This window comes from Pleurodeles waltl, chromosome 4_1 (genome assembly GCF_031143425.1).
Source record: "Pleurodeles waltl isolate 20211129_DDA chromosome 4_1, aPleWal1.hap1.20221129, whole genome shotgun sequence".
Classification (NCBI taxonomy): domain Eukaryota; kingdom Metazoa; phylum Chordata; class Amphibia; order Caudata; family Salamandridae; genus Pleurodeles; species Pleurodeles waltl.
Genome location: NC_090442.1, coordinates 472,936,590 through 474,065,698, shown reverse-complemented (window position 1 = coordinate 474,065,698; position 1,129,109 = coordinate 472,936,590). Strand labels below are relative to the sequence as shown.

At 45.2% G+C, this 1,129,109-nt stretch overlaps 2 protein-coding genes and 1 long non-coding RNA gene across 4 annotated transcripts; 1 reads left to right on the top strand and 2 right to left on the bottom strand.

The window, feature by feature from the left end:
* Positions 1-61,805: 61,805 nt before the first annotated feature.
* Positions 61,806-165,205, bottom strand: LOC138288527 (uncharacterized). Its single transcript, XR_011202438.1, has 3 exons — positions 164,960-165,205; positions 76,481-76,648; positions 61,806-62,127 (listed from the first exon to the last, which is right to left on the bottom strand). It is a non-coding gene; the product is annotated as an uncharacterized lncRNA (long non-coding RNA).
* Positions 165,206-300,333: 135,128 nt separating this feature from the next.
* CCDC59 (coiled-coil domain containing 59) lies at positions 300,334-385,790 on the bottom strand. The gene is made up of 5 exons (XM_069228759.1): positions 385,730-385,790; positions 384,607-384,780; positions 366,792-367,032; positions 330,438-330,540; positions 300,334-301,540 (listed from the first exon to the last, which is right to left on the bottom strand). Exons 2-5 carry the CDS (start codon positions 384,752-384,754, stop codon positions 301,379-301,381), a joined length of 654 nt encoding a protein of 217 aa, XP_069084860.1. The 5' UTR covers positions 384,755-384,780; positions 385,730-385,790; the 3' UTR covers positions 300,334-301,378.
* Positions 385,791-408,047: 22,257 nt separating this feature from the next.
* On the top strand, positions 408,048-1,032,938 carry METTL25 (methyltransferase like 25). 2 transcript variants are annotated; one of them, XM_069228757.1, is made up of 12 exons: positions 408,049-408,465; positions 613,736-613,900; positions 616,470-616,576; positions 630,276-630,911; positions 670,753-670,900; positions 747,566-747,660; positions 781,394-781,423; positions 827,655-827,728; positions 912,834-912,927; positions 945,234-945,308; positions 1,005,525-1,005,596; positions 1,032,633-1,032,938. In XM_069228757.1, exons 1-12 carry the CDS (start codon positions 408,216-408,218, stop codon positions 1,032,720-1,032,722), a joined length of 1,836 nt encoding a protein of 611 aa, XP_069084858.1. In that variant the 5' UTR covers positions 408,049-408,215; the 3' UTR covers positions 1,032,723-1,032,938. The 2 variants fall into 2 exon arrangements, with proteins under 2 accessions (XP_069084859.1, XP_069084858.1); XM_069228758.1 differs by lacking the exon at positions 630,276-630,911 and having other exon boundaries at positions 408,048-408,465.
* The last annotated feature ends 96,171 nt before the right edge of the window (positions 1,032,939-1,129,109 follow it).

The following is a 1,129,109-nucleotide window of genomic DNA, read 5'->3' as shown; positions in this document are numbered from 1 at the left end:
CCACTTTGAGTGACAATCAGAACTGTATGGATATTTCTAGTGAGGGAGAGACTTTTAAAAACTTTAGAGAGTCTTGCTTATGACCCACTGCTGTGATGCTACTTTCCGTTTTCTTTAATTCATGGGTCCCTTAGATGTCTTACAAATAATTAAAGTAATTCCTTCTATTTGCCCCATTTATTTATGCTTTTCAGTACTAATATGCCCAATAAACTCTGAACTGCTGACCTGCCCTATGTGCAGCTTGGGTTCTGCACTGTCCTTGATGCTGCTATCTACTGAAGCTGAGAGGCTGTGAGAGCTCTGGATCGACAAATCTTTTCTGTTTGCTGTTCCATAAGGAGAGGTATGTAATCGGTAGTGTGGTTCTTCATGTTTCCTTTTCAGCTTGGCTGATTACACAAGTGTATTTTTATACTAAGTTACCCTAGTTAGATAATTTTCCAAATTCTTTTTGTATCCTCTTTTGTTTTGCCCGTATGTGTTAGCCCACCCCACACATTCAAGTCCAAATTCACATTAAGGATTGGAATGGCCCAGACCAAAAACTGATTGTTATTAACTGAGTTTGATGATTTATGGATGTCACCAACATTGGCTTGGAAATCTGATTTTGTGCATATTATAGTTCTATTAATTTGTGTTATTCTCTTGGAGTGTTTAATAGTATTGATGATAAGTAGGATACCTCTCTTCATGTGTTTTGGGCAGCCTATGGTTTTCATGTATGTTTATAACCTAATTTTGTGCACCATTTACACTACATTGGCTGGTGAATGTAATAAAACTTTAAAACTTTATTCAGTTTGAAGTTTTGTTCCTGTGGCCAAACTGGTCATGGTGTCTCACCATTTTTGTGTCTCTCATGGTATTGATTTATGTTGAATGAAACTGATTACCACACTCCTCACCGAGTCCAAAGATCTAATCGACTTCTAACGTAGGTGGCACAAGTTGTGACGTCTCCACGGGGCACGTGTGGTTTCTGAACCCAAGATGGGAACCTCTGTGTGTGTCCTTCAATTTTAGTAGCAGAGTTATGGCTTTGCCTCATGAGGAGGGGAGTCAAATTTTACCAACATTGTGCGTTGTTCTTGGTGAAGTGTAGGAGTAGATGAAATTCCAGCATTGTGTTAAAAGTGTATGGTATGTGTTTTGAGTAGGGTTTGCACCTGCAATGCTTTTGGCTAAATTGAGGTGAAGTGTAATGTGTAAGATGTTTGGGAAGTTTGGTAACCCAAAGTGAATGTTGTGCTTAGTGCTAAACAAATTGCCCATGTGGTTGTTGTTGACAGGTCCTGCGTTGCCTAAGACTCCGGAGTACATCACAAATATATGGAGACACTTGATTAATTTATTGTCTGCAGTGACGTGTTGGTTGATTGAGCTCTGTCAACAATACCAGTAGGTTCCTTGAGTGTGTGAGTTGTTGGTTGGTATTTAGTGAATCCTGAGTGCACAGGGAAAATCCGTATTAACCAGAGTGAGATTTGAGGGTCAAATCTTACTTGCATATGTGCGAAAGCCATACAGCGTAGCCATACAGCTTTCAAAGTGTTTGAGTCCTACCCGTAGTGAGCAAACAGGTTTGTTCACAATATTTGCATTTAGGGTGTATGAATGAGAGGTATATGAGACAGCTCTGAATTGAGTTGCAGAGTGAAGTGAGTGTGACAGCATTTGGTCCACGCTGGGATTGGTTGATTAGTGAGAGGACCCACGCACGGATTGGTGGACAAGACTGCACTGCTATAGTTTGAGGTCAGCTTGTGAAAAGGATTGTAGGATTAAAAAGTACTTCCTAGATTCGTAGAATTTGCGTTTGTGAATTAATTTGTGTAAAATGACATTTTTCAAACCTTTAAGGAGTGCATTGAGAGGAGATGTTTTTATTCCAGTTAGAGAGGTGAACCTACTCTACCTGATGGTACATCCGCATTCGAGGTAATGAAGGAAACAGGAGTTTCAGCATGCCTCTGGGTAAAACAGTGGAGCAAATTCACTGTGAAGGAAGGTAACATAGCTTTTCCCTGTTACAGAACTTTCAATTTAAGAGTATTAGAGAATCTGAGAAGGGTGTTGTATGAATCAAACCCCTTTCCTACACCTGCACAATTTGCCATTTGGGAATAAGTTGCAAGGCAGAAAGAGGCTCAGAAATTCGAGAGGAGAATGGGGAAAGCAGAAAAGACGGCAGAAGCAAGATGGGATGAGGAACACAACATTTGGAGAGTAGATACGTTACATGGAGTAAAAATACTCCCAGCAATAACACAGGAGAGTGATGGAAGTGTCAGATTTGAAACTAAGACGACGCCCATAGAAGATCTAGAGCAGAAGTTAGATGAACATAAAAAGGTAGCAGCCACGGAAAGTGATTCAGACGATGATTTTATAACATAGTCTCTGCAGAATCGCCCCCACGGTATAATACAGTTAAATCAGCAAATCAGAATGTAGCCCTGTGTATAGCTACAGCTCCAGTTACACAAAGCCAGGTTCAAGAAGCCTTAAATGTGCCTACTACTACTGCAGCACAGCTGCCAGTGGTTTATCCCACAGTTCCAGTTGTTAAATCAGCCCAAAATATCATGGTTCCAGTAATACCATAGCCAATTTAGGATTCAGGAGCGATTCAAATAGAGTCTACGCCTAATGTAATGACACCTGGACAAATTGTAAATCAGAGACAGACAATGCCCATGTATTCCACAATAATGACACCACAGAATGTGGCCTCAAATCAATCAAATCAGACCTTTGGTACAGTATTAACTGATCAAGGTACAGGACTAATGTTCCCACCAAGTCAAACAAATTTGTCAGGTCCAAATGCATTGACAGTTCCTGTGCAATCTGTTCAGTCATCCCATTGTATGCCCAGGGTAATAATGTGACAGGTCAACAGACTACAAATCTTGTATCAGCAGAACATTCTTCTTTTGGAGCTAATGCAGAAATAGAAAGACTGAGCACTATTGTGCCAGGAATGACCCCTTTGAATTCTTCTGGTTCTAACCAAATATGTGATAAAGTAGGTCTGCTGATCAATATGACATGTCCCCCATGCTCTACAGGTTCATCTGTGCTGGCTCAGGAGCAAGCTGAGAGAGCACCATGTAATACCCAACAGCATATACCTTGAGATAATGGAAATAATATTAGCTTACAAGTATTATCAGCACAACTATTAACTGAATGGTTAGACAGTCTAAATGGAGTATCAGTTTTGAAAAACACACCAGAGGGAGAGAAGACGCTGAAAATAGCTAGACTAAAATTGTAATTGAATGAAATGATTGAGGGAACACTTAAATTGGACATATTACATTCTTACAATGAGAAAAAAATATACTTTATGTGCAAGGATGTCACATATCATGCAGAACAGATCTATAGGAAATTAGCTGATTTAGCAGAGAATTATGAAATTGATATGAATAAATCCAAACAATCAAAAAGAAGTTACAGATTAGATTAGAATTTGATTCTAGAGACATTGTAAACTTGAGATCACTTGGTATGAACATTCAAATTAAAGAATTGAGTCAGAGCATTCAAACATGGAGAGCATTGGATAAATGGGAAGGCAGATGGGCAAAGAAAAGAGATCAGAAGAAAAAGCTGACTGCACACTCAAATGGTGTACAACAGGCTGAAGGAGCTGTAAAAATGATTCCAATGAAAGAAATTCTGGGAGGGAATTGTGTTCATGTCCCATGGAGCAGAAGTGACATATTGTCATTTAATAATGATTGAAGTTGAGGGAGAAGCCAGTGGAATGGTACCAACAAACGGAGAGGTTTGTTAAGCTTGCAAAGTGTTTGTCAGAAGATTTGAACACTTTATTTGAAATTGTGGTTCCAGTAGGTATTTGGGTTGAGTGTAAGAGGAGTGTTGATTTGTGCAACTCGTGAGACGCCAAGGGATGCAATGGCAGGTGCGCCATCTGAAAAGGTGCTGAAAAGTTATTATAAGGTGATTGAATTTCTTAAAACTAGAATTTCCCCCAAAGATGTTGATTGGCAGAGAATTGACAGGACAGCTCAGGAGTCAAAGGAATCCGTTCATGCTTATTATGATAGATTATTGCAAGCATTCAAGCAGTACAGTGGTACAGAGATTATTGAACTAAGAGATATGATTCACTTTGTGCTCAGATTTGCACAAGGATTGAAACCTGAAATTAGCAATATGATTCTGAATCATTTGATTTGCTGGCAGGGTAAATTGATTGATGAGGTACTACAGTATGCAAAATACTGTAGTGATGAAATTGAATTGAAGCAGAAGAGATTAAAGAAGATGGAGATGGTGATGCAAATTAAATCTGCCAACGCAGCAGGTATGCAGGGATTGCAAGGGAGAAAGAACACAGGAGGAATGCAGGGAGTGCAACAGCAGAGCAGTATGATGCCTCAGTTTAGAGGCAGAAGCCGTGATGCTCGAGTAGATCCAAATGTTAATGTGGCTGATGTTCAAAACATGAAGAGAAAGCTTCCTTGTCATGCCTGCGGGAACATCAGACATCGGAAACAAGAGTGTCCATATAATAGTGTAAATAATTTGGCACACGGTGGTGGAGTTGTGCAGCTAGTTGACAACAGTCAATTTTAAAATCAGAGAGTTTAAAGGCTGTGAAATCAAGCCTACAGTGCAAATGTAAGTCCTCCAACAACAAGTACAATTTCCCCAACAGAAAATTGGGCCCCACAAGCCCCACAGAAAATGCAGATTCCACAAGCTCCGATGGCACAGCAACAGGTAATGGTTCCTCAGCAGAAGGCAAACCAAAGAACAAATACAAATGTAAATCAGCTAATCAGAACATCTGGGTGAAAGTTCAGAAGTGGAAAAATGCATGTTGGCTGCCTCACTGGAGGTAGATCAGTGTAGTTCAATGCAAATGGTATGGGTTATAGTGTTTCTTTCCTGGTTGACACTGGAGCAACTGGTTCCACTGTCAGATCTAAAAAATTCCCCATATGCCCCTTTCTGGAAGGACAGTTCAGGTAGTAAGAGTAGCAAGCCAGCATCTGGTAAATACTATTAAGGAGAACATTCCGGTTATGATAGGAACATTTGAGGATTTACACCAATTTGTAGTTTGTGATTCAAGTCCTGTGAGTCTTTTGGTTAGGGGTTTGCTATGCAAATTAAAATGCTCCATCACTTGTACTTTTGAAGGGATAGCAATTCAAACAAATAGTGATGATGCAACTTCCAGCCAAACTGATGAAATGTATCCATTTATTTCACTGTTTCCTCTCCTGACAGTGTGAGACTTACCTGATGAATTACAAGACACTGTAATGTAATGTTGTGAGTTTGGGGTGTCTCCGGAAAAGATATTGGACTCATACAAGGTGTTGAGCCAGTTAACAGTAATTATAAAGCCAAATGTGGTCTTTCCCAGAACACCACAGTATCACATGAGGGAATTACTTCAATAATTACAGGCTTTGTCAAGCAGGGAGTTCTAAAAGAAGTGATGGGTAGCCCTTGTAACTCTCATATTATGGGATTGCAAAAGCCAAGTGGAAAAATATTTCAGTAATTTTCAAACCCCTGCAGAAATTAACGCACAAAGACCTTATAGATCCAGTCCCGTTTGATGAAGAATGCATGAGAGAGTTTGTACAGAGCTCTGGCTTTAGAAATGCCTAATTATACAAAACATTTTGCACTGTTTTGTCATGAATGTGATGGTTGTGCTCTTTCTGTCTTGACACAGTTGAATGGAGGAACAAACAGATCTGTGACATATTTTTCCGCCACTTTGGATCTGGTTGCTGCAGCCTTGCCTGGCTGCTTAAAGAATGTGGCTGCCACTGGTGTAAGTCTTGGTCGTTGGGAAGGCATTGTGATGGGACACCCTTTAAGTGTCTATGTCCCACATTCAGTTGAAGTCCTTTTGACCCGAACCAAAACCAATAGCTGACTAATACCCTTCTTACCCACTATAAGTTATTAATTCTTGGTTCTCCCAATGTCTCTATTAAAGGTGCTCAGTTTTAAATACTGCTACATTTCTACCTGTTAATGTTGATGATCCAAATGACGTTAACAGGGTGAAACATGACTGCCTCAATGTCACCGAACTATGCACCAAACCCAGACCTGATATTCAGGATACTCCTTTGGATGATAATGATCAAGTTGTATTTGTCAATGACTCCTGTTAAAGAAACAATGAGGGAACTCTGAGAGGTGGCTAGGTCGTTCGCACCATCTCAGGAGTAGTCGAAACTTCATGGCTTCAAGGAGTCATTTCTGCCCAAGTCTCCAAAGTGGTTGCCTTACAAGAACATGCTGTGCTTCTAAACAGCTTAATGTGACAATATTCATAGATACCCAATATGGATTTGGATGTTGTACACGATTTCGGACAGTTATGGCACCAGTGAGGTTTTATGAGCTCTTCAGGATCACCCGCTGAAATGGCAAAAGAATACACAGGCCCAGATTTATGTTAAAGTGGCTCAGCACCGTGCTGTGCCAAAAATAGCAGCGTCCCACTGCATCACTTCAGAAACGCAGAGGTGAGCCATATTTAGAGGAATACGGTGCACCCCTGCATTTCCCTCTGTGCTGATACTGAATTAAGCTGCCTAGCACCAACACAGGCATCCTTGCACCATAGTACAAGGCTGTCTGCGTTGAGGGAATAGATTGTTCATGTGCAAGAAGGTGTCTCTTCCTGCACATAAACAATCTATAATGACAATTTGGCACTTTTGTGTGTCATGAAAAATGCAGCACACATAGAAGTACCAAAGAGTAATTTTGAATGAATGATTATGTGCAGGAAGATGTCCATACCTGCACATAAACAATCGTCCATGGAATTTTGCTTCTTCTATGTGTGCTGCAGCATAAAAGCATTTCTCTTTGTTTTGCCATGCTAACGCCACCCTTTGGGTGGCGTTAGTTTTTGCCACTGCCTCAGGTTTACAACAACTCGTGAATCTGAAGCAGCATCCAAAGCAACGGGTGTTGTGGTGGAACTCCCAGCAAAACACCCATTGCACACCCCTCTGACGCAGAAAACTGCGTCCGAGGAGCCCATATTTACAAGGAGGCGTAATGCCACAAAACAGTGGTGTTGCACCTCCTTGTAAATATGGAGCAGTGCTTAGTGCCACCGGAGCATCACGAAAAGTGACACTCCGGTGGAGCTACGGGCTCTTAAATATGCCGTACAGTTTATTGAATGATATAATAGTATCTCATTGGGCAATGCCTATGCTGATCAAATTGCCAGATATTGTGCACTCCATTGTTTCACCTTCAATGAAGAGAGGGGTGTTGGAAGTGAAACCAGTGAGACAAATCAAAGTTTCCTAAGGTCAATAGTAGATACCTGGATGAAATTAGGAGATTGCAAAAAGAGGCGACAGAGGAAGAACGCAGAAGTTGTAGTAGAGCAGGTTGTGTACAAAGAGAGGAAGATGATGTCTGGATTTCAAATGAAGGGAAAGTTGCATTGCTAAATTGTTTGTTGACCTCTATGGCTAGATATTACCACACTCAGGTTCATCTTGGTAAACAGACATGGTACAATCCCAGATTTAGGTTAATTGCAGAAGCAGTATGTCACAGATGTGTTACGCGTCAACAAATGAAAAACACACTCTGGTCAATTTGAGTCATGTGGGCAGATCAGGTGGTCCATTTAACAGAATTCAGCTTGATTTTGTTGAAATGCTTGCCTGCAATGGATTGAAATATGTGCTGGTAATTGTGTGTGTGGTTTCACATTGGATAGAGGCCTATCCAGCACGCAGAAATGGCAGTGGTACTGGAGCCAAGCTGCTGCTCAGGGAACTGATATCTAGATTCGGGTTCACAACTGCTTTGGAATCAGATCAAGGATCTAATTTTAATAACAAGATCATAAATTTGTTGTGTGCAGCATTGAACACTGAGCAAAAATTGCACTGCAGTTACAGACCAGAGGCATCTGGATTGGCTGAACAAATGAATGGAACACTGAAAACTCGATTGGCAAAGGTATGCTTCTACAACTTTAAAATGGCCTGATGCATTACCACTTGTCCCGAGGAACCTGCGTAGCACCCCTGACAGGAAGACAGGATTGTCGCTGCATGAAATCTTTATGGGGATTGCAATGAGATTACCAGCAGTACCTGCCAATGCACTTGTGAACATAACAGATGACTTAGTGCTGGATTATTGCAAAGGTCTGGCTGAAGTGGTTCGCTCTTTATCTCATCAGGTTGAAGCAGCAACGGTCCAAATGGCACAAGAACAGTGTCACAGCTTAAAGGCTGGTGAATTGGTGCTTATCAAAAAGCATGTGAGGAAGAGTTGCCTAGAGCCAAGGTAAAAAGAACCTTATCAAGTCATCTTAGTGATGATTACAGCTGTGAAGTGTGCTGGTCTTCCAAACTGGTTTCATGCAAGCCACTCATGCAAAGTTCCATGTTCTCTTGAAGACACAGAGTCTTATCCCTTAGGAGTGAATACAGAAGGAGAAGGGGAACAGATTACCAAGCTGTGAGGACTGAACAAGTGGCTGTGGCAGAACTCGTGCAAAGTGAAAAGGCAAGCATTCCAAATGCAGACAAAGATCCACGAGAGCAAAGCCAACTGCCTTCTGCCAACAGAGCAAACGTTGAGATTCCAGTTGCACCCAAAAAGAGAACTGTAAAAGGATATTAATTGCCCACATCCACACCTGGCTTGGTTGCTGATGAGCTCTCCATAACAAAAGCAGTTGAAGAATCAAATCAAAGTGGAGATGAAATTTGTACTGTGAGGAGAGCAATGAAGTAAAGAGTGCAAAGCCGGAAATACTCTGTACCTGAATGGATCTATCTTGTCACAAACAAATGGGAGAATGAGTTTATGGCCTTTTGTTTTGACCATGAGAATTCAGTTAAACATTCTGAAACCTGAAATCGTATTTGAACTTAGTTTTAAAATAACCTTGCCAGTCGTTCAGCAGAGACACTATACATTGGAAGTGACAATAAGTAATCATCAGACTGTGATTTATTAAGACAAACCTTTATGAACTATTTTTGAGAATATATTTAGTTGAAACTTGGTGAACGTTCTAAAAGATCAAGAACTGTTGTATATAAGTGTAAAAAGACTTTTTGAATAGCCGCTTTGAATTTGATTTTTGAGTTTGAATTTTTTCTTTTCCCTCTCTGATTCTAGAGAAAGCATAAATCTGAAGCAGGGTAAACGCAGTAAATGTAAATATGTGTGCACAGGTTTAGTCATGGTATGTATGATTGTGTTCATTTTGTTGAATGCAGGATTGAGTGTTTCACTGAATGCAAAATGTGCAAGGCACAACAACTGCAGTGCAGGGAATAACACCATCTAAGCAGAATGAGTTTCACAAGGATTAGAGATTGCTTTATTTAGATGATACAAAGGGAGATTTGTCTTCCAATCTTTATTATAGTCTCCTGTATGAGTATGTGGATACAATGAAAGTGCGTGACTGTTATGTGCACACAGATTCCTCCGTCAGTACAAGAAGGTATCACATATCACACCTTACCACTGACTGATAGCATTAGTTGCAGCCTACTGTTAACACATTTGTATAATCAAGAGTACATTCAATATTTCTATGAAAGTTTTTACCTAGTTTTCTCTTTTCTTCCCATTAATCAGCATTGTAAAGGCTAAGAACATAGATATAGTAGGAGGATTCTTTGAACCTACATTAACTTTTGGCACAGCATACGTGCATGTAAATATTTTAACCTGTATTCTTACACAAGTAGAGAAATAGTTTATTAATCAAGTTGATGACAGAAGAAAAACAATTAAAGTAAAGTAAAGGGCATAGTCTCACATGATTACAGAAATAAATCAGCTCACAACACACCTGATGCACAAGGACGTTTAACTTTAGATTGGCAACATATAGAGAAGCCTTGTATTTATAGGCCATTTTAGAAATGGGGTTGTTGGTTGGCAGTCAGGTTACCCCCTCTCCAAGCAAGGACCCTCACTCTAGTCAGGGTAAAGGAGAATCATCCTCAGTTAACCCCGCTCACACACTCCGTAGCTTGGCACGAGAGTGCAGGCCTAACTTTAAAAGCAATGTGTAAAGTATTTGTACCAACATACACAGTAACTCAGTGAAAACACTACAAAATGACACAACACAAGTTTATAAAAATAGAGAATATTTATCTAAACAATTCAAGGCCAAAATGAAGAAAATCAAACAAACACAAATTCAGTTATGAATTTTCAATGAATAAGAGTCTTAGGGCCAGATGTACAAACTGTTTTGCATGGTGCAAACTGTGAAATTCGCAGTTTGCGCCATGCAAAACGGGCATCGCGATGCACATTCCCATTTTGAGAGTCGGTACCGACTCGCAAAATGGGAATGCGACTCACAAATAGGAAGGGGTGTTCCCTTCCTATTTGCGATTCGCACCGCGATGCAGAATTGCTTTGTGACCTCGTTCGCGGTCGCAAAGCAATTCGCAGTTAGCACCCATGTCAAGTGGGTGGTAACTCATTCGCAAAAGGGAAGGGGTCCCAATGGGACCCCTTCCCCTTTGTGAATGTCGCCATAAATATTTTTTCAGAGCAGGCAGTGGTCCAATGGACCACTGCCTACTCTGAAAAAATGAAACCAAATGGCTTCATTTTTTCTTTTGTATTGCAACTAATTTTCCTTTAAGAAAAACAGGCTGCACTACAAAAACAAAACTGTTTTATTAAAAAAGCAGTCACAGACATGGCGGTCTGCTGTCTCCAGCAGGCTACCATCCCTGTGAGTGAAGGGAATCGCAAGGGGGTCGCAAATTGCGACCCACCTCATTAATATTAATGAGGTGGGTCTTTGCGACCCCCTTGCGATTCGCATGATGTGTCTGAGACACCATTCTGCATCTGATTTTGCAACTCGGAAATTGCGAGTCGCACCGGCTCGCAATTTCCGAGTCACAAAATCAATTCTTCCTACATCTGGCCCTTAATCCTTAGAAAACAGTGAGAATGCTGTTATTTCACAAAAGTATCTGAGTAGCGTCAAAATAATGCAAGACGGGCGAATGTTCATCGAAAAAGGCCAGTGATGGGTCGATTTCTCACTCGCAAGCGAGACCGTGTGTCATTCCTCCTCCGGTCGGGTCGCCGTGCCTCGTTTCTTCTCTCCCACAAGACAGCAATGCATCGATCCGGACAGGCACCTCAGTTCCGGGCAGGATTTGCGTTGTATTCCACACCCAGTGATGTTGTGTTGAAAATCAGGTTGCACAGTATCACAAAACCACGTTGCGTGGGATTTGCGTCATTATCAGCCTCCATTAGCGGGTGTTGCGCGTCATTTCTCTAGCCACGTTGCATCGATCTTCCAGCCGCGATGCAAGTGGAGCATTGATTTCAGCTGCATCATGGAAGGTGTGTCAAAAAGTTCCCCGCACAGCGGTCTGTAAGTAGGTTTTCAGTCTTTGTCAGCCAGCTTCACCTTTTAAGGGACCAGGAACTGGATAGGGCACCACTTGGCAGGGCAGGAGTCTCAGCAGAGAGTCCAGGTCCTGGAAGGGGAAGACTTTGATGGCCCTGAGACTTCAACAACAGGAGGCAAGTTCAGTTCAAGCCCTTGAAAATTTTTCACAAGCAGGAATGCACAACAAAGTCCAGTCTTTGTCCCCTTTCACAGGCAGAAGCAGCAACTGCAGAATAGCTCCACAAAGCACAGTCACAGGCAGGGCAGCACTTCTCCTCAGCTCTTCAGCTCTTCTCCTTGGCAGAGGTTCCTCTTGATTCCAGAAGTGATCTAATTTTCAGGGGGTTTGGGGGTTCTTCTTGTACTCCTTTCTGCCTTTGAAGTAGGCCTACTTCAAAGGGAATTCTCTCTTGTTTGTGAGATCCTGCCTTGCCCAGGCAAGGCCCCAGACACACACCAGGGGGTTGGAGACCGCATTGTGTGAGGGCAGGCACAGCCCTTTCAGGTGTGAGTGACCACTACTCCCCTCCCTCCTAGCACAGATGGCTCATCAGGATATGCAGGCCACACCCCAGATCCCTTTGTGTCACTGTCTAGAGGGAGGTGCAAACAGCCCAACTGTCAAATTGACCCAGACAGGGAATCCATAAACAGGCAGAGTCACAGAATGGTATAAGCAAGAAAATGCCTACTTTCTAAAAGTGGAATTTTCAAACATGCAATCTCAAAACTAACTTCTCTAAAAGATGTATTCTTAAATTGTCAGTTCAGAGACCCCAAACTCCAGATGTCCATCTACTTCCAAAGGGAATCTGTGCTTTAATAATATTTAAAGGCAGCCCACATGTTAACCTATGAGAGAGATAGGCCTTGCAACAGTTAAAACCGAATTTGGTAGTATTTCACTGTCAGGGCATATAAAACACATTAGTATATGCCCACCTTAAACATACACTGCACCCTGCCCATGGGGCTACCTAGGGCCTCCCTAAGGGGTGTCTTACACGCTAGAAAAGGGAAGGTTTATGCCTGGCAAGCGGGTACACATACCAAGTTAAATTGGCAGTTTAAAACTGCACACATAGACACTGTAATGACAGGTCTGAGCTATCTTTACAGGGCTTCTAATGTGGGTGGCACACCCAGTGCTGAAGGCCCACTAGTAGCATTTGAATTACAGGCCCTGGGCACCTCTAGTGCACTTTACTAAGGACTTAATAGTAAGTCAAATATGCCAATCATGGAAATCCAATCAACAATACAATTTACACACAGAGCATATAAACGTTTGCACTGTTTAGCGGTGGTAAAGCGCCCAGACTCCTAAAGCCAACAAAAACAAGTCAGACCAATTAGGAGGAAGGAGGTAAAAAGATTGGAGATTTCCCTGCAAAAAGGATAAAGTCCAACAGGCTGTAAGCACAGACTGACAATAAGTTTGTAGGGACTAGTGAGTGCACAGGTGTTTTTGTTTAAGAATGTATGGATTTTATGGTAAATGGGCAAGACCCCGCTGTGGTATATATTACATTGTGGGAAGAACTCATATTACAGGTTACCAAATGGTTGGTATGGCACATGCTATTTAAGGGTGTTTTTTCCAAAAATGTATAAAGATTTACTTTATACATTTTTGGAAAAAACACCCCTAAATAGCATTTTGACAACCCAGCAAGGAATGAGAAACCTAATATGAGGATTGAGAAAGGAGCAGAGATTTTTTGGGGAGCTTTTATTCCATCAGTAGGTGTGATTCTAAATGATATTAAGATAAGGACATTATCAACCTTAGTAGAAAAGATGTCAACTGATTTTGCAGGAGCAAAGCTCCTAATGGACACGGAAATGGATCAATGGTTTTGCAGAACTACCTTGCATTGGATATTCTTTTAGCAAAAGAAGGCAGAGTCTTTCAAATCTTAAAGAATCGACACTGCTGTACATACATACCTGACACCAGTAAAGAGATAAGGGGATACATTTGTAACCTGACAAGTCTGAAAGTCCTAAAAGGTCCTAAACAGACAAATATTTGGGAGACAATTGGTGAAGGATTCTCAAGAGTAGGATCTTGTATTGGAGATTTAGAGAACGGATTTATGAGAGGAATCCTGAAACCTTTATTGAATGTGACAGTGTGCATAATTTGTATACTTTGATTTTACAAGGCTTACAATTTCTGCAAGAACAAAGAATAAACAGAGGAGGAAAGAGATTGAGATGGAGAATATTAGAAACAGATACTAACTTGAAGAAAATTGAAAATTACCACAGACCTATGCTTTATCATAGTACAAAGCTTTGTGTTGTCTCATTGTAAATGAGAGTGTCCTTTTGTGATGGCATAAATTGCCGTCAGAGGAGGGACTGATATAGATCACATTTTACTAATACATTAGTGTCTAGACGTTTGCATATGACAACTTACAAGTCTTCACTTAAAGCCTAACAGAGAACTTTAACATGAAATGTAAAAGCATGCACATTTGAAATACAAAGGACATTGTGACCTCCATTCCTTTTTAACATTGTGTTTTGTTATGAAATATGTTATGCATTTATATTTTAGATAATTACTGACATGAATTAAAATTAAAGGTACTATTTTTTGGAGAAACAATAGAGATGAAAAGTATATATTATGAGCATTAAACAAACATGAACTAATCATACTTATAGTGATTTAAATGAATTTATTAATGTGAGTTCCATGTATGCAGAAAAATGCATGTTTAAACTGTTTATAATAATGTGCATAGAAAATGATTACAATTAAATAATTTACTTTGCATCTTTGATTTTAAATTGTGATGTTTGCAATAGAATATCTATGTACTATTTTCATTGAGACATGCATTGAGGCTTTCTTGGCTGAACTAGGCCTGAAGATTCATTTTTGCAGCAGTAGTGGAAAAGTGCTAAATCATCCTGTTTTGATTTGACCTGAATTATTTCCTAGTCTGCTGGTGTGTTAGAGAATGTCCATTTGTATTAATGTCAGAATAAAGTGGCCCAGCCTGAAAACTGATTGTTATTAATTGAGTTTGATGATTTACCAATGTCACCAGCATTGGCATCTTATTTTGATGTGCATATTATACTCCTCTCATTTTGTGTAATTATCTTGGCGTGTTTAATAGTATTGTTGTTAAGTAGGATAAATTTCTTTGGATGTTGTGGTCAGCCTATGGTTTTCATGTATGTTTATAACTTAGTTTTGCAAACCATTTACGCTACATTGGCTTTGTAGATGTAATAAAGCTTTGAAACTGTATTCAGTTTGGAGTTTTGTTTCTGTGGCCAAATTGGTCTTGGTATTTAAAATAGTTTGTCATGTTATTGATTTATGTTGAATGAATCAGGTTACCATACTCCTCACTGAGTCCATAGATCTAGTCGACCTCTAGTGTAGGTGGGACAAGTTGTGGTGTCTCACCAGGGCAGGTACGGTTTCTGAACCTGAGGTGGGAAGAAGACCTCAGCGTGCACTCCATCACTTCAAAGGAGCCTCCTTCTCAAACAGTGACTCACAATACATTCACACATATCACAAGCCAGGTATAGCGATAAGCTACTGACAGTACAAACCTTCAAATTAGGACAACATTATTATGAAAGGACTAAGCTACGCAATGCAGGCACTCCATGCACAATATTTCTAATTCTTACATCAAGGTAAAGATCTCTTGGTAGCTCATGGATATTTTACTCACCCTTGATATACTATTTAACCAACTCTGCAGTTGGACACCACGGCCCTTAATTAATAGATTGACCTACTAAAAATTAGTAAACACCAGTTGAATTATATGCATAACAAACAGGATTAATTATGACCTCACTTGACCTGTTCATGAATTGAGGCATTTTGCTTCTTTACTACTGGAATTTATTAGGTAAAACAGTCAGTCTCTGGATCACCGCTAATGTAGAGTTATGGCTGGACAGGCCATTCTGAATAATGGACATACCCTCCATCGATTGTAGGAGGAGGTTGGAGGAATGGAAGCTGGTTACTAAAGTCCCCTGTCAGTCTCCCTTCTGATATCCTCACAGAGCAGCACAAACCCCAGTACTCCGAAAATTTAGTACTCCTGGTCATGAGGTTGTAGCAAAGGACAGGCCTCATCAGCACTATCAATATTTGTGGATGAAGGTGGAGTTTCAGCAATGACAGATGACTCTATAATTCACTGCGTTGGTTGCTGCAGAGCGATATGAAACAGAATCCTTGTGTTCATGCTTTGCACATTGTCTTAAAGTGGTTGTGATGTGATACAGCTGCTGTGGTGGTGGTCAGCTGCTAACTTAGGCAGGTCTAGTGGTGCACATCCGCGCACTCTGGAGTCCAATGCTTAAATGGGAAAAGAATACGTGCTGGGGCCAGACGTTTTGCTTAGAAGCCCTCAGCCAGCACTATTAAATCACGGTGTGCCAAACACCAAGGGTACGTAGTCTTGGTTCCACCACATGCCTCTTTAATCCTACAAGTTTCTGCTTTCTCCTTTTGTCACAGTGTTACATTTTTGTCTTGCACCTTCTCTTGCTCCTTCTTCTCACGTGTGTTTCTCTCTCTTACCCTGGGTCAAAGCCTATGCCTAAATATGTGCTGGTGCCCAAAAATGAGTGGCAGTGTACCCCACCTGCAACCACTGGCTCACACTAGGCACTCTTGCAGTGAGGTCTCAGCAGTTTCATCAATCATGATGGGGTCTTGTGCAATAGCAGACAACTCACTAACCTGCATTTTCTTCGCTCCATCCTTGATGGTTGTGTACTGTAAGTGCACACTTATCTGACTTAGGGCCTGATTTCTTGGCAGTAAAAACTCCACCGCCATTTTTTCAACAGAAAGCCCGTCTGCCGGCTTGGTATTCCGCCCGCCCGATTTAGATGTTGGCAACCAACCTCATAGTCTTTAACCCGACCAAATCCCTCCAACTCCGCCAAGGATTCCTATCACCTGCCACGGCGCCATTGAAAAGAGTGGCTGTCGCTGGGACTTCAGCCACACTTCTGGCAATGCAGACAGAGGTGCCTTACCTCCAAGTAAACAGTGGTGGTCTGACTTCCACTTCTGACTTGGCAGATTGGGGTGGGGAAAGGGGTGAAAAATCAGATTTTTTCCCCGATTCTACTTCCCTTTCTGGCTGGATACGACAGGACATCACCCTCCGTCACTGTTGCCACTGGACTATGGAGAAAACACAACCCCCTGTCTTTGGACACAAAGGTAGGGAACTCGCATTGGCTGTGTACATTGGGGGGTCACTGCACATGAGCTCGGGACCATTGCAGACATATGCATGTCACAGTAATTCTCTAAAATTACTGTGACATGCATATGTCAGAGACACGAGTGGGTCAGACATGAATGGGACACACTGGTACACAACACATATTGCACACATACAAATGCTGTCATTGTGGAGTCAGTATTCATTGGCAAATGAATGCTGGCACCACAATGATGGTACATTCACACCTGTCAACTGTGTCCATGTAAGCATATTGCAAGGGAACCTGTAGCTGTCATGTTGTGCTTTGATTTGTGTGTGTGAGTCAGTATCTATATATGTGTGTGTGTGTGTGTGTGTGTGTGTGTGCAATGCGATTGGCTGGGCGAGTTGGAGGGAAGTGTAATGGTTGATGTGGTTGTGTGAGTATCTGTGCCACTTGTATATGGCATTGATGTTGTTGTGTATATTGTGTTGTGTTGCTGCATGCCACATTCAGGTCAGTGTTGTTGTGTGGTGATCATTGTTGTGATGTGGGTATTTGTGTTGATTGCTGTGCACGTGTTGTGCGTGGGTGCAGCATCAATAGTGTGTGTATGTTGTGTCATGGATGTATGGCCATATGTGTTTGCAGCATGTACGTGTTGTCTCCGCCTATCAGCAAACCGCCACAAGTACACCGCCTGCAGGACTGTAACATCAAAATACAGGAGGTGGGAAGCTGCCAGCCTGAAGGCTAGGATGAGCACTCCATTGTGGAGGCTGGCAGGTCAGCTGAAATACATCTACATACGGCAGACAGGACACCGTTGACTTGACGGTCTTCTCACGTCCACCACTGTGGTGATTTGGCGGTAAAACCACCAAGATCTAAATCAGGCCCTCAGCGTGCATGCAAAACAGGTGAGATGTGTCAACTCTACCATTGTCTTCAACATGTTGTGAAACTCCTTTGGATCCATTCTCACCAATAATCCCAAGATCCATCAACACACTGAAAATACTTAAATCTATCACACAGTCTCCGCAGTCAACAACAGGTGGTGAATTAAAATCTTCCTGGAGGTAATTCAAAACGGGTTGCCTAGTATTTAGCACCAAGATTGAATTCTTCCTGTCTGCAAACAGCTCCAAATAACCACAAGTTGCAGCATGATTAATCAACAATTCACCATCCCTTAATAAACAGTGCAAAATCACTTGGATTCACCATAGACACAGACCACATTCAAAGAAAGAACGGAAAATCAAGATAGCATGGTAGCATCTCTCCATTCTGAATTAAATTTTAGACCTGACAGCCATAGGGTGGTCACCCTCAACTTTTTGCCTGCCTCCCTCCACTTTTTGACACTGTTTGTGCTGGTTTTAGGACTCTGCACACTTTACCACTGCTAACCAGTGCTAAAGGGCATATGCTCTCTCCCTTAAAACATGGTGATATTGGCTCCTACCCAATAGGCCTAGTTAATTTACTTACAAGTCCCTAGTAAAGTGCACTACATGTGCCCAGGGCCTCTACATTAAATGGTACTAGTGGGCCTGCAGAATTGATTGTGCCACCCACATACGTAACCTTCTAACCATGTCTCAGGCCTGCCATTGTAAGGCCTGTGTGTGCAGTTTCACTGCCAATGCAACTTGGCATTTAAAAGTACTTGCCAAGCCTTAAACTCCCCTTTTTCTACGTATAAGCCACCCCTTAGGTAGGCCCTAAGTAACCCATAGGGCAGGGTGCTTTGTAGGGAAAAGGCAGGGCATGTACCTGTGTAGTTTATATGTCCTGGTAGTGTAAAACTCCTAAATTCATTTTACGCTGCTGTGAGGCCTGCTCCTTTCATAGGCTAACATTAGGGCTACCCTCATATACTGTTTGGGTGGTAGATTCTGATTTTAAAGGAGTAACAAGGTCATATTTAGTATGACCAGAATGGTAATACAAACTCCTATGACTGGTGGAGGTGGATTTAATATTACTATTTTAGAAATGCCACTTTTAGAAAGTGAGCATTTCTCTGCACTTAAATCATTCCGTGCCTTACAATCCACGTCTGGCTGGGTTGGTCGACAGCTCCCTTGTCCATTTCACTCAGACAACCCCAAACACAGGATGCTCAGTCACACCTGCACACATCTGAATACTGAATGGGTCTTCCTGGGTTGGGAGGGTGGTGGGCCTGACACCTACATGTCAAAGGACAGTGACCTGCCCTCACACAATGGACTGCCAAACCCCCTACTGGGACTCTGGCAGACGGGATGAAACTGAAAGGGGACCTTGTGCACTTCTAAACCACTCTTTGAAGTCTCCCCCACTTCAAAGGCACATTTGGGTATTCAAACAGGGCCTCTGACCCTACCAACTCATACACTTCTTAACAAGATACTTACTGGAAAGGAACTCTAAACCAGAACCTGCAACCTGCGAAGAGAAGCTGCTTGGCTGCCCAAATGACTCACCTGACTGCTTTACTGTAAAGGACTGCTGCCTTGCTGTTTCCCTGCTGCCTTGCTGCCATCTGGCTCTGCGGAGAAGTGCTCTCCAAGGGCTTGGATTGAGCTTGCCTCCTGTTTCCTGAAGTCTCAGGGTCAAAAAGACTACATCTCTGTAGAGAACTCCTTGGGCAGTGAAAATCGACACACAGCCTGCCGGAATCGACACACAGCATGCCCCACGATGAGAAAATCACCGCACGCGAACCGGAACGACGCAGCCCGGCTCCCCGTGTGGAGATCGACGCAGCCCCAGCGTTATGACCGGAACTTCGATGCACGGCCCACTGGATCAACACATTGCCGAGCCGGAACGACACAGCCCCATTTCCTTCGAAGAGGAATCGACGCAGCGCGTGCCGTGCGACAGACATTTCCCTGTATCGTTCACCGGATCGACGCAGCTTCTGTGACTTCATCCTGCATGCCCAGGATTTCTCGGCATTGTCCCCGGAGCACCTACATACCCCACAACCCGAAGAGGATCCAAGTCTGCGGGATGGAAATCGACACAAAGCCCAGGTTGCTTGAAAAAGCATTGACACATCATCTGTGTGCACCCAGAGAAACTGACGCACACCTCCCCGTTTTCCACGCATCTCCTCCTCTGCAGTCCCGTGCGGATAATTTAGACGCAAACCAGGTACTTTGCGCTTGCAGGAGACCATTGTTGTTTTTAAGAACTAAAGGCTCTTTTTATCATTACCAAAGTGATATTTCAACTTGTATTTATCAAATCTTGATCGTTTTAAGACCTTATTTTAACCAGATAAATAGTCTATATTTTTCTAAACCTGTGAGGTGTATTTTTGTGGTGTTATTCTGTGTTATTGCATGATTTATTGCACAAATACTTTACACATTGCCTTCTAAATTAAGGCAGATTGATCAGTGCCAAGTTACCAGATGGTGGGCACAGGATAATTTGGATTGGTTGTGACTTACCCTGACTAGAGAGTCCTTGCTTGGACAGGGGGTAACCAGACTGCCAACCAAAGACCCTATTTCTAACAATAAAGTTCAGAATAAACGTCCATGCCTCGGCCCTCTTCTATCAGGATGAAGTCAACATTAAACTGAATGGTCACCCAGGTACCATTTTGGCGCCCCAGGAATGGATCTTTCATAGTGTAGGCTATCTCATCAAGGTTTGAATAAGCTCCAAGGCATCACTTCAGCACTGAAGGAACTACACTGGCTCCATCCTTAGAACTATATCATCTTCAATACCAGCTCAATCACTTTCACAACATCAATCAGTAAATTTGTACAGCGCTTCTTGTTACCCATGAGGATACCCAGGCACTGGCAGGGTCTATTTGATTACCTGAATGGAGAGGTCTTCAGGGAATTTAAAAATCTGGAAGAGATGGGGAGATGAAAGGGTAGCTCGTTCCATGTCTTTGCTGCTAGGTAGGAGAAGAAGCGGCTTCCGCATCTGCTACGTCGGCTATGATGAGTGAGGGTTAGAGAAAGGGAAGCTGAGAGGAGGTATCTGGTGGCTGTTCAGGCGGTGGTTCAAGTAGATAGGTCTGCAGTTGTGTAGAGCCCTGTATGGGTACGGACCTCGAACTGGCCTCTTTTCTGAACAGGAAGCCAGAGAAGTTCCCTGAGGCAGGAGGTGATGTAGGTTCATCTAGGGAGATCTGTATGGTCTGTAGTCATCAGGGGAGGGAAGCTGCGATCCTTGCATAGGAAACGTTGATGTAGTCCACTCAGCTGGACATGAGGGCATAGTGATGGTGCGTCTTGAGCTTTGGGGTAGCCATTTGAATATCTTACAAAGCATGTGGAAGATTAAGAAGTAAGAGGAGGAGACAGAGTTGACCTGTGTGGTTAGCTTGTTGTCAAGAATGATGCCTGGGTTCCTAGCATGGTCAGTAGGGGTAGGAGTAGGTCTGAGTTTTGAGGGCCATCAGGATGTGTCCTATGAGAAGCTTTTGTTTACAAAGATCAATGCCCCTGTGTTAGACGTGGGACCCTTCAGGTGGTCTTAGCCCAGACTTTTTGCCTTTACCTCCTGTTTTGTTGCTGTAACTTTTTGTTGGCCTCAGGACTCTGCGCACTTTAACACTGCTAACCAGTGCTAAAATGCATGTGCTTCTCCCCTAAACATAGTAACATTGGTAAGTAGCCCTATAAACATATCTTAGGCCTGCGCCAGCTGAGCCTGTGTGTGCAGTTTCACTGCCACCTAAACTTGGCACTTGAAATCTCTTGACAAGCCTTAAGCTTCCCATTTCTTACATATAAACCACCCTTAAGGTAGTCCTGAGGTAGTCCATAGGACAGGGTGCCATGTAAGTAAAAGGTAGGACATGTACTCTTACGTTTTACATGTCCTGGTAATGAAAAACTCCCAAAGTTGTTTTTCATTCTGTGAGGCCTGCTCCTCTCAAAGGCAAGCACTGGGAATTCCTTAAAATACTTTTAAGATGTAATTCCTGATCAGAGAGGAGTATTTTTGTCATGTTTAGTATAATTGGAATGATAATGATAAATCCTCTTTACTGGTAAAGTCAAATTTATTATTACTGTTTTAGAAATGCCACTTTTAGAAAGAGGGCTTTTCTCTGCTTTCACTGCCCTGGATGCCTACAATCTGTTTCTAATATATCTCTGGCCTGGGCTAGGTGACAGCACACTTGTGCATTCCCTTCACACACCCACAACACAGGATACTCAACTACATCTGCATTCATCTGAAATGATGGGTCTTTCTGGGGAGGAGGTTGGGAAGGGCTTCCGCTTACATTTCAAAGAGTAGTGTCCAGAGCCCACACAAAGGGGCTGATTACCTCCTACTGATAGTCTGGAGTTGGGGCTGAGCTGAAAGGGGAATCTATGCACTTCACAGAAAACTTTTGAAGTCGCCCCCCACATCAAATGCACTTTTTGGTATAAGTACCGGGTCTTTGATACAGAATACATCAGTACACTTCTGGACTCAAGGAAACCCTGCTGGAGAAAAGACTGCTGTGTGCCAGCATTGTCACTCTGCCAGGATTGATTGTTCCTAGGAACTGCTGCTCTGCCTTGTTGTTGCCGCCCTGCTGCCTACTGATCTCTGCCCTGCAAACCAAGAACCAAGGTCTACTACAGAGTGACTCCAAGGGTTAGCTGGCTTGTCCTCTGTTCTTCCCTGAGGTCTCATGGACATCAAAGACCTCATAAGCATCTAATTTGACTCTGCTGTGCAGTTCATCACAAGCTCCATGGGAGGCATAATTGGAATTTGCTGCACGGTTCATCCAAGACCCACTCTGTACTTGGGAGCACCTTTCAGTGCGAACGGCCATAGAGAGAGTGCAGCACATACCTGCCCTGTTCATCCCCCTTCAGGAGAAGTGGAACGTCCCTGTTGCCAGGCTCGGCTGGGGAGGCCAACGCTTCACTGAACCCTATCCCCAACATAGGCCTAGTCCCGAGTACCACACCGAAGTTTGGAGTGTACATTTCCAGCCCTCTCTGAGTGCTGCAGTCAGAGACACCCCTCCCGGTACCCGAGCAATGATAGGGCACTGTGCGCGCCTGCTCTTCGCCAGATCTGTGGGTGGTGCTCCAGCCCGACTCCACTGCAACCTCATCACTCACCATGTATTTCCCTCTGTGTCAGGCCACAGCAGTGTGATCCCGAACTCAACTTGGACCCTAACGGTCCTGACATGTCCTTGCTGTGCTCCTCGCAGTGAACTGAACATGTTCTGCACAGTATTGTAAAGGCTCTAAAATAATCCCTGTGTAAAGAAGTGCTTTCCTATCGTCTAAAAGTGAATATCCCCCGGTGTATTGATTGGATTTGTATCATTTTAGTCTTGATCTATTCGGAAAAAAGACCAAGCACCAAAGCTGCCTCTCAATGGTAAGAAATAGGGAAAGTCCTTATCTTTTTTTTCTGATATAAGCATTGGAGCTATAACAACGATATAGAAGGTAGATAAATATACAAAAACTATTTTATTAATTGCACATGGAGCCACCGTCAATGTCCCGGCCGAGCCTTTCTGTGAGCCGGCGGGCGGAAACAAGGTTTCCGCCCGCCGGCTCACAGAAAAGTTCACAATGTGGCCAGCGGGGTTCCGGGGTCGCTGGCGGTCAGTGTTTTGACCGCCAGCATGAACACGGCGGTTGTTTCCGCCGTGTTCATAATGACCCCCACAGTCTCTCCTCGGTCAACTAGGGCTCGGATGTCATCTGTAGCCAATATGAGGGCCGTCTCTGTACTGTGTTTGCTGCAGACTCAAGATTGCGAGAAGTCCAGTAGGAAGTTCTGTTAGAGATGTGAGGAGAGTTCTTGGTTGTTGTTTTTTTCTAATACTTTGGCCGGGAACTGGAGCAAGGAGATTGGTCAGTAGTGATTGAGTTTGCTGAGGTCTGCCAATGGTTTCATAAATGGGGCTTTGACTTCTGCGTGTTTCCAGTCCTTGGAAAAAGTGGTCATGGCAATTGAGGTGTTGAATAAGCTGGTAAGTAGGTGGCTGAGTCTGGCTTCACCTAGGTTGAAGATGTGGTGAGGGCATGGGTCAATTGTGGCCCCCAGTGGATTAAGTTCATGATGGATGCGGTGTCCTGTTGGACGAGCTGGCTTCATTCAGTTAGTTGGATGTCTGTGGTGGTCAAGGGATCATTGTGTTGCTTGAAGAAGTCATTGGCTTTAGAGGCTTGAAGTTTCTGTAGATTTTGACAATATTTTTGTGAAAGAAGTTTGCAAGGCTGTTGCAGAGTTCCTGTGAGGGGAAAATGTTGTTTGTTGCAGCTGGGGTGTTGGAGAATTCTTTGATGATGTTGAACAATTCTTTGCTGTTATTGCGTGAGGTTAAGGCCTTTTTCTTCAATTCTCTCAACTGTCTGTGGTAGAGGCTAAGGGCTGTTTTTAAGGCAGTCTTGTTGGTTGTGTCCTTGCTGGTGTGCCATCTCCTTTCCAATTGTTTACAGTGTTGTTTAGTGCTTTTGAGGTCTTCAGTGTACCAGTTAGACTACTTGGTTGACCTTCTTTGGGTGTTGTTGCTGATTAGGGCGATGCTGTCGGTGCAGTTGGTGATCCAGTGGTTTCTGAAATTCTGGTCTAGGATGTTGTTGGAGGAGATGGGGTTGGTGGTGTTCACGGGTGTTGATCCGTGTGTCCTTTGAGACTTTGCTCTAGGTGTTGTGGGGGGTGTTGGGCAGACTAGGGACAGAGATCTGTAAGCTAGTGATGTTGAAGTGGATGATGGAGTTGTCGGTCCAGGTGAGTTCTGTGGTGTGGCTGTACCTGATGTGGTCACTGAAGGTGAAGATCAGGTTTAGTGTATATCATCAGAAATGATATTCTGACAAACCTGGCAAACTAACTAAAAACCTCAGGTGTACAGCACCACATGAGGAGCAAAACATTGCAGAAAGTACAAAACAGTATATAAATATATATAGGCAGATCATCAAAAATGCAGAAATGGCCATGCCGGTAAGATAAGCGATGGTGTAAATTTGAATCTACACTCAAGTTATCAACACCAATCTCAACATTTTCTGGAAGATTACTGAGTGGTATTGCAAATCTAATTATGATTAGTGATGTGGCAAATGTTAACATGCTTTAAGGACTACTAAATGATGGTGCAACTCTGAACATGCATCACGGTGGTGCTTCTCAACAACTTGGAGACTGGTCACAAAGGTATTTTAAGCCTTAAACATAAGTTTGCATCTGAAAAAAACTTACTTGTGCATGTAAAGGTTTCACAAAGGAATTCCAAGTGGATGTAAATGCATTAACTACAATGGATTTCTGTGCCACAGATGTGTAGACATCCAGAGTAGTTAGTCCTGCTCATGAAAAGGGAAGTTGAAAGGAAAGCATGTTTTGCCTTGAATGTTTAGAACAAACGTCAACATCTCTTTACTTTGTCTGCACTTCAGTTATGCTCACTGCAGTAAACACATTTTTAAGAAGTTGAAACTGGGGTGCTGGTCAGGGGTGCAATAATGGGAAACCACAACGTACACGTTTTTCAAACACCAACTTCTTCATTGGCTGAAACCCACTCACCACACATGCCTAGAGAGACAATTAATCCAGACAAACTTGAGTAAAAAGTTCCAAAAGGTTCCTTTAAAATCTTCCAAAGCACTTCATTTGTGAAACCTCGTATATCCCAAACGTCAAGAGCCACAACATATACATTTCTAGGCTGTCCCAAACTTCGATTCAGCTCCTTTCCACCCTGGAAATATTTTGAGACTTACTTCAACCAAGGCCTTTAGTAACTTCTCTTCGACCTCCATGTTCTACTTTGACCATATTTTTGGGTGAATAGGCCACCTTTTAGGTGTTCTCGGCCTGATGGGGTGCCCTCCTCTCTAACCCTTGTACTGTTATAATCGTAGAAATTCATGACAAATTGCAGGACCGCTTTATACCTTTGTTCCCAGTACTGTTAAAATGCTTGCACTTACATAATATTGGTTGTTCTATGCATTCCTGTAACATAATCACTGTTACTGTCTTGATTGAGGCTTAGCTCTGTAAAACCAGTGTTACTTGTCTGCATTTAGTCATGCACTCATTCACCAACACATACACCCCCCCTCCAGCCATCCATTTTAGCATGCATTCACTTATTCATCCTTAACAATACCAATTCACCCATGCACTGATTCACATTTACCTGCTCAACCATCCTCACAATAACTCTCCGATCCATAAAAATTATTAGTTTTGATCACAAATATCCAGATCTATTCACTTTGCTAGAGATTGTTTCAATTTAATATTCAAATCTGATGCAAAGGGTGGAGAATGGGGGGAAAGTATTTTGCAAGAAGCCTCAAATGCCTCTTCTGCTCCTGGATATATGACTGTACACAAGACTAAAACTGGCAAAGATGATCACTTTAAGGGGCTTATTTACAAGGAAATGGTTCAGCGCTGTGCTGCAAGAAATCTTGCTCCGCTGAGCTGCGTCATTTCCAGAATGCAGGGAAGAGCCGTATTTGAAAGAATACAGCACATCCCTGTGTTCTCCCTTGGGCTGGCGCTAAATTCACTATCTATCACCAGCGCATGCCCGCTTGCACCATGGTGCAAGGGTGTCTGTGTTGTGGAGGTGATTGTTTTTGTGTAGGAAGAGGCAGCTTCCTGCACAAAAACAATCACTAATGGTGAAATGAGGAGAACTAAAAGTATTACTCCTCATTGCATTACATTAGTTTTTAGTGCTGCCTCAGATTTACGATTTCTCATAAATCTGGGGCAGTGTCAAAAAGCAATAGGTATTGTGTAGGTATGCCCACAGCAAAACTCATTGCATGGCTCTTTGCAGCAGAAAATTGCTTTGGGCGGCCCATATTTTCAAGGCAGCATTAACCCACAAAAAGTTGCTTATCGCCACCTTGTACATATAGTGCAGGGCGCAGTGCCACCGGAGCATCGCAAAAAGTGACGCTCTGGTGGCGCAAGGAGCTTGAAAATAATCCCCTTATAGTTTCTAGTCTACAGAACTTACATCACTAATAGTAAAATTGTTAAAAGCAGCAGATAATGAGATATTTTGCTTATAGACTAATTACAGTCAACTGTGTCGTACAGAGGAAGCAGCTGCTATGTGTATAAAAAAAGAATGTATCACAGTGGATTGTTCTTGAAGAGCACTCGAAATGTTCTGCCCATAATAAAGAAATTCAATTACCATCCCTTATTCCCATTCAAGTTAAAATAAATAATAGTATAGCAGTAAAACGGTGAATATAGCCCAAAAGATTATTATTTTTTTACTTGGGTCAAGTAATGTCTCAATTAAAGGAAACTTAAGCTTTATACTCGTCCAATATGTTAGCACAATCAAAATCTAAGGGTAATTTCCCAGAGAAGCTTACCTTACCAATTTCACAAACTGCTCCCTTTGTGATTCTTTGAGTAATGTCCAGTTAAAAGACATTATTAGCTTTGCAGTAGAGATGCCATTTTTAGGTATGGCAATTTTGACCACTTTAACTATCTCACCAGACTATTGTTGTAATAAATAACATATATTTTGTACATACATAGGCTTTTTGTAAGCCTTCTTCTGCCATTGGTTGGTTCAATTGCCATTTGCTTTTAGCTTCCGCCCACCACAGCATACAACATGAGGGAAAAGCTCAGCCAACTTCAACCACTGACAGCTCAACTCTGTGAGTGAAGCAGTGTGCTTGTGCACATTGCTCATTCACCTGAAAAGTAGTGCATTGTGGTGCCACGGCTGGTGGGACAATATCTGCTTTCATTTATGGGGTAACTTTTTCTGTCTCTACTAATATGTGCCCCTTTTTCCCAGGGGACTAATTTGTTGCAGTCCACATGTCAAGCTTCTGTCCTGTGCCCGCTCCACTGACTTGTTTGTCGGGCTACTCATTAGCAATGCAAAACCACCAGTCGTTGTGATCCATCTACACTGTATGGAAAACGTGCAGTGTTGTTTTTTCTGTTTTTTGTTTGCAGTTTCAAGTAGTGTGACCATGCCCCGAGAGCACTGTAGGGCTTTTCAGAACAACCGCATTTGTTACGATTATTTTTGGGCACAGGTAGAATTTAAGGCCTATTCACAAAGGTACATCTACACATTGATTTACTTCTACTAAATTTACACTTACACTTTTGAGTAACTGTACTACTCTTGGCTATTCACATAATCACAGTGTAATGCTACTGTAAAATTTAGTTTTACACGTCTCCTCCCTGTGAACAATGGGGGAGTGCCAAATTTCCAGGTGTAAATAATTTTGACGTTTTAAATGTATGTGTGTGTGTGTGTGTGTGTATATATATATATATATATATATATATATATATATATATATATACATACATATAAAGTGTGTGTGTGTGTGTTTGTATATATGAATATATATATATATATATATGTATATATATATACATACACACACATATAATTAATAAAATAAATAATTAGACAATAAATAATATTTTATGATAAATATAATTTACTAATTTAAAAATAAATGCAACTTTAATTTATAAAAACTATCATTATTTCGTCAATTCTAGACATAACGTTTTTTTAATTTGTATTACATAATAAATTAATATTTACATTTTTCTTTAAAAAATATTACCTTAATGTAATATATTTAAATCAATTAAATATTTAATTCAAAATTAACGTAATAGTGTTGAAGCAATTGTTTTATTTTGTTCTACTTTCAAAATAAACATATGAAATTAATTTACACTAATATTTAACAAACAGTTATTTTGTAAGTTTAGCTAACTTTTTAGATATCCCGTACACTTTACCAAAGGAAGAGCTCTACTCCAGTGGTGGAGCTCTCTCCATATTACAGTTTTAGAAAAAGTAAAAAGGCTTATTAAATATTAAAAGACTATTAAACAATGCAAAAAGGTTAAACATGAATGTAAAATTAATGTGTTCGTTTATTCTAATCCTAGAACATATTACATAAAATGTTATAGAATTTGTAACATAATTATAGATTAAATAATGTATTTTAATATATTTCATTAATTAAAAATATGTACTTATCTGTTATCCTTAAAATAATTCCACTGCAGTAAATGCAAATAAAAGTTGTGTATAAAATTAATTATTTAACAGATATTTAAAAATTAAATACGTTTTTAAATTTAAACAGTTACTAGGTACATATAATGTAATTGAAATATTACTTTTAAAATTACTTAGAATAAGGTTTAGGTTAAACTAAATGTATATATAAATACATTTAGGAGTAATCATTGACTTAATTTATTTGACACCAATAAAACCACCTAGACCAATGCCACCACCAATGCTAATACGAATATATGTAAATAATCCAACAGGTCGACCCAGAAATATGCCTAAGACCTCACAAGGGGCTTAAAAGTTGCTGTATAAATAACTTTAAAATACAATACAGGACCAAATCACAATGGATAATGCCACCACCAATACACAATACACCAATATTGGTACAACCACTATCAATACAAACCTATAACTAATATCCTCACTTATACCATCACTACCACCAATCCCACCTACACCTTTATCAATACCACCACCATACCACACCGCCAATGTCAACCACATCAACAATAACAATATCATGTCCTCACTACCAGCAATAATACCACCACCAATAGCACCACTGCCAATACCAGGAGCACTAATCTGGTGGCTAGTATCAATATACCCAATATTACTACTACCATTACTACCACCACCAATACCACCACTATCAATACCACCACAATATCACTATCAGAACAACAATACCAACCATCACTACTAATAACACAACCAGCACTACCACCAATACTCCATCACCAATACCACCACTATTAATACCACCTATCTCACGACCACCAATACCAGCAATTTCACCTGACGGGTGCTGTCAGTACCACCAATAGCACAATTTCAGTACCACCACAAGTTGAATATCACCGCCAATCCCACCAAAATACCATTACCATGCCACTAGAATCACCAATAATGCCACCACCAATATCACCACCATCAACAAACCAGCAATACCAGCATCACATCACAAGTAGCTTTCCCTATAGCTTGTACTTTGTGATTCAGTAAACTAGTGGCATGGAAGTTCAAAGTAACATATGTACTGAAGAAGTTGTTTTCATTAAGCACATAAATGCCTCCCAAAAACATTTGTGTTGCCTACAGACAACATCTGTGTGTCTTGACAGGGCAGCAGTTTCAACCACTGCAGTGACTCTTGGCAAGAAAACGTGTTTTGCCGTGTGAAAAACCTACTTTTGTACATGTAACAAGTCACCCCTATGTATGTCCTTGAAGCATCCAGTGTTAATGTATAAAGGTGAAACATGTTAATAATTACTTGAAATTATGTCTTCACTGTGAAGTGTTGCCTAAGGTTGTTTATCATTGTAGGAAAATGGCTCATTTTGCATGATCACCCCCATTTTTTTAGACTTATGCTGCTGTTTTTGTGTCTGGCGTTTTGCACTGGGGTTCTGCTAAAGAGACGCAAGTGTGTGTGCTCTGACCCCTATTATTGTAGCCAGGCTGGAAAGTTTTATAACTGTAAATTTGACCTATCAAAATAATCGCTTTTGATAGGTCTAATTTTTCTTTTTGAATATTAAGGGCCTAGTTACAATGTTGGCGGTCCGAACGTCGGACTGCCAATACAACGGTGGGGAGTGGCTGCCTCCCTGCTGCTCTATTATGATGTTTCTGCTGGGCTGGCTGGTAGAAACAGTCCAGCAACATGGTTCTCGGCTCTCAGGGAGATCTGAGGCCAATGCTGTCATCAGATGGTGCCCTCAGCATCATGGGAATGCTCACTGTATGCCATGGAAGACAGTGTGCATTCTGAGTGTGCTGATGGGGGCGTCCTGCACTGCCCATGACGTTGTAGCCCCTCCCTGCCTTTCTGCCAGTGGAAAGGCAAGTCATAATTAGCATAATTAGCATGGTGGTGCTGAACTCGGCACCACCTTGGCTGACAATGACTTGCACCGTCGCCAACCCATCGAGATTTCTGATCCTGGTGGTGGCAGCAGTGTGCTCACCTTCCAACCACTAGCATCGTAATGCAGCAGTGGGACCCCCAAGGTTGCGACCGACACAGCGGGTATGGCAGTCCATGGACCGCCAAACTCGTAATTAGGCCCTGATTCACCCAGAAGTATGCCTTACTGCCCATAATGCACAGTGCATGGTTTTGAAACGCCTTGGAAAAGGAGCTTCGCTCGGAACTGGTTTAAAGTGACCACAGATGAGGGGTTGTTCATTTCCTTTGCAACACTTTTGGGGGGCACATGCTCTGCACAAGGGGAGAAGTGTTTCACCGTCTTCTGTTTATGCCGAGGGGGTACAGTGTTTGAAGCAGGCCACACAGGATCTGCTGCAAAAGTGAGTAGGGTAATCCTTGAAAACGTTTTCCCTATTGGTTAGGGAGGGGCCAGGAGTCACGCTCTCAAGTAAAAATATGGCACCCCTGAGTATCCTCTTCAGAGCACTAATAGACCAGCAGAAGACAGAAGAAGGACTGCACCCAAAGCTGAGACCTATTAGGAGGCTTGAAATTCTGGACCCTCTCCCACTTATACCCAGGACAAAGAAGTGAACTCTAAGAGTCAGTGGGCTGTCCATGTGTCAAGCTACAGGTATCCCACAAGGTGCCAGAAGCCTTTATCCTGAATATTCCGGCTGACCAGTTCCAACTGGACCTGCTCTGGATCCTACTTGTAGCATCTGACAGGGGTAATCTTGATCTCCATTACAAACCCATCAAGTCAATTTGACAAAGGTGAGTTGCTTCTGGGCCTAGATTTTGGTTGTTCCCACTTGCAGCTTTTACACAGCACCAAATCACTTTGAGTGAGACAGGGCAAAAAATGTATCTGGCCTCATGAAACTCTGTCCCTTTACCCTTCTGGAGGAATCTAAGATCCAAAAAAGTGACTACATCGAAAAGTAGAAATCGCCACTGGGTGAAGGTGCTAAAAGTATCCAGCCATCGAGGACCCTTTCTAAGGGCCTCACTACGAGGATGGCGGGCCAACCGCTGGGCTTCCAGCCCTGTAAGGAGGAGACTGCTGCGGGGCTGGCGGTCTCCTCCCTCCCCCAGCTCTATTACAATGTTTCCACTGGGCTGACTGGCAGAAACCTCCATATTATCCACCCTGCCATTCCACCAGTCTTTTCATGGTGGGGACCCTGCCATGAAAAGACTAGTGGAAAGTGGTGATGTGATCAGCACAAATGCGCTGAACTCAAAAGTACCACCGTGGCTGACCAACACTCCAGCTGCTGCCACTCCATCATGAACTATCTTCTTGGCTGTGGCGACGGTCCCTTGGCGGTCTGACCACCATGGTTTATAATCTGGAAGTTGGACCACCGGGAGATCCGACCTCCACCGAAAGTCTGGCAGTCTTGAAAGTGCCAGGCTCATAATAAGGCCTTAATTCCGAAGGTAAAACTTCCAAATCTAGGGAACCTGGTTACTGTATCTGACCCACATTCCATTGTGGTTAGCACTTAACACTTTTGGAGCTATTTTTATTTAAAACTTTAAAAAATCATATCTCTTGTTCCCCTAATGGAGTTTGTATTGTTTTAGTGTCATTTTGTATATTAAATTATTCTCTATTTTATAAACTGACACAGGATTTTTATTGTGTTGGGTTTTCGACTTTGTAGCTGTTTTGGTACTTCTAAATGCTTTACACATTTTCCTAAGTTAAACCTGTCTGCTCAGGTTTAAATTACTGAAACCTTTATACTGGACCTAACAATAATGGTGACATTAATACTTGTGGTGGAATACCATCCAACCCAACTAAAAATCCCACAACACCCTTTCAATTAAGCACTTCTTCTCGGGTCAGAGAAGCATGCTATCTATCTACAAAGTGTATTTGAGCATCATCAGGGGTATGATACACTATGCAAAAGAAACTGAAATACATTACAATACAATACAATACAATACAATACAGAATATCCTTTCACACAGGAAGCACTCAAATTCATCTAACAATAAGAAAGCCATTATCTCGAATCTGCTTATCATTGTCAATTAAAGACTGAATTGAAAATGCGCAGCCTGACAATACGTGAATCACAAGACTGTGGACTTTTAAACACAGCCTTTGTTTAATCCATTACATAAAGCACGCAGGGACGTTCAGGGGCAACATTAAGTGAGATCCCAGAAAGACTACAGCAATTTGGTCTATTCTCAGCATGTTATACATGGCATATTCATTGTCACAGTACATTTATATGCCTCTTGCATTGCAGCCATATAGAGCGTCAGAGAAAACAGCATACCTGGGAATGGATGCAAGTCATTCAGGTTAGAGGGCTGTGTCTCTGTGGGCAGGGTCACTGAGCTCAATGGAGAGGACAGATTCTCCAGCTCCTCCAGGCTGGCCATCATTGACAATGCTGATCTTGGAGCTGGTGCATTTTCTTTCAATGTAGGTTTTACCTCCGGTGTCCACTGTCAAAAGAGATCAAGCAGAGCCAAGTGATGTATGTGTAAGGTTGTTTATTTATTTACAGATTCTGTTGAGTAGAACGCATGCTTTCATGACAGTACCTCAAAATCAAGATTCTAGATGTAACTTTAAAGGGCATATTAGGGAGCATATGCTTCCACGTGTTGATCAAAAACACTGCTCATCGGTAGTTGCATTGAAAAGTATTGAAAAAATAGTAAGATTGCGCACCAGAATATGGCCAATTCACAAAAGGGTTTATGAATACGTGGAGTAATAATATAGTACTGTTTTACATACTCACAAATGCCTTTGTGAATTGGCTCCTTAGATTAGAATGTAGGCGACTATGAAAAATGGTTTTCATGTGTGCGTAAAGAGTGATCATTAAACAAGGAAGCCCCAAAGCCAATAAACTTAGGGTTAGTTTAAACAGTTATGAACAGGGTCAGTTACTTTTTTGGGGCTCTGGGCATAGCCCTGCCACCTGCACGCTCATGGAGTCACTGCTAAAATAAATTGTTACACTTGTAATATTTTCACTTAGCAGTGTTCATGCAAACATGACGTTCGTGTGTACATGAACTTTGCAGTGCGAAGGCCAGCCCTCTCAGCCTCTCTCTACCAGGCGCATGATGACAGAGGGGGCGGAGGGGGCGGAGGGACGATCCAGCTGTAGAGTGTTGTTTAGAAACCCAGCACTCTGTAGATGGATGTCTAGATTGTGCATGTGAGGGACGAGTTTCAACTACAATCCCCTGACAGAGGCACAATCCGTTTTATTTAGCAAGCATACCGTACACTATATCTGCTAAAGTAGGGATGTCAGGACTGCCATCGGTGTCTGATTGAGGCCAATAAGGAGCCACACAGGGCAGGAGGGGAAGTACCCCGAGCAGCGTCCCACCTTCCAGTAGAACTATGCTTCTAGTCCTCTCAAGAAGCTGGAAGAGGGCTTAATGTAGGTCTTCCTCTGAAACCTGGCCCTGCTGCTCTGTCTGGCAACTTGTTATGAACCACGGCTTGCTGTTTCCTCTGTCCAGCACCCAATTCCTGCTCTGGTGCTGCAATCGAGCCTCTGAGTTGCCATAAAAGGAAGAAGGGTAAAAAACAGTGCTCTTTTTCTGTGTATGTCTGAGTAAAGGTGTGCTTGTGAGTGACTGAGAGAGAATAAAATTGAGTGAAAATGTGTGTTAGTTTAATGTGTTTGAGAGTGTCAATGAAAATGAAAGAGTGAGAACAAATGAGTGAGTGAAAGTAAGCATGAATAAGGGAATGGGAGTGAGTAATGATGTATGAGTGAGTTAGAAAGAGTGAGTGGGGGGCATTGTGAGAGGAAGTGACTGTGAATCAAGGGTTTCTCTATCAATGGGCAGCAGGTGCAGTTGCACCAGGGCACAGAGGCCCTGGTGCAACTGCACCTCCTGCACTATTGAAGCAGAAAACCTGCACCCCAGGAGGTCAAATGAGAGCCCCTGTATACCAGTAGTTGTGAGTTAGGGTCAGTGATTGTGAAAGTGTGATTGTGTGCAAGTTCATTTGTAAGTGAGAAATAGTAAGTGTGAACATGTAAGTACGTTTGTGTGTGAGGGCACTCATGGCAAATATTAAAACCCATTACATAAACCCATGGTAAGTATCATGCCACACCATTTTCAATGATCTCCAACTGCGCCTGGCTCTGAGGCCCATTGACAAAGGCATTTAAAAGTATGTAAAATAATGTTTTTGTAGTACTACTAGCCAAGGAATCGTGTTCTGGAATTACCTGGTTTGATCACACATCGTGTTCCTCGTTGATAATTTGCATAGCCGTGGTGTGCACATACCTTGATGATTTTTAAGGTAACCCCAACTATACTATGAGGGGTTGCACGAGTTTGTGCTGTGTCTAGAATGTTACACAGAATGTTTCTTGTCTACACCACGTTAAAGAATATTTTATCCACTTTATTCAATTGCCCTATCATTTAAAACGATTACCCAAATAAATACAAAGCAATCCTACTGCTAGGATACATACTGTTCTGCCTTTTTAATTATATTTTTTCTTAAAAAAGGGAAGTACATTGTTTACAAACGTGTAGAAAACTGAATGTGACCTGCGCCAGTTATAATTTTTTACGCTTTCTTTAGACCTTCATCTTTTCATCTGTTCTGCAGTTTGCGCTTGCTCGCAGGCTCAGCCACAACCCAGCAATGTCAAAGGTGACAATGTGGGTGGATAGCACTAGCCATGTCATTTGGAACGTGCGCTCCTATGACACTATGAGTATCTTGTCGTGTGAAGTTAGAGTCCAAGATCAGTAGCATGTATCCCAGTTGCAATACTGATGAGAAAGCTCAGCAAGGATTCCTATTTTAAGTACAACACTTTATTAATATGTCACAATTTATAGATGAGTACTCAGTAAAATATAGTATTCAAATAATGAAAAGAATACACATTGATTACTTAACAACAATAACACAAGTGAGTAAATCCCTGATTGTGAGGATTTTGCTGTTTGTAAACAAAAAGTACAGACACGTTTGAGAGCCTCCCTCTAAATTCACCCATCCTGTGAAATTCATGGTTATTGTCTAGACATTGGTAGTGGTCGCACATTATGTTAACAAGCATTCATAAAAAGTAATTCGACATGGCCCCTCGGCGACACCACTCCTGGTCTTTCTATCCTGCACCTCCCCGCTGAGATTTCAGCTGCCATTTTGGAGGTTCTGCAGTAACAGCCCTCATAATTCCGGAAGTGGGGCCCCTTTGAGAATTGTGGTCCTCTGGTAATGAAGGCCTATGCCACTTGTGCTCATAATTACGGGCCAGATGTAGGAAACTTTTGCGAGTCGCAAATGACCCGAATCGCAATTTGCGACCCCGCAGAAATCCCATTTCCGACTCGCAAAATGCGACGCAAGCCATTACCGACTCGCAAAAATAGCGACCCCATTTTGCGACTCGCAAATACGAAGTCGCAATTTGCGAGTCGCAAACCAAATGCAATAACCACTCGCAAATTGCCACTAGTCGCAAAAAGCCCATTTTGCACTTCCAATTTACCACTAACTCAGAGCAGGTGGTAACCATTACCAAAGTATAAAAGGAGACCCAGAAGGCATCTGGGTTACTCAAGATGGCGGAGATATATGTGATAGGAATGAGGAGGAGAGCCCACGCCGCACAGCAGAGGAGGAGGAGGAGCCAAAGACAGGAGAAGATATACAGAACCAGGCAGACACTTTTCCAACAAACTGAGGAGGAAATTTATGATAAATATAGACTCAGCAGTGCAGCAATACTAGATTTAATAGAATTACTCAAACCACAGCTACAATGCCAGACTGTGCGCGGCTGCGCCATCCCTATGCATGTGCAAGTGCTTTGCTCACTGCACCTCTTGGCCTCGGGTAGCTATCAGGGGGTCATTGCCGTGGCAGGTGGGGTATCCCAAAGTTCACTCTCACGGTTCTTCAGGGCATTCCTAGATGCCTTACTCACACACATGTCCAGATACATATACCTACCCAGGAATGAGGCAGAAATCAACAGCACCAAGTTGGAATTCTACAGGATTGCCAACTTCCCCCATGTCATAGGGTGTGTAGACAGGACACATATACAAATATGCCCTCCTGCAAACCTGGAATATCTGTTCCGCAATAGGAAGTGTACCCACTCACTCAACATCCAGGTGGTATGTGACGCCCATTATGTTATCACTGACATGGTTGCCAAATTTCCTGGGAGTACACATGACTCCTACATTTTCAGGCACAGTGGGATACACCAACGCCTAGAACGTGGGGAGTTTGGAGACAGATACCTCCTAGGTATAGCTGAATACACCTTGCAGACATACACACAGGTCAATGTGGAACCCATCTATGCCCTGCTAACATTGTGCATTTTGTGCCAAACAGGTGACAGTGCATATGCACTTCGACCATGGATACTTACCCCGTACTTAACACCCAGCAATGAGACAGAGAGGCGATACAACAGTGCACATAAGAGGACCAGAAATATCATAGAACTGACCTTTGGACTGCTGAAAGCAAGATTCAGATGCCTCCACAGAAGTGGAGGTGCCCTCCAGTATACCCCAATACCAGCTTTCAAGATTGTTGTCGCATGCGCTATACTGCACAACATAGCCACCAAATGTGGGCTACCTCTCACCACTGAAGACCCAGATTCGGAGGATGAAGAGCAAGAGCTACCACATCGCCATCATGGGGATAGAAGCATCGCAAATCAAGGCAGACTGAGACGGGAACACATTGCAAACCAATACTTTGGAAGGTACGTGCTAACTGTCACCACACTCACTAATGTCACACACAAAGAGTCCAGGTGTTAAGTGGAACTAACAAGTGATTTAATTTGTGCAACCAAAAAAACTATATACATTGTCAACAGTTCAGGGGCTGTAACAGTCCTCCTGGCATGAGGACACATTGACCTCATGTGCCCCAACCCCAGGACAGTGTGGAGCTCAGATCCTACGCCGGCCTCGGGCAGCATGGCTGGTACCAGGGGTGTCAGCATTGCCCTGCCTTGCCCTTCCACTGCGCAACACCCTGGTGTCACTGGCAGAGACACTGCTGATGGTGGAGCCCTCCTCGCTGTCTTGCGGCGTGTCAGCCGCGACCCTGGCCACCTGCCTTGCCTCCATTATGTCAACAGCGTGGCTGAGACGGCCCAGTCCACGTGCCACATCACTGGCAAAGTGGCCCATGTCAACTTGGAGGCTGACCGTGCGCCTAGAAAGGCCAGTAGTGTTCACAGCCAGCCTGATTATGGAGGCAGACATGCGGTCCAGCCGGTTAAGTAGCTGCCTGTCACGACGCCTTGCACCCTCTGTCTGAGTTAGGAGTCCAGCCACAAGTTCTCGCATGGAGAGTGCAAGGTCACCCATATGTGTGTTCATTTGTTTCAACTCCGTGTGCACAAGCTGCATGCTACTGCCTTGGTTTAGCTCCATGCGCCGCAATGCCCCTGTAATTCTCCTAATCTCCTGTGTTTGCAGGCGCTGACCCCGTAGGAGTGCGGCCTAAGCACGCGACATGGAGGCGTCCCCTGACTCTGCCTGCCGCTGTGATGGTACATTTACACGTCGCCTGCGACGCAGTGGAGGCTCCGTGTCTTCTACAGTGGCACTGTGGCTGGGACCAGGTGCTGGATCAGACACCAGTATGGCAACTGGTGTATCATGAGGGGACTGAGTGTTGGTGGTGCAGGTCTCAGTGGTGGCTGGTCCTGAGTCATCGGTTGGCTGCTGGCTGACCATTGGCCCCTGGATGCTTTGGCTGGTGGGGGTGTCTTGTGGGAGACCTGTGGGACATAGGGAACACACTGTCAGTATCTACTATCTGTTATCAAATTCCTAATAAACTGTTGCCTATCAACTGCCTACTTGACTACATTGCCCATAATGCACCATTCTGGTGGTTACAACTCTGAAATGGAGCTATTTTGGTTGTGCATGCTACTGTGTACAAGGTGGGTGGGGGTATGGCATTATTGAGGGTACATGCATGTCTCATGGTACACACCGGTTGATGGTCCTGCCTCTGATGTATCCAGCTCTCCCATCCCGCACACTGCCTCAGGCTCAAGGGTCTCCTCTACTCTTTCCTCCAGGGGTGTGGGTGGTGGTATTGTGGACGGTCCCCCTCCAGTGCCCCTCATCTCCCGGAGCCGCTCTGCCACCCTCTCCTTGGTCCGGGAGCGCAGGTCATACCACCTTTTTTTGAGTTCTTCGATGCTCCGGTGGCTGACACCCAGGGAGTTCACTTTGTCTTGGATGTCCATCCATATTTTTCTCTTTTCCACCTCTGGCACGGTGAGGGCTGCCCTCCCAAATAGTTGGTCATGGTGCTGGCAGCACTCCTCTGTCAGCACCTCCAGCTCTTTCTCTGCAAATTTCAGTTTGCGCTTCCTTGGTGTCTCAGCCATGGTAGCTGCTGTTCCGTTTGCAGTTCTGCTGTTAAAATGGGTGTGATCCTCCTTCCTCCCAGGTGTATTTGTAAACTTCCTGGCTGTGATGTCATCATCATGAGCCGGGAAGTGTTTTCCAGAGTCTTCTGCAGCACCTGCATTCAATTTGCAGCACAGTCGCAATTTGCGACACCCACTCGCAAATTGCGTGTCCATTTTTAGCGCGGTTGCAAAAAGCAACCCCGCAAACAGCGGACTCGCAATCTGCGGTGCGACTTCATTTGCGAGTCGCAAATTGAAGTCGCGTTTTCTTCTTGCATTACATTTAGCGAGTCGGAAATTGCGAGTCGCAACGACTCGCAATTTCCGACTCGCTAAATTTTTCCTACCTACATCTGGCCCTATATCTCTGGAATGGACGGCAGAGGAACCAAGAGTGACCCTGAGGCTGACTGAAATTGCCTTGGGGCTAAGTGGGGCGGGGGTTCTGGGGACACAGCTCTGCTTCCACTTTTTTCAGAATTTCTACGTGCTGAATTTGCTTATTGCAAACGACTTTTAGCATGAGGGTGGCCATAAAGTTCAATCCTATGATGGAGTTAGCATCACACGTGGCGGAAATCGTGATAGTGAGCATAGAAACCGGTACAGGAGAGAGTTTGAGATTCAGTTTAATAATCTTGTTTGTTCTACCTTTAAAATCTTTTGCGCAATACCGTTTTATTCAGATAATGCTTTAGAAATTAAACAGACAGCGAGACACCCCTGCTTGTTACGGCGGAAGAATATTCTAATCTGTATTATGAGGAACAGTGGAGGAATTGCCTCTGTCTCTTGCTTTTATTCCTGCTTATTTGGGTAATTTAAACTAGGGAACCAGCTTCTTTCAACCTTCAGGGGCGGTCAGGTTTCAGACTGCTTGAGCACTGTGCAGTGTCTGCATCGAGAGACCTTAGGTCCCGGCAGCTATGTGCTGTTTACATCCATACCCTTTTTGTTCTTTTTGTTCTTATTAAATGTATATGGATTTTTTTTATATATCAAACACAATCACTTTGTTGTGGATTTAATATTATTATTTCATTTGCATATGTTTTTGGCCAAATGGATAGTCACTCCAACAAGAAGTATATTTCGCACTAGCCACTATCCTTTTTTCTTCAATTTTGTTTCATTGTTCATAATAATTTATTTCATACTGCAATGTTGTAGTCACTGAAACTGATTTACTTGTGAAGACAGCTTTGTTGAAGCGTGAGAGCTCCGTTACGGGTCACACCAAAGATCTAGCCCTTCTCTCATAAAGTTAATAAACCAAGGAGATCGAAAACATTTACATTCGTTAATAAAGTATTTTAGACATTGTGTCCAAAATAATCACAGACAGATGACAAATGGACCTACACATATAGAGCATAAAAAGTTGACAGATGCCAAAGTATACCCTGAATGCAAGTGAAGCCTGCATGCACAACAAAGCCCCAAAGATAATAGTAGAAGGGTACACCAATATACTCCACCTGCATATACATTACTGCACAGTATGACTTTTCTCACACCAAACAAAAAATCAGTGCAGCAATATGACACTATCTGGTGCTGACTAAACGTAAACAATGAATAAACTGGAACCGAAAAAACACCAAATCACTATGCATTCAAAAATGTGAATTAAAAGTGATACCCACAAAGCACTCCATTATGTTACAAACAGCGTGGTTATGCAGTACTTACACCCCATATTCATAGACATGGACTTGCGCACATCCAAACCAATGAATGTGTACAACTTATACCAAAGTTGAAACAGCAGTGAAAGTCAATGATGCAATCAATTAGAAATAAAAAAAAATGTTCCATACCCACGCAACACCACGAAAAAGTGTTTGGTAACACAGAAAGAGTATATTTCCCAACGGGACAGGCCGAACACGTCAGATGACACACACATCATAAACAGGAGCAGTACATCTAAATAGGCTGAACTGGAAGGAAGCAGCTATCCAGACTAAACAATGAACTTAGTGGTCTGCAAACTTTCTAAGGAGGAGTTGTAGTAATACTGATGTAACTAATCGTATGCCACTCGGGACCTGATTTACTATTCTTTCATGCAAGGCAACACAGCAAGGAAACTTGCTGCACTGCATGAAAGGGAGAGAGAGTTATGGCATTAGCGCACATGTAGCTACCTAGTGTCAGTGTAGACACCCTGGCGTAAGTGTGCATGCGTTGTGGTCAGGATTGTTTTTATGCCGGAAGGGACACCTTAGATGCATATTTTCTTTTAATGCATGCTGCAGAATGCAACACACAAATAAAAAGGAATGCAAAGAGAATAAATAAACCTATTTCTGCTTTGTTATGCCTCGCTCAGGTAGTTTCACCATTTTGACAAACTCATGTTTACTGACTTTAGTAAATCTGGGTTTGCTTCAAAATACATGGGTGAGGATGCATGAGAACACCCATGTTCCACCCATGTAACACATTCCCAAAGCAGGGTAATACAAGACTGCAAAGCACACAATTTTCATAGAGGAATCATTCGCATTCAAATATTTCAGCAATATTAAATACTATTAATGTTGTAATTAACCATAAATCAAATTGCCTGAAATGAATGAATCTTCAAATAGCATCTCATTTGTTTCTGGAACAATGAAGAATTTTCATATATTCACTAATAATACATTCATCAATGTAGCTACTGGGACTCTGGCAGACAGGACTGCACTGAAAGGGGAACTTGTGTACTTCAAAACCCCTCTTTGAAGTCTCCCCCACTTCAAAGGCATTTTGGGTATATAAACTGGGTCTCTGACCCCACCAACTCAGACACTTCTGGACTTGCACCTGCACCCTGTCAAGAGGAACTGCCTGGCTGCCCAAATGACTCATCTGGACTGCTTTGCTGAGAAGGACTGCTGCCCTGATGTTGCCCTGCTGGCCTCTGACTTTGCTGAGAAGGACTCTGCCTTCCCCAAAAAGTGCTCTCTAAAGGCTAGGATTGAGCTTGCCTCCTGTTTTCTGAAGTCTCAGGGTCAAAAGGACTTCATCTCTTCAGGAAACTCATTGTGCGCAAAAAAGCAACGCACCGCTTGCCGGAATCGACCCGAAGCCTGGAATGCGACCGAGAAATCGCTGCGCAGCCGACCGGAATGACACAGCCCGACTTCCAGAGTGGAAATTCGATGCAGCACCTGCCTTGCGATGGCAAATTCGACACCGCCTACTGGATCGACGCAACACCTGTGCCTTCTTCTAGCACATCAAGGATCTTTCCCGCATCATCTTTGGGTGTCAAAATACCCCACATCGCAGTGAGGAACCAAGACTGCACGCCGAAAAAGGATGCAAGCCTCTTGCAGCATGGAAAAAAGCAATACATCTTATTTTTCCACGCATCTCCTCCTCTGCGGTCTCTGCGCATCATTATTTTTGACACATACCAGGTATTGTGCGTAACAAAGAGACAATTGTTTATTTCGAAGGATTAAGACTCTTAGACCTTCTTAAAGTGATATTTCAACTTATGCTTATTGGATCTTTGACGTTTTGACATTATTTTATTCAGATAAATATTATCTATTTTTCTAAACCTGTGTGGTGTATTTTTGTGATGTTTTCACTGTGTTACTGTGTGATTTATTGCACAGATACTTTACACATTGTTAAGCCTGACTGCTCAGTGCCAAGCAACCAGAGGGTGGGCACAGGATCTTCTGGATTGTGTGTGACTTACCCTGACTAGGATTCTGGGTCTACTTGGACAAGGGTGTATACCTCTGCCAAGTAGAGACCCGATTTCCAGTAGTGCTTTCTGATTGTTTAAAAGACTGCATATATGACTCAAACTTTTTGTGATTGGAGAGTCAGGAGGGTTGGTGCTCTCCTTCTGTCCCTTGGATGTAAAGGGACTGGAGACTAGAAGTGTCACCAGTACGGTTGCATAAAAACACTAAAAATTATCTTTGTTGTTTTGCTATATTGATGAATATATTATTAGTGATTATACAAAAAAGCCTTCATTTTTCCAGAAACAAATTACAGGTTGTTTGAAGATTCATTCATTTATGCAATTTAATTTATGGTTAATTACAGCATTAATAGTATTTAATATTGCTGAAATATTTGTATGCACACGATTCCTCCATGAACATTGTGTGCTTTACAATTTAGATTACCCAGTTCTGTGGCAGATATTGGGTCACCCTATTTATTTGTAACAATATGGGGTATTACAAGACAGCACAAGGTGCTAGGTTGAGTTTCTCCGCGGCTGAAAAGTGATGCAAAACCACTCAAATTTTGATTATTGTAGCTTTCTAAATGTCACTTCAGCACTTGTGTTGCCTTGCGTTGATGTGCATGACGTAAGGATAACACAAGTGCATAGTAAAGCTGGCCCGCAATGCGTAAGTCAAATCTGTCATATACCAACCAATCATTATTATGATTGGCAGGAGGTGGCTCTTTCCATACTGGCTTCCCTATATATGGGTCCGGGATGACATTGGCAGGAGGAATCGCCAAGCCAATGGAACACAAAAGTGTCGAGCTGCATGCAAAAGAAAACATCTAGTAGACAAGGTACACACCACAGTCGAGGAGATCACAACTTCTCAGAAGGAGACTAGTCTAGGGTCCATCCACTGCGGAGGATGCCACATAGGCTTCCAATCTGCTCATCAATTATAACTCAAGACCACAGTATTTAATGTATGTGTGCATCGGCGCGCACACACACACACACAGTACAAACAAGTGATCCCTCTCCTTTGCATGTTTTTTCTCCAACAGTGCTTAATTTGTAAATAAAAATGTGCTGGTGCCCAAAGCTCTCCCCTGAAACACGCGGATGCTGCAATTAAATGTGCGCATACAGAATACTGATGCAGCCTAATCCTGAAGCCATCTCGGGCCTCTTTAATCCATTTACAGCCACTCGCTGCCCCTTCAGCTCATTCTTGCAGCTTTCTGTTTTCTCCCTTTTTGACACTTTTTCGTTTTTCCCTTACTCCGTCTTTTCCACATGTGTCTTTTGCTCTCAATAATAGTTTAATGCAGAAAAATAAGTGCCGTCCCTCAAAAATAGTTGCTGGTACCCTGAACTGGCAACCACCGCCACAAATTAAGCACTGGACTCTCCAACTCATAGGTCTTCTAATTTTAAGGCAGGAATATATGTTAAACAGGCATTACTTCAATGAAAACTTCATTCCCTTTATTCCATAATGAGGATTTGATGTCCTAGGCATGTGCAAGGCAATTTTTAATCAATGTTCTGAACAAGAAATCTCCCAGTTGTAATTAAAAATCAATTAACTTGGAATAATGTTGTCTGGTTAACATCAGCAGGAAGAAATTAAATTAAATGTTTAGTTTTATGTATTTCTATTTCATTAACAAACAGTGAAACTGTATCCTAAGAGGAAAACAAAGAAGGCGCTCTTAAATGCAGAGATAATGAAAATAGTATAGCTTAATTTAATGAAATTTGTTCCAGACAATATATTATGTTGCAGCATTTGCATAGCACATTGCTACCATGTGTATCTCTGTTGTCGCGCAATGTCCCTGCGTCTACAGTGCCAGAATGAGTTCATTTTGTACCTGGAAAGGAACAGAGCACACAACGTCAGCATCCGTGTCTTGCAGCTGGCAGGAACTTTCCCAGGTGAACCAAATGTCATGTTCGATCAGCTTCCATAAGAATTTAAGAACCTAGGATTAAGACACGAACATTAGGTTTTAAGGCACAAACTCCCCCTTCAGTCTCATCAAAGTGCACAGCAGTCGCCCAATACACAAGCAAGCTTTGTGGAAAATGAATAACTGAACAAGTGTGCCCAGGAGTAGACAAGCTTTAACCTGAGTCTTTTCCTACGCCGGTGCTGGGCTCTTTTTCACGTTTTACTTGTGCTTAACTCTTCAGAACTGTTTTCTATAAAAAAAAGGTGTCTGGTGAAAACTGTGCCCTTTTTTCCCCAAATTTTGGTTTTTTTTAAGTAACCAGGGTTTAATGTTTGAGGACCGAGAAAAAGACAAAACACAGCAAAATGGTGGGTAGGAAGAAAGTGTTGTGCATTAAAGCATTTTTTTTTAAATGGTATCTCTAAAAGGTTCGCCGTGTTAGCATCACCATCTTACCAGGTCTCAGGAGCAACTAGATGTAAAACAACAGTACTTTAGCCCCTGTTTTTCATTGTTTTATGTGGTAGTCCATTTTCCCATTTTTTTGTAGTTTGAGGTGGAAACAGGTGTGAAACCCATGGATAAACCCTGAAAAGTAGTTCATTTCTAAAAGCTAGACAACATTTCAAGTGGTCAGTTGTGTAAATCACTCATAGTTTACTCAAATAAACTAATCATTTACATAATAAATATTGTGGAAAAATGTGGAAGAAATAAAAATAGCTGACAATGTCTATAAATGTTTCCAACATTGGCCGATTACAAACATTAAATACCATTATATCGGCTAGACTGTTCTGGTTACAGGGATATGCAGTGTTTCTTCATTGTCCAAAAATCTATGATACTCAAATCTAATAACTGAGCTGTAGCTTAAAATGATGTTTCATTGTGTACGGACTATGCTTCAATTCATAAGGTAAATCTGAAAGAATTAAGAATGATTGTGAAGGAAACCTATGAATTTTTAATCACTCACAGCCACACAAATGCGGTACAATTTTTATCTGGAAAAGTGTGGGAACACTGAGTGGTAAGAATTTTGTGTTTCTCCACAGATTCTGGAACTTTCCTTCACATACATCTGAGGGAGGAAAATGCACGATTTTAGTCCAAGTGTGAGGTTTTTTAGAAATGCTTGGGTTTAGTATGATTTCTCAGTTTCTAGCTGACCCACCGCTCGAGTAGTGCAGCCATTCATCAAGCAAGTGAGAAGAAATTGGGATTTAGCCAATCGTTGCCAGCCCGTATGTCAACAGTACATTCAAAAAAATCAAAGTTTTCTCTCGCTTTCCATGTGAATTGGAATGCTTTAGTTTCCATAGTACAGAAAGACTGCTGGGGCTTTAGGGGTGCGGGTGTGGCCTAATGTCAGGATGGACCGGCTCCCATCCCATTATTATCCCTGATATCCAGTGGGCTTTCTGTTCCCTGACGGGGCAGATTGGAGGTAAATCCTCCAATCTCCCCCCTGGGAACAGAAAAACTGTTGGGCTCATTTTGAGGTGACAGCATAGCCTGATGCCTAGGTGGGCCTCTCCCACCCAGCTCTTTTTTGGCCATTTTTCCATGGTGGCTAGTGGGCTTACTTCTACCCTTGAACCATATTGAAGTACACTCTATATATAAAAAATACAGCTGTATTCCGGGCCAAGGAACAGGGGACCATTTCCTCTCCAAACTAATTTACTAAGTGTCTAGTGGGTAAATCCTTGCTTTGGGATCATGGTCCCAGTGTGATTATCAAGCAGGGATCCACTAAGGAGAGGCAGTACAGGAAAGGGGACAGTGTCCCTTTTCCTTCACTATCTTATCCATCTTGATTGGAGCATAGGGGGCAGATTATCTCCCTGGGACATTGCTCAAAGTAAATACCGACCACGCATTTATCATGATTTTGATTTTTACCAGATACACTAGAAGAAGTTTCTTTATCAATGCCTTGAATGACCTCTTGATATTCTCTGTTCTACAGAGGTAACGCAGTGGATGTTAACAGGACACCTACCATATTTAAGAGGTTAAGCATTGTGAACAACACCTGTAAATTATCTAGAACTAGATCAAAGTAACATTTTACTGCAAGTCTCAGAACTGGCCCCTATTTATGTTTCACCAATATACCAACATATGTTTTTTCCATTATACTCTCAATCTGCAAGTTTTCTTTTATGAAAGATATATACTGAAGGTTTGCCCTTTGCCATTCATTGCTATATAATTCTTTCTTTTACCTTCTTTTTACAAAGGGTTGCCAAATTACTATTTATTGCACAGTTACTATGGTTTGTGAATGATTTGCAGATTGATAACTCTGTCATTCTGCCAGCCATTATTATTTCCATGGTACTTAATTACTCTGTAAAGTGGGCCACTCATACACTGTTCTACAGTAGTGCGGATATCCGCATTTGGTAAAAAGAAATAGCTTTGGGGAAACAATAGCATCAGTGTTTTACCACTAGAGAAGACACAGGGCCTAGCAAGTTGCTGAAACACAGTAGCCTGGACTAGTATTGCCACAGAGGAGAAATTAATTTGTTTTTAGAAGCAGGGTGAATGTGTTTAGTATTACCAATAAAAAGGTGGTAAGGCTTTACCAATTGGATAATTGATACATAGTACACATTTCAGCAAACATTAAAACCATTAACATTATCCATACAACAGTGTCTCTACTGAGCACGCCATTAGCTGTTCTTCATTTATGAGCAACTGGCTCTATCCCAGGGACTGTTGTTTTTGCTCCTTGAATTTCCCAACCATACTTCTGCATGATCTTCAAGCAAGTTCTCAAAGCTGTGTCACAAGACATGCCCTACTATGCCTGCACTCCTAAAGATACTGTAGAGTTGATTGCTGTCAACACTGGTATTAATGTTTTCATTTAATATCCTTACGTGGTGGGTGCTATTGACTGCGCACACATAAAGGTCATCCCTCTTAAATCAATAGGAAAATGACATGTTTGTTTAACGTCCACATTATTTGATGGTGCAGACTTAAAGATCACACACTGTCTCATCACTTTTTATGATAAATTAAATTACATATACATCCTATAGAGCAGGAACATTCCATGCATCATGGTCGACATACAGTAGGAAAGCAATTGTTTATTGGGTGATCGCTGTTTGCATTTTACCTATATCTGAATACGCTACACAGAAAAGAGTGTGGCAAGGAAACGTTAACTTGAGTTAGAGCTACATCTAAACCACGGTATGCCCTCTCCATTCCATTGCTGTTTCTTGTTGTGATTCTTTAATTCCATCATTGTGGCTTCAAAACTTGTAAGACCTTGTTCATTACTACTTGTCTCTTCATTTCAGGTTATGTGCTTACCATCTGATGCCACAGCAGTTGACACAATCCACACAATGCAGAGGAAAATTAAAACACAATTGTGAGAACTTTGGATACTGGTTGATAGGGTGAAACCCTACTCAAGCAACGACCACAGTTCTTGTCAGACTGAATCACATGCAAACTGCAAATTAACCTGTGATTAACTCTCCAGTAGCTTGGCACAAAGCAGTCAGGCTTAACCTAGAGGCAATGTGTAAAGGATTTATGTGGAACACAAACAGAAATAAAGTAAATACAACAAAAGAAAAAACCCACACCAATTTAGAAAAATAGAGTAAAACTTAGTAAATTATTTGATACTCAAACAACAAAAATCCAATCAGAAGAACTGGAGATGGTCAATTTTAAAGGTTAAGCTAAAATAGTCCATAAAAGCACAAAGCGCCAACTGTGGTCATCTGGTCGTGCCACACTGGGACAAGTCACAAGTTCAGGCTGACCGCGATGAAGCATGGGCCCGGATGGAGAGGCCAAATTAGGTCCGCTGAACAAAATACCCTGGTTGCGGTGCGTTACAAGATCGTGTGTCAAAGATGTGTTGCACAGTGGCGGGTTTGAGGTCCTGCATCAAGGATGCATTGCCCAGCAGCAGTTCATAGGAGCTTGTGGTGCTGCGATATGAGGTCCTGTGTTGAGGATGCATCGTGCAGCGGCTATGGAGCTGTGAAGTGATGTCCTGCATCGAGGAGGCGCTGTGCTGTGGCAGTTTGAAAGAGCTGCGGGGTCCTGCATCAGGGATGCATCATGCAGCAGCAGTTCCAATGTGGAGCTGTGAGGAGATGCATCAGTTTTTCTGAAAGAACTTCCAAAGGTCCAGGACTTGGTCAGCACAACTTGAGGGGCAAGATTCACAGCAGGCAGAGTCCAGGTGCAATGTTCAAGGTGGTTAGAGCATTTTCTGGCCCTGAGGCTCTGATCAAGAGGCTAGCCAACTAGCCCTTGGAGTCACTCTAGTGGCCCTTGGTTCAAGATGCAGGTCCAGTCCTTTTCACTCAGTCAGCAGAAGTAACAGTCCATCAAGCAGCAGAGCAGCACAGCAGTCCTTCTTCTGAGTCTTCCACAGGTCCAGGTGTGTCCTTAAGAGTTGGGTCTGATGGTCCACTATTTATCCTCCGTGCCCACTTTGAAATGGAAGAAGTTTCAAGAGTCTTCCCCCCACAGAAGTGTCTGGAATTTTCTGCCTCTCTACCCTGGCCCCAGATGACAGGGGACACAAAAGACTAGTGCGAAACCCTTTGTGAGTGTGCTGATGCAGATTTGTGATGTGCAAGTGTAGAAGATGACTGCTCTGCCCTATCAAGTCAGATATGGCCCATCCTGCCAACACATATTCCCCCTTTTCTCACCATATGGGAGAAATACACAAAGACCAACTGCCAGCTACACCTAGTCATGTGGTCAGGATACAGGCTGTAGGCAAACGGTTAGGGCAATATAATGGCAGCTTTCTAACAGTGACAATTTCAAAATTGTGACTCAAAAACCAACTTTACCTTGAAATAGACTTTTAAATGGCAATCCTTTAGACACCAAACTTGGCATTTCTAATTGCTCCTGATTGAAAGTTAACACTTACTAAATGTAATAGTGAAGAAAACAAATGTAAGAATATTTCACTACCAGAACATGTAAAAGTTAGAAGTGTATGTCCAACTTTTTAAATACACTGCACCCAGCGCTGTGGGCTGTTTAGGGCCTAACCTAGGGGTGCCTTACATGTATAAAAAAAATTAAGGGTTAGGCCTGGCAAAAGGTTTATCTTACCAGGTCATAATGGCAGTTTCAAACTGCAAACATAGGCTGCAATTGCAGGCCTGATGTTTTAAAAGGCTACTTTAGAGGGTGGCACAATTAGTGGATTGTTGGTCCAATAGAAGCATTTAATTTACAAGTCTTAGGTCCATGCATTACCACTTTACTAGGAACGTACAAGTAAATTATGTGCCCCAGTTGGGTGTAAGCCAATTCCACAATGTTTAATGGAGAGAACACAACCACTTTAGCACTGGTTAGAAGAAGTAAAGTTCACAGAGCCTTAAAGGCCAACAAAAACGGGTTATAAAAACAAGAGGGTGAAGGGAAAACATTTGGGGATGACACTGCAGAAAGGGCCAAGTCCAAAACAAGCTCACCTAAAAACAAAAAATGACATTGAAAGGCCTTTTGGACTTATATGCAATGTATGTTGATTTGGTGTTTGCATGCCTTAGGTGGTGACTGTCAGTACTCACTAGAAAATATCTGTTCTCATTTTATGTGCCTCTCATATTGGATAAACTACAGATCAAAAGCAACAAAGATGGAGATGACAGAGTGGAAGGTACAGAAGTGCACAGCTAACACACTGAAAAATGCTCTTAATATTTTTTATTTTATAAATATGTGTATGTAGTTTGGGGTGGTCCAACATCCCTGTCTAAGGGTAGCATTCCCTTTATTTGAACCTGACGTACGAATACTGCGTTTGGCTTGTATCGTCATCTTTGTATATAAGTATTCTCTCCAATGTACATAGTTATAATACGTTTTCTATAAATAATTGTTTATTTTAACAAAATGTTTATTTTATTCACATATTAGAAAACAAAAATCAAAGTGCAATGCTGACACAAAGCAAGTGCAACAATTGCATCAAGGTGCATTCAAATCTAGATGATGAGCATTATACATTAGTAGAAAACCACCCCCCCACCCCCCAAAATAAACATGCAAACAAGATGTGATAATTTAACAAATTTACTACTTCCAATGTTTTTACTGACTGTGGACGTATGGAGCATGGCACTGAGTTGGAGGAGCTGTCTAGGCATTTGAGATACCAATGACAAATTAGCAGCGACTTAGTCCTTGTCAACAGACATTGTACTGACCATACCATATAGTCATGGACATCATTTAGGGGTTGGCATCTGCGACCCCTGGCTTGCTCCCTGCGATCCCTGGTGCTGACTTTGAGCCCTTGGCCTCAAAGTTGGCAAAATCAATGCAGGAATACATAGGCAGCTTGTCCTTAGTCCTTACTGCTTTCAGCTGGGGCTCCACTCTGTTTTCTCTTATGTTTTTTATTACACTAATAGGGACTAATGTTCCAATAGGGAAATTACACTGCACTACACTATTACACCAATAGGGAATAATGTCCCATTATTCTCTTATTAGTGTAATAAAAATGATGTATAATTAGCTGTGATATGACCTTCTCTGGCAGCTGAGGTAAGTAAAAAAAAATGTTTTAAATGTATATTGTCTGCATGTTTGTAGGTTAGTGAGAGGGAGAGAGTGTGTAAGTGTGAATGTGTGTTTAAGTGTAAATGTGGGTGTATGTGTAGGCGTGTGAGTGAAATTGAAGTTCAAAGAGTGTGTGATGTCACTTCCACTACCCCTGGCATTTTGGTGAATTGGCATTCATGCATATATTGTGAGCATAGCTTCACTGTTGCTTTAGTAGCATTTCACAATGAATACCTGCATAAATTCATGCTGACTCTTGTTGAGTGTATATTGTCCCTAGAGTTTTGCCTTTTCAATCAATATCGGTGCACGTTTTTTAAAAACTATTCTTCTCAGTGCAGTTTGCAACTAAAAAAAGAGTATTCAGTATTGAGTACATCTTTGGTTGCACGTTTGTGCTGCTGAGGATCTGTATCTCATTGTCTGGCACTGCTTGTGCATGGCCTTCATCCACAGGACATACTTCTATCTTGAAATGTCTTCTAATACCTGATATACAACCTATAACCTCTTCTTGATTGATGTCCTGGGGAGGTAGTGGCTGATACGCTGAAATTGGGTTGCTAACACATCTGCTGGTGCACTTACAATAGTGGCAGCCACAAGTTGGGTTTCAACTTTATCTATTTCCTCAATGGGTACTGTCAGCACTGTTCTTCCTCTCAAATTGTCTTCTGCATCAGCTGTGGTTTCAGTATTGTCGCTCGTTGTGGAGCAGATGTGAAATAAGGTAAAGACTCCTATGGTTGTCTCAACTAAATATTTCACTGGTGATTGTTTTGACATTGATAGAAAATTTTACTAATACATCAGTGGCATAGAAGTTAGCATATGGCAACTTATAGACCTTCATTTAAAAGCCTAACAGAGAAATTACCCTGAAATGTAGAAATGCGCACATTTGAATTATGGCAGACATTGTGATCTTCATTTCTTTTTGACATTTGCCATGAAAGACGTTGTGCATTTTTATTTATATTCGAGTGAACTACTGACATTAATTAATATTAAAAGTACTATTCTTAGAAAATAGTAGTAATGAAAGTATAGTATGAGTACTAAATGAATATGAATTAATCATACTTATATTGATTTATATGAATATATTAATGTGAGTTACATGCGTGAGGAGAAATAAAAGCATGTTTAAACTGTTTTGAATGTCATATATATTGATTATAATTAAATAATTTGATTTGCATAGTTGATTCAAATTGTAAAGTGTACAATAGGATTAATATGTATTAATCATTCATATGTATTTAGGTTTCCTTAGCTAGATTAGGCCTGAGGATTCATTTTTGCAGAAGTAAGAGGAAAAGTACTAATTAATTCTGTTTCCTCTGACCTGAATTATTTCCTAGGTTGCTGATGTGTTGGTGAATGTCCTATTGTATTAAAGAAAGAGAACATGTTGTGGTTAACAACAAAGGTAACAGTATTTGTTCTAGCTGTCGAACAAGACAGGAAGCCTTATTAATTTCACATGAGAACTGTTAGTCTCATCTTGCAAAAGCTTTCGAAAGAGGTCCTAGTTTCAAAATCGTCATAAAAGTTATATGTTGGCAGAACTATATGAATTCATCGAGATGACTTCGCATCTTCCCTGAGAAAATCTGGAATAGCTGCAAAGTTGGTGGTGTCAACTGTTTTAATAGGATATTGATTAATTTGCGCAAGATGAGCCTGCACAGTCAACCAATCAGAAACTGGTGGACATTTCTAGCTAGGGAGAGACTTTTGAAACGTTTAGTCAGTCTAAGCTTGCTGATGACCCTTGATGTGGTGCTGCTCTCTCTCTTCCCGTATATGTTTTCTGAAGAATTAAAAGTCATCCTTCGTATTACTTCATTTACTTATTATGTTCTGTACTAATATGCTAAATAAGCTCTGAACTGTTGACCTCCCCTATGTGCAGTCCGTGTTCGGCGTGACCCTTGATACTGCCGTCTACTGATGCAGAAAGGTTGTGAACGCTCTGACCCGATGAATCTTTCCTGTCTGCTGTCCCATGAGGAAAGGAATAATCTACGATGTGGTTTCTTGTTTCCTTTTCAGCTTAGATTACACCAGTGTATTTTTATAGTGAGCTACCCTAGTTAGTTGATTGTTTTCAAATTATTTTTGCCTCTTCTTTCAGTTTACCCACATGTGTTAGTCCGTTCCCACACATGCAAGTCTAAATTTGCAGTGGGGATTAGGATGGCCCACCTCTGAAAACTAATTTTTATTAATTGATTTGATGATTTAGAGATTTCACCATTATCTGCTTTGAAATTATAGTCTTGCAAATTTGTGTTACTCTTTTATAGTGTTTAATAGTATTGATGTTAAGTAGGCTTAATCTCTTTAGATGTTTTGGCCAGCCTATTCATTTCATGTATATAACTTAGTCTTGTGCACCATTTTACATTACGTTGGCTTTGTGAAGGTGTAATAAAGCTTTGAAACTTTATTCGCACGTTTTGAAGGAGGCGGCGGCTGGGGACTGCACACGCGCAGGAGCCCTTTAAATTTGTATTGGCGCTCCCGCATCGCGGGACGCGTGCGGGCGGCGCCCAGGTGAAGCCCGGGCCAAGGGCGGGCCCGTCCCGCGCCCGTCAGTGGCCGGCAGAGGCTGGGCTGGGCCACCCCCCTGAGATCTTCTCCACGAACTCCGGACTTGGTTTGCAACTCATCAAAACCAGGTATTGTGCTCTTTGTCCCCCCACTCATACTTTTGTAGCCTGCTCCTCTCCTTTCCAAAAACCCCCAAAACGCCGGGACATTTGATCTACTATTCCTTGCCCCCTCTTTCCCATAAATAATTGTTAGTTACTGTTGGATATCTTACCCCCTAAGTGAACTTCCACCTAGCGGTCAACTATTATAAAACTCCTGTGTTCAAAGCAGCTAGTAGCAATGGGAAAAAGGAAACAACCCACTGTAAAGGACACTTCGCTCCAAAAAAAACATACGTCAATTTTGAAATTTATCTCAGGAGCTATGGGTGAAATCGACAAACAGATCACTAACGTCAAGGGAAAAATACTTACCCAGAACAGGCCATCAGTTCCCCTTAACCCCCCCTCTTTAACAACAACTCCTGAGCACTTGGCAAAGCCCCTTGAAAGCGAAACCCAGATTAAAACTATTAATGGCTGTATTCAAAATACAATTGACTTTATCTCAGATGGTGATGACCATCCTCCCTCACCAAAACGCAAGAGGAAACCCCAATTAGTGAGGAAGGATATACTATCCAATCAAGAGCCGCTTGTGAATGTGAGACACGGCTCCTTGATAGCACAACCCAATGCATGTACCCAAAGTGCTCAAACTCGCCCTCAAAACGGAAAAGCTGATCACAAGAGTAAACCCCATTCTGTGAAAGGGAAAATTAGTCCCGCAGAACCATTGACTGCTTTAGAAAAATTAATTAGCACACGTCTTGACCAAGTAGTGGAACGCCTAACCAACTGGAGGGAAAAATGGACTGTCTGCTCAAAACATTGAATTCACAATCAACAAACCCTTTAACCTCAACTATACGACAGCTCCGTCATACGGATTCCAATCCCAGGCCCCCTCTAACACACCAGACCCAACCACCCACTTCTCAGATCACCCAAAGACAAGCTGACCCTTGTGTCTCACCCGAAAGATCTGACAACGTCCAATTCCATAAAATGTCGCCAAAAAGAGGGGAACACGTAACTATCCCTAAAGTCTATCAGGGTGTCCCGTTAACTGGGAGAGACATACTTGATCTCCCTCCTGCGGCAACCCCATATGTGGCAGTCCTTGCTAATGTTCCCACTCTATCTGGAGCACGGGGGAATCATGGGCTGCTCTGAGGAACAAGGCCCTGAATTGGATTGCTACTCGCCTGAAACCTGGCTTGACAAATAAACTTTTTGAAGATATCAAGATGGTGAGAAGGGTGAAATGGGTGAGTAGAAACCAAAATATTTCAAGGGCGACTGCGTAGTTCTCTCTTTTAAAACTCCTACGCTGGTCAAAGATATCTTAAGAAATTTAAGCCCACATCAGATTACCGACCATGGCGTTGCCTTGCTTCCTTTGGGTTTTTTCTATACGACCATTAAAGGCCACGATGGACCTGGCCCCCGAGTTGAGGACCACAGTACCAGGCCTGAGTCGCAATATATCATTCCCACTGTGAATAGATTCTGGGAGCTTAGCATGGAAGATACTGATTGACTATCATCTGGCAAGGCATCCTGCAGGCTTAAGCACCCTAAAGAAGCATCGGACCTCGTTCATCTGGGCACAGTTAACTCTGCAGGAGCTATTGGAGAAGAACGATTGGATTTGGAATCTTCCTTTAGACAACTTCTCAATGATGAACTGATTCCAACAGCCCTGCCAACAAAAACCTCTATCTGTGCCCCGACCCCGCTTGTATGCACAGAAAGCAATATTATCCTAGGTAAAACCCAGATAACTGATAAGTCCCTTGTGGGTCAGCCAAAAATAACGCGCAAAGACAATCGTTCATTTTTATTTTGGAATGTGGCTGGCCTTCGATCTAAGATGGAAAATGAGGACTGGCTAGAATACATCCAGTGCTTCCCCTGGGTCTGCCTCCAAGAGACCTGGTCCGTGAACCCGATTCATATAAATGGATATAGGACATTACATACTCCTGCCATTCCTTCTGCACATGGCAGGGCTAAGGGTGGTTTGTGTACCTTTATATCCAATAAGTGCGATATAATTAAGGACTTTTTTCTAATATCTAATACATTTTACCAAATGATTACTTGTCATCTAAAAAATATTGCACAACTGGTGGTCATTAATTTTTACAATAATGTACCTTCTCAAGATCTTCGATTTGTACTTAACCTCCTCCAGGATGACATAGACTGAGCACGTGACTCCTCAGACAAACAGTCTTATATTGTGTGGGGAGGGGATTTTAACATATACTTGTGGCCCAGTTCAACTAAGGGCTACTGCCCTTATGCCCCTGATGGTGATGATAATGCACTACATTTCATACATAACAACTCAGGTAACATGTTGAATGAAGCTTTATTTAGTCTTGACCTCACTCTGTGTAACTGTCTGATTCAGGGCAGACCACAACTGAAACCCACTTTTAATGGTAGGCAAGCTAATACGATAATTGATTTTATATTACTCTCCAATAACCTCCTCCCCTATGTACTTGAATATGACATCCAAGACACCATATACAGTGACCATAACCCTCAAACTGTAGGCCTCACATTTCCCCAACATCTCCTTATACACAGGAAAATAGAGGAGATAGTAGAAAATATTGATCTGGGAGCAAGAAATGGCTATACCATCCGATGGTCAGATATTGAACCTACAGGGTTTATGAAACAACTATTGACCAACTATGCTAATGAATTTAATATCTGCCTTGCAGATAACACGAGCCCACGAGACTGCATCAAGGCCTTTATGGTCATTACGGCTGGTGTGAAACAGCTTCTCAAGGCAAGCGTTAGCAAATCGAAACCGAAGAACAAAGGCTGGTTCAATGCTGAATGTACACAAGCCCGTAAGAACCTAAAAAGCTACTTACACTTACAAAACTCAGAAAAACGCCAATTAAGTCTAAAGAGGAAGGAGTATAAAAATGCCATAAAGAGAAGAAAACAGAATTAAAAAAATGAGGCATGGCAATCCCTCCTCGATGCGAGTCTCTGGAACGATAATATTAAATTCTGGAATATTGTGAACTCTCAGCTCCTATGCGATGAAGAAATACCAAACATCGAAATCGCCATCACTGAAGACGAGTGGGTTGCTTTCTTTTCTGCCATATACTCCTTAGAAAATTTGGCACCGAAAATTAATCTCCCCAAATTAGATTCTCATGAACCCATCTCACCATTTACTCTAAACGAGGTTACTGACGCTATCAATGCAAGTAAAAGCGGAAAAGCCCCAGGTCCAAATGGAGTTCCAGCTGACATCTACAAATCTAACGTCCCTCTTTGGGGGCCATTATTGACGCAGGTGCTACGCGCATGCTGTTCAACTACCTTCATTTCGACCTGGTCTGAATCCATAATTATTCCAATATATAAAAAGGGAGATCGCCATAATCCCGCATGTTATCGTCCCATCTCATTGCTCGACACATTTGCAAAGATTGAGGGACGTATTATTTTAAATAGACTGCAAGATTGGATAGAGGAAAATCACATCCTCTCTGAGCTACAATACGGGTTTAGGGCCGGAATAGGTACAACGGAACAGGCCCTCAACCTAGAGATTATCCTTGCCAAATATACAAGGGCCAAGCCTGGAGCACTATACCTTGCATTCGTTGATTTAACCTCTGCATTCGATTGTGTGGTGCATTCAAAATTGTGTCCCATTCTGTTGGACATGGGGGTTGATACTACCATAGTCCACTTCATTAGGGATTTGTTCGCTGGTGCAAACGCCAAGGTTCGCTATGGGCGTCAAGGCGAATGCACTTCATCTTTTCCCATTGAACGAGGGGTGCGCCAAGGTTGTGTGCTAGCTCCCCTATTGTTCGCCTTGTATATCAATAGTCTAGAGGGGACTCTTTCCAATGCCTGTGGTGATCTTCCACAAGTAGGCTCCCGCAAGATTCCAGCCCTCTTGTATGCGGATGACGCCGTTTTGATGGCCCGCACTCCAGTTGCTCTGCAAAGACTAGTAACAACCTTTGATAATTGCATGGACGCCTTGGGCCTTAAAATTAACCACACTAAAACTTTTTCCATGACATATTCCAGATGCCACACAAAGAACTGCCACATAGACATAAAAGGTGTGAAGCTAGTCGACACAAGCATATTTTCGTATTTAGGCATTGTGTTTGATGACAGAGGCACATGGGTACAAGCAATAAAAGCGAGGAATTTGTTATTTACAAAAACCGTCATGGCAATAAAAACTAATTCTAAAAGGGTGGGGAGAGCAACTCCTAAAGATATGATGACTCTTTACAATGGGAAATGCGTTTCAGTAGCACTGTATGGGGCTGGACTCTGGGGACACCGAGCCTGCACTACCCTACAGTTGACTGAAAACGCTCTCCTGAAAACAGTCCTAAGTATCCCGCAATCAACGTCAATAGTAGTATGCCATTCAGAAATGGGAGTAACACAACTCACAGATCTCATTCGTGTCCAACCAATTCTACTCTGGCATAAGGTATGGACTTCGGATTCTGCAAAGCTGAACAGGGCTATCATAGCAGAGGCGCTAGCACTTACCTACTCGTCCAAAATCCCATAGCTAAACTATATAAAGCACTTTCTTATTAAATTAGGCCACCCCGAGCTGTTTTTCATTCCAGATGAATTGAAAACAATTTCCAGGAAAGACCTGAAAAATATCTGTCTTAGCCATCTGGTCGAGCTGAGATGGGATGTGGAGGCAAAGAAACACAGTGTCAGGAGAAACCACATGATACAGCAAACGAATGGTATGGAACCATACTTATGTAAAGTCACGAACCGAAGACATCGGTTTGTCCTTACGCGCTTGAGACTAGAGTCGTTCCATCGCCTCGTTAGTTTTCCCCTGATTAATGATTGGTCCTTACAGCTGCAAAAATGCCCCTGCGACAATGTCTCTGATCAAAATACAATGCATACACTTTTTTTCTGTAAATTTTATTTATTTCCTAGGAAAATGTTTGTGATACCACTTTTAAAACTAATGCATTTTAAACAATGTCGCGCAGCTTTTCTGTATCTTTTATCCCTTCCCTCTATTATGGTTTGTAATGGACTAGCCTTGTTCCTTTGCTCAGTGATTAAGGTCAGACAACGCCTTGAGGCAAATGGGCGAGATCTGTAAGTCCCACACTTTGAGAATACTTTATTTGTTTTAATTAAATTATTTATTAACTTTTAGCATTTCTCCTAAATTTTTAGCTGTTGCATTTATATTCATATTTATGTGTATTTTATTCTCTGTATCTTTTCTTTTTCCTTGATCGAAAACTGTTTTCTTTTTTCTTTTATGTATAATGACTTTTATGATTGAAAAACAATCGAATAAAGTTTTTTTGATGATGATGAAACTTTATTCAGTTTGGAGTTTTGATTCTGTGGCCAAAGTGGTCATGGTGTTTGAAATTGCCTTGTTTTCTCATGTTATTCATGTGTGTTAAATGAATCCGATTACCACACTCCTCACTGAGTCCAAAGATGCGGTCCACCTCGAATGTAGGTGGGATGAGTTGTGGTGTTTCTGAACCCAAGGCGGAAAGAAGACCTCCACATGTACTCCAGCAACATCAAAATGTAGCACTTAAGTTACTGAGGGGAAGAATACTGTTCATGTATATCATGGACGAAAGCGCTGATGCATACTGGCAGCAGAGTCCTCGCTCCGATGTCCCTGATAGTGATGACAGGTGTGAGGTTGAAGACCACTACAGAGTGCACCACCTGTTCCCCAGCATGTTCTTTAGATTACAATAAATCTTCTGCTTTATCTGACGTTGCAGATCATACAATATTTTCCCACAATCCTCTGCCTCTAGGTTCACCGCTCCCACTGCAGTTTATTCCCCACTTTATAACACATTCCATTTATTTCTGAAAGTGGTGTGCGATGGAAAGCGCATCCAAAACATTTGGTTCAAACAGCAGCGTGCCTTCTACTAGCACCTCCACCTCTTTGATGGAAAACTTAACCTTCTGCTTTCTGTAATTAGGGTTCTTTTCCTATTAAAAAATAAAAAAGTAATTGTGATCTTGCCAGTATGATTCATATGTCTTTGGCATGTTTGTCACTGGAAAATATGAGTGGAGTGAGTGGAACGAGAAGAAATGAGCAATGCATTCAATTTGTAGCAAATCATCATCAGGACTCAGAGCTCAGTCCTCTGCTTTTCAACATCTATGTTCGCCTGCTGGCAAAAGTGGTGGAGAGCTGTGGTCTGGCTCTCTTTTCATATGCAGATGATACCTGAATTGTTTTCTCATTATCGTCTGCTCAGGAGCAGGTTCTGTCTGATCTTAACCGTGGCTTGAGTTTAATCGTCACCTGGATGAGTAACAACTCACTCACGTTCAACGGTGACAAGATGGAGGTGATCATTTTGGGCAAGAATCCCTATCTCTGGTGTCCCGCACACTGGCCTGCCATGTTGGGGCCCTCTACCCCGTCTTCCAAAGTTAAGAATCTGGGCTTCTTACTGGATGCAAATCTGTCGATAAAACCTCAGATTGTGAAGGTGACTTCCACATGTTTTGCCATACTCAAGTGGCTTAAGAAAATCATCTGGTTTCTTCCCTTGTCTGCTCAAAAGACTCTAATCCAAGCCTTAATCCTGTCCAAATTGGACTATGGTAATATGCTGTACCTTGGCACAGACCAGGTTTATTTCTGCCGCCTGTAGATGGGTCAGGACGCTGTGCCACACCTTTAGTTCCACGTCCCAAAAAAAAGCTTTTGTTGCCCCTCTTCTGCAAGAGCTTTATTTGCTGGCAATCCCTAAGCACATCCAATTTAAGGCTCTGTGCTATGTATTTAAAGCAGGGGCTGGCCCTCGTTATATTCAGGAACTGCTATTGCCCTATTTTCCAACCCGCCCTCTTAGATCTCAGCATCTGGATTTGTGCACGGTTCTGAGGTTTTGCTTGGCCCAGATGGGTAGTCATTAATTTTCAATGTTGAGTACCAAGCTTTGGAATTCTCTTCAATTTTTCGTAAGGAATTACAATTAGAATTACAATAACAAATTCCACATGAACACCAAGGACTATGAAGCGCAGTGGTCAGAACGACCCCCTCTGGCGCTGGAGACCCGCGTTCGAGCGCTGGTACAACGCCCTGTGAATCGGGGCAAATCTCTTTATCTCCCTATGCCCACGGACATCGCCTTGAGACCCTCAAGGGTGATAAACTGCGCTATATAAATCAACATTTCATTTAATCGCCGCATTCACTGATGCAGTGAAGTCGGACATATTTGTGTTAATTCAATCTGAACATGGCTACAGTACAACACACCTTAAGTCAGAGTCCTCCTGGACAACATATTGATGTGAAATAATCAGTATGGCTGATAGCATGACTGCGTTGTAGGAGCTAGCAGAGAGCACCACCACTAGTGAGTGAGTTATATTATATGTCAAACATTCGGAGATTCTGGATAAAATGTAATCTCATTCAGAATTCATAACACATAGTCATAAAACATCATTGTCAAAAAATGTATTTCTACAGTATTCACAGAGTCCCCAGGGCATGTTGTATCTATACCTATAACGTCTAAGAACCCGGTGCTCTAGATTTATTTTTTCTGACATCCTAAATTCTTAAGTTTCAACCAAAGCTGGTTCACGTACGAGCTAAACAGTGCATTTTTTCTCCCATGTACCAATGTCAAAAAATACCCCTCCAGATTTACATCTCCAATGTCTGATTTGTAAACAATATCTTTACTCATTACTCTTTATCCTTATTTTATTCAAGTTGATCTTTTCAATGAGTGGCTAGCTAATCACTCTGTGGCTATTAATTTAACACTTAGCGCTATAAACATTTTAAACGCACATCTATTTAGTATTAGTTCATACATGATCCACATTTCTTAGAGCAATGCTTTGACAGTCCATGTTGGCTTTTTCGTCAATGACATCATGCTTTTTCATTTCGGCTACAAACCATTCCACTCGGGTAAGTATCTGCTGCTGAGTAAGCCCATCAAAGCTCTGCAATCGTTTTACAGGCTTCCCTGTAAAACCTAAACAATGGAGAGAAATAATGGTGAAAAATATAATTAAGGACAGAAATTTAAGTGGCGTCACCTATCTTAAGATAATGCAAATAATCAGACAAACAGGTGTTTAGACTTGGTTTTCGAGCACAAGTAATAAACATTATTGCTGTGCTAAACATTTTAAAAGATATTTTCGCATATGGACAAACAGAGGCGTTCATGTGCACTGCGATATTGACTAAAGTGGCCTGCTTCATTAATAAACAAGAACTGCAACTCAGCTGTGAGCCCCATCAGAATCTGTAGTGGGCAATGGAAGAAACCCTGTTGTGGAACAAGACATGGACCATGTATGCGGTCGGCTACAGACACGCGTGTGTGTGTTTGTGTGTGTGTGTGTCGTTTTTGTGAGTGTATGGGTGTGTGTGCGTGCATAAACACAAAGGCCCAGTTTACTGACAGGCGTTCCGTTGGTTGAGCATGGATGTTCCAATGCATCCACCTATGGATTTTCACATTTCCGGACTTACTCAGGTGAGTAAATGTGGCATTGTGCCGAAATTCTACACTTCCATGAACTAGGGGTAGCGAAGATAAATATCTTTTTTTTCTCCTGGTAACTTCCTCTTCCTTTGTGTACTGCATTCTGCAGCGGACATAGAAAGACAAAAATGCCTTTAAGCATTGTTTTTGTGCAGGGAGTATCCCTTCCTGCACAAAACCAATCCTGCCTGTAACGCAGGGGAAACAGCCATTACAACGCGATCATTACCACGCATGACCATCACCACAAAGCCATTACTATGCACAGGACTTCACCACGCATGTCTTTATCATGAATACACCTTTACCATGTATGCCTTTGCAAAAAATTTCGTTCTAAAGGCATGAATGGTAAAGGCATATGTATGGTAAAGTTTATAAAGGTAAGTATTATTTTTAAAATTTTGTAAAGGTATGAATGGTAAAGGTATATGCGTGGAATACTAACTGTCAAAAAACATCAGTAGGAAAGAGGAACTTATGATTGATGTCAATAAATAGTGGAATGTCAACTTGTGGGAGTGTGGCATTATCCTTTGGTTTAGTTATGTGTGTTTGGGGTGTGTGGTCAATCCCACCACTCGCACCAGCAGTTAGGACCGCCACCTTATGACCGCCTTTGCTCATGGATATATATATATATATACATATATATATATAAATGACCCAACCCCATGCTGCACACAACCTCTGACGATGTGCAGTGGGAGTGGCAGCAGGGCCTGTCTCTCTGGGTGTGAGAATAGGTACAAGAGGGTGTCTCTGGGTATGAGAACGGGTGTGAGAGGGTCTATGTAGGTGTGAGATTGGATGTGAAAGTGTCCGATTGCACTCCAATAGATGAAAGATGCATTCACTCCAGGAAGCATTTTAGATCGTTTTTCAATCTGTAATTGCAGAGTAAATACTCGTGCTTTGCCTTAGCCAAGCTCAGGAGTTAGTATAATTTGCCCTCTCCAGAAGTGGGCTAAATTCAGCCCAGGTGACCCCATCCCTCAAGGCCCAATACAATTCCATGAGGGGCCATGTGGCCCCCTCCCGATGCTGATCTTGGCCCCGGGTGTAGGAAGGTGGCTTTCTTCTAGCATGGTTACCCCCATTTTTGGCCTGTTTGTCAGTGTTTGTCAGTGTGTTTTTACAGTCTCACTGGGATCCTGCTAGTCAGGACCCCAGTACTCATAGTTTGTGGCCTATATGTGTTGTCAGTATGCTTCACTGTGTCACTGGAGTTCTGCTAACCAGAACTCCAGTGCTTCTGCTCTCTCTGTTTACCAAATTTGTCACTATAGTTTAGTGACTACATATTTAAATTCAGATTGGCACACTGGATCCCCTTATAAGTCCCTAGTATATGGTACCTAGGTACCCAGGGCATTGGGGTTCCAGGAGATCCTTATGGGCTGCAGCATTTCTTTTGCCACCCATAAGCAGCTCATACAAACACTCCTTCAGGACTGCCACTGCAGCCTGAGTAAAATAGTGCACACACTATTTCACAGCCATTTTCGCTGCACCAGGTAACTTATAAGTCATCTATATGTCTAACCTTCAGTTACTGAAGGTTAGGTGCAAAGTTACTGTGTGTGAGGGCACCCTTGCACTATCAAAGGTGCCCCCCATTTTCCAGGACCAATCTACCGGTCTTCGTGAGTAATGGGACACCATTATAAGCATGCACTACATATAGGTCAATACATTGTAGCTTCACAATGGTAACTCCGAATATGGCCATGTGAGGTGTCTAAGATTGTGAAATTGAACCCCCAATCCAAATGTGGTATTGGGAGCCAATTCAATGGACCCCCAGTACTGCCAAACCAGCTCTCCGAGGTTTCCACTGCAGCCTCAGCTGCTGCCACCTCACAGACAGGTTTCTGCCCTCCTGGGGATTGAGCAGCTCAATCCCAGGAAGGCAGAACAATGCATTTCCTTTAGGACAGGGGTGTTACACCCTCTCCCATTGGAAAGGGGTGTTACAGGCATGGGAGGGATATACTCCCAGAGCCTCTGGAAATGCTTTGAAGGGTACAAACAGTGCACTCCTTGCATAATCCAGTCTACACCAGTTCAGGGACTCCCAGTCCCTGCTCTGATGAGAAACTGGACAAAGGAAAGTGGAGTGCCCAGAGCTCCTCCAGAGTGTCCCTGGTGTTTGCCATCTTGGATTCCAAGGTGTGGGGACCCTCTAGGAGCATCTGAGTGGCCAGGGCCAGCAGGTGACATCATAGACCCCTCCTGATAGGTGCATACCTGGGTAGGTAGCCAATCCCCCTCTCAGGGATATTTAGGGTCGCTCCTCTGGGTGTTTCCTTAGATTTGGTTTGCAAGACTCCACCAGGACTCCTCTGCTTCAGCTTCTGACCGTTGGATCAACCGCAGACTGCTCCAGGAACCGCTGTAACTGCAACAAAGTAAACTGGAAGGCTACTGTGACCTGCAACTTCAGCTCCAGCCAGCAACTGCAACAGTTTCCAGGTTGTGCACACACTGGGGACTGCCTGTCTTCACCCTGCACCAGAAGAACCAAAGGAATCTCCTGTGGAGTGACGGAGTCACTTCCCTGCTTCTGCAGGCACCTTTCTGCAACGACGACCAACACTCTGGGACTCCTCTCCTTCCTGTCGACGAGCATGATCCCTGGAACACAGGTGGTGTACCAAAGTGATCCTTCCTGTCCAAAGATCAAGCTGTCCAAATTTGGTGGAGGTAGGGGCTTGCCTCACTATGCCAGACAGTACACCGGTGCATCACGTCTTCTGCAGCTCCTTGGGCTTCTGCGCACTTCTTCCAAAAGTTCTTTGTGCACAGCGTAGCTCAGGTTCAAAGTACTCCATCTTCTGACGCTCAACTCCCTAAGTTGCTCTCCAGCAGCATGGGATCCCTATGTGTAGTGCTGAAATGACCGCACTTTGCAACTCCTTTGTCCCTGTGTCCTGGGACTCCTGGGGGTGCTGTCTGGTCTTCTGAGGGCTGTCTGAAGTGCTGAGAGTCCCCTCTGTCTCCTCAGTCCTAGTTGAGAGCCCCAGGCTCTCCTGGGTCCGGGCAGCGCCTCTTTGATGCAAAACGCATCCTTTGCAGAATCCAGCGACACAAACAGCCTGCATTAAACGACTCGATGTGGGACATCTCCTGCACCAAGCAGCAACCCGCAGCTATCTTCTTTGGTGCCTTTCTGTACTTTTCTTCCAACAAGAGAATCCACTTTTGCACCTTCTTCCAGGTTGGCAGAGGCTCCTGCTCTTCCTGGACTCTTCATCGACTTCTGGACTTGGTCTCCTCTCTCCACAGGTCTTCAGGTCCAGGAATCCATTATTCGTTTCTTGCAGTCTTGCCTGGTTCTTGCATCATCCTTCACCACGACTTCTAGTGAGTTCTGAGGAAACTTGATGTACTTTACTCCTGTTTTCCTGGGCTCTGGAGTGGGGTACCTGGGCTCTGGGGTGGGGTACTTTACTTACCTTTGGTGTTTTCTTACACTCTTAGTGCCCCTCTATACACTACACTTGCCTAGGGTGGAATCTGACTTTCGCATTCCACTATTTTAGTATATGGTTTGTGTTGCCCCTAGGCCCATTGCAATCTATTGTGTTTTTTCACTGTTTGTACTATTCTATGACTGTTTACTTACCTGATTGTGGTTACCATTGTATATATTGTGTATAATACTTACCTCCAGTAGGAGTATTGCCTCTAAGATATTTTTGGCCTTGTGTCACTAAAATAAAGTACCTTTATTTTTGGTACCACTGAATATTGTCTTTTATTGTGTATAGGTACTGTGTGACTATAGTGGTATTGCAAGAGCTTTGCATGTTGGCTATAGTTCAGCCTTGGCTGCTCTGCTACAGCTACCCCTAGACAGCCTACGTTGCTAGGCACTGCCTACATTTCACTAAGGTGGATCACTGGACCTGGTATAAGGTGTAAGTACCTCTGGTACCCACTACAAACCAGGACAGCTTCTCATACCGGGGACCCCATCCACTAGGGTCCAACCTTATAAATGTTTTTTTAAGGGGGGGGGGGCTATGTTGCCCCTCCCCTGGCCAATTTCGCCCCCAGGGTCTCAAACCCCCAGGTCCAGGACTTAATATATTTTTATTGTTTTGGGGATGGGGCTGTGTGGCCCTCCTCCTCTGAACGATCTTGGCCCCGGGAACCCTGTTCCCTGGGACCCAGCCATCTGTCCTCAGTGCCCCGCAGGGCAGCCAGTGTGCAAGGGGACCATGAGGGACCCTGAAGGCCCATGCGGTCCCAGCCAGCTCCCTGCCTCCGGTGGGAACTGGCATTGCTTTTGTAGATAGGGAGCTGCTAAACATGCTGCTCCCTGTCTGAAAAAGCAATGAATTCCTCTGTTTCTGCTTCCAGAAAGCGTGAGTTGTTTGACAGCTCTCGCTTGCTGGAACTGGAGTGTTTGCTCTGACTTAGCTGGAGCTGTCAAAGCTCCCACCAAGTCAGAGCAAACAGATATGTCCTGGGGGTGGGCACCACTGGGCATAGCAGGAGCCGGTCCTGGGGTGGTGGTCCCCATGGCTATTAATGTTTCCATGAGGGGGGCAGCATGGTCCCCTCCAAAATTTGAAATTTGCCCCAGGAAGTTGGTGGTCCCTGGGGCTCAGGTCCTCAGCAGACTCCTTTCCTTACCTTTTTTAGCCCCAGGGAGGTGACAGTCCCTCGGCTGCAGGTGGGGCCATGTGGTCCCCCTTACTGTGAAATGAATTGGCCCTGGAAAGATGGTGGTCCCAGGAGCTGCAGGGGGCCACTCGCGTCCCCCACATTAATTTAATCTTTTACCCGGGGGAGGTGTCAGTCCCCAGAGCTTCAGCACCCCTACATTAATTATCCCCAGAGCTGTGGGGGGGCCACGAAACCCCCACCTATAATTGAATATAAGCTCTTGGGTTGTGGGGGTCCCCTAAGCTTTAATTGATAGTTTAGCCTCAGGGAGGTGGTGGTCCAGGCCCACCTGGGGGCTTTTCTAAAACAAACATGGGAGTCTGCGCTTTTTTTTTTTTTAAATGTTGCCACAAATTTGTGACGTTGTGTGTTTTTTTACGTGCTTTTTTGCCCTGGCAAGGTCCCTGCCATGGACCCTTTTCTTTTTTTTCACTTTTTGTTTAGGGACTAGGCTGAAGCAGAGTCCCTAGATGGCTGCCAACACTTCCTGGTTGAAGTGTTAGTATCCAAACAGAACTCTGCAGATCCCTGTAGGAACTTTGAATATTCATAAATTCATTGGCGAAGATCAGCAGCCCTAGATATACAAATTTTGACTTCTTTATTTCTCTTAAACTTGTAACTGTAACGGATTTATACCAAATAACAAAAAGCAAAATCTGCGTACGAAAAGCTACCTTTCTGCCAATTTTGGTGTCATTCTGTCCAGCAGTTCGGGATGTAGTCGTGTTCAAAACTCCTATGGGAATTAACATTGGAAAAGCATGTTTTTTTACCTTCCTTTTTCTCAGCCCCTGCTTTATGGATCACCCAAAACTTTCCGTGCACAACAAGATTCACCGGCAGACTTTGTTTGCAAAATTTTGTGATGATTCGTCACACAGTGTCAGAGATATTGGCAGGTCAAAAAACGCTTTTTCTGTGGAAACATGATCATAAATATACCTACCTACTGGCGACCGTCAGTAGGTTTTATATGGGAGCCTTAGGGGTTAGGGTGAGTATAATGAATTTTTTGGGGGGTAAGGGTGTTTTTAGGTTTTATGGGTGCATATGGGTTTTTGGGTGGTAAGGGCATTTTTAGGTTTTAGGTGGCTAGGGTTTTTGGGGGGTAAGGGGATTTTAGGTTTTAGGATGGGTATGAGTTTTTGGGTGGTAAGGGCATTTTTAGGTTTTAGGGAGGGTATGGGGTTTTGAGTGGTAAGGGGTTTTTAGGGTATAGGGTGGATATGGGATTTAAGGTGGCAAGGGTATTTCAGGGTTTAGGGTGGGTATGGTTTTTTGGGTAGTAAGGGCATATTTAGGTTTTAGGGTGGGTATGGGCTTTTGGGTGGGAAGTGGTTTTCATGGTTTAGGGTGGGTATGGGATTTAGGGTGGTAAGGGTATTTTAGGGTTTAGGGTGGGTATGGGTTTTTGAGTGGTAAGTGCATTTTTAGGTTTTAGGTGGGTATGGATTTGTTGGGCAGTCTTGACGTTTTTATGTTTTAGAGTGGGTATGAGTTTTAAGGTGGTAAGGGTATTTTTTAGGGTGGGTATGGGTTTTCGGGTGATAAGGACGTTTTTAGGGTTTAGGGTGGGTAGGGCTTTTAGGTTGCAAGATGATTACACACATATAGTTAAATATTGGTATTTGATATGTATTAAATTTCATTTCAACCTGATTGAACTTAACTGCAGCAAAAGATCATGTTGATCAGGAGCCCCTTGCTTACAATTATGAAGGTTATTTTAAATATTTTAGGGGACATTTACTAATTTTTCACGCAACACAGGGCAGCAAGCATAGTTGCTGTCAGGTTGCGTAAAAGGGAGAAAGCAGAAATGCATCACATCTGGTACACAGGATCCATTTTAGGACATCCTCGTTCCTCACTCATCATCCCTACTTCTCATCCCTGCTTCTCACCCGTCATCCCTACTTCTCATCCATCATACCTGCTTCTCTTCCATCATCCCTACTTTTCTTCCCTCCTCCCTACTTCTCATCCATGTGTGTCATCCCTGCCTCTCCTCCATCATCCCTACTTCTCATCCATCATACATCATCCCTACTTCTCCTCCATCATCCCTGCTTCTCTTCTCACCTTGCTGGTGGCTTCTGTTGTAGCATGTGCTTTTGCTGCAGTCCCTGGATCCTTGGCTGTGTCAAAGAACAACCCTCTGAATGTCCTGAAAAACCTGAGACTCAGAAACATTTTGGCTCCAAAGAATTCCAGAGGCCTGGGGCAAACCTGCCAAGTTAATCAGACGAAGGCATGTTGTCACTGGGCCAAAGATACATGTTGTTCTATCACAGAGATTTTCATCTTTTGCAAATCCATTTTGGCGGGACATGGCAGAGGCTGTATCCAGCCTTGTGATGTCTTTTTTTAGCTACAGCTTGCAGCCTCAATCTGCTAAAGGAATCTGAGCTCTAAAATAGTCTGACCTTTACCGGACAATGAGGCCAAAAGTATCAGGTTGGCGAGGGACCTTCCCTTTGGTGTGAATTTTGAATTTCTCCTGCTCAGAGCCTTCCTGACAGAAGTCAATGGCTTCACGGGTCCTCATCTGATGGTTATCTAGCCTTGTGAAGCCCCTCTCAGACACAGCCTGCTGCCTTGCCCCCCTAAGGATTTTTCAATTCCAATCCAGAGACTACATCAAAAGGTAAACATTTTTACTGGGATGAACCTGGTTTCTGTATCTGATCTGTACTCCATCTTGGTGAGCCTCCAATCATGCCTAGGTCCCCAACAAACACAAGTAGAAACTGGTTAAACACAACCTGATAGCTGCAGGAGGTGCTCAATGCTTTTGATGCTATTTTTATTTAAAACTCCTAAGATTCCTATCTCCGGTTCGCTTAACTGAGTTTTTGTTGTTTTGTTGTTGTCAGTTTGTTATTTTGTGTTGTTCTCTATTTTTATAAACTGAAGTGGGATCTTCATTGTATTGGATTGTCAACATTTTAACTGTTTTGGTACTTCTAAATGCTTTACACATTTTCTTAAGTTAAGTCTGTCTTCTCTGAGTCTCAGCTACAAGGCTTTGAGCCCAGGTTTAAATTACTGAAACCTTTATTTGAACTAACAAGACTACCATCCACCCAATCTAACAATCCACTTTCTCACAGTTAGGATTTCTTCCAGTGATATCCATGGTTTCGTAATATAGGTCTCTGTAATATAGAGGACAGCACACCTGAATTAGGTGTGCTCTCACTTTCTCTGAAGGGTTGGCCTCTGTGCAGGTCTAGGTCATGCAACTGGATGTGTAACCCATCAATGGTTTCTGTTTTTAAGTGATTTGGCCACTTTTAACTGGAACACCACTCATAATCATGGTATAATCGTGGTATAGATGTGGACTGAAGTGAGCCTTCAGTGTTGTCACAGCTAAGGCATGGTCATCTCCATGTCCTGTGTTTGATACATTTTAGAATAGCTTGAAGATTTCTTCATCTGCATAGTGCAGCATTAGGGATCTTATGACTTGTGTCTTTTTTGTGACCTTAAAACAGTTGTTCAGTCTGGCCATTCATATGCACCACTTCAGCACCGCTGTTGCTGGGTCAGTGAGTTTGCCAAATGTGGGTATTACTTCCATCTGTACCACCCACCTGGTGAACAGGTTTTCCCAGCTGCACATTTCCTCCTGTTACCTGAGGCCATTGAGCCTGCACCAAACCCTTTCTGCAATTGTGACTCCCATCATCTTCTCCTGTGTATTGCTGTCACTTAGCGAGGTAGGTGGGTATTTAGGAGACCAGTCAGCTGGAGTGATGGCCTGTGTGAATGCCTTGCGCTGTGCTTGGGTCTAGCGTGGTTGTGCACTTTTGGGTGGGATCTGCTGCTTGGTATACCTGTTTAGTGTACTGTCCTTTGTGGTTCCATGCTTGCTGGGTACCTCCAGCAGTTCAGTCTCCCATGAGGTATCACTTGTACCTGACCGTCCCCTGCTTCAAGCCTGATGTCACTCTATTGTGCACTCTGTGGTGGTACTACATTGTCAGGTTTTGTTTCGGATAAGCCAGATTGTCCCTAAATCCCTATGTGAATGAAAGCAGTACTTTGCATTCTCTTAGCACCTCACATTTAAAAACATCAGGACCCACCTCCACATCAAGCCTTACCTGGAAAGGAAAAAAGAGACATGATGGTGTCTCAAGGCAGCTCCAACTCATGGTAATCAAACTCTGAAATCTTTGACTTGAGGTAAATGTATGTGCTATACAAAGGTGGGGACTGAACCTCTTCAAGGCTCACAAAATCCAAGATTTATTTCTAGAGCCAGGTTCTAAATTTGCAAAACAGAACTTGTGAGCTCAAGCCCCCAGTCCTACTTTTGTTGCTAGTTCCCTACCAACCAGTATGTTTTTCTGGAGTGCATTGGAATGGGAGCTGACTACTGCTGCCCTTCCCTCTCATGTGGTCTCACTCTTTCATTATTGTTTTTGTTTGGTGCCCGCAGAGGTACCAGTGACCTACTGGACTTCCTACTGTGGGTGCCTCTGCCCTTGTTTTATCCCTCTAAGTGCAGGTTGGAACATCCACTCCTTGATCCAGATGTTCCTTGATTTGAGGTAAAGGCTATCCCTTTCAGTAACCAATGTCTCAGTTAGTGATCATAAAATACTAAACTGAAGAGTATCAGCAAAAAGAAAGCCCCCGTATAGAAGTAAAAAAGCCAATAGCATATCATTTCTCAACCGGATGTTACGTCAGAACATAGAAAAGAGGCTGGTAATCAGATTACAGAAGGAATGTTAAGAACGCAGTTGAAATGCCAGAATAGTACAGACAGAGTAACAGTAAAAGGTCAAAAGGAGAAGAAAAAACCCAAACCTACAGAAGAGGAGAGAAAAAAAATAATGGGAACAAAAAGTAGTGGTCATGAAGGCAGTGATCATGCCAGCAAAGAGGAATGGAAGCCTTGAGGTACAACGAGTAAAATTTGCAAAGCCTTATATACTCAAGAAAAAGAGAAAACAAACAAACCGTGCCCAGAAGAGCATCAGCCATCTTGGATTGGTAAAGCTTTTGTTTAAATATAGGCACCAACATCTTGAATTGAGACTGTTTAAGAGAGAGAAGCAATCCACGATGTGGTGCACAAACTAATGTCTTAGAAGCCAATGCCCATAGCGCCCATGGTGTCCTCTCACTCATGCCAACAACACAGTGTCCAGCAGAAACACCTCTGAGTCACAAGATGGTTGTGGCTGAATTAAAAGCAACACCCCTGCTTACCTCTACTTTTTGGATCTAGGTCATGCCCTCATGCTCAAGTAGCTGAAAACCTCTGTACAGGCACAAAGGAAAACATAGGCCATGGGAGAACATGGGGGCATCAGACGCACACCTTTTTCACCCGGCTTCACAGAGCTCCTGTACTTGTGCCTTAAGGTATATCCAGATTTCCTACGTTTGTACCTGCCCTAATTTCTTTTTTTATTTGGGTGTTGAATGAGGAGTGACAATGGTGTAACACTCCCAGTGCCCAGGATAGACCCCCTGCTGACCTGGTTCAAAGTTGTGAGGCTCTATGATGGCTCAATGTTGATAATAATAAAACTGTGGTAAGGTTTTGAGAGATCGCTGGGTACCAACATTATCATTGCATCCAAACACTCTTGAGGTGCTCCCCCACACCCCACACTCTAAGGGCCTGATGAGGGGTTTGGCCGTCTGACTGTCTGACGGATAGTCTGGAGGCCCCCGCCAGCCGGCGGCCTCCAACCACTATATCATCATGTGCCAGTGGGACTGGCGGGACTGTCAGTGCGGCCACATTGACTTCAGTCCTAAAATGGCAGCCAATGCAGTCTGCACTGACTGTGCTGCCAGCACACTCAGTATGCGCACTGTCTGCCATGGCAGGCACTGCGCATTCCAAGAGTGCTGACAAGGGGGCCCATGCACTGCCCACAACATGGGCATGGACTGTGCAGGGCCAATTTGTGGCCCCGTCTCTGTCCTTCCATCATGGAAAGGCCAGCAGAAAGGCAAGTTGTGATCAGTACGGCAGTGCGGACATCAGCACTGCCATGCCTGACCACAACTTGCACTGTCGCCAATATATCGGGATCCATGATCCTGGCAGTGGTGGAAGTCCTGTGGCGGTCCGACCACTAGCATCCTAATATGGTGGTCCGACCACTGGGGTACGGCAGTCCACGGACCACCGTACTTGTAATCAGACCATAAGTCTGCACTTTGCAGCCACCTAGGTATTTTTTCTGTTGCAGGGCAAACAACTTTAGGTTTCATAGGAAGACTAGTGAGTCCACACTAGACCTACTTGTTCAATACACTTAAGCAAATCCACTCTGTACTAGACCTGGAAGGAAGCCAGGGAGTTGATGCGAATAGCCCTATGGAGAATCCAAAAAGTCCAGGAGTACAAGCCACAAGTGCATTCAATTCCAAAGCTCCTGACAGAGGGTCAAAGAAATGCTGTGTGTCCACCTTCCTTTATAGGATTCTCCTTAATTCTCCATGGTGTGGAGGGGTATTTGAAGGCGGTGATGAGTTCTGTTACTGTAAAGGGATCCAACCAATCTACTGATGCCTCATTATTTTTAAATTGCCATTCAGGGAATCAGTCTACTGTGCTTTGTCTCTCCCACAAACAAGGGGTCTTTTGCTTCCAAAACTTCCAAATGTGACTACTGCTGGAGCACACAAGCAGAAGTCTGACGTCTCCCCATTCTTAAGACGGGTAGATTTCTCTACCTTAATCAACATGGAATTGCTGGTGAACAGCTACAGACATTTCAACCTGTCCTCCCACCAGCAGGTGAATCTTATTGACCTTGTAATGGGCTAATTGTTGACAGGGTCTTTGAACTGCCAGATGGTCGGGGCACAATAATTACTCCACTCAGCCAGGTTGCTCAAGCAGCAAATTTCATTAAGGGCTGGCTCAGAGATATGTTTTACACAACTATATCAGGTTTTCATCTAGGTTAAAACTGTCCTTAGCTAAGAACTCCTAGTCCAATGAAATGTAAATAAAGCATGGACACTGATCCTGACCTTCATCCTAAGAAGGAAGATAACAGCGCAGAGAGGAGTCTGCATTTCTTAATGCGCTGCGGTCCACTTCCTGACTCAAAATAGCAAGGTATGGAGGTAAGATCATACAACAGGTCTGGCAGATGGGTACTTCTACGATGATCTTTTAAGTGTATAGGTATTAATGACAGATAGGAGGCACATTAGAAACAATTAACAAAGTTGAAATGTGTGTATATTTTACCATTGTAATAATGCTTATTACACTGATGTGTCTCATTTGCTTAATAATCATAGTTCATATTTTATTTGCAAGAATAAGACCTTTTCAATTAATATTTGAGGATTTATTTTTGTATTTTTTCTTGTGACACCTTGGGCATAAAAAAGTAATGAATAAAAGGGTTAGATCTGTTTCCGCAAATTCGGAGTGGTAATGTTCCAGGTTACCAACAACATCTCTTACCCTGAACGGTTAGGTACTTAGATGTGGTACTGTGAGCTAGCCTAATAAACCAACATTTACTGATGATATGAGTAGACTAATGGCCTGATTTAGATCTCGTTGGAGAGGTTACTCCGTCGCAGCGGTGATGGATAGCCTGTCTGCCTAAATACCATTGTTTTCTATGGTGTTTAGGTTTCGGCGGATGGGATAACCGTCACCCCTGTGACAGAGTAACCCCTCCACTGAGATCTAAATCAAGCACTAAGGGGGTTATTCTAACTTTGGAGGAGTGTTAATCCATCCCAAAAGTGACGGTAAAGTGACGGATATACCACCAGCCATATTACGAGTTCCATAGGATATAATGGAGTCGTAATACGGCTGGTGGTAAATCCGTCACTTTTCCGTCACTTTTGGGACGGATTAACACCTCCTCCAAAGTTAGAATAACCCCCTAAGTCTCTATATTGTGACATAATACCCAGTCCTACTAAATTGATAGGAACCATATAACATTGGTGCACTCTATTTTTGTAGTTGATAATATTGTACATCAAATTAAAAGAATGTAAAGTCGAAACATTTTTTGATATATTGACATTTTTATACCATTATATTTTTGTTGTTATTATTTTGACACACAACATTTTTATTGACATATTTGCCTGCATTACTGCAAAACCAAACCAACAGTTCACAGATGTTCCACAAAAGCAATAACTGATTTTTTTTAAAACATGTCGCCCTACACTCTTCCTAATATATAGTGGTGATATTTAATATCTGAGAGTCAAGTGAATGTCAAATAATGCCCATTCTGCCACTGACATACACATCTACAGTGTACCTCAAACCTTCAGGTTTGAGGTAACAAAGAATTCAAATTAGCTAGGGTTTGTACAAATCAGATCATGACGAAGGGAAGAACAGAGTGGGAGAGAACTAAGGAATTTAGAATGGGGCATATTATATGGTGCAGAAAAATCCTGAACACCAAAGTTCTATAGTGGGTGGCTGAAATGTTATGTTATGTGTATTTATAAAGCACACTATCACCCACAAGGGTACCCTTGTTTTGAGTAGGTGTGTGTTTCGAGTCCTTCCTTTGGTAGGTTGGTTATTTGAAAAGCCAGGTCTCTGGCTTCTTGCACAATTCAAGGAGGCTCTGAGGTGGAGTGAGAGGCAGTTCCACACTTTAGGACCAATGTAAGAGAAGGCCCATCCCCCTGATCTGGTTCTGTGAATGTATGAGATGTGTGCAAGTAGGATTCCTTCGGAGCGGAGGTGTCTGGGTGGGTGGTGGAAGGAGATGCAATTGTTAAAGTTTACTTTAAAATCATGAGAGTGATTCCTGCACCTCACAGATACCTCAGGTGACACTAAGAAGGGTGTCATCTACAAACTGAGATTTCTAATTATGCCATCTACTTGGCTGGTAAAAAAATATAATTAAGGCACTCTTCCTTGTTAAGTCAGTGGAAAGTCATTTTAACCGTGACGGCATGATTCAGGGCTGTACAGTACATGCTCAACTGTGCGGGTGAGGTCTCGTATATAACTTTCAAAACTACAAAAACTATATTGCACATCATCTGTATGGACACTTTAAGACTTTTTCTGTATACATCATGAAATATCTATAATCACTGAAATCAGTTTTCATTAAATTCGGAACACGTTAGTGGAGTCGAGAGACAGATATTAACTTACTTTCAAGAAGATGCTTCATATTAGTGCCTTGGAATATTTCAGTTAATACATTATTGACCTGGCAATCGAAGACAAAGAGGCGAACGCTTATCCAGGCACTGAATCCATTTATTTTGCTTTGAAGCGACATTTTCCTCCCACGGGAAGGCAGAATATTGTCTGAGGAAACTGCAAATGAAATTTGAGAAAATAGGATTTCATAAAAGATAGGCTTTATGGTTTTTCTTCCTGACAAAAAAGAACACTTGGTCTGTGCAGTTTAGCCACTGTCGTGGTGTGTCACCGGCACTTCCTCAATGTGTCTTATTCTTTCAGGCGCATAATGGAATTGCATTGTATTATAATTATAATTATAATTGTTAATTGTAATTCCCTTTATATTTTCTGCCAATACCCATGGCTCGGAGGCAGAGGGAGGGTTGTATTTCACGGTTAGATTCAGCAGTTGGAGGCAGTTTAATAGCTTTTCAGGGGTTTGGAGTCACATCAGCTGCATGTCAGACTAAGGTGAGCAAAAATGCTATGGTTCATTACTTAAGAACACCCCGAAGTACAAAGGTATTAACTTCTCAGTGATTCTGTCAACAATAGAAAAATAAAATTGCACGATCACTTTATTAACTCTGTCTTCAATGGCCTGTGTTTCAAGTCATTTTACATACCACCATATTTTCAGAAGACTCCACACCGCGTGCAATAGGAGATAAGGCTATATTGCCTGTTAATCCCATCTGCTATTAAATTTCCTAAAATTGTCATTGTGTTGTCCTTTAAAGAATATCGTCCAAGCACCTCTCAGCGCTAGTGCTTGTTTTCACCTGACATCTATATAATTAGGCTGGGATCTTCAAATCCCGCATCCAAGGAGGTGATCTATGTCTGACCTACCAAAAGGCCCAAATGTCATCCAGGAAGGCAAAATGTTTTTGAGGAATTCCTGGATTGGGTTGTATGATGGGCCATGCATGCAATTACCACGCATGCCTTAACAACGCCATCATTACAACACATGCGTCATTGCATTTACAGTAAAAAAAAATTACAACGCATATGCCTTTATCACCCATGCCTTTATCATGAAAATCTCATTGTAAAGATATGGTTGGTAAAGGCATACGTGTGGTAAAAAGTAAATAGGTAAGCATAATGCCTGTAGGTAGTTATAATTAGGACCATCATTCCGTAGAAAATGTAGTTTTTGACTTGCCTATGTCTTTGGCACCGTTTGACATATCTTCACGAAAGTTTTCAAAGAAAGTATTCCTCAGAATCTTGTTGTACATGGAAGTTTTGGGGTGACCAGTCAAGCAGGGGCCGAGAAAAAGGGGAGGTAAAAAACAGTGAATTTCCTATGTTAATTCCCATGGGACTTTGAACCCGTCTACTGCCCAAACTACTTGTAGGAATTACACCAAATTTAACAGAAAGGTCATATCCCAGGAGCATGTACAAAATAGATGACGGGTGCATGGGCCCCCCACCTGAGCTTATTTATACCCCAGGACCACCATCTCCCTGCGGTTTTTATTCCATAGAATGAGGGGGCCACATGCTCCCCTGCACCCTGGGGACCTCCACCTCCCCATGGCAATTCATTGCAAGTAAAGGGATCAGCGGGGCCTTCCCACAGCCCCGGGGACTGCCACCTCCCTGGGGCTGAATATTAAATTTATGTGGGGGGTGCCTGTGTGGCCCTCAGCAGCCCCAGGAATCCCCACCGTCACAGTGCAGAAAGAAAATGATGAAGGGGTTCCATTGCAGACCCCCAGCCCTGGGGACCACCACCTCCCTGGGGCAATTCATTGCAAGTGAGGGGGAGCTGCGTGCCCCCCCCCCCCCACAGCCCCGGGGACCACCACCTCCCCAGGGCTGATATAGAAGGATGAAGGGGGTCCACTGTGGACACCTGGCCTGGGGGCCCTTGGGACCCTGGGGACCACCCCCCGGTGCTATTCTTTTATATTTAGGAGGGCTGCGCAGGCTTCTCGTAGCCCCTCACAGCCCCAGTGACTGCCACCTAATCGGGGCTAAACAATCAATTAATTCAGGGGGCAAACACCCCGAGAGTGAATTGAAATAAGAAGAGGGTCCATTACAGACCCCGGGGACCACCACCTCTCTGGGGCTGTCTAAACATTGGAGGGGGGGTCACGCACTCCCCTTGGTGGAGCCAATAATGGCCATGAGAACAGCCACCCCCCATGGCCGGCTACTGCTAAGTCCCGGTGTGCCCACAAGGGCTGTTTGACAGTGCCTGTCAAGTCAGAGTAAACATAGCTCGTCTCCCTGCAATCGAGAGCTGCCAAACAGCCCTCGTTGGCTGGGAATGGAACTTTCCCCTGTGTCCCTGCCCGCATAAACATAGGAACTAATTGCTCTCACAGACAGGGAGCAAGCTGGGACAGTGGGGGCCTTCAGGCCCCCCTTCGTGGTCCCCAATGCTGGTGACTGGGTGCCCTGGGGGGTACCCTGGTGACATGGCTGGACCCTAGGGAATTGGGTCCCCAGGGTTGAGATTAGCCTGGGGAGGGTGGCCATGCAGTCCCCCCTCACCAAAAAAATATCTATGTTAAGGCAGGACCCCAAGGGATGGGCCTCCTTGGCTGAAATCGGCAAAGGGACGGGGGCCACGCAGCCTCCCTTCCCAATTAATTTGTGTCCAGGCCCCAGGGAATGTGTTCCCTGGGACCGTTCTGGCACTGATGCTGAAATTAAACTTCACCAGGAAGCACTTACAAATATAAACATAGCAGGCTGCTGAAGCTCCACTTCTGTGAAGAAAAGTTATTCAAACTCCTGGACTTGGCGAAGGCAAAGCAAGTGTGTTTACTCAGTGATTCCATATGAACAAAAGCTCTGAAACACTTTGTGGAGGTGAATGCACCATTGATCCTTTGAAGCAATCTGTATGTGACTGTAATGAGTGGATTCTTTCTTGTCCTGTCCCGGTTACAGCAGAGTACATGGTTCTCCCTTTAAAATGCAACGAATATGTAAATGTGCAAATCATCTGGAAGCTGCACCTGCTTGGCCCCGCACTGTCCACTTTGGTAGTATGCAAAGTTCTTTGCGCCTTTTGCCAGGATGATGGACAAAGGGCCCCCCATGTGCATTTTCTGACGGTTTTGATGGTGCATTCTTGATGTTGAGGAATATTAGGGCATCTCCACAAAAACAAAGAAGCAATTACGTGATATAGATAACAAGAAGGACCCTGGTTTTGTGGAGATTTACATCTTTGTAGTCTTGTTGGCCTCTCTATAGGAAGATTCAGATTATCACAGAATTACAGAGAAAGACGCACAAGGAACAATCACATTGTCAAATGCACACAAGGTCACTGGTGACATTTCCTCATGGTCCATTACATAGCTGTAGTGTAGAAAACATACTGAGCTTTTACCCAAGGGGGCAGAAATAATTGCACTTAGCTAGATATTTTGTGCATAACTGTGGACTCTTGTCAGATAAATGAGCAGGTGCGATCCCTTTGTGGCCCAGTCACTCACACAGCTACTGACATACCCACACGGACACCCACACACTGACTAACAGACACACTCAGACACTCACTCAGACACTCATGCACCGACTCACAGACTCATTAAGAGACTCATGTACTCACTCACAGACCCGCTCAGACATTCACACATCCACTCACAGACCCACTTAGACACTCATGCACCAACTCACAGACCCTCTCCGACATTCATGTACCCATTCACAGACCCACTCAAGTTCACACACACACTCACAGACCCACTCAGAGACTCATGCACTCAATCACTGATCCACTCAGAAACTCATACAGTCCCTCACAGACACACTCAGAGATTCATGTACCCGATCACATATCTACTCAAACACTCGTGCACCCAGTCATGCACCCACTTGGACACTCATTCACCCACTCACAGACCCACTTAGAGACTCATGCACCCATTCACAGACCCACTTAGAGACTCATGCACCCACTCAAAGCCCCACTCAGTGACTCACGGGTGCACTCACAGGCCCACTCAGAGACTCCCACACCCACTCACTGACACACTCAGGCACTCACATACAAACTAAGAGACAAACTCAGAGACTCACGTACTCTCTCACAGACCCACTTAGACACTCATGCACCCACTCACAGACCTATTCAGACAATCACGCACCCACTCACAGATCTACTCAGACTCTCACACACCCACTCCCATCACATACCCACTCACAGAGACAATCTCACACGCATTCTCACACCCAAAGACTCCCTCTCACACCTTCTCTCACACCCAGACAGACACTCTCACAACCACTCTCACACCCACATAGACCCTCTCACACCCACTCTCACTAACAGAGACATCCTCTCACACCTACCATCCACCCAGAGAGACAGGCCCTGCGTCTAACCCCTGCCACGCACTGCCGAATTTACTCACACAAAAACAGAGAAATTCAGCAGTTATAGTTAGAGTTATTTCAAATAACTATAACTTGCAGCCTAAGGTAATAATAACTCGTGCCTTCAGAATGCACCACTAATTACACTAGTTATTACAACACTCATGACAAATTTTATAACATCAATTAAAATTTCAATGAAACACTAGAAGTCAAATTATAGAAGAAAAAACTGTGCATGGTGGGGGTACTCTAACTATAAATGCTGAAATTCTCTCATTCTGTGCGAGTAAATTCACAACCTAACTATAACATTCCTGAACCCTGTAACCTTTGTTTTTTTAAGTGAATATATATATTCACCTTTAGTAAATGTTCTAAGGCCTGAAAGTAAATATTTTGAGTTGGGCTAACTACCAGCTTTAACCAGGCACAGTCACTTGAGGATTGGTCATGAAGGCTCCCCAATGGTAGTTTCCCACCATGTTCGTATGAATATATATGTTTACACAGATGCATATGTATCTTTGTACATATATACCAGACGTATGCCTTTACCATGCATGCCTTTAGAACAAAATTTGTTGTAAAGGCACGCATGGTAAAGGCATATTTGTGGTAAAGGAATGCATGATAAAGGCATGTGTATGGTAATGATGACAGCCATGCTTTGTTATGACCGCATTGTAATGGCTGTTTCTCCGGGATCGACATTGATAGCTTGATACAAGCAACAATGTTTTCTCTGGGAAAACGTATGTGGTATTAGTGCAACAACTAGCCAAAGCAGCACAATAGTTATGAAATACATGTGAGAGCAAAGGTTATATAGAAAAGCACAACTGCATCATATGAAAGTACTGGAATATTAGCCTGTGAGAAAGCTAAACACAATGCAATAAACAAGCCACACCAATTTCTGCAAAGAGAAATAAATAACGAGAAAAACAATACTTAACATAAAAAACCCAATATCAATTTCTGTAAGGGAGTCAAGACTGAAGACTATATTGTGCACAGTTCTCTTGAAGTTGGACAGCCATTGAACGAGGTCCTGCTGAAGCTATTGCTTTTAGCAGGAACACCTCTAAGTAGGAGAAATTCACATTTTGAAGCCAACAAAGTCCTCTCATCAGGTAGATACTTTTGGCACATTCACTCAGACAAAGTTTCCAACTTCAGACTACCAGCAGGTCCAACATTGTGGCTTGCTTCGCTTCAGCCCTCTGTCTTTGCCAAGCCTCTGCAGCTCACCCTGGTGAGGGTGTTGAAGTTGAGCAGCTAAAGCTCCATCGTACAACAAAGGGTGGCATTTAATTAAATGTGAAAAAAGGAGAAAACCGCCAATGGAAAGCTGAGAAGACTTAAAAAAGAGATCAACTTTGATGTCAAATAAATTTTAGACAATTTTTGTGCTACACCAATTACTGTGTGGCGCTGCACACACATAAGTACTGGATCCCACTGTGATCATCAATATGAGAAATTGGGTTGTTGGTCGAATGGGTTGTTAACCCTGGTCAAGCAATAGCCACAATCCCTGATAGGGTAAACCAGAAAAGTCACTAAATGAACCTGTGCTTAACCCTATTGTAGCTTGACACAGAAGCAGTCAGGCCTACCATGGAGGCAGTGTGTAAAGTATTTATGCAGCACACAAACAGCAATAAAGTAAAAATGCAACACAAGAAAAATCCCACACCAATTTAGAAAGATAGAGTAAAATTATCTGATACCAACATGACCAAGGTAAAAACTAGTCCCTAAAAGAATGAAGCGCCAACCGCCGACATCTAGTCTTATGAGACTGGGTCAAAGTACAAAAAATATGTCCGACCATGTTGAAGCTGGATACAAAGAGTGGATTGGGCCCGGTCAGCGCCTACCTTTGCACTTAGAAGAAATTTGAAAAACACGCCTCAGAGAAGGCAGAAGTTTAGGCAGAGCAAGGCTGAAGGCAGTATCCGAGGAGAAGGCAGCATTGTTGGGGAGCACTGGATGAAGTCACAGTGATGATTTCTACATTCTGACCCAGGGCCTCATTGCGAGTTTAGTGGTATGTGGTCTGCCATGGCGATGCTAGCGGTCAGACCGCCGTCAGGATGGCAGTCAGACCACCATATTATGAGTCATTCGGGCCTATAAAGCAAAGACCACTGCGGCCCACCGGCATTGCCAGGCAGCACAGACTGCTGCGGTCACGAGGCTGCAGAAATAGGCCAGCGGAGATACTGTTTCTGCCGGACACATTATGAGGTTGCACACAGCCAATGTGACCGTGGTTGTTCAACCACTACATCTCAGCAGGCAGAAATGGGGACTATAAAGGGAGACATTCACATGCAGGCAGCCTCATACGTTCAGTGCCGCCATGGACCCCATCATACACGTCCTGCCGCTGCTGCTGATCATCCATGGAGCACAAAATCCACGCCACCATGGGTGCAACTGGCCATAAGTACACACACTTACCTGTGCCATTAGGCACAACAACTGTTCGTCCCACCGTCATCATATGGGGGTCACGCTACGGGCACTAAGTACGCTTGTCATTGTGTCCTGCGACAAAATCAGACACAAAGAAGGACAAAAATACAGTCACAAAATGCCCCCTGTGAGCAGGTCACTCACACTGCACCGCAATGCTATACATAAACACACGTCTGCTCTTCTCAGGCACAGGGACAGTGAAGTGTACACAACATTGTCTCACACAACACCAACAAATCACACTCACATTCCTCACATGTCATGGACTGTCATCACATTCAACACACATATGTATGAATGTTGCATGAAATACGAACACCACTACTATCAAACAGCCCTGAAATGGACACACACATCACCCACTTTGCAACACAATGGAAGGTCAATGGGATGCACAATACAAAGAGAGACAAATATACAAAGATCACTCTTCAAACAATACCTGTTCAATAGGGTTGGGGCCATCTGGAACACTCAGGGAAGGAGGCTGCACTGGGACACATATCACTTTGCACATGCCCCTTAAACAACATTTGCACAGGAACTGGCCCGACTTGTCTCAGGGACAAACAATACTAGACCCAAATGACATGCCTATCTGCATAATGTCGAAGTGCAAGTCAACAAACCACATACAACTCCAACTGCATGAAACATACCTCTACACGAAGTAGCTGCAATTTGCACACAGCTAAATGGGCACATGGACAGTCAAATGCACACAAAGAAAGCACACCTGAACACACTACATGTCTGCAGAAACAAAACACAAGCTGCCACACGTTAGATGAATTCATAATCCATATCAGGGGGACAAGTCTAACACCATACATACTCACATTGGACAACACAAGATGAGATACTTATCATACCAAACAGTACACAATGCCATGACACCAAAATTGCATTTACACACACACACACACAAATTTCCATACAGTCAAATTATACCCTTGTCTTGGAGACACCAATGCTGCCCACGAGGTCACATACTGCAAACAACAGAAAATGGATGGTAAGCAGGCTGCAAGACACACAACTGTAGGCAGACAACACAAGTCACTCAGGAACAACATAAAGGTAGAAAAGGAATTGCAGGACAAATGCCTACCCAAAACAAACCAAGTGTTTGGGTTTATTCACTGTAATTTTTTGAAAGTCCAATGCCATTGGCCAGTCCATATGTCCCTGCACAGAAACATCATGGTGCCGTCACTTGACTCCTGACTGTCAGGAAAGGGGCATCAAGTGAGCAGGCAGGCACCTCAGGCATCATCTTTGCGAGGGGGTCGGATTTGAGAGGGGTGGGTTTGGTTGTGGTTTTGGGAGGGGTGGACTGCTTCTTGGGAGGGGTGGGTGTTTTGTTGGGGGGAGGTGGAGAGGTGTTTGCAGGTGTGATAGGGGAGGTCTTGGAGGTGGAAGGGAGGGGTTGGAAGGTGGGTTGGGGCCTCTTGGGTTTGCGATGGGGGAGGAGGGAAAAGGGGAAAGGTCCAGGTCCAACACATAAACTTTTTTAGGTACATAAGGACAGTCAGCAGAAGGGGATGGGGATTTGGAGGTCGAGGGAGTGGTTGTCTGCTGTGTCATTGAGGATGTCGTGGGTGTGCGCATGTGGGAAGTATGCTTGTGTTTGGGTGGTATCTGTTACGTGGGTGAGTGAGTGAGTTTGTGTGTCTTGGGAGGTGGAGGTGTTGGGGGATTGAGTGGTAGATGTGGGTGAATCTGTTGGGGTGGTGCCTGTGGATATGCTGGTAGTGGTGGATGTCCGTGTGTGTGTGTTGATGTGGTGTCTGCAGGTGTGCTGGATGTGGTGGATGTGTCACTCACTGTTGTGGTGGTGTCTGTGGGTATGCTTGATGTTGTGTGTTTTATGCTGCGGGTGGTGGAGGAGTTTGGGGAAGTGGTGACTGATGTTTTGTCTGTGGGTGTCTATTGTTTGCTTGCGTGCCAGTCTGTTTTGTGGGGTTGTGTCTGTTTGTGCTGCTCTTGTGTGTTGAGGTGGGTGCATGCAGATTGGTCTGTGTGCTTTGAGTAGGTAGGGGAAGGGGGGATTTGGATTAGGAAGAGGGAGATGGAGGGGAGACGGAAGGTGGGGGCTGACTGGCTGCCATCAGTGTGGAGGCCAGAGTCTGAAATGGTCTCTGTAAGTCAGACATTGCATCATGAATGCCTTCCAGGAAGGCTGTGTCTGCTTGAGTTGGATTGACAATCCCTGAATGACATTCACAATGACTGTCTGACCCACAGACATAGTTCTCAGGAGGTCAATAACCAGCCTCCCCACTGAGGGCAGCATGGGTAACAGGGGATAGGGAGGAGGTGCCTGTGGCAAAGGAGATGCCCACCCTCTTGGGTGAGTGGGCCTGGACCAATTTGGTGGGGAGCAACACAGAGGAAAAGAGAATTTCCTGGTCTCCCCCGTGGCACTCCCCTCACCCTCCGGGACACTGGGTTCCTCTGTGTTAATGGTGTCTTGACCCAAAGTCCCGTGGCCAGATGCGTCCCAACTCGGCTGTACCCTTTCTCCTTTACATGTTGGTGCGGTGCTGCAAATACAAAGAGAAATGGGGTCATCACATGTTCATGATCACACTTGAACAGCTCTGATTAGCAAACATTACCATGATGGCAAGTAGGCCCCAGCAGTAAACTCCACCTAAGTGGCCCATACATGCCCCATACCATAAGCATGCATGCCAGCTGAACTGTCAACAGTTGCCCACAGGAAATTCAGGATCTCAAACAACTACAATTGCATGGCTGAAGTTGTGCAATCACAGTAACAATTCAACAAGTAAGAGACCTCATCATCTTCAAAGCTTTGCCTCATGGAGCAGACCTCTGTTACCTGTTGTCATACATTAGTAGGCCAATGCCAAATGCATTCCCATAGATCCCACACAAGGTCATCCGCACATCTATTTGTCACATACATAATGATCCAACAATAGGAAATGATGCTCCAAAATCCTGCCATATTGATGACAAAAGTAAAATAGTCTGGAGAAGGCGACATGTAAATACTCATGTCACTCTGGAAGCAGTTCCACTATGCACACTTCACCAAGTGATATTTCTCCCAATAAACTCACAGAGGTAGTACTAATGTTCCTCAGATAGGCCATACATGTGGCATAGAAATGGACACTGTAGACAACATGTGCAATATGTCAAGGAGAGATGTCCCCAAAATCCACAGCACAATGAATTAGCAAGTCCCAGGGTAATCACCACTAATGTCTGGCACCCCTTACAATGACATACTCTGAGTGCATTAGTTGATGCTATTAGTCCCTTGGATGTTGGAGACGCCCAGACATTTGCAAGTACTTGTTGAAGGCCCTCAACATGTTGCCCAATTGGAAGCTATATGATTGTCTCCATTATGGTCATGCAGACCCAGATGTCTGTCTATGGATGAATGCATGTACACATACACATGTGATTTAAACATAACTGCAAGTCACTCCATGATGCATGCCAGGAGTCAGGTCACACACCTTACCCATTAGACATGTGCAGTGCACTTTGCTACATGCTGCCACATAAATGGCATAGAAATGAACGTTGTGGCTCAAAACTCTAGGCCTACCTGTCTTGTCTCTCATTACACTGCAGCTTTACATGCCTAATTGCATGCTATGATGCATGAGGGAATGAGTCAGCCAATAAACAATGGTGGCAAACTCCTGTATATGGCACAACATGAAATGTACCCCCAATGTAAAAGGCTTATTCCACGCACAGATTGCCATGCACATATATGTGAGAGAATACAGACATTATCTTATCAACTCCGGAAGACCATGCATGAATCAGCAGCTTACAAATGTTTTGCTAATGAGAAAGGGACACATGCTGACATATAGGCATAAGGAATGTTGGCAATAGTGATGGCACATAAATCATGTCAATGGACATTCCCCACTTACCGAGGGATATTATTGATCTGTAGCTGCGCCCAAAGCATAATGTTGGCTCTGTCACATGTATGATGGCCATCTTCACATTACAGACTGCAGTGAGACACTAGCACCCATCAAACGCTGAAGACAACTAGCCTATGAGTGTCAGATGCCAATATGCTCATTTACCCAGACACTTGGCTGAGGACAGTGATTCATCACTTACTTACCTTTGGCCTGTAACATTGAGGAGTAGTGGTCTGCTACATAGAATTTACACACACTACAGCAACAAACAATACTTGATTGATCACTGTACACAGCCATATGTTGTCCCTGGAGGGCAAGTGGTTTGTGGATTGTATGCAGTTGTGTCCTAGGTCCCTGGGCCAATAGGCAAGGCACATCAGTATACAACACATGACATGTCTACACACCACTCATCTGCTGTGTGACACATGTCTCATCCCTAATTGTCAAGGGGAGCTGTCAGAACCTAACACATTCACTTGGCAATATGACACACAGGAATATGCCCTGCACTCACCCCCTTGTGGCTGCTGTGCTATCCTGAAATGCCCATTAAGCTATGGGTAGGCCACTGTCAGAATGCAAGCCATTAGAGGGGTCATAGCCCAACAGGCACCCTGCCTATGTTGGGAGGACAGCCCCAGCTGGATCTCTGAGATTTTCCAGGCCCAGCGTCTCAGGTCCTCCCACCTTTGCCTGGAATGTGTGCTCTGCCGGTTGTGGATTGCCATAGTCCACACCATCCGGGCTCTCCATAGTGTCTTCTTTTGATGGGTGTTGAAGTGCATGAATGCAAAAGACAAATCAAAAGATTTAAATCACAAGTTTAATCACATATGAGTGAGTCACATACATGTCAGTAAAATCAAGCTAGGACTTTTCTATTTGTCAGTACTCCCCAAGTCTGACACACACAAGCCAATAAGTACAGGGATATAACTATAGACCTACATAACCCACTACCCTGCTCAGAGTCTACATGACTAGCAAGCTTACTGATATCAGGTAGCCCATGTTCTAGCAATCTGTACTGTGATGTGAGTCACAATGAAACACTACACACCTATGTGGCTTCTGAAGGGTAAACTCCTTAGGCATAAATGGACCAACACATTCACACTCTGTGAGAATGACTCACTGCATGCAGTCCCTACAGCCAACTTCCAGAGTACAAACTCCAACATTACACATGAGTTACAATGAAGGGACTGGCATGGTGGGTACAGAAAGTGCCTTCCATGTCCATGTGTGGACATGTCAACTAACGAATGCAGAGTCATGCCACTTCAGGGGGTGGGGTTATGTGCTATGTACCCATACCATAGAACTCTCCTTTGGACACCTGTGTTGATCCTACAGAGATGGCATCCAACTAACAAAGGTATGCATTGTACAGTTTCTCCTAAGTGACAAAGCTACTAAGTCACATATCATGGCCTCCCAGGAATCAACACACTGTCTGCACTGTGGGACTCTCAGTTATGCAATCAGCCTGTACAGGACAAATATGACCTATGAAAAGGTGACAACAGAGCTGTGGGAGTAAGGGACCTGTCATGAGTGTAAGACACACATTGACAATGATGCTAAGTGCAGATATGGACCTGATTAATAAATTACGTCTGTACTCATTCCTAGTCTAGCCAAAGGACTGAGGCATTCAGGGCAGGTTTTGCCATCAAAGCCTCATATTGGCTACATGACAGGATCTGCTTGTATACAGGGAATGGGAACAGTGCCATAGTTGCATAGCCACGGTGACTCTCCCATGACATGGACTAGGACCCATACTGGAAGATAAATGTGACAGGCCCTGGTCTCTGCAGACTGACCTGACAGAACCTATATGACACTCCATTACATCACTTCCATGCATGACAGTGCATCATATAGTCAACAACAATTTGGCATGTGGTGTGTGTGGCAACCTGAGGGGCAGAGTGTCTCATGATATCCCCTCCACAAAAGCAAGGGTAAATATGGTTTGAAAGATCGGTGGCACTATACACTTTGCTCACCTGATTCTAAACTGACTCATACAACATGCATACACAGTTCATGCCTTCACACACATACATGTTTGACATTTACAACCACCATGAGGAAAAAGATGTCAATGCATGGCAATAATGTCTCCTTACCTAAGCATGTGCATCCAACACAAGAGTGATCTAGGACCACAAAAACCTCACGCAACACAATGTGACTTAACTTAACAAGTGGCACCTGCTACCAATACCTGCATATTGGCCATCCCATTGATGCCACACAGACTGCAACAACAGACACACGAGTAGTCAAACTGGCACACATGGGCACAATCTAGCATGTGAGAAGGAAAGGATGGTGAAGTAAAGAGAAAATTGTGCACTTGAGGGACTTACGTGCTCCTCTGGTGAGCCATAGAGCTGTCCATACAGGGGTAGGACCTCAGTAACTAGCCACTCCAGCTCCTCTGGAGAAAAGGCAGGGGCCATATCATCTGCTGGATGCAGCATGATTGCTGCCAGAGGTGGCACACTTCAGCTCAGGTCATGGAGGTCTTGCTGGCAGCAGTGTCAGGAGTCAAGCGAGTTAATCTGCAGAACGTGGTGGTCACGTCCACCACGTACGCGGTCATCACCGCCGGTGGAAACAGCTATAGGCTCACAACTGCCACTGGCAACAACGTTAGCCTATGGCTGTGTCTGCCACAGTAGCAATCATCTGCCACCATGGCGACTTCGGCAGGTGGTCGCTGGCGGTTTCTAATGTCCAATGGAGGAGGTCAGGCAGCAGCTATTTTGGAGGCCTGTAATGCCATATTGGGCTACATATACTGCATCACACTGGCAAAAATATATTTTTGACCTCACAAACATGCTTATCCTGTCTTGTCATGTAGGTTCTACTAATCAAACACCATTGTAGTATGTTGCAGGGCACAGATGACATTTAACAGTGGGGCACAGTCCACCACTGCCAGTGGTCACTGTGGTGGTAGGGATATGCAGTCACATTTTGAAGGGCAATTGTGTTGCACTTCTTTGAGTTTGGTCCATATACATGTTGTGACCACGTGTGGAAAACAATGGTGGGCACATGTGACCGTTGTGTTATGTACAGCTGTGATGTGTACTGGTTGCCATGTCTCTCCATTCAGAAATGCCTTGTCACATGATATCATTGATCTGCATCATGTATGTTGCTGTGGACACACTGACTAATGTTGGAAATCATGTCTTGTCATACATAGGTGCCCAGTGAGAGGGAGGATGTGACAACGCCCTGCCTACTGTCCACTGCCAGACTTTTAGACCATGGAAGAGTGACACATCATCCTTCTGTACCCTCTGAATAGGCAAACTATAGCGGACGTATATCCTCAGTTGGAGAAAGATCAGATGCCAGCTATTAGTTATCCAACCAGTATACCACCCATTGTACAGGACATGTCAGTATTGCACTTCCTAGCCACAGGGTCCTTCCAGCATACAGTGGCCCTATCTGCTGGCATGTCCCAAACTATGTTCAGTCTGGTGTTGAAGGATGTCCTCTCAGCAATGTTGAAACACTTGCACAGCTAAATCTATTTTCCCCGCTGTGAGGATTTAGCCCATGTGAAGGCTGACTTTTATAGTTTTGCAGTCATCGCACATGTGGTGGGGGCCATTGATGGCACACATGCTGGCTTGCTCCCACCGCAGGCCAATGAACAAGTGTACTGCAACAGAAAGAACTTCCATTCCATCAAATTGCAAGTTGTCTGTTTGGCGGATCTCTACGTTTCACAGGTCTGTGCCCGTTATTCAGGTTCAGCCCATGATAACTTCATAATGCAGAACAGCACCGTATCCTAGCTGGTGTCACAACTGTACTCACAGAGGGTCAAATTGATTGGTAAGTCACGTCTGTCCTGTTTGTATGTGTGCAATGTCTGCTGCTACAATCATTAACTGAGCAACTTTTTGCACTTATGTCCCATCACTTAACAGGACACTCCCAATATCCAAATCGTACTTGGTTGTTGACGCCAATAAGGAATACAACTACGTCAGGTGAAATCCGGTTCAATGAGACTCATGGAAGAACAAGGTGGATAGTGAAGCTGGCTTTTGGGCTTCTGAAATCCAGATTTATGTGGCTGGACCGGAATGGTGAAGCCCTCCTTTATTCACATGGAAAAGTGTGTAAGATTACAGTGGCATGTTGCATGCATGCTCCACAACATTGCCCCTTGGAGGAATATCCCCTACATCCCAGAGGATGGGGGAACCTGTAGTTCCACAGGTTGAGCCCCCTGAAATGCATAGTTATGACAGTGGTGAAGAGGAAGGTGCTGACCTGCAGGAAGATCTCCCAGCAGTTACTTTTCATGAGTACAAGTATGTCATGTGATGTAATGACTGTTACTGTAGAATGAACTGTAGCTGTGAGAATAGGTGGAGTTGAGTGTTTTAGCAACAACTAGGGAGCTGATATTTTGCAATATTCAGCCAAAGGCTGCTTGAAGAGTTAGCCTTCGACATATCCCCACCTTGATGATGCTGATTTGTTTGTCTCATTGCAATGTAATTTCATTTCCAGATGCTTGCTATGTGATTTGTGTAATAGTTATGTTTTCAAACCTATATTACTTTTTGTCTTTGTACAGGTACCTTCACCATGACATCCTCATGGGTATCTGATGCTATTCTGACATAAAAAGTGGATTGTTCCAGGTAATTTAGGTCATAGATTTGGGGTGTGTGAGACCAGTGCCAAGGCAGCTTGAATAGTGTTTGGGTGGAATGTCAGAAGTGCACATTGGACTTGTTTTGTGTGCTGTGTTTGGCCGACTGCATCATGTGTGTCGTCATGTGGGCACGAAATATGTATTCATCAATTGCGAGCAAAGGCATTCATCCTTCACATTGGCTAAACACTCTTTTTGTATGACCTGTATGTAGCTGTAAATGTGTTTCATCATTGCATGCCATAGTTCCTGAGCCACAACAGTGACATATGTTTGTTGCCTACCACCAGATGCATGGTCATTGGATAGTGATGGGTGTGTGATCAGGGACTCTTGTACTGCCATCTGTCTGTATCTTGGATTATGTGTTGTTGGATTATTTTGGTGTGGTATGTGATAAGGCTCAAGCTGCTGACATCACCCACTTTAATGATTGCCTATTCTAAAGGACAATGGCCCTCATTACAACTTTGACGGGCGGCGGAGGCCGCCCGCCAAAGTTGCGCCGCAGGAATACCGCACCGCGGTCTGAAGACCGCGGCCGGCATTCTGAGTTTCCCGCTGGGCGGGCGGCCGCCCGCCAGCCCAGCGGGAAACAACCTTCCCACGAGGACGCCGGCTCGGAATCGAGCCGGCGGAGTGGGAAGGTGCGACGGGTGCTACTGCACCCGTCGCGTATTTCACTGTCTGCTATGCAGACAGTGAAATACAAGCGGGCACTCTTACGGGGGCCCCTGCAGTGCCCATCCCATTGGCATGGGCACTGCAGGGGGCCCCAGGGGCCCCGCGACACCCCCTACCGCCATCCTGTTCCTGGCGGGCGAACCGCCAGGAACAGGATGGCGGTAGGGGGTGTCAGAATCCCCAAGGCGGCGCAGCAAGCTGCGCCGCCTTGGAGGATTCCAATGGGCAGCGGAAAACCGGCGGGAGACCGCCGGTTTTCCTGCACTGACCGCGGCCAAAGCGCCGCGGTCAGAATGCCCTGCGGGGCACCGCCGGGCTGTCGGCGGTGCTCCCGCCAACCGCGAGCCTGGCGGTCACAGACCGCCAGGCTCGTAATGAGGGCCAATGTCTGATAAAACCCTCCCTTCCGTAGTATGAGGGGCTGTAACTTGGAATGTGTACTTTGACTCAGTATGAGTCACACATTGTTATGTCACAAAGGTCGAGGCATATGGAGAGCCTATGTGCTGTACACTGGAATTGAAGGTTTGTTGTAACCAGACACTTGCACTGATGAGTTTATGTTTAATGGTTGCAATCCTGAGCAGGACATTGTTCACCTGTGACATATGCCTCATTGCACAAGTAAGTCATGTCTTTATCATATGGTTTGCATGGTCTCACATCTCTACATAGTAAAATGTTGATATTAAGCAAACAGACAATTAGTTTGTGATGGGTGAATTTATTACAGTGCTGATGCAGTAAATACAATTTTGAAAGTAAAAAAAGAAAAATAATAAAGTGAAGGGTTCAGTCATGGTGAATGAAATCATTGGGCTAGATGCCACACCACTGGGAGTCCAAAGACCAGAGTGCTCCTCCCATTGGAACTGGTGGGTAGTTCAGGATCAGTCAACGGAGTTAATCTGTGGCACACAAATGAGTTCCTTTAGGAAGAGGCCACTTGCTGCAGTGGTGCGTGTCTTGCCATCCGCACATCCTGGATTCTTCTCCGGACCTCCTCGCTTGTGTGGTGGGGGTGATCTGCTGCTACAGAGGCAAGGATGTCTGGGGCTTGTTCCTCTGGCAGGGCCTCCCTTTTAGTGGTTGGCACCGAAGATGAAGGCCCTGGTGTTGATGTGCCAAATGATGAGGTAGATTGGTGTTGTAGAGCCCTGCTCAGGGTGGTGTTAATGTCCTTCCTCACCCTGTTAGGGAGGCCAAGCTAGCATTGTGAGCCTCCCACTGTTCACGCATATCCCTATGGAAGTCCCTTTGTAGCTGTTTTATTTCCTGGTGTTCGGTCAAGACCTGGCCCATCATACCTTGGGACTTCTGATAGACCCCCAAGACGTGGCTGATGGTGTCCTAGCCAGCAGCAGACACGGTGGCCTCATCCTGCTGGCCCACAACATCCCTCCCATGCACCTTAGCCCCATGGCCCTGTGCCCTTGCCACAGATTGCCCTCTCCAACTGGGTCCTGGACCCTCATTGTTGGAAGTGTTGCTTTGCAACTCAGGATTCAGGACTCGGGGGGCACGAGATGGTAGGCAGTGTGCTCGCTACATAAGTTGGTTGCTGTGATGTAGAGGCAACCGGGATGGGAGGTGTTGCTGTGGCCACAGTGAGACTCACTGGTGTTGTCTGACAAGATTGCCTAGATTTGCCAGAACCATCCTCCACATCCAGATGTCCAGGAGTATCTTCTCCACTGAAGACTTCATCCATGGGAGTAGTGCCAGTCTCTTCTGAGGCTCTGTGTGCCCAGTGAGAGCTGGACCTGTTGATGTGAACGACACTATGTTACTGGTTGAATTGTGAAACATACCTCCAACAATTTAGTGTTACATTAAGCATGGACCTTGTACAAAGTTATTTTGCAGTTAATCTTATTGTGGCAAGTATCTATGACATTGGTTGTATTGACATGACATTTGTGAAGCATGCAGGTTTTTAAGACTGAAGCAGCTCACCAGATGTGCAGATCATTAGCCCTTGGAAGGATGGCCTAAGAATGTAATTTTGCCACCAGCGCAGGGAAAACAGTGGCTAAGCAAGTGTGACCGGGCCGCCCCGGGCAACAGTGGGGAACCGGCAGAAACGGAACCGCTACGGCCGCGTTCCCAGGTTCCCCTGGGAACGCATCCACAACGAGGCCAGCGTCCTGAGGTTGCCTCGGCAACCTCCGATGACGAGGAGGCTCCGGATTGGCCACCAGGCGGCCAAAAGACGGAAGCTCCGGTCGAGAAAGAAAGAGCCGGGGAGGAAGAGAGGAAGGAGAACGACGGCGGCGACGGCGAACCTAAGAAAGAAGAGAGAGACGGCGACGAGGACATCGGAGGAGGACCCCAGTGGCCTGGAAGCGGCGGAACCCGAACCCAGAGGAACAGCGCCCGACCGGAAGCAGGGGAGACCAGCCCAGACCGACGAGAGGACCTCCACAGAGCCAGCCACGACCCTGGAGGATCGTGGCTCTACAAGGTACGGTCCTTCTGGACAAACCGAGGGGCACAATAAAAGGGGAGAAACGCTGGGGAAGGGAGGGAGGCAGGGTGAGGGGAGGGAGGAGAGAAGGGCACTTTAGAGAGCACCGGGAGAGCACAAAAGGGTAAAGTACGGAATATACACAAGCCCTGAAGTCCTCACTGGCTCCTATATCACACATAAAACCCCCCCCTCCTAAAACCTTTTCCCCAGTAAAACATATAAGTAGAAGACGTGTTATAAGGCGTTCGTTCCACTCACCAGCGGTATGTGTTCCCTTTTTCTTATATGTCACATCCGGGACCTTATGAGGACGATCCGGTACGCCACCTAGAGAAAAAGGAAGAAAAGGGACACAGATTAAAAGGAAGATATTCACCACTCCAGAGAAGAAACCGGCGCTAAACGTCGTACTGACTTTTCATCAGTTCTTATTTCAAATTACTAATAAATACTTACCTCAAAAACCCAAATTTACCTCTCCTGAGTGTCTATACTGTGGGGGCTGTCTACAGTGGTGTCAGAAGGGGGATCTTGTTTCTAAATCCCTCTCCATAAAACAGTCCAGACAGTATACACAATGAGTGAAAGTCCATCGTTAGAGACCGTGATTAAGCAACTAGCGGAAGGGCAAAGACACTTACAACTCGTATGGGAGGCCCAACAGAGAGAGGCCAAGGAAGACCGAGAAACCTTACAATCTGCTCTGAAGAGCCAGGCGACCATACTGGCGAACAACCAGTTAGTCCATGAAAGTGCGATGAAAAAACTAACGGAGACTATCGCCGCTAGTAAGGTACATCCGAATGTACCTAGTTCCGTATTACAGAAGTATCAGGAGGGAGAGGATCCGGAATCATTTTTCACCAACTTTGAACGGGTAGCCTCCTCCGCCTTATGGCCAGAAGATAAATGGGGACAATATGTGGCCCCCCTGCTCACCGGTCTCTTACAATCAGCATATCAAGCCGCTAACCCAGGTGGTGTCACCCCCTATCAAGACATAAAAACAAGTATACTAGAAAGGGTGGGTCACGACACAGAATATTACAGGATGAGATTTCGTAAAGTCAAATGGGGCACCAACGAAGATCCTAGAACCTTTTATTTTCGTGTGAAGGATCTAGCATTAAAATGGTTAGGCCATATTGGAGATAGTCGGGAGGAAGTCATCAAAACCATTATACTGGAACAATATCTAGATGGTCTACCCCTATCCACAAAACACTGGATAAGACAACACCCAAAAGTGGATACTGAGACGGCCATTGATCTGGCCTGTGCTTTTCATCGATCCACCGATGTCAGAAACTGTCCCACGCGAAGTATCATTAAACCAGTTCTACCGACCCCAAAGACATTTGTAAAAAGTCCACCCGACTATCTAGTACCACGTAGGGTTCCTGAAGGCCCGCCTACCATGGGACCCCAATGTTATAGTTGTGGCGAATGGGGACACATCGCACGTATGTGTCCCCAGAAACAAGAAATGGGAGAACCAATGGAGATAGGGATGACAAGGCGAAGGGTCTTATGTACCGGGAAGGGCGCCCTAAAATTTAAAATGATGATACAAGTGGACTGGAAAAGTGTATATGCCCTGGTTGACTCCGGCTGCAGCCAATCAGTAATTAGGAAAGACTTGATAACTAATGATATAGAAGAGAAACAATGGGTATCTATATGTTGCATACACGGGGACAAGGCCCAGTATCCTATACAGATACTCCAGATCAGGTGGGGACCCTATCAGGACTTCCTCCCAGTGGGGATAATGCCCCGGTTAATCGAGGAATGTATCATTGGGACAGACTACATCCACTTCCAAGAACTATTAGACTACGTCAGAGATACCAAACAAACTAAGGATTGGTGGAGAGAGGCACCTTTTTCAGAGAGTGATATTGAGTGTCCGCTATATCGTAGAAAGTTGTCACGAAGAGAGAAACGACAGGGAAAAGGGGACTATCGGAAGACGAAAGGTGACAACACCTATGGAGAGATAGTGGCAGAAATTCATGAAGTTCCTAGTACTTTTGTCCAACAACAGAGAGAGGACCCCTCCCTTAACAATGCCTGGAGGTCGGCAGTAACAGAGGAGACAGAAGAGGTGGGTCCCTACTTTATAGTGAAAAAAAACTTATTATATCGGGTTACTACCACACGACGGGGAGAACGTAAACGCCAACTTCTGGTACCTACCCCCTATCGGGAACATGTTCTTACACTAGCTCATAATCACCCAGGGGGAGGACACTTTGGGAGAGAAAACACCGAGGAATATTTGCTCAGAAGGTTTTATTGGCCTGGAGTGTACGCCCACATACGTAGGTATTGCGCCCAATGTCCCCGTTGTCAGTTAACCGAACCTAGTCGGCCTAGGAAGGCACCTCTCCTACCCCTTCCCATCATCGATATCCCGTTCAAAAGAATAGGGATGGATCTAGTGGGACCTTTGATTCCTTCGTCAAAAGGACACACCTACATCTTAGTCATTGTAGATTATGCTACACGATACCCAGAGGCCATTCCCCTGACTAGTATGACAACCAAGACAGTGGCCCAAGCTATGATTAACGTATTTTCTCGTCTTGGGTTTCCACATGAAATCCTCACGGACCAGGGGACCCCTTTTATGTCCACCTTAATGAAACAAGTGTGTAAAACATTGGGGATAGCTCAGATCAGAACCTCCGTTTACCATCCTCAAACTGACGGACTAGTCGAAAGATATAATCGAACCATTAAAACCCTGCTGAGAAAGACTATCAATGAGACAGGGAAGGATTGGGATCAAAAGTTACCCCTAGTGTTGTACGCCATACGGACACATGAGCAAGCATCCACGGGGCATAGCCCCTTTGAGTTGGTCTTCGGACGCCAACCTCGTTCCCTTTTAGACATGGCGGTAGAATCCTGGGAGGCCGAGGCTGAGGAAGCAGGGACTCCTTTGTTAGAATATGCGGAAAAATTGAGGAACCACCTACACAGCTTATGGACCGACGTACACGCAAACCTGGAACAGGCCCAACAAACACAAAAGTCCTATTATGACAAAGGAAGTAAACTACGGGTTTTCCAACCCGAGGACCAGGTCCTAATAATGAGACCCACCTCCGACCATAAACTCCTGGCCAAATGGCAGGGCCCATATCGAGTAATCAAAGCAGTTTCCCCTGTCACCTACCTTATCGAAATATCCTCCCGTCCAATAAAAACACAAATATATCATGTAAACCTGCTAAAAAAATGGGAGACCCCCGCACAACCTGAACGTTCCATAGAAATGGGTCAGTTTGTGTGTCCCGACAAGACCCTAGATATCGAGTTCTACCCTACCAACCCCGATACTGAAAGTACACTACCCATAGTAGACGATACTTTACCTGAAGGGCAAAAGCAACAAGCCCTTAAGATTTTAAAACAATGGCAACCACTCTTTTCAGAGAAACCAGGAAAGACGTTTTTAATTCACCATAATATACGCACGAGCTCCGGGAAGATCACAAGAGAACGCCCGTATCGTATTCCAGAAGCTAGAAAACACATAATCGAAGAAGAAATCAAAACAATGTTATCCCTAGGGGTCATCGAACCGTCCACTAGTCCCTGGTGTTCACCGGTTGTCCTAGTACCGAAGCCTGATGGTAGCGTCAGGTTTTGCATAGATTTCCGCAAACTTAACTCAAACTCCCTATTCGACACCTATCCCATCCCTAGGGTGGACGATGTTCTCGAAAAACTAGGGAAAGCAAAATACATGTCTACTATCGACCTAACTAAAGGGTATTGGCAGATTCCCTTAGCTCCTCAAGATAGAGAAAAAACAGCTTTTTCTACCCAGTCCGGGTTATATCAATTCACAGTACTACCTTTTGGGCTTCATGGAGCCCCTGCAACCTTTCAAAGGTTAATGGATAGGATTCTAAAACCCTATCCTGCATTCTCCGCTGCATATCTAGATGATGTAGTCGTATTTAGTGAAACATGGGAGGACCATTTAATACACCTACAGAGAATATTCCAAGCCCTTCAAACTGCTGGTTTGACGGCCAATCCCAAGAAATGTGTGATAGGTAAAACCGACATCTCCTATTTGGGATATCGGATTAATCAGGGTACACTACAACCTCAAAATGGGAAGGTGGATGCCATTTTACATGCCCCTCTTCCACACACGAAAAAGGAATTACGCTCCTTTTTAGGATTAGTGGGCTATTATCGGCGCTTCATTCCACATTACTCCACCTTAGCAGCACCTCTTACGGACCTACTCACTAAACAATATCCCAATCGACTTTTGCCTTTTTCGGAGACGCAAAACGCGAGTTTTGAACAGTTGAGAGTTTCCTTAACCTCCGATCCCATCCTACACTGCCCAGATTTTACGAAGCCGTTTCACCTCTACACTGACGCATCGGATGTTGGGCTTGGAGGGGTTCTGACTCAGCCAGATAGCGAGGGGCTCGACCATCCGGTGGTCTACATCAGTAGAAAACTGTTTTCCCGGGAACGTAACTATCCAATTATAGAGAGAGAGTGCTTGGCTATCAAGTGGGCCATTGACTGTTTGCAGTACTATCTCCTAGGGCGGCCGTTTATACTATTCACGGATCACGCTCCTCTTACGTGGCTGGCTGCGCATAAAGATTCTAACTCCAGGATACTGCGATGGTTCCTTGAACTGCAACCGTTCTCCTTTCAGGTTCGGCACGTCCCTGGATCTCACCAGGCCCCCGCTGATTATCTGTCCCGGTTTCCTCTGTCTTCACCTGTCCTGGAGCAGGACAGTTCTTGGGGAAGGGTGTGTGACCGGGCCGCCCCGGGCAACAGTGGGGAACCGGCAGAAACGGAACCGCTACGGCCGCGTTCCCAGGTTCCCCTGGGAACGCATCCACAACGAGGCCAGCGTCCTGAGGTTGCCTCGGCAACCTCCGATGACGAGGAGGCTCCGGATTGGCCACCAGGCGGCCAAAAGACGGAAGCTCCGGTCGAGAAAGAAAGAGCCGGGGAGGAAGAGAGGAAGGAGAACGACGGCGGCGACGGCGAACCTAAGAAAGAAGAGAGAGACGGCGACGAGGACATCGGAGGAGGACCCCAGTGGCCTGGAAGCGGCGGAACCCGAACCCAGAGGAACAGCGCCCGACCGGAAGCAGGGGAGACCAGCCCAGACCGACGAGAGGACCTCCACAGAGCCAGCCACGACCCTGGAGGATCGTGGCTCTACAAGGTACGGTCCTTCTGGACAAACCGAGGGGCACAATAAAAGGGGAGAAACGCTGGGGAAGGGAGGGAGGCAGGGTGAGGGGAGGGAGGAGAGAAGGGCACTTTAGAGAGCACCGGGAGAGCACAAAAGGGTAAAGTACGGAATATACACAAGCCCTGAAGTCCTCACTGGCTCCTATATCACACATAAACCCCCCCCCCCTCCTAAAACCTTTTCCCCAGTAAAACATATAAGTAGAAGACGTGTTATAAGGCGTTCGTTCCACTCACCAGCGGTATGTGTTCCCTTTTTCTTATATGTCACATCCGGGACCTTATGAGGACGATCCGGTACGCCACCTAGAGAAAAAGGAAGAAAAGGGACACAGATTAAAAGGAAGATATTCACCACTCCAGAGAAGAAACCGGCGCTAAACGTCGTACTGACTTTTCATCAGTTCTTATTTCAAATTACTAATAAATACTTACCTCAAAAACCCAAATTTACCTCTCCTGAGTGTCTATACTGTGGGGGCTGTCTACAGCAAGATATGTCTTTTGCCTTTTTGAGGCATAGTTGATTGTTATGCAGGTAGACCCAGGATTTTGTTGTATATGTGACTGGAGTCGTTGTGTGGTCAGTGCATTGTGAATGTGTCTGCTGCCAATATCATTCAGGTGAGGCATCTTGAAACCTATTGGATCAATGTTTTGCACAATGGGTAAGCTGTTGCTCCTGTCCTCAATAGTTTCATCATGGTTTAACAGGTTGCGATGGAGCTAGGTCGCCAGACACATCTCAGAGTTGAGCATGATCTGCATCTTGGTCACTCACAGGTGAGGAAACGTCAATTGAGAGTTAGAATACAGGGTAACAACACTTCATGTGTGTGATTTCACAAACATGAGTTTTTGGAGAAGAGGACACTGGACTGGTGGTTGGAGTGACAGTAAGAGAGCTTCCTGGGAGTTGCAGTAATGTAACTCCATTTACTACACCCACTATACAAATGAATTCCTCCCAGGTGACAACACTTTAATTGAAAGTTAAGACAAAGGGGTCCTTGGACAAGAGAACACTGTGCTGGTGTTTGGAGTTACAGATACAGGGCCTAATTGGAGTTTCAGTCATGTAATTCCATGTCCTACTCACAATATACAAATATCATCCTCCCATGTAAATACACTTCAATTGAGAGTTAAGACACAAGGGTCTTTGGACAAGGGAACACTGGTCTGGTGGTTGAAGTTAGAGAAACAGTTCCTCCTGGGAGTTGCAGTCAGATCACTCCCTGCACTACACACATTATACAAATGGTATCCTCCTAGGTGAGTACAGAGTACACTTCAATTGAGAGTTACCAAACAACGGTATTTGGATAAGTGCACACTGGTTTAGTGTTTGGAGTTAGAGAAACAGTGGCTTCTGGGAGCTGCTGTCAAGTAACTACCTCTACTACATACACTATATAAATGGTATCCTCCTAGGTAGTTATACTTCAATTGAGAGATAAGGAACAGGTGTATGTAAAAATGTGAACACTGGTCTGGTCTGGTCATTAGAGTTAGAGTTGCAGTGCCTCCTGGGAGTTGCAGACAGATCACTCCCTGTACTACACACAATATGCAAAACGTATCCTCTCAGGTGAGTACACTTCAGTTGAGAGTTACCAGACAAGGGTATTTGGACAAGTGAACACTGGTCTGGTGGTTAGCATTACAAAAACAGGGCATGCTTGGAGTTGCAGGCAGGTGACTACTTCCCAATACTTGACAAATGTTATACCCATAGGTGAGTAAACTTAATTGGGGAAATGACAATCAGTAGTCCTTGGAAAAGAGAACACTGGTCTGGTGTTTGGAATTAGAGAAACAGTGCTTCCTGGGAGGTGCAGTCATGTCACTCTCACTACTCCCCAATACTTGACAAATGTTATCCCCCCCCAGGTGGGTAAACTTCACTTATTTGGGAACTGACAAATAGTAGTCTTTGGACAAGAGAACACGGGGCGGGTGGTTGGAGAAACTGAAATAGGGTCTCCTGGGACTTGCAGTCATGTAACTCCTTGTACTACACACACTATAAAAATATTATCCTCCCAGTGAGTTCACTTCAATTGAGAGTTAAGATACAGGGGTCCATGGACAAGAGAACACTGTGCTGGTGTTTGGAGTTTCAGATACAGGGCCTGCTGAAACAGTGCCTCCTATGAGTTGCAGTCATGTCACTCTCTCTAGTACACAAACTTGACCAAAGTTCTCCCCCCTCAGGTAAGTACACTTCAATTGAGAGTTCACTAACAGATGTATTGCAGCATGTGACCGCTGTGCTAGTGTTTGTAGTTACAGGAATAGTGCCTCCTGGAAGTTGCAGTCAGGTCACTCTCTTCTTCCCACACTTGACAAATGGTATCCTCCCAGGTCAGTGAAGTTCATTTATGATTTGCCAAACAGGGATATATGGACAAGTGACCATTGGTCTGGTGTTTGGAGATGTAGAACAGTGCCTTCTGGGAGTTGTAGACATGTAAGTCCCTGTACACATACTATACAAATGTCATCTCCCCAAGTGAGTACACTTCAAATGTGAGTTGCCAAATAGAGGTCTATGGACTGGTGGATACTGGGCTGGTGAGTGGAGTAAAAGTAACAGTGGCAAAAGGTGAGCTGTGGGCATGCATGACATGGCATTTGTGTGACATTTGTAGTGTTGTGACTTACCAGACTCCACACAGGTATTCCAGTCAAGCCGTCAGGATGCAGGATGGCCAAGACCTTCTCCTACCGGGGAAAGAGATGTAATGGGGCACTGGGAGGGCTACCAACAGTCATATTGGCCTGCAGCTGGTGCCTGGAGACCAGAGAACAGACCTTGCCCCTGAGGTCATTCCATCTCTTCCTAATGTCCTCCTTTGTGTGCAGGGTGTTGTTTACAGCATTGACTCTGTTGATGACCCTGTCCCACATTTCCATTTTCCTACTGAGAGGAGTATGCTGGACTTGTGCCCCAAACAATTGTGGCTCCACTCTTATGATTTCATCCACCATGACTCTGAACTCATCCTCAGAAAAACAGGGATTTTTTTAATGTGACATGGTGGAAAAAATGTATGACAGTGAGTTACTAAAGCGTGGAAGTGCAAAAGTGTGTGACCGGACAGAAGTGTGTGCAGGGTGTTATATGGGATGGTAGAAAGGTGTGCCTAATCTATGCAGTGTTTTGGAAAGAATGTGCTTTGGCTTCAGTGTTTAGCTTTGATAATGCAAGTATTGTGGTGTGTGAAGGGATGTTTTTTATAGTGTCCTTTAAAGTTGTGTCAGTGTGGCAATGTGTGTCTAATGTGCAGTTGTGTATTACTTTGGTGACCACAGACCTCTGTGGTTCAGACTGCCATTAGCTGACCGCCATGGGTGTCCGCCATGATGACTGTGTGCTTACAGTATGGTCAGTGGTTGGTCTCAGTGTTGTCGGTGCTGGAGGTCGGACTGCCTTGGTCTCTGTGATGCTGGTAATCTCCCTTTTTTGCTTGGCAGTCAGTGGTCCTGCCTGTATAACTCATAATAGGGCTGCCAATATGGCGGTCTGACAGTCCGTCTGCCAAACTCGTAATGAGGCACCAAATCTCTCAGCAGGGCAAAGCTGGAAGCAGGAACCAACAAGAGTTGCATGAGGCCTGATGCCACTTTTTTCGTAGCACCGCTGTACAGGGGTCGGTGCTGTGGAGAAGAATGTAGCAGGAGCTGCCGCAAAGTCAGGCCAACCTGTGATCTACCTTGGGCAGATAGACAAGCAGGCTGATCCTGGTCTCCTCTGAGTTTTCAGACCAGCTTTCAGCCAAAAACCCACTTTTTGACTATCTGGGTACCTTTTACACTACCACCAACTGACCAGAACTGGAGTGCCACCACTTGGCGTGGTTAGTACTCACTTAGGCTTGGTCCAGGTGCAGGTTCAAGATGATGGAGCCTCTTCTGTCTCTGAGGCTCTGTTCAGGAGGCCATCTAACTAGCCCTTGGGGAGTCTCTCTGGTTATCATGGGTTCAAGACGTGGAACAGGGCTCAAGCAGCAGAACAGCCCTCTGAGGGTTGAAGACAGTTTTGAGGCAGCAAAGCTGTCCTTCCAGTACAGCAAAGCAGTCCTTTGAAATACACAGCAGGCCACAGCAGCAGACAGCCCACTGACAGCCCTCAGCAGGTCTAGAAAGTGAACTGAAGAGTGGGTCTGAGGGTCCTATTTTTGTACATGGTTCCTTCTTTGAAGTAGAAGTTTCTGGATAACTCCTGTTGATGTGTTTGAAGTTACCTGCTTCCACTACCCTTGTGCCAAAATGGCTGCATGAATAATGTAAGAATGACAAGCCCTTTGTGTGAAGGCAGGGCCCAGCATATAGTGGACTGTGCCCAGCTCTGCCCCCTCACCTGCCAGTGATGTCCCATCCAGGCATACTTAATCCCTCTAATATGTGGCTGTCTAGGAGGAATTAACAAAGTCCATCTCTCAACCACACCCAGTCATGTGACCCAGGAATAGGCCACAGGCACCGAATAGCTAGGGAAGGTAAATGCCAACTTTCTAAAAGTGGAATCTTCAAAACTGTAACTTAAAATCTGACTTTACCATTACAGAGGATTTTTAATTACAATTTCTTAGACATCAAACATGAAATGTTTACCTGCTCCCAATCAAAAGGTCTTACTGTCTGGGACCAATGCAAAAAGACCAACTACCATCTACACCTAATCTGTGTCCCAGGATACAGGCTGCACGAATCAAATGGTGGGGGAAAGAATATGCCAACTTTCTAAAAGTGATTTTTTTCAGAATTTTGACTTCATCATTAACAAAGGTTTTAAATTAGAATTCTTTAGACTCCAAACTGCACGTTCCTAATTGTTCTTAATTGAAAGTTATCACTTATTGTTAGAAATGTGGTCTCTAGTTGGCAGAAGTCTACACCCTTGTCCAAGTAGGAACCACAATCCTAGTCAGGGTAAATCACGACACAGCCTAAATTATCCTGTGCTCAACCTCTGGTAGCTTGGCACAGAGCAGGCAGGCTTAACTTGGAAGGCAATGAGTAAAGTTTTTGTGCAATACTTCATACAGTAACACAGTAAAAACACCAAAAAAGTACTCCACACCAGTTTAGGAAAATAGATAATATTGATCTGGAACAAATAATACCAAAACAACAACAATCCAATATGCACAAGTCAAGATATCACTCTTTAAATGTTTAAATGAGTCTCAATCCTTAAGAATCAGTGGTTGTATTATTTTAACACACAGTACCTGGGATGCGTCAAAAATAACAATGCAAAGGGGCCACAGAGGAGGAGATGCGCTAAAAAATAAGGTGCTGCATGCGGTTTTCTGGTACAGCACAGACAATTTGCAAGGTGATGTGTTGATTTCGAGGAGCACAGCCTTGGTTCCTCACTGTGATGCAGGGATATTTTAACACCCAGGGACGATGTACGAAAATCCTTGACACGCTGTTAAGAAGGAGCAGGCGCTGCATCAATCTGGTAGGCAATGCAGTGTTTTTGCTGCCCTGAGGCAGGCACTGCATTGATTTCTGCAGGCGTTGCGCCAATTTTCTGATGCACAGGATTTTCTTCTCTGTGGTGAAGTCTTTGTGGCCCTGAGACTTCAGAACAGGGGGCAAGCTCAATCCAAGCCTTTGGAGAGCTTGTGGGGAAGGCAGAGTCCTTCCAGCAGAGTCAGGGGCCAGCAGGCAGCAGGGCAACAATCAGGGCAGCAGTCCTTCCAGCAATGCACTGCAGATGAGTCCTTTGGGCAGCCAGGCAGTCCCTTTGACAAAGTCCAGTTCTAAATCCAGAAGTGTCTGATTTTGAAGGGTCACAGACCCACTATATATAATGAAAAATGCCTTTGAAGAGGGTGAAATTTCAAAGAGTGGTTTTGAAATGCACAAGGTCCCCTTTCAACCTAGCCCTGTCTGCCAGAATCCCTGTAGGGGGTTATCAGTCCTTTGTGTGGGTTTAGGCCACTGGCATTGGAGTTGAAGTGAGAGCCCCTCCACCCTTCCTGCCCAGGGAGACCCATTCAGTATGCAGATGAAGGCAGGAGTGGCTGAGTGTCCTGTGTTTATGGCTCTCTGGGTGGAATGCACAAGGGAAGGTGTCACCCAGCACAGCCCAGATGTGGATTGGAGACAGGCTGTAAGACACAGACAGCAGTAAGTGCAGAAAAATGCCTACTTTCTAGAAGTGGCATGTCGAAGATTCTAAAATTAAATCCAAGTTCACCAGTAAGAAGGATTTTCTATTACTTTTCTGGTCATACTAAACATGACATGGCTACTCCTTTCAGATCAGAATCTACCACTTAAAACCATGCAAGGGCAGTTCTAATGCTACCCTATATGAGGACTAAGCCTCACAGTAGTGAAAAATGAATGTGTGAGTCTTTCACTACCAGGATATGTAAAGCGCATAAATATATGTCCTGCCTCTTAATTAAATAGCACAAATGGGTTACCTAGGGCCGCCATTAAGGGTGACGTATATAGAAGAAAAGGAGAATTTAAGGCTTGACAATTATTTGTACATGCCAAGTCGAAGTGGCAGTGAAACTGCAAACACAGGCCTAGCAAAGGCAGACCTGAGACATGGTTAGGGGACTACTTATGTTGATGCCACAATCAGTGCAGTAGGCCTACTAGTTGCGTTTAATTTACAGGCCCTGGGGCCATCTAGTGCACTTTAATAGGGACTTATCGTTAAATTAAATATGCCAATTGGGTATGAGCCAACGTTATTATGTTTTAGAGAAAGAACACATGCACTTTAGCACTGGTTAGCAGTGGCAAAGTGCCCAGAGTCTTAAAGCCAACAAAAAACAAGGTCAGAAAAATAGGAAGGCAAATGTTTGGGGTGACCCATCAGAGAGGGCCATTTTCCAACACTTATTAAATGTAAAAATGCAACCCAGTGTTACCCTATTGGAGAGGTAGGCCCAAAGTAGTGAAGAATGAAATTAGGAGTTTTCGTTACTAGAAGTATATGTAAAACTTGAAAGTACATGTCCAACCTTTTACTTACAATGCACCCTCCCCTACTGGCTGTCTAGGGCTTACCTTACGGGTGACTTATTTGTAATAAAAGGGGAGTTTAAGGCCTCGCATGGGGACTATTTCGTCAAGTCGAACTGCCAGTTTAAAGCTGTAGCAAGCTGCAATGGCAGGCCTGAGGCTTTTTTTACAGGGCTACTTAAGTGGGTGGCACAATAAGTGCTAGAGGCCCACCAGTAGCATTTAAAGTCCAGGCCCTGGGTATATGTTATACCACTTTACTAGGGAGTTATAAGTAAGTTAGGTATGCCAATCAGGTGCAAGCCATTTTTTTCATGTTTTAGGGAGTGAGCATAAGCTCTTTAGCACTGGTTAGCAGTGGTAAAGTGCACAGTTCTAAAGCCAGCAAAAAAATTAATTTGGCAAAATCGTGGGGTGAAGGAAAAATGTTTGGGGGAACACCACCCTAAGGCTGACAGTTCTAACAGATTTGATGAACCATGTTTGAGAGAAAACATTTTCTCTCATGATTTTCTAACAACTTTTTGTTGAAAAAACATTTTAGTCTCATGATTTTGTAACAAATGCCTAAAACTCATCATCAGAAGTGCTGATCTTCGGGAACAACACCTCCCCATGGAAAACCTCCTGGTGGCCTACCAAACTAGGCCTACCACCCACTCGGACATACCAAGCTCACAACATTGGCATCATCCTGTAGAGCAAGGTCACCATTAAAAGCCATATCAATTCAATCTCTCCCACCTGCTTCCTCCTTCTTCGCATGCTCCGTAACATCTTCAAATGGCTCCCCATCATACCAGATGAACAGTCACTCAAGAGCTAGTCACCAGCCAGCTGGGATACAGCAACGCACTATGGCGGTCATTCTGACCGCGCCGCCGCCCGCCATGCGGTCACCGCCATTTGGCCGCTCCGTGGTCAAAAGACCGCGGAGGCCATTCTGGCTTTCCCGCTGGGCCGGCGGGCGCCCGCCAAAGGAGCGCCCGCCGGCCCAGCGGGAAAGACCCTGCAACACAGAGGCCGGCTCCGAATGGACGTTGCAGTTGCACCCGTCGCGATTTTCACTGTCTGCTATGCAGACAGTGAAAATTATGCTGGGGCCCTGTGAGGGGACCCCTGCACTGCCCATGCCAGTGGCATGGGCAGTGCAGGGGCCCCCAGGGGCCCCACGACACCCGTTCCCGCCAGAAACAGGGTGGCGGGAAGGGGGTCGGAATCTCCATGGCGGCGCTGCTTGCAGCGCCGCCATGGAGATTCAGCCCAGCCAGGGGAAATCCGGCGGGAAACCGCCGGATCCCCTTTTCTGACCGCGGCTTTACCGCCGCGGTCAGAATGGGCACTGAAGCACCGCCAGCCTGTTGGCGGTGCTTCCGTTGCCGGTGGCCCTGGCGGTTTAGGACCGCCAGGGTCAGAATGAGGGCCTATATGTAGGAATCAACATGCATCTCCTGAAGGGGCTATAGACCATAAAAAATTCAGCAGCCAGACTCATCCTTGACCTCTCCAAATAGACCCACACCACCCCCACCTCAAGAAGCTACACTGGTTCCATAATGAGAAGGGATGTCATTTTAAGATGCTGATTCACACCTACAAAGCCCTTAACAATCAGGGACCAGCATATATCAACTACCGCCTGAACTTCCACCAACCCTCTAGACACCTGCGCTCCATTTCCCTCCTCACCACACACACACACACCACATCCACCAATGTAACAGTGGAGGACACTCCTTCTCCTAACTTGCAGCGAAATCCTGGCACGACCTTACCCTTCACCTATGGATCTCATCCTCTCTTCTGTAATTCAGGAAAGAACTTTAGACCTGGCTGTTCAACTGAATACCTTTGCAGCTATGTCTTCAGTGCCTGGATAACCTTGCGGGTGATTAACTGTGCTCTATAAATCCTGTTTGATTAATTTTAATAGTTTGACAGAGTTTATGGAAGGTGATCAAGCAGCTAAAGTGATATTTTTACTCTATTTCAGTCTATCTTCTTTATACCTGTGAGAATAAAAGTCTGATATTCTATGTATTTTCAATAGCGGCAGCGGCAGGTGATTTCCCTAATGTTTTACTGCAGCTTCACCGCAGCGTTTTAATAAATAACTAGGGCGCCAACATTCTGTATTCATGACAAAAGTGTGGTACAAGTGAATGCCATCATGATGGAATCAAAGTTGTAAAAATCAAACCCTTTCCTACAGAGGATATTGCAGCGAATGAACACAATTAAGGACTTATTTTCATCATAAAATTAAAGTTAGTGCTCTAAAAAGCCAAACTTTCCTTAAATATCTTCATCAATGCCAGCAAAAAAAGTCTTATATATTAAGTGAAACATGTATTTCCAACACCAGCAGCAGCCTGTCAGTTGAAACCCTAGTGTTCTATTGAAGCTTCCCCACAGATTTCTAATGAACAAACAGTGCTAATATTTTGTATTCAAGACAAAAGTGAGGCACTCGTGAACAGAACAGGAGCTTAAAACCTTTCCTCTATTTATAGGGCTGTAGCCTGGCCTGGATCTGCGGGGGTGTGGTGCACCGCAACGGTCATCTCACTTTATGATTAAAAAAAAATAAACATTGAGTAACATGGAGGATCGGACTAAGCCCTAAGATACCCCCAATGACATCCTGTCATGTCTGGACATATGATATCTTGGTTTTACCAGTTGGAAACAGTTAAAGAAAAAGGATTTAAACCATGTGCTTAAAAACTGTCTGCCCCCCTGTATTTTTGCCTTTAAAAAAGCCCGGTTTTAGAGTGCGCGCCCAGCTCTATTGCAATGTTTGTTTCTTAAACAATCTCTCCCTTACCTGGAAAGTAGACTCTGCTAGCTTGGAAGTGTGGATTCAGCCTGTCTGTATCCAAGGAGATTCTGAATAGAGAAGCAGTTGCCTTTCCCCCTGACCACAGGGACTGGACTTCAGTTAACTTGCTCCTTATATAAGTTCCTATTGGTAGTTGCATATGTTGTTGTGATAGGTTGTTGGGAGATGGTCGTTCATTGGTTGCTGGCTCCAGGGCTGCAGTTTTGATTGGTGGATAGGGCTGGGAATCTGATTGGCTGTTGGTTCTAGGGCTGATATTCTGATTGGCTGTTGGTTCTAGGGCTGTGATTGGTGGATAGGGCTGTGAATTGTGATTGGCTGTTGGGTCTAGGGCTGTGATTGGTGGATAGGGTGGGATCTCTGATTGGCTGTTGGTTCTAAGGCTGATATTCTGATTGGCTGTTGGTTCTAGGGCTGTGATTGGTGGATAGGGCTGAGATTCTGATTGGCTGTTGGTTCTAGGGCTGATTTTCTGATTGGCTGTTGGTTCTAGGGCTGTGATTTGTGGATAGGGCTGAGATTCTGATTGGCTGTTGGTTCTAGGGCTGTGATTGGTGGATAGGACTGAGATTCTGATTGGCTGTTGGTTCTAGGGCTGTGATTGGTGGATAGGGCTGTGGTTCTAGGGCTGTGATTGGTGGATAGGGCTGGGAATCTGATTGGCTGTTGGTTCTAGGGCTGATATTCTGATTGGCTGTTGGTTCTAGGGCTGTGATTGGTGGATAGGGCTGAGATTCTGATTGGCTGTTGGTTCTAGGGCTGTGATTGGTGTATGGGGCTGAGAATTCTGATTGGCTGTTGGTTCTAGGGCTGTGATTGGTGGATAGGGCTGAGAATTCTGATTGGCTGTTGGTTCTAGGGCTGTGATTGGTGGATAGTTCTGGGATTCTGATTGATTGCTGGTTTTAGGGCTGGGGCTGTGATTGGTGGTCAGGAATAGGGCTATGATTGGTGATTAGGGCTGGGTCTCCCGTTAGTTGGTTGCGTCAGGGCTTGAAATTGGATTGGCTAGGGTTAGGACCAGCTTCTTATTGGCCAGTAGGGCTATAAAAGGCTAGGACTCAGGGGGTCTCAGCCCGGGCGTCGAGGCAAAGGGCAGAGAGGACAAGGGCAGTTGCCTGTTTGGGCCTGTTCGGGACAGGTAGGGACTAGGGACTAGGGCCAGAAATGCTGCCCAACTCACAATTGACCAGGAATGGTTCCAGCCCCTACACAACCCTCAACATGCAAACACATATTCCACAAAGGCATCCAACTCATGCAGCACAAACTGACCACAGACAGATTGCATTGCCCCCTCACCCAACACAATACCCTATATACAACACATATACACATATCCCCCACAACTACTACAGTCAAACACCTGCATTCTCACAGCCAACACTACTCTGTCCACTCCCACTAACACAACCTGCCATCACCCATACAATACAAAACTACAGCATACATTTCTCTCAGTCTCAGCCTTCCAGATACACACTCTTTGCTCATACTAACCAACAACACTATCCGCTGTTTGCTCCACACAGACCACCTGTCATCATAACAATGCCCAAACCATGCCTTCAAACACACCATCCACAAACACTCTTCCCCTCTCTTCACCAATTACACACAACCATACAATCCCCATTTTTCACTCCACCACACATATTACCTCCTCCAGTCATCACAACTAATACTAACTCCCCTGACACATACCCATCACCTCTTACACACCTCGTACATTCATCTCCAAAACACATCAACACCCCATCTAAAACTCAAATTCCACTTACCAGCACTAACTCACATACAAATCCCTCACTGAAGACAACTACACCAATATCCCCCCTCACTATTCCACAAAAACAATACCGACCACAAACATCTGCACATCAAAGCAACACAAACTTACATTACACCTATCGTCATACCCACTCCCACCCTCAGGACTACACAAAGAATACAAATTCCATCCTATCTCCACCTCTACTTTCTCACTATTCACAAACACCTACCACAAGCACCCCAACCCAGCAACTTTCATTCACCCGCCTCTCCTCCATTGCACAATTTAGAGCCTTACATCATGATCCACATACTCCTCCACCACCCCTAACCCATACTCCATCCACACTAAACAAACGCAAACAAAATAAAAAACATGCCACTCATAGCAACCTTGCATCCCCTTGTCTGTTACATAATAACACTACCCTACAAAAAAACACTACACTCCTCATGGCTCTCTCAGCCACCAAGTCCACCACCCACACACACAGACCCAACAAAATGCCTCCTTAACCTGCTGGAAGAGGAACACCATATTGAAAAGCAAGACTATTGTGAGCTTCAAACAGTTATCACAACTAGCAACACTCCTCCTTCAAGCTCACATTATACTACTTACCCTTCTCCTAAACAAAACAACACTACCACTAACACACCTTTTCTAAACTGCCAGCTCATAAATGCTCGATCACTCTCAAAAAACAAGCACCACATCTACGACCTGCTCACAGACACACAACCTGACTCACTATTCATAACTGAATCCTGGTTGGGAGATGACATGGCACCAGTGTTGCACGAAGCCGTTCCTCCGGGCTATCAAACCATCACTCAAAACCGTATAGGCAAGAGAGGAGGTGGACTAGCTATTATATTCAAACAGGCAATGAACCTCAGTAAAACAGACAACATCTCCATACAAGGTTGCGAAGCCCTCTTTACCAGATGCCACCCTATTCCAACTTCCTCCTGTAACTTTCTCCTCCCTTACAGACCTCCACCTAACAACTCCACATTCTCAGATGCTTTTCTAGACACAGTCTCAAACCTTGTTACACTATACTCCAATCTATGTATTCTTGGGGATCTAAACATTTGGTTTGACAAACCCAATATGCCCCATCCAAAAGCTATCACCACTGGCCTATCAGGTTGTACACAATCCCACACACATCGCTGGTCACATCCTAGATGTCATTTTTGCTAAGCCTGAACTGGTTACTATTCATAGCATCACACCAATCACTTGGTCGGACCACCATATGATAACTTTCCGACATACAACTCCACAAATCAACACACCCCACAACTACTCACATACATACACCTATCGACCATGGAGCAAACTCAATTTGGATCACTTAGAAACACAACTAACAGCAAACACAGATCTTGATACAATTAATTCTGTGCCAAAACTTTATGAGTGGCTACAGGAAGCTTTTGATATCCTAATACCACTCAGAAAAACTAAACATAACACTAGAAAACCAACACCTTGGAGAAACACAGAACTTAAAAAGATAAAGCAACAAATCAGAAAGTTGCAGCAGACCTGGCTCAAAACAAACAACAGTCAAGACAAACTGCAGCTACACAAACTTAACAGGATATACAAATCAGCAATCACAAAAGCTAACAAGAGATACTACTCAGACAGAATTCAAAATGCTCAATCTACAACCAAGGAATTTTATAAAATTCTCAATGAATTTCGAAAACCTACATGCATGGAAGGAAGTCATCCCACTACTCAAGATTTCACAAACAAATTGGCAACTCACTATACAACCAAGGCAGACACATTGGACTCCTATTTAAAACAGAAGAAAACCATCAGCACCAACCCCTTTCCTAAAATACCCTTTAAGAACAAACCAACCCAACCTCTACAGTCCTTCAAACAAATATCCCAGGATGAATTTACGGATTTGGTCAAAGCAAGCAGACCTTCTGGTTGCCCTTCTGACCCTTGCCCACCAGAAATCTTCAAGAACATTCTTCTATCTACTTCTGCTGCCACACCTGTAAGAAGAATCATCAACAACTCTTTAATTTCAGGAACTTTTTTCTGCAGACCTGAAAAAGGCACACATACGACCTTTATTAAAGAAAACAAACCTAGACCCGCCAGACCCAAACATCTACAGACCAATCAGAAATGGACCTTTCCTAGGCAAATTGATAGAAAGAGCAGCATTCGCCCAGATGTCACAATTCATTGAAGACAATTCTATACTTTCAGACTTCCAAACTGGATTCCGCCCAGGAAGAAGAACTGAATCGGCACTCATAGCAATCTGGGATGATCTTAAAAACACAGTCGACCGAAATGGAGTTGCTGCACTACTTCTCTTGTACCTCTCAGCTGCCTTTGATACGGTTGACCATGGCACCTTAACTCAAAGATTCCACGAAGCTGGCATACAAGGGATTGCTCTCGACTGGATTACTTACTATCTTCAAAAAAGATCTAATATCATCCACTCGCCCCCCTTCTCGTCTGAACCCTACCTCACAAAAACAGGGGTCCCCCAAGGGTCAATCATCTCACCTTTGCTTTTCAACATCTACATGATATCTTTACCAAAACTGATCAATGATTTCCATCTCACATGCTACAACTATGCAGATGACACACAAATACTACTTAAATTAGAATGCCCCAAAAACATTGAAAACTCACAAATCTTCAGTTGCCTCAGAGCCATTGATCAGTGGATGACCTGAAGCCATCTCAAACTAAATACCTCCAAAACAGAAATACTCATATGTGGTGACTGGAAAAATTGTGACCCTCTGTGCGTCTGGCCTGAAGATCTCGGACCACCTCCTCAATTATCCAAGGAAGTTAAAAACCTAGGAATCACCATGGATTCCAAGTTAACTATGAATGCCCAAGTGGACAAATTAGCACGAACAAGCTTCATCACCTTGAAGACTTTACGATGCATCTTCCCCACACCTCGGATTTCCACACAAGGTGCAAGCTACTATCTTGCTTGTACTATCCAAACTGGATTATGCCAATGGCCTCTACCATGGATCATCTCTATCTGTTATGAAAAAACTACAACGTATCCAGAATTCCGCAGCCAGGCTACTATTACATGTAAAGCCGCAAGCCCACATCTCCCCTGCCTTGAGAGCACTACACTGGTTACCCATTGCCAGAAGATGCACTTTCAAGCTGCTTTGCATCACCCACAAAGCTATACATGGAACAGGACCACTTTTTATCAGAAAGAAAATTACCAAATACATCCAACAAAGAAACCTCCGCTCAAGATTGGCACCCCGCCTTAGAACACCACCATACAAGAAAAAGACTATAGGTGGTACATCTTTCTCCGTCCAAGCAGCCAAACTATGGAATTCATTACCCCCAACTATAAGAGCCACAGATAACTTTCTTGTCTTCAGAAAACTACTCAAGAGTTGGCTCTTTCCTTCATAACCACCATATTCAAACAACTATAAACTGTATATGCCTATGTTGCTAAATATTTTTTCAGATTATGTGTATATTTCTATTTATTTATAGTTTCTTTAGAAAATATGTATCGCTACTATGTCATAACAATAAAATACACACACACTCTTTAAACCTGTTTGACTAAGTATTTTTTTTTTTACCAATGGTTCTAATTATGTATTGTATGTACATATGTGTGTGTATTCATGTGTGTGTGTATATATATATATGTATGTATGTGTTTATGTTGTTTCTGTGCTTGGCATGTTAGTGGATCATTGCATGGCTCCTGTGTGGGTTGTTATACTAGATATCTATGAATTCCTGCTCTCATCTTATCACACTGATCTACTCATCATCATATGTCATGTCTCTATCAAACTATCCTCCATTCTCACTCTGACTCATCCCAAATCCCTTCTAATACTTTAATCTCCTAAATAACTCTGCCTAAGCTCTTCCCTCCGCTTCCACATCTAACTCACCAAACCTCACTCTACTACCGTGACCTCCCACACAACCCTACTAAATTCTCCTGCATTTATCTCACCCTGCTACTATGCTCGCCCTAACCCTTCCACATACTCTTCCCTCCCCCACTCCCCTTTACTCATCCCAAGCCTTTGGGTTGAGTAAATGAAGGATATACTCCCAATTAACACTTCTGGATGTCTTTCCTCCTCCACCCCTCCATTACTCCAGTCAATCTAACTAACAAACTCTCATATCCGCGGCTCAAATTAACCCATAATAATACTAAAACTGTACTCATTATTTCCCGATACTAATCCATCACTAATTCTTGTTGGGTTCCAGAGTAGCGTGCTACTCATCGAAAATCGCTTTGACGCCTCGTCAGGGGTAGTAAGCACTATATAAATACGATTACAATACAATACAATCCCAATGTGTCCCTTTTAGGCTCAATCTGTTTTTGAGTATTTTTAGGAAGATTTCATGATGGTTGGAACTCCGAGGCAGAGCAAGGACTAAAATTCATTAGGTAAACCAACTGGTCTAAGTAGACCAGGAAACATCAACAATTTGCACGGAATAGTATCCTACATATCAAAGTTCTCATGTCTGCATTCACGGCGACTCAATTGGAAGAGAAAACACTACCTGGCTGAACGCCAAAAGCTCTGGTTTCCCCAAATAACCAGTTAACAAGGCAGTAAGTACCCGATAGGCTATAGTGGGTTATATAGGAACTGTTCGAGGCGTGTCATTATTTAGTCCGTTGTTTTAATTTTCTCAGTTTTAATTAAAGCAAAATGAATACTCCAAATTCTGTTTCTATGCTTATCTAGCAATTGTAGACAACCGGTGATGATATTCCAAGGTCTTCTAAAAGTATGAGAAAATAAATGATGTAAAATGCTGCAAATGCTTTTCTCCTGGGTTGAAAAAACATTAAGGTGTTAATTGCTATGTTTTTTTTTAACAATACTATCTTCGACTAGCAGCACAGTTTGCTGAAACTGGCACGTGCTTCGCGTTAAAGTCAAGGTACCCTTTAATTGTAATCCAAATTTTTAAAAAGTTTTTGAAGTATCTGAATGTTTTCGTGTTAGAATTGTATTTTCTTCTGGTGAAACATAATTTAAATATGGTCTACACTTTGTTCAACACAGTTGAAACTGCAGTTCCACTGTTAAATGTTACGTGCTATCTCCATAGTTTGTTTTTGCAATACAGTGACAGCTTCATCAAACTTGAAACGAAAAGACTTATTTAAAATTAGGGGGGAGGAGAGTCTCTCACTGTCTTAATGGGGCAAGCTCTTTGGAAGCCCTGTTGCGACACCGCACACACAAGCCTTATAGAACAGAAGAATTCCATGCATTAGGCCTGGAAGTGCACTTACATATGTGGGGCTACGTGAAAAGTCACCCCTAGGAGCTAGAGCAAGCCAAAGGATGCCTCTCTTAGAGCTACATCTTGGTAAAGAACTGGAGAAAGCATACCAGTAGCAACTCCAGAGTCGTTACCACCAGGATAGTTAATATTTTAACCTTTATCAACTCATCTCTGAGGAATACGTGTCATGGACATAAGTACTACCTCAAGTATGTCTGCACTACAAGACTAAGAATCGCCATGCCTAAAAAGGTTGAAGAAGGGGAGAGGCCTGAGGCAATATGGAGTAATACACACTCTCCTTGTGCTCCTGACCCACAGGGCCTTTCTACCGCCACCAACCGCTATCGGGGAGCCCATCCGCCTACCTGGTGGACCGATGGGTCCAGGAGGCCTTCTGGACTCACGGGGGAAGACTGCTGACAGCTGAAGGGGCTGCTGCGGACAGAGAGGCCACCAGGGTGCAGCCAGGGATCCCGTTGCTGCATTTTGCCAGGGCCTTGGGGACGTGTTGGCCCAAGCCATGCTGGCCGCATTGGCACTGAATCAGAACTCATCAGCATCAGGCCCACTGTACCGGTGCGGGGCTCTTCCCCAGGGAGCGACCCCTTTGTAGGCCCCAGGGCCTGAAAATAGTTGTGCCCTGCCCACGAGCCTTCCAGACTTGGAGTCCTCTGATGGGACCTTGTGCTCTGTAGCAGGAGCTTCCGTGCTATGACTGGGCAGCGCCTCCCACAGGAGCACCAAGTGGGCCTGAAGTCACCCTCTGGGGTTTATGTGCTGAGTGGATCGGCAGGAGCAGACCTCGGCCTAGTGCACACTGGTACCTCTAACCCCCAGCTCCTCAAGAAATCTGTGCTTCAGGGGGTGCCTGAAGCTGGGCTCACCTGCTACTGAGGACTCATGGGTGCTATCTAGGGAGGGAGACTAGGCCATCCTAACAATGGCTTGTCTACTCCATACTCCACCCCTTCCAGTCTCCTATGCTGCCCCCCAGTGGGACTGAACCAACTGGTGGATCATTATGACTGTAACTGTGCCCTGCCTGCATTGAGGGGCCACAGCCCACCAGGCATCATATCACCACCCAACAGCCCCCATCGACATGTGAAGCAGGTTGGGGTGGGCCCTTGCTGGTGTGGAGGAGACCCCCAGGAGACCTGTGCCTCGAGCCCCGCACAGGTACCCTGATGAGGGTCGGAGCTGCACTGATTTAATTTGCGGTACCAGGTGTTGGTGTCGGTGGGTCCCCCGTGTAGTGAAGAGTAGGGGTGACCCACCGGCAACGGCACAGGTTGGCATACCGGGCAGGGATTGGATTGTCTTGATGCGGCAGTGCCGGGTTTGAGAGACTGGACACCACCTGTGCCCCATGCCCCACTTATCATCCTGGGACATCTGCCTGCTACTTTGAACCCTGCTGCCACTGCCCCAGGCCTTCACCGCCATGAATGACACAACCTATGTGTCTGTGGTCCGCCTGGGGGACACTCCTACCATTGGTGAACATCTTGTTATGCTTCATGGGAAATCCTCCAGGCTGCCCATTCCACTGCAACCAAGGATATCTCCCTCACCTCCCTGTGGCAGAAGCTGCAGCAACCAACCATGGACTCCGCAATCGAGACACCGGAAGTGTCACAGGATCCCACCTCCTCAGCCCCCCTCACACAGGCCTACATGGACAAATTCCTCAGTGAACTAAGAGCTGAGATTGGTTCCCTCAAAGCAGACTTTAAATCTTGCATGCACAATCTTAAATGCAACATGGAGGACAGCCTGGGTGAGAGAGTCAACGATATGGAGCAGGCCCTGGAATCACGAACGGAAGACCTGGAAGCCCTGTATCGCAGGATATCCATCCTAGAAGGCCAACAAATCAACCTCCAACTGAAACATAAGATACGGAACATCGAAGCCGAAGGAACAATATCCGCACCCGGGCCATTCCTAAGGGCTTGGAAGGCCCTGACATTATATCCATTGTAGCAGACCTGCTGCACGTCATTTGGGGTGACCCCGATACCTCGCCAACTATGCTGAACATGGCGCTCTGAGTTGCGAGTGCAATGGGGTGCCCAGACCTTTCCCCAGACATCCTCCCACGAGTGCACTTTTATGTGGAAAAAGAGGCTATCCTGCAGGCTTCACAGAAGAAAGCCGACCTGGCAGACAAGGGACATACAGTTCAACTTTATCAAGACCAGGCACCCTCCACCCTATGGCGCCGTAGGGACTTTTGTCCCGTCACACACAAACTCGGTGAACTCAACATCAGATACCAATGGGGACATCCATATGCCCTTATCTTCATGGAGGAGGGCAAGCAGAAAATCCTCCGATCATGGGAAGAAGTTCAACGTCTTCTGAACATACAGCCGGCCTCTGGGGAGGTGAGCCCATCCCCACCTGCTATTCTGTACATCTCCCACTTGGCACACCCTAAGTACCCCATCCACTGCTGGGCCTCTGCAACATCCAAAACAGATGGAGTCGCAATCTTCTGCAAAGCCTCCTTCTGTGCTTAGCCCACGCACATAGTCCGCGATGAAAAGGGTCACTTTCTCAAATTCACAATACAATTGGGTCTATACATGAGTGAGGATGCTGCCCGCGGCCCTTGCCTCCTACTTGAGGGGGCTCGATTGGGACCCACTTGATGCTTCCCATATTGAAGCATTGGAAACCCCCATTTCCCTAGATAAGCTCCAGAATGCATTGCAGAGTCTTCCCTTGGGTAAGACTCCCGGGCCAGATGACCTATTGGTAGCCTTTTACTGCCAGTTTCTCTCACAGTTACAAGCCCTACTATTGGCCCTTTTTAATGCTTTCACAGCTGCCTCAGGGCTCACTCCCACCACAGCTGAGGTGGAGGTCTCACTAATCCCGAAACCGGGCAAAGACCCATCCATTTCTCATCATACCACCCTATAGTGCTCTTGAACACGGTCAAGATATCCCTCCTGCCAAAGCTACTATAGCTTTTCCAATGCCTACATATGCTGATTCCCCAAGACAAAATCCTGTGTCTCTGACTAGACATCCGCTTGTTTTTATAGGGGGGAAGAGTCCTCGCTTCTCCAATGAGATGTTGATGCCCCTTCGGGATCGTGGAGGGTTGGGTTGCCCCAACCGTCTCAACTATTACTGGGCATCACATCTTCTGTTTATGTCAGAGTGGGTGGTGCATGAAAGTAACAAGCACTGGCTGAACATGAACTGCGCCGTGGCTTGTCGTCCCCTTTGGGACTTGGCGTGCCTTCCCAGACATGCAAGACCCGAAGCACTTACCTCGCCATCCCCACAAAAATGGTCCTGGAAATCTGGGACAAAGTAGGGGTAAAAAGAGGCCCTACCTCCTTCCCATCACCTACCACTACGCTAGTGCGCAACCCAGGTTTCCCGCCAGCACTGCAACCCCACTCCTTTAGACCCTGGAGAGAGGGTGAATGCCATATCCTCAGTGATCTCTTTGAGGGAGAAACCTTTAAGACATTTGCATAATGTCACCGGGCGTTCTGCCTCCCCGAATCGACCAAACTACAATACTATCAACTTCGCCATTGGGCTCTCTCTTCCTCAACTGTGCAGGGAGCTACTCATATGCAGAGTTCTTTTGAAACCCTCATATGATCATTCAGCGGGTCACGTGGACTCATACCACGCACATACCAGGTTTTTCAACACTCCTGTAGTGTAGCCATTTTTAATGTAGCTTTTTGCGCGTTTGGTTAAAGTATTAGGCCTCTGTGCACTTTGCCCTAGATGCATTTTATCTAGCCTCGCACTGTTATTTTACAATAACCAGTTTCACGGTCTTGTTTTATTTTCTTCTATCACGCTGTTTAGCTTACTTCAGCACTGAAGTTCTCAAACAATACATTCTTGCTCGCTCTGTGCTTCAGTCAAGGATACAGTATGGTACATTGCCAATAGATGTGGTAGAAGTTTAGTCTTAGGGGTTCGTAGAAAGTACACATTCTTACGGGGGACGTTTCTTAGAACACCGGTGTGTTAGTTATAAAAACAATTCCTAGTCCTGGTACACGTAAGAGGGAGATTCTGACCAGGAACCCACAACTAGACGCTGACTGCCCTGTTGCAGATGCTGATCCCGATCACAGGCCTTTGCTCAGGTACGAGGGTTGATGTCCTCCCGGGGGAACCTGAAAGGCAGGCTTAGAGCTTAACATGCTGTGTTCAAAATAGAACTTAGAAGAGAGAACGTAATCTAATTGCACTATGATAGCATTATTCTTATGTTTCACTCTCCTCGTTACTATTTCAATCCTACTGTGTTGTATGGTTCTGGTTATTGCGGCTCACGCCTTGTTGTCTAAAATGCAGTCGTTTTATAAAACCAATCTTTAAAACTCAAACTGCCTTTGTCATTTATATATGAGACCACACTGTGTATGAGAGAACTGGTTGGGATCTGAGTGACCATCACTTCCCTGGGAAGCACTAAGATGTCATGCGCTCAGCTGCCCAATTGTTTCTTCCCTTTGGGAGAGATGAGGCACTGCTAGTTAGCCGGAGCTCAACCCGGATTTGGGGTGACAAGGGTTCTTCGCCGTGGGTTAGACTTAGTCCCCCACACTGTGAACGATCTTGCCGCCCAAAAATCCAGTAGTCTCATTAGGATAATGAGAGCCTACGCGACACTCCCTCCCTCCCCACATTCACCCTTAGCAATCCAAGTGGCACACTGATATTGGAACCAAACTGCCCCTGAAACAATTGGAGTGCTTATGGTGTGACATACCATGGATCATAAAAAAGCATACCCCAACGAGAAATGGCATACACGGTATTGACATGCTGCTACCTAATGCCTACCCGACTACACACAATCTTTCCATCAACTTCCCCTTTATGTTGGCGCTGCTCTTTGACTCCGGGAGATTTCTTGTACATTTGGTGGTCATGCACTGGCATCACCACCTCTTGGAAAGAAATCCTTAGCCATATCAAGGGGACGATAGGTTATCTGATCCCAGAATCCCCCAAGACTGTCCTACTCGGTGTTCGACCCCAAGCCTTGCAGGCTTTGACCCATCCGGAATGGCACTTGACCATGCACGTTGGGAGCGGCTAAACAGCTGTTTGCATTACACTGAAAACAATCCACAGCCCCTCCCATACCCACATGGTTGTGGCAAACCCTAGATATGGAATTGTTGACTTGCAAAATAACCCATACAGAAGGGAAATGTATCCACATTTGGCAACCTCTTATACAATATTAAAGCCCTCCAACTTTTTCATTGATCCTTGCCTCTTGGTTGGACCTTGTTGGCATCTATCCCATCCCTTACCGCTGAACCCAAAGGATGACTATCTCTGGATTCTTAGGCTTTCCACACGCACTGTACATGATTTCTTAATTAATTGGTTCTGTACATTTTCTCCTAAGGCACTGTTGCTGGGAGGGTTAATTTGTATTGATATGCTGATAATTACCCACAAAGCCTAGGCCACCAGGTCTCCATGTTGTAGAATGTGTAATATGCGTCACTGTCTCAATTGCTGTGGAGATTCTGATTCACGTCTGTATTACACAACTGTAGCCTTGACGTTTACTTGACACTGAGGTGGTTTTTGCTGTTTTTCTTTTCTTTTTTTCTTTAAATTGCAATAAGAGATGTTTTGCAAAAAAAAAGGTAGAAGAAGGAATAGCCTCCATCTCTACTAATGAATATTTTGGTCCTCTGCTCTTAAATGGTGGGTTAGACCCAGCATTCTTGGCGTGGCCTCACCTGTCTTTTTTGCCTCTGCTTCCCATGTTTTGACTGTGTGCTGGACTCTGCTTATGCTGTTTTTGGTACTCTGGGCACTTTACCACTGCTGACCAGTGCTAAAGTGCAAGTGTTCCTGTGTAAATTATATGTGTAATTGGCTTTCCATGACTGGCATATTTGGTTTACTAGTAAGTCCCTAGTAAAGTGTACTAGTGGTGCCCAGGGCTTGTAGATCAAATGCTACTAGTGGGCCTGCAGCACTGGTTGTCCCACCCTCATTAGTAGCCCTGTAAACATGGCTCAGACCTGCCACTGAAGTGTCACTGTGCGCGGTTTTAAACTGCCAACTCGACTTGGCAAGTGTACCCACTTGCCAGGCCTAAACTTTCCCTTTTTAAATGTAAGACACCCCTGAAGTAGGCCCAAGGAAGCCCCCATGGGCAGGGTGCAGTGTATGATAAAGGTGGGACATGTACTGATATGTGTTACATATCCTAACAGTGAAATACTGCTAAATTCAGTTTTCACTGTTGCAAGGCCTATCTCTCTCGTAGGTTAACAGCGGGGCTGCCTTTAAGTATCCTTAAGATGCAGTTTCCCTTTGAGAGCAGATAGAAATGTGGAGTTTTAGGTCTCTGAACTCACAAATCAAAAATGCATCTTTTAGTGAAGTTGGTTTTTAGATTCTTAGTTCGAAAATGCCACTTTTAGAAAGTGGGCATTTTCTTGCTTTAACCATTCTGTGACTCTGCCTTTTTGTGGATTCCCTGTCTAGGTCAGACAGTTGGGCTGTTTGTGAATCTCCTCTGGACAGTGACACATAGGGAGCTGGGGTGTAGCCTGCATATCTTAATGAGCCATCTGAGCTGGAGTGGAGGTAGGAGCGGTCACTTACACCTGAATGGACTGTGCCTGCCCTCACACAATGCAGTTTTTCCAACCCCCTGGAGTGTGTCTGTGTAGGAGATTGGCCTGGCTTATAGTGGGTACCTGAGGGTACTTACACCTTGTGCCAGGTCGAGTTATCCCTTATTAGTAGATTAGTATTGTTCTAGCAGCTTAGGCTGATAGAGGTAGCTATAGCAGAGAAGCTAAGGCTGAACTAGGAGACATGCAAAGCTCCTACTATACCACTTATATCATATAGGTACTATATCATAAGAAACACAATACTCAGTGTTACTCAAAATAAAGGTACTTTTATTTTAGTGACAATGTGCCAAAAATATCTCAGAGGATTTACTCTCTTAGGAGGTAAGTAAAATACACAAAATATACACACAAACCAACCAAAATCAGGTAAGTAAAACATTCAGAAAGTAGTGCAAACACTGTAAAATACAATAGGATGCAATAGGCCTAGGGGCAACACAAACCATATACTAATAAAGTGGAATGTGAACCACAAATGGGCCCCTAGGCTAGTGTAGTGTGTAGAGTGTCACTGGGAGTGTAAGAAAACATTAAGGGTGTCCAAGATACCCCACACCAAGACTCTGGAAAGTAGGAGTAAAGTAAACTATGTCCCCAGAAGCACACTAAACTTGTGATAGTGGATTTTGCAAAGACCACAACAGACTGCAAAGCAATGAAGATGGATTCCTTAACCTGAGGACCTGCAAAGGAAAGGGACCAAGTCCAAGAGTCGTGAAAGTGTCCAGGGGTGGCAGGAGCCCACTAAACCCCGCATGAAGGTGTAAAATAGCTGCCTCCGGATGGAAGAAGCTGAAGATTCTGCAACAACTAATGCTTTTCTGCAGAAGATGTCCCATAGAGTGCTGGAGGATGCAGAGTTATTTCTTTGGCAAAAGACCGCAAACAAGCCTTGCTAGCTGCAAGAGTTGCGGTTGAAGAAAAAGGGTGCTGCCCGGGCCCAGGAAGGACCAGGATGTCGCCACTTGGGAGAGTAGACAGAGGGGGCCCTCAGCAACGTAGAGAGCCCATGCACAAGAAGGTAGCATCCGCAGAAGTCCTTGAACACGGGTTCAAGAAGACTGAGCATAGCAGTTGTCTCAACACTACAAAAGAGGGTCCCACGAAGCCGGAGGTCAACTCAGGGAGTTGAGCAATGCAGGACGGAATGCTGGGGACCTGGGCTTGGCAGTGCACAAATGATTCCTTGGAAAGGTACACAGGAGCCTTAGCAGCTCCAGTTCATGCAGTGCACAGGATTACTGTCTGGAGACGGAAGGCAAGGACTTATCTCCTCCAAATTTTGACAGTCTGGGTCACTTGGGTCAACCATCTGTGTTCCAGGGGCCACACTTGTCAGGATGAGAGGGGTCCCAGAGTACCAGTGACGCTGAAGGTTGGTGCCTGCTGGAGTAGGGGGAAGATTCCGTCAACCCACAGGAGATTTCTTCATGGCTTCCAGTGCATGATGAAGGCAGGCAGCCCCAAAGCATGCACCACCAGGAAACAGTCAAGAAAGCCGGCAGGATTAGGCGTTACAATGTCGCTGGCAGTCTTCTTGCTCCTTTGGTGCAGTTTTGCAGGCGTCCTGGAGCAGTCAGCGGTCGATCCTTGGCAGAAGTTGAAGAGAGAGGTGCAGAGGAACTCTGTTGAAGTCTTGCAAGTCATTATCTGAGGAAAAGCCCACAGGAGAGACCCTTAATAGCCCTCAAAAGAGGATTGGCCACCTAGTGAGGTATGCACCTATCAGGGGGTGTCTCTGATGTCACCTGCTGGCACTGGCCAGAGGCCTCCGGAGTGCCCTCACACCTCTGGATTCAAGATGATAGAGGTCTGGGACACACTGGAGGAGCTCTGGGCACCACCCCTGGGGTGGTGATGGACAGGGGAGTGGTCACTCCCCTTTCCTTTGTCCAGTTTCACGCACGAGCAGGGACTGGGGGTTCCCTAAACCGGTGTAGACTGGCTTATGCAAGGAAGACACCATGTGTGCTCCTCAAAGCATTTCCAGAGGCTGGGAGAGGCTACCCCTCCCCAGCCTTTAACACCTATTTCCAAAGGGAGAGGGTGTAACACCCTCTCTCAGAGGAAACCCTTTGTTCTGCCTTCCTGGGACTGGGCTGCCCAGACCCCAGGAGGACAGAACCCTGTCTGTGGGGTGGCAGCAGCGGTAGCTGCAGAGAAAACCCCAGAGAGCTGGTTTGGCAGTACCCGGGGTCCATGGTGGAGCCCCGGGGGTGCATGGGATTGGCACCCCAATACCAGATTTGGCATGGGGGGACAATTCCATGATCTTAGGCATGTTACCTGGCCATATTCAGAGTTACCATTGTGAAGCTACATATAGGTATTGCCCTATATGTAGTGCACACATGTAATGGTGTCCCCGCACTCACAAAGTCCAGGGAAATTGCCCTGAACTATGTGGGGGCACCTCTGCTAGTGTAAGACTGCCCTCACACTTTGTAACCTTGCACCTAACCTTCACCAAGTTAAGGTTAGACATATAGGTGACTTAAAAGTTACTTAAGTGCAGTGAAAATGGCTGTGAAATAATGTGTGCGTTATTTCACCCAGGCTGCAGTGGCAGTCCTGTGTAAGATTTGTCTGAGCTCCCTATGGGTGGCAAAAGAAATGCTGCAGCCCATAGGGATCTTCTGGAACCCCAATACCCTGGGTAGTTAGGTACCATATACTAGGGAATTATAAGGATGTTCCAGTGTGCCAATTAGAATTGGTATAAATGGTCACTAGCCTATAGTGACAATTTTAAAGGCAGAGAGAGCATAAGCACTGAGGTTCTGGTTAGCAGAGCCTCAGTGACACAGTTAGTCACTACACATGCACACACATTTAGGCTACAAACTATGAGCACTGGGGTCCTGGCTAGCAGGATCTCAGTGAGACAGGAAAAAACAAACGTACATACATGTAAAAATGCCGGTAACATGTCAGGCAAGATGGTACTTTCTTACACAACCCCCCCAAACAAGGAACAATAAGACTAACCTTGCCCAGATGAGTCTTCATTGTCTAAGTGGAAATATATGGAGAGTCCATCTGCATTAGAGTGGGTACTCCCAGGTCTATGTTCCACTGTATAGTCCATTCCCTTTAGGGAGATGGACCACCTCAACAATTTACGTTTTTCACCTTTCATTTGTTAAAGCCATAATAGAGGTTTGTGGTGTGTCTGGACAATAAAGTGAGTAACAAACAGGTATGGTCTCAACTTTTTCAGGGCCCAGACCACAGTAAAGGCCTCCCTCTCTATGGCAGACCAACGCTTTTCTCTAGGGGTCAACCTCCTGCTGATAAAAGCAACAGGATGGTCCTGGCCCTCAGTGTTAAGCTGTGATAGGAACTACCCCTAACCCTAATTCAGAAGCATCCATCTGGACTATGAATTTCTTGGAGTAACAAGGGCTTTTTAGAACAGGTGCATAGCACATGGCCTGTTGACAGCTAGCTGTCCATAATACCTTTTTAGGCATCTTTTTGGATGTGAGGTCATTAAGAGGGGCAGCTATACTACCATAATTCTTTATGAACCTCCTATAGTACCCTGTGAGGCCTGAGAAGGCACTCACCTGGGTTTGAGTTGTAGAGGGGGCTCATTCCACAATGGTTTGGATTTTCCCCTGCAGTGGTGAGACCTCTATAGTCAACACAAAAACTCATTTCCTTCTTACCATCTTTACTATGAGGTTTGGGGACAAGCACCACTGGGCTAGCCCAAGGGCTTTCTGAAGGCTCAATCACTCCCACATCTAACATTTTCTGTACCTCCTGTTTAATGCAATCTCTGACATGGTCAGGTTGCCTATAAATCTTACTTTTGACAGGCAAACTGTCTCCAGTGTTGATTGTGTGCTCACACCAGGTAGTTGTACCTGGGATTAGTGAGAAGAGGTCAGAGAACTGATCTAAGAGAATGATGCAGTTGTCCTTCTACTCAGCAGTAAGGCAATCTGCCAGCACAACTCCCTCCACTAAGCCATCAGCTTCAGTGGTGGAGAAGAGGTCAGGGAGAGGGTCACGCTCTTCTTCCTGCCCCTCACCAGTGGCCAAGAGCAGGGTTAAGTCAGCCCTGTCATAATAAGGTTTCAGGCAATTGACATGAAGCACCCCAAGGGGACTTCTGGCAGTGCCCAGGTCTACCAAATAGGTGACCTCACCATTTTGTTTCCACAATGAGATGGGGTCCACTCCATTTGTCCTGGAGTGCTTCTGGGGCCACAGGCTCCAATACCCACACCTTCTGTCCTGGGTGGTACTGAGTCAGGACAGCCTTCTGGTCATGCCATTGCTTTTGGAGCTCTTGGCTGGCCTGAAGGTTTTTACTGGCCTTTTTCATATACTCTGCTATTCTAGATCTTAGGCCAAGTATATAATCCACAATGTCTTGCTTGGGAGTTTTTAATGGTTGTTCCCAACCCTCCTTTACTAGAGCAAGGGGACCTCTTGCAGGGTGTCCAAAGAGGAGTTCAAAGGAACTAAATCTCACTCCTTTTTTGGGTACCTCCCTATAAGCAAAAAGGAGGCATTGCAACAGGACATCCTATCTCCTTCTGAGTTTTTCAGGGAGTCCCATGATCATGCATTTGAGAGTGTTACTAAACCTCTCAACTAGACCATTTGTCTGTGGATGATAAGGAGTAGTGAACCTGTAAGTTACACCACACTCCTTCCACATAGCTTTGAGGTATGCAGACATGAAGTTACTACCTCTGTCTGACACCCCTTCCTTAGGGGAACCCACTCTGGAAAATATTCCCAGGAGGGCTTTTGCCACTGCAGGAGCTGTAGTGGTCCTTAAGGGTATGGCTTCAGGATACCTATTGGCATGGTCCACTACCACAAGGATAAACCTATTGCCTGAAGCTGTTGGAGGGTCAAGGGGGCCAACTATGTCAACCTCTACCCTTTCAAAGGGCACCCCAACCACTGGAAGTGGAATTAAGGGGGCCTTAGGTGTGCCACAAGTCTTGCCACTGGCTTGGCAGGTCACACAGGAGTGACAAAACTCCTTGGTGTCCTCTGACATATAAGGCCAGTGAAACAATGGAACAAGTCTGTCCCAAGTTTTAGTCGGGCCCAAATGGCCAGCCAAAGGAATATCATGAGCCAAAGTCAGAAGAAACTCCCTGTACTGCAAAGGGATGACCAATCCCCTAGCAGCTCCAGGTTTAGGGTCCTTTGACTCAGTGTAGAGGAGGTTATTTTCCCAATAGACTTTATGGCTATTAGTGATATCCCCATTCTGCTGTTTGACAGCTTGCTGTCTTAAACCCTCTAGTGTGGGACAGGTCTGCTGTGCCACACTCAGCTCTTCCCTAGCCGGCCCCCCTGCACCCAAAAGCTCAGCAGTGTCTGCTGCCAGCTCATCTGGTGTAGGTTCTGCACAGGGAGAGGATTCCTCTTCCTCAAAAGGGGAATCTTCTGGAGAAGGAGGGATAGTGGGCAAGGATTTACCCTTTCTAACCCTAGCTTTTGGGAGCACTTAGTCCATTGTTCCAGGTTTCAAGATTCCCTGTCCTCCTTGCTTCTCGGCCTGAGCCCTTGTGAGAGCAAAGATATGCTCTGGAATGCCCAGCATTGCTGCATGAGCCTCCAACTCCACTTCAGCCCAAGCTGATGTCTCCAAATAATTGCCTAGTAAGCAGTCTACAGGTAAATCAGTGGCAACCACAACTTTCTTTGGACCAGTAACCCCCCCCAGTTGAGATTCACAACAGCCGTGGGGTGGCTAAGAGTGTTGTTATGAGCATTAGTCACTTGGTACTGCTGACCAAGTAGGTGTTGTTCAGGGTGAACCAGCTTATCAATCACCATAGTGACACTGGCTCCTGTGTCCTGTAGGCCTCAACCTCAACACCATTTATTAGGGGAAGTTGCTTGTACTTATCCATATTAAGAGCACAAGCAACCAAGGTGGCAAAGTCAATACCACCATCAGAGACTAAAACAGCCTCTGTGGTCTCCCTAACAAGACCAACCCCAACTACATTACCAATGGTGAGCCCAGCTACACCCTTTGATTGGCTATTTGTAGTATTCTTCCCACCACCACGGCTATTACTAGGGGCACTAGAGGATGCAGGTAGTGGGAGCGGGAACCTTGGTGTTTTTCTTTGGGCAAGTGGAATCACTTGCCCGATGGCCTTTACTTTTACAAAAATAACACCATGGCTTTTTTTGATTGTCAGAAGAGGATTTGGACCCACCTCCCCCTGTTGTGTAGCCATTTTAGTTATAGCTCCATGCACGTTAGTTTAACACACTAGGCCGCTGTGCACTTTGACCTAGATGTATTATATTCGGCTTTGCATTGTTATTTTTACAATAACCAGTTTTACGGTCTTATTTTTTTTTCATCTATCTAACTGTTTTTGTTTAGCCTAGCACTGTGTTCTCAAACAAGACATCCTTGATCACTTTGTGCTTCAGTCAAGGCTACAGTTTGGTACATTGCCGGTGAACGTGGTAGAAGTTTAGTCTCCAACATTCGTAGAAAATACATATCCTTACGTAGGGACATTTTCTTAGAACATCAGCTGTATTATTATAAAAACACTTCCTAGTCCCATTACACGTTAAGAGGGAGATTCCAGCAAGGGAACCATGACTGTATGCTGATTGCTGAATGCTTCGCTGCAGATGCTAACACAGACTACAGACCTTTGCTCAGGTATGAGGGTTGATGTCCTCCTGGGGGAACCTGAAAGGCAGAATTAGAGTTTAACATGCTGTGCTCAGATTATGAATTAGAAAGGAAATAGTCCATAAATTCTAGTGACAATATGATAGCGTTATTATTGTGTTTCACTCTGCTAGTCACCATTTTGATATTGTCATGTTGTGTCGTCCTGGTTATTGCAGCCCACGCTTTGCTATCTAAGATGCAGTCATTTTATTTAACCAATCATTAGAACATATACTGCTTCTTTTTGTCATTTATGTATGAGACCGAATTGTGAATGAGAGAACCGGATGCGACCTGAGTGACCACGACTTCCTTGAGAAGCCTAATATGTCATGCGCTCAGCTGCCCATTCATCCCTATCTTTTGGTAGAGATGAGGCACTGCTAGTTAGCTGGAGCAAAACCCGGATTTAGAGCGACAGGTGTCACCCACAGTGGGTCAGCCTCAGTCTCCCACCCCATGGACGATCTTGCTGCTCAAAATCCAGTAGTCTCATTAAAATAATGAGAGCGTACGCAACACCCCAGAGGACTTTTGTGACCCTGATGAAGACTCAGAGTTCTTTTTATCATTGTCCCCACCCTTGTCAGAAGACTTACCATCCTTCTTCTTGCCATCCTTGTCACCACCTGTATGAGCTTTTCTGCTCGTACTTGTTCTGACCCATTTGTCTGCCTTCTTTCCCAATTCTTGGGGAGAGGTCAGATCTGAGTCTACCAAGTACTTATGCAACAGGCCAGACACACAATTATTCAAAATATGCTCTCTTAAAATAAGATTGTATAGGCTTTCATAGTCAGTCACCTTACTGCCATGTATCCATCCCTCCAACCCCTTCACTGAACAGCCTTCACTGAACAGTCTACAAAGTCTGTCCAGTCTTGAGAGGACTCTTTTCTGGTATCTCTGAACTTTATCCTGTATTGTTCAGTGGTTAAGCCAAATCCATCCAAGAGTGCATCTTTCAAAACTTTGTAGTTGTTGGCATCACTCTCTCTGACAGTAAGGAGTCTACCCCTACCCTTGCCAGTGAAAGATAGCCACAAGATAGCAGCCCACTGCCTTTGAGGGACCAACTGTACCATACAGGCCCTCTCAAGTGCAGAAAACCACTTGTTTATATCATCCCCCTCATTGTAAGGTGGGACAATTTTATGTAGGTTCCTTGAATCTGTTTCTCTAACAGGATGACTATCAAGAATACTGCTGCTGCCACCATGGGGAACTAACCCCAACTTCTTTCGTTCCCCCTCTACATCTAGAGACTCACTGTCTAAGGCCAACTGCTGCTGTCCCAGCTTCAGTCTGGTCTCTTCCAACTTCAGCTGAGTTCCCTGTCTAGGGTGTTATCCTCAGGGTGGGAGGTTCGGGAATTCTCTGACACAGAGGTGATGTGGGAATGGACAGAAGTGGACCTATCTCTAACTTCCTGAACTCTAGTTACCTGCCTTTTGGAGTAAAAGATGCTCTACTGATGTGTGACCCCCTCCCATCACCAGCTTTACTAGATGGCCTGTTAGTAGAAAGGTCTTTGGAAGTACCCTCCCCAGAGTCCTCAGGGCCTGTCCCCTGATTCTACCTGGGTACCCTCCTCCTCTAACGCCTGATCCTGGGTTTGCCATACTGGTTCTGGTCACTTTCAAGCTAGAGACTAAGAAGGAGGTCGTTGGGAGGGTTCTTACAAATCCCTGAACTTCTTTCTATCCAGAGACCCCTCAAACTTTTAAAGTTTAAACTATCATAAGTTGTCTGTACAACTTTGGAAGTGGTCTCTACTACAGACATAGTTACAAGAAAGAGTTCAAGGATAGAGAGAAAAAAGTTTAGAAACTTTTAAAGAAAAAAGAAAAACTTTTTCAAACTTTTCAAAACTTTTTAGAAACATTTTAGAAAGTTTTTAGAAAGAGAGTTAGACTGTTTAGCTTAACTATGTATATTTCTAAGTATTTCATATATGGTTTTCTTTTTATGAAAAGCACAAATGACAAAGTGGTAAAGCAGTTACAAGTACTTATCCCACCGCTGCACCATCAATGTAGGAGGCTGGCCTGGCTTATAGTGGGTACCTGATGGTTCTCACACCTTGTGCCAGGTCCAGTTATCCCTTATTAGTAGTGTTCTAGCAGCTTAGGCTGATAGAGGTAGCTACAGCAGAGCAGCTTAGGCTGAACTAGGAGACATGCAAAGCTCCTACTATACCACTTATATCATATAGGTACTATATCATAAGAAATACAATACTCAGGGTTACTAAAAATAAAGGTACTTTATTTTAATGACAATGTGCCAAAAATATCTCAGAGGATATAATCCCTTCCGAGGTAAGTAAAATACACAAAATATACACACAAACCACAATCAGGTAAGTAAAACAGTCAGAAAGTAGTGCAAACACTGTAGAATACAATAGGATGCAATAGGCCTAGGGGCAACACAAACCATATACTAAGAAAGTGGAATGCGAACCACAAATGGGCCCCTAGGCTAGTGTAGTGTGTAGAGAGTCACTAGGAGTGTAAGAAAACACTAAGGGTGTCCAAGATACCCCACCCCAAGACCTTGGAAAGTAGGAGTAAAGTAATACTATTCCCCCAAAACACACTAAACGCGTGATAGTGGATTTTGCAAAGACCACAACAGACTGCAAAGCACTGAAGATGGATTCCTGGACCTGAGGACCTGCAAAGGAAGGGGACCAAGTCCAAGAGTCGTGAAAGTGTCCGGGGGGGGGGCAGGAGCCCAATAAACCCCAGATGAAGGTGCAAAATGGCTGCCTCTAGATGGAAGAAGCTGAAGATTCTGCAACAACAAAAGGTGCTAGTAACTTCTTCTTCATGCAGAAGATGTCCCACGGAGTGCTGGAGGAAGCAGAGTTATTCTTTGGCAAAAGACCATAAACAAGCCTTGCTAGCTGCATGAGTAGCAGGTGAAGAAAAGGGTGCTGCCTGGGCCCAGGAAGGACCAGGATGTTGCCACGTGGGAGAGGAGAGAGAGGGGGCCCTTAGCAACGTAGAGAGCCCATGCACAAGAAGGTAGCACCCGCAGAAGTCCTTGAACACGGGCTCAAGAAGACTAAGCACGGGGTCATCTCAACACCACAAAAGAGGGTCCCACGAAGCCGGAGGTCAACTCAGGGAGTTGAGCAATGCAGGACTGAGTGCTGGGGACCTGGGATTGGCTGTGCATGAAGGATTCCTTAGAAAGGTGTACAGGATTACTGTCTGGAGCTGCAGTTGATGCGGTGCACAGGATTACTGTCTGTAGAGGGGAGGCAAGGACTTACCTCCTCCAAATTTGGACAGTTGGACCACTGGACAGCCGAGGTCACTTGGGTCCACCACCTGTGTTCCAGGGGCCACGATCATCAGGATGAGGGGGTCCCAGAGTACTAGTGACGCTGAAGTTTGGTGCCTGCTGGAGCAGGGGGAAGATTCCGTCAACCCACAGGAGATTTCTTCGTGGCTTCCATACAGGATGAAGGCAGGCAGCCCCCAAAGCATGCACCACCAGGAAACAGTCAAGAAAGCCAGCAGGTATAGACGCTACAATGTCTCTGGCAGTCTTCTTGCTACTTTGTTACAGTTTTGCAGGCATCCTGGAGCAGTCAGCGGTCGATCCTTGGCAGAAGTCGAAGAGAGAGGCGCAGAGGAACTCTAGGAATTCTTGTAAGTCGTTATCTGAGGAAAAGCCCACAGGAGAGACCCTAAATAGCCCTCAGAGGAGGATTGGCCACCTAGTGAGGTAAGCACCTGTCAGGAGGGGTCTCTGACGTCACCTGCTGGCAATGGCCACTCAGAGGCCTCCAGAGTGCCCTCACACCTCTGGATTCAAGATGGTAGAGGTCTAGGACACACTGGAGGAGTCCTGGGCACCACCCCTGGGGTGGTGATGGACAGGGGAGTGGTCACTCCCTTTTCCTTTGTCCAGTTTCACGCCGGAGCAGGGACTGAGGGTTCCCTAAACTGGTGTAGACTGGCTTATGCAAGGAGGGCACCATCTGTGCCCTTCAACGCATCTCCAGAGGCTGGGAGAGGCTACTCCCACCCAGACTTTAACACCTATTTCCAAAGGGAGAGGGTGTAACACCCTCTCTCAGAGGAAATCCTTTGTTCTGCCTTCCTGTGACTGGGCTGCCCAGATCCCAGGAGAGCAGAACCCTGTCTGTGAGGTGGCAGCAGCGGTAGCTGCAGAGGAAACCCCAGAGAGCTGGTTTGGCAGTACCTGGGGTCCATGGTGGAGCCCCGGGGGGGCATGGGATTGGCACCCCAATACCAGATTTGCCATGGGGGGACAATTCCATGATCTTAGCCATGTTACCTGGCCATATTCGGAGTTACCATTGTGAAGCTACATATAGGTATTGCCCTATATGTAGTGCACACGTGTAATGGTGTCCCGGCACTCACAAAGTCCGGGGAAATTGCCCTGAACTATGTGGGGGCACCTCTGCTAGTGCAAGGGTGCCCTCATACTGAATAACTTTGCACCTAACCTTCACCAAGTGAATGTTAGACATATAGGTGACTTATAAGTTACTTAAGTGCAGTGAAAATGGTTGTGAAATAACGTGTGCATTACTTCACTCAGGCGACAGTGGCAGTCCTGTGTAAGATTTGTCTGAGCTCCCTATGGGTGGCTAAAGAAATGCTACAGTCCGTAGGGATCTCCTGGAACCCCAATACCCTGGTTACCTAGGTACCACTTAATAGGGAATTATAAGGCTGTTCCAGTGTGCCAATTAGAATTGTAAAAATGGCCACTAGCCTATAGTGACAATTTCAAAGGCAGAGAGAGCATAAGCACTGAGGTTCTGGTTAGCAGAGCCTAAGTGACACAGTTAGTCATTACACAGGCACACACATTCAGGCCACAATCTATGAGCACTGGGCTTCTGGCTAGCAGGATCCCAGTGAGACAGGCAAAAACAAACTTACATACATGTACAAATGGAGGTAACATGCCAGGCAAGATGGTATTTTCCTACAGTCTGGGGCCTGGGCAAGACAGGATACTGTAAACAACAGAGACTCCCCTTTCAAGTTTGCCTACTTCAAAGGCATAAAGTGGTATATGTATTGGACTTAAACCCCCAGACTTTAGATCACTTCTGCAACCAAGAGGAAGCTCTGCCAAGGAGAAGAGCGGTAGAGATGAGGAGAAGTGCTGCCCCTGCCTGTGACTGTGCTTTGTTGGGCTAATCTGCTGTTGCTGCTTCTGCCTGTGAAAGGGGACAAAGACTGGACTTTGTTGTGCATTCCTGCTTGAAGAAGAATCTCCAAGGGCTTGAACTGAGCTTGACTCCTGTTGTGAAGTCTCAGGGCCATCAAAGACTTCCTCTGCCAGCACCTGGACTCTCTGCTGAGACTCCTACCCTGCCATATGGTGCCCTATCCAGTCAGTGCACCCTTGGAAGGTGAAGCTGGCAGAATAAGAGCTGAAATTCATGCACAGAATGCCGTGCGGGGAAATTGTCTGCTCACCATCTGGAACACGGCTGATAAATGACGCGCCACCCTCTTCACGGCTAAAATCGACGCTCCATCTGCATCACAGTTGGGAGATCGACACATCGTGGCTGAAGAAACAGCGCAACACCACCTTGCAGCTGCTGATAACGATGCAAACCCCATGCAGGGTGGTTTTCTAACACTGTGGGATCAGATTTTTCACACATCACCTCTGGGTGTCAGTCATTGTGAATCGATGTGGATCTGAGGTGCTCTGTCCGAAAATTGACGCATCACTCTCTTGCAAGGGAGAAAAACTATGCATCGCCGACCCGACCAGAGAACAAAGGGCGCACGTCCTCACTTGCGAGTAAGGAATTGACGCATCATCGACTTTTCTGATGCACGCTCGCCTTTGTGGCATTATTTCTGACGCAAACCAGGTACTTTGTGTAAAATCAACATTTCCATTGTTTTCTATTGAGTAAGATTTGTTTTAAAAAATTCATATCTTGACTTGTGTGTGTTGTATTTTTGTCGTTTTGGTCTTTTTTGATTTAGATAATTATTGCCTATTTTTCTAAACTGACGTGGTGTCCATTTTGTAGTGTTTTCTCTGTATTACTGTGTGCGTTGGTACAAATACTTTACACATTGCTTCTGGGTTAAGCCTTTCTGCTCGTGCCAAGCTACCAAGGGGGTGAGTGGGAGTGAACCACGTGTGTTTCTCCTTGGCCCTGACAAGTGAGGGTCCTTGCTTGGACAGTGGGTAAGCTGACTTCCAGCCAAAGACCCCATTTCTAACATGGTGCCAGTGCATTAAAAGACCAGAACAATTGTGATTCTATGATCCATTTATTTATTGTATGTCAGGACTTTGGTGTGAAAAAACCTGCTCCAGGTTGGAGCAAAGAATTTAAGACAGAACACTGTAGCATGTCAAGACCATTTGAAATAAAAGTTGTTATACATAGAACAATGTGGAGTTTGTTAGGAGTTTGGTTGAAAATGGGTTAGAAAATCTGGAATATGATCGGGGAGAGGTGGTAGGAATATTTAATTGAGACTGTACTAGAAAGAAGAGTGTAAATTACACATAGTTACCTTATGGTTTTACACATAGATATTATGTACAGTTATTTACTGTGTCAAGCACAGGGACATAAAGTTATTTGCCTAGGATCACACACTATGCACAAGTCCTTATCTGTAAGGTGTTCTCAATTCAAATGCCTGCTTCTGGAAATACAAAAGCACCTCCCAGGTTATCTTTAGGCCAGGAGAAATCTATGAGGCTGACATTCAGCTGCACATGTGTCCATCGCAAAACACTCTCTTGTGTTAAGATTTGTTCCTTTCAACACCAGCAGGTTCTTGTCTGCCAGATGATTCACCACTGCAAGGCAAATATCAAACAGAACACTTTGAGGTCACCTTCTGATGCAGACTTTTTAGATCAGCAGATAAGCCCTCGGTAAATCTGTAACATACTTTGATGTGTTATGGAGAAAATTTGCCCTATCTTAGCACCTTACAACCTAGTCTGGTGTTAGGTATTTTTACCCACCCCAAACAGAGCTTGGTGTTATTCTGTGTGAATATCTTGTCACCAAGCCTGGTATGATGTCTTATAGTCACAATGTGAATGCCCCTGTTAAGTGTTGGTGCAATGTGAGACTAGGCCATTGTAAAAAACAAAATTGAATATTAGTTGAAAGGGGTGAGAACTCACTTCAATTAATAATCACAATCCTCCTTGGAGTGAACCACAAAAGTCACTAAATAAACCTGTTGTTAACCCCCTGACAGCTGAGGCACAGAGCAGTCAGGCTCTACTTAGCAGCAATGTGTAAAGTATTTATGCAGTAGTCAAACAGTAGTAAAGCCAAAACACAACACTAGAAAATTTCCAGATAAATTTAGAACATCAGAGTAAAATATAATAAGTAAAATTACATCAAAACCACAAACATCAAAAAAGAACAACCAGAGCCATGTAATACTGAAATTTGATTAAAAATAGCACCAAAAAGCACAAAGCGCCAACTATGGGTATCTGTTTGCGCTTAGACTAGGTTAAAGTAAAATAATTAAGGTTGACAGCAATGGTTCGCCAATTCGTTTCAATGACCAGGTTCATTCAAATGGAATGTCTACCTTCTGAAGTACAAACTCTTATGGAGAAAAAGTAGTTGTTGATGAGTCATCAGAAGGGCAAGCTGCAAGATGGATCAGAAGAAGTGCTCAGCAATCTCGAGCTGCTGATGAGGGGTCCCGGTGTGGCCATCACTGAGGGTAGGAAAGTGCTGAGCGGGTGAAGTCTGTGCTGAGGAAGGCCTCCATATCAATCAAATTCAGCTCAGCTTCAGTTTCGGTGAATCCATTTACATTCAGGGTTAGACATTTTTCTGGATGTCAGATCTCCTTCAGTGGGACAAAGTGGCATGTTTGATCCAACTAGCGAATCAGTGTCAATAGCAATCCTCGTCTCCTGCCAGTTCAATAGAGTAAAAGTCAGCAAAAAGTCCTAGCTTTTGTAGTTTGGGCAGGTATAGTACACTCTAATACCAGCCAGGAGTCCTGGACCTTGGGGGCACCACTTGGAAGTGAGAACACACTCCAACAGAGGTCAGCAGTAGGGTTTAGCGTAGGTCCAGACTTAGGTCAGATGGACAGTTGCATAGATAGATGCCTCTCTAAGCTTTTTGTGTCCTGTAGCTCAAACAGGAATCAGCCAGCTGAATCACTACTGGGGTCCTGGGTTCAAGGCAAGCAGGTCGAATCTTCTTTCAGATTCTTCAGACAGCAGGGCAGTCCTTCTGATTCTTCAGATATCCAAGAGTGTTCTGAAGAGAGGTAAGTGGGGAACACATGTGTACCCAGTGCTAACCTGTGGATGGAGAGCAATACTATGTCCACTCCCTAAACCAGTTCTGGTCAGTTCTACCCCTCTTACTGGGTTTACAGCCAGTCTGAGTAGAGAGATAAGCAGGAGGCAGCCTACATATGAGCTTCATCGACCAGGGTAGGCTTTCTTTGAAGCTCATGAAGGCCATTCAGTCAAGAGAGGAAACCCTTTGCCCATACTCAGAACCTATTTCTACTGTCTTGGAGCAATGCACATCACACAACATGAGAGCCATCAGGGTCAATTGACGGTTGGTCACTAGCAGGAAAGCCTTCTGGTTTTAGACAGGAAAATGACAACTTTCTAAAAAGTGTAATTTCCAAAATCGTAATATAAAATCATAAAATTACAAGCCCTACTCTTTAATATCATGCAGCCTACCTTATGGACTTTGAAGGCCTCTTTGGGGAGGACTTATAAGTATTAAAATGGATAGTTTTAAAAGTATTATTTTACAAGGTTGAAATGGCAGTTTAAAACTACACACCCAGGTTTGCAGTGGCAGATTGGGAGACATTCTTTGAAGGGCTACTGTAGTGGGTAGCACAATACGTGCTACAGCCCACTAGTAGCACTTAATATAGCGGTCCTGGGTATAGGGAGTACCATATACTAGGATCCTATAAGTAAATTAAATGTGGCAATTCGGTGTATGCCAATTTTTCCATATTTAATGGCCAAAGTGGACTGAGGTCTCTGGCCAACAAAAATGAGTTCAGCAACAGAAGGCAAAAATCTGGGGGAATATCACAAAGAAGATGGCAATTTCCAACAGTTGTGTGTTTGTGTTTTTAGAGATCTCAAAGGGATAGGTATTTGAGTCACAGCTCCTGCTCCTTTCAAGCCCCCAAAAAAGGACTGAGAAGAAAAATACTGGTACCATGTCAAATACTCATTGAATAAATGCAGCAATGTCCCTAACCTCCAAAGCTCTGTGGCTACCAAAGGTGTCTTGAGATGAGAAAACAGTTTTTATATTAAAAAGCAAATTCATATGCTCCAGTTGTATTGCAACATTTATATAGCATCTATATATCTATGTGGGACACAGCAGCACTTGCCTACTAGGGTAGCATGGCACACAGTATAGGGTGTTTGGTTGGAAGTGTGTTGTCTTTGTTTTGATCCTATATGGGGAGTGTTTCAATGTTGTGTGCGAGAACAACTGAGGTGTGGTTGTCATGTTACGGAACGCAGTGCTTAGCAGTATGATGGATCAAGAAGAGTGGGAGACAGGTGTGCAATTTATGGTTTTCAGTAAGCTGGCAGCTTTTAGCAGCTCTGCAGGTCCATTTGTATTATTTCATATGTTCTCAGTCCAATTACCTGGTTAGTGTACTGAGTTGTCAGTTCTGAGATATTTTGTTTAAGGTTTATGGTCCCGAGTAGACATAGGTTAAAGAGAGAAGCAGTAGGGAAATATGCTAGGATCGACTTTGCTAATATCATCCCAAACCAAATTGTCATTGTAAGATGCCAAGAAGTGGTCGTACTATGTTGCTAATAGGGGGCCACATTGTTGGACTAAATTAGAGACCTAGGTTGGCCAGCTGTATGTGGCAGATCTCTTCAGTTAATCTATGCCTGTTCAGTTGGTGAGGAGTGATTTATTGCAGTGGACTCGTATAGTACTGGACGAAGGATATGACCTTTAGCAGTTTTGTCTTATGTGATTCTACGAAAGTCAAGCAATAAAAGGAAATTATTAAGCAGCCTCTATGAATTACAATTGATTGTTTGACTGCTGAGTTTTATGGTACTAGTTTTTGTGTGATTTACATTTTGTATTGTAATTGCATTATATAGAACTGACAAGGCATTGTTGCGCATTTACACTGGGCAGCATACTCTCCTAGTCCTATGGTTAGTTGTTTTTTATTTGATAATTTTTGTTGGTTATTGGGATTACTTTAACGCTCTACATGAACCATTTCATGCCTTTACTTGCGTTTCTTTGTTGTAGATTAATACATTAATAGGAATTCAGAATGATATTTAATAAGAGTGGGGCATAAAGGAATTATGAGAAATTGGGTTGTTGGTTGCGTGGGGTATGAGCCCAGGTCAAGCAACAGCCACAATCCCTTGCCTTGCACAGTGAACCACAAAAAGTCACTAAACCTGTGCTTAACCCTGGGTAGCTTGGCACATTAAGCAGTCAGACTGAACTTAGAGGCAATGTATACAGCACACAAATAGTAATAAAGTGAAAACACAACCAATTTAGAAAAATATTATGCATTTTAATACATTACCCAACACTCAAACAACAAACATCCAATCAGCAGAATTGAAGTTATAGATCTTTAAGTTTAAGGTTCAAAATAGCCACTAAAACATAAAATGGCCATTCGTGGATATCTGTTTACACTAGAGAGGCTCAAAATTGAATGTTGAGGCTGACCACCAAGGAGCACGGTTCAGATACAAGGAGTGGATTGAGCCCGCTCAATGCTTACCTTGAAGACTTAGAAAAGTTTAAAGAGAAAAATGTTTGAGAAGGTAGAAGTTTAGCGGGGCAAGGCTGCAGGAGTGTCTGAGAAGAGAGAGTCGTTGTCGGATGGTTATGGAGTAAAAGCCACAGTGAAGATTTTTACCGTCGGACTTTGTCATTGAAATGAAAGTCGAAAATCTCCAGCGGGACAAAGCAGAATGCAGTAGCCGAAGACAGTTCCACGGGGTCAGATAACCCTATGGTGAAGTGTAGGAGGCTGGCCTGGCTTGTAGTGGGTACCAGAGGTAATTACACCTTGTGCCACGTCCAGTTATCCCTTATTAGTGTAGAAGAGGTGTTTCTAGCAGCTTAGACTGATAGAAGGTAGCTATGGCAAAGCAGCTTAGGCTGAACTAGGAGACATGTAAAGCTCCTACTATACCACTGTTGTCATATGCACAATATCATAAGAAAACACAATACACAGAGTTACTAAAAATAAAGGTACTTTATTTTCATGACAATATGCCAAAAGTTTCTCAGTGAGTACCCTCAGTCTGAGGATAACATATATACACCAGTTATATGTACACAAACCAAAATTAGGTAAGTAATAGCAGGAAAAGTAATGCAAACAGTGTAGAATTACAAGAGATTGCAATAGGAGCACATAGGTATAGGGGCAACACAAACCATATACTCCAAAAGTGGAATGCGAACCACAAATGGACCCCAGACCTATGTGAGCTTGTAGAGGGTCGCTGGGACTGTAAGGAAACAGTGAGGGTTAGAAAAATACCCCACCCCAAGACCCTGAAAAGTAGGTGTAAAGTGCACCTACTACCCCCAGAGAGCCCAGAAGTCGTGATAGGGGGATTCAGCAGGAAGAACAAAACACCATGCAACAACAGTGGATTTCTGGACCTGAGTACCTGTAAGACAAGGGAACCAAGTCCAATAGTCGTGACAGTGTCCAGAGTGAGCAGGAACCCAGGAAATGCCAGCTGAGGGTGCAAGGAAGCTGCCACCGGGTGGAAGAAGCTTGGAGTTCTGCAAGAAAGAAGAGGACTAGGGACTTCTCCTTTGGAAGACAGATGTCCCACGTTGCGATGAAGCTTGCAGAGGTGCTCCACGCAGAAAGACCGCAAAAAAGCCTTGCTAGCTGCAAGGGTCACGGTAAAGGTTTTTGGGTGCTGCTGTGGCCCAGGAGGGACCAGGATGTCGCCACTTGGAAGAGAGAGAGAAGGGGCACCCAGCAACTCAGGGAGCCCTTACAGAAGCAGGCAGCACCCGCAGAAGTACCCTAACAGGCACTTGGAAGAAGCGTGAACCGGAGTCCATGCAAAGTCACAAAAGGAAGTCCCACGATGCCGGAGGACAACTCAGAAGGTTGTGCACTGCAGGAAGGAGTGTCGGGGACCCAGGCTTGACAGTGCATGAAGGAAATCCTGGAAGAGTGCACAGGAGCCGGAGCAGCTGCAAACCACGTGATACACAGCAATGCATTCTAGCGTGGGGAGGCAAGGACTTACCTCCACCAAACTTGGACTGAAGAGTCACTGGACTGTGGGAGTCACTTGGACAGAGTTGCTGTGTTCCAGGGACCACGTTCGTCAGGATGAGAGGGGACCCAGAGGACCAGTGTTGCAGTCTTTTGGTGCCTGCGTTAGCAGGGGGAAGATTCCGTCGACCCACGGGAGATTTCTTCTGAGCTTCTGGTACAGGGTGAAGGCAGGCTACCCCCAGAGCATGCACCACCTGGAAACAGTTGAGAAAGCTGGCAGGATGAGGCGCTACAATGTTGCTGGTAGTCATCTGGCTACTTTGTTGCGGTTTAGCAGGCGTCCTGAGCAGTCAGCAGTCGATCCTTTGGTAGAAGGTGAAAAGGGAGATGCAGAGGAACTCTGATGAGCTCTTGCATTTGTTATCTAAAGAATTCCCCAAAGCAGAGAACCTAAATAGCCAGTAAAGGAGGTTTGGCTACCAAGGAAGGAGGATTGGCTACCAAGAGAGGTAAGATCCTATCAGAAGGAGCCTCTGACGTCACCTGCTGGCACTGGCCACTCAGAGCATTCCAGTGTGCCCCCAACACCTCTGTTTCCAAGATGGCAGAGGTCTGGGACACACTGGAGGAGCTCTGAGAACCTCCCCTGGGAGGTACTGGTCAGGGGAGTGATCACTCCCCTTTCCTTTGTCCAGTTTTGCAGCAGAGCAGGGCTGGGGGATCCTTGAACCAGTGTAGACTGGCTTATGCAGAGATGGGCACCATCTGTGCCCATGAAAGCATTTCCAGAGGCTGGGGGAGGCTACTCCTCCCCAGCCTTCACACCTATTTCCAAAGGGAGAGGGTGTAACACCCTCTCTCAGAGGAAGTCCTTTGTTCTGCCTTCCTGGGCCAGGGCTGCCTGGACCCCAGGAGGGCAGAAACCTGTCTGAGGGGTTGGCAGCAGCAGCAGCTGCAGTGGAGACCCCGGAAAGGCAGTTTGCAGTACCCGGGTACTGTGCTAGAGACCCGGGGGATCATGGAATTGGCACCCCAATACCAGAATGGTATTGGGGTGACAATTCCATGATCTTAGCCATATTACATGGCCATGTTCGGAGTTACCATTGTGACGCTATACATAGGTAGTGACCTATGTATAGTACACGGGTGTAATGGTGTCCCCGCACTCACAAAGTCCAGGGAATTTGCCCTGAACGATGTGGGGGCACCTTGGCTAGTGCCAGGGTGCCCACACACTAAGTAACTTTGCACCCAACCTTCACCAGGTGAAGGTTAAACATATAGGTGACTTATAAGTTACTTAAATGCAGTGGTAAATGGCTGTGAAATAACGTGGATGATATTTCACGCAGGCTGCACTGGCAGGCCTGTGTAAGAATTGTCAGAGCTCCCTATGGGTGGAAAAAGAAATGCTGTAGCCCATAGGAATCTCCTGGAACCCCAACACCCTGGGTACCTCAGTGCCATATACTAGGGAATTATATGGGTGTACCAGTATGCCAATGTGAATTGGTAAATTTAGTCACTAGCCTGTTAGTGACAAATTTGGAAAGCAGAGAGAGCATAACCACTGAGGTTCTGGTTAGCAGAGGCTCAGTGAGACAGTTAGGCATCACACAGGGAACACATGCAGGGCACATACTTATGAGCATGGGGGGCCCTGCCTGGCAGGGTCCCAGTGACACATAGACTAAAACAACATATATACAGTGAAATATGGGGGTAACATGCCAGGCAAGATGGTACTTTCCTACACAACCACCCCCCCCCAAACGAAGGACAATAAGACTAGCCATGACCTGATGAGTCTTCATTGTCTAAGTGGAAATATCTGGAGAGTCCATCCACATTGGAGTGGGTACTCCCAGGTCTATGTTCTACTGTATAGTCCATTCCCTGTAGAGATATGGACCACCTCAACAATTTAGGGTTTTCACCTTTCATTTGTTTTAGCCAAAGTAGAGGTTTGAGGACTGTCTGAACAATAAAGTGAGTGCCAAACAGGTATGGCCTCAACTTTTTCAGTGCCCAGACCACAGCAAAGGCCTCCCTCTCTATGGCAGACCAACGCTTTTCTCTAGGGGTCAACCTTCTGCTGATAAAAGCAACTGGTTGATGCTGGCCCTCAGAATTCAGTTGTGATAAGACTGCCCCTACCCCTAATTCAGATGCATCAGTTTGAACAATTAATTTCTTGAAGTAACATGTGCTTTTTAGGACAGGTGCAGAGCTCCTCAAAAGCTTTCTGACAGCTAGCTGTCCATAATACCTTTTTAGGCACCTTCTTACTAGTGAGATCATTAAGAGGGGCTGCTATGGAGCCATAGTTTTTAATGAATCTTCTGTAGTACCCTGTGAGGTCTAAGAAGGCTCTCACCTGGGTCTGAGTTGTAGGGGGAACCCACGATTGTCTGGATTTTCCCCTGAAGTGGTGCAATCTGTTCTCCACCTACCAGGTGTCCCAGATAAACCACCTTACCCTGCCCTATCTGGCACTTTGAGGCCTTGATAGTGAGGCCTGCCTTTTGCAGGGCCTCCAAAACTTTCCAAAGGTGGACCAGGTGCTCATCCCAGGTGGAGCTAGAGACAGCAATATCATCTAGATATGCTGCACTAAAAGCCTCCAACCCTTGCAGGACTGTGTTCACCAACCTCTGAAAAGTGGCAGGTGCATTTTTCAAACCAAAGGGCATCACTGTAAATTGGTAGTGCCCTCCTATAGTTGAAAATGCAGTTTTGGGTTTAGCATCCTCAGCCAATTTGATCTGCCAATACCCTGCAGTCAAATCAAAAGTGCTAAGATACTTGGCAAATGCCAGTGTATCAATGAGCTCATCTGCCCTGGGTATAGGGTGAGCATCAGTTTTTGTTACCTGATTGAGACCTCTGTAGTCTACACAAAACCTCATCTCCCTTTTTCCATCTTTTGAGTGAGGCTTTGGTACAAGCACCACAGGACTCGCCCATGGGCTTTGAGAAGGTTCAACCACTCCCAGATCAAGCATTTTCTGCACCTCTTGTTTTATGCAGTCCCTGACATGGTCAGGCTGCCTATAGATCTTAATTTTGACAGGCAAGCTGTATCCAGTATCAATTGTGTGTTCACACCAGGATGTGGTACCAGGCACAATTGAGAAGAGTTCAGAATATTTTCCAAGAGATTTATGCGGTTGTCTTTCTGTTCTGCAGTCAGACAGTCTGCCAAAACTACTCCCTCCACTAAAGCATCAGTTTCAGTGGTGGAAAAGAGATCAGGGAGAGGGTCACTCTCTTCTTCCTGTCCCTCATCTGTTGCCATGAGCAGGGTGAGATCAGCCCTGTCATAGTAGGGTTTTAGGCGGTTGACATGAATCACCCTAAGGGGACTCCTGGCAGTGCCCAGGTCTACCAGATAGGAAACCTCATCCTTCTTTTCAACAATGAGAAGGGGTCCACTCCATTTGTCTTGGAGTGCTCTTAGGGCCACAGGCTCCAATACCCACACCTTCTGTCCTGGTTGGTACTGGATCAGAACAGCCTTCTATTCATGCCATTGCTTTTGCAGCTCCTGGCTGGCCTGAAGGTTTTTACTGGCCTTTTTCATGTACTCTGCCATTCTGGATCTTAGGCCAAGTACATAGTCCACTATGTCCTGTTTGGGAGCTTTTAAAGGTGGTTCCCAACCCTCCTTCACAAGAGTGAGTGGACCTCTTACAGGGTGTCCAAAGAGGAGTTGAAAGGGGCTGAAGCCCACTCCTTTCTGGGATAACTCCCTGTAAGCAAAAAGGAGGCAAGGTAACAGGACATCCCATCTCCTCCGGAGTTTTTCAGGGAGTCCCATTATCATACCTTTGAGAGTTTTATTAAACCTCTCTACCAGTCCATTAGTCTGTGGATGATAAGGAGTGGTGAACTTTTAGGTAACACCACAGTCCTTCCACATTGCTTTCAAGTATGCAGACATGAAGTTGTTACCCCTGTCTGATACAACCTCTTTAGGGAAACCTACTCTGGAAAAGATTCCCAGGAGGGCCTTTGGCACTGCAGGAGCTGTAGTGGTCCTTAGAGGAATTGCTTAGGATATCTTGTGGCATGGTCCACAACCACCAAGATAAACCTATTGCCTGAAGCAGTAGGAGGGTCAAGGGGGCCAACTATGTCAACCCCTACCCTTTCGAAGGGCACCCCAACCACAGGTAGTAGAATAAGAGGGGCCTTTGGAGTGCCACCAGTCTTGCCACTGGCTTGGAAGGTCACACAAGACTTGCAAAAATCTTTAGTGTCCTCTGACATCCTAGGCCAGTGAAACAGGGGGACAAGCCTTTCCCATGTTTTGATCTGGCCCAAATGCCCAGCCAAAGGAATGTCATGTGCAAGAGTTAGTAGGAACTCTCTGTACTGCAGGGGAATGACCAATCTCCTGGCTGCTCCAGGTTTTGGGTCCCTTGCCTCGGTGTACAAGAGGTTGTCCTCCCAGTAAACTCTATGTGAGTCACTGACATCCCCATTTTGCTGCTTGACATCTTGCTGTCTGAGACCCTCTAATGTGGGACAGGTTTGCTGTGCCACAATCAGCTCTTCCCTGGCAGGCCCCACTCCACCCAAAAGCTCAGCAGTGTCTGCTGCCAGCTCATCTGGTGAAGGTTCTGCACAGGGAGGAAATTCTTCTTCCTCAGAAGGAGAATCATCTGTAGAGGGAGGGATAGTGAGTAGGGATTTACCCTTGCTACCCCTTGCTTTAGGGAGCACTTGGTCCATTGTTCCAGGATCCAAGTTACCCTGTCCCTTTTGCTTTTTGGCCTGAGCCCTTGTCAAAGCAACAATATGCCCAGGAATGCCCAGCATTGCTGCATGAGCCTCCAACTCCACTTCTGCCCAAGCTGATGTCTCTAAATCATTTCCTAGTAGACAGTTTACAGGTAAATCTGAGGCAACCACAACTTTCTTTGGACCAGTAACCCCCCCCCCCAGTTGAGATTCACAACAGCCATGGGGTGGCCAAGAGTGTTGTTATGAGCGTCTGTCACGTGGTACTGCTGACCAAGTAGGTGTTGTTCAGGGTGGACCAATTTCTCTATCACCATGGTAACACTGGCACCTGTGTCCCTGTAGGCCTGAACCTCAACACCATTTATTAGGGGAAGTTGCTTGTACTTATCCATATTAAGGGGACAAGCAACCAAGGTGGCCAAATCAATGCCACCTTCAGAGACTAACACAGCCTCTGTGGTCTCCCTAACAAGACCAACCCCAACTACATTGCCAATAGTGAGCCCAGCTACACCCTTGGGTTGGCTATTTGTAGGTTTGCTCCCACTACCACTGCTATTACTAGGGGCACTAGAATTTGCAGCAGGGTTTGTGGTAGTGGGAGGTTTGGTGTTTTTTTTTTGGACAACTAGCATCAGTTGTCCAATGGCCTTTGACTTTACACAAATAACACCAAGGCTTTTTAGGTTGATTATTGGAAGAGGATTTGGACCCACCACCCCCACCAGAGTATTTTTGTGGGCCTGATGAAGACTCAGTTTTACTTTTGTCCCCACCCTTGTCAGAAGACTTACCATCCTTCTTCTTGCCATCCTTGTCACCCCCTGTATGAACTTTTCTGTTCACTCTTGTTCTGACCCATTTGTCTGCCTTCTTTCCCAATTATTGGGGAGAGGTCAGATCTGAGTCCACTAGATATTGGTGTAACAAGTCAGACACACAGTTATTCAGAATATGCTCTCTCAGAATAAGATTATACAGGCTTTCATAGTCACATACTTTACTGCCATGTAACCACCCCTCCAATGCCTGCACTGAACAGTCTACAAAGTCTGTCCAGTCTTGTGAGGACTCTTTTCTGGTGTCTCTGAACTTAATCCTGTATTGTTCAGTGGTTAAGCCAAATCCATCCAAGAGTGCATCCTTCAAACCTGTAAAATTGTTAGCTTCACTTTCTCTAACAGTAAGGAGCCTACCCCTACCCTTTCCAGTGAAAGATAGCCACAAAATAGCAGCCCACTGCCTTTGAGGGACCCCCTGTACCATACTGGCCCTATCAAGTGCAGCAGTCCACTTGTTGATGTCATTCCCCTCCTTGTAAGGGGGGACTATCTTGTGCAGATTCCTGGAATCATGCTCTCTAACAGGATTACTATCAGGAATACTGCTGCTGCTACCATGGGGTCCTAACCCCAACCTCTGTCTCTCCTTCTCAATGTCTAGGGATTCCCTATCTAAGGCCAGCTGTTGCTGTTTAAGCTTCAGTCTGGTCTCTTCAACCCTCAACTTTTTGAGTTCCCTTTCTAACAAGTTATCCTCAGGGTGGGTGGGTTGGGAATGTTTAGACACAGAAGACAAGTTTGAAACCACAGAGGGGGATCTGTCCCTATTAGTCTGGACCCTGGTAACTTGGCCTCTATGAATAAAGACTTTCCTACTGTGATGGGAACCTCCATTACTACCAACATTACTGGGTGTCCTGCTAGGGGGCAGACCCTGTTCAGAACCCTCCCCACCTCCCTCAAGGTATTCGCCTGAGTCAGAATGGGAACCTTCTATTAACCTCTCATCTGATGTGCCTGCTTGGGACTCATCATTTACAATAAGCATGTTAAATAGAAACTCTTGTGTAGGGTCCTTTCCTATCACTAAACCTCTATCTAAGCAAAGACTCCTTAGGCTCTTGTAATTCAAATTGTTATAAGTAGTATTGACCATTTTAACAGCTGAATCTACCACAGACATGATAGCAGAAAAGGCTTAGAGATAGTGAGAAGGAAGAAAAAGTTTCAGAACTTTTTAAAGAGCAGAGAAAAATACTTTTTCTAACTTTTAGAAACTTTTAGAAGTTTAGAGAAACATTTCAGAACTTTGTAAAAAATTTTAGAGAAGAAAAGCAAAGCTTTTTGGTTAGGTGCACATACACTGAACTGTTTTGTATATTATTCTCTTATGAAAAGTACACAATGACAAAGTGGTAAGTAGTTATAAGTACTTATCCCACCGCTGCACAACCAAGGTAGGAGGCTGGCCTGGCTTGTAATGGGTACCAGAGGTACTTACACCTTGTGCCAGGTCCAGTTATCCGTTATTAGTGTAGAAGAGGTGTTTCTAGCAGCTTAGACTGATAGAAAGCTCCTACTATACCACTGGTGTCATATGCACAATATCATAATAAAACACAATACACAGATTTACTAAAAATAAAGGTACTTTATTTTTATGACAATATGCCAAAAGTATCTCAGTGAGTACCCTCAGTATGAGGATAACATATATACACAAGATATAAGTACACAAACCAAAATTAGGTAGGTAATAGCAGGAAAAGTAATGCAAACAGTGTAGAATTACAATAGAATGCAATAGGAGCACATAGGTATAGGGGCAACACAAGCCATATACTCCAAAAGTGGAATGCGAACCACGAATGGACCCCAGACCTATGTGAGCTTGTAGAGGGTTGCTGGGACTGTAAGGAAACAGTGAGGGTTAGAAAAATACCCCACCCCAAGTCCCTGAAAAGTAGATGTAAAGTGCACCTACTACCCCCAGAGACCCAGAAGTCGTGATAGGGGGATTCTGCAGGAAGAACAAACACCAGCAATGCAACAACAGTGGATTTCCGGACCTGAGTACCTGTAAGACAAGGGGACCAAGTCCAATAGGCACGACAGTGTCGAGAGTGGGCAGGAAATGCCACTGAGGGTGCAAGGAAGCTGCCACCGGGTGGAAGAAGCTTGGAGTTCTGCAAGAAAGAAGAGGACTAGGGACTTCTCCTTTGGAAGACGGATGTCCCACGTCGCAATGAAGCTTGCAGAGGTGTTCGCATGCAGAAAGACCGCAAACAAGCCTTGCTAGCTGCAATGGTCGTGGTAGAGGTTTTTGGGTGCTGCTGTGGCCCATGAGGGACCAGGATGTCGCCACTTAGAGGGGGAGATAGAGGGAGTGCCCAGCAACTCAGGGAGCCCTCACAGAAGCAGGCAGCACCCGCAGAAGTATCCTAACAGGCACTTGGAAGAAGAGTGAACCAGAGTCCATGCGAAGTCACAAAAGGGAGTCCCACGACTCCGGAGGACAACTCAGAAAGTTTGTGCACTGCAGGAAGGAGTGTCAGACCCAGGCTTGGCTGTGCACGAAGGAAATCCTGGAAGAGTGCACAGGAGCCGGAGCAGCTGCAAACCACGCGGTACACAGCAATGCATTCTAGCGTGGAGAGGCAAGGACTTACCTCCACCAAACTTGGACTGAAGAGTCACTGGACTGTGGGATTCACTTGGACAGAGTTGCTGTGTTCCAGGGACCATGCTCGTCAGGATGAGAGGGGACCCAGAGGACCAGTGTTGCAGTCTTTTGGTGCCTGCGTTAGCAGGGGGAAGATTCCGTCGACCCACGGGAGATTTCTACGGAGCTTCTGGTGCAGGGTGAAGGCAGGCTACTCCCAGTGCATGCACCACCTGGAAACAGTCGAGAAAGCTGGCAGGATGAGGCGCTACAATGTTGCTGGTAGTCGTCTGGCTACTTTGTTGTGGTTTTGCAGGCGTCCTGAGTAGTCAGCAGTCGATCCTTTGGTAGAAGGTGAAGAGGGAGATGCAGAGGAACTCTGATGAGCTCTTGCATTCGTTATCTAAAGAATTCCCCAAACAGAGACCCTAAATAGCCAGAAAAGGAGGTTTGGCTACCAAGGATGGAGGATTGGCTAACAAGAGAGGTAAGAGCTTATCCGAAGGAGCCTCTGACGTCACCTGCTGACACTGGCCACTCAGAGCAGTCCAATGTGCCCCCAACACCTCTGTTTCCAAGATGGCAGAGGTCTGGGACACACTGGAGGAGCTCTGGGCACCTCCCCTGGGAGGTACTGGTCAGGGGAGTGGTCACTCCCCTTTCCTTTGTCCAGTTTCGCGCCAGAGCAGGGCTGGGGGATCCATGAACCGGTGTAGACTGGCTTATGCAGAGATGGGCACCATCTGTGCCCACCAAAGCATTTCCAGAGGCTGGGGGAGGCTACTCCTCCCCAGCCTTCACACCTATTTCCAAATGGAGAGGGTGTAACACCCTCTCTCAGAGGAAATCCTTTGTTCTGCCTTCCTGGGCCAGGGCTGCCTGGACCCCAGGAGGGCAGACACCTGTCTGAGGGGTTGGCAGCAGCTGCAGTGGAGACCCCGAAAAGGCAGTTTGGCAGTACCGGGGTACTGTGCTAGCGACCCAGGTGATCATTGAATTGTCCCCCCAATACCAGAATGGTATTGGGGGGGACAATTCCATGATCTTAGACATGTTACATGGCCATGATCAGAGTTACCATTGTGACGCTATACATAGGTAGTGACCTAGGTATAGTGCACTCGTGTAATGGTGTCCCCGCACTCACAAAGTCCGGGGAATTTGCCCTGAACGATGTGGGGGCACCTTAGCTAGTGCCAGGGTGCCCACACACTAAGCAACTTGGCACCCAACCTTCACTAAGTGAGGGTTAGACATATAGGTGACGTATAAGTTACTTATGTGCAGTGCAAAATGGCTGTGAAATAATGTGGACGTTATTTCACTCAGGCTGCAGTGGCAGGCCTGTTTAAGAATTGTCAGAGCTCCCTATGGGTGGCAAAAGAAATGCTGCAGCCCATAGGGATCTCCTCGAACCCCAATACCCTGGGTACCTCAGTACCATATACTAGGGAATTATATGGGTGTACCAGTATGCCAATGTGAATTGGTAAATTTAGTCACTAGCCTGTTAGTGACAAACTTGGAAAGCAGAGAGAGCATAACCACTGAGGTTCTGGTTAGCAGTGCCTCAGTGAGACAGTTAGGCATCACACAGGGAACACATATAGGGCACATACTTATGAGAACTAGGGCCCTGCCTGGCAGGGTCCCAGTGACACATGGGGGGTCATTCCGACCCCGGCGGTCAAGGACCGCCGGGGCCGGGGATGCGGGAGCACCGCCAACAGGCTGGCGGTGCCCCGCCGGGCATTCTGACCGCGGCGGTTTGGCCGCGGTCAGACAAGGAAAACCGGCGGTCTCCCGCCGGTTTTCCGCTGCCCTTGGAATCCCCCATGGCGGCGCAGCTTGCTGCGCCGCCATGGGGGATTCTGACACCCCCTACCGCCATCCTGTTCCTGGCGGTTCGCCCGCCAGGAACAGGATGGCGGTAGGGGGTGCTGCGGGGCCCCTGGGGGCCCCTGCAGTGCCCATGCCAATGGCATGGGCACTGCAGGGGCCCCCGTAAGAGGGCCCCACTGTGTATTTCGGTGTCTGCAATGCAGACACTGAAATACGCGACGGGTGCTAACTGCACTCGTCGCACATACCCACTCCGCCGGCTCCATTCGGAGCCGGCTTCCTCGTGGGGAGGGGTTTCCCGCTGGGCTGGCGGGCGGCCTTCTGGCGGTCGCCCGCCAGCCCAGCGGGAAAGCCTGAATGGCCTCGCCATATGGCGGTTCCCGCGAAGCGGGCGGCTACTGCCGCCCGCCTCACTCGGAATCAGGCCCATAGACTAAAACAACATATATACAGTGAAATATGGGGGTAACATGCCAGGCAAGATGGTACTTTCCTACATGAAGGACGACTGAAACTGATTTGTTGCTTCGGAGAAGAACGTAGAGGGAGAACTGGAGAAGTCAACTCAATGGGTGATGCACCTCAGCTGTATAGATGAGCAGGTTGGTCCCTGTCTCCTCCTGGCTGTCAGTGCACTTTCTGGCCTCAGTTTTGAAAAATGGCCATCTGGGCACCATTAGAACCACAACCAAGGGTAAAGAAGCAGATGGAGTCTTCCTGGGGTTTCAGGACTCACTCAAGCTGGGTCCAGGTGCAGAATTAAGATGGTAGGATCTTGTTATGTCGGTGTCACTCTGAACAGGAGGCCAGCAAACTAGCCTTTGGACTCACTACTGATACTCCTGTGTGCAGATGTAGATGCAGGGCTCAACAGCAGGGGTAGCCTTTGAGGGTTAAAGGCAGGCTCCAGGCAGCAATGCAGTGCTTTCAGGTACAGCAGCAGCACAGCAGAGGGAACAGCAGGTCACAGCAGCAGGCAGTCCTGGAAGAGTCCTTGTGAAGGTCTAGTAGTTAACTGAAGAGGAGGGTCTAAAGGTCCTATTTTTATACCCTGGTGCCCTTCTCCTGGAAGGTGTGAAAAGTTCTGGAAAGGTTATTTGAAGTTCTTTGAACTTTCTGATTCCCTGGCTCCAAGCTGGCTGCAGTGAAAATACAGGATTTAGACCTATTCTGAGGAGACAGAATGCAACCTATTCAGTTGCAAGTGGGGCTGTACTTAGCTCTGCCCCCCATCCTACCAGTTGATGGCGCATTAAGGCTTAGCTAATTCCACTATTTTCTGACTTTTTGGGAGGAATTCACAAAGTCTGTCAGCTGCACCTAGTCATGTGAACAAAGACAGGCTGCAGGCACAAAGGGCTAAGTGCATGAAAATGCCAACTTTCTAAAAGTGGCATTTTCACAATTGTAATGGAAAAATCTGGCTTTACTGTTAAAGAGGTTTTATAATTACGATTCCACAGGTACAAAACATGATATATCTAACTCTTCTCAATTACCAATGATAGCATATTAAGTGCAATAATGAATCCCTGATGTTATCTTACAGGAGGGGTAGACTTCACCGGAGTGAAAAACTAATTTAAGAACTAAAATGTATATGTCCTGCCTTATACTTACACCGCATCCTGCCCTATGGGCTACCTAGGGCCTATCTTAGGAATGACTTATATGTACTAAAAGGGGAGTTTAAGGTTTGTCAAGGGGTTTCATATACCAAGTCGACATGGAAGTGTGACACTGCATTCAGGCTGCATAGGCAGGCCTGAGACAAGCTTTGAAGTGCTACTTGGGTGGATGGCTCAATAAGTGCTGCAGGTCCACTGATAGCATTTAATTAACAGGCCTTGGGTATATGGTATACCACTCTACAAGCTACTTAAGAGTAAATTAAATTAGCCAGTTGGGTATAACCCAATTTTACCATGTTTTAGGGAGAGAACACATGCACTTTGGCACTGGTTAGCAGTGGTAAAGTGCGCAGAGTCCTAAAGCCAACACAAATGGAGTCAACAAACAAAAGGTGGAGGGTAAAAGGCAAAAGGTTTGGGGGTGACCCTGCCAAGAGGGCCAGGTCCAGGAGGAATCTTATGCGTTGGTTGGTAGCATTAATAGATGAGCTCCAGGAGATTAGTAATTGTTTTCATGCTGTGTATGACTTTTAAAGGAGAGGTTGAGATCTTTGAAATAAGAAGTGGGCGATTTATAGTTACACAATATTAAGGATTATGGCAAACATGCATGTGCTAACAGAGCAATGGATAAAGATAAATATAATGTACATATACGTTTTGAAAAAAATCAAAAAGTCTTGGCTGACAACAGACCTAACAAAGCATTGGCAAAGCCAATAGGTCTCGCCTATACAATAGTTAGTGGCTTGGCAATGTGTTTTTGCATCTTGTACACCAGTGTGGCTGCTGTTCAACATGGATAAAAGTCAGTGGCATGCAGTGTCATAGAGTGGAGTGGGGAAGTAGTGTTGTAGAGTGGATTTGTTGGAGTACAGTGTTGTAGAGTGGAGTGGGGGACTAGAGTGTCATAGAGCCGAGTAGAGTAGAGGGGAGTAGAGAACAGTGGTTCAGTGGCAGAGAGTATAATAGGGTGCAATGTCATAGAGTGTAGTAGTGTACAGTGAAGTGCAGTGGAGTGGAATAGGGTGGGCTGGAGTGGACTGAGGTAGTGAGCTGGATTGGATTGGGGTAGAGAGAGGTAGATTGGATTGGGGTACAGTGGGGTGGATTGTGTGGGCTGGGGTGGATTGGAATGGGGAGAATTATAATGGGTGAGGTGGATTGGATTGAGGTGGATTGGAAGGAGGTGGATTAGTTTAGATTGGTAGAGTGGGGTGGGTGGATTAAATTACAGCCTAGTACTGGGGTGTGATGGACTTGATTGGGGTGGGGTGGTTTGCTTTGGAGTAGGGTGGTTTGGAGTGGGCTGAATTGGAGCGGGGTAGATTAGAGTGAACTGCAGTGGTGTGAATTGGGGTGGGGTGGATTAAAGTGAACTGGAGTGGGGTGAATTGTATTTAATGGACTGGAGCGGGGTGGGTTGGGTTTATTGGATTGGAGTGGGGTGGACTGGACTGCAGTGGAGTGGGGTGGATTGGATTGGATCGGATTGGAGTGGGTGGATTGGACTGGATTGGATTGGATTAGATTGGATTGGAGTGGGATGGGTTGGATTGTTGGAGTCGGGTGGATTGGACTGGAGTGGGGTGGATTGAAATGGGGTGAGATGGATTGGATTGTGGTGGATTGGAGTGGAGTGGATTAATTTAGATTGGGGTGGGTGGAATGAATTGGAGCAATAGGACTAGGGTGGGGTGGATTGGATTGGGGTGGCGGTTTGCGTTGGAGTGGGGTGGTTTGGAGTGAGGTGCGTCAGAGTGGGGTGGATTAGAGGGAACTATTTTTTGGACTGGAGTGGGGTGGTTGGATTCATTGGATTGGAGTGGGGTAGACTGGACTGGTGTGGAGTGGGGTGAACTGAACCAGAGTGGTGTTGACTGGATTGGGGTGGATTGGATTGGACTGGAGTAGGATGGATTGAGTTGCAGTAGAGTGGGGTGGATTGGAGTAGACTGGATTGGAGTGGGTTGGGATAAATTGGAGTGGAGTGGGGTGGATTGGGTTGGGGTAGAGTGGGGTGGATTAGAGAAGGCTGGATTGGAGTGGAGTGTGGTAGATAGGAGTGGGGTGGATTGGAGTGGAGTGGGTTGGATTGGAGCAGGATGGACTGGATGGGGTAGAAAGAATTGGGGTGGGGTGGATTGAAGTGGGTAGGATGAACTGGAGTCGGGTGGACTGGATTGGATTGGAGTGGGGTGGGTTGGTTGGATTGGATTGGGGTGGGTTGGTTTGGGGTAGATTGGACTGAGGTCGACTGGATTGGGGTGGATTGGAGTAGGGTAGATTGGAGTTGGGTGGACTGGAGTGGGTGCAATGGAGTGGGTGGATTGGTTCGAAGTGGGGTTAGGGACTGGAGTGGAATGGAGTGTAGTGGGGTTGACTGGATTGGAGTGGGGTGGACTGGTTGGGTTGAATTGGATTGGGAGTGGGACCTTTTTTTGGACTGAAGTGGGGCATTTTAGAGTGGGGCAGGTTGTTTTGGATTGGTGTGGGGCCGATTTTTTCCGATTGGAGTGAAGCAGACTGGAGTGAGGCATATTCTTTTGGATTGGAGTGGGGTAGCTTGTTTTGGCCTGGAGTGGGCAGATTAGAGTAGGGAGCATTGATTTGGATTGTGTGGGGCAGATTGGAGTGAGCAGATTGTCTTGTACTGCAGTAGGGAAGATTGGAGTGGGCCAGATTGTTTTGTAGTGAAGCAGATTATTTTGGATTGGGGAGAGGTGGATTGAATTAGAGTGGGGTGGATTAGAGTGGACTGGTTTGGAATGGGGCGGATTGGAGTCAGGCAGGTTGGAGTGGGGCATAGTGTTTTCGATTTGAGTGGGTCAAATTAGAGTGAAGCAGATTGCAGTTGGGCAGATTCTTTTGGATCAGAGTGGGGCAGATCGGACTGGGGCAGATTGTTTCTGATTGGAGTGGAGTATGTTGTTTTGGATTGGAGGGGGGCTGATTTCAGTAGGGAAGATATTGGAGTGGGCAGACTGTTTTAGATTAGAGTTGGGCAGATTGGAGTGGGGACAATTGTTTTTCATTGGAATGGGGCAGATTGTTTTGGTTTGGAATGGGGCAGATTGGAGAGGAGTCAACTGGAGTGGGCAGACTGTCCTGGAATGGAGTGGGGCAGGCTGGCATGGGGCATATTGTTTTGGATTGGAGTGGCACAGATTGGAGTGGGGCAGATTGGATTGGAGTGGGGATTGGATTGGATTGGGGAAGACTGGAGTGGGATTGGATGGAATTGATTGCTGTGAGGTGGATTGAATTAGAATGGGGTGGGGTGGGGTGGGATGGATTGGAGTGGGGCAGAATGGAGGGGGCAAATTGGAATGGTGTGGGTTGGACTAGGGCAGATTGGATTTGGGCAGATTGGAGAGTGGCAGACTGGAGTGTGGCAGATTGTTTTTGGATTGGAGTGGGGCATATTTTTTTGGACTGGAGTGAAGCAGACTGGAGTAGTGCATATTCTTCTGGATTGGAGTGGGGCAGATTGTTTTGGACTGGAGTGGGCAGGTTAGATTAGGGAACATTGTTTAGGATTGGGTGGGGCAGATTGGAGTGAGCAGATTGTTTTATATTGCAGTATGGAAGATTGGAATGGGGCAGATTGTTCTGTAGTGAGGCAGATTGTTTTGGAGTGGGGCAGATTGTTTTGGATAGGAGTGGGGTAGATTGTGGTGGACTGAATTGGACTTGATTGGGGTGAGGTGGATTGAATTAGAATGGGGTGGATTGGAGTTGTTTGGAATGGGGCAGATTGGAGTCAGGCATGTTGGAGTGGGCCATAGTGTTTTTTATTTCAATTAGTCAAATTAGAGTGAAGCATGTGGTAGTTGGGCAGATTGTTTTGAATCATAGTGGGGCAGATTGGAGTAAGGCAGATTGAATTGAGGAGGAGTGTTTCTGATTGGAGTGGAGTAGATCATTTTGGATTGGAGTGGGGCTGATTGCAGTAGGGAAAATATTGGAGTGGACAGACTGTTTTGGATTAGAGTTGGGCAGATTGGAGTGGGGCAAATTATTTTTCATTTGAGTGGGCAGATTGTTTGGGGTTGGAATGGGGCAGATTGGAGAGGAGTCAACTGGAGTGGGCAGACTGTCTTGGAATGGAGTGGGGCAGGGTGGAGTGGGACAGATTGTTTTGGACTGGAGTGGCGCAGATTGGTGTGTGGCAGATTGCTTGGATTGAAGTGTGGATTGGATTGGATTGGATTGGGGAAGACTGGAGTGGAGTTGGATGGAACTGATTGCTGTGAGGTGGATCGAATTGGAATGGGGTGGGGTGGGGTGTGATGGATTGGAGTGGGGCAGATTGGAGGGGCAAATTAGAATGGTGTGGATTGGAGTAAGGAAGATTGGATTTGGGCAGATTTAAGTGTAGCAGACTGGAGTGTGGCAGTTTGTTTTGGATTGGAGTGGAGCAGATTGAATGGGACATATTTTTTGGACTGAAGTGGGGCATCTTAGAGTGGGGCAGATTGTTTTGGATTGGTGAGGGCAGGTTAGAGTAGGGAACATTGTTTTGGATTGGGTGGGGCAGATTGGAGTGAGCAGATTGTCTTATATTGCAGTAGGGAAGATTTGAGTGGGGCAGATTGTTCCGTAGTGAGGCAGATTGTTTTGGAGTGGGGCAGATTGTTTTGGATAGGAGTGGGGTGGATTGTGGTGGACTGAATTGGACTGGATTGGGGTAAAGTGGATTGAATTAGAGTGGGTGGATTGGAGTGGAGTGGTTTGGAATGGGGTGGACTGGAGTCAGGCAGGTTGGAGTGGGGCACAGTGTTTTTGATTTGAGTGGGTCAAATTAGAATGAAGCAGATGGTAGTTGGGCAGATTGTTTTGATCGGAGTGGGGCAGATTGGAGGGGGCAAATTGGAATGGGGTGGGTTGGTGTAGGGCATATTGTTTTGGATTCAAGTGGGTCAGATTGGAGTGGAGCGGATTTGATTTGGGCAGATTGTTTTGGGTTGGAGTGGGGCATTTTGAAGTGTGGCAGATCGGAATGAGACACTGTTTTGGATTGGAGTCTGGCAGAGTGTGTTGGATTGGAGTAGGCACATTTTTTGGTTTTGGAGTGGGGCAAATTATTTTGGATTGGAGTGTTGCAGATTGTTTTGGACTGGAATGGGGGAGACTGGAGTGGAGTAGATTGCTTTGTATTGGAATGAAGCATATTGGAGTGGGGCAAATTGTTTTGGATTGAAAGGGGACAGATTGGAGTGGGGCAGATTGATTTGGAATTGAGTGGGGCAGATTGTTTTGGATTGGAGTGGGACAGAATTGGGGGGCAGATGGGGCAGATTTGAGTGTGGTGGGTTGCGAGGATTGGAGTGTGGTTTGGAGTGGATTGGGGTAAGTGATTTGGATTGGTGTGGAGTGGATGGATTGGTCTGGGTTGAATTGGATTGGTCTGGGGTGGGTTGGATTTAATTAATTTAATCCTGAGCCTAAATACAGTGTATTTATGGCTCAGAACAGGCAGGTTTACCTTTAAAAAAACAGTGTAAATTATTTGGAAATACGAAAACAGTTAAAAAGTAGAAATTACAATACAGTGAAATCTCACACTAATTTAGAAACACATAGTCAAAAATAATTGACACCAAAACAACAAAAATCAAATAAGGGGAACAGGAGATGTGATTTTTTTTTAAGATTTAAGAAGAAAAAGTGCCAAGAAAAAGTAAAGAGCCAATGACAGTCAGTGGTTGTGGCAGATCCGACCAAAGTGCAATTTCAGGCCAATCCTGATGAAGCCTTGGTTGGATACACCAATTTGATTGGTCCCGGTGAAAGTCTGGAAGTCAAATATTTCAGAAAAGTTTGTAATTCCCAATGGTCAGGAGACGTTTTCATTAGTTTCTAAACTGTCTTCTGGTCCCCAAGCACCCACAGGAGTACACTTATAAGGCCCTCAGGACCTCATGGGAGACACCTAAAGACTCAGATGGAGTCAGACAGTTGCCAACTGGATGGTCCAATGCAGGTCCAAATGCTGTCAGTCAGCTGGACACTTAAGGAAGAAAGGCCTCTTGCAGCTTGTTGTGTCCCTGTAGCCACCTAGGAGGTCAGCCAACTGACCTTCGGAGTCCAATTATTTGCCCTCTGTACAAGTGAAGTAGGTCCATCCCTTCATGTATCCTCGTACATCTCAAACAGAAGGTTCTTCTGTTCTTCCACAGTTCCAGAAAATGTTCGGAGGATGGAACCTTGGGGTGCCAGATTTAGGGTTGGCACCAGCTAGTGGGTAGAGGCGACACCCAGACACTTCTTAACCAGTGTTTCAATGCCTTATAAGAGGTAGTAAGTGTTGTACAATCACAATTTATAATTACAATTACAATGGAGTAAAACTACATGGGGCCACTTTAACAATTTTTACAGTACTTCCTGTATGCTTTAGTACAAAGATACCTAAAATGCTATGTGGCAGGGCACTTTCAAGATCGTGAAAGTATTTAGCCACACTAAACTTGGGGTGTGAGGGCTAGGGGTGTGTGGGGGCTGTCATGAGGAAATCAATAATGTCCTCCCACATATCACAATAAAATCCAGTTTGAACTAGGCCCCGCACCCAAAACAAACCAGGAGACAGACGTTTTGTAGGAAAAGAACAGGGTCCCTTAGCACTGGAAAGGTGATACACCGGAATTGTCTTGCATTCTGTTTCCTCCCTTGCAACTACACCTTAGTGTTACATGTGACTCAAATGGACGTATCAGGCATGATTTGGCCTTGTGGAGCCAAGAGGATGACAGTCTCCCAACCTTCTGCTGAGCTCAAAGGAGTTATTTTTGTCCATTTAGTTCGACCAGTCAATCATAGTGACCCATTGAGTAACTTCTGGAAGGAATTTCACACCTCATTCACACCTCACTCAGATCAAGGAGTTGCTGAAGAATTAATGCAAAATGGTCCCCACAAATTTCAGGCAGGAAAAAGGCAATCTTTTATTAGTTACTTTTCCTTAATATTTATTAAACATCTGACTTCACTATTGAATTGGATTTTTAATACCTGTTAGAATATTTGTTTCATTATCTTTCTAGCTGGTCCCATTCACGAAATACTGTATCAGTATTTTAATCTGTACTCTGATATTCTACATATTCTACATAGGACAGCTGGGCCTGCAACAGTAAAACTAGCTTTTAGTGCCTTTTCATTGTATGGACATGGTAACTTTGATTTTCTACATGCACCACTTTTAAATATGATGCACCCTACCTTAGATATAAGGCCTACAAAGGGATGACTTACTAATATTTACAAGGGAGGTTTTTTTCCTGTCAACAAAACTAATTTTAACAGGTCGCACTGCACGATTACACTGCAGCAGTCAGGCTACAACTGTTGGCCTGACATCAGCTACAGTTATTGCCCTGAAATCATATCATCCATGTTACACTAGTCCATAGCACAGTAAGTGCTGCAGCCCACAGGTGGCATCTAAATTTCCATGCAACGGGTGCAGTTTCTACACCATGTACTATGTCCTTATTGGAGAGTGAAATAAGCCAGTCAGGGATTCTCTCATTTACATGATTTAGGGGTCAGAGCACATACACTACAGCAGTGCCCCTGTGTGCAAATTCATAAAAGCAGCAATTAAATGCAGAAAAAAATCGGGGGTGACTACACAAAAGGGGACATTTTTTCACAGGTATGAATACAAAAGCTGAAATGACAGCTAACCTTTGAAACACATTTTGCATGGTAGAAAACTTTTCTCTTGTTTAAACTAAACTTTAAAAAAAAGCATTGGCACAGCCAATAGATCTTGCTGTTGCTACGAGTTTACGACCTATGTTTTTTTACCCGGGGGAGTTGCCAAGCATGCACACGCATATAGTAAAGGAGTTTCTAATAATTCTATAACCTAATTACAAGATGACCAATTTAAATCTGCACCCATGCACAGTGGTCATCTTGTAATGGAGTTTCTTATTTTCCAAAGATCCATTACAAGATGGCTGCTGTGCATGTACATAAATATTTGGTTGCCATCATATGATGTTTTTTTTTTTTAAAGTAAGAAAAAACATTACAAGATTGCGGCCTTGTACATTGTCTTATGCACAGCAGCCATCACCAGACTAGACAATAGCAAAGCCCTCTATGTAGGCACTGCCACAAAGCTCACCAACAGACTTCAAGTGGCTCATAACTGAACTGTCAAACTGCTCTGTCTTACCTGCAAGTCACTCCAAAGCTTAGGCCCTGCATAGATCAACAACCAGATCCCAAACCCTAAAATGCACATCAGTACATTAACGTAATGTAACATAACATGAAACATATTTGAAGAATTTGGCTTTGACAAAGCTTGTAAAGCACTGGAAAAGCCAAATGTAGGAGTGTGCTAGATGCAAGAATGTGTGTGGCTGTAGGGTGGGAGGGAACATCTATTGGCAGGGCCACATGGGAGTGTGGTAACGCGAAGAGATAGCAGAGTGGGGAGATGACTGCTGTGAATGAATAAAAACCATGTGTAACCTTCCACAAAATGCCATGGTTTTAAGGTTGGCCCACCCAGCCAAAATCAACTTCTAAACAAGCATTTGCAATGCAACGGGTCTCGCATATTTTGAACAAGTAAATTGACATTTTTTAACAACAGCGCTCTGAAGCAAAATCAAAAGAAAACATGAGAAGAAACTAAGAAAGGAGGACTTGACTAAATAAAATAAAGTTAGCTTTAAAAAATAAAACTTTACAATTTTTTGCCTGCTGGGCACGTTTTCACCAGTGACAAGCTTTCTGTTTGCGGGGCACTCCAAGTAAAAAACAACAAATAGTACCTCAATCAGGTCAGGAGCAACGGGTACTAATTAAGTTGCATCAATGAATGCTTGATCATTGCTCCACATGGAGAAACAGAAGTGATGCCAGGCGTGCCTTGACGAATTACGAGGTTGTAAAGAAGAGCGCCACGCAAACCAACAAATGGTAAGCGACAGGAGGGCTCCAAGCCTTCTACTGAACACAACAAAGGTCATTACGACCCTGGTGGCGGCGGTAACACCAGTGAATTATGACCGTTGCGCTTTAGCCACGGCCATACCGCCGGCCCCTCCACTTGACTGCCAGGCTTCCGCCAGGCGGTCATGATCCCCAGGGCAGAGCTGCAAGCAGCTCTGCCCTGTGGATTATGAGTCCCCAACCGCCAGCCTCTCCATGGTGGTAAACACCGCCATGGAAAGGTTGGTGGTAAGGGGGACTCGGGGGCCCCCAGGCACAGCCCCATCGCGCATTTCACTGCCTGAATTTCGGGCAGTGAAATGCACGACAGGTGCTGCTGCACCCGCTGCACATCAACATTGCCGCCAGCTCTATTATGAGCCGGCTGCAATGTTGATGAGACTTTTCCACTGGGCCAGCGGAAGGAAACGCTGTTTCGGTCCGCTGGCCCAGCGGAAATGTCAAAATAGGGAGCCAACAATACCGCCAGCACTGGCGGTATTGTGGTGCCCATGGCTTCGGCGGTCTTCTTGCAAGTCCGCCGAAGTCGTAATGAGGGCCAAAGTCTCGTAAGCGAGAGGTCTGTGCTAGCGCATGCACTCGCAGGCTCGACCCAAAAAATGATAACACCATTGGCTAGCGAGGAGGTTGACCCAAAAACCCACTATGCTGTATTGCATGTATCTTTGTACGTATGTGTATTGATGACATGAGATTTCCAAGACAGCTACGGTTGTCTGTATTTGAGACCTAAAACTTAATTGAAATTAATAGACGTTGTGAAATAGAACCTTTGGCCATGTAATAGTGGGCCGGAAGCAGAACGCTGGCAATGTGCTAAACGCGTGTCAGGGATGACGAGTTCAATTCACAGTAACATCTGCTTACATCAAGAATATTGGGGGGGAAATGGAACGCGAAGAATACAGAGGTTTAGTTCATTTCCGTCGTAAATTATTGTTAGGTTCATTTTTGTGGGTTGAGGAGAAGAGTAATGAATACAAGGAGTTCCAATATTTGACATTGCCACGGGAGACGAGGATAAAAGCCACCGCCTCGACTTCTGAATTAATTCAGGATGTTTTAGGAATAAATGATGTCGTTCCTTCTTTCATTAAAATAATATTGCTGGGATGAAAACGGGAGGGACAGTTGACACCATAATTTTTTACAGCAAAACGCTGGAGGAAATACTTGTCCAGGGATACATAAACGATTATTATATTTCTTCAAACTATTTCACGCTCAAAATCAAAATGCAGCCCCTTGTGGGATACATACACAACAAGCACACGTACCTATTAGCGGCACAGAGCGACGTCTTCGTTAGCCTTTGCTTCGGAGGTTTATCTGGATTTTTACAGTTGCCGTCTTAATTCGGGCTAGTGCCTCCACCCAGCGGCCTTCAGATACAGAGCCAGAGACTATTTATGAGTACCAGCAGTACACTATCGCTGCTCAACTATTCGGAAAGCAGAGAACTGGATCAGAAATTCAGTTTATATCATATTTTACTGCTTAATAAATCCTGGGAGCGATCTCCGCCGGTGTGTCCTGTGTTTTTGCACGAGACAAGGTGTTGCTAAGAGCGTGGCACGAGGAAAAACAAATATTTAATAATGACATCAGTAATTTGTTAGTATAACATATGAGTTGCTGTTTGGAGTTGCTATAGATACAGCAGTGAAAGAAAACGGGCGTTAAGCTGCAAATTGTTTACGCAGTAGAGTCAATTGGATTTTTAGAGGAAGTACAATCTGGCGTGCTCTTGGCATCTTTGGAAGGGAGGACTGCTTTGATGGATCATTTTGTTTGCTCTAATTGGAGGTTGATGAACATCTGGATCCGTGCAAAGGGGTTTACTAGGGAATGAACAACAATTCATCAATATTAATTTCACAGTATAACCAATTTAGCTACACAATGAAAATCCAAATGGAAATATAGTTTTTTTTAAATATCTTTATTGCATTTAATAGAAACTGGTACAATTCACACAGGGTTCAAATTGTACTGCTAGTGGGATCTCGACAATTCATAGGAAGGAAGTCATGCATCACACCTTTGTCTGTGGGCCATAGGCAACTGGATACTTTGCACGCCAGGGTCCACCTCCCTCCCCATACCCTTCTTTACTTAACAAATTCAAGTCCCTCAGCCTGGTGATTATTTGTGAGCTATTGGCACCAATATTTGCTTCCCAGCTCTTCCGTCTGTTCACATTACAATAGCCCAGACAATGTATTCATTGCTGAGAGGGGGGGATAAAGAGAAAGAAACTAAACAAATATATACCAAAACGGTAAAAAACTAACAACCCATCCCTATCCCCCGCACCCTCCTGTGTACGGTTGTGGTAATATTTTACAAAGGGGGTGTAACAACTTACAGTACTAATGCCCCCATAAAGCGCACAGTATGTCAATACTGGTGTAGTACCCTGGTGAGAACTCCACCTCAGTGTATCTAATCTGCCCTCTAGAGTGGCTATTGGTACTAATAGTCTGAAAGTGGTAGCTCATTGTTCATAAGAAAACGATGATATGTATTCAAAGGTATTGGTTAAGTGTGCGTGCTTTGAGCCTATCCAAATAGGTGTGCCAGTTCCCCAGTGGGTCAGGGCTGTCCCCCATTATACACAGTAATTTATGGACCACAAGCTCTGCTGATGCACAGCAGCGTACATCCACCTTCCATCGAGAGAGTAGAGGTGCAGTAGCCGACTTCCGGGTCATAGTGATACACCATTTACTCAAAATCAGTGCTAGATTTTGAAATCGCAAAAGGCCCTTATTCTTTTTAGTAATGTGCCCAGTATTGAGTAGTCACCTGAGCCGCTCATTCAAAAGTAAGCTGCCTGTCACGTCCAATACCGTGGTCAGCACTTGTTCCTAAAAATCACTGAGCAAGTCCACACCATATGAAAGAAGTTGGCATCATCAGACAAATGTTACAGGCTCTTGGAAACATCTTGTGAGGCCTATGTGGGGTAAGATACGAATAACATAATAATAGAACTGTATAAGGTGGAATCGCGTGTTTTGCGTCAATGCTAGACCTATTTCAAACATCGGGTCTACTGTTCGTCTGTAAAAGTCCCTCCCACGTACCAGTGTCCGCCAACCTTGGAGTGTCGTTCGGTCCCCAACTGTGGAGCTCCCCAGTGCGGATTACAAGCGTTATAGCATGCATGATATTTCCACCTGTCAGCACAGTTTCCAATGGAGTCCTTAAAGGAGGTTGCCCCTGATTAGAACCCCAGGTCTGGCGCATCAGGCCCCGTAGTGCTGAGTACAACAAAAACTGTTCAAGTCCCAATCCGTGACCCTGTGTCAAAGTGTCGAAGGCACAGAACCCTTCCTCAGACACCAAGTCCACCCAGTCCTTGATGCCTGCCTCCTCCCAGTCTCAGACCCAGTGCACATTCCTCAGGCCTGAACATTCTGGCATGGCCAGAATTGGAAGACTGGGAGTAAAGGGGGTACCGCGTCACCCCATGTTTATGTACTTTTTCCATACGTACAGTGCCGTCTTTAACAGGACACTATCCATGGCACTTGGAAGGGCACCATCCAGCAGTATATGTAGCAATGGTCATCCCTCTAATTCTTCTTGTATACCAGCACATTCAAGGGTTGGTTCTCCTGCAAGCAGCCAACACATCGGCCGTTGTAACTGTGCTACTGCATAATATCGTTCATAGTCAGGGTCTCCCAAGCCCCCTCATCTAATGGAGCAAACAATATCTGTATGGGAACTCGCCACCTACCTACACCACATATCAAAGCTGTCAGTACGCCTCATAGTTCATTAAAAAAGGGTCATTGAATAATCAGTGGAAGGGCCATAAAAAAGTATAAAAGACGTGGTAGTACCAACATCTTGGCGATGGCTATTTTCCCTAAGGGAGACAAAGGAAGCTTGTTAAAAAAAGGGAGTGAGGGGCATACTGCAAATACTGCCTTGCCCAAATTCTCCTCAAGAGGTCATGTGGTTCATATTAGATCTGTACACCCAAGTATATAATGGAGTCAAATCACCAAGTTATCTCCGTGCCTGGACGTACATCTCAACCATCTTCAGGAACATATGCCAATGGGAAAAAGCATGATTTATCCCACTTGACACGGAGGCCAGGCATAGACCCAAATGTTGTCAACATTGTAATGACCTCCGGTAGCACCGTGTGGGCCACCCTCAAATAGACCAGTGCGTCATCAGCGTTTAATGATACTATCTGGGGCCGGTCGAGGACTAAGAGGTCCACCGCAGGGCTCGGTCATGCAGCATACATGCGAGGGGCTCCATTGCCAAAGCAAATAACAGTGGAGAGAGCGGGCAGTCCTGGCACATGCCCCATCCCTCGCGACTGGATCAGTATATAATATCGCCACCCATCTTAGAAAGTAAGGTGCGAAGCCCATGTGGCAAAGTACTGCCATCAGGTATGGCCAGCCCAATGTATTGAATGCGTTCTTGATATTGAGAGAGGCGGCCGAGTCCTTTGTTCCAGTCCGTTTCACCCAATCCATAACATGGAAGAGGTGCTGTAGGTTGATAAAAGTGTTTCGGCCAAGAAAAAAACATTTTGATCCAGGTGAACTAGGGAGGTAATAACCGCTGTCAAGGGATTAGCCAGTACTTCCCCCAGCACCTTGTAATCGAGGTTGAGGAGGTAAAGGGGTCTATATGACCACACATCCAATGGATCGTGTACCAGTTCAGGAAGAACCAGTGTGACAGCTTCCTTCAAGGAGGTCAGTAACATCCCAGCAGCTACTGCTCCCTCATAGACTTTAAGGAGACGAGGCACTTAGCGGATGCGATAGTGGGCATAAAATTCTATCGGAATCTTTGGTGCCCAGAACCTTCCCTCAAGCTATTTGAGTTATCGCCTCCTGCACTTATTCTAATGTTAGCAGGCCATCTACTTCCTGCCATTGTAGAGAGTTAACACTGGCTGTATGTACATGTGCTAAATAGGTTGTGAGTGAGGCAGAGTCAGTCACCTAGGCTCCCTATACAACTCTCTATAATATTTCTTGAATTCACTGGTAATGTTTTCTTGGATGTTCACAAACTGTCCGGTCAATAATAGGAGTGCAGTAATTGGAGTGCAGCAGCCACGCGAGTAGGCAACCTTCTTTGTCTCCATGGTCATGTTGCAGTTGGGTGTAAGCTTTATAGTCAAAGATGGTTAGTCTAGTCGGCAGTTGCATATACTCCTTCCTCAAAGTTAAAAGGGATGGATATATCCTACAGTTTGTGAGAAACCCATGTTCCATTTCACCCACATGAGATTCCACTGCTGCTACTTCCGCGCTCAATCCTTTTCGCTCCCCATAAACTTTTGTCATACACAAGTCACGCAATACAACTTTAAACGCATCCCATTCAACCAATTCATTCAACAATGTCCCTTTGTTTTTCTGAAAATAATTCTCTAGGGCCTTACCAATCTGTGTACTGAACTCCCTGTCCACTAAAGCTTCAATGTGTAACCGTCAGGTACGAATCATTTGTCGAGGTCTGCTAAAACTCATCGATACCAATAGGGGAGTGTGTTCAGACAAAGCCTTGCCTAATTATTCTGCCCTCATTACACTTTAGGATCAGTAACAGAAGAAGCAAAGACCATATTGAGTCTTGAATGTGATGTGTGGACTTCTGAATCATGGAGTGTAGTGAGCAACAAATCTCTCCCACCTGCAAATCATGTGCCCGTGTGTTCAGGTGTTGTGAGACCGAGCAGGGGTGTGCTCTCTGAAAGGGTGGTGTGGATGAATTTATAGCCAAATCAAGTACCCCATTATAATCTCCACACCACAGTGAGTGTGCTGCCAGGTCTGCCAACAGACTAGGTGTCAGTGTCTGATAAAAAGGCTGCTGCCCGTAGCCGGAGCGTAAACTGCAACCAATTTGAAGGGTGTACCATCCAGTATTCCATTCACCACCACATAATGACCCTCAGAGTCAACTTTCGTATGTGTGACTGTAAAGGGTACTCCTGGAGTTACACAGATCATCATGCCCCTCGCCTAACTAGAATATATAGTGTCATATACCCATCCCGCCACCTCTTACTCAATCCTGTGAGTTCCAGCGATGTAAGGTGTGTTTCTTGTAGGCAGGCGAAGTGAGCCCCCCTTCTCTTCAGGTACACGTAAATTTCATGTTGCTTACCATAGGAGCCCATGCCTCTTACATTTCATGAGATAAAATTGTATGTTGGTATTGACATTTGTAAAGTATTGGGAAAATGCAAAATAGCGTTGAATGAATAAATCAGCCACGCAGACCCCCATAACGAAAGTCACACACACACCTCTTCAATCCGCAGCATAAACACAAACTCCCTACCCCAGGCCGTCGTGCAACGGTGCGGCAACCGGCCAGTAGCCCAACAAAACATAATAAAAAAACATGTAATTAGTCCAAAGGACCATGGGGGGGTAGTACATTTGTTAAAAATTGGGTCTTTTGTTGACAGTCAGGTTACCCCCTGTCCAAGCAAGGACCCTCACTCTAGTCAGGGTAAGTCACAAGCAATCCAAATTATCCTGTGCCCACCCTCTGGTAGCTTGGCACTGAGCAGTCAGGCTTAACTTAGAAGGCAATGTGTAAAGTATTTGTGCAATAAATCATGCAATAACACAGTAGAACACCACTAAAATACACCACACAGTGTTTAGAAAAAAATATAATATTTATATAGTAAGATGCAAGTCAAAACGATCAAGATTCAATAAGTATACGTTGAGATATCACTGTAAAAATTATATAAAGTGTCTTTAGTCTTTTAAAAAGCAACAAGTGTCTCTTGCAAACACAAAGTACCTGATTCGCGTTCAAATTCTCGCACGGAACCCCAGAGGAGGAGATGCATGGAAAACAGGGAGGTGTGCGTCTATTTTTCCGGCGCAAACAGATGATGCGTCGTTGAGTTTTCACGCAGGGCAGGCTTTGTATCGATTTCCAGGGCGTAGACTGGGATCCTCATTGGGTTTTGGGGTTTTCGAACGCCCAGGGGACGATGCGTCAAAATCCTAGGCATGCAGGCTGAAGTCACAGGGGCTGCGTCGATCCGGTGGGCGATCCGTGGAAATTTCTGCAGCACGGCAGGCGCTGTGTCGATTCCTGTCAGGAAGTCGGGCTGCGTCGTTCTGGCTCGGCTTTGCGTCGATCCAGTGGGCCGTGCGTCGAATTTCTGGTCGCAACACTGGCGCTCCATCGCTCTTCTCCTTGTGAAGTCGGGCTGTGTCATTTCAGTTCGACGTGCAGTGATTTTCTCACCGCAATGCAGGCTGTGCGTCGATTTTTGCTGCACAAGGAGTTCTTTTACAGGAATGAAGTCTTTTTGGTCCTGAGACTTCAGGGAACAGGAGGCAAGCTGTATCCAAGCCCTTAGAGAGCACTTCTCATCACAGCCAGAGAGCAGCAAGGCAACAGCAAGGCAGCAGTCCTTCTCAGAAAAGCAGTCCAGGTGAGTCATTTTGGCAGCCAGGCAGTTCTTCTTGGCAGGTTGCAAGTTCTGGTTGAGGGTTTCTTCTCCAGGAAGTGTCTTGATGAAGTAGGGTGTCTACCTAAGAAGTGTCTAAGTTGGTAGGGTCAGAGACCCTGCTTAAATACCCAAATGTGCCTTTGAAGTGGGGGAGACTTCAAGGAGTGGCTTAGAAGTGCACAAGGTCCCCTTTCAGTTCCATCCTGTCTGCCAGGGTCCCAGTAGAGGGGTTGGCAGTCCTTTGTGTCAGGGCAGGCTACTGTTCTTTGACATGTAAGTGTCAGGCCCTCCACCCTCCCAGCCCAGGAAGATCAATTCAATATGCAGATGTGTGCAAGTGTGACTGAGCATCCTGTATTTGGGGTTGTCTGAGTGAATGCACAAGGGAGCTGTCAACTAAACCTAGCCAGATGTGGATTGGAAGGCACAGAAGAATTTGAGTGTAGAGAAATGCTCACTTTCTACAAGTAGCATTTCTAAAATAGTAATATAAAATCCAACTTCATCATTAAGCAGGATTTTGTATGACCATTCTGTCCATACTAAATATGACCTGGCTACTCCTTTCAGATCAGGACCTACCACTCAAACAGTGTATGAGGGTAGCCCTATGACTATCCTATGAAAGGAGCAGGCCTCACAGCAGTGTAAAACGAATTTAGGAGTTTTACACTACCAAGACATATAGAACACACATGTTCATTTCCTGCCTTTTACCTACGTAGCACCCTGTCCTATGGGCTACCTAGGGCCTACCTTAGGGGTGACATGTGTAGAAGAAGGGGAGTTTAAGGCTTGGCAATTACTTTTTAATGGCAAGTCGAAGTGATAGGAAAACTGCACACATAGTCCCTGCAATGGCAGGCCTGAGACATGGTTAGGGGGGTACTTATGCAGGTGGCACAACCAGTGCTGCAGCCCACTAATAGTATTTAATTTACAGGCCCTGGGCACATGCACTTGACTAGGGACTTACAAGTAAATTAAATATGCCAATTGGGTATGAGCCAATGTCACCATGTTTTAAGGAGAGAGCATATGCAAATTAGCACTGATTAGCAGTGGTAAAGTGCGCAGCGTTCTAAAGCCAGCAAAAATGAGGTCAGACAAAGAGAAGGAGGAAGGCAAAAAGTTTGGGGGTGACCCTGCAGAAAGGCCATTTCCAACATACGTGGTCACCACAGTGTGTTGCTTCATATATGTCACTTGATCCATCCCTTGATACCGTGTACTCAATATAGTGTCCCCGGTCTACATCCCCTAAAGCATCAGAACAGTTGTGGTACACACATAGCCTCTTAAGGGCTGGAGTATTGGAAAACCATAAAAAGGATATAGGTGTGGACATCAACCAAAAAGACCAGCAGTCATTGGGGTAACCACAGAGCCACCTTGCAATGCATCTGGTAGTTCAACTGCTATAATCCGCCTAAGGATTGAGCATCTGTGATGTCTAGTAGTTCAGTGCTGATATCCGTTGAAGCAGATCCCCCTCGAACTAGTGCAGCCACTACTTGTGCTCATTTTTGTGCTGCCTGATCACTAGAAGAACAAGAGCAAGTCTTGCGGTTCTGTCCTCATCTGTTCTTCACCAGAGTCCAACCTTCTTCGGGTTCATGGGGATCCCCCAGGGCATGTTCTCCCTTAGACTCCAACCAATCCCAGGCTTCGTTAGCAGTTTGGAATAAGAGCACCATGTTGCCAGCCAGAACCGGGAGATTTGGCTGGAATATCAAACATACTTGATGCCCATTTATTAGAGTCTAAGTTTCACAGTATAGTAGGAGGCCCATCTCTTCTAGACATCCGGTGTATAGTCTGGGAAAATAGTCAATGACTGGTTTTCAGCTTGCCACGGGCCTTTCATCCAATCAATCTTTTTTTTATTCATGTCACCCACTGTTCTAGATATAGATCCATGATCGGGCCCTCAATTTTCTTGGGTAACCCCACTACCAGTATGTTGTTTTATCAAGATCTCCCTTCTGCCTCATCAGCTCTTTGTTTCAAGACATCTACTTCCCACCTTAAGTCCTTCAGTATTGTCTGTATGTCAGAGACTAAAGGGTGTATCTCTTTATGGTTGCATCATGTTGCCTCATGTGCAGTAACTTGTGTCTTTAGCTTCTTCTTCTCTTACTGAATGTGGCCCTTATCTCTGATCAGAGTATCAAGTTTCAGCTCTAGTACTGTATGTAGACCCTGTACAGCTGCAAAGAGTTTGGCAAATTTAGCATTAGTATCTTACAATACACCATCCGTGCTGAAGGACAATCCCACCGTGGGTGTCTCTGTCTCAGTCCTGGCAGGAGTCTGTAGGGTGTCTCCCATCTTAGAGTTCTTGGGGCTCACCATTATGATGTGCACAATGTCAGGGGACCGCGTTCCTTCCCACTGCACACTTGCACACCTCCCGTGTGCTATGCCACAAGGCTAAAGGAAGGGGGGCTCTTTCCAGTACTCAGTTGGCGATCAGTCTTTCTCTCAACTTTTAAGCTATAGGAGCACACAGTTCCAGTTGGTGCTTCAAAGTTGTTGTGCCTGGCTGACATGAGACACATGTCATTTAGGGCCAGCAGTGCTGGGGGGGCACCCCTCCATTCAACAAACCAGGAATGGGAGGGAAGATAGCCACAGCAAGTTCATTAGCTTGTCTGTAGAGCACAGAGAAACGTTTTTGCTGGCAAGGGGTGTCCCAGGTAGTGGAGTAGAGTAGAGCCAAACAAAAGCACCAAATCCATGCCACGGTTCGCACAATTCAAGATGGGCTAAGACTAGACATTACCCCAGTGGTGGGCATACCCAAACAAATGATTTTGCAGTGCCACTGTTATGCTATTGGTAGTCTCATCAAAGCAGAAGTATTGCTCACCAGTTCTCAATTCTTCTGTTAAGGAGCAGCCCTTCAAATATAGCAGCCAGTGAGGGTCTCTAATGCCACATCCAGGGTCCCTCAAGCAGCATGTGAGTTCACCAGAAGAGCGATCCCGGCAGAGCTCAGAGGAAAACGTCTGAGTGTGCTTTCCTGCTGGTGCAGGTAATGCAGCTGTGCTGCATGTGCCGATCATTTGAAGGTGTGGCTCGGTATCTGCTTACAGGTGTGAAGGTCCTCAGTGGCCGTGTTGGGTCTCCGCAGGTCTGCACATCCTCAGCAGGCCGCCAGGTCTCCCCAGCTGAGGCACATTGATGCCACAGCTATTGGAGTCCGAGCCGGGCACAGAGTCCGTCGCCTCTGATGTTGTAGAAAACAACACTGGGGCCAGGAGTGTCTCATCTCTGGTAGCTCCTACAATCAGCCGGTGTGGGCGACTCCAGAGGTGGGGTAGTGTGATGTAGGGTCAAGTTTTCACCCAAGATAGATTTGGTGTCGGACAGAGCTCACAATTATGCCACCGCTTCTGCCTCCACCTTAGCCACATCCCCAAAATGGAAATAAAGTTAAAGAGTTTTATTACAAATGAACACTCACGTTAATGTAAATGAATTTCAAAAACATGCTGTAAAGATACAGAATGACAACAGGGTAGCCAAATCTTTTGAAGAGGTTTAAACAAATTAGCACAAGACAAACAAGGAATTCAGACATTTAGAAAACAAATGGTGGTCAAATCTTTTGCAACTTAGTGCGAACTAAATCAACTAACGAAAAAAAACATGGCAATTGGGAAATCTCCTCGGAGTCTGATCATAAAAGAATAGGAATCTAATTAAGGGACATAAGAGCAAAAGGTGAGAAGCAAAAATTAAATAAAAATGCTTTTAAAAATAGGGAGGAAGAGTGGAAAGGAAGGGGAAGGTGTCAGCATTACAGATGCTCAGTCAAGAATCTTCTTCAGAGAGTTAAGTATAAGCCTAAGCCACACTCAGCAGACATGGGGAATAAATGGAAAGACAGAGGTCTGTACCTCTCAAAATCAAAAGAATCTGCCCTGCAATCGATCAGTGTGAGTCTGAGTTAATGCTGCAAAAGATCCAGTGGGTACCATCCATCTATCAGCCCATCGTATGGCTCATTCTTCTCCCATCTCACGGTGAAACTTGCAAATTCAGCATTAGGTCGCACTGTAGTTCTGGGAACGATGTTCTCCTTGGTCTCCTGTAGAACATTTGCAACATGTTTAAATAAGGCTTCTCTCTGTGTCTATGTGTACCTCCAAAGTTGCTTCTTTCTCTGACTCTCAATGAATAAGGCAATAGCACATCTATTTACAAACTAACATTCTATGTGAGAATAACTGTAATGAAACAATGTTAACAGAAAATGTAAACAGTTCCTCAGTTCAAAGAAGATTCAGGCCTAAATAACATTCAGAAGTAGACAATGAACCTCCTGTCTGGTCTGAGAATGCAGCCGGGTATCCTTTTGTAGAAGTACTGTGCATTCGTTAAACCCTAAATTCAGCAGTTAATTGTATGTTTTCAGATTATATGAGTCAAAGTATCCTTTCTACTTAGTACATTTAAGTAGTCAAATTATCAGTTCATTATACCTGCTGCAAAACAGCTTATCTCCAGTCACGTTTGTGCCACCTACGTGCAACAAGAAGAGATATTAAAAGTACACCACCTTTTGTCACCCTCGCCACACACTTTTTCTTTTCTACTGCAACTGGGATAAGTCCGTGCTTACACAATGACACATATGTAGCTGCTCTGTACAATCTGCACATTTGTCATCAATTTGGCCAGTCTCTAATTTTGTTAAATTGTATTTTTAGACATCTGAAGAATTACCATTAAAGGAAATATTACCTTGGGATGCGAATTTAGAACCAGGTAAATGAGGGTCCCAGTGTTACTGCTCATCTATCGATTTTCCTGCTTTTCTCTGGACCACTAGGAGGCAGAAAATAATGTGAGTCTGAGTTAGCTTGAGTTCACACAAAAAGTCAGGAATTCAACCAGACACTCCTTGGGAAGGGTGAAATGGAGAATATATCAGAACATATGTGGATGTTGTTGGGATCTGCTAACAATGAAATTCATCTGAGTATCAATAATAATTTTTGAGCCTAGGTTGATTCTTAGGCTTTTGACTTTGCTGCTAAAGACTACAGAGTGGCCAAAAATAATTATCAGTAACAAGATGACTAGGAGTTTAGTTGCACATTTATTATTGAGGAAATTCAATTAGTTATGCCTCTTTTGAGTTTTTTAAGTGACACTGCAATCCACACTTTATCGGCAGATATGGGGTTATTGTTCGTTTTGTCACTTGTTGGTGCATAGGTTTAATTGAGTAACACCAGTGTAGGAGTAGTAAAATAGATGGTGGTCTCCTCTGATCTTCATCAAGAATACTGGCAGCATATATCCTTGTAAGAATTGACACAGTACCTGACAGAAGTTGGAGAGTGAAGGGCACAGCCTGAGTATTTAAAAACTGCTGGAGAGGAAGAACATGAACTAGGGAAAGGGATTTCAGAAACTTGCAACATGCTATAGGCAACTTGAGCAGCATCTGTTATATTTATTGATGATAGTGCCAAGTTATAGTTGTAAAAACAGGCATGCCCTCTAATTTATATCCCACTTCAACAATGATCCCAAATTTAGAAAAGGATTTTTTCTGCAATATGGCATGGCCAGACACCAGAATGAAGTTGGTCAAGAAGGCTGTTAGTGTTCAGGTGGGATTGGAGATTGGCAACATCACTTTTTTTTAAATAGCCTTTGATGGGGCTTCAGTTTCTAGGGTCGGCTGTTTGCAAAGTGGATTTTTTAAATTGGGGAATGATAATGACTTGACTAGTGGTCCCTGGAGCCATTCTTGTTTTGAAGAACAGTTTTTTTAATCTAGTTTAAGACTTGAGTTTGGTGGACAGAAGCTTGTTCTAACTATGTCATCAAGAGCTGCCATTTTCACTTACACATACTTCTTGAGCTCACACTTGGCAATTAACATTGGTTAATACTTAGTTCTTATCTACTCACATCCCATGGGTCCCCAAAAGGCAATCATGTCAGCTTTCATTAATTTTAGTATCACAGCAAAAAAGCATGTAATATCTGCTACTTTCAAACGTCAGTCGAAGTTTAAAAATACTATTATTACGGGACAATATTCTGTATTTTTATATCTCTGATCCTCATTTTAACTGGTATGTATATCATATTAAAATAACATTGGTGCCCAAGCAGAATAGTTTGGAAACAGCAAAATACTATTAATCGCTTAGCTTTTGAGGCATTTCAATTCCCAGTAATCAGCCTTTTCTTTTCTATATTTTATGTACTTCGCACTTATGCCTTCTTCACTTTTTTCCCACATTAGTATCCACAAAAAGTTTGCATCCTCTTTTTCAAAATCCTGGGGATTTTATAGGTACCCAGGTATTAAGAATTTACCTGGAGGGCACCAAGAAAATAGTTTCTCCTAAAGCATGTGATACTCACCACCAACAATTGAGCTTCATTTTGTACCAAACATACAGCAATTCAGGTGGTAAAATACAATGAATAAAAAATGGGTATAAGTTAAACCGATGAAAGGTGCACAAGTTCCAGAGTTTAAGAACAGTGCTTTTTTGTACACCTCTGAATTTGGAGTTAACCATCTGATTCAAATGGCATTCTTCAAAATGATTTATTTTTTGCAGATTGGCTTGCATTTGGAAGAGAGAAATGTAGAGAAATTCAATTGGTAGTAACAAATTGTCACATTCTCTATAGAATTCTAGAGATCCAAATTTTGTGTTTTGTATGTAGACAATGAGCCAGCCAGAATCAGACACACAGTTGAACTGCAACCTATATACAAACCACTGAGCAATGTTTGTGTAAGATGCGTTTCAGGCAATGTGCAGTTCCTTTAGACTACGACAGTTAGTGGGACACCAAATTCTCTTTCATAAATTAACAATGCATTCAAGGATCACTAGAATATGGAACACACATTTTAAAACCTTTATTTAAAACTAAAATCCTAATTCAGTGCACCTAAGATGAATTGTTACAACAATTAATATGAACAATAAGACAGCAAGGATGTTTATAAATTGCTTAGACGATAAAAAATACTTCTATATGGGCTATAGCATTAATACCCCTATGTACTGTTTCTAAGTGCTATACTAGTTCTAATGTTAGCACATTGATACTATAGCCCTCATTACAACCCTGGCGGTAAAGGCCGCTGATCTCCGTGCTGACGGCCGCCAACATACCGTGGCCACGGCGGAAATCCGCTACAGGTATTATGACCCACATCTAGAAATCTTCCACAATACAGACACCCACATAAGTCCGCCATACCAAAGGTCAGTGATAAACTGGCGATAGCAAAACCCACACCGTTACGCCAACAGGAATACGCTCACACTATCACCACCCACGAATCAACGCGGCGGTCTTTCAATCACGGTAATCCATTGGCAGTACACAACGCCGCGCTCAAAATACACACACACTTACAAAACACAACCACATTGGACAATTCAAAATACACACACCTGACACACATACACACACCACACCCACACACTCACACCACTATAAAACACACCCCCACATTACCCACAACCCCTTACAATGAAATTTTTGGAAGAAGCAGAGAGAGAGAATAGCAAAGACAACACCAGCATCCAGATGCACACAACACCATCAATCATACACCATCCACGCACCTCAAAGAACACACCCCAACACATCACCCCACACATCACATCAACCATCATCTCACACAGCACCCACACCACATCATGGCACCTCAAAGACACCGCAGATTTTCTGAGGAGGAGCTCAGGGTCATGGTGGAGGAAATCATCTGGGTAGAGCCACAGCTATTCAGATCACAGGTGCAGCAGACATCCATTGCAAGGAAGATGGAGCTATGGCAGAGAATTGTCGACAAGGTCAACGCAGTGGGACAGCACCCAAGAACACAGGGAATACAGGGGAAGGTGCGTTCTGTGGTATCCAGATAACAGGTAGCAGTACAGAGGACTGGCGGCGGACCCCCACCTCCTCCCCCACAACTAACAACATGGGAGGAGCAAGTCTTGGCGATCATGCATCCTGAGGGCCTCACAGGAGTAGCAGGAGGACTGGACTCTGGTAAGTCGTATCTTTACTATTATATCCCCCACCCTACCTGCATGCTATCACAAACACCTACCCCTACCCTCACACCCATCACGCCAACACCTCACAGGTACCCCACTATCACAACCCACACATTCCAATACCAAGCCCTGCATGTCACAACAATGCATGGACACCCATCACAGAACTGCCTGGACACCCATCACCAAAGCATGTCCAGTAGAGTGACTCAGCCAGGGCACACAATCACCACTCACACAAGGGCCAAGGCGATAATGCGAGCACAGGAGTAGAGGGAAACTCACCCATTGCACAAGATGGCACACACAGATACAATAACTATGCATTTACACCCCAACAGGACCCCTACCCAACGTCACCGGACAGGAGGTGACAGCCATATCCAGTCCCCCCACAGAAGAGGTCCACAGTGATGACAGCAGCTCTGCACGCCTGGATCAAGATGACCAGCCTGGCCCATCAGGGACCTCTGGACAGTCGGTTCCCCTGCCACGTCCCAAACCACCACTGAACCTCCCCCTCAGGAAACACCACCACAGCACCCACCCAGCGGGCCCATGCCACTGTCCCCAGGACACGTCAATCACCAGTGTGTCCAACACTACAGGGACCCCAGGCAAACCCACTAACCCAGGACGATCAGGGACCTGGGGTTAGTGGCAGTGGACACACAGTTCAGGGGACAGAGGCACAGGACAACAGGGAAGCTGGGAGGACTGCTGTGAGACGGGGGAGGACAGGGCCAGGGAACCCACTCTCCACAAGGCACTCTCCAACATCATGGGTGCGTACCACCATTCCCAGGAGACCATGTCCACGGTACTGGCCAAGTTTCAGGAGACCCAGCGGCTGCAGGAGGAACAGTACCTGGGGATCAGGGAGGACTTGAAGTCCATGAACACCACCCTGGTCACCATAGCAGGGGTGCTGGCAGACATGGCCAACTCCATGAGGGAGACAGTGGCATACCACTGGGCCACTGACACCAGCCCGAATGATGAACAGCCCTCCAAGTCCGCTGGCGCTAGTGGACAGGAGGTCCCGCCACAGGACCAACAGGCCACCAGCACCCCACCCCCTGAAGAAGGAGAACCACCCCGCAAACGGTCCCCGCGATCCAGGCACAAGACAGAGAACATTGCCAAGACCCCCGCCAGGAAATAAGACTCTCCTGATTGTCACCCTTCTGTCCCACTATGTCACCCTGACCACCTTGAACTGCCATTCCACTTCCTATGCCCCCTTGGACAATGCACCTGTGATACAAAGAGACTGGACTCTACCATGGATATTCCTCCACCATCAACCCAGCCCATAGCAAATCCCCCTCCACTTATTAGCACTTAAATAAACACCCTAGAATCACTAAACAATCCGGAGTCAGTCTGTACTTTCACAAATGTGTTATTACAATTTCTTTGACAAATATCAATATTAATGTTCATTTGTACATACCAAAGTATGACAGTTGTTGGGCAACAGTGAACAAAGCATAAGGCAGAATGTGGTACCCAGATCTGTAAAAAGGAAAGCCAAAGTGAACTGTTAGGGTCCATACACAGAGGTAAAAAGGCAGACTTATACAATGTCCTACAGTAGTCTGAGATGAGTGGAGCAGTGCCAGTCTCTTACCTGTGTCTCACTGGAAGTACTGCATTATGATGTTGTTTCGGTTGTCAATATCTTCTTCTTCTGCCTCCTCTTCTTCACTGTCCACAGGCTCCACAGCTGCCACAAGACCAACATCAGGCCCATCCTCCTGCAGAAAAGGCACCTGGCGCCGCAAAGCCAGGTTGTGCAACATACAGCATGCCACGATTATCTGGCACACCTTCTCCGGGGAGTAGTATAGGGAGCCACCTGTTAAATGGAGGCACCGGAATCTGGCCTTCAGGAGGCCGAAAGTCCACTCTATAATCCTCCTAGTTCGCCCATGTGCCTCATTGTAGCGTTCCTCTGCCCTTGTCCTGGGATTCCTCACTGGGGTCAGTAGCCATGACAGGTTGGGGTAACCAGAGTCACCTGCAAATGTAGAGGGATATCTGTTAGACATACACCAACCCTTGGGGACTATCCCATACCCAGACACCTATTCATACTGTGTGCGGACCTTGGGCTCACCTATTAGCCACACACAGTGCCTCTGGAGTTGGCCCATCACATAAGGGATGCTGCTATTCCTCAAAATGTAAGCGTCTTGCACAGAGCCAGGATACTTGGCATTCACATGAGAGATGTAGTGGTCTGCCAAACACACCATCTGCACATTCATGGGGTTACAAATGCCACATGTGTCCCATTAATGGCACCAATGATGTTGGGGATATGTCCCAGGGCATAAAAGTCACCTTTCACTGTGGGCAAATCCTCCTCCTGGGGGAAAACGATGTAGCTGCGCATGTGTTTCCGCATGGCAGGCAACACTCGGGTAAACACGTTAGAGAACATTGGCTGTGACATCCCTGATGCCATGGCCACTGTTGTTTGAAAGGAACCACTGGCCAGGAAATGGAGCACTGACAGGACCTACACTAGAGGGGGGATACCTGTGGGATGGCGGATAGCTGACATCAGGTCAGGCTCCAATTGGGCACACAGTTCTTGGATTGTGACACGATCAAGTCTGTAGGTGATAATGATGTGTCTGTCTTCCATTGTCGACAGGTCCACCAGGGGTCTGTACACCGGAGGATGACGCCATCTCATCATCTGCCCCAGCGGATGTGCCCTATGGAGGAGAATGGTGAGCAGAGGGTCATGTACCACATAGGTTGCACAAGGGTGTCTTGCACTAATGTGATTTAATCAGTGTCTGTCCGTATTCCTGCCCAAATGTGCTGTGACGCAGTTAGGTGCCCTGCCATGTGCCCCCCTGAAATGGCAGCTGCCTGACCTGTAAGGAGGGACATGAGGTAACTGCGCTGGTGTTGTGCAGCTTCACGGTAGGCGGTCAAAGACCGCCGCGTAATTCAGCAGTGGTTATCATTGGGCCCTATGGGTTCCAGGAGCCAATGACGATGTACGCCGGCGGTGAAGATACGCACCGCCGCGGACGTGACCACCATTTTCTATCTGTTGACTCACTTGATACCTGACCTTCAACAGGAGCGGACCTACACTGCAAGTGCTGGTGTGACCTCAGTCTGGAAGCGACACTGGCTCATGTGTCTGGGGAAAGGCAGGGACAACGGAGGAGTTGGAAAAACTGGTGGATGGGGTCCTCCCCCAGTACACGCTACTCTACGGTCCTCCAGACAAACAGGTGAGTACACTGTGAGCATGATGGATGGGACATGAATGTATGGAGTGGTCTGGATGAATGATACATGTTGTGGGCGGGGGTGCTGTGGCCTGCATGTGAGGATGGTCAGAGTATGTGTTTCAAGGCATGGGTGGGAACTGGTGGCCAATGAGTAAGAAGAACCGGACAGGGGAGTAAGTTCCATTCTTACTTTACCTTTCCTCTAGGTCAGCGCCCACCAAAAGAAAGGGATTTGGTGTGCCATCGGCAAGGAAGTGCGGACCCTGGGGGTCTATCATAGACGGAGCACCCAGTGCCGCAAGAGATGGGAGGACCTGCGCCGCTGGAGCAAGAAGACAGCGGAGGCCCAGCTGGGGATGGCCTCCCAACGTGGAAGGGGTGCCCGTCGCACCATGACCCCCCTGATGTTCAGGAGGCATATCTGGAGTTGGATGGACACTTGAGGGCATCACAGCAGCCACAAGGGGGTGAGTACAGTCTCATTCAGCTGATTCTGCGTGCTTTACGAGGCGTCTGGGTGGGGGGGTGGGGTGTAGGTTCCCCTAGGCCAGGGCGAATATGGTAGGGTAGGTCCCTTGTTAGGCAGGCTCCATGCCACTCCAACCCCAATAGTGGTAGTGGCCATCTACAATTAGTCAGGCTCCTGTGGGTTCAAGATGTGCTGCAAATGGGGTTAAGCATAGTCCCCCATGGGCAGGTGATTTTCCTAAGAACTGTTAGTGCATGGGCTAGTGCATAGGGCTGCTTCCTGTGTGTTCTGTCCGCCAACGGTAGTGGTGTTGCTGGCATTGACCATGTGCCTTCTCTGTCTTTCCCCCCCTTTTTGTTTTGTCACCCTGTCCTTGTGTGCATTAGCATCATCTAGCAGAGGAGCAGTGGCACCGGAGAATGCGGGAGCTGCAACCCACATGGCCCAGGAGGAGGGTGAATGTACGGAGTCTGAAGGCACCAGTGGGACGGAGGGCAAGGGGAACTCCACAACGGGAACAGGAGGGTACACTAGCGACAGAGACTCCTTCTCTGATGGGAGCTCCCTTGCGGTGGCGGGCACATCTGTGCCCACTGCAACAACAGGTACAGCCGCCACTCCCCTACCAGCACCGCCCTCCCAGCAGACTCTCAGCGTGTTTCCCGTGCCCCCTCACCCAGGAGGGTGGGCATCTCCTTCGCCCCAGGCACCTCAGGCCCTGCCCCAGTCAGCCCTGCTGCCCTTGGTGAGGAGGCTATTGACCTCCTGAGATCCCTCACTGGTGGGCAGTCAACCATTTTGAATGCCATCCAGGGTGTCGAGAGGCATTTGCAGCAAACAAATGCATACCTGGAAGGCATTCATTCTGCAGTGGCGGCCCAACAGAGAGCATTTCAGGTTCTGGCCTCAGCACTGATGGCAGCCATTGTCCCTGTGTCCAGCCTCCCCCCTCCAACCTCCACTACCCAGACCCAATCACCTCTACCTCAGCCTGTCCCAAGCACACCATCAGACCAGCATGCACACACATCAACACACAAAAGTGGCTCAGGCAAACATAGGCACCACACATCCCACAGGCACTCACACAAGCACCATCCCCATGCAGACACACCAACATCCACTGCCTCCACTGTGTCCCCCTCCTCCACGTCCTCCACCTCCCTCCCAGTCTCGTCTCCACTCACACCTGCATGCACTACATCCTCAGCCACTACCTCCATCACTAGCACGCCCATCACCACACACCGCTCACGTGCAATCACCACTACCATTCACACATCCCCTGTGTCCTCTCCCAGTGTGTCTGTGAGCCCTCCTCCCAAAGTACACAAACGCCAGCACACACCCACTCAACAGCCTCCAACCCATGCACCTTCACCCAAACTCAGCAGACGTACACCTCCTACAACCACTACCTCTTCCTCCACTCCCAAACCCCTCCATCTTCCTGTCACAGTGTGTCTAAGAAACTTTTCCTGGCTAGCATTGACCTCTTCCCTACCCCCGTCCTTCCCTTAGGGCCAGGTTGTCTAGAGCCTTGACCAGCACCTCAGCCATCAAATCCTCGTCCAGTGTGGTCCCTGCAAGTCCGGGAACATCGAAGGGGGCACCCATCAGGGCTGCCAGTATGCCACCTAGTGAAGCCAAGGACCACCCTATTCCGCCACCTGCCAAGGTAAAGAAGGGGCCAGCATGCAGAAGAGAAAAGCCGCACCAACCACTCAGCAAGGCCTCTTCCAGAACCAAAGAGGACAGTGCCAAGGTCCCAGCAGCGACTTGCAAGGTGGGGAAGGGACACAAGAGCAAAGGGAAGTCAGCTCAGGTCACAGAGCCTCCGGGTGAGGGACTGGTGTCACCCCTTTCACAAGACAGCCCAGCAACCTGTACCACGGTGGGCACCGTCACAACGACCGCCACCTGCACCACCATCTGCACCGCCACCTGCACGGCATCTGCCTCAACTACAGTCACCAATATCATCCCTATTGGGCAGCCTTCTGAGGCTGCAGGAGACAGCCTGGTGTCTCCCTCCACAAGTGCAGACACCTGCACCACCGGCAGCATCTCCGCCGCAGACACCGCCACAGCCACGTCACCTGCCCGGCGACGTGCCCAGCCAGTGCCACTACAGCGGACATCAGCAGCATCCCCAGTGGGCAGGCGTCCGAGGCTGCAGGAGACGTCCTGTACCCTGCACACACTACATGAGGCACCACCACCAGCACTGGCACTTCCAGCAGTTTGCGGTCTTAGGGCCAGATGTAGCAAACTTTTGCGAGTCACAAATGGCCTGAATCGCAATTTGTGACCCCGCAAAATCGGAAATGGGATGCAAAAATCCCATTTCCGAATCGCAAAATGCGACGCGAGCCATTACCGACTCGCAAAAATAGCGACCCCATTTTGCAACCCGCTAATAGGAAGTCGCAATTTGCGATTCGCAAACAAAATGCAATAGCCACTTGCAAATTGCGACTAGTCGCAAAAAGCCCATTTTGCACTTCCAAATTACCACTAACTCAGAGCAGGTGGTAACCAGAACCAAAGTATAAAAGGAGACCCAGAAGGCATCTGGGTTACTCAAGATGGCGGAGATATATGTGATAGGAATGAGGAGGAGAGCCCACGCCGCACAGCAGAGGAGGAGGAGGAGGAGCCAGAGACAGGAGAAGATATACAGAACCAGGTAAACACTTTTCCAACAAACTGAGGAGGAGATTTATGATAAATATAGACTCAGCAGTGCAGCAATACTAGATTTAATAGAGTTACTCAATCCGCAGCTACAACGCCAGACTGTGCGCGGCTGCACGGGTGTGCAAGTGCTATGCTCACTACACCTCTTGGCCTCGGGTAGCTATCAGGGGGTCATTGCTGTGGCAGGTGGGGTATCCCAAAGTTCACTCTCACGGTTCTTTAGGGCATTCCTAGATGTCTTACTCACACACATGTCCAGATACATATACCTACCCAGGAATGAGGCAGAAATCAACAGCACCAAGTTGGAATTCTACAGGATTGCCAACTTCCCCCATGTCATAGGGTGTGTGGATGGGACACATATACAAATATGCCCTCCTGCAAACCTGGAATATCTGTTCCGCATTAGGAAGTGTACCCACTCACTGAACATCCAGGTGGTAAGTGACGCCCATTATGTTATCACTGACATGGTTGCCAAATTTCCAGGGAGTACACATGACTCCTACATTTTCAGGCACAGTGGGATACACCAACGCCTAGAACGTGGGGAGTTTGGAGACGGATACCTCCTAGGTATAGCTGAATACACCTTGCAGACATACACACAGGTCAATGTGGAAACCATCTATGCCCAGCTAACATTGTACATTTTGTGCCAAACAGGTGACAGTGCATATACACTACGACCATGGATACTTACCCCGTACTTAACACCCAGCAATGAGACAGAGAGGCGATACAACAGTGCACATAGGAGGACCAGAAATATCATAGAAAGGACCTTTGGACTGCTGAAGGCAAGATTCCGATGCCTCCACAGAAGTGGAGGTGCCCTCCAGTATACCCCAATAACAGCTTTCAAGATCGTTGGCGCATGCGCTATCCTGCACAACATTGCCACCAGACGTGGGCTACCTCTCACCCCAGAAGACCCAGATTCGGAGGATGAAGAGCAAGAGCTACCACATCGTCATCATGGGGATAGAAGCATTGCAAATCAAGGCAGACTGAGACGGGACCACATTGCAAACCAATACTTTGGAAGGTACGTGCTAACTGTCACCACACTCAGTAATGTCACACACAAAGAGTCCAGGTGTGAAGTGGAACTAACAAGTGATTCAATTTGTGCACCAAAAAAACTATATACATTGACAACAGTTCAGGGGCTGTAAAAGTCCACCTGGCATGAGGACACATTGACCTCATGTACCTCTACCCCAGGACAGTGTGGAGCTCATATTCTACGCCGGCCTCGGCCAGCATGGCTGGTACCTGGTGTGTCAGCAGTGCCCTGCCTTGCGTTTCCACTGCGCAACACCCTGGTGTCACTGGCTGAGACACTGCTGATGGTGGGGCCCTCCTCGCTATCCTGCGGCGTGTCAGCCGCACCCCTAGCCACCTGCCGTGCCTCCATGATATCTACGGCGTGGCTGAGACGTCCCAGTCCACGTGCCACATCACTGGCAAAGTGGCCCATGTCTACTTGGAGGCTGACCGTGCGCCTTGAAAGGCCAGTAGTGTTCACAGCCAGCCTGACAATGGAGGCAGACATTCGGTCCAGCCAGTGCATTAGCTGCCTGTCACGACGCCTTGCACCCTCTCTCTCAGTTATGAGTTCTGCCACCAGTTGTCTCATGGAGAGTGCAAGGTCGCCGACATGTGTGTTAAGTTGTTGCAGCTCTGTGTGTACCAGCTGCATACCACTGCTTTGGTTTTGCTCCATGCGCCGCATTGCCCCTGATATTCTCCGTATCTCCTGTGTTTGCAGGCGCTGATCCCGTAGGAGTGCGGCCTCGGAGTGCGACATGGAGGCGTCCCTGACTCAGCCTGTGGCTCTGGTGGTACATTTACACGTCGCCGGCGACGCAGTGGAGGCTCCGTGTCATCTACAGTGGCACTGTGGCTGGGACCAGATGCTGGCTCACTCACCAGTATGGCAACTGGTGCATCATGAGGGGACTGTGTGTTGGTGGTGCAGGTCTCTGTGGTGACTGGTCCTGACTCCTCTGCAGGCTGGTGGCTGACCTGTGGCCCCTGGATGCTTTGGTTGGCGATGGTGTCGTGTGGGAGACCTGTGGGACATAGGGAACTCACTGTCAGTATCTACCATCTGTTATCAACTTCCTAATAAACTGTTGCCTATCAACTGCCTACTTGACTACATTGCCCATAATGCACCATTCTGGTTGTTGCTACTCTGAAATGGAGCTATTTTGGTTGTGCATGCTACTGTGTACAAGGTGGGTGGGGGTATGGCATATTTGGGTGTACATGCATGTCTCATGGTACTCACCAGTTGATGGTCTTGGCTCTGAAGTATCCAGCTGTCCCATCCCGCTCACTGCCTCTGGCTCCAGTGTCTCCTCAACTCTTTTCTCCAGGGGTGTGGGTGGTGGTATTGTGGACAGTCCCCCTCCAGAGCCCCTCATCTCCAGGAGCCGCTCTGCCACCCTCTCCTTGATCCGGGAGCGCAGGTAATACCACTGTTTCTTTAACTCTTCTATGCTCCGGTGGCTGACACCCAGGGAGTTCACCTTGTCTTGGATGTCCGTCCAGATTCTTCTCTTCTCCACCTCTGGCACACTGAGGGCTGCCCTCCCAAAAAGTTGTTCATGGTGCTGGCAGCACTCCTCTGTCAGCACCTCCAGCTCTTTCTCTGCAAATTTCAGTTTGCGCTTCCTTGGTGTCTCAGCCATGGTAGCTGCTGTTCTCTCTGTTTGCAGTTCAGCAGTTTAAAATGGGTGTGGTCCTCCCTCCTCCCAGGTGTATTTGTAAACTTCCTGGCTGTGATGTCATCATCAAGAGCCAGGAAGTGTTTTCCAGAGTGTTCTGCTGCACCTGCATTCAATTTCCAGCACAGTCGCAATTTGCGACACCCACTCGCAAATTGCGTGTTTGTTTTTAGCGCGGTCGCAAAAAGCGACCTCGCAAACAGCGGACTCGCAATCTGCGGTGCGACTTCATTTGCAAGTCGCAAATTGAAGTCGCTTTTTCTTCTTGGATACCATTTAGCGAGTCGGAAATTGCGAGTCGCAACGACTTGCAATTTCCGACTCGCTAAAGTTTTCCTACCTACATCTGGCCCTTAGTCGTCGCAAGGAGGAGTTTGGCTCTGCCTCCATGGAGTATCATGCTACCTGTTACCGGTAAATCTCGTGGCTCAGACACCCATGTGAGGGAATGGGAACTGCCACACCGCTGGTGCAGCATCACTGGGCACCATGCCCCCTCCAGAGCCAGTGGAGAACAGCATCCACTACCCCAGTCCTTGGCAGGATGAAGCACTCTGAGCACCAGGCCCCCTCCAGAACCAGTGGAGAACAGCATCCGCTAGAGAGACTGTGGCTTTGCACTCCCCAGGACTAAGCAGTGGGCAACCCACCCACTTGAGAGACTGTGGCTTTGCACTCCGCAGGACCAATCAGTGGGCAAACCACCCACTTGAGAGACTTGAGAGACTGTGGCTTTGCACTCCCCAGGACCAAGCAGTAGGCAAACCACCCACTTGAGAGACTTGAGAGACTGTGGCTTTGCACTCCCCAGGACCAAGCAGTGGGCAACCCACCCACTTCAGAGACTGTGGCTTTGCACTCCCCAGGACCCAGCAGTGGGCATGGAGACCCCTCGAAGAGCAGTGGTGTCGTCCCATCATATGGCTGAGGTGCCCCCCCTCCCCTTCCCCCTAAGGTGCCTGTGTTTTTTTCAACCTGATGCCCCTGCAGTGTTCTCTCTGTTTTGAGACAGGTGTCATGTGTGGGCTTCACCCATGCTTTTTGGGACCACTGGTCCACGGACTTTTAATGGGACAGTGTACAGACTTGTGTACTTGCTGTAAATATTTGTATATACTGATGATTTCAAGTTATCTTGGGCTACCTGATTGTTCAAATATTACACTCGTTAAACTGATTTCATTTGGTCCTTGCGTTCTTCCAGGGGGCGACCGGAGGTATCTGTGATGTTATTGGATGTGTGTGTGTATATGTTGTTGTGGGTGGGGGGTAGGGGTGTTGCGTGTGTGTGTCACTCTCTTTTTCCTCCTCCCCTGTGTAGTAGGTGCAGTACTTACCGTCGTCATCGCCGCCGTCTTTGATGTTCCTGGTAGATGAGGAGGTAAAGCAACATGGGCAGGACCTGTAACTCGGGCTCCACAGCATCCTGGTTCCTCGTTGAATGTTGAAAGGTGAGTGGTTTCCCTTTTGTGTACTGTTTCCGCTGTGCTTTTGATGGCGTTGGTACCGCCCCGGAAAAGCTGGCGGATTGGTGCCTTGTAATAGTGTCGGCGGTACATTGACTTCCACCTGTCTGTTGGCGGTTACCGCCGCAGTGTTTGTTTCTACCGCTGTGGTGGTCAGAGTGTTAAAGTGGCTGTCTGTGTTGGCGGTTTCCGCCATGGTCATGATTCCATTATTTTTACCGCTGGCCTGTTGGCGGTATTACCGCCACTTTAACACCGACCGCCAGGGTTTTAATGAGGGCCTATGTTACAATAAAAGCCTATTTTGAGTTTCAAAGATAGTTTGCACCCACATTACTTATTCCAGAACAATAAGTTCTATTTTCGCCTCACATAAACAGCTATGTTCCCGTAATGTGGCACAGTATTCAGCGCTACTGGCTGAGCACCCACTGAAGGCCAAAAGCCTTGAAGATTCAGCTAAGGTGGGTGCACAATCAAGTGCCTGTTTCTTTTGGTAAGTCCCTGTGTCTTTCGGTAGTCTGGTGTGAAATCCTCTCTGATTTTTAGTCTGTCTTTTACAATAAATATTCAACAGCGAGTGTAGTAATGCTCTTTCAGCTATTTTGAATCTTTCAGGCAGTGTTCTCCTGGAAAGACCACAGATGTAACATGTAGTTATCAGCCTTCTAGAAACACCATCCTTTTGCAATAAAGATGAAACATATAAATGATCAAAAGCAATGAAGAACTACTACAAATATATTCCTGTAAGCATGATTATCATGAGTACAAGAACAAGACATTATGAAAAAAATGTGCATTTGATCACACATTTTCACTTTTGATTAATTAGCACACACATGGTATTCTAAGAAAGGGGATTCAAAGAAGGGGAGTTCTGGCTGTAAACGGGGAGACAAAATATGATATTTATGGCATCACTGAAATGATAATAAAGATGTACATTGAATATATTTATGTATATGAGATTATATGCTCAACAATTTAGATAGTCACATTTTTTAAATTATAATATTTGCTAATTCCAACCAGGTACAAAATATATATTGAAAAAAGCAAAAAACAAAAAGGTACAGCCTGTCCCAGTTAAAGAACATTTACTTCATGTAGATTCCCAAAAATTGGGAACAGTTCTTTGCATCCTGCAGAGTTTGTTGCTTTACTATTCAACTGGTGGTGTTGACATAAATCTGTCATGAAATGTAGATGTTGAAGGCACAGAAGACACCTGGTGATTGATGATAATGCTGGAATTGTGATGGTTTGCATAGCAGCTATGTGTGAATTTGACAGCATCGGTCTTGTTGTTGACACAGAAGGTGAGAAGCGTACATGATGAAACGCAGCATCAATGGAATCCAGGAAACAAGAGGGACTCGCTGGTCTGCCACTGTACAGGTGTCGAGGCAGATGTTAAATTAGGTGTTTCAGTATTGCTGGCTCGTCATATTGTGCACACTTCAAGATGGGCAGCTGCATTGCATTGCAATATGCCTCATTTATTTTTGATTGGTTTCAATTTTTTCCTAGTGTTAAAATATGCTATGGATGGCAATTCCAAGGAAACATCTAAACAGACTGATGTAAAATAGTACCTAAACAAGAAAAGAGTCTCACTTGAGGAGCTCACAGCTTGCAAAATGACAAAGTCCAATGTTCATTGATTACGGACAACAAGTCACCTGCAAAATAGAATGCCACATCCTCTTAGCACTGCTGCTCTGTGGGATAGTCATGATTTAATTTTGCGTTTGAATAGAAGAAAAATAAGAATTGCACAATCAACTATCAGACGTTTTGTTGAAAATTCCGCCAAACACACTTGAGGAGAGAGAAGTGATGAATGGCGTGGAGCCAAAAATAGTACTGAAGCAAGTCAATAAACCAGAGCCAACACTTTTGAAAACATGAGTTATGCCTGTTGCATTTGAAGAATGAAAATAGTGTACAAGTCAGCAAAATGCACTGGAAACTGTGTCTTAAGCAGCCTTTGTATTTCAGGAGCAAGAGAGGGCTATTTGGAAGTGAAATGGCTCTGCCACTGATGTTAAAGTACCTCTTTTTTTAATTAGTATTGCAAGCAGCTTATTCAGTTTATCAGAGCACATATTCACCATGTCTATATTTAGCCTAGGAGCATTTCCAAATGACCTCCGTGGAAGAGGATACAAAGTGACACCACATAATTTTACAGTTTTTTCCATAGCTAGCAAGTAGGTGAACCCTGTTTCCACAATAGCTACCATTTGTTCTTATACGATAGGATATGTTCCTTGGAAGTGTGATAAGAGGGACTTAATAGGGCAGGTTTCACAAGTGACCTACAATTCAATCCAGGCTTCTAAGGGCTACAGGCTCCATGCTGAATGATGGACTTGCAGAGGCATGAGTGTCTTAGATGATTGGCACACCCAGATGCCCTTATGAATCCTGGATTGCCTTTGGTGAAGCAGTGGCTTTCAAGTGGGAATTCAAAAGCATTATATAAAAATGCATTGTACATTTTCTCATACTATACCAGAACCTGTGTTTTTGATAACCATATAGATGAAAAGCCTTATTTGGTATGGAGACTACTCTGTTTAGGAGAAACGTGATATGTGGATCTTCTGACACAGAAAACGGGGTACTTTGTATCTCCTTATTATTTAGAAGAGTTATGTTGCTTCTGTTTTAGCCATCATTTTCTAGGTTGTGATAACATTATGTGGGTCAAACACAAAACCCTTATTTATGACCTGCTATCAGTGACATCGAAAGGATTTATGGGGACTTTGGCAAAATCTAATATAGGGCCTCCTGTCTAAAACAACTTTAAATACATTGTTTCCTTTTGGCTCATTTAAGCCATTGTGATTTCTTACACTGCTGAATTATGTTAAATCTTCAGAAACAGCATTAAACCTGACAGCTGTTGCTGTGGTTTAACCCCACCCCAACGCTTTGCCTTCTCCCCTCCTGTTTGCTGAAATTAGTTTTTATTGACCATACGACTCTGTGCACTTTACCATTGCTAACCAGTGTTAAAGTGCTTGTGCTCACTCCTTTAATCATGGTAAAATAGGCTCACACACAATTGGCACATTTAATTTACTTGTAAATCCCTAGTGAAGTGGTAATACATGTCACAAACTCCTTACTGCAAGCATTAGCACCAATAATTATCCCCAATTACCAAATTACCCATACTTAGCCAACTAGATATCTTGTATTCCTGCAATGTCTTTATTGTTTGGTTTTGTTAGCTTTGGCGTGCATACCATAAACGGGCTTCACCCTGCAATTCATGTGTGCTGACTGATGAATCATTTGCTGTTTCCCTTTGGCAGCATGTGTCAGTTTTTGAACATCCTCAATTGACCTGTGCTTTCCCTGACGACTTATTTGTTTGTGCTGATTCTGATGGCTCATTTGTTGTTTCCCTTTTCCAGCCTGTGTAAGTTCTGGAACATGCGTAAGAGCACCACTGTCTGGGATAATACCTCTATTTAAAGAGGGTGTGTCCTTTCAGACATGTTTGCTATTCATGTTTGGTTTTGAAAGGAGGTGCCACATCAAGGAACCAAACACCCAAGAGGTGTTCTCGCCTCTAAAGAGTTGTTCTGGTCTTCACGCAGATCAAGGCTACATATGTTTCCTGACACCCCGCCTTCTTGCTCCGGTTGCTTTCAGTCCCTGCTCACCTTCTTCAGACACTTGGAAAAGGTACCACATTCTGGCGCTTGAGCAGGAATTCTTCTAGGCAATAGGGGAAAAACAGCACTTCAGTAAAGTGGCAAGCTTGCAGGGCATGTTCAGGCCTGAACTAGGGGTTGCTAAAGGGAGATCAACCAACCATAGCTTGACAAATGCATTGGGCAGTAACTCCTAGTTCTCCTGAGGAGAGATTTTTTCTTGGATATACAGACTTGTTTTGGGAACTCGCAATGAACCATGAAAATAACTCTTACATATTTTGATTCAAGAACATCAAGAACTTTGTGCTATTTAACATAAGGAACTGTGATTCTCTTACTGGAAACAACCAGCATTTTCTTGCGTGAATCGTAAAAGCAGATTTTTATGAAAGTAGAACTAAGAATTGTTGACTAACCTTTTGCCTTTCCAGATCTCACTCCCTGCAGAACCCATCCTAATCTCCCTTTCCCCGTTTGGCCACATTGATACTATGGTGAAATACAAAACTCCGAGTCGGTGGTGCCAAAAGGAGTACATCTTGAGAGCATTGCTTCCGAAGAATAAGTAAGCTCAACGTATTTGGTGTTTGTTCCACACTAGCGGACTTTTCAAGCGGTCATCCATTAGGGACTTTTGTAAAATGCTTGCAAACAGGTAGAATGATTTGGCAGCAGCCCACACAGATACCTCAGCTTTTGCAACTCAAGTGGCTCAAATCTAGGGTTGTTTGAGTACAGCTAGAGCCACTTCGGTAACTCCTGTGTCAGGACCCGTGGCATCAACTTCCCAGACAGTCTCAGTTACCGTTCCCACTGAAGTACCTTTTGCTTCACCAGACAGGTTTTCAGAGGACCCGATTTGAACCCAGACCTTCCTTACTCAGGTACAACTCCATTTTATCGTTGACCACTAGCAGTTCCAGATGGACAACCACACATAGCCTTCATTATCTTGTACCTGAGTAGGGATGCAGCCGCTTCAGCTTAGTAAATTTTGAAGCCCCTCAACTGGAGAGATTTTAAAAAATAACTTGAGAAAATGTTTAATCAATGCATTGCCAGAGGATCAGCGGGTAGAGAGTTGTTAGATTTAAGACAAGGAGCTAAGGAACTGATAGCATATATTGCCCAGTTTTACCACCTGACTGCTGAAACCAAATGTCCAGAAGCTAAAAGTTCCACAGTTATCCATTGCAGACTTAGAGACGAGCTAAAATATATAACTCAAATTGATCATCAGTCTCAGAACTGTAGCAATTTGGTTGACGTTGCCCTATGGTTAGACCATAAGCTATCTAATCAAAAAAGGTAAGAGGAGGCTGCCTGAAACTTGAGTCTTTCTTCGCTCTGGGGACAAGGTTCCTGATTCTTCCAATAATGAACCTGTGGAGTCTATGGAAATAGGAGGTGTCAGTGATTCTATTACTCTGGAAGAAAAAGAGCTATGACACAAGAATGGCCAATGTTTGTATTGTAGAAAAAAGGTCACTTTATTCTGGAGTATTCAGCCAAACTGAAGGCTCGAGAAATCTCAAAGCAGAATATTAGAATCACTGTGTCTAAAGAGGCAGAAAACTAACCAGCTCAAAGGGTAAGCAAGAGGACCATTCACACTCGAAAGAAACACCACTGGATCAATCAGCAGCTAACACTCCACAGAGCTCAGCGCCACATGCCATTTTGAATACCATTCTAAAGCTCGAACAAGAGGAAATCACTATAGGTGTCATGATAGAGTAGTTATATAGATACTATCTAGTGCTCAAAGTTTGGGATCCCTACTATAAAAAAGAGAACCGAAACAGTCAGGGCCATAGATGATTCTTTGTTGACTTCCATTCAAATCACCCACCAGACCCAACATGTTCATGTTAACTGTCCCAGGAATCTCAAAATTATGAGGAAGAACAAAGTTTTGAATTAATTTACATACCACAATTTGGAATCATTTTAATAATGTTGTGGTTAAAGGTTCATAATCTCATCATAGATTGGACTAAAAGGAATGTGACATTTACCTCAAACCGGTGTCACCAATCTTGTCTAAAACCAGAACCCTTGACAACAAGGCTTAAAATATTGCATAGTTGGATCTATGCCCTCACAAAGCAAGAGGACCTATACCTACGCCATTACTTAAATAAATGTTAGAAATTGCGTTTCTGGTTGGCTAGGGTATGCACCTAAGCTAGGCAGATCTGACCACTCTAGAGTGAGCAAGTAAGTTATACACCAAAGATAACCTGTGCTCACCCCCTAGTAGCTCGGCACAGATCAGTCAGGCTTGTCCCCAGAGGCAATGTGTAAAGCATTTGCACAACATACTGATACCAGTAGCACACTAAATACTCCACAAAAGAGACTCCAAACAGGATTATAATAAAATATATCAAATATTGTACATAAAACATAGACCAAAATGATACGAATCATAAATACTGTGCATACTACGCAATTTCTGATATGGTACTCGTTATCCTAATAGTGCAAGGCATAAAATGACATACATTAGAAAACATCAGGGGAGGTAACATAACAGATTACAACATGCGAACCCATGACACATAACCACTGTACATACTATGCAAATCCTGTCACAGTATTTTCTGACAATGCAAGAAGAAAGACAACATACATAGCGAATACCTGGCAAGGAATATAACAGTGTCTAGGATAACTCATATACCAATGCAGAGAACAGCTAGGTACAGTGCCTCTGCACTCCTAGTACATGTTATGCAGTTCTGCAGGGAGCCCCATGAACAAAATTACATGCAAGCATGAAACTATGCAGAATATGATATGTAAACGTTAAGGTAGATTAACCATATAAATCATGAAAGGTCCTCATAAGCACTGCAATCACAAAATATCAGCATAAACAACAAAACATCTGCAACAGTAAGCCCTCTATTACTGAGGTTATGGTAATCCATATGAACTCTGGTGAGAATGGTGGAGTGCTGGTAAAAACGTAGGCTCCAAAAAGATGTGGGTGCTCCCTCTAAGTGGAGATACGGTCCTGAACTACTGGGGACTCCGTTGTGGTCTTCTCCCAACCGGTATGGAGAAAAGCCAAGCAATTATCGAGCACGCAGTATATGGGCGACCATGGCCCATCGGGACCTGTAAGAAATGGCCCAAAATACTCAGTACCTGAAAGTACATGCACTTGGGAATGTGTGATGTGTGCAGCTTGAAATGTGATTCCAGCGAGTGCACACAGCTGGGCGTGCGAGGTGAATAGTGCCCAATCCGGCCATAAGTGAACACGCACAGCGAGGTGCCCAATGCTGCAATTCAAACTCCCTTCTCCACAGAGAAACACCTTGACAACAGCTGGGCTCATGAGGGGTCAAGTAGGTGGCTTAGCAAGCCTCCAAGGAATTTCGGATGGTGCTCTCAGTTGGGAGACAGGCAGCTCCACGCTGCAGGGCAGTATCTCGGGCATGCTCAGCTCAGAGCAACCTCTCAATCAAAATGAGAGCACGCCGGGGTGGAGTTCCCTTCTCCCGGAGGGTTAAGCTTTACTGCCCAACAGCACTCAACATGCACTGTTTACTGCCCCACAAAGAAATGAGGAGAGAGAAGCACTCACCACGCGCTTCTCTTTAGGGCAACATCAAATTCCCAATGAAGCACTCTCTATGTGTTAATTGTGTCTCAGAGTCTTATGGTCACTTCTGGGCAGTCACCACTCCCAGGAGAACAACTGGGAGCACCAGAGCAGAGAACATGTAGCAGGCCAGCATATCTGGGTCCTTGTAGCAAAGTGGCAGTCCTTCTTCCAGCCCAGCAGGCCACAGGGCAACAAGCAAGGAAGTCCAATGGTGGTTCTTCCTGGCAGCCCAGCAGTGTTGAGTGAAACCAAAGTCAGATAGCATCTGGCAGCCTGGCAACAAGCAGAAAAGCAATTCAAGAAGTCTTTTGTGCAACCCAGCAGCAGCGGGTAGGATGGCAACAACAGAAGAGCAGTCCAGGTGAGTCCTTTGGTGCAGCTCAGTAGTCCTTTGGACAGAGGTTCAGTCCCTGTTCCAAACATGCTCTAAAATCATGGGGTCAGAACCCTTGTACTTATACTCAAATATGTCTTTGTTCAGGGGGTGACTTCAAATGAACCCTTTCAAGTGAAACACAACCCCCTTCCAATGCAGTCCTGTCTCCAGACATCATCAGGGAGTAATCAGCCCATTGTGTGAGGACAGGACACAGCCTATTGACAAGTAAGGTGGCAAAGACACTCCCTCTCAGCAGCTAAAGATGACTATCAGTGTTTGTTTGCTTTTGTTGCCATAAGTGCGCCGGGTATGCCCAGACGTGGGTCCCGGGCTCACTGTGCCACTGGATTCAAGCTAACCTGGCTGATGAAGGGTGATACCCTGAAACCGGTCCCAGGATGCTTGTTTCCTGTCCAGGGAGGACCTGGCCTGGCAGTTCGGGCTGGACTGTTCCCCTAGGGAACAGGGCCAAGACTGATTTGCATATGGCTGGGTCCAAACTGAGGTGGCATGTTGAGCAAAATAATTGATGGATTAAACCCAGATCTGTGACTGGGGTGAATGTTTGATTGGTTCCGCATTCCGTCCATCATTTGTGTTTGTTTGCTTTTGTTGCCATAAGTGCGCCGGGTATGCCCAGACGTGGGTCCCGGGCTCACTGTGCCACTGGATTCAAGCTAGCCTGGCTGATGAAAGGTGATACCCTGAAACCGGTCCCAGGATGCTTGTTTCCTGTCCAAGGAGGACCTGGCCTGGCAGTTCGGGCTGGACAATTCCCCTAGGGAACAGGGTCAAGACTGATTTGCATATGGCTGGGTCCAAACTGGGGTGGCATGGTGAGCAAAAGAATTGATGGATTAAACCCAGATCTGTGACTGGGGTGAATGTTTGATAGGTTCCGCATTCCATCCATCATTTGTGTTTGTTTTCTTTTGTTGCCATAAGTGCGCCAGGTATGCCCAGACGTGGGTCCTGGGCTCACTGTGCCACTGGATTCAAGCTAGCCTGGCTGATGAAGGGTGATACCCTAAAACCGGTCCCAGGATGCTTGTTTCCTGTCTGGGGAGGACCTGGCCTGGCAGTTCGGGCTGGACTGTTCCCCTAGGGAACAGGGTCAAGACTGATTTGCATATGGCTGGGTCCAAACTGGGGTGGCATGGTGAGCAAAAGAATTGATGGATTCAACCCAGATCTGTGACTGGGGTGAATGTTTGATTGGTTCCGCATTCCGTCCATCATTTGTGTTTGTTTGCTTTTGTTGCCTTAAGTGCGCCGGGTATGCCCAGATGTGGGTCCTGGGCTCACTGTGCCATGGATTCAAGATAGCCTAGCTGATGAAGGGTGATACCCTGAAACCAGTCTCAGGATGCTTGTTTCCTGTCCAGGGAGGACCTGGCCTGGCAGTTCGGGCTGGACTGTTCCCCTAGGGAACAGGGTCAAGACTGATTTGCATATGGCTGGGTCCAAACCGGGGTGGCATGGTGAGCAAAAGAATTGATGGATTAAACCCAGATCTGTGACTGGGGTGAATGTTTGATTAGTTCCGCATTCCGTCCATCATTTGTGTTTGTTTGCTTTTGTTGCCATTAGTACGCCGGGTATGCCCAGACGTGGGTCCCGGGCTCACTGTGCCACTGGATTCAAGCTAACCTGGCTGATGAAAGGTGATACCCTGAAACCGTTCCAAGGATGCTTGTTTCCTGTCCAAGGAGGACCTGGCCTGGCAGTTCGGGCTGTACTATTCCCCTAGGGAACAGGGTCAAGACTGATTTGCATATGGCTGGGTCCAAACTGGGGTGGCATGGTGAGCAAAAGAATTGATGGATTAAACCCAGATCTGTGACTGGGGTGAATGTTTGATTGGTTCCGCATTCCATCCATCATTTGTGTTTGTTTGCTTTTGTTGCCATAAGTGCGCCAGGTATGCCCAGACATGGGTCCTGGGCTCACTGTGCCACTGGATTCAAGCTAGCCTGGCTGATGAAGGGTGATACCCTGAAATCGGTCCCAGGTTGCTTGTTTCCTGTCCAGGGAGTACCTGGCCTGGCAGTTCGGGCTGGACTGTTCCCCTAGGGAACAGGGTCAAGACTGATTTGCATATGGCTGGGTCCAAACTGGGGTGGCATGGTGAGCAAAAGAATTGATGGATTAAACCCAGATCTGTGACTGGGGTGAATGTTTGATAGGTTCCGCATTCCATCCATCATTTGTGTTTGTTTGCTTTTATTGCCATAAGTGCGCCAGGTATGCCCAGACGTGGGTCCTGGGCTCACTGTGCCACTGGATTCAAGCTAGCCTGGCTGATGAAGGGTGATACCCTGAAACCGGTCCCAGGATGCTTGTTTCCTGTCTGGGGAGGACCTGGTCTGGCAGTTCGGGCTGGACTGTTCCCCTAGGGAACAGGGTCAAGACTGATTTGCATATGGCTGGTTCCAAACTGGGGTGGCATGGTGAGAAAAAGAATTGATGGATTCAACCCAGATCTGTGACTGGGGTGAATGTTTGATTGGTTCCGCATTCCGTCCATCATTTGTGTTTGTTTGCTTTTGTTGCCTTAAGTGCGCCGGGTATGCCCAGATGTGGGTCCTGGGCTCACGGTGCCATGGATTCAAGCTAGCCTGGCTGATGAAGGGTGATTGAAGTAAATCCATAAGAAAAATACCAATTCAAAAAGTAGAACACTTGTTTATTTGTTCAAGTCCTGAATAATGAAAGACCCCAGCCGCTCCTGCTCAGCTCCTTCTTTAACTGCCTCCAATCCCCACATTCCAGGCAGTACCATTCTAAGAGCAGGGAGAGCAGGAAGATACCATTTCACATAACATAAATAAACGAAGCGTAAAGGGGCAAGATATAATTACCTGAACCTTGAATTACAATTTGCATACATAAATGTTTCCCCAACAAACAGAATACCACACCATCTTTCCCCTTCAAACAAATAACTATAAACATATATACATAATATTATTTTGACATTCCTATTGAGATTCCTAAATAACTATTAATATATACACATTATTTTATTTTGACAATTCTATTGAGATTCCATACACGTCCATCATCCAATTTAACCGCTCCTTTATAGACTTTAATAATTTTAAAGACTCTACTAAAGTGAGACTGCCCTCCACCAGTTCTCCCTGGTAATTTGACTTTAACAAACTCCCCTACCCCAAAATGCATCTCCTTTACAGATTTTCTCGCATCATACACAAGTTTTCTTTTCTCCTGACAGGACAAATGCTTACTCCTTGCTGAAACTCTCCTGCCCTCATAATTGAGATGTTCCTTGGTATACTTTTTAACCCACGGTGGATTTATCACAGTGTGAGGTATACGTTTCCTGAACATGATGAACGGAGATTGACCAGTGCTAGTGTGAGGGGTGAACCTATATTCCTCAACCTTCTTCTTCACCATATACTCCCAATCACAATTTAAATGATTAGCTAACTGGATAGTCTCTTTTAATGTTCTGTTGAAGCGTTCTACCATGCCATTGGTTTCTGGATGATATAATGCACTCTTTTTGTGTAAAATCCCTCTTTTCCTCAAGAACTCACACATAAGTTTGGATGTGAATTGAACTCCATTATCAGTCAAAATAGACTTAGGATTACCCTCTCTACTAAATACTTCAGTGAGGAATTCTAAAACAGTCAAAGAAGACACCTCAGAGACAATCTTGACTTCCGGCCATCTAGATAACTCATCCATGAGGACCACCACATACTTCGAATGAGATTTATAATTCAAAGGCCCCAAAATGTCAATAGATACAGAATCCCACACCTCACTGGGAATTTTTTTGAGTATCATGGGTTGGGTTCTGACTTTCAACGATTTATCTGCAACATTACACTCCACACAATCACGCACCCTTCTCTCGATAGATAAATCCATCCCTGGCCACCAATACACTCCCCTAAGTCTTTCTTTAGTTTTGCAGATCCCATGATGACCACTGTGAGCAAGATCCATAATACGTTCACGCAAATTGCACGGCGGGATCAACCTTTCCCCTCTTAACACAATTCCATTTTGAATGGACAATTCATGCCAAATCTTACCAAAACCATCACCTATACTCTCACTTTTATCTAAAACCTTACCAACAGAAAGTAAATCTCTCACACGGGAAAGTTCAAAATCATCATCCACTCCTTGTTTCCACTCTTCCTCAGTAACACATCCATCCGTTACAGCACATACTTTCACCTCCTCATCTACCCACCAGGAACTTTCAGGGTCATCTTCTCCCACTCCTTTATTTCTGAGTCTGGATAAACAGTCTGCAGCTTTATTCTCACAACCTGGCACATACTTTACATCGAAAAAATAATCCTGTAGGCCCACAATCCATTTACAAATACGACCTGAAACATTATCCAAACCCTTCTTCTCAAAAATCTCACGTAGTGGTTTGTGATCAGTGCACACCACAAATTTAGTTCCCCACAGAAATTGTTTGAATTTCTTTATAGCCCAAAAAATTGCCAAAGCCTCTTTTTCAATGGTAGAATATTTATACTCCGCTCCACGTAAACTTCTTGACGCAAAAGCAATGGTTTTGTTCTCATCACCACTAAGTTGTTTCAAAACACAACCTAACCCTTTCTCAGATGCATCCGTAGTGATAGAGCACGGAAGGCCAGGTTGGAAACTATTTAAGGATTGCGCCGATGACAAGCTCTCTTTCAAGTCATCAAATTCCCTTTGACATTCTGAGTCCCACATGAATACAGATCGACTTTTAAGTAAATTTCTGATAGCACAAGTTCTTTTAGCTAGATCAGGAATGAACCTAGAATAATATTCCACCATTCCCAAGAACGTCTGCACATCAGACTTACTTTCAGGTACAGTAAGCTTGATAATAGATTTCACTAGATCATCTTTCGGCTTTACACCTTCTGCAGTAATCATGTGTCCAAGGTAAGAGATTTCATTTTTAAAAAACTTACACTTATCCCCTTTAAGAGTTATACCTTTGTTCCGGAAAATGTTGAGCACACTCCTCACAGATGTTCTGTGTTGTTCAAGAGTACTGGAGAATATGAGAACATCATCTTGAAAAAATTTCACGAAAGGCAACTCACCAAGAAGCTCATTCATGAGTCTTTGGAAGACCGAAGCCGCAGAACATAGACCAAACGGCATCCGGTTGAATTTATAAACACCAAAAGGAGTGATAAAGGAAGTCAACACTTTAGATTCTTCACAAAGCTGAACCTGGTGATAAGCCGAGCTGAGATCCAAAGTAGTGAAAAATCTAGCATTACCTAACGAACTTATCATTTCAGTTATGTTGGGTAAGGGAAACCTGTCTTCAACTACTGCCTTATTTAAATTGCGCAAGTCCACACACAATCTTATGTCTCCATTGGCCTTAGAGGCAACCACAATGGGTGCAATCCATTCCGCAGCCTCAACTTTTTCAATGATACTTTCTGATTCTAATCTCTGAAGTTCCTTTCTCACATTGTCCCTTACACTAAAGGGTATACTTCTAACTTTGCACATTACAGGTATTGCTCCTTTCTTAAGTACAATGCGATGCTTGTAGCCCTTAACACACCCAATTTTGTTGGAAAATACCTCAGGAAATTCATTCTTGAGATCTTCACCCTCCATACATACCTTCTGCACTTGAACTTGAGGGTTAGCATTAGGATTCAATATAATATTAAGTAATTTTTGATGAGGCCATCCCAAAATCGTGTCACCCACAACAGGAATATATATTTTTCCTTCAATTACGTTTCCCTTGAACGTGATCTTAGCCTCAAAGTACCCTCTTAACTCAATAGGTTTCCCACCATAACTAAACGGCATAACATCCGGAGGGAGAAGAGTCACATTGTTGATAAAGTATTTCAAATAATCTGACTCCGAAATCAGGGTTAACTTTGCGCCTGAATCCATCATCATGGAAACCTTGATCCCATTTACATCAACCTCATCAATGGGATAATCACAATTTACCCTGGCAATACAATTTACATCATTAACAACCTGTAACACAAACAACTTCTCTTCCTCTTCATCACTGCAAGCATACTCAATTTCATTCACTTTCACCATTTTCTTCTCACTTGACTTGCAACATCTAGCAAAATGCCCTCTTGTACCACATTTTTTACATAACATGTTAATTGCTGGACAATCCTTGCTATTGGCTAAGTGTGATGAAGAATTACACCTATAGCATAACAGTTTAGATTTGAGTGATCCAGTCGGTTTCTTTGTTGCCACCTTGGTTTCAACTAACTGGATATCCCTCAAGGCATTTTTAGATTTTCTTAAGTTTTCCATGCAAAGTTCAGAATGTTCAATTTGTTTTGCCACCATTATAACTTCATCCAAATTTGGATCACCTTTGGACCACAAGGCTTCTCTAATCTTGTCGCTCTTACATTCCAGCATAAATTGGTCCCTAATGCGCTCCTCCAAAGTGTCACCAAATTTACATTGGGCAGCCAATTTACGCAAAGCAGTCACAAAATCCTCCACTGTCTCAGTTTCACTTTGCTTACATTTACCAAAGTAGTACCTTTGTAAAATAATGGACACTTTAGGGAGATAATGTCTATCCAACCTGAGCAAAGTTAATTCAAACTCATTCAAATTTGTGTCGCCTTCCGCTCCATCTGGTGAATCAATTACCGGTAAATTCTCCAAAATCTCCTGACCTTCTGGACCCAGACAATGTTGGAGAATTGAAGTTTTCCGTTCTGCAGATAAATTGCTGCCACAAACTCGAATGTATGTAAGAAAAACCTTTTTCCATTTACTCCATGGTATAGGTGGATCACCAGGTAAAGACAAGAAAAAGGGGGGCGGTGTTATATTCTGCATTCTCTCAGATATACTCTTACTTAAATGCAACCCTTTGAAATGTAAAACTGCCTTAAATGTTAATAATCATGTGTAACAAAGCAGAGCATATCAAAAGAATACATAGTTGAAAACAAAGAGGAAAAAAAACAATAGTCTTACAGCACTTGCTAGTGAGGTTGCTAAAGCTTGTGCGTTGCCTAGCAACAGAACCTTAATGCTGAGATAGAAGCATTGGCCCAAAGCCAAGATAAATACCCAACATTTCTTAAACACAATGAAACAAGGTAATTATCAAGTTCAGCTGAACACTTCAAGACTCATGTTGGCAGGCATCCAAAGTAAATACCAAGCTCCGACAATCTTCTTAGAAGCACAGCAGCTCTAATAATTGTGAAATGTAAACATTGGCTGGGAGCCAAAACAACATCACACAGGTTAAATCCTTCCTTCCATAGTTTCAGCTGAACACTCTTTTGTTGGTAGGCAGCCAAAATCAATACTGAGCTCCGATGTTTTGGCTGGGAGCCAAAACAACATCACAGTTAAATCCTTTCTTCCATAGTTTCAGCTGAACACTCTTTTGTTGGCAGGGAGCCAAAATCAATACCAGCTCCGATGAGCTAATTCTGTTTGAAGCAGGGATAGCACAATGTGTTAAGCTTCAAAGTAAATATTGGCAGGTGGCCAACATGAAATGAAACTCATCGGAATTCCTTCTCCTCCTCTGTCAATTAATAGGCGAAGGGCAGAGGGCCTAAAGTAAACACAGATCCTTCAGTTCTAACGGCCTTAGGAGAGGAAATCCCTTCAGCTTCAGCCGTTGCCTAGGAAACCAGCAATGTCGAACAGCATGAATAGCTCTGGTTTAAAAGCTCAGATGAGAGCAGGTCCTGGGGTCCTGGGGTCAAAAAGTCACTCGTTGCCAAAATGAAGTAAATCCATAATAAAAATACCAATTCAAAAAGTAGAACACTTGTTTATTTGTTCAAGTCCTGAATAATGAAAGACCCCAGCCGCTCCTGCTCAGCTCCTTCTTTAACTGCCTCCAATCCCCAAATTCCAGGCAGTACCATTCTAAGAGCAGGGAGAGCAGGAAGATACCATTTCACATAACATAAATAAACGAAGCGTAAAGGGGCAAGATATAATTACCTGAACCTTGAATTACAATTTGCATACATAAATGTTTCCCCAACAAACAGAATACCACACCAATACCCTGAAACCAGTCTCAGGATGCTTGTTTCCTGTCCAGGGAGGACCTGGCCTGGCAGTTCGGGCTGGACTGTTCCCCTAGGGAACAGGGTCAAGACTGATTTGCATATGGCTGGGTCCAAACCAGGGTGGCATGGTGAGCAAAAGAATTGATGGATAAAACCCAGATCTGTGACTGGGGTGAATGTTTGATTGGTTCCGCATTCCGTCCATCATTTGTGTTTGTTTGCTTTTGTTGCCATTAGTACGCCGGGTATGCCCAGACGTGGGTCCCGTGCTCACTGTGTCACTGGATTCAAGCTAGCCTGGCTGATGAAGGGTGATATGCTGAAACCGGTCCCAGGATGCTTGTTTCCTGTCCAGAAGGACCTGGCCAGGCAGTTCGGGCTGGACCGTTCCCTTAGTGGACAGGGTCAAGACGGATTTGCATATGGCTGGGTCCAAACTGGGGTGGCATGGTGAGCAAAAGAATTGATGGATTAAACCCAGATCTGTGACTGGGGTGAATGTTTGATTGGTTCCGCATTCCATCCATCATTTGTGTTTGTTTGCTTTTGTTTCCATAAGTGCGCCGGGTATGCCCAGACGTGGGTCCCGGGCTCCCTGTGCCACTGGATTCAAGCTAGCCTGGCTGATGAAAGGTGATACCCTGAAACCGGTCCCAGGATGCTTGTTTCCTGTCCAAGGAGGACCTGGCCTGGCAGTTCGGGCTGGACTATTCCCCTAGGGAAGAGGGTCAAGACTGATTTGCATATGGCTGGGTCCAAACTGGGGTGGCATGGTGAGCAAAAGAATTGATGGATTAAACCCAGATCTGTGACTGGGGTGAATGTTTGATTGGTTCCACATTCCATCCATTATTTGTGTTTGTTTGTTTTTGTTGCCATAAGTGCGCCAGGTATGCCCAGACGTGGGTCCTGGGCTCACTGTGCCACTGGATTCAAGCTAGCCTGGCTGATGAAGGGTGATACCCTGAAATCGGTCCCAGGTTGCTTGTTTCCTGTCCAGGGAGGACCTGGCCTGGCAGTTCAGGCTGGACTGTTCCCCTAGGGAACAGGGTCAAGACTGATTTGCATATGGCTGGATCCAAACTGGGGTGGCATGGTGAGCAAAAGAATTGATGGATTAAACCCAGATCTGTGACTGGGGTGAATGTTTGATTGGTTCCGCGTTCCATCCATCATTTGTGTTTGTTTGCTTTTGTTGCCATAAGTGCGCCAGGTTTGCCCAGACGTGGGTCCTGGGCTCACTGTGCCACTGGATTCAAGCTAGCCTGGCTGATGAAGGGTGATACCCTGAAATCGGTCCCAGGTTGCTTGTTTCCTGTCCGGGGAGGACCTGGCCTGGCAGTTCGGGCTGGACTGTTCCCCTAGGGAACAGGGTCAAGACTGATTTGCATATGGCTGGGTCCAAACTGGGGTGGCATGGTGAGCAAAAGAATTGATGGATTGAACCCAGATCTGTGACTGGGGTGAATGTTTGATTGATTCCGCATTCCGTCCATCGTTTGTGTTTGTTTGCTTTTGTTGCCTTAAGTGCGCCGGGTATGCCCAGACGTGGGTCCAGGGCTCACTGTGCCATGGATTCAAGCTAGCCTGGCTGATGAAGGGTAATACCCTGAAACCAGACTCAGGATGCTTGTTTCCTGTCCAGGGAGGACCTGGCCTGGCAGTTTGGGCTGGACTGTTCCCCCAGGGAACAGGGTCAAAACTGATTTGCATATGTCTGGGTCCAAACCGGGGTGGCATGGTGAGCAAAAGAATTGATGGATTAAACGCAGATCTGTGACTGGGGTGAATGTTTGATTGGTTCCGCATTCCGTCCATCATTTGTGTTTGTTTGCTTTTGTTGCCATTAGTACGCCGGGTATGCCAAGATGTGGGTCCCGTGCTCACTGTGCCACTGGATTCAAGCTAGCCTGGCTGATGAAGGGTGATACGCTGAAACCGGTCCCAGGATGCTTGTTTCCTGTCCAGAAGGACCTGGCCAGGCAGTTCGGGCTGGACTGTTCCCTTAGGGAACAAGGTCAAGACTGATTTGCATATGGCTGGGTCCAATCTGTGGTGGCATCGTGAGCAAACAAATTGATGGATTAAACCCAGATCTGTGACTGGGGTGAATGTTTGATTGGTTTCGCATTCCATCTGTCGTTTGTGTTTGCTTGCTATCAGTATGCACATGCCTCTTCTGTCACACCTAGTCCCTCCTGTGTTATGGCTGGCTGGAAAGTATGCACCAAGTGTAGCTGTCACTCTACCCCAGCAAAGGATTGGAGTCAGGCTGCAAAACACTAGAGTTATAAGCACAGAGAAATGCCAACTTTCTAAAAGTGGCATTTCTAAGATAGTAATGTAAAATCCACCTACATCAATAAGCAGGAGTTTACACTACCATTCCAAACATACCAAACATTCCAACGCTACTCATCCCAGATCACAAATTACCACATAGACATGTATAAGGAAATTCTCTATAGTAACCTACGAGAGGAGCAGCCCTCACAGTAGTCAATAACTAAATAGGCTGCTTGTCACTACTAGGACATGTAAAACATATAAGTACATGCCCTACCTTTTACGTACGTAACACCCTGCCCTAGGGCTATCTAGGGCCTACCCTAGGGGTGGCGTAGGTAGAGTAAAAAAGGGAGTTTAGGCCTTGGCAAGTAGTTTCAACTGCCAAGTCAATGTGGCAGTAAACTGTGCACACAGGCTCTGCAGTGGCAGGTCTGAGACAAGTTGGAAAGGCTACTTCTGTGTGTGGCGCAATCAGCGCTGCAGCCCACTAGTAGCATTTAATTTATAGGCCCTGGGAATATGGTATACCACTTTACAAGGGACCTACATGGAAATTAACTATGTCAAACAGAAGTAAGCTGTAAAGAAATGGCTCCCTGTTGCAGTTACCCCCCCACTTTTTGCCTGATACTGATGCTGACTTGACTGAGAAGTGTGCTGGGGCCCTGCTAACCAGGCCCCAGCACCAGTGTTCTTTCACCTAAAATGTACCATTGTCTCCACAATTGGCACAACCCTGGCACCCAGGTAAGTCCCTTGTAACTGGTACCCCTGGTACTGAGGGCCCTGATGCCAGGGAAGGTCTCTAAGGGCTGCAGCATGTCTTATGCCACCCCAGAGACCCCTCATTCAGCACAGACACACTGCTTGCCAGCTTGTGTGTGCTGGTGGGGAGAAAATGACTAAGTCGACATGGCACTCCCCTCAGGGTTCCATGCCAACCTCACACTGCCTATGGCATAGGTAAGTCACCCCTCTAGCAAGCCTTACAGCCCTAAGGCAGGGTGCACTATACCACAGGTGAGGGCATAGGTGCATGAGCACTATGCCCCTACAGTGTCTAAGCAAAACCTTAGACATTGTCAGTGCAGGGTAGCCATAAGAGTATATGGTCTGGGAGTCTGCCAAAAATGAACTCCACAGCTCCATAATGGCTACACTGAATACTGGGAAGTTTAGTATCAAACTTCTCAGAATAATAAACCCACACTGATGCCAGTGTTGGATTTGTTAAAAAATGCACACAGAGAGCATCTTAGAGATGCCCCTTGTATTTTACCCAATTGTTCAGTGCAGGACTGACTGGTCTCTGCCAGCCTGCTGCTCAGAGACGAGTTTCTGACCCCATGCGGTGAGAGCCTTTGTGCTCTCTGAGGACAGAAACAAAGCCTGCTCTGGGTGGAGGTGCTTCACACCTCCCCCCTGCAGGAACTGTAACACCTAGCAGTGAGCTTCAAAGGCTCAAGCTTCGTGTTACAATGCCCCAGGGCACTCCAGCTAGTGGAGATGCCCGCCCCCTGGACCCAGCCCCCACTTTTGGCAGCAAGTCCAGGAGAGATAATGAGAATAACAAGGAGGAGTTACTGGCCAGTCAGGACAGCCCCTAAGGTGTCCTGAGCTGAAGTGACTCTAACTTTTAGAAATCCTCCATCTTGCAGATGGAGGATTCCCCCAATAGGGATAGGATTGTGACCCCTCCCCTTGGGAGGAGGCACAAAGAGGGTGTACCCACCCTCAGGGCTAGTAGCCATTGGCTACTAACCCCCCAGACCTAAACACGCCCTTAAATTTAGTATTTAAGGGCTTCCCTGAACCTAAGAATTTAGATTCCTGAAACTACAAGAAGAAGAGGACTGCTGAGCTGAAAAACCCCTGCAGAGGAAGAACAGAAGACACCAACTGCTTTGGCCCCAGACTTACCGGCCTGTCTCCTGCCTTCCAAAGAAACCTGCTCCAGCGACGCTTTCCAAGGGACCAGCGACCTCTGAATCCTCTGAGGACTGCCCTGCTTCAAGAAAGACAAGAAACTCCCGAGGACAGCGGCACTGCTCCAACAGAACTGCAACTTTGTTTCAAAGGAGCAGATTTAAAGAACCCTGCAACTCCCCGCAAGAAGTGTGAGACTTGCAACACTGCACCCGGCGACCCCGACTCGACTGGTGGAGAACCAACACCTCAGGGAGGACCCTCCGGTGACTCCGAGACCGTGAGTAACCATAGTTGTCCCCCCTGAGCCCCCACAGCGACGCCTGCAGAGGGAATCCCGAGGCTCCCCCTGACCGCGACTGCCTGAACCTAAAGTCCCGACGGCTGGAAAAGACCCTGCACCCGCAGCCCCCAGCACCTGAAGGAACGGAACTTCTGTGCAGGAGTGACCCCCAGGAGGCCCTCTCCCTTGCCCAGGTGGTGGCTACCCCGAGGAGCCCCCCCCTTGCCTGCCTGCACCGCTGAAGAGACCCCTTGGTCTCCCATTGACTCCCATTGGAAACCAGACGCCTGTTTGCACAATGCACCCGGCCGCCCCCGCGCTGCTGAGGGTGTACTTTTTGTGTGGACTTGTGTCCCCCCCGGTGCCCTACAAAACCCCCCTGGTCTGCCCTCCGAAGACGCGGGTACTTACCTGCTGGCAGACTGGAACCGGGGCACCCCCTTCTCTCCATTGAAGCCTATGTGTTTTGGGCACCTCTTTGACCTCTGCACCTGACCGGCCCTGAGCTGCTGGTGTGGTAACTTTGGGGTTGCTCTGAACCCCCAACGGTGGGCTACCTTGGACCCAAAACTGAAACCTGTAAGTGACTTACTTACCTGTGAAAACTAACAATACTTTACCTCCCCCAGGAACTGTGAAAATTGCAGTGTGTCCACTTTTAAAACAGCTATTTGTGTTTTATGTAAAAAGTATATATGCTACTGTAATTATTCCAAGTTCCTAAAGTACTTACCTGCAATACCTTTCAAATGAGATATTACATGTAGAATTTGAACCTGTGGTTCTTAAAATAAACTAAGAAAATATATTTTTCTATAACAAAACCTATTGGCTGGATTTGTCTCTGAGTGTGTGTTCCTCATTTATTGCCTGTATGTATGTACAACAAATGCTTAACACTACTCCTTTGATAAGCCTACTGCTCGACCACACTACCACAAAAAACAGCATTGTATTATCTCTTTTTGCCACTATCTTACCTCTAAGGGGAACCGTTGGACTCTATGCATACTATTCCTTACTTTGAAATAGTGCATACAGAGCCAACTTCCTACATAAGCCAACTATACCAAGTTTTAGTGGAGAGAGCACATGCACTTAAGGATTGATTAGCAGTGGTAAAGTGCCCAGAGCCCAAAAGCCAACAGAAAGAGGGTCAGAAAAATAGGGAGAGAAAGGAAAGGCAAAAAGTCTGGGAATAACCCTGCAGAAAGGCCATTTCTAACAATAAGTATCTCCAGAATGGACGTATTCGACCACTGAACTCTCTGGCAGCCTCACCCTTATTCTTCGTCCTTCAGAGCAATGAGGAGCTGTAAACTGCATTGATTACAGGGCTCTCAATAATATCACTATAAAGAACAAATACCCCCATCCACTAATTCTGTTACAGTTGGATTAAGTGAAAGACGCTAACATTTATACTGAACTTGATCTAAGGGTTGCATACTGTCTGGTCTGCATTAGGTCTTTGTTGACCCGTTATGAGCTGTTTGAGTACTATGTAATGCTGTTTGGACTCTGTGATGCTTATGTAGCATTTCAGTTTTTTGCAAACAATGTACTACATTAATTACTAAATACATTTGTTATTGTATACATCAATGACATTGTTATATATTCACACTTCCAAAATCAGCACATCATCCATGTGAAAAACTATCCTAACAACCTTAAGACAACATGGCCTTTATTGTAAACTGACTAAGGTGGAATTCTTAGGATTCATCCTAACTCTTTAAGGCATATCCAGGGCTGAACATAAGATTATGGCCATTACTGATTGGCTACAACCTCAAAATATTAAAGCTATCCAACAGTTTTTAGGGTTTGTAAATTTGTATATGAGGTTCATTGATCATTTTTCTTCTAAGATCACTCCATCCCTACACTGCCTAAAAAGAGGGTACCATTTACTTGGATGCAACAGCAACACCAGACTTTTCAAGTTCTTGAAAAAGGCCTTCACTAGTGCCCCAATTCTGTATCATCCAGACTCGTCTACACCATTTTTTGTTGAGAAAACTGCCTCTGAGGGAGCCAATGGAGAAATTATTTCCCAACGAGATTCTGAGAAAGGTGAATTACAGTCTATTGCTTATTTGTCCAAACAATTGTTACCAGCTGAAACAAACTACTCCATAACTGCAAAAGAATTGCTAGTTATTCAACAGGCTTTCAAGGAATGAAGATGTTATTTACTTGGCATCAGATTTCCCGTTATCGTTTTTACCAACCTCTAGTTTCTCACACAATTAAGGTGGACCTTGTTCTTTTCAGAATTTGATTTCATTATCACATTTTGCCCTGTAAGTGATAATGGAAATGCGGATGCCTTATCCCGTTACTACTTAGAGGAGACATAAACTATCAATCAACCATCACCATTGATTGCCCAACATCAGACTATTGGAGTAACTAACAGATAATTTCCCTGATCAGATCACAAAATACATGTCTATAAAACGAATCTGGAAATCTCAGCATTTAACTTATGAGATTTGTAACAAACTACCTTTTCAAAAGAATAAACTTTATGTACCGTCCAAGACCTTACAATCAAAGGGACTTCAGTGGTGTCATGACCATCCAATAGCTGGGTACAAAGGTCATACTAGAACCTTGTAGCTAGCAAACCACGATGTTTGGTAGCCAGGCTCGAGACAAGAAGTTTTCACCCAAGTTCAGCAAAGAGAACATCTGTAGTCAAGCCAAATCTGATGACTCTGAAAGGAAAGAACTTTTACAACTCTTACCAACTCCTAACCAGATCTGCAAGGAAATTTCTTTGGATTTTATCACTTGTCTCTCTGAGGATCATGGTAAAAATACGGTTTTCTGGTAGTGGTTGAGATACTCTCCAAAATGGCTTGCATTATAGCATGCAAAGGCTTTCCTTCTGCTACTGACAGTGTGTCCCTGGTACTAAACCATGTGGTCTGTCTGCATGGGCCACCCAAAACTATAACATCAGACTCAATTTAATTCCATTACAGTTTCTAGACCAATTGGTGTATTGCCTTGAGACTCCAAGCTAATCTTCCATGAGTTTCCTTCCAGAAACAGATGGTCAAACTAAGCACGTTAACTGAGAGTTGAAGAAATAGCTTTGTTGCTTCATCCTCAGGTCTAATTCCTTGAGGGTAGATTTATTGTGGGAGGCCGAGTTTGCTTACAACAACTTGTATCAAGCAGCCCTCCACATGTCACCATTCTTCGCACTCTATCAATATCACTCTAGGTATTTACCTTTATTACAGTCTTTATGTTACAGTTGAACTGCAAGTTTCATCTTGCGCCTCAAACACATGGAGCATTTAGCACAGACAATGCACCACAATATCATGAAGGCCAAGATTCTACAAACAGGTCGCTGACGGTCATTGACAGCCTAGTCTTACTTACTCCCTTAGAGACAAAGTGTGGGTCTCTACAAAAACTTAACCTTCAAACATCATCATCGTTTTCACCCATGATTCACTGGGCTGTTTGAAGTACACTCCCAGATTAATCCAGGTTTTTTTACGCTTAAACTGTCACAGTCTATGAAGATTACCAGAGGACTGTCCTTGCTTTCTGATCCCAGGACCACCAGAGTGACTGCAAGGGTTAGGCAGCTGGGCTCCTGTTCCCAGCTACAAAGACACAAAAAGTTCTAACAATCTTGAACTCACACCTGGACCCTGCCTGAAGTGCATCCTGCCCTTCAAGAGGCACCCCAAAAGTCCTGGACACTTGAAAGTGGTGCTACAGATGCCCAAACAGACAAACACTAGAACTTGGTGCCTAGAAAATTTAACACCAAAAGGTGGTCCTCAGGAGACTGGGACCTACCTGCTCATCGGTATGCCCAAAGCAAGTCGCCGATCAGCATAACTTCGTGGTGGCTCCTGCTATTTTCACCTTTTCAGCAGCAAATCCTGTTCAGAGGCTCAGGAAGGGTATTCGTGCTCATAGAGCCTCCTTCAACTACAGCCTGCAGGTTTATCCTGCTAATGGTTTTTGACTTCCAAAAAAGTGACAAAGTCCAAATTTGGAACTCTTCACCACAACTTCGTGCATCAACGCTTCCTCCTTGGACACTGCTGGCGGTCATGTCCCCTTGAATTTTAGCTACTCAGACATTTTTCTTCAAAAATTCTTCAATGTCTGAAGGTCAGTCGAGACCAAGCCCTGTATACCTCATGTATCCCAACCTCCCTCCATCGCAGTTGGCCATACCTGTTAACTTTGCCCCGATGTTTGCAGTTGGCGTGTTGATCTTTTAGGAACTATTTTTCACTAAAAACTTTAAAAAATCCTAACTTCGGTTCTACTGATTGGATTTTTGTCATTCTGGTTTCAAACTATTGATTACATTTCTCTTAGGTTTTCTAAATTTGTGTCTGATTTTTCTTGTGTTGTGTTTTCACTTTAATACTGTTTGTGGTTAACTAATTCTTAACACATTGTCTCCAAGTTAAGCCCTGCTGCTTTCTGACAAACTACTAGAGGGTTAAGCACAGGTTAATTTATCGATTTTGTGGTTTAGCCAGACAGGGATTGTGGCTTTTGCTGAAAAAGGGTATCACCCCCCTCAATCCAAAACCCATTTACCTACTAACGGATGTATGCAAAAACAGCCAAGATGTCAAGCTGCCTGGTGTCTGCCAGCCAATTAGTACCCCAAGAAAGCTTGAACAAGCCTCGATGAAGCCATTTCTTTTTAATATTGGATCTATATTTTCTTAATTTCAGCATCAACATTTTATGTGGAATCCTGTCCTGTTACTCCTAATATAGGGAAAACATGCAAGGGTATGGTGGCAATTTAGAGGAAGATAGAGATTGGGAGAGGGGAATACAGAGAGAGAGAGGAGTACAGTATACCAAGGGGTGAGGTAGAGATTAAGGTAATATAGAGCACAAGGTGAATTAGAGAGTAGTATAGGTAGAGTTAGACAGAAAGGGTTGAGAAAAACAAAGAGATGCAAGGCAGAAAGAGGGAAAAAATAGAAGAGGTAGAGAAAATGGAGGCCGATAAAGAGAGTAATGGGGAGAAAGGTCAGCAGAAATAGGTGTAAAGGGTAGAAAGACAATTCTAGTACACAGGGAAAAGAGGAAGTTGAGAGATATACATAAAATAGAGAAGGCGAGATAAGGTTTCTACAAAGGCAAAGAATTGTGAGAGGAAAAAATGGCAAGGTAAAGAAGTCTATAAAGAAGGATGTAGAGAGAGAGCAAGAGTTAAGGGAGAAGGTGAGTTGAAATGAGAAGGGGGTCCAGAGAGAAATATGTGTTTGTGTGAGAGAAAAGGAGAGAGGACAGAGACGATGAGAGTGAAATAAGGGTAAAGGTAGACATGTGGAGGTGAAGAAAAGGGAATTTTTTTTTATCAAGCTGTTCAATTCAGTATCAGTCAGTTACCGTTCCATTGACAACCTGGAAACCTTGTCAAATTATCTTTAGGAAAGCATAGTGTCTTTATGTGTTTGTGGAAGCACAAATTATGCAGGTTGTCTGCTGAATGGTTTTATTCAGAAACATAATTTTCCAAACTCTAATAAAGCTTTAGTACCTTTAATTTGCCAACTTTTGGTTCCCCAAATGCTTTTCCCACTAATGCATTCTTTCCAATGCTCATGTCCTTGAACAGCAAGTGCTTCACTGAATTATGCAGAGAATATAAAAATGTAAATGTTAATCATATTTTTCTAAAGTTTTTCTGATTTTTGAAAGTAGTACATGCAGATGGGTCTGACCTGTCACCATTATTAAGATATGGGAACCTTTTCTAAAAAACGCTTGGGAGTAGGGGCTAGGCACTCAAATGCTCCCATTGCGTACACAAATATATTTCTAGGTGACTGCTAGTTCTATGTATGTAGTGATGTTTACAATTATGGAAGCAAAACAATTCTTGATGATTTTCAGTAGTTAAGTAAGGAGGTTTGTTATCTAACATGGCATACGAAGGTAGGTCAGTCATCAGTTGTTGACAGTGTCTATGTCCCAAAAGTCTGAAAAGAAGCAGGTGTTATTACATCTTCCGAAGGTACTTTTAACACATAGGGTATCTGTATTGCCTCAGTAGGTCCCAAAACATTATAGAAAACCTTTTTCCTAGTCATTCAATCTAGCATAGGATATGTAGCCATGTTCAGAGATTGATGATCCCGACGTGCTGTAAGAGAAGAAGAATGCGGCTGTAAGTACAGAACCACAGTAGATGGTATCTACTTATAAGGAATATAGGGGCAGATGTATCAAAAAAAAATTGCACTCGCAAACGGCAAAATCGGCAGTTTGCGAGTGCAAAATAGTGATCTGCAATGCATCAAAGGCATTCGCAGACCACAAAATAGAAATCGCAAAAATTGCGAATATTTGCTTTGCAAATCGCAATTTGCGATTCTCAAATTCTAGGTCGCAAGGCAATTCTGCAAAAAATCGCAAATTGCGATTTTCTGCAGAATGGTATTTTGCACATGCAAAATACCATGGTCTGCAACCAGGTGGTAACCTGGTGCAAAAATTAAAAATGCAGTAAAACTGCATTTTTAAATGTAACATGTAAAGCACACATGCCCTTTTGGCATGTGTGTACTTTACATGTAAAACAAAAAAAAAATGGGGTGCAGGAGAGGGGGCCTTAGGCCCCCAGCACCCTGCCCTTTTTCATTTCCAAAATTGCGATTTCTGGTTCAGAAATCGCAATTTTGGAAATGCAAAAAATTCGCAGCTATGGGCCTGAATGGGGCCAGTATCGCAATTTGCGATTCAGTAATTGCATTTGAGATTTTTAAGAAATCGCTATTACTGATTCGCAAATGTGATACATGGCCCTTCGCGAGTCGGTAATAGCGATTTCTTAAAAATCGCAATTACCGAATCGCAATGGGCCTGAATCATACATCTGGCCCATAGTTCCCATTTATAAAAAGCACAATTGTAACCACCATCACAATCCACATTAGAATTAAAACACTGCAGTAGCAATCCAAACATAGAATCAAGGCGGAGAAAGGTATCAGTCACAAAGCCGAAAGAAAATTGTAATCCACCTTCAAAGTTGATGAACTGTAGAATAGCTTGTTATATCTCTCATTTCAAAATCTGCATTGGAATCATTCTTATACAGTGCAGTTTCTTGTAAGGGCACCATTTTAGTTGATGTTGGCATAGTCAGTCCACTTAGTTCAGGGGGGTGGCTCTTAATAAACCACAGCCGTTCTCTCAATAGCCCCTGGCTCCTCTATGGAAGCTGGTACTTGGTGTAAAGCCGAAGACACAGCAGGCTCCTAAGTCACTGAAATGTGATCAGGATTTTAGTGTGGCTGTATTCATCTTGTGATAGTCCTTACAGTGCCGGTAAAAGATGTGCTCATCTACTCCTGAAGCACTTTGGAGTTTTTTTAACATGATGGATGGAGAACTTCTGTTTTTCTTTGACCCATGTGAAAGCAGAAGGAATTTAAAACCCCAGAACCAGAACGAGGTGTCTGTAGGAAGTCCTGAGTATTTCTTTCTAAGAATTGTTTTCTTAAAATTTTATAAACTAAATCTCCTGCTTTGGGAAGTCACCTGTCTCCACTGACAATGCTTCACAGTAGAAAGGTTTTTCTTATTTCTAGAGCATTCTGCAACAAATCCAACCACACAGATATATTAGGAGGTTTTAATTCTGCCACCTTTCCAGAGACATCAAAACCAGTGACATACATTGATAGTCTAAACAGTAACTCATTTGTGGTAAAAAACATACTCCTACAGACAAAATCTTTAATACTCACTGGATTCCATACAGTTTATATGGCCAACTCAATTCATGTGTCCAGTACCCTAGCTGTCAAGGGTTGATTGAGTGTACCATTGGTTTGTTCTACTATTCTGTTACTTTCCTATTGGATGGGATGCAAATATAGCAGTCATGCTCCCAGACTAGATACAGCATATGCAAGAAAGTGGGTTATTGGCAGAGATGGATAGAAGCCACATCCAAGCAATAACCACAATCCTTGTCAGGGTAAACCACAAAAGTCACTAAATTCCCTGTGCTTAGCCCTCTAAGCACTCTAACTGCACAGAGCAGTTAGGCTTAATTTAAAGGCAGTGTGTAAAGTATTTATGCAGCACACAAACAATATTGAATTGAAAAAACAACACTATTAGAAAAATCAAAAAATGATTTAGATACAGAATATCTTAATAAATGAAACAATACCAGAATTACAAAAATCTAATCAGAAGCGCTGGAGATATGCAGTTTCAAAGTTGTATTTAGATATAACACCTAAAAACATAAAGTACCACCCATGGTGATCTGGTCGTGCTATACCAGGTGAAAAGTCACAAGTTCAAGCAAAACACAATGGAGCACGTGGGGGGACACAGGGACCAGGTGATTGCCACTGACAAAGTTACCTTCTCAAAGTCCAGCAGGAAAAGTTCCATTTGTGGTGAAGAAGACTGTGAGGAGTAGGGAGACTGTCATGGACGGTCATCGCTGTAGCTGGAATAACAGTCCTGGTGTCGTGGATGGTCATAACTGTAGAGCGAGGATCCAGTCGAACATTGGTGGTCACCTCAGGCTGTCATTGCTGTAGCATGAAATGCAGATCTTACGTTTCCGCTTTCTGTAGTGGGAAGAGTAAGGTTCACCGAAGCTTCATGTTGGCAGCCGTTGCAGCCAGCGGTATCTTAGTACAAACGGACCTGTTCACTGTTGCCAAGAGCCCAAAACTTCAGTATTTCACCTTTCTTTACAGAAGAGTGCACTATGATGCCAGTCCAGAGTCCAGGACCTGGGGAGGCACCTCTTGGGGACCAGGCATTCTAGCAGAGGCCAGCAGTTCTCAAACAGGTCCAGTTGCAGGTCGAGGTAGGTTCAGTGGCAGCAGATCAACTTGGCAGTTGCAAGGAGGCCTTCGGAGCTTGTTGTGATCCTGTAGCTCAGAACAGGAGGTGAACCAACTGACCTTTGAAGTCACTTATGTAGCTTGGGATGAAGGGTTCAGGTCCAGTCTTCTTTTGTCAGAAATCAGGGCAGGCCTCAATCAGTAGGACAGTCCTCTAGAGGACAAGGTAGGCCTCAAGATGAATGGCAGTCCTCTTGTAGAAGCAGGGCAGTCCTCCAGGGAATATGGCAGGTCTCAAGCAGCAGGGCATGTCCTGTGTAGAACTAAGCAGCCCTTCCTCTTGCAATATCCAAAGGTCCAGGAGTGTACTGATGAGTGGCACAAGAAGACCAATATTTATGCCTGGTGCCAACCTTTGAAGAGGGGGATTTCATATACTACCCCTACATCTGCTCTGGTTTTGGACAGTTTTTCCCTTTCCTTGTCAAGGCTCTAAGAACTCTGTAGTGAGACACAGCTAGTGTCAAGTACCTTTGTGCGTGCTGGAGGCAAGCCATTGAAAGTGTACATGGAAAAGGGAACGGCTCTACCTCCAACCACCCTGCTCATCCACTTTGTCTCACTGCCTAGCAGGAATACACAAACACCAAAAGCAGAACCATTCACAGTCATGTGACCTAGGGCAATGGTAGAAGGCGCAAATAGTAAAGACAAGAAAATGCCAACTTTCTGACAGTGGCATTTTCCGAATTGTGATTTAAAAATCTGACTTTACCATTAAGGAGGCTTTTAAATTACAATTCATTTGAGACTAAACAAGACATTCCTACCTGCTCGAATCAAACCTTAGTATGATTAAATGTAATAAGGTAGCCCAATGTTTTCCAGTGGAAGAGATAGGCATTATAGTAGTGGCAAACAAATTTAGGGGTTTTTCTCTACCTAGACATGAAAAACGTAATAACACTGCTTTTTAAATACAATATACAATGCCCTAAGGCCTACCTTAGGGGTGGCTGATATATATTAAAAAGGGAGGCTTTGGCCTCGTAAACGGGTTATTTTGCGAGGTTGAACAGCAGTTTACAATTGAGCTACAGGTTGAGGTGGCAGACTATTTCATTGGATGGCACAATGAGTGTTGCAGACCCTCTAGCAGCATTTAAATTACAGATCCTGGGTACATGTAGGACCACTTATGAGGGACTTGCAAGTAAATCCAATGTGCAAGTTAGGTATATGCCAGCTGCACCAGGTTTTAGGGAGGGAGCACAAGCACTTTATCACTGGTGCACAGAGTCCTAATGACAGCAAAAATGGGTTCAGAAACTGAAGGCAGAAATCTGTGAGAGACCATGCAAAAAGGTCGGGTCCAACAGCATCCATGAATGCCTTAGCGGCAAATGTGGAAACACTGTCTGAATGAACGGTATAAACTTCTCCCATTGCTCAGGCACTTTTATGACCATTAAAGCAGTGGCAGCATTTTGTATCCACAGACTCTAGAGCATGAATCTACAGCTATCAATGTATATAATTTTACACTCTGGATTGTCCACGTACGGTCTGGGAAAATAACCCTAAAAGGTTGGTTGTACATAGATAATGGGGTCTGTGCTTGTCTTGCAACTATAGAGTGATTGATCAGTTGCCAAATAACTCATTGCTGCACATATTTCTCTGTTTTAGTAAATATGGCCACCAATATTGTTGTTATAGCATTGATACAGCAGTAGCACTTATGTGAACATGTTAAGATGGTATGCCTTCATGAGCTGCCTCAATCAGACCTAAACCCAGTAGCTCAGTAGGGATATGTATAACTCATACTCTCAGCTCAACATTACCTTGAGTTTGGGTCTAGAAGGATTTGGAAGGAAAGCCATCTGGAGGCTTCTCTCCTTTTAAAATGGATTGCGTTGGAATCAAAATGTCTGTGTCAATCTTTTGTTTGAAATTGGGTTACAGCAGCTAACTTAAAGGTCTGCACCAGTATGTTTGCAGCCAGATCTGCTGTGCAGTTCCCTTTATTGTGAATTCTAACATTTTTTATGGGTATGGTGTGCTGTACATGGACCAAAATAAGCTTAATTTTGAGGATAGCCACCTTTTCCCAAAGTTGCTCATTTTTTTTACTTCCCCTTTGAATCGCTGAATCCATTCAAGCACCAATGCAGCAAATCGACATTATACCCTTATACACAAAATGCTGAATCCAACACTCTTAGCGTGAGAATGGATGGAGCAGCTTGTGCAAGGAAAACAGCAGGGTATGAATTTCCGCTACTGTGCAGTGAAATCAATTAAATCTTTACTGTGTGCGGAGTGGCTTGAAGTCATCATCTTCAAAAATCCTCCAAGAATAATTCTGTTTAGTGCCAACCCAGGGTTATGCAGAGCCATCTGTGTAGAACACGCTCTTGTATTCATGTATGGGTTAAGCATTCAGAATTTGGGGCACATTTTGGGCATACTGTAAAAGCTCTTGCCTGTGGAGTGTAGGGTCATATTTAAGCTTTATGTCTAATGCATTTAAAGAAGAGGCCTACTGTACCCATTGCAAGGGTAGAGCATGAGCATTTGGAATAGATGATTTTATTGCTGCCTCCCATGTAGACACAGGAGAAACTATGATTATTTGTTTCCCCTGTACCAAAGGGTGTTCTTTAATATGACCATCTGTCCCGCACTAAAGCATTGTTTTGTATGAGTCAATCTTCCCTCAGCAGAGGAGTACAGATGAGAACTGTAAGCTGTGGGACTTATTTCATCTTCTATGAACAAGTACATACATGTATCTAGAAGCACTGGGACCTATAATTACTAGATTTGTTTTATTATCCCTAGTCTGTAAATGTTTAGTCTCAAAGATGTCTGCTAGCCGTCAGGACACAATAACAGTGTGTTCTCTCCTCTAATGTTTTTCAGAAAACGTGTGAGAAATTAGTCATTAGTCATAAAAGGGCATCCCTCACTCAGCATAATGTGGCAAGTAAGCTCTCCCAAAGACAAAAATCACATCAGGGCTGGTAATTTTCTTAATATATTTGGAGGCTATAAAGTAGTGCACTTCTGTAGACAGTCTGGTGCCCAACCTTTACACTCACTTTATAACTTGTATCAAAGGAAAATCACATACAAACATACAATTGTAGATTTCTTTAATTTAATTTTATAGCTGTTCCAGGCAAAACATTACTAACCTGTCTATCCTAGCCAGGTGTTCATGATAGCACCCCAGGGTCTTCCTGTAAAATCTCTTTAATTCTTGCTGCTAACAAACCAAGAGTGTTCTTATAGCCAATAGGCAATCTTGTATAGATTTACTGAAATCAAAAAGCAGGTAGACACTGACTGTTAGGTGCTATATTTTGGCAAAAAAGCATTGATGTATGCAAGGTAGTTTAGTATTTTTTTGCACTGGATTCATCATCAGTCCCATACTGTGATTTGTACAGCAGGAGGGTGTGCATGCAGATTTAGGCCCGCATTACGACCTTGGCGGTCGGTGGTAAAGCGGCGGTAAGACCGCAAAAAGGCCGGCCACTTCACCATTCCGACCGCCATCGCGGTGAAGACCACTGGGCTGGAGATTGCGGTCTCCAGCCCGGCGGTCATCAGTAGACCGCTGACGGTATCAGGACCCTGCATACCGCTATGGATCTCAGGTGGTTGGGAACCGCCATGAGATCAATGGCGGTAGGCACTATCAGTGCCAGGGAATTCCTTCCCTGGCACTGATAGGTGTATCCCCCACCCCCGCTACCCCCCACAAATCCTCCCCAACACCCCCCACCCCCCAAAGGTGGCACAACCCCCCTCCCCACCCCGACACCGAACATGCACATATACACACCTCTACACGCACACACCCCCAACATGCACATATACACACCCCTACACGCACACATACACCCCGACAACACATACCCGAACACATACAAACAGACATGCACACCGTCCGACCCGCATACATTTCCCATACACACAGCACCCACCCCACGCATGCACTCACTCACTCCCTCTACACTCTCACACGCACACCCCCATGCACGCCCACAACACACAACAGCCCCCCACCCCCTTCCCTAACGGACAATCAACTTACCTGGTCCGTTGATCCTCTGGGAGGGGACGGGATCCATGGGGACAGCTCCGCCACCAGAACACCGTCACCAGAACACCGCCACACCGTATCATGGGGCGTGATTCAGTGGGCGGTGTTCTGTTGACATGGCGGTGGAGGTTGAGCAACCTCCACTTTCCTGCCGTCCGCCAGTATGGCTACGAAAAAGGACGGCGGCCTGCCTGCAGTCATAATACGCGGCGCGGAAGACCGCCACCAATGGCAGTCTTCAGCAAGGCGGTACCTCGGCGGTCTTGCGAAAAGACCGCCGAGGTCGTAATGACCCCCTTAATTTTTTATGATAAAAGATTATTATACATGATCCGTCATGTTTTAACCACCAGGACAAGAGGGGTGTTTGTGGTTGAACTACATGGCACTATCATAAATTGATATTATAACTGATCTTAAATAGCTTTTATGTCACTGTAAGGAAATGCCTCCTTGGCATGGTTACCCCCTGACTTTTTGCCTTTGCTGATGCCAAGTTATGATTTGAAAGTGTGCTGAGGCCTGCTAACCAGGCCCCAGCACCAGTGTTCTTTCCCTAACCTGAACCTTTGTTTCCACAATTGGCACACCCTGGCATCCAGGTAAGTCCCTTGTAACTGGTACCCCTGGTACCAAGGGCCCTGATGCCAGGGAAGGTCTCTAAGGGCTGCAGCATGTCTTTTGCCACCCTTGGGACTCCTCACTCAGCACAGACACACTGCTTGCCAGCTTGTGTGTGCTGGTGGGGATAAAATGACTAAGTCGACATGGCACTCCCCTCAGGGTGCCATGCCAACCTCACACTGCCTATAGGTATAGATATGTCACCCCTCTAGCAGGCCTTACACCCCTAAGGCAGGGTGCCCTATACCATAGGTGAGGGCATACGTGCATGAGCACTATGCCCCTACAGTGTCTAAGCAAAACCTTAGACATTGTAAGTGCAGGGTAGCCATAAGAGTATATGGTCTGGGAGTCTGTCATACAAGAACTCCACAGCACCATAATGGCTACACTGAAAACTGTGAAGTTTGGTATCAAACTTCTCAGCACAATAAATGCACACTGATGCCAGTGTACATTTTATTGTAAAATACACCCCAGAGGGCATCTTAGTGATGCCCCCTGAAACCATACCGACTACCAGTGTGGGCTGACTAGTTTTAGCAGGCTGCCACACACCAGACATGTTGCTGGCCACATGGGGAGAGTGCCTTTGTCACTCTGTGGCTAGTAACAAAGCCTGTACTGGGTGGAGGTGCTTCTCACCTCCCCCTGCAGGAACTGTAACACCTGGTGGTGAGCCTCAAAGGCTCACCCCCTTTGTTACAGCACCACAGGGCACTCCAGCTAGTGGAGTTGACCGCCCCCTCCGGCCACAGCCCCACTTTTGGCGGCAAGGCCGGAGGAGATAATGAGAAAAACAAGGAGGAGTCACTGGCCAGTCAGGACAGCCCCTAAGTTGTCCTGAGCTGAGGTGACTCTGACTTTTAGAAATCCTCCATCTTGCAGATAGAGGATTCCCCCAATAGGATTAGGGATGTGCCCCCCTCCCCTCAGGGAGGAGGCACAAAGAGGATGTAGCCACCCTCAGGGCTAGTAGCTATTGGCTACTAACCCCCCAGACCTAACAGACCCCTAAATTGAGTATTTAGGGGCTCCCAGAACCTAGGTAACTAGATTCCTGCAACCTAAGACGAAGAAGGACTGCTGAGCTGAAAACCTGCAGAGAAGACGGAGACACCAACTGCTTTGGCCCCAGCTCTACCGGCCTGTCTCCCCACTTCACAAGAACTGCTCCAGCAACGCGTTCCACAGGGTCCAGCGACCTCTAAAGCCTCAGAGGACTACCCTGCATCTAAAAGGACCAAGAACTCCCGAGGACATGGCTCTGCTCCAATAAAGAAGCATCTTTGCAACAAAGAAGCAACTTTGAAAGAACACATGTTTCCCGCCGGAAGCGTGAGACTTTGCACTCTGCACCCGACGCCCCGGCTCGACTTGTGGAGAACAAACACTACAGGGAGGACTCCCCGGCGACTGCGAGCCCATGAGTAGCCAGAGTTGACCCCCCTGAGCCCCCACAGCGACGCCTGCAGAGGGAATCCAGAGGCTCCCCCTGACCGCGACTGCCTGCTTCAAAGACCCGACACCTGGTGAAGGACACTGCACCCGCAGCCCCCAGGTCCTAAAGGATCCGACCTCCAGTGCAGGAGCGACCCCCAGGTGGCCCTCTCCCTTGCCCAGGAGGTGGCTACCCTGAGGAGCCCCCCCCTTGCCTGCCTGCTTCACTGAAGAGACCCCTTGGTCTCCCTTTGAACTCCATTATAAACCCGACGCCTGTTTGCACACTGCACCCGGCCGCCCCCGTGCCGCTAAGGGTGTACTTTTTGTGCTTACTTGTGTCCCCCCAGTGCCCTACAAAACCCCCCTGGTCTGCCCTCCGAGGACGCGGATACTTACCTGCGGTCAGACTGGAACCGGGGCACCCCCTTCTCCATTGAAGCCTATGCGTTTTGGGCACCACTTTGACCTCTGCACCTGACCGGCCCTGAGCTGCTGGTGTGGTAACTTTGGGGTTGCCCTGAACCCCCAATGGTGGGCTACCTTGGACCCAACTTTGAACCCTGTAGGTGGTTTACTTACCAGCAAAACTAACAAACACTTACCTCCCCCAGGAACTGTTGAAAATTGCACTGTGTCCAGTTTTAAAATAGCTTATTGCCATTTGTGTGAAAACTGTATATGCTATTTTGCTAATTCAAAGTTCCTAAAGTTCCTAAGTGAAATACGTTTCATTTAAAGTATTGTTTGTAAATCTTGAACCTGTGGTTCTTAAAATAAACTAAGAAAATATATTTTTCTATATAAAAACCTATTGGCTTGGAATTGTCTTTGAGTGTGTGTTCCTCATTTATTGCCTGTGTGTGTACAACAAATGCTTAACACTACCCTCTGATAAGCCTACTGCTCGACCACACTACCACAAAATAGAGCATTAGAATTATCTCTTTTTGCCACTATCTTACCTCTAAGGGGAACCCTTGGACTCTGTGCATGCTATTTCTTACTTTGAAATAGCACATACAGAGCCAACTTCCTACATTGGTGGATCAGCGGTGGGGTACAAGACTTTGCATTTGCTGGACTACTCAGCCAATATCTGATCACACGACTAAATTCAAAAAATTGTCATTAGAAACTGATTTTTGAAATTTGAGCTATTTTTCTACATTTTTAAAAGTCCTGCTAGGGCTTTGTGTTAGTCCCTGTTAGCATTTCTTTTAGAGTTTAAAAGTTTTGTAAAAGTTTGAATTAAGTTCTAGAGATAGTTTTAGATTCTTAAAAAGTATTCCAACTTTTAGAAACATAGGCCCTGATTCTAAGCTTGGCAGGCGGCGGTAGCCGCCCGCCAAGCGGGAACCACCAGAAGACCGTACCGCGGTCAAAAGACCGCGGCGGTCATTCTGGGTTTCCCACTGGGCTGGCGGGCGACCGCCGAAAGTCCGCCCGCCAGCCCAGCGGGAAACACCCTTCCCACGAGGAAGCCGGCTCAGAATGGAGCCGGCGGAGTGGGAAGGTGCGACGGGTGCAGTTGCACCCGTCGCAAATTTCAGTGTCTGCAAAGCAGACACTGAAATTCTTTGTGGGGCCCTCTTACGGGGGCCCCTGCAGTGCCCATGCCATTGGCATGGGCACTGCAGGGGCCCCCAGGGGCCCCACGACACCCCATACCGCCATCCTGTTCCTGGCGGGCGAACCGCCAGGAACAGGATGGCGGTATGGGGTGTCAGAATCCCCATGGCGGATTCCCATGGGCAGCGGAAAGACGGCGGTACACCGCCGGCTTTCCGCTTCTGGCCGCGGCTATACCGCCGCGGTCAGAATGCCCGGCGGAGCACCGCCAGCCTGTTGGCGGTGCTACCGCCAACCTCCGCCCTGTCGGTATTTACCGCCAGGGTCAGAATGACCCCCATAATGTCTAATGCAGAAGAGATAGTGATGGAACTCAACGTCACCCCTTACCTGCATCTTAGGATGTCAGAGTTAAGGTCTCTCTTCAAAATCAAAAAGATTAAAACTGGTTCAAACCCAACCAAAGTACAGCTCCAGGAGCTTTTGTCAGAGTTTGCTAAAAACAACCCCTCTGATGATGGCCTCACAGAGGGGCATCCTAGTGACCTGGAGGATTTCCCACCTCCAGTCCTAGATAGGGAGCCCAGGGTCTCTCAAACCCTGACTCCAAATGTGATAGTCAGAGATGCTGCTTCTCTCCCAGGAGAGTCCAGCAACTCTGGAAGCATTGAGGGCAGCCTCAATGAAGATGACCTCCTGTTAGCCAGGATGGTCAAAAGATTGGCTTTAGAGAGACAGCTCCTAGCCATAGAAAGGGAAAGACAAGAGATGGGTTTTGGTCCCATCCATGGTGGCAGCAACATATATAGGGTCAGAGATTCTACTGACATGTTGAAAATCCCAAAAGGGATTGTAACTAAATATGAAGATGGTGATGACATCACCAAATGGTTCACAGCTTTTGAGAGGGCTTGTGCAACCAGAAAAGTAAACAGATCTCACTGGGGTGCTCTCCTTTGGGAAATGTTCACTGGAAAGTGTAGGGATAGACTCCTCACACTCTCTGGAAAAGATGCAGAATCCTATGACCTCATGAAGGCTAGCCTGATTGAGGGCTTTGGATTCTCTACTGAGGAGTATAGAATTAGGTTCAGGGGGGCTCAAAAATCCTGGAGCCAGACCTGGGTTGATTTTGTTGACTACTCAGTAAAAACACTAGATGGCTGGATTCAAGGCAGTGATGTAAATGATTATGATGGGCTGTACAATTTATTTGTGAAAGAACACCTGTTAAGTAATTGTTTCAATGATAAACTGCATCAGCATCTGGTAGACCTAGGACCAATTTCTCCCCAAGAATTGGGAAAGAAGGCGGACCATTGGGTCAAGACTAGGGTGACCAAGACTTCCACAGGGGGTGACCAAAAGAAAGGGGTCACAAAGACTCCCCAGGGGAAGAGTGTTGAGGCATCCAAGGGAAAAAGTAAAGAGTCTCCTATAGGGCCCCAAAAACCTGCTCAGGAGGGAGGGTCCAGAGCCTCTTCACAATCCAATTTTGGGTACAAGGGTAAAAACTTTGATCCCAAAAAGGCCTGGTGTCGGAGCTGTAATCAGCAGGGACACCAAACTGGAGACAAGGCCTGTCCCAAGAAAGGTTCCACTTCTAACTCTACTCCAGCTAACACTGGAATGGCCAGTATCCAAGTGGGATCAACAGTGTGCCCAGAGCAAATCAGGGTTCACACTGAAACTACACTAGTCTCTGAGGGTGGGGTGGATTTAGCCACACTGGCTGCCTGGCCCCCTAATATCCAAAAATACAGGCAGCAACTCTTAATTAATGGGCAAAGTGTAGAAGGCCTGAGGGATACAGGTGCCAGTGTCACCATGGTGACAGAGAAACTAGTTTCCCCTGGTCAATACCTGGCTGGACAAACTTATCCAGTCACCAACGCTGACAATCAGACTAAAGTACATGCCATGTCTATGGTAACTTTAGAGTGGGGAGGGGTCAATGGCCTGAAACAGGTGGTGGTCTCCTCAAATATCCCTGTAGACTGTTTGCTTGGAAATGACCTGGAGTCCTCAGCATGGGCTGAGGTAGAACTCAAAACCCATGCAGCCATGCTGGGTATCCCTGAACTGGTGTGTGTCAAGACAAGGGCACAGTGCAAGGCTCAGGGTGAAAAAGTGGTGTTGGAGCCTGGAAAAAGGGCCCAACCCTCCAAGAGAAAAGGAAAGAAAACTGGGGAACCAGTTTCAACACAACAAGAAAAAGAGAACCTCTCTTCCCAGGAAGAAGTTCTGCCCTCTAAGGGAACTGAGCCCATGGAGTTAGAACCTTATCAGGTTGAGCTCCAAGGCCCAGGGAGACCCTCAAGGGAACAGTTGTGTAAGGGGCAAGAAACCTGTCCCTCTCTTGAAGGCCTTAGGCAGCAAGCTGCTGAAGAGTCCAAAGGAAAAATAACAGGAACACATAGAGTCTATTGGGAAGATGGACTCCTTTACACTGAGGCAAGAGATCCCAAACCTGGTGCCACTAGGAGAGTGGTAGTGCCTCAGGAGTTTAGGGAGTTCATTCTGACCTTAGCTCGTGATATTCCTCTTGCTGGGCATTTGGGACAGACCAAGACGTGGGAGAGATTAGTCAACCACTTCTATTGGCCCAACATGTCCCAGAAGGTCAAGGAGTTTTGTGTCTCGTGTGCCACCTGTCAAGCCAGTGGTAAGACAGGTGGACACCCAAAGGCCCCCCTCATTCCACTTCCAGTGGTGGGGGTCCCCTTTGAAAGAGTGGGTGTGGACATAGTGGGTCCACTTGAACCTCCCACAGCCTCAGGGAACCAATACATACTAGTAGTAGTGGATCATGCTACTAGATACCCTGAAGCAATTCCCCTTAGGTCGACTACTGCCCCTGCAATAGCCAAAGCACTCATTGGTATTTTTACCACAGTGGGATTTCCTAAGGAGGTGGTGTCTGACAGAGGTAGCAACTTCATGTCAGCATACCTGAAACACATGTGGAATGAGTGTGGGGTGACTTATAAATTAACCACACCATACCATCCACAAACCAATGGTCTTGTAGAAAGATTTAACAAGACATTGAAAGGCATGATCATGGGGCTCCCTGAAAAACTCCAAAGGAGATGGAATGTCCTCTTGCCATGTCTGCTTTTCGCCTACAGAGAGGTGCCTCAGAAGGGAGTAGGGTTTTCCCCCTTTGAACTTCTGTTTGGCCATCCTGTAAGGGGACCACTAGCTCTTGTAAAAGAAGGCTGGGAGAGACCTCTTCATGAGCCTAAACAAGATATAGTGGACTATGTACTAGGCCTACGTTCAAGGATGGCAGAGTATATGGAAAAGGCAAGTAAAAACCTTGAGGCCAGCCAACAACTCCAGAAGATGTGGTATGACCAAAAAGCTGCTATGGTTGAGTTTCAGCCAGGGCAGAAAGTCTGGGTTCTGGAACCTTTGGCTCCCAGGGCACTTCAGGACAGATGGAGTGGCCCTTACCCAGTGCTAGAGACGAAGAGTCAGGTCACCTACCTGGTAGACCTAGGCACTAGCAGGACCCACAAAAGGGTGATCCATGTGAACCGCCTCAAACTCTTCCATGACAGGGCAGATGTGAATCTGTTGATGGTAACAGATGAGGACCAGGAAGTTGAGAGTGAACCTCTCCGTGATCTCCTCTCCACAGACCCTAAAGATGGCTCAGTTGATGGAGTGATCTATTCAGACACCCTCTCTGGCCAACAGCAATCTGACTATAGGAAGGTCCTGCAACAGTTTGCTGAGCTCTTTTCCCTAACCCCTGGTCAGACACACCTGTGTACCCATGATGTGGACACAGGAGACAGCATGCCTGTCAAAAACAAACTTTTCAGACAGTCTGACCAAGTTAAGGAAAGCATCAAGGTGGAAGTCCACAAGATGCTGGAATTGGGAGTCATTGAGCACTCTGACAGCCCCTGGGCTAGCCCAGTGGTCTTAGTCCCCAAACCTCACACCAAAGATGGAAAGAGAGAGATGAGGTTTTGTGTGGACTACAGAGGACTTAATTCTGTCACCAAGACAGATGCCCATCCCATTCCAAGGGCAGATGAATTGATAGACAAACTAGGTGCTGCCAGATACTTAAGTACCTTTGACTTGACAGCAGGATACTGGCAAATAAAAATGGCACCAGGAGCAAAAGAAAAGACAGAATTCTCCACACCTGATGGGCATAATCAGTTTACTGTTATGCCCTTTGGTTTAAAGAATGCCCCTGGCACCTTCCAAAGGATTGTGAATCAAGTCCCTGCTGGCTTGGAGTCCTTTAGTGCAGCTGATCTTGACGATATTGCTGTCTTTAGCTCCAGCTGGCAGGATCACCTGGTCCACCTGAAGAAGGTTTTAAAGGCCCTGCAAGCAGCAGGCCTCTCTATCAAGGCATCCAAATGTCAGATAGGGCAGGGAACTGTGGTTTACTTGGGACACCTTGTAGGTGGAGGCCAAGTTCAGCCACTCCAGCCCAAGATCCAGACTATTCTGGACTGGGAAGCTCCAAAAACCCAGACTCGAGTCAGGGCATTCCTTGGCTTGACTGGGTACTACCAGAGGTTTGTGAAGGGATATGGATCCATAGCGACACCCCTCACAGAACTTACCTCCAAGAAAATGCCCAAGAAGGTAAACTGGACTGTAGAATGCCAACAGGCCTTTGACACCCTGAAACAAGCAATGTGCACAGCACCAGTTCTCAAAGCTCCAGATTACTCCAAGCAGTTCATTGTGCCGCCTGATGTCTCTGAACATGGGATAGGGGTAGTTTTGTCCCAAACAAATGATGATGGCCTTGACCAGCCTGTTGCTTTCATTAGCAGGAGGTTACTCCCCAGGGAGCAGCGTTGGAGTGCCATTGAGAGGAAGGCCTTTGCTGTGGTTTGGTCCCTGAAGAAGCTGAGACCATACCTCTTTGGTACTTACTTTGTAGTTCAGACTGACCACAGACCTCTCAGATGGCTAATGCAAATGAAAGGTGAAAATCCAAAACTGTTGAGGTGGTCCATCTCCCTACAGGGAATGGGCTTTATAGTGGAACACAGACCTGGGACTGCCCATGCCAATGCAGATGGCCTTTCCAGGTTCTTCCACTTAGAAAATGAAGACTCTCTTGTGAAAGGTTAGTCTCATCCTCTTTCGTTTGGGGGGGGGGGGGGGTTGTGTAAGGAAATGCCTCCTTGGCATGGTTACCCCCTGACATTTTGCCTTTGCTGATGCCAAGTTATGATTTGAAAGTGTGCTGAGGCCTGCTAACCAGGCCCCAGCACCAGTGTTCTTTCCCTAACCTGTACCTTTGTTTCCACAATTGGCACACCCTGGCATCCAGGTAAGTCCCTTGTAACTGGTACCCCTGGTACCAAGGGCCCTGATGCCAGGGAAGGTCTCTAAGGGCTGCAGCATGTCTTATGCCACCCTGGGGACCCCTCACTCAGCACAGACACACTACTTGCCAGCTTGTGTGTGCTGGTGGGGATAAAATGACTAAGTCCACATGGCACTCCCCTCAGGGTGCCATGCCAACCTCACACTGCCTATAGGTATAGATAAGTCACCTCTCTAGCAGGCCTAATAGCCCTAAGGCAGGGTGCACTATACCATAGGTGAGGGCATAAGTGCATGAGCACTATGCCCCTATAGTGTCTAAGCAAAACCTTAGACATTGTAAGTGCAGGGTAGCCATAAGAGTATATGGTCTGGGAGTCTGTCATACACGAACTCCACAGCACCATAATGGCTACACTGAAAACTGTGAAGTTTGGTATCAAACTTCTCAGCACAATAAATGCACACTGATGCCAGTGTACATTTTATTGTAAAATACACCCCAGAGGGCATCTTAGAGATGCCCCCTGAAACCATACCGACTACCAGTGTGGGCTGACTAGTTTTAGCCTGCCACACACCAGACATGTTGCTGGCCACATGGGGAGAGTGCCTTTGTCACTCTGTGGCTAGTAACAAAGCCTGTACTGGGTGGAGGTGCTTCTCACCTCCCCCTGCAGGAACTGTAACACCTGGCGGTGAGCCAAAGGCTCACCCTCTTTGTTACAGCACCCCAGGGCACTCCAGCTAGTGGATTTGCCCGCCCCCTCCGGCCACGGCCCCACTTTTGGCGGCAAGGCCGGAGGAGATAATGAGAAAAACAAGGAGGAGTCACTGGCCAGTCAGGACAGCCCCTAAGGTGTCCTGAGCTGAGGTGACTCTGACTTTTAGAAATCCTCCATCTTGCAGATGGAGGATTCCCCCAATAGGATTAGGGATGTGCCCCCCTCCCCTCAGGGAGGAAGCACAAAGAGGGTGTAGCCACCCTCAGGGCTAGTAGCCATTGGCTACTAACCCCCCAGACCTAAACACACCCCTAAATCGAGTATTTAGGGGCTCCCAGAACCTAGCAAGATAGATTCCTGCAACCTAAGACGAAGAACGACTGCTGAGCTGAAAAACCTGCAGAGAAGACGGAGACACCACCTGCTTTGGCCCCAGCTCTACCGGCCTGTCTCCCCACTTCAAAAGAACTGCTACAGCGACGCGTTCCACAGGGTCCAGCAACCTCTGAAGCCTCAGAGGACTACCCTGCATCTAAAAGGACCAAGAACTCCAGAGGACAGCGGCTCTGCTCCAAGGAAGAAGCATGTTTGCAACAAAGAAGCAACTTTGAAAGAACACACGTTTCCCGCCGGAAGCATGAGACTTTGCACTCTGCACCCGACGCCCCCGGCTTGACTTGTGGAGAACCAACGCTACAGGGAAGACTCCCCGGCGATTGCGAGCCCGTGAGTAGCCAGAGTTGACCCCCTTAATCCCCCACAGCGACGCCTGCAGAGGGAATCCAGAGGCTCCCCCTGACCGCGACTGCCTGCTTCTAAGACCCGACGCCTGGTAAAGACACTGCACCCGCAGCCCCCAGGACCTGAAGGATCCGACCTCCAGTGCAGAAGTGACCCCCAGGTGTCCCTCTCCCTTGCCCAGGTGGTGGCTACCCCGAGGAGCCCCCCCCCCTTGCCTGCCTGCTTCGCTGAAGAGACCCCTGGGTCTCCCATTGAATCACATTGCAAACCCGACGCCTGTTTGCACACTGCACCCGGCCGCCCCCGTGCCGCTGAGCGTGTACTTTTTGTGCTGACTTGTGTCCCCTCGGTGCCCTACAAAACCCCCCTGGTCTGCCCTCCGAAAGACGCGGGTACTTACCTGCTGGCGGACTGGAACCGGGGCACCCCCTTCTCCATTGAAGCCTATGCGTTTTGGGCACCAATTTGACCTCTGCACCTGACCGGCCCTGAGCTGCTGGTGTGGTAACTTTGGGGTTGCCTTGAACCCCCAACGGTGGGTTACCTTGGACCCAACTTTGAACCCTGTAGGTGGTTTACTTACCAGCAAAACTAACAAACACTTACCTCCCCCAGGAACTGTTGAAAATTGCAGTGTCTCCAGTTTTAAAATAGCTTATTGCCATTTGTGTGAAAACTGTATATGCTATTTTGCTAATTCAAAGTTCCTCAAGTTCCAAAGTGAAATACCTTTCATTTAGAGTATTGTTTATAAATCTTGAACCTGTGGTTCTTAAAATAAACTAAGAAAATATATTTTTCTATATAAAAACCTATTGGCCTGGAATTGTCTTTGAGTGTGTGTTCCTCATTTATTGCCTGTGTGTGTACAACAAATGCTTAACACTACCCTCTGATAAGCCTACTGCTCGACCACACTACCACAAAATAGAGCATTAGAATTATCTCTTTTTGCCACTATCTTACCTCTAAGGGGAACCCTTGGACTCTGTGCATGCTATTTCTTACTTTGAAATAGTACATACAGAGCCAACTTCCTACAGTCACTTTTAGCTTCTAGCCTATCAAGCCTCCACCCGCAGCTCACTGCTTAAAGGTAAAACAGGTGGAACTGTTCTTTGTCCCACCCCAGTAGGTTTCTATACTACATAGGAGCTTACTTTAAAGCCCACTCACATGCATATGTTTCCCCTGAGTTCTTTGGGTACTAAGGAGGCAAAGGCTTACATTATTACCTCCTCCCTCAAGATACATGCCTTATGAAAATTGGAAGCCAATCACCTTCTGTGAGATGTTACCATGAGCATCCAATAAAAGAGGCCACAATATTGCTTGCGTGTTTTGTATCATATCCCCTTCAGGTTATATTTCTACATTATAAACCTTAGCAGGAGGGCTTAAGTGTCTGTCTGGAGTTTCAACCAGTTTATATTCTTTGGGTGGAATCATCACCAGATGTTCTTTGAGATTCTGTTGAACTATTGTCACTTCTGCTGCACTGTCCAGAAGCACTTTCACCCAAGTCGCATTCAACAGAAGTATTTATTGTTTACAGGGCATGTTTATTTGCTAATCCAGCAATTTTATTTTTCTCGAAGTAAATGTTGGAGTTCAAACATTTCTCTTCCTTCTTTACACTAAGCAGTCCCATGCCCAATTCATTTTTTTGCTTGATATACTCATCTTTTCTGTAAAGGTCAGAGTGTACACTTCTTTCTGTCATTTAACTTTCAGAGTTCTGAGAAGAATGGGAAGAACAGCTATTGGGATTGTGATACCGATCCACTTTTTAAATTTGTTACCATGGTGCCTCAAATTGTACCTACCCGACTGGACCCAGTATTGAGGGAGATCTAGTCCTTGTTTTTGTTTTCCCTTTTGTTTCTTTTAAATATCTGGCGTAGTTTTTTTCCTCATTGCAAGCCTCATTCTCACCTTTTGCTTCGAGATGAGGTTTAAGGGCTCATAAACCAAATGTGTCACGGCCCAGAGAGGTGTGAACTGCTGAAATAATTGTTGGTTATTCCCATCCATATTCCGGTAAGGGATAGTTTCTTACCTCTGGATGTCAGCTTCTCCTTGGACGTTGCTAAGAATGATTGAGGGGACTGTTTCAAAATTACCCATCAATTTATTTCCTAAATCTAGAGCTGCTGCAGCTTTAATACCACCAGTAGTACTGTTAATTGGGGTGGGACATTGGTAGTAGTGTAAATACTTGCAATGATTCTCCTCAGCGTGTTGCAATCATCTACTAGTAGCACCATATCCAGGTGGAGACATACTTTATGCTTAGCTTGGTGTGCAGTATGAGGACGGACTGCTTCCACCTGGTTGGTCTTTCGAGCAATCCAAAATGGAATTTCATCAAGTTTTTTGGGCACTGTGACCATGATAGCACTTATAGTCTGTGGACTGCTTGCCTGTAAGGCAGCCTGAACTTTTGGTGCAGGTTACAGCTGTCTGTAAAACACACTGCTTACTTCTTCAATAGACATTCACTAACTGATTAAGTAATCGGTTCATTTCTGCATGAGGCATATTTGCTGTCAGGATAGGGGCTCTATCCAGCCAATACAGGCAACATGTGGCACTCATTACCTAGCGGTCCAATAATATTACTCTGAACTATGAGAGGGACTCACAGTACGGTACATAAATTGCAGGTGTCAATGCTGGTCAGTGTGTGTATTAGATTTCCTGTGTTGGGATCTGCAGGATCAAAAGCCACCCACGAGCAAAATATTTAAAAAGGATTAACTGCATGTGCATTTATGACAAATGTTAATGTACCCCCGTGATAGGGACAGTCCTAGGTAGGTGATGCTATGTAATTGGTGCACTGTAATCTATTTCTATCACTATAGGAGCTGCCTGCACCATTTCTTAACAAGCAGATTCGACAAGCCTCAGATTCAAAATCTGGAAATCAAAATGGAGAAAAACTTAACAACTCAACAGCAAATAGGAAGTACCGATGTAAGCTGAAGGAGGCAACCAATATTATAACAGACACATTTGCCAACTGTAATACATGGTTTCCCGAGTGTGTCATTCAGCGTTACTCAAAGCTCCAGATAATCTGGGTGCTGCTAAAGGGTGCCAATTGTTAAGTTCTCCAGTGTTTGTTTTCTAGAGCTGTAGGTTTGGATTTCTTATCCTCTGGAAGTATGAACTCAGTGAATCTGCCTATCGGATTCAGCAGAATGCTTGAACTGCATTCAATACAAAACACAATGAGCAATGATTGCTTAAGATGTGTTTCAAGCAACGTGCAGTGCCATGAAACATGTTCTAGTGCTGGTACATTAATAGTATGTTAGAATAAAAGCCTATTTTAGTCCTTTCTGTGGGGTCTGCAGATGACAAGGGCTCCCCATGAACCAAGTTAGTGGCTGGGTCAGAGCTTGACAGGGTGGAAGTACTGGTAGGCCCACAAGTGTTGAGATGGAACATTTCCTTTCAGGGAATGAACTTCACAGTGGAACAGAGACCTAAGATTGACCGCACCAGTGTAGACAGCATTTTCAGATAATGGCATCTGCCAGGGGGTTGCCTAGTTGCTCCTGACCTTTAAGCACCTATATTACATAGGTGATTCTGAAGATTACACTTCCTAGGAAAATCCACATGTATTTTTTATGTCACACTCAGACATTCACGGGGAACATTTCCTTGGCTAGAATTCCAGGAATATGGTTTGTCCATCCAGAAATCTAACAAAATATTGAGAAAATGTGTTTAAAAAAGAAGCTACAACTACTTTTTTTAATATATTTGCTGTACTGAGATATTATTGTGGGGCTATCATCAATATACAGTCCTGAATGTGCTGGAAAATAAAACATATAGTTGTAAAAATTTTCAAAGAGATAGAAGAGGTACAAGTGTTTGAACAGTCTAGCATTGGTTTTCTAAAACCAAAAAAAGCTTTGGCACAAAAGTGAGCAAACACCCAATCAGTGAAAGCGTTAATGGACTTGGAAACATTATGAAGTCCCACAATTACAATAAGCAACTTAGCATCATGATGTCATCACCATCCTTCCAGATGGTTCACTACTACAAAACGACCTGGATGGCTAGGTCCCAGATGGTCTATTCATTCACTGTGGCTTATATAAACGAGCATGATGTATATGGTGCTGTGACTATGGTTGATACTAAATTAGAGGTGTCATTACACTCCACTATGCCCCAGACCTCCCATCACTGACCATATAAAAAATTTGCTTTAAAATTTGGGGAGAGGGGCTAAAGTCCTCAGGTGATCTGTGACTGAGCCTACACCAAGACAAATAAGTTACGCCTTAAAGTTAAAAGTGGATTCTGTAAGGAATCACTTCCTTGCCTCACACAAAATGTTTCTTGTGGAAATGCATGCACTACTGCATCCACTAACAAAAGCAACAGTATTGATTCATAAAGTACTAAAACAGCACAAACCAAGCTAGCTAGAAAGTTAAGTATCTAATGAACATTTGAACACAGGAAGGTTGACAGATCCAACAAAATCATTGGAGTACCTCAGGGCCAATAATGGGAGGTAGAGGCCTTCTCCTCCAGTATTCCAATGTTTATATTTGTGTTTCTCCCTTTTTAATTTAGAATATTATACGCCAGTTGTTTGAAAGGTCTAATAGCTCATAGCCTTCTGCCTCAGGCTAAACTGCTCGTCAAAGGCCCTCTCCTCATTGTAGACCCCGCCTGCGGCTTCGGCATATAACTCTTGTTCAGACCCTTAACCAACCAGTATAACTCTTAGACACAAGCTATAAGGCTACAGAATACCACACACAACACAGATGTGACACAGCACTCACAGGTTTTAGCACAAATAAGTTTATAAGGCTTTTGCTATAAAATCAGCTTTACAAATGCACTGGACCCAAACAAAACCATGTTTTAATTTCTGTCACTCAAAAGAAGCAACACTACCCAAAGTAATTCTGATTAGCTTCTGAGTCTTCAGGTCTTTTTCCTTCAGATAACAGTTTGTAAGTTCAAGTTGTAAGAGAGCTCTTCACAAATCCAGTTTAGGACCTTAGCAAAACATGCAGTGTCAAGGAGTCCTCGGCATCTGCACTAGCCACAGAGGCCTTTCTCCATAGGAAATTTGAGCTCTCCATGCACAGTGGGTGGAGATGTTTTGTAGGAGCATAACTATCCAGTTGTAATATGTCTACCACTTTCAGATACAATGCAGTTTCCTCTATCCCAGGGCATTCATCAATCTCAAAACATATGGGATGTTCTACAGGGGGATGAAATCAGCGATGGCAGGACACGGGTATCTGAATCCTTTGTGATTAGCAAACTAAGACCACTAAGTCTGAAGCAGCTTTTTGGCCATAGAGACATACATGGAGATAAATACTTTACAAAGGCCTCTGTTGAGAGGTTCAGAATTATTCAATGCAGGAGCAAGAAAGTCCTATCTTTCCAGGGAGTGAATCAAATAGTGCATTTTAGAAGGCAAAACCAGCTAGTGATTGTTGATGAACCGTAAGTGAACAGAAGTAGAACTCTTTGTTGGCCAGGCTCCTATTTTGTGCTGCAATAGGACCCAGTTGTTCTTCTAGGAAATGGGTTCTGTTCAAGAGACATGCATGCTATATGTTTAACCTCAGAAACCCAAGCAGATCACTCTCTTCTTTGCGACAGGTTGTCCAAATCTCCAAATTCCACCATGGCCAGTCACAGCCTGCAGACCACCTAATCTGACACTAGGAAGAATGTCCTGAAGAGTAGCGGGCCAGATTCACTAAAAAGTGGCGCAGCACCGCACCACTTTAGAAATGCAGAGATGCACTGTATTTACTGAAATTCGGCACACCCCTGTGTTTTCCCCTGTGCTGGTGCTAAATTTAGCTGCCAAAGCAGGCATCCTTGCACCGTAGCGCAAGGGTGTCTGCATTGAGTAGATTGATTATTTATGTGCAGGAAGGTATCCCTTTTGCTGTGTCCCTTACCTTAACGACTGGAATATTTTAGGAATGAAAATACCTCCTTAGTGTACTACATGTGCAGCAGCACAGCCTGGCCAATGTGTGAGCAAGCCAAGCCTTTTCTTTGAAAGCTGTTAGCAAACAAGTTTCAGGAAGCATGTGTTGTTCGATCGCCCGATTCTACTGGTGTCCTCTTTCACTCTTATTCAACAACAGTTTTGGAGAGGCTCTCTTGCTTCTTGAAACACTGCCTAGAAAACCTCTTAATAACCTTACAGTTCTACCACAGAAACTACCTGCCAGTGATTCCTACAGTCGAGGACTGGTATTACATTTTTTACAAGTTACCCCAAGAATCATTAATATCACATAGGAGTCTAACAAGAAACACGCCCACAGGCAATATCCCAGAGGAGAAGCATACAACAATTGAACAGTAGGCAATGGAGTATAAACGAGGAAATATAAAAAAATATATAGTTCTTGAACAATGCACCTTTGCTGTATGCTGACACAAGACAAAGCATTTGGATCTGGTGTAGTCGGCAGGAGATATAGTCTATCGGCTACGATGTGGGCCTTGGAACCAGAAGTCCAAGTTTCAATCCTTGGCTTCCGTAATGACCAAACAGTGCGTAATACTGACAAATCAAGTAAGCTCACTATGCATAAGTATGTCATAAAAAAAGTAATTTTAATGACAAGCAGTCTCTTTGTATTTTACCAATCGCCACCCGCTCTTCTGCTTAAGCAGCTCTACAAGGCAGGTTGCTGCGTTGCGTGGACCGGAGAGGGCTGAGCAGTGCCATATTTACCCAATGCAAAATCTTTAGAAATCTGAGCCTTAGAATCTAATGCTAATTCTTTCCACCAAGTCAATCATGGTTTGGATATGTGTTTTTTTACAATTAATAACAAAAAATGACCAGTATATTCAGTGCTTGTAATTCATTTTTAAAGCAGGATGTTTCCAAACATTTATTTTTCTAAACAGAGCAGCTATGTTTTTAGTTAAGCTAAATCCTAAGAATACCAAAAATAAAAGGGGTGCAAGGGAGATCCTTGGTCAGAGGATTGCTGGTTAGTAGTGCAATTAAAAGATTCCTGACAAGTAGGTGCCCAATTAGGTGCCCATGGAAGGCCAAAAGGTTTGAAGAAGAGCCCAGGCACCTGCAGGAATGACTCTTCCATTGCCCTAGAGGCCTTTAAGTGTCAGCAACCTCTTAGTACATTTCATAGTTTCCTATGGAATCAGACCATGGTACTTCCTGCAACATCCCTTCACTTAACCGATCATGGTGCATACTAAATTAACATGTTTCCATTACTATAAGTAGGGGTACCGGGTGACTCCATGTCATCTGCACCACCTGCCTGGGTTTTACTTTCACAAATGATTATTTTTCAGGTGTGTTAGACCAGCTGGTTCAATTGACCAGAACCAAGACTACAACTCCCAGAATGCACCACGGTTTCAAATTACCATCTGGTACTGGGAGAAAGGTGTGAGCAGCTGCCTATAACATTGCACTCAGATTGTTAGTGCTCTCATTCACCAACAGTTTGACATTTACCAACCTACACACAATATAGTAACACTATGTGGCTCAATTTTCTTTTTTCAAATTACTCAACACATGCATGTTTTCTGCCCAGGCAGCAAATTCACTATCTAGTGATTCAGACGCTGAGGAATGAGTCAGTCAAATCGACACATTTGATTAATTTATGGCCTAGGAGAGAAATTTGTAGGGTCTTTAATGGGAGTTTACCTCGGGCAGGGAGTTATGTTGCGGTTTGGAAGCACAGCCAGACTCGGTAAGTACTTAGATATGTTTATTCATAAAGGAAATACAGGAGCCACCTTGAACGCGTCTTGTTGGCACACCGCCAACCGCCTATAGTCAACCCCCACACACGAACCCAACACGAGCCCCGCATTCCACATTCCAATTCTACTACACATAACACACCATCTCTTCCCCTTTTTTGTTTTTTTAAAACTATAAAAACCACAAAAAACAAATAAATAAATATTAGAAGAATAAGAAAGGACAAATTTCTGATCTACACACTACCTAACCATAGCTGTAATGAAATAAGACAAAAGGAAGCAACAGAAAGGGAATGAGAAGTTGTTTTTTTTTCCTTCCTTGTAGAGTTATAAAAAAAAAACTTTGTGAGAGACTCCACCGAAAGGATAGAGAGTCTTAAACCAAGACATTTCACACATCTGATCTTAGTTTCCATGGTAAAAACTTTTCCTGGGTAGACCTACGTAGACACCCTTCCCCGGAGCCCATGGCTGTCCTTTGGGTACTGGAATTAAACGAATCTTGGACCCGTAACGTAGGACCTCTACTACTATCACTTTTACATTCCTCACACTATCACACTCACATTTAGCACCTGGAGAAGAGTCTTCAGATAACTTTACAACCTTCGATAAATTCCACCACCGACCTCCATCAACCATTACTGCACTGCCACAAACCTTTCTCACCCTAACCGGTTTACTGAAACAAGCATCACCTTTTTTAACAAACATACTTTTTTTTATTCGCACTAAATCTCCGGGGCAAATCACCTGCAGTTTGGTGGCTTTAATAACATCGTATCTCTTCTTCATACGTTCCTGTTCTAAATCCACATTTTCCCACTTGTCAACACCCTTCCTTACACTCATTCCCTTGTTTTTCAATGAACTTGCTAACCAGGACGGGAACAAAATGGAAGTCGGTTTGCGACCTCTTAACGCTTCAAAAGGAGACACCTTAGTCAATGAATGAGGTGTGGAACGATAAACCCACAACATAGTGCTAACTGCCTCTTGGATGTCATAATTATTGTGTCTAGCCCATTTTATGCAATCCCCAACTACTCTATTAATTCTTTCAACCAAACCATTCAAGTGCATAATGTCAGACTGTTGTAAAAAAAACTTCCATTTCAGAATTAACAAATTGTACCCCATTGTCAGAAATAATGGCTTCCGGGAAACCCTCGTGCAGAAAAACCTCTTTAAGGAAATTAACTGCATTGGTCTCAGATGGAGTGGCGTATAAACAAACCTTGGGCCATCTACTGTGATAATCCATGAGAACAAAGGCATAGCGCAAATTGTGAGGGAGAAAATTAAATGGCCCAACCATGTCAACGCCAAGCTTCGACCAAGGTCTTTCTGGAACATCAATAGGGTGCAACTGCGGCGTACATACTTTCAGCCCCTTCTCAGCGGTATTACAAATCACACATCCTTTGACCACAACATCTACATCTTTATCCATAGATGGCCACCAATAATTCTCTCTTAATCTCCTTTTGGTCATGGTCGCCTCAAAATGACCCTCATGTGCCGAAGTTATCAAACCAGAACGAATACCGTACGGAGGAATACACCTCTCACCTCTCAAGAGTATCTGATCTTCTATAGAAATCTCGTCCGCAACTTTACAAAATGGTTGTAAAGGCAAGGAAACGTTCTTTTCTTTCGGCCACCCATTGATTGCAAATTCTTTAACTTGGGCTAAAACCGGATCATCACGGTCCGCTACTTTCCAATCAGTTTTACCGAAAGCCTTGAACACCGGAAGATTCACACTGGTAACAAAACAATCTTCCCTATCATCTTCAGCATCAAACTCATCCAACTCCTCAATGGGTAATGTAGAAAGGAAATCAGCTCTTACATTAAGTTTACCAGGTTAAAATCTTAACTTCTATGTCGAATTGCAACAGTTTTGTGGTAAGGCGAGCAATTCGCTGGGTGGTATAATTAGTTTTGTCACCACTCAGAATATAAAGTAGTGGTTTGTGATCAGTCCCAATCACAAACCTTCTGCCCCAAACATAACTTCTGAACTTTTCACTTGCCCAGACACATGCCAATAGCTCCTTTTCTATTACGGAGTAATTCAACTCTGCTTCTCTCAACACTCTAGATGCATAGCTAATAGTGGCTTCTCCTTGTTTAGTTTCTTGGACTAATACGGCACCTAACCCATACTTGCTGGCAGTCACCATTATCTTACACGTTAAAAGGGGATCATATGAACGTAGTGCTTTAGCATTGGTCATTTCAGATTTCACAAAATCAAACGTGTCTTGACAATCCTTGTCCCAAATGAATGCAACACTATTTTTCAACCTATTGGACAAACACTTCATTTTGGAGGCGTAGTCAGGAAGAAACCTGGAGTAAAACTTGCATAATCCCACAAAAGAGCGCAGCTCGTCCTTATTTTTTTTGGAGGGGGGGCAATTCTGAACAGCATCGACTAGTCCAGGTCTTGGTTTGACACCCTCGGATGAAATAACATGTCCCAAAAACTCAATCTCCCTCTTCCAAAATTCACACTTTTCACCTTTCACAACCACACCATTATCCTCAAGAATCTGTGAAACTATCTTAAGTACTGTGTCATGTTCTGCTAACTGTTTAGCAAAAATGAGTACATCATCCTGGAACACCAGGACCCCCTCAATATCCCTCGTTAGTTGTGAAATGATGCGCTGGAAAACTGAAGCTGCTGAGGCAAGACCGAAAGTCATCCTGCAAAATTGAAAGATACCAAAAGGCGTGTTAAAAGCAGTATAATGTCTAGAGTCTTCTTCAAGGACCACCTGGTGGTACGCTGAAGCTAAGTCAATCTTGGAAACCACTCAGCACCATTGACTTTCTCCAACAAATCATTAATTCTGGGCAGCAGAAAAGAGTCAATCCAGATCTCCTTGTTCAAACTACTTAAGTCGACACATAAGCGCATTTCGCCACTGCGTTTGCGAGCGACCACAATGGGAGAAAACCACAGGCTAGACTCCACCGGTTCAATAACCCCAAACGATTGTAATTTTTCTAACTCTAGTTTAAGGTCCTCCCTCAAGCTGAAGGGAATTGTTCTCAATTTGTGTTTAATGGGAATGGCGCCCTGTTTGATTTTGATTCTATGTTTGAAGCCCTTGATACATCCCAATTTTTTTATCAAACACACTGGGGAAAATCCTATGCAGGGTCTGCAGATCTAAGCCACCACAATCTTTAACTACCATTACCTGCTCCCTCGTACCCGGCCTAAGCACCATACCGAAGAGGCCCTGGTGGAACCTACCCAAAATGTTAAGCCCCTTGTCTGCTACATACACTTTTCCCCGGTTCTTGCGCCCCTTGAATTCCAAAATATCTTCAATGAAACCTTCAAGTTCTATCCTCCTGCCTTCATAGGAAACCAGAGCTCTGTCAGGTGGAAATAATGTCCTAGAACCCCATGTCTTCTTAAACAATTCTGACGTCACCATGGTGATACGTGCACCAGAATCCACAAGCAGATGTAGAGTTTTGCCCCTACAGCAATAGCTACATAGGGGTCTACGCATTCCTCAGGATTCCCTGAGATAGCTTGTTCATCCGTGACCACTACAATCATATCACAAAACTCACTCTCCAAATATTGGTCTGATACCTCACTGCCTTCACACACACTGTTAACTTTGACATTCTTGCTCACAGCACTTTGACACACCTTAGCAAAGTGGCCTGTACGACCACATTTGTGACACGCAACACTCTTTGCCGGACAACCCTTAGAGTCCTTCGCATGTGGGATATTTCCACATCTAAAACAAATATTGTTTTGTTTGAAAAATTGATTGTTCATAGTCTTATGTTCTTTACGTGTAGAAACGACGCTGACACTGACTTTCTCTTCTTCCTTGCGTTGAACAGATAATTCCTTAAGAGATGCTTGAGCAAGTTCAATGCTCTTAGCCTGTTTGATCACCTCTTCTAGTGAAGGGTCCCCCATCGTAAGTAGTCTTTGCTGAATGTGTCTGTCAACACAATGCCCTATAAGTTGGTCCCTGATGAGTTGATCCCGGAATGCACCAAACTGGCATTGTGCACACAATTTCCGAAGTGCACTGACAAACTCATCAATAGACTCACTCTGCAACTGGGCCCTCTTGAAAAATTTGTGGCGTAATACGACGAGGCTCGGCTGTTTGTCAAATCTCAGAACAAGTTTTTTTACTGTTTCCTGGCATTCGTCCAACTCTTCGCCTTCCGCAACTTCGACATCCGGGAGATGTTTTAAAGGTTCTCGACCTTCAAAGCCTAGGGAGTGTAATAGTAGAAACTTTTTCCTCTCAGGTCTGTAACGTAAGGCCCCAATAGCCCCTAAATAAGTCTCAAATGCGTCAAACCATTGAGACCATAACACAGGTGGTTCTCCACGTGACTCTAAAAATGGTGGAGGAGCAGTGACAGATTGCATAGTGCAAGGCACGTTAATTCTTTATTATTGATGCACTATGGATTATATATTGTGAAGGAGAATCAGTCAACCACTGTCAAACTGCACCCCAACTTTATAAATTCAAATTAGCTGTGTGGATGCGGTAAACGGCAATACGTTTTGGGAGTGCCGTCTTAATTATAGTCACCAAAATCAAACGTGTGAATAAATACGGATGCAAAATTGATAAAATAACAGGTTCGGCAAGGTTTCCTTACGTTGCCTAGCAACAGCTCCACAGAAGGAGGCTCCTCCGTATGAGCTCTCCTGTTGCTAGGTTATTCCATAAACAGAAGCAACGTGAGAGACGTGCAGGGAGGACGCGCGTGCACACTCTGCTCGCGGCCGCTCTGCTCACGCAAGGAGAATGTTGCTGCACACACAAGATGAAAATCTGGGCAAAAGTCAAGAAATACGACTTCCGATGAGGTCGTAGGAAGAATCTCACCACTTCCCAAAGCGAAGTGCTGTTTCCACAGTCGTCCGTTCCGCGATGGAACGAGGCCTCCTTTCAGGGCAGCAGGCCAGCAAAATAATAATACGAATAAAATTTGCTAATAAAAGTCAGAAATGTGACCTGCGGCAGGAAACTACTGATAAAATATCAGAAAGCATTGCATCTCATGCGCTGCTGAGTGACACACACACTACAAGGGATGACGATTGGATTCCACCTCTGAGTGGGGTGCAGGGTGCACTCTTTAATCATCCCTGAGGATTGCAGGGAGCAGCCTGTCTGTCATAAAACATGCATGATTGTTTCATTCAATCTCGGCTGCTGTTTCCCCCGGAGTTTTACTGTGTCATCAACCTATGGGGAGCCCTGTAGAGAGCCATCTGGGCTCTCTGATAAAAGTTTGCCATTGGGGTCACGAGGGATGGGCCTCGGGCCCAGAGGTTATTTAATAAAGCGGCTGCCTACCCTCGTGGTTTTACAACAAGTATAGTGCCGACCAACCTGTGTCCTTGCCTCATTCAGCACGTCTAGCATATCATGACAAAACAGCTCACACCGCAGAGGCTCCACAGTGCCCCTTTACATTGGCGACGAGGGCGGAGTGCTACTTATGCCTCCCCGTGCCCACTGAAGCATCTCTTCCTACCTGGGGGTGCACGTGTGCACCACAGCTCACACGCCCCCGTGTGCGAAGCTCACCTCACCGGTGTGTGGGAACAGCATTTGGTCTCCCCTTATCAGCATCGGCCACTTTGCACACCTGGCCCCACCTCCAATGCTGGCAGCGAGTGGTGATCTGCCCCGGGCATGCACTGAGCTCGGAGCCACGTCTTCCCCTGGAGGACCACAAGGCTGCCCGGCTTTATGCCAGTTTTGCCTGCTATTTTCCCTGCTGCCTCCCTGACTCTGCGGGACCACGAGGACCTCTAGCATTGCGCCAGTAGTGATCCCCACAGCGGAAGGGCCTGACATGTGACCTGCGGCCCCAACGTACACACACAAACAAAAAGGAAAAAAATCAAAAGACAGAAGAAAAGGAAGGAAAAGACATACAAACGAGAAGGTTGAATAGTGTGCCATAAACTGGGGTTGCTGCGCCAAGTCAAGGCAAAGGAAAGACAACTTACAGAGCGCAAGAGACTTACACCTGAGGGCACCAAAAGGCAGCTAACAGAAAAGAAAAAGAAAAGTGAAGAAGGGGTCAGACCCAGGCATCCCACAATGAGCTCACCATCCCACGCTGACTGCGAACACCCCGCGCCCAACCCAGGGGCCCATTCATCTGTCACTGCATTACCCCCTTTCAGCCAGTTAGCTGACCCAGCAACGACCGCACCACGTTGGTGGCACTGGCTCAGCAGGTTGAGACACTATTTTCGAGCAACGCGGGAAACGGATGGCACAGTCCAAAGGTCTTTGGGTGCGACGAGCTCTAAGAGCTGTTCAAGACGCTGCCAAACACTGGCAGCGATGATGACTTCGACATGGCAGTAGACACCCTCAATCGGTATTTTGACCCCCAACTCAACCCGGATTATGAGAGGTTCAAGCTACGGCAGGCCCAGCAGACTAACACACAGTCGGTGGACATGTTCTACGTGTGGCTGTGCAAACTTGCAAGCACCTGCACAGGCCTCAACCAACACAAGGCAATAAGGGCTCAAATAATCTAGGGATGCCACTCCAATTTGTTACACAAGCTCATCTTCCGGCAACCAGGCATCTCACTCAACGAAATACTAATCCTGGCTCGGTCCCATGCGCCATCCAACAGCTGTGCAGAGGGCATGGCGGCTACCCTGGCGCAGTCCACCACAGTGCGGGGATTGACGAAGCTGGTCCCAGTGAAGGAAGAGCAAGTTGACACCATACACGGACGCCAAAATACCCTGTGACCACCTCACTCCCAAAGGCTGGATGAGAAGGGCTGCGGGAACTGCTGGCTTGACCACAGAACACCAAGGGGTGCCCGGCAAAGGGAAAGAACTGCTCTAAATGTGGTAAGCCAAACCACTTTGCCAAAGTCTGCCAAGGAAGGTGACACAGACCTGGGGCTATGTTGGCCAGAAGAGCCACGGTATGGCAGGTGGCACCCGCTGAAGACACCGGAGCAACAGCTGTGGACACCTGCCCAGGAGGCGCCCAGTACGAAGATGAAGAGGATGAGGACATTTGCGTCATCTCGTTTGCGGGAAGACCTGAACAGAAGCTGTGACTTCCACCACTGTGCACCATGACAATCAACGGTACACCGGTAACCGCACTCATCAACACGGGTGCTTCCGTGAACGTCATGGACCTGGAGCAGTACAACAAACTATCAAAGGAAAGGCAACAATGGTCCAAAGTAGTTCCAAAAAGGTAAAAAACCCACTATGAAAAATTCTGAAATATTTGTTGTGTTCAAATAATAAGACATCAAATCCACGTTTTCGAGTTATGTTCATTTATTGGTCCCATCCATAGTGGTTATTTCTGAGAGTACAAGAAGAAACAGCCGACACGTGTTTCGCCCTCTTGTGGTGTGTTCACCTGGGGCTTTTTCAAGGCTGTGAAGTAATGAAAGGTAATCAGACCAAAGTAATATTATTGACAGAAAAGGTGGGTGAAAAATTAGTAAGAACCCGAGAGCCATACCATCCAATGGTGCTTGAATAAAATTGTATCACAAAAGCAGAAAACAAAATATTGAGCGGTGATCATGTCCAGATGGTAGTCCCAGATATCAAAGTCCAATGGTGAGAGGAACCGTGAAAGATAGTGTCAAAGAAACATGCTCATAGGCTTGTAACAAGCGTGAACGGGCGGGAAGGAAAATATGAAAAATTCAGTAGTGAGTTACCATTTGATATATTGAAATTCAAAAGTAAAATAGGTGCTGGCTCTGTGGAATTAAAATGAAGCTAAACCGATTTGTATATTGTGTATTAGTAATCAAATGCAATTAGAAACATTAGTAAATTAAGTATAATAGTCAAAGAGAGTTACAAATATTATATCTAAGGTATCAGTCAAAAAAACATCATACCATTTTCGTTGACCCTCAAAGCAAGTTCATTTCTAAGTGCAGAAAGTCTGGGCAGAAGCAAGGAGTGAAATAAAAACGCTATGTATATTTGCCCTTATATTGATAGATTATACTTGTGTATTAAGAAATGCCTGATAGTGGAAATTATTATAAATGCATATTCTGAGACACTCTTAATACTAATAGAAGAAGTATGTAATCAAACTAGTCAAGTAGAAACATAAGTGAATGAACAGAAAAAACAGGCTTCCCACTAATAATTGACACGGTTATGGTAAATCCAATCAGGAACCTAAAACCCATCATAATTGAAGAAAAGGAAAACATTGTACAGATTTTATCGTCATCTGAATAAAATTAAAGGCTAAATAACTCTTATAAAGCTAACCATGTGGTATGTAAAGAATTATAATCGTTGGGGAAACGAACAAATTGAGTCGAGCAGGGAACCCTGTATTCAACAAATAACAGCTGTAATAATAGTGATGGTTGCATTGAAGATGCAGAACAAAACTTAGAAAGTGAAAAAGAAAAAGAAAAAGGTGGTCAAAGCAATCATGCATAGCGTAGGACTTTGATCCTTACCAAGATTCCTAGATGGGAACTCCTCAGAGTAATCCCGCTTTCGTGATCACAGCATTCATGGCAAGCGCCATGTTGGAAGAAGAAAAGATGTCTGCTAAAGTCCTTCAGGTTTTTAAGCTATATGTGAAGACGTACGCATAGTTCTACGTTTATTTCTTGTACCCGATTCAAGAGAGGGAGCGGCCTCCAGTGTCCCTTTGCTCTTTTAATAATAGTGCTGGTGTAGAGAAAGTCCTTGTTGGAAAATTGGTTATTGGTAAGGGCAGGTAGGTACCTACACTTAGCAATAGGCCACTAACCTCCACTAAGGTCCAGTTAGGTCTCAGTAAATTAACCCCAGCTCAACCCTTGGTAGCTTGGCAACGAGCGTCAAGGCTTAACTTAGGAGACAGAGTGTAAAGCATTCAAATATCACAAATCAGTAATTAAATAAAACACAGGAAACAGTTTAAAAATCCAAAACCAATTTATAAAAATAGATTATTTTTTTATCTTTAAAATGACACCAGAACGAATAAAATCGGATAAGGGGAACCGGAGATATGAATTTTTAAAGAATTATTGTTTTTTTAGCGCCTAGAAACAAAAAGCGCCAATCGTGTCATCTGGTTGCACCTCGACCGGGGCAAAGTCAAAGTTTCAGGCCGCGGGAGGCCTCGGTTAAAAGTTTACCTTCACACTTAGTCTTTTTTTCGAAGATTTTCTTCAGCGGGACGAACCTGCCAGTCCAATCCGACCTCCTGGAGCCCTTCCCCGCAAACGCGATGCTGGAATCCTCGGTGGAGATTGTTACCTTCGGACTTAGTCGTTTTTTCGAGGTGAAAATCCTTCGACCGGGGTAAACCTGGATCTTGATCCTACGTCCATGGAGCCCTCCTCGGATACGCTGGCTGGAATGTCCCGGTCAACTTTTTACCTTCGGACTTAGACTCTTTTTCGGATATTTTCTTTACCGGGACGAACCAGCAAATCAGGTGGGTCGCAGTTGAGGCAAGCCGGCTAGAGTTGCCGCGGCGGGTCGGTCCCTCTATGGAGCTTTTTTTCAAAAGTTGTCCAAACTTCTGGGGCTTCTACCAGATGTCCTTTTAAGGTTCTTTTGAGGTCCACAGCTAACCCCAAGGGTCCAGAAGTTCTGAGATGGTCCTTGGGGGGTGCGGACTACAACTCCCAGAATGCACCCGGCGCAAACTGCTTTTTGGCCACTGGACAGTGGTCAGCTGGTCGCTTTCTTCAGGAGTTGGTGCAGGGGACTCTGGTTAGCAATTTTTCACCTGTAGCAAACAGGGAGTCACTCCTTGAACCAGTTGAAGCCAGGCAAAGTCCTTCTTGTGGTGAAGCCCAAGTGTGCAGCTGGTGCAGTCCTTCTGAGTGCAGGTTCCAGGTGCAGGCCAGGGGTCCAGCAGGGCAGTCCTTATTCTTCTGTTGTTCTTCCTTGTTGGATGTGGTAGGGAACTGAGGTGTGGGTGCGGGTCTGCCAGTTTTATCCTTGCTCCTGGGTGAAAAGCAGGGGGGTCCTGGTTCTCCAATCAGGTGCAGGGTCCTTCCCCCTGTGATGACCACTTCCTGGGAAGTGTGGCAAAAATCAATCCCAGGAGGCAACATTCTCCAAAAATCCATCATGGCTGAATCTGATTTTTGGAGGTTACATCTGGCTGAGCCCACCCACTGGTGTGGCTAAAAATCATAAACACATCCCTCTCCTGCCCTCTCCTAATCTAATCAAGGGGGCACCTAATTGTCTGGGGTTGCAGGATGTGGGGGTGTTGCTGGTTGCTCCAAATGTCCTTCTCTGCCTTTGAAGACCAGTTTGGCAGCCCTCCCCCTTCCTGCCTCACCATCTGCTGAAGGGAGATTCCTTCCCACAGGCACATTCCTTTGTGTGAAGCCAGGCCACTTCACACCTCATCAAGGCAGCTTGGCCAAGCTGCTAGAGGCTGGCCAATCAGAGCACAGCAGCAAAAACAATGCAGGGCTGAAATTGGCAACTTTTCAGGTAAAGTTTAAAACTCTTTACCTGAACAAGTTATATTAAATCCAACAACTGGAAGTTGTGGGATTTATTACAACAATTAATTTGATACCAAATTCTTGGTATGCATCATTTAAGGAAACTTTAAAAATTAAAATAAAGTCTCCCCATTCTAGCCTATGAAGGCCATTTACTACAATGAGGGAAAAACAAATTTGGCTGTTTTTACCTCACCAGGGCTTATAAAACTATTTTTATAAAGTCCCTGCTTATAGTTACATGGCACCCAGCCCTAGGGGCACACAGGGCACACCTTAGGGGTGACTTATATGTAAAAATAAGGTAGTTTAAGACTTTGGAACTACTTTTAATTCCAAAGTCGAATTTGCATATAACTTTAATTTAAAAGCAACCAGCAAGGCAGGCCTGCCTTTAAAATGACACTGGGCACCTCAGTAGTGCACCTATGGGTGCACCACCTATGCTGTGGTCCCTAAACCTACATGCCCTACCATATACTAGGGACTTATAGGTAGGTTAACTTAGCCAATTATAATTAGCCTAATTTGCATATCCATTTTACACAGAGCACAGGCCCTGGGACTGGTTAGTAGTACCCAGGGCACCATCAGAGTCAGGAAAACACCAGCAAAAAGTGGAAAATGAGGGCAAAAAGTTAGGGAGCCTCTGCAATCAGCCCTATTTTCTCACAGTCCTACTTCTCAATTGATGGAAAGAGAGCAGGAAAGGTGGGGTCGGCCATCTTGGACAGGTCTTTAGCGCTCAGATTCTACAGCTAAATAAGCTATAGGTAGCAACATTCGTAATGTCCTACATGTTGTTTCTTATACCAGATTCAAAAAAGGGGGGGGCGCGTCCTCCCGAGTCCCTCTGTTCTTTTAATGATAGTGCTGATATGAGGGAAGTCCTACTTCTCTATCGGTGGGAAGGGAGCAGGGAGAGTGGCGTCGGCCATCTTGTTCAGGTCTTATAACATAAACAAATGCTACACAGCACGAAATGGGGAAATCGGACAATACAGGTAATCATGTGTATGATTGAATCATGAATAAATAAGCATGATAAGGTCCAATACTGGATATTTAACGCCTGAACATAGTGGCAAATTGAATATAGACAATGTCCTATTTTAATATCAGTGCTTGCAACAATAGCCATGTCATTAAATATCTAATTATAGTTCTATAATTCGGAAAATGAAGCATTGTCCAAGTGAAATGCATATCAAAGGCACAACCTTAACAATTTAGTGCCGGAACCAAAAGAAATTATGATTCGGAGCAAGAAAGCAAGTTGGAGTCAAGGCCGCTATATGTCTAGGTATTTAAGGCATGTATAAGTGAAAATATAAAGGCCTCAAAGTAATCAATATACTTCTTACCAGGTGTCCAAGCAAAACAAACAGTCTGGAAGGTGCTGAGTCAAAAACAACAGAGTAAGACAATGAACATTGTGTAAAGTTATCGACGCAGAAGAATACAAATGAAATGCATTAATGGAGCCAGTAGTGCCATTCTGGATCCTTGTTTAGGCCAAGTTGTACAGTGTCAAAACAAATGACTAGTCTACTTTCATTCTGTCGCAGTTGGAGTTCAAGGTTGCCACCCCGAGTATGTAGTTTGAGATGCATTAGGCCACAGAATGTGAAGGAAAGTGTATGTGGATGACATTTGACAAAATGTTCAAATAATGGAAATTTTATGTCGTCCTTCTGAATGTTATGAAAATGTTCCTTTATTCGTACTTTGAGTGTTCTGGTGGTACTTCCTATATAGGCCTTATTCGAGGGCAGGTGATGAGATACATTACGTTAGTACTTTCGCAGTTGATAAAGTCACGTATTTCAAATGATAGTCCATTGATCAAAATCAGTTTGGATTTGGTAAAACCAAATTTGCAGATAGAACACTTTGCACAGGTATAGAATCCAGATGGAGGTTGCAGGTAGGATTGTGTAGGTATTTTGTCTAGATAGAAGGATGAGCATAATTTATCATGGAGATTAGGGGCTCTTTTGAAGGCAATCTGAGGGAAAGGAGAGATATGTTGAGTAATCGAAGAAATTTTATGGATTAAATACCAATGTTTGTGGAGTAATTTACAGATATTTTGGTGTCCATTATGAAAATGTGTGATGAAATGGATAAGAGTCTCTTGAGTAATTGGTTTTATCTCGTTAAGCATTGTGCTGCGAACTATTTTAGCAAAATGTTCCTTAATGTGTTTTAAGTTGGAGGTATTATATCCTCTGATGGAGAGACAGTCAACAATTTCAGAAGATATCGTCTCATATTCAACTTGATTACTGCAAATAAGTCTAGCCCGTCTGAGTTCTCCAGCTGGTATATTGCGAATTGTGCTGTGGGGATGGCAACTAGATGCATGTAGGATAGAGTTGGCTGCTGTACTTTTTCTGTGAAGTTGGGTATGTAGTCTATTATTCTCAATATACAAGGTAAGGGCCAAGTATTCAAGTGTTGTCTTAGAGATTTGATACGTTATATCAATGTTCCACCTGTTTGGTGTAAGGGAATTGAGAAAAAGTTGAAGGAGAAACTCTTGACCCTGCCAGATAAGGAGAATATCGTCAATGTAACGGCCCCAGAAGATGATGTGTTGTGAGAGATGTTCCAGGTCATCATTCCAGAGCCAGTGCATAGCACAGCTGCTTCACCAGTAAGGGTCTCGAGGCGCTATGGGATCACGCTGCCTGTTCGTGTTGGTTGAACATCCAGGTCTTGAGGTGCTTCCTCAATTGTTGGAGCGATTGTGAGGCTCTGAGGTGCAGAAGCAGGGTGCTCAAGGTCTTAGCCGCCAAGTGGGAGAATAAGCAGCCTCTGCTGTTGCACCGGCGGATGTGCTGGGTAGCTGCCAGGGACAGGGATATGGAATGGAGTCCTCTGGTCAGTTGGTGAAAAGTCACTCTGCTTTTGAGGTACGCCGGTCTTTCTTTGTGTAGTGCCTTGTAAGCGTGGTTGAGCAGTCTGAACTGGCATCTCTCTCTGCGACTGGTAACCAATGGAGTTTCCTGAGGTAAGGGGTGATGTGCACCCATCTGTGGAGGTCGAGGATGAGTCTGGCTGCTGTGCTCTGTATGGTCTGGAGTTTCCTCATGATTTGGGCGGTGATTCCTACATAGAGGGAGTTGTCATAGTCGAGTCTGCTGGTGACAGGGGCTTGCGTGACAGTTTGCCTGGTGTTTGGTGGGAACCATCAGAAGACCTACTTGAGCATTCGGAGGGTGAGGAAGCAGGTGGAGGAGACAGAGCTTTTTAAATTACTTTGGCTGGGAAAGGAAGCAGGGAGATAGGTTGGTAATTTTTGTGTTCTATGGTCCGTGGATGTTTTTTTTAAGGAGCAGCTTCTCTTTGCCATGTTTCCATTTCTGGGGAAAGTGGGCCGTGGTGATGGAAGATTTGAGGGCTTTGGTATGTTCTTTGCTGATGGGTTGATTGCCGAGGTTGTACATGTGGTGGGGACAGGGGTCTGCAGAGGCTCCGGAGCGGATGGATCTCATGATGGATGCCATTTCTTTCTTGGTGAGGGTATTCCACGAGGTGAGCTGGTGTGGGTGAGTGTTAGTCGGAGTGAGGCAGTTGACGTTGCCCTTGGCGGTGGGCTGAAGTCTTGGTAGATGGTGTTGATTTTGCTTGAGAGGGTGTCACAAAGAGCTTGTGATGGAGAAATGGTGTTTTGGGTTACTGAGGGGCTGGTGAACTACTTGACTATGTTGAACAGTTCCTTGCTGGTGTTGTGGCTGTCACTGATGCGGAAGGCCAGGGCAGCCTTCTTGGTGTCTTTCAGGAGATGGGAGTAATAGTCGAAGGCATCTTTGAGTCCTTTTCAGTCCTTGAGGGTCTTATTGTGTGCCATCTTCTTTCCTTCTGTCTGCACAAGCGTTTCTGGGTTTAAGTTCGGTCCTAAACCTGTTTTGGAGTCTTTGGTTCTTGGGGTTGGAGAATTTCCTTGATGAGACTTCATCGGCGCTTGCTAGGATCCTGTTCATGAAACTTTCTGCTACTTGTTGTGTGTCATCTGTGATAGTGGATAGGCAGGAGTTGAGGGCATTGGTACATTGTTGCTCTGAGACCTAGGACCAGATGCATCATGATTCATTGGCTATGGGGGGTGAGAATGTTGGGGGGTTTGGAGATGGAGAAATGGATCAGTCCAGGTGAGCTCCTCGGTGTGGGTGTATGTAACTCTGTTGCCTGCTGTGAAGATGGGGATGAGCGTGTGTACTGTAGCGTGAGTGGGATCGGTGACAAGCTGCTTGAGTCAGGGTTGGCCATGCTTTCTAGGAGGTCAGCCGTGATGGTGTTGTTGGTGTTTTTAAGGTGAAAGTCAAGGTCTCCTAGGAATGTGTAAAGAGTTGAGGGCAAAGGGGGAGAAAGTCAAGAATTGCACTGCAGAAAATAGGGCCGGGTCCCAGAAGTTTGTAGACGAGGGTGCCTCTGATGGTGGCTATGCTGCTGGTACAGAGTAGGAAGTGGAGGTGCTCCATAAAAGGGTGGATTCGTCTGTGCTGGTTGAGTATTCAAGATTCTCTTTGTGGATTATGGCAATGCCTCTGCTGCTTTAGTTGGATCAGTCCAGATGCGGTATCTTGTATCCTGGGCTGGTGCGATGTCTAGAGCAGATGCGGGTTCAGCCAGGTTTCTGTGAAGAAGACTGCATCGGGAGCATTCGTCATGATAATGTCCCAGATTTCTGAGGTGTGTTTTCTGAGTGAGTGTGCATTGATCAGCACGCAGTTCATCTTTCGGGAGGAGTTGGCCTTATTGGTGGGTGTGTGCGACACAGTGTGGCTGATTGGAGGAGTGTGGGTGGAATCCTCAGTTACGCAGGTTAAGTGGCAGTTCTGGCAGTAGAAGGGGCCTTTGGTGGTCATGGGGGAGGCAAGGGTGCAGCTGTCGTTATTCTGATGTCTGGAGTTCAGGGCACACAGTTCGTCCGACGAGAAGCAGTTGCGGTCTGTGGGGGGTTAAGGTTCTGTCACTGGGTGAGGTCCGGGTGCATGCACAGCATGCCCTCTGCACGCGCCCACTGCATGCCATGGGCAGACGAGGAGCAGCAGCAGCAAGGGACTGGGGTAGGGGAGGAGGTGCCCATTTAGCAAAAAGGGTGGGAGGGGTGGTAGCTAGGCAGCAGGGGAAGCCTCTGGCCCACAAGGTGGCTGTGGAGGGGGAAGCAGACATCAGTGCTGTGGAGAGGAGGCAGGAACAGGGGCAGAGGCTGGAATGCCTACCTGGGGGAGAGGGCAGGAAGGCAGATCAGGAGAGGGCATGATTAGAGAGATAGGAGCCTGGGAATCGGGGAGAGCGCTACGAGGAGGAAAAGAGAAGGAGACACGTGGAGTGCTCAGCATTGGGGAAGCAGGGCAGGGCTATACATCTGGGGCTGGATCTGAGGCGAAAGAGGGGTTGCCCGGTCAGGTCTCTTCTGGGTGCAGATGGCCCCACCCTTGGCCCAGGTGCCACCATTCGATAATGTCGGAGGAGGCACCTGCCCATATGGGGGCTGAGGTGGGAAACAACGGGAAAAGCAACAGCAGCAGGTCACCTCCCAGTGGCTGAGGCTGCTGGGAGATGTGGTCTTGAGGGTCACTAGAGTCCATAGCTAAAACGTCCCTATAACCTTTGGGTTTATAGCGAATATCTAAGGTTTTTTAAAAATTCTATTTCCTAACTATAACGTCCACATAACTTTTAATTTTGTTTCAGTGATTGTCTAGTGTTTTGGTTAGTGTGAACTAAAATACCCATATAAATGCAAGATTGGGGTAGGTGAGCTGGTCGCAGGGCCTGGCCCGGCATTGTGCTGTCCCTACCCAAGCTTGCTGCTCCTGCCCCCCAACCTCATTGCCATCCATTGTCCAAGTCCATGCCCCTGTTTCCTCATTACAGCCCTGTGTAACTGCTGTTCTCCCACTGTCCTTCCTGCCTGTCCTGAACAGTTAGCTTGCTGCCCCATCCACCTCCTCCCTACCCTCTGTTGCCCGAGTCCACGCACCAGCCCCCTCCACTGCATGGGCCGATTGTGCTGCCACTGCCCTCCTTTTATATTGATGTCCTTGCCCACTCCTCCTGCCCAATACTATGCCCCATCATTGCCTCCTGCTTAGCTAGCTGCCCCTAACCTCCATCCCCCTGCTACCTCCTCGTTGCCCATCATGTTCTACGGACCTGCCACTGCCCCTCTTATCTAATCTGAGTGCTCTGTTGAGCTGCACCTCCCCGTGACTAGCATGGTAAAATGACTGCTGCCTGTCCAAGTTGCATGCCCTGCCCCCATCTCCTCCTGTCCTCTATTTTGCTGCCACTCCCTTCTACTCTCCATGCTCTGTTGTGCTGCAACTGTTCCTCCTGCCTCCCCCGTTTTGAAGCCCCTTCCTCTGCTCTCTCATCTGTGTCCAGCCATACCCATTCCTTCTGCCCTCCATGGTCCTTTGTGCATGCCCTTGCCCCCTTTATTTTGCTTACCATGACTGTTGTGCTGCCATTAACCCTCCTGCTTGCCATTCATGGCCTTCTGTGCTCCGACAGCCCCTCCCACCTGTCCTGTGTGGTCAGCTTGCTGCACCTGACCCACTCTCACCTTCCCTCTGCTGCCTATGTGTATGCCATTATAGTCTCACTGTTGTCGTACGTGGTGTGTTGTGCTGGAAGCCCTCCATGATCAGCTTGCTGCTCTAGTCCTGCCCCCTTAGCTCCTGTCCTGTTTTCCATATCTAGGCCACTATCCCCTCCCTCCTGCTTTGTCTAGTCCATTGTTCTGCCCCTGCCCTGCCCTTCATGGTCCATTATGCTGCAACTGTCCCTCCTGTCTGTCCGATATGGTCAGCATGATACCCTTGCCTCTTTCCCCTCTGCTCTCCATCGTCCGTGATCATGGCCCTGTCCCCTCCCTATTGCTTTCCATGGTCCGTTGTGCTGCACTGCTTTCCCCTTTACTCTGTGTGGTGTATTGTGCTGCTGCATCCCCTGACGCTTGCCCTGTATGGTCGGTTTGGTGCCCCTGCCCATCTCCCTCCTGCTCTGTTACCCGAGTCCATGACACTATCCCATTCCTCCTGCCCTCAGTGATCCAATGTACCATACTTGTCAACATTTTGAACTTGGTAAGAGGAAGATTTTGTAATAGAAACCTGGGGAATTGTTTTCCCCATTGACTTGCATTGAGAAAGAGGAGATTTTAGTCAAGAGCCAACAGAATAAAGCCCTTTTGGACTTTAAAAAAAAAACATTGGGCGTCTTCTGCCTGAATTAGGTCTGTTGGCATGTATAGTTGTATTGCCATTGCGTCTTCCTTCTGCCCTCAATGGTCTGTTATAGTGCCATACCCTCTCTTGCCTGTCCTGCATGGTTGGTTTGATGCTCCTGACGCCCTTTATCCTGCCCTCCATGGTCCGTTGTGCAGCCACTGCCCCTCTTTACTGCCAGTGTGGTCAACTAGTTGCCTCTGCACCCTCCTCCCTTTCCTCAATAATCCAAGTCCGTGCCCCTGACATCTGCCTCCCCACACTGTTCTAATGAACAACTAGATTACAAACATTCTATATTTATTACAAAAGTGTGGCACACCTGGACATTTTGATGTAATCAAAACTGTAATACCTAAAGTATTTCCTTTAGAAATTATAAAAAATGAGAGGGTCTTATTACCATAGAAATTATGGTTAGTGCACTAAAAAAAAAAAAAAAGTGTATGTATTTTCAGAATTCTCAAATGGTGACAAAGCACTTTTAAATCATTTGTTATCTTTGTTTTATACTGTATCCAGTTGTTCACTTGATTATATGTTATACTTAGTGGAAAGAATGAGGCGTTACGGCCAGAGCTGCAGACTTTACAACTGGGAAATCAGGTTTGAATTTGGGCATCAACTAAACATCTTTTGATTCTAGGTAAATCACTTAATCTCCCCATACCTACAGCCCACAAGGAATGTGTCCTTATATAATGTAACGGATGCTCATGTAAAACACTCCAATACCTTAGATCAAGGCTGCGCTATATAAAACTACCAAAATAAATATGTTTTGTATGCGTCTGTAATTGGGATATACTTGGGATATATTTGTGCTACATTTGGGCTCATTTTTCTCTGGTGGCCATCTTGGTAGTCTTATTTCTTACGAAGCTCCCTAATCTCCTTATTTACTGCAGTATCCTCAATAGAAAATGCTTTCAGTTTTCCACTTCAATTGGCAGTCAGATGTGCCACACTTTTGGCATACATTCAGAATGTTATCATTCTAGTGGCTCATTAGAACACTGTAGTAAACTGCTGATCACATACTGGCAGTATGCTGCTGGTGTTTAAAGTGCATGTTTAAGTTTACACCTCACAATGTTTTAATTAAGTAGAAGAGAAAGATATTTGAGAACTCAATTAACCCCTTCGCTGCCAGGCCTTTTCCCCCTCCTATGCCGAGCCTTTTTTGGCTATTTGGGGCAGTTTGTGCTTAGGCCCTCATAACTTTTTGTCCACATAAGCTTGCCAAGCCAAATTTGCGTCCATTTTTCCCAACATCCTAGGGATTCTAGAGGTACCCAGACTTTGTGGGTTCCCCAGAAGGAGGCCAAGAAATTAGCCAAAATACAGTGAAAATGTCGTTTTTTTCAAAAAAATGGGAAAAAGGGGCTGCAGAAGAAGGCTTGTGTTTTTTTCCCTGAAAATGGCATCAACAAAGGGTTTGCGGTGCTAAAATCACCAGCTTCCCAGCTTTCAGGAACAGGCAGACTTGAATCAGAAAACCCAATTTTTCAAAACAATTTTGGCATTTTACTGGGACATACCCCATTTTTACGATTTTGTGTGCTTTCAGCCTCCTTCCAGTCAGTGACAGAAATGGGCATGAAACCAATGCTGGATTCCAGAAACCGCAACATTTCTGAAAAGTAGACAAAATTCTGAATTCAGCAAGGGGTAATTTGGGTAGATCCTACAAGGGTTTCCTACAGAAAATAACAACTGAAAAAGAAAGATATTGAAATTGAGGTGACAAAAACATCAATATTTCTCTACGTTTTACCGTTATGTCTGCTGGACTCCTCTGGTTGCGGGGATATATAGAGCTTGTAGGTTCATCAAGAACCCTAGGTACCCAGAGCCAATAAATGAGCTGCACCCTGCAGTGCGTTTTCATTCTATACCGGGTATACAGCAATTCATTTGCTGACATATAAAGAGTTAAAAATATCTATCAAGAAAACCTTTGTATTTCCAAAAAGGGCACAAGATAAGGTGTTGAGGAGCAGTGGTTATTTGCACATCTCTGAATTCCGGGGTGACCATACTAGCATGTGAATTACAGGGCATATCTCAAATAGATGTCTTTTTTACACACTCTCTTATATTTGGAAGGAAAAAATGTAGAGAAAGACAAGGGGCAATAACACTTGTTTTGCTAATCTATGTTTAGGGAAACCTACCAAACCTGTGCATTTTTGAAAACTAAAGACCTAGGGGAATCCAAGATGAGGTGACTTGTGGGGCTCTGACCAGGTTCTGTTACCCAGAATCCTTTGCAAACCTCAAAATTTGGCTAAAAAACAAATTTTCCTCACATTTCGGTGACAGAAAGTTCGGGAATCTGAGAGGAGCCACAAATTTCCTTCCACCCAGCGTTCCCCCAAGTCTCCCGATAAAAATGATACCTCACTTATGTGGGTAGGCCTAGCGCCCGCGACAGGAAATGGCCCAAAACACAACGTGGACACATCACATTTTTTCATGGAAAACAGTACCTACCTGTGGATTTTGGCCTCTAGCTCAGCCGGCCCGAGGGGGGGCAGAAATGGCCTAAAATAAATTTGTCCCCCAAGCCCCCCCCCCCCCGGGAGCGACCCTTGCCTACTGGGTCGCTCCCCCTGCGTGACATTGGCGCCAAAAAAAAAAAAATCCCCGGTGCCTAGTGGTTTCTGCCCCCTTGGGGGCAGATTGACCAACAATCGCCCAATCTGACCCAAGGGGGGCAGAAATGGTCTAAATAGAATTTGCCCCCCAGGGGAGCAACCCTTGCCTAATGGGTCGCTCCCCATCTCTAAAAAAACAAACAAACAAAAAAAAACAATTTGCCCTGGCACCTAGAGGTTTCTGCCCCCCCTGGGGGCAGATCGGCCTAATAACAATAGGCCGATCTGCAGAAATGGCCTAAAATAAATGTATCCCCCCACCCCCCCAAACCCCTCCAGGGAGCGACCCTTGCCTACGGGGTCGCTCCCCCTGCGTGACATTGGCGCCAAAAAAAAAATCCCCGGTGCCTAGTGGTTTCTGCCCCCTTGGGGGCAGATTGACCTAAAATCGGCCAATCTGCCCCCAAGGGGGGCAGAAATGGTCTAAATACAATTTTGCCCCCAGGGGAACGACCCTTGCCTATAAGGTCGCTCCCCATGCGTGACAACGCAAAAAAAAAGATCACTGGTGCCTAGTGGTTTCTGCTCCCCTTTGGGGCACATTGACCTAAAATCAGCCGATCTGCCCCCAAAGCGGGCAGAAATGGCCTAAATATAATTTGCACCCCCAGGGGAGTGACCCTTGTCCAAGGGGTCGCTCCCCATCTGTAAAACAAAAAAACAAAAAATCCCTGGTGCCTAGTGGTTTCTGCCCCCCTTGGGGGCAGATCAGCCTCATCAAAATAGGCTGATCTACCCCCCAGAGGGGCAGAAATGGCCTAAAATAATTCTGCCCCCTCCCCCAGGAAGCGACCCTTGCCCAAGGGGTCGCTCCCCTTGCGTGAAATACACGTAAAAAAAAAAAACTCCCTGGTGTCTAGTGGTTTCTGCCCCCCTTGGGGGCAGATTGGCCTCATCAAAATAGGCCAATCTGAAATGGCCTAAATATAATTTGCCCCCTAGGGGAGCGACCCTTGCCTAAGGATTCGCTCCCCACCTAAAACAGAACCAAAAAAAAAAAAAAAAATTATCCCTGGTGCCTAGAGGTTTCTGCCCCCCCCCCCCCCGGAGCAGAAAAGGCCTAATAATAGGCCGATCTGCCCCCAGGGGGAGCAGAAAAGGCATTCCCCAAAAAATGCCCCCCTGGGAGCGACCCTTGCCCAAGGGGTCACTCCCTTATGTCAATTTCACAAAAAAAAACTGGTGTATAGTAGGGATTCAAAAGCCGGATTGCAAGCAATCCGGCTTTCGAAACCCTGGGAGAGACTTCAAAGGGAAGGAAATACATTTCCTTCCCTTTGAAGCCTCTCCGGGCCTCCCCCAGTGATTGAAAGAGAAATGCTGAGCATTTCTCTTTCAATCGCGCTGGAAGCAGAGCTTCCAGCGCGATGGAGGAGACCCCTGTGACTAATCAGCGCGCTGACGTCACGGGGGGTGGGGGTGGAAGGGAAAGGGCTTCCCCTTCCATCCCTGACTTTGGGGGGGTGCGGGAAGCACACAGAGGGAGCGAAAGCACTTCCTCTGGGCTGTGTGCCGAGGACGTAGTGGTTACGTCCTCGGCACAACAGCACTGTGTCGTAGGACATAACCACTACGTCCTCGGCACAGAAGGGGTTAAAACATGTCCTAAATTTTCTTTTTACAATACTAACTATAATTTCTATGACAAAACAAACCCCCTGATTTTGTTCCTTTTTAAATGTTTGCCAGTTTGATTCAATCAAGATGGCTTCAGGAGTGCCATACTTTTGTCATAAGGAAGACTGTCACCACTCTAGTTGTTCTTTAGAACACATTGGGAGGCTGCAGTAGAACACAAGGGAATCAACTGACAGGCTGTTCCTTCTAAAAGTATGTTTTAATGAGAATGTCAGATTTCATTCTCATATGGCTGAGAAAGATTGTATGAAATAATGTGCTCACATGGAGCACCTTCCATAAACTCTATGAGAAAATGAGAAACGTTTTCGCTTAAACATGATCAATGAAATCCCAGCAGAAGGCCTTTTTACAGCGTAAAATCACCTTAGCATCAAATGATTTATATTGTAACTAAAATGTTTTATCTCCTTTTTGTGACCATCAAAACCTGCCATCCACTAAAATGCATTTCTATAGGTGCTATGATGTTTCATGTGTACTGGTCCCAAAATAGCTGCCATTACTTTCTGATTGAAGTGCTGACAGCCAATCAGAGCTCCAAAACAAGAGGGGTAGGGGCACTGATCTGGTCCAGTCTACAGTTCCCTAACATATAAGCACCACATAAAGGTATACAGTTCCGAACATGCAGAGTTCCAACTAGGACCCCTAGGTAGGACTCAGGCCAATCTAGGCACTTCTATAAATAGAAGCAAGGGCCCTCATTCACCCAATTGGATGATATGCTTCATCCTTGGGCCAGCTCTCCGTAAGACAGGTGCTGCAATGTCAGACAGGTCCCACAAGGGGGCTCTTTGCTGGAGATCTTTTGAACAATGCTGTTCAGTTGAGTGCAGAGATACACTAGTCTACAAGATGAGGAAAAGTGAGGGACTGGAAAGTGAGTTAAAACTGACTATAGACCCCACGGCCGTCTAGGTGTATTAATCTCCAGGGTCCACGTAGGACGCAGCGTCACCAGAGATAATGCTCTTGCACTCACTATGAGAAGATGAAGGGAAGGAAGAATTGCTTCTATCCCTCTGTGTCCTACCTAAGGGTCCTAGTTGGAACTCTGCATCTTCAGAACTGTGTACCTTTATGTGATACGAAGCAAATCAGATCTCACTATAAGATCTGCTCTTAGGCCCTGTCCAGATACCTATATTTCCTTATTATCTCTAAAACTATTGAACACATTTACACCAAATCACAAAAAGCACGCTTTCTGGACCAAGAGCTAGTTTTCTGCCAAATTAATTCCACCCAGCGGCTCCAGCTGTAGCCGTGCTCAAAATCCCTATGGGAATTAACATGGAGGAAACACTTTTTTTGACACCCCTCCTTTTTCTCAGTCCCCGCTTGACAAACCTCCCTGAAATTTACCATGCACAATAAGACACAGTAGGGCACTTTTATTTTAGAAAATTTCATAAAATTCACCTGTTATAGTTCTCAAGTAACTAGAACTCAGGCCCTAAGGTAACTAGAACTCGTTCCCTCGCCATGCATGTTTTTTTTTGTTGTCAAAAATGTTACTGCAAGTATTACATTGATATTATCAGTCATGTTATCAAAAATGTCATGAGTGCGGTAATTTATGGGGTAATTAGTATTGCATGGCGAGGGTGTGAGTTATATTTACCTAGGGCACAAGTTATAGTTACTTTAGATAATTATAACAGGGGAATTTCTATGGTTTTGTACATTTAAAAAGTGAGCCTAACTATAACGTCACTAGAACCTATTTCCTAACTATAATGTTCCTATAACCTTTGGATTTTTTCAGTGAAATAGTTTTTTTTTTTTTTTAACATAGTGATTTTCATTTCTATACGTTAATACAACCACCACCAAAGGCCATGCACGGCGGTGGTTGGGCACAGAGCCTGGTCTGCAGCCAGGCAGTGAAGACAACCCCTTTTAAGCACTCAACATTGCAGTGTGTTTGGCCTTCCCCTGTGTGCAGCAGGGCTTGCCTGCAAGGACTGGTCTGCAGCCAGTCCCTGTGGCCAACCCCACCTCCCCCGAACAACATAACCCTACTCTGCACACAGCCCTTTGGCCGTGCACGCCAGGTGCTGGCCATAGACTATCTTTCTGGGTGTGACAATAGGTGTTGGAGCGTACATCTGGGTGTGAGAGTGGCTGTGAGAGTCTCTAGGTGTGAGTTTGTGTACGTCAGTGTCTTAGTAGGTGCGTCAGTGTCTGTGAGTGGGTGCATGAGGCTCTGAGTGGGTCTGTGCGTGTATGCATGAGGCTCTGAGTGGGTGCGTGAGTGTCTGGGTGAAAGACTGATAGTTGTTTTAGGCTTTCATGGATGACATACTTAGAATTAGATATTTCAGCACAAATTGAAAAGGAAAAATGTATTTGTCAATTAAAAAGAATAAGATCACCTTTCAGTTTGAGTCTTAAACACTTGCAGTGAAAAAGAAATTAAAGGAGGGAAATGACTACAGATACACCAGGAGTTGAGCCCTCAACTCTCAGTGTAAAGATATGTCTCTTTCACACAAGTTTTCCTTTTTATAACTATTTTTTTGCCCTTTACAGGCTACCTGGGACCGCAGGGGGAGCCTCAAGGCTCCCGCTACCCCCTGCTGTCTCACCCGCTATTTTTTTTAATTTTCATTTTTTGTTGAACTTCATAGGCTACCTGGGATCCCGGGCCCTTTTTTCTTTTCATTTTTTGTTGAGCTTTACAGGCTACCTGGGATCGCGGGGGAGGCTCAAGGCTCACCCTGCGGTTCCAGCCGGCTCCCACCTCCTGTGGGAGGTGAAATTGCTCCAGCAACCAAGAAGCTGCTTTAAGTAGCAGCTCCCTGGATGCTGTAGCAATGTTTTCATCTGTCTTCCCTGCACGCATATCTGCGTGGCGGGAAGACAGATGAAAACTCCCCTTTCTGACAGCGGGACCCATTGTCAGAAAGCGGACTTTGTTTGCTGTGACTTGGCTGGAGCTGTCAAAGCTACAGCCAAGCCACAACAAACAGCTATCTCCCAGGGGTGGGAAGAGTGGCTGCGTGGCCCCCCACACCATGTTACATAAATGCCTCGGGAGGTGGTGGTCCCCAGTACGGAGAGGGTGCACCCCGCACAAAAGTTTGCAAATGCCCTGGGCAGGTGGTGGTCCAGTAGCCGTCCCCCTTTCCCCCCCATTTTTTTTGTTTTTTTAAACAATGCCCCCCTTGACGTGGCCCACTTGCAAGTTATCAAAAAACAAGCGTGGGAGACCCCGTATGTGTTTTTTAAAAATGTTTATTGTGAATTTGCAGTGTCGTGATTTCCTGGTAAAAAGTTTAAAAAAGAAAAAAAATGCTTTTTTGCCCCTGGGGGAGGGTCCCTCTGGCACCCCAGAGAGCTACAGGGACAGGGTGTCCCTACCCTTGCCTTTATATTTTTTTAACTTTTTTCTGGGACTTGGCTCAAGCAGAGTCCCAAAATGGCAGCCAACATTTCCTGGTTTGAAGTGTTGGCAGCCAATCAGAGCTGTGCATTTCCCTGCACAAGCTAGTCATTTTTCGTATAGACTTGGCAAGCATAGATATGCAAATTTCCTTTTAATATCTCCTAAACTACTGGACAGGTTTACACCAAATAAGCGGAAGCGTAATCTGCGTACCAAAAGCTAGCTTTCTGCCAAACTTTGTCAATTCTGTCCAGTGGTTCAGGCTGTAGTCCTGTCTAAAGGTCCAATGGGAATTAACATAGGAAAAGCAATTTTTTTCGACCAGTCCCCGCCCCACCCCCCCTTCTCCGCCCCAGCTTGTCGGATCACCTCAAAACTTTCCATGCACAACAAAAATCACTGGGGCACTTTTTTGGGAAAAGTTTGTGATGGTTTGTCAAATGGTGCCAAAGATATTAGCAAGTCAAAAAATGCTTTTTCTATGGAAAGATGGTCCTAACTATAACTACCTAATGGTGATCACCAATAGGTAATATATATATATTTATATATATATGGAAAATGTCACTTACCCAGTGTACATCTGTTTGTGGCATGTTCCACTGCAGATTCAAATGCTATGCACAGGTCCTGCCATCTAGTGTTGGACTCAGAGTGTTACAAGTTGTTTTTCTTCGAAGAAGTCTTTTCGAGTCATGGGACCGAGTGACTCCTCCTTTTCGGCTCCATTACGCATGGGCATCGACTACATCTTAGATTGTTTTCCCGCAGAGGGTAAGGTAGGAGTGATATAGTGTAAAGAAAGTGTATTGCTACATGCACTACGTGCAAGTGCACTACGTGCAAGGTGAACAGTGGTGCAGGGTAAGAACAATGAAATATACTATGGACCATTGGCCTCTGCTTCCATTTTACATTGGTTCACGACTCCATTTTGTTGAGTCTAGTTCTGTGCGTAAAGCACTGTTCTGTGTTTTCCCACAAGCTTCGGCAAGCTGCAGGGTGGGGTGGTTTTCTGCTCAACTTTGCTCCATCTGCCTGATACGAAGGGCGCTATTTACATTCCACGAGCTATCAGTTAGGACAACAGGGGGATGCGCCTGTACTCAAGGAGGAATGCAAGCTTCACCTTGGAGCCCTCTTCTGGGAACCTGGCCCGTTCCGAGGAGACATCTCGAAGGGTGAACAAGGTACCGCCGATTGCACAATTTGTAAAGGAGGGGGTCTTTTTCTAGAAAAGACTCCTGGGCGTTAGTAAATACCATAAAGGTCAGGAGCCTGGATGGACTGGTTTAGGAACTCTCTTCTGGGTTGGACGCAACGCCAGGAGGACTGATTGTCCCGAAGGAGACTCCCTGTGCCAGTCGATTTGGGTTCCCCGGCTTTGTGTGCGGCGGAGGGATGCAGAATCTCTTTTCGGTGAAGCCTTTCAATTTATAAGCATTGAAGCATATTGTGTGTGCGTGTGTTATATGCACTTATTCTTGCAGTTATTTTCGTGTTATTCTTCATGATATCACAGAGTGTTTATATTCTCACAGTTATTCTCATGTTATTTTTCATGATATATTAGTGTGGTCAGTTTTGCTATATGAGAACTTGCCCCTTAAATAAACTTGATTATTCTACTTACTAAGGTGTTTGAGAGTGATTGTTTCACATTGTGCCCTAAACTATCCTGAAGTGCATAGTTCTGTTATTCTGAAGAGTGAAGCAACACAATTTGGCATAGTCGTTTGCAGGATTCGGAAAAAAAGGAAAATGTTTAATAAGATCAAAGCGAGTTCAAAAGCAAGTTCTCATGTATCAAATCCGGACATATAAATACTGGGGTGGGAAACTGCCCCGTACAAATTTTTAGCTCAGGAATGGTCACGTTGTGCTGGTTTGTGTGAAAATTGGAATGCGTGTATGTTAAATGCAGAACCTGAAGATGTTTTTACACGTTTACAAAAAGTGTCAATTGACAAGGGAAAAGAGATTTGTACATTAGGGAGGCGAGGCTGGATCTTGCTCTTTGCGTACAGAAAGTTGCATGAAAAATGTTTACAGTTACAGAAAGACCACGAGCAGCTGGAGAAGGAGTTAGTAGAAGCCCAAAATTCCTCTACCCTTTTAGCTTGTCAAAATAAATTGTTAAGTGATAAGCTTGAAATGTACCAGCTGGTTGCAGAAAGGACGGCAGTTAGCGTCGCTCAATATAAACACAAGAAACGAAGAGGGAAAGTTAATAAAAAGAAGGTATATTTAGCTATCTCCCAGGCAGGGTTAGCCTTTGACCCTGAATTTTGGGATGGAAACATCTGGGATACGTCTGATTTTTCAGATGAGTCCGGGGGTGATAACTGTCAAGATGTTAGTCAGGAAAAGACAGAGCGCAGGAATGTGGTCCGTGCGCAGCGAATATATCGGCGAAAGTTACAGCATAGCCCAGCTAACCCTGGAGGGGGGATGCTGGATGCTCTGGAGGATTACACACAGCAAGAGCTAAGTGATGTGATGTGATAGACAGATTTTGACAGAGGTCTGGGGAAACATTGCTTACGTGGATGGTGCGAGTGTATGATAGGGGGGTCAGGGGGTCCAATTAGATCACGGCGACGCCCCGAGGCTTTGTATCTTAAGTACGGACCCAGTTATCCAAAATGAGTTTAGAACTTATCCAGGGAATGGTCCCATGACCAATCTGTTGGAGTTAGCGGCGCAAGGGTGTGCTCAGAAGTATCCGACAGAGTCAGACTGGCCACCTAATGATAAACCTTGGTATAGTTTGAGAGATGCAGTACAGAGATTGAAGGAGGAAGGGATGAAAACAGCTATCTTTCTGGGCAATGCTCATAATTTGATGAATGGAATTGTAAATGTGTCTGTGCGAAATCGGCTGATTAGGGCCGCTCCTCCTGCATACAAGCATGTCATTATGACTTTGTTAATTAATCAGACTGGTAACCCACTGTCTCAGGTGGTAGAAGCGGTGCATGATTTAAGTGATTTAGGGGAGTGGACTAAGCCAGAGAGGAATTCACGGTCTGAGAATCATACTGATAACAACAGGGTGTCAAGGCGGGACATGTTTCTGGCCTTGCTGAAAGATGGGGTGGCCAGGGATGACATTGATGGGATAACCACCAAGGACATGTGGGAGATGTACCGCAAACGTGGTTTGGATAAGAAGGAGGGGAGCAGGAAAGGGAACAAGAAAGATAACAAACTGGTGAACCAGAGAAAGGCAGGATGGGAGGAGCGCGAGGATAAAAAGGGAGAGAGAGGGAGAGAGCCCCGCAGTAGAGAGAGATCCCCAGATGATGGAGATTGGGAGCAAGAGCACCGAGGCTCAGAGGGAACCCGGAGCAGAGAGAGAGACCGGGAACAGACAGGTCCTGAGAGAACTCGAGGCAGGGAGTGGGAGAGAGAGCTGGAAAGCTCAGAGAGGTTGCGAGGCAGAGACAGGGAGGAGGAGTTTCCTGAGAATTACCGCAGACTGTATCCAGATCTGACTTGGGCAGACTCCGATGTGCGCAGAGTGAAAATAGACTAGGAAATAGGTCAAACTCCAGTGCAGGGATGGGCTCGCAAAGATAACAGACCACATGTTAAAGTATAAATTTTTGGGAAACGTGGAAATGTTCAGAAAGTTTGAGCCCTTGTTGACACCGGAGCGGAGGCCTCTTTAATTCATGGAAACCCAAGAAAATTTAAGGGACAGTACTTCACCATTACGGAATTGGGCAGAAAAAAACCCCCAGCAGTGCAGACAGTGGTTCCCATGAAAATAGGGGCACTCCCAAAGAGGGAATACACTGTCTTGATTGTGCCCATTCCCGAGTACATTATTGGGATTGACATTTTGAAAGGGATGACCCTACATTTGGAAGATGGATGTTATCAATTTGGTTCCAAAAGATTTATATCAATAGCCGCCGCGAGGGTGGGGCTGTTGAAGATTCCTCCAGTAACACTTCCCCAAGCCACTAAGGTGATTCAAATGAAAGAGTACAGAATACCGGGAGGACATGAAGAGATTAGCCAGACTATACATGATTTACTGGAGGCCGGGGTAATAATTCTCATCACCACTGCGTGGAATAATGCCCTTTGGCCTGTTCGCAAAAGTGATAACAGTTGGAGGATTTGCATTGATTATCGCCAGTTGAATAAATATACCCCTCCTCTGACTGCGGCGGTCACAGACACCATTACCTTGATTGAAAACATACAAAAACACAGTGGGACCTGGTATGCCACAATTGACATTGCTAATGCGTTCTTCACCATACCAATAGCCACGAGAGCCAGCCCCAGCTGGCATTCCAGTGGGCGGAGCGCCAGTACAATTTCTCTAGATTGCCCATGGGGTATTTACATAGCCCCACTATCTGTCACCGGCTGGTGGCAGAGCATTTGGCTGAAGTACCAGTGGTTCCCGGAGTGCAAATTTCCCACTACATAGATGACGTGATGATGCAGGGAGAGACACAAGAACAGGTGCAGATTCAGCTAGACAGGGTGGTAGAACATTTGCAAAATAAAGGGTGGGAGATTAACCCCGAGAGAGTGCAGGGACCGTCTCAGAGCGTGAAATATTTGGGCATTCAGTGGAATCAGGGACACAGAGAAGTGTTGCCAAAAGTGAAACAAAAGATTAAGGAATTTGCAGTGCCGCGAAATCGGAAGGAAGCCTAGAGTTTTATTGGACTATTCGGGTATTGGAGACAGCATATACCCCATTTGTCTCAGATTTTGGCCCCATTGTACAAAGTTACACGAAAGAAGAATGCGTTTGAATGGGGAGAGCAGGAGCAGCGCGCGTTTGAATTGGCGAAAGACGCCAGTCAGCATGCTTTGGATTTGTGGCCGATTCGGTAGAGAGACATCAAGCTGAATGTGACAGTCCAGGGGCAGCATGCTAATTGGAGTTTATGGCAAAAACAAGGAAGAAAGAGGGTGCCCCTGGGATTTTGGACAAAGAAGTTACCCGAGGCATGAGAGCAGTACACTCCCTTTGAGAAGCAGCTGCTGGCTTGCTATTGGGCTCTGGTTGATACCGAGCAAATTACATTGGGACATAATGTGATTTTAAGACCTGAAATCCCCATCATGCAGTGGGTGATGAGTTCTCCTAAGACTCACAGTATTGGGCATGCGCAGGAAGCCAGCATTATAAAATGGAAATGGTATGTCCAGGACAGGGCACGAGCGGGTCCAAAAGGAACCGCCGTTTTGCATGAGCAGGTAGCGCAGGCTCCCGTGGAGAATTCAGAAATGTTGCATGATGTGCCTTCGGTGTGTGAATCTCCGGTAGGATGGGGCCAGCCGTTCGCAGACTTCTCTGCAGATGATAAAAAACATGTGTGGTTCACAGATGGCTCAGCAAAATATGTTGGAGCTAAAAGGAACTGGAAACCAGTGTCCTATAATACTGTTACAAAGAAGCTTTTAACAACTACAGAACAGGGAAGAAGTAGCCAGTTTGCAGAGCTTCACGCTATGTATCAAACTTTGAAACAAGAGCTACCCGGAAAATGTCACATTTATACAGATTCATGGTCTACCGCCAATGGATTAGCTACTTGGCTTCCCACGTGGCATGCACATCAATACAAAATCCATAACAAGGAGGTATGGGGGAAGGAGTTATGGCAAGAGTTATGGGAAATGTTACCTCAAAGCACCATGACTGTCTATCATGTGGACGCTCACTGTCCAACTGATTCATTAGACCGATGGTTCAATGGTCTTGCAGACGATCAAGCCAAGATTCAAGAGGCTGAAGTGGAGGCGCAGAATTCTGATTTGGTGGGAATGGCTAAATGGGCACACCAGAAATGCGGACATCTTGGAGAAAAAGCTACTCACAGGTGGGCAGAGATTAGAAGGATGCATCTTCCCCTAGATTTAATTAAAACAGCAATCATTGAATGTCAGCATACACAGCACAGATTGGTCCCACAGGTGGTGAGAGGCCAGCTAGGCAGAGGTAAATTGCCAGGACAGATATGGCAGATTGACTACATTGGACCAATGCCAGTGAGCAGAGGGTGTCAGTATGACTGCACAGTGGTGGATACTTACTCTGGTTATCTCATAGCCTTTCCCTGCAAGCGCACAACTCAGCAGAGCACCCTGAAAACATTAGATCTGTTGATTCTGTACTATGGAGTGCTGCTCCAAATTCAAAGTGATAACGCCAGCCACTTCAAGGGCAGACTAGTGCAGGACTATTGTGCACAACACAATATTGAGTGGATTTTTCACATACCTTACTACCCACAAGCAGCAGGATTGATTGAGAGAATGAATGGTTTGTTGAAAGAACAATTGCGCAAACTGTCTGATGGGACACTGAAGGGGTGGAGGGATAATTTGTACGATGCTTTGCAAATTTTGAACAAGCTACCCCTTACGAATGCCGAGACACCTCTCATGAGAATGCTCAAACCTGCTTTACAGATTAATCCATTTACAGCAAGCAATACCATTGTGTATTGGGAAACGGCTCCAGGAGCTTTGGCCCCATAGCGAGCTACACCAGAATCTGCAGGACTTGACCTGCATGCTTTACACATGCATCGATTGAAGCCTAGAGATATCACCTGATTGAAACAGGGGTTGGAATTCAGATTCCCCCTGAGCATTATGGTCTAATCGCCCCTCGATCTGGGCTTGCCCTGAGAGGCATCAAAGTTTTAGGAGGCGTGATAGATGCAGACTACCAGGGCGAGTTGAAAGTCATTCTCTTGAACAGTGGTGACACAGACCTAGTGGTGCAACCCGGTGATCGAGTTGCCCAAATTGTCATCATGCCGGTTTATGGAGGTGTTGTCAAAAAGGGGAGTGCCCCAGCCCTTCTCACTCTAAGAAGCAAAGGAGGGTTCGGTTCTACGGACAAGAACCCAGGGGCCAAAGTGTGGATTGAATCCCCAAATAACCGTCCTCAACCCACTGATGTCATTGCCACTGGACCAGACATTGTCCTGGTAGTTATGCGACCTGGTCAAGACAAATGGGAACATGTTCCCGCTGACAAATGCTATTTGCGAGAATGATAATACGTGTTTTGTCTTTTGTTCTTTTCAGATCATCCTGTGGGGTGCCTGTGCGATGAGTGTGGTGTATAGAGCCCTTTCGGGAGGCTCCACCGGGGAGTGGGAGGGGCTCATAGCCCAAAGATTCAATTGTCAGCCACAGATGCCAACGCTATTACATCAACCGAACAATGTTTAGATTCATCTGGCGCAGGAAGTGCCGAATGTATCTCACTTCTGTATGAGTAACATGCGAAGCGTTCAAGATCTGATTACCACTTGTCTAGTGGCGGTGCCCACTCCTGCTGCGGTTTTATTGCACATCTTTAACAATACAAACCAGGATGGAATGGTGGATGTGAGTGACATTCGCTCCCATCTGTCTCTATATGAGTACTGCCGTCATTGCCCGGAGGTGGGCAGGCGGTTGTGGAGGAACATGACATCCATACTCACATTTAACATCTCAAATGGGGATGTGTGCTATTCATTGACCTGTGATCCTATAAAAATAGGCAAATGTGCTCAGCTTAAATTGGAGAAAAGAGACAAAAACTTAACTGCTGCACAACAGACTTTGTGCCACTCACAAAATTATCTGACCTGTTTGAATGTAAACAATTCAATGTTCTGCCAAAATGTGGTGCCTGCTGCCAGTCACATTCAAAATGTTAAGTTGCCTAAAGGTTGGCTCTTTTCATGTGGTAACATCTCTTTTACCTATATCCCAGCCAATCTAACTGGAGGGCCTTGTGCCTGGACACGCTTAGGATTTCTCATGTTTCCTATGGATACTGCTCTACACCCTCGCTATACCAGAGACACTATTCAATTGCCTACAGACTGTGATTCTGAAATTTCATTGCTTTCCAAAATGGAATATGTCAGTTTAGCTGGGGTGCCAGGGCTCGCAGTGTATAATACCAGAGTTATTAACCCCTTCGCTGCCAGGCCTTTTACCCCTCCTGTGCCGAGCCTTTTTTTTGGCTATTTGGGGCAGTTCGCGCTTAGGCCCTCTTAACTTTTTGTTCACATAAGCTACCCACGCCAAATTTGCGTCCTTTTTTTCCAACATCCTAGGGATTCTAGAGGTACCCAGACTTTGTGGGTTCCACAGAAGGAGGCCAAGAAATTAGCCAAAACACAGTGAAAATGTCGTTTTTTTTAAAAAAAAAAAAAAGGGAAAAAGGGGCTGCAGAAGGCGGCTTGTGGCTTTTTCCCTGAAAATGGCATCAACAAAGGGTTTGCAGTGCTAAAATCACCAGCTTCCCAGCTTTCAGGAACAGGCAGACTTGAATCAGAAAACGCAATTTTTCAACACAATTTTGCCATTTTACTGGGACATACCCCATTTTTACGATTTTGTGTGCTTTCAGCCTCCTTCCAGTCAGTGACAGAAATGGGCATGAAACCAATGCTGGATCCCAGAAACCGTAACATTTCTGAAAAGTAGACAAAATTCTGAATTCAGAAAGGGATAATTTGTGTAGATACTACAAGGGTTTCCTACAGAAAATAACAACTGGAAAAAATAAATACTGAAATTGAGGTGAAAAAATCTGCAATTTTTCTCTACGTTTTACTCTGTAACTTTTTCCTGCAATGTCAGATTTTTTTAAAGCAATATACTGTTACGTCTGCTGGACTCTTCTGGTTGCGGGGATATACAGGGCTTGTAGGTTCATCAAGAACTCTAGGTACCCAGACCCAATAAATGACCTGCACCCTGCAGTGGGTTTTCATTCTATACCGGGTATACAGCAATTCATTTGCTGAAATATAAAGAGTAAAAAATAGCTATCAAGAAAACCTTTGTATTTCCAAAATGGGCACAAGATAAGGTGTTGAGGAATTCTGGGGTGCCCATACTTGCATGTGAATTACAGGGAATTTCTCAAATAGACGTCTTTTTTGCACACTCTCTTATATTGGGAAGGAACAAATGTAGAGAAGGACAAGGGGAAATAACACTTGTTTTGCTATTCTATGTTCCCCCAAGTCTCCCGATAAAAATGATACCTCACTTGTGTGGGTAGGCCTAGCGCCCGCGACAGGAAATGCCCCAAAACACAACGTGGACACATCCCATTTTTTGACAGAAAACAGAGGTGTTTTTTGCAAAGTGCCTACCTGTAGATTATGGCCTCTAGCTCAGCCGGCACCTAGGGAAACCTCCCAAATCTGTGCATTTTTTAAAACTAGAGACCGAGGGGAATCCAAGATGTGGTGACTTGTGGGGCTCTGACCAGGTTCTGTTACCCAGAATCCTTTGCAAACCTCAAAATTTGGCAAAAAAAAAAACACATTTTCCTCACATTTCGGTGACAGAAAGTTCTGGAATCTGAGAGGAGCCACAAATTTCCTTCCACCCAGCGTTCCCCCAAGTCTCCCGATAAAAATGGAACCTCACTTGTGTGGGTAGGCCTAGCGCCCACGAAAGGAAATGGGCCAAAACACAACATGGACACATCACATTTTTTCACAGAAAACAGTGCCTACCTGTGGATTTTGGCCTCTAGCTCAGCCGGCACCTGGGGAAACCTAGCAAACCAGCACATTTCTGAAAACTAGACACCTAGGGGAATCCAAGATGGGATGACTTGTGGGGCTCTGACCAGGTTCTGTTACCCAGAATCCTTTGCAAACCTCAAAATTTGGCAAAAAAACACACTTTTTCCTCTCATTTCGGTGACAGAAAGTTCTGGACTCTGAGAGAAGCCACAAATGTCCTTCCACCCAGCGTTCCCCCAAGTCTCCCGATAAAAACGGTACCTCACTTGTGTGGGTGGGCCTAGTGCCCACGAAAGGAAATGCCCAAAACACAACGTGGACACATTACATTTTTTCACAGAAAACAGAGGTGTTTTTTGCACAGTGCCTACCTGTGGATTTTGGCCTCTAGCTCAGCCGGCCCCGGGGGGGCAGAAATGGCCTAAAATAAATGTTCCACCCCAGCCCCCCGGGGAGCGACCCTTGCCTACGGGGTCGCTCCCTTTGCGTGACGACGCAAAAAAAAAGATCCCCAGTGCCTAGTGGTTTGATTCACCTAAAATCGGCCGATTTGCACCCAAGGGGGGCAGAAATGGTCTAAATACAATTTGCCCCTCCAAGGGAACGACCCTTGCCTAAGGGGTCGCTCCCCATCTCTAAAAAAACAAACAAACAAAAAAAACACACACAAAAAATTAGCCCTGGCGCCTAGAGGTTTCTGCCCCCCCGGGGGCAGATCGCCTAATAACAATAGGCCCTGGGGGCAGAAATGGCCTAAAATAAATTTGCATCCCCACGCCCCCCCGGGGAGCGACCCTTGCCTACAAGGTCGCTCCCCTTGCGTGACGGGCGCTTCCCATCTGTAAAACAACAACAACAACAACAACAAAAAGTCCCTGGTGCCCGTGGGGGGGGCAGAAATGGCCTAAATATAATTTGCCCCCTATGGGAGTGACCCTTGCCTAAGGGGTCGCTCCCCACACCTAAAACAAAAAACTAAACAAAAACAAAACAAACAATTTTTTTTTTATCCCTGGTGCCTAGAGGTTTCTGCCCCCCCCCCCCCCCCGGGGGCAGAAAAGGCCTTAAAAAAAAATGCCCCCCCTGGGAGCGACCCTTGCCCAAGGGGTCGCTCCCTTATGCCAATTTCCTTTTTAAAAAACACATCCCTGGTGTCTAGTGGGCGTTTTGACAGCCGGATTGCTTTCAATCCGGCTGCCAAAATGCAGAGAGAGACTTCAAAGGGAAGGAAATAACTTTCCTTCCCTTTGAAGCCTCTCTCGGCCTCCCCCCCGTGATCGGAAGAGAAGAGAAATGCAAAGCATTTCTCTTCCGATCGCGCTGGAAGCTGGGCTTCCAGCGCGATGGGAGGAGGCTCTGTGACAATCAGCACGCGCTGACATCACAGGGGGGGTGGGGGGGTCGGGGGTGGAAGGGGAAGGGCTTCCCCTTCCATCCCTGAATTGGGGGGGGTGGGGGGAAACCCCACAGAGGGAGCGCTTCGCTCCCTTCTTGGCTGTGTGCCCAGGACGTAATGGTTACGTCCTGGGCACAGCAGCACTGTGCCGCAGGACGTAACCATTACGTCTGCGGCACAGAAGGGGTTAATAAACTTGCATCTTTATTAGTTAAGAATATTAATTATACATCAGCTGCTTTAGCTGAGCTGCTATTAGATGTACAGGGAACTAGAAAAGCTGCTTTGCAGAATCGCGCCGCTATTGATTATTTACTGCTCAAACACAACCATGGCTGCAGCGATTTTGAAGGGTTGTGTTGTTTTAATTTATCCGACCACTCCATATCAATCAACTCCCATATAGAGGCCCTGCATAAGTTAGTAAAGGGGGTGCAGCAGGATGTTGACAAGGGGTGGTGGGACTGGGTGTTTGGATGGCTGCCTAATTTAGGCCAACTGCGTTATATCCTTAGTGTAATCATTATCATAATAGTTATTTTAATTTCGTTATGTTGTTGTATTCAGTGTGTGCCTAACCTTCTATCTCAGTGTCGCCCAAGAGCATTGCCATTTCAGCTTATAGGATATACTTAGTTGTAAGATGGCCAAATGGTCCAAGGGTGGAATGTATTGCTACATGCACTACGTGCAAGGTGAACAGTGGTGCAGGGTTAAGAACAATGAAATATACTATGGACCATTGGCCTCTGCTTCCATTTTACATTGGTTCACAACTCCATTTTGTCGAGTATGGTTCGGTGCGTAAAGCACTGTTCTGTGTTTTTCCACAAGCTTCGGCAAGCTGCAGGGTGGGGTGTTTTTCTGCTCAACTTCGCTCCATCTGCCTGATACGAAGGGCGCTATTTACATTCCACAAGCTATCAGTTATGTTATTTTTCATGATATATTAGTGTGGTCAGTTTTGCTATATGAGAACTTGCCCCTTAAATAAACTTGATTATTCTACTTACTAAGGTGTTTGAGAGTGATTGTTTCACATTGTGCCCTAAACTATCCTGAAGTGCATAGTTCTGTTATTCTGAAGAGTGAAGCAACACAGAAAGTGATGTCCATGCAATGGAATAGAGAGATATATATATACATATGTACAAATCGAAATGTAACTTAAACGGCTACAGGCTCCCGGGGAGGAGGGACGGCGCATGTGAATCTGCAGCGGAACATGCCACGAACAGATGTACACTGGGTAAGTGACATTTTCCGTTCCATGGCATGTGTAGCTGCAGATACACATGCTATGCATAGACTACAAAGCAGTTTTCCTCCCATAAGCGGTGGTCAGCCTGTTGAAGTTGTTTGAAATAGTGTTCTTAGTACAGCCTGTCCTACTGTGGCTTGTTGTGTTGCGAACACATCTACACAGTAATGCTTGGTAAATTTATGGGGGAGGGGGGGGTTGACCAAGTGGCTGCTTTACAGATTTCTGTCATTGGTATATTTCCTAGGAATGCCATTGTTGCTCCTTTCTTTCTGGTAGAGTGTGCTTTTGGTGTTACTAATAGCTGTCTTTTAGCTCTTAGGTAACAGGTTTGGATGCACTTTACTATCCATCTGGCTATGCCTTGTTTTGAGATAGGATTACCAGTATGGGGTTTTTGGAATGCGACAAATAACTGTTTAGCTTTTCTAAATGATTTTGTTCTGTCAATGTAATACATTAAAGCTCTTTTAATGTCTAATGTATGGTGCGCTTTTTCTGCAACTGAGTCTGGCTGTGGGAAGAAGACTGGAAGTTCCACTGTTTGATTTAAATGAAACGGTGAGATGACTTTAGGTAAGAACTTTGGGCTTGTGCGAAGTACAACTTTATGTTTGTGTACTTGTATAAAGGGTTGTTCAACAGTGAATGCTTGTATTTCACTAACTCTTCGTAATGAAGTGATTGCAATGAGGACTGCTACTTTCCACGTTAGATATTGACTTTGACACGAATGCATGAGTTCAAACGGTGGACCCATGAGCCGTGTGAGTACAATATTGAGATTCCATGAAGGTACTGGTGGTGTCCTTTGAGGTATGATACGTTTCAGCCCCTCCATGAAGGCTTTGATGACAGGCACTCTAAATAGAGACTTGTTTTGTATATTTTGTAAATAGGCTGAAATAGCTGTGAGATGTATTTTAATGGATGAAAAAGCTAAATTTGCTTTTTGTAGATGAAGTAAGTAACTTACAATGTCTTGTATGGATGCGGAAAGAGGTGTTATGTGTTTGGATTGGCAGTAAAAGACAAACCTTTTCCATTTGTTTGCATAGCACTGCCTGGTAGTGTTTTTTTTGCTTGTTTGATTACTTCCATACATTCTGGTGGAAGATGTAGATATCCAAACTCTAAGACTTCAGGAGACAGATTGAGTGTTGCTGGACTGGGGTGCCTGATCATTTGTTTGTTTTGTGTCAACAGATACAGCCTGTTTGGTAGTTTGATGTGTGGTACTAGTGACAGGTCTAACAATGTTGTGTACCATGGTTGACGTGCCCACGTTGGCGCTATAAGTATGAGTTTGTTTTGACGCAGTTTGTTGACCAGAAATGGAATGAGCGGGAGAGGGGGAAAAGCGTAAGCAAATATCCCTGACCAGTTGATCCATAGAGCATTGCCCTTGGAAAGAGGGTGTGGGTACCTGGATGCGAAGTTTTGGCATTTTGCGTTCTGGCTGGTGGCGAATAGATCTATGTCTGGTAATCCCCATTGGCGAAAGTACTTATGGGTGAATTTCCCACTCGTGTGTTTGCTGATGATCCCTGCTGAGACCGTCTGCTAATTGATTGTGAATCCCTGGAATGTACTGTGCTACAGGGTGAATGTTGTTGTGAATTGCCCAATGCCAAATTTTTTGTGCTAGAAGACAAAGTTGTGATGAGTGGGTTCCTCCCTGTTTGTTCAGGTAGTACATTGTCGTCATGTTGTCTGTTTTGATGAGAATGTGTTTGTGAACCAGAAGAGGTTGAAAAGCTTTTAGTGCTAGCAATACCGCTAGCAGTTCTAAGTGATTTATGTGAAGTTGTTTGTGTTTGGTGTCCCATTGTCCCTGAATGTTGCGATTGTTGAGGTGTGCTCCCCATCCAATCATTGATGCATCTGTTGTAAGAATGGCGTGAGGCACAGGGTCCTGAAATGGCCGCCCTTTGTTTAAATTTGTGGAATTCCACCACTGAAACGAGATGTGTGTTTGGCGGTCTATCAACACTAGATCTTGAAGATGACCATGTGCCTATGACCATTGTTTTGCAAGACACTGTTGTAAGGGTTGCATGTTTAGTCTTGCATTTTGAACAATGGCGATGCATGATGCCATCATGCCCAACAGTTTCATGACAAATTTGACTGTGTACTGTTGGTTTGGCTGGATTAGTGGTAATAGGTTGTGGAATGATTGTACCCTTTGTGGACTTGGGCTTGAAAGTGCTCTTTGGGTGTCTAATGTGGCTCATAAATACTGTTGCTGGTTGTAGGTGTGATTTTTGGTAGTTTATTGAGAACCCTAGTGTGTGTAGGGTGTTTATTACATAACGTGTATGGTATTGGCACTGTGTTTGAGTGTTGGCTTTTATTAGCCAGTCGTCGAGATATGGAGAGACATGGATATGTTGTCTTCTTATGTAGGCTGCGACTACGGCAAGGCATTTTGTAAATACCCTGGGAGCTGTTGTTATCCCGAAAGGTAACACTTTGAACTGGTAATGTTTTCTTTGTATTACAAATCTGAGATATTTTCTGTGCGCTGGATGGATGGGTATGTGAAAATACCCATCTTTTAGATCCAGTGTTGCCATAAAATCTAGTTCTTGTAACAATGGGACTACATCATGTAGTGTTACAATGTGAAAGTGTTCTGATAGGATGTAAAGATTGAGAGTTCTGAGATCTAGTATTGGTCTCAATGTTCCGTCTTTTTGGGGAATGAGGAAATACAGGGAGTAAACCCCTGTTCCTTTTTGATGATGTGGTACAAGCTCTATGGCTTGTTTGAGTAATAGTGACTGTACCTCTGTTTGCAACATTGAAATGTGTTGAGAGGAGAGTTTGTGTGGTTTTGGAGGTATATCTGGAGGGGTTTGTGTGAACTGTATGCAGTAACCATGTTGGATAATGGATAAGACCCAATTGTCTGTTGTGATGGGTAACCAGTGTGTGTGGAACTTTTGCAGTCTTCCTCCCACAGGGGAAGTGTGGTGAGGGAAGATGTGGGCGAAGTCACTGGTATGTGTGGGTTGCTTTGAGGGCTATTTTCCTCTAGTTCTGGGAAATTGTCCTCTGTAGGTTCCCCGAAACCTCCCTCTTTGGTATTGTGCTTGGTAAGAGGGTTTGGATTGTGAGGTAGATGGCTCAGATGTTTGTGGTCTAAAGCCTCCCCTATATTGAGGCTTTCCAAATGATCCTCTGTATTGAGTTGAGTAAAGCGCCCCCATAGCTTTGGCAGTGTCGGCGTCTTTTTTCATTTTCTCAATGGCTGTATCAACCTGTGTGCCAAATAGTTGGAATTCATTAAAAGGCATGTTAAGAACAGCCTGCTGGATTTCAGGTTTAAAGCCTGACGACCTAAACCATGCGTGTCGCCTAATGGTGACTGCCGTATTAATAGTTCTTGCACAATGGAGCCGAAAAGGAGGAGTCACTCAGTCCCTTGACTCGAAAAGACTTCTTTGAAGAAAAACAACTTGTAACACTCCGGCAGGACCTGTGCATAGCATGTGTATCTGCAGCTACACATGCCATCGAACATATATATATATATATGGAAAATGTCACTTACCCAGTGTACATCTGTTCGTGGCATGGGACGCTGCAGATTCACATGCTGTGCACATGCCGCCATCTAGTGTTGGGCTCGGAGTGTTACAAGTTGTTTTTCTTCGAAGAAGTCTTTTCGAGTCAAGAGATCGAGGGACTCCTCCCCTTTCGGCTCCATTGCGCATGGGCGTGGACTCCATCTTAGATTGTTTTCCCCGCAGAGGCTGAGGTAGGAGTTGTGTATATAGTAATAGTGCCCATGCAATGGAGTAAGTATGTATGTACATAATGTGACTAAATGTGATATATTTACAGATTTACAAATGTACAAGTTTAATTTTTTTGTCAACGTCTAACGGCTACAGGCACCCGGGGAGGTGGGAGGGCGCATGTGAATCTGCAGAGTCCCATGCCACGAACAGATGTACACTGGGTAAGTGACATTTTCCGTTCGATGGCATGTGTAGCTGCAGATACACATGCTGTGCATAGACTAGTAAGCAGTTATCTCCCCAAAAGCAGTGGATTAGCCTGTAGGGGTTGAAGTTGGTTGAAATAATGTTCTTAATACTGCTTGTCCTACTGTGGCTTGTTGTGTTATTAACATATCCACGCAGTAATGCTTGGTAAATGTATGAGGCGTAGACCATGTGGCTGTCTTATAGATTTCAGTCATTGGTATGTTTCCTAGAAAAGCCATGGTGGCACCTTTCTTTCTAGTGGAGTGTGCCTTTGGTGTAATAGGCAGTTCTCGTTTTGCTTTTATATAACAGGTTTGAATACATTTAACTATCCATCTGGCAATGCCTTGTTTGGATATTGGATTCCCTGAAAGAGGTTTTTGGAAAGCAACAAACAATTGTTTTGTTTTGCGAATTTGTTTGGTTCTATCAATGTAGTACATTAGTGCCCTTTTGATGTCTAATGTATGTAATGCTCTTTCAGCTACAGAATCTGGTTCTGGAAAGAACACTGGGAGTTCCACTGTTTGATTTAAGTGGAACGGCGAAATGACTTTAGGTAAGAATTTTGGATTTGTGCATAGAACAACTTTATGTTTGTGTATTTGTATAAAGGGTTCTTGTATGGTAAATGCCTGTATTTCACTTACTCTTCTGAGAGATGTGATAGCTATTAGAAAGGCTACTTTCCATGTTAAGTACTGTATTTCACATGAGTGCATGGGTTCAAATGGTGGACCCATGAGTCGTGTTAATACGATGTTGAGGTTCCACGAAGGAACTGGTGGTGTTCTTGGTGGGATAATCCTTTTCAGACCCTCCATAAATGCTTTTATGACTGGGATTCTGAATAATGAAGTTGAGTGCGTAATTTGCAGATAAGCCGAAATTGCTGTCAGATGTATTTTAATGGATGAAAAAGCTAACTTGGACTTTTGTGTAGTAGGTGGCTTACGATGTTTTTAGCAGATGCGTGTAATGGTTGAATTTGATTATTATGGCAGTAATAAACAAATCTTTTCCACTTATTTACGTAGCAATGTCTTGTGGTTGGTTTCCTAGCTTGTTTTATGACCTCCATGCATTCTTGTGTAAGGTCTAGGTGTCCGAATTCTAAGATTTCAGGGGCCAAATTGCTAGATTGAGCAATGCTGGATTCGGGTGTCTGATCTGCTGTTTGTGTTGAGTTAACAGATCTGGTCTGTTTGGCAGTTTGATATGAGGCACTACTGACTGGTCTAGTAGTGTTGTGTACCAAGGTTGTCGTGCCCAAGTTGGTGCTATCAGTATGAGTTTGAGTTTGTTTTGACTCAATTTGTTTACTAGATATGGAAGGAGTGGGAGAGGGGGGAATAGCGTATGCAAATGTCCCTGACCAACTCATCCATAACACATTGCCTTGAGAGTGAGCCTGTGGGCACCTGGATGTGAAGTTTTGGCATTTTGCGTTTTCTTTTGTTGCAAATAGGTCTATTTGCGGTGTTCCCCATGTTTGGAAGTAAGTTTTTAGTATTTGGGGATGAATTTCCCATTCGTGGATCTGTTGGTGATCCCGAGAGAGATTGTCGGCTAACTGATTTTGAATTCCTAGTATGAACTGCGCTATTAGGCGAATGTGGTTGTGAATCGCCCAATGCCATATCTTTTGAGCTAAGAGACAATTGTGTAGAGTGTGTCCCTCCCGGTTTGTTCAGATAATGCATTGTTGTCATGTTGTCTGTTTTGACAAGAATGTGTTTGTGGGTTATTAGAGGTTGAAATGCTTTCAACGCTAGAAATACTGCTAGTAGTTCTAAGTGATTTATATGAAGCTGTTTCTGCCGAGTGTTCCATTGTCCTTGTATGCTGTGTTGGTTGAGGTGTGTTCGCCACCCTACCATGGAAGCATCCGTTGTGATTACGTATTGAGGCACTGGGTCTTGGAAAGGCCGCCCTTTGTTTAAATTTATAGTATTCCACCATTGAAGCGAGGTGTATGTTAGGCGGTCTATCAACACTAGATCTTAAAGTTGACCCTGTGCTTGTGACCATTGTGAGGCTAGGCTCTGTTGTAAGGGCTGCATGTGTAATCTTGCGTTTGGGACAATGGCTATGCATGAGGACATCATGCCTAGTAGTTTCATTACAACTTTTACCTGTAACCTTTGGTTTGGGTGCATGGTCTGTATTACGTTTTGGAATGCTTGTACCCTTTGTGGACTTGGAGTGGCAATCCCTTTTTTTGTGTTGATTGTTGCTCCTAAGTACTGTTGTATTTGACATGGCTGTAGGTGTGATTTGTTGTAGTTGAGCGAAAACCCTAGCTTGTGAAGGGTTTCTATAACGTACTTTGTGTGTTGTGAACACCGTTCTTGCGTATTGGTTTTGATTAACCAATCGTCTAGATACGGGAACACATGTATTTGCTGTCTTCTGATATGGGCTGCCACTACGGCAAGGCATTTTGTAAAAACTCTTGGCGCTGTTGTTATTCCGAACGGCAACACTTTGAACTGGTAATGTACTCCTTGGATTACAAACCTTAAGTACTTTCTGTGGGAAGGATGTATGGGTATATGGAAATACGCATCCTTGAGGTCTAGTGTTGTCATGTAGTCTTGTTGTTTGAGCAATGGGATCATGTCTTGCAGTGTCACCATATGAAAGTGATCTGATTTGATTTGATGTAAATGTTTAATGATCTGAGATTCAGGATGGGTCTTAAGAGTTTTGTCTTTTTTGGGCATGAGAAAGTACAGGGAGTAAACACCTGTTCCTTTCTGATGAATTGGTACTAGTTCTATTTCGTCTTTTTGCAACAACGCTTGGACCTCCAGTTGTAATAGATCCATGTGTTGTTTGGACATTTTGTGTGTTTTCGGTGGGACATTTGGAGGGAATTGTAGGAATTCTATGCAATAACCATGTTGGATAATGGCTAGGACCCACGTGTCTGTTATTTCCTCCCAGTTTTGGTAAAAATGTGTTAGTCTCCCCCCCACTGGTGTAATGTGTTGGGGATTTGTGACACTGGAGTCACTGTTTATTTTGCGGTGTCTTGGGACTTTGGAACTTCCCTTTAGTTTTAGGGAACTGTCCCCCTTTGTATTGTCCCCGAAAACTTCCCCTCTGACACTGGCTCTGGTATGTGGGCCTTGTTTGTGAGGTTGAGGGTTCTGTGCTCTGTCCTCGAAACCCCCCTCTAAACTGTGTTTTGCGAAATGTGCCTCTGCTCTGTGGGGAATAGAGTGCGCCCATGGCCTTGGCCGTATTTGTGTCCTTTTTAAGTTTCTCAATAGCAGTGTCCACTTCCGGCCCAAACAACTGCTGTCTGTTAAAAGGCATATTCAGCACCGCCTGTTGAATTTCTGGCTTGAATCCTGAGGTGCGTAGCCATGCGTGTCTCCGTATGGTGACCGCTGTATTTACAGTTCTTGCCGCTGTGTCTGCTGCGTCCATTGCCGACCGTATCTGGTTATTAGAGATACTCTGGCCTTCTTCCACCACTTGTTGCGCACACTTTTGGAACTCTTTGGGTAAATGCTTGATGAAGTGTTGCATTTCGTCCCAATGAGCTCTATCGTATCTTGATAGCAAGGCCTGTGAATTGGCAATGCGCCATTGGTTGGCTGCCTGTGCCGCAACTTTTTTTCCCGCTGCATCGAACTTGCGACTTTCCTTGTCGGGTGGTGGTGCATCCCCCGATGTGTGCGAGTTCGCCCTTTTGCGAGCTGCACCTACTACCACTGAGTCCGGTGTTAATTGCTGCGTGATGTACACAGGGTCTGTCGGTGGTGGTTTGTACTTTTTTTCCCACCCTCGAAGTGATGGCCCTGCCTTTCACAGGCTCTTGAAAGACTTGTTTGGAGTGTTTCAACATTCCCGGTAACATAGGGAGACTCTGGTACTGACTATGTGTGGATGACAGAGTATTAAACAAAAAGTCATCTTCAATTGGTTCTGCGTGCAGGGTGACATTATGAAATGCGGTTGCTCTGGACACCACCTGTGTGTAAGCAGTACTGTCCTCAGGTGGTGATGGCCTCGCTGGGTAGCAGTCGGGACTGTTATCTGATACGGGCGCATCATAAAGATCCCATGCGTCAGGGTCATCTTGGCTCATCCCTGTATGCGTTGGGGACTGCATCATTAGCGGAGTGGCCATTGGTGATGGTTGTGGTGAGCGATGTGGTGATGGTGGCGGAGTTACTTGTCTTGCCACCTTTGCTTGTGGCCGTCTGTCTTTCTCTTGGAAAGCAAGTTTCCTTTTCATTCGGATTGGAGGGAGAGTTCTTATTCTCCCGGTTTCTTTTTGAATGTGGAGCCTTCTTTGTGTGTAATCTGGATCCCCAGCCTCCAACTCTTGGCCAAATTTGTGTCCTTGCAATTGTGAGGACAGTCCCTGCTCCTCAGTGTAGGAGCTTGGTTTCGGCTCCGAAGCCGGATGTTTCGGTATCGAAACTTTTTCAACCGTTTTTTTCGGTTCCGAAGACACTTTTTTGGCTTTCGGTGTTCCGATTTCTCGGTGCCGATTTCTCGATGTCGAGATTGCTCTGACCCGGTGTCTTGGAGTCGAGCCTGTTCTGTGCCGGTATCTCGACCAGAGTCGGAAGACTTCGACACGTGCGTGCCCTTTTTCGGTGCCGATGGCCGGTCACCTAATTTTCGGGTTAAGCCATGGCCTGCTGGCGGTGGCGTCCCCTGGGCCTTTATGTATTTTCCGTGAGTTTTGGCCAGGGGTGTTCTACTCACGGTTTTTGGCGTCTGTTCGGTTTCGGCCTCGTCCGAATCCACGATGGAGAAGGTTTCCTCTTCTTCCAAATGTTGGTGTCCTGCCGGCGCCGACGCCATTTGAAGTCTTCTTGCTCACCGGTCTCTTTAGCGTTTTCCTCAACAGAAACGCTCGACAGGCCTCGTAGGTATCCTATTTGTGTTCGGGAGACAAACACAAATTACAGACCAGATGCTGATCTGTGTAAGGATACTTGTTGTGGCATTCGGGGCAGAAGCGGAATGGGGTCCGTTCCATTAGCCTTGAAGACGCACAAGGTCGGGCCGACCAGGCCCCGCCGGGGAATCGAAACCCCGAAGGGCCACCGGAGCTCTTCAAAATTTGGTGGCGATCTGTTTTAACTAACCCGATCCCGAACGCAAACAATACCGTCGAGTTTTCCGAGATTTAACTAACTTTCCGAACCGAAACACGGAGCGCAGAGGAACACGTCCGAACCCGATGGCGGAAAGAAAACAATCTAAGATGGAGTCGACGCCCATGCGCAATGGAGCCGAAAGGGGAGGAGTCCCTCGATCTCGTGACTCGAAAAGACTTCTTCGAAGAAAAACAACTTGTAACACTCCGAGCCCAACACTAGATGGCGGGATGTGCACAGCATGTGTATCTGCAACTACACATGCCATCGAACATATATATATATATATGTGTACACACACACACACACACACACACACACACACACACACAATATTGAATAAACAGGACAAGCACAGCAATGAAGTGTTATGAGACAACAGACATTGGAATTTCAGCTATACAATGTGCTTTAATCAAAGAAGAAGCTTCTTTCCTTCACCTTCTAAAGGTTTAAGATAAGAGTATTAGTGATATAAACATAGCAAAGTTTCCCCAAGGAGGATACATTATTCATTCTAGTCAGTGTTAGCAAACATTAACTGAATCGTAACTACATGTTGTCAGAATCCAAATCAATAGGCGTCCATTTTCTGAACCTTTTATTTATCATATCAGAGACAGTTGTTTAAGAAAGAGAAAACTCCTCTCTTATAATCAGCAAAGAAAAAGGAGAAGGTTCACTCAGTGCTACCCTTAAAGCAAACCAATAGGTATAAAGGACCTCAGTGATCCAATCATAGGCACCCTAGTAAAAGGGCACCCTATAAGCCATGTACTCATAACAATGAAATGAACCTCCACCACACCCAAGCATGCCATTATTACCGTTTGCAAAGGCAATGTGCGAGAAATGTACAATTCATTTCAGATAGCCAGCCATTAAAAATGGGTGCAACTGTCTTTGCCAATTACAAGCAGTACTTAGTAGAGCCAGATTACAGGCAATGACAAAGAAAACTCAAGAATCTAACTTGAACAATGCATCTCACTTAGGGCAGGCAAAACTGAGCTCAGCATCAAGATAATTAATTTTAGAGACTGATTTAGGAAGCTCAACCCAGAAATTAGTCAGACACAAGGCAAACATATGAAAATGGTCTGCAACTCTATTTCTGCAGTACTCACTGTAGCGCTACATGCGTGTCAAAATTTGTTGAGGTTCTGTGGTGTAAAATAACCCCAATTCATCATAAGGAAATTTGGTCTTCTGACTTGAGGCTCTGAAGCCCAAAACTGAACGTTTAAGGAATCTACTAAGAGTTGTTGTCCTCTGTGTCATATCTGCTTTATGCCAGTTTACAATAACAGTTTTTGACAATGTATTCTCAAGCCAGAAGAAGTAACACTGTATGTACTGAATATTCACTTAAAAAATAAGGAATGGTTTCTTACCTGTAACTCCAGTTCTCTCGTAGGGGTATTTCCATGATAGTCATAAGCATTGAATAGTTCCGCGCGCCTGCGGGGACCCCGGAGCACTGTTGTGAAGTATATTCTTAAGTGCAAATACCAACCCTTTGAAAAAAGGTTTGTCAAAAAACACTTAAGAATAACACTGTGCAGCCTATGTGAACAGCTACACAGGCCAAATTGTTAAAAGAAAAAACAGTTATAGTGTAAATTAACATTTAAACATCTATTTATTTTATAAATATATTAACAAATACATTCTCATATTTTATTTACACCTCTCATGAGAATAAAACAATGCAGGGCAGTGTAGCCCATAGGCTGCCATTATACAGAATGAAAATAGAGCTGTGCCTTTAAGAAAGTAAAGTCTTCCTGTTTCCCATCATGCACAGCGAAAGGCAGTTGCCTCAGTTCTTTTTTGGAGGCTTGCAACCTGACCTGAAGAAACAAAACATTTGTTGGAGTACCAACCTCAATAATATTCATGTTCTATGTCAACTCCACCGGGGAGGAGGGAGGGTTGCTTATGACTATCATGGAAATACCCCTACGAGAGAACTGGAGTTACAGGTAAGAAACCATTCCTTCTCTCGTAGGGGATTTCCATGTATAGTCATAAGCATTGAATAGAGTAGCAAGCCCATCCCCATAACCGCGGTGGAGTAGACAGAAGAATACTGAGAAAACATGAATCATGCAAATAAATTCTTGAGCAAGGCCTGTCCAATCTGCGCATCTGCCCTAGCGTCTGTGTCAAGGCAGTAATGCTTAGTAAAGGTATGGACCGACTTCCAAGTGGCAGCCTTGCATATTTCTGCCAAAGGGACATTTCTCATCAATGCTGTAGTAGCTGCCTTCCCTCTAGTAGAGTGGGCTTTTGGCCTACCACAAAGGTATTTGTTTGCTAACTGATAACATAACATTATACATGAAACAATCCACCTGGATAAAGATTGTTTAGACGTGCCCAACCCTGTTCTAACTGGGCCATAGTTAATAAAAAGCTGTTGTGATTTCCGTAAGCTTTTTGTCCTGTCCAAGTAAAATTTCAAGACTCTCTTTACATCCAGAGAGTGCAGAGTTCTCTCAGCAGGAGTAGTTGGATTTTGAAAGAAAGTCGGTAATGAAATTGTTTGGTTCACATGGAAGTCGGAGACTACCTTAGGTAAAATTTTTGGATGAGTTCTCATTACCACTTTCGCAGAATGAAAAACCGTGTAGGGTTCTTGAGCGCAAAGGGCCTGGATTTCGCTGACCCTACGCGCTGAAGTGATTGCCACTAGAAAAGCAGTTTTCCATGTGAGATGCTGAAGTGATGCCTTATGTATTGGCTCGAATGGAGGTAGCATCAGACGCAATAGGACAACATTCAGTTCCCATGGAGGAGATGGTCTTCTAATGGGAGGAAAAACCTTTTTTAAACCCTCCAGGAAGTCCTTAATAACTGGGATTCGAAAAAAGGAAGTTTGTGAGGGGCTCTTTCTGTATGCTGTTAGAGCCGCCAAATGTACCTTTATTGATGACAATTGTAAGCCCGATTTTGCCAAACTTAACAAGGATGGCAGAATAGACTCCTCTCCGCAGGATATCGGGTCAACGTTGTTGCCTAAGCACCACATGCAGAATCTCTTCCACTTGCTTGCATAGGTGGATCGTGTGGAAGGGCGCTTTGATTCTTTCAGGATTTCCATACAATCCTGAGGTAAGTTCAAGTGTCCATATTGCACTAGCTCAGGAGCCATGCTGCCAAACTCAACGATGAGAGGTTGGGATGGGACATCTGCCCTCTGAACTTCGTGAGCAGGTCCGGACGATAAGGGAGCCTGATGTGTGGTTTGAGTGACCGGTGAAGAAGGTCTGGGAACCACCATTGGCGTGGCCATTCCGGAGCAATCAGGATCATTTTGGACTGAGCATTGGATAACTTCTGGAGGACCGCCGGAATCAGGGGAAGCGGCGGAAAGGCGTAAAGAAATGCTCCTGACCAGCTTATCCACAGGGCATTCCCCAGTGTCCCTGGATGGTAATATCTGGAGGCGAAGTTTTGGCATTTTTTGTTTTCTGGGGTTGCGAATAGATCTATAGAGGGGGTACCCCATAGTGCGAAAATGGAATGAACGACGTCGTCGTGTAGAACCCACTTGTGGTTCTCGTCCATTACGCGGCTGAGAGCATCCGCTTGAACATTCTGGATGCCCGGCAGGTGAGTTGCTACTAGCGACATGTTCCTGGCTAGAAGCCAATGCCAGATTGTCTGAGCCTCTCTGGATAGAATCCTGGACCTGGTGCCTCCTTGTTTGTTTACGTAGTACATAGTGGCCACGTTGTCCGTCTGGAGAAGGAGAGTTTCCGCTCTCAGAGAGGGAAGGAAAGCTTTGAGCGCAAGGTGGACTGCGCGAAGCTCCAGCAGGTTGATATGATAGAGACTCTCTTTCTGTGACCACTTGCCTTGGACTCGAAGATGTTCCATGTGCGCTCCCCATCCGAGCAGTGACGCATCTGTTACGATGGTTTGAGCTGGAGGCAGATGTTGGAACGGAATCCCCACCAAGAGATTGTCGGGTAGACACCACCATTTGAGGGACTGTAGGGCGTGGGGAGAAAGGAGGATTTTGCTCTCCCATTCGTTCATTAGTTGACTCCATTGATCCTCCAGGTTTTCATGTAATGGTCTCATATGGAGGCGAGCATTGGGAACGAGATGGATACAAGACGCCATCGAGCCCAGTAGAGAAGCTATTAGTCTTGCAGTCGTCTGCAGAGTCTCTTGCAGTTGTTTGCACTTTTGGAGAATCGATAATCGTTGTTCCTCCGAAGGAAACACCTTTCCTAGATTGGTATCTATAATGGCCCCTAAGTAATGCAACCTCTGAACAGGTGTTGCTGTGGATTTCAGGAGATTTACTTGAAGACCTAACCTCTGCAACACCTGTAGAGTCCATTTGAAATGTTGTTGTGCCTCTAGATAACTGGAGGCCTTTATGAGCCAATCGTCTAGATAGGGGTAGACAAATATTCGATGTTTCCTCAAGTGGGCGGCTACCACCGCCATGCATTTGGAAAAAGTCCTCGGCGCTGATTTGAGGCCGAAGGGCAGAACCGCAAATTGGTAATGACGTTTTCCGACGGTGAACCTTAGGAATTTTCGATGTTTCTTGGTCACCGGAATATGAAAGTAAGCGTCGCAAAGGTCTATTGCACAGAGCCAGTCGCCCTGACGAAGATGTGGGTAAATTTGGTGCAAGGATAGCATCCTGAATTTCTCTTTGCGAATCCACTTGTTTGCTGTCCTTAGATCTAAAATGGGACGAAACTCTTGCTTGTCTTTTTTGGGCACAAGGAAATACCTCGAATAAATCCCCTTCCCTTGTTGGCTGATCGGGACGGTGTCGGCTGGTTGTTTTGGGTGGAACAGATGGTGGAGGGCTGGTGAATCTAAGAACGTAAACATGTCTCACAATATTCAATACCCAGGCGTCTGTTGTGATGCGTAGCCACTCGTCCAGATGATTTGAGATACTTCCCCCTACCGGAGTGGATAACGGAGGAGGGGGAAGCGAAGATTCAGGGCTTCGACACAGGAGCCTGTCGAGTTGCCTGAGTTTGAGGTGTTGAACGACCCCTTGTCGACCTTCGTTGTGTGGAGAAACCCCTATGATGCTGCTGCTGTTGCTGGGGACGTGAAGACATCCAATGTGGAGTCTGATACCTGTGGGTGAACAGTCTTCGTTGATATGGGCGGAATACCTTTCGCTGTTCTTTCGGTCGTTCCATGCCTACTGCTTTCAGGGTATCCAGCTCAGACTTCATCCTGGCCATCTCGTCATCGGCATGAGAGCCGAACAAAGTGGAGCCTGAGAAAGGTAGATTTTGTATTCTCTGCTGTGCTTCAGGTTTAAGCGATGTAAGTCGCAGCCATGCATGTCTCCTGAGCGCTATTCCGTGAGCATAGTTATGTGCGGATAGTATCGAAGAATCCGCCGCAGCACTTATAACTTGGTTAGAAACCATAGCTCCCTCGCCCACGACCTCCAGGAAATCTTCCCTTTTGTCCTTAGGAAGATGCTCCGCAAACTGCAGTACAGAGTCCCAGAGGGCTCGATCATATCTCCCTAATAGAGCAGTGGCACTGGCTGCTTTCATGGTGATGGATGCAGTAGAGCATACTTTTTGTCCTGCAGCATTGATCTTTCTGCTCTCTTTATCTGGAGGTGAAGAGGAAGACGGTGACGTAGAATGCAATTTCTTTGCTGCCACTATAACCACCGAGTCCGGTACTGGGTCCGACCTCAAGAATAGAGGATCTTGTTCTGGTGGACGGTATTTTTTAATAAGTCTGGAAGGAGCAGACTTTGTTGCAGCCGGTGTAAGAAAAATGTCCATTGCCGGTTCAATAAGACCCGGAACCAGTGGAAGCAAAGGTCTTGAAGATGTCCTGTGATGCAAGGTCTCGAAGATTACTGACGTCGATGGAGCTGGCACCGCCAGCAAGATATTCAGTTTGGTTGCCCCTCGCACCAAGACCTCCTGGAATGTATTCACATCATCTATGGGGGACACTCTCTGGGACGGTGAGTCCGATAGAGTTGGAGAGTAGTCCCGTGTAGACGAAGAAGAATGTCTATGATGTGAATGCTGAGATCTCTGTGATTCATGACGATGGTGCCGAGAGGAAGAAGAACGTCTAGAAGAATGTCCAGAACGCCTGACAGATCGCGTTGGAGTCCTCGGAACAGGCTCTGAAGGAGGAGCCGGAAGAGGAGCCGTAGGTGTTACCGGTGTCTGCGGCAACGGCGACTGCCGAGGCGAGAGCTGTGGAGACGCTGGGAGCAGGATAAGTGAGGCCGAGGATTCCGATGTTGTATAAACCCTTCTAGGCCTCTTTGATTGTCGTCTCGACGTCGACACACTCCTCGACGTCTAAGAGCGGTGACGGCGACCTCTGGACGTCGATTCCTCTCGCCGTGGAGAACCCCTCGACGACGACCCTCGACGTCGTTGTGGTGACGGCGAACGTCTCCGACGGCGAGTACTCTCGACGTCGATCGTCCTCGCCGTGTCGACGGCGAGCCTGACTCGGATCTTCTCGACGTGGATCGTCCTCGCTGTGTCGACGCCGATCCAGATCCTTTCGACGCCGTGTGTCCACGTCGTCTCGACGGCGAAATGGTTGTCGACGGCGAGCGATGTCTTTTCCTCGCCGGCGACCCACTCCTTGATGGCGAACATGTTGGCGCCGTTCCCTGTTTCGATGTCGACGCCCTCGACGTCGTCGGAGACCTGTGCCGTTTTTCAGCAGGTCTGGTAGGAGTTATAGAGGAAACAGATTGAGCCCTGGTAGAAGCCTGACCTTCTCCTCGCTCTGTGGTGGAATGGCCACTTTTTCTTCTGTCCTCTCTCGCCTGAAGTCGGATTTTCTCTTTATCACGAAGAGTTCTTCTGGAGAAGGTTTTACTGATGTCACACGACTCTGGTTTGTGGCTGGATGGAAGACAAATTATGCAGACCCTATGTGGATCTGTTTTAGCCTTTTTTCTGCCACAAGAAGGACATTTGTCAAAAAGTGAAGGCATTTCTAAACTAGAAAAACCTCAAAATTCTGTCAGAATTTAACAGAAACTAGTAGGAAATGATCACTCAATGTTAAAAACGTCGAGTGAAATTGAAATTCAAAAGATTTTAAATGAATTTCTGTCACAAAAAACTTTGTGAGGTAGAGCTCAATGCTTCAGGGTCCTGTCAGAAGGAGCCGGAAAAAAGAACTGAGGCAACTGCCTTTCGCTGTGCATGATGGGAAACAGGAAGACTTTACTTTCTTAAAGGCACAGCTCTATTTTCATTCTGTATAATGGCAGCCTATGGGCTACACTGCCCTGCATTGTTTTATTCTCATGAGAGGTGTAAATAAAATATGAGAATGTATTTGTTAATATATTTATAAAATAAATAGATGTTTAAACGTGAATTTACACTATAACTGTTTTTTCTTTTAACAATTTGGCCTGTGTAGCTGTTCACATAGGCTGCACAGTGTTATTCTTAAGTGTTTTTTGACAAACCTTTTTTCAAAGGGTTGGTATTTGCACTTAAGAATATACTTCACAACAGTGCTCCGGGGTCCCCGCAGGCGCGCAGAACTATTCAATGCTTATGACTATACATGGAAATCCCCTACGAGAGAAAAAGTGATAGGACAACGCAGTCAGCACTGGCCATGTCATAACTTTTTTTGGGGGTATTTCAGCCATGCTGCTATACAACATGGCTAAAAAAAAAAAAACTGACAAAGCCAAAAGCTCTTGAATAGGGCAGACCTATCGGCTTTGCCAAGGCTTGTTAAATGCCTTGAATTATCAAGGGCACTGACTATGTTATCTTTAACCACCGCCCTTCTTACCAGCAGAAAGATGTAACTGCATAATCACCTGTAACAAAGAGCCAATCTTAGAAAAAGCAATTCCTCTTGATTGCAAAGGAAAATCCAATAACTCAAAAATGTTTTCATTATAGGGAGATTGTGAGCCACTGAAGTGATCCATAAGCATAAAGAGGAAAGAGGCCGAAGGTGGAGTTCTTTTGTAAGGTTACCGACCTCCTTACAAACTTGCACTTGCAATATCCCCATCATGTATGCTAAGGAGTACTTTATCCTATAAAATACATGTTAACACCATCACCTTTCCAACAAACCACTTAAAACCTTGGTGTGAAGCTCTTTCATATGAAAGAGCAAGCAAGTGAAGAAAAAAATTAAAACCGCTAGTGCAAAATTCAATATATTAAAAACCCGTTAGATATTTGCTGCAAACAGATATCAGAAACAGTTCAATATAAGTGAGTTAATAAAAAATAAAAAAAGCTGCGGCATCTTAGAACGTTTAGAAACATACAGAAAGATTCTACATTTTCTCTAGCTAAGGAGTGCAAAAAATAAAAAAAAATCTCTGCTTCTCATTGTAAGCTATTAAAATACAGAAGAAAAGCTACCTTGTTTGTTTCTTTAAACATCTGCTTTAATTACGCTCCATGACCTAACTGGCCTTTCACTTCAGCTGCTGGCTCTGGCAGTAGGCTCTGTGATGCCAGAACTCAACTGTAAGAACTTATAGTTGAGCTCTGGCGTCTTTTCTTTATAAAATTGGCAACTTTGTGCATCACAAGTTACTGAGTGTAAAGAAATTAGAGACTGCCGCTTATACAGGATCCAATGTATTATGAATATATTAACATATTTACTTTTTGTACCTAATGGACAGCGCATTAAGGTCGAAGCATCTGCTTTACAAATGAGACATTACTCCTGCAGTCTCTAAGCTATCATTTTCTTATATTTAATCTCAGCATGGGCTGGAGAAAGAAATAAACTGATGCTTGATTTGAGAATGATGGAGCAGTAGCGGCAGGTTGTTAATTTTTTTTTTTTTTTTAACCCCGAAAATTTGAAAAACCAGCAGTATGATGTGGCTAGTGCTGTCTGCATCATATCGCTTTTTTTGTGGTTAAGGTGGGTTGGGACTGGGCTAAGTCAGGCAGTGGGAGGAGGGTGGGAAGGGGCAAGCCACATGATGGGCACGGGGAGGAGGGGACAAGCAACATGACAGTAGGAGGAGGGCAGGAGAGGGCAAGCAACACAACAGACCGTGCCAATACATGCAAGCTTAGAGAAAATGGCTCCAAAAGCACAACCACTGGAACAATAGTGTGCAAGGTAGTACTTGTGTCATGCTCTAGAGGAGGGTCTAACACAAGAGTCAGTGAAGCCAGCACGCACTGATCAAAAAGAAGCAACCAAATAAGAGTGATGAGGTCAACCGATGGTAAGCAATGGGCAGCTCTACAACCCCTGTAAGCAAAAAAAATGTCTCACAAGTGACAGAGGATGTGCTATCTTAGGCAAGACCTAAAAAGGAAACCAAAAACCAATTTCTCATCATCATAAAGTCTCCAGCCTTCAGCAGATCCTCAAACACCTGGACATTCTCCAGCAATTAGCATTTTCCTAATATGTGAGATTTGACTATCCAAATTAAACCACCACTATGAATTTTATGATAACGAGGACACTGAACAAATGCCTAACATCATGCCAGATCACACCTGTAAGAAATTGGGTTACTGGTTGAGGGGGGTGAAAGCCCCACTCTTGCAACAACCAAAATCCTTAAAAGGGTACACCACAAAAGTTACAAAATTAACCTGTCCTTAACCCTCTGATAGCATATAGTATTTATGCAGCACAAAGAGTAATCAAGTGAAAACACAAGAAAAATCCCAATTTAGAAAAATAGAGTACATTTTAATAACTAAAATATGATATTGGAACAACAGAAATCCAATCTATAGAACTAGAGATATTCAATTTCAAGGTTTTAGGGAAAATAGTGCCTAAAAGCACAACGGGCCTGCTGAAGTCATCTGGCCGTGGTAAACTGGGACAAAGTCACAAGTTCAGGCGGACAGAAATCACTCTCAGACTGGGAACAGGACCAAATTTGGTCCGTTGGGAATTACACCTTGTGCCTTTGGAAAGAGGTCTGTGCGGTGTTGCTGTGCGAGGCTTCATGTCACTAGTCGCCTTTTCAAATAAGGCTTTCAGCTGTGCTGCAAGTCTTTTTGGGGTTTGGTGTCAATTGGCGTCGACTCCGATGAATCTTGCAGTGTGCGGCAAAGCTTTGCATCACTATCGTTCTGATAATGTTCTCAGCTGTGTGGCGGGGCTTTGCAGGGCTTCACATCACTTTGCAGCAGATTTGAAGGAATCTTCAGTTAAGCAAAGAGGATCAAGGGTCCAGGACAGGTCCTGGGGAGGCACCTCTTGGGGGTGAGGAATCAGGGAGTCACTCCACCAGAGGCCAGCAGGCTAAGGCAGAGCGAGGTGTAACAGGTCAGCTGCCAGTTGCAGTGAGACATCTGAAGCTAGTTGTGTTCCTGTAGCTCACACAGGGGGTCAGCGAACTGATCCTACGAGTCACTCTGGGTAACCTGGGATGAAGCAAGCAAGTCCAATCCTGCTCCTACCTCTACATCTGGTTCTAGAAAGATCGCCCCCCTTCCCCTGTCAAGGCTCCAAACTGTCCGGGATGACAAACATTGGGCAGGCTTGGTGTCTAATTCCTTTGTGGTGCAGGAGGCACACACTTTGAAATGTAGGTGGAGGTGACTATAGCCCTTCCCAGTCATCCTGCTAGTATGGTCCATCATGCCCACACCTATGCTCCCTCTAGATTTACCGTCTGGAAGCCATAAAAAAAATCCTAACAGCAGAGCCATTCACAGGCAGAGAAAGCACAAGTATTCTAAGTTATCAGGATTTTGCAAGCACAAGAAAAAGACAAACTGGAGATAATGCACATTGATTTACATTTCCACTTCGCAAGGATTACCACGTGGTAATTTTAAATTGATACTGATGTGATAATTCATGAATTTCAATATTGTGCTGTGGCAAATCTCCAGAATTTGGCATACTGTTCACTGGGTGAAGCACACTTACTGACTACTAATTTTGCTTCTTTTTTTTAACTTGCTTTGACAATCCCTTCTTAATTGTTTATGATCGGGAGGAGTTCATATTGTTTTTCACTGATTCAACATGCCACATCTTTCTATTGCCAAGCACATAGTTGTTCAGTTACTGACCAGTAGACACTAGAAGTAGTTTTTTTTATTATCACATTCACTTTGAAAATGAAACTCAATTTGTGATGTACTGTCCCCAAATATATTAGTGAGTTTATGATAATTGACGTAGTCCCTGTATGTCCTGATGAATGACTCTCGCAGTTTTTATTTCACCAAAAAACGTGTGTCAACATGTTGCCAAGTCTACAGCCTCCAACTGGTATAATATTAATGTGTAAGATATCCATTATAAACCAGCTGGATAGATTCCGACACATGAATATATCGTTTGGTACTGAATGATAAAGAAGTTTCATTAAAAGTTCTTTTATGTATTTTTTACTGATACTCTTGATAACATGTTGTTTCAACCTTGAATATATGGTAGATAATTTAAATAGGCTGTCTAGTTTTGAAATATTTCGAAAATAGAGGTGTGATATTGATATACACTTATAAACCTGTCTGCTGACATTGTAATCTGTATTAGGAAACCAAACAATTACTATTTCTTCAATTAAAAAACAAAACTACATCTGGAGAATTTTGCTGGTTCTATACTCCCATTTACTTTTTTGTAGTTCTCCCTTGTCTTTGTCTCTCAAATGCAAAGACCTATTACAGAATCTGTACAAGGTGTATGAAATTGACTGGTGCATTTAAAAACTCTACAATACTTCTTTGTTTGTTGGATTTATATGACAAAGCAGGCGAAGGGTAAATAATGACAGACAAATCCTCTGCATACTTCTTGCTAATTTGCTGTCCTGCCAGGATCACCAATTTCAGGGTGCCTGTTCTTTGACTCCCCACACCATTGCCTGAGCACCACTAAACATCTTTTCTCTCCTTGAAATATTATTCTATTTAAAATATGCAAGCAGAAAGACATTTGTGAGATGATTCCTTATTTATACAAGGCACAAATGGAGATTCTAAAATAACAAGAGGATAAGATTTGAAGGAAGCATAGGGAGGTGGGCAAGAGATGAAGGCTAGTTAGACAATGGCCCCCTTGAAAAATGCAAAGTGAGGGGAGAAGGAAAAGGAAAATTTGTCAAGAGGGGAAGAATATGAGATTGATTTGAGAGGCACTACAAAATCCTTATTTGCACCTACTTTCCAAGATAATACTACATATAAAACTCATGGACCCTTGCTTCAAATAGGTATCACCATACACAGCAGCTGTAAGTGAACTATGAACCTTTTCAATGGCTGCATAAGTGAAGCTCATTACCAACAGCATATTTTACCAATATTTATTCCTTTCACATGTGCACAGCTGCAATGATCTTGTGAGTGGTTTGGAGCTGTATAAGTACATTTCCTGAAATGGCTGCTGTGTGGAACATGAATGGAAAATAAACGTAAGTGACAAATGCAACTTGAGTGTTTCCCATTTTGACTGATGCACTTCCTAAGCACATTTAAAGAATAGCAACATTGAACACATTTCCCGTGGAACATCTTCCCAAAGAGCACGTTCCTTCAAGAGATATTCACACCCAGTAATTCATTAAGTGTAGCTAACTAAAACGTTTGTTGACCAGTGGTCTAGAGAAATGGGTGGCTAAATATTTTTGTAACAAACAATTTAGAAAGAATTATTTAAAACAATCTCTAATCATCCTACCCAGGTAAGAGCAAGAAGGACACAAGTGGGAACAAAGTGCGCTAGTTTCTAAATTAGAAAGGTTTGTCTGAACAGCAACTTCCGAGCTTATTTCACTTCGAACAAGGGAGTCTATTTGACTCTGAAAATGTGACGAGTGTGGCAGGAACCTTAATTACTGAACCTAGGGTTAAATTAGAGTGGAGAAACATTTGTTGTGATGCTGTATTCTATAAATATATTTAAACTTGCATGGCTCTAAAACATGAAGAAAACCAAAAAAAAATACAAAGGAAAAAAAAAAATCCAGACTCCAGGGACAAGCTAAGAATCAGTCAGCAGTCACTAGTCCAGGACTTGTGAAAAAGTCCTTAACGCTGGGCTCTTAAATACTTGCTTTTACGATGGGACGCATGATCATAGTTCTATTACAATGAAAAACAAAATTTGCTAGAATCCACATTATCATGCATGTACTAAGACAAGTAATAAATTCAAATTTGAGCTCTACACCTCACTTCATCTGAAATTTGAAAGTGTGGTTTATAAAATGTGCTTCAATGTCTCTTTACACTGAGTTCTCCCATAAATAAAGCACTCAAAGGCACTGGGCTAATGTTTCATCTTCTCTACCATAGCACATAACAGATGAAACACAAATAATCCAATGCATCTCCATTAGTTGTTTTGCTGTATTTTCTGAAGCAGATACTCCATTTGTAGATTTAAATTTGGCTGTCCCTTTTTGGTCTTCTTACTTAATATCTTATAAGCTTCCATTTTTCTTTGCTTGTAGAGTCTTTGTGCTTCTTCCCTTTCTTGCTTTCTTTTCAGAGCCTCCTGAAACGAAAAAATACAAATCAAAATTAATATCATTCTAACAAAGTTATGCAAGTTGCAGCTTTTTGTGTTGTAGGAAAGTATGTGTGTTAAACTCTTCAAAGTGCTTACAACTGCACGAGCAGGCTCATGCAGCACAAATGTTACTGTGCTTGCTACTCAAAGTTGTGTGCTTCAATAAAATTAAAGGATTTCAGCTTTATAGTTTCTCAGTCTTTCGGATCACTTGAATTAAAACAACAGTGTTTTAGTTTAAATGTGCCAATTGTGGCAGTAACTCCATTCTTTTTCCTCATTATTCAACAGTAGTTGTCCTTTTGTAAAACCATTCGGATGGTTTAGATAAACACCCAGTTTTTGATCCGGTATCTTTTTAATTTCCTCCTACACTTGTATTAAAAGGTTCTTCCATGCAGTATATTGCAGATAAAATGAGCACCAAGTGAGCGGCCCTTAGGGACTGTCTGAGGAAGGAGAAGGTAAGACCGATAAGAGGTAAAAATGGAAACTAAAAAACTGACCACTAATTCGTATACTGAAGATTTTCAGGCAAATATGCATATGATCAGGGAAAATGAAACTACTCACAGGGCAACAGAGCTGGTGGCAGAAATGGGTTAAGTCTATACCACATGCAGAATGTGGTGAAGGAAAGAAGCTGAATCTGAACGACACTAAGACAGCTGGACCATAGAAAGACCCTCTACGTATGTTGAGCATTTATATTCTTTTTTTTCATTACAAGAGCCTGGCAGACAACATGAACTGCTAGGTCTTCCTACGAGAGTGTAGCAAGAAGTACTAAAGTGAAAATATTGCACTCCCACGGTTTATCAGAGTATGTAAATAACACCAAAAATCATCATTTACTACAGTAACTGTGAGATTCCATGTAACAAAATGCCTTTCAACAGGCATTAACTGTGTGTAATAACAGTGTACCTTTAAAGCTCTATTAGCTTTAACATACGAGATTCGAAATAAACAGGTCAAACCTACTGCATTTGTTGTCATTTTTCATAAGGAACGGAAACATTGTCAGATGCCGTAGAGCCAATCTAAGTGACTCAATCAGACTTATGCCCCTTAGCATTGGCTCTTCACTATGAACAACACTGCCTACTTTATTTCCACAACTTTTCCCATCTTTCCCTCAATACAAAGTCCAGTACAAGCACTCTTTTTTTGAAGCATGCAACTTCTACCTACTCAAACCTCGTACTCAAGGTAATCACCACTTAGGTAGAGCCGAAGCCCTTCTCTAATTAGTGCTTCTTGAAGCTTTTTTCTGTTGATCAAATATGGTCGAGCAACAGCTGTGCTGTCATGCCACACCTAAAAAGTGAGTACACAGCAAAAACCTCTTATCAATTAATTTCATTCCTTGACACAGCTTCTAAAATCTTCACTTGCTCCTTGTTTCACCATATTTTTGCATCAAATGACATCACGCATAAAGTTAGTGAGGCTCCCATGTCATGCATTTATTTATTTATTATGGTCAGCTTGGATGTGGTGGATCGTGGCCTCCTATTGACGCAGCTACCAAGGGGATACCAAAGGGTTTTATCATCACTGTAGGTTGCTGTTAGAATGGATTCTCACATTGAGCCCATCTACACTTGTTTCTTTTTGACCCCACAGTTTTTTGATCTCTGCCAGGAGTCTTACTAAGCATTAACCACCAGTGCAAATCTTTCAAAATAAGTTATGCTGCTGTGCAGCTAGGGTGAGAGGCTCAAGGCTGGTGTGCATGATCACATGTGAGGGGCTGAGAGAGTGGGTGTGAAAAATGGATTTCTTAACTTGGTGTGAGGGCTTCATTTTGTCTAACATTTCAGTTCAGTGCTACAAACAAAATTGTATGCCTTCATCACCTGTTTAATTTAATTTCTTGCAGATGTACTGGTTTATTAGAGTTGCTTTAAAAAAACTTTGCAAATGGGTTAAACCGCCCTATGTTCTAGAAATGTTATCTCTGTGTTTGAACATCCTGTTCTTGTGGTTCAAAGGTGTTACAGGAACTGTTTGCTTGAACACGTTTGGAAATTATGATTCATGTATAGTGTTGTGGGGGTGGGGGGGTGGAGGGAGTTTGCAATAAAAGTCAAAGGCTGAGGGAAAGGTCAGTTGCTTTGGCCAAAGAGCTTCATTTTGACACTTTTTGGGATTGACCCACTGCAGTGAATAAAATACTATCTTGAAGCATAATCTGAATCCTTGTATTCTATCTTGTAGAAAATCAGCCTCTTACAAGAAGAGACTTGTAAATTTATTTCACATGGGTATACTATCTAACTCAGCTCAGTACTAGCACACAAGTAGCTTCTCACAGATTGGATTTTAAGAAATTGTAGTAATATTTGTTTTTGGCATGTGCAGGTCTGCACAAGACAAGAAACTGGGCCACTGGCTCAGGCGAATGGAGGCCCCACTCAGGCAACAATCACAATCCTTGCTAGGGTGAACCACAAATTCACTAAATTAAACTGTGATTAACCCTCTGGTAGGTTGGCACACAAGCAGTCAGGTCTAACTTAGAGGCAATGTGTCAAGTATTTTTTCAGCATACAGACAGTAATCGAGTTAAAGGATAACACAAGAAAAATCTCAAACCAGCTTACAAAAATAGAGTGAAGTTTAATGAATAGAATGACACCAAAATGAATTAAATCCAATCAGTAATACCAGAGTTATGAATTTTTCATGTTTTGGTGCAAAATAGCACCTAAAAGATCAAAGCACCAAGTTTATCTGGTCATACAACACGGGGAAAGGTCAAGGCAGACTCCAGATGGAGCAGAGTTCGGAGGCTTGGTGTAGGCTTCTAACTTAAAAGCAATTTTGAAGAAAAGTTGCTGAGAAGGTGAAGTTCAGGTGGGACAGGCAGCAGACGTTGTCCGAAGAGGAGGCATTGTGGGAGCGCTGTTGAACAGAGTAGCGGTGAAGATTTTTACCTAAGCACCTTGATACTTTTTTGGAAGTCGTAAATCTCCAACAGGACGAGCCAGTGAGGGGCTCCACGAGGCCGGACACCTTTGCTGATGCTCCACTAAACAGGTTTTGCTGCTGCACACAAGAACGTAGAGGGAGTTACTGAAAAGTCAGGCCGACCAGCTGTGCGTCTTAGGCAGATCGGCTGTCTGGTAAGTAGGTCCCAGTCTATCGGTTGTCAGGGCACTTTGTGGTGACACATTTTTTAAGTCCCAAGTTTTAGCATTAGGCAGGTGCAGCACTTTCTAGGGTCCAGTACCTGGACGCCATTACTTGGAGGTTTAAGACTTACTCCAGGAGGCCTGGTACAGAGTACAAGGTCTGTGGAGCTTGTTTTGTCCATTTAGATCACTCAGAAGGCCAGCCAACTAGCCCTTGGAGTCACCTCTGGCTGTCATGGGTTCAACAAGACAGTCCAGTTTCCCATCAAGCAGCAAGGCAGGCCTTCAAGCAGCATGGCAGGCCTTCAAGCAGCATGGCAGTCCTCTGTGGGTTCATGGCAGTCTTCCACAGTTTTACGCATGTACTGAAGAAGTGTTTTGAGGATCCAGTATTTATACCTAGTGAATGGGGCATCCAGGCTACCCAAACACCCGTTCTGTAAATTAAGTTACTTCCCCTGCCAAGGTTCCAAGAAGTCTGTGAGACAAAAGGTGTGTGTCAGGTTCATTTGTGTGCTGGAGACAAGCCCTTTCAAATGTAAGTGGGTTAGGGAACAGTTCCGCCCCCAGAAGTCTAGGCACAATGGTCCATCCTGCCTACACGCAGGCCCCCCCTTTGTCTCACTGTCTGACATAAATACACAAACCTCAACAGCAGAGCCATTCAGAGGCATGTGACCCTTGACACTGGCAGCAGGCACCAATGGTGAAGCTAAGAAAATGCCAACTTTCTGAAAGTGGCATTTTTCAGAACTGGCTTAAAATCTGACTGTAACCATTAAAGAGGACTTTAAATTAAAGTCTGAGTTTAAACATGACATTTCTATCTGCTCCCAACCAAATGTTGGTGCTTATTAAATGTAATTAGGTAGGAAACCCAGTATGATCTAATAGAAGAGATAGGCCTTACAGTAGTGAAAAACAAATTAAGGAGTTTTTCACTACCACAATATCTAAAACTTAAATTCACAGGTCCTAGATTTTTTAAATACAATGCACTCTGGCCTATGGGCATTTAGGTTCTCCCTAAGGGGCGACATGTATTAAAAAGGAAGGCTTAGTTCTGGCAAAAGGTTTATTTTGCTAGGTTGAATTGGTAGTTTACAGCTGTGTTACAGGCTGCAATGGCAGCCCTGAGGCATATATTAAAGGGCTACCATAGTGGGTGGCGCAATAAGTGTTGTAGGTCATTGGTAGCATTTAATTTTCAAGTCCTGGGTACCTGTAGTACCACTTTACTAGGGGCTTACAAGTAGGCTATATGTGCCAATCAAGGGTAGGTCAACTTTACCATGTTCAAAAGAGTGAGCAAAAGCACTTTAACACTCGTTAGCAGTGGTAAAGTGAACAGTCTTAATGCAAAAAAAAAAAAAAAAAAAAAAAAAAAAAAAAACACAAATTCAGAAAACAGAAGGGGTGGAGGGAGACCTCACCAAGAATATCAGGACTAACAGTAATCCTTTACTGTACTCATTCTCTAGGCGAAAGCGGCACAAAATGACAATTTAACATTGAGAGAACCCAGAGAGGGGCTCAGCATGCACGTCCCTAGGTAAACAAAGGTAGTGAGTGCAATTAGATTATTAATTTGTCCATATTTGTACTCCTTCATGTACGTTGAGTTTGGTCATGTTTCTCAGAGTCAGCTCTTATTAGAGACTGGCTTGAAACTTTCTTTCAGCACTAACTTATTAGTCTGCTGGCCAGCAGGTAGATCAAAGGCTTCCCAAACAACAGACCTATCTGCAGGGGATAATGAAAATGTCACTTACCCAGTGTACATCTGTTCGTGGCATTGGTCGCTGCAGATTCACATGTTGTGCACAGTCCGCCATCTGGTGTTGGGTCGGAGTGTTACAAGTTGTTTTTCTTCGAAGAAGTCTTTCGAGTCACGAGACCGAGGGACTCCTCCTCTTTGCTTCCATTGCGCATGGGCTCCATCTTAGATTGTTTTCCCCGCAGAGGGTGAGGTAGGAGTTGTGTGTGTTAGTAATAGTGCCCATGCAATGGAATGAATAAGTATGTACAAGTTAAGGTTAAGTAATATATATATACAAATGTACAAATGTTGAAGATAACTTCCAACGGCTACAGGCTCCCGGGGAGGCGGGTGGGCACATGTGAATCTGCAGCGACCAATGCCACGAACAGATGTACACTGGGTAAGGGACATTTTCAGTTCAATGGCATCTGTTGCTGCAGATACACATGTTGTGCATAGACTAGTAAGCAGTTATCTCCCCAAAAGCGGTGGCTCAGCCTGTAGGAGTGGAAGTAGTCTGAAACAAAGTTCTTAGTACGGCTTGACCTACTGTGGCTTGTTGTGCGGATAGCACGTCTACACAGTAGTGTTTAGTAAATGTGTGAGGCGTGGACCATGTGGCTGCCTTACATATTTTGTGCATTGGAATATTTCCTAGGAATGCCATGGTAGCGCCTTTTTTTCTGGTTGAGTGTGCCCTTGGTGTAATGGGCAGTTGTCTCTTTGCTTTAAGATAGCAGGTTTGGATGCACTTAACTATCCATCTGGCTATACCTTGTTTTGATATTGGGTTTCCTGTATGAGGTTTTTGAAATGCAATAAACAGTTTTGTTTTCCTAACCTCCTTTGTTCTGTCGATGTAGTACATTAGTGCTCTTTTGACATCTAATGTATGTAGTGCCCTTTCAGCTACTGAGTCTGGCTGTGGGAAGAACACTGGTAACTCTACCGTTTGATTTAAGTGGAACGGTGAAATAACCTTTGGTAGGAATTTAGGATTGGTTCTTAGTACAACCTTATTTTTGTGTATTTGGATAAAAGGTTCTTGTATTGTAAACGCCTGAATTTCACTTACTCTTCTTAGAGATGTGATGGCAATGAGAAATGCAACTTTCCAGGTTAAGAATTGTATTTCGCAAGAATGCATGGGTTCAAAAGGTGGTCCCATGAGTCTTGTCAAGACGATGTTAAGGTTCCATGAAGGAACAGGTGGTGTTCTTGGTGGTATTATTCTTCTTAGGCCCTCCATAAATGCTTCAATGACGGGTATCCTAAACAATGAAGTTGAATGGGTAATCTGCAGGTATGCAGATATTGCTGCAAGGTGTATTTTAATGGAAGAGAAGGCTAGATTTGACTTTTGTAAGTGTAGTAAGTATCCCACTACATCTTTTGGGGATGCGTGTAATGGATGAACTTGATTATTATGGCAGTAGCAAACAAACCTTTTCCATTTGCTTGCATAGCAGTGTCTAGTGGATGGTCTTCTAGCTTGTTTTATGACTTCCATACATTCTTGAGTGAGGTTTAAATGTCCGAATTCTAGGATTTCAGGAGCCAGATTGCTACATTGAGCGATGCTGGGTTTGGATGCCTGATCTGCTGTTTGTGTTGTGTTAACAGATCTGGCCTGTTGGGTAACTTGACGTGTGGTACTACTGACAGGTCTAGTAGTGTTGTGTACCAAGGTTGTCTTGCCCATGTTGGTGCTATTAATATGAGTTTGAGTTTGTTTTGATTCAATTTGTTTACTAGATATGGAAGGAGAGGGAGAGGGGGAAAAGCGTATGCAAATTTCCCTGACCAGTTCATCCATAGGGCATTGCCTTGAGACTCTCTGTGTGGGTACCTGGATGCGAAGTTTTGGCATTTTGCGTTCTCTTTTGTTGCAAATAGGTCTATTTGTGGTGTACCCCAAAGTTTGAAGTAAGTGTTTAGGATTTGGGGGTGAATCTCCCATTCGTGGACCTGTTGGTGATCTCAAGAGAGATTGTCTGCTAGTTGATTTTGTATCCCTGGAATAAACTGTGCTATTAGGCGAATGTGGTTGTGAATTGCCCATTGCCATATCTTTTGTGCTAGGAGACATAGCTGTGTCGAGTGTGTTCCCCCTTGCTTGTTTAGGTAATACATTGTTGTCATGTTGTCTGTTTTGACAAGAACGTATTTGTGGGTTATGATAGGTTGAAATGCTTTTAGCGCCAGGAATACTGCTAGTAATTCGAGGTGATTTATATGCAGTTTTGTTTGATGTATGTCCCATTGTCCTTGGATGCTGTGGTGATCGAGGTGTGCTCCCCACCCTGTCATGGAAGCATCTGTTGTTATTACGTATTGTGGCACTGGGTCTTGGAACGGCCGCCCTTTGTTTAAATTTGTACTGTTCCACCATAGAAGCGAGATGTATGTTTGGCGGTCTATCAACACCAGATCTAGAAGGTGACCCTGTGCATGTGACCATTGTGATGCTAGGCACTGTTGTAAGGGCCTCATGTGCAGTCTTGCGTTTGGGACAATGGCTATGCATGAGGACATCCTGCCTAGGAGTTTTAAAACCACTTTTGCCTGTATTTTTAGTGTTGGATACATGGCCTGTATGACCTTGTGAAAATTTTGAACCCTTTGTGGACTCGGAGTGGCTAATCCTTTTGTTGTGTTGATTACCGCTCCTAAGTAGTGCTGTATTTTGCACGGCACAATGTGTGATTTTTTGTAGTTGAGGGAGAACCCGAGTTTGTAGAGGGTTTGTATGACATACTCTGTGTGTTGTGAACACTTTGCTAGCGAGTTGGTCTTGATTAGCCAATCGTCTAGATACGGGAATACGTGTATTTGCTGCCTTCTGATGTGTGCGGCTACTACTGCTAGGCATTTGGTAAATACTCTTGGTGCGGTCGTTATACCGAACGGTAAGACTTTGAATTGATAGTGTATTCCCTTGAATACAAACCTTAGGTATTTCCTGTGCGAAGGGTGTATTGGTATGTGGAAATACGCGTCTTTGAGATCTAAGGTTGTCATGTAATCTTGTTGCTTTAGCAGTGGTAACATCTCCTGTAGCGTGACCATGTGAAAGTGGTCTGATTTGATGTAGGTGTTTAGTATTCTGAGATCTAAGATTGGCCTCAGTGTTTTGTCCTTTTTGGGTATTAGAAAGTACAGTGAATAGACTCCTGTGTTTATTTCTGTACATGGTACCAGTTCTATTGCTTCTTTTTGCAGTAGTGCTTGAATTTCTATTTCTAGGAGGTCTAAATGCTGTTTTGAAATTTTTTGTGTTTTTGGTGGGATATTTGGAGGTATCTGTAGAAATTCTATGCAATAACCATGTTGGATAATTGCTAAGACCCAAGTGTCTGTTGTTATATCCACCCACGATTGATAAAACTGACTTAGTCTTCCCCCCACTGGTGTTATGTGGAGGGGTTGAGTGACTTGTAAGTCACTGTTTGGTTGTTGGGGTTTTGGGGCTTTGAAATTTTCCCTGGTTTCTCGGGAATTGTCCCCCTCTGTACTGGCCCCGAATACCTCCCCTTTGGTACTGTCCCTGGTAGGTAGACTGTGTTGATTGTGAGGTGCTGGCTTGTGTGGCCTGACCCCGAAACCCCCCTCTGAAGGTTGTTTTACGGAAGGTGACGAAAGTGCCTCTGCTTTGCGGGGAGTAGAGCGCGCCCATGGCCTTGGCTGTGTCAGTGTCCTTTTTCAGCTTCTCAATCGCCGTGTCAACCTCTGGTCCGAACAATTGTTGTTCGTTGAACGGCATATTGAGTACTGCTTGCTGTATTTCTGGTTTAAAGCCAGACGTGCGTAACCATGCGTGCCTTCTGATGGTTACTGCAGTGTTTATTGTCCTTGCAGCTGTGTCCGCTGCATCCATAGAGGAGCATATTTGGTTATTGGAGATGTTTTGTCCCTCCTCAACCACCTGTTTTGCCCGCTTTTGAAATTCTTTGGGTAGATGCTCGATGAGATGCTGCATCTCGTCCCAATGGGCTCTGTCATAACGCGCTAGGAGCGCCAGAGAGTTTGCGATGCGCCACTGGCTTGCAACTTGTACAGCGACTCTTTTCCTAGCTGCGTCGAATTTTCGGCTTTCCTTATCCGGGGGTGGTGCATCGCCCGATATGTGGGAATTGACTCTTTTGCGAGCTGCTCCTACCACGACTGAGTCTGGTGGCAGTTGAGAGGTGATAAAAGCAGGGTCTGTGGGAGGTGCTTTATATTTTTTCTCTACCCTCGGAGTGATCGCTCTACTCTTGACAGGGTCTTTGAAGATTTGCTTCGCGTGCCTTAGCATTCCTGGAAGCATAGGCAGGCTTTGGTAGTTGCTATGGGTGGAGGAGAGGGTGTTAAAAAGGAAGTCATCCTCGACAGGTTCTGTGTGCAACGACACGTTGTGGAATTCTGCTGCCCTAGCTACCACCTGCGCATACGCTGTGCTGTCCTCAGGTGGTGAGGGCTTGGTAGGGTATGACTCTGGACTATTGTCTGACACTGGGGCGTCGTATAGGTCCCAAGCATCTTGGTCATCTTGGCTCATGGTGGTGTGAGCCGGTGAATGCGACGGAGTTTGTGCTGGTGATATCTGAGTTACAGGTAGAGGAGAGGGTGGCGGAGTTGCTTTCTTTGCCACCTTTGCTTGTGGTGTTAGTTGTTCAGTTTGGAACTCTAGTCTCCTTTTTCTCCTGATTGGTGGAAGAGTGCTAATCTTCCCTGTTCCACTCTGGATGAAGATCCTCTTTTGTGTATGGTCTACATCAGTAGTCTGTAACTCCTCTTCAAACCTGTGTTTACGCATTTGAGAGGACAATGATTGTCCCTCAGAATATGAGCCGGTAGTGGGTTCGGTTGCTGGTTGTTTTGGCACCGAAACTGTGTCTTTTTTTGTTTTCGGCTCCGAGGCGAATCTCTTCTTTTTCGGAGTCGAGCCTTCTCGGCGTCGATCATCCTCGGTGCCGCTGTCTCTGCGTCGAGCAGCGTTGGGCTCCGCCTTCTCGGCGTCGATCCTTTTCGGCAACACTTTCTCGTTCCCGAGAATGTTGCGTGCCTGTGTCTCGACCCGAGTCGGACGTTCTGGGCACCAGTTCGGCCTTTTTCGGTGCCGATGGACGGTCACCTTTATGGGTTGAGCCATGGCCAGTTAGCAGTGGCGTCCCCTGGGCCTTGTCTGTTTTCTTGTGCTGTGTGCTTTTCGACGTCTTACTCACAGTTTCGTCGATGTCGAATTCATCCGAGTCCGATTCATGGATGGAGAAGGCTTCCTCCTCTTCTCCTTGTTCCTCGAACTCTCGGCGTTCTGTCGGCATGGACGCCATCTGTAATCTTCTGGCTCGACGGTCACGGAGCGTTTTTCGGGACCGGAACGCACGACAGGCCTCACAAGTTTCTTCTTTGTGCTCTGGTGAGAGGCACAAGTTACAGACCAAATGTTGGTCCATATATGGAAATTTATTGTGGCATTTAGGACAGAATCGGAACGGGGTCCGTTCCATCTGTGTCGATGTTACACGCGGTCGGGCCGACCAGGCCCCGACGGGGGATCGAAATTACCCCGAAGGGCTACCGGAGCTCTTCACGATTCGGTGTCGATTCTAACTATCCCGATCCCGAGCGAAACAATACCGATGTTGTTTTTCGAAGTTTTGACTATCTTTCCGTCCCGAAACCCGGAGCGAAAAGGAACACGTCCGAACCCGAGGGCGGAAAAAAAACAATCTAAGATGGAGCCGACGCCCATGCGCAATGGAAGCAAAGAGGAGGAGTCCCTCGGTCTCGTGACTCGAAAGACTTCTTCGAAGAAAAACAACTTGTAACACTCCGACCCAACACCAGATGGCGGACTGTGCACAACATGTGTATCTGCAGCAACAGATGCCATCGAACATTCTGTTCCTGGGAGAGGAAGATGGTATGGGCAGGATCTGCACGGGTTACTTACATCCACACTTACTGACAAACCTAGGCATGCCCATCCTTAGCGAAACAAAGAGGGGCAGCCAGACCTTTGGTACCACTCACATGAGAGGTTTCTCTCTGCAAGTTTTAATGGCGTATACCAGGCTGCTGTGTCAGAGGCGGAATTTAAGGCTCTCAGAGAGCTTTGACCACATGAAGTCGACATTTTGAAAAGTACTAAGCAGCTGTGTCTGAGGGTTCGAGATAGGTCTGGGGCAGAGTTATACAATACCTCATCTTTAGCTTGGTTAAATGTGCCCGCGTTCTGGAAATTTGTACCCCCACTTAAAAAAGTGCACAAGGGAGAAGAATTGAAAAGCACAGAAATCTGAATGACCCAAAAACAGACTGACCCCTCATTAATGAACCCTGAGTTGACAGTGACTTTTTGAATTAGTGCAGTGGCCTCCCCATTAACTCTACGGGACAATCTGCTGGGGACACTGGAAGAAAGGCTTCTCCTGGAACTATGTGGACTGCTTATATGGTGGAGGGTGAGCTCCTCAACCCTCACAATAACAGGGAGACTTCCTTTACCCCTGTTGGGCACACAGAAAGTGGCCAGGAAGGGCATGCAGGCAGAGAGGGTAATCTGTCTTGAAGGCCACGGGATGCTGCTGAGGAAGAACCCAGGCTAAGTAACAGGAGCCCAGACAGAGGAGCAGCTCTTGTTTTTTTTTTTTTACAGAGGCAACTGGGTGCTAGAGCAGGAGAACAGGTTTTGAGGAGCTAAAATGCATGCTCCACTGAACTGATCTAGCCCCCAAGAAAAGCCAGTGCCCTGGGAACCGACAAAAGCCATGTTCTTTAATTATTTGCCCTTGGTAGAGCCCCAGTACCCTGGTGCCCACAATCATCCAAGCACCATTCTGGTCTCTAAATCTTTGCCTCTAGGAAGGTTAAAGGGCAAAAGGGGAGTTTTGCCAGTGGCCCCCCACTCAATGCTGTCTGTCCATGGGTGTTTTGGGAGAGTAAGGCTGAAACCTCCCATATGTCTGCACTGGAACTGGCTGGCAGGCAGAATTGAAGAAAGCATACTGGCTCTTTTGCCAGTATTTCCCCAGGTGCATCAGCCAGGGGAAAGTGGGGAGCTTGGTTGCACAGGCTTTGGCACAAGCTCAGCCTTTAGCAGAGGCAAGGGGTGCCCCTTTGCATATTGGCTAAAGTGGTACCCCAGGAAAGGCAGGGCACCACCAATGACTGACAATGGCTCTGAAGGCTGTCAGGAGGGCTGCAGACTCCAACAGTGGAGCCTTATTTGAAAGTGAAATGTGCCACTCAAAGTCTCCCAAGTAGCAGGAAGAGTGACATAAGGAGACTTTCCAGTTGATTTGCAAAACGTTTAGTCTTATGGGTCTAAGGTGCATAAAGCTTTGTTGGTAGGTCCTATTGTTTAGCCACAAGCATTCAGGTAAACTTTACTGCGCAGCACTGAACATTTAAATCCATATGAACAATAATAGTAGTAATCAATGCAAACAAGGTTGAACGTGATTGAAAGGTGGTGCTACTCTAGAACATTCCAATATTGATTGCTTAGTGTTTTGAGCTTACAAGTCTGCTTTTAGCCAGTGTGGTGACACCCTAACAAAGTCAGTATGAATGAGTTATATTAACGGAATCTCCTATTTTCTGTTAAGCACATTGTGAGTATTGTGGTTTATGGGTTGAGGGCTCGCTGGTGCCCTGAACATTAAAAATGCCTCTAGTGAGGGATAAAAAAAAATATATAAAATGGTAATACCTGATCAATTGGATGTGTTTGGTAAACACCCCTCTTGATGCGAGGCATTTAAGAGGGTGTCACAAAAGGCATTTCCACCTGCCATTCTGTATATATTTCAAATGTATTCTTAGTGCTTCAGTAGTATATGTATAAAAAGCACTTGCTGAATAGTGATGTATTAAATGTAATTGATGTGTTCCGACTGCTGAGTCTGAAGCCAACAACACTTTTCCTGAGTAAGCCTCTGCCTCACTACTGTGACTCGAGTACTAAAAAACAAAAGGGTACTTATTTAACCGCAAAGGGCTCTGCAGTATGAGGGCCCAAGGTCAAATGTGATTAAAGACCCAAGTTGTTACTAATAGGAGCCCCACCACTCAGTGAATCCTCTGGGACCCTCTGACCCAGATTCGGACAGCTGTGTTTCATACGAAGGCCTTGATGCAACAAGGTTGATATAGGTAATCACTTTTCTTGTTAAGAGATTTGCATTAACTACAGTTGGAAACCGCAACTAAATTTAAGTTAGCCTGCATTATCTATAAGGCTTTGGGTTGTTAGAGATGCAAAGATTTATAAAATCTCTAAGAACCCAATTATCTTAAAGCTACCCTCACGCTATTGGACGAAAGAAGAAATCTGAAAATTCTTCAAAATTTTGTAAGTACAGAAGTAAAAAACTGGCAAACCAATTATTTTCAGATGCAGCAATAACTCTGAAACTCTCTCCTGGTTGAATTGAAATGATCAAAAACACTACTCCAATTCGTTTAAAACGCAAATCTTTCTTGATCAAACTTCATCTGGAGTAGTGGATAGATTCTCTAGCTATTAGAATTCTTGTCTTGCTTTCCCCTGCACTAGCCTTTGAGCTTAAATGCCGCCTTCTCTAATGCCCACTACCCAGTTTCTTTCCTTCCTCCCAGGCGTGTGTCCTCTTCCTGCCACACCTCCCTCCTGTTGTGTCATGTTGTAATTTTGGTGCTTAGATGTACATAGTCCTTTCGTTCCTTCGGTTACATGGAAGCTTACTTTAGTTTTAAGTAAAGATGATGTGCATTGTGTTGTTCTACTGTACAACACACTGATAACTGTTGGGCAGAGAGTGCTCTATAACAACGCATAAAGTAAATAGAAGCACCAGGGAGAAGAGGACGACTAGGATCATGCGCTTAACAGACTGAAACAAGCCAATGTACTTGCTTCATTGCTGTTCTTTCCTTACTCTATGACCTGCAGATGACTTGCCAATACTCTATCAAACTGCAATTGACTTTCAGAGACAATTACTTCCCCTTGAGTCTTAGTGCTCTTTAAAGTTTTTCTGAAAATATATATACACCACAACCGTGCTTGTGGCAAGGTAGGCATGATGGGTTTACTTAATTATGCCAGTTTGGTAGCGGCACCTTTTTTTAAAGTTACTTGGGTAAAACTGAACTGCTTCTGTCATATGGGATAGCACATTTAACTCTTGGGGTGTTTTTGATTTTCATAAATTTGAAGTTTGGGCACTTCACCAGGCTTTTAGATTACCAACACAGATTTGTGTTGAAGCTATTTACCTTGAATTAGGAGGGAGTTCATTACACTATAAACGTGTGGCAGCACTTTTTAATTTTTGTTAACATCCCTGGTAAAAGAAGGCAATGCTAGCCTAGTGGCAGAGTTTTTAAAGGCTCCAATGCATAACATGAGACATCCAATTATATTTCTATTAAAAGGTGCTATGCACAACATAATTGCTGGTAATTCAGTAACCACAAATGAGTAAGTCCTTAGGCAGCTGGTTAGGGATAACAAATGAGTCCAGTAGGGATGTTGTTGCTGACATTAAAATCTCCTTTCCTTTTTTATTTGTGGGAAGCCTATATTGGAATGGGAGCATGCCAGAGTACTTTCTAATAAATAATAAAAAAAACACTACTTCTAAATATGATGAGCAGGGACATGTAAGGTATTTTTGAAGATTTGGCTGTGAGAACAATGCAAGGAGCTCCGATTCTTTTATTTGGAACAGAACCTGTTCACAGCTACAATCTTGCCAGTGGGGAAAATATGTACCTTTGCTAAGGTATGTGACAGCGCGTTAGACGCCTTTTTGGTGGTAAGAATGTGGTCAGAGAGTCCGTATGCCTGAGCATGCTCTTCATTCACGTGCAAAGGGACTGTGGCTTGGATTGTTATTTGAAGTTGATTTCAGGAAGAAAACAATCTCTCTTATTCCAGGGGGGAAGAGATGTTACTATGCCATCTTGGTAATGTGTTTGCTTAAGGAGAGGTCCGATTCCAGGGTGAATTCAACCGAAGCAGCCTAGTTTGGTTGCAGAGATCCAAGTTTGGATTAGTGTTTTTTTCTGGGGGTTGGCACGCACAAGGAATTCTCATTGATAAAGTTTTAGGTAGGCCAATGGTTATCCAGTTCCGAACAAGGATGAGGCAGGTTTGAAGTTACCTGCTATGAGCAGTGGAATTTTCCAAGGACAGTTGCATGTCATCAGCGTATTTATAGATCTTGATGCTGTTGTCACAGAGCTGGGGTTCAAGCGGTTCCTGGTACAGTTTTAAGATGAACGGCTGAAGGATAGAGTCCAGTGGTATTCTGGGATCTTAGAACTCCCATCTTGATAAACTGGTGGTCGGAGGAGAAACAAGAGATGACTGCAGTACCGTTTCAGAGAACCACTTCTATGTTTCCACTGTGAGAATCAGTGCTTGGTGGTTGACTGTGTTAAAAGGTTGTATTGAGATAAAATATGGAATTGAGAAGTGGGGATCATTTTTGTCATTCATCATAAGGGCATCACTGACAGTACCATAGAAGGTTGTTCTTGCTGATTTGGCTTTAGAGTCAAGTTAGGAATACTTACTTGGAGCCAAAAGGAGATACTACATCTCTAACATGTATTCACCTACTTCCTCAGTGAAATCTTTCTTCCCAAGTAGTCATTATTTAGCTTATCAATGTGGCAAGTCTATAGCAGTCCTTCCCATTCAGTTCTTAGCTAACTCAGAGGGCCATTTCTTATTAAATTGGGATAGACTTATTAGAGTGGAAATTCAATCAAATATTAGCCTAGAGACTCAAAGAACTCCATCCTCCATGGAATATCTCAAGGTGAAAAGTTCTGTTGCCTTGTTCAACCCAATCAGTATAGAAGATGTAATCTCTTTGATAAAAAGAAGTAAGCCCTCAGGGTGACCTTCCAACATTGGTCTAGCATCAGGTGTGTTATCCACACCTCCCTCGCAAATGGAAATTATCCCACTGATTTTAAAACAGCAATAGTTAAAACCTTATTGAAGAACACTACACTCCATCCCAAGGTTCATGTCAGGTTCAGGCCTATTTCAATGATTCCACATATTTATTTCAAAATTAATTGAAGACACTGCTTCTAGGCAGCTTCAAAACTTTGTTGAGAGCCATTATTTATTGGATTCATTACAATTCAGCTTTTACCCAGATCCCAGCGTAGGCCTCACAATTTTATAAATTCTTGACAAGATATGATTTTTGATGGATAATAGCAGTTTCAGGTCTTTATTTTCTTGGATCTCTCAGAGCTCAATAAAAGCTTGATCAACCACAATACCTTGCTCTCGTTTATCTGACTTCTTTCTGAGTACACAATGACAGCACACATCAATCATTTATCTGTGATGAAACTGGTGCCTTGTGAAGTTTGCCAGGGCTTGGCTGCATCATATCTTATGTTTACTGAGTACATGCACCCTGTGGCCCTCCTTCTAGGTAAACTAGGGGTAACCTTTGTTATGTATAAAGATATAATCAACTAATATTAGATGTTCAACAAAGTAATTCTCATGGCATCAAACTTCCTCAGTTTTTTAACGCAACGGCTGGACGTGCCATAATTACCTTAAGCTACATTCCTCCAAACCATGATTTTATGAATTTGTAACCCGCCCAACATGTCAGATGTCATCCTTTAGCCAGCCAGCTTGGGTCCTTGTTTCCTACCAGTTTCCACTGTAGAAAGGGTTGGAGTTGTTACTGATCACGTTTTAGCCTTGGTTTACCAGGTGACAAAAATCTCCAATTTCTGCTTATTCCAGTTAAAACTCTTGTGAAAAATACCACCATTCCTTACTTTACTGCACAAGGCTATGGTGACAAATAACCTAATTTAGACCAAGATTGACCATTCTCATTTTCAGGAAACTTTCTTGGGGTGGAAATTCCTTTCAAATGATTGTGGCAAAAAGGTAAATTACCAATGTCTTTCAAAATGGAACAGGACCTTCTTATCTTTAAATCACTTAGCTTAACTGGATTGTTTGACCTTATGACATGATGGCCATTTCTCCCGTTTTCTTTAATATGTGTGTGCCTTACTCTTTAAGTAACTAGCTTCAACACCAGAAAGAGATCTTTTTAAGGGGTATATGCTAGTGCTTGAAAATAGACTATTTAGATTAGATTAGATTTTTGACCTGACCGGCAGGAGACTGAGCAATAGTTCATGAGCAGGCAAAGGATTAGTCTTGTACAACGGTCATCCAGTAAGGATACTTGATTAAGCGAGGCGTTAGTCATGTTCTAAAGGGGTGAGAGGGATTTCTTGATGAAGATGGCAGAATATTGTCTTCAAAGATAGCTGGGTTGGGAGAGTTGAGGATGTCCATGAGGTGAAGTTAACAGAGTTGAAGACTGCCTACCTTGGGGTGGAGCTAGAAAGACAGGTGGCTGGGTATTTAATACTGATTATGTTGATTACATCTTATTTCCTCTGTAAGACATTTTTGATGATCGTGCATGTGAACTAGAGAGTCAACACACAATCAGAAGAAAATGTGCATACTCCCCATGCGCATGTCCTCTCTACCAGGTGAGTAAACTGCAGCAAAAGCCATCCAGAGGTGCGGACGATTGGGACTTGTACAGTGTCTTAGGTATATGTTATAATGAAAATGTCACTTACCCAGTGTACATCTGTTCGTGGCATCAGTCGCAGTAGATTCGCATGTTCTGCAATAGCTCGCCATCTGGTGTTGGGCCGGAGTGTTACAAGTTGTTTTTCTTCGAAGAAGTCTTTCGAGTCACGGGACCGAGTGACTCCTCCTTTTGTCTCCATTGCGCATGGGCGTCGACTCCATCTTCGATTGTTTTTCCCCGCAGAGGGTGAGGTAGGAGTTGAATTGTAGTAATAGTGCCCATGCAATGGAGTGACTAAGTATGCACCTATTTAAGGTTGAGATGATACATATATAAATAATTGAAGGTAACTTCCAAACTGCTACAGGCTCCCGGGGAGGCGGGTGGGCACATGCGAATCTACTGCGACTGATGCCACGAACAGATGTACACTGGGTAAGTGACATTTTCAGTTCGATGGCATCTGTCGCTGTAGATACGCATGTTCTGCATAGACTAGTAAGCAGTTATTTCCCCAAAAAGCGGTGGATCAGCCTGTAGGAGTGGAAGTAGTCTGAAATAATGTTCTTAATACGGCTTGACCTACTGTGGCTTGTTGTGCGGATAACACGTCTACACAGTAGTGCTTGGTGAATGTGTGAGGCGTAGACCATGTGGCTGCCTTACATATTTCTTGCATTGGGATGTTTCCTAGAAAGGCCATGGTAGCACCTTTCTTTCTGGTTGAATGTGCCCTTGGTGTAATGGGCAGCTGTCGTTTAGCTTGAAGGTAGCAGATTTGGATGCATTTAACTATCCATCTGGCTATACCTTGTTTTGAAATTGGGTTTCCTGCATGAGGTTTTTGAAATGCAATAAAGAGTTGTTTAGTCTTTCTGATGTTTTTTGTTCTGTCAATGTAATACATTAATGCTCTTTTGACATCTAATGTATGTAGTGCCCTTTCAGCTACGGTATCTGGCTGTGGAAAGAACACTGGAAGTTCCACTGTTTGATTTAGATGGAACGGTGAAATAACCTTTGGCAAAAATTTAGGATTGGTCCTTAGGACGACTTTATTTTTGTGCAGTTGTATAAAAGGTTCCTGTATTGTAAACGCCTGAATCTCGCTTACTCTTCTTAGGGAAGTAATGGCGATGAGAAATGCCACCTTCCAGGTTAGGAACTGTATGTCGCAGGAGTGCATGGGTTCAAAAGGTGGACCCATAAGTCTAGTTAGGACAACATTTAGGTTCCATGAAGGAACAGGTGGTGTTCTTGGTGGTATAATTCTCCTAAGGCCCTCCATGAATGCTTTAATGACTTGTATCTTATATAGGGAAGTTGAATAGGTAGTCTGCAGGTATGCAGATATTGCTGCAAGGTGTATTTTAATGGAAGAGAAAGCTAGGTTAGATTTTTGTAAGTGAAGCAAGTAACCCACTACATGTTCTGGAGTTGTGTGTAATGTTTGTATTTGATTAATATGGCAGTAGCAAACAAACCTCTTCCATTTACTTGCATAGCAGTGCCTGGTGGATGGCCTTCTGGCTTGTTTTATGACTTCCATACATTCTTGGGTAAGTTGTAAGTGCCCGAATTCTAGGATTTCAGGAGCCAGATTGCTAGATTCAGCGATGCTGGATCTGGGTGTCTGATCTTTTGGTTGTGCTGTGTCAACAGATCTGGCCTGTTGGGCAATTTGATGCAGGGTACCACTGATAGGTCTAGCAGCGTTGTGTACCAGGGTTGCCTTGCCCAAGTTGGTGCTATCAATATGAGTTTGAGTTTGCTTTGACTGAGTTTGTTTACCAGGTAAGGAAGGAGAGGGAGAGGAGGAAAAGCGTAAGCAAATATCCCTGACCAGTTCATCCATAGGGCATTGCCTTGGGATTGTTCGTGTGGGTATCTGGATGCGAAGTTTTGGCATTTTGCGTTTTCCCTTGTCGCAAACAAGTCTATCTGAGGTGTTCCCCAGAGTTTGAAATAAGTGTTCAGAATTTGGGGGTGAATTTCCCATTCGTGGACCTGTTGGTGATCTCGAGAGAGATTGTCTGCGAGTTGGTTTTGGATCCCTGGTATAAACTGTGCTATTAGGCGAATTTGGTTGTGAATTGCCCAATGCCAAATCTTTTGTGCTAGCAGGCTTAACTGCGTGGAGTGCGTCCCCCCCTGCTTGTTTAGATAATACATTGTTGTCATGTTGTCTGTTTTGACGAGAATGTATTTGTGAACTATTATTGGTTGGAAAGCTTTTAGTGCTTGAAAAACTGCTAGAAGTTCTAGGTGATTGATATGCAGTTTTGTTTGATGTACGTTCCATTGTCCTTGTATGCTGTGTTGATCGAGGTGTGCTCCCCACCCTGTCATGGAAGCATCTGTTGTTATTACGTATTGTGGCACTGGGTCTTGGAAAGGCCGCCCCTTGTTTAAATTTATGTTGTTCCACCACAGGAGCGAGAGGTAAGTTTGGCGGTCTATTAACACCAGATCTAGAAGGTGACCCTGTGCTTGAGACCACTGTGATGCTAGGCATTGTTGTAAGGGCCTCATGTGCAGTCTTGCGTTTGGGACAATGGCTATGCATGAAGACATCATGCCTAGGAGTTGTAATACCATCTTTGCCTGTATCTTTTGTGTTGGATACATGCGTTGTATGATGGTGTTGAAATTTAGAATTCTTTGTGGACTTGGAGTGGCTACTCCCTTTGATGTGTCTATTATGGCTCCTAGGTATTGTTGTACCTTGCGCTGCAGAATGTTGGATTTTGTAAAGTTGACGGTGAACCCGAGTTTGAAGAGGGTTTGTATGATCTGATTTGTGTGATTTGAGCACTGTATGAACGAATGGGCCTTGATTAGCCAGTCGTCCAAATATGGGAACACATGTATTTGCTGCCTTCTTATGTGTGCAGCGACTACCGCTAGACATTTGGTAAAGACTCTTGGTGCGGTTGTTAATCCGAAAGGCAGTACCTTGAATTGGTAATGTATTCCTTTGAATACAAACCTTAGGTATTTCCTGTGCGATGGGTGTATTGGTATATGGAAATAAGCATCCTTGAGGTCTAAAGTTGCCATGTAGTCGTGTAGTTTTAGCAATGGCAATACTTCTTGTAGTGTGACCATGTGGAAGTGGTCTGATTTGATGAAAGTGTTCACTACTCTGAGGTCTAGGATTGGTCTCAGCGTTTTGTCCTTCTTTGGTATCAGAAAGTACAGTGAGTAAACTCCTGTGTTTATTTGTGTGTTTGGCACTAATTCGATTGCATTCTTTTGCAATAGTGCCTGCACTTCTATCTCCAGGAGATTGGAATGGTGTGTTGTTAAATTTTGTGCTTTTGGTGGTATGTTCGGAGGGAATTGTAGAAATTCTATGCAATAACCATGTTGGATAATTGCTAGAACCCAAGTGTCTGTAGTGATTTCCTCCCATGCTTTGTAATAATGACCTATTCTTCCCCCCACTGGTGTTGTGTGGAGGGGGTGAGTGACATGTGAGTCACTGTTTAGTAGCAGGGGTTTTGGGGCTTTGAAATCTTCCTCTATTTCTAGGGAATTGCCCTCTTCTATATTGTCCCCGAAAACCTCCTCTATACTGTCCCTGGTAACTGGACGGTGTGGCTTGTGAGGTGCTGGCTTGTGTGCTTTGACCCCGAAACCCCCCTCGAAAGGGCGTTTTACGGAATGTGCTGTAATTCCCTCTGCTCTGCGGGGAATAGAGTGCGCCCATGGCTTTGGCAGTGTCCGTATCTTTTTTGAGTTTCTCAATCGCTGTGTCCACTTCTGGACCGAACAGTTCTTTTTCATTAAAGGGCATATTGAGAACTGCTTGTTGAATCTCTGGTTTAAATCCAGACGTTCGGAGCCATGCATGCCTTCAGATAGTTACAGATGTATTAATTGTCCGTGCAGCTGTATCTGCAGCGTCCATGGAGGAGCGGATCTGGTTGTTGGAAATGGCCTGTCCCTCCTCAACCACTTGTTTTGCCCTATTTTGTAAGTCCTTGGGCAGATGGTCAATGAGATGTTGCATCTCGTCCCAGTGGGCTCTGTCATAGCGCGCAAGTAGTGCCTGGGAGTTCGCGATGCGCCACTGGTTTGCAGCTTGTGCTGCGACTCTTTTACCAGCTGCATCGAACTTGCGGCTCTCTTTATCTGGGGGTGGTGCATCTCCAGATGTGTGAGAGTTGGCCCTTTTCCTAGCTGCTCCTACAACGACAGAGTCTGGTGGCAGCTGTGTAGTGATGAACACCGGGTCTGTAGGAGGCGCCTTATACTTTTTTTCCACCCTTGGTGTGATGGCCCTACTTTTGACCGGCTCCTTAAAGATGTCTTTTGCGTGCCGGAGCATACCAGGGAGCATAGGCAGGCTTTGGTATGAGCTGTGGGTGGTGGAGAGTGTGTTGAATAAAAAATCATCCTCGACTTGTTCTGAGTGGAGGCTTACGTTGTGAAATTGTGCTGCTCTAGCCACCACCTGAGAATACGCGGTGCTGTCTTCTGGTGGAGATGGCTTCGTAGGGTATGCCTCCGGACTGTTATCTGACACTGGGGCGTCGTATAGGTCCCATGCGTCCTGATCTTGGTCACCCTGGCTCATGGTGGTGTGAGCTGGGGAGTGTGATGGAGTTTGTGCTGGTGAGACGTTAATCACGGGCGGAGGAGAGGGTGGTGGGGTAACTCTTTTCACCACTTTTGGTTGTGGTGTCTGTTCAGTCTGGAACTCCAACCTTCTCTTTCTCCTAATGGGGGGAAGGGTGCTTATTTTTCCTGTCCCCTGCTGTATGAAGATACGCTTTTGCGTATGGTCCACATCAGTTGCTTGTAGCTCTTCCTCAAACCTATGCTTCTGCATTTGGGAGGTTAGCGAGTGCTCTTCTGTATAAGAGCCTGAAGCTGGGTCGCTTGCAGTTTGTTTCGGCTTCGAAACCCTGTCTGCGTGTATTTTCGGCTCCGAGGTGACTTTTTTCTTTTTCGGGGCCGAAACTTCTCGGCGTGGATCTGTTTCGGTGCCGCTGTCTCGGCGTCGAGCCGTGTCCACACCGGCATCTCGGTGTCGAGGCTTGTCTCCAGCACTTTCTCGGTCCCGAGAAGGCTGCGTGCCGGTGTCTCGACCGGAGTCGGACGATCTCGGCACTGTTTGGGCCTTTTTCGGTGCCGACGGTCGGTCACCGAATTTATGGGTGGAGCCATGGCCGGATGGCAGTGGCGTCCCCTGGGCCTTGTAAATGTTTCTCTGTGTGGTTTTCGACGTCTTACTCACGGTTTGTGTATCGTCGAATCCTTCGGAGTCTGAGTCTTGGATCGAGAAGGTACCTTCCTCTTCCTCGAACTCCCGTTGGGCTGTCGGTGCGGACGCCATCTGAAGTCTTCTGGCTCGACGGTCTCGGAGTGTTTTTCGGGACCGGAACGCACGACAGGCCTCGCAGGTGTCTTCGCTGTGCTCAGGTGACAGGCACAGGTTGCAGACCAAGTGTTGGTCTGTGTAGGGGTATTTATTGTGGCATTTGGGGCAGAAACGGAACGGGGTCCGTTCCATCGGCGTTCTTCAGCACGCGGTCGGGCCGACGGGGGATCGAAAAACTACCCCGAAGGGCACCGGAGCTCTTCGATCTTCGATGCGGTGTGGAACCTAAGTACGCCGATCCCGAACGCAACAATACCGACGAAAATCTTCGAAATTAGCTATCTTTCCGTTCTGAAACATGGAGCGACAGGAACACGTCCGAACCCGATGGCGGAAAAAAAACAATCGAAGATGGAGTCGACGCCCATGCGCAATGGAGACAAAAGGAGGAGTCACTCGGTCCCGTGACTCGAAAGACTTCTTCGAAGAAAAACAACTTGTAACACTCCGGCCCAACACCAGATGGCGAGCTATTGCAGAACATGCGTATCTACAGCGACAGATGCCATCGAACATATATTTACAGTCTAAGCACTGTGTCATCTGCACTACTGGTCACTTTCATCATGAAATACTTCTGTTTGCATATGGAATGGTACAATGTAAATTTGTGGATAGAAACTGAGTTTGTCCAGTGCGTCTTATTCAGATTCATACTAGCACCGAAGCAATCAGAACAGAATTAATTTGAGATTCCTCTGAGGAAACCACAAGGTTTCCATACCTGAAAGAGTCCCGGGGGAGTGTGTAGTGTTACAAGTTTTTCTTTGAAGTAGTGTTTTCGAGTCATGGGATCGAGAGACTCCTCCTCTTCGGTTCCATTGCGCATGGGCATCGACTCCATGTTATATTGTTTTCCCGCAGAGGGTAAGGTAAGAGTGATAGAGTATATAGGTGAAAAGAAAAGAGATGTCCATGCAAATCTATATATATCTATATCTATATATATCTATAGATATCTATAGATATACACACACATATGTACAAGTGTTTTTTAAAACAAACAAATACAGGCTCCCGGGGAGGGTGCATGTGAATCTGCAGCGGAACATGCCACAAACAGATGTACACTGGGTAAGTGACATTTTCCGTTCGGTGGCATGTGTAGCTGCAGATACACATGCTGTGCCTATACTACAAATCAGTTTGTCCTCCCATAATGGTGAAGGTCAGCCTGTAGGAGTTGAAGTTTTTTTAAATAATGTTCTGAGTACAGCTTGACCTACTGTGGATTGTTGTCTTGCTAAAATGTCTACACAGTAGTGTTTAGTGAATGTACGTGGTGTTGACCATGTAGCTGCTTTGCATATTTCAGCCTTTGGTATATTTCCTAAAAAAGCCATTGTAGCACCTTTTTTCCTTGTAGAATGTGCTTTAGGAGTGATTAAGAGTTGTCTTTTGGCTTTAATGTAGCATGTTTGGATGCATCTTACAATCCATCTTGCCAACCCTTGTTTTGATATGGGGTTACCTGTATGAGGTTTTTGGAAAGCTACAAACAGTTGTTTAGTCTTTCTGAATGGTTTTGTTGTGTCTATATAGTACATTAGAGCTTTTTTAATGTCTAATGTATGGAGAGCTCGTTCTGCCACAGAATCTGGCTGTGGGAAGAAGACTGGCAGTTCCACTGTTTGATTTATATGAAAAGAGGAAAATTTGGGGTTTGTTCTTAGTACAACTTTATGCTTGTGTGCCTGGAAGAACGTGTCTTCAATAGTGAAGGCTTGTATTTCGCATACTCTTCGTAAAGACGTAATTGCGACTAGGAAGGCAACCTTCCATGTTAAGAATTGCATTTGACATGAGTGAATAGGTTCAAATGGTGGGCACATAAGTCATGTAAGCATTATGTTTAAATTCCAAGAGGGAACTGGAGGTGTCCTGGGTGGAATGAGGAGTTTCAAACCTTCCATGAAAGCTTTAATAACAGGAACTCTAAATAAGGAGTTGTGCTGTGTATTTTGTAAATATGCTGACATTGCAGTAAGATGTATTTTTATGGAAGAGAATGCTATATTTGATTTTTGTAAATGAAGTAAATAGCATACAATATCTTGTATTGATGCTGTAAGAGGAGCAATCTGTTTAGATTGACAGTAATATACAAATCTTTTCCATTTGTTAGCATAGCCCTGTTTAGTAGTGGGTTTTCTTGCTTGCTTAATAATCTCCATACATTCTGATGGGAGTTGTAAATATCCAAATTCTATTACCTCAGGAGCCAAATCGCTAGATTGAGTGTTTTGGGATTTGGGTGCCTGATTTGTCCTTTGTTTTTTGTCAACAGATCTGGTCGGTCTGAGAGTTTGGAGTGTGGAACTAATGACAGTTCTAACAATGTTGTGTACCACGGTTGGCGAGCCCACGTTGGTGCTATGAGTATCATATTGAGTGAGTTTTGACGCAACTTGCTGACTAGAAACGGAATGAGTGGGAGAGGGGGAAAAGCGTAATGACCAATTTATCCACAGAGCATTGCCCTTGGATAGAGGATGTGGGAATCTGGATGCTAAGTTTTGGCATTTTGCATTTTCGCTTGTGGCAAACAGATCTATGTTTGGTGTTCCCCATTGTTGAAGTACTTGAGGGTGAATCTCCCATTCGTGTGTTTGTTGGTAATTTCTGCTGAGAATATCAGCCAATTGGTTGTGTATTCCTGGAATGTATTGTGCTAACAGGTGAATTTGGTTGTGGATTGCCCATTTCCAAATTTTCTGGGCTAGAAGGGAGAGTTGGGACGAATGTGTCCCTCCTTGTTTGTTTAGGTAATACTTGGTTGTCATGTTGTCTGTTTTGATAAGGACATTCTTCTGTGTGAGAAGAGGCTGAAAAGCTTTGAGTGCTAGGAAGACAGCTAACAACTCTAAGTGATTTATGTGTAGCTGTTTGTGTTTGGCATCCCATTGTCCTTGAATGTTGTGATTGTTGCAGGGAGCTACCCAACCAATCATTGATGCATCTGATGTAATTATGTCTGAGCCACAGGGTCTTGAAATGGCCTCCCTTTGTTTAGATTTGTGAAATTCCACCACTGAAGGGACATGCATGTTTGGCGGTATATCAACACTAGATCTTGAAGTTGACCGTGTGCCTGTGACCATTGTTGTGCAAGGCACTGTGTAAGGGCCGCATGTTTAGTCTTGTGTCTGGAACAATCACAATACATGATGCCATCATCCCTAAAACCTTCATGACAAATCTGACAGTGTACTGTTGATTTGTCTGTATCTGTGGGATTATGTTTTGGAATGCTTGTATTCTTTGCGTATTTGGACATGCTCACACTTTTTGAGTATTTAGTATTGCACCCAGATACTGTTGTATTTATGCAGGTTGTAGATGCGACTTTTGGTAATTTATTGAGAACCCTAGCATGTGCAGGGTTTGTATTACGTAATGCGTATGGTTTTGACACTGCGTATGACTGTTTGATTTTATTAGTCAATCGTCTAGATATGGAAAGACATGTATATGCGGTCTTCTTAGGTAGGCTGCGACTACCGCTAGACACTTTGTGGATACCCTTGGAGCTGTTGTTATTCCAAAGGGGAAAACTTTGAACTGATAGTGCTTTCCTTGAATGACAAACCAGAGATATTTTCGGTGTGCAGGACCGATGGGTATTTGAAAATACGCATCTTTGAGGTCTACTGTTACCATTAAATTATGTTTTTGGAGTAGTGGGTTAACATCTTGAAGAGTTACCATGTGAAAATGTTCTGACAGGATGTAAAGATTGAGGGTCCTGAGATCTAATATTGGTCTCAGGGTGCCATCTCTTTTGGGAATTAGGAAATCTAATTAGTAAACTCCCGTCCCCATTTGAGCTTGTGGCATAGGTTCTATTGCTTGTATGAGTAATAGAGATTTTACTTCTTCCTGTAACAGATTGATGTGTTCTGTAGATAGTTTGTGTGACTTTGGTGGAATGATTGGGGGAGTTTGTATCAATTCTAGGAAATAACCATTGCGGATAATTGATAGTACCCAGCTGTCTGTGGTAATGTTTTGCCAATTTGTGTGGAACTGTTGTAGTCTCCCCCCCCCCCAAAGGAGAGGTGTGGAGTGGAAGGGGATGAACCAAGTCACTGCTTAGGGTGCTGTGGAGTCTCCCTCTATTTCTGGGATACTGCCCCCTATATGTGCCCCTAAAACCACCTCGTTGGTATTGTGGTTGGTAGGTTGGTTTTGCCTGCTATGTGGATGCCTTTGCTGTTTGTGTTCTAAATCCACCTCTAAACTGAGTTTTCGAAAGGATCCCCTGTATGGTGTGGAGTATAGTGCACCCATTGCTTTTGCGGTATCAGAATGTTTGCGCAATTTCTCAATGGCTGTATCAACTTCTGGGCCAAAAAGCTGTTTTTTATTGAACAGCATATTTAACACTGCTTGCTGTATTTCGGGTTTAAAGCCCGAGGACCTGAGCCATGCATGCCTCCTTATTGTTACAGCTGTGTTGACACTTCTCACAGCGGTGTCTGCTGCGTCTAGGGCAGATCTAAATTTGATTGTTGGTGATGTTGTATCTAGCTAACAGTGCCTGTGAGTTACCTATCCTCCATTGATTGGCTGCTTGGGATGCAACTCTCTTCCCGGCAGCATCAAACTTCCTGCTTTCTTTGTCTGGTGGGGGTGCATTACCTGATGACTGGGAGTTTGCCCTTTTCATGGTAGCGCTTACTACTACCGAATCTGGAGGAACTTGTTGAGTGATGTAATCAGGATCAGAGGGAGGTGCTTTGTATTTTTTCTCTATCCTGGGCTTAATTATCCTTGCCTTAACTGGCTCATTACATATTTGATCGGCGTGTTTTAGGATGCCTGGGAGCATGGGGAGGGACTTATATTTTGAATGTGTGGAGGAGAGTGTATTAAACAAATAATCCTCTGACACCATGGTATGCTGCAGCCCTAGCTAAAACCTGATTATACACAGTGCTATCCTCAGGTGGTGAAGGCTTAAAGGGATAGCAGTCCGGGTACCGATGTGTCGATGGAAAATGTAAACCTGATCGATACAATACCGACGAAAACTAGGCATTTTCTAACTTTTCCGAATCTAACTTTCGGAGTGAAAGGAAACACATCCGAACCAGACGGCGGAAATAAAACAATCTAACATGGAGTCGATGCCCATGCGCAATGGAACCGAAGAGGAGGAGTCACTCGATCCTGTGACTCGAAAACACTTCTTCGAAGAAAAACAACTTGTAACACTGCGAGCCCAACACTAGATGGCTGAAGTATAATGCACAGCATGTGCATCTGCAGCTACACTTGCCACCAAACACATATATACAATATATATATAGAGATAGATATATCATACATCAATAATAGAGGCTTTGTAGCAGGTGGCTTTTCCATGAGGAACCTGCATTTATAGTGCACTCTTACAAATAGGGATGCAGGTTATTTTCTTGACTTCATGTGCTGTGCAAGTTCATGGTCAGCTCAGGGGATCCCATGATGAGGAGAGGTTTAAGTCTGCAGGATTGTATTTTTAAGTGTATGTTGGTAGGCACCTATCAAGGATGATGAAAAAGAAATGTGGCAGTAGAGCCACTTGAACAAAATGTAGATTGATAGATCTCTAAAGAAGGCCGGACAACTTATTTCATCCTCCTGTTTAAGATGCAAAATCTACATATTGGATGCTGTAAAATGTGCTAATGAGGACCTCTAGGATGCATGTGAACGTGGCATCAGCAAAGTCTCTAGGATGAAGAGTGGATTCAAGCTGTGTTGTGTGATGAGGTCCATGATGTGTGATGCACAGAGGACTGCAAAGCTTGTGTTAATGAGTATGGATTGCAGCGTTGCATGCATTGCAGTGTTTGTTCAGCTAGTGGTATGTGTCTGCACGTTAGAGGGATGAGGTGGTTCTTAGTATTCGCTATCTGGATGCAACGTTAATTATAGAGTCATGAATATGTACAAGGGTTGTAAAAAAAAAATAACTGAATTATTTCTAAAACCACAGTATAATATTTGACTAATTCGAACTCACCTCTTTTTTCTTGGCATGTTTTTCTTGTATTCTTTCATACTCTTCTTTTGCTTTAAGATTTGAGGTTTTCTTTTTGGACTTTGTTTGTTTTGTAGTGCTGGATCTGGAGAGTAAACCAACAAAACATTAACAGTGGTTTCTTTCCAGCAAAGTAACACAGGGCATTAAACTTTTAAATATGCCAAAACTAAAAGACACAGATCATTATGGTTTTGTCATTGTAATTCAATATGTTGCAAGGTTTCGCAACTGAGGACAAAGTGGAGGAACCTTGCAGTTTGTTATTGAGCAAATGAATAGACCATTCTCATCTCCCAGGTGGAATAAAGTGGTTTGTTGAAGGATACATTGTTTCGCAAACAGTCAGTGACATCCACCTGGTTCAGAAAAGAGTTAGAGAGCACTGGATAGTGTGAGGCTCCCCAACTCAAACAGCACAAAGGGGAGGACTCCCCTCTTTTTAAGGCACTGGTACGAAGAAGAACAGCTTAAATAAAAAGCCAATTGTTAAGAAATGAAAATGTCACTTACCCAGTGTACATCTGTTCGTGGCATCAGTCGCAGTAGATTCGCATGTTCTGCAATAGCTCGCCATCTGGTGTTGGGCCGGAGTGTTACAAGTTGTTTTTCTTCGAAGAAGTCTTTCGAGTCACGGGACCGAGTGACTCCTCCTTTTGTCTCCATTGCGCATGGGCGTCGACTCCATCTTCGATTGTTTTTCCCCGCAGAGGGTGAGGTAGGAGTTGAATTGTAGTAATAGTGCCCATGCAATGGAGTGACTAAGTATGCACCTATTTAAGGTTGAGATGACACATATATAAATAATTGAAGGTAACTTCCAAACTGCTACAGGCTCCCGGGGAGGCGGGTGGGCACATGCGAATCTACTGCGACTGATGCCACGAACAGATGTACACTGGGTAAGTGACATTTTCAGTTCGATGGCATCTGTCGCTGTAGATACGCATGTTCTGCATAGACTAGTAAGCAGTTATTTCCCCAAAAGCGGTGGATCAGCCTGTAGGAGTGGAAGTAGTCTGAAATAATGTTCTTAATACAGCTTGACCTACTGTGGCTTGTTGTGCGGATAACACGTCTACACAGTAGTGCTTGGTGAATGTGTGAGGCGTAGACCATGTGGCTGCCTTACATATTTCTTGCATTGGGATGTTTCCTAGAAAGGCCATGGTAGCACCTTTCTTTCTGGTTGAGTGTGCCCTTGGTGTAATGGGCAGCTGTCGTTTAGCTTTAAGGTAGCAGATTTGGATGCATTTAACTATCCATCTGGCTATACCTTGTTTTGAAATTGGGTTTCCTGCATGAGGTTTTTGAAATGCAATAAAGAGTTGTTTAGTCTTTCTGATGTTTTTTGTTCTGTCAATGTAATACATCAATGCTCTTTTGACATCTAATGTATGTAGTGCCCTTTCAGCTACGGTATCTGGCTGTGGAAAGAACACTGGAAGTTCCACTGTTTGATTTAGATGGAACGGTGAAATAACCTTTGGCAAAAATTTAGGATTGGTCCTTAGGACGACTTTATTTTTGTGTAGTTGTATAAAAGGTTCCTGTATTGTAAACGCCTGAATCTCGCTTACTCTTCTTAGGGAAGTAATGGCGATGAGAAATGCCACCTTCCAGGTTAGGAACTGTATGTCGCAGGAGTGCATGGGTTCAAAAGGTGGACCCATAAGTCTAGTTAGGACAACATTTAGGTTCCATGAAGGAACAGGTAGTGTTCTTGGTGGTATAATTCTCCTAAGGCCCTCCATGAATGCTTTAATGACTGGTATCTTATATAGGGAAGTTGAATAGGTAGTCTGCAGGTATGCAGATATTGCTGCAAGGTGTATTTTAATGGAAGAGAAAGCTAGGTTAGATTTTTGTAAGTGAAGCAAGTAACCCACTACATGTTCTGGAGTTGTGTGTAATGGTTGTATTTGATTAATATGGCAGTAGCAAACAAACCTCTTCCATTTACTTGCATAACAGTGCCTGGTGGATGGCCTTCTGGCTTGTTTTATGACTTCCATACATTCTTGGGTAAGTTGTAAGTGCCCTAATTCTAGGATTTCAGGAGCCAGATTGCTAGATTCAGCGATGCTGGATCTGGGTGTCTGATCTTTTGGTTGTGCTGTGTCAACAGATCTGGCCTGTTGGGCAATTTGATGCAGGGTACCACTGATAGGTCTAGCAGCGTTGTGTACCAGGGTTGCCTTGCCCAAGTTGGTGCTATCAATATGAGTTTGAGTTTGCTTTGACTGAGTTTGTTTACCAGGTAAGGAAGGAGAGGGAGAGGAGGAAAAGCGTAAGCAAATATCCCTGACCAGTTCATCCATAGGGCATTGCCTTGGGATTGTTTGTGTGGGTATCTGGATGCGAAGTTTTGGCATTTTGCGTTCTCCCTTGTCGCAAACAAGTCTATCTGAGGTGTTCCCCAGAGTTTGAAATAAGTGTTCAGAATTTGGGGGTGAATTTCCCATTCGTGGACCTGTTGATGATCTCGAGAGAGATTGTCTGCGAGTTGATTTTGGATCCCTGGTATAAACTGTGCTATTAGGCGAATTTGGTTGTGAATTGCCCAATGCCAAATTTTTTGTGCTAGCAGGCTTAACTGCGTGGAGTGCGTCCCCCCCTGCTTGTTTAGATAATACATTGTTGTCATGTTGTCTGTTTTGACGAGAATGTATTTGTGAACTATTATTGGTTGGAAAGCTTTTAGTGCTTGAAAAACTGCTAGAAGTTCTAGGTGATTGATATGCAGTTTTGTTTGATGTACGTTCCATTGTCCTTGTATGCTGTGTTGATCGAGGTGTGCTCCCCACCCTGTCATGGAAGCATCTGTTGTTATTACGTATTGTGGCACTGGGTCTTGGAAAGGCCGCCCCTTGTTTAAATTTATGTTGTTCCACCACAGAAGCGAGAGGTAAGTTTGGCGGTCTATTAACACCAGATCTAGAAGGTGACCCTGTGCTTGAGATCACTGTGATGCTAGGCATTGTTGTAAGGGCCTCATGTGCAGTCTTGCGTTTGGGACAATGGCTATGCATGAAGACATCATGCCTAGGAGTTGTAATACCATCTTTGCCTGTATCTTTTGTGTTGGATACATGCGTTGTATGATGGTGTTGAAATTTAGAATTCTTTGTGGACTTGGAGTGGCTACTCCCTTTGATGTGTCTATTATGGCTCCTAGGTATTGTTGTACCTTGCGCGGCAGAATGTTGGATTTTGTAAAGTTGACGGTGAACCCGAGTTTGAAGAGGGTTTGTATGATCTGATTTGTGTGATTTGAGCACTGTATGAACGAATGGGCCTTGATTAGCCAGTCGTCCAAATATGGGAACACATGTATTTGCTGCCTTCTTATGTGTGCAGCGACTACCGCTAGACATTTGGTAAAGACTCTTGGTGCGGTTGTTAATCCGAAAGGCAGTACCTTGAATTGGTAATGTATTCCTTTGAATACAAACCTTAGGTATTTCCTGTGCGATGGGTGTATTGGTATATGGAAATAAGCATCCTTGAGGTCTAAAGTTGCCATGTAGTCGTGTAGTTTTAGCAATGGCAATACTTCTTGTAGTGTGACCATGTGGAAGTGGTCTGATTTGATGAAAGTGTTCACTACTCTGAGGTCTAGGATTGGTCTCAGTGTTTTGTCCTTCTTTGGTATCAGAAAGTACAGTGAGTAAACTCCTGTGTTTATTTGTGTGTTTGGCACTAATTCGATTGCATTCTTTTGCAATAGTGCCTGCACTTTTATCTCCAGGAGATTGGAATGGTGTGTTGTTAAATTTTGTGCTTTTGGTGGTATGTTTGGAGGGAATTGTAGAAATTCTATGCAATAACCATGTTGGATAATTGCTAGAACCCAAGTGTCTGTAGTGATTTTCTCCCATGCTTTGTAATAATGACCTATTCTTCCCCCCACTGGTGTTGTGTGGAGGGGGTGAGTGACGTGAGTCACTGTTTAGTAGTAGGGGTTTTGGGGCTTTGAAATCTTCCTCTATTTCTAGGGAATTGCCCTCCTCTATATTGTCCTCGAAAACCTCCTCTATACTGTCCCTGGTAACTGGACGGTGTGGCTTGTGAGGTGCTGGCTTGTGTGCTTTGACCCCGAAACCCCCCTCGAAAGGGCGTTTTACGGAATGTGCTGTAATTCCCTCTGCTCTGCGGGAGTAGAGTGCGCCCATGGCTTTGGCAGTGTCCGTATCTTTTTTGAGTTTCTCAATCGCTGTGTCCACTTCTGGACCGAACAGTTCTTTTTCATTAAAAGGCATATTGAGAACTGCTTGTTGAATCTCTGGTTTAAATCCAGACGTTCGGAGCCATGCATGCCTTCTGATAGTTACAGATGTATTAATTGTCCGTGCAGCTGTATCTGCAGCGTCCATGGAGGAGCGTATCTGGTTGTTGGAGATGGTCTGTCCCTCCTCAACCACTTGTTTTGCCCTATTTTGTAAGTCCTTGGGCAGATGTTCAATGAGATGTTGCATCTCGTCCCAGTGGGCTCTGTCATAGCGCTCAAGTAGTGCCTGGGAGTTCGCGATGCGCCACTGGTTTGCAGCTTGTGCTGCGACTCTTTTACCAGCTGCATCGAACTTGCGGCTTTCTTTATCTGGGGGTGGTGCATCTCCAGATGTGTGAGAGTTGGCCCTTTTCCTAGCTGCTCCTACAACAACAGAGTCTGGTGGCAGCTGTGTAGTGATGAAAACCGGGTCCGTAGGAGGCGGCTTATACTTTTTTTCCACCCTTGGTGTGATTGCCCTACTTTTGACCGGCTCCTTAAAGATGTCTTTTGCGTGCCGGAGCATACCAGGGAGCATAGGCAGGCTTTGGTATGAGCTGTGGGTGGAGGAGAGTGTGTTGAATAAGAAATCATCCTCGACCTGTTCCGAGTGGAGGCTTACGTTGTGAAATTGTGCTGCTCTAGCCACCACTTGAGAGTACGCGGTGCTGTCTTCTGGTGGAGATGGCTTTGTAGGGTATGCCTCCGGACTGTTATCGGACACTGGGGCGTCGTATAGGTCCCATGCGTCCTGATCTTGGTCACCCTGACTCATGGTGGTGTGAGCTGGGGAGTGTGATGGAGTTTGTGCTGGTGAAACGTTAATCACGGGCGGAGGAGAGGGTGGTGGTGTAACTCTTTTCACCACTTTTGGTTGTGGTGTTTGTTCCTTCTGGAACTCCAACCTTCTCTTTCTCCTAGTGGGGGGAAGGGTGCTTATTTTTCCTGTCCCCTGCTGAATGAAGATACGCTTTTGCGTATGGTCCACATCAGTTGCTTGTAGCTCTTCCTCAAACCTATGCTTCTGCATTTGGGAGGTTAGCGAGTGCTCTTCTGTATAAGAGCCTGAAGTTGGGTCGCTTGCAGTTTGTTTCGGCATCGAAACTTTGTCTGCGTGTTTTTTCGGCTCCGAGGTGACTTTTTTCCTTTTCGGGGCCGAAACCTCTCGGCGTCGATCTGTTTCGGTGCCGCTGTCTCGGCGTCGAGCCGTGTCCACACCGGCATCTCGGTGTCGAGGCTTGTCTCCAGCACTTTCTCGGTCCCGAGAAGGCTGCGTGCCGGTGTCTCGACCGGAGTCGGACGATCTCGGCACTGTTTGGGCCTTTTTCGGTGCCGACGGTCGGTCACCGAATTTATGGGTCGAGCCATGGCCTGGTGGCAGTGGCGTCCCCTGGGCCTTGTAAATGTTCCTCTGAGTGGATTTCGACGTCTTACTCACGGTTTGTGTATCGTCGAATCCTTCGGAGTCTGAGTCTTGGATCGAGAAGGTACCTTCCTCTTCCTGTTCCTCGAACTCCCGTTGGGCTGTTGGTGCGGACGCCATCTGAAGTCTTCTGGCTCGACGGTCTCGGAGTGTTTTTCGGGACCGGAACGCACAACAGGCCTCGCAGGTGTCTTCGCTGTGCTCAGGTGACAGGCACAGGTTGCAGACCAAGTGTTGGTCTGTGTAGGGGTATTTATTGTGGCATTTGGGGCAGAAACGGAACGGGGTCCGTTCCATCGGCGTTCTTCAGCACGCGGTCGGGCCGACCAGGCCCCGACGGAGGATCGAAAAACTACCCCGAAGGGCACCGGAGCTCTTCGATCTTCGATGCGGTGTGGAATCTAAGTACGCCGATCCCGAACGCAACAATACCGACGAAAATCTTCCGAAATTAGCTAATTTTCCGTTCCGAAACTCGGAGCGACAGGAACACGTCCGAACCCGATGGCGGAAAAAAAACCAATCGAAGATGGAGTCGACGCCCATGCGCAATGGAGACAAAAGGAGGAGTCACTCGGTCCCGTGACTCGAAAGACTTCTTCGAAGAAAAACAACTTGTAACACTCCGGCCCAACACCAGATGGCGAGCTATTGCAGAACATGCATATCTACAGCGACAGATGCCATCGAACAAAAGGTTTCTTTGGCTATTTCCTAGGAACCTGAACCTTCACTAAATGGGACTGACCAATCTGCTTATAAGTGCATGACAGGTGATGCACACTGTGCCCAGTGTTTGTCTAGATCATGAATCTTCATTTACAATTAGTGTTGCTAGTCAAAGCATTTGGTAAGGAACTTACCATGAGTGAAGTCCCAGGTTTGAGGGAGAGTGGGAGGGGAATCAGATTAAGGTGATACTCCTTTCTTTAAGGGTTCATAGCAGCATAAATTGTTATAAGGATACAGGTTTGTTTCATCAAGTAGGAGCTAATGCAATAAATTTAAAAGGATTTTAAGTACTGTATTGGGTCCAAATTTGTGAAAGCAGGAACCACAGATGGGCGCCCTATGAGGGAAAGTCCTCTTTTACAGATAGGTGGAGTGTATAAGGCAATTACAGGGGTGGAGAGGCAGAACGTAGGAAACAGTGTTAATCTATGCAAAAGGGATAAAAAGGAGTAATTTAAGGCATCACTTCAGAATAACATGAGCCAGGAAAGGAATACAAAAGCACCAAGGCTGATCACGCCAGTTGAGCACAGTACCTCATCAGGTTACATGCAAGACGTAGGACAACAGCATGATTGCCTGGTCCCTCTCAGTCACCAAAAGCCCCTATCAAAAACACAACTCCCACATCTAGGAGCTTCCTACAAGAGGTGCTGCTAATTGCTGAGATTTGTAAACAACTTTTTACAAACTTGATTTATTATGTAGGCACACAACAAAATAAGCTCACTATACTATCACAAACCTTACCATGCAGGATAATAGAATGAGGAGTGCCAATTTCCTCAGTAAGATGAAAGGCTAAGTAATCAAGCAACCCAATAATGTAGAACTACAAACCTCAACCAAATGATGCAGTACAATAAAACCCCCATCAACAACCAAAACACCAAAGCACAAAAGACACAAACAATTTATCATATTTGAAAGGGCAACAAGCAATATATATTCGAAAGGGGAGTAAATCAGCAGAAAGTAATTTATACAAGGAAAATTCTATCTGTATTCTGCGGGATATTAAGAAGGGGCTCTAAACTCAGGTTAATCTCTAATCTGTATTGATTATAGGAGATTCCATTTAGCATTTCTGCTCGCTAAAAACGTGAGACACCATCTTGTGTGGTGCAAACATCTACATACCTATAGTAAGCCTGTGGATTTAAACAGTTGTAACACTTGGCTCTCTAATTTGGAATCTAATTGACCCCTACAAAATGCTGCTGCTGCATCTGACACCAATTCCTAAAGAATGTCTGAGGTCATATTAGTAAAGAATTAATCCTCTGATTTTTGTAAGTTAGTAAAGGGCAAGCTAACATTAAGTATGGTCAAGCTAAGGAAGGACCTAATGCTTATGTATATTAGACTTTTTAGAGAAAATTTGAAAGACAGAAAAACCAGACACTGGTAGGATAACAGTTTCGAACTTATCTTAATTGCGATTTTGTGAGCTACGATACCACAACAGACCAAGAAGGAGCATGGGTAAATTCTAAACAAATCCTTTACATGCTGTGACACCATAATTCCAGGACAGTCAGAGCTGAAATCTCCTGTGTATGTGCTATGCATCTGGTCTGTGTGCCAGTTCTTTACATTGGAGATTTACCCAGCTCAGAAGTTAAATCCCCACATTAAACACCGAGGCCCTTCAAGAATTCAGAATTTCTCATGAAACGATTTTTGTAAAAGGCATATTAGCCTTTATTCAGAGCATTAGAAGCATTCACTGTTATGAGTTTTAACCCTGGTGTGCCCACTACCACCATTAACCTATCAGTGTCCATTCAAAGAATGGTGTTCTAAAAACAAAGATGCAACACCTAGTTTTAGAAGAACCTAAGAAATGGAACTCAAAGGGAAAGTATTTTGATTTAAGCATCCAGACATTAATTTGCAGCAGGTGGATTTCCTGTGGACATACCAAATAAGAGCTAATGAGCACCTACTGATGAAGGAGGAGGCTTCAATTATCAGGAATATTTAGGACCTTGATATGCAGTATGATTCCCTGACCATAAAATAATCAATATAAGCTGTATATACAACTAAATGTATGTGGATAGAAGGGTAAGGCAACTGAGGAATACCGAGAAACAACACACACTAATCAATATTACAGGAACTAAACACTGGGACTATGTCAATTTAGCACAAAAACCTAGGATGTCAATCACAAATGTCAATATAAATAAGAAATGGTACTGTAGTTCAAATTTTTTTAACTATCTACCAAATAGAGAACCAACACCAAGCATATTTGGCGATACGTGAAGGGGAAAGTCCATGACCCACTGTCATTAAGGCACACGATTCTTCAATCCCTGGGTCTAAATCACAAAATAAAAAAAATATGAAATTAAAAACTAGTATTGGTAAAGCCAAGAGTACCCATGGGTGAGCTGCAAAAAATGAATAAAAGCATTGCCAAAGGTTTGCCAATACTTTTCTTTCTGGTGAGGGGGAGGAGGGAGGTCTGAAAGCAATGACGGGAGGGTTTTTGGTAATTAAAAGCAAGAACAGAAGGGTGGAGGGTGTAAAGCAAAGCAAGGACCAGAGGGTGGGGGGTGAACCAAAAGTAGAGGCAGGAGGAAAGGGTGGGTTGAAGGGGGAGCATGAAAACAATGATAGGGGGGTGGGGTGATTGGAAACAATGATGGGAGGGCGGGAAGGGTGAAATCAACTACACCACATTAAAACTTCAATCTTTCATACAATAGCCATAAGCACCAGGTGGGAGGTACCGTGTCTAATGTAACTGGTGCTCATGTAAAGCAGTCTAATACCTTCAACTGAACTGGTGTTATATTAAGCTGGAAAAAATAAAATAAACGTACTGCCAAAGATTTACCAATGATTTTTTCCTGACGAGGTGGGAGGGTTGTAAGAAACAACGGGAGGGTTTTAGGGAATTAAAAATAATGACAGGAGAGTGGGGGAGAATTGCAAGTAGCAAAAGGAGGGTGTGAGGGATTTAAAACAACAATGGAGGTTCGAAAGGAATAACACCAAAATAAAGAAATCTGCTCTGGTGTAACGTAATCCAGCGATCATGTAAAGTGCTCCAATACTGTTGGGCAATTTTGCACTTTATAAAAAGAAATCGTACCTGAATAACAGTGCACACAGTGGATTAGGCCTTGAAAAATCATAAAAATGTTACTAGACCTGCAGGTCGAGTTGCATGAATAATCTACTTGACCTAATTGTAATGTACTTGACCCGGAAACGGGTCTCAAATTGTGTGATCCTAGACAAATGTATTTTACAGTCGCTTTTTTCTTCATTCTCACATATGAGTGCACCTTCAAATATTGGAATTTAGCATTTCTGCTGCAAAAAAATCCTCTTTTGTTTTATTAAATATACTAAATGTTTGCTCCCTGTAAAATTAATCTAGCCCACATATAGGTTACACATGATCCATGCATGAGCTTTGCCATCAGGGCAGGAGTGTTTCTCAGTTTTTGTTTGAACACTCACTTTTAATAAATATATTACTAAAGCATGATGTGGTAGCGCACTGTCATTTACAGACACTAGATTTCCAAGAAATGTCCAAAAACCTTCCCACTAACTTGCAGCTTTACTGATAAGCCTATATAGTGTATAAACAATAATCTGTGAAAATTGAGTTTCAGAAAACATTCATCATCTGCACATCACCAAGTTAAGTGTTCTGACTTTTTTCATCCTATTAAATATTTTTTAATCACACTGAAGTATAAAAAATGCTCTTTCACAGCTACTGAAATATGTTTTGAAATGTTTGTAAAGTTGACTTAGTTATATAAATGTTGTGTGTTAGGAAAAACCTGATACCAAAAGCCTTTCACTTCACATAGGTCAGACAGGTCACCTTACAAAATCCTGGAACTCTCCAAGCACAAGGAAAAGTATATGCATTGCAAGAAGACAAACTGACTTTTGACCTGTTTGAACACAGAGCAAATGTGCCAAGAACAAGATTTAAAGGCTTCTTAATTGCTAATTCGCTAGAAGGGTAGAGTGGAATCTAAAAAAGGCTGGACCTCATAAAATAAAACTCACCATAGCGAGTGGTCGAGTAGATTTTTCGAGCCCTGTGGATGGCCAGCGGAACAACACTAATGAAACAGAATCAATTAGTACTAGGTCCATGCTCCAGAGAAATAAAAGGAAGTGACAAGAGAGATATGGTGGCCAACTAGGAGGCAGCTAAAAAGGAGGACAAGTAAGCCAACACATGGTAAGTAATGGGGGGCTCCAAGCCCTTTACTGTATACAATACCCCTCACAGCAACAGAGCATGTGCACTGTTAGGCAAGACCTAAAAAAAGGGAAGCCAATCTATTATGCCGATGGACAATCATCCGCTGAATAACCTATCACTTACATGAATAGCTCACCATAAAAAAAAAAAAAAAAAAAATGCAAACACAATGAAATCTGAAATGGGATCAGAGGAGAAAAACGTTTAGGTACATTCAATTATCAACAATGGATCATGCCTGCCACTTTCCAGATTGGATCCTATGTCAATGTTCACTGTATTTCAGGGCAGGGATCTGCTGCTTGTGGAAAGACAACACCTTAACCTAACCCCTCCCCCCCACCCCCCAGTGCTAAGCTTTTTTGTTGGCTATTTTGGGTAGTTCACGCTTGAATCTCCATACGTTTTTGTCCACATAAGCTAATCAGGCCAAATTTGTGTTCTTTTTTCCCCCCAACATCCTGGGGATTCTAAAGGTGCTCAGGGTTTGTGGATTTCACTTGAGGGGGCTAAGAAATTCACCAAAATATAGCTCAATTTTGGGGTTGTTTTTTTAGAAAAATACTAAGCGTTCTGCAAAAGAAAGTGTGTTTTGTTTCCCTGCAAATGGCAACAGCAAAATGTTTGAGGTGCTACAACCACCATTTTCCCAGCTTTCAGGAACAGATGGACTTGATCCAAAAAAACTAATTTTCTAACATAGTTTTGTTATTCAATTTTACTAGGAGATGGGTCATTTTTCCTATTTTTGTGCTTATATCCTCCTTCCAGTTTGTGGGGGGGACGGATGTGAAACCCATGGTGGATCCCGGAAAGCTATACATTTCTGAAAACTAGACACATTTCTGAATTCAGCAAGGGGTCATTTGAGTAGTTCCTTCAAGGTTTTTCCTAAGAAGCCAAGTGTTGTAATAAGAAAATACTGAAAATTAGTAGGAAAGAAAAATGTGCATTTGTGATTTTTTCATTTGTAACTTCTCATTACGATGGCTCATTCACAAACCCTATGTACCATTACATCTGCTAAATCTTTCTGGTTGTGGGGATATACTGGATTTGTGGGTTTTCCTAGAACTTAAGGTACCCAGAGCCAATAACTGAGCTGCACCTTCAATGGTTTTTCTTTGTGTACCAGGTATAGAGCAATTCATATGGTAAAATATAAATAGTGAAAATAGGTATCAAGGAAACCTATTTATTTCTAAAATGGGCACAAGATATGGAGTTTAGAAACGGGTGTTATTTGCACATCTCTTAATTTGTGGGTACCCATGCTAGCATGGGAATTAAAGGGTATTTCTCAAAATCACTTCTCTCTTACACATTGTCTTACATTTGTAAGGTGCAAATGCAGAGAAATACAATTGGTAAGAACTTGTTCTACTATTGTGTGCTCCCCTCAGTCTCCCAATAAAAATGGTACCACACTTGTGTGGGTAGGCCTAGGGCCCACAACAGGAAACAGCCCAAAACACAACATGGATACATCAAATTTTTCCACACAAAACGGACCTGTTTTTTGCAAAGTGGGAAGCTGTGGTTTTTGGGCCCTAGATCAGCTGACACCCAGAGAAACCTAGTAAACCTGTACATTTTTTTAAAAACTAGACACTTGGGGGAATCCAGGGTGCGGTGACTTGAATGGCCCTTGAATGTGTTACCCAGAATCCCTTGCAAGCCTCAAACTTTGAAAGAAAGAAAAAAAAGAACATTCTCCTCTAATTTCCGTGATGGGAAGTACTGAAACCTGCACAGAGCCAGAAAATTCCTTCGACCCAGCATCCTCCTACGTTTTCTGATAAAAATGGTACTTCACTTGTGTGGGTAGGCCTAGTGCCCGCAACGGGAAATGGCCCAAAACGCAACATGGATGCATCAATTTTTTCCACGCAAAAATGGCCTGTTTCTTGCAAAGTGGTTAGCTGTGTCTTTTGGGCCCTAGCTCAGCCGGCACCTAGGGAAACCTAGCAAACCTGTACATTTCATTGGGAACAAGGCCATGCCCATGCTGGGCAGCCCCCATCTCTACAAATAACCAAAAAAACATCAAATTAAAAAATAAAAAGTAATCCCTGGTGCCTAGTTTTTTTCCCCCTCCCTTTGGGGCAGTTTGGCCTAAAAATAGGGCCGATCTGCACCCAGAAGGGGTAGAAAATGCCCCTAATGACGCCTCTATAATGGAGTGCAACCTGTGCCTAAGGGGCTGCTCCCCGAAATGTTATGTAAAAATCCTTGCTGTCTAGTGGTTTTCTGCTCCCCGGGGGGTAAGATCGGCCTACAAATGGGGCCAATCTGCTCCAGGTGAGGCAGAAAACAGGCAAAATAATTACCCTATAACGGGAGCATCCCTTCCCTACAAGGACGCTCCCTCCTACAAAAAATAAATTCGGGAAAGGTACCATTGGAAAGGGGAGATTCTCCCCTTTCCAGCGATACCTCTCCCGTGTTCTTCGGTATTCGGAGGCTGAGACAGCCCCATGGGCATTGAAGCAGTGAAAGGAAAATGAGCATATCGTCTCATTTCACTTTCACTGTAATGACATCAGTAAGTCATGCATGCCGATGGTCATTACAGAGAAAAAACATGCCTTGGCGGCAGGGGAAGCTCTTTCCCTAATCCAAGGCTAAAAATAAAAAAAAGCATTGGCAAAGCCAATAGGTCTCGCCTATATAAGAGCTATTGGCTTTGGCAATATGTTTTTACAGCATTGTACATCACTGTGGCTGCTGTTCAGTGGGGTGGAGTTTGAGAGGGGGTGTAGAGTGGAGTAGAGAGAGCAGAGCGTTGTACAGCTGAGTGGAGGAGAGCAGAGTTCAATGGCAGAGAGTGTCGTGGCATGGGGTGGAATAAGGTGGAGTGGGTTGGAGTGGACTGAGGTAGTTGGGTGGTTTGGGGTAAATTGAATGGAGTGGAGTGCATTGGGGTGGGGTGACTAGATTGTAATTGGTAGGTGGATAGGTCTAGGATGGGGTGGATTGGATAGTGGTGGTTTTGAGTGGGGTGAATTGGAGTGAGGTGGATTAGAGTGGAGTGGGGAGGACTGGATTTATTTGTTTGGAGTGGGATGAAGTGGACTGGTGTGGGGTGGACTGGACTGGGATGTATGGATTGAGGCAGATTGGATTGGAGTGGAGTAGATTTTTTTGAAGTGGGTGGACTGGATTGGAGTGAGCGGGATTTGAGTAAGGTGGATTGGACTGGAGTGGGTTAAATTGAATTGGAGTGGTGTGGATTGGACTGGAGTGGATGGGAGTGGCTGGAGTTGGGTGGATTGGACTTGAGTGGGGTGGATTGAAGTTAATTGGTGTAGAGTGGGGTTGATTGGGATGAATTGTGGTAAGGTAGACTGGAGTGGGGTGACATGAGTGGGGTTGATTGGAGTGGGAATGGGGTGAACTGGGTGGAGTGAGGTGAACTGGACTGCAGTGGGGTGGGTTTGGACTGGAGTGGGGAAGACTGGATTTATTTGATTGGAGTGGGGGTGAACTGGAGTGCAGTGGATTGGATTATTGGATTGGAGTGGGGTGGACTGGAGTGAATTGGAGTGGGTGGACTGAATTGAGGTGGTATGGATTGGAAAGGGGTAGAGTGGGGTGAATTGGAGTATAATGTGGTGGATTGGAGTGGGGTGGAATGAAGTTGAATGGGCAGGACTGGATTAAGTAGGGTGATGTGGATTGGAGTGGGGTGCATGGACTGGAAGGGGTGGATTGGTTTGCGGCGGGTTGGACTGGGGTGTGGTAGGTGGATTGGAGTGTGGTGTGGTGAAATGCACTGAGGTGGGGTTGACTGGACTGGTGTGGGTTGGACTGGAGTGTGTTAGGTGGACTGGTGTGTGGTGAAATGCAGAGGTGGGGTGGATTGGACTGGTGTGGGGTGAGATGGATTGAGTGGGATGAACTGCATTGGGCGGGGTGGAGAGGAATGGAGTGAGGTGGATTGGGCTGACTGAGGTAGATTTTGGTGGAATGGGTGGGGTGAAATGTACTGGATTGGTGGAGTGGGTTGATTAGATTGGTGTGGGGTGGACTGGAATGGGGTGGAGTGGGGTAGACTGGATTGCAGTGGGTTATGGTGGAGTGGGATGGATTGGATTGGAGTGCTGTGGATTAAGGTGAACTGGATTAGACTGGGGTGGATTGGTGTGGGGTGGACTGGGGTGAGGTGAGGATTGGAGTGGGCGGATTGAGTTAGATTAGATTGGGGTGGGCTGGATTGGAGTGGGGTGGGCTGGACTGGGCTGGAATGGGGTGGGTTGGACTGAAGCGGGTTCACATTGTGGTGAAGATTGGATTGGAGTGGATTGGTGTAGGGTGGATTGTGGTGGACTGGAGTGGGGTGAATTGGGATGGAGTGGGTGAACTGGGGTGGGGTGGTTTGGATTAGGGTGAGGTGGACTGGATTGGAGTGGACTGGAGTAGGGCAGATTGATTTGGATTGGAGAGGGGAAGATTGGAGTGGGGTGGGTTAGGAGGACTGAAGTGTGATGGACTGGAGGTGATTGGTATGAGTGGTTTGGATTGGAACGGATTGGCGCATACTGCATGATTATGCGTTAAAGTATGATTCCGAATAATACACACAATGTTGTTTTGCAATATTTAGAACAGGAAAATAGTAAAAATTGAGAACAGGGCCGACCTGCAAAAACAAAATATGAGTGCAAGGTGAGAAAAGACTTGATCAAAAAAAAGTTAATTATAGAAAATACAACTTTTCAGTTTTTTTGTCCTGCTGGGCACGTTTTTTGTCAGTCACGTGCCTTCAGTTTGCAGGGCAGTAGAAGTTAAAAAAGCAAAACATGAGTGCAAAGTGGGAAAAGACTTGGCAAAAAAAAGTTAACAATAGAAAATACAACTTTGAATTTTGTTTGTCCTGCTGAACACATTTTTGCCACTCGCGTGCCTTCTGTTTGCAAGGCACTAGAAGTTAAACAAAGAAAATAGTATCTCAATTACGTTGGGAGCAGCGGAAGGGCACTAGTTAAGTTGAATCAATCAGTGGTTGGTCCCTGCTCCTTGGTCGGGAAGGGAAATGATGATATGGCCTCCAGTGACAAATTACTAGGCTGTAAAGAAGAGTGCCAGGCAAGTCAACAAATAGTAAGCCACGGGCGGGCTCCAAGCCCTTTTCTAACTACAAGAGTACCTCGCTAGCGATATGCATGCACTAGCTTGTGCTATTGCTGGCTCTCCCCTAAAAAAGGAAATCCCCCTGCTGTGAATAGCAGAGGGATTTTGTGGTTGTGTGCAGAGGATGGAATGGTTCAGTCATCGACGGAACCCATGGAAAGACAGAGTTGGACAGTAAGTGGCTTTTACAAGACTTTTCTCTTTTGCTTGGAGAAGTATTTATTTATTTATTTTGGGGAAGAATACCCATTAAAAACGCTAAAAATCACATATACATAACACAATTACATAGTATATAAGAAATAAAAAAGTTAATTACATCATTAATATTTACATAAGATAAAACATGATGTCTCATGTAAAGTGCATATTCCAGTTATAACACATCATATATGTAAAACTTTAAATATACAACGCCAAGCATAAAAAAGATAGAGATACAGAATAATGAAAATGTCACTTACCCAGTGTAGATCTGTTCGTGGCATTAGTCGCTGCAGATTCACATGTTTGGCACAGTCCGCTGCCTGGTGTTGGGCTTGGAGTATTACAAGTTGTTTTTCTTCGAAGAAGTCTTTTTTGGTCACGGGACCGAAGGACTCCTCCCTCTTCGGCTCCATTGCGCATGGGCGTCGACTCCATCTTAGATTGTTTTCCCCGCAGAGGGTGAGGATGGAGTTGTTTGCTATAAATAGTGCCCATGCAATGGAGTGAATATGTATGTACGTTAAGAGTTTATAATAATTATTTACAAATGTACAGAAGTTTAAGATTTATGATCTACTTCTAAACGGCTACAGGCTTCCCGGGGAGGTGGGAGGGTACATGTGAATCTGCAGCGACTAATGCCACGAACAGATGTACACTGGGTAAGTGACATTTTCAGTTCGATGGCATATGTTGCTGCAGATACACATGTTTGGCACAGACTATAAAGCAGTTACCTCCCCTAAAAGCGGTGGTTTAGCCTGTAGGAGTTGAAGTAGTTTGGAATAATGTTCTTAGTACAGCTTGGCCCACTGTAGCTTGTTGTGCATTTAGTACGTCTACACAGTAGTGTTTAGTAAACGTATGAGGCGTAGACCAGGTTGCAGCCTTACATATTTCGCTCATAGGAATGTTTCCTAGAAAGGCCATTGTAGCACCTTTCTTTCTGGTTGAGTGTGCCTTTGGTGTAATAGGCAATTCTCTTTTGGCTTTAAGATAGCATGTTTGAATACATCTGACTATCCATCTAGCAATGCCTTGTTTAGAGATTGGATTTCCTATGTGTGGTTTTTGAAAAGCTATGAACAGTTGTTTTGTTTTCCTGATTAGCTTTGTTCTGTCAATGTAGTACATTAGTGCTCTTTTGATGTCTAATGTATGTAGTGCCCTTTCAGCCACGGAATTTGGTTGTGGGAAGAACACTGGCAATTCTACTGTTTGATTTAAATGGAATGGTGAGATTACTTTTGGCAGAAATTTTGGATTTGTTCTTAGAACTATTTTATTGTTGTGTATTTGAATAAATGGTTCTTGTATGGTAAATGCCTGTATTTCACTTACTCTTCTGAGGGATGTGATTGCAATGAGAAATGCGACTTTCCAGGTTAGATATTGCATTTCACAGGAATGCATGGGTTCGAAAGGTGGACCCATGAGTCTTGTTAAGACGATGTTAAGATTCCATGAAGGAACTGGTGGTGTTCTTGGTGGTATAATTCTTTTTAGCCCTTCCATGAATGCTTTAATAACTGGTATTCTAAATAGAGACGATGAATGAGTAGTTTGTAGGTAAGCAGATATTGCTGCGAGGTGTATTTTTATAGATGAAAAAGCGAGATTTGCTTTTTGCAAATGTAGTAAGTATCCTACTATGTCTTTCGTAGAGGCATGTAATGGTTGTATTTGATTGGCATGGCAGTAGTAAACAAATCTTTTCCACTTAGATGCATAGCAGTGTCTAGTGGAAGATTTTCTAGCTTGTTTTATGACCTCCATGCATTCTTGTGTGAGGTCTAAGTGTCCGAATTCTAGGATTTCAGGAGCCAAATTGCCAGATTCAATGATGCTGGGTTTGGATGCCTGATCTGTTGTTTGTGTTGTGTTAACAGATCTGGTCTGTTGGGTAGTTTGACATGCGGTACTAGTGAAAGGTCTAGTAGAGTTGTATACCAAGGTTGTCTTGCCCATGTGGGTGCTATCAGTATGAGTTTGAGTTGGTTTTGACTCAACTTGTTTACTAGATATGGAAGGAGAGGGAGAGGGGGAAAAGCGTATGCAAATATCCCTGACCAACTCATCCATAGAGCATTGCCTTGTGATTCGCGGTGTGGGTACCTGGATGCGAAGTTTTGGCATTTTGAGTTTTCTTTTGTTGCGAACAAATCTATCTGGGGTGTTCCCCAAATTTGAAAGTACTTGTTCAGAACTTGGGGGTGAATTTCCCATTCGTGGACTTGTTGGTGGTCTCGCGAAAGGTTGTCTGCTAGTTGGTTTTGTATTCCTGGAATAAATTGTGCTATTAGGCGAATGTTGTTGTGAATCGCCCACTGCCAAATTTTTTGTGTTAGGAGGCACAATTGTGTTGAGTGTGTTCCTCCTTGTTTGTTTAAATAATACATTGTTGTCATGTTGTCTGTTTTGACAAGAATGTATTTGTGTGTTATTATGGGTTGGAAGGCTTTTAACGCTAGAAATACTGCTAACAGTTCTAGGTAATTGATATGAAATTTTGTTTGGTGTATATCCCATTGTCCTTGAATGCTGTGGTGATTGAGGTGTGCTCCCCACCCTGTCATGGAAGCATCTGTTGTTATAACGTATTGAGGCACTGGGTCCTGAAATGTCCGCCCTTTGTTTAAATTTTTGCTGTTCCACCATAGAAGCGAGAGGTATGTTTGGCGGTCTACAAACACCAGATCTTGAAGTTGACCCTGTGCCTGTGACCATTGTGATGCTAGACACTGTTGTAAGGGTCGCATGTGTAGTCTTGCGTTTGGGACAATGGCTATGCATGATGACATCATGCCTAGAAGTTTTAGCACAAATTTTGCTTGTATCTTTTGGTTTGGAAACATAGCACTTATTACCTTGTGGAATGCCTGCACTCTTTGTGGACTTGGAGTGGCAATTCCTTTTGATGTGTTGATGGTTGCTCCTAGATATTGTTGTGTCTGACACGGTTCTAGGTGTGATTTTGTATAGTTGATGGAAAACCCCAGTTTGTGAAGGGTTTGTATGACACATGTGGTGTCGTTTGCGCATTTTTTTACTGTGTTGGTCTTGATTAGCCAATCGTCTAGGTAAGGGAACACATGTATCTGTTGTCTCCTGATGTGTGCTGCTACTACTGCTAGACATTTTGTGAACACTCTTGGTGCAGTTGTTATTCCGAATGGCAACACTTTGAATTGGTAATGTATTCCTTTGAATACGAACCGTAGGTACTTTCTGTGAGAAGGGTGTATTGGTATATGAAAGTACGCATCCTTTAGGTCTAATGTGGTCATGTAATCTTGCTGTTTGAGCAGTGGAATGATGTCTTGTAGTGTGACCATGTGAAAATGGTCCGATATGATGTAGGTATTTAGTGTCCTGAGATCTAATATTGGTCTTAATGTTTTGTCTTTTTTTGGAATTAGAAAGTACAGGGAGTAAACTCCTGTGTTTTTTTGTTGTACTGGTACTAACTCTATTGCATCCTTTTGCAGTAGTGCTTGAACTTCTAGTCCTAAAAGTTCTAAATGTTGTGGTGACATTTTGCATGTTTTGGGAGGGATGTTTGGTGGGAATTTGTGGAATTCTATGCAATAGCCATGTTGGATTATTGCTAATACCCAATTGTCTGTTGTAATCTGTTGCCAAGATTGGTAGAATTGGCTTAGTCTTCCCCCCACTGGTGTTGAGTGAAGGGGTTGCGTGACTTGAAAGTCACTGTTTAGGTGGAGGTGTTTTTGGAGTCTGGAATCTTCCCCTACTCCTTGGGAATTGACCCCCTCTATATCCCCTGAAACCTCCCCTTTGGAAGGAACCCTGATATGGTGTGGTTCTTGTTTGTTGGCTGGTGGTGTCTGTGGGTTGGCCACGAAACCCCCCTCTAAATGGAGTTTTTCTAAAAGAGCCTCTGCTCTGCGGGGAGTAGAGTGTGCCCATGGCCTTGGCCGTGTCTGTGTCCTTTTTAAGTTTTTCAATGGCTGTGTCCACTTCAGGGCCAAAAAGTTGTTTTTCGTTGAAGGGCATATTAAGGACAGCCTGCTGGATTTCAGGTTTGAAGCCTGAAGTGCGGAGCCAAGCGTGTCTCCTTATGGTGACAGCAGTGTTGACTGTTCTCGCTGCAGTATCTGCTGCGTCCAGTGAAGAGCGGATTTGATTGTTTGAGATCGTTTGTCCCTCTTCAACTATTTGCTGCGCCCTTTTTTGGTATTCTTGGGGAAGATGGTCTACGAGAAGTTGCATCTCATCCCAGTGAGCGCGGTCATATCTGGCCAGCAGCGCTTGAGAATTTGCGATGCGCCACTGGTTGGCTGCCTGTGATGCTACTCTTTTTCCTGCCGCATCAAATTTTCTGCTTTCTTTGTCCGGAGGTGGGGCGTCGCCAGATGTATGGGAATTTGCTCTTTTGCGAGCTGCCCCTACTACTACGGAGTCAGGTGGTAACTGCGAAGTAATAAACACTGGATCTGTGGGTGGTGGTTTGTATTTTTTATCCACCCTTGGGGTGATGGCTCTTGATTTTACGGGCTCTTCAAAAATTTGTTTTGCGTGCCGTAACATCCCCGGTAGCATTGGGAGACATTGATATTGGCTATGTGTAGCCGAGAGGGTGTTAAATAAAAAATCATCCTCTATAGGATCGGAATGCAGTTGGACATTGTGGAATTCTGCAGCCCTAGCCACCAGTTGTGAGTATGAGGTACTGTCCTCTGGCGGTGACGGCTTTGTAGGGTATGAATCTGGATCATTGTCCGGCACTGGGGTGTCGTATAGGTCCCAAGCGTCTTGATCCTGATTATCTTGACTTATGGTAGTTTGCGCTGGTGAGTGCATTTGTGGCGGTGTTTGTGCCGGCGATGCCTGTTGTAGTGGAGAGGGCGGAGGCGTGACTTTTTTAACCACTTTGGCTTGTGGTTGTGCGTCATCCTTGAGGAGACTGATCCTTCTTTTCCTCATTATTGGGGGAAGGGTTGATATCTTCCCTGTGTCTTGCTGGATGTACAGTCTCTTTTGTGTGTAGTCTGATTCTACACTTTGGAGCTCTTGTCCAAATCTGTGCATCTGGCCACTTATTCCTTGTTCCTCTGAGTAGGATGAAGGTGTGGTATTTTTCGGCGCTGAGAGAGAATCTTTTTTCGGTTTCGGCACCGACAGATTTTTTGTTCCTTTTGGCATGGATTCTCGGTGCCGATGTTTTTCGGTGCCGGTATCTTGTTTTTGTCTCTCGGAGCCGCTTTCTCGGCTCCGAGGTTGCTCCATGGCGGTCCCTCGACCGGAGTCGGGTGTCTTCGCTATGGGCGTGCCCTTTTTCGGCGCCTTCGACGGGTCGCCTGTTTTATGGGTCGAGCCATGGCCTGTTGGCAGTGGCGTCCCCTGGGCTTTCGTTTTGTCGATGGTTTTACTTTTCGACGTCTTACTCACAGTTTGTTGCTGTTGTTCGACGTCGGAGTCTCCGGATTCTGAGTCCGGAACCGAGAATGTTTCCTCTTCGTCGTCGAAACGTTGTTTTGTCGGCGTGGACGCCATTTGTAGACGCCTGGCTCTTCGGTCCCGGAGTGTTTTTCTGGACCGGAAGGCTCGACAGGCCTCACAGGTATCCTCCTTGTGCTCGGGGGACAAGCACAAGTTACAGACCAAGTGCTGATCTGTATAAGGATACTTACTGTGACATTTTGGGCAGAAACGGAACGGGGTCCGTTCCATCGGCTTCGATGTCGCACGCGGTCGGGCCGACCAGACCCCGATGGGGGAATCGAAGCTACCCCAAAGTCTTCCGATGATCGGTGTTGATGTACCTAACTATCCCGATACCGAACGGAACAATACCGACGCTTTCTTCCGAGATTCTGACTAACTTTCCGAACCGAAACACGGAGCGAAAAGGAATACGTCCGAACCCGACAGCGGAAAAAAACAATCTAAGATGGAGTCGACACCCATGCGCAATGGAGCCGAAGAGGGAGGAGTCCTTCGGTCCCGTGACCAAAAAAGACTTCTTCGAAGAAAAACAACTTGTAATACTCCGAGCCCAACACCAGGCAGCGGACTGTGCCAAACATGTGTATCTGCAGCAACATATGCCATCGAACACAACCCTTTCCGTAGTTTCAGATCCTAGTATCCGAATTGTATCCTTCAGATGATCTAGGGACAGAATATGGTATAATGGAATAATCCAAATCTTTCTCAGTTTAGCATAGGCAAGGCAAAAAAAACTAGAACGTGTTCGCCCGACTCAGAGTTTTCTTAACATACAGGGCAGGTGGCAGCGACAGAACACTCTTGCCAACTACTTCTGAATTTAATCTGAGACAGACTGCCATTTATGAATTTCAAGTAGATGTCGCTCATCTGAGGTGGTTCTAAGCAATCTAAAAATGGATCATAGACGATATTACATTTGAAATTCAGAAAGCTATCTGTTAGAAAACCAATATTAATTAGGTTTAGTCTGCCATCTTCCTTCAATATGCCTCCAGTATGTTAACTTTAAGTGTGCTGTCATTGATTTGCTGATCAGCTCATGATTATCCCAAGAAGAGCCAACTCATACATACAGTTCTTTGTGTGTCTGAAGCAGGGTAATGGGCCAGAGTTCATCAATTCTAATACCTTCAAAAGCTCTTGACGCCAAGGAATCGTGGACTTACTTATCTATATTCTCAGCCAATGAATCAGTGGTTTCAAGGCAGCTACATGTGACCTGTATGCTTTAGCCCTAGGCCAAAGTGCAATGGGATAAGTGGAGTATTACTGGGCAACATATCTGTTCTCAGTTTTATAAAGCCCCCTAGTTTGTTCTGCACCCAACAGCTCTGCTCTGTACAGAGCGGCACTAAGTACTCTAGCATGGTTTGCTTGGGTGGAAGTTAGATTGATTCAGCTGCTTAACAATTGTGGATCCTGCAAGCTGTCAGCTGGCTTTTTGCTATTGGTGGGGCCCAGGATAATGGGCTAGCTATTCTCCTTTCCAAATAATTGAACTCCTCAACCTGCTCCAGGGTGGAAATATATAACTTTATTTGATCTCTAAATGACCAATGGGGGCGAAAGAACATACATTTTGTATTCGGGGCATTGATTTTCTAAGCTGTATTCTCTACACAGTGTCAAGAATTGATTAATGAGATTCTGCTGGCCCACTGGCATTTTTTTATATTAATAGCATATCGTCAGCAAAGAGGACTGGAGTTCTTTGATTTGCTAATTTCGGAGAATCACCATAAGTATAGTCATAAAGATTATTAATCAACCCATGAATGTAAAGTGTAGATAGCGTTGGAGCTGAGACACCCCCCCGCCTGACACACCTTTGGATGTGTATGCGCTCAGTCAGCTCTCCCTTCCTGTCCCATCTTAGTTGGACATAGTAAATGCAATATAAGAGTACCATTATATGTAATAGGTTTGCTGGCAACCCCATGTCTGTTAGCGTGCCTCATCTTTTCTAGGGGAATCAAGTTGAATGCTGCTCGCAAATCGACTAACACTACATAGAAATGCCCCATGTACAATATAATGTTTTTCATGAAATTAAAATAAAATGAAACACTTGATCAACGGTGCCTGTGAGTGACCTGAAACCAGCCTTCAGGTGTGATAAAACTTTATTATTCATCCACATTTGTATCCTTTCCAGAATCTGCCTGCTAAATACTTTTCACACCTTATCAATTAAGCTTATGGACCTCTAGTTGGCTGGGTTATCTTTATCACTCTTTTCATTAATCGTGATGATTTTCACAGCCTTTCATTTTTTAGGTATCTCAGCAACCCTAGCTATGGAATTAAACATCAAATTTAGTATATAGGCCAAGACAATAGGTTCAGAGAAGATCACCGGGTATTTTATCTAGGCCAGGTGCTTTCCCATTTTTAATGCTGTCCAGGGGCTTTAGTGTCTCTTCCAGAGTAAAACTAATTGAAAGCATTTCTTCCCTAAACTGGGTTTAAACTGTATGATCACCAGCACCGACAAAACCCCCTTTCTTATACTGTTTTGAATAAAAAAACTGCCTCAAATATTGCACCCATATGTGGGTGAATTCGAAAGTCTTCATCTCTTTCAAAAGATTTTGTGCCGTTAGCTAATAAATGCCAGGTCTTCCTATCCTGCAGAAGGACAGCTGCAGCTAAATTGTGCCAATACGTTTCCTCCGAAGCATTCCTGGCTCTACTTTGTATGTTTTTATAACATTCCCTTACTTTTGCAATTTCAACTCTAGTACCTCTTTTAACTGCGAGCCTCAGTGCCAGTCTATCCTATCTACAGCTGGTATTAACCATAAAGCATCCTTGACCGTGAATGGATTTACCTTCAGTACTTTGTAAAAGTTAATTATATTTCAATGAACACATTGTGATCACTGTCAATTTGAAGACCTTCATGTCTATCAAATTAGACCATGAGTCAAGATCAAGTAGAATATAATCAATCCTGCTGCTAGCAGATCCCCTCTTGAAAATACGTTTGATCTCTGACAGTAGCACGCTCGAAGACCATATGACGTTGTTAAGGATGCAACTTGCAGCGCTAACTTTGACTATTTCATAGGGGGCGAAAACCAAGAAGGGATACCCCTTACCTCATCTTCCTCCTTTGTGAGACTTTTCACAACTTCTGTTGGTTTAAAAGTAACAATGAAGACCCAGCCACTAATAAATTATTACTGGATTCTTCTAGAAGCTCATCAAGAGCCAATGGGGTGGGGATTCACGGCTGGGGCAGGTAAAACAATTATATATTCTTACTAATTTAAATACAGTAGTTTCAGCTGCCAAACTTATTTCAACACCCAGTATAATCAGTGGATTTGTGGTAGAGATGTCTCGCTTTTAAAGGCGGATGAGATCTTTATCCATTGTGCTAGTCCACCTGACAGGCATCCAGCCAATAACCGAGTTGCTTCTATGCAATAACTAATGAAGCCTGATCCAAGTACAAGTTGCGGGTCCCACGTTTCTTGGAATACGCAGATGTCATATTGACCTATAAAATCACCCCAATTGGGGGTCATTTACTCTAGCTTTTAAGCTGGCAATGTTCCAGGACAGCATTTTAATCCCCGAGCTGCCCACCGTAGACAATATGTTCATATATGAAGGCTTTATCTTTATTCCAAATCCGGTGTCAATCACAATTGTCTGTGTAGCCAGGTTCTCCCCTAGTATACATAAACAGGCTAATCATAATAGGAGCAGTAACCTTACTTGTAGTTAGATACGAGGATCCTTCCTCTTGTCAATCTGACACCACGTTAGCTTCTGTTAAATTAGACTCAATTATTTTGTGGGGTGATGTTCTTATGTAGAGATCAAAATGGGCTCACAACGAGGATATCTGATCTCACCTGTGAATAACACTGTAGACGATACTTTACCCAGTGTATGACTTTATTCTTCAGGGAGTCACTAGATTCCTTGGACCGCTCTAAAAGCTTAGCAACATTGCTCATATGCAGTTTTCTTCCATTTTCTTTTTGGTTCTCATATGTTCTGTGCGACAACCTTGCCCTACACGTTAACTGTGGTTGGTGCCCTGGATATGTATGGATTGTCAAATTAAAGCATTTTTCTTCAGCCTCATGTCCTTTTTGTAGTTTTATCCTTTATTGTTCGGGCGCATCACAAATAGAGATGTTGGAGGATTGTTATAATGCCTCCCTCTCCGAAATTCACTGCTCTCCCTGATGTATTGGAGTGGTGGTAAGGGGGATTGGATTGTTTTTTGTGTCTTTTTCTGCACGTTACTATATCCAGCATACTGTGACATGCTGTTTGGGGGTCGAGGGAATATGTTCTGGATGTTACCATCATCGGTGCTACACAAAACGGCATTCCTGTCCCCCTAGCGCTAGACATTAGGTTGGGTAATCACTGCCATTTAAAACCAGCCCCCACAATACAGATGACCATAAACAGTTCGATTTATTTACCATGAGAGCAACAGGATTACACAATTTGTCTATTGTTTTTATTTCAACATCAGTTCCTTGAAGTGACCGAATCTCAGTAATACAACTACAAGTTTTGTCCTTATCATGTGTCAACAAGGTATTTAGAGTCGTTCTTTTGGGGGGTCCGCTTACGGCTCGAGGAGGGTTGAGAGGGCTAGAACGATTTGTGCATACGAGCTGTGGCATTTCAGCACTGTTAGTCCTTCCTTTGTTGTTAATGCCCTCATAGTCGTAACTCTCTGCAGATGTATTAACAGCTGGTTGGCAGGGGGTCTTGGTAGATGTAGTAGTTCCAAGCTATATAGCAGAGATGACAGCCAAATGACTCCTTCGTGCATGTGGGAAGTCCTAGTGTGCTTTTAGCGCTACCCCCACGGCATGCCTTCTCACAGGGTCCGGGGGTCTTGGTAGATATAGTAGTTTAGGGTAAGATAGGAGAGATAACAGCCAAATGACTCCCGAGTGCGGGAAGCGCCAGCCAGTTTTGTAGCGATTCATCCACAGCCCAGCCTTCTCTCAAGGGCAGGAAGTCTTGGTAGATGTAGAAGGGATGACAGCCAAATGCCTGTGGTAAGAGCAAATGGGAGAACTCTTCTATAGTGAGCGGCTGGGGGTTCATAGAGATCACTCTTCTGGTCCTGTTTGTTTTCAGTAATTTTCAGAATAGTAGCAATAGGCTTGATGTATGGCTCTGACATTTTTAATATATAAATGTTACAATACTCTACAGGTTTTAGATGAAAAATATCAGAGAAGAGGCCTGGAAGACAGACATGGGAATGGAAAGTTACTAACAGGGTGCTTCCTCACAAGGTGCTGTTGCTGAAACTGGAAAGTGCTGGACGTCTGTAGTAACATGGACCAAGCTCAATCACAGCAAATTTCTCACTGAGGCGGCAAGCTGGTAAGCATATGCTGATGCAAAAAGGTGGAGGCAGCTGAACATCACTATTGAATTCACCCCCACCATCATCCAATAGGAAGGGGGCAATCCAGTCAACCAGCATTATATTGTGAAAGAGACAGAAGGCGTACAGTAATAGGGAATCAGGCACTGTCCACATGAGATCAAAGTTAGTACTGTTGAAGAAGTAGGTGGGCATTACCTCCCAACTTCCAGAAGCAGGCTGGCTATCAAGTTAATCCACAGATCATTAAATGGGCAGTGTACAAAAAAGTCAATGGGGCCAGTACCCTCCAGGTTCAAGGGCAATTCATAGCAGAGGTTCCTATCATCGCCCCTCTAGCACCACCTGAGATGAAACACGAGTTCACAAAAAGATTTGGCAGGATTCTGTTCATTCACTTTCAAGCTGATGTTGGGTCCTCACTGGTATCACAAAATGCAAAAAGCTGGTGCCATTGGTTTGTTAAATGAGCATCTAGCCACCTCTGTTTGAGACTTCACTCTGCTTTCTAATCCAAAGAGCAAGATCTCCTGCAGCAGCTGTTAAAAATGAGGGGGGAGGGAGAGGGATAGAAATCAGCAGCCAATCTCAGTCCAAGTTCGATGACAGGAGCAGAAGCAAACAACATGAAACACTGATTCAGCCTTTTAGGGGCCTTCAGAAGAGAGAGGATAAACTCAGGTCGGTTCATTTTATCCTTCCTAGACACCAGAAGTTGGCAGAAAAGAGAATGGCAGCCTGAATCATAGAGTATATTCTGTCAAGGTATAAATTAGGCCCTCAGTTACTAAAGGCTTGTCTAGGCATAATTTAATTCTTATTATTTTGTTACTCTCTAAAACCAAGATTATGATCTACAGCCCAGAGTGATCTCATAGGAGAACAGATTTACCATGTCTAATGTAAACTTAACCCCACACAAGATCTGGCAATAGTTGATGAACTTCTGTAAGTGCTTATAAAAGCAGAGGATGTTCATGGGACATCTGCACTGATGCTCTTCCTTAATACACACAAACAAAAGGGCGAAAGGAGACATCCTTGCCACACTAGAGTGTTAAAAAAATATATATATATAAAAAAAAAATAACAGCGTGACCTAATTTGATGCAACATGAAAATAGGCCCATTTTTAGGCGTGTCATTTGTTTCTTCCTTCTATTGCTATTTATTGACTCGGGGCATGTCCAATGCAAATGTCAAAGGGCTGGATTACAAAACGTATGGATATATTTTTAATGGATACCATTTGGACTGTCACTGGTTATCTGAAAAATCTAGCATGGATCCAGCTGTCTGTGGTAGCCTTAAAACTACTGGAAGTATGAAGGACACTTCTAGTGTAATTTCTTAAAACCAATAGGCAGTCACCCAAACAGCTCACTGTGTATCTGAACTTAATTCACAATTTTTTGATAGAATTTCAGATAGCAGCTAGTGCAACCCTGCAGTGATCATTATTTTATTTATTGCCCCTCTTGCAAATGTCATCTCTAGGGTGAGCACAGGAGCTCTGCACAGGGGAAGAAAGATTTTGAAATGTTAGTTTTGGGCAGAGAGGGGCACTGTGGGATTGTCTGCACTAAAACATGCAGGATGTGCTGCAAAAGTATATAGGGTTACCCCTGGGACCTTTTACCAAATTGGTTACTGAGTGGCCAGGAATTTGCCCTGCCCACGGGCTGGCACTGGGCATAGATGCGACACACAGTACCCTCCTCGGATCACTTCAGGACTTGTGGAAGAACAGAGGACAACTAAGCCATCTGTCTGGGACCCGAGACTAGCCCGAAGAATGATCCAGCTCTCCTTCTTTTACACAATTCAAAGAAGTAAACTCCAAATGTCATAAGGTTGACCTCCGCTTTGGGCTACAGGAACACAATAACTTCAAGAGGCCTTTTTTTGCATTGCCAGCTGACCGGCTCCACCTGGACCTGATCTTGACACTGCTGCTGGCCTCTGCTGGAGCGCGTTTTGACCCCCAAACTGCCGTTACTGGACCCTTGGCTTGTGTCAAAGTGTACGCCTCCTAACAAATCTTGAAACCTGGGATACAAACATTTTGGTCTGAATAATGGAGGGGACTAGGACCAACCTGCCAACCAGATTCAACAAAGGTGTACTGCTACTAGAACAAAGATTCAGCTTGCTCCTTCTACATTCTTCTCTGCAGTGCAGCAGTAAGTATGATTCAGTTGGAGCTTGTGGAGAAGGTATCCGGCCTCACTGAGCAGTCTTCAGCTACAACATGCAGTCTTGACCCACTGGAAGGATCTGATCTGAGCTCCAAAAAAAGCGGCAACACATGAAGGTAGAAATCTTCACCCTAAATGTCTCTCACTTTGAGCTTTCTTGCCAAAAGCCAATGGCTTTACAAGATCTCATCCAGCAGCTATGCAATAACGTTGAGTCCGCTTTGGCCAAAGCCTGCTGCCTTGCACCTGAGGATTTTCAACTTCCAATTCAGAAAGTAAGTTCAAAGGTAAATATTTTTACTTGGACAACCCTGTTGCCCATTTCCGACCTGTGCTCCATCGTGGTTGTCCTAAAACTTACCCTTGTCCCGATGAAGCGCAACCAGATGACTGTGTTTGGAGCTTAAAGCTGTTCAGCGTTATTATGAACCTGAAGCTTTTATTTTGGCAACATTTGCTAATTTATTTATGAGACTATCACAGGACAAACAAGGATTACAGATTACAATATGAACAATGAACCAGGAAGAAAACATGTTCTTCAGGTCAGGCAGTTGAGTTACAGCAACAATGATAGCAGAATTCATGTATATTAGACATGTAAAGTCTTGAAATAGCACTTAGCTTGCGGAGATAACTAGGAATGATGAGGAGATGGTACTGCAAAGGTAAACAAGGAAAGGGGAGTAAGGGAGGTGCAGGAGGAATTCTAGGCAGGGTAAGGCCCACATGAGAGATTAGGTCTAGGGATAGGGTGGAGTCACATAAAACCGTAAACTTTAAAATTAATAATTCTGGTTCTATTTATGGTGCTTGTCATTTGGGTCATTTTATGTTTTGAAATTTGATCTATTTTTAGGTCGCGCTTAGGCAGCGCATTCGCTGTCTCTTCGAGACCTGCAGTAATCAGTTGATGGGCTTTCATCCTGCTGAGTAGCTTTTTATTTGTTATTTGGTGTGTCCTTGAAAAGGGAATCTTTGCTTTTGGGTAATTTATCTTTTTAGTCCCGCCTTTCGCTCATTTGCTTCCTTCCCTGGAGCAGGGACTAACTACTTATATTGTTCCACTGTCGTTCTTATCTGTTGTTTTCGTGCACTATTGTTTTTGTTGGTTACTTGTCTGCTTCTTTGCTAGTTGGGTTTGGAACTCTGTCTGATGAAAAGCCCTGCACTGCTTTTGTTTGTTGTTTTATTTGGCATCCCGGAATAGCTACGCTGTTTAGAGGTAGTGTTATGAACTTTGTTTGACGAACAGCCGTGCACTGCATTTTGTTCCAAAAGGCCATACCTTTACCACACCGAGACTCAAACCCGGCTCCCCAGCTCCAAGGTCAGCAATTCCTGGCTGTTATGCCACATCATCTGCCCTGCCTATCTCTTCTATTTTTGGTACTCCATTCGCAGCTGGGTCACTTTGCTGCCACTCCTCGCAAACTCTCCTCTCAGTCTACTGCTGCTGTAGGTGTCTTGTTCTCTTCATCGGAGGTACAGGCAGCCAGAGAAGCAGGCCCAGGGAGACGTGCTGCTGCAGTCAATGCAAGTGGTCCAACTTCGGTTTCATCTCCATGAACAGTCGCCAGGGTAGACCCCTGGATGACTATGTTGCATGGTGCAGCAGTAGCATAGGGGCCAAAAGTTCCAGGAAACACACTGAACACCTATTACAGCTATATGTTGCAGTCACAAGCACAGTTACATTGCAGGCACCAGGGCAATGATTTGGATGGTGCAGTGGCACAGGGGCTAAAAGGTACAGGAAGCCCACCAAACAACAATTAATTCTATATTTTGCTACTAAACAAGCAGTCACAGTTACCTTTCAGGCACAAGGGCCATTACAAAATCATATCAGATTACAAATCATTGAAATCACTAACACCTTCATTGATTTACATCCTAAATAATTGCTGTTCGACGTGTTCACACAAAGCAGTACCATGGCTTTTTCCAGTTTGCACGTTCAGTGGCACTCCTTTCCTTCTGCAATTGAGGCTGGGTCACTTTGCCACCACACTACGTAAACCCCACTCAAAGCAGCCCCCTTCTTAGTCTATGGCTCATATTCTGACTGCCCCCCTTGCATCTGCTACTGTTGTTGCAGATAAACCCTATTGTACCTTTTGCTCAGTCTAAAGCTCTCTTATTCTTTCATTTTTGCGTGAGTGTCACACACAATTGTTAAATAAATATATACATAAATATTGTCTCGTTCTCCTCAAAGGAGATACAGCCAGCTGCACTGCAGAAACATCCCTCAGTATGGCCCGCCTTCCTTCAGCAATCAGGGCTGGGTCACTTCGCTGGTGCTCCAACCAAACCCCATTCAATGCGGCCCCCCTTCTCAGTCTACGGCTGCAGCAGGTGTCTCGTTCTCCTCCTCTGAGGTACACTCAGCCAGAGAATCAGACCCTGGGAACTATAATGTGTGGCACCAGTCATTGCAAGTAGTTCAACTTCGATTTCATCTCCATGAACAGTCGCCAAGGTTGCCCCCTGGACGATCCTGTTGCATGGTGCAACAGGTGCAGCAGCACAGGGGTCTAAAGCTCCAAGAAACCCACTGAACACCGGTTATTGCTATATTTCACTACTAGCAAGCTGTCAGGAGTGCTTTTTTGGTTCTTTTGTAACTACTGCACCCAAAGTAACACATAGCCTAATGTATCATTGTAATAAAAGCTGTAACATATTGGACTTTTCTGTCTACCTTCATCTTATGTTAGATTCAGAGCATTTATATGGCACCTTTTCACAGTTTTTGTATGGTCCTAAAATGCTTCTGAATCTGGACACACTAACACATTCTCCATTCTGTAATGTTAGCATTTCAGCTGTTCTAAACACTATATAAATACTTATAACTTACCATATGACATTCCATACAAAGCATTGGCAAAGCCAATAAGTCTCACCTATGCAAGATCTATCGGTTTGTCAATGTTTTGTTGGCTATTTAATACAGCAGCACTAGCTACATCGCAGCAGAACTGAAAAAGAAAAAAAAAGAAAAAAAGAAAAAGTGCTATAACGCAGACAACACGGATTATATCATACAGCTTTTTTACATTATTTTCAGCCATTTGCAACACAGATAACCATTAGCAAAGCAAATAAATTTCACATAGGCAAGACCTTTCATTTTTAAAGCTTTATGCTTAAATTGCACAACTGCTCATCAGCTACAGCTTACAACAAAAAAAAAAAGATTACAATTAATCACATAGATGAAACCTATTGCAATAACCAATGCCACACCCATCTATCTCGCTCTCTCAAGCACTATCCCACCTCACTAATATAGTTATCTTGGGACCTTCACGCACAGTTTATTTCCCGTGCCTTTTCTAGTTTTTCGTCCCTCAAAACCAAGCTCTCCTCCTCTTCTTAGGGTGTCTTCTGCATACACAAAAGCTCCCTCTTTATACATCTGTGCTCTTTCTCCCCTTCCTTCTCTCTTTCTCACACACTATTTCTGCTCCTCTTGTTCAATGTCAAAAGCACTACCTGCACAAACTACCCATCCCCCACAGTCTTCTTTTCTATCTATTCTCTGCAGCTCTAACCAGTATCTATTCACCATGCCCCCTGATTCTACCATACAAATACACTACACAATAATAAACAACTAACAATTCCAACACATAACACAATTCCACTACATACATCCAATACAAAACAAAACACATGGGTAAAAAAACATTAGCAGTTACAATGCCAATAGCTCTAACTCTCACAAATATGAGACCTATTGCATTGCAAATGCTGGTTTGACTCTGTCCAATAGGTTACAGCTGTCATCATAATGGTACTTTAGGCTATGTGGCAGCTGCAAGCAAGCCCTGCCTTCCTCTCCCTGCAGATGCCAGCCTCTTGGGCCTAATTTGTGTTGCTGATGCTGTGCTGCTGGGGTGTTTACACACACTGCTGGCATCCTGTAGGCTACTATGAGGACATACGTTGCCAAATTACCTCTTCCGAGAGATGTCTTATGCCGTCCAACATTCCATTTACTCTGGGCTGGTGTGGGTTTAGGAGATTAGAATTGCTGGCATGACACTGCCATCGCACTGCTCTATATTGCACTCTCCCAAATTTCCCAGGCAGATAGTGCAAGCCTCTCCTCAGCATGGGCCATGCTTTGTAGCCGAGTATCTAAGTGCCTGATTTGCTGATCATATATTCCCATGCTTATTTTGAATATTGATTAATTATTATTATTATTATATGAGCAGTAATTTTCTACTATTAACAATACTCTAATGTGGGTCACTCTGCTCCGTTTTCATTCGATGCATAAAATATGAATAAAGCTGTATGTTCGTGCATCTTTAAAGGTTTATTTGGTAGCAGTAATTTGTCTATAATCATAGTCATGTTGAATAACTAGAAACAGAAAAGCGATTAAAAAAACATTTGAACATACCCCCAAAAAGTACCAGTCTTCCTTCTAGTTCATGTTGTAGCAGCTGTTCATAAGTCCATCTCATGTAATAGTTTTCTGATAAGTAAGCGCTGAACAAGCTGAAAATAGTAGTTGCTGCGGAGCAAAAAGACTAGTGCACATCTCAGTGCTGTCTGTTTCCTGTTACTTTTACTCACAAGTGGTGTCGGTAAAATACACTATTTACCAATGTATCTTGATTTTGAGAGCTAGCTTAATTCAATGAATTTAATAAGTAATGTGGCACTGAGTGTATATTTTTGTTTCTAAGGAGCACATGTACATAAGTAATCGTTTGCGATTACCAAGTAGAACATTTTTGCGAATTGCTATTTGGTAATCGCAAACACCAACATAGAAATGTGCCTCTGACACATTTTGTGATTCCCAGTGGGCTGCAAATAGGCCTACCTCATGAATAATAATGAGGAAGGTCCTGGTTTGCGACCCACTGGGAATCACTAACAATCAAAGGGGTAGTGGCTTGTTGGAGTCAACAGACCACCACGTCTGTGATTGCTTTTAAATAAAGAAAAATAGGATGAGTTTGAAAAGAAAAAAAAAGATTTCTTTTCATTTTTAAAGAGAGTAGGCAGTGGTCGGTGAAACCATTGCCTGCTCTTAAAAAATGCTTTTACAAACATTCACAAATGGTACGAGTTCATCTGTAGACCAATTCTCATTTCCAAGGGACCCGTTCCAATGGGTTACCACCAACTTGAAGTAGGCGGTATACCGCATTTCGGTCGCAAAAAATTCACACATACCACTGTGATTCGGTATTAGGAAAGGATGCCGTAGACACGCCCCTTCCAAATATTGAATGGCAAAACCCCCCATTATGCAGGTAATGAGGCAGACCAGGTCTGACGTCACTGCCCTTTTCACTGCTCTCTCTCAAACCTTTTTGTTTTATTTTTTTTGCAGCCTCTCACGGTTTTGTACTGCATACAATCCATTATTATTGTTACTCTCTTCTGTAGTCCCACTTACAACCTCTTGCTCTAAATTGGTTTGGGATATTTCTTGAGTTGTGCTTTGACTTTATTACTGTTTGAGTACTGCATAAATATTTTACACCCTGCCTCTAATTTAAGCTGGTCTGTGCCATAGCTACTGGGGGGGTTGAGCACAGGTTAATCTAGGTTCAGTAGTTCCCAACCTTATGACAACTGAGGACCTCCACTGAATCATTACTAGACACCATGGACCACCAAGCAATTTGTACGATCTACATTTCAAACATAAATTTAATTCACAAAATACACACAAAGAATTACACACCAAAGAAATACTCAAATTACTAAAGATATGATTATTTTCTATTGAAAAAATATGAAACAAGTCAAAAAATGGTAATGGGAAGGTTGGCGCTGCATCTCAGTGACTAAATGTTAAATTTTTGCTTTTATTTAGGAAAGTTGAATCCTCAGTTCAGATTCTACATTTCCCAAGCAATTTCTGTTTTTATTTTTTAGTTACATAAGATCTGAGAAAACTTTTTCACATAAACATGTGGTGGGGAAAGGAAGTAAAACCATAAGGCCCTCCCTCCTCTCAATAACTTCTCTGTCCCATGTATCTCATTTTTAATAGCACCTCTCATACTAGTGTAGGGTGTCAGAGCACTTTTCAGGGACTACAAGGTGTAGGATTCACATGCCATCCACACTTTCTAAGAGTGCTTGGTCTGGAGAAGCACAAAAATCAGGATTCAGAACATATCACAGTGATTAGCGTTGACTTTAATAATACACAAGCAAATCATTTTTAGCAGCACAGGGAAAATGAAAGACTGGAAAAAAACAACTTTCTAATTTGTGCCATGCAGTTTGCATGCAGCTCTGTGATGGCAGTTTATAGCTCACTGTGCTAGATTAAGATTGGAACTTATGAACTGCTCAGTAGCAAAAGATTCTCTGTAACAAAAGCAGTAACCCACTGTAATATGCACATAAAATATTGTTCTCTGCATGATACACGTTCTATACATCAGGCATATTAACCACCTGCTTACCTTAGATGAGCCAAAACTGCCACTAGACAAAACTCCCATCTCTCTCTAGCAGGTACATAAATCACCAGAGTTATCTTGATGCTTTTATTTTTGTGTTTTAACATGGCTTTGCAGTGGTTTTAAAACTGATGCACAAAGGAAGTAATAAATATTAAAAACACATCTTTTCTGTCACCCCTCTCCCCCCCTAATGGAATGGGGCGCAGACCCCAGGTTGGGAACCGCTATCTAGTTCCTTTAGTGTTTTACATCAACATGAATTGGGGTTAACTGAGGTGAGTACTTACACCCAATTTCATATACCCTCCATTCAGTTTGATTTGTTTGAATACCTGTCTACTTCTCAGCTAAATGAGAGTTTGTCATTGCACTCACCTTTGATGTAGTTAATACTCTGACCAAGCTACGTTTTTAGGCCATTTCTTTACCTGTTCATCTTTAGTGTTGAGTGAAAATCTGCTTCATTCATTTGACTGGGTACTCATTTTGCTTCGTCATCCAGAAACCTACTTTTGCACTGTATGTCCTCCCCTAGCAGGAGGGTAAAAGTCACATAGCCTATGACTTCTATAAAGGGCCGTAGAAAAATTGCAGGAAAATCTATGAAATTTCAACATGGTCCTAGCACAAACACTGATGATACAAACTTGTTATTTTATTATGATTTTGTTTTGTTTTAGGTTGAATAACTGATGCCCGAACAAAGACTCCCCATTTGCCATCATCAACTATTACTTCAGTAATTAATGAACACTGCAGCTAAAGAGAGAATATAACAAATGGCAACAAAAAATAAAGCAAATCATACTCAGCTACTGTGTTGCTTTTTGGTCCTGAGAATGTTTGACTGGCTTGTTCTTGCTCTTCTTTACTTTTCCTTTTCTGCTTCTTTAACATTTCTTCTTCAGCTAAATAGAGATGCTTTAGGTGTTCAGGATAGTTTTCGGTGTACAGCATTTCTTGTGTTGGATTGACATTTTTTTCCTTTTGTTTTAGTCTCTTGTACTGCTGCTGAATTTTTTGTTTTCTCCGGAATGCAAACCCTTGACCTGTAATTAAGTAATCATATACAGAGTTTTAACTTCATCACCTATTTTGCAGAAATGGGGGACAAGGGAAGAGTGTGAAGAAGGAAGGTTAGCAAAAACTTTAACTTTTTAAGACCAAACATCTGCATCAGTAGAGCAGGTAGAAGAATGAGAGAAACTGGATCTAACTTCACTAGTATAATGGAAGCAATGTCAGACCATTGGTCAGCAGCATTGGGCTTTGGAGCCAAATTTCAACTAAAAGATGCCAGGAGGCAGGTCAATGGTAAAGAGTGAGGAAGAAGGTTGGTAGCATGGCTGGGGGGCAGAAGGCAGCAGCAGGAAGCAGCGAGGATGCATGATGAAGTCAATGGCATTATTTCCATAGCTGGTTGAGTGGCAGTTTGTGGGAGCCAGAGGTTAAAAGTAGCGTAGAGGAGCAAACACCCACAGAAGATGTACAAAGACAAATGTTAGGGGTAATGAGGGGTGTCTAAGGTTACCAAAGCAAGAAGTGACTGGGGCAAGAGGACAGGGATAGTAGTTGGGTGGTTGGAGCCAAAGATCAGCTGCAAAAGACGGCAGCCATCAATATCAGCAAGGGGATAAAAAGGTCACCAGCAACAAGATAACTAACATGCAGTACAAAGAGTGTATCATTTGGAGATCAGTGTAAGCAAAGTCAGATGAAGCTGGATAAATGCCTGTGCTTTAAAAAACTATGTGAAAGACTGAAAGACTGCCTTCCGTTAACTGCAGGGACATGGCGACTTTATAAGACCATGAGAGAAACATGCAGTGTGATAAATTAATGCTGAAATATGAACCAAGACTCTTGATGCTGTAAGCCTTCAGGGGTGTGGAATATTGTAAAATATCTACTTGTCTAAGGCAGGGTGTTTTGCTTCACTACATTGACTGAGATGAAACGCACACACTGAAAAGAATCTATGGTAGGCAGCTCTTAGTCTGGGAAATGCATTTATTAAACCACTCTGCAAGGCTCGTAAAGAAAGGTCAGTACAACCGAAAGTGTAGGTTCAAAAATGTGCTCAGCAATGAAATGAAAACATGTACAGAGAATATTCTGTTTCAATCTATAAACAGTAAATATATATGCAAAGATACAAATATATATATATACACACACACACACACACACACACACTGCAAAGCATATAATAGGAATTAAAAATTCATCACCATGGGGCGCCGTTGAATTCTCAGCGTCTCTCTCCTGCCAGCAACAGATCGTTTACCTCGGATCGACCGTGAAGAGAGAGAGAGAGAGATCAACCCTCACGGGAAAGATGACAGGCATCAGCGTCCTGATCCTACAAGAGGTGCGCACTTCACAGTCAATCCGGTGTCTGTCTCTTATATACCTCAAACAAGCCAGAGAGAATTCTTGAAAACCCCTCCCGCTCCACAAGTTGTTGCTCACAATACTGGCTAATTCAGATCAGTGTTGAAAGAAACACGTTGGAACTGGCCAAGATCCCAAGTCGCTCTCTCTCAAAACCAAACCCTTCCCTGCTGTACCATAAACATCATCCTAGTACATCCTTATCTAGCTGACTCCTCCATGTTATGTCCTAGCCCTTGATGAGAAAGAACACGAGGACATGTAGAGTAAAAACATGGGCAAAAAACACATTGCATAACCTGGGCACAGAAAAATACTTGCAGCTTATCCACTTCTAATATATGCACCTCTAACATGGCAGTGGCTAACGCTAAGTTAGACATAAAATAAAAGCACAATGAAGCTGTTGGTGACGGTGTGTTGCTAGGCTAAGTGCAACATGGAGTCGTTGATCAAAACACAAATATTAATATACAGGGGATTCGTCTGATATAGCAGGGACTGAATTCAGTAAGGATTTTGCCACCCTTATTCAAATCTACATACAGGGAGTGCAGAATTATTAGGCAAGTTGTATTTTTGAGGATTAATTTTATTATTGAACAACAACCATGTTCTCAATGAACCCAAAAAACTCATTAATATCAAAGCTGAATATTTTTGGAAGTAGTTTTTAGTTTGTTTTTAGTTTTAGCTATGTTAGGGGGATATCTGTGTGTGCAGGTGACTATTACTGTGCATAATTATTAGGCAACTTAACAAAAAAAATATATATACCCATTTCAATTATTTATTATTACCAGTGAAACCAATATAACATCTCAACATTCACAAATATACATTTCTGACATTCAAAAACAAAACAAAAACAAATCCGTGACCAATATAGCCACCTTTCTTTGCAAGGACACTCAAAAGCCTGCCATCCATGGATTCTGTCAGTGTTTTGATCTGTTCACCATCAACATTGCGTGCAGCAGCAACCACAGCCTCCCAGACACTGTTCAGAGAGGTGTACTGTTTTCCCTCCTTGTAAATCTCACATTTGATGATGGACCACAGGTTCTCAATGGGGTTCAGATCAGGTGAACAAGGAGGCCATGTCATTAGATTTCCTTCTTTTATACCCTTTCTTGCCAGCCACGCTGTGGAGTACTTGGACGCGTGTGATGGAGCATTGTCCTGCATGAAAATCATGTTTTTCTTGAAGGATGCAGACTTCTTCCTGTACCACTGCTTGAAGAAGGTGTCTTCCAGGAACTGGCAGTAGGACTGGGAGTTGAGCTTGACTCCATCCTCAACCCGAAAAGGCCCCACAAGCTCATCTTTGATGATACCAGTCCAAACCAGTTCTCCACCTCCACCTTGCTGGCGTCTGAGTCGGACTGGAGCTCTCTGCCCTTTACCAATCCAGCCACGGGCCCATCCATCTGGCCCATCAAGACTCACTCTCATTTCATCAGTCCATAAAACCTTAGAAAAATCAGTCTTGAGATATTTATTGGCCCAGTCTTGACGTTTCAGCTTGTGTGTCTTGTTCAGTGGTGGTCGTCTTTCAGCCTTTCTTACCTTGGCCATGTCTCTGAGTATTGCACACCTTGTGCTTTTGGGCACTCCAGTGATGTTGCAGCTCTGAAATATGGCCAAACTGGTGGCAAGTGGCATCGTGGCAGCTGCACGCTTGGCTTTTCTCAGTTCATGGGCAGTTATTTTGCGCCTTGGTTTTTCCACACGCTTCTTGCGACCCTGTTGACTATTTTGAATGAAACGCTTGATTGTTCGATGATCACGCTTCAGAAGCTTTGCAATTTTAACAGTGCTGCATCCCTCTGCAAGATATCTCACTATTTTTGACTTTTCTGAGCCTGTCAAGTCCTTCTTTTGACCCATTTTGCCAAAGGAAAGGAAGTTGCCTAATAATTATGCACACCTGATATAGGGTGTTGATGTCATTAGACCACACCCCTTCTCATTACAGAGATGCACATCACCTAATATGCTTAATTGGTAGTAGGCTTTCGAGCCTATACAGCTTGGAGTAAGACAACATGCATAAAGAGGATGATGTGGTCAAAATACTCATTTGCCTAATAATTCTGCACTCCCTGTATATGGCCTAGAAGTAGGAGGGCAGCAGTGGCTCCATCAATCCACATGTCTAAGGGTATTCACCATATCCTCTCCCACACTAGAAAAGGCTGAAAACGTAAGCAAGAGTGTTTATTTTCAAGGAGAAAAAGGGGAGCTAATGAAAGGAAATTTGCAGCTGCTCACGAAATTTCTGAGTAAGCAAATAAGGTATGTGTATCTGCTCATGAAACAATTTAATTCACAAACGGTTGGTAGGATTACGCTTTCTAGACCTTTTTCAGTACACTTTTGTGAATTCCTGAAAGCCATAAATCTGCATCAATGGGAGGACATGTACCCAAGGGTGTATTTTTGGGACCATCCTTAAGAATCCAACCCCATATTTATATTCATGTTCTCCATAATGGTTTTACACTGATTCTCCATTAGTAATCTTTTTTCTTTAAATCACCATGCAAACACTTTTTACTAAAAGATGCTTCAGAGAAATGGCATTTAAATTTAGATAATTGTTTAACAAAGCATTTTGTTCAAATTGCAGTGTTTTTGTGTCAATTTTACTTTGGAAGCAAGCAGGCACCAATCTTGTGTTCATGTTTATGCATCTACTTGCATATAAGCGAGAGCATGCTGGGTACATTGCATGTAGCATCATACTGTTAAATTTTGAAAAGTGTGTACGTATTTTTATACTGCAACATATATCAATGATGGAAGCTGAGCTCACTGAATGTCGTAATAGGATCACCCTAATAAGAGGTTTTATAACTAATGATTCTCATATACAACTTATAACAACTTATAAATATGGATACAAACCTTACTGAAAGACACACAAACCTTTTTCACAGATCCATACTGTAGTACTGTAAAACGGCAGCTAAAGGATTATTGCTGCACGGGATTGAGCCTGCTTGCCCAGTGGACAAACTAAATATGAAAATGTTTGGCCATCAATCCCAAACAACATGTCAAATGTGTCAGGCAGTATAAATTCCACAACCATGTACTTTCATTAAAAAAAGCTTTGAATCTTAAGTATTTCAGAGATTACAAAACTTCTATTCCTTATTAACAGTGAATGCAGAAAAACAATACATTAAGAAATGCTCCTGAGGAGCGGGTTTAATTCTAAAACCTGTAGAGATAAATTAATAGCAGAGAAGTAAAATACTAAGGAGGTCAGTAAGTTATGGCTGCTGCTTGCCCTGTGAAAGTCCATCCGGCCAATTTACAGGTATCCCCACCCACATGGTGGTGATCACTGTGCTTTCAGTGGAGCAGCTGAAGGCAAGCTCTACTTAAAGAATTGATCCTATGCTGTGCAGGCACCTACTTGGCAAGGTATTTTGTTCTTAACATGTATTGGGATTTCTCCACGTTTGAGGAGGCCTCTGTGCAATTACCCAGGTCATGACCACGTCTTGCAAGGTTATCTCAGCTGGGGAAAACTATTGATGGCCATCTTGCCCACAATGGGCTGGGACAAGCATTTCTGCCACTTGATGACCCTGCAAACCATTGGGGCATCAGGTTAAAGATTTCAGGCAGCTGAGCTAACCTAGGCACTGCAGTCGCAAACCCTGCTGTTCTCGTACCTCTAAATGGGGAAGGGAACCAGAAGTTTAGTGAAAAGATGCACCTGCCATTTTATGACAGACACACTGTTCCGCCATATAATAAGTGACCCCTAATTACGTTGGAAGTACAAAAACCCACAAGACTGCAATATATCATTTTGAAAAACAAAGTAGTTTGGATGAATTTCACAAAAGTGCCTTCTATAACTGAAAAATGTTAATATTGCTTCCTTCTCACACCATGGCCTAGGGGCTCTGAAGGTCGTGTCCCCCACCATTCTAATGGTGGTATGGTGTTATCACGCTTGGCTTTGCTTAAGGTCGTCTGCACATGTCTGGCCCAAGGCACGTTTAATAGGGAATTGTGGTCATACAAGGAGAAAAATGACCAGCATCCACAGCAGATGCCAGCTTATTGGTGCGCAGTTTGAATTTTTAACAGAGCACTGGAGAGCTGACACCAGATCTAGGCCTCCTCCACCTACGTGAAGGTGGCACTAGATATCAGACAGCTGTTCTGATGTCTCAACATTACCAGGACAGCTAGTCTAAGGCTTCCTTCATCCTCAGTTTTGCGAAGATGAAGGAAACCCCGGTAAGCTGACAGATTCAGGTTATTTCTTTTCCTTAAAAAAAAATAAAAAAAAATCCTCTTACATCACTGCTGAACAAAGCAAGAAGGGCATAAAATACCCCCCAGGCCCTCTGTCAAGGCAGGGACAGTGGGTAAATGATGATCTATAAGGATATGGCACCCCACATATACGTTAAAGGAGTAATACCTTAACTCACCTTAGCAGCTGGTTGTTTTGGATTTAGGTTGGACTGTGAAAGAAAAAATTTAGGGCCTGATTACGACCTTGGTGGAGGGGATTATGTGACGGATATCCCACACGCTGTGCTACAAGTTACATTATATCCCCCGGAACTTTTAATACTGCAGACGGGATATCGGTCATGTTTGTGACAGACTAATCCCCTCACCCAAGGTCGTTATCAAGTGCTTAGTATGTCATTACCATAAAAGAGCTAAGGAAAAACCAAAGGATAAATGTATGAGTGTAGAGGTTGAAAAGGAGGTAGCCAAGATACCTTTCACTGGACCGCCAATTGGAAGGGAGAGTGGCAAAGGGAGGGAAAAACCAAGGAGATGGAGAATATGGAGTCATGAGGTAAAAGGTGAACCAGGGTAAGAGCTGTGAGCATGATTTGGTGGTTGACCGTGTCAACTGTTGCAGAGAGACTAAGGATGAGAATTGCAAAGGAGAGGATTGTATTAAGCAGAAATATGATGGTGCAAATGTGAGAGAGTCATCTCAGTAAAGTGAGGTTAACAGAAATCTGTTGTATAGAAGGCAATTAATCATGCTAGACTCCTGGGTGGGGTTGAAGGAACCCTGATTTGGTTGGGGCTAAGAAGATAAAAGTCCAGATATTTATAGATTTTTGGGGTTTGTGATTTCATCCATTTGTGAAATCAACAGTTCATCTTAGTTTTGAGTATGGAAATGGAGGTCAGAATGCAGGTATGGAGGCTAGAATGAAGACGTACGCTGGAAAGCATGCTGGTGCATCTGGAGGCAGATTGACAGATGATTACAAATGTGCATACTACCAAGATACTGGACAGGCAGTGAATATGACTGAGAAATGGAGATGAGTGAAATCAAAGGACTACCATTTTGGTGTGATGGGTGGATCTAGTGTATTTGTGAATGAGTGGTCTAAAAGTAGTTGGTCGAATGAGGTGCACTGTTTGCTTTTTTAAGGTTGAGGTTAAATTTGCTCATGCCCATGAACTGAGAAGGTGGGGTTGTGGCATCAAGTTTTGCATAAAAAAATATGAAAGAAGGACAGCTGCAGTTTGAAGAAACAGCAGATTACAACAGTATGGATTTTTAATGTGGCAACAGTTTTGATAGAAATGTGTTCAATAGGAGGAGGGACATGGGGAGAGATTGGGCATTTTTCAATCAAGAGGCCAGATCCTCTGCTATTTTAGACCACACATACTGAGTGATTAAAGGTCACCTGGCAGTTTGACCTTCAAGACGGATTTGTATATAGCTGGGTCCAAACTGAGGTGGCATGGGGGCAACAAATTATGGACTGGGCTGCGGACCGAGCGATTGCCAGTGGCTGAGATTAATTCAAGCATTCCATTCATCACCTTGTTGTTTTTGTAGATGAATAAAAAGGTAGCATAGGTGGAGCAGAGGGCGGCTTGAGTAGTGATAGCTTTCTGATCAACCCAGGCTTCAGATCCAGCATTCAAGTGAAAGAAAGGTGGTGACAGAGGGATAGGAGGAGTCACATCATTCTGTGTTGATTGTTTTTATTGCAGGAGGAATAAACAACATAAAATTATGTAAATGACAACACAAAGGAAATTAAACAGGATTCAGGGACATATTTTCTTTTCCTATGTCAGCAGTGTACTGGACCCACTACTGTGTCATGTGTAACAAAATGTATTTTATCTCATCATGGTATGCAGTTTTTACTTGTCTTTAAGGCAAGGGGTATGTGGACAGCAGCACACACAATAAGTTATGTTAAGGGGTATGTGGACAGCAGCACACACAATAAGTTATGTGCTTGATTTTGCTGAATACATAACAAGGATTTACAAAACAATGGGTCTCACATTTGCTTGAGTTAGAGCTATTAGTGCTGTAAATTCCTAACAGGACTGTTCTTGCCACATAAATTGTAATAAAAAGTAAAAGTTGACATAAGCAAGCCGATTCAAAGTGCCATGAGAGCAATGGGGAGACAAAAAAGGAAAAAGAAGTTTGCTCACAGTCAAATGTGCAATTATTAATGTAACAGGGTCAGTCTACAAGGCGATAACAAACCCACCCCAAGGTGGGACAAACGTAAAGCATTTACCAAAGAAAACAAAAGATTTTTGAAAGGCAAGCCCACGAACGAGTGAAAGTGAGGGCTTTCAGTGGGCATGGGTAAAAACACACAATAGTTATAACAGGTCAAAGCGCTTGGGGGCTTAACCTAAAAATTGTACTTTTAGTAGTAACATTTATGTCTAGCTCCCTTATTTTAACTAATTGAACACAAAGCTATCCAACAGCTTTAAATGGCCATATTCATCAGAATACATTGATTAGTAACTCCTATGTAAGAAAGTCTATTCCCAAAAACAATTGAATGAAAATTGCACACAAAAAGCATGACAACTAGGTTAAAAACAATCATGGCAGCCGTACTATACATATTTATGAGAATGTTCCTATTTTGAAGCATTCTGCTAGCTTGAACACACAAATTCTGCTTCCGTATTTGGAGGTTACACATATTAACACAAAGTTTGCAACAGAATAATAATACAAAATGCTAAACACGTAATGGAAACAGTTTGGCTAACTGTAACGCTTAGACGCAACTAAATCATTAAGACTGGACTCGCACAGAGTAGCGAGCTACCTGTCTGCAAAACAGTTGAGCTCAGTCAGGGGCAGTACTAAAAATTTAGATAATCAAGCTCTAACCAAACAATTTTGTTTTTACAACCGTACGCACACAAATATTAACAGTGCATTCGTTTTTAGGGCACAAAGAAAATGCCAAAGCCTCCTCCAATTTATCACAATTTTACAGGATGTAAAAAAAATGTTTTTATTTTTTTAAGACTATTGAGCTTTACTTATAAAAGGCTCACAGTTTTCAGTTTATATTGAAATAATGGGATGACACCATACAGGGCAGCATCCTGGAGGCAGCCCGGAGAAGGGCCTTGTGTGTTATCTGGCAGACCATTCAAACCAGCATGAGGCAGTCGGAAATTACATCCAGCTATCTAGTACAAACATTTATTCACTCCTTTCTCTATTGAACATACATTTGACTCGGCAGACCTAGCCTTGACTTTGGAAAAATCTGAGCCCGACTATTTGACATAACAGACACAATCAGGGCAATAACTAGCATTACACCTAGGAAGACAGCCCGACCAGGTGGTATCCTGGTAGACCTATATCTGCAATGAGATTTGTGATCACAAATGCCATATCTAAGGGTGCCCCCATGTTTGCGTGTGGCAAGGCACAGAAATAATTCTGATCTTCAAGAACAGGTCTTGTGATAGTCCATTTAATTACAAACCAATCAGTCTGATCAATTGTTTGCAAAACATATTTTGTCTCCAGGTCGGAACAAACTCAACAGTTGGGTTGAGGACAATAACATTTTTCTCCTGAAGGCTGGCTTCAGGCGTAACACCAGAAGAATCAACTAGGGATTGACATTTTTGATCATTTTTTTGAAAACTGTTATATTGGGTGAGGGCCACATTTATGTGGCATTCGTGGACTTAAAATCAGCCTTCAATCTTGTCCCCTGGGAGAAGTTAAGGTGTGTTCTTAGAAGCATGGGTATCCCGGACAATATCCTACATCTTACCATGCGTCTCCATCAGAATACATCAGCATGAGAACACTGGGGGGCGCAGGGCCAACTGGCAGAGGGATTCCATATATTTCAAAGTGTGCGACAGAGCTGAGTCATGGCACCCACCCTGTTTACTCTATTTTTCAATGATGTATTTTCACATCTGGAAGGTTGTGTCCATGAAGCCAGAGCTGCTCTTCGCAGATGATACATTACTAGTGTCAAAGACTCCTATGGGGCTCCAGAATTTGATTTATTCCCTTGTAGACTTTTGTGATATGTGTGGTTTAGTAGTAAACGGAACAGGAAAAAAATGAATGTGCCTGAATCCTCATAGCTCTTTCAACAGCACCATGTTGCTTGGGGGATGTCTGTTGGAAAAGTTAATCAAGTTTGACTACCTTGGGGTACAATTATCATCAAATATCACCTGGCCAACCCATACTTATAAACGTTTCCTAAAGTTGGAACACATCTGGGGTGGTGGGGGGAGACACAGGGGTGAGGGGTGGTTGGCAAGGGAGGCTGAAAAATGATTTCATGCTGCATCTTGCAAAGCATTGCACTTATATAATGCCAAGGCCTTGGGATCTGCACTCTATGGAACTCAACTATTGTGGTATACCCCGGGAATGCTCTATTATTGGCAAAGAATACAGTTATTAAATCATTACTGTTAGATACACGAGCACCCCAACGTTGCCAATTAGATTGGTTTTGGGTCTCAAATCCAATAAAGACAAGGTGGAGCTTAGACTGCTGCTCTGCTTAAGATGATTAGCAACTCCTGATCTTGATTTATGCTGAAGCCCTAAAAGAGACAATGGCCCTGAATATTCATTACAAAATTAACTGGTTACATTATTTGCATAGTTTCTTGAACAATTAGGATACATTCGCATTGGTTAGAGGGAGCTGTACTAGAATTCCCACAAAGCAGGAACTTAAGGCATACTATTGGGATGCAAGGGGGAATGGGGAAACTATGGCCACCTGCCTGCCAAGGTTTATGGAAGTATTCCTTGAACATAAAGTCAGCTATTCCTACAAACCATTCTTGGATATGATTTGCAATTCATCAGACAGAAAGCTTTTTATATAGCTTAGGGTGGGCGCCATGCCCTTTAACACCTTTTGCTCTGGATGGAAATCGCTGTCCATCCACAACTCTAGTTGTCCATCCTGTTTAACATCAGAGGAATCTATTGCACACTTCCTGTTTTTCTGCCCGACGTATATACTGGTGTAGACAGAAGTGGATAACACCAATCCGCTGCAATCTGGGAGAATGGACACTGGTTGTACTATCACCTGTGCTATGACAAAATACCTTGGGTGTGCATAGAGGACCAGGGGCAAACTCCTGGCAAATAATAGCCGCAGACAAGAGCTGTGAATCTAGTGCACAATGCAGGGGCTGGTTAATTCTATTCGAGGGACGGGGGAGGTTCTGAAAAGTCTATGTATGCCATGTAGAGGAGTATGGCCTAACATGGTGGACCAGGAAAGTGCTTGTTGTCTGTGCATACCCAAGTAAAAGGCTTTGTTGCCAGCCTCTATTACAGTTGTCACAGCCATAAAAACATATGGGAATTTTCTTTCACTTTCTTCAGTCTTCATAGCTAGATCATTTTTGCCACAAATATTGGCACAATGTGTTTTGCTGCTCTGCAGAGGACCTTACAGTATTTGTAATTGTTTCTATGGCATATATTACCATAATCAAGTCTTTTATTATAAGTTAGGTATCACTACCATTTTAGAAATTGGAGCAGAATTTTTGGATTAATGCAATGTAGCCAAGGAATGCCTTTTATGTATCTTTGTACAAAGTGCCTAGGCGGCTGTAAATATCATATATATCCTTGTCTAACATACAGTGGTGGGTTCACATTGCATTTTCCCATGTATTTCATATGTTGCTTTTACGTGCTATGTTTTTTTTTTTTTTTTTTTTAAACCAAAATAAAGCTTGTTTACTACATGTTGATTTATTCTCATAAATACAGACAGAAACAATGGGTTTTGTCTGTGTTTATATTTCAATTATAAAAACCCCCGCTGAGCAGACCGTAACATTCACTGTTGTGGTGAGGCCCGGGGTGCAGCGTCGTTATGGCTCGCAGGCGCCACATACAAGTGAACCACACAGTACTGCACTGCAAACGTTATTGACTGCTGGATTCAGCAGCATAACTCTTTATTTATAACTTCAAATGAGGGCCTGGCCCACATGCACCCATATAGCAACACTGTATAGGAGAGCCTGAGTGGCCCTCTACATCCTTCCCATGTTTTAATCAAAGAAAACCTACATATAGGCACACAGCCATGAAGCAGATACCTAGCACCAGGGGAAAAGGATAATAAAAAAATTAAAAAAAAGACAAGCAATGAACGATGAAACAAAGAAAATAAAGAACACCCCAACCCCACTTCATCAGTTCTCCAGCATACAAAATCCCGCAGTCTCTGGCTTGATGTTGGGTGGGTTACAGACGGTATCTCCCACTCTGACCCTCCAACTCAGCTTGGCTCACACCATCCGTCAACTGCACAGGAGCTTGGCTAGACCCTCGTGGAGCACACTGCACCTCGTCCATCAGGCTTTCTCCACCGCCTATTTCCTCCTCACCTGAAATCTCCACTTGCTTAAACCGCAACACATTCCGGGTGACCTGTTGATCTCCTCTTTGAATAGTCACCATTGTCCCATTCATCTTAGCCACCTTTCACACTCCAGCCTCATAAGAGGTCCGGAGCTTCCACCCAGGATGTCTGTCCTTCACAACCACCATGTCCGGCCACCTTCAGATTAGGGTGCCTCGTTCTTCTTTGGTCACTAGCCTTCTGGTTGTTTTTTCTCCTCTTTTCTTGAACGGCCTCTCTATCCAGCTCGTTCGGCTGCCACAGTGAGTCTGCCAGGATGCAATCCTGTGGAGGCTGCCAGAATAGCAGGGCTGCCAGAGTACAGCCAGTTGTGCTATGAGGGGTCTGCCTGTAGGCCCTCAGAAACTTGTGCATGCACCATTCCGCATCCTCACCTTGGTCCACACCAATCCTCATGGCTCTATGGAGGGTCCTCATGAACCTTTCAACATCTTCATTAGCCTGAGGCCAGTGCAGAGTGATTTATCGGTGGTGTATGGCCAACATACCCAGATAGTCTTGAAAAACTCTTGCCCCTGAAATGGTGGACTGTTGTCTATCCTCACTTCATCCAGCAAAAGTCTTTTCCAGCAGAGGCCTCACATGCTCAAATGCGGTTGATGCGACCAGCTCAACCATGGGGAAACGAGTGTACGAGTCAAATATAACCAAGGTCAAACGTCAATCTTGAAAACTCCTTAAGTCCATGCTGATCTTTGACCACTGCCTGATCACCGGGGCACTCGGCTGATCGATGGCCGTGATGGCGCGCGAGTGACACCTCCTCACTCGGGCATCAAGAGGGTGTCCATTCCTGGAAACCACACCTTGCTCCGGAGAAGAGCTTCTGTCTTGGCTGCCCCTTGGTGTCCTCGATGAGCCAGTTCGACTACCCTGTCCCATAGGCATGGGGAGCCACGATCCTCTGGCCGTGCAGCAGGAGACCCTTGCTCCCCATGGTTAGTTCGTTTCACACCCTCCACCTTTCTTGCATAACCAAACGCTCCTCAGGATCAAGGGACCTGGTGCCATCCAGGAAACGCTTTGACTCTTGTTGGGGCAAGGCATCCTTTGATGGACTTATAACAGGGTCTCGGCTTCAGCTATCTCAGGTAATGCCATGGCCACTGGGTACGCTGCTTGCACCACCATCCTCACAAAACTTTCCATCCATTCCCATTCCTCATCCTGGGGTTCACAGTGCTGTTGATCAGGGGGTGCCATTACAAGTAACCGCCTGGGTTGTTCGCTCCTGGTCGATAGATACCTTTGAACCATTATGGTTGGAGCAAGACAGCCTAGCGCTCAATCCTCGGAGGAGCCAGTCGTACTGGAGAGGCTTGTGGTTGGTGACCACGTGAAACTCCTACCGAAACAGTTACAGGTGAAAGTGCTGACAAGCCCAGCGGATGGCCAGGGCCTCTCTCTCAATTTGCACATAGCGAGCCTGTTGCTGACAGAGCTTGGCTCGCATATGCCACGGGAGCCCACGCCTGATCCCATTGCTCCTGCAGCAGGACAGCACCTAGCCCAAAGGGCTGGCATCAACCACTCCTCTTCAGGGGTGGAAGTAAGCCATAGTCATGTTGTGCAGCAGCGCCTCCTTGGTGGTTTAACAAGCTCTGCTAGCCTCCTATCCCCAAGTCCACTTGGTGTAAGCCTTTGTGAGTTGCCGCAGAGGCTCGGCCATGGTGGCCAACTGAGGGATAAACCTCCTGCAGTATGTTGACATGGCAAGAAAGCTCCGTACATCTGTTGCACTGCGCTGTACAGGTGCACTTCGGATGGCGTCTGCCTTCTTGGGATCCATTTGCAGCCCCTCGAGCGAAAAGATGTAGTCCAAAACAAAATCAGAGCTTGTAGAACGTGTACTTCTTTTTGTGAAGGTTGAGGCCTGCAACAGTGTGCCGGTGGAGTATGGCTCTTAGAGATGATGATCCCCAGGAGTCTCTGAAAAGATAAGAATGTCATCACTGAGATGGAGCACCCATTCAAGGCCGGAATGCGTATCTCGAACAGCATTCTGGAAAAATAAACAAAAAACGGCTGAGTAGATCCCAAAACTAAGCTGCTTGTATCGCCGCAGCCCAACATGTGTGGAGAACATGGTAATATTTCTGCTCTCAGGGGCTAATTCCAGGAATTTAGATCCAGCTTGGAGAACCACTGGGCTCCGTTCAGGTCATCCATCGTAGGTGTGATGTGCCTCTCTCTCCTGATGGCGAAGTTAGGCAAACACATGTCCACGCATAGGCAGATAGCGACGAGCTGCTTTGGTTTGGGAGCAATCACCAGTGGCGACACCCACAGGGTAGGCCCAGTGGCCTTCTCAATGACTCCTTGGTCCTCCAAGGCCCGCATCTTTTTTTCCATCGCCGGTCTTAGATAGAATGGAACCTGGCAGTGTTGCAGCACCGTGGGCTGTAACAGTCGGGTCGATGTGCAATTTGATCTGCTTCCCCTAGAGCTTGCCCAGTCCTGTGAATAGCTGCGGAAACTCGTCCAGTAGTGCCTCTCCATGTGCGCTGTGAATTGGACATGCAAAAAAGACAAGCTCCATGTCCTCCGCGATATAGCACCCAAGGAGGGCCCCTCGGTTTCCCTCTACATGAATCATTGCCTTCATCGAGCGTCCTCTCCTGGAAACTGTCACTTCTGTAGCCCCTTGGAGAGGTAGAGGGTCTAGCCCAGGAGCACCTTTGATGTTCACAGTGCACATGGCGGCGGATGCCGCTTTTGTTCCCACCATCCAGCGAACGAGATGACGAAGATGTCTTCCTCCTCATAACATATGCTTCCTGTGCTCACCTGACCAGCATCCTCAACTGCACCGTCTGCGGGCATCAACTGCCTCACGGCTGCCATCTTGTCTTGTGCCGCCTTCTGCTTGGGACGCCCCCCTCAACACACCTTGGTAAAGTGGTTCATCTTCCCACATTTGACACAGGTTTTTCCTCTCGCTGGACAGTTTCGGGGTACCCTGTGTTCAAGTCCACAGTTGCTGCATTCCGTCTCCACCTGTTTCTGGGGGCGTGGTGGGGACACTGGCGAGCTTGCAGGGCATCAACCTCTTCTTCTTCCACAATGGTTTAAAGAGTTGTGCTGTGCGCCGCAGAAGACTGCCCTCTTGCGGCAGCCAAGGCATCCACCCAGCTGGTGGAGAGTTTGTGCCAGCGAGCCAGGATCACGATCTCGTCCAGTGTGATTCCAGGCTGTTGCAGCTGCATCGAAATCGTCAATGCCTCCTGTGTTAGGGAGTGTGTCGAAGAGCTCATACAGTTCATCGCCTCCCATGTGCAGCATGAGGGACCTTCAAACTGCACCATCCGTGTCTCTGATGGCCAGAGTAGTTGTACAGTTGGCTCATCCAGTGACGCCATCACGGCGAAGCCGTGGCGGGATAAGCCAGCAAGCTGAAGGGGTGCAACACTGCCACTGACGAGTGAACACCTGCATTGGGTGCTGGCTGCTGCTGGTCATGGAGCTCACTGCACTGTGGATCTGCCAATCACAGCCCGTGCAGTGCAGGTATAAGCAGCTGTCTCAGTCCCTGGTGTCTATGTTGTGTGTTCTACTTTTCTGTACAGACACCACTCGTGCATTTAATATTTTGTTATTATATTTTTTTTTTTTCTTGATCTTGCACCTCATGCCTGGGTGTGATCAGTCCTTTCCCCAGTCCTGCTGGTCACTAGAGAGGGATTGCACCTCTCAAATTTAAGTCTATGGCCCTCCTGGGCCAGATCCACAGCAGAAACACCTCAGCCAGCCTCAGGGTGGGGCCTTGCAGCATGATGGATCGGCTCTTGGAGCACCCAGACCGGCACGTCGATCGTCACACGAGGGGAACTCCCACTCACAGATGGATGCGCTGTGAGTGAGAGCAGTTCTTGTTGGGGGGGGGCCCTCTGAACCAGCAGGACCCAGCAGGCGGTCTGGGCCGCACACCGCGGGAAACTCGATGGCTTGCACTAACAAGCGCAACCAGGTGCTGATGGGCTGCTGTGTGCCAATCCACCTGACCGACGGAGCGCAGCACGCTAGGGCCGCACGGCTTCAGGCTTGCCAAGCGGGTCTTGCCGGGTGCGCGCCAGGCGCATGACAGGGTGGGGCACAGTGGAATCATCTCGCCCTTGATGCTAGTGTAGTGAGGCTCCACTGTGCATCGTCGTTATGGCTCACGCTGCACACAAATGAATCACACAGTACTGCAGTGCAAACACATTGACTGCCAGGGTGAGCTGCCGCGACTATTTATAATCTCGTATGAGGGCCAAGCCCACATGCCCCCATATAGCAACACTGTATAGGAGAGCCCGAGTGGCTCTCTACAACTGTCATATGGACTCAGTCTTCTGGCTGCATTTCTGCCTATTAAATGAGTTGCATTGAAGTTTTAAGGGAAACACAATACATTTAGTACAATTTAGAATGTAGATGTGTATTTCCAGCCCACAGGTGTCGCAACATGAAAGGGTCCGTCATGGATGCCTCTACTGTGTGCCTTGTTAACACTTTTGTGCACTAGTGGGTGTGAAGCCTGGGAGCTGGAAGCCACCCTTTTATTCAAAATAGGACAGACTAAAAACAACGTTTTAAAAAACAGACTTCAGCAGTGCTGTGAATGAAACAACTTGGCAATCAATTGGAAAGATTTAATGCGCAGCAAAGGTAGAGTGACCAGATTTTGAGAAGTCAAAACCGGGACAGGACAGACATAAAAGAAGGTCTAAAGCCTCTAGTTTTACTTCTATGTCAGGACTGTCCCGGTTTTTGCGTAGTGGTGTAACCATGTAGCCCAACTCATGTGCTGCCTGAAAGAAACAAATAAAATGCTTTAATTCTTTCAGACTTCAGAAGCGGCTGTGCCGTGCTTTGCAAGATGACTTCACCTTTGTCACAAAAACCGGGACATCTGTTTAATTTTAAAAGAAGCATCAGGACACCGGGACAGTCCTCTGAAAACCGGGACTGTCCGGGGAAATGAGGAACGTCTGGTCACCCTAAGTAAAGGCAATGAAGAGTAAAAGAGAATCACCATGATAGAGATGTAAGATGGTTGTATCTAAACCGTTGTCATACATGTAGAAAGCACATTCTCATCAGTGACCCATTGCTCTTCAGAGTTATGACATTTGCAAATCCCGAAAGACTCACAATATAGCTACTGAGATTATACTTCCATTATTACGACTTATTATTATATGCAATGTGATACACTAATGAAACGATAGCGTACATTTTCCTTCACAATATTGGAAGAATAATAGATGCAGTAACCCACCAACAAAATAATGAATAATTACTGATAACGCAAGTAAAACATAAATACGAATAAACACAGAAGAAAATATTTTAAAAAGCGGTTTTTAAACCAGCAAGGATGCCGGCCTTGCATAGTCTATGACCGCTGTTAGCACTCTAGTCTTTTCTATAAACATGGCGTTACGTAAGACTGACAGCATGGAGGCACCTGGGCTTCTCTAATCGTAGGTTGCCTACCCTCGCTTGTGCTGCCTTCAAACTTTTTCCGCGATTCCGGTGACATCCACTGTCTCTTGCTCTTCATCTTATGCTTCTGAACTGACCCCTTCCTGTGAGATGCCGGACCATCATGCAGCCTCTTTCCCAAAGTGTTCATCGGCGCCATTGCTGTGAACGAACACCGTCTGCAGACTGTAAAAGAGAAGACAATAAATAACGAGAGCGGACTACTGCACAAGACTAGTCTCAATTTTAGTTTATAATGGTAGAGGCGACTACGAGACAAGTCCGCAGCCATGTTGGGTGTGGGTCGACATGTGTTTGAAATGTTTATATGTGGCATTGGGTAAACCAAATGCAATGCTTCCTTTTGGTTATAAATAGTGGCCTTCGTATGGCAGCATCTGTTCGAAGCAGGATGACATGGCAAGTATTTCACTGCCCTGGCCGCTAAAAGAAAAAATTCACAAAGTTACCATAAATCAATATTTTTTTCCCTTATCAGTAAATACTTTGACCGTAAATGTGAGAAGAAAACCCATTAGCTGCTAACCCCACCACCCCTTAGAATTCAAAACCTTTTTGTGGCTATTTGGAGTAGTTTGGGGGTCCTCCATAGCTCAACAAGTGAATCCGGCCTCATGTCCCCGTGCTGAAAAAACAGTAGTTTGTGTGTGTTCTGATGTGCTCTTATGTCCTCAGAAAAGGTTTACTTTGCTCGATATGAAACTGTCGAAATAGTATTTTTATTTCATGTAGAAAAGATTCCAAGACCAGAAACCAATGACCGCTGATCAGTGTAGGAGCTTGAGTAAGTAAGCATTGAGTGAACATGGCAAGCAAAAATATGTGAGAGGGACCCCAATTTAAAAACACATGCCAGAAAAAGTGAGTCAACGTGACCATGTGATTAATAGTGAGAACAAAAGTACCGGACAGTTTATATTTAAAGTGTAAAAAGCGTATACCGAGACTGTGAGGTGAAGTGTGCTAAGTACGAGAGTAGAGCAGTACTGAGAGAGACCAGGCATATGGGTGAGTAAGAACACAAAAGGGGAGATACAGAACCATACATAATAAGAAGGTAACTGAGAAACAGCAAGGGGGAGGGCCCATGTGAGCCAAAGTAAGTGACTCATACCTGGGCCGTCCGGCCAGAGTGGTAGATAATAATCAGCTATGTGCGCTATAGTAGGTGAAATAGATCTGGGAAGGGAGAAAAAAGATTATATTCGATATGGTTGGCTATGAGTAGCCAATAGAGAAACAAGATCAGAGAGTGATCGTAGGAATAATAAAAGAATAATAAAAGATAAGGTGGTCTGGAGGAGAAGTAATAAGAATAAGTAGTCTGACTAAAAAGCAAAGTAAGTCACTGTGTATATACCTTATTGGATTAGTAGAACTGAGAGTAGTATGGCTGCCCAAGCAGCAGCAGGTGAGTTAGGTGTTGAGCACGTAGGTTAAAACAGGTATAAAAAGCCCTGATAAGCCACTGAGTCAAAACCTAGAGAGGTGTCAAACAAAAAATGAAAAAAGGAAAGATACATGAATGGGTAAAGCCTGTATACAGGGAACAGAGGCAAGACCCAATCTGTGGGAAATGTATCTGTAATTGTGTGTTTAGAGGCCAGTAGTGAGTCTAGTCCTGTAGGACGGTAAGGTGAACCTGACGTAATGAGACATGTATCAAAACAAACTGGTAAAGTTTGCCTGAAAAGTTAGGTAAAGCGATACTACAAGGCTTGAATGGTGAAGTTGGTCTTAGTAAAACGAAGCGCTAATGTGAAGGCCAGTTTAGACTCCGTTAATAACGTGAATTGATCTGCCAAATGTTAACGTGGTCCGAGTGCCAATAGTGACGAACCCAAGCGGCAAAGAAAGTGTGTGGTGAGAAATGGCTGTGAGGCGGGGGGATTGCAAGGTGCTCAGAAGCAGGTCCGGAGAGAAAGAGCGGCTGTGTGCTGCAAGTTTAAAAAGCAGCACGTAACTCAAAAAGTAGTGTTTAGCCAAGGGTGGACCGGAGGCGAACGCGTGCGTGAGTGAAGACTCAGCAATTAGGATTGTTGGCACAATATGTTTAACAAAGACGGAAAGGCCGCGGGGATTGCTGGTGAAGAAAGGACGTATGGCAAGGCTAACGAGCAGCATGTAACATAAATGGTGGTGGTAGCCAAAAGTAAATATAGCGCGAGCGCGAGGTAAGACTCAGCAGTTGGCACTAATAATACTAAAAAATAACATAACACTCTCTGATCTTGTTTCTCTATTGGCTACTCATAGCCAACCATATCGAATATAATCTTATTTCTCCCTTCCCAGATCTATTTCACCTACTATAGCGCACATAGCTGATTATTATCTACCACTCTGGCTGGACGGCCCAGGTATGAGTCACTTACTTTGGCTCCCATGGGCCCTCCCCCTTGCTGTTTCTCAGTTACCTTCTTATTATGTATGGTTCTGTATCTCCCCTTTTGTGTTCTTACTCACCCATATGCCTGGTCTCTCTCAGTACTGCTCTACTCTCGTACTTATCACACTTCACCTCACAGTCTCTGTATACGCTTTTTACACTTTAAATATAAACTGTCCGGTACTTTTGTTCTCACTAATAATCACATGGTCACGTTGACTCACTTTTTCTGGCATGTGTTTTTTAATTGGGGTCCCTCTCACATATTTTTGCTTGCCATGTTTACTCAATGCTTACTTACTCAAGCTCCTACACTGATCACCGGTCATTGGTTTCTGGTCTTGGAATCTTTTCTACATGGTCACCAATGAGTCCACTATCGATTCCACACACATATATATACCAATTTTTGCTTTCATTACTATTTTTTGCAGCCTCGATGAAGTCACTTGTGTGACGAAACACGTGTTGGCTGTATATCTATGATGGTACTATGATCTCTAACACCCACAAATAAAGGCATCATCTACTAACAAGACTCAAGACTTTTCTTCAACATCATACTTCCTCCAACCTACAACACACCATCAAGGATTTTCATCCTTGCCATATTATTGGACAATACATTCTGTGTGCTGTGGCCAAATTGTTCCATTTTTGTCCTTGGGTACTTTGATACCCGTTTTGGTGCCTTTTGGGTAGTAGGGCACTGGGCCAGGTTGCACCAGACTGCTTTTTCTTATATACCTGTTGAAAATTATTGTTTTACTGCCTAGAAGTGCGTCATTTTTCACCCTTACTACCCTTGTGTTTCTTTTTTCCAGGTCATACACTACAATTGTACTTCCGCTTCCAATCCGATGCAAAAGGAAAACATTCGGATAGAAGATACAGAAAAAGGACTATGCCAAATCCACAGTGTATATTCACCAACACGGCGGCCATCAAGCATTGGCAATGACTCTGCAGCTGGGCACACCAAACCTTTTTTTCGTAATGGAGGAAACTATTGTAGAAGTTGGAAGCACGCTGCACACATTTTAATTTGTTTTGCACATGGAACATTTAAGTGCAGTTTTATAAAGCGCAAACTAGCCACAAAGGAATCAGAGTGCTCTTCGTGACATTGAAATCCTTTTACACACAAGACAGATGTTTCACTTTTCTTGGAACATGTAAGTTAAGAATCACGGGATATTAAGCAGAGGTCAGGATTCGAACCTCAAATTTATTTCAAAGTGTCACTTCGAATTCTGTCAGGACAGGAGGCGAGGATTATGCAGTCCTTTCTTCACTTTTTTAATACAGCAAGTTCAAAGATCAAATATTAAAACTTCAACTCCCATGATGCCCATGACTGTAACCATAACAACCAGTAAACCAATCATTTGTCCATCTGAATGTCCATATAAATGTCAGACGGGAGCAGTCCCTCTTTCTTCACCGCTGCCAGTCAGTTAAGTCCTCGCTTCCTTAATGTTCTCTTACAAGGGGTTGTCGGGGATTGCCTTGTGTTTCATTTGCGCATTGTGCTGAGCGCATTCACTGTTTTTCTGGTATTTTGCAAACTTTAAAGCGGAGGTGAGACCAGCGGTAGGCTACGGCCTGAGTGCACAGTGGGGTGACTACCAAAGCCGCTATGGGCGCGCTTGCCTGCCGTTATTGCACTCTGACAAACGCTTGACAGGTCGCGCTGCAGCACTTTATTAGCACGTGCACAAGCTGCTGACGTGTGTGGAACTGCTCAAACCCTGCCCTCGGGTTTTTTGAGCGGATTAGTGCCCCCCTCCTAACCCCCGCTGACATCGTGCTCACAATAGGTGCAGGCTAGGCCTGCCAAATCTTCACCTGGTGGGGAAACACAACAGTGTAATTTCACAGCCACCAATTAACTGTGGAGCACAGCGAGTGGGGCTGCCCTTAAATAATTTAGTATTTGGGCGAATTCTGGTGCTCTCACCCACACAAAAATTCACATTCCCTGAAAGGGAGTACGATATATATTTTTTCTGTCCCTACGATCCAGAGTCAGATTCCGATGGAGTTGGAGTTCTTTGAGGACCATTCCTACGCTCCTTCCTTAGTGGCTGAGTGTAGGAAGTTGGCTCTGTATGTGCTATTTCAAAGTAAGGAATAGCATGCACAGAGTCCAAGGGTTCCCCTTAGAGGTAAAATAGTGGTAAAAATAGATAATACTAATGCTCTATTTTGTGGTAGTGTGGTCGAGCAGTAGGCTTATCCAAGGAGTAGTGTTAAGCATTTGTTGTACATACACATAGACAATAAATGAGGTACACACACTCAGAGACAAATCCAGCCAATAGGTTTTGTTATAGAAAAATATCTTTTCTTAGTTTATTTTAAGAACCACAGGTTCAAATTTAACATGTAATATCTTGTTTGAAAGGTATTGCAGGTAAGTACATTAGGAACTTTGAATCATTTCAATTGCATGTATACTTTTCAAGTTATTCACAAATAGCTACTTTAAAAGTGGACACAGTGCAATTTTCACAGTTCCTGGGGGAGGTAAGTTTTTGTTAGTTTTACCAGGTAAGTAAGACACTTACAGGGTTCAGTTCTTGGTCCAAGGTAGCCCACCATTGGGGGTTCAGAGCAACCCCAAAGTTACCACACCAGCAGCTCAGGGCCGGTCAGGTGCAGAGTTCAAAGTGGTGCCCAAAACGCATAGGCTATAATGGAGAGAAGGGGTGCCCCGGTTCCGGTCTGCTTGCAGGTAAGTACCCGCGTCTTCGGAGGGCAGACCAGGGGGGTTTTGTAGGGCACCGGGGGGGACACAAGCCCACACAGAAATTTCACCCTCAGCAGCGCGGGGGCGGCCGGGTGCAGTGTAGAAACAAGCGTCGGGTTTTCAATGTTAGTCTATGAGAGATCAAGGGATCTCTTTAGCGCTGCAGGCAGGCAAGGGGGGGGGCTTCCTCAGGGAAACCTCCACTTGGGCAAGGGAGAGGGACTCCTGGGGGTCACTTCTGCAGTGAAAGTCCGGTCCTTCAGGTCCTGGGGGCTGCGGGTGCAGGGTCTTTTCCAGGCGTCGGGACTTAGGTTTCAGAGAGTCGCGGTCAGGGGAAGCCTCGGGATTCCCTCTGTAGGCGGCGCTGTGGGGGCTCAGGGGGGACAGGTTTTGGTACTCACAGTCGTAGAGTAGTCCGGGGGTCCTCCCTGAGGTGTTGGTTCTCCACCAGCCGAGTCGGGGTCGCCGGGTGCAGTGTTGCAAGTCTCACGCTTCTTGCGGGGAGTTGCAGGGTTCTTTAAAGCTGCTTCTTGAAACAAAGTTGCAGTCTTTTTGGAGCAGGTCCGCTGTCCTCGGGAGTTTCTTGTCGTCGTCGAAGCAGGGCAGTCCTCAGAGGATTCAGAGGTCGCTGGTCCCTTTGGAAGGCGTCGCTGGAGCAGAGTTCTTTGGAAGGCAGGAGACAGGCCGGTGAGTTTCTGGAGCCAAGGCAGTTGTCGTCTTCTGGTCTTCCTCTGCAGGGGTTTTCAGCTGGGCAGTCCTTCTTCTTGTTGTTGCAGGAATGTAATTTTCTAGGGTTCAGGGTAGCCCTTAAATACTAAATTTAAGGGCGTGTTTAGGTCTGGGGGGTTAGTAGCCAATGGCTACTAGCCCTGAGGGTGGGTACACCCTCTTTGTGCCTCCTCCCAAGGGGACGGGGTCACAATCCTAACCCTATTGGGGGAATCCTCCATCTGCAAGATGGAGGATTTCTAAAAGTCAGTCACCTCAGCTCAGGACACCTTAGGGGCTGTCCTGACTGGCCAGTGACTCCTCCTTGTTGCTTTCTTTGTTCCCTCCAGCCTTGCCGCCAAAAGTGGGGGCCGTGGCCGGAGGGGGCGGGCAACTCCACTAAGCTGGAGTGCCCTGCTGGGCTGTGACAAAGGGGTGAGCCTTTGAGGCTCACCGCCAGGTGTCACAGCTCCTGCCTGGGGGAGGTGTTAGCATCTCCACCCAGTGCAGGCTTTGTTACTGGCCTCAGAGTGACAAAGGCACTCTCCCCATGGGGCCAGCAACATGTCTCTGGTGTGGCAGGCTGCTGGAACTAGTCAGCCTACACAGACAGTCGGTTAAGTTTCAGGGGGCACCTCTAAGGTGCCCTCTGTGGTGTATTTTACAATAAAATGTACACTGGCATCAGTGTGCATTTATTGTGCTGAGAAGTTTGATACCAAACTTCCCAGTTTTCAGTGTAGCCATTATGGTGCTGTGGAGTTCGTGTTTGACAGACTCCCAGACCATATACTCTTATGGCTACCCTGCACTTACAATGTCTAAGGTTTTGTTTAGACACTGTAGGGGTACCATGCTCATGCACTGGTACCCTCACCTATGGTATAGTGCACCCTGCCTTAGGGCTGTAAGGCCTGCTAGAGGGGTGTCTTACCTATACTGCATAGGCAGTGAGAGGCTGGCATGGCACCCTGAGGGGAGTGCCATGTCGACTTACTCGTTTTGTCCTCACTAGCACACACAAGCTGGCAAGCAGTGTGTCTGTGCTGAGTGAGAGGTCTCCAGGGTGGCATAAGACATGCTGCAGCCCTTAGAGACCTTCCTTGGCATCAGGGCCCTTGGTACTAGAAGTACCAGTTACAAGGGACTTATCTGGATGCCAGGGTCTGCCAATTGTGGATACAAAAGTACAGGTTAGGGAAAGAACACTGGTGCTGGGGCCTGGTTAGCAGGCCTCAGCACACTTTCAATTGTAAACATAGCATCAGCAAAGGCAAAAAGTCAGGGGGCAACCATGCCAAGGAGGCATTTCCTTACACAACCCCCCCCCCAAACGAAAGAGGATGAGACTAACCTTTCCCAAGAGAGTCTTCATTTTCTAAGTGGAAGAACCTGGAAAGGCCATCTGCATTGGCATGGGCAGTCCCAGGTCTGTGTTCCACTATAAAGTCCATTCCCTGTAGGGAGATGGACCACCTCAACAGTTTAGGATTTTCACCTTTCATTTGCATCAGCCATTTGAGAGGTCTGTGGTCAGTTTGAACTAGGAAGTGAGTCCCAAAGAGGTATGGTCTCAGCTTCTTCAGGGACCAAACCACAGCAAAGGCCTCCCTCTCAATGGCACTCCAACGCTGCTCCCTGGGGAGTAACCTCCTGCTAATGAAAGCAACAGGCTGGTCAAGGCCATCATCATTTGTTTGGGACAAAACTGCCCCTATCCCATGTTCAGAGGCATCAGTCTGCACAATGAACTGCTTAGAATACTCTGGAGCTTTTAGAACTGGTGCTGAGCACATCGCTTGTTTCAGGGTGTCAAAGGCCTGTTGGCATTCCACAGTCCAGTTCACTTTCTTGGGCATTTTCTTGGAGGTGAGTTCAGTGAGGGCTGTCACAATGGATCCATATCCCTTCACAAACCTCCTGTAATACCCAGTCAAGCCAAGGAATGCCCTGACTTGAGTCTGGGTTTTTGGAGCTACCCAGTCCAGAATAGTCTGGATCTTGGGTTGGAGTGGCTGAACTTGGCCTCCACCTACAAGGTGTCCCAAGTAAACCACAGTTCCCTGCCCTATCTGGCATTTGGATGCCTTGATAGAGAGGCCTGCAGATTGCAGAGCCTTCAAAACCTTCTTCAGGTGGACCAGGTGATCCTGCCAGGTGGAGCTAAAGACAGCAATATCATCAAGATAAGCTGTGCTAAAGGACTCCAAGCCAGCAAGGACTTGATTCACCAACCTTTGGAAGGTGGCAGGGGCATTCTTTAAACCAAAGGGCATAACAGTAAACTGATAATGCCCATCAGGTGTGGAGAATGCTGTTTTCTCTTTTGCTCCAGGTGCCATTTTTATTTGCCAGTACCCTGCTGTCAAGTCAAAGGTACTTAAGAATTTGGCAGCACCTAATTTATCTATGAGCTCATCAGCTCTAGGAATTGGATGAGCATCTGTCTTGGTGACAGAATTGAGCCCTCTGTAATCCACACAAAACCTCATCTCTTTCTTTCCCTCTTTGGTGTGAGGTTTGGGGACTAAGACCACTGGGCTAGCCCAGGGGCTGTCAGAGCGCTCGATTACTCCCAATTCCAGCATCTTGTGGACTTCCACCTTGATGCTTTCCTTAACATGGTCAGACTGTCTAAAGATTTTGTTTTTGACAGGCATGCTGTCTCCTGTGTCCACATCATGGGTACACAGGTGTGTCTGACCAGGGGTTAAGGAGAAGAGTTCAGGAAACTGTTGTAGGACTCTCCTACAATCAGCTTGCTGTTGGCCAGAGAGGGTGTCTGAGTAGATCACTCCATCTACTGTGCCATCTTTTGGGTCTGATGACAGAAGACCAGGGAGAGGTTCACTCTCTGCCTCCTGATCCTCATCTGTTACCATCAACAGATTCACATCAGCCCTGTCATGGAAGAGCTTAAGGCGGTTCACATGGATCACCCTCTTGGGGCTCCTGCTTGTGCCCAGGTCCACCAGGTAGGTGACCTGACTCTTCCTTTCTAGCACTGGGTAAGGGCCACTCCATTTGTCCTGGAGTGCCCTGGGAGCCACAGGCTCCAGAACCCAGACTTTCTGCCCTGGTTGGAACTCAACCAGTGCAGCCTTTTGGTCATACCAAAACTTCTGGAGCTGTTGGCTGGCCTCAAGGTTTTTGGTTGCCTTTTTCATGTACTCTGCCATTCTAGAGCGAAGGCCAAGTACATAGTCCACTATGTCTTGTTTAGGCTCATGGAGAGGTCTCTCCCAGCCTTCTTTAACAAGAGCAAGTGGTCCCCTTACAGGATGACCAAACAGAAGTTCAAAGGGTGAGAATCCTACTCCCTTCTGTGGCACCTCTCTGTAAGCGAAAAGCAGACATGGCAAGAGGACATCCCATCTCCTTTTGAGTTTTTCTGGGAGCCCCATGATCATGCCTTTTAATGTCTTGTTGAATCTCTCAACCAAGCCATTAGTTTGTGGATGGTAAGGTGTAGAGAATTTATAAGTCACTCCACACTCATTCCACATATGCTTCAGGTATGCTGACATGAAGTTGGTACCTCTGTCAGACACCACCTCCTTAGGGAAACCCACTCTGGTAAAGATACCAATGAGGGCCTTGGCTACTGCAGGGGCAGTAGTCGACCTAAGGGGAATAGCTTCAGGATACCTGGTAGCATGATCCACTACTACCAGGATATACATATTTCCTGAGGCTGTGGGAGGTTCTAGTGGACCAACTATGTCCACACCCACTCTTTCAAAGGGAACCCCCACCACTGGAAGTGGAATGAGGGGGGCCTTTGGATGCCCACCTGTCTTACCACTGGCTTGACAGGTGGGGCAGGAGAGGCAAAACTCCTTAACCATGTTGGACATATTGGGCCAGTAGAAGTGGTTGACTAGCCTCTCCCACGTCTTGGTTTGTCCCAAATGTCCAGCAAGGGGAAAGTCATGGGCCAATTTTAGGATGAACTCTCTGAACAGCTGAGGCACTACCACTCTCCTAGTGGCACCAGGTTTGGGGTCTCTGGCCTCAGTGTACAGGAGTCCATCTTCCCAATAGACCCTATGTGTTCCATTTTTCTTGCCCTTGGACTCTTCAGCAGCTTGCTGCCTAAGGCCTTCAAGAGAGGGACAGGTTTCTTGTCCCTTACACAGCTCATCCCTTGAGGGTCCCCCTGGGCCTAAGAGCTCAACCTGATAAGGTTCAAGCTCCAAAGGCTCAGTTCCCTCAGAGGGCAGAACTTCTTCCTGAGAAGAGAGGTTCCCTTTCTTTTGCTGTGTTGCAGTTGGTTTCCCAACTGACTTTCCTGTTCTCTTGGTAGGCTGGGCCATTCTTCCAGACTCCAGCTCTACTTGTTCACCCTGTGCCTTGCATTGTGCTCTTGTTTTCACACACACCAGTTCAGGGATACCCAGCATTGCTGCATGGGTTTTTAGTTCTACCTCAGCCCATGCTGAGGACTCCAGGTCATTTCCAAGCAGACAGTCCACTGGGATATTTGAGGAGACCACCACCTGTTTCAGGCCATTGACCCCTCCCCATTCTAAAGTAACCATTGCCATGGGATGTACTTTTCTCTGATTGTCAGCGTTGGTGACTGTGTAAGTTTTTCCAGTCAGGTATTGGCCAGGGGAAACCAGTTTTTCTGTCACCATGGTGACACTGGCACCTGTATCCCTCAGGCCCTCTATTCTAGTCCCATTAATTAAGAGTTGCTGTCTGTATTTTTGCATGTTAGGCGGCCAGACAGCTAGTGTGGCTAAATCCACCCCACCCTCAGAAACTAGAGTAGCTTCAGTGTGGACCCTGATTTGCTCTGGGCACACTGTTGATCCCACTTGGAGACTAGCCATACCAGTGTTACCTGGATGGGAGTTTGGAGTGGAACCTTTCTTGGGACAGGCCTTGTCTCCAGTTTGGTGTCCATGCTGTTTACAGCTATGACACCAGGCCTTTTTGGGATCAAAGTTTTTACCCTTGTACCCACTGTTTTGTGAAGAGGCTCTGGGCCCACCCTCCTGTGCAGGTTTTTGGGGGCCTGTAGAAGACTCTTTACTATTTTTAGTTTTGGTTGTCTCATCACCCTTCCCCTGGGGAGTCTTTGTGACCCCTTTCTTTTGGTCACCCCCTGTTGAAGTCTTGGACACCCTTGTCTTGACCCAATGGTCCGCCTTCTTTCCCAATTCTTGGGGAGAAATTGGTCCTAGGTCTACCAGATGCTGATGCAGTTTATCATTGAAACAATTACTTAACAGGTGTTCTTTCACAAATAAATTGTACAGCCCATCATAATTACTTACACCACTGCCTTGAATCCAACCATCTAGTGTTTTCACTGAGTAGTCTACAAAGTCAACCCGGTCTGGCTCGAGGATTTTTGAGCCCCCCTGAATCTAATCCTATACTCCTCAGTGGAGAATCCAAAGCCCTCAATCAGGGTACCCTTCATGAGGTCATAAGATTCTGCATCTTGTCCAGAGAGTGTGAGGAGTCTATCCCTACACTTTCCTGTGAACATTTCCCAAAGGAGAGCACCCCAGTGAGATCTGTTCACTTTTCTGGTTACACAAGCCCTCTCAAAAGCTGTGAACCATTTGGTGATGTCATCACCATCTTCATATTTAGTTACAATCCCTTTGGGGATTTTCAACATGTCAGGAGAATCTCTGACCCTATTTATGTTGCTGCCACCATTGATGGGTCCTAGGCCCATCTCTTGTCTTTCCCTCTCTATGGCTAGGATCTGTCTTTCCAAAGCCAATCTTTTGGCCATCCTGGCTAACTGGATGTCCTCTTCACTGGGGTTATCCTCAGTGATTTCAGAGGTGTTGGTCTCTCCTGTGAGGGAACCAGCATCTCTGACTATTATTTTTGGAGTCAGGGTTTGAGGGACCCTGTTCTCCCTAGATAGGACTGGTAGGGGGGAATTTTCCTCCTGGTCACTATCCTCTTCCTCTGAGTTGCCACCCTCAGAGGGGTTGGCCTTTTCAAACTCTGCCAAAAGCTCCTGGAGCTGTATTTTGGTAGGTTTGGGGCCCATTGTTATTTTCTTTATTTTACAGAGTGACCTTAGCTCCCTCATCTTAAGATGGAGGTAAGGTGTGGTGTCGAGTTCCACCACAGTCACATCTGTGCTAGACATTTTGCTTCTAAAAGTTGGAATACTTTTTAAGAATCTACAACTGGTTCTAGAATCTAATTCAAACTTTTACAAACTTTTAAACTCTAAAAGAAATGCTAAACAGGATCTAACACAAGGCCCTAGCAGGTCTTTTAAGAATTTAGAAAACTTTTCAAATTGCAAAAATCAATTTCTAATGACAATTTTGGAATTTGTCGTGTGATCAGGTATTGGCTGAGTAGTCCAGCAAATGCAAAGTCTTGTACCCCACCGCTGATCCACCAATGTAGGAAGTTGGCTCTGTATGTGCTATTTCAAAGTAAGGAATAGCATGCACAGAGTCCAAGGGTTCCCCTTAGAGGTAAAATAGTGGTAAAAATAGATAATACTAATGCTCTATTTTGTGGTAGTGTGGTCGAGCAGTAGGCTTATCCAAGGAGTAGTGTTAAGCATTTGTTGTACATACACATAGACAATAAATGAGGTACACACACTCAGAGACAAATCCAGCCAATAGGTTTTGTTATAGAAAAATATCTTTTCTTAGTTTATTTTAAGAACCACAGGTTCAAATTTAACATGTAATATCTTGTTTGAAAGGTATTGCAGGTAAGTACATTAGGAACTTTGAATCATTTCAATTGCATGTATACTTTTCAAGTTATTCACAAATAGCTACTTTAAAAGTGGACACAGTGCAATTTTCACAGTTCCTGGGGGAGGTAAGTTTTTGTTAGTTTTACCAGGTAAGTAAGACACTTACAGGGTTCAGTTCTTGGTCCAAGGTAGCCCACCATTGGGGGTTCAGAGCAACCCCAAAGTTACCACACCAGCAGCTCAGGGCCGGTCAGGTGCAGAGTTCAAAGTGGTGCCCAAAACGCATAGGCTATAATGGAGAGAAGGGGGTGCCCCGGTTCCGGTCTGCTTGCAGGTAAGTACCCGCGTCTTCGGAGGGCAGACCAGGGGGGTTTTGTAGGGCACCGGGGGGGACACAAGCCCACACAGAAATTTCACCCTCAGCAGCGCGGGGGCGGCCGGGTGCAGTGTAGAAACAAGCGTCGGGTTTTCAATGTTAGTCTATGAGAGATCAAGGGATCTCTTTAGCGCTGCAGGCAGGCAAGGGGGGGGCTTCCTCGGGGAAACCTCCACTTGGGCAAGGGAGAGGGACTCCTGGGGGTCACTTCTGCAGTGAAAGTCCGGTCCTTCAGGTCCTGGGGGCTGCGGGTGCAGGGTCTTTTCCAGGCGTCGGGACTTAGGTTTCAGAGAGTCGCGGTCAGGGGAAGCCTCGGGATTCCCTCTGCAGGCGGCGCTGTGGGGGCTCAGGGGGGACAGGTTTTGGTACTCACAGTCGTAGAGTAGTCCGGGGGTCCTCCCTGAGGTGTTGGTTCTCCACCAGCCGAGTCGGGGTCGCCGGGTGCAGTGTTGCAAGTCTCACGCTTCTTGCGGGGAGTTGCAGGGTTCTTTAAAGCTGCTTCTTGAAACAAAGTTGCAGTCTTTTTGGAGCAGGTCCGCTGTCCTCGGGAGTTTCTTGTCGTCGTCGAAGCAGGGCAGTCCTCAGAGGATTCAGAGGTCGCTGGTCCCTTTGGAAGGCGTCGCTGGAGCAGAGTTCTTTGGAAGGCAGGAGACAGGCCGGTGAGTTTCTGGAGCCAAGGCAGTTGTCGTCTTCTGGTCTTCCTCTGCAGGGGTTTTCAGCTGGGCAGTCCTTCTTCTTGTTGTTGCAGGAATCTAATTTTCTAGGGTTCAGGGTAGCCCTTAAATACTAAATTTAAGGGCGTGTTTAGGTCTGGGGGGTTAGTAGCCAATGGCTACTAGCCCTGAGGGTGGGTACACCCTCTTTGTACCTCCTCCCAAGGGGAGGGGGTCACAATCCTAACCCTATTGGGGGAATCCTCCATCTGCAAGATGGAGGATTTCTAAAAGTCAGAGTCACCTCAGCTCAGGACACCTTAGGGGCTGTCCTGACTGGCCAGTGACTCCTCCTTGTTGCTTTCTTTGTTCCCTCCAGCCTTGCCGCCAAAAGTGGGGGCCGTGGCCGGAGGGGGCGGGCAACTCCACTAAGCTGGAGTGCCCTGCTGGGCTGTGACAAAGGGGTGAGCCTTTGAGGCTCACCGCCAGGTGTCACAGCTCCTGCCTGGGGGAGGTGTTAGCATCTCCACCCAGTGCAGGCTTTGTTACTGGCCTCAGAGTGACAAAGGCACTCTCCCCATGGGGCCAGCAACATGTCTCTGGTGTGGCAGGCTGCTGGAACTAGTCAGCCTACACAGACAGTCGGTTAAGTTTCAGGGGGCACCTCTAAGGTGCCCTCTGTGGTGTATTTTACAATAAAATGTACACTGGCATCAGTGTGCATTTATTGTGCTGAGAAGTTTGATACCAAACTTCCCAGTTTTCAGTGTAGCCATTATGGTGCTGTGGAGTTCGTGTTTGACAGACTCCCAGACCATATACTCTTATGGCTACCCTGCACTTACAATGTCTAAGGTTTTGTTTAGACACTGTAGGGGTACCATGCTCATGCACTGGTACCCTCACCTATGGTATAGTGCACCCTGCCTTAGGGCTGTAAGGCCTGCTAGAGGGGTGTCTTACCTATACTGCATAGGCAGTGAGAGGCTTGCATGGCACCCTGAGGGGAGTGCCATGTCGACTTACTCGTTTTGTCCTCACTAGCACACACAAGCTGGCAAGCAGTGTGTGTGCTGAGTGAGAGGTCTCCAGGGTGGCATAAGACATGCTGCAGACCTTCCTTGGCATCAGGGCCCTTGGTACTAGAAGTACCAGTTACAAGGGACTTATCTGGATGCCAGGGTCTGCCAATTGTGGATACAAAAGTACAGGTTAGGGAAAGAACACTGGTGCTGGGGCCTGGTTAGCAGGCCTCAGCACACTTTCAATTGTAAACATAGCATCAGCAAAGGCAAAAAGTCAGGGGGCAACCATGCCAAGGAGGCATTTCCTTACACTGAGGAAGTGTGGCTCCCTCAATGCCAATTACCCGCTGGGGTGGACAAACTCCTTTCGCAGGTGGTAGCTAAGGCCTTAGCACTCCTGCAAGATAGAGTTGACAAATTAATGGGCCAAGTTTCGAACGTCTCTAGCATACGAGGGCCAGTGCCTCTAGTAGCTTCTACTTCTCTAGGCCAACTAAGCGTGACGCGGGGCATCTGGAAGGTTTCAACAAATTGAGAGAGACCTTCTGTAAGAGTGCGTGGACGCTCACAAACATACCCTACCAGGAGAATGCAAAACCCATAGAGCATGGTGGCGCGGCTACCGTAGAGAGGGATACCTTCATGGGATCTCCCCGTTCCTGTGAAGGGGGGGGGGAGAAACTGATGATGAGAGCTCATCGGACGAGGGGTGTGTTTTGGGCACACCTTGGAGCCCATCAGCGACCACCTCTAGCCTAGAGGAGGAGAGGCCGGACGATTCTGATATGTTTGACCCGGAGGACATATACCATCCAAGGTCCTCAGAATGGGTCCCAGACCCCAAAGTAGTGGCTTATGTGGCTAAGACGATTCAGCACCCTTTAGAGAAGGAGGTTGTCCACGTTGTGTTTTGGGGCATTTCCTGTCGCAGCCACTAGGCCTACCGACACAAGCGAGGTACCATTTTTATCAGGAGACTTGGGGGTAATGCCGGGTGGAAGGAAATTTGTGGCTTCTCTCAGATTCCAGAACTTTCCATCACCAGAATGTGAGGAAAAAGTGTTTTTTTCCAAATGTTGAGGTTTACAAAGGATTCTGGGTAACAGAACCTGGTGAGAGCCCCACAAGTCACCCAATTCTTAATTACCCTATCTATGTGTCTAGTTTTAAAAAATGTATAGGTTTGCTAAGTTTCCCGAGATGTCGGCTGAGCTAGAGGCCAAAATCCACACCTAGGCACTTTGCAAAAAACAGGTCAGTTTTCTTGGGGGAAAATGTGATGTGACCACGTTGTGTTTTGGGCCATTTCCTGTCCCAGGCACTAGGCCTACTGACACAAGCGAGATACCATTGTTATCGGGAGACTTGGGGGAATGCTGAGTAGAAGGAAGTTTGTGGCTCCTATCAGATTCCAGAACTTTGCATTACCGAAATCTGAGGGAAAAGTGTTTTTTTTGCCAAATTTTGAGGTTTGCAAAGGATTCTGGGTAGCGGAACCTGCCGAGAGCCCCACAAGTCACCCCATCCTGGATTCCTCTAGGTGTCTAGTTTTTAAAAAAATGCACGTTTGCTAGGTTTTCCTAGGTGCCAGCTGAGCTGGAGGCCAAAATCCACAGATAGGAACTTTCCAAAAAACACATCAGATTTCAATGTAAAAATGTGATGTGTCCCTGTTGCGTTTCCTGTTGCAGGCAATAGGCCTACCCACACAAGTGAGGTACCATTTTTAATCGGGAGACTTGGGGGAACACAGAATAGAAGAACAAGTGTTATTGCCCCTTGTCTTTCTATACATTTTTTCTTCCAAATGTATGACAGTCTGTAAAAAAGAAGTGTATTTGAGAAATGCCCTGTAATTCACATGCTAGTATGGGGACCCCAGAATTCAGAGATGTGCAATTAACCACTGTTGCTTAACACCTTATCTTGTGCCCATTCTGGAAATACAAAGGTTTCCTTGGTATCTATTTTTTACTCTTTATATTTCACCAAATAAAAATCCATTGCAAGGTGCAGCTCATTTATTGGCTCTGGGTACCTAGGGTCCTTGATGAACCTACAAGCCCTATACATCACCACAACCAGAAGAGTCCAGCAGACGTAACAGTATATTGCTTTAAAACAATCTGCCACAACTGGAAAACGTTTTAGAAGAAAATGTGGACAGAAATGGTTCACCTCAATTTTAATATATATATTTTGTTTAATTTCAGTCGTTACTGTCCGTGGGAAAACCTTGATGGGTCTACACAAATGACCCCTTGCTGAATTTAGAATTTTGTCTACTTTTCAGAAATGTTTAGCTGCATTGGTTTCACACCCATTTCTGTCACTAACTGGAAGGAGGATGAAAGCACAAAATTTTTTAACAAGCATTTGCAATACAATGGGTCTCGCATTTGCTAGAGTTAGAGCTATTAGCGTTGTGAATTCCCAACTGGACTTTTCTTGCCACTTAAACTGAAAATGAAAAGTAAAACAGTTGGCATAAGCAAGCAGACTCAAAGCGTCATGGCCGCCATGAGCATGAAAGAGAGACAGAAAAAGAAGTTTGCTTGCAGTCAAACGTATCAGCAATCATGCATTTATCCATTTAACAGGGGTAGTCTGCAAGGCGGCAACGAAACCGCCCCAAGGAGGGACAAATGTAAATCATTATTTCAACCATAAAGGATTTTTGAAAGGCAAGCCCACAAACAAGTGAAAGTGATGGGCGTACGGTGGGTGTGGTTAAAAGCCCACAATTCTTGGGTCAAAGCGCTTACATGCTCAACCTAAAAAGGGAGGTTTAGGCCTGGGAAAAGGTTTATCTTGCCAGGTCAGAATGCTAGTTTAAAACTGCACTATAGGCTGCAGTTGCAGGTCTGAGGCTTGTTTTAAAAGGCTACTTCATTGAGTGGCACACAATGAGTGCTACAGACCCACTATAATTATAATTTACAGGTCCTGGGTACATGTAGTACCATTTACTAGGGACTTAAAAGTAAATTAAATGTGCCCATCAGCTATTTGCCAATGGACCATTTTTTATGGAGAGAGCAAAAGCCCTTTAGCACTGCTTAGCAGTGATAAAAGGCACAGAGTCCTAAAGCCAACAAAAACAAATTCAGTAAAGCAGGAAGGATGAAGGCAAAACGTTTGAGGTGACCGTGCATAGAGGCCCAGGTCCAACAGAATTAATTCCCCATTGTTTCACTACGGCCAGTGAATATGGGGCATCTGGCTATGGAAGAGGAAGTGGCAGAGTCCTGCAGCTGGATGGGTGGTGCGCTCTGTAGAAAGGACATGAGAATAGAGTCGACAGAGCCAGCACAGGTGTGTTTGTCAGTAGCAGAAGGCTTCTGCAACCTACATAGCTCATTTAAATTTTAGGCTTAATGGCCACAGCTGTGTCCAGTTTTCACTTTAATTAGGCCATCGTCCTGCCAGGCATAGCTTGCTTTCCCCCCTGGTCAAAAGATTTACTTCTTTCCTCCTTGGATGTGGAAAGGGCAGTTCAGAGTTACTTGGATGTCATGCCTATGTTCAGCGACTCTCAACCATTGTTCGCTCCCTTGTGTGAGGGGCAAAATTGTTAGAAACCTCTAATTCAAATTTTGCTTAAGTCGGTGCATTTATCAGCATCAAAGGTTTAGGAGTAACCAGGATTTTAATTAGCAAGTTTAATCCGCGTTTGCTTTATTGAACAATAGGGCCACGTCAGTGAAACTTCAGTGCATGGCTATGACAGACGTAAGTAATGATATTAACATCCAATAATATTTCACTTATTAACTGTTGAACTACATTGGTCCAGCATAGTTTGGGATCCCTGTCCTGGAGGTAGTGTCTATCCGAGTGTTATTAAAATGTACTATATGGGTGAATAAATAGCAGTAAAGTATAGTACATTTTTAATGTTAGGGTACCTTCAGGTGAATGTTGTGTTTTATTTATAAAAAATACAAAAAATAAAATGAAAGGGTATACCTTGATAAAGCTTGTAGAGTCTGCTTGATAAACTCTTATAGATAAATGCGAGAGTGAGGAAGAGGGAGAAGTGGGAATGCCTGGATTTTAATCTTCATTACACACAGACCTACTCCTCTTCGTCCTTTATTCATCTATCATGCAAGTGTGCTGGCATTGCTGTTTGTTGAGAGATTGTTCACATTATAGTTCTAGAAAAGGTGAGATCTTATTCTAGGATAACCAGAATAACCATTTTTAGGCTTGTCGGTAGACAGATTGACCTATCTGACGGACCTCATGTCATCAATTCTCCAAAAGGGCGGGCTTTGAGTCAGCCCCCTTCAGCCGTTGTTTTCCATGGGTTTATATTGGTTTGTAAATGCTTGCACGGGCTGTCCATCAAGGCTATGGCATTTCACAGGGTTTTACATTCTCCCATTTACGCTCCAATTGGGTTTTGTTGATGGAGCTCCTCTGTGTTGTATTTACTTTGCTGACAGAATTTAAATTGCTGATTTATGTCTTTTTTATTTGGAAGTGAACGCAGCTATGTACGAACACATTTTCCCATTGACACAGAATGGGGAAAACCCTTTGCTACATCTGGCCCTCAGTGCTAATAAATAATTGCTCTTGCACATTCATTGACTTGTCCGGGAGTATTAAAAGCCTATCAGCTAGAAATGCCTCACAGTTTTAAGAAAAAACATGAATACGATTAAGACATATTCTGTGTGGCCGAGATGAGAAATTTAAGATTCTCACACTACTACAGAATATAACAACTGCACTAAGAAACAGCAAATGTTTGTGTATCGCTTTGATAATGCAACAGAACAGAGAGAACAAGCAATTTAAAGCAATCCTGAAACTGAGAAAATGGCTAATAAAAGGACATGAATACAAAGGGTTATGAACGCAATACGGTTTTAAAACAACACTTTTGGGCCCCCTTTGTGGAAAAAAACATAAATTGCAGAACTCGATTCCCCAGAATGTTCTTTCACAAATAAAAGTGCAGTATTTGCATACTTCTGATATTGGATGGGAGCATGCAAGGTATTTAATGCCTCAGTTCTATGTCATCAGCGGATGGCTTATGTAAGAACGGGATGCTCAATACTTCAGAAAGGAAAATCATTTATTGTACGCACGTTCATAGTCAGCAAAAATCAACGTGTCAAACTCATCACACTATGAATGTACAATTGCCAACGCTGAACACAGACTTTAATAAGCCCAGGTGGTAAAAACTTACTTTTGAATTTTTATACGAGAAATTATCTTTTTCATTAATAAAGGAAATGATACAAAATATGACGAAGTGTTAGTGGCAATCATTCAACAAGAAGTAAAAGAAATCAATTTTTTTTAATGGAATGTTTCAGCTGTAAAACAGAAAAATAGAAAAAAACACTCCGGATATAAGGAACCCTATTGAACATTGAGGAAACCAAACAGGATTTTGTACCACAGATTATGACCAAGCCAAGGACGACCAGAGCCACAACGTCTCGTTTTTTGTGACTGCTTGTGTAAACAACATGAGCCATCAAGTAAGTGTTCTGAAAAGAAACATGATTGTATTTTGTTTAAGAGTGGAGCCCTGCAGGGGTCATCTGGTGTCATTCGAGTATGATCTTGCCCTGTAAATGTGATTTAACTACCCTGAGGCAACCTGAAGGTGAGTAGCTGCACCAAAGTTCAGTATAAGCAACCGCCGAACTATCAGATGGCAAGATAACGCACATAGCGTTGTCTCGTCCTGCTAATTAAACAAATCAATTAAGAGGATATTGTAGCAACTGTGTAGCTGCTGTTGTACGGCACGAGAAACAATCCCGCGAGGAATACTTTACTACATTAAAATGCTGTCGTCCACAACTCCACTCGACGATATTATAACAGCTATTTGCGCCTTGCTGTCAGACTGGTAGCAGAAGTAAACAAGCGAGATTGCGCTGCGAACAAAAGATAAAAAGTAGTCCACAAACCTGACGGGAAACAGCGAGCCTTGCATGTTTTCAGTACTTGGTCGCTGCGCTCGAGGGCTAACCACCGGAAAAGGCATGACGTAAGCGTGCCTTCCACTAATGAAAGCAAGCAGATTTTAACAGGCAAGCCCATGAACCAATGAAAGACACTGACGTGACGTGGACGGGGCTCCAAGCCCTTTTCTAACTCCTAAAGCGTCTCGCAAGCAAAACGCAAGCGCATGCGCCGCAGGCTCGACCCTAAAAATGGGGTATGTCCCAGTAAAATGCCAAAAATTTGGTTTTCTGTGTGTTCTTGAAAGCAGGGAAGATGGTGATTTTAGCACCGCAAACCTTTTGTTGATGTCATTTTTAGGGGGGAAAAAACACATGCTTTCTTCTGCAGCCCCTTTTCCCCACTTTTCTGAAAAAAACGAAGTTTCAGCTCTATTGTGGCTAATTTCTTGGTCTCCTCCAGGGGAACCCAGAAACTCTGGGTACCTTTAGAATCCCTATGAGGTTGGAAAAAAAAGGACGCAAATTTGGCGTGGATAGCTTATGTGGATAAAACGTTATGAAGGCCTAAGTGAGAACTACCCCAAATAACCAAAAATGGCTCAGCACTGGTGGGGAAGCGGGGAGGCCCAGCAGCTAAGGGGTTAAAGTTTAGGAGGGTGGTAAATACTTTTACCAGTTCCTATTAGCATGTGGATCTCTGCATGAAATATTCTCTTCTCTGTCACCATCTGGACCACTGTTTCACACATTCTGGTTTTCAGTGCATTTTTACCATGGGTCACTAGTTTGAGATGATGCTTGTCTGTTTGGTCAAAAACCTCACTGTAATGCTACATTTCGCTAACGTGTGTCATGCTTCTGATTTTATATTCAAGTACCTGACATATAGAACATACACATGGTAGTGTTGTCTATATCTGAAGTTGAATGACACATTGTCTACAAAGATGAGGATACTTATACATACACTAGACTCCCCCTTCCTCCTGACAGAAGATTAGGTACATACAGTTAAGATCCTGAACAAATGCCATTTGATCCTTTTTTGACATAATAGACATGGAACATGTCGGCCATCATCTGTGACAAATCTGCTTTCCCAGTTATTCCAAGGCGACTATTGAACAAAAGATCTTGTGGGGCCCATTGGAACTGCAGTGCTGCCCAGCAAGGATCAGGCCCAATGATGAAGCATACCACTGATCTAGGTCTGCCATTCTTTGATTAATGCCCTTGCTGATGTTCACTCTTCAACATGAGGATCACAGAGACCACTTTCATGCAGGTGGTTCAAGATTCATCATGTTAGATCATCATGTTCAAATAGGCACCACCCACGTATCGCTGCTGGTCATGTGAACCCAGGAGCATCCATATTTTAAGGAGTCACTTCACCCATGCCAAATGGGATGTCCCAGCACATAGCCAAATAATCCTGGGGCAACAGTCCACACAACACCTGTTTCATCTAGAGGTTAAGTGAAGCATGTCATGCATACAATACAAGTCTTGATAAACGAGTTATATCATTTAGGGCATCAATTACACACCACAACGAGCAGAAAAAACTCCCAGGCGCTTCAGAGGTTTCCTATCAAATGATCTCACCCAGTAGCTCAAATAAATACTCCTACAACACCTTTTAATGGTATTGCATGCTACTTAAGGAGTTCTGTGACCAAACGGAGGAAGGAAAGTCATGGCTAACTTTCATCATTTGGTTACAGAACTTCGAAGCAACTTGCAGTATCCTTTTCACGTATAATAAGGTGGATGTTATTCTTTAAAACACAATTGCTAGCTACTCTGACTTCCCATTAAATCCTTGTCTTTTGCACTGTCTAATGAAATATTTGTTCTGGCTGAATATGATGGTTAAATTTGCTAACAAAAAGTTATACAAACGGTAACATACTAGGCTCATATTAAGCAAATAATCCTTCCCTTCTCGAAACTGTTTTTTTTTTTTTTAAACAGACGTTGTAGGGCACCATCCGCAGGAGGCACCCAGTTATTACTGGGGAACGCAGCTGCTAATTGCTTTCGGAGGAGCAAACGAACCCATACTTTTTCCGGTGGGGATATAAACGTGTTTGCCACCCGTATACTCACTCCTTCATAATTAACTGGAATCTTTGAACTCTCTCTCCCTTGTGCGCCGCAATCCTTTCTTCTAAGAATTGATAGGAGGAATTTTATGTATAGGTACATCCAGTATGTGTTTCTGCATACCCACAAAACAAAGCAGTTGTCAAGAATTTAAAAGAGACTCTTACAATACATAATTCTTTTTTAATAGCTACATTTTATTTTCATTACACTTTTCTAAAGCAGAGACTAGCAGTCGAGAAATTGAAAGTGACTTAATCGTTTTGCAAATATTTGACTATTTTTTTTATGAGAAATCGAGATTCTCCCACCATCTAAAGTGTCAAAATGTAATCTGTCGTGCAGACGACGAAGATTGGCTTTTTAAATTAATATAGTTCGATTCACATTATGGGATTTGGATGCGATTAAACTACCGTTATCGCACTGGTTTTATTGTCGCTTACATGGTTTAAAACCGAAATAAGCAGTGTTATTACTGATTTGTGCAAGCAGAAAACTGTGTTTACACTTGTAATACTCACTGAAGATTTTAGTGATTAACGGAAGCCCCCGGTATCAATGTCAGTGCGCTTTGAAAGCAGCAGAATTTAATTTTTATTATTTAATCTTTGAGCAGTGTTCGTTTTTAAACTAGGTGCTCACGCGCTGTCATTTTGGGAACATTTGTCATAAATGGCGAAAATGTATTGAATATGTTGTGACACGCTGAGGAGTAAAACCATATTAACCTTAACTGCTCGCACATTTTCGGGGTGAGAGGGCCAAGGGCACTTCACTAGGGAGCAAGGCGAAGCGAACGCAGCGCGCTGCTGTTCTAGGGGGTGAGGCCTGCGCTGGGCGGGTTGGAGGCAGGGCTGTCGCTGTTTAGCGGGCCACGCTGCAGGAGTAAGGCGCGTCTTTCAGGCAGGCAGACCCTCCTCACTATAGACCAGCAGAGGCAATGTCCTGTAACCGCCGCCAGCTCTCTACCATGGAGCAGCCTGCCTGGGAGCTGCTGCGCCAAAGGCTGCGGGCTGTGCGGAACTTCCTGTCCGTGGCGCTGCCCATCGCCAACGCGCACACGGGGGACTTCTACACCCGCGGGGTCTGGGACGAGCTGGTGTGTAGCTCCCCCGAGGCCGTGCTAGCCGCCTTCACTCGGCACCACCCACCAGAGCAGCTGAACCACACGGAGCCCACCAGGAGCTGGGGTAAGTGCTGCGGGGAGAAGAAGCTGTTTGACATCGGTAGGAGTGACGTTGAAAAAACCCACCTCTGATCACAAACACAACTCACCGAACCCTGCTCGTGCTATTCCGCGCTCACTGTGGCTCGTTTCTTCATCACTTCCTGTTTGCGAGCCTTACTGGTAGGCAGCTGTGGCGTAGTTGCTTGCTGCGTCGCCCTTGTTCTAACCGTGTGTGTCTGCCTATCCGTGCGAGTCCGCCCTGACGTCAGTAGGAGACAGAGGAATACTGCTGCTGCCTGCACGTGTGCGTCTCCCCCGTCTGCCCGTGTCCCACTCCCCTCAAAACGGTCTTAGGCAATGCGAGGAGAGTTACAATCATAAACTTTCAAGCAGTATGTTTAAATGCATTTGAATGTACTGTAATGTTAGATGAAGCGTTCCAGTGTTTGTTTGAGTAACTGTTTCCTTCCCACAGTGGAAGGAAAAATTGTATTATTGAATAGTACAATACTTCCCTTAAAAACACAGGTATATGGACTTTATAATTAGATGCGATTTTCCACAGTGAAAGGAAATTGTTGATTTTCACGAATCCCTGTGTGTAAAGTATTATTTGTATTTGTTCATAATAACTATATGGTATATAATAAATAGGATGTATAATCACATATAATATATCACATGTATATGTAACATATTAATATGATGCATATAATAATTCATAATGATATAATAACATGTAATGATTAGGAAAAATAAAATGTATGTAAAAGAGACAAATAACCCCAAGCTGTCAGACTGGATCCCAAAAGTTTTCCTCCGCAGTAATTGTGCTTTTAGAGGACGTCCTGCAACTCCATAGTTATGATGTTGACTCAGTCAATATAGTTCCTTCCCTTGATGCGCTGAAATCAGCTTCTTTTCTGCGCAGCTACATGTATCTGGAGAAGGAGTTCCTCTGGCCATTTTTGGTCTTCACTTTTTTCACAGTATTTTTTCGTGGCATTGGAACAGTGTACATGCCTACTAGCTTTAAGCCCTGTGTGTCCTGTGCTTGGCAGATGTCATCATGGACCCCCACTCTGCATGTGCTGCTTTGGCACCCACAACGCTGATGACTGGAATACCTGTCGACAACTGAAGCCTAAGACGTTGTGAGAGTGGTGGATGAAGCTCCTGGTGAAACTTATTCTGTCCTGTAGTGTATGATTGTGATGGGTCCTTGTCTGGTGGCAGTAAATTGTTGAGAGTGCAGAAATTTGTTGGATTTCTGTGTGGGAAAGTCCAGGGATCTGCAGGCAGCCACAATTTTCCTACCATCTAGCGTTCCTCTAAGGCTTCAGAGAAGAACGTTTCCTCGCCTGTTTGGGTGTGCAAGTGACCATGACAGGGGAGGGCCCAAAATGTAATGATGAGAGATCAAAATTACCTATCACAAAACCAGCTGGTTTTGTAAGATGTTCACCTGTGTCTTTGGTCCTGGGCTCTGTCGCCATATAAGGGAAGCTACCAAACCCAGAAATTCCCAAAAAATAGACACCCGGGCAGTCCATGGAGATGTGGCGTCTGTGGATCCCACAAATGTAGCTTACCCACAGTACCCTGCGAAGGTGAAACATTCATTAGAAACACTATTTTTCCTTTCTTCTTCTTTATGTAAATTACAAAAATGTGCAGGGATCCACAAAAACCCTACCACCCTTTCTTTCTCTACTTGTCCTGATAAAAACACAACCCCTCTTGTTTGCCTGTGTCTAGTCTCTGCATTATGAATGGCTCACTCCAGGTTCAACAGCAGCCCTCATGCAAGGACTACCAGACCCTTGTGTGATCCATTCCTGTCACGGGCAGTAAGCCCAGGCACGCATATGGGATAGCGTTTTTATCAGTGCAACTTGGGGAACGCTAGGTGTTAAGATGTTTATGGATCCATGCATATTTCTGTAGTTTAATTCACAGTAATTGCACGGAATAAGTGCTTTTATTCAATGTTATACCTTTGCATGGTATTCTGTGTTGAAATACTTTGTGGAAACCATGCAAGCCACACCTCCGTGCACTCCCCTGGGTATCTATTCTTTAGAACTGACTGGGTTATGTGGGGTGTCTATAAATGGTTTCAGATCCCAGGCTTAATTAGTACACTCACCTCAGTTATCATTATCGCTACAGAACCTTTTGGGGCCTTCCCTGTTGCAGGCACTTGGCCTACTGACACAAGCAAGGTACCATTGACTTCGGGGAATATTGGGTGGAAGGACGTTTGTGGCTCCTCTCAGATTTCAGGTCGCTAGCTGTGGCACACTGTAGGAAGTTGGCTCTGTATATACTATTTCAAAGTAAGAAATAGTGTGCACAGAGTCCAAGGGTTCCCCTTAGAGGTTGATAGTGGCAGTAATAGTTAATAATAATGCTCTATTTGTGGTAGAGTGGTCGAGCAGTAGGCTTATCAGAGGGTAGTGTTAAGCATTTGTTGTACACACACAGGCAATAAATGAGAACACACACTCAAAGACTTAACTCCAGGCCAATAGGTTTTTATATAGAAAAATATTATTTTCTTTTAGAACCACAAGATTCAGAATTCAAGTAAATACATAAATTGTAAGGTACTTGGCATAGGTAAATATGGAACTTTGGAGTAAACAGTAATGTACACAGTTTTGGCAAAAATAGTAATAAGCTATTTTAAAAGTGGACACAGTGCAAAAATCAACAGTTCCTGGGGGAGGTAAGTACAAGTTAGTTTAGCAGGTAAGTAAAGCATGTACAAGTTCAGTCTTCGGGGCATAGGCAGCCCACCATTGGGGGTTCAAGGCAAGCCCAAACACCAAGCACCAGCAACACAGGGCTGGTCAGGTACAGAGGTCAAAGTAGGGCCCAAATAACATAGGCGCCTATGGAGACTAGGGTTGCTCCGGTTCCAGTCTGCTAGCAGGTAAGTACCTGCGTTCTCGGGGAGGAGACCAGGGTTTTTTTGTAGAGCACTGGAGTGGGGGGGGGGTCACAAACAGGCACACAAAATACACCCTCAGCGGCACAGAGGCCACCAGGTGAAGTGTGCAAAGTAGGTGTCAGGTTTTGCATTGAAATCAATGGAGGGACCCAGGGTCACTCTGGCAATGCAGGCAGGGCAAAGGGGGGCTTCTCGTGCCAGCCACCGACTGGGAAAAGATGAGGGCCGCCTGCTGGTCACTCCTGCACCAGTAGTTGGTTCCTCTTGGGCTTGGGGGCTGCGGGTGCAATGCTTCTTCCAGGCATCGGATTCTTTGTTACCGAGCAGTCGCAGTCAGGGGATCTTCTGGATTCTCTCTGCAGGCGTCGCCGTGGGGGTGCAGGGAGGTCGTCTCAGGGTGTCCACGTTGTTGGAGTCACCTGGGGGTCCTCGCTGAAGTGTTGGTTTCACTGGACACGAGCCAAGGGCGTCGGGTGCAGAGTCTTGGGGACTCGCGCTTCCGGAGTGAGGCTGGAGTCCCTTTAAAGATGGTCCTTTGGGTTACAGGGCAGTCCTCTGAGTCGGCAGAGGTCGCTGGTCCCACTGGATGTGTCGCTGTTCAGGTTCTTTGAGTCTGGAGACAGGCCGGAGGGCTGGGGCCAAGTCAATTGTCTCCATCTTCTCTGCAGGGCTTTCAGGTCAGCAGTCCTTCTTTTTTAGGGCGTCAGGAAATCTGTTTTCTTGGGCTCAGGATCACCCCTAAATACTAAATTTAGGAGTGTGTTTTAGGGCTGCAGGGTAGTAGCCAATGGCTACTGTCCCTGAGGGTGACTACACCCTCCTTGTGCCTCCTCCTTTTGGGGAGGGGGGCACATCCCTAATCCTGTTGGGGGAAATCCTCCAAAGCAAGATGGATTTTCTAAGGAAGGGGTCACGTCAACTCAGGACACTTTAGGGGCTGTCCTGCATGGAGGGTGACTCCTCCTTGTTTTTCTCATTAACTCCTCTGGACTTGACGCCAACGTGGGGGCTGGGTCCGGGGAGCAGGCATCTCCATTAGCTGGAGTGCCCTGAGGCATTGTAACACAAAGCCTGAACATTTGAGGCTCACTGCTACGTGTCACAGTTCCTGCAGGGGGAGGTGTGAAGCACCTCCACCCAGTGCAGGCTTTGTTTCTGGCCTCTGAGAGCCCAAAGGCTCTCACCCCAGGAGTTCAGAAACTCGTCACTCAGTGGCAGGCTGGCACAGACCAGTCAGTCCTGCACTGAAGGACTGGGCAAAATACTGGGGTATCTCTAAGATGCCCTCTGGGTGCATTTTGTAATAAATCCAGCACTGGCATCTGTGTGGGTTGATTATTCTGAGAAGTTTGATACAAAACTTCCCAGTATTCAGTGTAGCCATTATGGAGCTGTGGAGTTCGTTTTGACAAACTCCCAGACCATATACTTAATATGGCCACACTGCACTTACAATGTCTAAAGATGGACTCAGACACTGTAGGGACATATTGCTCATGCAGCTATGCCCTCACCTGTGGTGTAGTGCACCTTGCCTTAGGGCTTTAAAGCCTGCTAGAGGGGTGACTTACCTATGCTACAGGCAGTTTTTGATTTGCATGGCATCCTGAGGGGGATGCTATGTCGACTTTGCCTTTTTCTCCCCACCAACACACACAATCTCCAATGGCAGTGTGCATGTGGTAGGTGAGGGGTCCCTTAGGGTGACACAACACATGCTGCTGCCCTTAGGGACCTTCCCTGGTCACAGGGCCCTTGGTACCACTGGCACCTTTTACAAGGGACTTATCTGTGTGCCAGAGGTGTGCCAATTGTGGAACAATGGCACATTTTTAGTGAAAGAACACTGGTGCAGGGGCCTGGTTAGCGGTACCCCAGCACACTCTCAAGTCAGTATCAATATCAGGCAAAAAGTGGAGGGGGGGGTAACTGCAACAAGGAGCCATTTTCCTACAAAATGCTTCTTTGTACATGGTGTAATCCTTTATTTCTATGGCTGGAATATCAATATTTTTGATTTTGTCATAATTCCATCCTTATGTATGATCTGAGTGTTTCAGGATGGCTGTTCCCCACTAAATGTAATTGCAAGCCTCACAGTGCCACTCCACTGTACTGAATGCAACACTATTCCACACCTCACTTCACACCACAAAATAGCACTCCATTCTATGCCAGTATACTCTAAGCTACACAATGTCACTCCCTGGAAACCCACGCCATACAATGGTACACCTCTCTATACCAATCCACACAATACCAACTCCACCAGCACCAAGCCACTACACTCTACACCACCAGTCTTCACATTTTTAAATAGGAGGCCACTCCTTCCCCCAGTGGGGGAATAATAATTGTGCCCCCTCTGAATTTTTCACAAATATTCAGTTTCATTGGCTATTTTTAAATCTATCTCAACTGATGCCAGTCATACTATTCTGGTCTGGCAGACATAACAAATGTGTAAAAGTATCCACAATATGATTATTAGAAGTGGGTGTGGGCTCGGGCTTTTGAAGAGTATTTGTAGTCCCTTCCCTTTTGGCATGTACTCCAACTTGTTAGTGATGGCCCATTAGAGACCGGTTTGCTGCTGCTCATTTTTGTCAGAGTAAGACAGCCCTGTTTTCACCATAATGCTTGTCTTTGCCAGAGCCAGACTGCTCGAGATGATATCACTCACTTGCAGTGGGACTTTTGCTTTATTAAGAATGGTAAGCAATGGAGCATCTGTAACTCTTTACTCATGCGGCCTAGAGAAAGTGGTGGAGTGGCCTGCCCGAATATCCTCCAGTACTATTGGGCCACCCACTTACAATACATCCCTGAGTGGTTGGTCTACGAGAGTGAGAAACACTGGTTCCATATGGATCAGTCTGATGGCCTCTCTGGGTTCTAGAAAGGCTACACAAGAGTGCTCGACTGAGCAGCACTTATATAGCTACCCTCATTTGGACTGGACTCAACATATAAGACAGATTGGGATTCAGCAAGGGGGGTTACTAGCCGAGGACTGTGGGAAACGACCAACAGGAAAGGGGGGTCAAGATCAGGCAGCCAACTGGAACTGTGGAAAAGGGGTTTGTGCATAACAGTTCAGTGTCGGGTTGCAAAGAGGTACTCACAGGAGAGTTAATCAACATTTTTTTTAATATTGAGTATCGGACAGGCCACTCAAGGACATAGCAGGGAATTCTGAATCATTCAACAGAATAGGCAGCGGCTACTATAGGGGTGAGTGGCTAGCTGTAAGGTCACAGTAATAGAAAATGAAGTATGGCGGATTGCGAACGTAGTGTCTGGCATATAGGCAAGGTGATTTCTGTTATCATTGGGCTTGTGAATCCTGTTAGGCCAACCACACCATCAGTCGGCCAGGTTTGTCCCCTAATGAGTGTATTCAGCATGGAGTGTTGGAGAGGGTGGACAGGAGTGAGGTTTAGTTGATTTCAGTCTACCCATGGTGTGTTCCTGATCAGTCCAGCTAACAGGTTTATTGTTCACTGTATGTGGGATGACTCCAGCCATTGCTCATGGTGTAATTGTCCATTGTGGCATTGGAGCCAGCAACCCTCTTACCACCTGGGTGGCATGCACGCCGCTGCATGGTATGCAATGTGAGGTCTGCTGAATCAATGACACGTTGCAGCACTTGCTTAGTCCCTGCTGGAATTTTCAGTATTCTGGCTTTGTACATAGTTGTTCAAAATGATATATATAGTGTGCATAGAGTACAGATGTTCCCCTGGGACTTAACAGACGCTAAAGAATACAATACTAATGATCTATTTTGTGTTAGTGTGGTGCGTTAGGCTTATCAGACGGTAATGCAGAGCGTTTGTTGTACACACACAGGCAATAAATGAGGCACACAATCAATGACAAACTCCAGGCCAATTGTTTTTATGTAGCATTTTATATAGCAAAAATATATATAAAAGGATCTTCTTGCAGGTAAGTATATTATCAAGTAGGTATCAAACATATGTATCAATACCACTTTTATTAGAGTTGCAAAGAAAACGGTTTACAGACAAGTAACACTTTTCACTGTCAACACTTCAACTTTTAAACAGTCCTAGGGTGGGAAAAGGGTTATTGCAGTTTTGTGGTAAGTACTTGATTTACAGTTACAGTCACTGGGGGTTAGTATGTCCACAGGTCAAGGTTCCAGTTGACTCTAAACATTCACCACCAGCAACACAGGGACGGATGGGTGCAAAGGTCAAAGTTGGTGATTTATAATGGGATTGATCCTAAGGAGACTTCGGGGGGGGGGGGGTGTTTGGGGGGAGAGACTCGGGAATAGATCTGCCATCAGGTAACTCCCTGTGACTTCAGAGGGCAGACCTAGGGGTGCACAGGTTAGCACCAAGCACACACCATTAGCGGCACAGGGTCAGCCAGATGCACGGTGCAAACACAGCGCTACTAATACTTTTCAATAAAAAGATGCTGCAGGCTAGGTCAAGGTGGTTGGTTCTGGGAAACCACAGGCTGGACAAGGAATAGTGCTGCCTGCTGGACGTTGCTTTACTGGTGGTCGGATTCCTTAAGGTCAGGGGGCTGTGGGTGCAATGTTACCTTTCGGCGCTGGGGCTCCTCACCTCTCAGTCAATGGCCGGCATGGGTCCTTCCACCAATATATGCCCCTCACCGGGGCCTGTAAAGGTTGTGTGACCACCCCTCAACTCCCACTCGTGGGTCAGGTGCTGAGCCGGGAGATGCAGCAGGCCTGCACTGCTAGTCTATGAGGGGGAGGCAGTCTTCAGACTGCTTACACGCCAATATGTCACCATGGCTCTAGATTTTCCCACCTCTGGGAACAGTACAGCCCCAGTCAACTGACCACTTTCCATGGATCATTGTGATGCGTGTGGGCGCGGTCACTCCCTAGAAGTCAATATGCCTGCTCCTTACTTCCTTGTAGGAAGACGGGCCTATTTCTGTTAGGGCCATCACCCGCTAGTAGGGCTAAAACATCTAGGCACAGCAGGTGTGGGGGCAGGTGGGGCCCAACCAAAATGAGGCAATTTGAACCCCAAAGAAGCTACTTAATAAGTGCAACTTAAATAAAATGGTGAACCTGGATGCGCACACACAGGGCATCTTAAGAGATGCCCTTTCTATTCTGAAGCGGACCAGTGCCAAAGGCGTTGAAAGCCGGAGGTAGAATGACAATATTGACAGAGAAGTCTGTGACAGACCTGCCCATAACAAAATCGGAAGATATAGAGAAGTGCTGGATGGATGAGGGCTGCCCTTGACCCGACAGAAGTCACGGATTGGTGTGTATGTGTCCGCACGCGGTCACTCCCTGGAAGTCAGTATGCCTGCACCCACCTCCTTGTAGAAAGACAGGCCTATTTCTGTTAGGCCCATCTCCCGCTAGTGGAGCTGAAACAGCTAGGCAACAGGCGTGGTGGCAGGAGGGCATCATCATGATAGAAGTCACAGATTACTTAGAACATGACTTTCCATGGATCTAGAAATGTTGTGGTGTCTCTTTGGACAAAGCCACTACCTAGAGTTCGACCTGTTAATTTTGCATACCTTAAACTTTAATGATTGTTTGTGAGTACTGTACATTGGTATTTAGCTTGTATTTCATTGTCAAAATGTTGCTTGTTTTAAAACTTTGGCATTTACCCAAATAAAAAAAATGATTATGCTTTGCAAATGTGTCACTCATTTGCGCTGTTCCATCTTCGTAATAGCATGAATGGGTGATGAAGTCAGGGGTGCCGGTGTTGATGACGTTGGGGCTGCGGTGTGAAGCAGGACGATGCGACGTGCGGTGCCCACAGGTCACAGTGCAGGCACCGGCTCGGTGACTGCTTCTAGCGGCGTCGGTGAGACTAGGACTGCGGTGTGAAGCAGGACGGTGCAACATGCGGTGTCCACAGGTCACAGTGCAGGCAGCGTCGTCGTCATTGCAGAAGCACTGTCGTCGGTAAGCCCAAGCCAGCGGTGCGGGACGGGACGGTGCTTTGTGACCCTCACGAGCGGTGTCCACAGTGCAGGCAGGGATGCTTGTTGACGACGCTAGAGTCAATGATACTTGCATCGGTGGACAGGGGCTGCGGTGTGGGATGGTGCTTCGTGCTTCTCACGAGTGGTGTCCACAGGCCACGGTGCAGGCAGCGGCGCAGGTGTCAGCAGGAGCGTCATCGGGGAGGTCCAGGCTGCACTGTGAGTAGGCGATGCCAGAGTGTGGGGCCCACAGGTCACGGTGCGAGCAGCGGCTCGTGAAGTCGTCTGGACGGCATCGGTGAGACCACGGTTGCGGTCCAAAGCAGGGCAGTGCGACTCAGTGCAGCGTCGGCAGGTAGCGGTGCGGCTAGCGGCTTCGTTGGTGATGGCACAGTGGTTTTTCTTCTTGTACAGCACATAACAGAGTTCCCAGTGCTGCAGGTCAAGAAAACTGAAGTCTTCAGTGTCTCTGAGACTGCCAACAGTAGGCAAGCTCTACTCCAAGCCCTTGGAGAACTTTCTCAAGCTGGAGACACAGCAAAGTTCACCCTTTGCACTCTTTTCAGCCAGAAGCAGCAACTGCAGGCCAGTCCAGCAAAGGGACAGTACTCCTCCAGCTCTTCTCCTTGGCCGAGATTCCTCTTGATTCCAGAAAAGATTCTAAAAGTCTGGTGTTTTGGGTCTTCTTCTTATGCCCTGTTCTGCATTTGAAGTTGGCAAACTTCAAAGCAAAGTCTCAAGTGTTTTCAAGATCCTTCATTGTCCAGGCCAGGCCCCAGACGCACACCAGGGGGTCGGAGACTGCATTGTGTGAGGGTAGGCACAGTCCTTTCAGGTATGGACGACCACTCCTCCCTCCTCTCTAGCTCAGATGGCTCATCAGGAAATGCAGGCTAAACCCCTCCCCCCTTTTGTGTCAATGTCCAGAGAGGTGCAAAACAGCCCAACTGTCAAACTGACCCAGACAGAAAATCCACAAACAGGCAGAGTCACAGAACGGTTAATGCAAGAAAATGCCTACTTTCTAAAAGTGGGATTTTCAAACAGACAATTTAAAAACCAACTTCACTAAAAGATGTATTTTTAAGTTGTGAGTTCAGAGACCCTAAACTCCACATTTTTATCTGCTCTCAAAGGGAATCTGTGCTTTAAGGATATTTAAAGGCAGCCCCCATGTTAACCTATGAGAGGGATAGGCCTCGCACAGTGAAAACCGAATTTGACAGTATTTCACTGTTAGGACATATAAAATACACTAGTATATATCATACCTTAAACATACACTGCACCCTGCCCCTGGGGCTACCTAGGGCTTACCTAAGAGGTGCCTGACGTAGTCAAAGGGAAGGTTTAGGCCTGGCAAGTGGGTACACTTGCCAAGTCGAATTGGCAGTTTAAAACTGCACACGCAGACACTGCATTGGCAGGTCTGAGCCATGTTTACAGGGCTACTAATGTGGGTGGCACAACCAGTGCTGCAAGCCCACTAGTAGCATTTGATTTACAGGCCATGGGCACCTCTAGTGCTCTTTACTAGGGACTTAACAGTAAGTCAAATATGCCAATCATGGATAGACCAATCAACAGCACAATTTACAGAGAGAGCATATGCACTTTAGTATTGTTTTAGCAGTGGTAAAGTGCCCAGAGTCATAAAGCCAATAAAAACTGGTCAGAGAATTCAGGAGGAAAGAGGCAAAAAGACTGGGGGTGACCCTGCAAAAAAGGCTAGGTGCAACAGTACTCCTGAGGGAGCTGCAAATATATTTTAAATTAAGATGTATTCCACATAACCAATCAAACTTACAGTTCATAACAGTCTATTGTCGATGTTCATGCCCACATTTTCTTCTTGTGATGAAAGCCGTCAGTTCTTTCATGCTCACTCCTGTTTAGGACAGGCAGTTCCTAGAAGAGAAAAGACACCTCATAACTCCTCCATTCACAATGAATATGACGTTCAAGTGTAGAGCAACATATTTAGCCTAATAGCAATGTCACATAATATTCTCCAATACAGTCCTCAAATGCCTGATAACAGCAAAATACTTATACCATAGCAAAGTCCCAATTGTGTTCTCCATCACCTTTGTCATCATGAGAACAGAAGCCTCCTGCTGTGGGCTGAGGTGATAATCATTGCTTGCCACCATGTCCTTGCTAGAAAGCTAGGACATTGTACATTCTATTTCAGGACCACAGTTGAATATTAGGATAGCTGCAGATTTTTAACATTAGAATCAACAGGCAAGCATTAGCATTCACTGTGGTTGATGGAAGGGGACAATAACAGTCCCTACTCACCTGGCCTGAATGGCAGTAGTAATTGATAAATGTGTGCAGGGATTCCACAGCTGGCTCTGTATATAATATGTCAAAGTGAGAGATAGTGTGCACAGAGTCCAAGGTTTCCCCTTAGAGGTTGATAGTGGCAAAATTAGATAATGCTAATGCTCTATTTTGTGGTAGTGTGGTGGAGCAGTAGGCTTACCAGACTTTACTCCAGGCCAATAGGTTTTTGTATAGAAAAATATTATTTTCTTAATTTATTTCAGAACCACAAGATTCAGAATTTAGGTAAGTACATAAATTGTAAGGTACTTCACACAGGTAAGTACGGAACTTTGAATTAAAACAGTAATGTACACAGTTTTGGCAAAACTGGCAAATAGCTATTTTTAAAGTGGACACTGCAAAAATCAACAGTTCCTGGGGGAGGTAAGTACAAGTTAGTTTAGCAGGTAAGTAAAGCACTTACAAGTTTAGTCTCCGGGGCATAGGCAGCCCACCCTTGGGGGTTCAAGTCAACCCCAAACACCCTGCACCAGTAACACAGGGCCGGTCAGGTGTAGAGGTCAAAGTAGGGCCCAAATAGCATAGGTGCCTATGGAGAACAGGGGTGCTCCGGTTCCAGTCTGCTAGCAGGTAAGTACCTGCATCCTCGGGGAGCAGACCAGGGGGGTTTTGTAGAGCACTGGGGGGGGTCACAAACAGGCACACAAAATACACCCTCAGCGGCACAGGGGCGGCCGGGTGCAGTGTGCAAAGTAGGTGTCAGGTTTTGCGTTGAAAGCAATGGAGGGAACCGGGGGTCACTCTGGCGATGCAGGCAGCGCACAGGGGGGCTTCTCAGGCCAGCCACCTACTGGGCAAGGATGAGGGCTGCCTGCTGGTCACTCCTGCACCAGTAGTTGGTTTCTCTCGGGCCTGGGGGCTGCGGGTGCAGTGCTTCTTTCAGGCGTCGGGTTCCTTTGTTACCGGGCAGTTGCGGTCAGTGGGAACCTCTGGATCCTCTCTGCAGGCGTCGCTGTGGGGTGCAGGGAGGTCGACCCAGGATGTCCACGTCGTTGGAGTCACCTGGGGGGTCCCCTCTGCAGTGTTGGTTCTTCTAGACACAAGCCGGGGGTGTCAGGTGCTGATTGTTGGGGACTCACACTTCCAGAGTGAGGCTGGAGTCCCTTTAAAGATGGTTTCTTTGTCGTTGTTTGGACAGAGCCGCTGTTCACGGGAGTTTCTTGGTCCTTTGGGTGCAGGTCAGTCCTCTTAGTCCTCAGAGGTTGTGGTCCCGCTGGATGCGTCACTGTGCAGGTTCTTTGAGTCTGGTGACATGCCGGTAGGGCTGGGGCCAAGTCAGTTGTTGTCTCCGTCGTCTCTGTGGGGCTTTCAGGTCAGCAGTCCTTCTTGTTTCAGGTTGCAGGAATCTAATTTCCTAGGTTCAGGGTCACCCCTAAATACTCAGAGTCACAAAACATAAACCGCTCAAAAACAAACACAAAACCAACATCGCCAGACCAACCCACGGCGAAAGAGTGACTGATCAACCGCTGGCCCCGCCACACCAACACCATTCTGACTGTCATATTTAGAGCCAAAATCCAGCACAGAAGTACATGCACGTCGGTAAACCGTTGGCAGTTCGCACCATGGCGGTACAAAAAGGCACCGCCGAAAGTAGCCAACACCACATTGGCCAGTTCAAAAATCCCACACATGAAACTTATACACACACCACGCACACCTGTAAAAATGTAATGTAATTCGAGATTTATAAAGTGCGTTCCTACTCAAAGAGCATCGAAGCGCTGGGAAGAAAGCACGTAGTAAAAAATAGACAGAGGATAAGAAAAATAACAGAAATAATGAAGATAGAAAAACATTCAATAGATGAAACTGAAACAAACTAAATCAAAGACCCTGATCTTGATGTACCAAAAAATTCACGAGGAAAGAGCCAAGTTTTCACCATTTTCCTAAATTTCATATAACCTGATTCTTGCCTAATATTCTGTGGGAGAGAGTTCCATCCTCTGGCTGCAGCTACTGTAAAAGCTTTGTCTCCTCATTTGGCTTTGTGTGCGAGGGGCCTGAATCAAGTGAGCTTGGGAAGACCTCAAGCTTCTTTTAGGTACATGCAGGAGGAGTCTGGAAGTCAGGTACTGTGGTCCTATTCCATGAACTGCCTTAAAAGTAAGGCAGAGCGACTTAAACTGGATACGCTGCTGCGTCTTGGGGTGGGGTATCTTGGACACCCCCTTAGTGTTTTCTTACACTCCCAGCGACCATCTACACACTACAGTAGCCTATGGGTCCATTCATGGTTCGCATTCCACTTTCTTAGTATATGGTTTGTGTTGCCCCTAGGCCTATTGCTTCCTATTGTATTCTACAGTGTTTGCACTACTTTCTAACTGTTTTACTTACCCGATTTTGGTTTGTGTGTTTATTTTGTGTATTTTAGTTACCTCCTAAGGGAGTATATCCTCTGAGATATTTTTGGCACATTGTCACTAAAATAAAGTACCTTTATTTTTAGTAACTATGAGTATTGTCTTTCTTATGATGTAGCACCTATATGATATAAGTGGTATGGTAGGAGCTTTGCATGTCTCCTAGTTCAGCCTTGGCTGCTCTGCTATAGCTACCTCTACCAGCCTAAGCTGCTAGAACACTACTAATCTACTAATAAGGGATAACTGGAGCTGGCACAAGGTGTAAGTACCATTGGTACCCACTAAAAGCCAGGCCAGCCTCCTACAGGCACTCCCGAAGATATGCAGACACCGGAATCTGGCCTTCAGCAGGCCGAATCACCTCTCAATGACACATCTTGTACGACCATGGGCCTCATTGTAATGGTCAGCTGCATCTGTAGTTGGATGCCTCACAGGTGCACAAATTGCAATTCGTGTTCCATGGCACCTATGGACCTGCCTGTGTTCCTGACTGTGGTGGTCCCTCTTATATTGTTAGTTTCCACAAGGCTTTTGGTGGCGGTGGAGCTGCCCAGGAAATCCTGGCGGTGTGCAACCTTGTCATGTGGTCCTGGGATACTGCCTGACTGCCGGCCTGGAGATGCCTGCTGTCAGCCGCGTGACTACTCCACTGTGGCGGGCCAAACAGTAACTTGGCTGTGTTCTGCAGGTGCCTTCCCAGTACTTGTAATATGGCAGTCTTCACTACCGGGGTCACAGTTGTGTGACCGCCAACTCCACCACGGAGGTTCGCTGACCGCCATACTTATAATGAGGGCGTATATCTCATTTTGATATAGTATATACAGAGCCAGATTCCTACAAGCAGGTTCTTTGAAGTAGGAGACAGGCCGGTAGGACTGGGGCCAAGTCAGTTGTCGCCTTCCTCCTTCTCTGCTGGGGGTTCAGCCTAGCACTCATTCTTTCTTTCTTGTCAAGTCACCAGGAATCTAGTGAGCTGGGTTCAGGGAAGCCCTTAAATCCTGGATTTAGGGGCGTTGCAGGGGTCAGAGGGCAGTAGCCAATGGCTACTGTCCCCGAGGGTTGCTACACCCTTCTTGTGTGCACTCCCTTTGAGGAGGGGGACACAAACCTAACCCTGTTGGTCCCTGTCCTTCAAACCAAGAAGGAGGATTCTGCGGGGGGATCACTTCTGCTTTGGACACCTTGAGGATGGTCTTGGATGGAGGGGTCATTCCTCCCTGCTTTCCGTAATATTCACGGCAAACTTACAGGCAAAAGTGGGGCTTTGTCCAGGGGGAGGGCAAGTCCGTTAGCTGGAGTGCTCTAGGTCACTGTAACAACAGGCTTGAGCCTTTGAGGCTCACCACCAGGTGTTAGAGTTCCTGCAGGGGGGGAGGGGGAGGTGTGAAGCACCTCCACACAGGACAGGCTGTGTTTCTGGCTGCTGAGACATAATGCTCTCACCCCATGTGGTCAGAAACTTGTCTGGAAGTGGCAGGCTGGCACAGACTGGTCATCCCTGCACTAGAAGTTTGACTAACATACAAGGGGCATCTCTAAGATGCCCTCGGTGTGCATTTTTCAATAAATCCCACACTGTGTGGATTTATTGTGCTGAGAAGTTTGGTACCATACTGCCCAGTATCAGTGAAGCCATTATGGATCTGTGGAGTTCGTAATGACAAACTCCCAGACTGTATACTTAACATGGCCACATTGCACTTACAATGTCCAAGAATGGACTTAGATACTATAGGGGCATATTGCTCATGTAGCTATGGCCTCACCTGTGGTATCGTCCACCCTGCCTTAGGGCTGCAAGGCCTGCTAGAGGTAGGGGGGGAACTTACCTATTCCTCAGGCAGTGTTTTGTGGACAGGGCACTCTTAGAGGGGTACCATGTCGACCTTTCCTTTTTCTCCCCAACAGCACACACACAAGCTGCAAAGGCAGTGTGCATGTGCTTGGTGAGGGGCTCCCCAGGGTGGCATAATACATGCTACAGCCCTTGGGGTGCTTCACTGGCCACAGGGCACTTGTTATGAAAGGTAATTCTTGCAAGGGACTTAACTGTGTGCCACAGGTGTGCCAATTGTTGAAACAAAGATACAGATGTTTGGAAAGAATACTGGTGCTGGGGGCTTGTTACAGGATTGCAGCACACTTTCAATCAAAGTTGGCATCAATATCTGGCAAAAACTGGGGCGTAACCAAGCCAACAAGGGCACTTTCCTACAATCGGCAACTAGAATATGTAACTACCAGATAAACCATTACTGAAGGTAACTTGTTCATCTTCTAGTCGCAGATTTGTTACCTTAGAATAGATACCCAAGCAATGCCATCCTCAGTGGTGGGCTGCAAACTAAGATCACACAAGGAAGTTCTGCAGGACAAAATGACCAATGTAGCCTTCTGTGGACCTGACTGTCCAGGCAGTAGTGTTTAGTAACTATACACAGGGATGCCACGTTGCTGCTTGACAGATGTTCAGGAAGGAACTCTGCGTGTTAACACTGTGGACGCAGCAGTTGCTCTGGTGGAATGCATAGCACATTTTGACGCTAAAGAGAGATGCATGAGATGGTACGCTTTTGCACCACTTTCCCTTTATTCACACCTACATATCCAACGTTGTCCACCCGGAAAACCTTAGTGAGATCGAGGTAGAACAATGCCTGTAACTTTGGAGGGGGCAGACCTGGAGGGGTGAGGGGGTTTATACACAGGTCAGCACCAAACACACACCCTCAGCAGCACAGGGACGGCAGGGTGCAAACACAGCGTCAGATTCCTAATGCTTTTCAGTAGGGGGACCCGAGGGTCACCAAGATGCTGCAGGTTGGGTCCAGCGCGTTGGTTCCGGGACACCACATGCTGGACAAGGAGGCGGGCCACCTGCTGGACGTTGCTGAACTGGTGGTTAGATTCCCCAAAGCCAGGGGACTTGAGGATGTAGAGGTACCTTCGGGCGCTGGGGCTCCTCACCAGGTCCAGAGCCAGCATGGGTCCTTCTGCCAATACACCCCATCATCCACTCCCCGGGGCCTGTCGTGGTTGTGTGACCCCCACATGGGGGTCAGGTACTGAGCAGGGAGATGCAGCAAGCCAGCACCGCTGGCCTACGAGGGGGAGGCAGTCTTCGGACAATGGCACCAGAATCTCTCACCTCCGGTATCAGTACAGTCCCAGTGTCAGCTGGCCACTCTCCATTGATCATCGTGATGAGGCATCTCCGCTCAGAAGACAAGTGCAGAGAGGGGAAGTGCGGTAGGCCGGCTTATGTTATGGCAGTCTGGGTGCCCCCTATCAACTGGCAGGTGGGCCGCGTTCACAGCCCATGGCTCCCCTCCATGCAGCCGTGTTGCATAAAGAGGGGAGGGAGCCTCCTTGGTGCCCGATTATGGCAGAAATTATGTGGATTGTGGCATTCAGCCTCTGGAGTTAAGTTACTCCGTGTCTGCCATCTTTCACTCTTTGTCCACCCCATCAGCACGCTCTCATACATACACTGTACCAAATGGGTGGAACCTGTAGACTTGTCACCTGGTTTGTTCATGCACTACCATACACCACACACCACCTGTTAAATATAGTCCATAGGGAGTAGGAGAGGGTCCTGGGTCGCAAGTTGACCAGGAAAGAGTGGGAAACAGTACTTACATACCCCAGGAAGTTGTTGCGGAAAACCAATTTCCAGTACATCCACCATAATAAATTGTTTTTGAAGCTACAGTTGGTTAGTTAGTCTTCACTAAAAAATACTAAAGATAGATAAGCACTAATGAGAGACAGATTAGCAAAGAACATTTACTTTTGATAATTATTGCAAGTAACAACTATGATTCAATGTCTGGACTGGAGAGGAGGAATATGCATTTTCTTTGTACACTTTATCAGCAGCTGTAACAATTGCAAAAAAATTCCTTTCCCAGAAACCTTAGGGAAGAAGTGTTGCACACAACCAAACTCGGAGTTCATAATATAGTCAATGTTTATGCCCACTCTTTCTTCATATGATCAAAGCTGTCAGTTCCTTTGTGTTGATTCCTGTTTGGAACAGTCATTCCCTAGAAGAGAAAATACACTTCCATCCAGAATCAAGTAGAGGGCAAACAAATAAATAAAATAGCAACGCTGCCTTATATTCTCGAATATAGGGGGTTATTCTAACTTTGGAGGAGGTGTTAATCCGTCCCAAAAGTGACGGAAAAGTGACGGATTTACCACCAGCCGTATTACGAGTCCATTATATCCTATGGAACTCGTAATACGGCTAGTGGTATATCCGTCACTTTACCGTCACTTTTGGGACGGATTAACACTCCTCCAAAGTTAGAATAACCCCCATAGTCTTCAAACGCCTAATAATGGCAAAATAGTCCCAATTGTATCCTCTATCACCTTTGTCACCGGAAGGGCAGAAGCCTCTTGCTGCGGGTGGTGATAGTCCTCGCATCCACATCATTAGTAGAATTTAAACTTTCCATTACTAAAGCTAGGACGTTTTATATTCTATGGCAGGACTGAAGGTGAGGTTTATGCAAGCCGCAGATTCCTAACCTTAGAAAACTATACCCAATCAATACCATCCCCAGTGGCCCATCTGTGATCCAATTTCAAAGGAGCAAGTCCAGCAGGACCAAATGGGCAAAATGCCCATCCCTATGGACTCACAAACCTTCACAGTCTTGGAAAAATAAAATCATAAAAAAGTTACTAGGCCTGCAGGTCTAGTACACTGAGTAATCTACTTGACCTAACTGTAATGTTCTTGACCCTCACACTGGTGTTACATTGTGTGATTCTAGGCAAATGTTTTATGGAGCCACTTTTTTCTTCATTATTAAACATGAGAGCACCTTCAAATATACAAGTTCGGCATTTCTGCTGTAAAAAAAAAAGTTTATGATTTAATAGATTAGATTACACGTTTGCTCCATGTATAATAACAATCTAGCCAACATAAAGCTACACACGACCTCCGACTTGTCTCTTAGTTCATTAACATCATTGTCATCAGGGCAGGGGAAGAAATATTCCTTAATTCATGTTTAAATTCTCACTTTTAATAAATATATTACTAAAGCATGATGTGGTAGTGCGCATGGCCCAACATTTTCTTGCACCTACAAACCCCATGAATAGATGGTCATTGTAGGAGGCTGGCTCAGTTTAGCATGTACACCTAAGGTGTGGCACCGTATACTGAGTCCACGCAACCCTTAGCATTAGTCAATAGGTGTCCAGATAGCAAAAACTCTCTAGGGGTAGCCGAGGTGAGCAGATAGTTTATCCAGGAAGGTCAAGCACTAGCAATACCACAGTAGTCAGACAGTATATCACTCAAAAGGAAGAGTTACACTAATGTTGCTAAAATAAAGGATACTTTATTACAGCACTACTACTAGACAAGCATTGGTATATCTCCATTTGGAGATATCTACACACAATATATTTACACAAAATAACCATCAGAAACAGCATTACAAATACGCAGGGCCCTATAGGAAGGCCAAGCCATATACTAAAAAACAAAAAAAGTGGAAACTGAAACAGTGTTCCTAACCAAGATAAGTGTGGTAGTTAGCGAGGGGCAGGACCACGAGAGGGAAGTACAGTAAGAGACCCCAGCAACCAGGAGTACGGTAGTGACCCACCCAGTAGTCCCATAGACTAACACAGCAAGTAGTGTTTGGAGTTTGTAGAATTTAGGACCCTTCCCAGTGGGCCCCAAATAAACCAGCAGATGAGAGGATGGATGGAGAGTGCCTCAACCCCAGGATACCCAGAAGACAGAAGTACCTACACCAGGGACCCAGATGCAGAGGGGAGAAGGGACCCTGGAGGAAGCCCAGCCTTGGATGTTCCACAATTCTTGCAGGAGCTGGAGAAACAATGTTGCAATGGGAGCCTTCCCACCAGAAGCAGACTTGTTCATTTCTATTGAAGACCAGCAGCGGTTCCAGATGCAAGGACCAGAAGATGTCTTGCAGAGAGTTCCTTTGAGAGCCTTACTCAACAGATCTGAGGACCCACCCATGGTGGAGCCCTTTAGTAACCCTAAAAGGAGGTTGGTCACTCTCTGCAGTGACCCACCTATCAGAGGTGGTCAGGGATGTCATCTACCTGGCCTAACCAGCCAGATGCTTCCAGGGGCCTCTGCACATCTTATTTCCACGATCTCAGAATCAAGTGGCCACCTGGCAGAGCTCGGTCCACCTCCCTAAGGGAGGAGCTGGACAGGGTGGTGGTCACTACCTTGTCCTTTGTGTCGTTTTCGGCTAGAGCAGGGACTATGGGTTCCTGAACTGATGCAAACCAGATTATGGAAGGAGGGCACCAAATGTGCCCTTCTAAGCAGTCAGGTGGTGCTCAGAGGCCACCCCAGGGACACCTAATACACAGGGAGAGGTGGTTACACCTCTCCCTTGCAGGAAATCCTTTGTTCTGCTTCTCTGGGCTGAGCCTGGCCACCAGCAGGAGGGCAGAACAGTGTCTGGTGTCAGCAGTAGTGTGGGCTGGCAACTAGACCCCGTAAGTCTGCACAAGCTGAACTGGGGGATCCTCTAATGAACTCCCAGAGTAAATGGTATCATGAAACTAACTCTGGAATTGGTGCGGTTGCATGATACCAACATGTTTGATACCAAACACGCCTAGGTTCAGAAGCCATTATGTAGCTGGACCACTTGTGGTGACAAGTGTCCACTACATACCTTAAGATGGCTTCTCCAGAACTGGCCTGGGGTATGAAGGGGCACCCTGCTCATGCAGGGGTACTGTAGGAAAGTACCCTCTGTCTTGGCATGGTTACCCCCATAGCCATAAAGAGTATATGGTCTGGGAGTTTGTAAACGAACTCCACAGCTCCATAATGGCTACACTGAATACTGTGAAGTTTGGTATCAAACTTCTCAGAATAATAAACTCATACTGATGCCAGTGTGGGATTTATTACAAAATGCACACAGAGGGCATCTTAGAAGATTCCCCCTGTATTTTACCCAATCCTTCAGTGCAGGACTGACTGGTCTGTGCCAGCCTGCCACTGAGACGAGTTCTGACCACCTGGGGTGAGAGCCTTTGTGCTCTCTCAGGCCAGAAATAAAGCCTGCACTGGGTGGAGGTGCTTAACACCCCCCTGCAGGAACTGTAACACCTAGCAGTGAGCCTCAAAGGCTCAAGCTTTGTGTTACAATGCCCCAGGGCACTCCAGCTAGTGGAGATGCCCGCCCCGTGGACATACCCTCAACCTTTGGTGGCAAGTCCAGAGAAGATAATGAGAAAAACAAGGAGGAGCCACCCACCAGTCAGGAAGTCCCTAAGGTGCCCTGAGCTGAGGTGACCTCTGCCTTTGGAAATCCTCCATCTTGAGATTGGAGGATCCCCCTAATAGGATTAGGGAGTGTGGAGTACCTTGCATTTTATGTGTTTACTTCAAATCCTGAATTTTTCTATATAAAAACTATTGGCCTGGAGTTAAGTCTCTGAGTGTGTGTTCTTCATTTATTGCCTGTGTGTGTACAACAAATGCTTAACACTACCCTCTGATAAGCCTACTGCTCGACCACACTACCACAAATATAGCACTAGTATTATCTACTATTGCCACTATCAACCTCTAAGGGGAACCCTTGGACTCTGTGCGCACTATCTCTTACTTTGAGATAGTACATACAGAGCCAACTTCCTACAGCCAGTGAATGGCTTCAAAATCTTTCTCAGCTTCGAGAGAGACCAGTAGGTGGGTATTCCATCTATGGGTAACTGTCATCAGCCAGTTTTGGAGCCTACGCAGGTTTTCCCTGGTACAGCGTTTCAGCGTGAAGCTTGATTGATCATTGTGAATCAGCAAAGTGATCACTCCAAGGAGTCTGGTGCCTAAAATGTTGGCGAGGACTTGGGTCTCTCCATTTATCAGGGGAAATGGTCGGTAGTAGCACTCAAGAGGTCAGGGGGTTGCCTTACTAAGCATGGCCACAATTGTGGGCTTTTGAAGGTCCGGCGGAAGTATCCCCTCCTCCCATGCCCTAGAGTAAAGCTGGAGCAAGAAGATCTACCTGGTTCTTAAAAGATTCAGCAAGGAGGCCAGTCAGTCCCAGAGTTTTCCCGGATCAGAGGCGAATTATAGCACTCTGGACTTCAGTTAAGGTAATGTCTGCATCCAGTAAGTCGCAGCTCTCTGCTGAAAGATTTGGGAGCTCTACTTCTGCAAGATAATCTATGCTCTGGGTAGCATCTGCTAATAGACGAGTCTCATAGAGGGCTGCAAAGTAAGAGGCAACCGCTGTTGTGAATGCCTCCTCAATGGTGTGCAGGGAGGCCTCCCCACCTCCGAATTATTGAATCCATCAAGTCTCTAGCTCTCGGTGGTTCAACCAGGTCAACAGTTTTCCAGCGTTGCCCTCTGCCTCGTAGAGGTGATGCCGGGTGGCTAGCATTTGGACACAGACTGCGTCTGTAGTCTATTTGCAGTATTCCTGGCATAGGGCTTGTAGTTGGTGAGTCAGTAATGGGTCAGGTGAAGTGGTGTGTCTAGCTTCTAATGTTAGGTGTCTGTCTTTTATGGCTTCCACTGTTGGGTAGCTTTCTTCTTCTTAAATGTAACAATGTTTTGAAGTCTATCTCGCACCGTTGCCTTGTATACTTCCCACAGCATGGCAGGGGATGTCACTGAGCCTACACTGGTAATGAAATGCAGCTCAGTTTCAGTATGTACCGCATGAATCAAGGATTCGACGCTGAGTGAAATGGACTGAGTGGGGTGGACTAGACTGGAGTGGGGTAGTCTAATCTGGAGTAGATTGGACTGGGGTAGAGTAGACTGAATGGGCCTGAAGTGGACTGAGGCGAAGTTGATTGAGGTGGAGTGGATTTGATCAGATTGTTTTTGAATTGGAGTGAGACCATTTTTGGGGGATTGGAGTGGGGCAGGTTATTTTGCAATGGAGTGGGGCAGGTTATTTTGCATGGTCACTGAGCTAATTCTGTTTCACAATCAAGGGAATATCAAAACCATTGTATTCCTGCATGCAGAGAACATTTCTACTTTATTAACTGGTCCGTTCAAGGGTAGACAAATTGCTAAAGTCACAACTTGGCCATATTTTATAGCAACCTCAATGCTAGGTTGGGTATGCACTGTTGCACTTACTAGAGGCTCCAATGTGTTGATGTCCTTTATTTTGTTGCCACTCAGATTAAAATGTGTGAGACATGCCCTCCGCTCTGCCAAGACTTCAGTACTCCTGGAGATCCTGTTATCACTTAGGGCCAGATGTAGGAACAGAATATTTTGCGAGTTGCAAATTGCGAGTCATAGCGACTCACAATTTGCAACTCGCAAAATGGTATGCAGAAAGGTGTCTCAGACACCTTCTGTGACTCGCTATGGGGTCGCAAAGACCCACCTCATGAATATTAAGCTTCGAGAGAGACCAGTAGGTGGGTATTCTATCTATGGGTAACTGTCATCAGCCAGTTTTGGAGCCTACGCAGGTTTTCCCTGGTACAGCGTTTCAGCATGAAGCTTGATTGATCATTGTGAATCAGCAAAGTGATCACTCCAAGGAGTCTGGTGCCTAAAATGTTGGCTAGGACTTGGGTCTCTCCATTTATCAGGGGAAATGGTCGGTAGGAGCCTCAAGAGGTCAGGGGGTTGCCTTACTAAGCATGGCCACAATTGTGGGCTTTTGAAGGTCCGGCAGAAGTATCCCCTCCTCCCATGCCCTAGAGTAAAGCTGGAGCAAGAAGATCTACCTGTTTCTTAAAAGATTCAGCAAAGAGGCCAATCAGTCCCAGAGTTTTCCCGGATCAGAGGCGAATTATAGCACTCTGGACTTCGGTTAAGGTAATGTCTGCATCCAGTAAGTCGCAGCTCTCTGCTGAAAGACTTGGGAGCTCTACTTCTGCAAGATAATCTATGCTCTGGGTAGCATCTGCTAATAGACGAGTCTCATAGAGGGCTGCAAAGTAAGAGGCAACCGCTGTTGTGAATGCCTCCTCAATGGTGTGCAGGGAGGCCTCCCCACCTCCGATTTATTGAATCCATCAAGTCTCTAGCTCTCGGTGGTTCAACCAGGTCAACAGTTTTCCAGTGTTGTCCTCGGCCTCGTAGAGGTGATGCCGGGTGGCTAGCATTTGGACACAGACTGCGTCTGTAGTCTATTTGCAGTATTCCTGGCATAGGGCTTGTAGTTGGTGAGTCAGTAATGGGTCGGGTGAAGTGGTGTGTCTAGCTTCTAATGTTAGGTGTCTGTCTTTTATGGCTTCCACTGTTGGGTAGCTTTATTCTTCTTAAATGTAACAATGTTTTGAAGTCTATCTCGCACCGTTGCCTTGTATACTTCCCACAGCATGGCAGGGGATGTCACTGAGCCTACACTGGCAATGAAATGCAGCTCAGTTTCAGTATGTACCGCATGAATCGAGGATTCAACGGTGAGTTCCCAAGCATTGAGTCTCCACGCCTGGGAAGTGTCCCAAGGTTTTGCATGAACGTCACTCATAGGTGAGAGTGGTCAGAGAGTCCCTGTGCCAAATATTCTGTCCTATCTATCGTTGCTACCTCCCCGCTGGTGCTACGATGTAGTCTAGTATGGAGTAAACATTGTGTACTCCAGAATAGTAAGAAGAGGTGAGACTAGGGGGTGGAGACATCTCCATAGGTCCGTGAGGCCCAGTGTCTCTGCAAAATAGGCCAGGGGCGTGTTCTTGGGCTGGTGCACTGACGCACACGTTCGATGTCGGGGGGTCATCTCGTTATTGAAAATCATCTCCCACTATATGTAGCGCCAATTGCGTTTCAAGTAGATTATTGGTGAGGTTAATTAGTGTATACGCTTGAAGTCGGGGATGACGGGTGGGCATAAGCACTAATCAGGGTCACTATTGTCCTGCCCATGTTCCCTGTGCTGCTGCATAGGTTCCGAACGAATCCAGCTAGAGTTGCTCCACCGGGAATAGTGGGGACTTACTAATTAATATCGCCATATCTTGGTCAGAAAATTAAGGTGTCCAGAGCTGAGGTGAGGTTTGTGCCCCCCTCCCCAAAGGGAGTGGGCACAGGAAGGGTGTAGCCACCCTCAGGGACAGTAGACACTGGCAACTGCCCTCTGACTCTGAATCTTGTATTTAAGGGCTTCCCTGAACCCAGCTCATCAGATTCCTGTTGACCTGACAAGAAGAAGAAGAAGGACTGCTTAGCTGAAACCCCAGCAGAGAATGAAAGAAGACGACAACTGACTTGGCTCCAGCCCTACTGGCCTGTCTCCTGCTTCAAAGAACCTGCAGAACAACAGCGACGCATCCAAAGGGACCAGCGACCTCTGCCAAGCTCCAAAATGACCAGGAACTCCCATAGACAACAGCTCTGCCTAAAAGAAGAAGAGAAGAAACTGCTTCTAAGGACTCCAACTTCACACTGAATGCGTGTGTCCTAACCACTCTGCACCCGACACCTATGGCCTGTGTCCAGGTGCCCAACTAGTCAGAGAGGATCCCCGGGTGGCTCCCAAGCAAGTGCTCATCCTTGGTTGACCTCTCCACGATGACGCCTGCAGAGGGAATCCTGATGACCCCCTGACCGCGAAAGCCCCGGACTAAGATATCCGACGCCAATAGAACCACTGCACCCGCAACCCCCATGCCTTGGAGACTCTGACCCCTGGTGCAGCATCGCCCAGCAGGTGGCCCTCCTCCATTTCCAGCCGGTGGGTTGCCCGAGAAGACCCCTGGATCTCATATGCAGCCTGTGTGACCCCTGGGGCCCCTTCATAGAGTTGCATTGAAGATCCGATGCCCTGTTTGCACCCTGCCGCTGAGGCTGTGTGTTTGGTGCCTACTTGGGACCCCACCAGTGCTCTTCTAAACCCCCCAGGTCTGCCCTCCAAAACCACTGGTACTTACCTGCCAACAGACAAAGTTCAGAGTGCCCCCTGTCTCCATAGGAGCCAACGTTAAGTTGGCTCCTCTTTGACCTCTGCACCCGACCGGCCCAATGTTGCTGGTGGTGGGTGTTTGGGGTTAACTTGAACCCCCAACAGTGGACTACCTAACGCCCAGAGACAGGAACTGTAAGTTGTGTACTTATCTGCAAAACTGTATTATCTTTTCTCCCCCCCCAGGAACTGTTGAAAATTGCAGTGGCCACTTTTAAAATAACTTTTTGCCATTTTAAACAAAATTGTATACATTGTCGATTCCATTCAAAGTTCTGGTGACATATATGCAAAGTACCGTTTATGGGCATGAAGTGGATTAGATTGGAGTGGTTTGGTTGAAATGGGTTAGATTGGGGTGGGTTGAATTTGATAGGAGTGAAATGGACTGAGTGGGGTGTACTAGACTGGAGTGGGGTAGTCTAATCTGGAGTAGATTGGACTGGGGTAGAGTAGACTGAATGGGCCTGAAGTGGACTGAGGCGAAGTTGATTGAGGTGAAGTGGATTTGATCAGATTGTTTTTGAATTGGAGTGAGACCATTTTTGGGGGATTGGAGTGGGGCAGGTTATTTTGCAATGGAGTGGGGCAGGTTATTTTGCATGGTCACTGAGCTAATTCTGTTTCACAATCAAGGGAATATCAAAACCATTGTATTCCTGCATGCAGAGAACATTTCTACTTTATTAACTGGTCCGTTCAAGGGTAGACAAATTGCTAAAGTCACAACTTGGCCATATTTCATAGCAACCTCAATGCTAGGTTGGGTATGCACTGTTGCACTTACTAGAGGCTCCAGTGTGTTGATGTCCTTTATTTTGTTGCCACTCAGATTAAAATGTGTGAGACATGCCCTCCGCTCTGCCAAGACTTCAGTACTCCTGGAGATCCTGTTATCACTTAGGGCCAGATGTAGGAATAGAACATTTTGCGAGTTGCAAATTGCGAGTCATAGCGACTCGCAATTTGCAACTCGCAAAATGGTATGCAGAAAGGTGTCTCAGACACCTTCTGCGACTCGCTATGGGGTCGCAAAGACCCACCTCATGAATATTAATGAGGTGGGTCGCAAATTGCCACCTCATAGCGAGTCCCTGCACTCACAGGGATGGTGGCCTGCTGGAGACAGAAGACCTCCATGTCTGTGACTGCTTTTTTTAATAAAACAGTTTTTTTTTTTTTTTAATTGCAGCCCTTTTTCCTTAAAGGAAAACGAGTTGCAATTCAAAAAAATAATGAAACCATTTGGTTTCATTTTTTCAGAGTAGGCAGTGGTCCATTGGACCACTGCCTGCTCTGAAAAAATATTTTCAGCGACATTCACAAAGGGGAAGGGGTCCCGTAGGGACCCCTTCCCGTTTGCGAATTAGTTACCACCCACTTCAAGTGGGTGGTAACTGCGAGTTGGTTTGCGACCGCATTCGCGGTCACAAAGCAACTCAGCATGGCGATGCGGTCGCAAATAGGAAGGGAACACCCCTTCCTATTTGCGAGTCGCATCCTCAAATTGCGAGTCAGTACCGACTCGCAATTTGAGGCTGTGCATCATGATGGCCGTTTTGCATGTCGCAAACTGCGTTTTTCGCAGTTTGCGACATGCAAACCGGTTGCTACATCTGGCCCTTAGTTCCAAATAGTAAATAAAAATACAACACACTGTAACAGCCTTGCTATCACAGGAGCCCACTTACTTTTAACACCAGTACATTTGTAGCGGTATGATATGCATATTTCATAAATAAAGTTGCAGGTATTTTTAAATTGACAATTAAGATAACCCAACATTACTACAAACATTATGAAGGTTACATTGCAGGGCATACATGCCATCACAAGTGCTGAATCCTAATGTCTATTGTATCCCTGTACTTACCTTTTGCAGCTTGGGGAGATTGTTGATCATGCTGAGGAACTCCAAGTTTTTAAAGTCTGATGTGAGCCCTGTGATCTATTAGTGATCTCAGCAACAGTTGTCCAGCACCAGCTGTTTTACCTGTGGGAGAGAGAGAATGAATGACCTGAATGTCCCAACCTTTACTCACGCGGGTAGCTGGTTAAATGAATTGCTAGCTAGCTGTGCTCTGGTAGTCCAGTGAGAGAACTTGCTGGAGGCGGACCGCACACCTGGATCTAACATTAACTGCAATGAGCAGTAGAGTAAAGTAAAATGGAATTGATGGACACAGTAAACAACCGGACATCTCAGGTGAGGTGCAAATGATTAAAGCAGTCCCTGTGAGCTGAGAGTGGGGTAAACAGGCTTTGGCATTCGGTTTCCAAACCTTGTGGTATGCTTAATATTGTATGTAGACTGATTTCACCCACAAACAAACATGAGCCTGTTGTGACTTAAGCAGCTCACAACTCTTAAAAAAAAAAAAAAAAAAAAAAAAATCTGTTTAGGTGTGCCTCATCCAAGTATGTCAGTGTGTCTGGAAAACTGCCTGACTAGTGAATACTGTCCAAGCAATTCGTAGAGCAACAAAATGGGATTGTCTGTACAACATCAATGGTGTATTTGAAACAACCACAAGGTACCCTTATCCATGGACACTTGAAAGGTGTTTTACAATGTTAAATGCTGATATCTTTATCGATTGATGGAACAAGCCCAAATTATGTAGGCAAAGCTCAGTTGATCTACTGGAACAATACTACCAGATTGTGCTTGTTTTCTGTCAGATGTCTTTGTAGTGAAGAAGCACCAGGCAAGGGTGCCTACTGTCTACGTTGCTCTCTCTGGAACATGAAAAAAATTAACAGAGAAGATTAAACAGTCTCTGTATAGGATGGTATTGAGATTATGACATTATGACAAATTATTCTGCACCATGATACCTGTTAGAAATGGGATTCCTGGTTGGCTGAGGTATGCACCCAGGCCAGGCAGGAACCACAACTCTACTCGAGGTAAGCTAAGTACACACTAAAACGTTAACTGTGCTCAACCCTCTGGCAGCCTGGCACACAGCAGTCAGGCTTTTCTAAAGAAACCATTTGTAAAGTATTTCTGCAAGACACTAAAAAAAGACTCCACACAGGTTTATAAAAATAGGTTGTTTTAAACATATTAAGGCCAAAGCAATAAAATTCCAATATATCCTTTTCAATATATGAGCATTTTTAAATATGAGGAAAAACAGTGTTACAAAACACCTTAGCTCCTCACAAATTATTTACAGTAATGCTCAAAGCTGTGAGTGCCGGGACGAGCACTAAATGACTAAGGCAAGAAAAAGCTATTCTTTCTAAAAGTGGCATTTTCAAAAGTGTAATTTACAATTCAACATTAAGATTAGAGAGGATTTTTGATTACAATTCCAGAGACAACAAACATGAACTGGTTAACTGTTCCCATTCAAAATACCACTTATTAAATGTAATAAGGCAACTCCAACATTATCAAGGCCTAGGCTCCAGGTGCTAGCAAGGGTAGAGGAGGGACAAGGAGTCCGAGAGAGCTGCGCCACCCTAGGCCACTCACACCAGAGCACGTGCCTCCCTCCCAGCCCTAGGCTCCAGGTGCTAGCCGGAGTAGGGAGAGGGACAAGGAAACCAAGAGAGCAGCGCCACCCTGGGTCACTCACACCAGAGCTGGTGCCTCCCTCCAAGTCCTAGGCTCCAGGCACTAGCAGCAGTAGGCGGAGTGACAGACAAAGAGCCCGAGAGAGCAGTGCCACCCTGGGCCACTCACACCAGAGCATGCGCCTCCCTTCCAGCCCTAGGCTCCAGGCGCTAGCAGGGGTAGCAGAGGGACAAGGAGCTGGAGAGAGCTGCACTACTATGTGCCACTCACACCAGAGCTCGCGCCTCCCTCCCAGCCCTAGGCTCCAGGCGCTAGCAGGGGTAGGCAGAGGGACAAGGAGCTACCTGGGCCACTCACACCCGAGCTCGCGCCTTCCTCCAAGGCCTAGGCTCCAGGTGCTAGCAGGGGTAGCGGAGGGACAAGGAGCCCGAGAGTGCTACGCCACCATGGGCCACTCACATCAGAGATCGCGCCTCCTTCCCAGCCTTAGGCTCCAGGCGCTAGCAGAGGTAGGGGAGGGACAAGGAGCCCAAGAGAGCTGCGCCACCCTGGGCCAATCACACCAGAGGTCGCACCTCCCTCCCAGCCCTGGGCTCCAGGCGCTAGCTGAGGGTAGCGGAGGGACAAGGAGCCCGAAATATCTGCGCCCCCCTGGGCCACTCACACCAGAGATCGCGCGTCCCTCCCAGCCCTAGCAGGGGTAGGTGGAGGCACAAGGACCCTGAGAGAGCCACCCCACTCTGGGCCACTCGCATCAGAGCTCGCGCCTCCCTTCCAGCCCTAGGCTCCAGGCACTAGCAGGGCTAGGCGGAGTGATGGACAAAGAGCCTGAGAGAGCAGCGGCACCCTGGGCCACTCACACCACAGCTCGCGCCTCCCTTCCAGCCTTAGGCTTCATGCGCTAGCAGGGGTAGGCGGAGGGACAAGGAGCCCGAGAGAGATGCGCCACCCTGGGCCACTCACCCCAGAGCTCGTGCCTCCCTTCCAGCCCTAGTCTCCAGGCGCTAGCAGGGGTAGGCAGAGGGACAAGGAGACTGAAGGAGCAGTGCCACCCTGGGCCACTCACACCAGAGCATGCGCCTCCCTCCAAGTCCTAGGCTCCAGGCGCTAGCAGGGGTAGGCGGAGGGAGAAGGAGCCCGAGAGAGCTGCGCCACCCTGGGCCACTCACACCAGAGATCGTGCCTCCCTCCCAGCCCTAGCCTCCAGGCGCTAGCAGGGGTAGGCGGAGGCACAAGGAGCCCGAGAGAGCCATGCCACCCTGGGCCAGTCACATCAGAGCTCGCGCCTCCCTTCCAGCCCTAGGCTCCAGGCACTAGCAGGGGTAGGCGGAGGGACAAGGAGACCGAAGGACCAGCGCCACCCTGGGCCACTCAAACCAGAGCTCGCGCCTCCCTTCCAGCCCTAGGCTCCATGCACTAGCAGGGGTAGGCGGAGGGACAAGGAGACCGAAGGAGCAGCGCCACCCTGGGCCACTCACACCAGAGCATGCGCCTCGCTCCAAGTCCTAGGCTCCAGGCGCTAGCAGGGTTAGGCGGAGGAACAAGGAGCCCAAGAGAGCAGTGTCACCCTGGGCCACTCACACCAGAGCTCGCGCCTCCCTCCAAGTCCTAGGCTCCAGGCGCTAGCAGGGGTAGGCGGAGGGAGAAGGAGCCAGAGAGAGCTGTGCCACCCTGGGCCACTCACACCAGAGATCGTGCCTCCCTCCCAGCACTAGCCTCCAGGCGCTAGCAGGGGTAGGCGAAGGCACAAGGAGCCCGAGAGAGCCATGCCACCCTTGGCCACTCACACCAGAGCTCGCGCCTCCCTCCCAGCCCTAGGCTCCAGGCACTAGCAGGGGTAGGCGGAGTGATGGACAAAGAGCCCGAGAGAGCAGCGCCACCCTGGGCCACTCACACCAGAGCTTGCGCCTCCCTTCCAGCCCTAGGCTCCATGCGCTAGCAGGGGTAGGCGGAGGGACAAGGAGACTGAAGGAGCTGCACCACTCTGGACCACTCACACCAGAGCATGCGCCTCCCTCCAAGTCCTAGGCTCCAGGCGCTAGCAGGGTTAGACGGAGGGACAAGGAGCCCAAGAGAGCTGCGCACCCTGGGCCTCTCACACCAGAGCACGCGCCTCCCTCCCAGCCCTAGGCTCCAGGCGCTAGCAGGGGTAGGCAGAGGGACAAGGAGCCGGAGAGAGCTGCGCTACCCTGGGCCACTCACACCAGAGCTCGCACCTCCCTTCCAGCCCTAGGCTCCAAGCGCTAGCAGGGGCAGGTGGAGAGACAAGGAGCCCGAGGGAGCAGAGCCACCCTGAGCCACTCACACCAGAGATCACGCCTCCCTCCCAGCCCTAGGCTCCAGGCGCTAGCAGGGGTAGCGGAGGGACAAGGAGCCCGAGAGAGCTACACCACCCTGGGTCAATCACACCAGAGCTCACGCCTCCCTCCAAGGCCTAGGCTCCAGGCGCTAGCAGGGGTCGGAGGAGGGACAAGGAGCCCAGGAGAGCTGTGCCACCCTGGACCACTCACACCAGAGATCACGCCTCCCTCCCAGCCCTATCCTCCAGACGCTAGCAGGGGTAGGCGGAGGCACAAGGAGCCTGAGAGAGCCACGCCACCCTGGGCCACTCACATCAGAGCTAGCGCCTCACCTTCCAGCCCTAGGCTCCAGGTGGCAGGAGCTACGCCAACCTGGGCCACTCACACCAGAGATCGTGCCTCCCTCCCAGCCCTAGGCTCCAGGTGCTAGTGGGGGTAGGCGGAGGAATGGACAAGGAGCTCAAGAGAGCATTGCCACCCTGGGCCACTCACACCAGAGCTCGCGCCTCCCTCCCAGCCCTAGGCTCCAGGCGCTAGCGGGGTAGGCGGAGGACAAGGAGCCCGAGAGAGCAGCGCCACCCTGGCCCACTCACACCAGAGCTCGCGCCTCCTTCTCAGCCCTAGGCTCCAGGCGCTAGCGGAGGTAGGCTGAGGAATGGACAAGGAGCCCGAGAGAGCAGCGCCACCCTGGGCCACTGACACCAGAGCTCACACCTCCCTCCCAGCCCTAGGCTCCAGGCGCTAGCAGGAGTAGGTGGAGGGATGGTCAAAGACCCCAAGAGAGGAGTGAAACCCTGGGCCACTCACACTAGAGCTCGCGCCTCCCTCCAAGTCCTAGGCTCCAGGCGCTAGCAGGGGTAGGCGGAGGGACAAGGAGCCAGAGAGAGCTGCGCCACCCTGGGCCACTCACATCAGAGCATGCACCTCTGTCCCAGCCGTAGGCTCCAGGCGCTAGCAGTGGTAGGCGGAGGGACAAGAGCCCGAGAGAGCTACGCTACCCTGGGCCACTCACACCAGAGCTCACGCCTCCCTCCCAGCCCTAGGCTCCAGGCGCTAGCAGGGGTAGGCGGAGGCACAAGGAGCCCGAGAGAGCCACGCCACCCTGGGCCACTCAAATCCGAGCTCATGCCTCCCTTCCAGCCCTAGGCTCCAGGCACTAGCAGGGGTAGGCGGAGTGATGGACAAAGAGCCCGAGAGAGCAGCGCCATCCTGGGCCACTCAAACCAGAGCTCGCGCCTCCCTTCCAGCCCTAGGCTCCATTCGCTAGCAGGGGTAGGCGGAGGGACAAGAGACCGAAGGAGCAGCGCCACCCTGGGCCACTCACACCAGAGCATGCGGCTCCCTCCAAGTCCTAGGCTCCAGGCGCTAGCAGGGTTAGGCGGAGGGACAAGGAGCCCAAGAGAGCTGCGCACCCTGGGCCACTCACACCAGAGCACGCGCCTCCCTCCAAGTCCTAGGCTCCAGGCGCTAGCAGGGGTAGGTGGAGGGACAAGGAGCCCAAGAGAGCAGTGTCACCCTGGGCCACTCACACCAGAGCTCGCGCCTCCCTCCAAGTCCTAGGCTCCAGGCGCTAGCAGGGGTAGGCGGAGGGAGAAGGAGCCAGAGAGAGCTGCGCCACCCTGGGCCACTCACACCAGAGATCGTGCCTCCCTCCCAGCCCTAGCCTCCAGGCGCTAGCAGGGGTAGGCGGAGGCACAAGGAGCCCGAGAGAGCCATGCCACCCTGGGCCACTCACATCAGAGCTCGCGCCTCCCTTCCAGCCCTAGGCTCCAGGCACTAGCAGGGGTAGGCGGAGTGATGGACAAAGAGCCCGAGAGAGCAGCGCCACCCTGGGCCACTCACACCAGAGCTTGCGCCTCCCTTCCAGCCCTAGGCTCCATGCGCTAGCAGGGGTAGGCTGAGGGACAAGGAGACTGAAGGAGCAGCACCACCCTGGGCCACTCACACCAGAGCATGCGCCTCCCTCCAAGTCATAGGCTCCAGGCGCTAGCAGGGTTAGGCGGAGGGACAAGGAGCCCATGAGAGCTGCGCTCCCTGGGCCACTCACACCAGAGCTCGCGCCTCCCTCCCAGCCCTAGGCTCCAGGCGCTAGCAGGGGTAGCGGAGGGACAAGGAGCCCGAGAGAGCTACACCACCCTGGGTCACTCACACCAGAGCTCGCGCCTCCCTCCAAGGCCTAGGCTCCAGGCGCTAGCAGGGGTCGGAGGAGGGACAAGGAGCCCAGGAGAGCTGTGCCACCCTGGACCACTCACACCAGAGATCTCACCTCCCTCCCAGCCCTATCCTCCAGACGCTAGGAGGGGTAGGCGGAGGCACAAGGAGCCTGAGAGAGCCACGCCACCCTGGGCCACTCACATCAGAGCTAGCGCCTCACCTTCCAGCCCTAGGCTCCAGGTGGCAGGAGCTGCGCCAACCTGGGCCACTCACACCAGAGATCGTGCCTCCCTCCCAGCCCTAGGCTCCAGGTGCTAGTGGGGGTAGGCGGAGGAATGGACAAGGAGCTCAAGAGAGCATTGCCACCCTGGGCCGCTCGTGCCTCCCTCCCAGCCCTAGGCTCCAGGCGCTAGCGGGGTAGGCGGAGGAATGGACAAGGAGCCCGAGAGAGCAGCGCCACCCTGGCCCACTCACACCAGAGCTCGCACCTCCCTCTCAGCCCTAGGCTGCAGGCGCTAGCGGAGGTAGGCGGAGGAATGGACAAGGAGCCCGAGAGAGCAGCGCCACCCTGGGCCACTCACACCAGAGCTCACACCTCCCTCCCAGCCCTAGGCTCCAGGCGCTAGCAGGAGTAGGTGGAGGGATGGTAAAAGACCCCAGGAGAGGAGTGCAACCCTGGGCCACTCACACCAGAGCTCGCGCCTCCCTCCAAGTCCTAGGCTCCAGGCGCTAGCAGGGGTAGGCGGAGGGACAAGGAGCCAGAGAGAGCTGCGTCACCCTGGGCCACTCACATCAGAGCACGCACCTCTGTCCCAACCGTAGGCTCCAGGCGCTAGCAGTGGTAGGTGGAGGGACAAGAGCCCGAGAGAGCTACGCTACCCTGGGCCACTCACACCAGAGCTCGCGCCTCCCTCCCAGCCCTAGGCTCCAGGCGCTAGCAGGGGTAGGCGGAGGCACAAGGAGCCCGAGAGAGCCACGCCACCCTGGGCCACTCAAATCAGAGCTCATGCCTCCCTTCCAGCCCTAGGCTCCAGGCACTTGCAGGGGTAGGCGGAGTGATGGACAAAGAGCCCGAGAGAGCAGCGCCATCCTGGGCCACTCAAACCAGAGCTCGCGCCTCCCTTCCAGCCCTAGGCTCCATTCGCTAGCAGGGGTAGGCGGAGGGACAAGAGACCGAAGGAGCAGCGCCACCCTGGGCCACTCACACCAGAGCATGCGGCTCCCTCCAAGTCCTAGGCTGCAGGCGCTAGCAGGGTTAGGCGGAAGGACAAGGAGCCCAAGAGAGCTGTGCACCCTGGGCCACTCACACCAGAGCACGCGCCTCCCTCCAAGTCCTAGGCTCCAGGCGCTAGCAGGGGTAGGCGGAGGGACAAGGAGCCAGAGAGAGCTGCGCCACCCTGGGCCACTCACATCAGAGCACGCACTTCTGTCCCAGCCGTAGGCTCCAGGCGCTAGCAGTGGTAGGTGGAGGGACAAGAGCCCGAGAGAGCTACGCTACCCTGGGCCACTCACACCAGAGCTCGCGCCTCCCTCCCAGCCCTAGGCTCCAGGCGCTAGCAGGGGTAGGCGGAGGCACAAGGAGCCCGAGAGAGCCACGCCACCCTGGGCCACTCAAATCAGAGCTCATGCCTCCCTTCCAGCCCTAGGCTCCAGGCACTTGCAGGGGTAGGCGGAGTGATGGACAAAGAGCCCGAGAGAGCAGCGCCATCCTGGGCCACTCAAACCAGAGCTCGCGCCTCCCTTCCAGCCCTAGGCTCCATTCGCTAGCAGGGGTAGGCGGAGGGACAAGAGACCGAAGGAGCAGCGCCACCCTGGGCCACTCACACCAGAGCATGCGGCTCCCTCCAAGTCCTAGGCTCCAGGCGCTAGCAGGGTTAGGCGGAAGGACAAGGAGCCCAAGAGAGCTGCGCACCCTTGGCCACTCACACAAGAGCACGTGCCTCCCTCCAAGTCCTAGGCTCCAGGCGCTAGCAGGGGTAGGTGGAGGGACAAGGAGCCCAAGAGAGCAGTGTCACCCTGGGCCACTCACACCAGAGCTCGCGCCTCCCTCCAAGTCCTAGGCTCCAGGCGCTAGCAGGGGTAGGCGGAGGGAGAAGGAGCCAGAGAGAGCTGCGCCACCCTGGGCCACTCACACCAGAGATCGTGCCTCCCTCCCAGCCCTAGCCTCCAGGCGCTAGCAGGGGTAGGCGGAGGCACAAGGAGCCCGAGAGAGCCATGCCACCCTGGGCCACTCACATCAGAGCTCGCGCCTCCCTTCCAGCCCTAGGCTCCAGGCACTAGCAGCGGTAGGCAGAGTGATGGACAAAGAGCCCGAGAGAGCAGCGCCACCCTGGGCCACTCACACCAGAGCTTGCGCCTCCCTTCCAGCCCTAGGCTCCATGCGCTAGCAGGGGTAGGTGGAGGGACAAGGAGACCGAAGGAGCAGCACCACCCTGGGCCACTCACACCAGAGCATGCGCCTCCCTCCAAGTCCTAGGCTCCAGGCGCTAGCAGGGTTAGGCGGAGGGACAAGGAGCCCAAGAGAGCTGCGCACCCTGGGCCACTCACACCAGAGCACGCGCCTCCCTCCCAGCCCTAGGCTACAGGCGCTAGCAGGGGTAGACAGAGGGACAAGGAGCCGGAGAGAGCTGCGCTACCCTGGGCCACTCACACCAGAGCTCGCACCTCCCTTCCAGCCCTAGGCTCCAAGCGCTAGCAGGGGCAGGTGGAGAGACAAGGAGCCCGAGGGAGCAGAGCCAACTTGAGCCACTCACACCAGAGATCGCGCCTCCCTCCCAGCCCTAGGCTCCAGGCGCTAGCAGGGATAGCGGAGGGACAAGGAGCCCGAGAGAGCTACACCACCCTGGGTCACTCACACCAGAGCTCGCGCCTCCCTCCAAGGCCTAGGCTCCAGGCGCTAGCAGGGGTCGGAGGAGGGACAAGGAGCCCAGGAGAGCTGTGCCACCCTGGACCACTCACACCAGAGATCACGCCTCCCTCCCAGCCCTATCCTCCAGACGCTAGCAGGGGTAGGCGGAGGCACAAGGAGCCTGAGAGAGCCACGCCACCCTGGGCCACTCACATCGGAGCTAGCGCCTCACCTTCCAGCCCTAGGCTCCAGGTAGCAGGAGCTGCGCCAACCTGGGCCACTCACACCAGAGATCGTGCCTCCCTACCAGCCCTAGGCTCCAGGCGCTAGTGGGGGTAGGCGGAGGAATGGACAAGGAGCTCAAGAGAGCAGCGCCACCCTGGGCCACTCACACCAGAGCTCGCGCCTCCCTCCCAGCCCTAGGCGCTAGCGGGGGTAGGTGGAGTAATGGACAAGGAGCCTGAGAGAGCAGCGCTACCCTGGCCCACTCACACCAGAGCTCGCGCCTCCCTCTCGGCCCTAGGCTCCAGGCGCTAGCGGAGATAGGCGGAGGAATGGAAAAGGGGCCCGAGAGAGCAGCGCCACCCTGGGCCACTTACACCAGAGCTCACACCTCCCTCCCAGCCCTAGGCTCCAGGCGCTAGCAGGAGAAGTGAAGGGATAGTCAAAGACCCCAAGAGAGAAGTGCAACCCTGGGCCACTCACACCAGAGCTCGCGCCTCCCTCCAAGTCCTAGGCTCCAGGCGCTAGCAGGGGTAGGCGGAGGGTCAAGGAGCCAGACAGAGCTGCGCCACCCTGGGCCACTCGCATCAGAGCACGCACCTCTGTCCCAGCCGTAGGCTCCAGGCGCTAGCAGTGGTAGGCGGAGGGACAAGAGCCCGAGAGAGCTACGCTACCCTGGGCCACTCACACCAGAGCTCGCGCCTCCCTCCCAGCCCTAGGCTCCAGGTGCTAGCAGGGGTAGGTGGAGGCACAAGGAGCCCGAGAGAGCCACGCCACCCTGGGCCACTCAAATCAGAGCTCATGCCTCCCTTCCAGCCCTAGGCTCCAGGCACTAGCAGGGGTAGGCGGAGTGATGGACAAAGAGCCCGAGAGAGCAGCACCACCCTGGGCCACTCACACCAGAGCTCGCGCCTCCCTTCCAGCCCTAGGCTCCATGCGCTAGCAGGGGTAGGCGAAGGGACAAGGAGCCCGAGAGAGCTGCGCCACCCTGGGCCACTCACACCAGAGCACGCACCTCCCTCCGTTCCTAGGCTCCAGGCGCTAGCAGGGGTAGGCGGAGGGACAAGGAGCCCAAGAGAACAGCACCACCCTGGGCCACTCACACCAGAGCTCGTGCCTCCCTCCAAGTCCTAGGCTCCAGGCGCTAACAGGGGTAGGCGGAGGGAGAAGGAGCCCGAGAGAGCTGCGCCACCCTGGGCCACTCACACCACAGATCGCGCCTCCCTCCCAGCCCTAGCCTCCAGGCACCATCAGGGGTAGGCGGAGGCAGAAGGAGCCTGAGAGAGCCATGCCACCCTGGGCCACTCGCATCAGAGCCCGCGCCTCGCTTCCAGCCCTAGGCTCCAGGCACTAGCAGGGATAGGCAGAGGGACAAGGAGCCAGAGAGAGCTGCGCCACCCTTGGCCACTCGCATCAGAGCACGCACCTCTGTCCCAGCCGTAGGCTCCAGGCGCTAGCAGTGGTAGGCGGAGGGACAAGAGCCCGAGAGAGCTACGCTACCCTGGGCCACTCACACCAGAGCTCGCGCCTCCCTCCCAGCCCTAGGCTCCAGGCGCTAGCAGGGGTAGGCGGAGGCACAAGGAGCCCGAGAGAGCCACGCCACCCTGGGCCACTCAAATCAGAGCTCATGCCTCCCTTCCAGCCCTAGGCTCCAGGCACTAGCAGGGGTAGGCGGAGTGATGGACAAAGAGCCCGAGAGAGCAGCACCACCCTGGGCCACTCACACCAGAGCTCGCGCCTCCCTTCCAGCCCTAGGCTCCATGCGCTAGCAGGGGTAGGCGAAGGGACAAGGAGCCCGAGAGAGCTGCGCCACCCTGGGCCACTCACACCAGAGCTCGTGCCTCCCTTCCAGCCTTAAGCTCCAGGCGCTAGCAGGGGTAGGCAGAGGGACATGGAGAACGAAGGAGCAGCGCCACCCTGGGCCACTCACACCAGAGCACGCGCCTCCCTCCGTTCCTAGGCTCCAGGCGCTAGCAGGGGTAGGCGGAGGGACAAGGAGCCCAAGAGAGCAGCACCACCCTGGGCCACACACACCAGAGCTCGTGCCTCCCTCCAAGTCCTAGGCTCCAGGCGCTAGCAGGGGTAGGTGGAGGGAGAAGGAGCCCGAGAGAGCTGCGCCACCCTGGGCCACTCACACCAGAGCTCGCGCCTCCCTTCCAGCCCTAGGCTCCAGGCGCTAGCAGGTGTAGGCGGAGGGACAAGGAGACTGAAGGAGCAGCGCCACCCTGGGCCACTCACACCAGAGAACGCACCTCCCTCCAAGTCCTAGGCTCTAGGCGCTAGCAGGGGTAGGCGGAGGGACAAGGAGCCCGAGAGAGCTGTGCACCCTGGGCCACTTACACCAGAGCACGCGCCTCCCTCCCAGCCCTAGGCTCCAGGCGCTAGCCGGTGTAGGGAGAGGGACAAGGAGCCCGAGAGAGCTGTGCCACCCTGGGCCACTCACAGCAGAGCTGTCGCTTCCCTCCCAGCCCTAGGCTCTAGGCGCTAGCAGGGGTAGTGAAGGGACAAGGAGCCCGAGAGAACTGTCCCACCTGGGCCACTTACACCAGAGCTGGCGCCTCCCTCCCAGCCCTAGGTTCCAGGCGCTAGCAGGGATAGGCGGTGGGACAAGGAGCCTGAGGGTAGCCGTAACGCACTGACCAACCCGCGGTCCTCAGAGGCCTCTGCGCCACAGGGTGTGCGACCAGTCGAGCTGCCGCACAGTCTCCTGAGAGCGTTCGTCTGGGAGATCCTGGGCACCTCGCTGCCCTTGTGTTGGTGACTGCAACTTGTGCTTATGCTGGAAAGAGCGGCGACAGCCCCTTCTGGGTGAAGCTTTAGACAAGCGGGCAGCGGAGGGGGGAATCGGGCCAAGCAGGGACCGAGGTGTCCACTGGGCCAGAGATTTAGCAAGCCCGCGGGTCACAGGACAAAAGGAGAAGCCGCCCGACCACACCACCCTTGCCGAAGGCCCCCCATGCACAAGACCATCGCTTCACGAGCACAGGTGGGATAGTGCGAAGCAGTTCTCACCATCTACTCCCGCTCGCTCCCCTAGCTCCATCAAAAGCCTGGTGCGGGGGAAAGGAGAAGCAGGCTGACCACCCCATCTGGCCCAAAGGCACAGGACCATCGCAGCGCGGATGCTGAACGAGCACCAGCGGGATAGCGCACCGCAGCAGCGCGACTCTCACCGTCTGATCCTGCCTGCAATTGCTCCCCTAGCTCCCGCAACAGCCTGGGGCAGGGGGACTCACAAATACACACTTCACATGCGCACAAGGGGTCTGCGACAGACGGTGTTAGTAATACATCATAGTGCGCATGCGAACTATGGTACGCATGCGCACAAAACACAGGGAGACTGCCGCCGACGGGGTGTATATCACAAATCATAGTGCGCGTGCGTACAATAGTACGCATGCGCAAAAACCACAGGTGGACTGCCACCGACGGGATCCTGACACATACGAAACACCCTATGGCAACTGTGATGTGAATGAGGTATATTTAGTTAGTGCACATTTTTTTCAACTGGCAGTATGGTTATTACTTAATTGATTGCATTTTTTTGGAATATGTACAAATGTAACAAGTGGAACTACAAAGTCCAGCATGCAGATGCTGTTTTTTAAAGACTGGGAGAAGCTATTATTTTTAACAATATACAATTTTGAATAATGTGTAGGAAATAATTTTTGTGAAGTGTTATGATCGAAATCGTTAAACTAATGATGTTATATTTAAAACTCACTAAATGTAAGCTTTAGAAGCGTTATTAATAATGTAGTTTTATTAGCCCATATTTTCATGAAGACACAATTTTATTAACCCCTTAGCTCCTGTGCCTTCTCGCAAACCCCCTCCTCCCCACCCCCCGTTTGTTTTTTTGGGGTAGTTCACACTTAGGGCTCAATAACTTTTTTCCCACACAAGGTATCCACGCCAAATGTGTGTCATTTTTTTTCCAGCATCCGGGGGATTGTAAAGGTACCCAGTGTTTGTGAATTCCAATGGAGGGGACAGAGAAGATAGACAAAATATAGCACAATTTTGAGTTTTTGAATAAATAGAGAAAAAGTGCTCCAGATAAGTGTTTTTCTTCATAAGAATGTCATCCACACACGTTTTGCTGAACTAAAGTCACCATCTTCCCAGCTTTCAGAAACGTGCAGAGCTGAATACAAAAACCTAATTTTGTACCACAGTTTTGGCATTTTTTCTAACAGGTAGCCTATTTTTCCTATTTTTGTGCTCTCAACCTACTTACAGTTTGTGGTGGAAATCAGTGTGAAACCCATAGGTGATACAGAAAAGCCATACATTTCTGAAAAGTAGGCAAAATTCAGAATTCAGCAAGGGGCGATTGACAGAAGCAGTATACCATTACGTCCGCTAAACCCTTCTGGTTGCGGGGATATATAGAGTTTGTAGGTTCTCAAAGAACCAAGGTACCAGTAATCAACAATTCATCTGCACCATAACATGGTTTTTCATTGAGTATAGGCCAATTCTTACAGAGAATAAGGGAGAATGAAATGGGTATCAAGGAAACTTATGCATTTCTGAAATGGGCACAAGATATAGAGTTTAGGAGCAGTTGTTATTTCTACATCTCTGAATTTGTGGGTACCCGTATTAGCGTATGATTTGGAAGGTATTTTTCAAAATGTAATCTTTCTTATTCACTGGCCTACTTTTGAAAGGCACAAATGCAGTGAAATTCAGTACGTAATAACAAATGTTCTACTATTCTATGCTCCCACAAATCTCACAATAAAAATGGTGATTCACTTTGCCCGCAACAGGAAATAGACCAAACACACAACATGGATGCAGCTCATTTTTCCACCGAAAACTGGCTTTTTTTAGGTTAAGCAAAGCAGCGCGCAAGCGCTGCTCTTCTCAACATGTTGTAATCTATTCTGTGGGCTTTAACCACATCCATCACTTTCATTTCTTCCTGGTCCTGCCTTACAAAAATTCCTTGATGTTGTTGGTAAATGCTTTATGTTTGTCCCGCCTTGAGTCTGTTTTGTTACTGTCTTGGGGACTGACCCTGTTAAATGGATTATTGCACGTTTGGCCAGCTACCGTAGTGTGGTATACTATCTTTTTTTCTTTTGTCTCACGACTTCGCACTTTTGGCGGTATGTTGTTTTTTCCTTTTTTTGGGCATCTTGTTTTTTTTTTGTGATGTCTGCGGAGGTCTTCTTTTTTTTTTTCTTATGTAGCGTGAACTTGACACAAAGGTATTGGAGCGCAATTTTATATTGTGTGAACTTGATACAAAGGTATTACAACGCTTTACAGGAGCACCGGTTACATTACACAAGAACTCATTTATATTTGGTAGTAAGGGGACATTAAGGCCCTCATAACAACCCTGGCGGTTGGCGGAGAAGCGGCGGTCTTACCGCCAACAGGTTGACAATAAAAAAAAATTGAATCATGACCATGGCGGTTAACGCCATGGTCATCCGCCACTTCTCCAAACCGACTGCCAGGGCGGAGATGACCGCTGGGCTGGAGACTTCACAAGACCGCTGGTGGTATCATGACCTGGCTGACCGCCATGGATTTCATGGGGTTAGGAACCGCCATGAAATCCATGTCGGTAAGCACTATCAGTGCCAAGGAATTCCTTCCCTGTCACTAACAGGGGTCTCCCCCCACCCCCACCCCCGAGTCCTTCCCCGACAGCCCCCCACCCCCATGACACCCCCCAAAGGTGGCAGGACCCCCCTCCCCACCCCTACCCCCAACATCACTATACAGACTCACACCCGACACGCACGCAGACACCACCAACACACATACACGCACACACACCAACAAACATGCCAACAGCCACACACGCAGTCATACACGCACACCCACATTCAGACATACATGCACACATCCATACAGACATGCACACATTTCCAAACACACAACACCCCCTGCATGCATTCATGCACTAACAAATGTTCTACTATTCTATGCTCCCACAAATCTCACAATAAAAATGGTGATTCACTTTGCCCGCAACAGGAAATAGACCAAACACACAACATGGATGCAGCTCATTTTTCCACCGAAAACTGGCTTTTTTTAGGTTAAGCAAAGCAGCGCGCAAGCGCTGCTCTTCTCAACATGTTGTAATCTATTCTGTGGGCTTTAACCACATCCATCACTTTCATTTCTTCCTGGTCCTGCCTTACAAAAATTCCTTGATGTTGTTGGTAAATGCTTTATGTTTGTCCCGCCTTGAGTCTGTTTTGTTACTGTCTTGGGGACTGACCCTGTTAAATGGATTATTGCACGTTTGGCCAGCTACCGTAGTGTGGTATACTATCTTTTTTTCTTTTGTCTCACGACTTCGCACTTTTGGCGGTATGTTGTTTTTTCCTTTTTTTGGGCATCTTGTTTTTTTTTTGTGATGTCTGCGGAGGTCTTCTTTTTTTTTTTCTTATGTAGCGTGAACTTGACACAAAGGTATTGGAGCGCAATTTTATATTGTGTGAACTTGATACAAAGGTATTACAACGCTTTACAGGAGCACCGGTTACATTACACAAGAACTCATTTATATTTGGTAGTAAGGGGACATTAAGGCCCTCATAACAACCCTGGCGGTTGGCGGAGAAGCGGCGGTCTTACCGCCAACAGGCTGACAATAAAAAAAAATTGAATCATGACCATGGCGGTTAACGCCATGGTCATCCGCCACTTCTCCAAACCGACTGCCAGGGCGGAGATGACCGCTGGGCTGGAGACTTCACAAAACCGCCGGCGGTATCATGACCTGGCTGACCGCCATGGATTTCATGGGGTTAGGAACCGCCATGAAATCCATGTCGGTAAGCACTATCAGTGCCAAGGAATTCCTTCCCTGTCACTAACAGGGGTCTCCCCCCACCCCCACCCCCGAGTCCTTCCCCGACAGCCCCCCACCCCCATGACACCCCCCAAAGGTGGCAGGACCCCCCTCCCTACCCCTACCCCCAACATCACTATACAGACTCACACCCGACACGCACGCAGACACCACCAACACACATACACGCACACACACCAACAAACATGCCAACAGCCACACACGCAGTCATACACGCACACCCACATTCAGACATACATGCACACATCCATACAGACATGCACACATTTCCAAACACACAACACCCCCTGCATGCATTCATGCACTCACACACCCCCTCTACATACTCACACGCACACCCCCATGCACGCACACAACACCCCCCACCCCTCTCCCCTAACGGACGATCAACTTACCTGGTCCGTTGATCCTCCGGGAGGGGACGGGATCCATGGGGGCTGCTCCGCCACCAACGCCTCGTCAACAGAACACCGCCACGCCGAATCACATAATGTGATTCGGTGGGCGGTGTTCTGTTGACGGGGCGGTGGAGGTGAAGCAACCTCCACTTCCCCGCCGACCGCCAGTATGGCTGCTGGCAGCTCTCCATCCGGAAAAGGACGGAGGGCTGCCAGAAGTCATAATTTGCAGGGCGGAAAACCGCCAGCACTGGCGGACTTCAGCACAGCGGTCTTGTGAAAAGATCGCCGAGGTTGAAATGACCACCTAAATGATTTGCCCAGAATCAGAGGATGTTGAGCCAGCACAGAGACTCCAACTGTGTTCCCTAGCTCCAAAGTCGGCAGCTCTGGCCCTTACGCCACATCCTCTCCCTCAGGGTTCTTTGACTCATGTGTGTTGGGGCAGTCTGAGAATAACACTTTTAAAAAATGTATATATAGCGCTTGGTAATACAGGTTTGCAGTTTCATAGTGCTGCAAAGCAGGTGCCATTCCTAATCACTATAATTCATTTGCATCGACCTTGCAGGGATGAAGAGGTGAAAAACCTATGTCAGGATTGTAATCTGTGACATTCTCGTTCTGTCAAGATTTCTGCAGTGGGTGCATTAACCAGCTGACTTGAGTAGGCGATAGCACGTGCTCTTGATAACCTCTGGAGAGTCACCATTCACACGCATAGGTTAGTTCTAGGCAAGAAGATGGTGAAAGTTGTTGTCTCCAAAATGTTGGAAAAGGAGTCATGACTCCAGACCCAAGCACTTCATGGCCTCAAGCTTGATAGCAAAAAACATCTAGCCTTTGGATGTAAATTGAACCACTCCAAATAGAGTTGTTAATGTGAACTCGATATAAAGGTATTACGATGCTTTACATGAGCACTTGTACATTACACAAGAACACATTCATTTTTGGTAGCAAGGGGAGATTAAGTGATTTGTCCAGAATCACAGGATGTTGAGCCGGCGCTGAGACTCAAACTGTGTTCCCCAGCTCCAAAGTCGGCAGCGCTGGCCCTTATGCTACATTCTCTCCCCTAGGGTTCTTTGTTTGGTGCTTGTTATTGCAGTCTGGGAATAACTCTTTTTATATAGAGCTTGTTACTATAGGTTCTGTCATTTCATAGCGCTGCAAAGCAGTTGCCATTCTTAACAAAAAACGCTTTAAATCATTTGCATTTAAGCTTCCTCTTCTGTTATTCTCTTTGTATATAGGCTAGTGTTTTAAAAGTTAGGCTAGTATTGCCAATGTAGAGGAATTCATTTAAAAGTTTAACACACGGAAATATATGGCCGCCCCCTTTTCGTTGCTCCTAACTCCTTTGACCCTGTCATTCTCTGGGTCAAATGCCACAAAGGTGCCTGTTTGTGACTTGTTTGGTGCTATAAACGTTTAGGTAAACACACTAGAAAGGGTTGAATCCCTAGGGAATCACAGCTAGTCTGTAGGAATGAGACAAATCCCTCCCAAGATGGCGGCCTTGTTGTGTCCTCTCTTTTGCAGCGACAGGCCTGGGAGGGTTGCTGTAGCACCTGGCATACATAAACTACACTCCAAACCAAAACACATAGGTAAAATACATTGTCATTTAGAATGTCAATATTGCTGACTCCCACAAATACGAGACCTATTGCATTGCAAATGCTTGCTTTCCAATGTGAGTAGCTCAAGAACTTGGGGCCACATGTACGTAGGTTCAGATTTGCTACTCGCAAATTGCGAGTCGCTAATCCGAATGTGGGATGGTGTCCTTGAAACCATTTGCAATTCGCAAGGGGGGCGCAAATGCCCACCTCATGAATATTCATGAGGTAGGTCGAAATTTGCGACCCCTCTTAGGAATGGTGGCCCTCACAGGGATGGTGGCCTGCTGGAGACAACAGACCACCATGTCTGTGACTGCTTCTCAATAAAGCAGTTTTTTTTTTTTTGTAATGACACTGCCTGCTCTGAACTTTGACTTAAAAAACAGATTTTGCTCACATTTCTGTGATGGAAAGTTCTGGAATCTGTGGGGAGCCACAAACTTCCTTTCACCCGGCATTCCCCCATGTCCCCCGATAAAAATGGTACCTCACTTGTATGGGTGGGCCAAGTGCCCTCGACAGGGAAGGGCCCAAAAAGTATTGTGGTGATATTGATAACTAATGGGGTGTACTAATTAGTCCTGTGATCGGGACCCATGTAAAGAAACTTATCAAACAAAGACATTTATGAAAAATAGACATCCGGGGCAGTCCAGGGAGGTATCGCTTTCCAAAGTCTCTTTACCCAGAATACTCTGCAAAGGTGAAATGTTGAATAAAAAACAATATTTTTCCTTGCATTTCTGTGACGTAACCTACAGAAATGTGCAGTGATCCACAAACCTCTTACCACCCAGTGTTCCCCAACTTGTCCCGATTAATAAAAACTGCTCCACAGGTGTTCCTGAGTCTAGTGCCCTCAACAGGAATGGATCACACAAGGGTCAATGGTACTCCGTACATGAGGGCTACTGTTGACCCTGGAGTGATCCATTCCTGATGCAGACACTAGGCACAAGAACACAAGTGGGGTAGCGTTTTATCAGGACAAGTAGTTGAACACTAGGTGGTAGAAGTTTGTGGATTCCTGCTCATTCTTGTAGTATACATCACAGAAATATAAAAATAATGTTTTCACTCACTGTTTCACTTTTGCAGGGTATAGTGAGTAAGAAAACTTTGGGGAATCCATTCAAGCCACACCTCTGTGGACTCCCACAGATGTCTAGTTTTCAGAAATTTCTAGGTTTAGTAGATTTCCCTATATGGCCGCCAAGCCCAGGACCAAAAACGCAGGTGCCCGCCATGAAAAAAAAAACAGGTTGTTTTGTAATAGATCATTTTGTTGTCTCAACAATATGTTTTGGGCCCTTCCTTGTTACGGCCACTTGCCCACCCACTCAAGTAAGGCACTGTTTTTCTCGGGAGGCTTAAGGGAACACCGGGTGGTAAGTAATTTGTGGCTGCCGACAGATCCCAGGACTTCTCCTTATGGAAATACTAGGAAAATGTGTTTTTTAGGTAAAGTTAGAGGTTTACTGGGAATTCGGGTTAAAATAACTAGTGAGAGCCACGCAAGTGATGCACCCTTAGACTCCCCTTGTTGTCTATTTTTTAAAAATGTGGAAGTTTGCCTAGGTGCCGACTGAGCTAGGGTCCAAAATCCACAGCTACCCCAAATGACAAAAAAAGAAAAAAGAAAACAAGGAGTTCCTAGTAAGGGCCATCTTACCGCCACAGATATAAATCTAGTACTAGTTTATTAAAGTTAATTAATACACCATTCACACTAGTTGGTTTTAGCACCTCCAGAAATTAGGTTTCAAAGCATAAACATTTATCAGGGTATCTGAATATTGAAACCAACCCTGCTGAAGTTGAGTCATAAAGCCTTTTCATGGCACTAACCACTTTATGGTCCATTTACACGCCAATCACGCGCAACACACACTTTCATACTGCCAGCCTCGGGCCCAATGCAATTGATCAGTGCACTCACATTAGCTTACCACCGCCAGACAAGGGCCCATCACATTGATACGCCACAGAACAGAGTAAGTTTGACCAATGTTCCCTCTAGTTTTATTTCTCAATTTGCAGTAAGAGACTGTCTGTGTGCGCACCTCCCTCGGCCATGTGCAAAACTGAAGCACAGCCTATGTCACTATGTCAGCCACCTACCCATTTCTGGTGCAGCAGGACTATCCAGGTGGCAGCAAAGATACATTCTAAGAAAGTACAGTAAATTACTGATCTGACAGGACTGGTAAGGTATTTGAAAGGAGAGAAGCAGGACTGACCTAGGAAGGACGATAAATTCGGTGATAGAGAATAACAAACCAGAACTGGCAAGGCTGGCTTTAGGGTGGTGCAACCGGTGCAGTTGCACCTAGTGCTGATTTTGGTGGGGGACTTAGTTAAAAACGAACTTGAGTTTAAAAGCATGTGAACGTCTTGAACTTCCTTGTGTGTACAGCAGTTTTCAGGCGACAATACAAATGTCAAGATAACTGGTGATTAATGTTCCTACTGGTAAAATGTTTGTTGTGTCTAGAGGCAGTATTGCCTCATCATAAAATAGGATAGAGGGTTAATGTACCTGCTGCAAACAATGTGTACCGTGCAAATCACAGAACTGAGTGGGTGAACTAGGAGTAGCGCTATAAAAAATGTAATTTATGTCAGAGAAGGGGCTATGAAGAGATGAGGGGAACTGTTAGAGAGTGGTAGTGAGGGAATTTGTGGAGAGGGAGGACATGGTAGTGGGGGTGGGCTGAAGACGGTTGCATCAGGTGCCACCAGCCCTACAGCCGGCCCTGAAAACTGGCCTGGGCACAATTCACAAATTCTATAGGAAAAGGAGAATAATAGAATAATCCAGCTGGAAATGGAGAGCAAAATATGACTGATGGAACTGAATAATTCTCTGACTCAAAGGAGAAAAGAGAAGCAGGACTTGCCTCCCTTTTCTCTTTCCTTGCATTCTTTCCTTATCTACTCTTCATCATTCCATTTATCATTGTTTACGTCAATGATACATTGTGTTTATATAGCTCTACGTACCACACTTATGGTTTCTAAGCACTGTAAATTACAGATATCATTACCAAATTTATGATAACCGTATTACCTTTGAGAACTGCTTCCTTTATACAGGTATAATAGTCTCAAAATGTGTTGGTGACACGGAAGCCAATAGGGGCACTTTTATGTATATATAACTCTTCAGCTGCAGCCTGATTTTTGTTTCTGGGCTGCACACCAGTCATAGAGGCCTGTAACGAAACTGAAAGGGAGCACTGTTTTTTGATACATTAAATAGACTGACTATGGCCAAGGGCAACCAAATTATTGTTAACCCTGAGGAAGGCACTACTACATCCAATGTAAACAGCACAATTAAAGTTTCCACCTCCTCTCCGTCAGGCCCTTCTTCCTTCTCTCCCTCTGTGTCCCACCCTCTATCCTTCACTCCCTTTCCATCATTGCTTCAAGTCTGCAGCTTCACTGTCTTTGGAACTTACCTACGCACCTTACTTGACCTCTGGGGTGGCTGCCTCTTGGGGTGTGTGAAATTCGCATAATTTGCTTTTACATAATTGTGTGAAATTTTGGTGAAGTTACATATACTTATGTAAAATACAAATCTGTCATTCCATGCTATACTTTAGCACAAAACGTTTTACTGTAAATGTCGGGTAAATTATGCATAGTGGCGTAATTGCAGGAATTTCACATAAGAAGCTTACAACTAAAATCTCCAAATTACATAGGTGTAATTTAAAATTCTCTCGGGCATAGTTGCGTCCAAAACAGAGCAACCTCAGCCAGGGCCAGCTTTTGGCATGGGTGAGTTGGGCCTAGACCCATGGCGCCAATCTTCAGAGGGGGGCATGGAGCTGTTGCATTAAGGTTATGCAAACAGCAGCGCCTTCTCTTACATATCAACACAAAAGTAGTACCCTGTTCTCTCATTTATCGCTATTTATTCACCAACGGCAGTAAGTGCACCAAATGTGTCTCTGTCCAGGGCGTTATCTGAGCAAGGGCCAACTCTGACCTCCGTAGACAATAGTGCTGTGACTCGGTATGGTTAAGTTTTTGCTGCTTAAGGCTCCCTCCCAACACATTCTTTAACTTTCCTACTGCAGTCACTCTGTCTGCCTCCTAAAAGCTAGAAATAGTATTAACAAGCATTTGCAATGCAATGGGTCTCGCATTTCTCCAAGTTAGAGCTGTTTTCAGTTGTAAGCTCCCAACCAGACTTTTCTTGCCTCATTAAATGGAAAAAAACGAGCGTGATCACACTGCTAAAAAATGGAAATGGTAATAGAAACAGTCTCAGGGTCGATGTCATGCAAAGCGCTCAAATTCAGCCAAGCAAGATCGCGCTGCGAAAAACGTAGTCCACAAATCGGACGGAAAACAGCGAGCCTCGTATATTTTCAGTACTTGGTACTGCGCTCGAGGAGGGCTAACGACCGGAAAAGGCATGACGTATGCATGCCTTTCAATAATACAAGCAAGCAGATATTAAAAAGCAAGCCCACAAACCAATGAAAGACACTGACGTGACATGGGCGGGGCTCCGAACCCTTTTCTAACTACTACAGCATCTCACAAGCGGTACGCATGCGCTAGCACATGCTATGCAGGCTTGACCCTAAAAATGTATACGGTTGTATACTTTTTTTTTTTTTTTTTACACAACTCCCCCCCCAAAAAAAATCTAATTTGTTACATTTTGTAATGCACTCAAATGTACTCATGACAGACATGCTAAATATATGTGTGAGGTGTGAAGATCTGATGTCACTTTTTGTGATCTCACTTCCTGTGAGGTCATAAGTTGTGATGCCACGTGTGATATCACGAGCCATGATGTCACTTGCATACTGCCTAACTTGATTGGTCCCCCTTCCTTCTTTTTAATTTAGGACTTGTGCCCTGCCAGTATATACACAAATTTGTAGGTCTATCGCTGTGTGCATTCAATGGTGTGTAAGATTTCTCTATCAGGCTGTGTATTCCAAACTGTTTATACCTGGCAGTGTGGGTTTGTCTGAGCATACGGTCCCACGTGTACTACCGGTACATATTTTCATATAGTTACTTCCGACACTCACTCAGCAGCAGTGTGTATCAGCAGGGCGCATTGACAGCACACATGCACTAACTCAGCTCCCTAGGTTCCACACTTTGGAATAACTTTAAAATTAATTCCAGGTTTATTCACATCTCTTTGCGTTTAGAAAAGCACTGAGAAGATTGATACAGATTCTCTTGGGAGTTTTTTTTCTTTAAGTGTATTATATTTTACTAATCTGTATTTCCTGGTTTAGTTTAACCATTGAAATCAGCACGATGTCCCTTGGCATGAACGTAGTGCATTACAATAAATAAATCAAATTAATTCCATCTAAGCAGTGAGCGCTCTGCTGGTGGTCTTTGGCCCGCTAGTTGTACTAGCAATATGTAAGTGGCAACGTGCACCCGGAAAGGTTTATAAGCAAAGTGTACTAGAAAAGCGTACGAGCAGCGCGTGCCTGGTATTGGCGAATTGGGCCAAGCAAAGTAGACAGCCGAGTGTATGTAGTCGTCTCTCTTCGTGGCCACAGTTGCTCAGCTATGTTTGCTAGAGAGGAGTGTCCTGAACTTTGTCCCGGGCTGTTAATGTCCCAACGCGTGTGCACGTCAGAATGAGCCACGTCCCTGCATTTTTATCACACACAGCGGTTGTAAATAAGAACATAACCCATCCCCCAACCACACAACATATGGCTACAACTAAACACTGTCCCCAGTCCAGGGGATGACCGCCGTGGTGAGAATACAGGTCTTGTATTTGCTCGAGTTAGAGCTATTAGCGTTGTAAACTCCTAACTGGACTTTTCTTGCCACACAAATTAAAAGAGAAAAAATGCAGCGCGATCAGCGCAGGAGTTTACATAGCGCGATCGCGCTGCGTTTTTTTTTCTTCATTTTTGTGGCAAGAAAAGTCATACTGGGAGTTTACAAAGCTAATAGCTCTAACTTTATCAAATGCGAGACAAATGTGTATATCATGTTTACACCATATAAAAAAACAGTGAGGGGAGAGCAAGCTGGCCCTGGAAAAGCTCCCCTTTGTTTTTATTATGTTTGCAAAGGGAGCTGGTGGGGAGGAGGGATTGAACAAGCACCCACAGTGTTGAAGTGTAACAGGCAAATGCTAATAAAAAGTCCATTAGAGAAGAGATGAACAGGACATATCGTAATTACACAGTACTTTGTGGTGCTCCCAAAGTGAAAAAAGGCAGGACAAAGAGGCAGAACTGACCACTAGCAATCAAGGATTTTTGAAGGACACTGCAACTTACAAATGAAAACTCTGGAACTCACAGTATAGTATACTTAAAAGTATACAGCAGGCCGAACGCTAACGCTCGACCTAAAAAGGAGGAAACTATTTCCCCTGCATTCCACAACCCAGAAACAGCATATATATTTTTAGACTGAGTATGCAGGAACCCTGGAATGCGCACTTTGTTTCTCATGATACGAAAGGTGAAATGCTTTGTTATAAATGCAAATGTTGTCTATAGTGGGTGATTAGAGTCATCATTTTCAATGCGTGTTAATGGGTCCTTTTATTTAACCCTTCCCTGCTATAGTGTTTGGCAGGGGGAAGTGGGATTGATTTAACCCACTCTTCAAAGGGAAAACGACATAAACACACTTCCACATAAAGGCTTAATTGAATTAGAAATATATGCGCGCTCCAGGAATTTAACTGCGCTGTAATGTGAGAGGAGCTGCGCACCCGCTCATGCGCGCACTTTAGAGGGAACAGAGAGTTTGACTATATTTTACCACCTGTCAAGTAACAGCCTCTTTCTCCATGAATATTATTGAACACATGCGTAGCAAACTTTTACTAAGGGCTCCCATGACAGGCACATGAGACTCAGTAAGACATGTCTTTCATGCACCTTTAGCACACTCACCTTCCTAAATCCAACACCTTCCAGTATGTGAATGCAAGTTGCAGGTGTTTGAAGATGCCTTGCGAGGCCTATTCCTCGAACTGAGTGAGCATATCTACCTTTGAAACTAAGGCAGACATGCTGGGCAATTTTCGAGAAGTTCTTTAAAGAGAAAATTATAAACTATGAAGGATAGTTTTTAACACACAGAGTAGTTTGTGAGACCATAGCATATGTCCCATCCACTGTTATGTGCAGTGCTGTGACTGTAATGCATGTATCATACAGCAAACTGAACATCTACTAAGTTCTGGCGGAGCATGAACATGGCAAGAAGGTCAAACATTGACCCATACTTGTCATAATAATTGAGTGCGAGCGCAGCACCAGTGGGTTTGAATCCATAGATGAAGTCATGGCATTTGTATCTGTACTACCTCTACTGTCTGCCTTCTACCTAAACAATATCACTGGGAAAGCACACCTACTGTAAGCTTTTCAAACCTGTTCATGTTTTTGTCTTCATCAGAGTCCGAACTAATACTGTAAAATTGAAAGTGAACCTATACTAATGGCTTCTGCCCCTAGCTACTTGAAACTCAAGAACACGTCTTTCATGCGCCATCAGCACACTTAATGTGCTAAATCCAACTCCTCCCAGTTTGTGGATGCAAGTTGGGGGTGTCCAGTATGTCTTGCGAAGCCTATTCCTCGAACTGAGCGAGTATATCTACTGTTGAAACTAAGGCAGATATGCTGGTGAATACTGCCTAAGGTCAATGAAGTAAAAAGCCAAACAAATATCTTGTGGGACTCATTCACTGACTCTTCTACCTTTGCTTTGAAAGTGTGAAAATTCAGTCACTAACTTGTATCATACCCAATGTTACTGAAAAATGGTATGGGGAAACAATGGCCCTCATTACAACCCTGGCGGTCGGTGATAAAGTGGCGGTAATACTGCTAACAGTCTGGCGGTAATAAATATGAAATTATGACCACGGCGGAAACCACTCAGACAGACATCCACTTTAACACACCGACCGCCAGGGCGAAATCAACAGGCACCATGGCAGTAACCGCCTAAAGCCAGGCGGAAAACAATGTTCCACCCACTGTATTAAAACACACGAATCCGCCACCTTTTCCGGGGCGGTACCAATGACATCAAAAGCCTGGCGGAAACACTGGACAGAAGGGAAACGACTCACCTCTGGAGACTCAAGGAAGAACCATGCTGCCATGGAGCCCGAGTTGCATGAGTTCCCCATGCTCGTCTACCTTCTGCTCCACTACGAACATGAACGCCGGCGAATACAACCACGGTGACAGGTTGTGGGATTTATTAAAATATCTACTTGTCCATGGGACTGTTTGCTTCTTAAATCTACTTGTCCTGTAAAAAAAAAAAAAAACACTTGTCCCTTTGGTGCCATGTAGTGCGGTGACAAATTATGGCAGCAATCTCATTATGTACAAGCTCTGATAATAGCCGCTCTGATTATGCCAGGGCTACTACTATAATAAGGCTTGAAAACTTGCAGTTTCTATCCCTACTATAGCAATTTCCTTCTTTTGCCACCTTTCCGCAGACCTACAAACTGGGGCTAGAGAAAGCAGTAAGAAATAGTTCCAGGGCTGTAATGCATTTGAGTCTGCAAAACTATTAACTTGTATGTTTTAAGGATTTCCAAAAGCTCTAATCTTTTCCCATAATGAGAAAGGTTGGAAATGCACTCCTGACAATGGCAGAAGTAGATAATCTTCCTGAGATGGGGGGAAAAAAGTAGTTGGAGGGAAAGTGAACTTGTAAACGCTCAGTAGATTTTCACATGAGCAAATCTATGCATGCATATTTGCTCATGCTAAAATACAGTTCACACATATTTTCTAGGAGTACGATTTCCGGGTCTACTTCTGTAAGCTCTTGTGAATTCATGAAAGCCACTAATTTAAAGACTTTTACCATGGATGCACTTTTGTGACTTTCTTCAAGAACTGGGGGCCAGATGTAGCAAAAATCCAATTTGCGAGTTGCAAATTGCGAGTCCTTCCGACTCGCAATTTGCAACTCGCAAATTGGTATGCAGAACAGTGTCTCAGACACCGTCTGCGAATCGGTATGGGGTCGCAAAGACCCACCTCATTAATATTAATGAGGTGGGTCGCAAATTGCGGCCCCATAGCGACTATGGGCACTCGCAAACATGGAGGCCTGCTGTAGTGAGCAGACCTCCATGTTCGTGACTGCTTATAAATAAAGCAGTTTTTTTTTTTTTTTTAAGTGTAGCCCGTTTTCCTTAAAGGAAAACGATCTGCACTTAAAAAGAAATCCAAAACCTTTAGTTTCGGTATTTTTTCAGGGCAGGTAGTGGTCCCTTGGACCACTACCTGCCCTGAAAAAATAATTTGTGGTCCATGGGAACCCCTGAAAAAATAATTTGTGGTCCATGGGAACCCCTTCCAATTTGCGAGTGGGTTACCATTCACTTCAAGTGGATGGTAACTGCGACACAATTTGCGACCGCATATGCGGTCGCAAATGGTATTGCATACCACTGCGAATCGCAAATAGGAAGGGAACACCCCTTCCTATTTGCGATTCGGAAATGCATTTTGCGAGTCGGTCCCGACTCGCAAAATGCATTTCTGCATAGGAAACTGAGATTTGCGACTCGCAAATGGCATTTTTTGCCGTTTGCGACTCGCAAATTGTTTCCTACATCTGGCCCCGGGTCCCTAATTAGGTCTTGCGTCAACAACGACATTTTGTTTTTATTAAACTTCTGTTTCTCTCTCTAACTATCAGCTGGCTTTACGGTGAGTGATCACATTCTGCTCTTCCACAAGGAGCATATTGGCACACAAAGTAGTTTTGTTCAGTGCCAGGAACTATTATGGTAATCAGTGGCGTAACAAAACTGGAGGGGGCCCCTTGCAAAGAACATGGAGCCCCCCAAGACTCACTCAGGGCAGGTGCTGACAGTGTTTGTTACAATGGTGAAGGCATGGCAACTCCCACAACATTAAAGTGTTACAAAAGCCATGTCAAAACAAGACATGCATTGACAAAACCAAAGGACTCACAAAAAATGTCCGATCGGTTGGCTTTGCCGGTGCTTGTTTATTTCCATGCTTCCCATAATCGTGTTGAAAATGGTTACACTGATATTCCATTAGGAATATTTTTTGGAAATACTAACATGCATCAACACATTTCCCTAAATGACGCTTCAAAGAAATAGCACCTTAAATTTCATAGTAGTGAAACTTTTTTTTTTAAACATTTTATTTTGAAAGCAGAGAATCATCACTCATTTCTTACAAGCTTCTGCAAATATTGTATCTAATCAGAGAGCATTCTGGGAGCATTATACTTAGCCTCATATTGTTAAACTTTTCAAACAAGTTTGTACACTTTTTGTTGTTGTTGTTTTTACTGGAACAACTGTCAGTAGTGCAGTGTAACCTTAAAACGGTTATTTACAGTGCTCACCCTAATAATGAAGGCTTTTCATTAATGAACCATAAATACAAGTTTGAGCAGCATTAACTTATGGACACATATTACTTCAACTGCAGACAGTTCCCTTCTCTGTAAACTGCCAGCAAAAGGGCTTGTACTGCAGGGAGTTGGGCCTACTTGTTCCAAATACAAAATGAACATTAAAACGTGTTGCCCTTGACCCCAAACAATATGTCCCGGGCGTCGGGCGATAGGAATTCCACATCCCTGACAGGTCAGTACTGCCGCCTAGCACTCAGGGGAGGAGGGGAGGAAAAAGAGAGTGACACACACACGCCACACGCAACACTCCCACCCCGAACACCATACACACAAGCAGATGCAATAACATTACAAATTCACCCCGTACTCCTCAGGAATAATGCAAGGACAAAATTAATTGATTAAAGTGAGTGTAATAAGATAAAATAGTATAAATATGTGCATCCAAATCAGCAAGTATATAGATATTTACAAATGTAGGGACACTGCCCAGTCCTTAGTGTCCGTGGGACACAGGGCCACATCACATAGTCCAAGTCCCCACCTCAACACGGAGAGAACACTGCAGGGGCATCAGATTGAAAATAGCCGGGCACCTCATGGGAACAGGGAATGGGGTGGCACCTCAGCTGGAAGATAGTACAACACCACTGGTCCTGGAGGGGCTAATATGCCCATTACTCTGTCCTGGTGAGTGCAAGGCCACAGTCTCTCAAGTGAGTGACTTGCCCACTGGCTCTGGAGGGGGCAACATGTCCTGTGCATGATCCTGGGGAGTGCAAGGCCACAGTCTCTCAAGTGGATGACTTCTCCACTGGTTCTGGAGGGGGCATTATGCCTAGTGAGCTTCATCCTGTGGAGGATGGGGTGAGTGGATGACTTCTCCACTGGTTCTGGAGGGGGCATTGTGCACAGTGAGCTTCATCCTGGTGAGGATGGCTTCTCCACTAGTTCTGGAGGGGGCATTGCGCCCAGTGAGCTTCATCCTGGGGAGCATTGGGTGAGTGGAGGGCTTCTCCACTGGTTCTGCAGGGGGCATTGTGCCCAGTGAGCTTCATCCTGTGGAGGATGGGGTGAGTGGATGTCTTCTTCCCCTGGTTCAAGAGAGTGCATTGTGCCCAGTAACCTTCCTCCTGTGGAGGATGGGGTGAGTGGATGTCTTCTTCCACTGGTTCTGGAGGGGGCATTGTGCCCAGTAAGCTTCATCCTGTGGAGGATGGGGTGAGTGGATGTATTCTCCCACTGGTTCTGGAGGAGGCATTGTGCCCAGTGCACTTCATCCTGTGGAGGATGGGGTGAGTGGATGGCTTCTCCAGTGGTTCTGGAGGGGGCATTGAGCCCTGTGATGCAGATCTTGGGGAGTGCAAGGTCATAGTCTCTAACCTGGGTGTCAGAACTGCCCATGGAGGCAGGACTATACACTGTCCGCCGGCAGTGACGGCTGCTCAGTGGTGGCAGTGGTGGTGCTGCTCGTGGAGCTGGCAGTGCTGGGGGGGGGCTCCAGCCCTTCCCCTGCAGCCTCGGACGGCTGCTCACTGGGGCTGCTGCTGCTGGCAGTGGTGCTCGTGGCAGTGCTGGCAGTGGTGTGGGGAGGCTCCAGCCCTTCCCCTGCAGCCTCAGACGGCTGCAACACCATAGTTGGCGGTGGGGGCTCCGACTGAATCCCTGCACCAGGCCCCTTGTCTCTACTGCCTGCTATTGCAGGCCCCTTGCCCTTCCTTCCTGCAGCTGTGGCTGCCTCTTTGCCCTTCCAGCCTACAGCTGGGGCTGCCTCCTTGCCCTTCCGTCCTGCAGCTGGTACTGCCTCCTTGCCCTTCTGTCCTGCAGCTGGGGCTTACTCCTTGCCCTTCCTCGACGCACTTGGGGCTGGCACCCTGTCCGTCTGGCTGGCTGGTGGCCGGGATCCTTTCCCACCTGGAGTAGTTGGGGACACTACTATGCCCGTGGACTGGGTGGCTGAAGTGCTTGCCTGGGTTTTGACCACCCTGGCCTGACGTGAGGGACGGGGAGGGCTAGGGAAGGAGTCGGTGTTGGCGTGGAAAAGCTTCTTAGGGACATTGGGGCGGGAAGAGGGAGATGGTTTGGGAGTGGAGGAAGAGGGAGTGGTGGTAGGAGGTGTCAGTCTGCTGTGTTTGGGTGCAGCTGCATGGGCAGGCTGCTGTTGTGAGGTGGATGGCTGTTGGGTGTCTGAGTGCTTGCGGTTGTGTACTTTGAGAGGAGAGGCACAGACACAGTGGGAGAGGACACAGGGGACATGTGCATAGATGTGGGGTGGTGACTGCCAGTGAGGGGTGTGATGGTGGTAGTGGATGAGGATGTAGTGCATGCAGGTGTGAGTGGAGACGCAAATAGGAGGGAGGTGGACGACAAGAAGGAGGTGGCCACAGTGGAGGCAGTGGATGTTGGTATGTCTGCTTCTGGATGGTGTTTGTGTTAGTGCCTGAGGGATGAAGCGTGGTGCTTGTGTTTGCCACGTGCACTCTTGTGTGTTATCCTGGGTGCATGCTCGTCTGACTGTGTGCTTGGGATAGGTTGGGGTTGAGGGGAATGGGATTGGGAAGAGGAAGCTGGAGGGGGAAGGCTGGAAACAGGGACAATGGCTGCCATCAGAGAGGAGGCCAGAGCCTGGATTGATCTATGTTGGGCTGCCAAGCCAGTGTGAATGCCCTCCAGGAGCGCATTTGTCTGTTGCATTTGAGCTGCCAGCTCCTGGATGGCATTCACAATGGTTGACTGCCCAACAGAAATGGATCGCAGGAGGTCAATAGCCTCCTCACCAAGGGCAGCAGGGCTAACTGGGGTAGGGCCTGAGGTACCTGGGGCGAAGAAGATGCCCACCCTCCTGGGTGAGCGGGCACGGGAAACTCACTGAGGGGCTGCTGGGAGGGCGGTGCTGGTATGGGGAGTCGCAGCTGTACCTGTAGCTGGGGTGGGCACAGAAGTGTCCACCACCACCAGGGAGCTCCCATCGGAGGAGGTATCCGTGTCCGAACTGTCCCCTTCTTTCTCCGCCGTGGTGCTCCCCTTGCCCTCCGTCCCACTGGTGCCCTCACCATCAGTGGATTCGGCCTCCTGGGCCTTGTGGGATGCAGCTCCCTCCGTCGCTGGTGCCTCTGCTGCTCCGCCAGATGATGCTAATGCACATAAGGACAGGGTGACAAAACAAAAAGGGGGGGAAGAGACAAAGGATACACTTGGTCAATGGCGCCAGCAACACCACCTTTGACGTACACGACACACACACAGGGAACAGCCCTACGCACTAGGCAATACACTACCCGTCACAATGCTAGTCACCAGCCCATGGATAGGGACACCTAAAGTCAATTGCAGCATACCTGAGACCCACAGACCCCTGCCCAGTAGTGGATGCCTACTAGCTTGGTAGGAGTACTTTCACATCAGAACCCTGCCCAAAATGGTACCTACCCTGCAATGCCAGGCCTGGCCTAGGGGCACCCACAGGGCCCCCACCTGGATACCACCCCACCAGGCACAAGTTGTATATTGGGGCACTGTACTCACCCTCTTGTGGCTGCTGTGATGCCCCCAAGCACCCATCTAGCTCCGGATAGGCCACAGCCAGTATGCCGGCCAACACGGGGGTCAGGGTTCGATGGGCACCCCTTCCTCTTGGGAGGCCATCCCCAGCTGGGCCTCCACGGTCTTCCGTGCCCAGCATCTCAGGTCCTCCCACTGTTTCCGACAGTGGGTGCTCTGCCTGCCGTAGACCCCCAGGGTCCGCACGTCCTTGGCGATGGCACGCCATATACCATTCTTTTGATGGATGCTGACCTGCAGGGAAATAGACTCAGTGAACGGTACTAGTACGACGGTCCTGCCTGTTACACTCATGGCCCACCATTCCCCTTCCCATCTCCATTAGCACAGACATGGCCGGCCATACATGCTGCACGCTGCCCAGGGCTCATCCACCACCCACACCCTACATGAGGCCTTCACACACAGCACTCTATGCATTCACGCCCTATGCATCGTACAACAGTGTACTCACCTGTTGGTCTGGAGGCCCATACAGAATTCGGTACTGGGGTAGGACCCCATCCACCAGTTGCTCCAACTCCGCCAAGGTGAAGGCAGGGGCCCTTTCCCCAGTCACACGAGCCATGGTCAATTCCAGACACAGGTCACAGCAGCACATGCAGTGTAGGTCCTTTCTTGTTGAAGGTCAGGTAGCAAGTGAGAAATTAGATAGAAAATGACGGTGACGTCCGCGGCAGTGCATACCGTCACCATACATCACCATTGGCCACTGTACCCCATAGGGCCTAATGTTAACCAATGAGGAGTTGCACTGCGGTTCTTGACCGCCTACCGAAACGGTGCACAACATCAGCGGAATTACCTCATTTTCACCTGTCCCTCCATACAGGACAAGCGGACACCATTTCGGGGGGCAGGCCATGGATCCTAACTGCGTTACAGTACACAAATGCAACATTTGGACATCTCCAACAAAATACTGTTACAATCACGACATGCATTGAAGTGGAGTGGTTGGAAATAAGAGATATTAGCCAGCTCCTCACCATTTTGCCCCCTAGATTGCAACCGCTGCGGATGAATAGGAGATGGAGACATAACCCCGTGTACAGACCCCTGATGGACTTGGCAACAATGGAGGACAGGCACATTATCCTCACCTATAGACTTGACAGGGCTACAATTGGAGCTGTGTGCTCAATTGGAGCCTGACCTAATGTCTGCTATCTGTCACCCCACCAGGATCCCCCCTCTTGTTCAAGTGCTATCAGTGCAACTGGCTCCTTCCAAGTGACAGTGGGCTTGGCATCAGGAATGTCTCAGCCAATGTTCTCAATCGTGCTGACCAGAGTGTTGTCTGCCCTGATTAAACACATGTGCAGCTACATCGTTTTCCCCCAGGTGGAGGATTTGGCCACAGTGGAAGCTGATTTCTGTGCAATGGGACATATCCCCAACATTATTGGGGCTCTTGATGGAACTCATATTGTATTTGTTTCCCCCCATGGTGAAATGAACAGGTGTTCAGAAATTGAAAAAGCTTTCACTGCATGAATGTGCAGATGGTGTGTTTGGCGGACCAGAATATCTCCCACGTCAATGCAAAGTATCCTGGGCCTGTGCATGATGCCTTTATCCTGAGGAATAGCAGCATCCCAAATGTGATGGCTCAACTCCAGAGGCACAGGGTGTGGCTAATAGGTGAGCCCTGGTTCCCACCCAGTATATGTTTGTGTATGGATATGGTGTGGGCCCTAAGGTTTAGTGTGTGGCTAACAGTTGTCCCTATATTTGCAGGTGACTCTGGTTACCCCAACCTCTCATGGCTACTGACCCCTGTGAGGAATCCCAGGACAAGGGCAGAGGAACGTTACAATGAGGCACATGGGTGACTCCATCTAACAGGTGGATCCCTGTGCTACTTACCCACGAAGGTCTGCTAGATCATCGTGGCATGCTGTATGTTGCACAACCTTGCCTTGCGTCGCCAGGTGCCTTTTCTGCAGGAGGAAGAGGCTGGAGATGGCCATGTGGCAGCAGTGGACCCTGTGGACAGTGAAGATGAGGAGGCAGAGGATGAGGACAACAGAAGTGCAAATATTTGTCAATACTTCTAATGACAAACAGGCAAGACAGTGTAACTTCACATTTAATTGACAGTTTTGTGTTTGACATTGTCACTGGCAGGCTGTTTTTCCCACTTTTATGGCCACTCACTGTACCCTTTGGCATCTCTATTTGCAGATGTTGGTGCCCCACTGTCGCTCCTGGTGTGTTCACTGCAGCCAACTACAGGTCTTTACTATGTATACATTACTGTACAGTTGAATTGCAATGTTTAAACCTTGTTAAACGAATACATAGTTAAATCATTTGACATACTCCATACTTTTATTTTTTTATTTAAGTGCTAAGAAGTAGAGGGGGATGTGCAATGGGCTGGGGTGATGATGGAGGAAAGTCCAGGATAGAGTCCAGTCTATTAGTATTGAAGGTGCATTGTCCAAGGGGGCATAGGATGGGGAGCAATGGCAGTTCAAGGTGGATAGGGTGACAGAGTGGGACACAAGGGTGACATTCAGGAGAGTCTTATTTCCTGGCGGGGTCTTGGCAATAGTCTCTGGCTTCTGTCTGGATGGCAGGGAACGTTTGCGGGGTGGTTCTCCTACTGCAGGGGGAGGGGTGGTGGTGGCCTGTATTTCCTGTGGCGGGGCCTCCTGTCCACTAGCGGCAGCGGAGGTGGAGGCTGTTCATCAGTTTGGCTAGTGTCAGGGACCCGGTAGTGTGCCACTGCCTCCCTCATAGTGTTGGCTATGTCTGCCAGCACCCCTGCAATGGAGACCAGGGTGGTATTGATGTCCTTCCAGTCCTCCCTGATCCCCAGGTACTGTCCCTCCTGCAGCCGCATGTTCTCCTGCAAATTGTCCAGTATCTGCCCCAGCGTATCCCTGGAATGTTGGTATGCTCCCAGGATTGCGGTGAGTGCCTCCTGGAGAGTCTGTTCCCTGGGCCTGTCCTCCCCCTGTCGGACAGCAGTCCTCCCAGCTTCCCTGTTGTCCTGTGCCTCTGTCCCTGAACCGTGTGCCCACTGCCACTGACCCCAGGTCCCTGATCATCCTGTGTTTGTGGGGTGGCCTGGGTTCCCTGCAGTGGTGGACACACTGCTGATTGACGTTTCCTGGGGACAGAGTTATGGGCCCACTGGGTGGGTGCTGTGGTGGTGTTTCCTGAGGGGGGAGGCTCTATGGTGGTGTGAGACTGTGCCTGGGTAACCGACTGTCCGGAGATCCCTGATGGGCCAGGTTGGTCATCCAGATCCAGGCGCGCAGAGCTGCTGTCATCACTGTGGGTCTCTTCTGTGGGGGGACTGGATGTTGCTGGCACCTCTTCTCCTGGACATTTGCTGGGGTACCTGTGGGGATGTAATTGCAGTGTTATTGTTTCTGCGTGTGACATATTGTGCATGGGTGTGTTGTCCTCTATGACTGTTATTGCCCTGGCAGATTTGCCTTGTGTGAGTTGTTATTTGGTGGGCAAGGTGATTCTCTCCAGTCTGCATGCACGTCTGTGAGGGGTGTCCATGCATTGGTGTTGCATGCAGGGCTTGGTATTGGGATGAGTGGGTTGTGATGGTAGGGTATGTGGGAGGTGGTGGAGTGATGGGAGTGAGGGTAAGGGTGGGGGTTTGTGATGGCTTGCAGGTAGGGGGGGTGATAGTAATACAGATTTGACTTGCCAGAGTCCAGTACTCCTCCTACTCCTGCCAGGCCTTAAGGATGCATGATTGCCAAGACTTGCTCCTCCCATGTTGTAAGTTGTGGGGGAGGAGGTGGGGGTCCACCGCCAGTCCTCTGTACTGTGAGCTGGTGTCTTGCTGCCACCGAACGCACCTTCCCCCGTAGGTCATTCCACTTCTTCCTGATGTTATCCCTTGTTCTTGGGTGCTGTCCCATGGTGTTGACCCTGTCCACGATTCTCCGCCATAACTCCATCTTCCTAGCAATGTATGTCTGCTGCACCTGTGATCCAAATAGCTGTGGCTCTACCCGGATGATTTCCTCCACCATGACCCTTAGCTCCTCCTTTGAGAACCTGGGGTGTCGTTGTGGTGCCATGGGTGTAGTGTGAGTGGTTTGGGTGAGGGTGTGTGGGGTGGTGTGTTGTGGTGTGTGATGCAAGGTGCGTGGGTGGTGTATTGGTGATGGTGTTATGTGGCTCTGGTTGTATGGGTGCTCTTGCTGTATCTCTGGCAATTGTTTGTAGTCATAAAGGGTTGTGGGTAATGTGGGTGTGTGTTTTATAGTAATGTCGGGCGTGGTGATTCTTGGGTCATAATGTGACGGACGGTGTTCTGTTGGCATAACGGTGTGGGTTTTGCTACTGCCAGTTTATCACTGACCTTTGGGCTGGCGGACTTGTGTGTGACGGATTGGTATGTGTGAGTCATAATAAGGTTGGCGGTTATCTGCTGTGGCGGCGTTATGTTGGCTGCAGTCGGCATGGCGGAAAGTGGGATTTACCGCCAATGTCCTAATGAGGGCCAATATCTTGTATGATGATTGTTTTCATATCTTATACTAAAGATGAGAAAACGATCACCATACAAGATATTGTCTCCTGTACCCCTTGTCAGTAACATTTGTTATGATACAAGTTACAAATTGAGTTTGCACACTTTCAAAGAGAGTAGAAATGTTGGTGCATATGTCACATGCGACATTTGTTTGACTTATTACACTTACTCTGGTTCCTACAGGTAATCAAGGTGGTTGTTGTGTAGCATATATAAGTTCCCTAACCAGCACTTTAAAATTCAGTCACACAGGATACTCTGTGACAGTGTGGCATATGTTCAGTCCACCAGTATGCGCAGTGTGGGTATTCTAATTCATGTTAATCGCCGAACAGAATGATGGCGGATAATGGTGTCCAGCAGGCCATAAAGAAGTCCATGATTTCCTGAAGTAGAGGAACTAAAATTCTGTGGCTGCTTCCTTAACGAAGCAGGCGCCAATGGATGTTAGGTATCCATGCACAGTCATTGAGAGGTTTACCCAACGGCAGCTCCACTTCAGTCAAGTAGAAAAACATAGGCCTGGTTGGGATGGGCACTGGGGACAGTAATAATGACTATCCATGCTTTGAACACACTTTACAATGACAACGTGGACAATCCTTTTTAGGTCTTTTTATATATATATTGCATAACTTTTTCTAGATGTGTGATTTTCCCGGGGGGGGGGGCATTCTCGGTCCCCAGGGAAAGCAAAGATATATATAAAAAATGCACCCCCACAGGGGGGTCAGTCTATGTATCGGAAGGCCAAACCCCTGTCAATTTAAGATTTTAAAATAATGTTATTATTCTCTGGGGGGGGTGAGGGGAGCGATTGCGTCCTCAGGGGGGAAAAAACATTTTTTTATAAATTAATATGCCTCCGGGTGGAAGGCCAGCCTAACACGTGGGCTGATCCCACTTTGCGGTATCCCTGGTGGCCTAGTCGTATTCCTGATCATGTAATCTGTTTCTGAGAGGCATTGCTGGAAAAGGGAGTCCCTCCCTTTTGAGCAATGCTCCCACAAACATGGGAGCCATCTAAAACACCCCAAAACCCTGCCAGTCGTGGGAGCCCACCTTTCCTGCTATCAGTGACTGCTTTGGTGGGGTTTTGTGACATCATCGTGCCTCGTGGCATGCTGATGTCACAGATGGGCGGGAGGGGGCATATGGGGAGACATGAAAGGTATTCCACATCTCCCCAGGGCTTTTAACAAAAAAGAAATTCCTCCCTGGTGACGGCCAATGGCCGTGATACGCACCAAATAGGTTATAACGAAAGGAGTTTCTGTTGTTTTGCTCCTTCTGGTCCAGCTCATTACTCTTCTCAATCTATGTACCCCTGCACCTTTTCTAACCAACCCTGAACCCACAGTTTCGGCAGAGCCCAGGGCAATTAGATTCAACTGGAAGATTCTTGATTATTCTTAGAAGTGGGTTAGTTTTATAACCTCTAATTTGTGACAATCTAATTTCTGATTGGTCTAAAATGTGCTGTCAATGATCATTCTATGCTGACTGTAGTTTTAACCATTGTCTATGTGTAAAATATGTATAAAAAACCCTGGTTTTATGTGCTGGGGAGAAATGTTTATTTTCCCTCATGGAACTCTGAGTGACTGTTTCATTTTTATAAAAAATTCTGTTTGTTTATTGAGAGACTTCCATCTCAATTAAAACTACTTTCAGTGTTCTTTAAGAACATGACAACATCATTACCGATTTCCGATTTTATATCTTTGAATCTGTGCCTTCATTGTAAGCAACACGTTATTCTTATTGTCTATTCAAATTTGTGTATTAAAACTCTCTATTTTTTTTTATTGATCTAGAATTCAATTCTTGAGTGGTCCTAGTCACTGTTGGCTTTACTTTGCTGTTTGGTTGGGCTTGATGTTGGGTAAGGTGATGTCTTTTAACACTAGATCAACAATGCTGGAGCCGAATAGCCAGAGTTAAATTTTGGGGTGATCAAAATATTGAGGTTCAGTAAATTATTGGTACTGGGTCTCCCTGAAATTTGGTAGCATAAGAGCAACTTCTTTTTCTTGGGGATGTCCAGTGTTGACCAAAGGTTTTCCCATGATTGTTGATTTTTTTTCCTTTGGGACAGACCTTAAAAAAGAGTTTTGTAACTCTGCCAAATGTTTGGTGTCACAGAGACTGAGGATTGATAACATGAGCATTCCTGTACAATTTGAAGTGTAAGTATGAATAGGGAGAATTGATATTTTTAAAACACTTTGTGAAGAGTGATTTTGAGAGATGGAACTTAATAAGTGGGATTGCATGGCTACAGAAAAAGAGAGAAAGAATACAATGGAAAAGCTCTTTTAGACATTGCTTGGAGAGCAAAATGAGTAGGCAAGAGGATTGTTGGAGAGAGGAATGATAGAATGTGTAATGATATTTCCTACTATAGTTACTGAAAAAGAGCAGGTAAAGAATAAAACAAAATAGAAAAGTGAAAAAGCAGTTGAATCTGATGATGATAATTTTATAACAGAGCATTTGAACTCTAGACCTCCTTCATCTACAGAGGGAGTGACTTCTGCTCGCGCGCCTGGTCCTTAGTAAGTAAACTTACAAGGGGACGCGTATAGGTCGATGAACCTTTTGGATCGCGTGGAGTATCCTAGCTATGTAGTAATTGATGAACATTAATTATCATGTAATCAATCAGTAACCACTAAGAGAATCATTAAGCATGAGACAATTATATCAACATTTCATGAATAACCACAACTCAATTATACGTTTGATCAATTTTCTTTCCCTATTAGTTACAATACTAGGTAATCAGGTTAGATCAAACTTTATTCAATCAGTTCAGAATTAGCTCATTAGTGACCACCAATAACATAATCTAATTAGAACTTGAGAAAACATATGCTCTAATGTTTCAGCATAAGCTAACAAAGATGAATAGCAGAGTAGCAGAATAGCATTAATAGCAGAGTTCAGCAATCAGTTAGTCAATCATTTGTCAATGTCATCCACAGAAACCTTACCTAACCCAAATTAGCATTAGCATGTGGGACTTCATGCTAAAACAATTTAGAACACAAATTTAGAAAACATCTAGCTAAAAGGAAAAATTATTCAACAGTGCAGTTGGTACCTCGAAAGAAAGGCACAAAAAGTTAACAGTCACATTGCCATAGCTACCTATTCACAGAATGGATCAGTCAGCCTTCATCTTCAGGTCATCAGTCGATCAGCAACATATCAGGCTCTCAAGTGCATGAGCCCAGTGACAGATTCACGAATCGCGTCTTCTAGCATCAGCATTTTACCCCTCACATCTTGCATCTCTCTTCATCTAAAGTTTTAGCCCTCTGTCATGACTTTTTATTAAGGTTTTCCAGTCCATCCCCCTAATTCCTAATTGGTCAGTTAATCGCCAGTTATGACTTTATCCAATAATATTATTTTTGCAAATCTATGAATTCTAATATTTCACCGTTCTCAGTTCATTGATTGGTTTGTTGTACGAGGTCCTCATCATCTGCCTCATCAGGTATCGAGAATGTTGCATCTTCTTCTCCAGTCAGTGCTGCTATTGTTTAAGTCCTGGGAAAGTACATTGAGTGTGTCTTACACCAAAATTGTTACATACTGTAGTCACTCATCTCCTGTTCGTCGGTACCTCGCAGAAAATTCTAGCTAAGCAGATTTTATTAACATATGCAGTTCATGGACAGTTCAACGCACCAGCTTCTCTGCAGTGCGCTAGAAATTCAGCTTATGAATGAGGCCTGGCAACTAGGCCACAACTTCAGCTAAATTAACTCTGCAATATAATTCAAAACATAGGTTATACATCTTAATATGACATATTACTACGCTATTTTTACTCTTTCCTTTATTTCACACATTTGTTATCATTTTAATACAAGTTCCTATAAACTGGCTGTCGCTCTCCGTTGGCACATTTTCAAATTTGCACATTAATTTCTTCATGTTTAATTTTCTTGTTAATCAAAACACATAAACATTCATTAATAATTTCTAATTAGCATATCTGCTTCAACACTTCCACAGCTCTTACTATTGTGGGAGTAGACACAGATGCCGGGGGGAGACAACGTGCGGGTACAAACTCCTACTGGGGTGGTATCAAGTGCACTGACTGAGTCGGTAATTACAGCAGTGCCTAGTATGAGTAGAGATATACCAACTGAGATTCAAAGACGGGTTGTAGCACCAGAGGGAGTAGTCATAATTGAGCCTTAAGCATAAGCATTTTGAAAATTGAATTTGAAGAGATGATTCAGGGCAATGTCGCATAGGCTGTTGACTTACAATTTTGATGAAATGTGCTATTTGATTAAAGAAGCAACCAGAGTTAGCTGATGAATTAGAAGTTGACAGCAACAAAATGAAGAATGTGGGAATGGCCTAGCAGAACATGGAGTAAAACTTGTCATCTTGTCTTCCAGCACCATCCTGGGCACCAGGACCATGTACGGGGAGCCCTGGTTGCAGTGGGATCCTCAGACCCTCCCATTACACATAGGGGGGAGGTTATTCTTGCAACTGTGGTCCTGACAACATCAACAAGGTACCCTCAGTGCAGCATACCCTGATATATTATGAGCGGTCATCTTGTGGCAGTATAATTGTGGTCTGCTAGGTTGGAAAAGACGGTGTGACACAGGCTAGTTGCGGCCCCAGCGGGAACGATGAACGGAGCTGATGGTGTGGGGCTATCTATGTGTCCTCACACCCACCTGAAATAAGAAGAAGATTGGAGCATTGCGGCCTTGGTGGCACACCCACACCTGGGTGCCACCGTTCCCCTTGGGACAGACTCACTTGCCGCTGCTACTGGGGCAAACAGTGAGCCCTCAGCATAGCACTACTTACACCTGGTGGAGAGACCTGGCAAAACAGCTGTGTTTCCCTGCCGCAGCACTGCTCATGAGCAGACTGTCCAGATGCCCTCTATGAATTTTAGGCCATTGAGTTGACTGCAGTCTTGAGAGGGGCACACTGCGGGCACCGCAGTCCATGAGATACAACCCTGGAGGTCTGCAGCCCTCCCAAGAGTAGCCTGGCAAGTGGAGACAGCAACGGAAACTAACAGCTCAGGAGAACTTGCATCTCCATGCTCCTGTTCCCCTACAAACTGCTTGGAAAGCTGCTTGACCGCATCTGCCGAAGTGAGGAGAGCACTGTGGGGAGGCGGCAGATTCCTCACTCCCGTCTGCCCCATATAATTTGCAGCAGTAGCGCTATCTGTGGCAGCACTGAGGAACTCATTGAAACTCTGGGGGCAAGCTTAAGTTCGGCGGCCCCCGCATGAAGTAAAAAGCCAACTGGAACATTGTGTCCTGTGTTTTTATTATTATTATTTTCTTTTTGCTGTTTATTTTTTTCTCGACTGCTGTCCCACTCACCCGGTTGGACCTTGTGGGAGTTCTGGGAAACCTGAGTCCCTGCTGTGATCCTCGGCTTGGCTCTATAGCAGGGATAGTCTTCTCTTCACCTTGGGATCCTGTGGCCACAGTGGATCTGTGGATCTACTGGACTGTGCAGGTGACCTCATTGTGGTGCAGCATTAGAACAGTGTGGCGGCTGCTCTGCCACCGACCGTGGACATCGCTTTGAGGCAGACCTGAACCCTTTGTCCCTGGAGCTCATGCATACAGCTATTATGCCTTGTTACAAGTCTGCCAAAGACACACCACTTGGGTCCAACAAAGACAACCCAGTATCCTCATTTTGGAATAAAATCCACCCAGTCGATATGGAGACAGCAGATCCCCCTTCTACCAGCATAGCTGGGGGCATCACGCCTGTGCCCATCTCACCAAGGCTATGCAGACCACTTTCTGCACGAAATCTCCTCTGGAATAGGCTCCCTTAAGACAGACTTAAGAATGCACAGTTGATGCCTGTTTGGTGGATCAGGAGATCCTCTGGCGCAGGATGGTAGAGCTCTAAGAATAACAAATCAAAATGCAAATGGATAGGAAGACTTGGGAAATAGAAGTTACCGTAACAACATCCATCTCAGGGGTGTGCCGAGGAGGGCAGTGACATTATGGCTTTTACTGCTGAGCTACTGCAGATGATCTATGGAGATGAACACCCTTCCTCCCTGGACAGGGCCCATCATGTACCTGGGGTGCACTCACTCCTTCCCTGACATCCTGACGCCAGTCCACTTCTTTACAGACAAAGAAGCTATCATGCGGCCTTCAGGAAGTAAAGCTGATCTGGTGTTCTGTGGCCATAGCATCCACCTTTCTCAAGACATCTTCCCCTCTCACCCTGTGGCGATGACGGGACTGTTGGACCTGGCCCTTTTTGCAGGTTCATCCCCAAACGTCTTGCCTCCTTCCTCCTAATTATTTCTGACCAGTTTTTGTTAGCTCTAGGACTCTCAGCACTTTACCACTGCTATCCAGTGCCAAAAGGCATATGCTCTCTGTGTAAATTGTATTGGTGATTGGTTTATCCATGATTGGCATATTTGATTTACTAGTAAGTCCCTAGTAAAGTGCACTAGAGGTACCCAGGGCCTGTAAATCAAATGCTACTAGTTGGCCTGCAGCACTGATTGTGCCACTCACATGAGTAGCCTTGTAAACATAGATCAGAGCAGCCATTGCAGTGTCTGTGTGTGCAGTTTTAAACTGCCAAATCGACCTGGCAAGTGTACCCACTTGCCAGGCCCAAACCTTCCCTTTTTATACATGTAGGGCACCCCTAAGGTAGGCCCTAGGTAGCCCCATGGGCAGGATGCAGTGTGTGTTGAAGGTAGGACATGTACTGATGTGTTTTACATGTTCGGACAGTGAAATACTGCCAGATTCGGTTTTCTCTGTTGCAAGGCCTGTCTCACTCATTGGTTTACATGCTTTTAAATATCTTTTAAGCACAATTTCCCTTTGGGTGAAGATTGAGATGTGGAGGTTGGGGTCTCTGAACTCACAATTTAAAAATACATCTTTTGGTAAAATCGTTTTTTATTTTGAAAATGACACTTTTAGACAGTAGCCATTTTCTTGCCTAAACTATTCTGTGCCTCTGCCAGCTTGTGTATTCCACGTCTGCCTCAGACTGACAGTTGGGCTGTTGTGAATTCCCTCTAGACATTGACACAGAGGGAGCTGGGGTGTAGTCTGTTTAACCTGACACTTACACCTGAATGAGCTGTGTCTGTCTTCACACAATATAGTCCCCAACCCCCTGGCGTGTGTATGGGTCCAGGCCTGGGCAAGGCAGAATCTTGTCAACAACAGAGACTTTCTTTTGAAGTTTGCCTACTTCAAAGGCAGAAAGGGGTATACATAGTGGACCCAAAACAACAGATTTTTAGATTACTTTTGGAACTAAGAGGAACCTCTGCCAAGACTAAGAGCTGAAGAACTGGAGGACTAAAACTGTCCCTTTGCCTGTGCTTTACTGGGTTAGCTACAGTTGCTGCTTCTGCCTGAAAGAGGACAAAGACTGGACTTTGTGGTATATTTCTGCTTGTGAAGTGTCTCCAAGGGCTTGGACTGAGCTTGCCTCCCGCTTTGAAGTCTCAAGGCCATCAAAGACTTCCCCTGACAGCATCTGGACTCTCTGCTGGGACTCCTGCCCTGCCAAGTGGTGCCCTATCCAGTCCGTGGGCCCTTGAAAGGTGAGGCTGGTAGAACAAGGACTGAAATCCATGCACAGGAAGCTGTGCAGGGATAATTTCGAACAACCACCTGCAACGTGGCAGTAAAAACGATGCGCCGCCTGCCTTGTGGCTAAAATCGATGCACCATCTGCATCCCGACTGGAAAATTGACCCATCACCTATACCGCGGCTGGAGAAACGATGCAACACACTCTTGCTGCTGCTAAAAACCCCATGCAGCACAGTTTTCCTTCACCGTGCGGTTGAATTTCACATGCATCAACGCTGGCTGTCAAAATCAATGTGAACCTGCACGGATCCAAGGTGCCCCGCCTGGAAATTGACGCATCGCTCTCTTGCGTGAAAAAAAATGACCCATTGCCTACCTGACTGGAGAAGAAACAACGCACGGCCTCACTTGCGAATAAGAAATCAACGCATTGCTGACTTTTCCGATGCACGCCCGCCTGTGCAGCTTTATTGTTGACGCAAACCAGGTACTTTGTTTAACCCCTTCGCTGCCAGGCCTTTTCCCCCCTCAGGTGCCAGGCCTCTTTTTGGCTATTTGGGGCAGTTCGCGCTTAGGCCCTCATAACTTTTTGTCCCCATAAGCTACCCACGCCAAATTTGCGTCCTTTTTTTCCAACATCCTAGGGATTCTAGAGGTACCCAGAGTTTGTGGGTTCCCCTGAAGGAGACAAATAAAGTAGCCAAAATACAGCAAAGATCTCGATTTTAAAAAGAAATAGAGGAAAAAGGCTGCAGAAGAAGGCTGATGTTTTTTCCCCTGAAAATGGCATCAAAAGAGGGTTTACGGTGCTAAAATCACCAGCTTTCAGGCACAGGCCGACTTGAATCAGAAAACCCAATTTTTCAACACAGTTTTGGCATTTTACTGGGACATACCCCATTTTTACTATTTTTTGTGCTTTCAGCCTCCTTCCAGTTAGTGACAGAAATGGGTGGGAAACCAATACTGGATCCCAGACAGCTAAACATTTTTGCAAAGTAGACAGAATTCTGAATTCAGCAAGGGGTCATTTGTGTAGATCCTACATGGTTTTCTTACAGAAAATAACAGCTGAAATAAAAATTCTTTGAAATTGCGGTGAAAAAAACAGTCATTTTTCTCAATGTTTTACTCTGTAACTTTTTCCTGCGATGTCAGATGTTTGAAAACACCCAGAGCCAATAAATGAGCTGTACCTTGCACTGGGTTTTCATTCTTTACCGGGTAGACAGCAATTCACTTGGTGAAATATAAAGACTGAAAAATAGGTATCAAGGAAACCTTTGTATTTCCAAAATGGGCACATGATAAGGTGTTGAGAAGCAGTGGTTACTTTAGCAAGGTTCGCCCCCCAAAGGGGGCACATTACTGATGGCCATTTCTGACCCCTTGGGGATAGATCGGCCTATTTTTCTTTAGGCCCATCTTCCGATCTACAGGGGTGCCGAAACATATACAAAAATATTGCCCCCAGGGAAGCGATCCTTGCCTAAGCAGCCGCGGCCCGAAGACATTAGAGAAAAACATAATCCCTGGTTCCTAGTGGGTTTTTACGCCCCCCCACTGCGGGCAGATTGCCCCAAAAAACGGCCAATCTGCCCCCAGGGGGGCCAAAACACAGATTTGATATTGCCTCCAGGGGAGGGACCCTTGCCCACGAGTCGCTCCCCAAAATAAACAAAGATAAGATCCCTGGTGCCCCCGCGGTCGTGGAGCAGGAATCCATTGAAAACATGCACAGGGGAAAGCAAAAACTCTTTCCTTTCCCTCTGTGTCTGTTTTCCCCCCCCCAAAGAAAAGGACTCACCTTTCTGTTGTCCTCTCTCTCCACGCTCTGGAAGCAAATGGCTTCCAGTGCATTCTTGGCCGCATTTGATGACGTCGGCGCTGATGTCATTAGATTGCCGAGGGGGGGTCGGGGTGGAAGGGAGCGCTAGAGCTCCCCCGTGGGCGGGGTGCAGGATGAGCTGGTCTCGTCCTGGGCACATGGGAACCGTGTGCAAGGACAAGACCAGCTCGCCCCAGGCACCCTGGGAGTTAAAAACAACATGTTTGTTTGATTTTTGTCATTTTGGCCTTGTTTCATTTAGATAAATATTGGCTTTTTTTCTAAACTGGTACTGTGTCCATTTTGCAGCGTTTTCACTGTATCACTGTGTGAGTTGGTACAATTACTGTACACAATGCCTTTGAGATAAGCCTGACTGCTTGTGCCAAGCTACCAAGGGGGCGAGCAGGGGGTATCCTTAGTGTGCATCTCCATTACCTTTACTAGAGTGAAGGTCCCTACTTGGACAGAGTGCAAACTGACTGCCAACCAGAGACCCCATTTCTAAAATTGGTGATCAGTGGTGAGGATACAACTTGTATTTGTACTTGACATACAGTGAATAAGTGTACACTACTCTTTTCAGTGCAGACCATTACGTGACCACCTAATACTTGTTGTTGCTTTTTCTCTTTTTGGACTTTTTCTACTTCCATTTTCTTGTGTGATTTTGAACTTCTCTTGGGAACTCTCTGAACTACTTTGGAACTTTGCATTATTTTGAGTACTCACCAACATGTCTTAATCCAGGGATGCGCCAGCTGTGGCTGCAAAGGCAGTTTTTGAGTTGGAGAAGTTGGAGGAATATACAGTGGCACAACTGAAACAGTTTTGCAAGGATCTTGCCTGCCCCATCAGGAGCTCTGCCAGGAAGGAGGAGCTGTAAAAGGCATTAAGGGTCTTGATGGCAGCCAAGGAGGCTAGGGGGCACCCAGAGGAGGATAGTGTGGGTGAGGAGGTGCAGAGTAATCCTGGTGTAGTGGATGTACCTGTTCTGCCTGGGGGGGAGGAGGGTCTCCAGGGCAGGTAGGAGTGTATCATCTAAGGGTCTGACTCCTGGGGAGTGGCAGGACAGGCAGGAACGGTGCACCATTTTGAGCTAGAGAAGCTTAGGATGAAGATGGAGGAGAGAAGGCTGGCTTTAAAGAAGAAAAATATGCTCTTGTCTTATGAGCTACGGTTGAGAAGGCTGGAAGCCATGAGGTATGAGTGTAGTTCAGATGGTGGCAGCAAAAGTCTTATGTCCAGTACTGAAGAAGTGTACATGCCCAAAGACCTGGTGGCAAACTTGGAAGGAGGGGGATGACATACACCAGGAGGTTTATGGGTATGAGGTATCTCCAGTAGTGCGCAAGGTCCCTGAGGTGGATTGGGTAATTGGCATGGGGAGTCATATTCTTTGTGGTGGGAGGCACACTCTGCTGGCTCTAGGTGAGAGTGACAGGGAATGGGATTTCCCCCCAGGTAGAGGTCCTAGTTGTGAGGTATGGAGACACCCCAGAAGAGTGTGGGTTGAGTGTCAGGGACAGCCGAATACTGTCTCACCAGTCTCAGGGGGGTGATTTGGGGTACTTTTTCAAGGCCAAGGTACTGGATGATGAGGTGAAGGCTAGTTTGGTTAACCCATGTGAGGGGCTGTGGATGTGATTGCTGGAAAGCATATGTCCAGTCCTTGTTTTCCAGAGCTATGCCAACACGAGTTGGAGTGTGTGTTCTCCGACCCCAGGGAGAGTGACTTGGTATTTCCCAACCAGGTGAGGTGGGTAAGGTTTGCAGTGTTCCAGGTAGGTCCCACTGTAGTGGGATGGGTGAGGGATCCCATGTCCAATCTCAGAGGAGACCGAATGGGGGTGGGCTAAGTCCCAGGGTGCCCAAGATCCAGTCCCAGATCCTGGAGGGTTCCATGAGTGAATGCCAGGAGGGGAGCCTAGCCTGTACCATGGGGCCATCTGCTGAGGGGGAACCCATAGTGTCAGGAGAAATTGGGGGTTGAGGTGGGAATTTGTTGCCAGTGTCCCACTAGTTCTGGTGTCTGGCAGTACCACTCCTAGTGGGGGGGGAGGATAACGGAAGTCCAGAGAAAGGGATGAGGGGGAAAGAAAGTCCCTAATGGATAACCTTGGAGGGTCATAGGTCAGCTCTGAGGTCAGAGCCCTCAAGGAATGACCTTAGTGATACTATTTCTGGGCTTGGGGGGGATACAGGCCCATGCAGGTGGGCAAAGGTCGGGAGACCGGTGCCAGCCAGACTCTAGTGCAGCCCTTAGGGAAGGTGTTTCTCTTGTGGGTGGTAGGTGTGTCCCCCAGGAAGTCCTGGATTGCCTGGCAGGGGTCCAGTCTCAGGGTACAGACCCTAGGTTGAAGGGTCAGGTGCAGGGGGTAAACCCTGACCTGATCGAGGGGGCGGTTTGCCCAATCACCTGCTCCGGTGTGACTTCTAGAGGTATTCTGTGTGGTAGTGTGGTGCAGAACCCTGGGAGTAGGGGAGGGAGAGACTCACCTCAGACCCCGGTTTAATCTAAGGGTACAGACCCTGGATTGAAGGGCCAGGTTCAGGGTTTCCCCCCTGACTTGGAGGGAGGGGCAACTGCTAACAGTGCCCGTACCATGTTCTCATCTGGGGGTACCGCTCCGGGTGGGAGGGTGCAGAACCCCAGAAGGAGAGGTTTGGGGAGGGCTGCCTCGCCCCTGACCCCTGCCCATCCTAAGGGTGAAGACCCCCCGCAGGGGGACCAGAGCCAGGGAGTCATCCCTGGACTGCTGGGAGAATTGTGTAGGGCTGCTTCCTCAAGTATCCTGACAATTCTGGATTCTTGGTGGCAAGGGGGTGCAGGGTCCCAGAAGGAGAGGTAGGGGGAGGGAAGACTCGCCCCTGAACCCCGAACAACCTGAGGGTACAGACCCCAGGTTGGAAGACCATTTGCAGGTTAACATCCCTACACTGGTGGGAGAATTGTGCAGGACTGCTTCTACAAGTGCCCTGACAAATCTGGACTCTTGGGGTACCACTCCTAGGGGGAGGGTACAGAGACCCAGAGAGGAGGACCAGTGTCATGCTGACATCCCTGACCTGATGGAAGGGAGAGTGGCAAAGGGTGCCAGGCACCTGGGCTACCGCCCCACACTCTCCAAAGTAACAGTGGTTGTAGAGCCCTGGAAGACCTGGGGCCTGGCTCTCATCCCTGACAGTTGTCAGTGGCCACTGTGGCTTGCTGGGGGGTGGGGGGGAAAGGAGTCATACCAAAGGTGTGAAGTGAGCCATGCTACTGTGTTGGCTATGGTGGTACTGTCTGCCCACTGGGGTACATCTGTGACCAAAGTAAGGTTAGGTGCTGCACAGATGGTATCTGCAGGTGAGGAGAGGGGTCCCCCATGGGTTGGCTTAGTGGGCCCTGAGAGTATGGACAGAGGCATCCAACTGGGTTCAGGAAGGCGTAGAGCTGGAACATGCTCATGCTGTAGCGGGCCAGGGTTCATGTTCTGTCACCCTAATCAGGTAAGTCCATCAAGGTAGTGATTGGTCTCACTTGGCTTTAGGCTGTTGGGGGTTGTGTTGGACCTGGCACTTTTGTAGGGTCATCCCCAAACTTTTTGGCTCCTTCTTCCTAATTTTTCTGGCCAATTTCTGTTGGCTTGAGGCACTTTACCGCTGCTAACCAGTGCTAAAGTGCATATGCTCTCTGGGTAAATTGTATTGGTGATTGGTTTATCCGTGATTGGCATATTTGATTTACTAGTAGATCCCTGTGCACTAGAGGTGCCCACAGCCTGTAAATCAAATGCTACTAGTAGGCCTGTGTGCGAGGATGGCAGATTTATGACGCTGAATAGCAATATCGTGGTTTCAAAGAACTGTCTTTTATTGGTTCTTGAAACAGTTTATACGATGAGTAATATGTACAAAGTTTATGGAATAGCAGTAGGTTGTAGAGTAGTCCTCGGGTTGACCTCTTGGCTCGTCCTCCTTCTTCCTTCCCAGGCCTCGCGGGGAGCATGGAAACAAGAAAATAAATAGATACGGTAAGTGGGGGGGGCTTGTTAAGGCTTAACTGTTCTTGTCTTTCCCTTTTCTCTCTCACTCTCTTTGTCCCTGTCTCCGCTGTCTTCTGACTGTCTTACTTCTTTTCGCCTGTGTTGTCTCTCTTCTGGTTCTCCTGCCAGACTTCCTTCCTGCCTGTTTCTTTGCGTCCTGCGCTTCTTGCTTATGTACTGTTTTCCGTCTTTCTTCTTCTTTTTCTCTCTCTCTCTTTCTCTCGTTTATTTGTTTAGTGTACTTAATTGTGAATCTCTTCCTGCGTACGCTCTATCTTCTTGGTATCGTATTTCCTATATTTCTCTTCCCTTTCTTTTCTGTATCTGAATGACTGCTATTGTTTTCTTGCCCCCGTCCCCTTTTCCCCACAGTGCTCACCATCAAAAGTGCCCGTTCACCCTTTCCCCTTCTCCCCTCTTTCCCCTCCTCTTCCCCGCTCCTCTCACCTCCCGCCTCCCTTCCCCGCTTTCGTCTCCGTACCTGGAGAGGCCACGCTTCTCCGGAAGCGTGGCGGCGTAGGAGCAGGCTCCCCGGGCCAGCTGTCTCCAAGTTTCCTCCGTGGTACTCCAGCTCCCGTCGGCTCCGTCTTCCGGCCGTCCTCCTCCTCGATGGTGGGTTCCTCGTCCTCTTGCTCCTCCTTTGTCACTCGTATATCTTCACTCCCGCTCGCCTCTCTCCACGATATCTCTGACGCTCCGCTTTTAACCCGCAGTTGGTCCCGCGGTTGCCATAAGAGACCAATCAAATCGCCGGGGTCTACAGTATGCACCAGGTCGTGTGTGGCAGAGTCAGCACAAGTAAGGGAACTGTGTGGGTCGGAATGGAGCGACCCATCACAAACACTCCCCCTAGAGAGCGTCTGTAGACGACGCTCATCCGAAGGACATCTGGAGAGAAAGTCAACATTGGCCATGAGACGTCCCGGAGAATGAAACACCTGAAACGAAAAGGGTTGTAAGGAAAGAAACCACCTCAGGACTCTAGGATTGGTATCCTTATGACGAGACAGCCAAGTAAGTGGGGCATGATCAGTCAGGAGGGTGAAAGGACGGCCACTGAGATAATACCCAAGAGACTCAATGGCCCACTTAATGGCAAGACATTCCTTCTCAATAGTGGGATATGGACGCTCACGGGGAAGAAGCTTCCTACTGATAAACAGAACAGGGTGAACCGACCCATCAGGTTGGGTTTGTGATAACACGGCCCCTAGACCAACATCAGAAGCGTCAGTTTGTAAGATAAAAGGACGACCAAAATCCGGGCAGCACAACACAGGGTCGGTAGCCAAGGCCTCCTTAAGCCTCAAAAAACAGTGCATACCTGCTTCTGGTAAGGAGGAGAATGTTTTAGGAGACCCATTCTTTAGCAGATTCGTAAGAGGCTCAGCTATGGTCGAAAACCCAGGAATAAACCGCCTGTAGTAACCGACGAGCCCAAGAAACGAGCGTATTTCTTTTTTTGACTTAGGTACTGGAATCTGTTTTATGGCTGCAACTTTTTCAATTTGAGGGCGGACTTTTCCTTGTCCTAAGACATACCCCAGGTATTTGATTGATGTACAGCCTAACATACATTTTTCAGGATTGGCAGTTAAGTGAGCTTCCCTCAATGTCTGTAGCACTGTTGATAAATGTTGGAGGTGGTCAGTCCATGAGTCGCTAAATATTACAATGTCATCTAAGTAGGCTGAGGCATAGGAGCGATGGGGCCTTAAAATCATATCCATTAGCCGTTGAAAGGTAGCAGGGGCTCCGTGTAGCCCAAAAGGGAGAACTGTAAACTGATATAACCCAGAGGGTGCTGAAAATGCGGTCTTTTCCCTGTCTGTTTCTTTTAAGGGGATCTGCCAATATCCTTTTGTGAGATCTAAAGTAGACATGAACTTGGCATGCCCTATTCTCTCCAACAGTTCGTCGATGCGAGGCATAGGGTAAGCGTCAAAGTAGGTGAGCTCATTCACCTTCCGATAATCTACACAGAAGCGCGTGGTTCCATCTGGCTTGGGTACTAACACTATAGGGGAACACCAGGGACTACTGGATGGTTCAATAATCCCGGATTGTAACATTTTAGTAACTTCCTGTTCGATTACAGCTTTCTTGGCTTCCGGAATCCTATAGGGTCTTTGTCTTACAACTGCCTCGCTCTTGGTTCTGATACTATGTTCGGTTAAATTAGTGTGGCCAGGTTGTCGGGAGAATATATCTGCATAGGTGGTAAGTATTCGAGAGAGAGAGGTTTGATAACTGTCAGCAAGAGAGGTATTGATCCGGGGTTTATCGTCTCCTTCATTGGGGAAAAAGGAAAGAGCGGGATAAGGAATGTCTTCTATCTGCTCTTTCACGATATGTTGGATTTTATGGCTATGCTCAGTCTCTTGCCATTTTTTTAACAAGTTTATATGATAGATTTGTTCTTTTTGGGGTCGATGGGGAAGAGCCAACCGGTATGTTGTTGGGTTGATTTGTTCTAACACTTCATATGGTCCTTGCCATCGGGCTAACAATTTATTCTCACAACTGGGGAGAAGGATTAGAGCCTTATCTCCAACATTAAGGGTACGAAACACACTTTTAGCATCATAATTCTTCTTTTGCCTGTCTTGGGCTTCTCTTAAATTCTCATGGGCTCTATCCCAAACAGCCTGTAGATTCTCTTTTAAGTCTTTAGTATAGGTCAGTAGATCCTTTATGTCCTCATCTCTTTCCTCCCATTGTTCTACCAACATATCAAGGAGGGTTCGAGGAGGTCTACCAAATAACATCTCAAAAGGACTATGTCCAAGGGAAGTCTGGATATGTGTACGTATGGCATATAATACGAGTGGTAGTTTTTTTTCCCAGTCTCTTCCGTCCTCTGCTACGCTCTTCCTAAGTAACGACTTAATGGTCCGATTATATCGTTCCACAAGTCCATCAGTTTGGGGATGGTAAACCGAGGTCCGGATTTGTTTTATCCCCAACGTGTCACTGACCTCCCTCATTAATCTAGACATGAAAGGAGTACCCTGATCAGTCAGAATTTCTTTAGGGAACCCGACCCTTGAAAAGAACTCGATCATAGCTTGGGCCACTACCTTTGTATGCATACTGGGAAGCGGGATTGCCTCGGGATACCTCGTGGCGTAGTCCACCAGGACTAATATATACTGTCTTCCTCTAGTAGATGGGGTGAGGGGACCAATAAGATCCATTCCTACACGAGAAAAAGGGGTTTCTATAATCGGGAGGGGTTGTAAAGGGGCAGGGGGTTGCATTCCTGGATTATAGAATTGACATTTCTGACAGGTTTGACAATACCGCCGTATATCCCCATATACCCCAGGCCAATAGAATCGCTGGAGGACCGCTGCCTCAGTCTTATCTCTTCCGAGATGCCCTTCCCCTGTCTCCCATGGGCTAGTTGTAAGACCTGCTCTCGGTACCTCCCAGGGACTAATAATTGTCTCCGGTCCATATTTCCTGACTGGGGCAATCTATATAACAGTTCATTATGTATGTGAAATGTGGGTCCTACCCCTCCTTCCTCCCGATTAAGGGCCTTTTCCCAGGCATTCTTTAAAGATGGATCCTCTCTCTGTGTTTGTCTAAAGTCCCCGGCAACGGTATATACCTTTCCGGTGCTTTTTGGTGAGTTCTTGTTCCCTGGGTTCTCCTCCCAATATTGCTGTCTCTGGACTCTTTTCTGTCTTTTGCTTACGTGGGGTTTGAGCGGGCGAGTCTCAGCTATTTCAATATCATAGGGTATTTCCTCCCACCATTTTCTCATCAGATGTTCTTCTCCGGCTTTGTGCAATAATTGTGGAAAGGCTACATAGTCGGTCCCAATAATAATATCTTCTTCAAGATGTGGCAACACCCCAACCCTGAGGGTTTCTTCTTCACCCCTCCACTGAAATCGAATGATAGCTACCGGATAATATGACTGATCACCATGGACACATGCTATCAATACCTGGGTATGGGGTATGGTGTGCCTTGCTTCTACTAGGTTTTGTCTAATGACGCTCTGACTGCAGCCAGAGTCAATTAAAGCTACTTTCTCTTGTTCATTTAGACAAATGGGGAGCGTATAGGTAGGCCTAGCCTCCCCAGCCCAGAAAACCCTGCCTTTGGTGACGCCAATTTCCATGGGTTCTTCTATGTCTTTTTTTTGTGGACAAAAGCGGGCGATATGACCCCATTCAGAACAATTATAACATTGAGGTCCGCTAGACGTATAAGAAGCTGGAGGTGGATGGGGACTACGGATTCTCTCTGGCTCATGGGAACTTAGGGGTCGTGAAGGCGTTATTTTCCCTATATTGGGCCGTGCAGGAGATGGTCCAGGGTTCCGATAAGGGGTGGTTTTGAAATCTGGGCTCCTGTGGAAGTCACAGGCTAAGTCAATTGCTGTTTCGTTAGTTAATCCTGGGTATTGCCGAACCCATTTTCTTGTGGTTGAGGGCAGTGCATCCAGGAATTGTTCTAATACAATCACATTGAACATTTCTTCCCGAGTCTTTTCGGTGGGCCTTAACCAACGTCCCGCCGCGTGTTGGACCCGGTAATATAAGGCACGCGGATTTTCTTGTAATCCCCATTTCATATGTCGGAATTTGCTCCGATAACTTTCGTGGTCTAGTCCTATCCTTTCTAGGACAGTCTTTTTGATCTCCTTGTAGGGGAGTGTGCCCATGGGATTGATGGCTTGATAAGTGGCCTGTAATTGTCCAGTCAATAATGGGGCTATATATTGGCCCCATTTGTCTTCGGGCCAGTTGGCTGTACTGGCCACCCTTTCAAAATTAAGAAAAAATGAATCCGGATCTTCCTGATCCTGGTATTTTTGTAGAACACTGCTCGGCACATTCGGATGTACTTTGGTATGTGCAATGGTCTCTGTTAATTTACTCATGGCAGTTTCATGGACCAGTTGATTGTTGGCCATAATTGTGGCCTGACTTTTAAGGGCCGTCTGTAACGCTTCTCTCTCCTCTTTGGCGTCTTTCATTTGCTGCTCCCACATCAACTGTAGATGTCGTTGTCCTTCTGCGAGCTGAGCAATTACATCCGCCATGGTGGGTTTTTCTTCCATCTTCTTCTCTGTGTGTGTGGGGTTAAAAATCCCACTTCTGACACCACTTGTGCGAGGATGGCAGATTTATGACGCTGAATAGCAATATTGTGGTTTCAAAGAACTGTCTTTTATTGGTTCTTGAAACAGTTTATACGATGAGTAATATGTACAAAGTTTATGGAATAGCAGTAGGTTGTAGAGTAGTCCTCGGGTTGACCTCTTGGCTCGTCCTCCTTCTTCCTTCCCAGACCTCGCGGGGAGCATGGAAACAAGAAAATAAATAGATACGGTAAGTGGGGGGGGCTTGTTAAGGCTTAACTGTTCTTGTCTTTCCCTTTTCTCTCTCACTCTCTTTGTCCCTGTCTCCGCTGTCTTCTGACTGTCTTACTTCTTTTCGCCTGTGTTGTCTCTCTTCTGGTTCTCCTGCCAGACTTCCTTCCTGCCTGTTTCTTTGCGTCCTGTGCTTCTTGCTTATGTACTGTTTTCCGTCTTTCTTCTTCTTTTTCTCTCTCTCTCTTTCTCTCGTTTATTTGTTTAGTGTACTTAATCGTGAATCTCTTCCTGCGTACGCTCTATCTTCTTGGTATCGTATTTCCTATATTTCTCTTCGCTTTCTTTTCTGTATCTGAATGACTGCTATTGTTTTCTTGCCCCCGTCCCCTTTTTCCCACAGTGCTCACCATCAAAAGTGCCCGTTCACCCTTTCCCCTTCTCCCCTCTTTCCCCTCCTCTTCCCCGCTCCTCTCACCTCCCGCCTCCCTTCCCCGCTTTCGTCTCCGTACCTGGAGAGGCCACGCTTCTCCGGAAGCGTGGCGGTGTAGGAGCAGGCTCCCCGGGCCAGCTGTCTCCAAGTTTCCTCCGTGGTACTCCAGCTCCCGTCGGCTCCGTCTTCCGGCCGTCCTCCTCCTCGATGGTGGGTTCCTCGTCCTCTTGCTCCTCCTTTGTCACTCGTATATCTTCACTCTCGCTCGCCTCTCTCCACGATATCTCTGACGCTCCGCTTTTAACCCGCAGTTGGTCCCGCGGTTGCCATAAGCGACCAATCAAATCGCCGGGGTCTACAGTATGCACCAGGTCGTGTGTGGCAGAGTCAGCACAAGTAAGGGAACTGTGTGGGTCGGAATGGAGCGACCCATCACAGCCTGCAACACTGATTGTGCCACCCACTTGAGTAGCCCTGCAGACGTGCCTCAGACCTGCCACTCCAGTACGTTGTGTGTAGTCTTTCACTGCTAATTCAACCTTGCAAGTGTACCCACGTGCCAGGCCCAAACCTTCCCTTTTTATACATGTAAGGCACCCCTAATGTAGACCCTAGGTAGCCCCATGGCTAAGGTGCAGTGTATGTTAAAGGTAGGACATGTACTGATGTGTTTCACATGTCCTGACAGTGAAATACTGCCAAATTCGTTTTTCACTGTTGCAAGGGCTGTCTCTCTCTTAGGTTAACCTGAGGACTGCCTTTAAATATCTTTTAAGTGCAGTTTCCCTTTGAGAGAAGATCAAGATGTGAACTCACAATTTAAAAATACATCTTTTGGTAAAATTGGTTTTTAAATTGTCAGTTTGAAAATGCCACTTTTAGAAAGTGGGCATTTTCTTGCTTACACCACTCTGTGTGTTTCTGCCTGCTTGTGTATTTCACATCTGGGTCAGACTGACAGTTGGGCTGTTGTGAATTCCCTCTGGACAGTGTCACAAAGGGAGCTGGGGTGTAGCCTGCATATCCTGATAAGTCTCCTTGGCTAGTGTGGGGAGGGAGGAGCTGACACTTAGACCTGAATGGGCTGTGCCTGTCCTCACACAATGCATTCTCCAACCCACTGGTGTGTATATAGGCCAGGCCTGGGCAGGGCAGGATCTTGTCAACATCGGAGATTTTCCTTTGAAGTATGCCTACTTCAAAGGCAGAAAGGGGTACAAGTAGTGGACCCAAAACCCCAGATTTTTAGATTACTTCTGGAACCAAGAGGAACCTCTGCCAAAGAGCTGGAGGAGGAGTACTGCCCTGTTGCTGTGTGTGCTTTGTTGGGTTGGCCTGCAGATGCTGCTTCTGCCTTAGACGTTGCTGTGTATCCTGCTTGTGAAGTTTCTCCAAGGGCTTGAACTGAACTTGCCCCCTGTTCTGAAGTCTCAGTGCCATCAAAGACTTCCTCTGCCAGTACCTGGACTTTCTTACTGAGATACTGAGATTTCCACGCTGCCAAGTGGTGCCTAATCCATTCTCTGGGCCCTTGAAAGGAGAAGCTGGTAAAAAAGAAAAAAAAAGTTTACTGACTTCGGACGATGCCTGGACTGATGCCACTGTTGGATCTCGAGCCACCACCTGCAACTGAAGCCGTGGTCCCCGCTGGAGTGCAACGACCCCAACTGACCCCGCAGGCCAGACGCAGCCTCGCTAAAGTCAACAACTCCATGAGTCCCAAAGTACCGTGTCACAGACGTCCGTGATACCTGGCTCCCCCGTGAAGCCTGCAGCCTCGTGGTGTGACCCCGGGAGGTCACCCCACCATGCCATGACCACCAGACATGGACCCCACCGGAGTGCATGAAACCAACGCTTCGCACCGACACCCCCTCATCTTCACTGCTCCGCATCATGGAACTGACGCTTCACAGAGACACCTCCGCTCCTTTGCTCTGCTTCACCGAACTGACTCTACACTGGATCCAGCGACGACTCGATCCCTGACTCCGTGCACAGGCTTGTTTCCTCATTTTTGCAAGGTACTGTACCTGGGGGTCTGTGTGACTCCGTGACTGGTGCCATTGGCATCGGATTGTTGGGAGTGACTCCGTCACAACACCATGATATCACCAAATTGAAGCATTTGTGTTTTTAAGTGCTATATTGAAGTTTAATCTTTGAAAAATTCATAACTTTGCATGTGTTTGTTGGGTTTTTGTAATTTTGGTCTTCTTTGATTTAGATAAATACTGGCTATTGTTCTAAACTGGTGTTTTGTCCATTTTGTAGTATTTTCACTGTATTACTGTATGTGTTGGTACAAATACTTTACACATTGCCTTTAAGACAAGCCTGACTTCTTGTGCTAAGCTACCAAGAGGGTGAGCAGGTGTTATCCTAGGTGTGTATCGCCCTTACCCCGACTAGAGTGAGGGTCCCTGCTTGGACAGAGTGCAAACTGACTGCCAACCAGAGACCCCATTTCTAACAGAGGATTTTGCAATTTCCTTTGCGAGAAGTTCATGGAGGGAATCTTGTGCATGTGCCACAGACATGAGTTGGTCTGTATGCCTTTACGCCGAATTTCCTGAAGTTGCAAGATAATCCAGCAAAGCGTTTCGATGAAATACTTAAGCTGACACGTATTTCTCAAATTTTGTGGACATATTTGAATTAATTGTGTGAGATTGTGGTTCCTGGAGATTTGTGGTTGGTTGACTGACACAAGAACCAGCCAGAATTAGTCCTAATAATGCAACAGCTGCTGGGATGACTTCGATAAAAGAGACTAAGTTTGATCAAAAAAATGTTCACCATGACTTCACTGAGTGGCTCCTCCTCCTCTTTGTACACCGCTGGCTGCCTCGGCCCTCTGAACTCCACCTTCTCAGACATTTTTCTTTAAAATGTCCTCTAAGTCTGAAGGTAAGTGGAGGCTGGGTCCAATCCACTGCATATATTCGAACCACGCTCCATTGCAGTCAGCCATAATTTTGACTTTGCCCCTGTCTTATGCGACTAGATGTCTGTGGTTGGCACTTTGATTTGTTAGGGGCTATTTTTCACTGTAAACTTTTTAAAATCCTAACCTTGGTTCTTTTGATTGCATTATCTTTGTTTTGATGTCAAATATTTTATTAAAATGTACTGAATTTTCTAAATTGGTGTGAGAGTTTTCATGTGTTTTCACTTTATTACTATTTTAAGTGATGCAGAAATACATTACACATTGCCTATAGGTTACGCCTGACTGCCTTTTGTGCCACACTATGAGAGGGTTAAGCACAGGTTAATTCAGTGACTTTTTTATGGTTCACCCTGACAAGAATTGTGACTGTTAACTTAGTAGTATTTCACCCCACTCCACCAACAACCCAATTTTTCACATTGGTTGTAGTGGTGGGATAGAGTACTTGTGTTTGTGCAGCCCTATAGCGTGATTGGGTAACACTAAATTCCCATATAGATAAGTTTAACCCAGATGTGACTTCTTTTTAAATTCCTCTTAGCCTTTAATTTGCTATTTTTCTCCCTTTTCCAATTTTAAGTTTCCCCCACGTCCTATTTGCTATAATGGAGATGGAGCTGCTCAGATTTGATGTCCTCAGCAAAGCTAAGCTACAAAAGCTCTGCAAGGAGAGGGGGGTGAATGCATGAAAGAAGGCCATAAAGGTGGACCATATATAATGGTTTTCTGCATATGAGATAGCTATGAGGATGCATAGGTACCTAGAGGAGGTTTGGGGATCCATCCTGTGAAGAAAAATGCCCCAGTGCGGAGTCTCCTCCTCCTTACATTAAAGGTGGGGGCCAGATAAAATACAGTCCCTTGAAAGACAGTTTACTCTCAAAGGTGGACTGACCTCTGAGAAGTAGCTCATCAGACCCCGACACAGCTGCAAACATTCAAACTAGTCTTGGGTAGTTTTTCTGGACTACGCTAGCAAGGTACTAAGGGATGTGGGATTTCTATAGCCCGATGCCCGGGACATATTGTTTGGGGTCAAGGGCAACAAGTTTTCATGTTTATTTTGTCCTTGAGACAAGTAGGCCCAATCCCCTGCAGCACAAACCCTTTGTCTGCCAGTTTACAGAGAAGGGAACTGTCTGCAGTTGAGGTAATATGTGTGTCCATATGTTGATGCTGTTCTAACTTGTAACTTTTTAAGGCCACACTGCACTACTGAAGTGGTTCCAGTAAACAAAACAAAAAAAGTGTGCACACATCTGAAAGGTTTAACAAAATGAGGGTCATTATAATGCTCCCAGAATGCTCTCTGATTAGATGCAAATGTTTGCAGAAGCTTTGTAACAAGAGTGATGATTCTTTGTTTTCAAAATAAAATGTTCTGAGAAAATGCAAGTAGGAAAAAAAACTTTTCACTACTATGAAATTTTAGGTGCTAATTCTTTGAAGCATAATTTAGTGAAATGTGTTGATGCATGCTAGTATTTAAAAAAAATATTCTTAGTGGAAAATCAGTGTAACCATTTTCAACAAGATTATGGGAAGTATGAAAACAAACAATCACTGGCAAGGTCAGCTGATCCGACATGTTTTGTGAGTCTTTTGGTTGCATCAGTGCGTGTCCTGTTTTAACATGGCTTTTGTAACACTTCATTGTTATGTGACCTGCCAGGCCCTCACCATTGTAACAAACACTGGCAAAAAGCAAAAAAGCTTTTTGGTTCAAAAAGCACACATCGCTACCAGCGGCGTAACAAAGCTCCACTGCGGTGCGGGGGGGACCCCTCCAGGTGGCTTCCTCAGCACAGCACCTGCCCCGAGTTAGTCTGGAGGAAGTGCCCTCCATGTTCTTTGCGGAGGGGGGAGGCTCCAGTTTCATTATGCCACAGATTGCCACAGTAGTTCCTGGCACTGAAGAAGACTACTTTGTGTTGCAATATGCTTCTTGCGGAAGAGCAGAATGCGATCACTCACAGTAAAGCCAGCCAATAGATAAAGAAATACAAGTTTAATAAAAACAAAAATGTCTTTGTTAATGCCAGACCTAATTAGGGGCCCAATTCTTAAAGAAAGTCACACAAATGCACCCATGGTATATGACCTTGAATTAGTGGCTGTCATGAATTCACAAGAATTCACAGAAGTAGAGCAGGAAATCGTACTCCTAGGAAATATTTGTGAACTGTATTTTTGCACGAGCAAATATGCATGTGTAGATTTGCTCGTGTGCAAATCTATTGAGCGTTTACAAGTTCACTTTCCTAAAAAACACTTTTTTCCCCAACCCTGGAAGAACTTTTACTTCTGGCATTGTCAGGAGTAAATTTCCAACCTTTCTCATTATGGTAAAATATTAGGGAAGAGCTGGTGAAAATCCCTAAAACATGCAAGTTAGTAGGTTTGGGGACCCAAAGGCATTCCAGCCCTGGAACTATTGCTTACTGCTTCCTCCAGCCCTAGTATGTAGATCAGCAGAAAGGTAGCAAAATAAGGGAATTGCTATAGGAGGGATTGAAACTGCACATATTCAAGCCCTACTGTAGTAGTAGCCCCAGCATGATCATAGAGGCTATTATCAGAGCTCTTACATAATGAGATTGCTGCATGAATTGTCACCGCACTACATGGCACCAAAAGGACAAGTAGATTTTTTTATAGGACACATAGATTTAAGAAGCAACCTGTCCCATGGATAAGTAGTTATTTTATTAAATTCCACATCCCTGGTACTGAGTTTCTGGGTGGAGGCAGCAATGTGAGTGATTTTCTAGGCTGTACAGTCTAATTCTGAGAGAGCTCATTCTCTGTACCAGTTTTTTAGAGTTGTGGCAACACCTGGTTGAGAGTAAGCTCACTGCTCCCAGAGAACTTTCTAAGAAGGCTGAACTCTGGATCAGCACCAGAATGTTTAAGAAAGCATCTGGTGGGAATTCCCAAATGGTTGGTCAGGGTTCCCACCAGAAGAAAGTGGGGGAAGATGAAAACAAGAAGGAGTTCTCTCAAGTTTCTCAAAATAAAGCACAAGGGAGGGAGAGCCATATCCAAAATGACAAGAAGAAAAATAGGTTTGTTGATAAGAAAACAGGAAAGGTTGTCCCCAAGTGCTATGTGCCTTGCAAGTAAGGGTACACTCAGGGGGAACCGAAGTGCACAGCATTCCACTGGTAGCAGATTGTAGGATTGGCCAGTGTTCGCTTGGAGAGGAGTTTAGCCCACTTAGTATTTGGGGTACAGAAGAGGTTACCCTAGTATACCTGGGTGACGAAGAGTTGGTCCAAAGCACACATGACTTCCTCTACTTCTAAGTGTAGGCAGTGACTCACTATGAATGGGCAGAGGACAGAGGCTTTGAGGGACAAAGGAGTCAACATAACTACTGTAAGATGTCTTCTTGTGTCCTCGGAACAGGTATTCCCCAATACATTGCATCAGGTTGTAGTAATAGACAACCATGAGAGTTGCTGGACTTGCATTTGAGATACAGCCCTATAAACAGTGTCAGGAGATCTGTAAACAAAGAGTTTCTCATTTCGCCCTCACCCACCTCAGTCTTTTGTGGTGACTGCACTTTCCTAAAGGGCAAAACTTCATCCTGCCACAAGCCAGTAGATTGGATAGCTATATGATCCTTTAGGATGTGTTCTGCAGCTCAACCTGGATAGAGGAAATTTCACTGTTATTTATGTTTTAAAATAAATGATCCAGGCCAAAGAATTCCATCACCCTTCTTAATTGTCTACTTCACTAGCACTTGCTTTGTGTAGCACCCCAAAACCACCAAGTTTGGTTGCCGTAACAAATATAATTCTGAAAATGCAGCATGATTACATAAAGTTCATGACAGTGATTTACACAGTAAAGTGAGTAGTGAACCCTTACAGAGCACATAAGATACTATCTCACAGTCCTCCCAAACCGTTGGTATCCTGCCCCAACGCTTACAAGAAAGAGCAGCACCCAAATCATTAAACTTATACCTGTAGGATAGATAGAAAATAGTTTGTGTGATGCTCAGGTGCTAAAAGCTACAACATATAGTCCTTCAAACCTGTGTATTGATTCAGAAACGAGATACACTTAAAATGGTGCTTACTGGCATCATAGAGCCACATTCTTTTTCCTTTGGTGCTGTTTGTCCTTTCACTTCTTGCCAAATCCACCAAACACAGCAGACTTGCGATCTGCTCATGCTCCTACCAACAAAAGAGTGTTTTTTAGTTACACCTTCCTTGCTGACCAGTTAGTTGAAAACAAGGTTCTAAAAAGAATGTTTGTTGAGTTATATTCATCCGTTTGTTAACCCCTAGGGTGCAGAGGACGAGCTGGCCTCGCCCTTGGCAACGGTAGCCTGGTGCCAAGGACGAGACCAGCTCGTCCTGCTATGGGCCCCCAGCGCTCCACCCAGATGGCCAAGCAACCCCCTCGCCTGGGCAGGGATGAAAGGGAAATCACTTCCCCTTCCACACAATGCCCCCCTCTGACCCCCTTGTGGCATCTGATGACTTCAGCGCTCTCTCGCAAAAGCATTTCTCCTCCGATCACGTGGAGGGGGCAGAGATGCATGAAAGGAGAGGAAAGGCTTTTCCTCTCCTTTCATGTCTCTCTGAGTATTTTAATGCCCACTAGACACCAGGGATTTTTTTTGTTTATCATATAAGGGGAGCAGCCCCTTGGGCAAGGGCCACTCCCCGGGTGGGGGGGGGGCAATTTATTTTTAGGCTATTTCTGCCTCACCCTGGCGGCAGATCGACCTATTATAATTAGGCCGATCTGCCCCCGGCGGGGCAGAAACCCCTAGACACCAGGGATTTTTTTTGTTTGTTTTTGTTTTTATTGTATGTGGGGAGCGACCCCTTAGGCAAGGGTCACTCCCCTGGGGGAAAAATTAATTCTAGGCCGTTTCTGCCCCCCTTGGGGGCAGATCGGCCTGTTTTTATTAGGCCAATCTGCCCCCAAGGGAGCAGATACCACTAGACACCAGGGATTTTTTTTGCCCCTAATTCACGCAAGGGGAGCGACCACTTAGGCAAGGATTGCTCCCCTTGGGGGCAAATTTATTGTATGCCATTTGTGCTCCCCTTGGGGGCAGATCAGCCTATTTCTATTAGGCCGATCTGCCCCCGGGGCAGAAACCACTTAGGCACCAGGGAATGGTGTGTGTGTATGTGTGTGTTTTGTTAAAAATTGCCCAAAGTTGTTCTGCCCACCAGTGGGCAGATGGGGCTATTACCCCCGATCCACACCCTGGGGGGGGGGGGCAGAAAGTCCACTAAATGCCAGGGAATAAAAAAAAGAAAAGTAGAGTGGTGGTGGCTACCAACCAGTATGGGCATGGTTATGCCCCTAACCCAACTGAAGGTGGTAACAGTCTTTCAGCTCCCCCCACATACTAAAACATCGTATCCCACGGCAAGCAAGTGGACATTTGATTATTTGGGGTTTTGGTTTTACATTTGGGCCATGAGAGCTTGGCTAACTCTCAAAATCTTCCCACTTGGAATGGTGAGGGCTGCACTTTTTGGACTTTGGGACGCTGCCATGTAGAAAAATCCACAAGACCTAGACACATCTGAAAGCTACACATCTGGGTGAGTCCAAGGTGGTGTGCTTCACATGCAGCCCGCACCATTTTCTTACCCACAATGCCTTTCAAACCTCCAACTTTGCTGGAAATCACACATTTTTTCCCCTTTTTTGTGATGGAACCTTCCGGAATATGTAGGAATCCACAAAATTCCTACCACCCAGCATTGTCTCATCTATAGCGCTAAAAATTCTGCTGCACTTGTCAGCCTAAAAATGTTTTTTTCCAAACTGGCCCTTTGGACCCACTTTGGTTCCCCCTCAATTTCGACATGTTTTTGTCTCTTCCCTGTTACAAGCACTTGGCCCACCTACAGAAGTGAGGTATCATGTTTACAGCGAGACTGAGGGGAACGTTGGGTGGTAGGAAATTTGTCCCGGTGCGGTGATCCCACGCAGAAATGTGGGAAAAATTAGTTTTTTTTTAGCTAAATTTGAGGTTTGCTGAGGATTCTGGGTAAGAAAACATTGGGGGATCCACGCAAGTAACACCTCTCTGGACTCCCTCTGGTGTCTAGTTTTATGAAATGTCTGGGTTTGGTAGGTTTCCCTAGATGGCTGTTGAGCCCAGGACCAAAAACACAGGTGCCCCCCCACCCCAACAAAAACAGGTAGTTTTGTATTTGATAATTTTGATGTGTCCAGATAGTGTTTTGGGGCATTTCCTGTTGCGAGCACAAGGCCTACCCACACAAGTGAGGCACCATTTTTATCGGGAGACTAGGGGGAAGTCTGGGTGGAAGGAAATTTGTGGCTCCTCTCAGATTCCAGAACTTCCTGTTACCGAAATGTGAGAAAAAATTGTTTTTTTAGCCAAAGTTTGAGGTTTGCAAAGGATTCTGGGTAACAGAACTTGGTGAGAGCCCCACAAGTAACCCCATCTTGGATTCCCATGGTCTCTAGTTTTCAAAAATGCACAGGTTTGGTAGGTTTCCCTAGGTGCCGACTGAGCTAGAGGCCAAAATCCACAGGTAGGCACTTTGCTGAAACCACCTCTGTTTTCTTTGGGAAAATGTGATGTGTCCACGTTGTGTTTTGGGGCATTTCCGGTCGCAGGCGCTAGGCCTACCCACACAAGTGAGGTACCATTTGTATCGGGAGACTTGGGGGAATATAGAATAGCAAAACAAGTGTTATTGCCCCTTGTCTTTCTTTAAATTTTTTCCTTCCAAATATAAGACAGTGTGTAAAAAAAGACGTCTATTTGAGAAATGTCCTGTAATTCACATGCTAGTATGGGCACCCCGGAAGTCAGAGATATGCAAATAACCACTGCTTCTCAACACCTTATCTTGTGCCCATTTTGTAAATACAAAGGTTTTCTTGATACCTGTTTTTCACTCTTTATATTTCAGCAAATGAATTGCTGTATACCCGGTATAGAATGAAAACCCACTGCAAGGTGCAGCTCATTTATTGGCTCTGGGTACCTAGGGTTCTTGATGAACCTAAAAGCCCTATATATCCCCGCAACCAGAAGAGTCCAGCAGACGTAACGGTATATTGCTTTAAAAAGCTGACATCGCAGGAAAAAGTTACAGAATAAAACGTAGAGACACATGGCTGTCTTTTTCACCTCAGTTTCAATATTATTTTATTTCAGTTGTTATTTTCTGTAGGAAACCCTTGTAGGATCTACACGAATTACCCATGGCTGAATTCAGAATTGTGTCTACTTTTCAGAAATGTTTAGGTTGCTGGGATCCAGCATTGGTTTCACATTCATTTCTGTCACTTACTGGAAGGAGGCTGAAAGCACAATTTTTTTTTTAAAATGGGGTATGTCCCAGTAAAATACAAAAATGGTGTTGAAAAATTGGGTTTTCTGAATCAAAGCTGCCTGTTCCTGAAAGCTGGGAAGCTAGTGATTTTAGCACCGCAAACCCTTTGTTGATGCCATTTTCAGGGAAAAACCACAAGTCTTCTTCTGCAGCCCTTTTTTCCCATTTAAAAAAAAAAAAACACAAAGTCTGAGTACCTCTAGAATCCCTAGGATGTTGGAAAAACAAGATGCAAATTTGGCATGGGTAGCTTATGTAGACAAAACGTTATGAGGGCCTAAGCGCACCCTGCCCTAAATTGCCAAAAAAAGGCCTGGCACCTGAGGGGGGAAAAGGCCTGGCAGCGAAGGGGTTAATGCATGACATAGTCTTAGTTTACATTCTTACACACTCTAGTGTAGTGACACGGGGTTCAAGCTACTTACCTTTTGTAGAAAAATGTAAACCGCAGTATAAGTTCATAAAATAAATTGTTTCCTGTACTCTGCACAGTTACAGTTGACATTTATTATGTTCAGTATGTTTATGGAATTTTTGCCTAAAATAAAGTTAAATAGCACAACATAACAAAATAGAAAAGGTGAAGAACTCAATGTGAATCAAGGTGAATAATTACCACGTGGAGACAGGTGCCAAAACTAGTTCGAAAGTTGGTTCTCAATTGCAGCGATAAATCCATGTAACTAAATTTGGAACAATGCTAAGGGAATAAGAAGAACATTTGATATCGAAGGATTGCTGGCTCATGATCCATAGCATGAATATGTATGTATAAGAAAAGAGAAGAATGGGCGAGAGAACAGGAAAAGAGACCACTACAACAAAGATACTGGTTTATTAGGATAGAATATATATGTAATAACTCACAAAAACGATTCCTTTGTGAAAAGTCTCATAGAAGGACATGCAGCTTCAAACAGCGTATGGAAACAATACGTTTTAATTATCAAGGAATTTAACAGGTAGCCATGTTAAAGTGTTATGTGCTCATAGTCAACACATCATCACACAATGACAAAAGTGAATTTAGAAAAACTGTGTGTGTGAATACATATGCACTAAAAAACAAAAGGTTAAAGTAATATTATAGTTAGGTGAATATGTGAGTGACAACATAAACATTTAGAGAAAAAACTGCAGAGTTAACTATAATTTGCGCCCATGACATGCACGGCTTGTGACCCCACATATTACATCACCCATGACATTTTCTATGACATCATTTATGACATAGCTGACATTTTAAATGATGTCATTGATGACATCACTTATGACACAATCCTGTGAGTGTGCTAGTTTATTTCATAGTGTGCATAGTTGTGGATAACTACCATATTACTTCTCTATCTAATTTTGTGCTGCCTGTGTCCAGCTAATGTGTGTAAGTGTTTACAAAACGCATGTGCAGATATTGCACCATAGGTGTGTAGAGGTAATGAACACATTATAAATCTTTGTATTGAAGAGCAACTCTGTGTGCAGATGACAGTTGATGACTTGTGCGCAGTGTTTTCCATACAAGTTTTTTTTGGTTCTGCAGAAGAAATTTCCAACAGTGCAAAGATTCTACATAGTAGATACTAAGCATTGTAAGCAGCCTTGAGGTATTAGACAGATTGTCTTTGCATGACAATTTCTACATAACGTAGAAGTCTGTGTGCACCACAGGCACATGTGCATACTAAACTATGTACGTGTTTCTTCCGCTTCAGAAGATGGGTTTTCACCCCATCCCGGTGCCAAATACAATTAAACAGGAAAGGAGAGTATGCAGCCTCCTCCCTGAGCCTTAATACAATAGAAAATGGGAGTAAGGGCCTCGCAGTCCCTATCCCCACGCCATCTTGGTTCCCTGGGTACCGCATCATCCAGATCCAAACTCTAAGGGCAGGGGAGCTAACGCCTCCATTCTCACGCCATTTTAGGCCTGGCAGATTCCATCCCCCAGAACCTTTCTTTTTTAAAGGGAAGTGGGGACATGTGGACCCCTCCTTATGCCAATTTTGGCCCTTAGGACCCCATGCCCCAGGGCCCACATTAATTGTACTGTAATCTGTGTACAGCCTTTGGCTGACATTGTCATGGAATTTGGGTTGTCGATTGTTTCCTACGCTGATGACATCCAGTTGGTCATGTCCCTCACTCCTGAGAAAAGGTGGCTTGTTGGATGGCAGACTGCTCACTGAAACTAAATGGAGACAAAACTGAGTTGATGCTTTTTGAGAATAAATCAACACCACAAGCATCACTCAGTTGCACATGGACTATGGGAATTCCCTGTATATGGGCTTACCCAAAGCTATCACTAAAAGACTCCATGTAGTCCAAAATGAGGCTGCCAGAATAATTTTCAAAATAACCAAATATGCAACAGTAAAAAGCGCCATCGTGACCTTGCTTTAGCTCCAAGTGGCAGAAAGAACAAAATGTAAGACCTTGCACACAAGGAAATTAACCAGAAGGGATCCGTCATAATTAAGGCCCTTCTGTCCTGCTACTACCTTAATAGGACTTTAAGGTTCTAGAACACCACATTTTTGAGCATCCCAAGAGTCCAAAGGAACAGATTGGGGGGGATCCTTTTCATATCTGACCCCTAAACTCTGGAATTCGGTGCCAGCTCAGTTAAGAAATTAACTTTAATGAAACCATCTTCAGGAAATTACTAAAAACCTAGTTATATCCACACTAGCTAGCATTGTGACCCCCGCACGTAATGGTCCTCGGACATAGGCTCATTCTCACCTAGCACTGGGAAACCTTTGGGTAGCCATGCGCTCTACAAACCTGCAATACAATATAATATAATACAATTAAAGGTGGGTGCAGCGGTGCCTCCTCCGGTCACACTCCATGCACAAAGTTAGGGCCACGGGGGAGCCCCAAGGCCCTGGCAGCCCCAACCGGCTCCCAGCATGCTGTGGAAGCCGGTGCTGCTCCCGCCTGGAGGGAGTGGCAATTTACTCTGCTCCCTCTGGGTGGGAGCAATCTAATGATCTATTTTCCTGCCACATCAGTGCGGGCAGGGAAACAGATCAAAGATAGGTTCCTTAGTGCCGGACCCATTTTAAAGCTGCAGTCCACTGAGAGCAGACTTTGTGTTTGTCAGAGTTTTAAAAATGCCTCCCCTAGGTGGGACACAAAACATGTTTCCCGAACCCATGCTAGTGTGGGCAGGGAAATTACATGGTTGGACTTCCCAGCTCAGGTACGGGGGGCCCGGCCTCCCTCCCTTCTGTTTTAATTATTGCCCTGGGGGTGCTCTCATGTGTCTAGACAAAGCTAAGCCTCTCTGAAGACCTGTAATGACAGCGGAATACCTATCACTGGTTGCTTTTATTCATTCCAGGTTTGCTTGGATGGTATTTGGTGTGCTTGGAGTGATAAAAGGCTTTTGTCACTTTCTTACTCGGCATGGATTGCACTGTGCTAATCCTATGCCTAAAAACTTTGCTAGAAAAATAGACATTTCAGGTGAGAAGATTCAGAGTGTTGCTGGTGTTGAAGGGTGCTCTTTACAAGAGCTCCTTTCCACCTAAACCTGGGAACTACCAAAGTTGCCATGCTGCTTTTTTGCATATATATATATATATATATGGAACAAAACCTGTCATTATAGTTATGTGTTCATCATTTAAAAATCAAAGAAACACTGACATTAATCAGCTATAGTTTACTGAGCTGTCTGAAGGCTGTGAGTAGCTGAGGTCAGGGGAGTTGGACAAAAGCATGCTTTATTGGTTTGGATAGTATTTTAGCAGTCCTGCAGGGCCAGGTGAGATGACATGCCTTGTGGCCAACTCACTGATGTGCACGGCTAAAGGCTAGACCTCATTGCGAACCCTGAACTGCGGTATCATCACACAGTACCCTTACCTAGCAAGGCAAGGCCTCCAGTGATGTACTGCATGCTGATATCACGGTACCAAAAAAGTTTTAAAAAACATAAGAACTGGTCATACACCAGACCATGCGACCAGCCACAATTGTACAGGCTGTAGGCCATGCACAGTGGATGGTTGCTACCTTCAGTGGGCTAGGCACAGAGCCACCCCACCTCTGTACCCTGCTGCAGGCAGTGCACTGTTGGGGGGTACCTCTGTGGGGTTGGGCACCTGTGGAGGTTGAACGCCCATGGATGTATGGTGCACGGCCCGGCCTCAGGCCGCCTGCCTGCTGGTACATTGGCTGCTCATTGCCGAAGGGTGTTGGGCATTTGCTCAACTGTCAATCTGAGTAAAACCACTAGAAATTCAATGAAAAAAAAATAAGGTTTACAGTCAGAAAAAGTTAAAAGTTTTTAGTTAGTTTTTTTCTCTCATGTCAACACCTAGGCCCTATTTTGACGTAGAAGCGCGTGCCAAAAAAACACCAGTTTGGCAGTCCGAAGACTGCTGTATTACGTGTCACCCTCAGATTTCCTCCCATAAACAGGCGGAAATCCGACACCATCGGCCTCACATGGCTGGTGAGAGGTGGTTCTGCCGCCAGCACCGCCACGCCGGAAGGACTCCGCCCACCATAATATGAGCAGTAACATGGCACGGCAGCCGGGCATTGGTTGTGGAACTGCCAACATCAACCCACGCCAGGACGACCACCTCGATGTGGGTAGCTGTGCAGCCCAGACAGGTAGGTGGACCGACCTGAAAAGGGGTGTGTGTGGTAGGTACATGTGTGTGGTGTGTGCCTGTATGTGTGTCGGACTGGCTGTGTGTGCATGTTTGTGTGACTGTATGCATGCATGGTGGTGGGTGGGTGAGTGTATGTGGAGGAAGGGTGTGTGTGTGTGTGTGCATGAATACGGAGTGGGTATGTGTGTGTATGAATGTATGCAGAGGGTGGGGTTTGTGTGTGCATGAATGCAGAAGGGGGCTCTGTGTGTGACTGTATGTGGAGTGTGTGTGTGTGTGTGTATGAATGCAGAGGGGGTGCATTGCGAGCGAGTGGGGGTGCGTGTCTGTGTTCAGTCAGGTTGGGGCTCGTGTCTGTGTGAGTGAGTGGGGGTGCGTGTCTGTGTTCAGTTGGGTGGGGGTGCGTGTCTGTGTTCGGTCTGCTGGGGGTGTACAAGTGAGTGGGGGTGCATGTCTGTGTTTGGTCAGGTGGGGTGCTTGTCTGTTTGTGTTCTGTTGGGTGGGAGTGCATGTCTGTTCACTTGGGTGGGTGTGTCTGTATGTATGGGTGCAGTTGGGTGGGGCTGTTTGGATGTATGCGTGCAGTTGGGTGGGGGTGTTTGGATGTATGCGTTCGGTTGAATGGGGTTGTTTGGATGTATACTTGTGGTTGGGAGGGGGTGTTTGGATGTATGCATGCAGTTAGGTGGGGGTGTCTGTATGCGTGTGGGGGTGTTCGGATGTATGCGTGCGGTTGGGTGGGGATGTTTGGATATATGCGTGCAGTTGGGTGGGGGTGTTTGGATGTATGCGTGCGGTTGGGTGGGGGTGTTTGGATGTGTGTGGTTGGGTGGGGGGTTCTGTATGCGGTTGGGTGGGGGTGTTTGGATGTATGCGTGCAGTTAGGTGGGGGTGTCTGTATGCGTGTGGGGGTGTTCGGATGTATGCGTGCGGTTGGGTGGGGGTGTTTGGATATATGCGTGCAGTTGGGTGGGGGTGTTTGGATGTATGCGTGCGGTTGGGTGGGGGTGTTTGGATGTGTGTGGTTGGGTGGGGGGTTCTGTATGCGGTTGGGTGGGGGTGTTTAGATGTATGCGTGCAGTTGGGTGGATGCGTGTAGTTGGGTGGGAGTGTCTGTATGTATGCTTGCTGTTGGGTGGGGGTGTTTGGATGTATTTGTGCGGTTGGGTGGGGTGTTTGGATGTATGCGTGCGGTTGGGCGGGGCTGTCTGTATGTATGATTGCTGGGTGGGGGGGTGTCAGGCAGTGTGTGGACATGTGGGGATGTGTGTGCCGGCGACAGGAATGTTGATTCCTGTCGCCAGGTGCATTACTGCCAGGGTTTTTATGGCCGGGCGACCGCCACAAAAAGCCTGGCGGTTTGCTACCTTGTAATACAACTGGCGGTCTTAGGCAGGCCGCTGGCCCAGAGGAGCTCACCGCCAACTGCGCCGGTCCGACCCCACCGGCGGGACTGGCGGTGTTGTAGTGGGTTGGCTATGGCCAAACCGCCAGACTCGTAATGCAGTAGTCTTTACCACTGGGATCGCGCCGGTCTGACCGCCACCGCGAGTGTGGCGGTCTTAAGACCCCCACACTCATAATGAGAACCCTAATGTTTAAAAACTGAAATAACACTGACATTTGCAAGAATAGTATAGTGAACGAATTATAACTTGCTCCCCCACCATAGCCACCCAGGTTGGGCGATTCCTCTGCGTTTCCTTTGGACTCATGCATTGCCGTTAAATCCCCATTGTTGCTGCAGGATAGTCTATCCATGCTCCACACTGTGCCATCCTTTAGTGTTACCACATTCCTATGTACTCTGGTAATCCTCAAAGGTTTGGAAAAAGTGCTGTCCTCTTTCTGGGAGGGTTCCGGGATCTTGACCCTAACCCACTGTCCAACCCTCCATAGTTTATATTTAGCACCAAATTTGTTATCATACCACATCCGGTATTTCCCTTGATTCTGTTGGAAACATTCCTCAGCCTTCTCTTGCTTCACCCAGTGGGGTTCCCCCCTCTTCAACCAGTTAGGATTAAGTTTGGTTCCTGGAAGCCTTCCCTTTAGTGAGAGAAATGGGGAGATCCTGGTAACCAAGTTGGGCGTGATATGGTATGACCACAACATGTGTTTAGGAGCTAGTTCCCCTCACTCTTGGGACATCAAGGACATTTGCAGGCAATCCTTGATCATTCTGTTGACTCTTTCTACCAGACCATTTGCTCTGGGATTGTATAACGCCATCCTAAAATGGTGGGCATCACTTTTCCTTAAGAACTCTCTCATTGTCTCTGATGTGAACTTTACCCCATTGTCAGTAACTATTGTGCTAGGGATTCCCTCCCTCATGAAAGCCTCAGTTAAAAATTCAATTACATCCTGGGTGGTCACATGGTTCACAAATTTGGTCATTATCCAATGTGAGTGATAATCTACCAATACCAGCATGTACCTTCCTTTTACATTGGGTTGACTAAAGGGTCCCATAATGTCTAACCCATACTTATCCCAAAGTTTTATTGGCACCTCTATTGGGGACAATGAAGACCTTTGTGTCACCTTGGTTTTATCGCTCATAGCACACTTAACACAATCTCTCACTGTGTTTTCTACCATCCTGTCCATGGTGGGAAACCAATACGTGGCCCTAAGTTTATTTTTGGTGAGGTTTTTTTCCCAAATGGCCCTTGTGAGCTAAGCTCACCAGTTTGTTCCACAACTTGCTGGGAGGTACTATTCTCTCTCCTCTCACCACCATGTCATTGGAAATATGCAGTTTCAACCTCACCTCCCAATACCATTTCAACTCTTCTTCCAAGTGTTTAGACCCTTCTGGCCACCCCTTGACTATTTTTTCATTTATCAACCTCAAGGTCTGATCGTTCATTATTCCTGTATCCCATTCCTCTTTGGTAAGACCTGCCAAGTCCACATATAGCACAGGTTCAAGTGTGCCACGTCTGTCATCTTCCTCTTCCATCCTTGGTAATCTTGACAAGCAGTGAGCTATGATATTTTTCTTGCCAGGAACATCCTCCACCCCAAAGTTAAAGCCCTCCAAACCCAGAATCCATTTGGCTATGTGAGGAGTGGCATGGTCTCTCCCTTTGGGGAGGTGAATATGAAAGTAAGGGGTTTGTGATCTGTCCTGACGCTGAAGGGTAAGCCCCACAGAAACAGTTCAAAGTAATCAGTGGCCCAATAACATGCCAGTGCCTCTCTATCTATTGTGGAGTAGTTCATTTCCGCATCTCTAAGTGATCTGTATGTAAATGCTATGATTCTCTCTTGCCCCTCCACTAACTGGGATAAAGTGGCTCCTAGACCCTTTCCACTAGCATCAGTGGTAAGTAACGTTTTCCTTTTTGGGTCAAAGTTTCCTAAACTTGGGGACTTGGCTATAGCCTCCTTCACTTTGTCAAATGCTGCTTGGCAATCCGAACTCCATTCGAGGGAGATACTTTTTTTTAAAGGGTTCTCATAGGGGCCGTGACCTCAGCAAAATTGTGTACGAATTCTGCCATGAATTATGCCAACCCCAAGAAGGATTTAAGTGCATCCTTATTGGTGGGTGCTGGAGCTTCTTTCAAAGCAACAACTAAATCACATTTAGGTTTTACACCATCCTTCGTTATTTTATGGCCAAGGTATTCCACTGATTCTACACCAATTTGGCATTTATCCCTCCAGATGGTCATGCCTGCTTCATCTAATGCTTTAAACACTTTCCTCAAGGTGGTATTATGTTCACACTCTGTACTTCCATAAACCAATATCATTCTGAAAGCACATTACTTGGTCAGTTCCTTGTAAAATGCCTTGCCTGATTTGCTGGAACGCAGCTGCAGCAGAAGCATACCTGAAGGTCCCATGTGGAGTTATGAAGGATGTGATGGAACAACACAAAGGATGGAGTTCGACTTGATGGTATGCAGATGATAAGTTTATTACTCTGAAATATTTTGCCGGACCGATCATGCTTATCATTTCATTTATCCTGGATAAGGGAAACCTATCAACCCACATGTTGACATTCAAATCTCTCAAGTCAACACATAGACGTATACCTCTATCACTGGGTTCCTTGGTGACCACAATGGGGGCCAACCATAAGGAACTTTCTATAGGTTCTATGACCCTTTGTTCCACCATTCTGTTCAATTCTTGTTTTAGCGGTTAGTGCATGAGATGTGGAATGGGTCTGGCTTTATAAACCACAGTTATGGCATTTTCCTTTACTTTAATTTCGTGTTGATAGTCCTTCAAAAGCCCTAACCTTTCCTCAAATAACTTGGGAAATTCCTCACATATACTCTCCCCATCGTAGTCTTATCCACTAGTGTTAAAAATGGGGTCTTTGCTTGACAGTCAGGTTACCCCCTGTTCAAGCAAGGACCCTCACTCTGGTCAGGGTTAAAGAGAATCACCCTCAGCTAACCCCTGCTTACCCCCTTGGTAGCTTGGTAGCTTGGCAGAGCAGTAGGCTTAACTTCAGAATGCTAGGTGTAAAGCATTTGTACCAACACACACAGTAAGTTAAGGAAAACACTACAAAATGACACAACACAGGTTTAGAAAAATAGGAAATATTTATCTAAACAAAACAAGGCCAAAATGACAAAACTCCACCATACACAAGTCAAGTTATGAATTTTTAAAGATTAAATCCAAGAATAGCGCTTAGAAACGCAAAATGCTTTGATGAGGTGTTAACACGGTGTCATGATGGAGTCGTTCCCAACAATCCTACACCAGCGGCACCGGCCACGGAGTCACGTAGACCCCCAGGTACAGTACCTTGGTGAAGAATGGAAACAAGCCGATGCGCGTAGTCGGGGATCGCGGCATCTGTACGAATCGTTGAATCCGCGTACTTCAAGTGGCGTCGGTCACGGCGTGGTGCGGCGACTTCCACGGAGTCGCAGACTTTGGCGGGGCTGCAGTGGTGTCGGGCCTGCGAAGGTCGACGCATTCCAGCGAAGATCACGGAGTCGGGTGCAGGCGGCATCACCGGATTCAGCAGCGGCGGCGGTCCGGAGTCGCCCGAAGTCGATTTTCCAGGGACTGGATAGGGCACAACTTGTCAGGGCAGGAGTCTCAGCAGAGAGTCATGGGGCTGGTAAGGAAAGTCTTTGATGGCCCTGAGACTTCAGAACAGGGGGCAAGCTCAGTCCAAGCCCTTGGAGAGTCCTTCTCAAGCAGGAATATACCACAAAGTCCAGCCTTTTTCCCCTTGCTCAGGCAGAAGCAGCAACTGCAGGATAGCTCCACAAAGCACAGTCACAGACAGGGCAGCACTTCTCCTCAGCTCTTCAGCTCTTCTCCAGGCAGAGGTTTCTCTTGATGTCCTGAAGTGATCTAAAGTCTGTGGTTTTGGGTGCCCTTCTTATACCCAATTTCTCATTTGAAGTAGGCCTACTTCAAAGTAATGTCTCTTTTGAATGTGAAATCCTGCCTTGCCCGGGCCAGGCCCCAAACACTCATCAGGGGGTCGGAGACAGCATTGTGTGAGGACAGGCACAGCCCCTTCTGGTGTATGTGACCACTCCTCCCCTCCCTCCTAGCACAGATGGCTCATCAGGAAATGCAGACTATACCCCAGCTCCCTTTGTGTCACTGTCTAGTGTGAGGTGCAGCCAGCCAACTGTCAAACTGACCAACAGGGAATCCACAAACAGGCAGAGTCACAGAAATGGTATAAGCAAGAAAATGCTCACTTTCTAAAAGTGGCATTTTCAAACACTCAATCTTAAAATCAACTTTACTAAAAGATGTATTTTTAAATTGTGAGCTTAGAGACCCCCAAACTCCACATGTCCATCTGCTCCAAAGGGAATCTAAACTTTAATCAGATTTAAAGGTATACCCCCATATTAACCTATGGGAGGGATAGACCTTGCAACAGTGAAAAACGAATTTAGCAATATTTCACTGTCAGGACATATAAAACACATCACTACATGTCCTACCTTAACCACATGCTGCACACTGCCCTTGGGGCTACTTAGGGGTGCCTTACATGTAAGAAAAGGGAAGGTTTAGGCCTGGCAAGAGGGTACACTTGCCGAGTCGAATTTACAGTTAAAACTGCACACACAGACACTGCAGTGGCAGGTCTGAGACATGATTATAGAGCTACGTATGTGGGTGGCACAACCAGTGCAGCAGGCCCACTAGTAGCATTTGATTTCCAGGCCCTGGCACCTCTAGTGCACTTTACTAGAGACTTACTAGTAAATCAAATATGCCAATCATGGATAAACCAATTACACACAATCCTACACAGAGAGCATATGCACTTTAACACTGGTTGTTAGACTTTTCATCCTAGGCGTGGTCTCCCTTAACTTTTTGCCTCTGTTCCCCAGGTTGTTGATGTGTGCTGGACTCTGATTTTGCGGTTTTTGTTACTCTGGGCACTTTACCACTGCTAACCAGTGCTAAAGTGCAAGTGCTCCTGTTTAAATTGTATGTAAGTGGTTCATCCATGATTGGCATATTTGAGTTACTAGTAAGTCCCTAGTAAGGTGCACTAGAGGTGCCAGGGCCTGTAAATCAAATGCTACTAGTGGGCCTGCAGCACTGGTTGTGCCACCCACATAAGTAGCTCTGTAATCATGTCTCAGACCTGCCACTGCAGTGTCTGTATGTGTATTTTTACACTGTAAATTCGACTTGGCAAGTGTACCCACTTGCCAGGCCTAAACCTTCCCTTTCCTTACATGTAAGGCACCCCTAAGGTAGGCCCTAGGTAGCCCCAAGGGCAGGGTGCAGTGTATGGATGAGGTAGGACATATAGTAATGTGGTTTATATGTCCTGACAGTGAAAATACTGCCAATTTCGTTTTCACTGTTGCAAGGTCTGTCTCTCTCTCATAGGATAATATGGGGGCTACCTTTAAATATGATTAAAGTGTAGATTCCCCTAGAGAGTAGATGGACATGTGGAGTTTGGGATCCCTGAACTCACAATTTAAAAATACATCTTTTAGTAAAGTTGATTTTAAGATTGTGCGTGTGGAAATGCCACTTTTAGAAAGTGAGCAGTTTCTTGCTTAAACCATTCTGTGACTCTGCCTTGTTTGTGGATTCCCTGTCTGGGTCAGTTTGACAGTTGGGTTGTTTTTCACCTCACACCAGACAGTGATACAAAGGGAGCTGGGGTGTGATCTGCATTTCCTGATTAGCTATCTCTGCTAGGAGGGAGGGGTGGAGTGGTCACTCTCATCTGAAAGGACTGTGCCTGCCTCTGACAATGCTGTCTCCAGCCCCCTGGTGTGTGTCTGAGGCCTTGCCTGGGCAAGGCAGGATTTCACAAGAAGGTGTGAGTCCCCTTTGAAGAAAGGTGACTTCAAAGACTAAAATGGGTATAAGAAGGGCACCCAAACTTACAAACTTGAGAAACACTTCTGGAACCAAGAGGAACCTCTGCCTGGAGAAGAGCTGATAGCTGAGGAAAAAGTGCTGCCCTGCCTGTGACTGTGCTTTGTGGAGCTTTCCTACAGTGCTGCTTCTGCCAGAGTAAGAGGGCAAAGACTTGACTTTGTGTGCCTTCCATCTTGAAGAAGAAATCTCCAAGGGCTTGATGTAGAGCTTGCCTCCTGTTGTTGAAGTCTCAGGGATAGCAAAGACTTCTTCCTGCCAGCACCTGGAGTCTCTGGAGAGACCCCTACTCTGCTCTGTGGTGCCCTTCCAGTTCCTGGGACCCTGAAAGGAGAGGCTGGCAGCCTAAGGACAAAAATACACGCACCGAGCGCCGTGCGGAGAAAAGATCGACGCAAATCCGATCGCGGCTGAGAAAACGACGCGACGCCGGTTCCGCAGCTGAGAAACGACGCCGCAGGAAACGCGACCGAAAAAACGACGCCCGGAGCAGGAGAAACGACGCGCAGCATCGCTGCCGGAGGCTGAGAGATCGCACCCTGCGCCGCGGGACTTTCGGATCGTCGTGTGGCTGGCTTTTTCAACACGCACCGCCGTGCCGAATTGTTTTCGACGCACACAGCCGTGCAGGGTTACTTTCGACGCACACCGCCCGTGCGGGGTTATTTTTGACGCAAACCAGGTACATTTTCACGCTAGCAGCGCTAGTGTGGTGTTACAACTACCTAAAGACTCTTTTTATTTTAAACCTTTAAAAAATCATAACTTGACTTGTGTATGTTGGATTTTTGTCGTTTTGGTCTTGTTTTGTCTAGATAAATATTTCCTATTTTTCTAAACTGGTGTTGTGTCATTTTGTAGTGTTTTCATTGAGTTACTGTGTGTGTTGGTACAAATACTTTACACCTAGCACTCTGAGGTTAAGCCTACTGCTCTGCCAAGCTACCAAGGGGGTAAGCAGGGGTTAGCTGAGGGTGATTCTCTTTTATCCTAACTAGAGTGAGGGTCCTTGCTTGAACAGGGGGTAACCGGACTGTCAACCAAAGACCCCATTTCTAACATTGGTGACCAGCGGTCGGGATTGGACTTGTATTTGTACTTGACATACAGTAATTAAGTGTACACTACGGTTTTGATCTCAGACCACTACGTGACCACATACTACTAGTCTTGTGATTTTTTTTGTTTTTTTACTTGGACTGTTTTTTCTCTGCATTCAGTTTCTTTTTTTTTTCGCTGATCCCGTGATTGACTTTTCTGGAACTTCATTTGAGAACTTGCTTTTCTGTTTTTGGAACTGTGCATATTTTTTTAACCTCTCATCATGTCTCAGTCTGGAGATGCCCTAGCTGAAGCTGCTTTTGACTTGGAGAAATTGGAGAGCTACAAAGTGGCTCAGTTGAAGCAGTTTTGTAGTAATGTTGGCTGTCCCATTAAGAGCTCATCCAAGAAGGATGAGCTGCAAAAGGCGCTGAGGGCCTGGGTGACAGCCAAAGCAGCTGAGGGGCACACAGATGAGGAGCCAGAGGGGGAAGAGGAGTTGCAAGTCACTCACACTGATGTAGTGGGTGGGCCTGCTATGTCTCAGGGGAGAATCTCCAGGGCAGGTAGCAGTGTGTCCTCCAAGAGTCTGACACCTGGAGAGTTACAGGACAGACAGGCAGAGAGGGAGTACCAATTGGAGCTGAAAAAGCTCAGTCTAGAGGTGGAACAGAGGAAGCTGGCCCTTGAGGAAAGGAAGATAAACATGGCTCATGAGCTCAGTTTAAAAGAGATTGATCAGAGGAGTCAGTCCAGTAAGGATGGTGGCAGCAATTCTACAGTGCAGCCTGAGAGAAGGGTACACATCCCAAAAGACCTTGTAAGGGATTATAAGAGGGAGGATGATATCTACTTGTGGTTCAAGGGTTATGAGTCAGCTCTCCACATGAACCTGGTCCCTGAAGCTCATTGGGGGGCAGCCCTGTGGAAGCATTTTGAGGCAGAGGGGAGGGACACACTGACGGCCTTAGGGGATGCTCAGAGTCTCACCTACCCTGCCATGAAGGAGGCCTTACTTACCAGGTATGGTCTCACCCCTGAGCAGTACAAGGAGAAGTTTAGGTCCTACAAGAGAAAGGAATCCCAAACATGGTTGGAATGTGTTGATTCTTGTTGCAGGTCACTGGATGGTTGGGTGAAGGGCAGTAAGGTAAACACATATGAGGGGCTTTACAATTTAATTGCTTGGGAGCACTTGTACAGTTTATGTTTTCCAGAGCTGCGCCAGCACCTCATTGACAGCAAGCTGACTGACCCCAGGAAGCTTGCACAGGAAGCGGACCGCTGGGAGAGCACCAGGGTCCAGAAGAGGTATGGGGGAGACCACGCCAAGGGTGGGCAGGGTCCCTCTCAGAAGAAAGGGGGGGGTAAGGGCAAACAGGATGAGTTCTCTAAAGGGCCCCAAACTGATTCCCAGGGTAAGGATTCCCAACCCCCCAGTGAAAAGAAGTCATGGTTTTCCAAAGGGAAGCCAGTGACAGGTGGTCCCCTACGTAAGTGCTATTCATGTGACCAGGTGGGTCATGTGAGGGGGGACCCCAAATGCCCCAAAAGTACACCGGCACCCACTGGTGCACCGTCCCAGGGTTTGGCCAGTGTAGCGCTTGGGGAGGAGTTGGTTTCAGGTGGGTGGGAACCAGCAGAAATGACCCTTGTCTCACTAGGGGACAGTGAGATGGTCCAGAGAAACCTAGTGCCTGATAACACTAAGAAGTACAGGCAATGGGTGACCATCAATGGACAGAGGGTGGAGGCTCTAAGAGACACAGGAGCCAGTGTGACTACAGTGAGGAGTCACCTGGTGTCTGAAGAGCAGATTGATCCCCGGGTACTTCACCAAGTAGTTGCAGTAGACAATTCTGAGCGCCTCTGCAGAGTGGCGCAGGTTCCCTTTGAATGGGGGGAGGTCTCAGGTTCCTGGAAAGTAGCTGTGAGTCCAACCATGCCTGTTGATTGTTTGCTAGGCAACGACCTGGAAGATTCCCCTTGGAAGGAGGTGGAACACAGGTCTCACTTGGAGATGTTGGGTCTGCCTGGGTGGGTATGCGTATCCACCCGGTCTATGGCAGCCAATCAGGGTAGTCAAGAGCCCCTGGAGCCTGAAACAGTGGCCCAGGGGACCGCCAAGAAGAGGAAAGGCAGGAGGCGCGGGAAACCCGCCCCAGAAGTTCCCACGGTCCGGGAGGAGGCAGAGCCTGAGGGTGATGCCCCGGAACCTACAGGGGAACAGGTGGCTGAACTGGGGGAGGTCCCTGAGCTGTCGCAGTGGCAGCAGGAAGGGGGACCCACCAGGGAAGTATTCTGCACAGCGCAGAAGGAGTGCCCTACTCTTGAGGGACTGCGGCAGCAGGCTGCAGCCCAGGCGGCTGGCAAAGCGCCAGGTACTCACCTGATTTATTGGGAGGATGGCCTCCTGTATAGTGAGCCTAAGGTTCCTGAGCCGGGGTCAGCTCGTATGCTGGTGGTACCCCAGGACTTCAGGACCTTCCTACTGGGTTTGGCTCATGATGTGCCTTTGGCAGGACATCTAGGGCAGGACAAGACCTATAAGAGGCTTGTCTCCCACTTTTACTGGCCCTTGATGAACAAGCAGTCGGCTGCTTATTGTAGATCTTGTCAGACTTGTCAGGCAAGTGGCAAGAGTGGGGGGAAATGCAAAGCTCCCCTCCAACCTTTACCGGTAGTCAGTACTCCCTTTGAAAGGGTAGGAATTGACATTGTGGGGCCTCTGGATCCCAAGACAGCCATGGGCAACAGGTTCATCCTGGTCTTGGTGTACCACGCCACACGGTACCCAGAAGCTATTCCTCTAAGGACGGTCACTGCCCCCGTGGTGGGACGTGCCTTGATGGGGGTTTTTACCCGCATGGGGTTCCCCAAGGAGGTGGTATCTGATAGAGGTACAAACTTCATATCCACTTATATGAAGTCTCTGTGGAAGGTGTGTGGGGTAACCTACAAGTTCACCACCCCTTACCACCCCCAAAGTAATGGTCTGGTTGAGAGATTCAACCGCACCTTGAAAGGCATGATTCAGGGCCTGTCAGAGCCCTTGAGGCGTAAGTGGGACGTCCTCTTGCCATGCCTTCTGTTCGCTTACAGGGAGGTGCCTCAAAAGGGACTTGGCTTTAGCCCCTTTGAGCTCATCTATGGCCACCCTGTGAGGGGACCGCTCAGTCTGGTGAAGGAGGCTTTGGAGGAAGCTCCTAGTAAACCACCCCAGGATGTATTTAGCTACATGCTGGCACTAAGAAACCAGACTGCCCGCTTCAGGAGTCTCGCTCAGGAGAACCTGGAAGCAAGCCAGGAGGATATGAAACGGTGGTACGACCAGAATGCCACTCTGGTTGAGTTTCAGCCTGGGCAAAAAGTGTGGGTCATGGCACCAGTGGAGCCTAGGGCTCTCCAAGATAAGTGGACTGGGCCTTTTGAGGTGGTGGAAAGAAAGAGTGAAGTCACCTATCTGGTAGACTTGCAATCCCCCAGGAACCCCTTAAGGGTCCTACATGTCAACCGCCTCAAACCACACTTTGAGCGAACTGAGCTATCCATGCTCCTAGCGACAGATGACGGGGTGGAGGAAGAGAGTGAGCCTCTTCCTGACCTCCTGTCTGCAGGAGAGAAAGATGGGTCTGTGGAGGGAGTGATCCTCTCCCCCTCCCTGACTGAGGAACAGCAGAGGGACTGTCGCCACGTGCTGGGACAGTTCGCCTCACTGTTTTCCCTGATCCCAGGAGTCACACACCTGTGCACACATGATGTGGACACTGGGGACAGTACACCTGTTAAACATAAGGTTTACAGGGTGACTGACAGGGTGAGGGCTTGCATTAAGGAGGAAGTCTCCAAAATGTTAGCCCTAAGGGTTATTGAGCACTCCAGCAGTCCTTGGGCCAGCCCAGTGGTCTTGGTCCCAAAGGCTACTGCTCCTGGTGCCACTCCAGAACTTAGGTTCTGTGTGGACTACCGGGGTCTCAATGCGGTCAGCAAGACTGACGCACACCCCATCCCCCGAGCTGATGAGCTCATTGATCGGTTAGGAGCTGCCAAGTACCTCAGTACGTTTGATTTAACATCTGGGTACTGGCAGATTGCCTTAACTGAAGGGGCAAAGGAGAGGTCAGCATTCTCTACCCCAGATGGGCACTTCCACTTCAATGTGATGCCCTTTGGGATGAAGAATGCCCCTGCCACCTTTCAGAGGTTGGTCAACCAGGTGTTGGCAGGACTGGATGAGTTCAGTGCCGCCTACCTGGATGACATTGCTGTGTTTAGTTCCACATGGGAGGAACACCTGCAACACCTCTGGAGAGTGTTAGAGGCCCTGCAGAAGGCAGGCCTCACTATTAAGGCGAGCAAGTGCCAAATAGGGCAGGGTTCTGTTGTGTACTTAGGACACCAGGTGGGGAGTGGCCAGGTGGCACCCCTACAGCCTAAGATTGACACGATCCTGGCTTGGGAGCCTCCCAAGACCCAGACTGAAGTGAGAGCCTTTTTAGGTCTCACAGGATACTATCGGAGGTTCGTTAAGGGATATGGTACCATTGTTACCCCCTTAACTGAGTTGACTTCTAAGAAGCAACCCAAGAAAGTGATCTGGACAGAGGCTTGCCAGAACGCTTTTGATGCCCTGAAGGCTGCCATGTGCACAGCACCTGTGCTGAAGGCACCTGACTACTCCACGGAGTTTGTTGTGCAGACAGACGCCTCAGAGCATGGTATTGGAGCAGTACTCTCACAGCTGAATGAAGAGGGCCTAGACCAACCCGTAGCCTTCATTAGCAGGAGGTTACTACCCAGGGAACGTAGGTGGAGTGCCATAGAACGTGAAGCGTTTGCTGTGGTCTGGGCACTGAAGAAGCTAAGACCCTACTTGTTTGGGACTCACTTCCGAGTTCAGACCGACCACAGGCCCCTCAGATGGTTAATGCAGATGAGGGGTGAGAATCCAAAACTGTTGAGGTGGTCCATTTCCCTACAGGGGATGGACTTTACGGTGGAACATCGACCCGGTACAGAGCACGCCAATGCTGATGGTCTGTCCAGGTTCTTCCGCCTTAGTGATGAGAACTCCCATGAGGTTGGGTAGTTGCTCCCCACTTTTAGCTGGGGGGGACACGTGTTAGACTTTTCATCCTTGGCGTGGTCTCCCTTAACTTTTTGCCTCTGTTCCCCAGGTTGTTGATGTGTGCTGGACTCTGATTTTGCGGTTTTTGTTACTCTGGGCACTTTACCACTGCTAACCAGTGCTAAAGTGCAAGTGCTCCTGTTTAAATTGTATGTAAGTGGTTCATCCATGATTGGCATATTTGAGTTACTAGTAAGTCCCTAGTAAGGTGCACTAGAGGTGCCAGGGCCTGTAAATCAAATGCTACTAGTGGGCCTGCAGCACTGGTTGTGCCACCCACATAAGTAGCTCTGTAATCATGTCTCAGACCTGCCACTGCAGTGTCTGTATGTGTATTTTTACACTGTAAATTCGACTTGGCAAGTGTACCCACTTGCCAGGCCTAAACCTTCCCTTTCCTTACATGTAAGGCACCCCTAAGGTAGGCCCTAGGTAGCCCCAAGGGCAGGGTGCAGTGTATGGATGAGGTAGGACATATAGTAATGTGGTTTATATGTCCTGACAGTGAAAATACTGCCAATTTAGTTTTCACTGTTGCAAGGTCTGTCTCTCTCTCATAGGATAATATGGGGGCTACCTTTAAATATGATTAAAGTGTAGATTCCCCTAGAGAGTAGATGGACATGTGGAGTTTGGGATCCCTGAACTCACAATTTAAAAATACATCTTTTAGTAAAGTTGATTTTAAGATTGTGCGTGTGGAAATGCCACTTTTAGAAAGTGAGCAGTTTCTTGCTTAAACCATTCTGTGACTCTGCCTTGTTTGTGGATTCCCTGTCTGGGTCAGTTTGACAGTTGGGTTGTTTTTCACCTCACACCAGACAGTGACACAAAGGGAGCTGGGGTGTGATCTGCATTTCCTGATTAGCTATCTCTGCTAGGAGGGAGGGGTGGAGTGGTCACTCTCATCTGAAAGGACTGTGCCTGCCTCTGACAATGCTGTCTCCAGCCCCCTGGTGTGTGTCTGAGGCCTTGCCTGGGCAAGGCAGGATTTCACAAGAAGGTGTGAGTCCCCTTTGAAGAAAGGTGACTTCAAAGACTAAAATGGGTATAAGAAGGGCACCCAAACTTACAAACTTGAGAAACACTTCTGGAACCAAGAGGAACCTCTGCCTGGAGAAGAGCTGATAGCTGAGGAAAAAGTGCTGCCCTGCCTGTGACTGTGCTTTGTGGAGCTTTCCTGCAGTGCTGCTTCTGCCAGAGTAAGAGGGCAAAGACTGGACTTTGTGTGCCTTCCATCTTGAAGAAGAAATCTCCAAGGGCTTGATGTAGAGCTTGCCTCCTGTTGTTGAAGTCTCAGGGATAGCAAAGACTTCTTCCTGCCAGCACCTGGAGTCTCTGGAGAGACCCCTACTCTGCTCTGTGGTGCCCTTCCAGTTCCTGGGACCCTGAAAGGAGAGGCTGGCAGCCTAAGGACAAAAATACACGCACCGAGCGCCGTGCGGAGAAAAGATCGACGCGAATCCGATCGCGGCTGAGAAAACGACGCGACGCCGGTTCCGCAGCTGAGAAACGACGCCGCAGGAAACGCGACCGAAAAACCGACGCCCGGAGCAGGAGAAACGACGCGCAGCATCGCTGACGGAGGCTGAGAGATCGCACCCTGCGCCGCGGGACTTTCGGATCGTCGTGTGGCTGGCTTTTTCAACACGCACCGCCGTGCCGAGTTGTTTTCGACGCACACAGCCGTGCAGGGTTACTTTCGACGCACACCGCCCGTGCGGGGTTATTTTTGACGCAAACCAGGTACATTTTCACGCTAGCAGCGCTAGTGTGGTGTTACAACTACCTAAAGACTCTTTTTATTTTAAACCTTTAAAAAATCATAACTTGACTTGTGTATGTTGGATTTTTGTCGTTTTGGTCTTGTTTTGTCTAGATAAATATTTCCTATTTTTCTAAACTGGTGTTGTGTCATTTTGTAGTGTTTTCATTGAGTTACTGTGTGTGTTGGTACAAATACTTTACACCTAGCACTCTGAGGTTAAGCCTACTGCTCTGCCAAGCTACCAAGGGGGTAAGCAGGGGTTAGCTGAGGGTGATTCTCTTTTATCCTAACTAGAGTGAGGGTCCTTGCTTGAACAGGGGGTAACCGGACTGTCAACCAAAGACCCCATTTCTAACACTGGTTAGCAGTGGTAAAGTGCTCAGAGTTCAAAAGCCAACAGCAACAGGTCGGAAACACTAGGAGGTAGGAGGCAAAAAGATTGGGGATGATCCTACATATGCAAAATAGTCCAACAACTAGTAAAACCTGTTCCTTGTTGTTGGGGTCCAGCTTGATACCTAGTTCTTTTTGATGCCTCCACCCTAACAAATTGGACCTTTTGTTCGTAAAATACACATTGCCACTACTATGGCGATCCTTAAAGGTAATATGTAGCTTTAACATTCCCTTCGGGGGGTATGGGATCGCTATTATACCCTCCAGGCTTTATGTCTGTAGATAGTAACTTATATCCCTTATTCTGAAACCTTTTTTTCAAATACACTGTAATCCATAAAAGTGAATGACCAACGAGAGTCTGCAAATGCCCTTACACAGATGCCATCTAATTGAATATCACAGGCAGGATACACATTATCTGACTGTCTGAACAGCACTGTTTCCTTTATTTGTAGTAAAAATTTGTTTTTTAGATCTTGTACTTCAACCATGTGCATGGGTTTTTTATCACTTCTTTCATTCTTACAAACTTGTGCATAATGTCCTTTAGCACCACACTTCCTGCATAAGCAAATGCGAGCTGGACACATAAGGTTATTGGCTAAGTTTCTACTATTTCCACATCTGAAACACTTATTCTTACCACCGTCAATGTTAACTGCTGTATTCCTTTTGACAGATACTTCATGTATCTTCGTGTCTTCCTCTTGGTTCAATCCTCTATCTTCCTGTTTAGAGCATGCTTTAACTTCTTTTACTGCCTCAGACTCTGTGGAGTGTCTGATTTCCTTCAGACACTCTGCTGTATGCTCAATACATTTTGCTATATCAACTGCTTCACTCAGCAGGATTGTAAGCCAGTAATTTTTCCTGCAACCGTGGATTATTGGTGCACCTCACTAATAGATTTCCAAAATCATACAAGTTGGCCAAACCCCTCAGACATTCATATAACTATATACCTTTTAATTTCTTCTTGCACTCAACAAGCTGTAGAGCCATTTTGGGCACAAGGTTAATGTGGTCTTGGAGAGACATACGTTTTTTAGTAGATCACAAGAAGAAATGAAAAGGTGTCTAGTTATATTGCATGTCTGAGGGGTTTGGCCAACATGTATGATATTGGAGATCTGGGAGACTCCTTAATTAAGATTAGGAGCTATATGTTCACTAATGAGGTAATTAAAGTTGAATTTCCATTGACAATAAACGGTATAGCCACTGTGCCACAGAAGACCCTCATCCAAGACTAATGCCTGTTTCACATGAAAGGGTTAACAAGGAGAACCAGGTTGAGAACATTGCCATCTCTGACCTGCAGCACCAGCCCCAAACCCAACGCCGGTACAGATGTCTTTACAACTGCTGGTACTGGGCCATGGAAGGCATTAATGAAATAATGTGACACCTGTACATCAGAGGAGCAAAGGGATGTGCAAGGTTAGCCCAACCCATTTCATTTTAATGTGTATTTAATTTAATTCAGAGTTTCCTGTCATAACACATTTTTTTCTACTTAGAATGCAAGTGAAAAAAGCACACTTTTACAGTCTGCTCATCTGGTGCTAAACCCCAGATGTGGCGTTTTTGTAAAACTCTACATTGCATCCTGAGCCTTTATTGCAACATTTTGTGTGTGTATATATGAACAAGTATTGGCAAAGCCAATAGGTCTTACCCATGGGTGAGTTATTGGCTTTGCCAATCGAATGGGGATAGGGGGACAACAGGAGGGTGGGTTGGGGTTGAAGAACGGGAGGGCGGGTGTCAGTCAACAGGATGGGTAATGGTAGATTAGTGTTTTTTTCTGCAGTCCTAGCTCTAAATGCTCTACATCAGTACAGCCAGCACACTGCCCCCGCAAACCCTATATCTTCTCTCTTAAACCGCATGTGAATACGAAGCACTGCATGTTTACTTACACAGTCACCACTGCCTCTGGTGCGGATGGAGGGTCAGAGAAGGGAAAGTGAGTTGGTCAATGTCAAATTAATCCCATGGTACTTACAGCTGCAACCCTAGCAATGCTCACATTCAGTCATAAAGGACCCAGCGTGGTATCTGGGTGCGCTGCGGCTTCTCACAGCCCTGGCTGCACTAGGATAAACTCTGCCATAATTTGCAGGAAAATAGTTAGTGATGTGGTGTAACATACAGAGCTGCCGACTTTGGGACTGGGTTTGAGTTTCGGCAACAGCTCTACAAAATACAAGCCAATAGCAACAACAACAATAAGCTGGTAACAAAATTAAAAAAATTGGTTTACATCAAACTTTGTATGCTTATGAAACCTGAAGCGTGTGTGTCGCCCTGCTAAAATAAAAGCTGTGTGGGCTTTAAAAACATATAATTCAACTTCGTATACACACGTAAATGTCGAAAAGCACCAGAAGAACACAATCTGAGGCAGAGAACAATTTAAAAAAGAGTTCCCACCAACAACAGACAACAACTCAAAGCGTAAGAAAACTACATGGCCGGTGCTCCTCAGCAAAGAACGTGAGTGATGGATCGGCTGTGCGAACCAGTTAAAAGGCAGCAAAGTAGAGCGACACTGCAGTCAACCCATGGTAAGCAGCAGGTGGGATCAAAGTCCTTTTACTGAATACAGCTGATCTTGCAGACAGGGAATGCGCGCTGTCTAGGCTCATCCTAAAAATGTTAAACTGAGAATGGGTCTATTTTGGTGCCACTTTATAACATGTAGTTCTAAAAAAAAATGTGTGCAGCACAAATAGCTGACAGCCCAAGCCCAATTTGTGTGGGTTTTTTTAAGCAATAATGTGTGTTTACTTAACACTTCAGATAGCACCCTTTTGAAATCTTGGAGGATTGCTATTGTTACTCAAATCAACGACCATGAGTTCAACCGGATGGAAGGCTGATTTGGCTTTTTTGAGATTTAGATGTACTTTAAATAACGTATATTAGTGGAGAGCATTTCACCAAGTTAGCGCTTTTCCACTGACCCGTTCTCACTGTAATAAATCACTGATCTATGTGTTTAAATTAAGCCTGGTCTTTTTAGGGTCGAGCCTGCGTTGCATGCGCTTGCGTATGGCAGCAAGACGCTTTACTTACTAGAAAAGGGCTCGGAGCCCTGTCGACGTCACGTCAGTGTGTTTCATTGGTTCGTGGGCTTGCCTAGTAAACTCTGCTTGCTTTCATTAGTGGAAGGCATGCACACGTCATGCCTTTTCCGGTGGTTAGCCCTCCTCGAGCGCAGCGACCAAATACAGAAAACATGCGAGGCTCGCTGTTTTCTGTCGGATCGTGGACTACTTTTTCTCTATTTTCCTAGCGCGATTTCGCTTGGCAGAAGTCGAGCGCTTTACACGGTTAATTTCACTTTTTCGGGTTACGTACATAAAAGCACTTTTGCCGATAGATGAAAAGTCGGGTTAGGAGTTTACAACGCGATCAGTTCTAAAATGAGCAAACGCGAGACCCGTTGCATTGCAAATGCTTGTTTAATCATGCTGTTTTACTGTTTTGTCTTTTTGGAGCCAGAAGTCTCTGTTTTATGCCTGAGTAGTTAACCCAGTTCACACATTTTATTTCCTTTTGACACTTAATCGTGGCCATATTGCCATAAAGTTAGTGCTACAAGCCTGAGAATGCAAAGAAAACCCTGAAGTGTATGAGTTAATCAGGGATGGAACTGAGAGATGAGTACCTTATTCAGTTAAACTTTAATACAGAAGTCGTTGCTTGCTGATGGAGGAGCACTCCTCACCCTCCAACTCTGCCACCCTTTAAGAAGGGTTGTTCTCACACATACGGAGTGCGCAATTGACATCAGGTTTAGTGAAGCATTCCATTCTAATTCATTAAAGAATTGTTTTGCATCTCTGCCTCTAGTAGAAAGGCCGAGGAGTGTTGTATGTGCACTCCAACTTAATATCTTATGCCCTTAAGCTGTGCAGTGGAATCAGTGTGAATCCAAAATGCTTGCCATCAAGAACACACAAAGAGGCAGAAAGAGTGGACCTCATTTCACTCGACTAGGGCCTGTGAGAGTTCATGTGCAGTGTGTGCCCTGCTTGTCACGTACAGCTCCCCTGTCACCAGAGAACAACAGCTGTAAACAGAAGGTCCGAGTGGCTTTGTTGGCTGGACCAGCAAGTCGGGTGGGACCAGGTGTTAACACACACAGCCACCAGCCGTGTCCAAATGATTAGGGCGTCACATGATTGTAAATTTGCACCAGCCAGCCCTCTTGTCTCTGAGTAATGATGCTGAGAAGGGCTTCCACAGAGAGATATCTCTCACGTGGGGGTTACTCCTTGGTAGTAGGAGTGTATGCCTTTGTGCTGCCTCACCCACGTGTTCAATGCAGCAGATACACACTAGGTATCACAGTGACACACTTCACATACTGTGACCACAGCAAAACGTCCAGAGGGGAAGAGCTGAGTAAATTGCCTGCAGCAGGTTGTTGTAAACACCAAGCCCAGTCGCAACCAAACAGACTGTTAATTATTCCTATAGCGCCTCATCGCACATTCAGGAGGTTGGAGGAGCTATAATGAATGAGTAATGCATTTTAGTACGGTGATGCGGACACCAGCACTAAAATACGTTAGTCTAACACTTGATGCGGGGTACTTGGCAGGGCTGTGTACTGTATACAGCTGTACAAGAGGCCCATTGGGGTGAGGTTAAGTTGCAATTCCGTGAGATATATTAAACATCTCGGCAAAATAAAGTAGGTTTTTCTTATTCGTATACTGTTATGGCATCAGGCGCATGAGGGAATATCTGACTGTCAAAATACAGATGCAGGTCCTCTGACAATAAGCAGATGCCACCATGTAGATAGCTCGCACTTATAGTCCTCCCCAGGCATTGTCTGATTAGAGGCATGAGGGTTTAAGTGGTGCAAGGGCTTCCATCTATCCTCCAGGGCGGTTGTATGATGGAAAAACGCATGCACTTACAGAGCATGCCTTTACAACTCTGTAAGTACAATGCATGGTCATTACCACGCATGCACTTACCATGAATGTCTTTACCACAAAAGTTTCGTAGTAAAGGCATAGTTGGTAAAGGCATATGCAAGATAAAAACTAGAGGTAAGTATAACATACATTATATATAATACACACAAACACACCTTTCCACCCAAAACCTTACCTACCCTAAACCCTAAAAATTACCTTACCACTCCAAGACCCATATCCAACCTAAACACCCCTTACCACCCCAAAACCCATACCCACCCTAAAACTTAAAAATACCCTTACCACCCCAAAACCCATACCCACCCTAAAACCGAAAAAATAACCTTACCACACCAAAACCCATGCACACCCTAAAACCTAAAAATGCCCTTACCACCCCAAATCCCATACCCACCTTAAAAACTAAACACCCCATACCACCCCAAAACCCATAACCACCCTAAAACCTAAAAATGCCCTTACCACCCCAAAACCCATACCCACCCTAAAACCTAAAAATAACCTTACCACCCCAAAATCCATGCACACCCTAAAACTGCCCTTACCACCCCAAATCCCATACCCACCTTAAAAACTAAACACCCCATACCACCCCAAAACCCATAACCACCCTAAAACCTAAAAATGCCCTTACCACCCCAAAACCCATACCCACCCTAAAACCGAAAAAATAACCTTACCACCCCAAAATCCATGCACACCCTAAAACCTAAAAATGCCCTTACCACCCCAAATCCCATACCCACCTTAAAAACTAAACACCCCATACCACCCCAAAACCCATAACCACCCTAAAACCTAAAAATGCCCTTACCACCCCAAAACCCATACCCACCCTAAAACCTAAAAATAACCTTACCACCCCAAAATCCATGCACACCCTAAAATCTAAAAATGCCTATATATATATATATATATATATATATATATATATATATATATATATATATATATATATATAATTCAACTCACTTAATACTTACCTGTACTTACCTTTAAAACATTTACCACGCATATACCTTTACCATTCATGCCTTTACAATAAAATTTGTTGTAAAGGCATGCATGGTAAAGGTATATTCGTGGGAAAGGCATGCGTGGTAAATGCACTGTGGTAAATGCATTTCGTTGCATTCACCACGGTGTAAGTGAGGTTTCCCCTCCAGGGCTATCACCTCAGTGTGATATAGCTTGTGGGTGCACCTCTTCATTTTGAAGTCCATTGCCTCCTGAAGATGCCGGCAAAAAGTGTTCTTGCAAAGACACTGCATTCGAAGCCACACTGTCAGTACCTCGTCAGTCCCCATGAAAGGGCCTGTGGTACCTCTGAAGAGAAGCGTGGAGTCATTGACAGAGTGCGTTTGCACCTACTGCTGCTCTCTGCTCGCGTGCTACCTAGCCCTGTGTGAAATTTGCGTAACTTTCTTTGTGGAAATTTAAGCAAAGCGACTAAAAAATGTGATAGTAGGCAAAATGTCAGCTTTCTCATTTCGGACTGTTTTTTTAAGCACACAAAACGACCTCACATTAATTATTGGCGGGAGCACTTGTTTTGCGCTAAAAAAAGAATAATCACAAAATCACGTGTGAAAAAACACCAGCTACTCACCTATTCGTTAGCGTTGTTACTGTAGATAGAGTTTTTAACCAAATGAAGTCTCAATTAGGAGACCTAGGAATAGAATAATGTCAGAAATTACGTGAGATTACACTGCCATAAAAGATATTTCACCCTGGTTTAGTACTACCTCAAAGTGATAACGTAAATTCGATGCAGATAGAGTTTTCTTTCTATAATCCGGCTGTGTGCCACCCTGAACTGCCCCCGCGCACCCAATAACAGGGTGCACCAGTCATTAACCGAGCTCTACACCCTAACTGTAATTGAGCCATAAATGTATGTCATTTTGTTTTTACTTAATAGCCTATCATTTCATGTCAGCAACCTCAGTGCTTCAGTACATTTCGAACAGAAATTATGTAGTGAGAATTGTTTCATTTTTCACTGGAAATTATGAGAAACTAACTTATTGGCAACGTCAGCAAACACTTGTTCTAAACAAGCACTGGCAAAGCCAGTAGTGCTAGTCAGTGGAACCTATTTTCTGTGACACTTTTTTGTTCCCTTAAATGGCAACCAAGCGTGCATGAGCACATGCGCACTGTGCAATGGTGACCCAGGGCTTACAAATGACTCTCTCACACATGTTGAGTATATTGTTTGCAGAGTGACCACGAGCAACCACTCTGCAAATATTTATCCCCTGGGACCGCACCCGGCCCTAAGGGTGTGTGCTCACAATAATGTATAGTAAAGGCTGGGTGGCACTCTATGTCCCTTCCAACTTTTATTAGAACAGTAGAAATAAATGAACACAAATAAAAAACAACTTGACAATTCACATAGTCTACTTCTCAGTCTCTGATTGGTGGTCAGGATTTTGGCCTGCAGTAGCGTAGGCAGCATTCCAGATTTTCCCCGTGGTCGATGCCAATTCATAGAGCTGGGTTCAGAGTGACACGAAGCACTCCACCTCTCTGTTGGCTTGTGGCCATCAAGGCGTTTCCTTTTGGTGCTTTTTGTTAAGGGTCTGTAGGTATGACTGGAAGTCCCGCCCTTGGAAAGGGTGACCATTGTCTGTTTTTACCTTGTCCGGGATGCCCAGTAGTGCAGATGTCTTTTCCAGTACTGGTTTTGCTTTCAAGAAGGTAGTGGACAACACCAGTTCCACAACACGGAATTTGGAAGGACTGCAATCAGAACAGCTGTCAGTCGGCTGTCTGGAAAACTGCCAAAGTCCAGGCTGATGCATGACCACAACGTCAAGTATGGTTCCTTTGTTATCACCGGAGCAGGTGGAGGTGCCTGACTCATTATTGTGCACGAGTGACAGGATCAGACCTTGTCATCCACAAACTTACCCATGCTGGAGAGCCAAACTTTGTCTCAGAGCCTTGCTTTGGGTTCACAACGCCGTGATGGCCTTGGTGTGCCAGATCACCTGCTGTTTTCCACAGGCTTTTGGCTATGACTATTTGCTGCCCTTGTAGAAGCAATCCTTCAGCTCTTGTGCTTTAATTGGTGCATGTCGCCTGCTCGACCGCCATAAACGTTTTTGTTCCATCTGGGTAGTTGTATGATTTCTTAAGGAGTGCATCCTTGGCCTTCGATATGCTGTTGTCCATCATGGTGGCTTCTCTTATCCCCTCTAGAGATAGCACCCGGGGGCATGAGTCTTGTACAACCATTTTTATGAACTCTTCAACCCCTCAGTCTTTATCTGTCTCTACCGCCCATTTTCTTATTGGAGGTGGCTGGATAGGTAGTTGGCTGGGTTGCCTCTCCTGGGTGCTATACCATGTCAAACGTGTGAATCAAGCTGCAGGGCCCACCTTTCAATGCGGGGTGTGTGTGTTTCGGGACATCCCTGCAAACAGGGGGATCAAAGACTTGTGATGGGTCACTATGCAGAACTGCTGCCGACAGAGATACAAGTGGAAGTGGCAGAATGTCCACCGGATGGCCAGTGCCTGGCATCCCTCAATAGCGCCTCCTTCACTCTCCGGAATGCAATGTCTGTGTGGGCATTCCATTCCCACAAGGCGTCGCTTCTTGTCAGGTGTTGCAACAGTTCTGATAGGATGGCCAGATTCAGAATGAACTGACCACAGTAAGTGGCCATTTTAAGGAAATTTCTGACTTTGGATGCATTTTGCAGCATGGTTGCATTCTTGATGTCCACTACATTCTTCAGGGCAACTTGCAGGCTATTTCTTGAGAATATGTGCCCAAAGAAGCCTACGGAGATCTCGTAGAATGAGCACTTTTTTTTTGTAATGTCATCCCACAGTCTGCTAGCCATTTCAGGGTCACCCAGAACTGCACATGGTGTTCTTCCAGCATGTTGGAGAATATTAAAATGTCACCACTGATGTTCAGCGCTCCAACAAGGCTGGAGAGGGCCTCACGTATGGCATTCTGAAACACCTCCGCAGCCAACGCTATGCCAAAATGTAGTCTTTTTTTTATCTGCAGAGCCCAAATTAAGTGGCAAAAGTGGTTATATAGTGGCTTGATGGGGTGAGTTCCAACTGGTAGTATTCCGCATTGAGGTCTATTTTTTGAAAACCACTGAGCCCCATTGAGGTCTGCCACAGTCTCATCAGCGGTAGCTGTAATATGTCCCTCCCTCTGGGTGGCTTTATTTGGGAGCCTCATCTCCACACATAGGCTGATTAATCCTGGTTGTTTTGGTTTAGGGGTGATTACTAGAGGGGAGACCTTCTCATTTACCCCTTGTTGTCAAGGTTCCATAGTTTTTGCTCTACCAGCAGACTCTGGCAGAATGGGACACTCTACTGGTGGAGAGCTGTGGGCCTCACCAATGTGCAGTTTCACTTGAATATTTTTTCAGCCACCCCAACCCCTGGGACATCTGAGGGGGCTTGTGCATGATCTCTGCGGCATGCGACTCGTACATTTGCTGCATAAAGAAAATGAGCGCCCGGTCTTCTGCAGTGTGACACCCCAGGAGAGTGCCAGTGTCACCTTCTGTCACCAGGACTTCCACTACACCTCTCAGTTGCAGCAGTACAGTGCCTTCATACATGTAGATCCTGGCTTTTGTTGGCATTAATTAGGGTGGTGGAGTGACCTTGCTGAAATGGGTTGAGTCCATGACATTTACTGATGTGCCTGTGCAAGTGCCTCATTTAAGTACAGCAGGCATGGATTCTGCGATGCCCAGGCAAGGTACTGTTGCCCAAATGCTGGTATGCTTGTCTCACCTTCCTGTGGTGTGCTCAGCTCAGGCCTTCCTTTGTCTTGGTTTCCTATGCACAGGTTTTGTTCCTGGCTTTCTTTTCTTGTCTTTCTCCAGGCACATCTATTTTCTCCTCACTGGGCTGCCACGGGCCGGCTGCGGTGCCATAGGCTCAACAGGAGGTGCTGCTGCTAAGCCACGCAGCAGCACAAGGCCTTACACTTTGCTGGGAGGAACAGGCATGGCGAGGACAATTGCTGCAGTCTGTGGCATCCCGGGACGGCGCTGGAGGCTCAACACACCTCCGCAGTGGGGAATACTTGGACCGCCTCCTTGGTAGACGCGGGTGGAGCTACTCCTGACTTCCACAAGGCAATGCAGCATGCAGCGGGGAGACCTTGACTCTCGATGAAGCAGCTGAATGCATGAGTATGTGGGTGGGTGCTGAAGCTGTAGGTACAGGGCTGTGCGCCGTATGAGTGGGCCTTCACCATCCTCGTCGGCAGTGTGCGATGCTGCCCAGGCTACACTGCTGGGGCTTACAAATGACTCAGTCACATGTGTTGAGTATACTGTTCGTAGAGTGGCCACGAGCGAGCACTCAGCATTATTTATCCCCTTGGACCGCGCTCGGCCCTCAGGGTGTGTGCTCACAACAGTGTATAGCAGAAGCCAAGTGGCACTCTGCAGGCACAAAGGCTATCTTGTAATGATTTTTCTTAAAGAGAAAAATCATTCCTAGATGACCTTTGTGTAAGTCTGTGCATGCATGGTAAACGTCTTTGAATTATTTTTTTTTTTTTTTTGCTTTATGAAAACAAACATTCAAACATGGCCATTGTGCATGTGCACGCATAGGTAGCGACCATCTTTTTTACTTTATTTTTCATTTATATTTGTTGTTTCAAGATAGTAAAGCTTGGAATGGTAACATTAAAAAAAATAAGTATTTGGATCCTGCACATTGGTGGTGAAAGCGAATGGCCCAGTATCAGTGTTTTGTTGCCTGGCCCTTGACAAATGTAAACATCAAAAATAAATAAATGCCAAAAAGCATTGGGAATGAGAGTGGAGGGAGTATTGCAGGGGACGAAAATAAAATAAAACTAATTAGAAAAAGGCCAGTATGGGGAAGGAAGGTGTGAGTGGCCCTGCAGTAGTTTGCTTCACAAAAGCACCAAAAAATTGAAAATATAAACAAAAAAATGAAGCAGGGGGCATAATGGGGCATGGTAGCAGTGAACACGTGGGGACCGCTGGAGAGTCAGTTTATGATCATAGGGTGGAGACAGTGGTGCACTTCCAAGGAGTGCTGCAACATAACTAAAAACATAGGTGGTCATTCTGACCCTGGCGGTCTTTGACCGCCAGGGCGGAGGACCGCGGGAGCACCGCCGACAGGCCGGCGGTGCTCCAATGGGGATTCCGACCGCGGCGGTAAAGCCGCGGTCGGACCGGCACCACTGGCGGGGTCCCGCCAGTGTACCGCCGCCCCATTGAATCCTCCGCGGCGGCGCAGCTTGCTGCACCGCCGCGGGGATTCCGACCCCCTCTACCACCATCCAGATCCCGGCGGTCGGACCGCCGAGATCCGGATGGCGGTAGGGGGGGTCGCGGGGCCCCTGGGGGCCCCTGCAGTGCCCATGCCACTGGCATGGGCATTGCAGGGGCCCCCGTAAGAGGGCCCCCTACATGTATTTCACTGTCTGCTGCGCAGACAGTGAAATACGCGACGGGTGCAACTGCACCCGTCGCACAGCTTCCACTCCGCCGGCTCGATTCCGAGCCGGCTTCATCGTGGAAGCCTCTTTCCCGCTGGGCTGGCTGGCGGTCTGAAGGCGACCGCCCGCCAGCCCAGCGGGAAAGTCAGAATTACCGCCGCGGTCTTTCGACCGCGGAACGGTAACCTGACGGCGGGACTTTGGCGGGCGGCCTCCGCCGCCCGCCAAGGTCAGAATGAGGGCCATAGTCCCCTCATGTCAGCAGTGGAAGGATAGAGGTCTTCCAACCAGAAACTGATGTGAAGTCAGGGATAGTAAGCACTATACAAATATAATTAAATAATCAATGTTCCAAGGATGGGACAAAACACGAGAATTTGGAGGAAAGCCATTGAATTTGGATCTGGGAACGGAGATAAACAAGAAAGCAATCCAATAATAAGCAAGAATCTGGCACAAACTCTATTCTTTATTGTATTGTACACAGTAGCTCGGACGTTGTTTGTGCGTCAGACCTAAATAAAGTCTTAAATAAAGATTATTAAGCTTAAAATAAAACATTTAGTGCTGAATAAAAAAATGGTAGCATTTGTGGCATTCCTTCAAACTTTACAGTGCACCTATGAGAAGTCTGTGAAATAATTATTTATGGGCACACGTTTAGAAAAGTGTATGGCCCAGAAACGTGTCAAAATAATATTGTTTATGGCGGGTGTTCAAAACAGTTTCCGACTACAACGGGAAGCTATATCCAAGATTATATGGAATGTTTAAAAGAGCCACAAGATGGTGCTGCCCACCCACTCAAAATGTATATCTCTTCAAGGACTGCTTTGAATAGTATAACAATTTCCTGGTTTTGGATGTGTTGCGTAGTCTATGTATCGTGTGGCGGAGCAACTGAATATGGTACAAGGGTGCTAACATTATCTGACTTTCAGAAACAACATAATTAAGTGGAAGTTACTAGAAAAGTTAAAAGCTACAATCCCTGTAACTTTTCTCTTGTTTTAGATGTATCTTGTAGTCAGTCATCTGTTCTTCCCACCCGTGACATACGTATCTGAACACCATAAAAATAAAATCGTTAAATATGATTAATGAAAGAGGCCGATGTCGACATCTTTGGTCACACATAGAATGTTTTTCCTATTGTGGTTAAGAAAGGCTCTCACTGAGGGGGGGACAAAGTTCTCCCATATAGTATTGACTGCAAATGCGTGTTTGGCATACACTTGACCTCTCTTCTCTCTCAAGACGCATATAAGAAATGTAGATTGAATTTTCATGTCTGCACAGACAGTGTTAGCGCGACAGTGAGCACCCCTTGCTGTTTGTAAGTGCGATAGGTAACTGTGCAACACCGTAGAGCAATAGTTCCCAACCTTTTGACTCCTAAGGACCCCCACTGAATCACTGCTGCAATCCAGGGACCCCCAAGCAATTTGCACGATATAAATTTCAATCATTGTAACAGTAATTCGCAAAAAATGTACAAACGAGTACACACCAAACAAATACTAGAATTACTAAAGTTATAATTATTTTATATTGGAAAAAATGGGCAGAAATTGAGAAATGTTATTGGGAAGGTTGGCGCTGCTTCTCAGCGACTAACCTTTCAATGTTTGGTTTTATTTAGGAAAGCTAAATCGTCAGGTCGGATTCTACATTTCCCAAGCAATTTTTGTTTTTATTTTTTAGGCACATAAGATCTGAGAAATATTTTTCACATAAATATGTGGTGGGGAAAGGATGTAAAACCATAAGGGCCTCTCACCTCTCCATAGCCTCTCTGTCACATGTAATTCATTTGTTCTATAGAACCTCTCATACCACTGTAGGGTGTCGGAACACTTTACAGGGGACTACATGGTGTAGGATTCATGTCATCCGCACTGGTAGGCACTTTCTTAGAGTGCTTGGTCTGGAGAAGCACAGACTCAGGATTCAGAACATAACACAGTGGTTGGCGTTGACTTCAGTAATAAGAATGTATTTTCACGCAAGAAACCTTTTTTTTAGCAGCATAAGGAAAATTAAAGACTAGGGGGGAAAAACATATTTATTTTATTTGTGTCATGCAGTTTGCATGCAGCTCTTTGACAGTTCATAGCTCACTGTTCTAGATTACAATTGTAACTTATGAACAGCACAGTAACAAAATAATCTGTGACAAAAGCAGTAACCCACTGTGCTGTGTACATAAAATACTGCCCCTTGCATGACACACGTTCTTTGCAGCAGGCATATGAACCAACTGTGCTTCCTTAGGTAAGTCAAAACTGCCACTAGACAAAACTCCTGTCTCTCTCCATCAGGTACACTAATCACTAGAGTTATCTTGACACTTTTATTTTTGCCTGAAAGCTGCTAGATGTACAATGAACTCTGCAGTGCTTTTAAAACTGCTGCACTAAGGAAGTAAGAAATATAACAACACACACGTTTCTGTCCACAGGCCCCAGCTGGAGAAGTGCCTTCCTGTTGGTCCAGGCCTGGGGACCCCCTAAGAATGTGTCATGGACCCCTGGGGGGCCGTGGACCACTGGTTGGGAAAAGTTGCTTTAAAAGCTTCCCAAAGAGTAGCCTGTGAGTTGACAGTTCTCTTACTGAGGGAAAAATATTCCTCAACAGTAGTGTAAAGTTCAGAGCGAAAAACCGAGTCAAGTAGGGCCTCATTAGGGAACTGCCATGTTCGCTCCAGTTCTTCACCATATGGAAGGCGTATAGTCAGACTCACTGAGCAGTGGGCTGACAAGGTGCGTAGCACATGTGTAACATTAAGTGTCAAGGGTTGGCATCTAGCGGACAGCAGCCAGTAATCAAGGCGAGTCCAGATATCATGTGGGGAGGAGTAAAATGTGTACCCTGATGTGGTAGGGTGGTGTGTACGCCATGTAGGATGTAGGTATTGATGATATCCACTAGGACTGTACGAGAGAGCGTTTTACTAGGAGAGTTGGGACTGGTAGTGTCCATATGAGAGTGTTGTACCAAATTGAAGTCTCCTACCATTATAATAATGTCAGCATCTGCCCGGATCATAAGGGAGTGATAAAAATCAGTGTGTATTCAGACCGGGTGTATAGCCAAGTAGGTGGGGAGCAATGTTGCAGCGTTAGTAGCAGACAGGTAGGTTGTTTGGAGAGCTTTGCATGGTAAGAGACCTGACGAATGCAAAGATGGCCCAGAAGGAAATGGCGCTATAGACGTGTGGCTCTCCTAAGTGTGAGGCATGTAGGTCAGGCGAGGGCCAACTAAGTCAAATAGTCAACTGGATCCCTATTGAGGTATAGAGAAGAAGGGTGGAGTGGAGGGTCAGAGGCCCCAGCACGGCTTTGTGGTCAAGAGATTGCTGGCAAGATGGAGTAGTGGATATTCTGTTGCAGGTGGTGGGTCCTAGACTTGTTAGGCCCTATGCAGCTGGCTGGTCAAGTGCGATGCAAGGAGCAGGTGGCCTGAAACCGAGGAAGGCCATAGGCAGTCAGTGGGCCGAAGCGGATCGGGTGTAAGGGGTGATGCGTATGTGGCCGCACACCGCGATCCGGTATAGTTTATGATGTTGATCCCTCCGATGGCAGCCACAGGGAGGAAGGTGGAGGAGGTTGGGGGGAGTGCACCTGCACCCCTGACAGTTGTGCGGCACATACCTCAAGGCTTCAGTGGTGTCATTACTGGCAAGGCATATCGTGCAGGATGCCTACTGGCCCCCTCCGTAGGTTCAGCCTGAGATGTAAGGGACAGGAGGGAGAGGGCCCCTTGGCTGCACGCTCCAATCAAGGCAGGCCCAGAATAGACAGCCAGGGCCAGCCGGCCTCCACGCCGCAAGAGCGGGTTTATGGAGGTCCTTGTCCGCTGGTGTCTGGAGACAGGCAGGGGATTATAATAAAGGAAGGGTCAGGCAAAGGGTGATGGGAATCTGTAGTCCCAGCCCCTGGCTCACCTGTGGCCCCTGTCGCTGCGGGGCCTCTGAGGCAGTGGCAGCTACCGGACTTCCCAGGGTGGATAAGCCATCTGTGGTCTTATTAGGCGCCGTATGATTCTGCCAGGGTCTGACGCATTGTTCCATGGTTAAGGATGATAAGCGGGTGCAGTACTGTTTCACATTTTGCCTGTGTCTGCCGGAGCTCCACGCTTAGGCAGCCATGTCAGTCACTGGCGCAACCACGCCCTCACTAATCTGTTTTTAACTGTGAAAACGCTATTTGGCTCCCATTTTGGATGAACACTTGGCAAAGTATTGAGTGTTCGACCAAATGATACATATACTATTTGGAGTAGCCCAGTTATTAATAAGACAGAATAACATCTTACCAGATCTGAAGACAGGTTCCACGGTTTTCTGTTGGGTGGTAAGGTGGCATGGTGGACATCACATTTTTTGTGAAATAAATAGCGTGACATTTGTTTCTCAGTCCCATTCAGAGGAGATGCGAGTAACACTGGCAAAAGGGAAGGTTTGTTTGTCAAATATACAAGTGAGCATGTACTTTGTTTGCTTGGCTAAGCTTTTGTTTTATCAATACTCCTTTTACAGTGAACTAAACCAGTGACATAACAAAGGCCCTGCAGCACCCGCGGTGTAGTGGCGCCCGAGCTCCAGGGCACAGTACACTGGCCTGGGACCTTCTGAGTGAGTCTAGAGAGGGGGCCCCCTCCATGTACTGTGCAGGAGGCCTCCTCAAGTTTCATGATGCCACTGAGCTGAGCTTTATACATCCTAGAAAGAAACTTTTGAGCAGGTACAGTGTCACTTGCACAGGCATGAAAGCACAAGCAAAATCATATCCCTACGTGAAGAGAGGCTTTCTAATCAATTAGATTATCCATTTCATTATGGCTCTAGTCTTATCATACACCCTTCAAGCCTGAAATACTGGGCCGCATTAGGAGACCTACCAAAAGAGGTCCTCCACCACAGAAAACCTATAGGGCATTGTTAGAAATTGGGTTTGTGGTTGGCAGATGTATGCACCTTGTCCAATCAGGAACCACAATCCTAGTCAGGATAAGCCAGATACACATGTTAAATTAACATTTGCTCACCCTCTGGTAGCTTCGCACAGAGCAGTCAGGCTTAACGTAATAGGCAATGTGTGAAGTATTTGTGAAACATTTCGAACAGTGAAAAGACCTCACAAAAAGATACCACTCCAGGTTAAAAACCTAGATCCTAATTTAACTAGCAAAACAAGACCAGAATGACAAAAATCCAATTAGTAGAACTCGAGATATGATTGTTTTAAAGAATTAACTTAGGTGTAGTGCTTGGAAGCATAATGCGCAAACTGGGGCTATCTGGTTGCATTGGGCTGGGTAAAATCTGTAAAGTCAGGCCGACCACTGTGGAGCACAGGTCAGATACAGGACCAGCCTTGGCCCACTGAAACAGTACCTTGGTTCGGAGACGCATTGATGTCAGGAGCAAAATGCCAGGAGCAATGGAGGAGATGCAATAGCTCAAACCTGAGGATGTAGGTGATGCACCGGCTTCGAGCCTAGCAAAGTCTGAGATTCGTCAGGAATGGTGGCGGAGGGTGTGCAGTCGGCAATGCAGTGTTCCCAATCCTCACAGTAATATACCGGCGTCAATGGCAATTCAGTGTTTGCGATCCTCACAGCAGTAGCGATGCATCAGCATAGATGAAGATGTGCAGTTCTTAGTGGGGCAAAAGCGTTGATGCATGGATTTTGGACTGGAGCAGCACTTTATACTCACTTCCAAGGGCCCAGGACTGGAATGGCATCGCTTGGCAGCGCAATATTTGCAGCAAGAAAAATCCAGGTGCTGGAGGTGATGAGTTGGAAGTGTGTTGTGTCCCTGAGACTTCAGAAGAGCAGGAGGCAATCCAGCAAGCTCTTGGAATCACCCTGGTTCTGGGTTCAAATGGTGTGGGCCCAGTCCTCACTCAGGCAAGGAAGGTATCAGGTCAGCACAGCAAGAAAACAGTTCTTGTAGCAGCACAACAGTCCTTCCTTCTGGCAGAATATCCACAGGTCCAGAAGTGCACTGAGTTGGTAGGGTCAGAAGTCCAGTTCTTATACCCAGTGGTGCCATTGAAGTGGGGGAGGCTTCAAAGAAGGGCTTTGTTATGCTTTACTATGTTATGTTATTCTATATTGTGATATGCTATGTTGTGTTATGTTATGCTATGTTTCTGTTGTGTTATCTAGTGCTATGTTGTGTTATGTTGTCTTATGTTATACTATGTTGTGTTATGTTGTGATTTATGATGTTATGCTATGTTATGTTATGCTTTATTATGTTATGTTGTGTTATGCTATGTTGTGTTGTGTTATGCTATGTTATGTTGTCTTAAGTTATGCTGTATTGTGTTATTTTGTGTTGTGTTATGCAATGCTATGTTGGGTGTGTTATGCTGTGCTGTGTGGTGTTATTTTGTGGTATGTTATGCTATATGGTCTATTGCGTTAAGTTATACTGTGTTGTGTTATGCATTGTAATATTGTGTTATGTTATCCTATGTTGTGTCATGCTACGTTATGTTGTGTTATGTTATGCTATGCTATTTTGTGTTATCTTATGCTATGTTGTGTTATGTGATGCGATGCAATATTGTTATGTTATCCTATGTTGTGCTATGCTGTGTTATGTTATGTTGTGTTATATTATAGTATGCTATATTGTGTTATGTTATGCTGGGTTATGTTATGCTTTACTGTGTTATGCTATGCTATGTCAAATTATGCTATTTAAGTTATGCTATTTAAGTGATGCTATTTAAATTATGCTATGTAAATTATGCTGTGTTAAGTTATGCTGTGTTATGCTCTGTTGTGTTGTGCTTTGGTGTGTTATGTTATGCTATATTGTGTTATATTATGCTATGTTGTGTTATGTTATGATCTTCTATATTGTGTTATGTTATGCCTTGTCATAATGTGTTGTGCTCTGTTCTGTTATATTGTGTTATGTATGTCTGCTATGTTGTGTTATTTTGTGTTATGTTATGCTGTTATGTTTTATTATATGTTGTTTGTGTTATGCTATGTTATGCTGTGTTATGTTTTGCTATGTTGTGTTATGTTGTGCATGCTGTGTTGTGTTATGTTGTGGTATGCTATGTTGTGTTATGTAATGCTGTGCGAGTCTGTGTTATGTTACCCTGTGTTGTGTTTTGTAATTCTATGCTACATTTTAATATGCTATGCTATGTTGTGTTATAGTATGTGTTGTGTTATGTAATGCTACGTTGTGTTATGTTATGCTACGGTTTGTTATGTTATGCTATAGTATATTGTGTAATGTTATGCTATGTTGTTATACTATGTTGTTATGCTATGTGTTAAGTTGTATTAAGTTATGCTATGTTGTGTTATGTAGTGCTGTTTTGTGTTATGTTATGCTAGGCTGTTTCATATTATGTAATGCTATTTTTTTATGCTATTTTTATGTTGTTATGTAGTGTTTTGTTGTTAGGTTATGCTCTATTGTGTTATATTATGCTATTTTGTGTTATGTTGTTATGCTATGTTATGTTGTGTTGTGTTAAGCTATGCTCTGGTATGTTGTGCTTGGGGTGTTGCTATATTGTGTTATGCTATGTTGTGTTAAGTTGTTATGCTATGCTATCTTGTGTTATGTTATGTTATGGTATGCTGTTTTATGTTATGCTATGTTTATGCTGTGCTGTGTTGTGTTAGATTGGGCTATGTTGTGCTGTGTTATGTTATCCTATGCTGTGTTGTGTTATGTTGTGCTATGTCATGTTATGTAGGGTTATGTTATGCTTTGTATTATGTTATATTGTGTTATGCTGTGTTATGCTGTTATGTTATGCTATGTTGTGTTATGTCTTGCTATTCTATGGTGTGGTGTGTTATGTTATGCTATGTCACGTTGTGTTATGTTATGCTATAGTATACAGTGTAATGTTATGCTATGCTGTGTTGTGTTATGTTATGCTGTGTTAGGTTGTGCTGTTATGCTATACTGTGTTCTGTTATGCTATACTATGTTGTTTTATCCTATGTTGTGTTAAGTTGTGGTATTGTATGCTATGTTTTATTTTGTGTTATGTTGTGCTGTTTTGTGTTATGTTATGCTAGGCTGTTTTATGTTGTTATGGGAGTCTGGGAGGTCCCGGTCAACTTCCTACGTTCGGACTTAGGGCCAGATGTAACAAAAAAGGCATTTGCGAATCGGAAATAGCGATTTTTAGGAAAACGCTATTTCTGATTTGCAAAATGCAATGTATCATATTTGCGATTCGGTAATAGCGATTTCTTAAAAATCGCAAATGCTATTACCGAATCGCAAATTGCGATACTGGCCGCATTCGCACCTGCCCATATTTGCAAATATTTTGCATTTCCCAAATTGCGAATTCCTAACTGGAATTTGCAAATTTGGGAAATGCAAACCCCAGGGTGCTGGGGGCCTAAGGCCCCCTCTGCTGCACCCCAAGAAGTTTTTGAGGACATGTAAGGCGCACACATGCCAAAGGGGCATGTGTGCGTTACATGTCAATTTTAAAAATGCATTTTTAATGCATTTTTTAAATTTGCACATGGTTACCACCAAGTTCAACTAGTTGGTAATAGCGATTCCTTAATACCCAATTCGCATTAAGGAATTGCTTGTTACATGTGGTTTAGACATCGCAAATAAGGATTCCTTATTTGCGATTTCTTTTTTAGAGAATCGCAATTTGCGATTCTGTAAATTAGGTTGCAAATAATGAATTCTTATTTGCTATGTCGCATTTAGAGAATCGCAAATTGCGATTCTCTAAATGGGGTCGCAATTTTAAGGAATCGCTATTTTAGCGATTCCTTAAAATATCACTGCAAATGCCTTTCTTACATTCAGAAAGACGATTTTGCATTCTCAAACGTCCGAATTTTGCTATTCGCACTGTTTGCAAATGCAAAATTCTTTGATACATCTGGCCCTTAGTCTCTTTTTTGGAGATTGTCTTCACAGGGACAAACCTGCAAGTCAGGCCGGGTCGCGGTTGAGGCAAGCGGGCTAGAGTTGCCGCGGCGGGTCGGTCCCTCTATGGAGCTTTTTTCCAAAAGTTCTCCAAACTTCTGGATCTTCTTCCAGATGTTCCTTTAAGGTTCTTTTGGGGTCCACAGCTCACCCCAAGGTTCCAGAAGCTCTGAGATGCTCCTTGGGGGTGTGGACTAGAACTCCCAGAAAGCACCTGGCGCAAACTCCGTTTTGGCCACTGGACAGTGGTCAGCTGGTTGGTTTTTTCAGGAGTTGGTGCAGGGGACTCTGGTTAGCAATTTTTCACCTGTAGCAAACAGGGAGTCCCTCCTTGAACCAGTTGAAGCCAGGCAAATTCCTTCTTGTGGTGAAGCCCAAGTGTGCAGCTGGTGCAGTCCTTTAGAGTGCAGGGTCCAGGTGCAGGCAGGGGTCCAGCAGGACAGTCGTTCTTCTTCTGTAGTTCTTCCTGGTAGGGATCTGGTAGGGAACTGAGGTGTGGGTACAGGTCTGCCAGTTTTATCCCTGCTCCTGGGTGAAAAACAGGGGGGTCCTGGTTCTCCAATCAGGGGCAGGGTCCTTCCCCCTGTGATGACCACTTCCTGGGAAGTGTGGCAAAAATCAATCCCAGGGAGCAACATTGCCCAAATATCCATCATGGCTGAAAGTGATTTTTGGAGGTTACATCTGGCTGAGCCCACCCATTGGTGTAGCTAAAAATCCTAAACACACCCCTCTCCTGCCCTCTCCTAATCTAATCAAGGGGGCACCTAATTGTCTGGGTTTGCAGGATGTGAGGGTGTTGCTGGGTTGCTCCAAATGTCCTCCTCTGCCTTTGAAGACCAGTTTGGCAGCCCTCCCCCTTCCTGCCTCACCATCTGCTGAGGGGAGATCTCCTCCCCCAGGCACATCTCTTTGTGTGTTGCCAGGCCACTTCACACCTCATCAAGGCAGCCTGGCCAGGCTGCCAGAGGCTGGCCAATCAGAGCATAGCAGCAAAAACATTGCAGGGCTGAAGTTGGCAACTTTTCAGGTAAAGTTTAAAACTCTTTAGGCTGTGGGATTTATTATAACAACTATTTGATACCAAATTTCTGGTATCTGTTTCTTAAGGGGACTGTTAAAATTCAAATAATGTCTCTCCATTCTAGCCTATGGAGGCCATTCACTACAATGAGGGGAAAACAAATTTGGCTGTTTTACCTAACCAGGGCTTATAAAACTATTTTTATAAGGTCCCTGCTTATAGTTACATGGCACCCAGCCCTGGGGGCACATAGGGCACACCCTAGGGGTGACTTATATGTAAAAATAAGGTAGTTTAAGACTTTGGAACTACATTTAATTCCAAAGTCAAATTTGCATGTAACGTTAATTTAAAAGCAGCCAGCAAGGCAGGCCTGCCTTTAAAATGACACTGGGCACCTCAGCAGTGCACCTATGGGTGCACTACCTACGCTGGGGTCCCTACACCTACATGCCCTGCCAATTATAATTAGCCAAATTTGCATACTGAGTTTACACAGAGCACAGGCCCTGGGACTGGTTAGTAGTACCCAGGGCACCATCAGAGTCAGGAAAACACCGGCAAAAAGGGGAAAATGGGGGCAAAAAGTTAGGGGGCCTCTGCAATAAGCCCTGTTCTCTCACATATACTATGTTGTGTTATGCTGTGTTATGTTGTGTTATGTTGTGATGTGTTATGCTATGTTGTGTTATATCATGCTGTGGTGTGTTATGTTATGCTATATTGTGTTGTGTTATGCTTTGTTGGGTTATGGTATGCTATGTTGTGTTATGTTATGCAATGTTGTGTGGTGTTGTATTGTAATGCCATGCTGTTTTGTTTTATGCTGTGCTATGTTGTTATGTTATGATATGTTGTGTTATTTTGTGTTGTGTTATGCTATTGTGTTATGTTATGGTGTATTGAGTTATGTAATGCTATTTTGTTACGTTATGCTATGTTGTGTTATGTTATGCTATGTTGAGTTGTGTTATGCTGTTATGCTATTTTGTGTGTTGTGCTATATTGGGTTATATTATGATATGCTATGTTATGCTAATCTTTGTTGTGTTATGTTAATACTGTGTTATTTTTTATGTTATGCTATGCTGTATTGTTATGCTATTTTGTGTTTTGTTATGCTATGTTATGTTGTCCTATGCTACGTTGTATTATGTTATGCTGTGTTGTGTTATGTTATGCTATGTTGTGTTATGGTATGTTTTTATGTTAATCTCCAGGTATCTCAGAAAATACTAATTACCAAAAAGTACCTCTAACATATCCACAGCCACTACCCCGACCAAAAAAGACATGCACTTATCTGTCTGCACTGGTTGCTCGAAAATCTGAAGTATAATTTAGACCCCTGTTCAAATTAAATTTTTCTTTGAGCAATTTGCCTGGCCGTTTCAATTCTGTGCAGAATGCTGTATGGTCCGACCACCACAGGAAGCATTCTCGAGAATTAGGGGGGCTGAGTAGGGGGTTCATGACAATTTTTAAAGCGTTGCGATCGTGTGAACAGCCTGTCACACCAGAGCAGCCGCTATTTACACACCGTCCTGTGTAGGTTACAGGTAGCAGCAGTCAGTAACATGATGCTGACATCTGAGAGGCCAACAGGGGCATGTCAGACACAGTTTGAAAGCATGCTAGAGCTGGGGCAGAGTCATTCGACCTATTGCTGTATCAGATATTCTGCCGTGGGTCCGGCAATTGTCACGAGTCAGGCTCAAGTACAAAAGACAAATATATGCTGAAAGGAGCCAGTCATATGTCAAGTTCGGCTATGCTTTGTGTCAACTGAAGGGACAGGAAACTCAGTCCGTCAATCTAGGACAGAATAAACATGAGGCAGCCATGCCATAGGCACTTTTTTGTTTGTTTACTTTGTGAACCTCTATAATGTGATCAAGGCCCTCCAAAGGCGGTATACAAGGGGCGCAACAGCATTAAAAATATTACGAATAAAGAGGCTTATTTTATTTTCACACGGGTGGAAGGAAAGTTAAAGTGCATTGTATTCGTACAAAATATTCGGAATAAACAAGTAGGATTTATGCAACAAATTCACGCTGTTGTGCCTGTTCCTGCTGTGAGCGCCATGGTCGCCTTGCAGCACAAAGGGGAGAGACAAAAGCAAAAATAGTTCGCCCATGCTGAAGTATATTGGCAATCGTGCAATAATCCCTGTAACAGGGGCAGTCTACAAGTCATGACAAAAACCGCCTCAAGACAGGACAAACGTAAAGCTAAATGCTTTACGTTTGTCCTGTCTTGAGGCGGTTTAGGCAGTATCATCAAGTGATTTTTGAAAGGCAAGCCCTGCAATGGATGAAAGTGATGGGCGTGGATAAAAGCCCACAATACTTTCAACATGTCAAAGCGATTGCACGCTCGACCAAAAAATAAGCACCTGTTTCATTTTGTAGGCACAGATGCCTGGTGCACGTGCATACAAAATTATATGGCTGGCTGTGTCAAAACTTGTTTTTTTTTCTTTTTAAATAAATCTTTAACTATGCAGCACAGTTTAGGGATGGTGTGCCATTTGACTAAAACCAATGGCAAATCCAGTTGGTCTCACAGTTGAAACCTATTTGCTTTGCCAATGCTTAGGTCATGAAACGGAGAGGAAAAAACACTTTTTCTTTGTTAGGAATTTCCAGAGCTTCTTTTTTATTGGTTCCATTTCCTATTAAATGCTTGCTTTCGTGCAGGTTAGATGAATAATGCACACAGGTTTGCTGAATTTGCATCTAAATGCCATTAAAACCTTACAGCCTAAACAGGCACAGTAATTTATTCTTCGCGATTCATTGCTAGAAGTCTTCAATAATGGGGATTCGAAGTCCATTAATTTTACCTGTAGCACTTTACACCTGATTAGAGGGCACATTAAATTTTACTTGGGAGTCTTTAGTACTTTCATAATCTTCTGGATGGAGAGATTTAAAGTTCGGAAAGGTTTTCCTTGTAAACGTATGTGAAAAGAAGCACTTGTCTTTTCAAAGCATTGGTACAAATTGTTTAAGGAATGTGGCACACGTTCGAACTGGGACATCTTTGGTTTATTTATTTAATCGCTCTCCTGCAAAAATATTTAATCTGTGTAACAAGAATATAGTCTGCCTGTTTTGTGAATATATTTTATATTTTTCTTTCATAGATATTCAATTCATCATATCTTTTACTTGCTTCTATAGTTAAGGTGGGGTTGTTAGATCCCTTTTGATGTTGCTTTTAACAGAAATGATCATACATTTTTTAGGTCTGGGCAAAGAACCTTTGACTCTTGCAGGTCTTGAGCCAGAGGCACGCCAGCGCATCATGAACTTTCTTTTCACTGGCAACTCATTGTTTGGGTCACACACGGATGACGAGATGGCAAAAATTAAAACCCAGTTGGATACACTCAAGGCTGTGGGCCTAGAGAAACAGAGAGAGTTCGCCATTCGACATCGAGGCATAATACGACAAAGACTCTGACAGTATCCCATCACCGTTTGCTATTGAGACACACTTCACCAAGACAGTCCATTGGTGGCAACCAGTTGCCGTTCGACATCAAGGCACACATCTCCGTCTGTGGCAACCAGGCGCACCTCGACGTCAAGAAAGACCTCTCCATTGGTGGCACCTAGGTGCCAATCGACGTTGAGACACTCAGGAGTCTTCGTTGGTGGCAGTGAGGTGCTTTTTGACATCGAGGCCTCCCTCACCGCCTAAGAATCGTGAACCTTCAACAACACCACCGTTGTCGATAACACCTTGTTGCTCGACGTCGAGGCTGCATTCACCCACGGACATGGCTACGTTGTGCATCACATGCCTCCTGGACAAGTCTCACTGGGAAGAGCTTTTGCTACCCATTTAGGAGCTTTCTCCCTCGCCTCTACACGGGGACAAAGACTGGAAAGTGTTTGCAACTGGTCTGTTCCACAGAGTCCGGATTCACAATACTCCGACATATTCATCGTCATTGTCTCCTCTGCAGACACCATCTCTGAAGACAACTCCGCAGCCCAAGACTCCTCTAGCCTGTTTGGCAGAAGCTAGCTCTCCTAGGTCCCCAACAAGATTTAGATTCCCTGGGAGACCATGCCTCTGCACAGAACAAGGTCACAGACAAGGAGTAGATCTCTATGCAGGCCCAGAACAAGATCCTCTATGCCTTCCTGAAGATCTCAAAGGTCTTGATCACGCCACCATCCTTGTAGATCCCCTTTATGGTCTACTTACACAAGATCATCAAAGAGGGATTACTCACCAACACTTACGGACACTCCACCAGTGAGAGTATTCCCCAATAGATGGCCTGAATACATTTAAAGAGGTGTTGGTTAGAGGAGCTGCTAAGTTAGACATTGATATTCCAGCACCCGCTACACCCTCATCAATCATTTTCGAGACCTTACATCATAGTTTTTCCTCAAGACCTTTGCTGCCTTTGGTCCCAGGTCTTCAACCATTGATTGACATCTTTCTTACCCCAACCTCCCTTAGTGCGGCTCCAGTGACAATTTTAAAGAAATATAAGGCTCCAGATCAACACTCTTTATTCCTAAGAACAGACCCTCCACCAGTTTCGGTCATTATACCTGCAGCCAAGAAGACGCATTCTATTGCAGCTTCATTATCCATCTCGCTGGACAAGGAAAGTAAACAAACAGATTCCTTAGGCAGGACAGTGTGCAGCACATCCGCCTCATTTATGAAGGTGTCCGGTGCTACAGCATTACTGGGGAGATACAATAGGTCTGTCTGGGACTAACTGGACAGATTTATGGAAAGGCTCCCAAGGAAGGACAGACAGTACTTCGAGGAGGTCCTGCAAGAAGGATGTTTGTTCGTTAAACAGATAATTAGCACAGGGGCAGATGGCTCTGACCTGATGGCTCATGGTTTTTCACATGGAATATGTGCCAGACACTCATGGCTTTGTCTTATAGGTCTTGAGCCAGAGGTGCACCCCGCATCATGAACTTTCTTTTCCACGGCAACTCATTGTGTGGGTCACACACGGATGAGGAGATGGAAAAGATGAAAACCCAGTTGGATACACTCAAGACCGTGGGCTTGGAGAAACGGAAATAATTCCATTGCAGGTACTGCCCTTATGACAGGCACCTCTACCATCAGAGGGTTCATACCCCTCACTGGGTTTCCCATCACCAACAACATCAACAAACCAAATCTCAGTACCAGCCCCACATTTCATCTCATAGATGAGTTAATCGAGAGCCACCAGCTTCTTACAAGACACTAAGCAAACAATGAGTTGCCACTACCCACGTTGCCGTTACTCACTCTGGTGGGGGGAAGTAGCACAACCATCTGAACTAGTGGCGCACCATCATAAGCGACAACTGGGTCTTAAATATTGTAAAGGATGGGTACTCACTTCGCTTCAAGTCCTCTCCTCTGGCTGTTCTACCTTCAAAAGCCTAATGCCACCACAGAAGTTGCTGCAGAACAAAGTCTGTACTCTACTTCGCAAGGAGGCAATAGAGGAGGTTCCAGTCTCCCAAAGGGGAGTAGGAGTTATACTCAAGGTATTTCCTTGTAAAGAAAAAAGGCCCAAATGTAGAATTCAGGCTCATTTTAGGCTTACGTCTGCTAAAACAAGTACATACACAAAGAAAAGTTCAGAATGCTTGCTCTCCACCACATACACCCCTGCTCCATCATAGGGATTGAATGTGTTCCATCGATCACTAGGATGCCTACTTCCACATCCCAGTAGCCAGGAAGCATTGAAATCTCTTACGGTTCAAAGTGGCATCCAAGCATTACCAGTACAAAGTGATATAGTTTGGCTTGAAATCTGTGCACCCCACACATCCTCGAAGTGCATGGCCATCGTAGCAGCAGCCTTACGAATAAAAACAATATTTGTCTTCCCATGCTTAGACGACTAGTTGGGAAAAAGCTCCTCTCCAAATCAGATGAGAAAACCCTACCAAATCTGCATTGACACCCTTCAATCCCTTGGTCCAAAGATCAATTTCAAAAAATCAATTCAGAATCCTACTCTGACTGTGCTCATGTTAATATAGATGCAACTTTATCTGGATTTCTGACTTTGTTTGCCACTACAAACGTTTGTGATACCCATGGTGTTGGATCTTACACTTTCTCTGTGATCTCTGCAGCTTCTAGCTTCTTGGGTTCTCTTTTCAGCTGTGCATAGCCAAAAGCCAAGAGTGACACAGACATTTGCGTCAGTTTGCCCAGGGGGTTGGGCATATGCTCAACTTTGACTATGATAGTCTTACAACTTTAATCAAAAAACCAAAGGTTAAAGTGACTATACTTATGTTTTGAAACAAGATAAAAACTGTTTAAAAACTCAAAAAAGCAGAAACTTTCAAGTTAAAGTTTAGTGAACTAACTATGACTTGTGCCCCATTCACTGCTTATGATCTCAAACTCCCCGGAGGTGGGGTGGTCCCTCTGGGACCCCAGCACCAGAGCCAAGGGGTCAGGTTGTCCCTACCCTGGTCCCTTTTTCTTTTGTTTATCCTTTTTTCAGAGACAGCTGTCAACACTTCCTTGTTGAAGTGTTGGCAGCCAATCAGATCTCAGCACAAGATCAGAAGGGTTTGCTGAGCCTATGGGTCCCTATGTATACAAATTTGGTAATTCTTTAATATTTCAAAAACTACTGAACGGGTTTACACCAAATAAGAAAAAGGGTGCTTTCTGGATCAAGACCTACCTTTCTGCCAAATTTGTTGCCATTCCATCCAGCGGTTCGAGCTGTAGACCTATTAAAAAACCCTATGTAAATTAACATGGGAAGCACATCTTTTTTGACTGTCCCTTTCCCTTTTTCTCAGCCCCGGCTTAACGGATCACCCCAAAACTTTCCAGACACCAGCAGACGTGAGCATCAAATATTTTGGGAAAAGTTAACAAAGATTTCCCAAGCGGCGCCAAAGAAATAGGCAAGTCCAAAAATACTTTTTCTATATATGTTTTTTTTTTTTTCACCAAATATATATAAAACACAATCGAAATTCTGCCCAATTTTAAGTCCTGGCAAATAAAATTGACATCTTCATGAATTAGTTGTAAAAGATCTGGACAAATTGAAAAAGAGACATCATGAGAGAAGGAGGGAAAATCTGACTATGAGTAAACGGGAAGCCCTGGAACATCTAAAAATGATAAACACAAATGAAATAAAAACAGCTGATAAGAGAGGAAATATAGTCAATATGAATACACAAGACTATAAATGAGAAGCATATAGATAACTAAATGATACTAAAAACTACCAAAGATTGAAAGAAAATCCCATTAAGGATCTTATAAAAACAATTGGGAGATAAGCTAAAACAATGGCGAAATGAAACCCTAATTAATGAGAATGAGTAACAATACTTATATAATGAATTACCAGTTATACCGACAATTTATTTCTTGCCTAAAATACACAAAACACTAAATAAAATGCCGGGAAGACCTATCATATCAAGCTGTCGTGCGCTATATGAGAATATGTCATTTTACATTGATTACTATCTGGCCTACATGGTTCCAACACTAAGGCCCTCATTCTGACCTTGGCGGTCTTTTCGCAAGACCGCTGAGTTACCGTCGCGGTGAAGACCGCCGACCGCGGCGGTGTGCCGCTGTGCGCATTCTGACCGCTGGGAGCGTTCCGCCGGAAAACCGCCAGCAGCCACACTGGCGGTCGGCGGGAAAGTGGAGACTGGTCAACCTCCACCGCCACGCCAGCAGAACACCGCCCACAGAATTACGACCCACATTTCTGTGTGGCGGTCTTCTGTTGGCGGTCTTCTGTTGGCGGTCACGTCCCTATGGCTCCCGTCGCCTCCCGGAGGACCAACGCACAAGGTAAGTTGATCGTCCGTGAGGGGAGGGGGTGGGGGGGTGTTGTGTGATGTGGGCGTGCATGGGGGTGTGCGTGTGAGTGTGTAGAGGGGGTGTGTGAGTGCGTGTATGCGGGCGGGGGGTGCTGCTGTGTCTATGGGTAATGTGTGCTGTTCGGCAGGTGCGCAGGTCGGCATGTATGTGTGCGGGTATGTGTCCCCGTTGTGTATGTGTGTGTAGGGGGTGTGTATATGTGCATGTTGGGGGGGTGTGCATGTCGGGGTACATGTATGTGCATGTCGGGGTGGGGGTGGGGAGGGGGTTCGTACCACCTCTGGGGGGTGGCAGGGGGGTGGAGGGTGTGGGGGGAGGACTCGGGTGGGTAGTGGGGGGTGGGGGAGACCCCTATCAGTGCCAGGGAAGGAATTCCCTGGCCCCGATAGTGCTTACCGCCATGGTTCGCACGGCGGTTCCCGCCCGCAAGAAACCGCGGCGGTAGGCAGGGTCATAATACCCTTGGCGGTCTTGGGACGACCGCCGGGCTGGAGTGCGCAAACTCCAGCCCCGCGGTCATGACCGCCGCGGCGGTCGGAGTGGAGAAGTAGCGGTCGGTCGCGGCGGGGACCGCCGCGGTCAGAATGCTATTTTTAATACCGCCGGTCTGTTCGCGGTCCGACCGCCGTCTCTCCGCCGACCGCCAGGGTCAGAATGAGGGCCTAAGTTCCTATGTGAAGGACATGGGTGACTTTTTAAGAACATTTACAGATATTGCATGGCAGGAGGAATATTTGTTGGTAACAGTAGATGTGGTATCTCTGTATACATCCATTAAGCATGAAGTGGGTCTTAAAGCTAAGGAATATTTTCTCAGACAGCGCAGTATTCAAGAATTACAACATTCAAAGATGTTACAAACAATGATTGAGATGTGTCTCACTAATAATATTTTTATGTTTAATCATGAGTTATTTTTGCGGATACAAGGCACAGCTATGGGAGTTTCCTTTTCCCCAAACTACGCCAATCTCACAATGGGGTGGTGAGGAGGGAAGTAGCTTGGAGAGAGGAAAACAATATATGGAAAAAATAATACTCTGGCTGAGATTTATTGATGACTTGTTCATCATTTGGAATGGAACGGATTTGGAATTTAATTAATTTTTAAAGATTTTAAAAACCAATGAGATTGGTTTAAAATGTACATGTTAAAAGAGAAATAGAATTTTTGAATGTCAAGGTGTATGTTCAAAATCAAACCCTGCATACAACCATGTATCGGAAACCTACCTCAACAAGCAGCATCCTCCATGGAAATAATTTTCATCTACAAAGTCTACTTAAAAGTATACCTTATAGGGAGTTCCTAAGAGTTAGACGGAATTGCTCGGAAGATACTGAAATGTTAAAATAGTTTGAGGATGTGAAAAAGTAATTTGAAATGAGAGGATATCCCAAACATCATATTAAAAAGGGAATGGCAGGAGCACAAAAACACATAGAGAGCAAACCTTGATAGAGAAAGGGCAAACTAATATCAAGACTAAAGAAGATCTAGGAATAAGAATGATAATGACATATAATAAAAAGCATAATGAAATTTTGAAGATTTAAAAAAAAAAAAACATTGGCGTCTGCTACAAAATGAGTCTGATATTGGACCTACGATAGGAACAGGATCAAAAATCACCTACAGAAAAGCACCATCCATCAAAGACCAACTTGTGAGAAGTCATTTTATTGGAGAAGTATCTCAAACATGGTTGAATAAAGAAAATGTGAGGTTTTTTTAAGTGTCTGAAATGTAAGGCATGCCAAATTGGCGAAAATAGAAAAGAAGCAAAAGATACCATTGGACACACCTTCAAGATCAATCAGAAAATAACATGTAAAACAACTCATGTAGTATATGTATTAAAATGTGGATGTGGCATACAATATGTAGGAAGCACAACTTGTAAATTAAAAAAGCGAATATTGGAACATAGAGCAGTGAATAATAAAGATCTGAGTTATGCAGTGGTGAAACATCAAAATCAAATGTCATGAAAACAACTGGCTTACAGTGCGTTATTTTGGAATAGCTCATGTCATCCAAAATGAGACAGGAGGCAATAGAACATTGAAATTGCGGTGTTTGGAATCTAGATATATAATTAACCTAAGGACTAAGATCCCGTTTGGCCTCAATGCCGATGAAGAACTTTTTGTGCACTTATGTAGTAAGGAAATTGGGAAAACAGGAAAGATAAGAAGAAATATTTGAAAATCTCTAATGACAAAAGCATCTAAAATTGGAAGTGAATTTATAGATGATAAAAAAAGTAAAAAAAGGCTATGGACTTTACATATTGCCACCTATGAAAGAAACACTGATTTTAAATAACACCTTGGGTGATTGTGAGTAACATTGTTCCCTATTTTCACATTTGTTTTAGAAAATTGCTGAACAAAAATATAATAACGAATTCCTCTCTCAAGTTAACATGATTTGGAGACAAACTATCCTGAAATTCGTCCTTTCCCAGTATACAAGGATAATAAGTAAGAAATGTATGATTGAAAAACTATGAATGTTAAGGTATGATATCCAAGATATTAGGATGTGTATAGTTTTTCTGGGTGGCAGTCGGAATCAGCTTAAATATAGATGCCTCTAAATGTATTTGCCTTGAAATAGGAAAATGAATATTGTGATTAGAAGTAGCAGAAAATAAAACTAATATTATAAATTATGGTGAAAAATACAATATATGAGCAAAGGTACATGCAAAGTGCGAAAAATGTAAGGAAAACACTGCAAAACTACATGACCCAGAATGCTGCAGTAATGGATACAAACATAGGACTATATAAATTGTGGGATAAGGGGCAATGGTTACCTGTGGTCAAGACCCTTGTTGATCGAAATGCATCGGGTGGTGGAAGCACACACTTTTTTCAAATAAACAAGCTGATCAATGGACTTCCTGGAGCGAGATGTCTATTGTTTGCTGAATGATATATATATATATATATATATATATATTTGTTATTATCTGAAACATTTGATAGAGAATCGCGGTCACCAGTAGGTAGTTATAGTTAGGAGCTAGTTTCCATAGGAAAATCATTTTTTGTTTTGCTAATAACTTTGAAGCTATTTAATGAATCTTTACAAAGTTTTCAAAACTTGTTTGCACTCACTTTAGCTGCTGTCAGGTTGATCTGTCAAGCTGGAGAACAGAAAACGGGACAGGGGCCCCAATAGCGTTTTCCTCGTGAAATTTCCCATAGGGGTATTAGACATAACTACAGCCTGAACCACTGGACGGAAGTACACCAAATTTGGCAGAAAGCTAGAACTTGGTCCAGAAAAATCTCTTTTTGTAATTTGATGTAAATCTGTTTAGTAGTTTTGTGGTAATTTAAAAAAAAAAAAGAAGAGAGGGACGCACAGTGGGTCCATGTGCCAGCAGTAATACTATGATTGACTGGCCGCAACCTGACAGGAAAGTTATGGCCGCTGTCTTGTGAATCGAGACATTCGAGTGGGGAATAAAAATAAAATAGGATACAAGGAGTCAGGATAGCGGTATCCTGCAACCATAGGACTGATGGAGGGGCCCCTCATGGTCAAGAAATGGCCCTCAAACTTTTTTTGGGGTGTCCGAGGATATGTGGGTCCACCATGGTGCTCAGCGCAGCACTCACATGTGAATCCGTGTGACCTAGAGCCCTATTAAAAAATACACCCACTCTCACACACACTCACACAGCCAGTTACACATCCATACAGCCACTCATCACCAACTCACACACCCATTCACAAAACCACCACAGCCACTCAAAGACCAACACAACCACTGACACACACTCTTGCACACCCATTCACTCACCCATTTACACACTCACACACCCATTCACACACTCACACACCCATTCACACACTAACACACCCACTCACAGACCCACAAAACCACTACCACAACCACTCACAGACCCACACATCCACTACCACAGCCACTCTCACACATTCACAAACCCACACACCTACTCACACACTTATTCACACACCCACTCACAAAACCACTACCACACCCTCTCACAGGCCCATAAAGCCATTCACACAGCTTCTCAAACACTCTTACTGTCACTGATAATTCTTCTCAGAGAACGAGAGCACCACTCACACACACTCTCAGAGCCATGTATATAATAACACAGCCACTTACACACCCACTCACAGACCCACACAGGCACTTACACAACCACTCACACACCAGTACAGCAACATCGAATCAGAGTATCAGTTGCGGATCCTCCCAGAGTATAATAGGCAGACCCCTTATTTGGCCGAGGATCCGCGTGGGATCTGCAAATCCGAGTGAGAAATTAAAAAAAAGATTTGGGAACAAAAAGAGCCAGTGTTTGGGAAAAGGGTTGGCTCTGAAAAGAACCTGTCTGTTTATGATGTACAGATGATAATTACACATAGAACAGGATTTGAAGTTGTTGAGGATTACCCTGTGCGTCAATCTGTGAAATTAACTCCACCTTTTCGATTTATTCTGTTCATGTCAATGCTTAAGTTGGTATGGTATCTAGAGCTCATACTGTGGTCTCAGAAAAATGCAGAAACAGTTTTACTGACATGTTTCCTGGATTCCTCTATTTGTGGACAAAATTTGGTTGACCACTGCCACTTCTGACTTTGGCAAATGTTGGAGGACACCAATGCAGTATGTGGGAAAAGTGTCAGTAATTTACCAAAGGTATCATTCACTAGGATTTCCAGTCCTATCCCAGTAATTGTGCCTACGTCATTGCACAGTCATGAGGTCTGGATGTTGGGAATTGTGCTGTGGTCATTGCACAATCATGCGGTCTGGATGTTGGGAATCTACAGTGCTTTCAACCAGAGGCAGCAATTGATGCCACTTTAACCCTATCTGGACAACCAATGTAATGCCTACATTAGGTAAACCTAGGTCTGTCAGTGCCAAACTTTGTAGCACTTTCTGTGGCCCAAAACACAAAACTATGTCCCACAATACAGACTGACAATTTTGGAGTCAAGCAGGAGTAGCACACAGTAAAAATCTGCAGCAGAATGAGTCAGTTTTGAAGATGAAAGGCAGTTAAATGGACGACAGCAAGTAAAATATAAAATAACATATTTGATTGGAGGGTGGAGATGTGCAGGGAACTAAAATTAGGTAGTAACTTAAAGAAAAAAAGTACCTAATTCTATGATTGGCTTTGGAAAATAAAAAATTTATATTGTTTGGGATATGCGTGGAATTGCAAACAGTCAACCTCATGCACTACAGTATGCTGTTGAGAGAAAGTCTTGTGAACTTTTGACCTACTGGTAGGCAGAGACTATTGGAAACATGGTTACTATGGGAACAGAGCTAAAAGAGTGTGGAGGGAAGAGAATAAAACAGAGTGCAGTATGAAACTGAAAATCAAACTAGTGTACAAAAAAGTCTCAGGGATTGTATGTCTTGTAATTGACAATATTTTACAAAGTAAAATATAAAAGGAAAACATTGACAGCAGATTGTTGAATGCTTTTACAGACTTCCCTGTAGGTCTGTGGACCCACCGCAGATCACAGGGGAGGTGGAGGGGGGCCGTGCTGAGCCCCACTGTGGATCTGCAGATCCACAAAAAACCTACCGAATTAGGCTTCTTTGCAGGAATCATTGAGAGGGTTAACAAATAGTGACCATTTAGAAGTGATATAACAAAAATAAAAGTCGAAATTGTATCTGTGATTTGCTGAGCAGTATGAATGAGAGCACAGTGGGAAGCGTACCCATTATTGGTACTTTTCTAGTGAGAGTTGGGGAGGATTGACATATTTCTGAGTTAAGATTTGCAGTGGAAAACAGATATTAACAAATTTGACATAAACGTTGGACAACAGCAAATAGATTTTACAGGTATGTGAATTATTTACTATAAAAAAGCATATTTAAGAAAACTGAGTGTATATATGCTGCAAGAAAATGTGTAGCTTCTAGACACTGCAGTAAAAGGCAAAATAGAATGGATGTGAAAGGAGAACATTAAATAAAAAATAATGAGTAGCAAAGGAGGAACAGGAATTGCTATATTGAAAATATAGTTGTTTTAATAAGTCAGGATTAATAAATGTGTTTGAAATTAGATGTGGGTGCTTGCTTATAGTATGAAATTTAACAGTATGTAATTGCACCTTTTCACACAGTCAGGCCAGCACTTGCACACCCAGTTACATACCTACAAAAGCAGTTATGTGTCCCTAGTCATATACATAGTCACTGACACACTCAGTGACATACCTATAAACCCATTCACACACTCATTTACTTACCTATACATCCATTTACATTGTCATTTTTAGACCTGGCAGCCTTCCGTTGGTCTTCCCCCAAATGTTTTGTCTGTTTGCCTCTCCTTTTTGCTCTCTTCTTTTTGTTGCCCTTAGGACTCTGAGCACTGTACCACTGCTGACCGGTGCTAAAGTTCATGTGCTCTCTCCTTTGAACATGGTTTGTACATCCACAATATGCATATTTAATTAACTTATAAGTCCTTATTAAAGTGCACTATGTGTGCCCAGGGCCTGTAAATGTATTGCTACTAGTGAGAATGCAGCACTGCTTGTGCCACCTACTCAACTAACCCTTAAACATGTCTAAGGCCTGCCATTGCAGGCCCTGTAATGGAAGTTACACTGCCATGTCGACTTGGCATTTAAAACCTCTTGTCAAGCCTTAAATTCCCCCTTTATTGCATATACGTCACCTCTAAGGTAGGCTCTAGGTATCCCATGGGGCAGGGTGCTATGTAATTAAAAAGCAAGACATATACTTTTACTTTTTCCAAGTCCTGGTGGTGAAAAACTCCCAAATAAATTTTTTCACTACTATGAGGCCCACCCCTCTGATAGGTTAATGTTGGGGATTCCTTATTGCATTTTTATAATCTGTAATTCCTTATTGAGAAGGAGTAGATGTGTACTGTTTAGCACCTATTGAATTGTAATGAGAAATCCTCTTTAATGTTAAAGTCAGATTTATTGTTGCAATTTTGAAAATGACACTTTTAGAAAGTTGGAATTTGCCTACTTGGAGCCCTGTGTGCCTGCAGCCTGTCTCCAGTACATGTCCGGGCTGGGTGACAACTGCACTTTGCACATTTCCTCTAGACAGCCACACACAAATGGAGCTTGCGTGTGTCTGATGTATATCAACATCCTGATGGGACGTCTTGGGCAGGATGTGAGGGAGGACCTGACACACCTGAATAGGCAGTGTCCTACTTCAGCACAAAGGGCTGCATGCCTCCCTGTGGTGAGCCTGGAACCAGGGCAGGAAGAATGGACCTCTGCACACTTCATTTAACCTTCTTTAAAGTCACCCCTACTTCAAAGGCACAACTGTGAAGAACTCTGCCAGGAAGGACTGCTGTGCTCCTATAAGGACTGCCACTCTTGACTGCTGCTCTGGAAGAACTGCTTTTTAGGTTGCTGAAGACATCTTGGGGTCTTTCAGAAAGTTGACCTAGGAATGCATTCTGCTCGTTGATTACCATTGCCTTTGTGGTTTGCAACTCACTCTGTCTGGCTTTCCATTTGCTTTGTGTATCTGCTTTAAGATTTTCAGGCTTAGGTCCTCCCGTTGACAAAACCATGTTTTCTGTATCCTTCCCAGACCTCGCTTTCTATTAACAGGTTTTTAAATCTTGTTCTTATCTTGTCAAATTTGCTGTGCATTCAAAGATCGAGGTCAAATGTCAGGCTATATCTTCCAAGGGCGGTTGTTTACTTTTCTTTCTCTTAAAGGAACTATGCAAGTATTTCAGAATATATTAGAATTTTGAATGCAGAAATGAAACACATGTTTTGTTATTTCTGAAGTGTTTTGGAAACAAATACTTTAATGTGATCAAAACAAATCATTAAATAAACTAGGTGATGTAATTTCCACACATTTTCGTCTGTGCACTGTATAGTTTTATTAATAAAATTATGTCTGTGCAAATGTAGTGTTCATTTCAATTGAAAAGTTGTTGTCTGTAATGGCAGTCTACGCCACTCCATTCTACTCTGCACTACTCCACACCACTGCACTATACTCTGTACCACTCCAATTTACACCACTCCACGGCACTGTATCACTCCACTCTACAGCACTTCATGCTATGTCTCTCTACTCTACCCTGTACCACTGTACTCCATGCCAGTGTATTCTTCGCCACTCTACACCACTGTACTCTTCGCTATTGCACTCTATACCACTCCAGCCTAGGCCACACCAGTCTATTCTGCATAACTCCACTCTGCACCATTGTATTCTACGCAACTCTGCAACATTGCATTCTGTACCAGTACACTGTACGACAATGCACTTTACTTTGTAACACTCAACTCTGTGCTCCTGCACTCTACACCAATCCACTGTATGACACTCTAATTTACTCTGCACCACTGCAGTCTACACCACTTTACCCTATGCCATGCCACTCTACTCAGCTGCACTCTACCCTGAACCACTTCACTCTACTTCACTCTACTCTGAAGCAATATACTCAATGCCACTGCACTCCACTCTGTGCCACTCCGCTCTATTCCACTGCACCCTACGCCACTCTACTCTTAACCCTCATTCTAGGCCAATGCAAGTTACGCAACTGCACTCAGTCACTGCATTTTACACCAGTGCATTCTGCACCACTGTGCTGTGTGCCACTGCTCTTTATGCCACTCTACTCTGCTCTAACCCACTGTACTCTGACACTGTAATCTGAAAAACTGCCCTCTGTACCACTGAACTCTACACCACTCTACTTTGCACTACTACACTCAACACCACTGCACTCAATGCCATTGCACTCTATGGCACTATACTCTACCCTACACCACTCTGAGCTACTCTGCACAACTCTATGCCACTGCCTTCTGTGCCATTCGACTTTGCTCTGCACTGTACACCACTCCACTCTATGCCACATGACTCTACTCTGGCCACTGCCCTATTCATCACTCAACTCTACCCCACTCCACTTTGCACTACTCTATGCCACTGCACTATATGAAACTCTATTCTGTGTAACTCTGCTCTGCACCACTCTAACCTGCACCACTCCACTCTGCGCCTCTCCACTGTACTATGCACCACTCTAATATATGACACTGCATTCTACAATTCTTCATAGTAAGCTCCTGAATTTAATGCCACTGCACTCCATGCCATTGCACTCTGCATCACTATACTCTGCAACATTGTACACCAATGCACTCTACAGCTGCCCACTCTACTCTTATGGCACTCCAGTGTATGCCACTCTACGCGACTCCACACTATGCCACTCCAATACATAACACTCTCTGCCACTTCACTTTACAACACTCTTCTCCACCCTTCGCATTACACTCTGCAACACTCCATACCACTCTCCTCTATGCCACTTAGATTTAGCCATGCTGAACAGCAGCCACGCTAGTGAACAACATGGCTAAAACACAAAGCCAATAGCTCTTGCATGGGCGAGACCTACTGGCTTTGCCAGTGTTTTTATGCTGTGCTGCCCTCCTGTGCTTTTCCCTGCTCAGGAAAGACTGGACTCACTTGAACCCATGAGTGACTCCACGGGCTTGCTGACTTTCCTCATGTTCTTCTGAAGTCTCAGGGACACAAAAGACTTTGACTCATCATCACCTCCAGCATCTTGCCCTACCAAGTAGGCCCTTGGAAGTGGGTTTAACGTGCTGCAACTGCCAGAACCCATGCATACCCATTGATACTGACACATCTTCACCGTTGTGTGGGTATGAACCAGCACATCCTTGTTGTTGCTGAGATCAGACCTGGAGCATTGCACTCAGATCCGGCGCATCCCCATCAGAACTGCCACATCTGAACCTTCACATTGCTGCCACTGCAGGGATGTGATTGATGCATCCCCCCCCCAACTGTGTGGTGAAACCTGGTGCATCAACCCCAGAACTGACACATCTCAGTACCGACACATCTCAGTACCGGCACTTTGTCTTTGGAACTGATGTATCGCCATTGTTGCGTGGAGAAAATCCACACTTCACCTTGACTGCGGGATTGACACCGACACACCACTCGGCTACAACCCGCATCTTGCTGTTCCAACCAGGATCAAGGTACTTTTGTTCAGCGTGCCTAGCGTGTCCATGTAGCTGGCCTGCGCTCCATCGTGGTCAGCCTGAACTCATGATTTGCTCGAGTCTAGCGTGACCAGATAGCCCCAGTTGGCACTTTATGCTTTTAGGCACAACTATTTTTTTTTATTCTTTAAAAATTAATATCTCAACTTCTACTAATTGGATTTTTGTTGTTTTGGTCTTGTTTTGCTCAGAAAATATATAATAGATTTTTCTAACTTGTTGTGGAGCCTCTTTTGTGGTGTTTTCACTGTGTTACTGTTTGAAGTGTTGCACAAATACTTTACACATTGGCTCTCAAGTTATGCCTGCCCGCTCTGTACCAAACTACCAGAGTATGAGCACAGGTTAATTTATGGTGTGTATCTGACTTATCTGGAGCAGGTTTGTGGTTCCTGCTTGGCCCGAGTGAATACCTTTGCCAACCAGAAACCCAGTTTGAAACCGTCATTCATGCAGACACTGTCACAAGCACTCACACACCTATTCATGTACCCAGCACTTAGGCAGTCAGTTACATATGCACCTACACACCCATACACCCATCTCTACACCCAGTCACCCAGTCAGCAACAAAGGCACTTACACATTCACTCACACACCCACATCATCACATATGTATCCACCACTAACAGAGCCACTTGCACACACAGTTACACAGCCAAACACCCACTAGCACAGCTAGTTGCCAATTCATACAGGCACTTACATCCCCATTTAGACACCCATACAGTCACTAATTCACCCATTCCCACACCCATACAGCTACTTACACATCCACACATGCACTGACACACTCACTCGCATATCAATCAATCAATCACTGGATTCTTGTAGAGTGTGAGCTTGTCACCCCGGGGGTCGCCAGGCGCTGGTTTGGTGCTGCGAGCTTCGCCTAGCTAGCAGAGGTGGTGGTTGAAGAGCCAGGTCTTGAGCTGATTTCTTTCGTCCTTGAGGAATGGGGATGTGCGAAGGCTGATAGGGAGGTCGTTCCATGACTTGGTGGCGAGGTAAGAGAAGAAGCATCCTCCAAGGCATTCACAGCGCATGCAGGGGATGTGAGCCAGGGTGAGGGTGACTGAGTGGAGTTCTCTGGTCGACTGGTGGAACATGAGTTGGTAGTTGATGTAGGTGGGTCCAGTGTTGTGGATGGCCTTATAAGCGTGCGTGAGGAGTTTGAAGAAGCACCTTTGCTGTACGGGGAGCCAGTGGAGAGCCCTAAGGGTGGGGGTGATGCTGGTCCTTCTGGGTAAGTTAAGGACAAGTCGTGTTGTGGCATTATGCCTGATCTGTAGGTGGTTTTGGAGCTGTTTGGTGGTTCTGACATAGTCCGTTGCAATAGTTGAGGTGCCTGGAGATGAGAGCTTGGGCGACTGTCTTCCTTGTGGAGATTAGTATCCATAGAAAATCTTGTGGAGCCATGCGAAGGGTGTTGAAGCAAGCCGAGGATACTGCGTTGATTTGTTGCTTCGTGGTTAGATGGGTGTCTAGGATGATCCTGAGGTTGCTTGCGTAGCTAGCGGGTGCAGGTGGCTGACCGAGGGCGGCAGGCCCCCATGAGTTCTCCCAGGGGGAAGGCTTGTTTCCAAAGATGAGGATCTCTGTGTCTTCTGAGTTTAGCTTGAGACCGTTAAAACTCATTTAGGCAGCGATGTTTGTCATGGTGTTTTGGAAGTTGGTTTGAGTGGAGGTGGCGTCGTCTGAGACGACGTGCTGGGTAGCGTCAGCATATGAGATAAGGTCGAGTCCATATGTACGGGCTATGTCGGCTAGCAGGGTCATGTAGGCATTGAAGAAGAATGGACTGAGAGGAGATCCCTGAGGGGCCCGCAGATGATTTCCTTTTGGGCAGAGACAATAGATAGGAGGAGGATCCTCTGAGTTTGACCGGTGAGGAAGGGCGAGATCTAGTTGAGCGCCTTGTCTTGGATGCAGATGGTGAGGAGTTTGGTTTTCAAGGTTTGGTGGGAGACTTTGCTGAAGGCTGCGGATATGACGAAAAGGATGAGGGCCGCTGTTCCCCCGAGGTCGAGGAGGTGTCCTACGTCATCTGTAGCTGCAATCCCGGTGGTTTCGGTGCTGTGATTGGGTCGAAAGCCAGATTGGGATGGGTCGAGGAGGTTGTTGTGGTCAAGGTAGTCCATGAGCTGGCAGTTGATGGCTTTTTCCAGGACTTTGGCGGGGAATGAGAGGAGCAAGATTGGTCGATAATTTATGAGCTTATTGGGGTCGGCTGATGGTTTTTTCAGTACTGTCTTGACCTCTTTGTGTTTCGAAGGGTTGGGGATAGAGGCTGTGGTGATATAGGTGTTGAAGATATCCGTGAGGGCTGCTCCGATTACTTATTTTCCTAAGTTGTATGGGTGGTGCAGGCAAGGGTCTGCAGGAGAATCAGAGTGGATGGAGGTCATAGTGGCGATTGTTTCCTCTATAGAAAGCTACTTCCATTCAGAGATCTGGGAGAGGGTGTTTGGGTTCAGGTGCGGGTGGATTTGGTCTTGAAGTTGCTGTAAATGCTGGTGATTTTTGTGGTGGAAGTAGTCTGATAGCTTGTCACAGAGGGTTTGGGAGGGGTGTACTGTGTTTGTCACTGCAGAGGGGCAGGAGAATTCTTTTACCATGTTGAAGAGTTCTCTGGCGTGGTTGGTGCTGGATTCGATGCGCGTGGTGAGTACTTTTTTCTTGGTTTCCCTGAGTCCATGATTATATGTCTTGAGGGCAGACCTAAAGTAGTAAAGGTTGGCAGGGGTCTTGTGGGTGTGCTAGCATCTCTAGTTTCCTGCAATGTTGTTTGAGAGTTGTGAATAGGGTGAACCATGTGACTTGCTTGCTTGGTGGTGCTTTTCAGTGAGGCTATGGTGTCGGATGTTAGCCAGTTGGAAAGGTTCTGTACGCGGAGTTCAAGGGTGTCTGCGGCACTGGGTCTGGTGTTCTTGAGACGGTGATGCAGGAGGTTTCAGTGACTTTACTCCAGGTGCAGCAGTTGAGGGTGGGAGGTCCCGTTGAGATGTCATGTAGTAGGTCGATGGTGAAATGTACAATGTTGTGATTGGTCCATGTTACTTCGGTGGTGTGGGAGAATTTGGTTCTGCTGCTGGCGGAGAAGATGAGATACAGTGTGTGTACAGCCACTCAAACACCTAGTCACCTACCCATACACCCACTAATACACTCACTAATACACTCATTTATACACCCATACTCAGACACTTATACAGCCTGTTGCATACTGACATAACTGCTTATGTAGCTACTCACTTGCTTATTTTATGTGATGTAGTAGTATGTAATGTGAAGGTAAATGTATTCTATAGCTACTTTTTAGATATGTACTTGAGTTCAAAGAGAAATGGAAGATGGAACAGTGAGGTGAAAAACAATTAAGAATTATGCTTGTTGACAGCATCCATAAACTGGGGATCAGATGTCATTTTTAGTGCAACTGGCATCTGCTACAATGAGTGACCATGTCTTCCAGTTTTGATTAAACACCAGGGATAGTAACCATCTGGTCAAGAGGTAAGGGTCCCACAGATGGTCCAGCTGCTGATGATGATGCACCATCTTCCCTTGTTGTGATATATCCTTCTATGTATGATTTTCAGGTGTTTTAAAAAATGTAGAATTCACCATATGAATACCTTCACCATACCTCTTAATTTATTTTACTGCATATATTACATTGGACAAATTTTAGGGAGAACTTTCTTTTCACCTGACAGGATGGAGAAATACTTTCAAGAATTAAAGGAATTCTTTGGTGGTGGTAAGTCATCTTCTTCTTCGTCCTGCTCTTCCCCTTCTCTTCTATCTTCAACAGAAGACATCTTAAATTTGAAACTCACTTCTTTTGAACAAAAGCCAGAAAAACAATGGTGCTTTGATTTTGAGCCTCTTTCCAGAGAGATGTGAAACCCAAATAACTGATTAAGTTTGTGGTTTGCAATGTGGTTGGGTGGCAACTTAGGGCCTGATCCAGAATTTGCGGACAGTTTACTCTGTCACCGTCTGCTGAAATCGAAATCCAATAGAATATAATGGTATTTATATTTCGGTGGACAGGATATCCGGCACTGTTGTGACAGAGTAACCTGTCCGCCGAGAAGTTGATATTTGGGTGTGTTCCTGAAATTGCAGCAGATTCATGGTGGCATTGCAGTAGACTTGTGGATCCATAAAATGCATACAAAAAAGAGAAAGGCCCGCTGTCTTGCATTTATATAAAGTTTACATAAGTTACCTTACATTGTTTTGTTAAGTGTTACTTTTAAAATAAATAATAAGTGTGTTAATGAAATGTGTTTATAAACTTGTGAAAATGTATATTACTGAATTGAATGTATGGGAGAAATTGTAGTACAATTTTTATTTAAGAAATGGCGCAAATCACTGTTATGGGCACATGATAGTTAGGAAATATAACTAAAAAACCTTAAAAATTCTTGGGGAAAAAAAAGATAACAGGGACGTTATACTTAAGAAATAGAATTAATAAACATTAGAAATTCACTGAATAAAACAAAGGTTACAGGGATGTTTTCATTAGGCTCAGATTTTACACGCACAAAACCACAGAAATTCAGCAGTTGTAGTTATCTGAGCTAATTCTAACTTACGCCCCCGCAATGCACTGCTTATGACCTCACATATTACACCATTCAGTGACATCACTGATGACATCACTTATGACATCATCCAGCAAAGTAAACTTCAATATACTTCATAAAATACGATTTAAGGTTTTAAAAAAAAATAAGATGACACTGGTGTGAGACGTGCTGCACGGAGCTGACTGTAAGCTTATGAACTACTACACTCACTTATCACCTAAGAGACAGTTATCAGTGAATAGTCGCGTCTGTTCTGACCTACTACTCTAAGCACTAGTGACCAAAGTAAAATGTATAACCATATAGGCTAGTCTATTGCAAACCACAAGAAAAACATTTGTGAACCTGGAAAAAGGTTTTAGTGCAAATGTCAGATTTACTCAAATCACTACAACATACTATCAGTGGTGAGGTCTTAGCGGACAGGCCACTAGTGTCACAAACCACTAGTAAAATTATTCTTCGTCCTGGAGAAAGTTGTGAGCAGAGAAGTTAATCTGTTGTGCTTGCATTCATCACAAAGGAGAGAGGTCTAAGGAAACTGGTCAGTATGTCATAAAACAAAATAATACTTAGCCATCACTGTGGTGTGAAGTCTCAATGAACAACTTAGACTGTTGCAAAGCACTACCACACACATACATCAGCAGGGGACGTGTGTCAGTGTAGAGGTTAGTTCACTTACAAATAGTACACCTACTTTCAAAACTGGGTTATAGATCAGATGACATATGTTATAAATAGTTTTACTTAGTAGTAGTACAGAACAAATACTAATTTAACTTAGGCTGTAACTTATTATATATTTAAGTCTCTATACCTTTAGACACACTGCTAATTGCCCCATATATTATGTCAGTCATTACATCTTTTATGGCATCAGTGAAATTATCACAACAACATTTGCAATAAAACTATTGCTGACGAAACTGTGCATGGCGGGGATGCGAGTCATAGTTACCTTAGGGCATGAGTTACAGTTACTTGAAATAACTCTACCTGTTGAATCTGTATAGTTTTGTATGTTTTGAGAAGTTAGCCTAACTATTACTTCCCTGTAACCTTAGGTTTTTCTAAGTGAATTTCTATGTTTTTTTAATTCTGTTTCCTAACTATAATGTCCCTGTAACCTTTGTTTTTTTCAGTGAATATCTATCTCTCTCTCTCTCTCTATATATATATATATATAATTATTTGCAATTGTTTTTACTGTGACTCTTGGGTGCTTCCAAATTACAGTGGAATTGAATACAGCACTGGCCCAATTAGAATGGTTTATGTTTTTAGCTGATATATACTTTCTCACACAGGTACCCATTCACCGTACTTATTAATAATAGCTATTTAGAGGAATATCAACTTTTGGGATATTTTCTTTTGGATATTTTTTATTTAAGTTACATGAGATACGATGGTTAACATTGCACCATTTTGGGAAATTGCACAGTGCAATTTACACTGATCTTTGTAAATCGTATAGCATTCGATTGACTTTTTGCCCCACTCGCTTTAGTTTCTCATGATCATTATGTATGAATTTTGATAATTATTAACTCATTGCATGGTATTAAGAGTGATGACTTTAATTGTGACAACCATAAGGTACAAAGTATTTCTTTTATGTCAATTAGTTTGATGTTGTGTTTGGATCTGAATGTTCATGAATTGGTGTGAGTTTTTGTAAAATGTATATCATGCTATGGAGAGTATTTATTTTATCTCAATTAACATTGTCTATTTCTTTAGCTTGTGGGACACAATGTGTTTGTTAGAAATGTGGTTTCTGGTTGGCTAGTGTATGCACCTAAGCCAGGCAGAACCCACCCACTCTAGTCAGTGCAAGGGAGTTACACACCCAAGATCACCCCTGCTCTCCCACTTGGTAGCTTGGCCCTTAGCAGTCAGGCCTATTCCAGATGCAATGTATAAAGCGTTTGCACAACACACGTGATGCACTATCCCCACCACAAAGTAAACACAACATAAGGCAAGTCTTAGCACATCAAAGATAATGCCCCTAGTAGGAACAGCATAAACCATATGGCTGCTCTGGTGATTGGAGGAGGGGTGGCAGCACGCGCCTCCTCTGGTTTTCATATATGGGCCGCTCCTCAGTCCCCCGTCCAAGGCGGGCACTCTGGAATCCGTAGGCCCCCCTTGGCCACGACTGACTCTCCTGGGAGGACCTGAGGTCAGGCCCACAGGACAGTGGGGGTGTCCACGCCCCTGGTGCTGTGGCCGGGGGGAGAGGGACTCACTCTGCGCCCCTGTGTCCTGTGATATTGGTGGCAGCCGCCTGTGTCCTTGCGATGGCTGCTAGAAAGGAGAGAGAGGCATAACACCTCCCTCTGCAAGCTGTGCTCCTCCTGTTGCGGCTTTCCTGGGCCTCTGATGGCCTCGGACTGCCCCGCCCTTCTTTCCGGGTCTCGGCAGTGAAAGGCACCAGAAGTGAGTGCCTGCTTGTGCCCCTGGGGTGCCACTTACAGCCTTCCGTGCCACTGGGGCACCACTGAGGGTGCTACTCCTCCCAATTCCTCTATCTCGTCAACCGGGGGCTCTTCAAGGAGCATGCATTCAATGCACTCCGAGTTTATAAAACGCCCGGGTCGCGTAGGTGATTCTTCACATCAAAAACATTGGTAAGCGCTGACAAAGCGCTTAGGGCCACAAAAGCAGAGCGCTTCTCGAGGTGCAAATGATTTAAAAGAGAAGACACTGTCAAGCAGCACTGCAGGCCCACTAATAGCATTTAATTCACAGGCCTGTGGTATATGGATACCACTGTACAAGGGATTTGCAGGTACATTAAATATTCCAATTAGGTATAAGCCGATCATACCAACTTTAGGATGTAGAGCACCTGCACTTTATCACTGATCAGCAGTGATAAAGGTCACAGTGTCCTAGAGCCAACAACAGGAGGTCAGAAAAAATATGAGGAAGGAGGCGAAAAGTCTTGGGATGATTCTGCAAAAAGGGCCGGGTCCAACAGTGTTCACTCAACAAAGGCTTGCTTGAAGCCAAAACATGTTTCGTCTGTTGGTTTGCACACTAAAACAATTGTGTCATAGTTGGTGTACAACCTCCTTTCCTGGATTAAGGATTGGTTTGCTTTGAATGCATGATGGACAACTCATACAGCCACTGACACCAGTGCTGGATATGTCTCTGTCTTTTTTAATTGGAATATATTTTCACTGAAAAAAGCAAAGGTTACAGTGACGTTATAGTTGGGCTCACATTTCATTCGTACAACACCAGTGAAATTCAGTAGTTTTAGTTACCTGAGCTCACTATAACTTACTCCCCGCAATGCACTGCTTATGATCTCACATATGACATCACTCATGACATGGTCTGTGACATCACTGATGACATCACTGATACCATCATAAATTACAATTTTTTCTGGGACACGGCTGAAGTCGAGTCCCAAGATGGCGGCCAACACTTCCTGGTTGAATTGTTGGCAGCCAATGCGATCTTGGCACGAGACCTGAAGTAATCATGAAGCTTTCTCGTCTGTAGATAGCTATATTTCTTTTAATATCTCTAAAACTATTGAACAGATTTACACCAAAGAACAAAAAGGCTTCTTTCTGGACCAAAAACAACCACCACCACCACCCACCCTCATCTTCTTCCTCCGTAAAGTACCTGAAGATGGCCTGCATGGCACTCTATCATTATAAATATATATTTTTTTTTAAAGCGTATGTTCAAGGGTCCACGTGGGTATAGCTGTATAGTAAATGTAACATACAGTGTCTGTGAGTATGTGCTGTCATGGGATATCTTTCTCCTGTTACGTCATTAAAATTCTACATAGGAAATTACAGCAGTAAAAAGCTGCTAATCTGCAGCATTTTGAGAAATTATCATGTGTTTAACGCCACATGATTATTGAATCTGGCTATTATTAGAAAACGGCTCCGTAGGAGTCACACTTGCATCTGTTAATGGGTGTGCTTATCGTAATGAAGAGTGTCATGCAAATGGAAGTTAGATTTAATTATTCTTATATATTTGCAAGCCGCATGGTCAGCTCATGGCTCCCCTTAAACTCCCAGTCTCATTTGATACACATCACTGCATTATACTGACTTTTTTGTTTTCTGTCTATACTTTTTAAATTCAATATATATGAAAAGTTTTTGTCTATAAAAGAGCAAACAATCGAGGCATACTAACTTCTGAAAAACTTTGACTTTTTAAAGTCATTATTTTTTAATCATCTCCAGAAAGGACTTATTTGGAACTTCTTTGAGCAATTAGGTGTTCATTATGTAGCAGGAATAAAATAGTATGCTTGTGAAATAGCAACTGCTCCACTAAAGAAATTAGATTGTAATATAAGCGAAAGGAACAAGAAAAAACATCTAGGCGAGTGGCTCAGGAAGTCTCGAACCACCACTTTAACGTTCACTCAAGTGACAGATTATTTAATTTTAATGAAATAGTGATTATGCCTGCAGAGAAAATTCTCGGTGAGCATGCAAAATAAAAAGAAGTGAATGCAGAGCTACACTCACTTAGACATAAACGAGAGGTGAAATTCAAGTCGTTTAAGATTTCATACCAATCGGCCTAAGATCTAATATGATGCACAAGGTGAAATGCTCTTATTACTTATGGATTTATGATTGTACATTGTCACTTTGATCTGTAGAGAAAATATACTTTTGATTTCAGTATTTCGCTGGGCATCAAATTTGAAGTCATAGCTTAGCACCTATCCTGCACGAAATGTTGGAGCCATTAATGTGATTTTGTGTCACCCTACTATATTATCCCTACATAATGTCCTCTTCACAGTTTTTTTCATCCACAATAGTTTACTGTTAAGGAACTTTGAAATTCTTTGGGGATGATACAAAAGCGGATGTCAGCAATATAATTCTTCAGTGCCTGTCACACCTCTAAACCCTTGCTGCTGTTGTCTGTATTCTGTGTAGCCATACACATATGTGTCATACATACATAGCACAAACCAAGTCGAAGAATGGTGAAGTGCTACATACAGCCTAACGCAGATATTGAGTGAGGATTGGAGGGATAGCTGTGTTTTGTGAGCAGTAGTGGATTGTTACTGCACTATGGTGTGATGTTCTTTTAATTGGTAAGTCTTCTGCACTTTTACAAATTGGAGCAGGGTTAGGGCAGTCTTGATGGTTATGAGAATATTGTTCTAGATCCTAGGTATAGAGGGGATGAAGTCCTTGTGTTTTTTCCTTTGGAACTTCTTCATCTCTACTCTGATTATGTCCAGGCTGTCGGTGTGCCAAGAGCCACTGAAGATGGATTGTGTTAAAGCACTGGTCAGCAACTACAATCCTTGTCTGGGTAGGCACAAACAACCCCAAATTAACCTGTGTTCAGCCCCCTGGTAGCTTGCCACAGAGCAGTCAGGCTTAACTTAGAGGCAATGTGTAAAGTATTTGTACAGCACTTCAAACAGTAAAACAGTAAAAACATCACGCAAAAAGATCCTATACCAGTTTAGAAAAATTGACCAAATTTGTATAAATGAAACCAGACCAAAACAAGGAAAATCCAAACAGTAGAAATGGAGTTATTAATTTTTAAAGAATTAACTGTACTATAGCACCTAAAAGCATAAAGGGCCAACTGTGGATTTCTGGTCGTGCTGGACCGAGTCAAAGTCAAAAGTTTAAGCCGACTGTGATACAGTGCGGTTCAGATTCAGTCCGAGATTATTTCTGCTGAAGGTTTACCTTTTCAAGTTTTGTGCCAAGAGTCCCATTCTTGTTGAAGAAGGTCACTGGGAGCACGGAGAGATTGCTGGCCGTGTTCAATGTGGCATGAGGGGCCTACCTGACAACATGGACGGGCAGGTTGGAGAATCGCTTTTGGGGTCTACGTAAGCTGATGATGCTTACTCTGTGAAGAGACAGACTTGTAGCGGCTTGCACTGATCTTCTGTCTGAGCAGCACGTTTCTTGAGCAAATAGGCCTGTGCGTAGTTGCAAAGTCCCCAAAAGCTTGACTTTAAAAACTCAAGAGCCACACCAAAGTCTCAGGATATATAATTTGCTGTGAGTTCATTGGAGGGAGCTCAAAGAGCACAGCTACTATCTCTGGTGTTTTGCCGAATTGACAGACATATTATTTGTTTGGTTTTGTCATGGGTATCAACGTGGATAAATAGAGTTGAACACAGAGTACGTGTAGGAGCCTATTGGCTGATTTGACAAAAAAAGAAAACAATTTTCTAATGGAGAAATATAATTAGTATTAAAAATTGAAAACATGCTTCCTATTTGTTTTGGGATGCCACACTCAAAGTCTAACTACCAGAAATAGAAAAGTACTCTGATATCTGGATGGTGGCAGTGCCCTCCATCACAGCCTTTCGGACTCACACTGACCCTGGCTAAGGCTAGCTTACACGCTGCAGCATTCCTCAACAAGGGCTTGAAGAAACATCAAGAGCGCACTGTCCTACTTGTTCTGGGATGCTACAATCAATGTCTAACAACCAGAAATGGAAAAGTACTCTCACATCTGGAAAATGGCAATACAATGCTTTACAGCTTGCAGGACTCCACACTAACCCTTCCAAAGGCCATTTTACATGCAGCAACACAACAAGATGATGGATGGAGTGCTGAAACATTTTAACACTCACCCCCCAACCAAAGATCTAGGTTAAATTCACCATTCGTTTGCTCACCATGCCACCCCAGTTTGGACCCAGCCATATGCAAATCAGTCTTGACCCTGTTCCCCATGGGAACAGTCTAGCCCCAACTGCCAGGCCAGGTCTTTCCTGGACCAGAAACAAGCATCCTGGGACCGGTTTCGGAGTATCACCCATCATCAGCCAAGCTAACTTGAATCCAATAGCACAGTGAACAAGGGACCCATGTCTGGGCATACCCTTGCCACTTAGGGCGAAGATAGCAACACAACACTATGACGGACGGAGTGCTGAAACTTTTTAAACACTGACCCCAGCCAGAGATCTGGGTTAAATCCATTGTTCTTTTGCTCACCATGCCACCCCGGTTTGGAACCAGCCATATGCAAATCAGCCTTGACCCCGTATCCCATGTGAAGAGTCAAGCCTGAACTGCCAGGCCAGGTTCTTCCTGGTCCAGAAACAAGCATCCTGGGACTGGTTTCGGGATATCAACCCTTATCAGCCAGGCTAGCTTTAATCCAGTGGCATGGTGAACAAGGGACCCATGTCTGGGCACACCCTTACCACTTAAGGCAACTTTAGTAATACAAAAGGATGATGGAAGAAGTGCTGAAACTTTTCAAACACTCACCCTCAGCCACAGTTCTGGGTTAAATCTATTGTTCTTTTGCTCACTGTGACAGGGGTGGTATGGGTTTATATGGTAGTAAAACACTTGTCAATATGTTTTTCAGTACTGCAAGGCCTCTCTCTCTCTTTTAGCATAACATTGGAGTTGCCTTATTACATTTTATGAGAGTGATCTCCAAATAGGAAGAGATAACTCCTTTAAGTTTGGTGTCTCTGGGATCACAATTTAAAATCCTAACTTATTGCGTAGTTGGATTTTAAACTGCAATTCTGAGAATCCCACTTTTAGAAAGTTGGCATTTTCTTGCCTTAGCCGTTTAGTGCCTGCAGCCTGTCTCTGGTCACAATGGTTCTCCTCAGCCTGCTTCAACATCCTACACATGCGCCACAAGATATTCAACTGGTTACCCATCTCCACCAGGAAGACAGTCAGCTAGGCCCTCATCTCCAGCTGTCTTGACTACGGCAACACACTTCACACTGGAATTACCAAGCAGCTCCTTAGCCGCCTTCGGATCATCCAGAACGCAGCAGCAAGCCTCGTCCTTGACCTCCCAATAAGGACCAGCATCAGCCCCACCTCAGGGCCCTCCACTGGCTCGCCATACAGCAAAGATGCTGCTTCAAACCCCTCACACATGCATACAAGGCCTTCCATGACGCCAGCCCAGTCTACACGAACAAACGCCTCACTTTCCACCAACCTACCAAAGAACTCCGCTCTAGCTCCCTCCCCCTGGCTTACGTTCCACACATTCGCCGGGAACTCTTTGGAAAGCGCTCCTTCTTCCACCTCACTACCAAAACCTGGAACCACCTCCGCACATCCCCCTCCCTGTAAACCTTCAGGAAAGAACTCAAGACCTGGCTCTTTGATCACTATCAGCCGGCAAGACCAGCAGCGGCATGGGTGACAAGCTTGCACTCTACAAGAACCCATTGATTGATTGATGACTGGGTGTAGTTGGCAGTTGAGCTTTGTGCATTCCTCCTAGACAGCCACACAGAATGGGAGCTTAGGTGTGACTTGATGGGCCATCTCGGCCAGGACGGGAGGGAGGAGCTGCGCAGACACTCCAACGAGATTGGAAGACAGTGGCACTTCAGAGCCACTGTCTAGATGCTTCTCCCACCTTCCAGAACCAGGGTACCAGGGTGTAAAAGATGGACCTCAGACAGACACCACCAACACAGTACACTTCTGGACCTGTTGATATTTTTGCCAGGAAGAAGACCTGCTGTGCTACTCAAAGGACTGCCATTCTGCTGGACTGCTACTCTGAAGGAGCTATGGCCTTGCTATGCTGACCTGACCTGCTTCCCTCTTGTCTGGGGAGTAAGACATGGACCTGTAACTCCATCTTGGACCCAGGACCCCAGAGTGACTCAAAGGGCTTGCACTGATCTTCTGTCCGAGCAGCACGTTTCTGGAGCAAATAGGCCGGGAAGCAATGTTGCACAACCTTTTTTTTATTTTATTTTTTTAACTTTTTTTATTGAATTTTTCAACTGGTTCATACCAGATCAAAACAATACATACAGAACAGCACCAAAGGCAAGTAAGAGGAACAACAGTGAACCCCTCTCTCCTCCCCAAACCCCCCACAGACACGCTGACATATCCTTATACAGTTTGTGATGTTGTCTCAATTCTCCAACATATCCAACCCCCATCCATCCATCCATAATTTACAGACCTCGGTGAACTCCAGTGAAATCACAGACATGACCTCACTACAGAGATAATGAACGTATGTCATCCAAGCACCCCATACCCTTCCAAACCTTCTCGGACAGCCTCTGTTTGTGTATGTTACCTTTTCTGCCATTGTGAAACCATCCATCCCTCTTCTAAACGTATCTACTGTGGGGCCAAGCTCTGCTTCCCACAAACAGTCAACATCCCTCTTAGCCACCACCAACCCGAGATTGCAGAATGTGAGTTTAGCCCTGGGTACATCCACATCATTGGGGATTCCAAGGAGGATACATTTGGGGTCAAGCGTGATCTGCTCTGAGGCCACCCTCTGCAGTTCCCCCACATTCTTCCCCCAGTATTCCTGCAATACAGGGCAACCCCATATGGTATGGAAAAAGGTGCCAATCTGCCCCTGACATCGTATGCAGTTTGGGTGTTGGGCCCGCCCCATAAGATGTAGACGCTGCCTATCATAATAAATTCTATGAAGGATCTTAAACTGAATTAATCGCAGCCTGGACCTGATGGCAACTTCTTGGGGAAATATCAACGCTGCTTCCCAGTCTATTTCTTCCATTTCCCCTAAGTCAGACCCCACTGTCTGTGTAATCTGCTAAGGGTGTCCAGCATATTGTTAATGGTCCTGTACACCATAAAGGCGGCTTTAACAGTTAACTGCTCTGTCAACACAGCTGCTAGATTGGAAATTCCAATATGATCCCAAGCGATGAATCTGGTCAATTTGGCAATTTCTGACAGTAGGGGAGGGTCATCCTGGTGGGTCTGCGCATCTATCCCAGCACCCTGGTAGCCCTAGACCAGGCTCCAAGAGCGGCCTGTGTAGTGGGTAGTATCCACCTCACTTCCCCACCTCCATATAAGTAAAGAAGACATGATCTCCCCTCTCACTGTAATCTCTCCAACCTGAAAGTTGGGTGATCACTGGGGACAAAAATCCAGTCGTTAACGTTGATCAGATGTGCCGCCCAATAATATGCTTCCAGATCTGGTAGGGACAGGCCCTCGCTATACTGATTACGTTGCAGGACTTTGAGCGCAATGCGTGGGTGCCTCTTCTCCCATAAAAAGGCAGGTACATCCTGCTCCAGGGCAGGGAAAAACCCCAGTGGGATCCGGTAATACATGTTTTGTAAGACATATAATAGCTTTAATAGGGGGATCATTTTAAACATGGCCACCCTACCCATCAGGGTAAGTGGGACACCCCCCCAATGCTACATATCAGCTCGCCACATTTCAGTCACCCTCCCCAAATTTTGGGCATGACAGAGGTCCGCAATTTGTCATAAATATGCCAAGGTACTTGAATCACTCACTGGAATATTTTAGTTGACCTGGAAGGTAGTGGAGAACCGTGTCCTTCTGTGGGCCGTATAACACTGATTTATCCCAGGTAATCTGGTACCCAGAATAACTCCCCTATTCTGCTAAAATGTGGAAGAGTCTCGGCAGAGAACCTAGGGGTTTCGCCACATAGAGAAGTATATCATCTGCGTTTAAGGAGATGCTTTCTTTCTTCCTTCCCTCCTCTGTCAGCCTGAATCCATATAGCTCAGCCTGGGTACGGATCTTACTCACTTGGGATTCTATGGTGAGGGCTAATAGCAAGGGGGACAAGGGACATCCCTGTCTGGTGTCTCTTGCAATAGGAAACTCAGAAGAGAGGTTCCCATTAGCCCTGACCGCTGCCACCAGATTACAGTAGAGCAGCCGCACTCATTCCCAGTATCTGGGGCCCACCCCAAATCTCTCCAAAGTATATTCTAGGAAGGGCCAATGCACCACTTCAAATGCTTTTTCAGCATCTACAGTAAAAAATATGTGTGGGTCCGAGTGGCGCCGGTTGGTATGTATCCAGTTATGTGTGTGCCTCAGATTATATCTCGTGGACCGTCCCGGCATGAAGCCAGATTGCTCCCTGTGAACTAAAGGGGTGATAACTCCCTGAAGGGGCATCGCTAGCGCTGTGGCCAGCACTTTCATCGCTACATTAAAGAGGGAAATCAGCCTATAGGATGCACAGGACGTTCTAGGTCGGCCCTCCTGACCAATATTTCTGCTGTCCTTAGGTCCGGGGGGAGTGTGTCCTGGCTTCTTGCCTTCAGGAACATAGCCAGTAGATGGGGGGCTAAGAGATCGCCCAGCCTTTTGAAATGCTCTGCTGGGAACCCATTAGGGCCTAGGGCTTTCCCTGAGCGCAGCCCTGTCATGGCCGTTGTAACCTTTTCTAAGGTAATAGCCCCTTCCAAGGTCGCCCGGGACTCACCATCTAAGATTGGGACCATTATGCCTTGTAAGTATTCCCTTATGTGGTTAACACTTGTAACTGGCAGGCCTGGTACAAGGCCTGATAATAGTCGGCAAAGGCTCCTGCAATTTCTGTATTCGAGGAAACTCGAACCCCCTCCTGGGTCTCCACCTCATCTACCCACTGCGCTTCCATTTCTTTCCTACCCAGCCAGGCTAGGAGTTCCCTGCCTTAGATGTTGCATAATCTTTGACCCCGAAAACATCTCAGAAATTGCATTGACCATATCGCTTTCTCCTGCAGAGCCTGAATTTCTTTTGCTCAATTTAATCTAATCACCATTTCATCACTCACTTCTATCTCGACTACTATTATCTCTTCAGTTCTACTATCCGTTCCAGTTTAAGCCCTTTAATTCTCCAAGCATCATTGCACAGTGCCAATTTGATATTCACCTCTATCTCGCTAATATTGTCTCCTGTATATGACCCACACTTTTTCATTTTTATAAACCACACCTATTCCAGATTTTTATTTGCTAGTTGTTATTGGTACATCTCGCCTCTTAACTCCACCTTTCCTAATTTGCATCACTGCAGCATGTTTCTACCTACACTACCCTTCCTTATTTGCGGGCTACACGTGCCCCCGTCACTCCCTTTCCCATCTCTCCATTAGTCTGCTACATTTTTCTTTAATCATTTTACCTCCTTATCCACCTTGCACTGGTCTCTTTGTGACATCAATTCGCATGGCATTCTTTTTTTCTCCCACTCTCATGGTCACACTTTTCCCCATGCATTTATTTTTCCATGACTTACACTATTTAATGCCCTACTTTCTTTGAATTCCTTTGTCCTTTCTCTTTTTCCTTCATTTTGAATTATGCAGTTCACTGGTTTCTTTAATATTTTTTTCTCTCTAAATCTATTATTTCTTTGTTTTGTTTCCTTATTTTTTGTATTACTATTTCTCTTTAACTCTTTTTTATTTCTCATTTCTTTCTGTCTTCTTAACTTTTATTTTCCCGTTCTCATTTTCTTTTCACTTTGCCCTTGCATCTAATTGTTCGTTACAAGACCGATTGCTTTGTTTTTCTCTTCCTCGTGCGTCCTCTTCATTTTATTCTATCTCCTTTTTCTCTTTACTTCTTTCCTTCCCCTTCTCTTTTATCTTGATTTTTGCTTCCTTTATTTTCCTTCCTTTCCACTCCCTTTCATTCATTCCATTCTTTTTTCAATACCTTGTTCCCTTCTTTTTACAATGCCTTGTTCTAATTCAGTCTTTGCCACTCTCCCTTCTTTTCCTCTTTCATTTTCATTATTTGTTTTTCTCTATAGACATATCAAGTCCCTTTTCCACTCTAAGCCCAAGTATTCTGGCCCTGTCAGGAATCAAATTAGTACAGAGGCACACAGATCTCCTCAACACTTCTATCAGGATGCCAGGCAAGCAATAGGAAAAAGGTATGGTACAGACAGCAGCAATGCAATTTCATTCACATACACAGCAGGTCCTGTACTTGTGCCACTTTTGCAATCTTCATGTCTACACAAAAAATATAGAGTACAGGCAGGAGTGTTTGGTGTCATGTCCTCCCCGGTCCAGGAGCCAGCACAAGAACTTGCCACACACAGAGCTCATAGCTGACTTCTTCACTCATCAGTATACAACATTCAACTAACTGCTCATTATCTCATAACTGTTAATACCCACACCTTAGCACCTCCCAAAATGATTACGTAATACTTTCATTGAGTCCACCATGGACACAGGGTCCTAAACTTCACCTCCCCCTTGTTAAATAAAAAGACACAAACAATACCAGCATTACATTTCTTTGATCATCAGTCTGGGATGGGCCCTGATTCTACAGGATCTGATGTCTGATCTGGGCTTTCAGGTGTAACAGCCTCATCTGGAGCTGCAGGGACCGATGATTAGCGAGTCGGATGTTTGAAAAGTGATGAGTCCCATGTGATGGATTTGCCTGGACATTGCTCTGTAATCATGTGTCCCGTGCAATTCACAAGTTACAAAGGTTTACCATCAACTGGAGGAGCTGCCTTCTGCTTCTGTTTTTGCTTGGCGAGAACCCCATCACCCTTATTGAAGACGATCTCTTGAGTTCGACGACAATGGTCAGCATATCTCTTCATCTGACTTTTTTGAGCAGTGTCTGTAGCATGAACCTCGTCATCATTCAGAGTTCATTCAGGTGTCCACTGGGGTCATTTGGTTCTGATGGCTCTCCCGAACATAAGGGTGGCAGGACTCTTACCAGTGGTAGAGTGAGGGGTCGGCCGATAGGTGCGGAGGACTTGACAATAAGGCCTGTCTCAACTCAAATCCCTCCATTTATGCATGTTGGACCACTCGTTTCAGGGTCCCCATATATCATTCCTTGACACTGCTGGCCTGAGGCCACAAGGCTGTATTTTCCTGATGCTCGACATTGAGTCTAGTTAGAAACTCGCTAAATTCTTGCTGTTGATTGGTGGACTATTGTCAGACTTGAGAGTGTCCGGTATGCCCCATACTGCAAATATGTCATCCAGCCGCTCAATGACTTTGTCATAGGTTGTTGATTATATGTCCTCCACCTGAGGAAAACAAGAATGCTCGTCAATAGCCACCATGAGATGGTGTCCATTTGCCAAGGGCCCAAAGAAATCTTCGACTACCATTTCCCATGCATGTGCAGGAACAATCAAACATACATGGGTAGCAGATGCTGGATCACCTTAGGAGACAGGCAATTGCATAAATTACACTCCTTTTACTCACTCTGATCTCTCGTCCACACAAGGGAACCACACTCAATCTCTCAGGGCTCTTTTGGTAGCTACAATGCCATGATATCTATCATGAGCGAGTTCAATAATTTGCTGCCTCAAACTCTCGGGTATGACAATCATGGAGCATCTCAGCACAATGCATTCTTTAGTGACAGACAGTTCATCTTGCACATTTAGATACTTTTGAAATTCAACATCTTCACTCAGACGTTGATCACTCTCTCGCCATGACTATGTTGAAATAATATTTTAAAGGGCAAGCATGACTTTGTCCACACTCTGTTCGATGGGTAAGGCCCCGGGCATGCTGGACCTCACGATGAAGTTGATGTATTCTTCATCAGTTTTCATTGTTGAGCTGTGCTGCTGTAGGGGTACTTGTGAAAAATAATCTGTAGAGTTTTGGTTCTTGCCTGGCTTATGTACAATGGCATAGTCTTACTCTTGTAATCGCAACCTCCACCTTTCAATGCAAGGGGGCATATTGGCCTTTGGATTTCTGAATATGGTGAGCAGTGCTTGGTGGTCTGTGATGATTGTTAAATGCTTTCCATACATACACACATGAAAATGTTCACAGGCCCACACCACAGCCAGACTCTCTTTATCCGGCTGAGAATAGGCACGTTCTGCGTCAGACAAACCTTGGCTGGTGTACACCACAATGTGTCTTTGAGAATTTGGATGTCCATTATGCTGAGCAAGGATTTCTCCCACTCCCACCGGGCTCACATCAAGAGTAACCTCAGTATGTACTTCAGGATCAAAGTAAGCCATTTCAGTTGCATTTTCAGTTGCATGCTTTATTCTTTTAAAGCTCTGGCCACGCTCACTGGACCATCTGAACTGGACATTTTGTTTGGTCAGGTCTCACAGTGGGGCACTTACAGTAGCAAAATCATAAATGTACCTTGAACAGTGGCTGGCCATGCACAGAAGGACTGTAGCATGGTCACATCTTGTGGGTATTGGTGGCTGCAAGTGCTCGTACTTTGTCATGGATCATCTCCCCATCAGAAAATACATGTCTAAAGAACTTCAGTTTGGTTTTGTGAAATTCACACTTTTCTGCATTTAATGTGAGACCTGCATTTGTAACTAACAGTCACACTCGTTTGAGAGCCTTATGTCCCTTCTGTTTTGTTTCAAACACCAGTATAGCATCACTGTAGTTGAAAGCATGCGTAACAGGTTGAATTATTCTACATATAATATCTTGGAATGTTTCTGCAGCAGATGACACTCCAAAGCTCAATGTTCTGTACCTGAATAAACCAACATGAATTAAAAAAGTGGTAATGTATCTGCAGTTATCTTTCAGTTTGACTTGATGGTATCCCATGTTCCGGTCAAGACGGGAGAAGACGACTCCATTCAGCCGCATGATCATACCCTTTCTCTCGCAATTGCTTTGTTGGCTTGGTGCATGCCTATGTAGATGTGCACTGCACCTTCACTGTTCTTTTTTGTTACCACCACAATGTGAAACACCCATGGTATGGGACCAGTAGAGCACTTGATAATGTCATGTTTTAGCAGGTCTTCTAGTTCCTTCTTGCACATGATATGTTCTTCTGCAGTGCCTTTGTGCAACTGGCCGCATGCCTTCATTAATGTGAAGTTGAACCTTCATTGCCTTGAGCCTTCCTAGGCCATGAAATAGTGACAGGAACTGACTCACAATTTCAGACTGTGTGTTTAGATATTTATTGATATTCGTCCCATGACGGCAGCAGTTGCAAAACTAAGTAGGCATGCACTGGACGGGGTACCCTGAAGTACGTGGATTGGGGCCTGCACATACGTCTTCTTATGGCGCAAGGTTTCTGGGAATGATCCTTGACTCCACAATGGTTTGGAAGTAGCCCATGTGTACACCTTCGTATTAGATGCCATGAGTTGTGGTACAGGTGACAGGCTGTTAGATTTTTCAACTAGCATGATGTTGATCGATACACTGCTGTCAATTACATTGAGTTATGGGACAACCGTTGATCCTCAGTATTATCTTTGGACAATGTCCTTAAGAGTTATTTTGTTTTATTGTCTCACTTATTTTTGTCATTCATTTGTCCTCTTTACGCTGGGCAAGCTGTGCATGCTGGTTGTTTTTTCAGTTTTTTTTAGACGTGATCATTGCTACTTATCCTCTTCACCATCGGTCGTTGACAACGTTAAACAATCCTTGCAGGATGAACTAGATGACGATTGACTGTTCCGTTTCTCCCTGTTGCAGTTTAGGTTGTACTTTGTCTTTGTGGGCATGCCGAGAGTGCTTCAGGAACCTTCGGGCGTCCATTTTCTCATCTCGCTGTGATGCACTTGGTCTTTTGTCTTGCAAACAATTATGAAGTGGTTTGCTTTTCTGCAGCCTTTGCATGTTCGTCCAATGGCGGGACCTTTGCTTACATGTGGAAATTAAAATCCACATTGGAAGCAAAGTCTTTCTTTCTTTGAAGATGTTGACTTGTGAGCATTTACTTGTTGCTTATATTTACTGTTTGACGAGTACTCATTCACTTTTTGTTGTTTTAGTTTACGTGTCAGCAGCTTGCCGATCTGCTTATTCCTCTGCTCTGGCAGCTACTTTTTCTAGACTGAGCATCTCTCTCAACATGCGTCTTCTGAACTAGTCCTAAAAACAACCATCAGTGACTCTGAGATGCATGACTTTTTCATCATTTCACTAAACTTAGTGTTTGAATAGCACATTAAGTCTCTCAACAAACTCATCCATCGTCTCACCAACTTGCTGTCTTGCTTGATTGAAAACAAACCTTTCATAGTCGACGTTTGCATCTGAGAATTACATTGTCTGGGTCTGTGAGATTTTCCTTATCACTTCTTTTACTCCATTATCAGTGAGATTACTAATATATTTATTGATTTTCTCATCATTTAATTCTTCCAGGGCGAGCATGAAGTCACCTAAAGTCTCGATCCATGTGGTCCATCTGGCACCAATTTCCTGCTTTTTGGTTGTAACGAATGGTCGCGGTGGTTTCAAGAATGCAGCTGCTGTGTAGTTCACACCTCTTTCTCCTGCCGTTGGGAGTATGTGCTGTTCAGGTAGCGCTGGTTGTACACCTGAATCTTTCTGGAAGCACTGGCTTTGTGTCGGGGCTCGGGTCGCCTGACTGGCTCACTGGTCGTGTGGCGCCTTCTTCATTTTGGACATGGAGTCCATTTTCTCTTTCTTATATGCCCTGGCTTTTGCTTTTGGCTTTCTCTTTCATTCGAGTCATTTCTCCATTATATTTTGATAGCTTTTACTATTCCTGGCTGTTAGAAATGGGGTCTTTGGTTGGAGGTCAGGTTACCCCCTGTCCAAGCAAGGACCCCCACTCTAGTCAGGGTAATTCACACACAATCCAAATTATCCTGTGCCCATCCTCTGGTAGCTTGGCACTGAGCTGTCAGGCTTAACTTAGAAGGCAATGTGTAAAGTATTTGTGCAATAAATCATGCAATAACACAGTAGAACACCACAAAAATACACCACACGGTGTTTAGAAAAATACATAATATTTATCTGGTAAGATGCAGGTCAAAACGATTAAAATGCAATAAGTATATGTTTTGGTATCACTGGAAAATTGATATAAAGTGTCTTAAGTCTTTTAAAAGCAAACAAAGTCTCTTTCAAGCACAAAGTACCTGGTTTGCATGCAAAATCTCCGCAATGAACCTCAGAGGAGAAGATGCGTGGAAACAAAGCGGGTGTGCGTCGATTTCTCAGGCCTCACACGGGGATGCGTCATTTAGTTTTCACGCAGGGACGATTGTGCGTCGATTTCCGTCGCTTGGTCGTGGATCCTCTTCGGGTTGCGTGGTTTACAGATGCCTGGGGACGATGCGTGGATTTCCTGCACTGGCAGGACAAAGGCGCAGGAGCTGCGATTCAGTGGCCGCTGGGTCAAATTTTCTACTGCATGGCAGGCACTACGTCAAATCCTCTCTGGAAGTCGGGCTGCATCGTTCCGGCTCGGCTGTGCGTTGATTCGGTGGGCCGTGCGTCGAATTTCCGGTCGCTACGCTGGCACTGCATCGATCTTCTCGTTGCGAAGTTGGGCTGCGTCGTTCTGGTTTACTGTGCGGTGAAATGTTCACTGCAGTGCAGGCTGTGCGTCGTTTCTGGCAGGCTGTGCGCCGAATTTCATAGCACAAGGAGTCCTTTTTGTAGAGATGAAGTCTTTTTGGTCCTGAGACTTCAGGGAACAGGAGGCAAGCTCTATCCAAGCCCTTGGACAGCACTTCTTCACCTCAGCCAGAGAGCAGCAAGGCAGCAGGGCAACAACAAGGCAGCAGTCTTTCACTGAAAGCAGACAGGTGAGTCCTTTGGGCAGCCAGGCAGTTCTTCTTGGCAGGATGCAGGTTCTAGTTCAGGTTTCTTCTCCAGGAAGTGTCTGAGTTGGTAGGGGCAGAGGCCCTGTTTAATTACCCAAATGTGCCTTTTAAGTGGGGGAGACTTCAAAGAGTGGCTTAGGACTGCACAAGGTCCCCTTTCAGTTCAATCCTGTATGCCAGGGTCCCAGTAGGGGGTTTGGCAGTTCTTTGTGTGAGGGCAGACTACTGTCCTTTGACATGCAAGTGTCAGGCCCTCCACCCTTCCAGCCCACCAGCCCAGGAAGACCCATACACAATGCAGATGTATGCAAGTGAGGCTGAGTATCCTGTGTTTGGGGTGTGTCTGAGTGAATGCACAAAGAGCTGTCAACTAAACCCAGCCAGATGTGGATTGTAAGGCACAGAAAGATTTAAGTGCAGAGAAATGCTCACTTTCTAAAAGTGGCATTTCTAAAATAGTAATATTAAATACAACTTCCTCAATCAGCAAGATTTTGTAACACCATTCTGGCCATACTAAGTATGACCTTCCTACTCCTTCCAGATCAACAGCTACCACTCAATGTATGAGGGCATCCCCAATGTTAGCCTATGAAGGGAGCAGGCCTCACAACAGTGTAAAAACGAATTTAGGAGTTTTACACTACCAGGACATGCAAACTACATAGGTACATGTCCTGCCTTTTGCCCACACAGCAACTTGCCCTATGGGATACCTTAGGGGTGTCTTATATGTAGAAAAAGGGGATTTTTCGGATTGGCAAGTACGTTTCAATTCCAAGTCGAATTGGCAGTGAAACTGCACACACATGCCTTGCAATGGCAGGTCTGAGACAAGGTTAAAGGGCTACGTAAGTGGGTGGGAAAATCAGTACTGCAGACCCACTAGTAGCATTTAATCTACAGGCCCTGGGCACGTATGGTGCACTCTACTAGGGACTTATAAGTAAATTAAATAGTCCAATTGTGTATAATCCAATGTTACCATGTTTAAAGGGAGAGAGCATATGCACTTTATCACTGGTTAGCAGTGGTAAAATGTGCAGAGTCTTAAAACCAGCAAAATGAGTATCTAAAAAGTGGAGGAAGGCAGCAAAAAGTTAGGGGTGACCACCCTAAGGCTGTTAGGTCTAACACTGGGCCAACCTGTGACTTTGATTATGGTGGGTTGTGTGTTTGAGTCGCCTCCCTTGAGGCGAGATTTAAAACCTAGTGGATGCCACTTGCTACTTTGCACAAATCGCCCTCTCCAGCAGATCTCGGCCGTTATGTCCGATGCTGCAGTTGTAAAGTGTTTTGCTTAGCTGGTGAGTATATTCCTTTTTCTCGTGCTTGGTTATCACTGCTTTCTAGCACTATATCTGATTGTCATTGCCTTTCATGTTGTTCCTGGTACTCACTTCCTTTCGCGCTTTCTTTGTATGAAGGATGACTCAGTGTTGTGGTGCAGCACTGTATTTTCTTAAATCTTGACAGGCTTTTCCAGTGGCACACCACTGTTAGGCCTTCAACTTCTCCATGAGACCTCCATGGGCTAGAGTGGAGCTTACACTCACGCCAACCGCAGGCTTCTTTACACTGGCTTTCGGCTGCACATTACACGCACAAGCAGTTTGCTATATCCTTGCAAACTGTCAGGGAGAGCAGTTTCTCTAAGGGCAGCAATAATGAATGTTTCTGCACAAAGAAATGGTACTGCACGCAAAGTAGCAGTCCAAGCTTCCATGATATAAAACAGGCACAGCACAGGCAGCTGCTGTGTAATCTAACACCACACACAGAACATGGAAAGCTGTAGCACACACTTTCCCCCACAAATAAAGAACTGCAAGGACCACAGCTATGAAAAAACACCGTCGAACATAAAAGGTACAGTACAGGAAGCAGCAGAGAAAGTTTGCTTCATAAAGATGGTACTAAACAGAAGGGGATCACTGAAAACATGCAACAAGTAAACAGTTGATTATTCTCTCCTCACAAAACAAGTGCTATGTAAGAAAGAATTGTGCAAACCTCTCTTGCACAAAGTATGAAAAACATGAGCAGCAGCATGAATTCTTCTCTTGCAAAACAGTCACAGGATAGGAAGTAATTTATCAGTGCAAGCCTCCTTTGCAAAAACTAATTCAGCATGGGCAGAAGCTGGTTTAGTGCTCCTCCATCCCAAAACAATTGTAGTATGCACATTACCTGAACCCGCCCACAACACAAAACAGGTGTACCACAAAGTTTTCCTCACAAATCAGGTACAGTTTCGGGAATAGCTTTGCAAACACCGAGCACTAAAAAAAAAAAAACCTTTGTTATAGCTGCCCCGCAAATCTCGTTTTGGGTGGAAACTTCTGTTCAGTTTGTGACCAATATGGAATCATACGTTTTAGCAAGTAGTACATCTAGTAGATTCTTGCGCTTTCATTTTGTGTCATGTAAACCTGGATCAAATCATCTTCCTGATACAAATTATATGAGTAAGTACCTCCATTGTTACTGCTAATTGGAACGGGGGAGTACCTTGTTTCTTGAGTGTTAGCCTCATTTCTAGGCCTGGATTTGGAATGGTGCAATAATTTAGCACATGCTAATTATTGCACATGGACTAGACAATATAGGAGCACATTTACAAACCGCGATTGCAAGGTCCGTACAGTGTGGGCAGCAGGAGAGCAAGCCTGCCTAACAAAATAAGATGTACAAAATGTGATGCAAGTCAATTATAATCTTGAAAGTGCACTTTTTGAGCCCAACAGTAGAGCTTTAAAAGGTTGAACCTACAAGACACTTTTTCATTCTGAAAATATGTTTAGAGGACGATTTTTATTATATTTTCTTGCAATAAATTTTTATGTTTTATCCTAATTCAGACAATTAGAGACAACAATATAAACAATCTTAAGTATTACGCATAAGAAATTCAAAAACTTGCAGCTAAGAGCCATGTGGATGGGGGCGAAATGTCGGCCGGAGCCCTCACTGCATAAGGGAAATGGCAGAAAAAGCTGGGTTCAGTGGCCTCCATGCTACGTCTACCCTGCTTCTAGGACCCATGTGGGAAGGCTTTTTTCTTGGTAGGCAGGTACGATAGAGCGAGGTTTGACAAAGTATATATATATTTTTTGCTTTATTGTAGTGAAAAAGGTTCCTGATGCTTCACTAACATACATAATGTGGAGCACATGGACTGCAGCAAGCAGCAGCAAAAGATTTCCTCACCTGCAGAGCTTGTACAATCGAAAAAAACGCCATATAATATTTTTTGATTGACACAACAGTTAATAACAGGCACAAAATTTATATTCTTCCCTTACACACATGAAATAGGCACAGCTTAGTCTGCAGCAGCTAAAAATGCACTTGTGGAGAGACCAAGCATAGCATGGTCAGCTCTAGTGTGCATTAGGCCTGGGCGGAGTTCATGGAATTCTGCTACGTGGAACTCCGCAAAGTGAGCAAAAAACTCGAATGGCACCACACACAGCTCAAGAGGGCGTTGCTTCTTTTCTGCTGCTCAAATAGATTTGCTATTCGAGCAGCAGCTTTCTCGGTGCGAACGGAAGGTTTCTCAACGCAAGCGGTTGCGATCATCTGTGACCCCCCACATAGAGAAATCTCGCCGGGAGGTGGTCTACAGTAAGATGATTCTCACTCACAAACTTAACGTTGATGATGGTGAGCAAGGAAAAAACTCTGCTCTGCTATAGAGTTTTTCAGAACTCTAAGTGGAGCAGGGAGTAGGAAAAACTCTGCAAACTCCGCAAGTGGAGTTCACTACCCACCCCTAGTGTACATATGACTCAAATATATGGTGCACTGTTAAAATCATTGCATACTTTGCATTTGCACACGCACACACCCAAAAAAGTGCAGCACTAGTAGTGTAAGAAAGAAAGATTTAGAAAGCGCTTGAATACCCATAGGCATCTTGGCGCTGCCACGCTTTATAATCCTGAAATAGGCTATATGTTTCATCCTAGACTGGCTAAACAGCTAGATTTTTTATTGTTTTCTAAAAGAAAGATAGATAATCAGCTAACAACTGAATGTCATAAGGTAGATCATTCCAAAGTTTGGAAGTCAAAATCTCAAAGGATCTTCCACCCCAGCGGCAATGCTGAAAATATCTGCACTATCTGTTTTTTTGGAAGCCGATCTCAAAGCTTTAAGTGGCACTCATCTTTAAAATGTAATATCCAGGTACTTTGGACTTGTCCCCTCACATACAGAGAAAGTAGCTACACAGGAACACAAAAAGGTGCCCATGCTCAGGCTAATGAATGAGTACATAGAGTCTAAATTCAAGCAGTTATTGCATTGACCACTCAAATAGATCATACAGGAAACTGAACTATCTCTTTGCTCCTTACCAAACACTACTACTACTCAACTCTATATCAATCATTGTATCCTCCACTGCAGCAACACTGCAACAGAGTCGGTTCCAGTGGCAATTAGGCCTTGACCTACAAGCAGGGCTGGCCTTAGTGCTTGTGGCGCCCTGTGCAACGTTTGTTGGTGCGCCCCCTCCCCCCTAACGACCACCTCCACCAGGGATCTCCTCACTACTGCCCTTTAATTGTGCCCCTCAAGTCTCCATAACCACTCTCTCTCAGATTCATTTAATTAGTTTTATAGCATCCCTCGTACCAGTGTAGGATGTCGGAGCACTTCACATTGCACACACACTACACATAGACAATCAAGCATAGGTGTGTAAATCAGTGTAAAAGAAATGTTACCTAAGACAGAGGACTACAAGGTGTAGGAGTCACATTTCAACCTCACTAGCAGGCTCTGTAGTTTGAGTGCTTGATCTGGAGAAGCACAAACTCAGAATTTAAAATGTAATGCCATAGTTCGGGTTCTCTTTAATCATAAGAAATGATTTTTACCCAAATGAACCCTTTTTACAACATTAGGATAATGAAAGACAGGGGAAATCATAGCACTCTTATCTATACTTTGATGAAAGTTAATAGCTTACTGTTCTCTATTAGGATTTTAACTCATAAACTGCAAGTAGAAAAGGGAAGTCAGACAAAAGTAGTAACCCACTGACCTATTTGCATTATATGCACTTTGTGATCTGCATGGTACATATTTGCAGCAGGCTTATTAACCCTCTGGGCTACCTTAAAACTTCCACTAGGAAAAACTCTCTCCAGGCAGTACAGCGCCCCACCCGAAGTCAGCACCTGGTGCAGTGGCACGGGTTGCACCGGCCAAGAGCCGGCCCTGCCTTTAAGCAACCCACTGGTCTCACAGCAAGCACCCAGTGTATTTGCGTTTGAGATCTCAATAGCTTTTAAATTGGTGGGCATGCCTGCCCCTTTACACTTCATACAATGTTTGTTGGTTTGAATGTTCAGAAAAAACATACTTCTAATTAATGGGAGCTAATGTTATACACTTGTGTTGCATGTACGATTCCAGCTTGGATCAAACAATCTTCAATACAAATGTTTCGTAGCTTTCCTTTTTTTCAGGGTCGAGTCTGCAAGTGCATGCACTAGAGCATGCTTCTCGCTTGTGAGACTCTGTTGTGTACAGTAAAGGGGTTGGAGCCCACCTACCAGTTACCATTTGTTGGCTTTCATGGCACTCTGCTTTACAGCCTTGTAATTTGTCACTGCAGGCCTGGCATCATTTCTGTTCCTCTGTGTGGAGCAGGGCCCAAGCATTGATTGATATAAATAAATTAGTGCTCACCCACTGCTCCCCTTTTGATTGAGGTACTGTTTAGTTCTTTTTAACTTCGAGTGCCTTGCAAACGGAAGGTGTGTGGCTAAGAAAAAAAAACAGCTGCACAAACAAAATTGCAGAGTTTTATTTTTTATAGCTATTTTTCTTTTCTTTTGCCAAGCCACCTTTTCTCATTTTGCGCTCATGTTTTTTTTGTTTGCTTGTGGGCGCTCTTCTCAAAAGATGATGGTTATCTTGTTCTAAATATTGGAAACCAACATTGTTTCTTTGTTGTGTAATTTTTGAAATGATACTTTAACATATGATTGTGCAGTACACCCCAATCCACCCCACTCAAATCTGCCCCACTGCAATGCACCCCACCTCACCCCACATCAATCCACCCCACCTCAATCCAATCCAGTCCAACCCACCCCACTCCAATTCTCCCAACCCACCCGGATCTAATCTACCCCTCTCCAACCTGCCCCACTCTAACTCAAAACAATGTCAAACTCAAATCCACCAATCTGCCCCACTACCACCTGCCCCACTCCAATCCAAAACAATCTGTCTCACTCCAATCTGCCCCACTCTAACCCAAAACAATCCTCCCCACTCCAGTCTGCCCCACTCCAGTCTGTCCCACTCCAGTCCAAAAACAATCTGTCTCACTCCAATCCAACCCGCTCCAGTCTGTCCCACTCCAGTCCAAAACAATCTGTCCCACTCCAATCTGCCCCACTCCAGTCCTAAACAATCCGCCCACTCCAGTCCAAAACAATTTGTCCCACTCCAATCTACCCCATTCCAAACCTAAACAATATGCCCCACTCCAATCCAATCCACCTCACCCCAATCCACCACACTCCATCCCACTCCAATCTGTCCCACTCCAGTCTGCTTCTCTAGTCCAAAACAATCTGTCCCACTCCAATCTGCCCCACTCCAGTCCTAAACAATCAGCCCCACTCCAATCTGCCCTACTCCAGTCCAAAACAACCTGCCCCACTCCAATCCAAAACAACCTGCCCCACTCCAATCCACCTCACCCCAATCCACCCCACTCCATCCAAATTCATCCCACTCCATCCCATTCCAGTCGTAAAAATATGCCCCACTCCAATCCAACCCATCTAACCCCAATCCAATCCACCCCATTCTATCCCACCCCCTCCAATCCATCGCAGTTTGCCCCACTCCAATCCTAAACAATCTACCACACTCCAGTCAAAAACAATCTGTCTCACTCCAATCTGCCTCACTCTAGTCCTAAACAATATGCCGCACTCCAATCTAATTCACCTCACCCCAACCCGTTCACCCCACTCCATCCCAATTCACCCCACTCCAATCCACTTCACTCCCATCCAGTCCACCCCACTCCAATCCAGCCCATCCCAATCTAGCCCACCCTAATACAATCTGCACCACTACAATCCAAAACAATTTTTCCCACTCTACTCTGACCCACTCCAATCCAAAATAATCTATCCCACTCAAAACTGCCCTACTCCAATCCGTCCCACTCCAATCCATTTCAGTCTGCCCCACTCCAGTCTGCCCCACTTTCATCCAAAACAATTTGCCCCATGCCAACCAGCCCCCACTCCAATCCGCCCCACTCCAATTTGCTTGACTCCATCTCAATCCACCCCACTACAATCCAGTCCACCCACACCAGTCCCCCCACACCAATCCAATCCAGCCCTGTTCAATCTACCACTCTCCAAGCCAATACACCTCACCCCAATCCACCCTATGCCAGTCCGATCCACGCCACTCCAGTCCCACCCACCACATTCCAATCCAACCCACACCACTCCAATCCAACCATTTTACCCACTTTATTCCAGTCAAACCCAGTCCACATTAGTCCACCCTACTCCAGTCCAGTTCAGCCCACTTCATTCCAGTCCACCCCTCTCCAGTTAACCCGCCTCACACCAATCCAATTCTCCCCACTCCAGTCCAGTCCACCCCAATCCACTCCAGACCAATCCACTCCACTCTACCCCATTCCACTCCAGTCTACTCAACCTCACTCCAGTACACCCGGCCCCAATCCCATCCACCCTACCCCAATCCAGTCCACCCCATCCACTCCATCACTATTTAATCCACCACACTCAATCCAATCCACTACACCCCACCCCACCCTAATCCACCTTACTCCAACTCATTCCAGTCCACCTCACTCCAATCCACCCCATCACAGTCCGATCCACCCCAATCTGATCCACCCTAATTCTATCCACTCCACATCAGTCGACCCCCCTGCACCTCACTCCAATCCACCCCACTCTAATCCAAATCACCCTACACTACCCTAAACTACCCCAATCCAGTCCACTGCACCCTATTCTGCTCCAATCCACCCCACTCTTCCCCAATCCAAACCATAGTACACCATCCCCGTTCAGTCCACCCCACTCCAGTCCACCACAAGCCAATGCAATCCACCTCAGTCTAACCACCCCACTTGAGTCTACCCCACCCCAATCTAGTCCACCCCAGTCCACTCCACTCCACCCCATCCCAGTCTAATCCATCCACCCCACTCCAATCCACTCCACCTCAATACAATCCACCCCAATACAACCCAACACACCCACTCCATTTCAATCCACCCTACTCTAATCTTCCCCACTCCACCCACAGTACCTCACCATACTTCAGTCCACCCCACACACTTTAATCCACCCCACACACTCCAATCCCCTGCACTCACTCCAATCCAGCACACTCTACTCCAATTCACCCCACTCTACTGAAATCCACCCCACTCCAATCCACTCCGTACAGCCCACACCACTCAATCCAGTTCAGCCCACCCCACTCCAATCCAATATACCCTCCCACCCCACCCCTATCCAGTGAATCAGGTCCACCTCAACCCAAACCAATCCACCCCACCCCAGCCCTATCACTCCAATCCAAACCACCCAATCCAATCTAATCCACTGCACTTGAATGCACCCCATTTCAATCTACCTCACCCCATTTCAGTCCACCTCACTCCAGTCCAGTCCACCCCATTCTATCCCAATCCACCCTACTCTACTCTGATCCAATTCACCCCATTACCTCAATCCACTCCAACCCACTCCACCCTATTCCCCCCACTCCACTCTGCCACTCTCTGCCACTGAACTCTACTCCCCTTACTCAACTCTACAACACTCTGTTCCCCCCACTCCACTCTATGATGCTCCAACAAATCCACTCTACTCCCCCATTCCATTCTGACACTCCACATCACTAACTTTTAGCCATGCTGGACACCAGCCACACTGATGTACACCATGGCAAAACACATTGCCAAAGCTAATATAACTTGTGTAGGCGATATATATTGGCTTTGCCATTGCTTGTTTTTGCTTTGGTTGTGTGGAATAATTGCATTGGCATGAACAAGAAAAAGGTCAGTGGCATGAGGCAGATTTGCATAGATCTGTTCTGCCAGAGAGTAAATCCATAAAACTGCATGCCTGGCAAACTCAATTGTATGGCATAAGCTTGGTGTGGTGATTATTTGTTATGCAGAGGGAGCCACTCATTCCCGCCAGCAGTAATTAGCAGTTGTCCCATTGTAATCCTTCCTTTTTGACATGGACTACTGCATGCGGGCAAGAAATGTTGCTTCATGTGTACAACGTGGAATGGGGAGGGAGTTACCTAAGGGTCCAGGAGTAGGCCTTACTAGAGACTGCCATGCACCACATCAGTGGGACCAGATCCTGTTCATCTGCCTGCGATTATGAAGTGCATAGAGGAAGCACACAGAAGCTGGTAGGCACTTAGTTACTTATATAAGGCACCACAGTTCATTGTCCAGCCTTGCACATCAATTCCTTTGCCACATCTTAGCCATTTCTTGATAGGAAGCATATGCCACCACCCTTGCTTAGCCCCTAAGCAACATCTGGTAGAGCTTCCACCAGAGTAGTAAGTCACATTCTTACAGGTTTAGGCACTCAGCCTTTGTATGCTTTTATCTCAATCTCATAAAAAAGAAGTTAAAAGGTTAAACGGCAGCCCATTCTGGATGAGCCTGCCCCCCACCCTGTTGTGTGGGTGGCCTGTGCTAGTCTGGTCCTAGGTCTGTGAGCACAACTGCACACTACTGATGAGTCGAAAGGGATTGTATGCCTGCCTTGCAATGATGGTCCTCCTACTGAGGTGACCAGCTAGAAAGTGAGTTCGCTGGGACACTCCTTAAACATATGGGTCTAATGTAAGAGTGAGCTGGGATCACTATTCAGCATGTGACAGTCATGGGAGAGCTTGCTGGAATGTATTGTTAACAAATGAATACAATCTAACTGTAGCAATGTAGCTTTTGACTTTAAAGAACATGCAGAAATAATCCTTGAACCCATGCTTGACAAAATTTGATTTTGTGCAGTATTAGGGTTTTTAATGGGTTTCCTATGTAAAGTGTGCCTGAACAAATGTTAGGTCCTAGCTATTCTATATTGGAATGGTACAGCTGCTTTAAACCGATTACTGATTTCAACTGTATCTTCAGGGATGGCGAAGTGCAATGTTCTTGCACTTCGGGATCCCTGTGGGAATATTTATACCTGTCAAATTTGGTAGTGTGGAGAAATAATCCCCCAATATATGTGGTATCTGTGTGAGTGGCAGCACTGCTGTAAGTACACACCTCACACGTGTAAGTGTACTGTGCTACAGTCATGACATCTGTGAAATGCTGGAGCGCAGGAATGCAGATTGAACACAGACATGTTAAATGTATATGACTGCAGTTGTGGCATATGCCCATTATTCACAAGTGTGGGAATGCATATAGTTTGTGCTGGATTACAAATGAATGTGAGCATATTTGTTACACAGCACTGTGATATGTGGGATATTGCAAAAACACACCCCTAGGACGACTGACATGACCATTCGGGATTCATAGATATCACATGCCTGCTTTTTGTGAATGGTCAGCTGCATCAGCATTCTATGACAATACCTCAAAAGAAACCCCTCCATTACCTTTCCAACACATTCCGCCGACTCTTCCTCCCACAAATCTCTGTTTCATCTCTGATCCTTAAGTATAAAGATGGAGATATCAAACTGCCCGGCCCCTTCTCCATCTTGTCCTACTTCCAACATAGTAATATAACGACAGATTATGCACTAGCCTCCCCTACCCCATCCTTTCGAGAGACCATGCTCCTCTTCTACTCTGAGAGGCAGTCCGATGTCTGGCCGTTTACAACCCCATGCCTCAATACCAAGATAACATGGAATTTCTGCAGCATGTGCTTTCGAAAACAGCTAAATTTATATATTAGTGCACCATACAAATTAGGATAATATTTGAGGCACGGCAAACAATAGCAGTAGCATGCAGCTGCAATATGTGGAAGTGTCTGGGAAAGGGGTACGTGCAGCAAAGTAGTAGTCTTGTGAGCATGCACCAGACACATAAAAGTTGGGATTATGTCATACATAGGGCACTGCTGTATAACAGCATTGTAGAGATTGTGTACTGGAGAGGAGTCCAGTGGTGGCTACTCAGTTAAGGTGGAGGAGTATCGCCCCGCCTGCTGCGCAGCATGTAAACTCAGAATAATAAAATGGTCATCACCATTTTATTACTCTGTGTGACCGCCGGCTGTGCTCATGCAAGTGTGGTGCTGGAGGCAGGGCATATTCCTGCAAACTGCAGTATGGCATCTGCGGGTGCTCAGTGTACATGTCAAATCGGCTGGATGTCTACAGCTGGCCTATCTGACAAGTGCACTTCAAAGCCAGCAATCCCAGTGCTGTAAAACAGCCGGGAGATTACATGCACAGGCCACCAGCGTCAAAATGAGCGGGGTTAGCCTGCTCCTACCAATGCTGGAGCTGCTCTTATGCAGAAATCAGCATAAGAGCTGCTCCAGGATTGGTAGGATTGGTTCCCTTTCCTGCTTGTCGTCTGGGCGGGAAGAGGCACCGGCCAGCAGCATTTCAGTAAGTTTTTCGGTGCCGCTCCCCACCAATTTTCAAACTTGCTAGCCACCGCCGGATGAGTCCCTGTGGTAATCTGACGACTTTGACTGATGATCACATGGGGTAGCCCACATGGGGATATGTGTACTTTTGAACAAGACTGTGAAGTAGTTTAAATATAGCATGTTACAAATACTACAGCTCTTTGCAGGAATAAAGCATGTCTCACTTTTGATGTCCTGGGACACACAAGTACTGGTGCGGTATATTCTTGTGATGAATATGTAAGAGAAGTGCTTGGCTTTTCGCACTACTAGGGTTTTCTAATTAACTTTTTCAAATCTGTGTCGTAGTTCACTTTTTTCTGGCATTGCTTATTTTCTGAAACGTTATTCATGATTCAATAATTAAGAAACTTTTTTTATCAGCGTAATACCTCTAATCTTATTGCAAGGCTGTGTGAGTTATGCATCTTTAAGAAATTGGATGATGGAGGTGGAAATACGTCTCAGGCAACAATCACAATCCTTGTCAGGGTGAACAATAATGTATTTATGCAAGCACAAACAGCAATAAAGTAAAAAAAAATACACAAGAAAATTCCCAAACCAATTTAGAAAATAGAGTAAAAGTTAATAAGGAAATGATAGCAGAAAAACAAAAATCCAATCAGCAGTTCTATAGTTTTAAGTAGGTATAGCTCCTAAAAGCATGAAGCACAACTCTCAATTACCTAGTGGTGTTAGCCCCGTGGAAGGTCACAAGTTCAGGCTAACCGCAATGCACTGCAGGGCAGATACCGGGACCAGGTTAATTCCACTAAAAGAGTTACCTTCTCAAAGTCCGGCACAAATGGTTCAGTTTGTGGTGGAAGAGGCTATGAAGAGCAGGGAGAGCGTCGCTGATGGTCTTCATTGGAGCACGGACCAGTTGACACAGCTGACCAGTGCAGCAGAGAGGAGCTTGTGTCTCTGTGTTCAGACATGAAGTCCACCAATTGACATTTGGAGTCTCTGCGGTCGCTTGGGATGAAGGGAGCAGGTCCTGTCTTCCTTCTCGGACAGCATGGCAAATTACATTTTCAGAATTGTGACTTAAAATAAGACTTCACCATTGAAGAGGATTTTAAATTACAATTAATTTCAGTGAACATAGCATATCTCTATCTGCTCGTAATCCAAAGTTAATACGTATTAAATGTAATAGGGCAACCCAGTGTTAATCAATGGGAGAGACAGGCATAACAGCCGTAAAAAAATACTTTATGATTTTTTTCACTGTCGGGACATGTAAAACTGAATCAAGCATGTCCTACGTTTTGAATACAATGCATCCTGCTGCATGAGCCTTCAGTGCCTACTTTAGGGGAAATGTATATGTATTAAAATGAAGGTTTAGGCCTGGCAAAAGGTTTATTTTGCCAGGTCACAATGGCAGTTAAAAATTGCTCTACAGTCTGAAGTGGCAGGCCTGAGACATGTTTTAAAAGACTACTTTAGTGGGTGGCACAAGGAGTGATGCAGGTCCACTAGCAGGGTTTTATTTACAGGCCCTGGGAACGTGTAGTACTATTAACTAGGGACCTACATTTATATAAATATACCAATCAGGTATATGTCAATCGTACCATGTTTTAGTGAGAGAGCACAGGAACATTACCACTGGTTAGCAGAGAGTCCTAATGCTAACAACAATGGGTTCAGCAACAGAAAACAAAAAATCTTGGGGAAATCCTGAAAAAAGGGCCAGGTCCATTAGCATCCACTTAATGGCAATAATTCATATGGTTTATAGGGTAACTTCTCATCTTCCTCTTAGTTTATTCTCTATCCTGTTCTCTATCCTGTGCCATTAGCGTAATGGATTTTGCAATAATAGAGTTCTATAAATCTTAGGTATTCATTTAGGTATTAAATTGTACTATATTTTGACTTGCAATTTCATCAGAATGTTTTTCAGTGTAGTATATTGAAAGGAAGTGGAAAACGTGGTGAGTGAAGACATAGCTTTATTAAATATTAACTCTTTAGGAGGGAGCCTGCCAACTAAGTGTCAAGCACAGAATCCTTATGCACATTCCAACCTCAGTGGAATGAGAATGATTCCATAATATTCTTTGCCACAAGAGAGCAGCATGTAACATTTCTTCCTCCCTTAAGAAAAAATACACAATAAATAATGTACTGTAGGTTCAATAAATAAATATATCCAGGATTGATCTGAAAGAAACAGACAGATTGTATTGCAGAACATGTATAATACATTTCATAGGACAGGATTCTGCAAAGCAAAGCAGCCTTCTGCAGAACAAGTTAATCTGTAGCACATATACACCAGTTAGTACATTTCAAAGTCCTCAAGCCCCTTATGTATCATGTGCTCTCCCTGGAACCATATGTGATTCCCGATTTCATTTTACGTTATTTCTTTTCTTATCTCTCATCCCTCATGTTAAACCTATGGAAGGTTTCACCACTTATTTCTGGTTCCATATGTTACCATCACTCTACAAAACAGTATAAAGGTCAACCCTCTTTACCTGCAGAGGATGGGACAACTTACACACTTAATCTTTTAACCAGTTCTTAATCTCCAACTTTAAGTTCCATGTGATTCCTCTTTGACAGTTCATATGTACCTCATTTCCACTCCCTTTTGCTTTCCATGCCCTTGGACAATAAAGTTTTGGGCATGCTACCCCTCATAAGCCCCAAAGGTCTTTCCTAAACTATGCAGTCCGATTTGACCACACTCTTTTTCACAGCACTCCTCTATTGCCCTCTACAACACACAGCCATTTGCAACCCCTTCTTAAATGTTCTGTTCCACCTCTTGACCAAACAAGTACTCTGGGGATAATTAATAGACAATCCCACAAGTTCATTGCCTCTCACAGCCGAAAGAAATCTTTAATGGTATGTGAAACAAATGAAACACCATTGTCGGGTACTATTGCCTCAGGCATTCCTTTTCCTTCTCACAACTCTTCCAGAAGTTGGGTTACATCTGCAGTCACATGGTTGGTAAATTTTACCTCTGGCCATCCTTGGCGGCTATGCCTATGACTACAATGGCATTCCTGGGACTGTTTCTTAACACCTTATATGACCTATGGATAGCCACAGCAATTTTATCCAAAGAGCTCTCTGAGAGAGTATTATATAGGTTTTCATGATTGATTGCTCCATGCACAAATTACACAGTCTCTAATGGCCTGATCTATGTCATGGTCAAGCCCTGGCACCAGTGTTCTGCTCTAATGTGACATTTGGTGGCACACATCCCTGTGTGACCTTTGTGAGCGAATCTTTATATAAGTGCTCCCTCAAAGCTTCAGACACAATACATCCCCACTCAACACACCCCCAGAATATGAAAGTTTCATACTTACATCATGGAAAGACTCTGCTCTGTATTGGGCAGGCCACCCATTCAACATGTACCTCTTCTGTTCCAGCAACACCATATCCTCCTGCATGACATTCCTCATGAAAGATTTGCCCTTGTAATCTCATCTTCTCGAGAAACTAAAAACTCTTCCTTGATAAACTTGCTGTCCACACCATCATTCACTGGCAGACATGACAAGTAACCTGCTAGAACATCTTTTTCCAGGAACATATTCCATTCTGTTATTAAACTGTTAGCAGGCTTAAGAGCCACAGTGAAATCCTAGCAGAAGCTGTTCCTTCCCCTTTGGTGGTAATATGATCTGAATGGCAACCTTAGTTTATCACACAAACCTTCTAAAATGCCGGTATGCCATTTGCAACTCTTTCAATTGTGGAGTAATTTTTCTCAGCATCCTTTAAAGGTCGACATGTATATGTAGCAGTGACCTCCTTACCTTTCTTATATTGCAGTAAAACCACTGACCCTACTTTGCTGGCATGTGTACTAATGATAATTTTATCTCTTGTATCAAATTATTTCTTATAGAGGCTTTTTACCTCTGATTCCTCATCTTTTGAATATTTTCCAAACATCAGACAGGATCATAAAACCTTTTCCAGCAGTACCTCTGTGTGCCTGTCCCCCTCTGAAAATGTAGTGCGGAGCTTATATAGGTGCCACTTCTTCTCTCTGATGTCAGTTCCTTTCTTTTTGTGCCACCAGATGTGTATCCTGAGCTACATCTTGTCTCTTTGACACACTTTAGCTCAAACAATTACTGTTTGAGGGATATGTTGCCTCCCAAAACGACAGGTTTTTCGCCTTCTAAGGACTGTCGCAAACAATTGTCTGTGGCAGATCCCCATCAAACTTGCTCCTGGTCCATAAGGTCACGCTTCGACTCTTGAACCTGCAGTGACTGTGTGTTGATGAACCCGAAGGTTAAACGAGAGATCGAGGTGAAACTCTGTCGCCAAGCACCAGAAGACTCCACAACAAGACCGGCCAAAGTCGAATGGTTGGTCCTAGTCCAGAAGTTTCAGGCATTGTTCCCGAGGTCAGTCATCGTCACGCTCCAAGTCTTCAGATAAGTCAGAGAAACTACATAAAAAATCCAAACGGGACTTGGCCCCTTCCTGTCACTGGCATTCTCCTGAGAAGGCGTGAGAGTGTGGCCTTGTCGCTCTCTATCTCAATCTTGCTCCCTAAAATGGCAGACCGTGGAGTCCATTTCACAACTCGTCCCGGCACAACCTGAGTTTCTGTTGCTGTCTGTGACATTGAGGCAGATCAAAGAGTTCCACAACTCCATGCTCTGACTTTTTGGACCCTTACTGACTCCCTCTGGTGTACCTCAGGTCCTCAAGCAGCCGATAGGCCCGCCATTGGTGATACCACCTGTGGTTCCCCTCACCACCAGTTGGACCATACAAGTCCACCAGTAAGCCTCCACCGATTCCTGCACTGACTCCACTTCTAACACCTCACATTCATGCTGGTTCCCAGAGCCTAGATGCTGATGTCAGAGGAAGTGGTTCCTATTATGCTCTGTGACTCCAAGTTATATTATGTTATTTGTATTTATAAAGCCCACTGTCACCCACAAGAGTATTCCAGCACTGAGCAGGTGTGTGTGCCTAGCCATGTCTATGGAAGGTTGGTTAATTGAAAATCCAGGTCTTCAGCTTCTTGCGGAACTCGAGAAGTGAGGAGGAGACGCTGATGTGAAGTGGGAGGTCATTCCACCCTTAGGAGTGATGTAAGACAATGCCTGTCCTCCTGATCTGGTTCTGTATATGCGTGGGATGTGTGCGAGTAGGAGTCCTGTGGAGCAGAGATGTGTTGGTGATTTGTGGGAAGAGATGTGAATGTTCAGATAGGTAGGACCTGAGTTGTATAGTGCCATGAATGTTTGAGTTAGGAGTTTGAATTAGGTGTTTTTGTGTATCGGGAGCCAGCATAGTTCCCTGATGTGGTGCAATGTGAGTTCTATGTGGGAGGTTGAGGAAGAGTCTGGCTGCTGAGTTCTGGATGATTTGAAATCTTCTAGTGATTTGCTTGGTGATCCCGGCATAGAGAGTGTTCTCATTGTCCAACTTGCTTAGGAGACATTTGAAGATCCTGCTCAGCATCTTCAGGCGCCGTTATTACCTTGACTAAGGCGACGCTCGACTTCCATTGAAGCTCAACCTCATTCACTTAATTTACTATCTCCACATAGGAGAACACATACTTTTCATTCCATATTTGGTACGGATTCGGACAACAAATATGATGTAGGCGATGAAATGATACCTTGGAGAAAATTGTTATGATGACCTTCAAAGGGCCAGTAGCCTTGACGCGTCCCCTGAGTCGGGACTTCTCTCACCCCCAGATCCTGCCACTGAAGAGAGAGCATCTTACACATAGTGGTCATGCGTAGGGTAGCCAGAGTTCTTGATCTCCAGCCTCCAGCCTTTTGAGCTCAAAACCAATGTCTTATCGGAAAAGCTCCAGTTGGGGTTAAAAATCTACTGAGCCCCTCCCCTCTTTCAATGAGGCACTTAGAGATACTACATTAGGGGCCTTGGCTATACCTTGCTTTGATTTCCCCCCCCCCCCCATTAAGTTGCTAAATTGTGAGACACCACTGCTCTTCCAAAGGCAATCCTGCATTTTTGTCTCAGGCCTCCCCCCCCCCCCCCAAAAGCTTATTGGTGCAGGCATCCACAAGTGAAATTACCCCAAATATCTTTCCGGTTCCCCCTGATAGGGAGGCCAGACAAGTGAAGACCTTTCGGAAGAGGTTTTTATTTTTCCTCCAGCTTAGCCCTCATCTGTAAATGCCAGTTGCCTGCTGCCCAAGCTCTTTGTGATTCGGTGGTTTGACTTCTCCGAGGTTTCCGGAAGCTCTTCATCCTGTCCTTACCCAGGCAATGCAAGATGGTTGCGATGCAGCCAAGTTCACAATTCTTTGACAGATTCCGTCAGGTGAGCTATTGGCACCTGCGTTGCCATTTAGTGCCACACCTGACTGCAGTCCTCAGAGTTTTCAGACAATCCAGAGGTCCTACGTATGAGCATCTATCCTTTGATCAGGCTACCCCTCTGGGAGAACTTGCTGGTGCAGCAGCAGGGCAGGGTTCTGCACCCGGACCTTCACAGTCCTCCTCCTTCACGCATGGAGATTGAGCGGGGAACAGCTGCACACCTTTGACCTTCCTACAGAGGTGGTTTATATCATCCTGGCAGCTAGTAATTCTGACAAATGTGTGGTTTAATATGCCACACGCTACATTGACCTTTTCAGGTGAAGTACTCCAATGTTCTGTTGTCAGTTTTGTCTCTCGCCCGGCAAGGCTTTGTTTGGGTACAGTTAGAGGGTACCTTTTGGCTCTTTTGGCCTTTTTTTGATTGCCAGACCAGCCCTCATTGTTTAAATCACTGGTTGTGATGTGTTTTTGAAAGGTTGCAACACTTGTTTCCTTCCTCTCCCTATGTCATGCCACAGTTTGACCTTAACTTGGACCTCACATATTGGATGTGCACTCTCTTTGAGCCACTTCACAGCTGGCCTTTACAGCTTCTCACCCTCCAGACAGTATCTCTTGTTGCATTCACTTCAGCTCTGTGAATAAATTAGCTTCAAGCTCTTTGTGTTAACCCATCGTATGTTATGTTATAGGGATTTGGCATAGTGCAGAAGAGCTCACTCCATACAGAGTATCCCTTCACTATCAGCTGGAAGAGGAGGCTGTGTCAAGTTTTATCTTGGCATTTACAATGAAGTGATGTTAAAAAGCCACCTTCTTTTCAGGCAAAGTTCTGCAGGTGCAATCGTCCTTCATATAAAAGTTGTGACGCCATTCCATGACGCACTTCTCTAAGGAGAGGGAAAGACTTGATTGCTTGGACCCCAAAAACCACAGAGCTTTTACATTGATCGTATCCAAGAACACCAGTTGGACAATCAGCTCTTTGTGGGATTCACTGACGCAAAAAATGGCATGGTTGTGCAGAAACAGACCATCTCCTGCTGAATCATCCTCTCCATTAAGATCTGCTACGCATTGCAAAAAAGTCTCAAAAATGACTTCAAGCTCGTTCCACCAGGGCCAAGGCTGCTACCCTGCTTTGGCACACAGAGCTCCTCTCCTGGACATCTGCCAAGCAGCTACTTGGGTGTCACTCCATAAGTCCATGAAGCACTACTCTCTGACCTGCCCGGACATCTAGGTCCGCCAAGAGGGGCATTTCTTCTGCTCGATCCTATAAGAGTTTTTGGTTTGAACCACATGCACAGACACACTTCCTAATAGGTAATGCTCTGGTATCTATTTAAAAGGTAAGGATGCCTTTGTCAGAAGAACATGTTACTTACCTTCATTAATGCTCTTTCTGGTAGAGACTCTACAAGAGGAAGTTGGTGAAAAATAATGCATTTGGTAAAACATTATGATACAATTTCACTCCTGGTAAATAGACATATGCCTTTATTTGTAACCAATGTCTGTCCACTTTGAACATGAGTGAACTTGGGAAGGCTCCTAGCCCAGTCAGCATTCCAATAGACATGTACATGGATTTACATGGACAATGCCGACCTTTGGATACCATTTCTAACAAACATTTTATTGTCTATGGGTAGTGGGGTTTTCCTCTCCACTCGGTCTGAATTAATAATTGTCTTGACTTTTAAAAAGGGAAATATAACTCACCCAAAGTGTTATTGCCCAATCTTCTTATTAGACTTCTCAGTGAAAATGGTAGAGAGAATCTTATTAGAGAAACAAGAAACACGAGCAGCGGAAAATGTAATCTTGTCTGACATGCAGTTTGTCTTTAGGAAAGGACTGGACATGTTTGAGCAGGGTCTTATCTTGAATCTCTTCATTCGAAAATACACTAGGGCTAAGAAGAGTTTCCTACCTTTGGGATTTATGGACTATAGCATCAACTCTCTCTTGGAAAGGCACACACTTTTCTGTAGACATCAACAAAAAACTGAGAGGGTGGGCAACTATGTGGCTTCCCCAAGGAATGTGGCTGCAAATTATTGGTTTTGTAATTTTAAAAATGTGTTGATCAGGGGCCAGATGGTGTGCTGTACAAACAATCAGGGAGTTCATGAGAAAATACTATAAAAAATCCAGACTTAAAGGAATCTTTAGGTATAATAGAGAGCATGGAACGAACCTCAGTAAGGGTGAAGGAGCTGAGGTGCGAGGGTGTTGCCTGAGTGAATGAGACAAATAGAGAATGAATGTTTTTAGAATGACGAATGCTATTCTGGAGCCTCAGAAGATGGTGGGAGAAGATACAATTAAGTGTTATAGGTGTTGCAATGAATCATATACATCTAACACCCCTAACTGTTACACAGAGACACATAGGGGGTCATTCCAATATTGGCGGGCGGCGGCGGGCGGCGGACCCGCGGAGGCCATTCTGGCTTTCCCGCTGGGCCGGCGGGCGCCCGCCAAGGGAGCACCCGCCGGCCCAGCGGGAAAGGCCCTGCAACCCAGAAGCCGGCTCCGAATGGAGCCGGCGGTGTTGCATGGGTGCGACGGGTGCAGTTGCACCCGTCGCGATTTTCACTGTCTGCTAAGCAGACAGTGAAAATCATGCTGGGGCCCTGTTAGGGGGCCCCTGCACTGCCCATGCCAGTGGCATGGGCAGTTCAGGGGCCCCCAGGGGCCCCACGACACCCGTTCCCGCCATCCTGTTCCTGGCGGTAAAAACCGCCAGAAACAGGGTGGCGGGAAGGGGGTCGGAATCTCCATGGCGGCGCTGCTTGCAGCGCCGCCATGGAGATTCAGCCCAGACAGGGGAAATCCGGCGGGAAACTGCCGGATCCCCTTTTCTGACCGCGGCTTTACCGCCGCAGTCAGAATAGGCAGGGAAGCACCCTGGCGGTCGATGACCGCCAGGGTTGGAATGACCCCCATAATGTTGAAAATGTGGGAAGAAAGGGCACTGTCAGAGTACGTAAGATGGAGAAGAACTATAACTATAGCATGACCAACACAATGCCATCTAGAATGGCACATAGAAGGTTATGCTGCAAGTAATGGTGTTGGAGTTTGTGTGTGATACTGGGAGTACGATTGGACTCTGTGTCACCCTCAGTGCTTCTCAGGGACCAAACATGGGAGAGATTGGGTTAAAGGAATTCTGCTGAGTTAACCAGACACCAATCCTATTGGGTATGGGAGATCGAGGTTTGCCTTAATTTGGTAGTACCCCATGCACATTGCTTTCAAGGGACGTGAGGCTGTGGACAAGGTTGATGTTGAAATAAGGAGAGACAACTTATTGGGTTGGTGACATTTCAAAAGTTTTGTATCACACTGAGGGGGTCATTCTGACCGTGGCGGACGGCGGTCGCCGCCCGCCAAGCGGTTCCCGCCAAAAGACCGCTCCGTTGCACCCGTCGCGAATTTCAGTGCCTGCAAAGCAGACACTGAAATTCTTCGTGGGGCCCTCTTACGGGGGCCCCTGCAGTGCCCATGCCATTGGCATGGGCACTGCAGGGGCCCCCAGGGGCCCCGCGGCACCCCCTACCGCCATCCTGTTCCTGGCGGGAGAACCGCCAGGAACCGGATGGCGGTAGGGGGTGTCAGAATCCCCATGGCGGCGGAGCGCGCTCCGCCGCCATGGAGGATTCTCAAGGGCAGCGGGAAGTCGGCGGTACACCGCCGACTTTCCGTTTCTGGCCGCGGCTGAACCGCCGCGGTCAGAATGCCCAGCGGTGCACCGCCAGCCTGTTGGCGGTGCTACCGCCGACCTCCGCCATGGCGGTAATTACCGCCAGGGTCAGAATGACCCCCTGAATCCCTAATGCTCCACAACAAGTTATGATGAACCCTGGTTGGGTGAGGATGCGATAGAGAGATTGCCAACAAACATTTGGCAAATTAAGTTTGAGCACAAGATTTTCTTTGAAGAAAACACTGATGTCTATTGTGCACAAATAGAGTACAATTCCACACTTAATGTTGGAATCACAGAGGTTAGAAGGCTTAGGAGTATTGGAAGAGCCAGAATCCTCACAGTGGCTTGCATCTGTGGTTATGGCCGCAAAAGATGGAGCAAGAGTATCAGAATATGTATGGATCTATGTGACTGAACAAGTGTATCTGTGTTGACACATAGCCACTGCCTGAGGAACTAGTGATAAGTGGGGCACAGATGTTCAATGTGATGGACCTTTCTTTGGCATACCAGCAGGTGAAGTTGTGCGAAGTGTCAAAGCCTTGGACTTATTTTGTGATACCGGCAGGGAAATTATCCTAACGGAATCAGCACCTGAAAATAAAGATCAGGTTGGCTCTTTCCTCAGTTTGGCTGTGTACTTCATAATAAACTCCTATAGTTTAGTCCTACCTCCAAGGGCCCTCATGCAGAAGAGTGAGAAATATTTATTGTCATTGGAATGTCAGAACTATTTTGCTGAAGTGAAAAGGCAGCTGGGCTGTATGCCAACCTTATGTGATTTTCATGTGGGTTATTAGACGGTGTTGAAAACAAATGCCAGTTTAGAGAGCAAGGTGCAGAACTTTTCAGAATGTGGATAAGTAAGAGAAAGTTGTGGCATGTGCCTCCTATTACTTGAAAGGAGCTGAAATAAATTACTCAGTAGTGTAGCAGGAAGCACTGGTGTGCACATGGATAATACAATATTTTACGTTTTTCCTCTGTGGCTTGCCATTCATGGTCATAACGAAAGTGAATTGGGCAGAAGCTAGGAGGAGAGATTAGATCTTGAGCAAGAATAGTAGATATGTGGTTCAGGATTTGCCAAATTTTGTTGAGCTCTCAGGGACCGAGAATCTGTTCTCGATAATTGGAGAGCAATTCTATTAGAAGTGGATGTTTTGCAGGAGTGGCAGACTGTTACTACCTTAAAGAGTAAGAAAATACATGGTAAACCTGACCCATGAGTGGTATCTAGGCAGCAACTGGAACAAGTCAAAGCAAAGGTCAAGGTTTGTTATTGGTAACCAAAAACAGACCGGATGATAGGATTTGTTATTAGGGAATGCATGTGGTGTGCGTGGTATAATGAAAGCAAAAATGTGAGCAAAACATTTCTGTCTACAGTTGAAGTGCCTTGTGAGTGATGGAGAAAGTTTGGAATGGAGTTTGTTGATCCTTTTGGTTTGTTTCAAGTTTCTGAGAGGTATGATATTTTGTTGGTTATCTACATGTATAAGTGGGTCATTGCTAAGCGTGTTGCATCTATTGCCACTGGTGCTGTTCTTCCACTCTTATGGGAAGTTTTTGCCAGTGAGGGCATTCCGAACACTAGTATAACAGATAATGAAGTGCAGTTTGTGTCACAGGAGATGAGTACTTTTCAGTAAATTGGGTATTATACACTACGAGATGGCTTTATCCCACCCTCAAGTGAATGGTTTGGCAGAAGTTATAAATAGATTAGTGAAAGGTTGTATACAAAGAGAAATCCAATTCAGGATAACATTGAATGGGATGTTGAAAAATGTATTTGGCCCACACTACACAGTGTGTTTGGAGAGGGCGAGGGAGTACCTTTTGAGAGCTAGAGAGGACATGTGACAGGGACTAAGTTAAACCCAGTATGGCAGAACTATTTACAGGAGAGAGTGTATGTAGGAAATCTGGCTTAGATGATTGGATTGCTAAATGTTAGAGCAGGTACAGTGTGGTATGATCCATTGTGGAAGGTCATGAGGCATGAACATCAGATATGTGAGCTTTTTCACGACACTGAGGATGGTGAAGAAGGATATTTCAGGGTTTTTTAAGTTTTCAAAGGTCACCAAAGTGATTAGGAGTGCTTTTGAAGTGGATACGGGTGACGTGTGAAGCATGCCTAGGTTGGTGAAATGTGCAGATGCGGGGCACTGGAAATGAGTGCTGGCAGTGATGATCTTGGTGAACCCCAGTGGGTGAGTGGGTTCCTCTGTTAGGTCGTGAACAGGAACTTTCTGAAGTGGGAGACAGAGTGAGAATGACACAGTATGTGAGCAGTAAGCATCAATGATGTCTGCATAGCTTCTCTGGCATTCCATATCTGCTGATATGCTATATCCTTACAGATGTTTCTGTTGGAATTGGCCCTTTCTGTTGCATTATATGGTTGATCAGTTATCTTCATTTGTAGTATGTTCCCCATTTTCCTTGGTATTGCTGTGTTTCTTCCTTCGTGGGTTTCCTTATTTATATTCATTTTTATAGGGAAGAGGACATGTTGTGGCTTATCCTGTGCAATGTATCAGGTAGAATCAAGTAATGTCATAGGATATGTCACTTGGAATGTAGCATGGCTGAGAATCGAATCTGTAGTGTGATTAGTCGAGGGTGCCTGCTAAATCCTAAGCCATTCTCTTTGCTGGTGAATGATTTTATTTTTTCAAAAACACCTTTCATAGTAAATGGATTTGCCAAATCCATTATGAAAACAGCAACTTGTAACAGTGGCCTGCCTATCCGCGATTTGCTTCTTCCTAGAAGTAGCATTTTCGGACTGTTCAAGCAGTGGTACAACTGCAGAGTAATTCTGTTTGACTGTTTTTTTACGTGCTCACCATTTTTCCAAGCCATTAAGGTATCGCTAACTAATAGACGGTTCAGAATACTGACTGTCTTCGACATTTGCCATATGCTATCCTCTGGTTTCCAAGAGTGTGTGCACACATTTTAAACAAAGAAAACAGGAAGTAGTCAGAGAAATATACGCTTCAAGGTTCTGTTCGCAATGTCACTGGAACCATACAATTATGGGACTAAATTGCCTCTGTTAGTATTTCAAACTACAGATGAAAACATGTTTCATGAAGTGATATTATTCCCTTGCATTATGTAAAATAATTCAATGGTGTGGCATCATTCCTCAGCGTGAAGGCATTTGAATCCAAAACTGTAACCCATCTTTAACTCATTATGACGACACGTATTGTTGTGGGCAACATAGATTTGTATCTTCGATAAACTAATTCTGTTTTTTCTTTATCCTTAAAAACCATAATGTAGAAGCGATTATTGTGTTCTGTCGTAATATCTAATTCTTGTGTGTGTGCGATGTATAATACGGGGGAGACACATTTGTAGATGTCTTTTCTTGGCAATATGAAAATCTTGTGATTTGTACAGAGTGTCCCTAAGTACGCATAATGCTGTAACGTGGCCAGGACAGTTAATAAATGTAAAAACTGTATGTCGACTAAACCAGATACAAAAACAAACTTCTCTGCTGGCACAAAATTGAGGTGGGGACAAAGCCAAGCTTTACATCAAAGTCAAGTTATTCAGTTACGCTTGGTGCCAAAGAGATGCAAAATGTGCTAGACATTTAAAAAACGCACAGTGATGCATGCCAAGGAAAATCATAAACACATTCAGAATATGTTGATAGGCCAAACGAAACTTGCTTAATTTGTATTGATTTTAACTTAACTGATGTATTGCAAAAGCATTAAATAATTAAATACAGCAAACAAGTACATTATGGTTAATATAATAAAAACCTCTTAAAGTGACCAGTTATGGTTTTAGCCACCTCTTTTGCCCGAAATGCACCCACATTTTCAGCTTCTATTGATAATAGTTAGTAGGTGGCCATAACTTAACAGTTGAAGAGGTTTTCCTCTGCAAAACGTAAGCATTTTCTAAGGGTAGAATTGTAAAAAATGGATTTCTTAACTTGGCGTGAGGGCTCCATTTTGTCCATTTGTTCTGTACTAGGAACAAAATTGTATGCTTTCATCACCTGTTTAATTTCATTTGTTGCAGATGTGAAACCTTGTAGATTGTTAAACTGCCCTATGTTCTATAAATGTTATCTCTGTGTTTGAATATTCTGTTCTTGTGGTTTAAAGGTGCACAGGAAATGTTTGCTTGAAGGCGTCTGGAAATTGTGACGCATGTATGGTGTGGTAAAGTGGGGGGGGGTGCGCGCAATAAAAGACATCAAAGGCTAAGGGAAAGGTCAGTTGCTTTGGCCAAAGAGTTCCATTTTGACACTCTTTGGAGGTGACTGCTGCAGCCAATAAAATGCTATCTTGAAGCATAATCCGAATCCTTACATTCTATCTTGTACAAATTCAGCCTCTCACAAGAAGACTCGTAAATTTATTTCACAGAATGACGGTATAATTTACAACCGGTCTGCTTTCTCATCTACCATAAGGATAAGTATAGTTTACAGTGCCCCTTCCAATCCGCTATTGTTTTTGTAGAACATATCTTCAACCTATCTCTGTAGTTCTTGTGCAATCTAATGTCAGTTGCAGTGAAAAGTCCCTTTTTGGACAATCAGCTTCTTTACAATTTTCGAACCAGAGTTGCTGTTCCAGCAGTTGTACAGACCTCCTTGCCAATCAGGTCTGAATGCATGTTTAAAAATGTACATTGATTCTCGAATCTGTTGCTACAAATGATTCCGTTTTTAACCCTTTGTTCTTCATTTGTCCAACATATATTTCTCATCAACTACGGGCAGATCACACAAACCCTGTTCAGGTGTGGATGCTATATTTTAATATTAAAATTGGTATAACTTTTCCCAGCAGATTTTGCTGCACGAGACTCTTTCTGTAGTACTAATAGGACAAAACACCTTGTGGAACCCATTCCTGTAACTTAGGTTCATCATGAAAAATCTGCACAAAATTCAGCTGAAACGTCAGACGGATACCAACCTAAATTCAGAAAGATTTTGACAATGTTAATAATGGTATCCTTTTGTCTTTTAATCATTTGGCTGGAAAAATACGATTTGATATTAAGATACACTGTTTCTTAAAGGAAACGTCCTCCACTTTTGACTTTTTTTTACTGGTGTGAGTGAATGTGTCATTTTGGGCATTTGAAATTCAGCTTAAATATTTTATTTCAATGTTTTCTACCCAAAAGCTCTCAGTCACACAATTTGTGAAAAAACACGATTATGGGCCAGATGTAGCAAGGCATTAGCGCCTCGCAAACGGCGAAAAACGCCGTTTGCGAGGCGCTAATGCCTGTGCGCGATGCAGAAACACATTTTGCGAGTCGGAACCGACTCGCAAAATGTGTTTCCGACTTGCAAATAGGAAGGGGTGTTCCCTTCCTATTTGCAACTCGCACCGTGATGTAAGTTGATTTGTGACCGCAAAAGCGGTCACAAATCAACTCGCAGTTACCATCCACTTGAAGTGGATGGTAACTCATTCGCAAACGGGAAGGGGTCCCCATGGGACCCCTTCCCCTTTGTGAATGATCACAAAAATAATTTTTCAGAGCAGGCAGTGGTCCAATGGACCACTACCTGCCCTGAAAAATACCGAAACAAAAGGTTTCGGTTTATTTTTCAAAGTGCAGCTCGTTTTCCTTTAAGGAAAACGGGTTGCACTTTGAAAAAAAAAACCTGCTTTATTGAAAAGCAGTCGCAAACATGGAGGTCTGCTGACGACAGCAGGCCTCCATGTTTGCGAGTGACCATAGTCGGTATGGGGCCGCAATTTGCGACCCACCTCATTAATATTAATGAGGTGGGTCATTGCGACCCCATACCGACTCGCAGAAGGTGTCTGAGACACCTTTCTGCATGTGGTTTTGCGAGTTGCAATTTGCGAGTCTCTATGACTCGCAAATTGCAACTCGCAAAACCATACTTACCTACATCTGGCCCTATATTCTTAGAGAAAGCAACCTAACTGCTTGGCATCAAGCAAGGTATGGCTTAATGTGTGGAATCTTACTTTCTGAGAGCAGACCAAGTTTTTGATTTTGTGTTTTAACACAATGTTACAATTTCCATGTTCTAGTCAAGAAACCCATTACAGTAATGATAAATATTACTGGCATTATGATATGGAGCTAGGGCAAACCCTTGCAGTGAATCAATATATGTTTCCCCCTTTCAACTTTTTAACAGATGACAACATTGTAAAATAATGTTGCTGATATTTTGAAGATCCATTTGACTGAATGTATACGTTCTTGGAAAAGAAACAGAATTTTATACTCCAGCTATCAAAGTCAATAACTACTAAAACAGCCACAAGCATGAGTTTGTTGGAAGCTCCTTGTTTCGTGTTTCAAACATAACCTTGATTAAAGGATACTTTCATCAGCACCATGTTTTCTGAACCATATTAGTTGGTTGGGCATTTTTACTCTTGGGTTCCTTTGCAACTGGAATGATCCGGAGTTTTGTGTTCTACATGTTGGACAATGCTTACTTTATCTTAGGAAATCACACATTTAAGCTGTCAGTAAGAGCACTTGGCTGTGTGGACAATGCATAGGTTAGCTTCTAATGATCAGAAATTATCATCTATGTATAGAGGTTTCTTGTATTGTGTTGTTGGTCCTAGGCTGCGACACACTTTTTTGGAGTACATTCACATGCAAGTTATAACTAAATACTGTTGACATTTGATATTACATCTCAGCAAAATGTAGAGATTTTGTAGTGCATTGTAAATAGAGGTTCTCTGCTTAATGAAGTTTAAAGAATACCAGTTCAGGGAGATTGGTACTGCTGTTTTCCTTGCTGCAGTAGCTGCTTTGAATATTCACTGAAGACTGTATCACCCTTCAGGACATTTTAACTTTTACAAAAATTCTCCTTTTACAAAATTTACTTTGAAGATGCACACAGTTACAAAAGTTTGCACTTCCCTCACCAATCTCAAACTTAGTGCTCCTTCAATTCATCCAGGTAGCTGTATGTGCTGTAGGGATATGTATGGATGCTTGGGTGTCCATCGATGGACAATTAAATATGTGCAATTTGGGTTAGATAAATTAACATTTTATCAGCAACAATTGAGTATGCTCTATTAAGTTGTCAACTATTAGATTTAAAATACTAAACATATAATATTGAATATGCATATTTACCTTATCCTTGGAATGTTGAAAATAATTATGATTCAGCTAATCATCTGGTTGTGTTTCTTTTCAATCTGCAGATGAAAATGAGTTGCTGAAGATTTTCTGCAAAGCATCTCACAGACTGGTGGATCTGGAGTCCTTCCTGGAGGCTGCCAAGCATCATTCCCTGCCTTACCTTGGAGTGTGTACCCCTTTAGGTCAGCTGCTAGGATTTCTGAATGAGGAGGAACATAACAACTATGGTGCGTTGACGATTTTAATTTAACAAAATAGATGTTTTTAATTCTTGTTTGTTATTCCAGAAAATATGCTATTCAAGGGTGGCTCCTTGAAAGGAATTTTAATCAGAAATGCGAACTGATCTAACACCTTATGATAACAGTAACTACCCATTGCCATCCAAGAGTTACTAATTTATTATGAGCATCAACTATTAAGATTGATTACCCGTTTTTCCCGTATTTGTCTTTGTGAAAATAAATTTTGTAAATCACCGGCCCTATTACTTCTGAATATCTCATCTTAAGACGAATGTAGGGCTCAAATGTGCATGTTTCTACTAAACCTAAAGACGTCTGGCTATCCAAGTTTATTATGCTAATGTGTTTGAGAATTTAAGATTCGAGGTGTGGGTTTCCTAAACTGTATGTTTTAATTCTATCAATGCATCTGCTCCTTCTGTTATTTGAAGCTCAGGCACACCATGTTGCAAAATACTTATTGTGAGCTTACCAAGAACTTACATATGCTTACAGCATTCCCATTGTTTTCCACAAGTTGATTTTATTGTCTCTCTCATTTCCTTGCTTCTGATTTATTGGGTTTCCTTGTCCCAGCTTGTCCATCCTGTTTATGATCCTGCACTGAAGTAAAGCCTCTTTACTATCTCTCTTATTGGGTGACATCTACCTTTTTGCTGCTTACCTTTTCCCCCTTAGTTAAGCACTTCATGAGAGTGCTTGTGTTTTTCATCTCTCTTCTCTTCCATGTGCTCCCCCCGATGCCCACCCCAGACTCCATGTTTCTCTCTTGTGTATTTCTCCCCCACCCCAACAGTTTAAAGTGTTTCTTGTGTACTTCTCTTCCTGCCCCCACTCTTTCCTGTTTGTCCTCACCCTTGTCTGCTTTTTCCCAAATCCCTAAGTTGCTGTCCCTTACCTGTGCTCCTTGCTGTCTTGAATGTCCTTCTCCTCTCTCCCTATCTCTGTTTTTTTGTCCCCCAGAACGCCAGTTGCTCTGTATTCTTCCCTTCATTTGTGCTCCATGTGTGGTTTTTCTTTCCCTGTGTTGCTGTCTCCTTCGTGCAGTGTTTTCATCTCCTCATCCCCACCTACTTCCTCATGCACTCCTACGTTACTCACTCACCTAGCCGTCCTTTTTTTTAATTTGCAGTTTTGAAAAAGGGCATGGGCATTCAACTTCCAAAGTTAAACAAACATTAAAAAAGAGTGGAGTTCCAAAAATGCTTGTCTTGTGCAGGAGTCCCCCAGGCACTGGAATTCACTAGTGGCATGCTTCATCACTGGGTGTCCCTGCCCTGCTCCGTGTGACCGTGCAGGGGTGAGGGCAGGTGCCCATCTCAGGCAAACAAATTCCTGTCCACTTAGGGTGCACATAGCAAAACCAAAATAAAATGATGGACGGAGTGTTGACATTTTTCAAACACTCAACCCCAGTCACTCCAATTGGCAAAGGTATGCCCAGACATGGGTCCCTTGCTCACTGTGCCACTGGATTCAAGCAGACCCGGCTGAATGAGGGGGGGGGGGCGTAGGTGGGTGATACCCCGACACCGGTCCCAGGATGTTTGATTCTGGTCCAGGGAGGACCTGGCTTGGCAATTGCATGGGAAGCCAGGTCAAGACTGATTTGCATATGGCTATGTCCAAACTAGGGTGATGCGGTGAACAAAATAACAATGGATTAAACCCAGATCTGTGTCTTCGGAGGTGGGGGGGTAGTGTTTGAAATGTTTCAACACTCCGTCCATCATTTATTTTGGTTTTGCTTAATAGATCATGCCCAGGTGGGCAACTGTTAATTTATACAATTTCACTGTGTCAGTAAATGAGGTCCATGAGCTAAATAAGGGCCAACCTCTTCAATTTATATTATGTCCATGTCGACATCAACCCATAGCATTCCACATTAGCAGGTAGCGTCCACAGTGCGAATTAGACCAGCGCACCTCTAGCTCTGCACCTCCACGTATGACATGCTGTGACAGCAGCACTTGCTGTCGACATGGACATAATATAAATTGAAGAGGTTGGCCCTTATTTAGCTCATATTGCATCAACTACTTCTTGCTGGATATTTCTCTTTTTTGATGATTAATATGAAAACTATATGGATACAGGCCCTGAAGAAGTCCTATGTTAAGGACGAAACGCGTTGGCTGATGTTTCTATGAATTTGTTCCAAAGAGAAGTTCAATAAAAAGAAGATAACAAAAGTGAACAAAGTGACGTCATATGATTTTTGTACTTTTTTATGATATTTCCACATTTTTGGTGACTATCAAAATATTTTTCATTTATGATCCCCTTTGGGTTGGTACCTTGGCAGCAGGTGTCATGATGAGTGCACACATGGAATGAGAAAAAATATATTTTGTCAGAAATGTTTCCTGTTTTTTTATGATAATAGGTGATAGGGGTAGGTGCATTGTTAGTGAGACCCGCTGCCAATATTGTATCACTATTTGCGACATGCCTGTTTGTACATCTGGACCAGCATTCTGATTTCTGCTCTCTTCAGTTTCATGTGGATAATTGTAGTAATTGTTTTGTTGAATTTTTTTTTTATTAGATAAAAAGATAACAACAGACGAGTTTATGAACTATAAGAAAGCGCATGAAGTTCTGGTGATGTCTCAGTTGATTGACAGTATTGCAAACTATTGTGGTATAAAACAGGTAAGCTTCAGGTCATTAATACACTTTATAATGAATGGGGCTTTTGTGTAGCTCGGCAACCAGTTTAAGAATGCATAATTTAGATATTGTTGCACAGTAATGTATATCTTGTTACTTTTTATTGTCATTGTATATTGTTACGAAATAATGCATATGAGTACACCTATTTTTCTTGATGACGTGTGTATTTTTACCTGCTGTTTTAAATTAGAAAGAGCTTTTTAACTGCTGTTTAAATGAGAAATAGTGTGCATTTTGTATACGCTGCTCGAAGTTGTGATCCAGTAAACGTGCTTAGCCAGAGCCACTTCCACTTGGTTGCTTTGCAATTTAGCCTTTGCGAGTCAGTGAAGGGTTGGCTACCTAAACAAAGGAGCAACATGTTCATGCAGTGACGATCACAAGCCTGTTTGAGCCTGACCCAGACCAAGGGCTAGTACAAGCCCTGGCTGCTACTTACTAAAATACAGGCGATCTCCAAAGGGAAGGACTTTTGCACAAACATATATTTCAAGGAAATAGAAGCAGTATAGCTCAACTAAGTATTTAATCTCTTTGACGATAATATGACTGACATTTTATTTTTAATTGAAACATGGTTCGCGGACAAATCTAATCCTCACATTTGAGCTGCACTGCCCCCTCATTACATAATTTTCAATAAAAAATAGGCCTAATGATAAAAAAGATTGAGGAGTGGCAGTATTTTCACACCGCTCACTTCATATTTCGACCATTGATTGCAATGCCATTTCTGAGGCGGCAGTGGACATCCAAGTGTGTCTTGTTACTTACCGCCCACCACAATGTGCCTAACTTTCCTAAATCCTTTTATGCACTGATTTGCTCATTAGGGACCACCTATACTAAGTTGTTAGTGGTCGGTGATTTTCACTACTGGTATAACGATTCTTCAATCAACTCAAACGATATGGATTTGGTTGAGCTTTTCATTAACACAACACATTCAGGGTCCTACTCCTATTAAGAGTCACATACTAGATTTAATATGGACAAACAATTTTATTATCAGTAACTTAACTATATTACCATGTCTATGGTCAGACCATTATCTAATAAAATGTGTGACACCATGTGTGGTAGACCGAAATCAAGGTGCTGCTAAAGTTAAAATCATACATTGCTAGAACTGCATCAACAGTAGCTCCACGATGCGGCATCAGTTCCAGTGCTGCAGGGTGAAGGAGTGGAGGTGTCACGAAGAGGCGTTGGGTCCTTGCTGCGGAGCTTTGGAGGTGAAGTGCCTTCTGTTGCGAGGAGTCGGTTCCATGGCACCTACGGCAAAATTGAAGTCCGGCGAAGTCACAATGCTGCTGGGTGACATCACGGGGTCGCAATCACGTCACAGGGTCACAGGCACTGCGACGGAGTTGAATGTCAGGAGTACGACACCCCAACTCACAAGATTGTGCCGACGTCAGTGGCTGCAGCGGTGTCGGGCCTATGTTGACAGTAGGGTTGTGGCGGATTGACGAGGTTCACAGATCCGGGTGTAGGCGGCGTTGCAGGCTTTGGGCAGCGGCATCCTTAGCGAATTCGTATGGAGTCGTCTGGCATTGTTTCTCAGGATATTCCCCAGAAATTCACTTCCAGGGGCCCAGGAACTGGAATGGCACCCTCTGGAAAGCTAGAGTCTACAGCAAGTAGACTCAGACACTGGTTGGTGAAGCCTTTGCTGTCTCTGAGGCTTCAAAAACAGGAGGCAAGCTCAGTCTAAGCCCTTGGACATACCACTCAAGCAGAAATGCACAACTAAGTCCAGTCTTTGTCCCCTTTCACATGCAGAAGCAGCAACTGCAGGATAGCCCAACAAAACACAGCAGGGGCAGCACTACTCCTCAGCTCTTCAGCTCTCCTCCTGGCAGAGGTTCCTCTTGAATCCTTGAAGTAATCTCAAGTCTGTGGTTTTGGGTCCAATACTTACACCTCTTTCTGCCTTTGAAGTTGCCCAACACCAAAGAAAAGTCTCTGTTGTTTACAGGATCCTGCCTTGCCAGGCCTGGCTCCAGACACGTACCAGGGGATTGGAGACTGCTTTGTGTGAGTGCAGGCACAGCCCTTTCAGGTGTAAGTGACCACTCCTCCCTCCAGCCTAGCTCAGCTGGCCCATCAGGAAATGCAGGTTACAGCCCAGCACCCTTTGTGTACTAGTGGAGATGCACAAACAGCACAACTGTCGGTCTGACCCAGACAGGGAATCCACAAATGGGCAGAGTCACAGAATGGTTTAAGCAAAAAAATGCCCACTTTCTAAAAGTGGCATTTTCAAGCTAACAATCCTAAAAACCACCTTCACTAAACAATGTATTTTTAAATTATGAGTTCAGAGAACCCAAATTCCAAAGTTATAGCTGCTCTCAAAGGGAAACTGCACTTTAAGGTTATTTAAAGGCAGCCCCCATGGTAACCTATGAGAGAGATAGGCAACAGTGAAAACCGTCTTAGGCAGTATTTCACTTTTTGGACGTGTAAAACACACATGCCCCACATGTCCCACATTTAACATACACTGCACCCTGCCCATGGGGCTACCTAGGGCCTATCTTATGGGTGCCTTACATGTATAAAAGGGGAAGGTTTGGGCTTGGCAAGTGGGTGGTTTAAAACTGCACACACAAACACTGCAGCAGCAGGTCTGAGCCATGTCTTCAGGGCTACTCCTGTGGGTGGAACAATCAGTGCTGCAGGCCTAATAATAGCATTCGATTCAAAGGCCCTGGGCACCTCTATTGTACTTTAAAAGGGACATACTAGTAAATCAAATATGCAAATCAGGGATAACCGATCATAATCACAGTGTATACTGGGAGCACTTGCACTTTAGCACTGGCCAGCAGTGGTAAAGTGCCCAGAGTACCAAAAACCAGCAAAAAGAAAGTCCAGCACACAGTCAAAAATAAAGGAAGCAGAGGCAAGAAAAACAGGGGAAACCATGTCAAGGATGACAGGTGTAAGGAAATGGCTCCCTGTTGCATTTACCCCCCACTTTTTGCCTGATACTGATGCTGACTTGACTGAGAAGTGTGCTGGGACCCTGCTAACCAGGCCCCAGCCCCAGTGTTCTTTTACCTAAAATGTGTCATTGTCTCCACAATTGGCACAACCCTGACACCCAGGTAAGTCCCTTGTAACTGGTACCACTGGTACCAAGGGCCCTGATGCCAGGGAATGTCTCTAAGGGCTGCAGCATGTCTTATGCCGCCCTAGGGACCCCTCACTCAGCACAGACACACTGCTTGCCAGCTTGTGTGTACTGGTGGGGAGAAAATGACTAAGTCGACATGGCACTCCCCTCAGGGTGCCATGCCAACCTCACACTGCCTGTGGCATGGGTAAGTCACCCCTCTAGCAGGCCTTACAGCCCTAAGTCAGGGTGCACTATACCACAGGTGAGGGCATAGGTGCATGAGCACTATGCCCCTACAGTGTCTAAGCACAACCTTACACATTGTAAGTGCAGGGTAGCCATAAGAGTATATGGTCTGGGAGTCTGTCAAAAACAAACTCCACAGCTCCATAATGGCTACACTGAATACTGGGAAGTTTGGTATCAAACTTCTCAGAATAATAAACCCACACTGATGCCAGTGTTGGATTTATTAAAAAATGCACACAGAGGGCATCTTAGAGATGCCCCCTGTATTTTACCCAATTGTTCAGTGCAGGACTGACTGGTCTGTGCCAGCCTGCTGCTGAGAGACGAGTTTCTGACCCCATGTGGTGAGAGCCTTTGTGCTCTCTGAGGGCAGAAACAAAGCCTGCTCTGGGTGGAGGTGCTTCACACCTCCCCCCTGCAGGAACTGTAACACCTAGCAGTGAGCCCCAAAGGCTCAGGCTTCGTGTTACAATGCCCCAGGGCACTCCAGCTAGTGGAGATGCCCGCCCCCTGGACACAGCCCCCACTTTTGGCGGCAAGTCCAGGAGAGAGAATGAGAAAAACAAGGAGGAGTCACCCACCAGTCAGGACAGCCCCTAAGGTGTCCTGAGGTGACCCCTGCCTTTAGAAATCCTCCATCTTGATTTTGGAGGATTCCCCCAATAGGAATAGGGATGTGCCCCCCTCCCCTCAGGGAGGAGGCACAAAGAGGGTGTAGCCACCCTCAAGGACAGTTGCCATTTTCTACTGCCCTCCCAGACCTAAACACACCCCTAAATTCAGTATTTAGGGGCTCCCCAAAACCTAGGAAACTAGATTCCTGCAATCTAAGATGAAGAAGGACTGCTGAGCTGAAACACCTGCAGAGAAGATGGAGACACCAACTGCTTTGGCCCCAGCTCTACCGGCCTGTCTCCCCACTTCAAAAGAACTGCTCCAGCGACGCGTTCCGCAGGGTCCAGCAACCTCTGAAGCCTCAGAGGACTACCCTGCATCTAAAAGGACCAAGAACTCCAGAGGACAGCGGCTCTGCTCCAAAGCAGAAGCATCTTTGCAACAAAGAAGCAACTTTGAAAGAACACCCGTTTCCCGCCGGTAGCGTGAGACTTTGCACTCTGCTCCCGATGCCCCCGGCTTGACTTGTGGAGAACCAACACTACAGGGAGGACTCCCCGGTGACTGCGAGCCCGTGAGTAGCCAGAGTTGACCCCCATGGGCCCCCACAGCGACGCCTGCAGAGGGAATCCAGAGGCTCCCCCTGACCGCGACTGCCTGCTTCTAAGAACCCGACGCCTGGTAAGGACACTGAACCCGCAGCCCCCAGGACCTGAAGGATCCGACCTCCAGTGCAGGAGCAACCCCCAGGTGGCCCTCTCCCTTGCCCAGGTGGTGGCTACCCCGAGGAGCCCCCCCCCTTGTCTCCCATTGAACTACATTGCAAACCTGACGCCTGTTTGCACACTGCACCCTGCCGCCCCCTTGCCGCTGAGGGTGTACTTTTTGTGTTGACTTGTCTACCCCCCGGTGCCCTACAAAACCCCCCTGGTCTGCCCTCCCAAGACGCGGGTACTTACCTGCTGGCAGACTGGAACCGGGGCACACCCTTCTCCATTGAAGCCTATGTGTTTTGGGCATCACTTTGACCTCTGCACCTGACCTTCCCTGAGCTGCTGGTGTTGTAACTTTGGGGTTGCCCTGAACCCCCAACGGTGGGCTACCTTGGACCCTACTTTGAACCCTGTAGGTGGTTTACTTACCTGCAAAACTAACAAACACTTACCTCCCCAGGAACTGTTGAAAATTGCAGTGTCCAGTTTTAAAATAGCTTATTGCCATTTGTGTGAAAACTGTATATGCTATTTTGCTAATTCAAAGTTCCTAAAGTTCCTAAGTGAAATACCTTTCATTTAAAGTATTGTTTGTAAATTTTGAACCTGTGGTTCTTAAAATAAACTGAGAAAAGATATTTTTCTATACAAAAACCTATTGGCCTGGAATTGTCTTTGAGTGTGTGTTCCTCATTTATTGCCTGGGTGAACAACAAATGCTTAACACTACCCTCTGATAAGCCTACTGCTCGACCACACTACCAGAAAATAGAGCATTAGAATGATCTGTATTTGCCACTATTTTACCTCTAAGGGGAACCCTTGAACTCTGTGCATGCTATTTCTTACTTTGAAATAGTACATACAGAGCCAACTTCCTACAACAGGTTTAACAGTGTGCCTCTTAGAATCAGATCTAATACTTTCACATCCTAAGTCCATAAATCTGTTTTATGACTCAAAGGTTCTGAAACAGCCTACCCCAATAAAATTTTAAAGGTTTTAACGACATTGACCCTGATTAATGAAGAAATGCTTGATTCACAAAGAAAGTAATAAGACTCCACTTAATGATTTATACCTATGTGTGAGTGTAGGTTTATCACTTTCTTGGATTCACAAACACTGCCAAGACTCTATTTGGAACAAGCATTCCATGCACCTTTCTGGGAAGTTCATGGGACATTCCCAGCAGAATCCTATTCCAGTTGTACAGCCTTCTCAATAATGGAGATTTCCAACACCATAGGGACAGGAAATTCAGTGCAAAAGCATCTTTTTTTCTCCATTGGGAAAATATTTATCATTGTGGCAGAAACCCTTCCTTTACATCCACTTTATCCCAACCTTCTGCTCGAGTAAAAGCAAATTGCCCAGGGCTACCCACATCTTGGAACATCCATTCCCCCCTCCCTGAGTGGGATTTAAGTGTGTGGTGAACTCCGCACTCATGGCGGAGATTTCTGTACATGTAACAGAACTTAGGCCTGCCAGAACGATTCTGATAATAGCCTACCTGGCGTAAAACGGTTCAATTTGCTTCTCATGAGGTAATGTGGTGGACATGAACAGTTTGTCCGCTGCATTAAAGCATTTACATCTTCCTGAATTCCCTTTTTTGAAATATGTTACTTGCAGAAACACTGTGTCTGCATTTTATTGTTCCAAGCTTAGAAAACATCCTTGATCTCTTTGTAGGGGAATTTAATTCCCTGACAATAAACGTAAGTGACTTGTAGTACCGCTCTCTGTCATCAGCTGAAGCATTTCATTGTACAGATTTTTGTCTCCATATTTCCTTATTCTTTGAGCAATTTCCCCACCCTCTGTGCCCCTACCCATCAGGTGCATGTTTCCACTGGACCTTCCTATGGCTTGACTCTTTTTCAGTTCCATGCCGGCACTACCTTTGTATATTTAAGATTAACTACAAGTCAGTGTTGTTACTTCCACTATACTTGAGTTATGGCTATGTTAAATGTGTGTAGACTGTTGACTTACATTTCACCGAAATTCTTTGAACATTTGTCTACCACCATCATTTATGGAGGCCCAACTCTGGAGCATTCTTATAATCTTCCTCTCATGTCTGATCTATGTCTCTGGGTTCTCCAGCATTCAGTAATAGTGGCCAGCGGGGTTTTGTGAGCATTTGCTGATGATGCAATTGTGCAGTCTGTGATTTCTTCCACGAGTAATGATCCCTCTAACTTCTGTTATTAGTTGATCATTATCCTTTAGTTGGAAGTATATTCTTCGTGAGAATGTCCAATGAAAAAACATTTTTTGTTTTTTTTAATTTTCCAGTAAGTGGGCAGAAATCCCTCCTTTTAGGCAGTGAGGCTGGGAAAGGGTTTGCAGCAGTAGGGTATTATCACCTTGATAATACAAGTGGTTGCTCATCCTACCTTGTCTAGGACTCTTCTCTTTTTGAGGATACAGTGTAATTTTGGTGAGTATGTCTCTCAGACGTTCTTTCACTCTTTGATTTCGGGGTCCCACTGTGTGCACTCTTTCAATACAGATTTCTTCCTCCTCCTTAAGATCCCGTACTTGTGTGAGTAATCATGTGACAAAGTTGATAATGTTACTACCTGCTGCATCTTCCTTCATATTCCACACCCTAGTATTGTCCCTTCTTGCATTATTTTCCAAACCTTTCTATCACATGCTGGAGGTCACTAAATCTACCTTTCTTTTTTTACTTCCTTGTCAGGCCTCTTGCAAGGTCCATTTATTGCTAGCCCCAGCTAGTCCACACCTCGCCTGTGTGTTTACTGTCTCCTCTATATGTCTGTGAACTTCCTCCAGGTCCTGTTTTTGTTTGATTTCCATTTCTTGTGCAGATCTTGTAGAAGTGAGTCATATCATTGTGCTCCACCTATGAACATGAGGCTTGGTGTAAAGAATTCCATGGAGGACTGTGCTTGTAATAAGACCCAATGTCTCTCTGCTCCCTTCTTTTATAAACCATTCCATGTGATTTGTGCCTCCATTCAAACCCTGTAATAATATGTGTTTATGTCAGTGCTGCTGAAGCTGCCACTCCCTCCCAGAGTTCCAGCAACTCGGCCTCCAAATCTCAGGTTCATGAGAGCCCATCCTACAATCTCCCTTGGCTTTCTGCCTTGAAAATTATTAAACCTGGCTGCATCTGACTGCCATCCATCCCCATAAGCCTTAAGAGGTGACCTACATCTTCGGTTCAACTCCTCTCTAGATCACCTCTTGGGAATGGTGTCCTTTAAGTCTAGTCAGAGTTCCATGCCCCTTAACATTCCACCACCTCCATCCTTCAGTGAATTCTGATGCCATTTTCATCTATTAGTGTTTGACATGAGATTCAGGAGCCTCATCTAGATATGTCTGCCATCTTGGCAGTACAGCCAAATCCCCTATTTATTTCCTTTTGAATGTTTACATAACAGGCTATCCAACACTTTACTCAAATTGAACTGTATTACATTAATCAATGTTCTCTATTCTCTTCTGAAGTAAGCATGGTGCTTGGCATAGAAAGAGGGTGTCAGTATCACTGGGAAAAATACTATCATATCTACATGAGAACTATCAGAGTTTGACCCTGGCTATTGATTTGGAGTATGGCTGAAAGAGATCCTAAAGACCCCAAAAGCATAACATCCTTAAAAAAGAAACGATCTTAACGAACAAGGAAATTGTAGGACACTTTCCTCTTAAGATTTGAGAGTTTTCAAAACACTCAGAAGTCAATGTATCCTGATATTTCACCAGTCTACAATAGTATTCTTTCATTATTTAAATCACAAATTTTACAACAAAATTAACAATTACTCAAAGCACACATGTGCACCTATTACGTAAGATAACCTTAAAAAAATATCAGGGCCTGTCATGTGGGTGGCACAGTCAATGCTGCAGGCCCATTAGTAGCATTTGATTTACAGGCCCTAGGCACCTCTAGTGCACTTTACTAGGGACTGATTAGTAAATCAAATATGGCAATTATGGAAAAGGTAATAACACATACAATTGCACATGGGGAGCACTTGCACTTTAGCACTGGTCAGCAGTGGTAAAGTGCCCAGAGTAACAAAACAGCAACAACAGAGTCCAGCACACCGCAACAACCTGGGAAGAAGAGGCAAAAAGCTAGGGGGGAGACCACGCCAAGGGTGGCAGGTCTAACAGGAGGTGTAGTGACCCCACAGGTTAGTAGCCCATTGCCTACTACCCTACACTCCCCTAAATTCAATATTTAGGAGAGCCCTTGGCATCAGGAAATCAGATTCCTGCTGACCTACGAAGAAGAAGGATACTCAAGAGCTGCAAAAGCAGAAACTGTGGAGGAAGCACCGGACTTGGGCCCAGCCCTCCGGTCTGTCTGCTGCTCCTCTCAAATTGTGCCAAAGTCATCTCGTCCTGCATTCTATTGAGCCTCCAAAAGCCTGGGAGGACTGCTTGAGTTCAGCAAAGTCCCAGAAAATCCCTTGCGGTGCATCTTGCAGGCACCCCAAGAGACCTGCGAGGACTCCAGACCGCTGAAAACCCAACACCTGAAAGTGCCACTGCACCCATGCCACCCAGCCTCAAGTTGAAATGGACTAATGGTGCCAGCGTTGAAACTTGAAAGTACTTTTCTTGCAAAACGTACTTACCTGATCATATTGATTCCGGTGCCTAAATATATACAAAGATACTTGTTATGTTTGTGAATTGGTGTGGATCTCCTTTTTGAGTTGTGTGTCTCATTTATTGACTGTGTGCCTATGGTAAATGTCTGTCACTCTTGTCTGATAAGCCTAAGGCTGGTCGACCACACTACCCCCTAAAATAGAACCTTGGGATTGCTAGAGCAAGCCACTGTCCACTGATAAGGGATCCCCTGGACTCTTTGCACATTATATCTCATTTTGATATAGCCAACTTCCTACAGGGGTACCTGTTAGTTCTTCTAGGTTGTGAGAGTGCAGTGCAGTCCGTAGTGTGAGACTTCTACTCTGCCAGGAGTGAGAATGTTGCTTGTAGTGTGATCTACTGTGTGAAGGGTGTTTAAATGCTGTTATCATTGTGAATCATAGTCTATGAGACGCCTGACTGATGCTGGTAGTGTGAGCAGCTACTCTAAGCAGGGCCGGCTTTAGACCAGTGCGACTAGTGCAGCTGCACTGATCTGGAGACGGACATTGATTTCAAGGGGGAGGGGTGGGTGCTGTGTTTAGCAATAACTTTCGATTTATAAGCACCTGCTACAGAGTTCCTTAGAGTTCCTTTTGCTTCCAGTTTTCAGACAGCAAGAAAAACATCAAGATAACATTTGTGATTAACGTTCCTGCTAGAGAGAGAGAGAGAGAGAGAGATGGAGTTTTGTCTAGTGGCAGTTTTGACTTGCCATAAGGTAGCTCAGAGCAGGGCTGGACCGGGAACCCAAAGCACCACAGGCAATTCTGTTAGACCAGCCCCGGGGGAGGGGGTTTTCAAGTGTGAAGCACTTCTGCGTTTGTTTCTGGAGGTCGATATTGCATCACTGCTACAAAACCAGAACCCAAAAGCAAAACTGCCCCCCACCACTGCAGAACCGGCCCCCACCCTTCCAGCCTCCTGGGGAAACACCAGATGCCCACTATGGTCAGTCCAGCTTTGCGCAGACACTTAATATGCCTGCTGATCTGTATTTTATGTGGATAGCTGAGTGGATTAGTAAAGCTAGCATTTACCAGTGCTTTAAAACCAATGAAATGTATGTGAGAGGGGGACTATAGAGAGATGAGGGGAACTTTTGCAGCGTGGTAGCGAGGGAATCCGAGGAGGAGGTCATGGGGAAGGGGCACCAAAAGAGATTGTTGCACCAGGTGCCACCAGCGCTAAAGCCGGCCCTGACTCTGAGCTGTGAGAGTGCTTTATATGTGTGCTTTAAGGCCGGTGACGGAAGGAACGCTCCCTTTCCTCATGTGGTGTTGACCAGTGTGTGCGCTGCAGTAAGAGTTCTGATCCTCGTTTGGCCTCATAAACCGTCATGCAATGGCACTCACGGTGTGCGCGTGAGAGTGATTTCTATTGCTGCCATCTGCATGTAGTGCTTCAGGCAGTGTTGGCCTAAGGTACTCCCTGTAACAATTAACTTTTCAGTCCTCAGTCTAATGTACCCTGACTACCGTTTGTACCATCGGGCTGTCTTGGAGCTGGCACGAAGCGATCTCTTTGCTTTTCTTTCATCTGCTCACCATCTGCTGCCAGGAGCACTGACGGGGACGTTGTTTTCTACTATGCAGTGTCACATATTTTTTACCAGCGGCGATCCGCGCACTATGTACAGGTCAATAAGATGTTATCTTTTCAGTTTTGTGATACAAGAAACATATTTTCTTTATACAACCTATTGCACTCTTCACGCATTAGTAGTTAAGTCACTTGTCTACAGCAGAGTACATTTGTTTTGAGATAACGGGCACAAAAAACAGTTGCAATCCTAGACAGATACTAAAGGTAGACGAACGTCTAAGCGAAGGAGGAAAACCATTCTGACTTCACTACATATCGACACTCACGGACAACGTTTGAAAAATGTTCGAACTAGTTTGAGCTGAAATGGATTGTGTAAAAAGTCTAACGCCGAAAATATCTGTAAATAAATCACTCTATTTTTGCCTCAGTTATGACATTATACCTCAGTTTGGAATAGAAAGCAGACTCTACATGTAATGTTTTAGGAGCAGTCCCCACAGAGGAGCTTCTAGATATGTCTTTAGTTCTGCCATTACAGTCAGACGCTATCCCCCCATGCCATCTTCAGCATCTCGTTGAAGATGTCCCAGCAGGTACAGCACAGGCAGCAGCACTAAAGTGACACTCGTGAAAAGGTACAGTACGATAATCTGCGGCTTACCAAAGGCACCTACCATGTGCGACTCCGGCATCTGCAGCGGTGACCCTCATACACGGAAAAGGTACAGTGCATGCATCAATAGTTCTTTCTTCCCTTACACACAGTAGTTATCACACAGGCAGCCATTGTTCAAACTTTCCTTTAAAACAGGTACAGTAATAGTTACTGCAGCATCATCCGTAGTACAGGCTTTCCTAAGAAACAGACTGGACATCTGCAATGTTCCCTTATGCTAAGAGCATGTACAGCAGAGAAATCAACTGTGCGCGCCTACCTAACATACTTGACAGGGATAACACAAACATCTGGCCTGCAAGCTTCTCACTCGCAGAAGGCAGACCACAGCCATCTATAAAGGAGGACTCCCCTAACACACAGGGTGAATACGCTTGCAGGATTCCCCCACGCTCGCAGCCAATACACAATGAAGATGGTTGTTTCTAAAATAAGCATCTGCACTGCAAGCTTTGCTCTCACACCGAACAGGTGTACCACATGGCATGCCTCTAGTTATCAGACTTCATTAAACACTGGCAAGCTTCCCTCACACACAGCGCAGTTACATTTCAAGAATTTGTAAAGCAAACCTCCGAATGCACACACAGAACCTGCCCATCAAGAGCTTCGGTAGAAGTTTGCATTACACACGCAGACGTTGCAAAACATTTGTGACAGAAGGGTAAAATTCACTCGCACAGACCATGTAGAGTAAATATATATGTAGTACAGCCTTACTCACACACTGAGCTCATACAACCCAAGCATCCAGAGTTAAAGCTTCCTTTATAAACAGGTACAATAAAGACAGCAGCTGTGCAAGGATCCCTAATGCACAGAACCGGTCTAATGTAGGCATCAGCAGTGCAAGCATCCCTCACAAACACAAAGGTATGCTAGCACACAGCTCACACACATGCCTACAAACATGCATTAGAGACCAACCATGGATGTTTGAACCCAGGACAAGCTTCCGCACTACAAGCTTCACTCACACACAGAACAGGTACTGTAGGGTGATGCCTCCATTTATCAGACTCTGTGTAGCACTGTCAACAGCGATGCAAGCTTAACAATACATACAGTGCAGGCATCCACACAATGACCTTCCCACTCACACGAACACACAGAAGGTGCAGTACAAACATCCACAAACAATCATACACATACACACACTATTGATGCAAGACATGAGAGCAGGGCAGGCGTCTAGTTCTCAGGTGAAGCAGCAGTACAAGCTTCCTCCACACACACCAGGTAAAGTATACATATTATCAGAGGAACCACCTCAGAGCTCACAACATACATAGGAAGGGCAAAAGTGCACATTTCCCTTACACTAATAAACTGTCTATGAAATGACAGACATAACTCGCACAAAGTAGGTACAAAACAGGTATATGTAATGCGACACTCTGTCACAAATTGATCAGGTGTTCTTCAGGTATCCACATTATACGCTTCCCTAGCACAGCAGGTCCAGTACAAAATTCACAATGTAAGCTTCACACATGCAGAAAAAGTGTAGGACTCCAATGTGCTTTTTCCATATTTTTACTATTGTCTTCGACTATATATCGAACTCTGAGTTTGTGTTTGCTAAATATTTCCAGATTCATAGATAAATATTACAAAAACCCGAACTATTATTCTTGAACTCATTTTCCTATGTCTTGAATACTGCATATCATGCTTATTTAACTCATTTTCCTATGTTTTAGTTACTGCATATTAAAACACTCAGGGCCAGACATATTGCTTTTGCCAATGCTTGTTTTCAATTTTTATAAATGTATTTAAGGCAACTTTTTAAATTAGATTTAACTTCCTAGAAGCTAGTAAAAGCAACAACTGTGACTGAGTGACAAATTGTTTCCTGAGAAAAACTGCAACAATAATCCAATTTGAAGTTTGTAACTAAAAACCGAAAGTCTAGTCAACACAATATCCCCTGGCAGAACAAGACCTGAGAAAAATCAGTCAGGGCCCTACATTTGTTTGCTTTGAGTAGACAAATCCTTGCAGTTGACATTTGGTTTAAATGCTTAACTAATCTGCTGTTCATTAAGAGGGGTGCATTTTATTGGTGATTCTTTCTATTTTTCCCCTCAGGTGATTGACCTTGGCTCTGGAAAGGGCTACCTGAGCTCTTTTTTGTCCATGCATTATGATCTCAAGGTTTATGGGATTGATTCCTCCAGCACCAACACCCATGGAGCTACTGAGAGGAACAGGAAATTGAAAAAGTACTGGAAAGTTTATAGAAGCCGAGCCAGGACAGATTCCAAGAGCCAGATGTCAGAAACTAAGAAAGAAAGAGGGGCATTGCCTGACAATCCGGAATGTAAAACGAGTATCAATGAAAAGCTTTTAAGTAGCAATAACATTGGTTTAGGCCTAGACCAAGAAAAGCCCGAGTTTTCTCCTGTAAACTCTTCTAGTAGTTTTACAGACCTTAAAATGTCTGATAGTAGTGAACTAAATAATCAGTATTGTACAGTGTCGGATACAAGCAAAGCTCCAACAAGCGAATTGTCTTTTTTAAATATCCTGCCTTTTGATGCTGTGGAAGTTGTAACATCGCCAAAACTTTGCCAAAGGGTTCTCTCTGAAGAAGAAAGGGAGCACAGAAAAATGGTAAACATCAAAGCCAAAGCAAATAGGGTGAAAGAATCAAACGTGTATTCACCTTTAACTTCATACATCACTGCAGAAACTGAGCTCCATGATGTAATTGCTGACTTAGAGGTATGTGTGCATATTTACATGTTTTATTGTGTTTTGTGGTATGATCACACCTTGTTATGCCACTTGATTACCGGTTACAGTTTTATTGTTATGAGGACCATACGAGGCCGTCATATGATCTTTAGCGACATAAATGTGTTTGTTAAAATCAGTTAACTTTTCAATATGTCTTGTTTTTCGTTCGCCGCCATCATATTTTCTAGCATTTGCCCTCTAGAATATTTAGATATTTGACGTACACTGCTGGCATAGGGGCCTGTTTTTTTCTTTTTTTTAGCAGTGCTTCTGAAAATTTTATTATGAACTGTAGTGCGTTCTTTCCCACCAAGTGGACAAAGTACCAGTGGCATAGAACGCAGTTGCACATTTGGAGATGGGTATTGGTGAGTTTGATCCATCCCACCATGAAATGTAATCTGCATCGGACACAAGTTCAGAAATATGTGTTTACAAAACGATGTTTGGTGCACATGTCCATTCATAGAATCCTTGTTTCTTAAAGGAAAAATTAGGAGTCTATCAGACAGCAAGGCATTTTCACTCAGTGGGAGGCAATCTTCTAGGGGTAGCCTGCTTGAAAGCAACGAAAAAGGGGCAGTTCTTTCAGTGCTTAATTTGTAAATAAAAAAGGTGCCGGTGCCCAAAGCCCTCATCGTAAACACGCGGCTGCTGCAATTAAATGTGCGAACACGGAATACTGAGGCAGCGTAATCCTGAAGCCATGTCGGGCCTCTTCAATCCATTTAAAGCCACTCCCTGCCCCTTCAGCTCACCCCTGCAGCTTCCTACTTTCTCTCATTGAGCCGCTTTTTTTTGTTTTTCTCTTCCTCCGTCCTTCCCAAATGTGTCTTTTGCTCGCAGCAAATGCTTGAGGCAGAAGACTAAGCGCCGGCCCTCACAATTAAGTGCAGGTGCTCAGCACCGGAAACAACAAGCACAAATTAAGCACTGAGTTCTTTCTTCCTTGCAGTGCTGTCCCTTTGGAAATCTTTGAAATCACAGTTAAGGATATATGGTGATGATCTTAGTTTCAGAAGTGCCCTCAGCGCATTTCTGTTCCCAGTGTACCCGTTCCATTTTTAGGCTAACTTAGTCCACATTGCCTAAAAACCCGAATGCAAACATGCTTTATAATTTCCAAATGCAAATCACTCATGAATAAATGCATTCCAAAGTGAGCTTTCAAGGCACCCAAATTATTGTTTCCTGGTCTATGCTGAGTATCCCAACTTTCCAAAGAGATTTTTACTGTCTGTTCCGGATTTTTAATCCTTTTTGATACGCTGCAACAAACAAGAAAGTGGTGAAATGAATGTTTGACTGCATCTCAGCATTTGACGATTGCTCTGGCTGCATTCCAGACCATTATTTTTCACACACACTGTCACAGTTATCAGAGAACACCCATGTGCATATTAGTCTTGGTCCTAAAGCAGGACCTCTGCAAATCAGTTTTGGTACTGGACCAGTGTTGGAAGGTGGTTTATTAGTAGGGGTTTTTAGGTACCCTCCACTAGTACTAAGTCAACAATCACAATATGAGGTCATGTCAAGGTCTCAGTAAATAAATCTCTTGCTCAGCCCTTGGTAGCTGGCAACGAGCAGGCAGGCTTAAATTAGGAGACAGGTGTGTAAAGCATTTAAAAACACCAATACATTAAATAAGTAAGACTCCACACACAATAAAAATTCAACACCATTTTGTAATAATAGGACTATTTTAATGATTAAATGCCAGAAAAATGACAAAAATCCACTGTTGGGAACCAGAGATATGAATATTTAAAGATTAAAAGTAAAACTAGCGCTTAGAAGCATATAGCGTTTAAAGGGTTAAAAAAGGTTGTGCTGGACCACGATAAAGTCAAGGGTTCCGGCTGCCTGCAATGTAGTACTTTTAAACTTGCTTCCAGTAGTGTTAGTTGATGCAGGAAAGTGGTCCACAATACCAATCCAAGGTTCCAGAATCTCTGAGTTGCTCCTTGGGATATTGGGACTACAAATCCCACAATGCACCTAGCCAAATCCTTACAAGTCCACTGAACGCTGTACAGCTGGGCTCTTCTGGCAAGAGTTGATGCAGGTGACTCTTGGTAGATCCTTTATATCTTGCACTTGCAGGGAGTCCACTCCTGAATCCTTTAGAAACCAGGCAAAGTCCTCTTTTGTGAAGCCCAGAGTGTGCAGCAGGTGCAGTTCTTGTGAGTGCATTCCTTCTTGGTGCAGATCAGGGGTTCCGCAGGGCAGTCCTTCTTCTTATTGTTTCCCGGCAGGGATCTTTGGGTGTCTACAACACCAATCCAAGGGTATAAAACCTCTGAGATGGTACTTTGGATGTTGGGACTACGTTTCCCAGAATGCAGTTGGCCAATTCCTTCCTGTCCGGTTGGGGTCTTCCTGATGGAGATGGTGTAGGTGAAGCTCTGTTAATTTGTTGCTGTCAGAAAGCCCACTCCTTCACTTCCTGAAGCCAGGTAAAGTCCTTGGAGGTGCAGTTCCTCAGTGTGCAGCAGGTGCAGTCATGCAGAGTGCAGTCATTAGGGGTGCAGATAAGGGTTCCAGCAGGGCAGTCTTTCTTCTCCTTGTAGTTTCAGGCAGTGTTCTGAGTTGCTGGGCAACTCTCCCATATTTATTCATTGTTCCTGGGCTGGCAAGCTGAGGGACACCCTTGACCAATGGAGTGTAGAGTGCAACCCTGTGGGGTGATCACCTCCTGCGAAGAGCGACAAAAATCAGTCCCGGAAGTATTATCCTACCAAAATCCAAGATGGAGAAAGGCTCTCCTTGGAGTTAGGATCTGGCTAATCCATCCCACTGGTATGACCTTGTTAGACTTGGCCTGGTCTCCCCTAACCTTTTGCCTCTGTTTCCCAGGTTGTTGATGTGTGTTGGACTCTGTTTTTGATACTCAGTGCTAATGTGCAAGTGCTCCTATGTAAAATGTGTATGTAATTGGCTTATTCATGATTGGGCATATTTGATTTACTTGTAGACCCTAGTCCAGTGCACTAGAGGTGACCAAGGCCTGTAAATAAAATCCTACTAGTGGGCCTGCAGCACTGGTTGTGCCACCCACATAAGTAGCTCTGTAATCATGTCTCAGACCTGCCACTGCAGTGTCTGTGTGTACGGTTTTAAACTGTAATTTCGACTTGGCAAGTGTACCCACTTGCCAGGCCTATACCGTCCCTTTTCTTACATGTAAGACACCACAAGGTAGGCCCTAGGTAGCCCCCAGGGCAGGGTGCAGTGTATGGTTAAGGTAGGACATATAGCAATGTGTTTTATATGTCCTGACAGTGAAATATTGCTAAATGCGTTTTTCACTGTTGTAAGGCCTGTCCCTCTCATAGGTGAACATGGGGGATACCTTTAAATATGATTAAAATGTAGATTCCATTTGGGAGCGGATAGACATGTGTAGTTTGGGGTCTCTGAGCTTACAGTTTTAAAATACATCTTTTAGTAAAGTTGATTTTGAGACTGTGTGTTTGAAAATGCCACTTTTAGAAAGTGAGCCTTTTCTTTCTTAAACCATTTCTGTGACTCTGCCTGTTTGTGGATACCCTGTCTGGGTCAGTTTGACAGTTGGGCTTGTTGCACCTCACACTAGACAGTGACACAAAGGGAGCTGGGGTGTAGTCTGCATTTCCTGATGAGCCATCTGTGCTAGGAGGGAGGGGAGGAATGGTCACTCACACCTGAAAGGGCTGTGCCTGCCCTCACACAATGCAGTCTCAAACCCCCCTGGTGAGTGTCTGGGGCCTGGCCTGGGAAAGGCAGGATTTCACATTCAAGAGAGACTTTGCTTTGAAGTAGGCTTACTTCAAAGGAGAAAATGGTATAAGAAGGGCACCCAAAACCACAGACTTTAGAACACTTCGGGAAACCAAGAGGAACCTCTGCCTGGAGAAGAGCTGAAGAGCTGAGAAAGAAGAGCTTCCCTGCCTGTGACTGTGCTTTGTAGAGCTATCCTGCAGTTGCTGCGTCTGCAGAGTAAGAGGGCAAAGACTGGACTTTGTGTGCCTTCCATCTTGTGAAGATCTCTAAGTGCTTGATTTAGAGCTTGCCTCCTGTTGTTTGAAGTCTCAGGGACAGCAAAGACTTCTCTCTGCCAGCACCTAGAGTCTCTGGAGAGACTCCTACTCTGCCAAGTGGTGCCCATCCAGTTCCTGGGACCCTGGAAAGAGAAGCTGGCAGCCTAAGAGGGAGAAATCCAAGCACAGAATGCTGTGCGGGGAAAAGTTCTACGTGACTCCGATCTGCGGCTGAAAAATTGACGCTCCGCCGGCTTTGCAGCTGAAAATCGATGCTCACCTGCAACGCGACCAAAGAGTCGACGCACGGAGCTGGAGAAACAACGCACAGCATCGCGGACGGAGGCTGGTGAGATCACAACCCACGCTGTGTGGTTTTTGGATCATCGTGCAGCTGGATTTCTCACGCAAACACAGCACGGGTGTAAAAACAACGCAAGGCCCGCCCGCCCGGACCGGAGAGTGCTGACCGGATCGACGAGTCGCTCTCCTGCAGAGAGAAGAAACGGCGCAACCCAACGAAAGGAGAACGACGCAAGGTCTCGCTTGTGAATGAAATCGATGCTTCGCAAGCCCCTTTTGACGCACACTCGACCGTGCAGGGTTATTTTTGACGCACCCATGGTACATTTTCACACTAACAATGTTTCTGTGGACATGAGGACTCCTTTTGCATTTTAATTGATAACTTGACTTGTGTATGGTGGATTTTTGTCGTTTTGGTTCTTGGTTTGTTTAGATAAATATTTCCTATTTTTCTAAACCTGTGTTGTCATTTTGTAGTGTTTTCATTGAGTTACTGTGTTTGTTGATACAAATACTTTACACCTAGCACTCTGAAGTTAAGCCTACTGCTCGTGCCAAGCTACCAAGGGTGTAAGCAGGGGTTAGCTGAGGGTGATTCTCTTTTACCCAGACTAGAGTGAGGGTCCTTGCTTGGACAGGGGGTAACCTGACTGCCAACCAAAGACCCCAACCAACCAAGATTCACTGCTTCGCACCAACGCGCCTCATCTCCACCACTCTGCAGCAAGGACCCAACACCTCTGCTCCTCCAACAGTTAGGAGCGCACCTGCCTGACATCCCAGCAATTAATCTGCCCCATTGCATCATGGTAGATGTAGTATCTTCAAAAAACGAACTCCATTAATTTTTAAATATTTCACCTTTATGTAGGTACAGCCTTTACTGTGCATCTCTGGACACATGTGTTTCTGGGTTAGTCCCTTCTTCAGCAGAGAACATATTTGCGGGGTGCTGGGAATGCTGCCATAAATCACCCGGTTTCAGTACCTCTTCCCTGGCCTGCTGGTGCCTGCTCCAGAGCTCGTCAGCCCAATAGCTCAAGGGAGCCTTTAAAGTCACAAACAGTTAGGAGCGCACCTGCCTGACATCCCAGCACCTCTGCTCCTCCACCCTGCAGCACCAGAACCGACGCCGCTTCGGATCCAGTGACGCTGCGATCCCCGACTCGGTGCACCAGCTTGTTTTCACACTTCACTAAGGTACGGTACCTGGGGATCTGCGTGATTCCGTGACCGGTGCCATTGGTGTCGGATTGTTGGGAACGACTCCATCATGATGCCGTGATACAACCTCATCAAAGCATTTGTGTTTCTATGTGCTATTTTCGAGTTTAATCTTAAAAAAATCATAATTTGACTTGTGTATTTTAGATTTTTGTCGTTTTGGTCTTGTTTTGTTTAGATACATATTGGCTATTTTTCTAAACCTATTTTGAGGCATTTTGTAGTGTTTTTACTGTATTACTGTGTGTGTTGGTACAAATACTTTACACATTGCTTCTGAAGTTGAACCTGCCTGCTGTTGCCAAGCTCCCAAGGTGATGGGTGGGGGTTGACTGAGTGTGATTCTCCTTTACCCTGACCAGAGTGAGGATCCTTGCATGGACAGGGTGTAACCTGGCTGCCAACCACAGACCCCATTTCTTACCGACATAATTTCCCTACCCCTCTGCTAATCTAATTACTGGGGCTCCCATCTGGCTGAGGTGGCAGGATGTTGGGGTGAGCGTGGGTCCTGTCCTGTCATTCCCTCTTTGAGGACCAGTTTGGCTACCCAGCCCCATTCCTGCCTTATGCTCTGCAGCTTGCAGATCTCCACCCACTAGATGTCCCTTTGTCTCAATGCAGGCCACGTCACACCTCATTAAGGCAGCTTGGCTCAGCCTGGCTCATCAGAGAAGAGCTGCTAGAAGACTGGATTTTGGCTCACAGAAAATAAAGTTCTATAACTTATTTTCTGTGATAGTTGTAATAAATCTAACAATGGCAAATTGTTGAATTTATTCTATCATTTTAAGTCCAAGAATGAAAATTGTAGCTCTTTTCTAGTGATGGTTATACTTTAATAATGTTTTCCTATTTGAACAAAGGGAGCTCCTGTGCTACAATGGGAAAAACGAATTTGGCAACATTCCCCTTACCAGGGCATATAAAACACCTTTACTAATGTATCTGCTTATAGTTACAAGGCACCCCAACCATGGGGCACCTAGGAGAGACCTTAGGGGTGACTTGTATGTAAAAATAAGACAGTTTGAGACTTTGGAAGTACCTTTAATTCCAAAGTCGAATTTGCATATAAGCATGGCTGCCTTCAAAATGACAGTAGGCACCACAGCATTTCACACTAAAGTGCATTAAATCCACAAGGCCTCTAATCCTCCATGTCCTGTTATATTCTAGGGAATTACAGGTAGGTTGTCATAGCCAATTAAAATTATGTCTAGTTTGCATATCCCTTTTAAACAGAGCACTGGCCCTGGGTCTGGATAGCAGAGCCCAGGGCACAGTCAGAGTCAGTAACCACGAGCATCACTCACAAATATGTGAGTGATTGGGCAAAAGGTTGACCTTTTCACAGCCAGGACATTTATCTTGAGTTGCATGGTGGTGAATGAACAGTTGACTGTAATTCAGCCTGAGTGATCTCCAGTCGCTGAAATTAATGAATTCCTTCCATCATCTTGCTGTTTGTTGCAGCATGTGCCCTAAGTATGATGGGTATGCCAAGACCTGCCTCCCCTGTTCATTGTGCCACAGGGCTGAAGCTATACTTCACAAATGAGACCTAAGTATGTTGAAACCACTCCAGAATTGCTTATGTCCCCATCTCAAGGGGTTGTGGCCTGGCATTTCAGGCAGGTCTATTTGTTTCAGAATAGAAGCAAGACTGATTTCAATGTTGGAGGTCTCTCTCTAGGGTGGTATAGTGGGTGAAAATGCTGGTCTGGAATGCAGCTGGAACAATCGCAGTGGCTAAAATTAATTCAAGCATTGTTGGCATCACCTTGCTGTTTGTTGCAGTACACTCCATAAGTGTGACTTGAATGCCCAGACATGAGTCCCATGCTGACTGTTATAGGACTTCAGCTTTACCTCACCGAAGACACCTAAGTAGGGTGAAAGTAGATTGGGGTTGCTTGTGTTTCTGTCTGAATGGAATCTGGCCTGGCAGTTCAAGCTGGACTGGTCTGTAGTACAGCCCCAAGCAATCACTAGTTACAGAGATTATTTCATTCATTGCTTACATTAGGTTTTTATTTGTATTTGTAGGATCAAATAGGAAAAACACATTATTCCTGCATTGGGAGAACTAAATATGCTTTACGTCTCTAGAATTGATATTGCCTAATGCTTACCCTGTCTCTTCACTCACATTAGCTTTCATTGCCTGTGTGGCACCCAAATAACTGTCCTGTTTTGTTATTGTACTTATCTAGACAAAGCTTTTGAGACTTCACTGTTTTGTATATTAAGTGTTTAACTTTTTGTAGAGCTCATGTTCATACTGAACAATACAGACACGTAGAAAAACGATTTTAGCATCCGAAGATGATTATTTATTAATTTGTTAGAGAATACATGGATGTACAGAAAGAAATGTGCTGCGTTAATAAAATATTAACAATGGATAGACCCCACATGATTCTCTAAAGAACCACCAGTAGCCCACGTTTCCCATTTCTATTTAACATAAAGGCACATGTAGGAAGAGAAAAATAGAAATAAGTGAGACTGACCTTAAAAAATTTAGGTTATCCAAAGAGTTCCATTGGGTTGGTCACAAAAAGAAAGCCATATCTGATAGCCTCACAGAGCCTGTTCCATTTTTTAAATTATCCGACTTCCTTCAGACATGGTTGTAACTAGGTTTTAAGCATGCATACAGAAAACGTTTCCTGCAGGCATGACAACAGGTAATTAGGGATAAGACAAAAGTGTCAAGAGGTGCTAGGAGCAAGTCAAGAATACTTGAAATAACAAAAGGCAAAACTTTTCTGTTCAGTTTAACAAACCAGAACCTCCATTCTGAAGGATTAATCACAGTAAATATCTTAAAGGCTACGATGACTCAATTTTCTGTATTCACCACAGCAAATAATTCTCCCCATATTTCCTGCCTATGCACCACTCGGTTGCTGTAGGGTGGTCTGCTGTTCTGCTTCTTTCATAAGAGTCACATGTGAAGCATGCTGTTGTCTAGGTGGCTTGGCCTGTGCTATTCAAAGGTATATAATAAGCCGGCGACGTGCTCAAGTGTTCAGATCAGCTACTAGGCTTGCTGTCTTTTTCGTCTCATTTTTCAGGCAATGAATGTGTTGTTATGAAGGCTTAAACTTGGAGAATTGTGTATCAAAAAAATTGGAGAATTGTGTATCAAAAAAATTGGAGAATTGTATTGATCACATTTAGGGTTCTTTAAAAAGAGGTTGTAAATTCGTGTTTTTTTAAAAAATAGGGATGTCACTTTGATGGGAGCCAGAATCAAGAATAACCTAGTATTGTAGCTGTAAGAGTGAAAGGGGTAGTTTTGAAAACACTAAGGAGAACGCTTTCAAAGCTGCCTTATGGATTTTTCTTAAAAAATAATCATATACTATGTTATGGTAATTTAATTTTTTGGCAACAGGTTTTCTGTTGTAAACTTAACAAATAACTGTTGTGATCATTCACTAAACTGTATACTCCAAGTATTTAGTTGCTCGAATAGTTTTTCTATGTTACCAATTTCTATTTGGGACCTATTGTCATTTGTTGAAATGGACTATGTGACCAATGTTCAGCCTTGCACAAATGGGTGCATAATCTAGTATAATGGTGCATAGTCTGATATGACTTATTTTTCTATGCTAAATTGCCTATTTCTTATTCTTCATATTAACTAAATCATGAAGGCTTTGTCAACGTGTCGTACACGATCACTGTGAAAGTTTTAATTGTGAATCATCGGGGTAGTTGCAGCCATTTCATAACACATTAGTGTACCTTTCCTCAGTTTTATTTGGGAAGATTGTCTTCTAAGACTAGACATCGATTAACATTATCAGGCTTCCCAAACAGCTGTAGACGGTTCTATAGCACATATGTTAAACTAAATTAGTTAAAACTTCAGTTTCGAATAATATGTGAATGTTAAAGAGAATGGAGAATGCACAGTCCTTAACGTCTTCTGGAAATATATTAATTTCCCAGCTACTGTCGTGTTGTGCCCTTTTTCCCTAAGAGGCCAGCCGTCAAATTATAAATGCATTCCCATTCCTCTGCCTCCTTGTTCCCCTCCAGGGCCAGTCAATAGCACCATTGATCCATTTTTACCCACATCCATACACATGGACACTTAACTTGATTGCCCATGGTTTCTTTCTCTCTTTAGATAAGGACTGGCTCCTAGAGTTTGACGGTTTTCTTTACCTAGGCCTCTGGAGAACCTCTGCTGCAGAAGCACAGATGAATGTCTGACTAGGAGCAAGAGTTTGGCACTGCTGTTTTTTATTTCTAGAAGCTGTGAACAAGTGACTCTAGAGGATGCTAGGCTGCTGTCTAGCTTCAAAGAAGTGGAAGGTATCCTGCCCATAGGATGGAGAAGTGTTGACACCTGACCAAGACGACAAGGTGCACGTCCTCCACTGCGGTCGCAGTGCCACCATTGCAAGGATCGACTTCAACACATCGCCAACTGCGCAATACATCAACTTCGTTCTCAACTTATCATCGCAGCTGCGCGGCTCAAAACTGATGCATCGCCTTCCTTTGTGGACTGACAACAACACATATCCTCACCTCTACCCCGCATCTCATCTTTGACGCTGATGCAACTAACGTACTTTGCAGCAGGACAAGGCTGGTCTCGGTGTCTGACTGGCAGTCCATCATGGTTTGCCAGAACTTTTGTCTTTATTACGGTCCAGCGCGACAAGATATCCCTTGTTGGTGCTTTTTCCTTCTAAGCGCTATTTTTCAGTTTCATCTTTAAAAGTTCATAACTCCTGTTCTACTAATTGGATTGTCTTCATTTTAGTCTTGTTTTATTTATTACATTATGCTCTGTTTTCCTAACCAGATGTAGTATCTGTTTGTGCAGTGTTTTCCCTTTTAAGCCTGACTGCTCTGTGCCAGGCTACCAGGGGGTGAGCACATGTTAATTTAGGGTGTGTTTGTGACTTACCCTTATTAGACAGGGTGCATACCTCTGCCAACCAGAAGCCCAAATTCTAATAGTTTATATAGCCAACTCTTTCATCATGATTTGGAGGAGGAATATAGGGACACAAATGGTTTCAAAAATGCAATGTGAATGTATGCATGTTTTACTTTAGATTTGAAATATAATCTACCAAATCATGCTTGTCTATCAAATGTGCAGAAGATTTAATTTGTGAGGCACATTATAAGGTTGCAGATCACCAGAATGACCTTGAATAATTTTGTCCTGTTCAGGTCCAATTGTGTTTTCCTTTGAGCTGCAAGAATCCTTCTTCCTAAGAAAACGTATTATTTGCATATTGTTAGAAATAGAGTCTTTGGTTGGCATGCAGGTTACCCCCGTCCAAGAAAGGACCCTCACTCTAGTCAACGAAAGTCACACACAATCCAAATTATCCTGTGCCCACTCTTTGGTAGCTTGGCACTGAGCAGTCAGGCTTAACTTAGAAGGCAATGTGTAAAGTATTTGTGCAATAGATCATGCAATAACACAGTATGACACCACAAAAATACACCACACAGTGTTTAGAAAAATATAGAATATTTATCTGGATAAAAGCAGGTCAAAACGATCAAGATTTGATAAATACACATTGAAATATCACTTCAGAGAATGATAAAAAGAGTATTTAGTGTTTAAAAAACAACAAGTGTCTCTTGCAAGCACAAAGTACCTGGTTTGGGTTCAAATTCTCCGTAAGGGACCGCAGAGGGGGAGATGTGTGGAAAACTGGGAGGTGTGCATCGGTTTCTCCGAGCGCACACAGACGATGCGTCAATAATTTTTCACACCGGGAAGGCTTTGCATCGATTTCCAGCACGCGGACTTGGAACCTTTTCGGGTTGCAGGGTTTTTGGACACCCCGGGGACGATGCAGAGAAATCCTGGGCATACAGGACGAAGTCACAAGAGCTGCACCGATCTGGTGGGCGATGCAGGGAAATTTCTGTCACCCGACAGGCGCTGCGTCGATTCTTCTCGCAGGAAGTCAGGCTGCGTCATTCTGGCTTGGCTATGCATCGATCCAGTGGGCCGTGCGTCGAAGTTACGGTCGCAAGGCTGGCACTGTGTCAGTCTCCTCTTGGGGAGCTGGGCTGCGTCGTTCCGGTTCGGCGTGCAGTGATTTTCTCACCACGATGCAGGCTGTGTGTCGTTTCTGGCAGGCTGTGCATTGAATTTTCGTCACACAAGGAGTTCTTTGCAGAAGGAAGTCTTTTTGGTCCTGAGACTTCAAGAAACAGGAGGCAAGCTCCATCCAAGCCCTTGGAGAGCACTTCTCAGCAGAGCCAGAGGGAAGCAAAGCATCAGGGCAACAGCAGGGCAGCAGTCCTTTGCAGAAAAAAAGTCAGGTGAGTCCTTTGGGCAGCCAGGCAGTTCCTCTTGGCAGGATGCAGGGTCTGGTTCAGAGTTTCTTCACCAGGGTTATCTTGTCAAGAAGTGTATGAGTTAGTAGAGTCAGAGGCTCTGTTTAAATACCTAAATGTGCCTTTGAAGTGGGGGAGACTCCAAAGAGTGGCTTAGAAGTGCACAGGGTCCCCTTTCAGTTCCATCCTGTCTGCCAGGGACCCAGTAGAGGGTTTGGCAGTCCATTGTGTGAGGGCAGGCCACTGTCCTTTCAAATATAAGTGTCAAGCCCTCCACCCTCCCAGCCCAAGAAGACCCATTCAGTATGCAGATGTGTGCAGGTGTGACTGAGCATCCTGTGTTTGGGGTTGCCTGAGTGAAATGCACAAGGGAGCTGTCAAGTAACCTAGCTAGACGTGGATTGTAAGGCACCGAAGGATTTAAGTGCAGAGAAATGCTCACTTTCTAAAGGATGCATTTCTAAAATAGTAATATTAAATCCAGCTTCACCAGTCAGCAGGATTTTGTATTACCATTCTGGCCATACTAAATATGACCTTGTTAATCCTTTCAGATCAGAATCTACTACTCAAACAGTATATGAGGGTAGCCCTAATGTTAGCCTATGAAAGGAGCAGGCCTCACAGCAGTGTAATTTAGGATTTAGGACTTAGGAGTTCTACATTACCAGGACAAATAAACTACACAGGTATATGTCCTGCCTTTTATCTACATAGCACCCTGCCCTATGGGTTACCTAGGGTCTACCTTAGGGGTGACTTATATGTAGAAAAAGGGGAGTTTAAGGCTTGGCAAGTACTCTTAAATGTCAAGTCGAAGTGGGGGTGAAACTGCACACACATGCCTTGCAATGGCAGGCTTGAGGCATAGTTAAGGAGCTACTTATGTGAGTGGCACCATCAGTGCTGCAGGCCCATTAGTAGCATTTAATCTACAGGCCCTGAGTACATGTAGTGCACTTTACTGGGGGCTTACAAGTAAATTAAACAAGCCAATTGGTTATGAACCAATGTCACCATGTTTTAAGGGAGAGAGAATATGCACTTTATTACTGGTTAGCAGTGGTAAAGTGCGCAGAGTCCTAAAACCAGCAAAAACAGTATCCAAAAGTGGAGGGAGGCAGCCAAAAAGTTTGGGGTGACCACCCTAAGGCTGTCAGATCTAACACATATGTTCTGTAGAAAACGAAATAAACTGTTCTTGTGTAAGTTTATTTCTCTCTTTACACAATTTGACTTCTGTAATGCACTTCAAGGGCTTATTGGGATTTTCCTTACCTGCATCTTTCATATATTGTACCCGTGCATACATGAGAGATTTATAGAAGCTTATAGGGTCTTCAAAAAGAGAATCATATGGTGCTGTTTCAAAAGAAGTATCTAAATTGTTGAGAAATGTAATGTTATGATGGTTCCAGAGGAGTCCAGCATTTTTCGTTTGGATATCAATTAATCCAGTACGTGTTTTTAGTGAACTATCAGTGTTTTTCTCAAGAGGCAGAACAATTATCATTCATAGAGAGGCACAATCACGGATCATTGTGTTTAATACATTCATTTTCAGGAAAATATCTTATACTTTATAGGTAATTATCATGTAATTAAAATGATTGAAGATCCCTTGGGGGGCGAACTTACCAGCCTTTGCTTGTATATTGGGTTAAACTTGTGCATTTAGTATTATAGCACCCAGTAGCTCACCCAAAAGAAGATTTCCGCGGTTGTCTGCTCTACAACTGGGACTCTGTGAAATCAAGTTTCCTCCCATTCAGTATTCACGAAAACTTGACTTACTGGAGTTTTTAGCAATTAAGTCTCCAGTGATAATAACTCAAGTAGTCCTCTATCTATTGTGCATTTTCTTACACTGAAATGCATTAGTGAATAAACTGTTATTCTGCTGTCCTAGAGGTATATAAACATTAAAGAAAAGCAAAGAACAGCCCACTATTTCATTAATCATTAAGAAATCGATTCTTAGCACTGAAGATGTTTATTGTAACATGGAATGAGACGAGTGTTCCATTAAAAAACCTGTCGTAAGTAAAATACCTGTACCACCTTTTGACGAATACCTAAATATGTTTACTATAGAGGGTAAATCCGACTCCCTAGTTACCACCTTTTGGGACAATACTTTATTACGTGACTCTTTTATTACCTGATCATTTATGATTTATATTAAATATCTAAAAACAGAGCAATTTAGTTTGTAGAAGATGAGGGAGCAGGGGATACCTGCAATTTATTTATTAAGACATTTGGGACAGATTCTTGCGGAGAAAAGTGTTTTCAAGTGAGTAAATATGATCATTTTTTTGCCCTTTTTTTCTCCTTGGCTCCATTTACTCATAAGGGCCCTCCTACTTGGGCCTTTAAGTTTTTTCCTTTTTTTCCCCTTTTCCACTAAAGATGATTGGCATTGACCTGAGAGAGGAAGAGAGCTGGGTAAAGATTCCTTGTGTTGACCTCCTTTAATATCATCATTTTTTATAGAAAAGAGAATAGCAGATAATGTTTCCAGCATTTGGTTAAAGTTAAATGTTGCCCTGTGGCACTTGTAGGACTTCAGGGACGTGACCATAATGTCTTGGAGGGTGAGTACTGTTGTCTAGGAGGAACTCCAGAGTATTAGAAAGATACTTCGAAAGGGAGAGCAGTACCGTCAAAGAGAGCTGATGTCTCTCTTGGTGGTGGAGTAAGTTCCTTTGGCGCTTCTGTGACTTCTTTTGAACTTCTGTGTTAAATTTGATCATTTAAATCTATATCCAGTAATGTATAATCATATTAAGCCAGATCAGCAGGCAATTTGTCTGCATTCTTCTTGTGCACTTCCTCTACTTTGTTCTGATTATCAACCATTACGGATGTGATGGGAGCTAGTGAAGCAGCCAATGAAGGTTCCGAAAAACTTGTTGCAAGACTTTGCAGCTGACAATACCTTGTGTGTCAAATAGCTCACCTGGAGTTACAGCCTGCTTTTCCTCTCCTATACATGAAAAAAATGACTGAATTTGGGGCAAACCAGTCAATGCGCCAATATATAAGGATAAAGACTTTCTTTGGGACAGATTTAAGCTTTTGGGAACAATTGTTCGAAACTTGTTGAAATACTTGGCAGCTGCCAATACTGCCTCTACTGGAATTATGGCCTGCTGTTTTCTCCAATATTTGAAAAAAATGACGGAATTTGGGGCAAGCCAATCAGTGCTCCAATATGTGAGTACTTTCTTTGCACCATTTCCATGCTTTTGGAGCCAACTGATGAGCAAGCTTATTTCAGGACTATATTCCTGCTTCTTAGAATTTTTAGTAGTCATTTTTTTGCTTCAATATTGCCCCTGACTTTTCTCGAGCGGAGTGGACTATAGCCTTTCTGTTCCTGCCAGATGCTAGATCCGGGCGCTATACAGATTGTAGCCCCGAAAATCTCTGGCTTAAACTCTCTTAAAATAGTCCTGATTTAGACTTAAATATATCCATTCTTATGAAGGCCTTTTTAAAAATTCTGATGGCGGTTCTTAATTTATCTAATTGTATCCACAATAATAATTTATCTAAAGCTCATCAAAGCATTCACATAACAAAAGCAGAGTTAGCTGAGGTGGAGTAGTGAAGCAAAGTCCCACATTGGCTATAAAGAATGTGCTTAGGGGAAAATCCTACTTAAGTAGTGGAGACGATGATGGTCATCCGGTATTGCCCTGGTTATTTACCTGTAATCTTCATTACTCGGTGTCCTGGTCTTCCTTGATGCAGTTCTTATGCTTGAGATGCCTCTCCTTTCTGGCAGAACCGATTTCCCTAGCTGAAGCAAAACATTCTCCCCCAAGATGGCCATTACCCAGGAGCCACTGTAAAAGGGAGGAAGTAATGATGCACATCCTGTAATATACCACACACATGAAAAAAGGACTGGAAATAATCAATCACCATGACCGGGGTGGAGGACGGGACTTAAAACTGCATCAAGGAAGTTTGGGACTCAGAGAAATGAAGATTACCAGTAAGTAACCTTGTCTGTCTTCCTGGATGCAGTCCTTATGCTTGAGACAATCCTCAAGCAGCCTATTGATTATTTACAGGCACCAAAGAGAAAAATAGTGCATCATAGAGTTGCTTAATCAAACTGAATGTATTATATTATACAGGTAATGATCAGAACCATAAAAACTAATAGAAATGCCTAACGTATAGAAAGAACATGATCCCCAAAAGAAGAAAACTGTCCACCCCATTGCAAACAATAGTTGGAATGAAAAGTGTGATAGGATTTCAAGAAGCAGTAGCACACACATCCACACATCCTCCAAGGGGACTCCCCTAAAGACCTCCCAAGAAGTAGAAACCCCCTAGTCGAGCGACGACGTACCTGTGGGAGAGAGGGCGAAAGTGAAACAGGATAAGCTCTGATGATTTCAGACTTAATTCACCTAGAAATGGTAGAATTAGAAGAGATCCCTTTGGAAAGCCAAAAATAACAAAAAGAGAATCTGTCTTCCGAAAGGAAGAAGTATGTTCCAAATATATTGACAAGGCCCTGCAAAGGTCAAGAGAATACAAAGTTACTTCTATAGCAGAAGAAAGATCAGGAAAGAAAACATGGTAGAACAATGTCCTCCGAGCAGTGAAACTGAGAAGGAACTTTAGGCTGGAAAGTGGGTCCTGGTCGAAGTTGAACCTTGTCTGAAGAAATACAGATAATAAGGCACCAATTTCTCCCACCCATCTTCCTGAACACAAAGCAACCAGAAAAACTACCTCCTCTGTAAAAAAAAAAATTGAAAGGAACCAAATCCAGTCGCTCAAATGAAGAACTAGTCAAAGCCTGGAAAACCAAAGGGAGATTCCATGGAGGAACTGGAGAATATGAAACCGGTCTCTGAAGAAAGAAACCCGGAAGGACCTGAGATGTTAAAGTAGCAATTACAGAAATATCACCCCCACCCCACCTCCTGGAAGGCCCGAATAGCTGCCCACTGGGCTCTAAAGGTAGGAACTGCCAAACCCAAAGTGAAGCCATCCTGCAGGAAGTCTCAGATCCTCAAAGGAGCACGTGAGACTGTATCCCTCCCTCCATCATTTATCAAAGCGCCCCCAGTGACAATCTATGATCTGCAGGTTGAGGGTTTACTGGACAAGTGGATGGTATTATCTACATTCTCTGAACATCCCTGAGCCAATAGAGTCACCCTTCCAGCAGCCAAACCCCCAGATTGAGATGCTGTAGGGAGGACGGTACCAGGATTGGTTGACTCAGGGGATAAGGATGAAGAGCAAACACCCAAGCACGACTTGAAGATAACTGAAGAAGCTGAGGGAACCACAGATTACATGACCACGTGGGAGCTACTAGAAGAATCTGAGCGTTGCTGGCCATAACCTGCTGCAACATTCTGGGTATCAAGGGAATGGGAGGAAAACTTTACAGGAGAACCCCTTGGCTGGAGATCGAAAGAGTATCTGCCGCCCAGGTCCTCTGAGATGGAATTATGTAGCAGAAGCGGTGGGAGTAGGGCATTGCTCTCTGTTGCAAATGGGCCGAGCCATGGTTCCCCGAACTTCTGTGAAATCTCCTGAAATACCCTGGGAGAGAGCCACAAAGAGACTGAAGATGGAAACCTCTGGCTACGTTGGCCGGCAGGCCAATTATCCTTCCTCAGAAGATAAACTACCGTCAGATAGAGAAGATTCCATTCTGACCACATACCAAAATCCCAGTAGAGGAGAAAGAGGGAGGGAATCATCCCCCCTGGATGACACAGAGAAGATCTTGTTACCTGGTTGTCTGTATACACACACCCTGACCTTTGATTGATGGGAGGAAATGAAACAGAGCGGCTCAAACTACAGACAATTCCTTCCAGTTGGAGGAATGAACGACTCTTCCCTGTTCCACACCCCCGGGGCAGTGAGATTCCCCATGACTGCCCCCTACTGGTATCAGTTGAAAATGATCACAGGGGTCAGATTCAACCAATGGCCCTTGTCGAGGTTGCCTGGGTTCAACCACCACTGCACTGCATATCTGGTGAGTGATCAGAACCTGTCCCTGAAGTCCTGGGAAACCAGATTCCAGTTCTGTAGAATGTGATGCACAATGGGCTACAGATGCAGACAGCTCCAAGATATCAGAGCCAAAGTTGATGCCATCTCTCCCTGACTGGAGACTTGGATGTGTCGAAAGTGCTGAAATATATCATATTAGTTTGTCTCTCCGTGCAGGAGCCAGAAAGACTTCTTCTAAGTCCATTCTGAACAGAGCTCAGATAAACTGAAGAGACAGGCAAGGTTGTAAGTGTGATTTGGCATAGTTAAGCAAAAACTCCTGAGTGTGCTGCAACAGGACACAAATGTCCTTGATGCTTTAGAAAGCCTTAGAGAGAGAAGGAGATACAATTAACAATCCAACGAGGTAAGGAAACACCAGAACACCTTGAGTATGTAAAATACCCACCAGTGGAGCCAGAAGCTTGGTGAAAATTCTGGGAGCTGATGCCAAACTGAATGGAAGAGACTGAAATTGGAAATGCTGGCCATCCACTGAAAACCTCAGGTAGTGCTGATGAAAAATTGGAACACGTAAATATGTGTCCAACATGTCCAAAGATGCCACAAACTGCCCCTTCGTCAACAGGGAAAAGATGCTTTGAGAGGTGACCATCTTGGATGTCCAGGGAACCAGAAAGCAATTCAGTGCCTAACACAGACTAAAGGTCCCCTGATACCTTGTGCACCAAGTATAGAATAGAATAAAACCCTTGCCATTGCTTGTTTGTCTGAGAGACATGGACGATTGCTTGCTTGTCCAGAAGTTGCTGAATTTGATTGAAAAGATCCTGGTGATGGATTGGATCCCTTGGAAGTGACATTTCACTGAAGAAGACCCCTGGGGCTTCTGAAAACTACAACTGATACCCCCCGAAACGACTTGTAAGGCCTTGGCATCTCAGATGTCCTGTTGCCACTGTCCTCTGTGCTCCAGAATGTATCCACTCCCACTGGAGAGGGTCCAAGGTAGTCATGTTTTGGGAGGGTTTGCTGCAGAGGGGGATTGGAACAAGAATTTGTCTGGACTTGAGGTGCCCCAGCTGCGACCTCTACCTCAAAAGGGCTGGTATAAACATCTTGCTGATCTTCAAGGAAAAGTTATTTTAAATACAAAACCCCTGCCATTATGACATGGACAGACTGGTGCCAGCAATTTATTGTTCTCTACTGACTTTTTAATAATTTCCTCTATCTGCTGTCTGAAACGTTTGGGAACTTCAAAGGGCAGTTTCATCCAAATAGCCTTTTGAGCAGCGTCCACCTTCCAATTGCGAATCCACTAATGCAGACGGACAGCTATAGCAGCCACAGAAGTAGCTGCTGTAGCAGCCCCCAAAGTAGCTGCTGACGCACATAACTTGTCGAAAGATAAATCAGAAACCAAAAGGACCTGCGGCTTCATGAGAGACAAAAGATTCAAACAAACCAACCCCTCAGACATGCGCTCAGCCAAAGCTTGAAAGTCTTTAAGCAGGGACTGAATAATATATGTGGTGTAAGTATTACCACAAATGGAGAAGTTAGCTGCAGCATAACAATGCTTCACTGCCCCATCAATCTTCCTGTCCACTGAGTCCGTCGGGGAAGCGTCCTTTGAAGCCAAATTTCCCTGAGTAGACACGCCCGCATCAAATTATCCCCTTTGGCCACAGATGTAAACTTCTTTTAAAATTTGTCCACGGATCACACCATGAAAGAAATCTAGGGGAAGAAGATTTGTCTACTTCCTTCCATTTATTAGACAGAATCCATGTAATAGAATTTTGTAAGGGCACAATCTCAGGCTCCACCTGCTGATAATTAGCCAAAAAATCACCCTCATCAGCTGATGTGCTTGTTGAGGGGAGACTCAAGTTCTGTCTTAGGTGTTGCTAGAGCTCTGCCAAGTCATAGACCTGAACATAACAACCCCTATGGCTCTCCTCCTCAGGATGCCCTTCAGGTTCATCCAGATCTTTCCTGGGAATCTTAGATGGTGGTTGTCCCTTTTCGACCTTAAAAGCAGCTTCTACTGCAGCTTTGATCTTGGCCTGCAATGACTGTAATGAGATCTGAAAAGAAGGCCCAGCTTCCTCCTCTGAAGGCACCATAATAGCACCAGCCACAGCAATATCAAACTCTGACCTCTGTAGATACCAAAACATAAGGCAAGAAAATTATTTTACTTCCTACTTTATACATCGTGCTATAATTCCTGATATGCTTTGTGGGGGGAAAACAAGGCTAATTAATTTTTGCTTTGTGAGTGCCATCAAGAGGTAATTAAAGGTCCCACCTGCTATAGCAAGGCGATACCCAAAAGCACACAATGCTTACTAAGCGTGTGGAGTCCCCAAGCCCAGCCTGCTATTGCAGAACGATATGGATGGGGGACTCGGATCAGCCTGATCAGCTACGCTGGAGTGCGTGTTCCCACACCATACTAAAGCATGAAGCTACAGGCGAGTGTTCTCTACATATGCTATCATACCACGCTAAAGCTTGTGGGCATGCATGAGGCTTGCCCACTCAGTGATAATGGACCGACTCCCTCAGAGCAACTCAGCCCAACTACCCCCACAACCTGAACCAAGCAGTACAGAACTTCATCGACTAGATCACCAACGCCACCCACCAAATTGCTCCCACCAAACAAGCCAAAGGTCACAGACCAGCAAAATAAACCAAATGGTACACCCTGGAACTTGGCAAGATGAAACGTAGATGGAAACAACCTGAGAGAAGATGGTGCACCAGAAGGAATGAAATCGACAGAGCCACTTTTAAATCAGCCCTCAATGACTACCACCAACAGATCAGAGCAGAGAACAGGGACGCCCTGACCATCCAAATCTATACCAGCGCTAACCGAACAAAGGAACTCTTCACCATTGTTAGAGTTCACCTGCCCCACAGGCACCAGAAACACAATTCCCGCTTCACAGAAGCTCTGCGATGCATTTGCCCAGCATTTCCCGAAAAAAAACAAATAACAACCACTATAACTGACCACCCGCTCAACGCCTGGAAACAACTTAGTGAAGAAGACACAACTGCCCTTATGAGCTCCATCCACTTTGGAGCACCCACTGACCCCCTGCCCCCACCGCCTCTTCAACCTCAGAAGAGACAAGATCTCCACTAAACTCTCTACCATTATCAAAGCTTCGCTAACCACGTCCTCCTTTCCTGACACCTGGAAACACGCGAGGTTAGACCCCTCCATAAGAAACCCTCAGCAGACCCCAGCAAACTACTAAACTATCGACCCATCTTATTGCTCATATTCCCCACCAGAATCTCTGGAGAAGGCCTTCAACCTCCAACCCACTGAATTCCTGGAGAAAAACAACCTACTATACTCTTCTCAATCAGGTTTCAGAACCAACCACAGCACAGAGAAAACTCTGATCGCTGCTTCAGATGACATCCGCACCCTACTAAACAGAGGAGAATCCGCCTCCCTTATCCTGCTCGACCTATCCACCGCCTTCGACATAGTTTCCCACCACACACTCTTCCACCACCTGCGTCAGACAGGAATAATCAACAAAGAGCTCAGATGGATGGCATCCTTCATAACAGGGTGCACCCAGAGAGCCCCTCTCGCCACCCTTCACATCACAAACCAAGCATAACTTCTGCGGCATTCCCCAGGCCTCGTCTCTCAGCCCCATACTCCACAACATCTACATGACTTCCCTCACTATCATCATCAGATTTCATGACATCAACATCATCTCCTGTGCTGCGGACACCTAGCTCGTCCTATCGCCCTCTGCTGACCCCACTTCAACCAAGATGAAGTTCCACAACTCCATGAACAGTGTCTCAGTGTGGATGAAGGACAGCTGCCTAAAGCTGAACACAGACAAGACAGAAATTAACATCTTCAGCAAACACTCCACCCTCTGGAATGATTCCTGGTGGCCGGCTGAACTCAGCCCCATCCACACACCGAAAGACCAGGCCTGCAACCTCTGCATCGTCCTAGACAGCAAACTCTCCATGAGACGTCAGGTCAACCCCTTTGCTTCAGTCTGCTCCCACATGCTTCACATGTTGAGAAATATTTTCAAGTGGCTCCCCGTCAACACAAGAAAGACAGTTACTCATGTTTTCATTACCAGCTGGCTTGACTACGGCAATGCACTCTATGCAGGCCACCCAACTCATACAAAGTCTCCAATCGATACAAAACACAGTTGGAAGATTGGTTATTGAGATGCCCAAGAGAGCCCACATCTCCCAGCACCTGAAAGACCGCCACTGGCTCCTGGTCCCAAAGAGATGCCACTGCAAGCTCCTCACCCCTGCCTACAAAGCCCTCCATTACCAACGACCCCCGTATCTGAACCAGCACCTGCACTGCTACCACTCCCACAGGAACCTCCGCTCCACACACCTGGCCCTCACACAGATCCCTCACACACACTGCTGCCGCACCAGAGGGCACTCCTTCTCCTATCTCGCCTCCAAGGCCTCAAACGCCCTCCACCTCTGTACCGCCTATTTGCTTACCGAATTCAGTAAAGGGCTCAAAACCTGACTTTTTGAACGAGACCTATTTCAAGTGCCTGGATACCCTTGCGGGTGACACGCCACACTCTACAAATACTTGATTGATTGATTGATTGATTGATTGATAGCAGGGCGAAGGGGCTTGAAATATTTTTAGAAAACACAAAGTTACCAAAAGCAGCAACCTAAATTAAAAATAAATACAATATAAATATGACCGACTTCAAGTCCAATGCTGCATTGTAGGGTCCGATGTCACAGGGTGCAGTGTCAGGAAAAAAAGAAAACAGGATGTTCATCAATAGTTCTTCCCTTTTGTGGTGACTCCTGGGTAATGGGGGTTATCTTGGGGGAAACATTTTTGCTTTAGCTAGGGAATTGGTTCTTTCGGAAAGGAGAGGTGTCTTAAGCGTAAGGACTGCATCCAGTAAGACGGACAAAGAGGTAATGCAGTGCCGTTCTGCTGTAAACTTGCAACCACACTGGGACATGCAACCTGCAATCATACAGCCATAAGCACACGCTCAAGTATATATGCAGTCTTAATAATAATGTCTTCAGTCGTTGAATTCTCAATCTTGGAAGTTCATGTAGATGTATTGTTCCGAGTCTCCCAGCTTTAGCCAACACGTCTTCGTCGTACTCACAACTTCATCAGGGCTGTCATTTGCCTGGGTGATATCCACTAATTTCAGTGCGTATGCATTTGGTGAAAGTAGTACCCACTATCTAACTTATTGTGGTGATTGTCTGATTTGAAATCTAAATGTTAACTATATCTGGATCTTGAAAGCTCGATCAGATTTTTTTTTTAAAGTATTCTTGAGGATAACCACCAGCATGGTACATTTTTGTAAAAATTGCGTCACATGCGTTACCCCATATTTTTCACACAGACTAATGCCTTTTTTCTCCTTAATGCGAGAGTGCATCAATACATGAAGCCGTGTCCCCTACCCTCAGGCATATAACGAGAATATTTGGATCGTTATGTTTGTTTCTTTGTAGTGCATTTCTAGCGGACGATATGAATTGGTGAATGTTCCATGGAACTTGAAAATAAAGATGTAGACATTCTCGCATATTATCTCTTTTACACGTGTGCTGTTTATTAAATCCATATTTTGCAGTTTTAAAGTGGGTGTTGATTAAAATACTAATAAAACCTGTAGCACGTACATCACGAATAATACTTTCATCAAGAGTTCAACACTTTGCTTTCATGTTGTTTCCCAGACTTATTCTTTGGTAATGTCCTCACCACCACAAGAATGTATTTGTGTGATTTATTCTTCTAACTTTTTTTTGTGTCAATGAATAGGGAAATTTACGGCGAAATATCCTTATATTAGATTTAAAAAGTTATAAAACGTGGTAGCTGCTTTGGTTCTTGAGTTGATTATTTCAAAGCTAGATCTAGATTCAATCCCATCCGGGCACTAGCTCAATTGGGATACGTACTATTATCTATGGAAGTGCTGGAAGTAAGACTAGATGCAGCAAAAGTAAGTTTGAGAACAGAAACATTTGTCCACAAACTAGCACATTTCAAAGCACTACTGAAGTGTGATGCTTAAACTGGATTCACCACTCATTAGAAAACAATTCAGATGGCTGTCTCACAAACATCTCACACTTTCATTGCATTGAATTCTCACCTTACCCACTCAGTTGTTTGTATCTCAGTTCCAACACCCGATGCCATCAGCCTAGGTGTTACAGGTGTGAAGTCAGGCTCGCTACTTGATCTTGGTCCACATCTTGTTTTGGCCGTGACTTCTCACATTATAGCCCCCACAATGATAGGGACCTACAAACTCTTGCTTATGTTTTTTTTAAATCATACAATAACGCCATATAGAACCACAAAAATACACCACACAGTGTTTAGAAAAATATATAATATTTATCTGATAAGATGCAGGTCAAAACGATTAAAATGCAATAAGAATATGTTGAGATATCACTGTAAAAGTGATATAAAGTGTCTTAAGTCTTTTAAAAGCAGTCAAAGTCTCTTTCAAGCACAAAGTACCTGGTTCATGTGCAAAATCTCTGCGAAGAACCGCAGAGAAAGAGATGCGTGGAAACAAAGGGGGTGTGCGTCGATTTCTCGGACCGCACACAGCAATGCGTAATTACATTTTCACGCAGGGACGGCTGTACGTCGATTTCTGCTCCTTGGTCATGGATTGTATTTGGGTTGCAGGGTTTTCGGACACCCCGGGGACGATGTGTGGATATCCTGCGCTGGCAGGACGAAGTCACAGAAGCTCCTTGTAGAGATGGAGTCTTTTTGGTCCTGAGACTTCAGGGAATAGAAGGCAAGCTCTATCCAAGCCCTTGGAGAGCACTTCTTCACCACAGCCAGAGAGCAGCAAGGCAGCAGGACAACAGCAAGGCAGCAGTCCTTCACAGAAAGCAGACAGGTGAGTCCTTGGGCAGCCAGGCAGTTCTTCTTGGCAGGATGCAGGTTCTGGTTCAGGTTTCTTCTCCAGGAAGTGTCTGAGTTGGTAGGGGCAGAGGCCCTGTTTAAATACCCAAATGTGCCTTTGAGGTGGGGAGACTTCAAAGAGTGGCGTAGAAGTGCACAAGGCCCACTTTCAGTTCATTCCTGTCTGCCAGGGTCCCAGTAGGGGGTGTGGCAGTCCTTTGTCTGAGGGCAGGCCACTGTCCTTTGACATGCAAGTGTCAGGCCCTCCACCCTCCCAGCCCAGGAAGACCCATTCAAAATGCAGATGTATGCAAGTGAAACTGAGTATCCTGTGTTTGGTGTGTGTCTGAGTGAATGCACAAGGGAGCTGTCAACTAAACCCAACCAGACGTGGATTGTAAGGCACAGAAAGATTTAGGTGCAGAGAAATGCTCACTTTCTACAAGTGGCATTTCTAAAATAGTAATATTATATCCAACTTCACCAGTCAGCAGGATTTTGTATCCCCATTCTGGCCATACTAAATATGACCTTCCGACTCCTTTCAGATCATCAGCTACCACTCAAACAATGTATAAGGGCAGCCCCACTGTTAGCCTATGAAAGGAGCAGGCCTCACAGCAGTGTAAACACGAATTTAGGGGTTTTACACTACCAGGATATGTAAACTACACAGGTACATGTCCTGCTTTTTGCCTACACAGCACCCTGCCCTAGGGCATACCTTAGGGGTGACATGTGTAGAAAAAGGAGAGTTTTAGGCTTAAAAAGTACTTTTAAATGCCAAGTCGAATTGTCAGTGAATCTGCACACCCAGGCCTTGCAATGACAGGCCTGAGACAAGGATAAGGAGCTACTTAAGTGGGTGACACAACCAGTGCTGCAGGCCCTCTAGTAGCATTTTATCTACAGGCCCCGGGCACATATAGCGCACTCTACTAGGGACGTATAAGTAAATTAAATAGTCTAATTGGGTATGGTATAATCCATGTTTAAAGGGAGAGAGCATATGCACTTTAGCACTGGTTAGCAGTGGTAAAGTGCGCCGAGTTTAAAACCAGCAAAAACTGTATCTAAAAAGTAGGGGGGCGCAGGCAAAAAGTTAGGGGTGACCACCCTAAGGCTGTCAGGTGTAACACCCAAGAATGCTATTCTACTTGAATGATTTCTGTTACCCATTGAATGGATGAAAATCACTTAAAACTCAACAGTGACTCAAAGGATTCTTCTTTATGGTGATCAGTCAATGGCTGAGTAAGGAGACCTCAAGGAGTGAGCACTGCGTCTACTATTTCTAATACCATCGGAGGTATAGGCTTTCTCTGTGATTCTGTAGCCTTTCACTTAAGGCCCAAGTTACTCTGCCTGCATCAGCCTTCTTTCTCATCATGAAAATATTTTGGAAAATTATTCTTTTCATTCTAGTCTCATCCCTTAAAACCATGGTTCAAGCTCCTATACCCTCTTGATTAGATTATTTTAATCTAGACATGCCTGACTACTTCATCCATCAGATCATCCAAAATGCTGCTGCTCATCTAATTCTTGATTCAGTCCCCACCAATCCGTCTCAAATTCTTTACGTGATCTTCATTGGCCTCTCATTAAACACTAACACCATCAGAAGTATAGGCTTTCTCTGTGATTCTATAGCTTTTCACTTAAGGCCCAAGTTACTCTAACTGCATCAGCCTTATTTCTCATCATGAAAATGCTTTGGAAAAAAACTCTTTTCATTCTAGTCTCATCCCTTAAAACCATAGTTTAAGCTCCCATACCCTCTTGATTAGATTGTTTTAATCTTGACATGCCTGGCTACTTCATCCATCAGATCATCCAAAATGCTGCTGTCATTCTTAAATTCTTTATGTGATCTTCGTTGGCCTCTCATTCAAACAACGTGTGATGTTCAACTCTCTTTGCATTGCCTACAAAGCTGGCAAGCCTACAAGGCCCTACCTACTTAAGCAGAGAAGTTACCATCGCCCCTGCAGACATCCTGCTTTTCAGGTGAGTGACCCGTCTCGACATAAAGCCAAGCCACAACATACAGGGCTGCCTGGGCGATGGATTCCTCAATGGGTACTTTCAAAGGTTTAGCACAGGCTTTACCAGCTGATCGGAGTGCTCCATCTTTATTCGATTTAACTAGGGCCCTAGCGGGATTACAGAAGGAAGTTCTTTCCTTAAAGCAAGAGAACCTGGAGTTGCACACTGAACTACAGCGGTATAAACCATAAGACACCCCCTGGGGAGGAGTCAAACTAAAACAAAGATCTCTAGTACTACAGGCCCCTCGGTTTGACCCGTCTAATCATGTTCCTAGACCCGATTCAGGCCCAACGACTTCCACCACACAGCCCATGCAGGTAAACGTCACAACACTAACCCCTGTGCCCTTAGCTCCACCAGAAAGGTTTTTTTGGAGATAGTGCTAAGTTCAACATTTTTCTTAACCAGTGCCAGCTACAGTTTTTGTGTTGGGCAGCTACATTCCCCAACGATGCTGCAAAGGTAGCTTTTATTATCTCTTATTTGGGAGGCAATGCAGCTAATTGGTTTATTCCGCTGGTAGAGCGCAATTACCCTAAACTGTATGATTTCAACTGGTTCAAGGAAGCCTTGCGGAAACTGTTCGCCAAACACCTCTTCGTGCAAGCCAGTGACAATGAGTTTTGCTGAATTTGCGCCATGGAAACAAGGATCTACTGTCCTATATCACCTCTTTCAATCGGTTGGTGGCAGAGACTGAGTGGTCTGAGGAGAAGACCTCCCTCTTCTATCGTGGCCTTTGGGACGATCTCAAGGATGTTCTAGCCCAAAATGTTGAACCTCCTACGGAGTGTTCCAAGTTTATTGACCTGGTGGTACGATTGGATCACTGCTTGAGTGAACGTAAGGGAGAAAAATTCCGGGGTGACACACGTTTAGTGATGCTCAAAACTGAGAAAAAGGAGTCCACCATTCCCACTCATGATACTCCTGAGCCCATGCAAATCGGCAGTGTGCGGGGCCCACTGTCTAAGGAAGAGAAAGAACGTAAGAAAAAATTGAAACTGTGTTTATACTGCGGTAAGGCAGGGCATTTTGCTCGAGAATGTCCTAACAAGCCTATTGCTCCAAAGAAAGCCATCGGAACAGTAGCAGGGCCTGAATTCTCTCTTCCTGACCAGGCGGAAAACTAACTGGCTCGATAACTTCTGAAACCATTTTATCAAGCGCTTCTTTCAATATGGTGTCACATCTAATGGCTAATACCACCACTCCAGTACCTCAACATCTAACTTTTATTGTGATGTTAGTGTTGTCCCTTCAGGTTCATAAGGTCATTCCCATATTGCTTGACTCTGGGGCTCCGGAAACTTTTTAGATTTGGGTTTGGCTAAAACCATAAATATTAGGACTGTCAGAAAAGATGTCCCTGAACCAGTCAGAGCCGTGGATGGCTCAGAATTGTTCTCCGGGCTTATTGTTTATCAAACAACACCCTTGTCCATGCTTTGTGCAAACAAACATACAGAACAAATTAATTTTGACCTCATAGATACCCTAGTATTTGGAGTCATTTTGGGGATACCCTGGCTTCAGTTACACAATCCCAAAATTGACTGGGCAGCAAGGACAGGGACATTAGACTCTAAACATTGCTGGCACTCCTGTTACCAAGACAAACCATTACTAGTGACACCCTTGCATTGTGGGTCCACACATAGTACGGCTATCAAGCCGGATGACACACTGGCCATTCCTGCACTGTATAAAGACTTCCATGATGTCTTTAGTGAACAGAAGGCCACCCAGTTGCCACCACATAGGTCATACGATTGTCGTATAGACTTGATTCCAGGGGCAACGTTACCATGTAGTAGGGTGTAGGCTCTTTCTGAGCCTGAGAATCAATACCTGCAAGACTACCTGGACGATCTATTGGCTAAGGGTTTCATTCATCATCCAATGTCACCAGTATCATTGTCTTTGTTCTTCGTGCCCAAGAAGAATCGCTAGCTGGGCGCCTGTATAAATGATTGCGCAGTGAACAAAGTGACCATAACAAAATTGGTATCTACTTCAGTTGATCCCGGTACTTTTAGATCAGGTGCGTCAGTCAACAATTTATACTAAACCCGACCTCCGGGGCACCTACCACTTGATCCGAGTGATGAAGGAGGATGAGTGGAAGACGGCGTTCTGAACTAAATTCGGACTCTTCGAGTACACAGTGATGCCCTTCGGGTTGTGTAACGCTCCTGCAGCGTTTAAATTTTTCATCAATGAAGTGCTGCAGGAGTTTCTGGATATCTGTGTAGTGTATACATAGACAACATTTTGATCTATTCGTCTTCCACTGAGGAACATATAGGGCATGTAAGAGCGGTTTTACAACGGCTTCGTGAGCATCATCTCTTCGCCAAGCTGGAAAAATTTGTTTTTCACGCTACAACTGTAGAATTCCTGGGATATGTGATCACTCCAGATGGAATTTCCAGGGATAGGTCCAAGGTACAGGCCATCCTGGATTGGGTAGCCCCAAGATCATCATGGAAGTACAACAGTTTTTGGGCTTCGCAAATTTTTGTCGGAGATTTATACCCCACTTTTCTACTGTGATATCTCCTGTAACGCGTCTCCTACGAAAGGGGGTTAAGTTCCTCTGGGATGCAGAAGCTGAGAAACCCTTCCAACATCTTAAAAACAAATTCACTGAAGCACCCATCCTCCATCATCCTGACCCGGCTCAGCCATTTTTCGTGGAAGCAGACGCTTTCCATCCAATAGCTTACTTCTCAAAGAAATTGCTACCCGCAGAGCAAAATTACACAGTGGTGGAGCGGGAACTTCTGGCCATCATGCTTGCCTTCCAGGAATGGCATCACCACCTACTAGGAGCTAGACACACTGTAACTATTTACACAGATCACCGTAAGTTACAGTTTTTTCAAGCGACCAAGGCCCTGACACCTCGTCAATTATGCTGGTTTCTATTCTTTAACGAGTTTGACTTCGTAATCACCTATAGGCATGAAACTACACAACAAAAGGCAGACACGTTGTCTAGGATGGGTTTCTCCTCTGATGTGACACTAGAAATGGTCAGAAGCATTATACCCCCGAAACAATTGTGGCTGTGTGCACTTCCCAAGAGTTCCTTGAGCAAATACGGGTAGCTCAACACAAGGTTCCCTGTTCAACTGATGTGTATGAAAAAGAGGGTTTACTATACCATGCTGATCAGTTGTACGTCCCTACCAAAGAATTACGGGATACAGTATTACAGTGGGGGCATGATTCTGTCCTCGCAGGCCACCCGGGTGAGAAAAAGATGTTAGATCTCTGTCAAAGATGGTTTTGGTGGCCCACACCTGTGCAGGATGTCAGAAGCTACGTCCAGACTTGTTCCACCTGTGTTCGGGCTAAAACCCCACATACTCCAGCCACAGGATTGGTACTTCCCATGCCAATTCCAGTGGCCCCATGGCATACCATAAGTATAGATTTTATTTCTGATCTCCCAGCTTCCAATGGATACTGTCATGTGGGTGGTTGTAGAATACCTAACTAAAATGCCTCCCTACGGCTTCCAAGCTCTCTGATTTGTTTGTCCAACACATTGTACTGCTTCATGGGTTGCCCACTACAATTGTTTCCGATCGTGGCCCCCAATTTATATCACGGTTTTGGCATAGCTTCTGTTCCTCTGTCGGTATGGACGTCCGCTTGTCCTCTGCATATCATCCACAAACGGAAAGTGCCAACCAATCGCTGGCGCAAATCCTGAGATGTTACATTGACACATGGTCTACTGAGTGGTATAAGGCTTTACCTCTTGTTGAATTTGTATATAACAACAGTGTCCACATGGCTACAGGAATATCCCCATTTTACTGCTTGTTTGGTCTCCACCCAAGAATGCTACCTATAACTGGATCCCAAACATCCACAAGAGTCCCATCAGTACAGAAACACCATAAAGAGTTACAGGAGATTCAAAAAATAAAGTACAACACCATTTAAAACTCTACCAAGCTCGAGTAAAAAAACAAGCAGACAAAAGAAGGAGACCTGCTCCCTCTTATCAGATAGGAGATCAGGTGTGGCTCTCATAAAAAAATCTCCATCTTGCAGGATCCAGAAAATTAAACCCCAGATTTCTAGGCCCCTTTCCTATTGCCAAAATCATCGATCCTGTGGTAGTAGAACTGACATTACCAGATGATTTCATGGTACACCCTGTATTTCATGTGTCGTTACTCCGTCCCTATTCCCCTGATACCCGCGATGCCCCACCACCTCCCCTGGTAAAAGTACAGGGGCAATGGGAATTTGAAGTGGCCAAATCTTTGCCTCCAGGTGCGTCCATGGTGTTCTATACTATTTATTGGCTTGGAAAGGCTATGGGCCTGAGGACGATTCCTGGGAACCGGCGTCCACAGTTCATGCCCCACGTCTTTCTAAAAAATTCCATCTCCTGCACCCTTCCAAGCCCCGCCCTTTGAGAGGGTCCTTGGAGGGGAGGACTGTCAGGAATACCCAAGGTGCCTTCTGCGTTATCTGTCAGCATCCCCAGGGATTAGGGTTAAATCATATTTCTGTTCTTGGTTAAACCTTCATGTTTCTTAATAAACATAATGTGTTGTGTTACACAATTGGTTTTATCAATGCTTATTTTACCAATGCTTGTTTGCTAATGTGAGCAGGTGTAGACATGTGCTTCTAATTGGGTGTGGTGTAGACATGTGCTTCTAATTGGGTGTGGTGACTCATCCACATGTGGAAACTCAACTGCTTTCCTGATTGGCTGTAAATAGCAGAGTGAAGCATGCCTCCCTGCTTGGCTTTGTTTGCTTCCTGATCTCAGCATGTGATGTGGCAGTCCAGCCCCTGCTGCCATCCTCATATTCAGGACTTTTGAGGGAATTATTTTCTTCGTTCCTGTACCAGCTGACACCAGGCATTCCTCCAGCACTCCAGAAAAGACTGCAGCTAACTGACTAGTATTCTCCAGGGAGTTTGTTCTTTGAGCGGCGCGCTTTCCTAGAACACCCGGTGTATTTCAGACCTCGTATTTTGGGAAAGTGCTTATCTTGAAGAGACAAATGCATTTCTGAACATTCTACATTATTATTGTAGTTACTTGCCTAAATGTGCTTCAGGAAATCTGCTTGAGCTGAAGTACTACAAAAAGTGACAGTGCAATTTTAAAAGAGCAGTTACGTGACTTTTCTTTCTCTAATAGCATAACTCTTGGATTTAAATTGTGTTATTCATGCCTGTGTTTCAGTTTTGAGGAATTTGCTTTCGAAGGGTTTTTCACACACACAATGAAACCAAATCAAACTGTGCCACCCTAACTGTTTAAACCCAGAGTGGACATTTGTATTTCTTGGATAGTTTTTGTTCCTTTTAGTTTAACCCTATGCACGAGGGAAAGATATACGTGATATAATTAATGCCCTTGTTTGTCTTTCTTGTGCGTGATAAGTGCAACCTCAGTTCTAATTGTAGTGTGCAACAGTGAATCTTTGTGAAGCCAGCCCTAGTGTCGCAGTACTTATTGTTATGGTACTCAGTTTGGGTTTTTGGTAATGCAGTGTTAGTAATTGTGCCAACAGTTATTATTATCCAAGAAAAGTGCTGGAGCATCCCGGTGGTCTTCTACCACTTCCATGCCCATATCAGAAAGAGAGATTCAGTTTCAAGGAAGTTGAGTGCACTAACTCTACTATCACTCTGTCAACAACGACCTGCCCCCCAAAGATACAGGGTTCCTGGTTGGACCGGCAAGACGTGGCAGTGTTTTGTCTCTTTCTCTTTCTCTTCCACTCCCCCTTTCCTTTTGGGACACCTGCTGGGGTTTCTGTGTCCACCAGGAAGTGCCGAGAGGTGTTCCAGGAGGTCCGGGGTCATACCATCTCCCCTGCAGACATTCTGCTTTTCAGGTGAGTGGCCTCATCTCGATAGGCACCAGGTGCAGCAACCTTTGGGACCAATACCACTGAGCTTGCCCAAGGACTCCTTGAGTGCTCAATAATCCCTAGGATAAGCATTTTGGATTCTTCATCCTTTATGCATGCCCTCACCCTGTCAGTCACCCTGTAAACCTTTTGTTTAATAGGTGTACTCTCCCCAGTGTCCACATCATGTGTGCACAAGTGTGTGACTCCTGGGCTCAGGGAAAACCGTGAGGCAAACTGTCCCAACATGTGGCGACAGTCACCTTGCTGCTCCTCGGTCAGGGAGGGGGAGAGGATCACTCCCTCCACTGACCCATCTTTTTCTCCTGCAGACAGGAGGTCAGGAAGAGGCTCAATCTCCTCCTCCACCCCGTCATCTGTTGCAAGGAGTATGGACAGTTCAGTCTGCTCAAAGTGAGGTTTGAGGCGGTTGACATGCAGGACCCTTTAGTTCTTTGGAGACTGCAAGTCCACCAGGTAGGTGACTTCACTCTTACGCTCCACCACCTGAAATGGCCCAGTCCACTTATCCTGGAGCGTCCTAGGTTCCACTGATGCCATCACCCACACTTTCTGACCAGGTTGAAACTCGACCAGAGTGGCATTCCGGTCGTACCACTGTTTCATATCCTCCTGGCTTGCTTCCAGGTTTTCCTGTGCGAGACTCCTGAAGCGTGCAGTCTGGTTTCTTAAAGCCAGCATGTCGCTAAGTACATCCTGGAGGTGTTTACTAGGAGCTTTCTCCAAAGCCTCCTTCACCAGACTCAAAGGTCCCCTCACAGGGTGGCCACATATCAGCTCAAAGGGGCTAAACCCAAGTCCCTTTTGAGGCACCTCCCTGTAAGCGAACAGAAGGCATGGCAAGAGGGCGTCCCACTTCCGCCTCAAGGGCTTTGACAGGCCCTGAATCATGCCTTTCAAGGTGCTGTAAATCTCTCAGCCTGACCATTACTTTGGGGGTGGTAAGGTGTGGTGAACTTGTAGGTCACCCCACACACTTTCCACAGAGACTTTATATACGTGGATATGAAGTTGGTACACCTATCAGATACCACTTCCTTGGGGAACCATGCAGGTAAAAAAACCCATAAGTGCACGACCAACCACAGGGCAAGTGACTGACCTCAGAGGAATGGCTTCTAGGTACCGGGTGGCATAGTCCACCAAGACCAGGATGAACCTGTTGCCCAAGGCTGTCTTGGGGTCTACAGGCCCCACAATGTCAATACCTACCCTCTCAGAGGGAGTACTAACCACAGGTAAAGGTTGGAGCAGAGCCTTACATTTCCCCCACTCTTGCCACTTGCCTGGCAAGTCTGACAAGACCTGCAATGTGCATCTGAGTGCCTGCGCATTAGGGGCCAGTAAAAGTGGGTGACAGGCCTCTCAAAGGTCTTGTCCTGCCCCAAATATCCAGCTAAAGGCACATCATAAGCCAACGCCAGTAAGAGGCCCTGAAGCACTGCAGTACCACCAGCACACTGGCTGACCCAGGCTCAGGAACCTTAGGCTCGCTATACAGGAGGTCATCCTCCCAATAAATCAGGTGTGATCCTGGCTCCTTGCCAGCCGCCTGGTCTGCAGCCTCATGTCGCAAACCCTCCAGAGTAGGGCATGTCTTCTGTGCTGCACAGAATGCTTCCCTGGTGGGTCCCTCTTCCTGCTGCCACTGTGACGGCTCAGGGACCTCCCCCAGTTCAGCCACCTGTTCCCCTGTAGGCTCCGGGGCATCACCCTCAGGCTCCGCCTCCTCCCAGACCGTGAGAACTTCTGGGGCCAGTTTCCCGTGCCACCTACCCTTCCTCTTCTTGGCGGTCCCCTGGGCCACTGTTTCAGGCTCCTGGGGCTGTTGATTACCCTGACGGGCTGCCATTGACCGGGTGGATACGCACACCCACCCAGGCAGACCCAACATCTCCAAGTGAGACCTGTGTTCCATCTCCTTCCAATTGGAATCCTCCTGGTCATTGCCTCGCAAACAATCAGCAGGCATGGTTGGACTCACAGCTTCAAGGAACCTGAGAACCACCACCCACATTCAAAGGGAACCTGCGCCAATCTGCACAGGCGCTCTGAGTTGTCCACTGCAACTACTTGGTGAAGTAACTGGGGATCAATCTGCTCTTTAGACACCAGCTGACTCCTCACTGTAGTCACACTGTCTCCTGTGTCTCTCAGAGCCTCCACCCTCTGTCCATTAATGGTCACCCACTGCCTGTACTTCTTAGTTTTCTAAGACACGAGGGTTCTCTGGACCATCTCACTGTCCCCTAGTGAGACAAGGGTCATTTCAGCTGGCTCCCACCCACCTGCAACCAACTCCTCCTCAAGTGCTACACTGGCCAAACCCTGAGACGGCGCACCAGTGGGTGCCAGTGTACTTTTGGGGCATTTGGGGTCCCCCCTCACATGACCCACCTGGTCAAATGCATAGCACTTATGTGGGGGACCACCTGCCACTGGCTTCCGTTTGGAGAACCATGGCTTCTTTTCACTGGGGGGTTGGGAATCCTTACCCTGGGAATCAGTTTGGGGCCCTTTAGAGAACTCCCCCTGTATATCCTTACCTCCCCTTTCTTCTGAGAGGGACCCTGCCCACCCTTGCTGTGCTATCCCCCATACCTCTTTCGGACCCTGGTGCTCTCCCAGCGGTCCGCTTCCTGCGCAAGCTTCCTGGGGTCAGTCAGCTTGCTGTCAATCAGGTGCTGTGCAGCTCTGGAAAACATAAACTGTACAAGTGCTCCCAAGCAATCGGATTGTAAAGGCCCTCATACGTAGTTACCTTACTGCCCTTCACCCAACCATCCAGTGACCTGCAAAAAGAATCAACACATTCCAACCATGTTTGGGATTCCTTCTTCTTGTAGGACCTAAACTTATCCTTCTACTGTTCAGGGGTGAGACCATACCTTGTGAGCAAGTCATCCTTCATGCTAGAGTAGGTAAGATTCTGAGCATTCCCTAAGGCTGTCAGTGTATCCCTCCCCTCTACCTCAAAGTGCTTCCACAGACTCCCCAAATGAGTTTTAGGGACCAGATTCATATGGAGAGCAGACTCATACCCCGTATACCACAAGTGTATGTCACCCTCCCTTTTATAATCCTTCACAAGATCTTTAGGAATGTGCACCCTCCTTTCAGACTGCACTGTGATGTGGCTGCCACCATCCCTACTAGACTGGCTCCTCTGATCCAGCTCCCTCAAGCTGAGCTCATGAGCCAACAACAGATTTTTCTCTTCAATGGCCATTCTCTTTTTCTTTAACTCCCTCTGGTCCTCCCTCTCTGCCTGTCTGTCCTGCAATTCTTCAGGGGTCAGACCCTTAGATGAGACACTGCTACCTGCCCTGGAGACCCTCTCCCTGGACATAGCAGGCCCACCCACAATACCATTGTGTATGGAATGCCCTTCCTCCTCCTCATCTTCCTCATCCTCTGTGTGCCCTTCAGTGCTCTTGGCTGTCACCCAGGCCCTCAGCTCCTTTTGCAGTTCCTCCTTCTTGGATGAGCTCTTGATGGGACAGCCAAAACTTTTACAGAACTGTTTTAACTGAGCTTAGGTATAGCCATCCAATTTCTCTAGGTCAAAAGCAGCTCCAACTGATGCATCTCCAGACTGGGACATGATGAAAAGTCAACAAAAGTGCAAAGTTCCAAAAAGCAGAAAACAAGTTCCCAAATGAAGTTCAGAATTCAATCAAAGATTACCACAAAAATGGATGAAAAGAAAAATCCAAGCAAAAGAGAAAAATCAAAGATGACCAAACAAGTAGTATGTGGTCACGTAGTTGCCTGCACTCAATTTACTGTTCCATCTTGAGAAGAACTCCCCAAGGGCTTGATTTAGAGCTTGCCTTCTGTTGTTTGAAGTCTCAGGGACAGCAAAGACTTCTCTCTGCCAGTGCCTGGAGTCTCTGGAGAGGCCCCTACTCTGCCAAGTGGTGCCCATCCAGTTCCTGGAACCCTGAAAGGAGAAATTGGCAGCCCAAGAGTGAGAAATCCACGGGCCGACCGCCGTGCGGCAAAAAGATCGACGCAACTCCGATCTGCAGCTGAAAAATGGACACTAGCCTGCAACGCGACCAGAAGATCTACGCCCGGAGCTGGGGAAACGACCCACAGCATTGCTGGAGAGATCGCAACCCGTGCTGCGTGGTTTTCGGACCATCGTGCGGCTGAATTTGACGCAAACACCGCTGGGCGTGTAAAAACAACGCAAGACCTGCCCGGACCTGAGGGTGCTGCCCGGATCGATGCATCATTCTCCTGCGGAGAGATGAAACGACGCACGCCGATCCGGCTGGAGGAAAAATTACGCAAGGTCTCGCTCGTGAGTGGACTTGACACATAGCAAGCCCTTTTTGACACACACTCGCCCGTGCAGGGTTATTTTTGATGCACCCAAGGTACATTTTCACGCTAACAGCGTTAGCGTTGTGCTTAAAATTACATGAAGACTCTTTTTGAATTCTTAGTGATAACTTGACTTGTGTATTGTGGATTTTTGTCATTTTGGTCTTATTTTGTTTACATAAATATTTTCTATTGTCTAAACCTGTGTTGTGTCATTTTGTAGTGTTTTTTATTAAGTTACTGTGTGTGTTGGTACAAATACTTTACACCTAGCACTCTGAAGTTAAGCCTACTGCTCGTGCCAAGCTACCAAGGGGGTAAGCAGTGGTTAGCTGATGGTTATTCTCTTTTACCCTTGCTAGAGTGAGGGTCCTTGCTTGGACAGGGGGTAACCTGACTGCCAACCAAAGACCCCATTTCTAACAAACATTAACAGTAAATGTAACTTAGGGTAAAGTACTCAGGAGCTCCACACGGTAAGACTAAAGCTCAATAAGTTCCTCACCCACAATTGTTGTTACAGATACTGTCCGCTGGGAAAAAGCAAATACAGAAGGGTAGAGAGTTCAAGGATGCACTAAACTAGTGCTGGTTCAGAATCCAAGGGTGCACTGCAAGCAGTGCTAGTTTAGGAACAAGAATTAGCTACAGCTCAGGAATCAGTAATCAAGGAACAAAGATGCATCAGGTGTGAACAGGCTAGCACCTGCCAGCCACAGGTGTACTGAATACCTCTTCCCATCCTGGGCCTGCAGTAGTGGAGACAAAGCAGTGAGCAGTGCATTCTATGTTGTGTTTTTTTCAAGTGCAGACTGGCTTCCACAGAACCCGGGTTGGATCAGGAATGAAGTGGAACTCCCCAATAGCATCCAAGAGCCCGGAATTCAGTCTGTGTTCCTTAAGCTTATTAGAACACTGGAGAGTCCCACTTGTAGGCCTCAGTGCTGGGCATGAGATCAAATTGTGACAATTTCACTAGACTATTTAGTGCTGGCTGCAGACAGCTTATTATTTGCCAAGCTTATGTCACACCAGTAAAGGAGAGAGGGCTCTTGACTCCATCCCTTTGTAGATCAGCCTCTTTGCAGCTTCACATTTGATTGGTGAGGTGTTCTATAATTCATCAAAGTGGACTCTTTCTTTTCACACTTTGGGGACATGTGATTCAACCCCTTTTACCCATTGCTTTGTTGGAGGGAATCATTGGTTCGTCGGACGGTAATTCACATTTTTGATCAGTTCACGGGGCAACATGTATGGTGAAGGACACAGCGCTTCTGCAGGTGACTTTACCAAACTGACTGGAGTCAGGCATGAGACTCACATGGCATGCAGTAAGACTACTGTACTGTGCATCTTTCAGCCGTGGACCTTCACCACCCTGTCACTGCTGATCCACTTCAGCATCTAAGGGAATACTGCAACACTGTTTCCACTATATTGTGTTTCTATAAGGTATGGGGTAGTCACTGTGCTGTAATCACTATTCTCTTTTATGCTCCCACGACACTCCCCTATGACCCTGCCCATAACAAAGGATGTACTGAGCATGTGGTGTAACGTCCTAAGTGGCAAAGGGTGTTCCCAGACTATAGAGCTACACTCAGGGCAAAACCACTCATGAGTTGTGTTACGGTTCAGGGAGGACCTGGCTTGGCAGATTGCGATGGATTGTTCCTTTTGGAGCAGGGTCAAGACTGATTTCCATATAGCTGGGTTTCATCAATGGTAGCATGATAGGCAAAAGAATGATGGGTTGGAACTCTAACCCGAGCGATTGCCAGAGGTTAGACTTATTGCATGCTTCCACTCATCAGCTTTTGTGTGTTTGATGTACCGTGTTAATTGGCCAAGGGTATGCCCAGATGTAGGTCCCTTCCTCACTGTGTCATTGGAACCAAGCTACACCTGACTGAAGAGCCCCAGTCAGGGTGAAAATGGTCTTGAGTTGCTTGTGTTCTAGTTCAGAGAAGACCTGCCTTGGCAGTTCAGAATGGACTGTTGCTATTGGAGCACAGTCAAAACTGATTTGCTTATGGCTAGGTTTAATCTGAATTGGCATGGTGGGCAAAAAAAAGATGGGATCGAATGCTACCCTGAGTAATTGCCCGTGGTTAGACTTATTGGAAGAATCTGCACATCACCTTTTGTGTGTTTGATGTTCTGTTATGTTGACACCATGTGCCAGCCTATCTTTCCTTGCATGTCCACGCATTCTCCTTTATGCTGCTACTGTTTTTTACAATGTCTTTACTGCTGGTTGCTGGCATGCCTCCCAGTTCTAAACGTTTACTTCTAGTGCTGACTCTAGAGTTTGCAAAGTCTCTTTCCAGTGTCTAGCATTTCAGCTGCTAAACGCTGTGAAATAACTATGTTCTGCCTGTGCCCTGCTCTAGTGGTGGCCATCTGAAATGCCCCCATACACAGATGGTTGTCTGACACCAAATATTGACTTATGTGTTTACTTTAAGAGATACACATTTCTTTCGTCTGTATCCATTTACTTCTAATGGAAAACACATTGTTCACCATTACTATGGTATGTCACCCTGCAGCAATCTTTATGGTTTCATCTAAAAATCTTTTAATCTGACTAGAAATGTTGTACTATTACACAATGTGCTTCCTGTCTTTTGTAGGACTCTATAATGGTAGGTCTACATACCTGTGGGGACCTCTCTCCAAACACTCTTCGAATTTTTGTTGGAAAACCTGAAATCAAAGCAGTTTGCAGTGTGGGCTGTTGTTACCATCTCCTATCAGAAGAATTTGAAGTCCAACCTGAAGGTAAAGTATTTTCCCATACCTAAGCAATCTCTTCCAAACCTCTAGTTTCAAGTGATGAATACACTTGCACTGCTACTATACAGTGTGTTTTATGTAATCAAACCATGTCAAGTCTCCTACCACCACTGATTGTTTATGATGATGATTGTTTGTAATTCCACCAAAACAGCTCGAGCAAGAACTTTCATTGACCCTTGCAAAATGATACATGGCCGTTTGGGTACTCCATTTTGTCTAGCAAAATTCACCTTGTGAGGTAATATGTTGCAAACTTGGCCACATTTGTTTGTGCCATAAGGCAGCTGTCTGCAGATGACTTCATATTTCTGCCACATGAACTGCTAGTGCTTTGTGTTTTAGGCTGCTGTGGAAAGCAAAACTTTGAATGCTCTGCGTTTCACTGCACCGCTCCATCTGCCACATGGAGATGGAACATGCACCATTCAGTGACTGGCATTTTTTGTGATCGTTTATCATCCTCAGGATGCTGCCCTAAGTGTCTAATGACTGAAGTGTGTGGAGCAGAACAGATCATTAGATTCTCTGCTTCAGCGTTATGTACTGTCCGCTGCTGCTCCCCAACTCTAAGTGTCTCTCCATTCAGTACGCTGTGTCGGACACTATGATATGAGTACAAGCTAGACTTTGACAAGAGCACAAACCCAGATAGCATCTTTTATGTCACAGGAAATCATCACAGAACCTCACTCTGCCGCCTCAAATCACATAGGTCTTGATAAGTTCCTCATTCAGCTCACTAGTGTTTAGTTAGGTCACCAGCCTGCTGGAACACCCCCTTTATATTTTTGTCATCTTTATAGGTGTTGTAAGAACACCCTGAAGCCCAAATATGACATTTAAGTTTCATGGTATTGGTGCATTTTCTGTGCCGTCTACTGTTCCTTACAGGAAAGGTGAATAATCTGATTAGGTGAAACCAATTTTACCAATACTATTTTAGGGCCAGAGCACATGCATTGTAGCACTGAATGGCAGTCCTAATGCCAGAAAAAGAAGTGGCCAGAAAAAGTGCAAACAATCTGGGTTGGCCATGCATAAAAAGTTTATTTGCTACATCTATCCTCCCAAGTTATAGCTTCTTTTCTAACATTTTTAAAAGTTTGTGCTGTGAGCGAGCAAGGCATCTCACCACATAGCGACTATAATCAATGAGCTTTTGTGCTCAGCCACCTCTTCCTCTAAATGAGCATTTGCCTGTTAGCTCTACCGTCTCACTTATCTAACTACTCATGCTTTGCATTTAGTTATTAGTTAATGATTTCAAATATCCCCCTGTGGAGGCAGGAAACAGCTTTACTGATTCATTATCTCTTTTCCATCTGCTCTGCAAGCGCTGTGCATCTGAGTGATGTAGTTGTTAGCAGCATCATTCTGACTGATGCACAGTTTAGCATGACAACTCATCATTCTATTTTGTTTTCTCATTTATTTATCTAATGGCAGGATTTCTAAATTTATTTTTTTGATGCAGTCGAATTAACTCCAGTGTAGAGCCTTGAAAAATGAAATCCAGTCCCCCACTTAAAAAACATCAGAACGAGATTACCTGTCCTTTCATTGACAATTTGTCTTAGTATGGCTGCATATTCTTCAGTATTGGGCAACCATACCTTGCCTATTTTATTTGCACTTGATGGTGCTTCAAGGTATTGGAATGTAAATATTATATTTGCAACACAAGACAAGAGATCTGTTGCTTAATTATATCCTTCCGCTGCCATGTTTGTCCATGGATGTTTCAAATAAGAACCAATATGTTTAAATACAACGTTAAGCTGTGTAATCATCATTGTCATATTAGTGATGGTTTGTGTGTTTTGGTAGGTTGAGTTACACTACCTGTATATTGGATGAGTACCCTTAGTCAGAGTTTGTATTCAGTTATGTAGACAGTATGAAAATACCACATCATTTCCATTTCTGGAGGTATCTTTAAAGAGTGTAGTCACTAGTAGGTTACTGTAACAGTTGTAGTCCCTGGGTACACCTCAGGAACACTATGCTACAGTCAAGCTGTGTATTTCTGTATAAATCTGTCTTCTGTTGTGGGTGTGGCGTGGTATCTTTTCTGTAGAATTATTTCTAATTGGCAGGCTATATCCTCAACCACTTTGTAGATTCACCATCGCCTTCCTGAAAACATGGCCTTTGTCTGTGCTGTAGCCATAGTGTAGGGCTGCCTGTGTTTGTGTTCAAAAGGGGCCCTAGCTGATCTATAAAGACAGGTCTGCCTTTTTCAGGTTGGGGCCAAAAAAGATGTGCATGTGGCCATCCCCTCCTTGTAATAAAACAGTGTGCAAAAATGATTGCACTGAACGTTACCTAAGGCAATGGCAGTGGTTATGAAGAATTCAACTATCTCATAACTGTGCTTTAGATCACTGATATTCAAAGTACGGACCCGGGGGCCATATGTGGCCCTCCTGACCTTTACATCCCGCCCCCTTGTGAACAGCAGCACTGGCTGCGGTTTACTCACTCTCCACTAACGTCAAAAGGATGGTTAAAACAAATGTTCAAGCATTTGTGTAAAGGTTAGTTGAGGTTAAAGAAAGGATGCAACTTGGATGTCCTTCCCCCTCTTACTTTTAAGAACCCTTATTTAAGGACATCTTGCAGCAAAAGTGTAAAGTATGATAAGGTATCATCAAAATTCAAAAAGTATATTTCATCAACACTCAAAACCGTTTCACCTTAGTACGTAAGATTATCACTGCATTGAGAAGCATGTTTTTTAAAGGTTAGTTTTCAGACAGTGCGATTCCAAGTTTGGTAAATACCTAAAGTATTATTGGACTAGATAGCGATTCCCCCCTTCAGTTTATTATGTTACCTTTCCAGTATTTTCGGATTAAATAGGAGAGACCACAGTTGCTCTTTTATTTAAGCAGTATGTCCACCAAATGTTTAGTGTGCTTAGCACACCCTGAATCCTGTGACAGTCCTGCTCGTTGTTTGATCTTTCAAACCTCAACTGTAGTCCCAACACTACACAGTCACGTATTCAGATAATTATTCTTTCTTTTGAAGCCACGAGTAATTTAGTACCCGAGTCCCATACCTGGTAAAGTTAGTAGTACTGTCGAAATTGTTGCCACGAGAATGTTGCTGTTAAAAGCATGCTTCTTTTCCTAATACGGCAACTGGATATACTTAACCAATTCTTAGGGGTTTGTGGCAAGCATAGACACAGAAAGTGACACAGAGCAGCTGACATTCTTGTAAGGGTATTTACTTGTTTTATTTCGCAATTTGCGCTTCTTTAAAGTCTTTTTGTTTTAATGGGGTATTATTTGGGTGTTACGTGTGCGGCTTAGTGCAAGCACCCATAGTTCTTGTAGCAAAACCTACTAAGCTACTAAGCTAACCAGACCAAAAAATAACATAATTGAAGCTGGAGCTAAGATGGAGAAACATGTTCATTTATTGAAACATTCCAAAGATTGCCTGTGTGCTGCACTGTAGCAGTAGAATGTTTAGGAATTTGTCTCGACATAGGATTTGGTATTGTGACGTATGCTTTTAGTATCAATACTATAAACACCGGAACCATGGCTGTGCATGGTGCTAGGCAGCATGTTTGTGAACCATCGCTGCTTTCGCCCCCTTCTGCAATGCAGCACTGCATCTTTGAATGCTGCACCGTATTGTACTAGAAAATTATAAATGTGCCCCTTAGTGTGCATGCCTGGCTCACCCAGCCTTTACCATCACACTGTCAGGCCGCTTGTGGCAATTAAACTGAAAAAAACATCTTTCTGTGTTATTTCTTTTTCCTATCTTCAATTAATCTCTTCTACCTTAACTCTCTCTCTGAACCTCTCTCTGGCTCTACTTCTGTTTATACCTTTATGCTCTTAATCTCAGCTCTCTCTGCCTCACCTATGTCTACTTTACATTTCTCAAGATACACAATATACCTCACTTAACTTCATCATTCTCTACCTCTCTCTCGTGACCTTGCTTCTCTCTATATCACTCTCTGTGCCTACATGTGCATCCATCCGTCTTGTTCCCTCGCTCTATTCCAACTCTCTCCCTCATCCCTCTCCATTTTCCTAATTTTTTCCAGATGACCTCCCTGTCACTTCACCTCTCACATAACCTCTCTTTATGCTTCTACTACCGTACCTCTCTCTCAACCCTTTCTCCACCTTGCCACTCCCCCTTATCTCTGTATCTCTGTTCTCTATTTTCCTAAAATCCCCTCACTACCCTACTTTTCTCTCTCTCTCCCCGTCTTTTTTTTCTCTCTCTCTCCACTTCACCACCAGTGGATTACCTAACCACCTCTCCCCCTTTTTTTCTCACTTCACCTCTGTCCCCATTACTTCACTTCTCTAGATATCTTACCCCATTTCAACTAAGGGCCTGATTACTATCTTGGTGGATGGGATATTTAGTCACAAATGTTGGCTGTATTACAAGTTCCATAGGATATAATGGAACTTGTAAGATAGTGGCCGGGATATCTGTTACATTTGTGACAGAGTATCCCATCCGCCAAGATCGTAATCAAGCCCTAACTCTATTTCTCTACCCTACCCTTTTTTTCTCTATCATTAACTCCTCTTTCATACACAAACACATATATATTTCTGGACACCCTTCTTAATTTCAACTCACCCTTCCACCACCATGTATAGCTCTCAACTTTCTCTTACTGCTCTACACCACATTTCTCTTTCTACCTTTCACTCATCTCTCTACCTATCCCTCTTCCCCAGTGTTCTCTTTCTATGGTTGTTGTTTCTATACCTTGCATAGCTTTGTTTTTCCTGCAGTTTCTCTGGCTATCTGTGCCTCTGGCTACATTTACCTGTGCAACACACCTCTTTTTCTACATTATCTTTGTCTCTTCTTCATCCCTTGCAGCACTGCACCCTGCTGTCTCTTTCTCTACTTTTCTCTTTCCCCATCTCCGACTCTCTCGACCTCTTTGCCACACTCTAAAACCTTACCTATTTCTTTACCTCTCTGTCTCTACCTACATTTTTCTACCTATCTTTTTCTTTCATTCTGGCTATCCCACTTTTTGCTATTTACTTTACTACTCACCGTACTTCACAAATACTTCTACATCATCTGTTATGCTGCCCTCTGTATGTCTCTGTCCATCTTGTGAATCCAGCCCATCTCATTTTAATTACAAATATCAAGCAACTAAAGCTCAATTTCAAATGTTATGTGCATATATCATATTTTTTATATTATGCAATAGTCCACTACACATCTAACAAGTCACCCTTTGCATATTTTTCCTACAATGGGAGTAACAAGGAGGTATGCCGCTACGTTCCACATACAAAAGATTTTGTTGCAAGTGAATAAAGATAGACCCAAACTCAAAATGAAATGGCTTTATCAATGTTGCTTGAAGTTTTATTTTAGAACCATTTGTCAGGTGGACATGCTTGAGCTTACAACTGTTTTTGCATGCCACCATTTCTGAAGGATTCACATAGAATTCAATGTTGTTTGGCCTCACGAGGGCTTGTTCCAAACTGGGGGGCACCAAAAAAATAGATATTGGCAGTAACCCTACAAGTTCTAAAAATATCGGGATCTGGCCATCTTTGTAACTTCCTCTTAGTGTTCTTAAGAGCAGTAGGTGACCAGCTGCCCACATTGAATATAAACTCTCTCTACTGCTACACTAAACCATAAGGGATGCCAGCATGTACCCACCTGAATGAATTTCACCCTTGGTTTGACAGTTGAGCACATGCAGACTTACTGTAGCATGGTGCCTGTGCTTTACGTACAGCTCAAAGACTTTGTGCCACATGTGCAAAGAAAAATGTACTACATCTCTAGTGTAGAGGTTTTGCAAGCATGGCTTTGCCTTACGTGGGAGTAACAGAGTCATTAATTGTTCTTTACCGTGCCCTACCTTCTCTTCTGCAGCTATTAGTGAAGGTCCCAATTCATTGTCACTCTTGTCTTATTTCTTTTGTGAATTAGTAAGAGTTCTAAAAATTATTTTAGTCACTTAAGTAAAAAACTTAGGCCCTCATTACAAGTGTAGCGGTCTGAAGACCGCCACACTTACGGTGACAGTCTTACTGCTGCAGGGCCGGCGGTGAAGACCGCCATATTATGACTGCAACAGTTTGGCCGAAGCCAAACTGCCACAATGCCGCAGATACCGCCAGCGCGATTGGACCACCGGGCTGGATGTTAGCACCTCCGGTCCAACGGCAGCCGTAAGAGGGCCAGCGGTATTACAAGACGGCACACCGCCAGGCTTTTCGTGATGGCCGCACCGCCACGAAAACCCTGACGGTAATGCTCTGGCGGCAGGAATCTCCATTTCTGTTGCCGGCACAAGCACCCCCCACTCATTCGCACACCTTCATACACGAACCCCCCACTCATCCGCACACCTTCAGACACGCACCCCCACTCTTTCGCACACCTTCATACACGCACCCCCACTAATCCACACACTTTCCTACCCGCACCCCACTCAGCCTCACACCTTCATACACGCACCCCCACACTCCCTGCCATACGCCCCCACTTGCTTGCACGCACCCATACAAACACCCCTTCTTGCATGCATCCCAATACACACACATGCTCACTCGCACCCTGACACCATCCTCCCCTCCACTTCCATTTAGACACACACACACACCCTCCACATACACACACACATGCACACCCTTACTGCTACACATACACGTGCACACGACACCCCTCCCTCCCAACCCCAACGGTCCACCTACCTGTGTGGGCGAGGTGGTCATCTGGGAGGGGTTGGGTGTCAGCGTTTCCACCGCGGAACAGCCTCTCACCCACCATCAGTCAGGCCGACGGTGTCGGATTTCTGCACTTAAATAGGTGGAAATCCTTGGATTAGTCCTAATACGACGGTCTTCGAACCGCCAACACTGGTGGTCTTTGGGCACCTGTGAAGACGGCAGTCTTTCCAAAAGACTGCCGAAGTCATAATGAGGGCCTCAATATATTTTTCTGCGCTTACCCCAGACATTTTATATCTTTGTGGCCCTAGGCACTATATTTATCATTGGCCCTGGAGCTTAGGGCCCTAGGAACATTTGACCGTTAATTGTGCTCAGGAACCAATGAAACTCCATTGCCTAAAAGTAGGCGGTAAACCAATATTGATCGGTCGGCAGGTTACACCCACTAACCGCTGCTTCCATAATGTCGACATAGCTGCTCAAACATACTAAAATTGTTAGCATACTTAAAGCTCCGTTGCCTGTATTCGGTTTGCTCTTGTCCTCCCCTGAAATACGGAATTTTTCAATGTAGTTTAGATACAAGAGCTCTAAGGAGTGGACAAGACATAGTGGGAAGGGAAGCACAAAGGGAGATTCACTCAAGGACAGCTATGTCTTTCCATGGCTATCATTCCCAAAGACATATTTTCTTAATTTGCATTAGATTTCAGCCAGATGTCATGGATGAAAGAATAGTTTTCTGTCTCATTGAAGATCAGTTAATTCCTATGATCTATGTACAAAGCATATGCTGCCAGATGCTTTGTGCCAGTGGGCGTTGGGCCAGTCAGAGTACTGGAATAGCACAGTGTTCCATAACATTTTAATAGGAAAAAACTATAAGTAAGCTACACGAGCCTTGAGTATGCTTAAGGCTGGAAAGTAGAATACTGTTATTTTGTCAAGAAGACTGTAAAATGTGTTTAAATGTGCAGTATACACACTAATACGGTGTTGTAAATTTAATTTTATATTCTTTTAATGCAGTTGTCATCTGGTGATCCATTTTGAAACATTTACAAATAAAAAGGCCAATACAGCTCCAAAACAGAATGAGCAGTAACGTTACTAGTATCCTGTAGTACTTTACTGTGCTTAGTTTGTAAAATGCGTCCTTTCGAGCATGGGTTCACTTGCATAAGGGAGTAACAGAGTCATTAAATGTTCTTTACTGTGACCTCCCTTCCTTCAATGACGTGGAAAATGAAGGTTGAAGGCCTACATGGTTATAACTTACAATCCTGTATCTCCTGGCTCGAATTCTGCCACCTAGTGGCATTACAAAGACTCTTTCAGTTAGAATGAACTGTCTAAAAAAAGCATAACACTTGTATTTACCACCATTCCCCAGGTTTGCTATTGGATTCAAATCTAAACTAGCCTTTTCATCTAAACTACTGGATTTGTTTTCTGCTGTGTGCCAGGCAGAAATCCTGGCCAATTACATAACCATTTGGTTGGGTATATTGCAACTTGGTTTTAGCTCTGAGAATTTCAACTTATGTCTGGATGACTAAACTGATCTTCTAGCTACTAACGTCGCTACTGCACTTACTGAAATAGATTTTGAACAAATGATTCCTTCGCTTATTACCTCACTGGGAAAAGCTACTAGAAAGCTGGTCTATGACTTTTACAATGGATTTAATATACCATCTTTGAAATGATGGTTATATGTGTATGCGTGGTTTGAAACTTCAAACTATCACAAACGCAAGCCTCAGTCAACAAAGACCGATATGAGGCGCCCACCTCTAGCACCTGTCAGTAAAAAATATGTGACACATTGCACTTAAACCTCCTCGAGCTACAAATGGTCTTCCTGTTATTAAAGGTCATTATCTGGGTAGACCTGTCCAAGGTGGCCATGATACAGATCGGCAACACAGTTGCTTTCGAATATGTTCTGAAAAGTAAGAGACACTTAATTTCCACATCCTTTGGCAGCTCGCAGTGAACGTACACAAAGGGGATGACTACCTGTTGGAAATGGCCCTTTTTGCAGGGTTATCCCCAAACCTTTTGCCTTCTTCCTCCTATTTTGTCTGATCTGTTTTTGCTGGTTCCAGAACTCTGGGCTCTTAACCACTGCAGACCAGTGCTAAAGTGCAAGTGCTCTCTGTCTAAATTGGATTTGTGATTGGTGTCCTCATGATTGGCATATTTGATTTACTAGTAAGTCCCTAGTAAAGTGCACTATGTGTGCCCAGGACCTGTACATCAAACGCTACCAGTGGGACTCCAGCACTGATTGTGCCACACACATGGGTAGCCCTGTAAACATGCCTTAGACCAGCCATTGCAGTGTCTGTGTGTGCAGTTTTGTACTGCCAATTCGACCTGGCAAGTGTACCTACTTGCCAGGACCAACCCTTCCTTTTTACTACATGTAAGTCACCCTTAAGGTATGCCCAAGGCAGCCCCATGGACAAGGTGCAGTGCATGTAAAAGGTAGGGCAAGTACTGGTGTGTTTTACATGTCCTGATAGCGAAATACAGCTAAATTTGTTTTTCACTATTGTAAGGCCTATCGCTCCCATAGGGGAACATGGGGATTGCCTTGAAATATCTTTTAAGTGCAGTTTACCATTGGGAGCAGATAGAGGTCTGAAGTTTGGGGTCCCTGAACTCACAATTTAAAAATGCTTATTTTTGTAAAGTTGTTTTTTAGATTGTAAGCTTGAAAATGCCACTTTTAGAAAGTGGGCATTTTCTTGTTTAACCAATCTGTGCCTCTGCCTGGCTGTGGAATACACATCTGGGCCAAACTGACAGTTGAGCTGTTTGTCAATTAACTCTACAGTAGCCACACAAAGGGAACTGAGGTGTGTCCTGCATATCCTGATGACTCTTCCTGAGCTACAGTGTAGGGAGGAGCTGACACTTGCACCTAAATAGGGTTGTGCCTGTCCTTACACAAAGCAGTCTCCAACCCCCTAGAGCGTGTCTAGGGCCAGGACAGGGAGAAGTAGGTTCTTGTGCACTGCAAAGACTTTCCTTTTACGTTTGCCTAATTCAAAGGCAGAAATGAGTATAAGTATTGGACTGCTGACCCCACAACTTTAAAACACTTCTGGATCAAGAAGAGATTCTGCCAGGGAGAAGAGCTAGATGCTTGAGAAGGACCTGCCACTCTACCTGTTGCTTTGCTGTGCTGGCCTGCTGCTGCTGCTTCTGCCCTAGGAGTGAAAGGACTGGACTTTGCTTTCTACATCCTGGTTGTGAACTTTCTCCAAGGGCTTGGACTGAGCTTACCTCGTGTTGTGAGGTCTCAGTGACATCAAAGGCTTTATCTGCCAGTGCCTGGCCAAGTGGTGCCAAATCCAGTCAAGGGCCCTTAGAAGTGGAAGCTGGTACTCTGAGTGAAAATCCTTGCACCTGAGACACTGCAGCAGAAAAATCGATGCAGCGCCTGTACGTGGCTGAAAAATCGATGCAGCGCCTGTGAAATTGATGCATCGCCTGCTTCAGCGCAGATACATCCTTGCCGTGCGTCTGGATTTTCCACGCATTATTCCAGGGCGTCAAATCTTCAACATCACCGCACGGACCTGAGTCTGCTTGTTCAGAAATCAACGCATCGTCCCCCTCTGGGGAAAGAAATTACGCTCACCTGCCTGGCGGGGAAAGAATCAACTTACGACTTCACTTGCGAGTAAAGAATCAACGCATTGCTTGCTTTTCTGATGCATTACCTGCCTTGCGGCTTCATTTGTTACCCTTAGCAGGTGCTTTTTGCTGAAACAACGCAACCATTGACTTTTATGGATTAAGACTCTTTTAACTTTAAAAAGTAGTATCTTTTCTTGTGTATGTTGGATTTTTGTTGTTTTGGTCTTGTTTCATTTAATAAATATAGGATATTATCCTAAACTGGTGTGAAGTCCTTTTGTGGTTTTTTCACTGTGTTACTATATGTGTATGTACAAATACTTTACACTTTGCCTCTGAGATAAGGCTAACTGCTTGTGCCCAGCTACCAAGGGGGTGAGCAGGGGTTACCTTAGGTGCGTGACTCCCTTAATCTAACTAGAGTCCCTTAATCTAACTAGAGTCAGGGTCCCTACTTGGACAGGGTGTAAACGGGCTGCCAACTAGGACCCCATTTCTAACACTACCACTAACACTCATCTGACCTGATAGTCATTAAGCCAGTCTCAGAGGCCTGGGGATAAATTGACATCAATATGCTTGCATTGCTTCTGATTGTACAATTGAAGGACCATGGTTTATGGATGGATCCTCTCTGCATCTGAAACACACTCTGATTTCCACCTGCTTATGGAATAGTCAGAAAAACAAACATAACTTCTCCCAAACGTGTTGACATAATTTACTTAATTGGGGAGCTTTAGCTCCCAATCTTTTTCTAGTGCCCATCCTCTTTCATGAGAAAGTACAGAGGTTCTTCTTTCTTCACACCAGCATCTTACTACATATAATGCCCTTGAATCAGGCAAAGATGCTTCGTATACCAACATTGCCATATGAACTACTAGATATACATCCTTCACAGGTGACATCACTCACTTTGAAAGCCTATTCACATTTCTCCAGAGCTAGGATGGTATACCTGCCATTTTTCTATCATGGTTCTGCCAGAGAAGTATGCAAGGTTTCTGTGTGACTAACGGACATGCATTCTGCAAGCCCTCTGCTCTTCTCTTTTCTCTCGACATGCACAATTCTGCAAAGAAAGGTGTATGCCAGGTCATCAGTCTCTTATTGTTGTGTTTTTCCTGCTCCCTTTCCTCTGTTTTTTGTTATGGACGTTACCAGCAGTCTTGTACTTGAAGAGAGCTTAGATCTGTAAATAAATAAAAAGTACATCTGTGGTGACTCTACTGCTGCTCAACAGAGCCAAAAACATAAAGTTCTATGTCATTACTATTTCAGCAATGTGATGAACAGTGCTAGTAAAGTCTTTAAATATAAGAAGGATACTAAGGCCCTGATTAGGACCTTTGCAGAGTGGATTACTCGGTCACAAGCGTGAAGGATAACCTGCCCAACGTATTACAAGTTCCATTATATCCTATGGAACTTGTAATACAGCGGACGGGATATTCGTCATGTTTGTGACGGAGTAATTCGCTCCACTAAGGTCATAATCAGAGGCTTAGCATTTTCAGCTATGTTTGTTGCTGTTGAGCATTTTTAGCACATTACATTTAGAAATGCATTGGTTCAGAGCATATTGAGATTAAGGAGAAGACATGGTTGTGGAATATAGAAGGGTCAGGAGTAAGTGTGGAAAGTTGCAGCGAGCATAAGTAGCCCATAAATGTGCATCATGTCAATCAAACGAGAGGTTAAAGTAAGTATACTTTTTTTTGTATCAGTATTATTCCAGGTGTTTCTTCTCTTATTGGATAAGGGTTTTAGTTCTGGGGAACCTATGTTTCTATTCAACTGTATCCATTTAGCCAATGCTTGGCACATCCTGGCAGAGACACAAGATAGGGATGGACTAGTTTTTGGTGTTTAGTATAGTTATATTCTGGCAATATATTGAGCTTCATTCGTACAGAGATTTTAATTTGATACATGCATGATCTGCAAACCAACTGACGTTTTTCTCAGCTGGTTCGGTGTGCTGGGGTCTGGAGGTTGGGGTTTGAATACCAATCTAGGTTCTCCATTTCAGATACATTGCCATTTGGCCCTTTGATGGTTTAGAAGGCCACTGAATGACATATTAGCTAGAGTTTTCTAGTCTTGAAAGAAATATTAAAGAAACTTGAAAGTCTCCAAAAAGGAGAGTAGCAAAGTATCTGTCTACATTTTGAGGATAGTGACCAACCATGACAATATTATTCATTCATTTTGGGAGACAAGCCATATGCCAAAAAAGAATGCTGATGCCTTCGAGGAACATATTGTCAGACTAGCTGTGAGTGGGATAATGCTAATTAGCCTATGGCAATTCAAGCAGGTAAAAGGTAACTTTACTAAAGTCGTTTTTCCTAAATGTTGATTAGAATTCTGACCATTAAATTGGAATTTTCACACACACAAAAATAGCATTTGAATTATATTTGTAGTAGTTTCCTGTCAAATGTTACTGATGAAAGTTTATAATGTGTCCTTTGACATTTTCTAGTATACCGCTACAGCCCTGCCAGTACAAATAGCTTTTGGGGGCTAGTGACTGGATGAGAATACTGTGGGAAGTTGGGTTACTGGTTGGGAGTAGGTGAAACCCTAGTCAAGTAGCAACTGCAAACCTTGTGAGGGTGATGCACATGGAAACCCCAAACTAACTTGTGCTCAACCCTCTGGTAATTTGGCACAAAACAGTCAGCTTAACGTGGAGACAGTGTCTAAAGTTTTTATGCAGCACCTCAAACAGTGATAAAGTGAAAAAACAGCAAACAAAATCACACATCAGTTTAAAAAATAGAATAAAATGTAATAAATAAATAAAAACGAAAACAATGAAGATCAGTCGAACCAGAGATATGCTGTTTTAAAGATTTAAGTGAAAATAGTGCCAAAAAGCCCAAATCGCCAGACCGGGAGACCGAGAGAAAGTCACTAGTTCAGGCCGACTGTGATTGAGCACGGGTCAGATGCAGGGACCATGTTAGTCCCACTGAAAAGTTAGTTTCTCTATCCAGCGCAAAGAGTCCCGTTTGTGGTCGGAAGGCCGCAAGGAGCAGACAAGTATCATGGATGATTGTCAATGTAGCGTTAAGTGCAGACCTGGTTTCACGGACGGTCACTGTAGCGTGAAGATCCTGTTCATGTTGCGACCAGGCAGGCAGGAGCTTCCTGGTGGCACTCTCCGTGAGTAATCTGTGCTGTAGAATGAATAGTCAGGTTGACGGAACATCACATTGGTGGGCTGTGCGAGTGACACGGTTTTGACACCAAAGAGCCCATTTGTGGCTACAAAGCACCCAAAAACTTAAATTCAGCCTCTCCGAGGCCACACCAAGGGTCCAGGACATGAGGGACACCTCTTGGGCATCAGTGACTTGCCCCAACTGGATCTGGGTGTTGGTGCAGGTTTTTGGGAGCCTGCTATGTCCCTATGGCTCTGAACCGGAAGCCAGCAGATTAGCCCTTTGAGCCACTCTGGGGGTCCTGTATTCAGGTACAAGTCCAAATCTGTCTGACTCAGGCAGTAGACCAGCAAGGCAGTAGTCTAGCAAGGCAGTAGTGTAACAAGGCAGTAGTGCAGCAGGGCAGCAGTACAGCAGAGTGACACTCCTTTCAGCAGCAAAGCAGTCCTTCTTCCTGGCAGAGTCTCCACAGGTCCTAAAGTGTACTGAAGAGTTGGTGTCTGAGATCTAGTATTTACACCAGAGCCTTCCTTTGAAGTGGGAGAAGCTTTATGAGGTTTTCCTTTTGAAGTCCGGAAGCATCCTGTCTTCCCTGTCTTGGCTCCAGATTAACTTTAGGGGGTATGCAGCCCTTTGTGTGGTGGCTGGACACAGCCTATTTTAGTGTAAGTAGGGCTGTGCCCAGCCTCCTCCTCCCAGTCATGGCCCATCCAGGCATACCTACGTTCTATATTGTGTGTGGTTGCCAAGAAGGAACACACAATGCCCAACAGTCAGCTACACCAAGTCATGTGACCCAGAGGCAGGCTACAGGCACTAAATGGCTAAGGCAGGAAAATGGCAGCTTTCTTGAAGTGGCATTTTCCAAATTGTAATTTAAAATCCGACTTCACCATGAGAGAGGATTTTTCATTACAATTCCAAACATTAGCTGGTTATATGCTCCCAATTGGAAATTATCACTTATTAAATGTAATAAGGAAAATTTAATGTTATCCTGTGGGAGAGGTAGGTCTTGCAGTAGTGAGAAACAAATGTAAAAGTTTTTCACTACCAGGACATGTAAAACTAAAAAGTATGTGCCCAGCTTTTTAAATACAATGCTGTCCAGGTCCTACCCTAGAAATTACTTATATGTATTAAAAAGAAATGTTTGGGTCTGACAAAAGGTTTAATTTGCCTGGTCCTAATGGCTGGTTAAAACTGCCACACAGTCTGCAATGGCAGGCATATTTGAAATGGTGGCACAATCAGTGCTACAGGTCCACCAGTAGCATTTAATTTACATAATTTATAGGCCCTGGGTACATGTAAAACAACTTTACTACGGACTTATACATAAATTAAATATGCTAATAGAGTGCAAGCAACTCTACCATGTTTTAAGGTGAAAGCACTTTAGCACTCATTAGTAGTGGTAAGTGGTGCAGAGTCCTAAGGCTAGCAAAAACAGTCAGCAAAACAGGAGGATGAAGGGCAAAAAGGTAGGGGAGAGCCCGCCAAGGATGCCAGGTGGTCTAACTCATACCAATTACAACTTTGCTCATGTTCCAGACTTGTAGGCTACTTGAATCAGGCTAAACATGGTAGGCCTGATCCTATGTTTTCCAGGCCCCCTTTATGGAAGGGCACAATAGGTGCTACAGTCCACAGGTGTCATTCAACTTCCAGTTCTTTGGTACATTTTCTATACTATAAACTAGGGACATATAGGCAAATTAAAAATGTCAAATAATGTAATTCAATTTTACCATGTTTAAAGTGAGAACACAGACACTTCACTCCTGTTTCACAGTGATAGCAATGTACAGAGATCTATGAACAACAAGAATAGCGTACAGGAAATGGTGAAACATATGGATTGACACTGCGCAAAAGGAGGATTTCCTACAGCATTGCTTTCTATGGGCCTGATTTAGATCTTGGCGGAGGAAATACTCTGCCACAAACGTGACGGACAGCCCGCCCGCCGTATTACAATTACCATAGGATATAATGGGATTGAAATACGGCGGACAAGATATCCGTCAACGTTGTGAAGGAGTAGCCCCTCCACCGAGATCTAAATCAGATCCAGTGTCTTCAGTAATGGCTGCAGAAACGTATGCAGTGGTTTGTAGGTACTATAACTGAGAAAGACATTAAATACTAAGGAGCCAATTTTACTTTCACAAGTAATGAGTTCACCTATGCATGACCTGTGAAAAGGCATAAGTTTAAGAACTCTATTGTTTTAGCGCTCTGGCTGCAAACATCCCCGGGTGTCACAGACAGCACTGGATGACAGCCCTTGCTCATTATTAAGCTTTTGATGACATATTGGCTTTGCTGTTTCATCTCTTCCCTGTAGCATAGCTGGTTTACCCTTTCTTTTGACTGGTTAGGGTGGAGCCTTACACTGCAGACATCATGGAACGACTTTTGTCACTAGTGTTACCTGTTGAGTACTAGATGGGAGCTCGTGTTGTTGTTCAGAGCATGTTTGTACCTTGTTCCTTCATCATGCCACATCTGTCCTTTCGAGGTCTCCCTCCTGATGCTACCGACGGCGCTGCAGATGGTGGCCTTGACGTCACCCCCGTTTAAAGTCCGCAGACATTGGCAAAGTCAATAGCAGTGACCAGCAATGTTGAAAGCATAAAAAAAAATTACATTTTTTTTTTCTGTACTTTCAAAATGTGCGCGGCTTTGCATGACACACGTGCATCACACGTGACAGTGCATCGTACGTTATTATACTTTTACATTGCTGCCATGATTTACACGTGTGGGTCACATTTAAGGGACAACACACCAGCTGCAAGTTCTTTTGTAGTATTCTGCCATCACTAAAATCTGTTCTTGGAATCAAGATTGAGGGAAATCAGTGAGAGGTTTTTGATGGATTGGCAAATGAATACAATTAAAGTGATAATATCACAGATCCTGACACAATCAAACATGGCTTAACAAATTTCAAAAAGACATTCCATTTGCTTTGCATTACTATGCGGTTAGTGACAGAAATGTGCTTAGAAGCTGCTACAGGAGGAGATCAAATGTGAAACCACAAGTAACAAATGCCTGATAAAGTAGACAATTAGACTCCGTGCTGAAGAACACAATATATATTAAATAAATGAAGGGTGTTTGAATTGTATTATTTCTCTCATTGCTGTCCCCTTAGTTGTAGGTGCTCTCGCTGCGGAGAGCGATACCGCCGCCCTAATGTCAGATGGTACCAAGCTTCCAAATTCTCACAATAGTAAATCAGTTTCACTAAAGGAAACCGTGGCTCGGCTTGGCCTGAACAGCAAACCAACCCCTATAAATAGTCAATGATGTGTGCGTACACACCAAACAACCATTTAGTTAAATAAATTATGTTTAGATGGAAAGCATAAAAGATGCACAAATTAAAACACTTAATTGGAGAATATAATTTAAGGGTTCAACATGTCTGCAAAAGGAAAAAAAACATCACATTTTAAATAAAGGCGAATGTGGGTGTATTCTAAATCATCAAATACTGTCTTATTATCATCCAGAAGTATCAGAAGTATAAATGGCTCCTCAGATTTAGAACAAATTATTGAAAAAAGACATTGTCAATCTGTATCACCCTTGTGCCCCTTCCTGGGTAGACTTCCTGTGGTTCATCACATGATGCAGGAGATCTTTGTGAACACTGGATATTTGGTGTAAAAACCTCCGAACACGACGTGGGGATGACCAAAGAGGATTCGCAGTTAAATTGGATATAGAGTTTGATCACGGTCAAAGTGTTCATGTACAAATTTAGATATTTTTGTGAAAGTTCAGATAGATGAAATCAAAGGCTGTGTGTGTTTAGTGAGGGATCCAGAAGTTAAAATTATCTTGTCTGGTACACGTCATGGACTTTAAAACACTCCAAACGAGGCAAGACATCTTGATCAAACTGCTATTCTTTTGTCCTCACAGTCTTCCTAAACCTGCAACTATGGAACTTTAGTTCCTCAAAGGGAAAAGGTAATGTAAAGTAATGTTTTTAAGGCACAGCCTTTCTTCTAGCCAGTCAGGAGATTAGCTTCTTCTGGGCTGGTCCCATCATCCTAATACCTTTTGTTAATAATTGTAGAGGTCACCAAACAAATAATGCAGATCTACATAGTTTTTTTTTGTTTTTTTTAATACTTACGATTACTTAATTCTAATTTCAAGGTTTATATTCTATTTTGACAGTATAGACTGCAATGCACATGAAAATGACATGCTTTGTCCCTTCTTCTAGTATCCATTTCAGACCTAGTTTCTTTGGAAATGTGTGCATGTTTAAAATATCGAGAAATTATTTTCGATTCCTACATACTGTGTTCAGTGCATGTGATAGACCCCACAAATTGTGCTCAACTGTGTACATTGCAGGTGACGCAGGACTCACAAGCAGATATCCTGTGCTAAAGCTCAGAAATAATTTCTAATGCATTGCCAACGGTTTGCCATGAACAGTTTTGATGACTCTCAACCTCATAAAAAGCAGCTAGAGCTACACTTTGTAGAGATTCCACCATACACCTGCATTGTAAGTTCAAGTAAATTTTTATGTCAACTGAATTACTCCTTCACAACAGGTAACAAGTTGTGCTGCAATAATGAAACAATTGAGTTGAAATTATGGTGAACAGAAGGAGATTCCTAGACAGCATAAGTCTCAACAAGGTTAGAAGACATGTTTACCTTCTACTGCTGCCTGATGAAACACCCACTATTTCCACATTTATACAGGAAAATGTGGGTGTGAGCTCTACCTTCCAAGATGCATCAGACGACAGAAGTCAGTAACTTTTGAAGGGTTCTCTCCAGAGAAGATTGTGGAGAATTTTCACGACTTTCGTAGAACCAAAATAATCAGCTCGAAGTGTCTAAGCAAGGCAGATGTAGCTACTACTTCATAACCTTTGTACTTGGTAGAAAACTGAAAGCTTCTTCCTTGTTAGTCCCATTGTGGACATTATCAGAGATAGTGTTGTAATGTAAAAATAAAGGGCACTCTTGTGCATATGCATCTTTATTTTTGCACCATGCCAATTTAGCCACGTCGTCGTTGTTCTGTGTTTTAGCCAGGGCCAGAGCCAGACAGGGGAGCTAAAAGCAACCCTGGCAAAAATGTCTCTTTGCGCTATCTCTCTCTTTCCATTCATCTGGTGTCTGTCTCACCTTCGCCTCACTCTGGTCTCCCTGTCTGATAGCTTTCTCTCTACCTACTACTCTTTCAATGCCTTCCTCTTCCTGCTGAAGTTAAGATTGGAGAGTTAAGGAAAGTGAAAGGGGCACCAGCAGCGGCCCTAGGCATTCAGAACCAGCCTTCCAGGGCTCCAGCCCATTGGGAAACGAGCAGTGGAATAAAAGGCCTGTCTGGCTCTAGTTTTAACTAGGCTCCCATAGCTTCCTTTCAGTTAGTTATCCCTAAGGCTATGAAAAGAATTGGGTGTTTATCAGAAATAAGGCTTGTGCCTCGCTCTTGGGTTCTGAAAAACAAACTAAAGAAAAATGTTACTCGTGTGTCTCTGGTGATGAAATGCCCCCTTAGTGTTAGCTATGACTAGCACAATGTGGGTAGGATTTTAGGTTGGTAAGGGCATTTTTAGGGTTTAGTTGTAGGTAAAGGTATTAGGTTGTAGGGGTGTTTTTAGAGTTTAGGTGTATGTGGGGTACTGGGTGATAAGGAAGTTTTTAGGGTTTAGGGGTGGGAAAAGGTATTGGGTTATAATGGCCTGGCAAAATAAACCTTTCCAGGCCTAAACCATCCATTTTTATACAAATAAGTCACCCCTAGGGTTGGCCCTAAACATCTCATAGGGCAGGGGTGCAGTGTATTTAAAAAGTTGTACTTGTACTTTTAAGTTTTACATGGCCGAATAGTGAAAAACTCTTGAATTTGTTTTTCACTACTACAAGGCCTACCTCTCTGATAGGATTACATTTAGATACCTTATTACATTTAATAAGTGATACCTTTGAATTGGGAGAAAGAGGGAATGTTGAGTTTGGTGTCTAAAGAATTGTACTTTAACACCCTCTTTAATGGTAAAGTCTGTTTTTTTGTCACAATTCTGAAAATGCTATTTCTAAAAAGTTGGTACTTTCCGGGGCCTGCCATTTGGTGCCTCCCGCCTGTATCCTGGTTGGCATGACCAGATGTAGCTAGCAGTTGGTCGTTTATATTGCTCCCACAGCAATTGAGACGAAGGGGAATAGATGTTGGCAGGTTAGCCATCTCTGAATTGATGAGGAAGACGGGCTGACACCTATCATATTTGCATATCACAAAGGCTCTGCCAAGCGCACTCACAAAGGTTTTTTTTGACCCCAGACAAGGTGGGGCCAGGTCAAGGAGGCATGAAATTCCAAACACCTCTGGGGTGGAAACATCCAGAACCTTCTCCTACTTCAAAGTGGGCACTAGTTGTAAATAATGGACCCTTGCACCTAAATCTTCAGTGAACCTCTGGACCAGTGGAAGACTCAGAAGGACTGCTTTGCTACTCTGTAAAGAGGACTGCACTCTGCTGACCTGCTGTCTGAGTAAAAAGACTGGACCTGCATCTTGAACCCAGGATCACCAGGGTAACTCGAAGGGCTAGTTCACTGGCTTCCAGATCAGAGCCTCAGGGACAGAAGAGACCTCAACCACCTTGAATTGAGCACCTGGACTCTCTTTTGTGAGTCCTACCCTCCAAGTGATACCATCCCAGTCCTGGACTACTCATTGTACCGCAGCTCCTCGAAACCGTCACTGCATGACAAATGCTCAACGCAGGCTCTCGCAACACTCCACAAATCAGTATTTAAGGTACTCTGTTCAGCGACCTAATGTGGTCCTTGTATCCAGCCCGTGCTCAATTTTGGTTGGCCTAAACTTGTGACTTTGTCCTCGTCCGGAGCAACCAGATAACCCCAGTTGGCGTGTTGTGCTTCTAGACCCTTTCATTTAAATCTCCAGTTCTACTGAATGCATTTTTGTTGTTTTGATGTCAAATAATTTATCACATTTTACTCTTTCTAAATTGGTGTGGGATTTTTCTTGTGATGTGTTTCCACTTTATAACTGTTTAAAGTGCTGCATAAATATTTTATGTATTGACTCTAAGTTAAGCCTGACTGCTTTTGTGCTAAACTACCACAGGGTTAAGCACAGGTTAATTTGGTGTTTGCTTGTGTTTCACCCAGTCTAGATTTTTGGTTGCTGCTTGAGTAGGGTTTCACCCCCCATAAAATTCTAAACAAAATTAAATAAATGGCATAAGAGTGGGCATATAGAGGCTGAGGAGACTCTTTTGGGGTCATACGAGGAAAAACACTAAAATTCAATTGGTAGCCACCACCTCTCCACTATTCCACGTCCTGCATCATCAGAGTTTCCCAATAAAATTAGCACTGAAGTTTTTAAAGCTACAGCGAAATTTGTCCATTCTGCAAAAATCTCTATGTAACGTTCTGTGCTTTGTCACTTTGCAAAGTTGACTGAGATGTGAGTCGCCAGCAGTATTAAGAAAGGACAGTCAGCCCCCTGAACATTTGCATTCTGCATCAATGTTTCTTCATCTAAAAAAGTGCTATAGGTGTGTGACATAGCAAGAACTTCTTATGTTTATTCATTTGTAGTGCTCTCGTCACAAAATGAATTGTGGCTTGATGCTAAAAATAAATTGTATCACAGGATGAACAAACAATCTCTTAAAGCAATTAAAGTCCGCAGTCTGTTACAGAATTTATCATACCAAATGAAAAAATTAAAGCCAGTGCTATTAGATCTACAATACACAATAAAGGCCTACTGTGCAAGAAGCATAATATAATGTGTCAACTTTAAGTACCTAAAATAGCACAACTTATTATACAACAACCAATCAGTGCACAGCATGCATTTTCATCTTTCACAACTTTAGAAAGTACTGATCGAAGGTTGGCATTCAGATTTGAGGTGCCAAGCTCTGGATGGCAGCAGAATAATCAGGATTCTCAGTAGCTGCAGAAAATGGGGTGGAGAAAGATGGGTCTGTCTCCCTCATCATCACCCCAAAGGTAAACCCTCCCATCTTTCTTCTCCTCTCCCCTAGTTACTTTTTTGAAGTTTATGGGTTTGCCCCTTACACTGAAGTCTTAACTTTTCCTTGAAGAGCACCATGTCCCCCTGCAGCCCTGCAGCACTTGTGCAGCCTGACTCTGTCAAGGTCCCCTGAATGAACGAACAAATGAATGAACTCAAAATATTAGACTGGAAAGACATAGGATTTAATAGCTTAGTAAAAACAAAGGTGAATTATAAGCACAATAATTTCCGTAGAAAGTAAATTTGAGTGTTTAACTGCCAGACGATATCTAGAGCGACCACCTAGTTGAATACAAAAAGGTATGTGCCTAGCCAGTGGCTGGCCAATTCAGCTCCAGCCTCAGTCTCTTTCTCCTGAAGTTAATGTAGTAGTTGGCAAGGCATGCACTATTGTTGTAGTCCACAACTCTCTTGTAGGCTTTTCCTACTATTTGGGAGTGTGTGGACAGGGTAGCAGGGCTAAAACGCCTACCAGGAAAACATATCTTATTTGTCCATTTTTGGGTTAGGGCCGGTGTGCACCAGGTCTCTAGGGTATGTCTGCTTTCCTGAATGAATGAATGAATGAATGAATAATTTAATGGGAAGTTTGTAGGTTGTAACTGTTACTGTCTGTTATTTTTTTTGTTCTTTTATGTTATGTGTATTTATAAAGCGAACTATCACCCTGTTAGGAATTCTGGTACTGAGCAGGTGTGAAACTAGCCACGCCTGGGGAATTTGAGAAGGACTAATTTAAAAAAAACAGGTCCTTCAGCTTCTTGTGAAATGCAAGAACTGATGTGTAATGGCAGGTTGTTCCCTGCTTTAGGAGCAATGTTGGAGAAAGCCCGAGTGCCAGATTTGGTTTTACATATGCAAAAGATGTGTGCAAGGAGTCTGGCGGATCTACAGCTGTTGAAGTAGTCTGGGCCAGTGTAATGTAGTGCCTTGAAGGTATGAGAGAGGAGTTTGAAATGTGTGTTTGGTGTATAGGGAGCCAGTGAAGCTCCTTGAGGTAGGGTGTCATGTGAGTGTAGTGTGGAAGTTTGTGAGTGGTTCTGGCAGCTGAATACTTAATGGTTTGTAGGTGTCTGATGAGTTGTTTGCTGATCCAGGCGTAGATGGTCTTCCAGTAGTGCAGCTTCCTAGTAACAAGGTATATGTGTAACAGTTTTGCAGGTTCTCGTCAGGACCCATTTGAAGATTTTCCTCAGCATGGAGTTATAAGGCTGAGATGGCATTAACTTGGGCTGTTATATCGACATTGCTGTTGATGATGATCCCTAAATTCCTGGTGTGGTTGGTGGATGAGGGTGTTGGTCCTGGTTCAGCTGCCCAGCAGATGGAGTTCCACAGTGAGGAGCTCTTTCCGAAGACTACAAATTCTGTCTTGTAAGTGTTCAGTATGAGTTAGTTGATCTTCTTCCAGTCAGTTAGTTTGGTCATGCAGGCTCTAAACTAGTTCTGGGTGTTGGGAATATTATCTGATACAAAGAGTATGAGTTGAGTGTTGTTAGAATAGGAGAGGACTGCGATGTCATGGGGGAGAATGACATTTGCAAGTGGGATCATATATACATTTAAGAGGGTTGGGAGAAAAAATGATCCTTGCTGTACTCTGCAGACAAGGTTGTGGTATTTTGGGGTGTTGGGGGCCAGGCTACCTGTTCCTGTGCCTTTACAGTCAGGAAGGAGCAGATCCTGCTGAGAGTAGGCCTTTGGACTCCTGTCTTGAGCAGGCGTCAGATTAGGACGGGGTGGCATACAGTGTCGAAAGCAGAGAACAGGTCAAGGAGAAGGAGGGCAGTCCTGTCTCCTTTGGCCAGGATCATACAGGTGTCATCTGTGGCGCCAATGAGGGATATTTCCGTGCAGTGGTTCGGCCTGAAGCTCTACTGTGTAATGTCAAGGAGTTGGTAGTAGTTGAGATGGTTGGTGAGGTGTATGTTGATGAGTTTCTCTAGGAGTTTGGTTGGATATGGGAGTGGGGAGGACGGCTTGTAGTTGCTGAGCATTAATGGGACTGCTACCCAGATAGGGCTCCTGGCACTAAGGAAACGAGAGAGTAAGGAAAGTAATTAGGAAAAAAAGCCAGCTCTTGATATTAAGATGGAGTAGTTAAGTTCAGAACTGATATGAAGGGGCAGAATATTCCAGTGCATGGCAATCAGGTGCGAGAAGGAGCATCCCCCCTTGATGAGAATGCTTAATTGTAGGATCTTTGAGTAGGTTATCTGGGGAATAGAGCAAATCATACTGAGTACATAAGGTGCAAAAAGGTTCTTGATAAAAGAAGGGCATTTGTCATATAGAGCATTGTGGCAGTCACGGTGCCTTAAAGAAAATATTGTTCTTTTTGATATAGGGAGCCAATGAAGTGACTGGAGTTGAGAAGACTAGAAGACCCCAGCTAAAGACCAAGCTGCAGTTTCAAACTAGAGTTCTTTATTAGCTTTAGTCTGGAGAATATTTATGTAGGAAGACCGATAGAAAGAGGGTTTAAGTAGTCAAGTCAGTAGATAATTCTGGCTTGGACTACTATTTTGAGACAGTTCAGGCAGAGGAGTACACTTACAAAGCAGCTTTAGGCTGAAAAACCATGAGGAGGAAACTATTGATTTGGGTCTCGAATGTTAATTGCTAAAACAAGAATGCATCCAAGGTTTTTGACAGGTTGAAAAGGGACAGGGCCATCCCTAATTCATAAGTCCTAAAGAGGTGATGATCTGACAGATACTACCAGAGTTTAACAAAGCATGGGAGGACAGGAATCAAGACGGATACCAGATTACTTTATAGCTATCAAAGTGGTAGTGTTATTCAGAGATAAAGAAAATACATTTGTCAGTAGCGAGGTGGTAGTAGAAGTAGATTTAGGAGAAGGGAAAGAAAGGTCGAAGTAAGAAACATAGAAATGGCAGATTGAATTTTATCGACAAAAAATAAGGACAGACCATAGCATAGATTCAAGGAGTGCGTGAACAAGGAAGATACATGAGAGTGGTCAAAGAGATTTGTAACAGTTGAATATTTATTTGGAGAATGTAGAAAATAACAACTAGCACATGCTTTCTATTAGATCTTTCTTTAGTTTTATTGCTGTGCAATAGGTGGTGCTGTCAATAGGGCAGAAATTGCACCTCTATAATCTTTCTAAGGCTCTACCACTAAGTTTAATTGGTGCAAGTTCTTCAGTGAGCCAAGGAGCCGAAGAAAGAAGACGTTCAGCACACCGTTGCTTCAACTGGGCAATTGTCGAGAGTGGTCCTGATCCAAGAGTTAAAAGAAGGTGCGCCCAGACTTTATATCTTAATCAAAAGATAGCAAAAATGCAGTGACTCTTAAGCCTCGGGAAACATGATTAGAAGTAGTGTAGATCAGAGTCGACTAATTGATTATTTGTGGCAGACAAATTAAGATGAAGGGAGAGAGAAAAAGGAACTAAAAATGGGATAGCGAAAAAGTCTAACTAGTTCACAGGGAAAGAGGAAGATATAGTAAGAGAATGTATAGAGGAAAAAACGGTATCAGGAGTGTGAAGAGCAGGGCAGTAGCCTCCAGGTTGGAGGAAGCTTCTGCCTGATCTTTAAGTCCTCTTGCATGGCAACATCCACAAAAGCACTTTATACAGAAAGGATCAACATCAGCTGATACTAGAATTACTGTGCAGGATATTTGTCATAGGCATGAAACAGGTACCCTTCATGTACCTGGAGTGAATGAAAGTATGCCTTCACCTGGCAAAAGTATCACTGGCATAACCCAGTAGCCTATATCAGAGGCGGTCACTTGCCCCTAGAAACACTTTGGTGTGCTCTCTAATCTGTGCAGAGCACTGGCTAGTCGACACCTCCTCACAAATCTGGAGATGGATTATCTATGCTGACAAAAGACTTCTGGAAGGAGTTAGAGAGAAACAGTTCAGATTCTAATCTTTGACCATTTTTGTAATCAGAAATAAGTGCTTAACCTTTCCAAATCGCTAACATTTGGTAAGTCCTCAATGCAGGAGGCAGGGAAATATAGCCTACCTTTCAAGCTGCCAAATAGGGAAGGCATTTTAGCTATGAGTGGAATGTCGGAGATACCTGATGAGGTCACTGAAAAATATCGGTCTGAAGAAAGATGCTACTTTACCACTTACGCTCCAGACATGTGTCTACAACACATGTTGAAGATGTGATGATGCATTTTGGGGATCTGAAGACAGCAGGAACCATGAAAACTTCTCACATCGCTCATGCTTCACTATTTTGATGGCCAACAAGAAATAAATCGTTTTGCGTACAGATTACTGCACTATGAAGATCAGAATTGTGCTAGAGTTGTACACAATACCCCACTTCTACAGTTCACTCAGAACACTTGTTCAAAGTCGCTGGTTTTCAGTACTGGGCTTCAGGAGCAGCTTTCATCACATCCTATCCTGAAAGAGAATGAGGGGAAGACACTGGTCTTCTCACGACCTTATTCCGAGTACATTCCAGTATAGTTTGGGTAAGCATCAATTTAGACTTGTCTTATTGCCTGATACTTTGACTTTAACGTTACTGCCCTTTAAGATTAGTCAGATATTTTGCATCCATTAAAGAAAAAAAGCTCCTCTAAAATCAACAGGGTACATGCAGATTATGTGTAATGAGAGTATGGCATTTAGGGCCTAAATTATTTTTTCTTAGATTGTGCAAATTTTATTATACTACATCTTCCTGGTGTAAAAATATTTTAGATGTGGCCTAGATACCTTTTTAGCTTTTTCGTCAGCATCGTCGTTCAATATAAAACATAATGAATAAAAAATACCTACATATTTAGAGGGGCTTGGGTCAGCTTTCTTTATTGGTTTGCTCACTTGTCATTCTCATTTTGTTTCCAATCACCACAGCATACACAATAAGGCAAAGAGCCCGCCCACTTTAGTCATTGGGTCTATTGCATTGTGAATAATTGTGCCATATTAGATGTGCACATCAACATAAAAAAGAATTGCACTTCAGTGTCTGGGTTGTCGGACCAATACATATATTCTTAAAGTCATCCTTGCACTTTTAACTATGTTTTTTGGTAACAGTAATTCGAAGTCAAGGCTACCTTTTCTTTCAATTCAAAGTCAATACTACCTTTTTCTTTGCGCCAATGAGAATCTTATTTTCCTCTGTTGTGCACACTCAGAATATGTTTTTTATATTTGTTATATGTATACTTGCCTTTTTGGAAGTATCTGTACTGTTCTTTAATATTATGTGCGATGTTTTCTTTTATAATGAAGACTTTTTTTTTATTTCTAGCTTAAAATGCCAAATTCTGTTGTTGGCAGGTTTTCTTTTGTTCCTGTTTTTTATTTCGTGTGATATATGCTTGCAAAACAAAGTCACGCCATCTTGCCAAGCTAAGGCCTATTGGCTTTGTCAATATTTGTTTCTTCCTTCACTTCCATCCTTTGGCAAAACATCTATTAGGTAGAAATACTCATTAGGAATTGTTTGGGAAATATACATCTGCAATAAATTATCGTTTAAGAAATTATTAATGTTTTTTCTGTTGTTAATAAACCAAATGAGTTTCTTTGATGGTGCTCTTTGTTCAAACACTCTTTCATTAACTGCAATGTTTTTTCTAGTAGTCACCGAAAGAATTATTTGCTCTAAAACTGTTTCTCCATCTCTTTTTACTTTAAATTGGAACAGTCGTGGCCCATTTTAGAAAGGCCCGTTCCAGTTACTAGAGTGAAAGACAATACACCACTTGTGTTTGTAACGTGTGTGTGTGTCCCACGGATGTAGAATCTGAGATGCATTGGTTTTGCAGAAGTACGTGTTGCCAATAATATAGGCGCACATTTTCTTCATTTCCAATTGTCGAAAAGCGTTAGAAATTACCATCAGAATATGCTGACAGAATTGCATTCCTTCCCTTGCTCCTTTGATTTGGGTCGGTTTTAATGTGACCGCTAATTTGAAGGGAATGGTTGGAGGTTGAGTGTGGTTTGTAGCGTGGTTACCGCCTAAGAGGCCTTATTTTGGTAACTTTTTTGTAATTTAATAGCCGAGGAATTAAAAAAACGGTGGATGGAGTTAAACAATTTTTACTGCCATATCACGTTAGACTGTTAAGAGGGTCTGACCTGAAAGTCTGAAAGAAATTTCTGACAATAACTGTGAATGAGTAATTTGGATACTTCCCATTGTGCTTGGCCACTGCCTTCCTAGCTACCCCACCGACAGCTGCATCTGATCTCAGCTCAGTTGTGTATTTAGACGGCGTGGCTCCTCAAGTATTCACTTTTGCCCGAGAGTATTCTGCTGCTACCCACATGTGGTTAGAAACTGACTTATAGAAATTCCTTCCCTTTCTAATGTCTTAACATGCAATTTATTACCACCTTTATGACAAAAATTGGTTTGCGTGTGACTGCAGTGTTTGCTTAGTCTTCACATGTCTGTGCAAACTCATCACAACACGAGGTTAAAAATACCTATTGTATTGCATTAATATTTATTTCGCGTTGTCCATACCCCTTTCAGGCCTAAGGATTGATTTGTCGATTGTTAAGCAGAGACGTAGCTTTAGGGGAACGTTTTGGGGTGTGACCCATCGCCCCCTTAAATAAATCCATTCTTGGCTTGGTAGTTTGGTCTGCTATGTCAGTGTCGGTTTTAATTGTCATTCTGATTTCACAAAGAGGTTTTCACTTATTCTTTTTTGGATCAGGATCTTAAAAACATTTGTGTCAATGTTATATCACTTTTTTGACGGAACCTAAACGCAAAATCTTTTTTGGTGTTTACAAAGACATTTAAGTGTTGATTCACGTGGTTTTAAATGAAAAAGTAACACAAGACATTGTATTCTGTTGCTTGCATTACTTTGGGGCAGATAGGCATTTCATGGGTGGAGCATGTGGGTCCCTGTGCATCCACCCACGGATTTTGATGCAAACCTATATCTATATATCAATTAATCAAGATTTATAAAGCACAGCAAATCACCGGTAAGGGTCTCAAGGCCCTGAAGTTGCATACTGCTTTGCAGTGCTTTGTTCATTCGAACAGCCATATCTTGAGTCCTTTTCTGACTTCCTGGAGTGATGCGGTGTCCTTAGGTTTAGGGGAAGATCGTTCCAGGCTTTGGCTGCCGGGTGAGAGAAGGAATGCCCTCCACTGTTGGATTGGCGGATCCGGGGGGTGTCTACAAGGAAGTGGGATGCAGATCGCAGGTGTCTGGTCAGTTAGGTCAGATTTGAAAAGATTTTATGTCTCATTGCATTGGAGCACAGATGCAAAATCCTTTTTGGTATTCACAAACCCATGTAAATGTTTATATGTGTGGCTTTGTAATTAAAAGTAACGCAACACAGTGCATTGCACTGCCGTGCCTTATTTTGCATCAGGCAGGCGTTCCATGGTTGGTGCAGGAGTGGTCCCATGGATCCTCCCATGGATTTTGACACTAACCCATATTTACAAGGAGCTGTAGACATGGGTTTATGCCAAAATAATGCACTTGCCTGAGGCTTGCCTAATGAGGAGAATTATCTACATTTCTTCTCATTATTTCTTCTTTGCATGTGTGCTGCATGCTGCAACACACATACAAAGAATAAAAACCCTCCAAGGATAGTTTTTGTGCAGGTAAGTACTCCTCTCTGCACAAAACCTATCCTCACCATAACGCAGACAACCTTGCACTATGTAGCAAGGGTTCTTGTGTTGGCACTAGGCAGCCCAGAGTGTGCCAGTGCATAGTGAGAATAGAACTGCAGTATTTCTTTGAAGATCTGGCACAGTTATTCTCTCTTCAGGTGACGCAGTGCAGCTACTCTGTGTGCTGCACTGCGTTGCACCACTTCTATGTAAATATGCCCCTTAGTGGTTGGTTTACCAAAACAATCGCAAATCTGCATCTGTAGGAGTGCTCCTTGAGTGGATCCAAATGTACTACATTTTAAAATTTACAATGTGCTTCACAGTCCTGGTGAAGATACAGAAGCACTGAAGTTTACTGCCCGTTCCCAGGCTCCCTTCAGCGTATGATTGAAAGTAACTTAGATATAAGTTGTTCTATGCAGGAGAGACCCTGAGAGCTGTGCATGGGCTTTGGAAGTGGGCTAGAAGTGTGTGAGTCTTCAAGCAAATAAGTGTAGGTTTTCCAGATAAGGTGAGAGATAAACACAGAAGTGTATGCTGGTATTTATCATGTATATTTACGGTCAGTACCAGCACACACTTCTATATCTATGTCTGTGTCTAGCTCCCGCTCTGATTGGCAGTCAGTAACATGAGAAAATGTTGCAGGCAGACATCACAGGACTTTGGGACTTAGTCCCCTGTCCTGAAGTTTTATATAAAAAATAAGGGGCAGAGTACGGATGTCCTTCACCCCCCAGGCCATGTGATGAGGGACCCACACTGGGGCCAAAGTAAAAACAAAACTCAGCACAGGGTGCGTGAGTAGGGTCCCTCCTCCCCGCAACCATTTTGTGCCCCTGAGACCCATCCCCAGAAGTCTGATATGTCAATTAAAGGGAGGGGGATGCACAGCACCCTCCCGAGCCTTAAAAGGCCCTGGGTACCCCATCCCTAGGGCCATAAATGACTTTAATGGGGTGGGGGCACACAGCCCTTTTCCCTGAGCATTTAAAGGTCCAGAGAACTCCATTCCCTGGGGCCACCTCAGTGACTGTGTCGTGGGGAGCTCATCCCCAGGACACAGTTGTTTCCCTACCTGCACCAGAACAGGCCGGGAAACATGTCTGTGCTCCCACCTGGTGGGAGCATTATTAAATCTCCCACCAAACGAGAGTGTTAGAAATTGTGTATCTAGTTGGCAGAGGTATACACCTTTGTCCAAGTAGGTACCACAATCCTAGTCAGGGTAAGTCACAACACAGCCCGAATTATCCTGTGCTCACCATCTGGTAGCTTGGCACAGAGCAGGCAGGCTTAATTTAGAAGGCAACGTGTAAAGAACGTGTGCAATAACGTATGCATTAACATAGTAAAAACACCACAAAAATACACTCCACATGTTTAGAAAAATAGATATTTATTTGAATAAAATAAGGTCGAAACAACAAAAATCCAATAAGCATAAGTTGAAATATAACTTTTTAAGGATTTCAAAGAGTCTTACGGCCATATGTACGAACACTTTTTCCCATAGACACAGAATGGGTAAAAACCTTTGCTACATCTGGCCCTTAGTTCTTAAGAAACAGTGGTTGTATCCTTGTAACACACAGTACCTGGGTTGCATCAAAAATACGACACATGGGGACTGCAGAGGAGGAGATGCATGGAAAAATAGGGTGTTGCGACGAAATTTCTGGCGCGGCATAGACGATGCGTTGTTTCTTTCCAAGCTGCAAGGTGATGCGTCGTTTTTCAGGAGCGCAGTCTTGGTTCCTCAGTGCAATGCGGGGATATTTTGATACCCAAGGATGATGTGTTGAAAATCCTTGATGCGCTGGTAGAAGGAGCAGGCGCTGCGTCAATCGTTAGGTGATACTGTGAATTTTCTGCTGCGAGGCAGGCGTTGCGTCGAATTTCCAGTCGGGAAACAAATGCTACGTCTTTCCGGTTGGCGGCGCAGCTATTTTCCCACTGCAATACAGGCGTTGCGCCAATTTCTACAGACATTGCATCGATTTTCCAACTCACCTTGCAGCGATTTTTCTGAAGAGGTGAAGTCTTTGTTGGCCCTGAGACTTCAGAAACAGAAGGCGAGCTCAAACCAAGCCCTTGGGGAGCACTTTAGAAGGAAGGCAGAGACCTTCCAGAAGAGGCAGGAGCACCGGGCAGAAGGGCAACAAGCAGGAAAGCAGTCTTTCAGCAAAGAAGTCCAGATGAGTCCTTTTGGCAGCCAGGCAGTCTATCTGACAGAGTCCATGTGTAGGTCCAGAAGTGTCTGATTTGGTGGGTTCAGAGACCCAGTTTATATACCCCAAAAAGCCTTTGAAGTGAGGGAAACGTCAAAGAGTGGTTTTGAAGTGCACAAGTTCCCCTTCCAGCCTAGTCCTGTCTGCCAGGATCCCTGTGGGGGGTTATCAGTCCTTTGTGTGAGGGCAGGCCACTGGCCTTTGAAATGTAAGAGGGAGTCCCTCCAACCTTCCTGCCCAGGGGAACCCATTCAGTATGCAGATGAATGCAGATGTGACTGAGTGTCCTGTGTTTGTGGCTGTCTAGGTGGAATGCACACGGGGAGCTGTCAACCAGCACAGGCCAGACCTGGATTAGGGACAAGCTGTACGGCTTAGGTATCAGTAGGTGCAAAACATTAATAGTTTCTAAAAGTGGCATTTCTAAATTAGCAATATTAAATCCAACTTTACCAGTAAGCAGGATTTTCTATTACCATTCTGGCAATACTAAACATGACAGACCACTCCTTCCAGATCAGAATCTATCACTCAAAAGTATATGAGGGCAGTTTTAATGCTAGTCTATGAGAGAAGCAGGCCTCACAACAGTGGATTACATATTTATGAGTTTTTCACTACCAGGGCATGTAAAACACATAAGTACACGTCTTGCTTTTTTACTTACATAGAACCCTGCCCTACGGCTTACCTAGGGCCTACCTTAGGGGTGTCTTATATGTAGAAAAAGGGGAGTTTAAGGCTTAGTAAGTAGTTTTGAAGTTGGAGTGGCAGTGTGAGCGGGTAGTCGGATATAAAGCACTCTAGACCGCAGTAAGCTGAAGAAAGGTTTATGTTTATTGAAATTTTGAAGATGTAGGAGAAACCAGGTGAGTATTTGGTTGTAGGACTTGAGGGTGGGGATTGTCTTGAGATTCTATCTTCACTCTTCGTTTCTGTCTCCTTGGTTCACAGGTCACTCCCGGGAAGTGCATGTGGAGAGAAGAGGAGACAGCGGTAAGTGTACATGCCACCCAACTTGGTTTATTCTTTATATCCTTTTCTTTCCCCCTGACTCTCTGTTCTTCTTATTACAATCGTTTCGTAATAAATAACAGGTGTTGTCTTTCTTCAGTGTTTTTACTCCTATCCTTTCTATTGTCCTAGTATGTGGACCTACGCATGGATTTGCTGGCCTTTGTTTAGAATTTTCTACGAGGACTCTGGTACGTATTATAATCGTTTCCCTCCTCACCTTCCCTCTTATATTTGTCCGTTTACTCTGTTCCAGCCCCCCCCTCCTTTCCATTGTTTTTGTATTGGTTATGAGTCCTCGTTTTGTTTTCCCTCCCCTCCCACTGTTCCACACTTTCCGACCTCCCTCCTTATATCCTCTGTCTCTCACTCGCACACTCGTTCAGGGACGTAGTCCCACGGACCTGAACGGCCACACTTCTCCTGAAGCGTGGCGGGATGCAGCCACTCGTCTCCCCGGTTGCCTGGAACAGGTTCTCCGGACGCTCGCCTTTCGTCTGCAGCCTCAGGGCTTGTAGGAGACCGCCGTCTCCTACTCTTTGGCGACTTCGGATCCTGGTCCTTCACCTTCACGTCTCGGTTGCTGGGTGTTTCTTCTTCCTCGAAAAGGTTCACAGCGCTCTCCTCCTCTCCTGGGAGTTCCTCCAAGTCTTTGAACGCCATGGAAGTCTGCCGCGGTAGTTTTGAAGTGTCAGCGGATCGCCACTGCCGGTTCTTCCACCAATCACGATCAGGGAACCTCAGAGCACCAGGGGCAGAGTCAGCACAAGCAGGAGTGGAGTGCGGGCGAGCAGAGTCCAGCCCGTCACATACACTCCCCCTAGAGAGCGGCCTGTCGATACACTCAGAGACCAGATAGCGGGAAAGAAAATCAGCGGCCACCAATTGTTTCCCCGGAAGATGCTGTATCTGAAAGGAAAAAGTCTGTAGGGAAAGGAACCAGTGGATAACACGAGAATTAGAGTCCTTATGATGGGCAAGCCAAGTCAGAGGAGCGTGATCAGTAATCAAAGTAAATGTCCTGCCTGACAGATAATACCGGAGGGATTCAATGGCCCACTTAATCGCCAAACATTCCTTCTCTATAGTCGGATAATTCACTTCCCGTGGTAGAAGTTTCCTGCTGATAAACAAAATGGGGTGGAGGGTGTCATCATCCTGTGGTTGGGTCAACACTGCTCCCAAACCTACGTCAGAGGCATCAGTCATTAAAACGAAGGGTTTACAAAAATCAGGACAGCAAAGGACAGGTTCGGACATGAGGGCTGTTTTTAAAGCTCTGCAAGGCAGATACCGAGGGAGGACCAACGGTATTGGGATAGGAGTTTTTGAGCAGCTCAGTAAGGGGTTCCGCTACTGTGGAGAAATGGGGAATAAAACGTCTATAATACCCAATCAAACCCAGGAATGCTCTGATATCTTTCTTTCTCTTGGGGAAGGACATTCGTGAGATGGCTTCAATTTTTTCCACTTGAGGTCTAATTAGACCATTCCCCACAATATACCCCAGGTATTTGATACTAGTCATTCCAAGTCTACATTTCTCAGGATTAGCTGTTAACTGGGCCTTACGAAGAGCTTGTAATATAGTATCTAGGTGTGTCAAGTGTTCCTCCCAAGTGTTGCTGTAAATAACAATGTCATCGAGATAGGCAGCAGCATACTGCTTAAAGGGCCGTAGGATTTCGTCCATGAGTCTTCGGAAGGTGGCAGGGGCCCCATGTAGTCCAAAAGGGAGGACAGTAAACTGATATAAACCCGAGGGGGTGGCAAATGCTATCTTTTCTTTATCTCCCTTCCTCAAGGGTATTTGCCAATACCCCTTGGTGAGATCCAGGGTGGAGAGGAATTTAGCCTGGCCTAATCTCTCAATAAGCTCGTCTATCCTAGGCATAGGATATGCATCGAAATAGGTTAAGTTGTTAACTGCCCTGTAATCTACACAAAATCGGGTGCTCCCTTCTGGCTTGGGTACCAATACGACTGGCGAGCACCATGGGCTGACTGATGGTTCTATTATACCGGCTGCCAGCATGGCTTGGACTGCCTCTTCAATGACCTTTTGTTTGGCTTCCAGAATACGGTAGGGACGCTGTCGTGAGACAGTGCTCATTTTCAGTCGAATGGGATGTTGGACTACGGTGGTTCTGCCAGGATATTTAGAGAAGACATGTTGATTGTGCTGTACTATGGGGGTTAGTTGTTTGTGATACTCTCTTTCAAGAGTGGAATTGATCCATGGTTGTGCCTGACAAGGCAGGCCCTGAGGGGATATCCTTAATAACCTCCGCGTTAATAAAGTGAATGGCATTGCCTCCTGTGGGTTCTAACCATTTTTTTAGTAGGTTAATGTGATAGATCTGTTCCCGTCCATTTCCTTGGGGAATGGCCAACTCATAGGTGGTGGGATTGATCTGTGCTATTACTTCAAATGGTCCTTGCCATTTGGCCAGTAATTTATTCTCAGTGCTAGGGAGTAGGACTAGAGCTTTGTCTCCTACGGCTAAGGTGCGCACTGCGCTTCGGGTGTCATAGCTTTGTTTCTGTTTATTTTGAGCTTCCTGTAAGGTAGCATGAGCCTCTTCCCATACGGTATGAAGGTTCTCTCTTAATTCCCGTGTATAGGTCAAGAGGTCTTTTACCTCTTCCTCTGTGTCCTCCCTCTGTTTGGCTAACATATCTAACAGTGTGCGTGGTTGGCGACCAAACAGCATTTCAAAAGGGCTATGACCTAAAGAGGCTTGTACATGGGTACGAATAGCATACAGAACCAGGGGTAGTTTTTTCTCCCAATCCTTACCAGCCTCAGATATACTCTTTCGTAGCAAGGATTTAATGGTTTTGTTGTATCGTTCCACTCACCCATCTGTCTGAGGATGATACACCGACGTACGGATTTGCTTTACTCCAAGCAAACAACATACTTCAGCCATTAACCGACACATAAAAGGAGTCCCTTGGTCCATCAATATTTCTTTTGGAAAACCCACCCGTGAAAAGAACTCTATCATTGCCTGGGAGATAGCTTTAGTGTGTATACTGGAAAGGGGTATGGCCTCGGGATAGCGGGTGGCATAGTCCACTAGGACTAGAACATATTGTCTACCTCGAGTGGAAGGGGTGAGGGGCCCGATAAGGTCCATTCCAACCCTGGTAAAGGGAATGTCAATAATCGGAAGAGGTTGTAGGGGTGCGGGTTTTTGTGGAGAGGGGTTATATAACTGGCATTTGGGGTACTCTGAACAATGCTTCCTTATTTCACCGTAAACCCCTGGCCAATAAAATCATCTAAGGATTGCTTCCTCAGTTTTCTCTATCCCTAAATGCCCTTCTCCGTTATCCCCATGGGCTAATTGTAACACTTGTTGGCGGTGACTTTTAGGCACTACTAACTGTAGGGCGTTCCCTCTAATGGGTGTAGGATTTCTATATAACAGGTTATTACCAATCAAGAACCTGGGACCTACCCCTGTTGCTGCCCCAGCCTCAGCCTGTTGCCATGCATGTTTTAAAGTGGGGTCCTCATTCTGATTCTGTCGAAAATCCCCAGTGATCGTGTAAATATTTCCCCTTGTAGCAGGGTTGCCTAATGATGTATAGTGCTGTATATACGCCCGTCGTTACTCTCTTTTTTGTCTCCTGCTGAGGATATTCTTTTCCCGTGTGGGTTCTTCAGTGGTGATATCACTAGGCCACTAGGCGCCTCCGCCCACCAACCCCTCAGAAGGTGTTCTTGCCCGGCTTTCTCTAATAATGAAGGGAAGTCCTCATAATCAGTCCCAAGGATTATGTCTTCGTCTAGGGTGGAGAGTACCCCGACCTGAAGTTTCTCGATTTGTTCTCTCCACTTTACTTTTACCGTGGCAAGGGGATAGTATTGTTGGTCCCCATGTACACAGGTGATGAGAACCTGGGACCCGGGTTTTTCCTGCCCTGGCAACACTAAATCCTTACGGATCACGCTCTGACTACATCCGGAGTCGATTAGGGCCCATCTTTCTATGTTATTGACAAAGATAGGGAGGGTATACTTTGGTTTTTCTCCTCCAGTCCATAATATTCTCCCCTTTGTCAGACCTATCTCCATGGGTTCCTCAACATCTTTTTTATGTGGGCAATATCGGGCTATATGGCCCAACTCTGAGCAATTGTAGCATTGAGGACCAGAGCCTGTATATCCAGAGGGTCCCGGGGCCCCTGGTTGGGTTCTTTCTGGTCCATGGGCTCCGGCTGGCCGAGATTGTTGTAGCCTAGGAAGGATTGGTCGGATCGTAGGAGGAGGAGCCCGGCTAACTGTAGTCCGAAAATCAGAACCTCTATGGTAAGCACAGGCAAGGTCTACTGCTGTTTCATTTGTAAGTCCAGGATGCTGGCGGACCCAGTTCCGAGTGGTAGGAGGTAAAGCATCCAAATACTGTTCTAATACTATTATATCAAACATTTCCTCTCTGGTCCTCTCTGTAGGTTGCAACCATCTCCCGGCTGAATGTTGGACTCTATAGTACAAGGTACGGGGATTTTCCTGGTGTTGCCATTTTAGTTGCCTAAACTTTGTGCGATAACTCTCAGTGTCCAAACCCACTCTTTCTAGGATAGTTTTCTTTATGTCTTTATATGGCAAGTTCCCACTCGGATTTATAGCTTGATACGTTGTTTGCAAGTGGCCGGTGAGTAGGGGAGCGATATATTGACCCCATTTATCCTCAGGCCAATTAGCAGTACTGGCCACTCTTTCAAAGTTCGTGAAGAAAGAGTCGGGGTCTTCGGAGTCCTGGTATCGTTGTAACACACTACTTGGAACTGTGGGGTGTACTTTTGTATGGGCGATGGTGTCGGTAAGTTTACCCAATGCTGTTTCAAGAACCAGTTGGTTATTAGCCATAATCGTCGCCTGGCTTTTTAGCGCTGTTTGCAATGCCTCCCGTTCCTCTTTGGCTTCTTTCATTTGCTGTTCCCATATCAACTGAAGATGTCTTTGCCCCTCAGCCAACTGGGCTATGACATCTGCCATAGTTGCCTTCTCTTCCATAGTTGTGGATTCGTTTCTATGTTTGGAAATCCCACTTCTGACACCACTTGTGAGCGGGTAGTCGGATATAAAGCACTCTAGACCGCAGTAAGCTGAAGAAAGGTTTATGTTTATTGAAATTTTGAAGATGTAGGAGAAACCAGGTGAGTATTTGGTTGTAGGACTTGAGGGTGGGGATTGTCTTGAGATTCTATCTTCACTCTTCGTTTTTTGTCTCCTTGGTTCACAGGTCACTCCCGGGAAGTGCATGTGGAGAGAAGAGGAGACAGCGGTAAGTGTACATGCCACCCAACTTGGTTTATTCTTTATATCCTTTTCTTTCCCCCTGACTCTCTGTTCGTCTTATTACAATTGTTTCGTAATAAATAACAGGTGTTGCCTTTCTTCAGTGTTTTTACTCCTATCCTTTCTATTGTCCTAGTATGTGGACCTACGCATGTATTTGCTGGCCTTCGTTTTGGATTTTCTACGAGGACTCTGGTACGTATTATAATCGTTTCCCTCCTCACCTTCCCTCTTATATTTGTCAGTTTACTCTGTTCCAGCCCCCCCCTCCTTTCCTCCATTTTTGTATTGGTTATGAGTCCTCGTTTTGTTTTCCCTCCCCTCCCGCTGTTCCACACTTTCTGACCTCCCTCCTTATATCCTCTGTCTCTCACTCGCACACTCGTTCGGGGACGTAGTCCCACGCACCTGAACGGCTACGCTTCTCCTGAAGCGTGGCGGGATGCAGCCACTCGTCTCCCCGGTTGCCTGGAACAGGTTCTCCGGACGCTCGTCTTTCGTCTGCAGCCTCAGGGCTTGTAGGAGACCGCCGTCTCCTACTCTTTGGCGACTTCCGATCCTGGTCCTTCACCTTCACGCCTCGGTTGCTGGGTGTTTCTTCTTCCTCGAAAAGGTTCACAGCGCTCTCCTCCTCTCCTGAAAGTTCCTCCAAGGCTTTGAACGCCATGGAAGTCTGCCGCGGTAGTTTTGAAGTGTCAGCGCATCGCCACTGCTGGTTCTTCCACCAATCACGATCAGGGAACCTCAGAGCACCAGGGGCAGAGTCAGCACAAGCAGGAGCGGAGTGCGGGCGAGCAGAGTCCAGCCCTTCACAGGCAGTGAGACTGCACACACAGGCTATGCAATGGCAGGCTTGAGACATGGTTAAGGGACTACTTATGTGGGTGGCACAATCAGTGCTGCAGGCCCACTAGTAGCATTTCATTTGCTGGCCCTGGACACATATAGTGCACTTTACTAGGGACCTACAGGTAAGTTAAATATGCCAATTGAGTAGGAACCTATGTTACCATATGTACTTTAGCACTGGTCAGCAGTGGTAAAGTGCACAGAGTCCTAAAACCAGCAAAAGCAGGGTCCGAAAAATAGAGGGCAGCAGGCAAAAAGTTGGGGGATGACCACCCTAAGGCTGTCAGGTCTAACAAAGAGCAAACATTGAAGTCTGCTTCCAGCCGGTAGGAGATTTAAACATGTTCCTCCTGGCTGGGAGGAGAATTGTGTTCCGTTTCTCTGCTAACATTGCTGTGGTCAGGGAAACAGAACAGATATTGCTCCCGCCACAGAGGGAGCAATCGTAGATAGCTGCTCCCTTTGTATGAGCCATGCTGGCTCGCATACTATGCAGAAAGGCAGTTGGGGCCATGGGAGCTCTCTGGGTCCTCTTGCGGCCCACATGTTGGTGGTTGGTGGGTGCCCTGGGTGGCCTGCCAGGCACCCATATATATTTTAGACATTCCCCAGAGATAGGGATCTCAGGGCCAAAATAGGCTTGGGGAGTAGGGCCGCATGGCCCCCTTCTCCTTTATAATAACATGCGACCTTGGGGATGGAGTCCTCTGGGCCTAATAAGGCCCGGGAGGTGGGCAACCCCACTTTTTGGGGGGGAATTTGGTCCCCTGGGCCAAATAAGGCTTGGGGAGGGGGACTGCAAGCCCCTCTCCCCTCAAAGTATATGTTTTGGCCTCTGGGGTTGGCTGCAGGGCCTGAGGATGCCATCCTCTAGCACGACCAAAGCCATGTGCGGTGGGAGATAGGATGCCTCTAGATGGCTGCCTGCGGGTAGTTGGACTCAGGGACCTCATGCTACACAGGACGAAAAGCTGTGTGCAGTGTGGGGTTGGATTAACCAGAGAACCTATATTTTATTTAGTTTAAAACGTTGTTACAGGGCCTGGCCAGGGCCATGCATGGCAGAGGGTTGGCTTTATGTATGGTAACATATTACTTTATGTAAAAAAATAAATAGAAAAAACCTAGAAATTGACTGAAAAAAACAAAGGTTAAAGTAATGTTATATTTAGGTGAAATGTTCAGTAAATATGTAACATTTTAAACAAAAAAAAAAATACTGAAATTCACCAGTTATAGGCATCCTAAGTAAGTATAATACGTGCCCCACAGTAACTACAACTGGTGCCCTCTCAATGCACTGCTATTTACGCCACATATTGCATGACTTATGACATCTACAAAATCATTGATAATATCACCACAACATTTAAAATGACATTTTTGATGAGAAAACTGTGCATATCAGGGGCAACAGTTATAGTTATCCTAGGGCATGAGTTATAGTTACTTGAAATAGCTATAACTGGTGATTTTTTTTTTTACTTTAAATGTTATGTTGTTACTGAACATTTTAACTTACTATACCATTACTTTAACCTTTGTTTTTTTTCAGTGAATGTGCGTATTGCCATGTATAATTTACAATTTGCACGTTATATAACCTGGTGTTACTATGTGTGGGTTGTCTTTGTTGTACCTAAATTTCCCAGTTGGAGCACCATATTGATTCACCCACAATTCTGGAGCAGCATCGGAAGCCATCAATAATTTTCTAGACACGCCTGCAGCACTGGCATTTTCCCTATTTTGGGTTCAGTAGACCATCTTCTGATGTTTCAGTTCATTAGACTTGACAATATTATATGGGCTTCTACCGCGCAAGTCTTTTTTTTAGTCAGAGCCGTGTTTTTATGGCTTTTCCCTGTTTTAGATAGTTGTTCATCATCCTTGTTTTCTTGTGTAGGGTATTCTATAGTTTGCAAGTTTGTACAGAGACACTTTTTCCAGCTACACTCTTCAATAATGAGGAATAATTAGTAGTGGTGCCATTCCTGATCCAAGGTTGCTCTTTTCAGGATAGAGTTTGAGTTTGAAATGGGGAAATATTGCTCATATGCTGTGGATTGCTCTGTGAGTGACGCGGAAGGCTTTAAATAATGTTTTTCTTGCAGCAGATAAGCAGTGTACGGCTTTGAGGGCAGGGTCAGGCCTTGAAAAACTTAAAAACTCTTACCAGACCTGCAGGTTTCCTCAACCTAACTATAATTCGTATGAGCCATGAATTGATCTTAACTTGTGTGATCCTAGGCAAATATTTTATTTCACCAAGTCACCTTTTTTTTCATTATCACTTATGAGAACACCTTCAAATATCTGAGTCCAGTATGTCTGCTAGACAAAAACTCTTTTGTTCAATGTAATGGCCTAAATCTGTGCTGCATGAATAATACAAATCTAGCCCACATATAGGGTAGGTAATGCCCCTGACTTTCCTCTTAGTTCACTAACAGCATTGTCATATTTTTGGGGGCAAGAATGTTTCTCCATTCAGGTTTAAAAACTCTCACTTTTGATAAATATATTACTAAAATATGTTGTGGTAGCACACTGTCCTTTGCATACAACACATTTCCATTGAAATTTCCACACACATTCCCACTGACATGCAGTTTTATTGATAGAACTGTAAAGTGCAAAACGATAATGTGTGGAAATCGGGGTTCAACAAATATTTTCATCTGCACATCTCTAAGTAAAGAGTTTTGATTTGTTTTGACCCTATTAAAATCTTTGGTACCGCTACACTTCGGAATTGCAACAAACAAACCTTCGTAATTACTAAAATATCTTTTGAAATATGTGTAAATTTCAATTACAAGCTGTTTAAGTGTTGTGTAGAAGAACACACCTGACATCCTACAGCCCTTCATTTCACACTGTCTGTACCCCAGTAGAGTACTTTTCTTTCTATGACTGAAAAGTTAGAAGATTTTGTAAACACCATTCTCCAGTATAGAATAAGCCTCAATTAGTAAGAAGGCTTAAACTGTCACTTGGTCTCTGTCTTTGAAGGCACACCAAATGTGACAAGATAAAAACAAGATTTAAAGTCATCTTTATTGTCCAGTGGTTTTCTGAGTGAGCAGAACACCTGATTTTTTTCAGCTTGAGCTCTTTCACCAGACTGTGCCAAAAGGCCCTAAAAATATTTCACCCTGATAAAATCTGACTCACCATAGTAAGCGGGTGAGCCACAGCATTATGGATTTCTTAAAGTTTGTTTAGCAGGCATTTTGTGTGTCCATTGTAAAAGCCCTTGGCATAATATCAGCTTGATACAGGTGGTATCTTTATTGGAGAAATCTGACATAATGTTCTCATGAGAACTTTTTGTCACATTGTTGACTTGCATTTTGAGTCAGAGTTGCAAGCCCATGGACTTTTAAGTTGATGCAGTGGGAGGAGATCCAATCTCCGTCTGTCAAACTGTAGCTTGGTCACAATTTGTTCATGTTCCACAGGTCTAGATCTTGGTTTTTGAGAGGTTTAGTTGCAAGTGATTTTGTTCCATGCAGTTGTTAACTGCCTGTAGACTTTTTGTAAGTCTGAATGTTGTGAGGTTTAACATGCCTTCCAGTTTAACAATGATTTGGGTGTCATCAACACAGTTATAACATGTGAGTTTAAATGTGTTTATAAGTCCACAGAGTGGGGTGCAGTATATCTTGAGAAGAGATGGGCATTCGATGAACCCTGTGGAACACCAACCTTTTGCAAAAATGGAGCGAAAAGTGTATGGAGATAGTGATATGATTTGTTTTCAATTTGTCGGGTAGGACTGAATCAGGTTTAGGGATGTGCTCTGTATTCGAGTATAGCTAGGTCTCTTAAGTAACAATTTGTGGTCCACTGAGATACAGTACAATAATTTTAGCTACCCTGTTAGATTGCAATGAATGCTAATTTAATACATTTAGCAGGTCAGAAATGTGATGGCTGGTTAGAGAGGAGATATTTTTCTAGAAGAAATTTGAGATCTGAATGAATTCTGCTTTTTTTAGTTTACCCAGAAAGGGCCTGATTGAAAATAAGTTTATCATGAATCAGGTCCTCTGAGTCCAGTTCTTGCTTCTTTGTGATCAGGTTGATGCAACTTGTTAGAAATGGGGTCTTTGGTTGGCAGTCAGGTTACCCCCTGTCCAAGCAAGGACCCTCACTCTAGTCAGGGTAAATGAGAATCACCCTCAGCTAACCCCCGCTCACCCCCTTGGTAGCTTGGCACGAGCAGGCAGGCTTAACTTCAGAAGCAATGTGTAAAGTATTTGTACCAACACACACAGCAACACAGTGAAAACACTACAAAATGACACAACACAGGTTTGAAAAAATAGGTAATATTAATCTAAACAAGACAAGGCCAAAATGACAAACATCCAACATACACAAGCCAAGATATGAATTTTAAAAAGTATAAGAGTCCTAGGCCCTCATTATGTCATTGGCTGTAAGTACCGCTTACGTCATGCTGACTGCCGCCAACATACCGCGGCGGCGGCAGATCACTGCTACCCATATTATGACACACACGTAGCAATCCGTCACTATACATCCACACACACAAGTCCGCCAGCCCAAAGGTCAGTGATAAACTGGCAGTAGCAAAATCCACACCATTACGCCAACAGAACTACGCCAACAACATTATGACCCATAAATCACGGCGGACATTCAATAGCGGTAAACCATTGGCGGTACATACCGGCGCCCTCAAAATACACACACACATACAAAGCAACACCACATTGGACAATTTAAACTACACACATCTGACACCATTCACACACCACGCCCACACCAGTATAAAACACACACCCACATTGCCACAATAGAGATAGCAAGACCACAGACAAGATCACAGCCACACACCACCATCACCGGTACACTATCCACGTACCTTACATCACACACCCCAACACATCACCCTACACATCCTCACCCACACAACTCACACTACACCCATGGCACCACAACGACACCCCAGGTTCTCAAAGGAGGAGATAAGGGTCATGGTGGAGGAAATCATCCTGGAAGAGCCACACCTATTCTGATCAGAGGTGCAGCAGACATCTATTGCAAGGAAGATGGAGCTATGGTAGAGAATCGTGGACAGGGTCAACGCCGTGGGTCAGCACCCCTGAACAAGTGATGACATCAGGAATAGGTGGAACCACTTACAGGGGAAGGTGTGTTCCACAGCATCAAGACACCAACTAGCTGTACAGAGGACTGGCGGTGGACCCCTACCTCCTCCTCCACAACAGACAACATGGGAGGATTCTTGGCAATCATGCATCCGGAGGGCCTGGCAGGAGTAGGAGGACTAGACTCTGGTAAGTCAAATCTCTATTACTAGCACCCCCCCTACCTGCATGGCATCACATGCCCCTACCCTTACCCTCACTCCACCACCTCCCACATACCCCACCATCACAATGCCAAGCCCTGCATGCAACACCAATGCATGGACACCTATCACTAAAGCATGCACACTAGAGGGAAACAGCTAGCCCACCAAAAAACAACTCACACAAGGCAAAGCTACGAGGGCAAAAACAACCATAGAGGGCAACACACCCATGCACAAGATGTCACACGCAGAAACAATAACACTGCATTTACATCCCCACAGGTCCCCCACCCAACGTCGCCAGGGAGGAGGTGCCAACAACATCCATTCCTCCCCCAGAAGAGGCCCAAAGTGATGACAGCAGCTCTGGACGCCTGGATCTTGATGACCAACCTGGCCCATCAGGGATCTCCAGACAGTCGGTTACCCAGGAACAGTCCCATACCACCACAGAGCCTCCCCCTTCAGGAAACACCACCACAGTACCCACCCAGCGGGCCCATACCTCTGTCTCCAGGACACGTCAATCAGCAGTGTGTCCACCACTACAGGGACCCCAGGCCACCCTACAAACACAGGACGATCAGGGACCAGGGGTCAGTGGCAGTGGGCACACGGTTCAGAGGACAGAGGCACAGGACAACAGGGAAGCTGGGAGGACTGCTGTGCGACAGGGGAAGGACAGGCCCAGGGAACCGACTCTCCAGAAGGCCCTCAACAAGATCCTGGGAGCATGCCACCATTCCCAGGAGACGATGGGCCAGATAGTGGACAAAATGCAGGAGAACCAGCGGCTGCAGGAGGGACAGTACCTGGGGATCAGGGAGGACTTGAAGGACATAAACGCCACCCTGGTCACCATTGCAGGGGTGCTGGCAGACATGGCCAACACTATGAGGCAGGCAGTGGCACACCACTGGGCCCCTACCACTAGCCAAACTGTTGAACAGCCCTCCACCTCCGCTGCTGTTAGTGGACAGGATGACAGGCCACCAGCATCCCTCCCCCTGCAGAAGGATAACCACCCCGCAAACGTTCCCTGTGATCCAGGAAGAAGCCAGAGACTGTTGCCAAGACCCAGCAGGAAATAATACTCCCCTGAATGTCACCCTTGTGTCCCACTCTGTCACCCTGTCCACCTTGAACTGCCATTGCTCCCCTTCTTATGCCCCCTTGGACAATGCACCTGTGATCCACATAGACTGGACCCTATCCTGGACTTTCCTCCACCATCAACCCAGCCCATTGCACATCCCCCTCTACTTATTAGCACTCAAATAAACACCCTTTGAAAAAAATACAAGTATGGAGTATGTCAAATGATTTAACTATGTATTTGTTTAACAAGGTATAAACACTGCAAAACAACTGTACAGTAATGTATACATAGGAATGACCTGTAGTTGGCTGTAGTCAACACATCAGGAGCAATAGTGGGGCACAAATATCTGCAAATAGAGATTCCAAAGGGTACAGTGAGTGGGCATAGAAGTGGGAAAATCAGCCTGCCATTGACAATGTCAAACACAAAACTGTCAATTGTAAGTGAAGTTACACTGTCTTAGCTGTGTGTCATTGAAAGTATTGACAAATTATTGCACTTCTGTTGTCCTCATCCTCATCCTTTGCCTCCTCATCTTCACTGTCCACAGGGGCCACTGCTGCCATACGGCCATCTCCAGCCTCATCCTCCTGCAGAAAAGGCACCTGGCGACTTAAGGCAAGGTTGTACAACATACAGCATGCCACAATGATCTGGCAGACCTTCTTGTGTGAGTAGCACAGGGATCTACCAGTTGGATGGAGGCAACAAAACCTGGCCTTTAGGAGGCCGAATGTCCTCTATAATTCGTCTTCTTCGCCCAAGTGCCTCATTGTAACATTCCTCTGCCCTTGTCCTGGGATTCCTCACAGGGGTCAGTAGCCATGAGAGGTTGGGGTAACCAGAGCCACCTGCAAATATCAAGGGACAACTGTTAGCCACACACCAACCCTTAGGGCCCACACAATACCCATACACCAACATCCACTGGGTTGGAACCAGGGCTTACCTATTAGCAACACCCGGTGCCTCTGGAATTGAGCCATCACATAAACGATGCTGCTATTCCTCAGGATAAAGGCATCATGCACAGACCCAGGATACTTTGCATTGTCTTGGGAGATATACTGGTCCGCCAGGCACACTATCTGCACATTCATTAAGTGAAAGCTCTTTCGATTTCTGAACACCAGTTCATTTCTCAGGGAGGGAGGAACAAATTCAATATGTGTACTATCAGTTGCCCCAGTAATATTTGGGATATGTCCCATTGCATAGAAATCAGCTTTCACTGTGGCCAAATCCTCCACCTGGGGGAAAACAATATAGCTGCGCATGTGTTTAATCAGGGCAGACAACACTCTGGTCAGCACTATTGAGAACATTGGCTGTGACATTCCTGCTTCCAAGCCCACTGTCACTTGGATGGAGCCAGTTGGCAGGAAATGGAGCACTGATAGAACTTGCACAAGAGGGGGTATCCAGGTGGGGTGACGCATAGCAGATATCAGGCTCCAGTTGGCACACAGCTCTGTGTTTGTGGCCCTGTCCAGTCTATAGGTGAGGATCATGTGCCTTTCCTCTATTGTTGCCAAGTCCACCAGGGGTCTGTACACGGGGGATGCCTCCATCTCCTGTTCATCCGCAGCGGTTGTAATCTAGGGGGCAAACAGTGAACAGATGATCAGTATTCAATTTTTCCAAACACTACACTGCATTGCATGTTGTGACTGGAACAGTATATTGTTGGATAGGCCCAAATGGTGCCTATGTGTATTGTGAGGCAGTTAAGTACCATTGCCTGCCCCCCCCCCGAAATGGTGTCCGCCTGTACATGTGGAAATGAGGTAATTATGCTGATGTTGTGTGCCCTTGCAGGAGGCAGACGAGAACCGCCGTGCAACTCCTCATTGGTTATAATTCGGCCCTATGGGTTACAGTGGCCAATGGTGATGTAGGCCGGCAGTGACAGTACGCACTGCTGTGGACGTGACCACCATTTTCTATCCGTTCACTCACTTGCTACCTGACCATCAACAGGAGAGGACCTACACTGCATGTGTTGCTGTGACCTGTGTCTGGAATCGACCATGGCTCGTGTCACTGGGGAAAGGGCCACTGCCTTCACCGCGGTGGAGTTGGAGAGACTGATGGATGGGGTCCTACCCCAGTACCAAATGCTGTATGGTCCTCCAGACCAACAAGTGAGTACACTCTGAGCATAATGCATGGGGCATGAATGTATGGTGTGCTGTATGTGAAGGCCTCATGTGGGGGGGGGGAGGTTGGTGTAAGGGCCCTGGGCAGCGTGCTGCATATATTTGTGGCCATGTCTGTGCGGAAGGGTATGTGAAGGTCTATGGTGGGCCATGAGTGTAACAGGCAGGATGGTCGGACTAATATCTTTCCCTGTGTCTATTTCCCTGCAGGTCAGCGCCCATCAGAAAAAGGGTATATGATGTGCCATGGCCAAGGATGTGTGGACCCTGGGGGTCTATGGCAGGTGGAGCACCCACTGTCGGAAACAGTGGGAGGACCTGAGATGCTGGGCATGGAAGATGGCAGAGGCCCAGCTGGGGATGCCCCCCCAACGAGGAAGGGGTGCCCGTTGAACCCTGACCCCCCTGATGGCCTGCATATTGGCAGTGGCCTATCTGGAGCTGGATGGGCGCTTGGGGGCATCACAGTAACCACAAGGGGGTGAGTACAGTGCCCCAAAATACTACTTGCGCCTGGTGGGGTGGTATCCGGGTGGGGGATGTGGGCCTGTGGGTGCCCCTAGGCCAAGCAGGACATTGCAGGGTAGGTCCCATGTTGGGCAGGGTCTGATGTAAACTTCCTCCAACCAAGCTAGTAGGCATTCACTACTGGGCAGGGGTCTGTGGGTCTCAGGTATGCTGCAATTGGCATAAGGTGTCCATGTCCATGGGCTGGTGACTAGCATTGTGACTGGTAGTGCCATTGCCTAGTGCGTAGGACTGTTCCCTGTGTGTGTGTGTCGTGTACGCCAACTATGGTGTTGTTGGCGCCGTTGACCAAGTGTACCCTTTGTCTCTTCCATCCCCTTTTTGTTTTGTCACCCTGTCCTTATGTGCATTCGCATCATCTGGTGGAGGAGCAGAAGCACCCAGCCATGGAGGGAGCTGCATCCAACAGAGCCCAGGAGGCCGAATCCACCGACGGTGAGAGCACCAGTGGGACGAGGGCGAGGGGAGCACCACGGCGGAGACTGGAGTGGACAGTTCAGACAGTGATACCTCCTCCGATGGAAGCTCCCCCGGTACCACCACCGCCCTCCCAGCAGCCCCTCAGCGAGTTTCCCGTGCCCGCTCACCCAGGAGGGTGGGCATCTCCTTCGCCCCAGGCACCTCACGCCTTGCCCCAGTTTGCCCTGCTGCCCTGAGTGAGGAGGCTATTGACCTCCTGCTATCCATCTCTGTTGGGCAGTCAACCATTGTGAATCCCATCCAGGGGCTGGCAGACCAATGCATTCCTGGAGGGCATTTACACTGGAGTGGCAGCCCAACAGAGATCAATCCAGGCTCTGGCCTCCTCTCTGTTGGCAGCCATTGTCCCTGATTCTAGCCTCCCCCTCCAAGTTCCTCTACCCAATCCCATCCCCCTCAACCCCAACCTATCCCAAGCACACAGGCAGACCAGCATGCACACAAGACAACACACAGGAGTGGTTCAGGCAAACACAGGCACCACACATCATCCCACAGGCACTCACACAAACACCATCCAGATGCAGACATACCAACATCCACTGCGTCCCCCTCCTCGTCCACCTCCCTCCCAGTTGCGTCTCCACTCACACCTGCATGCACTACATCCTCATCCACTCCCACCATCACGCCTATCACTACACACCCCTCACTGGCAGTTACCACCCCCACATCCATGCACACGTCCCCTGTGTCCTCTCCCGCTGTGTCTGTGCCCCCTCCTCCAAAAGTACACAAACGCAAGCACTCAGACACCCAACAGCCATCCACCTGCACCCAAAAACAGCAGACTGACACCTCCTACAACCACTTCCTCTTCCTCCACTCCCAAACCTTCACCCTTTTCCTGCCCCAATGTCCCTAAAAAACGTTTCCTCTCCACCATTGATCTCTTCCCTACCACTCCCACCCTGTCCTTCACGTCGGGCCAGGGTGGTCAGATTCCAGGCAAGCAGCTCAGCCACCCAGTCCACGGCCACAGTAGTGTCGACGGCTTCTCCAGTTGGGAGAGGATACCAGGCACCAGGCAGCCCCACTGAATGGGTGCCTGCACCAGGTGCTGCAAGGAAGGCCAAGAAGGCACCACAAGCTGCGTCAAGTAAGGGCAAGGAGGCACCCCCAGCTGCTTCAAGGAAGGGCAAGGAATCACCCCCAGCAGCTTCAAGGAGGGGCAAGGTGGCACCCCCAGCTGCTACATGGAAGGGCAAGGAGGACCCCCCCCCCCAGCTGCTACAGGGAAGGGCAAGGAGCAATCCCCGGCTGCTGACAGGAAGGGCAAGGGGCCTGCACCAGCAGGCAGGAAGTACAGGAGCTAAACAAAGGGGGGAGAAGAGGGGTTAAATGTCGCGCCGCACCGCGCGGCGCGAGCCGAGCGTTCGGCACAAGCCGCGCGTTCGGCTCGGGCCGCGCTTCGCGTCTCTAAGACGCGGCGCGCCCCGAGCCTTTCTTGCACCTTGCGAGGCCCCAGGACTTACTAGGGGCCTCGCGCTGCGCTCTCCCTCCGTCTTGTTGGGGTCTCCTGACCCCTCTTACCCGTTTGGGGACTCCTCTTTCTTCTTTTCTGTCTTTCTTTCTTTTTGGGTCTGTTTTCTCCTCTGTCCTTTATGTCTTTTCCCCTTCCCAGGTTACCTCTGTCTTCCCAGCATTCCTCCTTCCCTATTCTCTATGGTTTCTGCTCCAGTCTATTCTATCTACTTTTCCCTATGCAAGATGGTGTCCTTTTTCTTCCTGTGGGTCACTTCCTGTTTTATGGTATTTAAGGGTGTTTTTTCTTTCCCTCTTTGCGCTGCAACACTCTCTGTTTCAGTTAGTGTCCTCGCTCCTGATTTCCTAGCCCTTGGCTCTGGATTTCGCCATTTCTGTGTTACGTCAGTTCCTTTGATTCCTGTTCCTCTGTTCTTGTTCCAGGAATCCCCTGCGAATCTTCTGGGAGGTTTTTTCCTCTTCTTCTGAAGGGTTTTTTTCCCTCTGGCGCTACTTTCTCACGGTCACGGTCTGTCCTTGGCGTTTCCTCGCCTACAGCACCGTGGCTACCAGAAAGAGTCGCCCCTTTTTGGGACAAAGTCGAACCCTCAAGATCCACGCCTCAAGATCTGCAAACTCCAGGCGCAAGCAGCACGTGAGTCGTGACAGATTGCAGCGCCCAACCATCCCGACGTCTTCTAACACCATGGAAGACACTGTGGTAGCTGCTGCGGATCCGGATCAAGCTCTGCTAACTACAATTCAGCAACAAGCTCAAGAATTACAGCAACTACGCAGTGAGAATGCTGCGTTGCGACAGGCCTTGGCCTTCCGTAGTGGTGATGTCCCGACGCTCTCCGCCTCTACCCATCGTTTTTCGGGTGAACCAACCAAGCTGCGAGAGTTCCTTGACTCCTTGACAGTGTACTTTGCCTTCCGACCCACCCAATTCTCCCACGACAGAACAAAGGTGGGTTATCTCATCAGTGCCCTATCTGGTCCTGCCTTGGCCTGGGCAACCCCGATGGTATCATCTAACGATCCGGTATTGTCGGACTATTCTGCCTTTGTGAACCGTTTCAAGCTGATGTTTAGTCGTCCGGGATTGGAGGCTTCAGCAGAAGAGGCCTTATGCGATATTCATCAAGGTTCACAAGAAGTCCTTCAATACATTACACGCTTTCGTCAACTAGCGGCAGAGACCACCTGGGTGGAACGTACTTTGGTGACTTTGTTTCGTAGAGGACTCAAAGAAGAGATCAAAGACGAACTAGTACATTCCACCAGAGTGGAGGATCTTCGTGGCCTGATGGATCAAGCCCTCTCCATCGAGTATCGCCTTCAGGAACGGAGAGCAGAGAAGAGAAAAAGCAGAGGGTCTTTTCAACCAAGCACCTCACGAGTTTTTCCACATCGTTCTGAGGAACCTCGCCCTCCTGTCAGAGACACCGAAGGAGAACCCATGCAGGTGGATACAACTCGAGGCCCTCTCTCCCCTAGCGAACGAGAAGAAAGACGAAAGAAGGGGTTGTGTTTATACTGCGGATCTGCCGGCCACATACTGCGTACCTGTCCAGTACGTCCATCAAGGCCATCGGGAAACGCCGCTTCCCGTCCTCTGTAAGAAGGGAGGGGACGGGATTAGCAGCCATACCTTCCATCAGTTCTTTCAACGACAATACCACATCCTTGTTCACTTTACCAGTAATGTTACAATTACCTGATGGCCGTCTAGAGAAGACTATGGCACTACTAGATTGTGGAGCTAGTGGCATTTATATGGATAAGAAGTGGGCCACCACTCAACAAGTTCCTATACAACCTAAGGAGGTTCCAGAACAAGTTCACACGGTGGATGGATCTTTGATATCATCGGGTCCAGTAGATACAACTACCCTGATGCTAAATCTACAGATCAGTAACCATCAGGAACACATTTCCTTTGATCTTATAACTTCCCCCAACCATACCATCATTCTTGGAATCCCGTGGTTCATCAGACATAATCCATATGTGAACTGGGCTACCCGGACGGTTTCCTTGTCTTCACAGTTCTGTCACGAGCACTGTTTTGCTTCAGACAAGTATTGGTCGCCTAAGAGGTCAATTATCACGGAGGGCACCACCGGTTCGACCATAAATACAGTCCAAGGAGTTCCTGAACACTATTTGGAATTTCAAGATGTCTTCCAAAAACCTTCCAAACCTGTGTTACCTCCACATCGAGATTACGATTGTGCTATTCCCTTGGAACCTGGCACTATCGTTCCTTTTGGCAGGATGTATTCCCTCACGGAAACTGAAAAGGAAGTACTAAAGGAGTATTTGGATGAAAATATTCAAAGTGGGCTTATTGTTCCATCGTCTTCTCCGGCTGGGGCTCCTCTCTTTTTCGTACCCAAGAAGACAAAGGACCTTCGCCCTTGCCTGGATTTTCGAGGCCTGAATAAAATAACTATTAAAGATCGTTATCCTTTGCCTCTCATAAGGGACATTTTAGAGGCAGTCAGAGGGGCTCAACGGTTTACCAAACTAGATCTACGGGGAGCCTATCACCTCTTACGCATTAAAGAAGGAGATGAGTGGAAAACGGCCTTTAGGACTCCATTTGGTCATTTTGAATACAGGGTAATGCCTTTCGGTCTTACTAATGCCCCGGCAATTTTTCAGAGATTTATGGACTCAGTATTCTCGGATCTCCTGAATCAGACAGTTGTAATCTACCTTGATGATATTCTTATTTATTCCAGAAATCCCAAACTCCATTCTTCCCATGTTAAACAAGTTCTTCAACGACTCCGGGCACATCAACTGTTTTGCAAACCCGAAAAGTGTGAGTTTGACCAGACGGAAGTCAAATATCTAGGATATCATTTAAGTACCACCGGAGTAGCCATGGATCAAGAAAAGGTGCAAGCTATCCTAGATTGGCCTTCTCCATCCTCCATTAAAGAAACACAATGCTTTCTAGGATTGGCGAACTTCTATCGACAATTCATCGCAGACTTTGCTAAACAAACTAGCCACATAACTCACACTTTAAAGAAGGAAAATCTTATTAAAGGGTTTGTCTGGACTAAAACTGCTGAAACAGCTTTTCAAGAATTAAAGAAGGCATTTACACAAGCTCCCATCTTAAGACATCCAGATACCAACAAACGATTTATTGTCGTCACCGATGCTTCTGAAAAAGCCATTGGTGCCGTTCTACTCCAACAACAAGAAGACGATGGTCTTGAACATCCTGTTTTCTATTTATCTCATATACTCTCTATTGCAGAACAACATTACTCAGTATTGGAAAGAGAATTGTTGGCTCTGAAAACAGCTTGTATTGAATGGAGGCAGTTTCTGATGGGTTCCAAGGAACCTTTTGAAGTGAGAACAGACCATCGAAACTTACAATGTTTACGAAATTTCGTATGCCAAAATAGTCGTCAAGCTCGTTGGGCCTTCTTCTTCAGCCAGTATGATTTCTACATTACATATATTCCTGGCTCCCAAAACATTCTGGCTGATGCTCTATCGCGTCGTTATCCAGATTGTACTCCTGTCCCAGCTCAACCCCTACTGGAACCTAGTAAGATCATTGGGGTAGCCCAGTCTTTTCTGGAGGAGGTACAACTGGAGTACCCCAATCTATCTGATGATGAAATAGAGAACTTAAGGCCTCTTTTACATAAGAGACAAGGATACTATTATTATCACGATCTGTTATTCATCCCCACTAACAGAGTGAGAGAAAAGGCATTACAAATGTGTCATGATTCACCGGTTGCTGGTCATAGAGGCATCAAGGCCACACAAGAACTGTTATCCCGATTTTTCTGGTGGCCTACTTGGAAAAAAGATATTGAAACATACGTTCAGGCTTGTCCCACATGCGCTCAAGTCAAGATTCCCCGAACCAGGCCTGCGGGTTTACTCCAGCCCTTGCCGGTTCCGCCAACTCCATGGCACACCATCTCCACCGATTTCATGTGTTCGTTACCACTCTCAGCAGGAAACCGGGTAATCATGGTCACTGTGGACTCTTTTACTAAGATGGCTCACTTCACTGCCTTGAAAAAACTACCTACATCCCAAGAATTAAGCCAGATATTCATTGAACATATCTTCCGTCTTCATGGACTTCCTCATACTCTTATATCTGATAGAGGTCCTCAGTACATTTCCCGGTTCTGGAGGTATTTTTGTAAGACACTAAACATCGATAGAGCTTTGTCATCGGGCTTCCATCCCCAGACCAATGGACAGACCGAGCGTCTGAACCAGGGCTTAGAACAATACCTTCGTTGTTTTTGCAACTCAACTCAAAGCAACTGGAACACTTATCTCCCTATCGCTGAGTTCTCTTATAATAACTCAGTCCATAGTGCCTCCAAGACCACTCCTTTTTTCTGTTCTTATGGTTTTCATCCTACCTCTTTTCCTACTTCTTCTCTGTCTCCCACTCCCTTACCCGCTATTACTCATTTTTCCAAACGTCTTCTACAAATCCATAGACTGATTCGTTCTAATCTCTTACACACCAAGAGATATATGAAGAAAGTAGCAGACAAGAAACGTAGGGCAACTCCGGACTACCTTCCACAGGATAAAGTTTGGCTTTCTTCTAAATTCTTACCCTCACGTCTTTCTCAGAACAAATTCACACCTCGCTATTACGGGCCTTTCCGTATTCTCCAGTTGCTTAATCCCGTCACTGTCCGTCTTCACTTGCCTCACACATGGAAGATTCATCCAGTCTTCCATGTCTCCCAACTCAAACCTTATGTACCAGATCCGTACTCCCGTCAGTTTTCCTGTCCTCCTCCTGTCTTAGTGGATGATGTTCCTGAATATGAGGTTCAGGAGATTTGTGACTCTCGTCTTTTTCACACCCGTCTGCAGTATCTGATTCATTGGAAGGGTTATCCTCTCAGTGAGTGTTCTTGGGAAGATGCATCTTCTGTTCATGCTCCTCTTCTGACTCAGCGCTTTCACCGTTTATTTCCTTTCAAACCAGGGCCTTCGGGAGGGGGGCCTACTGTCGCGCCGCACCGCGCGGCGCGAGCCGAGCGTTCGGCACAAGCCGCGCGTTCGGCTCGGGCCGCGCTTCGCGTCTCTAAGACGCGGCGCGCCCCGAGCCTTTCTTGCACCTTGCGAGGCCCCAGGACTTACTAGGGGCCTCGCGCTGCGCTCTCCCTCCGTCTTGTTGGGGTCTCCTGACCCCTCTTACCCGTTTGGGGACTCCTCTTTCTTCTTTTCTGTCTTTCTTTCTTTTTGGGTCTGTTTTCTCCTCTGTCCTTTATGTCTTTTCCCCTTCCCAGGTTACCTCTGTCTTCCCAGCATTCCTCCTTCCCTATTCTCTATGGTTTCTGCTCCAGTCTATTCTATCTACTTTTCCCTATGCAAGATGGTGTCCTTTTTCTTCCTGTGGGTCACTTCCTGTTTTATGGTATTTAAGGGTGTTTTTTCTTTCCCTCTTTGCGCTGCAACACTCTCTGTTTCAGTTAGTGTCCTCGCTCCTGATTTCCTAGCCCTTGGCTCTGGATTTCGCCATTTCTGTGTTACATCAGTTCCTTTGATTCCTGTTCCTCTGTTCTTGTTCCAGGAATCCCCTGCGAATCTTCTGGGAGGTTTTTTCCTCTTCTTCTGAAGGGGTTTTTTCCCTCTGGCGCTACTTTCTCACGGTCACGGTCTGTCCTTGGCGTTTCCTCGCCTACAGCACCGTGGCTACCAGAAAGAGTCGCCCCTTTTTGGGACAAAGTCGAACCCTCAAGATCCACGCCTCAAGATCTGCAAACTCCAGGCGCAAGCAGCACGTGAGTCGTGACATTAAATGGTGGGTCTATCCCTCTTGAAGTGTCAGTAAACATATTTAGAGACCCAACCCAGAGAGGAAAAACGTTCAAAGAAAAAAAGTTTTTTTGTTTGAAAAACCCTCACTCACCAGGGTTACTCCTTGGTGGCATGCTTCATCATTGGGTTTCTTCCGATTCTGCTGCAGAACGAGGCGTTCTGCGAACAACAGAATATTTGGGAGCACTATTGGTATCAGCGATGCGGATGCTAAATTAAAAATACCCCCCCCGGATGATATTACTAGTTTAATATGTCTCACAGGGGTGGTATGAATAAAAAGGGGTGTCAGGAGGGTGGGTATATTATGTACCTTTGCTCCTTAGTGGTCTACATGTTTCGAAGTTTACCCCTAAATTCCTCTTTAGGACCAAAGTGATCTCCCTAGTATCACTCCTCGTGCGCCTTACACTAGTAGAAGTACTCTGTGGTAAGGTGATATATACCAATTACATTAAATTAAATAAATGCTACCCATCAGTGTCAATGCTGTGCTGGGCAAATCTGTGGAAGAAAAGAGAAAATAGTAGACGTAAACGCATCTCTCAGGGGTGTGGTGGAGTTGTCACCATCACCCAGCCAAATGGCATCAGTAGTTCACACATAAAAATGATTACAAGACATACTACATATAGGAAACACTACAAAACACTTAAAACATGTGAGGCACCTCTAGGAAAACACACGTGGTGCATGCGTGACCTACTTTCAGTGTTTATGCTAATTGTATCATAGGTCACACGCTGTAAAATATACACAAATGAAAATGCGGTGAAGGTCAACTCAACGAGCGCGTTCTAATCACTGCCGGTGGTCTAGGGCATACAGAGTACTTACTTCCTCAAAGCGACACTCCTGCCTTGAAACCTACTCCTCACCTCGCCATGGCCTGAAATAAGACTGCGATCCCTGTAGGGATCTGGTTTAAGTAATGGAGAAGTGCTCACATGACCAGGCTTGTCGGAGCGTAAGAACACTAGACCGACAACCTTCCAAAGATGGCGGTCGTCGGTGTCCTGGTGAAGGGTTAAAAGGGTCCTGAATAGGGAATGCCCCTCAAGATGCCTGTATCTTTGAAAAAGAAGGCGACACACAGGGACGAGTCACAGGGAGGAGAGGGGGAGAGAGAGATGTAGGGGGGAGAGGGTGATGGGGGAAGGGGGAAAAACGGGGGGAAAGAACAGGGGAAAAAAGAGGGGAGAGGGCTATACGGAAAAAGAAAAAGGACAAGAAAAAATATTATATAGTAACTAAAAGGAAAGAAAAGAAATAAAAGAAAAGAAGTTGAAAATATATACTAAATATAGAAGAAAATATAATAAAAAAGAGGGGTAAAAAATGGAACAAGGAAAAGAAGAAAAGGAGGAAAAAGGAGGGGGAAGGGAGGGAGGAAAGAGGGGGGTCTAATGGAAAGGAAAAAGGAGATTGAAAAGGGAAAAAAAAAGTATATGAAAAATATATAAAAATATATATATAAAAAAATAAACAATCCAAATAAAAAGAGAGAAAGAGGGACAGGAGGAAGTAAAGGAAAAAAGGGAGGGGAAAAGGGGGAAAAAAAGGAGAAAGAGAGAGACAGAGGTTGACGCAAGTAACAGAAAAAATTATCATTTGTTAAGGCTGGAAAAAAGGGGCTTGATGGTAATCAAAGAATCCGCAAAAGTTAAGTCCACAAATGGTGTTGGACCTCTAGGTGTCTTGCTCAAGGGGGGTGAACAGTAATTAATGTTGCATTAGTTGTCCCCATGGGATGTTTTCGTTGAGACCTAGTTGATGAGTGCGTAATTTGAAGACCCAGCATTGTTCCCTTTCAAGAAGGAAGGACAGGAGGCCTGGTGCTGGGACTCATTCGGAGCCCCCACCACCAACCATGGTGGTTCAGCCGTCCGAGGCTGCTGGGGAAGGGCTGGAGCCTCCCCCTACCACTGGCAGCACCGCCAACAGTACCACTGCCAGCAGCAGTAGCCCCAGTGGGCAGCTGTCCGAGGCTGCAGGGGAAGGGTTGGAGCCTCCCCCACCACTGCCAGCACCGCCAAAATTACCACAGCTGGCAGTAGCAGCAGCCCCAGTGGGCAGCCTTCCAAGGCTGCAGGGGTAGGGCTGGAGCCTCCCACCACCACTGCGAGCACCAGCACCACTGCCACCACTGAGCAGCTGCCACTGCCGGCGGACAGTGTGTAGTCCTGCATCCATGGGATGTTGTGCGGCCTGGCCCCTGCAAATCCTGTGGGTCTGACACCCAGGTGGGAGACTGTGACCTTGCACTCCCCAAGATCTGCATCACAGGGCACAATGCCCCCTCCGGAACCAGTGGAAGAGGCCATCCACTCACCCTATCTTCCACAGGATGAAGCTCACTGGGCACAATGCCCCCTACAGAACCAATGGAATAAGCCATCCACTCACCCCATCCTCCACAGTATGAAGCTCACTGGTCACAATGCCCCCTCCAGAACCAGTGGAGAAGCCATCCACTAGAGAGACTGTGGCCTTGCACTCCTCAGGACCAAGCAGTGAGCAAACCACCACTTGAGAGACTGTGGCCTTGCACTCCCCGAGACCAAGCAGTGGCCAAACAACCCACTAGAGAGGCTGTGGCCTTGCACTCCCCAGGACCAAGCAGTGGACAAACCACTCACTTGAGATACTGTGGCTTTGCACTCGCCAGGACCAAGCAGTGGGCAAACCACCCACGTGAGAGACTGTGGCCTTGCTCTCCCCAGGACAGCGCATAGGGCATGTTGCCCCCTCCAGGACCAATGGTGTTGTACCATCTTCCGGCTGGGGTGCAACCCCATTTCCCGTCCCCCTGAGGTGCCTGTGTATTTTCGAACTGATGCTCCTGCAGTGTTCTCTCGGTTTTGTTGCAGGAGTGAGGTGGGGCCTTGGCCTATGTGTTGTAGCCCTGTGGCCCAAGGACATTGAGGACTGGGCAGTGTCCCTACATTTGTAAATATGTATATACGTTTGGATTTTGATGCACTTATTCACAATATTTTAGCGCATTACACTCACTTTCTTCAAATAATTTTGTCCTTGCATTATTCCTGAGGGGTACAGGGTAGATATGTTATGTTGCTGCTTCTATTTGTGTGTATGGCATTGGGGGTGTGGGGGGGGTTGCGTGTGTGTGTGTCAATTTCTTTTTCCTCCCCCCTCCCTTGTGTGCTAGGCGGCAATACTCACCTTGGTCGTCTTCGCCGGCGTTGGTGTTCATAATGTAGCAGAAGGTAGACGAGCATAAGAAAAATTTGCAACTTGGCTCCATGGCATCGTGGTTGTTCCCTGAGTCTCAACAGGTGAGTCCTTTTACTTCTGTGTTCTGTTTCCGCCAGGCTTTTGATGTTGTTGGTACTGCCCCAGAAAAGGTCGCGGATAGGCCGGTCATAATAGAATGAGCAGTACATTGTCTTCCGCCTGGCTGTTGGCGGTTACCGCCGTGGTGCTTGTTGATTCCGCCCTGGCGGTCGGTGTGTTAAAGTGGCTGTCTGTCTGAGCGGTTTCTGCGGTGGTTATTTTTGTTACCGTTGGCCTGTTGGCGGTATTACCGCTGCTTTATCACCGACCGCCAGGTTGTAATGAGGGCCTTATTCCTTAGAAAACAGTGAGAATGCTGTTATTGCACAAAAGTACATGGGTAGCATCAAAATGAAGCTGCACAGGCAAGCGGGCATCGAAAAAAGCCAGCGATGTGTCGATTTCTCACTCGCAAGTGAGACAGTGCGTTGTTCCTTATCCAGTCGGGTCAGCATGCGTCGTTTCTTCTCTCCCGCAAGAGAGCGATTCAGCGATCCTGGACGGGCACCTCAGGTCCGGGCAGGCTTTGCATTGTTTTCCGCACCCAGCAATGTTGCTTTGAAATCCGTTCACATGGGGTCAAAAAACTGCGCTGCTTGGGGGCTTGCATCATGAACAGAAGCCGCTGCGGGTGTTATGCGTTGTTTCTCGAGCCGCGTTGCATTGATCTCCCAGCCACGATGCTGGTGGAGCGTCGATTTTAGCCGCAAGGCCAGCAGCACGTCTTTTATCAGCAACGGGGCAGGTGGTGCGCCGAAAGCTTCCCCGCACAGCGGTCTTTGTGTGTATTTCTGTCCTTTTTTCCACCAGCTTCACCTTTCAAGGGTCCAGAGACAGGTTAGGGCACCACTTATCAGGACAGCACTCTCAGCAGAAAGTCCAGGTGCTGTCAGAGAGAAGTCTTTGATGTTCCTGACACCTCAACAACAGGAGGCAAGCTCAGTTCAAGCCCTTGGAGATTCTCCACCAGTGGGAAGTCACACAAAAGTCAGTCTTTGTCCTCTCTCAGGCAGAAGCAGGTACTGCAGGCCAACCCAGCAAAGTACAGTCACAGGCAAAGGGGCAGTACTCCTCCTCCAGCTTCTCCAACTCTTCTCCTGGGCAGAGGTTCCTCTTGGTTCCAAAACTAACCTGATTTTCAGGGGTTTTGGGTCCCCTTCTTATACCCCTTTCTGTCTTTGAAGTAAGCCTACTTCAAAGAGAAGTCTCTGTTGTTCACAAGATTCTGCCTAGCCCAGGCCATGCCCCAGACACACACCAGGGGGTTGGAGACTGCATTGTGTGAGGGCAGGCACATCCCTTTCAGGTGTAAGTGACCACTCCTCCCCTCCAGCCCAGATGGCCCATCAGGATATGCAGGCTACAGCCCAGCTCCCTTTGTGTCACTGTCTAGAGGAGAGGTGCAAACAGCCCAAACTGTCAAACTGACAGGGAATCCACAAACAGGCAGTCACAGAATAGTTTAAGGAAGAAAATGCCTACTTTCCAAATGTGGCATTTTCAAACACATAATCTAAAAACAACCTTTATCAAAAGATGTATTTTTAAATTGTGAGTTCAGAGACCCTAAACTCCATATTACATCTGCTCCCAAAGGGAATCTGCGCTTTAATATTATTTAAAGGCAGCCCCCATGTTAAACCTATGAGAGAGATAGGCCTTGCACAGTGAAAACCACATTTAGCAGTATTTCACTGTTAGGACATATAAAACACATTAGTATATGTCCTACCATAAACATACGCTGCACCCTGCCCATGGGGCTACCTAGGGCCTACCTTAGTGGTGCCTTACATCTATGAAAAGGGAGGGTTTAGGCCTGACAAGTGGGTACACTTGCCAAGTCGAATTGGCAGTTTAAAACAGCACACACAGACCCTGCAGTGGCAGGTCTGAGCCATGTTTACTGGGCTACTAGTGTGGGTGGCACAACCAGTGCTGCAGGCGCACTAGTAGCGTTTGACTTACAGGCTTTGGGTACCTCTAGTGCACTTTACTAGAGACTTAGCAAATCAAAGATGCCAATCAAGGTTAAGACAATTTACACATAGAATTTATACAGGGAACATTTACACTTTAGCACTGATCAGCAGTGGTAAAGTGTCCAGAGCAAACAAAACAGCCAGAACAGAGTCCAGCACACAGAAACAACCTGGGAAGCAGAGGCAAAAAGTTAGGGGACACCACGCCAAGGATGCCAAGTCTAACACAACTCATTTTTAGTCACTAGGAAATTCTTCATACAATAGTGATTCATTTATTTTTGCACTGGCAAGTATTGCAGCAAAGGTAGCATTGAGGATATTCTTGATTATTTTTGGTAGGACACGAGTCGACAGGCGATCCAGTGATGTTTATTATTAGGACTTTTGTTTCTTTTATGGACAAATTGTTAAAAAGTGTCTCATTTTTTATATGTGTTATTGTGGTTATAATTAGGAGTGATGTGGCTATTGGTGTTCTTTGTTAAGCAATGCAAATAAAGAGACTTTGATTTTCTAATTAGATGTTCAGTAAGCGAGTCGCATAGCTCTTGGGAGTGTTTGGCACAGTCTAAGCTTGTAGTCTGGTTTCCATTGTCCTGTGATGATTACGAATAGTAGCCCGTTGAGTTGGTGGCATCAAAGATGGGATGGAAAGAGTGATAATCCTAATGGCCACCTTGTAGTGTCTGTATTGCCTTTAAATGATATTTTTGTCTTTCCTGTCACTTGTTTTATTCCACATTTGTTCTAGGATTCTGATTTTCTGCTTTCCTTAGCTGTGTATTCAAATTGAGATAGCCCAACTTTGGTGGTTGTTGCCTGTGTCTTAAGGCCTAGGAGATCAACTCTGTTGAACACCCTAGAGAGGCATTTTCTGTACTGGTTTGCCAGTGCCAAAGGTTTCAGTGATTGTCACCAAGAATTCTCTATGGACTTAATGTATGCTGAAACACTCCCATGGCTTGTTAAAGGAAATATCATTAGTTATTGTTGGTGTTGGTTTTTTTGCTTCAATGATGTGTTGGGTTTCTCTCATCATTAAGCTGACCAGCTCGTGGTAATACAGTGCTTCCAGGCTATTTAACTGACCAGGTATTAGCAGAGGTTGGATTTGTTAAAGCAGATCTTGTGTTCCTCTAGCATGCGCAGGTTAGTGAGCACAACTGTAATTTCAGCTACGGAGTCAGAGTCCAAGAGGGCATCAGAGTTCAAGAGGAACATGAATCCCTAGTATATGACACCCAGGGCACATAAGTGAAATGTCATTAGTGGACTGCAACACATTTTGTAACACCACTCAAGTTATAGTGCAAAGCATGTCCCCAGGCCCGCCCCTGCAGACTAGTATTGAAACTGTCTATTTGACCTGGCAAAGTAGTACTTTTGTCAGGCTTAAACCTTCCTTTCTAATACCTTTAAGTAACTCCTAAGTTGGTACAAAAATGCTAATAGGGCCAGGTGCATGGTATTTAAAAAGTAGGAAATATGCATTTTATGTTTCACATGTCTTAGCAGTGAAAAACCTACAAAATTATTTTTCACTGTGACACAGCTGGCTCTCTCATAGGAAGGGACTGAGTTACATTAGAAAACCTTCTAATGCTTAACTTCAGTTTGGGAGTAGCTAGAAAAATGATTTTAAAATCCAACTTAATTGCCAAATCAGATTTTATCTTACTGTTTTGAAAATAATACTTTTAGAAAGTTGTAATTTTCCTGCCTGAGCCAAATGTGCCTTTCTACCAGTGTTCATTGACACATGGGAGCTAAATGCCTCCTTGATTGGGTGTGAATTAGCTCCCAGAGCAGAGACAAAAGGAGAAGAGTTTACCTTCCTGTGATGGTGCCGACAAAGCAAAGATCGATGGGGCCCAGCTCCCTGGAACATGACCCCAGGGCACGGAGGATTTGCTGAATGTCCGGTGTGCCACTCCTCAGGACACACCCCCTGACGTAATGCAGCTGATCATGGACGCACTAACAAGGAATGGTGGCGTTTGACCCAAAGTGAAGAGGGAGGCAGTGAGGAGGAGGATCAAGGACAAGGGCAGATGAGTGGAGGAACGACCGGACAGGAGGGATACTCTGGGAACACCAAACCAGAGGAGAATAGCCACTGCAGGAGCCAGGAAACAGCAGAGGTGACGTGTGTGGAGACCAGAGCTCAAGGGTTGGAAGCACGGGCTGAAGATGCTAGAGAAGCCTACATGCCCACTGACCCTTCAGGGTCTTGGGTGCCCTGCCACTTTCCTGGAGGAATGTAGCTGGACAAGGTACGTGCTCACGTCTGTGGTTACTGGGACGGGGACGAGTGAAAGGAGTGAGTTTACACTGCTGAAACCTAGACCTAACAAGAATTGGGACATTATTACTTGTGGTGGGCTACAATTCACCCCAACTAATAATCCCCTTTCTCACACTAATATTCTTTCTTAAGGATCTAACATTGATCAGGAGCATATGATACCTCTTCTTTGTTTTGGAGCTTTACAAATTTGTAAGACTTTATTACTTAAGTAGAAGTCTGTACTGCACAGTGGTAGGTCCTCTTCCTTCCTGAATACGTGGTCCACAATTTATGCACACATCAGCATTAACATATGGAAGTTCAATGCCCAGTGAAATTCCTGCTAGTAAGATCCTACACCAGATGATGATGCTGGGGTTGAATGTGGGTGCACTCCATGTAAATGTTCTCCTCCTTCTTCCTCTTCTGTTTGAAATGTGAATTAGCAACATGATCACAGTAGAGGGACATAGCATTGGTGCAGCCTGTTTCTAGGCTAATGAAGGGGGGTTGTTTGTGTGGAGCACCAGCATGTCTACCTTAGAGGTAAAGGACTGTGAGTGGAGGTCTCAGTTGACTCTGTTTAATTGGGTCAAATAAGCAACTTTACTGAAGTACACCACGTTATTTCCTTGTACTCGGATTAACATTTCTGTCACAGCATTCAAGTGAACGATTGGAGCAAAATGGTAGTCTGCTTTTTTGGACCCTTGGAAAGGAACCAAATTAAACAAAATCTATGCTGTGTTTCGCATTTGCATGTTTTAATTTTAGAAAGTTGTCATTTTCCTGCCTAAAACTAAAAGGGCTTTCCTGTAAGTGTCCAGCCATCACATGACGTCTGATGGCTCCTCTGTGGTGAGATGTGCCTTGCTTTTTGAAAGTGGACAAAGGGTCCTTGGAGTGGGAAGGGGGACTCCTCCTTTGACCGGATGGCCTGTGAAGCTGTGCTCAGCCCCTTTATAACCTTCAAAGGATTCCTATTTTCTCACTGGCAGATGAAGCTCACCTCTAGGCCTCTCTCTCCCCTTTGTCTCTCTAATCAGGTTGGCACCAAGCTCAGTGCCTACAGATGAACTGACCGCAACTGTTTAGGGGGTGGAGAAATGTTTGTCCTCCATCCAGAGGCTGTCCTTCGGGGAAAAAAGTCGACCTCGACCTGTGAGGATGAGAAGGACTGCCCTGCTGTCTGAAACCTGAAGGAAGTGTTCAAGACCTGCTTGTCTTGAACCCAGGACTCCAGAGGTGACTCTGAGGGTCAGTTGACTGACCTTCTTATTCAGGGACAGAACAGGGTTCCCTACACCTCTCTCCCTGCAACTGCTGAGCTGACCAATTCCAACTGCACCTGTCTTGGACCCTGCTGCTGGCCTTTATTGGAGTGAGGCCCAGCCCCCAAGTGGTGCCTCCCAGGACCGCCCTTGGGTGGTGATAAAGTATACCGCTGTCCTCAAACTGCACAAAGTGGGACTTAGAAACTTTTTGCCAGTTTTCTGCATGGAGAACCGACAGAAACTGTGATCTCCATTGAAGCCACAGCTGTCGAAATTGCCAGTCACCATCAGCTTACTGGTTTGCCCTGTTGTAGAAGATATGACTTCCAAAAAAGTCCCCAAGTCAGAAAGTAGAAGGCTTGACTGAGACCAATGTCAAACTAAAACCAATCGACATTGAGTCCTTACTGGACATGGATGCTGGACTTCGCTTGCTCAAGCCTTCCTGACTTTTTAGAGCCCTGGTTCGGATCCCTCCTGCAGTTTGCCCTGCTGATGACTCGTCAACAACCAATTTCTCTTCTTAAAAGTCTGAAGTAAATTTCCATTTAGACGAACCTGGTCCTTGTACCCAACCCATACCTAATTGCGGTCAGCCTTAATTTTTTACTTTGACTCCATGTATGGCATACCAGATAACTGTGCTTGGCACTTTGTTCTTTTTAATGCTATTTTTAATTCAACCTTTAAAAATCCATATCTCCAGTTCTATTTCATTTTACATAGATTTTTTTCATTTTGGTGTTATTTATTTAAATTTACTTTATTTTTTCTAAACTGGTTTGGATATTTCTTGTGTGCTGTTTGAGGCTGCATAAATACTTGACACATTCCCTCTAAATTAAGCCCGACTGCTTTGTAACTAGCCCTCAGAGTATTAAGCAGAGGTTTATTTAGTGACTTTGGTTGTTTACCCTGACAAGAGTTGTGATTATTATTTGAGGAGAGCTTTCATCCCCCACCTTCAACTCCAGTTTAAACCAGTACAAGTTTAACATTTGAAAAATATACAAACTAGTGCATTTTAAACAGAAGAAAACACAGAAACTCTAAATGCGGCTCTCCTGGCACAGCGGGAGAGCTGATCCTACAATATTCACTGCACTAAGGAAACTCGCCCCGTGATGCTTTGCGGAGCACTTCTTTTACAAAACATGTTGGCCCATAACTCAGCCTGTGGTGGCCCTAAGACAATGAGACCACAAACAAACCATTCAGCATGACGTGTTCTTTCTGTCTAAATCATCTCTGGGTCCGCACACTAGTTTGGGGGGACCCCAAAATAGTAACCTATCCCACCATTCAGTGTCTTTTTAAGCTCTCATGGCTGACACGTTTGTTTTACAGCTGGGAGTACTTTGTGTTTTTAAGTCTTGTTTGTAATATTATTGCAATAGGCCTGCTAGGCCTGAAAGTGTTCAAGATGCTATGCTCTCTAGGGGCTAAATATATGGTTACATTGATTTACATTCTGCCATTTTCTTTTCCAGTGGTTATGCTCTCTAGGGGCTGGCTATATGGTCACATGACCATGTTTCTTACAAATGCTGTTTTTACTGTGGTGTCCTCTAGGGGCTGTTCTGAGCATTACAATCAAGATGCTACAATATTTGCTGCACACGGAAACCCGCCCATTATACTTTGTGGGGCATTCCTTTTATAAAACATTTCTGCCAATAAATCACTGTGTAGTGGCCCTAGGAGAATGAGACCACCATCAAAACACTCAGCAAGATTTGCTCTTTCTGTCAAGGGCATCTCTTAGTCCCCACACTAGGTTTGGGGGGACCCCACAATAATATATATATAAATATAATAAATAATGGCAATATTTACATTTTTTTGCTGCAGCCAGAGGAAGAAGGTAAGTGGAAGTGCTTTATTTATATGCAAGGCCACTGGAATTATGTGGCACAGAAGACCAAATTATGCAGCAAGGTTGACCAATTTATTTGGCAAGAAAAGTCCAGTTATGCATTTACAATGCCAATAGCTCTAACCAAGCAAATGCAAGATCTATTGCATTCCAAATGCTTGTCCTGTTTTTTTTTTTTACTGTCCCTCACTCACCACCAGGATATGCCTAGCGGTGATGGACTGTAAAAACAAAAAAAAAAAAGCCATTTGACCATCAACTCCAAATAGGGAAGATGCTTGGATGGCTTACTTCTGATGGCACTTACTCCATCTGTCCTCTGAAGGAAGTTTTACACTGGCAGAGTAAATTTGACTTTGTCAGCATAAAACTTGCCGTCCACCTGACTCAAAATCAGGGGGAGAAGACCTTGAGAGACCTACCTAACATAAATCAGTAATAACCCTGCTCCTCATGGGAACAATCCGTCTAGAACCTTGGTCAACTCAGTTTCATCTTATGGCCCACTGCTTTTGTAGTTAGGAAATTTGAGATTCACACCCCCTGCATCTCAATGATTAAGCTACACCTCTGCGAGCATGGGTGCTTCAGACCCAGGATTCCTTTATGATGAGAGGAAGTTGGGCGGGTTTTATATTTGATCTCTTTTTCTTTCTCTTGCATAGATGAGAACATTCCTCTATGTGTTAGCAAAACTTGAGGCCATTCAGAGAGGAGGTGAGCTGTGGGGGTCACCCAGTGCTTGTCAGCTTCCTCTTAAAAGGCTGGGCTACACAGTAGCACTTCAGGGCCTGACAGTCTTTCTTCAATGGCCCCACTGCTGCTGAGTCCACAAGCAAAAGAGGTTGTTTTTAACTCTTGACTGAAGGTATTGTGAATTGGCTGCATGTGGAGAGGGCCTGTAGGTGGGGCAGCATCTGCAGTGGGTGGCAGTGTTTCATGCAGTGGGTGTTTTGCCAAGGGAGTGCAGATACCCTGACATCTTGCCCATCCCTTTGGCAATATATCACTGCTTCAGATAGACCATAGTAGAAATGGGCAGTTCTGCTGAAGGTGGATACTGGGATCTGAGATCAGGCTAGCTACATATGAACCGATTCATGAGCCTCTCATCTGTGGCTCATTTGACAACTTGCTTTAGTGACATGGGCATCCTAGGTGTCCTAGGGATACTGGTGATGCTTGGTTTGCCAGAGGTGAGGCAGCAGCAGTTAGCCCACAAACATATTTCACATGGGATCAGCAGTGCAGACTTTGGTGTGCCAGTTTCTACTGGGAAACATCATCTTCTTGGCCTGCTGCTTAAGATGGTGCCCTTTGTTCTCAAAGCCGGGCACAGGCCTCAGATATGTGGGTCAGTAGACCAAATCAGGTCCTTGTCTGGGATGTGGTGGGAGGCTGAGCCTCATCTACCTCATTGCCAGTGATGTGTCCTAATGTAACGCAGGCCTTGCTGCAGAAACAGTGGCACAGACATTCACATATGACATATGACATGTAGCACGGTGTTGTATAGGTGTGGTCATTTATGAAGTACAGGTGTCATGGAGAAGGGACTGCACAGTGGTGTGTCCACCAGGCCACTGCACGTCTTACACAAAATCACATTGCTGTACCAGCACAAACTAGGCAAGCGTAGACACACAATTGCATCACAACACCAAACAGCACACCGCTGAAGCCTCACTCACATCACTATTCAAGACAAGCTCAGACAGTGTTGCAGCATTTTACTCTCACACCAATGCAGCATCTTAACCCCACACCATCAGATACTCAGACATGCATCACACATCCAAACACACAAGGCACACTTTTTCCTTTTCTCTGTCACACACACACACCACACTGAGTGGTGGAAAGTTAAACTGTTGTTGCATGTGCTGTAGATGAGGAAGGCTGCTCTGCAGCTGCATGACATGCAACTGTTCTACGTAGGTGAGAGAAGCATGCAGTATTTCTGTGCATGCAGTTCAAGGTCTGTGTAGATGTGTATCTAATAGAGACATCTGGTTGCAGATTCCCTACCTTAGAATTTTCCCCAGGCGTCTGTCTAGATCCAGTAATTTTTCTTGAGCAGTACTCCTGTGCGTAGTTAGGTGGCATTGATCTGATCCCCTTCTGTCATTGTCCTCGCCAGATATGACTTTGCAGGTCCTATATAGGCACCACCCAGTGTGCTGACGTCAGTTGTTTTCTTTCCACGCCAGCCAGCGCTGATCCAAAGAGAGATACCCCTCAGTCATTTTTTGACTGGCCTTTTTTTACTTTTGTTGAAGTTCTTTTGAGTTGTTCAACTTCTGGTGCGTTGAGGATGTCACCTAGGAAGACCAGGTTCAAGCTGAAGCGAATCCTGCCATCAGGCGATGTCGGTGATGGATCTGCACCTCTTGTCCCTCTGGTGTTTGGAGCGCGACCATGACCTAGAGTCGTGCTCCGAGTGTTGGGCCATGCATCCAAAAGCTTTGAGGGAGCGGTTCTTAAAGCTGATGGTGGGCCGACACTCAGCTCCACACAAGTCAAGGTCCCTGTTAAGAGGAAGGTCCCAGGAGCAGTTGCGGAGTCCTCCATCGTCACCATCTCATTCCGAGTCCTCAGGATGATTGGGTAAGTTGAGGCAGAACCGATCAATCAATCAATCCGGGGTCTTTTAAAGCACAAGCTTGACACTTGGCAGTTCTCAAGGGGCTGGAGGGATGCTGCTGGCCTCGTCTGGCTGGTGATGGCAGTTGCAGAGCCAAGTCTTGAGCTGCTTTCTGAAGTCCTTCAGGTTGAGGCCGTTCCAGGACCTGGCGGTGAGGTGGGAGAAGGAGCGACCTCCAAAGCATTTGTGGTGGATACAGGGGTCATGGGCCTGTGCGGGTGAGGCTGAGCAGTTTTCTCTGGTCGGTCAGTGGAATGTGAGACAGTTGTTGATGTATGCGGGTCCAGAGTTGTGGAGGGCCTTGTATGCATGCGTGAGAAGCTTGAAGAGGCATCTTTGCTGAACGGGGAGTCAGTGGAGGGCCCTGATATGGGGTGTGATGCTGGTTCTTCTGGGAAGGTCGAGGATGAATCTTGCTGCAGCATTCTGGATGGTCTGGAAGCAGGTCATGAGCTGTTTCGGGGTTCCGGCATAGGCCGCATTGCCGTAGTCGAGTCGGCTGGATATGAGGCCCTGAGAGATTGTTTTCCTGGTAGAGATGGAGATCTATCGGAAAGTCTTACAGAGCATGTGGAAGCAGGTAGATGATACAGTGTTTATCTGTTGCTTCTTGGGCAGTTGGATATCCAGGATAATCCTGGGGTTGCGTGCGTGGTCAGTGGGTGTGGGACCGAGGGCGGAGGATCACCACATGTCGTCGGGGGGGGTTGTTCCTGAAGATAAAGATCTTTGTTTTGTCTGAATTTAGCTTGAGGCAGTTGGTCTTCATCCTGGTGACGATGTCGGTCATGGTGTTTTGGAAGTTGGTTTGTGTGGTGACGGTGTCGTCTGTAAGGTATAGAGTGAGCTGGGCACAAGAAGAAGTCAAATAAAAGAGAAACATTCTTAGACTTCATCTTGTCCGTCGGCCGGTGAGGGAGCAGGAGCTTTGTTGTTCTAGGCCCTGGTCTGCGGAGCCTATGTCTGGGCCGACTCCACTTCTCCCAGAGTTTCTGGGAGCTGAAGTGAACCCTGCCCAATTAAGAGTTTTATGAGGCCATAGGCCTCATTTTTGGGCAGTCCGACACCATTGGAGCACCATGGGCTCTGCAGAGTCTTAAGGGTCCTCTTTGGGTTCTTTGGCAGCAACTTCGGCCTTGGCTTCGAGCGGTAGCCATGGATCCATGCTTAGATCTGGGATGACGTCGGTCGTACCATCTCGACCCTCCCCAACGCCAGCACTTCTCGTGCCACCTCTGCCCCTTGGGGCACCGTCCCCATCACCGACTTCAACATGGACAAGGAGGGGCATTGTATGATGCAAACCCCAACACCAACAGCTGTTCCTAATAGGCTAGGGTATTGTGAGGAATGGGAAGAGTCACTGGACCCTTTAGAATACCAGCTCTAAGTCCCTATAAGACCCTAAGGACTGGCATACGGACTTGGGCTATGCTAGTAGACTCGACACCTCCTCAGATACTGGCATGATTTCCCCTCCTACCTAGGCTACAGAGGAGGGTGCTTCATATTCTGTGGTGGTGTGAAGAGCAGCTGAGGTTCTGGACCTTGAGCTGCCTTCAGTGGCAGTCAGGACTAACCGACTCACAGTGGTGCTTCAGCCTGGAAATTCATCCTCCGAATTCTTGCTACCCTTCAATGAGGCCCATATAGATGTCTTACTTGGTCCCTGGTCCAAACCCAGCACAGGGGCTCCTGTGAACAGGACAGTTGGCTGCCACTGTTGGCCTGCTCCAGGAGACCCAAGTACCCTAACACAACACCCAACCCCTGAGAGCTTGGTTATCCAAGCCGCCACTTCTCAGGGTGCATTCCCTTACACACCCCGGAATAGGGAATCCAAGACCCTGGACACACATTGGAAGAAGATTTTTTCTTCCACCATCCTGGCATTGTGGTCCATGAACACCTCATACCTTTTAGGCCATTATTCCCACACCCTATGGGATATGGTTGTGGAAGTGCTGTCAGAGGTCCCGGGCTGTACTCTACCAAGCAGTTGTTGATGATAGAGACGCAGCAAAGTTCATGATCCAATGTGGACTGGACACGACCGACACACTGGCAAAACAGTTGCATCGAAAGTGGTCCTTAGGCATCATGCCTGGTTGAGGACGTCTGGCTGTTTAGGGGATGTCCAAGCAAATAGTATGTGCATGCCCTTTGATGGCACCCATCTCTTTGGAGAAAAAGCAGACTCTCCGATTGCTTCAAGGATTCTTGTACTACTACCACGTCCTTTGGCCTTGTGGCTGCCCCTCGTTCCCCTCTTGTCCTGCCACTGTGCTGCACATGCTGTCTAGTCTCTGCATGGCCGGGGACATGGGATCCACCGCCCTCATGGATCAGGAAGCCAGCTTTCTGGCTAATCCCTCTGCCCCAACCCACCCCTTAGCTGCCTCAAAACCTTCCTAGTCTGACTGTTCCCCACCAGGGACCAGTCAGAGGCATGATTCGCCATCACCTGCGCCGCTGGCAGTCCTTCACGTCAGGTGGGTTTTTCAGGTATTCCGAAGGGCCTACTCCCTCTCCTTCTAGACTGCCCCTCCATCCAAGCCACCATCCTACGATCAGATGACAGAAGATCACTTGGAATTTCTCTGGGAGGAGGTTGCTGTTCTCTTGGACAAGAGAGCCATAGAGAGGGTCCTTTGCCAGAAGTAGGTTGTGGTTGCTATTCCCGATACTTTTTAGTACCTAAAAAGGACAAGGGCCTCCTCCCTATCCTAGACCGATGGTCCCTCAATCTTTTCCTCAGGAAGGAGAAGTTCAAAATGCTCATTCTGGCTCAGGTTTACATCGGCCTGGACACAGGAGACTGGATGGTAGCCTCGAACATGCAGGACACTTATTTCCATATTCCCGTCCCACCTGCCCACAGACGTTACTTGCGATTCATGGTGGGCCACAAGCCCTTTCAGTTCACCATGCTCCCCTTTGACCTTACCAGCACCCCTCGGGTTTTCATCACAGTAATGGCAGTGGTTGCAGCTCATCTGCGCAGGTCAGGGGGTTCAATCTTCCCCTACTGCGACGACTGGCTGTTGAAGGCGGGCTTGTCCCAGGCTGTCACCTCCCACCTCCAGACTATGGCGGGCCTCCTGCATTCGCTGGTGTTCACTATAAATGTGCCAAAGTCACACCTGACTCCCTGTCTGATGCTACCTTCCACTGGAGCTGCTCTGGATACAGTGCAGTTTCAGGTTTATCCGCCCGAGCTGCGAGTCCCGGATATTCAGGCTATGATACCAATGTTTCAGCCTCTATCCCTGGATTTCGGTAAGAATCACTCTGAGGCTTTTGGGCCTCATGGCCTCCTGCATCCTGCTAGTGACACATGCCAGGTGGCATAGGCGGGCTGTGCACTGGGGCCTGAAGTTCCAGTGGGCGCATCATCAGGGAACCTCTCTGACATGGTCCAGATCTCAGAAAGAACTGCACGAGATCTGCAGTGGTGGCTAATGAACTGCGATTAGGTCAGAGGCAGATCTCTCTCCCTTCCCCAACCAAAGCTGATAGTAGTGACAGATGCTTCACTCCTGGGCTGGGGTGGCCATCTGGGAGAGGCAATGATCAAAGGCATCTGGTCTGCAGCAGAGTCTGGGCTCCACATTAACCTATTGGAGCCCCGGGCGATCAGGTTACCAATGAACTCTTTTCTTCCCTCTATCAAGGGGAAGATAGTGCAGGTGTTCAAAGACAACACCATCACCATGTATTACTGCAACAAGGCAGGGTGAAGTGGGGTTGTGGAACCTTTGTTAGGAGGCGGAGTGCCTCTGTACATGGCTGAAACAACAGGGCATATCTTTGGTGGTTAACCATCTGGAGGGGTCTCAGAATGCTAGAACAGACTAACTCAGCCAACAATGCTAAGTCAGTCACAAATGGCATCTCCATCCAGAGGTGGAGCTAGATTTTTTTCAGCAGTGGGGAGAGCCTTGGATATATCTGTTTGCCTCTGCAGAGAACATGCAATGTCTACAGTATTGCACGTTGAAGTTTCCAAGGCGGCAGTCCCTCAACTACACTTTTTGTCTTGAGTGGATCTCCGGCCTTCTGTATGCCTTCTGCCCATACTACTTCTGGCCAGAGTTCTCAAGGAGATCAAGAACAACTGGTTCCAAGTCATTTTTGTGGTTCCAGACCGGGCACAGAGAGTTTGGTATCCTGAGCTACTGAGCATGGGCATCAATCATCCGATAAGACTGCCCCTTCAGAAGGATCTTCTGTTGCATTAGCACCCAAATCTGTCCAGCCTCTGCCTTCCAGCGTGGAGATTGAGGGCGACAGTTGACAGTTTAGACCTTCCGCCCAAAGTCTGTAACATAATCTTGCCAGCCAGGCGTCCCTCCACCGAAACGGTAAATGTCTGGTGTTGGACTAGATTTGTTGCATGGTGCACAGACAAGACTATTGACCCCCTCTCCGCCCTTCTCTTTGAGGTCCTGTGGTTTATTCTTTCTCTGGCCAAGCAGGGCTCTGCTAATAGCACTCTAAAAGGTTATTTATCTGTTATCTCTGCATTATTGAGGTTGCCTGATCGACCTTCTTTCTTTAAGTCTCCTATTGTCAATAGGTACATTACATCTGCCTGCAATGTGAGTGAGCTGCAGGCATTGTCATTTAAGCCACCCTACCTTTCCATCTATCCTGACAAAGTGGTGCTTTGTGCTAGGGCCTCCTTTCTGCCAAAAGTGGTTACACCCTTTCATGTAGGCCAATCCGTCACCTTGCCTACTTTTTACGCACCCCCATATCATTCTAAGGAAGAGGAGAGACTCCACCGCATTGACTCAAAAAGAGCATTGCCGTTCTACCTAGAGTGTACAAAAGTGTTTTGAGCGGATGATCAACTCTTTGGGGCTGATTCTAATCCTGGCGGGCGGCGGAGGCCGCCCGCCAGAATTCCGCCCCCATAATACCGCTCCGCGGTCAGAAGACCGCGGAGGGTATTATGAGTTTTTCCCTGGGCTGGCGGGCGGTCTCCAAAAGACCGCCCGCCAGCCCAGGGAAAAACTCCCTTCCCACGAGGATGCCGGCTCGTAATCGAGCCGGCGGAGTGGGAAGGTGCGACGGGTGCAGTGGCACCCGTCGCGTATTTCAGTGTCTGCAAGGCAGACACTGAAATACTTTGCGGGGCCCTCTTACGGGGACCCCTGCCGTGCCCATGCCATTGGCATGGGCACGGCAGGGGCCCCCAGGGGCCCCGCGGCACCCCCTACCGCCATCCTGTTCCTGGCGGGCGAACCGGCAGGAACAGGATGGCGGTAGGGGGTGTCAGAATCCCCCATGGCGGCGCAGCAAGCTGCGCCGCCATGGGGGATTCTAAGGGCAGCGGTAAACCGGCGGGAGACCGCCGGTTTACCCTTTCTGACCGCGGCCAAAGCGCCGCGGTCAGAATGCCCTGCGGGGCACCGCCGGCCTGTCGGCGGTGCTCCCGCCGACCCTCGCCCCGGCGGTCGAAGACCGCCGGGGTTAGAATCAGGGCCTTTGTCTGTTGTGTGGATGTGAAGAAAGGTTGGGCAGTGCAGAAGCGGACCATCCCCCGAAGGGTCATACTCTGCATTAAGATTTGCTATGCACTGGCCAAGAAGCAACAACCTGAAGGTTTCCATGCTCATTTTAACAGAGTGATCACTGCATTAGCATGTGGAGTCCCAGTCCTTGACAATTGTCAGGCAGCAACGTGGGAATCTCTGCACACATTCACCAAATACTACTGCTTGGACAGTCAGGTCCGTAAGGACGAGTACTCTGTCTGTTCTGACCTTCAGGACTTTGTAGTATAATCTTGGTTTGCAGAACCACCTCCGGCAATGGTTTTGCTTGGGTATCTATTCTAAGGTAAGGAATCTGCAACTAGATGCCTCTATCAGGTGGACAAATTACTTACCTTTCATAACGCCTTATCTTTTAGAAACAATATCTAGTTGTAGATTCCCTACCGACCCACCCATCCTCCCCCGCTCTGCTAACTGATATCTAGGGGCAGGGACTCCCCTTTCAGGGCCTTAGTTTTGAACAACCAGTGGTCAGTGTTCTTCATGGCTCTGTGCTTCTGTTGTGGAAAGTGGTGAAAAGAAATTGATGTAAGTGCGCCGGGGTGGCACCTATATAGGACCCGCAAAGTCATATCTGCAGGAGAAAAATGTCCAGATCCAGACTGGCACCTGTGGGAAATTCTAAGCTCGCAGAGCAGGGAGGATGAGTTGGTCAGTAAGGAACCTGCAACTAGATATTGTCTCTACAGGATAAGGCATTAGCAAAGTTAAGTAACTTGTCAGTTTGGAAACGTGCACAACTTTTGTCTATGCCATTGCTGTTCTGTATATGTGAGGAAAGATTCCACAACTGTTGTGCAGTACCTGTTCTCAGTGTTAGAAGCCTGCAACAAACCAGTACTGTGTGTGTGGAGGACGTTTACACTACTTTTGCGACCGGCCGGTACCTATTCTTTGTCTTAGGGAACCTTTCACTGGTGCTGCCCAAGCGGTAATTTTACTGGAGCTTAACTGATTAAAAACTTTTGACTGCTTGAAAGCTCAGACGTTTTGCTGTCTCAATGTCTATTTTTCATTTCTTACACTTGGTTGAGTACTTTGCAGCAGGAGCAACTGTTTCCCTGACTCGGGGTTTTAAGGTCTCAGAAGAAGAGATAACCTTGGTATAATGTTTTCCGCTAATAATCAGAACACTATCGAGCAGTGCATTTGTAGATATCCTCTACCGCCACCACTAGTTTTGCACATCCAGGATTGCTTTGCACTGAAGGACATAAGTTTCTCTCTTACGACAATAACCACATTTGGTACTCTTGACTAACATGGAAAGTCATAATAATTAATCACTAAGGGAGCGGCCAGTGTGATTTTTCCTTGAATTCTGTGAAAATGGGATCATCTGCGTTATTTACCCTGTTATCAAATCTTAGTTCCAGATCCACATTTACATGGTTTTCTAGTGGCGGGGTGGCGTGAAGGGGAAAGAAAACTGAGAATAAAGTAACGCATGCTGTCTGCTGGTCTGTAAGTTGCACCTTCAGTATTTGGCTGTTTAACAACTCCCCATGAGTTAGTTTTTCTGAAGTTGCAATTCCAGCCAGTTTAGTGAATTAAATTTTGTGTAAAGTTATCACATCAATTAACACCGAAAATGAAGCCATATTGATTTACTATTTGGAACAAGAGTATCTACCTTTTGGAAAACACGCATAAGAGATACAAAAACAGATCAAGGGACTTGGCGGGTAGCTATAAAAAAATAAATGTGCATATTATTCCAAACGAAGTTGACAAGTATTCGCTCTTTAATAGCTAAAGGAAAACGCACAGGCAACACAAGTATATCCGGCTACCAGTTACGCTGGCCAGAATAGTACATTTAGAAATGCAAGTATGTTGTTTATTCTTATATTTGGTTCCGCGATCTGCATTAAGAAATTGCGGTTTGTGTTTGATAAGAAAAAATCCTTCATTTATTGACTCTGAATGAATTGAATCGTAAAATATTTAAGCCTCTTGTTTAGCTCTTAAGTTTATTTTGTGAAAACGGGCGTATATGTATTTATGTTTACATGACAGTGTTCTGTAATGTATCTTTAATAACTTAATTGTACATAGTGTGCTATTCATTCTACGGAGAAGTCAAACAAAAGAAGCAGCATATTTTATAGTAGGTAGCTCATATACTTCTCCTTTGCAGAAAACACCGTAGAAAAGTGGGGGTTCCCCATGTGCCAAGATTTAAAAGAAGAACGCTGGTCTTGTGGACGAAATGCCAGGATGTCAGCCTGCTTGGTACAGTATGATATTTTCTTTTAATATGTGGCATGGATGCTTTTGCTAGGGGTGCTTGATTTTCTTTTAATAGGATATATATATATATATATATATATATATATATATATATATATATATATATATATATATATTAATAATATATTGCAGAGGCAGTGATAGCAGTATAACCCGATAGCTTAACCCTCTCTGCAGGATCACCCCCAAACCTTTTGCCTCCTCTCCTCCTGTTTTCTGAATTCGTTTTTTGGCTTTTAGGACTCTGTGCACCATACCACTGCTAACCAGTGCTAAATTGCTCTCTCCTTGAAAGATGGTACAGTTGGCTTACATCTAATTGGCACATTTAATTTACTTATAAGTCTATAGTAAATTGGTACAACATGTACCCAGGGCCTGTATATTAAAGGCTACCCGTGGGTCTGCAGCACTTATTGTGCCACCCACTTAAGTAGCTCTTTAAAAAATGTCTCAGGCCTGCATTGAAGCCTGAATGCAGTTTTAAACTGCCAGTTCGACCTGGTAAAATGAACCTTTCCCCAGGCCTAAACTTAACTTTTTAATACATATGTCATCCCTACGGTAGGCCCTAAACTGGGAATGGGGCAGTGTGCAGAGTATTTAAAACGTTGGACATATACTTTTAAGTTTTATTTGTCCTGGTAGTAGCAAACATTTAAATTAAATTCCTTTTTCACTTTGGTGAGGCCTACCACTCTCATAGCATAATTTTCGGTTACCTTATTACATTTAATAAGTGCTAACTTTTGATTGGTAACAGGTAGAATAGTCATGTTTGGTCCCAAAAGAATTTTAATTTAAAATCCTCTTTAATGATAAGGTTGGATTTTAAGTAACAATTCTGAAAATGCCACGTTTAGAAAGTTGGCATTTTCTTTTCTTAACCATTTGGTGCTGTCAGCCTTATCCTGGGTCACATGACTGTGTATGGAATGACAGTTGTATATCTCCCAGATAGTGAGACAAAGGGGGGGAGGGACTATGTTTTGTCAGGATAGACCTTCTGCCAGGATGTGACGGGCAGAGCTGTTCCCTGCCCCGCTTCCATTTCAAAGGGCTGCCTCACCACACCAGTATAGAACTTGACACCAACCTATTGTCACCCTAGACCTCTTGGAGCCTGGGCAAGGGAGGAAAGAAAGTTCAAGAAGCAGATGTGGGGGAAAAGACTAAAGTTACTCCCACTGCCAAAGCTGGCACCAGGTATAAATAATGGACCCTCAGACCAACTCTTCAGTACACTCCTGGGCCTGTGAGGACACTCAGAAGGCCTGCCTTGTACCTCAGAGGACTGGCCTGCTGCTTGAGGCCTGTCTTGTACCCTGAGAAGGCTGCCCTACAGCTAGAGGTCTGCCTTACAACTTGATCTCAGGGTTACCAGAGTGACTTCTAGGGCTGGTTGGCTGGCTTCCTGTTCTGAGCTACAAGGCTACAAAAAGCTCCAACTTGAACCATGCACCTGGTTCATGCCTGAAGTAAGACCTACTCTCCAAGTGGTGCCGACCCAGTCCTGGACCCTTGGTGGTGCTAAAGGTGCCCAAACAGCCCAAAACAACAACCATCAGGACTTAAAAAATATTCCTCCAAAAGGTGGCCTGAGAATCGACAGAAAACCGGGAACTACATGCTCGCCAATCAGCCTAAAGTGCTTTGCTGGTTGGCCTGTCTTCGAGGTGGCTCACGATATGTTCTTCTCTGCAGCAGCAAATCCTGTTCAGCAACTCCTCTTCAGAAGGGTATCCAGCCTCATGGAGCCCTGTAGGCTAAAGTCTGCAGCTTCGTCCCACTGGATATTTTGAGTTCAATGTCCATACATAGATAGCTTCACAGTGACTTTATCTGGTGGCTCCCTGATGACGATGCTTTCTCCTTGGCCTCTGCAGCTGGCTTGCCAAGCTTAACTTTATCTCCTCAAACTTTTTTCTTTAAAATTCTGAAGGTGAGCGAAGACCAGGCCCAATCCACTTTATGTATCTCAACTATGCTCCATCATAGTTTGCCATAACTTTTGACCTGGCCCCGGTGTTGCGCAACTAGATGTCTGCGATTGGCGCTTCAATCTTCTAGCCACTGTTTTTTACCCCAAACTTTTAAAATTCATAACTCCTGTTCTACTGATTGGTTTTAATCTGTTTTGGAGTTATTTTGTTTATTCAAGAGGTCTCTATTCTTCTAAATTGGTGTGGATCCTTTCTTATATTGTTTTTTCACTTTATTACTCTTTGAGTGCTTTAAAAATACTTTACACATTGCCTCTAACGTAAGCCTGACTGCTTTTGTGCCAAGCTGCCAGACTACCCACTCTGGTTAGGTTAGAAAGCAATACTGAGAGTATCTCTGCTCTGCCTAATCGCTGGTAGCTGCGGTAAGGTAGCAGTCAATTCTCACAAAAGCGTGTGATAAGTTAAAGCAGTACTAACAACTTCAAAGTAAAGTACACAGTTCAAAAAAATTACCAAACCAATTTAGAGAAACAGAGGAAGCGTTAATGAGGAAAAAGATATCAAGATTATCAAAATGGAACAAGGAGACCCAGAGATGTGTTTTTTTTTTTTTTAATTTTTTTTTTACACGTTTTAAGGCAAAAAGCTCCTAGAAAAAGTCGAGAAGCTATGTAAAAACAATAGTCGTTGTGGACCAGGACCTGTTCGCAATTTCAGACCAACTGTGATTGAGCAGAGGTCATGTACACCAAGGGAGTTGTTCCGATGAAGGTTTTACCTTCAGATTTAGTCTCCATCAGCTGGGAAAGCTTCTTCTGGTCAGTCATACAGCCTCAAGCACCAAGTCTCTGTCCACTGAGGTACCCCGCAGAGTCTAGCCCTCTGTAGCCAGCTGGGCCCTCTTGGATTCAGAAGCCCTCCAGATTTTTGTGTCCCTGAATCAGATGAACAGGAGGCCAACAACGTGACTCTCGAAGAGCAGTTCCAGTCTACTGGAGCCAGCAGGATTCAGGGGTCTTTGAGCCCTTGTGTGAATCCTCTTCTTCCAGCAGGAATCAGGAGTTGGCAGTCAGTCATATTCTTCTAGCAGGGCCTTCTTCTTCAAGCCAAATCTTCCCAGATCCAGGAATGTTTTGAGCAGGTGGAGTGCCAGATTTATCATGTGCACTAGCCAATGATTAAAGACATTTTACCACCCAATTCTATCAATTTTTAGCACTTTGTCTTTGCCATACTTTATGATGACCCAGGTGGCCCTGTTGTTTCAAGATGATGACCACAACTGCCAACAGGCAAGCCTGTCTTCAGCGTCTTCTGCTATTCCTTTAGATGACAAGTCAAAACTGGCTTCCCTCTACGAGAAAATCCCTCTTTTTATGTAGTTGCCCCAATTTTCTGCTGAGTGGTATTGCTAGTTTTTTAAGTCTGCACACTGGAGCATTACTGTCCACTCCCAAGTGTATCTGCTCTGATGCCTAAAGCATGGTAAAATTGACTAACTGAATACTTTAGATTCCATTAAGGCAATGGTATACGGTGCAGGAAAATATACCAATGGCGAAGGAAGTTAAAGGTTACATGTGGACTACAGTACATATTGTGCCATCCACTAGGCTGACAAAACATTACTACAGACCTATCTGTGTAGCGTGACTGCTGCAGCCTTTAAACTTGGAAATAAACCTGTCAAAAGAACCCTTTTTGACAGGAATAAACCCTATTTTAACCATGAAATTAGTCAGCCCATACCAGGTCTTGTAGCCAACAAGGTATGGTGCCTAATATTTAAATGAGATGCATGGAAGAATTTAGTGTTGGCATGTACCTACTGTGACTAGCCCCCAAAAGATAGTTTCACAGTGAAGGGCTCCAGCTGTTCCTCCTAGGAAAGCTAATGCTCACTTAAAATAATAATTCTGCTATCTTTAGCTTGGGGCAAGCTAAGAGAATGATTTAGCCACTATTTGTAAATCAAAAATGCAGTTCACCAGTAAAGTGGGATTTTCAGTGAATATTTAGGAAAAGTAATGTTTAAAAAGTTAGACTTTGTCTGCTTGAACCTCAAGTAGCCTAATAAGCATTAACCTGGCAGCAACTGGCCCTTATCAGTGCTTCCATTTAATCACATATGGACAGTCCTTCCAGAGCAGAAACAATTGTATACTCAATTTGTCAGGAAGACCTCAGTGTAAGGTATGTGACCCCTCTCAGCTCAGGAATGACAGCAGAGGAGAGTTCAAGAACGCCATTAACGTGAAAGGGACTAGTGTGAACTGTCCATTCATATTTGAGTGTAAAGAGAAGAGAAGCCTTTGTCCCCTCTGCTATCTTGGCACCAGCCCAGTGGGAGGGTGAGCTGGTTCCAGAACCAGTTTTGTATAGAAGCAAGGAGGAAGGGCCTGCTTATTTCGTTAAGCACATCTCTGACTGGCACTCACATAGCTATCAAGGCAGAAGAGTGCTAACACATTGAATTTGCCTTGGCATAGCGCACTGGAGGATAAGTTTGCCATAGGGCAAATAGTATGTGCTGCAAACCTGGGAAGGATTTCCCTTGGGAAAATGTTTCTCATTATTTAGGAAGTGTCCAGAAGTCACTCCGCCCACTGGCTAGTGAATCCATCAAAGGAGCAACCTAACCAATAGTTCATCAGGACCTGAGGAAGAACAGAATAGTATTGGACCTGCTGTCTGTGAATCGTGGGAAGATAAGAGGGGCAGAACCTTTTACTGCTTGTTCCCTTCCCAGGAATAAGAAGTGGACCACAAGGGTCAGTTGGCTGGTCTCCTGTGTGGTTACACGGACACAACCTGTTGCAAGAGGCCTTTTTCCTGGGGTGACCATCTAACAGTAGCTTCTTCACAGGATTATTTAATCTGCCTAGGCCTAAAAATTCTAGCCTGGCCTATATCATGAAATATCTTTGGGTTTCATTTCACTGTGAAGGCACACTAAACCCGATATGTAGTATGCCCTATTTTTACATATTAGCACCTTGCCCTGTGGGCTTATAGGCACAATTTAGGGGTGACATCTGAATATATAAAAACAGGCTTTTCCTACATGACAGATGCATTTTTCCCTGCCACGTGCCACTGCAGTGCATTTAAATCAATCATTAAAACACTTAGAGCGCCACAAGTCACCCGTGAGGGTCTCAAGACACTGGATCTGTTTGCTGCTGAGCGGAGGTATGATTATTCGAACATCCACCCAGGTCTTTAGTTCTCTTCTGAATCATTAGGGTGATGGTGCGATCCTGAGGTGCAGGGGGAGATTGTTCCAAGCCTTGGCTGCCTCGTGTGAGAAGGAGTGTCCTCTGCTCTTGGCTCGACAGATCCGTGGGGTGTCTGCGAGGGAGAGGGAAGCTGATTGGAGGCATCTTGTCAGTTGGTGGAAGGTCAGCCGTTTGTTGATGTGGGCTGGTCCTTCGTTGTGCAGGGCCTTGTAGGCATGGTTCAGCATCTTGAAGTGGCATCTCTTTCTAATCGGGAGCGAGTGTAGTTTCTTGAGATGGGGTGTGATGTGGGTCCTATGTAGAGTATGTTTCCATCGTCCAGTCTGCTGGTGATGAGGGCCTGGTGATTGTCCCGGTGTTTGCTTGGAGCAACCTAAATATCTTGCGGAGCATGCAAGGGGTGTAGAAGCAGGCTGATGAGAGTGTGTCAACTTGTTTCTTCATGGATAGCTTGCTAGCCAGGATAATGGCAAGGTTGCAGGCGTGGTCTGTTTAGGGGGGGGGGGGGGGAATGCAGAGCTCTGCGGGTCACCATGTGTCAGTCCATGGCAAGCCTAGCCAGACCACAGTGGTGGTCCTGGCAGAAACATATTTTTCGCATAAGTGAAGGTGATGTAAATAAACACTGAAGTCCACACATGCCATTTAACTTTCCACTTAAGGCAGAAATTACAATGGATTTATAGGGAAGGTAAATATGCTAAATAAGGTACTGCTGCTTGGCAATGGTAAAGTGCACAGAGCTCCAAAGTCAGCAAATCTAGACATGCAGATATGGGGGGAATTAAAACAAAAAGGGGTAATTTCTTAAAAACTGAATGAGGCAACAATTTCTCCTGTCATTTCTTTTCAAATTTAATTTGGGGCATTTGAACAAAAACCTACACATATTATGCGCAGTGTACATAGGGTAACATGGTACAGAAAAGGGAGCACAGTAACAACACAAAGTAGATTTTTTCAACCCGCCCCTCATAGGAGTAGCCAACTGTAGGAAGTTGGCTCTGTATGTACTATTTCAAAGTAAGAAATAGCATGCACAGAGTCCAAGGGTTCCCCTTAGAGGTAAGATAGTGGCAAAAAGAGATAATTCTAATGCTCTATTTTGTGGTAGTGTGGTTGAGCAGTAGGCTTATCAGAGGGTAGTGTTAAGCATTTGTTGTACACACACGGGCAATAAATGAGGAACACACACTCTAAGACAATTCCAGGCCAATAGGGTTTTATATAGAAAAATATATTTCTTAGTTTATTTTAAGAACCACAGGTTCAAGTTTTACAAACAATACTTTAAATGAAAGGTATTTCACTTAAGAACTTTGAATTAGCAAAATAGCATATACAGTTTTCACACAAATGGCAATAAGCTATTTTAAAACTGGACACAGTGCAATTTTCAACAGTTCCTGGGGGAGGTAAGTGTTTGTTAGTTTTGCAGGTAAGTAAACCACCTACAGGGTTCAAAGTTGGGTCCAAGGTAGCCCACCGTTTGGGGTTCAGAGCAACCCCAAAGTTACCACACCAGCAGCTCAGGGCCGGTCAGGTGCAGAGGTCAAAGTGGTGCCCAAAACGCATAGGCTTCAATGGAGAAGGGGGTGCCCCGGTTCCAGTCTGCCAGCAGGTAAGTACTCAGGTCTTCGGAGGGCAGACCAGGGGGGTTTTGTAGGGCACCGGGGGGGACACAAGCACAAAAAGTACACCATCAGCGGCACGGGGACGGCCGGGTGCAGTGTGCAAACAGGCGTTGGGTTTGCAATGTAGTTCAATGGGAGACCTAGGGGTCTCTTCAGCAATGCAGGCAGGCAAGGGGGGGGGGCTCCTCTGGGTAGCCACCACCTGGGCAAGGGAGAGGGCCACCTGGGGGGTCGCTCCTGCACTGGAGGTCGGATCCTTCAGGTCCTGGGAGCTGCAGGTGCAGTGTCCTTACCAGGCGTGTGGTTCTTAGAAGCAGGCAGTCGCGGTCAGGGGGAGCCTCTGGATTCCCTCTGCAGGCGTCACTGTGGGGGATCAGGGGGGTCAACTCTGGCTACTCACGAACTCGCAGTCGCCGGGGAGTCCTCCCTGTAGTGTTGGTTCTCCACAAGTTGAGCCGGGGGCGTCGGGTGCAGAGTGCAAAGTCTCAAGCTTCCGGCGGGAAACGTGTGTTCTTTCAAAGTTGCTTCTTTGTTGCAAAGATGTTTCTTCTTTAGAGCAGAGCCGCTGGCCTCGGGAGTTCTTGGTTCTTTTAGATGCAGGGTAGTCCTCTGAGGCTTCAGAGGTCGCTGGACCCTGTGGAACGCGCCGCTGTTGCAGTTCTCTTGAAGTGGGGAGACAGGCCGGTAGAGCTGGGCCCAAAGCAGTTGGTGTCTCCGTCTTCTCTGCAGGTTTTTCAGCTCAGCAGTCCTTCTTCGTCTTAGGTTGCAGGAATCTAGTTACCTAGGTCCTGGGAGCCCCTAAATACTCGATTTAGGGGTGTGTTTGGGTCTGGGGGGTTAGTAGCCAATGGCTACTAGCCCTGACGGTGGCTACACCCTCTTTGTGCCTCCTCCCTGAGGGGAGGGGGGCACATCCCTAATCCTATTGGGGGAATCCTCCATCTGCAAGATGGAGGATTTCTAAAAGTCAGAGTCACCTCAGCTTAGGACACCTTAGGGGCTGTCCTGACTGGCCAGTGGCTCATCCTTTTTTTTCTCATTATCTCCTCCGGCCTTGCCCCAAAAGTGGGCCCGTGGCCGGAGGGGGCGGGCAACTCCACTAGCTGGAGTGCCCTGGGGTGCTGTAACAAAGGGGGTGAGCCTTTGAGACTCACCGCCAGTTCCTGCAGGGGGAGGTGAGAAGCACCTTCACCCAGTACAGGCTTTGTTACTAGCCACAGAGTGACAAAGGCACTCTCCCCATGTGGCCAGCAACATGTCTGTTGTGTGGCAGGCTGCTAAAACTAGTCAGCCCACACTGGTAGTCGGGTATGGTTTCAGGGGGCATCTCTAAGATGCCCTCTGGGGTGTATTTTACAATTAAATGTACACTGGCATTAGTGTGCATTTATTGTGCTGAGAAGTTTGATACCAAACTTCCCAGCTTTCAGTGTAGCCATTATGGTGCTGGGGAGTTCGTGCATGACAGACTCCCAGACCATATACTCTTATTGCTACCCTGCACTTACAATGTCTAAGGTTTTGCTAAGACACTGTAGGGGCATAGTGCTCATGCACTTATGCCCTCACCTATGGTATAGTGCACCCTGCCTTAGGGCTGTAAGGCCTGCTAAAGGGGTGACTTAGCTATACCTATAGGCAGTGTGAGGTTGGCATGGCACCCTGATGGGAGTGCCATGTCGACTTAGTCATTTTATCCACACCAGCACACACAAGCTGGCAAGCAGTGTGTCTGTGCTGGGTGAGGGGTCTCCAGGGTGCCATAAGACATGCTGCAGCCCTGAGAGACCTCCCCTGGCATCAGGGCCCTTGTACCAGGGGTACCAGTTACAAGGGACTTACCTGGATGCCAGGGTGTGCCAATTGTGGAAACAAAGGTACAGGTTAGGGAAAGAACACTGGTGCTGGGGCCTGGTTAGCAGGTCTCAGCACACTTTCAAATCATAACTTGGCATCAGCAAAGGCAAAAAGTCAGGGGGTAACCATGCCAAGGAAGCATTTCCTTACACCAACATAAATGAAACCACTGAAAATAACAGAAAACCTTTTAGAACCTCTGGCTGAAAATTTCTTTCACAGCATAAGGGGGAGTGCTATGATGTGTATTATATATAACCTGCAAATAGGAATGGTGGTGTGTCAGCCCACCAGTAACTCTCAATTGGCATTCAATTGAGCCCCCGTCATCGTCTCAACCGGATCTCACGGCAGACTTGCTGCAACAGGCCCTGCAATCTAGGGGGAAGGTGGGTTGAATTTGTCAAACAATATGAGGATGTATGTGTCCCAAAGTATGGCTGTGTCCTCGACCCCTACCCCGCAACCCCGCAGTTGCTGGTCATGCGCCAGGGCATCAGCCTCAGCTAGGAACCACTTGTGAGATACCTAAAGCCAGCAGTTGATTGTAGGTGCATGCAGGACTTTCCAAGCCATGGCAATTAAGCCCTTGAATAAGACCAATGCGAGGTCTACCAGTTTTAGGTATTGTTTATTATGTTTAGTGTGCTTCGTGATCCCAAATAGGCTTAGGAGTGGGTCAGGTGGCAATCGTACATCTATCACTGCTGATATGTGTTCCGTTACCTTCACCCAGACACATGGTAAATGTGGGCGCTCCCGGACCATGTGCAGGAAGGTGGCCTTGGCATTACCACATTGCAGTCAGGCTGGTGATGCTCTCAAAAACATCACATGTAGGCGGTGCAGTGTAAGATATGTTGGATGTATATAATAAAACTGCACTGTGGGAGGCACACTTCATGTGCTCTGAAGCCATGGCTCACTGTCTGGAGGTCAAATCTGCTCCCAAACAGTTGTCTCTTTTGGACTTGTCACGAAATGCATACTACATATTTCCCACCTGCAGAGCAGCATAGAGCACTGATATTGCCTTTCGGCACAACCCGTGTGTTAAGAAGCACTGCAGGCCCACTGCAGTGCCGGCTCAGCCTGCCCCGCTAACCATGTGTCCCCAATTACCAATATAAGTGTGTTGTGCCCAGAAAGAGGCCGACACCAAGTCTATGAAGGTCCTGCAGGACCTGGAATGAAAGTAGCTTACCATCCCTGTATAGATCACCCATCTGTTTTATTCCCGTCACCTGCCATGGTGTTGAGTCATGGATCCTTGGCAATCCCCTTGTAGCTGGCATGTCCCAGATGGGCAGCTGCGGCTTATAGGGGACCCTTGCCTGTCGGGTTAGTATATATCTAATCCAGACTAGCTTAGCTATGAGTGCAGTCCTCTAGCTGGAGCCCTGGTAATAGCAACCAATCCAGCACTCATGTGTCTCTAAGATCTGCTTACATGAATCAGCCCTCCCTTGTCTTGTCCCTGACTATCCATCGCATAGGTCATTGCAGTTGCGCTGCTGCAAAATACATCTCCAGGTCTGGTACCCCGAGGCCACCCTCCACCACAGAGCGCTGAAGCATGGGTGTCGAGACCTACCTCCAGGTTGTTCCCCATATAAGATCGGATTGTAGTCCTCTCAGAGTCCTAAAAAGAGATCTGGTCGGAAACACCATCAGGTCCGCAAAAATATACTAGAGTCACGGAGAACCAGCATCTTTGCAATGGATGCACGACCCATAGGTGATAGGGACAGTCGCCTCCAAAAATGCATGTATTGTCGTATCGAGATCATAGCCTGGCCATGATTCCCGTCAATGAGATTCCCTATCAGTATGGTAGACATTCCCACCAAGGTAGTTAAGGTCTTGAAACTCCAGTGGAGGCATCCTGATCTCAGTGTGTCCCAGTACTCATGCTCCACCTAACGTGAATGAAGAAAATGGGATTTACCCCAGTTCACCCTGAGGCCAGTTAAGACATCAAAGAGGTATAGTAACTCATAGAGGGCCGGCAGAGATAGTATGCCAGTCTTCCCCCACCTAGTACTCAGCAGAGCCTCCAGGGGCTCCATGGCCAATACAAAATTATGGATGAGAGAGTGCAATCCTGTTGATTCCCCCTTCCTATAGCAAAGGACCTCGATATGTGACGCCCAGTGCGTACCCTTGCCTGTGGTTTAGTACATAATAACTTGACCAAGGAATTCAGGGCCTATTCCCATGGCCTCCAACACTTGAAGCAGAAATGGCCAACCCAGTTTGTCAAGCGCTTTTGGGAGATGCCACCAGGAGGCCAGCTACCCCTGCCACCGCACCCATGACTTGACATAGTGTGTTGCTATCAGGGAAATGAATCTGCATTGGCCGGGTTGGACAAGTGAGCCAAGCATTTGGAGCATCCTATTTGCAAGGACATTGCTTAGTATCTTATAATCAATGTTTAGCATTGATGATGGGCAGTAGGAGCTCACTTCAAATGGATCCCTGCCAGGCTTTGGTAGGAGTATGATGAGGGCCTCCCGGAGGGATTCCGAGAATGTGCCTCAAAGATGTGCTTCCTGGTAAACCTCTAGCAATTTGGGGGCAAGGATAGACCTAAATGCTGCTTAATATTCCACAGGGAACCCATCCGTGCCTGGAGTCTTACCACGTGTCTTCTGCCAGATCGCCATTTGAATCTTCTCAATCTAAAGTTTTTTTTCTATTTCTAACAACTGCAGTGGGGTCAAAGCGGGAAGTGCCACCCCACACAGGTACTCACTCACCCGTTCAGAAGGGGAACTCCGGTGAAGGAGAATAAAACTGCTTGTTATACTGAGAGAGCACTGCGTTAATGTTCGCCTGAGTGTTTACTGTGCGACTTGCGCTATCTCGTATTGCGCCTATCAGGGTTCTGGGAATCTCGGATTGTAGCAAACATGCCAGCGTCTGTCCCGTCTTATCACCGTCTGCATGCTAGTGAACCAGGGAGGCTTTGTAATCCAGATCACAGAGCTCCTTCGCCTCTTCGTGATAATGATGACAAAGGTCCGGCAAACACAGTCCTCCTCAAACACAACTCCTCAGTCTCCTCAAATGCACCTCTAAGTCTGTTACAGTGTGAGTGAGGGATGCTTTATCCTCCTAGGACATACTTATACAATGTCCCCTCATGACCACTTTCATGGCATCTTATTCCAACCCACGGGAATCCACCACCCTTTTGTTCTCCGCAAAATATTGTCAGAGGTGTGTAGCAATAGTTTCCCTGTATGTTTCATAATGCAAAGTATTGGTCCTAAGCCTCCAGGTTGGGATAGAGGTCCGAGTCCCTCCCCACTGAAATGTAACTTTAAGCAAGCTATGATCGGGTGGCGTGGCCAAGATGGCGACCGGAGCGGCAGCTTAATCTGCAGCTCCGATCCCAGCCGTGCAAAATCTCCTGTTCCAGTAGCGATCCCCGATTAATATCGGTGGATTGCATGTCTTCCGACTGCCCTAGCAGCACTGGAGTGGCCCCGAAGATTCTAGCCCACACGATGGCTCTGCTGGGCCGGGCAATGGTGCGCAGGGCCTGAGGTGGGCCGGCTGGTGGAGGAGCCCGCGGCGTAGAGGAGAAACGCGGGGTGGCGCTTGCCTGGCGCAGAGGAGGCCGGGGGCGCCCTCCGACTACCGAGGGCTGCCTTGGTTGCTGGTGAGTGTGCCCCATTTCACGTCGGCATCTGGTTGGGGCCGTGGAGCTGGCTGCATTTGACCGGGAAGCGGTGGCGCGCGGATAGGCCGGCTGATTGGTGCACGCATCGAGCCACGCGGCGCTACTTGGCAGATAAAGGCCCTGGTGCCTACGACCTGCCACAAACCTCAGGTCCCCTGGCTGGAGGAAGCACAGAGACAGCGTTACACCGCTGGAGCGCGCCGTGGCTCAAGGGGCTGGAGCGGTGAAGCGAGGGAGGCATTGGGCGTCTGGCCCTACAGTTACATCAGTTGCCTGCCGGGCCCAAAACCGGCATTGATCAGAACACTAGCGTTACCCTCAATCCCTGGGAGAAAGACTGAGTTTTAAACTCCGAAATGGGCACTGGCTGCCATACGCTGAGCGGATATTTAGTCGGAGCACACGTGGAGGAAAGTCCGCAGTATTCGGCTAGAACTGTGAGTGCACTGACACAAAATTCTACGCATCCTATTCTCGCACTGTTCCCCTGTGGAAAATCAAGCTTGCTGAAACAACCAAATGGGCAAATCAAAATTGTCGAAAACACCTCTTGAGGCCAAGGGTGTCCCTGATACTCCAGTCATGGAGCAAGACTCGACTGCTCAAGCGTTGCGGCAGATGGAGCTTACACTGCGCAACCATACTACGCAATTTGAGAAGGTACTGCAGGCTATCGTTGACACCAGAACAACTCTGGAAGTACAACTTGGGGCAGTGGTAGCGGACGTCGACTACTCAGAGCTCACCAACGTGCGCTGACGGACCTGGGTGGATTGACCCCAATGGTGGAGGTACTACAAGACAAAGTGCAACGCCTGTTAAAGAGGAGAGCTGACGAGCTGAAGGAAGATCTAGGCAAAATAATATCAGACTGGTAGGGTTTCCAGAGCGGGTCGAGGGCCCCAGTGCCGAACTGTTCCTAGAAAAGTGGCCAACAGACACAGTACTGTGGGACAAAATTCCTAAATTCTTTTCGATTGAACGTGCTCACATGGTCCCGGGCAGAGCACGACCACCAGGAGCACATCCTCGCCCCATGATAGCCAGGTTACTCAATTACCGGGACAGAGACCTCATACTTCAGTTGTTTCGCAAACTAAGCCCGCAGCACTTCGAAGACACGTCAATCATGGCCTACCCTGACTTCACTGCAGAAGTTCAGAAAAAACGCAGCTCTTTTTACCAGATAAAACAGCGCCTCCCCGAACATCACATCACATATGCGCTCTTGTTCCCAGCCAAACTGCGTGTTCAGGATGGATCCAAGGTACACATCTTCACATCCCCAGAGGATGGATGGACCTGGCTACACGCCAAGGGTCTTGCCCGCACTGCAAACTAGGAAAACACGGAAGTGGGTTGGTCATCCCCTAAGGAGAAACGCAGACGTCGACCTCGCCCAAGGACCAAGCCATCTGCGGCGCAAGTGGCGGAGGAGCGCACTCGGCTCCTGCGCGAGACGCGATTTGTGGCGGATCCGCTGGCGATTTGTGGCGGATCATGGTAACTCTGACCGTGAGTGCAACACCCACTCTGACTCCGTAGATGCTCTCCTGGTTCCACTTCTCACCCCGCGGTCGGCAGACGACATTTGACTTGTATTTGGACACAACAGCCGTCCTGATCTAGAGACACCTGTGACCCCCGAGTGCTCTGCTGGTCTGCCATGGGATGCCGCGCCGGGCAGCGATAGAGGTAAAATGACACAAGTAATAGGGCCCTCCTTTGATTACGCGCCACCAGGCGGTTGGAGCAAGTCCATCTGGTGGGCCAGGAACGGCCTCCCCTGACACTGAATTATAACTTCCATGCCCCATTCCATATGGACCGGTTCGTCTCTACACCTGTTCATAGGAGAGGGTGCTGCTCTGTTGTTTGCACACTTGGTGCTACAGTTTATTGGTTTTGTGGTTACTTTTGTATTTTTTCACTGGGGATCACTTTTGGTCTTTACGCGGCCAAATTGCGTAGCTACCACAAAGTACACTCAACGCGGAGAATGGGATGCACTATGCTGGTTGCTAGGGGTGGGCATGTCAGAGACTGGGGACACCAGTTGTCCCATGTAGACATATCAAGGTGGGTCCCCTACCCCTCTCCCCCACTCCACTTTTTCGCATCCTTATGACAACACAAAGACAATCGCTTATACCACGGTATAACGTGTTAACATGGAATGTGAGGGGGATGGCGAACCCACATAGGCGACAACACATACATTCTTACCTGAAACTTCATCAGATACATTTTGCCCTGCTCCAGGAAACTCACTTATCAGTCACCACTCTGGACATTACTCGGAAGAAGTGGTGGGGACAATTACTGGGCACGGGGTCTGTGACCTTTGCTCGCGGGGTAGCAGTCTGGATTGTCCCAGGGGTACCATATGTAGTTGCTTGCATGCGAATAGATCCCGATGGCAGATACGTAGTGGTAGAGGGTAGTCTGGATGGCATAAAACTGGCACTAATAGCGCTCTATGCCCCAAACTTTAATCAGCTCGATTTTCTACACACTCTATCAACAGGCCTGCTCTGGGACCTAACAATAGACTACATCTGGCGGGGGGACTTTAACTGTGTCATGGATGCCCACATTGACAGATCCTTCCCGCCACTCCCGACTGCCCCAAGTGGCCGTGTCTCGCATGAACTCACTGAATGGAGGTTGTCCAACGGGCTATGGGATGTTTGGCGCATGCGACACCCAGAACAGCGTGAATACTCCTTTTATTCCCCTGTCCACGATCTACATACTAGGATAGATATGATCCTCGCTTCACCTGCTGTGATTCCCAATCTCCAAATGGCAGACTACTTAGATCGTACAGTGTCAGACCATAGTCCTTTGTATGTGACACTGGGGTGGGGGGAAGCCGCACATGCGTATCCCCACATGGCGCTTACAGGTAGCGGCTTTGTCAGACCCTCCCTTCTGCGCCAAACTAACACAATGTTTATCCACTTACTTCTCCACAAACGACGGTACTGCTTCTAGCCGTGCAATAGAATGGGATGCCAATACGGTGTTGGTACATGGCCACTGCATGGCTGCATCAGTGGGGGTCAGGCGGGTGTTGACAAGAGAAATCTAGGACCTGGAATCCCAGCTATGTACGGCAGAGACTGCTGTAGCGAACAACAGTATGACCGTTGCGTAGTTACAGTCGCTGAGGGCGAGCTATAGAGAAGTAGACACTAGACTCAGTAGACATGATTATAGGCATTATATGACACGTAAATATGCAGAGGGGGATAGAGTGGGTCAACTACTGGCCTGGCTAGTTCGACAACCCTCCAAGCCTTCCCCCATAGGCGCAATCAGGTTGGACAGTGGGCAGATGGTAAACACACAAGTAGACATTAATGGGGCTTTTTACAAGTACTACCACTCCCTATACTCGCCCATACCCACAATCTACAACACAAATGGCCGACTTCTTGGTATCCTCCCTGCAGAAATGCTTACAGCCTGAGCAGGCTGACGCATTGGATGGCCTGATCACCATGGAGGAAATTCGTCTGTCACTGTCACAGATGGCCCGCACTAAGGCTCCAGGGTCAGATGACCTACCAATAGAGTATCTGACATCTCAATCTACCTATCTTCTGCCGCTGCTGATGCAGGTGTTTAATGCAGCATATGATAGAGCGCAATTACCCGACTTGATGAATGAGGCACTTATAGTTGTGCTCCCCAAGCCTGGCCGCGACCCTCTGGATGTTTGTTCATATCGCCCCCTCTCTTTACTCAACACTGATTGTAAATTGTTGGGGAAAATCTTAGCCAATAGTCTCGTCCCATGTATGCAGCATCTGATCCATGAGGATCAGCCGGGGTTTATACCTGGCAGAAATACCTTCCTTAACATCAGAAGACTAATCCGTATAATACATAGTGACTGAGCTATTCCCCCTGCTCGTGCAGTGGCCCTGTCCCTAGATATAGAAAAAGCATTTGAAACACTGGGCTGGGATTTTCTTATTGCTACTTTGGAAGCAATGGGTTTCGGGGCTGGCTATATGCAGTGGATTAAGACACTGTATGCAAGGCCCACGGCACGCGTGAAAACGGGGCAAGTTATCTCTGAGTCTTTTCCGATATGCAGGGGCACCAGACAGGGATGCCCGCTGTCTCCCCTTCTTTTTGCGATCGCCATGGAGCCACTGGCTGCCCGGCTGCGCGCACGTGCACCTATGTGGGCGTCCCGCACACCATATCATCTCACTATACGCGGATGACGCCCTGGTATATTTGCGACCATGCTGATTCCATGGAAGGAGCAATGGAAATACTAGACGCCTTTGCAACCATATTTGGCTTACGAGTCAATTGGTCAAAATCCTGTATTTTTCCCCTTTCTCCAGTGACTCCGGAGTTTCGCTCAGACCTTCCCCATTACCAGCTACCGTGGAGCCACACCTCTTTTAAATGTTTGTACATACAGATTTATCATGCTGTGGACGATCTCAGGGAGGGCAATATCAACAGGGGTCTTCGCTCAGTGCGAGGGTCTTTGCCATTCTGGCTGTCCCTCCCCTTATCACCTATGGGACGGATAGCTATTGCAAAAATGCTCATCCTTCTGAGACTTCTGTATTATTTTACGGCGCGCCCGATTGTTCTTCTTCCCCGCTTTTTTTTCAAGACATTGCACTCCATCATGACTGATTTACTATGCGGTAAGGACAGGCGAAGAGTGCCGCTATCTATAACGCAGTACCCACAGTTAAAGGGAGGTCTGGGTATGCCCAATTTTGAATTGTATTACTCTGCAGCCCAACTGCAATGGCCAGCCTTGTAGCTGGGCGAACCCTCTTGGGTGGAGCGCACGGCGATGATAAAGACGCTGGGGCCGCTCCCAGTGCTTACATGGCTGCTGGATGGGTCGCATCGACTAACGTAAAGTTCCATCTTGCTGGAGGCTGCAAGGACGTGCTCACAGAGATATGTCCACAATAGGGGCGACCCAATGCCATACTCCCCCATACGACCATGGACTCAGTCACCCAAGGCACTAATAAGACAACACGGCACATCCCCGTGGCACGAAGCGGGCCTAATAAATTCAGGGAAGTTATACGCGGACTCTACTTTGAAGTCCTTTGCCAAACTCATGAGGACGGCAGGGATTCAAGCTGGCACCTTCATTACCTACTGCGCGATCAAACATCTGCTGAAAAACACATGGGAGCGAGGCAATGCTGAGCCACTAGAATCTCCATTGCTCACATCGATTTTATCACTCGGAAACACAAGGGGTCCAGTTTCTAGATTGTACCTGTTGTTGTTAGATCGGGTCTGTCCCGAAATGTTGCGCGCCAAGGCCAGATGAGACAAGGTGCTTCCCGCTCCCTTATCTCAAAGCGCCTGGACGGCGGCGCACTCCACTATCAAAAGTATTTCTCAAAATACCAGACTTTGATATACCCAGTTTTACTACATACATCACTCTTATCTATCACCGGCCCGCATCAAACGTATGTTCCCATACTCAGACCCGACATGCCCTAGGTGCGCACAACCGGCAGCAGATTTTTACCACATGGTATGGAACTGTCCTCCTCTCGCCGTGGTATGGCAGTGACTCACAGACACCGTAGCTGAGGTCACAAACCGTACACTATCTACGACACCAGAATCATGTTTGCTCGGTCTACGCTGCCGCAGCAAGAAGGATAAGCAAACACACAGACTCACTGACTTGGCTTTCACCCTCTTCAAGCACTTAATAGCGACCCATTGGAAGGCCCCTCACACACCGGCCTACTGTAACTGGCTGCGTGATTTGATACAAAGCGCGCAGGCAGAGGCATCTACACTGCGTCTGCTCCAGTGCCGTGGACTAGCACAGGGCGCCTTCATCGTCACTGTGGAGGCCAAAAATGATATACACCCACCTTAAATAGTGTGCATAACAGGCCGCACTGGACAAATGACAGACCTCTTCCCCCCCCAAAGACTAGTCTGACGTGCCGATGGGAGCACCTGGGGCGGCCAGACGGGCGGTCCACCAAGCATGCATGTAGGTCCTATGAACATGGCAGGGGCCAGCCTAAGCACAGGGCAAGGCCCGTCTGACACATTCTTATCCCTTGAAATCGAGAGCTACATAACAGAGCACTGGTGTATACCCTAGGCGTGAGGACAGAAGGGAACGCATATTTATACAATCACAATTACATATTTCTTAACCAGAGCGGGCTCTAGCTGGAAACCACCCGTGCACCACAAGTTTAATTCTAAGGAATGTTATCGAAATGACACAATCTCTTGACACAAAGCCACAACAACCACCTGTGTATACTGTATAATATGGTCTGTACGTATGAGAAGTGTAGGAAGTTGGCTCTTTATGTACTATTTCAAAGTAAGAAATAGCATGCACAGAGTCCAAGGGTTCCCCTTAGAGGTAAGATAGTGGCAAAAAGAGATAATTCTAATGCTCTATTTTGGTGAAGTGTGGTCGAGCAGTAGGCGTATCAGAGGGTAGTGTTAAGCATTTGTTGTACACACACAGGCAATAAATGAGGAACACACACTCAAGGACAATTCCAGGCCATTAGGTTTTTATATAGAAAAATATATTTTCTTAGTTTATTTTAAGAACCACAGGTTCAAGATTTACAATCAATACTTCAAATGAAAGGTACTTCACTTAGGTATCATAGGAACTTTGAATCAGCAAAATAGCATGTACAGTTTTGGCAAAAATGGCAATAAGCTATTTTAAAACTAGACACTGCAATTTTCAACAGTTCCTGGGAGAGGTAAGTGTAGGAAGTTGGCTCTGTATGTGCTATTTCAAAGTAAGGAATAGCATGCACAGAGTCCAAGGGTTCCCCTTAGAGGTAAAATAGTGGTAAAAATAGATAATACTAGTGCTCTATTTTGTGGTAGTGTGGTCGAGCAGTAGGCTTATCCAAGGAGTAGTGTTAAGCATTTGTTGTACATACACATAGACAATAAATGAGGTACACACACTCAGAGACAAATCCAGCCAATAGGTTTTTATATAGAAAAATATCTTTTCTTAGTTTATTTTAAGAACCACAGGTTCAAATTCTACATGTAATATCTCATTCGAAAGGTATTGCAGGTAAGTACTTTAGGAACTTCAAATCATCAAAATTGCATGTATACTTTTCAAGTTATTCACAAATAGCTGTTTTAAAAGTGGACACAGTGCAATTTTCACAGTTCCTAGGGGAGGTAAGTATTTGTTAGGTTAACCAGGTAAGTAAGACACTTACAGGGCTTAGTTCTTGGTCCAAGGTAGCCCACCGTTGGGGGTTCAGAGCAACCCCAAAGTTACCACACCAGCAGCTCAGGGCCGGTCAGGTGCAGAGTTCAAAGTGGTGCCCAAAACACATAGGCTAGAATGGAGAGAAGGGGGTGCCCCGGTTCCGCTCTGCTTGCAGGTAAGTACCCGCGTCTTCGGAGGGCAGACCAGGGGGGTTTTGTAGGGCACCGGGGGGGACACAAGCCCACACAGAAATTTCACCCTCAGCGGCGCGGGGGCGGCCGGGTGCAGTGTAGAAACAAGCGTCGGGTTCGCAATGTTAGTCTATGAGAGATCTCGGGATCTCTTCAGCGCTGCAGGCAGGCAAGGGGGGGGTTCCTCGGGGAAACCTCCACTTGGGCAAGGGAGAGGGACTCCTGGGGGTCACTTCTCCAGTGAAAGTCCGGTCCTTCAGGTCCTGGGGGCTGCGGGTGCAGGGTCTCTCCCAGGCGTCGGGACTTAGGATTCAAAGAGTCGCGGTCAGGGGAAGCCTCGGGATTCCCTCTGCAGGCGGCGCTGTGGGGGCTCAGGGGGGACAGGTTTTGGTACTCACAGTATCAGAGTAGTCCTGGGGTCCCTCCTGAGGTGTTGGATCTCCACCAGCCGAGTCGGGGTCGCCGGGTGCAGTGTTGCAAGTCTCACGCTTCTTGCGGGGAGCTTGCAGGGTTCTTTTCAAAGCTGCTGGAAACAAAGTTGCAGCCTTTCTTGGAGCAGGTCCGCTGTCCTCGGGAGTTTCTTGTCTTTTCGAAGCAGGGGCAGTCCTCAGAGGATGTCGAGGTCGCTGGTCCCTTTGGAAGGCGTCGCTGGAGCAGGATCTTTGGAAGGCAGGAGACAGGCCGGTGAGTTTCTGGAGCCAAGGCAGTTGTCGTCTTCTGGTCTTCCTCTGCAGGGGTTTTCAGCTAGGCAGTCCTTCTTCTTGTAGTTGCAGGAATCTAATTTTCTAGGGTTCAGGGTAGCCCTTAAATACTAAAGTTAAGGGCGTGTTTAGGTCTGGGGGGTTAGTAGCCAATGGCTACTAGCCCTGAGGGTGGGTACACCCTCTTTGTGCCCCCTCCCAAGGGGAGGGGGTCACATTCCTAACCCTATTGGGGGATTCCTCCATCTGCAAGATGGAGGATTTCTAAAAGTTAGAGTCACCTCAGCTCAGGACACCTTAGGGGCTGTCCTGACTGGTCAGTGACTCCTCCTTGTTTTTCTCATTATCTTCTCCGGCCTTGCCGCCAAAAGTGGGGCCTGGCCGGAGGGGGCGGGCAACTCCACTAGCTGGAGTGTCCTGCTGGGTTGGTACAAAGGAGGTGAGCCTTTGAGGCTCACCGCCAGGTGTGACAATTCCTGCCTGGGGGAGGTGTTAGCATCTCCACCCAGTGCAGGCTTTGTTACTGGCCTCAGAGTGACAAAGGCACTCTCCCCATGGGGCCAGCAACATGTCTCGGTTTGTGGCAGGCTGCTAAAACTAGTCAGCCTACACAGATAGTCGGTTAAGTTTCAGGGGGCACCTCTAAGGTGCCCTCTGGGGTGTATTTTACAATAAAATGTACACTGGCATCAGTGTGCATTTATTGTGCTGAGAAGTTTGATACCAAACTTCCCAGTTTTCAGTGTAGCCATTATGGTGCTGTGGAGTTCGTGTTTGACAGACTCCCAGACCATATACTCTTATGGCTACCCTGCACTTACAATGTCTAAGGTTTTGTTTAGACACTGTAGGGGTACCATGCTCATGCACTGGTACCCTCACCTATGGTATAGTGCACCCTGCCTTAGGGCTGTAAGGCCTGCTAGAGGGGTGTCTTACCTATACTGCATAGGCAGTGAGAGGCTGGCATGGCACCCTGAGGGGAGTGCCATGTCGACTTACTCGTTTTGTCCTCACTAGCACACACAAGCTGGCAAGCAGAGTGTCTGTGCTGAGTGAGAGGTCTCCAGGGTGGCATAAGACATGCTGCAGCCCTTAGAGACCTTCCTTGGCATCAGGGCCCTTGGTACTAGAAGTACCAGTTACAAGGGACTTATCTGGATGCCAGGGTCTGCCAATTGTGGATACAAAAGTACAGGTTAGGGAAAGAACACTGGTGCTGGGGCCTGGTTAGCAGGCCTCAGCACACTTTCAATTGTAAACATAGCATCAGCAAAGGCAAAAAGTCAGGGGGCAACCATGCCAAGGAGGCATTTCCTTACACAACCCCCCCCCAAACGAAAGAGGATGAGACTAACCTTTCCCAAGAGAGTCTTCATTTTCTAAGTGGAAGAACCTGGAAAGGCCATCTGCATTGGCATGGGCAGTCCCAGGTCTGTGTTCCACTATAAAGTCCATTCCCTGTAGGGAGATGGACCACCTCAACAGTTTAGGATTTTCACCTTTCATTTGCATCAGCCATTTGAGAGGTCTGTGGTCAGTTTGAACTAGGAAGTGAGTCCCAAAGAGGTATGGTCTCAGCTTCTTCAGGGACCAAACCACAGCAAAGGCCTCCCTCTCAATGGCACTCCAACGCTGCTCCCTGGGGAGTAACCTCCTGCTAATGAAAGCAACAGGCTGGTCAAGGCCATCATCATTTGTTTGGGACAAAACTGCCCCTATCCCATGTTCAGAGGCATCAGTCTGCACAATGAACTGCTTAGAATAATCTGGAGCTTTGAGAACTGGTGCTGAGCACATTGCTTGTTTCAGGGTGTCAAAGGCCTGTTGGCATTTCACAGTCCAGTTCACTTTCTTGGGCATTTTCTTGGAGGTGAGTTCAGTGAGGGCTGTCACAATGGATCCATATCCCTTCACAAACCTCCTGTAATACCCAGTCAAGCCAAGGAATGCCCTGACTTGAGTCTGGGTTTTTGGAGCTACCCAGTCCAGAATAGTCTGGATCTTGGGTTGGAGTGGCTGAACCTGGCCTCCACCTACAAGGTGTCCCAAGTAAACCACAGTTCCCTGCCCTATCTGGCATTTGGATGCCTTGATAGAGAGGCCTGCAGATTGCAGAGCCTTCAAAACCTTCTTCAGGTGGACCAGGTGATCCTGCCAGGTGGAGCTAAAGACAGCAATATCATCAAGATAAGCTGTGCTAAAGGACTCCAAGCCAGCAAGGACTTGATTCACCAACCTTTGGAAGGTGGCAGGGGCATTCTTTAAACCAAAGGGCATAACAGTAAACTGATAATGCCCATCAGGTGTGGAGAATGCTGTTTTCTCTTTTGCTCCAGGTGCCATTTTTATTTGCCAGTACCCTGCTGTCAAGTCAAAGGTACTTAAGAATTTGGCAGCACCTAATTTGTCTATGAGCTCATCAGCTCTTGGAATTGGATGAGCATCTGTCTTGGTGACAGAATTGAGCCCTCTGTAGTCCACACAAAACCTCATCTCTTTCTTTCCATCTTTGGTGTGAGGTTTGGGGACTAAGACCACTGGGCTAGCCCAGGGGCTGTCAGAGCGCTCAATTACTCCCAATTCCAGCATCTTGTGGACTTCCACCTTGATGCTTTCCTTAACATGGTCAGACTGTCTAAAGATTTTGTTCTTGACAGGCATGCTGTCTCCTGTGTCCACATCATGGGTACACAGGTGTGTCTGACCAGGGGTTAAGGAGAAGAGTTCAGGAAACTGTTGTAGGACTCTCCTACAATCAGCTTGCTGTTGGCCAGAGAGGGTGTCTGAGTAGATCACTCCCTCTACTGTGCCATCTTTTGGGTCTGATGACAGAAGATCAGGGAGAGGTTCACTCTCTGCCTCCTGATCCTCATCTGTTACCATCAACAGATTGACATCAGCCCTGTCATGGAAGAGCTTAAGGCGGTTCACATGGATCACCCTCTTGGGGCTCCTGCTTGTGCCCAGGTCCACCAGGTAGGTGACCTGACTCTTCCTTTCTAGTACTGGGTAAGGGCCACTCCATTTGTCCTGGAGTGCCCTGGGAGCCACAGGCTCCAGAACCCAGACTTTCTGCCCTGGTTGGAACTCAACCAGTGCAGCCTTTTGGTCATACCAAAACTTCTGGAGCTGTTGGCTGGCCTCAAGGTTTTTGGTTGCCTTTTCCATGTACTCTGCCATTCTAGAGCGAAGGCCAAGTACATAGTCCACTATGTCCTGTTTAGGCTCATGTAGAGGTCTCTCCCAGCCTTCTTTAACAAGGGCAAGTGGTCCCCTTACAGGATGACCAAACAGAAGTTCAAAGGGTGAGAATCCTACTCCCTTCTGTGGCACCTCTCTGTAAGCGAAAAGCAGGCATGGCAAGAGGACATCCCATCTCCTTTTGAGTTTTTCTGGGAGCCCCATGATCATGCCCTTTAATGTCTTGTTGAATCTCTCATCTAAGCCATTCGTTTGTGGATGGTATGGTGTAGTGAATTTATAAGTCACCCCACACTCATTCCACATGTGCTTTAGGTATGCTGACATGAAGTTGGTACCTCTGTCAGACACCACCTCCTTAGGGAAACCCACTCTGGTAAAGATACCAATGAGGGCCTTGGCTACTGCAGGGGCAGTAGTCGACCTAAGGGGAATAGCTTCAGGATACCTGGTAGCATGATCCACTACTACCAGGATATACATATTTCCTGAGGCTGTGGGAGGTTCCAGTGGACCAACTATGTCCACACCCACTCTTTCAAAGGGAACCCCCACCACTGGAAGTGGAATGAGGGGGGCCTTTGGATGTCCACCTGTCTTACCACTGGCTTGACAGGTGGGGCAGGAGAGGCAAAACTCCTTAACCATGTTGGACATATTGGGCCAGTAGAAGTGGTTGACTAACCTCTCCCACGTCTTGGTTTGTCCCAAATGTCCAGCAAGGGGAATGTCATGGGCCAATGTTAGGATGAACTTCCTGAACAGCTGAGGCACTACCACTCTCCTAGTGGCACCAGGTTTGGGGTCTCTGGCCTCAGTGTACAGGAGTCCATCTTCCCAATAGACCCTATGCGTTCCATTTTTCTTGCCTTTGGACTCTTCAGCAGCTTGCTGCCTAAGGCCTTCAAGAGAGGGACAGGTTTCTTGTCCCTTACACAGCTCCTCCCTTGAGGGTCCCCCTGGGCCTAAGAGCTCAACCTGATAAGGTTCAAGCTCCAAAGGCTCAGTTCCCTCAGAGGGCAGAACTTCTTCCTGAGAAGAGAGGTTCCCTTTCTTTTGCTGTGTTGTAGTTGGTTTCCCAACTGACTTTCCTGTTCTCTTGGTAGGCTGGGCCATTCTTCCAGACTCCAGCTCTACTTGTTCACCCTGTGCCTTGCATTGTGCTCTTGTTTTCACACACACCAGTTCAGGGATACCCAGCATTGCTGCATGGGTTTTTAGTTCTACCTCAGCCCACGCTGAGGACTCCAGGTCATTTCCAAGCAGACAGTCCACTGGGATATTTGAGGAGACCACCACCTGTTTCAGGCCATTGACCCCTCCCCATTCTAAAGTAACCATTGCCATGGGATGTACTTTTCTCTGATTGTCAGCGTTGGTGACTGTGTAAGTTTTTCCAGTCAGGTATTGGCCAGGGGAAACCAGTTTCTCTGTCACCATGGTGACACTGGCACCTGTATCCCTCAGGCCTTCTATTCTAGTCCCATTAATTAAGAGTTGCTGTCTGTATTTTTGCATGTTAGGCGGCCAGACAGCTAGTGTGGCCAAATCCACCCCACCCTCAGAAACTAGAGTAGCTTCAGTGTGGACCCTGATTTGCTCTGGGCACACGGTTGATCCCACTTGGAGACTAGCCATACCAGTGTTACCTGGATGGGAGTTTGGAGTGGAACCTTTCTTGGGACAGGCCTTGTCTCCAGTTTGGTGTCCATGCTGTTTACAGCTATGACACCAGGCCTTTTTGGGATCAAAGTTTTTACCCTTGTACCCATTGTTTTGTGAAGAGGCTCTGGGCCCACCCTCCTGTGCAGGTTTTTGGGGGCCTGTAGAAGACTCTTTACTATTTTTAGTTTTGGTTGTCTCATCACCCTTCCCCTGGGGAGTCTTTGTGACCCCTTTCTTTTGGTCACCCCCTGTTGAAGTCTTGGACACCCTTGTCTTGACCCAATGGTCCGCCTTCTTTCCCAATTCTTGGGGAGAAATTGGTCCTAGGTCTACCAGATGCTGATGCAGTTTATCATTGAAACAATTACTTAACAGGTGTTCTTTCACAAATAAATTGTACAGCCCATCATAATTACTTACACCACTGCCTTGAATCCAACCATCTAGTGTTTTCACTGAGTAGTCAACAAAGTCAACCCAGGTCTGGCTCGAGGATTTTTGAGCCCCCCTGAACCTAATCCTGTACTCCTCAGTGGAGAATCCAAAGCCCTCAATCAGGGTACCCTTCATGAGGTCATAAGATTCTGCATCTTTTCCAGAGAGTGTGAGGAGTCTATCCCTACACTTTCCAGTGAACATTTCCCAAAGGAGAGCACCCCAGTGAGATCTGTTCACTTTTCTGGTTACACAAGCCCTCTCAAAAGCTGTGAACCACTTGGTGATGTCATCACCATCTTCAAATTTTGTCACAATCCCTTTGGGGATTTTTAACATGTCAGGAGAATCTCTGACCCTATTTATATTGCTGCCACCATTGATGGGTCCTAGGCCCATCTCTTGTCTTTCCCTTTCTATGGCTAGGAGCTGTCTCTCTAAAGCCAATCTTTTGGCCATCCTGGCTAACAGGAGGTCATCTTCACTGAGAGCATCCTCAGTGATTTCAGAAATGTGGGACCCTCCTGTGAGGGACTCACTATTTCTGACTAACACAGTTGGAGACAGGACTTGAGGGGTCCTGTTCTCCCTATTTAGGACTGGAGGAGGGACATTGGCCTCCAAGTCACTAATTTCTTCCTCTGTGAGGTCATCATCAGAGGGGTTGGCTTTTTCAAACTCTGCCAACAGCTCCTGGAGCTGAATTTTGGTAGGTCTGGAGCCAATGGTTATTTTTTTGATATTACAGAGAGACCTTAGCTCCCTCATCTTAAGATGGAGGTAAGGTGTGGTGTCGAGTTCCACCACATTCATCTCTGTATCAGACATTATTTTGCTAAAAGTTGGAAGACTTTTTAAAGAATCTAAAACTGTTTCTAGAATCTAATTTCAAACTTTTAACAAACTTTTAAACTCTAAAAGACAATGCTAAACAGGGACTTAACACACAAGGCCCTAGCAGGACTTTTAAGAATTTAGAAAAATTTCAAATTGCAAAAATCAATTTCTAATGACAATTTTGGAATTTGTCGTGTGATCAGGTATTGGCTGAGTAGTCCAGCAAATGCAAAGTCTTGTACCCCACCGCTGATCCACCAATGTAGGAAGTTGGCTCTGTATGTGCTATTTCAAAGTAAGGAATAGCATGCACAGAGTCCAAGGGTTCCCCTTAGAGGTAAAATAGTGGTAAAAATAGATAATACTAGTGCTCTATTTTGTGGTAGTGTGGTCGAGCAGTAGGCTTATCCAAGGAGTAGTGTTAAGCATTTGTTGTACATACACATAGACAATAAATGAGGTACACACACTCAGAGACAAATCCAGCCAATAGGTTTTTATATAGAAAAATATCTTTTCTTAGTTTATTTTAAGAACCACAGGTTCAAATTCTACATGTAATATCTCATTCGAAAGGTATTGCAGGTAAGTACTTTAGGAACTTCAAATCATCAAAATTGCATGTATACTTTTCAAGTTATTCACAAATAGCTGTTTTAAAAGTGGACACAGTGCAATTTTCACAGTTCCTAGGGGAGGTAAGTATTTGTTAGGTTAACCAGGTAAGTAAGACACTTACAGGGCTTAGTTCTTGGTCCAAGGTAGCCCACCGTTGGGGGTTCAGAGCAACCCCAAAGTTACCACACCAGCAGCTCAGGGCCGGTCAGGTGCAGAGTTCAAAGTGGTGCCCAAAACACATAGGCTAGAATGGAGAGAAGGGGGTGCCCCGGTTCCGCTCTGCTTGCAGGTAAGTACCCGCGTCTTCGGAGGGCAGACCAGGGGGGTTTTGTAGGGCACCGGGGGGGACACAAGCCCACACAGAAATTTCACCCTCAGCGGCGCGGGGGAGGCCGGGTGCAGTGTAGAAACAAGCGTCGGGTTCGCAATGTTAGTCTATGAGAGATCTCGGGATCTCTTCAGCGCTGCAGGCAGGCAAGGGGGGGGTTCCTCGGGGAAACCTCCACTTGGGCAAGGGAGAGGGACTCCTGGGGGTCACTTCTCCAGTGAAAGTCCGGTCCTTCAGGTCCTGGGGGCTGCGGGTGCAGGGTCTCTCCCAGGCGTCGGGACTTAGGATTCAAAGAGTCGCGGTCAGGGGAAGCCTCGGGATTCCCTCTGCAGGCGGCGCTGTGGGGGCTCAGGGGGGACAGGTTTTGGTACTCACAGTATCAGAGTAGTCCTGGGGTCCCTCCTGAGGTGTTGGATCTCCACCAGCCGAGTCGGGGTCGCCGGGTGCAGTGTTGCAAGTCTCACGCTTCTTGCGGGGAGCTTGCAGGGTTCTTTTCAAAGCTGCTGGAAACAAAGTTGCAGCCTTTCTTGGAGCAGGTCCGCTGTCCTCGGGAGTTTCTTGTCTTTTCGAAGCAGGGGCAGTCCTCAGAGGATGTCGAGGTCGCTGGTCCCTTTGGAAGGCGCCGCTGGAGCAGGATCTTTGGAAGGCAGGAGACAGGCCGGTGAGTTTCTGGAGCCAAGGCAGTTGTCGTCTTCTGGTCTTCCTCTGCAGGGGTTTTCAGCTAGGCAGTCCTTCTTCTTGTAGTTGCAGGAATCAAATTTTCTAGGGTTCAGGGTAGCCCTTAAATACTAAAGTTAAGGGCGTGTTTAGGTCTGGGGGGTTAGTAGCCAATGGCTACTAGCCCTGAGGGTGGGTACACCCTCTTTGTGCCCCCTCCCAAGGGGAGGGGGTCACATTCCTAACCCTATTGGGGGAATCCTCCATCTGCAAGATGGAGGATTTCTAAAAGTTAGAGTCACCTCAGCTCAGGACACCTTAGGGGCTGTCCTGACTGGTCAGTGACTCCTCCTTGTTTTTCTCATTATCTTCTCCGGCCTTGCCGCCAAAAGTGGGGCCTGGCCGGAGGGGGCGGGCAACTCCACTAGCTGGAGTGTCCTGCTGGGTTGGCACAAAGGAGGTGAGCCTTTGAGGCTCACCGCCAGGTGTGACAATTCCTGCCTGGGGGAGGTGTTAGCATCTCCACCCAGTGCAGGCTTTGTTACTGGCCTCAGAGTGACAAAGGCACTCTCCCCATGGGGCCAGCAACATGTCTCGGTTTGTGGCAGGCTGCTAAAACTAGTCAGCCTACACAGATAGTCGGTTAAGTTTCAGGGGGCACCTCTAAGGTGCCCTCTGGGGTGTATTTTACAATAAAATGTACACTGGCATCAGTGTGCATTTATTGTGCTGAGACGTTTGATACCAAACTTCCCAGTTTTCAGTGTAGCCATTATGGTGCTGTGGAGTTCGTGTTTGACAGACTCCCAGACCATATACTCTTATGGCTACCCTGCACTTACAATGTCTAAGGTTTTGTTTAGACACTGTAGGGGTACCATGCTCATGCACTGGTACCCTCACCTATGGTATAGTGCACCCTGCCTTAGGGCTGTAAGGCCTGCTAGAGGGGTGTCTTACCTATACTGCATAGGCAGTGAGAGGCTGGCATGGCACCCTGAGGGGAGTGCCATGTCGACTTACTCGTTTTGTCCTCACTAGCACACACAAGCTGGCAAGCAGAGTGTCTGTGCTGAGTGAGAGGTCTCCAGGGTGGCATAAGACATGCTGCAGCCCTTAGAGACCTTCCTTGGCATCAGGGCCCTTGGTACTAGAAGTACCAGTTACAAGGGACTTATCTGGATGCCAGGGTCTGCCAATTGTGGATACAAAAGTACAGGTTAGGGAAAGAACACTGGTGCTGGGGCCTGGTTAGCAGGCCTCAGCACACTTTCAATTGTAAACATAGCATCAGCAAAGGCAAAAAGTCAGGGGGCAACCATGCCAAGGAGGCATTTCCTTACAGTAAGTGTTTGTTAGTTTTGCAGGTAAGTAAACCACCTACAGGGTTCAAAGTTGGGTCCAAGGTAGCCCACCGTTGGGGGTTCAGGGCAACCCCAAAGTTACCACACCAGCAGCTCAGGGCCGGTCAGGTGCAGAGGTCAAAGTGGTGCCCAAAACAGATAGGCTTCAATGGAGAAGGGTTCCAGTCTGCCAGTAGGTAGGTACCCGAGTCTTTGGAGGGCAGGTCCTGCGGGATGCGGGTGCAGTGTCTTTACCAGGCGTCGGGTTCTTAGAAGCAGGCAGTCGCGGTCAGGGGGAGCCTCTGGATACCCTCTGCAGGCGTCGCTGTGGGGGCTCAGAGGGATCAACTCTGGCTACTGACAGGGTCGCAGTCGCCGGGGAGTCCTCCCTGTAGTGTTGTTTCTCCGCAGGTCGAGCCGGGGGCGTCGGGTGCAGAGAGGAAAGTCTCACGCTTCCGGCGGGAAACGTGCAGTCCTTTAAAAGTTGTTTCTTTGTTGCAAAGGTGTTCCTTCTGTCACAGGCCCCGTCTGGTGGTAAGAGCAACGCAAAGCAAGGCACTTCACCACCCAGTGTATCCAGGCAGTCCCACCCACTGGTGACCGCCGGGGGCCTGTAGGACGTCTTCAAGGTGCAATATATGCGTATGCACCTTGTTTATACTGTATTGCAGGGCTTCCGACCATCTGGGGAGCTCGGGGGCCAGGAGGTCGCAATTTGTAATTCCTGGCAGACACAGATCCCCTCCGGTTGCATCTAATGCCATCTAGTCAGTCCTGGCCACCTCCCAGTTTTATTGGGCTTTAGTTGTTCCGAGGCCCTCACTGAAGATCCTGCTTCCTTTTTGGTTGTCGACAGGGCTGTGCACATCAGGCAGGTTGATGCCAAGTTCGTCAGAGGCCCGCTAAAGATGACAGTTCTGCAAGTAGCCCCCATGCCACCTGAAGGCCAACAGCCAAAGTCTCCACTGCGGCTGGGCAAGTTGGCGGTCCTCTTCTCATGCAGCACTCCAAAAAGGATGAGTGTTCTCCGTGCTGCGATCCTAGCCTGCGCTGGAGACTGCAGTAGCAGTGGTCTTGGGCTGACCCGTACAGGCCGTGATCACCACCCTCTGCTCTCGCTCATCTCAGGTCTTCCAGCTAGCAGTTAGGCACCACCCAGGAGCCCCCCGTCTGGATGAGGTGCTAGGGCATGCAGTTGCAGCAGCAACACTGTCATGGGTGCAGGATGTTTATGGCTAGGCCCGATTCAGAACGAAGCCTCAGCACAAAGCATCCATTCATAGAGCCCTCTTGGCCACATGCCCTCCCCCCTCTTTTCTCCTGTCATCTAGTATGGATTCTCAAATCCAGCTATGTATTTCTGAATCTGTTATGGTCTGAATGGCTGGCTAGCTTTCACAAAATAATTTCTGTTGTATCTGCCTCTGCCTGAACACCTTTTTGGGGAAAATTGAGAAATATAGAGAATAAAGGGGTCTCAGGATAACCATAAGTACAATTTTCTCTATGTTTTTAGAGTCAATGTACACACCCTCTTTCTCCCACCTTCTCCTTCCTACATTTGCTTCCATGGCCCTTCAGCAAATTTGAGAAAATGCGAGGTAGATCGACAGTGGGTAAAGTGAGCTGAGACCGCAAGAGTTGTGCAATTCAGCATTGGTGATTATTTTGTTTTTGCAAATTGGTTGGTCCATAATAAAACACCAGATAACTAATAATCCATTCACCAAATCTGCACCAACGTTTAAAAAAAATACTCATAAACCACAGAATGATTTTTCAAAATCTTGTGCAAATATTTATCATAGCAGCGGTGTCGAAGGGATCACAAAAATTTCATTTCCCATTTGAAATAAAAAAAAGTCTGCACATTTAAATTCATTCAGTAATAACTAAGAAGATCAAAGGAGAAGAATCTAGGGCTATATTGCCAGCCGAGTTCATGAACCAGTACATGAATCTCGGTTTGAAGGTTGTATCATAGTTGGTTGACAGAGATACTTTTTCCCAGCAGTCATTTTGAGGTTTGAAATTCACCATCTGATATCAAAGTTATCCAAGTTCTGTGCTGTTCTTTTAAGAAATGGTGATAACTAAGGCCTGAAAGGCAGAATCTCCAATTTACAAGTGAAAATATGTGAAGAATATCTCGAAGGTAGGTATTCAATAGGCTACTCACCCTTTTATCAGAGGTCCAATGCCTCAAATCCCTATGGCCAGAGGTTCCTTTCCACTCCTTCCCTCTCCGGTTGTAAAGTTGCAGCTAAGGAGATTTTGCAAAACAGCAAACCCTTTTAACCTTCTTGGCCTAACCAATGTTATGTTCAACAACCCAATCCTTGCTGCAAAAGCCTTCTTGCCACCTGCCATGCCACTTTGAAGCTCCCAGCCCTTGCCCAAGAGCTGGGATCAATGTGTATGAATCTTTGTTTCTTCCTCCATCTCACATTGCACATTGACTAATGCATATATTTGCTGTTCCGATCCTCCTTTAGCCACATGTAGGGCCCGATGTAGGTAGGTCTGATTTAGCAAATCGGATGCAGAACGGTGTCTCAGACACCGTCTGCGAGTCGCTATGGGGTCGCAAAGACCCACCTCATTAATATTAAAGAGGTGGGTCGCGTTTTGCAACCCCATAGCGAGTCCCTGAACTCACATGGATGGTGGCCAGCTGAAGACAGAAGATCTCCATGTCTGTGACTGCTTTTGAAATAAAGCTTTTTTTTAATTTATTTTACAGCCAGTTTTCCTTAAAGGAAAACGAGTTGCAAAATAAAAAAAATAACGAAACCATTTGGTTTCGGTTTTTCAGAGTAGGCAGTGGTCCATCGGACCACTGCCTGCGGTTAAAACCCCTTTTTGGCAACATTCACTAGGGGGAAGGGGTCCCCTGGGGATCCCTTCCCTTTTGCGAATGGGTTACCACCAGTGTGACACTGATGGTAACTGCAAATTGCTTTGCAACCGCATTCGTGGTCACAAAGCAATTTAGCATAGCGATGCGAGTCACAAATAGGAAGTGGACACAATTTGCGAGTCGGTACCGACTCGCAACTTGTGAATGAGCATCACAATCAGCATTTTGCATGGCGCAAACTGCGATTTTCGCAGTTTGCACCATGCAAAATGCTTACTACATCTAGCCCTTAGTGAGTGGTGGGAGCTGGGCAGCTGACAACTCCTATGGTGTCATACAAAAGTAGGGACACCTATAAATGACATAGGAATGTGTGCCCTCCCCTGTAGAGAAAGAAAACTACCACCAGCATTCCGCCAGCCCAGTAGTAACAAAAAGTTGCAAGATAAAAATGAAAAAATTTACAACCACCCACGGGGCCATCACTTGTGTGTGAAACAAGGTTTATGGGAAGTCTGGCGTCTGCAGAGCTACAGAGCATGTCATTGTGCCATATCCGGTGCCCAGAGACAACTAGTAATGACCAGAGGCGGTGCCCTGGTGACTTTAAGTACCAAGGGACTGGTCACTTGGTATGCCATTGGGCACACCTTGTACTCAAATCCTGCTACGCGGGGGAAGTGTATTATATGGAGAGGTACAGTAAAATGCTTTACCTTTTGTTTAAGTATATCATGAAAAATCATAATGAGTTTACCATCAAGTAATTTCAAGCAGTCGGCGTCTGGAAAGTCCCCATTAGGAAATTAATAATGGAGAAAACCTACATCCATATCCAAATACTCTTTTTCCACAACTGCCGAGTCTAACCTATATGTTAGTACTTATGCAAATATTTAGCATAGTGTATCCAATTGTCAACATTACAATTTAACCAACGTGTTTAAAATTATGGTGTTATATGATTTTGTTATGCTAGAAATGCAGTTTCAAGTTTTACTCAGCAAACATTCTATAATGTAATCTAAATATTAATTTCTGGCAGAACTTGAAAAGGCAGACTTCTTAGTTTGACTGAATTCGGTAAACATAGAAAATGATGCATGAACTGATGAAAGCCCTAATAAATACTAGCACTTTCAACCACGCAGCCTTATTATGTATAAAATAGTGTACGCTCTAGGTCGTCAGTCGTCAGTCCTTTGTATTTTGTTTGGAACCATCTGACAAAACATTAAGCATATTATCTGTTTCATTTTTAAGGCTTTGGATCGAGTTGCTGTTGGCCAAGGAGTAAGTATTGCTCTTTCGTATAGCATTTATACTTAATCATTTTATGCGATGTTTTATGCTTGACGACAAATGAAACAGATTGTTAGTGTGCATGCTACATTTTACACGCTTTAGTGGTAATCTTTGTATAAACTGTGAATAATCCAGTTGGGGATTTTTTTTTTTGTCTACAGGGCTAAACTATTACCTTTTTTGTTTTGGCTTCAAAGTTAACTGTTACAGAAGTAATAGCAATTGTGTACCTTTTAGGATTATATATATTTTTCCACCTTGGATGCAGATGGATGGTATCACAGAAAATGAAATATTTTGTTAATTATAAATGACGTTTTGAAAAAAGGATATTTTTTAAGTTTATCTTACGTAACAAGTTCAAATGTGTGCTTTGTGTAATTGTTAATTTTGTTGTAAAATTCGTGTTTTATATCACGAAAGAACACTATTGTAGACCGGCAAAACATCATGGTACTTAACTTCTGAGTGTTCTGAAAACTCTCAAATTGTTAGAGGAAAGTGTCCTACAATTTCCTTGTTCGGTAAGATCTTTCCATTTTTTAAAGGATGATATGCATTTGGGGACTTTAGGATCTCTTTCAGCCATACTCCAAATCAATAGTCAGGGTCAGACTCAGATAGTTCTCATGTAGATATAGTAGTATTTTTCCAAGTTATACTGATGCCCTCTTTCTATGCCAAGCACCATGCTTACTTCAGAAAAGGTTAGAGATCATTGATTAATGTAATAATACAGTTCAATTTGAGTAAATAAAGTGTTGGATAGCCTGTTATGTAAACATTCAAAAATAAATAAATAGGGGATTTGGCTGTACTACCAAGATAGTGGACATATCTAGATGAGGCTCCGGACTCTCATGCCAACACTAATCGATGAAAATGGCATCAGAATGCATTAAAGGATGGAGGTGGTGGAATGTTAAGGGACATGGAACTCTGACTGGAGGTTTTGGACACCATTCCCAAGAGGTGATCTAGTGAGGAGTTGAACCGAAGATGTAGGTCACCTCAAAAGGCTTATGGGAATGAATAGCAGTCTGATGCAGCCAGGTTTAATAATTGTGAAGGCAGAAAGCCGAGGGAGAGGGCAAGATGGACTCTTGTGAACCCGAGAAATGGAGGCCAGGTGGCTGGAACTATGGGAGTGGGTTGGTAGCTTCAGCACCACTGACATAAAACACATAGGCCCTCATTATGACATTCGCGGTAAATCCCACTTAACTCCATGCTGACTGTCACCAGCATACCGCCACCGCGGCGGATTTCCATTCACCATATAATGACACATGCACACCAGTCCGTCAATATTCAGCTACAGACACAAGTCCGCCACACCAAAAGTCAGTGATAAACTGGGGGTATCTAAACCCATGCTGGTACGCCGACACAACAACGCCCATCGCATTATGACCCACAAATCACCACGGTGGACATTCAACGGCGGTAAACCATTGGCAGTACATACCGCCGCGCTCAAAATGGACACACGCAATCAAAACAACACCATATTGGACAATTCAAACAACACACGCCTGACACCCATACACACACCACACCCACACACCCACACCACTATAAAACACACACCCACATTACCCACAGCCCTTTACCATTGCAAACCATTGCACGAGACTGACACCACGACCACAGACAAAACCAGAGCCACACACTACTCACACCTATACACCACTCACGTACCCCACATCACACACCCGAACACACTACCCTACACACCCTCACCTACACACCTCACACAACACCCATGGCACCACAAAGACATCCCCAATTCTCAGAGGAGGAGCTAGGGGTCATGGTGGAGGAAATCATCAGGGTAGAGCCTCAGCTATTTGGAGCGCAGGTGCAGCAGATATCGATAGCTAAGAAGATGGAGCTATAGCAGAGAATCGTGGACAGGGTCAATGCAGTGGGACAGCACCCAAGAACTAGGGATGACATCAGGAAGAGGTGGAACGACCTATGGGGGAAGGTACTTTCAATTGCAGCAAGACACCGACTCGCTGTACAGAGGACTGGTGGTGGACTCCCACCTCCTCCCCCACAACTAACAACATGGTAGGAGCATGTCTTGGCAATAATGCATCCTGAGGGCCTGGCCGGAGGTGTAGGAGGACTGGACTCTACTAAATCAACTCTTTACTACTATCAGCCCCCTACCTGCATGCCATCACATACCCTCACCCTCACTCCCATCACTCCACTACCTCCCACACACCCCACCATCACATCTCACTCATCCCAGTGCCAAGCCCTGCATGCCATACCAATGCATGGACACCTCTTACAGCCCTGCATTAACACCTATCACTAAAGCATGCACACTAGAGAGAATCAGCTAGCCCACCACATACCAACTTACACAAGTGAAAGCTGCCAGGGCAATACAACCAAAGCAGGCAAGCCACCGATGCACAATATGTCACACACAGTAACAATAACACATCATTTACTTCCCCACAGGTATCCCAGCCTATGTCACCGGAGAGGAGGTGCCAGCAATATCCAGCCCCCCAACTGAAGAGGCCCACAGTGATGATAGCAACTCTGGTCACCTGGATCTGGATGACCAACCTGGCCCATCAGGGACCTCTGGACAGTCAGTTACCCAAGCCCAGTCACAGACCACCACAGAGCCTCCCCGAACTGGAAACACCACCACAGCACCCACCCAGGGTACCCACACCTCTGTAACCAGGACACGTCAATCAGCAGTGTGTCCACCTCCACAGGGACCCCAGGGCACACCTCATACCATGACAATTAGGGACCTGGGGTCAGTGGCAGTGTGTACTTGGTTCAGGGGACAGAGGCACATGACAACAGGGAAACTGGGAGGAGTGCTGTTCACCAGGGAGAGGACAGGCCCAGGGAACCGACTCTCTAGGAGGCACTTGCAGAGATCCTGGGAGCCTACCAACATTCCCAGGACACAATGGGCCAGACCCTGGACAATGTGCAGGAGAACAGGTGGCTGCAGGAGGGACAGTACCAGGGGATCAGGGAGGACTTGCAAGCCATTAACACCACCCTGGTCTCCATAGCAGGGGTACTGGCAGACATGGCCAATATTATGAGAGAGGCAATATCTCACCAGCGGGCCCCTGCTGCTAGCCAGACATATGAACACCTTTCCACCTCTGCTGTGGCTAGTGGCCAGGAGGCCCCGCCACAGGACTCACAGGCCTCCTTTCCCCCGCAGAAGGAGAACCACCCCGCAAACATTCCCTGCGATCCAGGCAGAAGCCAGAGACTATTGCCAAGACCCCGCCAGGAAATGAGACTCTCCTGATTGTTACCCTTGTGTCCCACCCTGTCACCCTGTCCACTTTGAACTGCCATTGCTCCCCTTTCTATATCCTCATAGACAATGCACCTGTGCTACAGACTGGAACTATACCCTGGAATTCCCTCCATCATCACCCCATCCCATTGCACTTGCCCCTCAATATATTAGCACTTCAATAAACACCCTTGGAAAAAATAGAAGTATGTGGTATGTCACATGTTTTAAGTAAGTATACGTTTAACCACGTACACACATTGCAGTTCAACTGTACAGTAAATAAGAACGTATGAAAGACCTGTAGTTGGCCGAAGTAATCACACCAGGAGCTATTGTGAGGCTCCAACATCTGGAAATTGAATTGCCAAAGGGTACAGTAAGTGGGCATAGAAGTGGGAAATAACAGCATGCCTGTGCCAAAGAAGTTCAAAATAATGACAATGAAATGTGAAGTAACACTGTCTTACCTGTGTGTCATTGGAAATATGGTCAGATCTCTGCTGTTCTGTTGTCCTCATCCTCATCCTCTGCCTCCTCATCCTCACTGTCCACAGGGTCCACTGCTGCCACACGTTCATCTCCAACCTCCTCCTCCTGCAGAAAAGGCACATGGTGTCTCAGGGCCAGGTTGTGCAACATGCAGCATGCCACAACTATAAGGCAGACCTTTTTGGGTGAGTAGCACAGGGATGCACCTGTTAGATGGAGGCACCGAAACCTGGCCTTCAGGAGGCCAAAGGTTCTTTCTATGATCCTTCTGGTTCGCCCATGTGCCTCATTGTAACGTTCTTCTGCCCTTGTCCTGGCATTCCTCACACAGGTACATGCCAATGGATCTTTAAATATCCTCTGCTGTGGGACGGTAGGTACTGCCTTTCAGAAACAAATCAGCCAAAACCTGATGCTGCTGTTCTTCACATGACTTGGTGTTGTGTGACGCGTAGGCAGAGTGGAGAGTTGCAAAAAGCGGTGAGCGGACCCCCGCATGAAAAGCAGTGAGTGGACCCCCGCATGAGGACCCCTGCACGAGAGGGCGTTTCACGGCCTCTTTTACATAGTTTAAATCGCCCCCGCCCCGGTCCCATTTTCACGAGAGCAGTCGCGTCTGGGGAGCACAGCGGTGTTGTCTGGACGAGTCGGACAGCCAGTAGTGCAGCAGTGGCTGGGGGGGCAGATTTTCTTGCTGAAATTTCCTGCCTGCCCCCCCTCTCCACCACCTGGCTTTCTTCAGGCTCCCCTTGGGCAGCGTTTGCTGGCCTCCGGCTCCTGGGCCTAGTGGGCTCGTGCAAGGACTTTTGCTGGGTCAGCTTCTTCACTCCACTCTACGACAGACGGCCCATTGGTGGGGGCCGCACAAGAGAATTCTTGGCCTGTGCCAATAGGAGAGACGGTGGTCTAAGACAAGTGTTTGACATCCTGTAAGCAGGGCTAAGTGAAGGTGTCGGAGTGCACAAAACTGTAACTTAGGCTGTAGGTAACCGGTTTTTGACAGAGGCGGCTGGCATTAGGCCAGTGTGGCTTGTCTGGACCGTGTTGCCTTGCTCTTCCTGCCTCCTCCTGCCCTTTTCACTCATTCTAACCTAAACAGGTCTCCTTTACTCCTTTCTTCATTCCAAGTCTGCAAGCCTTCAAGTGGAGCACAGATATCCCACAACAAGGGCTGCAAAGTGCCTCCTTGAGGACTTACTTACTTACACTGAGTGACATTATTTCCTTCCCTGAGCTTCCCCAGATTTGAAGGAAGGACCTTTGGAGCTTGTCGTACTATGAGGTCTGGTAAAGTAAGGAAGGAGCACCCCAATTCCCAAAAGTGCAAGAAATGCCGTTGTGGCATCGATGTGGGTAATGCTGCCTCGCATTCCCTATCAGCCTCTGAAAAGTGGACTTATCCCCCTTCACCCACTGTAATTACAGTGGCACCTCCTCCACCAGTTTCTGATCCAGCTAGTTCAGCAATTTTGAAGTCTTAACTTTCTGTTGTTCATACGCCGTATCCATGCTCCTCGAAGCTCCGTGAGTCTTCTCTTCTGACTTATTTTAAGGAAAAATCTAAGCTGGAACTTTTGGCAAATGGGGAGATTAAGCCGGAGCCAGACCGGAGTGTTCCCATGGAGCCTGCAGTCACTGATGTTTTAGCTACTGCTTGTGGTTATTTGACAACAGCGGCACAAGTTCATCGCCTAGTTTCACCCGCTTCTTCCCAGCTATCATCTCAGGATGAAGTGAGCCATTCTCCACCCCATGAGGGCCAGCTGGCCGCACTTTTGTCAAAACACGAACTTTCACCAATTATTATTTCCAGTGACCATTCTTTCAATGCAGGAGAGTGGGTGATACCTTCAGCGGCCTCTCCAGCAGTTTTCCATTGGCTGGCTATGCAGTATGGGCTGGCTGTAAGCTGCCACGACTCCCCGCAGGATCACAGCATTCCCCTGCCAACCAGCCCCCCGGCAGCTCAATTGACCCGGAGTTCAACCGGCAGCATTCATCCAGTGTTACCAATAAGGTCTTCTAGCGGGGCTGTTCCCAGTCCACAAACTGAGTTCACTAAAGGCGAGCTCAATGACCAATCGTTCCTTGACCTTTCCTGTCTTCAATCCAACCCTGTGCCCTCGCCTATGATCACGGTAACTGGCTCTGCCTGGCCTCAGCTTTTGCAAACTCTCCAATCCACTGTGCTACTCTGAACTATCACTCTGACAAACTGGACATCCATGTTGATCTGCTGAATACATTGGCCTCTTATGTAGCTGGTATTGCTAATCAATAGAGCACAGACAAGCTCCAATTTTGTGCAACCAACATGCTGCTGCTCTCCACACCTTTTGATGCCTTTCATCTTAGTTCGGTTGTATGTGAAATCAAGAGGCTACCTTCAGCTCCTGTGCCGGTGCCCTCGCCAAATCTAAGCTCCTCCCTGATTTGGCTCGGGAGCCCACTCAACCAAAAACATTGGACAACTATGTTTTTCCAGTCAAGAGTGCAACCTGCATTAATCTCCCTTGGCCAGTTGCTACTGGAGTCGGGGAGCATGTCATTGCAGCCAGCTGTGCTCCCATGATCTCTCCTTTACCTGAAATTGAGACCACAGTGGCTGCCTCCTCCAATTTTCCCTGCATTCCTGCACAACCTGTTTTAGCTCAGCCAACGCCTTCAGGAGCTGATCCCGTGGCTCAACATCCATTGAGCAAGAGGAAAAAAAAAATACTCCGCAAACAACGGAACAATAGGCGGAGCCAACCCCCTCAAGGATTTCCAACTAATGCCTAACCATTGGTTCGTCCTGAGGCGCAGCAGCTCTTGCAGTTGCAGGTGGCCCCCAGGGCGACTTCACTGCCCAATCCCTTGTTGACCTCACCCGCTGGCTTTCCCCTCCTGATTGAGCCTGCTAAGGATCCTCCGGCTGGCACTATTGTGCAGGAAACTGAACTCCTCTTCAAGGACCATTTGATCTCGGCTGAGAAAGGCAACTTAGGCAGTGTGTCGGTTTCGGTAGCCCCACACTGGGGTAGTGGAGTGCCTGTTCGCCCTGCCGCTACACTGTTTGAATCTAAAACTGTTTATAGGAATTATGATGGTGATGTTTTGGATTTTTGTTCTTCCAATTTCCTCAAGCTGCCACCTAACAACAAAAGCAGCCTTCCTGTAATTTTACCATCAAGCCTCCGGCCCGTCTCTTCCAATGTTCCAGCCTTGCGGGGCCCTGCGGGTCCATTCAATGTAGAGGAACAGTTGCAGCCTTCATTCCCCCTGTGTCCCTTCATGACTCCACTGGAACACTCAATTTTTAAACTTGTGTTTACCCCCGGAATACCGCTCCAGGGTCTCTCATGACATACTGAATATGGGGCACATTTTAAAACTCTTTAATGCCACCCTCGATCTTAACTACATCGGTTCTGAGGACATTACGTTTATTGAATTCTTGGACTCTAGGGGCCCCACCCAAGGGACTCCACCCTGGTTTCGTTATTTTCTGCCCCAATAGCTCAGTCAATTTTTTCTGAGGGAGATTTATTTCTCTCGTGGGGCATCACAATAACTCCCTATAAGGAGTCTGGTTATCCTGTGTTACTATCAGTATCCCAACGTTCATCGGCTCCCATAGTATTGAAGCCCTTTCCAATCTTGAAAAGTGCCCTATGCAGCACTTCTACTTTCAGTGGCGCTCCTCATACTGGTTCTGGTTCCCAGGAGTCTTCTAATTGGGATTTGTTGCCATCTACCCTTTTGTATGGGTGTCCCCATTGACCCCTACGGGTGGGTGGTTCTGTACAAACACCTGGATGTCTGTCCTTATGCTCATGGAACATCAACTGGGTTGTGCACAAGTTTGCCTGGGCTTACCTTTTAACATTTTTGAACAGTCACGATGTAATCACCCTTCAGGAAACCTGGGCTGAGCAGAGTTGTCCGCTGCCAGGGTATTTAGAAATATGAACATCTGCCCATAGAATGAGCAAGAATGGCCGTGCCAAGGGAGGATTGGCCATCTATGTAACTGTTAAATTAAATGGGAGAATTTTGCCACTGGTTTGGGATGATAACTGGATCCAGGGGATTGTCATCAGGAATGGGACCGCGCAGCAGACCCTCACAGTAATTAATGTCTACATTGCTCCAGGAACAAAGGAAAAAAGGGGCAGGGTGTCTCGACTGATGCAGATTGTGGGCAACTTAGTTGGGGAATACCCATGTGCTAATTACCTTATAACTGGTGATTTTATTATTCAGGAGGCTCTTGAGGGTCCCTATCTCGGTAATTAATTCCCAAACAATTGAGGCCTCTGGGTTGTCTGCATTGCCCGTTGGGAGAGTACCTAGTAATGCACCTTAACAGCATGGGCTTTAAAATTTTGAATGGCAGTTTACGTGACGATTCCCCCCCCCAACCACCCCACCCCAGCGGACAAGATCAGATGGTCGATCCCACTCCTATTTAAACTATACCATTTGTAATATTGAACTGCTTCCTTTCATCAAAAAGTTTCTGATTTCCTCCCGGAGTGAGAGTGATCATTGTTCACAAATTGTATCCATCAAAACTAGATTTCCTGTACACAACGTCATGCGGGCAGTGGGTGGCGGTGTTTGCTCTGAGTCACTAAAGCGTATAAAATGGAATGCTTCTATTGGCTGTATAGTATTGACTGAATGTATTAACTTTTTTTACTCTGAGGGATCGGGTTGTGTGTCCTCAATTAAGTTATGGGTTAAACTCTCTTGCCTTTTATGGTCAAGGTTTCATCAATCTGTGTGTAACTGGGCCCCATCCCGGTCCTTTGTCATCTCCAGGGGAACCAGGATTCTAAAGAAAGTGCATAATAGACTAGCAATGGCAATTAGAAAAGCCCTTATTCTGAGTGTTTATTTACTAAATACAAGCAACTGAGGAAAGATTATAGGAAGGCTGTTTACAATGACCATCAGACCTATTTAATCAGTTTTGGGTTAAACTTTTAAGTGCAAGTAAAGATCCAAATTCCACAAAATTTTGGTCCCTTATCAGCAATCTAAATAGCAACCAAAGGCGCATTGGAGTCGTCAATATTTCAGAAGGAGCCTGGACGTCTTACTTGACTACCCACTTCTCCGCTAGCGAGCAGGATGGTAAACTGTTGGATGAGGGGGGCCATAGTTCTGCTCCTGCTTTGTTTACAGGGTCTTCAATTCCGTCACAGGGAGTGAAGAAGTTCTTTCAACTACGTCTCCCCCATATTATCTCGAGGTCTAAGCAATTTGGAACCCCCAGTCCCAACGGCCTCCCACAAGCACTGTTCAAACAGGATCCTCCTTTTTGGGCCAACCATTTTGTTCATCTGTTCGAGCACTGCCTCTTGAATTCAACAATTCCTGAGTCCTGGTGTGGTGCCATCCTTCAACCTCTTTATAAAAGCGGTTCAAGGTCAGACCCTGCCAATTTTAGGATGATAGCCCTGCTGGACAATGAGGCCAAGTTCTATGCTAGCCTTTTGTTGCAAGATCTTCGTGCTTGGGCTGAATCAAAGGCTTTAATTCCCATTGTCCAAACAGGGTTTTCTGCTGGCTCAGGTACTTCGACTAATTTATTAGCACTATCTATTTTGATTGACAGGGCGATTTGACGCTGAATAGTTTTTTTGTGGAATTTAAGGTGGCATTTGATCGGATCCCCCGGAGTGCCCTGTGGGCCAAATTACAAAACTTGGGCATCCCTCCAGTACTCCTGGGTGCTATTATGGAACTCCATAAAAACACCTGGGTCCGTATTAAGCTTGGTAATGGGTGCTCCCTCCTTATAAAAATTCCCACCACCCGTGGTGTGAAACAGGGTTGTGTACTTGCTCCCCTTCTTTTTAACCTGTTCATTGCAGACATGTCAACCTCTCTTGACGCTGTCAACTCCCATCCCCCCAAGATTGGTGGCTTTAGGCTCAGTCATCTGCTTTATGCCGATGAACTTGCATTATTTAGTTGCACTAAGATTGGCTTTTAACGGCTGCTTTACCAACTTGCATCTTATACTTCCGTGAATCAATTGAAAGTTAATTTGCTTAAAACAAAAGTGGTCTCCTTTGGAAGGAAAAAACATTCGGGCTTTAGTTATTATAAAAGCTGTAAACTTGTTTCCGACAAATATTTAGGGGTACACTTTGATTCCAGGGACAGTTTTGTTAAACATAAGAAGGAAATTGAACTCAAAGCTGTGGCACTGCAGGTGGCTTTCTCTAAATTATCTAAAGTTTTAAAGGGGCCAACCCTTCTTCCCCTAATGGAAGTTATGAGAGCAAAGATTATCCCTTCGCTGGCCTATGGTCAAGAAATTTTGATGGGCAAAGGCTCTTGCCTATTAAATAGGCTGGTCAATAAAATCTACAAGTGAGTCTATCATATTCCGCGCCTGGCTTCACCCGCACAGGTACGGTTGGAATTTGGGCTTCTGGATTTGGTGGCAGTTGGTGTTGGTGCTTTTTTGAAGCTTTGTTAAAATTGCGTCAGGCCACGGACAGTCATCTGGAGGCAGTCTTGTGGCAAGAAATTAGTGAGTCGAAATTGAAGGGTACTTATTCTTATTTCTTGGTTGAATGAAAACGGCGACTAGATGCCGGTGATCTTTGGGCAAGTAATCCCCCTATTCTCTATTTAAACTAGATGTACAGGGAGTGCAGAATTATTAGGCAAGTTGTATTTTTGAGGATTAATTTTATTATTGAACAACAACCATGTTCTCAATGAACCCAAAAAACTCATTAATATCAAAGCTGAATATTTTTGGAAGTAGTTTTTAGTTTGTTTTTAGTTTTAGCTATGTTAGGGGGATATCTGTGTGTGCAGGTGACTATTACTGTGCATAATTATTAGGCAACTCAACAAAAAAAATATATACCCATTTCAATTATTTATTATTACCAGTGAAACCAATATAACATCTCAACATTCACAAATATACATTTCTGACATTCAAAAACAAAACAAAAAAAAATCAGTGACCAATATAGCCACCTTTCTTTGCAAGGACACTCAAAAGCCTGCCATCCATGGATTCTGTCAGTGTTTTGATCTGTTCACCATCAACATTGCGTGCAGCAGCAACCACAGCCTCCCAGACACTGTTCAGAGAGGTGTACTGTTTTCCCTCCTTGTAAATCTCACATTTGATGATGGACCACAGGTTCTCAATGGGGTTCAGATCAGGTGAACAAGGAGGCCATGTCATTAGATTTCCTTCTTTTATACCCTTTCTTGCCAGCCACGCTGTGGAGTACTTGGACGCGTGTGATGGAGCATTGTCCTGCATGAAAATCATGTTTTTCTTGAAGGATGCAGACTTCTTCCTGTACCACTGCTTGAAGAAGGTGTCTTCCAGGAACTGGCAGTAGGACTGGGAGTTGTGCTTGACTCCATCCTCAACCCGAAAAGGCCCCACAAGCTCATCTTTGATGATACCAGCCCAAACCAGTACTCCACCTCCACCTTGCTGGCGTCTGAGTCGGACTGGAGCTCTCTGCCCTTTACCAATCCAGCCACGGGCCCATCCATCTGGCCCATCAAGACTCACTCTCATTTCATCAGTCCATAAAACCTTAGAAAAATCAGTCTTGAGTTATTTCTTGGCCCAGTCTTGACGTTTCAGCTTGTGTGTCTTGTTCAGTGGTGGTCGTCTTTCAGCCTTTCTTACCTTGGCCATGTCTCTGAGTATTGCACACCTTGTGCTTTTGGGCACTCCAGTGATGTTGCAGCTCTGAAATATGGCCAAACTGGTGGCAAGTGGCATCGTGGCAGCTGCACGCTTGACTTTTCTCAGTTCATGGGCAGTTATTTTGCGCCTTGGTTTTTCCACACGCTTCTTGCGACCCTGTTGACTATTTTTAATGAAACGCTTGATTGTTCGATGATCACGCTTCAGAAGCTTTGCAATTTTAAGAGTGCTGCATCCCTCTGCAAGATATCTCACTATTTTTGACTTTTCTGAGCCTGTCAAGTCCTTCTTTTGACCCATTTTGCCAAAGGAAAGGAAGTTGCCTAATAATTATGCACACCTGATATAGGGTGTTGATGTCATTAGACCACACCCCTTCTCATTACAGAGATGCACATCACCTAATATGCTTAATTGGTAGTAGGCTTTCGAGCCTATACAGCTTGGAGTAAGACAACATGCATAAAGAGGATGATGTGGTCAAAATACTAATTTGCCTAATAATTCTGCACTCCCTGTAAGAAGGCTTATTCAACTGTATTCGTATCACTCAGACTGTTCCCGCCTTGTTCAACGGAAGCATGCCTGGGCAGTAATTGAATCCTTTAAGCCAGGTACGTCTGCTAGCTTTTTCTCCTGCTCCTAAGGGTTTTGGTTGAAAAAGGCCTTTATGGCCTTAAGCATGGGCGATTATGATTTTTTTTTTTTTAAATCTACCCCAATGGCACCTATCCTCCGGGGAAGGTGTGACATGCAGAGGCTGTAGTAATGTGGACAAAACTATTGATCATGTGGTTTGTCTGTGCCCAGCTTTACTAAAGGAGCATAGATTTTTGCTTCGGAGCAAATGGAACGAACTGTGAATTCGCTCCTATCGACAGGCTATCATCCAGTCTTTGGATCCAGCCAACCCAACGCTAAATGTGTTATTGACTAAATTTATTAAAATTGCACTATCTAAATTCAGTGGCACTGTGAGCAACTAATAGGTATAATCGGAATCTCTTCCACGGTCTTGCCATATTGCCAGTTATTGGTTAGGCTGTGGAGTTCCAACTGCATATATTGGTATTTAGTGTAATTACTATTTAATGCACCATGCACTTTAGGGCTGTGCCTTATGTATTTTGATTTTTATGCATTATGTGGGGTTCTGGATGTGGGCTTGTTTTATATTTATATCTCAGGATTATCTTATATTTCCAGGCAGGAATGTCTTCTTTTAATATGTCAAGCGTTTTTAAATCAAGCCGTGTTTTTAGCATGAAATTAGTTTTTGATTGTATTATTCTCGATTGTTTTTTTGCCTTTTTGTTGTATTGGATTTTATAATCTGTACAATAAATTAGTCATTCATTCTAATATGCATTGACATGGGAGATGTACTGGTCCTCCAAGCACACCATCTGTATATTCATTGTTCATTTTGACGTGGGGAGTAGGGGGAACAAATGCAATATGTGTTCTATCATTCGCACCAATTATGTTGGGGATATGTCCTTTTGCATAGAAGTCAGCCTTCACTGTGGCCAAATCTTCCACCTGGGGTAATACAATGTAGCTGCACATGTGTATAATCAGGGCAGACAATACTGTGGTCAGCACTATAGAGAACATTGGCTGTGACATTCCTGCTGCCAAGCCCACTGTCTCTTGGAAAGAACCAGTTGCCAGGAAATGGAGCACTGTCAGAACTTGCACAAGAGGGGGATCCCAGTGTGGTGACAGATAGCAAATATCAGGTCAGGCTCCAATTGGGCATATAGCTCTGTGATTGTGGCCTTGTCCATCCAGTCTATAGGTGAGTATTATGTGCCTGTCCTCCATTGTTGCCAAGTCCACCAGAGGTCTGTACATGGGGGTATGTCTCCATCTCCTATTCATCTGCAGCAGTAGCAATCTAAGGGACAAAAGAGTGAGGAGCCAGTCACAAACCGAACAATGGTGCATCAACAGTACGATGCATGCTGTCAAATTGTAATAGGTCAGTGAGAATTGTCCTGTATGTCCAAATGTAAACAGTGACGCAGTAATTATCCAGGGCCTGCCCCCCCTCTGAAATGGAATCTGCCTGTCCTGTGTGGAGGGACAGGTGGAAGTGAGGTAATTCCGGTGACATTGTGCGCCATTGCGGGAAGCGGTTCGGAACCGCCATGCAACTCCTCATTGGTTAATATTGGGACCTATGGGTTACAGTGGCCAATGGTGATGTATTGTGGTGGTGACGGTATGCCCCGCCGCGGACGTCTTCGCCATTTTCTATCTGATTACTCACTTTCTACCTGATCTTCAACAGGAGAGGACCTACACTGCATGTGCTGCTGTGACCTGTGTCTGGAACCTACCATGGCCCGTGTAACTGGGGAAAGGGCCCCTGCCTTCACTTTGGAGGAGTTGGAGAGACTGGTGGATGTGGTCCTACCACAGAGATATGGTGGGCACTAAGTCTAACATGCAGGACTGACAAATACTATTTTCCTGTGTGTCTTGCCTCTGCAGGTCAGCGCCCAACAAAAGAAGGGAATATGGATTGCCATCGCCAAGGACATGCAGACCCTAGGGGCCTATGGCAGGCAGAGCAACCACTGTCGGAAACAGTGGGAGGACCTGAGACGCTGGGCATGGAAGAAGATGGAGGCCCAGCTGGAGATGGCCTCCCAACAAGGAGTGGGTGCCTGTCGAACCCTGACACCCCTGATAGCCTGCATACTGGCGGTGGCCTATCCAGAGCTGCATGGGCGCTTGAGGGCATCACAGCAGCCACAAGGGGGTGAGTACAATGCCCATCATTACAACTTACACATGGTAGGGTGGTATCCAACCGCAACCTATCCCAAGCATACAGGCAGACAAGCATGCATACAAGACAATACACAAGAGTGGCACAGGCAAACACAAGCACCACACATCATCCCACAGGCACTCACACAAACATCATCCAGATGCAGACATACCAACATCCACTGTTTCCACTGTGTCCGCCGCCTCCTCCACCTTCCTCCCAGTTCCGTCTACACTCACACCTGCATGCACTACATCCTCATCCACTACCAGCATCACCACCACACCTAGCAGAACACACACCTCACTGGCAGACACCTCCACAACAGCCATGCACACGTCCCGTGTCCTCTCCCACTGTGTCTGTCCCCTCTCCTAAAGTACACAAACACAAGCACTCAGACACCCATCAGCCATACACCTCACAACAGCAACCAGCTCATGCACCCAAAATCAGCAGACACCTCCTACAACCACTCCCTCTTCCTCCACTCCCAAACCTTCTCCCTCTTCCCACCCCAGTGTCCCTAAAAGCTTTTCCTATCCACCATTGACCTCTTCCCTCCCCCTCTGTCCTGCACGTCTGGCCATGGTGACAAAAACCCAGCCAAGCACCTCAGCCACCCAGTCCAGGGGCCCAATAGTCACCACACCCACTTGTGGTGGGAAAGGATCCAGGGCACATGTCCTGAGGGTGAAGGAGCCTGCACCAGGCAGCCTCAAGGGCATGGGGCCTGCCCCAGCTGCTGCAAGGAAGACCAAGGAACCTGTCCCAGCTGCTGCAAGAAAGACCAAGGAGACTGTCCCAGCTGCTGCAAGGAAGACCAAGGACCCTGCTCCTGCTGCTGCAAGGAAGACCAAGGAGCCTGCCCCAGCTGCTGCAAGGAAGACCTAGAAGCCAGCACCAGCTGCTGCCAGGAAGACCAAGGAGCTAGCACCAGCAAGCAGGAAGGGCAAGAGGTCTGGGGCAGGAACTCTGACGGAGACCTCACCACCAACCATGGTTGTGCAGCCATCCGAGGCTGCAGGGGTTGGGCTGGAGCTTCCCCCCCACCAGCAGCACCGCCACCTCCAGTGGGCAGCCATCTGAGGCTGCAGGAGATGGGCAGGAGCATCCCCCCACCAGTGGCTGCAGCAGCACCACTACCACCACTAAGCAGCCGTCACCACCGGTGGACGGTATGTAGTCCAGCCTCCATGGGCTGCTGTGCGTCCTGGCCCCTGCAAATCCAATGAGTTTGTCACCCACCTGAGAGACTGTGACCTTGCACTCCCCAGGATCAAGAGCACAGGGCATGATGTCCCCTCCAGAACCAGTGGGTAAGACACCCACCAACCCCAGGCTCCCCAGGATGAAGAGCACAGGGCACGATGTCCCCTCCAGAACCAGTGGGTAAGACACCCACCAACCCCAGCCTCCCAGGATCAAGAGCACAGGGCACGATGTCCCCTCCAGAACCAGTGGGTAAGACAGTATCATGCCCAACACTCTCTAGGATCAAGAGCACAGGGTATGTTGCCCACTTCAGAGCTTGTGGGCAAGTTACCCACTTGAGAGACTGTGGCCTTGCACTCCTTAGGACCAAGCACAGGGCATGTTGCCCCCTCCAGAGCAAGTGGGGAAGACACCCACTCTAGAGACTTGCCTGGCACTCTTCAGGACCAACCACAGGGCATGTTGCCTCCTCCAGAGCAAGTGGGGAAGTCACCCACTCGAGAAACTGTGGCCTTGCACTCCCCAGGACCAAGCACAGGTTATATTGGCCCCTCCAGAACCAGTGGTATTGTTCCATCTCCCGGCTGAGGTTCCCCCCTGTCCTCCGTCCCCTTGAGGTTCCTGCCTATTTACCAACTGATGTCCCTGCAGTGTTCTCTCCGTGTTGATGCAGGTGACATGTGGGCCCTTGGACTTTGGCCTGTGGCCATGTGGCCCACACAACCTGTGGACTGGGAAGTGTCCCTTGAACTGTACAATTAAATATTTCTCTAACATTGGCTAAGTTATTTTTCTACTGTGTTGATCTTATTACATTCACATTAGTAAATTCATTTTGTCCTTGCATTATTCAGCCGATTTGGGGGGGATTAATTGTTTTCTTGTGCATCTGGTTGTGTGTATGGTATGTGTAAGTCGGGTGTATGTGTTGCGTGTGTGTGTGTGTCACTCTTTTTCCTCCCCCTCTCCCTTGTGTGCTAGGTGGCTGTACTCCCCGTCGTCGCCTTCGCTGTCGTTGGTGTTCGTGGTGGAGCAGCACGTAGAAGATCATGGCAAAGACATGCAGCTCGGGCTCCATGGCGGCGTGGTTATTCCCTGTGTCTCTAATGCTGAGTCCTTTCACTTCTGTGCAGTGTTTGCGCCAGGCTTTTGATGTAGTTGGTACCGCCCCGGAAAAGATGGCAGATTGGCATGTCTTAATAAGATGGGTGGAAAATTGACTTCCGCCTGGCTGTAGGCAGCTACCACCATGGTGACTGTTGTTTCCACCCTGGCTGTTGGTGTGATAAAGTGGCTGTCTCTCTGGGATCTTTCTGCCATGGTCATAATTTGGGGGTAATTACCGCCAACTTGTTGGTGGAATTACCTCCACTTTTACACCAACCGCCAGGGTTGTAATGAGGGCCATATTATTATAGGGTTCAAATGGAGGCACAAATCACATGGAATGGTTTGTGAAAGAGGAGGAAGGGAGACATTGTGTCTTATTATAAGCACAGTCCTCCATGGAATTCTTTATACCAAGCCTCATGTTCATAGGTGGACTCCAATGATATGACTCACTCCTACACGATCTGCACAAGAATTGGAAATCAAACAATAACAGGACCTGGAGGAAGTTCACAGAGGTATAGAGGAGATAGTAGACACACTGAGGCGAGGTGTGGACTAGGTGGGCTAGCAATAAATGAACCTTGCCAGAGGCCTGACAAGGGAGTCAAAAAAGAAAGGTAGTGTTAGTGACCCTCAGCGTAAAAAAACACCTCACATGTGATAGAAAGATTTGGAAAATAATGCAAGAAGGGACAATACTAGGATGTGGAATATGATTGAAGATACAGCAGGTATCAACTTTGTCACATGATTATTCACACAAGTACGGGGTCTTAAGGAAGAGGAAGAAATCTGTTCTGAAAGAGTGCACACAGTGAGACCCCGAAATCAGAGTGAAAGAACGTCTGAGAAACATATTCACAAAAATTACACTGTACCCTCAAAAAGAGAAGAGTCCTAAAAAAGGCAGAATGAGCAACCACTTGTATTATCAAGGTGATAATACCCTACTGCTGCAAAACCTTTCCCAGCCTCACTGCCTAAAAAGAGGGATTTCCACCCATTGACTGGAAAATTAAAAAAAGCAAAAAATTGTGTTTCGTTGGACGTTCTCATGAAGAATATACTTCCAACTTGAGGGTAATGATCACTTAATCACAGAAGTTAGAGGGATCATTACTCCTTGAAGAAGTCACAGACTGCACAATTGCATCATCAGCAAATGCTCACAAAAGCCTGCTGGCCACTATTACTGAATGCTGGAGATCCTAGAGACATAGATCAGACATGAGAGGAAGATTATCAGAATGCTCCAGAGTTGGCCCTCCATAAATGATGGTGGTAGACAAATCATCAAAGAATTGCGACAAAATATAACTCATTGGTTTACACGCATTTAGCATAGCCATAACTCAAGTATAGTGGAAGTAACCACTCACTTGTATTTAATCTTAAATATACAAAGGTAGTGCAGGCATGGAACTGAGAAAGAGTGAAGCCATAGGAAGGTCCATTGGAAATGCACCTGATGGGTAGAGGAAAAGAGGGTGGGGAAATTGATCTAAGAATAAGGAAATATGGAGAAAAAAATCTGTAGAGTGAAATGCTTCAGCTGATGACAGAGAGAGGTACTACAAGTCACTTACGTTTATGGTCAAGGAATTAAGAAATGGTGGACTTACCATGGCCTACAGGACAAGCATTGAACAGGTTTATACCCGAACATTGGAATGCAATGGGTGGAAAGGGGCAAGGAAAATGGAAAAGGGATTGGCACTATGTATGCAAAGTTTGTTATTGGAAGAGAAACTGTATTTTATACTGCTGTTTTCACTAGAATAAAAATTGTTTCTATAAAAAAAAGAACTGCACACTGGCTGCAGTGGCAGGCCTGACACGTTTTAAAAGGGCTACCTAAGTGGGTGGCAGAGTAAGTGCTGCAGGCCCGCTCATAGCACTTAATTTACAGGCCTTTGGGGTACCAGTAGTACCAGTTTATTAAATCACATGTGCTAATTGAATGTAAGACAGTTGTGATAGGTTTAAAGGAGAAATCTCAATCACTTTTCCACAGTTTAGCAGTGTTAAAGTGCAGAGAGTCCTGAAAGCCTACATTATGGGTTTTGAAAACAGGAGGGATGAAGGAAGACATTTTGGGGGTGACCCTGCATAGGGGGTCAAGTACAAAAACGGCCTTTTGAATGGTCTGCTTCTCCTATATCTCAGAAGAAGTCTGCTAAAATTATCAAATTACATATGCAAAGAGCTGCATAATGCTGACTGTTCTCTGTCCATACACAGCTTGGATGGTGATGGATGTGTAGATTATGTGGAAAGAACAATACTTGAGCCAGGAATTTCGAACTTTGAATTCCTACGACTCCACTATAAACCTTCATTAATTTTGTACTCCTCCATCTGTCATCATTGGTCAGAGTATACTTTACTCCATCTCATTCATAACTGGTAATTCTGGATATGCTACTTGATTCTTTCCACTAATGGATATTAGTAAGCCAACAATTTCTCCTTCCCAGTGAATTTTCCTCCCCTGCTGAATGATGCCTTACACTGGCAGGTAGTCTAGTCTTCCTGCAATTGAACACAATAATGGCTTCCACTTTCACTTTTCCGCATTTGAAATAACTTTCTGAAGAGTTGAAAGATACTGTACTGAATCATAAGTATGTTATTGCTCCCCGTGTCATATATACAGAACTAATTTTCCTAGATTCAAAATGTAAGCCTCTAATCATACCAGGGAACTCAGAACCTGAGATAATCAGAAATGCTAAATGTTATACCTTTGGGTGAATGCATCGTTTTGATACATATGTGAATTCATTATTGGTCTGGTATATCCATAGATATATAGTTATAATTTTCAACAAAAAAACATTTCTACCAGTCCTCCTGAACAGCAGGCATAGGGAGCTTATCAATTCATTAAGGGACTGCACAGGTGGCTCCCACTTAACTGTTCTTTGCTACCAAAGTAATTTCACTTATCCAACAGGGCAGCTACTTTGTTGCTATATTTCCTTTATAATACTCAGCCATCACTCAGGAAGTCCCTATTTCCGAGGCTGTATTTCAGGCTCAAGGTCATATTTAAGATATTTTAATCTCCTAGTTTTTGAATCTCACATCACTATCTTGACGTTTAACATTAGGTTACATAGTGCTAACTCACACTGTGCTAACTTTTGTGAATCAATTTGTGCTGCCAACAAGTCTATATTTCTAGAATCGTGTGCTTACAAAGTATGGAACCCAAGCCAAGTCTTCCCCTACAAGCAGGGGCAAAACATTCAACTGGAGCTCAGAAATGATATGTGCCCAAAAGAAACGTTCAAATGTGATGTATATCAATCGTGATATAATCAATGTAATCAATAAGCAATCAGTTGCTTTGTGATTTATTGATATCACATGACTGACTTTACTAATCTGTGGACTTTGTTGTTGTATGCATATTTATGACAGGTTCCTAGTGGGCTCCTTGGGCTACGTCTGTGGTTTGCATTATTACATGTATTTGAAAACAAATGATTGCAAGAGGTATTTCTATTAAAACAAATTCACCCTTCCACTGCACGCTTTCTTTGAAAGTGTCACTATATTGCTGTGTATTTGTATATTTCACTGCTGCAGCATCAAACAGGCAACGTGCATCGGCTAAACCTTACAGGTTGACAGATCTTGAAATCACTCTTGATTACCTTCTCATAAGGACATCAAGAATCCTAACTAGGTGATCTTTTAAAACATGGAAATCTATTATTTCCATTCTTGTAATGAAAAAGTTGGGACTTTCCCCATCATATGCATCAAGTGATTGAAGTTATCCATAGCTTTTCTGTCAGTAGGTTGTTTAGTTGTCCCTTTCTAAGTAGCCTGTGTATATATGCAAACGGGTACTGGTTATTCTTTCCAAGATTTCCTGTCCAGGCAACACAATTGATTTGGGATTACATTAATTTGTGTCCTTTTACCAGAGATAATTCAAATCATGTGTTAAAGTGACACTTTGAAACTTGGCACTAAACACTTGGAGTAGGCCATTTCTTACCCTCAGGAGCAGTGCTGAATTAGTTGTATTCTGATGTCTGACCAACGCAGTAGACGCTGTGATATTTCAGACCTAAATATCTGAATCTAGGCTATACAAATGACTCAGCTGCCTTTGTCAATGACTTTCATGGGCTGCTTTGTGTCTCCTGTGAGCTTATAGCTTTGCTGAAAGCAAAAGGAACATAGGCCCTCATTATGACATTGGCAGTAAGTACCGCTTACCGCCATGCTGACTGACGCCAACATACCACTGCTGCAGCGAATTACCGCCAACCATATAATGACCTACACATAGCAGTCCGTCACTATACAGCCACACACAAAAGTCCACCAGCCCAAAGGTCAGTGATAAACTGGCAGTAGCAAAACCCACACCGTTACGCCAACAGAACAATGCGCACAGCATTATGACCCACGACTCACCACGGCGGACATTCAATGGTGCTAAACCATTGGCGGTACATACCGCCACGCTCAAAATACACAAAACCTATCAAAAATCCACCACACTGGACAATTAAAACTACACGCACCTGACACACATACACACACCACACACCCACACCACTATAAAACACACACCCACATTACCCACAACCCATTAAGATTAAAAACAGTTGCCACTAGAGAGATAGCAAGACCACAGACAAGACCACAGCCACACACCACCATCACCTATACACCATCCACGCACCTTACATCACACACCCCAACACATCACCCCACACACCCTCACCCACACCACTCACACTACACCCATGGCACCACAACGACATCCCAGGTTCTCAGAGGAGGAGCTAAGGGTCATGGTGGAGGAAATTATCCAGGTAGAGCCACAGCTATTCAGAACACAGGTGTAGCAGACATCCATTGCAAGGGAGATGGAGCTATGGCGGAGAATCGTGGACCGGGTCAACGCCGTGGGACAGCACCTGAGAACAAGGGACGACATCAGGAAGCGGTGGAACGACCTACGGGGGAAGGTGTATTCCACAGCAGCAAGACACAGACTAGCTGTACAGAGGACTGGCGGTGGACCCCCACCTCCTTCCCCACAAATAACAACATGGGAGGAGAAAGCCTTGCCAGTCATGCATCCCGAGGGCCTGGCAGGAGTAGGAGGAGGACTGGACTCTGGTAAGTCAAATCTCTATTACTATAACCCCCCTACCTGCATGCCATCACAAAACCCCACCCTTACTCTCACTCCCATCATTCCTCCACCTCACACACCCCCCACCATCACAACCCACCCCTCCCAATACCAAGCCTTGCATGTAACACCAATGCACGGACCCCCATCACAGATCTGCATGGACACCTATCACTAAAGCATGCACAATGGAGAGAAACACCTAGCCCACAAAATAACTACTCACACAAGGCAAAGCTGACAGGCCAATAATAACTGCATTTACATCCCCACAGGTCTCCCTCCCAATGTCACCGGAGACGAGGTGCCAGCAACATCCAGTCCCTGCCCCCACCCAGAAGAACCTACAGTATTGACAATAGCTCTAGACGCCTTGATCAGGATGACCAACCTGGCCCAACAGGGATCTCCGGACAGTCGGTTACCCAGGCACAGTCCCATACCACCACAAAGCCTCTCCCCTCAGGAAACACCAGCACAGTACCCACCCAGCGGGCCCATACCTCTGTCCCCAGGACACTCCAATCAGCAGTGTGTCGACCACTGCAGGGACCCCAGGCCACCCCACAAACACAGGATGATCAGGGACCTGGGGTGAGTGGCAGTGGGCACACGGTTCAGGGGACAGAGGCACAGGACAACAGGAAAGCTGGGAGGACTGCTGTGTGACAGGGGGAGGACAGGCCTAGGGAACCGACTCTCCACGAGGCACTCACCAACATCCTGGGAGCATACCACCATTCCCAGGAGACGATGGGCCAGATACTGGACAAGTTGCAGGAGACCCAGCAGCTGCAGGAGGGACAGTCCCTTGGGATCAGGGAGGACTTACAGGACATCCACACCACCCTGGTCACCATTGCAGGGGTGCTGGCAGACATGGCCAACACCATAAGGGAGACAGTGGCACACCAGCGGGCCCCTGACACTAGCCAAACCGATGAACAGCCATCCACCTCTGCTGCCGCTAGTGGACAGGAGGCCCTGCCACAGGAACAACAGGCCACCAGCACCCCACCCCCTGCAGAAGGAGAACCACCCTGCAAACGGTCCCTCCAATCCAGGCAGAAGCCAGAGACTATTGCCAAGACCTCCGCCAGGAAATAAGACTCTCCTGATTCTCACCCTTGTGTCCCACTCTGTCACCCTGTCTACCTTGAGCTGCCATTGCTCCACTTCCTATGCCCCCTTGGACAATGCACCTGTGATCCACATAGACTGGACTCTATCCTGGACTTTCCTCCACCATCACCCCAGCCCATTGTACATCCCCCTCTACTTATTATCACTTAAATAAACACCATTTTAATAAATAGAAGTATGGAGTCTGTCAAATGATTGAACTATGTATTCGTTTAACAAGCTTTAAACACTGCAATACAACTGTACAGTAATGTGTACATAGGAATGACCTGTAGTTGGCTGCAGTTAACACACCAGAAGCGACGGTGGTGCACAAATATATGCAAATAGAGATGCCAAAGGGTACAGTAAGTGGCCACATAGGTGGGAAAATCAGCCTGCCAGTGACAATGTCAAACACAAAACTGTAAATGTAAAGTGAAATTACAGTGTCTTACCTGTGTGTCATTAGAAGTATTGTTGTATCATAGAACTTCTGGTTTCCTCATCCTCTGCCTCCTCATCTTCACTGTCCACAGGGTCCACTGCTGCCACACGCCCATCTCCACCCTCATCTTCCTGCAGAAAAGGCACCTGGCGACGCAAGGCAAGGTTGTGCAACATACAGCATGACACGATGATCTGGCACACCTTCTTGGGTGAGTAGTACAGGGATCCACCTGTTAGACGGAGGCAAAGAAACCTGGCCTTCAGGAGGCCGAATGTCCTTTCTATTATTCTTCTTGTTCACCCATGTGCCTCATTGTAACGTTCCTCTACCCTTGTCCTGGGATTCCTCACAAGGGTCAGTAGCCATGAGAGGTTGGGGTAACCAGAGTCACCTGAAACTATTGAGGGACAACTGTTAGACATACACCAACACCTACTGGGTGGGAACCATGGCTCACCTATTAGCCACACCCGGTGCCCCTGGAGTTGAGCCATCACATATGGGATGCTGCTATTCCTCAGGATAAAGGCATCATGCACAGACCCAGGATACTTTGCATTGACATGAGAGATGTACTGGTCCGCCAGGCACACTATCGTGCATTCATGGAGTGAAAGCTTTTTCGATTTCTGAACACCTGTTCATTTCTCTGGGGGACACAAATGCAATGTGTGTACCATCTATTGCCCCAATAATGTTGGGGATATGTCCCATTGCATAGAAATCTGCTTTCACTGTGGCCAAATCCTCCCCCGGGGGAAAACGATGTATCTGCGCATGTGTTTAATCAGGGCAGACAACACTCTGGTCAGCACTATTGAGAACATTGGCTGAATCATTCCCACTGTCACTTGGAAGGAGCCAGTTGCCAGGAAATGGAGCACTGGTAGCACTTGCACAAGAGGGGGTATCCCGGTGGGGTGTCGGATAGGAGATATCAGGTCAGGTTCCAATTGGGCACACAGCTCTGTGATTGTGGCCCTGTCCAGTCTATAGGTGAGGATAATGTGCCTGTCCTCCATTGTTGCCAAGTCCACCAGGGGCCTGTACACGGGGGGATGTCTCCATCTCCTATTCATCCACAGCGGTTGCAATCTAGGGGGCAAACGGTGAACTGATGGTCAGTATTAAATTTTTCCAAAGACTACACTGCATTGCATGTTGTGACTGTAACAGTATATTGTTGAATAGGCCCAAATGGCCTGTCCCCCCCACCCCCTGAAATGGCGTCCGCCTGTCCTTTATGGGTAATTCTGCTGATGTTGTGCACCGTTGTGGGAGGCGGTCGAAAACCGCCGTGCAACTTCTCATTGGGTATCATTGGGCCCTGTGGGTTACAGTGGCCAATGGTGATGTACGCCGGCGGTGACAGTATGCACCGCCACGGATATGACCGCCATTTTCTATCTGTTCACTCACTTGCTACCTGACCTTCAACAGGAGAGGACCTTCACTGCAAATGCTGCTGTGACCTGTGTCTGGAACCGACCATGGCTCGTGTGACTGGGTAAAGGGCCCCTGCCTTCACCGCTGCGGAGTTGCAGAGACTGGTGGATGGGATCCTACTCCAGTACCGAATGCTGTATGGGCTTCCAGACCAACAGGTGAGTACACTGTGAGCACGATGCATGGGGCATGAATGCATGGAGTGCTGTGTGTGAGGGCCTCGTGTGGGGGGGTTGGTGGAAAGGCCCTGGGCAGCGTGCTGCATGTATGGTGGGCAATGTTTGAGCGTAAGTGGATGTGAGGGCTATGGTGGGCCATGAGTGTAACAGGCAGTACGGTCTGACTGATACCTTTTTCTATGTGTATTTCTTTGCAGGTCAGCAGCCATAAAAAAAAGGGCATTTGGCGTGCCATCGCCAAGGAAGTGCAGACCCTAGGGGTCTACGGCAGGTGGAGCACCCACTGTCGGAAACGGTGGGAGGACCTGAGTCGCTGGGCACGGAAGACGGCGGAGGCCCAGCTGGGGATGGCCTTCCAACGAGGAAGGGGTGCCCATCGAACCCTGACCCCCCTGATGGCCCGCATACTGGCAGTGGCCCATCCGGAGCTGGATTGGCGATTGGGGGCATCACAGCAGCCACAAGGGGATGAGTACAGTGCCCCAATATACTACTTGCACGTGGTGGGGTGGCATCCGGGTGGGGGATGTGGGGCTGTGGGTGCCCAAGGCCAGGCTGGACATTGCAGGGTAGGGCCCATGTTGGGCAGGGTCTGATGTACAGCTCCTCCAACCAAGCTAGTAGGCATCCACCACTGGGCAGGAGTCTGTGGGCCTCATCTGTGCTGCAATTGGTGTTAGGTATCCCTGTCCATGGCTGGTGACTAGCATTGTGACTGTTAGTGCATTGCATAATGTGTAGGGCTGTTCCCTGTGTGTCTGTGTCGTGTACACCAACGTGGTGGTGTTGCCGCCATTGACCAAGGGTATCCTTTGTCTCTTCCCCCCCTTTTTGTTTTGTCACCTTGTCCTTATGGGCATTAGCATCATCTGGCCGAGGAGCAGAGGCACCGGTGACGGGGAGAGCTGCATCCCACAGGGCCCAGGAGGACGAATCCACAGACGGTGAGGGGACCAGTGGGACGGAGGGTGAGGAGAGCACCACGGCGGAACTGGAGGGAACAGTTCTGACAGTGATACCTCCTCCAATGGAAGCTCCTTGGTGGTGGCGGACACCTCTCTGCCCACCCCAACTACATGTACAGCCGCCACCCCCGTACCAGCACCACCCTCCCAGCAACCCCTCAGCGTGTTTCACATGCCCGCTCATCCAGGAGGGTGGGCATCGCCTTCATCCCAGGCACCTCAGGCCCTGCCCCAGTTAGCCCTGCTGCCCTAAATGAGGGAGGCTATTTAGCTCCTGCTATCCATCTCTGTTGGGCAGTGAACCATTGTGAATGCCAGCCCCTGGATAGCAGGCCATTTGCAACTAACAAATGCATTCCTGAAGGGCATTCACTCTGGAATGTCGGCCCAACAGAGATCAATCCAAGCTCTGGCCTCCTCCCTGATGGCAGCCATTGTCCCTGTTTTTAACCTCCCCCTCCAACTTCCTCTTCCAAACCCCATTCCCGTCAACCCCAACCTATCCCAAGCATACAGGCAGGCCAGCATGTACCCAGGACAACACACAGGAGTGGTTCAGGCAAGCACATGCACCACACATCATCCCACCATACCAACATCCACTGCCTCCACTGTGTCCCCCTCCTCCTCCTCATCCACCTCCCTCCCAGTTGTGTCTACACTCACACCTGCATGCACTACATCCTCATCCACTACCACCATCATGCCCCTCACTGGCAGCCACCACCCCACATCCATGCACACGTTCCCTGTGTCCTCTCCGACTGTGTCTGTGCCCCCTCCTCCCAAAGTACACACACGCAAGCACTCAGACACCCAACAGCCATCCACCTCACAACAGCATCCAGCCCATGCACCTGCACGCAAACACAGCAGACAGACACCTCCTACAACCACTTTCTCTTCCTCAACACCCAAACCTTCACCCTCTTCCTGCCACAATGTCCCTAAGAAGCTTTTCCTCTTCACGCTTGACCTCTTCCCTACCACTCTTCCCCCCGTTCTTCTCATCAGGCAAGGGTGGTGAGAACCCAGGCGAGCACCTCAGGCACCCAGTCCACGGCCACAGTAGTATCGACAGCTAATGCAAGTGGGAGAGGATCTCGAGCACCAGGCAGCAACACTGACAGGGTGCCTGCACCAGGTGTATCAAGGAAGGGCAAGAAGGCACCACCCACTGCGACAGGGAAGGGCAAGGAGGCACCCCCAGCTACGACAGGGAAGGGCAAGGGAAACTCCCAGGCTGCTGACAGGAAGGGCAAGGGGCCTGCTCCAGCAGGTAGGAAGGACCGGAGGCCTGGTGCTGGGACTCATTCTGTGCCCCCACTACCAACCATGGTAGTTCAGACGTCCAAGGTTGCTGGGGAATGGCTGGAGCCTCCCCCCACCACTGCCAGCACTGCCACCAGCACCACTGCCAGCAGCAGCAGCCCCAGTGGGCAGCCATCCAAGGATGCAGGGCATGGTGAGCCTCCCCCCACCACTGCCAGCACGCCACCAGCACCACTGCCAGCAACAGCAGCCCCAGTGGGCAGCTGTCCGAGGCTGCAGCGGATGGTCTCGAGCCTCCCCCCACCACTGGCAGCACCGCCACCAGCACTGCCACTACTGAGCTGCCATCACCCCAGACGGACAGTGTGTAGTACTGACTCCATGGGCTGTTGTGTGTCCTTGCCCCAGCAAATCCTGTGGGTCTGACACCCAGGTGAGCGACTGGGACCTTACACTCCCCAAGATCTGCATCACAGGGCTCAATGCCCCCTCCAGAACCAGTGGAAGAAGCCATCCACTCACCGCATCCTTCCCAGGATGAAGCACACTGGGCACAATGCCCCCTGTAGAAACAGTGGAGAAGCCATCCACTAGATAGATTGTGGCCTTCAACTGGTTTAAGGAGGGACTCCCGGTGTGCCACAGGTGAAAAATTGCTAATCAGAGTCCCCTGCATCAACTCCTGAAGAAACTCACCAGCTGACCACTGTCCAGTGGCCAAATTGGAGTTTGCGCCAGGTTCATTCTGGGAGTTGTAGTCCGTATTCTTAAGGAGCATCTCAGAGTCTTCTGGAACATTGGGGGGAGCTGTGGACCTCAAAAGAACCTTAAAAGAACATCTGGGAAAAGATCCAGAAGTTTGGAGAACTTTTTGAAAAAAAGCTCGATAAAGGGACCGACTGGCCGCGTCCGCTCTAGCTGGACTGCCTCATACCGCGACCCAGCCTGACTTGCATGTTCGTCCCGGTGAAGAAAATCTCAGAAAAAGTGACTAAATCCGAACTTGGGAAGTTGACCGGAACCTCCCAGGCAGTGTATCTGAAGAGGGCTCCAGGGACATTGGATCAAGATTCAGGTTTGCCCCAGTTAAACGATTTTCACCTTGAAAAAACATGACTAAGTCCGAAGGTAAAAATCTCCACCTAGGTCTCCTGCGATCCGTGTCTGAGGAAGTGTTCCAGGAGATCGGATTGGACTGGTGACTTGGTCCGGCTGAAGAAAATCTCCCGAAAAACAACTAAGTCCTAAGGGAAACTTTTGACGAGGCCTTCCGGAGGCTGTAGCCGTGCAGGGCTCCATCGCGGTTGGCCTTAAACTCGGACTTTGCCCCGGTCGAGGTGCGACCAGATGACTAGATTGGCCCTATTAGTTTCTAAGGGCTAAAAAGCATTAATTCTTTAAAAATTCATATCTCTGTTTCCCTTTATCCGATTTTATTAGTTTTTGTGTCATTTTAAAGCTAAACATATTTCCTAGTTTTATAAATTGGTTTGGGATTTTTAAACTGTTTCCTGTGGGTTATTTAATTACTGTTTTGTGATATTTGACTGCTTTACACTTTGGCAGTGATTCTAACCGCGGCGGGCGGCGGTCGCCGCCCGCCATGCGGTTACCGCCAAATGACCGCACCGCGGTCACAAGACCGCGGCGGCCATTCTAGCTTTCCCGCTGTGCTGGCGGGCGACCGCCAAAAGGCCGCCCGCCAGCACAGCGGGAAAGACCCAGCAACGATGAAGCCGGCTCCGAATGGAGCCGGCGGAGTTGCTGGAGTGCGACGGGTGCAGTAGCAGCCGTCGCGAATTTCAGTGTCTGCTAGTCAGACACTGAAATTCCTTTTGGGGCCCTCTTACGGGGGCCCCGGTAGGGGGTGTCAGAATCCCCATGTCGGCGGAGCGCGCTCCGCCACCATGGAGGATTCTCAAGGGCAGCGGAAAGTCGGCGGGACACCGCCGACTTTCCGTTTCTGGCCGCGGCTGAACCGCCGCGGTCAGAATGCCCAGCGGTGCACCGCCAGCCTGTTGGCGGTGCTACCGCGGTCATTCGCCCTGGCGGTTTTTACCGCCAGGGTTAGAATGACCCCCTTTGTCTCCTAAGTTAAGCCTTGTCGCTCATTGCCAAGCTACCAAGGGTTGAGCTAGGTTTAATTTATTGAGACCTAACCGGGCCTAAGTGGAGGTTAGTGGTCTATTGCTAAGTGTAGGTACTTACCTGCCCTTATCAATAACCCATTTTCCAACACCATCTTAAAGAATAATCACAACCTTTGTGAGGGTGAACCAGTAGAGTAACTAAATAAACCTGAGCTCAAACCCCTGGCACTTATGGCACAGATGAGACAAGCTTAAGAAAGGCAAGGAATTATGGAGTACCAAAACAACTAATAAAGTTAAAAGGTAAAACAATAAAAATCTCAAACCAAACTAGGGAAATAGAGTAGAGGTTTATAAACATAAATGGGATGAAAATGGCAAACATCCAATAAGAGGAACCAGCGCTATGAACATTTTAAGTAGGAATAGCACCAAGAATCACAAAGGTTGTGGTAGACTGGGCCTAGCCGTAATTTGATGCTGACCGAAATCGAGTGAAAGTTGGAAACACCAATCAGGTCCATCGTGTTCAAAGATTTTACCTTCTGAAGCTGGGCACTTCCAGGAAAGGCCTCTTTCAGCATATTATGTCCTTGTAGCTTTAACAGGAAGTCAGCCTTATGACCGTTGTAGTCCACTTCTTTGACCTGGGTACAAGAGATAGCTGGTCGACAGCTTGAGCGTTCCACTCACGACAGACAGCAGGTTCAGTCCTCTTCTGTGATTCCCCAGATCAAGTGGGTGGGACTGACTCCTTGTCACAGCCTAACCAAACCTGGTCTAACCCTACCCACTTTAGCATTTTCAAGATGATGAAAGTCTTCAGCCACACTAAACTTGGGCTCTGAGGGTGTGTGTGTGTGGAGAGTACTTTGGGTAATCCTAGTGTCCCTCCACATCTAACACTAAAATCCAATTTGGAACAACCACTGTACCCATAACAAACCCATAAACAGATATGTGGTAGGACAAAAGTAGGAGTTTTGTGCAACCAAGCCGTGGATAGACAAGTATTGCTCCTCCACTGTCTGGATGCTGAAGGATCTGCTTTTTCCCACCAGGCATAGGTCTGGTGGAATATAGCAAATCCTTCAGCATCTACACAGTGGATACTGAATAATTATCTTGGCATCCTGTTCTCTGCTTTTCAGGGGTCTCCAAATGTATTAGACGTAAACCCAGTAGACTTGTCAAGAAGGTTTTGTCACTCTAATGTCAAAAAGGATGCTTACAGTCCTCATCTTGTATATTTTGGGAGGTTCAGATGAATCATTTATGCCCATTCAGGTCAGCTTATTGTTTGCTCATGAGAGTCATTTCACACCTTTTTCAAACCTATTCAAATGCTAATCTCTGGCAGGGAGAAGTTTGAGAGCAAATATAACTACCCCTTCAGGAGTCTCTGGGTTTCAAGTTTATTCTGTATTGTTTCAGCTATCATGCTTACAATAGTTAAAACTATAATTTAAAAACAACTGAGCGAAAAAGCTTACTTCTTAGCTTCTCAAATACATGTATAATACAATCAACTGAACAGCATGGTGGCAAAAAATAAATAGGCATAGATATCAATATTTTCATCAGCCGCATAACAAATACATTTTGCCAACGTGCAAAAAAGAAATACACATAGAGCATGCAGCCCTCACATGTACAACTCCACTAAAAATGTTTGACTAATAATGCAGTGCAAAACACAGTTAGATTAAAGTTCATGTGCAAGGGGCATTGAGGGATTAACCAATGCAAGCAACCAATGTATATCTCAATTCATAATACAATATACAAAAAATCAAATAAAACAATTCTGCAATGAATTATCTCGCTAGTATAATACCTATCATGGTAGACAGCTCTCAGCCGTGAGGCCCTGACTATGATGCAACACATACAATTCTGTTAAAAAGAGGAGTATACAATTCAGGCAAACAAAATGTTTCACATGGATTATGTGATTGGTGTAATATCTAGCGTGAAAGGCAGCTTTTTCAGGTAAGGCCATTGAAACCATAAAAATGATGTTACAGAGTTAAGAACGTACACATCATCGGTTCTAGCACAAAGCCTCAATACCAATTTGACACATTTCGCCCATAGAATTTTAAAAGGGAAACCAGCCACTGCATCCTTATGGAATCATATTTTGTGAAAACCACGATAAACTGAGGTAGGAGTTTCTGTGAGAAAATGAAACATTCCAAAAGTTACTTTTCCTTAATATTTCTTAAAAATCCCACTTTACCAATGAATTGATGTTTTCATAAGTATTGAAGCTAACCTGCCATAGTTTTAACATAAAATATCTGCATGTTGTCTAAATATCATGCACCTTACCTGTGGGCTCCAAGGCCTACACAGGGGCTACTTATATTTCAGAAGATGTTTTTGACCGTTCAAAAAGATTTACTTTGAGTTGAATTGCAGTGTTTAAGCTGCCACAGGGAAGCTACACTGGTAGGCCTGAAGCTATGGTTTACATTGTAACAGTAGTGGATGGCATGAGAGGTGCTGTTGTGAACTACAGACATTTAAATTACAGGCCCTGGAAACATTTTGTACCATGCACTAATACTGGACTTATAGATAAGGTAAATAAATCAATCAGGTGTATACTACTTTCATCATGTTAAAAGGGGGAGCATATACATTTTACCCTTGGTTATCAGGGATAAAGTGCACAGAGTTCTGAAACCAGCAACAATTTAGGGTTGAGCAAAAGGCAAAAAGTCCGGGTTGACCACACAGAGAAGCAGATTTCCTAGATGAAATTTTTACTGCATCTCAACATTCAATACAAAGCAAATACATTACCATTTTGTTATGCCTTGTTATGCACTCATTTGATTGTTTTGCAGAATCTCAAAAGTCTTTAGACTGAAAGCATTGCTATTCATGTCAAAGAAATCACAAAAACGCATGCGACAATTTCTTATAAGACATGAGTGAAAGCACTGGCTCATGAAATATAATCAACATGGCATGTCCTGATATGATTTACATGTTGCAAAAATACAGGGTATATTAAACTGGACTTGCTGTGCCTTAGATGCTCTGAACTTTAGAGGTGAGAATTCGAAAAAATGTCTTCCTTGGAAGATTTCTTTTTGCTTGGGTCATACAATTATGGTTTTTAGCTTTAGAAAGTCTCCTACCTGCCTGTTTACATATTTGGTTACAACTGGTATTTTACACATGTTTATATTATATTCATACCCATAATTGAAGATCATTATTCCACTTTCCAACTCCTTTGTTAAGTATTTTATTTCTGCTCACTGTATGATGGATAATTTGTGTAAGTTGTGTTTAGCATTTCCAGGTATGGACAGTAATGCTTGGTATTGTTTGATACTATTGAATCAATACTTCAAACCTCTAATTTATTCAATTTATTTTTAATGTAAGTAACAAATGTTTTCCCAATGAAGATAAATTTGTCTTTTGCATCTTTTTGCCGATTATTGGCATTTTAGTTAGTGTGTTGTTTATATGCTGGAAGGTTTATTAGCCTGTTTGAAGTTCTTCACATGATGTTTCTTTTCTGATGAGAAAAGCTATATATGAACGCTTTTCCTCTTTTGAAGACTTTGGTTTGATTTTTATCTCTGTGCATGTCTTATTTTTGATGAATACATAATGGGACACTTGCTAACAAAAAATGGCATATTTATTTCTTTTGTTTAAATTGTTTTTTTCTTACTAGAAAAGTAATTGTACCATTTCCTAACACTACATTACTTTTATGTTTAGAATGTGTATAACAAGTGTCTAGTGAATGTTTGAACCAAATTATTCATTTTTGGGATACCATTTCATTCCACCACGGGACGCAATAGGGGCTTATTAATCTATTTTTAAATCAATGATAACTTCTAAGGTTTTTCTTAGTTACAGATAGATTTGTATTCATGGTTCCTCTTGCTATAGATCGCCTCATGCTTTATTTTTTCCATCAGATGAGGTTAAATATGTTGAAGAGTCATATGGTATCCCTGTTTCCTAGTCAGTTGAAAATGCCTTTATGCAAGGTACTCACATTTGTGTCCATTGAAATACCAGATGTCCTTGAATCAATCTTCTTGCGTCACACTTTCGATTGTAGGTGATCTCCAGTCTCCCCTTTCTGCATGTTAAGTACTGAAGATGTGAATAGCAGCAGTGGGCAGATTGGGTGTCTATGACGATGGTGATTTCATGCGTTTCTGGGGTTCGTTTTAATTTTTAACTGTATTCTACTGTCCAAAAAATGTATCTCCGTTCTTCAGACTTCTAGCCAGGGCATTCCACAAGTTTTATTTTCTATTTCAAGAATGAGACAAGGTCGAAAAGGGAGAAATAAGGAAAAATAGAAAACTATGAAAATAATGACAAAAGAAGAGTTAAACAAAAACCAGCAAGTTTGACCGTCTGCCAAAATCGTAATGAGGCCCTAAGTGCTGATTGCTAGAATGCCAAGACTGACTGAAGCTGTCATTGCAACTGTCTTTTGAACTCACACACCTGCTTGTAGCTCCTCTTACCTATGGTAGACTGTTTCTTTCCTGACTATGCCCAACAAGAGTCTAGCTACCAGAACTCTCCTCTCCACAGACCTAACTTATTACCTTTACCCAGAACCATGGTACATGTTCAGCACTACCCAACAATAATTTCACAGCTCCAAGCTGCTCTCATCTTGCTCTTTTCAGGGACTTCCTACACCGCTGAGAACTGTTACTTTATTTTATTCAGTACAAACCTTACAAATTGTGAACACACCCACAATGGCAATAAAAAAACAAAAAATTAAATACATAATCCAAACGTTAATCAGACAATTATCAAGTTAAAATACAGACTAATTAGAAATGTATCTTTTTAAATTATATTTCGGTGTGTATCTTGTTGAGTTCCAAGTTATTAGAAATGGGGTTTCTGGTTGTCTAGGGTAGGTACCTCAGTGAGGCAGAACCAACCATAGATAACGTATGCTCACCCCTTAGTAGCTTGGTACAGAGCAGTCAGGTTTATCCCCAGAGGCAATGTGTAAAGTGTTTACCAGTGACACAACAAACAAACCACAAAAGGTACTCGACACAGAATTATGTAAAAAATAGGTTTCTTATATTGTATCTTTCATAAATAATAAATACCTTACATGTTGAGCCTCTCCTGAAATAGAACTTGTTATCCTGTCAGTGCACGTATCCAAATCAATATGCATGCTTACCATGAAATGCAATAGTTTGGTTGGGGAGCCACATGAACCCCAAAGTATCACCATGGACATACAAATCCGCCTATGTTACCATAAAAGGCTGTGCAGATAGTACGCTACATTAGCGGTCCCCGAGTATAAGGCAATACCTTGTAACATCACAAGAATTATGTGTGTAGTACAAGGGCTTCCTAAAGTTGAAGCACCACAACAATAATGTTTGGGGAGAAGTTGGTGGAGCCCCTTTTAGCACATGCCACCACAAGGGAACACGCTCCTACTTTGGAAGCACCAAAAGCAGTGTCCACACTAGGATCCCAAGTAATCCAGCAGAACAGGGGCAGAAGGAAAAGGAAACCATGCAGTGATCCAACCCCCCACCCTCTGGCAAATTCCAAGGTGTCTGCTCAGGGCAGACCACAGGAAAGCAGTACCTCTTATCGGGCGAGGCAGGCCTGTGCTGCAGCTGCTGGAAATCTCTGGTCTGGTCTTGGGAAGTGGCCTCCTTCCCTTGACTCTGCCACTTCGACAGAGCCCCTTTCACAGCTTCTTCTGTCCTGGAGGGGGCCTTGCTAATGGGGGCAGGGGACCTGGGAGGGAGTTTTTGTCAGTTGGCGGAGCCCAGGGGCCAGAAAGAGAAAGGGTGGGCTCAGCTCCCGTTGCTAGGATCTGCCTAGGACCTGACGACATTGGAGTTCCTTCAGTCCCGGGAAGCAACCTTCAGTGAACACAAAATTCCTCTTCTTCTGCCTGGCGTCAGGCAGCACTGACATTCCCTTAGTCGGACACATGCTCTGCAGGCGACTAGGGAGGTGGGAAGCAGCACCCAGCCTCCCTACTAGAGCTGCACAGCTGCAGGAACAAAACAGCGCTCGCCACTGCGCTATCACCCAGACTACAAGAAACATGCCCCACACGCTATTCTGAAAGGCACAGGGGCAGTCCCTCATGGCACCAGAGGCCATCTGACACTGATCTCAAGAAAAATCAATAGCGCTTGCCATGCTCTGGGAAAAATAATAGTGCTCACTCTGCGCTAGTGGGGAACATCAAGTGAAAGTATGAAGCGCTCACCATTCACTAGTGAAGAGAGAAGGTATAGCACTCACCAGGCACTAGGTTAAAAAAGCCAAGGAGCAGGAAACCGTGCTCCCCCTGTGCTGGGCTCCTTGGGAGGCACTTGAGGGTCACAAAGAGGCAGGCAGGCTAGCACAAAGAAGCAAGTAAGCTATATGGTGGTTGATCCTGGCAGTCCAGCAGTGCCTAGTGAAACCAAAGTCAAGTAGCAGCTGGCGATAGGGCAGCAAGCAGTAAAGCAATCCAGAGAGTCCTTTAGGTCACCAAGCAAGTAGCAGACAGCAGAGCAACCGCAGAAGAGCATTCCAGATGAGTCCTTTAAGTAGCACAACTGTCCTACTGAGAGAGGTTCAGTCCCAGTTCCAAATGTGCTCTGAAAACATGGAGTCAGAGCCCCTGTACTTTCAAGTGTAACACAGACCCCTTTCAGCCCAGCCCTGGCTCTAGACATCAGTTGGAGGTAAATCAGCCCTTTGTGTGAGGGCAGGACAAAGCCTATTGACATGTATGATGTGAACGACCTCTCCTTCTCCCAGCCCAGGAAGACCGTCAGTATGCAGCTGAATGAAAATGTATCTCCTGTCACACCTAGCCCTTCCTGTGTTGTGGCTGTCTGGAAAGTATGCACAAAGTGTAACTGTCACTGCCCTAAAAGTGGATTGGAGTCAGACTGCAAAGTACATAGAGTTATACGCACAGAGGAAAAGCCTACTTTCTAAAAGTAGTATTTCTGAAATAGTAATGTAAAATCCTACTACACCAGTAAGCAGGATTTCCCACTACCATTACAAACATACCAAACATGGCAATGATACTCCTTCTAGGTTAGAGATTCCAAATTAAAAATATGTAAGGGAATTCCAAATGCTAACATATTAGAGGATCAGCCCTCACAGTAGTGAAAAAACAAATGGCTGTTTGTCACTACTAAGACATGCAAAACATGCACAGCATCCTGCCCATAGGGCTACCTAGATCCTACCTTAGGGGTGACTTAAGTGGAGCAATAGGGGAGTTTAGGCCTTGACAAGTAGTTTCAAATGTTAAGTGGGCAGTAAACTCCATGTGCGTCACTGCAGTGGCAAGCCTGAGACAGGTTTGAAAGGCTACTTCTGTGGGTGGCACAATCAGCGCTGCTTGCCCACTAGTAGTATTTAATTTACAGGCCCTGGATATACAATATACCACTTTACAAGGTACTTACAGGTAAATTACATATGCCAAACAGGTGTAAACCAATCATACCATGTTTTAGGGGAGAGAGCAAATCCACTTTAGCAGATTATCAGTGGTATCAGTGGTAGAGTGCTAAAGCCAGCAACAAGTAGGTCAGAAAAATAGGAGGAGGAAGCCAAAATGTTTGTGGCTAACCCTGCAGAAAGGGCCATTTCTAACACAAGTCATAACAATATAAGAAACAACAGGGAGGAATATACTTTCTGAGGTAGAGCAGAAGCTTACAATCATGGTCTTGCTACATACCCTTACATTATACTTTCAAAAAATGGCTAAGCAATTTCTTGCTAATTAGCAGAGTCGGTGTACGCTGCAGTGTAAAATATTTCAATGTCCACCTAGATTGCAACTACAGTGCTTGTGAGCATTCCTTATTTTCAGTCCATTTTTGGTGTATGTTAAAACCTGGTAAAAGTTCTAATCTGAGTTTAATATAAAGACTTCTGTTTTTCTCTGGATGTATGGTTCATAGATTCAGGAAAATCTAATTTCCTGATGAGAAGCTCAATTGTATAGCTTGATGATTTCCAATAACACTTTTTAATTATTGAAAATCTGACTGTATTATTCATTAAGCTTCAACTATTCCAGAAATCAATGCACCAGATTTATTTTTAGTTTGTCAAATATGGTCCTGCCACAAATGCAGAATATGAGCATGGACATGAATCTGTTTTTAGTAAATTTATAAAAGAGGCTACAATCTTAAAACTTTAGAAAAAGCAAATAGTGAAGTATCCAAAATGTCTAGATTAGAACTACTAAAAGACAAACCCAAAGAGCAAGAAAAAGTTTGTTTTGGGAATATTAGATACATTACTAGATTCATAGAGCATATGGAAAACCTGGTAGATGCTAGGAAGCATGAATGATACTCAATCATGATTTGAGTTTAACCAAATACATCAGACAATTCATTGGTGCCACATAAACAGGCTTCCACTCTGAGAAGTTTATTTAGCCTTAGTGATACCATCAAATATCGTAAGAAGAGAGGCACAGAGAAATTGCAGTGGTTACCTGAATCTCCAAATGGATATTAGAGTTGTAGTAAATTTATGTGCTGTAGTAAGGTCTCTTAAAATCTACTCGCCGACTCAATATGGCGAGTCAGATTTTATATATATTAATAAAGATGCCTTTAAATCTTGTTTTTATCTTGTCACATTTGAGGTGCTTCAAAGACAGAGGTCAAATATCAGTTTATGTCTTCTTACAAATTGCTGCTGATGTTATCCGGGATATTGTTATTCACTTTTCTTTCTCTGCCTCAACGTAGGAGGATTTTATAAAGTGAACTGTCTGACAAAGCTGCGTGAAAACGAAAGGCTGTAGGATGACATTTTTTATCGAACACACTTCATTAAATAGCTTGTAAATAGACAGTTCCAATAATTCAAAATATATCAACATTTAGGAATGTACTTTGTATTTCAGAAGTGTGATTGTAACAAAGGCATTAAGAGGATCAGAACAAACTAGAACACTTTACTTGGTAATGTTTAAATGATAAATATTTGCAGAAACCCGATTTGCAATCATTATGGTATATACGCTATATAGTTTTATCAGTAAAACTGCATGTTGATAGGAAATTTTGTGGCCACTCCAATGGAAAATATGCTGACTGAAAAATGCGAGTGTCCTACCACATCATGCTTTATAATATATTTAATAAAAGAGAGAGTTTTTAAACATGAACTGAGAAACATTCCTGCCCCAGCTCTGATGACAATGTTGTTAGTGAACTAAGAGGCATTTCAGTAATCATGCGTACTCTATGTGAGGGCCAGATTCATATTACACATGGCACAGACGTTTAGTCTATTAATCAAACAAGCAAGGTTTTTGTATATTGTTGATGTTGAACTCAGATATTTGAAGCCTCTGTCATTTTTGATAATGAAGAAAAAGGTGGCTTGGTGAAATAAAATATTTGTACAGGATCACACAATTTAAGACCAATGTAAGGATAAAGAGCATTACAGTTAGGTCGAGTAGATTATTCAAGTCACTTGACCTGCAGGTCTGGTGACATTTTTATGATTTTGTGAGGCCTGGTAATTGTCCTCGACAAGAAATGGAGTTTCAAGATTTCACAAATCCTAGAACCAATAAGATCTCCACTTTAATTAATTGCAACACTAAGAATTGTGTTTATTTATTTATATGCTCTTGTGGTTTACAACATGTAGGGTCCACTACCAGAAAACTGGATGAAAAGTGGAAAGAGCACCTCAGGTCACTGAAAACAAGTTCTATTGAAAACCTAATAGTTACTCATATGAAAGAACAAAATGCAGTTAGCCGCACTGATATCATGTTTATACAATGTATCAAAATTAATCAGAGAGGGGGGAGACATAAACTGCAAGTGAAGGCAAGAGAAACCCATTGGATCAACAAGCTGTGTACTGTGCATGATGGGCCAAACAAGGATAGGAAATTACATTCCCTGATGAATTAATGTTGAGGTGACTTCTAATATTTAATATTCAAGATGGACATGCAAGCTGCCTCTCACATTTGGTGCGTAATTACTAAAGATAGTTCAATTTCAGTGTTAAGAAGAGTCTATTTTAATCAGCATATGAGTTATCTTTGAAAAACTGGTATTATGACCAAGAAATGATGTATATATAAAGAAACTGATTTTTTTCAAACTCATCCTTTTTTGGCTAAGACACACTGGGTGGGCTTTTGGAAATATAATTCTGTAGCTAAATACATAAAGTCATGACAATGATTTTGTACGAAAGCCTGTAGTGGTGCTAAATAAATGGCCGCAGTTATTGACGTTGATTTGAGGGCTCAATCTCATCTACCGTTCCTGGAAGTGTAGTTTTTGAGATTTTCATTTTAAAATGAGTATATAAAAACCATGTCTGGTTATTTTTGACATTAATTCGAAGGATGCATAAATGGTATTCATGTGACTATAAGAAATACACAAAAGTGTTGAAAGTATGAATCATAATTTGCTGCCTGGATTTAAAATGTGAAGTATGCGTTTAAGGGTTCGTACTTCTATCTTTCTCTTTTAGTTAATAATGATAAAACCATTGTGAGATATAAGCAAGTAAATATGAAATGCTCTACTTGTGTTAATTTGCCAGTAGTAAACTCCCTGAGCATGAATAGGCTGTTAATACACAGCCTAGAAATAATTATTTAGGAAATCTAGGATAACAACAGACATATGCTCATGGAACTAACAAGTTGATAATAAAGGGCTTGAATCTACTAACTGACTTAGATATAGAGTCATGAAAGTATTTATGCAAAAATGTATGTATTTATGGATCTAATCAATTCTAGATGAGCTATTTTAGAACAGGATGTGTATATACACTCAGATAAGACATTAAGGGAATTGATTCACCTGGTCTTCTTAAAAGATACAATTCTAAAATCTACTACTTTTTTGTTACTATAATGGTGCAAACCGAAAGAAGTTGTTTTTGACTCTTGGGTTGGATCATGTGGACCGCATATGAGCGGGAATCTACATCAGGCATAAATAGATGTTCCAAAATGGCACTTTGAATGCTGCACTACTATGTATCGTTTGCAAGCTGCTGTGTTTGCCAGATTGAATGGGTGAGTATCGTAAAAGGACAGAATGAAAAATGAAATGATTTTTTTTTTTTATAAAACGCAAACCCTTGCCCAAATGCATCAAGGCTCTGATAGCAGTTAGTCCTAAGGAAGCAGGAAAAAAGTGGGAAAAAAATCTGGACCATAAGCCCTGAACATCCGTTAAAGAGTAAAAGCCAGGTTTTTAATGCTTTCCGAATTGTATATGATCTTGAAGACAAGTGATGAAACGAGGAAGAGAGTTACATCTTTTGGATGTGGTCATTGAAAAGGCTCCACCCCCCCCCCTTGCTTTTCTATATTAAGGCACAATTAAAGGATTTTGACTCAAAGATTAAAGCAGTCTGGGAGGGATTTTTTAATTTCTCCAGTCCCAATGTTATGTAGTACCTTTTGAACAATACATAAGGCTTTGAAGGTAATACGTTTGTTCACAGATAACCAATTAAGCGTCTGAATCCCTGCTGAAATTGATGTGTAGGAACAACAAGAATCAGTCTTGCTGCCGCATTGTGGACCAACTGCAGTTTCTCTATAACTGTCTTGTTGGTATCCAGGTAGAGCACATTACAATAGTCTAATCTGGATGAAGTAAGTGCCCATGCAACATGCTTATGCGCTACAAAGGAAATATAAGGAAACACTTTCCTAAGAGTCCCAATCATCCAAAAACATGTTGACACCATCCTGTTAATCTCAAGCTCAAATGATAAATTCTTGTCAGTCAGTACTGCCAAGTTCTTTGTAGAATCTGTTGGAGTGGGTAATGTACCCAACAGATCAAGCCACCACAAGTGGGTCCAAATAGATGGTTGACTGCCAAAGATCAAGACCTCCGCCTTGCCTCCATTAAGTCTTTTTCCCATACAGCTGGCCACTTCCTGCATGCAATTATTAAAGTTGGTGGCACTTGCCTCCATGTCCTTAGAGATAAACACAATTATTTGTGTCATCAGCAGAGGACATGGCTTGAAACCCAAAGGACCTTACAAGTTTCGCCAGTGGGGAAACATATAAGTTGAATAATGTAGGGCTCAAAGATGAGCTCTGAGGAACCCCACATGGCAGAGTGATGGGTGCCAAACAAAGCTGATCCACACCAACTGGGACCTATCACTCAAGAAAGATGCCAAAAGCTTCAGTGCTGAGTCTATGAACCCAAATCCTCCTGACATCCGAGATGGTATCAAAGGCTGCAGACAGAGATTAGTGCTAAGATGAAACACAGACTTCCCAATGTAAAATGTATATTGTTGGCTTAACATTTCAGGGATTTCTAAGAATTGTAAATGGATATCATGTTACCTTCTTCAAACAGTTGATTTTATGTGAGGTCAGAATATAAATGACTAGCTATAAATTAACAAGGTAAATAATTTTTTAATTGTTCGCCTACATATCTTATATTCTTTAATTAAAGAAACAGTTTTGGAGTTTGTGTGTGTGTTTAGTTGTCATGATTGTAAAGGAAACAGTTAGTAGTTGGATCAGTGCAAAAATTGAACAGATTAAATAGGAACAATGTTAATATGTTTTGAAGCTTCCACTGCTAAAAAGATGAGCAGTTAGTACTTCTGATATTTATATTAGTTAGGAATCTGAATTACCTAATATAATTGAGAGACATCATAGTATATATATGTGACATTATTAGGCAATCTGATTGTTTACAATTCTTATTTGAGTTTATATTTGGCAAATCAAAGAATGTAAACTGGAAGAGAGATTAAATATATTTTGTAATCCCTGAACCCTTAAGTCCAATAAGGCTGAAACTTGAGTACTTCCTTCACATAAATAATAAGGGACTGTTTGGTAAGGAAGTAAGGGTTGTATTCATATTTCATGGTATAACATCAATTTCAGCTATGACTATGTTGCATGCTTTACGTGGATTAACTTGCATTGTTCCACTCTGTAAAATCACCCAGTTGATTGTCTTTGGGTTCCCCCCTGATAAGTCTGTTGAGATGGAATTACTTTGACATTCTAACTTTCCTAGAAGGTCTATTTTCATCATTGAAAGATTTATCATTACTTGCAACTCAAGTTGAATTCTGTTTGATATTCATACCCATGATAAAGGTACCAATATTAATTTAGTGCAGTCACATTCTCACCTCTAATGATAAATTCAACAAAAATTATAAATAACTTTATCATGTGAATGAAGAGCTAATAGAATTCAAATTGTGAAATTATCAAGTTATCCCTTCAAAGAATGCATTTTATTCTTTTGAATATGCTTACCTTGGAGATGAATACTCTGTTAAATTTAATTTGAGAAAATATTTAGTTATTCTTTGCTCTGAACTCAGGCTACCCTATGGGAGGTATTTAAAGCTTACATCAGAGGATTCTGTATTTACACCCATTTGAGAGTTTTAAAGAGTATACGTAGTGATCTGGCTCGAGTGGAACGTGAACTACAGGCTATCGACTGCGACATCTGCAGGTGCCCAAACATCAGTGCTTCACAAATGTTTACTCCTTCTACAGGAATTTTGAGACTTAGCAGATCGAGAGGTATCCTTTCTTGGTAAATACACCCATCCCTGACGTTACGGAGAAGGGGAGCATCCGGGGTGCACCCTAGCCCGTATCCTGCGTCCCAACCACTAGACTCTGTATATTACTACTCTGCAGGCTGCCAATGGTACTATCCTATTAGGTGAAAACAACATTGCGTGTGCGCTCCTTGACTACTACCAAACCTTATACTCTCCGCAGTACACAGACACTGCTGAGGAGATCGCTTCCTACCTGTCTGAGATCGCCGTAGTTTGGCTCCTGATTGGCCAGCAGCAATTTCTGATGGCTCCCATCACGGGGGAAGAGATTTCCCAGGCTATTGATGCCCTCAGAGAAAATATCTAGTTATTCCTACTAACAACATAAAGTAGAACATTTATGTATTAATTAATGCAACATAAATTGTTTATAAATATAAATAACCCAGTGGAGGTCGCCACTGGGTAGCTATAGTTAGGCCAGCAAATGTGTGTTTTGTGCTGCTAATAACTGTGGACCAGTTTACAGAACCTCCACAAAACTTGCTCAAAAGGTGCTACTTTTTGACTAGTTTGCGCATGGAAAGTTTTAGGGTGATCCATCAAGCGAGGCTGAGGAAAAAAGGGCTGTTCCAAAACAGAAAAAATCCTCATGTATTTTCCATAGAGGTATTAAAGCAAAAGCTAATTTCACCATTGTACAGATCATATGTGTGACCTCATTTACAAAAATCATTGAAGGTCTTGAAACCACATCTCTAAAAGGAAATAGCTAAGTTGTGAGAATCAGACAAGGTGTATGGAAAATGGTGTAGATGTAAATATTTGTTATCTAGACGGAAAGTAAGCCATGTTGAGATACCAGTGCTGTTCATATGTTCACACAACACAAGCATTTCATTGGGAAAACATGTAATTCTTCAGTAAAAAAGATGTTCCAGAAAATGGGGACACAAAAGATTTGACACTAGGGATCAGGGTGCACATAAAGATTGGATTTTACTTGTTTGGATACTCAGTCTGAATTTACTCTGCTTGTTCTTTCAGCTCCCACTGGAATCTCTATTTTAAAGTAGTACATTATGTTTGACAGATGTTTTCTTCATATGAATTGTTTGATGAACAGGGTGATTGTTTTATTAGCCCTTAAAAAGAGACTGTTCTCACAAAACACATGTTGGCTGTTTGTCGCAAATTGCTTTATGGAGTTATGAAAATCAAGATTTATGGCAATTCATGAATAAAGAGGGCTTTTTATTTAAAAAAAAAAGATAACAAAAATCATGATTGTGTTGTTTCCACCTCTCTGAAAACAAGTAATTAAATAAGAGAAATAAGAGGAAATATATCCTTTAAGCACAATTTGCTCCCTTCACTGGTAAGGGGCTACTGTTGTGTGAAGCTATGTCTTCCTCCGTATTAAAATACTGCAGATCACCTTGTCTATGAAGGGTGACCTGCAGTCTCCAACCAGTAATATCCGGGGCAGATGTCAACTTCCTCATCTGATCCCCTGCCCTTTTTTGACCCTTCTACCAGTCAGTAGAACGTCAACTCCAGCCATATTGACTCTGGAGCCCCTGGCGGCCCCGCTGAGAGGCAGCAAGTTGCACTGGGGATGCCTTCATTCTATAGCCAGCTCCTCTTCTCTAACTCCCCTAACAATATGCCTGCACACCAAAAGACAAAAGCAGCTGAGCTCAACCACCTGCCAGCACTCCACCAGGTGTTTGCAGTACAACCACAAAAAACTAAGCAGGAAATCAACACAGAGGTTATCCTAATGCCTTTTTCCAGAGGTGAGACGCAAAGGAGCACAAGGCTACTCATTTGCTTCTTCTGGGACCCAAGCAGCATCACAATGCCACACTACACGCAAGGGGGAGGAGCTTTAAACCACATATTATTATACCAGTACTATTGCACATAAAAGCTATATTAATTATATTGTGACCTAAACCAGCCTATTTTCCCCTCTCTTCTGGTTTACTGGTTGCCCCTATCTTCTACATGCATATATTGTATCTAGGCATTTCTTTTTGTTACTACTTTCCCTTTAAATGACAACTGCTAATGGCCCACTTTATTCATTAGGTTTGCTTCTATAACCTATAAATAAATCAATAACAAGGAGTGCTATATTGGTTTGACAGAAAAATGCAGAAGGCCTCCTACAGCTGTCTTCAACTTAATCTAAAAATTGTAGAAAAGTCATTTATAGAACTGAATATCTGAAACATGATAGTTTCAACAACTTCACTCAGTTCATCTGGGAGAATATGTAATTGGTAGGTAATTTGGATTCCTTCTGTACATATATAAGTTCAGCAGATAAGTTATTGGCAACCGGCTTTCTTTTTGACAAAATACTTGACTACCAGCTGTAAATGATAGACGTTTCATCTCCATGATGGAGTTTTATTTACAGTTGTGCTGTGAGAAGAGTCTCCTTTTGTGACAGTTTTATGAGCATTGTAAGTTACTTTAATGCAAGGTTAGAGGAGATAATATTTTAGAGACTTTTATTAGAAACATTAAAGTACTCTAATGATTTAGTTCTGATTTCTAGATTTATTGGGAATGTATTCTTTTATTTTCTTTCCTCTTAACCTGATGAGCCAGGATTGTACATATTACCTATGATCAGTCAATAAGAAAAATAGTAGAATTGGTGTACCTTGTCTCTTCTGTACAATGCTATGTACAATGCAAGGCAGTGTGACTGTGTTGGCCTACAAAGAACCCTAAATTCTATGATGCTCATATTTGCAAAATCAAATCAGGGGGTCATAATGGGTTTGATTGCATGCATGTAGACGAGAAAGTAGTATGGATGTACATGTGTCAAACTTTTAGACCTGTAATGATAACAATAGAAATATGAGTTTAGGGAATGCTGTGGTCCATTGGAGGGTGAGTCATCAACAGAAAAAGATAATTTCACCATTGTACAGATCATATGTGTGTCCTCATTTCGAAAATTATTGAAGGTCTTGAAACCACATCTCTAAAAGGAAATAGCTAAGTTGTGAGAATCAGACAAGGTGTATGGAAAATGGTGTAGATGTAAATATTTGTTATCTAGACGAAAAGTATTCCATGTTGAGATACCAGTGCTGTTCATATGTTCACACAACACAAGCATTGCATTGGGAAAACATGGTAAGAAATAATTCTTCAGTAAAAAAGATGTTCCAGAAAATGGGGACACAAAAGATTTGACACTAGGGATCAGGGTGCACATAAAGATTGTACATAAAGATTGGATTTTACTTGTTTGGATACTCAGTCTGAATTTACTCTGCTTTTTCTTTCAGCTCCCACTGGAATCTCTATTTTATCGTGCAGTACTGCAAGTTATCGTCAAGGAATGTTATGGTAATGTCAAGAGGTATGTAGTGCTACTGGTATTCATTTTTCAAGAAACAGTTGAAATTCTAGCTATAGCAAGTGAGACATTCTTTGAAAGCAATTTTGACACCTTTGCATTAAAATGGCCAACCAATGGATCTGGCCTCTGTGTGAGTCTTTAAAGAAAAGAGCCTTGAACACAAATACAGTATTTCATGTGAACTCGGAGAAACCACCAAGGAAAATGTACACATTAAATTCCGCGTAGGACAAGATGCCTACACCATGAAGGGTTATTTAAACTGTATGAATTGTTGCAAAAGGACAAAATACACGGTTGGTCAATTAATTTGAAAATATGCAAAATGTAAAATATATTTTCGAATATCAATGGGAGTGGAATCTGGGCCCTAATCAAATGAACAGCCAGAACCAAATTTGGTCTGGAATAAAGTATATTATAATGGGAAAATTGGCATAAGGACTGTTCAGTTCAAGGCAGGAGAGAAGAAAGTTAAAAAATATTCTAAATATAGTAAAATAAACACAATAACATGGAGTCTGCTCTCAAAGGGAACAAGGAAGGGACCTTTGTCTCAGAGAAAATAATTAACTGCTAAAATAACTAGAGGTTTGACATGAAGTCAGCCTTCTAGGAAAGCAGGTGAATATCTTGCCTCCTCTCCCAAATGGAGAGTTTTCATGCACTTTCAGACAGAGAAATTGTACAGTCATGATGTGAACTCAATAATGAAATAGAAAACACACAACATAGTAAAATTACTTCTATTCTACATCTAATGAATAAGTCTGTGTTAGACTCTACAACAGACAGCAATACATCATTCAAAATATAACCGGACCATTAGTTCAGCCAATGGAAATAGCCTTCGTTGTACACATTTTAACTTTTTCCTTCTTTCGGGAACATTATAGACTGCAGCAAAACATTTTAACTGATACAGAGTAAGCAGGACTGTGGAGTAAACTAAGTTTCATACATTTAATGAATATCATGTGTGGCTGCCAGTGTCAGTAGTGGTTTAAATATGTTGTGATGTGCAAAATTTCAAAAACACAGCTACGTTCTACTCGTGCTAATTTAAGAGTTTCACCATGTTAAAATGTAGTTCAGATGTTTCAGTTGCATATATTTAAAGTTAGTTATAAGCACAGAGTTAATCATTTTTAAATTCAATCACATCAGTGTAAGTAGTTAGCCGTCCCCATTAGGCACAGTTCAGCAGTTGAGGTTTGAGATAGGTGTCAACAGTTACCACCGGTGTACTGCAGGATTTAGAGACCATAGTTTCCTGAGTGTGTTTGTGGCTCATACCCTTTAGAAATATATTTTTTTTTCTGTGTCAAAAAATGATTTTATTGGAAAATCTCACTTTTAGGAGTGCTAGTATACAGCAAAACTCTTTACTGTTAACCATTGAAACTAGTTGAACATAACATAGGAATATAACCCAATTTCAATTTCTCATTCATAGGTCATTTTGTTTTTTAAGTGATTGTAATTTTACATGGATTGTTTTGGAATTAGTTTCCTCTTGGACATGAATTACCTAGAATTGTATCTCAGTATTAAACGTGTAGAGTTAGGCATAACTTTGTACTTAATTTAACATTTTTATTAAATCAGTTCCTGACCTGATTCCACGGTTATCATCTTGTACTTAATTGTACATTATTTGAGTTGTTTCTATGCATATTTGCATCTTGTATAATTGTTAAACTCTAGACAAATGTGGTGATCACTCTGTCGTAATATAAACATAATTAGCAGATGTAATTGTCTCTACAAAACCTTTCCAACAATTGCTTTCTCATCATTAATACATGAAGCATCTTGGAAAGTTGATTACAATTTGGGGTTCCCCGACTAAGGGTCTGATTTAGATATTGACGGAAAGGCTACTGTGTCACAAAGGTGACGGATATCTTGTCCTCCATAATCAAAATCCCATAGGAAATAATGGGATTTAGATTTCGGTGGATGGGATATCCATCACTGTTGCGACGGAGTAACCTGCCACTAATATCTAAATCAGGCCCTAAAAAAAAGAAGATGCAGCATGTAATGATACTCTCTGCCAGTTGCATTCAACTGGGCATCCAGTTTTGTAGAAGAACAATTAGTCCTTCATTTGTCATTAACACTCTTTGTCATTATACGTTAGATGTCTTCTTCAGATTGTACAATTTGGCTGTAACTCAAAGTACTGCAAGTTACTCCAATAGTCTCTCCAACGGCAATGGTTCACTGCTCACACTTACTGTTGTTTTCACTGCTGGTTGAAAGTTATTGTCCATTTCATGGTTGCCACTCATACTTGTATTTATTTCTGAATGCTAGTTTTGCATATGAATGCTTTTAACCCCTTCGCTGCCAGGCCTTTTCCCTTTAGGTTCCAGGCCGTTTTATTGGCTATTTGGGGCAGTTTGTGCTTAGTTCCTCATAACTTTTTGTCCACATAAGCTACCCACTCCAAAGTTGCATTCTTTTTTTCCAACATCCTACGGATTCTAGAGGTACCCAGAGTGTGTGCTTTCCCCTGAAGGAATCCATGAAATTAGCCAAAATACAGCAAATACATTGTTAAAAAAAAAAAAATGGGGAAAAAAGGGCTGCAGAAGAAGGCTTGTGGTTTTTTCCCCTGAAAATGGCATCAACAAAGGGTTTACCGTGCTAAAATCAACATCTTCCCAGCTTTCAGGAACAGGCAGACTTGAATCAGAAAACCACATTTTTCAACACAATTTGAGCATTTTGCTAGGACATACCCAATTTTTACTATTTTTTGTGCTTTCTGCCTCCTTCCAGTTAGTGACAGAAATGGGTATGAAACCAATGCTGGATGCTGGAAAGCTAAACATTTCTGAAAAATAGACAGACTTCTGAATGCAGCAAGGGGTCATTTGTGAAGATCCTACAAGGTTTTCCTAAAGAAAATAACAGCTGAAATAAAAAATATTGAAATTGAGGTGAAAAAACAGCCATTTTTCTCAATGTTTTGCTCTGTAACTTTTTCCTGTGATGTCAGATTTTTTAAAGCAATAAACCGTTACGTCTGCTGGACTCTTTGGTTGCGGGGATATATAGGGCTTGTAGGTTCATCATGAACCCTAGGTACCCAGAACCAATAAAGGAGCTGCACCTTGCAATGGGTTTTCATTCAATACCGGGTATACAGCAATTCATTTGCTGAAATATGAAGAGTGAAAAATAGATATCAAGAAAACCTTTGTATTTCCAAAATGGGAACTAGATAAGGGGGGTGATTCTGACCCCGGCGGTTCACTACCGCCGGGGCCAGGGTTGGCGGGAGCACCGCCAACAGGCTGGCGGTGCCCCGCAGGGCATTCTGACCGCAGCGGTTTGGCCGCGGTCAGAAAGGGAAAACCGGCGGTCTCCCGCCGGTTTTTCGCTGCCCTGGGAATCCCCCATGGCGGCGCAGCTTGCTGCGCCGCCATGGGGGATTCTGACAGCCCATACCGCCATCCTGTTCCTGGCGGTTCTCCCGCCAGGAACAGGATGGCGGTATGGGTTGTCGTGGGGCCCCTGGGGGCCCCTGCAGTGCCCATGCCAATGGCATGGGCACTGCAGGGGCCCCCGTAAGAGGGCCCCACATTGTATTTCAGTGTCTGCATTGCAGACACTGAAATACGCGACGGGTGCCACTGCACCCGTCGCACCTTCCCACTCCGCCGGCTCAATTCTGACCCGGCGTCCTAGTGGGAAGGCTCATTTGCACTGGGCTGGCGGCGGCCTTTTGGCGGCCGCCCGCCAGCCCAGTGCAAAAGCCAGAATCACCGCAGCGGTCTTATGACCGCGGAGCGGTGTTCTGGAGGGGGGAACTCTGGCGGGCGGCCTCCGCCGCCCGTCAGGGTCAAAATGACCCCCAAGGTGTTGAGAAGCAGTGGTTATTTGCACATCTCTGAATTCCGGGGTGCCCATACTAGTATGTGAATTACAGGGCATTTCTCAAATGGATGTCTTTTTTCCACACTGTCTTACATTTGGAAGGAAGAAATGTAGCGAAAGACAAGGGGCAATAACACTTGTTCTGCTATTCTGTGTTCCCCCAAGTGATAAAAATGGTACCTCACTTGCGTGGGTAGGCCTAGTGCCAGCGAAAGGATATGCCACAAAACACAAAGTGGACACATCACATATTTACATTGAAAACTGACGTGTTTTTTGGAAAGTGCCTAGCTGTGGATTTTGATCTCTAGCTCAGCCGGCACCTAGGAAAACCTACCAAACCTGTGCATTTTTTAAAACTAGACACCTAGGGGAATCCAGGATGGGGTTACATGTGGGGCTCTCACCAGGTTCTGTTAACCAGAATCCTTTGCAAAGCTAAAAATTTGGCAGAAAAAACATCTTTTCCTCACATTTTGGTGACAGAAAGTTCTGGAATCTGAGAGGAGCCACAAATGTCCTTCCACCCAGTGTTCTTCCAAGTCTCCCGATAGAAATGGTACCTCACTTGTGTGGGTAGGCCTAGTGCCCGCATAAGGAGAAGCCCCAAAACACTATCCGGACACATCAAAATTATCAATCACAAAACTAGCTGTTTTTGCGCGGGGGCACCTGCGTTTTTGGTCCTTGGCTTAGCAGCCATACAGGGAAACCTACCTGTGACTTGCGTGGATCCCCTAGTGTTTTCTTACCCAGAATCCTCAGCAAACCTCAAACTTAGCTAAAAATAAAATCACATTTTTCCCATATTTCTGTGTGGGATCACCGCACCGGGACAAATACCACCCAACATTCCCGAGTCTCCCGTAAAAAATGATACCTCACTTGTGTAGGTAGGCAAAGTGCCTGTGACAGGAAAGAGCCAAAAACATGTCGAAATTGTGGGGGAACCAAAGCGGGTCCAAAAGGGGAGTTTGAAAAAAACATTTTTAAGCTGACATATGGGGCAGAATTTTTATCAGTGTAGATGAGACAATGCTGGGGGGGTTAGAATTTTGTGTATTCCTGCAGATTCCAGAAGGTTCCATCACAAAAATGTGGGAATAATGTGTGATTTCCAGCAAAGTTGGAGGTTTGCAGGGCATTGTGGGTAAGAAAAAGGTGAGGGCTGCATGTGAAGCACACCACCCTGGACTCACCCAGATGTGTAGTTTTCAGATGTGTCTAGGTCTTGTGTATTCTTCTATATAGCAGCGCCCCAAAGTCCAAAAAGTGCAGCCCTCACCATTCCAAGTGGGACGATTTTGAGAGTTAGCCAAGCTCTTATGGCCCAAATGTAAAACCAAAACGCCAAAATAATCAAATTTCCTCTTGCCTGCCATGGGATAAGATCTTTTAGTGTGCAGGGGGAGAGCTGAAAGACTGTTACCCCCTTCATTTGGGGTAGGGGCATAATCATGCCCCTACTGGTTGGTAGCCACCACCCCAATATTTCAAATTTTTGTTTAATTCCCTGGCATCTAGTAGGTTTTCTGCCCCCCGCCCCCGGGAGTGAATCATGGGTAATTGCCCCATCTGCCCACCGGGGGGCAACAACTTTGGCCCCATTTATTTGGGGTGGCGGTGTGGCCATACCCCACCCTCTTTTTTTGAAAAAGAAAATCTTCCCTGGTCTCCTGTGGGCCTTCCAAAAATACGGCGATCTGCCCCCAATGGGGGGCAGATATGACCAACAGTAATGTGCCCCCCACAGGGAGCGACCCTTGCTCAAGGGGCTGCCCCCCAAACAAAACACACACACCAATTCCTGGTGCCTAAGTAGTTTTTGCCCCCCTAGGGGCAGATCGGCCTAATAGAAATAGGCTGATCTGCCCCCAAGGGGTGCAGAAATAGCCTAAAATAAATTTACCCCCAGGGGAACAACCCTTGCCTAAAGGGTCACTCACCCTGCATTAAATTGACACAAAAAAAAAATCCCTAGTGTCTAGTGGTTTCTGCCTCCCTTGGGGGCAGAATTGGCCTAAAGACAATTTGCCCCCAGGGGAGCGGCCCTGATTCCTGGTGATTCCAGGGGATTCTGTCACCCCCCCCTTCCCCCCGGGGGGCTGATCATCCTAATTACAATAGGCCGATCTTCCCTCAGGAGGGGCAGATATGTCCGAAAACAAATTGCCCCCCCTGGTGTCTAATGGTTCAGCAGATTTGCCTAAAAATAGGCTGATCTGCCCTCAAGTGGGGCAGAAATGGCCTAAAGATAATTTGCCTCCCCCCCCCCCACAGGGGAGCGACCCATGCCTAAAGGATCGCTCCCCAAGTGTAAAGCACAAAATAAACCAAAAAAAAAAAAGATCCCTGGTGTCTAGTGGTGAAAAGGCCTACAAATATTTTGCCCTCCCAGGGTGCAGCCCTGCCCGATCGCGATTGGGCAGCAGAAATGCAGAGAGAGATATGAAAGGAGAGGAAAGCCCTTTCATGCCTCTCTCACCCCTCTTTTCATGCCTCTCTCACCCCTCCATGTGATTGGAGGAGAAATGCCTTTGCATTTATAGCGCGGATGGGGAAGCCTCTGATGATGTCATTGTGCGATTGCACACTGACATCATCAGATGCCACAGGAGGTCAGGGGGGGTGGGGTGGAAGGGGAAATGATTCCCCTTCCATCCCTGCCCAGGGGAGGGGGTGATTGGCCCTTGGGGGGAGTGCTAGCAGGATCATCTGGTCTTGTCCTCGGCACTGGGCAACCGTGGCCGAGGGCAAGACCAGCTCGTCCTGGGCACCGTAGGTGTTAATTTAGAAGTACCTCTTTTGTTATCTGGAGCAGTTCCCATCATATGTACAACCCTGAGACCCTCTGCAATGCATTGTAAATGATGGTTTTTGTCTGTGATTTCTAACCATATTCCAGAAATTCACATAGAATTGTGTTGAATAGCCTAATATGTTCCCACAGTAATTTATCAGGCCTACTCTGGGGAAGTGTTAGATCTGGCATCCTTGGCATGGTTTCCCCTAACTGTTTGCCTTCAGACCTCCTGCTTTTGCTGGCCTTAGTACTCTTCACACTTTACTACTGCTAGACAGTACTAATGTACTTGTGCTTCTTCCCATAGTATACCCAATTGGCATTGACTGTCCGAAAGTCCCTATTAAAGCTGCACTACCTTTGTCCAGAGCCTGTAGTTTAAATGCTACCAGTGGGCCTGCAGAACTGATTGTGCCACCCATTTAAGTAACACTCTAAACATGTGTCAGGCCTACCTTTGCAGACCCTGTGTGTGAGCAGTTTTAAACTGCCATGTCTACATCGCAAAACAAACCCTTTGCAAGCCCTCCCTTTTAATACATATGTCACCCTTAAGGTTGGCCCTGATTAGCCCCAAGGGCAAGGTGCAGTGTATTTAAACCTTTTATGTTTTAAATGTCCTGGTAGTGAAAAACTCTTAAATTAATTCACTATTGCAAGACTTACTTTCCCCGTAGGATAACACTGCAAATATCTTATTACATTTTATAATACATAGTTTCCAAATGGAAACAGGTAACCCCTTCATTCTGGAATCCCAATTTAAAATCTGATGAAGTCAGATTTTAACTTTCTGTTCTGAAAATGCCACTTTTAGAAAGTTGACATTTTCTTGCAGCCTGTCTCTGGGTCACATGACTGGGTGTGGGTGACAGTTTGTCTTTATGTATTCCTCCTAGACAGCCACACACAACAGAGAGCTTAGGTGTGACTGGATGGGCCATCACTGGCTGTGTCCTCTCTCCACACAAATAACTGCATACCCTCTGTATACACTCTGTAGCTAGTCTGGAACCAGGGTCAGGCAGGCAGGGCACCTGTGCACTTCAAATCCAAACCTCTAGAAGCTTCTCCCCACATCAAAGGCATAACTGTGTATAAAAGCTGGACCTCAGACCCCACACTTCAGTGCATTTCTGGACCTGTGGATACTCCGTCTGGAAGAAGGACTGCTGTGCTGTTACAAGTACTACCACTCTACTGGGTTGCTGCGCTGAAGGAACTGCTGCCCTGCTGTGCCATCCTGCTGTCTGCTGTTCTCTTGCCTGGGTGAGAAAGATCTCTTGAACCCAGAAAGACTCAAAAGGCTAGTTGGTTGGCCTCCTGATCGGTAGCCTCAGCGACATAGCACAATCCCAACTACCTTGCATCTTCACTTGGAGTTGCCATCTACGTCTACCCTGCCAAGTGGTGCCACCCCAGTCCTGGACCCTTGGAAGTGGGCTTGAGGTGCTTACCAGCGGAACCAATGCATTGCATCTGCTGAGCAGTGCATCTCCGAGCAGAACTGACACATCTCCTGTATGGATCAGCACACCCTGAGCAAAAGTGACGCATCTCTGTTGCTGCGTGGATTGCACCTGTCGCAAAGACCCACATCACTGCTGCAGCCCTCATCGCCTTCAGAACCACTACTGCGTGACACCTCTTCAGCTTAGGCCCTCGCATCCGTCACTGACGGCAGCCTGAATGACGATGCCTCGCAGCTCTTCGGAACTGATGCATCTCCACAACTATGTGCTGCATCCTCAACACCAGACTTTCCATCGCTAGTCCCATCAACGGCATCCTCAATGAGGAGGCAGGCCATCACATCACAGCCTTACCTCATCTCGGAACTCACATATTGCTGGCAACGCTCTGCAAGCCAGCATGCAAGGCACTTTATTCAACCTAACTGGGTCCCTGTATCAGACCCACACTCCATTGTGGTCGGCCTAAACTTGTAACTTTGTCCCAGTTTGCCGCAACCAGATATGCACAGTTGACACTCTGTGCTTTTTGTTGCCATTTTTACTCAAATCTTTAAAATTTGAATATCTTCGGTTCTACTGTTTGGATGTTTGTCATTGTGGTCTTCTTTTATTTATTTAAGAAATAACTATTTTTCTAAGTTGGTGTGGGATCCTTTTTATCTGGTGTTTAAACTTTATTACTGAAACGTTGCACAAATACTTTACACATTGCCTCCAAAGTAACCCTGAATGTTCAGCACATTGTAGGTTTGTTAGTGTTTCCAAATTCGGAAGAAGCTGCTGGGGAGGTAGATTTTTTTTTATATTATGTCCCATAAGTTACCTTTTCAGCTTAGAAGTCTGCCTAATCATCTCAGCTTTGAGAAGCTCCTTGACACATGGTTGTTTTCTAACTCTTAAATAATTTTGGTTGGCCGTTAGTAGCTCACTTTGTTTCTCTGTTCCTCTTTGTATATCTGTTGTTTTAGCGCCAAGATGCTTTGTTTTGATATTCGTGCGCTTTATAAGAATTATCAATATCATAATAAATGGAGATTAGGTGAGTTTAGTGGAAGAGATGAAAGAGACATTAACACCAGGCCAGACATTACTATTATGAAGCTAAAGCACTGAATAACTATGCTGAGTTTTTGGCGTAGTTCTATTGCTGAAAATGCTTTTGTTACTGTAAACTGGATGTTTCCTGCATATAATTATTCTAGAAGATACATCTTGTGAAGGGTTTTGTCACTTAACTATGTCTATGCCAAAAATCAACAATGATTGATGGTTCTCATGGGGCAAGATTCAAAAAACATTTGCCTTTTGTTTTTGCTGTGAAGATGTTAGGATAACTTAGAAATGCCTCATAAAATAGTTTTACAGTTTAAGTATTAGCATTGATTTGCTATCAAAATGGTCATGCTCTAGGATAATAAAAAACAGAATTGTTACATATTCTTTAAGTGGTGCAACCTCTCCTATGCCATGTATTCTAAATGTAAATAATATACATGAGGGTCAATCAAATTGCAGGTTGATATCTGAGCCCTAAACATGTACAATGGAGATAATTTCCAAGGTGCTCCGCCATATTCTGAGCTCAGGTCTTTTTGTTGTGGGCTCATGTGCCCCTTTTTTTAGCTAGGGGCACACGTGCAATCTTCTGCACACAATGTTTCCACCCAGCAACAAAACAGCTTCACCCACAGTCTCTCCTTTTAAAATTACATTATTTGCCTTTATTATTACTATTGATCAACTCACTTAGTCCATAGCCAAGTCTATTGTCCCGTCCTGTGAGAGAAATTGATGCCTTACAAGGCAACAGTTAGTTGCACTCCTTTGTTGAGATAGGTCTCTTGATGTAGAAGCAGGCACCCTAGTTGTTTGCTTTCACTACTAAGGCATAACTTTAGGGGGTTAAAAGACCAATAAAGATGGCAAAATCACTCTGAGTTCCACAGAGCTAGATAAGCACTTGGGTTTGGATGGTGATCAGAGACCCTGAGCTACTTGTTAATTTAACTTGGCATGGCTAGTGTGCTAGCCCCATATTTTTCTTACATGCTAGTGATTTTGAGTTTCAGTTAAAAATTAATTCAAAAGATAGACTGCCCCCTGAACCACTGTAGAATTCCCACATACCTTTACAGTCTTTAGTAATACTTCATTTGTATTTCAAAGATGCGAGAGACCATTTGACCAGGACAGTTTACCTGGGATTTCAAATGAAATGCACAAGGTATTATTAAAAAGAGTCACAGACATGGTGGTCTTTGACCCAAGCAGACCACCATCCCTGTGACGATGCTGATAATGTTAAAAAACAGAAAACTTTATCTGGAGTAGTGTCCCTCGCATAGTTTCTGTAAATTCTTGAATTTTCCATAGCAGCTGGACAGGCTGGTATATTTATGAGGGTGCACACTGCTGGTCCATATAAGTGTGATTGCCCATATCTACATTATAGTTGTGAGAAACCTTGTACTCATAGGTTACCACTAATATGAACTGGGGCACGGGGAGATGAGGCTGTGTTGGAAAAAGGGCTTAGCATTGTGTCCTACAGAGTAGAAAAACTATAGAGACTGTCACACCCTTTTCCCACCCTGACAGGTATGTGAAGGATGTCTCCTGTTACTTGCATTGTCTTGCATACTGGTTTTGAATTAAGCCAGCAGGTTATCATGCAACAATAGGTGGGTTTGTTCTAGAAGGTAGAAAGTCTGAGGTGGCAGGTACAGAATCAGTGTTTGAAATGTCCAAAGAAGTGTTTGAGTGCGGAATCATAAAAAAAGAAAATTGTAAAATCACGTTTTTATATGCAGAGGCCAATTCTCTTGAGAAGCATTCATATACATAAACACATATAATAGCCTAATTGTCTAACACTGAGTTTGCCTGTTACTTTCTGGTTGAAAACCAGAAGAAAGAGGGTGCTCTCAACAAGATAATTTCATATCCTGTTCCAAAAATGTAAAGTATATTGAAGACCCCCCCCATTTAGATACTTTTATCTTAAGAAAACCATGGAAACAGAATGCATCTCACAGACACTATCTGGCACCAAGGTGGTGGATGTTTGTTCGTATACATTTTTGGCATTGCATAGAAGGACCTTAATGTGTGCTTTGTTTTCTAGTACAAATTGAGATCCACTTCTGGTCAACAGCATTGTTCACTATACATCTGATAAATCTTTCAGTTTCATTAGTAGGCTTGTGTCTTACCATTGTGTAATTTGATTGATTACCGAGGGAATAAAAAGCTTCTGTTCTCTGCATGTCAAGCACCACCCCAGCCAAACCTTTGACAGCAGCTTTAGAACAATGATAACAAAACAGTTGATCAGTGGATTGGAAATTGTCTCTATTTTCACATGGAGCAACTGTAGACGTTTCTTGTTAAAGAAGTTGTAAGGGTAGTGAGATCTGTAAGAAACACCTTTTCAAAGCATAGAGTTTGAGAACTTGTAGATCCCATCCAGAGTTGAAGGTCAGTAAAGCCTGTTTTGAAACAGAAACTTCTGATGGGTACTTTTTAGCCACAGAATCTTCACCTTGGAATACTCCCCAGGTTCCAGACTGGATACCACACCAGAAGTGAGCACGACCCCTAAGTGCTGATTTTCTTTCTTTCCACGCCTTCAATCCTGGCTCTTGAGCTCCACTCCCAATTTTGTTGTCCTTCCGACAATTTCTTAAAACAAATTCCAGTGTGCTAGAGAATGATATACCTTCCCAAGATAGTAGGTTTCAAACCATATTGCGATAGCAGAAAACATGTCGGTCACAGATGTCAATCACACTCTGATTCAAAGCAAGGGACAACCGAAAACGTATGTGTTGATGGTGGTGATTTCTATTGCTTTCACCCACCCCACTACACAGATGATGCCTTGTACTTGGATTTGTAAGAGGCCAGTGGGCTTGATACCTCTCCTGAGGCAGGGTTGGATTCACTATTTGGGCCAGAGCGGAAAGAAGTGCCTCCTTTACTGTGGTGCTTTGGAGGTCATTTTAGGTTCTGAATTCTGGAACAGCCTTCAGTTTTTACCAATACGAATATCCTGACAGAAATGTTGAGGCCTGGGCCGGCTACTTGTAACCCCTTGTTCCCTTTTAAGAAGGCCCTTGCTGATACATTATTGTCTACTTGGACAAAGCCCTGTTCCTGTCGACCTGTAAACAGGCAGGTGACCAGATGTCACAGACCAGCTCCTGGTGATCCTCATTATACATCATACTCCAGAGAACCTTGAGGTTCAAGCTTCCACCAGTAAACAGAATTAAAGTCCATTTCCCATAACTCCTCCAAGTAGGGAATCTAGTGGAATTAAGGACATTAGCAAGCGCTTGGTTTCCTCTGCCAGCATGGCATTGTGGTCAGTTAATGCTGTTGCTTACACAGTTGTTAAACACATGGTATGTGGGACATGGCCAGTGAGATCTTTCTTGTAGTTCCAGAAGGACTTTGGATTTCTTTGGCTCAAACAGTACTTGATGGAGAAGACACAGCCAAATATGTTATCCACACTGGTCTAGGCACTGCTGATTGGTTGAGGTGGGCATTTGGCAAACGTGTACGCCTTCAGCATGTGTGGATGTACTCCACAGGATTTTCTGCCGATGTACAGGCCTCCTTCATGGATATGCACTTTGATGGGTCACGTTTCTCAGAGGTGGAGCCATTTGAAGAAAGCAGAGCCACATTCCTTGTGTCTGTTAATTCTTGACAAGATGTTTCCACATCAACTGTAAAAGTTCAGATGCTATTCCAAAGGGCTTGTATATAGGCAGAGTCAGTCTCCCCAACTGGTAAAGCAATCACACCAGTCTTTTAGGGGCCACAGATGCACGTTTGGAAGGCATCGCATGGGCCAGCAGTGGCAGAGAATCTCCTATTCCTCTTCCCCTGCTACAGCAGCCAGCAAACGAATTGTGTTTGCCCTTAGTGGTTTATATGAATCCAGTGGGGGTCAGGATCCACATTTAGTCCCCAGAGTGGCTATCCGTCCTTTCCAGCAAATGGGTCATAAAATTTGTTCAACATTGGTATGTCCTGCCTTTTCCTTTTTCCACACCAAATAGTCTCCTTGCATCAGAGACATTTTTTAGAAGGGCACCTGTCCATTCTGCTGCAAGTGGTGCATATGTGGCTCTCCAAGGGTAGTATAGAGAGGCTATCAGAATCAGTCAAAGTATAGGGTTACTACCCTTGTTATTCCCTTGTGCCGGAGAAGTACATGGGTTGTCATGCCTATTCGAGATCATCAGCTTCTAGATGCCTTTATGCAATAGGACAAATTTGAAAATCTTTCTCTGGCCAAGATCCTGTCTGCCCTGAACCAGGCATCTGGATTGTGTTCTTGCACCTGTATTTTCATATACCCATCCTGAACTCCCGCTGGCATTACCTGTGGGTCAAGGTATACAAGATGCATCCCTTCAGCTTCACCCATGACCCTTGGGCATCCATGAAAGGGACGGTGGTGGGCACTACCTTGATGACTAGCTGTTAAAGACAGGTTCACCACTGTTAGTCGTAGACCACCTCCTGACAACAGCAAACCCCCTGACATTGTTGTGGTTCACTTTAAATGAGTTACACCTGACTCCTTCACAGAGGTTTCCATTTATAGGAGCCTTTCTGGACACAGTATATTTCAGGACCTTCCCTCTGCTACAACTAGTCCAGGACATTTGGGTTATGATTCAGATGTTTCAGCCTTGGTCATGAATATCAGTGAGAACAACTCTGAAGCCTTCTGGCTTCTTAGCCTCCTACATCCTTCCTGTCAGCTACACCAGGTGGCACATGCAGGCTCTGCAAAGAAATTTGAAGTTCCATTGAGCCCACAATCAAGGCAACCTTACAGGTGTCATACAGATCACGAATAAGGCAGCTCACAATCTGTAGTGGTGGCTGCTAGACTGAAATTTGGGCAGTGAAAGGCCCCTCTCCCTTCCTCACCAAAGCTGACAGTGTTGACAGTCAGGTACCAGTTTGGCTGAAGTCATGTAGTGATAGGGATATTGGAGGTCTGGCTTTATCTCAGTATTGGGGTTGTGGCCATTCATCATGCTTTGTAGGTCTCCCTGCTGTCCATCAAGAGTAGACTGATACGGGTTCTCAGAGACAACTCCACGGCCATGTGGTATTGCAACCAGTAGGGTGGAGTGGGTCCTGGGTCCTGTGCCAGGAGGTCCAAATCATCCCAGTGGCTCTGGACTGGACCAAGTGAATATGGTACCCGGAGCTTCTGAGCATGAGCATCCGTCCTCTTATCAGGCTACTACTTTGAGAAGATGTTCTGTCAAAGCAACAAGGCATGGTCCTCCACCCATATCTGTGCACTCTACTCCTACGTGTGGAGCTTGAACAGTGGCATCTGACCCCACCTGGGGTGGTGGATGTCATTATTGCTGCCAAAGGCTCTTCCACAAAATCCACTTATACTTGGGACTGTGACACATTTGTAGGCTGGTGTGTTGCTAATAGAGCTGAACCTTTATAAGCAAGGCTGTCAGGCATTCTTTTGCTTGTTGTATCTTTTTGGCCCTGCAAAGCATTGAAATGGGCTCTATTGAATGTTATTTGTTGGCTCTTTCAGCCATTCTGTGTTTACCAGACCAACTGTCTTTGTTTAAATCACCTTTTGTGGTGAAATGTATTAAATGTTTGACACACATGTTCTTACCCAAGCTGTTAGTAATGCTACAGTGGGACCTTAACTTGGTGTAAACCTTTTGTGAACGCCCTTTGAGCTGATAAATTGTTGCTCACTGGATTACCTGAATCTGAAGACTTTCTTCCTCTTTACTTTTACATCAACTCGTTGTAGGAGTGAATTTCAGCCACTTCCAGTGCAACTGCATTACACCACCTTTTTCACAGACAAGTTGGTGCTCAAGGACTCAGGTGGCATGCTTGCTGAAAGTTGTGACTTCCTGTCACATTGGTCAATTTATCACTCTGCTAGCACTCTTTGCTGTCCCTGCCACCCCAAAAGAGGGCAGAGATGTTCCATTGGCTGAACTCAAGCTTTTTTTTTGATTTTCCCAAATGAGACCGTTTAGACAATCATCTTTATGTGAGGTTCCCTGGGGCACAGAGAGGTAAGGCTGTGCAGAAGCGACCCTGTCAATGTGGGTATTTCTCTGCATCAAGATCTGTGATGCACAGGTCAAGAAGCAGCTCCTGGAAGGTCTGACAGTTAATTCCACCATGGCTAAGACTGCTACTGCCGTGTTAGCTCCAAGAATGTCTATGTTTGACACCCACCGGGCTATGACATGGGTGACAGTGGATAAGTACATGAGTTACTACTGTCTTGGCTGCCTGAGTGCGTGAAAAGGTGTCATCATTCAGGGTGGTGCTTTGAGGTGGTTGTTCTTCACTTATGGGGTGATATGGTTCCAACGTGTATCTTCACCACCTAGCAGCACGCACAGGAACACTGCTAAAAAATGTGTCTGGATCCAGTCTGGTGTCTAGGGGTTATTTTATGGTGATAAACCCATGGTTAGATAGAGTACCACCAGAAAAAGATCTACTGTAAGGTAAGATACTTTTTTTTAATCAGTGGTGGTATCCTTATAAACTGATTAAGCCAGATCCTTCTCATTACCTAACCAAATTTGATCCTGGAGTAGAAATTGGCTTGTGTAATGGAGGGGCTCAAAGATCAGATGTTTATCAAAAACTACTTTCCCTCTGTAGGTGATGTAAAGAGGATACATTGATAACTAATGATTGGATTGGTACTTCCCCAGTATTGGCCCTTGGTTACTCTTGGAAAGTGGGTTTGCTATTGTAGGTTATTCTGCCTTGATCTCTACCCATCCATCCTGTAACTAATGATGAGCATTTATTTGACATTTGCAAGATGTAGGGTGAGTGCGGCCCACAGAGGCCTGTACCATCATACCATTTGTTCTTCTGCTCATCCTTTGCTGTAGTGTTTCTGGAGGAAATACAAACAATTTCCCAGCAAAGGTGCCCCTACAGGGTTCATCCAAGGCCCTGCATGCAGAGAAAGACTCCTGCTATACTAACTCCTCTCATGAGAAAGTCTGATGCAGTCTCATTGCTGGAACTTTGATTTTGTAAGAATGTGCTTGCACACTGAATGACAGCAGGTAGCTGTCCAGATTTCAGAACAACAACTGGTGTTACCCTGAAGCTTACTGAACATGGTTTGGTTTAAGAATCTATGTGAACCTTTTTGCTGATGGTGCATTCTAGTGTATGAAGATGGCTTGACACCCACTAATTCCAGTCTATGACTGTAGTTGTGTTGAAGCTCTGTATGTCTACCCTGATACTGACCTTACAAGGCATGGAGGCCTCTGAGCCAGCTGAAAGAGTTCTGCATTGCTGCCAACAGCAAGAGCCTACTGTTCTCTCATCACGAGACAGATAAACGTCTTCAGGTTCTACTTCAACATCAACTTTTTGTGGATGTCTGCTGAGCCTCTTGCACCCCACATCAGCCAGGAAGACTGGCTTCCCAAGAGATTGACTGTTACCAGTGCAGGTGATATTATGCTGACGCAACAAGGCGATCACATCATGATCTGCCCCATTTTATCTTATGTTTTTCAAGTTCCTTTGTGTTAGACCTGACATCCTAAGGGTAGTCTTCTCCCAACTTATGCCTGCCTCCCTCCATTTTCTGATCTCATTTTTGCTGGTTTTAGGACTCTGCACACTTTCCGACTGTTGACCAGTGCTAAGGTGCTTGTGCCATCTCCCCTAAACATGATAACATTGGTTCCTAACCAATAGGCAAATTTAATTTACCTATATGTCCCTAGTAAAGTGCACTAGATGTGGATGTGCCTAGGTCCTGTGAAATAAATTATACTAGTGGACCTGCAGCACAGATTGCGCCACCCACATAGGTAGCCCCTTAACCATGTCTCAGGCCTGCCTTTGCAAAGCTTGTGTGTGTAATTTTACTGCCATTTCGACTTGGAATTTAAAACTACTTGCTAAGCCTAAACTCCCCTTTTATTACATATAGATCACCCCTAAGATAAGCCCTAGGTAGGCCATAAGGCAGGGTGTTATGTAAGTAAAAGGCAGGACATGTACTTGTAAGGTTTACAAGTCCTTGTAGTGAAAACACCCAAAGTAATTTTTCACTATTGTGAAGCCTGCTCCTCTCATAGGCCAGCATTTGAAATTCCCTTATATACTTTTAAGTAATAATTTTAGACCTTAAAGGAGTGCCACTGTCATGTTTGGTATGGTTGGAATGGTAGTGAGAAGTCCAGCTTACTTGTAAAGTTGAATTTAACATTACTATTTTAGAATTTCTCGCACTCTTGCTTGTTGTCCTGCTGCCGACTGCTCCCTGACTGCTGAAAGGACTTTGCCTTCCCCCCCACAAGTGATATCTAAGGGCTTGTCAGATTGCCCTCTGTTAAGAAGTCTCAGGGCCATCGCAGACTTCACCTAAGGGAGAAAATCTACAGCGCCGGAAAAATTGATGCAATGCCTGCAAAATCAATGCAGCGCCTGTCTTGCTGCTGAAAAATCACTGCAGTGCCTATAGAATCAATACAACGCCTCTTTCATCACAACAACACATTTGGATTTTCCACACATTGTCCCTGATTGTCAATTTGTCATCAAAATCCGCAGTGGGGAACCAAGGCTGCATCCCTGGAAATCAACGCATCATCTTGCCTGCGAGAAATGAATCAATACAGCACCGCGGCCGCACCGGAAAAATCGTTGCATCGCTTTACTTTCCGATCCCTCACCTCCTCTGCGGGTTCCAGCGTTATTGTTTTTGATGCATCCCAGGTACTTTGTGCTAAAGAGATACATCCATTGATTACTATGGCTTAAGACTTACTTGAACCTCTAAAAAGTGATTTCCTGACTTGTGCATATTGCGTTTTCGCACTTTTGCTCTTGTTTTATTCAGATCAATATTATCTATTTTTCTAATCTGGTGTGGAGTACTTTTTGTGTTTTTTTCATTCTGTTACTGTATGAGTTATTGCACAAATACTTTACACATTGCCTTTTAAGTTAAACGCGCCTGCTCTGGGCCAAGCTACCCAAGGGTGAGTGTAGGATAATTTAGGTTGTGTTGTGACTTACCCTGACTAGGATTGTGGTCCCTACTTAGACAGGGTGCATACCTCTACCAACTAGAGACCCAGTTTCTCTCACTTTGTTACTCATGTAAGACCCTGGTGTCTGTGAAGTGGCATACAAACACCATTGTATTGTTCCCATTCTTTGCAGGTGTAGGTGACACCGCCTTTGTCATTATACTTTGCTTGGTGTTATTTTAGATGTCCGTTAAACTCTGTTGTTTTTAATCCTTAATAGATATCAAAGATGCAAAGTAACCCTTTTTGGTTCTCCGGTCTTGCAAGTGTGTTGCTTAAAGATTTTTAAACAGTAGCATGCATGTGTACTGCACTGCATTTGTGGCTGTCACAGAAGCTCTACAAACATTAATTGTTCGTGTAGATTGTATAGTTTATTTAGCCAAGGGCTGTAGTATCATTATTGTATAATAAAATTAGCATATTTTTATATATGACTATAAAAGAGCCATTAAGGACAAGAAACTGGGGATTAGGAGGGAAATGTGGGAGAACCTTGTGCAGCATCTAAATTAAAGAATGTTATCAGCATTCTGGAGCATAGTAAACAAAGGAAGCTTTAGTACAGTAACCTCAGTGGGCTTAGGATCCAAAATCCCCCCCACCCTGATTGCTGGTATGATCATTTTAGTCAGACTTACTCCAATGGGGACCAGTTGGAGGATGATGGGAAGATTGTCAGTTCTCAATTTCCCTTGGTTATTAGATTTTATCTGGAAGAGGTGGTAGCAGCTATTGAGGAGAGCCCATCTAAAAAGACACCTGGTCCCGATGGGGCACAGATGGATCTCTATAAAGAGAATATTCATCTGTGGGCCTCATTATCACAAATATTCTTAATGCCGCTGCCTCCGAGAAAAGACCAGATTCATGGCAGTCTACTTGTCTAGTGCCCGTTTTTAGGACGGAAACAGGAAGGATCCCAAGTGTTATAGACCAGTTTCTTTATTGGATTCAGTAGTTAAGATTTTGGGGCATATCATTTTAAATAGAATCGAGAGCCTGGTCCAAGAAAACTATATTCTCACTATTTTCCGCAGTATGGGTTCCACAAAGGCCTTCGGGCCCAAGAGCAGTGTTTAAACCTACATTTGATTATGGGGAAATATACGATTGCCAAAAAGGAACCCTATATATTGCTTTCATGGACCTCAGTAGCACGTTTGATCGGGTAAACCCTTCAAAACTCTGGGGAACGTTTTTGAAGCTGGGCTTACCCTATTCGATTGAATTTTACATGCTCTACTCAAGGGGGTTAGTGCATCTGTCAGATATGGTATGGAGGGTGAGTGCACCGATTCTTTTAATTTTGTAAGGAGTGACTGTCAGAGGTGTGTTCTGGCCCCCATATTATTTCTTTTATATAATAATAGTCGGTAGCCCTTTTTTAGTTTCCCATGTTCAGGTTATCCTGATAGTGAAAGGTAAACACGTGCCTCTACTGTATGCTGATGATGCAGTTTTGCTTGAATGGGCTTCTAAAGGCCGATGGGGCCCTAAAAAATACTTTTGTCAAGTATATGGATGTCCTACACCTGGAAGTTATTATATCGAAAACACATTATATGGTTTGTGGTGAGCTCCATCGACAAATTGGGCCTGTGGTGATAAAGTGTCAATTTATCAGTTGGGTCAATGAGTTTTCACATTTGGGGTTAAGTTTCGATTCTAGGGTCAGCTGGTTGCCCTGTGTCTCGAAGCAGTGCTCTCACTTCAGTGCCTCTGTGGTGGCTGTTGAATTGGCATCAAGAGTCGGCAATTAACCGATTTTGCCACTATTAGAAGTGTTGACACTCAAATGTTTACCCATTTTAACCTTTGGGGAATCCATATGAGGGTGTCGGGACTGCTCTAGTCTACAGCAGGAGGAGAACCACTTCTGGAGGTGGTTGCTTATTGTTGGGCTTGGTTGCCCTCAGTCTTTTGTACATGAAGAACTAGGTCTAGATTTTGTGGAAGATCACATCAAGCTTGTACCATTTCTTCTATGGATTTCAGTCTGGGGCAATATGCACACTAAACTTGACAAGGAGGTTATTTCTGACTGTTTGGATTGTGATCTGCGTCACATAATTCCATGGCTGAGTTACATTAGGTGTATCAACAATAGATTGGGAAGATCAGAGTTGTTTTTATCCCCAAATGTATTGAATAACAAGGAGGCTGGTTGGGTTAAAAAAAAAAATCTTGATACTAGCATCTCAAACCATATCTCCATAAGGTTGATAATGTTCGGGAGAGATCACTTCTGAGCAGGTTTCAGCTGGGCTCTAGCAGATGCAAGCTTGGTTTTCCCTTGGACCAGTACGAGGGTAAACACATATTGGTGTGTCCCTGTGATGGTCCCTCTCTACAAACCCCTATGTGCTTATACCTTCTTTTGTAAGTATTATGAACCTTTTAGACACAGATTTTGAGAACCTCTTTTAAAAGCTTTGGAGTTCTGGCAGTGTAGGCCCACTTTTTACCATCTTTGTTTGGTTGCTGATCCTGTTGTGGGTTCTGCTATGCGGGCTTTTTCAGAAAATGCATTACATGAATGAATTTTTAACCCTACCTAGTGAAATTTGTATTGTTTTTGTCTGATGTATATTGTTTTTTTATGTGATGTTTGCTCTTATATCTATCTTTCTATCTATCTATCTATCTATCTATCTATATATATATATATATATATATATCTCTATATCTCTCTCTCTCTCTCTCTATATATATATATATATATATATATATATATATATATGTTCAATGGCATGTGTAGCTGCAGATACACATGCTATGCATAGTCTGCCATCTAGTGTTGGGCTCAGAGTGTTACAAGTTGTTTTTCTTCGAAGAAGTGTTTTCGAGTCACAGGATTGACTCTTCCTCTTCGGCTCCATTTAGCATAAGCATCGACTCCATGTTAGATTGTTTTCTTTCCCCCATCGGGTTCGGATGTGATTCCTTTCGCTCCGATAGTTCAAGTCGGAAAAGCTTAAAAACTCTCTAATTCTCGTCGGTATTGTTTCGATCGCGTACCATTCTCTATCGACACTTCGTACCGTCGGGTTAAACATCTCTACTCTCCCTTTGGGGTGCATGCGCCCAACTCGGGCCTGGTTGGGCGGACCGCATGGAAGCCTCATGGACCGGACCCCATTCCGCTTTTGTCCTCGGTGCCACACAAAATTTCCCTACACAGACCAACATCTCGTCTGTAATCTCTGCCTTTCCCCAAACCATCGGGAAGAAAATTGCGAGGCCTGCAGATCCTTCCATTCCAAGAAAACGCTCCGAGACAGAAGAGCTCGGAGACTCAAGATGGCATCCAAGAGCACCGAACGTCTCGATGTGGAAGAGGAGGAGATCATGCACACGGCTGTCTCCGTTTGAGGGTCCGACTCCGAGCAGGAGTCTGAGGGGGACAGACCGGTCACGGCAGGACAGCACATGAGTACGCCTGGCCCTGTCCCAGCCAAGCCCAAACATTAGGCCTTGGGAACTCCACGTAAAAAGACCTTCGGTGACCAACTCACAACTTCGGCACCGAAAAAGGCCACGCCACCCAAGCCATCGGACTCAAGCCGAGGCTCTGTCTCTGAGTCCACCAAGTTCAAACCTTCAAGTCGAAACCTCGAAAATCATTTTGGAGCCAAGGCCATGATCTACGCCAAGTCTTTCGATACCGAAAAAACCATCTTCGGAGCCGAAAAGGCCAATTTATACGGAGGAACATGGACTTTTACAAGCACGCAAAGAAAGCCATAAACTGACTGAGGAACACTCACAAATGGAGGTAATAGATGAAAGGCAAGCCAGGATTCACATCCACAAAGACACTGGCAGAATTATAACAGCACCTCCTCTAAAACCTAAGAGGAAATTAGCCTTTCAGGAAGAATTGGACACTGTTCAGCCACCAGCTAAAGTGGCATAAACCAAAGAGAAAGCTCCACCTCCTCAATTTTCTCCTCCTCAGTCTCCTCCTCACTCGCCTCATTTGCTTATCTCTCCTCCTACTAGTCCCACACCTGCGCAATCACCAGCACATTCATTTGATTCACAGCAGGATAATGTGGATCCATGGGATCTTTATGATCCAGATCCCATTCCAGATAACAACCCAGACTGCCATCCTTCTAAGCCATCACCACTAGAGGATAGCACAGGCTACACTCAGGTCATAGCTATTGTGGCATCCTATCACAATGTCGGCATGCACACTGAGCAGTTAGAGGATGACTTCCTTTTTAATACACTCTCCTCTACACATGCAACTTATCAGTCGCTTCCCATGCTTCCCGGCATGTTAAAGCATGCTGACCAAATATTCAAAGAGCCAGTTAAGACTAAAATAATAACTCCTAGGGTGGAGAAAAAATATAAGCCACCTCCCTCTTATCCTGCCTTTATCACACAATTGCCTCCAGACTCTGTAGTGGTAAGCACAGCCAGAAAAAGAGCAAACTCGTAGTCACCAGGGGATGCACCCCCGCCAGACAAGGAGAGTAGAAGGTTTGATGCGGGCAAAAGGGTGGCATCTCACGCAGTCAACCAGTGGAGGATAGCCAACTCTCAGGCATTGTTGGCTAGGTACGATAGGGCCCACTGGGATGAGATGAAAGACATAATACAACATCTCCCCAAGGAACACCAGAAAAGGGCACAACAAATAGTTGAGGAAGGGCAAGCTATCACAAGCAATCAGATCAGGTCAGCCCTAGACTCTGCAGATACAGCAACTAGAACCATCAACACTGTTGTCACCATAAGAAGACACACATGGCTTAGGTCTTCAGGGTTTAAGCTTGAAATACAACAGGCTGTCCTCAATATGCTGTTTAACCAAAAACAGCTTTTTGGCCCAGAGGTGGACACAGCTATTGAAAAAATGAAAAAAGATTCAGACACAGCTAAAGCCATGGGTGCTTTGTATACTACACAATACAGGGGATCCTTTCGTAAGTCTCAATACAGAGGTGGGTTTAGAACCCAAACAACTGAGGCATCCACCTCACAAACAAAGTCGGTCTACCAACCTCAATATCAAAGAGGTGGTTTCAAAAGCACTTACACAGGCCAGTACCCCAGAGGAAGGGGAAATTATCAGTCACCAAAACAAGCCTCACAACAGGCAAAGCAGTGACTTGATCCATCCCTTCCCAATTCTTACCTCACCTGTGGGGGGAAGACTGCAAAGGTTCCACAACAATTGGCTACCCATTATCACAGACAGCTGGGTATTATCAATTATCCGCAATGGCTATTGCATAGAATTGGCACAAACTCCACCAAATATTCCACCAAAACCACACATCCTCTCCACACATCATATCACCCTGTTGCAAGAGGAAGTAAAAATCTCTATTACTCAAACAAGCAATAGAGCCAGTGCCACAAAATCAACTAGGAGCAGGAGTTTACTCACTGTATTTCCTCATTCCCAAAAAGGCCGGAACCTTAAGGCCAATATTAGATCTCAGAACCCTCAATCTTTACATCCTGTCAGAACACTTTCACATTGTAACACTACAGGATGTTGTCCCACTACTTCAACAGCACGATTACATGGCAACATTAGATCTCAAAGATGCGTATTTTCACATACCCATCCATCCAGCGCACAGGAAATATCTCAGGTTTGTGATTCAAGGAAAGCATTATCAGTTCAAAGTGTTACCCTTCAGAATAACAACAGCTCCCAGAGTATTCACGAAATGCCTATCGGTAGTTGCAGCCATTCAAGGCAACACATTCATGTCTTCCCATATCTGGACGATTGGCTAATAAAATCCAACAGTGATACACAGTGTCAAAACCATACGCATTATGTAATACAAACCCTACACAACCTAGGGTTCTTAATAAACTACCAAAAATCACACCTACAACCTGCTCAAATTCAACAGTATTTAGGGCAACACTAAATACGCAAACAACGCTTGCAAGCCCAAGTCCACAAAGAATACAAGCATTTCTCAATATATTGCCACAAATACAGCCAGCCCAACAGCACACTGTCAAATTCGTCATAAAACTATTGGGCATGATGGCATCCTGTATCGCCATTGTCCCACATGCAAAACTAAAAATGTCGCCTTTACAACAGTGCCTTGCACAGCAGTTGTCACAGGCACAGGGTCAACTTCACGATCTAGTGTTGATAGACTGCCAAACTTGCATGTCTCTTCAGTGGTGGAATTCCACAAACCTAAACAAAGGGCAGCCATTTCAAGACCCCGTGCCTCAGACCATACTTACAACAGATGCATCAATGATTGGCTGGGGGGCACATCTCAACAATCACAACATTCAAGGACAATGGGATGCCAAAAACAAACAGTTACACACTTGGAGTTGCTAGCTGTATTTCTAGCACTCAAAGCTTTTCAGCCTCTTCTCACTCACAAGAATATCCTTATCAAAACAGACATGACAACAATGTATTACCTAAACAAACAAGGAGGGACCCACTCATCCCAACTCTCCCTCCTAGCCCAAACAATTTGGTAATGGGCAATCTACAACAAAATTCCTGGTAGCACAATACATTCCAGGGATACACAACCAATTGGCAGATGTTCTCAGCAGAGATCATCAACAAACACACAAGTGGAAGATTCACCCTCAAGTGCTTCAACTATACTTTCAACATTGGGGAACACCAGACATAGATCTATTTGCCACCAGCGAAAACGCAAAATGCCAAAACATCGCATCTAGGTACCCACATCCCCTAACCAAGGGCAATGCTCTATGGATGAATTGGTCAGGGATATTTGCTTGCACTTTTCCCCCTCTCCCGCTCATTCCATTTCTAGTCAACAAACTGCATCAAAACAAACTCAAACTAATACTCAGAGCGCCAACGTGGGCACGTCAACCCTGGTATACAACACTATTAGACCTGTCAGTAGTACCACATATCAAACTCCCAAACAGACCAGATCTGTTAACACGAAACAAACATCAGATCAGACATCCAAATCCCAACATACTCAATCTAGCGATTTGGCTCCTGAAATCATAGAATATGGGTATCTACAACTACCAACTGAATGCATGAAAGTAATTAAACAAGCAAGAAAACCCACTACAAGGCAGTGCTATGTCAACAAATGGAAAATATTTGTGTATTACTGTCAATCTAAACAAATGACCCCTCTTTCAGCATCAATATAAGACATTGTATGTTATTTGCTTCATTTGCAAAAAGTAAACTTAGCCTTTTCATCTATAAAAATAAATCTCACTGCAATCTCTGGGTACTTGCAAAATATACAACACAGCTCTTTATTTAGAGTTCCTGTTATCAAAGCCTTCATGGGAGGGTTAAAACGCATCATCCCACCTAGAACGCCTCCAGTGCCTTCGTGGAATCTAAACATAGTGCTCACACGACTTATGGGCCCACCATTTAAACCTATGCAGTCATGTCAGATTCAATACCTTACATGGAAAGTTGCCTTCCCAGTTGCAATTACTTCATTGCGAAGAGTTAGTGAAATCCAAGCTTTCACAATTCAAGAACCGTTCATACAAGTACACAAACATAAAGTCGTACTTCGAACTAACCCTAAATTTCTCCCAAAGGTTGTATCACCGTTTCATATCAATCAAACAGTGGAACTACCAGTCTTCTTCCCACAGCCAGATAGAGCCCTTCATACATTAGATATTAAAAGAGCCTTAATGTATTACATAGATAGAACAAAATCATTTAGAAAAACGAAAGTTATTTGTGGCGTTCCAAAAACCACATACTGGTAACCCGATTTCAAAACAAGGTTTAGCAAGGTGGATCGTAAAATGCATCCAAACATGTTACCTTAAAGCTAAAAGGCAGCTCTTAGTTACACCTAAAGCACATTCCACAAGGAAAAAAGGGGCTACAATGGCTTTCTTAGGAAATATACCAATGGCTGAAATTTGTAAAGCAGTTACTTGGTCAACACCACATACATTTACCAAGCATTACTGTGTAGATATGTTAGCAACACAGTAAGCCACAGTAGGCCAAGCTGTACTAAGAACATGATTTCAAACAACTTCAACTCCTACAGGCTAACCACCACTTTTATGGGAGGAAAAACTGCTTTGTAGTCTATGCATAACATGTGTATCTGCAGCTACACATGCCATTGAACGGAAAATGTCACTTACCCAGTGTACATCTGTTCGTGGCATGTTCCGCTGCAGATTCACATGCACCCTTCCACCTCCCTGAGAGCCTGTAGCCGTTTAAGTTCAACATTCACTTTTACATATGTTTATATATATATATATATATATATATATATATATATATATATATATATATATATTCCATTTGCATGGACATCTCTTTTCTTTATACTCTATCACTCCTACCTTACCCTCTGGGGGGAAAACAATCTAACATGGAGTGTAGGCAAAGTTATGAATTTTTCAAGATTAAACTTCAGTATAGCACTTAGAAACACAAATGCTTCGATTAGGTGATATCACGGCATTGTAACAGAGTCTTTTCCAACAAACCAATGTCAATGGCACCGGTCACGGAGTCACACGGACCCCCAGGTTCAGTACCTTGAGAAAATGAGAAAATAAGCCGGTGCATGGAGTTGGGGATTGCGGCGGCGCTGGATCCAAGGTGGCGTTGGTTCCGGTGCTGCGGAGCGAAGGAGCGGAGGTGTTGGGTCCTTGCTGCGGAGTGGTGGATGTGAGGCGGCGGCGGTACGCAGCGTTGGCTCTGCGCACTTCCGGCGGAATTGATATCCAGCTGTCACGACGTGGTCCGGTGACTTCCACAGAGTCACAGACTTCAACGAGGCTGCGGAGGCGTTGGGCACACAGCACACGGCACACGGCTTCAGTTGCAGGTTGCGTCAAGGGATTTGGCATCAGCATCAATCCGGAGTTGTCTGAAGTCGGTTTCCTTGAATCTTCTTGGTTTTCCACCAGCTTCTCCTTTCAAGGACACAGGGACTGGATTAAGCACCACTTGTCAGGGCAGGAGTCTCAGCAGAGAGTCCAGGTGCTGGCAGAGGAAGATGTTGATGACCCTGAGACTTCAGAATAGGGGTCAAGCTCAGTCCAAGCCCATGGCGATTCTTCTCAAGCAGGAATATACCACAAAGTCCAGTGTTTGTTCCCTTCCTCAGGCAGAAGCAGCAACTGCAAGATAGCCCAACAAAACACAGTCACAGGCAAGGGCAGCACTTCTCAGCTTTTCAGCTATTCTCCTTGGCAGAGGTTCCTCTTGGTTCCAGAAGTGAATCTTGAAGTAATCTAAAGTCTGAGGTTTTGGGCCCAGTACCTACACCCCTTTCTGCCTTTGAAGTTGCCAAACTTCAAAGAAAAGTCTCTGTTGTTCACAGATCCTACCTTGTCCAGGCCTGGCCCCAGGCACACACCAGGGGGTTGGAGACTGCATTGTGTGAGGGCAGGCACAGCCCATTCAGGTTTAAATGACAACTTCTCCCTCCACTCTAGCCCAGATGGCTCATCAGGATATGCAGGCTATGCCCCAGCTCCCTTTGTGTCACTGTCTAGTGGAGATGCACAAACAGCCCCACTGTCAGTCTGACCCAGAGAAGGAATTCACAAACAGGCAGTCACAGAATGGTTTAAGCAAGAAAATGCCTACCTTCTAAAGGCTGCATTTTCAAACTAACTATAAACCAACTTCACTCAAAGATATATTTTTAACTTGTGAGTTCAGAGACCCCAAATTCCAAACTTCCATCTGCCCTCCAACAGAAACTGTTCTTTAAGAATATTTAAAGGCAGCCCCCATGTTAATCTGTGAGAGAGATAGGCCTTGCAACAGTGAAAACCGAATTTGGCAGTATTTCACTTTTAGGACATGTAAAAGTCCTACGTTTGACATACACTGCACCCTGCCCATGGGGCCTACCTTAGGAGTGCCTTACATGTATAAAAAGGGAAGGTTTGGGCTTGGCAAGTGGGTACACTTGCCAAGTGGAATTGGCAGTTTAAAAACTGCACACACAGACACTGCAGTGGGCAGGTCAGAGCCATGTTTACAGGGCTACTTATGTGGGCGGCACAATCAGTGTTGCAGGCCACTAGTAGCATTTGATTTCCAGGCCCTAGCACCTCTAGTGCACTTACTAGTAAATCAAATATGCCAATTATGGAAAAGCCAATTACACATACAGTTTCACATTGAGAGCACTTGCACTTTAGCACTGGTCAGCAGTGGTAAAGTGCCCAGAGTAACAAAAACAGCAAAAACTGAATCCACCCCACAGCAACAACATAGGAAGCAGAGGCAAAAAGTTAGGGGAGCCCACGCAAAGGATGCCAAGTCTAACTATATATATATGTATATATATATATATATATATATATATATATATATATATATATTATTTTTACACTGGACAAAAAACAAGGTTAAGGTAAGATATAGTTAGGTGAATTTCTCAGTGACAACACATAAATTCACCAGTTATATTTAGTTCTAGGACACCATTTTTGACATCACTAATGACATCTCAAATTACATCAATGATGACATCACTGATGACATCATCCAATGAGTGTGCTTGTGTTTTACAATTTACATAGTGGTGAGTAACTACCATAATAATTCTATGTGATTTTGTGCTGTTTGGGTGCTGCTCATGGGTAAGTGTTTACAAAACGCTTGCGATCTTCCTGTGTAGAGGTTTTGAACATGTTATAAATGTTTGCATTCATGAGACGCTCTGTGTGCAAGTGATAGTTGACTTGGATTTGATCTGCTCTACATAACTTTTTGGTTTTGCAGAAAAAGTTGTCAACAGGAGAAAGATTCTGCATAGTAGATACTAACTTTGTAAGCAGCCTTGATTTATTAGAGAGAATCATGTCAGCATGATAATTTATACTTAACAAGGAAGAGTGTGTGCTCCATGTATTAGCCTTCATATGCATGCCTGTTTTGCTTCAGAAGGGCTATCTTTAACGTTTTCACCACAATATGAAGGTGCAGCTGGTATGATCTTTTGCACTTTCAGATATTGTTTTTTCTTTAGCAAAAAGTGTGGTCTGTTTTTCTCATGAGAGCTTTACTGTTTGCAAACAGTGTGGTATAGAGAAACTCTCTCCATAGAGTAAACACTGTTTAGACTACTTCGTTCTCTACTGATATCAACTTCATGTCTTAATGTAGGTTCATTATGTGTCGTGGGTTTCATACAGATAAAAGATATCCATATTTGGGACATTTGTTTTGTAAATGGCACTCACTATTTTGGCTTTCTCTGAACAGTTGTATACATATTGAACACCATACTCAATGAGGCTTCCCATATAGCTGTGGTTAATTGTGAATGTGAACTATAGTACATGAAAGCTTTAGCAATTTATACAGTAATATGTGGGAAAACGAAGCTTAGATGATGTCATCAGTGATGTAATTTGAGATGTAATGAGTGATGTCATAAATTATATCATAGAACATGTCATGAGTGATGTCATATGTGAGGTTTTAAGCAATGCATGTCCGGGGCACAAGTATAATTAGCGCTGCTAACTATAACCTGTAGATTTCTGTGTTTTTTAGTTCAAAACATTAACATTGTCACTAATGAAATTTACCTAGCTACAACGCTACTTTAACTGTTGTTTTTTCTGTGAATTTCATATTTTTTTAAATAATAAAAATATATTATAAATACAAAGAAAGCAACTACTACAACAATGTTTGTAAGAAGAATGTTCAACTTCAAGTTTTTGTAAGTAACATATACAGAAACATTCCAAGACTTGTTTTCACAAAGACATTGATCAGTACTGTAAGCTACGTGTTTTCACTATGTACACCTATTTTTAAGGTGTGTGATCACTCTCCAGAGAGAGTCTCGCAAGATCTTAGAGTTGTAAATGTCGTTCTAATCGATTCTACAGAGTTCTTTTTCATTTGGTCATGTATACTTGAATGCTAATGTTGAATAATAAACTCAGTACATTATGGGGGTCAGTCCAACCCTGGCGGTCGGTGTTAAAGCGGCGGCCAACCCGCCAACAGGCAGGCGGTAAAAAAAATGGAATTCTGACCCTGGCGGGAACCGCCAACACAGGCCGCCACTTTAACACTCCGACCGCCAGGGCGGGGCAAACAAACAGCCCGGCGGTCACCGCCAACAGACAGGCGGCAGACAATGTACCGCCCACCCTATCACGACCCACCAATCCGCCACCTTTTCCGGGGCGGGAGCCCCGCCGATAAAAACACGGCGGAAACAGACCACGAACGGGAAAACGCTCACCTCTATACACTCCACGAGGAATCTGGACAGCATGGAACCCGAATTAAACATCCTACCAGCGATTGTCTACCTGCTCCTCTACCAGGAGCACGAACGCCGCCGCAGGAGACAACGGTGAGTACTGCACCTACGACACAGGGGAGGGGGGAGGAGAAAAGATTACGGGCACACACATACGCGACAACCTCCACCCCCCCAAATCCCCACACACCAATGCAGAGCAACAAGTCAGATTTACACCCCCCAAACCCCCTGGAATAATTCAAAGACAAAATAAAATGATCAGTAAAATAGAAGTATATTAAAGCATATTTGAACTTAAGTGAAATATGAGATTTTAAAAATAAATAAATCACAACATGAACAATGTATACATAGTCCAAAAGTCCGGCACATATTGGCTACATGCCATTGTTCGTGGGCCAATGTGCATAAACACATGGGCAAAGCCCACACACGATACCCGATTCCATTGGAGAGAACACTGCTGGGGCATCAGATAATAAAACCACAGGCACCTCAGGGGGAAGGGAAGGGGGGGCACCTCAGCCACCTGAGTCCATGACACCAGATCCACGAGGGGCCTCCATGCCCACTGTACCATCCTGGGGAGTGCAAAGCCACAGTCTCACAAGTCTTTTCAGTGGGTGGATTGCCCACTGTACCATCCTGGGGAGTGCAAAGCCACAGTCCATCTGGTGGATTACAGACTCCACTGGTTATGGAGGAGGCATGGTGCCCAGAGTGCTTCGTGAAGCCCTGCCCGACACAGATCCGGCCCTGCCAATGGGCCAGCGGTGCTTGAGATTAAGGGCCCAGCGGAGCGGTGCCTGACAGGAGGGGCCCAGTGGAGTGGTGCAGAGACGGCGGGGCCCAGCGGAGCGGTGCTTGAGATGAAGGGCCCAGCGGAGCGGTGCTTGAGATGAAGGGCCCAGCGGAGCGGTGCCTGACAGGAGGGGCCCAGCGGAGCGGTGCTTGACAGGAAGGGCCCAGCGGAGCGGTGCTTGACAGGAAGGGCCCAGCGGAGCGGTGCTTGACAGGAAGGGCCCAGCAGAGCGGTGCTTGACAGGAAGGGCCCAGCGGAGCGGTGCAGAGACGGCAGAGCCCAGCGGAGCGGTGCAGAGGCGGCAGAGCCCAGCGGAGCGGTGCTTGAGATGAAGGGCCCAGCGGAGTGGTGCTTGACAGTAAGGGCCCAGCGGAGCGGTGCTTGACAGGAAGGGCCCAGCGGAGCGGTGCCTGACAGGAGGGGCCCAGCGGAGCGGTGCCTGACAGGAGGGGCCCAGCGGAGCGGTGCAGAGACGAAGGGCCCAGCGGAGCGGTGCTTGAGATGAAGGGCCCAGCGGAGCGGTGCTTGAGATGAAGGGCCCAGCGGAGCGGTGCTTGAGATGAAGGGCCCAGCGGAGCGGTGCTTGAGATGAAGGGCCCAGCTGAGCGGTGCTTGAGATGAAGGGCCCAGCGGAGCGGTGCAGAGACGGCAGGGCCCAGCGGAGCGGTGCTTGAGATGAAGGGCCCAGCGGAGCGGTGCTTGAGATGAAGGGCCCAGCGTAGCGGTGCTTGAGATGAAGGGCCCAGCATAGCGGTGCTTGAGATGAAGGGCCCAGCGGAGCGGTGCTTGACAGGAAGGGCCCAGCGGAGCGGTGCAGAGACGGCGGGGCCCTGTTCAGCGGTGCTTCTCACGGCGGGACCCTGTTCAGCGGTGCTTCTCACGGCGGGCCCTGTTCAGCGGTGCTTCTCACGGCGGGGCCCTGTTCAGCGGTGCTTCTCACGGCGGGGCCCTGTTCAGCGGTGCTTCTCTTGGCGGGGCCCTGTTCAGCGGTGCTTCTCACGGCGGGGCCCTGTTCAGCGGTGCTTGTCTTGTGTTCCTAGGGAACCAGATCTGGGCAATCATTCCCGCTCAGTCGCCATCCGACCTATCGCTTGCGGGCCCTCCTGTGCTGGACTCCTGGGCCCGTGGGTGGCCTCCGTCACACCCCAAATGTGGCTGGTGGAGCCCTCCTGGGCAGCTCGCCTGCTGCCGGACTTGTCCGCCCTGCTGCCCTTGCCCCCCTTGGCCGAATCTCTGGGGCCCTTGCCTCCCTTTGTGGATGGGCCAGGTGACGGTGCAAGGGTGGTGTCCTTGGGGGCAGCCGTCTCAGGCCTGTCGCGCCGGCCCTTCCCTTTTTTGGTTCTTTTCCCAGGGGGTGGGCTGGCTGTCCCCTTGCTGCTGGCCGATGTTCCTGCCCTAGGAGCTGGTGGACTCCAATAGCCCTGAACGATGGTCCTAGTAGGTGCAGGGCTTGTGGTGGCTGAGGTGCTGTTTGGACTCTTACGAGATGGCGGGGGTGGGTCAGGTGATGCAAAGAGGTTAATTTTGGAGAGGAACAACTTTTTAGGAGCAATGGGAAGGGTAGGTGCAGTGGGTATGGGAGTGGAGGGAGAGGATGTGGTTGTAGGAGAGTCAAGTGTGCTGTCTTTGGGTGCAGGTGCTTGTACTGGAGGCTGTGGTGAGGTGGATGGCTGTTGGGTGGGTGGCTGCCAGCGTTTGTGTGGCTTGGAAGAGGGAGTGACAGACACACTGGGAGAGGACACAGGGGACGTGTAAATGGCAGTGGGGGTGGTGACTGCACGTGTGTGGACTGTTCTGGTGGGTGTGGTGGTGATGGACGTAGTGGCTGATGGTGGTGTGCATGTAGGTGTGAGTGGAGACATCACAGGGAGGGAGGAAGGAGACGAGGAGGAGGGGGACACAGAGGAGTCAGTGGCTGTTGGCATGTCTGCATGTGGATGTTGCTTGGGTGAATGCTTGTGTGGTCTGGATGAGCTGCCCTTGGGTGTTGAGGTGTGTGCAGGCTGGTCTGTAGGTGTGTCTGGGATAGGCAGAGGAACAGGGGAGTGGGACTGGGTTGAGGAAGTTGGAGGGGGGAGGCTAGAGACAGGGACAACTGCTGCAGTCAGTGCTGAGGCCAGAGCGTTGAACGATCGCTGATGGGCAGCCTGACCCGAATGAGTGCCCTCCAGGTATGCATTGCTCCGATGCACCTTCCTTTCTACCCCCTGGATGGCATTCAAAAGGGTAGACTGCCCAACAATGAGCGTCTGGAGGAGGTCAATGATCTCCGCACTGAGGGCAGCAGGGGTAACTGGGGCAGGACCTGAGGTGCCAGGGGCGAAGGAGATGTCCGGCTTCCTGGCCGAGCGGGCACGGGGCGGAAGCTGAGGGGCTGCTGGGAGGGCAGAGCTGGTGCGCTGGGTGGCGGCTGTACCTGTTGTTGCGGTGGGCACGGATGTTGCCGCCACCACAAGGGAGCTCCCTTCCGAGGACGTGTCGGTGTCGCTGACGTCTCCACGGGTCCCCGTTGTGGAGCCCCCCTCACCCTCCGTCTCACTGGTTAACTCTGAGTCGCTTGCAGGGCCCTCCGAGGCCATGTGAGATGCAGCTCCCTCGTGCGCCGATGCCACTTCTCCTCCGCCTGATGATGCTAATGCACACATGAACAGGAAAACCCAAAAAAAGGTGGTGGGGAGAAGAAAGAAAGACATGTTGAGTGCATGCATTGGCGGCACCGTTGGCGGAGAGGACAGACACAGAAGCCCCCTGCACTACGCCGCGCACTCGGGGTACACTACTCAATTATAGTGACTTGGCCTACAAGTCTATGGACGACAAATGCACACATAGGTGAGCCCGGGCCATGGATAGCTGTACTTAGCACCCTACAGAGGTGGGGGGCGGGGTCACAGGGCCATGTCTAACGGAGGGTCCTAGCCTACAGAAACCGCCCTGGCCTAGAGATAGCCACAGCCCTCCTCCCCCACCCAGACGCCTCCACTGTGCGCTAATATAGCGGAATGTGCTGATACTCACCCCCTTGTGTCTGCTGTGATGTCCTCACGCGCCCATCCAAATCGGGGTAGGCCACCGCCAGGATCCGGGACATCAGGGGGGTCAATTGACGACTGGCACCCCTCCTACGTTGGGAGGCCATCCCCAGCAGAGCCTCGGCGGTCTTTCTGCTCCCGCGGCGGATGTCCTCCCACCTCTTGCGGCAGTGGGTGCCCCGTCTGTTGTCGACCCCCAGGGCCCGGACGTCGTTGGCGATGGCACGCCAAATGTCGATCTTCTGATGGGCGCTGACCTATGTAACATGTACAGGGTTGAAAAATAAATATCATCACTTTTCTGCATGGTCGATGTGCGCGGCCCCCCCTCCCCAACCTTGCCATGTGGCACATGCTCTCATCTGTCGTGCGTTGCACTCCTCATTCGCTCCCCTCCCCACCATCTTACAACCACCCCACTCAACACAGGCATAGCCCATACTACGTGCTCCCAGTGTACTTACCTGTTGGTCTGGAGGACCGTAGAGTAGCGCATACTGGAGGAGGACCCCATCAACAAGTTTATCCAATTCCTCAGATGTGAAGGCAGGGGCCCTTTCCCCAGTCGCAGCAGCCATTGTCTCTTCCAGACCGAGTTCACAGCAGCACTTGCAGTATAGGTCCTCTCCTGTGGATGATCAGGTCTCAAGTGATTAAGCAAGTAGAAAATGGCGGTCACGCCCGCGGCGGTGCGTACCGCGGCGGTGCGTACCGCGACCGCCGGCGCACATCGTCATTGGCTCCTGAGACCCATAGGGTTCAATGTTAACCAATGCTGCTTTGTGCCGCGGTCTTCGACCGCCTACCGCCACGGTGTGCCACGCCAGCGCATTGACCTCACATCCCATTGTCACACTTCACAGGTCAGGCAGCCGCCATTTCAAGGGCCCACATGGCTGAATTTCTACGGCGTCACACAGGCCTAGGCCTTGCATTGCCACTCATACAAGCCATTCAGTGCATAGCGAATCGTGTACTGTGCAAGCTGTGGTTACGTACCTGTGGATCGCTTGACTCTGTGCTCCATGTTGTCCTTCCTAGGCACCGTCCGCTGGGACTTGCGAGGAGATGGAGGAATCCTCCTGTGTACAGACCGCTGGTGGACCTGTCGACAATGGAAGAAAGACATGTCATACTTACATACAGACTTGACCGAGCCACTATACAGGAACTGTGTGCCCAGCTGGAGCCAGACCTGATGTCCCCCATTCGCCAACTCACAGGGATTCCCCCTCTGGTGCAGGTTCTGTCAGTACTCCATTTTTTGGCAAGTGGATCATTCCAAACAACAGTGGCCATATCATCAGGGATGTCTCAGCCTATGTTTTCTAAGGTTTTGTCCAGAGTGTTGTCTGCCCTGATGAAATACATGCGGAGCTACATTGTTTTCCCTGAGGTGGCCGATTTGGCTACAGTGAAGGGTGATTTCTATGCCCTTGGACATATCCCCAACATCATTGGTGCCATTGATGGGACCCATGTGGCCTTGGTTCCCCCCAGTGGAAGTGAGCAGGTGTACAGGAACAGAAAAAGTTATCATTCTATGAATGTCCAGGTGGTCTGTTTGGCTGACCAGTACATCTCCCATGTAAATGCCAAGTTCCCTGGGTCAGTGCATGACGCGTACATCATGCGAAATAGCAGCATCCCTTATGTGATGGAACAGCTACAGAGACACCGTGTGTAGCTAATAGGTGACTCTGGTTACCCCAACCTGTCGTGGCTACTTACCCCAGTGAGGAATCCCAGGACAAGGGCAGAGGAACGCTACAATGAGGCCCATGGGCGAACTAGGAGGATTATAGAAAGAACCTTCGGCCTCCTGAAGGCCAGGTTTAGGTGCCTGCATATGACAGGGGGATCCCTAATGTACTCACCAAAGAAGGTGTGCCATCTCATCGTGGCCTGCTGTATGCTTCACAACCTGGCTTTGCTTCGCCAGGTGCCTTTCCTGCAGGAGGATGATCCAGATGGTGGTGTTGTAGCAGCTGTGGAGCCTGTGGAGAGTGAAGAGGAGGAGGACGACGGGGACGACACAGACAACAGGGACACAGTGATACAACAGTATTTTCAGTAGCACACAGGTACGAATCAACCACGCCATTTTCCATTTCCTTAAAGTCTCCTGCCTCTCTACTGTCTGAGTTCCCCCCCAGTTCCTGTTAACTGAGTTGTGACTTTCCCTTCCGTTTTCAGAGCAGTGGGCCCCACTGCGTGACCTCTGCTTTGTTTGCCCATGGACTACAGCTGTGTGACAGTGGTATGTTGTCATCACAATGTAACTGAACATTTTGGCACCGTTATGTCTAATATATTTGTTCAAAATACAAGCAGACTCCAGATTTTTTTAGTGCAAGAAGTGATTTAATTCAAGTGCTAAATTTAAGGAACATGATTGTAAAACCGGGATGGGTGATGGTGGAGTAATGTCCATGGCAGAGTCCAGTTCTCAGTCGCACAGGTGCATTGTCCATATGCCTGTGGAAGGATGGAGCAGGGGCAGTTCAAGGTTGGACAGGGTGACAATGTGGGACAGTGGGATGACATCAGGGGGTATCGTTTGCTGGCGGGGGTCTTGCAATCCTACTCTGTCTTCTTGTGAGATCTCAGGTTCCGCTTGCGGCGTGGTTCTTCTTCTGCAGGAGGTGGGGTTCTGGTGGCCTGTCGTTGTGTGGGGGCCTCCTGTCCACTAGCGCTGGTGGAGGTGGTAGGTTGTTCCTGGTCCAGGCTAGTGACAGGGGCCCTTTGTGGTGCCACATGGTCCCGCAATGTGGTGACTATCTGGGTTAGGGCCACGACAATGGTCCCCATTGCGGAACTAATGTTCCTCAGTTCCTCTCTGAACCCCATGTACTGTTGCTCCTGCATGACCTGGATCTCCTGGAACCTGGCCAGTACCGTAGCCATTGTCTCCTGGGAGTGGTGGTATGCTCCCATGATGGAGGAGAGGGCCTCTTGGAGAGTCTGTTCCCTGGGCCTGTCCCCCCCCTGTCGCACAGCAGCCCTCCCAGTTCCCCTGTTTCCCTGGGCCTCTGTCCCCTGGACGGTGTGCCCACTACCACTGCCCCCAGGTCCCTGTTGTTGTTGGGGTGGTGGGTCAACCTGGATGCCCTGTAGTGGTGGACACACCGCTGATTGACGTGTCCTGGGGACAGAGGCATGGGCCCGCTGGGTGGGAGCTGTGCTGGTGTTCCCAGAGGGGGTTAGGTCTGGTGTAGCCTGTGGCTGTCTGTGGGGAACCGACTGTCCCGAGGTCCCCGATGGGCCGGGCTGGTCATCAGGGTCCAGGGAGACAGAGCTGCTGTCGTCACTGGGGGCCTCTTCTGGGGGTGGGATGGACATCTCTGGACCCTCCGTGGCGGTGTGGTGGCGTTCGGGTCCTGCAGGGGTATAAGAGTATGGTTATTGCTTCTGTGTGTGGCATTTCGTGTAATGGGTGGGTGGCCGTGTCCCCCAGTGCTGGCATTCCCTTGTGGGGGCTTTTGTGACGGTGGCTTGTGGGGGTGATGGGTGTGTGCAGTGGGCATGCTTTGGGGATGGGTGTCCATGCTTTGGGGACGCACGCAGGGCTAGCTTTTGGGATGGGTGGGATGTGATGGTGAGCCATTTGCAAGGAGTTGGTGTGATGGGGGTGGGGGTGAGGGTAGGGGTATGATTTGGCATGCAGGTGGGGTGGGAGGAATGGAGTAGTGAAGATTTGACTTACCAGAGTCCATTCCTCCGCCTACTCCTGCGAGGCCCTCAGGATGCAGGATGTGCAAGACTTCCTCCTCCCATGCTGTGAATTCAGGGGGAGTAGGTGGGGGTCCGCCGCCAGTCTTCTGCACCGCAATGTTGTGCCTTGATACCATGGAACGCACCTTCCCCCGTAGGTCGTTCCACCGCTTCCTGATGTCCTCCCGATTGCGTGGATGCTGTCCCACAGTGTTGACCCTGTCCACTATTCTTTGCCATAGCTCCATCTTCCTGGCAATGGTGGTGTGCTGCACCTGTGCCCCGAAGAGCTGGGGCTCTACACGAACTATTTCCTCCACCATGACCCTGAGTTCTGCGTCAGAGAACCTGGGGTGTCTTTGGGGTGCCATGGGGTGGTGTGGATGAGGTGAGGGGTGGTGTATGTGTTGTAGCGTGTGGTGAGTGTGGTGGTGTATGGTGTTTTGTGCGTGGAAATTGTGTGGGTGATGTTGTGATTTGCCTCTGTGTGATGGTGTACTCTATGCTGTGCTCTCTCTCTCTGTCCTTCACTCGCAATTGTGGTCGTAGGGGTTTGTGGGTGATGTGGGTGTGTGTTTTATATTTAATTGGGTGTGTGGGAGTGGTGTGTGTATGTGTCTCAGGTGTGTGTATTTTGAATTATCCAATGTGGTAGTGTTTTGTAAAGGTGTGTGTATTTTGACCGCGGCGGTGTGTACCGCCAATGGAATACCGCGGTTGAAAGACCGCTGCAGGGATTTGTGGGTCGGAATGGTATGGGCGTATTTCTGTTGGCGTGACGGTGGAGGTTTGGTCATCGCCAGTTTCCCGCTGACCTTTGGTGTGGCGGACTTTTGTGGATGTCGGGTTTTTGGCGATTTGCCAGTTGCGGGTCAGAATGACCGTGGCGGTTTACCGCGGCAGTGTTATGGCGGCCTTCTGGCCGGCGGTAAGCGACTTTTACCGCCAAGGTCAGAATGACCCCCTATGTGTATTGCATTGATTATTTTGTTTACTAACTTACGTCTCTCGCAACAAGATCACAGGAGCCAAACACACCCCCTTGTGTCGACTACAAGGGGGGGTGTACTCCCGGTTCAGCTCTCGCGATCCACTTGTGAAATCTCACATTTGGAATTAAGTTCAGAACAGTGTATTTCTGTAGTTCCGAAGAAAGTAAGACATGAGAAGGGTAGTCTAAAGTACAACAACAATTCATGTATTGTTGCATTTCAGATATAAAGAAAGTTCTTGGATTTTTTTTTCTCACTCGCCAGAGACTTGCAAGATCATAAAACACCTTGTAGCCAGCTCACTAATTTTCTAGCAGATCTCGCAAGCCTCTCACAAAATTGTACATGTCCATGCAGCCAGCTTCACTCCCTGAAGCTTATGAGCTACTCCGGTGGGATTGCAACAACATTGTAGAGAAATAGTGTGTGGGATGGAGTATCCTCCCCACTGAGACCTGTCTCTTACATCACAGGTGTGTGTAATAGGGTGTGGGGAGAGACTGGCCTCTCTATTCAGACCTCTTTCAGATGACAGGTGTGATGTAGTAGTGTGTATGGAGGGACTGGCCTCTCCACTGAGACCTCTCTTGGATGATGGGTATGCGGAGAAGAGATTGGCATCTTCCCTCAGAGCTGTCTCTTACATGAGAGGTGTGCATAGAAGGGTGTCTGCATGGACTGCCTTCTCTTTCTACACTTCTTTCTCAGATAACGGGAGTGCATAGTAAGGTGTGTCCGTGGACTTCCGTCTCCTTCCAAACCTCTCTCAGATGAAAGGTTTCCATAGTATGGTGTATGGAGAGACACTATCTCTCCTCTAATCCTCTCTCTCAGATGTCAGGTATACGTATTAGGGAGTGTACATGGACTGGCCTCTTCTGTCAGTCCTCTGTCTCAGATGATGGCTGTGTGGAGTAGGATGTGTCCATAGACTAGCCTCTCCTTCCAGGCCTCTCTCTCAGATGATGTGTGTGCGTAGTAGGGTGTGTGGCGAAAGACTGGACTCTCCATTGAGACCCTTGTCTCAAATGATGGCTGTGCATAGTAGGGCATGTACATGGACTAGCCTCTTCTGTCAGACCTTTTTCTCAGATGACAGGTGTGCATATTTGGCTGTGTACACGGACTGCCCTCTTCTGTCACAGTTCTGTCTCAGATGACGGCTGGACTTCTCCAGAGGGACTATCCTCCCTGCTAACACCCCTCTCTATCTATTAACCGTTTGGATGCCTTGGACGAGGTGATCTCGTCCAAGGCACCGGTTCCCAGGTGCCTTGGACGAGATCACCTCGTCCTGCACCCGGGAACAGGGGGGAGAGCTAGTGCTCCCCTCATAGGCCACCCACCCACACCCACGGTTGTGGAAGGAAGGGGAATCCCTTCCCCTTCCATCCCCGACCCCCCCACCCTCCCCTGTGATGTCAGCGCACGATCGCGCGCTGACAATCACAGAGGCCTCAGCTCCCAGCGCGATCGGAAGAGAAATGCAAAGCATTGGGGAGTCAAATTTATTTTATGCTCGGCCTATTGTTATGAGGCCGATCTGCCCCCAGGGGGGACAGAAACCTCTAGGCGCCAGAGCGAAAAAAAAATTGGTGTATTTTTTATTTTTATTTGTTTGGTTTTTTTTAGAGATGGGGAGCGACCCATTAGGCAAGGGTCGCTCCCCTGGGGGGCAAATTGTATTTAGACCATTTCTGCCCCCTTTGAGGGCAGATCGACCAATTTTTGTTAGGACAATCTGCCCCCATGGGGGCAGAAACCACTTAGGCACCAGGGATTGGTGTGTGTTTTCTTTAGGGAGGCAGCCCCTTGGGTAAGGGTCGCTCCCCATGGGGGCACATTACTGTTGGTTATATCTGCCCCCCATTGGCAGCAGATGGGCCTATTTTTGGAAGGCCCATCTGCCCCAAGGGGGGGCAGAAAGCCCACCAAAGGCCAGGGAAGTTTTTTTTCTCCAAAAATAAGAGGGTGGGGGTATGTTCATACCCCCACCCCAAATAAATGGGGCCAAAGTTGTTCTGCCCACTAGTGGGCAGATGGGGCAATTACCCCTGATCCACACCCCGGGGGCAGAAAGTCTACTAGATGCCAGGGAATTTTTAAAAAACTAAAAATATTGGGGTGGGGGCTACCAACCAGTAGGGGCCTGGTTATGCCCCCACCTCAACTGAAGGGGATAACAGTCTTTCAGCTCTTCCCCGCACTCTAAAACATTTTATCCCACAGCAAGCAAGAAGACATTTGATTATTTTGGGTTTTAGTTTTACATTTGGGCCATGAGAACTTGACTTACTCTCAAAATCGTCCCACTTGGAATGGCGAGGGCTGCACTTTATGGATTTTGGGACGCTGCCATGTAGAAAAATCCACAAGACCTAGACATCTGGGTGATTCCAGGGTGGTGTGTTTCACATGCACCCAAACCATTTTTGTACCCACAATCCCCTGCAAACCTCCAACTTTTCTGGAAATCACACATTTTTCCCACGTTTTTGTGATGGAACCTTCCGGAATCTGCAGGAATCCACAAAATTCCTACCACCCAGCATTGTCTCATCTATACCGATAAAATTTCTGCTGCACTTGTCAGCCTAAAAATGTTTTTTTGCAAACTGCTCTTTTGGACCCCCTTTGTTCCCCCTCAATATCGACATGTTTTTGGCTCTTCCCTTTCACAAGCACTTGGCCCACCTACACAAATGAGGTATAATGTTTACCGTTAGACTGAGGGGAACATTGGGTGGTATGAAATGTGTCCCAGTGCGGTGATCCCACACAGAAATGTGGGAAAGTTGTTAGCTACATTTGAGGTTTGCTGAGGATTCTGGGTAAGAAAACATTGGGGGATCCACGCAAGTCACACCTCACTGGACTCCCTTGGGTGTCTAGTTTTCAGAAATGTCTGGGTTTGGTAGGTTTCCCTAGAAGGCTGCTGAGCCCAGGACCAAAAACGCAGGTGCCCCCCTGCAAAAACAGGTAGTTTTGTATTTGATAATTTTGATGTGTCCACGTTGTGTTTTGGGCCATTTCCTTTCGTGGGCGCTAGGCCTACCCACACAAGTGAGGTACCATTTTTATTGGGAGACTTGGGGGAACGCTGGGTGGAAGGAAATTTGTGGCTCCTCTCAGATTCCAGAACTTTCTGTCACCGAAATGAGAGGAAAAGGTGTTTTTTTGGCCAAATTTTGAGGTTTGCAAAGGATTCTGGGTAACAGAACCTGGTCAGATCCCCATACATCACCCTATCTTGGATTCCCCTAGGTGTCTAGTTTTCAAAAATGCGCTGGTTTGCTAGGTTTCCCCAGGTGCCGTCTGAGCTAGAGGCCAAAATCCACAGGTAGGCACTTAGCAAAAAACACCTCTGTTTTCTGTGAAAAAATTTGATGTGTCCACGTTGTGTTTTGAGCCATTTCCTTTCGTGGGCGCTAGGCCTACCCACACAAGTGAGGTACCATTTTTATCGGGAGACTTGGGGAACACAGAATAGCAAAACAAGTGTTATTGCCCCTTGTCTTTCTCTACATTTTTTCCTTCCAAATGTATGGCAGTGTGTAAAAAAGATGTCTATTTGAGAAACGCCCTGTATTTCACATGCTAGTATGGGCACACCGGAATTGAGAGATGTGCAAATAACCACTGCTTCTCAACACCTTATCTTGTGGCCATTTTGGAAATGCAAAGGTTTTCTTGATACCTATTTTTCACTTTTTATATTTCAGCAAATGAATTGCTGTATATCCGGTATAGAATAAAAACCCATTGCAAGGTGCAGCTCATTTATTGGCTCTGGGTACCTAGAGTTCTTGATGAACCTACAAGCCCTATATATCCCCGCAACCAGAAGAGTCCAGCTGACGTAACGGTATATCGCTTTAAACAATCTGACATCGCAGGAAAAAGTTACAGAGTAAAACGTGGAGAAAAATGGCTTTTTTTTCACCTCAATTTCAATATTTTTTTATTTCAGCTGTTATTTTCTGTAAGAAACACTTGTAGGATCTACACAAATTACTCCCTGCTGAATTCAGAATGTTGTCTACTTTTCAGAAATGTTTAGCTTTCTGGGATCCAGCATTGGTTTCTCACCCATTTTGGTCACTAACTGGAAGGAGGCTGAAAGCACCAAAAATAGTAAAAATGGGGTATGTCCCAGCAAAATGTAAAAATTGATTGAAAAATTGGGTTTTCCAATTCAAGTCTGCCTGTTCCTGAAAGCTGGGAAGATGGTGATCTTGCCACCGCAAAACCTTTGTTGATGCCATTTTCAGGGGAAAAAAACACAAGCTGCCTTCTGCAGCCCTTTTTTCCCTTTTTGTTGAAAAAAACAAAATTTTTACTGTATTTTGGCTAATTTCCTGGTCTCCTTCCGGGGAACCTACAAAGTCTGGGACCTCTAGAATCCCTAGGATGTTGGAAAAAAAAGGATGCAAATTTGCCATGGGTAGCTTATGTGATCAAAAGTTTATGAGGGCCTAAGCGCGAACTGCCCCAAATAGCCAAAAAAAGGCTCGGCACAGGAGGGGGAAAAGGCCTGGCAGCGAAGGGGTTAATGGATGTGCGTAGTAGGGTGTGGGAAGAGACTGTACCTTACTCACAACTCTTACAAAGACAACAGGTGAAAATAGTACACTCTGACAAACACCAGCTCCAATAATACTCCTTCCTACAGTACCAAGTGTGCATATTACAGCCTATTCAAAGATCACCTACTGCTCTCTACTGTTCATGATCCTGCAACAGTCTCACAAGATTGTAACTGTTTTTGGAAAATAGGAATTAACCATCTACTTATCTCTTACACACTTCCTCTCAAAAACAGTGACCACAGTATGCACTGCTATTAATGGAGTGTATTCAGAACCATTCTATTCCTTTTTACTATTCATCATCTCACAAGATTGTAAAAATGAGTTAAAAACAATATAAATGTATTTTCTTCACAGTAGTTATCACTTAGACACCTCCTTTCTAAACTTATGGGGACATCATGCCTTTCTGCTGCCCCCCTAGATAGCTTGTTTTATTTCATTTCCACCACACCCCAAATTTTTCACAGTAAAAAGTAATGGCCGCCGTTTTATTTCTAACATTCCAACAGCCAGCAAATCAGAGTGCTTGCTCTCACAAGAGTATCGCCCTCTTTTGAGAGTGTGAAGGCTCACTGGAAAAACAGGCCCAGCCATCCAAATATGCAATTATTTTTCACCCTTAATTTCTCACAAAACTACTGAATGGATTTATGCAAAACCACTAAAAGCACAATCTACGGACCAAGATCTAGCTTTCTGACGATTTGGTTTAATTCCATGCAGCAGTTTTTGCTGTAGCCATGCCTAAACTAGTGTTTGGCAAATGCATGGGGATTTTATGTTTTGGGACCCCTCTCCCCTTTTTGTCTCAGCCCCACTTAACAGATCACCCCAAAATGTTTACGCCAGGGGTACTTTATCCCATATGATACATGGTCACACTATCACCTTTCCCACAAACCATTTAACCTTTGTTGTGTATCTCTTTTCAAATGAAAGAACAAACATGTTTGCAAACATGAAAAAAAAAAATCTCCAGTGCAAAACTAAACACATCAAAAACATGTCCGATATTTGTTGCAAACAGATATTAGAAACAGTTCAATAAAAAACAGTTTAAAAAAAAAAAAGCTGCACCAGCTCAGAATGTATAGAAACAGAAAGATTCTGGCTTTCCTCTATATTAGGAGTGCAAAAAATAAACATATTGTCTGTTTGTCATTGTAAGCTATTAAAATATAGCAGAAGAAAAAAAAGCAACATCCTGTTTTCATTGCTTTAAACAGCTGCTTCAGTAATGCGCAATGACCTGACCTTGGCTGCTGGCTCTGGCAACTGGCATTGAGACATCAGAACTCAAATGTAATAACTTATAATAGTCAAGTTCTGAGGTTGTTTCTTTATATGGCGACACAAGTAGACGATTATAAAGAAATTAGAGACTGAGGTTTATGCATAGATTGCAGAATCCCATGTATTATGTATGTATAGCAAAGATCTAAGGGAGACATTAAACAATACAAACATATTATGCAAACGTTTCACCAGAGATGGTACAATGAATCTCACAGTGAAAACGATAATCTTATGTAGTCGGTACTGCCTAGCAGTAGAAGCAGATGTTAGATGCTAGGCACTAATGAGACTTAGGCCCCTACTTTTGCAGATACCTGTGAATGTTTGTAAATATTATGTTATGTCACAAACATATAAAAGGTTTGTTCATAACCAACAGATGTTTACTATGCCCCAAACCTGGCTCACAATAAAAAAAAATATTCGAGCTTATGCATCAAGAATTTTCAATTCTATTAAGGCCACGGAGGTGAGGATTATGGTTCTATTTCTATGCTTTTTTTAATCCAGCAGCCAATCGGAGAAGTTTACTAAAAAACAAAACATAGCCCATAAGTAATGCTAACATCACAAGACTAACCATAGAGAGGGATGCCATAAAAGGCTGTAACAATAAACAACTTCCTCTTTCTTTGTGTAGCGGTAATAAAAAAGTCAAGTTTCACATTAAAGTCAAAGTCTTGACGCGTTAGCTCCAAAAAAAAATGTATTCTATGTCAGGATTGGAGGCTCCGATTATTCTTGTTCAAAGCCGGATCACCATCACAGACACAATATCCACAATAGGCTTATAATAGAAAGCCTTGAATGTCGATTCAGTTGACCAATCTGCCGCTCTCATTATGTCTTCCAACCTGACCCCCAAACTGAAAGACTTAGAAGTCATGACTCCTCTAACTGAATGAGCACTAAAAATGGAAGTATCAATACCAGCTTCGGATAATAACCATCTAATCCATCTAACCATGGTGGCGGAAGTAACATGATTAAATGGTTTTAGGAGAGCAATTAAAACCTGACCTCTTGGACCTCTCCTGAATTCACTCATAGCTGCCTCATATGCCTTCAGATATTGCACCACACATAACTTAGAATTGTGGGGAAACGCTGGATAGGACACAGATTTAGTACTGTTTTTTTGTGCGCCTTGAAATGGAAAAGGAAGCCATGTTGGGGTAAGAAAATCCTTCCTCCTAAATCCAGAGCCCTGACATCTGCTACTCTTTTGCAAGACATAAGACACAAAAGTAAAGTCAGCTTGGCCGACAGCTGCTTGTGAGGTTAATACTTTTTCTCTGGTCATGTGAGAAGAAAAGTTAACACCACATTAACGTCCCAATGGGACGAATAACGAGGGGGATTAGAGAAACAAATGCCCCTCATGAGTTTACAAACCATTAGGTGCTCACCAACTGGTCTGCCAGAGACAGGCAAATGCCCAGCCGAAATCGCTGACCAATAATTATTAATAGACCTATAAGCCAGACCAGAGGCTGCCAATGATGCAAAAAAATGAATCACTAAATTAACATCAGCTTTAAAGGGATCGGAATCCCGTTCTGCACACCAATGGACCCATTGTCTCCAAGATGAGGCATATGATTTGTGTGTGCTTGAGGCCCAAGCTTGGTGAATGTAAAACAAAGCTTGCGATGAAATGCTTGGCAAGAGCCAGCGTTGCCTGAAATTCTCCATGCTACCAGCCGGAGTTTGTCAAAATCAAGGGATGAGGATTCCCCGACGGGTCTTGTAACAAGCTGTCCTGAATTGGAATCAGAAGAGAAAAGTTGCACAATAGCTCCAGAGAATCCCTGCCTGCTGCTGGCGAACCTGAGCCAAAACACGCGGGATCATGCTGTAAGGAGGGAATGCATAACCCAGGAGAGAGGACCAGTTCTGAAGAAATGCAGCCATGGCTGTCGCCTCCGGATCTGGTCTCCAACTGAAGAGCCTGGGAAGTTGATGGTTCAGGTGAGAGGTGAACAAGTCCATCGAACATGGGCCCCAATGCTAGTTGAGGTAATGAAACACTCTTAGATGTAGTTTCCAGCTGCTGCCATCCCCGAGAAATCTGGAGTTCCAGTCTGCTACTGAGTTGTTGACTCCCGGCAGGTATTCTGCAATCACCCAAATTCAGTGATGATGACAAAATTGCCTAAATTTCTTGTCAATCTGCACTAGTATCTTTGATTTCATATCAGCTAGCTTGTTGGAATATCTGACTGCTGGCATGTTGTCCATCCACAGCAGAATGCAACAGTCCGGCCGAACAGGAGATAGGCTCCGGTTCGCAAACTATCCCGCTTGTAGTTCCAGACAATTTATGTGGAGATAGAGTTCCTCCTCCCACCAACGGCCTCCTGTAGTCAGGGTCCCGCAATGGGCTCCCCAACCCCATCTGCTGGCATCGGACTCCAGAATGACATCCGGAGAGTTGCAGAAGATCGCCCTGCCATTCCAGGTCTGCATATGCTCGAGTCACCAGTCTATCTCCATTTTTGCTTCCTCCGATAGAAGAATCTTGTCCGCATACGACAATCCCCTGCGAAGATGAGATATCTTGAGTCTCTGAAGAGCTCAGTAGTGGAGAAGACCCGGGAAGATAGCTTGGATAAAAGACAATAGAAGTCCCACCATCTGAGTTAAATTCCCAGTGACACAAATTGTTTGGACAACAGGAGAAGTAACTCCCTCTTTATGTTGCATACTTTATGTTGCATACTTACAACTGAGACTTCACTGAGTCTATCTGGAACCCCAAGAATTCCATCTGTTGGGGTGGAAGAAGACAAGATTTGGATTGGTTGATCAGAAACCCCAGGTCTTGAAGCAGCTGAACAGTCCACGAAAGATGTTTTTGAAGAACAAAAGGATCCTGCGCCATGAGGATCAGATCGTCGAGGAAAGCAATTAACTTCACCCCTCGAGCGCGAAGGGACTCTACCACTGGTCTCATCACCTTGGTGAAGCACCAAGGAGTGGACGATAGTCCAAAAGGAAGGATATGGAACTCGAAACATTGGCCCAGCCAAATGAATTGGAGTAATCGTTGGTGAGGAGGAAATACCGAAATATTCAAATATTCATCTGCCAGGTCCAAACGGGACCATCCAATCTCCTTTTTGAAGAATATCTCTCAGGAGGTGTATGCCCTCCATTTTGAAATGCCTGTAAACTATCAAGGCATTGAACTCCTTTAAGTTTAAAACTAACTGTGAACCTCCTCCCTTCTTCTCCACTAGAAAGATGGGGCTGATAAATCCTCTGGATTGAGAGGAAGACCAGCAAATGGCCCCTTTTTTCAGAAGAGATTGAACCTCTAACGATATGATCTCTTGATTTCGAAGGGAACAATGGAGAAGGAGGAGAGGGGAAACCTGAAAGGGGTGTGTTAAAATTCTAGCTTGAAGCCCTGCACGTTTCCAAAACCCAAGGGTCTTTGGTCAACTTCTGCCACACGGTCAGAAATAATTGAACCCTGCTACGAAGAATGACCTCTGAATAAGGAATAATTCTCACCTGTATTGTATGACTCTTGAGAGGCATCCTGTTGTCCTGTGTAATAGTTCTTGCGATACCTAGATCGACCCCCACGGGAACAGGTGGGGTAGAATGTTGAATCTGCAGTTTGTCCCCTGTTGTATCCTCGTCCAACACCTGAAGACTCACACCTGGGGCCTTGATAGTAGTAACGGCCCGACGAGCGACCCTGCATACGTCCGGCCCATCGAAATAGTGTCGCAAAACACCTTTTTGAGGGACAACTGGGCTTTATCCATAGAGTTAAAGGTGGCAGCAAATTTTCAAAGGTCCTTGATGAAGGGAGCTCCAAAAGCAGTCGCTGAGCCACCGGACCTGTCTCCGAGGTAGCAAGTTCATTCAGTTGGGGATCTATTCTCATAAGGATGGACTGTCTGCTTTCCGTGGAAATTGCCACATTGGCATTATTCAAGTGACAAATAGCTCTTTGAGCCCATCCCACTAGTATGTCTGGGTCGATAGGGTTGTTAGACTCTTTAGCCATGAAGGCCAACTCCAGGATTTATGCTGGGGGGCCTGAAGATCTAATAGCTTCTCCTGGCAGGAACTCCAAGCACGGTCTAGACCTTTCTTAGGGTCTTTCGATCATTTCTTCATAAAAGAGACCATAGTGGGGTCAATTTCTAGGGTATCTGTGACCTTCCCCTCAAGGTCGGGTCTAGGACACTCCGCACGAAGTCTGGCACTCACCTCTTTATCAAAACCAGATCTTATGTGTTCTTGAATGTATAACGCCACCTCTGGAGGAGGGGTCCTACTAGACGAGCGAGGGTGGACAATGTCCTCTGGATTGCAATTCAGAACTCGTGGTCATTTTTTTGCCTGGCCCTTGGACTTACCAGTCCTTTTACATTTACTTGGGCCCGGACGGTCATCCAAGTTCATCTCGGAATCTGAATCTGACTTGTCTGAAGAGTGGCCAGCTTCCTGCCTTTCTTGGGATTAAGAAGTACTGCAACCATGCTTGTTTTGAATGGAGACTGGTAAACGTTAACAGATTTCTGAATGGGTAAATTTTTTGGCTTTAGGTTTACCTTTGGAGGTATTAGGCTGTCTAGATTGTCATCTGATGGTGCGAGTGGAGACAACCAGCCTTTATGTGGGGCAAAACTCTCAAAATGGTGGGTAAGGGGCCCCACAGCCTTCGCTAAGGCTTTATTGACAGAGATTTGTAAACTGTTATCCAAGGCCACTACTAGATTGTCCTCCAAAGAAGGAGCGTCACCACCAACATATTCATCTTCATCATAAAAATATGATTGTGCCATTATTTAATTCAGAAATTTCCCAAAGGGACTGCAGATTATGGGGTAGCCGAGGGCTACAGTCAGGGGGATTGCACAACCCCAGCAGGCATGACCGTGAAAACAATAGAGCATGGAGGGAGCTGCCTGCAGCACTCTAGGCAGAGCCAATGCAAATTTTCCAACCCTGTGCAATCTTAAAAGACAGGGCGTAAGGGAGCAATAAAGAGCACTTCAAAATATGTCTGTCTGTGACAGTGCACTGCAACCTGTGCCAGCATTATAATATGCCATTCAGGACGGGCCTTCAGCAAAAGAAAACATCCTTTTTTATCTCTTTGCCAAGATGCATTCTTTTCCAAGCACTGCTGCGTTAAATGAGGCGTGCTGTGATCGGAAAATAAACGTGCACGTGCTCACAGTCTTGATGGAACTCAAAATAGGTCCGCTCCTGCTCCCATTCCACAGTTAGAAATGAATGAGAGCGCGCGGTAAACAGATACCGAAAACAACACACCGTAGCGTAATATTAGAAACACTACAATACAAAGATAAGGGCACTTAACTGGCTGCGGAAGCAGCAAAGAGAGAGGAAGTGGTTTATTGTTACAGCCTTTTATAGCGTCCTTTTCTATGGTTAGTCTTTTGATGTTAGCATGATTTATGGGATATGTTTTGTTTTTTAATAAACTTCTCTGATTGTCTCCTGGATTAATAAAGCATAGAAAGAGAAGCATAATCGGAACCTCCGGTCCTGTCAGAATTATAACTTAAAATGAGATGTATTATATATGCTCCAATTTACAGCCAGATGTAAAAAGTGTTTTAGCTTTTGCAAGCCCTCTGATTTATTAAGTCAGAGAGTTTGTGGATGCTAAAATCCTTTTTCAGATGAGCTAAGCCCATTTAGTGATTTGGAAAAGCTTTTCAGAATCGTTAAATGGGTTTAGAAGATGGTGAGATAGTGGATTACTAGTTGATTTGCTATTAGTCCCCACAAGTAATAATGTGACAGTTCTTGGTAGGCCAGTAAAGGTTTCAGTTAGGTTAGATAAGATTAAATTTGATAAAGTGTGGCACATGCCCAAAGGTGTCTAGGCGCTGCCATCTACCTGAAAGGCTGAAGCTGCATGGTTATATGCTATAAGGACCTGAAGCTACAAAGGGAAATGAGTAGCCAAGTTTTAAGATGTTTCCTAAAAGATAGTAGATTAGGCTGACTTCTCAAATGCCAAGGCAATTGATTCTACAGATGGTATGTGGTATAGGAAAAGCTTCTGCCACCCCAGACTGTACACATTTTTGGGATTATCACTTTCTTGGATGTAGCTGAGCGAAGGCATTTATTAGGGATGTACCGTGCAATTTTTCTTTTGAGAAGAGTTGGACCGGAGTGATGGAGAACTTTATGTGCAATATAGAGCTCTTTAAAGGCTACTCTCTTTTTGATGGGGAGCCAATGGAATTCCTCCATTGCTTTCGAGACCGATTCCGGCTTCCTAATGTTCTTGAGAAGCTGGACTGCAGCATTTTGCAATCTTTGAAGTTTTTTGAGAATTCCTTGCTGTGCACCAGCATATAAAGCATTGCAGAAGTCCAGCTTGGACAGGACCAAAGACGTAGTAACTGTTTTAAGTAAATCGAAGGGTAGGAAAGGAAGGATTGTCTTGAGTGTTTATATAGTAAAAAAGCAAGAAGACGTAAGTTGACTTATCTGGTCAGAGAACATGAGTTTGGAATCAAAAAATGATTCCCAAGTTCCTTACTTTTGATACTGGAACCGGAAGAGGACCGACAGGATGTGGCCACCAAAAGTTATTCCAAAAGGACGTATTATGTCCAAAAATAATCACCTCAGTCTTTTCGGAATTAAGCTTTAGACAATGAGCACTCATCATGTTGACTATTGCAGCTATACGGTTCTTGAAACTCAAGGCCACCTCATTTATGTTGTTAGTAATGGATACCATGGTTTGGGTATCATCTGCATAGGATACTGTGGAAAATCCAAAAGTCTTTATCAATTTCAAAAGAGGAGCCACATAAATATTAAATAATGTGGGACTCAGTGAAGACCCTTGCAGAACTCCGTAGGGTAAGTAGAAGGATTTAGAAGTAAAATCTCCCATGGTTACTAATTGCTCCCTTTAATCCAGAAAAGAGCTCAGCAAAATGAAGGTGGAGCTGTGAATATCTATTTTGGCTAACCGATGTTTCAGGACCAAGTGGCTCACTGTGTCAAAGGCTGTGAATAAGTCCAATAGGACCACTGCAGCTTTGCCACCTTTATTCAGAATGTCCCTGATTTCCTCGGTACCTGCTATGAGTGCCGTCTTCATGATACACGCATTCCTGAAACCAAACTGGGAATTATCCCGGATTTCATGTTGATCCAGGTATTCAGATAAGGAGATAAATAAAGTTTAGTTAACATTGGAAGATGTGAAATTGGCCAGTAGTTCTTTTCTTCATAGGGGTTCAGAGTGTGTCTTTTACGGAGGAGGGGGATGGAGCCTTTTTCCACTCAGTGGGGAAACAACCTCTTCTGAATATATTGTTAAACAATACAGTTGATGGAGCATCTATATGTTTATCCCCCTCTTGCATCAGCTTAGCGGGGCAACAATCCATAAGGGATCCAGGTTTGTTGAGATTCACCTGCTCAACCACTTGCTCCTGTGTGAGAAATGGGAGTTGCGGAAGCTAGGAAGGCTGGAGTCCGAGGAGGCATCCGCTGCCTGGGGATCCTCGGCACACCTACTGTCAATACAATCCCTATATATTGTCTCCACTTTATTTCTAAACAAGTCAGCTAGGTTGTCACAAAACTATTGAGAGGAGGTGAATATTGGGGAACAGGAGAGCTTGAGAGCGTCTAGACTGTTTGGAACAACTCCCTGGGAGAATTACTGGCAGAATTAATCTTGTTTGTAAAGTAGCTGGTTTTCTCTGTAACTATCAAGTCTTTGTATCCCTGAATAAATAGTTTATATTTGTTTCTTTCCTCAGGAGCATAATTGCTCCTCCAAGCCCTTTCCTGTCAGCAGCATTTATTTTTCATGGCCTTAAGTTTGGGAGAGTACCAGGGACAGAGGGGCAAGATCTATGAATTTTAACCTTTTTCAGTGGAGCCAGTTGGTTCACTACTTCATTTATCCAGATAAAATACATAGAGGCCGTTAGATTAACATCACCCAAAAAAGATGGTTGTGTGGCCTCCAGAGTTCCACCCAGCTCACTCCAATGTATTTCACTCCAAGGCCTAATCAGTTTTCTTTGGGTGGTATTCTTAGTCAGTCAACAGTTTGTCAACATTCACGTTTAGGCAAAACTGCACTGCCGAACGATCAGACCAGGTCACCTAGAGTGTATCTTCCATCGGCAACTCTGGATGGTTAGAAAAAATCCCATCCAAGGTGTGACCTGCAAGATGTGTTGCTGTGTTCACCAATTGTTTGAGACCAAAACCCATTAAATTGTCAATAAGAGCTTTTGTGTCTTTATTATCTAGATCTTACAGATAAAAGTTAAAATTCCCTAACACAGTAACATTTCCATATTGCATGCTTCCTTCAAGGAAATCAGTAATGGCTTCAAGGAAATTTGTTTTGGTGCCAGGAGATATGTAGACCACTAGCCCATAAAACATAGAGTTATGGTCTATTTTGCAGGTAAAAGAAAGGGCTTCACAGTCTGCAGTAGTTGCGGGCTTACAGCTAATAATCAAACAATCTTTATGGACTATTGCCAGTCTGCAACTGCGTTTTCCATCTCTACCCAATGTGTTTATTACGTAGCAGACGGGTAGCGTTGCCACTAAATTAGGGACTGAAGCCTTATCAGTCCAAGTTTCTATTAAGAAAGATATATTGGGGTTGTATGTTTCCAGGTACTCATGGAACTCATATTTGTGCTTTATCAGTGATCGTGCATTTAGTAAAGTATAGTTTAATGTTTGGGACTGATTGAAGAAGGTGCTTTAGGAGTCTCAGGGCCTTGTGCTAATTCTGGTCAGCACCTGAGCTAGCAGTTGTCACAACTATGACCGGTCCCGTAGCGGATCAAACACAAACCGTTTACCATTTATGAGGCTTACCCTCATTGTTCAAATAGAGTAAGAAGTCTCTGGAATACATAGGAAGGGGGCCAGGATTCCTGCTGCATGGTGCAATTTGGCTGCGGATGGGCGCAGACAGGCTTGCCTTTGTCACGCCAGCGGTGGAGACACGCTGTGATGATCTTGAAATAGCTTGCCAAGTGAGGAGGCTTGGCCAAGGGGGCATGGCCATAGGTCCGCTGCATCCAAGCGAGTTGCAGCAATAAGAAATGAGTGGGCAAATTAAAAGTGCAAACTGGGGTCCAGCAACCCCTCAAGTCACCACAAACTCCCCTGTGGAAAACAAGAGAATGGTAACTAAAAGGAAATTAAAATAAAAGTGTGAAAGAGAAAACATAAAAACAGACTAAGTTATATAAAACCCTCTAAAATAAGACACCCAAACCTAACGGATACAGGCAACTCCTAAAATGGCACGGATTGTGCCTACAAGGAAAGAAAAATGTTGGAAAGAATAATCCTTTGTTAGAGGCAGAAGGGACGTGCTGTCATGATCTTGAAATAGCCCGCCAAGCGAGAGGGGCATGGCGAAGAGGGCATGGCAAGGGGTCTGCAGCTTCTCAGTGAGTTGTGACAATGAGAAACAAGTGGGGAAAGTAGAAGTGCAAACTGGGATCCAGCAACCCCTCAAGTCTCCACAAGCTCCCCTGTGGAAAATGAGATACTGGTAACCAAAAGCAGTAATTTAACCCTGAGCGCTTTTCTGGGTAATAATGGCTCATAGCGGAGAGGCCTAACATAAGAACATTTGCAATTCCTTTGGAAATACCAATACATTTAAAAACAAAACAAAAACACAGTAAACATCCTAATCCAATTTATAAAAATAGAGTATATTTTAATGAACAAAATGGCACCAAAATGACAAACATTCATTAAGATTAACCGGCGATATGATTTTTTTAAAATTCGAAATAATCAAAAGGCCAAAACTCACAAAGCGCCTACCACGGGCATCTGGTCACAGGTCGGATATGGGAACCAGGTTCCTTCCAGTAGGAAGTTTACCTTCTGACTTTGAAACTTTTATGGAGAAAAGGCTGTTGTTGATGAGTTTGCAGTTGTGCAGGCTGCAAGGTGGATCTGAAGCAAGGCTTGACGACGACTGGTCACTGATTCGCTGGGGCCCGGTTTAATTGTCGACAAGGGGAGGAGTGCTCCAAGCAATCAGGGACTTCTCTGCATCGTTTCAGGCAAAACCCTCTATATTCAGACTTAGAAATGTTTCTGGAAGTCAGATTACTTTCAGCAGCGCAAACCAGTAAACTGAGGGTGACGGGCAGTACGACATTGATGGCTGTGGCTTCAATGGCCACCCTGGTCTCTGCCGGTTCTCCAGGCAGAAAGTTGGCAAAAAGTTTCTAAGTCCCAACTTTTGCAATTTGGCAGGAAGAGTACACTCTGACACCAGCCAAAGGTTTCAGAACCTCAGAAACAGTTCTTGAAGATCAGGACCCAATTAAAAAAAAGCCAACAGCAGGATGCAGGACAGTGCCAGTTGAAACTGGTCAGCCGGGCTCTTTCAGGGAAATGTTCTTCTTTTGTGCCCCTATAGCTTAACAGGATGTCAGCCTACTGACCCTTGGAGTCAATGTCTTTGTCCTGGGTACAGGTAGAGCAGGTCCAGCCACTCCCGTTTCCTCACAGGTCACAATCGCAGGTACAGTCCTTCTTCTCTCCTCCACAGGTTCAGCAGTGTTCTGATGAAGGTGCCTGGGGTGCCACATTTATGGCTGGCAATAGCCAGTGGGTTGGGTTGACTCCCGGCCCCACCCTAACTATTTGGGAAAAAGGTCGGTGAAGTAACACTACCCACTTTTGCAGCAGTTCCAGTATGCCTTACTGCGACAATCAGAGTACCCCTTTCTACCTAAATCCAACATGGTAGAACCTTCCCTCCCCAGTGCTGAGCTCCTGTGCCCACTCTAGCGGGGTACCCAGGGAACTGAGCAAACTCTTCTCTGTGTCACTCAAATGTGGTTCTGGGGGCACTTCCTCCCTCACTGACAGTGGTGCCTGGCTTGCTAATTAGACAAAAGGGAGGCAGGGCCAGGTGTGAGCTACAGCTGCTAGTTACAGGGAAGCATCTTTTAAAGATATGCAAGAGACTGGCTGGGCACCGCCCCCAGGCCATCCTGTAAGGGGAAGGGCAACTTCTTCTCTCACCTAAGGCCTTTGTCTCAGCTCTGGGAGCTTATCCATACATAATCAAGGAGCTATTCAGCTTCTGAGTAACGGTTGCAAGCTTAAGCAAATGGGCTTCTAGAGGTTTTAGGCATACTAAAGGTAACTTTTTGAAAGTACCAGTTGGGATGGAAAAGCTCTTCTCCCTTTATTAGCAGTGTACCCCTGCACAGAGTTCCCAGCTGCGGATAGATCTGGATACATGGTAACAAACTGTGGTCATGGGCAAACATGATTCTTGCATGTGTGTCGTAACCTAGGCCTTTCTCATGTATTGTGGTCTGGTTAGACCAAAAGAGTCTGCCCTCAAAGTGGTAAAGAGCTACCACCCTTGCCAAGTGCTAAGTAGCCAGAGCATGATGGTGGCAGCATACCATTTCTTTAATGAGTAATCATTAGTGTTGCCAAGCCGGTTTATATGCACCATGGGAGTGGGGCCTACTGGCACACTCAATCAGAGTTCTGTGTGCTTAGCTCGCCTTATGCCGTATCTCGAGATGGCGGGAGGGCTGAAAAGCAGGTGTCTTTACCTGGAGTGCTGCTATTTTTGTATGCCCATGGCAGCAGTGTCTGGAGACATATGAGCATGTTTTTACATCATGTACTTTTATGTATACATGCCCATGGCAACAGTGAATGGAGGCTTGCATATGTGTCTACATGATGCGCTGGTATATATGTGTGCCTGTGGCAGTAATGCATGTAGGCCAGTGTGCATGTTTTTACATGGTACACTGTTATGTATGTGTATCCATGGCAGCAGTCTATGGAAAGATACATGTGGATTTGTGTGAAGCACTAAGGATACACATGTGCCCGAGAATGGTGCAGTGCATAAAACCTGTGGATCAAGATTTAGAACCCCAGGGCTGGCAGAGTAACATGTGGAGGTAGAGGATTCATCCCAGACAGATTTGTGGATTGCTACTTTCTGGGGAACTGGGTGATACGCATACTGGAGGAAGGAAGAGCATAGCTTGTTAGTATACTTCAAAAGGGGCTCTTTGATTCGGAAAGCAGTCACTGGTCAAATGGGGATTGGGCATGTCCCAGGAAGAAGAAGGGGCTGATAACAGAATCATAAATAGTTGGGCCAATGCCCATTGGAAGCCTTTTCATGCACATATTGTTGAGGCTGTCATACGGTGGGGAACCTCTAGTCAGCTCCATGGCCTGTTTTTGGGAGTATCAAGACTAGAAACTGTTCTGCTGTGACAAGCTGCTCTCTGGAGAAGGAATACAACAAAAGAGTGGGTGCCTCAAAGTGGTAGACCCTTAGAACATGTACTACAAAGAGTGAGACACTAAATCACATTTGTGTCTGGAAATCAATTATGAAAAAGGGGAGCTTGAGGCTGCCAAATTGTCAAACTGAAGCTGTATATCAGTTATGCCTTCTATGACTACGACTGGGGATTAGGAATCTGCCAGTCTGCCATGCTGGTGAGGGGACATCACCCAGGAGAATAAAGAACACTTGCCTTGAGCACCAACTTCTACCTGACCCAACACCAGAGGACCCGGTGGGGAGAAAGCATCAATAAGAGGGAGTGAGGGCCAGTGGGGATCCAGCAGAGTGGATTCTGAGAGTGGAGTGTGAGATTAATTTCTATAGGTACTGCCGCATTGGTCGGGCTGTTGGCCTGTGAACAGTGTTGCAACACCAATAATGCCAAGTGGGGATTGCAGTTAAGAATAAAGGTCATCGCCCTTGCTTCCATGCTGTGAAGAGAGAAGGGCTGTCTCCCTTTATAGTGCTGTGACCTGCTGAGGGCCGTCGCCTTATTGTAAGTGCTGATGATCCAGTATGCCAGTTGGGGCCGTAGCGAAGATTGACTGCTGTCTCCCTGCTGCATTGCTGTGACTTGAGGAGGTCTGTTGCCCTGTGAAGTGCTATTACCTGGAGGGGCTGTTGCCCTTTGTGCCGCTCTTCACGACTTCTGTTATGCACTGGGGTGGTGCCATGGTGAAATGAAAAAGCCTTTGTCCTGAGGCGGCATGCAGCCGGAAAGAGGGAAGCAAGCAATGACCCACAGAAAAAGACCAGTGATTCAACAACCTGAATCCAGGAGCAGCTGCCGTATTCAGGAAACATTACTGTGTGACCAGATGAGGGCTGTGGAAGACTGCCACTCTGGGGATGCAGATGTACGCTTGGACATTCTGCCCCAACAGTATAGTAGGAGAGGGTAAAATTGAATAATGGGCTGCTAAACCTTGAGAGACTTACGCGTTATATCACAGGAACACTTTGACTTTCACCAAGCCATTGTGGATCTTCAAAGGCTCAACTCATTAGTGGGTTCTAGCTTGGATGTCACCTCATGTAACTGGAGTATAAAAACAGACCTTAAATAGGGAGGTGAGACTTGATAAGCTGACCCAGGGAACACTAGTAAGTCTGCTTTAAGATGACTGGGCATATTTTGTGTGGTGGTCTGTGTTATACTTTGTGTTTGTGTATAAAAACTGTCTTTTATATAAAAGCAATTATGTGACTGGACAGTCATTTATTAGGGATTACTGAATTTAGTTTGAGTTTTGAGCCTGTGTTCACTCTACAGTTCCCTCCTCCTGAGAAGCTTTAGACTGCTCGACCTGCTCTATCACTGAGAATCAAGTGCTGACTGGGTAATTGGTTCAGTTACTCAGAGGTCATAGTAAGATGGGGCCTGGGACATCAAGGCTAAAAGGCCTCAACCATCACAGCTTGGCCAGTGACTACTGTCTGACCTGTTGCCCTCTGAAAGAGTTCTGACAGTAGCTTTTGTAAAATATGTATTACATATCTAACTGTACAAATGAACTTGATTTGTAATAAATACCTTTAAAAGCCCAAGAATGAACGATTATTCTGGTCCCTGAGTGGAGATAACTTTATTAACTTTAAAAAAGCATCCCAGTGCTTTCCTGTGGGACAGCTAACTGCTACAGTGTAAATAGTGTTTAGAGCATTGTCACTGTCAGTACAAGGTTACTATTTTTACATGTCCTACTTTTATGTCATGCACCCTACCTTATGGGCATATGAGGCCTGCTTAGTGTCTACTTACTAAAAGTTAAAGGATACATTAAAGGGTGTATTTAGGACTGTCAAAAGGGGTTAATTTTACTACTCAGATTTGTAATATAAACATGCATAGCCAGTTACTGGAGACAGGCATGCAGTCATGTTTTGTATTGTCCCTTTAGTGGTGGCACAAATCGTGCTTTAGGCGACCAATGACACTTAGCTTACAGCCCTGTGTACATTTTGAAACACGTACAAGGGACGTGAAAGTATGTGATTACGAGTATACCCAATTTCTGCATTTATTTGGGTCGGTGTACATACACTGAGGCCTGGTTAGCTGAGTCCCAGTGGACAGAGTCTCAAAACCATTAGCATCTATCCAAGAAAATGGGGATAATAAAGCAAAAATTGTTGTTTTCCCACAGAGCGATATCAAATTGGTATTTGGAAATTATGTGTTTAGGGTGTCTCTTGCAAATATTGATGCTACAAAAATGTATATTTTAGTGACACCTCAACGGAGAGGATAATCCAATTTGCAATTGGGAACGGGGTTCCCCAGTGACCCCTTCCTGTTTGTGAATGTTAAAAAAAACGTATTTTAGGATTAGGCAATTATCCATGGAACCACTGCTTACTCCTAAAAATAAGATTGTGAAACTTTCTATTTTTTATCTAAATGCATCTCGTTTTCCTTTAAGGAAAATGTGCTGTTTTAAAAAAAACTATTGCTTAATTCAAAAGCAGTCACATTCATAGTGGTCTGATGACCCAGCAGGCCACCATCACTGTGATGGCAACGAATCGAAGTAGGTTGCAATTTGCAGCTTACCTCATCGGTGTTAATGAGGTAGGTTGGATTGCGACCCACTATGATTCCGTATCTTGTGAACCGACCTATTAGTACATAGATCAGTTTGCAAAATACCAATTCGCTTAGTAAAAGCTGGAGCACAAATTGTGACTATTTTTACTGAATACAGTGTAGATACATCTGGCCCTAGTTTCATAAACTGAATAACATAGAAATGGTCAGAACCGAACCAGTGGTGTATATGACTAGACTTCATTTACAGACGTTTCCCCCACTGGCGTTTACATATCACAGTGGTTATACCCAAGGATGTGCCTTCATTAAGCAGGTGAAACAGACTAGACAGTTTTCAGGTGTCCCAACAAGAGATTACAGTTTGGCCTCCTGACGTTTTTACAAGTTGACACTGTACTGAGTGAAATATGCTGGACTTTCCGTTCATTTAACATGTGGTGCTGAGTAAACCTCTGGCAGAAAATCCATGCAGCCTTCATCATCAATGAGGTCTTGCCACAGTGAAATTCACTACTGAGTATCAGCAGAGGCAAAGCTTGGTCAGTAAGATTGGGGGATGGGGTGAGCTTTAGATGTTCCGACAAGCAGGCTGGTATATAAGGTTTAAATACATTATAGGACAGCCGAGTGCATGAGTAGGCTCTAAGGAGCAGTGGTAAGGGAGAGTAATGCGGTTTAGTAAGACTACAAAGAGCGAAAACTCAGTAGTCTGTAAAATAACCAATATTGTTGAGGACTTTCACACAAAGTGTGTGCACACGTGTATTGTCTGTGTATATTTAAAAATACTTTCTCAAATCCGACTGATATCTCACAATACCCGACTGAAATGATCTGTACTGAACTATTTTTAAGAAGATACATGTGTTGGGGGGTGAGGAGGATGCAACACACCAAGCACCACATTGAAGCTACGCCCCTGAGCATCAGAGCGGATATTAAACGGTAGCTTCAGTTTCCACATGAATGTTTGTTTGAACACGTTTTACTTGCGCACTGCAAATGCATCTTTATTTTTCCTTAGTAGTGTGTCTAGCGTATTCAAATTTTTTCCATGTGTTAGAGCGTTTCTCCCTAATAATTTACCTGTATTTGGACGCTCTTCGGGTCGATGAATCTTTTGGCTAAGTGAGACTCTCTTCACCCGAGATCAATCAATTTAATCTAATCAATAATCAATAACGAACATAAGCAATACCCTGGTCAACATAACACTTAACAATCAATCCAGAATACATTTCGGCGAACTATGACCTTTCGGCCATGAATAACCACACCAGTTTATTCAAAGTTAATGAATTTATTTCCCTATATTAACAAAGCTAGCACAATATAGATGTGTCTCAACACCAATTGATATATGTAAATGAACATTAATAGCTGTCATAACGGCGGAAAAGATGTAATCTATGCAGTATTTGAATAACAATGCATTCGATAATAGCAACGCAAACCACTAAAACTATAATCTGTAATGAGCTAATTGAATACATTAGTCAGCATAACAAGGTCTCAAATTGCATCGTGCACCAATGATTCCTCACCTAACCTCGAATTAGCATCTGCATGTGGGACTTCATGCAAAAACAATTTAGTAACATTAATTTAGAAAACTCCTAGCTAGGGCTCTTATCAAAATCAGCAGTTGGTTACCTAAAAGAAACACAATGCAATTGTACAATTTCCTTTCATATTTACCAATTACAATCAGCATTCAAGGAAGTCTTCGTCTCACAGGTACCGGTTTTCCGATCAGCATGGGACGGGGCAAAGGGGCAGGGGTGGACGGGGCAATTGCCTCACGGGGGCAAGATAAACTACTACTTCATGCAAAGGGACAGTTCAAAGTTAAAGTCTCTAGGGCAAGAATTATTTAAAGTCTCTTTCTCTCGATTAGAGAAAGCATCAGAGTCTCTTTCAAAATGGCGTCGCAGCAAGGTGGGCCATAATAGCTGCAAAGTCCTGCAAATGGCGGACAATGGCTGTAAAGGGTGCAAAATGGCTGGTGCCCAATAGGTAATGGCGCGTAATGGCTACTTTCTTCTCGTGCACCGGGTTTAAATAGACAACAGTTCAAATCCAGTAGGGTCTTCCATTGGAGGGTTCATAGGTTGGCTTCAAATTGTCCAATCAAAAACAACAGTTCTCAAGCTTCTACCTAGGCATACATTATCCTTGGAGACGGGTACGTAAGTTGCAACATATTATACCAATTAACTCACTTTCAGAGCTTCCATTGTCCGCACCTGCAGATTGACCTTGGAGCAAAGAAGAAGATGCCAGGCTGGCACGAAACCTTAAAGATAAGCATGTGAACGATCTCAGTGGAAAAATACAGCTTCAAGCAGAAATACACGTTTATTAGCACATTTAGAAAAACACGAGCATCTAAACCGTGAGACCAGGCAACTAGGCCAAAGCCTCCACTAAAGTTATGCTAAGCTAAAGCATTTCAAACAAGCAAATCATAGCACACGTTTACGATTATGTCAGATTCGTGCAATTCTAATACATCACGTTATATAAAGCACGCTTATAAATGTTGGCAAACTACTCTGAGGGCACATTTGTCCCCGTACAATCTTTATTATTTCGATTAAAGTCACACTTGATTATTGCGGCACTACGTTTAAGCGCTAATAAATGCAAAACCTTCATTTCTGCGTCATCAATCCCTCCTCTGATGACTACTTGTCATCACACCAAACTATTCCCACAAATTTTATTCCACTAAAATTCTGTCAGTTCTCTTTTCCTTTTAGTTCCCCTTGTTCTTTCTTTGTATTCTTCTGCCATTCTTTTCATCATTTTCTCTTCCTTCCTTCTTTTAATTCTTTCCATTATCATTATTATTCCCCTTTTTATTCCCCAAATCCCAAAGATGCAAATTATTACTATTAGTATTCCCTGTATTATTTTGAGTAATATTCCATTCCAAATGCCACCAAGCCACTTTCCCACTGAAGCAATTCCCTTTCCAACCTTCTCCCACACTCCTGGTCCCTTCAATTCCTTCAAGTCTGCACTCTCTTTTGTTAGATTAGCAAGCATTGTTTTAATTTTCACACTGTTGTCTGGAATATACGTACAACAGTGACGCGCACCAAGCATTTTGCAAACGCCGCCATCCTTTGCTAAAAGAATGTCTAAGGCAAGCCTGTTTTGAAGAGTCATAGCTCTTTCTGCTGCAAGTTCAGCATCCATCAGGATCATAGCACCTGAAAACTTTGTCAACATGTTATCCACTATAGTAGACAACTTTCTTATTTTGATGGAATTCAACACAACTCCCAATGAAGGAATCATGGCTCCAAATATATCTCCTACCACAGCAGCTGCGGTCTCTCTTTTCTGGATACGATGAGATCCAGACGTCTTTGGAATCATCGATAGGTCATCCAGTTGATAAACCTTTGGGAACACTATACCCAAATAACATCTCCCCCACCACCCTTTTGGAAGACGATAATAGGCATTATACCCCCAAATGTAATATACACCTGGTATGACAGGGTCAAGTCCGTTCATCATGAATGTCCATTTGGCTTTAAAGATAAACGTATGTTTACACTCACTCGCTCCCACAAAAATGTTGTCATAATAAGATTCACCACGATATATACAAAATTTCCCTACATGCCAAGCATCTAAAGCTATTCTCCCTTTTGTTTTTATTGCGGCAAAATCATAATGATCTACTGAAGTCCTCTTACTTAGCTCTTTTTCTAATTTCGCATTCATTTGTGCCCTTCTATCATCTGTGCGATCTAAAAAGCTTATTTCTACTGCAGAGAGCGAGCAGGTAAGGTTTTCCCTATGTGCGTGAGCCGTTTCAAAAGGTTGCATTGGCTCGAAAAATTCCCTCATTATTTTAGCATCCCAATCTTTAGCAATCTGGCTTAGCTGCGCTATTATAGGAACATATGCAAAGGTAACATCATAATTTGAATAAAAATACTGTATGTTTGTCTGACCATAAAATCTAGAAGTTACTATACTACATGTAATCCCATATATAAGAGGCATGTGGTGATAAGTCACCCCTTCCTTTACTGATGTCGGTATCTGTGTACACACATAACAATCTTTCGCATCCATAGTCTCAACATATTCTGTTAGCAAGCGATAGAAAACGTTATACGAAAGTTCCTTCTTATCATGCAAGTGTCTCTCATCTAATTCTTGTCTTTTCAATGCAGTTAGTTCAGTGACAGTAACAGGAGCAAAGGTAGAAGCATCAATTTTCTCATTCTCACCCTTTCCACGTGTTGCAAGCACTATTGCCATTATTATTAGTACACATGCAGTTATCAAGCCTATACACGCATATTTACAATATTTCACTCTACTGTTTTGTGTAGCCATGGTCTGTATAGAATCAGAGAGCTGGAAGCACCTATAAAGAAAGCGATTTAGCAATTAGTTACAAAGCTGAACGAGCGCAATGTTCACACAGTTTTCTTCAGGAGCCCAGTCACTTATCGGTTAGCAGCGTTTGTCTCAATTCGGCAATAAGAGTCAATCAGGTTATCAAAGTCTTATCAAGTTATCAAATGTCTCATCCGGTTTAGCAATGTCTCAGCTGGTTGTATCACGTTAGATCATAGCAAGCAATGTCATTTATCACCCTTTCAATCAACAGTGTCCATAAAACTTTTCTTTTCTATTGGTATCTCTTCTTCTTCGTTCTCGAGGCTAAGAGATACAAATTCGTCAGTCCAGTCGTCATTGATTGCATATGCCCATTCTGGACCGGAATATCTCCTGTTTGGTATCCTTTTCCTTTTCAATTTTGCCTCTCTCTTTGATTCTGCCTCACTGGTACTTTCCTCTTTGGCAAAGTCTTTCTTCACTTGATGTTGGTACCACGACAGACACTTCTTTTCTTTTCTCTTTCACTTTTGGCCCTTCACCGTCGTTCAACTTTTCTCTAGTCTTTGCTTTCACTGGTGATATACTTAGTCTCCTCTTTGCATTGTGTCCACTTGATGGACCTGCGATCTCTTCTGAGGAACTTTGAACAGTTTCGTTCTGTTTTGCCTTGTCCCCTCCTCCTGGGGAGTCAATCAGGGTTTTCTTTTCCTTTTCTGTACCGTCTGCTTCTGGGAAAGCCCTCCTCTGATCAGGCTCTCCTGCTTTTTCACCTCTTTCGAGTCCTTCGTCACTGTTACTTTCTTCAGGCTCTTTATCACTTTCAGCTGCTTCAGGTTCTTTGTCACCTTCAGCTGCTTCAGGCTCTTTGCTACCCTCAGCTGCTTCAGGCTCTTTGTCACCTTCAGCTGCTTCGTCGCTGTCTGAGGTTTCTCCTTGGTCTTCCCCAAGCGAATCTGTTGTTTCGTCCTCAGAGAATATTTCTCTCTCTCCTGTTTCTGCCTGTTCGCTTCTAGTTCTGTTTTGCTCTGTCTCAGCGCTTGGCACTGTGTTATCAGTTACTGGCAGTTTCAGCGCTTCAACTTCCTCATCTGTGGGACACAACACCTTCTTTGTGTGACTGGCGTGAATCCAGTTGGGAACTCCGGCACACTTCACAGCGGTAGTTGTCGTCAGGATCACTTGGAAAGGGCCTTTCCAACGGGGTTCCAGACACGACTTCCTCACGTGCTTCTTTATCACGACCCAGTCACCTGCTTTCAGTGTGTGTCCTGGACCTTGAATCGGTGGCAAGGTGGTTGCTTCCACCTGGTGAGAGAAAGAGCGAACCACGTCAGCCAGACCTTTGCAGTAGTCTAACACCATATCATCTGTAATATTCAAAAGCGCGTTTGCGGGAACTGCAGGAAGTCTCATGGCCCTGCCCATGAGAATTTCGTGCGGGGACAATCCAGTCTTTCTGTCAGGGGTGTTTCTCATTGACATTAACACCAAAGGCAATGCGTCAGGCCATTTCAAATTTGTCGATGCACATATTTTCGCCACTCTTGATTTCAGGGTACCATTCATCTGTTCCACCAGTCCTGAGGCTTCAGGGCGATAGCTACAATGCAGTTTTTGCTCAATGTTCAGCGCTGCGCAAAGTAACTTTATCACCTCGTTATTGAAGTGACTTCCTCTATCTGATTCTAAAGAGATCGGGAATCCGAAACGTGGTATCAACTCCCTCAACAAGAGTTTTGCAACTGTAAGGCTGTCATTCCTACGTGTGGGGTATGCTTCAATCCAGTGACTAAAAATGCACACAATCACCAACACATACTTCAGACCTCCATGCACAGGCATCTCAATAAAGTCCATCTGCATTCTGCTGAAAGGGCCACTTGCCCTGCCAATGTGGCCCATGTTCACAACCGTTCCCTTCCCTGGGTTCATCTGCTGGCAAATGACACATCGATGGCAAACTGCTTCTGCAGCTTGACGGAATCTGGGGTTAAACCAATCAGTTTTGAACAATCTCATCATGGCATCTCTCCCTAGGTGAGCCTGCCCATGATAGAACCGCGCTAGCTGCGATAAGAGACTATTTGGCAAAACAAATTTTCCCTCATTTGAAACCCATAACTCATCTGGTCTCTTTGTACACTGTGACTTAATCCAGGAATCTCTTTCATCCTCCCTGACGCTATTCTGTAATGCTTTTAGTTCATCCATTGTATCTACGACCTTCAAGGCAAATGCTTCAGCTGGTTCGAGTTCTGGTTCACTTATCGAATTCCATTCATCCCTGAGTAATATACAGTTCAAGGCACAAAATCTTGCGACTTGATCCGCATATGCATTTCCCAGAGAAACATAGTCCTGTCCTTTTGTATGAGCACTACACTTTACCACTGCAACTTCGGCTGGCATTTGGATGGCGTGTAACAATTTCCTTATTCTCTCCCCGTTTTTCACTGGGGACCCTGAAGAGGTCAGGAAACCTCTCTGTGACCATAGTTGCCCAAAATCGTGCACAATTCCAAACCCGTACTGACTATCAGTGTAAATGGTAACCTTCATCAATGTAGACAGTTGGCATGCTCTTGTAAGTGCTACAAGTTCTGCTACTTGTGCAGAATAGACTCCTTGAAGCCAGGACGCTTCCAAGACACCTGTTACAGTACATACAGCATATCCTGCTTTCAATATTCCCAATGCATCTCTTAAACATGATCCATCAACAAAAACAATTTGGTCATTTTCATCAAGCTTAGTATCCTTAATGTCAGGTCGAGGTTTTGTGCAAAATTCAGTCACCTGAAGGCAGTCATGCTCGACGTCTTCAGCGTTCTCAATTTCAGCATTTTCACCGGGAAGCAAGGTTGCTGGATTCAACGTAGTGCACCTTTTCAGCTGCACATTCGGTGAGCCCAGAATTATTGTTTCATACCTTGTGAGTCTTGCTCCAGTCATGTGTTGCGTTCGGGAGCGGGTCAAAAGTATCTCAACTGAGTGAGGGAACATGACTGTTACTGGGTGTCCCATCACTATTCCTTCACTCTGAGTGAGGCTGATACCAACTGCTGCTACGGCGCGCAAACACCCTTGCAGTGCTGCTGCGACCGGATCCAAAGTAGCTGAAAAATACGCTACTGGTCTGTTTATGCCACCATGGGCTTGAGTCAAGACAGACAAAGAACATGCATCTTGTTCATGGCAAAACAATGTGAAAGGCTTTGTGTAATCAGGCATACCTAAAGCTGGAGCCCTGCACATGCATTCTTTCAATTCAATAAAAGCATCCATCTCATCTCCTTTCAGCTCAATTTGATCCAATGCATCCTTCTGGGTCAGTTTCAGTAGAGGCTTCGCTAGAGTTGAAAAGTTTGGAATTCACTGGCGACAGTAGCTCACCATCCCCAAAAACTTCCTCACCTCCCTCCTCGTCTTTGGTGGACTCATTTGAAGTACACTTGTTATTCTTTCCTTCATTATTCTCCATGACCCTTTCTCTATTTGATGACCCAAGTATTTTACTTTCCTCTGACAGAACTGCAACTTTGAAGGAGACACCTTGTGTCCATTCCTTCCCAAATGGTTCAGTAGAGCAATGGTGTCGGCTGTGCAGCCACTTTCTGTCTTAGATACAATCAATAAGTCATCGATGTACTGTACTAGGGTTGACTCGAATGGCAATTCTAACGCTTCCAAGTCTTTCTTTAGAATCTGATTGAAAATTGACGGTGACTCCGAAAACCCTTGAGGAATTCGACACCAACTGTAGACTCTGTCTAAGAATTTGAAACAAAAGAGAAATTGGCTGTCCTCATGAAGAGGCACCGAAAAGAATGCTTGTGACAAGTCAATGACTGAGAACCACTCGGCATCGCAAGGGACTTGAAACATTATCACAGCTGGATTGGGTACGACAGGGCAGCATTTAATTATGATGTCATTTATTTTCCTCAAGTCCTGCACTATTCGGACCTTCCCACTCGGCTCTATTAGTCCCATGATTGGTGAATTACATGGACTGCTTAACACTTCTTTCAGTACTCCCTGTTTTACAAACTCGTCAATGAGTTGGGCGACTTTCATGAGGGTGTCTTGTGCCATGTGGTATTGTGGGGTCTGGGGAAAGATTGCATTGGGTTTTACAGTCACTTTCACTGGTTCCACTCCTTTCATCAATCCCACCTCTTTCCCTGTCATATCCCACACTTCCTTTCCGACTGTTTCTCGTAATTCAGTTGGAATATCTTCTTCAGTTATCATCGGAAAAAGGTTAATCAGAGGATATTTTTCATCGACAGTTTCCATCTCATCCCCTTCTTCACTGTCCTCTTCTTCCCCATCACTGCTCGTCTGAATTTTGATTCCATCGTTCGAACACATAATCGAACATCCCAATTTGCACAATAGGTCTCTCCCTAACAGTGCTATCGGGCTTGAGTCACATACCACGAATTTATGTAACCCTTGATAGTTACCAATGCTGACTGGTACTGGATCTGTGATTGGGTTCGTCAGGTACCTGTTTGCTACTCCCACCACTTGGACTGTCCTCCCTGAGAGTGGCAAATTTGGTACTTTAATGCTCCTAACAGTTGAACGTGTGGCTCCTGTGTCGACCAAGAATGAAACGCTATGACCCATAACTCTTCCCTCCACATATGGACCCTTTTGATCAACTTCCAAGGATACTGCAAGCACACAATTTCCCTCCTCATCTGAACTTTCACTCTCCCATACATTGTTTATTCCATTCTCACTGTGTAATGGGAACTGTTGTACAGTGCCATTTGTACTCATTACCTGACCCGAGACCTGTGGAGGAACCATCACTTGCTGCTGACTCACTGGTGCCAAAGGTATTTGCATTTGCTGATTAGGTACCATGGGAAACTGCTGTTGCATTGGCTGCATTTGCGTCATTTGCATACGGGGCATCTGCATCTGCTGCGGCTGCATGGGCTGTAACCCCTGCAGCTGATTTATGGTCTGAAAATTTGGGTTTTGGACCTCTCATTTTCGGTCCCCTCATTGTCTGGAATGCATTGACATCATTGTTTTGCTGACCAACACCTGCACCTTCCTGCACCACCATCGGGCACTCGCGTTTCCAATGACCGACGATTCCGCACACGTGACACGGCATCACCCTTTTCATTGCCTGCACACCATTCGGAATTACAACAGTGTTCAAATCCGGACCATTAATTCCAAAACCTCCTCTGCCTCTGCCTCTCGCCTGTGGCTGAAACACCATATTTCCCTGTGGCTGCGGCTGCGGTATCTGCTGTTGGAACCCTTGCAACCCTTGCAGACCTGTCTGAGCTGCTTTAAGTTGCATCATCATCACTTTCTCCTTCAACCTTTTCTGTTTCACTTTAATTTCGTCACTACAGTATTTCGCGTAATTCAACACCTCATCAATAGGTTTCGACTGCCAACAAATCAAATGCGACTTTATCATCTGACTTATTTCTGGTCTCAGCCCTTCCACGAATCTAAACACAAAATGAAGCATGTCCTTCACCTCTATTGCTTCCGTGCCACTGTAGTTCTTGAACGCCTTCAACAACCTCTCATAGTAACTATGAATCGACTCTTTAGCCTCTTGGGCAGTTCGATCGATCTTCTGCCAATCCACATTTTTCGAAGCAACTTTCGTCTTCAAATGCTCAATCACCTTATAGTACAAGCTCATCACCATAGGTGATGGTGCACCCGTATCCCTGTCTCTCTCTGGTTCACTTGTCGGTCAACCTACAGCCCTTTTGCAATCCTCCCACAAATCTGCCGGAACCACAATCTCAAAGAGGGTGTTCAGGTCTTCCCAGAGACATTTTGCAAGCTTCACAAACCTATCAGTCTGTTGATACCATTCAATCGGTTTCTCCCTCAGTTTGGGAAAATCATCCGTAAAAGACTGAATGTCGCTCCTGTGCCACGGTACATGTATTAATTTTCCCCCTGCTGTCTCCCTCATTGGTAACATGGTTATTGCATCACTGCTCTGTGGTCTTTTCTCGTTGAGCTCTGGGACACTGTCTTTCCTCTTTTCCTTTCTCTTTACCCATCTGCTTTCCCATTTGTCTAAGCACCTCCACACTTGCGCACTCTGCAGCAATTCTCTAAGGTGTGTCTTCATGCCTGCTGACCTCATGTGTTCAAAGTCTGTGGTCCCAAAATCCAATCTATAGCTCCTGCTCAAGTGTTTCGTCTTGTCTATCTCAACCCCGTTTTTGTCAGCTATTTCTTGCAACCTTCTATGTACCTTGTTCACTTCTCTCGTAATCCTGGGACATAGATACCTCAACTCTTCTTCCGAGTAGGACTCTAACCTATTCACACCCATAGTCCCTTCCACCAATTCTTCTGCTTCCATGTTCAACCTCATCCTATTCAGATAATCTTCTCCCTTCCCACTGTCTGAGCCTTGTGTGGAATTCAGACTGTTGAACCACTGTGTCAACTGTTGCGCATTCAACCCCATCAGTGTAGCATTCACATCGACTGCCATTGATGGTTGCGGCAACTTTTCAGTGTTCGATGATAGCGGTATCATCAGTGGGGGACTCGACCTCACCATTGTTGACTGAGCACATATGGGACTGAACTCCATCAAGGACCCAGATCCAGTTGGCAGAGCCGCTATCGGAGTTGTCTCTGGAGTGTTTTGTATGCACCTCCTTTCCATTCCACTCTGCACCATTGATCCTTGACCGCTCGTACCTGAATTAGGCTGAATGTACAAAGGTACCGGTGGACCTACAGTAATGGGTAGGGATATCGCATCTACGTTCTGTCCATTCCCCACGTTCTGAGGCATGTTCATTCCCACACTATGGGTCATCATTGCCGGCATGCCCATCTGACTCCCCGTCATCTGAGCATGTGCTGTTCCCCCCTGCATCTGCTTTTGAGGCATCAAAAACTGAGTTGATTCAGCTTGTGCCAGTGTTGGGTTGCGACCATTCTGTACTCCCATTACAGTCGGATCTAGAATCATTCCCGTACTGTTGTCACTGCTGTAGTACCTTGGGACCTGCGGTTGATAATTTTCTGCTGGTTTCAACATGGGCACATCTGGATATATTCTCCTAACCTGTGGTATCTGCGGGGTGAACAGTAAACTCGGGTCCTTAGATCCCGATGGCGTTTCTGAACTCGGAGTTTCATTATTCTGTACCGGTGCCTGAGGGGCAGAACTGGTACTTGGACCTTGTCCACTCTCTGCATAAGGTGGTGGACGGTCGTTCAGCAATTGCATGATTAACCCCTCATCCTCTAACTCCTCTTCTCTCCTTAACTTTTCCTCGTCCTCTCTATCTCTGGAACACCTCCTGTTTGTCTTACAGGTAGCTTTCTTGCCTGTCGCCTCTTCTTCCTTAGTAATTGCGGGAAACAATTTTATCCCCTGCAATACATCTGATCTCCACACCTTCTGTGCATTATCCCACCTAGCGTCCGCTAGTGTCTTTTCTACCTTCCTTATCCTGGTCTCTAACTTATTTTGCTGTTGCTGTCTAGCCATTAGTTCCCAAATCGCTAGAGCCTCAAACTGTGCTGGCCTTGGAGGTACCTTCATGTCGTACATCGCGAATCTCAAATTCTCTAGGATCCTTATATTGAATGTCCCATGGATCGGGAACGCTACGCTCCCATGTTTCTCTGTCAGCTTGTGCCATTGCTTTAGCCAAAGGCACGGAGCTACCCCTTTTTCCTCCATTACAATGTAAGCTGGTGTACCTTCGGGCGGCGTCTCCTCTCCTACGCTCGCTTTAATGTAAGACTCCCCCTTCATCGCACTCTTAAATGCTTTAAAAAAATTCATTTTCTCGTCTTTTATTTCACAAAGTTTGTAATCAATAAGTGACTTTAATTCCCGGAATACTCTTCGCTTGCCTTTCCCCTTCCAATCGAGCCCCACGGACTGCGTCCAATCCGTGCGCGACCCTTCTCTGCAACTAACCTATCCCAGCGCGGCTCCTAGTGACGTTACACTCACACACACTGCGGCTGACAAAGCCTCGCGGTTTGTCCTCCTTCACTCAGCTCCTCTCGTAACAACTTCTAGCATGTATCGCGAGCTACCAAAAAAATAATAATAAAACAGATCTGTCGGTTTACTACAGGAAGGGTAACACAATCGCTTCAGGACCTTAGGGATTTTTCACTAGCCTCGGCAGTTATTCCATCTTTCTCGGTCCCCACTTTCGCAAGCAAATCTGACCCGCAGATTCTGCTCTCAACTTGTCAATGATCTATTCTAGTGCACTTAGAATTTGTCAAAGCCCGAAGTCGAAGTTTTCTTTCACTCCCTTAACACACGTACCGATTCGTTGACCACGCCCGATCAACCTACTAAACCGACCAGACCACAACATAAAACAAGTGTCTCATACACTTTTCAACATACTCCGGAGTCTCTTGACCTCGCAGGGCCCGTCTCAACAACAACAACCACGTGGACCTTTTTCCTGCACAAAGCGCCACATGCACATGAAGTTCGACGACTTCCCTACTCTCACACTCGGAGTCGCACCTCCGCTATTCCTATGAAGTTCGACGACTTCCCTACTCCTACACTCGGAGTCGCACCTCCGCTATTGTCTAAAATCCTCGCAACCTTTTCAAACAATCTGCGGCAATAAGCTGTGCAAGCGCAAAATCCTAACTTCACTCATACCGTCACCAGTACCGCCAACGCTGATTTCACACCTCCATTCTCTCCATTCGCAAGCTCCGAGATCCCGGGAAAGTCGCGGGGGACTTAGCCCATCATCATTTTCTCAATCTGTTTTACCCAAGAAAAATCAAATTCAACACCATATACCTTTCGAGTGGGGTCTCAAAAGTCTAAACCGTCCTCTGCTACCATCTACTGTTAGAGCGTTTCTCCCTAATAATTTACCTGTATTTGGACGCTCTTCGGGTCGATGAATCTTTTGGCTAAGTGAGACTCTCTTCACCCGAGATCAATCAATGTAATCTAATCAATAATCAATAACGAACATAAGCAATACCCTGGTCAACATAACACTTAACAATCAATCCAGAATACATTTCGGCGAACCATGACCTTTCGGCCATGAATAACCACACCAGTTTATTCAAAGTTAATGAATTTATTTCCCTATATTAACAAAGCTAGCACAATATAGATGTGTCTCAACACCAATTGATATATGTAAATGAACATTAATAGCTGTCCACAACGGCGGAAAAGATGCAATCTATGCAGTATTTGAATAACAATGCATTCGATAATAGCAACGCAAACCACTAAAACTATAATCTGTAATGAGCTAATTGAATACATTAGTCAGCATAACAAGGTCTCAAATTGCATCGTGCACCAATGATTCCTCACCTAACCTCGAATTAGCATCTGCATGTGGGACTTCATGCAAAAACAATTTAGTAACATTAATTTAGAAAACTCCTAGCTATCAAAATCAGCAGTTGGTTACCTAAAAGAAACACAATGCAATTGTACAATTTCCTTTCATATTTACCAATTACAATCAGCATTCAAGGAAGTCTTCGTCTCACAGGTACCGGTTTTCCGATCAGCATGGGACGGGGCAAAGGGGCAGGGGTGGACGGGGCAATTGCCTCACGGCGGCAAGATAAACTACTACTTCATGCAAAGGGACAGTTCAAAGTTAAAGTCTCTAGGGCAAGAATTATTTAAAGTCTCTTTCTCTCGATTAGAGAAAGCATCAGAGTCTCTTTCAAAATGGCGTCGCAGCAAGGTGGGCCATAATAGCTGCAAAGTCCTGCAAATGGCGGACAATGGCTGTAAAGGGTGCAAAATGGCTGGTGCCCAATAGGTAATGGCGCGTAATGGCTACTTTCTTCTCGTGCATCGGGTTTAAATAGACAACAGTTCAAATCCAGTAGGGTCTTCCATTGGAGGGTTCATAGGTTGGCTTCAAATTGTCCAATCAAAAACAACAGTTCTCAAGCTTCTACCTAGGCACTACGTTTAAGCGCTAATAAATGTAAAACCTTCATTTCTGCGTCATCACATGTAACACACAATGCGAGCTGCATTTCCCAACTCTAGTTTCCGAGTTTTGAACACGGGGGCGTTTGTGCAATGTAATATAAATATTCTTGTTTATATTACCAGAGCCACAAAATATACGGAATATGTAAGACCTCTTTGGATAGCTTCATGTATGTGTTCCTCCCCATTCATTACTAATGAAAGGTTGTGTACTTCTGGATGAAAATTGGTGACAAATTGAGAAACACTATTTTGAATAAGATTATGGTTCTGAATTCCCAAAACCACAAAAAGGTCTCTTAAGTGATTGCTGGTTAATTGTACACATGTCAATCAAATAGGTCTCATATGGGGCAGGAAATGTGCAGGGTCTCCTGTCTCCTCACGGTTGAAATGAGCACACTACAGCTGGTTTTATTACGACGACCGAATGCTGTGGGTGGGTGTTGTCACTCTCTCTGGCCTCTCCAGAGAGTTAGAGATGCTCAGGAATGCACATAGAGTGGCGTCCTGTTTTAGGGAATACAATAGAAGCTTTCAACTGGAGCTACTTAGCTTTTAGCGGACAAGGTAGATTTCTTTCCTAAGAGCACCTCAAAAACATAAAAATGAGGGTTAAAAAGAGAGTACCTGTCCTGGTCAGAGTAGTAGTTGGGAAGGAAACGAGCTTTACATTGACACTGTAATATATTAGTCTTTTGTACGTAAATGGGAGACTGAGTTTCGGTGGAAATTATAAAAAATAAGAAACTACATTTAGCTTATTTTAGTAGATTAAGCATTGCCTTGACTAACCTTTTAAAAGAATGTGTCTCTGACTGTCCATCAATACAAGTAGTAATAATGCAAGTTTTATATGTAGTAAAATGCTTACATTCCTCAAGAATTACACTTTTTGTGCATCTACGCTTGTTCTGGTGGTAACCTCTTTTTCCCAAGCGTGACAAAATAACGAAACCATCATAATAGAAACAAAGAGCTATTAGTTGCCCAGAAACATGATCTTTGTTATTTTGCTATGGGTGATCTTCATTAATATGGATGTAGTGAACTCTCCATCCCATTTTTTCCCAGGTAATGGATGCTTCAGAGCAGGTTTGTTGATGCCCCTAATGTGGTTAACATTCTAAGAAGTGCTTCATAGTACATTCAAGTAATGTGTGTTCTGGCACTCTAGGCAACTCTATGCCATTACACCCCATGGGCATACCACACAGCATTAAAGCCAGAATGGTGTTTGGTGTCTTTCTTGTTGGTCTTTCTGGCAGCTGGTCAGGGACTTGCATCACTGTGGGTAGTCAAGAAGATGCTAGGGAGGTGATATACAGTGAGATGTAGGGTGTTGGAGGGGTATCCCCCAGAGATGGAAGAAAAAAAGCATTCTATAGTGTTAGCCAGCCTATTGGTTCTGTGGAAATGGTGGTTGTGCTATGGGTGGCAGAAAGGTATGGCTACCATAGAAAGCTCTAGAGGCTGGCCCAGAGTGTTGAATCCATCAGAGTTCATCATCCAGTGTAAAGTAGAAGAAACACAAAATTAGGCTTCTGGTACTGCAGAGAAAAGGCTGCAAGAACATGTATGTGCATATTTTGTTGTGGAATATAAATGTGAGGATTGCTAGATAATTTGAATGAAGAGGTAGTTTACGGCTTTTGCATGTAGTGTATATCTGAGGGTCATTGATGAGTGTCCATTTTACCTGGGGATTTTGAGAGTATGGTAGATACTTATGACATAGGGTAACTTCAGTTTTTGACGTCCAGGGACACTATCTGCACTAACGTTTGACCATATGTAGGAACCCTTTTCTGCTGTCCAGTTTTGACAAACAGGAGTACACTTTGAATACTGAAATGTTGAATCATAGCTAACATTTGATAATTGTTAGATGCAGTGTGATTATGTTTGCATGGCATTGGTAAGAGTACCTGGTGTTAGGAATAGAAGTTTATACTACTGTGTTTCCCTCCTCCCTTTCAATCTCTAGTACACCATTGTTAGTTTATAATGTGGAACTTTGTATGCTTTTTCATGTCAGTCTTTTTTGTTTACCTCTGTAGGGTTTCTACCAACATAGAGCCAGTTTTCCACAATATTAGTTTTATTATTGTTTCTCATGCATGGTAGTATGCCTATGCATTTATCGTGTTTTATCTTTGAAGAAAACAGCACATTTTTAGCATTTATAGGACAAGGGAGTTTGTCATGTTTTCATTTCTGAAGCATCCGATCATACTCATATGAGTGAGAGAGCAGAGAGCCAAGAATGGCTGAAGAACTTTGTTCAATCATATGTAGTGGGGATCTGCCTTTTGCAGATTCCCATGCTTTGTAACAAATCTCAGTCTGGGACAAAGGTGATTTCTTATCAGAGACGATTTCAAGACTCTCTTTTGATTGTATGTAGGCAGCCATATGTGATCCCTTAGACACAAAATAGATATTTTAAGAAATGTTATTTTTAATGTCACACCTTTTAGAGATGCATATCCGTCTCTAATTTTACATCTGTCTTGAAATACAGTCTTCTCCTCCCCACACAGTGGATTCTGTCCCTGCCACGGGACAAAATAGGCTTTGCTGTTGCTTACTGAGAATATCCACCACACACTTGATGTCGGAGGTTCAGCAGCTGTGCTCTTGTTGGGTCTAAGCACTGCCTTTTACACAGGTTTGCATAAGATCTTGCTTACAGGACTGGTTGAGTGTGGCATTCAAGGCAACGTTTTCAGAAGGTTTGCTTCTTTCTTAGCCAACTGCTCTTTTCAGTTGACTTTGAACCCCTTTTTCACTAAGTCATTCCCTCTCACAAAGGGGGTCCCACAGGGTTCGTCCCTGAGTCCAACACTTTTTAACATGTACATATACACCCTACTGATCGTATTAAATTGTACGGGGTTACTTTAAAATCTTATGCAGTTGACACTCAACTTTTCATCTCTGTGAGAATTTGGGTTGTTGGTTGACTGGGGTCTGAATCCTGGTCAAACAGCAGCCACAATTGCTTGCAGGGTGAACCAAAATAATTCACTAAATTAAATTGTGGTCAACCCTTTGTAGCTTGGTACAAAAAACAGTCAGGCTTAACTTAGAGGCTATGTGAAAGAAAATCACAAGAAAAATCCCAAACAAAATAGATTACATTTTAATAAATTATTTGACACCAAAACAACAAAATTCCAAATAGTAGAACCAGAGTTATGAATTTTTAAACTTCAAGATTCCAAATACTTCCTAAAAGATAAAAGGCCATCCATGAACATCTAGTCGCATGACACCAGGTCAAAGTGGAAAGTTAAGGCTGACCGCAATGGAATGTGGTTCGGATATAAGAAGTGGATTGGGTCTGGTCACCTCTTACCTTCAGACTTGGAAAAATTGGGGAAAGGTTGCAGGAGTGTCAGAGGATGGAGCTCCGTCGTCAGATGGCCATGGAGCAGAGCTGCATTGAAGAATTTTATCTTCGGACTTAGTCAACAAAATGGAAGTCAAAAATCTCCAGCGGGACAAAGCAGAAGACTGTAGCAGACGACAGTTCAGGGAGGTGGAGACCCAGTTGGCGAAGGTCTGCTGAAGGCTATAACGGAAGACAGTTCTAGGAGGTGGATACCCATTTGGTGAAGGATCTCTGAAATTTATTTGCTGCTGTGGAGAAGAACGTAGCAGGAGAAGCCGTGAAGTAAATTTGACCAGTAATGCACCTCTGGCCAATAGGCGAGCAAGTTGGTCCTTGTCTCCTCCTGGTTCTCAGACTAGGTTTTGGCCACATTTTGTCTAAGTTCTCTGGTGCCCAGAAAATGGCCGTCTGGGCGCCATTAGCACCGTAACCAATGATCTTGGAGTGGATGGAGATTTCTTGTGGGTTCAGGACTCACTGAAGCTGGATTCAGGTATGGGTTTAGGAACATTGGAGTGTGTTATGCCCCTGTGGGTCTGAAAAAAAGACTAGCAAACTAGCCCTTGAAGTCACTTTTGGTAGTCCTGGGTGCAGGTGTACATGCAGGGCTGAACAGCAGAGCTGACTTCCAACAGTTCAAGGAAGACTCTAGGCAGCAGGACAGTCCTTCTAGGTACAGCAGCTGTCTGGCGAGTGCACAGTAGGTCACAGCCGCAGGCAGTCCTATTAAAGTCGTTCCATAGGTCGGGTAGTGAACCGAAGAGTGGGTCTGAAGTTCCAGTTTTTATACCCTGATGCCTTTCTCCTGGAAGGTGAGAGAAGGTTCTGGAAAGGTTTTTTGTAGTTCTTGGAATTTCTTGAGTCCCCTGCTCTGGCCCCAAGCTGGCTGCTGTGATGATACATGGTCATCAGTGGCGGCCCGTCCTTTAGGGCGGAGGGGCCACACCCCCCCACCTTTTGCCCCCTCCATGAAGAGTGTCTGTCAGGCTGAACAAAGGTCAGCCTGACAGAAACTCTTCATGTTCAGGTCAGGCAGCCAGGAGCAGACATGCGTGATTTGCGCAGACTCCTGGCTGCCTGAGCTGAACTTTGCTGGGCTGAGGAGATCACAGCTCCTATGGGCGTGACCTCCTCAGCCCAGCAAAGGTGCCTCGAGGCCCTCCCCTGGGTGACGTGGAAAGCGTCACCAATTGACACTCTCCCTGGGCGCTTCAGTTTAAGCCTTGAAGTGCCCAGGGTGAGTGTCAATCAGTGACACTTCATCACAGAGTGGGGTGGGGTCAGCAGTCTCACTGACCCCATCCCACTCTGTGACGAGGCTGGGACTGCTGCCTTCCCTCATTGGCTGACCTAAGCTCAGCCAATGTGGAAAGGCAGCAGTCCCAACCCTCCTGGGACCTGAAGGCCGAAGGTAAGTGTGTGTGTGTGTTTGTGTGTATATGTGTGTGATGTTTCAAATTGAATGTTTGGTGTGTGCGTGCATGTTTGAATGGTATGAATGTTGTTAATGGATGTGCGTGGGTGTGTGAAAGAATGAGTGTGTGTGATGTTTTAAAATGAATGTTTGGTGCGTGTGTGCATGTTTGAATGGTATGAGTGTTGTTAATGGATGTGCGTGCGTGCGTGTCTGTGTGAAAGAATGAGTGAGTGTGTGTGTGTGTGCCCCGCCCGCCCCCCTCCCTCCTAAAGCTGCCGGCTGCCACTGATGGTCATTAGGCTGATTGTGAGGAGACATGACACAGCCTAGTCAGGTGCAAGTGGGGCTGTTCTCAGCTCCGCCCTCCTTTCCTGCCAGTTGATGACCCATTGAGGCACACCTGTTCCCACTATTGTATGACTGTCTGGGGGAAATTCTCAAAATCTTTCAGCTGTACCCAGTCATCTGACCCAAGACAGGCTGCAGGCACAAAGGGCTAAGGGCAGAAAAATGGTAACTTTCTAAAAGTGGCATTTTCAAAATTGTAATGATAAAGCTGACTTTACCATTAAAGAGAGTTTATCATTCCAATTGCATAGGTACTAAGAATGACATATCTACCTACACGGAATTAGGAATTACAGCTTATTAAAAGTAATAAGGAATCCCCAATGTTATCCTATGGGAGGGGTAGGCCTCACAACTGTTAAAAAAAAAAAAAAATTAAAAAAAAGCTCCTACCTTTTAATTGGACAGCACCCTACCCTGTGGGCTACCCAGGACCTATCTTAGGGGTGACCTATATGTAGTAAAAGGGTAAACATGGTTTTATTGGTATATACCTAATTGACATATTTAATTTACTTGTATGTCACCGGGAAAGTGCACTACATGTACCCAGCGCCTGTAAATTAAATGCTACTAGTTTCACTACAGTGAGGCCTACCACTCTCATAGGATAGCATTAGGGATTCCTTGTTACATTTAATACGCTGTAATTCCTGATTGGGAGGAGGTAGATCTGTCATGTTTAGTACCTATGGAATTGTAATGATAAATCCTTTTTAATGGTGAAGTTGGATTTTTGTTGCAATTTTGAAAATGGCACTTTTAGAATGCTGGCATTTTCCTGCTGTTAGCCCTGGGTGCATGCAGCCTGTCTCTGGTCACTTGTCTGGGGTGAGTGACAGCAGGGCTTTGTGTATTCCCTCTAGACAGCCAGGCACAATGGGAGATTAGGTGTGACTTGATGTTCCCTGATAGGCCATCAGGACATGATGGGAGTTAAGAACTGGCAACAGCCTCACACTTACACCTGAATAGGCTGTGCCCTGTCCCCACACAAAGGGCTGCATACCCCCTGCGGAGAGTCTGGAGCCAGGGCAGGAAGGGAGGACCTCTGTGCACTTCAGAGACTTCATTGAAGTCTCTCCCACTTCAAAAGCACCACTGGGTATAAGAACTGGTCCTCAGACCCTACCACTTCAGTATGCATCTGGGCCTGTGGATATCCTGTCAGGAAGAAGGACTACTGTGCTGCTACAAGGACTACTACTCTGCTGGACTGCTGCTCTGGAAGAACTGTTGCCTAGCTATGCTGGCCTGCTGGCCTTCTTCCTTGGGGAAACCTGAATATGCACCTCCGTCTTGCACTCAGGACCCCAGAGTGACTCCAAGAGCTAGTTTGCTGGCCTCCTGATCAGAGCTTCAGGACATAACAGGCTCCCCACAGCTCCTGGACCTGTCTTCAATGAGCTCCTGACCCCCAGAATCCAGTGCAAGCAGTTGAAATGTGTCTCTTCGCACAGCAAGTATTTCCACTCGCGACCGTGAGTCTCTAGCTGGCCTGTCTGCAGTGCTCAGCCGGCTCTTCGAACTCCGTTAACCTGCAACGCTCTCTCTGCGAACTTCTCCTCCGCAAATGGGACACTTGGCACAATTCTTTAGAAGGCAAAACTTCAGCTGGACTAATCTGGGATCCTATCCAATCCACGCTGCATCGCAGTCGGCTTGCACTTTTGACTTTGACACAGTCCAGCGCAACCAGATAGCTATGCCTGGCACTTCATGCTTTTATGCACTATATTGCAGTTTTTTCTTTAAAAATTCATAACTGAAGTTCTACTTACTGAATTATTGTAGTTTTGGTCTTGTTTTATTTATTAAATTGAGTTCTATTTTTCTAACCAGGTGAGGTATCGTTTTATGTGGTGTTTTCACCATTTTACAGTTTGAAGTGTTGCACAAATACTTAACACATTGCTTGTTCAGTTAAGCCTGACCGTTCCATGTCAGAGGGTCAGCACAGGTTAATTAAAGGTGTGTTTGTGACTTACCCTGACTAGGATTGTGGTTCCTTCTTGGACAGGGGTGCATAACTCTGCCAACCAGATACCCCATTTCTAGCAATCTGTCTCCTCCATCAAGATGTGTAGCATTTCTATATATAGATTGAGATGCATATATTGAAGGACAGACCCTTATGGAGCACCACAGGTGATCAGAATGTGGTTGAAAGAGGAGCTGCCAAAACTAGATTCCTGTTTGTCATTCATTAAGGAGGTGGTGAACCATCTAAGACAGTGGTTCCCAACCTTTTGATTTCGGTGGACCCCCTCTTTAACATTAATGGAACCCAGCGACCCCCACTGAATCATCATTGGAATCCGGAGACCCCCGCCTGAGTCCTTACTGGAAGCTGGGAACCTAATTTGTCAATATTTGTTCATATTTGTTAATTTTCTAGGCTTTCGCGGACCCCCTGAGAAGGCTTAGTGGATCCCCAGGGGTCCCCGGACCACAGGTTGGGAACCACTGATCCAAGAAACACTCCTTTGAAACACATGTAGGATTAAATGATTGTAACAACTGTATGAAATTCAACAGGTTTGTTACAAATCATGCAGGATGAAAAGGCAGACTTTACTACTGTGTGGGAGGGAAGAGCAATGAATGTTTTCTAGAATTTTATGGGGTGCAGTTCTGGTGCTGCAGTAACTTTGTATTCCTGATTAATATGGTGCTAGCAACATTTATTTTTCAATGTGTGTGGAAAGTTAGTCGGCTAACAGTTTTCAGTTACAGCTTATGAATTAGGAAAGTTGATGGGGTCATCCTGGGCTATCTTTAAAAGAGGGGTCATTTTCACTGTTTTTATGGATTCCAAAGTGTCATATTTTAGCAAAGAATTTAGAAGGTTTTCTGTAGTGTTAGATCAAATATCAATAGACGAAGGTTGGCATTGAGATATTTGGTAATATTAGTTGTTTTCCAGCTAGTGGTGTAAATTTGGACCATCATTTACTTGGAGGAAACGTAGAGAGACATCTTGCTGAGGAGTGTGCATTGTGCAGACAGCGCTTCGTTTTAAGGTAACTCTTTGTAAAAAAAAAAAAAAAAAAAAAGGCATCCTTTCTATTTCGAATAGAACTGAGAATTGATTTGTTCAGATGTCCTGTAAAGTTAAACTTAGAAATCTGCCATAGTTTATCGTTTTTAGGTCAGTTCAAAGGATTGTTAATTTGGATTGAATATATTTGCTTTTACTTCAGTGAATTCAAGGCCATAGTTAATCCTAGTTATTTTATCTGGTTGTTCTTGGATCTCCAGTGTCTATTTTGTTTTCTCTTAATAAATTTAAAAGCTGCAAATCAAGGAATGCATCTCTTGATGCCAGAGCTTAGTTTTTACCACTAATTTTTGGTGTCAAGTATTTATTTTTCATTATCTGACTTCGATATGTGAAAAGGAATTGAAATGCAGATTAGGGAGAATGAAGGAGGAAGAGAAAGTTATTAAACTGGCATGAAAACAAACCTTCAACAGATAGAGATGGGAAGCAAATGGTCTTGGAAGAAAGAGGCGTGAGTTGGAGTTAAGTCTAGGATTAATTCAGAAAAACTGGCTTTCTTCAGGGCTAGGTGCACGCTTCTAAGAAAGACATTGAGCACATGCACTTATTTTTCTACAAATTAAGTACTACTTAGTTGTAATTTTTTAAAGGCTTGGTTTATCAAATGCTTTTAGCACTGGCCTAGCATACCTCAATAAATGCATATTCTTTCACAAAACTTGCAGACACCTCTACTTGTACAGACTTCTACTTGCACACATCAAACGCATGTGGAAAACCAGATGTGTTGGTCAGGCCTTCTGCTACATCACTGCTACAGTGTGGAATGACCCGGTGAGCCGCCCCCCAGTCTTGAATTCTACTAGATGCTGAACACCTCACTTTTCAAGTAGTCCTACAAAGAGGACTAGGTTTGGCTAGACTCACACTTGTTCTGGCCCAGGATACCCTCCAGGATGACAGTGTGCTCTACAAATCTGCACAGCACTGTATTTTCATATCTGGAAAAACAATACTTTGATATCCATTGTTATAACCATGCTGCAAGAGAGGATTTGGTATGTTAGTTTGGTCGCAATCTGTGACTTTTCTCTAGGATCGTTTTAGGAAAATGTTTAATGGTGAGTGTGTAAGCAAAGGACATGTTGAGGGGGAATATTCAGGGGGGGAAACGAAATGGTCTGACCAGTCCATTCCAGTGGTGCTGAGGCATTCTACCTTCAACTGACTAGAACTAATATTTTGTGAGGGAAAGTAGAGGCCTCTGGAGGGTAATAAAACGTCCCCTCAATGTGGGAACAACCTAGATTTCCTTGCTGACTGTTTTGCATATTTTATTCAGCATTCTGAGCCTGAAAGGGTATTATTGTGACTTTTAATGGGTACCTCTCTGATGAGCTCTATCTAGAGAGAAGCAGAGGTGTCAGGTGTTGTTAATAATCATTCCAGGTTGGCTTGCATGGTAGTTTACCAATGTGAAGCTGTAATACTGTGCCTGGAGTAGTAAAAGATTTTTATCCTTTTTCAGCTCTGCTTTGATGGCATTGTGCTAATCCTATTTTAAAGACTTTGGTGTAAAACTGACAAAAGGCTTCGCCCCTTTCTGGCTCAGCATAGGTGGCACTGTGCTAATCCTATGGGTAAAACTCTGCTAGAAAAGCAGACATTTAAGGTGAGCAGATTCAGAGTACTTCTGTAGGGTGCTCCATATAAAGGAGATGTTCTCCACCTGGACTTGGGAACTACCCAGAGTTCTTTGCTTCCTGTTTTGCATAATGCATTCAGTGCTCTATGCTTAAAACACTATTGTATTGATATACAATGTTCTTCAAATTTTTCTCTCTTTAAAACAGCTCATATTTACAATGGCTTCACCATTGGCTTCAGGTTAATTGACGACATTCCTTCAGAACAGCATGTTTTGTCTTAAAAACATTGCTTATTGTTCATTGCACGAGGTCTGAGTATTAAATCTGCCACCATTTTGGGAACTGTTAAGGCCCTAGTGGACCTTGGACCTTGAAAACGAGCCACAGAGTACTGAAGAATTTGGATAAGATCAACATATCCATGTTCCGGCTTCCTTTTTGCTGTGATGTTCTTAAAGTAAGAGTTAACCCTCAGTAAACTAGGGACTCAGTGAAAGAGAAACAAGGGTACCCAACATCCTTGCTTGGTAACCCTCTATTCAATGGATTCTAACAGAGTCTCATTACTAACTACTTGTTAGAAGAGACCCTCATTTTTCGCCTTAAATCCTGAAGTGAAACCTGCCTCCAAAACCATATATTCCAGGCCTTGGAAGTCTGCTCAACTCTAATTTGTATACTCCTCGCCTCTACCAAATCCTGTCGTACTCTTGTATTGTCTGATAACCTTCTGACATCGCTACACGTGGAATGTTATTATAGTTTTCTATGGTTCTTTTATCTTGTTTACAGTTTTATTGGAATTACTCTGGTAGAGCGTTTTGATGCGTGAGGGTAATGAGTGTGCTTTAAGTCACTTAAATATCTACCACGAGGGTTAATGAATGTTATGTTGTTACATACTCTTGTTATATTTGTGTAGAAATGGAATTCATAAAACAATATTGACAGTTGTATTTAAAAATGACAGCTTCTGGCGATGTACATGACATAGAATTGTTTTCTTTTCAGTGACCGTCGGGTTGGGAAAGCATTTTCCAAATCTTCCTGTTTCTTAGATTATTGCAGAGAGTCTCTGAAGAACCTTGGCCTGGATGAGTCAAAGGTCAGTGTTTTTAAGATGTGCTTCAGTGTGCTCCTTTTTATTAAAATTTCAATTTGTTTTAATATTTACTTGTAAATTAAATAAGCTGTTTCCTCATTTATGTATTTGTTTGAAGAACGCTTGTTTCTGCATTTGTGTGATTGTTGTAAGATTCAACTCATCTAAACTGACTAGGACAGTCCTCGGCTTCCTGTTACATCTCAGAAGGAGATCCCAGGATTCCAGTATTAATTCACTGGGGTTCACTAGATTCCAGAAATGATTAAGTGGGGATCTACAAAAAAGTGGCTAAGACCCTCTTGTCTATGAATTAATTGGTTCAATTCATTCACTATGCAGTTAACTTACAACTTAAAAAAGCAGAGAAAATGTTTAACATGGGATACGTTGTTCTTTAATAAATTAAACTAGTTAATAGATAATTTGAGTTTCCAACATAATAATAAAACACTCTCTCATGATGTTGTACCAACTTTCCAAATAACCCCTTCGCTGCCAGGCCTTTTCCCCCTCAGGTGGCAGGCCATTTTTGGGGTATTTGGGGCAGTTCACGCTTAGGCCTTCATAATTTTTTGTCCACATAAGCTACCCACGCCAAATTTGCATCCTTCTTTTTCCAACATCCTAGGGATTCTAGAGGTACCCAGAGTTTGTGGGTTCCCCTGGAAAAGACCAAGAAATAAGCTAAAATACAGCAAAAATGTTGTTTCTTTAACAGAAATGGAAAAAAAGGGCTGAAGAAGAAGGCTTGTGGTTATTTCCCTGCAAATGGCATCAACAAAGAGTTTGTGGTGCTAAAATCACCATCTTCCCAGCTTTCAGGAACAGGCAGCCCCGACTCACGAAATCACATTTTTCAACACAATTTTGGCATTTTACGGGAACATAACAAATTTTTACTATTTGTTGTGCTTTTAGCTTCCTTCCAGTTAGTGACAGAAATGGGTGTGAAACCAATGCTGGATCCCGGAAGGCTAAACATTTATGAAAAGTAGACAAAATTCTGAATTCACCAAGGGGTTATTTGTGTCGATCCTACAATGTTTATCTACAGTAAATAAAAAATAAAAATAAATGAAATTGAGGTGAATAAAAGCAAATTTTCTCCACGTTTTACTCTGTAACTTTTTCCTGTAATGTCAGATTTTCAAAAGTAATATACCGTTACGTCTGCTGGACTCTTCTGGTTGCGGGAATATATTGGCCTTGTAGGTTCATGAAGAACCTTACGTACCCAGAGCCAATAAAGGAGCTACACCTTGCAATGGGTTTTCATTGTATACCGGGTATACAGCAAATCATTTGATGAAATATAAAGAGTGAAAAATGGGTATCATTGAAACCTTTGTATTTCCAAAATGGGCACAAGATAAGATGTTGAGAAGCAGTGGTTATTTGCACATCTCTGAATTCCGGGGTCCCAATACTAGCATGTGAATTACAGGGCATTTTTCACGCTTTTTTACACGCTGTCTTACATTTGGAAGCAAAAAATGTAGAGAAAGACAAGGGGCAATAACACTTGTTCTGCTATTCTGTGTTCCCCAAGTCTCCCGATACAAATGGTCCCTCGCTTGCATGGGTAGGCCTAATGCCCGCAACAGGAAACGCAACATGAACACATCAAATCTTTACGTTCAAATCTGACATATTTTTTGGAAAGTTCCTAGCTGTGGATTTTGGCCTCTAGCTCACCTAGAAAAACCTACCAAACCTGTGCATTTTTTTAAACTAGACACCAAGAGGAATCCAAGATGGGGTGACTTGTGGAGCTCTCACCAGGTTCTGTTACCCAGAATCCTTTTCAAACCTCAAAATTTGGCCAAAAAAACACTTTTTCCTCACATTTCGGTGACAGAAAGGTCTGGAACCTGAGAGGAGCCATACATTTCCTTCCACCCAGCATTTTCCCAAGCTTCCCGCTAAAAATGGTACCTCACTTGTGTGGGTAGGCCTAGTGCTCGCAAAAGGAAATGCCCCAAAACACTATGTGGACACATCAAAATAATCAAATTCTAAACTACATGTTTTTGCAGGGGGCTGGGGGCACCTGCGTTTTTGGTCCTGAGCTCAGCAGCTATATAGGGAATCCTACCAAACCCAAGCATGTCTGAAAACTAGATACCCGAGAGAGACCAGGTAGGTGTAACTTGTGTGGATTCCCCAACATTTTCTTACCCAGAATCCTCAGCAAACCTCAAATTTAGCTAAGAAAATCACATTTTCCCTAATTTCTGTGTGGGATCACTGCATCAGCGCACATTTCCTACCACCCAACGTTCCCCTCAGTCTCCCGGCAAAAATGATACCTCACTTGTGTAGGTGGGCCAAGTGCCTGTTACAGGGAAGAGCCAAAAACATGTCAAGAATGATAGGGAACCAAAGAAGATCCAAAAGGACAGTTTGAAAAAAACATTTTTAGGCTGGCAAGTGGGGCATAATTTTTATCGGTATAGATGCTACAATGCTGGGTGGTAGGAATTTTGTGGATTCCGGATTGTTCTATCACAAAAATGTTGGAAAAATGTGTGATTTCCATATAAGTTGGAGGTTTGCAGTGCATTGTGGGTAAGAAAATGGTGCGGGTATATGTGAAGCACACCACGCTGGATGTAGCCAGATGTTTGGTTTTCAGATGTGTCTAGGTCTCGTAGGTTTTTCTACATGGCAGCGTCCCAAAGTCCAAAAAGTGCAGGCCTCACCATTCCAAGTGGAACGATTTTGAGAGTTAGACAAGCTCTCATGGATCCAAATGTAAAACTAAAACTCAAAATAATCAAATGTCCTATTGCTTGCCGTGGGATAAGATGTTTTAGTGTGCGGTGGGAGAGCTGAAAGACTGTTACTCCCTTCAGTTGGGGTGGAGGCATAAGCATGCCCATACTGGTTGGTAGCCACCGCCCAACTATTTTTTTTATTTTTTATTCCCTGGCATCTAGTAGGTTTTCTGCCCCCGAGAGTGAATCGGGTTAAGTGCCCCATCTGCCCACCGGTAGGCAGAACAACATTGTCCCCATTTATTTGGAGTGGGTGTATGGCCATCCCCCTTCTCTCTTTAAAAAAAAATATAATAAACTTCCCTTAGGGGCAGAAGGGCCTTCCAAAAACAGGCCGATCTGCCCCCCAGGGGGGCAGAAATGGCCACCAGTAATGTGCCACCATGGAGAGCGACCCTTGCCCAAGGGGTTGTCCCCTCCCCCCCAAAACAACACACACACACACACACACCAATCCCTGGTGCCTAAGTGGTTTTTGCCCCCCCGGGGGCAGATCGGTGTAATAGAAATAGGCCAATCTGTTCCCAAGGGGGCCAGAAATGACCTAAAATAAAGTTGCCCCCCAGGGGAGCGACCCTTGCCTAAGGGGTCGCCCCCCTTTAATGAAATTGTCAAAAAAAAAAATCCCTGGTGCCTAGTGGTTTCCTGCCCCCATTGGGGGCAGATTGGCCTAATAAAAATAGGCCGACCTGCCCCCAAGCGGGGCAGAAATGGCCTAAAAATAATTTGCCCCCAGGGAGGCGACACTTGCCTGAGGGGTCGCTCCTCTTCTGTAAAAAAAAAAAAAGAAAAAAAAAAAAATGATGTAAAAGAAACATAAACAATCCCTGACATCTAATGGTTTCTGCCCACCTGGGGGCAGAACGACCTAATTACAGTAGGCCGATCTGCCCTCGGGGGAGGGGGCAGAAAAGGCCTTAAACAAATTGCCCCCTAGGGAGCGACCTTTGCCCAAAGGGCCCCTCCCCTTATTCATATATTTTTTTTTAAATCACGATCGGGCTGCAGAAATGCTCACAGAGGCATGAAAGGAAATGCTTTGGGAGGCGACCTCTGATGAGTAGATGATTGTAGAATTTGATAAGGAGCAGACTTCCATGGCCTGGAATACATGGTTTTGACTTCATCAGACATGACTGGGGGTGGTGGGGGGGATCTCGGGGTGGAAGGGGAAGCGATTCCCCTTCCATCCCTGCCCATGAGAATGGGTGGGAGGCCCAGGGGGTAAGCGCTAGCAGGACAAGCTCGTCTCGTCAGCGACACACGGCAACCGTGGCTGAAGATGAGACCAGCTCGTACCGGGCACCCTGGGGGTTTATCTAATAATATGGGGGTGTCATTACGAGTGTGGCTGTATATAGACCGCCACACTCGCGGTGGCGGTCCAACTGCCATATTAAAACCCCTGCATTTGGACCACCAGGGAACCGCCAGCTCCGCCTAGGTCTTGATTCTTGGTGGTCTGGAGGTGGCATAGATCCAAGTCCACCATGGCAGCGGGATTACGACCTCATTCTCTATCAGCCTATTCCTGAAAAGGCTGGTGGAGAACAGGTGCAGAGGGCAACAGAGGGGACCCTGCACTGCCCATGCACTTGGCCATGTTCCCCTGTGGACTTGGCCACGGGGGGCTGCACTTGCCAATGCACAGGGCTCCCCTGTGCAGCATTGTCTCAATGTTCACTGTCTGCTTTGCAGATAGTGAATACTGCAAGGGTGCTGGTGCCCCCTGTGGGCTACAGCATTGCCGCCGGCTCGATTACGAGCCATTCACAAATCTGTAGTCTGTTTCCTGCTAGGCTGGGGGGCGGAAACCAAGGTTTACGTCCACCAGCCTAGCGGGAAACTGTTAATGGGGCTGGAGGGATATAGCCTGTGTGGTGGCGACCTCCCCTTTAGAAGTTTGGCAGCTGGTGAAAACCGTCCGCCAAACTCATAATGACCCCTCCCCCCATGGTTTGCATCCTTCAGTAAGAAAACGCACATTTTAAATCAGAAAACCAAGTGTGTGGTGAGGTGTACATTTTATGATTATTTTCAGTGTTGTAATGCAAACCTCTTTCCATGTTTGTTTGTATTTATGGAAGTTTTTCAAACTGTTGCACAAAACACCAGTGGTAGAATAACAGATTCTACAAAATATTAACACTAGATTAATCTGTTTCTTTGATGATATAATACAATATTGCTGCTTAGATTTGAGTTAAAGTAGCTTTATTTAGAAATAATAATAGCAAAACATGGAATAACAATACTTAATATATCAAGGATACATTTAAGCATACATTTTGGAAATAAGAAGAGGAAGCTGTTAAACATTTTTAAGGTTATTAGTGGGTGGGGGGAAGAACCAGATGAGGAAGAAAAAGGGAAGGAGATTAACTGGAAGATTCATACAGTGTAACCGTAAACATTATATTATAAAGGAATAAAAATAATAATTTCTAAGTCAATAACAGTTGATAACAATGTGAAACAACGACAGACAAATCTTATGGTGGTTTGAAGTTTTCAGATGAAAAACAATTAATATCCTTATCAACAACATTATCTAGAAAAGAAGTTAATGGTAACCTATATACATCCTTATTATTAGTAGGACAGTACAATGAAGGATAGGAAGTGTCTAGTCTATGAAAATGGCAAATATTATACCACCAGGCTTTATAAGAAATATTAGATGAAGATTTCCAATTTTGGGTAGTTTGTTGAAAGGCCAGGGCTAACATTAAATCTAATAACTTCAAATTATCAAAGTGTGAGTCCATATCTGTAGATACTTTATCTAGAAAAATAATTAAGGGAGAGAATTGGGATTGTATATTAAACATTGACGAAATTTGGGACCAGTCCTTTTTTCTAAAATGAAGCAGTAGGCGGGCAATGAAATAATAGATACATGAGATCTCCATGAGGATCATTACATGACCAACATTTGGCACGTGAGATTTTGGAGGATTTTGCTATTATATAGGAGGTAAAATAAAGTCTGTGATAAAAAAAAAAAATTATTGTGTAGTAGATGCTGTTCTGAATATATTAAGTATAATGTTCCATATTTTAATCCAAAAGTAGATACTCCAGGTACACCCCAAATTCGATTCCCACTGAGTTTCCACCATAATTTTAAATCTTGACAGATTAGGAGAGCAAAGAAGTTTGTAAATGGGCAACACTTTTGGAATAGAAGTAAGAATAGAGCAGAGCGAGGATTGTGATGTTGAGATAGATGAATAAGTAGGTAATGAATAAAGAACATCCAGAAGAATATTTACAAGAAGAAGATATTTTGGTAAAAGGGAAGTAGGGCAACTAAAGGATTGTTGGAATTGTGAGAAGGGAAAGAGGAGTATCATTAGGAATTATATCTTTGACACACATTAAAGCTTTTTGTATCCAGGATTTCGAAAACAAAGGTTTGTTGTTAACATTAATAAGCCTATTATACCAAAGGGAAGAGTATAGGAAAGAGTCACAAGTGGTATTGTGTGCTTGATAATTCTTTTTAAGAGGTTACAAGTATGTTTAAGAAGTGGAGAAGAGATGACTGAAGTATTAGACGAAAAGGATAAAGCTTCTCTGGGAGAAAATGGAAGAAAAAAATATTATTCAATATCCAGTCATAAAGGGTAAATGAAGATCTTACCAAAGAGATCCACCAAAAAGCCTGTTTTGAGCAAAAAGCCGTATGATATAGCCACAAATTGGGGAAATTAGCCCTACCTTCCTGCTTGGGCTTTCGAAGATCAGAAAGCGACATTCTAGATTTTTTATTATTCCAGAGAAATTTGGATAATCAGGAGTCTAATTTATTAAAAAATGTGACTTGGATATAAGTAGATATCATGGATAAATTATACAAAATGATTGGTAAAATCACCATTTTGAGGGAATCACGGCGACCCCACCATGACAGGTACAAAAGATTCCCAGATGAAAGGAGGTTATATACCTTAATTAAAACAATGAGATTTATTTGCTATAAGAGAGTCCTTAATGGAAGGAGCAAATCAAATACCCAAATATTTAATCTTTTTTGTGAACCAACGAAAACCTGTGCTGAGAAACGGGTGTCAAAAACAGAATTTAGTGAGTAGAAAGATTTCAGTTTTATCTGAGTTTATCTTATATCCTGAAACCGAGGAAAACTGAGCTATTCCCTGAGGCAAGGCAGGTACAGAATATACAGGGTTAGAAATGAAGAGGAGAATATCATCTGCATATGCAGAAATTTGCAAGTGGTTATCACCATAATTAAATCCCTCAATTGTAGCATTATCTCTAATACGTGATAAAAGGGTTCAAGTGATAAAATGAATAATAAGGGAGATAATTGACATCCCTGACGAACGCCACCTCTCAAAGGAAAGTAGCTGGGAAGTTTATTATTAACTAGGACAGATGCCATGGAAGATTTGTGGAGAAGAGAAGTAAGATGAAGTGGGGACCCAATCTTTGCCAGGATAATGTTCTTAATAAAAAGGACCAGTCTATATTATCAAACGCTTTCTCTGAATTGAAATTGATGCTAGAGGATATGAAAAAAGGGAAGCTTTATTCAATACATTAAAAAAATAATCTAGCTTTATTGGATGCTAGTCTTCTTTTAACAAACCCAGGCTGCTCCTTACCTATTATTAATGGTACAAAAGAGTCAAGGCATAAGGCTAATAGTTCATCAAAAATTTAGTTTATCAAAAAATTTATATCTACATTAAGCAAATAAATTAATCTGAAATTCTTGTATAAAGTTGGGTCTTTGCACTTTTTATAAATAAAATAGATAGTACCACTAGCAGATTTAGAGTTAGAAAAGAATCGAAAAAGCTGTAATAATTTAGGAAGTAAGATATTAGAGAAATGTAGGAAAAATTCAACCGTGAAGCCATCGGTTCCCTGGGTTTTCCCCTTTTTAAGGAATTAGAGAGATCTGAGAATTTCTAGAGGAGAGAAATCTAGTAGCCCATAATTAGGGTTCTTAACTTCCTTTAAATACACCTCTATCTGAGATATGTGGGTCGGTGATTCAGGAGCATACAGATTTTGGGAGTACTTAACAAACTCATTCAAAATGTCGTTATCTTTGAGGACAGTATCCCCTTTATCAGTTGTCATAGAATCAAGGGTATGTTGTTGTTTCTGAATCTTCAAATAATTAGCAAAGGGTTTTCCAAGTTTATTGCGACCTTCATAGTAGTGAGCACTACTGTGAAGTAAAATAGAGGAAAAACTACCCGTAGAGATTTTATTAAAATATAATTTTGCCCAAATAAGCTCTTGCAAATTGGGTGCAGAAGAGGAAGAGTAATATTGATGTTTTAAAAATGTAATATTAGCTAAAAGGGATAGATGTTGTTTATTATAGATTTTATTCTTTTTGAAAACAAAATCAATAATAGGTCTACGGGCACCAGCTTTAAAGGTATCCCATAACAACTGAGGAGAAATATCAGTATTCACATGAAGGTTAAAAACTTTGTCTGAAAACATATTAAAAGACAAGGAAAAAGCAGGATCAAGCAAGAGTGAATTATTAAATCTCCATCTATTTGATATGGAATGTACCTGGAGCAAATCAAGATCCAGAGCAACAGGAGCGTGATCTGAAATCACAGTGGGTTCAGTAGTGGAACCAATAAGGTTTTGGGAAAGTATTTTAGAACCATGTGGTGGAGCGAAAAAGGAAAATTCCCAGTTAGTAGAATTACACAGTCTCGAAGAATCCACAAGAAGACGTTGGGTAAGGAATTAACAAAATTGCTTGTGCGTCTTTTGGGGAATAAATTTGACTGTAGACTGTCGATTTATGAAGGGATCAATGATTTGATTACAATCTCCAGACATGTTTTTAGTGAAAGTAGGCCAAAATAATTAATCTGGTTGCGTGGGTTTGTAAACATTACAAACTGTTAAAGGTATATCAGTGACTGTTAGTTTAACAAATAACCATCTGCCTTCAGGATCAGATTCCTGGGACAAAACATTTAATCTTAATATCTTATTACAACAAAGTATCACTCCATTCTTCTTGGCAACAGCAGCAGACACGAAAACAGAGTGCACCTGTCCACGCTTAAGTTTGAGCTTCAGGTTCAGATAGGTGGATCTCTTGAAGGAGAACACTATCTGGCTAAGTGTGGCAGAATTGTTTGTCTTTTTATCAGCTTAATAAATCCTTTGACTTTTAATGAAACAACTCTGAATGGTACGTGTAACAATAGTAACATAAAGGAAAGGTCTTCTAAAACAACAGATATCACAGAAATAGGAGTAATCTAAAAGGAAATAAAAAGAAGAAAAGATAAAAGAATTAAATTAAAAATAGAGGGAAAAAAGTTAGGAAAAAGAGAGAAGAAGAATAGAAAAGAAGAGACAGTAAATGTCAGCCGATGACGACTGTATAAACATGCCTGATAAGGATGAACTATAAGATGGGGTCGATGACAGCACAGGGTGAAGACGGCACCTCTAGGGAGTGGAATGCATCAACGGACGAATGATTATGAGGAAAGAAATAAAGCAATAGACATCATGAACTTGTAGAAAGAAAAAAGGTTAATCAGTATCTGCAAAAATCAAAGCAATTACATTGAAATGGCATAAGAAAAATTATGTGAAGAAAACAAGCAAATGTTATATATTAAAAAGCAATAGATGAAAGCATGGGCTCCAGTCAACTAGTAAGGGGGGCTGAAATATATATAGAACTGGTAGCATGAAGGCGAAGAAAGTTCAGAAGATCCGCAGGAGACGTATAAGAATAGGTTTTGTTGTAATAAGTTACTTTGAAAAGACGTGGATGAAACAATCCAAAACGAGCTACAGAACAAAGTTGTGGTCGGAGATCTAAAAATTATTTCCGTTTGGCAGCTGTTGCTTTAGAGACATCCTGTGATCTGAAGATTTTGCTTCCCTGCCAAGAAAGTAGTTGTTTTTAGATTTCGCTGCATTGAGAACCTTTAATAAATCAGTGAACTCAAGGAAGAAAACAATAATTTCTCTATGGTTTAGATGGAGAAGAGGATTGTCGAGGAGGTTGTCCTAGTCAATGAGCCCTCTGAATATTCAAGGGCATGGAGGGTGGCAGGCCTACTTACTGAGGCACAAAGGAAGCAAAGAAGGAGACTGAGTCTATGCCTTCAAGACCCTCCGGTAGACCATAAATACAAAGATTACTACGTTGATTTCTATTTTCCAGGTCTTTAGTATGTGCTTTAAAAATTCCCACTGCCTTCTCCAAAGCCGAAATTGTAGTCACTTAATCCTGTAAATCACTGATACGTTTCTCCAGTGCAGACACACTTGTTTTCATTTGGGACCATTTGTCATCCAAAGTTTGCATCCTAGAGTTGGTTTCTTCAACAAATGGATGGAGTGAACATATTGCCTCCAACACAAGTTCAAGGTAAATAGATGGAGATTTAACAGGAGAAGGTGGATCCTGTTTGACCCTTTTATGAGTGAACATAAAAACAGCATGTCCAGCTTTGGAAGAGGGTGAAGATGAAGGAAACATTTCTGGCAGAGAAAAGGTGTTAGCAACAGGGCTAGATGCAGCTTTAAAAATGAGTGAATATATTTTGGGAGGGATAGCTCTTGATGAGGACTAGTATATTTCTTTATTCTGCCCATAAAAATAATTGTAATCACCTGAATAGACAGTACGAGTATTGAAGTAAAAATTACAAAATAGGATAACTGTAAGCAATTAGCGCAAAGACCCATATAAGAGACAGCAAAAAAGATGTCGAGGAGTCATAAAGCACAAAGTGGTAATAGGCCACTTGCTCTGAACTAGTCAAAGTATCATGAAATTACACGAAGAAGTCATTTGCAGCTGGAGGCTGGAACGAGGAGCATTGAAATAATATGAGAAAGTCAAATCTTCAATAAATATTCATAAAAACATGCAGTTTGGGTATTCACAGCTCATTTATAATTTCCAAATCCAGAAGAGGACCAGAAGAACCTTGCTTGTAAAAATATACAACATTTACAGGGTGAATAGTAGGAGCGCACGTTAAAACAAAGTTGCGGTGGCTGTGAGGTAAAGACTAGCAGGCATGACGAGGATCCTCAAGAATAACATGGGCAAGAGAAAAAACTATCTCTGCGCTCACCCAGCAGAATTCAGGCATATTCAGAAATATGTCCTTTTATGAGGGCGGAAGGGCTTCTGTGTTGGAAAGTTTGTCCGACGGCACGTGGAGTTCCTGAGTAAGGTGGCCATCTTGGCTGGTGGTCTGCATGGCCTCCATTGCTGCATAGTTTTAATCACATGGGATTGGAAAACAAGTGTGGGAACAGACATTCAACCACTGGAGAATGATTTACTGGAGAATTTTGAATCTACCAGAGAGTTGTTGCTCTTTGAGCGCTAGACTACAAAAGCTGTAACTCTCTCTGGCCTCTGTTACAGTTGAAGGCTGTTTGCTGGTCAAGCATCAACCATTGTCTGCTGGCTATTTCCATGTCCTGAGAGGATTCTTGATGGCAAATGGATAAGTTGAATTCTGACAGAAGGTGGCTTGAATAAGAAATCAAAGTGTTGGTTGTTCGTAAGTCACCATCGCTTACTCTTGAATATTGGTCTGGCTGTAGTCTAGTGTAGGCTTGAAGTTTTTCCAGAATGAGGCACACTCATGTTCAATTTACCCTTTGCTAAATATGACTAGACTGCTTAGAATTATCACTTTTCGTTTGTAGTGTTTTTTAAGCTATGTTGTGTCACATTTAGAATGTTAAATTATACCTTTATGATATGATAAGCCACAGCCACCTCACAGCCCACCTGAGAAACCTACACTGGCTTCCCATCAACAAAAGGATCACATTCAAACTCCTAACCCGCGCCCACAAAGCACTCCACAACGCCGGACCACCATACGTCAATGAGTGTCTTACCTTCTACACCCTGAACCGTTAGCTCCGCTCCGCCGACCTCGCCACCATCCCACGCATCCACAGGACAACAACCGGCGGCAGATCCTTCTCCTACCTCGCGGCCAAGACCTGGAACACCCTCCCAATCCACCTATGGCAGACCAAGGACCTACTGATCTTCAGGAGACTCCTCAAGACCTGGCTGTTCGAGCAGTAGGAGCTTCCCCCCTCCTCCTCAAAGCGCCTTGAGATCCTCACGGATGAGTAGCGCGCTCTACAAATACACTGATTGATTGATTGATTGTTGTCTGCCCTATGTATCTGGATTGTCTTTACAAAAGGCATATATGGCTACCTGATTTACAACAATTTGCAGATCATTCATTCATTTCTGTGTGAGACCCAAATGCACTTAGTTACAACAATCTTCCCTTCAGATCATAAACTCTGGAATCAGAAACGTTTAATTGTTAAATAATAGAGCAAAGCCTATGCCTCACATATAAGGGCCCCCTAAGTGCCTGTTAATTTGTTACTTGAACTATAGGTTTTCCAGTGTGTGTTGCACTCCCTGGACCTCATTCCAGGAATCTCATTCCAGTGTGCACAAATTAGAATTTGACGCTTTTTACTAGTAATATTCTTACCAGGTTTTACCCGTGATACACCTGTGTGCAAATAGCATGGGGACCCAGAGTTTGAACACGGGCAAAGAGAACATGTGCAATTAGCGCAAAGGCAAAAATCACCTGCTTTGGAGTCCATTTTAAACGCAAATCAGAGTTTGCACCCAAATCAGAATTAGCCTGATCCCTGAAATCAGGGCCTCAATTATGGAGGGCAATCTTCTGGTTTAATTTCCTCCAATTTACTATCGCAGTGGCAGGGGAAAATTAGTTGGTAGATTTTCCTCTGTAGTTAAAGTGTCCTTTACAAACTGCAAACTTGAGAGCATTCATTTGCTTCTTCTCTCTTAATCAGTCCAAAATTCGTATTCTGTGAGCTTTTGAAAAACCTGACATGCACCGCATTTGGTATCCTTATTATTTCCTCTGCCACCCTCATTCTCCCCTGTAATGCCATTTGAAATTGTTCTTGGCTTGTATCTAATAGTGTGTGTACTTAAAAGGAAATTGTGGTGAGGTACTATTTAAGTATACAGTGGTTGTTCTTCTTAGTTACCTTTTATTTATTTGATTGAAAATACTGCTACACAACCGATATAGTTAATAAAAATGAATTACAATGACAAGGCATGTGCGATGCTCCACCAAGAGATTACTAATTTCTATTATAGTATTTTGTAGCTACACTGTCATGTACATTAATTAGTATCCAAGCACACACCACTTTGTATACAACCAATCATGTACAAAGTGATCTGCCTTTCGGCTATGTTTTCTCAGTACATATACCAGCTATGTACATATGTACTTGATATCAAATGAAATTAATTGGACAAAAAATATGTTTTCACTTAGTCGGTGCTGACTAAAACTATTTTTTCTAACCACTAGATATTTATCTTTATTTTTTCTTTGTGGCTCACAATTCCATATTTCCAGAGGGAGGATTGAAAAGTTGGTGTGAATCGTGGCAACGTTGTGTTATTAACACTTAGGGGGTCATTCTGACCCCGGCGGTCTTAGACCGCCGGGGCCAGGGTCGGCGGGAGCACCGCCGACAGGCCGGCGGTGCCCCGCAGGGCATTCTGACCGCGGCGGTAAAGCCGCGGTCAGACCGGCAACACTGGCGGTCTCCCGCCAGTGTACCGCCGCCCTTCTGAATACTCCAAGGCGGCGCAGCTAGCTGCGCCGCCGAGGGGATTCCGACCCCCCCCTACCGCCATGCAGTTCCCGGCGGTCCGCCCGCCGGGAACCGGATGGTGGTAGGGGGGGTCGCGGGGCCCCTGGGGGCCCCTGCAGTGCCCATGCCACTGGCATGGGCACTGCAGGGCCCCCGTAAGAGGGCCCCTACAAGTATTTCACTGTCTGCTTGGCAGACAGTGAAATACGCGACGGGTGCAACAGCACCCGTCGCACCTTCCCACTCCGCCGGCTCGATTACGAGCCGGCATCCTCGTGGGAAGGGAGTTTTTCCCTGGGCTGGCGGGCGGTCTTTTGGTAACCGCCCGCCAGCCCAGGGAAAAACTTAGAATACCCTCCGCGGTCTTTCGACCGCGGAGCGGTATTTCGGATGGGGAAGTCTGGCGGGTGGCCTCCGCCGCCCGCCAGACTTAGAATGACCCCCTTAATCTCGGCAACTGCAGGATTGTGTGACTGGTTAGATGTTAAGCGCCTGGAGAGGCAGGAAATTTGTTCATGACACCTTGATGTTTTACTGCTTGTGCTTTCAAGCACTTAGTACAACAGCTATGAAGCATTCACTGCAGATAAACATTTTTGTTGCTTTAATCCTTCCCCAAGGGCCAGTTCTTGTACAGAAAACTTGTACTCCGTTTTCAGTTCTGGCACAGGTGGGAGGCTATGCCAGATGCCTAATTGAAAAGGCACATGTGGAGCACTGTGTGTATCATGGCTAATTATCAGTTTTTATGTCATATAGCCTCCTACGACTGTCCCACAGTGCTTGCTTGAGCAGTTCCATCTTGCATTATTTTCCAGTTACTAATTTTCCAAAAACTGGTAGTTACTATGTAGGCAGTCAGCAGCCTTGCTCACCCACACCTTTTGAATTACATCAACAGCCCTTATCCTCAAACTACTCATTACTTTTGAGGTGGGTCCCATCTTGAGACAGGAAAATTACACATCCTGAAATCCAGCACTCCCCATCCTATTTCATAGGTCATAAAAAGGTCTTGAACCTCCAGTATCATCCTGGTTTTAAGCAAGGTTCAAGGGGTGTCCATGAAAGAGATTTTAGGGCAGTGACATGGGCCTCTGTGAACATTTCTGTTAGACACTACAGACAGAATAAATGTGACTTAGAAAGCAAATCATTTGGTGTTGGGGGTCTTGGGTTATGTTACGCATTAAGGCATTTAGGTTGCTTGATCTCAAACCCAACCTGTTTTTATATAATATTGTCAAAGTCCAAGTATCTTGCTTTGCTATTCCTGCAAAGTAATGACTCCTATGAGAGCAAGGGATATATAGATAATGCTTCAGTTACTTACTGGTAAGGTTCATCACTCGTAGTCCTTAGTTCCTAATCAAACTTTTACTCATTCAGAAAATAGAGACTCTTATGTTGATTATGTGGACATTATTATGGTCAGCTTACAATGTTCACATGGGCACCTCCAGGTCCCAAAAGATCCCTATCTCCTGCAAAGTCCCCAAGGGTTCCCATACTATTTCCTGTCCTCTTTAGCATCTACATGGACCTGCTTGGTGGTCTATTCACAGATAGCAGCATCAACATTCATCAATAGGCCTATGATACACAAGTATACTTGAAAGTCTCCGCTGCTTTAGATGTTTAATACCTCAAACGCTGCATCATCCAGACTTGGATGTCCTGCGTCTACCTGCATCTCACTCTGACCAAGAGAGAATTCCTGTTACTTGTCAAGGAAAAGAAAGCATGAAACAATACAAACCTGGCTCAATGAAATGTTCCTTTACAACTCTGAATCCCCAACTTTCACTCAATGTCAAGTCCCTTAGATTCACATTGGACACCAACCTCACCCACACTGAACATGGCCTGGTACCAGCGCTCTTCTAGAGCGGTTCCTATTATAGTAATAAGACTGTGTGTTTTAGGGTGGCAGCACCACTGAATGTGGCAGACTGAGTCAACTCCACACCGTTTTGGAAGCTGTCAGCCTAACTCCTGGCTATCCTGCAGTGCCGCATCCATCCCTAGAAAGGAGGAGGTGATTTGTGTCAACCTAAACCTGACACTTTGACTCTGGGAAGTCGTGGAAACAGATCATACCCCTTTCACTCAGTTACTCAGTGACTCACACATGCCAGGGCTGGACAGAAGATGAAAACTGGATTTAAGTGCCTTTATGGAAGCTTTTGCATGCTAGTATAAAAAACATAAACTGCAGTAGTAAGTCAGATGAACCATAGTATGGTAATTATCATTCCAGCAAGTGCAAAACAGATAACCAAACCATTTTATATGATTCTAGAAAGCCTAGAGATTCCTGTCTATACCCTATATCCAGGTCTGAGAGCATCGTGGTGGTAACCTTTCTGCCTATCCCAATCTAAAAGAGTACCCCTGACCCTGTACCCAAATAAGATAGCATGTGTCTGCCTGGATGGCGATCCTCTCAGGAAGTTGAAGAGTCAGCATCAGGATCAGCAAAGCTGTCTGTCGTATGGTGTGCATCACCGGGTGGCCATGATGGGATGCCCTCTGCCCCCTCCCCCCCGTAGGCCTAGTTGTTGTTGTGTTTACATAATAACCCATACAGAGTTTTAAAAACCAGCCTGAGGACTTATGTTTCTAGAAAATGGGGACTGACTCCTGAGGTCCAGGAGTGGCAATACCAGTTAGTATATAGTGTACTATACATGTCAGCCTTGAACAGAGCACAGAATGCAAGTTGTACAAATGACTGATAAAATATGCAGCGCTAACAACTCTGTTGTCTTGGGAAGAAGCAGCTGATTAAAATATAAAAAATGAGCTAAAAGATGGCTGTGCTAAAATATGAAATGAATAAAACGTATATGAATCTAAAATACACAGACTACGGGCCTAATTCTAAAATAAGGGTGACCAACCTAGGCATTAAAGGTACATACAACACTCTCTTAAAGAAAATGAAAACATTTCTTCCAGAAAGCAACTTCAAAGCTTATGTTCAAACCCTCATGCTCTTGCATCTGGATGGTGATAACGTCCTGTTCTATGGTCTTCCAGACTCGACACTGGCAACCCTTGTAAGGGCATCTTACATGGCACAGTGCATCGCATCCAGGGCATAAAGAAATGAGACCACATCACTCCCATCCTGATGGAGCCCAGTTGGCTCCCGTTGTTGTCCCACACCAGCAGCAGCATTTACAAAGTCATCACAACCAGAACCCACACTTGTGTTGCAGGCAAAATCACAGTTTCTGGTGGTACTGTGTGTACCCACAGCCAGGACACAATCAGACCACAGACTAAGTGCAAAAAGGAACAAAAAAACAAGGCAGCAGGCCTTTTCAATCTATGGTCTCAGGATCTAGGACGTCATCCCCAGACTTGAAGACTCAAACGTTTTTAAGACCACTCCATCACAATGCTTTAACCATCCAAACCCTGCTACCTCTCCTATCACGCGTTGACTTAATGCTTGTCATTGACCCTGCACGGCGCTTTGTGGCAATATAGCAAGGTTTGCGTACCACCTACATACATACATATGAAGTCATCCTGTTGTCAAGCAAGCAAGCAAAAGAGTCTGTATTAGGTCCATTACTACTTAATTATGCCTCTTTGCTCCTAATGCTGTGTTTCTCAAGGCACATACATATAAATAGTGTTCAAAACTATCCCCAGCAGAACCCATTGAAGATTTACCGCATGACAGCACTGACAATAAACTTTTCCTAACCCCGCGATTTTTTCTATCCCACAGAAGTCTATATTCTTCCCAAGCAAGCCATTTGCTTCAACCTAAACGTGCAGTGAATCTCTGGGCAGCAGCATGTCCAAAATATTTATATTATACTTAGGAACCTCATTAGCCTTTATTTTACAGCCATACATATTTTCTCTGTTTAAAGTGCTGTGTTCTTAACAAGAAAAAATGTGTCCTGTGGGAAAAGATGTTTATCATGTAGCTCTTTAACGCAAGATGACGTCTCTGTGGCTGAGCAGAGGTGTTAAAAAGTGATATTTGACATTTCCTCTCACTTTTCTGTAAACTTTGTATTCACATTCTTGCTCAATGGATCCTGTTCGTGCCAGTGTTTATTTAAAATTAACCTGACACTTTCAAGGAGAACAAGTGGAATTCCTGCTGGCTGACTTCAATGTGTGACTAGGTTACAAACCAAACTGCTTGTTCTTTGGGATACCCTGCCTATCTTCACGCGCACTTCAATTCGAAAAGCAGCAACCCCTTCTAGGAGTATTAGCGCTATAAAGCCATGCATTTAAAGCTGTACTTTCCTTTGGCTCAGTGCTAATCGTGCAGGTTGCTGTACGGGCAAAGCTAAAATCTCCTGTTTAATGTTGGTTGATGAGACTGTGGGAGCTACATCCTCCTTATTTTGGGTGTGTGCACCTACTGAACACAGTACTTTAGTAGGTGCTTCACATAGTGGGACGTTATCATAGTAGAATATGAGATTTCCCAATTAAAACAAACACTCGAATTTGAACCGGTAGTATGAATTCCTTTTTGCTACTTCAGTGCTGCCCACAAAGGCCGCGTGGAGTTCTGCCTTCAGCCCTATGTATTGAAAAACAGCGCCTAGAATGTTGAAAATCTTGCTTGACTTTTCTTCAGTCCTGTTCATAAACTACCATACTGATGCATTATGATACATGTAATCTTTCCCTTCTCAAATCGTGCTGAAATCCTGTCCTGAAGTTAGAGACATTTTATCACTGCAAATTCACTTATATACACATACACACTTTCTAGACTTTAGTCTCTGCTCCGCTACAAACTTGGATACTGGTTTCCCATCTTATGTCTTCTGGTCCCTGTAGTCTTTCTGTCTCTCAGTCCCTGCACGACCTGACTCCTCTAGGACAAGCTAACTTCATATTGTTTGAGGTCCTGCCTTCAGACCTGTTTACTACAGAATATGACCAGCACATTGAAAACCTTGCTCCAATTTTCAACCAAGTCCTTGTTTTCACACTACCGTTATGATGCAGCCTGGTTCAGATAGTCCTCAGACCTAGCTATGATTGTGTTTTGAGGCAGAAGCCTGTTTCTGCTATTATTTCTTTATCCCAGCAAATTTAATGACTCACATATTTACACTTTCATGGCTTTGTTCTATCGCTGCTCCAATAAGTACTGGTTTCTGAGTAACACTGTCAATTCTTTCCTTATCAATACTATCATCATCTGAGTCATGAGTCAAGAGTGTGAAGGTTGCTGGACCTATTACATCTAAATAAGTATTGAGCAGGTCCAATGTTGGTAATCCCTCTTGATGTTGAGAAACCATTTTGATAGAGTGACTTAGCCCTTTCTGTTTTGGGACTGTTAAGGTATTTGGTTTTCCTTCATTATCATTGCATTGATTACTATCTTATACACAAAAGCCAGTGCTACGTTTTGACCAGTAGTATAGCTTCTCTTTGTTTTAGTATTGGAAGAGGCACACCACAGCATTTTCCCCATTCTCTGAGTCTTTTCAACCTAATTCTCACTTACTCAACCTTCTTAAGAGAAATACTAAAATAGAAGGTACAAAAAAGGACAGAGTTAGAATGCAAAATTTATACCAACATATCTGTGGCAGCTTCATCAATGTTGTACAGGCTATGGGTGTTCGTGTGTACCTCTTTTCAGGGATATCTACAATCATTCCACAGCAGTGGTTCCAAATTTTATTATTCACTAGAAAATAGTAAAATAAAGTGTAAGTGCTCTGAAATGTGCAAGCTTTAAGAATTGGCATAGGCAGATATCAGTCTTTTGCTTCTGCAAAACTCAGACCACCTATTGAAACTCGTTTTCGATTTAGGAAACCAATTTAGTAAATTTTCTGGTTATAAACTAAATGTATTTAGGTCAAAAGCTAGACCAGAACCTAGTCCCCTAATGGCCACCTCCGTCTCCTCAACTTCAAGTTCCTCCACCAGATATGCTATACACCACTGAAGCGCTTCAGCATTAACATTAAGAGTGACACCCAATGTTCCAAGTCCCGTGCCCCTGGGGCACGTGGTGGTGCTACCCAATAGCTGATTACTGGTGTAATGTGTTCAAACCCCTCTCTGAAATGACCGTCAACGCTTTGGCGGCATCCTCGCAGGTTGCTCTTCTGAGCTACACCAGGGTGCCCTGTCTCAGAGCATCCGGTTGTTTGTCTCAGTTGCGCTGCAACTGTCAAAGAGGCAAGCATGTGGGACTGGAACAGATTTCCCACAGTGAGGGCTCAATGACCTAATCTATTGTAACATCCAATTTTGAACTAGATTACTCTACGGTCCCACCACCCAACTTCCCCCAAAATATCAGGGGACCCCTTGCAGGGCTATCAACTAATGCACAGTGTGTCTTGCTAATGGAAAAGACCTGCTTTACTGTGTTGCGCTGTGAAGGGTATGTCTCTATGTGCCACTCGTGCATGGTTGTTAAGTGATGCAACATGCGGCCAATTTACCTGTTGATTGCAACTGGGTGACGTCTACATTGCCTATAATATAATCTCAATCTGCACATGTGGTGTTCACTTTTTAAAATTTACATGATTAAACACGGTTTACAATTTCATGTTTTGAAGTTGTTGAATAGAAAAATAATAAAAAAGTCTAAAGCTAGGCTTGTATCCAAATATTGTCAGATTTGGCATATTAGACGTCTGGGTTCAAGTGGTCTTGTGGTGGTATTAAGTACTTAGGGAGTAAGGATTTTGTCAGGACTATTGCCAGATTTATAGGCTCATTTTGTACTAATGAAGGAATATTGTGATCAGTGGTTTACCCGAAGTTTTCCATTTGTGGTAAGATTAACATTATTAACATGAACATTCTGTACAAGACTCTTTGTCAATTTAGTTGCTTTCCCTCTGCATATGTAAGAAAGACTTTAACTTATATGTATTTTTTTTACCCAAGAGGAATAGCCTACATACTCCTGAAAAGTGCTGAAAAGAAATATAAGAGAATATGATTTTGTATTTCCAGATTTCAAAAGCTATTAAAACTCCTTAATATTGTGCCAATTATCCAAGTAGCTTTTGGGTAAGGCAAACTAGTTTATTTCTAGATGGGTGTTCAATCTGACACTGTTGTATTAGCTTGTCCTTGATGAACGTTTACAACAACCTTAGTGCTACAAGAATTACAAAAGGCAGTTATTCCAGCATTTAAGGTGTGGCGGGGCTCCTTATCCTCTGTTAATGATAGAGCATGTTTACACTGCCTTTCCAAGGCCTAGCTCAATGAATGTTTTCAGTTTAACAAAGAAAGAAGAACTTTGAAATCCAGGATGTCATCAGTTGTATTCTTTCTCAAACCAGTATGGGTCCAGTGTTCTATGTTAAGTTTTGTATTTTTGAACTGTACATAATAGCTCAAATTCTTGGAAAAGCAGAGTTAGACTGTCTTATTGCATAACATAGGTAGGCACCACTGCTAACCTTGGAGTCTGTGCCTTCCAAAACTTTCAATTCATCATCTCATGAAAAGATGTAGTGGGGGAGGTGGGTGGTGTGTGTGGCTGTGAGGATTAGTGTGTATATGGGGGGGTGGGTGGTGAGTTTGGATGGAGGGGGAATGGGGAGCATCAGGTGAGTGTTGGTGGGGAGTGGGGGAACCACCTGCCAGTGACAGGGAAGGAATTTCCTGTCACTTGTAGGGCCTACCGCCATGGTTTTCGTGGCATTTCTAACACCACTGAAACCATGGAGGTAGGCCGGCTCATTATGCCATGGGCGGTACTATGTCGGCCGCCGTGCTGGAGATAGACATCTCCGGCCCGGCGGCTCATACCGACATGGCGGTATGAGTGTTTGAAGTGGCAGGTTGCAAAGAACCAACCCGCCAATCTCATAATATGGCGCTTCCGCCATATTAACCCTGACCACCAGGGTCATAATGACCACTTAGGTTCCTTCAATTTCAGTAATATCTAACTATGACATTCTGGATGATGGTCCTGCTACTGAACCTAATACATGTGGATGCACAAGGATTATTTCTGGATAAAGAAACGTAATTGTATGAAATATTGCTTACAATCGAGGATGAATAAACACCACATTAATGATGATATTCACCTAATGCTAATATGACTCATGTAATGCATCCATGTCAAAAGCCAAAACACTGTTGTAAAGAGAGCTTCGGCTCCTGCTCTTTAGTTGTGGATAGCCAGGCCATAGGTTAAAATAACTGATACAGCTGCGTCTAGATGGACAATTATAATCTCTTTTGTGATCTAAGAAATTTCAAAAATATTTTGTTGGAACAGCTGTCTAGTGGCCAAGAGATTTGTTATGAAGTTTTGAAAGCATGGCCCTATTGCAGGGGCTGTATGCCATGACTGACATCCGAAGTGGCTCTAGAAAATGTTCTTTATAACTGATGGTCTATTGAAGAATTTGGGATGTCATGTTTATTGAATGTCTTGTACGTTGAAATACCCTACTTTCTCCTTCAAACCCCCTCATTTTTTATATTCTTTGCTTTCTAAATCATCATTTTACATAGTTACAACTTGCTGCAAGGTTTTTTTTATTAATCCTATTTTTTTAAAGAAAGTCTTCTTGTATGTTACTTGATTTCTATACTGCGAAACTGCTATGTTTGTAAAAACCCAAATGAAAAAGTATTTCAGAGATTTTATTCAGAGACAGTTAGAGGTTAATGATGTAAAGCTTAAACAAAATAAAAACACAAGAAAGCATGACTTTACAATCTGAGCTGAAAAAGCATTCTCAAAGGCTGATGTAGGCTTCGTTCCAAACTCTAAAGCTGTTAAACTGATTAAATGTTTGCCACGTATGCCTTTTTTGGGATTAAGAACAGGAAGGGTACATATAGGAACGTGGCTATCCATGTATTCCGAATAAGAAATAAATCAATGGCAAAACAAAAAAGAAATAGCAAAATGCTTTTAATTTTTCATGCTCTAACTTAGCATATAAAAACTAAAAAAATCTCCTCTCTATTAGCTTACAGATCAAGTTGACAACACTTTGTTTTGTCCATAAATGACTGTACTACTAACATCCCTACCAATTGTTAAGTTCGTTTCAGCCATGCTCAAAAGTAGATATTTTGATCAATTTATTATAGCAGTAATCGTTGATGACACAACTTTTCTCTGATTGCAGCCTCCCTATGGAATATGTTGTTAATTTCAAATTGTATGGCGAAACATTAACTAAAATGTAACTAAGGCTTGAAATCCTGACTTTATCCCAGTTAACCAACTATGACTGTTTCCAGGCTTCATGGAATTTCAGTCATCAGCCGATACCTTCAGCATCTATATACCTGCCGGTGATGGGCATTGCATTTTAAACATCCAGCACAATTCCAAACTGATGAGCCCAATGTATTCAAGTAACCATAAAAGAGTCTCTTGCAGGTGTGTGATCCTCTCAGTACAGCCCCAGCCCCTGCGACCTAGACCATGAAGGACCAGTGAGACTCCTGTCTGTTTTTCCAGCTCTGTGACCTCACAAGCTATCCACAGTCCAAGATGAATTTTAGCAAGTGTACAAGGCCGAGGGTTTGCAAATAATCCTTGAATCGCATCATTTCACTTTAGCACTCTTCTTTCACAAAAACTTCTAGAGCTTTCTAGAACTCTTAGCAAATACCTTGCCTTATAGTGATCTCTTTTAGTTAAAGGAAGATCATTTTCAATGGAGCCCAAAATGATCATTTGTGGTATTTAAACTTGTTCTTCTGCTTTGTACTTCCCTTTTGTTTTGATATTGCTTTTTTGCTTGGTTCTTGTACGGTGCATGTCTTCTCCCTAGTTTTATTTTCAGAAAGAATTACCCAGTTCCTGTCCTGTATTTAGATCCCAGTCTGCTCCAGCCTACTGTAGTGTTGAGCTCATGTGCTGTCTTTCCTCTGCCAAACTTCTGGAACTCTACAGAAAGTGGCTGGAGAGATTGATAGTAGACGTGTAGTGAGGGGCCATTACACAGCACATGCACTTACAGCCGTCCCAAATAGCTGGTATTAACAACCCAGAAAGAAGTTGGCACTTGTATATGTTTTCTATCTAACACACATAACTGAGGCCTTCCATGTCAATCCATAAATTACTTTAGTACCTCTCAGAGCTGCTAATGTTAACATTTGGATGAGCCACAGTCCTACTTCCTCGGGGAACAGGTTTTTGTTCACTGTCAGTGATAGTTCATTTGCTGTTATGGCTGAGTCGAAGTTTGTATAGGAAAAACATTTTATGTTTTCTTAATAACTTTGGCACCATTTGACAAATCTGCTTCCACCTTCATGACAAATTTCCTGCAGATCCATTTAGCAAGGCCTAGAAAAAGGGAGGCCATTTCCCTATTTAACTCCCATAGAATTCTCTGCTCTTGGATACAGAAATAATGGTCGAATTAAATTACATCTAATTTGGGGTGAAAGTAGAAATGTACTCAAGGACTGTGATTTTCTTGGTTTGGTGTAAATCGGTTCAGTAATCCTCAGGAAATTACCATCTAAAATGTAGCTCGGGCTCGGCATGAAGAGGTTAAATTTTAGAGCTATCTCAACTGCCAATTTGCACAGGATCCACTGTTCTGATATTGTGGACCTCTGTGGCTCCAAAATTAAAACAACACTTGAATCAGATTAGCCAAGTTAGCTCTTTCTCTTATCAGCTATGTTGGGGTTGTGGTTCTAGAATGGTTTAGTGGAACAGGAGGTAACTCATTTGTTGGCTGCAAAATTGGAGAAACAATTGCAGCTGCCATAATAGGATCTAGGGACTTCTTGAAGATATTTGTAAAAGGGCAGAAAACAGAGCAGTGTGAACACACCCTACTCCATGACCTCCATGCCCATTTGTGGAGGAGTGAAAAGAGATGCCCGCTTGGTCTAAAATAAAAATTAAAAATAAAAATACATTTTGCCATGATTTCACAGTTTCAACAACCGAATCCACTGTTACAAGCAAGACCCCTATGTGCCAAATACCCTGCCTGGGAACTGAGGCGCCTAAACAGACTTTTCGGCCTGGTTTCTTGAAACCAAGGCGAGATTAGCAACCATTGTTATCTGTTGTTGGACTTGCTAGTTCTGTTCCTGATCCACAGACCCAGCAAAAGCCCATGAGGCTTGCCATGGGATCGTGGTACCAGGCCATGAAGCTTGCTTTTGCTACTGCAGGTCCAGTTTTGCTTCTGCAAATCCAACAAACATTTTGTCTAATAAAAATGAAGAAGGTCCTGGCTGAATATTAGGCCCTGTGGCCAACCCCTGCTGCACATCACCAAAAGCTACATGCAGTGGAGAGTGGTTGCCCATGGTGAAGAGATGGCCACAGGCTCCTTCTATGTGGTCCTGCACAAAAGGGGTTGGCTGCCTCTGGAACGTTTGGGACAGTGCTCGAACAGAGGTCATGCCCTGTTGCCAAACCCCACTGCGCACATGCACACCAACAGGTGGCCACCTGCGGCATGATAGATGTTCTAGGATTTAACTACCTGTGTCCAGTAATTTGAGTTCGTCTTTGGTATTATTTCATATTGAGGTAGTAATCTGAATAACAGAAATGTAGTCTCACACTTACTATTGCCCATATTGTACACCCGCAAAAACTGATTTATTCTGCATCAGCAACTTTGTCCTTGTGTGTGTGCCGCCGATTAAGTGCAGAACATGTATGTACATTAACTTCGTTTTTCTCCCCTCAGTTATTTAGAGAGGGAAAGGGAACAACGCTTTTAAAATACTGGTAAACCTTATGTTAAAACTCTATCTAATGGTATTAACTACGTGAGTGGAAGCTCCGTGTTCCAAAGACAGCTGTTTATGTGTCAAGTATAAATTATCCTTTCAGGATGGTGGTTGAGACGCCAAATTCCATTTTAATAGAGATAAAGACTTTTTACAGCCGTAGCTGCTAAAGAGTAACTAGAGAAAACTTTTAATACATGTAAGTGTTGTTTTAATCTGACCTTGTAAAGGTGTCTGATGATCAGGGAGAATTCAAAAACGTTTCCGTACATTTTCGAGGTTAACCGAAGGCTAGCTAGCACATGGTAACTCTCCCAACGGTACAGGAGTAAGGGACTCAAGTGAAAGCTAAATGCTGTGGATAGAGGGGCCCGCACAGTTCATCTGCAGGAGTCAGAAGCTTAATACAAGTTCACAATCACAAATTCCGTTTTTGTTCGCCTGATTTAAATTATAAATTGAATTGTTATGTAAATTGGGGCTTCAATGGATGAGCCTACATTTGAAGATGGGCATGCGTGTGTCACAGATACAAAATGTGAGTCACAGTGAGTGTGGAAACTTTCCCTTTCTACAGAGATCAATCCTGCGAGCTGCGCTTTGCTGTTCTCCTTCACTGGGTTTATAGCGAAGTTTAGATGTCACTAAAAGTGCCCTCAGTGTCAGCAAACGTTGATGGCCTTGTTATTTTTCTTATCCTGTTTTCTTAATTTCCTCTTTTTATTTGTCAGTGGCTGTTCTTTACATTGTCCATGTTATTTCCCTTCTATGTGCATTCTCACACACTAGTCTCAGTAAGCTGGAGTGTGTAGCCCAGAGGGTGGTGGCCTAGTATCGCAGTAACTTGTAGTGTGGGTTGATAAACACATGTGAAGCATAATCACTTTATTTCCCTAGGACATATATTGGTGCATGTATAGTCAGTACTGTCCTTTTTTACACAAGACAGCATTGGTTTGTGTGATTTTCTTTTCTGCCTCTTTCATATACAGCATATGTTTTTTCTTCTGGTGTAGTGTAATAAATCAGCGTATTAGTTGAAGGAGTAAGTACCCACCTCATGCAATCATAACAATCCCTGTCAGAGTGAAACCACAGAGTCAATAAATAAACCCAAACTCAACCCTTATAGCTATGGAACAAAGAAGACAAGTTTCACTTAGAGGTAATGAGTACAGTATTCATGTGGTACTAAAACAGTAATAAAGTCAAAATGCAGCACAATAACAATCCAAAACCAAATCTAAAAATAGACTGAAATTTAATAAACAAATTGACGCCAAAATGTCAAAACTCCAGCAAAAGGAACCAGATATATGCATTGTTATAGTTTTAAGTAGAAATAGCGCTGCAAAGCACAAAAGCACAACGTTTCAATGATAGTCAATGGTTACATTAGAGCAGGATCTGGGTGCAATTTGATGCTGACTGCAATGGAGTGTGAGTCAAACACATTGACCAGGACAAACCTTGTTAAAGATTTTACTTTCTGACTTTAGTCCTTTAGGTTCCAATCCACTATGATAGTACAATTCTGAAGCCCCCAGGACCTCAGGGAAGGCACTTAAGAACTCACAGGGTAGCAAGCAGAGGCCAACTGGAGGGTCCATTGTAGATCCAGTTGCCACTGGTTAACGTGGCAGTTGCAGGAAATGCCGCTTAGAGCCTTTTGTATCCCTGTAGCTGAACAGGAGATCAGCCTTTCTACCTTTGGAGTCCACTTCTTTGTCTGTGTACAAGAGAGAGAGCAAGTCCAGTCCTCCAGAGCTCTTCTCCAGGTGCAAATTGCAGGGTCAACCCTCCTATCTTCCTTAGGTCCAGGAGTGTTTTGAAGTGGGTGCTTGGAGATGCCACATTTATGCCTGGCACTAGCTAGTTGAGTTTTCAGCAGCTAGACAGTGGATTGTTTTGGGATCCTGTTTCCTTCCATTGAGGTACACCCCAAGTGTTCTATGTGAACCCAGCAGACTTGTGAAGCACACTCTGACTCTAATGTCAAAACGATGCCCACTGTGATTGGGCCTTGTCTGGCTGGGGGACAAAAGAAAGGTCCTACCTTAGGTGTCAGATAATATTTTCCTGTGATAAAGGATGAAAATCCCAACAAACCTGTCAAGCAGGATGTGATATTCAAGAAGGATTTGACACTTTAATGTCAAAAAGGTTCCTCGCATCCCCACCTTACATATTCTGTTGAATTCAGATGTGTCATATTTCCACATTAAGGTCAGCCTGTTTTTTTGCTTCTGGGAGAAAGTTCACACCTCATTCATGCCTATTTAGATGCTAATTTGTGGCTGGCAAAAGTGGGAGAGCAAAATGCAGATTTAGATTTTAGGACCTTTATGCAGGGTAAAGGTAACTTCATAAAAGTCCCTTTCCGGATTATTTATTATAGATCCGACTTCATCGGTAAATTGGACTTGTAAAACATATTTTAAAAATATATATATTTTTTAATGTAGGCGTTTTCTAGCTGGGAATAACATTTACTAAACTTAATATTGTATTGCAGTGTTATCATATGGAACAGCTAACCCTGCTACAGTGAAAATATCTTTTAGGTCCTTTTTACTGTAATGACTTGATTAACATTAACATTTTACATTTCATACTTTTAATTGCCATGCATTCAGCCTTATGGATTATAAGGCCTTATTAGGTGAGACTTATTAATACATAAAAGAAGATTTAGGACTGTCAAAACGGGTGATTTTGACAGGCTGATTTTGCAGTTTTAAAACGGCACAGACTGGCTAAAATAGTAGGCCCGGAGACTTGCTTTACAATGGCACTGCAGTGGATGGAACAATGAGTTCCCCAGTCCACTGGTAACATTTAATTTATAGGCCATGGGTACACTTAGTACAATATTGTTGCGACTTATAGGCAAGTAAATTAAACCCAAATCAAATGTTACCACGTTGAAAGGAGGCGCACAAACACCTTACCACTAGTTAACATGGGTAAAGTGCACAGAGTTCTTTAGTAACAAAAAATAGGTTTCAGCAAAAAGGCAAACAAATCTTGGGTGACCCTGCAGAAAGGGCAAGTTCCTAACAGGTAGTCTTCACTCTTCACTGAAATCAAGATTTTCTAAAATATACACCTCACTTGCTGACATGACGGTTTGGTATGGCCCACCAGCTAAGCAGAGTTGGCAGTGGTATTACGCCAGAGAACCTGGGATTGTTGTCACATGGGTGACCAAGGAAAGTCACCTGCATCCCTAGAGATGCCTGCACATTAGGGAAAATGCATACCAGATCTAGGAGAATGCTAGCATTGGCGATGCCTATACACCAAGACTGCACTGTGGAATACCCCCGTGAATATTCACCCCGAATCTTGGTGATCGCAAGCCCAAGAGATACTCACACAGCAAGACAGCACCATAGTGATCCCAGGAGAATGACCCCAAGATTTGGAAGCAGGTGTGCCCAGAGATGCTCATACAGTGAGACAGAATTATAACATTCTCTCGAAGGAATGGCCACCAAATACAAGTGGAAAAGTGCCCTGCACATGCCCAGGCAGTGAAGTTGCACCCTAGCACACCCAAACATGCTACAGATCCAGGTGAAAATATTTTGAGTTGATTGTGATACAGCTTCAAGATAAATTAGGAGTGTCACAATTTGATCCACTGAAAAGATGAACGGCAGCAATATAGATGCCCACTCAGTGGGATAGCAGCATGACACACGTTCAGATAAACATACCAGATTCAGGTAAAAGCCTAGTGCAAAGAGTGACTAAGACTTATGTGCACTGAGAAGGATCTGAACTAGGAAAGCAAAAGAAATGACAGTTTACTTGGAAAGAAGGTCGTAATGGAATCTTTAATTTCAAAAAGGGTCACTGTGGTGCAGGTGTTTGCCAAGTCAGGAAGGTGACTACTGAGGTACTCTGTATGTTTTTGGTAATGTGCTTATGTGCACAACCCTGTGGTTGTATGTAAGCATATAAAGTCTTTTTCCCTAAAATTATTCAGCTGCAAGTGAGCTTGAAAATAATCTATCAAGCATATCTGATTTTTTAGATGTTTACATTCAGGCCCATATGTGCATCTTAATTGCTTGTTTATATTAAAAATAGATACCAGGGCCCCTATTATGATAAGGGCGTATGTTCCCTGTTTGCACCACGGCACACCTTAGAACATGTGTGCCAGGCCCAAACAGGGAAAGTGCGCCCTATGATGGTGAATGTGCTGCCCTCTAGGTAGCTGCGGACTCGCACTACGCTGGGTGCAGATTATTCAAGTGAAAGATGGAGTGGATGTTTCAAAGCCACTGTTTCACATTGCAGGTAGCACCCTCTTGCACTTTCAAGAGGAATTAGGATTTCCTCTTGCAGGCGGGTGCAGTGAGTGACTCCATCCGCCTGCAAGGTGATGTCTGGAGGTTCCATGGGACCCCCTTTCTCCCATCTAGAGGGCTGCCTTTAGGAGGCGCACTGGAAGTGTGACTTTTTTTGTGCCGTGCTTTCAGCGCTCCTCCTAAAGGTATATTGCCCATGCCCCCATGCAAATGAGGGACCATCCTCTTGAGATAGCGCTGGTGCTACTATTGCACCAGCGCTATCAGCATCAGAGAAAGAGTGTCACAGGCATCAGCAGCAGCCCCTTCTGTAATAACTACGTGCCCCTGGGGCGCACAAAACTGGCACACATACTCATTGCGCCCCAGGGCACTGCCTGTAGTACGGCACCAGAATGTTTGTGACCTTTCCCATTCTAATATGGTTGCAAGGGAACAGAATAATTATTTGCATCTTTAAATGGCCTCTCTTATGGTGGCAATCTTGGAAAAAGTCTTCTCTAAGTGTGAGTGATTAAAGAGCATGTCCGTATGACCTCTTTATGTGTATGACTTAACTATTTGAGCTTGCTCTGCAGTCTCGATGGCTTAATGCTTTCACTTTCAGCCTCAGTGCTCCACTGATCTGGTTGAAGATTTGCTGCATACTGTACCATTTCTGCTACTTTCTACCGATAGTGACATTCAGGGTGAAGTGTAGTGTTTAGGTGCAGCAGATAGAAGCATGGTGCCACAGCTACTCTCGTTAGTTTTGTTTGAATCTGTTTATTAAAGTTCTCAAATTTTCTGATACAATGAAATCACAAATGGTGAGTAGCACAGTATGCAGTGAATAAACAATGATGACATGTATAATACAGATGCTCCACTACGGAAAGTGCTTGTTTGAAAGACATATGTAATAAATAGCACTAGAGCTTAGCTCCGAGATCAGAACATGTGATTATGATACACACTACCATAGGAAATGGGATTTTGTATGGTAACCCCTTTAGTATAGAGTAAGAAAAGGCGGTACGTCATTGAGAGTATAACTGACATTATAAACAGATTCATATAACTTGATAAACATTCAGTAATAAAACCTAAACAAGACATCTCAACAGACCCCAATGCATCACCCATCCTATCTACTGTCATATCTGACAGTTGCTATGCAACATAGTCACTAACAACATAATTAAAAAGGGGTGCATATGAGGGGAGTCAAAATGTACATAATAAATAGTCTCAGTCCACAATCACTGTTCGTGCTTCCAGTAACTTCACCAATGTGCCAGGGCTTCTTTCTATTGAATGAGAAGACTGCATATCATGTAGGATATTGTCCCAATAAGTACTTACAGGATATTTTTTCAGTCCAAGTGTGTTTTCTCTATGTAGGGCAATGCTGCTCTTGCACCCAGGTGAGCATCAAGTGCTCCCAATCTGTGATCGGAATAGGTTCCGGGGACTTCCATGTGCGAGTAATGAGTTGATTAGCTGCCACTATGAGGTCTAAATCTAGGAAGCGGGAGGTCCCCCTATGCTTCTTCCTTCTATGGACTAAGTCCAGGATACATATTTCCCACTGATGTAGGTCTGGACAGTCATTGCAGGCAGATAATCTGGAAGTGATGCTGGACCAAAATGTGTGAAAGCGGGGGCAAGGCCAGAGCATGTGTAGTAAATCAGCATCCACATGAGAGCAACGTAGACAAGCTGTGCCCTCTATATGATAAAATATATTTATGTTTGCCGGTGCATTATGTACAGCTGAAAAAGCCTGAAGTAGGCTTCACGCAATACATGTTAGGGCCTTCCAATAGGGTAGCGCATTCCTTTTCAGTGCAATGGCATGCTAAATCCGCTTCCCATCTGTGCCGTAAAGGAAGGAGCTGTGGAGCAGTGTGGGAGCGGAGTGAGTCAACGAACCAAAGAATCAGGCGCCTGCCTCTGCCCATCACATGTAAGTATTGGGATCATAAGATGCATTGGTGGTTCAGTGGTCATGTCCCCCCAGTGACGTCCCAGCATTGTAGATTAGTATGGAACAAAATTTGTCTAGGATATAGGCCATCCTCCTCTATTAGCATCTCATATGTTGGCAAGCAACACACCAAGGAGTGGTCCCTCAGTCAACTAGTGCATTCAGTGTTAAGGTTTGATAGGCATTTCCAATTTAAACTGTTTATTATACCATTAACCATATTAGCAATGTATCAGTGGCATTTGATTTTTGATTGCCAGGATTGCGAAAAGGTTTTTGAAATAAACATTTAACGTAGAGCATTTCTAACAATATTAACAAACCTGCTTGTGTAGATGTTGTTTAAATTGACGATCTACCATTGTTCCTGGTTTTTCAATCTTTGCAAGTTTGTTCTCTGTTTTATGAAGGTTGTGAGTAAAACTGTGCAGTTTGCATGCACAAAGTTTGTAAATTGTGGATGCTATAACCTCCACAGTATTTTGCAATTTTTATTTGTGCAGAAAATGTGTTCTTTGACATTTCCATGTACTCCAAACCCATCACATAACTTAGGTACTGAGCATGTACCACAATGTGAAGTCAATCCTTATAAACTGCTGATACCTTGAAGTGAAAGTTATCTCAAGCCTCTAATAAAAATTAAACAGAATCCTTGAAAGCCTCTGAAAGAAATATTTCCTTATTACCAAATCACTCCATAGAACAATGTGCGCCATTTTAAAAGATACTGTCACTTATTAACTGTACAATAAAAGTGGCTACAGCAGTTGTGGAATTGTTTAAATTGTTATCCTATTTGTCTCTGTTTACCCCCAGCTTTCAGACAGCCGTTTAATAGAATACTATGAGATGTACAAGAGTCGGAAGAAAGAGCTGGAAGCATTCAACATGGTAAAATTGAGGTTTTCTTGACATCTATGAAAAAGCTGTCACTCTGCAGAGTGGCTCACGCAATAAGACTATAGATAAATGTAATATGCATGATCTGGAACACAAAACATGATACTCACAGTAAAACGTTCTACTCAAATATGGTTTTTCAGTCAAGCATTCCGGTCTCCCTGAGATCTGCAAAGAGTACGTTTTGGGCTATTAATGAACAACATGAAGAGGGTATGGCTGATTTTCCAGGAATAAGTGCATTCTCTAATTACGTGGCGAATAGCACTATTATTATAATAAAGCATAGGCATGAGCCGCTAGTGACAGTTTTGCGTTCATGATGATGCTGGCACTGCAGCAATCTTGAGGTGAGAGACAAAAATATCAGGGAAATGAAATCATATTTGTTTGCTACCAATCCATTCTTCCGTCTGGGTGGGAAGCAGTAGTAAGTTTATGTGTATTATAGTAAATGTAATGTACTAATCCACGAAGTGCGAGCAGAAGGCCAAAACACATGAAGGCAAGAAGCAATGCATAAAACCCCTTGAAATCCTCTTACCCTCCACTCTACAGACACGTGCTAAGACATCAACAATTTCTTCAGTGTAAAAATGTAGAAGACTTGACAGACGATTGCCAATTCCAAGCCTGCTTCTTCTGTCAGACCCACTCTTTCTCTTAGCATCCCACAGTGGTAATCCTTCAAAGCCATATTTCTGAAAGATCGTACAGACACTTAGGCCCTCATTACAACCCTGGCGGTCGGTGATAAAGCGGCGGTAACACCGCCAACAGGCTGGCGGTAAAAAATATCGGAATCATGACCATGGCGGAAACTGCCAACACAAACAACCACTTTAACACACTGACCGCCACGGCGGTAGCAACAAACACCGCAGCGGTAACTGCCAACAGTCAGGCGGAAGACACTGTACCGCCCACTGCATCACAATACGCCTATCTGCCAGCTTTTCTGGGGCGGTACCAACGTCATCAAAAGCACGGCAGAAACAGTACTCTGAAGAGAAACGACTCACCTCTCGACACTCAAGGAAGAACCACGACGCCATGGAGCCCAAGCTGCACTTCTTCCCAATGCTGGTGTACCTTCTCATACACCAGGAACACGAACGCTGGCGAAGACGACCACGGTGAGAACTGCACCTAGCACACAAGGGAGGGGCAGAGGAAAACAAGAGTGATACACACACACGTAACACGCTACACCCCCACCCCCACCCTCACCCCCAACACCATACACACAAACAGATGCAACAACATTACATATACACCCTGTAACCATCATGAATAACGCAAGGACAAAAGGAATACAGTAAAATGAGTTTAATAGTACAGTCTTAGAAAAATACTTACTTAAATCAAGAAACAGTAAGCACAATATATACAATATATACAAAAGGAGGGACAATGCCCACTCTAAAGTGTCCGTGGTCCACTGAGCCAAAACACATAGACCAAGGCCACACTTGACTCCTGCCTCAATATGGAGAGAACACTGCAAGGGCATCAGGTCGAAAACACACAGGCACCTCAGGGGGACAGGGAATGGGGAGGCACCTCAGCCAGAAGATGGTACAATGCCACTGGCCTGGAGGGGGCTCCATGCCCACTGCTTGGTCCTGGGAAGTGCAAGGCCACAGTCTCTCAAGTGGGTGGTTTGCCCACCGCTTGGTCCTGGGGAGTGCAAGGCCACAGTCTCTCAAGTGGGTGGTTTGCCCACTGCTTGGTCCTGCGGAGTGCAAAGCCACAGTCTCTCAAGTGGGTGGTTTGCCCACTGCTTCGCCCTGGGGAGTGCAAGGCCACAGTCTCTCAAGTGGGTGGTTTGCCCACTGCTTCGTCCTGGGGAGTGCAAAGCCACAGTCTCTCAAGTGGATGGCTTCTTCCACTGGTTCTGGAGGGGGCCTTGTGCCCAGTGTGCTTCATCCTGGCAAGGAGGGGCTCAGTGGATGTCTTCTTCCACTGGTTCTGGAGGGGGCCTTGTGCCCAGTGTGCTTCATCCTGGCAAGGAGGGGCTGAGTGGATGCCTTCTTCCACTGGTTCTGGAGGGGGCCTTGTGCCCAGTGTGCTTCATCCTGGATGGGGCAAGGTCACAGTCTCTCACCTGTGTGTCACACCAACAGGTGTTGCGGGAGCCAGGATGCACTGCAGCCCATGTAGTCACCACTACACACTGCCCGCCGGCGGTGACTGCTGCTCAGTGGATGTCAGTTGCGCTGCAGGAGGCAGTGCTGGCAGTGGTGTGGTAGGCACAAGGCCTTCACCTGCAGCCTCGGATGGCTGCCCACTGGGGCTGCGGCTGCTGTCAGTGGTGCTTCTGGCGACGGTGCAGGTGGCGGTGCTGGATGTGGTGCAGGTGGCGGTGCTGGCGGCGGTGCAGGTGGCGGTGCTGGCAGTGGTGGTGGTAGCCTCCAGGCCTTCACCTGCAGCCTCGGACGGCTGCCCACTGGGGCTGCTGCTGCTGGCGGCGGTGCATGTGGCGGTGCTGGATGCAGTGCAGGTGGCGGTTCTGGATGCGGTGCAGGTGGCGGTGCTGGACGAGGTGCAGGTGATGGTGCTGGCAGTGGTGGTGGTAGCCTCCAGGCCTTCACCTGCAGCCTTGGACGGCTGAAGTTCCATGGCTGGTGTTGTGTGCCCCTTCCTGCCCCTGGCAGATGATGGTGCCTCCTTGCTTCTGCCAGCTGGTGTCTTTTTCTTGCTGGCTGGTGGTGCCTCCTTCCCCCATGCTGGCTGGTGTCCCCTTCTTGCCCTTAGTAGGTGGCGGACCCTTCTTGGCCTTGGCAGGTGGTGCTGGCACACTGGCTGGGCTGACAGGTGCCTCCTTGGAGCCTCTCACACCTGTAGTAGCTGCAGAATCCACAGTGGCCGTGGACTGGGTGGCTGAGGTGCTGGGCTGGGTTCTGGCCACCCTGGCCCGAAGTGAGAGACGGGAGGGAGGGGTAGGAAATAGGTCAAGAGTGGCGAGGAAAATCTTCTTAGAGACACTAGGGCGAGAAGAGGGTGAAGGTTTGTGAGTGCAGAAAACAGGGAGTGGTTGGTGGAGGTGTCAGTCTGCTGTGTTTGAGTGCAGGTGCATGGGCTGGATGCTGTTGTGAGGTGGATGGCTGTTGGGTGTCTATGTGCTTGCGTTTGTGTTCTTTGGGAGGAGGGGTCACAGACACAGTGGGAGAGGACACAGGGGATGTGTGCATGGATGTGAGGGTGGTGACTGCCAGTGAGGGGCGTGTAGTGATAGACGTCCTGGTGATGGAGGTAGTGGATGAGAATGTAGTGCATGCAGGTGTAAGTGGAGACGCTACTGGGAGGGAGGTGGACGAGGAGGAGGAGGGGGACACAGTGGAGGCAGTGGATGTTGGTGTGTCTGCATGTGAATGGTGCTTGTGTGAGTGCTTGTGAGATGAAGTGTGGTGCTTGTGTTTGCCTGAGCCACTTCTGTGTGTTGATTTGGGTGATTGCTGGTCTGAAGGTGTGCTTGGGATAGGCTGTGGTTGAGGGGATTGGGACTGGGTAGAGGAAGTTGGCGGGGGAGGCTGGAGACAGGGCAATGGCTGCTATCAGTGCATTGGCCAGAGCCTGGAATGCTCTCTGTTGCAACTTGGCCAGTATCTGGCCCATGGTCTCCTGGGAATGGTGGTATGCTCCCAGGATGTTGGTGAGTGCCTCATGGAGACAGTTGTGGACACACTGCTGATTGACGTGTCCTGGGGACAGAGGGATGGGCCTGGTGGGTGCTGTGCTGGTGATTCCTGAGGGGGGAGGCTCTTTGGTGTTTTGGGACTGTGGCTGGGTCACTGACTGTCCAGAGGTCCCTGATGGGTCAGGTTGGTAATCGTGATCCAGGCGTGCAGAACTGCTGTCATCACTGTGGGTCTCCTCTGTGGGGGACTGGATGTGGCTGGCACCTCTCCGGTGATGTTGAGTGGGGGTCCTGTGGGGATGTAAATGCAGTGTTATTGTTTCTGGGTGTGCCATCTTGTGCATGGATATGTTTCCCTCTATGGTTGTTATTAGCAAGGCACCTTTGGCTTTTGTGAGTTGTGATTGGTGTGGCTAAGTGATTGTCACAAGTGTGCATGCTGTGGTGATGGGTGTCCATGCAGGTCTGTGATGGGGGTCCATGCATTGGTGTTGCATGTAGGGCTTGGTATTGGGATGAGTGAGATGTGATGGTGGGGTATATGTGAGGTGGTGGAGTGATGGGGGTGAGGGTAGGAGTTTGTGATGGCATGCAGATGGGGGGGGGGTGATAGTAATCGAGAGTTGACTTACCAGAGTCCAGTCCTCCTGCTAGTCTTGCCAGGCCCTCAGGATGCATGATCGCCAAGACTTGCTCCTCCCATGTTGTTAGTTGTGGGGGAGGAGAAGGGCGGTCCACCGCCAGTCCTCTGTACAGCAATCTGGTGTCTTGCAACCATGGAATGCACCTTCCCCCGTAGGTCATTCCACCTCTTCCTGATGTCATCCCTTGTTCTGGGGTGCTGTCCCACGGCCTTGACCCTGTCCACGACTCTCCGCCATAGCTCCATCTTCCTAGCAATGGACGTCTGCTGCACCTGTGATCAGAATAGCTGTGGCTCTTCCCGGATGATTCCCTCCACCGTGACCCTTAGCTCCTCCTCTGAGAACCTGGGGTGTCTTTGTGGTGAAATGGGAGTAGTGTGAGTGGTATGTGTGAGTGTGTGTGGGGTGATGTGTTGGGGTGTGTGCTTTGAGGTGCGTGGATGGTCTGTGGGTGATGGTGTTTTGTGGCTCAGATTCAGTGAGTGCTCCTTGCTTGTCTCTCTCTCACTTGCCAAAATCTTTGTGTCGTAAAGGGTTGTGGGTAGTGTGTGTGTGTTTTATAGTGGTGTGGGTGTGGTGTGTGTATGAGTGTCAGGTGTGTGTGTTTTGTATTGTCCTATGTGGTGTAGTTTTGTTAGTGTGTGTATATTTTGAGCGCAGCGGTTGCGTTGCGCCAATGGTTTACCACGGTTGAATGACCACTGCGGTGATTCGTGGGTCATGATGCTGTGGGTGTATTTCTGTTGGCGTAACGGTGTGGGTTTTTGTTCCACCAGTTTATCACTGACCTTTGGTGTGGCAGACTTGTGTGTGTGTCTGTATAGTGGCGGATTTCTATGTGTGGGTCATAATACGGGTAGCGGTATACTGCTGTGGTTGCGGTGTGTTGGCGGCAGTCAGCATGGCAGTAAGCTGCACTTACCGCCAATGTTGTAATGAGGGCCACAATTTCCTCAAAGCCAATATCTGAAGACAATATCTTACACTAACGTTACACCAGAGCCTTCTTCAGGGAAGCTCTCTCACCCCTCCTCAAAATTGTCAAAACCTCCTTCGCTCAAGGCAACTTTCCAGATAATCTCAAAATGACAAAGATTATCTCACTCCTGAACAAGCCCTTAGTAGACTCTGATGACCTTGTCAAATGCCAGCCCATCATTTGCCTACCCTTCATTGCAAGATCCACAAAAATCAGCCTTCACTCAGCTCCAAGATCACATCAGTGCCAACCATCTCCTGCATGACTGTCAATCTGTTTTTGACCACCCTGCAGCATGCAGAAAGCTACCTTACAGGTCATAGCCAACACCACCCTGGCCACAGTAAGACTGACGTCTGGAGCCTACTTCTGCTGTACCTCCCAGCCGCTTTGACACAATTGACCATACTACCTTCATTTGCACCCTGTAGCCTTCAATGGGATTCACTGACAACGTCCTTCATTGGTTCCTCCCAAGTCTATCCAACCAACTCCAGTTTGTTCACATGGGAACCTCAAGTTCCCCAAATATCCCTCCCAGGTGTGAAGTCAAAAAAGTTTCCATCTTTTCTCCCATCATCTTCGACATCTTGGGGGACCTTGTAACACCAAAATCTACAAATACACCAACAGGACACAACTCTACCTTAAAATCTCCTCCTCTCCAGCCGTCCACTGCTTCAAACAATGCCTGCAGCTGTTTCAGGCCTAGATGTCCTGCACCTACCTGATTCTTTACTCAATCAAGACAAAACTGCTGTTATTTGCAAAGACCAACAGGCAACAACTAATCAAAACCCATCTCAAACACATGAGTGTGGATGAAAGCAGACTCAACTCTCACACAAAGCCAGGTCACTTGGATTCTCCCTGGATACCAGTCTTACCCTAAAGGGGTACATGGCAAGAAAACAACAATGGCCTTATATCGGCTCTATTTACTAAAGAAAATGAAGCAGTTCCTCCCAGAAAACAACTTCATAGCTGTTCAAGTCCTTGTACTCTTGCATCTGGGTGTTGGCATTTTCCTGCTCCATGGCCATTCAGACTTTACACTGGCACCCATTAAGGCATCCTAAATGCCTCAGCATGTCTCATCTAGAGTCTGAAGAACTATGATCTTCACCTAGGTCCTGAAGGAATTCCACTTGCTCCCTTTGCCAGCCCTCAGCATTTTCAAACCAATAGCATAATTTCCAAGCCATCACCCCTGCGTAGCTGTCTGACAAATTCACTCCGGATCTGCAAAAACATCTCTACAATTTATGAAAGGTCTGAAGAGTCACCTCTTTTAAGAATATTACATAATGATGCAGTACCAGTACATTTCTGCTTCCAGAACACAGCTGTATCTCCAGTCACTAGTTAATTGTATCTTTGCCTTCGACACTTCAGCGACCTACAGCATTTTGGCTAGAGTGGCCATATACAAATACTATATACAAAGATACCCAAATAAATCCATAGATTTCTAGACAAGCATTACTTCTAGTTAGTACCGACTAAATAATTCAAACGTGCAATAAAATGCAGTGAGATCAACTTTAACCCCTTTGCTGCCGGGCCTTTTCTCCCCTCCTGTGGCAAGCCTTTTTTTGGCTATACGAGATAGTCTGCGCTTAGGCCTTCATAACTTTTTGTCCACTTAAGCTACCCACGGCAAATTTGCTTCCTTTTTGTCCAACATCCTAGGGATTGTAGAGGTACCCAGAGTTTGTGCGTTCCCCTGGATGAGACCAAGAAATTAGCCAAAATACATCTAGAATTTTGTTGTTTTATTATTATTTTTTAAATGGGAAAAAAGGACTGCAGAAGAAAGCTTGTGTTTTTTTCGCCTGAAAATGGCATCAGGAAATGGTTTGCTGTGCTGAAATTACCATCTTCCCAGCTTTCAGGAACAGGCAGACTTGAATCAGAAAACCCAATTTTTCAACACAATTTTGGCATTTTACTGGGACATATCCCATTTTTACTATTTTTTTGTGCTTTCAGCCTTCTTTCAGTTAGTAACAGAAATGGGTGTGAAACCAATGCTGGATCCCGGACAGATAAACATTTCTGAAAAGTACACAAAATTCTAAATTCAGCTAGGAGTCATTTGTGTACATTCTTCAAGGTTTTCCTACAGAAAGTAACAGCTAAATTAAAAAAAATATTGAAAATGAGGTGCAAAAAAGAGCCATTTCTGTCCACGTTTTCTTCTATAACTTTTTCCAGCCATGGCAGATTTTTGAAAGCAATATATTGTTACGTCTGCTGGACTCTTCTGGTTGCGGGGATACATAGGGCTTGTACGTTCATCAAGAACCCTAGGTACCCAGAGCCAATAAATGAGCTGCACCTTGCAAAAAATAGCTATCAAGTAAACCTTTGTATTTCCAAAATTGGCACAAGATAAAGGCCCTCATTACAACCCTGGTGGTAAATCCCGCTTACCGCCATGCAGAAGACCGCCAACACACCGCTGTGGAGGTGAAATACAGCTACAGCTATTACGACCCACAGCTCGGAATCCGCCAAAATCCAGACACCCACAAAAGTCCGCCACACCAAAGGTCAGTGATAAACTGGCGATAACAAAACCTCCACCATCACGCCAACAGGAATACGCCCACACTATCACAACACATGAATCCACGCAGAGGTCTTTCAACCGCAGTATTCCATTGGCGGTACACACCGCCGCTCTCAAAATACACACCCATTTACAAAGCACAACCACATTGGACAATTCAAAATACACACACCTGATACACATACACACACCACTCCCACACACCCAATCCAATATAAAACACACACCCACATCACCCACAAACCCTTACGACCAGAATTGCAATAGAAGGCCAGAGAGAGACACCACCAGAAACAACACTAGCATCCACAGGCACACAACATCATCACTCACACAACATCCACGCGCCTCAGACAACACACACAAACACATCCCCTCACACATCACTACTGACACCACCTCACACATCACCCACACCACATCATGGCACCTCAACAACACCCTAGGTTCTCTGAGGAGGAGCTCAGGGTCATGGTGGAGGAAATCGTCTGGGTAGAGCCACAGCTATTCGGATCACAAGTGCAGCACACCTCCATTGCTAGGAAGATGGAGCTCTGGTGCAGAATCGTCGACAGGGTCAACGCAGTGTGACAGCACCCCAGAACACGGGATGACATCAGGAAGAGGTGGGAAGGTGCGTTCCGTGGTCTCAAGACACCAGATTGCAGTGCAGAGGACTGGCGGTGGACCCCCACTTCCTCCCCCACAACTAACAACATGGGAGGAGCAAGTCTTGGCAATACTGCATCCTGAGGGCCTGGCAGGAGTAGCAGGAGGAATGTACTCTGGTAAGGCAACTCTTAACTATAATATCCCCCACCCTACCTGCATGCCATCACATACCCCCACCCTCACCCCGTCACTCCAGCACCTCACATATGTCCCACTATCACAACCCACACATCCCACACCCCAAGCCCTGCATGCAACACCAAAGCATGGACACCCATCACCAAAGCATGTCCACAACAGGTATCCACACAGACACCAAACCAAATATCACACAAGGACCTAGACAATAATGCAAGCACTGGAGTACAGGGTCACTCACCCATTGCACATGATTGCACACACAAATACAATAATCATGCCTTTACACCGCTGCAGGACCCCTACCCAACGTCACCGGACAGGAGGTTCCAGACATGTTCAGTCCCCCCACAGAAGAGGCCCACATTGATGACAGCATCTCCGCACAACTGGATCAACATGACCAGCCTGGCCCATCTGGTACCTCGGGACAGTCAGTTTCCATGACACTGTCACAAGCCACCACAGAGCCTCCCCCCTCAGAAAACACCAGCACAGCACCCACCCAGCGGGCCCATCCCTCTGTCCCCAGGACACATCAAGCAGCAGTGTGTCCACCACTACAGGGAACCCAGGCAAACCCACCACCCCAAGAAAATCAGGGACCTGGGGGCAGTGGGCACACGGTTCAGGGGACAGAGGAACAGGAAAACGGGAACTGGGAGGACTGCTGTGCGACAGGGGGAGGACAGGCCCAGGGAACCCACTCTCCACAAGGCCCTCTCCAACATCATGGGAGCGTATGGCAATGGTACTGGCCAACTTTCAGGAGACCCAGCGGCTGCAGGAGGAACACTATCTGGGGATCAGGGAGGAACTCAAGTCCATCAACACCACCCTGGTCACCATTGTAGGGGTGCTGCAGGACCTTGTCAACACCAGGAGGGACACTGTGGCACAACAAGGGGCCCCTGACACTAGCCTGGATGATGAACAGCCCACCACCTCCGCTGGCGCTAATGGACAGGAGGCACCGCCACATGACCACGACACCAGCACCTCACCCCCTGCAGATGGAGAGCCACCCCGCAAACGGTCCCTGAGATCCAGGAACAAGACAGAGAACATTGCTAAGACCCCCGCCAGGAAATGAGACCCCCCTAAATGTCCCACTTTGTCACCCTGTCCATCCTTCAACTGCCCTTGCTCCACTTCCTATGCCCCTTTGGACAATGCACCTGTGAAACAAATAGACTGGACTCTGCCATGGACATTCCTCCACCATTACCCCTGACCATTTTACAACCCCCTCCACTTATTTGCACATAAATAAACACACATCAATCACAAAACATTTTGCAGTCAGTCTGTGCTTTCACAAATGTGTAATTGTAATAACTATGGAATATAGCAATGTCAATTTAAATGTCAGCATACCGATGTAACACAGCTCTAGTCCATGAGGAAATATAGCAGAGGTCACAAAGTGGGACCCACATTTGTTAAATGGAAAGGCAAAGTGACAAGTCAGGGTCCATACACTGGGTGAAAATCACAGACTAATGATAGGTAAAACAATAGTATGAGATGTGGGAGGCAGTGATATCTTCTTACCTGTGTCTCACTGGAAGTATTGCTGGATAACGTTGTTTCTGTTGTTGATATCCTCTTCTTCTGCCTCCTCTTCTTCACTGTCCACAGGCTCCAGAGCTGCCACAAGACCTCCAGCTAGACCATCCTCCTGCAGAAAAAGCACCTGTCATCGCAAAGCCAGGTTGTGCAGCATACATCAGGCCACGATGATCTGGCACACCTTCTTTGGTGAGTAGTAGAGAGAACCACCTGTCATATGGAGGCAACAGAACCTGGTCTTCAGGAGTCCGAAGGTTCTTTCTGTAATCCTCCTAGTTCGCCCATGTGCCTCTTTGTAGCGTTTCTGTGCCCTTGTCCTTGGATTTCTCACTGGGTTCAGTAGCCATGACAGGTTTGGGTACTGAGTCACCTGCAAATGTCGAGGGACAACTGTTAGACACACACTAACAAGTAGGGACGACCCCAGACCCAGACAACTATTCACAGGGTATAGGGTCCTTGTCCTCACCTTTTAGCCATACACTGTGCCTCTGGAGTTGCCCCATCACATAAGGGATGCTGCTATTCCTCAGAATGTAAGCGTCATGCACTGACTCAGGAAACGTGACATTCACTTGGGAGATGTACTGGTCGGCCAAACACACCATCTGCACATTCATCGAATGGTAGCTCTTCCGATTTCTGTACACCTGTTCACTCCTGCGGGGTGGGGGGTACCAAGGTCACATGTGTCCCATCAATGGCACCTATGATGTTGGGGATATGTCCCAGGGCATAGAAGTCACCTTTCACTGTAGGAAAATCCTCCACCTGATGGAAAACGATGTAGCTGCACATGTGTTTCAGCAGGGCAGACAACACTCTGGACAACATGTTAGAGGACATTGGCTGGGACATCCCTGATGCAATGGCCACTGTTGTTTAAAAAGACCCACTTGCCAGGAAATGGAGTATTGACAGGACCTGCACTAGAGGGGGGATCCCTGTGGGATGGTGGATAGCTGACATCAGGTCTGGCTCCAACTGGGCACACAGTTGATGTATTGTTGCACGATTAAGTCTGTAGGTGACTATTATGTGTCTCTCTTCCATTGTCGACAGGTCCAGCAGCGGTCTGTACACCGGAGGATGCCGCCATCTCATCACCTGCCCCAGCGGATGTCCCCTATGGACAAGAACAGCAAGCAGAGAGTCAGCCAACACTGAGGTATTACAAAATGTCATTTGCACACATTTATTAATCCCCAATGTCCCTGTTACCGTGTGTATGCAAAGCCTAGATAGGTGTGACACAGTTATTATTAATGCCATGTGGCACCCTAAAATGGCGGCTGCCTTACCTGTAAGGTGGGACAAGGGGATATGAGGTAACTGCGCTGGCGTTCAACACCGTTGCGGTAGGCGGTCGAAGACTGCTACGCAATCCTGCATTGGTTAACATTGGACCCTATGGGTCCCAGGAGCCAATGACGATGTACGCCGGCGGTGACGGTACGCACCGCTGTGGACATGACTGCCATTTTCTGTCTGTTCACTTACTTGATACCTGACCTTCGACAGGAGAGGACCTACACTGCAAGTGCTGCTGTGACCTGTGTCTGGAAGCGACGATGGCTCATGTGTCTGGGGAAAGGGCCCCTGCATTCACTTCGGAGGAGTTGGAGAAGTTAGTGGATGGGGTCCTCCCCCAGTACACGCTACTCTACGGTCCTCCAGACAAACAGGTGAGTACACTGTGAGCATGCTGCATGGGCAATGCCTGTTTGGAGTGGTGTGGATGGAAGATACATGGGGTGGGGGGGACTGAGGCCTGCATGAGCGGACGGTGAGTGTATGTGCGTCAGGGCAAGGGTGGGAAAGTGGGCCAATGAGTATGACGGACCGGACGAGTAAAGATTATCCTTTTCCCCTGTACTATTCCTCTAGGTCCGCGCCCACCAGAAGAAGGATATTTGGCGTGGCATCGCCAAGGACGTCCGGACCCTGGGGGTCCACCACAGACGGAGCACCCACTGCCGGAAAAGATGGGAGGACATTCGCCACTGGAGCAATAAGAAGGCGGAGGCCCAGCTGGGGATGGCCTCCCAACGTGGGAGGGGTGCCCGTCGCACCATGACCCCCCTGATGTTCCAGATCCTGGCGGTGGCGTATCTGGAGGTGGATGGGCGCTTGAGGGCATCACAGCAGCCACAAGGGGGTGAGTACAGTCACAATCATCTGACTCTGTGCGCATTACAAGGTGTCTGGGTATGGGTGGTGGCCAGTGGGTTCCCCTAGGCAAGCTTGGTAGGCAAGGTCCCTTGTGAGGCAGGCTCAGTGGCACCCCAACCCCACTAGTGGTTAGTGCCATCTACACCTAGTCAGGCTCCTGTGACATCCATGTGTGCAGCAAGCGGGCATAGGACTTGTACCCCATGGCCCTGTGAATAATGTAGGGACTATAAGTGCATGGCGTAGTGCAGAGGTCTGCTGTGTCTGTAGTGTCTGCCAACGGTAGTGGTGTTGCATGCACTGAACAGGTCTTTCTTCTGTCTCCCCACCACCCTTTCTGTGGTCTCCCTGTTCTTGTGTGCAATGGGATCATCAGGCAGAGGAGCAGTGGCACCGGAGCAGGAGGGAGCTGCATCCCACTTGGTCCTGGAGGGCGAAGCAATGGAGTCTAAAGCCACCAGTGGGACGGAGGACGAGGGGAGCTCCACGGTGGGGACAGGAGGTGACAGCAGTGACAGCGACTCCTCCTCTGATGGCAGCTCCCTTGCGGTGGCGGGCCCCTCTGTGCCCCCCCTGCATCAACAGCCGCCACCCCCCAACAGCCGCCACCCCCCTACCACCACTGTCCTCCCAGCAGCCCCTCAGCGTGTGTCCTGTGCCCGCTCACCCAGGAGGTTGTGCATCTCCTTCGCCCCAGGCACCTCAGGCCCTGCCCCAGTCAGCCCTGCTGCCCTCAGTGAGGAGGCTATTGACTTCCTGAGATCCCTCACTGTTGGGCAGTCTACCATTCTGAATGCCATCCAGGGTGTTGAGAGGCATTTGCAACAAACAAATGCATACCTGGAGGGCATTCATTCTGGCCAGGCAGCCCAACAGAGAGCATTTCAGGCTCTGGCCTCAGCACTGATGGCAGCGATTGTCCCTGTGTCCAGCCTCCCCCCTCCAACTTCCTCCACCCAGACCCAATCCCCTGTACCTCAGCCTATCCCAAGCACACCATCAGACTAGCATGCACACACCTCGACACACAAGGGTGGCTCAGGCAAACATAAGCACCACATATCCCACAGGCACTCACACAAGCACCACACCCACGCAGACATACCAACATCCACTGCCTCCACTGTGTCCCCCTCCTCCACGTCTCCCTCCTCCCTCCCAGTCTCGTCTCCACTCACACCTGCATGCACTACATCTTCAGACACTACCTCCATCACCAGCACGCCCCTCACCACACACCGCTCATGTGCACTCAACACCCTCACTACCATTCACACATCCCCTGTGTCCTCTCCCAATGTGTCTGTGAGCCCTCCTCCCAAACTACACAAACGCAGGCACACACCCACCCAACAGCCATCCACCTCACAACAGCCTCCAAATTCAGCAGACGTACACCTCCTGCAACCACTACCTCTTCCTCCACTCCCAAACCCCCTCCATCTTTCAGTCCCAGTGTGTCTAAAAAACTTTTCCTAGCTAATATTGACCTCTTTCCTACACCTTCCCCCCCGTCCGTCCCCTAGGGCCAGGCTTTCCAGGTCCCAACCCAGCACCTCAGCCACCACATCCCCAGGGACAGTGGTGCCAGCAACTGCGGGCTATTGAAGTGCGCCAACCATTAGGGCTGCCAGTGTGCCATGGAGGGAGGGCAAGGACATTCCGCCACCTGCAAAACTAAAAAAGTTGCCCACATCCTGGAGGGAGAAGCAGAAAACACCTGCCACCAAGGGCTCAGGGAAAACAAAAGGCGAGAGTGGCAAGACACCTGGGCTACCATCCAGGGTGGGGAAAGGCCAGAAACTAAAGGGCAGGTCAGGAGAGGGCATGGTGGCACCGACTGAGGGACCAGTGTCTGTCCACGTCGATGCCAACCTGTACGACGGAGAAGACCGCCACAGAGCCCGCCACCAGCACCGCCGCCACAGAGCCTGCCACCAGCACCACTGTGATTGAGCCCACCACCAGCACCACCGACACACAGAGCCCGCAGCCAGCACTGCTGCCACAGAGCCCGCAGCCAGCACCGCTGCCACAGAGCCCGCAGCCGGCACCGATGCCACAGAGCCCGCAGCTAGCACCGATGCCACAGAGCCCGCAGCTAGCACCAATGCCACAGAGCCCGCAGCTAGCACCTATGCCACAGAGCCCGCAGCCAGCACCGCTGACACAGAGCCCGCAGCCAGCACCGCCGCCACAGAGCCCGCCCAGGATAAAGCACTCTGGGCACCAAGCCCCCTCCAGAACCAGTGAAGAAAGGCATCCACTACCACTGTCCTTGGCAGGATGAAGCACTCTGGGCACAAAGCCCCCTCCAGAACCAGTGGAGAAAGGCATCCACTACCTCTGCCCTTGGCAGGATGAAGTACTCTGGGCACCAAGCCCCCTCCAGAACCAGTGGAGAAAGGCATCCACTACCTCAGTCCTTGGCAGGATGAAGCACTCTGGGCACAAAGCCCCCTCCAGAACCAGTGGAGAAAGGCATCCACTACCTCTGTCCTTGGCAGGATGAAGCACTCTGGGCACAAAGCCCCCTCCAGAACCAGTAGTGAAAGGCATCCACTATCTCTGTCCTTGGCAGGATGAAGCACTCTGGGCACAAAGCCCCCTCCAGAACCAGTGGAGAAAGGCATCCACTTGTGATACTGTGGCTATGCACTCCCCAGGATAAGGCAGTGGGCAACCCACCCACTGAAAAGACTTGAGAGACTGTGGCTTTGCACTCCCCAGGATACATCAATGGGCATGGAGCCCCCTCGTGGAGCAGTGGCGTTGTGCGTTCATCAGGCTGAGGTGCCCCCCCTCCCCCTGAGGTGCCTGTTTATTTTCGATCTGATGCCCCTCCAGTGTTCTCTCCGTTTGGAATATCTAGTGTGGGCCTCGCCCATGCATTTTTTGCCCAGTGGTCCACAGACAATGATTGGTGCACTATCCGGACTTGTGTCGTTGGTGTACATATTTGTATATATGGGATTTTGACTAATGGATTTTTATTGATTACACTTGTTACAATCATTTCCTTTGATCCTTGCGTTCTTCCAGGGGGATGGGGGGTGTATATGGAATGTTGCAGCATGTATTTGTGTGTATGGTGTTGTGGGTGAGGGTTGGGGTGGGGGTGTTGCGTGTGTGTGTCACTCTCTTTTCCCTCCCCTGTGTTGTAGGTGCAGTACTCACCGTGGTCGTCGCCGCCGTCTCTGGAGCTCCTGATAGAGGAGCAGGAAGACCATCGCCGGCAGGATGTGAAGTTCTGGCTCCATGGTGTCCTGGTTCCTCCTGGGGTGTGGAGTGGTGAGTGATTTCCCCTTCTGTGTACTGTTTCCGCCGTGTTTTTGTTCGCGATGGTTCCGCCCTGGAAAAGGTGGCGGATTGGCATCTTGTGATAAAGTGAGCGGTACATAGTCTTCCACCTGTCTGTTGGTGGCTACCGCCAGGCTGTTTGTTTGTACCGCCGTGGCGGTCGGAGTGTTAAAGTGGCTGTCTATGTTGACGGTTTCCGCAGTGGTCGTAATCCGATTTTGTTTTCGGACCGGCCTGTTGGCGGTATTACCGCTGCTTTAACACCGACCGCCAGGGTTGTAATAAGGGCCAAAGTGTTCAGAAGCAGTGGTTATTTGCACATCACTCAATTCCGGGGTCCCCATACTAGCATATGAATTATAAAGCATTTCTCAAATAGACGTTTGTTTTACACACTATCTTACATTTGAAAGAAAAAAATGTAGAGAACACTTCTTCTGCTATTCTGTGTTCCCCCAAGTCTCCCGATAGAAATGGTACCTCACTTGTGTGGGTAGGCCTAGTGCCCCCGGCAGGAAATGCAATATGGACACATCACACTTTTACATTAAAATCTGACGTGTTTTTTGGGAAACTGCCTAGCTGTGGATTGTGGCCTGTAGCTTAGCTGGCCCCTAGGGAACCCTACCAAACCTCTGCATTTTTTTAAACTGCACACCTAGGGGAATCCTGAATGGGGTGACATGTGGGGCTCTCACCAGGTTCTGTTAACCAGAATCCTTTGCAGACCTTAAAATGTGGGAAAAAAACCCACTTTTTCCTCACATTTCGGTGATAGAAAGTTCTGGAATCTGAGAGGAGACACAAATTTCCTTCAGCCCAGCATTCTCCCAAGTCTCCCGATAAAAAATGTACCTCACTTGTTTGGGTAGACCTAGTGCCTGCGACAGAAAATGCCCCAAAACACAGAATGGACACAACACATTTTCCAGAAGAAAACTGACCTGCTTTTTGCAAAGTGCCTAGCTGTGGATTTTGACCTCTAGCTCATCCGGCACCTAGGAAAACCTAGCAAACCTGGACATTTTTTAAAACTAGACACCCAGGGGGAACCTAGGATGGGGTAACTTGTTGCCCTTTCACCAGGTTCTGTTACCCAGAATCCTTAGCGAACCTCAAAATTTGGCCAAAAAAACACTTTTTCCTCTCATTTCGGTGCTGTAAAGTTCTGGAATCTTAGGGAAGCCACAAACTTTCTTCCACCCAGCATTTCCCAGGTCTCCCGCTAAAAAGGGTACCTCACTTGTGTGGGTAGGCCTAGTGTCCATGACAGGAAATCCCCCAAAACACTATGTGGAGACATCAAAATTATCAAATACAGAACTACCTGTTTCTGCGGGGGGTGGCACCTGCGTTTTTGGCCCTGGGCCCGGCAGCCATCTAGGGAAATCCACCAAACCTAGACATTTTTGAAAACTAGACACAAAAGGGAGTAGAGGGAGGTGTTTTCCCAGTGTTTTCTTACCCAGAATCCTCAGCACACCTCAAATGTATCCAAAAAAACACATTTTTCCACATTTCATTCTGGGATTACCGCACCCACACAAATTTCCTACCACCCTACTTTCCCCTCAGTCTCCCGACAAAAATTATACCACACTTGTGTAAGCAGGCCAAAGAGCCTGTGTCAGGGAAGAACCAAAAACATGCCGAAATTAAGGGGTAACCAAAGCGGGTCCAAAACAGCAGTTTAAAAAAAAAGTTTTTAGGCTGACCAGTGGTGCAGAATTGTTTTCGGTATAGATGCTACAATGCTGGGTGGTAGGAATTTTGTGGATTCATCAAGATTCTGGAAGGTTCTATCACAAAAATGTGGGGGAAAATGTGAGATTTCAAGCAAAGTTGGAGGTTTGCAAGGTATTGTGGGTAAGAAAATGATGCGGGCGCATGTGAAGCACACCACCCTGGACTCACCCAGATGTTTAGTTTTCAGATTTGTCTAGGTCTCGTAGATTTTTTTACATGGCAACGTCCCAAAGTCCAAAAAGTGCAGCCCTCACCATTCCAAGTGAGATGTCTAAAATGTAAAACCAAAACCCAAAATAGTCAAATGTCCTCTTGCTTGCTGTTGGGATAAGATCTTTTAGTGTGCGGGGGGAGAGCTGAAAGACTGTTACCCCCTTAAGTTGGGGTGGGTGCATAACCATGCCCATTCTGGTTGGTAGCCAACACCCCACTATTCTTTTTTTCTGACCCCGCGGGGAGTGGATCGGGGGTAATTGTCCCATCTGCCCACCGGTGGGCAGAACAACTTTGTCCCCATTTATTTTGAAAAAAAATATTCCCTGATCTCTGGTGGGCTTTCTGCCACCCTTAGGGGCAGATGGGCCTTACAGAAAAGGGCTGATCTGCCTCCAAGGGGGGCAGAAATGGGTAACAGTAAAGTCCCGCCATGGGGAGCGACCCTTGCCCCCAAACAAAAAACACACACCAACAATCCCTGGTGCCTAAGTGGTTTCTGACCCCTCCCCCGGGAGCAGATTGGCCTAATAGAAATAGGCCGATTTGCCCCCAAGGGGAGCAGAAATGGCCTAAAATAAATTCCCCCCCCCCCCGGGGGGAGTGACCCTTGCCTAAGGGGTCACTTCCTTTGGGTGAAATTGACATAAAAAAATTAAAAAACTTGGTGTCTAGTGGTTTTTACCCCTCTTGGGGGCAGATTGAACTAATAAAAATTGGCCGTTTCTGCCCCCAAGGGAGGCTGAAATGGCCTAAAAACAATTTGCCCCCCTAGGGGAGCGACCCCTGCCTAAGGGGTCGCTCCCCACGTCTAAAAACATTAAAAAAATGATCCCTGGTGTCTAGTGGCTTCTGGCCCCCCTGGGAGCAGATCGGCCTAATTAAAATACACCGCTCTGCCCCCAGGGGGGCAGAAATAGCCTCATAAAAAATGTGCCCCCCGGGGAGCAACCCTTGCCTAAGGGATCACTCCCCTTCATTGTTTACATGTCTTCAAAATAAATCCCTAGTGTCTAGTGGGCATTTCTGCAGCCCAGTCGCTATGCAATCGGGCCGCTGAAATGCTCAGAAAGACATCAAAGGAAAGGAAAGGCCTTTCCTTTCCTTTGATGCCTCTCTGCTGTCCCCCACCCTTTGATCGGAAGAGAAATGCAAGCATTTCTCCAGCGCAATGGGGCAGCCTCTGATGAGGTCAGTGCGCAATTGCGCGCTGACGTCATCAGACATCTCTGAGGGGGGGTGGTCTGGGTGGAAGGGAAAGCGATTCCCCTTCCTTCCCTGCCCTGTGGTGTGGGTGCTAACCCTTCCCCAAGGCCCTGTAGCAGGACGTAACCATTACGTCCGCGGCAGGGAAGGGGTGTCTCATTAAGCTATATGTGTCTACAGTGGTAAAATCAAAAATTTGTAAAACTCAATGTATCCATAATGCTACAATTAATCAGAACAAATTAAATCAAAATGTAAATGCACTTGTATGTGATATTTTAGGCGTGCACCCAAGCAAGCTGTGTTAAAAAAACAGTAAAAGATAAAGCATCATTCTGCTATTCATAAATATGAATAGCCATAAAAGGGACAAGTAGGAAAGTAGAACATTAATCCCCAACAACCTGTAGCAGGACCTTCATACAGAATCTAGAAACGCGTAATCACTGCTGCAGGCAACACTCATATACTAGACAGTTATACATTATTTTCATGTTGTTTTAGTATCTTAATTGTGTCTAACCTGAATCTGGTTACTCAATAGCAACTGTGTTGGACTGACCCCTTAAAAATAATAAAAACACATGACCAAGACATACAAGTTATGTAATTATGAGCTGAAGTGTGTTCTAATTATACAGAAACTCTGAGGAAGTAGTTCATGATCATCGCATGTTGTTTTTTGCTTCAGCACCACGACAACCAATACATCTGTAAGACTTTGGGAACACCAAAGCAAATTCAACAAGGCTTCATGTGCAGTACATCTACAAGTCAGTTCCTCAAAATATAAATAAATCTTGGACTAATATGTACAAGCTACTTTAGTTCACGTTACAGATTTGTTTAGAAGCAACAGTATAAAGAAATTTGGACATGTGGTAACAGATGCAAGAAGTATGCTGTGCACGCATAACTGTGCTGGGACCCTGCCAGCGATTACACAATTTTCTTTGAGATTAGAACAATATATTAAAAAATGAAAAATATATTCTGTGTCCGATTGACACAAGCAGTGTATCGTCTCTTGGAAGGACTATTTTACCAATTATCATTCACCAGTAGAGTGATGATAAAATTAAAATAAAATTATAAAAACCTGTGACATATTTGGCTATAAATATTGTTGAGAGGTAAGTGGAGGAAAATCATCTATGTTACTACAACGTTTAATTTAGCTGATTTGCACATGTCCTCTGTACAACTAGCTGACTATTGTGTTTGTGCTCTGGCATTGATAGCACAAAGAGACATGGTTCTTCAGAACTCTACTTAATTGCTCCAAAGCTTGTACAGTGGTCCCACTCATATCAGGGCTTGTCCTCCGACATGCCTGCTCCTTACTTGATGGGAGGTTAATGTCTTTTGTTCCCTCACCCTCTACCTCACTTCCCCCAACCCTGGGGCATGTCCGGCTTTAATGTCACTACTGCAGCTCAAAGCCTTTACAAACACTAGAACACGATATTGCCACAATTGGTAAGAGAAACGCTTAAAGTGACATAGGAATGTACAGCACATAACAAGCAAGACAACAAAAAATAAATAATTTCCAAAAAGAGACAGCCCCACGTCTTAGCAACAGGCATGTTTGTGTTGACAGAGGAAACTAGATTTCTTTAATCATTTGTTGAAGTCTGTAAATATTGTTTGTTGCTATTCAACAGAACCCATCATCACCATGAGCTCACAAGATATCTAATGTTTTCAATTCCCCACTTTCACTACTAAACAGACCGTAGAATGTCCACCGTGAATGTCACATTGGCTCTTGTACCAATGAGGCTGCTGGATTTGGGCGGCAGCATCACCTGAATTGTTCGGAACTGAGTTCGATCCCACACCATGTGACAACTGTTGGGCTAATCAGTTTCTGGCCAGCTAGCTGTGCCTCACCTCTGCCCAAGAGCAGTGATGATTTGTGACAACCGGGCACATGACATAGAGGGTCATTACAACCCTGGTGGCTGTTTTGGAGGAAGCACTGCCAACAGGCTGGCGGTGCTTCCATGAGGGATTACGACCGCGGCGGAAGCGGCGCGGTCGCACCGCCGGGACCGGCGGTTTTCCGCCACCTTTGTCCCGGCAGAAGTAATCCCCAGGGGATTACGAGTCCCCCTCCCGCCACCTTTTTCTTGGCGGTAAGAACTGCCATGAAAAGGCTGGTGGAAAGGGGAGTCGCGGTGTCCCCTGCCACGGCCCGTGCAGCTTTTAACCAGGTTTACGCCTGCCAGCCCAGCAAGGATCTCATAATGAGGGCCATTGTGATTTCTCAGGGAATTCGTGGTGGATCAGATCTCATCCTTTTCTCTCGCTTACATTTATCTCACACATGCAAAGACAAACAGATCCGGGAATAGTTCAGTAAGATTTATTAAATCAGCTGCGTCCTAGATAAAATAACAAGAACTGCAATAATTAGGGTGATAAAACATACTAGAAGCAGAATGGTGACAAGAAAAGTCCCACCATACTGTCACCATACAAGATATGTGATTCCTGCCTATGCCACTAATGTTCTAAGTTAGAGCACAGCAGGATAAGCCCTAATCTGTCCTTCAGCACCCCCCGGGAAGACATCATCCACCATACCTGAGTATGACAGTAATTAAGGAGCCTGTCATCTACAGAGACACCATCCCCATATAGGCTAGGGTGCCGGTAGTCTCAGCCAGCAGCTGTAACGAAGTCAGACAGCATGCAGTAGTAGTCATCTTGCTGGACTCTCCCTCTAATGTGCAGGGGACAGAGAAATATTTTTATAATAAAACAGCTAGTGTTTTGAGAAAAGTGTCCCCATGTAAAAATAGGTATGTTTCTGGGAAATGTTAAAGACGCGATGTACCACTTTGTGCTTTCTTGAAGGCTGCAACAAGATAGGATTTCCGCCACAGAGTGAAAGAATGTCATACTAAGAAACGTAAATTCTTTTATAAGTGAAATTACAGCAAGATAAAGAAAAATAAAACATCATCACAAATGTGATCGTTTCTAAAAGAATAACGTGAAATAAAGTGAACATTTCTAGGCTAAAAGGCACAGAGATCAAGCCTAGTTGCTAAAATAACATGCCTGCAGACATCACTAAAATGGCTTCACTACATGACTCGCTCATGGTTGATGTCCTCTGGAGCTATAATGTATAGGAGCTTCAGCAAGAGTTATATTTTATGACATGAAATGCGTTGCAAGTAATTTATATCTGTTGAGATTGAGCTGACACATTTCCTTTCACTTCATTCACCTTAAAAGATATTTCAAGAAACGTTGTTTCCAGCTTTCTGGCTTGATGTTGCTGCAATTACACCAACTGTATTGAGCAAATATTTGTTGTCTTATCTTGGCATGTTCGATGTGCACCGAATTTAATTTTGTCCTTAAACCTCCAGTTATTTTTGAGAGTAGTCTCATGGTTATTGGTGGGTTTAACTGGATTTTGGAGAAGATGCGCCAAGATAGTAAGATAAAGCGCTTTTACAGGATCGGAGTCGGTGTTCCCAAAAATGTTAGAGGAAATGTGGCCGTAAGTGGATTAGAATGTCAGTAAATCTAATAGCATAAACATTTAAATAAGCCTTCTTGAAATGCGTATAAGTTGCTAACCATGTAGGTTTATCAAAGATTTAAATTCATTACAGAAGACAAAATATGATTAGTCTAAAAACAATAAAAATTGATAATACCTTTTGTATAAATAAGTAAATAAGTAATGTGTGTGTCAATTACTAAAAATTGCTACAAAAGGTAAAACACAGTGTAATATATAGTATGCAAATAATTTTAAAAGCACCAATGTTAAAAATTAGACGTAAGAGCCTGTTATTTTGAAGTTAAAGATTTAAAAGATTCTGAATGAAGAGCTTGAATAGAATGTATATACCATCAATTCATGAATGTGCCCTATTTTCCAATTTCTTCATGGTGATATACAAAATAGTTACAAACTTGCCAAACTGTGCTATGTCAGTCAGCCTGCTGTTTCTTAAACAATAGCTCCAAGTTTCTTTGCGTGTTAATATTCCCTGAGTTAAAAACATCAGCTTCAATAAAGTGTGGCGTGTGGTTAAAAGTCCTGGAAAGCAGCATATGAGATGGAGCATAGTTTCTCTCCCTTAGTTGCAGAACCTACAACTCATTGGGCCATGCTGGTTAAGTTAGATCTATTCTAATTCAGAACGATTACTGTAGCACAAAGTATTACATTTCTACAGTTTCTGCTTAGGGCCTGTTTTAAATAAGGCTGCATCTTTGTCCTGTCGTAGGCGTTGGCAATTATGTGGGCACAGGAAGCAACACTAATTTTTCTTAAGTCAGCCTTTCTTGCAGTGGTGTAAGGATACTTGAGGGGACCACTCTGCAAGATACATGGAGAGGAGGCCCCCTCTGTACTCAATCAGGAGCTAACTGTACTGTGCTGAGGGCACCCCCCCCCCCTTTCACCAAAAGGCCTGCGGGCCTATGGTACGGCACTGCTTTGTTGCTAAGGAAAGCACCTATTTTTTAAAGAAATGATTTAATGTGTAGCGGACATTGCAGTTACTGTTTCCAGTTGGACATTTAGATCATTTGCGGCAGTTGTTAAGTATGGTGCCCATGGATAATTTGGTGCCCTGATAATCTCTTGTCGAGCCTTCTTTAGAGTTCCAGGGTTGGCTGGACAAGTGAGTGGTAATACTTAATAAATGATGGCTTGCATTGTAGGTGTTGCCTTCTCAGGCCAAACTTGAGTCACAGCAGTTATTGCTACGTGAAGTTTGGTAGAGTTAAAAATTGTTCTGTAGGTTTTGAACTGAAGGGTGTCTAGAGCGGTGGAAACGTTCCCTGAATAGGCTTGATGACCATAGGAGATGGCTGGCAGTAATGTTGCTTAAACTTATGATCATGTCAGCCGTGGTGCTGTGTAGATGGTTGTTTACTTTACAGAGTGCAAATGTGACTGCTGTAGCTTTGTTCATCACATGCTGCACTTGCGAGTTGCCATTTATGTTTTCAGTTAACCGTATTCTCAGGTAGTTGAATTTGAGCGTTTGTCCAATTTTTAGCTTGCCAAGTCTCCAGGACTGTTTTAATTTGTTTTCATATTTTCCAAAACCAATGACCTTTGTCTTTTTTTAAATTAGTAATAAGTTTGTTGTTTAGCTGATCAAGTACTCGCTGCATGCCTACTTTTGTATGATTCAGAACAAGCAAGTCATCCGCATACTGATTTATAGGTAATCTGTAAGTGCCAATCCTTAGTGGTCCAATTCTGGATCAGGATGTTGTTTGGCCTAGTTGTCCATGTAAAGATCGAACAAGATAGATCACAGCCTTGTTTCAGGCCTCGAGTTGTTAGTATTTTGGTTGTGGCCATGTTCCTGTTTCCTAATTTAACACAAAGCCACATGCCTGAATAAAGGGAGATAATCACTTTTAAAAGGGATGCCCCATTTTGCCAAGCTTGGACCATAGTCTATTTTGATCTGAACCATCAAATGCATCAATAAAGCAGGCAAAAGAGAAGGGCTGGAGGTCTGTAGGGTGCAATTGACATGGTAAGCTAGAGCAACTGTTTTTCCATAGTAGGTGATTTTTGCGGGAAGCCGGTTTTATAGAAAGGAAGTATGTTTCCATTTCAGACCCATGCCTCTCTTTAATAGAGGAGCTTATCCCAAATGGAACATTGTCGACAGGTCTTGCAGAGTCTGACTTGACTAATTTAGGTGACTATCTGGATGTCCATTTCATTTTGTTCATTGTACAGGCTGAAACATACGTAATCCATTTTCCATAGGCATTTGATTCCCCTATGTGTGGCCATTATTGTCGAATTTCCTAACATACGCCAACAATTTAGCCTGATTGTGTGTACTTAACAAACTATGATATTTTTCAATGGATGCAAGATAATCATCTTAAATATAATTCCGAAAAAACTGAGATAATTCTATTCGGGAAGTTTACTGTTTGTCTCCCTCACGAGTACTGCTCCTCTTCTCCTGCCACTGTACATTACAAAAAATGTAGGGGTCAAATTTGACCCGATCTTTCCTTCTTGCTACAAGTATTGGCTCTTGCAAGGAGGTGTTTCATCCTTATAAAAGCCTTGAGAAATGTTTTTTATCTCTTACTTTTAGCAGCCAGAAAAAACGGTGGTGTATGCTCTTATCTCCTCAAGGCTAGATTATTGTAACAGCCTCTATGCTTGCAGCAATAAACATTTTATCCATAAACTACAGGTGGTACAGAATGCAGCAGCGAGACTGGTTTTACAACTCCCTGGTAAAACTAAACCAGAACTAAATATCTTAATGGGCTGTTTCTTCACTATGTATCCCAGCATATCCTAAGGTCATCTTCAGAGAGTTTTTTAAGACCTCCCCTTTCCATCTAAAATCTCGAGGTGGAAAGTCCTTTACAGTTCTAGGGTCAAAAGCATGGAATCTCCTTCCTTCTAACTTGGTGTCATTGAAACTGAAGCCAATTTTAAAGATAAATTAAGTACTTAGTTATTTCATGCCTCAGATTCTTTATTCCATTCACTAATCTAGGGACAATGGTCTAATTTCTGGATCTGTAGTAGTTTCTTAGCATAGCGCCAAGATGCTCCCTCATTCATTCTTACGTGGTTCTTTCAGCTTCAAGGTGTTGGGCCTTAGCTGACCACAGTAGCCTGCAATGCATATTTCTTAAGGCTCTTAGTAATTGTTGCAATGCCTTATTATTTCTGGTTTTGTTATCTTCTTTGATAACTGATTTTAACACCTCACTGCTTTTCCCTATAGCGGTCGTATACCATTGGTTTATGGCAGTACCCAAGTGTGTGTTGTTGTATGTGATGTTCTTCATTCTTCTTTTAAAGCTTGATAGAAATTCAATAATATCATCCCTAGATGGTCCTGAGGCAGAGTTAGTCAGAATGTTGGTCCACTAGTTCGATGATTTCCACTTGTTGATTCCTGTTAGATCAGTCTCGTTCCACTTGAGCCTTCTAATTAATACAAGGTTCTCTTCTCCATTTGAGGAGTCCATGATGTTCATCTTTGTGGCTACCTAGGCCCTTTAATCAAAGGCATTTTGTGAGGACAGTAATTGCTTTGCTGTTGGTCCATGACTTCATAGTCCATGCACATGTTGCATACTGCACTACTCACAAAAGTATAATCCAGGGTCAAGATGTCCCTAAATGTTTGTAGGGGTTTAGAGGTTTAGTGGCCTGGCTTGTTTGTGGTTAAGCAAGTGAAGGGAGTTTAGGTTGTGAGTGGAAGGGTGGTCATTCATCTTCCCAGCAACATTGACTGTTAGTTTTTTTGTTTTCCGTAAACCGAATGGTTGTTGTTGCCCAAGTTTGACCAGGTTGAAGTCACCCATTAATAACATTTCAGAGGATGAGTGTCCGTAATGTTGTGGGCTTGTCTAGTAACTTTGCTGAGAACCAGCTCCAATCTTGGTCTTTTTCCACTGACAATTTAGTGAGGACTGTGCGCTTCCCATTCATGATCTCTGTAGTCATTGACTTGCATCTGGACATTTTTAAGTTCATTGGAGTCTGATGCATTATGTGCATTCCTTAGGACATTTGTAGGTTGAGGCTCTGTTGAATTTGGTACCCTGGTGTTATCTAATATATGAGGGTATTTCTCTTGCTCGATTATGCAAACCTCAATGCGCCAATTTTCAAAACTGTTTTTCTTTCAGGACTTGAGACGTGTGCACTGGTGCTCTCCAGGTCACTGTAGTCTCTTCCAGTTGAGGGGAGCGATTGGATGGTTCAAATTGAACTCTGTGAATGTCTTTAAATTGTAGGGAAAGCATATGTTGGAAGTATGTGTAATATGTTTGCTGTGTTTAGTATATCATTTTTCCCTCTTAAGATGTATTGCAGACAAAGGATGACTTGGGATAGGGTACTTTCATGGCCCGCCATACAGAGCAGACCCAGCCACTTACAAGCCTGTCATCCAGTGGAAAAGTCTTAGTCTTAATTGAATCTGTGTCAAAGGATGTAATTGGTCATGAGATTGAATTAAACACTTGCACCTGTTGCTCTGCCTCAGTTGGTTGACAAAAGGTTTATTTTGCAAGTTTGAAATGACAGTTTAAAACTGCACTACAGGCTGCAACGGTAGGCCTCATACATGTTTTACAGTGCTCCTGTAGTGGGTGGCACTATGAGTGCTGCATTCCACTAGCAGCATTTAGTTTACACGCCCTGGAGGCAGGTAGTGCCATCTACTTGGGACTTATTAGTATTTTATTTTTTTGCGGTTAAAACAAATAAGAACAACATATAGGGCACCAATACTGGCACCTACAAAAAGAAATACAAAAAGTGAACAACGCACCCTCCCTACTACTCCTGCCTCATTGTCTTACAGCCAACACACCTCAAAACTGGAGAGAAGAAAAAGGGCAGCAGCAAAATTCAAGGGATAGCAGCAAAATTCAATAGATAGGTACTAAATTTACACCCCTAGCATCTCCTGGCACTGGGCAACCTGGGCTCTGCTCTGCATCTCCCCCCACGGAACCCAGTGAATAGAACTTGAACCAGCTGCCATCATGCCTTATAAATTTTTTGGGCAAAACTCCTGATAGCATATGTAACTTTCTCTGCCACCATGTAACTATCCATACCCCGTCTCCACTCATGTGCAATCAGAGTTTCACTCACCCCCCAATACCGAGCTATATCCCTTTTTGCCACTACCAGGCCTAGGTCACAGAACAGCAACTTAGCCCACGGAATGTCCACCTCATTAGGGACCCCCAAAAGAATGAACTTTTAGTCCAGCGTAAATGACTCCTCCAGGATCTTACTAAGTTCTTCAAGAATTGCCACCCAATATTCTTGAATTGATGGGCACCCCCAAAGTGTGTGAATGAAAGACCCATCCTCACCCTTACACTGCAGGCAGTTCAGGGACATCGCCCTTCCCTCTACTATGTAGCCTCTTTATTTCTGTGGAGAATCTTAAATTAATCAGTTGTACCTGTTGCTTTATTGCCATCTCTCTTGGATGCATCAATGCTACCTCCCAATATATGTCCTCATGTCTCCCACATTGTGCTCCCACTTCACTCGCAGTCTGCCCATGGTATCAGGCATATTGTTATTCAACATCTCATATGTGAAGGAGTCTACCCATTTTCGCAGTTCTACTGTTAGCAGTCACCCTTCCAGTGGTGCATATTCCAGGATGCTCTCCCCAGGTAGTCCCATAGCATGCCAAGAATGCCGTATCTGTGCATATTGCAGGAATTGGTTGGAGGGCATTCCATACTCCTGTTGGAGCAAGGAAAATGGCATGAGGTCCCCATTTTTCAACAAGTCCCCCACCTTAGACACCGATCAGGTCCGAGGCCTCAAACCCCTGTGGTTTCTCCATCTCTGTGCACCATGTTCCCTCCCATAAGAGTGTTTCTCTTGTGATTTTACGGGACCAGCCCAAATGTTTTGTGGCCTGCTCCAGGCTGCTATGGCCACATGATGACATGGAGTAGTCTCTGCATTTCCTTATACCCATAGATGTAATGCATGTACGACCACGTCCCTCACTTGGCCCATTCAAGTCGAAAGGTGTAATGGTCATAAGGGGCAAATATCCGATCATTGACTTTGATTAGATGGGCCACCCAGTAATTAGCATTAAATACTGGAGCGAGGTTCCCCCACGCAGCAGTGTCTTCAGGGCAATTCTGGGAAGAACCCCATTCCACAACAGGAAACGCACATCCTCTTCTAGCCTAGTAACACTTCAAAAGGGACCCGGTAATAGGTTTTCTGTAGTACATAGAACATCTTGGGTAGCCATATCATTTTAAAGACAGATGCTCGCCCCAACAGGGTAAGGGGCAACACTCTCCATCTTTCAGCATCATCCTGAAAGGGCTTGACCTCCCTCCCCAAATTCCTGCGGAAGCAAAGCTCCCTCCCTGGCGCTACAAAGGTCCCTAAGAGTTTAAAGCTGTCTTCTGCTAATGCCACTTTTTGTTGGGGTAGGGACATATCCATCTGCCCCCAGGGAGAGTACACCACCAACTTACCCCAGTTAATCCTGTAACCACATTGAGCCCCATATTCCTTGAATAATGGGAAAATCAGCTGGAGAGACATTATCGGATCAGTAATGAAGAGCAGGCTGTCATCCTCATGAAGCAAAACATTTTCTTCTGCATCCTCTACTTTGGATATTTTGAACCCCTGTACAGATGGATGATCCCCTATCACACATTCCAATGATTGTATAGTAAGAGTAAATAGTAGGGAAGACAGAGGGCACCCTGTCTGGTTCCTATGCCATTGGGAAAGTCCAAAGACATTGTCTGCTTTACTTTTACTGCCACAACCAGGGCCTGGTAAAGCACTGCCACCTATTGATGGTGTTGGGGGCCAAACTAATATTTTACTAATGTCTATTCCAGGGAGGGCAAATTCACTGCATGAAATCCTTCTCCGCATCCAGCACAAGAAAGGCATGTGTGGCAGACCTGTCCTGCACCTCGTTCAGCCTATTATGGCCCTCCTCAGGTTATATTGCGTTGACCTTCCAGGCATAAAAACCAACTGGTCCCTGTGTTTCAGGGGCATAATAACCTGCAAAAGCCTGGAGGCCAGTATCGTAGCCAAAATCTTAACTTCAATATTCAATAAAGAAATTGGATGGTATAAATCACAAGATTCCTTTGGTTTGCCTTCCTTATGGATCACCATAACGATGGAGAGCCGTAGATCAGACTGAAAGCTATCTACAGTTCCAGCCCAGGTGGAATTAAAACCATGTTTCGGTGGAACTCTGCTATCAGAGAGCTTCACTCGGCAGCCCACAGTCTAGTTGTTATTCCCAAATTTCATAGAAAGAGATGGGGAGGCAAAGCCTTTTTCATCGTGGCTGCTAAGCTCTGGAACTCTCTCCCCCGCCACCTGACCTGCATGAAGCTGCATACTCCTTTCAGGAAGGCCTTAAGAAACCTGATTCTTCTCCCTGTAAGGAGGCTAACCCCACATTAACTGACCTCTTCACGTGCTGAGTCTGTTCTCTGGGTTAGCAATCAGCGCCTTGATGCTTTTGGGCATTTGTTGCGCTCTCTAAATCTATATCATTTCATTTCAAGGGCTTCCTGTGCACCGACCTCCTGACACATATTTAGCAAATGGGGCCTCAGCAACCCAGGATAAAGTTTCTAGAATTCTGCTGGAATCCCATTGGGCCCGGGGGATTTACTGGTCTTCAGTTTTGCTATTGCAGACGTTACTTCAGGCAACGTAATGTCAGCCTCCCTTGCATCCCTCTCCTCCACATCTAGCACCAGGGTAACAACCATCACCAGATAGTGTGCTATCTGCGATGCATCATGAAGCAGCCGGGCTTTATAAAATGACCGGTAATGCTGCTGTGCACATTCAGAGTTACATGTCTCCCCTTCTGGCTCCACTATCTTCGCTACCCACCGAGACTCCAACTCCTTCCTGCCAAGCCAGACCAAGTGTTTTCCCACCTTATCAGTTTCATCAAACCGATTAAGTGTAAAGAGCATTTGCTTTTAAGCCCCCTCCTGCACTAAGTCTCAATATTCAGCTCTCAGGACTTCAGTTGCCAGAGGACTTATTAGTAAACTAATTTGACCAATTTTATCAAGTTCGGAAGGGAAAGCACAAGCACTTTACCATTGGTTAGCAGGAGTAAAGTGTACCACGGCCTAATGGCAACAAAAAACGGTTTCAGCTATAGAAGGCAAAATGGGGTGACTCTGCAGACACCAGATTTCCAACAGTTTCCTTTTACCTGCTACAGGGACATAAATGAAAGTTGTTTCTCAACTTCAGAAATGCCCAGCTGACTACTGAGGACTGGATCCTGCTAGCGTCCTGCCTGGAGAGAGACTTGGTGTCTAGAGGCCTGCCTTGAGGATCTGAGAGGTAGTAAAGTGACGAGGAAAAACTTTCTGGCTTGGAGAAAATTTGGTCTTAGTCATTTTATCTAGGTACATAGGACCGGAAAGAGATGTAGCAGCTTCATTTTATCTAGGTACATAGGACTTGGAAGAGGTGCTGAGACTTCCCCGTGGAGGGTGCATCCTCAGCAAGCAAGAAATCCAGGTGTGTCCCAATCAGAGCTATAAAAGGATGTCATGTTAAAGGTGTCTGGCCTCATGGAGCCCTACCCAGCTACAGCTTCCTGCCTTGCCTTGCTGGTAGATTCTGAGAACCAAAAAAGTGATTGGGTCTGAAGAGAAAGGATTGGACTAGGATGAGGCAGCAAATCTAGATTTTTCCTGCTTAAAGAATTTGACTCCTACCTAAAAGCTTCCGCGGGAGCTCAACAATGACAAATGTGCTTTGGCTTGAGCCTCACCTGCTTTAGCTTCTTGCTGTTGGAAAAGGGCCCTCTCTGAAGGTCACCCCAAACGTTTTGCCTTACTCCTCCTCTTTTTCTGACCTCATTTTCATTGAATGTAGGATTCTGGCATTTTACCACTGCTAGCCAGTTCTAAAGTGCATGTACTTTCTCCCTAAAACATGGTAACATTGGCTTATATCCAGTTGATATATTTAATTTACGTGTAAGTCCCTAGTAAAGTGCACTACATGTTCCCTGGGCCTGTAAATTAAATGCTACTAGTGGGCCTGCAGCAGTGATTGTGCCACCCACATAGGTAGCCCCTTAACTGTATCTCAGGCCTGCCATTGCAAGGCCTGTGTGTCCAGTTTCACTGCCACTTTGACTTGCCATTTAAAACTACTTGCCTAGCATTATACTCCCCTTTTATTACATATAAGTCACTTCTAAGGTAAGCCCTAGGTAGCCCATAGGGCAGGGTCCTATGTAAGTAAAAGGCAGGACATGTACTTGTAGCTTTTTCATGTCCTGGTAGTGAAAACACCCAGTCACGTTTCACTATTATGAAGCCTGCTCCTCTCATAGACCAGCATTGGAAAGTCCCTTATATACTTTTAAGTGGTAAGTTCTGATCTGAAAGGAGTAGCATTGTCATGGTTGGAATGGTATTGCAAAATCCTGCTTACTAGTGAAGTTGGATTTAACATTACTGTTTTAGAAATGCTACTTTTAGAAGTACGTATTTCTCTGCACTCACTGTTCTCTGTGCCTTACATCCTGTCTCCAATCCTCGTCTGGTCTGTGCTGGCTGACAGCTCCCCTTGTATATTCCACCCAGACAGCCATAAACACAGGGTACTCAGCTGCATCTGCATATTAATGGGTCTTCCTGGGCAGGAAGGGTGAAGGAGCTCTGACGTACACTTCAAAGGCTAGTGGCCTGATCTCCCCCATCATTCCCCTGGCAGGCAGGGCTGGGTTGAAAGGGGAACTGGTGCAGTTTAAAACCTCTCTTTGAAGTTTCCTCCACTTCAGAGGAACATTTGGGTATATATACTGGGTCAGTGACCCCCTAAAATCAGACACATCTGGACCTACTACTGGACTCAGTCAGAGGGACTGCTGTGCTTCTCAAAGGACTGATCTGTACTGCTTTTCTGGAAGGACTACTCCCCTCCTTGTTGCTCTGCTTCCTGCAGCTCCCCAACTCTCCTGCAAGGTCTTTGACTTCCCCCACAAGTGATCCCCAAGGGCTTAGACTGAGCTTGCCTCCTGTTAAGAAGTTTCAGGGAGATCAAAGACTTCACTCAAGAGAGAGAAAATCCACTGCATCCGAAAATCGACACAGCGCCTGCAAAACTCGACGCTTCGTCTGCAGACTCGATGCAGCACCTGTCTCGTGGCTGGAGAATCGATGCAACACCTACCGGATCAATGCAGTGCCTGTTTTATCCTCGCAGTGCGTTTTGGATTTTCCAGTCATCGTCCCTAGGCGTCAAAATATCCCTGCACCGAAGTAAGGAGCCAAGGCTGCGGACCTGGAAACTGACGCATCACCTTGCCTGCAGGGAAGGAATCGATGCATCACCTCCATTGTGCAGTAAAAATCGATGCACCCCTTTACTTTCCGACACATCACCTCCTCTGTGGTCCTCTGCACCATTATTTTTTACACATCCCAGGTACTTTGTGCTAAAAAGATACATCCATTGATTCCTATGGACTAATACTTACTTAAACCTCTAAAAAAGTGATATACTGACTTGTGCATATTGGATTCTTGTCATTTTGGTCTCATTTTATTCATATAAATATTGTCTATTTTTCTAAACTGATGGGGAGTACTTTTTGTGGTGTTTTACACTATTACTCTATGTGTTACTGCGCAAATACTTTGCACATTGCCTTCTAATTTAAGCCTGCTTGCTCTGTGCCAAGCTACCAAAGAGTGAGCACAGGATAATTTAGGATGTGTTGTGACTTACCCTGACTAGGGTTGCGGTCGCTACTTGGACAGGTTGCATAACTTTGCCAACTAGAGACCCAATTACTAACACTTGCCTTGCCACATTTCAGCTCAAAAAGTAGACTGTGTCAGAAGGCACAAGTTTTGACTTCTGCAATTTACTTGGCAAATCCAACTTCCCCTCCATCACAGTTAACCTGAAATCATGCTTAGGCCACATTCAGCTGCAAACCGTAAATTCTCATTAGTGGTTTATGTTTTCTTGGCAATAAATTCCAGTTCTCCAATTTGTGTTCTACAATTTTGTTTTTATAGCTTTTTGTTTATTTTTATTATTTAAAGTTGATTTTCAATATTTTAGTATGTTTATTTCTTAAGTTTAAAACATTTGGAAATGATTGAACTTGTCTCGCATTCCTCTGGGAAGCTGTTTTTGCCATTGCTACCTGCAGTTCCTGTTCAGACGATGTAGTGACCTGGAGGTTGGCTCTGGCTTACATTCCCAAACTTAGAGAGTTGGACAGGAGCCTGCTGCCAATCATAGTTCAGAACATCTCAAGATCACATGTCAATCCAGTTAAACTAGTCAGAGTTTAAATCCACAGACAGGTATCTCGGAAGGTCCTGTTTATGAACTGCAGTGCAGAAGGCTCTGCCTTCATGCAGGGACCCATATGCAAATTCCAAAACACTACACTTTTAGGAATCTATACAGAATTCCACCAAACAAGCCAAAATCTGAAGAAAAAGGTAAGAAAAGCGAGGGATATGGCTTTCCTATGTGACCAGCTCTCATCCTTTATCTTGCAAATGCAATTATCACGCAAAAGTAAGTGTTCATGAAGGCTGACGGCTAAGCTTAAGGACAGGTGCAACAAGAGCATTTGAAAAGACTTTACTGTCTACACTTTTATTAAATTTTGTATAGGGAAGTGTCTGCATGTAATGTTCACAAACATTATAATTACTCACAAATGGGCCACCATTTGCACCCCCCCTCTCGATTGAATTTACAAAGTGAGGCCAGTAGACAACTCCTGTGGGTAAAACTATGCACCCCAAATGAAAGATTAAGCTGACACCAACTAGATTTATTTGCAGATGGCATAAACCGGGCTACTCTCTTGATATTGAAATGCTGAGACCAGTTTATGATGCCCTGCTGTCAGGTCACACAGAATGAGTAACCCTGTGTGTTGGAAATGGCCTTTCTGCAGGGTCATCCCCAGACTTTTTGCCTTACTCCTTCTCTTTTTCTGTCTTCATTTTTGCTGTCTTTAGGACTCTGCCCACTTTACCACTGCTAATCAGTGCTAAAGTGCATATGCTCTCTCCTTAAAACATGGTGACATTGGCTCATACCCAAATTGACTATTTAATTTACTTGTAAGTCCCTAGTAGAGTGCACTATATGTGCCCAGGGCCTGTAGATTAAATGCTACTAGTAGACCTGTAGCAGTGGTTGTGCCACCCACATAACTAGTCTCTTAACCATGTCTCAGACCTGCCTCTGCAGTGCCTGTGTGTGCAGCTTCACTGCCACTTCGACTTGGCATTTAAAAGTACTTGCCTAGCCTTAAAACTCCCCTTTTTCTACATTTAAGTCACCCCTAAGGTAGGTCCTAGGTAGCCCATAGGGCAGGGTGCTCTGTAGGCAAAAGGCAGTACATGTACCTGTGTAGTTTACATGTCCTAGTAGTGTAAAACTCCTAAATTCGTTTTTACACTGCTGCATGGCCTGCTCCCTTCATAGACTAATATTAGGACTGCCCTCATACATTTTTTGAGTCGTAGCTGCTGATCTGAAAGGAGTAAGAAGGTCATATTTAGTATGGCCAGAATGGTGATACAAAATCCTGCTGACTGGTGAAGCTAGATTTTATATTACTATTTTAGAAGTGCTACTTTTAGAAAGTGAGCATTTCTCTACACTTAAATCCTTCTGTGCCTTCCATTCCACGTCTGGCTAGGTTTAGTTGACAGCTCCTTTGTGCATTCACTCAGACACACCCCAAACACAGGATACGCAGCCTCACTTGCATACATCTGCATTTTGAATGGGTCTTCCTTGGCTGGGAGGGTGGAAGGCTTGATACCTGGATGTCAAAGGACAGGGGCCTAACATGACACAAAGGACGGCCACACCCTCTACTGGGACCCTGGCAGACAGGATGGAACTGAAAGAGGACCTTGTGCACTTCTAAGCCACTCTTTGAAGTCTCCCCCACTTCAAAGGCACATTTGGGTATTTAAGCAGTGTCTCCGACCCTACCAACTTAGACACTTCTTGGGTAGACACTCTACCCCCACAGACACTTCCTGGAGAAGAAACTTGTAACCAGAACCTGCATCCTGCCAAGAAGAACTGCCTGGCTGCCCAAAGGACTCACCTGACTGCTTTCTGTGAAGGACTGCTGCCTTGCTGTTGCCCTGCTGCCTTGCTGCTCTCTGGCTGTGGTGAAGAAGTGCTCTCAAAGGGCTTGGATAGAGCTTTCCTCAGGACCAAAAAGACTTCATCTCTTCAAGAAAGACTCCTTGTGCAGCGAAATTCGATGCACAGCCTGCCAGAAATGACGCACAGCCTGCACCGCAGTGAAACCGTCACCGCACGCCGGATTGGAACGATGCAGCCCGAGTTCGCAACGAAAAGATCGACTCAGCGCCAGTATAGCGACAGGATAGTTGACACACGGCCCACTGGATCGCCGCTCAGCGGACCCAGAACGATGCAGCCCGACTTCCAGAGAGGAATCAACGCAGTGCCTGCCTTGCGGTAGAAAATTTGACGCAACGCCCACCGGATCGATGCAGCTCCTGTGACTTCGTCCTGCCAGCGCAGGGAATCCACGCACTGTCCCCGTGGTGTCTGAAAACCCTGCAACCTGAAGAGGCTCCACGACCGAGCGCCAGAAAGTGACGCACAGCCGTCCCTGCGTGAAAACTAAATGATGCATCGCTGTGTGCGTCCTGAGAAATTGTTGCACACACCTTTGTTTCCACGCTTCTCCTCCTCTGCGGTTCCTTAAGGAGATTTTTCACGCAAACCAGGTACTTTGTGCTTGAAAGAGACCTTGCTTGCTTTTAAAAGACTTAAGACACTTTATATCACTTTGCAGCGATATCTCAACATATACTTATTGTATTTTTAATAGTTTTAACCTGCATCTTATCAGATAAATATTATATATTTTTCTAAACACTTTGTGGTGTATTTTTGTGGTGCTATATTGTGTTAGTGTATGTTTTATTGCACAAATACTTTACACATTGTCTTCTAAGTTAAGCCTGACTGCTCAGTGCTAAGCTACCAGAGGCTGGGCACAGGATAATTTGGATTGTGTGTGGCTTACCCTGACTAGAGTGAGGGTCCTTGCTTGGACAGGGGGTAACCTGACTGTCAACCAAAGACCCCATTTCTAACACTGTGGAACACCAATTTGCAGTTTGAGTGGTGCCTCAGGGTCAGTAGTTCCACAAGCAGTTGACAAAACATAAAACTCAAAGGACAAAGAAAAAATAGTGTGGATGACACAGCTGTACAAAGTGTCATGGACTTTCATCTTTACAAACATCAAGATCATGATTTGACAAATTCACAAGAAGACAATTTTAGTTGTTGGTTGTTAACATTGATTTTAGTGTTGCTTCCCAGCAAGAGCAGGTCATAACCCTAGCTGGGCTCTCTACCCTTTCTTTTGTTCCATGTTCTTTGGACAGATCTTGTCTTTTTATACCTCCAACTCTTTTTGTATTACAAGTTGAATTTCCAATACAAACTCTATGAGCTTCTCCTAAAAAAGAAGCTACTGATTTCATAGTTCATTGTTCTGTTAAAAAGTTCCTAAATGGCGAATCACTATCTGGAGAGACAGTAAATGTCCAGTTTTTCATCCACAGTTTTTTTTGTAAGGAATATCACATTTCTTGACAAGTATTTAAAAACAAAGTTTCTTAACCTCAAGGTGTCACTCTTTCTGTCAGCTTTGGGGTGGTAGTCTCTCACAGTGTTTGCCTCCTCCCCTCCTGATTTGTTGAATTTGTTTTTGTTGGTCTTAGGACTATGGGGGTCATTCTGACCTTGGCGGTCTTTTCGCAAGACCGCCGAGTTACCGCCGCGGTGAAGACCGCCGACCGCGGCGGTATGCCGCTGTGCGCATTCTGACCGCTGGGAGTGTTCCGCCGGAAAACCGCCAGCAGCCACACTGGCGGTCGGCGGGAAAGTGGAGACTGGTCAACCTCCACCGCCACGCCAGCAGAACACCGCCCACAGAATTACGACCCACATTTCTGTGTGGCGGTCTTCTGTTGGCGGTCTTCTGTTGGCCGTCACCTCCCCATGGCTCCTGTCACCTCCCGGAGGACCAACGCACAAGGTAAGTTGATCGTCCGTGAGGGGAGGGGGTGGGGGAGGTGTTGTGTGATGTGTGCGTGCATGGGGGTGTGCGTGTGAGTGTGTAGAGGGGGTGTGTGAGTGCGTGCATGCGGGCGGGGAGTGCTGCTGTGCCTATGGGCAATGTGTGTAGTTCGGCGGGTGCGCATGTCGGCATGTATGTGTGCGGGTATGTGTCCCCGTTGTGTATGTGTGTGTGTAGGGGGTGTGTATATGTGCATGTTGGGGGTGTGTGCATGTCGGGGTGCGTGTATGTGCATGTCGGGGTGGGGAGGGGGTTCGTACCACCTCTGGGGGGTGGCAGGGGGGTGGAGGGTGTGGGGGGAGGACTCGGGGGGGCAGTGGGGGGTGGGGGAGACCCCTATCAGTGCCAGGGAAGGAATTCCCTGGCCCCGATAGTGCCTACCGCCATGGTTCGCATGGCGGTTCCCGACCGCCAGAAACCGCGGCGGTAAGCAGGGTCATGATACCGTTGGCGGTCTTGGGTCGACCGCCGGACCGGAGTGCGCAGACTCCAGCCCGTCGGTCATGACCGCCGTGGCTGTCGGAGTGGGGAAGTGGCGGTCGGTCGCGGCGGTGACCGCCGCGGTCAGAATGCCATTTTTTATACCGCCGGTCTGTTCGCGGTCCGACCGCCGCCTCTCCGCCGACCGCCAAGGTCAGAATGAGGGCCTATATGTACTTTACTGTTTCTAAGCAGTATTAAAGTGCTTGTGCTCACTCTCTAAAAACATGGTAAAATTGGCTAACATCCAATTGGCATAATTATTTATTTATAGTTCCCTAGTCAAATGGTATACCATATGCTCATGACCAGTAACTTAAATGCTATTAGTGGGCCTACATCACTTATTGTGCCACCCAGTTAAGTAGCCCCTTAAAGCATGTCTCAGACTTACCATTGCAGCCTATGTGCAGTTTTAAACTGCTAATTTTACCAGGCAAAATAAACCCACATCCAGGCCTAAAACTCACTTTTTAATGTATATGTCACCTCTAATGTAGGCCCTAAACAGCTCCTAAGGCAGAGTGCACAATACCTCTCCATAGCATAGGATAATATTAGGGTCACCTTATTACATTTAATAAGTGATACCATTTGTTTGGGAACAGGTAGAAATGTCATGTTTGTAATTGAATTTAAAATCATCTTTAATGGTGTTAATGGTAAGGTTGGATTTTAAGTCACAATTCTATAAATGACACTTTTTGAAAGTTGCCATTTTCTTGTCCTTAGCATTTGGTGCCTACAGCTCACTTCCTGGGTCACATGACATGGTGTAGTTGGCAATTGGCCTTTGTGTATTCCTCCCAGACAGCCACTCAATAGGGGGACTGGGTGTTGTAGGAAAGTACCATCTTGCCTGGCATGTTACCCCCATTTTTCACTGTATATATGTTGTTTTAGATGTATGTGTCACTGGGACCCTGCCAGCCAGGGCCCCAGTGCTCATAAGTGTGCCTGAATGTGTTACCTGTGTTATGACTAACTGTCTCACTGAGGCTCTGCTAATCAGAACCTCAGTGGTTATGCTCTCTCATTTCTTTCAAATTGTCACTAACAGGCTAGTGACCAATTTTACCAATTTACATTGGCTTACTGGGACACCCTTATAATTCCCTAGTATATGGTACCGAGGTACCCAGGGTATTGGGGTTCCAGGAGATCCCTATGGGCTGCAGCAATTCTTTTGCCACCCAGAGGGAGCTCTGACAATTCTTACACAGGCCTGCCACTGCAGCCTGAGTGAAATGACGTCCACGTTATTTCACAGCCATTTTACACTGCACTTAATTAACTTATAAGTCACCTATATGTCTAACCTTTACCTGGTAATGGTTGGGTGCTAAGTTACTTAGTGTGTGGGCACCCTGGCACTAGCCAAGGTGCCCCCACATTGTTCAGGGCCAATTCCCCGGACTTTGTGAGTGCGGGGACACCATTACACGCGTGCACTACATATAGGTCACTACCTATATGTAGCTTCACAATGGTAACTCCGAATATGGCCATGTAACATGTCTATGATCATGGAATTGCCCCCTCTATGCCATCCTGGCATAGTGGGCACAATCCCATGATCCCACAGGTCTGTAGCTCAGACCTGGGTACTGCCAAACTGCCTTTCCCGGGGTTTCACTGCAGCTGCTGCTGCTGCCAACCCCTCAGACAGGTTTCTGCCCTCCTGGGGTCCAGCCAGGCTTGGCCCAGGATGGCAGAACAAAGGACTTCCTCTGAGATAGGGTGTTACACCCTCTCCCTTTGGAAAATGGTGTGAAGGCAGGGGAGGAGTAGCCTCCCCCAGCCTCTGGAAATGCTTTCATGGGCACACATGGTGCCCATTTCTGCATAAGCCAGTCTACACCGGTTCAGGGACCCCTCAGCCCTGCTCTGGCGCGAAACTGGACAAAGGAAAGGGGAGTGACCACTCCCCTGGCCTGCACCTCCCCTTGGATGTGCCCAGAGCTCCTCCAGTGTGCTCCAGACCTCTGCCATCTTGGAAACAGAGGTGCTGCTGACACACTGGACTGCTCTGAGTGGCCAGTGCCAGCAGGTGACGTCAGAGACTCCTTCTGATAGGCTCCTTCAGGTGTTGCTAGCCTACCCTCTCTCCTAGGTAGCCAAACCCTCTTTTCTGGCTATTTAGGGTCTCTGTCTCTGGGGATTCCTTAGATAACGAATGCAAGAGCTCATCCGAGTTCCTCTGCATCTCTCTCTTCACCTTCTGCCAAGGAATCGACTGCTGACCGCGCTGGAAGCCTGCAAAACTGCAACAAAGTAGCAAAGACGACTACTGCAACTCTGTAATGCTGATCCAGCCACCTTCTCAACTGCTTTCCTGGTGGTGCTTGCTGTGGGGGTAGTCTGCCTCCTCTCTGCACTAGAAGCTCCGAAGAAATCTCCTGTGGGTCGACGGAATCTTCCCCCCGCTACCGCAGGCACGAAAGAACTGCATCACCGGTACCCTGGGTCTCCTCTCAGCACGACGAGCGAGGTCCCTTGAATCCAGAAACTCTGTCCAAGTGACTCCCACAGTCCAGTGACTCTTCAGTCCAAGTTTGGTGGAGGTAAGTCCTTGCCTCCCCACGCCAGACTGCATTGCTGGGAACCGTGACTTTTGCAGCTACTCCGGCCTCCATGCACTTCCGGCGGAAATCCTTTGTGCACAGTCCAGCCTGGGTCCACGGCACTCTAACCTGCATTGCACGACCTCCTAAGTTGTCCTCCGGCGGCGTGGGACTCCTTTGTGCAACTTCGGGTGAGCACCGTTTCACTCCACTTCGTAGTGCCTGTTCCAGCACTTCTGCGGGTGCTGCCTGCTTCTGAGAGGGCTCCTTGTCTTGCTCGACGCCTCCTCTGTCCCCAGACGCAATTGGCGACATTGTGGTCCCTCCTGGGCCACAGCAGCATCCAAAAACCCTAACCGCACGATTTGCAGCTAGCAAGGCTTGTTGGCGGTCTTTCTTCAGGAAAACACTTCTGCACGACTCTCCACGGCGTGGGGGATCCATCCTCCAAAGAGGAAGTCTCTAGCCATTGTCGTTCCTGCAGAATCCTCAGCTTCTACTGTCCAGTAGCAGCTTCTTTGCACCCACAGCTGGCATTTCCTGGGCATCTGCCCATCTCCGTCTTGCTTGTGACTTTTGGACTTGGTCCCCTTGTTCCACAGGTATCCTCAACTGGAAATCCATCGTTGTTGCATTGCTGGTTTGTGTCTTTCCTGCAGAATTCCCCTATCACGACTTCTATGTCCTTTGGGGAACTTTAGTGCACTTTGCACTCACTTTTCAGGGTCTTGGGGTGGGCTATTTTTTCTAACCCTTACTATTTTCTAATAGTCCCAGCGACCCTCTACAAGGTCACATAGGTTTGGGGTCCATTTGTGGTTCGCATTCCACTTTTGGAGTATATGGTTTGTGTTGCCCCTATCCCTATGTGTCCCCATTGCATCCTATTGTAACTATACATTGTTTGCACTGTTTTCTAATACTATTACTGCATATTTTGGTATTGTGTACATATATCTTGTGTATATTTGCTATCCTCATACTGAGGGTACACTCTCAGATACTTTGGCATATTGTCATAAAAATAAAGTACCTTTATTTTTAGTATATCTGTGTATTGTGTTTTCTTATGATATTGTGCAAGTGACACTAGTGGTAGTGTAGGAGCTTCACTCGTCTCCTAGTTCAGCCTAAGCTGCTCTGCTAAGCTACCATTATCTATCAGCCTAAGCTGCTAGACACCCTATACACTAATAAGGGATAACTGGGCCTGGTGCAAGGTGTAAGTACCCATTGGTACTCACTACAAGCCAGTCCAGCCTCCTACAGGTGTTGTCAGGATGAGGGGCAGAGCTGTGCACAGCCCTACTTACACTTCCAAGCCACAACCTCAGCACACACAAAGAACTTCACACTAACCTTTTGTGATCCCAGGCCCAGTAGGGCCTGGGCAGGAAGGCATGAAATTCCAATACCATCTACCGAGGGGAAACTCTAGAAGTTTTTTCAATTTCAAAGCTGGCACCATGTATAAAACTAGGACTGTCAGGCCCACTGTATAGTTCTCTTCTGGACCTGCAAAGGACTCTCAGAGGACTGCTCTAATACCTTTGCCTGTTGTGTACTTCAGAGGACTGCCCTGTTACAGCAAGAAAAGTACCCTTCGTTGTGCACTCAGAGGACTACCCTGCTCCTAGATACCTACTTTCCTGCTTGAACCGAGTACCAATAGAGTGACTCCAATAGCTAGTTGGGTGGACTCCTGATCAGAGCATCATGGACAGAAAATGCTCCATCCATCCTGAACCTGCAACTGGACTTAATCTGAGTGATTCCTGATCCTCCAGTGGTACCCCTATAGTCCTGGACACTTGGAAGTGATGCTAAAGGTGCCCAGACAGCTGAATTCTAAACTTGAGACTTAAATAAAAATGCTGCTAAATAATGTTCTAAGAACCCAGAGGAGACCAGGACCTACCTGCTCACCAATCTGCCTAAGTTGTATAATTGGTCAGCCTGAATTCGATATAGCTCCCAATACATACTTCACTGCCGCAGTCAACCCCATTCAGCTGCTCCTCTTCGGATCGTGTACCCGGCCTCATGGCGCCCTCATCAGCTAGAGGCTGTATCTCCATCCCACTGGAGATTTTCAACTTCCAAAAGGGAGACTAAGGGGCTCATTATGAGTCTGGCAATCTGAGGACCGCCATGTTGGCGGTCAGACCGCCAACAGGCTGGCGGAGAAAACCACCAAATTATGACCATGGCAGTATTCACAGCAGAATACAGCCAAACCACAGCCAGTGCGGTCAAGCCACCACGGACAACTGTAGCCACCTGCAGGCCGGCGAAAACCATGTTTCCTCTGAACAGATTACAAGGTTGCACACCGCCAACGTTTCTGCCGCGGTCGAACCACCACGGAATCCCAGGCATAAACCAACTGTATAAAAGGAGACACTCACCTTCAAGAAGCCATATTTGTCCGGAGGCTCAATGGAACCAGAACTACACGTCTTCCCGCTGCTCCTGCTCGCACAAGTACTACGGAGTCTGCGACTACAACTATGACAGCTACAATGAGTACACACACTTAACTGTGATAAAATGTCAGAGTCCCTACTCACACACCACAGACCAATCGGGAACGGGGGTCGAGGGCAACACATACATAACCACACACTGACATGCACGCTCACAGTACACACACTACGGCCATCACACACACCTACGTCAATAACACACACCTACCCCCAGAAATACAGCACCGGCACAGCAACACACAATACTGCCAAATGACACCACAGCACCACAACTGCAGCACCATCAAAGCAAAGGCAAGCACCCACAGCAAACTCTACCCATTGACAAATCACACATGCAACACAATGTACCACCAACAGGGAACAAACACACTATCACACAACCATACAACAAAGCATTTGACATAACGTATCATTCAGCACACTCGCACATGCACACAGTCCAAGCACACAAAGGCACTCAGCACTGCAGCAAGCACCTGTCAACACAAACACCACTCAATACCATCACAATAACATGTCTCCAACATACACATGACCATCAAGCAACACACACCCATCACTGGGGGGCAAATGCACTGCACACAACCTCACATGCTGCTCAGACAAAATAATTAGCACAACTACCACTTATACACAACTACGCACACTCAAACAATGTCTGCCAGGAACAGATATGTCCTAACAAAAGAAATGCAGGACAAAGGTGTAACTCCGAAACCAACAACTGGTTGGCCCAAATATATTACTAATGAATAAATATATAAAAAAATTGCCAAGGCCAGACACCAGTCCAAAAATACAATGTGCAACATGCGCACAATGCACATGTATATGCCCCCAACTTGACTCCTGACTGTCATGTAACCTTCACAGGTAGGGGCATCAAGGGGGCAGGCAGACACCTCAGTGATCAGGGGTGGAGGGGGGTTAGTGTTTGGTTTGGGAGGGGGACCTTTGGGTTTGGGAGGGGGGTTTAGGCCTAGGCTTAGGGGAGGGGAGGGTACTTTTGGGATGGGTAAACTTCTTAGCAGGGTGTTCTGCCTTCCTACTTATCTCCTATCGGAGCTTACAGAACCTCTCTGGAATGCACTTCTGAGTTCAAAGAAGACCTTTATTGTTGTTCATTCTTCCCCACCCACAAGTTCTTGAGAGACGAATTAATAGATTTCAAGCACAAAAGTAGTCGCAGCAAGAAAACAAAATATATCACAGTACTTCTCAGTTGCAATGTACACAGCACATATGTTATATGATTATGGTAGCAAAGCATAAAAATTAAAATTCATCACCGTATGAGCAAGTAGGACCTATCTTCAGCTTCATCTTTCTGGGGTCTGCAAGTTGATGACTCCGGTCAACTGCGAGAAAGAGATTATCTACCCACACGGGAGACTGGCAACTGGCGCCTAGTTCCAGCCTGAAGTCAAGCAGATTCGAATCTAACTCACTGTAGCCCTGAGTCATCCTTACAAAAGCGTGCCCCCTCCTCTCAGACTCGGGAAAACTACGCAAGCCTTTGGAGACTGGCCAGATCTCCTAGACTTCTCCTCTTCCCAAGCCTGAGCAGAAAGGAAAACACCAAATGTACTCTCTCTTATCAGGTCTAGTCTGGTGTGAAGAAAACAGCTTGGTTCATCTTGTGGAAAAACATAGCTTGGAAAAACACAGACATCTCTGCAATGTCTCAATTACAATGTCTAACTCCACGTTAAAGCCAATAGGCAGCTAACCTAAATATCAAATGTAATGTCTAATATCATGTCAAAGCCAATAGGCAGTGAGCTGAATACAAAATGTAATGTCTAATATCATGTCAAAGCCAATAGGCAGCTGAGCTGAATACAAAATGTAATGTCTAATATCATGTCAAAGCCAATAGGCAGCTGAACTGAATACAGAATGTAATGTCTAATATAATGTCAAAGCCAATAGGCAGCTAAACTGAACACAGCATGTCAAAGCCAATAGGCAGAATACAGAATGTAATGGCTAATGCAATGTCAAAGCCAATAGGCGGCTAAACTGAATACAGAAAGTAATGGCTAATGCCATGTCAAAGCCAATAGGCAGCTGAACTGAATACAGCATGTCAAAGCCAATAGGCAGAATACAGAATGTAATGGCTAATGCAATGTCAAAGCCAATAGGCGGCTAAACTGAACAAAACATATAATGTGCTACTGGTGAACATTGAGCAACTAATATGCGCAGTGGTGAAACACAAAGTCATTGGTCAAACACAATTAATAGCATCACACAGGGGGAGGGGAATGGGTATTTGCAGGGGGGCAGGGGTGGTCTTGGAGGTGGACTGGCGGGCCTAGGGAGGGAAACAGATCATTTAGGGGTCTCACTGGGAGAAGAGGAGTAGGGAAAGGTCAAAACATGAAAGGAGCACTTTTTTTATTGACACGTGGGACGGTCATTAAAAGGGGTTTTGGGAATGGAGGGTGAGGGAGTGGTTGTCTGACGGGTCACTATGGGTGTTGTGGGTGCATGTGTGTGGGAGGTATGCTTGTGGATGGTGGTTGTCTGTTGGGTTGGTGAGTGATGGCATTTGCGTACTGGACTGAGAGGGGGTGAAGGTGCTTGGTGATGCCATGGTGGGTGGGTGAGTGTCTGTTGGGATGGTGACTGCAGGTATGGCGGATTTGCTGCATGTAGGCATATCAGTGGTTGTGGTTTCTGCAGATGTGGTGACTGGGGTGGATGTCTGTGGGTCTTCTGATGTGCTGTCTGTAGTAAGATAGGTGTAGTGGCTGGATCTGTGAATGATGCTGTGATGTTCGAAGGTGTGCCTGGTGTACTGTCTGTGATGCTGGGGGTGGTAGAGCTGTCAGGGCAGGTTGTGACTTGCTGTGTCTGCAAGTGTATGTAGTTTGTGTGCATGCCAGTGGTGTATCCTGTGGCGTTTGTGTTTGTCTGACCTATCCTTGGATGTGGAGGTGGATGCATGCTTGTCTGTCTATGTGCTTTGGCTGGGATGGGGAAAAGGGTTTTGGGATTGGGAAGAGGAAGGTGGAGGGGGACGGAAGACAAAGGGTGACTGGCTACCGTTAAATGTGGAGGCCAGAGCCTGACAGGATCTCTGTAGACCAGCCAGTGCACAGTGAATGTCCTCCAGGAACGCATTACTCTGATGGACTTAAGTTGCAAGTCCCTGGACGGCATTCACAATGGTCAACTGACCCACAGAGATTGACCTCAAGAGGTCAATAGCCTCCTCACTGAGGGCAGCAGAGCTGACACGGGCAGAGGTGTCTGCGGCAAAGGAGATGCCCACCCGCTGGGGTGAGAGGGCATGGCCAACTGGGTGGGGAGCTACAGGGAGAGTGGTGGTAGAAAGGGATGGTGGCAGACAAAGATGGTGCTGGGGTGGTCCCAGATGTGTACGCCACCACCAGGGAGTGTCCACTGGAGGAGGATTCCAAGGATGGTGATGTCAATCCTGTCTCCCCCTTGGCACTCCCCTTGCCTTCCAGGCTACTGGGTCCCTCGCTGTCACTGGTCTCAACACTTTGAGTCCTGTGGCCGGCAGCTTCCCCACTCGCCTGTGCCCCATCTCCTTCGCCTACCGATGCTGATGCACACAAACAGAGAGAAAAATGGAGAGAGAGAGTGGGTCATCACATTCTTCATACACACACAAACATTATATCATGTACAACAGTAGCTATGCATCTCCTGCTAGGAAAGGCCCAGTGAAATACCCTTCATAGCCTACATTATGTCACAAGAAGATACTTCTAACTTTCCCATTTGACAAGTCTCACCAACAACATAAGCCAACCATCTGACCACTACTTGACCATCCCATCAAATCAACTGTTACTCAAAAGTATCATGCACATGATGGATTGGCTAAACCAAGAGGTGTATCCCCATACAGCTCATCACTGTCCATCATAAAATCAGTCTAAGGAAATGCAGGGACTGATAACACAATATCATACCTACTCTGACTCCAAACCTGCCCATTCCATCACCAGAAGTCATGTTCCATGAAAGGTAAGTCATCACACTTCACATTCGTCACAGCATCTTGACTTCCAATCACATGTGTAACTGATCATTTTGTACATTACTTACACAATGGCATAATTTTCTGAGGACTACACTACATGTGTCATTTCCATACAGTGGATATAACTAACTCACAGTACGTGTCTGGGAAACATCTATCTAAAGACTAGATATAGATTCATCAGGTGCTTCTGCACCCACTAATCAGATACATAGGCCCTCATTCTGACCTTGGCGGGCGGCGGAGGCCGCCCGCCAAAGTCCCGCCGTCAGGTTACCGTTCCGCGGTCGAAAGACCGCGGCGGTAATTCTGACTTTCCCGCTGGGCTGGCGGGCGGCCGCCTTCAGGCCGCCCGCCAGCCCAGCGGGAAAGAGGCTTCCACGATGAAGCCGGCTCGGAATCGAGCCGGCGGAGTGGAAGCTGTGCGACGGGTGCAGTTGCACCCGTCGCGTATTTCACTGTCTGCGCAGCAGACAGTGAAATACATTTAGGGGCCCTCTTACGGGGGCCCCTGCAGTGCCCATGCCAGTGGCATGGGCACTGCAGGGGCCCCCAGGGGCCCCGCGACCCCCCCTACCGCCATCCGGTTCCCGGCGGGCGGACCGCCGGGAACTGGATGGCGGTAGGGGGGGTCGGAATCCCCTCGGCGGCGCAGCTAGCTGCGCCGCCTTGGAGGATTCCAATGGGCGGCGGTACACTGGCGGGAGACCGCCAGTGTTGCCGGTCCGACCGCGGCTTTACCGCCGCGGTCGGAATGCCCATTGGAGCACCGCCGGCCTGTCGGCGGAGCTCCCGCGGTCCTCCAACCCGGCAGTCATGGACCGCCAGGGTTGGAATGACCACCATAGTCACATATACACTAACTCTATGTACTGCAGTTTAGGGGCTACCTAGCACATATGATACACCCGCAAACAACCACAGGGAGCATTGCTACTGCAACAAAACTATGTATACCATACATTTTGCTTGAAGGGCTTATATCATTCCACCAGACATGCTGAATAGAAGCCACTACATGATAACTTTAAAACACCTACATCACTAACAACTGTCTTGCCATGTGATCCTCACTACCTAAGTACACAGTTAGCACTTACACAACTGATAACCAGTGTACCCATGAGTGACACATTCCACCTAGAGGACAGCTATTTCACCTACAACATATCCCACAACACCTACAGGTTTATGTGATATGGAACATCTGCTACACCATCAACTCAGGCAGAAATGAGCATAACCATAACTGTCCTAACAGGCTCAGATCAGCTAAGGTACGTCTGGGAAGAATGATGCAACAAAATATATTCAGACATGAAGTATCTATTGACACATGATGTAGGGAGCAAATAGCATATGTTGTACTCATATAGGCATGCCATTGGCCTATCTAGATTGGACAATACACATGGGCTAAGGGATAAGCAGCCTAGCCACTTGCCTTCCCCACAACAAACACATTTGGATACAAGTTCATTTGCAAACATTGCAATGATATACCATGAAATGTGAAGGTCTGATGGACTACATGAGTTCCATATTGTAGGATGTCTACTGTTAGCAAACTTAACAATTCCCATTGTATGAATATGACATGATGATGGGGACACATCCACAAACCTCATAGGGACAGTACAAAGTTGGCCACAACAAAAGCCAGCTTAGGATGACAGCCTCACATGCATTGTACAAATATTTCAGGACACCGGATTACTTGGCCCTGTAACTCATCTGTCAGACCAAATGTTGCACATAGAGCAGACCCTGTGAAATACGAGTAGTCAGATACCTTATAGCAACATGACTCACCAGTTGGATGAATGGCCTTGGGGACACTAGGTGGGAAGAATGACACATGAGGGAAGAATTATATATGGCTGAATAGAGTCACACATATGACTCAGTCACATGTGCATCTCCACATACAGTCATACAATTTGCTACTTACAGATGATCAACATGTATCCATGTATATTACAATAGTCACATCTGTGTCTGCATATTGGCTACTCAAGTACCATGTATTTCCAGTAGTCAACATACCTGTAGCACCTACATCTTTGCAGCTGAAATACATATACAGCATACAGTAAACTATGAGTGGCAAGTACACAGGTTCTGTCCGTACTTAACCCCTTGTGACTGCTGTGCTGCCCTCAAACGCCCATCTTCCTCAGGGTAGGCCACTGCCAAAATGCGGGCCATTAGGGGGGTCAAGTTCTGACGAGCACCCCTCCCTCCAGCTGGCCCTCTGCGGTCTTGCAGGCCCAGCGTCTCAGGTCCTCCCACCGCTTACTACAGTGGGTGCTCTGCCGCATTTGCTTGGTGATAGCACGCTAGATTCCCTTCTTCTGATGGGTGTTGACCTGCATGGATGACAGTGACAAAAGGAGAAAGTCATGTCCACACTCACCATACCAATAGTAGTGGACAAAACGCATCAGTAACAGCAAGTAGTCACACAATCTCATCCTCTCAGCTCACACTGTTTGTGCATCAACACCGTCACTAGTCTATATAAACGGTACACATTAATTTATCACACCGATCACACATTGGTACGACATTGTATTCACCTGCTCCTCTGGTGCACCATATAGCTGTTCATACAGGGATAGGACCTTCTCCATGAGCTTGTCCATCTCTTGAGGGTTGAAGGCAGGGAACCTGTCACCTGCAGGACGTGGCATGATAGCTCCCAGAGGCAGTACACAACAGCTCAGTTCGCAGAGGTCTTGCTGACAGCAGTGTCAGTAGTCAAGTGAACAATGCTGCAGAAGATGGCGGTCACGTCTGCCACATACATCATGACCGTCACCGCCAGCGGACATTGCCACTGGCCCAAGTCCGCCAAAGACAGCAATCTGTTTCAGTGGCAAATTACAAGGCGGTTGTGACTGCCTCACGCCATGACGACTTCCGCCAGCAGACTTGGGTCACTTCCACATGTCCAGTAAAGTAGGTCAGGTCCCTGCCATTTTAAACACATTTCATGTATGGAAGTGTAAAATGATCTGTGTCATTAACTATACCCCATATTGTGCAGTACATCTGTTAGTCCAGCACTCCTGTCTAGATGACTTTTTGTGCATCCGTGCTGTCAATGCAGTGTTGTTGGAGGACCTGTGGTGACTGTAATGTTCAACTACTCAGAGGTTCCTATGTGTTTTGAACTTATCAATAATGTCCCAATATATGTGTGACATATGTCTAAATGATTCGTCTTACAAACATGCACAGTAACAGGTGAATTATTAAGTGTAATCCCATATTTAGTTGAGACAACGTGGGCCGAGGAGGGTGTAATCAGATCCATAGGTATGTGCTGTACTGTATGTGTCAGAGGTAGTAGCCATCCTCGACAGCTGTTAGGTATGTGTAATTTTTTTTAACTGTATTTGATGGAGCATGCTGCATGTCACATACTCTGTTTACATGTTTTTACATAGTTACCCTGCCACGAAGAGAGGAAGATGACCACCAGTGCACCGTCCACTAGTAGACCTGCACACCATGAAGGAAAGACATATCATGCAGACATATCGTCTGAATTGTCCTAGTATTGTGGATCTTTGTAAACAGTTGGAGCCAGATCTGTTGCCTGCCATTCGCAATCCCTATGGCATACCTCCCATTATTCAAGTCTTGTCAGTGCTACACTTCCTGGCCACTGGCTCCTTTCAGTGGCTCTCACTGCAGTGATGTCTCAGCTCATGTGCACTCTGGTTTTGAAGGATGTACTGTGTGCATTGTTGAAACACCTGGACAGCTACATCAGGTTTGCATAAAGAGCTGATTAGGCCTATGTGAAAGGCAGAGTTTTATGTAATGGACATACTCCACATGTGATTGGAGCCATTGATGACACCCATGTAGCCTTGGTTTCCCCCAGTGTCAATGAACAGGTGCATAGGAGCGGGAAAAACTACCACTCCATCAACGTTCAGGCGGTGTGTCTGGCAGACTAGTACATTTCACAAGTCACAGCAAAGTATCCAGGATCAGTCCATGATTCCTTCATCATGCGGAACAGCAATGTCCCACTGCGAATGACACAACTCTACACAGAGAGGGCCTGGCTGGTCGGTAAGTTACAATTGGAATGTGTGTTTGCAATGTATGTTTCCTGCCATCACAATGTTGCATATCCCAGATACATGTTTGTGTTGTTCTACCATTTTGTTCACATGTGATTCTGGAAATCCAAACCGTCCTTGGCTGTTGACACCAGTGAGGTACCCAACCACGCCAGGGGAAGTCTGCTACAATGAGGCCCAGGGGAGGACAAGGCGTGTAGTTGAGGGGACTTTTGGGCTCCTGAAGGCACAATCTCACCCTGAGATGTCCGATCCGATTGATACCCGTTGAGGGGGAGGCTGCAGTACCTCTGGGTGGAAATGCAGAAATGCCAAGTGATGAAGAGCCAGAGGAAGATGAAGCAAGAGACTGAAACTAGGTGATATTTGTGTTGTGTAAATGGGGTGTAACCGAGATTGTTAGACCATCCGGACTCTGGGGTGGAAAAGTGTATTCCTGTTTCTTTCACCTGTTTGGTACAGGAGGTTGTCAAATTGTGTATATTGTGTCTGGATATGTGTCTGGCTTGTTTAAATGTTGTAACATAGGCTATTGCATCACAATAGGTGTAGTTGTTTGTGAGCTACATTGGACCTAGCTGTCATTGTGTTCATACTTTGCAGACCAAAGTGCATGTCACTGTAAACTGACATAGGTGAGTGACCACCCTACGGGTATGGGACCAATGTAAATGAAAGGTTTCAGGACTGGGTACTTCAGTAAACATCTAAGTATGTTCCATGGTATATATTATTTTGAAGCTATGATAAGGGTATGTGTTGTGGCATACCAGGTGATACAGAAGAGCTATCAGTGTGTCTCCTGCCTTGTATGAAGTGTACCATGGCCCTGACTTCTGTGTCCTGTGTTGGCAATCTGTGACACCTTAGCATACATCCTGATGCTACTCGCAGTCATGCTCTATGCACTGTTTGCAATTCTACCTATAAATGTGTGTAGAAGTAAATATCAACTTCTTGGAAATCTGTCCTGTTTCATTTCTTTTGAAATGAGTCTCCTGCTGATGGAGTCTCTGTTTGCTGTCTTTACCAATGGGTGTACAATACAAAGGCACATAATCAGACCAGAGTTGGCATGCATGACTTTGATACATGGATGATAAAAGACACATTCGCAGGACCTGTGTTCAAGCTTAATCTATTGTGCATATAAAAAGAATATCTGTGACTATAAAAGGAATTAAATGAAAAATATGTGATGGGTGAAGTCATGGTGGATGACATCATCAGGGTGGCTGCTACACAAGTTGGATACACAAGTCCAGTCCCTTGTACCATGGGAAAATGGAGTTAGGACTCAGAATAGTCAACAGGGTGTATCTGTGGCACAGAAGGGGAACAGTTCAGGAGAGGTTTACTTCTTGGCAGTGGGTCTGGTCTTGTCCTCACCTCCTGCTGGATGTCTGGGTGTCTAAGGCATGCCCTTCCTCTGGCAGGGCCTCCATTCCATTAGCAGCTGCAGATGTGGAAGGGGCTGATATTTCATTGCTAGTGGAAGGGGCTAAATGTGGGTTACAAAACCTAATCTGGGTCGTATTAAGGTCCCTCAGCACCCCCTGCAATTGAAGCCAGGTGGGCATTTTTTGCCTGCCACTGCACCATGACCTCCTGGTGGTGGTCCCTCTGCAGTGTTTGAGTTTCCCCCAACATGGTGATGACTTGGCCCATCATGCCTTGGTAACTTTGGTAGGCTCCCAAGACTTGGGAGATGATTTCCTGGTCAGTTGTGTCCCTTGGAGGCCCCATCGTCTGGCCCACAGCATCCCTCCCACACACCCTGCCCCCACATGCCCGTGTCCCTGGCACAGTGTGTCCACTCCCAGTGGTTGCAGGTCCATCATTGTCAGGGGTGGCAAGGTTAGACTCAGGTACTTGTACTGTGGGGCACACAATAGATGTTACAGTGCTTGGGACACAGGTTTGGGGCAAATGGTTGCCAGGGCTGGGAGGAGTTGACGTGGGCAGGGTGAGGCAGGGAGTGGTTGATTGACCAGGTGTCCCAGATGGGCCAGATTGTTCGTCAGTGTCCAGACATCCAAGGGTGTTGTACTCACTGGGGAACTTCATCCAGAGGGGGGTGACAGTCTCTGGTGTCCTCTCCATGGTGGCAATGGCAGGGTTACTTGTGGAGGGAGTGAGACACAGAGTTCAGGTTAAAAATGAGTATATTGTTGCTTTTGTGTGAGATGCAGACAGTGCCTTAACATGATTCCCTGCAATGACATTGACAGCTGCTGCACAGCATACCTTAGCTGCACATACAATTCTTTGACTTGATTTCCGTACCCCCTGTAATTTAATACTAGGTTGGTAGTGATTGTACTGCTGATGGCATCTAATATTGTCTTACTGTGGACGTGGCTGTTTACTTTCGTTACCTAGTGAACAGGCAGGCAGGCTAGATGGCACAAATTAGACCTGTACAAAGCACTATGGTGTTCATGTAGGAACACAGTATGTGAGTAAGCAAGGGACATTGACCTGTATCTGGATGCACTGCATGTGCATCAACTCAACCATCTGACTTGCCAAGCCAGGTGAGTACATTAGTAGCTTGGGCTCTTTAATCAATGACTAATATTGTTGGTCACACAGCTATAACTGTGGATTGCCTGGGTTGTAGGTGTGAGTGGGCCATTGCATTGCTGTCATTGCCATGTACTGTTCCATGCTAGTACAATCAAGATGGTGTGTATGGTAAATTAGTTACACATGCATGACATGATGTCTTGTGCACATTCCATGTTTTCACAATGATGGTATGTTGCATTCTGGGAGTTGTAGTGATATGATTAGCCAGTAGTGCACATGCCATTTCCAAGGACTGTGAGGCCAGAGGAGTTCAGTGGCGATGTGGCATGCCAGAGAGGAATTAAGTGATTTGGACATCGGTGTAGTGGGTGGATGTTAATTGGGGTGGGTTGAGGTGGTGAGGGAGCATGCAGGACAGGAGTATTTTGTGACATGAATGCTGGGGGTACTTACCAGACTCCCCTCCCCCAGGTATTCCTGTCAGGCCCTTAGGATACAGGATGTTCAAGACCTTTTTCTCCCATGATGTGAAAGTTGGGGAAGAAGGTGGGTGCCCATCGCCAGTCTTCTATATAGCTAGCTGGTGCCTGGATGCCATGGAATGCACCTTCCCCCATAGGTCGTTCCACCTTTTCCTGATGTCTTTCCTTGTACGTGGATAACTCCCTACAGAAGTGACCCTGTCGACTATTCTTTGCCACAACTCCATTTTCCTGTCAATAGATGTTTGTTTCCCCTTTGCTCTGAACAGGTGTGGCTCTACCCTTACAATTTCATCCACCATGACCCTCAACTCATCATCAGTGAAACATGGGTGTTTTTATGGGGACATGGTGGTGGTTGTGGAGAGGGTGTGTGGGGTGTTGTAAGTGAAAGGGTGCAGTGTCTGTAATATGGTGAGGTGTAGGTGCTGTGATGTGAGTGGGTGATGGTGGTTGTGGATTGTGAGTGCTAGTCATGTGTGTAATGTGAATGCTGTGGTGATGTAGGGTGAGTGCTGAGTGAAATGTGTAGGGGTGCCTATTGTTTGTTTTGCTATTTCTCTTTATTTTTTCTCGTCTCTATCTGTGAATGACCTATCTGATTGCAAAGTATTGTGGGTTGAGTAGGGTTGTGTTTTATAGCGCAGTGTGTAGGTGTGTTGGGTGGGTGGATGTGTCAGTTGTTGGGTATTCAAACTATCCAATGTGGTGTTGTGTTCTGACTGAAGTGAGTTGACTCTGCCGCTGTTCGCGCCACCAATGGTTTTCTGCCATGGAAGTACTGTTGTCGTGATTTGTGGATCGTAATTTGATGAGAGGATTTTTGTCAGGTTGCGGTGCTGGTGGTGGAACTGCCTCTTTTCCGTCCTCCAGTGTCCTGGCGATTTTGGAAATGTGGCTGTTTTTGGCAGTGTTCATGTTGTGACTCGTAAACCAGCGGTCATATGATCGCCAACTTGGCTGTCTTTTGGTGACCGCCACCACAATGGTCTTACCGTCAGGCCGGCAAACTCGCAATGAGTCCCTAAGTCCAAATGTAGAAATCTTCACTTCAGCTTCATCCAGCGACTCTTTGACAAGAATGCTTCCTCCTCGTACACGGACGACTGCCTTGCCCCGCTGAAGTTTACCTTCTAAGAAATTTTGTTTTAAAACTTCTTCCAAGTCTGAAAAAATCCCCCTCTTGTATCCAGACCACACTCATTTTTGATTGACCATAACTTTTGACTTTGCCCCGCTCTCATGCGATTAGATGTTGGTGGTTGGCACTTTGATCTTTTAGTTGCTAGATTTTACTAAAATATTTTAAATTTCATAATTTATTGGATTTTTGTTGTTTTGGTGTGAAATCATTTGTTAAATGTTATTCTATTTTTCTAAATTAGTGTGGGATTTTCTTCTATTGTGATGTCATTTTATTACTGTTTGAGTGCTGCATAAACACTTAAATATTGCCTCTAATCTAAGCTTAACTGCTTTTGAACCAAGCTTTCTGAGGTTAAGCACAGGTTAATTTAGTGACTTTGGTGGTTCACCCTGACAATGATAGTGGCTGTTGCTTGATAAGCGTTCATCCACAACTCACCCAACAACCTAATTTGTCACAATAGCATGAACACTAATTCTACATAAAGGTTCTACAATTCCAGCCCTGTCATCAAAGATTGTACAAGTTTATCGTTCCATGTGTTAATCACTTTATCACCTGAATTTTCCAAATTATGAAAACATGCAAATTTACAATCCCCTTAATATCTGATCGGACGCCATACATTTTCGAACGGTTGCTGCCTCTCTCCATTTTAAGCATTATTTCTTACTTAATCTTTCTAATCAAATGTATATATTTCTTAGACTTCTTTTCATGCTGATTGATATATTGGTTTAGTAAGCGCATACCTCCACTGAACTGTTAAATATGGTGTTAGCCATTTCGGTGCCTGACTCGTAACTTGCTGTAATAGTTAATGCATCCATGTTCACTCACTTCATGTCTTAGGTGAGAATGGGAAGCATTACCTGAAAGATGCCTTCTTCTGGTCCTTGATAATGAACTTTTTTTTGTCTTTCCTCTGGCCACCGTATTCAAACCATGCAAATCTCAACAGTGTTTATTCTATGTTCCTAATGGACTTGTGCCCCAGTTACGATACTTGGATAAGCTGGCCTTATCTGATAGTGTAATGTCTGTATTTGGTCAGACACATCTGATGGAAACTTCTAGCTGTAGATTCCTTACTTTAGAATTACCTCCAGGCATCAGACTGGATCTGAGTAATTTTTTTGTGAGCGGTATCCCTGCCAGTAGGTTGTGTTGTTCTACTCTATGTGGCTACATCTGCATCGTCCACACAAAGTGATGTTTGGGGTGCCTATGGAGGCACCCTCCAGGTGTGCTGACATCAGTTCTTTTCTTTCAGTACCAGTCAGCACAGATCCAGCAAAAAGCTACGCTTAGTTGGTTTTTTTACTAACTTTTTTCAACATTTTGTCAACTCTTTTCAAGTTGTTTTGCCTCCTGGTGTGCAGGGATGGCCTCCAGAAATGCCAGCTGCAAGCCCTGCAATTCCTATCACCTGTCCATGTCTGTGATGGGCCCGCTTTTTGTATGCCTCTTGTGCCTAGTACCCGACCCAATGACCTTCACAAACTGCTGCACCATGAACCCGAAAGGCTTGAGGGAGTGATTCCTCAATCTCCTGGCAGCTCGTGTGACGATACGACAATCCAGATCCTGATTTAGAGGAAGGTCCTGGGAGCGGTTGCAGAGCCCAAGATCTACGTCACACTCGAAGTCGTCAGGTCACTCGGATGAGTCCCACTGGAAGAAGAAGCCAAAGAGTTTGTTGACTTCTCCTTGTCGTCTGCTGACAAGAAGAGAGATATTGTGTATTGGGGCCTGGCTCACAGTAGAGCCAGCGCCTAGGTTGTCTCTGTGCCTCCTCAGGTTTCCATGAGCCTGAGCGACCCCTGCCCAGTTACAAGAGTTTCCTGAGGCCATATGCCTTTCATGTGGGCTGCTTGTTCCCACTTTTACAACTTGCTACCTTCCTCCCGCAGTCTGGGATGTCATCTTGGCAGCCAGTCGTCCCTCCACCAAGATGGTATATGTCTGCCTTTAGAAAAGGCATGAAGCATGGTGTTCAGAAAGATATATTGATCCCCTTTCTTCCCCTCCTGATCTCCTTCTTTTCATTTTCTCCCTTGCTCTGGGTACTCTTAAGGGCTATCTTTCTGCTTTTTTGTGGTTGCCTGATTAGCCATCCCTCTTCAAGTTGCTTGTTGTACGAAGGTCTCCAGCACCTTTTCCTTCTGTCTCCATTTATCATGCCTCAGAAGGACCCTAATCTTGACTAGACTTTTCTGATATGCGTTCCCTTTGAGCCACTTCATAGTTGTCCTCTCAGGTTACTGACTATCAAAAGGGCCTTCCTCATGGCAATAACATCTGCCCAGAGGGTAGTAAATCAAATATGCCAATCATAGATAAACCAATCACCAATATAATTTAGATAGGGAGCCCTTGCACGCTAGCACTAGTCAGCAGTGGTAGAGTGCACAGAGCCCTAAAACCAGCAAAAACGAAATTCAGCACTGAATCAAAAACAGGAGATCAGAAGTGAAAAGACAGGGGAATCCATGCCAAGAGCTGCCAGGTCTAACACCCTGTCCCTAGAAATCCATCTGCAGAGCGGGGAGGATTGGTGGGTCTGTATGGAACCTGCAGCTAGATATAGGGCCTCATTCCAACCCTGGCGGTCAAGGACCGCCAAGGCTGTTTCGGCGATTGTACCGCCAACAGGCTGGCGGTACAATCTGGCGAATTACGACCGCGGTGGTAGAGCCGTGGTCGCACCGCCGGGACCGGCGGTTTCCCGCCATGGTTGTCCCGGCGGTTTCCCGCCATGGTTGTCCCGGCGGTTTCCCGCCATGGTTGTCCCGGCAGTTTCCCGCCATGGTTGTCCCGGCAGTTTTAATCCACCAGCGCTGCCCAGGGGATTACGAGTCCCCTTCCCGCCAGCCTGTCCATGGCGGTAGAGACCACCATGGAAAGGCTGGCAGGAAGGGGAGTCGCGGGGCCACTAGCACAGCCCCACCCTGCTTTTCACTTTCTGCATAGCAGACAGTGAAAAGCGCGATGGGTGCAGCTGCACCCGTCGCACGGCCGCAACACCGCCGGCTCCCATATTACGGCCGACATCCCCGCCGGCCCAGCAGGGATCTCATAATGCAGCCGGCGGGATTGCGGCCGTATTGGCAGCCGCTCGGCGGTTAAACCTTGGCCGGCGGCTTCCGCCGCCCGAAAGGTTATAATGAGGGCCATAGTCTCTACCAGATAAGGTGTTACCAAAGGTAAGTAACTTGTTCATATGATAGAGACTTCAAGCTGCAAATTCCTTACTTTAGAATAGATAGTCTTGCAATATTATCCCTGGAGGTGGGTCTGCAGACCAATTTCAGACGAGGAAATCCTGGAGGACTGAATGGGCAAAAATCCTGTCCAGTCAGCAGTGTTTTGTGAACATGTGCAATGAGGCCACGTTGCGGCCTGGCAGATGTCCAGGACCAGAACGCTGCCTGCTAATGCAGTTGTCGTAACTTTAGCTCTGGTGGAATGAGCTTCCAAGAACTCGGGGGGTAGGCAAAGTGTTGGATTGGCCTACGTGAAAGGGAGTAACCAACTTTGAAAGAAAAGAGCCCCCTGTGTGAAGCACCACCTTGTCAGGGTATATAGTGAGTTAAGAGGCTTTGATTGCCTATCTATCATGCTGCGTCACATCCCTCCAAGGAGGAGGAGCGACTCTACCATATGGACCCGAACCATCTGGACCCTACCCTGACTGCACATGAGAGTCCCTGGTGGATGTTCAACTTTGTAGGGTATGTCAGAGTGAAGAAAGGTCGGGTAATGCAGAAGCGGACCATCTCCAGGTGAATCGTCTTATATATAAAGATCTGCTTCGCATTGGCCAAGAAGCAACTCCCTGAGTTCTTGGGAGCTCATTCCACCAGAGCCAAAGTTACGACAACTGCATTAGCATGCAGCATTCTGGTCCTGGGCATCTGCCAGGCAGCAACGTGGCCTCATTGCACATGTTCACAAAACACTTCTGCCTGGGCAGTTAGGTCCAGCGGGATGGGCATTTTGCCCATTCAGTCCTGCAGAATTTCCTCATATGAAATTGGTCTGCAGGCCCGCCTCCGGGGATGAAATTGTGAGGGCTCGTGCCTACCTACCAAGGAGTGAGAAGGGGTTATCTTAGCTGTGTGACTCCCTTTCCTTGACTAGAGTGAGGGGTCCCTATTTGGACAGCGTGCAAACCACTACCAACTAGAGACCCCGTTTCTAACACAGGGTTATATCCTGGTCAGGGCCCTAGTTTTCCACACCAGGTGTCAGTGGTCTTCATGGCTTCGCACTTCTGGTGTGGAAAGTCATGAAAAGAAACTGAGGTCAGCGTGTCTGGGTAGTGCTATATAGGCACTGAGAACGTCACTTTCGGCTCGTACAATGCCAACAACACCACATGCAGCCAAACGATGCCACCTACCGGCACAGGGGTACTGCTAACAAAAACAAATCTGGATCCAGTCTGACGCCTAGGGATAATTCTAATGTGAGGAATCTGCAGTTAGATATAGTCTCTATCAGATAAGACATTACCGAAGCTAACGAACTTGTTTTATACTGTGTGGAGCTGACAATATGGTTCTTCAGTGTCGCTGCAAGTAATGTTTTTTATACTTATTTTATTGTGCCATTTTCTGAAGCCTTGAAAAATAACTTGATGTAAATAACATATGAATGTTACAGATAATGGAGAAGCATCATTACTCCATATCTGATTCTCTGTAACACATAAAGAATACATGTCTGCACTATTTTCAGGGTATCGCTTTGGTTTACTCTCTCCATAAGTTCTTTGTATGAAAACTTACTAATTTTAACACATTTTTTCTAATCAAATCTTTTATAGCTGAGAGTTGTTCTGTCTCCTTGCATTGAGGCTCTAATACTTCTCGACCGACTGTGCTATCTGAGGGAGCAGGTATGATTACTTAATACGTTTTGAAGAATAACAGCATGATCCTACAAATTCCATATGTTGTGATTGTTTTGCTACGACGTACAAGGGACAAATTACAAACTATTTCTTAAAAGTTGGGTATCATAGACAAACACCTATGATTTGTGTATATTGCGATTTGGGATTTAAATTGTGCTCGGCATAGTCATGGAAATCTATGCTAACCATAGACGGATAATCCTCCTTTATTATTATTATTATTATTTTTTACTAAGGCCACAGTGCAGATCATTTGCAGTACGTTTAGTGGAAATGTCAATTTGCACGTTGGAAATTATTTTGCCCAGTAATTATTTTACTGGTGGCCAAAGCCCTACATCTCTATTAACTCATGGGAAATTCCATTTATCTCCCCACCCGCAAAATACTGGTATTCAACCTTCTTCAGGGACACATTTACAAGTACTGCCTGAGTGGGAATGCACACAATAATGTATTTAAATACCTTCTAATTTCTAAGTTCAATAAATGTTTCATGCCATCCTGTGTATCACTGTCTTTTTCATGCCCCAACCCTAAACGCCTTTGAAGCAAAGTTTCTGTAGTTCAAAACTTCATTACGAAACTTCATCCCTGCAGATCCAGACTGAACTGGAGAATTATGCCAGCTGATATTTATTTTGTGAGCTGAATCTCAGTACGCTAATAAATTAGGGATCGGGCTACAAGAAAATTTGCTCTGAGAAATTCAATCAGTTTGTGGTTTCCCTGAAGAAAGCTTTAGCTCTTATGCCTGCGCAATTCGTGTTCAACAAAAGAGAGCGTATGCAAATACATACGCATATTAAATCAATAGGCTTGTTCTGGATTCTGATGAATGTTTGTTAAGGTATAGTTGAAGAGAGATTTAGCCCCTAGAGCTTAATGCATCTACAATTGCTGTTGTAAGGACATTAGTTAAAACATTTTTGTTATGCAAATTAAATATCCATCTGTGTGGTTGTTCATTTTAACAGCTATAGGTTGAAATCTGTTCATCCCTCAAATTATATTTCGTAAAGCCATGACATACCACAAGTGATCTCCAATGTTCAACTTTCAGTATTGCTACAGTAGAAGCAGCCCTGCTCTTTGTAAACGTAAAAAAATCGGAGGAAAGTTTTTCCGATTTCTCCTTGAAGAAAGGTTGCAGCTGGGTGGAAAACATAAGAAATTTGACGAAACGCAGAAATTACAAAAAAAAATTGCACTCACTATATATGTTTATTCTTTACGTTGGTGAACACTTAGAAACAACCTTCTAAAGTATTTAGTGTTTCTTTCTCCCTTGCTTACAACTGTTCTCATCCCATTTTTGTGCCTAATTTTTCTCTATTGTCTATTTGTCCCGAAGCATGAGCTTTACCTCGAACTCCCCCCTCGCCCCAACCCCCTCCGTGCCTATTGGGTAACAGGTGTTTGGGAAGGATTAAGCTGAGGCGCCACTACAAACACACATTTGCAATGCAATAGGTGTTGCATTTGTGAAAGTTTGCTTTAGGCAGTGTAAATGACCATGGGTTTTGAGTTTGGAACAATGGCCATGTGTTTCAAGTACAACTGTGATTCTTTGGAAATGGGTGTGAAGGGGTGTTAGACCTCACAGCCTTAGGGTGGTCACCCTTAACCTTTTGCCTACCTCCCTCCACTTTTTGACACTGTTTTCGCTGGTTTTAGGACTCTGCACACTTTACACTGCTAACCAGTGCTAAAGTGCATATGCTTTCTCCCTTAAAACATGGTGACATTGGCTCATACCCAATTGGCTTATTTAATTTACTTACAAGTCCCTAGTAATGTGCACTACATGTGCTCAGGGCCTGTAGATTAAATGCTACTAGTGGGCCTGCAACACTGATTGTGCCACCCACATAAGTAGCCCCTTAACCATGTCTCAGGCCTGCCATTGCAAGGTCTGTGTGTGCAGTTTGACTGCCAATTCGACTTGGTATTTAAAAGTGCTTGCCAAGCCTTAAACTCCCCTTTTTCTACATATAAGTCACCTCTAAAGTAGGCTCTAGGCGACCCATAGGGCAGGGTGCTATGTAGATAAAAGTTAGGACATATACCTGTGTAGTTTATATGTCCTGGTAGTGTAAAACTCCTAAATTAGTTTTTCACTGCTGTAAGGCCTGCTCCTTTCATAGGCTAACATTAGGGCTATCCTCATATACTGTTTGAGTGATAGATTCTGATCTGAAAGGAGTAACAGGGTCATATTTAGTATTGCCAGAATGGTAATACAAAATCCTGCTGACCGGTGAAGTTGGATTTAATATTACTATTTTAGAAATGCCACTTTTTAGAAAATGAGCATTTCTCTGCACTTAAATCCTTGTGTGCCTTACAATCCATGTCTGGCTAGGTTAGTTGACAGCTCCCTTGTGCATTTCACTCAGACAACCCCAAACACAGGATGCTCAGTCACACCTGCTCACATCTGCATACTGAGTGGGTCTTCCTGGGCTGAGAGGGTGGAGGGCCTGACACTTACATGTGAAAGGACAGTGGCCTACCCTCATATAATGGCCTTCCAAACCCCCTACTGGGACCCTGGCAGAGAGGATGGAACTAAAAGGGGACCTTGTGCACTTCTAAGCCACTCTTTGAAGTTTCCCCCTCTTCAAAGGCACATTTGGGTATTTAAACCAGTCTCTGACCCTACCAACTCAGACACTTCTGCACACACTTCTCTACACGATACTTACTGGGAAAGCTACTCTGAACCAGAACCTGCAACCTGCTAAGAGAAGCTGCCTGGATACCCAAATGACTCACCTGACTGCTTTGCTGTAAAGGACTGCTGCCTTGCTGTTGCCCTGCTGCCTTGCTGCCCTCTGGCTCTGCTGAGAAGTGTTCTCCAAGGGCTTGGATTGAGCTTGCCTCCTGTTTCCTGAAGTCTCAGGGCCAAAAAGACTTAATCTCTGCAAAGAACTCCTTATGTGGTGAAAATCGATGCACAGCCTGCCGGAATCAACGCACAGCCTGCCCTGCGGTGAGAAAATTACACCAATGCTGAACCAGAATTACGCAGCGGCTCCCCGAGTGGAGATCGGTGAAGCACCAGCATTACGACAGAAATTTCCCCACACTGCCCACCGGATCAACGCAGCTCCTGTGACTTCGCCCTGCACTCCCAGGATTTCTCTGCATCGTTCCCGGGGCGTTCAAATACCCTGCAACCCGAAGAGGATCCAAGTCTGCACGCTGGAATCTGTCGCAAAGCCCTTGCTGTGTGGAAAAGCATTGACACATCGTCTGTGTGCGCCCGGAGAAACCGATGCGCACCTCCCCGTTTTCCATACATCTCCTCCTGTGAGGTCCTGTGCCGATAATTTAGACGAAAACCAGGTACTTTGTGCTTGCAAGAGACACGTATTGCTTTTTAAGAACTAAAGAGTCTATCATTACAAAAGTGATATTTAAACTTGTATTTATCAAATCTTGATTGTTTTTACCTTAATCTACTCAGATAAGCATTCTATATTGTTCTGAACCTGTGTGGTGTATTTTTGGTGGTGTTATACTGTGTTATTGCGTGATTTATTGCTTGGACAGGGGATAACCTGACTGCCAACCAAAGACCCTATTTCTAACAAGGAGGTATACAGTTGTTTAAATACTGACTTGGCGAAATTACAAAATGCACTGCTTACAGAACAGAGGGTACATTGTATGTTTTGGGGTGTTAAAGTGAAAATGATATGAGGAAGTGCAGTGAGGAGAGACGGAAAAGTAAAGAAAAAATGTGTAAGATGCAGTTGGAGTATATGTAGAGAGGAAAGAGCAATACATGTCTAACATATAATAAACGTGACCGTAATGATGGAGATGATCTTAAGACTGGTACTCTTTTTACAGGCCTCAGTAATGTTCAATTCACAGACCCACGATTTCAGATTGAAAACTGTTTCAAGCTTTTCAGCATCATAATTGTTGTTATTTATTTTAAACAGCTAACACAGCCACTGACAAAGCCACCAGTCCTGGCTGATGTTAGCTGTTGTGTCTATTGGATGCAATAAAAAAAAAAGCATTTGCAATGCAATGGGTCTCATGTTTACTCGAGTTAAAGCTATTAGCTTTGTAAACTCCTAATCAAACTTTTCTTGCCATAAAACCTGTTAATGAAAAGTAAAACAGTTTCACATAAGGTAGCCGACAGCCACCATGAGTGCAAAGCAGACACACAAAAGGAAACAGAAGTTTGCTCGCAGTGAAATATATAGACAAAAGTGCAATTATCCATGTAACCGGCAAAAGTGCAGTTAACCATGTTACTGGCAAAAGTGCAAATATCCATGTAAGAGGGTTGATGTTATGGAAAGCAGTCTACTAATGCCCAGCGAGATCAGGCTGCCACGAAATAAAGGGAAAAAATAGTGCAGAAAACATGGAGCCTCGTATGTTTTCAGTAGTTTGCTGGTGCGCTCGAGGAGGGCTAAACACTGGGGAAGGCATGACGTATGCATGCCTTTCATTAATTAAATCAAGCTAATTTTAAAAGGCAAGCTCACTAACCAAACAAACTGATGGGCTTGACATGGGTGTGGTTAAAAGCCCATAGAGAGATTACACCAGACAGAGCACTTAGCGCTCAACCCAAAAAATGAAGGCCTCATTGTTAGCAGTATTGTTCACCTATATTACTGTTGAAGATCTGGCAACAAATCCTTGACTCGAGTTAACCTTTGCTTCAAAATGTTCAAAATCTGAGGGGAGGTATCCAAAATGTTCCCAAAACGCAGGTAAATTAGAGTTCTGAATTTCTGAAGAATAGATCTTCCTGCAAATGATTCACATCATGAATAGTCCTTCCAGGCTCCTGACTGGTCCAGAAAACTTTTCCCCCAGCAATTATTCTGCATTGCCACCAGATAGTGCCATGCAGCTGCAGCAGCAACTGCTCTTCTGAACGTATTGTCACCTGGAAATAGTAGGCACCAACCAGCATGATTTCGTTAGTTCCTGTTATCCTCTTTGTGGTCTGGAGCTCTCTTTCAGTGTCTCACTCATAATTTCCTTAGCTATTCCACAGCAAGGGAGATGCCTAAGCAGACTCCCTCTCACAAATCTAATTTGCTTTCCAAGGAACATTCTAATTTGAGATATTCCCACAAAATGTACCATAGGAAGGAGAAGCCTTTTTCTTTGTCAAGGAGGTGGCCCCATTCCCAAGACCACTCACACACTCAATGTCATTCTTTTCTTTGACATTAGGCAACCTGTTGCCTAAAAATAGGAGACTCGACCTCCCTGTACATTCATTTGACTGAACTGAACGGGGATTTTCCACTAGCAATTCTAGATCTTTTCATGACATCTCCACAACCCTCTAAGCTATTTTTGAGGGCGGGGTCTGTTCTTCTTCCAGCAGAACTGACCCTGACAACTTAACAGGCTCTGCCACCTAAGGCGAAATTGAAAACACCTAGAATGTGGTCTCCCATGCATTTGGGCCCTTCTTTGGTGCTGCTTTCAAAATCAATAATGCCATCTCTCATGGACTCCAGTGCCGTACAGAGAATAGAGTAATAGCTTTGTGGTTAAAGGCAGACTTTGACTAAGAAATTTTTTGAGCACCTCCCCACGGCTAAAATGTTTGCCCACTTAAAGATTTTAATTTCCTAGTCAGGTACCTTTGATATGTACCCGGGTTGTATGGAAGATGAAGACTCCGAAGCAGAACACCTCCCTCTGCCTCAAAATACTGATGCTGGCATTTACATGGACTTATAAAATGACAGTGGACTACATACTTCTACAGAATGAGACACTTCCAGAACGTTTGCCCCTACTTCAGAGGAGAGGCCATGAAATTGACTTTGCCTTCTTCGCAAGTGAAGTCTGTTGGACCTGGCCCTCTCTGTAGGGTCATCCCCAGACTTTTTGCCTTTCCCCTCTACTTTTTGCTGAATTTGTTTTTGTTGGTTTTAGAATTCTGTACACGTTACCACTGCTGAGCAGTTCTAAAGCGCAAGTGCTCTGTACTCTAATCATGATAATATTGGCTTATCCACAATTTACATATTTAAATTACTTTTAGGTACCCAGTAAAGTGCACTGTATGTGCCCCAAGCCTGTAAATTAAATGCTACGAGTGGGCTTGCAGCACTGATTGTGCCACTGACTACCGTAGCCCTGTAAGCATGTCTCGGGTCTGCCACTACAGAGCCTGTATGTGCAGTTTTAAACTTTCATTTCGACCTGGCAAGTAAACCCACTTGCCAGGCCAAAACCTTCCTTTTTTTTACATATAAATCACTGATAAAGTAGGCCCTGGTTAGCCCCATGGGCAGGGTGCAGTGTGTTTAAAAAAGTTGGACATGTATTTCTAATTTTAACATGTCCATGTAGTGAAAAATTACTAAATCCGTTTTCACTACTGCAAGACCTATCTCTCTCATAGATTAACATGGAGATTGCCTTAAAACAACATTTAAGTGTAATTTCCCATTGGAGGCAGATCAAAACTTGGAGTCTAGTGTCTCTGGACTCACAATTTAAAAACACATAGTTTACTAATGTTTTCTAAATTTCAGGTCGGAAAATCCCACTCTTACAAAGTTGGTATTTTCTTACTTTAACCATCCTTTGCCTCTGCCTGTCTCTGAATTCAGTCTTTGGTAGATGAGAGCTGGTCTTTGTGCATTTCCTCTAGACAGTCACATACAAAGGGAGCTTGGGTGTGACATTTGCATCCTGATGGCCTGTCACCAGGCTGATGTCTCTTCCTTGGCTAGATGGGAGGGAGGGGCTGACACATACACCTGAATAGGGCAGTGCCTCTCCTCACACAAGGGGCTGCAGAGCCCACTGTAGAGTGTCTGGAGCCAGGGGAGGAAGGGAAGGGACCTTGTGATCTTCAAAGTCTCTCCCACTTCAAAGGCAGATTTGGGTATACGTACTGGGCCCCAAACCCCACCAAATCAGTTCACTTTGGGGTCCTGAGGAGACTCTACCAAGAAGAGGGTCTGTGCTGCCAGCAGGGACTGCCAGTTTGCTATTTTGCTTTGCTGTGTTGGCCTGCTGCCTCTGGTAGTGAGAAGGACTGAAACCTATTCTACAACCTTCAAAACCCCCAGTAACTCCAAGGGCTTATTGGCTTGCTCCCTGTTCTCAAAGTCTCAGGGCCATTAAAGACTTCGGGGGTCATTCTGACCCCGGCCGGCGGCGGAAGCCGCCGGCCTGGCTGGAACCTCCAGAATACCGCTGCGCGGTCAAAAGACCGCCGCGGGTATTCTGGGTTTCCCGCTGGGCGGGCGGGCGACCGCCAGAAGGTCGCCCGCCCGCCCAGCGGGAAACACCCTTCCATGAGGATGCCGGCTCCGAAAGGAGCCAGCGGAGTGGAAGGGGTGCGACGGGTGCAGTTGCACCCGTTGCGATTTTCAGTGTCTGCATGGCAGACTCTGAAAATCTTGGTGGGGCCCTGTTACGGGGGCCCCTGCAGTGCCCATGCCATTGGCATGGGCACTGCAGGGGCCCCCAGGGGCCCCACGACACCATTACCATGGCCCCATTACCGCCATCCTGTTCCTGGCGGTCGTGGCCGCCAGGAACAGGATGGCGGTAAGGGGGGTCGGAATCCCCATGGCGGCGCAGCAAGCTGCGCCGCCATGGAGGATTCCCCAGGGCAGCGGGAAACCGGCGGTACACCGCCGGTTTTCCGTTTCTGACCACGGCGGTCAGAATGCCCATGGGAGCACCGCCAGCCTGTTGGCAGTGATCCCGCGGTCGTTGGCCCTTGCGGATTTTACCGCCAGGGTCAGAATGACCCCCTTCATGTCTTCCTTTGTGTTATTCTGCTGCAGAAGCCGTTCTACGAACACCTATGTGTCCCCTGCGGGTCGCCCTGCACTAAGGACTTTGCTGCAAGCATCGAACGCTAACCTTTCCCTGAAGCCAGTGCTCCCTTTTTAAATTGCAACCAAGATTAGAGACCCGCATTGATTAAAAAATAATCCCTCTTGGCCCAAGCTGAGTCGACAGGACTGAGGGAGGCCCTCAGTGCTTCCCCAGCATTGGCTTAACAACCAGGCTTCCTCTGTGACAACGCATCATCTGAGACCACACTGTACGCCGAAGAGGAGCGTGAACACGTCAAACCTGCTTTGTCCACACAGGATAGCCTCGCATTGCCCGATGCTGCACTGCTTGCATCAGGAGGACCGCTCCTACTCCGAGAGGTATTGTATTCAGGGACAGGACTCGTGAGGTCCTATATGTTCATCCCACACCACACTGTTGCTGCGTAACTTCTCTCTAGCCGTCTTGATGGGCCTTTAGCTCAATTGGGTGCACCTGTAAAAGCTGTTCAACTACAGTGCACATACATGTCAGTCTCCAGGTCTAAGTGAGACCGCAATGACTCAGTAATTGCAAATGCTTTTCTGGCCCTCACTGGAACAGACACATTTCTTCAGCGTTGTGATATTTGATGCATTCTCGAAAACGCTATACCTTGCAAAGTACTGATTTGACCTTTATCATTTTAGTCATGTTTTAATCAGATAAATATTTTCTATTTTTCTAAACTATTGTGGACTCCTTTTGTGGTGTTTACTTTATTCATTGCCTCCTAATTTAAGCCTGACTACCACAGGGTGAGCAAAGGTTAATTTAGGGTGTGTATCTGACTTACGGTGACTAGGATTGTGGTCCTACTTGGACAAGGTGCATACCTCCACCAAATAGGGACCGAATTTCTAACAAAGTCTAACATTCCGTTAAAAATAAAAATATTGTAGTTCTCCACCCTAGCCTTAGCTCTAGTTATAGAACTGATAATGGGTGCATGAGAGAAAGCCTTTTTGGGACTCCAAAGGCAGATTGACATTCATCACAGGGCTGCTTTGTATGCCCCACACTTTTGTTCTCACACCTGTCTCCTCCAGAGAGGAATCTAAAAAAGCTTAATGTCACGGTTCACAAAGATTTTGCATTCAACAGCTCAGTTCTCTGCTCATTCTAGGCCCTCTGCATTGTATGTCCTTTCCTTAAAAAAACTGGTGAAATTTACATTGTGAGCTTACCAGGCATATGAAGAAACCATTTTCTGATCTGATCAAGGTGGCCTAGATGCATCAAAACAAATTGTGAAGTGTGGCTTTGACTCCACAGACACTGTTGCTTGGTCTGTGAGTACAGCTGTCATGCTGCGTCAACATGCTTGGATGCATTCCACTGGATTTTTAGGAGATGTCCAGGGTACTTTCATGGACATGTCATTTGACAAAGTGCAACTAATCATAAAGAAAATGGACTTCTTTTTCTCAAGAATGGCAGGGCTATAGCTTATGCCTTTGGTCTGACTTTTTCTGCACTGCATTTTCATCAACATTTATTATGTAGCCCGAGCAATGGCAACTATCTCAGTCCATCCAAACGCCAAAGCAAATATATCTCTTCTTTCAGGTAGGGGTAGATCTAGGAGGCATCACCACCAGCAGCAAATCCAGACCCCCCATCATTCTTTGTGGTCTCTGCTGTCTCCAAAGCGTGCTGACTAACTCCATAGCATCATCGTTGAGCTGAGGCGAGGGAGTCTCCCTTTTTGTCACTAAGTAGGAGGTGATCACAATGGACCACTGGGTGAGTAAGCTGATCTGCAGGCACTATGCCCTTCTCTGATTATTTTCCCCACCAGACTGCCCCCTTCCTATAGGGCTTGCTTGCTGGCTCGTGCCTTTTACTTGAAGGCAGAAGCTTTTGCTTGGTTTGAAAAAGGGGCAATATAAGTGGTTCTTCTGGAAGAGAAGGTTGCACAGTTTTACTCCCTTTACTTTTTGCTCCCCAGGAAGGACACAGGCTAGAGGCCTACCCTGGTTGTATTGGATAATTCAGCAGGAGAAGTTAGAGATAGTGTCCCTGAGGTCTATCCTTTTGGCTTTGAACTCAGAAGAGTGTTTGCCATCCCTGGGTCTCCAGGACTCCTACTTTCACCTTCTGTTTTTTTCTGCCCACAATTGCTAGTTGAGCTTCAGTGTGGGAACCCATTAGTTTGCTGTCCTTTTATTTGAAAGGAAGACAACATCATGCATCCTTACAGAGATGCTACTAATTTTAGCATTTTCACTGCTGCAGCTGGGAGTCCATGAATTTGAGTACTTGGATGGCTGGGTGGTGAAGGTGGATTCCCCAGCACTGATAAAAGACCATCTCCAGCTGGCAATCACTCTTCTCCATGACCTAGGTCTTACCATTAGTAACGTACAGAAGTGCCACCTGACTCCCAAACAAGGGCATACTTTTTATTGGTGCGGTTCTCAACATAACACTCAAGAAGGCCTTTCCTCCTCCTCAGAAGATCACAGATATTTGGGCAATGATTTTGGTATGTGTCACACAAGCTTGCATCTTGGTCCTGCAGGTCTTGTGCCTGCTAAGCCTCCTGCACCCTATGATGTCTCATTCCCAGTGGCAGATGAAAACCCATAGTGTCTGAGGAGAAAGTGGTTGCAACATCAGAGAATTGTCTTATATTTTACAGTTGGTGCATCAGGAACATGACTGGTGAATGGACCACTGCAGAGAATCTGGCTGCCGTGGTCATAGATGTTCCCGCACTTGTCTGGGGTGCTTATATGGGCATCAAGACTGTGTGGCACCTTCATAAATGTGCTTGAGGTGTGGGTGGTCGATGGTGGCCTGAGGATTTTTTTCCTTCCATCTCGGGGGCAATGTACTAGTCAGACAACACCTTCCATTATATCAAGAGACATAGTGGTGTTTTTCATTAGTCCTGTAATGGGAAGTGATTGGCTTGTGATAGTGGGCGCAGCTATGAGAAATCTTCCCGCTAGCCGCACACCCAGCTGGCTTTCTCATCATGAGGGCTGGTGCTCCTTTACTTCTCATTGGAGGACCATAAGTGTGAGCTACGCAACAAAGCGACTGAGGTGATCTTCTCCAGAATAGGAATTCCATTTGTAGATCTCTTTGCCAAAATCCAGAACAAGAAGTGTCCTGGGTTTTGTACCATACACTTGCGTCTGAATGGTTGCATGTTGAATGTCTTTGGTTCAACTGTTGTCTTTGCCGCATTTCTGCTGATACCACTTCTGTCAAAACTATGACAGAAGGTGCTAGAGGATCAGGCATAGTTGATTTTGATCTCCCCAGACTAGGAAAGGAGCATCTGGTACGCAGAGTACACATTCCGCTATCACCTTCCTCTTATTTTACAGGGCAGACCTTGTCTTTCAGCAGAATGATCAGGCCCTCTATCCCAATTTACAAAAGCTGCAGCTTCATGTGTGGGGGCTGAGAGGTGCCAGTTAGAGTCCTTTTGCCTTTGCAAATTTTATCCTATTAGCCAGGCAACCTGTTACTAAATCCATCAATGCATGCCACTGGATTAAGTTCATTCAGTGGTGTGAGTCAGACTGCAGCAACCCCTTTAAATCTAACCATTCCGACGTGCTGCGAGTTGTGTTGTTCCTCACTCACCAGGGATTGACTGTGACAACAGTTAAGGGTTCTCTAGCTGCCCTGCCATCTTTCATATGTGTGCCTGGCTAATTTTCCCTATTTTGATCAACACTAGTGGCACTTTTTTTTAGAGGTTTGCTTTACTTTGTCCTTTCCCCTTGGTTCTCTATAGGTTTCTGCACTTTTTTGGGGGTTACTTCATGACATCTCTGTTCAAGTTGATGCACAGTTGCCTGATTCGATTCTACAGAAAATGTGGTTACTGGTTGAGGGGAGTGAACCTATTCATGCAGCAGTCACAATCCTTGTCAGGATGAAATCACAAGCAAACCCCAAATTAACCTGTGCTCAGTCCTCTGGCAGCTTGGCACAGAGCAGTCAGGTTTAACTTAAAGGAAATGTGTAAAGTATTTATGCAGCATTTCAAACAGTAGTAAAATGAAAACACAACACAACTAGAATCACACACCACTGTAGAAAAGTAGAGTAGAATAACAAAAATACAATCAGTAGAACTGGAGTTATGATATAAGTGAAAATAGCACCAAAATGCCCAAAACACCACTCACAGCAATCTGGTTGTCAAAGTCCTCGCCAAAGTCACATTTTCAGGCTGACTGCTGTGGAGCACTGGTCAGATACATGGACCAGGTTAGTCCCCCTGAAAGAGTTACCTTCTCAGTCCAGCGTTGAAAGTTTTGTTAGTGGTTGAAGAATTGGTACGCCAGACCTTACACTGGTTATGGGTGCAAGTGGCAACATTTTGGCCCCAACGGGCCTGTTTGCAGTCGCGAGGAGCCCAATTCCTTAAGAGGAGCTCAACTGAGGCCACACCAAGGTACCAGGACCTGAGGGTCACCACATGGGAGTCAGGATCATACTTCAGCAGAGGCTCAGGGAGGTCCAGTTACAGTTCCAGGTATCAGGTCAGCTGGGCAGCAGCAGGGATCCTCTTGAGCGTATGTCCCTGTAGCTCAGAACAGAAAGTCAGCTGGCTGACCCTTGGAGTCACTTCACCCTGGATTAAGTGTGCAGGTCCAGTCTTCATTCTCAGCAAGCAGGGCAGCAGACAGCAGAGCAGCATAGTAGCAAGACAGCAGAGTGGTAGTCTGTCCAGCAGCAAAGCAGCACAGCAGTCCTTCTGTAGTATCCACAGCTCCAAGAGTGTACTGAGGGGTTAGTGTCTGAGGTCCGATATTTACACTTGGTGCCTCCTTTGAAGTAGAAAGAGCTTCTAGAGGCTTACCTTTGAAGTGCACAGGTGTCCTGTCGCCCCTTCCTTGGCTCTAGACTAGCTACAGGGGTTATGAATCCTTTGTGTGAAAGTAGAACACAACCTGTCCAGGTATAAGTGGAGCTGTGCCTAACTCTGCCCTCCCATCCTTCCAGTGATGGCCCATTCAGGTACACCTAAGATCTCTATTTTGTGTGGCTGTCCAAGAGGAATACACAAAGTCCAACTGCCAACTACACCCATTAATGTGATCCGTAGACAGGCTGCAGGCACTAAATGGCTGAGGCAGGGAGTGCCAGCTTTCTAAAGTAGCGTTTTCAAAATTTTAATTAACCATTAGGCTTCACCATAGAAGTGAATTCTTCATTAAAATTCCAAAGACACCAAACATGAACTGTTTTCCTGTTCCCATTTGGACTTTACAGCTATTAAATATAATAAAGTGACTCCTATGTTATCCTCTGAGGGAGGTAGGACCTGCAATAGTGAAAAATGAATTTAAAAGATTTTCATTATCAGGACATGCCCTGCTTTTTAACTGCTCCATGTGCCTGTCACGTGCCTACCCTAAGGGGTGATATATGTATTAAAAAGGAAGATTAAGCCTGACAAAAGGTTTACCTTGCCAGTTAAAACTGCACACACAGGCTGTGATGGCAGGCCTGAGACAGTTGTGCAATACTACTTAAGTGGGTGGCACAACAAGTGCTGCAGGCACACTAGTAGCATTTAATTTACAGGTGTTGGGTATATGTTCCACTTTACTAGGGTCTTATAAGTAAATTAAGTATGCCAGTTGGGGATAAGCCAATGTTACCATGTTTTAAGGAGTGAGCGCGCCCACACTTTAGCACTGGAGAGCAGTGGTAAAGTGCACAGTCCTAGGGCCAACAAAACTGAGATCAGAAATATATGAATGAATAAGGCAAAAAATCTTGGGGAAAGATCACCCTAAGGACGAAAGGTCTAACAGACTATAACACATTTTTGTTAGGTGCAGTTACATCCACTCACAGGGTCGGAGAACTTTTAATCCTGGAGGTTCCTCCACCTTTCACAGTTGAATTACTTGCATATGTTGATTATTTGCACTTGCACAGACTTCTTACACAAAGTGGTTTCTGCAATCTGTATGACCGAGAGTATTATTTTTTCTTCTTTTTTTCCTCCTTCACATCCAGCCAAGTAGGAGGAACGTCCCATAGGCTGGTTTCCATGCATGTCGTGTCATATTATATCCACTGTAAACTACAGGACAGTTGATGACCAGTATTTTGTGGGCTTCGCTGGAGCTAAAAAGGGAAAGGCAGTGACCAAACTCACTATTTCACATTTTGTCATCCTTAATGGCACGAGCTATTCCCTGAAGAAAGCCTCGGAAGGTCATTCAGCTCATTTTACCAGGACCATGACTGCTTTCACAGCTTCTTCTGAGGCATCTTGGTTGTGGATTTGTGCTGTGTACAGCTCGGTGATCATCATCGCATACATTTGCAAAGCACAACTGCCTCATGTCTCAGGCACACAGGTAAGGTACTTAGCCTGAGCTATGTTGCATGATTTCCTTGACTAAATTGCCCCACCTCAGAGGGAGATACGCTTTGAGACTCATTCATAAGATGAAAAATCTGCAGGAAGATGAATACATCAGAAGAAAAGGTTACTTACTTTCAGTAGCAATATTTCAGGTAGACACTTGGGGGGAGGGGTCATTATGAGTTTGGGAGATGGAAAAGGCCATCTGCCAAACTCCTGCGGTCAGGTTACCGCCAGTGCAGCCGCCTTCCCGCGGGCCTCATGAGGAGTTTCCTGCTGGGGCAGCGGGAAATAGCCTACAACATTGAGCGGCCGGCAATGCTGCAGTGCGTAGGGTGCACCAGGAGCACAATGCCAGCCTTTACATGGCTGGGCTACCGCTATGTATTCACCAGCAGAGAAGGGACTTGTAATTCCCAGGGCAGCTCTGCTTGCAGCGCTGCCCTCGTGGAGTAGGACCACCAGCACTGCCAGCCCCTCCTGTGGAGGAAAACTGGCAGTGCTGGCGGTCTGACCATGGCGCAACTGCCACCGCTGCCTTGGTGGTCTTACGACTGCCAGGGTCTTAATGAGGCCCTTAATCTTCCTACAAATTCCTCAGAGCCCTCCTTCTTCATCAATGAGTTAGTGTTCTGATTAATTCATTCCCAAGGAATATGAACATGTTATCTGTTGTATTGGTCACTGCCTTGGTTATGTCAGCTCATCTCTAGTGAGGGAGCAGGGATCCTTGAATCTCAACCTCTTAGTGTAATCATCAAGAAGAATACCCCACTGGTCAGATGGACCTTTGATTGTCAAGTTGAAGTGTAAAGAGCTAACATCAGAAACACATTTCAATTACTGTGAAGCCAATGTGGCTCCGCAGAAAAGACTATGAGGATGTTGTCCAAAGCCTTCTTGGTTTTATTAACAATGTTATCAAAGTTACAGGGTAAATCATCAGCAAAAATGAAGCAATTATATTGAACAAGCGTATATATTAATGAGTATGTAATCTGAATTTATATATTATAAGAAAGAAAGTGCTGAATACTACTTGGAGTGGATAAAATATCATGAAGACAGGTTCCAGGAAGGACTTCCCTATCTAAATAAAGCATTGAAAGTTGCAAGGGGAAATTCTAGCATCAGATTAATCACGTTTAAGGTTCGGGGGAAAATATAAGTGTTCAAGCAACAAGCTTAATACTCTGGCAAGAGAAATCAGAGCTGAGAAGAGGTCTTCTCTCTGTGAAGTCCTGCTATTGGCTGCCAAACTTTTCTAAGGAACACATAATTAAACATGAAAGAAAATTCTAGAAGGCTTCTCCAAACCAGTTTCCACCATATAGAACAATCAGGAGCAACCATTCTCTGGGAGCAGGCAAACTCCCTAGTTTCCCGGAGCTGGACAATACAGTACACATCTGTGCAACCTTGGATGCTGCATCGGTCCGTACTGAAGCCAACTTCTAATTATTTTAGCTACTAATCTGTTTAATAAAGTAAACAGTAAGCCTATTCTAGCTGACAGAGGTGTTGATAAGACAGCTGCAGAGGAAAGAAAAACAAGACACTTGCAGAACATTTTAGAAAGATGAAATGCATGCAACTCTGACCTGGCTACAAGCTAGGCCAAATTAGGAAAACATGACTTCCAGACAAGTACACTAAAGAATATTAATTACATTTCAAATATAGGTTTGGACTTTTCTAGAAATATATAGATACTGCCACCTACTGTTATTTGCAGTGCACACAGATTAATATAATTATTGTATAGTGTGCATAATTGCCGCACATGCAAACTGAGGTGGCATGGTATACAAAATGCAATGAATTGGGATGCGGCCTGAGTAATTACCAGTGGTTGAGATTCACTCAAGCTTTCCATCCTTCACTTTGTGGATACTTTAGTGTGTCACATGCCCAGATTGTGTGGGATGGGCATATCCAGATGTGGGTCCTGTGCACAGTGTGCCACTGCAACTAAGATATACCTGGCTGATGAGCTCTACAAAGAGCCAACTTGGTCCTGGGTTGTTTGTGTTCCAGTTAAGGGAGTACCTGGCCTAGTAATTCGGGCAGGACTGGTCCCACTGGAGCAGGGTCAAGACTGATTTATTTATTGCTGGGACCAACCTGAGGTGGCATGGTGTACAAAATAACAATGGATTGAGATGTGGACTTGAGTAATTAGCAGTGGCTGTGAATAATTGAAGCTTTCCATCCATCACTTTTTGTATACTTCAGTGTGCTATTCTAAGTGGGATGACTATGTCCACATGTGGTTCCCATACACACTGTGCCGCTAACACTAAGCTATACCTGTGTGCTGAGCTCTAATAAGAACAAAACCAGTCCTGGGTTGATTGTGTTCCAGTTCAGGGAGGACCTGGCTTGACAGTTCAGGTTAGGCTGTTCCCAGTGGAGCAGGTTCAAAACTGATTTGTATAGTGCTGGGTCCAAACTGCGATGGCATGGTGTGCAAAAGAACAATGGGCTGGAATTAATTACCAGTGACTGAGATTAATTCATGCGTTCCATCTATGACTTTGTGTATACTTTAGCAAGTGAATGAAGTAATACATTTAGCTCCACAGCTGGATTTCCCCCTCTCACAGCACAGAAACCACTCTGTTTGTAGCCTCTGCATTAGAGTGACCAGATGAGTAGAGCTGTCCTTATCTTCCTTAACCACCACATAGCCTTCATTATAATTTCCCATCTTGCATCCACATCAGACTTGAAGCCCTAGACATCATTGACATTTCGTGGGAGTCGGTCAAATCTTTACTTTCAGATCACTCCAAAGCAGTGTATTTCTTTCTTCAAGGCTTTAGATCAGAGGATTCCTCTGGACTTCCATCTGAAACACACTCTTGTTAACCTCTCTGTTATCCTTGGATCAGCACTCATGTGGTCTTTAAACATTGCCTTATGATGTTTGCAGATGACACTCACTCATTCTTGGCATGGATGACAACATGGGTTCTGCAGACTCCAACTTGTGGCTCTGCCTTTCCATTGTTGCAGGCTGACAGCTCTATGGTCCACCGACTTCTGGCCCTCATGATTTAGGTAATCCCTCTTCTCGCTCTACATCCATTAGGTACTTCTGGCTTTCCTTTTTGATGCCTCCTTGTCTTCAGCCCCTTAATAGATCGTACTGCTGCCTAATTGTTTTTTCTTAACTCAAAATGTTATGAAGATTCATCCAAATGTTAGCATTTGAATCTCGCAAAGCTGTCATGCATGCAGTTATTTCATCCTGTCATGAATATGTCAATTCCATTTACTTAGAAAAACTTCAACATGTGGTCTGTTAAATCCAACTTGTCTAGAATGCGCCCGCATGTCTTACCCTAGGTATCCCTCGCCATACTTTGGTGTCTGGTCATCTAGCCTCGCTTCATTGGCTCCCATTAGCCCGCACAATTGTGTTAAAGGCTGTATGTTTGGTGAATAGAACCGTCCACCATTCTGGACCTCTCTATTTATAGAGGCTCTTTCAGCCCTGTGATCCTTGAGCTCTTCGTTTTCCTTCCCTTTCCCTCATCAAACATTCTGTCATTTGAAGAGTTCAGATGGGTGGACAGTCATCCATCTACCTGGGATCTAAACATTGGAATTCTTTTCTGCTGACATTCAGCCTTACTTTCAACTATCAGCTATTCTGCATATTCTTGAAACCTTTGCTTTCCTATACACCCTAGGGGGATTATTCCTTTTTCTGCACCTCTCGTTTCCTTGCAGATAATCCCCTAGCAGCGCCACTGACACCTACGGGCTAGCAGTGTTCCTTATAATTCTATGCCATTGATTCACTCTCCTCAATCCTTGATCATTGCTGATTAATGGTCAGGAATTGATGCCAGCTTAGTATACTCCAAAGAATTTGCATTTAAAGGAGGAATTGCGGTTGGAGATGCATTCCGCCACCTGCCAGCAGTAGCCAGTGTGCTATGGACTCTAGTGCGAGAAAGGAACTGGGCCCCTTGGCCAATGTTTGAATCGTAAAATATGGCAATAATCCGGATTTGGTGGGCCCCTGAAGCCTCTGGGCACCGGTGCCACTGCACCTGCTGGACCAATAGAAGTTACACCCCCTGGTGAAGCACACTTATATCCTTGGAAAGATTCACCTTATGTGAAACTGCCAAAAATAAAATGTTAATGCTCTTTGTCACTCTCCTCAGTTGAGAGCCTTCACGAATTAAAGACAACTCGTTAATCTTTGATGTCAGATACCCATCTGCTGGTTTAATTGCACTGTTTGCACACAGTGTTACTGCATAATCCCGGCTTCTCAGTTTGACAAAATTGCATGATTCTAGGCAAATACTGTATTTCACCAAGCCTCTTATTGCTCGTTGTTTCAAATACACAAGTTAAGGATCTGGACTGAACAAAACTCTGGGGGTTATTCTAACTTTGGAGGAGGTATTAATCCGTCCCAAAAGTGACGGAAAAGTGACGGATTTACCACCAGCCGTATTACGAGTTCCATAGGATATAATGGACTCGTAATACGGCTGGTGGTAAATCCGTCACTTTTCCGTCACTTTTGGGACGGATTAACACCTCCTCCAAAGTTAGAATAACCCCCCCTGTGTTTGAGTTACCAGCCTGTGATGGTGCTTATCTGTAAGAATAATGTAGGCCACATACAGGAGATACATGTCCTCTCCTGACATGCCTCTTTGTTCACTAATGGAAGTATCATCATAGCGGGCCAATGTTTCTTAGCTAATGTTTAAAATCTCTCACATTTAATAAATAAACACAGTTCTCACATTTCTGGGGTACTGGCGAGGTGAAGCGCTTCTGCCTGTTAAGTGATATGTTATTTTGAATTATCATATTCTAACGCGACTCTTGTTGAATGACTGACATGAATTGCTAAAAATTATCGACGCTTGCCAGTGGGCGGCTCCTCAGCCACCCAGTCCAAATCCTTTCATATCAATCAGTTCTGTGCACTCACTGCTGTTTCCGCCTACACAACAATGCGGGCGGTTCACACCGTGTTTTGGTAGGTGTTGTTGCCTCGCCTCAGTTGCCTGGTAAAATTTTACATTTAGTCCTTCGCAAACTTGTCGCCCTGCATGGGAACCCTTGGGAGAAAAATAAAACCAGCCCACTAGGGCGAAAAACTGGCCCACTTAGACGACCGTTCAGGAGGTACCGGATTGCCTGACAGGCCATTCCGATGCTGGCATTGTGGAGCGTTAGCACTGTGTTCAAGGCAGAATGGGCCCCCTCTGACTTCTGGGCCCAGTAACCTGCATAATCTGCACCAATGGCAGCTACGACCCTGCCTGGCAGCGCTGGAGAGTCCTTGCTTGGGAAACATTTTCTAGATCAGTAAAAAATTTCCAGCATTTGTGTTAAGAATTTTCCAATTCTATTAAGGAGACGGAGGCAAGGATTATGCTTCTCTTTCTATGCTTTACTTTGACAGCAGCCAATCAAAAATAACCACAACAGAAAAACTACATTTCCCATTAGTCCCATCAACACGTGATGACCATAGAGGAGTACTCCTATTAAACGCTGCCTTACACAGGTCAACTCCTATTTCTTTGTTTGAACAAAATTGCAAAAGGCTAGAACAAGTCCAAGTCTTTTTTAGCAGGAATCATCGAACATCCTGAAGAGGAGAAAACGAACAATTGGGAAATAACAGGAGAGAAAATCCCAAATCCATCCAGAAAATTCAGAGGAACGAAAAGAAAGTCTGACCAAATTATTTGTCCTCATTTCCTAAAAGAGAGAAAAAATCAGGCCATAAAACTGAACCACAATAGAAATGATTCTATACATATCAAAAAGAGAGGGGAAAAGCACTGAAACACAATAAAACATTTCAATTAAAATGATAAACAGATATAGCATGACAAATCAAATAAATGTCAACGGGGTGCTGGCATAATCCTCGCCTCCGTGTTCTTAATAGAATTCAAAAATTCTTAACACACATGCTACAATTTTTTTTATTCTATGTCAGGACCGGAGGCTCAGATTATGCTTGTTTAAAGCTGATCCACCACCACCGATGCAATATCAACAATAGGCTTACAATGAAACTATTTAAATGGAGATGGAGAAGACCAATCTGCAGCTCTTAAAATATCTTCCAGACAAGAACCCAAAGGAAAGGATTTTGAAGCCATAGCACCTCTAGTGGAATGAGCACCAAATCTAGAAATATCAATGCCTGCTTCGTTCAAAATCCATCGCATCCATCTGGCCAGAGTGGCTGAAGAAACAGTGATACGGTTTAACTAAAGAAATGAGCAATTGACCCCCCCATATGAGAGCGAAATTCTTCTGTACTTACCTCATAAGCTCTGAGACACTGCACAACACACATTTCGGGGTTGTCCACAAAACTGGGATAGGAAACTAATTTCAAATTACACTTAGTATGTCGTGAAATAGAAAATGTTACACCTACGGGAGAAAAGACCCTCCCTGCTAAATCCTTGGCTCTAACATCAGAGACCCTTTTACAGGAAATTAAACGTAATAACATAGTGAGCTTTGCAGAAAGCTACTTCCTAGAAAGGAACCTATTGGCTGGCCAAGATTCCAAAAAGCGAAGAACAATGTTTACATCCCACAGAGTAGAATAACGAGGGCGAGGGGGATTGGCCAATCTGATAGCTCTCAAAAGCTTGCAAACAATGGGAAGTTACCCTACTGGCTTACCCTTAATTGGCAAGTGACCCTCCGATTTAGCAAACCAATAGTTATTAATCGATCTATATGCTAAACCTGACGAAGCTAGAGAGGATAAGAAATCTAGGACCAAACTGCAATCCGCTGAAGAAGGATCTGCGTTCCGAGCACTGCACCAAGCACTCCATTGTTTCCAAGCGGAAGCATATATCCTGTGTGTACTGGAGGACCAGGATCCCGCAATGAAGGCGGAAGACTCCTGCGAAAGTCCTGGGATACTCCATCTTTCCCTGAAAGACGCCACGCTACAAGGGTCAGCTGACCCGAAAGGACAAGCAGATGAAGAAGGCTCAGCGGATCCTGAAGGAGATTCCTCCTGAACGGGAGTAGAAGTGGATGTGCGCAACTCAACTCCATGGCCACCGGAAACCAGGCCTAGGACCTCCACAGAGGTGTCACTAGAACAAGATCCGCCTGCTGACGCCTGATCTGCGCCAAGACCCTGGGAATCATCAAGAAGGGGGGAAATGCATACCCCCGATCCAGAGACCAGTCCTGAAGGAATGCATCCGTAGCTGATGCTTCTGGATCCGGCCTCCAACTGACAAAACACTTGATTTTCCGGTTGAGACGTGAAGCAAACAGATCTATTGAAAACGGACCCCACCGATCAGAAAGTGCCCGAAAGACCTTGGGGAGAAGCCTCCAGTCGCTGAAATCTCAAAGATGTCGAGAATTCCAATCCGCGACCAAGTTGCTGCTCCCTTGCAGATACTCCGCAATCACCAAAATCCTGTGCTGCAGGCAGAAATGCCAAAAATCCTTAGCAATTTTTGCTAGATGCGGGATCTGGTCCCCACAAATTTGTTGACATATCTCACTGCCGAGATGCTGTCCATGCGAAGAAGAATGCAGCAGTTCGCCTTGATCGGGGACAGACTCTTGATTGCAAAGGAGCCCGCTAGAAGCTCCAGACAATTGATATGAAGATTCAGTTCTGGCCCAACGGCCTCCTATGGAGACTAAACCGAATCGGGCTCCCCAACCCCACCGACTGGCGTTGGACTCAATCACAATCTCCTGGGAAAAGCTGAAAATAGATCTGCCATTCCACGCCTCGATGTGGTCCAACCACCAATTTATCTCTGTTCGAGCCTCCACTGATAGGGGAACCTGGTCCACATACTGATGATGTGAAATCTTTAACCTCCGCAAGGCCCTGTAATGGAGAGGACCCGGAAAAATCGCCTGGATGGAGGAAGAGAGCAGGCCCACCATTCGTGCAATCGCCCTCAATGATACAGTCTGTCTGGACAATAGCAACCTCAATTCTCGATTGATTTAATGAATCTTTTGAGGGGGAAGGACTAACTGAAGCCGGATGGAGTCTATCCGGAAGCCCAGAAAATCCATCTGCTGAGATGGCACTAGAATCGATTTTTGGACATTGACTATGAAACCCAGGCTCTGAAGCAGGCAGACGGTCCACTCCAGATGAGAACGGAGAAGAAGAGGGTCTTGAGCCATAATTAGAATGTCGTCTAGATAAATTATTAGTCGCACCCCTCGAGAGCGAAGGGACTTTACCACCGGCCGCATCACCTTCATGAAACACGAAGGGGCTGAAGATAGGCCAAAAGGGAGAACCTTGTACTCGTAATAAATGCCCTCCCACTGGAATTGAAGAAATCTTCGATGGGGAGGAAAAATAGGAATGGTTAGATAAGCATCTTTTAGATCTAAATGAACCATCCAGTCTCCCTCCTGGAGGAGGTCCCTCAATAAGTGGATACCCTCCATCTTGAAATGTTGATAAATTAAGAATCCGTTGAACTCTTTTAGGTTCAAGACAAGACGTGAACCACACCCTTTTTTGTCCACCAGAAACACAGGACTGAGAAAACCGGAAGGGTGTTTTGAGGTCTTGACAATAGCACCTTTTGCCAATAGCACAGAAACTTCTATGGAAAAGAAACTGCGCTCTGGAAGGGAAAAATACATTGGACAGGGAAGAAAAAACTGGACAGGGGACTCGTAAAACTCTAGCTTGAAACCTTGAATGGTCTCCAGGACACAGGCATTGCAAGTAATTTGATACCACGCTTGCAGAAAACGTTTTGTCCTGCCCCCCCAAAATTACATCTGAACTTACAACCAGGCTCACCTGTAACTCCTGTTTCCTGGGAGAAGGATTGGTTTCCCTTGGATCTCCCTCTGCGTAACCTGGAGCGACCAGCTCTCGGGTGGTAGGGGTAGAAGATTGAGGAGGAGGTGTCATACTCTTGGGAGCCACCTCTTCCTTGGTGGTAGTATCCACGTTGAGGACCTTGATGGTTGAAGCAGCCGAAGGCACACCCTCTGTAGCGTCTGGCCCCTCGAAAAAGTGGACGCAGAACCTGTTTAATGGAACCTTGGGCCTTGTCAAATTTGCATATGTTGCAACAAATTTCAAAAGCTCCTTGAGGAACGGAGAACCAAACAGTAAGCCCTGTGCCATGGGACCTGACTCGGAGGAAGCAATGTCTTCTAGTTTGGGGTCCAGCTTAATCAAGATGAAACAATGACGCTCCGAAGAGATGGCACAATTTGCATTCCCCAAGAAGCAACGGGCTCTTTGAGCCCAACCCACTAAAACATCCGGGTTAATGGCGTCACCTGACTCCTTGGCCTGAAAGGCCCATACCAAAATCTTTGTCAAAAGACCAGATACATCTAAAGGTTTGTCCTGACATCCTCTCCAGGCGTGATCTATGCCGTTCTTCGGATCCTTAGAGGACTTTTTCAGAAAAGTGACCAAGGTAGGATCCAATTCCAGAGTCTCCGTCGCCTTGGAAGGGAAATCCGGTCTGGGACACTCAGACAGCAATCTGGAGTCAACCTCCTTATCAAAACCATGCCTAATGTGGCATTCCACATAATCCGCCACCTCCGGAGGGGGCATCCATAAAGAAGATTGGGGATGGACAATGTCCTCCAGCTCAAATGTCAGGACCTTGGGAGTGGGAAGAGGTTCCTCTTGATGAGATTTCTTTTTGCCCTTATGGGGAGGATCATCCCCTTGCTCAGATGAATGATCTGAAGAGGAGGAAGCTAGATCTTCTGTGAGCTTAGCCTTCTGAGCAGATGCATTATAATCGTGTTCCTTAGCCATAGCCCTGATGAGGCTTTCAAAGTCCGCGGAATGTGGATTATGACTCTGAGGGATTGGGAACCACCAGACAGGGAGGGTTCTATTATAGACTGTCGCCCTAAGGGGCTACCCATCCCTGCTGCTCTGCAAAACCAATAAGGTGATGCTTAATTGGTCTGATTGCCTGTGCCAAGGCTTGATTAACTGTATGACGCACTCCAGCGTCCAAGGCATAAACCAAATCCTGTTCGAAAGAACCAGCGGAGTCATCCGAGTAGTACTCCTCACCAGCCTGGTCTTCAAAACCAGCCATGCTGTAATACAGCAGATAGGGCTCCAAAGGAGCAGTAATATAGAAAATATATAAGTAATAGGACAGAAAAAACGTTATATATATTATCTCTAAAAAATATAAAGAGTCATATATAGTATATAATTAATATGTGGAGGGAGCTGCCCCAGAAAAAACAGGAAAAAATCAGGCCCAGCCTGAATAAATATATTTTGCAACCCCAAGTGTATTGTAACTGGGGAGTAAAACGGGGAGCAAAAAGCAGGCCAGTAAGACGATCACACGCGTCTCCTCGTGCGATGACAAACGCTCGGTAAATATGAGCGTGCTGAATATAGAACACGAGCAGTTGAAGAGAGACGAATACACGCGTCTCCTTGCGTGCTGACTAAACGCTCAGCAAACGCACGAAAGCTAAAAATAGAAATGCCTGAAATAGAAAGAGGACTGCGCGGCCAAGCTGCGTGTCCTCGCTTCCCTGCTCCCACTCCACAAAAGCAAGGGTATGATCCGAGCCGACGCCCCTGAGAGGGAAAAACTGCTCCCGAAAATGAAACTAATACAAGAATACACAAAACGCTTGACGCACATAATCATTAAAATACAACATGAAATACAAGCGAAAATGCACTTAACTGGCTGCGAAGCAGCAAAAAAAGAGGAGTTGAACTGTGTGAGGCAGCGTTTTATAGGAGTCCTCCTCTATGGTCATCACGTGTTGATGGGACTGTTGGGAAATGTTGTTTTTCTGTTGTGGTTATTTTTGACTGCTGTCAAAATAAAGCATAGAAAGAGAAGCATAATCTGAGCCTCTGGTCCTGACATAGAATCAGAAGGCACAAAGGAATATTCACAACATGAGGATTCTGCAGGAACATTAGGTAGCCACCAGAATCAGAACGTTTAGAAAAGCTGTTCTGTTAAATTGTAACATCTACGACGTAATGTGAATTTAACAGAATCTCATACACTTTTGTCTTTTCATTTATAGCCAATGAAATGCAAGACTTCTTATGTTAAAGTAGATGGCATGAAGTCAAGATGATGTATTAGTAACTAACATATTTAAGGGTCAAGAACAGTTGACAATGCACGATTTGTTAACACCCCCTGGGCTTCATTATGTTTCCGGCCCATCGTGTGCCCATCCCATCAAGAGGAACCTGCTGAAATAAGGCTCGCAAATAATCACTCCCATGCAGCCTTTGCAACTGGGTTGTGATTTTATTAATGTTCTTATCCCTTAGCTCAATTACTGAACAGCCTGAATCACATGTCCACTGAATTAGATCAGATTTACCTTTATCGTTTTGTTGCATCCTTATTCCTTTTCATCTCAGTTAATTTTCTCTTAGTAGCAGTTTTCATTCGTCTTATCCACAGTGTTGCATTGTGTGACAGGTTAGAGTGCAATCTGCATGTGTTGCGAGTCATATGGAAACATTTGTAGTAGTCCTACCACAGCCATTTTCCTACATTGACAAAATCCCTTGGATATTTGTTTGTAGAACCAAATTTTTATTTTCATTTTCATCAAAGGCAGCATTACACATCCACCTTTCACACCCATTGCCTGCCTCCCCCTCCCTTCCTTTCCTCCTCTAGGTCTGTGGGTGCGGGCATCTGACGCTTGGCATCATCCGATAGTCTGTAGGAGTCCCACCATTTACTCCACATTCAGGAATGCTTCTACGGGCAACCCCTTGCTTTGTAAATGGGTTCTTCCTGTTTTAGCACCAGTCCATTACCCTTCGCCATTCGGGCAGTGTAGATGGGTTCAAGGAGTTTCATTTACACTTGATGTTACGCTTGACCAACATCATAGCCACTCCCACCAGCACCCGTTCTCCTCAGTTTACCCATATGTCTTCCTGGTTCTCCCCCAATAGAGCTACACTGGGTGTGAAGTCTATGTGTCATCCCATGACCCTCATGAGTGTTCTGGCGGTCTGGCCCCAGTATGGACAGTATCAGGACATTGCCAGACCACATGAAAGAAGTCTGCACCTGGTTGGTTACAGTGGAAGCTCTTGAGTTTAGGGAGCCTTCCAGCATACCAGTGACGGCAGGGTGTGAGGTATGTCCTGCACAGGTAGTTCCATTAAGTGAATCGAGGTTTGGAGGATATAGTAATGTCTCGGGGGCATCATGCGAGTCCGAGTCGTCAGGCTCACCCACCCAAGCCTCCCAATTCTGTTTCAGGGACCGAAAGGTGTCCAGTGTGTTGTTTATGAGAGAGCGGTATATCTTTAGACACCCCAAGCTGCCCATCAGCAGTAGTGCCCCTAGCATGTTGTACTCGGGCAAATAAGAGAGGTCTAAATAGTGTTTGGCCAATGCATGCCACATCTGTAGGTACTTGTGAAATTTGGTCGCCGAAAGACTTTACGTGAGCTCCACTCCATGCTTCACTTAGTGCCGTGATCCCAATCCTTTCCCTGTGCCCTAATCCCTCCATCTCGGAAGTACGGCCACCAGTGACCGGTCCACAGCGGGGCCTGTAAAGCTGAGTGCCACTCGCCATCATAGCAAATCCCTTGGGTATTCTATCTCTGACCCTGAAACACACATTTGCATCAAACATGTAAGATTCAGTCAGACAAAAACAAGTTAACAGTTCAGTTTAGCGGTTGGGCCGATATGAATCACGTTATTTATACAAATCAAATTCAAGTCCTTGCCTTTTTGTCCTGCTTGTGTTCATTTGCTTTTCTTGTACATCTTTTCCAGGGGAACGTTGCGTGGTCAGGGCTGGTGAAGCTATTCGATCCAGTAAAATCTCCCAGATGCTATGCTGTTATTGCTGTGAAGAAATACTAGCACTCTTCAAGGACAGATATATATGGATAAAAGGCACAGCTGCAAATTGATGGTGTTTTTTCATATTTTAATTGTCTTTTAAATGGTTTTTATTTTAATGTAAAACGTTACATGTCTTTGCAGGTAACAATCTGTACTGTTTTGAAATAAAAAACGAAAATCAAAGAATGGGTAAACGTAACTGCAAAACCTGGAAAATAAATGTACGGCAAACTGTTTACAGTGTTTGTGTGTGTTCTTTATAGTGAACGGAATACAAAACTATTGTTTCTTCCCAAGCACATCTTTTGTAGTCAGAGACCCAAATGTAGTGCCAGGGTTGCCTGCAGCAAAAGATATACAATGTACTAATTGTGCAGGATTTAGTTTGCCTTTTTGGGCGAAGACATATGTGAAGGGTTTGTCAAAATAACCCACTCTGAAGGTCTAATTTCATTGAACATTCCAGATGTCTTTCTGCATCTATGCTACTGCCTCTTAGGCAGCCAAACACTTATCTCAAGGTAGAATTACTCAAGAACTTTTTCACCAAAGGCTAATCTTGAACGTGAAGACACTTATTTAATAGATGTACGGTTCATGCATCGTTTCTTGTAGTTATTGAGTTGTAAGGAAGTATAGTCATCTTCAAAATGGCTAAAAAGAAAGCCTCACTCCATCCATTTTATGGGGATTTCCGTACTTTAAGGTAAGAGAAAATTTGCCATCAAACAATTGAAATGTTTTTGAAAATTTGGAGTGTATGCTAATTCACTGAAACATGAAACAACAAATACACTAATTAAGGTAGACATTACTGCATATTCTTCCATAGCAGATATGTTGAGAAAAAAGAGATTGAAGTAGGGCGGTGGATGCAAGGGACACCTGAGGCAAGGGAAAAAGCGAGTGGTAATTCACCAGCGAATTCAGTCTCACTCCCAAACTCATTTCAAGTGCAGGTAAACTTGGATGTTAGCTAGCATTCCAGAAATAATTAGTACTGACACATAGAGGTGGGAATTTTAAAAGGATTATGGTCAAATTAAACTTAAACTTCCATCTCGATCGTGTGTGTTTTTTTTCTACAAATTACATTGCAAGGTAAACAAAATAAGCGGCCTAAGTTGCCAGTCCAGGTCAAAATGAATGCAAAACAGAGGTCTATCCTAATATTTATTGATACCAAGTATTTCTGTAGCACAGACTAAGTTATTAAGACTTGGAACTCTTATCCAAAGCTTCAAAACAAGTGTAAGAGGGGTGAACATAAAAAAGGATAGAACGGGGCAGAACGGAATGAGTAAAAGAAAGTAAATAGTACACAATTAACTGAAGTCCTATAATAACTTAAGGTAGAGCTTTCATATAAGGGTCTTGATAAAGCACAGAAAAAAGAAAATCTGGTGAAATTCGAAAAGCCAGGCAAGTAAAGGTTTTATTGTGATTCTTTTTTTTTTTTTTTTTTTTTTTAAATTGCTTGGTTTTCTGTGGAGAGCTGAGACTTGCTACTGGTAATTAATTTGGTGAATTGGTTCATGTGCTCCATCTCTGAAGCCTTGTGACCTGCTGGCCTCTAGATCATCTTGAACATTCTGTGCAACCGTAACCTCTTTCTTGGTCTCCATTGGGGCCATTCACTTTCTGGACACTTCTGGACTTGTGCTGAGCAGCCTACCGGCAGCTTTGTTAGTGTGCCCCTTCAGGTATTGGACAGTTCGGTAAGCACAACCCCTGTACTTCCTCTTGGGTCGTAAAGCACTTCTGCTCGAGGCTCTGGTAAGTGTGACATCGGAATACTTGGTTACCAATTGTTCTGTCAGCTAGCGATCTTTTCTGTATCTGTTTATGGCCAACTTGTCGTTATCACTCAATGCACTGTATCACTTTATATTGCATATTTGTATGGTCTTGGTAGTAGTTTCTTGACCAACGATGTCCAGACTTTTACGCCAAAACATCAATCTTCGGCACTTCGGCGAAGGCACGCATGACAAGTATGAGCAGTTTGCTTTGGACCACGGGAAACTTTATGGGAGAGCACTGTCAATCTTCGCATTACTTATCTCCCATCTTATCACCTGCCAATGAATATACCACACATGGAGCTATGTATTACACATCTTTATTTGTCGTTGTGTAACCGCAAGCTCAAAATGATAAATCTGCCTTCACTTCACCACGTTCTAACACTTGCATCATCACTTGCATGATCACTCTACAGAATATTTCATACACACTCACACAGCACTACACTTTGCAGTATCCTGGCCACAGTGGCATTAGTCCTGTAATGGAGAAGTTTTTGTACATACTCTTACCTGCACAGTAGTTGATAACAGATAGGCTCTTGCTCCTCTAATGGGTATTAAAGAGCATGACTCTCATTTAACGCAGGGGGCAGTCCATGAGTTAAGTATAGCAAAGTAAGAGAAGCATACTTGCAGAGGAGACAGTTGTAGAGGATATATATTGTATAGATTTTTGCATTGCTTTCATCATAATGTATTTGAGTGCTATCAGTATGTTACACTCATTAGAAAAACATATCACCATACACATTTATTAACTTATTAGGCATTAACACTATATTATTGAAAATACCTTTTGCCCCACTTGGTAAGATATACTCAATATCCCTTAGAGACTACAATTTATTTTGGCTTTACCTCTGTTTTTCATTTTGCCTTTACAGTAGTTGTAGAGGAATACATCTGATTGTTTGCCTCTGGGTTAGTCAGACAACAAAGTATTAAAAGACTGTTGTTGCATCCATTTTAAACATATGTTGCATTTCCAAACGTTGGCATTTGATACATCAAAGCTTTTCCAGTTGCCTTCAATTTCTAGTTTATTAATGTTTAGGAAAATCCCCTTTCTTTATATATTCCTGCTATTATAAAAGGACGGAGTCCTCAACTTGTGAGATCTGTTTCCGGTAGGTGTACATTTTTCTTTTAATGAAACAGTGACAAAGCACATGTATATTTAGAGCAGCATAACGGCAAAAATAACGTTTTTAAAAATGTGCTCCAATGGAGATGTGATATATGAGGCTACTCATCCTAAATGGAGCTATTAGATATAGAATTAAATATAAGAATCATACAAATCACCGTGTTGAAAAGTATTATTTTTCTATAATTGGTGCACAACTAAAAACAATTGCAAAAGCATATGACATTGTATGTGGTCTCCCTTTCTGCCAGACATTATATATAAATAACTTCTCATCCCAATGGCAAGTATTGCTAAGAAATGTTTTAATGTTAGGCAGTCACTTAATACAATTCAAATATCCCTATCATGTTTCTGGACATTTTTTGTTTCTAGCGAAATGGTTAATATATTCAAATATCCAACGTGGTGATTGATCATGGGTGAAAAGGTGAGTTCAAGTCACCAGTTATTCAGAAATAATAGCTACCTACTGCTTAGCTTTCTACCAAAGAAAAGAAATAAGCCTTATCTTGTGAATACCATTGTAAGAAAGTGGATTAATAATAGGGGTACGTGGGATTGCACCAAGAGGAATAAAGCTACAAACTTGTTAAGATAAAATGCAATTCCAATAATTTCTCTGTGGGCTTAAGCCCATGGTAGATATGGCGCAGAGCAGACTGCCTTAACAAAGGAAAATATGTAAAGTATTTAGCAGAAACAAAACTGTTAAAGAGTTCAAACACATCCTAATAATTTCCCAAGTCCAATATTAGAAAAATAAAGAAAAACTTAATCAGACACCAAAACGACAAAAATCCAGTAAGGGAGTCCAGAGACTGAGGGGCATATTTATACTCTGTTTGTGCCGAATTTGCGTCGTTTTTTTTTACGCAAATTCGACGCAAAACTAACTCCATATTTATACTCTGGCATTAGACGCGTCTAGCGCCAAAGTCCATGGAGTTTGCGTCACTTTTTAGCGTGGATACCTACTTTGCGTTAATGATATGCAAGGTAGGCGTTCCCGTCTAAAAAATTGACTCCGAGGCATGTGCGCCGTATTTACACTCCCAGGCAAAAATTACGCCTGGGAGTGGGCGGGTCAAAAAAAATGACGTCCAGCCGCTTTTGCGTCGTTTTTTAGCGCCTGGTCAGGGCAGGCGTTAAGGGACCTGTGGGCTCGGAAGGAGCCCAGAGGTGCCCTCCCATGCCCCCAGGGACCCCCCTGTCACCCTTGCCCACCCCAGGAGGACGCCTAAGGATGGAGGGACCCATCCCAGGGAACATAAGGTAAGTTCAGGTAAGTAATTTTTTTTTTTTTTTTTGTGGCATAGGGGGCCTGATTTGTGCCCCCCTACATGCCACTATGCCCAATGACCATGCCCAGGGGACAGAAGTCCCCTGGGCATGGCCATTGGGCAAGGGGGCATGACTCCAGATTTCAATGGGGGTTGGGAGTCGAAAAGAATGGCGCAAATCGGGTTGAGGCGATAATTTTGCCTCAGCCTGACTTGCCCCATTTTTTGGCGACCAAGCTCCATATTCCCCTACGCTGGCGCTGCCTGGTGTACGTCATTTTTTTTCACGCACACCAGGCAGCGCCGCCGGCTAACGCCGGCTACCGTCATTGTATAAATACGGCGCCCGCATGGCGCTTCAGAATGGCGTTAGCCGGCGTTAACTTTTTCGACGCACAACTGCGTTGGCGCATTTGTGCGTCAAAAAGTATAAATATGGCCCTGAATTTTTGATTTAAGGCAAAAAGTGCCAAGGAAAAGGCCAATAAATAGTCATTGGTTGAGGTTGACTAGGGCCAGGACCTAGGCACTATTTCAGGCTAACTGCAATGGAGTGTGGGTCAGACACGCCAAGCAGATCCATCCTAGTCAAAGAGTTTACCTTTTGACTTAGTCTCTGAAATGAAAGTGAAAATATTCCAGTGGGGAAAAATTGCATGCTGTATCCACCAAAGTCCTCTTGAAGCCAGATAGCCACTGGATGAGGGCCCACTGAAGCTGCTGGTTTTGAAAGTAAAAGCTCAAAGCTGGTGAAATTCAAATTTGAGGCCAAGAAAAGTTCTCACATCAGGAGAACAGTTTTTGTTTCTTTACCTGGTCAAGATTTCAGAGGTAGTCTTTTTTTATGGAGCTCAAACTCTTTAGTGGGGCAACCTTGAAACTGTATCTGATGAAGTTGCTTGAAAATCAGACAAGTTTGCCTCCAGATCCCACTCACGCTTTGGAGGTCTTGGAAGTCCAAAAATGTACTGAGTCTTAACTTTTCAGAGTTTGTGGAACAGTTCCTTTTGGTCACATCTAAGGTTCCCACTTCTATTCTTCAGGTCTCCCTTTACACTTAACTGTGAAAGAGCAGGCCTCACTCTGGTTCCTTTCAAGTTAATGACATTCCTGGACCCTTCCCAGCTGTTCTTCCTGAGCTGATATCGGTCACAAACTTCACACTAAGGTCTTCCAGGGAAAAGCTCTAAGTCATTGATCTTGTAGTAGGAGCATTTTTAGCACCTCATTTTGGGAAAGCGCTGGCAGGGCCATCATCCAGTAGTCTAATGCTAGTTACCTTACAGGAGATTCAGGCAGGTAAAATTTAACTTTTAAAAAGTCACTTTTCTTAAATATATTTACTGAAACTCCAGCTTCACATTGAAGTTGTTTTTTTTTTTAAACATTGAAAGTAGTGTTTTAATTATTCCAATAGCTGGTCCCAAACCACAGACAGCAGGCTTATGATTTTATTCTTACCTCCAGTTTTTTCATAGGACAACTATAGCCCTTTACAATCGAAGTCGTTTTTGTGGGCTACGCACTGTATGTACATGCCATTCTTACGTTTCTGCATCCATCACTTTTAAACACTTAGGCACTCTACCTTGTGGACTAAAAGGCCAACTTAGAGAATAGGGGTCTTTTCAGTAGAAAAGGATTTTGAAATGGTCGCCTGCAGGTTTAAACCTACTGGAGTCAGCTACATGTGTAAGTGCTGCAGTTCACAGGTGACATTAACCTTTCCATTCCATTGGTGTATTTTTCTCCTACATATACTGTGGTAGGACTGTAAAGTTAAATATGTCCATGTGATATTAGCCAATTTTACTATGTTTTAGGTGTCCGATCACATACAATGGGGCCTGCATCACAGAGCCGTAGTATGCATAGGTCAAAAACTATAAATGCATGTCACCAAAAAGTGGGGATAACCACACAAAAGAGACACTCTCTCACCCCACACACTGACTAAAGGTGAGGAGCAACACAGTCATTCCCTTGGCAGTTCTCATCAACCAAGGGGAAGGGCTATGGGAAAGCCTCCTGCATTTAGCGTGTTCAGTTCCAGGCTCAGATCCTCCTTGAATTCCACTCCTTCTAGGGAATGGAACTACTCCAGCAGTTGTGGACCTTTCCTCATTGTCTGACCTTGACAGTACTGTCAGACATAGCCCCAGCCTCTAACCTGAGGAATGAGGAACCTTTCTTGTCTGGAGACCTGACCGTGCAGAGCACTTTCCCTAGCCTACTCACCGATGCATTCCAGGTGAAATTTAACTTCTCATGCCAGTTGTTTATTTCCCTGCCCCTGGCCTTGCTGCAAATGTATTGAGAAATGTCTGTGCCATGTCATAACGTATTGTTATCGACATTTCCTTTCTATTTCAGGAAAATGTGGATACTGCCATTTGGCTTGAATTTGATGGAATTGAAACATACAATATGGCAGCTAAAAACATTGTATTTGAACGTTATAATGGCAAAGTCCCCTTTCGATGTCCATTTGGGATCCTCCAATGAGGGCATGTTTGAAACCTTTTAAATGGAGTCAGTTACGTTAGGATGCAAACATTGATAAAGGCATGTAGCCAAAAGAGTCTGTTTGCTCTGATCTATTCAATGAAATTAATTGAGAATACTGCTGAGTGCCGTTGCTTTCTTTGAGTTTGAGTATTGATGTGAGCCCACCGTCACAAACGGAGGCACCCATCTTCAAAAGAGTTCCACTGCAATGGTGGGACGAACGGAATGCCGTACTGTATTGTTAAGTATGTCAATTGAGGAGAAGCCAATGTTGCCATGTTTGCAGGGTCAGAGCACATGAACTGGTGTGTGGAAAACAGTGCCCTAGTGCGCAGAGTTAGAAAAACAGCAATGCCAGTCAGCAAAAAATGGTGGTGATAACACAAAATGAGACACTTTTTCATAACTATTTTTTGTGACTGCATCTTGAGAAATAAGCTGAAATTACAATATTGTAGCTCTCTAATATCATTTTGTGAAAAGCAGGTCGTTTTTAGCTAAATACGAACACTACTATATTTTCTTCAATTTTGTATGAAAGACGTTAATAACATATTTTCCTTAATTATACCAAGACCTATATTAGCTAATACATGATAATGGTGTAATACGTGGTAGACTGACATATCTTTATCAAAGTGAGTACTTTATTTTCTTTATTACAGGCACATTCTGACATCAGAAAGCACCTATATTTAAAAAAATGACACCACAATTAATTTGTGATAACTTTTTACAATAGAGTAGTCACGTCCGATCATTTGCTTTATTTGAGTTGAATTGCTAGTTTAAGGGCCACTAACTGTTCTAGCTTCCTCGCCTGCCTCCAGCCTCTCCTCTTACTGGGAGACACCTTGGAAGGTGCAACAGACAGCTTCTGAAATGCACCGCCTAATCATTTTGTGAAGCACTGTTTTCTTAATTGAGCAAGCGGTATGTGCACTCTAGTGCCTGCAGCTCCACCTCCAGTGTATCTTCATCTGATGTTGGTAGGAGCTAGCCGCACATAGCAGTGACTGCTCACCTTACCTCCCTTATCGCATCACTGGACTGTTGGCTTTGGGTGTGGTGTCCGATAACTGGTAGAGTGAAGCTGTCATTTTTGGGACTTTTATCAGCAGTGTAGCAAGACCACTCGAGTCACCTATCAGTTGCGTCTGTGTCTGAGAGAGGGTCAGCCTCAGTGTCAGACTGAAGGTGAGGGACACATTGGAGCTGCCAGTGGCCTGTGAACTATTAGGAAGGGGTAGTGCAGGTAAGCCATAAATGAGGTGTGGATGCTCAGAAAAAGAATGTTTCTTAATTATTATTATCATTATTTATTATTGTTGTTGTCATTAATATTATTATACTGTCATGTTTTGTACTCCCTTCAAGTTTACTAGGGAGCTGCTATAGAAAACGTTATAGGTAGCATTACAGTAATCAATATGGGGTAGAACGCACAGAGCACCAACATGGCCAACTGCTTCTTCAGGGGGAAGGGCATCTCTTTGTTAAAGATTTGAGAATACCAAAACCCGTTTCCCAAACCGTTTGAATTTTGGGACAGTAGGTAAAATCTAATCACAAATCACCCCGAAGTCTGTTACCTTAGTAACTCGTAGCGGAGACTCTTGAAGTTGCGCTTGCCAAAGGTCAGGGTTCCAATGATTTCATGACCAATACCTCTGCTTCTCTGTTTAATGTTAAGAAGTTCCTAGCCGTCCAGTGTTGAATTCCTCAGAAATGTAGAAACTCAGTAGAGTTTGTGGACCTCTGATAAAATGTTTGCAGTTGAGGGTCATTAGCATATGACTAATACTCAGAGGGATAAGATCTTATGAGGCTTCAGAGGGGTTCTACCTATATGTTAACTGGAATGAGTGACAAGGAAGAGCCCTGTGGGACTTCACAGGAGAGCAAAGTTATGTGTAAGCAAAAAGTCCACAAAAGCACTCACTGCGATCTATCTGCCAAAAGGAGGAGACCAATGAAAGAACTTTCCCTCTGAATACAATTGAATGTAATCGAATAATCAGGTCATAGTTAATTATATCAAAGGCTATGGAGGGATCTAAGAAAGGAATCCCTCGGCAATCACTTTTGTCATACCAAGATCTTGGTTGCAGCATCTAGGTTCCATATTTGGGCCTGAACCATGCTTGGTATTGACTTACAATACTTTTTTTCCTCAAGCATATTTGTAAGCAAGGTTGCCTTGCTCCAAGGGCCCATTAGATAAACCAGGCAGCAAAATTAAAATTAATTTGACCGTTGGCAGCCCGCTGTCCATGCAAAAATATTTAACAAAAGAACTTGGAATTCCATGCCATTATAAAGGCATTTGGACTGCAGCCTTGCGCCTCTGTATTATTAGGGACCTACGTACTTTGTAGTATCCTTACAATATGCGGTTGGGGGTACATTATCCCTTATACTACAGCAGTACAGGCTATTTACATATGGCCTTTATGTGGATGACCGTATTGGCTCCAACTGGCACTGTATGTCAGAAGAGTGTCCTTTGATTTGATATGCTCCTTACATATTTGTATTACAATGAATTCGAAACTTTTAAGCCAGAACTAGCTATATTCTTTTTCAAAAGCTCACTGTTTGCCTGCCTTACTAACACAGTATGCCATTCCAATGGCTGCATTTAACCTGGAATGTATCACCTCTGTTTGAAAGCAGATCAGTGTTTTATCTGCCAGACCCCCCAGTAGATGTTCTCCTACAGACGGCCTTTTGAGATCTTACCACTTTCATTGAAGCCAAGACTTGCATGCAGGGTGCTAGATGAATGCTTATCTTCCTCGTGTGATAAATGGGCTCCCACTAAGTAATAGCCTCTTTGCTTGGGAGGCAGCAGTCGGTGATTGCGAGTGTATAACAGATGATAACAAGACTGGTTGCTCTCCCATCGGCATGTTTCTACAACGATTTTCTTTTTTCATTTAGTTAATGTGAATAGTATCTAATGTCTTGCATTTGTCCCAAGTAATCGCCCCTTCATTCTCAGTAATTGAACTGTTATTTTTGTAATGTATACTTTGAGCCATTGGTGTAACGAGTACATGAAATTAAATTCTGCTCTTTTATATGGGGCTGCCTTTGGGTTTTAATAAAAAAGCACTGCACACGATCGTGAAAGTCTGATCGTGGGGTTTATTACATCTTTCAGCTCCTAGGTAGCACTTTTAGGCTCATTCGCCATCGGGGAATTACAGCAGTACATTCTAACTGAGGCTTTCAGTGTCTCCGGTCCCATGTTAGTACAGTATTAATATTCATTTTCACTTCCATGCTACGACTTCAAAGTGTTCTGTAGACATCAAACACATTTTTGCTAAAGCTCCATTACAAGAGACGCCCTGCTAATCTAAACTGGAAAGATGAAAGCCCCATTAATCCGCAGCAGAAGCGGACCCTGCGCAGCTCAGGTTTACTCAGATATTACAGCGAGAGGGATTAGGCGCTAGCACTGTCCCTCCAGCTGTGCGTGGCGTGTGCTATAACTGCTGGACAGGGTACAGAACTGAAGTGAAAAGTTAATATATTTTTATAGCAATGCAGCTTTCAGCAAGTAGCTCAGACCCCGCCGGTGCACATTATTATGAGAATCATTTAATATGGTTTCAATCAAATATGCATTTTGTTCCTTGCCTTTTCCCGGTTCATTTCTCTGTTATTCATTAAATACTGGCCCTGTCGAGAAATGGTTTAATCATGTCACAAGCTGCAAATACTGCATAATGCAGACACAAACCAGAAAAAATCAGTAATAATTGGAATCGAATAAGGAGACATTTCATGGTATGCCCACAAAACACTCTCGAGTTAGCAGAGACGAGAAACAACACAGTAGGTTCACAAATTCGGCCCTTCTTGAGCACCACCCAGTCCCAAACAAATACACTGAATATGGCCAATGAAAAAGAAAAAAACGGATATTTCCACACTAACACATAAACTTCATAGTGTCTAAAACAAATACAGTTAGTGTTCAAATAGAAATGTGATGCCGCTGGGCTAGCAGAGGAGGAGGCAGAAACGAGCATGGTCAAAGTCAATAGGTCTGATTATCGGGCACTCTAGGTGAAGTGAGCGAACAGCAAGTTAAGAAAGTGAACCTAAACCAGAGTAGTCAACAGGAGGGAAATGTTCGACATAAACAAGCACTGAAATAACGAAGAAGGTGGCGCCTGGGTCTGTAGATCTTGGGGCGGGACGTCCAGGTCACGAGCAGTTGAAGCCGGGTCAGCTCCTCCAGACCAGTTTAGGTAGTCAGTAGAACGGAAGAAGTTGCCTCGCTATTCATTTGCTACAAGGCTTTCAGCAGCTTAGTGTGCTCACCGTTTGGCCTTTCCCTAAATATGCGTTGTGACCTGCATGTGTGTCATCTGCTGGTGCCCCTGAGTCTGGGGAAGACTCTTTCTTGGGTCCTCAGCTGTCCCTGCACCAGAGCATTAGGTAAGTGATGAAAGAGGCCTCGGAGAAGTTTAAAATACTCCAGCTATGTGAATCATATAATTATTATCGGTACATTAATGTTTCTAAAGAGTGCATTTTTGTGGGGGCCTGAGCCAATTACAAACAAGGGGAGGAATTACTGGATGATTGACGAAAGCCACATCAAAATTAATCAACAGTGTTGTATCTCTCTGTCCTTCCCCCCGCCCTCACCCTCTTGTCCCCTGGAGTGACAGTCGCTGCAGGATGAACCTGTTTTCTAAATCACCCCTTCAAATTTAGTTGATTGGAGTGTTATCACACAAAAATCTGTGCTCACAACATTGTCTCCATAGCCCGCGTTGTGGCATTGTGCCGATGCTTGTGAGAAGCTGGAGGAAACTTCCCCATGTGCTTCACAGCAGCAGCGTGCCAGCAGCAGGTGGAAATAGCCGCAGGGCATGGCCACAGTCTGAGCAGCGCAGCGGAGAAGACCTACCAGTGCCTCTGCTAGCGAGCAGCACCCTGGTGGCAGGGGGCGGAGCCACTTGGTGTGCTCGCTGCATGAGCAGCATCAAAGCAGAAGGGGAGAAGTTACTCACTGTGTGAGCAGTGCTTAATTTGTGTTTGTTGTTTCCGGTGCTGAGCACCGGCACTTATTTTTGAGGGCCGGGGCTTATTCTTCTGCCTCTGGCATTTACTGTGAGCAAAAGACCCATAAGGAAAAGACGGAGGGAGGGAAATAACGAAAAAGAAAAAGGGTCACAAAGAGGGAAAGTAGAACGCTTCTAGAGTGAGCTGCAGGGGCAGGGAATGGCTTTATCTGGATTGAAGAGGACCGAGATGGCTTCAGGATTAAGCCGCCTCAGTATTCCGTGTTCCCACATTTAATTGCAGCAGCCGCGTGTTTGAGAGGATGGCTTTGGGCACCAGCACGTTTTTATTTACAATTTAAGCAATGTGTGTGAGCAGTGCCCCTGCAGCAGGGGACAGCAGCTGCACGACGGGGATTAAAGCGGAGCTCATGGGCACACAGATAGGAAGCCGGGGCCCAGCCGTAGGGTAGCATTAAAGTATTGGACGTGTGATGAGTAACAGTACTTTTCAGAAACAATTATTGAGTATAATGATTGATCATACTTTTCCAGAATAGACTACTCCCTCGCGCATACCAACGGGGACTTAAAGATACACCAAAGATGCCAGGTTGACGATAGTGAAACAAAAAATACTCTTCTTGGCTGATGCAAGACGTTGATTGACAAAATCTCAAGCCAATGAGCGAAGAGTCCTGACCCGATCGATGAAAGGGGCTCACTCAAAGACCGCTATATGTGTGTATTATTATTGTTAGCATTATTATTGATTTTTTTTTTAAAGGACTTGGTTTACACCTGAGCTAAAAAAAAAGTTTGTTGTAGTATACCAAACCCTTTAAAAGACCCGAAAGCATCACTGAAACAAACGGTTTCGTGGATATATCAATTAACACACTACTACCTAAATTAAACCCAAACCAGCAGACATCATTTAAGATGCAACAACACAAATAAAAGTGAGAGAAACGAACAGAATGTGCATCATAGAAAGAATCTAAGCAAAACAACTAGGTTCACATTTTAGCTCAGTGCTCCAATTCATGAACAACCAGTGATACGAGATTAACAAGCACACACATTTCAGCAAATTCAATGCACAAAACCCAATAAAATATAAGGCACACGTTGAAAAGGCCAGATGTAATCAATAACAAACTAGAACCGGTCTATTCCAAAATAGTAAAGAAGACAATGTATATTTCTAACAGGTTAAAATAGAGAAGCAGTTGACCTATAGTGCACATCAATGACTGGCAAAAGTGCCACCAGAGAACTCAACATCCAAGCTTCATTAGTGAATATTAATGTGCAGTAAATGAATGCAATAACACTGCAGACAATATATCACCCGAAACCAAAAGCAATATTCAACTGGATATAACAGAAAACCGAACCCAACGAAGAAGACCACTCATCACAATTTCACCACACACTTTCCTACTTATGATAGTGAAAGAGTAAACAAGACATAAAAGTATCAAACTGCGTTTGCAGATGCTGTCCTCAGCCTGACTCTTTGCTAACCATCCACTTGGTTATGCCATGAATATCCAAACTGAAGACATTTTACATGTCTTAGAGATGCTATTCCTTAACCACATCCTATAGTGTAATCCAGAATAGCAATCCCTACCAACTGTAAAACAATTTGGACTGATACTGTTGTTTTTGTTTTTCTGTATACTGAGACCCTGGTGATCGGGCCCCTGTGCATGTGTTCTGAGTCCTAAAAACTTGTTGAATTCGGTAACATCCTTGATTGGCCCATTTAACTTACATATAAGTCCATGGTAGATGATACCCCGTGGGCATAGGGCCTTTAAGTTAAATGGCACTAGTGGACTGTAGCACGTATTGTGCTACCACTAAAGTGACCATATAAATAATGACTCTAGGTCTGCAGCAACAGCCTAGTTGAGCAGTTTTTAAACTACAATTTTGACCTGCCAAAATCACCCTTTTGACAGGACCTAAACCTTCCTTTCATATACTGTAGTAGTAAGTCACGCCTAAAGTAGGCCTTACCAGCCATAATGCAAGGTGCCTTGTATTTAAAAGTAGCACATATGCATTTAGTGTTTTTACATGTCCTTACAATGAAAAAGGCCCCAAACCCATTCTTCACTGTAGCAAGGTTGGCTGTGCAAGTTACTTTATTACACTTAATAAAGCTAACTTCATATTGGTGCTAGTTGGAAAAATACTTCAAACACTTGCTCACCTGGTTAAACAAAATCCAACTTACTGCTTAAGTTGAATTTTTTCTAACTATTTCAGAAATAGTGGCTTTAGAAAGTCACTATTGTTCTGCCTAAAGCCTCTAATAATCTTTTTGAGTTAATCCTCAGCTATCACCTGGCAGCCTGCTGGACCCTTGCACGGAGGTGTCAGTGACTCCCAGGAAAGTAACAAAAGGACTTTTGGTAGGCGGAGGTATAACCTTCTCCTGGCAACACCTCCTCATGGCAGGGAGGCCTTTGGAATGTGCCGACCACATGCATAAGATTCAAAGAGGCATTTCCCAGGCAGATCTAACTCACACCTAGGCCTGTCCCTTCCATTGTCCATGTAGTCAGGGTGACACCAATCCCAGTGGAGGGAAATCTGTTTCAAAACAGGTTGCAGTAGGAGTTCTTCATTTCACTAGACACACCTCAGGGGTGTTCCCAGAGCTCTGCTCAGGGAAAAAAAAGAGTTTGCCATATTGTATTGCGGCAGAACAGTGCACTGTGGGATTGTTGATGACCAACCCTCCCAAAAATGTTATCAAAGTGGGTAGGGCCCACAAGCTAGTGCCAGCCATAAATGTGGCACATCTGGATACCTTCATCAGAACATATATGGACCTGTTGAAGATCAAAGAAGGACTGTATCTGCTGTTGAACCTGCGGAGAAAGACTACAGGGGTTGAACCTGCTCCCACTTACACCCAGGACTGAGAAGTGGACTTCAAGGGTCAGTTGCAGGGACAGCCCTTAAGCTATGGCAGAGGAGCATTGCCCCACTGCTGAAAGGCAGCAGAAAAATAAAATAATAATAAAGGTATTTTATTATCATTTCATTTTTCCGCTTAGCTAGGGCTGGGCCAGCATCCTCCATGTCAGCAGGGAAGAGGAGTGGTAGGTGCACTCTAAATGTGCATGTCGGTTTAGCCGGCCGTCTAAGGTGATGCACAGCTGGGTGGAGACCAAGCGCAGGCTCCCACTCCCTGACTGAGTAGCATTTCAGCCCACTCAGGCCAATCCCGGCACATCTTTCATGCTGGGTAAGTGTAAGTGTTTTTTTAAATTATTTCTCCCCCCCTCTGCTGCCCCACTAGCCCTTCTGGGCAGCAGCTGCCACTGGTCAGTTGGCTGACCTGTTAAGCTACAGGGCCTCAAAAGCTGCAATAAGTCACATTTTCTCTAAGAGCCCAGTTGACCGGTTCCAATTGGATATGCCCCAGATCCTGCTGGTGGTTTCTAGGAGAGTGAGTCATAACTCGCAAATGGTGCCCATAAGGTCCTGGGTCCTTGGCTGGTGTTAGACTGTAAGCCTCTGATCCTAAAACTTGCAAATTGGACACTTAGAACATTTTTCCGAACTTTTTCTCCAAACAGCCAGAGGAGACCAGGACCACTGTCACAGACGCTAACATCAAATCGTCAATAGGACTCAACTTGACGGTTTCCCTGCTGAAAAGAATTAGACTTCCAGAAAAGTTTCTAAGTCCGCACATAGATGGGCTTCACCAAGGCCAATGTTGAACAGCATCCGACTGCCCACAAGACCTCCCTGGGTATTGATTCCATACTTCACCCTTCTTGGGCTTTCTGGCATCAATGCAGAGTTTCCCACAGGAGCTGAGGCTTACATCGAGGACCCGTACTTCACTAGACTGCCTTTGTCAAGCCCTCCTTTGGACCCGTTGGCGATTACTTTTCTGTAGAAGATCTTCTAAGTCAGAAGGTAAACTTTCCACAGAGACAAACCAGGTCCCTGTACCTGACCGGCAGTTGCTGGAGGTTGGCCTTAACTTTTGACTTGGACCTGGTTTAGTACAACCAGATAGCACACTTCTAGATGCTATTTTGGCTTAAATGTTCTATAAATCAAATTTTCTGTTCCCTATAATCATTTTTTGTCATTTTGATTTATATGTGTTCATTACATGTTACTCTATTTTTATGAATTGGAGTGGGATTTTTATTATACTTCACCACAAGCGTGATTAACATCATGTCCACCTTATTACAAGTGCATTATATTCCATGGCACTAGTAATAGGGGGACTGAATATCTGTCATGTGTGTTAGGAATGGGGTCTTTGGTTGACAGTCAGGTTACCCCCTGTTCAAGCAAGGACCCTCACTCTAGTCAGGGTAAAAGAGAATCACCCTCAGCTAACCCCTGCTTACCCCCTTGGTAGCTTGGCAGAGCAGTAGGCTTAACTTCAGAGTGCTAGGTGTAAAGTATTTGTACCAACACACACAGTAACTCAATGAAAACACTACAAAATGACAAAACACCAGTTTAGAAAAATAGGAAATATTTATCTAAACAAAACAAGACCAAAACGACAAAAATCTGACATATACAAGTCAAGTTATGAATTGTTAAAGATTAAACTCCAAAATAGCGCTTAGAAACACAAAATGCTTCGCTGAGGTGTTAACACGGGGTTTTGACGGAGTCGTTCCCAACAAGCCGACACTAGCGGCGCCGGACACGGAGACTTGCAACAGTGAAAACAAATTTAGCAATATTTCACTGTCAGGACATATAAAACACATTACTATATGTCCTACCTTAACCATACACTGCACCCTGCCCTTGGGGCTACCTAGGGCCTACCTTAGGGGTGCCTTACATGTAAGAAAAGGGAAGGTTTAGGCCTGGCAAGGGGGTACACTTGCCAAGTCGAATTTACAGTTAAAACTACACAGACACTGCAGTGGCAGGTCTGAGACATGATTACAGAGCTACTTATGTGGGCAGCACAACCAGTGCTGCAGGCCCACTAGTAGCATTTGATTTACAGGCCCTGGCATTTCTAGTGCACTTTATTAGGGACTTACTAGTAAATCAAATATGCAAATCAAGGATAAACCAATCACATATAATTTACACAGAGAGCATATGCACTTTAGCACTGGTTAGCAGTGGTAAAGTGCTCAGAGTTTAAAAGCCAACAGCAACAGGTCAGAAAAAATTAGGAGGCAGGAGGCAAAAAGATTGGGGATGACCCTGCATAAGCAAAAAAAAAGTCCAACAGGGAGTAACCTGGCCTCCAAACTCTAAATGAGGCTGTAAGTTTCTATTTTTTTCTAAGGACTGAATGCTGAGAAGGTCTGTTAAGTAACTTTCTTGACTGCCAGAGAAAAGAGCAACTCATCCCAGTATCCACAGTGCCACGCCTTGTACAGTGCTATGCGTAAAAAGTGTCAAGCGTCTCCTCAAGACGGCCCCACTTAAGAAGAAACAACTACAAAGAGCAAAACTCATTTGTCAATCTTGTAATTCTTGACTGAAGATTAACACTGGAGAAATCAGCAAGCCACCAAACTCATCCTGACATCACTAAGAAGAAGAAGAATCATGTTATGCCAGGAATAGAATCCAGAGGGAAAGCAATCCAACCTGCTAGAAGAAAATATTGGGGATCAAATATAGTAACAGGGGGCACAGATCACATTGAAAAATCTGGGAAAATCATTGCAACATGTCTTCCACTCATAAAGCTTCCTTCAAGTAGGAACAGACATCTCAGGAAAAGGCTCTGCTATATCCTGGATTGGGAACCTCAGATATCATGCAATGGACAGATTACCATTTTGGAAAAGGGTGTTTTTAGTGTTTGTTTATGCCCCTTTGGTAGAACTCATGGCATTGTCTCAACACAGATGAAAAAGTTCAAGTTGACATCCTACATGTTATGCTCATTTCTGAGGCCCCTCTGCATCCCATCATGCGCAACATGACTTGCTGAAAACCCCACTGACCAACCACAAATGAAGCAGCAGCGGAATGAACCCATGAGGGTGCCAAGCCACAGTCTGAATCTAGCGTCTGACAAGATGCTGATGCAGAGGTGTGGAATGCTTCTTCCCCCTCTGAACCCAAGGGATCTTTGGTAAGCTCTTACTACCCTCATCACAAATCTCTTTATGAAGGCAAAACTGACTTGATCATGCTCTCTCACTTCAAGAATGGCTGTCCTATTGGACAAACAAGCATTCTATATACATCATTTACATGCATAGAAAAATGAGTTCACGTGTTCTTTTCATCCGCAGCACCCGAAGCACAGCCAGGGAGTGTGATTAGTGAACTGTCACATAATTATGTATCTGTTTGCTCCTAAACGGCCTATTTCAGGATTATACTTTGTCAATGTTGGTAATATGTTGTAGAAAGTGTGATGCATATGTGTGTGTGGATGAGAAAGTGATTTTGAAGAGACAAATGATTTATGGAGAGTGAGTGACATTTGGCCTGAATGCGCCGTTTTTGTGGGCACCTCATATGCAATTCTTCAGAGCAGGCATCTGAAGCTGGTTTAGAAATGAAGGAAAGAGCAGTCATGGAATCCTGTGAGTAGATGCATGATGACAACATGTGGAATGGCCTGCATACATTCTCATGTTGAAATGAAGATAATTATTTTACACTGGTGATTGAAAGTAAATATGAAAGAGAGGGACTATGTGTGGATAACTCTAACTGATATTGAGACCTTCCTGATGGGCTTGTAATTCCCAAATTGGCTACTGAGTGGAATATGAATGCAAGACAAAGGATGACGTTTGTGTTGATAGTGGTAAAAATATACACAGAAAGATATTATACGGAAGATACTTTTGACAAACAACCAGTGTTTTAGTTGTTCTTTAAAAAAAATCCTTTGGGCCCGCATATATTTATTTTGAGAGTTAAAAAAGCTGTAAATAACCGAAAACCATACCACGACAGCAAGATGAAACGTTTGAGTGCACACGGGCCTCTAATGAATAGCATTGTGCTTTTATTTCATCACAGGCTAATGCGTCCAAGCAACAAGCAGTAAAGCCCAAAATCAGCAATTAAAACGTCACAATACCAGCAAAACAATATTAAGTAAGGACTATTGGATCCCGTCACCAAATCTAAAGGTAATAAATGGGAGAATGTAACCACCATCACAATGACAGGGCCTTTACAGTGAGCCCATCCACGGAATGGCAAACTATGCAAACATGTGAAAGCCAATGGCTCAAGAGGGCTGAGTCAAAGCCTGCTTGCTCTATGCACTCCTTTATGCTTCATTTTGATGCACTGATGAAAGAACTTTTATAATAGATAGTTACAGCCATGTGCTTTGGGCATTGTCAATCCCATCTTGAATAAGTATGTCAGTATCACCATTTTCCATTGGTTGCTTTGTTGTGTCCTTCTGCTTCCATTTGAATACACGCAGGACTACTTTCTCACCAGTGAGCAGCCTGGCAGCATTATACAGTGAGCTGAAAAATGGATGCTGCAAAAACTCAAGCATCAATAAAGCCGATAGGTCTCACTCTTAAAAAAAACATGGCATTCTAATTTTCATGCCCTCCAAAAACATTTCTGAAGCAGCCTGCCGTACCTTAGGAAATTACTGGAGGTCCCTCGAGCTAGACACAAGAGCTTTCTTTAGCAGGCTGCAGTACCTTAAGCCTCTACTAGATAGCCCATAGGCATAAATTGTCCCTTTTTGACATAAATACCACCTCAGGCCCAGTATAGGTTAGGCGCACTGCAAAGGTAGAGATAGGTTAGGCATGGTAAGTAGGGTAGCTTTTGGAGGTAGACATAATAGGTAAATATGGTAGCGTAGGTATGGTATGTTAGGTACAAAAGCATGTTAGGTTAGTCATTACGGGAAGGTCGAAAATTATGGCATGTAGACTAGGTTCAGTTAGTGTGGTACTTAGAGTAAGTAGGTGTGGTAGATACGTTTGCTAGATATAGTAGTTATGATGAGTTAGGTTATATTAGATTAGGAATGATAGGTTAGGTATGGAAGATATGATTTGATAACTAAGGTGTGTTTGTCAGATTAGGTAAAGTGGGTTAATTATGGAAGATAGCTATGGTTGTATATGTTTGGTTAGTGAGTGGGAATGGTAGGTTTAATAGGTTGGTTTAGTAGGTAGGTAGGATAGGTTAAGTATGGTAGGCAGGCATGGTGAGTTGGGTCTGGGACACAAAAGTGCCATTGCCAGTTTGGCTGTGCTATTGGAATCCGGTATTGTACTCCCAGGTTGTGGAATAAGAGGGGATCATGGACCCACACTCCAGGGCCATCAGAATGTCAAGTACGGCAAGCTTCAGAACTGCATGTACAACATGCCGGAGAGACCCCACGCCTGGGCCTTCATCTACTGTGTCTGCATGTGAATACCGATTCTGACTTGTGTGGTATTATTTCTTTTACAAAGAAGACAAACACTGGATCAAAGTATATTCTCCTTTATTAGGGCACAACGTCAACCTCCAACGTCACCTCATACAGCAGATCTCACCATATTCCAACAGACAGCTTAGAGCCAAGGAATCTCCCTCCCAGGAAGGGTGCAGGGTGTAAACAGAGTGGCGGAAGATACCATATCATATAAATATGAGTACATATGTCAAAGTTATTTTAACATAAACCATTAGAAGGACTGAATAATAATGTTAACTACAACAACTTCTTTGAACTGTAGCCCGGCATCAGTACCTTCAGAGGTGTGTCTGTTTACTGTATGGTGTGTATTCACATGATGAGGTATCTCTATCTCTAAGCACAGCTCCCTTTATTTCTACCAGCCATTGGAAATATTTACTTTCATTCAATAATAAATAATTTTAGAATCACTCTCTTGGTGAGCACCACCCTGAGATAGGTGTCCTGTGGGAAAACTCGAATTTCAGAGATTGGACAAAAGCTAACTTCTCAGTCTGCTTTCCAGACACAGGTTTCTGGGAGGTTGTGCTTCTCATAGGAGGGTCTCCATCCTGGAGCACCCACAAGAGAGGCTCATAAGAGATGAGAGGTTTCCGTGTCTGACTGTCATCAACCTCTCTGTAGAAGCAGCAGGACTAATCTGGGAAAGACAAAGACAGGCCTCGTTAAAAGGTTTCCTCTCCTTGCACAACAAAGTCTGCAGTCCCACCCCTCACCCCTACCGTCCACCAAATGGAGCTAGTCAGCAGCGGCGGCTGCTCCTTTAGGAAGAAGGAGCATCGCCCCATTGCAAATTCACTCTACCCACCTCAGATAGTTGGCATTCATTTCCGTACCTCCTGGACAAGAGAGCCGGGCGGTTCTGTTGCCTTTGGAGTCTGCATATAGCTCCTTCCATGTTGCTTGTTATGCCAATGTGTTTTTGTGAGGTTGCACAGTTGTGTGTTTTGAAGTATAGGAAAGGCAGCTCAGTGGGTTGAACGGTCTTTGATGAGATGCGAATGCAACCTGCAGGTCGCAGGCTTTGTACCCTAAATATGTTCATTAGAATTTTGAATTTGATAAACTGAAAACCGCCAAATTAGGGCACATTGATCTTATAGTGCTTAGAATCAGAGTACATTGTGATTGAGGTGGTGTCTACATTTGCCTTGACCAAGGCAGTTTTTCAGTCATGTAAGTGACATTTTGAAAGACTTTTGTTTATGATTGGAAGCGTCCTCTAGTCCGTGGCTAGTAAACAGAACACGTGGCAGCGGCGACCTGTTAACTTCCCAGAGCTGGGCTCGCATAGTTCTCGGTAGCTCATCGGATGAATGTGTTGCCGAAACACACATCGACATCGTAGACAACTCACAGCGCTGATGAAGATGTTTCAGAGCTGACACTGATCGGACAGGTTAATTACTAAATCCACACCTTGGTGAGCAACGCCTGTGTTTGTCTAGAAGTGCTTACTTGTCATGAGTGCTGAAGCGTTTTGCTTCTTTGAAGGTAGTTTTGCAAGTCGTGACCCTGCTCCGTAAGTTGCAATGGTTGATCTTGCGCAAATCGCAGCGACTCCTCTCCTCCTGCCTATATTGGAAATAATCATCTGTTTCCAAAACATCTCTTTACTCTCTTCTGTTCCTTAAAACCATTTGACTGCTAAATAAATTCGATCTTTTCTACTTCTTTTGGGTTCAGATATGTGCAGTGCTTTGAATCAGTTTTATGACGCTGTGTAGCGCTTTACTTTACAAGTACGCCAGATAAATATAGATAAATAGATATACAATAAACTGCAAAATGTACGTGAAGAGTTTGAAATGTGACAGTGGACAGCTTGCTGAAATACCTATATTTATTCATTTATGTGCAGTGTGTGACATTCTATCAGATTTCATGTGCGAAGAATGGGGTTTGTTAATAGTCAGGTGCCATAGATTACAGTCACCCCTCTCTATACCAGATTGTTTCTTGCTCAAAGAGAGTTAGTTTTTAAATATAAACTCTCGAGCCAGCCAAGATCACACATGGCATGTGTTGCGAGCTGAGAGGAGGGCTCTGGTAGCTGTAGTTGTTTGTTAAATGGCCTCCAGTAGCCATTCTCATATTATTGACTTATTACTTGGGACAGGGGAAGAGCATGGAGGTGGCGGCCAGCAGCAGTGCTCGGTAGGATGAGACTGTGTTTTTTATTTAATTGCGTTATGTGCTTAAATGTCCATTTGTCATGGCTACATTCCCGGCCTTTTACTTGTCCTGTCAGAAGTCAAGAATGTGCCAATCAGGATTACAAAAGGCTGCATGTTATGTGCAAACTTTTTCTCAACATTAAAAAAATGGTAGTTGTTGATCAATAACAGAAGCCTGACATTTAACCACCCCTGTGTGCCCCGCCACTTTCTAATGTCAGTAGCCACCACTGGTACTCAGGAAGACTAACCAGCATCTCCTTGCGGGCAGAGGCATCATAGAATATCTAAAGGAGCCATGTCTCCACCCCTTCAGTGTCTAGGTCTCCTTCCACCAAATTGGAATGCAGGCAATATATTTGCACTCTCTGGGAATCTGTCATCCTCTTCAGCTAGTGAAATATGGTTGGACCTGGCACTTGTTGCAGCGTGCCCTCCAGATTTTTGCCTTCTGTTACTGAACCTGCTTTTGTTGTCATTATAACACTGAACTTATTGCCCTGCTAACCACTGGTAAAGTGCTTGTGCTCGCCCCATATAACATGGTAAAATTGGCCTACACATAAATGGCACATTTAATTTACTTGTACATTTTTGGGGGGATAAACACATTTTTATTGTTTTATTACGATCATAACAGGTCACGAGGACTGGGAACATGCTATAGATCACAACTAATGTCTTCCTAATACAAATAAATCAGATGTCCATAGCCTGAACATAAGGGGCCGCTCAGCCCTGTTGCTACAACATAACTGCGCCAAAGCTCATATTCCATCTGCTCCAGATTTTATCATACTTGGATGGACACCCCCAGCCCTCATAGAAAGGCTTTTCCTGTTGGGCACACCAGTCCACTCCGTGCCTCCATTGCGGCAATGTCGGCCCATTGCTTCTCAGCTGCTCTCCTAACCTGCAGCTCCAATTTCCTATACGCTCCCTTCTTCCCCTCACCTCACATAGGAGGCCAATTATAACTGTGCTCCTGAAAAGTAGCCATTTCCCAAGGCCTTGCTGTCACTCCATGAGGTTTGGGTTTATTTGTTGTGGGAGGAGGTGCACATCGTACTGTGCTTGTCCAGGCTAGCCCATTTTCAATTGTCACTTGACAATGAGCCGGCTGACTTTGCAATCACAGTCAAACTGACTCTGTATACACCAACCTTAAGGCTGCAACAACCTTTTGTACTGTGCACTCACGGCCAAGTCATCCCAAGCAAGGAGCCTAGGTTATCCACAGTAATAAAAAAAATCATCTCACCAAGTGGCCCGGCCATAGGCCCATCAGTCAACTTTGCATTCTCTGCCTTTCCTACCTGAATCTAGCCCCTTCCTTGGGCCTCGCAGCACTTAAGACTTGCATGGTGGACTACTGTCCGTTATCACTTTGCAGGACATTTTGCACACACAGAGATATTTTAGGACAATTGTTGGGTAATGGGGGGGACTGTTAGTCACTGAAAACATTTTTAGTGTTTCATTCCATAATCACCTGCTCTAAATAAGTCACTTTTAAAAGACATAGATAGGCTGCCTGAATTAGATGCTAATATGGTAGGATTAATATGACATACTATGTTTGAGTTCCAATGTCTTTATCACCTCCTGGCTATTGCCACCTTTGGAGAGGCAGAGTTCTAAAAGGGATATCTCTAATACAAATTAAATGAAATAGTTCTGAAACAGCAAGCATAAACACTGATATCCTGTCAAGATGCTGCCAATTAATCACATATTCCCCCTGACCCAAAGGAAAGGTCTCAGGATGTACTTCTGCCTTTTATGATAAAACACTGTGCGACATTTGGGAAAAAGGTAGCAAAGAGATGTCAGAAGATGTGGAGAGACTTTGAACCTGCTCGTGTTTTTTTAGCAGGAAAACAACCACAGTTTTTTTTGTTTTTTACATTGGTATGAACTTTTAACGAGTCAAACAAGATATTTTAAAGGAGTTCAGGGCAGGAACTATGATCTCTAGATCTCCAGTCAGAACATGCACAGGAGATTTAATAAAAAGGTAATGACGAGTAATAAGGTACACAGACAACAGGCTGAAATCCAGCAGACAGAAAGAAAATATCAGGATAAATTTGTTTTTGGTAAATGGGACAAAAATCTAACATATATGTTTCACAAGTCTCCCAAGCCTTTTTCCAGCAATCTCCTGTAACTCTTGCAATAACTAATTAATCATGAGTTATTTTAAGTCCAAGAGATAGTTAACAGGGGGCAGGAAGCTATTTCAAAGATATTAAATCATCCTTTCCAGCAGTGTACCTGCCATTATAAGAGGATATTTGGGCCAATACAATTCCGAAAAGACTTATGTGGCAGATGTAGGCAAGTGCTTCAATGTCCCACATAAGGGCAGTAAGCGCAGTGTAAATGATGCAATGTAGTAAATATATGTATATAAACTGTACGTGAACTCCAAATAAAGGGCAATTCTTTGGGTGTGAAATGCTTCCTGCTCGAAGTTTTCAACTTAAAAAGACAAAAAATAGCTTTGTGCATATAAAAAGTTTGGGTTGCGACGGGAATCTTGGATATAAGAAATGCCAAGCCCTGTTGGGATTATATGACAAGTTTGCCTTGCGAAATGCACATGTTCTGGAGATTATAGTTCACTATGAGAACAGCGCTATGAAATGAAGCATTACCATGTGCTCTGGGTTGGAAAAACAATATTTTAGATATAAGGATTGCAAATGGTAGAACCACCACATCAGGAAAATGCGTGCATGTGCAAAAGTGTTTGTACACGTCTTTAGCAGCACCTTTACTCGTCATGGAACAGCTTTTTTTGAGCATCCCAACCTTTGCACAATGGTATTGCGCTAACGTTTATGTAGAATTGTCCAGATAGAGCCGATGCCATTAGCACACATGCACAATTCTAACATATTTAAGAATTGTTTGAACTTTTCATTCATTCATTTTCATTCATTACATAGCTAAGGACACTTAAATTTGCCATTTATTTGTTGTTATCAAGCAGATTCAGCAAACAGATTTCTGAAGTCCTTTCATCCCATGCCTGAGAGGCCCAGGGGAGGGAGCCTCTCCCTTCCTACCTTGGGCCTCGCAGAACAGCATCTCAGCTGCTCCATGGCAGGCGCGGCTCCTCCGCTAGGACGGAGGATCATTGCTTCCCCACCAGCAGCGGCAGCTGCAAACCTTTTAATACAAAGTGATAATAAACTATGTGGGTGGGGCTTTGTGGGTGACGAGCCCTGAGGGGAGTGCACAGAGCACTCCCCTCAGTGCGCATGTATGTTTCGCCGGCCATCTCGGGCCGACCAAAACACACATGCGCACAGGGCTCTCTCCAGCTGGCACTGTGTTGCTGGGCTGGAGAGAGCTTTCACAGGCTTCCAGTCTGTCTGGGAGCGCCCTGGCTGGGCACTCCCAGCCAATCCTGACGCTGCTCTGAGCAGCGTCAGGATTGCCTGCAGGGCAGGCTGGGAGCCTGTGACTGCAGCCTGGAGCGACGATGGTGGAGCAGAGAAGCGGCGTGGAATTGAGGTACATTTTAATTTTTTATAATATTTTATTTTGCCCACCGCGCGCCGTGCCACCCCGCCCCTTTTCCCTCCCACAAGCCGCCACAGCTTCATGGCCTCCTAACATTGGAGTCATTTGAAAGGAGTGTCCTGGTGCGGGCCCCTTAGTTGTGAGCAGGAGCAAGGCACTGGGCAGCTGCCCACACTGCCCATGCCTAGCTGCCCCTGCACAAACCACCCGATGGGCCGTTTTCGAAAGGAAAATTGCTTTCTACATCTGGCACTAAGCCCTTAATAGGTCAGAAATTCAGAACAGAGACTGGAGTAGGACAATCAGATTAAGCAACGAAAATGCAGAATTACATACAAAGGCAACTGTGAAAAGCCCCAGCAAAACACACAGTTGGAAGGTAAAGAAAAACAAGCATTTGCAATGCAACAGGTCTCGCATTTCTCTGAGTTAGAGCTATTAGCAGTTGTAAACTCCCAACCGGATTTTTCTTGCCACATTAAATGGAAATAAAACGCGATGGCGCTGCTACAGTTAACTCGTAGTGAAACCTATCGGCAAAAGTGCAATTATCTACGTAACCGGCAAAAGTGCAATTAACTATGTAACAGGGTCGATGTCATGCAAACCGCTCGACTTTTGACAAGCGAGATCGAGCTTCTCAAAAAAATTTAAAAGTAGTCCACAAACCGGACGGGAAACAGTAAGCCTCGCATGTTTTCAGTACTTCGGTGCTGCGCTCGAGGAGGGCTAACCACTGGAAAAGGCACGACGTATGCATGCCTTCCACCAATGAAAGCAAGCAGATTTTAAAAGGCAAGCCCACGAACCAATGAAAGACACTGACGTGACATGGATGGGGCTCTGAGCCCTTTTCTAATTACTAAAGCGTCTCGCAAGAGATACGCATGCGACATAGGCTCGACCCTTAAAAAGTACTATTGCGCTTTCTTCTGTAGTTGAGCCTATTCTGATCTAGAAGGAGAACCTACACAGACAGGAACTATTCCTTCTGGTAGAATGCTAGATCGGTAACCTTCTCAATAGCCTCTAAACTCTCTGTTCATGGCCTTTGTCAGTTACATGTATATATGTGTGTGTGTACACAGCAGAGGGAGCTGTCATGTGGCAGTTGGTATTTATATCTAAATATTATAAAATAAAACGATGAATTTTATATCAAGGTATGGATTATGAAATGTGTTCAAAATGTTTATAAACACATTTATAATTATAGTTGCGGATGAAATAATTATAATACATTGCAATAATGTGTATGTTTAGTGCAATACCCTGTAAATTTCACGAAGCTCATTAAAAGGTGGGAAATACATTGAAAATGCACACAGATCGTTTTTTCGAATTATTTTGTAGCCTGAATAGGTTGTATTTTAGGGAAATGCGTGTGTAGTGTTTGAGGCTCAAAAGAGCTTTTGTTAAACCGTTTGAATCACATTAATTTTAACCACTATTACGAATGTGTTTTAGAATGCTCAGATGGATACTCTTGTCAATACTGAATAAAAATGTCTGTCGGGAAAAAACAGCTTCACTTTAAACTGGTTTTTAAATATTAAATCGTTTTGAATAGCGCTACTGGTTCAGTATACTGCAAATACATAAATTACCAAAATATTTCCAGAACATTCTTCGAGCGCTCCTTGCTGTCCTCTCTGGAAAGTAGTCTTTCTATTCCATCCAATTTCGTCAATTTTCTTGGCCCACTGTGTAGCTGTCACGTGGCCACAACTCATGTGTAACGTCTGCAGCTGGTCCTGGTATAAGTAGCCAAGGATTACTTTAGGATGTACTTCACACTAACGGTCCACCAAATAACTGGGGAGAACGTTCAAACCTTAGCCCATTCTCTCCTTAAGGTGCTTTTAAATCATGTTCACCTTTGACCAGTTTTGGCAAAATGTATTTAAAATGAGTCATTTGGTTCACTGTACCTAGGAATGTCTCGGGGAGGAGCACCATGCCTCCTGTGAAATCTTACTTAAATGATAACCTTTTTGAAACACGTTTATCATGCCATTGTGTTTTACAATGAACTTTTCCTTGGGGTCACCCCTGACACCACCCAAAAAATGATATGTAAATCTGATCTAGTTTAGCCTAATGTTGTTGGTCCATTGTACCTAAAAGTTCGACATTTGCATGACATACGGCAAAAAACTCCTGGGGAAAACCGTAATTCACCTTAAGGTCGCTTTTCTGGTCCAATAGTCTTTGAGATGTCCCATTTGCCACAATACTTCAGTAAACATCAATTGAGGGTGAACTCGCATGCTCATTTTTAACGTATTTAAAGTTTCAACCAATGGTGCTGGTCAAGTGTCTTCTAAAATGCTCCAATTAATCACTCATTTTCCCAACTCAGTCCTTGGGGGACTACATCCATCACCGCTGAAATCCTAGGTGCCAAGTGGTCCCATGCCATTAACAGCACCTTCAGACCGTTCTATTTTTAACCAAACATACTTTTCATGGTAGCAACTGGACGCACTTTCCTATGATGGAAAACCAAACAAAAAAACCCAGACAGCTAAGTGCTGCGTGCTAAAATGCCAGGATTTCAGGATTAACTGAAAGTGTAACTCCTGACTTTGAGCGACTAGGCACTGCAGCTATATAAAACGTTACTTTACAAATCCCCTCAGGAACAAAAACCCTGCTTTTGTCAACCCAACCAATTTGTTCCACAGCCGAACCAGTTATAAATTCCTGCCTACACCTTTGGCTCAGGAGCATAACTGACTGGTGGCTGCCATTGGATTGTATGTTTATCAGACATCCCAGACAGCTCCCTTTTTGTGGACATAGCATATAATCAGTTAGTGTGGTGTCATTGCAGAGAGAAGTATATTAACCTCCGTTCTCCAGATCATTGCATCAACCTGTAGCTTAGTTGCTATAGGCATTAGCCTGTGGCTAATGGGTTTTCTCAATTTCATTGTCATTGTCCGAGTTCAGCCCCTCTCGGCATGTGCAGAATTTTGAATGATATGATGGTATCGTTTTTTCCAATCTGCTGGCCGATTTTCACAGGGACATTTCCCTTGCCTTTAGCAGATGAAATATCCGGGTCGAAATTCAGCAGGCACAGTATCCTCTTGGGTTTACTTGTTACTTGTAATCTTGATGCCGTCACGACTGGTCACATTGGGGTTAAAATGAATGAATGGATGAAATATCCGGGTCAAAATTCAGCAGGCACACTATCCTCTTGGTTTTACTTGTTACTTGTAATCTTGATGCCGTCACGACTGGTCACATTGGGGTTACTCGGTCACTCATAATAAAGACCTGTGTGTCTTCTAAGCAGAAGTTGCACATGATATATTCACCCTACCGCCTATCATTTTACAGAAAATATAGTGCTTCATTTAGATACACAGGTCGCCAGGCAGGCGGGGCAGGCTTTGCTTTGCTTCCACTGTCACAGTCACAACCTGCCTGCAATATTTGTAGTCCCAGTTTCAGTGGAGATATTTTATCAAATGCCTGCCTACCCACCGCACCATGACAGTATACGTCAGAACGTATTTGCCTTCCAGACATGCACAGACGTCATTTGTGGGTCACCAGTGAGCTCCTGGCTTGCTCCTTATGACCCTGGCACTGCTTATGTGACCCCGGCCTCACAGATAGCAAAATCAGCACCCAGAGGTCAGTGATAGTTCATCATTAAAGGTCTTTGGGCTCCACCCTCGTTTTCTGCCCACTTTTAATTACACTAATAGTGAATATTACTCTATTTGTCATTAATAGTAAAATATATACTGGAGCACCATCAGGAGCTCTAGTGGCAGATAGTGTAAGTAAAACAATGATTTACATGTATTTTGTTTGCATGCTTGTGGGTGAGAATGTGTGTGTGAAGGAACTTGTGTTTTTGTGAACCTGTGTGAGTGAAAGTGAGTGAGAGTCAGTGATAAGTAGTGAGCGTCATTGACCGGTAGTGAGTGAGAAGTGTAAGCCAGTATGAATGAGTCAGAGTGAGTGAGAAAGTATGAGGCATGAGGCTGGGGTGTGGTAGGGCGCCGAAGAAGATGGCAGCTCAGTAAGAGAGCTCCTGTTAAATCCTATTCACCGCCTTCCTACGGAGAACAAAGCGGATGCCGACATATCCAACCTGCGGTTAGAGGCAGATATTGAAAATGATTCAGACTGTTTAGAGCTCTGGGCCATGGCAACACAAAATGGTTGACAGCTGAGGCCTGGCCCCAAATGAGCAATTGGAGGATATCCTACTGGGATGCTCCCTGTGGATTGTTTGTCTAGTGGAGGACCTTGGATACTGCTGGTGAGTGCTGTGGCTGGCACTGCAGGTGGGCATGTAGCGGCGAGTTTACACCGGTGTCGAGGCTGGCCGTGCTCCGGGCGCTGTCAGGAGCAGCCTCCCATTGTGCTCGGTGTCACAAGAGGCATATTGGAGCTCCTGGGAGCAACTGGAGAGTGTTGTATAGTCACACCTGCTAAGAGAGACAGCATGACAACCCCGGGCTCCCTCCCCTCTCTCTTACTGCTTGACGCTAATGCTTGAAGGTGTCTGAACTGGAGCATCCAAAGTTGAGTTGAACCGGCTTTGTCTGCCCTGGTGCCAGGAGCGCTTTACACAGCTGGAGGGGTGAAAAGGTTCAGGAACATTGGCCTACCCCACCTCCTCATATATATTGCTGCACAGAGGTGGGGTGTGACTGAGAAGCTAAGCCCGACAGGCCACCAGGGCACGCACCTATATTGGGATATCCCTAACACAGACGGTGGCGAGTAACTCTGTCCTTTCCTTTTGCCCCCCCCACTCCTCGGGGACTGATATTGGAAGACCGTCTCATTGGCATGCAGACCAGCACAAAGTATTATTACTGATGATTGACCTGAGCACACTGAATCGAGATGGGGGAGGGAATGTTTTGAAAGAGGGTGCAGCAGAACAGAATGCACAGCTATGCCTTTTTGAACAACAAATCAGAGGAGAGCTCTGGTGTGGAGCGTGTGCCCGAGCTTAACACTGATGATGTTGGAAGATATCCTACTGGATGATGATGTTGGGAATCTGATGCTGAAAGATCTTATGAAAGCAGTGAGGGACACTTAAGTGACCCAAGATCGAAGAAACCAAGATCGACACAGTCGCAGGAAACCAAGATCGACACAGTCGCTGCTGAAGAGGGCCTTCTTAGAAGGGGACTCTGTAAAGTCAGTGACAGTTAAATTGTCCACATACTTGCACTGCTAAGAGAGGAAGTGACCTTCAATCTATCCACAGTTAACGTCCTCACTAAGGAAAATATTGCTGTACCAGGCCAGACTTGAAGATGCAGAGGGCGGTCCCAGTGGAAACAAGCATTTGCAATGCAATGGGTCTCGTATTTGCTCGACTTAGAGCAATTAGTGTTGTAAAGTCTTAACTGGACTTTTATTGCCACATAAAATGAAAATTAAAAGTAATACAGTTTTACATAAGCGAGACAATTGATAGAGCCACGCCGTGAGCGCGAAGGAGCACACAAAAGTAAACAGAAGTTCGCTCGCAGTCAAACGTATCTGCAAAAAGTGAAATTATGCATGTAACAGTGTTGATGTCATGCAAAGCCTTGACTACTGCCCAGGGAGATCACGCTGAGTAGGAAATAAAAAGAAAAAGTAGTCCAGAAGCCATGCTGAAAACTTGGAGCCTCGTATGCTTTCCGTAGTTGGCAGGTGCTCTTAAGGAGGGCTAAACACCGGAAAAGGCATGACGTATGCATGCCTTTCACCAATGATATCAAGAGAATTTTAAAAGGCATGCCCTCAAACCAATGAAACTGATGGACATGCAGTGGGCATGGTTAGAAGCCCACAGAGAGATTACAGTAGGCTAGAGCGCTTGCAGGCTCGACCCTAAAAAACACATCCAGCTGGTGAAAGTCCCAGAGAAAGCTGAAGGTCCATGTGCAGATCTATTTGTGGAGAACTGGATAGTTAACTATCTGCAGCCTAAGGGAAGTTTTAAGGTTTTCGCAGTGGAATGAGTGCACAGGGCTCAGTGCCACCCCCATCTAGACCTGCTCACCGAGCAAGATCTTCAATTATTGTTATCAATATATTATTTGTCAGGTGGCTTGGATGAAGGGAGATCTTAAATGTGAAAATGCATCTTTTTGTGTATATCCAGACTATACCCTAGCTATGCAAAAACTGAGAGGCTTGCAGAACAGATGTGCGGCAGAAGTCAAACAGAGTGGGGGGTATCAGGCAAACCCACAAAGGTATCCTAAGGAGCTCTGAGGTACAGGGAAACTCTCAGGGCCTGGAGAGCCTCTACCTGGAACTGGTATCACAATAACATTCCATAGTCACTGACACTGATGCCCTATTGGGGGTGCAACTGATGCTGTAGGAGTCAAAGAAAGGACCACTTAATGCTTTTGGAGCAGACACAGTGAGGTGGTAATGAATGAAGGAGAGTAATGTTTCTTTCTTTTCTTTCACTTCATACTCGAGGAGAAGGCCAGGCAAAAATGTTACCCTCTGGATGAGCACAATTATTCATTGACAGCCGCTTTTGCATTAGAACATGTGTTTACATGAACTGAGTTGAGAACCATAATATTTACACACCTGAAAGATGCCCTAATTATTATGGGCATACAAGTAAAGGGAACCTGCTCTTAGGGGAGCTTTCATTTTTTCTCTATTTTGGTTACTGTATTTAGTTGGGCGTAGCAGACACCTAGCGAATTGGGATGGCAGGTTGTTTTGTTTTTCCAGAGGAGAGGTGTGAGTGTTACAGACTTTATCATGGAAAAGATTCTGTTAAGGCATAGTGGTGTACACTTGTGCCTGGGCTGACATTGAATAATCCGCACATTGGGATGTTAGGTGTGTAGTAAGGATCTATTAAAGGGTACGGCTCGCTCACTGTTGAAAGGAATGATAAAAGTACTGCAATCGAATGTCAATGGATTGGGAAACAAAATAAAAAGGGCAATAGTCCACAAGTAACAACATGCACCAGATTTGATGCTTCTGCAGGAGATGCACACTTAGTGGGTGACAACTGAAGCATGTTAACCAAGGGTGGGGACAGAGCGTTGATACATACAGGGTACTCCCCAGACTCTAGGGGAGTGACTATACTAACAAAAGAATCGTTCCCTACAAAATGGATCAATCGATTTCTGACCCCTTAGGAAGGTTTACACTGATAGTGGGACAGTGGAGCGGGTTATCCCTTGTGATTGGCTCAATTTATCTCCCATCCAGGCTCCAGCTGGGAGGACTGGAAGAAACTGGAGCCCACATGCTCGCATTGCCTGATGGGGTGTTATTAGTGGGGGAGGAGGGATTCAACAATTTGGTACACAGCATCAGGTGGAGGGTGGGGGATCTATGCTACCAACGAGATTCACAGAGGCCAGTGGTTTAGTGGATGTGTGGCAAAAGCATAATCATCTTTTTATGCAGAGAACCCACATGCATCGATTTATTAATGTTCAATATTTAGCTCAGGGAATTTCCAATCATTTGTCTCTTGTGACTGAAATGGGGAGTCGCAACCGTGGTGATTTTCGGGTTTGGACATGATGACACATGGTTTTAAAGCAGAGATATTTGGTGGATGAGATATGCCTTGTTACCGATATATAATTTGTTGAAAAGGAGGCAACAATAGATTTGAGGACAGTTTTATGGGACGCCTTCAAAGCGGTTCTCTGGGGTGAATAATCTCACTGATCTCAGCCAGCGGAAACAGAGGTGAGTGGAGATCCAACATGTTTAGAAGCAGCTAGGGGACCTAGAGCGGCAGCTCATGCAGCAACCCTAGAAAGCCATTGCATATAGGTAAAAAAACATGAGTATCAAGAATTGACTACTAATATAGCCCATGGCCACCACTTAGCAACTTTGGAAATGCTACATAAAGTAGGCAAGAATGTAAATAAACAATTGACTTGGGTGGTTCAGAAGGAGGAAGAATCAAGATGGGTGAGAAAGGTCCAGGGGCCCTCAGGCAAGACAGTGACAGGTAAAGGGGGATATTTTTAAAGCATTCGCTAAGCACTATCAGTGCCACTATGTGTTAATGACTACCTGCTCGTAGGCAGACATATGTGACTTTCTGATACATATTGCTCTTCCAAGTATCAGTGACATGGATAGGGAGATTCTGGATGCACCAGTAACTATCACTGCAATAAAGGAAGCAATAAAGTTGCTGCAATCAGGTAAGGACTCAAGGTTTAGATTGATAAAAGTCTTGATGGGGTGTTTGCACAATGCAATGATAAAGAAAGGACTTCTGTCGGAGGAACTCTGATTGGCCTTTATTGCTGTTATTTATAAATAGGGCAAGCCTCCTACAGCCTAAATTGCTCCTGAATGTTTAAACCAAAATACTGGCCAAGAATGAGTCTTTCATAGTGTCTAAAGATATGACTGGCCTAGTGCACCAAGATCAGTCTGGATTTATTCTAGGCTGGAACTCTAAACTGACTGGTTGTGTGGTACACTCCGAAATTCTGTCTGAGCTGGCTGTGGTGGTGTTATTAGATACCTTCAATGGCTTTGATTCAGTGGTATGGCTCTATGTCCCAAATTTAAGGATGGCCTTGCCCCACCTAATGCTACATTAGCGTAATTTTTCTGTTGCTAATGTGCAGTTAGATTGCCAAAAACGCCACACCATTTCTACAAAGTGGCGCAAAGCATGCATTGCGCCACTTTGCAACTCTCTGCGCCACATTATGCATGCGCCATGCATAATGTATGCAAAGGGGGAGTTCTGGTGGAAGGAGGCCCGCAAAAATGGGGCAATGAAATCTACAAGATTTAATTGCACCATTTTTTGCATCATTTTTAATGCCTGCTAAAAGCAGGCGTTAGGATGCACCCATTGAAATCAATGGGCCTCCTTGCACTTTGCTCCACTAGCATCAGAATGTTTGACGCTAGTGGAGCAAAGCGCCACAATAGCATAAAAAATGTTGACGCTATTGTTCCCAATACTGCCATGGTGCACCATATCGCAAATATGGCGCACATATGGTGGTGTTAGGTGGGTACATATGTTGTAGTTATTGGTGAAAATGAATTTTGGACCTGAATACCTGAGATTGGTTGGTCTCCTATATAGTAATCTGCTTGCATACATATGGGAAGTTCTCACAGGCCTTTCCCTTGTCTACGGGGATCAGAAAGGACTGCCCCTGTCCCCAGTGATTTTTGCTCTGGTGATGGAGCCGATTTAGTGCTGGATGAGAAAGGACACACAAGTGTGAGGCTTGAAGTAGGATCCAGGTTGGGAGGAGCAAATATCGCTCTGTATGGACGATGTGATGCTATGTGTGCTTGAGGATTACTGTAGGGAAGTGTAGGACTGCATAACAAGGGTTTCGTCAGTACACCCAACTTCAGTGAAAAAACTGTTCATCCTTGGAATTGGGGGGATGATGCAGTTATTAGGTACCAGGGACTAGTTTTTCAGTTTGGTATGGTGGTGGCCTGTCGTACTTTTGTGGATTTGTGGTGATCATCCCTGCCTCCCTTGATTGAGGAATATGGCAGCAATATGAATTGACCTGTCGGGGTAGGGGCTGTCTGCACAAGGTTGAAAAAATATGGGGCGTACTAAAAAGTTTTCAGGGTCCCATGAGAACCTCCCTCCAGGTACGTAGCAATAATGTTGTTTTAGCCCTTGAGGAAGATATGCTATTTTATAATTATTAATATACTTCATGGATTTGACTTGCTGTCCTAGAACTCTGGTAACTATAATTTGCACTGGTGTCCATGGAATCAACATGATGCAGTGTAAAGTATGTATATATTTTGCCATGTAATGTTATGGTTCTGCTACAGAAACAGCAAACATTTTTTCGAGAATTAGAGCGGGTGAATGAAAATGAATACAAATTATTGTCACGGAGCATGAGTAAGAGTGAGTATAAATGTGAGTGAGAATGGATCAGAGTGAGTGAAAATGAGTGAGAATAAGTGTAAGTTCACATGAGTGCGAAAGTAGGAGTAAGTTGGAGTTAGAGTGAGCTAAAGTGACTGAGAATGAATTTGAATGAACGAGAATGAGTGTGAGAATAAGTGAAAGAGTGAGAATAAGGGATTGAGTGCGTGAAAGTGAGTTTAAGTATGGCTGAGTCAAGGTAAGAGGGAGTGTGAATGAGTAAGAACGAGTGAAAGAGTGAGTTACAATGAACTGAGGGTGTGTGAGTAAATAAGAATCCGTGAGAATGAGTGAATGTAAGTGAGTGGGAGTGAGAAATTAGTGTTAAGCTTGCAAGTTTACCTTTGGGCCTTGCATGCTGAAAGTAATTCTTGGCATATGGAGGCACCCTTGGCAAAATACTACTGCGAGCATACTAGAGGTAATTGTTAGCATGACATGCACTAGTGGAAAAATGCTGGCACTGGTATGCTGTTGGTTATTCTTGCCATAATGACCATCCTTGGTTAAATACTGATCCTGGCACATTTAAAGACAATTCTTGACATATGAGGGACCCCTGGAAAAATTCTGACACTGACATACTATAAGAAATTCTTGACACGGGGACTCCTGTGCAAAATGTTAACACTAGCTCATTAGAGATACATCTTGGCATAAGGGAGGGAAACTATGGTATATGGCAGGGGCAAACCATGACAAAATACTGGGCTACACATACAGGAGGTAATTTTGACATAAGGGTAACCCATTGTATATGGATGGCATTAATGGAAACATTCTTACACTCGCATATTGTATGTCATTTTTGGCATAAGGAGGCACCTATGGCAAATGAGGAGCACCCATACCAAAACTCTGCCTGTAGCAAAGTGGAGGCAATCCTTAGGTCAAGTCTAACAGACAGGGCAGCCCGCCCTTTGCATTTTATTGGTTGGCTTTCCTGTCACTCTTATTTGCCTGTTTCTTATTTATGTCCCAGCTTTTGAAACCTGAGTTCAATCCCCCCATGGAGCATAGCCTCTTTATCACCACTTTTGAAGGGGAGGTGTTTAAGCTTCCACTGCTTACAATTCAAACACTCCTTTTTCTTTCTTTTTCTTCTCAGCTACCTTAGTTGGCTTAGATGTGGGTCTCTGAGACGCAAACATGGGGGCCAAAAACGGGGCTTGAGAAAGGGCTTTGTGGGCATGCCTTCTCCACCCTTTACAGGCCCTAAATAATCTCTCCTCTAATATTGCCCCTCCACTTTTTACAAGTACCTCATTAGGCGCACAGTCTGTAATGCTCCGGTCCACGTGAGGAGTTACACTTCCTGCTATCACCCTTGTGTCACTTACTGCCTTCCATGCTGCTCTCTGTACACAGGGGCCACTCCACGTGCCACCGCTCCTACTACTCCTACCTTCTGCGACCTAGAAGCCGATTCAAGCTGAAACCGCTTGTCTCCGCAACAACCAAGGCAGGATGCAATGGAAAGGAAGAGCCTCATGCTCTACCATACGCTCTACAACTCTGCACTCCATACGCCTTGAGCCCTAAAACCAGGTAAGTGGCGGGGGGCATGTAATCTATCTGCCCAAAGAAAACACTAGTTTGGCATATATCGGGCTAGACATAGCGGGCCCCAGGAATCACCCTGACTAACCCTGCAGCCAGTGTCAGATTGCCACCATGTTCCTCCCTCCTGATTATTTTACCAGATGTTTTCCTAAAGGTGTGGCAACACCAGACACAGTTTGGAGGGTTACTCATGGAGGGTTCACATGGTGGGGAGCATTTGGGAGAAAAGCAGAAAGAAATGACCTCAGTACACCAAAAACAATTCCCAGCAAAACCTTATTTGTGGAAATGAGCAAGCTCAGGATAATGGATATACAATATAGATTCAGGTGACACAGGTAGAGACCATTAGCTGGAATGTAAATGGCTTAAGAGACAGGAAAAAACTATGGCTGGTCCAGGAAGCATTAAAGGATGCAAAGGCTCAGGTTTATATGTAGCAGGAAACTCATATGAGCAACCCAGAGGTGTCTGCAGGCTTTCCTGAGATGCTTGCGGGTGCAGGATGTAGTGTCCTTGATCAATTTTCCAACACCAAGGGGGTGGCAATACTCGTTAAGAGGAACTGTGGTATTAAAATTTGAAATCAAAAGACAGATGGCTCGGGTAGATGGGTGTTGGCTATTTTACAAATGGGAGGGTATGAATGGCCATGAGTGGGACATTACGGACCCAACTTTGATGACCCTAGCCACCTGAATGTCTTAGAACAGCATTCAGTACAATCTACCTCCCTGTATATTGTAGGTGGTGAGTACAATGTAGCTCTGGACAATAAAATGGACAGTCCATGTAAGCCCAAATATATGAGTATGTTAAAAGTGAAGGTCAGGCTCAGAGATCTGATGCAGGATTGAGGGCTGATGGACATATGGTGGGAGCAGGCAGGCAAACAAAGAGGTTACACATTTCACTTCAAGAAGTATGGGCACCACTCTCGTATAGATTTTTTTTTTCTTGATAGGTCTCTGGCCCAATATCAGCAGCCCACTTTCCAACCATTATTTCTTATCATGCAGCAGTGCATCTGAAAATAGAGTTACCAGTGTCAAAGCCCAGGTGGAGGTGGACTTTGGATAGAGCATTGTTGCAAGATTGTGAAATAATAGAGGGCCTAGTTCAAGTGTTGAGGACTTTCTTTCAGAGTAACAGCCGCACCACTAGTGATCAGATGGTATTGAATACCTATAAGGCATATTTGAGGGAGTGCATAATTAAGCCAGCCCATGTAAAAGGTTTAGATTTCAAGAAGCGGTTTGGTGAGGTGACAGGAAGAATTGCTTAGAAGGAAAGGAAAATTTAGGCCTCAACTTACCTATGGCACGCCATAAATCTCAGGGATGAGCTAGAGAATCTGCAGGGTGAATTTAGGCCTGTCCTTGAGTAAAGGATACAGGATAAGTGAAACACAAGTAGATTACAGAATTTCGAGGATGGGGAGAAGAGTCTAGCACTTTTAGCGTGAAAAGGGAAGACAGAGCTGGTCAGAACCAAATAGATACTTCAGTGAAAGCAGGACTGAAAAGGGTACTAAAGGCTGAGAAAGTTCAGCGTGATTGTAAGGACCCTGAGTGCAATCTACAATGATGATCTAGACCCAGTCCCACAGGATATTAAAGACTGGCTGTTAAACAGGGAGCTACCCAGACTATCTCAGGAGGATAGAGAATATCTGCATACTGGAAATTAGGCATCAGGTGGCTCACATGAAGAATGCAAAGGCAGCGAGCGCAATTGGATTGCTTTAGAATTATATAAATGCTTGATTGAGAGTTTGGTCACAGTCTGGAAGCCCCTATTTAATCAGCACTATCTGGACAATAAAGAGGATCCTTCCATCTTGGTATGAGGCAACGGTGGTATTGATGTTGAAACCAGGTAAAGATCCCAAAAAGGTGGAGACATACAGACCAAAATCGTTACTGAACTGCGACTATAAAATCTTTTCAGGAATTGTTTCCCAGAGACTGTGTAAGGTTATCCACAATGTTTTCAGTACAGACCTAAAAGGTTTTATTCCAGGCAGACACCTCCATGAGCTAACTCATTTGCTTATAGGGGATACTATTGATTTAGTGGAAACCTTTAACTCCACATTGACCATAGCTACATTGGATGCAGTAAAAGTGTTTAATCGAGTTAACTGGACCTATCTTTGAGAGGTATTAGGGTGTTTTGGGGTTACCTCAAACCCGATGAAGACCATTCAAACATTATATAAGGCCCGCTCACTAGGGGTTTTGTCAGTGGGGAACGTACTTCTCCGTTTTTGATGCCAGGCATTTGGGAGTCTTGTACACTGCCATGGTTAATGATCTAGGCCTAGAAAAAATTCTGTATAAGTTTAATAATCCCAAATTCTGTAAATGAGTTTGCCTGAAGGTCAGTGCTCAGAATTTGGGTCTCTAAAAGGAAAATGCTGGGATTACACTTTCAGTCAGATCGACTCTTGAACCTCGGAATGGCTAAAAGACAGTCTTAGTCAACCATTAAAGAGGCCAAACTTTAAAAATTGGGGGGATTTCAGAGATGTGGAAGCCCTGATTGCCTGGCAATAGTTATGTGGCATGGACAGGTGGTGAAGTGGCAAAGTTTAAATATTTTCAGCTGTATTCATTGTGGACTGCAAACGGCCTGACAAAGGGGTGAAAATGGGAACATAAAGCTCTCCTAGGAGAGATCAAAATCATTAATAAAGAAGTGTCCCTGTGGTAATGGGATATGGTTGCTGTAGAAGACATGAAAAGTACAGAGCCCTGTCAGATCTGGAAATAGGACTTGCAGGAGCTCTCATGCCAGGATTTATGGCAAGTATCTTTTGACCTTCTATACAAGACAGTGAAGCCGACACGGTTAAAGAGAAACCATTTCTTTACGCTTCGTAGGGCCTATTGGACCCCCCCTAAAAATGGCCAAGTTTGCACAAGAAACATCAAGGTGTACGAGATGCAGATGACAAGCATATGTTTGTGGCGTGCCCAGATCTACCTGCTTTTTGGAGTGAGGTCAGTGGGGCACTGAGTGAAATTGTGGGTGCCATGCTAAGGTAAGCTACTACCTGATATTATTTGAGATTGAAACAGCGCAAAATGGTTGGAATAATTGGCAGAAAGGGACTGTTGTTTCTTTTAATGTTGATAACAAGGAGAGACATCTGTAAGAACTGGCTATTACAGGATTGTCCCTCAAGGCAGGACTGAGGGACTACAGCTAGCCATTTTTGTAAAAGGGATGTAGCCTGTGTTAAGAAATGTGGTTAGGGAAGGTGGATGCCCTTTATAACCTGGTGTTTTAGAAAGAATAAAGGTCCGATGGTTATCCCATTGCCCTGCTGAAAGGAGTATAGGTACAGATAGAACATCATTCAGCAACGATTATAGCCAGTTAAGCATTGGGAATATCATCACATTTTCACTCGCCAAGTGGAGAGTGAAACAACTAGTCATGGAATAAGGACCAAAGGAAAAACTCTTTTTGGTTATGCACTTCACATGAGTTTTTCCACTGTCTCCCTCATGTACTCCTCTCCCCATGCACTTTATTTTGTTCACTGTTGCTAGTGTGTTCCTTCCCACTCCTGTCCATGTAGCACTCACTCTCGTGTCCTCCTCCATTGCTTTGTCACTCATATGGTTTTCCCTCGCTTGCTTCACATTGCTCTCTTACCTGTTGCTTCATCTCCCTACCTCTGCCCTCTGTGTTGATTCTGTGCCCCACACTCCATGTTGCTTCCTTTTACCTGCACCTTCCTTCTCCGTCCAACCACCCTTCATGTTGCGCCTTCTAACTTGTGCCTTCCTTCTCTGTTTGCCTGTTGCTTCTCCTCAACATCCCCCTTTTGCTTCGCCCTACCCATGGCCACCATGTTGCTCCACTGAGTCCGCCATATTGCTCCTCCAACTGCGCCCTCCTTGTTGCTCTACCTGAAAACATGTGTGGTGCACACACCTACAAAATGATGTGGCAGGCCATGTCATAATCTTTTTTTTAATGTATTTAGCCATCCTTCACAGCATCAGAGATGCTGTACAACATGGCTAAAAACCGTTGTCAAAGTCACTAGGCCTCAAAGGCAAGACCTGTTGGCTTTTCCAATATGATTGTTGACATACGGAGACATCCATAGGATATTTTAAAAACAAAGGGGTAATCTCCGTTGCAGTGTCAGGGTTTACTTTGCTTGGCTCACCCTGTAAGGACTTGGATAGGAATGAGTGTCTTCCCAGAGACTACAGCTTTTAGCAAATTTATGTATTTTGTATTTCCAAATACTCTTCTTGACCCCATTTTGTTCAGAATTTTCTCTGGAAGAGAATGCCCTGACCTCCCTAAAAGAGACGTGGCTCACTACAATACAGGGCAAATATTACATCCCACCAATTTTAAAGATCATGTCAGCCCCCTAATATAGAAGGTATCTAAAACTGGCCTATCTGTGTTGTGTTATATGCATCATGCAGTTGCTATGGAACTTCAATGATTTCAATTATTTTGATGCCTTGAAGCATTTCCTATCATGTCAATATCATCAAACGTGTGTGATATCCCTTATGCTACCACTGTCATTTTGGTTAACTGACATCCATGAAGACATAAACATCCAAAGCATGGACTTGTTTTTGAAAAAACTAGAATTAATATTCCTGATGAATGGAAGATAAAGCATAATGTACTTAACTAGACCAAAAATGAGAAGTTAATAATTTATCTTATTGATGCACACACATAGAAAATTACAAATATGTACATTGTTATTAAATTAGAAAAACCTCTGACTCATCGCACATCTATCGCTGCTCTGCACATATCTCAAGAAATATTGCTGCATGACTCAAGCAAATGCACCCGATGCCACACAAAACAACTGTGGTTTGTGCCCGGCTCCACAGGGCCTTGCAGAACGAGTGGAAGTGCACAGATATCAGAGTGTGCTCCCTATTTCTGTACTCCAGTGGTGCATAGGTGGATGTCACCACCTACACTATATGAAACTACATTGAGCTGCTTAATACCTAAAATTCACCTATACAGTAACTTCACAGTTATATTTCAAGTTACATGTGTCCCCCACCCCTTTGTGCTGAAACCATGTACTTCTACTACTAGATATACATCCCCACCCGAAGTTAGTGAATTACATTGAGATGGAGATTTATGTCCAGGCATATGGGTAAACCTCTGTGTGCAGAAATTTCCATCCATAGATTTACCTTTGTAAATTAGTCATGAAATGTTTTTAAAAAAAAATTCTAGACTATGCTATGACCCATATGCCATTATGCCATTATGCCATTATATTTTTTCTTGTGCTGCTTCTTATTGTTGGTTGCACTGCCCGGTTACCACATTGGTTACTAATATTAGCCTTGCAGTTTGTGTACCTTTTGAGAAGAAAGAGCATTACCTTTTTATGATGGAAAGATGTCTATATACAGTATGCAATATTTGAAGTTCTCCTGTTTGTGTTTCTTCTATTCTCTGCCTTAATTTAGGGCCAGATGTATGAAAATATTTTGCACTCGCAAACAGTAAATTCGGCCGTTTGCGAGTGCAAAATAGTGGTCTGCAATGCATGAAAGGCATGCGCAGACCAGAAAGTAGAAATCGCTAAAATTGCGATTTCTAGCGTTGCGACCTGGATTTTGCGAATCGCAATTAGCGATTCGCAAAATCCAGGTCGCAAGGCAATGCTGCAAAAAATCGCAAATTGTGATTTTTCGCAGAATGGCATTTTGCACATGCAAAATACCATGATCTGCAACCAGGTGGTAACCTGGTGCAAAATTAAAAAATGCAGTTAAACTGCATTTTTAAATTGAACATGTAAAGCACACATGCCCTTTTGGCATGTGTGTACCTTACATGTTGCTAAAAATGATTTTGGGGTGCAGCAGAGGGGGTCTTAGGCCCCCAGGACCCTAGCCTTTTGCATTTCTAAAATTGCGATTTCTGGTTCAGAAATCGCAATTTTGGAAATGCAAAAAATTTGTCCCACAGCTGCGAATGGGGACGGTATCGCAATTTGCGATTCGGTAATAGCATTTGCGATTTTTAAGAAATCGCTATTACCGAATCGCAAATGTGATACATGGCACTTTGCGAGTTGGTAATAGCGATTTCTTAAAAATCGCTATTACTGAATAGCAAAGGGCCGTGATGATACATCTGGCTCTTAGAGTCATACCATTTATGGACAAGTAAAATGATTTACATGTTTTTCCTCTCAGATAGTTAATTACTGAATCTTAACTTGGAATTTAGATAGAACCCAAAATTGCATAACATTTTATTTATTTCCCTAAATACAATGATAGTGTAGTGGGTTGTACTTGGTTGTTATCTCAGGAAGGATAAAAGAAGGGACTCGACCACTGTTTACGATATGTGGATGTTAATATTAATTTTATTTTTATATGCAAAGGTCACTTTTAATTAACCAGTTTCTTGCTTAATTGCCCTTCTTTGTTACTTCCTGTTGTTGTTGGCTCTTTCTGTTCTTGTCTGTGGGTTTTCCTTATATTTTTCCTTTTCTTTTTGTCTTCTAGATATCATCTCAGGGATCTCATCCGAGGTACTTCCACCACCACAGGCCTGATTCCCGGGAGTAGAGAACAGATTCGAAGGAAAAGGTATGTGGACCATATTTTCTTGTTTATATTTAGTTGTTTTTAAAGGGGTGGGGAAAAAGGGGAAAAGAAAGACCGGAAAATGAAGAACCAAAAAGGAAGAGAAAAGCCAGTGCAGAAAAGAACAGTACATTCTCTTCTTGGTATAGTAAGGATAGCACTCAGCTCTGGTGACATTGTCTTTCATTTAAGTTGTAACGATTTTTAAACCTGTGCCGGTGAAAATGTGGAGCCCAGAAATGATGGTGCCCAATGTTTTCTAAAAAACTTTAAAAAATGGCCACTTCTTCCCTTTTTTCTTTGTTTTAAGCTTCTCTCTCCCCCTCCTTCAGCCTATCCTCCCCTCCTCCCCGCCTCTGCAAGTATTTTGCAGGATTATTTATGCAGGCACTTACCTGCATGAGCCACGTCCCTCCAGGGACGTGGCAGGGTCTCTTGTTTCCTCTCGCACCCGGTTGTTCAATTCACTTGTCCTTCCTCCGTCACGTGCGTCTCCCTCTCCGACGCTCGGTCTCTTCAGTGTTTCCCCGCTCGTGTCATCCTCCTCCGCTGTCTGCTTCCTCCCTTTTTCTCCGTTTGCGTCTTCTCCTTCTGCTGCCATTTCCGTCGCGCTCTGCTCCCGGATAGCCGCGTTTACATGGAGAGCCCAGCCCCTTTTGCTGTCGAAAGTGCCCCTGGGGTACAGAGGTGTTGGTCCTGTGTTTTCACTATCCAAAAGGGGTTGTGCAACCCTGTTACATACACTCCCCCTTGGGGGGAAAGGCTGATCGAGGCCTTGTTCCACAGGATATCTGGATAAATAATCCACATTATGTAACTGACTGCCCGGAAGGTGGTGGATCTGAAACATAAACGGCTGGAACTCCATAAACCATCTTAATATTCTAGGATTAATATTTTTATTCTGGACCAGCCAAGTGAGAGTAGCATGATCAGTATACAAGACAAATTGATGGCCCAGTAGATATTATTGAAGGTCTTTCGACTGCCCACTTAATCGCTAAACATTCTCTCTATCACGGGCTTAAACTGCTATCGAGGTAGTAATTTTCTGCTTATGAAAACAATGGGGTGGCTTATGCCCTGCTCGTTTTTCTGCAATAAGATGGCACCGATACCAACATCAGATGCGTCAGTTTGTAAATAAAACATTTTTGTAAAGTCCGGACAACGTAACACTGGTTCTGTTGTCAAACTCTTTTTAAGTCTCTCATAATTACTGAGTTGGTTTGTATTCAATTCCTTGATTTTGGAGGGTTGGTCTTTCTTTAAAACATCAGTCAAGGAGGCTGCGATAGTGGAATAGTTTGGGATAAACCAACGGTAATATCCCACTGTTCCTAAAAACTCACTTCTCACTTCCTCACTTATTTCTTGGTGGTAGGTGAAGGAATGTGAAGGATAGCCTCAACTTTGTTCAACGGTGGTCGTATTTGTCCTTTCCCTATGTGGTATCCTAGATGTGCAATAGCATCTTGTGCCAGATCACACTTCTCAGGATTAGCGGTTAATTCTGCTTCGGCTAGTGTTTGGAACACTTTAGAGAGATTTAGTAAATGATCTCCCCAAGTTTCACTATATATGGCAATGTGCGAGAAACTTTAAAAGCATTCCACGACTGGCTCAACCACCGCACAGTTGTTTTCACATTTACTATGAGTAAAGATAAAGCCAAAATCAATTTCCTTGACTTATGGATATGGAACAAAAACGGTAAACTAGCAGTCAGCCTATATAAAAAACCCACAGATCGTAACACTCTGTTACATTTTTCAAGTGGACACCCACGTACACTCAAACAAAATTTACCTTACGGTCAATTTTTAAGAATTAGAAGGAATTGTACTGAAAAAACTGATTATTTCAATAATGCGGAAGAATTGACTAAGAAACTTATTGATAGAGGATACCCTAAAAAATTGGTTAAAAATGCAGCTAAAAGGGCTTGGTTTACTCCAAGAGAAACACTACTGGTCCCAAAAGAAAAAACAATAGATGTACCTCTAACATGTGTGATCACATTCAGCCCTAAGGCAAATAAAATACGATCTATTATTGAACGTAACTGGAAAATTATCAGCGAGTTAAATATAGACAAACCACTCTTTTCGTTTAAGAAGGCACGTAGTCTAAAAGACCAATGGGTTAAGGCAGCACAAAAACAACCTGAAAGAAAGAAAGATCTGAGAACTCTGTTACAACTGCCAGCAATCCAAGGGCATTATAGATGTGGTAAATGTTTGGCATGCAAATACACACAAGATACCAAAGAGGTTAAAATAAACGGTAGACTGCATGTACAAACTGACTTTACTAATTGTAACACTAAAAATGTGATTTATTGCATTATGTGCCCATGTGGAAAAGCGTACATTGGACAGACTTCACAACCAATAAAAAACAGGATCCTTCAGCATCGTTCTAGAATCAAATGTGGAGTTAAAGGAGCACCATTAGTCGAGCATTTTCTGGACTGGATGCACACAGAAGAAGATATCTGGTGGACAGTACTATCGGCAATACAACCCAAACTGGATGGATCTACAACGACAAAGAAATTACTAAAAATGGAAGCAAGATTCATTGAGAGATTCCACACAGCTAAAACCGGACTAAATGATGATGATGAAATGTGGGCTCTAATTAAGTGAGACCTCTAATTCATTTCAAACAATTCCTAAAATTTGGCTGTGCTTACAGAACTACAATGTACTGTATTGAATAACTTATATAGCAATAGCTAAAATGGGTTGACCTTGGAATGATATGTATATTCATTATTATTTGATTTTTTTACTCAGTCCTGAAGAAAAAGTATATATTTTGTTTATGGGTTATACTTTTTAATCTACAACACTCACTAAATAGTCCAGAATTGAAAGATGATCCCTTTTAAAGATCCCCCTAGGCAGGAAGTATGAAAGATTGAGGGACTTTGAAGATGGCCGAAACAATTATTTTAAGAGGCTATTGGTCTGAATACAGAGACTTCAATTTCAATAGATAAGTTTGGTAAAGGCAAGTTACCCTTATTCCAACTCATTAATACCATCTCTAATTAATCTAGTTGTCAAATATTTTGAAATGTTATTTAGGACGATATTCGCTCTTCAGCTGCAGTAGAAATTACATTTGCACAAAATAGTCGGAGTAAGGTGGTTTCAACCTGCTCCAAGATGGCCGCTTTGTTACCAGTGTGGGCCGCCACTTGTACAGCCAACCCACACAACTAATTGTTTCAATTCCCGGTGGCCGTTGCTATTTATAACGTCAGCACGCTTTAGTGAGCGCGACGTCTCTTAGCAACGACCTACACACGGAAGACGCGTTCCGAGGCAGTCTTGCCGAAAAAGAAAGTGACACCAGGATACGCCGTACCCGGTAAGACGGGCGCTACATTGCAGATTGTTTTTCTAGTCACTAGGTCGAGTAATTTTTATTATTTTTTAAATAAGGACCTCTGTGCTCATTAGGTTTCCGCTTGTTCCCCTGGCAGGTGGCTGGTATGAGCCTCGCTGGTCTACTTCGGTTAAAACAAGCAATAGCAGCTTGGCCCACCGCTTGAGGACGAGAGACAGTAAAAGAGATTTGTTTCCTCCGTTTGTTCTCCTACAAGTAAGATAAAAACATGAGGTCTTCGTAATAAAAATAGAGTACACTTGGTGAAAGGTTAATTTAGATAAGTCTAAATATAGTTAAGCATTGCATTTCAGTCAGACATAAAAGTACCTGATGATTGATTGCAAAGCTGGAAATACTTCTATATTGAGCTAATACTGTTTATAAAAGAAAGATGGATTGAATATCAAATAGTCTGTTGGCATGTAGTCTACACCTTTTACTTATTTATTTACCATATGTATGATACTGTATGTATACCTGAAAGCACTTTTTGTTTGTTTGATTGTTTTTTAGAATTATTATTGCCCTTCTCCAGTCCTGATGAGGCCCTAAATCAGTAGGCCGAAACGCGTTGACTTCGTTTCATTGCAAGTGCATTGGGCTTGCCGAATAATGGACTATACTGTAAAGACTTAAAATGCACTATATCACGCTTGTGTGAAAGAAATACACAAGACGTTGCTAGTTAAGTGCATGAAAAGCCCATTGCCTTAGTTAAGAGAAGTGGATCACATGTGGAGTTACGCAATAGTGACCACTATTCAAGTATGTAGGGCACCACTTTTGGTTGGTTTTTTCACTGTGGTTTATTTTTGAGTATTGTGAGTAACGGTCTATTTATTTATGTAATGTGTATTAAGTTTTGTATTATACAACCATAGATCCTTTTTTACTACAAAATCTTTTTTGAAATAAATATGAGAAAGAAATAAACTCAGGAGTAACAGAATTAATGACTGTTCGTATAACTTAGGATTTAATTTGTCCCTACCTGTCATTTTCTCTTTTGTGATGTTGTATTTACCCTGGGCAGGTTAGGGGTATAGGGTTTCCCCTGTTTTTTCGCAGAATGTGCGAGATATGCAGCAGCATATCCTATATAAGTAAGTAATAATCTATTTATTAACCTCTGAAACGTAGCAGGAGCCCCATGCAAACCAAAGGGTAGTACTTTGAACTGGTATAACCCGGACGGGGTGGAGAAGACTGTTTTCTCTTTATCTTGGGGATTCAAGGGAATCTGCCAGTATCCTTTTGTGAGATCCAGGGTGGACACGTATTTGGCTTTCCCTAGTTGTTCGAGAAATTCATACACTCTGGGTATTGGATATGTGTCAGATTGAGAAATATTATTCAATTGTTGGAAGTCAATACAGAAATGCACTGAGCCATTTGGTTTTGGGACCAAAAACAACCGGGGAACGCAAAGGACTTATGGAGGGCTCTATGATACCCATTTTTAGCATGTTTTGGACTTCTTGTTCCACTATCCTCTTGCGTGCTTCAGGAATTCTATAGGGTCAGCGACGGATGATCTTACCCTCTTGAGTCTTTATAGCATGCTGTACTAAAGGAGTTTTCCCAGGAATCAAAGAAAACAATTTCTGATGTTTGTTTAATAACCCCCTTAATTGGGTTTGTTGTTCTCCCGAAAGGTTAGGATTAATCAAAGGAAAACAATCACTCGACTCTTCAGATTGTGGACATAAAATTAATTCCTAGGGGTTTTGCTTTGTTTACCAAGAACCCGATATTTATTGTAGAAGGGGGTCTATCTGCCTCTTCCCATTTTTTTAGTAAGTTAATGTGATAAATCTGTGTCTTTCTGGGTGTTTCGGATATGAGTATTCTGTAAGTAATGAGGCTTACCTTCTCTATTATTTTATAGGGTCCCTGCCATTTGGCCAATAATTTGTTTTCTGAACTTGGTAACAATAGTAATATGTTATCTCCTGTTTACAATTGTCTGAAGGTAGTGTCTCTATTATAATATTTTCTTTGTCTTTCTTGGGCCCCCTCTAAGTGGATACTTACATCCTCCCACACCGAATGGACCTGATCTTTAAACAGTTGTGTATACTCAAGAATATCCTTATCTTCAGTTTCTTTTTCTTCCCATCTTTCTGCAGCCATATCTAGTAAGGACCTAGGTTGCCTTCCAAATACCAATTCAAATGGACTATGACCAGTTGATGCTTGTACATGGATCCGTATAGCATATAATACTAGGGGTAACTTTTTGTCCCAGTCCCTACCGGAGTCCGATATGGTCTTTTTTAATAAGGTCTTATGGTTGCGATTTTATCTTTCCACCAAACCTTCTGTTTGGGGGTGATAGACGGAGGTGCAGATTTGTTTAACCCCTAGTATCTGGCATATTTGAGCCATCAGTTGGGATATAAATGGTGTTCCCTGATCAGTGAGTAATTCCCTGGGAAAACCTACATGGGAAAATAATCCTGTCATGGCATATGCCACAATTTTAGTGGTCATACTAGTGAGAGGCATAGCATCAGGATATGGGGTTGTGTAATCCACTTAAACAAGAATATACATACAGCCGCTAGAGGAGGGAGTCAAGGGTCCTACTAAGTCCATACCAGAAAATGGAATGTCAATAACAGGTAAAGGGAAAATGGGAGCTTTTTTTAGTTCTCCTGGATTGATAATTTGACACTTCGGGCATTGCATACAAAACCGACGAATAACCGAGAATACCCCTGGCCTATAAAACTGCAGTAACAGGTATTTCTCTGTTTTTTCTCTTCTGAAATGTCCACCCCCGCTTGGCTGTGTGCTAAATGTAGTGTCTGGGTGCAGTATGGATGTGGTACCACAAACTGGGTTTTTTCCTGGTTGTTATGTTGACTCATCATATATAATAAATCCTTCTGAACGAGGAAGAATGGACCAACCTGTCCCGTTTTTTCTGTCACTGCGGATTTCCAAGCATGTTGTAATGTGGGATCTTCTCTTTGGCTAATCTGGAAAGGTGGTAAGGTCGCCAGAGCAGGTTTGTCTGTCGGGGTTATATTGTCAGACGGGTTAGCCATATGGAAGGATTTCTTTAATTCTCTTTTTTCACCTCTACTTAACTTTGTTTTGCTCTTACCCAAGGTGATAAGGTTTTGGGCAAAAGGTGCTTCGTTTAACCATGAGCCTATTTTCTGACTGTTGCGCACACTGTCTAGAAGGTCAGGAAAGTTTTCATAGACAGTGCCTATGATAACCTCTTCAACTAAATGCTGTATCAAACCCATTATAAGTGATTCTTTTTGTCCTCTACACTCAATGGTAATCTCTGCCATTGGATATTGTCTCATATCTCCGTGGATACAGCAGATGGAGACACATTCATTACTTTGTATTAGTTCTTTTGGTACTAAGTTCGCCCGAATCACTGACTGACTACATCCCGAGTCAATGAACACTCGAGTGGGTTTCCTATTTACTAATATATTCTTGACATAGTGAGAGACTTCCTTGCCAGTGTAAAAGACTCTACCTCTGGTGACCCCAATTTCCATTGGCTCAGGTTTGTTTATTTTATGGGGACAGTTACGTGCTATATGTCCCCATTCGGCACAGTTATAACACTGGGACATTTGATTTGGGTCTTTGTCGGGTATCATAGGCATTGGGACTTCCTCTGGATTCTTCACCAGTCGTGTACGGGAAGGGGGAATTGACAACCTGCCCCCCAAAGTCTGTCCTTTTTGGGTTCCTAGTCAGAACTCAGGGGCACGATGAAATGCGCAAGCTAATTCTATCGTTGTGGTTGTATCCACATTAGGATGTTGTTTGATCCAATTACGTGTTTGTGGAGGTAGGGCATCTAAAAATTGTTTGAGTAATATGATCCATACTTCTTCGTCTCTGTCCGTACCTATGGTACTTAACCACTTCAGTCCCAAGTCTTGTATTCTATAATATAGGGCACGAGGATTTTCCATAGGACTCCATTTTGTCTTCCTGAACTTTATAAGGTAATATTCTGTATTGAATCCGACCCGTTCTAAAATTGCCTTCTTTATCTCCGGATAAGGTGTTGTACCTCCAGGATTTACAGCCTGGTAGGCAGCCTGTAAAGTTCCAGTCAGCAAAGGAGCAATATATTGTCCCCACCTATCCTCGGGCCAATTGGCTGAAGTGGCCACTCGTTCGAAATTAGTAAAAAATGCATCGGAATCCTCTCCTTCTTGGAACTTCTGTAATACTGAACTTGGGACATTGGGATGGACGCGACTGGTAGCAATGGTGTCTGTTAACTTCTGTAGTGCTATCTCGGGTACCGACTGGTATTAGCTATTATAGTGGATTGAATCCTTAAGGCATTTTGTAGTGTCTCACGATCATTCCAGGCTTCTGTTTGTTGTTCCTCCCAAACCAATTGTAAATGTTGTTGTCCTTTCGTCAGTTGTTGGATTATGTCTTCTAAAGAGGGCTTTCCTTCCATCCTTCCAGTTAATTATTTTTGGGACTTTTATCATCCCACTTCTGACACCACATGTAGTGAGTTGTTCTTGGTTGTTATCTCAGGAAGTATAAAAGAAGGGACTCGACCACTGTTTACGATACGTGGATGTTATTATTTATTTGATTTTTATATGCGTAGGTCACTTTTAATTAACCAGTTGCTTGCTTAATTGTCCTTCTTTGTTACTTCCTGTTGTTGGCTCTTTCTGTTCTTGTCTATGGGTTTTCCTTATATTTTTCCTTTTCTTTTCGTCTTCTAGATGTCTTCTCAGGGATCTCATCAGAAGTACTTCCACCACCACAGGCTGGATTCCCGGGAATAGAGAACAGATTAGAAAAAAAAGGTGTGTGGACCGTATTTTCTTGTTTATATTTTGTTGTTTATAAAGGGGTGGGGAAAAAGGAGAAAAGAAAGACCAGGGAAAGAAGAATTAAAAAGGAAGAGAAAAGCCAGTGCAGAAAGAAAAGTAAATTCTCTTCTTGGTATGGTGAGGATAGTACTCAGCTCTGGTGATACTGTCTTTCATTTAAGTTGTGAGGATTTATAAACCTGTGCTGGTAAAAATGTGGAGCCCAGAAATGATGGTGCCCAATGTTTAAAAAAAAAAAGAAAAAGCATCCACTTCTTCCCTTTTTTCTTTGTTTTAAGCTTCTCGCTCCTCTTCCCTCAGCCTTTCCTCTCCTACTCCCCACCTCCGCAAGTATTTTGCAGGATTATGAATGGAGGCACGTACCTGCATGAGCCACGTAAATTCCAATGACGTGGCAGGTTCTCTCGTTTCCTCCCGCTCCGGGTGCCTCTCCCGTTGCAATGTTCGGTTCACTCGTCCTTCCTCCGTCGCATGCGTCTCCTTCTCTGACGCTCGGTCTTTTCAGTGTTTCCCAGCTCGTGTCGTCTGCCTCTGCTGTCTGCTTCCTCCTTTCTTCTCCCTTTGCATCTTCTCCTTCTGCTGCCGTTTTCGTTGTGCTTTCCTCCCAGATATCCGGGTTCGCGTGGAGAGCCCAGCCCCTTTTTCTGTTGAAAGTGCCACCGGGGTACAGAGGTGTCGCCCTGTGTTTTCACTATCCAAAAGAGGTTATGCAACCCTATTACAGATAGTGTAACTCCATTTCAAGGTTTGGGTGTCCTTTATGAGTGTTTGCATGTGGTATTGATATACTGTGAACCTAGTCTAAAGACAGCTGAGCATTGTACAGGGTCAGTGTGTGAAATGAGCTGGTTTCCAGGAGTGAAAGCGGACTGTTACTACATCATGATGTAGTGTTCTTTTAATAGCTGAGCTTTGAGCTGTTTCCTAAATTGGAGCACGACTGAGGTAATTGTACCAACCAGGGATATCTGGTCATGCCGAACTGGGACAAAGTCAAAAGTTCAGGCTGACCGTGATGCAGCCAAGTTCTTTGTTCAGGGGGGCCTAACTGGGTCCCTGTAGTCCGACCGACTACGAGGACCCATTTAGGTCCACTGAACAAAGTACTTAATCCTGGTTGCAGAGAGTTCAGGGCTGTTGTTCCAGATCCTTGAGGTAAAAGATGGAGGAAGCATCTTTCTTTGTTTTTAAGTTTAGCGCTTTTTCATCTCTAGTGTGATGGAGACCTGGCTGCAGTCATTCAGAGAAACACTGAAATCATGAGTTTGTCAACACAATAAATCAATAGGGGGTTGTTGGACTTTTGCTTATGCAGGGTCATCCCCAGTCTTTTTGCCTCCTGCCTCCTATTTTTTTCTGACCTGTCGCTGTTGGCTTTTGAACTCTGAGCACTTTCCCACTGCTAACCAGTGCTAAAGTGCATATGCTCTCTGTGTGAAATTGTATGTGATTGGTTTATCCATGATTGGCATATTTGATTTACTAGTAAGTCCCTAGTAAGGTGCACTAGAGGTGCCAGGGCCTGTAAATCAAATGCTACTAGTGGGCCTGCAGCACTGGTTGTGCCACCCACATAAGTAGCTCTGTAATCATGTCTCAGACCTGCCACTGCAGTGTCTGTGTGTGTATTTTTACACTGTAAATTCGACTTGGCAAGTGTACCCACTTGCCAGGCCTAAACCTTCCCTTTTCTTACATGTAAGGCACCCCTAAGGTAGGCCCTAGGTAGCCCCAAGGGCAGGGTGCAGTGTATGGATAAGGTAGGACATATAGTAATGTGGTTTATATGTCCTGACAGTGAAATACTGCTAAATTCGTTTTTCACTGTTGCAAGGACTGTCTCTCTCATAGGATAATATGGGGGCTACCTTTAAATATGATTAAAGCGTAGATTCCCCTAGAGAGTAGATGGACATGTGGAGTTTGGGGTCCCTGAGCTCACAATTTAAAAATACATCTTTTAGTAAAGTTGATTTTAAGATTGTGCGTTTGAAAATGCCACTTTTAGAAAGTGAGCATTTTCTTGCTTAAACCATTCTGTGACTCTGCCTTGTTTGTGGATTCCCTGTCTGGGTCAGTTGACAGTTGGGTTGTTTTTCACCTCACACCAGACAGTGACACAAAGGGAGCTGGGGTGTAACCTGCATTTCCTGATTAGCCATCTCTGCTAGGAGGGAGGGGTGGAGTGGTCACTCTCATCTGAAAGGACTGTGCCTGCCTCTAACAATGCCGGCTCCAACCCCCTGGTGTGTGTCTGAGGCCTTGCCTGGGCAAGGCAGGATTTCACAAGTAGGTGTGAGTCCCCTTTGAAGAAAGGTGACTTCAAAGACTAAAATGGGTATAAGAAGGGCACCCAAATCTACAGACTTGAGAAACACTTCTGGAATCAAGAGGAACCTCTGCCTGGAGAAGAGCTGTTAGCTGAGGAGGAAGTGCTGCCCTGCCTGTGACTGTGCTTTGTGGAGCTTTCCTGCAGTGCTGCTTCTGCCAGAGTAAGAGGGCAAAGACTGGACTTTGTGTGCCTTCCATCTTGAGAAGAAATCTCCAAGGGCTTGATCTAGAGCTTGCCTCCTGTTGTTTGAAGTCTCAGGGACAGCAAAGACTTCTCTCTGCCAGCACCTGGAGCCTCTGGAGAGACTCCTACTCTGCCCTGTGGTGCCCATCCAGTCCTGGGACCCTGAAAGGAGAAGCTGGCAGCCTAAAGACAAGAAAATCCACGCACAGAGCGCCGTGCGCGGAAAAGATCGACGCGAATCCGATCGGCGGCTGAAAAACGACGCGCCGCCAGCTCTGCGGCTGAGAAACGACACTCACAGGAAACGCGACCGAAGAATCGACGCACGGAGCAGGAGAAACGACGCGCAGCATCGCTGACGGAGGCTGGGAGATCGCAACCTGCGCGGCTGGATCGTCAACTCATCGTGCGGCTGGATTTTTGACTCGAGTACCACCGTGCGGAGTTATTTTCGACGCACGCCCGCCCGTGCGGGGTTATTTTTGATGCACACCAGGTACATTTTCACTCTAGCAGCGCTAGTGTGTTTTTAAAACTACTTAAAGACTCTTTTTGATTTTTAATTAATAACTTGACTTGTGTATGGTGGATTTTTGTCGTTTTGGTCTTGTTTTGTTTAGATAAATATTTCCTATTTTTCTAAACCTGTGTTGTGTCATTTTGTAGTGTTTTCATTGAGTTACTTTGTGTGTTGGTACAAATACTTTACGCCTAGCACTCTGAGGTTAAGCCTACTGCTCTGCCAAGCTACCAAGGGGGTAAGCAGGGGTTAGCTGAGGGTGATTCTCTTTTACCCTGACTAGAGTGAGGGTCTTTGCTTGAACAGGGGGTAACCTGACTGTCAACCAAGGACCCCATTTCTAACATTGGTGATCAGCGGTCGGGATTTGGACTTGTATTTGTACTTGACATACAGTGATTAAGTGTACACTACTGTTTTGATCTCAGACCACTACGTGACCACATACTACTTGTTTGGTGATCTTTTGCTTTTTCTCTTAAGGACTCCTTTTTGTTCTACTTCCATGATTTTGCTGATCCCTTGACTGATTCTTTTTACTTCATTGGGAACTTATTTTCTGCCTTTGGAACTTTGCACTTGTGACCATCATGTCTCAATCTGGAGATGCAACAGCTGGAGCTGTGTTTGAAATGGAGAAACTGAAGGAGTACTCAGTTGCTCAATTGAAACAGTTCCTTAAAGATCTTGACTGTCCCACTAAGAGCTCCACCAGGGAGGGGGAGCTGCAAAAGGCACAGAGGGCCGGGGTGACAATCAAGAAGGCTGGAGGGCACACAGAGGAGGAGAATGTGGGTGGGGAAGTGCAGAGGATACACAGTGGTGTAGTGGAGGTACCTGTTACGCCTGGGGGGAGGGTCCCCAGGAGGGGTAGCAGGGTGTCGTCTAAGGGTCTGACTCCTAAAGATGTGCAGGACAGACAGGCAGAAAGGGTTCGCCGGTTGGAGGCAGAAAAGTTGAGGATGCAAAGGGAGTATGACAAGTGGGAAAGGGACTTCGAGATACAAAGGATGATTTATGCTTACAAGCTTAAATTGAAACCGCTGGAAGTCATGAGGGCTGAATCCAGCTGGAATGGTGGCAGCAACAATTTTATATCTAGTGCTGCTGAAGAAATGCACATGCCCAGAGATGTGGTGCCCTACTTGAAGGAGGGAGTTAACACACACCAGGAGGTTCAGGGGTATGAGGTAGCTCCAGTGATGCACAGGGTCCCTGAGGTGGATTGGGGAACTGGCATGGGGAGTCATATTCCTACTGGTGGGAAGGACACTCTACTGACTCTAGGTGAGAGTGACAGGGAGAGGGGTTCCCCCAGGTAGAAGTCCTGGTTATGGAGTGTGAAGACATCCCAGAAGAGTGTGGGTTGAGTGTCAGGGACAGTCAGGTACTGTCTCACCAGTCTCAGGAGGGTGATGTGGGGTGCTTTTTCAAAGCAGAGTCATTGGATGGTTGGGTGAAGGGTACCTTGGTTAATTCATGTGAGGGGCTGAGTGATGTAATTGCTGGAGAGCATATGTCTAGTCCTTATTTTCCAGAGCTATGCCAACACCAGGTGGAGTGTGAGTTCTCTGACCCCAGGGAGCTTACAATGGAGGCAGACCTCTTGGTGAGTACCAGAGAGTCTGAAGAGGCATTTGGGGGTGCTCCTGAGAGGAGTGGTCTAGGTATTTCCCAACTAGGTGAGGTAGGGAAGGATTGTAGTGTCCCAGGTAGGTCCCAGTGTAGTGGGATGGGTGAGGGACCCCATGTCCAGTCTCTGAGGAGAGGGAATGGGGATGGGCTGAGGTCCAAGGTGCCCGAGATCCGGTCCCAGGTCCTGGAGGGTTCCATGAGGGAACACCAGGAGGGGAGCCTAGCCTGTACCATAGGGCCATCTGTTGAGGGAGACCCCACAGTGTCAGGAGAACTTGGGGGGGCGGCTGTAGCCAGCGTCCCACCAGTTCTGGTGTCTGGCAGTACCACTCCTAGTGAGGGGGTGCAGAAGTCCAGACAGAGGGTTGAGAGGGGGTTGCGGACCCCAGTGGAGAACCTGGAGGGTAAGGGGTCAGCTCTGAGAGCAGAGCCCCCCAGGAATGACCTTGGTAAGACCATTTCTGGGTTGGGGGGAATCCAGACTCTGTCAGATGGGCAGAGGTCAGGAGACCTGCGCCAGCCAGACTCTTGTGTGGCCCTTGGGGACAGTGTGTCCCTTGAGGGGGGTAAGTGTGCCCCCCTGGAAGTCCTGGTGTGCCAGGCAGTGGTTCAACCTCAGAGTGGTGACCCTGGGTTGGATGACCAGGTTCAGAGGGTAAACTCTGACCTGGTGGGGGGTAGGTATGCCCCCCAGGAAGTCCTGGGTTGCCAGGCAGTGGTCCAGTCTGTGGGTACAGACCCTGGACTGGAGGATCAGGTGCAGGGGGTAAACCCTGACCTGAAGGGGTGGGCGGTTTGCCCAATCACCCCCACTGGTGTGATTTCAAGGGGTACTCTCCCTGAGGGGGGGGTGCAGAACCCTGAGAATAGGGACAGGGGAGAAAGAGCCTCACCCCTGGCCCTGGTCCAACCTGAAGGTACAGACCCCAGGTTGGCGGACCAGTTGCAGGTTAACAGCCCTGCACTGGTGGAAGAATTGTGCAGGACTGCTTCTACAAGCACCCTGATAGTTTTTGACTCTGGGGGTGCCGCTTCGGCAGGGAGGGTACAGAGCCCCAGAGGGGAGGACCAGGGTCAGGTTGTCATCCCTGACCTGGTGGAAGAGAGAGTGGTCAAAGGGTGCCAGGCACCTGGGGCTCCCGCCCCCCACTCTCCGCAGTCACAGTGGTTGGAGAGGCCTGAGGTCGGGCTCTCATCCCTGACAGTTGTCCGGGGCCACCGTGGCTTGCTGTCCTGGTGGACAGAGTTGCCCCTGGGGGGGGACGAGAGTCATACCCCGGGGGTGGAGTGGGCAACACCACTGTGTTGGCCCTGGTGGTACTATCTGCCCATTGCAATTCATCTGTGAGCAAAGTAAAGTTAGGTGCTGCACAGATGGTGTCTGTAGATGTGGAGAAGGGTTCCCCATGGGTTAGCTTAGTGGGCCCTGAGAGTATGGACAGAGGGATCCAACTGGAGTCAGGAAGGCGTAGAACTGGAACATGCCCCTGCTGTTGTGGGCCTGGGTCCTTGTTCTATCGCCCCAATCAGGGAAGTACATCAAGGTATTGATTGTTCTCCCCTGGCTTTAGGCTGGTAGGGGGTCGTGTTGGACTTTTGCTTATGCAGGGTCATCCCCAGTTTTTTTGCCTCCTGCCTCCTATTTTTTTCTGACCTGTCGCTGTTGGCTTTTGAACTCTGAGCACTTTCCCACTGCTAACCAGTGCTAAAGTCCATATGCTCTCTGTGTGAAATTGTATGTGATTGGTTTATCCATGATTGGCATATTTGATTTACTAGTAAGTCCCTAGTAAGGTGCACTAGAGGTGCCAGGGCCTGTAAATCAAATGCTACTAGTGGGCCTGCAGCACTGGTTGTGCCACCCACATAAGTAGCTCTGTAATCATGTCTCAGACCTGCCACTGCAGTGTCTGTGTGTGTATTTTTACACTGTAAATTCGACTTGGCAAGTGTACCCACTTGCCAGGCCTAAACCTTCCCTTTTCTTACATGTAAGGCACCCCTAAGGTAGGCCCTAGGTAGCCCCAAGGGCAGGGTGCAGTGTATGGATAAGGTAGGACATATAGTAATGTGGTTTATATGTCCTGACAGTGAAATACTGCTAAATTCGTTTTTCACTGTTGCAAGGACTGTCTCTCTCATAGGATAATATGGGGGCTACCTTTAAATATGATTAAAGCGTAGATTCCCCTAGAGAGTAGATGGACATGTGGAGTTTGGGGTCCCTGAGCTCACAATTTAAAAATACATCTTTTAGTAAAGTTGATTTTAAGATTGTGCGTTTGAAAATGCCACTTTTAGAAAGTGAGCATTTTCTTGCTTAAACCATTCTGTGACTCTGCCTTGTTTGTGGATTCCCTGTCTGGGTCAGTTGACAGTTGGGTTGTTTTTCACCTCACACCAGACAGTGACACAAAGGGAGCTGGGGTGTAGCCTGCATTTCCTGATTAGCCATCTCTGCTAGGAGGGAGGGGTGGAGTGGTCACTCTCATCTGAAAGGACTGTGCCTGCCTCTAACAATGCCGGCTCCAACCCCCTGGTGTGTGTCTGAGGCCTTGCCTGGGCAAGGCAGGATTTCACAAGTAGGTGTGAGTCCCCTTTGAAGAAAGGTGACTTCAAAGACTAAAATGGGTATAAGAAGGGCACCCAAATCTACAGACTTGAGAAACACTTCTGGAATCAAGAGGAACCTCTGCCTGGAGAAGAGCTGTTAGCTGAGGAGGAAGTGCTGCCCTGCCTGTGACTGTGCTTTGTGGAGCTTTCCTGCAGTGCTGCTTCTGCCAGAGTAAGAGGGCAAAGACTGGACTTTGTGTGCCTTCCATCTTGAGAAGAAATCTCCAAGGACTTGATCTAGAGCTTGCCTCCTGTTGTTTGAAGTCTCAGGGACAGCAAAGACTTCTCTCTGCCAGCACCTGGAGCCTCTGGAGATACTCCTACTCTGCCCTGTGGTGCCCATCCAGTCCTGGGACCCTGAAAGGAGAAGCTGGCAGCCTAAAGACAAGAAAATCCACGCACAGAGCGCCGTGCGGGGAAAAGATCGACGCGAATCCGATCGGCGGCTGAAAAACGACGCGCCGCCAGCTCCGCGGCTGAGAAACGACACTCGCAGGAAACGCGACCGAAGAATCGGCGCACGGAGCAGGAGAAACGACGCGCAGCATCGCTGACGGAGGCTGTCGCAACCTGCGCGGCGGCTGGATCGTCAACTCATCGTGCGGCTGGATTTTTGACTCGAGTACCGCCATGCGGAGTTATTTTCGACGCACGCTGCCCGTGCGGGGTTATTTTTGACGCACACCAGGTAAATTTTCACTCTAGCAGCGCTAGTGTGTTTTTAAAACTACTTAAAGACTCTTTTGGATTTTTAATTAATAACTTGACTTGTGTATGGTGGATTTTTGTCGTTTTGGTCTTGTTTTGTTTAGATAAATATTTTCTATTTTTCTAAACCTGTGTTGTGTCATTTTGTAGTGTTTTCATTGAGTTACTGTGTGTGTTGGTACAAATACTTTACGCCTAGCACTCTGAGGTTAAGCCTACTGCTCTGCCAAGCTACCAAGGGGGTAAGCAGGGGTTAGCTGAGGGTGATTCTCTTTTACCCTGACTAGAGTGAGGGTCTTTGCTTGAACAGGGGGTAACCTGACTGTCAACCAAGGACCCCATTTCTAACAGGGATGGAGTGCCAGTTGTAAAGGTTTTATAAATGGGTTCGTTGGTTTTGAAAATGAAGGGGCACTCCATTGAGATTGGCTTGAAATTGTGAATGCCCACCATCAACCACGACCAGATGACTGCAAGTGAAGCTTTGTGCTTTTAAATAAAAGAAATCTTTGAACCCCGAATATCTCTGATTTTATTGATTGAGTTTTGTCATTCTGATATCACTTTATTTACTAAAATGTACTCTATTGTCCTAAATTGGTTTTGTTTTTTTCTTGTGTTGTTTTCATTTTATTACTGTTTGTGTTTTGCATAAAGTCTAAATCAGAGGTCTTCAATCTGTGGAGAGTGACATCCGGGGGGGGGGCGTGGAGTCAGGGGAAGGGGGTCGCGCATTCCCCAGCCTTACTGTCAGCACGAAAAGGATTTATGAAAAATTGTTTTCCTGCTATTTGTAAAACAACCATCAGGGGACCGTAATTCCGATGTTGTAAGTGCTTCAGCTGAAATGTCATTCAGGGAGTGCCCTGTGCTGTGAAACCAAAACCGGGCAGACAGAGAAACAACTTCCTGCCAGGATGCCTGCTGCCTGGAAGAAATGCAAATTTCACTCATCACAATATAGCTGGCATTGGTCCCGCTGGCCTCGGGGCTCAGCTGCGCTGGCTGCAGCAGTTTGACCACAGCTGAGCCTCGCTCAGTCCGTACGACAAGTGGCAGTTATGTTTCTTTTTCACACTGCTGACTGTGCCTCCAGTTTGGTGCATGCCTCATTGACAATGTGCACCCACTAACTTACTTTTGGGCTAAATGGAGCCCTTAAATGTGTTTTTTAAATGTGAGGGACACCTCACCTTTAAGGTGTGCAGACAAGCACTGTCCTACAGTGATGTGCTAGCTACTGCCACAGCTGTTCACCTGCCCAGTCAGTGCCTGCCTCAGTATATGGCTGCACCCCTGTACTTAGGCCAGCTCTCACTCCCAGGCAGCAGCAGAAAAAGAAAACATTGTGTCACAGGTGCACACATTAATTAAGTCATATGGTGCATGGAGACACAGCACAGGATGGTATTGTACTGGGTTGGGAAGAGCTATCACACGGTTCTCCGTGCCAACAACAGCAGCAAGCTAACATAATTAGGCGTCACCCACAAAAATTTGGTTTGATAAACATTGGCTAATATTATTTCTCTACCATAAAGATTATTTGCTGTGGGAATTGGGGGCATGTCAATGATGAAGAGTACCAGGTTCTACAATTTTTTGTCAGGAGGGGTTCCTAACACCTAAAAGATTTTGACTGAGGGGGTCTCGGTATCAAAAAGTTTGAAGACCTCTGCTCTAAGTTGAGCCTAGCTGCCATTGTGCTAAGCTACTAGAAGGTTAAGCACAGGTTAATTTAGTGACCTTTGTGGTTTACTCTGTCAAAAATTGTGGTTGTTGCTTGGGAAGGGTTTTTACCCCCTCAACCAAAAATTCAATTTCTTACAGTGTTGAAGTTATTTCGATGCATGTTTATGGTATGCTTTGTTTTCAGGATTACAAGGCTACAACTGTACTTGTCAAAGGGTGTGGGCTGCATATGTAGTTGATCCCATTTCAGCTGCAGTGATTGTGCTACAAAAGCCTTGATTGGTCAACAACTTGTCTTTATTGTCTCTTGTGTCCCAATGTCAGAGTCTTGTTTAAGTCAGTCTCTTATTTGTTTCTTTTGTGGATCTCGTGAATACAATACAGCTTGACTTGATTTTGCTGTAATTATGATAATTCATTCTCCAAATTTGTGAGACCAAAATGTTTGACAACAGGACAGAAATGCCTCTCTTAATAGTGTGGTCCTTAGTGAACAGATAATTGACTGTTGTTTGTGTTGCAGATAATTAGTTTTGTTTTGTTACCATGTGATGAGAATTCTGCCTGACACTGTGCCCTTGGCGCTGTGACTAGTTTTCTTTCAGAAATACAAAGAAACATGAAGTACTCTTTTACTGGACAAGTTGGATGCCATACATGGTTGAGGCCTGATACATGGTTGATCACATTGGGCATTGACTGTGCGACTTGTCTGTCATTTTGTGATACAATCTATGTAGTAGTAGACCACATTGCCAAATATTCATTTGAACAGGGTCACATACTGACCTGCATAATGAATAGCAATGTTGTAGGTTTCAATTTGCAGTAGCAGACATTTCCCTTTTTAAACTAAAAGCATATTTTCTTCAAAAACAGTAATGTCCATTAAGGGGGCATTTTCCATTTAGGAACAAAAGGAGCAAGGGGCAGTGCTTCAGGGGAAGTGCTTGGGGTGTGAACCCCCCAATAAATACATCTTTAGCTTGGTAATTGGGTTTTGGGGGCTCTGAGATGGGTCTCCTATGTCTGTATCGGTGTTTCTTGTCATTTTGATTTCACTAAGAGGTTTTAACTTGTTCTTTTTGTTGGAAAAGGAACTTATTTAGGCAGAGATTCACAAAGATTCTGCATTGGGGTTACACCACGTCTAGTCAAGTAAAGTCAAAACACTTTAATTCGGCTAAATATAGCCATAAAAGCAAAAGAATAACATACAATACATAAAAATCCACAAAGATAAGATTAAATAAATACATTAAAGGCACATGATCTTCAAATCAACAAAACGATAAAATACATGTAAACCTTTCCTGCAACTTCTTGGCTTATTCAGGGGATATTGAACCCCTAGCTCGAACCGCAGTTTGCATAAAAACATGAAACACATGATCACAAATTTCATTGACCCTTAGTCCCCATAAGCAGTAATAAGCTAACAGACTAGACCGGATGTTTCCACGTTTAAGCAAAGGTACTAACAACTTCTTTGTATACATCAAGTAAAATTTACATAAAAAGAGAAAGTACATCATTGATTGTTTGTGCAAATAACAGCAAAGGCATATTAAGGAATCCAACTTAGTTTGAAAGCCTTTTGGAAAACAGAATATTTCAAGATACTTGCTGTGAACCTAAACAATGAGGCGTGGCGCTAACTTTTATTACTGTTCCACAAATATGACGTTGACGGACACACTGCCAACGCATAACAATAATCCCTTACTCAAATCTTTTGTCGTTCAACATGCATGCTCTCCACGCTTGCACGCTCCAACAATAGATCACGCACCCACTGTTTACTAATCCGCACTTCCTGTGTACCTTTTAAGAAAATGTTATGAAGACCTACAGCCTCCAACATTTCCCTTACACATGCTAGACAAGGTATAGCTAACCCCTGGTCACATGCCAAGCAATCTAAAATGATATATTTTGTTAAAAGTGCCTCATCAGATCGCTATACAGACAGCCACAATAGAACTGGACTACAACTCACTAGATCACTCAAAGCCAGACGAGCTAAATGTTACCCCCAAATAGGAGAAAGTGCTAGTGCTTACTAATACGTTGCCCCCCACTCTAATGATTAAACACTTTGGCTGTCTTGACCCACACGCCATTAAAAAAGGTTTCGTAAAATTTAAATGTAAATTCCCCATAAAAACAACAAATGAACTAACTAAAAGACGCAGGGCCCTTGGTGTACACGCAATTAACACTGCATCATCTGCGTGCAACAATGCAGCTAAGGCAGTGGCTGCTCGCAGGAGGAAAAGGGGCGGGTCGGCGCATGGTGGGGGAGGAAAACACAAAAAACAATAATAATTTACATTTTTTTACCTTTCTTGCTGCGACGATCCTCAGTCCTCGACTGCAGTGCAGGCACAGGCTCCCAGCCTGCCCTTCTTCCAATCCTAACGCTGCTTTCATGCTGCTGACAGCATGAAAGCGGCATTAGAACTGGACGGAGAGCTCAGCCAGGACGCTCTGAGGCATATTGAAAGTCTCTACCTGCTGTCTCCAACCCAGCAACACAGTGCCCTTGTTGCTGGGTTTGAGAGAGCCCAGTGTGCATGTGTGTTTGGCTGGCCCAAGATGACAGTTTATCATAGTTTATTATCGTTTTTCAGTTGGTGCGCAGCAGCTGGGGCGATGCTCCTCTGCCATAGCAGAGGAGCCACCCCTGAGTAGAGGGACCCCCTTAATCTTTGGTACATCCGGGGCACCCTTGCTCAACACTGAGCTTAGCACATTCATATATATATATATATATATATATATATAATAAAAAGGAGTGGGGAAAGAAAACATCTTTGGCGCACCCCTTGATCTATCGTAAATATCTGTGTGACCTCCCCACTCCTTCCAAATCTTACTCTGGAGTTAGTACTAGAATACAACGAGACCGATATATGCACAACAGTGGGCTCCATTTCTACCTTAATTAGGGTCTGCCATGGCCAAGGGTCTGGAGATGGCGCACTCCTAAATCCCTCGCTCCGGAGGGGCCGACTAGAAAGTCGACTAGAAACGTGCCATCCCCGGGCCGATTCAGGCACAATTGAGTGCGCCGTGCGGGGGACCGGACCAGGGGCTGCTGTGTCCCTGCAGCGACTCCGGGAGGAGTTTTTGACCGGGATCGGGCCGACCGGACGGAGAGGGGCCAGCGGCCTAGCTCCGTGATCGGAGCCGCGGCCTTGAGTCCCGGGGCGCGCCGCCGCGGAGCAGGGGCGGACGGCCCAGAGACAGCCCGGACATTGGCCGGGTCTCCCCGCTGCCCCGGAGGCGGTGGAGCGGCCGTTGGGGGCCCGGGGGACCCGTCCTTGGAAGCAGAGGGGCCGCGCTGAATTGGGAAGCGAGCGCGGCCCCCTGTGAACGCTGGGCCTGGCCCGTGAAGACACCGGCAGGCGGCGCGGCCCGAGACTGATCCGGGTCGGGACCGGTGACAGATTTGAGAAGTAAGGGCGGGTCCCCAGCGAGAGTGGCGGATGGCGAAGGGCCCTTGGGGGCAGTTGCGAGGCCGTTGGAGGCCGATGACACGTGGAGGAGAGGTTCCGGCCTGGGGCTGAAAACAATCCATAATTGCATCGAACTGTGGGAATGGGGTAAGGCCGACCCCCCCGGATGGGAATCCGCCGGTGAAGGACAGAGAAAGCTCAGAGAAGGCATTGAGGGAGTAGGCGAACTCCACAAAGGAAGCAGAGGGCGGATTGCCCTGACTGGTGGAACTTGCGGACCACTTCGGACGCCCCGGGATACTGGTGCCCCACTTTGCAGACAACACCACTGCTGGAACCCTAGGGGTGAGTGTGCGAACATAGCTGGGACGCTGGCGACACAGGGGGAACGGCAAAGAGGAGGCTGAGATGCCACGGGAAGGGCAGCTGAACCGACCCCACATCACATTGAAGGGCCCGAGTAGAGGGACGGAACACTAACCACACAGTGCGTGGTAGAGCGAGCAAGTCCATCGGAGCTGAAAAGAGCGACAGGTGGCCTAGATCTGACAACCGGTGGTTCCCGGCTGCGTGACTGGAACCCAGTGGTTACCGGCTTGGTGGCTGGAACTCAGGCCACCTGAGGGCCACAGAGCCCCCCACTGAGACCAAGGAGGGGCAGCAGGGACGGAGTGGTGTGCAAGATAACGACCAAATCATTGCCGGGGCCCTTGGGGTGTAGCCCCTGACTCGCCTGATGTCACCCAAGAGCCGCCCCAAAAATAAAACCATGGACCCCACGATGCCACCGGTGCACAAGGAAGCGGACGTACAGGGCCATGCGCAAATTAAAGTACAGGACACCTTAGATAAAATACTAGGGGCGATAGAGGACACAAAGGCAACATTACAACGGGACAATAACCAAGTCGCAGTTGAGGTGGGTCTTCTGAGAGCGTATCACCATAGACTGTCGGACAGAGTCAAAGAAACGGAAACCACACTGGCGGACGTTGTACCAAAGCAAAGTAAATTGGAGGCTGAAGTGACTTCCCTTGCTGACAGAGTATCACGACTTGAAAAGAGAGTTGAAGACGCCGAAGGCCGGAACAGGAGGAACAATGTACGCGTGGTGGGCCTCCCGGACGGGGCTGAGGGGACGAACATGATGGAATTCCTGGAGAAGTGGTTCAGCACAACAGTTGCACCTGGGAGCCTGACTCCTTTTTACACGCTCGAGCGGGCACACCGGGTTCCGTTGAGGCCTCTTGCCCCTGGTAGGCCTCCCCGAGCTGTGATCGCCAAACTATTACACTACAGAGACAGAGACACTCTCCTGCAGAAGGCCAGAGAGTTGGGCCCGTTTAAAGTAGCGAACGGGAGGTGACATTATTTCCGGACTTTACATTGGAAGTCCAACACAAACGCGCATCATTCCTGGCAATCAAGAGGGCCCTGAGAGAGGAGGGAATCCAGTACTCACTGCTCTATCCGGCCAGATTACGAGTGATGTTGGAAGGGAAGACCACGTTCTTCCAGTCCCCGGAGGAGGCATGGGATTGGCTGGAGGCACACGGAGCCCAGGCGGGGCGTTCAACGCGAGGGGACCAGAATGGGGGTGGGCCTCGCCGGCCTCCGAGGGGACGGAGAACTAGAGATCGCCCACGGCTAACGCCAACGCAAACACAGAAAGAAAAGGGCAGGAAAGCAGCCCTGGAGGCGGCGGCCCGCATGGGCGGCGAGGCATCTCCCCAGGAGGGCTCCGAGGGGGATTCGGACGATACGCTTATGTCCTCTGCCGGAGAGACGGAGGGTTCGGCTCGTGCCCCGAAGGTGACTCCACAGACGGCTGACGAACTTGGCTAATTCAAAGCAGTAAGAGGCACGGGAGATATGCCACAACGTGTGAACAAAACGGCCCCTCCGGACCTGGCCGCCCCCCTGATCAGAACTTCGTCTGCCTAGCCAGGCTGGCGAGTACTGTTGGAACACTTTTAATCATGTTGCACTGTTGCACAGGTTACTGGGCAACCTACAGTTTGGGAGGTGCCCTGGGGTTTGGGAGTTTGGGAACAAAGTTACAAGTTAAAATGGCAAAGTGGGTGGCGAAATCCGATTATTGCATAAGGCTGAATAAGCGAAGGGGCAAATCTGAATCATAGGAGAGCCGGGGACACTTTCTTCAGACTGATATACAGAGATGGCAGACTATAATCTCTTAACATGGAATGTCAGGGGGATGGGCACGCCGGCTAAGAGGCACAGAATTCTCTCCTACCTAAAGAGAAGAGGGGTACAGGTGGCAATGCTTCAGGAGACCCACCTGGCATCAGAGGAGGGAGAAAAACTGAGGCATAGATGGAGAGGACAGGTGTTTGCCACAGAGTATTCAGCTTACGCAAGGGGGGTGCTGATCTGGATCAGAGCTGGAGTCCCGATTACAGTAGAAGCCTCCAAAATTGACCGGGAGGGCAGATTTGTGATCCTGGAGGGGAGGATACATGGTACCCCGATAGTCCTGAGTTGCATCTATGCCCCTAACCAGGACCAGATCTCCTTCATGACAAGTTTATCGAGTCACCTCACCCACCAATGCATTGGAGAATTATTAATTGGGGGTGACTTTAATGCAGTACTTGACATAAACGAAGATAGGTCAACTCCGCCACTGCAAGGGGCAGTGGCAATAAAAACAGCCAAAAGACTGAGTGAATGGTTGAGCACCTGGGGACTGACAGATGTCTGGCGAGAACAACACCCTAATGTTAGGGACTACTCGTACTACTCGGGCCTCCACTGAGTACCTGGCCTCCCTGCAATCAGAGGAGGGTAGATCGGGGAGGCTACTGGCGTGGCTGGTGCGCCCAGGCGGACACAGTGAGCCCATCACAAGTGTAATAGATGAGGGGGGACACCGTAGACTCAGACCAGGCCCCATAAATGATGCATTTAGGGAATACTGCACTCGGCTGTACGGGAGGCCGGGGGAACTGAGAACGGAGGCCTTTGATAATCTCCTACAGCACATCCCATTGCCAACACTGAACCCAGAGGAGAGGGCAAGCCTGGGGGGGCCTGTGACAGCGGAAGAGATAGGCGAGGCCATAGAGCAACTAGCTCCCGGGAAGACCCCTGGCACAGACGGTCTCCCTATGGACTTTTACAAAAAATACAAATCTCTATTGACACCCCAACTGGTGGAAATGTACTCGGAGGCACTACACTGTGGGAAGTTACCATGCACATTGCGTGAGGCTTTGGTGGTACCACTCCCCAAGACAAAAGCCAAGGATGCATCGGTGACGGACTTTCGTCCATTATCAATGCTAAATAGCGATTTTAAGATCCTAAGTAAGATCATGGCCGGCCGGTTGCTCCCCTTCATGACAACACTTGTACACGCGGACCAGAACGGCTTTGTTCCTGGCCGCAACACCTCCCTGAACCTGAGGTGGATCTTTGCTGTCCTGCACATGCCTGACGAGCTGAAACCGCCAGAGGGGGTCTTGCTCGCGGTGGACTTTGAGAAGGCCTTCGACTTGATCAGGTGGGACTTCTTGAGAGCCGTGATGCTGAAAATGGGACTCGGGGAGGGATGGGTAAAATGGGTGGACCTATTGTATTCATCCCCACTAGCAAGAGTGAAAACGGGAAGGACGATATCTACTGCATACCCAGTATTCCGCGGTACCAGACAGGGATGCCCCCTATCCCCGTTGTTATTTGCCCTGGCAATTGAACCCGTGGCGTCCCGGCTACGGCGGGAAGGTATAGGTAGAGGAATTGAATGGGGACCAGCCGAGCATATTATCCCTTTGTAGGCCGACAACATATTAGTCTACCTGAGAGACGGGTCTGATGGACTCCCATGGGTCCTGGAGCTCTTGGAGGACTTTGGAGTGTTATCGGGGCTCCGCCTCAACAGGGGAAAGACATTTGTGTTTCCTGTGCGGCTAGGAGGAGCACGTCCCGAAGCATGCCCAGCGGACATGAGATGGGCCCCGCGGACCTTCAAATATCTGGGCATTCAAATGTTCCACGAATTAAGGGACCTCCGGGATGGTAATCTAGGAGGAGCACTCCGATCCCTGCGGTCATCGGTTGGGTTCTGGCGATCGTTAAAGTTAACAATAATGGCCAGAGTAGCGCTATCTAAAATGATTATGCTTCCTCGCCTCCTCTACTACTTCGCTAATTTACCACTATTGGTCCCCTCGTCGTGGTTTCGTGAGTTGAACGCCCTCCTCAGGGAGTTAATATGGGATGACGGCTGCAGACGCACGGCATTGAAGACCACTTGCAGGCCAACTCGAATGGGTGGACTGGGTGCCCCAGACTTTGAGGCATATTATCTAGCATCTCAACTGCAATGGGTGGCCGGCTGGTTGGCGGGCAGGGGGCATCTTGTGCACGACCCAAGGGGAGATAGATATAGCATGGATTGCGGCAAGTATGGCAGGTAGGAAGATTTGCCCCATAGGGGATAGTATAATGAATAATGTTGCAATGAAATGCTGGAAGCAGTGTACGAGAAGGGTTGGAGTGGGCCCTCCATACTCTCCGGTTCTGCCACTATCGGTACTTGCACTGGACCCGGAAGGGAAAGGACAGAAGGGCCTGGGACCGTGGATGAGAGCAGGGGTGGTTACAGTGGGGGAGCTCTTTAAGGAAGGAGTGCTCAGAAGCTTCACTGATCTATTAGCGGCAGGAGTGCCCCGGGGACAGTTTTTACTCCACAGGAGATTAGTGCACACCTTGAAAGACCATTGGGATACGATTAATGCGGAACCCACTACCAGCGTGGTACTACATTTGCTGATGACCTCAGGGGGGGAATCCCATCTGGTGACTTAAATATACCAAGCCCAGGTTGAGACTGCATTGGACCCTCTGCGCTCGTTAAGAGAAAAGTGGGAGAGTACACTTGGGAGGGACACGTCTGCAGCAGAATGGACCAAAGCACTGGCTAGCCCCTGGACGATCTCACGCAACACGAGACTAAGATACATCCAATACAATTATCTCCATAGGTTGTACCTCACTCCCCACCGATTGTTCCGTATATATGGGGGGACCCCCAGGACATGCCCCAGATGTAGTGACGGGAAGCCGACTTTGACCATATGGTGTGGGGATGCCCGGTGCTCCAGACTGGTTGGGGTGAAATGATGGCGGTCCTGTCAGAACTATTTGAGGCGGAACTGCAGCCAACGCCTGCTATGTGCTTACTGGGACTCAGGGCGGGCACCCCACGGGGAAAGCTGAGGGGACGCTTCCTGGACCTGGCTGTGGCTATGTATAAGAGATTGATCACGAAGGGGTGGAAAGCCTCCAGCCATCCATCATTAGCAGAATGGAAAGGCGATGTTTCGAGATGGGCCAGAGCTGAACTGCAGGTGTTAAAAGCGGAAGAGGCAAGGGGAGTTCGCCAGACCCCAATTGCCCCAGAGTGGGAAGACTTAGTGACAGGATGGGACGGCCTGATGATGAGGCGGATAACTCCCGAGGGGGTAGGATGGTTGTCTAATACACCAGCCAGACTGGGCCCCCGTGGTAGACCCCTAGAATGAGTATTGGGGCACTGACAGACACACTAACAGGCTGTATCCAAAGACAGGGGGGAAGAAACAGATTGATCATAAATAGCAACATACCCAAGGGAGGGTGGGAGAACAGAGGGCTGCCCACCCCCGACTACTGAAGTGCCCCGGCGGATCTTCCCACACAAGAACACGAAGGCCCACCCACATAAGCCATTAAGTTTACATATAGTTTGAAGTTGAGTTAAGACTGTTATGTGAACACATTACTCGAAGGGGTAGCAAGAACGCACAGAATGAATAATCACCTACAATAGGAACGTCAATTTAATAGAAAAACTGTCTAACGAACACTAAATGACAACCAAGATAACTAAAGAATTGTGCAAAAGACTATTTGTAAATGGTAATAGTAATACGGTTTGATGGTTTGATACGTGTGATAAAAGCAAGATGTTACCGCAAATTGACCTACGTATGTATAACAGCAAAAAGTTAATAAAATATATTTGAAAAAAATAATAAAAATTAGGGTCTGCCATAATTTACCCCGATCCACACAATCAAAGGTCATTGATAGGACCATGAAAGCTAAACATCATTTTTTTTTGTTTGCCACTGTTTATTTTCCGATTAATAAATTTAAATTGAGACATTGCTCAGCTGTCCCAAGTCCACAACGAAAACCATACTGACAGCTTACTAGAACATAATTTTCATTAACCCACTCGACAATCCTGTTATACAATACTCTGCCCAGGATTTTAGCCGGTATATCATTCAGGGAAATAGGCCTTTAGTTCTTTGACTCCACCCTATTTCCCTTAAGTCGAGCACTTCCAAGAGTATGGCATCCAAAATTTCCCCAAACAATTATACACATTGGTTAACATCGGGGCTCAGAGGTCCTCATTGCTTTTAATCACGTCTATTGGGACCCATCCAGCCCAGGCACTTTACCGCCTCCACTCTCCTGGATAGCCTGGATCGCATCTTGTACAGTGAACTATGGGAAAGAAGGGCCACCCCCTGGTTACAACTGTTCGTTCCTACCATTAACTGCTAAATATATCATAGAAAAATACACCACCCATACTTTACCCAATATATGGCAGCTAGTCAATGCCGCTTTAGCATCCACTTGTCACAAACAAGAGGCAGCCCTCCAAAATGAGGCCCTATCCTTAGTACAGGAGGCGTTAGTTATAATGTCTCACTGCTCCAGAATTCCCTCCTTCCTTCTCCTTCGTGTTGTGGCCTTATACATTTTCCACTGAACTGCAGCTAAAGCACGATCCTGAGGGCTAGCAGTTAAAGCCTTATGCAGTGCTCGATTCGCCCTCAAGCATTGCTGGTCAAACCATCTGGGGCAACTTGAATCAACTTTCGAATCTGGCCATCAAAACTTTCAAATACCTTAACAATACCAGTTTTGCTCCTACCCTCTTTAAAAACTTTGCCGGGTCCTGTAATTTCCAGCGCAACCTTAAATTATCATTTGAGAGGCATAAATTCACCAAGCTACTTATCTCCTGGTAAAGCTCCTTACATGGGACACCTAAAAAAATATTATTTGGATTATGGTCCCCATGATCGGTAGCAACCGTGTCCTCCTGTTGCAAGACATCTCTCCGATTATGCGATATAAAAATATAATCTATAATACTAGATTTATTTCTGCCCCTAAAAGTTGGTAAATCTTGCTTTCTTGTTTCCCCCAGGTCCATCAAATTAAAGAAATCTGCAGAAGCAGCAAAAACTGCCAACTCATCACCCCTACTCCCACTCCTACTACCTTTGGCAACCTCCCTTGTTCTCCAAATGTTTCAGGCTTGCATTGAACCCCCCTAAACATAGGTACAATTGACGGCCCTACTGGGTTCTATCTTCTGCCAGTTAATTTATTTATGAAAAGAGGCCTGGAAATTACTTTTTAAGTTTTAAGAAGAAAGTTTATTGAAAAATCAAACAGTATACAAGAGAAAAACAAAACAAACAAAAAAGAAATATATAAATACACTTGATAATAGAAATGAGATTAATACAACAACAGTTCAATTTCTGAGAAAACACGTATTAAAAGAAACAACTTAAAATATATTACTACTCTAAAACCAAAGTATATATGCATATAATAAAAATATTATAAGAGATAGTTAAATATGAGTATGTACATTAAGATAGGGAGAAAAAGAAAAACAACAATTCATGGTGGTTTAGAGACCTCCTCATTTCTAGGAAAATGATTACATGCAGAACAGGCCAAAGAGTTTAAGTAACTTGTGATAGGTAACCATAGCATGTCTCTCTTAATAGCAAGGGATACAGGGGAGACATAAGCTCTATCCAGCCTATGATTGTAGCATACACTGTACCACCAAGCTTGAAAGGATAATTGAGATGAATCCTCAAATTTTTCGTAATTTGCTGAAAAGCAACAGCCAGTAATAAATCCAACAATATAATAGAAGTTTTGGGAAAACGAGACCAGTCAGCTGCAAGGCTACCTAGAAATATGTTGGCAAAACTCATGAGAATTTGAGTTTTAAAAATAGTATTATTTTGACTCCATACTTTAACCCAAAATTGAAATGTATAGGAACATTCAAAAAGCATGTGTTTAAGTCTGGAGATCGGGGTTTTACAGGATCAACAAGAGGACAGGAGGTTAGAATTTATTTTATGTAAAAAAGAAGGTGTCATTAATAACCTATTATATACAAAGAACAAAGTTTGAATTGCGTTAGCTGCTCTAGAAAACTTCCGTATTTTAATCCACACTCTATTCCACAAAGAAGGTGAAAGTGAAATATCCAGATCCGTTTCCCACTGTATTTCTATTACAGACTTAGGTCTATCTTCAGGAAGAGCTGTAAGAGTTTGATAAAGACAAGAAGCTGATGTGGATTTTACTAACAAATTCTTAATTGGAAGAGGATGGACTGAAGGTGTTTTCTGAGCTGGAAAGTTTGATATAAAGTTTTTATAACATGTATTAGAGCATCATATTTTTTATGAAAAGAGGATTGAAGTGAAAAAAGAGATTGTGCCTATACAAAAGAAAGTGGGGAATCATTTTCAAATAATTGATATACCCATATTAGCCCCTTCAAATGCCACGATTTCCAATAGATGGTTCTATCATTCAACTTAATGAGTTTATTGTACCAAATTGACAAATTTAGAAAATTTGTTTTATCATCATTGTGCGAAGCAAAAACAGGCTGTAAAATTCGACAAGAGTTATTCAAAATCGGGAGAGAGATAGAAGCTGGTTTATTTGACAGAGTCAATATCTCCGGAAATGTAAAGGGAGCAACAAAAGACTCTTCAATGTCAACCCATAAGGGTAAAAAAATGGAATCATCATCCTTCAATAAACAAGAAGCTTTCTTAAGAGAAAAAGCCATATGATAAGAGCAGAGATTCAGAAAATTAACCCCTCCATTGCATTTAGGGTTCATTAACTTTTGAAGAGACATTCTGGGTTTCTTATTATTCCATAAGAATTTCATTAAAAGGGAATTCAACTTCTTAAAATAAAGATTTTGAATATTAATTGGAATGGTTGACAAATAAAAGAGAATAACAGGGAGTAACATCATATTGAGGGAATCCAATCTACCCCACCAGGATAAAAATAGAGGGTTAATTAGAAACAAGAGAGTCAAGATCAGAAACTAATTGCAAAAAATTACAAGAAATTGTAAGAACAAAATAGCTATGAGCATGAGAAAATAGAAAAAAGATCAGAAAAGGAGGAAAAATTAAGAGCAAAAGAGGTAAAGTAAGAGAGGGAACAAAGAGAACAAAATAAAGAAGAAAACATGAAAACTACAGAAAAAAACAGACAATGAGTAATAAAAACATGCCTATAAGACAAAAAAAACAACATGAGGGTGGTAAAAACACAAAGGAAGATGACTTAACCTTCACTCCACGACCGCAGACACGAAGGGAAGAGGGACCCGGTCACATAGGTTGCTACCACAAAAGACGGGAATGTAAATGCATGAAAATCTAAAAGGAGAGAAACATATGAAACAATGAAAACCGTGGACAATTGAAATAATTTAAGATTTCAAAAACCAAAAATGGGCGTATCCATTAAACAAGAGGATAATTGTAAAACAGAGAAACAAAATAATACAATATTCAAGTCTCTGATATTTTGGAAGAGTCCATTGTGTTGCTCCTACAAGACTCAATAAAACGATGAAGTAAAACTGGATCTTCATATGTTGTGGTCTTATTATTGTATGTCACCTTGAACAAACATGGACGAAAGAGACCATACCAAGCATTAAGTAACTTCAATGCCGGACACATATCCCGAAATTTATTTTGTTTGTCCGCTGTTGACTTAGCATGGGCTTGAGCGAAAAAAAGAGTAGAACCTGACCAAATGATCTGACCTTTAGCTTTTGCTGCTCGGAGAACCTTTAACAAGTCTACATACTCTAGAAAATAAAGTATTATTCCTCTTGGTTTCTCTGACGTCGAAGCCAAATGTGAGGGATGACCAAGTCTGTGCACTCTTTGTATATTCAAGACAGGCGAAGTAGGGAGATACAGAATCTTGGGCAGAAATGTTTGAAAGAAAGATAGAGAATCTGAGTCCTCAATTCCTTCAGGTAAACCATAGATACGTAGATTATGCCTACGATTTCGATTTTCTAAATCCTCTGCATGTTTTTTTAACATAATAATTTCAAACTGCAAGGATTAAATAACCGTCACTGAATCCTCAAGCACTTCCACTCTTCGTTCCACACGAGAGACTCTGTTTTCCACAAGAGACCATTTGTCGTCCAATAATTGTAATTGTTTGTTTGTATCCTCCATATAGGGTTTAAGCGCTCTTATTTCTTCAAGGAGTAACTTCATGGAAATGGTATCAACAACTTTAAGAGGAGATGGAGGATCCTTTTTAGCTCTCTTGTTCGAGGACGTCGGAACCGTTACAGGAAGCTTGGCCGATACTTTATTAATAGCAGTAGGAGGAGAAATAGGTGTTGAGAGTGTAGCGTCAAGAGTAGTAGACCCGGCGTTCTCCATATTTGATAAAGAAGCAAATGAGTTTGACAAAGAAATACTTTCAGAACCTTTATTGCTCTGTACTTTGTTGCTGGTCAATTGAAGGTTCCTAGATCTGCCCATAAGCAAAAATTAATAATTCTGCCCAAGATTTATTAAAGCATGTGTTTTATGAAGGAAGGGTCAACTCAAAAAGGAGAACAGCCAAAAATTCTCCTTAAGCTGGACCAAATCATCCAAAAAGGAAAATACGGTGCATAAAGAGTCTAAATATACATCCATAGACCAAAAAAGTGCAAAAAGAAACACTCAGAGCTCAATAAATAGAGTAATGAGGTGAAAAGTGAAAAAACAAAATGGCGGTCGCAATAATTTCCTCGGAGAAATGTAAGTTAGTGATAAAAGGTGCAAAAAAATACCTTTGACTGCATTTCAAGGGGAACTATGCTGTCCAGGCATATTCCCCTAACTTTCCCCCTCTTCAGCAGCATTAAAATCTTTAAAAGGAAGCAAACCGGCTCCCTATGCCTCCGTCTCGATGACGGAGCTCCGGTGAAGGCGGCCGTCTTCTGCGGCACCAAGCCACGCCCCCCAGGCCTGGAAATTTCTGATTAGGTGTATTTATAAAATCATTATTATAAAAGTTAATAAATGTTAACTCCAGTGACCCTTTAAGTGTAACGACCTGGAGATCGGAATTACCTACTTTTACTTCCTTCACCGTACCCTTCCCACCCTTGGTTGCGCCGGAACATTAAAACATTTATACCGTTCTAACCCACTTGCATTTACTTCCAATGATTCTTGGAGCATAATAACATCAAACCATCTGATGAACTGTTGCCACTCCGGCAATTCAATTTTTGCCCGTAACCCAACAAAGTTCCAGCTGATAATCTTTAGCCCATTAGTACTGTTATGCATCTTGTCCTCGTCATTTGTACCAATCCCCGGGTGAAATGCATCCATGGGACTTAGTTATATCACAATTGTTACCAATGACAGCTCCCTCAATGCCCACTCTGTCTCTTAATCCAGATTCTTCATTTGGTTCCAGTACGACAGCCAAGACCACCTCACCTCCCCAGCTATTTAAAGATTTACCACTCCACCAGAGCCCGGACTGCCGCCCATGCGCTGGCCCTTCAGTCACTCCACCCCTTTCAAATCCATTAAAGGCGCAAGTCTATTATGGCACACAAAGCCCCCAGCCGTTGGCCGGATCACATTTTGAGATCCTACCTTTAGAGCTTCCTGGGGAGGTTTATAAAAAATAGCCTAACTGTAAAGTGGACATCTTAGAATTTGTTAAATCGTGCTGTGAGAAATCAAGCAGGAGCTTTCATACCGGCGCCAGGTTTGAAAAATTGGCTACAATACAGTCATCATCTATATCTTTCTCTAAGGGGCCAATAAATCCCACCCTACACACCATCAATATCTGACGACTGTCCCCAGGGGTAAAAGATTTGTGTGGACTCAACCAGCTCAAAGCTTTATTCCAAAGGCTGCTCTAAGATTCATCCTGATTAACTCATAATGGAGGAACCACTGCCATCACCAGCACATAAGGTCATGAAACTGGTGGCAAACCTAAATTATCTGAACTAGGAGCATAGTCCTGCTTCCTAACACCATCCGGTTGAGCGGCTAAAGTATCCTTATGATGGTCAGGATGCTTCCTGTACCCCATCTCTACCATTGGCAAACATTGTACTGGTGCCGCTAGGGTCCCCACACCCCTCATTTGCTGCGAAGACCTTCCACAGAATCAGGCTGCGCCACACCAGGTACTTCTCAATGCACCTTAACCTCCCCCATATTACCCCCAGCTCTTTCTGCGCACCCAGGAAACTCCACGCTCCCAGCCAAAATACTTAATTGTTGCTTAATCCTATTCAGGCGATCCCTAATAGGCTTCAAATGTGTCTCTAGAATCTCCTCAAAATTCCCAAACACCTCCACAACTGACACATCTACATTTACAGGGGGCACCTTAGGGGCACCAGAGCTTTTAATCTGTGCCTTATAAGACCCCTCTGTCCGTAACAGGGGCTGAGGAACATCTTGCGATTGTAATGTACATCCAGCTATATTTTCCATATTCATCAAATCCCCCCTCTGTGGATCCTCCCCTGCTTCAAAAACTAATGAATGCTCACCCACACTTGGATTATTGATAATACGGACATCTCCATCCCCTCTCAAGGGTTTATCGAGCCCTCCCTCTTGCCCCCTGGAACCTATTGACAACCGCTGCTTAGTCAATGCAATTTCATTGCTCACCACCACCATGGAGAACTCCAGCATAACATCAATAGATATGGGTTTATATGGGACTTTCTGAGGTGGACCAGACCCAAGCTTTCCTATACAGAATAAAGATAACAAATCTTCCAAAAAACAGATAAAGTATATCCTTCGCCATGCACCCGGTTTAAAACAACCCCTAGAAATTCCAATTCCAATAAAAAGGGGGGTGGCCCAGTGAGAGGGAGTGGCCTGTCCCACATGCAGCGGGACCTCCTGGCAGTTAATTTTATGCACCTCCTGGCTTTTGAGGATGACACAAAGCGGCTCCTGCTGTACTGGATGCTGGATCTTGCAGTTTCCAGGCCCCGGCAAAGACACTCCCTACCTACTTGTTTGTTTGTTTGTTTATTTACAGCCCCCTCATGTAACCAGTTTCCAGGGGTCTTTTCACAAACCACTATCTGTGTGCCCCAAGAGTTCCTATGAATAGGGGCAGCCACATGAGGCCTTCCTAGATTCAAATTCAGGCCAGTTGCTGCTGCAGTCACTCTCCTGAGGTTCTCTTTGTAAGGATAGTCACTCTCCTGTGGCTCTCTTTGTAAGAATAGTCCTCAAGCACTGCACCCCTTTCCTACAATCGTTGTTACTGGGCTCCACTGCTGGGGGGCCCACCTCCTGCGACCTTGCGATGCCCCTGGTTGCAGTCCCACTCTCTCACCTGGGACAGTGTGAGGCCTCAGGCACCCTGGAAGCACCGGCCCGGCAACTGTTGTCAGGTAGGCCCTTTCAGGCTTTTTCCGATCTCTCAGCTCGCAGCCCTGTGTTGCTGCATAGGGCACAAAGAGCACAGAGAGCACAGCCCGGGCCTTCACTCTGACCAGCTCCACTCAGACACTCTTCTCTCCTCTCCACTTGCTCCTCTTTCTGGTAATCGGCCCTGATAATCTGATCATCTTTTTCCACTTCAGGCCGAGGATGCTCTCAGGCGTGCCTCTGCCTGTACATTCCTTTAGACTGGTGTGCTGATGGTTTTGGCAGGCACCTACAGGGGCGCATAAAACAGAAGCCACCACCACGGAAATCCTGGCATCAACTAATAATGGCCTTGGCAGACGCTATGCCATCCACATCAGCTGTAGACTCATGAAGCAGCTGCATGGCTCCCACAGCTTCCGTTCGTACAGCCACTTTGTTTACTCACCCCTGAAGCAAAATCCATTTTGGTATTCACAAAGATGTTGATTTGCAAGCTCTGTATGAAAAAGCAACTCAAAGCAGCACATTGCTCTGCCTTGCATTACTTTGTGCCAGGCAAACATTCCATGGGTGGTGCATGGGTGTTCCCATGCATCCACCCATGGATTTAGACACAAAATCATACATACAAAGAGTTGTATACATGGGTGTTAGACCTTGCATCCTTGGAGTGCATTCCCCCTAACTTTTCGTTTTCAGACCTTCTGTTTCGCTGATTTCATTTTTGCTGGCCTAAGGATTCTGCATGGTTTACTGCTGCTTACAAGTGCTAAAGTGCTTGTGCTCTTTTCCTAGAGCATGGTAACATTGGCATATTTAATTTAATTACAAGTCCCTAGTAAAGTGCACTACCTGTGCCAAGAGCCTGCAAATTAAGTGCTACTATTGGACCTGCAGCACTGATTGTGCTACCCACTTAAGTAGTCCTTTAAACATGTCTCAGGTCTGCCATTGCAGAACCTGTGTGTGCAGTTTTAAACTATCAAAAGTTCCAGGGGACCTAGTGCCTCAGGAGCAAGAGCCCTCACACATCACAATGGATGACTGGCATCATCATCGGGAAATGCTCCTCACCAGGCCGGCACTGCAACGCCTGACGGGCTCCCCGAATGGGGGCTCTAAGCCGTACTGCTCTTATAGTGACTGGTGGGTTCAAACTATACAACGAGAAATACCTTAATCCAGGCACTAACACAGGTAGGAGAGTAAAGGGAAACTTAAAATTGGTTATTCATCTCAGAATTACATCATAAATTTAATCAGTACATAAGAGATGAAGACCAAGACTAAAAACCAAGAATGAAAGTAAATAGTTGAGTTATGATGCTCAACTACTTTCAAAAACCAAAACACAATGAGAGGACTACAACTATTATGGTACCTCTAATATAGGGTCAACATGTTTCGCATCTAGTGGTCCAGCCGGATCCATTGACACTTCATCAGGACCAAAGAAAAATTAGTAACTTCTCCAAATAACAAACTTGAATAAAGATTAAAAAAACTGTCACTTACATTAAGTCAACTGGCTATGTCAAGAAAAGGTCACCCTAGAAAACATAGGTACTATAAACAACAAAAATAATGTGTGGAGCTAGAAGTGCACGTGTGAAACAGGTGTGCAATGAATAATCATAAAATTGTTTTTGAAAAAATGTTTTGAAAGATATGCTTACCATCCCCAACTTTGAGATGTAGCTCCTTGGGAAGCGCATGCCAAGGACTAAAGCTGACACTTTTCGTGGTGGTCATAAACAAGTAAGATATTATTACAAAAATACATTCTAAACAGATCATTAATCATCATATGTAGGTTTATACAGTATTTATATAGACTGGGAACCTAAGGCATAGTCAGAAATGTTAATGGTATGGCCGCTGTTAGTTAACTACAGCTATATCCATAAAAACATACAAATTGTCGAAGATACGTCCTGAGCCACAAACGTGCTAAAAGGTATAAAAAAGAGTTCTGCCGTTGAAAAAGGTTAATGAGCCCACCGTCAAGAACAGAATACAGTGTACATTCAGCGTACGAGACGGTGTGTGTACTCACAATTATGCCAGAGGTCCTTTGCCGTGGACCTACACTCCGGTCAGCGTCACCGTAAAATGACAGGCGGGCGCTGTTGGAGTTTCAAAATATACACCGTGAGACATGGAAGTGTGGATATCTTCCAGCTCGCGCGCGTCTATGGTCATGAAAATAGAAAAGGGACTTAAATCTGAACGGTCAGCAAAGCTCGTCATGTTGGCCATAGAAATAGAAAAAGGACACAGAGCTAAACAGGTAAAGTAAAAACCAGTGTGAAATTGCGTGGCAAGGACAACATAAAGTCCCAAGTCACACTAGGAAGGACGAGAAGGCCGTGATTTTAATGAGAATTAAAGAAATTCCTCCTAGTAATAGAAATTAATACATAGTTAACCAAACAGACGTAATAAATGTAATTCATTGGTGTGTCTGATTCACATACAATAATCCCTTGTAAATGGAGGGTAAAAAGGTTGTTGTCACATCACACAACGGGTGATGGATGAATGGTTACACAGTAGCTGTTACGATCTGATAATGATCTTATGATGAGAGTATGGTCCAAGGTATCTTATCGTTCAAACCCCATATATTAGTCCCTAATTGAAGACCCATCTTTGTTCAGTCCTAAATAAAGACCCTGAGTCATTAGGTCGAACTATAGGTGTTTCCAAAATCACCCACCATAGGTCATCAGGAGTATGTGGAATGTCCAAAAAATGTGCACAGAGTTTAGTGGTGATCCTATTACATCTAATATTACTTCTATGCTCATTGATACGTGTTTTTACAGGTCGTGTCGTCATACCAATATACCGTAATTCAGATGGGCACGTTATCATATAGATACAATTATTGGTATTGCAATTGGTATGTTTTTTGAGTCGCCAAGTACCAATAGGGTCTAGATTCACTGTTGTTAGGTGTCTGGTAAGGGAACAGACATTACAATGGCCACAGGGGTGATGTCCTTCAACTGGGGGAAGGTCCCATAACGTCTTCTGAGGGGAGGTGTGTCGGGGAAGTCGTGGGCGAGTGTGGACCCCCATATCCTTGATATTGGCAGTACGTTGGAATGCAAACAGCGGTCTTGGAACTTGGATACCCCTACTCGTTAGTATTGACCATCTTTTACTAATCAATTTCTTGATATTGTTGGATTGGGGAGTGTAAGTAGACACACAAGATAATCTGGTGATCCTTATCAATGGTTGCTAACAAGGCATCCCTGTTGTTGTTCCTAGCTCGCTTGCGCCCTAGGTTGACAATTCTTGTAGGGTAATACCGTTCGTAGAGTTTTTCTTGAAGAGCATCAGCCTGACGGTCAAATTCTCCGGATGAGCTGCAATTCCGTCTCAAACGCAAGAATTGCCCAACGGGTAAATTATTTCGTAGAGACTTCGGGTGATGACTCTCATATAACAGAAGACTATTGTGGTCTGTAGATTGTTGATAAATACTCATGGACAATTTGCCATTGTTAATGGTGATCATGAGGTCTAAGAAAGGTAAATGAGTGGAGGACACCGTGGAAGTAAATATCAAAAAGGGATCAATAGTGTTAATCCAAGTTGTGATCTCATCTGCAGAGGCCAATGGGCCTTGCCATATGATAAGGATGTCGTCAATATAGCGTCGCCATAATCTTATGTGGTTCTGAAAAGGGTTGGTCAATGGTAAGATATGTTTCTTTTCAAAGTCATACATATATAGGCAGGACAGACTCAGTGCCAATGTGCTGCCCATGGATGTCCCTCTAATCTGATGAAAAAATTGGTCTTCGAATTGAAAATAATTTTCTGTTATGGCAAGCGTGGCACATTGCATGATGAAAGAAAGGGAGGTAGATAATGGATTAGGATCTTCAAAAAGAGCCGACTCAACAACCTGTAAGGTAGCTTCTTGAGGAATATTGATATACAGTGCTTCTACATCTAAGGTAATGATACCTTGTACATTCCCAGAGCTATTGATGGAATCAGTCAAATTCAGGACCTCTTTTGTGTCCTGGAGATAAGTCGAGGAGCTTCTCACCAATGGCTGTAAAAAATGATCACAGAACATCGATAAAGGTTCTAGGACTGAACCTAAGCCTGACACAATCGGACGTTCTGGAGGAGGTATTATGCCTTTATGAATCTTTGGTAAACAGTAACAATATGGAGTCCGATGATGGGGTGTGTCAAGGAAATCAGCCTCCTTAGCGGAAATCCACAAGTTATTTCTAGCTTCTTCAATGAGACATCTAATCCGGATCTGTAACTTCCCAGTAGGGTCACTCGTTATCTTCACATAAGAGGTGGAGTCACTTAGAAGACGCAAACATTCACGTATATAATCAGCAGTGTTCATGATCACGATGGCACCACCCTTATCAGCCTATTTGATGACTATGGAAGGGTCAGATGCTAAAGATTGTAAAGCCTTCTTCTCTTTCATAGGTGTGTTAATGTAGGGATGTTTCGGACATAGTTGGTTCAAATCGACTAATACTGCCTTTTCAAAAGTTAAGACTTCACTGGGCATAGTGGCTGGTGGTGGAACAAAGACAGATAGTTTTTTTAAACCTGAGTCGGCCACTTGTGGGTCAATTGGTTTATCCTTGAAAAAAAAAGTGTAGTCGGATTTTCCGGAAAAATTGAGCAAGTTCAATGTGTAAACGAAACAAGTCCTCTTCAGGTGTAGGTACAAAGCCAAGGCCTCTGTTTAGTACATTAGTTTCATCCTCCATGAGTTGTCTAGTAGAAAGGTTGACAACTAAGTTCCCACCGGGGGATTTTTTACTTATCTCCTGGTTACCATTTGGGGTTCCTCTCTGGGCCACTGAATATGTCTGCCTCTTCCTCTCCTTCTGCCTCTGCCCCGCCGCGGCCTAAAAAAGGCACAAATGGCATCATCGGGCGAGGTTGAAAGAATGGGTAAGGTGATTGCCATGGCATTTGATGACTGACAGGGTAAGGAGGGTAATTAAAAAAGGGTTGGAGCAATCTCAACTCTAGGCACAGGCAAGACGCCAGACGCCAGGCCCTGATGGGTTCCCTTCGGAGTATTACAAGGCATACAGGGAAGAACTGACCCCATACCTGTTGCGACTTTACACGGAAGTCGGAGAAAATGGGTCCTTCCCACAGGAGCTAGATACTGCCACGATTGTGGTGCTCCCCAAAACCCAACCCCCCTCGCCACACTGCGCAGATTATAGACCAATATCACTAATAAACACTGAAATTAAAATCTTTGCATCCATCCTTGCCACTCGTCTCAAAAGGGTCCTGCCGCAACTAATACACCCAGATCAATGTGGGTTTATGGCAACCCGTAGTACAAACCACTGCATCCGCAGACTACACGTGGCTTTGACGGAGAGACGCCGACTGCCCCAAAACCTTGCCCTCCTGCTTATCGATTTCGAAAAGGCATTCGATTCGGTTGATTGGGGCTTCCTTCTCTTGGTGCTCCAACGTGCAGGTTTTGGAACACAATTCCGTCGATTGGTCCAAGTGTTGTACACTAACCCTTCGGCTCGGTGCAAGTCAACGGGACACTGTCCTCTGCATTTGATATCCGCAGGGGCACGAGGCAGGGATGCCCCTTCTCCCCTCTCTTGTTTACCCTGGCCATCGAGCCTTTGGCCCAGACGATCAGGACCGACGCAATCTACTACAGGTGGAGATGGGGCCCCTCTCACGAGGATAGGATAGCACTGTACGCTGACGATGTCTTGCTATACATGGAAGAGCCCAACATAACCGGCCCAAGAAGTCTTGATCTTTTAAGAAAATATGAACAAATATCGGGACTCAAGATGAACTCTACTAAATCAATTCTGATCCCGTTGGTGAATTCACGTGATTGCTTTGACTGGCAAAGCACAATACCCCTGCGTAGGCTCAGCTTCAAATATTTAGGTATCTGGGTATCCCTCCTGCCTGAAATGACTTGGGCTAAAAACCTATCCCCTTTCCTAACACGAATTAAACTAGACTTACAGAAATGGCAAACCCTGCCACTAAACGTGATGGGCCGAGTGGCCCTATATAAAATGATGATCCTACCAAGACTCCTATACATATTTCAGAACTTTCCCCTTCCTATCCCTCACTCCTGGTTCAGAAACCTCGAAGGTATCATAGGGAAGTTCCTTTGGCGAGGTGCCAGACACAGAGTAGCAATACACCACTGTCGGAAAGGAGTATATGACGGAGGCCTAGGCACATCAGACCCCTACCTGTATTATCTGGCCACCCAATTAATTGTGATCCACGATTGGTTCACTGGGGGCTGGGACGACCCGGCCTACAAAACAGAACTGACAATCCTGGGCTTCCCGTGTGTTCTTGACATGCTATACAGTTTGCCTCTCCCCCGGGATATGGAAGACGTAACTAAGGCAGTCTTCCTGGCTTGGCGCGCAGCACTGCGGTACACCCATTGGAACACCATTGTCACCCTCCAGACCCTGTTATGGAGAGGGAAATGGCTGAGCGCCTCAGCTGCACTAAAGGGATTTACGGAATGGGACCGAATAGGTATTTCCTTGGTGGGAGACATATGGAAAGGGAAATCCATGAAATCATTTCAGGAACTCCAGACAGAATTTCAACTAAACTCGACACAATTCTTCAGATACCTCCAACTACGACACGCCCTGAGAATACTCTTGCCCACCACAGGCCATATGCCAGAATTTAACCCACTCGAAGCCAAACTACTCAGGGGAAACCTAGATGGGAAAGGCATCTCTCAAATTTATAAGACACTAATTAATAATACCCCAGATAAATTAGCCCCAATTAGGACCAAGTGGGAAACCTGGGTGGGAACCCTGGAAGAGGCGGAATGGAGAGAAGCCCTGATGGCACCCAAGGTACTGGCGGTGTCAACTAGATTCCGTGTAATACAATTCTATTACCTATACGAAGCATATCTGACACCATCCAGACTTCACAAAATGGAAGCCCGCCCCTCTCCCAGATGCCCAAGATGCCCGAGTGACCCAGCAGACTTCTTCCATATGGTATGGACCTGCCCAATAATACAGAAGTACTGGGATGGGGTATTTCAGGAATTGGAAAGAGCCCTGGGGCAAGATATACACAAGTCAGCGAAATTAACTTTATTTGCAATAATGGAAGAAATGGATGGAACACGCGCAAAACGCACCATAGTAGCCATAGCATTACTAGTTGCCAAAAGAGACATTGCAGCGGCCTGGAGTCTCCCTGGGGGCCCATCTCTCAAAAAATGGAAGAGATGGGTGGACTGGTGTGCTAACGAGGAGAAAATAGTATTCGAATCTAGAGGATGCCCACAAAAATTCCGAAAGATCTGGGGACGATGGTTAGAATTATTGACATAAACCAGAAAGATCACATGGCTAAAAATACTAAAAATACTGTATTGTTGCATGATTGTAATATGGTAAGGAGACATGGAAGGCTACTACAACAATTGTCAGCCCCTCAAACATCAAACAACAATGCTGTCTAAACATTACTATGAAAATGGAAATGATAACAGAATTTTGTAAGATGCACACGTCCCTTGCTTTGTACCCTTTCTTTTTTCCCTTCCCTTTGAAAATAATAAAAAATGTTTATAAAAAAAAAGGGTTGAGGCGGATTCTCATCTGTGCTCCATCCATCAGACGAGGATCCACTGCCGTAATTACATGTTTTTTGTAAGACAAGGTGGATTCGTCTGATGAACGAGATTGGTTGTCTACGTCATAATCATCTTTAATATAGGGATATACCTTCTCTCTACTAAACTTCACGATGTCCTTCTGAAGTTTGGTAATCTTTTGTTGAGTTAAAAACTCCTTTGTCTCGTTGAGTTCTGCATTAATCTCTGACAGACGACTCTTAAAGTTGTCAAGGTAACAGTGGTCTTCAGGGTATTTTCTATTGCGCTAATTTGGATAGTTATGGAATCAGCCAAGCGTTTGGAAGTGTTGATAATCAAGACCAACCAGTCCCTGGTACACTTCCACGCTATCTGTGCCCAATCTTTTCTAAAGGCTAAATCTTGTAAAAATATCCTGGGTATATTGGATACTAAAAGGCCATTCGGCGCAATATTAGCGCGTAGATACTCTGTCATGATAGTACCGTGCATGACTGTTTTTATCAATTCGCGTTTCAAAGTGGATAATTTTTCCCAGTCTTCCCAGTCATCCATTGTGATTTCCAGGGCCTTAGTTTTGATGACGATATGGTGTCTGCAATTTTGCAGACACCATCCATCCTCCGCAGCGATGGATCAGCTCCCATGGGCAGCCTTAAGGAAGACTGGGAAAAATTATCCACTTTGAAACGCGAATTGATAAAAACAGTCATGCACTGTACTATCATGACATGGCTCAGAAGGCGCCCGGCTATGTTTACAATTGCGGGGAATCCAAATTCCCTCTACTTTAGAATTAATGTCTTTGAAAAAGCAAACTATGCGAAATGAGTCTGCCCCGTCGGGGTTGCCGTTTTTATAGCTTAAAAAGAATATGAGAGAATACGAAAAAAATGTAGGTACAAACTGACGGCTATTAAAATTGAAAGGCACATACCTTGCTTTTAAGAGTCACTGTACGATTGGTCGAGTGTACAACAGTACATGAAGTGTACAGGCAGCGCGTGATAACGTTTCAAAGACATTAATTCTAAAGTAGAGGGAATTTGGATTCCCCGCAATTGTAAACATAGCCGGGCGCCTTCTTTCAGCGTTCAAACTGAACGCAAATAGAGAGACGGACATCTGAGTGTTTCGTTTTCTTCATTCTTTGGTTTGGCCAAAACGGCCCCTACTGCCCCCACCGTGCTCTGTATTTATGGGGGTTATTATGTTACTATTTCTTTACCATTCTACGTTAGATATACTAACGAACATAAGGAAAATACACCTTTTTTCAGTTTAGACAAAAATTATTTTCTCTCTGTCACGAAGGCGTACAACCACCCAGTTATTTAAATAAGAATGAGAGTATGGGCTGAAGCCCACCTTACTGATGCTCTCATCTTACTTCTGGACTTTCCGTTCAGGTTGCCATTTGCAGTTTTTCTTGGGTGTACCCATTTGTTTTTATTCTTTGCAGTTTGGGCCTATCGGGACCCCATTTTTTACATGAAACTACGGATACACCACATGCAAGATATCCACGAACTCGGCAAGCCGCATTGTGTTAAAGACAGGAATACTTGCCAGAATTGATGGCAAGACCTTTCTTAAATAGTGGGTAGGTCACTATGAACTTTATTTTTATTTTTTTATTTTTCCCTTATCGTATTATCTAGTTTTGCTCACCTTAGTCCAGGATATCCCAGTATCTTTAACACGCTTCATCTGGTTTCTTCCCCCAGAGCCAATGCTATACTTTAGGGGCTACAACAGCCCTAGTGGGACTAGTCTTCATCCAAGCTTAAATTTATGAGGTAATAACTACTTTCATCAGCATTACCCTTTTTTTCCCCATCTTTGCCTGCGAACACAGCTTTTTCCACCTGCCATTTACTATGCATGCACCAATTTCTGTCTTGGATACTAGTTTTAATTAAAAGGCTCACTTGCATGCTTCCCTGCTTCTCTAGGGGGATTTCTTCTACCCACACTAAGAAGAAATATCTAATAGTGTATACTTTTTTAAAAATAACTTTTTTCACCTTTTCCATTTACATGCACTGTATTCTCTACAAAATAGCATGCTCTATCCTATGTATTGATCCAATAATGGGGTATCGCCTTTCTGCCTGATCATCCATATACTCTAAGGGACTTATCCCTTGTGTTAAAATTTGTATCCATGTGATAGATCCTCATACATTGTATCATCTCATGTATAAGAATTGCCATTTGTTTATGTTTCAGCCTTGAAAAAGTCCGCTAGGACGAAACACGTGTTGGCTGTTTTCTGATCTTGGATTAAACACCTTTTGCAACTCTACTTACTTTGGACAGCATATTTATTACAAAGACGTTTGAGTGCCCTGGTCCCTGTTTCTTTTTCAATTTGTATTTCACAGCACAGTACATAGGTGGTCCTTTTCGGGGTTCCATTTGTGAAATCTGTGCATCTTCGAAACCCTTGGTGGTTGGGTTTCTCCGACCAGGCTGGCACCGTGCATAAATACATGCTACGCGACTTTAAATTTGATTGGCAACAGATGTGCGACAATAGCATTAACCACCTCCTCTATATGAATGTGTACTAAATACAATGGGAGCTTAAGTGCGACTTGAAGAGCCATCTTGGGCAGGATGGGAGGAAGGAGATGGACACAGCCTCATACATTAATAGGCCTGTCTGTACACAAAGGGCTGCATGACCCCTGTAGTTAGTCTGGTACCAGGGCTGGAAGGGTAAGACATCTGTGCACTTCAGAGGAATGTCATTGAAATTTCCCCCACATCAAAGGCACCACTGGGTTTAAGAACTGGACCTCAGACACCAGAACCAATACATCATCGCTGCTGTGTGCATTGGACCAAGTGCAAAAGACTTGCATCGCTGCACCATCCCGCATCTTGGGTTGGACGTATCACTTTCACAACAGTCGCTGTATAAGGCTTCCCTGGAGCAGGTCCTCGTATCCCTTGTCAACAGCAGCCTTGACAATGACACCAAAGGTCTGCATCTTGGCTTCACCCCTCATCAGAATCGACACATCACATTGGCAACACAATGCATCCCCAACACCGCCTGCACATCGCAAGCCCTGTCGATGGGACCCTCAATGTTAGCACAACAGGACCTTGCACCGCAGCCTCACTGCATCTCAGAATCAACGCATCACATCGACTGCGCAACGCATCTTTGACTCAAATCCATGCAACGCTCTGCAACCAGGATGAAGTACTTTGTTCAGTGGACCTAACTGGGTCCTTGTAGTCAGCTGGACTAAAGAGACCCAGTTAAGCCCGCTGAACAAAGTACCTGGCTGAATCGCAGTCAGTCTGAACTTTGGACTTTGTCCCAGTTTGGTGCAACCATACCTCCCTGGTTGGTGCTTTTTGCTTTTAGGCACTATAGTACAGTTTATTCTTTGAAAACACATACCTCAAGTTCTACTAATTGAATTTTTTTCATTTTGGTCCTGTTTTATTTATTAATCTAAGTTGTATTTTTCTAACCTGGTGTGGGATCCTTTTTGTGTGGCGTTTTCACTGTTTTACTGCCTGAAGTGTTGCACAAATACTTCACACATTGCCTTCAAGTTAAGCCTGACTTCTCTGTGCCAAGTTACCAGCGACTGCGGTCCCAACATGGCTCTATTCCATTGGCAGTCTGACCTGCCACGGGAAAAAATGCACCTCCACCAGAGCACTGCACCACATTGGACAATACCATTACCCCACACCTGCTTCACATACACACCTGACCACAGCACTACAAAACACCCCCCCACACATACCCAGAACCCTTTGCACCCAGAAACGTTGTTAGAGCGAGGCAAGAGCACAAAGAAAGAAGGCACTGCACCTACATATCACAGGCATCATTACACTGAACACGCATCACACAACACACCACTGCACACAAACACCACAAACCACACGCACATCCCATTGCCCAAACTCACACCAACAAACAGCACACCCAGCATCCCTGCACAACACACGGCCCCCACCCCAACCCAACCACCATAACACCACAAAAAAAAACAGATTTACAGACGAGGAGCTGAGGGTAATGTTCGATGAAATCGTAAGAGAGGAGCCACAACTATTCGGAGCACAGGTCCAGCAGACATCCATTGCCTGGAAAAACGACTTATGGAAGAGGATAGTCGTCAGGGTGAACACTGTGGGGAGCCATCCACGCACAAGGTAGGACATTAGGAAGAGGTCGAATGACCTACAGGGGAAGGTACGGGCCATGGCTTCCAGGCACCAAATCGCCATCATGTTGACTGGTGGTGGGCCCCCACCGCCTCCCCCAGTATTATGATTGTGGGAGGAGAAGGTCTTGGCCATCCTACACCTAGAAGGGCTGATGGGGATGGACTGGACACTGGTAAGTCAACTACGCACCCCGGCCAACATGTCCCCTTGTGCAGCATGTACCCCCACCACCCTTTCATCCCCTCACACCACCCTAATGTGCACAAACCCACCATTGCATGCCACAGCTCCCTACTGACACCATTCCATCACAGGCCCACCTAGTGCATGGATACCCCACACTGCAGCAAGTACTACAACTACCACAATGCAACACTCCCTACCCTTGCATGACTGCTACATCCACTTCACATCTCTGCACTTGCACGTTAAACCATGTCACTCCCCTTCACCAAAAAGTATTTGGAATGCACATCAGTACATGGCAATGACAGTAGCAAGACAAATATAAACTATTCCCCAAAATAGGACCATTGCAACATTCCACTGATGGAAACACAAACAGTGGTCTAGTAACTGTCAATGACATTACTACCCTGCAAATCCAACCAATGATGGCATACAGCCATGTGTATCACTTCTACAATACTATCATGTGACACAATACCTCTCATTCCACAGGTCTCCGAAGTACTGCCACACAGCAGAGGAGGCCAGTGACAGAGAGCCCAGGCTTGGAAGCAGGTCCAATAGTGGATGAATCCCCTGGATGTCTAGATATGGATGATGAACCTGGCCCATCAGGCATGAGTGGTCAGTCTACTAACACCAGCCTCACCCTGCCCACAACTGAAACAACCTCCCCTGTGGCATCCATTGCACAGCCGAGCCCACCTTCCCAAACCTGTGTCCCAAGGTCACATCAATCGTCACTGTGACCCACAGGACAAGGACAGGAGTCAGCAGTGCAAACCGAAGACAATGACGGTCCTGGTGTCAGTGTGAAGGGGCACACTGCACCAGGGGCACAAGCACAGGGTGCAAGGGCCAGTGGAAGGGCAATCGTGGCCAAGGGATGAGGCAGGTGCAGGATACGACTGGCCAGGAGGCCGTCTCCAGATTCCTGGGAGCCTACCAGCAATCCTAGGACAAGATGGGCCAGATACTGAACACTTTGCAGGACACCCAAAGGATGCAGGGGGAATACCACCAGGAGACAATGCAGCAGTGGTTGGAAAACAATGCTACTATGGTCTCGTTATTAGGGGAGTTAAAGGAACTGAACAACATCCAGCGGACATCTTCCACCCAACAGCAGGTCTCATCCAGTAGTCCGTCAACACCACTTCCCTCAACATGAGCACCTGCTACTGGAATGGAGGCCCAGCAGGAGGACCCGCAGGCCACCAGAACCACAACCCCTACAGCTAAGGGACCCTCCCCGTAAAAGAGGTCGGCCATCCAGACATCATGCAGGACCTGAGGCAAAGGCCAATCCCCCCACCAGGAAGTGATCCCTCTTCTGAACTGTCACCCTTGTGTGCCATCGTTACCCCATGTTGGCTGTTCAATACCAAGTTCCCATCATACTGAGGCAAATGGATACAGGTCCTGTGGAAAACAAACAGCTGTACCACCCACTCTGATCTTCACCTAGACCATTACCCCACTCCTCTGGACTATGATGTTATACACTAAATAAACACCAATTATCACATGTCATGCTGCATGTCTTAATTGTTTGCTGTGGCAATTCTGTTTACAAACAACAAATATATATACACGTCGGCACCACAATAATGTTAAAGTGACGGTTTTAGTGGGATACTCCAGCACATGTGTAAGAACATCCATATTGTAGTAACATCCAGTGTCAACGATGTCAACAGGCATTTCAGTAAACAGATTTCAAACAGAGATGTGACCTGAAGAAGGAAAATTACATGGAATTAGGCACAATATTGTAAGGTATATGATCCACAGTCCTACGTCAACAGCACTAGAACACAAACACAGAATGACTGTCCCAGCAGCTATGATACTACATATGTAAGGGTCTGCATTGTCACTCACACAAGTGTAGGACCGGAACGATGTCACATAGGTAACATCCTCTACTGTTCACCTCCCTGAGTAGTCAGGAACAGGTAGTTGCCACACAGCAGCTGACAATGCAGCATGTCATGCCTACAAAGCAGGACAAGACTGATAAGTCCCCCTTACATTTACCCAAACAGGCAGACTGAGGACTCAAAACCTTTGGTACAACCATAAAGATGTTCTGAAATGGCACCAGTATTTCACACGTCATTAGCAGCAATGCATTTCCACTACCCATCATGGTAAATCAGCTAGCTTTCAGGGTCGGAAACCAAGTTGGAAGGCTGTAGTCCCCACACACACCTTGATGCATGCAAAATATGGGTACAGACTGACTTTAACAATACATTTCCCAAGTGCAGATGACATACAGATCACACATACCTGTTTATCATTGAAAGTAGTGACGAATCAGGTCAGTCCTGTTGTCCTGTGCCTGATCCTCGTCTGCCTCCTCCTCAGCATCAGAGTCACAGGCTCCAAACACTGCTCCAGCATCAATGTCCCCCTCCTCCAACAGTGGGATGTGCCCTTTGAGGGCAAGATTATGGAGCATGCAACATGCAACAAAGATCTTGCAGACTTTTGCTAGTCAGTATTGTAGGGCACTACCAGACACATGGAGGCAACAACATTTTAGATTTCAAGAGACCGAAAGTCCTGTCAATCACTTTACCTTTTCTCCCCTCCTGAAGTTGGACGTCTAACAGGTGTCAGGAGCCAGGGCAGGTTAGGGTATCCGGAGTCACCTATGTGGAAAAGGGGACATGACTCTAGGTAACAATGCTAGGCAGAGTGCAGACTGTGTAGGGAGGGGTACAAACATCTGACATGGAGAGCAGTACACATACCTATGAGCCAGGCCCTTTCTCCCTGTAGCTGTGACATCAATGCAAGGACACTGCTGTTCCTCAGGATGTAGGAATCATGTACTGATCCAGGGAATTTTGCATTTACATGTGTTATGTACCAGTCTGCAAAACACACCACTTGTACATTGAGCGAATATGTTCTCTTCTAGTTTCTGTAGACCTGTTCATTGGCCCTTGGAGGTACCAAGACGATGTGAGTCCCATTAATGGCCCCTATTACATGTGGGACATTTGATATATTGTAGAAGGCTGTTTTAACAGTGGCCAGTTAAGCACGTTGTGGGAACCTAATGTACCTGTTCACATGCTTGAGTAGGGCATCCCACATATCCTGCAACACCTTAGTGAACTTGGGCTGTGACATCCCTGCAACCAGTCCCACAGTAACCTGATGAGAGCCACTCGCCAGAAAATGCAGGACTGAAAACACCTGCACTATTGGAGTGATGGCCTTGGGGATTTCTCAAAGCAGGCGGGAGGTCTGGCTTTAACTGGGTGACCAGTTCCCTGCTGCATAAACTGTTCAGTCGATAGGTCACGATGATGTGGCGCTCTTTCATGGTTTCAAGAACTACGAGTGGCCGGTAAACTGGTGCATTCCTCATCACTCCATTTTGGCGCTATCTAGGCATGGAGACAAAGAATCCGGGAACCTCTCACAATGTTGTGCACCAAGTATGACATACGACAATCACAAAGTATTGGTCATGTAAGTTGGCTGTCATATTGTGGGAAGACACATTACTCCACACTCCATTCCTAACCAGACAATGCCACATAATCCCTGTGACAATGGACATGTACAGGACATATAAACATACACCTTCCATGTGTTCCACCATACGGATTGTCAAAACTGACAAATGTAGTGACAAGTGTGGTGATGTCACCTCGCACTCACTACATATGTAATTATCCACAAAGTGTAACCTAAGTGAATACATTTTTGACGCTATGAAGGTAAAACTGGGAACAATGACGATCTCCACCGGTGGTGACGGATATGACCGCTTCGGTCATAACCGCCATTTTGTATGGGCCAGCTCACTTGACCCCTGGCACACGGGCAAGGAAGACCTCCACTTCATGTGCTGCTGTGTCCTGAACCTTGGAGCAACGATGGCACACACTGCAGGGGATAGGGCCCCAGCCTTCACAAGTGAGGAGCTGGAGAAACTGGTGGAAGGGGTCCTAACCCTGTATGGGCCGTTGTACGGTGCTCCAGGGCAAGAGGTCAGTACAACGTCCTTTGTCCCACATTTCGGGTGGTGTTTGATGATGAATGTGTGTGCACATTGACATGTTATGACTGATTTGGGGCTTTGCATGCACATGATGTGTGTGGTACATTAGCAGTGTGCATGGTCCATGTATGTTGTGTGTTGCCAAAGGTTGCAGCTGTATTGGTATTATTTACACCAAGTCCCCATTTTCTGAATGTTTCACATGCAGGTCAGCACCCACCAGAAAAAAGGGTTATGGAGAGCCATCGCCAAGGAAGTGCGGACCCTGGGGGTCCATAGCTGGCAGAGCACCCACTGCAGGAAGCAGTGGGAGGACCTGAGACGCTGGGCCCGGAAGACCGCAGAGGCCCAGCTGGGGACGGCCTCCCAATGTGGAAGGGGTGCCCGTCAGACCCTAACCCCCCTAATCCCCTGCATACTGGTGGTGGCCTACCAAGAGTTGGATGGGTGCTTGAGGGCAACACAGCAACCACAAGGGGGTAAGTGTAGACTGTTAGGTGACTTCTGCATGGTTGTGTACTGTGATCCTCACTGGACTTTGGATTTACGTGGTCAGATGAGATTTGGGGAGTGTACAGTCATGGTAGTCACACCAATCATGTAGGAGTGTGACACGTTAGCTATGTAGAGCCTTGCAGGAACAGAAGTGGTGGTACTGTGACACAACTTCAACTGTACGTATGGGTCTCTCAAATGATCTATCATTTCACTGGCTGCATCCTCCATCTCTGCGTGTACCGTAGTAGTACAGCGTGATCTTATTGGCACTGTATTTGGGTAATGACAGGTATTGCTTCAATTGCAACAATCAATGTACCTCTGTACCAAATGTACTCCACCCATTCCTGTCATTTAGTTTGTGCACACAGTTTCTCTGAGGTCAGATTTGTTTTTTATCCTGTCATGACTGAAATGTGGTTGGGTATGTTAATGGGTTGAATTGTTGGATCAGTCATTTAGCCAGTTGACAGGCATGTAGGAGTTTTCAATCAGGTGTATAGGCTGCAGGGATGAGGTGACTGCTGATAAGTTTGGGTATCACTTGCATGACTCTATTGTTCATGACTGCAAAATGGTCTCTTGTTTCCCGGTAGGGGCTAATGTATTTATTGTTTGTAGGTGAAGTGGATGTGTGGGTTATCACCATTTTCCTCCTTTCTATTTCTCCCTCCTTCTCTCTCAACCTCTGTCTATGTGTGCATTTACATCATCTGGCAAAGGAGGAAGTGCACCAGTGAGTGGGGATGCAGCAGCCCACGGGACCCAGAAGGCTGGCACCAACAAAGCCGAGGGGACCAGTGGGACAGAGGGC

Bases quoted from the DNA above. Each gene is read 5' to 3' on its own strand.
- CCDC59 (XM_069228759.1), bottom strand. From the start codon at position 384,754: ATGGCGCCGATGAACACTTTGGGAAAGAGGCTGCATGATGGTCCGGCA. The intron at 367,033-384,606 runs GTAGGCAACCTA...ACTTAATTACAG, and splicing joins TGAAGGCAGCACAAGCGAGG to GTCAAGGGTTTGCATTCCGG. The intron at 301,541-330,437 runs GTGAGTTCGAAT...TTTTCGTTTCAG, and splicing joins AACATGCCAAGAAAAAAGAG to GAGGCTCTGAAAAGAAAGCA.
- METTL25 (XM_069228757.1), top strand. From the start codon at position 408,216: ATGTCCTGTAACCGCCGCCAGCTCTCTACCATGGAGCAGCCTGCCTGG. The intron at 630,912-670,752 runs GTATGTGTGCAT...TGTCTTTTGTAG, and splicing joins ATGTAATTGCTGACTTAGAG to GACTCTATAATGGTAGGTCT. The intron at 1,005,597-1,032,632 runs GTATGATTACTT...CATCTTTTCCAG, and splicing joins TGTGCTATCTGAGGGAGCAG to GGGAACGTTGCGTGGTCAGG.